Source organism: Kogia breviceps, chromosome 13 (assembly GCF_026419965.1).
Source record: "Kogia breviceps isolate mKogBre1 chromosome 13, mKogBre1 haplotype 1, whole genome shotgun sequence".
NCBI lineage: Eukaryota > Metazoa > Chordata > Mammalia > Artiodactyla > Physeteridae > Kogia > Kogia breviceps.
This window is the reverse complement of record NC_081322.1, coordinates 8,540,082-9,693,514: the sequence shown is the minus strand read 5'-3', so window position 1 is coordinate 9,693,514 and position 1,153,433 is coordinate 8,540,082. Positions and strand designations below refer to the sequence as shown.

The following is a 1,153,433-nucleotide window of genomic DNA, read 5'->3' as shown; positions in this document are numbered from 1 at the left end:
CACTTACCCATGTTGTTAAGATTCACAGGCTGTGAGTAGATATACTAGGTCCAGCACTACCAAAAATGGATACCTTAAGAGAAAGTCACAACTTCATAGAAAGTTAATGAAAAGAAGTACGTTCCATTCTGCCCAGTTCAGGAATTCATTCTGCAGAACTCTACGTGGCAGACGTAGAGATCTGTCTCTTGTAGCCCCTTTTGGTAATATTGCTTTTACACACGTCGTAAAAAGTACTTGATTTTGCTTCCAAAGGCCCAGTAGGGGTTTTACGTCTGTTTTAAGAGGAACAGTAGGAAGGAAGAGATCCTTGTCAGGCCCTTTGGGATTTCATCGTTTCGTTTGCCCTGCTTTTTCTCCCCACAGAGTGCACCGGCAGGCCAGCCCGACGCAGTCCCCGCCCGCAGACACAGCCTTTGGCAGCCCCCGTGGCAGACAGCTTCCACAAGTGCCAGTGAGGAGTGCAAGTGCAGAACAAGGTATCCATAGAGAGAGCACTGACCAAATCTCGGATTTGAGAGCTACCTCTTTTTATACTCCTTCTATTGAAAGAATAGTATTTTGATGATACGTAGTGTGATGAATCCTAAGAAGTCAAGTGTCTTAGAGTTTTATTCCCGGCACCAAGTTCTAACAGTTCGTGGCCTATATGCTGTTTTTGCTGAGTGAGTGAATGAATGAAGTTTAGGTGGTCAATTAAAAGAACCGATTGAGCCCTAGAGATACCTTTTCCAAAGGTGCAAAGGAAGAAAGTAAAACTTTAAAAACCTCAGTACAATGTGGTATTTTATGTGTTAAAGGAAGACGTTTTGAACCTTGTCTTAAAAATATTTTTAAATGAGGCAATCGTATTGAAGGCTTTGCTAGTGTTTTTTTTTTTATTTTAATTTACCTGCAATATCTTGTATTTTTTATAGAAGTTTGATGGTGAAAAACTGACTTAAAACACACATTTTAGTGTTTTTTAACAGTTAACATCACTTAAGTTTCCCTTATTTGAAGCATGTACACATTGTGTTTTATCTTCCTAGAAAGAGAGATGTTGGGGCGTGGGCAGGTTTTAGTGGAAATTAAATTCACTAAGCTACCTGGCCTAAGAGGATTTAAATACCAGGTTAAAAGAGTCACTGTTTTCTTCATGTGACCCAAGGTGCTATCCCATTTCTCAGTAAGTGAAATGATATGTTATCGGTAAATGTTATCACATAAATATTACCAGAGATTTGTTAAGCGGTTTACTGAAATACTGTTTAATTTGGGGTTGTAATATGAACGCAGTGGACTTCTATTTAAAACATGTATTGAAAGTCTTCACCCCTATGAAACAACTGAAAGGTTAACATTTTGCATATTTTTCTCAACAGTGTTGGTTGTTTCTGATGTAAAACTTGATATTTCCTTCTGTATTGAGGGTGCTGGGTATGTGTTTTACTCAATCAAAGAGCTTTACTGGGTCTAAGAAGATAAATACATTGTTTCGAAAACTGATCAGGCAGAGTTTGTACACAGAGTATTTGGTTATAGAAAAATTAGTGTAGATTTGAGAAGTATCAGCACATTGACAAAAAAAGCTGCTACAATAAATTCTGGATTTGTATTATTTTTTAAAATCATATATCCTGTTGATATATCATACTTTAGTATTCAGGGTCATTATAAGGGTATTCATTTAGTTAATCAGGAAAGTATGAGGCTTTGTGAAACTCTGACTTTCTTTTCTGAAATAACAATTCTTTGGAATTCTCAGTTCATGTGTTTAACAAACTTTCTCTTATCTGGGAACATTTTGAGAAGATAATTCATAATTAATGTTATTAAGACTGTAATTAGCAGTAGCCTAGATGAAATTGTTTTAAAATTTATTTTTTTTTAATGTGATGTTTATTTAAATTATCCATTCATGAAATCCTGTTGCACAACTAAAAGAACTACAGGTTCTAGTGTTCAGCTACAAACTCAGTGTTACTGGCCATCGTGTGCTAAAGATTGATATCCAAAAAGTCATTTGTTTCTAAAATTCTTTGCATTTCCTCCAGTTGCTAAAACACTTCTGGTTCAAAAGTATATAACGGTACTGCATATAAGGCTCATATAGTGAGATTATAGTTTTATTATTCTGTAGAAATAAGAATTGCTTCTACAAAGTCAGATGGATTGTATGCTGGACTTTGGTTTTTATAAAAAGCTCATGTTCTGTTGTTGATACCAGTCAACATTCCTGTTTATGATATTCGTATTCACAGTTGTCTTTCAGAGAAATCACCAATTTGTAAAGATTGAATTGAGGTGGGAAGAAAGGAGTGACTGAGGATGAAATTGGTGGAGTTATTTTGATAGTTAATATCACAAGTACATTCCTAAACACTTGCTATTTGAGGTTCCTGAAGTTTATCATCTTAAGGGTCATATAGATACAACCTTTAAAAAATATGACAACAAACATGTATTATTGTAATTATGTATTCTTCTATAATTAAAATGGATCTGGTTTACTGTATGATATTACTATGTGCTTTGGGGTGTTTGGTAAATGACGATACTGTCCTCCTTCATCTTATTATGGATCTATTTCAAGCTGAACAGTTTACATGACATCTTTGTGTGTCCTAGAATATGTTTTTAAAAGTAAACTTCTAATTTGATTCATGGATTAGACAGAATTTAGCTGTCTAATCCATTTCAGATGGATTTCATTGATGTTCTTAGGGCTGTGGAATCATGTCATGTTTTTCTTTCCATATCATATGTTAAAATTTACTTCTGTCTGCCATGAAGACTGATGCAGAATGCAGTTTATTTGCAATCAATGAAAGTTCTACCGCACTTGACTTCTTTCCAGTTTTCTTTTATGTATATTTGTGGGGTTTTTTTTTTAATTTTTAACAAAGGGTAATTTTCTTTTTTAAAAAAGATAACTGAGTTGATAAGCAGTTGTTGGTTAGGAGCAAATATTTCAAATGGTTTAAATTCCTGAATAGTGATACAACTTCCTGATGAACTTATAAAATAATTTTATTCATACACAGTTTCTGGTTACAATTATCTACATTATTTTGTTTAGGATCCGTAGATTGTTTGCATGCTTCTTGGTTTTGTTTTGTTTTGTTTCTTGTAATTCAATTTTACTACTCTCTCCTTGTACCATAAAACAATATATATTATTTTAAAAGCTAACATATAATTTGAAAAGATACATTTACTTAATTTTTGAAAATGTTTTATAAAGTTTCTTTTAAAAATTAGTAATGCTAGCCTATTTTCTACATGGAATCTGATTATGTTGAAGTATAGTTAGGGAAAAAGAAGAGGTGTGATTACAATGCAGATTTTGAGATAAAATCGCTAAAAAGTTAAAATGTAGGTAGCTCAAATGGTATGTGATCATTGAGAACAAAGACTTTCAGGAAATTCCTCTGGGTATGTTCCAATGTTGTATTACAATGTAGCCCTGAGGTAGAGTGAGACTGAAAGCAACATAATTGGTTGCATAAAAATGTATGGTTTTCTGAAACCAACCAAGTGATTTGTGTGTGTGTGTGTGAGACCTAGTTGTCTTTTTTAAGAAGATGTATTTAAAGATCATTCATAAACTATAAACTAACACTTGATGTGCCAGTTATGTTTTATGTGTTCTGTTATTAATTCTGCTACCTAGAACTAATGGCACTCCCCTTCAAAATATCTAGATAGGCCATTCTCTCTCCGTAAATGGTGCACCAACAAGGAGGCAGAGAAGGGCTTAAGAAATGTCTGAGAAATACAGTCTGCAAAGAACAGTTTCACTTTGAGATATTTTAATATAATTACAGCAATTTGAGAAGGAAGACTTAAATTAAAATATATATTTTTCCAGGTGGAAAATGTTCCAGCATATTTTCCACAGTGAAGAGAAAATGCCTACTATCTAGCAAAAAAATGGAATTTATTTTTTATGATATGCTTTTTCAAATTATCTGAAATGCTATCATTTTTGAAATGAAAATGTTAGTTATGAATGTTAAATATGCTTTTAAGTACATTTACAATAAAAAGTCACAATGGATTAAGGTTAAAATGTCTTAGTAAAGTGAGTGCTCTAATACTTCGGAATTCTTCAAAGGCAAGAAAAAAATTACACAAAATATGCTTTTCAAATGCCAGATATACAATATTAATTTCCCAATGTTTCTGTTTTTATTTAAAATCTTTAAATTGTTGCATTCATTCTTCCTTTGATTGATTTTAGTACCATATTTGAGATTTCCTCATGGTTTCTCATTACAATTTACCATGTCACATTATATGTTATGTATTTTTATTATTCATGCCATTGTGTTGATTCACATTTCCATGTCTAACTATAAATTTGCTGATTTCTTTCTTTTGTTTCCATCATTATGTGCATTTAATTCATTGAAGAACAAGAAAAATATAACTCATCCACAAAAGGTAAATATTAATGTAACTTTTTAAGCAATTTAATATTGTTCCTTTTCTCTCATAGTATACGAGTTCTATAACTGTATTTATTGAAATAATAAGCCAAACTATTTAACAGATAGCTTTGTCCGTGCAGTGATTTGGTAGGGCATTTGGTATTAACTGTTTTGTATTGTGAGCAGTTCACATCAAAGAGGAGAAGATGAAAATTAAGAGTACTTTTGCTTTGAAATGTATTTATCCACACTGACAACTAGAGAACGATTCTCTTTGGAAAAGAATAGCATATTGATAATGTGTTTTTGTTTATTTGCATTCCCCTGCTCTCATAGATAAAGGGTTTAAGTCTTACCTTCTATGGTGCAAAGGAATAGAAAATCCCTGGGTTTTCCTTCTAAATAGCAGTAACCTTATGGCATATTTGGCCCGCTGCAGTCATGCATCTGGGAAGTAGCTGCCAGGATGCTACTCCTCTTGGCCTCAGGAGGGTTAGAACACCTATTAGTTCTTTCTTCCTGAGGGACACAGGAGTGAAACCGTTCAGCCTGCTGTGTCGGCACCTTGCTGACCTGCCTTGTGGTTCTTTGGATCACATTTGGTGTTCGGTCTTTGGACTTGAGTCCCACGTAGATGCAGACCTCCTCCAAATGTCTTGGGCCACCCTATTTGGTGTTACTGTTGGCTTGATAATTAAATATTTGCATATGAGTTTTCAGCTTAATGAAATAATATTAACAATATTAAAAAGTTATATAATGCTGCATAATTTAATAAAAGTATTTACTCAATATTTGTAGATTCGCGATTGAATTAATTTGTTGTCCATAGTAACCCTCAAAGTTAGTCCTGAGAGGACCATCATCCTTATTTTATGAAAGAGAAAACTCAGATTGAGAGAGATTAAGAGACTTACCCATTCATACTGGTGATGTGACCTAGACTGCAAGCCCAGGTCTCTTACTTTGGACCTCCTTCCTCTATACTTTAGTGCATCCTATTTTAATAGGCACAAATCCCAAACATATATCCCTAACGCTGAGTAGATTGAGGTATGTGTTACGTCTCTCAGTGTCATAGATTGAAAATGGGAGATAATATTCAATTACTTATATCAGTTTGAATTTATAAAAATATATTTATATTCTGGCACATAATACATATTCTGGCACATAACACATATTCTGGCAAAGTGTCTGACATACTAGGCAATAAATAGATATTAATAAAAATAAAATGTTACTCAGTGAGATCAAGATGCTTTGGTCCCTAGGTTTTACGCAGATTTCTGGCTATTTTGCATTTTTAATTGAGGTATCAGAAACACAAAATTAGGTTCAGTAGTACAAAAATGGCCAATACATTGGTACTTATATTCAGAAGAATTTGTTTAGATTTGCAAGATAAATTTTAGTTTGCTAAAAGCATTAAATTTTATGTTGGAGATGGGTCATGACCTCATTCATTTAGCCAAAAGGAAGAAAAATGTAATAATTTTTCACCTGGAGAGCTCTTCCTTCTATCTTATTACTAGCCAAAAGCTATAATTTGCTAATCAAAACAAAACAAAATTCATGGGTTGTAGAACCTCAGGTGTATGAAGTGTGTCCCTTTGCAGCCTCACTACACAGCGCATCAGGTTGTTGCGTTTTAACAAGGTCACTGTGTCCTGGCCGAGATTTGTCATCGCTGTACCAAGTCTGCCTTGGACACAGGGTGTGGATAAGCTCCACGGGATGCGCCCCAGGGCTGAAAACCACCAAAGAGGCACATCCCCAAATGCTGCTGGAAAGGCAGAGAGCAGCCCAGGCTGCTGTACCTCCCCCTTGGGATTTAAGGGAGCACAGCTTAGCATGTAAAGCTTGGGAAGCCAGGAAAAGACAGAAGCAAATTCAAGTGATTTCCTTAGAGTCAAATTTTAGGGGGCCTCCCTGGTGGCGCAGTGGTTGAGAGTCCACCTGCCGATGCAGGGGACGCGGGTTCGTGCCCCGGTCCGGGAAGATCCCACATGCCGCGGAGCAGCTGGGCCCGTGAGCCGTGGCTGCTGAGCCTGCGCGTACAAAAAAAAAAATTTAGGCTCACCTGCCCTATAGGAAAGAAAACGTTTTGTTTTGCATAGAAACCCTGCTGCTGTGAGCTGATCTTTTCTGGGGTCGCTCATATTGGAGAATTGAGTTATCTCGAGCGCCCCCTGGCTGATGGGGCCTGGCCCAGCCATGCCGAGCTAACGGCACAGGCCACCTACCCCTAGGGAGAGTTGGTTGTTGATGACTTGAAGACGAACTTGTAAGGTGTTCCCAGTTCGTTGAGGATTAAGAGGTTTCACAAGACGCACGATTTTCAGTGTTAAAACCAGGACAGCTCTGGGTGAACTGGGAAGGTGGGTCACCCTAAATGTAGGGAGCCACTATATAATTGTACAGCATATTTTGCAAAGCACTTCCAGAGAGGTACAAAATACCATCAACATTTTTAATGGTAGATAGAATTTATAGGGCACTTGCTCTATGTCAGTGACTTGACTGAGCTTGTCATGTCTTCCTCTCATATCTGTACAACCTGAGACATAACTATTCATATCGTCATTTGCCAGCTGAGGAAGCTGAAGCTTAGAGAGATGCAAAACCTGGCCCTGTGTCCGTCTTCATTTGGGAAGTGGTAGGACAGGGAACTGGGCTCGAGCCTCACTCCAGAGACCTCGTTCTGAACCCCTCTGATAGGCAGCCTCTCCCACATTTGGCATTGACCGAGCACCCACTGTGCACCAATACCCTGTAATTACGGTAATAGCCTGGGCACAGCCCTAAGGAAGGTGTGATGACTCCTTTTATAGAAGGAGGTCACAGGGGTTACGAGGTTGCCCACAGTAGCAAAGCTGCCGTAGGACAGAGCTGGACAGTGACGCCACGGCCCATGTTCTGTCCAGTGCCTCATGTCACTGTCACATCTTCCACTCACGGCACCGGGAGGCCCTCTCAGGGGCCCTACCTCCCCCAGTGGCCTGATTTTGGGCCGCGCATCTAAATCTTCCAATACCTGGCTTGCTCTTCAGATGAAGCTTGTACCTTGAGCCCAGTGTATTTGGACAAAGATAACACAAAGTTTGGGCTGAAAAGTTAACTGAGGAAATAGAAATGTTCCTAGCAGGTTATTTACCTTTTACCTCCCCCTTTTATGTTGGAAACTATTAGACCCTATCTTTTTAGGATTCACAGACTGTTTTATAGGCATATTTTAAATCATTCATTCTAAAAGTAAGCCAATTTTTCCCTCTCTGCTACATTTCTTGGACAGTTTTAAAGAGCCCATGAATGTAGTTTGGGGGCATCGAAATAATGATATCAGAAGATCAAAACAGAACCAGAAATTAAATGACTTCAAGGTGAGAAAAAATGTTATTATCATAATAAATTTCGAATTTATATGCCTTTAAGATAGTATTTCTTAAGTGCATTAACTTTTTGCCTTTGGGAAGCAATTTTGAATCATAACAAAACACATTTATACTGCCTTTTCTACAAATATGAATTCCCTTTATCATAAAAAATGTGTAATTTATACGCACAGAGAATGAAAGGCAGAGTTCAAGTGACTAAACAGTTTAAACAGGAATAAAGAGCAAATAGCACCTGTTGCCTTTTGTTTTCCTGTTTCACTAATAAAATATATAATAATTATTGCAACCAGGCCATTTAAGAATTATATCTCTAGTCAACTGAATTTTTAAGTTTCTATTTTAAAAATGCTCAAATAAATTACCTGTATCTTCTTTTTGAAATGTTGACAAGAGCAGTTTGAATGTTAAGTCATGCAAAATGTAATTTTTATGGAACTATCAGCATGAACCTTAATTAGGTGTAATTCATATTAAAAAGTAAAAGTCATTTTAATAATTTTCTGTTACATTATTTATTGTTTAAGTAGTTGCACACTTAGTAATATACTATGGTTATGAAACACATTATAGGAAAATATTATGTAACTTGACTTTTGCCAAAATAAGTAAACTAAGTTGTATATTCTTTACAGGCAGCATTATTTTAACTGTCATTTAAGTAGAAAAGGATTTCACCTTTATTCACATTTTTCTTAGATGCATATTGAGTAGGTGCATATTACCCAGGTGATTCACTTGTTGTTATTGTGTATTAAGATTTCAAGTTCCTTAACCTTCTAGGGCTTTGCTTTTCCTGAACTCTTATTATGAATATTCATGAATGTTTAGTCATAAATATTTAGAGCTCCATTAGTAAAAGTGTCTAATTGATCCATTTCTCTTTTTGTCACTATGGTTGTCATTCTAGCCTTCCCTTTAAACTTTAGGGGCGTAGTAAAGCGACCCATGTAAAACAGTTCCAAATTCTTGGTTTTGACCCTTTTTCTCCATTCTGCTGATTCAAATTGTGAATATTTATAATAGTAGTAAAGACTTGTAAAACTTCAAAGTATTTAACACTTAAATCAACCAATGGTCAAATTGTCAGATATGCCCCCTAGAGGGAGAACGTCGTTGCCCCTTCCTCTCTGGGGTGTGTGGGTCGTGCAGGAGAGGACGCTGAGGAAAGGCTGATGTCTAGCCATGAAGAGACTCTGATTTTTCTCCTCTAAAGCCGTACATTGCCCCTAAATATCGTACGTGTTTTTTTTTTTTTTTTTGCAAACTTTAAAATTTGTAAACACTTTGTACAGAAAAGGAGGGAAGAGACATTGAATTTAGTAGTTATGCCACAATGAGCCTTTCAAGATAGATTCTGTTGCCCTCAGTATAATTGGAATAATGAAAAAGGATGGATAAACATATTAGAGATACAGGGGATAAACAGCACGACCCCTTGGGGAGTGAGTCTGTGATTCCCCAAGAAACCTTAATTCCATGGCCTATGCGTGCTGAGTGTGTTCTAAGCAGTGCCTCGTAAGGAGGATAGTGCCTCCTTTCAAGACGGAAATACATTTAAAAACTGTTCACTACATCTGTGACTCTATTTCTGCTTTGTAGATAAGTTCATTTGTACCCTTTTTTTAGATTCCACATATAAGCGTTATCATGTGACATTTGACTTTCTCTGTCTGACTAGTCAGTATGACAGTCTCTAGGTCCATCCATGTTGCTGCATATGGCATTATTTCGGGGAGGGATAAATTAGGAGAGTGGGATTGACGTATACACACTACTATACGTAAGATAACTAACGAAGACCTACTGCATAGCACAGGGAACTCTACTGAATACTCTGTAATGGCCTATGTAGGAAAAGAATCTAAAAAAGAGTGGATATACATATGTGTATAACTGATTCACTTTGCTGTACACTTGAAACTAACACAACATTGTAAATACTCCAATAAAAATTCTAAAAAATGAATCAAAGTAAAAGCAAGAGGTATGAGACTGAAAAAAATCAGGTGCCTAAAACCAGCCATCAGTTAAAAATCATGTGCCTAAAACCAGCCATCAGGTAAGTTAAACCAAAAGCAAGAGGTATGAGACTGAAAAAAAATCACGTGCCTAAAACCAGAGAGATGTTACAATGTAGATTTAAACAGAAAAATTTTAAAGCCAATTTTTAATGCCTCTGTTCTGTTTAGAAACACCACGAGCAAAAGTTTTGTTTTAAAAAAAAGACATTTTGTTCAAAGACATGATATAGGAAAATAATAAATAGAACTAAACATAAAACTCTTTAAAAATAAAAATTAAAAAAAATAAAAAGCTGTTTAACTCTGTGTAGCACAAAAGGGAAAGGTAAAATGACAGATTTTCATCTGACTTCTTTATCTGTCCAGTATCTGATTAATATTTTCAGTGTTACTTTGGGACTTGGCAACTTTGACACTGAAAGTAAGATCTGGGTCTGGAAATCCTAAGCTTTGTTTTAGGTAGTTGAGTGAAAAATCAGCTAAAACAAGAGACAGCCTTGGGGTTTGGGCTGCAGCGAGATTTGAGTGATGGTACAGACAAATCACCTATTTCTCCTATGTCAATATTCCATTTCAATTATCTATACTAAAACACAGGCTGTTTTCTTTAAAAATCCTTAAAGGCAATGTGGTTTTTCACTAAATGTGTTACTTACTTGTTGTGTTTTATGTTTCTCATACTGGATAGATGTTTTATTTTATTTTATTGTTTATGTAACTGTAGCATAATCCTTACCATTCAAGAGAATCGTACAGGGGTGCAAGGGAAACAGTTTTGCACATTTCTACCCTTGCAAGTTGAAATGCATTTTATTCTAGGAAAATGACCCATTTCTAGCATTTCTGTATAGTCAAAATATTTTAAACATTTAATCTTTATTCATACATACTGTCTATGTCAGGGGCAAGGAGGTGGTGTGTAAGTATTCTATCAAAGTTGCTTATTATACTCATATGACTCCAAAGATAATGATGAACATGAAAGGACTACATTATCTTTTAACTGGAAAAAAAAATGATAGAAAATAACAAAATATAACCAGTAAATTTTTCCCCTTAACTTCCATGGTTTTGGTAAATTGGCAAATTTTTTAAAAAGTAAAAATGCTGGAAATTAGTTAATTGAGCAAGAGAGTAAGTCATAGTCGTTTTCCATTTTTTTGAAAATGTGAAAAAAATATCAGTACCCTATTGAAATAATACAGAGTCATAGACTACAACAGCGGGGAAGTTACTCTAAGTTACTTTCCCTTCCCTTTACAAATGAAAACTCCGTAATGGACAGATTTCAGGACTGATCAAGGCCACGGTGATGGATGCTGATGCCGCTGAGGTTGTCGCCTCTGCCGAATCTTTCCCAGTCCTGAGTTCCGACCATTTTACTCCATTGCTTCCAGATGTATGGAAAATGTTCACACATCTTCACAATTGGTATTCCTCTGAAGTCTAGAAAGCTGTGTGTAGAGACTAGCATTGCAGTCTTGAATTTTCAAATATAAAACCATCTTTCTTTCTCTTCAGGCTGTGTGTAGCTTATAATGATTACAGATTCAGTCAGCTAAACTTTTTCATCTTTTATTACTTTATAATTTTCGCGTTTCCTATTATGTTGTTTCTTGTATTTGAGTGCCCACTAGTACTGATTTTTGACAATAAAATGCTTCGGAGAAGGGGTTTTGTCAGTGCTGTCGGTAACTGAGACATTGCAAGTGTTTCCCCCATCTGCTTAATTCTACCTGACAGCTTTCAGGTGCGTGGTCATTTATCCTCGCTCTTACTGAGACACGCACTGGACCAAGGTCGGGGCTTGACTGTCGCCAAACTCGCATTGTATCAATAACAACAAGGAAGCAGAGGTGTTAAGTTTTCTATCATAAAGTGTGACAGCACTTTGTAGTTAACTAGAAGAGCTTAGTTATCCTGTGCAAATGTTACCATGTTTCACCTTTGACAAAAGAACTAGCTAACTTTGTTAGAAAATAAAATACTCATAATCTTTTTACTTCAATATATTTAATAATATAGAAATTTTCATTATTCCTATTCTCTTTTACACTGTTTCACCTGGAATAATTGAAAATACAGGCTTAACAATATATTACATGGATTATTTTTTTTTGCCTATAAACACAAGCATTTGAAATTTCAAATTCATGTTAATTTCTAGATGCATAGGGAGAAATGTCAAAGATTTAAGGACTTTGAAGAGCAGAGCATATATATTTATATATGTATTTATATATTGTAAATAATTGTATTTATATAATTGTAAATTCATGAATAATATTTAAACCACATTTATGAAAATTTAATGTTTAACTTATAATTATCAAATTACCCAGAACCATAATGTTCACAATATTTTAAAGCAAGTCATGAATGTCTGCTAAGTCAAAGGAGTTTCCCAGAAAATCACATTTCTCTTTGGAAAAGGTGGTACTACAGAAATTTTTCAGTGGTGGGTTAGGGAAGATTTATTAATGATTCTTAAACTTTCTTTTCTTTTTTTAAAGTCACAGGCCTCTTTAATAATCTTATGAAAGGGACAGATCTAGAAAAATGCATATAGACACAAACACAATATTTGCAAATGACTTCAGCTTCTTCAGTTTCACCAAAGATCATCTATAATACTAGAATTCATAGCAAAACATGGGGCATGAAAAGAGAAGTAATTATTTTAATGTCTTTATTTTTAATAATACCTAAGACTTTCCATTAGAAAACTCTAATAAATTACTTTTTAAATTGTATTTACTTTTCTCACCTTGCATGCTGCAGTTATTGTCGTTGAGTTTAGAAGACAAGAAATTATTTCATAAGTATTGTTTTAACTTAACCTCTAAAAAGAGTTCTAGTTTTATACTTTCTTAATTGTAATGTTGAGCTGATATTTGATATATGTACATTCACTGGATAAAAATACCAGAGTTTAAAAATAACAGTGGATATAGAGTAAAGTTGATCTAAAGAAAACAGATTAAGTTCCATAAATATCTTTTAGGTAAATTAATATTTGCTTTTTAAAAAGCACAATTTATTCAACATCAGACACATCAGTCAGCTTGTAGAAAGCATAGTGAAAAATTCCAGCTTTTAAAAAAAAGCTTCTGTATAAAATTACAATGTTAATTACACCCTAGGGACTAGGAGAAATGAATTATATTACTATCACTCTATGGGCACTTATAACTGAAATAACTGTACTATAGGTAAGCTATATTTTCATTAAAAGACTAAGTGAAATTACATGATAATTATATTTGTCATAGAAAATGAGAGGGGTTATTTCACTCTCTAGTATGTAGCAGTGTTTGAAATTAAAAAAAAAAAAACCCCAGAAGTCCCCGAATTTAAAATCTTTTTTAAAAGGATTAGTAATTGGCACTTTAATGATTTTGTTGGTTTCCAATGCTAGCAGTATTCAGAATGCTCCTAAAATGTGAGTTTAATGCTAGGATTTGTGGAAGAATTAGAAAATATTTTATTTCATGTTTTAATTTTGCAATTGGTATTAAAATTGTTAATATAAAAATTTTAAATGATCAGTAATCATTATTTTCAAATTAAGATATCTGAGCTCTCTGGGCTGTGGTTAATTTTACTTTTAGTGAGATACTTAACAGATAATCATATTCCGAGTATTCAATTAATTTCTAATCATTACCAAATATCTATTATTCTCTCTATAAATCACGTCTATTAATAATCATGTCTTCTGGTTCAAACTTGTGATAAATATTCTATTTTAACTCATAAATTTTTCTTACTATTTAGATTGACACACCCATAATCCAGAAATGATGTCAATTTATTCCCCAATTTACAGTTGAAAAAGAAAATGCAAAATAAGCAAAATCTGTAGAAAAGTTAAAGAACTGCCAAATTAACACTGAAGCCTCTTCATTGATGTTTATGAAAAACAATTTTACTGAAACGTGATCACTTGTATAAACAATTATTTTAAAATACACACTAATGTACACATAATCAGGAAATAGTGAGAAACGCTTTTTTAAAATGTTAATTATATGTAATTATCTGGCTTTTGATATGAGTAGGTCAATGATAAGCTGTTTGCATTTTGCTTCTGATCTTGGAATCCGAGAGCAAGCAATGGGGACGTAACAAACTACATTTTTGCTGGCAAGTCAAGGGGTCTAGTCATGATTTTGAAAAAAAATTAATTTGGAGATTTCCTTTCTTTGACAGATTAGAAGATGTCAAATTTCACTCGTTTAGGAACAAAGATAGTACATTAATCGTTTTTGGAAGGTCAAAGCGAAGTCATTTAAAACCATTTTAGGGGTTCAGTTTGTTGTTGGTTTTTTTTAAAGTCTTTAAAAAACCTGCTACTGCTGCCATTTTCCTTTGGTTTTGGCCTCGGTCCTGTGTGTTCTGCCTCTGCTTCAATACCCAGTGAGTCTACTCTGAAAGCAGAATGACAGCTGTCACCACCGGCAGGTCTTCTTGAGAGCGATGCAACACAGAGAGCAGCCTTGTCCAAGAGTTAAAAAAAAAAAAAAAAAAAAAGACCACATTTAATAAAGGGAAAAAAAGAAATGAAAATCTGCCTGGAGAGTCTTCCAGGTTCATTAGATGGAAAGCCATCCAACTCTTGGAGATGAAAATCATGGTCTTCTCTAAGGGGCAGCTGTAACCCACAGGTCCTTTGCTAATCACACACCGCCTTGAAAAGAATCTGAATCCTCTTGCTTAATTTTGTCATGGCTTCTTGGCCATCAGCTGCTGTGTCCCTCAGGCTCACCCTAGGAATTCTGTGTCCCCACATCTTTCCTTAACAAGCTTCTTTCCCAAGCCCAGGGGGAAAAAGAATAGGATTCATTTCAGTTAGTCTACCACTGTGTTCTTATGATTTAGTTTTGAGTTTTGCAAAGTAAAGATTTAAAATCAACCATGTCATAAGCTAAGTAATTCTATTTAAAACAATGAGGTGTTGTCCTGGCAAGGTTAAATCACCAGAACTGCTTCAAGCTGCTTCAGGCTGTACCTCTTGGGAGATCATCTTTTCAGTGTCAAGTAACTGACCCCCTAAGAATTACATGATGCTAAACGTAAAGGTCACAAAGCTATGGGCTAATCAATGTCAAAAATTTCTTAAAATTAATATCATTGCTGAGAAGATTAAGCTAACATCATTTAAATCTGCTTTTATCTCAAATAGAGACTACTTGGAACTGCTTTAAGCTTTAATTGTACAGTACAGCTGATCACAGTTCATTTGACTTCCTCAAAGCTCAAAGCAGGTGACCCAGGAGGTACCACGTCACAGGCAGATGGCAGAAAGAAGACACATGTACATTTTCTCATTGGGTATACGGCCTTCTATAAATACAACTCACATTTTTCAATAACTTGTCTCAACTCCTAATTCTCTCGAGTAGCATTTTGCTTTATATTACTTATTATGACTCCCTATATATTGTCAAGTAATTAGTACCTTTCTGAACTACTTTTCTCAAGATCTCTATTGAACCATCCTTTAATCAAAATAGCCATCATTTATGGTCTCAAGTCAACATTTTCAAAGCAGGTGTGTGTGATTGCTTCATTCACATAAGTGTGACATTAGGGATTGATAATCGTCTAATTTACGGAATTTAAACAAAGCTAAATGTCCAACAGCTTGGTGTGAAAATTACAATTGAAACATTCACCCACACATTTCACAGCATGTATTTATCTCCTGGGCTATGAGCCTGTATTTGAACACACAGTAAAAGCTACATATTTATTGAATTTTTATAATGAGTGTCATTGTCTTTTATCAGGGATCACAGCCATGTTTAATCACTGCAATGGAAAAAATGTGTCAACAAGTGTCTTTATAAACTCCTTGTAAGACAGGAAGTCAGCACTCACGTCAATCAGACGTATCAAAATGTCCCCTATCCTTTAAATCACAGGGCCTCTTAGCAGAAGCCCAAGTATATGAATTACAAAACAGTATGGGTCGTGGTCAGATGCATGTGTATATACACAACTTAAAAATAAATTGCAGCACTTGTTGCAGAGATTGGCAAGAGATAAGTTGTGAAACATAAACGTAGGTCTCACAACGCAGATATACGTACACGACTGTATTCGTCACTCCTCATTTGTAAGAATGTAAAAATTAAAGGCAGGGTTTTAAAGCCAAGCTGCTTGTGATGGATTCTGACTTAAAATAGCTCATACTTTATTGAGGCTATAATTCTTCCCATCTAAACAATCACTCCTGTTACTTAGGAGATGATAAAGGCATAACTGGAATACACATGTGTATTTACAAATTTAAATTAAAGAGCTAAAGTTCTATATCACATTTTCAAAAAGTATGAATTTCATTTATGTTTTCTTCAGAAATAGAAAACGAGTCTTTTCTCTTAGCAAGTCCATTTTTAAGAATGGCAAATATTCATGAAAAGCGGCTGGTAGAAATGAAGGATTTAATAAGAATGCCTCAGAAAAGCAGGTGCTCTTCCATTGCAAGAGTTTTTAGGTGCCTCCTGCAGCTGAGGGTGTCACATGGTGTGCATGCATGTAAATAAACACATGTATCTCTGTGTGATGTGTTCTACCTCTATGTACAAGCAACAACCAGTTCATTCAACAGGAAGCATATTTTCACAATTAAATTCGGCTTCACTTAATGACTCATGAATGGAACTGAGATGATTTCATATCCGATAAAGACATAGGATCCTTAGCTTTTGTTACTAACCTCTGTGTTCCCCATTCTGTGTGATTTGAGTCACGTTCCTCTTTAGAGTAACAGTTGCTAGCATTGTATCTTCTGCCTTTTTTTTGTTAATCGTGTGATTTTGAAATTTTATTTGGTTGAAGTCATATCAAAAGCATTGCAGTCGTAAACCATTCGGTTCCTCAGAGGGGCTTCGGTGTTTTAATAGACTCCCGTTGTGTGTTTTTGCAGCAAGCTTAGTAGTGGAGGAGCGAACGAGACAGATGAAAATGAAAGTGCATCGATTTAAGCAGACAACAGGGTCTGGTTCTAGTCGAGAACTTGATCGCGAACAATACTCCAAGGTAAAACCAGTAACCAACCAATAGTTCCCCTGGTAAAAAAGTACATTATGGGTAGCAGGTAGGACCGGTGAGCACCAGGTTATAGGAGAGAGGTTATCCTTCAGGTGATGGTCTTGCATCATAACCTCTCTCCTCTCGATATTTTCACAAGATATAAGTTTAGTAACATATTGTCTATTAACCTGGATTAAATGTTTTATCTACAAAGAAAATGAAAATACTTGATATTAAAGTCACTTGATGATCGATTGTCGTAGTGAAATTCACATAAATAAGCAAGATATGTGAAGCCATTTTAAGCCATTTTATTGCTTGAATATCACTTAATATTGTATTTTAAAGATTAAGATATAGATTTATACTCTTAAATGCTATTTGAGGTTGATATTCCTATGGAGATTTCTTAGTGAATGACAGAAATTATGTGATGTGCGATTTCTTATTGATTTGTCTTTAGTGAGAAAAATAACTGATTTCAAAGTCTCAGAAACTGAAATCCACACAATTTCAAGTGAATAAAAATTTAATTTATATTTCAATATTATTTTGTACGGATGCAATAAGGAGTTTATAAACTGCTAACCAGCATCTGATGATTTCAATTAAAATATGCATAGAGTTTTATACTTCATGAAGCAATTTTTAATTTATTATCTTGTTTATTTAAAAACCTTTTTTTTAGAATACTACAAAAGTGGCAGCAGCCACTACAGGAAAACCCGTGTTTTAATCTGATGTCGAGAATACTTCTGGAAGTAATGACCTTTTCGAAATTCAAAATTAAATAAAACATTGTTAGCTTGTTGTATGAACCTCGAAAAAGCTACTCATTTTTAAATATTGGAGGTTGTTCATTATATAGCCAGATATTCAGGGACTAACACAAAAATATGGAGGTGGTGACAAGATCTGATTTGTCACCAGCCCACCAGAGAGCCATATGTGCTGGATGCCATCTTATCACTTTATATCTTAGTTTAGCTGCAGAAGGGTTCCAACTGGACAACGTCCAAGGTCGCTGTGATTCAGCAGGGCTCAACTCCCAAGGAGTCTGAAACACTATTTTAAAAAGTAAACTCAGTAAAAAAAAAAAAAATAAAAAAAAAAAAATCAGTAAGCAAAATATCTTGATGTTGCATAGAGTTGCTGATTCCAGCTCCACATATTTTTTCCTCTGGTTTGTTCTTTATGATATTATTACTTCATCTGCTATTTGTCTGTCTTTATGGATATCATCATCATTTTTGCTTGCTTTTACCACAAATGCAGTAAGAATTAGGAAGCAGCATAAGTTAGGTTTTCTTCCTCCACTGTTGCATGTTCTTATTTAGAAATGATCTTTAAAGCTGGAAATGTTTTCTTGATTTCTTAGCATTGTGTCAAAGGATGAGGTCAACTAGAACAGCAGGGATAGGCAGAGCCAGTGCAGGAAACAAGAAAGAGATAAATAAAGAATCAGCGTAAAAAGACTGAAAGCCTTTTCTGAACTAGGCCTCTCATCATTAATCCATTGATCAAAAAACAAAAAACAAAAAAAATCTATAAAATGAAGTGCCCTAGAAGTCTAAATCACCACTAACACATATTCAAAATGAAATCAAAAGTAGGTTTGTCTTGGTTGGGAGATTCCAAATTCTCTGATGGGTAGAGATTTAGAACTTGAAAATACCTCAAAATGATCTTCAATTCCAGCTCTCTTATTTACCAAATTCATGAAAACTGAGGCCCCCTCAGAAGAAAGGAGGTGCTTTCCCAACATTAACGAAGCCTTTCTAGGGAGTGGTGAGCCCACCAACTCCTGATCTGGAACTTAGATGCCCTTTGTTCCTCTTCTGACATCACTGAAATGTACACATGACTCCAGTTTGATTCAGAGATTCTTCTATGGCTTTTGATTTGCATGCAGTTAAATTATCACATTCTATCATTCCTTCCTTATTGGAACAGGCATTCTTTTCCTTTTCCTCTCTCATTGCATTTAAATATTAAAGACCCCATTACTTTCAAATATATTACTATTGCTTTTACTGCATACATTGATACTACAATATTACATAAATAAAATTATTATAAATTATATTGATAAGTGTGAGATCAAAGATATGGTATCTTTAAAAACATAAGCCTATAGGACAGGAAAAATATATAGGATAACATAACAAATAATTCGCTTATTTTTAATTTTATATGTTAAGTAAAAGGTAAGTACTCTCTACAATTCTAAGATTCCTAATGCTTACAATAAAATTTTTAAATAGATTCCAGTAGCAATTCCAGTTAAACCTCTCGCATTTTTTTCTTTCTTAAATTTATCCTTTTACCTCAACCTTTTTACAATTTACTTTACAAAGATCTATTTTTACTTATATAGTTGAGAACCAGTATTTTCATAAATTTAATGTACATTAAATTTTGAACTTTATTCCTTTATTGACTTTTTTTTTAGTGTTTTAATCCATTTGGCATTTTGGATGAAGCAATGCACCTTAGTTGAAATTCTGCCAAATTAGAAATTGGTTGACAGCTTTCAAAATATTTATAACCAAACACCAACAGAACTAGATTTTCTTCAGGGCAAAGAATTACCAGACACATGTAGTATAATTCCTAAGATGTTTCAAACCTGGCATCTCCTTTAAAGTATTAAATGAGCCTAATTCCATCCTGAATAAGGAATTAGCACTAACTTAGCTTTTGAGAAAACACAAAACTTCGTATCTCTGAAATGTGACACTGTGCTGATTGTTCACTGATGTTAGACAGAGTCGCATGCCTTGGTGATGGAGTAAAATTCATAACTGGAGAGCGAATTTGCATGTAGGCCTCACATTTTAAAGAGCACTCGTGTTTCTGTAACCCAAGAACAGCAAGCAGGATTGACGTGATGGTTTTTGTAGGCAGCTGCCAAGAGTTTATTAGTACTTATGAAAATAGCAGCCCTGTTATTCGAGCTTCCCCTCACATCAAGGACAAATTTCCCTATGTCATCAGTGTATACTTCTCCTGAGGAGGCTACATTTCTCAAAATATAATTAACGTATTTCTATTAAAATATTTAATTGTTAATTAGGAATTTTAAAGAATCATGCTTGATGAAAAGTCAAAGTGATTATTTAAACTTTTCACAGATTTTGAAAATAAGTAGGTATAGTAGTATAAAGTGAGTATAAAAGCCTTTCCGTTCCTTCAACTAACCAATGTGAAGAAAACTGTGACATGGTGTCAGAATGGTGGATTTTTCTTTACTCCAATAGAAAAGATTTTTAATATGACAAACAATCTTTTAAAATCCCTTGTTTTATCTCTTGGCTGGAATAGCAAAAGTCTATAGACAAAAAGGAGAAGAAGACATGATTTATAGAAAAGGAGGATTTGTTTAGTTGGAGCAATAATTCCATGCACACTCACATGCTCTTATGTTATAGTCTACACTGCTTGTTATTGGCATTTGCCAAATAAGGGGAGAATTTGTGCTGGGGTCACGCCATGCCAGAAAATCTCTTACAGCTGGGCAAATTTATATTGTATTAGAAACCAATTCATTCATATTGTCTCATGGACAAGCTATCATTTCAATGTTTAGAGACATTATAATAATCACATAACATATTTACTTAGCAAAATAGTTTCAGAAACAAGTAATATAGGAAATATGTTTGTACCCCAGAAACAAAATTAGAGTCAGATTCCACTATGTGAGCATATTTTTCACATCTATTCTGTAACTAAAAAACAGTTCTTATTGAAATGAATCCTGTCAGTCAGCACCATGCTATCAGATAGGAAACAATTTAGTGGTAACACATTATCATGTTACTTTATCATAAATCATATTAATTTTAAATCATACATGAAGTTATATAAATAGCTCAGTTCTGAACATAATAGCATATATGCATGTCCTTTTGGATTATAATGAAGCATATGGCTTTCAAAAACAGATCAGGCAATTATGAAAAAATTATTTGGAAAGATAATTTTATAGACATTCTATGAATTTGAAATTGTTTTCATGCTTTATGTGAAATTCTTTGCCCAAAACATACACATGAGAGATGAAAAATTAAAACTAACATTTAAATACCTTAAGCCAGAGCTACTAGCGCTTGAAAGATTATTAAATAAACATGATCCTTTCTCTAGAAGTTTTTAAAAAGTATTATTGTCTTATAGTTCTTTTTGTATATACAGATCTACAATTGAGCATCATTTTATTTACTATTCTTTAGCAAGACAATCGTTTATACAAATTTTTAGAAATAGAGTGTTTGGATTATTTTAGATATATTAAAACTCATCTGATATGGAGCAAAGAGGATGGATGAGTTTTTCTACAAGTTTAGCAAACATTTGATATTTTCACACCTTAGGACATAAATGCAAAATTAAATTGCTTGATAAGAAACTTAAATACCCAGTGTTTGGTCACGTGTCCCTTTAGTTATGTGTTCTTTTATTTTATATAAGAAGTTATATTATCTTACCTTCCAGTACCTAGCAATAGAAAATCAAGTATATATTTGTCATTTTAAAGTTGTAGATACTTATATAACCTTACTATTTATTATGATTAAAACACACATGTAAAAATATAGACTGTATAAAGCTCTTCACTGTGTGTTTCTTTGCACTAAGAGTGAAGTAGAAAAAGAGAGTAGATCAATTGCTTTGAAACCTTCACAGGTTTTCATCTTTTACCTAAAGATTTCTAAGACCTCAGGTAATGAATACTAAAGACAAACCTAAAGACACATTTAAATATGAGATATAGTGTATCTTGAAATTTTAATAGGAATCTATTTTTTACTTTCAACACTTAGTTGATAGTTTAAACCTGAAAATAACTAATTAAGCCATAATAGCAAGAAAGTCAAAGTCCAATCTTTGCCTCCTTCTCTTTATTGTTTTTGGCACAAACCTGCTTTCACGTCAGTGCTTTTCTTGCAGAGATGTGGGTTTTGGTTACATTTGAAAGAATGTGATGTCTTAGAATAGGGAAAGTGTGTAGGTAAAATATAAGTTTTAGACTCAAGAAGCACAGACAGATGGAAGCAGTCTACCCCATGGATAGAGTAGAAGGTGAGTAGAATCTGTAGGCAACGATTAAAAACCCAGGCAAGGGAAGAGGACCTGAGGTACCAGAAAAAATAAATAATACAATTTTGAGGTCTTAAGTATGTGCAGATCATTTATGCAATGAATTTTCCACCCAAGCATTGACACTCTTGTTTTACGATTCAGTCCTTGTAAACCACTCCTTACCATTCGAAGGGGGCCGGTTTGTGATACTGGAACCCATGTAGCATGCTAGCGTTTGGGTTCTTTTAGACTCCACACCTATGTTTACGAAAGTGCACTTTTGCTTGATGTGGGCTGAGTAGCCGTTAGCCTCACCATGTGTGTCTCTGTTTGCCAGCCTCCAGTGACAGAGCTCACGCTCTCTTGTTTTCCATCCTTAGTATAACGTACATACAGATCAGTACCGAAGCTGCGACAGCGTCTCCGCCAGATCCTCAGACAGTGACGTCAGCGACGTGTCTGCCATCTCCAGGACCAGCAGTACCAGCTTCCTCTCCGAGCAATCTGAGCGGCCCAGGGGCAGGACCAGGTGAGTGGATGCCACTGTGCGCACAAACCGGTAAAAACGCACCGCGCTTCCGGGGTGTTCTCGCTCAGACGGAGTTTAGGTCAAGTAGCAGAAACATTTCATTGAAACTGCTGGAACTAGAGTGAGTTCAGCATTGATTCACTATTGTGTGACATTGCCTGGACTCTTTGGTACATACTATAAGATGGGGCTGTAACCAGAGTCATATTTTAGCGATTGCTCTAAAATTCCTTCTAAAGTGATTAAATCCACAAAGCATTTTTTATTCCAGTGTCAGAAAGCTCTCTCCGTAAAGGGCCCCATAGTAAATATTTCAGGCTCTGCAGGACAATCTCTTGTCTCGACGCTCTACATTGCCACTGAGGTGCAGAAGCTCTGCAAACAAGTGAACACAGTCCTATTCCAATAAAGTTTTATTTACAGAACAACAGAGAGCGGGCTGCATTTTCCCCTAGGCTGTAGTTTGCTGATCTTGCCTTCAATCACATAGCAGTTGGTCTGCCTTCAGGTGGATGTGATGACAAAATACACACCCCTCTTTTACAGTAGGGGAGTTGTAAGAAGTTTGCATGAAGTTTATTTAAATCACCGACAGTTATCTTGGTTCTCACAAGGCAAATAACCCTGCCGAAAGGGAAAAGACCTCAGGAATCTGGCGCCATTTTCAGTACAGCAGACTCAGTATGGACAAGGCATGTTTTATGTTTGTTCTTAAGCAGTCTCCGGAAGTAGAAGTTTCATTGAAGGCATTTTGGGGTTGATGAGAGGCCCAAGAAATATAAATGTTCAAAACAGGAGCAACTATCTTCCTAATATTCCGAAAGCCTTTTATGATCGCACATTTTGATGATGTATCCTGAGGCATTCTGTCTTCCTGGATTTCTCTGCACCTAGCTCACATGTTGAAGCAAATTGAGACCAATTATCTTACTGTTAATTAACAATGCCACGCTGAGATTCTGCAGGAGCAATTCCGATCGATCAAGACATTAAGAGAACGTTTTATCTCTATTTTGAATATTCTCAGCATCTGGTCCTAATAGGATATTAAGTTCTCTAAAATTTAAGAAAGAGGGCTTCCCTGGTGGCGCAGAGGTTGAGAGTCCGCCTGCCGATGCAGGGAACGTAGGTTTGTGCCCCGGTCCGGGAGGATCCCACATGCCGCGGAGCGGCTGGGCCCGTGGGCCATGGTCGCTGAGCCTGCGCCTCCGGAGCCTCTGCTCCGCAACGAGAGAGGCCACAACAGTGATAGGCCCGCGTACAACAACAACAACAAAAAAAAAAAATTTAAGAAAGAATGAAAAAAGCTAAGGAATGTAGCCGTATTGAGCTGCTAGGATAGAGGGGGTAAAAAATGATTATAATCAATTCCTTTCTATTGAGATATTATTAAGATATTATGTTTCAAAACCTATTCAGTTTAGCAAGAATATTGATAAATAGGGCTTAAACAAAGACTTTTTTCACTTTTACTCACTAAAAACAATTTACTAAATAATTACAAAACCGTAAATCTTGAAGTAATTTTATGTTCACAATAGGGCCACACACCCTGAGTCCTATGCTGTAAAGTATGACTAACTAATTAACAGAATTCATGTTAGCAACCAACTGTGAGAATAATATGTGGGTCCACTGTCATTCCCTTGAAATTTCAGGAGGATAGGTTCTTCAGAAATGTATCTTCAGGGAAAATTTGGCTGTATGGATTTTGAGGAAGAAAGCAAAGAATGGAGAAATTTTATGGGGCTCAACAACAAGGGACTAAAGAAGGAGAAAGAACTTCATGGTAGTGATTGGAGCCAAGGTTACTCTGTGGGAAAATGCTAGTTTATCAAATAACACTAACTATAACTAGATCATGACAAGAAGCGGAAGATAGAGGACTTTTTGCCTCCTTGATTCATGTAACTTTTATTATGTATTGGAGGTGGTGGGGATGGAGTAGACCTAGGAAGGGTGCAAATAAATTTCTTAATGACCAATCCATTTTCTGACGGCATTTCCCTGTTTCCGGGTTCCCTTTCCCTTCTCTGGTTTAGAGCACATTTGAGCTCAGTTATTTTTATGTAAGTGGATTATGTAAATGCAGTCAGTTAAGCTAATGGCTACACAAGTTTCCCCTGCAGCTAATGTGAAGAAGTATTTTCCTGTAGTCCCATACTTTAGATCAGGGATTCTTCATACGTGGTGCATGTTTGATTTCTTAGAACACTTAGGAGGAGCAAAGAGGGTCAGATGAGCTATGGGAGGGGCAGGTCTTCCTTCATGTATGTTCTTACCCCTAAATATCCTCACAGGTTCATGGACACACATGTACACCCCCCCCAACACACACACACACACATACGCATACACACACACAGAGTTACTTTGGGTCCACCATCAGTCCTTTGGTAAAAACCTAAGAGGAGGGTTTGTGATGAAAAATAAAAATGACATCAAAAGGTTGCAGGCTCTTCAGCTTTAAATATTCCCAATTCTGATAACACTATGAATAATGATTTTTCTCAATATAGCACAGCTTTGCATTTCTGGGTTTTTTTTAGTAACTAACACCTGCATAGGTTTTAAAATTTTAGTTATTCAAGTTCATGGATAAAAGATGAAAAATGTGATCAATATAATAATAGATGTATTTACATTTCATAATAGGTACCAGCAAACTTTTGAGTTCCTATCAAGCGTAAAGGCTATTATTTTCCAAGACTTCATGAAAGTATAATATCTAGGCCGCATACTCAAGGAGATTATAGACTGTTTAAGAGTTTGAAACCTGTTCTTATATCCTGATTCCCTGCACAGCTGACCCTTGAACAATGGTTAGGATCGAATCGGGACTCAAACCCTAGTTCTTTTCATTCCACATATTGTGATCTCTAACTGAACACAAAATTTTCCCCACACTTAGTTAATTTAAAGATCTATGGACTGAAAATGTAAGTGCTATATTCATTGAAAAAAATCCCCATATAAGCGGATCCATGCAGTTCAAACCCGTGTCGTTCAGGGCTATATGTCTTCACTCACATTTTCCTGTGACACAGGAAGTGTTTTACTATGCATTGCCTTGGATGGATTTTCATCTGGAAGTCATTAAAAGGATTCAGAAGACACTGTAGCATCCCCTGAAGACAGTGCTCAGTATCTATAAGTCAGCCAAGTGTCCACTGTCCTCCTGAAGGACCATAGGGAGAAACCACTGACTTGATCTTACCCATATCATATAGAACCATATAGTATGTAAACCCTTAAAGCACCACATATGGTTTTGACTCCTTCTATCCAAGTATGCTGTGAATCAAGAAGATGTCAAGATAAGCACATCTGAAATGAGCTGTGGTCTGCACAGTATGATATGTAGGCCAGTGTTTCCCAAACACTGCTTGCTACACTTTCCTGTTAACGATTCACAGTACACACTATTGCTCTTAACATTTTGAGAAGTTCTGTCTTGTAACAACTTGTTTATCGTTGCGTATTCCGTCACAATCCAAAGTTATTTCCTTCTGGAATGCCTATTTCACAGGCACATCCGTTAACGTGTTGCATAGTTTTTGAGTGAAGTTTGGGAAATTCTGTTTTAGATAATCAGCATCCTTCTGTCCAAGAGATAAAAGGCTGTAAAGAAAGCTTTAAAAAGCCTGTTTGGGGGGTAAATAAAATTAAGCACTCATAAGATGTGTATAGGTTGAAAAAATACAAATATATTTGGATGATCGATCTCTAAAAAATCATTTTCAGAATATTAGGAACTCATGGGCCATATTCTGAATCTTTTGAGTTTGAGATCATGATTAGGCAAAAAATACCTTGACCACTTGGGGATGCCCCAGCTAAACCGTATGTTTCTGTGTGAATTGAAAAAAGGGCATCTCTCCCCGCCAGATGCATTCTAAATGCTTCATTCAAAATAGCCTAAAACATACTTCATGTTTTCAGAGTTTCTGTATACAGGGAACTATAGTAGAAAAACATACACTATAATGTTCATATTAGGGTAATTAACCTTTTGTAGATATAAAGAATTAAAAGTTATTCTAAAATTGTTGTCACGGATTAAAACTACTAAAAATCTCAGTAATTTCTAGGATGATTCTTACAGGACAAAATCAACGGTTAATACTTCAAAATAATAAACATCAATAAAGGTTTGAAGTTCCTAGTTTTTCAGATTTCTTCTGCACGTGAGTTACAAGTTTAATTTCGTATTGGCTTAAATATTCCTCGAAGAATGTTTTCTTATCCAACCACAAAATATGCAAAGTATATTAGTAGAGGTGGCATAATTGATGATAAAAATGCACATATACTAGAAGCCCAGAAGGAATATGTTGAGTTTTTTAGTTCTCTATGCTTTTTTTAACATCAAAGGAGATGTTCACCTCATAAAGAGGCTGAATTTTCATGACATAGCTCTGATTTTTTTTTTCATCTTTATCGTATAACCATTTCTTTCCAGGCAGACAAATTTCAGATGTTTTATACAAAATCAAGCTATAAAAGCAAATGCAAGCGTAATCCTATAATTGCTCTCAGATGTTATGCAATTTTAGAAGTTCTGTCAAAAGCAACCATTTCCCAGCAGCTTTCACGTTTGTCACAAAGGTTTGCCTTGATCTATAAGGTTGCCTTTCTATATCTAAGTGAATTTTGATGCAAATAGTTTTGGGTCTTTTTATCATCTCCTTTTGAAATAATATTTTCAAAAGCAGTTATCTTTTTCTACATTCATCGTTTGAAAGACTTGAGAGCTTTTTAAGAGAAGTTGTCTTTATACACAAATTTTAACCTTGCAACTGTAAATTTACTTAAATCTGGCAGTTGATATCACTAGGCATAATAATTAGCGTGTACTGAAGGAAATATGCTTATATTTATTGGGGGTTTTTAAAACATTGTAGGTTAAATTATTTGATATTTTAAGTGATAGAGAATGAGTGCCTAGGTTAATATCTTCCAGAAAATCAATCTTATTATTGCATTTATGCTTGAAAAATATTAGAGAAAATCTCAAGTGCCCTTTATTTCACAATAGTTCTTCAACTCAGCAAGGGAATACAGAATACCATTTTAAAAGAATATGGATTTTTTGTGATGGCATTTGAAAAATACTTAACTGCAAAATCATTTGAGCAATTAACAGCTCAATAATAATAATACCAAATGAAGCTTTCATTTTATATATTTATTAATTGTTATGCCTACTGACACTGAATATAGTCAAAAGTGACCAAGAGGGAATTCTTGGAGCTAGCCACACAATTTCGTATGCTCTCCTGTTGTACTATAGAAAAACAAAGTCTACTGAGATCTACAAAAGTACTAAAAAGAAAGAGGAAAATGACATGGAGATTTGATGATGAGGAGAGAACAAACTGGAACACAGTGAAAGATGCTGGATACTGAATATCCGAGAAAGGAAATATATTTTGGCGATCTTCTAGTGGCTTCTTTTATGGCATTTCTTCGTTTTAATTTTCCAAGACTGATGACTGGACTCTTATTATTTCCTGTGACTAGATTAAAGCTGTAGAGAGATGGAAAGACTGTGCCATGTGCCCTTTAAAAACTCTCTACCCAGGGCTTCCCTGGTGGCGCAGTGGTTGGGAGTCCGCCTGCCGATGCGGGGGACGCGGGTTCGTGCCCCGGTCTGGGAGGATCCCGCGTGCCGCGGAGCAGCTGGGCCCGTGAGCCGTGGCCGCTGAGCCTGCGCGTCCGGAGCCTGTGCTCCGCAAGGGAGAGGCCACAACAGTGAGGCCCGCATACCACAAAAAAAAAAAAAAAAAAAAAAAAACTCTCTACCTTTATGGTAAAATTACTAAACCATACTTATTAATATACCATATGACTGAATGTGCCATGCATCTGAATTGTTATACCGCACCATATCCGTAACATAAACAAAATACTCTTGACTTACGACTGTGAGTAACACGACAGTCCTTAGAGTAGCCAGTTAGAGCTCTCGGGGCAGGTGAGTAGATTCTCCTGGTGAGGGCATTCCTTGCAAACCTTTAAGACAGTTTAAGGGGAAGCTGCGCTGGTCCGGTTTGAACAGCTCCAGCCTGCTTTGTTCTTACTGTTCTACTCTGTCAGTTCATTTTAGATTTACTAAGATATGTTTAGTTAAATTCTGGGGAGGTCAGCAGAGTATTAGAGAAATGCTTCCTGTATAATAAACAATAAAAGTGGTCAGTTATAATAAAGTTTTCAAAATTTAATAGAAACCCAGGATCTCTTATGAAGATGGGAGTTATTTGTTGAAATGATCATTTGTAATTAGATCTTAGAGACAATGTCTGTCTATTGGGAAAAAATAACTACTCTACACGTGGAGTTTTAAAGTACGCCGTAACTTTTTGTTATTTGTAGAAATCGATTTCCCTGTAGCTTTATTTCTTCTCTTAGGATTAAATTAGATCATTTCTAACATTTAAAAGATTTTAAAGAGTATGTTCAATGGACATTGTAGATAATGATAATTAGAAACTTTAATGAGAAAAATAAGTCTTAGTGTGTGTTTGGAAGAGGGTGTAAAACCGTATCTTAGTCAAGCTGAAATAAAATCTTTGAAAGCTCAAAAACAAACCATATTAATAACTTTACTTGTAATACATGTTAGTCTATTTGTGATATTGTCTATTTGTGATATTGTCTAAATCATAACTGTGTACAAGTGAGTATAACTTTCCAATCTGATTTAATTGTCCTAAAGGAAGTTACGCATTTAATTTAATATTCCGTTGTTAAATAAAATAAGAACATAATTCTCCCTGCTTAATTATTATTTTCCCCACAATATACAAGAAATTATCGATAATTTACGTACTGCTAACAGCACATCTTCAGTGTAATAGATTATTAGAAAGGTATAAAGTTTATACATCTTTTAAGTGCAAGGAGAATAACATAGGTGATAAATCCTAAAGTGAATTGACAATATTAAAGCAGCTTTCAAATACAACCAATTTATTCCCTAGGAATAGTTTTCAAAGAGAAAATAATTTCAACTTTGGGCTTCCATTTCCTGTTCACGGTACAGGATATGTTTGTAGCTGTGATCTTGGCTTTCGACACAGAGGCCAGGAGCAGTGCATTCCCTCTGGGGCTATGACCGATGTCCAGAAGTACCAGCTTTGGATTCAGGCTAGGCTCGGGTGTAAGAGACCCACTCCTTTGCTAAGACACTGACTGACTCTGCTTCAATGCTCTGTGATTTCCACAGCATATGAGGGCTTCCTCAAGGGCCACTTATGCCACCCTTTTGTCTTTGATGTGCTCTAATTACCACATAGACCAGCTATGTGAAGGATGCTCTGTGCTCTATTAGCGATCAAATAGCACGGTGACTGTTTTGAGAGGCCGTCAAATTGTTACTGTATTTTTATGCCAAGACATATAAAATGGGAATTTTCTAACAGATTCTTAAGTTTCTATTTATCTTCTGTGTTTATGTGTTTATATCTGCATGTTGGAGAACTGACTGCTGATTATAAACCTGGCAGTATTATGTGGACGGGTAGCTAACAGTTTTAATGGTCACCAGGCATGAACTCTGGTTATCAACGTTAAATACCGGTTCTTCAGGAAAATCTTCATATTTCTGTGGTAATTATCCTATTATTTGAAATGGATACGCTATCCTTTCACTCAAAACCAGTGCTTCCCAAACTTCACCTATTTCACATGTCACTTTCATATTTTGCCATGACTGCGTAACACATATATACAGCACACAATATCATGAGTGCTGTAACAGCCTAGGAGTGTAACAGTTAATAATCTCATTTTATAAATAAAATAAAATGAAGCAACCTATTAACTTTACTTGGCAGTAGACAGTAGAGCTAGAATTGAGAGCCCTGTGATTTAACCCCTTTATTTTTATGTAGTGAATCTCTTTATCTCTAATAATATTTTTTGCTTTAAAGTCTATTTTGTCTTACATGACAAATTTTAAACTAGTGTTCAATCTAACTTTTCACATCCTTTAATTTTTAATCTTTCTGTTAAAGGTTATGAGTTATGTGTGAGTTATATCTCTTGTAACCATCATAGAACTGGATTTACATTTTCTTTTTTCCTTCTAGCTTGACAATCTGTATCATTTAATTGGCTAACTAATGGATTTACATTTATTTTGATTTCTTACGTATTTGGAATTCTTTCTACTATCTTGTTTTATATTTTCAATATTCATTATTCTATTTTTTCCTCTTTCCTGATTAGTTTTGAATCAAATTGTTTTTATTTCATTTCTTTCTCTATTATTCTGGAAATTATATTATTTCTATGATTTAAGTGCCTAATTTAGTGTTTCAAGAATATATATTTCGTTAAGAAATAAATCTAAAAGTTAATAATTACTTCTGCTCCCCCCTAGAGGAAAAAAATGACTCTATACACTTTAGCTCCTTTACCATCCCTCCACCATTTGCATATTTTTTGTCCAGTGTTTTAATTATATATTGTTTTCTTTCTCCCATTATTGGATGTTATTTTTTTTTAATGCTTTAGAGTAACCCACATATTTTCTAGTCTCTTTGCTAACCATTTTTCTTGCATCTTAGATCTTCATTTGGGAAGCATTCTCCATCTTCCTGAAATATATGCATTGTATTTTTTTTAATTACTTGTTTATTTATTTATTTATGCAAATCAATGCCACCAGTAAAGACCCCTTAGGACTTAGACCCAGACTCACATTGTCCCTTGTTCTCCAAGGGTCTTGGCTCATGCAGGGATTTCAGTTGTAAGTCCCCTCTGACCCTGGACCCAAGGCTCTAAATTTCTCATCTGCAAAACCTCCCAAGACATTCATAACTCACTTAGCAATCTGTTTTCCGTCCCCTCTTGGTCTTTAGGCCACAGGGATTTTCCTTTCTTTCCTGTGAACTTAGGTTTGTATTTTAACAGGTATTTGTTGTCATTTTCCCATCATTTCTAGGTATTGGGGAGGGAAAGGATTTTTCAGAATATCTCATCTACCACTTTGCTAGAAATAGTAGTTCATATTTAATGTGCTACTACTTTCTTAATTTTTAAAAAATTTACTCACTTAAAAGGTTAATATTTAAAGCCAAATACCTAAATAAATAATTGTAGCAAGAAGAACTGTGGCCCTAGGGACCCTATCCCAAGTTAGAGGTCAAGTGCCAGGGCAGGGAAAAGAGAATTGCATCTTGAACTGGTGGTGAGATCTAAGGCACAGGAGGAAAAGTGATGGGGATGGGTGGGGGGGAGGTGGAGGGAACTGAAGACCAGGAAATAAGGGAAGGAAGGAAGAAAGGAACGAATGAACCAAGGGAGGAAGGAAGGAAAGAGGGGGCTCCAGCAGAGAAAGGTCCCTTGAATGGTGAGGAGAAACGGAAACTGGGAACGGGTAAATGACATGGGGCAAAGGTAGATTACAGCCCAGAGGCAGGCAGAGATTCGGGGGGGGTGGGGGTAGAATTTAATAAGGGAGCCCAGGTGGGCCATAGATTAAGGGAGCGGTTAGTGATCCTGGAATAAAGAGGTCCTTAGAGGCTGCTCTGGACTCAGATGCCAACCTTCGGTTGAGTCCGCTGTGGCCAAGGTGACAGGACACCAAGCACATGAAGCTGGGCACAAGGGATACCGGGGGCCCCTTTATTCAAACGGTGGCAATGTACCTGGGGTGCATGGCCAGTGCAGGATGCTGACAAGCAAACAAAGAAACCAAAACAACAGAAAAACCCAGACCTTTAATATCAGGCCTTCACTTTCTATAGATTGATACAAAACCATTTTGCTACACCTAGAAGAATGACCACTGCGCCACAGTTATTAGAATTTCATGGACCGTAAGGTAATGAGGCTTGCAAGAATAATATGGGGAGCTCCTATTTTATTTTACAGTTGAAGGTAGTTTACAAAGATGATTCCCCATCGTCCAACAAAGTAGATGTTTCTGTTTATTTTATAAATGAGAAAATGTGATATCTGATATTTGAAGAAATTGTCCAGGGCCATAAGTAGCAAATAATGATGCTGTCAAGAGAATCTAGGTCTTTCTTATCTTAAAGCTTATAGATTTGTTGTTATTTTTGTTTTTCACTCTGCACGCCTATCTTATAAAACTAGTGACGTTTTCCAAGGCAGAAATAAAAAAAGTAAATTCAATGCTAAAATGACTTCAATGATAAGACCTGTGAAGCCCAGGGCATATTTAGAAAGTTTCCCATCCCAGCAGCCATATGGACAGACGCAAAATCTGACAGATGCTAGAGCTTTGGCTCTTCAGAAGGGTTCTGTCCAATAGTCCTTCTCCCTCTGAGGTCCCTGTTCTGCAGTGAGTGATGCTGAGAAACCCCAGATGTAAGTGTGTGAGTTTGTGCAGATGTCCAGTTGTTTTCATTGGCTCTAGGAAATACTGAAGTGAGCCTTCCCCGCTCCAAACGCCTGACTGCCGTGAGAGATCACGTAGACTTCATTCCATCCAGAGCCCACCCGGCCAATCGAGGCTGCCCCGCCCTTTGTCAGCTGCATCCCATGTAACCCAGGACAGAAGCCTGGTAACAGCCACCGAGATCCTCGGTCTGAAGTGCAAATTTAAGGTGTGGAGAAAACCTTGCTGGAAACGGGGACAGGAAGCCGATGGGAACGGCAGCTCATCTAGATCTTGCATGTTTATGATCAGAGTAGACGTGTATAAAGAGGTGTTATGTATGACAACTAAGGAGAATCGTAGGAGGAGGCCTTATCCAGATTCAAGAATTCTGGGCTTCCCTGGTGGCGCAGTGGTTGAGAGCCCGCCTGCCGATGCAGGGGACCCGGGTTCATGCCCCGGTCCGGGAAGATCCCACGTGCCGCGGAGCGGCTGGGCCCGTGAGCCATGGCCGCTGAGCCTGCGCGTCCGGAGCCTGTGCCCCGCAACGGGAGAGGCCACAGCAGTGAGAGGCCCGCGTACAGCAAAAAATAATAATAATAATAATAATTCTCTGAAAGGCTGTGTTTTACAAACCCTTAGGAAAGATCACTCTTCAGGGCAGAGTTCTCTACGGCCTTTGGCTGCCTCTGCCATCCTGCATCTTCATTGTTGCCCCCTCTAGAGTGGGACAGGGTTGACGGACCCTCTAGTGTCAGGCTCTGCTCAGAGTGGATGGAAACGTGCCCACAGAACCTACCATGTCATTAGGAAACCAGGATTCGGAAGGGAACTCTGATCGGTCGTTATCGATCAAATCACTGCAAAGAGATTTACCCTTATTTTCAAAACACTGTCAGGTATTATTTCCTTCTAAAACTTTTAACTAAATCTGCCCCAAATGTGTTTCTGTATCTGTGCATAAGTTCTTGATTTGATTTTATCAAAACGTATAAAAGTTAAAGCTATAAAAGACTCTTACTATTTACACTTACTTTAGTGATATAAAAGACATGCTCAATGTCTAATTTTAGTGACGTGTTTCCCACATATTAAATGATAAAAACGATTTCGTTGTAGTATCACACTTACAGCATTAGTTTCTGTAGTTACTTATATCTTTTATGTGAATTAAGTTTCTAGTTCCTGAAAGTGGTCAGGTGTGACTCTCAGATACGAAATAGGACATTGGGGAACGTAGCCAGATCAAGTGTGAGCAAGTTGAGGGTGTGGAAAAGGGAAAAGTAATGTGATTAGTTAGTAGGAAATAAAGTAGTAAATAGATTATATATGCAGAAGTAAATAAAGAACTGAAAATATATGCTGCCACTGTCTGTCAATCACCTATCTATCATCTAAATATATATCTATCGTCTATCTATATCTATCATCTAGCTATTATCTATCATCTGTCTATCTATCATCTAGCTATATATGTAGCTATCAGTCTATCTATATCTGCTTTGATACTATCACTAACCAGTACTGAGACCTTCACCAAGTGCACAGCTTCTGTAGAACTTCATTTATTTTCCTATTTAGTTATGCATTCACTCATTCACCAGTCATTTATTGGATGCCTATTATGTGGGGGTAGGATAGTTGATACCAACTGTATGATGCAAAGCAAACCAGACATGATCCCTAGCTCTGTGGTTTTAAGTGAATCTTTATATATATATATATATATATATATATTTTATTATTATTATGTGTATAGTCATCTGAGAAATGAGAATCATACCTGCCACTCCTGCCTCACAGGACTGTGTGAGAATAAAATGATAGTGTATGCCAGATGCTCTGGAAGGGTAGTTTTGCTGTCTGATTCTAACTCAGTTCCTGTATACAAGAGGAGAAGGATTCAATGAGTTACTTTGTACTTTTAAAAGTTATCCTTACATGTCTCACAGGCCAGATGACCACCTAGGGTATGACACAACACCTTTCAAAATCTGGATTTTGATGGTTAATATTTAATTTTTCCACTTGGTTGTGATTTATGATGAGCTGGATGGATATGTGTTGGCCCGGAGAAGTTCCATTTCATTAACGCGGAGGTTTTTGGAGTCATGCCCTTGGACTGTTGGTGTTCTAAGGAACATTACTGTCTGCAGATTGCCATGTACATGTTTGAAACAGGAGAAGAACTAAAGGGTGAGGAGGAGACTTAGATAGCAGGGCTCAGGGCTTTATCCTTCCATGAGAGCAGTTTTACTAGTATTTGTTTTATTAATTCAAGACCTATGAAATATATTATTAAAAAGTAAAGAGGAAGTATTGCTGCCTTAAAAGCATATTGTAAACCAAATGTGGCACAATAAATTCTGGTGCTATGATTTGCAGGAAAAAATGAAAATATGAGATCTGGTACTAATTCTTTAGCTATTAAGTATTTTGAATTCAGATAATACCGTAATTTGGCCAATGGTTTGTGTATTGTGTTGCAAGTCTTTGGTATAATACATTAAGAAAAAAACTCAGTTTCAAAGAAGAAGAAAACTTGCAGACTCTCTTTGGTCTGTATTGAGCTTAGTTGGTCTATTTTCCTACTGTATACTTTGTTTATGAATCATACACTTGATGTATGAAGTAGAAGAAGTACTTGGGATTGCTTTGTAGCACAGTAGCTTTATACAGTATGATACAAACTATCCAAAGGAATATATTTTATTTTCAAACTCATGGCTTCAGCATGCATAGCTAACAGACTTGTAGCTGCTACTCTTGGCAACTGTTACATTTAAAACAATATGGTAAAAACTTTAAAGGCTTTTTTACTTTATCATTATTCTAAGAAAATAATCATTTAGAGCTACAGTTCTTTACTCATTTTTAAATACGATTACATTGATTTCACCTAGGCCCTCTTAAAGCATAGACACGATAACCAAATTTGTATAAATCAACACTCGCTGAATGAATACATAGTACATACCCAGTGCAGTAAATCAAAAACCCTAGACCTTGAAGGATTCTCAAAAAGCCTTATATGCTAGTTTCCTATAATTAGTGGAAATGTTTTCGAAGTTATCTGAATCCTCCAACATAACTAGTGGTCTTCTTTGCTCCTTTGTAAACTCAAACAACAGTTACATCAAGAAATCACTTATGTGTGTCTGTCTTCAGTTTTATGAATTTATAATTTTGTGACTCATTTATACTATTTATGGTTCAGAAATAATATGAGTTTTTTATGTATGTTTTAGTAAAGTATAGTTGATTTGCAATATGTCAAGTATACAGTAAAGTGATTCAGTTGTACATATATATATATACATATATATATATATATTCTTTTCAGATTCTTTTCCATTATAGGTTATTACAAGATATTGAGTATAGTCCCCTGTGCTCTACTCAACAACTGTCCTTGCTGGTTATCTATTTTACATATAGTAGTGTGTATATGTTAATCCCAAACTCCTAATATATCCCTCCCCCACTTCCTTTCCCCTTTGGTAACCATAAGTGTGTTTTCTATGTCTGTGAGTCTATTTCTGTTTTGTAAATGAGTTTGTTTGTATCATTTTTTAGATTCCACATATAAGCGCTATCATATGTTACTTGTCTTTCTCTGGTTTACTTCACTTAGTATGATCATCTCTAGTTGCATCCATGTTGCTGCAAATGGCACAGTTTCGTTCCTTTTTGTGACTGGGTAATACTCCATTGTATATATGTACCACCTCTTCTGTATCCATTCCTCTATTGATAGACATTTAGGTTGCTTCCACATCTTGGCTATTGTAAATAGTGCTGCCGTGAACATTGGGGTGCATGTGTCTTTTCGAATTATGGTTTTCCCCGGACATATGGCCAGGAGTGGGATTGCTGGATCATATGGTAGTTCTATTTTAGTTTTTTTAGGAACCTCCATACTGTTCTCCATATTGGCTGCACCAGTTTACATTCCCACCAACAATATAGAAGGGTTCCCTTTTGAGAGTTACTTTCTAACGTTTCACTGTTTACTGAATATTGTACACCAGCTTTTATTGAACCGTGTGTGTGTGTGTGTGTGTGTGTGTATGCATATATATTTAACTGAGTTTATGATAGACTGGAAATACATGGATATATGTTTAACTCATCATTTGGTCCCTAAGGTCCCTAAACACTAAGATCCCTAAACATTTCTTAGAATACATAATAAACAAATTATTGACTTATTTAATATTTAAACAGAGTAATTACATTTTTTCTACCCCATTATCCACTTAGCTCCCAAGTCAAAAGCTGGAAGCTGCCCTAGTTTTAACTCTCCCCAATCCTCCTCCTATTACTTTGTTTCTCAATCTTTGTACCGTTATCAACCCCCAAGGAGACTTTTGGACGCTCTTTCCCTAAAGCCCTCCCCACATGACATTTTAACCTCACAGGTATTCTGTGTTTGTACACTGTGGCCCCTTAGAGGATCACAACCATAGTATTAACTGAGATCTTTTTATCCCTCTCACCTCCACCAAGAGCCAATGATCACCTTTGGGAGCTTATTACTCACATTGAGAATTTGTGTTCAAATCAGTCATCAATTGTATTGATTTTACTTCCTACATAGAACTCATGAGCACAGACTGAAGATTACAGAGGACACTTGTTTTTATTCCTCTCTAGTTGCCAACTGAAAATTACCCAAATTTTGTAAGAAAAAGACTGACAATGTCATCTACTATGAAACTAGGAGACAACTACATCCTTAAATTGTAAACTATAGAAAAAGCCTTCAAATTCAGTGAAATCTGGACTAAAATGAGGAGAAATACCAAGAGTAGACACTGACTTATTCAGCTACTGCATATAATGTAGATAGAGTTCTCCAAAATAAATGGCACAGCCTGAAAAAGCCCAATGAAAAATGTGCACCTAGGATCTGTGAGAACTAGGGAAAGTTCTAGACCTGGGACATCCTGAAACAATGTTTCATACCTCAGAGGAGAAGCCTCACTGGTCTGCCAGGCTGTCTGGGAGCTGTAAATAGGAATCAATTTGGAAAACACTACTCAGTGTAGTTTGCAGAGAAATAAATTGCTATAGCACAATCATAACACATACATCTTCATTACGAATCATGTGGAGATTTGGATAACATCACTGGTCTGGATGATTTTAATCTTATCTGAAAATAAGCAATAAGATGACACAGCCTTTCCAGCTGGAGGTGTGACAGGATAGCTTGTATCAGACAGATGATCCTGCCTATAAACCTACAAAAGCTAAACAAGAAAAAACAAACAAATAAAAAACTATTTGGCGGCACTTGGAAGCAACATAGCAGACAAAGAAACTGGAGGGATTGCAACCCTTGAAAGAAGGAAAGAACACAAAATGATGCCACATGTACTCCTTTTTCTATGGAGGGACTTTGCAACCCGGTGACACAGATATTGGAGCAAAGCAAAAAGCAGCATCTTCCCGGGCTGAGGAGACAGATGTCACAGTTCAGGAACTGACAAAGAAGCTGGAAACTGTGAGTGGAGGGTTCCAAAATTTGCTACAGATTCCCCTAATTTGTTGACCGCTGAGCTGTGCATGCACAAAAATTCACCAAGAAATTAACCAAACAGCAGCAGCAGGAAGATGAACTTCTGAGCAGACCTTCAAGCAGCTGCTGGGCGCTGGGGAAGGTCCATCCACTTCAAGTGCATGGGAAACACTTTGGTGTCCTGGACAAATTCCAGAAGGACCAAACTGGGAATAAGCGTCACACGCTAGGAGTAAGGGCAGACCTTCAAGCCCAGCTCTGAAAAGGAACAGGATTAATTCTCTCTGCCAACCAAAAGCAATTTCACCCTTGTTGGAGGAATATAATATCATCCAGAGCCTCTGTAGGTAGGTTTTCACCCACAATGTCTGGCATCTAATTTAAATTTACAAGGCAAGCTAAAACTTTTAAATTAATAGAAAGGGGACCAACCAACTAAAAACTAACAATAGAGTTATCAAAGAGGGACCTTGAAATATCCATGATTAATATGTTCTAGCAAACAAAGGAGAATGGATGCTTTCAGCAGAGACCTGGAATCCATTTTTATAAATTGAGCAATAATTTTAAAACTAAAAAATACCAAAAACAAAAATAAAAACCCTAACAGCACATTTAATAGGTGGGTTTAGTTAATTAACTAATGGCATATTAGAAACAGCAGAACAGAGAATTAGTGAGCTGGTCAGTGGAAAGTATATAAATTGACACAAGAGAAAGAAGAGAAGTTTCAGGAGAACAGGACAGATGTGAGATGTGATGGAAAGGTCTGAGAGTGTAACTGAGTTCCAGAAGGAGAGGAAGTACAGAAACAATACTTGAATCCTGAAGGGCTGGCTGAGAACTTTCCAACTTTATAAATCCAACGACCTTTCAAATTCCGAAGACATATGAAGAGATAAACAAATCTAGCAATATCATGATCAGAGTACTGAAAACTAAAGAAAAAAAAAACTTTTCTTAAAAGAATTCTAGGGGGAAAAAAAGATTATTTTCAGGGAAGCAGCAGTAAGATTTTGGCTGAAATTTCAACAGATGTTATCAAAGCCCCAAACCAATGGAATGACCAAAGGAAAGAATGCCGCAAGAAAAAATGAAAACATCCAACCCACTCTTTATGCTTAGTACGTGTTACCCAGCAAAAATAACCTTCAGACAGTGCACGGATACATGAATGAAACAGCTAAGAACTCATCACCAGCGGACCTGCTCTTCATGTTGGGAGAAAATGTCCCCAGTTGGAAGCTCTAAGCTGGAGAAAGGAATAGAGAACACCAGGGAGAGTTAGTAAGAATAACAGTAGCAACAATAGCAACCAGAGAGTTCGTAATAATAACAGTAACAGTAACAACAACATACGGGGGAGAGATAGTAATAATAACAGTAATAACAACAACGACCAGGGAGAGTTAGTAATAATAATAGTAACAACAACAGTACCCAGTGGTAGTTAAGACGTGTACAGGTAACACCTATAAAATACCTATGTGAAAGGTGGGAGGGGAGTAAAGGAATCAAGCTGCTGTAAAGTTTATGCATTATTCTAAAAGTAGTAACATTTCTAACTTAAGGAAAATTCTGATAAGGTGACTACTTTAATCTTGAGAGTAGCCACTAACAAATACTAGAAGAACGCACAACTCAGATCCTAATAGTGGAGGAAAATATGCCTAACTAATCTAGCTAGGTAAAAAGGAGAGGTGAAAGGACAAACGGATGTGATCATTAAAAATAAACAGCCAATAGTCGACTTAACTCTGGCCATATCAGTAATTGCCTCAAAGGTAAACGGACTGAATGCTTATTACCAATATCATGGAATGAAAACAGGAGATACCAGTGCAGGTGACCAAATATTTAAACAGCATGAACAATTTTAAGCAGATAAGCTTTATACCTGAGATCAAGTCAGCAAACTGACCAACAGGCCAAATCTGGCCCACTGCCTGCTTTTGTGAATAAAGGTTTATTAGGACACATCTGTGCCCATTTGTTTATATATCATCTGTGGCTCTTTTCCCACTACAATAACAAAGGTGAGACTGGCCCACAAAGCCTAAAATATTTACTATTTGATACTTTACAAAATAAATTTACCTCACCCTGACGTAGGTGAAACCTACAAATTCCTTGAGAAGCACAGCTTACTAAAATTAACATAAGAAGGAATAAAAACACAGAGGAGTCCCATATCTATGTTTAAAGATGATCCTATAATTGTTTTAAACCTCCCCACAAGGAAAACTGCTGACCCAGGTGGATTCACTGGTAAGTTGTTCCAAAAATTTAAAGAATAAATGCTCCTAGTCTTACCCGATATTTCCAGAGAGTAAAGAGGATAAATACTTCCAAACTGTCTCTGTGAGTCAAGCCTCTACTTGATAAATTTGGTAAGGACAAAACAGGAAAATTATAGGCCCAAATCTCTCATTAAATTAGACAAAAGGCCTCAAGCAAAATTTTAGCCAATTGAATCCAGATAGAGAAAGATCACTTTGTAAAATTCCATCTGTGGGATTTCTGGACACTTTTGAACATCGGGTTCTGTTCGACCTTGGTGGGCCCTCCCTGGAGACCCGCTGTGGGTTGGGACCCAGCCAGGCCGGACATGATCTCGGGCACCGCAGGCCAGCGTCGCCTGCAGTGTCTGGTTAAAGGGAGGCTTCCGGTCTGTGTCACAGGGCGATCTATCTGTCGGTCTGTCTGTCTCTATCCATCTCTATGAGACAGAGAAATTTTGAGAGAGAGAATGAGAATACATTATGAAGACAACAGGTTTGTTCTGTAAGTAAGAGACTGGCTTAACATTATCTCTATGTAATTCATCGCAGAAGGAAAGAAAGAAATCCTCTGATCCTCTCATCATCACAGTAGACACAGAAAAAGTTTTAATAAAGTTCATTACAAATATGTGATAAAATATGTTAGTGAACGAAAAAGAGCATTTTCTTAAAATGATCCAGGTAATCTACCATAACCTTACAACAAGCATCATACTTCATAGGGAAATATTGAACACTCTCCCCTGAGTTCACTGAAGCCACTTTCACAACCTCTACTCAACATTGTTTGGACGGTCCTAGCCAGTGTTGGACCTGGCAGTGTGGCAATATAGCAAAGAAAAATAAACAAAAGCAATAAAGATTATAAATGAAGAATGTAAACTGTCATTATTCACAGTCTATATGATTACACATATAAAAAACTCAAAAGAATCTGCCACAACATTATTAGAATTAATAAGCGAATTTAGCAGTCACTAGATGCAGGGTCAGTATATAAAAATCAGTTGTAATTTTATGTACCAGCAACAAGCATTAGGACATGAAATTTATAAAATACATCAGTACAATATAATCAGAAACATGAAATACCTAGGAATAAATCTAATACCTAATTAAACTAAGTAGGTAAATGAATTAGAAATAAACTAAATAAGCAGGGATAAATTAACAATGTGTAAAGTCCTCAATATGGAAAGTACTTATAGCCTCATACGTAAAGCCACAGTTGTGTGCAGGTGAAATTCAATAAGGATTACACAGGGACAACTACTTCTGAAGGTCTGGCTATTTGAAGGGATCGAACATAAATAGTGGTCTAACTCGAGTGCGTCCCCTTGGTTCTAAGAGATGCCTGCTATCAAAATAGGTCCACTAGACGTGCTTAGGAAATGTGATGCCATCTTGGTTATCAGTCAACAGGCCCAGAATTTTAACTCCTAGAAATTATGAGCTAGATTCCTGGGGATGGTCTCTTGATCAGCAAGTTCCTTTTGTGTTGACCATTTGTGATTAGTAACTTGTGTATTGATCCAAACTAAAGTGTAGGATCAATACACAACTCAAATAATTTGAGTTGACTTCTAGCATTTTTTATAAACAGTATAGTGAATTTATGTGTATTACAACCATCTTTTAATACTGCTTAAATTACCTGTCCCTTTTTAGGCTTACTGTGGAATCATGATAGGCCTCTATGTTCTTTTGGTATGTTGAAGATATAGAAATTGATTATAATTATTTTTAAGCTAAATTTGTCCTTAATTTAAGAGTGGGAATCATCTTCACATAGTACCTCCTCGGCCTTTCCTGAAAGCATCCTTACTTTCTGAAGATGAGAAGATATTTCAGGCCCGTATTTTTTCATTCTATTCCAAAATTTCATGCCAGCCACCTTACATTAGAATAAGGAACCAAAATCTGGCAACTAAAGGTACAGATTTGATTGCTTATATGATTGATCCCTTGCGTGTCTATGGATAATACAAAGTCTTTTTTGTCTATTTTAGGAAACATGAGCTCATGATGTTTCTATTTTATTTTATCAATCTTTAAAATAATTTCGTGTTTGAAATCAGTGTCTACATCATCTATTACCATCATTTCATTGATTCTACAATGCACACTGGTCTGTACTTTATCATATATGAAATCCGTATGTATTTTACAATTGATGGCATGACATGGTTTAATTAGCAGCATTTTTCTTTCTTAAAAATCCATAAAATAGTGCTGTATCTTGATACTGATGACATAATTGATTTGATTCAGTGCATATGGATGATCCTCCCACCTTTGCCAGATTATGGTGAGTTTCGTCACACCAAGTCATATGTGTAATTTATAATTGGGCCAAAGCAATATCACCACCAGGCTTTCCTTGCAGTACCTACCAGTATGAGGTCCCCCAAATTCTGCTAAAGTTCAGGATATGACCTTCTTCGTTACCTTTAGTTCCAGGACCCTGTAAGCCATGGAACAAATACTAGACCGGTTCTCTGTGCGCCCTTTGTAGGTGTGCAGTCTACGTATGAAGTACAACTCCTGTCCCTTAATGGTAAGCTGGCCATCCCTGATTAAATAAAATTTGTTCTCAGCTAAATATTTAAGATCAATTAGTCATTTTAGCAGAAAACTAAATTCTAATCTTGCATTAATGTAATATTTTTCAGTAAATGACTCATAGACCTTCCCTATTATATTATGAATATTTCCATCAAATAGAGATAGTTAGTCAAAGTTCTATTTTTTTGCTCTTTAGACTTACTGTTTAAAACTACAATAAACCAGGTAAATAATTCACTTTTCCTCAAACCTTTGACAATTTAATGTATTCACCCAAGTTTTGTCTTTTACTCTCCTCATTCATATTCCAGGTATTTTACTGTAAGAAACAATTTCCTTCTTTTCCTTTGATAAGTAAAAACACATCTACTACCTTGAATATGTCACATATTTTTGTCACTTTTTTCCAGTTTAGAATGAACCATCCATATTAATTGCAACTTTTAACCTAAGGTTCTATTTTGTAGAGAAAACTTGGAGGTAGATAATTGAGCATAACAGGCTGTCTGTCATAGGCAAGCAATGAAGCAGCCTAGCAACTTACAGCAGACATAATAAAACATCCTACAAACAACCCAATCAAAACATGGGCAGAAGACCTAAGTATCCATTTCTCCAAAGAAGACATACAGACATCCAACAGGCACATGAAAAGATGCTCTGCAATAATTTTTTGCTAATCATTAGAGAAATGCAAATCAAAACTGCAATGAGGTTCCTCCTCACGCCAGTCAGAATGGCCATCATTTTAAAATCTACACGTAATAAATGCTGGAGAAGGTGTAGAGCAAAGGCAAACCTCCTGCACTGTTGGTGGGAATGTAAATTGGTGCAGCCGCTATGGAGAACAGTATGGAGGCTCCTTAAAAAAACTAAAACTAGAGCTACCATATGACCCAGCAATCCCACTCCTGGGCATATATCTGGAGAAAACCATAATTCAAAATGATATATGCACCCCAGTGTTCATTGCAGGACTATTTACAGTAGCCAAGACATGGAAGCAACCTGAATGCCCACCCATAGACAGATGAATGCATAAAGAAGATGTGGTACATATACACAATGGAATAGTACTCAGCCATAAAAAAGAATGAAATAATGCCATCTGCAGCAACATGGATAGATCCAGAGATGATCATACTAAGTGAAGTAAGTCAGACATAGAAAGGCAAATATCACGTGATACCACTTCTATGTGGAATCTTAAAAAAAAAGATAACAAATGAAACATTTGCAAAACAGAAATAGACCCACAGACCTAGAAAACAAACTTATGGTTACCAAAGGGGAAAGGGCAGGGGAGAGATAAATTAGGAGTTTGGGATTAACATATACACACTGCTATATATAAAATAGATAAACAACAAGGACCTGCTGTATAGCACAGGGAACTATATTCAATATCTTATAATAACCTATAATGGAAAAGAATCTGAAAAAGAATATATATATACATATATATATATAACTGAATCACTTTACTGTATACCTGAAACATTGTAGATTAACTATACTTCAATTAAAAAAACTTAAAAATAGGGCTTCCCTGGTGGCGCAGTGGTTGAGAGTCCGGCTGCCGATGCAGGGGACACGGGTTCGTGCCCCGGTCCGGGAAGATCCCACGTGCCGCGGAGCGGCTGGGCCCGTGAGCCATGGCCGCTGAGCCTGCGCGTCCGCAGCCTCTGCTCCGCAACAGGAGAGGCCACAAGAGTGAGAGGCCCATGTACCGCAAAAACAACAACAACAACAAAAATATTTGAGTTATAATTCACATACCATAAAATGCACTCTGTTCAATTGTACAGTTCAGTGGTTTTTAGCATATTCACGATTAGTTGTGCAACCATCACTGCTGTGTAATTCGAGAACATTGTTATCTTCCCCCAAAGAAACCTATAACCCTTTGCGTCACGCCCCTCTCCCCTCCTCTAGCCTCTGGTAACCACTGATCCACATTTGTCTCTGGATCTGATATTTTGTTTAAATGGAATTATACAGTATGTAGCCTTTGGTATCTGGCTTTTTTCATGGAGTATAATATTTTCAACTTCATCCATGTTTGTAACATGAATCATTCATTTTTATACGTGATAATATTCTATCGTATGGATGAAGCACATTTTGTCTCCATTCATCAGTTGCTGGGCACTTGGGTTGTTTCCTCTTTTTAACTGTTATGAGCAATGCTGATCTGAACGTTCCTGTGTAAGTGTTTGTATGGATATATGTCTTCAATTCTGTTGAGGTGTACCTAGGAATGGAATTACTGAGTAGTACGGCAACTCTAGTTTAATTTAACTATGTTTGTGTTTAACTAAATTGCCAAACTCTTTCCAAAGCAGCTACATCATTTTACACTCCCACCAGCAGTGTATGAGGGTCCAATTTCTTCAGAGTCTCATCAGCACTTGTAGGCATCTCTTTTTTACTGTAGCTGTCCTGTGCGTGCCAAGTGGCCTCTCATCGTGGTTTTCATAAAGCTTTTTTAAGCCAAATTTATCAAACTAGTTTGATATCTCAAAGGATTCACTTTGATTGTGGATTTAGATTCTTATATTAAAATTCTTTTGAGTTAGCCATTTCTTGAAAATGGATTTTTCTTGAAAGACAAGCATATTCAAAGTATTAGAAGTTCAGTTTCTTTTTTTCTCTGGGAATTCTTTAGTTAACTGTATGAGAATTATGTAAGTACTCATTGGTCTACATAGATCAATCAGACCGGGAGCTCTGTTCAGTTAATATCTGTCTGCCCAAACCACTATCCCTAGGATGCAGAGAAAGTAAGAGATTTTTTTCACCAATTGAAAAGACTGTTTTTTCTTATAAATTTATTTATTTTATTCATTTTTATTTTTGGCTGTGTTGGGTCTTCGTTGCTGTGCATGGGCTTTCTCTAGTTGCGGCAAGCGGGGGCTACTCTTCGTTGTGGTGGGCGGGCTTCTCATTGTGGTGGCTTCTCTTGTGTGGAGCACGGGCTCTAGACCTGCGGGCTTCAGTAGTTATGGCATGCAGCCTCAGTAGTTGTGGCACACGGGCTTAGTTGCTCTGCAGCATGTGGGATTTTCCCGGACCAGGACTTGAACCTGCATCCCCTGCCTGCATTGGCAGGCAGATTCTTAACCACTGTGCCACCATGGAAATCCCGAAAAGACTATTTTTTTAAACACAAAGAGAACTATCAGTTTCAGTTTTATCAACTTTGACATAGACAGAAATTGACACAGAAACCTAACCCTAGAGTTTAAAGGGCTCTTCTTTAGTATGGACAAGACATTTTCTTAAATGATGTGAACTTTTGTAACATGCCAACGACCAGACATGCAGAAAGCCAAACAAAGAAGATTTTCTGTCATCCGTCACCCAGCTCTCAATTCATCCCTGAGGTCTGCCATCCCACAGATTTCATCCGTAGATGGATTCCCTATTGTTGCTGCTACTGGTGAGGAATGTATTATCCATCACAAGCAGAGCAGAAGAGACAGGTTTACCAAGAACCAGAACCAGCAGCCAGCAAAACAAAACCAGAGTCAAAAAAAGAAAACAGAGACTGAAAGTAATGTTCTGTTGCCTCTTGATATTAAATCCAAGAGCCAGGAAAAGGCATCCTTGGGCTCAAACCCTTCATGGGGCACCCTGCTCAGAGGTCCAGCAGAAGTCCACCTGGGCATTTTGATGGGGCCTCCAACACTCTCAAAACATAATTCTCAATATTAAAGCATCGGGCTTCCCTGGTGGCGCAGTGGTTGAGAGTCCGCCTGCCGATGCAGGAGACACGGGTTCGTGCCCCGGTCCGGGAAGATCCCACATGCCGCGGAGTGGCTGGGCCCGTGGGCCGTGGCCGCTGGGCCTGCGCGTCCGGAGCCTGTGCTCCGCAACGGGAGAGGCCACAACAGTGAGAGGCCCGCGTACCGAAAAAAAAAAAAAATTAAAACATAATTGTTAGAAAAACTGATAGGAAATGTCAAAGTTTTAACTCATTAGTGAGAAAACGGACAGGGTGACAAGCTGGTTCCTAAGATGATGTACATATAGACATACATATATAGTCATTTTAAAAAAAGGGAGTGCTGAAACATTATTCAGTTAGATTCAAAACTGAATAATGCTCTCTAGATCAGTAAAACCCTAACCTTGAGGTTATCCTCACTACTAAGTAGTGGTTATTTGCTCCTTATCAGTTATCTTCAAATTAACATCTAACTTTTACAGTTATAAAATTTTTGGACCATAATTATTATAAGAGTAAATAGTAAGTCAAAAAATGTTCCATTCCCCTAGAGCGTCAAATGCCCTTAGGCCCTTAGAGAGCTTATTAGTTAATCCTGAAACGTGGCATTAACATGTAAGGCAGTTTTTTTTCTTAATCTCATTTCCAAGTTTAGATACTTTTTTTCTTAACGGAAAGGAGGCAGTTACTACTCTGAGCAACTGGGTGATTGGAGTGTCTTTATTTTTTTTTTTATTTTTTTTATCTTTTTATTTTTATTTTTTTTTTGCGGTACGCGGGCCTCTCACTGTTGCGGCCTCTCCCGTTGCGGAGCACAGGCTCCGGACGCGCAGGCTCAGCGGCCACGGCTCACGGGCCCAGCTGCTCCGCGGCATGTGGGATCTTCCCGGACCAGGGCACGAACCCGTGTCTCCTGCATCGGCAGGCGGACTCTCAACCACTGCGCCACCACGGAAGCCCTATTGGAGTGTCTTTAATGTGATACGGAAGTTTAGAGAAGGAGCTGTTTTTTCCTTGGGTTGAACACATTTTTGAGAGCCTTGTCAGACAAGCCCAAGCAGTTCACAAGTAGGTACGCAAATCTAGAGTTGAGGGCTGAGACAAGGTGGAGAGAAGCCCTGGGAATCAGCGGCACATAGAAGGATGTAAAGCTTGGGACCAGATGACACATCAAGGGAAAAGGTCTCATGTGGGGAATAGAGGTCAGGGTTGGGAGGGCTGAAGAGCCCCAGTGTTTAGTGGTGAAAAAGAATAAATGTCCAGCCAGGAGGCACTAGGTGGGAAAAACTATGAGAATAAAGCATCTCAAGATCAAAAGAATCAAGCGCTTTGTCACATGCATGGTGTATTGAGAGGTCAAGAGGGTAAAGGCTGAGAAACGCCAGGATTTTGCTACACGGAATAATTGGTGACTCTGATGAAAGGAAAAGGCTATTGGGTGAAGCGGCAGGGGCAAAACCCGCTTCCGTTTAGTCCAGAAGAGAATAGAGAGAGAGGACGTACAAACAACTCAGTTTCTTCAGCAAAAGGTCAGTAGCTAGGAGAGGGGGTGTCAAAGAAGAAAGGTGGGTTTTTCATCTCTTTGGTCTTTAAAGGTGGGTTATATCACAGTCTGTTTGTATAGTGAGAAATCACTTTTTTTAACTTCAGCAGTTCACAGCAGTGGGAGAGATGCTACAAATATTAGTGATGCATAAGGTGTGTGCTGATATAAACTATCCAAATCTTAACGTAACCGATACGCTATATATCAGAGGGCTGGGCGGCAGCAGTCATGACTCTAGAGAGACGCTGAATAGCTTTACAAGGAAGAAAGCCTTACAGTGCATCTAGAAGGATTCAGGTACATCTAAATGACAGGAATAGTCTTCCAGGCAATTGAAGCAGAACAAATAAAAGGCTAAGAAATAAGGGAGTAGAAGTAGATTTCTGCTAAGACTATGACCTTCACATTGATTTAATTAATCTGGGTGGTTAGACGCCCCTGCAAACCTCTCCCCTCAGTTAGGTAACAGAAGAATGGAAAATGCCCTAACACATTCCACTTAAAATATGGTGTTCTAATTTCTTCAGGAAGCTATGCACTGTCCTCAGATCACATAAGAGTACTTTTGAGCTTCTAAACAAAATATTTTATTTTTTGAGGAAAAATTGTGTCTTACTTATGCACAAAACTTTTTTAACATAACTTCTTAATTCACCCCCCGCAAATGGTAATCATTTGCTGTATAGATTTCTCTAGTTATTTTTTCAGAGTGTTTATTTGTTGACATTGTAGATCATTTCGTGGCTGTAATTAAGTATCCATGAAAAAAATCTGTGAATCTTCCTAGCTCATCTTGGATACATTTTCAGAGTAGAACTATTATAGAAAACATTCCCCTGTTCTTTCAAACTTCTCTATAACCTAAACAACACTGTCTAAAATTTCACAATAGTTTTTGTGTGTGTGTGCAGTGATTTTTAAAATACAGATTGAGAGTTGTGATGTAATTCTTTTTTCACGGGAATAATGTGGAGAAAACAGTACACGTTCATTTATCCATACTTTACTGTAAAGCTAAAAACAGATCACCGAAGAGAGGTTTTCAATACCCACTGTGGTGGGCGTGCTAAGGAGATTGATGAGAGATGAAAAACTCGCAGGTGTTGATTGAAGATGGATATTATGATGGTGAAATTGACCAAATCCTGTCATTTCTGTATATCCTTCAGCAGAATTGTGCTAGTAAAATAGTAGAAAAAGCAGGTACTAAGAGTAGACTTAAGGAGGGTGGCAGACTTAGGAAACACATTCAAATAAGTAGGTGAGAACACGAAAGAAATTGACCATAATATTTATCCGGAAAGAAAGTCCACTAAAGTTGCGAATATAAACCGCACAGGAATCAGTGTTGAATTGGTCATAAAACCGTCATCATTACTGTTTGGAAAAGGAGACTGCATAAAACACATAGCAAGGTTACTAGGCTTGCAAATGGCTTCAAAAACTTTTGAGTTAATGAAAAGATGATTCGAATAAATTGAAAGAATATGAATACCTTATTATCGCCAGGTGAATTTTGACATGGACCAGTTTAAGAAACGCAGCCAGGGATTAAACATTCCAAATTATTCCGTCAAATCAGGTCCCAGTTTCCACTCACTGTCTCTGAAGGGATCCTACGGCCCCAAAAGTCCTGTCTTTTCCATGGATTCCGAGCCCTGCACCAATTTTCCTTTCTGCTGAAGCACTCATTGTGTATATGGCCACAAACATGTTACGTGATCTTAAGACTTTCTGTTTTATTGTTTCTAATCATATTAGGGCTTATTCTGATTTGCGTATGAAATGTCATCACTTAAAGAAGCTCTATTCGGTAATATATTTCTTTTTTCCAAAGAAGAAGTATAGAAAATCAAGAAGGTGGTAAAGGTCGTGTGAGCCAGTTTTTGTACATATTTTGAGGACACATAAAATTAAGAGGGTCACTTCAGAGATATCAAGCAGGTCTTTATTGGACCAAAAAAGGGATAGTCTAAACGGATACTATAACTGCATATGCAGAGCAATTTAAAAGACTGGAAGAATCCTACCATCCCTGGCCACCTCCCCAGCTGCCTGCCCTACCTGTAACTGACTCACAGACGCTCATGCACTTTGGCAAATAGAAAGGATATTTTCCCTCAACCTTCTACGGTACCTGAAACTGTCAACAGTAATTCATTCATTTGGGAGAGAAGTATCATGATCTATTCAGATAACCTGATGCAATCTCAGGACATAGACAAGTAAGTTTTGCAGAAAAGAACAACAAAGAAAGGAACATCTGGACGCAGAGCCTGTGAGTTCGGAGAGTTGAAAGTTGAAAATGAGAGGAAAGTTAGGTGGAGGCAATAGAGCAGGACGGGGTGAGGAAGGAGGAAGGAGAAGCAGGGCTTGTCTCCTGAACAGCATTTCAGGGACTCGCTCAGCCCCGGATAGCCAGAGAGACACCTCTTAGCTGGAATCCCAAAGAGAAACCGGAACAAACACCTGTGTCGTTTTTTAAACCTTGTCGTGTGGCAAATTAAGAGTATCCATCTTGAACAATATTTTTTCCTCAGGAATGTCTATGAACTTTTCTCGCTGATTGAACTATTTTAGCTTTTCTCTGAAAGTAACAGAGGAATTATTTATAACATTGGTCAGTAACACCTCCCCATCTGTAGCCTCGGTTGCATTTCTTTTTTACTATCTTCAAAGAGTTTATAGATGATGCTGCCTTGAAATGCTCTTGTTTCCAGGCACATCTGGTAAATAAATACCGGGGGTGGCGAGGTGACCTTAGAATATTCATAGCTGTAGGACTACCACTCAGCCGGGTTTTCCCTCTAAAATTTAGCCCGGATTATTTCAAAATAAGTTAGATTTAAAGTTTTGATTATGCTGACCTGTAATTTATGGATGCATATATGTTTTTACTTTGTAAATATAGTTCATTTACCCCTAAAATGCAAGGCAGACGGATGGGGACTTCAGGAAGAGCCATCACCAAAAGCACAAGCATGGGTGGAGAGATGTACACACTGGAGCATAATGATGGTAGTCAGTCAGACACGGCTGTGGGCGCTGTTGGAACAGGCGGGAAGAAAAGGAGGTCCAGCCTGAGTGCCAAAGTGGTTGCCATCGTGTCTCGAAGAAGCAGGAGCACATCCCAACTAAGCCAAACAGGTGAGTGAAGTGAATTCCACTTACACATCTCAAGTTCTCTCTGGAGAGACAAACGTCAGCCTTCATGCTACGGCTTGGGATGGGACTGTACAGGGTGTGGAGGCTTCTTCACAAAGAACGTTTGTCTCTCTGTTTCTCGAAACCTGTTCCATGTGGGGGGTTTTTTTTGTTGTTTTGTTGTTTTTTTTTTTTCTGTACAGCTGTCTAACAAGGTATCATTGGTCAATCCCTAAAGTGGTCAGGTATTTTGTGAAAAAAAATAAATAAAGCCATGTTTACAAATATGCAAGGAAATGCAAAGAAGTATTAAAGAACCAAACTGATTGAAATGCAAGAAAAGCAACAGGATGCTCCTTTTCAAAATGTTCCATAATACAATTACTTCTAATTTAGGCGATCTGCATACTGTTTTAGAAAAGAAGGTCAGTTGTGCAACTTGGAATACAGTCTTCAGGGGGCTGTGTGAATGTAATAATTGAACTGTGACTGTTCTATTTTCAATGCAAGTAACAACCCAGCAGTTATTTTTACTTTACAAAAATGGGTCAGTGGATTCATGCAAAGAATAATGTCAATACAAATTTGAGTTTCAAACATTTTCTACTGCTTATAGATCTTAAAAGCTTTATATCCTCAAGGTATATAGAAAAAAGCAAACAGAAGGGAGGATGATTATTTGTGTATTATCAAATACAAAAAAATGCCTAAAATTATATGACATTTGATCATACATGTTAGATAATTCATTACTAGGCTTAGCACTACGGAAAATTGAAGGTAAGTGAAATATTAAACTGATTTAAATTGTCAGCATCTGTTTCTCTTGCCATAATCTTAGTTCCGTTTATTGTTCCTTAAGAGCGAAAGTCTTGGCACAAAATTTACTTACACTAAAAAACTTCCATGAAATCCTTTTTATAGTTAACTTGGCATCCTGGAAAGTACATTTTTTTTAAATTTTACAATTTTATTTTTTTATACAGCAGGTTCTTATTAGTCATCCATTTTATCCATATTGGTGTATACATGTCAATCCCAATCTCCCAATTCATACCACCACCACCACCCACCCTGCCAATTTCCCCCCTGGTGTCCGTACATTTGTTCTCTACATCTGTGTCTCAAATTCTGCCCTGCAGACCGGTTCATTTGTACCATTTTTCTAGGTTCCACATACATGCGTTAATATACGATATTTGTTTTTCTCCTTCTGACTTACTTCACTCTGTTTGACAGTCTCTAGATCCATCCACGTCTCTACAAATGACCCAATTTCATTCCCTTTTATGGCCAAGTAATAGTCCATTGTATATATGTACCACATCTTCTTTATACGTTCATCTGTTGATGGGCATTTAGGTTGCTTCCATGACCTGGCTATTGTAAATAGTGCTGCAATGAACATTGGGGTGCGTGTGTCTTTTTGAATTATGGTTTTCTCAGGGTATATGCCCAGTAGTGGGATTGCTGGGTCGTATGGGAGATCTATTTTTAGTTTTTTAAGGAACCTCTGTACTATTCTCCATAGTGACTGTATCAATTTACCTTCTCACCAACAGTGCAAGAGGGTTCCCTTTTCTCCACACCCTCTCCAGCATTTGTTGTTTGTAGATTTCCTGATGATGCCCATTCTAACTGGTGTGAGGTGATACCTCATTGTAGTTTTGATTTGCATTTCTCTAATAATTAGTGATGTTGAGCAGCTTTTCATGTGCTTCTTGGTCATCTGTATGTCTTCTTTGGAGAAATGTCTATTTAGGTCTTCTGCCCATTTTTGGATTGGGTTGTTTGGTTTTTTAATATTGAGCTGCATGAGCTGTTTATATATTTTGGAGAGTAATCCTTTGTTGATTCGGTTGCAAATATTTTCTCTCATTCTGAGGGTTGTCTTTTCGTCTTGTTTGTAGTTTCTTTTGCTTTGCAAAAGCTTTTAAGTTTCATTAGGTCCCATTTGTTTATTTTTGTTTTTATTTCCATTACTCTAGGAGGTGGATCAAAAAAGATCTTGCTGTGATTTATGTCAGAGAGTGTTCTTCCTGTGTGTTCCTCTTCCTATGTTTTCCTCGTCCTATGTTTTATAGTGTCCGGTCTTACATTTAGGTCTCTAATCTATTTTGAGTTTATTTTTGTGTGTGGTGTTAGGGAGTATTCTAATTTCATTCTTTTACGTGTGCTGTCCAGTTTTCCCAGCACCACTTATTGAAGAGACTGGAAAGTACGTATTTTAAATTATGCCTTCTACGGGACAAAGTGACAAATAAATTAGAGATAGGGAATTTTGAGCCATTCAAAAATTGAACTAGTGCACACAGCTGTTTATCAAAACAGAGATTTGTCTCTCTGAAAATCACAGGATTAGAATGGCCCTCGATTAGCCAGCATTTCTGGTGGTAATTCCTCTCTGCCATTGTGAAGGGGAATCATTTGTCTTCCTTGGGCTCAGGTTTCTTCCTTAGGAGTAGGAGTTGTTTTTCATTTCTTTTACTTGTTTTGTTTTTGGTGTAATGTTCATGCAATACATGATGCTTTCCAATGTGGGGTGTGGATGGACTTTCACCACCAGATTTCAGATTACATTATCACTTGGATGATATGGAAATTCTCTTTGATGTCCTTTTAGGGAGCCAGGGTTTCCTGCAGGTTCAGGGATGGCTTATCTTCTTCCCCAGCCTCCACAGTCTGTCTCTTCTCATTTTCCCTGATAGTTAGTTCCCTCTCTATCTTTCCCTGGTTGAATAGAATTACATTTTTTTAGAATAAAGCACAGCAATAATTAAACATAAGAACTATACCTGAGGCACAGCTTTGTAGGTAATAGATTCAAATGATTGTCATTGAAACACTCAGCCCCTTTGCTTTGTTAGTTTAAATTTTACTCCAGTTATAGGCATTGCTGAATTTCGAATAATACCTGCCTTCCCCAAAGTTGCATTGTTAGTAACGTGCATGGAATACCCCACTTTCAAAGATTAGGTTGCAATGTACAGGAGCGTAAAGGATTACAAAGCCAAGATAACAAAATAGTTCTAGCCCAACGTGACTCAAGGAATAAACTCTGACTTGCTCTCTGGGGTTCGGCTTGCCTGTTTATTGGGTAGATTGGACTGAAAGTCCTCCTCTGAACTTCCCAGGTATAAGAGTTTACGTTTCTCTTGGGCTTCCCTGGTGGCGCAGTGGTTGAGAGTCCGCCTGCCGATGCAGGGGATGCGGGTTCGTGCCCCGGTCCGGGAAGATCCCACATGCCGTGGAGCAGCTGGGCCCGTGAGCCGTGGCCGCTGAGCCTGCGCGTAGAGTTTACGTTTCTCTTTCTACATCATAATTGTACCTTTTATTTGATAACCTGTTTTCTCATTCTTCTTGATCTTCCCAAAGCAAGTGACCAATGGTGACAAACCTCAGTTATCACTGCTCTTTATTTCACTGGATGCCCTGGTTTTTCTCCCTATTCCTTCTTCTACAAGTGACTTTTCCCCCTTTATCAATGATTATATGTCCTCTCTCCTGTGAAGAGTCACGAAAATTCAGAATTCTCATTCTAAGAAATCTTGTTTTTTATTAATTCAGCTTTTGCATGTGATCATCAAATCTGCATTCCAATTCATCCTTACCCAAGAAATATTCCTTAATTTTAATTTCCTGTAAGAAAGCCTCTTGGATGGCCTACTTTAAACAAGCGTAGCACTGTCACAGATCTGAATCTCCAGCCCTTCCTTTCAGTAATACCACAGTTTTTATAGTTACAAACCCTTAGAAGAGTTTTCCACTTAAAAAAATTTTCACTCTGGGCTTCCCTGGCGGCGCCGTGCTTGAGAATCCGCCTGCCGATGCAGGGGACACGGGTTCATGCCCCGGTCCGGGAAGATCCCACGTGCCGCGGAGCGGCTGGGCCCGTGAGCCGTGGCCGCTGAGCCTGCGCGTCCGGAGCCTGTGCTCCGCAACGGGAGGGGCCACAACAGTGAGAGGCCCTAGTACTGCAAAAAAAAAAAAAAAAAAAAAAATTTTCACTCAACTCTCTCTTCCCCAGGTCTGTCATCCCAGAGGAAACTATGTGATATTTGTCCAATTTTAAGAAACACTAATATAATTGATTTAAATGTCTTTAGTGTGAAGTGAATCCATTAATCGCAAACTGGTGAGGCTTTGCAGGGGGCCTTCTAAATGCATGGATAATTAAGACAGATTTTTTAAATTTATTTTATTGGAGTATAGTTGATTTACAGTGTTGTGTTAATTTCTGCTGTACAGCAAAATAATTGTTTGTATATATGTACGTATATTATATATTCTTTTGCATATTCTTTTCCATTTGGTTTATCACAGGATATTGAATATAGTTCCCTGTGCTATGCAGTAGGACCTTGTTTTTTATCCATCTTATATACAATAGTTTGCATCTTCTAGCCCCAAACTTCCAATCCATCCCTCCCCCACCCTCCCCTTGGTAACCACAAGTCTGTTCTCTGTGTCTGACTCTGTTCCTTTTTTTGTAGATAAGTTCGTTTGTGTCATATTTTAGATTCCACATATAAGTGATAACATATGGTATTTGTCTCGCTCTGACTTACTTCACTTAGTATGATAATCTCTAAGTCCAACCATGTTGCTGCTAATGGCATTACTTCATTCTCTTTTATGGCTGAGTAATATTCCATTGTGTATATGTACCACATCTTCTTTATCCGTTTAACTGAGACAGATTTTCTAATGGTGTCAATTAATCAAAGATTGGGAAGAGGCAAACAGCATTGCTTATCTATTAACACAAGCTGGGTGTTCTATGGAATAGCATGTATTTTGTTTAATGTAAATGTTTACTTGTGCTTAATGTAAAAAAAGACTTTAACTGAAGGCTTCTCCAGCGGTGAGTCTCGGATCCACCCCATGTGCCCTGGATTATGGGCTCTGTCTCCTCTGCCACACAGATGATAGATAATCAGGAAAACAAGAAGCATTTAGAAATAATGCTTAACCAGCTCTGTTTAGAATGGGAGATTTCAAGCACATCGTTTTTCTGTTTTTGTTTTCACGTAGCCACAAGTTTGCTCACGGAGTGTATTTGATTCTTTGTTCAAAATAATAAGTAAAATTTATTTCCAAAACTTGAAAAGCATAGTAAACTATATATACAAAAATATTTAGGGCTTCCCTGGTGGCGCAGTGGTTGAGAATCCGCCTGCCGATGCAGGGGACACGGGTTCGTGCCCTGGTCCGGGAAGATCCCACATGCCGCGGAGCAACTAAGCCCGTGAGCCATGGCCGCTAGGCCTGCGCATCCGGAGCCTGTGCTCCGCAACGGGAGAGGCCACAGCAGTGAGAGGCCCGCATACCGCAAAAAAAAAAAAGAAAAAAATATATATATATTTATATAGTAAATTACATATGTGATATATAAATGTATAAAATTTACCTTGCTTTTCTATGTAATTTGTTGTGTGCTTCAATATATTTACTGTGCTTTTCAATTATATATAATTATTTATGTAGAATATGGCAAGTATAAATAACATTAATATTTTAAAGTCACGTTTACCACAGTATTTATTCATAATGAAAGTAGGAATAAATTTGTTAATATATTTTTTAACTAGGAGAGTGACAGAAACAGGAAAGTTTCCAAAAATGCTACTGCTGGTAAATGGCTTCAAGCAATCAAGCACATAACTCAAAATCTGTTCAGTACACAGCTACTGAATTGGATTGAAAAGGGCGTGAGGTATGGAAGGAAAGGGGAAATTTTAAGAAAAAGCTCCTGATCCAGGAGCTTTGGGGACTGAATAAAGCTCTGGGTAAACGTAGGGCCAGGCTTTAGGATGTGGGGGAGGTTTTAGCCTTTGCAGATTTAGATGCCCAGCCTATATAGTGTGAGGTTTGCCTCACTATGAATGAAGGCTTTATGGAGAACAATCACCCCTACATACATCCTTGTAATTACCTACAAGTAAAGATAATTATGATAATAAGTATCATAAGAATGATAAATATTCCTGTGTCTAAGTGACTAAAACCAATAGATTTGCCTTTCTAGAGCTGTTTCCATGTACCCCTAAGTTATACGTGTACACGTTTGCGTGTATAACTTCCCCCCATGATTGACCACAAAAAAATCGTGATTAGAACTTTTAGCTTTTTTGAAGAAAACACCTATAAATGTAAAAGCTTCATGAGAACTATGGACTAGGGCTCCCCTGGTGGCGCAGTGGTTGAGAGTCCGCCTGCCGATGCAGGGGACGCGGGTTCGTGCCCTGGTCCGGGAAGATCCCACGTGCCGCGGAGCGGCTGGGCCCGTGAGCCGTGGCCGCTGAGCCTGCGCGTCCAGAGCCTGTGCTCCGCAACGGGAGAGGCCACAACAGTGAGAGGCCCGCGTACCACAAAAAAAAAAAAGAGCTATAGACTAGAAATTACTTCATTTACTTTATCTCATATTGTTGAAGAACTGTATCTCCAGGATTATACCAGGGACAGTGGGTGTTTCAAAATTAGAAGTATCGTCCCCAATGGCAGGAAATCATTCACACTTGAAATAAACAAGAATCAAAGAACTAAATAAGAAAATGTAAAGGCAATTGCCAAACATAATAAAACCCGGTGTACCAAAGGAAGTGGGAAGACAAATGGGTCAAAGGTCTAAATTTCCCAGGAAAAGAACACAGAATCGGGAGCTAACTGTAGCCTATTTAATATAATCATTATTTATTATATCATTAACAGCTGATGATCCTTTCTTAAGTAGATTAATATCATTTTTTCCTACATACTGGCAGGATTTGGGTAGTTATGCACTAATTATGGAAAATGTTGCAGGACTGTGTTAGACTGTCAAATAATTAAGAGTCCATTATCATGTACTAAGAACATACTGAAAAATCACTTCTAAAAAAAAAAACATACTAAAAAAAATCTTTCTTTAAGAATAGATATTTTGGGGCTTCCCTGGTGGCGCGGTGGTTGAGAGTCCGCCTGCCGATGCAGGGGACGCGGGTTCGTGCCCCGGTCCGGGAAGATCCCACGTGCCACGGAGCTGCTGGGCCCGTGAGCCGTGGCCGCTGAGCCTGCGCGTCCGGAGCCTGTGCTCCGCAACGGGAGAGGCCACAACAGTGAGAGGCCCGTGTACCACAAAAAAAAAAAAAAAAAAGGATATTTTGTGCCTTTCCAACATTTCCATCCACACTTCTTTTTCCCCTTTCCAAATCCCTTCCTTCAAGACCTGCTTAAGATCCTCTAAGTCATCCCCTGTTATTTCAAGATTTTCTAGTGTCTCTTTTTCCTCTGAATTCCTATAGATCCTGACTTCACCGTCAACTTGCTGCAAACACAGACATTTTGGGGGCCACTCCCATGAGCGAGGTAATAAGGTTATAATGGTTAAGGAAAAATATCCCCATGGACACAGATTAAAAAAAAAAAAATTTCAGTGACTTGAAAATGATTCAGAGTCCTCTGAGTAGAGGAATCTGAGTCTATATATAAAAGTACCCTCCAGCCATGTTCCCTTTCTGGTATATTCTTCCTCTTGTCCTGTGTTACAGCAGGGTGTGTGGAGCAGGGCCTAGGTCCCTACAGGCTACACCTGCTCTAGAGGCCCCGCTAAGCCTTCTTCTGCCCTCCTGATCTGGCACATTTCGCATCATCTGTTCTAGGGTTTAGCATTTGCAAAAGACTGAAGGTTTACTGGTGCCTTCCTGCTGCCCTGTTTTCCTGCAGGAATCCCTGAATCAGGGAAGCATAAAATAATTTTGTGGGAATTATTAAGAGGCTAATAATTTTGTGGAAAGGAGAAAAACACAAATAGGTATTTCAATAAATGTTCAACCCAGCCTACGAACACAGTTTGGCTAAAGCAAAGGTGTACGAAAGGGCTGTCATGGGAAATACATTTAGGGGAAAAGGTTGGGGCCAGGTCTTAAAAGCCCTGTAAGGGACTCTACTCTGCTCAGTGTTTGATGGAGAACTTTGAATGGAGAGGATAGAAGAAAGGAAGCTGTGTTCCCAGCAGCTCAAGTGGAAGCAAGATGTGCAAAATCGGTGAGGAAACAGAAAGGTCAGGGTGAGGCTAGCGGATGAAATGAAAAACTGTGACGTGGGTGGAGAAGGAGCCATGGAGGTGGACATGGATGAGCTTTATTCAGAAAAAAGAGGGGCCTGAATGAAGAGCAGACAAGGTGAGGTGCCCAGATTCAGGAATAACTGGTGAGGGAATGGGAGGTTGGGGTGCCGGATCCAGGGAAAGAGGGAGTGAGCAGAAAGGAGCAGAAACCGATCCAAGGGGGGGAAAGGATTTCCCAGAGGGGCTGCTTAATCCACAGAAAGACGGAAGAGGCCAGGGAGTGGAATAAGACCGCTGGATTTGGGGCCACGAGGGTTGCTTCTGACATCGGTGTGCCTGGAGCAGTGAGGAGGGATGCGCGTGCGTCAGTGTGGAACGACCCACCGGGGGCGGAGCCTGTTCCTCTCTCCATTCGGTCCTCATTCCACCTGGGACCATCGTCTCAGAGACTTGGGAGGGGACTTTCGTCCTGGGTGGGAGCCCAAGAGGATGGGGCTGGAGGGTGTACAGTGGGATAGAGCGAGCGCTCCCCCGCCACCTTATTCAGATGGATGGGAGTGGAGAGATGCATAGACGGGCAGCTGTTAGGAACGTGTCCTCAGAAAGCATTCGAAGGAAAGAGCTCAATGTGAACAGTCTGTCTTTCATTCATTCTACCAGCATTCCTCAAGCATGTTTCATGTACCAGACTCTGTAATTGAGGGGGTCTTTGGGGGTAAATAAGGGGTGGGGCTGTGTGTGCGCCCTTGTGTGTCTCAAAACAAAGGGGATCTGAGTGTTCTTCCGAATGACCTGTGGAAGGAACAGCTCTAGGTGAAGAGATGGCAGGATACAAGCCCCAATACAAAGAAGTTTAAGGAACGGAGCAAAATCCCAAAGAGCAGAGGAGTTAACTTAAGGACGCAAGGGTTATTCTTGGAGAGAGGGAGAGACGGTTCTTCCCCCGAGTTGGTAGAAAAGAGGAAGTGTTGAGATCCAGAGGCACATTGCAGTGGAGTCCTGGAGCCGAGGAAGCGTGTGTCAGGGCGATGCGGATGGGGAGAGAGGGTGCGGGATGAGGAGCGTGTTAAGACATCCATTGGTGTGGATTAAAGTACAGCCGAGCCACGCCCACGTTCCACGTGAGTTCGGATGATGCAAAATCTCTGCAAGTGGCTTTAGGAACACCTACCGGGGTCAGTGTCACCCCTGCAGGCGTCTGGTTCATCTTGGCTGTTCTTATGTCTTTCATGTCATTCCCCAAGTTTCTGCATCTCCAAGTCCTCCCAGGATTTCTGAGATCATCGTGGAGTCTTTGAGATCATGGATTCTGATATGAGATTTAGTTAGATCTAGACTCTTGGGCTCATGTTGGAAGTTCACCTGTCTGGAGCTGCCGTCTACTCCTTACTTTGACTCTTTCCATTGTGCAATTTAGTGTCTTTGCAGGAAATGAAAGCCCTGCCTGTTCTCTTATCTATTGTTATTCCTCCTTCCCAAGGCAGCCAGCAGATCTTTTTCTTACTCTTACTCAGAATATGGGTCTAAAAGACTTTTTTTTTTTTTTTTTTTTTTTGCTTTGGCAATTTATCTCAAGGAAATTAATTATTTCATTTTATTCATGGGGATGAAACATTTCAGAAGGGCCATAGAGTGTTGAAAACTATATAGATAGAGTTCATTATCCTACAAGATTATATAGGCAAAAACAAGCACTCTAAGGAGTTTCAGCTATATATTTGATTTCAAAATAGCTTAATAAGAGTTAATGAATTTCCAAGGCATATCTCTAACTTTTCAAGATGAAATCACAAATAGAAACTAACAAAAATGCCCTTGTTCCACTGTCAAGAAAAGAATAATATACGTAAAACTCTGACTGTAACCCACTTATACCTAAAGGGATAGTGCTTGAATAAGCTAATTTTCCCATGAGTTCAAGACATTATTTTTAAATTTACATTGTCCTTAGGCAATAATCATTTCAAGAAAATGTCCAGGATTTTAAATCCTCTTCTGCTGATCTTTTTTCAGTTTTCTTCCTCAAAGTCTCACAGTTAAGGCAAGTCAGAAAACAAACCAAGTGAGCGCCAGCTTGGACCTCGCTCGTACTTTCTTTACCTTGAGAAAATGATTGTCTTAATTTGCCTTAGGACTTGTTTTTAATCTTTCCAACCAATCCAGTTTACCAAAATGTTCTATGTATTTTAAATCTAGTGCTTCTTTGTGCAGGCTCTCTGCCTGTTCCTTTGCACAAGTAATTGTACAGCTGGCAGGAAGGGGGGGTTACAGTGATCTTTCTGAACATTCTAAGAAAAGTTTTCTTGGCTCCATTGATTTTAACAACGGAAGCAAACAATTTTTACAGTGGATGGGCGCCCCCCCCAAAAGTTGCAGAAACTGAAAGCTACTGTGGATGAAAATCTTCTGAAATTGAAATGCCTTGTCTGTGCCTCATTTATTTGATTCATTTAATAGCACAACGAAAACATTCTGAGGAACATCATGTTTCATGTTCTTTGTTTCCTGAACGCACAGTTGTGGTGCCAGAAGTGATTCTCGAGTCTGCAAAACCATCAAATGAATGTAAGCACGGGTTCTTTTATTTACCGTTGCTGTCTGGCTCTGGAATTCACTACTGTTAATAGAGATTTAATGCAGCTAAAGTAACTCATCTGCTCAAGAGATGCCCTAATAAGGATTAGTATTTTCAAACATACGCCAGCTGCTCTATTTTTGTTCTTTTCCTTGCTCTGAACTATAAATTTTGAATGTGGCTACTATGTAGATAGACTTCTAGTTTGGTTTGGCGGAAAAAAATATTTATTTGAGTGGAATTAATTTTTATAATTAATTTGGATTTTAGGATTTGGAGGAAGAAAGGAAACACATCTATTAAGTGACTTCAGAGCACAATACTGGGTATTCAGAAATTATATATGGTGATAATTCTTGTTAACTGTACTGAGATAATGTTTCAGCATGAGATCAATTTCAGAATGGGTGTTATAAAACATCTCAGGTAGCTTAAATGTAACAAGAAATGTGTCTGATTATTCTTCCAGCAGATGGCCAGTTTCAGTGCATCCTCATTTAATGCAGACTGGTTTTCAATAAAGATTTTTTGGTTGATTTCTTTTACTAATGATTTTTCCAGAGTTTTAAACACAGAAGAGTAAAAAGAAGATCCACCAAATTCCTGCAATACCACCACTTATTGCAAATTCACTGGGAAAATATCAGTATATTATTAGCTAATCTTTTATGCATTGTTACTATTAATATTGATAAAACCATCAACAATCAAAACTATTATTTATTCATCACCATCTGCCAGCTGGTGTTTTAATTATTTTGCATGTATTAATTTCTCTAGTTCTCAAAACGCAGCCATGAGACACTATGATTAATATTATTGTCACTTTCCAGGTTCCATGACTCATCTGAGAACACACAACCCTTAGAAGTCAAGTAGAACTTATGTTTGTAACCACTTCACGGTAATCTCATTCAACTGCATGGACACACAGAGAGATACCTTTCTTAGGTAGCTTTTTAAAAACAATTGTAGGTTCATAATATTTCATTTTGTTCTATGATAATGCCTTTTTTTACTTTTAAAAAGCATGTCTGTAGGACGACCACTTAGGACATCATTGCAGAAGGCTTGTCCAGAGTGGATTTGGAAAAAGGTGGATGAGTATAAAAGGAATCACAGTGTTTTGTATCCAGGGGTCATGGGGAGGGGATTTCAGAGATAAGAGTGTGTGATGTTGCCCTTTACTGAGAGAGCAATTGCCAGGAAAGGACGTTATTTGTCACTTCTGGCCAGGTTGCAGTGGGGACAGTGGTTGGAAAGGTTTTTTAGGCAGTTGGGGATCATCAGCATATACATGGCAACTGGGGTCAGTGAATTTGCTTAGGAAGGAGGTGCAGAATATAAGGAAAGAAGATCTGGAAAACAAACAGTGGAGGGTCTTTCTGAGCCTCAGCTTCCCAACTATGAAATGGAAGTGAGTTCCATTGGGGAGTTCTGATTGGTGAGTTCTGATTGGTGAGTTCCATTGGTGAGTTCTGATTGGTGAGTTCCATTGGTGAGTTCTGATTGGTGAGTTCCATTGGTGGGTTCTGATTGGTGCTTCCGAAGCTCCTCCTGGCAGGTCCCCCTCCGAGGACCCAGTGAGGTCGTCAGCCCCGCCTCAGGGAACTGCACAGGATCACACACAGCACACTGTGCGCACCCTGAGGTATCCCAGCCGCGCGGGCCCAACCTGCAAGGCCTGCTCCAGGACCTCTGCCTTGTGACCTAGCCTTTGCTCTAGGAGGCCTGGGGTCAGCAAACTCTGGCCCAAAGCCTGTTGTTTTTTTTAATGGCCCTTGAGCTAAGCATAATTTTTATGTTTTTTCAAATGGTTGGAAAAAAATCATAATATTTTGGGACCCATGCAAATGATACGTAATTCAATGTTGGTGTCCATAAATACAGTTTTATTGAAAAACATCCAGGCTCATTCTTGTATGTGTGGTCCATGGCTGCTTTGTTGCTACAAAGGCAGAAACCGTATGGCCCGCACAGCCCAAGATATTAACCCTCTGGTCCTTTTAAGAGAAAGTTTCATGATATTTACGCAGGCCCAAGAATTTAGTGCCTGTAGTACAGAATGCAGTTGGTTCTATTAGAGAACAAAGATCATTCCTGTAGCTCACTAAACACTTGCCCTGCATCTCAGAGGCAGTGGTTAATTTATACTACTACCAGGAATTTTGATTTTTTTCCTTATAGAGTTTTTTTCCTGTAGAGTTTACATTTGTACCATGGACCCATGAATAACATCTCTCATTAGACAAAATGAGTCTCCCGAATGAAGGCATATCCCCCCTCCAAGGATAAGAATCTTCAGCTCTTCAGCCTTGCCTTAAAAAGTGATCCCTGACTTAGCTGCTGACACAAAGTAGTAAAAGCACTTTCCCTCAAAAGCACTTCATTTTCCCAGTTGGGAGCTCAGGGGACTTTTTTTTTTCGCTGGTGATTACATGCCCAACGTTTAGCGCAAAGCCTGGCCTGGGCACACAGAGATTGTCTGAAATGAATGAAACTTGGGAAAGAGTTTTCTGTGTTCTGTCTCTTTCCTCACAAGCTGCTGCTTCCCCCTCACACTACAGTCTGAAATATGTCCACCCAGTTTCTCCAAACTGTTCTTGCCAAGGTCACGGAAAGGCCATAGGCCTGAATTTGATTTGGAGAAAATTTAACTTACAGTACAGGTCACAGGTATTCTGCAGGCATAAACTAAGGAGATGTGTATAATAGAAAAATATTGGTAAAGATGTTTATTTTTTATTTGACACGAGTAAATGATTCTCTCACATGTGTCACTTCATTTCTGGCAATGCTCCAGCCAGACTTCCCTCCCTTGAGTTCATAAAAATACACCTTAAAGCCTCCTTCTTTGCACCATTACAGGTGCTGGAAAGTTCTTTTAGTTTTCTAATTAATTTTTATTGGAGTATAGTTGATTTACAATGTTGTGTTAGTTTCTGCTGTACAGCAAAATGAATCAGTTACACATGTACATATATCCACTCTTTTTTAGATTCTTTTCCCATGTAAGTTATTACAGAGTATTGAGTAGAGTTCCCTGTGCTATACAGTAGGTCCTTGTTGGTTATTTATTTTATATATAGTAGTGTGTATGTCAATCCCAGTCTCCTAATTTATCCCTCCCCTCTTTCCGCCCCTGATATCCATAAGTTTGTTTTCTACATCTGTAACTCTATTTCTGTTTTGTAAATAAGTTCATTTGGACCATTTTTTTAGCCTGTCAAAATCCTTCTCTGCCTTCAAGCCCTACCCAAATCCCAACTTCCTATCAGGGCTGAAAGTTATCTCTAAACTCCTGTAAGACTTCTTTGGTTCTTCTGTGGTGCTGTTTAAATACTTTCTGCCCCATAAGTGTCCGTGGAAGTCTCATCACAAGATGAACTTCAGAGCTACCCCAGGGCAGTAATCATGCAACAGGTATGCTTTGCTCCCACACAGCCTGATGCCTTTGATGCAGGAGGGTCTTGGTAGACGTTTGTTGGATGGACGTGATGCTTGCTCTGTCAGAAAATCATGCTCAGGTCGTGACTAATTGATCCTTTAGCATTGCAGCCTGCTATTTTCAGTGAGTAAATTTCAAAGGCAATTTTTCTTCTATGTTGGGTTTTGTTATTTTTAGGAAATCCATACATCTCTTTTTTAATAAGTAGAAGTGATTTTTCTATTATTTTTCCCCCTCCCTTTCCCTTTCTTTCTCTTCTTGGCTTATACATCACTTCAGAAGCGCCTAGACATAGATCTGGATACATTTTACTGGGTAATTCCACCTTTTTGCTTTTAAGTTTTAATCCTTCTATGAACAACAACAGATAATTATCGTTTGAAAGTTTTGAGACAGTAAATGAATTGTTGTGATGGTAACTTCTTTACCTTTACAGTAAAAGTCAAATAAAGTACCATTTTATTAGAAAATTACTGAGAGACAAAAATTTGCATTGATGATTTATAATGACGCTACAGTTTTCAACACCCTCTCGTGTATATCACTTCATTTAATAAAGGTCTGACCATTACCCTTGTGGAAATACTTAGGGAAGAAATACAAAGATGTCCATTTTTTAGAAATCTGTCTTTTAATGGGGATGGAAACAGAGGATCTTTCTGCATATAATGGACCTACCATAACTACTTTGCAAGTCAGCTAGTGAATTCTTACGTGGAAAATAAAACTTCTAATATTGGGCCAGTACATTGTGATACTTATTATAAAATCATTTACATTGTAAGGATTCTTTTCCTTTAACTAAAGAATGTGTACAAGCAATGATTAGTCATAGCTGTAGTGAGGCTTAACAGACTTTATACTCTAGGACTGCATGAGAAATGACAGTCAGTATTTCAGATTCAAACTCATTACCCTGAGATGTTTTTGTAAATGGAAATAGCGCATTCCTTTAGCTCTTAGTATATGTGCTGCCGAAGCGAGCACTCCTTTAGCTCTTAATTGGAAACTCTAAAACCTCTGATGATTTATCAGATAGTAAGTAAATAATCATATTATACTTAGGAAAGTTTCAAATGAAAAAGTTTATAAATTCTACGTAATAACTGAGTAAATTTGTATTTATAAATAAACATAGCTGCATTGAAACACTTTGCTATTATCTAATGAAGTAGAGGTACATTAATTGGGAAATACAAGCAAATTGAGGAAGATGGTAATTTAATATTTTTATCACTCTGAATTTGAATGTGTAAGAAAGAATCCTTGATCTGCCTCTGTGCGTTCTGGAAACTGAAAATCGATGCAAAGCCACTAACAAGGGAGTGTTCTTGAGACGCAAACCTACTGATTAGAAGCCACAGGAAAATACATCCAAGAGTATTTGATTGACTTTAGGTGAGTCAACCTGCTGCTAAAACTGCCAATCTTATTTACAACTTCTACCTCAAGAAATTCACCTAAACAATTATTCAGTTGTTTTTTGAAGGAAAATAAAGGAAACAAAAGAAAGGGGGGGGAGGGAAGGAAGGAAGGAGAGAGAGAAAAAGAAAAGTCATTTTAAGAAAGATTACATAAAATTTCATGGAGATTCTTAGGTCTTCAGCAAATCACTGACCAATCGACATGTATATTGGAGACTTACAGCAAGATCAGAGTAGGAAAATCTTACCTCCAAAGTAAAAATTTACTTTGAATTTTTCAGCTTTCTATAATGCTTAATAATAATTCTCTCTACTCATGGATTGTTCTTCATTGTTTCTTTCAAAGTAAACACTCAAAAGCATTATGTTTTTGGGGGGAAACCCATCTACTCGCATAGATTATGTGAATAATTTTGAAAATTTAGTCCAAATTTTGTGTACAGAAACATGAAAGAATAAAGGCTGAATTCAAATATATTTTAATGTCGCATTAAATGCATTGACCAGGATGATACAGCATTTTTCCCAGAGATGCTTGAATTTAGTCTAAGTGCAATTGCAAATATTGACTTTCCTTTCAAGGTGTATGTGGCCTGAATCCTGGGTCCCTTGGTGAGAGTGCCTGCATCCGAGTGATAATAAGTCGGTGGCGACCGGGGGTCTGATGACCCTCCCTCTTCTTGCCCAGACCCCTGCCTGGGCTTTTCAATTCCTATTCCACACGTCCTAGATTCTTTGGCCCAGATAGCATAGTCTGAGGCAGAGTGCACATCTTTTCACTCTGTAAACGGCTTCATAATGCTATTCAAAGTAATGCCAGTTGCTTTATTCTTTTGTTCTGCTTTTATATTTTTAGAGTTGTCGTTCATTGCGTACCCTTTAGCTAAGCATTTGAGAAAAGCCTCTACCCTTTAGAACTCTGCACTGAGTATTCTTCCTGGTCCACAAGAAAGGGAAAGCATTTTCCTTGCCCTTGAGTTGTTTACAAGTTCATTCACTAAGTCGTGTATCAACAGGCAAAGGACTGCCCTTTTTATAAAACTTTACAGTTTATAAAGCCTTTTATACTTAGCATCTCATGAGTGCAAAATTACTGAAAGTTTTTAAACTAAGAGCCTGGTCATATGAGGAAAGATCAGAAATGCATTAATTGAAGAAGGATTCCTGAAGAAAATGAGTTTTAAAGGGAAAAGTAATATAAATATGTGCTCTTCATCGCTCAAGGTTTCCATACGATTTAATACATTCTTAATAATTTTCCTTTCTCTCCACCCAGAAAATAATTGTGAGAATTAAATACAACTGCAAGGAGCATAAATATTTTGAATTTTACATACATATCACCTGAAATTTTAATTTGTAAAAGAGTCTGTTTTTAGCGGCATACCATCCTAACAGCTGTCTTGTTCATTCTTAGTTACATCCTACTCACTTCCCCAGGGTAAGAAGGAGCCATCATTTTTGTTTTAAGCTTTACCTTTTTTTCCACCATTAAATCTTTAGGTCAGTAGTGCCTGAAACCAGCAATCGCTCCCCAGTGAATTTAAGTGGCGACAGTTTTTATTCCCCCTCAGCACTGGTGGTACTGCTGGGTGATGCCAAATAATTCATTCACTCCACAGATACCTATCACGAGATTATCAATAGCTAATACAAATGGTAATACTTATTCAGGCCATGTCCTGTGACTGGCCCTATGTAAAGCACCTGATGTGCATTGTCATGTTGAACTCTCTCAACAATCCTGGGAGGTTGCTATGACATAGTATGGTGACTGTCTCTGGATTTTCAAGGGCAAAACAAAGGCTGAGAGAAGTGAAGTCACTTGCCCCAAGTCACACAGCTGGTAAGTGGCAGAGATGACGTGAGTCTTTGTGCCCAGGGCCTCAGTCTTTGCTATGGGCTGGAGCCTCAGTCTTTGAGGCTCCAAGGAAACCTGATGCCCAAGGTGATGGTATTAGGAGGTGGAGCTTTGGGGAGGTGATTAGCTCATAAGGGTGGAGCCCTCATGAGTGCGATTAGTGCCCATATAACAGAGACCCCAAAGACTCACGGCCCCTTCCCCTGTGAGAAGACAGTTGTCTTCAAGAAAGTGGGCCCTCATCAGAGACCATATCTGCCAGCACCTTGATCTTGGACTTCGCAGCCTCCAGAATTGTGAGAAACAAACATCTGTTGTTTGGACACTTAGTTGACGGTATTTTTGTTGTAGAATCCTGAATGGACTACGATAGTCCTTAGCCACCATACTATGTGGTCTGGGTATTTTTAAGTGGTTAGTGAAGTGTTTAATTATCTATAAATATCCAGAATACCCAGTGTCAACAGTTAGCATTTTTGTCATTTCTATAGAAGTTTATATAACCGGAAAAATATTTCATTCAGATTTCATTTTCCTTTATAGGGAGAACACTATAAAACTATAAAGTCCTTACTGTTTTACACACTGAGACTAAAGCTAAAGCATGCCACTATTTTTTCTTCTTTGGTGATATGTATTACTTTGATATTAGTCCCTTTTTACTCATGAGGAAAGGGAAACGTAGGTTATGTAACGTGCCCAAGTTCACACTGGTAAGCGCAGAACTGGACTTGAACACAGCAGTGGGGCAGGCATCCATGCCCTAGGTGGGGCTTGTGGTCGGATTTCCCCCAGAAGGGGACAGTGTCAGCCAGCTGTGTGGCTCAAGATCCACCAGCGACCTGGAGGGCTCGTTCAGCTAATACTATCTTCAGACCTGCCAAAGAGTTTTGTTCATTTCACAAAAACGAGTGCGCTGGGCGTCTGTGGGCTTACTAAATTCTACTAGATTTTTCTGTGGGGAAGGGAGAATATGAAGAAGGGATCATACCTCAAATTATATAATCTCTCCAAACAGTGAGTCATATTCAGAATGGTGCTGGCTTTTCTCTGGATGGTGTCAGTCCTTTCTGAGCACTGTGTGGGGTGGGGGAGATATGTGAAGAAGAAAAGATTTCCTCGGGGGAGCTGGGAGGGAGCTGGCAAAGGGAAGTGAAGGGAGACGGCAGTTCGCAGACTGTCCTGTATGAGCTGTGCCCTGGGGTCCTGTCTGAGCTGGGTGCAGTCAGGCTCCAGCAGAAGAGACGAGCTGCTATGGGGCAGGGGTGTGGCCATAAGGTATCAGGTCATCGTCTACAAGGTCCCCTAACAGAGTAAGTCGAGAACAAGACCGTTGTGTTGGGACAAGAGGGGAGAGTGCTATAAGCAAGTCATTCGTACCTTGAGGAATGCCTCTGCATGCTTACTGGAAAGCTGGATTCGTTTGTTGTGTTCACTCAACTGATCCATTTATCCACAAGGATAAGCCTCATAGATATTAATAAAGGCTGAGTTTATTGGATCCTTAAACTATGGCTCATTCTAGCATTTAAGCCAGGTACCATTCTTACCACCATTTTCTAGATAAGGAACCCCAAGCTCAGGAAGATTAAATAACTTGCCCACGGAGGGTCACAGAGCCAATAACTGGTCCATTCAGGATGCTAACGTTTCTATTGTTAGCCCTCGTACTGTGCTGTCATCTTCAAATAACTGGATATATTAGTTGAAATACTTCTACTTGCTATAGAAATTGACGCTAAAACGTGTAAAGCCTCAAATTCAGTAAAATGCTGTTTATTGTTCATTCGACAGCATGAGCAGGTGCTCGTAGCTGACACACCCTCCTCCACACAGTGGCTCAGGTACCCGGGTCCTCACATCTCATGCCGTTGTGTCGTCTGAAGCCAAATGACAGAAGGATGAAAGCAGATGGAGGAAGTACGTCTGTTCTTAAAAGCCTCGCCCTAGAATGGCCACACGTCACGAACCACATGGCCCTGCCTGCCTGCTGGGGGATGGGCCCTGGGAAATAGGATTCTGGCTGAACAGCCCTTAGCATCAGTTTTATGCAGTGGAAGGGGATGGACAGCTAGCTGGCTCTCACACACGGGCCTTCAAATATCTTCCATTGTAATTAGTTAAAGCATTTGAGAGTTTAATTTTTTTAAGCAGAGTCTGGAAATATTGGTGCTTTCTTACGTTATCGTAAGATTCATGCACAGCCGGTGTGATCCAGGCGCCTCCTGATCCCAGCTTCAAAGCCCGTCAAACTCCAAAACTGGCGCCAGGGTTTCTGTTCATTCCTCAGTTTCACATTTTCTTTGCCTCTTCTGACTCTTGGAATCCGGCTTCCTCTGTCCCATTTTACATAGACCACTGTGTGAAGCTCAGCCATTTCTTTCCTTTTTGTTTAATTTTATTTTTTTCTTGGAGTATAGTCGATTTACAATGTTGTGTTAGTTTCAGATGTATAGCACAGTGATTCAAATATGTGTGTGTGTGTGTGTGTGTGTATATTCTGTATATCTGAATATATGTATATATTCTTTTTCAGATTCTTCCCCCGTATAGCTTTCTACAAAATAGTGAGTATAGCCCCCTGTGCTCTACAGTAGGTCCTTTTTTTTTTTTTTTTTTTTTTTGCGGTACGCGGGCCTCTCACTGCTGTGGCCTCTCCCGTTGCGGAGCACAGGCTCCGGACGCGCAGGCTCAGCGGCCACGGCTCACGGGCCCAGCCGCTCCGCGGCACGTGGGATCCTCCCGGACCGGGGCACGAACCCGTGTCCCCTGCATCGGCAGGCGGATTCTCAACCACTGCCCCACCAGGGAAGCCCAATAGGTCCTTTTTATATATAGTAGTGTGTATATGTTAATCCCCTTTCTTTGCTTTTTAAAACTAAACAAACAGAAAACTGGCACTTGCCGGCACGGATGAGTTCAGCAGCGTATGGTGAACACGTTATCGGGGGCAGGGATTGGAAGCGAGGTGATGATGGGAAGTGATCAGATAGATCACTAGACACACAGGTCTTGGTCTTCTGTCTCTCAGCTCTGCTCCTGCATTATTTCTCCTGGAACCTGTCAATATCTCTAAACAACAAGCATGTGCATTTCTATATCACTCTTGCAAGTTACTTCATCAATATCTGTTTAATCTTTATAACAGGCCTATGAGGTGGGCTCTGTTATCATCCTTCCTGTTTCCCATTGCGGACACTGCAGTACAGAGTAAATGGCTGAGCTGGGACTTGAACCCCGAACAGTTCGGCTGTAGCATCTGCGCTCTTGGCCACGAGGTTATGCCTCTCAACAGGGACAGTGTTTTCACTAAGGAACATTCTGGCGCCAGCTCTTAAGGTCGAGCTCTGTTTTGTTAAATTTGTTTCTGATATGAAGCTGAGTTTTAATCCAGCTCTTAAGTACTTGCTGTGGTTAATATAATTGTAAGGACCACATTAGCACTTCCTACACTTTAGCCAAAAAGGAAACTGTGTTGTTATGTGAGCCAGCATTGGGTATTCTTAGCTTTGTTCCTTACGGGCTCTGTAACCCGCGCTCAGTGTTAGTTCTGAAGAGTGAGAATTGCTATTGATCGTTTTAACTATAGGGGATTTCTTTGTAATTTTCCTAGTATTCTTTTGCAGATTAGAATAAAGATTTTGACGGGTTGGCTTAGTTTGTGCACCTTGTGTATGTACCCCTGTAAAGCATGTAACCACATCCCAGCGTACTTGGCAACCTCTTGTTCTTTAGACCTTTTTTGGGCTTGTCACACAGTCAAGGACCAGAAGTAAGTCCAGACACCATCCAAGGTCTTTGATGCAGCTACTTTGTGCATAGAACCCAGCTACCAACTTTGGCTTTCATTTTTTTTTCTGAAAATCCATTTTTTTGAGCTCGGTGTCATGTTCAAACATGAAACATCTAAGGAAAGCTCATAAACCTACATGGCCAAATAGGAGGGAAAAAACTACTATGTGTGTGACTGTGCCTCTAAAGTATCACCATCGAGTCCTAAGATAGTACAATATGGAGAGAAAAGGAATACTTTCACTTTGTAAGCTTAGCTAAAGTTTTCTTTTAATTTTTTTTTTTCTTGCGGTACGTGGGCCTCTCACTGTTGTGGCCTCTCGCGTTGCAGAGCACAGGCTCCGGACGCGCAGGCTCAGCGGCCACGGCTCACGGGCCCAGCCGCTCCGCGGCATGTGGGATCTTCCCGGACCGGGGCACGAACCCGCGTCCCCTGCATCGGCAGGCGGACTCTCAACCCCTGCGCCACCAGGGAAGCCATCTTTTAATTTTTTTAATGACAGTTATGGGTCACTTTATAATTTTGACAGAAAGCAAATACAAGGGTAAGGAAGAATGAGATTATTTTCTAGTCAATCTCTGTTGGATTTTGTGCCCTTTATAAAGTTTACACGGTTCTGTACTTATAAATAGATCCTCTAAGGATTACAGTTTACATGTCCTTTTGTGAACAGTAGTTTATCATAGAGGATTTCACTTGATATAGCTATTACAATTAAGCCTTGATGCCTCAAAACAAGAGAATATATGTGTTCACACTCAAAAGTACATAAAGCCAAAAAAAACCTGAAAAGCAATGCCATTATAATTTAATGGGGCTTGAAAAGATTTTTAATTCTTAAAAGTATTGTCCCTTGATTGTTTCTCTTTCCTTTATATGCAAGAGCCTAATTCTGTCTCTCTTCTTTTGTGTGCGTGAAGAAGCCTGAAACCACCATTCTCATGAGCAGTTTGTTTTTCACACTGATAAACGGTGCTGCAGTGATGTTCTAGGTTAGAGAACGCCATGTCAAAAGACACTGGATATTTCCACTTTTAGATTGCATGACATTTTAGTGAATATAAATGTCTACCATCTATGCTTTGTTGGTAGCTGATTGCTATGGTTAAATGAATCCTCGGGCTGTTCATAATTTTCTATATCTCAAGTTCTATACCCATTATTTATATCCATTTTTCCTCCCCCCTCACAAAAATTGAGTCCTAATGAGCGTGATCTCATGTTTGCTGATAAAACACAGTTTTTTAATTCAAGTAGAATTGGTTTTCAATGTTGTATTAATTTCTGCTGTACAGCACAGTGATTCAGTCATACACATATATACATTCTTTTTTATATTGTCTTCCATTATGGTTTATCACAGGATATTGAATATAGTTCCCTGTGCTATACGGTAGGACCTTGTTGTTTATCCATCCTATATGTACTAGTTTGCACCTGCTAATCCCAGACTCCCAGTCCACCCCTCCCCCACCCCTCTCCCCCTTGGCAACCACAAGTCTGTTCTCTGTGCCTGTGAGTATGTTTTAAACATACTCACATTTTATAGATAGGTTCGTTTGTGTCATATTTGAGATTGCACATGTAAGTGATATAATACGATATTTCTCTTTCTCTGTCTAACTTACTTCACTTAGTATGAAAACCTCTAATGCTGCAAATGGCATTATTTCATTATTTTTCATTGCTGAGTAATATTCCATTGTATATATAGACCACATCTTCTTTATCCATTCATCTGTCGATGGACATTTAGGTTGTTCCATGTCTTGGCTATTGTAAGTAGTGCTGCAATGAACATTGGGTTGAGTGTGTCTTTTCAAATTATAGTTTTCTCCAGATATATGCCCAGGACTGGGATTGCTGGATCATATGGTAGCTCTATTTTTAGTTTTAAAACACACTTTTTTTTTTCTTTCTTTTTCATATATTTTTTTATTTTTCACAAACAGTAGCATATACATACACATCATTCTACACCTCATTTTTTTGTTTAAACATAATGATATTTTAGAGTTTTTCCCATGTCTAAAGGGAGAAGAACAAACTTTCTCTCCTTATTTATTTATTTATTTTTGGCTGCGTTGGGTCTTTGTTGCTGCGCACGGGCTTTCTCTAGTTGCGGCAAGCAGGGGCTACTCTTTGTTGCAGTGCGCAGGCTTCTCATTGTGGTGGCTTCTCTTGTTGTGGAGCACGGGCTCTAGGTGCGTGGGCTTCAGTAGTTGCAGCACGTGGGCTCAGTAGTTCTGGCACACAGACTTAGTTGCTCCGTGGCATGTGGGATCTTCCCGGACTGGGGCACGAACCCATGTCCCCTGCATCGGCAGGCGGACTCTCAACCGCTGCGCCACCAGGGAAGCTTAAGGGTAGAATTTTTAAGATTGCTTTTTTAAAAAGGTGGCCTTTAAAATCTGTGCAGGAAATTATTTTAAAATACTTGCAGAATATCACCAAATGTTTCATAATTTGAGTTTGTAGCCCCTTAGCAATAGAATTATAGAGCTTGAAGCACTGTTACATTCTAGTCTACTTCTTTTTATAGCTGGGCAAACAGGATGAAGGGGATTAAAAGGTTTGCCAAGAGTAGCACAGCAATTCAGGTCTTGTTGTTCATTTTTAATTATATGAGAACTAAAACACACTTTTGACATTCTTGTCGTGCACATAATAACTCCTGGTTGTTTCCCAGAAGATTAGATTGATGTGTACTAGATGGTTCTTCGTCTCAACACACATAAAGGAGATTGGATATCGTCACTGACCTAATTCTTCCTCGTAATCTGGAAGGTGATCCCAGCCCAGTGTATTAAGCTGCCCTGTGATACCCCAGAGATGGGTCGACATTCTCCATCCAGTGAGTTGTCGTGTTGATATCTAAGATATGTCCATTTTATGCTGATTCCAGACCCTACTATCTTCAGGACATAATTCTTTCCTATCTGTGAAATGCATGAACTGAGAACTACTTTAACTCCAAATCACTGAGCTCCAAGAAGATTTGAAATTCTATCACTTGCTTTCTGGAATTCGGCAGTGCGCTGCTAGGGCAGATAAAGAAATGGTCCACGTTTCTCTAACTCTTCCCCTGAAACACCTCTAGTAGCAAAGGAAAGCCCATCTTCAGAAGGATGGAGACCAGAGCCTGAAACAGCAGGAAGGAAGATTTTTGAAGTCTTGAGTTTTAGCTTAAAAATTCATGAGACTTTAGCCTTCCATTGACTACATACTCATGTTTATTTTCCTATAAAACTTACCCAAAGCTTCTAGCAAATGTGGAAGAGCATTCTTCTCTAAATTCCATGCTTATTCCTTATCTTCAAATATCCTCTAAAACACTGCTTACATTCCCCGGGGTCACTAGCCAGGATCTGAAGGCCAGATGTCCATACCTGGGGGTTAAACAGGAAAGGTTTGCAGTGCAGTCCATGGCTGCAGAGCAAAGCACAGCTAACTGGACAGCAGAGATGACAAGCTGGAGACCTCATCTAGCACCACGATCCGACGGTCAGAGCTAACAGTAATTCACCCAGAGTCAGCTTAGCCTGTAGCCTAAGGTCTGAAGGTTCTTTTCCACGGATCTTCCTGAGAAAAGACTTCTATTTGCTCTCCTCGTTCTCAGGAAGTCTCAAAGACTTTAATCCAAACCTCCTTTACTTGAGTTTTAAGCGTATGTACTATTCAACCCTTAGCATTTCCGTAAACCTGGAACTAAGTATGCTAATAACCGTCTCAGGTATAATGCCACGGAATTCCACAGTCACTCCTCTAAAGGTTTTGTTGATTTTTTTCCTAAGCACAAAAATATATTGAGTCGGATTATTTGCAGAGACTGGGAAAAGAAAAAAGCAAACCATTAGCGGGTTTTTTTTGTTTTTTTTGTGTGTGTGGTACGCGGGCCTCTCACTGTTGTGGCCTCTCCCGTTGCGGAGCACAGGCTCCGGACGCGCAGGCTCAGAGGCCACGGCTCACGGGCCCAGCCGCTCCGCGGCACGTGGGATCTTCCCGGACCGGGGCACGAACCCACGTCCCCTGCCTCGGCAGGCGGACTTTCAACCTCTGCGCCACCAGGGAAGCCCCCATTAGCGGTTTTTTTCCCTTCGTGGCTCACTCTTGTGCAGCCCTAACCTTCACACATCATTCATTGACTCCCCCAAATGCAGCCACTGCTGGTGAGGGCGATGCATTTGCAGGGGGTCACCCCCTTGGGTAACAGCACAGCAAGTTACCAAAGCAGGAGCTGGATCTACGCAATTACCGGAACGTAATTTGTCCTTCATAGAAATGAGTGAAGTTAGGGTTAGGAAAAAAATAGCGCTAATACTGATGATAAGAAGCATAGCCTTCAGAAAATATAATAATTCAACACAATATAATTAAAGACGGTGTCTGATAGGTGAGGTGGATTGATGAAAGTGATGGAGAGATGTTTACAGTTCTGGGGCAACCGTCACTGTCTCAGAAACACTCCACTGAGTGTTTCTAATGCGAAGTAACACTGTATATTGGCACGAGCACTGGAAGAAATACTTAGAAGGGGCTGCTGAGATCCCACAACTTCTGATTAGCCCAGGCTGCTTCTGCTTTGCTAAATTCAGGAGAAATTCTTGTTTGCAAAATATTAAACTTACCTAGAGATTATACGGGGACAGATAAAGGACACATTATTTAAATGTAATTTCCTGTGATATGAACACAGGAGAAGGGCCCGTTAAGTTTGCTAGGGAAAAGTATAGGTTTTGAAATACTTAAGTTCTAACGAAAGGAAAATGTTAGGATACAAAGATAGAGAGGGAATGTACTTTATAGAGCTTGGTTCTGGAGAAGGCAGGAGTGAGCAGCGTCTAATCAGACAAGAGGGGAGACCCTTTGCCTTGTGGGAGGAGAGAAGGAGGGAAAAGGTAGATGTGGGGGTTGAGAGGCCCCTGACCTGCTCCATCATGCTCCATCAAGCTTCTGGTACACACCTGCCTGTGTGCTGTCTACATAGATGTGTCTTCAAATAACACGATAACTGGCTCTCAGGGTGCATAACCCAGCCTCAGCCATTAATATCAGACCATATGGTACATCTTCCGTGTAATGTGTCACTTAAGGCATTTAAGAGGCCACCTAAGTCAGGATCCGCAGCTCCCATTCATCTGTGTTCTGTGAGCCTCGTCTCATTAGAAAAAAATTCATCTTATTCTTGTAAATAGTGACCTTTCCAAATATTACCTGGACCCTTAGGCACGTCTTCAATGGCCCTCCTTAATACTGAGCGTTTCCAGTAGTAACATAAGTGGCGAAGTTTATTAAATTAACATTTAGCATCCGTGGACTCACCAAAACCTTTCGAGGACAAAGAAGTTAATCATTATATTTTGACTTGCATTTCTTCTAATTCGTGTGTAAAATAACAAAGGTTACCCGTCTAGGTGACAAGAATTTTCCTTCAAGGGTCATGTGAAATACATAATGCCCATGAGACATTAATTACAAAGGCAAAGTACTTCCCAAGGTTGGGTTTCAAATATATGTTCTTGTGGGGTTTTTTTTGGTTTTTTGTGGTACGCGGGCCTCTCACTGCTGTGGCCTCTCCCGTTGCGGAGCACAGGCTCCGGACGCGCAGGCTCAGCGGCCACGGCTCACGGGCCCAGCCGCTCCGCGGCACGTGGGATCCTCCCGGACCGGGGCGCGAACCCGTGTCCCCTGCATTGGCAGGCGGACTTCCAACCACTGCGCCACCAGGGAAGCCCCTGTTCTTGTGTTTTTAAAGTAACCTTTGTCCCACAGGTACATATCTGAAAAATTATTGTTAAAAATCATGAAAATGACCAAACATTTAAAAAAAATTAGTTTTACCCAATTTTCTGGAAGCATCTTGTATTCTCTGTATCCAGCCTTACATGAGAGACTTTTAATGTACAATCATATTCATGGACTTCTAACAAAAGTTGTATAAAATGTGTCAGGTAGAGGCATGTTAGCTTTAATGGGGGTGACTTGGCGAAAACAGAAAAATCTACACGTCAGAGTTTTGTTGACTCTTCAAATTCAGATGTTACAGTCCTTCCAGATTCCTAAGCACTGGGTTAGTAGTTCCTATTCACTCACTAACCTGCTCCTACATTTCACCCCGCCCCTCACCATACCTTCAAAGCAGCAAGTAGCATCTAGCCTTCCTAATATTCTAATTTTTGTCAAATAATGGGTTAGAAACGCCCTTTCAATAATCTCAATTAATGCTAATTTGAAGTTCCCTTTCGTGTAAGGTCCGTTTATATTTTATCACCTCGCTTCTGACCAGAGCACTGTCTCTATCTCCCTTATGAAATAGGCTTCCTGTTAACCACTGCTCTCAAGCATATACGGAAATGTTATTAGTCAAAGTCTTTATTTGTGAGAAAACACAGAGGGTTGGCAGTACAATGTTATTCCATGTAAAAATCCATAAATACCAAGTTATTATTAATATAATAGCTACTTGCCTTTTAGGTATCAGATCCTGCCCTGGGTAGTTTACATATATCATCTCTACTTCTTCCAGAAAACCAAGCTGTTTCCGCTTTACACAAGAGAAAACTTAAACAACTTACCAAAAATTATAGCAGTGGTAGTGTTAGGATTTAAATGTAGGTTTGCGTAGTCTTAAGAGGAAAAGGTGTGTGTGTGTATGTGTATCTAAAGATACGAGAAAAGGCAGTGTTTTTTTGTGTGTGTACAGTTTTTCTTAGGTATTGAATAAACATTTGACTAAATGGGTTCTAATTACAAATGACTCTATTTTCTGTAGGTGTGAACTTAATAGCATTTATAGTAGATTATGTTTCCTGGCCTTAGAAATCCTCCTCATCAATGGTAGTTTTTTTCAAAATTATTTGGAAACCTTCTATAATTATTCTCAGGATTTGGATCATGAGATCATCTTATAAATGAAAGAAAATTTTAGGGAGGTCTCTTTTGCGGAGTAATAACTTTCTGAGTAGTCTCCTGGTAGGGGCAGTGTATTCGTTTCTTTTTGCTGCTGTAACAAATGACCACAGATTCGTGGCTTAAAACAACAGAAGTATATTATCTTGCAGTTCTGGAGGTCAGAAGTCCAAAATGGGTCAAGGTGTGGGCAGGGCTGGGCTCCTTCTGGAGGCTCCAGGGGAGAATCCACTTCCTTGCCTCCCAGAACCACAGGGCTGCTGTCACTCCTTCACTCGCAGCCCTCTTCCATCTTCAAAGTCATCATGTCACTCTTACTCTGACCTGCATCTCTCTTCCTCTCCTAAGGACCCTTAGGATTATTATACTGCCCTCCACCCTGAAGATCCAGGATAAACTCCTTATTTTCAGGTCCGTTGATTAGCAAACAATTCTATCTGCAACCATAATTCCTCCTTGCCAGGCAGTGTAGCATATGTTCTAGAGATTAGGATGCAAACATCTTTTGGGGAATGAGGGGAGCATTATTCTACTTACCATAGGCATATTTAGATTTTGTAGGGTCTGAAGATAATGGAAAGGCTTTTTAAGAAAAAAATGAGCAAACAAAATTACAAATGCAAATTGGACACTGAAGCACCTACTTATGTATAATGAGAAAAAAAAATGACACCACATACAGACTTTTTAAAAAAGCAAACTGCCTAAATATGTACCAAATTTAACCCACACTAATTTTATCCTGTTATGTTATATATCCATATATCAAACAAAACAGCTGCATGATAAAAATTCCTCATTCAAAACTTAAAATTAAAAATAAATAGGTAGGGCTTCCCTGGTGGCGCAGTGGTTGAGAATCCGCCTGCCGATGTAGGAGACACGGGTTCGTGCCCTGGTCCGGGAGGATCCCACGTGCCGCGGAGCAACTAAGCCCGTGAGCCATGGCCGCTGGGACTGCGCGTCCGGAGCCTGTGCTCCGCAACGGGAGAGGCCACAACAGTGAGAGGCCCGCATACCGCAAAAAAAAAAAAAAAAAAAAAAAAAAAAATAGGTAGAATCCTTGCCAAAATTATGTCTTCCAAGTTGGGTTTCTAACCAATTTTTTATTCATTTTTATTTGTGTCATTTTTTTCCCATGAGTTTAATTGTCCAGTTCCTCATGTTCTGAGAGAGATGACACAAAGAATATGGAATTTGGGGCCAGAAGACCTTGCGTCACTGGTTTGCTTATTCATTCGTTCAGAATATATTCATTCAGCATCTACCGTGTGGCAGGCACTGTGCTGAGCTCAGAGAATGCATCATAAGCAGAATAGATCCCTCAGGATCTTACAGTGTAACAGAGAGAGAGACAGACACAGAAGGTCATCTCAAGCACATTAGGTGTTAGGAAGGGTTGTAGGGCCCCGGGAGAGCCCTGCAAGGGGGGCTGACCTGGGCTGGAGGCAGTGAGGTTTCCTCCAGGACCTGAGGGACGAGATGGGTGGTCCAGGCAGGGGGCGGGGTGCAGAGCAGAGGAAGGAGATTTCAGCAAAAGAAATATTATGGGTAAAGACCTGCGATGGGAAAGCAGTTAGGGATTTTGAGGAGGTGAAAGGTCAGGAGCCTATAGTCTAGGGAGAAAGGGAGAGAGCGGTGTGAGACCCTTCCTGAGAGCAGGTTGGGGCCAGGTCCGACGGGGCCTCGGGACCACGCTTACGATCTTGGTTTCCTCTTAAATGCAGCAGGATACCATGGAAAGATTTTAAACAAAGATGGGGAATGATGTGATTAGCGGATTGAAAGCTTTTCCTGTTTATTTGGAGCATGGGACCAGGAAGGGGGAAAAGGCAAGAGTAGATGCAAGAACATGAGTTAAGATAAAGGGAAACATTCGGATTTGAAATAAAAACTTATTAACTAGCTCCTCCTCTTCGAAAGGATTCTGATATATATATATGCCTTTTCATTGACAATGACTCCCTCTTTTAAAAAGTTCTTCATTAAGCACTATTTAAGACCTACAAAAAAGGTAGAAAGCGTGTGATTGGTTGCTTTTATGCTGAGAGACGCATTTACACTTGGTTTCTTTGACCAGGTGTTTGCATTTGATTTCTAATTGTATAATGAACACCGTTTCCTTAAATACAGGCATTTGAGGCATCAATGAACTGGTTAAGGGGATAACTGGGGAGTTAGAAGGTTCCTTAAATGGCGCTAGGCCTTCTTTAGCTGATTGTAAAGGTTATCTGATTTAGGACTTGCTGTCGGTGTGGGGCGGAGGCTCCTCATACAGCTCCGCCCGCCACGCCCCCCACCCCCGTTCCGGTGAGACTTGCGGGTCACAGGGGCTCCCGGCCCTGCCCACCAGCTTCCAAGGAAACGCACCTTGTCATCAGGCACTGACTTCTCCCCTCCAGGCGTCTTCCCTCCTGGTTCCAGCCTGGCTGCAGGCCAACCCCTCTCCCTGCTCCTACTAATAAACCTCAATTCTGGAGCCCGTATTTTTTTTGCCCTAAGATTGCCAGAGGCATCGTTTATGTTTTCTGTGTGGTCTGTGCCTATCTTTAACTTTGTCTCACTCTAGTTTCCCTTCTGATCTAGTTTCTACTTCTGTTTGCTACATTAGGACAAGGAAACAGACCATTGGCATATAGTTCTCGGTTGACGGAAGTATACTTATACCTTTAGAAACAGTCAAGATGGACAGCCGTACAAGAATGTCCACGCTGTAAAAGAGGATGAATACCTGAAGGAAACTGTGCTGTATGTGCATTTGTCACACGCTGTCTGTGGAAAGCTTGTCTTTCATAGCTTACGTCAAGTAACACTTACGTTATTCTAATTGTTATAAAATACTGATCAGTCGGCTAAGAAAAAATTTTCCACATTTTTCAAACATCGGCTAAACCACGTATCTCTCCAGCCTTGAAAAATAAAGTAAGCTTCTCTTTGGCAGCCGTGCAGGTTGGGCTTCCGTGAAATCGGACCCTGAGACAAAGGTTTGAGTGCAAGTAGTTTATTGAGGTGACCCCAGGGCAACGAGACAGGAAAAGGAAGTCAGCATAAGGTGCGTTATTTAGTAGATGAGTGCCCTAAGCAACTGGGCTCCATCCCATTGGGATTCTATGGGAGACAGCGTAGAGGCGTCTCCCCGAGGGAGAAGAAGCTGGCATTTATCCAGCAAGTCCAGGGTCCTCAGCTTCCTGCCACTTGAGGCCTCTTTTCCACCTGGGGGTCCTGCAGCCAGAGCCCCTGCAGAGAGTCACGGGTCCTGCAGGGAGAAGGCATCCTTGCAGACGGGAACAGGGAGGGCCAAGGGGCCGGGGGCAAGGCTCCCACAGCACCTGCTCCTGTGGCTTCTCCCCGGGGTCTCCCCCCAGGGTTGCAGGAAGGGCGCCCGGCCTGTGGGTTCCTGCAGCACCAGCACAGGCAGAGGTGGGCAGCTGTGCCAGTCGCAAGCTCAGTGACGTCACTTCCCCTGGTCCTGGTTCGCCCAGACATGCAGGTTTGCTCATGGAAGCCCCTCCTCTTCCTCCTCTCTCCGTGCCTTCCGTTCCCCGTTGGGGCTCAGGCCCGACTTCACTCTTGACCTTCTGGCTTGGTCCAGAACATTCCACACAGATAAGCCTCCCCCTCCGTCGGCCCCCTCCACGTGCCGCCGTGATGCATGCTGAGTTTTCAGTAAGGCTCGTGCCCACCCATTTCCAAAGCCCTTTGGTTAGTTTTCTCTGTAAGTCCTCCTGTTGGCTCTTACGGGGAAGGCATCTTATTAAAGAGATTCTCCAGACAGACACGTTGCACTGTCAAAAGTCGAATGACTTCCTATCATTCCTTTGAGGGTAGCTGCACTTGATCAGAGGGACCGGGGTCTCATGGCGAGATCTCAGGGGGGTCACGCGTGGGCTGCCATCCCCACCCCGTTAAGAACATCCAAAGGAAGGAAAATAGCAGCATGAGGGCTTCCACGCTGGTCGTGAAAGACTGCCCACGTGCCATTTTACATGTGAAAGCTCGGTTATAATCTTGTCCCTTTTCCGTTACTCTGGCCCCAAGATAACTGCTTCGGTTGTGCCGACAGAGGTGCCTCCGTCGTGCACAAGTGTTTCCTCGTGCAAGAGACCCAGGTACATACCTCAGGACCCGGGAGGCAGATGCACAGAGCCGTCAGGTTAGACTCTTGAGTTCCGCGGGCTTCCCTTCTTCGCCATTTCCATCCCTTGTAACTTTAACGACCGTCTAAATGAAATTCCAGACTATGACGTGGAACTGTTTTCAGGCAGGGTTAGTTGAATTTAACTTGTTATTGCTCTACTTCTTACATATGTATGTGGACTATGTAATTTATCATCCAGGCTGGAATATCCTTGAGAGTGAAAAGGGAACATTATTAATTAGACGCTACAAGAGCAGGCATAAACCAGGACTGTCCTGACTTTACCAGCAACTATGAACTTCCGACCACCTCTCACCTATTCGTGCTCATTTTGGAAGCGAGGAGGGACCATAGGAAAAAGCACTGTCGGGCGGAAAAACAAAACAAGCAGCTACACACAGTCAATTTCATGTTTATTTCTCATAAAATACAATAAACTTATTGCCTACTAAGTAGTGCTAAGATATTATAGGAATTATATAATTGGGGCCACTCTCTGTAACAACAGCGTTTTTTAAATGTTTTTGTTTGGTTATTTTTGACAACTTACTCCTCACTCCGAAATGGTTCTGCTAAAAAAAAAAAATCATATTTTTCAAATAAAGGTTTTTTCCTACCCCAAGAAACCAAACATGATGGTGGTAAAATGGTTCTGTTGCTGCCATTATTCCTTCCTCATGAAAAGGGCTTAAAGAGCCACTTAGGTTTAAAGGATGGGAGGCTTAGTTGGAATTTGCTTTTGTTCGGGGGTTTGGTTTTGCTGGTGGTGGTAGTTTTCCCATATACGAACTGCTACCGAAGTCCGGAGTTTACAAGTTCTCATACTTGTAAAATACAGCATCCCCAGCAATACCGGCCAGTTATGACGAGGGTTAATGCAAATGTGTGTAAAGCACTGAGCATTGGGCCTGGTGTGTAAAAAACTGCTCAGCAGAAGTTGGGCCCTTTTCCTTTTCTGCACTTTACAATCTCCCTTGCCCTGGCGCTGTCTCCTGGCAGGGGGTGGGATGCAAAGGAAGCAAAGGAAACCTCTTGAAGCATCTTGAAGGTGATGATTTTGACAGCTTTAGTGTATTACACATGTATTACAAGTGCCAGGCAGGAACAGGGCAAGACATCCATATGAGACCTTCCTCTTGCCCCTGCAAAAAGCCCTTTAAACAGATCTACCCTGGAAATCATCTGTTAGCCCTGAGCTTGACTTCTCCAATATTTCTTACATAACCAGGGAAGCTACACGCTATTTCATAAAGTAAGCAACAGATTTTCATTTCATTTGACTTAAATATGTCTTCATTATATAGTTTGCTTAAAATTTTGTGACTGTGTAGCAGCTTTCCCGTTGTGACTATTTAGCAGTTTTTCAAATTTATGAGATGACGCATAGCAAGTTTACTGAGTGATTTTTCACTTCGTGGTCGTATAATATAATAGGCTCTAGAAAAAAACACTCTTGGCAGAAGCAATTTAATCATCCTGTGTGTGTGTGAGAAGGAGGGGCGGGGGTGGGGAAGGGGAGACAGAGAGAGAGAGAAAGAGAGAGAGAGGGAGAGAGAGAGAGAGAGAAAGTAAAGCTTCCCGGAGCTCCGATATTCCTTCCCAAGACAGCACAAGTTACTTAAACGAAGTCAGAGCTTCTTTGGCTTCAGTTTTCCTCTGAGAACAACTTAATGCTGATTCTTCATTTTTTCAAGATACACAAGGTAAGTGTGTGTTCTGTATATGAATTTACTAAGTCCTAATAGGAGTTTGTTAGTTAATGTATAGCATCTCAGAAAACTAAAACCAAAAGCCAAATTCCTGTCGTCAGAAGCTTTCAAAACTGTGTGAACAGTTTTCAAACAAAGGTAGTATTATACTTGAGATTACTAACAATTGAATTAAAAAGAAAAAATGTAAAAATGATGTGGCAGATGAAGTACTTATAGAAGGATGTTGCTACTATAGGTATATGTATAAAATTGTAAGGTCTAAATGTGATAAACTTTAAACCTAGACTTACAGGATTTTAAAGGTGGATTTGAAATTGGGCAGTGCTTCAACTCAAACATACCTCTTAGTGCTATCACAAAATTATATTTTTCTTTAAAGCAATTTCATTTGTGTTTAAAATTGCATCAGCTGTTCTGCATATCACATAACCCTTTTACACACAATTAAATACAACTACTTTTATATGGACATTTATTTTGGAAATTTACAAGTATATTTTCATGAACTTTTGAAATTATAAATCATATAAGGCTCCAAAAATTTTGCCTGTCGTGTGTTATAGTCAGGCAAGGACCAGAGAAATGTAACTTGTTTGTGTGAATAACTTCTGATGACTCTTATCAACTGTGTTATTTAAGATAGTTTGTACTTTTTTTCCTAAGACTACCTATTTATGAAGTTCGTTCTCAGCAGTATTTCAGAGAAACTAATTAAATTCTCAAATAATAAGTATGTTTTAACTATCTTTAGATTAGAAGAAAACATACATGTTGAGAATTTAAAGAAATTTCAAAAATAGCCTCATTTTGTGCTTTCAGATAATTCACGTGGAGAATTATAATATGGTCATTTTTTTCCTAATTCATTTTCTTATTCACTCATATGCAGATGTCACAAAAGTTCTGGCTGAAATTGCAAGTATAGTATTGTCATCATGAGAGCTGTGTCAAAGCCATTCTGAGAACCCTCTGGAAAAGAGCAGTCTTATTTATATATATTCAAACACAGTGCTGCTCTCCAAAGACTAAGCGTATAATCTGTGTGGTAAAATCAACACTTGTAACTTTCTTTCTTCCTTCTTTCTAAAAAACAAAAGAAAACATTAAAAATCATAATCTGATGGAGAATGCTTGCATATGAAGGGTTTTATACATTAGCAAAGAACAGTCTTCACCACAGTGTTTGTGTTTTGTTTACATGTTTATTTTATATTCTGAGTAACACTTACATGGGACTAATTCCTAATTTTAGTTCCAGTTAACACTTAACTTCAGAAGCAGGGCTTGTCCACGGAAAGAAGGCATAAGTATGCTTAGGATGGCTGTAATACATCGTAATTTATATCTTTCCCTCCCCTAATTCCCAATTTAGTTGAAGTCATTTGTCTCAAAAGGAATCTTAACATCTGTTTGGTTTCACGCCATCCTCACCTTTAAGCAACTGAGCGAAACATCCTCTTGTTTCCTATCTCTGCTTATTATTAATGGGCAGCGAGACTATTTTTCTACCCAAGTAAAAAAGTGTAATTTTTTTCTTCACACTTTAAACTTGGTGTAAGACCAACAGTACAGAATCAGCGTGGGTCTGGAATATTTTTTTATCTGATTGGCCAGTTATTAGGAACCACTCTTGGCTTCTGTGAAGGTGTGTAGTTAATGCTCTGAGCTTTAGTTTCTAAGATGCAGTCAGCAATTCACTCGTTAAACATTTCTGCAAGAGAGCCGTGTCTCACAAAGCACTCTGACCAGGAGAATGCTGAGGGGAGAGATTCAGATGAAAAATGACCTGTAAACGAAGGATTTTATTAAAAGTCCATCACATTCATCTAAGTGTTTTCATAGAGCAATTCATAGTCAATTACCAATTAACTTCTAAGGAACCCATTAATTCAGGACTCAAAAGAGCAGTGTCGGGCTTCCCTGGTGGCGCAGTGGTTGAGAGTCCGCCTGCCGATGCAGGGGACGCGGGTTCGTGCCCTGGTCCGGGAGGATCCCACGTGCCGCGGAGCGGCTGAGCCCGTGAGCCATGGCCGCTGAGCCTGCGCGTCCGGAGCCTGTGCTCCGCGGCGGGAGAGGCCACAACAGTGAGAGGCCCGCGTACCGCAAAAAAAAAAAAAAAAAAAAAAAAAGAGAGCAGTGTCACTGCAGCTTAGGCTGGTCTGACCTGGTTGTAGATGGAGATGCTCGAGGCTGAATTAAAGGGCTGGCAGGGGAAGCCGGCAGGGCGGGCGGCGGGGGTTGCACCCCAGGTAGGTGGGGCTGTGAGGAGAAGCTTGGAGGCAGGAAAAGTCAGCTCATAAATCAGGAACAGGCTGGAAGCAGCCTGGCTGGAGCAGAAGGTTGCCATCAGGGAATCGAGAGAGGCAAATAAGGCAGAGTTGGTGGGGATAAAATATGGGAACGTGGGCCAGGGACATGGGAGCAGGAGACTGACATCTTTCTGAAAACCAGTCTGCTGTGGTTGTACAAACCCGACTGAAATGACAAGAATCTCAACGTGACGAGACTCATTGAAGCAAGAAGGAAGGAACAGGTCGGGGTGATAGGCAGTGACACTAGCGGAGATAACCACGTTGGATCTTGGGGAAACGGCTGCGCCTTTAGCAGAAATGGGGAATCAGTAGAGAAGACCACTGGGGGATCTGTAAACTTCTACCAGTCAGGCTGGAACCGAAGGAGCAGAATCTGTAGGAGACATATATTAAGAGATTTAGTACCAGGAATTGGTATATAGTGTGTGATCGTGGGGCATGTCTGAAATCCACAGGGCAGCCCCGGGAAGGGCAGGGTGGCCGCAGACCCTGGCTGAAGCTGCAGCCCACACATGGGGCCTCTCCATCCGGGCAGCCTCACTTCTGCTCTCAGAGCCTTGAAATCACCCAGATTATCTGAAATGGTCTCCCTTACACAAGTCAACTGTTTATGGACTCTAATCACACCTGCAAGATACCTTCACAGCAACACCTACATGTGTGTTTGATTGAATGACCAGGGACTATAGCCTAGCCAAGGTGACATATCATAAAACCAACAGAAACTTCCAACATGTTATGAACTCCAAGAGGCTGGTAGGATTCCTTAGGTGAAAATGGGCAGAAATATATTGGAAATTCAGGAAAGAGGCTGAGATTGGAGAAATCGCGACAGGAGTTATCCACATAGAGATGATATGTCCATGTCAGTCAAGAGAGTTTGGGAGCTCCTCAGAGGAGGCTGGAAACTTCCACATCAAAGATGAATTCTTGGGAGAAACCATTTTTAAGGGGCAGTAGAAAGAAGAGATGACTAAAAGATACAAAAAAAAAAAAAAAAGGTTAGATTAAGAGCTAGGAAGAGAACCATGGCCTAGAGCCATGAGCTAGGAAGAGAACCATGGCACATGGCCTTGACTGTTCATCTATTTGCTATGCTTTATCACTAATTTCCCAAGGTTTCCCAAGGTGGGTCAGGGAACACTGTAGTTCCCTGATTTGGGCCTGTATTGGGGGATCTTGCTGCCAGAGATCCAAACAGAATTTGCACTGAGAAAAGGCCAGTGTTTTTTTACTGTGAACTTTGAAAGTACAGTTCTGAAATCAGATAAAACACTCCGGATGGCAGGTATTACAGATGTAAAGAATCAGGCGCATATTCCAGACAATGAAGAATTAGAGGCACAGCTCTTCTGATACCTAGTGGAGAGGCTTCCGGGGCACCCTTGCCCCACAGCCCTGAATGCCGTGTGCCTTGCTCACCTGTCGACCAGTTTGTTTAACCTTCAATGTACAGCTCAGGCATCTCCTTCTCTGTGGGAAGTTCCTTAACTCACCTCGAAAGGGGTGTTAACTCTGTCCTTTGTCCTGTCACTCACGTGGGCGTAATTACACTTCTTATCCTGCTGAATTAGAATTGCTGGTGTGTCTTCCTCCCCCACCAGATGGCAAGCTCCTTTCAATTTTGAGTCCACAGTCCGATAAGTATGCCATTTAAGTGTTAACGTATATTTGGGAAATGAAGGGTGGCCGGGGACGCACGTGTATGAGACAACAGTGTGTAGAAGGCAGACAGTTCGCGGAAGGAGAAACTTTGAGAGTTCCGGGGTTTAAAGAGCAAAATTAAAGAGAAGAAGAGGAGGGAAAGTGAAAGGCAGGGATGTGGCAAAGGTGGGGGAGGGGTACCATGGTCCACGGAAGAGGAGGACAAGGGGTTTGGCGGAGATCAGGATGGAGTCGGAAGAGAGGAAGGATGGGAGAAATCTGTCTTCCCAGGAAAATGAAAGACAAGTGGATGTGAGGGAAAATGTGCCTTCTTCTAACTAAGAAGAGGGCATTTTTCCTGATGTGAAAAACTTGAAATTTTTAAGCTATATTTGTCAATTTAACTTTGATCTAAAACAGTTAAAGAGCTTGTAACAATGAAAGCTGCTAGTCCTTTCCTTTGTCTTTTCCTGTGAGTGTGTGTGTATGTGTGTGTGTGTGAGAGAGAGAGAGAGAGAGAGAGAGAGAGAGAGAGAGAGAGAGAGATCTGAGGATCTAGTAGTTCTTACACATTTTGTTTAATTGACATTTCACCTGCGTTTCCCCCAGCCATATGCTCTCCTAGTGTTGGTTACAAATCCTAGTAAGTCAAAACATGGTTTGAAAATATTTTGCAAATAGTAGAATTCTTTATCAATATAATTATTATGCTGTAGGTTGCAAGAAAACCAGAAAAATGGCTTTCCGTATTAACATTGTATTGCAGTGATCTTGGAGGAAAATATAAAGGTTTAAGAGAAGTATCTCATTCAACAATTGAAATTGCTGGTCTCTATTTCCACGGTATTTAACTTTTACAAAATCAGACATCATTTCTCATCAGAATTGTTTTATTCGTGAGATAATTGTCTTCACCGCTGCCTTCCAAAGTTTCATCTTTTTCAATTTTTTTTGTTTTTGCCTTTAACTTAGCAAAAAGTAGATGAAGTTTTCAAATCTATAAAAGTGGTGTTTTTCTCAGATTGATTTAGAACTTGACTGCTTATTCTCTTTCAAAATATGTGAATTTGCTTGTTTGCAGAGAAATACAGCTGAAATCAACTTACCAAGCATTTAGGGTACCAGGGACATACAGTACTTCTCTCCTTTTGTACTTCTTTAGGGGTGATTTCAAGAAGCATTATTGAGAGCCTTTTACTATAGTATTTCATAATTAGATTTGCAAACAAAATCCTCTCAGAACTGCAGAACGGAGAGCCATCTCTCTGGACCTTGTCTAATCTGCAGCGATTGGGTTCCTGTTCGCTATATACGGCTGCACCCAGGCGGCACCACCTGTTAGGTAACAATTTATTGTCGCACAGATGCCGAGATCTCTGTGGAGGTTGGACTTGGCCTGTTAACGGGTGAATAAATGGAGTGTGACAGTGTCTGCTCTTTCTGAAACAATCCACTCATTGTCTCACTGCTTTCATGATGAGACATTTTTTTTCTTTACAAAATGGGAATTGAAGTTTTATCTACAGTAAAGGCCAGACAGAGAGAGTTTGCAGCAGAAGATTCAGGCTCTAATCTTCACTGTGGCATTAGAAGCTGTGTGACCACCAGCTAAGGATTACTTACCGTACCTTGGGTTCTTTGAACAAAGAGTTTAGATGAGATCACTTATTTTTAAAGTTCCGGTGCTAAGTTTCAGGTCTATTCTGTTCTAAAATAGACCAGTTTAATCCACCTATCGTACCCATTTCAGGATTTCAGCTCAGTGTTTATTTTTAGTATTCTTTTAATCCTCATTTCTGTGGACTGAAAATAAATATTGCCAATATGAAATTATTTTACTGCTTTCATATCACATAAGCCTCAAGATATAGTAAGAAGAGTATTTAATATTCTTATAAATTTACTTCTGCTCTAGTGAAAAAATGTCAGGTTTGTTTTCAGTTACATCCGGGTGTTTTCCTTCTGGAAAAGAGTTACAGCTCTACAATCTTGGCCATGTCTATCTGCTCCCACCTGACGAGGTATAATGTCTCAGTCGATTTGAGCTACTATAACAAAAATACCGTAGACTGGGTGGCTTGTAAATAACAGAAACTTACTTCTCACAGCTCTGGAGGCTGGAAGTCCAAGGTCAGGGCACCAGCATGGTCTGCTTCCTGGTTCATAGATGGCCATCTTTTTGCTGTAACCTCACATGGTAGAAGGAGCAGTCAGGCATTTTGGGGGTCCCTGTTGTAAGGGCACTGACCCCATTCATGAGGGCGGCACCTTCATGACCTAATCCCCCCCCAAAAGCCCCATCTTCAAGTCCCACCACACTGTAGCTTTCAATATATGAATTGGGGGGCTGGGAGACACTTTCAGTCTACATATGCAGCTAAACCAAAACCAGACGTTTTTGTCATTACCACCTAATGCTTCTCTAACTCCTTAAACTATCAGGACCGTTATTATTTTACAATCAAGTTAAGGACAATGCTTTGAGAATAATAAGCAATATCAGGAAAAAGGAGAGGCAGATAGGAATTGACTTTATTAAGGATGTCAAATTAGTATCAATAATATATGCATAACTTCTATCCCTCATTTGGTTAACATTTTCACTCAACACTTAGATGTCTGCTTAGGCCCATTTGTTATTTGCCCACAGAATCTTTTTTTTTTTTTTTAAGATTTTTTTTTTTTTTTTTTTACTCTTATTTTTTTATTCTTGGCTGCATCAGGTCTTATTTGTGGCGCCCGGGCTTCTCTCTAATGGTGGCGCACAGGCTCCAGAGCACGTGGGCTCTGCAGTTTGCGGCTCACAGGCTCTCTAGTTGAGGTGCGCAGGCTCGGTAGTTGCGGCACGCGGGCCTAGTTGCTCCGCAGCATGTGGGATCTTAGTTCCCTGACCAGGGATCAAACCCGCGTCGCCTGCACTGCAAGGTGGATTCTTTACCACTGGACCACCAGGGAGGTCCCACCCGCAGAATCTTTAAATACGGCTTGACATAGTTCAGTTAACTCCTTTATATGCCTTAAGAGATAGGCAACACCACAGTGTAGATTGGTGAGCCTTGGTCCCCAGAGTTTCCCGTTATCAGCACACATTTTAGGCTTTCATCCTATTGTATATTTCAAGTTCTTGTTCACCTAATTTTCTAAAGATGGATGGTAGAAGGGTAAAAATTAAAGACCGCAAATTTTTTATATTCTGATTGACCAATATTTCTATCCAACAGGCATTTTCTTTTTATTTCCTAAGGGTTTTCTCTTGCTCTTTGGATGTGCAACTTTATGTTTTATTTAACACTTATACTTTTTTAAATTGAAGTATAGTTGATTTACAGTGTTGTGTTAATTTCTGCTGTACAGCAAAGTGATTCGGTTATACATATATATTATACATTCTTTTCCATTATGGTTTATCACAGGCTATTGAATATAGTTCCCTGTGCTATACAGGAGGACCTTGTTGTTGATCCATCCCATATGTAATCGCTTGCATCTGCTAATCCCAACCCCCCAATCCTTCCCTCCCCCACCCCCCTCCCCCTTGGCAACCACAAGTCTGTTCTCTACGTCTGTGAGTCTGTTTCTGTTTTGTAGATAGGTTCATCTGTGTCGTATTTTAGATTCCACACATAAGTGATATCATATGGTATTTATTTAACACATTTTAACCACAGTCAGTAGAGAAGCCGCCAGCCAGCAGGTTCTCAAAGGGCCCACGTTGACCCTTTTGTACATAAGCCATGTTCCTGTCACTCATGGACTCTCCATCACTGGGGCACAGCCAGCCCCCAAATTACTCCCAAGACCTGTGTGGCCAGGCCTCCAATTACCACTGTTTACTTAACTTGCCTATTTTGCCGCTTGTTTCGTTCACCCTCTGAGGCGTGGTTTGATCTCCGTGCCAGCCTGAAATGAAATTGTCAGAGCGCTTTGCTTTACGGAGACCAGCTGCTCAGAAGCCACCGTGCCGATGGCCACCCTCCCTCTTACGGTCTTTTTTGCCCCGGGAAAATTGGTCTCTCTTCTCTGTCTCCCGCTGAATAATTCACTCTCCTCTTTCCACTCAGAATTTGAAATTGTTCTCTTGAATCAACTTAACTCCTTCTATGCCTACTAGTAATCTTGATATATTTTACCTCCTCTTAAAGCATAAATTACCTTTCTGATCACTCAGTAAATAGATTTCACTACTTTTTAAAAGATGTTTATGCCCATCCTCTAGAACAGGTGTTAGAAATTAAACTGATGATGGGCTTCCCTGGTGGCGCAGTGGTTGGGGGTCCGCCTGCCAATGCAGGGGACGCGGGTTCGTGCCCCGGTCCGGGAAGATCCCACATGCCGTGGAGCGGCTGGGCCCGTGAGCCACAACTACTGAGCCTGTGCGTCCGGAGCCTGTGTTCCGCAACAAGATAGGCCGCGACAGTGAGAGGCCCGCGCACCGCTATGAAGAGTGGCCCCCGCTCGCCACAACTAGAGAAAGCCCTCGCACAGAAACGAAGACCCAACACAGCCCAAAATAAATTAATTAATTAATTTTTTTAAAAAATATCACTCACTTAAAAAAAAATACCCAGCATACTTTTTTCTAATGATAATCCTTCACGTGAATCAAAGAAAGGTTTTCCTTATATTATGAAGCGTGAGACAGTTTAATCTGTGAGAGACTCTAGGCTTGGGCCTGATCAAGAAACAGAAGCCCACGTAACCTATGTCACTTAAAAGTTATAAACCAAGCTAACAAAGTGCTCAATAAAAGGTCTTTTAGTTTCCTACTGACGAAAAGATTTTTGTAACGACCAAGGAGGTCAAGTTTCAATTTAGAATTCTGACTGTGCAGAGTTCTGTGCTTGGCCATGGCTCATCTCCTGCTGGGACCTTCACCCACCCCCTTCTCTTTTCACCCTTTGGCCCTGCCCTGCACCCACCTGGATTTTGGGGCATCCACACTGGTGGTGCTGTCCGTCCTTAGGAGGCTGGACCCCAGGAAGATACATGGGCTGGCCCCGGATGTGGGCTAGGGGCCATCTGGGTAGGAGATTCTAGGCTCCCAAGGATCTGGAGGCTTGGCGTAGAAGGGGCCACGTGGGCAGGTGGGTGGGCACACCCTCCTGATCCCCGAGGAGGGAAAGGCTCCATCCGCTGTGAAGGAGCAGGGCCGTAGGAGGGACTGAGCAGGGCCCTGGAAAGCACAAATGGAGGATTTAAGGGTCCTACTGAGATGATCTTTTCTTAGTGCCTAGAATATCATAGGTTGTACTTTACTGATTAACTCATTCTGTAATTTGATCTTTGTCAAAGTTTGTTTGATATGCAGACCCTTTATATCCATCCCATCCTTTAGGAAATCACGGCTCGTGTCACTGTGATAAAAGTGCATAGCTAAAAAGGTGGGAGGGAACCACAGATTCCTCTTCACGTGAACTTTGCCTTTAAGAGCTAGTTAAACCCATTTTATTCTGTCCCGTTTCTCTGGACAGTATTCATTCCTTCCTTTCAGTAATTGTCTTGTAAGTTGTTCTAAGTTTATATGTCCCTCCCTCTCTACAGAGATTCACAGACACACGTGCTGCCTGATTTTCCGCTGTGGATTGGGAAGGTCGTAAGTCTGAACACAATTAATTCCTGCTCTGTGGCTGGTTCTAGCTACACTGAGTCCCCAAATAAGAAACTACCCAATTGGCCCATCACCCACTATTTAGGGTGCCTGATGCTCTGACCTTGAGTTTCAACATGGGGCCCTCTCCATCAGTGGTGACTGGTTACATAGGACAAGTCTACCTGAGATCAGCTGTACCCCTGGCTCAGATTCTCTCAAGAATTCCCACCTGTCTCTTTAAGTTGCTCTGCTGGGTCTCTGAAATTCCTGAAAAGAATCTCAGATGTGCCACGTAGCCCATATTTCAAATCAGACTATCCCGACGTTGATGAAAATCCATCCAGTTGGTTGGAAGGAACGTGGTGAGAAGCAGAGAACCTACTTTGTTTTATACAATATAGAAAAAAATTTACTCAGGTCCTTTGTGATCTCAAACTCTTTTCTGCCCATAATAACTAGTGCACTAAGGTCACTGCCACACAATAATTAGGAACTTCGTTTGTGCATATTTGTTTCAGAATACTAAGCTACTAGGAAAGGACCCCTCTATGTATTGTATCCTGCAGAGTACCTGACGCAATGATGATATTAACATTATTTATTGCTAGATTCTCCCCCTCTAACCCCACATTCTCTGAAACAACACAGAGAAGAGAATTCTCTACTAACTCTGTTGTTAGAAGAGGAGCCTTATTTGTCTAAATAGGAGACTGTCAAGGGTCGTTTCGGTAATTCAAGTCTCAGATCTAAAGTTAGAGAATTGAGCATGCTCTTCACAAAACTACTATTTTATCTTTGTTTAAATCCACACTGATTTTATTTAGAATACTATGTACTATGGTACAGGATAAGCTGCTGTAACAAAACACCTACAAATAGAGTGGCTTAATCAAGACCCTCACATAATAGTGCAGGTGCGGCTGGCCCAGGCTCTGCCAGCTTCAACACATGCTCCCATACTGACTTTCAAATTGGCTGCTGCAGCTCCTACCATCATATCCCCATTGAGAGGGGAGAGGGGAAGGGAAACATGTCCAGGCCTTAGCTGGGAGGATGGGGGAAGTTCTATCACTGGAGAAAACGGTAAGGATGGATACTTGGGGCATGAATAGTCTCTGTGACATGTTGCCACTTACTTATGCTTCATTCTAAAGAGCATTTTGAGTTAAATATGTGAAAGATACAGAAAGCTCTTCTTTGAATTGAACATGGGGAATCAGAGTCATTCAGCTTGGAGACCTAATCTATGCAAAATACCTTGAGGTCTTACAGTGCTGGGCACTGACCCTAGAGCTTTACCTGATTGTCTCATTTACTGCCCAAGACAATCCCCCCATTTCATAGAGGAGGAAAGGGAGGCACCGAGAGACTACGTAAGCCGCCTGCAGGCCCAGAACTAATACGGGCTGGGGCTGGGACCTGAATCCAGAGGCTCTGACTCCAGAGCTGCCCCTCAAACCATTTCCGATCCAGCCAACGTGGAGTGTATTAGGCTGCCTTTGGAAACTGGTAGAGAGGAAAGATTCCCTAAATAGTAATACCTTGAGTTTAAACATTTTTTTTTAAAGAGAAAACCTGAAACATGCAATAAAACATTTGCTTTTTGGTAGGTTTCAGCCTGAAGTATTGTTTTATTTTTACGGTCAGGATGGCGGATAGTTAAGGAGCTATTCTAGGCTTACACTCAATAAGTGAAATCCAGCTTCAATTAAGGTGTTCATTTAGAACAAAGAAGAGTTTAAAAAAAAATAGAGATGATCTAAATGTGATATATTTTACTCCTGGGCAAATAAATCTGAGGCTTTATTTTCTAAGCATCAAATTGGGTTTTTTGTTTGGTTTGGTTTGGTTTGGTTTTGGTATTTTTTGTCTAGGAGGACTCTTACTGTATCTGCTCATTCTTTTTTTTTAATTTTTATTTTATGTTGGAGTATAGTTGATTTATGTTGTGTTATTTCAGGTGTAGACCAAATTGATTCAGTTATACGTATACATATATCTCTGTTCTGTTTCAGATTCTTTTCACGTTTAGGTTATTACAGAGTATTGAGTAGAGTTCCCTGTGCTATACAGTAGGTCCTTGTGGGTTATCTATTTTATATATACTAGTGTGTATATGTTAATCCCAAACTCCTAATTTGTCCCTCCCCTCTTTCCCCTTTGGTAACCATAAGTTTGCTTTCTATGTCTGTGGGTCTATTTCTGTTTTGTAAATAAGTTCATTTGTATCATTTCCTTTTAGATTCCACATATAAGCAGTATCATATGATATTTCTCTTTCTCTGTCTGACTTATTCACTTAATATGATCATCTCTAGGTCCATCCGTGTTGCTGCAAATGGCATGATTTCATTCTCTTTTATGGCTGAGTAATATTCCATTGTATATATGCGCCACATCTCCTTTATCCATTCATCTGTCAATGGACATTTAGATTACTTCCATGTCTTGGCTATTGTACATAGTTCTGCAATGAACACAGGGGTGCATGTATCTTTCTAAATTATAGTTTTATCTGAATATATGCCCAGGAGTGGGATTGCTGGATCATATGGCAGTTCTATTTTCAGTTTTTTAAGGAACCTCCATACTGTTCTCCATAGAGGCTGTACCCATTTACCTTCCCACCAACAGTGCAAGAGGGTTCCCTTTTCTCCACATTCTCGCCAGCGTTTATTGTTTGTAGAAGTTTTGATGATGGCCATTCTGACTGGTGTGAGGCGATACCTCATTGTAGTTTTGATTTGCATTTCTCTAATAACTAGTGAGTGATGTTGAGCATCTTTTCAGGTGCTTTTTGGCCATCTGTATGTCCCCTTTGGAGAAATGTCTATTTAGATCTTCTGCCCATTTTTTGGTTGGGTTGTTTGTTTGATATTGAGCTGCATGACCTGTTGGTATATTTTGGAGATTTATCCCTCGTCAGTCGCACATAAATTTGAGGCCTTATTTTCTGAACATTGAGTTGTTAATAAACAATTTAGGTATATCCATGTAATGCTTCAGATCAGGGTCCCCAAGCCCCAGGCCACGGACCAGTACCGGTCTGCGGCCTGTTAGGAGCCGGGCCGCACAGCAGGAGGCGAGCGGCGGGCAGGTGAAGCCTCATCCGCCTCTCTCCCCATCGCTGGCATTACCGCCTGAACCCCAGCCCCCTTCCCGTCCACACCCTGCACCAGTCCGTGGAAAAATTGTCTTCCATGAAACCGGTCCCTGGTGCCAAAGAAGTCAGGGACCGCTGCTTCACATCAATTTTTAATCCAGACAAGCTGCAATGAGTCCATCCCAGTATTGGGGGCTTAATTTCGTCCTCAGACAAATTAGGTGATTATTTATCCCCAGGTGCTTTAACTTGTATTTAAATCATCACATTTATCAAACGAGAAGGTGACCTCATGCAGTATCCACTCCCTAGATGTATTGGTTTGCTCGGCGGCCATAACGAAATACCACAGACTGGGTGGCTCAAATAACAGACATTTATACTCTCACGGTTCTAGGGGCTGGACGTCCAAGATCAAGGTGCGGTGTCCTCTGAGGCCTCTCTCCTCAGCTTGCAGGTGGCCGCCGTCTTGCTGCCTTTCGGCATCGTGGCCTCTCTGTGCATCCTGATCTCCTCTCCTTGTAAGGACACCAGTCACATGGGATTAGGGCCTCCTTAGGGGGCTGATTTTAACTTAATCACCTCCTTGAAGGTCCTATCTCCAAACACAGTCGTACCGTAAGGAACTGAGGGTTAGGACTTCAACCAATGCAACCTATGAATTGGGGGCAGGGGGTGGGGAGTGTGACGCAGTTCGGTCCCGGCCACGGACGCACTTTGGGAAGATGGAGGCTGTGAAGTCAAGCGGTTTGCAGCAGGGAGGTGTCCAGCATGTGAATGCCCCTCGCTGACTCCTGGCCAGAACCGGACGTGGGGCGGGTGGTGTGTTTCTGTGACTTTCCACCTCTTTACCTAAATATTTGGGGGCAGCCTTATTAAGTTTAATATGCACATTATCTAAAAGCCCATCTTGGACTTGGTCTTGCTCACGTTTTCACCAGCTGGGCAAGAGGAAAGGCTGAGGTCGCAGTAGCAAACGTTTTGCTGGAAAGCTCAGTATGGTGAGTGGACTGAGCTGGTCTGACGGCAGGTGTTCTGGGTGCCCAGAACGATGTGGGCTTCTCACCAGAGAACAGCTGTTAGCCACAAATGGGCTGGAAAGCAAAGGTCGGGGATCAGCACGGACCAGCCCCTTTTCTAAAGCCATATCTGCAGAGAACTTAAGGAGCATGGCAGCAAAGGAAACACGTCGCCTCTTTCGGGTTATGGGAATGGAATAAGAGAGCTTGGCTACATCACTGGAAAAACTGGAAGAATTCTGAAAATATCATCAAGGGCACTTATTCCATCCATCTCACAAAAAGATTCGGAACGATCCTATTTTTAGCTTTTTGAGCACCGTGTATCTTTCATTATAAACCTCTTTGGAAAATGGGAAGAGGAAAGAGAAACAGTAGACGTTATGGCTTGTAGGATTCAACTGGAGAATGAATGAGGGAAACCGTAAAAGTCCAAGAACCCTCATGCAATGTTCTAAAAATATTCTTCAGACCTATGAAACTTTTACAAGTTGTACTTATCTTGCATGGGATGAAATATAATCAAGAAACTTGGCCCAGCACAAAAGGAACATTTTTGTTTGTTTGTTTAAAAATTACCCAAAAACCCTACTATGGCACTGTTGGAACCGACTGCCTAATAAAACTTTCCGACTATGTGGTCACGACAACACTGAAAGCATCTGACAGCCAACAGAATTGCTGGGTCTTTTCTTGTAAAGAATGGTCTCTGGAGATCTGTGTTGTGTTGTACATAACACAAAGTACACACAACTGTGTGTGGTTAATACTGGCACTGAGAGGACCAAGACCTTGAGGTCAATAAGAATCAATACTGGGCTTCCCTGGTGGCGCAGTGGTTGAGAGTCCGCCTGCCGATGCAGGGGACACGGGTTCGTGCCCCGGTCCGGGAAGATCCCACATGCCGCGGAGCGGCTGGGCCCGTGGGGCCGTGGCCGCTGGGCCTGCGCGTCCGGAGCCTGTGCTCCGCAACCGGAGAGGCCACAACAGTGAGAGGCCTGGGTACCACAAAAAAAAAAAAAAAAAAAAAAGGAAAAAAAAAAAAAAAGAATCAATACTAATATAACAGCCGCCCCAATGGTACCTAACCATGCATCCTGAGAGCATCAGGTCGGAGGCCACATGAGGGCCTCCCGGGCTGCACCCACCACTCACTGAGCTCGGGAACAACCTGGAAATGCATCCATCTCAAGGGGCGCTGCTCCCCATGACCTCAGGACCTTTACATATGCTGCTCTCTTGGCCTGAAATATAAATCCCCCTTCACCATCGGCGTGGAGTTAAAATTTCCTTTGCAAATCCCTTGGATTCCAACCTGCGGTGTCTCGGGGAGTCCAATCCTGTCAGTTGGATTGTTTTGCTGCTGCTTTGTTTGCACAGCAGATGAAGTAGTTGGTTTGTGTTTAGGCAGCCGATTTTAGAGCTCATCATAAACTCTGGAATTCTCCTCAGGAACTGAAATAAAGTGAAGGAAGAGAACGTCTGCATTTCTCACCTCCTGATTCTGCTAGGTTATGTGCTCATTCAGTGGCAGAGCAAGTCGCCGACCCCCCTCATTGTTTTAACTGTTCTCTCTCTTGCCCTCTCCTCCACTCTCTGTATTATTGGGTTTACGTGAGGTAAATACCTAAAGCCAAATAGATATAAAATAAATCCTCCGTGTTGCACTTACACTGAATCACAATTAAACATGTACTTGCCAGTCTCTCCTACGAGGCCACGAGCTGCTTGGAATCAGGGCCTCCTTCCTTTCCACGTTTATATACACAGCACTGGACTGAAGCACTCAGGAAACAGTTCCTTGAATCAGTCAATAAAGGAGTGAATGAACAAAACATATCAGATTATCCACAACAACTTTTCTGTTAAAAATAACTGAATTTTGTCACTGTACATATAAAAAAGTAAATCTTATCGCTGATCTCATTTGTTACTTTCAGGGTCACCAAAAGGTTGCACTTACTCTGTAGGTTTCTCTGTGTGACTTGACAGGACATTATTACTTTTACCTTTTGGACTCCAATTGTTTAATCCATTAGGTGATATTCTTTTACTGATTTTTCCAGCTAATGGATGGAATTGACTATTCGTTTGGCATTAGAGACTGCTCTGACTGAAAGATGATTTATCGGACATGATCTGTGTTTATCCCCCTCTCCAACCAATAATATTAGACCCGGAACTGTTGTGTTTCATCCAGTGCCTTTGTCGATTCCCCTCTGCATAGAAACAAGCTCTGATATCACACGTCTTAAAAAATAGACAAACCTGCCCTCATCCTATGTGACTCTCCAGATACTGTCTCTCAGTGACTGCAAACCTTTTGGAAACGGTCCAGGAGCTGCTCTGCAGTCTCATCTCTCCCCTCTCTTCTGATTGACGGTTCCCCGGCCGCCCAGCGGGGCTGCTCCGCCAGCCTCTTTCTTCCCCAACATCCTTTCCCCGCCCGAGTCTCAGACCCGCCAGGGGAGATCTGGCCCTCCTCCTGCTCCTCTGCCTGGAATATCCTTCCTTCAGACCCTTGCACGGCAGCCTCCTTTTCTACAAGTGGCCTGCCCTGCCCAGCTGATCCAAAGGGATTCACTCGACTGAGACAGGCTTTTCTTCATTTTTTTATGATGATTACCAGTATCTAAAATTATCATTTTTAAACGATAATTTATATTATCTTTATTATATAAGTTATATTAATTTATGCTATCTTTATTTTTTAATTGAAGTATAGTTGATTTACAATATCATGTTAGTTTCAGGTGTACAGCAGAGTGATTCAGTTATACATATATCTATCTATCCATCTACCTCTCTATTCTTTTTCAGATTCTTTTCCCTTATAGGTTATTACAAGATACTGAGTAGAGTTCCCTGTGCTCTACAGTAGGTCCTTGGTGTTTATCTATTTTATATATAGTAGTGTGTATGTGTTAATCCCGAACTCCTGATTTATCCCTCCCCCAGCCTTTCCCCTTTGGCAACCTTAAGTTTGTTTTCTATGTCTGTGAGTCTATTTTTGTTTTGTAAATGAGTTCATTTGTATCTTTTTTGTCAGAGTCCACATATAAGTGATATCATGTGATATTTGTCGAAAATCATCATGTTACCCGACCTGTTTCAGTTATTTATGGTATGTGATATCCTGTCTTATTACTGGTGTAGCTCCAACACCTAGAACGATGCCTGTTAGATTATCGGCCCTTGGTACTTAATGAGTATTTATAGAATGAATTAGTAAGTCAATAAGTTGTTTCTAAATATAGCATCTCTAAATATGAAAAGTGAGAGTTCATATATAAACAGGACACATTTTGGAACATTCTGTGAGAGAAAATCTGCTCTTCTAAAGCATGTGTAAAATACTTACCCCCAATAATTGGATTTTGCTAATTTTTGTGTGTTTGTGAATGTACAAGTTTTCTAATCCTTTTGTTCTTTGTATACTACTTAGGACAGAAGTTTCAGGTCAAAGGTTTCATAACATCATTTGATAGCAAACTTCGTGTCTTTATCTGGTTAATGATTTTTCAGTGGATACAAGTAATTATTAAATACTGGTGGTATCTTTAACAGACATAACAGTATTTTCTAATATTTAATGGTTTAATACATTATACTGGTATTAAAAATGACATATGTAACACATTTATGCTATAATTATAGCATAGAGAGGAATACAAATAATTATATACACTTGTATAGAATATATGTGATTCTAACAATGTTTTCAAATGAACTTGTAAGCCCTTATGAAAATGTATACATGAAAATATCTGTGTAGCTAAACTTTTGCCCTGTTTGTAAAATTAATCAGATCAGACACTGTGTTTTCCTAAACTGTGGTATAATGGAATGATCACAGGAGTGTGGCTCAGAAAACCAGGTTTCTCATCCAGCTTCTGGGCTAACGAGGGCGATGCTGAACAAGCCTTTGTTCCCACTAGAATGTAAGCTCCATCAGGCAGAGGTCTGTGTCGGCTCTGCTCACTGCTGTATCGCCAGCATCCAGAAAAGGCAAGGACCAGTGCAAGTGCTGGACAGATATTTGTTGCCTGAATTATACTTCTCCAAATGTACAGTTTCCACATCTATAAAACAATCTTCCTTCCAACCCTCACATTCCAGATAATAAGAGAGCCCTTTGAATATAAATCAGACAGATTCATGGCTGGAATTGTTTACCCAGCTGTTACCCGGGCCTTTATACAATTGTCTAGTGCATCAGAACTCTTTGTGATGCATATTTATTAACATGAGTAAGACAAGAGATATCGGTCCATGATTGCCATCTTCAGGACTAAAACAAAAACCTTAACATTAAAAACTATTATTCAAATCCACAAAATTAAATAAGTACAAAAGAGAGTTCAATAACCAACCTCTTAGATGATGGTTTTGCAAAGTGTGTAGCACTTACGTTTTGAAAGCTATGAAGGTTTAAAACTGCTGTAAGGATTGGGGGACACCCTGTAGATACAGCTTTCTTTGAGAAAACTTGATATCGCCATTAAAAATACAAACTGATAAAGAACTCTTCACTTCTAAATTTTTCCTTTTCATTCATTGAACAAATATGACAACCACGTGGAACGGGTGTTAGGAAATGCAGGAGAATCCAGGCTCTGACAGCCTCCCCCCACCATCTGGATGGCCAGGCACACAGAGCCTCCTGGCCGGACTCAGGATCCGCACCGGAAACACTGCAGAGGAAACCTGAGGACTGGGGGCTGCTGACCAGACAGCGGCCCCTCCTGACCGCCGTCACCCACAGCCTCCCCAGTACAGCCACCAGGACCAACCCAGCCATGGGGGCCACCATCCAGTCCCTTCACGTCCTCCAGACGGATGCTTGATGAGACCCTGACCCCCTTTTTAATAAAACCATTGCTGCTCTGCCCCTGACACTCTCCATCCCCCTTCTCCTACCTATTTTTAGCTGTAGCACCGATTACCAGGCCTATTATATATGTTTGTTGATTTGATCATTGCCTTGCTTGTATACACACACGTATGTAAGCTCCATGACGGCAGAAAATTTGTTACTCATCAGTATATACCCAGCACCTAGAAGACTGTGGGACACCTGGTTGGTGCTTAGTAAATATTTGTTGCATGGATGGATGCATGGATGGATGCATTGATGGATGCATGGATGGGTAAATAAATGAACAACTGAATGAACAGTTACTCTAACCTGAACCCCTTGCAGCTAATTCTCTTAACTGTTTCTCTCCAGTTTTCAGTATTCCCCCACCATATAGATTTAAAATTTGCCCTCATTTTTCTAGCTATCCACCTCATTATTTTCAATAGCATTTGGTGTTCTACCCTCGTTTATTGCCTCCGGCTGCCTGGGGTAAACATTTTTCACGATTTTAGTTGGCTCCTTGGGTAATATGCCCTGGGAGCTTGCCCCTCCCCCTCAGGTGGGGTGCAGCCAATATGCACCCAGGGATGGAACATTGCTCTGCACGGTGACTTCATACAGGAACTACATCTAAGAAGGAGGCACAGGATACACATAAATAAACACCCAAACTAAGCTAAACAGCACCCAGAGTGGCCAAAGGTGGAGTCCCTGCCTTGAGTAAGTGTACCAATTCTACATGACAAGTCCAGTGGGCAACACAGAGACCAGAAAGAGGACAGGCGGAGAATCCAGAGCCATAGGTGAGAAACTGGGTACATCCATGGGAAGGTTGGTAGGAGCACAAATTGCTACAAGGTTTCTAAACGGCAAGTTAGAAACAGTTAATAAGATCAAGCAGATTCCTACCCTTTCACTGGCATTTCAACTTCTAAAAATGTGTTCTATAAAAACTCCTGTAACAACTGGAAACATCCCAAACGCTCATCAGTAAAGAGATGGTTTAATTGTGATGCCACATAACCATACAATGCAACAGTACAATCTTTAAAAGAACATAGACCTGTTTGTATAGTATTGTAATTGTGTTAAGTGGGATGAGGAAATGCACTTATGAGAGCTGCGATTCATACACTGTTCTAGATACTAAGGATAATGGAGAGGAATATTCCCCACGTCCCCCTCCTTGTAGAAATTAAATTCAAATTCGTGAAACAACAACCAACAAACAAATGAAGCTTTACTAGCAGATGCAGAAGCGTCATGAAGAAATATAAAGCGTGGCAAGGGGATAAAAAGTGATGAGGATCAGAAAAGCCTCTCTGGGCTTCCCTGGTGGCTCAGTGGTTGAGAGTCCGCCTGCCGATGCAGGGGACGCGGGTTCGTGCCCCGGTCCGGGAGGATCCCACATGCCGCGGAGCAGCTGGGCCCGTGAGCCATGGCCGCTGAGCCTGCGCGTCCGGAGCTTGTGCTCCGCAAACGGGAGAGGCCACAACAGTGAGAGGCCAGCGTACCGCAAAAAAAAAAGAGAAAAAAGAAAGAAAAATCCTCTCTGAGGTGATGTTGGAGCAGAGCCCTGAATAAACAAGAAAATCAGAAGGACAGACTGAGGGCAAAGGGCCCAGAATCAGCATGCTTGGGGTGTCCAAGCAAATGCAAGGAAGGCAGAGTTGAGAGGAGGACAGTGACCACGTGGGATGCGGGGAGGGAAGGTCTGAGAGGCAGCCAGGGACCCGATCATATGCATTTTGGAGCCATGATAACAGTTTGGACTTTCTTTTAATTTTGATTGATAAACCATCAGAAGATCTTGAGCAAGGGAGTGACATATTCCAATTTACTCAGCATGGCTGTTATATAGAGAATATTCCACATTGAGTCCATAGGATATAACCCGTGACATCTTTTATTAGACAATTTACAAAAGTGTTGCAGTGACCCAACATGAGAGGAAAACGTTCAGTTTTTATACTGTTTATTTAGGAATGTTTTTAGGCATCTTCTTCACAGGGGTTTTATGAGGATTGAAAAGGTTATGTGTATACACACATGTATGTGTTTTATGTATGTGGTTATGTACATAGAGCATTTTTCATATATTATTCATGGGTATTAAATGATACTATGTGAAAATAAAATGGAAAGAAAACGAGAAATGCATATAGAATGTGTAGGTAGAAAAAGCATGGCAGGTTGTAAAAGTCTAACAGTTTGTCTAACCTTTCAATATTGCTCTAATCAAATAAATGTTTTAGAATTCCATATGCTTGCTATGAATAGTATACTGGCTAGTGCATTTCAAAGGGGCTGAAGAAAGTTGCCCTGAACTTAGAGTTGATCAAGGAAATAATCAGCCAGTATGATTCACAGTGCAAAAAGAGACTCAGCCCAAAACTGCAGTCAGAAGGCTACAGCTGGGTCGAAAGGCCATGCATAGCTGTGAAGCCTGGAATTAACATAGTACCTGTTCTGCCTACGTAGGTAGCCTCTGTGTCATGTCAGATGAGATTGTCTATGTTACGGTGTTGCAAAAATCATTAAATAAAGTGCTGCATTTTTTTTCTTTGTGAGGTTTGCCGATACCTGGCAGTACCAACACAGCCGTATTTTTCACGCTGAGTTCCAAGTGCCTCTTCTCTTTTAAAGGACATGGTCCATTCATTTAGGTTTGTCCCTATGCAGTTGGGGCATCCCAGATTAGGAGAAACCTGTTAGGTTCCACAGAACAGTTCAGTGCAAAATGCAGTTTTTCACTGAAGTTGACAACTTAAGCAGCAGTAATACAAAGAGTGCATTTTGCTTCATTGGGATACAGGCAGCTGGTCTGCCTTCCGCTGCTAAACCCTTGGCCAAAGCATCCTTCGGCAAAGAGATTTAATTAACCAGAGTATTCTCTTAGACACGACTTTTCTGCGTAGATTTTAAATTATATGCATAACTAACTATCGTACTTGCAGAATCGATCGATATTCAGGGGGAGTCGTCTAAAACAAACTTAGAGTTTCTTTTACTCTCTCCTGTCAGAGTCAGGCCACAAGAAGTTAAAAAGCACCATCCAGAGAAGCACGGAGACGGGAATGGCAGCCGAGATGAGAAAGATGGTAAGGCAGCCGAGCCGGGAGTCTACGGATGGCAGCATCAACAGTTACAGCTCCGAGGGAAAGTAAGTGGCCTCCGCACATCCGCGTGGCCGGGCGCCAAGGGTCCTGTAGTCACAGGGCAGATAACAAGGCCCCCGGGGTGATCCTGCAGCTCCTTTATACAGCCAGGAGGTCAACCATCCATTTGAAAACAGCCTGACCTCTTTGGATACACACACACGGACACACCTCTGCACCTGGTCACACAGACATTTCAAAGGGATGAAGAAATCGGCAGGTGAACGTGAATAAACTGACTTCTATCATCCAGAAAATATCAGAAGAGTCCATGACTGGATGTTTATTGTAGAAATGCCACATTTAATGGATTCTTTCATATGGGAAATTCAGTGTCTGGCCCAGTTACCAAAATCTGAATTAAAACTTAGAAGTGTGGAACTAATTGCCCGTATTCCTACTTTTCTCCAAACTATTTTGGGCTCTAAGTTGTTGTAAGTCTAACGTTCTCATAATAGCAACTTAAAACTTCTTGTTTTTAAAACATCACAAATTCATTTATACCTTAGGAAAAAAAAGCCCAGGAGCTATCCGCTTCATTATTTTTCTGATTAAAGAATTTTAGTTAATCCTGAAATTAATTAATTTTGAAAAAATATAACTAGATTTTTGTTTTGGTTACTTGAGATGATTTTTACCATTTCATATAGATCTTGCACAAAACCTGCATTTTCCTATGCTTGAGAATTTTTCTGGTAAAATTGAACTTTTACTAAGGTGATAGATAACAAGTAATTAGTATCCTACAGTGGGTTACTTGGGGATTGACCATGTACAAGTTTTCCGTAATTATTTATTAGCATTCAAATATCTTTTACCGGGCTTCCCTGGTGGCGCAGTGGTTGAGAGTCCGCCTGCCGATGCAGGGGACGCGGGTTCGTGCCCCGGTCCGGGAGGATCCCACGTGCCGCGGAGCGGCTGGGCCCGTGAGCCACGGCCGCTGAGCCTGCGCGTCCGGAGCCTGTGCTCCGCAGCGGGAGAGGCCACAGCAGTGAGAGGCCCGCGTACCACAAAAAAGAAAGAAAAAGAAACAAATATCTTTTACGAATCTAATATTAACAATTTATTTTATTTTACTGGCATGTTTCTATTCTGTTCAGAAAATGAAGTAAATTCTGCCAAGTTAATGTTCATGATAGGCTTTCCCATTCCTAAAACTAGTGAATCCCTTTATTTGCTCCAATGAGTGATATACATACTCTCAGCAAGATACAGCCAAGAACAAAAATCCGCAGGCATAATGTTATGTAGTTAAACTTGCTGACAAAATACCAATATTTGCTGAAGTATTATGAAGCAATCGACAAATAGAAAACTAGAGATACTATTTTCGGATATAAAAATTAACAAATCTAGATTGGGATTGACATATACACACTACTGTATATGGAATAGATAACTAATAAGGACCTACTGTATAGCACAGGGAACTCTACTCAGTGCTCTGTAATGGCCTGTTTGGGAAAAGAATCTTAAAAAGAGTAGATATATGTATATGTATAACTGATTCACTTTGCTGTACACCTGAAATTAACACAACATTGTAAATCAACTCTACTCCAATAAAAATTTTTTAAAAGTAAAAATTAACAAACCTAATAATATTTACCTCCACCATGAATAAGCCACTTCACCTCTCATAGATTTATTTTATAGTCTCTGGATGGGATAATAATTAATACCCTATCTAATTCCTTTGATTGTGAAGAAATAATATGTGTGAAAGCACACTGGAAACAATCCTTATAGAAACCTGTTTATTCCAAAAAATACTTATTGAAGTCCAACTATGTAACAAGCCTGGTTCTTGTTACCCAGAAGATGTCAGTAAACAAGAGCACAGTCACTGCTGTGGGAGAGCCTGTAGCCTGGGGCTTCAAGCAGTCCTGGTGTTGTGAGAAATAGACATACATTAACCAATTCATTTCCATTTGAATTAAATAAGAATCTCAGGTAATATGAAATTTTAATTCTTTCAAAAATTAAGAAATTAAACATTTTGATTTGTAAATAGGAATTTGTACTATGCTATATTTATTCAAGAAATTATTAGCCATTTCTTAACATTTAGCGTTAATGTTACTTAATGCTCATGAGCAATTATTTATGTATTAGTTCATGACATAACATTTTGCACCTTGTATCTTACGTCAGTGATACATTTATGTAGGGATTTGTATTTGTAAAGTGTGCAGAAAAATTACTACATTAAAAACTGTAACTGAGCCCTCCTGAATAGAACATCAGGTCTTTTTTTAAACTTTTTATTTTTTATTGGAGTATAGTTGATTAACAATGTTGTGTTAGTTTCAGGTGAACTTATGGTTACCAGGAGGGAAGCGGGGGAGGGATAACTGGGAGTTTGGGATCGACATGTACACACTGCTATATTTAAAATGGATAACCAACAAGGAGCTACTGTATAGAACAGAGAACTCTGCTCAATATTATGTAACAACATCAGGTCTTAAATTGATAGTTTAGACCTTTTCGCAATCAGTGCTGAGCTTCATGGGCTTGGTTCAGAGGAAATGCAAAGAATCAGTAAGTAAACCGATTGACTAAGTACTGTTCGATTCATGATCAGAACTCGTCATCTAATGGAATCTAATGAAAATAATTCTAGAAGATCTAATGTCTTGATTTTTGTCCTTTTGCTAATAGCTTAATATTTCCTGGAGTGAGACTAGGAGCGGATAGTCAATTCAGTGATTTTCTCGATGGACTGGGACCAGCCCAGCTTGTTGGCCGCCAAACCCTCGCCACCCCTGCTATGGGTAAGAATAATTTTTTTCTGTAGGAAAACTGATGTTTCGTGCTTGATAAGATCATTTAAAGTAGCAAAATAAAAATTAATAATAATAAAATAAAGTAGCATAATAGTTATACAAGCGAGAAGCAACATTTTAGCTCAGGTGTTGCTGGTTTCAAATAACTATTCTAATTTCTAATGCATTTTTCTAACTTGAGATATGCAAAATGAATAAAGTTAGTCATTAATCTCTGAATTATCAAAATTCCGTTAAGACAGTCTACAGTAAATCCAAATGTAGGAGAAGGGTAGAATTTTATAGCACGGAAGAAACGATGGATTATTCAATAAAGAAGATTGGCATAAGTGTCTAGCTATTCAAAAAAATATTAATGAAATTACCTCCCTACTTCAGAACTTAAAAAAATAATGTTTTGGGGGCTTCCCTGGTGGCGCAGTGGTTGAGAATCTGCCTGCCAGTGCAGGGGACACAGGTTCAAGCCCTGGTCCAGGAAGATCCCACATGCTGCGGAGCAACTAAGCCCGTGAGCCACAACTACGGAAGCCCGCGCGTCTAGAGCCCGTGCTCCGCAACAAGAGAAGCCACCGCAGTGAGAAGCCTGCGCACCGCAACAAGGAGTAGCCCCTGCTCGCCGCAACTAGAGAAAGCCCGCGCGCAGCGAAGAAGACCCAACGCAGCCGAAAACTAATTAATTAATTAATTAATTAATTTTAAAATTGGACTCAATTATAAAGGAGAAACGGGGTGGAGAAAGACACTGGAAAATACTGAAAATCACTTAAGTTTAGGTTTCTGTATTCTTGGAGTGGGAAAGAACTTCCAGACCAAAGCCAGATAAACTTCTACTAGCAAAATATGCCATATGTAAAGTTTAAAAAGATGATAAATGGAGAAAATTATATGCAACATGTGAAATAGATATTTCCTGAAGGACGTGAGATTCCAGCTTGAAAGAACCCATAGAGTAGTCAGCAAAATGCATGAGAATAGGTCGACACAAAGACATCATCGTGAGATTTTACAGCACCAGAGGTTCATAGAACACCCCACAAGTTTCCTAAGAGGAAAAATAATTTTATGCAGACTATCAAAAATCTGCTTCTCATTGGACTCTTCAATAATAATACTGGAATCCAGAAGATGAGCATTGCCTTCGAAATTCTGAGTAACAGTTGATTTCCAACAAAGACTAAAATAGCCAGTCAAATCATCAAGTAAGTACGAGGCTAGAATAAATACATATTCAGACAGGAATGGTCTCAAAACATTTTCCTTATACCCATCATTGCTCGGAAAGCTATTGGAGGATATACTTCAACAAAATGAACTAAGTGAATGTAAAAATTGTGAACTAAAAAAGAGGAATATGACATCCAGTAAATGAATGCTTCCACACAAGAGAGAAATGGGTGGGATACCCAGGACGATAGTGAAGGAAAATGTAATAAAACAGCTGCAACAGGCTTTATAAGCAACCTGTCCAAGCTGTATCAATAGCATGTCAGATTCGTAAGACAAAATCTATAGAATACCTAATATGCTTGATTTTATGCAAGAGATAAACAACCAGGAGAGAGTAAGGGTTTGAATCAGTGATACATCCATAAAAATGTCAGCAAGGGCTTTTTAAAAGACACTTAGTGGGTGTAGGGAAAAAGAAGAGTGTCTAAGAAATGAGAAGTAATCATGATACTCCAGTTCACTCGGCTACAAATAGTGTTGCCTAATCATAATATAAATATTAATATTGGGGGAAGAGGATGACAGAAAATGTCAAGTATATGGTGGGGGTAGGAAGCAGTGAGAGAGAGCAAAATTGGGGGTCAATAATGATATCTAAAACTGAAGAAAAAAGGAGAATATATGTATGTTATTTAGAGATAGGGATGCAAATGCCAAAAAGTAAAAAATAAATCAGTTAAAATACTGATAGTTTTGAAAACAGTGACTTTTGGAAGGAAAGAGGTTGAGAGAAAGGCCGGGAATATTTTATACTAATAACAAGTCTTAGAGAACAGTTTGACTCTTTAAACTGTGTGTGTACGTGATTAAAACAAAAACAGAAACCCAAGAGTCCAGGAGCTAAGGTCTGAAACAGAATTATTATAAACAATAAACGATAAACTAATTAACAATCCAGAACCACAACATTGATCAATGGACCAGGCAAGTAAAAGGAATTCACAACTGAGAAAGTAGAGATGATTCAACCAACTAAAAACAACTTGGAAATAATTATATTTAATATTTTCAGGGATAAAGTATCGTACCGTTCAGAAGAAGCTGAGCATCTTATAAAAATAGGTAAAGGACATGAACAGGCCATACAAGAGAAGGAATAAATACTGAAAATATTTAGAAGTATGTTCAACCTCCCTAATAATCAAAGAAATGCTAATTATAACTTTTTGAATGTCAGATTGGCAAAAAGTAGGCATGTTGCTCATACCAGTATTAGTGGGCTGTGGGAAATGGGAAAGACAGATTCTTCTGGTCACAGTACAAACTGGCACAACCTTTCTGAAGGATGTTGGCAACCACACATGGCATTTTTTTTTTTTTTTTTTTTTTTTTGCGGTACGCGGGCCTCTCACTGTCGTGGCCTCTCCCGTTGCGGAGCACAGGCTCCAGACGCGCAGGCTCAGCGGCCATGGCTCACAGGCCTAGCTGCTCCGCGGCACGTGGGATCTTCCCGGACCAGGGCACGAACCCGTGTCTCCTGCATCGGCAGGCGGATTCTCAACCACTGCGCCACCAGGGAAGCCGGCATTTTTAAATGTCCATTCAATTAGACCTAACAATTTAAAATCTGGGAATTTATGCTCAAGAAATAATTGACCAAGGGTGCAAAAATTCTTTATAAAGCTGTTCATTCTAAGGCTGCTTATGATGACAGCAATGTAGATAAATTGTATTTCCATCCAGAGGGATCTGGTTAAATAGGCAGTGACATGCCCATTCAGTGGTTCATACAGTCAATAAATTGAGGATGTATGGTCATGATGGATAGATAGATAGATATAGACAGATAGATAGATAGATAGATACACATATAGGTAGAGAGATAGAGATGGATAGACTGATACATAGATACAGTGATAGAGAGAGAGAGAAGGAAAAAGGAAGGGAGGGAGGGAGGGAGGGAGGAAAGAATGAATGAACTTGTGAAATTGCTAGGATATTTACCAAAACATTAATGGAGGTTTTCTCTAGATAATGGAAACACAGATAATTGTACTTTTTGTTAAGAAGTATTATATAATAGATGACATAAAGGATAAGAAGTCTTATTAGAGTACAAGAATCACTTAAATACTTCAGTATTGTTGCAGTTAAGTAATTTATAAACCAGTATGAGACTCTCGAAAGTTAGATTAGCACCAGAAAAACGAAGAGAAACATTTCAAAACCTGATTTGGAGGTAGGGAAAGAAAATGGTGTAGGGGAGCTCAAAATATTAGTTATTTATGAAGATCATGAAGATCATAATTTGGAGTCTCTTGTGGACCTCTGTTTTTTTAACTGCATGTGACTGCAAAGAAGCTGAAACGTTTTGTTTCCTCCACTCACAGGTGATATACAAATTGGAATGGAGGATAAAAAGGGCCAATTAGAAGTTGAAGTGATTAGAGCAAGAAGCCTCACACAAAAGCCTGGTTCCAAATCCACGCCTGGTAAGGAGCGCTGTTACTGTTTAGACAAGAGAGTCTTACATGGGCAAATACTCAAAACATTTGCTGCATTTGAATTTCACATGCTCTATTTTGCATTATCTGATTGATTAACAAGGCAGCTTTTCTGTGTTCCTTCATTGTGGATCAAAGAAAAGCGTATCATAAAAGTGGATCTGGGTTTCCCTTGCACAGTTATTCTGTCAGGAAGTATTAGGAAGAGTCTTGTTGTCTTAAGGCAAAGTTTAGCTATGATGGCTTCTTAGCTGTGTCAGTTGTGTTTTTTTTCTGCCCATTTATAAATGTGGGATAAAAATTCAGTTCTAATCACAAAAAGGATGAGCTTTTAGATATAAAATGTGCTTTAAGATATAAACCAGTTTTGTATTGTCAGCCATAAACCAAGTCAGTCAGAATCTTATGATAACTTTGCATGCATTTACTTCAAAAGAGGAAAATGGCGTTAGTGGTAACATATGAGTTTTAAGGGACAGCCTTTATGGAGCACTGAACATTTTAAATGGTTTAAATAATCAATGGGAAACTTTCAACAAGCATCTCTATTTGTCTAAGGAAGCATTCTCTAATAAAAACAATTTAACTTGAAGGATTAACTTCTTATCTGTTCATGTTACCTTTGTTCAGCTCCATATGTCAAAGTGTATCTTTTGGAGAACGGGGCCTGCATAGCCAAAAAGAAGACAAGAATTGCACGAAAGACCCTTGACCCCTTGTATCAACAGTCCCTGGTTTTTGACGAAAGTCCACAGGGTAAAGTCCTTCAGGTCAGTAATAGCTGGTTTGACTTTTTACACTGTCACAGGCCCATTATCCATATCAACATTGAAGAGGTGGTCCAACAGGAAGAGAATAAAGTCCAATTTGTTCATTTACAACATAAGTAATATATAGTATCAAAATATCTTTTGGTTCTAATGGAAAACAAGATTTTAATTTTCACTCCCCTTTTCTTCCTTCTCTCCATCCTCTCCTTTTACTTCTGCTCTATTTCCCACCCATTTCCTCTCCTAGATAGATAGATAAATAGATGATAAATAGATAGATAAATGATAGAGAGATAGATAATCAGGGCAACCAATGCTAATACTAGTTTATTGAGCAAGACATGGGATTCAAAGAGGAAGAAAGGAAAGGACCAGAAAACATTCAGGACGGGTTGAATGTCAGGTGCAGTGTTAGGTGCTTCCTTTTCTAAATGTTTTGACCATGATTGTTCCCGTTTTAAAGATTATGTCTGAGGATCACAGGGATTAAATAATTTGGCAAGGTTACTCAGTAAATTGAAAAGGCAAGATTCACCATCCCTGCCTGTGTAAAGCAGTTGAGTGAGTTCATTTGGGAGCCTCCACCGGGGATTAAAGGGTTGGAAACAGAGCCTGGGGCAAGTGTAATGGAAATCTTACCTAACACCCAAAGGAGACAGAAGGTGGTAATTGTCAGTGAGCTCACTGACTTATTAACCTTCTGATCAAGTCAAAATTGTCAGGCAAGGGCTTCCCTGGTGGCGCAGTGGTTGAGAGTCCGCCTGCCGATGCAGGGGATGCGGGTTCGTGCCCCGGTCCAGGAGGATCCCACGTGCCGCGGAGTGGCTGGGCCCGTGGGCCATGGCCGCTGAGCCTGCGCGTCCGGAGCCTGTGCCCCGCAATGGGAGAGGCCACAACAGTGAGATGCCCGCGTACCACAAAAAAAAAAAAAAAAAAAAATTGTCAGGCAAGTCCTCAAGGGCACCAGCTTACAATTATTGTTCAACTTGCCCCTTCACTAGCAAGTCTATAATATAAAAGTAATTTAATGAATATTCTCATCCTTTGTACATACTCCACCATCCACGCATGCCATGGTACAGGGAGTTGGGTTGTTTCGCCCTCCTAGCTTGCACACATTTTCATTTGTATGTCTCTGTGGCCCTGCACTTTGCTTACTAGATCGTAGTTGCTAAAGACGGTTTTGAATTTATATATACATAAACTTGTGTATTTCTTTTTAACACGGTTTACATAGACAATACCCCTCACTGACTAGGGAAACGTGATTTGCGTTCCATCACATCTAAAAATCCTAGTGAAGTGTCTCTCGGAGTACCTGAAGGATAGTACCTTTTTATTCTTATACCTCCTTGGTCTTAGTTATATTCACTTCCCCCGCTTCCCTCACTGGCTCAGTTTTACGGAATAGTTTGCTTTCAACTGTTCACACATGAAGGAGAGAAGCTCAGGCTTTACTGCAGTTGTCTGTCTCTGCAGGTGATTGTCTGGGGAGACTACGGCAGGATGGATCACAAATGCTTTATGGGCGTGGCCCAGATCTTGTTGGAGGAACTGGATCTTTCCAGCATGGTCATCGGCTGGTACAAGCTGTTCCCCCCGTCATCACTGGTTGAACCCACGCTCACCCCCCTGACCCGCCGGGCTTCCCAGTCATCTCTGGAAAGTTCCACCGGGCCCCCCTGCATCCGGTCCTAATGAACTCACACCAGTAAGACTCTATCTTCAGGATAATAATCTGAACCAGATATTTCATGATCGAAAGAATGGTTGGAGACAGACAATCAACTTGTGTTTTGCTGGTAGTCGTGTTTCAATAATATGTCCCTATCGTTGTTTAAAACCTGGCTTCACATGACAGAACAAGGCAGTTATCAAATACAGGAAGTCAACGTGCTAGTGAGAATCACTGATGCTTCTGACAAATGAGAGAGGGGAAACTGCAAATTCACACACACACACACACACACACACACACACACACACACATCCCAAATTGAACTGGAAACTCTCACTCTGTGAAAAGCTGTATTTTACCTGTTTTTTGCACAAACCACAAGCAGTGTTATTTCCCTGGGGTTGACAAGTTTTGTTTATTTGTGTGTTGTTTGTTGATTTCGGTTTCTTGATTTGTTTTGTTTCGGTTTGGTTTTCACTGTATTTGTTATTTCCACTCGTTTTTTGCTGTGTCATGACAGACAGGCCTCATGATATTTACAGAGACCCTTCCTTTCTTTTTCCAAAAGCACCAAAAAAAGGGCTGAAGCAGTCTCTGTAGCATCTCCGCAGAGTGTGTACAACAAGACAAGATGAGGCCAATGCAGGGTTTCACTAGCTTTTGCTTTATAATCCTTCAAGGTCTTATGTGTAGAAACCCAGAAAATAAAAAGTTATCTTCCAAAACCAAATAACCACAGAATCACTTTTTTTGAATGAAGCTCATATCTGTTTGCATTCTAAAACATTAATTTATGTTTTCCACTGTTTTGCATGGAATACTTTTACAGAACCGAGTCTGCAGCTAGTGCTGGGAACTAAACTAACAGCATCATGGTACCTTGGAAACACTCCTGGTAATGCCTTTTCCTTCCTGACATCCAAAAAAAAAAAGCAAAATAAGACAAGAATATGCTCATGTGTACAAACCATATGTTTGACTTCCCAAAATGGTGACTAGAAATGGACTTGAGCCTCAGATACTTTGAGCAATGCCCGGGCTCCTCCGCCATGTCTCAGTGTAGACACACCACCTGTCCTGGAAAGAGCATGGTATGGGCTGTTAATATTCCACTGGAAATTCCAGTCAAAATATTCTGCACTAAACGAATGTTTTTTATCCAATTTTAATTTACATTTCTTTGAGATTGGTGCAAGCACAAAGCTTGATTTTTTTAATGCCAAGTATCTTACTTTTGAGGGGGGGTGGGGAATGAAACAAAGTCCAATTTCAATTTGCATTTTCTTCATCTGAGTTTTTCTCGGCCTTGAATTCCCTTGTGACCTTCTGTATATGTGCTACCAACTGCAGGCTCTGCAGGTGCATTGAGATCTTCTCCCTCCTTTTATGGGTCCCTCCACTTTTGTGAGTTCACAGATAGAGCAGCATGACTTGGAACTGTTCAAAGCTGCATGCACGTTTTGTAAAAAAAAAAAAAAAAAGAAAAAGAAAAAAAGAAAGAAAAGCAACAAAAAGAAAAGAAAGAAAGAAAAAAAGAAAAAGAAAAGAAAAGAAACAAAAGGTTATTTAATAATGTATGTTAGTTCCACATAGGCCAGCTTGTATGTTGCATGTACTTGTACAGTTTGCTTGTTAATTACTCTACTGAAATAACCAAGAAATCTAAGCCATCCATTTTTTGTTATAGACATTTTGCAGGTTTCATCCAGACTCAGTCTGTGAGTCGGGAGTGAAATGTCTATAGATGGACTTTTATTTTTTACCCTCTGGAAAACGTGATGTAGTATGGACCAAATTCCTTCTAATAAATATTTTGGTGTAGATTCCTCCTGTGGGGCTGTAACACATGTAGACACTGTGTACACATAGATTTTAATCCATAGACATACTGCCTGCACCAAGTGAATTATTTATTATTTACACACGCCAGAACGACCTGCCTGTCGTTCCCAGGGCACAGATTGACCACTGGTCACCATGCTGAGCAGGAAGGACTGAAGCATTGGTGTACTTCTACTAGATTCTGTTCTGTCTTAGTGGCCAACAATCAACTGATTCTAATTGGGTAGTATCTTTCTATTTTGACCACTTGTCTTAACACTCCCCTGTGCTTTTAAATGAACTTCCAACTCATGTATGTAAACATGTTTAATAAAATTTACTTTTCATGTCAGTCGGGAGCCATCTGTGTTCTGTATTTTGCCAGATATTCATTATGGGTTCTATGGGGCAAGATGGGAGCCAGATCCCAGGAAGGGAGGTGGAGTTTGTCATCTGCTGGGGGCACTTGACTTGTCACCACACCATTTGTGTCTTAATCTCTGGCCCAAAGGGTACTTTGCATCACGTACAAGTTTTCACTTTGTCAGCCTGTCTAAGTGAGCACATGACTATACTTCTGAAAAGTGGCATTATTAAAAACAATAAATCTCAGTAAGAATCAAATGGAAGGTGGTTTTTCTGCTGCTGTTTAAGTGCGCTGTTGTCCAATTGCCAAATCATTTCAAGTACGATGCAACGTGTCAAAAGTATTCATTCCTGCATCTCTCGTGGAAGTGTCTGGTTCCTCTTTCCGTCGGTTCCTTCTGGACCCCTGACTGATTTGTAGAACTTTGCCTTAGAGAGTTGGGCAACTTAACCAACCAAGCAATCCATTAAACCATCTTCACCAGAATCCTAGGGAAAATAATATATCTTCAAAGATAATGGATGAGCCTCCAAAAGTAATATGTTAAAGAAAAATTATTGGCTTTCTTAATTTAATTTCATGATATTTTCTTTTCTTCCCCCAAAGTGTGTTCATATACGATGCTAAACCTGGCCTCTGTATACCTACACCTAATTAAATCTCAGAGACAGAGTTTTAAGTGAAAGAGGAAAGAATAGCTTTATTGCTTTGCCAGGCAAAGGAGGCCACAGTGTGCTAATGCCCTCAAAACTGTGTGTCCTGCCCTGGAGTGCGTAGTGAGTGCTCAAGGAGCAGGGCGTGATCAGCTAATGGACATTCTTTTGATTGGTGGTGAGGTGAGGTAATCGGGAGTCTGCATCATTAACCTTCTGGTTCCAACTGGTCTGGGATCTACGTGCTTATGGGCAGCGTACCAGTTAACTTCTCCCATCTGTTGGGGGCTTTGGTATCTGCAAAACAGCCCGAAGACATTGTTGTGTGTATCCCCTGAGGGGAACCAGGACCCTGCCCCAAGGCTGCACTATTGTTTCCTGACTACTCCTCCTGTGCCTCTGCATCCCCTCCCTTCCCTGATTAGCAACTGTTTGAACCTGCCCATTGGAACTCAGGGAAGGTTCTGGAGGCTGAATGAAGCCTATTTCCTGTAATCAAGAAATGGGGGACACAGGAAGGCTTGTGTGCCCAGAAAGGCTTTTGTGCCTAGGGTCCTGCCCGGTTTCATATATTCCATCACCAACACCCTCACAACACTTGGGGATCACTGACTTCATGTTGCATTGCTGTGCATTGTTGTGATCTAGTTGCCACATTCTAGGAGACCTTAAATTTTTATAGACCACACGGGCTTTAACTTTGTAAAGCAGAGTCAACACAACTAAATCGAAATCAAATTTGAGGCAATCAGTTGTTTAAAGTTTTTTAAACAGTTGACTGAATTTTACCTTATCAAGTCAGCCATTTGTTTGGTCTAAAAGTCGTGGAATTATCTGTGAGGCTGGGTCAATAGGAGACAAACACAGCTTATCAGTTCATTGTACAACACACTGTCAGAGCAGAGCTGTTTAATGCACCGGCAGTCAGACGGCACAGGCTGGAGGCTGGCAGGGGCTGCCACCGAAAGAGAAGGCAGCTGAAGGCGGCTGGAGAATTCTTCTGTCTAGACAAGCACAGAAGCAGAAACTGCTCTTCACGTCACACAGGTTTGCACGGCGTTATGATTTCAGGGCCTGCATGATGGAGAGGAAGTAACCGGAAGGAGAGTCATTTTGCTAAATCCTCAGAGTTTCTTGCCGACTCTGTCAACTTAATTTCTGGAAATCCCAGCCCGAGATATGTGATCTGATTTTACTTAACCAACAGTATTAAGGACTTTGTTGTGTACTAGATATTAAGTAAGTACTTGGGATATAAAAAGAAAAAGAAAAAACAAAATGGACCCTGTCTTAAAGGACCCCCCTGTCTACTAAGAGTGATCATTACCTAAAGAAATAATTACAATGACATATATTTGATTTGCATACAAAGGGCTACGGGATTCCAGTTAATTCTCACAATAGCCCTATGAGTTAAGTATTCTTACGACCCCTATGTCACATAAAGGATCTGCAGCATGGACCTGTAGCTAAAGTGCAGGTCAAAGTTTGCAGTGCGGGTCTAGTGATGGAGCTGGAATAGGCACCATGGTCTGCTGACTCAACACTCGGCATCCTGCCTATGTGCTCACAGCTGAGCTCAACCTTCAAGAGCAGAGAGTCCACTAGATGGGAAAGGACGGCAACCCAAACCATTCTCCCACCTTAAGGTGGGAGTAAAGAATGAACAGAGGTGTCTTTGGCTGAGCCCCAGACTCATCCTTGGGTTCCAAGGCAACATTGTCTTGGGTACCCTCCCCAACTGTCCCCAGGCCCAATGTAGCGACTGTACCCCTCAGTTCTGCATCAGTCACAAAAATCTGCATCTTGGGGTTCAATTCCAGCCCATGGAGCTGTCGGGTCCTCCCAGACTCAGTCCACACACCCTCTAAGTTATTTGCTTCCAAAGGAGATTCCATGGTCATCAGCTAGGTGTAGAGTGCCCTCTCTTCAGAGGCAGCCAGTGGTCATCTGTCCGCTGTGCAGCCCCCATGCCCAACCTGTGCTGCCACCCCAAGTCTCCTTGGGAACCTCTCAACAGGGCACAACAGACAAGTCTTCACATCTGTGAAAACCAGAGGGGAGCAAGTCAAGGCCACCATGCAATGACATTTTTAGTAATTGGTCCCATGCAGGTTACTCTAAGCTCATAGCTTGGGACGACAAAGTCTTAGGAGTCGTGTGTGGTTTGGTTTTAATTGCCACAAAGAGATGCTCTGGGGTCACTGTATCCAATTACTGCTCAAATTTTTTCCTTCATCCCGTCAGCTCCCAAAATGTGAAATGTTAGCCCACACACACCCACCATGGGTGTATGTGAGATGATCTCTGATAACATGGGTTAGTTCTTCGCTACTAAGAGAACACTTCACTACTTATAGACCCTCCAGTTTATCCCACCCTCCCTTCATCACCAAACTTCAAAAATGGTCTTTTCGGTCCTTTTTCCAATACCACACCTTCTGTTCACTCATGACCCCAATGTAAGGCTGCCAGATCAAAATACAAGATACCTACATTAATTTGAATTTCATATAAACAATGACTAATTAGAGCTAAATATCATTTTTAAATTAGTTTTTGTGAAAAGTCAACTCGGGGGGCTTCCCTGGTGGCTCAGTTGTTAAGAATCTGCCTGCCAATGCAGGGGACATGGGTTCGAGCCCTGGTCCGGGAAGATCCCACATGCTGCCAAGCAGCTAAGCCCATGCACCACAACTACTGAGCCAGCACTCTAGAGCCCGCGAGCCACAACTACTGAGCCCACATGCCACAACTACTGAAGCCTGCACGCCTAGAGCCCATGCTCCGCAACAAGAGAAGCCACCACGATGAGAAGCCTGCGCACTGCAACGAAGAGTAGGCCCCGCTCACCGCAACTAGAGAAAGCCTGTGTGCAGCAACAAAGACCCAACACAGCCATAAATAAATAAATAAATAAATTTTTAAAAAGTCAACTTGGCATCCTATATTTTTATTTGCTAAATCTGGCAAGTCTACCTCTATTGCTGGGTGGTTTGTGCCCCCACCACTTTACTGAAATGCTCTCCTAAATGATACCTAACCATAAACACATCCAACAGTCTTTCCTCAGGGTAGGTATTGACCCTCTCTGCAACTACTATTGAAGACTTCCTTCTTGGAAGGAAGTCTCCTTGTCCTAGTTCTCCAACTTGAAGACTGGATTTTCTGTCTGATTTCTCCCTCCCCTTGAAAGGATAACACACTCAGACCTGCCGCCGTGTTTTTTCCAGCCCCTCACAGTAGAGAAGGATGAGAAGAAACATCTTTGGGCCACTGACTTGGGCTTGGCCAAATGACTTGCTTCTTTTTATAAAATTTATTTTATTGAAGTATAGTTGATTTACACTGTTGTGTTAATTTCTGCTGTACAACAAAGCGATATATATATATATATATATGTATATTTATACACACACACATAGTAGTTGTGGCTCACGGGCTCAGTAGTTGTGGCACATGGGCTTAGTTGCTCTGCGGCATGTGGGATCTTCCCAGACCAGGGATCAAACCCATGTCCCCTGCATTGGCAGGAGGATTCTTAACCAGTGGGCCACCAGGGAAATATATATATATATATATATATATATATATATATATATATATATATATATATATAAAACTGAATATATATATGTATATGTATATATGCGTTCTTTATTCTTTTCCAATACGGTTTGTCACAGGATATTGAATATATTTCCCTGTGCTATACAGTAGGACCTTGTTTATCTAGTCCCTATATAATAGTTTGCATCTGCTAATCCCAAACTCCCAATCCTTCCCTACCCTGCTGCCCTCCCCCCTGGAAACCACAAGTCTCTTCTCTATGTCTGTAACTCTATTTCTGTTTTTTAAATAAGTTCATTTGTGTCATTTGTTAGATTCCACATATAAGTGATATCATATGTACTTGTCTTTCTCTGTCTGACTTACTTCACTTAGTATGATCATCTCTAGGTCCATCCATGTTACTGCAAATCACATTATTTCATTCTTTTTTATGGCTGAGTAATAGTCCATTGTATCCATCTATAACACATCTTCCTTATCCATTCTTCTGTTGAAGGACATGTAGGTTGCTTCCATGCAGATGACTTGCTCCTGTGTTAGTCAGTGAGTTAGTTGGTTAGTTCCCTAACAGGGAATGTTAGTGAGTGTGACACAGCTGAGGCCATTCTCCAAGGGAGGGGCTTTCTGCAGGTGGGCCCTGCTCATTCAACCTGGTCCTTGAATGAAAGTCACGTGGAGCAGATCTGCACCCACCTCCCAGACTGAAACAGAGCTGCTCCCAGATCTGTGCACAATAAGAAGTGTTCTTGTCAGCTGCAAAGACTTAGAGGTTGCTTGTTATGCAGCATTGTTACAGGAAAATCCATTACAGCATCCTTTACTGGGTCCTCTTCATCAGCATTCACTATGTGTAGTTATTGTGTTGGGCGCTGAGTAGGGCACAGAGTTGAACAAGACACAGATTCCGTAACAATCCTTGATGTTGTTTATTCCACGATAGTATGACTTTTTTTCTCTTTTTCTGCCCGCTTTCCAGGATGTAATACACTCCCAGATTTCAGTTACTGCCTCTGTGTTCATCTTAGCACAGCCGTTTCTACAGTTCACAGGTCTGACTTCCAGACTGTTTGCAGGATAGCGGCGAGCGGGGGCTACTCTTCATTGCGGTGCACGGGCTTCTCACTGTGGTGGCTTCTCTTGTTGGGGAGCACAGGCTCTAGGCACACAGGCTTCAGTAGTTGCAGCATGCAGGCTCAGTAGTTGTGGCTCACGGGCTTAGTTGCTCCGAGGCATGTGGGATCTTCCCGGACCAGGGATCGAACCCGTGTCCCCTGCATTGGCAGGCACATTTTAACCACTGTGCCACCAGGGAAATCCCAGGGTATCTCTTTAATGACTCAGTATCACAAACTGAACACATCTCAAGCAAAAATGTGATCATATAACACTAAAGTCATGTTATTTCTGTTGGCATCACCTTTTCCAGGTTTCTGATATTTGATTTAGTCTTGATATTGATGGTACAGGGAGTGAGAAATTATTAATGAATAAAGTCCATGAGGAGTTGGAAGAGGATGGGGTCCATGTACAGCTTATCCACTCAACAAATTTTTACTGAGCATTTTCTACCAGGTACCTTTCCAAGTAACCAACCACATGATGTTAAAGAAAATGAAACAGAGCCCTGACCTAAAGGAACCTATAGTCTAGGGGGGGAACTAAGATAGTAATCAAATAATACCTCACGTATAAAATGGCAAATTATAATTAATGCTAGAAAGGAAAACTATATAAAATATAAAAATACATAAAATGGTATAAAATATGAAATGGGTATCTTGTCCATTCTTGTGGCTGGACTGTGAAGGCTTTCAAGGAGAAGCAAAGTTTCAGTTGAGACCCACACAGAGGGAGGAAAGAGATGTTCTAGGCAGAGGAAATGTGTGCAGAAGTCAGAGACAGGAGAGAACCTGGCACATTCTGCGCATGGAAGGAGGCCCCTGTGAGTGAAATGCAGAGAAGAAGAGGCTGCCAGGTGGGCATGGCAGGTCATGCAGAGTTCCCTTCAGCCTCATGGAAAACCCAGAGGGGTTTATAAGGCTTACCACAGAGCTGCCTTAATTAACAGCGTACACCTATCTGACCTCATATTTGGTGTTCGACACATTTAGGTAAATATTAGTTGGGGGAGGGTAACTACGGTCAAGAGTGGACCCCAAATGTACAACAGAAATTTATCCCTTCCTGGGCAGCTATACTGGGAGAGTGAACAGGTGACCACAGGGTTTGGGGACCCAGGTTGGTGGATGCCCAGGAATTTTGCACACAGGACCTTGAAGTCTCCCTGGAAATTGGCCCGCTGCACAATGTGAGTGGGAAAAGCCATGGGAGAGTGCATGAAGGTCTGAAGGGGCACGCGGCTTCCAATTCTATTCCATCCGCTAGAATTCGGTCACACGGCCTCACCCAATTTCAGGAGAGGCTGTGAGTAAGGGGAAATAGAAGAGCAAGGGCCTTGATGAGCAACTCAAGGGCTCCGTCCCAGTGAATGCGTGAATGCACGGAGGTCAAGGCAGACTCTGTACCCACACTAGAGTCTGTGGGTTTGAGCTCTCGCCTTTTGGTTTCGGCAGCACGACTGCCCACTTGACACAGTTAGAAGACATCCTGAGGACAGGATGACCATCCTATGACACATAAGTCATCTGTTTGAGAAACAGCCAGCTTGGGAATTACTGGTCCCAAGACATTCTCTCTTTCCTTCAACAGGATCCAAGCAATGGGATCCACATCTAACCAGGTGGTCAGTATTTTCAGCTGTTCTGGTAAGTTCTGTTCTTTAGCAATAAGCTTTCTTGGGCAAAGGCAGGTTGCTTGGGCCCAATGGATACTGGGGCAACCAGCACGTGAGGATGACCTAACCCACTGCAGACGGACCAGTGCTCGGAACCAGCAGCCGGCTTGCTACCCTTCATGCAAACACCCTCCCAGTTGCCTCCTAACTGAGGTGTCAAACAGGCTAAGGTCCTGGGTCAGAATGCTTTGGGATGGAATGATTGATAGAAAGCTGAAAAGGCATAAACCAAAAAAGGGGATCTGCAGACTCACATGAATGAAAAGTCTACAGGTTGATCTGGTTTCCGGCACAGCCTGGAGTTAGTGTATAAGAGATACACCAGAAACTGGTCTCCATCTCCTAATGGTGATTCCTCTCTGCTGGCTTCAGGCTCAGATAGACACTTCCAAGGTATAGCAACTGCTGGTGGTCCCAGACTCACAAATCATAGCTTAGCAACCTCAGAGGATAAAGCACATGGGATGGGATGTCTCCCCATCATCCCAGCAAAATGCCAGGATTGACCCTTGTGGAGCAACTTGAGTCATTGCCTGACACTGAGCCAATATCTCTGGCCAAGGAGATGAAACACAGATGGACAGGCTCGCATCAGGAGTCCCACCCAGAATCCAGAGACTCTGACGGTCCACCCAACTACACGGTGCCCTGAGGCCAACCCAGATACTATCTGAAGGAGAAAGATGCTGGAAAGTCCAGTCTGCTCTAGACCTGTTCTTCCTCTTCTCTCAAAACCTGGGGCAGTTGGGACAAGAGTTCTCAAGGCCAGCCACACCCAGTCACACCCACCTCTCTCTCTCCAAGGACACCCATCTTTCCCCATCTTCCAAATTAAAGAGTCCTTGTCTGGTACCTTGAATATTCTAAGATGCCCAGCTAGAATTTTGATTGATATGCCATTGTAAAAATATCAATAGCAATTGATTTATTTTTATTTATACAAGAACTTCTAAGACTAAGTTCATAATTTCCTTTGTTCCCACATCTGGGAATGCCTGAAACTGGGGAAGATGGCCTCATGACAAAGTTGTATTAAGAGTGGAATAAATAAACATACTAAAGAACATATCTGTTCGGTGGAATAATGACACCACCTGGAATGACACCACCAATTTCCAGGTTCATAGCATTATTTTGGAGATTGAGGTAAGTAGTAAATATTAAATCCTTAGGACCAAATCTGAGTTCATAGTAAATAGCCAATAAACTTTAGCAGTTATAACTATTATGCCTCCTTTCACCAAAGTCACTACTGTTTTCTTTCCCCAACCCTGGACCAGGCCCGTTCTGGACTTCTTTGAGATGCTGGATCCTGTTTCCTCTTACCTCTCCAGCTGCTTCATTCCTGCACTGATTTCCCAATCGTTATGTCTCCACAAGACACGGCCACGGCCTTTCTAACCAGCTTGTGTTTCGTTATCTCTTCATTCCTCTAGATTTTCAAGTTCTATCAACACATAAAGTAAAATCCCAAGAAACTGCACACCCAGATCACACTACCTTATTCCTGCCGTCATGCTCACTCCACCGTAAATTCACTACGTTTTTCCCTAATGCGTTGCCTTTAGTTTTTATGAAAGGTTAATTAAAAATACTTCTCACATTGACTATGCATTTTTGTCAAAATATTTTCCAATGCGTCACTCCGTATCTTTCTTTCGCAAATAGGTGCACATGCTGTTTTTGTTTGTGTGTTCTACACTTTATTATCTTGTGTCTGAAGAAGATTTTTCTTCTGTGGACTCTGCTTCTTTCTACCACAGGCTTCTTAACCGTGTGTATGCTTTGGACCCCTGTGGTGTCTGGTGAAGCTTAGTGGATGCCTCAGAATAATGTTAAACTCATTTTAAAAATACATAGCCAATTAAAGGCAGGGGGAAAAAAAGGAAAGACACAGTATTTTCTCACCCAGGTTCACAGACCTCCTGAATTCCTTCTGGGATTGGGGGAATCATACATTGGAGATTCATATATGGGGGAATCATATAACCCATCATCGGGTCCCCGTTTGCCCCAGTGACCCAGAGCACCACACTAGACTCAGGTCTCCAGTCCAGAGCCTCAATCCCTGCCTCTGGATCAGAGCTGGAGCCAGCCCAGGGGTTGTTCTGGCGCATCCAAGCCGCACGATGGCAGTGGTACTGCACAGATCAGGGAGGTCTCTAGGACGGAGGACCTCGTGTGGCTACTTAAGACGCTGTGCGGGTCTCAGGAAGATTCGAACCAGGGCGAGCTACATCTTGAGATTAAGGACAAAACCTGTGGGGAAAGAGCCTTTTTGAAAGTATAAAAATATCTGACAGTAAAAACATTTGCTGACAATAAACAAGCCCAAAGCTTCTCCCTGTTCGTCTCCATCTAGAAGTAATCAAGATGCTGCACTCCTGAAATAAATACAATATTGTAAATCAACTAAATTTCAATTTTTAAAAATTATTGAAATAAAAGAGCCATGTTGCAATGGAACCAATTTAAAAAAAAAAAAAAAACAGAAGAAGAAGTAATCAAGAGGTCTTATTTTGTTGAATGAATTCTGAGTTGTGAGTCCCCTTCCCTGAGGGTACGGCAAGTTCGTTTTCCATCTGCAAACGTGTCTGGACAGAGACTATCATTTCCATGTATCGAGCTGTAAGTTGCCCTGTCCCCAGGCTTGGGCCCGCCATATGCTCCCCGTGGTCACCACGTGGAGGCCCAGAGCCTGGGACACCAGGACGGGGCAGCCTGGCGACAGGTCCCCAAGGCTGGACCACTTTGACCCTGGGGTTGTGCATTGGCTTCCCAGGGAGACCACAGCAGATTGCCACCACCTCCGTGGCTCAAAGTAACAAAAAAATGTATTGTTCTACAGTTCTGAAGGCCAGCAATCTGAAATCACCGTGTGGGCAGGGCCACGCTCCCTGCAAAGGCTCCAGGGGAGGCTCCGTCCTGCCCTTTCCTCCTCCTGACGCCTCTAGGCATCCTTGACTCCTGACAGCATCACCCCGTCCTCTGCTTCCATCTTCACGTGCCTTTCCTCCCAGGGTCCCTCTGTATCTTCTCCTTTTCTGTCTCTTAGAAGGCCACTCGTCACTAGATTTAGGGCCCACCCTAATCAGGATGGATCTCATCTGGAGATCCTGACCCAGATTAAACCTACAAAAACTCTTCTCTTCCAAATCAGATCACATTCTGAGCTTCCAGGTGGACTTTTATGTTGGGAGGAGGGTACACCTTTCAACTCACTACAGCTTGGAGGCAGGTTATTCCCTGACATCTCTCAGTTATCCTCACCAGAATTATGGAATTTCAGTCCACGTGGACAGCAGCCAGTAAATACTGGGCCAAGGCAACAAAGTCCACTTGACTATGAGTGTGGGGCTTTGAGGGGTAAAGAAACCCCCCTCCCCAGAGATGTCTCTGTGACCCCCCCACTGTGATGTATGAAATAACTTGCTGGTAACCTAAGCCCACTTAGATTTAGAGCATTTCAGTATTGTGTGTGTGTGTGTGTGTGTGTGTGTGTGTGTGTGTGTGTGTGTGTGTTTTTAATAGCGGCCATAATACTGATTTTCTCATTTATATACAAATACTATAATAATGACCAACATAATAGCGACAAAAATATTCTACTGGGATTAGTCTTTTATGGCAAAAAGGTGTGAAAATTTGGATCTGGAATCTCATTGGTTATGTGTCCCTGGGCAGATAAATTGGGCCAATTCTACCTACTCTGCTACCTAAGAGGCACATACATGAAAACGCTTTTGTGACAACACTGCAGAATGAAAGGCGAGATTTCCTTTCTCGTCCACTTTTGCAGCGTGAACAGGCACACGTGTGGTCATGTGAACACAGACACGGAGCCTGAACTCCGGCTCCTGTGAGTCCAGCATCACCGGAGAACTTGCCAGAAACGCAGGCCCTCCGGTGCCACCCCAGACTGAGGACACCAGAACCGGCTGTTTAACAAGCTCCCCGGGCGATTCCTACAGACACGAGGGCTTTGGGAAGTTCTGCTCTGGATGGTGCCTGTGTGGTAAGTTTCATATACTACAACAGGGACCCTCAATCTTTTTCTCGCCATTAGGCGCTGGCTCTTTAAGGACACCCCAGTCATGAGCAGGGATGGGTGTCACCTTGTCACTGACAATCCTCCCCAGCCAGAGCATGAACTGCAGCCATGACGCCTGGCTTGGACATCAGTGCTTGGGTTCAGCTTTGATGACTGTGGAAGATCGATGGGGTACTGATGGGGAAACACAGAATATTCTATGATCTTCACCGCAGCACTTTAGCGTGACATTTTCACAGGCAACTGAAAGAGTAACTGTGTCAAGGGCATTGCTTAAAATAAAAAATAAAATTAAAAAAGGAGAGAAAACGAAAGAAAGAAAGAGAGACAGAGAGGGAGGGAGGGAGGGAGGGAGGAAGGGAGGAAGGGAGGAAGGAAGGAAGGAAGGAAGGAAGGAAGGAAGGAAAGAAGGAAGGAAGGAAGGAAGGAAGGAAAGTAGGAAGGGAGGGAGGGGAGGAAGAAGGAAAGGAAGGAGGAAGAAAAGAAGAGAGAAGAGAAGAAAAGAAGAGGCCAAAAGAGCCCTTTGGAGAAGCCCTTATGGAACAATGTGAATAACAATGCTGTTCCTCTCAATAGGGTGAGGCCGGGCTCTGAAAACATCCCTGCTCTGAGGTGCCCAGATGGAAGGAGCTCTACAGACAAAAAGTGCTGGCAGCTGCGCTGGCAGTTTTGCAGGAGAGCGAGTCTCCAGGGTGGTCTCTTACTCTCTCAAAGCAGAAAGCAAGCTGACACTCCCGCAGGGTCTCGCTTGGTCCCACTGTGGCTTGGCGAGCTCTCTGGCTGGACCCTGGTTGCCAAGGAAACTGCTGCACGAGAGATGGGGCAGCCCAGGTTCTTGGTTGATGGGTTGAGCTGAGAACAGATTTCACGTAAAAGACGTGTATTTCGAGTGACCCAGGGCGATAGCAAATTATGGCCAGTGAAAGGGATGGTGCCCATCTTCTGCCCCAGCAGACCTCAATAGGACAGGGAGGGAAGTAGGCTTCTCGGGAGCAATAAACGGAACAGAGAATCCTCAGGTCTGGACTTGCGTGCTCCCATCGTCTTAGCCAGATGTGACGTCTTCCCATTCTTCTGCAGGCAAACCTGGGAACACATAGTCGAGGGCAGCCTCAGATCACATCTTTGTCTTGTCTTGGCATGAGCTCGTGAAGGACCACAGAGAAACCGTCTTGCCGTCTTCTTCTTTTGGAGGGGCTCAGGATTTGGATCCGCACTTTATTTGCCTTGCTGACTGCACATCTGTGAGCTCTTCTTGACACTCCCCAGATATAATTACTTGTCCCTCTGTGCTCCCAAGTACAATATTCCAGCCTTCATTATCACATCTGACTGTAACTATTTCGGGTCGACCCCTTTGACCAGTCAGGTAATTTCCTGAAGATCAAGGATGATGCTTATTTCTCTATTCTGAGTGTCCAGCAGAGTGAGTTCTCGATCTTTATTTGAATGAATTACCCTCCCTCAGTTTAGGCTGAGAAAAGGGGGGGGGGCAAACACAGCTAAACAATGATGAGTTGTTCAGAAAACCTCAGCGAAGCAGAAACAAAACAATCATCATATGCAAGCCTTACTAGCTGCCAGGACTCTATATCATTATTGCATGGAATATTCATGTCCCCACCAATCCTGTGAGGTGGGTGTGGCTGCCGACACTTTTAGAAAAGGAAACAACCTCTGCAACTAAACAAGTAACTTAGATGTACATCCCAACTAGTCAATTCCCGAGCTGGGTTTGTACCCAGGTCCACCGGATGTAAAGCAGTCTTCTCAGCCATTACGCCAGACTGTTCAGGGTCTCCTGACAAGTCATTTGGGGCCTCTCAGATGGCCTTCTCCAGAGGGCAGGATGCAGACCTCAGGTGGTGGTGAAACCATCCTGGGTGAGAGGGCGTGAGCTCAGATTCACCTGAGAACAGGTGATGTGTGATCACTAACCCAGCACCGTTACGGACAAGGCACAGTGGAGGGAAATCCACACTGCAGGAATCACTACCTTTGGATTTTTTTGCCAGCAAACACTGTTCTTTAGATCCCTCACACCCAAACTGAGGCACACAATATCCCTTTCCTAAAACGATTACGGTGAGAATTACATTAGACGATACACGCAAATATGCTCAGTACAATTTACAACACACAATAAATAGGTGCTCCACGAGTTATTTTTATCATCTTTATTATCAACACATCATCCTAATTCTTGAGCTTACTTTTATTATAAAAAGTGGGGTTTTTTTAAAGGTTTAAAGCAATGGTCCCCAACCTTTTTGGCACCAGGGACTGGTTTCACGGAAAACAATTTTTCCACAGACCGGGGCGCGGAGGGATGCTTTGGGGATGATTCGAGTGCATTACATTTATTGTGCACCTTATTTCTATTATTATTACATTGTAATATATAATGAAATAATTATACAACTCACCCCAATGCAGGCAGGAGGCGGAGCTCAGGCGGTACTGCGAGCGACGGGGAGAGGCTGTAATTACAGATGAAGCTTCGCTGGCTCGCCTGCCCACTCACCTCCTGCCATGTGGCCTGGACCCCTGGCTTAAAGAGCTGCTCAAATTTGAGTGTCACTGGAGTATCATTTCAAAATCACCCCTCCTTTAAAATCTTAGAGAAGCCAGAAAGGTGCTCCCCAAGAGAAGAGGACGGGTTCCGCCTGGTGAGCCAGTATTCTCATCACAACCTGCCAACGAATCATTGGGGGATTTGCATGAGTCCTTCGACGTCCTTTCCACATCTGTGAAAGGAAGTGGTAAGCGGGAAGGATAATTGGAGGAAGTGCTCTGAAAACTCAGAAGTACCACACTGAGGTTCTCGGTCCCTGTTCACCAACTCAAATTCACAAATAAACCATTTCCGTTTTTCTTCCCTATTTAATGTGGACAGGTGGGAAAAGCTGTGGGATCTCCTCCCCCTTCCACGTGCCCCGCCCCAGCTCGTCAGGGCCAGGAGAGGAGGAAAACGTGCTTTCTTTGCACAAAACTCATTAAATAACAGCTTTTTTTCAAGGACGCGGTCTTTGCTTTATATGTCTTGGTGGCTTTGCTATTTCTGTAAATTCATCGTCACACGCTTATCCATGTACCCCGTAAGTAGAAGACTCTGCACCCCGGAGAAGCCCGCTAAGGAATTTGATGGTCCAGACGCAGCCTCGCTGGTCACTAGGCAACCACCAGCTGCCAATCAGCAGCCCCGCCGACTCCCGAGGCCCCGCCTCCTCCTTGGAGAAGGAGCCGCTTTGGTCCTTAGGACTTACATGCTCACCGATGATGGACAGCTCCCCTTGCTAGCGTTCTTCAGCACCATCAGTGTGCACTTTAACCGGGCGTACTGGTAACCTCCTCAGAAAGCTAGTACTTTCTCCAACCCAGTGGTGGCCTCCTGGGGGCTTCTTGACTGCCGCGATTCCAGAACTGGCTGGCCTTCACCCTACAGAGTTTATGCGATTACGTTTGCTTTGCTCCCAATTTTGCTTGTTTGTTTGTTTGCTGCACACTGCAAAAAGGTAATCTATTTACAGAAGAGTGATTTAAAGATATTACATTTTCTTTACAAACAGATCTAAGAACAGGGATCGTCCACTTTTAAAAAACTCCACATTTCAACTCTCTGCTATTATTATTATCCATTGAATTTCCTGTCTCAAAGGCAGGTCCCCCTCCTCCGCAGCCTGCATTTGACTCCGCAGGCAAATTTCCATCCTTTCGCCATCATCCTTGGTCGAGGCTCTCCTGAAAAGTCTCTGGGCACAAGCCATAGAAGGGCAGGTTTTCGGCCTGCAATTAAAACCAAGACTAGAGACACCTCCCCGCGCCCGGGCCCCGCCAAGACCCCCTCCCTGTGCAGCTGGAGCACCACCATGCCACAGCACGTCCTGCTGAGGTGACAGCAGCGGGGTTCCCGAGCCCAGACCCCGTTCCTCGGTGAGGAGCTGCTTGTCCGCAGAAGAAGGAGCACAGGACCTCCATGCTGCTCAGCATCCCACAGCCTGAGGGTTGTGAGGAAACCAGTGCAGCCTTCCGAGGCCCACGTGGGCATCTGCCTGGGGGCCTCCCACCCTCTGAAGGTACAGAGGAGACCCGAGAGGGCCAGTCGGTTCCTAGGTGGCCTGGCCCAGAGATGGAGGTGGAGATTTCCTGCTGGTCAGTTGATGGGACCCTGGTAAACAGATGCATTTCAGCCCCAATATTCACTCACTTCACTCAGTTAATAACAGCCCTTGTCTTTGCAGTTTATCTGGTTCTTCAGACTGTAGCCCTGCTTGAGATTCCTGCTGCTTTTCCGTGGACAATTCCAGAAAGGCTGCAGTTACAGGCAGTGCAGTTTGAACGTGCTCAGCACACCCGGCTGTCTAGCTTTGAACCAAACAAGCTCATCTTGGCTTAGTCAAAGGAGCCATAAGCAGAGACAGAAATGCAGTTGGAACTTTATATTTAGCATTGCATATGCTTAGGTCAGAAGCAGCCTTACAAAAAGCAGTGCCAGGAATCTGATTTAACTCCCTAAATGCGACTGAATCTGAAATTGCTAAAGCTGGCAGGAACTCCTCATTTTCTAGAGGAAGGAACGAGGGCTGGACAGGTGAAGTGATCTTCTCGAGCTCCCTGTTGGAGAAAGAGCCAGGACTAGGACCAGCCATCTTGAAGCCCAGGGACAGCGCCCCCCTCCACTAGATCTCCCGGTTCAGACTCTTCACCGACCTTATCTCGTTTGAGCACACGCATGTTGTATTGATGTCTACACAACAGTCTTACGTGAAGATGGAAGCGTCCTGAGCTGATTTTTTGATTCCCTTCCTCTGCCTCTGGAGAGGTTGCATTCTGGGGGCATTCTGGGAACGTGGAAATGCCGGGAGTCACATCTCCGTGTGCACAGAGAAAGCCTGGCTGCCTTCCTTCTCCTCAGTCCAGGCTCAGGGATTTAGAGTGCTATGAGCCAGCTCCGGGAGCATTATTTGGTGACAGCCGTGCAAAGGAAAAAGACCAAAAGGACAGCGCATGAGAGAGGTTTGTTTTGGAAGTCTTTGTTGCATGTTCCTGGCTTCTGTTGACGCGGGGTGCAGTTCCTGCGGGTCCCTGCGTCTCAGCGTGCGTCGGAAGTGGGCGGGACCCCCGGGGAGGCAGCCAGGCCAGCACACCTGCGCAGACCTGCGCCCAGCGTGGTAAGAGCATTGGAGCTGTGCACAGCCCGTGCCACGCTTTGCGCGAGTCCCCCACTCCCTCGGAACCCCTGTCCCAGGACGTGGGAGAGCTGAACCACATCAGCGGTTTTAAAACCTTATTATTACTGTTGTTACTATTATTATTATTATTATTACTTTTTGCAGCAGCAGCAGCAGCAGCCTGTCTTCCAAGGAAAGCCGAAGCCTCATCTGTAAAAGGGATCTTGTCACAGGAGTGGCTTTCTGGCTGTGGGTCCTCCCTGCGGGTCCCTGGAGCAGCCCCGCCCTCTCTGCGGCGCAGAGCCTGCGCAAAGGGCTGTTCTCTGAGGGGCTCCCGTTTGTCACCTTATTATTTCTGCTTCTGTGTAAATCTGTTCTCTGTGCCAAGTACCTTCTGACACATCACCAGGAGGGCATCCAGATGGTCTCCAGAGGCAAAGTGAGCATTGCCATCCAGATGCCACTGAAAAGAAGACTCCCTGCCCCCAACCCAACTGAATGGTTTCAGAGCCACGGCTGAGAGGCAGAACTTAAGAAGATTTTGATGTTGTTAGGTATTAAACGCCTCGGGATTTCTAAACAGCCATTTGGTGAAAGGCTACTCCTCTTAGTGACTGCAAGATAGGAGGTACATGTAAGTGGACGTGACAGTCCCTTTTTTAATAAGAGTGATGTCGAACACCTCAGTTCATCTCTGGTCGTTCCTGGTACCCGAGTCTCACTAGGTCCTGTATCTTCTGTTGGGGCATGAACTTTCCCTGATAGGTGCCAGGGCCTGGCCTCTTCCCCTCCAGCCTTTTTATTCTTGTCTTCTTTTTCTGCATCCGGTATGAAAAAAGTGGGGTCCGATATCATGAATATCATGATTTAATGCGACAAAGATTTTTCTCAGTTGTAATTGGTGGGGTAGTAATAGTGAGACTTCCCCAACCTCCATGGATTTCTCCCCATCCCAGTCTTTAAAATCTCGAAGCCAGTAATTTATCGATGCAAATTGTCAGCCATTTTCTGTAAATGCCCGCATCTTTCTCTCAGTGTCCTGCACCTCTGCTGTTCATTACCCCAAATATGATTTTCACTAAATGCTAAGAGGATTTACAAAACAACCACAAATCACACTGTGTAATACATTTGGGTTTTTTCCTGAAATGTCTTGGGTACCATTGCCTTAAAATAATCTCAAACGCAAGCCAGGAGGGCGCTAAGTGTGATTTCCCTGTTGTTTTAGAATTTTGGCTGAGGTTTCAGAAGGAAGCTGATAAGGAGGGGTGTTAATTGCCTGTACATTCTAAGAGGAGATGCCAGAGTAGGCAAAATTTGCAAAGTGCTAATTCAAAACACAGTTTGGCCACCTTTAACCCAACACTCGGCTTGTAGGGTAGTTACCCAGAAAAAATGAGCCTGTGAGAAGATTAGGAGTGACGATTTTCTCTGGGGAGAGTAACTAGAGTGCAGTGTCTCCTTCTGAGGTAAGAAAAGAGGGCTGGGTAAGGAGAGCTCCCAGGACCCGCTCCTGGGGGAAGCTGCCCCCCTGCCCCAGGCTGGTCTGTAAGAAGCAAAAAAAAAATGCAGGCCCTCAGTCTCCAGTTCTTACAGATGGTGCCGTGCTTAGCTGGAGTGAGGGCCCGAAGGATGGGCGTTTGACTCCTAGCTGAGGGGTCTGGGGTCTAGATCCCCTCCAGCCAGGGAGAACAGAGCCCTTGCGGAGTAAGCAGTGCTCCTATTCTGGGTTTCTCTCCAGCCCAGTGGATGCAGAAAAATTAACTGATCTTGAGTCACATTGACAAAGACCCTGCTCTGAGGCTCCCTCCAGGACTGAGGCATCCCTGGCCGAAGGAGACTTGGGGCACAGAGTTAGAGGGGCTGAAGATGGGAAGGGTGTTGTAAAGGGCCAACCAGAAATGGACCTCATCACTCGTCTGGGAATTAGGGCTGAGGGGGGAGGGGGATGGGGAGGATTGGGATACGCCCACAAGGGCACAGGCTGGATCACCACCCTTTCAGGTCCCTCACCCTCTCAACCAGCTCTCAGCATAGCCCTGGAACAGCTGGGAGCCACCGAGAGGAGGATTTAATGGAAACGCGCAGGGTTCCTGGGCCTGTCCTCCTGGCCGGCTGGGTCCTGAGCATGTGAACGGAGAGTTGAGAGTTGCTGCAGAAAGCAGTTCCTTCCAGCCCGCAGGGCTGTGCCAGGATGCAGAGGCCAGCGGTGGGATGGCACCTGGCCCAGGGCCGCTCTCACTGGGAATGCTAAATGTACATCACAAGTTATAGCCCTTCACGGACGAGTTTCTAGGAATATTTTTGTTTCCTACTTTCATTACTGGTTCCTCCCTATGAACAGATGCTAGGGCCCTAATTGGCCCACAGGAGAATTAATTCAGCAAATCACCCAGCAACAACGTCAGATGTCTACCTCTGGCTTCTGCAGCTGGATAGAATCATTGTTTGCAATCCTAGGACTTTGGAATCAGTACATCACCTGAGAAACTACCCAAAGCCCTGCTAGGTTTTGAAAGGAATACCACAAAATCTACTGGGGGAAACTGCTTCTCTCTGGATACTCAATGTACCACAAATATCATAGGGCGTAAACCTCTCAACCCCCAGTTTCCTTGTGGAATTTATCACTCCTCAACGACTAAGTGCCCATTCTGATGGGGTAAAAACAATGGTGTCGGAGCCAGGTTACAAGAACGAATGGTGTGTATGACTCCCCAACTCTGTGTTCAGTTAGATCACATTGGAAGCTTGAAATCAGCCGTGGTGGGGGAGTTTACACCACGGAAATTGGCAAATGCTATAAGCCTGGGCTTCTTATAGAGAGAGCATACCGTCAGTTAAGGTAGAATGAAGACGGGGAAGGAAAGGAAACTTTGAAGGTTTTACTAATATGTGGCAAAACTGTATAAGTTTTCAAGTAGAATGACTTGATTCTCATCTCTCTTTCCTTAGGTCTCAAACTCAACTTATTTCCCTGCTTCTTCCATTTATGAGAACAAAGTTATGCATTGTAAAGCAGCTTCCTATTTCCAGGTTTGATGAGTCAGTATGACCTCTGTTTTAAGAGCTTGGGCTCTGATCAGAATTCGAGCTCTGCCTCTCTCTAATTGTCTGACTATGGGAAATTTCATTAAGCTCGAAAACGTCAGGCTCCTCGTCAGAAAATATGGATAATAAGAGCTCTTATTTTATGGAGTTATAATGAGAAATAAATAAGATAATGCCTGGCCTATAGTGGGCATACATTAGATGTTTGTTTAGTAAATGTTGTATAAATGCCTGTAAATCATTTTGTCAGTGCCTGGCATAAACTAAATGCTTCACAAATGTTAAATAATATAAAATTAATTTCAGTAACCTAGAATTACTCTCATTATTCATTCATTCATTTTCTTAATCTTTTTCCATATACGCACCGGTCTCTCAAAATGTTATGGCGAGATCCATTTTTGAAAATATTTTGACTAGTCACTCTCAGATGAAACAATAGACATTTATTTCCCACCCAAACAAAAGCCCATTCACTGCTCAGAGAAGCTGGAGGAATGGAGAGGTGAGCTTAGGGGCAGCAGGTGAAAGTTGGTGCACCCACCCAGGGCGGCTTGATATTCTGGGCGTCGTACCAAGCATGTTCTCAGGCAATAATCATCAACCATCCCTTGGGCCTACAGCTTTATATATTTGGCAACGTGACCTTTGAGCATGCTCATTGCAACACCCATTTTTTTTTTTTTTTTTTTTTTTTTTGCAACACCCATTTTTATACTTGAATTTTTATTGTATCCAGACAAGCCACTAACAACTTTAGCTCTTAAGGTATTGGATTATCTTAGAGATTAAAAAAAAAATTTAACTAAAGAATACAACCCATTGCATATAAAATAACATTTTAAAAACCATGTTCCTATCTTTTGTTTTTCTAATAGACTTTGTTTTGCTGAGCAATTTTAGGCATACAGAAAAATTGAGCGGGCGTACAGAAAGTTCTCATGTGCCCCCTACCCCCTCACCTTTCTCAGGCTCACCTATTGGTAACATCTTGCATTAGTATGGTACGTTTGCTACAATTGATGAGCCAATATTGATACATTATTATTAAGTAAAGTCTGTAGTTTACATGAGGGTTCATTTTTTGTGTTGTACATTCTACGGCTTCTGACAAAAGTACAATGACATACATGTACCTACCTTTGCAGTATCACACAACAGAGTTTCACTGCCCTAAAAATGGTCTTTGCTCCACCTATTTATCCCTCCCTCCTTCCTTCCCTGTGAAGCCCTGGCAGTCAGTGATCTTTTTACTGTCTCCACAGTTTTGCCTTTTCCAGAATGTCACAGAGCCGGAATCATACAGAATGTAGCCTTTTCAAACTGGCTTCTTTCACTTAACAATACACATTTAAGGTTCCTTCTTGTCTTTTGGTAGTGTGATTGCTAGTTTTAAAAAAATAGCTGAATAACATTCCATCATTCGAATGGACCCTTTGTTTATCCATTTACCTATTGAAACGCATATACCCATTGAAAGGCAACTTTCAAATTTTGGCATGCTCATCTTTTAGAATTGAAATGCTTGGTGGGTAAATGAAATGTCCTAAATTTCATTTGTTTACCTTACAGAACAGATTATTTGTTATTTCTTAAATTAAGGTACAGGAGTGTGTAAAAGGAGTCATGAGTAGTCAAATAAATTGATATACAATTTTTCAGAAAAGAATGCAATCCAGCTTAAAATTGCATCATTTTAAATTTAAGTATCTATATATTTCCTTGAGTGTCTATCTTATCTGGTATTAAGGGTGGATTTATGCCTCCCTGTAAAACTTAATGGAGAGATTAATGGTAGCAATATCTGTTACAGGAAATAGACACAATAACAGCTATTTGCTTTGGCTAAAAAAAAGGAATAATAGAAACAAATTGCAAATTTACTGCACTAGCAGTCAGCTGTCAGAAGAAGCTATGCTTTCATGTAGCAGTGAGTCTTTATAAGATATAAATCATATTTAGGGCAGAGAGCATTTTCATAAGGAAAAGTCACCAGAATGAATGAGAGTCTATCCACATTTTCTTTATCCATTCATCTGTCAATGAACATTTAGGTTGCTTCCATGTCCTGGCTATTGTAAATAGTGCTTCAATGAACATTGGGATGCATGTGTCTTTTTCAATTACGGTTTTCTTTGGCTATTTGCCCAGTAGTGGGATTGCTGGGTTATATGGTAATTCTATTTTTAGTTTTTAAGGAACCACCTTACTGTTCTCCATAGTGGCTGTATCAATTTACATTCGCACCAAAAGTGCAAGAGCGTTCCCTTTTCTCCACACCCTCCCCAGCATTTACTGTTTGTAGATTTTTTGATGATGGCCATGCTGCCTGTTCTGAGGTGATACCTCATTGTAGTTTTGACTTGCATTTCTCTAATGATTAGTGATGTTGAACATCCTTTCATGTGTTTGTTGGCAATCTGTATATATTCTTTGGAGAAATGTCTATTTGGTTTGTTAATATGGTGTATCACAGTGATTGATTTGCGTATATTGAAGAATCCTTGCATCCCTGGGATAAATCCCACTTGATCATGTTATATGATCCTTTTAATGTATTGTTGGATTCTGTTTGCTAGTGTTTTGTTGAGGGTTTTTGCATCTGTATTCATCCTTGATATTGGTCTGTAATTTTCTTTTTTTGTAGTATCTTTTTCTGGTTTTGGTGTCAAGATGATGGTGGCCTTGGAGAATGAGTTTGGGAGTGTTCCTTCCTCTACAATATTTTGGAATAGTTTGAGAAGGATGGGTGTTAGCTCTTCTCTAAATGTTTTATAGAATTCACTTGTGAAGCCGTCTGGTCCTGGATTTTTGTTTGTTGGAAGATTTTTAATCACAATTTCAATTTCATTACTTGTGATTAGTCTGTTCCTATTTTCTATTTCTTCCTGGTTCAGTCTTGGAAGGTTATACCTGTCTAAGAATTTGTCCATTTCTTCCAGGTTGTCTGTTTTATTGGCATAGAGTTGCTTGTAGTAGTTCCTTAGGCTGCTTTGTATTTCTGCGATGTCTGTTTTAACTTCTCCTTTTTCATTTCCAGTTTTTTTTTTTTTTTGCGGTATGCGGGCCTCTCACTGCTGTGGCGTCTCCCGTTGCGGAGCACAGGCTCCGGACGCACAGGCTCAGCGGCCATGGCCCACGGGCCCAGCCGCTCCGCGGCACGTGGGATCCTCCCGGACCAGGGCACGAACCCGCGTCTCCTGCACCGGCAGGCGGACTCTCAACCACTGCGCCACCAGGGAAGCCCTCATTTCCAGTTTTATTGATTTGAGTCCTCTCCCTCTTTTTCTTGATGAGTCTGGCTAAAGATTTATCAATTTTGTTTATCTTCTCAAAGAACCAGCTTTTAGTTTTATTGATCTTTGCTGTTGTTTTCTTTGTTTCTATTTTATTTATTTCTGCTCTGATCTTTATGATTTCTTTCCTTCTACTAACTTTGGGTTTTGTTTGTTCTTCTTTCTCTAATTGCTTTCTGTGAGTTCTTCTAGCAAATAATCTAATCCAAGGGGGAGGAGGTCATAGGAATCTCCAGTTTGTAGGGAAGTCTTAGTGGTGGGTAATCTGGGGACCTACTACTTGGGACTGGCATCTGAAGGGGGCAGTGTTAAGGGACAGAGCAGTAACCGGTAGTACCTGCTGCTGCCTCCAGGTAGATGGTGTCAGGATTGAGTGAGATCGTTGGATACCCAGCTGGTGCCACAGCATCGCTAGGTGCACAGAAAAGACCCTACACTACACAGCTGGCATCAGAAGTGCTGAGTGAGGCTGTCAGGAAGAAACACAAGAGTAGTGGGGTTTCCTACACAACACACCGGGCAGACAGAAGCACACGTTGGTAAGACTTTGAGTCATTAGGAAGGACTCTTGAGATGGTCTGACCATAATATATAAGCCATAAAGCAAAGCCAATAAGGAATTGATCAATCAGAATTAGAGAGCAAACAAAGACCTAGAGGTTTAGTCAGTCAAAGAGCAGATTTGGTGAAAGTAAATGAGACTGGGAGACAAGGAGGGTTTGGTTGCAGAGGGGAAGGTCACAGTTACTGTTTTTCATTTAATAATTCAAAGAAAAAAAATGATTCATAAGATTAAAGTAATTTGACTGAAAATGATCAAATAACAGCTTCATCTATGGGATGGTTTTTTTCCTTTGGAAATTGAATTCTTCCAGGTTAGGGCAGGGAGTTGGTGGGGAAGGGGTGAAAATCCTTGCAGCGTGCTTAGTGAAGTGATTACAGTGTCTGTGACCAGGAAGGTAGAACTGCACAAAGTGAGCCTGGAAATAATTCTTTATTTTTTTTAGAGCCATGTGGGAAAGCATGGATTCCAAAGTGGCAACTGAATATAGCATAAATATCTTCAAGATGCTTTTAGGAGTGGGACAAGAGGAATACTGTTAAGAATACTGCTGGGCTTCCCTGGTGGCTCAGTGGTTGAGAGTCCGCCTGCTGATGCAGGGGACGCGGGTTCATGCCCTGGTCCGGGAAGATCCCACATGCCACAGAGCGGCTGGGTCCGTGAGCCATGGCCACTAAGCCTGTGTGTCCAGAGCCTGTGCTCTGCAATGGGAGACGCCACAGCAGTGAGAAGCCCGTGTACCGCAAAAAAAAAAAAAAAAAGAATACTGCTGAGTTGAAATTTCCTCCTAATAAATATAATACTTTCAAATATGCTACTTTTTATAACTCAGATGTTTCATTTTTAAGGTGCTGTCAACTTTTGGAAAACAGAATAATAAGTAAAACAAGTCCTTAAATTTAACTATGAGGGTAATGGAAGGCTTACTGTCTTGTGAGGAATCAGACGTATTTGGTGCTAAATTAGGGGGTCATCCTCTTTGTGGACGGAAGATTCATCAGTTCCTGTATTGTTAACATTTTACGTTAGCAATAGAAAAAATATCCTTAAAACTCCAGAAGGGTTGCCACCTAAGACTAGTGTACCTTTCCAAGTGACCTGGGGTTAGAGGTTGTTAAAAAAAAACCAAAAAGTAATGGAATGCCCTCCGGAAACTATTTGTAAGAGCAGGTGGCTTTTTGCTTCCAAGAAGTCATCATTTCACTTGTCAGTGCCCTTGACATGCTTCTGTGAGCAGGGGCTTTGGGAAAGAATGACATTTCAGGCTTATAGAGCCAGGCCTGAGTGCCCACAGCTCAAAAAAGAACTTTTCTGGCCTCTGTTTCCAGTCAGGGAACAATTAACTAATGATTATATTTATGAATGGTTATGTGTCATTATAAAATTTCAAAATATTAGAGAATCCCTTGATAAATTGTCAAAGTATTAGGAAGTCATTCTTCAAGAAAAAACTTAAAAACAGAAAATAACACCAAAATGCAAACAGAGGTTATCTCTGGGTTGAGGGGTTGCAAGTGTTCTTTTCTGTAGCTTCTAAATTCTCTCTTGTATAGAGGTAATGAACCCCAATCAATAGGTTCACTTCTGATGATTGACAACTTCTGATGCTAAATGTGCAGCATTCCTTTTGTAATCAGAAGGAAGCAATAAATGCTACTAAAATAAATAATAAAAATAAAAGATGGGGCTTCCCTGGTGGTACAGTGGCTGAGAGTCTGCCTGCCGATGCAGGGGTCACGGGTTCGTGCCCCGGTCCGGGAGGATCCCACGTGCCGCGGAGCAGCTGGGCCGGTGAGCCATGGCCACTGAGCCTACGCGTCCGGAGCCTGTGCTCCCCAACGGGAGTGGCCACAGCAGTGAGAGGCCCACGTACCACACACACAAAAATATATATATATGAATTATGTACACAGAAAGTTGTTTCTAAGTTGCTAGGTACGAAATTTGGAAAAATGCCCAAAAGAGAAAAATTTCTAATATTTGGGTTTTTCATCAGATTTGGAAAAATGAAATTATGTTAAAGAGGGCTCAAGGTTAGGTGTTTGGTCATCCCCTTATGGTCCCTCTTTCTCCTCCAGGACCAACTCCAGTTGCTCCCATCCTCCAGCCACCTGGACCCCTGTAGCACTGGGTGCATCACTTAACTTAGCACTTAAGAATTTGTGATATTAAAGATAAAGTGCTAATAAATCCACACTTTCCTTTACAAAATACACATACAGATGTGTACGCGGTACCAAGGCCCTAGGTTCTTCTTGCTAATTGGCTGCTGACGGTTGTCTCCAGAACCCTGGCCAGTTTAGGGTTCTCTCTGGGTTGAGAAGAAACTGAAGTCTGGGTACACCAAAGGCTGACTGATCACCTGTCCCTGAGGAGTCACCCATCAGCAGAGTCAACTCACTGAAGAGTGGGGAAAAGCATCGTTTTTGAGAGAAGGCTGAAGATGTGCCACTCTTTCTGCCTGGAGATTAGTGGCATTAAGATATTTAGAAAGAGAAAACTCTGGCTTTGACAGCACCAGTTAGAACGTTTCAAGAACTTGCTCAGAGAGTAGCCAGTTTGTAGGATGGGGTCACTCTTCCCAGGGGATTTGCTGAAACGCTTTCCTCTGCCCTGGGCCACCCAAATACTAATCCTGTATAGACACACTTTTAATAATTTGACGTAAGAATTGATAGCTTTTTTTCACTCCAGAAGAACAGAGTGCCTTGCTGTTGTGTGCATACGTGTGTATTTTGTAAAGGAAAATTGTGGATTTGTTAAACTTTCATCTTTAAAATCACTTTCAAACGCATCAAGCAAGCCCTCATTGCTTGGCAGGTACTTGGCATTTGCTTTTGTTGACCCAGGTAAAGCACAGAAAGGAGAATTTAAAACACTCTGAAGGTCTAGATTAATCTAGATCACAATGAAAGAAGAACATTTGATGGACAGTTTTTTTTGTTGTTTTGTTTGTTTGTTTGTTTGTTTGTTTTTGATGGACAGTTTAAGAGAACAAAAGATGGTAGAGGGTACTTGACTTAAGAGGAACTTAGTTTGGAGACAGTGTTGTAGGGTAGAGAATAGAAATTTCCCAACAGCTTGTTGGATAATAGGAGAGAGATGGCGAAAGAGACTTTGAGGTTATTTCCTGTGCGATATGAACAAAAACCCCTTTTGACAGTGGGTTCAGCCTCGGCAGTAGAGATGCACATTGCTTTTCAACTATTCTGGACTTCATACTTGTGTTTCTGTGACTGACAAAGCATGTTGAACCTAGCTTTAAAGCTGCCTGGCTTTGTGCAGGTGACACCAAACCATCAACTGGGAAAGGCCTCCCAATAATCTGAAATACTAAACATGAGCGAAGGTGTCACCCTACAGATAATGACTGTCCTCACTTCTACTGAGAAGCAATTTTCCAACCGGGAGTTTCACCACATGTGAATTTCCTGGGAAAACGCAACGGTGGGGATTCCTAAGCAATCGGAAGAGATGACATAGAGGTGGAGACATCCTGACAGAAGGAGACAGAGGGGAGAGCTTCCCCCTGCCTCACAGGCAACTGAGTGTTCCTGAAAAGAACACCTGCATCCAAAGGCACAGAAAGATGGAAAACAGGGGAAGTGCCGGCTTTCTGGGAAGGGACCAGGTTCTGCGTTGGTACAGTGAGTTCTACCCCTTAATTGTGCTTAATTGATCTTAATTCTCTCCTGCTGTCCCGCTGGCATCTTTTTATACTAACAGATAGTTAATTTCCACCTTCCATTTGTCTTTGTCCTTGGAAAAACCAGTTCACCATTTTCCCTCATCTTTACTGCTGAACCACTCAAGCCACGAGTGACACTGTCAGGTGCCCTTGTTCCTTGGTCCTGAGGGATGCGGTTCAGGAAGCAGCCCTTACATTCTCTATCCCTGACCCCTAAATTACGTCCCTTCTTGCCCAGTCCCCCTACCACACAAAAGAAATCTGTGAATTTTTTACCTAAGTTAATTATTGATGTCCTGACCACAGAGGAAGAGAGGATTCTTTTATTTCTCTACATCCAAACAGTTATATAAAATTTTTTCCCCAAACTTCACCAACAGGGTTATACTTCTGTTTTTTTCAGAAGATATACTGTTCTGATAAGAGTACCAGGGAATCACCAAAGGTAAGTACTAGCAAGTGGGGAATTTGGGCAAAAGACCCTTCCTCGAGGCCCTCAGCCCTGTCTGACAGAGAGAAAAGAAGATAAATATTTCTAAATAAGGGATAAAATCAAATGAAAGTCCTTCCAGAAGAGCCCCATATGCTGCGCAAGACAGAAGGCTTGTGTGCCGAGCAAAGCACACAGACTCTGGAAATCAATGAAAGCCCCACAAAATAGGTCATCCCTCATATTCAGACTCCAAGACCACATTTCGGTATACATCGACATCTCATAAGCATGTCTATTAAAAGCGAATTCAATTCTCACCTCAGCATGGATCGTATTTGTGCTGTAGCTAAATGGCTTCGTCTGAAGAGTGATGTCGTGGAGCATATGTTATTCAATTATAACATCATCTTCTGATCTGAGCAAGAAATGAGATAGAGATGCACGTCAGAACTCACTTGGGAAGCATTTATATGCAACATTACTACCCTGTACAAAAGCAGCTAGCATTGTCACAGTGTTGTAAGGAGTAGGTTCAGAAGTAGGAAAATAACTTCTCTTGCTTCCTTCAGGGCGAGGTTTTTCTAACTCGGTCCTATTGACATATGGGGCTAGATAATTCTCTTTTTTAGAGCAGTTTTGAGTTCACAGCAAAACTGATCAGAAAGTACAAAGAGTTCCCGTTTACCCCTTCCCTGCCATAATTCTTTTTCTGTAGGGAGCTGATGTATGCATTGTAAAATGTTTAGCCTAGTCCCCGGCCTCTGTCCTCTAGATGCCAGCAGTATCCCCCAATTGTGAAAAACACAAATGTCCCTGGATATTGCCAAAGGTCTCCTGGTGGACAAATTCATCCTTGGTTGAAAACTACTGTTTCAGAGTTTGACCTTCTCCCTACAGGAAAAATAGATTCTGTCTTCAAGTTTCTTAGGAGGCATCATTTGAGCCCTGGTTGACGAAAACAGAAGAATGTGGCTAGATGTTTTATATTGATTTAATCTCTTCAGACAAAACAAACTGATTATAAATATTAGAGAAAGACAAGACAATTGGGTCAGGGAGAAATTATCGCAGGGAGGAGACCAGAGATGAGACCGCCCGCAGGGATCATCCGGAGTTTCTCCAGCCTTGCATATTCACATGTGTGATACACTTAAAAGAATTATTAAAGAATTGATCGGACTCGGGGTTCCAATTCACAGGAACAGAGCTCACAAGAGATTAGTAAACAAGAGCAACCAGGACTATTTGTTAATTGGCAACGAGAAACATTCTGAAAAGAACGGAACATCACGTTGGCTGTATCAGTCCCCTCCGGTAGCTTAGCTGCAGCGGAAACTGAATTCGAGAGGGCGCCCAGTGAGTACGGAATCGAGACATGTAATCTGACAGTTTGAAAAGCCTCCGATGCCCATCTCCACACGGGGACCCTCCCCCTGCCTCTGGCAGGGGCACGTCTGAGTCAGTGCTCCCAAGGCTGATGGGCCAAGGAAACATCAGAGAAACGTGTTAAAACTCAGATCCACGGCTCCACTGCCAGAGATTACGATCTAGTGACACTGAGATGGGGCCTGGTCACTGACATTTTTAACAAGCGCCCCAGTGCTTGAGAAACACTGAACTGTGGTCACCTTTGTAACTGCCCTTCTGTCTCTGCTTCTGTTGACACCCTGTTGACACCTTCAGAGGTTGCAGTAAAGACAGCCAGCCTGGAAAACTGTCTCTACAGGTGACAATCAAAAGTTCAGTACAGGGCTTCCCTGGTGGCGCAGTGGTTGAGAATCTGCCTGCCAATGTAGGGGACACGGGTTCGAGCCCTGGTCTGGGAGGATCTCACATGCCGCGGAGCAACTGGGCCCGTGGGCCACAACTGCTGAGCCTGCGCATCTGGAGCCCGTGCTCCGCAACAAGAGAGCCCGCAATAGTGAGAGGCCCGCGCACCGCAATGAAGAGTGGCTCCCGCTGGCCGCAACTAGAGAAAGCCCTCGCACAGAAATGAAGACCCAACACAGCCATAAATAAATAAATAAATTTTTTTTTAAAAAAAGGTCAGTACAACACCCTTATTTCCTTACTGGGAACAGAGAGCAGCAGGTGAGGACAGCACAGCCTCAGCCCCAGGTGACACCTCACGTACTAAAAAGTGTTCTCCATAAAATATTGTTGAAGGCAATTCACTTGAAGGAAGGACGTTCCTCTCTTTTAAGCAGATTGAGACTCTTCTGTTGTTGGTTTCAGGTTATTGGTTTTAGTGATATTACAAACGGGAGAGCAGATCTTACAAGCTGGGTCGCGGGCATCTCCACTTCTCTCCCGGGCCCCCAGTTACTAAACAAAATGCTCTGTTTCTCATATTAAAAACCCATCGGTTCATTCACTCTAGAAACATGTATTGGATGTTTATGGCGGGGCAGCTGCAAATTACTGGTAATTTGTTTTAAAAAATAATTTTCAGCTTTCTTATGTTTCATCTCATTTAGCACTAGTAGTCTCACCTTGTACCTTCATTCTGACTTTATGCAAAACATACTGGACTTTACAATGAATGTGCTTGTCTAACCTGCACTGAATTTTTCACCATGTGGCTCTTTTCCAATCACGGCTTCACAATAAGAAGTCCCCCAAGATTTTGCTTGAACAATGGCCAAACTCAAATCACTGATTTTCCCCCTGAAACCATACACCAAACATCCTTCCTTCTTGGGCCCACATTTACAAAGAAATACAAATGTGTGAGGAGCACTGGTTGTAATTCAGTTATTGTCAAAGATCAGTTCTTTTGTACTATTTTAAAGCACTGAGAATAGCTTTCTTTAATTTACTTTCCTGTCCAGATGAGTGTTGTCTTTGTAAGTGGTCTCATAGGAAATGCATGTAGACTTAGTTCAAAGATGCATCCAATGATCAATAAGACCATCAGTCCACGACTTTACAGTATAAACTCCCTCAGTAAAACATATTTCATTCACTTTGCTCCTTCCCTGCTCTGCATTTCCAGGGGCCCCCTTGCGGCCTGAGGACACTGAGAAGGGAGCTGTTGACCAGGCAGAGGTCAGGTCATCATGTAAGTCTGGGAAAAGGGCCCTCTGAGGAGGTTTGACTACCTCTCTGCTGGTTGCTAGCCTGAGACTAAGATGTTAATTGTGATTTGGGGAAGGAGGCTCATCAGCATCATAAAAGGACGTGCTCAGTTCACACGAATCCTTCCTGGATTTTCCAATTTCTCCACATTCACAAAAATTAGTGTTTAAATGTCTTTTCTAAGAGAACTCAAATTGTGTTAAAAATTTAAAGAAATCAGAGGCTTCTGGGTTAAGGCAAGATCCAGAAAAATCAGACTACTTTAGCCAATAGCTCATACATTTTCCTGAGGTAACAAGATCATGAAAGTTCAGTGTTCTTACCCTATTACCTTTTTTCTTTTTTTTAACAGCAGGAAGTACTCATCAGCTAAGGAAGATGAGATTCTTATTTTCTCAATTGGCCTTTGTATGAATCCATAAAAATGTATCCCGTTTCTATGGTTCCCACCTTATTCCCAACTCTTGCTTCTTCTTCTCTCTCTCTGTTCTCTCTTTCCTCTGCCTGATCTTACTTAAACTGATATTATAGGCCTGCAGCCCCACAAATCAAATTTGTTTATTCTAATGGAAACTTGAATTGGTGACTGTCATTTGCTCTCAGTCTTATTATAAGTGAAATTGATTGTGGATTTCTAAATTTCTCCTCCTACAAAGGGTGATCTTAGCTCTCTAGTCTTTTATATGTTATTGCTCTGTACGATGGCCTTTTTAAAGAGTTGTAGACTTTTACAGGAAATCTCTTGTTGCTCACTTAAATGTGATGGTTATGTGTTTAATCATTAATGGTTATATCGAGCAATCTCATATGTATGTAAGATATGTATGTCTTATATACATATTTAAAACAAACCAACCCACCATTCCACCCATGTTTGACTGTGCAGCTTAGAGGATTTGTGTTGAGAGTTCAATCTCCCGGCATCGGGCTAAACTGGAAATTCACAATCCTACTACTCTTCTTCCTTCTTCTATTAACTTGTGCTGCTTTTTTCTTTTTTCTTTTTCTTTCAATTTCTCTGAGTTTCAGTTTCTTCCTCTGGGAAATCAAGGATATTCAACTAAATAGTTCACAATGTCCCTTCTAACTCCAAAATTCTTCTTACTTTGTGAATAAATCAGCAGATTTTCCTTGACACAAACATCTTTAGAATCCCCACAGAGAACTAATCCAGAGTACATGCTAATATTGTGAGTCACTACCCAAGTCATTTCTCTATGCACTAGTTTTCACACAGGCAGAATGAGATGATTTTTAGACCCACTTAAGACCTATGATGCTGCTATACACATGACAGATTCTGGTAGCCATTTCCATGTAGGAATTTTTTTTTTTTTTTTTTACTAGAGATAAATTTATATGATTTCTGTGGTCAGAAACTGAAAACTCCAGAACCCTAGCACATTTCTTGGCTATAAGAAAGATTACACTCAGATTCATTGTCCAAATGTCACAATATGTCCAATGCTGTGTCCAAAGAAAGCATCTATTCCCTTTCAAATGGATTTGTTCTCTGTTGTCCTCAAACGCCTTACTTGGAGAGTTGTAATTCGAAGGTGTGAGCAGAATGCAAGACTTCAGTTCAAATCACAGTACAGTCTCTAATTTCATGCTGATACATTCTCAGGTTCTTGGTTACAGATTAACCCACTCTCTTCCCAGTCTCTTGGGACATTGGGAAAGTGGACAAATTATCCAGAGACTTTAGTGGTTTTTGCAAGAATCACCTGCTCACCTGTGCACCAATGGAACTGCTTTGCATAAGCAGATCCTGTTCCCTGAGGCTACCCAGTTTCCAATCTTCTATACCCCAGGGGGGCATTGCCAGTGCTGCAAAAGTGCCTCTGTTCTTAGGCTGAGAACTACAGATACTTGGTTCCTTTCTATCTCAGAGGACTTCCTTCTGGGCACAGGTGTTTTCTCCTCAAGCCACAGCAGCCACATACAAGGTTAACAACTGTCAACAGCTGCCTTGTGGGTTGTTGGGGAGAAAATATTTTCCTCTAACTCTAGGTCTGGCTGGTCTGAGGATTAATTTACATGAGACAGATTAACATATGCTATGCATACATGGGAGAGACCCAGGAAGACTGAGCAACTGGCTACAAAGTCTGAAACCCTCCCCTTAAATACCATCTTCAGCTAAAGACAAAAGAGGATGTTGGGAGGAGGGGTTTGGAATTTCAGAGGCAATTCACATGGAGATGGAAAAGCACATGTTTCCTGGGACAGCAGAGACCCTGGGACACAGAGTGGCCTCTGATTACTAAGCCCTTCTAGTTCGCCCCCCCCCCACCCCGCCCTGCACCCTATTCTTTGATGGCATCTCCATCCCAGATGATGGCACCTCCATTCCAGGCGATAGCACCTCCGTCCCAGGTGATGGCACCTCCGTCCCACGTGATGGCATCTCCGTCCCAGGTGATAGCACTACTCCTTTATCCAAATTCTTCCTGTAGCTAAGGGGGAGGTAAAGAGAGATTTACTGAGTCTTCTGTTTCTTAAAGATAATCAGTCTAAATTAATCTTCATGCCCAAAAGACATATTTTGGGCTGCCAGATTCTGCTCCTCCACGGTCCTGCCTTTGAAACTTCTCCAAGAAGTCTCACAGTCCAGAAGCTGAGTTGGTAGATTGTTCCAGCTCATTAAACCAGTCTCATAATCCTGACAATGAGTCAGCCCTGTTAAGTTCATTTCAGGAGGCTGTGAGGCAGGTGGGCTTCCAAAGTTAGGCCTATGAGGTGCAAGCAGTTAAGTTTTAATATGAGCCATTTCTATGGAGACGAAAGAAAAACAACAGTTATTGATCGGAGCAAATTACAATGCAGCGTCCGAGTCCTGAGAGCTGCCAGTTGAGAGCATTTCTAGGTGTCAGCCTTGAAGCATCTTGAGATGGAGTGAGGACAGAAAGTGACAGTCTGACAGATTCTCTTGGTTTGTAGTTTTAATGTCTCTGATGATGTCATCAGTGTGGAGGTAAGCTTTCTGAGTGGCTTACACAGCAATAGGCACAAAGACTGTCTAACATGGGCTATTGTGGTGATCCCTGAGGGCTTCAGGAGAAGGAAGCTTTAGTTTTCAATGATTCCAAATCGAAAGAGGGAGAAAAGTTGGTAACGTGAGTTTGGAGAGCTATAGCTAAATATTTTAGGAAAATAGAAAAAATCAGGGTTCAGTCCAGTTTACAGGTGGAAAAGCAAAACCTCAAAGAAAATTAACAGAACTAAAATCTAGTATCTATGATTGTGTATTATAGTTTCTACTGAAACACAATTTTTCTCTCTAAAATTATCCTTATTTTTACCAAAGATAGCCAAATTAAGGCTAATTTGTTTGCCAAATAAGTGTAGTTTCAGTAAAATTGGCCTGATTATTTGCATAAGGCCAGCTAGAATAGTGACTGACCTTAAAGGCTTTTTAAAATCTGCTTTGCTGGAACTTTTCATAAGGAATCTCCAGATTGAATTTTAAATATCTCTTGAGGCCAGGAAGCCAAAGCAAAGACTTACCATCAGACTTGCCTGTAATAACTATAGATTTAGGTGAATTCCTCTCTTCTTGAGATACTCTCAAATATCCTGAGGTTTCTGCACCTGCCAGGGAGTAACCTTCCTTACTCACCTGGTAGGGCTGCTGGGAACCCTGTAAGCAATGTGCCTGCCTGTTTTTCCAAGGGGCAATATTGCTCCATAAGGTCAATCTTATTTCCTTAAAGCTGTCTGGTCATATCTGAGTCTACTTACATCCTCAAATATGACACTCCAGTCAAAGCCTTTGTAATATAACCAATGTTTGCAACTGTGTCCTGTTACAAGAACAAATTCTGAGTGAACTTATGTAAATAGCTATATTGCCATGAAAATAATAATACGTACTAAGAGTTTCCAAATTCTGGAGGGATCAGGTAGGGAGAAAAAGATAAATGTTTCAGTTCTGCTTACAAAGGCATAATTTACCAAATTGCTGTAGGTCATAGTTAGTCTAAGAGGAAAGATTTCCTTATATCTGGAAAATAAGGATTAAAAAGTAATATTTCAGCCAAAAGTCATAAAAATTATAATCATATTCATCAATTCATTCAGTCCCATGTACAATAATTAATTCTTGTTGATCTTGATTTTTTTTTCTTGGCTGGACCATGTGGCTTGTGGGATCTTGGTTCCCGGACCAGGGATGGAACCCAAGCCCTCAGCAGTGAAAGTGCAGAGCATTAACTACTGGACTGCCAGGGAATTTCTGATCTTGATCTTTTGTTAGCAGTTTATGAAGCCAACAGTTTTTTCATTAGAGTTCTGTAATTTCTCACCCAGTTCAGTGGTATAATCTGAAAGTTATCAGAAACCTATATTTATCAAAAAGTCTTTTCTGTGAATCTTCTTGAAGATAAACATTTTTGCAAAAACATGAGATTAAAACAGTAACTGTCTATAAATGACAGACTTAAAATGGCCTGGTTAAAGATCTGATTCATTATAATACAATTGACCTGGAAATTTGGTTATTTCTGTGACACACAGCATTATAAGATAATAACTAGAATTATGACTGATAACATTATACCAAGACATACCCGAATTTTAGGAATTTTATATAATTTGCAGAGCATTTATATTAAAAACATTTACCCATACAATATAGCCTAGGAAGGTTTATCATTATTCATTTGACAATGCTTACCATGTAATTTAATACACCAAATAAGCCTAATTAGATTAATAATGCTTTTTTATAAAGAAAGAAAACATATCTTTTCAAGTGTTCTAGGGGCTGTCTGGAAAATCCCAAACTTAATTCCAGGTCAATAAGACCTGGAAAAAGGCCCTATGCGTAAAGTACGCAGACATACATACAGATGCAATCAGAGATTTCATAGCTTTCATTTTAAGATCTTAGTCATGAATCAGGTATAAATATAACACCTATGTTATATAAAAGTCACTAGTTTATAAATAATGGTTGGAATAAATTAAGTTTATCTGCTCAGATGGCCAAGGCTCGTTACTTTTGTGGAAAAAGACTTTTAAGATTTGTATTTGTCCTTGACAAATAATCTTAAGGAAGCTGTAGGCTAGATTTTGGGCAAGGGAGATTTTCCAGTAGTTTGTCCTTTTTTAAAAGGCATCTTACCAATTTTTCCCCCTGGTGTCAGGTTCTCCCAATTGTGTTAACTGGGCTCAGTCTCAGGAGACAGTGAGCTGTGTTTACATTTCTGATTTTGTAGATATTTGCAAGACAAAGACAGTTGTTTTTAATTCCCCAAAGAACTGGGCTGCTGCCTAAGTGATATCAAAAGTCTGTTTGCCCATCCAACTGCATTTCCTTTAATATGCTTCTTTGTATCAGGGAGAAGATTTCCAACTAAAATTGCAAATTGAAAGATTTCTATGTTCTAGAACTTCAGGGTTCAATTATCACACCTAAAAAAAAATCTGCATGAGGCATTCAACAATGGCCCTTTGTTCCAGAGCACAAGTCAGTAGACCAATTCTCTCCAAGGGGCAAAAAGCCTCCACCACCTCCCCTATTAGGCCTTGACTCTCAGTCCCATATTCTGGGGGCTCAGGAAACCCTACTGGCTCCCCTTGGCAAGTTCAGTTAACATTGCCTGAAGGGCCGACTCCTGCCCCGTGTTTGACAATTGCAGGAAGGGGGAACATTCCCAGTGACACACAATGTCCATCCCTACAGTACAATCAGGCAAAAGAGACACAGCCACTTTACAAAAAGCGTGTTCAGATACACCAGATTTCCTCCAAGCTTGCACCTCAATTTCATCACCTCTAACCAGGACCCTATCAACAAGCCTCAGTCTTGCATACTGAGAGGGGAGAGCATTCCCAGTCAGCCAGAACACCCAGGCCCATAAAACACTCGGGCAACACTGACCTAACCTTTTCACACAACACCCGCACAAACATTCCAACCTCTGTCAGCCTATCAACCCTTGCACTTTGCATTTCCTCAATCTAACTGCATCCCAGGCCAGGGCCCTGCCAGTGGGTTTTGGTACCACAGCTCATGGGGCTTCTGCCTCAAGCAGTCCCGGAAATTCCTCCTCTTTACCCTTCAGCCATTTAACCCCCTCCTGTGAGAGAGGGCTCGGGTCCCCAGGGAGGGGTGGGGCCAAGGGACCCAGGCCCTTTTGTCAACTTTAGGGTGATTCATTGGTCTCACTGCTGCTTCAAGCAAATTCTGGCCATGTTTCTCATTGTAATTTTTGCCTTCAGGCTTTTAAAATTTCTCCAAACGGGGGTAAATAGAGTGGACATTTGGGGGTCCCTTGTGGCCCACCCAAACTTAGGTAGTACTGTATTAAAACCTTTGTTTTCACCCCATCAAATGTCCATTTCATTCATCCCATGTCTTATTAACCAACTAAATATTTCCACCTGTAGAGATGAGTCCTGTGGCTCTTCCCTTCCTGATTTCCTCTTTGTCCCACCTTTCAATATTTGCTTTATTTACCTTATTTCTTAATAAATTTTAAATTTCCACCTGTTGGGAAGAGTCCCTGGACTTTCCCCTTGGCTTCTTCCCATTCTTTTGTTAGTTAACCTAATGACTTGATTAGCATCTGTAAGACCCATGAGGGGACGCAAACTTGATAATGTTCCCCAAGCCATCCTTTAAGTTAAGCAAGTTCTTCACACTAGCTGTTATATTTCTTTGTATCCACCTTTTAATTTAGTTTTTCCATAAGTACCAGTAAAACAGCTGTTTACCTTGAGCGTTCTCTAAAAATTTACCAATTTAGAAGTTTTTTCAATTCAAAGGACCCATTGTCTGGTCATTGATGAGAAGGATAGTAATAGTGAGTCAAAGCGATAAGATTTTTTATGGCTTAACCAAGGATGCAGGAGGTATTTCACAAGAGAGTGCAAGGGAGGCAGCCCTCACAAGATCCAGAAAGGTAACTTCCCCAAATAGCCTCAGAAAGCAGAGACCCTCGTTGCCCAGGCGTTAAGGACGGTGTAGTGCCGGCACTAACAACGCAAGGTAGGTTGAGATGACAAAGGCCTTTTATGGGACCCCTTCTGACAAACTACACTGAGCGCGGGGACAGCTCAGGTTGTTACCTGTGTTTCAGACCAACTGGCTACAGCCGCTCAGACTCCCAGTCTATTTGACTGACTGCCAAATGCCCGCTGGCACACACACCCCTCTGATGGCAGAGACCAGAGAGAATATTCTCCCTGGTCATAGAGTCAAGCTCTCAGGACCTAAGACAAGACAAATGACACAACGGACAGAGACAAAGAAAAACAGTGACCATCTCTGGGAGTAAAAGGATCACTAAGTCCACCAAATTTACCAGAGTTGCAAAGTCCAAGGAACCAGCTCCAAGAATACTTTCTCCTGCTAAATCTAAATTTAGAAAAGAGAAGAGAAGGGAGGCTTTTGTCGGTTGTCCCAGGATCTCTGAGCTGCAGCAGCCTCGGGGTGAATGGGAGAGACCCAGGAAAACTGAGTAATCCCCGCAAATGGTCGAAACCCTCTCGTTAAACACCATCTTCAGCTAAAGACAAAGGAGGAGGTTGCGGGTGCTTGTTTGGGACTCAGAGGGGAGAAGGGCAGTTCACACGGGGATGGGGAAGCGGGTGTTTTCCTGGGCCAGAAGAGACAAGGGACACAGTGGACTCTGGTCTCTCCCCCGACGCTTGGCCCTTATTCCTTGGAGACATCTCTGATGACAGCTCTATTCTGGGAACAGAGCCTTTATCTAAATTCTTTGAGGCAATTAAGGTGTAGATTATAAAAAAACAAAAACACAACTTCCTGAGTCTTCTGGTTCTTAAAAATCATCAGCCTAAATTACTCCTCAGCTAAAGAGACACTTTGGGGGGAAGATTTTGCTCTCTACAGGATGCTTCTCGTAATCTGCTTCAGGAGAGGTCTTTTTGGTTCCCTCCTGTAGTTTTTCGTGGCCTCTCCCGTTGCGGAGCACAGGCTCCGGACGCACAGGCTCAGCGGCCATGGCTCACGGGCTTAGTTGCTCCGCGGCATGTGGGATCTTCCCGGACCAGGGCTCGAACCCGTGTCTCCCGCATCGGCAGGCGGATTCTCAACCACTGCGCCACCAGGGAAGCCCCCTCCTGTAGTTTTGATCAGTCCAGCACTAGTCAGACTCCAATAAATGTTCAGAAGTCTGTTTGTAACTAAGGAAACTCTAGATGTCTTTCAAAAAAATCACACAACAGATACTATTCCCTGAAAATAGTAAACACTTCTTTTAGAACTACTGGCATTCCTGTATCTTTTATGAACACAGCAGCTAAAGAGAACAGCAACAACAAACTAGTGATGGTGACTTTTGAGAAACAGTTAAGAAAAAAAGAGATGTGTCAGCTTAAACTCAAGAATGTTTTCAGGCACTGTTTATCTTAAAAATAGTTGTCTAAAATAAGTGTTATTCGTTAAGTACTAGAAAAGTAGATACGGGTCCATTTTTTTCTACTGGAATTTTGTTTAGTTTAGACTTCTAGTTAAGCTGTGAAAAAGTCTCCAAGAAAGACGCAGGGATATCCATCTGAGCCTTGATAAGAAAGCAAATGAGACCTAAGAAGTTTTCAGACTTACAGGTGCTTCACCTCCAAGTCCTACAACAAGGGCTAAACCCCCCGGGCTATACATAACCTTTGCTCACATCTTTCAGGTTTTGAAAGTGCTTTTATTCTATGCATTTATTTGTTTATATTTGCTATGTTGCAGTTTTAGGGAGAAGGGGTGCCCTATCACAGAGATCATGTTGACACTCGTCGGAGGTGGTCCCAGGCTGTACACATCTAGTTTACTTCTCTACTGCATCCAAACCTAAAGATGGTCAGCTGCTGTTGAAAACAATGATGTCACAGCATACGAGGGTATCAAACATCCACACATCGTTTAATCATCTGGATTGAATCATTCTTTAACAGGCAGCAGTTTAAAAAAATAATTGCACGATTTAGAAAGAATTTCAGTAGTAAGAGAATAAAAGAAGTTTTTAGCTGACCCCTGAGTTATTTATTTCTTCCCAACTTCTTTCCTTAGAAAAGAAAAATCTCATAATATTGTGTGAATGTAGCAAAGAGACCCACAACCTCTTATTGAAACTAGTTCACAGAAAGTGTGAATTGAAAAAGGTAGATGAGGTACTAGCTTATTTCTTGAAGTCTGTCTGAGAATCTCATAGAAATTTTCCCCATACACAGAGTTTGTAGCTTTCCCATTCCTGAAGAATACCCAGTGTCGACTAAAAAATTGTTCACAAACTACAAGTTGAGAGTAATGTTTTATTGGGCGGGAATTCCTAGGACTTCAAGCCTGGGAGGCAGCATCTCAAGTAACCCTGAGAGAACTGCCCCAAGGAGGTAAGGGGGAGCCAGGATATATCAGAGTTTTTGCAACAAAGAGCAGGTAGTCAGAGCATCAAAAGATCACTGTTAATTAAAGAAAACCAGACCTCTCCAGTTAAGGAATTTAGTATTTTTCCATGTATGAGAAGATGCAAGAGTCTGGGCTCCCTGAAATCATTCCCTTGATATGCACCTCAGCTACCTGGGGCCAGTATCCTGTGCTTTCACATCCTGAGTTTCCTCAGGGCTCACCGTTGGGAGTGACCGCAGTCTGATAGCTGCTAGATGGCAGGTATTCTTTCCTTCCCGAGTCTCTTTAGGCCTCCCACATTCACGTGGGACGGCTGCCATCGCTGCTGACTGTGACGTCCTTGGTTTACCGATATGGCAGGAAATATTCCACTTCTCACCAGCCTTCTATACTCCTGGAGACACTCGCAGCATGCAAAATACATCTGCTTTCTGAGGAACTGCCCTATCCACCTCACAAAAAGACCAACATTCAGCATTCCACCCTTACCTGGGTTTGTATCCTCACCCTCTCTCTACCTCTCCATCCTGTTTAGCTGTCTTCACAGCACTTATCACTGCCTGACAAGATTTGAACTCTTTGTTTCTTACCTGTCTTCCAAATGAGAATGCAGACTCCAAGAGAGCATGGATTTTTGACTGCTTGGTCTGTTGCCATAAACTGCACACTTAGAACTGTGCAGGGTACAGAGAAATCACTCGATAAATACTTTTGGAATAAATGTATAAATACATTTTGGCAAATTCCACTAGCGAATTGTCTCTTATTCAGTTTTATTATATATCTAGGAAGAATCAGAATGCTAGCTGAAACTGGGATTGACATACATACACTCATATATATAAAATGAATAACTAATAAGAACCTTAATCATAGTTAAGTACGTATAGGAAAAAGCATAGTATATATGGGGTTCAGGACTGTCTGTGGTTTCAGACATCCACTGGAGGTCTAGGAACGTACCCCTCCGAGGATAAGGGGGAGGACTGTATACCTTCTGTACACATGGGAGATACTCAGAGGAGCCAAGTAACTCTCTGAAATGGCCCACGCCCTCGGTTAAATAACACCACTAGCTAAAGACCAAAGAAGATGTGCAATGGGGGACAGTTATGGGAGGTGACCAGGGAAAATGCTGTAAACAAGAGGGAGGTTGTTATGCAGATTTCAGTCCTTGCTTTCTCTCTTGATAAAAGTTTCTAGAGCCAACCTTCTCTTCCTGGTACTGAGAGACACCCTTACAAAGGGAGATTTCCCTTACAAATGTGAATGCCTCTTACAAAAGGGTAACTTTTACTTAGTCGTCAGAGCTTCTCCTGTGTCTGCAGTTTCTTAAAAAATAACCAGCTTAAAATAATCCTAACGTGAAAGAGGCATAATTGGGTGACATATTCTGCTCCCCTTCAAGGTTAAATTTGTCTATATATATTTGTTAATTTTTTTTTTTTTTTTTTTTTTTTTTTTTTTTTGCGGTACGCGGGCCTCTCACCGCTGTGGCCTCTCCCGTTGCGGAGCACAGGCTCCGGACGCGCAGGCCCAGCAGCCACGGCTCACGGGCCCAGCCGCTCCGCGGCACTTGGGATCCTCCCGGACCGGGGCACGAACCCGTGTCCCCTACATCGGCAGGCGGACTCTCAACCACTGTGCCACCAGAGAAGCCCAATTTTTTTAATTTTTTAATTGAACTATATTTGATTTTTAATGTGTTAATTTCTACTGTACAGCAAAGTGATTCAGTTTTATATATACATATATATATATACTTTTTCATATTCTTTTCCATTATAGTTTATTATAAGATATTGATTATAGTTCCCTGTGCTATACAGTAGGACCTTGTTTTTGATCTATTTTATGTATAGTGATTTGTATCTGCTAATCCCAAACTCTTAATTTACCCCTCCTTCCCCTTTCCTCTTTGGTAACCATAATTTTTTTTTTTTTCTATGTCTGTGAGTCTGTTTCTGTTTTGTAAATAAATTCATTTGTATCATTTTTTTTTAGATTCCACATATAAGTGATCTACTGTGATATTTGTCTTTCTCTGTCTTGCTTCACTTAGTATGATAATCTCTAGGTCCATCCATGTTTGCTGCAAATGACATTATTTCATTCTTTTTTATGGCTGAGTAGTATTCTGTTGTATATACATACCACATCTTCTTTATCCATTCATCTGTCAATGGACATTTAGGTTGTTTCCATGTCTTGGCTATTGTAAGCAGTGCTGCCTAGGGGTGCCTGTATCATTTTGAATTAAGGTTTTCACCAGGAGTGGGATTGCTGGATCATATGGTAGCTCTATTTTTAGTTTTTTGAGGAACCTCCATACTGTTTTCCACAGTGGCTGCACCAATTTACATTCCCACCAACAGTGTAGAAGGGTTCCCTTTTGTCCACACCCTCTCCGGTGTTCATTGTTTGTAGACCTTTTGATCATGGCCATTCTATGCCCAGCTCCTTGTTTTGTAAGGTTTTATAGGAACGTATCCATGCCCATCACTTAGAAGGGGATAGAGAAAATTGTCATTATATGCAGATAACATGATATTATAAATAGAAAATCCCAAAGACTCTACACAAAAATTACAAGAACTGATAAACAAATTCAGCAAGGTAGCAGGATACAAGATTAACATACGGAAATCTGTTGCATTTCATTACACTAACAATAAAATATCAGAAAGAGAAAGTAAGAAAAAAAGTCTTTTAAAATCACATCAAAAAATATAAAATATTTAGGAATAAACCTGACCAATGAGGTGAAAGACTTATACACTGAGAGCTATAAAACATTGATAAAGGGAATTGAAGATAATTTAAAGAAGTGGAAAGATATCCCATGCTCTTGGATTGGAAGAACTAATACTGTTAAAATTGCCATACTACCAAAAGCAATCTACAGAGTTAATGCAATCCCTATCAAATTACCCATGACATTTTTCACAGAACTAGAACAAATAATCCTAAAATTTTATATGGAGCTATAAAATACCCGGAATTGCCAAAGCAATCTTGAGGGAAAAGAACAAAACTGAAAGCATAACCCTCTCAGACTACAGTCATTAAAACAGTGTAGTACTGGAACAAAAACAGACATATGGATCAATGGAACACAATAGAGAACCCAGAAATAAACCCACCCACCTATGGTCAATTAATCTTTGACAAAGGAGGCAAGAATATACACTGGACAAAAGACAGTGTCTTTAGCAAGTGCTGCTGGAAAATCTGGACAGCTGCATGTAAATCAATGAAATTAGAACACTCCCTAACACCATCCATAATAACAAACTCCAAATGGCTTAAAGACTTAAACATAAGACATAATACCATAAAAGTCCTAGAAGAGAACATAGGCAAAACATTCTCTGATATAAATCGTACCAATGTTTTCTTAGGTGAGTCTCCCAAGGCACTAGAAATAAAAGCAAAAAACACGGAACCTAATCAAACTTACAAGCTTTTGCACAGCAAAGGAAACCATAAACAAAATGAAAAGACAACCTATCTATCTATCTATCTATCTATCTATCTATCTATACTTTTAAGGATAGTGCTTTTTGTATTTTCTTTAAGAAATTATTCTCTAAAGTCATGAAGATATTGTTTTATATTATTTTGTGAAAGCTATTTTGTTTTGATTTTCATATTTATCATATATCATATATCTATAGATAGACATATCTATCATATATCTACAATTTACTGTGAATAATATAAGGTAGAGGGTCCAATATTTTTCCCATATAAACCCAATTGTTCTGACACCATTTATTGAAAATGTTATCATTTCCAAGTGCTCTGAAGTGCCACTTTTATCATAAATCACATGATCATGTATTTATGGGTCTGTTTCTAGGCTCTTTATTATATTCCGTTCCTTTTTTATCTATCCTTATGCCAATTCCACACTTTTGTAATTGCTATAGTTCTGAATTGCTAGAACTGGGGTGGGGAGGGCGTGTCTAAGCATTGAGAAGCCTGAAGCTTATACATTTTTCTGCTCTTCTACTAGAAAAAAATCTAAAATTAGGCACGGAAGTAAATGAGAAAATAAACCACAACAAATTATAAATTTTTAATAGCTAGCAAATACCACAAACATCATGAAATCCAGAAGCACTTTTTCTCTATATTTTTGGCTCCATATTCTTTGACTTTTCCCATAATTATAATTTTATAATACCATTTTCTATTTTAAAAATGAAAAGCAAATTCAGTCCTTCCTCTAGCTAATCAAAATTTATTTTTTATTTTCATGAATTTAGGAAAGTTTTCAACTCATTGTTACTTAAAGATTAAATATTTTAGAATTTTTGTCAAATTTCAAAAACATCCACCAAAATTTTTACCTCTGAGTTACAGATATACTCACCATTTGTATACTGCTACAAGTTTGTGCCCTACAAATGGAGGAACTTTGATCATTTCTCCTTTGTGTGGTCCCCATAAAAAATGTATAGTGAACTTACGATTATACCCTGCATTGTCAGGTATATGCCTGAAACAAAAGAACTTCCATTTCGATTTAATTATCAATGAGAACTGAATTCTCTTCTTCATGTTTTACATGTGTGTCATTGGGAAACTTTCTCACAGAGTAGCTTCAGGCACCACTTTTTCCATCTGATTTCTCCTCCTCCACCCACCAGTTATCATGAGACAAACCATGCTGTGATGTAGCCTCCGGTCTCACACCTTCAGGTCACATCACTGTTGAGTTAGGGGCCTTCAGTGCATTCCTAGAAGCCATTCTTCAGCTGAAGGCTAGCCGTTAAGTAACTACATATGGAAGTCACAGAGAGGTACATACATATGCCACTACACTAATTTTAAATAGATCCCCAGCTCAACTCTTCTCATTCAAACCCCTCCAATGCCACAGCAATTCCAAAGCCAGCCAACATGAGTAGGTATATAATGGAGGTTAATTTAGAGAGAAAACACCTAGCAGTCAACTGTCTATGGTTAAGTTACCTTACTTACGCATTTTATAGAAACAGGTGATTATGAGCATACAGCGTTAGGACAGCTCCAGGGGTCCTGAAAGTGGACCGTGTACGCTCCATAGTAAATCTGCCTCTGACCATACCTTTATAATAGGAGTTAGGAACCGTTAGAACCTGTTCTCCCACTTTGTTCTGCAGTCTCTGTGTTACTCTTGACCTCTGCATTTTTGTATGAATTTAAATTCACTTTCTCTTGTTCCACAGAGATCTGTGTTGGGATTTGGATGAAGATTACACTGAATTTATAAATCAATGTTGGAAGAACTGACATCTTTACAATATTAAGTTTGCTGATCGATGCACGTAATATATATCTCCATTTATTTCAGTCTTAAAATGTCACTTAAGTGTGTATGAATTTCTACAAAGAGGTCTTACACATAGCTTCCCAATTTCATTAATAGTTCATAATATTTTTGTTAGAGCCATTTGGGTTTGAAGTTTTCTTTAAGGTAAAAAAATTTTTTATTACTATTTCTTTAATAGTTGTAGGGTTTTGGTTTTTTGGGTTTTGTTGTTTTGTGTTATTATCTTTTAACAGGACCACCTTTTGGCTCTTTTGATTCCCTCCATTGTATGATTAGTTTATATTTCATGAATTTCTGCTCTTATCTTTTTTTCCCTCTTTTTACTTTCCTTGGCTTAATTTGCTTTTCTTTCGATAACTTCTTGAGATGGTTGCTTACTTCACCTATTTTCATCATTTCTTTTCTAATAAATGTATTTTAAATAAAATATCCTATAGGTCATGATTTACCAGTATTTCACAAGTTACGAAATCTTATATTTTCATTGTTCAATTTGAAATATTATTTAATCTATTATGATTTTGAACCATACATTATTTTCATGATTATTTCTTGAATTTCTAAGCATACGGATATGTCCTAGTTTTATGGGTTGTTTTCCATTTCTAACATAATTGCCTTATGATCAGAAAACATAGTCTGTAATATTTCAATACTTTAAATGTGTTGAGACTTAATTTATAGCTAATATATGGTTAATTTCATAGCCAATATATGGCTAATTTTTCTAAATATCAGTATGCGCTAGAAAAGACTGTGATTTCTGCAGTTAGTTGTATAAAGTGCCCTGGAATACTATCAAAGCAAAAAAAAATCAAGTTACTCAAACAGAATTAGAAATTTCTCTTGTTCTTCCTTTGCTCTCTACATTCCTAGAATTTTTTAAAGCAGCTGTCTGTCGTGAGATAGCAAAGAAATGGCCAGTTGTGTTTGCATTTGAGTTTTCCGGCATTGCTCTGCTGAGAGACACACTGCTGTGTGGTTATGCACAATTTTTGTTTTATTTTTTTCTCATAAGCCAAGAGACGGCATGTTTTTAGAGTCAGTAAATAGATATCAGTAAATAGATGATGCGTCTGGGAAAGAAAAGTTTGCTGTTAGTAACACACCTACTAATCTAAAATGAATAACTTATACATTCAATGCGGTTCCTTAGAAAGAAGTCTCAAAGGGTAATATTTGAGATCACTAATTTTTTTAACCTGGGAATTCGTTTTTAGCTTAACACTCCTGGGAACAGAGTCAGTTTTACTTTCCACCTAACGTTCTAAAGAATCTTTTATAGGAAAAGTCATTTCATTGTGTATTAATAACATACATAGAATACAGTGTTATTAAAGGCAGGAAAATGAGACACCAAAGCCCCCAAACACGGAATTTCCTGTGAATTTATGTAACCAGAAATGCATAAGACCAGTTCCCATGACCCTGATTGATGTCCAGAGGGCACCAAGCATAGTGACAGGACATGTCTTGTGAATCTTGTTTTAAGTTGCCCAAGCTCAGGTAGGAATCCCTGAAAGCAGCGGCTCCGTCTTTTATTGTTTTCTGAATGAAAGGGCTGGAACAATATCCTCTCAGGATGGTGGTAGTTATCAGAGAGTGGGAACAAAGAAGCTGAGTGGAAATAACTCTTCCTATCCCTTCCCCTGGTAGCTGTGCGACCTTGAACAGGAGACAACTTTTGTAGCCTCATTTTTCTCATCTGTGAAGTTAGAAAAATCAGACAAACGTTGCAAGGTTGCTGCTGAGAGTTACGTGTGAGCAATCCCACACGTGACTACGCAATATACACAGTCATGTGTGTGTAGCGATCTGAAGATGGGATCATTTCTGTGATTATTAGATTAGTATTAGCTTCTGGGGGTGGGGGGCACAGAACTTGCCACGGACGGGAGGACTTACTGGTATTACGAGGCAAATGGATCGAGGCCTTTAAATGAAAGCCTGAATCCTTATGGCTGTCACCCAAAAGCAATAATTTCCACTTAAATCTTTGGAAATGCAACTAGATGCAGCGCTTTTCAGACGATAAGGTCCACTCCAAGACACAAGTGGCTTTTACACAGAAAATAACAGGATAATGAAAACAATATCTAAAGCCTCCTGGCAGACATCATCCTTTTCAACTATGATTCATTTTACTGCAGGTACAGACATCTCGGTGTCATTGTGTGGTCTGGTTCCTTTTGGACATCCTTCCCAATGGAAAGGAAAATGATTTTTTAGGTCTTGTCAGACAGAAAAGTGCGGCCAACTTATTTATGAGTCTACTTTGTTCAACTCTTTTATTTAGGATTCTATTTTGTAAGTGTATTTTTTTTAACTTTGTTCCAGAGAAATAAAAATACGGTTCTCCTTATCAGAAGGATTTGAGAAGGGAGTGCTTTCTGAATGCCACCGAGTAATTAATCGTGTTACTTAGGACAAGTCACCAAGTTACCTCTCTCTGACATTCTACCATAGAAAAATGATTCATTTCATTGGCATAGAGAAAGACATTGAATGCTAGAACATTGACTGCTGAACAGTCAATGTATAACAACAGTTAATAAAATTTATTAAATTTTCAAAAATTAAATATAAAAAAATGGATAGCAATAATTTGTTTCTTCTTTAGGCAAAAAGAGGCAAAAAGACAAGGTTAATACAGTCATAATAGTAGCTGATAATTATTGGTCACTACCTACGAGCCAAGTATTAATCCAAGCACCCCACATGTAATTATTTATGTTTAACCCTCATTATAACCTCATATAGAAGAGTTCCCATTGTCAGATGAGGAAAGCGGGGGCACAGAGAGGTTAAGTAACTTGCCTAAAGTCACAGAATTAGTAAGTGGGATATTCAAACCCAAGCAGCCTGTCTCTGGAGCCCAGAGAACTTTGCTGCTTTTCCAGTGAAATGACAGCCATCAGTTCTAATCCCCAATACCAGACATTTAGTGAGTCAGCAGAGATGCAAAACTTTCAGTGTTGGAATTTCTCTGCTAAAGTGTGTTTAAGCATGGTATGCTCCCCCTTTCCTTGGCTAAAGCTAGGTGTAGGCTTACTTTTCTCTTCTGACAAGTAAACCTGGTTCTTGGTAAACATCATGACACACAGAGGGTAAACTTCAGTGTGGTCCATCCTCTGAGTTCTAAGGCTTTATTTCACATACTTTCTCCTAAGCTTTTTTTCTGGAAATTTTGGTTCACACTGACTTGCCCACTTCTCAGACCCCTGTCCACGTACCTGGAATCACCACAAAGCCAGGGCCCGCTGGGCTTCTGTTACTGAACCTGGTTTGTCTTATGTGAAAATGCTGAGATGCTGAGGTTTGCAGCAGAGAGAGGGTTTATTCCCAAGGTCACCAGGGGAAGGAGACAGGAGAACAAGTCTCAGGGTCGCCTCCCCAAGACAAGGGGCTGGGGCATTTACGGGGTAACGAGTAAAGAAGCAGGGTCTCCCGGGCGTGGGGAGCACGGGGAAAGGTGATTGGAAAAGGTACAGTAATCACCGTTCTGCCTCAGGCATTAGCTAAGCTACAGGCCTCTCCACGATCAAAAATGCAGGTGCTTAGCATGATCTGCAGGGGGCTTTTCGGCCCTCAGATGTCAAAGGGCCACCGCAGCAGACACTCACGCTGGCCCGATCGGAAGGTTGGTGGTCCTATCCAGTGGTAACCAGCTCAGCTTGAACTGGGCACCCCTGACTCCAGGCTCCTAGAAAACACCTGGGGCTAACATCTTATTGTTTAGGGTCCATGCCCCTTGCAGGACACACAGATCCTAAAGTCGCCCGGATTAGTGATCTCACTAATCATTATGTAGGGATTCCCTTCATCATATTCTTGCAGAGGCACCCCACGCCCACAGAAGCATCGCGCTTCAGCTGAAAACAGCGGGCACACGTGCCCGCCAAGCCGGGCAGAGGTGAAATTGATGCCACCTCACTTGAGTTTCGCTTCTGTCCCATCTCACATTCTGCTGTCAGGGTGACCTCTCTTGAGAAGCAGGCAGCTTTATCATTTCCATTTTCCTATCACAGGAAAGGAATGTATCCCTTCCTTCCCGGGCCTGCTTGAGCGGATTCTGCCCTGACCTCCACCCTTGGCTTGCATCTCTACTGGGGCTAGGGTACTGCCCAGCACAGTTTTGCCTTTGCTTGAGCATTTATTTCAGTAAATATTTCATGAGCAGCTACTACGTGCCAAGAGTAGAGCAAGCCCCTTGTCAGGAATGACTTCCTCTCTGGGTCTATCCTCACCCATACTTCAAACTCCACTTATTCCATCCTTCCCAGTAACACTGCCTGGATTTTCCAGGACTCACGCTTCTCTATGAATTTAACTGTCCCCTCAATTAGGAAATAGCTAGATGCTCATAGGCTTTAGACCTCTGCATCCTTCCAAAGGACTTAACATGGTGCTAGGTAGATGCTAAGTGAGCAAAAAGTGCTTGTTAACAGAGGAACTTCAGTGAAGCCTTAGCCTTATTAGAACTTCAATCCAGTGAATGTCTCCAGCCGTTGCTTAGAGCACGCTGCTGGCTTGTTCGGAAACGGATGAATTATTGTTCCATCTGTGCAGATGTAAGTGAGAGACGTGAAGTCTCTTTGCTCTTTAAAAACGTATGGTGTTGGCGTGTGTCTGAGGACAGCGGTGGTGAGATAAGGGGAGAGAAAGAATGTACTTTTCATCTTACACAGCCTGGTCCAAATCCCTTGGTTTTCTACCTTAGCATCTTTCCACCAGTACAAAACGGTTTCAACACATCCTGGTTTCCATTTCTCTGCATTTTCTAATCACTGTTTTGCGTGTTCTTTACGTTAGAGCTAGAATTAACCCAGCCCTCTGACCCCTGCCTTATACCTCAAGATCGACTTTCTACAATTCTTATTTTATGCTGGCCCAATCTAGCACTGTACACATAGTGTTTTCTTCACCTATTTTGCAATCTCTTTAGCCATTTCCAACACATGATCATCCTGAAAGGAGCCTGGCTTAACTCATTTAGTCAAAAGCCCACTTTATTCTTTTTACTTTGTAATTCAGTCCTCCGTGTGTCTTTTGCAGTACAATTGTGATGAATTTTCAATTGATTTTATATCTAATTTTATAACTGCCACTTCTACAATGTGGCAAGCTTTTTTCCCCTTAACGTTAAAAACATCATTTCCGAAAGAAAGCTGTTCTGAAATCTGGCTTTTTCAGCAAACCGAACACCCACACGATAAAGACAGAATGACAGGAGTTAGAGGTGGAAAAGATGAATAAGGTCACCTTGCCTAATTTCTTAGCAAGTACAGAGATGTGTGCCCGGTCGTGCTTGAGTCTACATAACCTAGCATTTTACCTTTAGAAAACATTGCTGACCACCCGGCAGACCCCCGCCATTATACAGTCTCTTATCTATGGATTTTGCAATTAGTTCACGTTTTCTTTGAAATCAATTTGTATCTTTGTGATAGAATGTTAAGTCTGATTGAGTCCAAGTTTATTTTGCCTTTCAAATGATAAGAATAACTTTATTTTTACCCCCTCCCCCATTTTTAGGAGTAGCATCCTCCTTACCTATGGAAACAGACCACCTCAAAACCTTAACCATTTAAAATCACAGCAAACTCTTCTTCTTATTTCTCATTGTTTGTCAGGGAAACTGGGAGTCCTTGTCCAGGGAGCGGTATGCAGCTGCAAACAGTTGGTGGTGGCAGCCGGCGTCATCTTAAAGGCTTTCTCACACACCTGGCTGTTGGCTGGAACCTACCTACCTACACACGGTCCTTCGGGGCAGCCTGGGCTTCCCTCCCAGTAGGGAGGCTGATCCCAAGGCAAACAGCCCAACACAAGGGGGAGGCTGACTGCCCTTTGTGACTCAGCCTGTGAAGCTTCATCTCACCAAACAGTCACAGAGGAGCACCCAGGTGTAAGGACAGGGTGAGGAGGGGGTCTGAGGCTGAGGAGTGGAGCAGGTACAGAAATCAACCTGCCTCTGAATGAGGACAACAGGATGAGAGGTTTGGGTCCCACCATCTTCTTCCATGAGCAGTTACACAATCAACTGCTAATTCTAAACACAAAGTCGATAGGAAACGGAGAAGGACCCCGTGGGGCTCCTGGGCACTGGAAACCTTTCAAACAGTTGCTAATCAGGGAAGGGAGGGGATGCAGATACCAGGGAGGAGCAGTCAAGAAACAATAGTGCAGCCTTGGGGCAGGGTTCTGGTCATGCCTCAAGGGATACACATAATAATATCTTTGAGCTCTTCACAGAACTAAAACCCCCAGCAAATGGAAGAAGAGCTACTTGATGAAGCATTCTTCCTTCCAGAGAGAAGGTCATGCCTTGATACACTCAAGAACCGGGAGAAGCTCATCAGGAGACCAACTGAGAACAGATTAAAGGAGTGCAGGTCCTGTACCCTGCACCCTGATCCTTATCAGCAATCCCACCCTTGAACTACTGCTGTAAAACGCCTCACTAAATCCCCCCAGGTTGGGACACACAGTTCTTCAGTGCACGAGCCTGCTCTGTCCCCCTCCGCCTGGCAAAGCAATAAAGCTATTCTTTTCTACTTCACCCAAAACTCCGTCTCTGAGGTTCGATTCAGCACCGGTGCACAAAGGCCAAATTTTCAGCATCAGAGAGAAAATGAAAGATTTTTGCTTAGATACCAGGTTCGGCTTCTTTTCACACCAAACCACACGCAGTGCTCTAACAGATCTTGCAATGAACAGAGCATTTCACTTACTCTGTCTCAGTGTTTCCTGATCTCTCCCCCTAAGATAGTGAAAAAGATGAGAAGGAAGGGCTTGCTGTTTCCTCATCTGTACACCTGTCTCTGGTGAGTTGGTTCTCATCATATCTGCAGCGAGTCTGGGCTATTTCTCTACTCGCTGTGTGACCCTGAGTGATAGCTCACTTCCCTGGTTAAATTGCCCCCAAGTTTTCTTTCAGTTCTAATGTTTTGGAATTCTAACTTATATTTGCAGGTCAAAATCTAGTTTCATCTACTAATTAAATATCATTACCAGTATCACCAGATAATTATCTTAATTCACGTGTATGTGTTTATTTTTCTGTTTTGAACCCCATGGAAAACCATGAAATCAATTCCTATCACATGCTCCCTTTTCACAAATAAAAGGATTATGTTTCTACTTGGAGTAGAGTTTATCTAAATTACACACATTATTTTTCCTCTCTCTTTATCCTAGAATAATGCATCAAGCCTCAGAAGTTTCTTTCCCATGAAAATAATAATACTGCACAGACAACGTGTCCTTACTAGGCTCGTTGAGAACCTCTTTCTTCATCAAACATGAATCTGTGGACACGATGAAGTGAAAAATCTGGCATCTGTCAGAAGCATGGAACTCATTTGGGGGTCTAGTGATGAGTGTGAGGGGTTTTCTCACAGCACAGCAATCCAATCACCCTGTGGGTCTACAGAGAAACATGAAACCCAAATCTCCAGAACGGCCACTCAAGCTATTTGAACCAATGTCTGGCAGAGGTGGCAAAGCTCTGGTCTCCAGTGTCACTCATGGCTAATCTTTCCTTACCTGGTGCAGTCACTCTGAATAAAATACCTTGTTAAGTATGGAGAAGATCCTCTCTTTCCCCATCAATTACAGCTTTCAGAGTTTAATTCACATATTCCTCCATTTCTACAAGCATTTCTTTATCCTCCCAGTCAAGTGATTTACTCTATCTTGCTGTTAAGGAGATGATGCACAGCCACAATTTTCCCTTTTCCATTTTGCCTTGAAACCAACAAGGCCTTCTCCCAGCTTTTCCACCATAAACTCTCCCCTCTAACGAATTTTTCTATTTACTCCTATGTCTAAATCCAAATTACAATCATAGGTCAGTTCCTCTGTGAATGCTTCTGCCTGCAAGCAGGGCTCTACTTAGAAGCCGTCGACCAATGTGGAACTAGATGTTGGGGAAATGGCTCATCCTCCCCAGCTCTGTTCTAGCAACAGTCTTGACTGTACCCGCACTGACTCATGGGAGCCCCGCCACGGCTGGCTGAGGCGCTGTGCAGCCCGGGTTGAGGCCCAGGGCACTGTAGGAGCATCACCAGGAGACTGGAGAATGCAGACTGTCAAGTGTCTCCCTGAGCCACCCTGACTCAGCTTCCGAGAGGGGGAACGTCGAGGGCTGGGCTGGCATCTCTCTCCATACCCCAGCACTCCCGGTAAGGACAACATTTCTAAAGGCAGCTTGAAATTAGGGGACAAAAATGATCGCCACAGCCTGTTGTCCACGTCAGTGTTTGGAAAATGGTGGAACCAACACCCGGTCAGCGAATCCTGTTTACTTAATGACTCATCCGGAAATATCTGGCCAAGGAAAGAAGGGGAAGGGATATGGCTGTCCTGACCTGATCAACGAGCTGTACAGGGAGGCCCCCCAGGGCAGGCAGACCCCCGGGTCCCCCACTGCAGCCCTAACACTACTCTTCCCCTTGCTGGAAAAAGTCCTTATTAAGCAGCCCGTTAGGGAATATACGGAGGTTCCTCTCTTCTTCCCTATCTCTGAAAGCAAAAATGCTATTTTCAACATACAGGAAAAAAAGATCAAAAATTCATAAAAATCAGCTTGTTCGTACGCTTCTTTTCTGCCATCCCCTCAAAACCGTCTTTTTAAAAATAGCCAGCGAGAATCCATAAATGTAACTGGATTAAAGATATGTTCTTAAAATGTGCGGAGAATACTTACAGTGTGAGAATATTCTGTCAAAAAGAAAAGAAATAGGCATGATTTCCCTAAGACACATGGTTAAAATAAAAACATGGAAAGAGAATTAGAGGAAAGACATACACACAGCCTATATTGATGCTAATAAAAATTAAAATCAAAAGCATATTGGAATACACAGATAAGTCTGGCTGATAGAGAATGGAAATGAAAAGGTATTTAGAAGCCTTGGGAGTTTGCATTGTTTCTTAAATGTGTGTGTATGTCAATATACACATGTATTGATACATATATATGTGTGAGCATCTGTGTGTGAATATAAATATATAATACATGTATAATTTTAAAATATTGAAATTGCAATCAATTTCAATTGAAATCTAAAAAACAATGATACAAATGAACTTCTTTACGAAACAGAAACAGACTCACAGACATAGAAAACAAACTTATGGTTACCAAAGGGGAAACGTGGTGGAGAGGGATAAACGAGGATTCTGGGTTTAACATACACAGACTGCTATATATAAAACAGATAATCAACAAGCATCTACTGCACAGCACAGGGAACTCTACTCAATACTCTGTGATAACCTATGTGGGAAAAGAGTCTAAGAAGGAATAGATACATGTATATGTATAACAGAATCACTTTGCTGTACACCTGAAACTAACACAACAGTGTAAAGCAACTCTACTCCAATATGAAATAAAAATTTTAAAACATATTGAAATTGAGTTGCAATTCTGATGTCTCTAATGTGACCTGAATTTTAAAGAACAGATATGGCATTGAGGTGGGACCCAAGCCGGTGGCCTCCTCCCCTTGGAGCTCTGGGGTGGAGTAGCCTATCTCCCATCATCCTGAGCGGCTCACCCAGGGTAACCTACACCGGGGCTAATGAACACCTGTTCCTCAGGACCACAGATCCGGACTTGGCTCAGCCGGTGAGAGGCAGCCGTGCTCGTGGCCAGACACACACACTCACAGACTCGAGCACACAAGCCAGTGATGTTGGTGGGTGATTCGCGGGGAGAGGATAAATCCACACATCGTAAGAAGTCACTGAGCACCACTCTTCTTGGTACTAGGAACAGGTTCGGCAAGCTATAAGATGACGGGACTAAGTACGGTATACCCTTTACCCTTTATATATATATATAAATTTATTTATTTTATTTATTTATTTTTGGCTGCGTCGGGTCTTCAATGCTGCACGCAGGCTTTCTCTAGCTGCGGCGAGCGGGGGCTACTCTCCTTTGCGGTGCACGGGCTTCTCATTGTGGTGGCTTCTCTTGTTGCGGAGCACGGGCTCTCAGCACCCGGGTTTCAGTAGTTGTGGCTCACGGGCTCGGTAGTTGTGGCTCGTGAGCTCTGGAGCGCAGGCTCAGTAGTAGTGGCGCACGGGCTTTGATGCTCCGTGGCATGTGGGATCTTCCCGGACCAGGGCACGAACCCGTGTCCCCTGCATTGGCAGGCGGATTCTTAACCACTGCGCCACCAGGGAAGCCCTACACTTTACCCTTAAAATGTCAAATTTGCCCGAGTTTGTGTTCTTGAATGGGTCTGCATATTTCTGTTTGGATGTAAAACAGTGGGCTACTGGATGTCTCAATGCCTATGTTAGGGTGTGCGGTGGAGAGCTTCTGACATGAGGTGATTACCCCAGAATGACAATTCTGATCACCCAGAAGTCAAATCAAAATTGATAAGATTTTTTTAAAAAATTGATAAGATTTTATTAAATTTACTAAATAGCTGTATGTTTTGACCTCTGTCTAGAAAATGACATCCCATCAATTTTAAGATCCCAGCATCCTCTCATGATGGCACATCGTCAGCCTCTTCAGAGGGTCCAACAGTGAGTCATCAGCGTCTCCAGAAGGAGGCTGGCAGGAAAACAGCACTGGTCCGTTGGCTGCAGCTCTGGGTCAGCGGCTTCCAGCTGGTTGTCTGGCCCCAGCGCCCACGCGCCCATCATTTTTGGCCATGAATTGTCCCGGAGACCCACAGGCATTGCTGACTATGCTCGTGGTGAGGACAGCATTGCACACACCAAAGCCCGGTCTCTCCAGTTTCCTGAAGCTGCCGGTCTCGGGGTGTCAGAGTCACCTAGTTCTGTGAGGAAGGCGGACAAGAATGTGCTCACCTACTGTCTATCTTTCCATCTGCTGAGACGCAGCTCCCTGGAAACAGTTTCTCTCTGATGCCATTCTTTTCCCTCTGAAGAAAATGTTTTTCTCCTCAGAGCCACACAAGCAGTGCAATCTCCATTTCAGCTGACAGCTTTCCCTTACCTTGGCCAAAACAAAACAAAGCAGCACGACCGGCTCCACACCAAAAATTAAATAATAATAAAAAAAAAGACTCTTTGATCTAAAAAAGTCTGGAGCAAAAGAGATTTCCAGTCTCTAGCTCCGATACAAAGTAACTGGAAATTTTGAAATTACAGGGCTTGGGAATTTTTTCTGGTTTCATTTTCTACCCACCACCCACCACCCACCTCCCCCACCAGAAGGTTCTTGGTTTAATTAAAGCTACTTACAAGGTAATGGATACTTCTATCCCCAGCAGCCTCTGATAACACATGGTCTTAAACGAAGACCTCAATCCTGGCAATGATGACGGTGGATTCTCAGATCATATCCTTCCAAAGCTCTAGAAATCATGGCCCTTTGTTCTTACGTACACTAAGTACCATGCCAGATGCTCTGAAATATGCAAAGACACCTATTCTTCATGGGCTTATAGCCTAGAAGAAAAGGGGGATGTATATTCACATGTGTGTGTATATGTGTGTGTGTGTGTGTGTGTGTAATTCCAAGGCAATCTGTGGATAACCATGATTATCTAAGGTAAGAAGAGCTCACCTTTGAGTTTATAAGACAAATTCTTGGAAGAGCTGAGTTTCGACCTAGGAGTGGACAGATGATGGCGCATTGCCGGGTAGCTGTATAGGGGACTGGTGCTGTGCGCAAGGCCCGCGTCCATCTCTGGCCAGAGGCACGGATGCAGCCAGGGTGAAAGGATGGAGAGGAAAGAATGTGGTGAAGGTCAAAGGCAGGTAACTGGGGTCATCAAATTATGGAGACACTGAGCATCTGGCTGAGATGTTTGAACTTTGTTCTTATTTAAGTGCATGCTGTTGAATTTTTGGAGTAAAGGAATAATAGATAATAGAATAAAGATTTGAGTTTTAAGGAAAATATAAAACCTATGAGCTTCAAAAGTAACTGACAACCTTAAAGTAGAGAAAATGGGACAGGACAAAAGTATAGCATTTATTCCAATGTTAAAAACAAGGGATCCATACCAGAGGCACACAGCCAACAGTAACGACTATTGATAGGAAATGTGTACCCAACCTTGCTTAGCTCAGGGTCAAATATCAATTAATTTGATTCTTGGGAAGAAAACAAAGATGAATGTTGTGTTGAATTACATGAAGTTAAATGAATCGCACTCAGAAAAAAATCTGCCTTGTTTTCTCCAAACAGTCTCATTGTTTATAATATAATAATAACAATCATGAATTCTGCTTATAGGCTTCAGTATGGAATTGTCTTTAGATACCATTACCTTGAACCATAGTATGGCGGTCTGGAAATATTTTCAAAACTGTTATCTCCTGGAATCTAGAAATATACCTGATGACCATTAACCGTGAGACCAGCTGAAAATGAAATGCATATTATTTTTTGCAGGGACGATTAGGCTAGTCATGCTGTAATCAAGCTATCAGTCTTATATACAGATGCTCCTTTTCCGTGATGGCTTCCTTGCACGGCTAAGTTAGAAGGAAGACGCTATCAGTAAAAGGAAGAATCACTTCCCTTAAAATCAATACCACTGGGCTTCCCTGGTGGCGCAGTGGTTGAGAGTCCGCCTGCCGATGCAGGAGACACGGGTTCGTGCCCCGGTCCGGGAAGATCCCACGTGCCGCGGAGAGGCTGGGCCCGTGAGCCATGGCCGCTGAGCCTGCGCGTCCGGAGCCTGTGCTCCGCAACGGGAGAGGCCACAGCAGTGAGAGGCCCGCGTACCGCAAAAAAAAAAAAAAAAAAAAAAAAATCAAAACCACTGGACATGGGGATGCAGGAAGGGAGAAGTAGCTGATGTATCCATAGGGAAAATTTCACTTCCTTACTGAATTATCAGGACTATACTTAACTTCAGAAAGTTTAATTCCAAAACCTCTTCATGATATTAATCTCTGGTTATAATTAGTAAATGTTGCTTAATGATTAATTCAAGCAGTGGGCACTAGACATTCACATTGCTCAAGAGGTTGAAATGATTAAGTGTAGTTTCTTGATATTTTGCTGTTAGTCCTCAGAGTTTTACTTGGTGTTCTTACAGCTTTTCCATGGGAAATAAAGTCTCCATAGAACTACAATGTTGTTTCACTGATGCCTTTGTATAGCACACACTTTCTCTAATTGAAAGAAATGTATTAGTAGCAGAGGTCAGCAAACTACAGCTCATGGACCAAAATTGGCCCGCTGCTGCCCGCTTATGTAAGGCCTACAAGCTAAGAATGGTTTTTATATTTTTTTAACGGTTGGTAAAAAATCAAAAGAAGAATAATATTCCATGACACGTAAAAATAATAAAAATCTCAAATTTCAGTGTCCATAAATAAGGATTATTTATTATTTATATAATTTATATAATGATGCCCGTTCATTTATGTGGCTGCTTTTAAGCTACAACAGCTGAATTGAGAAGTTGAAACAGAGACCCAATGACCCACAATGGCAAAAATATTTATTATTTATCCCTTTACAGAAAGAGTTAGCCGAACTCCAGTTTACGGCATTCCTGGAACAAAAAATTATATAAGAAAAATTGAAAGTCACTTTTTTTAAAGCCAACAAGTTTTTTTTAAAAAATTATAAGTATCTAACAAGAGAGGAAAAGTTGCCTTTAACAAGGTTTTGGTTTGTGGGACATCAGTGAATTCTCACTCGAAGCTGACAGTATGTGATTTTGAACCATGTGGAAAAATCCGGGTGTGCCAGTAAAATAATGCATGAAAGCACACAGCGTATGTAGGCTTGAATCCCAGGGAGACTTGAGAAAACACAGCGAGCTGCGGGAGGCTGGCCTGTGTGTGTTTCTTGCTGGCAGGCACGTGAAACTAAGTTATATATAGTGTCAGGCAGTGGCTAAATGCACGTTAGCTGCACAACCACCTTAGAAAAGAACCCAAACAGTTCTTAGGGGAAGGAAATGGGGGGCAGAAAAGTCTCCCTTAAATGATCCAGAAGAGAAAAAAGTCAAAGTAAGAGGAGAATGATACATAGTTGGAAACATGAGAGGGCGTGGCCAGCATCTAACAGGAAAATTAACTAATTCTGAGGACCTAGCTGTCCCTCCAGGGTGTCACCGTAACAACCAGAGGATGTTTAGGGGTTCCATCCTCTGATCGGGCACCTAGACCCACTCCGGTACACACAGCTTGTGTTTCCAGGGCCTGTTCAAGGCATTTCTCTGACAGAACTGGGAGAGCTCCAACCAGACAAGGACCAATTAACCATTGGAGCTCAGCTGACAGCACCCACGCCCCCCGCCCTTAGGAAACAGGAGAGGAGAGAGAAACAATCTTTTGAGGTGTCTGTGTTTATCTTCTGTTTCCTACAGATCAAGAAAACAGAACCAGGCTAAGTGGCTTCAGGCCTCCGTGGCAGGTTGTGGGATTTACTGACTCACAGCTCAAATCAAATGAGAAAATCAGGACGAAAGGCTTCCTGGGGCTTCTAGAGCCCAGGACCTTCACTGTGAGCACATTTTAATAGACATCACTAGGATGCATCTTCTTCTTTAGGTCACAGGACCAGCCCTGTGCATCTGGACTCAGGCCCCGGACGTCTGGACCATGCGTCCCAGCAGCGCAGCTGGCAGCACAGAATCAGAACGCGCCACTTTGGGGGACAATTGTTGCTCTGGGGCAGGCATTATCTTATTGCTTCCTCGGCATGGCCACTGGCTGTGTAACTACCTTAGCTTTGTGGCTGTTTTGATTTGATTGCCCTGATTTTTCCCTTCAGTTCATTGAATTTGAGCAGCTGCTCCAAGGTCCACTCAGCCTTTTCCTGCTTTCAGCTCTCTTTGCATAAAGCTCCTTGCTTCCCAAGCATTGAAAAAAAGAAGTATTTTCCTTTTGCTAAAAGAAGTAAATTGTTCTTAACTAACTGGGTGGGTTGAACCTGATAGATCTGATTCTACACTTGCCCTGGGTTGATCCTACCATTATTCTGAGGCCTTGCGCTAGTTTTGCTGCCTTTTCCAGTAATTGAACAGGCAACATAGCATAATTCAGCAATTTGCTTTTAGCTGCCGGTTACTTTTTCTCCAAGTGTAACCCCTCAAGTCTTCATCTCTCGCACACAGGCTCAGTTAGGACCTTCACTTAAACTCAGAAAGTCATTGCATGAACCAGTAATATTTTTAGCACTGTTGGAAAATTGACAATTACCACCTACAATGCAATGAAGATGAAGAAGAAAGCAATAGTGGGAAATGAAGTTAAGTGTTTTTCATTGCAATCAATGAAAAGTACTGAGAATGCCATTGTGTCTGACACTTGCAAATGTGAAGTGGTTAAGTCCAGGGAATACAGAGGAAGATTCTTTATCTACTAGGAACATTATATGAAGTGTACATGTATAAAGTGCTGGAGGTGTATCAACTTTATTTTAGAAACAACACATAGAGAAGAGAATTTTAAAATTACCCCTCATTCTATTGCGTTGTAAACTCTAAAATAACACTTATCTAGAATCTACCACTTTAGCCAATGGTTCAATACTGTGTTGATGGCTAAAAATGGAATTACCTCTTTGTGGAAAAAGGAAATACAAGGTATTCAAAAGGAGTCATTACCAAGTCTCTTCAACTAATCCATTGAAAGTGGCAGACAGTAGAATTGCGTGACGGTTCCAACAAATACAGAAGCAATGTCTAATGTGTGCTAATTGGTCTGTAAAATTATGACGGCTGACTTGTTATACGCAAGAACCCACAGGATTTGGAATAAAAGGGCCTGTGTGGTTTTGGACAAGTCACCTAAATTTCCCAAATCTTAGTTTACTAGGTTTTAAAAGCAGGTATAGAAATACTGGCCTCCAGAGTTTGAAAATGAGATAAATACGTACAAGGTATTTACATAAGATCAATTTGTAAACTGGGGAGCAATTACCTGAAAGAGATTTTGGTTCAACAGACTTTCTTATGTCTGATGCCAATGTTACTGACATTGGTAATACTTTTTGTTTCTTGAGCACCTGTTATGTGCTAGGTCCTCTGCTAAGGGCTCATAGCACACTTTTTCTAATCTTTAAGACAACCTTGAAAAATTAAGTATTATTATTACTACTCTGACTATAGGACACATTTTCTAGGACCTCAGTTTCTATTTGTTGTACACACACACCTTCTTCACCTGCTGGGTTTAGATAAAGACCTAAATATAGGCTTCCCTGGTGGCGCAGTGGTTGAGAGTCCGCCTGGCGATGCAGGGGACATGAGTTCGTGCCCCGGTCCGGGAGGATCCCACATGCTGCGGAGCAGCTGGGCCCATGAGCCATGGCTGCTGAGCCTGTGCATCTGGAGCCTGTGCTCTGCAACGGGAGAGGCCACAACAGTGAGAGGCCCGCGTACCGCAAAAAAAGACCTAAATACTGAACCACCTCTTATTTATCTTTTTTTTTTTTTAAATTGAAGTATAGTTGAACTATAACGTTGTGTTAATTCTTGCTCATCTTTTAAAAACTAGCTTCAGTGTCATGCACCCCATGATAGGCCTTTGTTCTTACGTACACTAAGTACCATGCCAGATGCTCTGAAATATGCAAAGACACCTATTCTTCATGGGCTTATAGCCTAGAAGAAAAGGGGGATGTATATTCACATGTGTGTGTATATGTGTGTGTGTGTGTGTGTGTGTAATTCCAAGGCAATCTGTGGATAACCATGATTATCTAAGGTAAGAAGAGCTCACCTTTGAGTTTATAAGACAAATTCTTGGAAGAGCTGAGTTTCGACCTAGGAGTGGACAGATGATGGCGCATTGCCGGGTAGCTGTATAGGGGACTGGTGCTGTGCGCAAGGCCCGCGTCCATCTCTGGCCAGAGGCACGGATGCAGCCAGGGTGAAAGGATGGAGAGGAAAGAATGTGGTGAAGGTCAAAGGCAGGTAACTGGGGTCATCAAATTATGGAGACACTGAGCATCTGGCTGAGATGTTTGAACTTTGTTCTTATTTAAGTGCATGCTGTTGAATTTTTGGAGTAAAGGAATAATAGATAATAGAATAAAGATTTGAGTTTTAAGGAAAATATAAAACCTATGAGCTTCAAAAGTAACTGACAACCTTAAAGTAGAGAAAATGGGACAGGACAAAAGTATAGCATTTATTCCAATGTTAAAAACAAGGGATCCATACCAGAGGCACACAGCCAACAGTAACGACTATTGATAGGAAATGTGTACCCAACCTTGCTTAGCTCAGGGTCAAATATCAATTAATTTGATTCTTGGGAAGAAAACAAAGATGAATGTTGTGTTGAATTACATGAAGTTAAATGAATCGCACTCAGAAAAAAATCTGCCTTGTTTTCTCCAAACAGTCTCATTGTTTATAATATAATAATAACAATCATGAATTCTGCTTATAGGCTTCAGTATGGAATTGTCTTTAGATACCATTACCTTGAACCATAGTATGGCGGTCTGGAAATATTTTCAAAACTGTTATCTCCTGGAATCTAGAAATATACCTGATGACCATTAACCGTGAGACCAGCTGAAAATGAAATGCATATTATTTTTTGCAGGGACGATTAGGCTAGTCATGCTGTAATCAAGCTATCAGTCTTATATACAGATGCTCCTTTTCCGTGATGGCTTCCTTGCACGGCTAAGTTAGAAGGAAGACGCTATCAGTAAAAGGAAGAATCACTTCCCTTAAAATCAATACCACTGGGCTTCCCTGGTGGCGCAGTGGTTGAGAGTCCGCCTGCCGATGCAGGAGACACGGGTTCGTGCCCCGGTCCGGGAAGATCCCACGTGCCGCGGAGAGGCTGGGCCCGTGAGCCATGGCCGCTGAGCCTGCGCGTCCGGAGCCTGTGCTCCGCAACGGGAGAGGCCACAGCAGTGAGAGGCCCGCGTACCGCAAAAAAAAAAAAAAAAAAAAAAAAATCAAAACCACTGGACATGGGGATGCAGGAAGGGAGAAGTAGCTGATGTATCCATAGGGAAAATTTCACTTCCTTACTGAATTATCAGGACTATACTTAACTTCAGAAAGTTTAATTCCAAAACCTCTTCATGATATTAATCTCTGGTTATAATTAGTAAATGTTGCTTAATGATTAATTCAAGCAGTGGGCACTAGACATTCACATTGCTCAAGAGGTTGAAATGATTAAGTGTAGTTTCTTGATATTTTGCTGTTAGTCCTCAGAGTTTTACTTGGTGTTCTTACAGCTTTTCCATGGGAAATAAAGTCTCCATAGAACTACAATGTTGTTTCACTGATGCCTTTGTATAGCACACACTTTCTCTAATTGAAAGAAATGTATTAGTAGCAGAGGTCAGCAAACTACAGCTCATGGACCAAAATTGGCCCGCTGCTGCCCGCTTATGTAAGGCCTACAAGCTAAGAATGGTTTTTATATTTTTTTAACGGTTGGTAAAAAATCAAAAGAAGAATAATATTCCATGACACGTAAAAATAATAAAAATCTCAAATTTCAGTGTCCATAAATAAGGATTATTTATTATTTATATAATTTATATAATGATGCCCGTTCATTTATGTGGCTGCTTTTAAGCTACAACAGCTGAATTGAGAAGTTGAAACAGAGACCCAATGACCCACAATGGCAAAAATATTTATTATTTATCCCTTTACAGAAAGAGTTAGCCGAACTCCAGTTTACGGCATTCCTGGAACAAAAAATTATATAAGAAAAATTGAAAGTCACTTTTTTTAAAGCCAACAAGTTTTTTTTAAAAAATTATAAGTATCTAACAAGAGAGGAAAAGTTGCCTTTAACAAGGTTTTGGTTTGTGGGACATCAGTGAATTCTCACTCGAAGCTGACAGTATGTGATTTTGAACCATGTGGAAAAATCCGGGTGTGCCAGTAAAATAATGCATGAAAGCACACAGCGTATGTAGGCTTGAATCCCAGGGAGACTTGAGAAAACACAGCGAGCTGCGGGAGGCTGGCCTGTGTGTGTTTCTTGCTGGCAGGCACGTGAAACTAAGTTATATATAGTGTCAGGCAGTGGCTAAATGCACGTTAGCTGCACAACCACCTTAGAAAAGAACCCAAACAGTTCTTAGGGGAAGGAAATGGGGGGCAGAAAAGTCTCCCTTAAATGATCCAGAAGAGAAAAAAGTCAAAGTAAGAGGAGAATGATACATAGTTGGAAACATGAGAGGGCGTGGCCAGCATCTAACAGGAAAATTAACTAATTCTGAGGACCTAGCTGTCCCTCCAGGGTGTCACCGTAACAACCAGAGGATGTTTAGGGGTTCCATCCTCTGATCGGGCACCTAGACCCACTCCGGTACACACAGCTTGTGTTTCCAGGGCCTGTTCAAGGCATTTCTCTGACAGAACTGGGAGAGCTCCAACCAGACAAGGACCAATTAACCATTGGAGCTCAGCTGACAGCACCCACGCCCCCCGCCCTTAGGAAACAGGAGAGGAGAGAGAAACAATCTTTTGAGGTGTCTGTGTTTATCTTCTGTTTCCTACAGATCAAGAAAACAGAACCAGGCTAAGTGGCTTCAGGCCTCCGTGGCAGGTTGTGGGATTTACTGACTCACAGCTCAAATCAAATGAGAAAATCAGGACGAAAGGCTTCCTGGGGCTTCTAGAGCCCAGGACCTTCACTGTGAGCACATTTTAATAGACATCACTAGGATGCATCTTCTTCTTTAGGTCACAGGACCAGCCCTGTGCATCTGGACTCAGGCCCCGGACGTCTGGACCATGCGTCCCAGCAGCGCAGCTGGCAGCACAGAATCAGAACGCGCCACTTTGGGGGACAATTGTTGCTCTGGGGCAGGCATTATCTTATTGCTTCCTCGGCATGGCCACTGGCTGTGTAACTACCTTAGCTTTGTGGCTGTTTTGATTTGATTGCCCTGATTTTTCCCTTCAGTTCATTGAATTTGAGCAGCTGCTCCAAGGTCCACTCAGCCTTTTCCTGCTTTCAGCTCTCTTTGCATAAAGCTCCTTGCTTCCCAAGCATTGAAAAAAAGAAGTATTTTCCTTTTGCTAAAAGAAGTAAATTGTTCTTAACTAACTGGGTGGGTTGAACCTGATAGATCTGATTCTACACTTGCCCTGGGTTGATCCTACCATTATTCTGAGGCCTTGCGCTAGTTTTGCTGCCTTTTCCAGTAATTGAACAGGCAACATAGCATAATTCAGCAATTTGCTTTTAGCTGCCGGTTACTTTTTCTCCAAGTGTAACCCCTCAAGTCTTCATCTCTCGCACACAGGCTCAGTTAGGACCTTCACTTAAACTCAGAAAGTCATTGCATGAACCAGTAATATTTTTAGCACTGTTGGAAAATTGACAATTACCACCTACAATGCAATGAAGATGAAGAAGAAAGCAATAGTGGGAAATGAAGTTAAGTGTTTTTCATTGCAATCAATGAAAAGTACTGAGAATGCCATTGTGTCTGACACTTGCAAATGTGAAGTGGTTAAGTCCAGGGAATACAGAGGAAGATTCTTTATCTACTAGGAACATTATATGAAGTGTACATGTATAAAGTGCTGGAGGTGTATCAACTTTATTTTAGAAACAACACATAGAGAAGAGAATTTTAAAATTACCCCTCATTCTATTGCGTTGTAAACTCTAAAATAACACTTATCTAGAATCTACCACTTTAGCCAATGGTTCAATACTGTGTTGATGGCTAAAAATGGAATTACCTCTTTGTGGAAAAAGGAAATACAAGGTATTCAAAAGGAGTCATTACCAAGTCTCTTCAACTAATCCATTGAAAGTGGCAGACAGTAGAATTGCGTGACGGTTCCAACAAATACAGAAGCAATGTCTAATGTGTGCTAATTGGTCTGTAAAATTATGACGGCTGACTTGTTATACGCAAGAACCCACAGGATTTGGAATAAAAGGGCCTGTGTGGTTTTGGACAAGTCACCTAAATTTCCCAAATCTTAGTTTACTAGGTTTTAAAAGCAGGTATAGAAATACTGGCCTCCAGAGTTTGAAAATGAGATAAATACGTACAAGGTATTTACATAAGATCAATTTGTAAACTGGGGAGCAATTACCTGAAAGAGATTTTGGTTCAACAGACTTTCTTATGTCTGATGCCAATGTTACTGACATTGGTAATACTTTTTGTTTCTTGAGCACCTGTTATGTGCTAGGTCCTCTGCTAAGGGCTCATAGCACACTTTTTCTAATCTTTAAGACAACCTTGAAAAATTAAGTATTATTATTACTACTCTGACTATAGGACACATTTTCTAGGACCTCAGTTTCTATTTGTTGTACACACACACCTTCTTCACCTGCTGGGTTTAGATAAAGACCTAAATATAGGCTTCCCTGGTGGCGCAGTGGTTGAGAGTCCGCCTGGCGATGCAGGGGACATGAGTTCGTGCCCCGGTCCGGGAGGATCCCACATGCTGCGGAGCAGCTGGGCCCATGAGCCATGGCTGCTGAGCCTGTGCATCTGGAGCCTGTGCTCTGCAACGGGAGAGGCCACAACAGTGAGAGGCCCGCGTACCGCAAAAAAAGACCTAAATACTGAACCACCTCTTATTTATCTTTTTTTTTTTTTAAATTGAAGTATAGTTGAACTATAACGTTGTGTTAATTCTTGCTCATCTTTTAAAAACTAGCTTCAGTGTCATGCACCCCATGATAGGCCTTTGTTCTTACGTACACTAAGTACCATGCCAGATGCTCTGAAATATGCAAAGACACCTATTCTTCATGGGCTTATAGCCTAGAAGAAAAGGGGGATGTATATTCACATGTGTGTGTATATGTGTGTGTGTGTGTGTGTGTGTAATTCCAAGGCAATCTGTGGATAACCATGATTATCTAAGGTAAGAAGAGCTCACCTTTGAGTTTATAAGACAAATTCTTGGAAGAGCTGAGTTTCGACCTAGGAGTGGACAGATGATGGCGCATTGCCGGGTAGCTGTATAGGGGACTGGTGCTGTGCGCAAGGCCCGCGTCCATCTCTGGCCAGAGGCACGGATGCAGCCAGGGTGAAAGGATGGAGAGGAAAGAATGTGGTGAAGGTCAAAGGCAGGTAACTGGGGTCATCAAATTATGGAGACACTGAGCATCTGGCTGAGATGTTTGAACTTTGTTCTTATTTAAGTGCATGCTGTTGAATTTTTGGAGTAAAGGAATAATAGATAATAGAATAAAGATTTGAGTTTTAAGGAAAATATAAAACCTATGAGCTTCAAAAGTAACTGACAACCTTAAAGTAGAGAAAATGGGACAGGACAAAAGTATAGCATTTATTCCAATGTTAAAAACAAGGGATCCATACCAGAGGCACACAGCCAACAGTAACGACTATTGATAGGAAATGTGTACCCAACCTTGCTTAGCTCAGGGTCAAATATCAATTAATTTGATTCTTGGGAAGAAAACAAAGATGAATGTTGTGTTGAATTACATGAAGTTAAATGAATCGCACTCAGAAAAAAATCTGCCTTGTTTTCTCCAAACAGTCTCATTGTTTATAATATAATAATAACAATCATGAATTCTGCTTATAGGCTTCAGTATGGAATTGTCTTTAGATACCATTACCTTGAACCATAGTATGGCGGTCTGGAAATATTTTCAAAACTGTTATCTCCTGGAATCTAGAAATATACCTGATGACCATTAACCGTGAGACCAGCTGAAAATGAAATGCATATTATTTTTTGCAGGGACGATTAGGCTAGTCATGCTGTAATCAAGCTATCAGTCTTATATACAGATGCTCCTTTTCCGTGATGGCTTCCTTGCACGGCTAAGTTAGAAGGAAGACGCTATCAGTAAAAGGAAGAATCACTTCCCTTAAAATCAATACCACTGGGCTTCCCTGGTGGCGCAGTGGTTGAGAGTCCGCCTGCCGATGCAGGAGACACGGGTTCGTGCCCCGGTCCGGGAAGATCCCACGTGCCGCGGAGAGGCTGGGCCCGTGAGCCATGGCCGCTGAGCCTGCGCGTCCGGAGCCTGTGCTCCGCAACGGGAGAGGCCACAGCAGTGAGAGGCCCGCGTACCGCAAAAAAAAAAAAAAAAAAAAAAAAATCAAAACCACTGGACATGGGGATGCAGGAAGGGAGAAGTAGCTGATGTATCCATAGGGAAAATTTCACTTCCTTACTGAATTATCAGGACTATACTTAACTTCAGAAAGTTTAATTCCAAAACCTCTTCATGATATTAATCTCTGGTTATAATTAGTAAATGTTGCTTAATGATTAATTCAAGCAGTGGGCACTAGACATTCACATTGCTCAAGAGGTTGAAATGATTAAGTGTAGTTTCTTGATATTTTGCTGTTAGTCCTCAGAGTTTTACTTGGTGTTCTTACAGCTTTTCCATGGGAAATAAAGTCTCCATAGAACTACAATGTTGTTTCACTGATGCCTTTGTATAGCACACACTTTCTCTAATTGAAAGAAATGTATTAGTAGCAGAGGTCAGCAAACTACAGCTCATGGACCAAAATTGGCCCGCTGCTGCCCGCTTATGTAAGGCCTACAAGCTAAGAATGGTTTTTATATTTTTTTAACGGTTGGTAAAAAATCAAAAGAAGAATAATATTCCATGACACGTAAAAATAATAAAAATCTCAAATTTCAGTGTCCATAAATAAGGATTATTTATTATTTATATAATTTATATAATGATGCCCGTTCATTTATGTGGCTGCTTTTAAGCTACAACAGCTGAATTGAGAAGTTGAAACAGAGACCCAATGACCCACAATGGCAAAAATATTTATTATTTATCCCTTTACAGAAAGAGTTAGCCGAACTCCAGTTTACGGCATTCCTGGAACAAAAAATTATATAAGAAAAATTGAAAGTCACTTTTTTTAAAGCCAACAAGTTTTTTTTAAAAAATTATAAGTATCTAACAAGAGAGGAAAAGTTGCCTTTAACAAGGTTTTGGTTTGTGGGACATCAGTGAATTCTCACTCGAAGCTGACAGTATGTGATTTTGAACCATGTGGAAAAATCCGGGTGTGCCAGTAAAATAATGCATGAAAGCACACAGCGTATGTAGGCTTGAATCCCAGGGAGACTTGAGAAAACACAGCGAGCTGCGGGAGGCTGGCCTGTGTGTGTTTCTTGCTGGCAGGCACGTGAAACTAAGTTATATATAGTGTCAGGCAGTGGCTAAATGCACGTTAGCTGCACAACCACCTTAGAAAAGAACCCAAACAGTTCTTAGGGGAAGGAAATGGGGGGCAGAAAAGTCTCCCTTAAATGATCCAGAAGAGAAAAAAGTCAAAGTAAGAGGAGAATGATACATAGTTGGAAACATGAGAGGGCGTGGCCAGCATCTAACAGGAAAATTAACTAATTCTGAGGACCTAGCTGTCCCTCCAGGGTGTCACCGTAACAACCAGAGGATGTTTAGGGGTTCCATCCTCTGATCGGGCACCTAGACCCACTCCGGTACACACAGCTTGTGTTTCCAGGGCCTGTTCAAGGCATTTCTCTGACAGAACTGGGAGAGCTCCAACCAGACAAGGACCAATTAACCATTGGAGCTCAGCTGACAGCACCCACGCCCCCCGCCCTTAGGAAACAGGAGAGGAGAGAGAAACAATCTTTTGAGGTGTCTGTGTTTATCTTCTGTTTCCTACAGATCAAGAAAACAGAACCAGGCTAAGTGGCTTCAGGCCTCCGTGGCAGGTTGTGGGATTTACTGACTCACAGCTCAAATCAAATGAGAAAATCAGGACGAAAGGCTTCCTGGGGCTTCTAGAGCCCAGGACCTTCACTGTGAGCACATTTTAATAGACATCACTAGGATGCATCTTCTTCTTTAGGTCACAGGACCAGCCCTGTGCATCTGGACTCAGGCCCCGGACGTCTGGACCATGCGTCCCAGCAGCGCAGCTGGCAGCACAGAATCAGAACGCGCCACTTTGGGGGACAATTGTTGCTCTGGGGCAGGCATTATCTTATTGCTTCCTCGGCATGGCCACTGGCTGTGTAACTACCTTAGCTTTGTGGCTGTTTTGATTTGATTGCCCTGATTTTTCCCTTCAGTTCATTGAATTTGAGCAGCTGCTCCAAGGTCCACTCAGCCTTTTCCTGCTTTCAGCTCTCTTTGCATAAAGCTCCTTGCTTCCCAAGCATTGAAAAAAAGAAGTATTTTCCTTTTGCTAAAAGAAGTAAATTGTTCTTAACTAACTGGGTGGGTTGAACCTGATAGATCTGATTCTACACTTGCCCTGGGTTGATCCTACCATTATTCTGAGGCCTTGCGCTAGTTTTGCTGCCTTTTCCAGTAATTGAACAGGCAACATAGCATAATTCAGCAATTTGCTTTTAGCTGCCGGTTACTTTTTCTCCAAGTGTAACCCCTCAAGTCTTCATCTCTCGCACACAGGCTCAGTTAGGACCTTCACTTAAACTCAGAAAGTCATTGCATGAACCAGTAATATTTTTAGCACTGTTGGAAAATTGACAATTACCACCTACAATGCAATGAAGATGAAGAAGAAAGCAATAGTGGGAAATGAAGTTAAGTGTTTTTCATTGCAATCAATGAAAAGTACTGAGAATGCCATTGTGTCTGACACTTGCAAATGTGAAGTGGTTAAGTCCAGGGAATACAGAGGAAGATTCTTTATCTACTAGGAACATTATATGAAGTGTACATGTATAAAGTGCTGGAGGTGTATCAACTTTATTTTAGAAACAACACATAGAGAAGAGAATTTTAAAATTACCCCTCATTCTATTGCGTTGTAAACTCTAAAATAACACTTATCTAGAATCTACCACTTTAGCCAATGGTTCAATACTGTGTTGATGGCTAAAAATGGAATTACCTCTTTGTGGAAAAAGGAAATACAAGGTATTCAAAAGGAGTCATTACCAAGTCTCTTCAACTAATCCATTGAAAGTGGCAGACAGTAGAATTGCGTGACGGTTCCAACAAATACAGAAGCAATGTCTAATGTGTGCTAATTGGTCTGTAAAATTATGACGGCTGACTTGTTATACGCAAGAACCCACAGGATTTGGAATAAAAGGGCCTGTGTGGTTTTGGACAAGTCACCTAAATTTCCCAAATCTTAGTTTACTAGGTTTTAAAAGCAGGTATAGAAATACTGGCCTCCAGAGTTTGAAAATGAGATAAATACGTACAAGGTATTTACATAAGATCAATTTGTAAACTGGGGAGCAATTACCTGAAAGAGATTTTGGTTCAACAGACTTTCTTATGTCTGATGCCAATGTTACTGACATTGGTAATACTTTTTGTTTCTTGAGCACCTGTTATGTGCTAGGTCCTCTGCTAAGGGCTCATAGCACACTTTTTCTAATCTTTAAGACAACCTTGAAAAATTAAGTATTATTATTACTACTCTGACTATAGGACACATTTTCTAGGACCTCAGTTTCTATTTGTTGTACACACACACCTTCTTCACCTGCTGGGTTTAGATAAAGACCTAAATATAGGCTTCCCTGGTGGCGCAGTGGTTGAGAGTCCGCCTGGCGATGCAGGGGACATGAGTTCGTGCCCCGGTCCGGGAGGATCCCACATGCTGCGGAGCAGCTGGGCCCATGAGCCATGGCTGCTGAGCCTGTGCATCTGGAGCCTGTGCTCTGCAACGGGAGAGGCCACAACAGTGAGAGGCCCGCGTACCGCAAAAAAAGACCTAAATACTGAACCACCTCTTATTTATCTTTTTTTTTTTTTAAATTGAAGTATAGTTGAACTATAACGTTGTGTTAATTCTTGCTCATCTTTTAAAAACTAGCTTCAGTGTCATGCACCCCATGATAGGCCTAAGACCCATCCTCTTTGCTCCTTTAGTTGCAATTCTTCTCTCCTGTGAGTGTTTTGACAATTTCACAGACAATGAACGTGAGGTACATAAGGACTTTTGGGACGGAGAAAGAGAAAATCTTCTGAGTTTATACATATGACAAAAAAGCAGTGATCTGACCCTGGGTTAATGGTTAATTGTGGGTCTGAGGCGGAAAGAGGTTAATGTTACTATTCATTAAGAGGAAAACACCTGTCCCTTTAAAACTTTACCTCTTCCACTGTATTTTCTATTTGCTTTAGAATTGTGAGAGCGAGTGCTTCCCTCGATGCTTTGCAGACTTAATTCTATAATTTTCTAGGTGAAAGGGACTCTTGCTGAATGACGGTGGAGGGATGGAGTGGAAGGAACGAGAGACAGTGACGTGTCCCCTGTAGTGGCTCGGAAGCTGGGCTCAGGGCCCAGCTCCCAGGCCTGGCTTTGCCTCCACCACCCCCACCCTCCCTGCCCAGATGTCGCATTGGCTCTGGGGCAATCCCACCTGCGCCTCACACTGCAGGCTTGTTCGGGAACCAAGCAGACGTTTAGTGGCTCTGGATTAAAACCCTTGTGTGTGTGTGTGTTTCTTCTTACAAAGAATAAGAAGTTGTCAGCCTTCAAAGACACTATGAGATATGCAGGGAAAATAGGAAATTAGTGAATGAGAAAATGAATCTCAACACAGATACTCTTATTATCATGCTGATAAATTACAGAGAAATTTCCCTGGCACGGTTCCGCTAAGCCCAGATCAGCTATTGTCATCGAGCCATCACTGAAGCAAGCAAGGCCCACTATGACCTTCATGGCCCTCAGTAGCTTCTGCCTGTGACTTTGACGGCCCCTTCCTCCATGATATACAATATAAATATACATATAATTTTAGAACTGTGTCAGTATAGAGGTAAATATGTTAATGTTATGTACTGAACATTTTATTTGAACTAAAAAGTCGTTTTTCCTTCTGATTTTAAAAGAAATAAAAATACTTTCATGGCCTCTTAAAGGTCTGGTGGGCTCTAGGCACTGTGTCTGCTGTGCATAATGGTTAAGTAGGTCCTGATATAATTTCCTTTTTAAATGATGAATTTCTATAACAGTGTTCATAAATGATAATTCTCTCTCTCTCTCTTTCTCTGTCTCTCTCTCTCAAGCTGCTTTTATCACATTTTGACATCAGGGTTACAATACCTTAATAAAAGTAATAGAGAATTTTCTTTCTATTTCTATGTTTGGGAATGAATTAAAGGTTGTAGGAATCATCTTTTCTTCAAATTAAAACCTGTCTATAAAATTGAGCCTAAGTGTTTGAAGAAGAGGACGTTATTAAGCAATTTATTTTTGATCCTTTTTGATTTACTAGTCTATTCTGTGTTTTTTCTTCTATGTAAGCTAATTTCCCTAGAAATGTTATCCATTGTACCAGTTTTTTTTTTACATTCATTAGTCATTTATATATTTTATGTTCCCAAAACTTTTATCTGCTCTCAATCTGTGATATTTGATCATTTTTATCCTTAAAGTTCATATGGTTTTCTTTCTCTTTTTCTTGATTTTCTGTGCCAAACAGTTGGCTGTTTTAATCACTCTTTGAAGTGAGACCTTTGAGGTTTATTGATTAAATCTACCATTATGCATTTTCCTAATTTTTATTTCTGCTTTTATCCTTATTATCCCTTTTCTCCCACTTTCCTTTGCTTTTATAAAAATAGTATCTTGGATTGAATACTTAGTTCATTTATTCTTATTCTTTATAAATTAATAACGAAATAATTTAAGTGATATATTTTCTTCTGATTTTAGTTTTGGCTACATGCTATAAGCTTTTTTAAAAAAATTTATTTAATTTATTTATTTTTGGCTGCATTGGGTCTTCGTTGTTTCACGCAGGCTTCCTCTAGTTGCAGTGAGCCGGGGCTACTCTTCGTTGCAGTGCACGGGCTTCTCATTGCGGTGGCTGCTCTTGTTGCAGAGTATGGGCTATAGGCGCAAGGGCTTCAGTAGTTGTGGTATGTGGGCTCAGTAGTTGTGGCTTTCAGGCTTTGGAGTGCAGCCTCAGTAGTTGTGGCACATGGGCTTCGTTGCTCTGTGGCATGTGGGATCTTCCCGGACCAGGGTTCGAACCCGTGTCCCCTGCAATGGCAGGTGGATTCTTAACCACTGTGCCACTAGGGAAGCCCATGCTATAAGCTTTTGTATACAGTTTTTTCTTTGGTGGTATCTTTTTTTTTTATGGTATGCGGGGCTCTCACTGTTGTGGCCTCTCCCATTGCGGAGCACAGGTTCCAGACGCGCAGGCTCAGCGGCCATGGCTCACGGGCCCAGCCGCTCCGGCATGTGGGATTTTCCCGGACCGGGGCACGAACCCGTGTCCCCTGCATCGGCAGGCAGACTCTCAACCACTGCGCCACCAGGGAAGCCTTCTTTGGTGATTTCTAAAAAGTCTTCTTCATTTTAATTTCCTCACAATCCAAGAATTGCTTAGCAGAATTTTTTTTTTTTTAATTCTAGCTGACTGTTTTTGTCATAGTTAAATCTTTAAAAAAAAATAAATTTCTTTTTCAAAGAAGACGTAAATATAGCCAACCAGCATATGAAAAGATGCTCAACATCACAAATCATCAGGGAAATGCAAGTCAAAACCATGATGAGATATTACTTCTCACCTAACAGAATGGCCATTATCAAAAGGACAAGAAAAAACAAGTGTCCACGATGATGTGGAGAAAAGGGAACCCTCCTGCATTGTTTGTGGGAATGTAAATTAATTGCTGTCCCTATAGAAAACAGTATAGAGATTCTTCAAAAAATTAAAAATAAAACTACCATACGACTCAGCAATTCCACTCCTGGCTGTATTTCTTTTTCCAAAGAAAAGGAAAACACTAGTTCAAAAAGATACATGCACCCGCTATGTTCACTGCAGCATTATTTACAATTGCCAAGATATGGAAACAACCTAAATGTCCATCAAAAGATGAGTGGATAAAAAAGATGTGGTATATATGTACATATACAATGGAATACTAGTCAGCCATAAAAGAAGAATGAAATCTTGCCACTTACAGCAACATGGATGGACCTTGAAGGTATTATGCTAAGTTAGATAAGTCAGACAGAGAAAGATAAATACTGTATGATTTCACTTATATGTGGAATCTAAAACACAAAACAAACAAAACTAAACTAAACTCATAGATACAGAGAACAGACTGGTGGTTGCTGGCCAAGGGTGAGGATGGGGGTTGGGGGATGGGTGGAATGGGTGAAGGAGATCAAAAGACACAAACTTCCAGATATAAAATACACGAGAATGGAATGTAACGTACAGTGTGGTGACAATGGTCAATCATATTGTTGTACATATAATACTTGGAAGTTGCTCAGAGAGTAAGTATTAAACGTTCTGGCTTCCCTGGTGGTGCAGGGGTTAGGAATCCACCTGCCAACGCAAGGGACATGGGTTCAAGCCCTGGTCCAGGAAGATCCCACATGCAGTGGAGCAACTAAGCCCGTGCTCCACAACTACTGAGCCTGTGAGCCACAACTACTGAGCCTATGTGCCACAACTACCGAAGCCCGCACGCCTAGAGCCTGTGCTCTGCAACAAGAGAAGCCACCACAATGAGAAGCCCACGCACCGCAACAAAGAGTAGCCCCCACTCGCTAAAGCTAGAGAAAGCCCAGGCACAGCAGCCAAGACCCAACACAGCCAAAAATAAATAGATAAATAAATAATTTTATTAAAAATAAAGTTCTCATCACAAGAAAGTAATATTTTTGTAACTTCGTATAATGACAGATGATAACTAGACTTATTGTAGCGATCATATATACAAATGTCAAATCATTATACTGTGCACTTGAAACTAATATAATGTATGTCAATTATGCTTCAATAAGTAAATTAATCAATAAATTTCCATTTTCATTTCACCATGCTACAGATGTGGCCTGTACATTTTTTGTTTTGGAATTTACTAAGATTTTCTTCTGGACTAAGAATTTTTAAATGCTCTGAAGACACTGGAAAATAAGATGAATTCTCTAGATGGTAAAAGTTTAATATAGATCTTTTAGCTCTACTTTATTATTTGTACTACTAAGATTTTGTATATCTTAAATGCTTATTTTTTTGCTGCATTAATTAGTCAAAGATTAAGGGAAATGTTAAAAATCTCTCCAGTTCCATGTTTTTATAAATGTTTCCTTTTATTATTCAGTGGTTTTTTTTTCTTTATGTGTCTTAATGTGAAGTGTTCAGTCATTGATGTTCATGAAAATTACATGTATATAATGATTTGGACACTCTGTCAACATAACACAATTACTTCAGTCCAATGACTGCCATTTTTTATCCTGCATTATTTTTTGCCTGACGTTAACTCTTGCTTTCTTGCTTTCTTTTTATTTACCTACCATCTGATATTTTATTTTTTGGTATCAGTTTTTGGTATATTTCATATGCTTATTCCTATCAGTGGTTATTGTTTTTGACTCAGTATGAGTGATTTCCTTTTGTTTCTTTGCTTCTTTGAGATGTTTAACCCATTTATATTTTTCTTAAAACAAGTATTAAAACTTCTATCATTTGATTCTAAGCCATCTGGTTTGGTTTTTAAAATTGCTTTGTTATTTTTGGTTTTGGTTTCTTCTAGAGAATTCTTTATCTTTGTTCTTTTGATATATGGAACATTCTTTTTTGTTCCTTTGTTTTGGTCTTTCCTACAATTTTGAAAGCTATATACTTTGTTTTTCATTTTGCTGACATTTAACCTTGCATTTTGTAAAAGTAGCTTTAACCCCCTTTTTTTTTCTAATTACTAGATACAAAAATGAAGTACTATCTTCTGAATACTTCAACCAAATATGTTTCATTTTTATTTCTCTTCACTACAACTTGAATTTTCAGTCTTTATTAATGCAATTATTTCAAATATAGTCTATTATCATTTATTACTATTATTTTTACATTAATAAATCTCTTTAACATTTACATTTAGTTTTTAACAGACTTTCCCCCCCTCTCTTTTCTATATTTTTACAGGTTCTTGTGGAGAGAGGGAAAGGTTCATTGCTTATTTGTATGGTCTGTGAATTTCCCACTGTTGAGCTTACAGTTGGTATGAGGTCCTGATTGACTGGAACACATCTTCAAGTACTTTTCTGGTTAAGGAGAGATCACCAGTGCTCTCTCTGCTCTGTAACATCTCTGAATATGTTCTTTGCATCCATACATGCATCAATGACAACTTGACTGTTTTTTTTGTGTGGTTTTTTTGTGTGTGTGTGGTACACGGGCCTCTCACTGCTGTGGCCTCTCCCGTTGCGGAGCACAGGCTCCGGACGCGCAGGCGCAGCGGCCATAGCCCACGGGCCCAGCCGCTCCGCGGCACGTGGGATCCTCCCAGACCGGGGCACGAACCCGCGTCCCCTGCATCGGCAGGCAGACCCTCAACCACTGCGCCACCAGGGAAGCCCAGCTTGACTGTTTTTAAATTATTGGGCCACAATCTTTTCCATCAGAAGCCATTGTCTTGGGCCATACACTATGACAGAAAATTCATCAGATGCTGACCTAAATTTCCTCTTAATTACATCACCATGGTACTGCTAACCATCTATTTTATCTAGCTGTCCATTTGATAGTCATGTTCAACTGGTCACTCTTCATAGCCAAACCCCATCACCCCCAACACACACACACACACACACACACACTCTAAATGGTAATCAATTTTTCATCCATGCATTCCTTCATTATGCATTTATTCAACAAATGTTTTTGAGTTAGTACAAAATGTCCTGCCATAGGAACAAGGATACAGAGACATGATGCCTTCTTCAGATGATTACCAACACTGTGGAGAAGTCGGGAAGGCCCATTTGCCAGGCAGGGCAGGAGGTGGGTGGCACAGAGTCGAGCTCACAAGGACACCTCATCTCTTACTGGGACTTTCTAATAGCCAGCTGAGAGTGGCTCTGCTCCCGGCTTTTCCCTGTTAATCCACTCTCTGTTATTACCAAAAGTTCTCTCTCCAAAGCTTTAATCTGATCCATCATGTCTCCACCAAAAGCTTTAATTTTCCATTGCCCATGATACTCTTTCCATTTTAAATTTTGATATTTTGTTTACCATGGATTTTTACACTAATTTTTTTAACATCTTTATTGGACTATAATTGCTCTACAACGGTGTGTTAGTTTCTGCTGTATAACAAAGTGAATCAGTTATACATGTACATATATACCCATATCCCCTCCCTCTTGTGTCTCCCTCCCTCTCTCCCTATCCCACCCCTCTAGGTGGTCACAAAGCATGGAGCTGATCTCCCTCTGCTATGCACCTGTTTCCCACTAGCTGTCTATTTCACGTTTGGTAGTGTATATGTGTCCATGTCACTCTCTCACTTTGTCTCACTTACTCTTCCCCCTCCCCATGTCCTCAGGTCAATTCTCTACGTCTGAGTTTTTATTCCTGTCCTGCCCCTAGGTTCTTCAGAACCTTTTTTTTTTTTTAGATTCCATATATATGTGTTAGTATACAGTATTTGTTTTTCTCTTTCTGACTTCACTCTGTATGACAGACTCTAGGTCCATCCACCTCACTACAAATAACTCAGTTTCATTTCTTTTTATGGCTGAGTAATATTCCATTGTATATATGTGCCACATCTTCTTTATCCGGTCATCTGTCGATGGACATTTAGGTTGCTGCCGTGACCTGGCTATTGTAAATAGTGCTGCAATGAACATTGGGATACATGGCTCTTTTTGAATTATGGTTTTTTCAGGGTATATGTCCAGTAGTGAGATTGCTGGGTCATATGGTAATTCTATTTTTAGTTTTTTAAGGAACCTCCATACTGTTCTTCATAGTGGATGTATCAATTTATGTTCCCACCAACAGTGCAAGGGGGTTTTCTTTTCTCCACACCCTCTCCAGCATTTATTGTTTGTAGATTTTTTGATGATGGCCATTCTGACCAGTGTGAGGTGATACCTCATTGTAGTTTTGATTTGCATTCCTCTAATGATTAGTGATGTTGAGCATCCTTTCACGTGTTTGTTGGCAATTTGTGTATCTTCTTTGGAGAAATGTCTTTTTAGGTTTTCTGCCCATTTTTGGATTGGGCTCCTTGTTTTTTCGATATTGAGCTGCATGAGCTGCTTATATATTTTGGAGATTAATCCTTTGTCAGTTGCTTTGTTTGCAAATATTTTCTCCCATTCTGAGGGTTGTCTTTTCGTCTTATTTATGGTTTCCTTTGCTGTGCAAAAGCTTTTAAGTTTCGTTAGGTCCCATTTGTTTATTTTTGTTTTTATTTCCATTTCTCTAGGTAGGCAGAAGACTCTGTGACATAAATTACAGCAAGATCCTCTTTGACCCACCTCCTAGAGAAAGGGCGATACACTAATTTTAATTTGCTAAAATAACGCATAAAAATGTTATTTATTCTGATTACTGAATTATTTTGGTGCTCCCTAAATTTTGCATCACCTTAATCCTGGCCCTAGCCAAAGGAGTAAAATGCAAACTTCCTTGCATAAGTTACTAAGCTTCTCAAAGCTGGCCCAAATTTACCTTTCTTGCACTCCCTTTTGTGACTCTTCCTTAACCTTTCAAAATTCTGCTGAAGCTAAACAGCTATTAGTTTTATAAATTTATTTTTTATTGAGGTATGATTAACATAGCATCAAATTAATCCTTTAAAAGTATAAATCAGATTTTCAGTATATTCACAAATTTTTGCAACCATCACCACTATACAATTCCAGACCATTTTAAGCACCCCAAAGACAAACCCCCATAGCCATTAGCAGTCACTTTTCTTGGCAACCACTAATCTGCCTTCTGTCCTATGGATCTGCCTGTTAAGCAGTTTTTCTTTGGGCAAGATAAGTTCATCATTGCCTCTGCCTTCATCTGGAATGTTCTTCCCCTTTGCTTCTTTTTTTTCCACTAATTTGTGGGACAAAATCTTACTCATCTTTTAAGACCCTTATTAGATCTTACTAACTAACATTCTCTCTATCCTTGCATGTGCGGCCCTTTTCATGCATTGCTACCATGGCACCTGCAACATTGTGTCACCATCTGTTTTTACTCAGTGGGGAGATCTTTGAAAGTAGACTTAAAATGTAAGGACAATTTGTTCAGTTTTGTGTTTTCACATTCCCAGCATCCGCTCTCCTATTAAAATATGCTCTTTTTAATTTACTCCTTTGGAAAACTACTTATCCCACTCAAATTATTTGCCTCTGACAGAGCTGTCTCCTCGGTACTTTTCTTCCCACTCATGTTGGATGTGCATGAATCACAGTACCCTATTCTCTTGGCTTCTGTTATGGGTTCAGACTTTGGCTACATGACCTAATCAGAGCTACTTTGTAGGAACTTTTCCATATTGGTAAGAAACAAGTCCTTTCTTTCCTCTTGGGTCAGATGCTATAGGGATGTGGCTTAGCTGGTCCCTGAGTGTAGAGGTAATGAGACTAGCTTAACCAAGAGAAGCTGAGATAAGAGATAGAGGGAAAGGAGAGCCCTGAAAGCATCATCCAAGTCTCAAGAGAGAGAGATTAATGTCCAAGGCCTGCTCCCCGTCTTTCCTTATATCATGTGAGCTATTCAGCTCCTTTAGATAAACACGGTATTATGCTAGTTAACTACACTATTTTCTTATTCGTCTTCTAGGTACTTAGTTATAGGTTGGCTTCCACATAACAGATACGCAATAGGTGTTTGTTAATCCAGTAGTTGATAATTTTACAGCTTCTTCTCTGTAGTTGTATCCATCTTACCTAGCTTGAGGCTCCAGCATCTGACAATTGATCCATTTCATACATTTTCCCCCTGTCTTCCCAAACCACAAATGTTTGGAGTCACCACTGGAAATGTGGCCCAAGATGGTACTTCTCCTACAAGTTCATTCCCAGACTAGTCTACTGGGATTAAATTAGGGGGAAAAGTCATATATCTATAGGGCCTATTCAAGATTTACCACCTCTCTGATGTTTGGCATCTCTCCTATCCCTTTCAACTATTTTTTGCTCAACTCATAACTTGAAAACATAAGAAACGTCCTGGTGTGGAGAGCAAGTATAACAGCCAGGAGCTAAATCAGACTCCACAATGGATCTGTTTCTTTGACTTTAACCTTTGCTTTTCCTTGCTTTTGTTATCATAACCATACCTAATGGCCTGCCTCAGGGAACCCAGTCCACCTGTGAATGGCTGCAAGGAAAAAGAAACTAACACTTCCCCTCCCCTAGGCTGGCCATTCAGGAGATGTCTTGCAAGACTGATGACCCTATTATTTTACTTCCTCACCGCCTCTCCCTCTCTGATTCTGTAAAAGAAACTGGCGTCCAGACCCCATAAGATGGTTTTTCAGAGACACTAGTCTGCCATCCTCTCGGTCTGCCGGCTTTCCAAATCAAGTGGGATTCCTTGTTTCAACACCTTGTCTCGGATTCGTTGGCCTGTCTTGCGGCGAGCAGAGCCAGCTTGGACTCCGTAACAAACTTGGCTTAGCCAGCAGGAGCCTTGCTCTCGTGGCTAGCTGGCCCTGGTCAGGGCATATTGAACTAGTTCATTGATTTTTGGTCTTGGTTTTGTGTGAGTCGATGCTAGAATTTGTTTCTGCCTTTTGTGTTGGAATTTGTGTGCGTCTTTTGTGTTTTGGTGTTATCAAACTTATAAAAAGAGGAAATACTCCCATCTATCCCGAAGGAGAGCCCTTTGCGGTGGATATTAAATGAGCAAAACATAGCTGTGAGCCTATGACTAAGAAAGACATGATATACTATTATAATAGCGTGTGGACCCAATATACGTTAGGATCAGATGAACAATGGCTCACTCAATTATTATACGATCTCGAAGTTAGAAGTGTTCTACAAAGAGCAGGGAAAAGAGATGAGATTCCATATGTAGGAGCATTTACACTATTGCATCGGGAAAAAAAAAGGAGTCGGAGGGCTGCCCCCTTATGGTGCAGCATTCTGAAAGGAAACCCACGGTGGAATCTGTTCTACAAGAGAAGAGAGAAAAAATGAGAGTAGGGACATGTTATTTCAAAACTTAACTCCCCTCCAGCCTCTCCAGCTCTCCCAGTGGCCGAGCAGGCTGCACCGGCAGCTGTTCCAACTGCGCCCCCATGCGGCCATCATATTCACTGCCTCCTGTTTCCCCTACCCAAAGGGATCAAATAGAAGTTTCTATGGTAACCCCCAAGGCCCAGGGACCTGGTTTAGTATCACCATCTAAGACCTGACAGGGCACCCAATTTGGACAGGAGTCACTTCTGAAGCAGGGCAATTTCCCTTGCCCCGATGTCCTGTAAGAAGCCAGGGGACTCCCTTGGACTTGAGGCGTCTGATTCTGATTTCCCCACAGGAGCCCCGGGTAACATCGACAGTGGGGAACAAGTTGACTGATTTTCTAATAGATACGGGTGATCTTAACAGGCTTGTAAATATTAAACAAAAGGGAAACAAAGTCATCCTTAGGAGAAGCTTGCCCGTATCTTTGAGATACAAATGTCCTATCTGGTCTTCTCAGAAATCCTTATCTCTGCCATCTTTTTAAAATGCAAATTTTGGGCTTCCCTGGTGGCGCAGTGGTTGAGAATCCGCCTGCAGATGCAGGAGACACGGGTTCGTGCCCTGGTCCGGGAAGATCCCACATGCCGTGGAGCAACTAAGCCCGTGAGCCATGGCCGCTAGGCCTGCGCGTCCGGAGCCTGTGCTCCGCAATGGGAGAGGCCACAACAGTGAGAGGCCCGCATACCGCAAAAAAAAAAATAAAAAATAAAAAAATAAAATAAAATAAAATGCAAATTTTGAAAAAGAGGGTACAGTAATTTAAAACTTGACTTGTTTTCCATAATATTAGTAGAAAGGGTTTAGCCATCTAGACAAGTGAGCTTGATTTGTTCCATCTGCCAGAAACCCAACTTTAATCCAACCTGTTTTGTAAACTGATGGGTTTTTACATTGCTGTACCTGACTCAGGGCTGAAAATTTGAAATGAGAACTATGATGTCTCTCTGTTTGTTTGTGTGTTTGTATGTGTTTTTATCTTTGGATAACTTTGCAGAGGTTAATCTGTAAATGAGCTCGATTTCATTGGCTTAAAGAAAAGTAAGCACTTACTAACCAAACAATTCTAAATACATGAGAGATTAAACTAAATGAGTTTCAGGTTCATGTGAACTGGGAAATATTTAATATTAAATTAATACTTGGTATTACTGTTTACATTTGTTGCGCTAATTAATATAGACATGTCTTTAGAGCCATCAACATTTAGTACTTTCACTGCACCTAGGTTTAATAGAAGTTAAATGAAATCTTATATCTGTTGCAAACTTGTCAGCAAGAAAAATAACTTGATATGATGGAACTTTAAAGAAAATATAAATGAGATAAGAGTTCTTAGGTAAACTGTAAGAATAATTATTAAAAATCATCTAAAATAGTTCCTCCAGATTTGGGTAACTATTACTTGCCTCTTGGTTGTCACTAGAAATTAAGGTCTTTAAGAGTCAGGGATTCTAATTTAAATATATAATTAAAGCTACTGAAAATAATAAAACATTTCAGTATGGTAGAATGTGTATTTTCCGTTAAGAAGGTATGAGGAATGAAATTACATTTTACTGAGAAAGTTTTGTACATGGTCAGGATTAACTAAATTTAGATTGAAGTTAACTAAGTAAATGGGTTTTGTTAATAGGTGATCCGTATTTGTTTTCTTTTAATCATTTTGTGACTTTGGTTAAATGAATAAGTACTGTTTCACAGTGACCTATGATCCTGTTGTGTTTTAAAACCTTCTTGATATTTTTAACAAACTTCCCAAATATCAAAATCTGACTAGAGGGCTTCCCTGGTGTCTCAGTGGTTGAGAGTCTGCCTGCCGATGCACGGGACATGGGTTCATGCCCCGGTCCGGGAAGATCCCACGTGCCGCGGAGCGGCTGGGCCCGTGAGCCATGGCCGCTGAGCCTGCGCGTCCGGAGCCTGTGCTCCGCAACGGGAGAGGCCACAACGGTGAGAGGCCCTCGTACTGCAAAATAAATAAATAAATAAATAAATAAAAAATCTGACTAGAGCTTTTTAGCCTCCACCTGACTCTGGGATGCTTCGAAGGAATATCTCTGAGCCATCTCAGAGAGAGATGTCAAACTAAGTTTATTTGGTATGTTAAATTGCTTCAAAAACATTGTCAAATGATTGGAGATGAACCTTAGATTATAGTGTATGGATAAATGTCATTTATATCGATATTCCAAAATTTATATGGAATCCCTAACATCTGATATGTCCCAATATGTTATCAATCATTATACTAGTTATTCTAAAATGTTATATCCAAGTTTCCGGCTAATTGCATTGTACTCAAATTTTTAAACATGCTATTTTAAGTTTTTTGTCCTGATGTTTTTGCAAAATGAAGTCTTTTTCAACAAGACTGGTAAAAAGGGAATTTTTAACAAATATAAGTTTCTGATAGCCTTTAGGTGATATCACTGGACTGGGTAACAAATGACAAAACTAATGGGAAATGTGATTATTTCATCCAGATCAACGGGAATTAATTACATGGGACTGAATGAACTGGCAAATATGATTTATAACTTAATGACTTTGGAAAATATATTAGCTTTAATCTTTGTTTTTCGGAAAAACCTTTTCTCTTATGCTATAATCTGCAATAAGTTGATAAAGTATGCCTTTGTAAACAAAGACAAAACATTTATCTTTTTCTCTCTACTTGATCCTGCCAGAATTTGTTTTCTCCAGCTGGCTCTCCTGTGGACTTGATATTATGCTAATCATTGTTTTAATTTGTTCTTTATTTACAAATTGTTTGTGCTTTGTGTCTCCCTGCTGCACTATGTCTTTGTCAGTTATTACTAGCTGCATTACTTATATCCTGTTTATTTTATAAGATTGTTGTCTCTTGCAGTACCCAGTGTGTAACCAGGCCTCCAATAAAACTTCTATGGCTAAACATCTTAAAGAAATAGATCACATTTATAACATAAAATAATTGTAATAATGTGATTCTAGGTATGGGAAGGAGCAGCAAGGGAAAATGTCTCCTGGATCATAATTAGACAGAGAATCCAGAGAATCTTTCATTATCAATAGGGCTTAATCGGAAAGTTAGCACCTCGAGGGGCATGTCAAGAATTTTCGCCTGACCTGGGATGAGCCTTCCAGCACCGTGGGACAAAATTTGATCATGAAATGTCTCCCAAATATTGGTCAAATTCCTGACCAAGAGGAGAGGATCAGTCATCAGCGACTGCAGTCCTCCAATGTGAGCTGGTGAGCCCTGAGGAAACTCAGGAAGGAAAGAATACCTGCCATCTAGCAGCCATCAGACAGCAGCCATTCCCCACGGTGGGCCCTGAGGAAACTCAGAATGTGAAAATACAGGACACAGGTCCCAGGTAGCTGAGGTGCCTATCAAAGGAATGATTTCAGTGAGCCCAGACTCTTGTATCTTCCCATACATGGAAAAACGCTAAATTCCTTAACTTGAGATGCGGTCTTCTGGGCTTGAAGCCCTCAAAATTCCTGATAACTCTCAACTTTTAGGTTGTGAATATTTTTAAGTGCAGAACAAAAGACAAATCTCAACATTTGGGACACTGACACCATGGAGCAGTTAGAACATTGTCACCCCTTTTTCCACATGATTGTGGAATGGACATTGACAGTGGGGCAGTGGAACAGGGAAGAGGCAATTTTCTTTGCTTTTGTTATTATAACCATACCTAATGGCCTGCCTCAGGGAACCCTGTCCACCTGTGGATGGCTGCAAGAAAGAAGAAACTAACATGTCCCCTCTCCGAGGCTGGCCATTCCAGGTGATATTTGCAAGACTGATGGCCCTTTTACATTACTTCCTTAACACCTCTCCCTCTCATTCTGTAAAAGAAACTGGCATCCAGACCCCGATAAGATGGTTTTTCGGAGACACTCGTCTGCCATATTCTCGGTCTGCTGGCTTTCCAAATAAAGTCGTATTCCTTGCCCCGACACCTTGTCTCCGAGATTCATTGGCCTGCTTGGACTCGGTAACAACCTCTGAAAAGACTTTCCTTCACATGCCTCCTGCATCAGCCTCGGAGGCTGTCGGATGTCCCATGGTGGATGTCAAGTTCCATGACAGTCTGGACTCTTCACCCAAGTTATTGTGTGACTGGCACACTTCATTTTGCCTTTTGAGACTTTCAACTTGTTCACTTGAAAAATAAAGCTCTGATCAAATAAGGTCTAAGACGTCTTCTATCACTGGCATGCCATGATTGCATGAATCTTTGCCATTAAAGATGTTTCCTCAAAATGAGTTTGGTTGTGTGACAACTATAAGACTCTCGCATTCCCAGTATCTGCAGATAAGGCCTGATATTCATATTTGATCTTACAACATAGAGCATACACTCTGTCAGCATGTACCTCTTAAGAATTGCACTTTGTGTATCTTAAATATTACCACTAAGATATATTTCCAGATATAAAGATGTATACGTAGGTTGTGGCCTTAGACTTTGTTGTGGTCTAACTTTCATTTTTTTGGATGAAATTAAAAACACTTTGGATGGATAAAAGAAATTATTGTGTACATTGTAGTAAAACAATATTGACTAGAAAAGAAATCTCCTTTTCCTATAAATCTCCATTTTGATATAAATAATTTGACCTCAAGAAAAACATTACTCAGCAAATTGACAGGAATACTTTTGGCAAGTAAGAGCTTAAAATGGTGTATAAGGCACACATCAGCCTAGAAATCATAACACTGGTAAATATTTTTGTTGTGCTTTGTGGATTTCAACTTCCTCTCTCTACTGTTAATATTACAACTGTGCCTTGAGAGTTTCTCTCATTTCTGGAAGCAGAATTCAATTTTTCTCCTTCTTCTGACTATGATGGAAGAGTGATTTATGAAGAAATATATAAAAAGAAGAAAATATTTGTCCAAGTGTGATGTCCCAGGCATTCTCTTATCAATCACCTCATCTCATTTTCACACAGTCTTTCTATCCGTATTATTATATAATGAAAGAAACTGAAGCTCAGAAAAGATAACAGGCTGATAAATGGGAGAGAAAAAATTGAACTCTAGGTGTATCTGACTTTACTGTATGTAATATATGATAAGATTCTAGAAGGAAATAGTAAAATGTCCTTTCCTTGTAATTAGGAAAGTGTGAACAGTTTGTAATATGATTTATAGAACATTTAGAAACCAATACCAGCTTCAAAATTGATTGCAAATCAATTTTTGTTTTTGTTTTTGCTTTTCACCCATAGTAACAAACAGCTGCCATGCACTTACTGAGCTTCAGGCATTGTATAAAATATTGCATGTGTATGACCTCATTCAATCCTTACACAAACCCTGTGTAATAAGAACTATAATTATCACTGTTTCATAGATTTATATTTTAAGATTCTGAGAGGTTAAGTAATTTAATTTGCCCACAGTGCCCTGTTAGTAAGTGGAAGAAGTGAACCTGAACCTCAAGGGCTTCCTGACTTAAAATTCTAAGCTTAATCACTCGACTATAAAGTCAGGCACTAGGTCAAATGGAGAACTACTTCTGTGCTGACCTTCTGCTAACTCATTGAGTAACTTCTTATAATCATTTTATCTTCTCTTGGCCTTGGTTTTCTCCTCTGTAAGATTAGAAGGTAGAATGAGAACATTTTTTTTCAAATAAATAAATAAATTTATTTATTTATTTTTGGCTGCGTTGGGTCTTTGTTGCTATACGTGGGCTTTCTCTAGTTGCGCGAGCAGGGGTTACTCTTCATTGCAGTGGGTAGGCTCAGTAGTTGTGGCTCATGGGCTCTAGAGCACAGGCTCAGTAGTTGTGGTGCACGGGCTTAGTTGCTCCGCGGCATGTGGGATCCTCCCAGACCAGGGCTCAAACCCGTGCCCCCTTCATTGGCAGGCAGATTCTTAACCACTGTGCCACCAGGGAAGTCCCCAGAATGAGAACATTTTAAGAATTTCTTCCTCTTTTCAACATACAATGAGTTTCCATGGCCCCAAACAATTCTCAAATGTATAGCGATCAAGTTATCCAGACTTCTTCCATGTGACTTTTTTTTTTAATTAAAAAAAAAATGGCTTGGCCTACCATCTCTGAACTTGAGCCCCATGTGAACTTTTGATTTGGGAAGCACCATTGGTTTCACTCTACCTATGAAATAAATGCTGATAGAATACTTCATTCTCTCTCTACAAGCTATCCTCCTGAGCACATTTAAGGTGGGGTGGGGCTGGTCATGTGATGACTTGGAAGATCGGAATTGACATATATACACTAATATGTATAAAATAGGTAACTAACAAGAACCTGCTGTATGAAAAAATAAACAAAATTACATTTTTTTAAAAAAAGGATTGGGCTTCCCTGGTGGTGCAGTGGTGTCCACCTGCCGATGCAGGGGACACAGGTTCGTACCCGGTCCAGGAAGATCCCACATGCCACGGAGCGGCTGGGTCCGTGAGCCATGGCCGCTGATCCTGCACGTCTGGAGCCTGTGCTCGACAACAGGAGAGGCCACAACGGTGAGAGGCCCGCGTACCGCAAAAAAAAAAAAAAAAAAAAAAAAGGATTAGTATGAGAGTATAGTGGTTTCCAGAAGAAGGATGTTTTAAAATGTTTACTTCCTAAACAGCAGAGGAGAAACAGCAAAACCTACAGCAAGCCCACTAGAATTTTTAACCTTTAAATAAAAATTAGGATAAGAAGTAGAAAGTCTCCATCCACTTTAATCATAAAAGTTGTTGGTTGGTAGAGATCACAAACTGTCCTTTTGCACGTTTCCTCTTGCGATTTCTTTGAAAATTGGGAAATATACACACAGGTGCACTGTACATGCACATGCAGTGTATCCACATCATCCATCTTAAAACACAGAATATCAAGAGTGCCTTAGAGTGTGTGCCTCTCTCAGACCTCATCCCCACCCATCCTCCTGAGCTAACCTCTAACCTGAGTTTTGTGTTAATCGTTCCCTTGCTTTTCTTTATAATTTTTTTATCCTTGTATGTACCACTGATGTAATTTTTGGTTTTGCCTGTTTTTGAACTTTATATAAATGGAACAATCATACTGTATGCATTCTTCCACAACTTGCTGTTCTCACCCCCATCATTCCTTTAAGACTCATCTATGTAGAGGATTTAGCTGTAGAGTTTTCTTTTGCTACTGTTAGTAGTATTCCATGGTATTAACTATACTGCAGTTTATTTACCTGTTCTACTGTTAATGAGCCTGTAGCTTATTTCTGTTTTTGTTTTGCTATTATGAATATACATTGATCTGTTTCCTGGCACACACATGCCACATTTTCTCTAGCATTTATACATGGAAGTGGGATTGTTGGACTTTAGGATATGTGCATTTCAACTCTACTAAGCTAGTTTGGTATCATTGACAGCTTAAAGTTTTAAAATTAATTTATTATAAATATTTAACATCCTGGAGCATGAAAGAAGTCATAATCCTGTTGGACTTGTAAAGTCTGGCTTCCTAGCTGTACTTCAAACACAGCAAAAGAATACTGTGCTCAGTTAGACTTAAATGGCTTTAACCAAGATATTAGTAAAACCTACTAGGAGAGCAGGCTGTTACCTTGAGCTGGGCTACTGAAATAAGGAGAAATCGTCATTGCATAAAAACTAAAAGAAAATCAACATAGGAATGGATAAATGAAGAATACAGGAGACCCTTCTGTTTCCAAAAAGTAACTTAGAAAGATGGGCAGTCTTGCTTCTTTCTGTTACTATTTAGATATTTATGCTATTTCAGCCCCCTGAAGATGATCAGCGTCCTGTGAATTCGAGATCAAGGAACGCAAGCTTACAAACCCGGAGCACCAAGTAAAGCAGCTACGCTGAATCTGCGTCCCATCCTTCCTGCCTGTGCCGCATCCTTCCCCTCCCCTGCCATTTCCATCTATTCCACTGCAGTCGTCATGGATTCCAGGGATAACTCTAGTCACGCTCTTGATGAAACTCCCTGAGAGTTACAGTGCACAAGGGAAATAGGGCAGAATTTTCTAAGAAATTGACATCTTAAGGAGTATGTTCTTAGACACGTAAAAGGTAATACAGAGTTCATGTTCACTTCATGAGTTTAAACCTTTTTTCCATTATGGAATCTCTCGGAAGTCATCCCAATGGCCCTCAGAAAGAAATGCCTGCGTGTCTCTCTTCAGTAAGTGTTTCCGGCCTGGACGGATGCCATGAACCTTGGTGGGCACTGAGCTATTCCTAGTGAGTGGTGACTCATGTGCACAAATACCATTGTCATGGGCTAAATAAAGGGTAAAGAGCATCTCATACACCTATGGACAGTGGCTAATCCAAGTATGTAGATAACATTGTGATGAATGGAGGACAAAAGTATTTAACATCATACATTAATCCTAGGTGGCTTTTTATCTTCTCAATCAATGGATATATAGATTTCAGCTATTATGGAAATTAGAAGATATTTTTGATATTAAAATTGTTTTTGAGATCTAAAAGTCTGGGAACTACTGCTGTGTAACATACATCTGCACCTCTAACATGTGTGTGTGTGTGTGTGTGTGTGTGCGCACATGCAAACACACATGTACATATCTCTAGATATATTTTATAAAAATCCACATTTCCACAGGATGGGAGGACATTAAGAAAAATTTTTCTGCAGAGATGTACCTTCCAGCCCTCTCTGAGACAGCATTTTAAATTATTAAACAGAATACTTAACATTTGTACTTGAATCTTGTTTGTAAACAGAACCATTAGAGTACATCGTCATTCAACAAGATTTCTCACACTGCAGATGGAACATAGCGTCCATTTGAGCTGCATCTTTGTAAACATTATTTATAAATCACTAAATACTTAATAGAGGATCAAAGAGCTGATTTGCTTAAATATGAATCAGAAAATAAGATAAAGCAACAATTGAATAGCAGTATCTTTCCTTATTTATTGTCCAGGTTTTGAAAAACTGAGGTTCTTTTTTTGCCAATTCAGTTTTGTTTTTCAAAGACACACAATTTCTTCCAGACCAGAGAGTAATTATTAGCGGCCCTGAATATACACGTGGGTGCATTGATTTTCTCTTGATTTGAGAAAAAATTTCCTTGCGTGGAAGAGACTGATCTTTCCTAATTAGCATAAACATGACACCCCTCCTTACAACTCAATTTTATAATTAAGCTCTCCAAAGAAAATAAAAATAAAAAGAACGATTCCTCACATAGCTAAGACTCAGCATAAGGATTTCTCTTGCTAACGCCCTTCAAAGAACTAAATCACTAAACCAGCTTCTGACAGTGTTTTCATATTTAAAACAAAACATAAATGGCAGTATTTTCATTACTGCTAATAATGAATATATTGATGTCTAAATGTTTATACTCTGGAAAAATGTGAGACAAGAGCTTGACTGAATAAAACATGTGTTGATCACTGAAATAGATTTTTAAAAACTTATAAAACAATCAGCATCTAATATCTTACATGGGGTTACGTCTTCTCCCCTGATGATGCTTAGGAGAGAGGGAAAGAGTAAAAACCAAAGTGAAGCAAATACACCAAGGAAAATGATAAACTTAAAAACTCATAATTAGATGACCCATGAGGTCTCTACTGTTGCTTGTATTTCTTCCCCCACAGGTGCTTCAATAAATAGCAGGCCTGAGGGCATTCACATAAGCAGTGTCTTGGCACCACGGGAAGGTAAGTTTGGAACTGACCCCTGCAGTCGGTCCTGGCAGCCTTGCTAAACTGAGCAGCTCTTTGGTGTGAGTTGATGCACAGGAGATCATGTTCAGGACAGATCATCCTTCATATCTGCTGTGTTTACAGATGTGGAAATATAGATACTGTAGCACACGAAGATGAAGAACCCATGTGAAGTTCAAATCTATTCCTCCTTGAACAGAATTATCCTTTACTTTTGCCCTTCGGTAGAAACTCTTCTCTTCCCACATGCAAACAAAATGTTGCCACTCAAAGACCTGGCTAATGAGAGTGAGTGCTTGCCGATACTTGTTTGGAGAATGAGGGTGGCTTTTGTGGAAATGTCTGGAGTCCCTGGCAAGCCCTATCTGCTCATAAACAAGGGGCATCTACAAAGTCTGGCTCCTTGTAAAAGGATGGACCTGAGTCTTAGAGGGAACCACTCCAGAGGAGTTCATCTACTCAGAAAGACACAATTTCCTTTAGAGCAGACACTTCCAGAAAGTTAGTAATTATTTCTCATTTTGAGAGGACGATGGAAACCCATCTTTTCCTTCTAACACTTGCACATTGCTTCCACACTGCAGCAGGATCCCCTTGGCTACAAGATACCTACCTCACAGGAATTTTATAGTCTTTCATCCACTAGAGTAAACCCATTTTCTCCCCCAAAGCAAGAGGGTGTGTCTTTTTACACTTTCAAACTTTGCTTCTACCTCAAAGATCAATTTACTCAACCTGGATTTGATTAGGCATAAAACAGACTGAGAATGACAATGCTTTGCTTCTATTTCCTAAAAAAATGCATAAACAAGCAAGCACGGGCCACTAGCAAACCATTCCTAATGTTCCTTGGCATTTTATTTTTTTATTTTTATTTATTTATTTATTTTTTTGCGGTATGCAGGCCTGTCACTGTTGTGGCCTCTCCCATTGCGGAGCACAGGCTGCGGACGCGCAGGCTCAGCGGCCATGGCTCACGGGTCCAGCCGCTCCGCGGCATGTGGGATCTTCCCGGACCAGGGCACGAACCCGTGTCTCCTGCATCGGCAGGCGGATTCTCAACCACTGCGCCACCAGGGAAGCCCCGGCATTTTATTTTTTAAAAAAATTAATTAATTTATTTATTTTGGGGCTGCGTTGGGTCTTCGTTGCTGCGCGTGGGCTTTCTCTAGTTGTGGCGAGCGGGTTTTACTCCTCGTTGCAGTGCGCGGGCTTCTCACTGCGGTGGTCTCTCTCACCGCAGAGCATGGGCTCCAGGCGCACAGGCTTCAGTAGTTGTGGCACATGGGCTGCGTAGTTGTGGCTCACGGGCTCCAGAGTGCAGGCTCAGTAGTTGTGGTGCACAGGCTTAGCTGCTCTGCAGCATGTGGGATCTTTCCAGACCAGGGCTTGAACCCCTGTCCCCTGCACTGGCAGGCGGATTCCCTACCACTGCACCACTAGGGAAGTCCGAGATGTTTTAGTTTTAACTTCTTTAAATGCATGCAGATTCATGGCATTGTAATTTAGGATTTCTCTGAATACAGTGCTGAATTGTGCCATTTTCACAGCTAATTTTAGGAACAAGTCACTTGGTCCAGCTGAATGGCCTGGAGTAAAGAATTCTCTATAAAATTGACTCATGTTATAGGGTACATAACTCTCATGCAATGATAAAAACATTTTTTTTCTTGGAAAAATAATTCTCCAAAGAAGCTATGCCTAAAGTTACAGAAATCCTCCAAACCAAGGATGTGAAAGACCCAAGAAGTAGCTTGCAAATATCAGAGGCCTCCTGAATGAATGAATATTTCATGTTTTCATGGTATAAATTCAGCTCCTGGTAGAAATTCTTGAAAGCACCAGTATTAGCACTCTGAGTTACAAGTGACAAAAAAAAAACCCCACAAAAACACTTCATAAAGGATTAAAAAAACAAAGGGAATCCAGTGGTTCACATGACTGAAGAGGTCGGGGAACAGGACGGTTTCAGGAGCGTCTTGATGCCACCAAGACTCTTCCCTAGGTTCTTCCTCCATGTGGATTCTTCTTCTATGTGGATTCTTCTTCCATGTGGATTCCTCTTCCATGTGGATTTTTCTTCCAGGTGGATACTTTTTCCATGGAAGCAGGATGTTTGCAGCATCTACAGCTTCACATCCTTCCAGCCTCAGGTCTAATGGAAAGATGACCTGTCCCTGTCGCAATACCCCAACTGAAAGTTACACTCTGTCTCATCACTGCCCATCCCTCTATCAATTACTGTGAGCAGGGGATTATGAGAACACAATGCACTGTTAGACTTGGGGCTCTGTCACCCTATGTTCCACTTTAGAGCTGAGGACAGAGGCCCATCGGCCTAAAAGAATGAGGATGGGGAAGAACCTTAAACGAAAACTAAAATTGGAGGCCTCTGCCATGAGGAGGATGGCTAATGGGGATGCAAGCCCCACCCACCCAGAACCCTTTGCCATCAGCTCATCTCATACTATTCCTTATGCGTCAAGGATGTTTAGAGATGCAGGGACTTCCCTGGCAGTCCAGTGGTTAAGACCCGAGCTCCCAATGTAGGGGGTGTGGGTTCCATCCCTGGTCAGGGAACTAAGATCCCACGTGCCGCACAGCCAAAAATTAAAAAAAGAAAAATCATAAGTGGGGGGATAATTTTATAAACCTAATAACTAGTACTCTAACACAATGTTTAAATTTTTAATATAATTATTAATTATATTGTACTCAGTATTAGCTATTTCTTAAGTGGGTTCTTTATATTAACATGCACAAGTACTTGCAATTTTCATCCAGAATGCAGAATTCAAATTTCATTTTAGTCAATTTGAGGCAAAGGATTTTGTTAGGACAATTTACACTTGCATAGATGTAAACTAAGTCATTAAGCTCTTCCCTCCCTGCCAGGAAAGCATTTTCTGATCCTGTATTTAACTTGTTTTATTAAAGACCCCTCCAAAAAATAGGAAAAGCAAGCACTGATTAAAAACAACATGGCCTACAAATAGTAGAGAATGCAGAAAAAGCATATTACTTGGTACAAACACTCCAAATAAAGTATAAAGACACTCATATTTAATATCATATTAAGTAGTAATTTTTCATGGCTGGAAGGACCACAGAGATCATTCAACCCTAAAACTTCTTAATAAAGATGCTTTCTCAGTAAACTAGTTGTCATTATTTTTTCCAGTTGGCAGGATGGCCAGGAACATTCACATCAGCATATCCTGGGGCTGGTTCCATAAAGAACTCTCTGCTCCTCCAAGAGGACTCCTGTGACCCCAGCTCAGCTGATTCCTTCCCAGGCTCCATTCATTCCAAGTGGCTTTGAGCCCCTCCGTGTTCCTAGCTCGGTGCCAGGTGCCGAGATACAAAGATGAATAGGATGACGGTGGCCCCTGACCACCAGGTGCTTCCAGCCCATGTGCGGGCGACAGACATCACTCATGTTATCACACAAGTACATTCGTCAGTACAAAGTGTACTTCGTGTGATAAAGGTAAGTTTCAGCGTCCTGTGATATGGTCTCCAGGGCCTGTTCAGCCCGGCCCAGAGACTTAGGGAAGTTGCCTTTGAGCTGAGATTAAGACAAGGATGAGGGCTTCCCTGGTGGCGCAGTGGTTGAGAGTCCGCCTGCCGATGCGGGGGACACGGGTTCGTGCCCCGGTCCGGGAGGATCCCACGTGCCGTGGAGCGGCTGGGCCCGTGATCCGTGGCCGCTGAACCCGCGCGTCCGGAGCCTGTGCTCCTCAACGGGAGAGGCCACCACAGTGAGAGGCCCGCGTACCGCAAAAAAAAAAAAAAAAAAAAAAAAAGACAAGGATGAAAGTCTGGGCTGTACCACATGCTGGAGGCCCTCCCGTCTGGAACCCAGAGCCCAGGGAAAGAAGTTCTGTGGGACCACATCATGCAGGAACGTGTAGACTGCAAGGATTTGAGTCTTTTTTTTTTTAAGAGAAAGGGTATGTTTTATTTAAAACACCAAAGATTTACAGCCCAATAAATAGCTGAAGGAAAATTATGAAATCACTGCATATTATATTTAGCAACTTAGATTTAAAAATTTAAGATAATTAGAAGGATTTGAGTCTTTATTCTGAAGTTTTAAGCAAAGGGTGACAGAATCAGATTTGCATTTGGAAAATCACTGGCTAGTGTGCAGGGAACAGATTGGTGTCAAAATGGTGGAGAACAGTGAGGAAGGTAGTAGGTCAGTCCAGGTGAGGGAGGACGATGGGGTGGTGGCCTGTCCTACTGGAGAGGAGAGGTCAGACAAATTTGAGAGAGATTTTGAACATAAAATTAAAAAGACACGTTGGTTCTCACGGTTTGAAGAGTCACCGATTGCTGGGACGGTTTTTTTGCAGTGTACTTTCTTTTTGTTGTTGTGTTGTTTTGTTTCTTGCGGTACGCGGGCCTCTCATTGCTGTGGCCTCTCCCGTTGCGGAGCACAGGCTCCGGACGCGCAGGCTCAGTGGCCATGGCTCACGGGCCCAGCCGCTCCGCGGCATGTGGGATCCTCCCGGGCCAGGGCACGAACCCGTGTCCCCTGCATCGGCAGGCGGACTCCCAACCACTGCGCCACCAGGGAAGCCCTGCAGTGTACTTTCTGAGAGGTCCAATAACCGATTCCAGCTTCCCTAATGAGACTGAGTGAAGACTGTCATTCTACAGCGGCTACATCCCTGCAGTTCTTCACCATGTGTAGATGCTCCAGGAGCAGAGATGCTCACACTCTGTAACTTTCTGGTCATTGCAAAAGCCTTTGGATTCCCAGGCCTGTTCATTCAAGTCGCTTTGCTCCTGATTAACTCATAGACGTCTTCAAAATGTGAAAGCATCCAAAAGCCCAGGGTGCCTGTGTGTCTGAAGATCTTTTGAGTCATATCATAGTTTCTAAATATCCGTTCCTTAAATCCTTACACCAGCGTGGTCTGGAGGACTTTACAACTGAGCAAAGATAGCTGACCTCACATAACACACCGTATGAGTATCGTTCCTTAAGTGGATACTGGGTCTTGAAATTAAACATTCACATTTAGACCAAAATGATGCAGACCTTCCATTCTTCCTCCACTTTCCCTTCCCCTCCCTGCTTCCAACAGTACCGGTGCTGCCCGGAATCTTCCTGCAGGCTGTTTTCTCTTTTTCCAAAGCAGAGGTTCCCAAACCACTGATGCTGGTCCTGAGCTTTCCACCTTCAGGTTCAAATGCTCATATACTCGTTCAGCCAGGACATGTTCTTCAGAGCCTATTCTCTGCCAGCCCCTATTAAATATCTCCAAGAGATGGTCCTCCGACAGCTCTAATCCACATATCAGAAGTTAAATGGATCACCAGACCGCCTCAAATCTACCCCTTACTTGTGTTCACTGTCTCAGCGAAGGTTATCATAACCCACTTGCTTTAGCTCCGCCAACAGCTACCCCCATCCCTCCTGCCCTTCACAGCTCAGTCACCAAGTCCTCTTTCAAATCCATGCCCTTTCCTGCCCTCCTTCCCTGTCAGGGCCTCTGTCCATACCCTTGTCATTCCTAGTATAATAAGCTCACACCAAGTCTCCCACCTCCAATGTTTCCAATGCAAGCCGCCTATTATAAAGACTGATCCTGTCACTTCTGTGCCTGAAAATCTCCAGGGCCATGTTTCCTCGTCTCCTTTAGGATAAAATTCTAGCATCCCCGTACAGCAAACAGGACCCTAAGGACTGTGCTCCTTCGCCCTTTGGCTGCATCCCAGCACCCCATCCCCCGGCAGAGCAGTCATGACTGATTCCTCACTGTGCAGTTTTACAAGGTCAAGTCCACGCTACAGCCCATCACCCTCATGGTCCTGTTCTAATATTACTTCTCTGCACAGGATCCTCGGGCTCAGGTCCACGTGTGCCCCTGTCATCTTACTTTGTCCATCAATTTACTAAGGCACTCGGATCACCACTTTACTCTGATCCTGTGTCCTGTCTCTCTTTCCCACTCAACCCACCCTTCTGGAGCACAGACCTCTGATCCCCTAGGACCGACCACCATACAGGAAACGCAGTAAGTGAGCAACCAGCACTTGCTGAACCGGGACTGGCGATTGTAATAAACTTAAAAATGATCAAGTGCTTTTGTGCGCTCAGTGCTTTAGCAAGTTCAGGAGAAATGCAGACACACCCGTTAAGGAAACAGAATTAGATCTTGAGTGAGACAATGAACAGGTAAGTGTAGAACACTCAACTATGGGATGCCCTGAGCAAAATGACTTTCAAGATATCTTTTTACATAATCAATAGTAAAAATACATTTTATATCAAAAAATCCTCCCCATCCAATCATGCTTAATAAATTTAAAATTTTACAAATATAATACTTCCTCTCACTATATAGGATGCCTTCTGATATTTTTTCTGTAACTATTTTATTTTTTAAATGTTGGCTCTAAGCCACTCAATTTAGTTTATGACTCATTTTGGAAAATACTGATTTCGTATATTTACCATATTTGATTTACACAGATTTCTATTCACCCAACTTCTGTAAACAATTAAGGCTGTATGTAAAAAGTAAATAAGTAATTTCTCAGATTTTTAGGGCTGCTTGAAACTCATTGATTTCCTTAACAGGAGATCCTCACTGCCAAAGCCACACTACGTTTTTTTCCTTTTTTTCACGAGATTCACATTTGTTTATTTATTTATTTTTGGCTATATTAGGTCTTCGCTGCTGTGCGTGGGCTTTCCCTAGCTGCGGTGAGCGGGGGCTACTCTTCGTTGTAGTGTGTGGGCTTCTCACTGCGGTGGCTTCTCTTGTTGCAGAGCACGGGCTCTAGGCACGAGGGCTTCAGTAGTTGTGGCTCGCAGGCTGTATAGTGCAGTCTCAGTAGTTATGGCTCACAGGCTAAGAGCACAGGCTCTTTAGTGTGGTGCATGGGCTTAGTTGCTCCGCGTTATGTGGGATCCTCCCAGACCAGCGCTCGAACCCATGTCCTCTGCATTGGCAAGTGGTTTCTCAACCACTGTGCCACCAAGGAAGTCCTACACTACTTTTTAATGACAACAAATAGCTTGTGATGAGAATTTTTGGAGATATTTCATACACATTGAACTCAATGGAAGCGGGCTGAGACTTGAAGCAGGATTTGCCATCACCAGGTTGACATTTTCTGTCTTCTAGGTCGATTATAAACATTTTGAACCATATTTCCTATTGTGAAAAGCTCTCTGATGGTTCTCCTTTTCTATTAGTGTGATTTATTTTTTTATTTGTTTCTTAACATGATACTTTAATGTAAAATACGATTATGGGATAGTTTTCTTGAAATGAAGCTAGGGATAGGGGTCAATTCAACATTGATATGAAGAATCATTCCAGAATATTATTCTTTTTTTTTTCCTATTTCTAGACAGCTCTATCACTCGGAATAAATGACATATAGCTCTCCTATCAGCATGGTATTTGGCGAGGAAATTTGCAATGTTTCTTCTTTAATCTTAAGAAACACGTATCTGTCAACCATTATGTTGCCTTGTGAAAAGTAATAAATGTTACAATTCATATGTCAGCATTTCAGTGCCCAGTAAAAGAGAGTGTTCATTGTTTTCTAAATGAAAGAGCAAAAAATTGAGAAAGATAAAAAGATTTGCCAGTGTTTCACTGTAGAAACATTTTTCTCTTAAAAAAAAAAAACAACCTGTTACAAGAACTATACCTGAAATGAGGATATTTGTCATTATATATATGCCTTCATGACTAAAATTGTGAATATTTTAAATTGAGACTTTGAAAAGCACACTTATATAAATAATTGTTTTGTTTTTAAATAGCTTATATTTCAAAACAAGATTTAAGCTCTGTTGAGAAATTTGTCAAAATTAAATTTCTACCCTCTCTTCCTGCTAAGTATAGTAGCACAGCTGCCATGAATTCAAAATCTGAATACACAACTTTTACAAGTGAGACTTAGAACACCATTTTCAACATATAGTATGGGGACCTCTTGATGTTTCAAGGCCATGGGTTTCCTCACTACATTTAGTGGTGATGCTACCTCTGAAGGCTTGAGAGGAGTATAAAGAAGGAGGCTATGTGATTCCAAATTCATGTAGGTATTGTTCTATTTTAGGTGAATTAGAATTGTTTACACAAAAAAATGTCAAAACTATTTATTGGGAATTTTCCATATTGTTTTGTGGACCATAGGAGGGCAGCCCCCTGCCCAGGGTGGGAAGCGTCCACGCAGGGGGAGGACCTGCAGAGGCCACCGTCCAGTGAGGGGTAGTACCCGAGTCGGGGAGGGGATGTCTGGAGTGCAGTGGCGGGGAAGCTGCAGCGGCACTGGGCCCTGTAAGTGGCTGGGCAGGGGACGGCAGTGCTGACAGCCGGGCAGACTGAGGAGGGCGCCGGTGCAGGGAGATGGGGTGGCAGCGGTGATGATCACGGGTCACACAGAGGAGTCTGATCCAGTAGAGACTATGTCAGGGCTGCTGAGAGCCAGGTTTCTCACTGTCAGAGGAGGGGGCACAAATACGGAGAGGGAGAAGACGAGAATGAATCTTGCGGTGTGGCATCAAAATTGGAGATCTCAGCATGAAGTCATGTTTTCCAACATGGGTGACGTAGAAATAGATGCAGAGGGAAATGTGTGCGTATCAGGGTTCTCCAGAGAAACAGAAGCAGTAAGATGTTTGTGTGTGTGCATGTGTGCGTGTGCATGTGCGTGTGTGTGTGTGTGTGTGTGTGTGTGTGTGTGGTTTACTGTAAGAAATTGGCTCAGGTGATTATGGAGGCTGGCAGGTCTCAGGACCAGCAGTTGGTCAGCTAGACCCTGGGAGAGCTGATGGTGTACTTCCCGTCTGGACATAGCAGGCTCAAGGCTCAGGAAGAGACAGTGTTTAGGTCTGAGTCCAAAGGCAGGAGAAACAGATGTCCCAGTTCAAAGGCAGTCAGACAGAAGGAGTTTCCCCTTGTTTGTGGGAAGGTCAGGATTGTTCTGTTCAGGTCTTCAGCTGATTAGACGAGGCACCCACATTGCGGAGGGCAACCTGCTTTACCCAGGGCACTGCTTCATGGGTTAATCTCACCTGAAACACCCAGCACCCTCACAGACACACCCAGAAGAATGTGTGACCAAGTGTCTGGGCACCCCATGGCCCGATCTCATTGACACATGGAATTAACCATCACAGTGTGTGTGTGTGCTTGTGTGTCTGTGTTTAAAATACCTACCACCCAGATCTTGGTTACTAAATAGTATTCTCCCTTACAAGAGCTTCTTAGAGAAATGACTGAATCCATGGCTGGGCAGGGAAAGCATAAGATAATCCCAGAGCATCTTGCTGTGCTGCAAACAAGTGCTGAAGGAATAGTGAAGGTGCGTCAAAAGACACAGGGGGGCTTCCCTGGTGGCGCAGTGGTTGAGAGTCCGCCTGCCGATGCAGGGGACACGGGTTCGTGCCCCGGTCTGGGAAGATCCCACATGCCGCGGAGCGGCTGGGCCCGTGAGCCATGGCCGCTGAGCCTGCGCGTCCGGAGCCTGTGCTCCGCAATGGGAGAGGCCACAACAGTGAGAGGCCTGCGTATCACAAAAAAAAAAAAAAAAAAAAAAAAAGACACAGGGGCCAGCCTGAAAAGGCTCCCACTGGCCAAAACCAGGACAAAATAAGTAATAATAGCAACAGGCTATAACGTCAAATAGAATAAGAATCCATGAGCCCATACTTACATAAATTAATTGAAAGTTTGATGAGGCCACTCTCATACTTACATCATCTCAAACTACATACACACTAAAAATGTAGTAATTACAAAGGGGAAATTGGTAATTTCTCATGGCGAATCCTGGCAGACACCACTTTACACAAATGAATGACTTTAATAGTCAATAGGACAAATCAAATCAAGGACACAATGAGACAAATGCAGTGCCACTTCTGGGGTACTCCTGCAAGGCATAAAATGCATATTCTGAATCTAATTATGAGGCAACACAAGGCAAACCAAAATTCAGAGACATTCTACAAAATAGCTGACCTTTACCTTTGAAAGTGCCAAGGTCATGAGGTCAAGGAAATACTGAGGATCCGACCCAAATTGAAGGAGAGTAAAAGGATACGACAACTAGATGCAACATGTGATTCTGAACTGAATCCTTTTCTCGTAAAAGACATGGTTGGATAAAATGTACATGAGACCTGAGATTATACAGGAGTGGTATATTTATATTAATTTCCTGATGTGGGTCGTCTGTAGTGACGTAAGGTAATGTCTTCATTTATAAGACACACTCATTGAAGTACTTGGAGTGATGGAACACCACGTCCTCAACTTACTCTTTGCTCTGTTCTTGCAGCTTTTTCCCATGTTTGAAATTGTTTCAAAATTATATATATATATATATATATATATATATATATATATATATATATAAAATAGAACATTTTATTCCATCGGCAATCTGAAATATTGCTGGTTTCTTTGAGAATACAGTTCTTTGGCTATACTCCCTTACCCATTATGTCTGTTTACTTTGGAGGGAAAAGGCAGTAATTACTACCCTCTCATAAATTACTAGTTTTACTTTTTAAAATCTGAAACAAATTCTTGGGTTTGGGTTTTCATTATGCAAAACCTTATCAAGCTAGTCGTGGTACTTGAATACAAATTGCTGTGAGGGGATGGTCTCATTTTCCTCCTTGTGTTACCGAAAGTGGGGTCCGGCTGCTCACTGCTCCAAAGCCAATAAAGAGGTAAAGTTGGTGGAAAGGAAAGTTTGCTTTATTTTGGTTGTCAGCAACTCGGGGGGGGAGCACAGGGCAGATGCCTGTCCAAAGGCCGACTCCCCTCACTGACAATCACTGGGCAACAGCTTTTATAGGCGGAGGGAGGGGGCCACATGCAGAAACAGCACAGTCAGCTCTGACCATCACCTTGAAATTGGTCATCGGTGGTCTGACCAGCGTCATCTTGATTGTTTTAAGCACAGTTAATCTTCAGTTCCAGGGTCAGTTTGTTCCCCTTTCCTTGAGGCCAGTTCTTGGAATTGTGGCAGCTTGTGTCATGGCTCCAGTCTGGTCATCATGTAGTTGACTTCTTCCACCCAGTGGGGCTTCCAGTATCCATAAGATAGTTCCCAGGATATGGCTCAGAATATTCTCTATAGCCCTTGAGAAGGCACTAAAGGTCCTTGATTTTGCTTAATGACTAAACTTTATTATTTAGTCTTGTTGGAGTGTTTCCTTTTGTTTCTGCATTTTCTCACTTCTCTGATTAAACTTATTGTTTGGCTAAAGTTTTTCCACAGACAGCAGGCAGGCTGAGGGCATGGGGGACAAGGACCATAGAGGGTCCTGCTCTGTTTCACTTGGATATCCCTCTTCTTTTTAGAAACTTTCCCACTGCCACTTCAGTGAAATTGCTTTAGCAGTTGTTCTCACCTATCTCTTTCTTTATTATTAAACTCTGAGGACACATCAGTCCTTGCCTGATGTCTCCAAAACGTTTATACCCTTGACCTCCATTTCCTTGAAACTCTCTTGTCACCGGCCTCTGTGACAGACCTCCTCAGTGCTGGCCTCTCCAGGAATTGCTTCTCCGTGGCATCCTTAAGACTCCTTTCCGATAGGCCCTGAAATGTCGATGCCCCTCTGAGTCCTGTTCTCCTGTGGCATCTCATCCCGTGATGCACAACTTTCCTGACTGCCTCTTCAGCCTTGGTCACCACCTCCTTGCTGATGGGCTCGAGTCTCTCCTGCGGCCAGAGACCATGCCCGAGGACGACCTGAATGGCCCACTGCCTGCTGGACACGCCCACATTCTGTCCCGCGAGCATCTCACAGTCTTTCTGTCATTAACGCCATCTCCCATCCCCCCCTTAAATCCCCTCCACCAGGCTTGCTGCTCTGTTTATCCCTCCCGCAGTGAATCACATCACCATCTACCTAGGGGCCAATCAGCCAAAAGGATCTTTTGTAACTTTCTTATTATTGATCAAATCCATACGTTTCTTTCCCTCCCCTCCCACCGTCTCAGTTCAGACCACCGTTATCTCTTCTCTGGATTACAGCCTGAGTTGGTGTCCTGCACAGAAGGGTGGTTTTGCCCTCCTCCAATGTGCCTTCATGGCGATGCCTGTTATGCAAGTGACAGGACCATCCTGCCAGGAAAATCCTCTGATCACAATATCCTGTGTTGCCTTGCCATTGCCTTTGGGCAGAAACGTGAACTTCTTAGCAAGACGTGAGCGATCCTTCCCAATCCAGTCACCACTCACCTCTTCAGCTTCATCTTTTCTCACCCTCACCCTCTCATCAACATTGTGCCCCTTGCTGGTCCATGACAAAGCCATACTCTACCCAACTTCTGACTGCAACACGCTTCATGCCCCATTTCTTTTCTCCTTCATCGTCTGGTTAATTGTTGGCCACACGCAAGAGGCCCCAGCTGCTTCCCAACAGGCCCTCGGCCACTGGTTCCTCCCTCAGAGTCCTGTGACTGTCCCGTCTCTCGATCAAAACTCTTATCGTATTGCATTACTATGTTCTGTCTTTACCCTTGTAACCACAATCAAGCTTCAAATCCTTCCGTAGCTTCGCACAACTCTCAGAGTGAAATCCACTTCTTTCCTCTGGTTCTCGTAACTTCACATTATCTGACCCCTCTGCAAATCTCCCACGTCCCCCAGTCCACTCTCTACCACTCCCAGTGTCCTCAGCAGCCGTGAGGCTGCTGGCCCATGTTCACCTGGAGGTCAGCTTGCATCCCCCGGTCTTTCCGTGGGCGATCCTTCCTTCCTGTCATTCGTACCGACCTCAAATGTCATCTCAGCAGAGAGGCTCCCGGACCACCCTATCTACGGCAGCCCCTCCGTCATCCTCTGCCCTCTGCACCATTTCAACTCTTGGCATTGTACCCATCACTACTGTTTATTTATCTTCTTTATTAATCTGTTTATTTCTTACCTGTGTGCCCCCAGCCAGAAGGTCAACTGCATGAGAGTATACACCTTGTCTGCTTTGTTTCTGTACATGTTCCTAATGCCAAGAAAAATGCCTCAGTAGATAATTAGTTGAACGAATGACTCCCCTATAGGACTACAGGCTTCTTGACGACAGACTCTATCATCAATCTCTGTTTATGTGACACCATCCTCGGCACATCAAAGGCAGGACTCTCACTAATTCATGCAACAGACACTTGGGCTATCTGTGTATCCAAGCTCTGTGCAACAGATGCAAGTGAGCAAAACGCAGTCCAGTGACAAAAACTCATCGTCCGACGGGAGAGACCCTGATTCTGCAAATGCAGCCCAGTTTTCCCAAGTTGTCCAGCCTTCCAGAATCACCCTTCGCTTTGATCATATAATATAAAATAATTCAAAAGCCCATGCCAAGTGAAATCCAGCAAGCTGGCTGATGTTGCTAAAAATCCATCAGGGGACAGGAGGGATTGGTTTCAGCAGTGCTTTGTCACCTCTTTGCTCTAATCCCCGACCCACGTTCCACTCTCCACTCCTACAGCTGCTGCCCTCTGTCGCCTGCAAGAGAATTTCCCTTCTTTCTTCCACCAAACACAAGCCTGCTGTACATTACTGATCTGTAATGAAGATTTGGGGATTTAGGGGGAAACCTCACAGGCTTTCTTCCAATGAGAAAGCTCTCACTCATCTTAGTCTTTTTTTCCCTTAGCTCCCAGCCTACCACCGTATTGCTAAGACCCTATATCCACCTACAAAGACCTTTCTCCCAGAAAATTCCCATTACTTCATTATCCAGAGCACTTAGCTTTCCCAGCATCACTCTTTCTCTCCTAAATAAGTCACCTATGCCATTCACAGGGGGCCACGAATAGGTTTTCTTGAAGAAAAGAGCTGCCCACTCCCCTTGATGGGGGGTTGGCTGTGTTTAACCAGAGCGGAGCTATTACCTCCCACATGTTAGATAATGGGCTTCTCTCAAAACTGCTTAAAATTGCATTTAATTTGGCGTTAAACATACTGCACGACTGGCTCACTGACACCATTCAGAAGGAAGTCTTTAAGTCTTTCGGGAGAGTTGCCTTTCAAGCGAATCTCTGCCACTTTGTGCTGGTTGATTTGGAATTCTGACCAAAGTACAGACTCTTATCCCTATTCAGTTCCATCTTATTCTATTTGGTCCATCATTCCGGGCTGTCAAGATCTTCCAGGAGCCTGGTTCTGGCACACAGTCAACTCACTACCCTGCCGACTTTGTGTCAAATGCAACTTGCTGAGCTACGTTCTCTGTCCTCCCAGAAGCCACCAAAAAATGGCTCGTAGACATGTGCTGCTCCTGTTACAGGATTCCAAGAGCTAAAGAGGATGAAAATCACCAAATGAGACACATAAGGGCAAACATCTTTAGATGGAGGGTGAAGATCTCACGTTCAGGCGTGTGTCTCCCATTTCTCCAGATAATCCCATCACTACTTATCTTGAGGTGCAGGTCGCTCTGGCGGAGGGAATGAGGCTGGCAGGGGGCAGCTGCCCTAAAACATGCTTTACTGCGGCAGGCAGGGCAGGGTGGTCTCAGGCAAGTGCCAGGCAAGATCAGGGTGGTCTTGCACGGCTTTGGGAGGGAGCAGCCCCTGAAATTGTGCAAACTAGACTTCCCACCTGTCATTCCAGCCAAGGTCCCAAAGTGTGGAGAAACATTTAATTTACAGAAGGTGTCTTTACCAAAGTTTACCCCATCAGCCCCAGCTTGAGCTGTCAGATTACCACCTTCTTTTCTCTGCTGGCTGAAACCCCACTATTAAGCTCATTTCTCTAGGGATCCAAGACCACAGTTATTGAGGGAGAGTTCCAGGCACCAGAAATGATAATAGGGTCAACACACCTTTTTATTAACAACCTAAACCAAAAAAGCCAGTTTATTCAATGCATTTTGCAACCTCCTATGTCAGCCTCTGTATTATTTTCTTTGTTCTGCTTTTCCCATTTCCTTGCAGTTGGGTCCGTCAGTACCATCACTGCCAAAAAAGCCAGGTTCGAAACCAATTCTGGCTTAGTTAGGTGCGTTGGGATCCTCTTGGCAACCCTTTATTTGTGCATGAAATTAACTTGCTCTGTCCATACCTGCTCGGCCATGCTTTCTGGGGGTCTGGGTCTCTACCCTGTGTCAAAATCTCTGTTCCCCAGGACAGACGCCTAAGTGACCCCGTAGCTGCAAGCCACAGTGACCCCTCTCCTTCCCCACACCCGTCCCTGTGACGCCAGTGCTACTGAGCCTTGGAGGTTGTGTTCTCAGCTACAAAATTGTGTCTCTTAACCCATGCTCTTCTTATATAGCTGTTTACTGGGTTGAATACACACAAATTCTCTTTTACATTTTAAATAGTAGGTAATTCATAGTTATTTGATGAATGAGTGAAAGAGCAGTAGCCACTGGGTGTTCAACACTCAGGAAGCCGTGATTAAATTAACTGGGCGGCTAATGGTCCTCACAGTGTGTGAATACTTGGGAGCCAGACAGAGGACAGCTCTGCCGGCCGGGGGTCTGCAGTTCAGTTATGCCTCACCAGCTCTAAGCATTGCTTCACTTAACACTCTAGTTGGCAAAATCATGGTTGACAAGTTCAATGCCTAATGAATACAGGGAATTCACAGAAAAATAACAAAAACGAGTTTGGGATCGACATGTACACACTGCTATATTTAAAATGGATAACCAACAAGGACTTACTGTATAGCACAGGGAACTCTGCTCAATATTATGTAACAACCTAAATGGGAAAAGCATACGAAAAAGAATAGATACATGTGTATGTATAACTGAATCACTTTGCTGTCCGTCTGAAACTATCACAACATTGTTAATCAACTATACTCCAATATAAAATTAAAAGTTTAAAAAAATTCTTAAAAATAACAAAAATGTATTGTGTGTAGCAAACAAACTTATGGTTACCAAAGGGGATAGTGGAGGTTGGGGCTGAGGGAGGGGAGAGATCAATTAGGAGTTTGAGATTAGCAGATACTCACTACTGTATATAAAATAGATAAACAACAAGGTCCTACTGTATAGCACAGGGAACTATACCCAATATCTTGTACTAACCTATAATAGAAAAGAATCTGAAAAAATATACATATGTATAACTGAATCACTTTGCTGTATACTTGAAACTAACATAACATTGTAAATTAACTATAACTCAATTAAACATTTTTTAAATTAAAAAAAACACAATAAATAAATATGACATCCCACTGGGGGAAAAAATGTATCATGCATGCATTTGCACACACACACACACACACACACACACACACACACACACACACACACACACACAGATGTAAATTCTTAAAGGCAGTATCTCCAGAACATGCCAAGTTCTTTGCCACTCCTCTTGCTCCAGTATCGCTCTTTTCAGTATATAGAAACAAGCAGCTAAGGTCGACTCTTATGTTCACTTTATGCACGGCAGGTTGTGTATCCCTTCTTAATGTTTTAAAATTTGACCCAACGACTTAAAATGTTTTAAAACAATTAAGGTCTAAGATGTGATTAAAAACAGTGGTTTTATTTTTGCATTTGCACCTTCCCTGAAGATGTTTTCACAAATCCTATTTGTTCTTTCAATAACTGTATTTTTTAAATTAATTAAGTAAGTAATTTATTTATTTTTGGCCGAGTTTGGTCTTTGTTGCTGGGGGTGGGCTTTCTCTAGTTACAGTGCACCGGCTTCTCATTGTGGTGGTTTCTCTTGTTGTGGAGCACCGGCTCTAGGAGTGGGGGCTTCAGTAGTTGTAGCATGCGGGCGTCAGTAGTTGTAGCATGCGGGCTTCGGTAGTTGTGTCACATGGGCTCCAGAGCGCAAGCTCAGTAGTTGTGGCACACAGGCTTAGTTGCTCCGCAGCATGTGGGATCTTCCCAGACTAGGGCTCGAACCCGTGTCATCTGCATTGGCAGGCAGATTCTTAATCACTGCATCACCAAGGAAGCCCCGATAACTGTATTTTAAGATGTTATTTGACATTACTATAGGCACTAGGAATACAGCAGTGAAAATATCCATAATTCCTACCTTCATACAGGTTATAAACTAGAGGGACAGGCAGAATAAACCTGCACCTAGGAAACGTGGTTAAAGATGTGTTATATCTTATATCCAACACCCCCATTAAAATTTTTTGAACCTGCTATTTAGAAAAAGAAGAGGGGATGGGTCATAAACAGATGAGAGATTTTAGCAGATTTATGGAATTCATAAAAGAGGTGGAGAAGTATTAACTGGGAATTAGGTCAGAGGAAATCTCAAGCCTGGAATACACAGAGAAGCTTATAGTCTAAACTCATCTGTAATGCAGGATCCAGGTGATGCTTAGGACTGAAATATGCTACTTTCAATTGAGAGTAAAGTTAGGCATGAGGTTAAAAACAGGAGGGAGAATAGAAAGTCTGTATGTGGACCAGGGACTGTACCACACACCCATCTCCCCTGCCTCCACATGAAGTACACTCAGAAGCAGTTTTCTATCCACTGAGCAGGAGGGAATTTCTCTAAAGAAGCTGAACGATACTATTAAAAACAGCTTATTTTAAAGAAACTTAGGGACTTCCCTCGTGGTGCAGTGGTTAAGAATCCACCTGCCAGTGCAGGGACATGGGTTCGAGCCCTGGGCTGGGAAGATCCCACATGCCATGGAGCAACTAAGCCCGTGTGCCACAACTACTGAGCCTGCGCTCTAGAGCCTGTGAGCCACAACTACTGAGCCCACGTGCCACAACTATTGAAGCCCATGAACCTAAAGCCTGTGCTCTGCAACAAAAGAAGCAACCACAATGAGATGCCCACTCGCTGCAACTAGAGAAAGCCTGTGCCCAGCAACAAAGACCCAACTCAGCCAAAAATAAATAAAAGAAAAAAGAAAAAAAAAGAAACTTAATGTTGGGCTCCCACCCCCATCTCCTATTCCCCCCCCATTACTCTAAAGTGTTTGCCTGTCCACTAGCCCTGTCCACATACAGAGAGCTACCAATCAGCCTTTTTACCAGCTTATTTGTATAAAATAAACAACCAAGATGCACCAGAGGCCTGAAGAAAGCCTTCAATGTAAAAGAGTGACCAAAATAAACTAACATAAAAACCAACTTCAGAAAAAAGAGAAAACAACAAAATGCTACTAACTGTTATTCTGAGAGTTGCATAAAGAAATCATATCCACAAAACAAGAACAGGAAGTTACAAAAGGAGCAACGAGAGAATTAAAATGAGCTCTCACCTAGGAAATACTTTGCTGCCCAAAATGTCACAGGTGGATTGAAAGGTAAAGATGAGGAATTCTCCCAGAACATACAGCAAACAAACAAACAAACAAACAAACAAAACCCTAAATACCTAAAACCAAAATAAAAACAAAAAAACAAGGGATTGAAGATGTGAGAGACAACAGAAGCATGGAGAAACAATCCAGACGGTTCAAACCCCTGATTAACAGAATAGAATCTCTAGAGATAAAGAGCAAAATAGACAAGAGAAATTACCAAATAAACACTGAAGACAAACCTCCAGGGTTAAAAGATGCAAAGTCTCCAGGTGAAAGAAGCCACTGAATAACCAGAGCCATGAATTAAAATAGAACACATCGGGATTCCTCATTCTAACATTCTGGAGCACCAATTACAAGGTTTTAAAACCCTCCAGAAAGAAAAAGTCTGCGCACGTTCAAAAGAGAGAATCATGAGCATGAGCTTTTTTTGTTTAGTTTTGTTCTTTGTTTTCAACAGCAACAGTGGCTACTGGAAGATATGGAAGCAATGTCCTGAGCACTCTGGGAGACAATTGTTTTCAGCCTAGAGCTCTATAATATACAAGTCATATCAGACAGTTTTGTAAAATGTCAGGCATGTGAGCAACAAGGAAAAGTCACCCTCCCAAACTGGCAGGTGAAGGAAGTCTGCAGACACCAGTTGTCCTCAGGATCAGAGGACAAGTGCAGAGAGAATCAGAGGGTGTAGGGTGAGCATGTAGGTCTGTATGAAGATAACTCTAGATGTCCAACCATGTGAAAGAGTTAAATCGCCACAGCCTGCTCAGATTGTAAATGTCAGGCAGGACTGTTTGCTGACTTGTTCATGAAATCTTAAGTAATAAAAACAGATTATTAGGCAGTAATTTGAACAAAACATATACCATATGTATACACCATACATATAACTATATGTATATATATATACACATCATTTATTTGTACATCATTTATATATATGCACCATTTATAATGTATATTATAAATGTATGTATTATACATTTACAATATATATATACCCCACTTAGTAATATATGTATAATGTTTGTATAATATATGTATAATATATATGTGTAATATATATGTATAGTATATATGTATAATATATGTGTATATATGTATATATATAATATACATATATATACCCCATATATATATATATCATATTTTTTTCATGCATAGGAAAATTCTGGAAGGTTATACACTAAAATTTAAATATTAGTGTTCCTCTCTGGAGTTGCAAGTGCTTTTTTTTTTTTTACTGTATGTGGGCCTCTCACTGTGTGGCCCCTCCTGTTGCGGGGCACAGGCTCCGGACACGCAGGCCCAGCAGCCTTGGCTCACGGGCCCAGCCACTCCGCGGCACGTGGGATCTTCCTGGACCGGGGCACGAACCCGTGTCCCCTGCATCGGCAGGCGGGCTCTCAACCACTGTGCCACCAGGGAAGCCCACAAGTGCTTTTTTTAACATCTGAATTTCTCCCTTCCCCCCCAAAATGAACATATATTATTTTATGATAAAAGTATAAAGAAGCGTTTGGTTGTTGTCGTTTGACTTAAGTAACCTAAACCTGCTGTCTTTACTTCCTCATTTTTTTTTTTCATTTACTCCTAAACCCTCTGTAATCTAGCTTCTATCCCCAAGTCTTCATAGGAGTTACTGTCCACTGAGGAGAAAAACGTCTTCTGAGTAGTCAAAGATACCTTTGTCATTATTATTCCACCTTGCTGTGCTATTTGATATTATTAATTCCTCTCCTTGTCTTTAACGTCTCTCTCCGTCTCCTTTCTGGGCCTTCCTCCTCGGCCCTGCCCCTTTGGTGTACGTGTGGCCAATGCCCCGCCTTTGGCCTTGGCTGGACTCCCTTTTCCTGGGCAACCCAGGTATCCCCGTTTGTGTAACTGCTGTCTCTATGCTGCTGACTGACGTCTATATTTCCAATTCAAATTTCCCTTGTGGCATCAAAAGCCTGATATCAAGCTGCCAACCTCATGTGTCCACTTGGATGTGTGGAACTGGATTTATCTCAGTTTTATATACCACTTTCCCAGCCCAGAAACCTCCTCTTCGTCTCTCCCATGAGAAACATGCTATGTGAGTTCCGTCTAGGATTCCTGACTCCCTGGGGTTGGTGTCCTCTCATCATTTCTACCCCGTTGCTTGTATAGATCCTTTGATCACTTACATCTCGCCCATGTTATGCAATAAGTGCTACGTGATCTCCCAGCCTCCTGTCTTGTGTCTCTCCCCACAAACACACGCACTGCCGCCAGAGGGATCTTCCTAAGATGCCAACCTTCCCTTTCATTCCCCTGCCTGTACTCATTTAATGTTTTCCAGTTGCCCTCAGTAAAAATCTTATCACATCAGAGGCTTTGGGGTTTGATCCTTTCTCTCTAGCAGAGACTCATAATTTTCCCCATTGCCTCCTAGACCCTAGATTTCTCTGTGAACACTTCTCCCCCAGAAAAGACCTCCTTCACCTGCTCCTTTATTCATCCTTCTGGAATCAGCTTGAGCACTTCCTCACGGAAGTCTTCCAGAATCCCCTCAGCTTGTAATCTTGTGTACTGCTAAGTTTCTTGCATTAAATTGTGACCTCTTAATAGAAGGAACTACATTTTTTTATTTGTATTAGATTGTAAGAAATTGTTGTATTTAGGTCATATATTCTCTAGGTCATATATTAACAATTTCATGTAGCAATACATTCCAGCCCTTAACATAATACCTGGCACTTAGTGAATGTTAAATAACTTTTCTTTTAAATAATTTTTTGTTGAAAGAAAGAATCCATTTTACCAAGATTGTGTGTGGAGGAATTACTCTTGACATCTGGGTTTGAGATTTATCTGCACAGTTTAGAAATAAAAAATAAAGGCTTCATTGATATAGTATAAGATCAAATATTTCCTATTTTAAGACCAGAAACTAAACTGTCATTATTTAAGTGAGAAAAGTATAATACATTAATGATTCTAGCTCTACTATTATCTTTGAAACCCTATCACAAAATCCCCCAGACCCAAGAAAGAAATCATTAGTTGGAACATGGGACATATTAAAAACCAAACTAAAATGCACTTAAGCTCTTAATATATAAATTACAAAGTATTTTTAAAACATGATTCACATGAAAAGACTGTTTTCATATGGAAAAGAGAAATAGTTTTACTATTGAATATTTTGACTTTTGCCTCCCTGTGGGTAATTTTCAGTTAACACTATGTGGTAAAATCAAACACTTTTTCAGACATTCTTGGCTTACATGGATGTTTAAAAGAAGGCTTCCTGCTGAATTGGAAATGACAAAAATATTGATTGAACACAGTGAAATCAACTGGACCTTTCAGTGATTTATCTGTTTGTTTCCTACTAACTTTTGAATGGGTTGACTGATTTTGATCAAATTTGCTGCACTTCAATTTTTTATTGTTAATTTACAACGTTGTGTTAGTTTCAGGTGTACAGCAAAGTGATTCAGCTATACAAACATATATATATATTCTTTTTCAGATTCTCTTCCATTATAGGTTATTACAAGACATTGAATATAGTTCCCTGTGCTGTACAGTGAGTCCTTGTTGTTTACCTATTTTATATAGTAGTGTGTATATGTTAATCCCAAACTCCTAATTTATCTTCCCTCTTTCCCCTTTGGTAACCATAAATTTGTTTTCTATGTCTGTGAGTCTATTTCTGTTTTGTAAATAAGTTCATTTGTATCATCTTTTAGATTCCACGTATAAGTGATATATGATATTTGTCTTTCTCTGTCTGACTTACTTCACTTACTATGATCATCTGTAGGTCCATCCATGTCACAGCAAATGGCATTATTTTATTCTTTTTAATGGATGAGTAATATCCTGTTATATATATATACCACATCTTCTTAGACAAATCATCTGTTTCTATGTCTTGGCTATTGTAAATAGTGCTGTTATGAACATTGGGGGACATGTATCTTTTTGAATTAGAGTTTTCTCCAGATTTATGCCCAGGAGTGGGCTTGCTAGATCATATGATAGCTCCGTTGTTTTTAAAAGGAAATTCCATACTGTTTTCCACAGTGGCTGCACTAATTTACATTTACACCAACAGTGTAGGAGGGTTCCTTTTTCTCCACACCCTCTCCAGCATTTATGATTTGTAGACTTTTTGATGATGGCCATTCTGACTGGTGTGAGGTGGTTACCTCATTGTAATTTTGATCTGAGTTTCTCTAATAATTAGTGATGTGGAGCATCTTTTCACGTGCCTGTTGGCCATCTGTATGTCTTCTTTGGAGAAGTGTCTCTTTAGGTCTTCTGCTCATTTTTTCATTGGGTTGTTTTAACCAATTGTGACAAGATTTGAGTTGTTTCAAGATCTTGGCTACTAGAAATAAAGCTGCTGTAAACATTTGTTTAGAACTAAAGTTTTTTTGTGAACATAAGTTCTCAGTTCTCTGGGATAAATGCTCAAGAGTGCAATTATTAGATCATAAAATATATGCATGTTTAGTTTTGTAAGAAACTTGTCAAATTATTTTCCAAAATAGCTGTACCATTTTTTATTCCCTCCAGCAATATATGAGTAATCCAGTTTCTCTACATCCTCACCCATATTTGGTGTTTTCATAGTACAATATTTTAGCCATTCTAATATTATATCTCATTATGGTTTTATCCATTAGGTGCCTGCAGGGTCTGAAGTAATGTTGGTTTCATATCATGATATTGGTAATTTGTGTCCTTTTGGAAATATTTGTCTGTCTTACTAGAGGCTTGTTAATTTTATTGGTCTTTTCAGAGAACTGGCTTTCTGTTTCAACAATTTTCTGAATTTTTTTTTGACTTTTAATTCTTTGGGAAGTCTGCTCTTATTTAATTATTTCCTTCCTTATTCTTGCTTTGTGCTTATTTTTCTAGCTTCTTAATATAAAAGCTTAGATTATTTATTTGAGACTGTTCTTATTTTCTAATGTAAGCATTTAATACTAGAAATTTGCATCTCAGCACTGTTTTAGCTGTGTCACACAAATTCTGATATGTTGGGTTTTTTTCATTTTTATTCAGGTCAATGTATTTTTATTTCCTTTGGGAATTCCTCTTTGACCCATTAATCATTTAGAAGTGTGCTGCTTAGTCTCTAAGAGTTAAGATATATTTCTGTTATATGTTATTGATTCTATTTTTATTCCATTATGTTCAGAGAATACATTTTGAATGTTTTTACTACTTTTAAATTTGATGAAGTTTGTTTTATTACTCAGGATATGATGTATCGTGGTAAATCTTCTGTGGGTTCTTGAAAGAATGTGAAATCTGCTGTTAGTGAAGTGTCTATAAATGTCAATTAAATTCTGTTGGATCATGGTGTTGTTGAGTTCTATATCCTTACTGATTTTCTCTCTAGTTGTTCTATCAATTATTAAAAACGGGGTGTTGAAGTCTCTAACTATAATTATGGATTTTTTCTTTTATTTCTATTATTTTTTGCTTTACATATTTTTCAGCTCTGTTGTATGGTGCATACACATTTAGGATTGCCAAGATTTTTTGGTAGATTTACATCTTTATTATGTAATGATTGTCTCTGTCCCTGGTGATTTTCTTTGCTCTAAATTATACTTTATCTGATATTAACATAGCCATTTACGATTTATTTTTTTATTTTTTTTGTGTTACGCGGGCCTCTCACTGTTGTGGCCTATCCCATTGCAGAGCACAGGCTCCAGATGCACAGGCTCAGCGGCCATGGCTCATGGGACCAGCCGCTCCGCGGCATGTGGGATCTTCCCGGACCGGGACACGAACGCGTGTCCCCTGCATCGGCAGGCAGACTCTCAACCACTGTGCCACCAGGGAAGCCCCTACGCTTTATTTTGATTGATGTTTGTGTATATCTTTTTCTGTTCTTTTACTTCCAACCTACTCATATTATTATATTTGAAGTGACTTTCTTGTAGATTGCATATAATTGTCATATTTTTTAATCCTCTCTATCAATCTCTGTCTTTTAATTGATATATTTGTGTCCATTACACTTAATATGATTATTGATATTTTAGAACTGAAGACTGGCATTTTGTTTTTTGTATTCTATTTTTTTCTCTCTGTTTTTCATTTTTCTGTTTTTCTTTTGCTGCCTTCCTGAGGGCTATTGAGCATTCTTCAGATTATAATTTATCTATAGTATTTTGGAGTGTATTTATTTGTATAGTTTTCCTAGTGATTTATGTAGATTATAAACCATGCATGCATAGCTTGTCATAGTCTATTAGTGTCATCATTTTACCAGTTCTAATAAAGTACAAAAATCTTACCTCCCTTCTGTCCCTTTATCTTCCCCCATTTATAATATATTTGTCTTAAATATTTTCTCTTTGTACATTATATACATGCAATGTTATAAGCTTTGCTTCAATCATAAAATATAATTTAGAAAGCTCAAGAGAAAAAGAAAGGTCTATTGGATTTTTACTCTTCCTGGTTTTCTTTTTTTCTTTGTTCTAAGATTCTTTCTTTTATCATTTCCTTTCTGTTTAGAAAAATATCATTTAACCCTTCTTTTAGATTAGGTTTGCTGGCAACAAATTCTGTTAGCTTTTAGTCATCTGAGAATATCTTGATTTCCCTTTCATTCCTGAAGGTTATTTTCACTGGATATAAAATTCTGTGTTCCCATTTCTTTCTTTTAACAGTTGAGAAATATTGTCTCTCTTCCTATGGCCCCAAGGTTTCTGATGAGAAATTTACTGTTATTCAAATTGTTTTTTGCTTATAGGAAGTTTATTGTTTCTCTCTTGATGTTTTCCAGATTTTTTTTCTTTGTCTTTAGTTTTCAGTAGTTTGATTATGTGTCTTGGCATAGGTTGCATTGAGTTTGTCCTGTTTGGCATTTTCTCAGCTTCTTGAATCTGTGAGTTTATGTCCTTTGTCAAATTTGAGGTCATTTCAACCATTATTTATTTGAATACTTATAAATCCCACTCTCTTTGTTCTCTCCATCTGGCACTCTGAGAGTACAAATGTCAGATCTTTTGTTACAGTTCCCACACATTTCTGAGATTTGGTCCATTTTTTTTCAGTCCATTTTCTCTCTGTTTCATATATCAGGAAATCTATGTTGTTCTGTGTTCAAGTTCAAGTTATTTCTCCTGTCATCTCCTTTCTGCTGTAAGCCCATCAACTTATATTTATTTGGTTACTGTACCTTACAATTCTAAAATTTCTATTTGGTTCTTTTTAATATTTTTTTTGTATGATTCCATTTATATGAAATACCCAGAATAGGCAAATTCATAGAGGCAGAAAGTAGCTTAACTGTTGCCAAGGGCTGGGAGAAGGGAGAAATAGGTGTGACTAGAAATAGGCATTTTGGGGTGATGAAAATGTTCCAGAATTAGTGATGATGGTTGTACAACTTTGTGAATACCACTGAAGTATATATCTATAAGGGTGAATTTTACATGAATTATATCTCAATTAAAATTTTTTTCAAAGAATGTGATTTTAACAATAATTAAATTATCTCCAGTGAAGACAGAAAGGCAGCACAATGGAAAGAGCATTGAATCGGGTACAACATTTCTGCTACCAAGATCACTATGATGATGAGTCAATCACTTAACATCTCTGGTCTTTAGTGAGAACTTGTAAAATAAGGAGTTGGACTCATACATGATCTCTAAAGTCTCCTTCAGTTCCACAGCTCATTGTTTATAAGTCTACACAAAAACTTAGAGTTTGTACAAAACTACAACAGAGATAACATACATACTCATATGCTCCTTATTATACTTCCAGTATGGATAATGCCCTACAGCCTGAGGGGTGAGAGCACATCTTTGGAGGAAACACACGTCCAAGCTGAAAGCCCTGCCTGGCATCTTTTTTATATCTTGTATTTAATTTTTTTTTTTTTTGCAGAGTCTATTTGTTGAGACTTCCTATTTTTTCAGTTATTTCAAGCTTGTTGAAACATTTTTAGAATGGCTGGTTTAAAATCCTTGTCATACAGTTCCAACTGTTGTTTCATCATCTTGGTGTTTTCATCTGTTGATTGTCTTTTCTCATTCAGGATAGGAATTTTCTGTATATAAGTATTATAGGTGTTTTGTATTGTATCTAGATATTTTGGTTACTATGTTATGAGACTCTGTAGATTATTTAAACCATCTGTTTTAGGAGGCCTCCTTTGACATCATGCCAATGGAAAAACGGAGGCACAGCTTCATTACCGCCAACCAGGATTGTGTTTCCCACTTAGCCACCACAGTTGGCCCTCAGGGAAGGATGCCTTCTTGTTATTGGGTGAGCGTGGGACTGCAGGCTCACCACTAGCTTCTACTGACATCACCCTGACCTGGGGGGAGGAAAGTCTCCTCCTGACATGGCCTCCACTGATACCATGAGCATGGGGTTGGGTGGGCTTGTTAGCTTTGGGAAGGGAGGAAAGTTCTGGCTTCCCACTGCACCCTCACTGATTCTACCCCAGAGGTGAAGGTGGTACAGCTTCACCAGGGTGGACATTTAGGCTCACCACTCTGCCTTTGCTGTCAGGGTGGGGTTCAGTCACAGTTTTGTCCATGGTGTTTGGCTGCACTAAGGACAGAGGTTATTGTCTGAAAGTTTTCGATATTTCTAGGCTTCCCCTTTTCTTATCCTTTGGCTTGAGAGAGTAGGGTTTTCTCAGGACTTTTAAATTTTTTGTCTGCACCCATTGGTATTCCCAGCACACAGTTAGGGTCGTGAGACAAATAGAAAAGTCAGGGAACCTACTTGGCTTCTCTCCACCTTTCAGATTCATCCAGTGTTTGTTCAGTACATAAGGTTAGGGTTTTAAACTTGACTTAGCAGGAGCAATAAGGAGAAGTGCATTTACTCCACCTTGTCCTCAGAACTGGACCGAGTTTCTCTCAATATGGTTTTAAGTTGCATTTCTCTAATTGCTAATTATGTGTCTTACTTGACATCTGTATATCCTCTTTGGTGAAATGTCTGGTCATGTCTTCCATCCATTTTCTAATTGAATTATTTAGTTTTTTTTACTGTTAAATTCAGAGAGTTCTTTGCATAATCTAGACACAAGTCCTTTGTAGATATGTGGTTTGAAAACATTATTTCCCAACCTGTAGCTTGACTTTTTATCCTCTTAACAGACTCTTTCACAGAGCAAAAGTTTTAAAATTTGATGAAGGTAATTTTTTTTTTTTACCAGCTTTAAGTACGGAGACCTTTTTCCTGCAACCACTTCTCAGAGAGCACTGCAACAATTGGAGGGCTGTTAGCACCAGCATGGGGCTCAGCCAGGGACCTCCAGTGCGCTAGGCCATAAGTCTTTCCCTGTGGTTCCTTTGTACATGCTCTTGAAACACTTGCTCATAAAGGAATGAAATTATGCCATTTGCAGTGATGTGGATGGACCTAGAGATCATCATACTGAGTGAAGTAAGTCAGACAGAGAAAGACAAATATCGTATGATATCACTCATATGTGGAATATTAAAAAAAATGATATAGATGAACTTATTTACAAACAGAAATAGAGTCACAGGTGTAGAAAACAAATGTATGGGAAATGGGGGGGGGATAAATTGGGACACTGTGATTGACATATACACACGACTATATATAAAATAGATAACTAATAAGGACCTATGCTATAGCACAGGGAACTCTGCTCAATACTCTGTAATGACCTATATGGGAAAAGAATCTAAAAAAGGGTGGATATATGTATATGTACAACTGATTCACTTTGCTGTACACCTGAAACTAACACAAAGTTGTAAATCAACTATACTCCAATAAAAATTTAAAAAGAAATAGTTGCTCATATTAATATTTAATTATTTTATGAGCATGGGACTACAAGGGCAATATTTATTGAATAATTCATTATAGAAAAATTAAGAATTTTAAAATTATTCAATAGTTGATTGTCAAGTAATCCTTCTTTTCTCTACTGAAATAATAGGTACTATCTACTGATAAATAATATAATCTCTTTAGGGGGTTGTCTACCTTCTCTTGATAAGTGTAATTACACATTTTCTAGTAGCCACTTAAAAAAAATTTTTTTAAAGGTGAAATTAATTTTTAAGATATGTTTTACTTACCCATTTTAGGTTCCCAAGAGAGAATAACAAATTTGGTCTCATTTGTCCCAGTTTGAGAAAAATTTTTCATGCCATTTAGAATTTTTCATGTCATTTAGTAGGCAACTGCTCATCTATGAGGTATTTGTCCTTAGGTCAGCTGCTACTTTTCAATCCAGCCACTGGAGAGGAAAATTTATTTCCGGGAAGGCTACACATTGCAAGATGTGTGAATCAGAACCTATGCTTTTTTACACCTAATGATACTTTCCTTTGGAAATGGAGTTGTTAAGCTGAGATAAGGGGGAAATAAATCCATATGAATAGCTGTTATCTTTCAGGGTTCTACGTTCCATCACTGAGGGAATGAACTGATAAAGACTGTGATGTCCACCCTGCCAATTGCTTTATTTTATCAGATCGTTATACTCCCAACGGATGGAGAAAGAAGGCATTGATGGATTTGAGAATATGATTGATCTTTATCTTTAGTTTCCAGTAGATGCATATTTTTTACTAATTGCTTTTCATGAGACTTCAAGCAAGGTATTTCCTGTCACCAACTCTCCTTCTGTCATTATTGTCATGCTATTTTGTGTTGCTGTTTTACTGGTGAATCCAGCATCTCTCTATATCCCAACGTTGAACAACAACAAAATCTGTATGCAAGATTCTACAAGAAATAAATTTGCCGCCACAAGCCAAGATCAAACTGGCCTATCAGAACAATAACCATAAAGTTTTCTTCATTTTACTTGAGAAATTAAATTAGGATAAAAACCTAGAGGATGCTACCAAATTAAAATAGATTTGATTAATGGAAGTGTTTTATGGGGTTACAAAATCTATTTTATCCATTTTATGGGATTTGATCAAGAAACACAAGGTACAGCAGTGTCTCTGGGGATTATTATTGCTGTTTGTCTGCAGGGCTTCCTATTCATACTGGGTTTCTTCATCCACAATGTCTGCAGACTAAGGTAGTCCAGGTATATAACTGCCACACTTAAATATCAGTTATTTAAGAATAATAATGAGATTAAGGCAATTATAAGAAATGTAACTTCTAAATACATGAATTTTAAACTTCTTAGAAACATTTTGCTACTTATAATTAATTAGCTTATTTAGAAGGAAAGAAGTAGGTGAGGGAGATTAAGAGGTACAAACCTCCAGTTGCAAAATAAATAAGTGATGGGTATGAAATGTACAGTGTGGGGAATATACTCAATAACTATGTAATTTCTTTGGTGATATATTATAACTAAATTTATTGTGGTGATCATGTTGAAATGTATAGAAATACCAAATCACTATGTTGTGTAACAGGAATTAACACAATGTTTTAGGTCAATTATACTTCACAAACAAACAAATACACTCATAGAAAAAGAGTTCAGGCGTATAGTTACCAGAGGTGGGAGGTGGGGGGAGGGGGAACTGGATGAAGGCATCAAAAGGTACAAACTTCCAGTTATAAGTTGAATAAGTACTAGGGATGTAATGTACAACATAATAAAGATAATTAACACTGCTGTGTGTTATATATGAGAGTCATCAAAAGAGTAAAGCCTAAGAGTTCTCTAAACAAGAAAAAAGGTTTTTTTAATCTTGTTTCTTTAATGTTTTATCTGTATGACATGATGGATGCTTACTAAATTTACTGTGATAATCATTTCATGTTGTATGTAAGTCATCATTCTCTGTGCCTAAACATATACAGTATTGTACATCAATCATACCTTAATAAAACTAGAAGAAAAAAATTAATTAGCTTATTTAAAAATAAGATCCTGTTTTAGAGAACAATAGGTTGATAAAAAGCATCTAACAATATTACCCCATATTTGGCAGGATAAATATATCAAGAAATCGTACTTATAAAGGCTAAAGTGGGGGACACAGCCAAGATGGTGTCGTGGGAAGACTCAGAGTTCACGTCTCCCCACAACTGGGACACCTGCTGGATGCTGGTAAGGGACCTCGATGCCCAAGGAGATGGGAGGAATCTTTGCATCCCCTGCTTCGGTGGCTCCGAAGTAGATGCACAGGGACTCTACTGCACGCCCTACATGTGGCAGGAAGCCCAGGGTCTCTCCAGTCTCAGCCAATGGTCTCTACTCCCTGAACTGTCCCCAGATCCGGGGACTTACGCAGACCAGAAGGAGGTCTGTCCAGTATCCTTCTGTCACCCTTCCTCAAGACAAGAGCCCTCTGGGCTTTCAGGTGGCTGCTGCTCACCCCCGTTGCTGCCACATACTGCATCAAACCCCTAAAACCCAAAAGATGCCCCTCTCTCTCACCACGGAGCTGACTGTCTGTGGAGACACGTTCATTCTCCCTGAGGTAAGAAGGGAAAACCTTCCATACCTAAGAGACAGTTTTTAGGGAATCACTAGTCCCAAGGGACTTCCCAGCTCAGAGCTGAGAAGAGCCACCCATGCCGCAGCAGTGAAAAACCAAACCCATGTTCAATCTTTACCAGGTGATAAGTTACTTTCCTCTTTGCCTGGACTGACTGCTACAGACATTTTTCCCAGTGAATTTAACCAAAGACTTTATTTTTGGGCAAAACTGTGAATGTGAACAAGTTGTCCTGGCAATAGGCTTTTATCTTCATAGGAATAGGTCAACAAAGGCATTTTGTGAGCGTGCATGTGTGTGCGGGGCCCCGAAGCAGGTGCTGTGCGATGAGAAGGAGATGACGATGATTAACAGCAGCTAGAAAATATTTATGAAGAGGAATCGAGCGTCCTCGCGTACTCTCCCCTGTACTTTCTTTAGCCTCTTGAAACAGTGATAAAGGCAGTTACGAAGAGGAAGCTATTAGTAACCAGGATATTTGAGAGAAGAACATGATGGAACGTGGCTTCTCAGAGGAATTGATTACTAACAAGCTTTAAGCTCAGTGCATTTCCGATAAGACTCCTAACACCAAAGCTTCTGTTCCACTTTATATATAAGACATCTTGTGACGACTTCACTTACCTCGTCAACCATACTTCACAAGAACCAGACAAGCTTTGGACTCAAAATATATCCCCTCTCTTAGAAGGGAGTCTTGAAAAGCTTGTATCATTCCCTATTAGATCATTTCTGTCTCACTAAATATTTCTCACTTACTCAGTTCTCTAAATTCTCAAGAAGCATTTTTATTTTTCCTCCCTCCTTTGGCTTTTCTTCCCATGTCAGTAAGAAATCCCACTGCCACACTTGTTCCCTTGTTTTCTGCGGGAGTAGAGAGCTCTAAAATTATTGCGTTGAGGCCGGTGGTGAGGTCTCTTCCACCTCTAATGAAATGCTCTTCGCAGAACTCGTAGCTACCAAGAGTCAAATAATGTGTGGAGAGTGAGGGGAGAGCTCTCAGGTCTGGCCCAGAAAAGTATAGGAGTGTTTCACATGCTAAAATATCTATATGTATTTAGAGAGATGTAACTGTGCATTGCAAATGTCAAAGAAAGTTTATTTACACAGAAGGAGTGTGGTCATTGACTAGATCAAAATTAGGAGAATGGTCATTAGCACAAATTATATGAAAGAGGCTCTTTCACCTCAAACAGAGTTTAGCAATTACCTTTTTGCAGGCTCTCCACTTGAAGGATCTCCCAGAGATTCAGGATGCGAGGGCTTAAACGGCCCGCAGGTATAACAACATCCCTGAAAATTAGATCTTTCGGCCTATTTCTAACCACCTCTAAGAATGGAAAACACCATTGCCGAAGATTGCCTTTTTCCTTGGATTTGTGGGTTTCCTGGAGTAACTCAGTGCCGTTAAGTATAAACACATCAAATAAACACTACTCCCTCCTCATCCTCTATAACGTTCCTCGTAGTGAGCCCGTATTTTTATCCCTAAAACTTGGACCCGTGAGTTCCCGCTTTTCCTTCTTACATCACCCAGAAGAAATGGAATCCATCTCCTGTGTGCAAACAGTGTCTTCAAGGGCCACCCGTCATGGGCCCTCCCTCAAAGCCTGCATCCTGCTCTCCTACAACATGGGCTCTGATTTCTAGACGACTTGCTCTTCCAAACACCTCCCACTGGACACCCGTCAGGAGGCTCTTGACCTCTCCTTGAACAGATGATTCCTGGTGAGGTCTAATCAACACAAAATCCAGCAAGACCACTTAGACACTTTCTATAAACCTGGCCTAACCCCCCAGAGCTTTCTTAGCAAACACATCTGCTTGCGGTTCATTGAGCTCACAGTTGGCTAAGCCAAGTACCCTCTAACCTAGAAACGTGTTACTTGACTTCGGAACCCGAGCACATTTAGCACATTAGGCATTTAGACCTCTTACACGTCTTTACGTTCTATTTAAACGTTCTAGCCTTTAAAGTTATTTTTGATTCCTGCTTCTTTAGCCAATGCATTATTTCTTCTTCCTAACTTTTTAAATTTCTGAATTTGATTAATATGCGGTCAAAAATATGCGTTTTTCTAAATCCATTTATTTAAACTGTTCCATAGAACAGGATGAAACAGGGTCTTTTGTCATGTCTCTACAGAAGGAAACCTGGATTGAGATCAGTCCAGTAAACTTTCCATTCTTTTTTGGGCATAGCCACTCTGACCTCACTATTCCAGCCTGAGCTTCTGAAATAACCACCCCTCTCCACCGTTTCCTTGAAACATGGGAAGAAATAGGAACTTTCTATCAATGCTACCGAGTTTTTATAGACACATCATCTCTTCTCCCAGGCCCTCGAAGCCACACAGACCTACACCCTGCAGGACACAGCCAGGATGGTTATTAATTACGAGTAGCTGGATGCATACATATGGGGATTCTTTTTGTTCCAGCGTCCTTTGCATCCTGTATATATATCATCCCAGCTGCCCTGTACTCTGTACAGAAACAAAAACAGATGCTACATGTGTTTGACCCTAAACCAAATTCCGTGTGGTCTAAAGGGACAAAGTTAGAATCAATGAGTCCAAGTTTCAGGGAGAAAGATATCGGCTCACTATGGGGAATGATTATAGATCAGCTTCCTGGCTGAGGGCAGTGGTTTTTTGACGTATTCATATTAAAAGGCACTGAGTTACTGCAGGGAAAGAGACACGGTTAAGTATCATCGCATTTCCTGTCTGCACTGTATCACTCCCAGCAGCTACGCCCTGTCCACGAAAACAAGCAAGGGTCTTCATTCCAACTACTACCCTTCAAGCTGAGTGTGCAACCTGAATCCTTCAACGCCAGGAATGCCCTCATACTCCAGACCTTTCTTGACTCCACACATCTCCAAACTGAGAGGATACAGCCCATGTCAAATGTTCTCCTAAAAGCTGAGCCTAGTACTAAGTCAACCTTATATATGCACTTGAGTTAAGGGGCGAATGTCGACAGTAATGAAAACATCAGCCTGCCAATTAATATCTACACTTTAACAAAAGGTGTCCATGCCTTAAACCATATTGTTTATGTTGTGGGTCCTTGGCAACCCTGTCAAGAAAGCAGCCGTGTTCCTCCACTGACATGCAAACCAGCCCCTAAATAATTACCATCCCTGTGAAGCTGGAAATGCTGACCCATAAGTGCACACTCCTCACAAGTACGATTGATTACTGTCTTTATTTCTATTTTATATATTAATGATAAGCCCCATTAACCTCCCCTAGTTAGAATGAAATAGATGATTTTATTTGAAAAGGGGGGGGGAATTGGGAGATTGGGATTGACACATACACACTACTATATATAAAATAGTTAACTAATAAGGACCTACTGTAGAGCACAGGGAATTTTACTCAATACTCTGTAATGGTCCATATGGGAAAAGAATCTAAAAAAGAGTGGATATATGTATATGTATAACTTACTCACTTTGCTGTATGACAGACACTAACACAACATTGTCAATCAACTATAGTCCAGTAAAAATTAGTTTAAAAGAATAAAATAAGTTACAAAATTTTAAAAAATAAAAAATAAGGCCTGCCTGGTTAGTAAAGAGCTTTTACTCCAAAGTTCGGTATTCTATATATTTAAAACATCTTCACTGAGAATAAAAATCTCAGAAAGATTTCAGAAGCAATACCCCAAAACCAAGTATCCACAAAAACAATAGTAACAATACCAGTGTCACCAAGGCATTGCAACAACCGGACCAGAATGTCAGCTTTCGTTATAAAAGATCTCAAACACCCCCCCCACCACACACACACACAAAGCTGTAGCCCATCTTCACATTCAAATGTAATCAAGTTTTAAAAACTGTCATGTGGAGCATTGCCCTCTGAGGAAGGCGCCATTAAGACCCTCATAAGCCTCAGGGCCCGACTGTACTCTCCTTGGTATGCATCCTGGACTTTATGGTATGAACGTAAAAAAGGAGATGGCCTTTGGCCAGATCGCTCCAGGGACCTGCTCAGTTACTGGGAGTCCCTGGTTGTTCCCTAAAGCTAAGAAAAGCAACCCTGGAGGGGAAGTTGGTGCCTTTGTGGAACAAGCAATAAACCCGCTGATGCAGATATGGTGGCGACTAGCCAAGACAGCCCAGTTCTACAGAAAAATGTTTATACAAAGTTTCTGCTTTAGGGCACAATGTCTATGCAAATTCCCTGCTTTAGGGGTATATAAATGGCTATGCTTTGTCATTAAATCTGCCTTGCAACCATCAGTTGTCTGTGCCCTTCTGATTCCATACCTTGGTGCGTTCCGTTCCCTACCCTCTCTCGTCGATTGTTGCTGCACTTTGAGGACCCGCCCCCGCCCCACAAAGCTGTAGCCCATCTTCACATTCAAATGTAATCAAGTTTTAAAAACTGTCACAACAACATCTGTTGCCACAAAACAATTTACCAGATCTTGAGTGTTTTAAGATACTTTTCACCCATTTGAATTGGAATTAAGCTAGTTCCTACGTACATAAACACAAATGCACATTTTTGGATGGCTTACAAGAGATTTCAGTCAAAAGTCCATTAGCCTTTGAAAATTTTCTGGTGATCCCAGCAAGTTTAATAATAAAAGGGCTTGTTTTCAAGGGTTTATTAAAGAAAAATGATCATTAAACGTGGATAGCATCACAGTGTCGTAAGGATTTAGAAGGGATTTTGAAAGTCATCTTGCACTATTAACCCCACAGGTTTAAGCCAAAGCTAATCTCAAGAGAGATGAGAAGTCTTCCCTTCTGTGGAGGCTGACAGGAAAGATTTCATGAGCAAGAGCTTCCATGGTGCGACATAATCTCTGTTACTTAATAAAGGTCCTAGTCACTGACCTGGATCACAGCAACCGTTCCGTTCTGTCTCCCCTCGTGCTGGCTGCCCTCGTGCCAGGGGCACGTGGGGAAGCGGCTCCCTCCACCGTCCCGGGTGCATTGGAGGCTCCCCTTGGCTGAGTGTGGACTCTGCAGGGATCCCAGGGAAAGACAGAGAAGGGATTGGTACAGCTTTTGTCTCCCAGAAGATTGTTGGCGGGGGCTCTGTGGTCTCAGATGAAGCCCTGAGTGTGTCTTGGGGGTGCTGACCTCTGCTCCACAGCCCCTCCCTATTACTTATGATCCCCATCTTGAGGGAGGATGGCAGATCATAGCACGGACCATAGAATCAGACCCTGTGGGTTTCAAATTATTACCGGGTTCCAATACCAGTTAACTCAGCAAGTCATATAAACTCTGTAAGTTTCTGTTTCCCCATTCAGAAACCGAGGATGATAAGCAGGTTGATGTGAGGCGTGAATCACAAGATGGATAAGACTTAACCCCTGAGTCACAGACTAGGGGTTTTAGCTGGACCCTGGGACTCTAAATCCCAGGCTTTCCCCCTTACCATGCAATCTCCGTTACGTGTAACCTTGAACAGAATCAGGACAGGACAGAAGATAAAATACATGGAGCGTCACCAAGGAACCCTTAAACTAGCAGGTAAAATGCACCACTTATCAAGAGCCAGCTTGGTCTAGTTCAGTGATTCTAGTGTAATGCGGGCAAAGCATCACCTTACCCACAACTTAGGAAGGGAGCCTAAATCTCCAGTGATGTGACTTCTCTTCTGACCCGCACAATCACCTGTGGGTCAGACAGGGCAGGCAACTGTATCCTGGACTCGGGTCCAGAGAAGATCCCAGAGCTACTAAACGTGAAACTGGGCCCCCAAATCAAGTCTCTGGCTTCCAAGCTTGGAGCTTTTACAACTGCCTATTACCCACGTTTCTTACCACAAATTATTCGCTTGAAGCCTCACTTTACTTTCATCGTAGCCACAGAGATCTGCACACAGTGGGCTGACCTTGCTCAGTAAAATGGGATCATTGTGTTTCCCAGAGGAAGCATCACCATATAGAGCACCACTGGGGAAAATCACTTCTCCATTCCAAATGCAGGAAAGCCTGCTGCTTTGCATGCCGCCCGTGAGTTTTCCGCAGGTCCTAACTTGACTCAATTAACATTGGCCTTTCTGTAGATGGCAGTGGATTTGGCTGACTGTTTATCAGATATGCAGCGCCAGCATCATCTGAGTCAGCATCCCATACCACTGCGATCTTGGCCCCAACTATGAATTACTTAAATAGTAATAATTTGGCTGTGAGACTTTCAGTATAGTTGGTTGAGTCTAAATCACGCCGATCGATCTTTTTGCTTCTCTGTCTTTAGCTATCTGTGTTTACAGTACTGTGCCACCCTCAGGACTTTTTATTACAAAAGAGTTGGCTGTATAAAGATTGTGTAAACCTAGCAGAGGTGAATTTTGGTACAAAATCAGATTATCTTAGAGACATATGTTAAGAACATTCACAAGTGCATTTATTAATATTTGATGCACTTAAAAAAACAGAGTGAGGGTGGGTGGAAGCATCTGTGGTGAGATGAACATATGTAGCAACTTTGTTCATTGCTTGTTTGAGACTGTTGATCTGTCAATATATGCACGGGGTAATCACTCAACTTGCAAGTGTTCGATCTGAGGGATCTGATAAGAGAAGAACTACAGAAAAGCAGAATAAGTTAGCTAGTATCCAAGAAGAGAAACTATGAAAATGTATGGAGAAAGATGTTCCCAACTCCGTTTGTATTTACCCTTGTTCAACCGTGGAAGAAACCATGGATATAAATTATTTTAGTCAACACTTAAGAAGTAGCAACAAGGGCATAAGGGAGAGATGATGTTTTCATTTCTTATGAAAAAGGCTTCCGATAAACTTTGATGCTAACCTCTAAATATTCCGTGCACTGTGATCAGTTCTGCAAAGCAATGGAAAAAGCCATGAGAGTGCATTAAAAGCAGAATGAATGAGATATGGAAGCAAATGTTAGAAAGCAATTCGGGGCTTTTTGGGGGGAGGAAAAGTGATGTGTGTCTACTTAACATCACCTTTGCTTAACAAAACGCTGATATTGCAGCTGGCCTGAGGAATGTGCCTCCCTTGAAAGGCTGCATTTGGACTACAAGCTACCCAAGGTTTGGTTTTCAAATGCAAACATAAACATACGCGGCAACAATCCATATTCCCCCAACATTATTATATCAAGTTTCACTTTACGCCTAGATATTTTTAGAAAAAACCTATTTCTTTTGCCAACAGAGTATGGAGCGATTACTTAATTACTTTTAAGCTTTATGTGTTCACCCCAAATGTGTCTCTTGTGCAAAGTATGTAATTTTCTAATAGACTGTGTGGCTACTTTTCAAGATGCTCTATTAAGCCAATTGCTCATGAAAACCCTTATTGGCTCTTTCCTCTTCACAAGGGGGAGGCAGTTAGAAGTTTACCACCACCAGATGGCATGGGAAATATATGCCCAGTCTGGGTAATGCTACTCTGACACCAAAGGAGAGAAGAATTTCTAGAAAACTCTCTGAAAGTGGAGGAAGTACTCACTCCACTTGTTCTGTTTCTTTTTTGCTGTTGTTGTTCCTTCCCTTGTTGTTTTTAAATTGGAGTATAGATGACTTACAATGTTGTGTTAGTTTCTGCTGTGTAGCAAAGTGAATCAGTTAGACTCATACATACATCTGCTCTTTTCTAGATTCTTTTCTGAGTGAAGTAAATCAGACAGAGGACAAATATTGTATTATACCGCTTATATGTGGAATCTAAAAAAATGGTACCAATGAACTTATTTACAAAACAGAAATAGAGTCACAGGTGTAGAAAACAATCTTATTGTAGAAAACCAGGGGGGAAAGGATAAATTGGGAGATTGGAATTGACGTGTACACACTACTATATATAAAATAGATAATAAGGACCTACTGTAGAGCACAGGGAACTCTACTCAATACACTGTAATGGCCTATATGGGAAAAGAATCTAAAAAGGAGTGGATATACGTATATGTATAATTGATTCACTTTGCGTACACCTGAAACCAACACAACATTCTAAATCAACTATACTCCAATAAAAAAATTTGTAAGACATATCTGCACCCCCATAGTCATAGCAGTATATATATATATATATATATATATATACACACACACACACAATGAAATTTTATTCAGCCATGAAAAACTGAGAAACCATTTGTGACATGGATGGACCTTAAGGGCATTATGCTAAGTGAAACACATCAGATAGAGAAAGAGAAATACTGTATAATCTCATTTACATATGAAATCTAAAACAAACAAAAACCTCTCTTTGATGTGGGTCTCATACAGGACAGCGTGCATAAGCCACGTTTCCCAGATTACTGCCCCTAAGTGAGGGCGGCAGCCGTGCCTATTCAGCGCCACGCATCAGCGCCACGCCATCTGTCCCCCACATGGAGGGTCCCACGGCAGCTCACAGGCGTGCCCTACTTGCTGTTGAACCTGCTGACCTCCTGTGCCACAGCCAAAAGCTAGGGAGGCTCCCCACTTCCGCTCCCAGCCGCAGGGCTTCTTTCCTCTGCAGGAGTGCTGTTCTGGCTCCCATGGTGGCCACGAGGAGAGGCTCTGGGGACGCGACCCTGTACCCCCGGCCAGGGCTCTGCTGAGGCCTCTCCATCTCCACGTGTCACACTGCTGAGCGCTGGCTGCGTGCGGCCAGGCTGTGTTCCTCGGGTCGCTGACAGCTTGTTTGTGTCCCGCGGGCTGGACCAGTGCTCTGGGGTAGAGTGTGGGCTTTGTCCCGGGGCTGTTCTGCTTCTCCTGGACGTAGGTTCCCACGCAATGCCTCCCCTCACGCTGTGGGAGTCATACCTCTTGTCTGTTCCCAGGAGCTGGGGGGGACCCTCCTTCAACTCCACCCTCAGAGTCTGAAGTTCCCCTCATCCTCCCCCTGGAGATGACTTTCCATCACTCTAGGACTTCTTCCTGAAGCTCAGCAGTATCATAATCTTAATTGTTTTTTTATGTTTCTCTTGTGAATTTCTCTCTTTCACGGGAAACCTAACTTACAGCCAGAAAGAAAAGTGAAGTTGATTCAGCACCCAAGGTATATAATATAGAAACAGAGCAGGACCCAATGGTCCTTGCCTCCCATGTCCTCTGCCTGCCTTTTGTCTGTAGAAAAACTTAAGCCAAAGAATAAGTTTAATCAGAGAAGTGAGAAAATGCAGAAGAAAAGCAAAACAGTCAGACCGGACAAAATAATAATAGTTTAGTCATTAAGCAAAGTCTGTGACCTTTCGTGCCTTCTCAAGGGCTACAGAGAATATGCTGAGCCATATCCTGAGAGCTATCTTATGGATACTGAAAGCCTCACTGGGTGGAAGAAGTTAACTACATGAAGACCAGACTGGAGCCATGACACAAGCTGCCACAATTCTGAGAACTGGCCTCAAGGAAAAGGGAACAAACTGACCCTGGAACTGAAGATTAACTGTACTTAAAACAATCAAGATGACTCTGATCCAACCACCACAGGGCCACTTTCAAGATGACAGTCAGAGCCGCCTGTGTTGTTTTCTGCATGTGGCCCCCTCCCTCCACCTGTGCACCCCTGAAACTCCCTTTTAAAAGCTCTTGCCCACTGATTGTCAACGGGGGTGCGAGTTGGCCTCTGGACATGAGTCCACCCTCTCCCCCACTTGCCGGCCTCGGAAATAGAGCAAACTTTCTTTTTCACTGACCTTGCTCTGAGCAGCTAGGCGCCATGTTCGGTAACACTATCAGCAGGTAAGTGGAGAGGAGTGGGGCCTGGGGATGAGTGGTACCGTGGTGCTTTCTTTAGTGCTGAGAACAAAGGCTCCAGAGCCAAGCTTAGAAGTGCTGTCTCAGATTCGCTTGGGCCCCAGAACTCATGTCTATCTTCTGTCCGCTCCTGTGTTCAACTGCGTGACCCCCAAATCCTCCAGAAGCTGCATCACAGACATCTCCCTCTATATATGTATATATATATATATATTTTTTTTTTTTTTCTTTTTTGTGGTACGTGGGCCTCTCACTGCTGCGGCCTCTCCCATTGCGGAGCACAGGCTCCGGACGCGCAGGCTCAGCGGCCATGGCTCACGGGCCCAGCCGCTCCGCGGCATGTGGGATCTTCCCGGACCGGGGCACGAACCCGCGTCCCCTGCATTGGCAGGTGGATTCTCAACCACTGCACCACCAGGGAAGCCCCCCCCCCCCCATGTTATAAGTGTGAAGCAAGTACTTCTCTTGATCTTGCTGGAGCCTCCCATTGGTAGCCTGTGAGTGACTCAGTGTTGCTCAAGAATCTGAATTTTAATGCTGTAGACAAGAGACAGTTATGCCAAGGTTAGTGAGCCTTCATCAGCTCTACTGCAGTGTACTGTGCTGACTTCGCTTATCGGCACCATCGGAGTTTGGGGTCCCTAGAGACTATGTCCCATGAAAATCACAATCGCCCTTTTCACTGCAGAATCACTGGTGTGTTAGCTTAGCACCTGGCACCTAAGAGGCACTCAGTAAGTCCTGAATGAATAAATGAAAGAATGCTTTTATTTGAAAAACATGTGTGTGTGAGTGAAGAAAGATGTAAAAGTACAATAAAATACTAAATATGCTGTAATAATGATCTCTGCTGAGACCTGACTACACAGTAATGTGCACACCAGACACCTCAGTTTATCTTGTTTTCCCCAACACTGATCCACTCCTGAGTCACACTCCCCTGAATATCATCATGTTCCCCTATCCTGACTCACTTAGGGCCTCTCATTTGTGCTCCCTCAGTACCTTGTTCTTAAGGCTTATAGTACACAGCATGTACTCTATTCACCCATTTACTTACCTGAATCCCTCACTGGTCTGTATCCTTCTAGAGGGCAGGGTGTCCTACCCGTGTGGTACTCACCACTGTATTTGCAGCCCCCAGAAGACTGCCTCACTGCCTAGTACCTTGCAGGCTCTCAATTAATATTTGTTGACTGACTAAATGAACACTTGATTGACTCAAGTCTTTCAGGGTTTTAGCCCCCATTGAATTTTCTTGACCTTTATACCTTATACTGAGATTAGTCAAGATCACCTGTAAACAAAAATGTGTGAGGAAAAAGGTCTATCTTTCCAGTAGTGTGAAACTCTTTAAATCACCCCTAAAGCAGTGGGCGGGGGAGTCGAGCATGTGTGTTTGTGTGTGAAAAGGGTTGTCTCTCAGGGGTGACAGCTCAGCTTCTGCCTCTTGACATGTCAGGTCCTGTCAAGTGAGAGGTAGACCAGAGTGTCCCCTGCTTCAATGACAGCCTGCACTCTCCCTTGGGAAGTGCGTCCCCCGGACGAGCCCTGGGTAGGACGGCTCTCCAGCTCTTCAAGTGTGTTCACAGGGTTTAGCTATGTATGTTCTGAAAGAAAAATTCTTACTCCCCATAAAACTTACAAAGCAGCACTTTGATAGGAATTTTTTTTTTTTAACTCTAACAGATTATGTTTTCTACTACTTTATCACCTTTGTATTTTGCCTATTTGCTTGGAATCCCAGATGTCCTTTTGAGTTTAAAGACCATCCTTGGGGGCTTCCCTGGTGGCACAGTGGTTGCAAGTCCGCCTGCCGATGCAGGGGACACGGGTTCGTGTCCCGGTCCGGGAAGATCCCACATGCCGCGGAGCGGCTGGGCCCGTGAGCCATGGCCGCTGAGCCTGCGCGTCCGGAGCCTGTGCTCCGCAACGGGAGAGGCCACAACAGTGAGAGGCCTGCGTACCACACACACACACAGAAAGACCATCCTTGGGAAAAAAGCTGATATCTTCATATGCCTAATGCCCTAAAAACCCTGCTGCTTGCAACTCAGCCAAACCATAGTCTGAAGCTTCTCCCAGAAGAGCTGCTAGGGCAGACTCAACGAGAGCTACGGAGAGCTGTCAAAACAGTGCAGTCATCTCATCTTGAGGTTCACTGAGGTGGTAAGCAAAAAAAAAAAAAAAAAAGAAAAACCTGGACATGAAATTGCAAGGATGCCCTGTAATACCGTGTTACAGAACGAGAAAGAGGATGGATAGACAAGAAGATGGACGAAAGCAGGAGTTGGCAATTTTCCAAGTGAAGCAGCAGGTAGTTAAAGCTGAGGCTATGGAAATGGAGAGATCTCCGGAGGAGGGATTCGCTGTTTTCACTAACCACTAATATAGCTCAGGGCTTCACTACCCATCTCCAGCACCAGCTTATGAACCCGGAGATCCACATGGCTCCATCTCAGAGCAATGTTTTGATCAAAGAAAGTTCAAAACAGCCAGCAAATATTTATTTAATTTTAATTTTTACTCAAAGTCTTTACTCGCATTTTTCTAAGATAATGAAAAGGATCCAGATGTATAGGGTTAAAGTAGCATGCAGATCTTCCTCAGCTTGCTATGGGGTTATATCCTGATAAACCCATTGTAAGTTGAAAATATAAATCGAAATGCGTGCAATACACCTAACCTACTGAAGATCATAGCTTAGCCTAGACTAGGTTAAATGTGCTCAGAACACCTACGTTAGCCTACAGTTGGGCAAAGATCATCCAACGCAAAGCCCATTTTATAATGAAGTGTTGAATATCTCATGTAATTTATTGAAGACCGTACTGAAAGTGAAAAACAGAATGGTTGTCCGGGTCTAGAATGGTTCTAAGTGTCTTTACCCTGTGATCACGTGGCCGATAGGAAGCTGCCCGGCATCACGCGAGAGTATGCACCACACGCGCTGGCCCAGGAAAAGATCGAAATTCAAAACTCAAAGTATGATTTCCACTGAACGTGTATCGCTGTTGCACCATCATGAAGTCGAAAAATCGTAAGTCAAACCATGGTTAAGTCAGGGACTGTCCGTATTTAGATCCCATGTGTCCCCTGTGCTCTCCTGCACACCCTGCTACACTGCTCCAGCATCCCTCTTTAAATCCCCCCCAAATCCCTTTCCCTTTCCCTCTTTTCCCAGCCCCAGCCCACCTCTTGATCTTTGTAACCCTCTACTTTTCTTCTTATCTCTCTATCTTCCCCTCCCTGTTAACTTTGTTTAACCACCCTGATACTCCCTTGGTGAGTTACCTTTTCCCCTGTGCCTACTCTAAATGCCACAGGCTCAACTGCATGGCCAGTGCCCACATGGCCAGTTTCCCACCCCAGAGAGAGCCCCCAGACACTCCGAACTTCCTTTGCAGCTGTCAGATTCATTGCTGAGAGTATCAATTCATGTTTCTCTTATGTGTTATGGTACATAGTGCTATGGTACATGAATTTTGACTGTCCTAACACTGTTTTTCCCATAAATTGTGTGATGTTAAGTACAAAAAAAAAATGGTAAAGCAGAAATCCAGTGAAGTAAACAGTCATGGAAGCCATGGATGCTCTGAGCATCTTTTAACCCTCATTGACCTAGGAGTGAGCCCCACACGTGGTGCTGGTGGTGAGGGGGGTGAACTTACGAGGCAACGCTTAGCACGTGTGTAAGAGGGACATTTGGGTTAGACAGCCTGTTACAGAGCCAGAATCCCTAAAGGGTGACACCCAGGCTTACAGGGTAAGCTACGTAAATAAACTTACTTCCCAGAGATCTGGCTCTTGGTAGAGACGGGAAAACTCCTTATGTGGGTTTGAAGACAAAATTCTCACTACTTATTTCTTTGGGAAAAAAAAGAATTTAGTTTGAAGTGATCCTGAATTGGAGGATCCTTTTCATGTTTAACAAAAACATGTTTGTTTAAAAAAACAAAGAAACCAAAAACTGAAAGTAAAAGAAAAGTAAACTGAAACTTTCCAGGAAAGAAAAACATTAAATGCAGACCTCAATGGATAAAAAAGTACCAACAAATAAGAACCCATGTTAAGAAAAAATGTACAAATAGATAAACAACAAAAGCCAACTTAAGAGAAAAAGGAAATAATGGAACTATAAAATCAAGAATCAGAATGATTAGACACAAAAGATAAAATGAGCTTGTTTAGTATGTTTAGGGAAATTACATTTTCCAATAAAAGGATCCAAGATTCTATGCAGAAACTGCTGATTCCAGGACTAAGGCAGGGAATATACATATGATCCTGAAGTATCTTATAATGTCAGAATGTTAGGAAATCCTCAAAAAAAAAAAAAAAAAATAGGGGGACTTCCCTTGTGGTCCAGTCATTAAGATTACATGCTTCCACTGCAGGGGATGTGGATTCAATCCCTGGTTGGGGAACTAAGATCCCGCATGCCATGCAGCATGACAAAAAAAAAAAAAAAATCCACCATGATGATGGTGTCATGAGTTAAACAGTGTTCCTCTAAAATTCATGCTCACACAAGACCTAAGAAAGTAACCTAATTTGTAATCCAAAAATACCTGAGAAGGTGATACTGGAATAGTTTGAGCCCTAAGTACAATGACTGGTGTTCTTACAAGAACAAAAGGTACAAAGAGACACAGAGAAGAAAAAGTTATATAAAGACAGAGACAAAATCGGGAGTGATGAGTCAACAAGCCAAGGAATGCCAAGGATTGCCAGCAACCATCAGTGGCTGGAAGAAACAAGGAGGACTCTTCCCTGCAGCTTTCAGAGGGAGCTTGACCATGCCAACGCCTTAATTTCAAAGCTCTTGCTTCCAGACTGTGAGAGAATACAGTCTGTAGTTTCAAGCTCCCAAGTTTTTAGAACTTTCTTACAGCAGCTCTAGGAAGCTAACACAAAAAGATGTCAAAGAGGCACAGAGAACTGAAAGAAACCCAACGGCCTAAGCTAGAATATTTACACAACAAAACAAATGAAACAGTATTGGATTATAACACAAAGTATAAAATATTCACAAGTCCACGCTAACATAAATAAGTGACTTAATAAATAAATATATGGGGAAAAGAGGCAAATCTTACATGCAGAAGAATGTCAAACACTTTACCAGGAGCTGGAACATGATTCTCAATCCTTAATTAAATGCGGGCTATGCATAATGGTTTTATTTCAAAGAGTACAGTATGTGGGAGTATAACTTTACAGTGGAAAATCTGATAAACAGTGCTTCAGCCAAGTAATCAAGCTCAACATTAACAATCATAAGTCGTGTTTATAGCATGTACCCTTGATATGGTGTGAAGAAAATGATGTTTTAATTCTGTGGTCTTCCTCTCAAGAACACATAAATCCAGTCAAATCATGAGGAAAACATCAGACACATCCCAGTTGAGAGACGTTCCACAAAATACCTGATCAGTACTGCTCAAAACTTTCAAGGTCATCAAAAACAAGGAAAGTCTGAGAAAGAGTGAGTTTTGTGCTTTATTACCTCCCTCTTCTTTGCGGACTCTACTAGTGCATGCATTAAAGCTACATGATATTATTGCATAGGTCATTTTTCCTCTAATTTCTGCTCTGTTTCTCAGATTATCATTTCTGCTGCTCTAACTTCCAGTTTACTAACCCTATTTCTGCCATCTCCAATATGTTGTTCAGCTCAACAGTGAACTTTTTTTCCTATGTTGAACTTTTCAGGTAATGAATTTGCATTTGCTTCTTTTCTGTTTCCATTTCTCTGTGGAGATTTATTGTCTGTACACTAGATTCCTCGTGGCTCTATTTTTCCTTTTGGTTCTTGAATAAGTATTATAAGTTCTTTAAAGTCGTCATCTCTAATTCTAACAGCTGCACCATATTAGTCTTTTTCTATTGACTCATTTCTCCCTTGACTATGAGCATGTCTTCCTATTTCGTCACATACCTAATAATTTAAAAATTTTACACTGAACTTTGTGAAATACCTGTTGTAGAGATTGAATTCTATTGTTGGCTTCTGAAGAGTGTTGATTTTTGTTTCAGGAGGGAGTTCACTCAGCTGGACTCACACTGCAGGTATCTGGAGTAGCTGAAATTGCATAGTCTGGCTCTTTAGTTTCCTTGTAATCACTCTCATGCTTGCATAATTCAGGTTCAGCCAAGGACTTGTATATGGCATTTTGTAGACTTTAGGGCTTCCACTCTGTATACCCCTCCTTCCCAGCATGCACCCCCCTCACTCTTCAGTCATTATGGCAGAACCTCACTTCATCCATTGATTCTTCAGGTCAGCAAGACAGTGGTTTCCTGTTTCAGTTCTCACTCCCTATCACTGTAGACTAGAAAAAAAGCCATAAAAATGGGAATCTTTCCCAGATCTCTATTTTTCAAAGATGATTCCCCTCAAGTTTCTACCTCCTAGTATCCTACTCCTGTGGCTTCAAATAATTTCTCTTTAAAGTAGCATTTTGTACAGAGCTTATAATTGTGATCTGCAGTAGTGTCAGCCTAAATCACGATAATCCACCATTACCAGAAGCAGTACCTCTGCCTATTCATTTGTGATGATTTCTTAAGGACACTTTTCTATTTTTATTTCCCTAAACATATTAAACAAACTCATTTTATCTTTTGTGCCTAATCACTCTGATTCTTTTGTGTTTTTTTTTTTTTTTTTTGGTATGTGAGCCTCACACTGTCGGAGCACAGGCTCCGGAAGCACAGGCTCAGTGGCCATGGCTCACGGGCCCAGCCACTCTGCAGCATGTGGCATCTTTCCGGACCGGGACATGAACCCGTGTCCCCTGCACTGGCAGGCGGATTCTCAACCACTGCGCCACCAGGGAAGCCCAGATTCTTGATTTTATAGTTCCATTATTTCTTTTTTCTCCTAAGTTGGTTTTTGTTGTTTATCTATTTGTACATTTTTTCTTAACATGGGTTCTTATTTGTTGGTACTTTTTTATCCATTGAGGTCTGCATTTAATGTTTTTCTTTCCTGGAAAGTTTCAGTTTACTTTTCTTTTACTTTCAGTTTTTGGTTTGTTTGTTTTTGTTAAACGTGAAAAGGATCCTCCAATTCAGGATCACTTCAAATTAAATTCTTTTTTTTTTTTCAAAGAAATAAGTAGTGAGAATTTTGTCTTCAAACCCACATAAGGAGTTTTTCCCCCTCTCTACCAAGAGCCAGATCTCTGGGAAGCAAGTTTATTTACGTAGCTCACCCTGTAAGCCTGGGTGTCACCCTTTAGGGATTCTGGCTCTGTAACAGGCTGTCTAACCCAAATGTCCCTCTTACACCATGCTAAGCATTGCCTCATAAGTTCACCCCCTCACCACCAGCACCACGTGTGGGGCTCACTTCTAGGTCACTGAGGATTGAAAGATGCTCAGAGCATCCATGGCTTCTGTGACTGCTTACTTCACTGGCTTTCTGCTTTACCTTTTTTTTTTTTTTTTTTTTCACTTTTTACTTTTCCTTTACTTTCTGGCTCATTCAGCTGAGTGTTTAGATGATGTATTTTTTTAAACCCAGAATTTGAAGTGTTTGGTAGCTGAAGAATTTTTTTTTTAGGATAACTAATATACAGCATTGTCAGAAAGAGAGCTTTTTATTTTAATTTTACTTTATTTTCATTTTTTTACAGTAGGCTTTTGTTGGTTACCTATTTTAAATACAGCAGTGGGTGCATGTAAATCCCAAACTCCATGGCAGTCCAGTGGTTAGGATTCCATGCTTCCACTGCAGGTGACACCCATTAAATCCCTGGTCAGGGAGCTAAGATGCTACAGCTAAAAAGAAAAAAAAAGAAAAAACACAATCCATAATACAAAACATCGACAATTTAGACTTTATTCTAATTTTAAATACATGTTATTTTGGAGTGCTTTATTTACATTTAATTTATTTACTTTTATCTTTAATCCATGTGTTGACAATGCTGTGAAAGAACAATTTATTCTGCACATCAGGTGGATCTTCTGGGGGCTTTTTCAGTCTAGTGGCTTGTATACCACCTATAGCAAAAATTTTGCACTTTTGATGATACATTTCTATAGTTTCCCAGGCTGATGCTGGGATTCATGTTTTTTTCTTAAGTGATAAAATGTGGTTGTCACCTATAATCATGTTACTGACTTTCTTTTTTTTTTTTTGCGGTATGCGGGCCTCTCACTGTTATGGCCTCTCCCGTTGCGGAGCACAGGTTCCGGACGCGCAGACCTAGCAGCCATGGCTCACAGGCTTAGTTGCTCTGCGGCATGTGGGATCTTCCCGGACCGGGGCACGAACCCGTGTCCCCTGCATCGGCAGGCGGATTCTCAACCACTGCGCCACCAGGGAAGCCCCTACTGACTTTCTTAGAACTATGTTAGTAATACTACCTATCCACAAAAATTGATAAAATTAAGTAAGACTGTTAAGGGATTAAATTGTGTCTCATGAGCACTACTGTTTCTAAGAATTTGTGAGTTTAGAGAGAATTATGATCAGAAAAACATGATTTTCCTGCTTCACTTAAATGAAATTTGAGTAGTCATTTAATCCATTCATTCCAGTCAAGCAAAATGATAATAAAATTGTTTTTATAGATTAGAATATATTCTGTTTAAAGGTTTTCAAAGAAAACCACAATTTCTTAAATTTTGTTATAATATTTATCATCTCTGACTCTAAAAGAAAACTTCTTTCTTCTACAAGCATGGCCTCAATCCCATCTGTCCTACTCTAATCTGCCTCTTGGTTACCAAAGTTTTCTTCTGACCTACCTGAAGAAAAACGCCAAAGGTATTTGTAAATATTTAGGGAAAAATGAGAATAATTCCCTTTCCTATCTTTGACCATTAAAAATCAAAATCATTGTAACTTTACAAGATAAGGATGGCACAGCTCTCTTGCTTCCTGCCACTCTCACAGAGGTTCCTTGTCACAGCAAAACCACCACACCTGCCCCACCTGGCCTTCCACATTTTGCAGTAGCTTACTAAAATGTCTCTGAGAAAGAAAACAAGATAATCAAAATCCAGCATTTTCTCTAGCCTGTAAATGCTACGGCATTCTTTTATTTCCCCGTGTGGTTATGTTTAACACAGTACTTGATTCCAGCTATTAAACCACTTTTCAGTTTATTCTCCACTAGGCAAGTTGATCCTGTTCTTTTTATCTCTTCTCACAGATTCAACTTTCTTATCCTGTAATCATGTCGTTTGTTTTTCTCTGAAATCTCTTCAAGATATGATCTTCATGCTCATCTCAAGATGAGTCATCATCATTGTCCCTTTGCATCTCAAGAAATAATACACCTACCCCCCTGCTGCCCCCAACATCTGCGTGGAAACATCCCAGTTGATATAGACTGAAGTTATTGATGTTGCTAGACCTTTTAATTGTAGGTTCACTTACACATTTATAAATGTTCCAAAACCAAAGTTTTTCTGATACCCAAAGCCTTTATGTTTAAGAAAACACTGAAGTGGAAATAGAATCATAAATCTAGAAATTTATAGTTGATAGACATATATATATATATAATTTTTCTAAGTTTTTTTTTTTTTTTTAATTTATTTATTTATTTATTTTTGCTGTGTTGGGTCTTCGTTTCTTTGCGAGGGCTTTCTCTAGTTGTGGCATGCGGGGGCCACTCTTCATCGCGGTGCGCGGGCCTCTCACTATCGCGGCCTCTCTTGTTACGGAGCACAAGCTCCAGATGCGCAGGCTCAGTAATTGTGGCTCACGGGCTTAGCCGCTCCGCGGCACGTGGGATCCTCCCAGACCAGGGCTCGAACCCCTGTCCCTTGCATTAGCAGGCAGATTCTCAACCACTGCGCCACCAGGGAAGCCCCTAAGTTTTCTTTTTTGGTGGTAAATACACTCCACATAAAATTTGCCATTTTAAGAGTAAAATTCAATGGTATTTAGTACATTCAAAATGTTGTACAACCGTTACTGCTATATAGTTCCAGACAATTTTATCACCCCCAAAGGAAACCTGGTACCCATTCAGCAGTCTCTCCCTTCTCCCAGCCCCTGGTTACCACTAATCTGCTTTCTGTCTCTACAAATTTGCCTTTTCTGGGTATCTCATATAAGCAAAATCATATGTCCAGAATATGTAGCATTTTGTGTCTGGCTTCTTTCATTCAGCATCATGTGTTCAAGCTTCATTCATGTTGCAGTATGTATTAGTGTTCCACTCCTTTTATGACTGAATAATACTTCACTATATGGATTTAACAGTTTTTCATCAATTCATTAGTTGTTGACATTTAGTTTTTTTACCTTTTTGGCTATTACAAATAGTGCTGCTTTGAACAACCTTATACAAGTGTTTGACCACATGTTCACATGTTTTAAATTCTTTGGGGAACTGCTGGGTCATATGGCAATTCTACGTTTAAGTTATTGAGGAACTTCCAAACTTTTCCAGAGCAGCTGCCCATTTTACATTCCCACCAGCAATCCACAAGTGTTTCAATTTTTCCTCATATGCATCACCACTTCTTATTTTCCATTTTTAAATCATGTCTAGCTCAGTAGATCTAAAATGCTTTCTCATTGGGAATTGGATTTGCATTTCCCTAATGACAATTGACGTAGAGCATCTTTCCATATGTTGGCCATTCGTATATCCCTGTTAGAGGAATGTCTATTCAAGTCCTCGGTCCCTTTTTAAATTGGGTTCTTTGTCCTTTGTTGTTGGGTTGTACTAGACACCAGACACTTATCAGATATATGATTTGCAAATATTTTCTGTCACACTGTGAGTTGCCTTTTCACCCTCTTCATAGTGTATTTTGATGCACAAAATGTTTTCTTTTTGATAAAGTCCAATTTCTCCATTTTGTTATTGTTATTGCTCCTGCTTTTGGTGCTATATCTAAACATCTGTTGCCAAGTCCAACATCACAATCAACTCCTATTTTTCATTCTAAGAGTTTTATAGTGTTAGATCTTACACTTATAATTTTGATCCATCTCCTCCCTCTTGCATCTCCCTCCCACCCTCCATATCCCACTCCTGTAGGTAGTCACATAGCACTGAGCTGATCTCCATGTGCTATGTGCTGATCTCCCTTTGCTATGCAGCTGCTTCCCACTAGCTATCTATTTTAAATTTGGTAGTGTATATATGTCCATGCCACACTCTCACATCGTCCCCACATACGCTTCCCCTCCCCATGTCCTCAACTCCATTATCTACGTCTGCCTCCTAATTCCTGTCCTACCACTAGGTTCGTCAGCATCATTTTTTTTTTGCGACTCCATATATATGTGTTAGCTATTTGTTTTTTGCTTTCTGACTTACTTCACTCTGTATGACAGACTCTAGCTCCATCCACCTCACTACAAATAACTCAATTTCGTTTCTTTTTATGGCTGAGTAATATTCGATTGTACATATATGCCACATCTTCTTTATCCATTCATCTGTCGATGGACACATAGGTTGCTTCCATGTCCTGCCTATTGTAAATAATACTGCAGTGAACATTGGGGGTGCATGTATCTTTTTGAATTATGGTTTTCTCAGGGTACATGCCCTATGTGCCCAGTAGTGGGATTGCTGGGTCATATGGTAGTTCTATTTTTATTTTTTTAAGGAACCTCCATACTGTTGTCCATAGTGGTTGTATCAATTTACATTCCCACCAACAGTGCAAGAGGGTTCCCTTTTCTCCACACCTTCTCCAGCATTTATTGTTTGTAGATTTTTTGATGATGGCCATTCTGACTGGTGTGAGGTGATACCTCAGTGTAGTTTTGATTTGCATTTCTCTAATGATTAGTGATGTTGAGCATCCTTGCATGTGTTTGTTGGCAATCTGTATATCTTCTTTGGAGAAATCACTATTTAGGTCTTCTGCCCATTTTTGGATTAGGAGGTTTGTTTTTTTGATATTGAGCTGCATGAGCAGCTTGTAAATTTTGGAGATTAGTCCTTTGTCAGTTTCATCATTTGCAAATATTTTCTCCCATTCTAAGGGCTGTGTTTTCATCTTGTTTATTGTTTCCTTTGCTGTGCAAAAGTTTTTAAGTTTCATTAGGTCCCATTGGTTTATTTTTGTTTTTAATTCCATTTCTCTAGGAGGTGGGTCAAAAAAGGATCTTGCTGTGATTTATGTCATAGAGTGTTCTGCCTATGTTTTCCTTTAAGAGTTTTATAGTGTCTGGCTTTACATTTAAGTCTTTAATCCATTTTTAGTTTATTCTTGTGTATGGTGTTAGGGAGTGTTCTAATTTCATCCTTTTACATATAGTTGTCCAGTTTTCCGAGCACCACTTACTGAAGAGGCTGTATTTTCTCCATTGTATATTCTTACCTCCTTTATCAAAAATAAGGTGACCATATGTGTGTGGATTTATCTCTGGGCTTTATATCCTGTTCCATTGATCTATATTTCTGTTTTTGTGCCAGTACCTTACTCTCTTGATTAATGTAGCTCTGTAGTATAGTCTGAAGTCCGAGAGCCTAATTCCTCCAGCTCCGTATTTCTTTCACAAGATTGCTTGGCTATTCGGGGTCTGTTGTGTTTCCATACAAATTGTGAAATTTTTTGGTCTAGTTCTGTAAAAATTCCCATTGATAGTTTGATAGAGATTGCATTAAATCTGTAGACTGCTTTGGGTAGAATAGTCATTTTCACAATGTTGATTCTTCCAATCCAAGAACATGGTATATCTCTCCATCTCTTGGTATAATCTTTATTTTCTTTCATCACTGTCTTCTAGTTTTCTGCATACAGGTCTTTTTTCTCCTTAGGTAGGTTTATTCCTAGGTCTTTTATTCTTTTTGTTGCAGTGGTAAATGGGAGTGTTTCCTTATTTTCTCTTTCAGATTTTTCATCATTAGTGTAAAGGAATGAAAGAGATTTCTGTGCATTCATTTTGTATCCTGCTACTTTACCAAATTCATTGAATAGCTCTAGTAGTTTTCTGGTAGCATCTTTAGGATTCTCTATGTATAGTGTCCTGTTATCTGCAAACACTGACAGCTTTACATCTTCTTTTCCGATTTGGATTCCTTTTATTTCTTTTTCTTCTCTGATTGTTGTGGCTAAAACTTCCAAAACTATGTTGAATAATAGTGGTGAGAGTGGGCAACCTTGTCTTCTTCCTGATCTTAGTGGAAATGGTTTCAGTTTTTCACCATGGAGAACGATGTTGGCTGTGGGTTTGTCATATATGGCCTTTATTATGTTGAGGTAAATTCCCTCTATGCCTACTTTCTGGAGGGTTTTTTATCATAAATGGGTGTTGAATTGTGTCAAAAGCTTTTTCTTCATCTATTGAGATGATCATGTGGTTTTTCTCCTTCAATTTGTTAATATGGTTTATCACATTGATTGATTTGCATATATTGAAGAATTGTTGCATCCCTGGGATAAATTCCACTTGATCATGGTGTATGATTTTTTTAATGTGCTGTTGGATTCTGTTTCCTGGTATTTTGTTGAGGATTTTTGCATCTATGTTCGTCAGTAATATTGGCCTGTAGTTTCTTTCCTTGTGACATTTTTGTCTCTTTTTGTTATCAGGGTGATGGCGGCCTCATAGAATGAGTTGGGGAGTGTTCCTCCCTCTGCTATATTTTGGAAGAGTCTGAGAAGGATTGGTGTTAGCTCTTTTCTAAATGTCTGATAGAATTAGACTGTGAAGCCATTTGGTCCTGGACTTTTGTTTGTTGGAAGATTTTTAATCACAGTCACAATTTCAGTGCTTGTGGTTGGTCTGTTTATAATTTCTATTTCCTCCTGGTTCAGTCTCGGAAGTTTCTGCTTTTGTAAGAATTTGTGCAATTCTTCCAGGTTGTCCATTGTACTGGTATATAGTTGCTTGTAGTAATCTCTCATGATCCTTTGTATTTCTGTTGTGTCAGTTGTTACTTTTCTTTTTTCATTTCTAACTCTACTTATTTGAGTCTTCACCCTTCTTGATGAGTCTGGCTAATGGTTTATCAATTTTGTTTATCTTCTCAAAGAACCAGCTTTTAGATTTATTGATATTTGCTATTTTATCCTTCATTTCTTTTTCATTTATTTATGATCTGATATTTATGATTTCTTTCCTTCTGCTAACTTTGGGGGTTTTTGTTCTTCTTTCTCTGATTGCTTTAGGTGTAAGATTAGGTTGTTTATATGAGGTGTTTCTTGTTTCTTGAGGTAGGATTGTATTGCTAAAAACATCACTCTTAAGACTGCTTTTGCTGCATCCCACAGGTTTTGGGTCATCATGTTTTCATTGTCATTTGTTTCTAGGTGATTTTTTATTTCATATTTGATTTCTTCAGTGATCTCTTGCTTATTAAGTTGTGTATTGTTTAGCCTCCATGTGTTTGTATTTTTTACAGATTTTTTTCCTGTAATTGATGTCTAGTCTCATAGCGTTGTGGTTGGAAAAGATACTTGATATGATTTCAAATTTCTTAAATTTACCAAGGCTTGATTTGTGACCCGAGATATGGTCTATCCTGCAGAATGTTCCATGAGCACTTGAGAAGAAAGAGTATCCTGTTGTTTTGGGGTGGAATGTCCTATAAATGTCAATTAAGTCCATCTTGTTTAATGTAGCATTTAAAGCTTGTGTTTCCTTATTTATTTTCATTTTGGATGAGGAAGAGAGCAACCAAATCAATAAACAAATCTACAAATGATAATAAACTCTACATACTAAACTAAGATCAACAGAAAACCAGAAACAAATTAGATGCAGAAAGCGAACCCCAAGACTACAGTTGCTCCCAAAGTCCATCACCTCAATTTTGGGATGAATTGTTGTCTACTCAGGTATTCTACAGATGCAGGTTCATCAAGTTGACTGTGGAGATTTAAACCCCTGCTCCTGAGGCTGCTGGGAGAGATTTCCCTTTCTCTTCTTTGTTCGCACAGCTCCTGGGGTTCAGCTTTGGATTTGGCCCCACCTCTGTGTGTAAGTCTCCTGAGGGCATCTGCTCTTCGCTCAGACCGGACAGGGTTAAAGAAGCGGCTGATTAGGGGGCTCTGGCTCACTCAGGCCATAGGAAGAGAGGGGTATGGCATGCAGGGCGAGCCTGCAGTGGCAGTGGCTGGATTGACATTGCATCAGCCTGAGGCATGCTGTGTGTTCTTCCAGGGAAGTTGTCCCTGGATCATGGGACCCTGTCAGTGGCGAGCTGCACAGGCTCCTGAGAGGGGGCAGTGTGGATGTGACCTGTGCTTGCGCACAGCCTTCTTGGTGGGGGCAGCAGCAGCCTTAGTGTCTCATGCCCATCTCTGGGGTCCGCGCTGATAGCTGCGGCTCGTGCCCATCTCTGGAGCTCGTTTAGGTGGTGCTCTGAATCTCCTCTCCTTGCCAACCCCAAAACAATGGTCTCTTGCCTCTTAGGCAGGTCCAGACATTTTCCTGACTCCCTCCCGGCTAGCCATGGTGCATTAGTCCCCTTCAGGCTGTGTTCATGCCACCAAACCCAGTCCTCTCCCTGGGATCTGACCTCCAAAGCCCGAGCCTCAGCTCCAGCCCCTGCCCGCCCCGGTGGGTGAGCAGACAAGCCTCTCAGGCTGGTGAGTGCTGGTTGGCACTGATGCTCTGTGTGGGAATTTCTCCACTTTTCCCTCTGCACCCCTGTTGCTGCACTCTCCTCTGTGGCTGGAAGCTTCCCCCCCGCTACCCCCATCTCTGCCAGTGAAGGGGCTTCCTAGTGTGTGGAAACTTTTCCTCCTTCACAGCTCCCTCCCAGAGGTGCAGGTCCCTTCCCTATTCTTTTGTCTCTGTTGTTTCTTTTTTCTTTTGCCCTACCCAGGTATGTGGGGAGTTTCTTGCCTTTGGGGAAATTTGAGGTCTTCTGCCAGTGTTCAGTAGGTGTTCTGCAGGAGTTGTTCCACATGTAGATGTATTTCTGATGTATTTGTGGGGAGGAAGGTGATATCCACGTCTTACTCCTCTGCCATCTTAAAGGTCTCTCTGTTAATTTTTTATATGATGGGAGGTATGGATCCGATTTCATTCTTTTCCATGTGAATGTCCAGTTTTCACAAAATCAAGTCTATTCTCTCCCTCACTGAAAGATCTTTGCACCACTGGCCAAAGATGTGAGTGCTGATTTCTGAACTCTTTATTCTATTCCATTGATCCATATGTCTATCCTTATGCCAATACCAAACTCTTCTGATTACTGTAGTTTGTAATAAATATGGAAGTTGAGAAGTATGAGCCTTCCAACTTTATTTTCTTTTTCAAGATTCATGTTCTCTGTGAAAAATTATAGTTTTATCTCTTCCTCTCTGAGCTGGAAGCCTTTTATTTCTTTTTATTGCCTAATTGTTTGGTCTAGAACTTGCAGTATACTGTTGAATAGAAGTAGTAAAATCAGGCATTCTTGTCTTATTCTTGACTCTATAGGGAATGCCATCAATCTTTCATCATTGAGTATGATGTTAGCTGCTTTTTCCAAAAATTCTCTTTATTATTTGGCATAAGTGTCTTTCTATTTTTGTTTGTGGTATATTTTACACATGAAAGATTATTGGATTTTATCAAATGCTTTTCTGCAACAATTAACAATATCATGTGTTTTTTTTTCTTCATTCTATTAACCTGATACATCCTATCTATTGGTTTTTATATGTTGAAGCATCTTTGCATTCCTGGGATAAATCTCATATAATACTTTCAATAATACTGTATATAATACTTTCAATACACTGCTGAATTCAGGATGCTAGTATTTTGTGGAGGATTGTGCATCTATATTTGTAAGAGATATTGTTCTATAGCTTTCTTTTCTTGTAACATTTTTGGCTTTGTTTTCAAAGTAATGCTGTCCTCATAGAATGATTTAGAAAGTGTTCCCTCCTCTTCTACTGTTTGGTATCATTTCCTTTGTTCTCCCCCCCCCACCTCGATCCTCAGACCAGATCATTTCAATTGTCCTATCTTCAAGTTCACAGGTTCTTTCTTCTGCCTACTCAAATCTAGTGTTGATATTCTCCAGTGAATTTTTCATTTTAGCTCTTATACTTTTAGTTCCTGAGTTTACATTTTAAAAAAAAATAATTTCTCTTTATTGGTATTCTGTATTTGATGATACATCATTCTCTTGTTTTCCTTTAGTTTTTTTTTTTTTTTTTTTTTTTTTGTCCATTGTTACATTTAGCTCTTTGTCTAGTAAGTCCAATGTGTGGGCTTCCTCAAGGACAGTTTTTATTCATTTCATTGCGTGTGTGTGTGTGTGTGTGTAAATAGACCACACTTTCCTTTATTGCCTCATAACTTTTGCTAACACCTTGAGATTTTAAATATTATTATGTGGTAACTTTGGAATTCAGATTCCCCCTGCTTCCCAGATTTTCTTGTTGCAGTTTGTTGTGGGTTATAGTTTTTTGTTTAGTGACTTTTATAAACTATTTTTGGGAGACTAAATGCTTTGTTGAATGATCATTGGAGTCTCTAGATGCCTAGAGAAAAAAAAAAAAAATTTCCCAGTCTCTGCAGCTGGGCTCTATGAGTTTGTTGGAACATGTCTTCAATACTTAGTCAAGCTGTTTACAATTCTGCCTTGCCCTTATTTTCCTACTTGCATGGTCTTGACTGCCAGCCACAGGTAAAATCTTATGGTCTGCTCAAGTTTTTTCCAAGGTTTCCAACCCTGAGCATAAGCATGGTCCATTGATCTCAATGTGGCAAAGAAATTTCTTAAGACAAAAAAAAAAAAAAAATGCCATAAGGGGAATATTGATAAATCTAATTCCAACTAACTATATCTATAATTTAGCCTTTGTGTATGAGTCTGAGAGTTTTAACATAGATTGCACATCTCTCTATTATTAAACTTTCCATACAAATGAAAACTTACGGCCTGTACTGAAAATTATGGCCTGAAATAAAATTGCAGTATTAGAAAGGATGAATTCTAAATTTCCAGTATAGGCGCCTAAAGTGAAGAAGAGTTGTATGTATCAAGCCAAAGAATGATATTTTACACTTTCATGATGATTATTTTAGAAGCATAGCAATTTGGCACCAAACTAGACATTGACTGATGTACTAAATTTTAAAAGCAAGTAAGTGGATGGAACTAGAATCTGTCAAACAGAGTGAAGTAAGTCAGAAAGAGAAAAACAAATATCATATATTAAGTCATATATATGGAATCTAGAAAAATGATAGTGATGAATATATTTGCAGGGCAGGAAAAGAGACACAGACGTAGAGAACCGACCTGTGGACATGGGGAGAAGGTGAGGGTGGGACAAATTGAGAGTAGCATTGACATATATACACTACCATATGTAAAATATATAGCTAGTTTGAAGTTGCTGAACAGGGAGCTCAGCTCAGTGCTCTGTGATGACCTAGAGGGGTGGTATGTGGGGTGGGACGGAGGCTCAAGAGGGAGGGGATATATGTACACATATAGCTGATTCACTTTGTTGTATAGCAGAAACTAACAATACATTGTAAAGCAAATATACTTAATTTAAAATAAATAAATAAATAAAGTAGGAGGTAGAATGAAAAAAATAAAATAAAATAGATAACCAACAGGGACCTACTGTATAGCACAGGGAATTCTACTCAATATTCTGTAATAACCTATATGAGAAAAGAATCTGAAAAAAATGTGTATATGTATAACTGAATCACTATGCTGTACACCTGAAACCAAGACAACATTATAAATCAACTATACTCCAATAAAATTAGAAATAAATAAATATATAAAACACTTGAAAAAAAAAAAAAGAGCAAGTATGTCCACCCAAAGACACAAGGAAACTGGTGAGGATTATCTTGCTGACCTCAAGAAGGAAAAGAATTAGGCTTATATGTCACTAGCACAGTTTACTGCAGGAAGGACACAGTTTTGTGCATCAGAAAGAAGAAATGAATATTATAATAGCACCAGTGCAGAAGTGGGACCAAAGAAACAGAAAACGAGTACCATGAACATTCTAGCTATAACTCTCTTCAGCACACCTCTGATCAAAGGGGTTTTTGTTTTTGTTTTGTTTGTTTTGTTTCTGGCTTCTGGGCACAAAATTTAGAAATAAACATGGTTTTTTGTATCCTTGAGAACTAAGATCAGCACTGGATAGTTTTCTAGAAAGTGTTTAAACTCACTTCTGTAAAATCTGAAACAATTACGTAAAAATATTTCTTCTATACATTATCACAAACTTCTAGAAGCATTGTTGGCTTGTAAGAAGGCATAAAAGAATATGCTTTTTATTGTCTTTCTTAATCTTAAATGAATTACTGGTTTAATTAAGACAAAATTTTTAGAGCGAGACTCAAATCATCTATATAAAGCAATGTATTTCATGACCCCTAAGGATACCACATTATGTTTGTGGTATTAACGTAACACTGTAAGAATGACAATTAATATCAAATTAAATCCAAGATGGACACAGTAAATTCCCATGGAATTGAACTATTTCTTTAGATGTTTTTGAATGTGTTACTGCTGGAGATTTTCTGGCAATTATTGAAGAGTGTTGACACCTCGGAAGTTGAATCTCTTCCTCACATGTCTATACTGCTTTCCAATCATCTGAGTGTGATGCAATTTTAACTGGAAGTCACAGGTGACAGTGGAACAGAGCAGGACCCTATGGTCCTTGCTGTCCATGTCCTCTGCCTGACTTTTGTCTGTGGAAAAATTTTAGCCAAAGGATAAATTTAATCAGAGAAGTGAGAAAATACAGAAATAAAGGGAAACAGTCCAACAAGACCAAATAATAATATTTTAGTCATTAAGCCCAGTCAAGGACCTTTAGTTCTCCTCAAAGGCTATAGAGAATATTCTGAGCCACATCCTGTGAGCTATCATATGGATACTGAAACTGCCACCAGGAGGAAGAAGTTAACCACATGATGACCAGACTGTAGCCATGACATAAGCTGCCACAATTCCAAGAATTGGCCTCGAGGAAATGGGAAGAAATCAACCCTGGAAATAAAAACTAACTGTACTTAAAACAATCAAGATGATGCTGGCCAAGCCACCGATGACCAATTTCAAGATGACTGTCAGAGCTGCCTGTGCTGTTTCTGCATGTGGCCCCCTCCCTCTGCCTATAAAAGCTCTTGAGCACTGGTTTTCAGTGAGGGAAGTTGGCCTTTGGACAGGAGTCTGCCCCGCCCCCAACCCTGGTTGCCAGCATCCAAAATAAAGCAAACTTTCCTTTCCACCAACCTTGCCTCTTTATTGCCTTTAGAGCAGCGAGCAGCCGGATCCCTACTTTCAATAACAATGGGACTGAGAAGGAAGCTGGCTGAAGCAAACCAGACACCAACAGCTGTAAAATCAGAAACAAGATACCTTCACCAAGTGGCAACTGTCAGTGGTTACACAGGAATGCCACTTTTAAGGTGGAATTTTATTCAGGCCTACTTTGAAAACCTCAGATTATTTAGCTATTCAACTGCTCAAGATGGTTAGTAACAAAGACACAATTACAAAGAGGTTACAACTTTGCAAAAGGTATTTTCCATTTGTTTTGTTTGTATATGTTTTCAAGAAGTTTATTTTTGCTTGTTTTGCATTTGTCCTACAGCATTGAAAACAAAAAGAGGCTCTTAAAACACTGTCCCCCTGTGCTCAGCTCTTTGCAGAAAGCCGTCTCTTCTCTCTGCCTGGACTCTAGTTTTCACCAGGCTTCATTCGATGTGAGGAGGACCAGCAACTCTGGCTGAGGAGGGAGACTTCAAGAGTATTAGGAAACAACAACAGCAGCAACATCCTAACGTCACAGATTCAGGATCAGGATGCAGAGCTTATAAAGGAACACCAGTACCCAGATAATATTGTGATCATCCATTTGATAGAGAAAGAAAATTAGTTCATTCAAATTCACTTTCACATAATCATAGAAGGCAGAGATCACTGAAGAAATCAAAGAGGAAATAAAAAAATACATAGAAACAAATGACAATGAAAACTCAATGACACAAAACCTATGGAATGCAGCAAAAGCAGTCCTAAGAGGGAAGTTTATAGCAATTCAATCCTACCTCAAGAAACAAGAAAAATCTCAAATAAACAACCTAACATTACACCTAAAGCAATTAGAGAAAGAAGAACGAACAAAACCCAAAGTTAGTAGAAGGAAAGAAACCATAAAGATCAGAGCAAAAATAAATGAAATAGAAACGAAGAAAACAAGAGCAAAGATCAAAAAAACTAAAAACTGGTTCTTTGAGAAAATAAACAAAATTGATAAACCTTTAGCCAGAATCATCAAGAAAAATAAAAAGGGAGAAGACTCAAATCAATAAAGTCAGAAATGAAAAAGGAGAAATTACAAATGATACTGCAGAAATACAAAGGATTATAAGGGAGTACTACAAGAAACTATATGCCAATAAAATGGACAACCTGGAGGAAATGGACAAATTCTTCAAAAGGTATAATCTTCCAAGATATGAAGAGACCAATCACAAGTAATGAAATTGAAACTGTGATTAAAAGTCTTCCAACAAACAAAAGTCCAGGAGCAGATGGCTTCACAGGTGAATCTATCACATATTTAGAGAAGAGCTAACACCCATCCTTCTCAAACTCTTCCAAAAATTTGCAGAGGAAGGACTACTTCTGAACTCATTCTTTGAGGCCACCATCACCCTGATACCAAAGCCAGACAAAGATACCACACAAAAAAAGAAAATTACAGACCAATATCACTGACGAACATAGATGCCAAAATCCTCAGCAAAATACTAGCAAACAGAATCCAGCAACACATTAAAAGGATCATACACAATTGTCAAGTGGGATTTATCCCAGGGATGCAGGGATTCTTCAATATAAGCAAATCAATCAATGTGATATACCATATTGACAAATTAAAAATAAAAATCATAGAATCACCTCAATAGATGCAGAAAAAACTTTTGACAAAATTCAATACCCATTTATGATAAAAGCTCTCCAGAAAGTGGGCATAGAGGGAAGCTACTTCAACATAATAAAGGCCATATATGACAAACCCACAGCAAACATCATTCTCAATGGTGAAAAACTGAAAGCACTTCCTGTAAGATCAGTAACAAGACAAGGATGTCCACTCTTGCCACTATTCAACATAGTTTTGGAAGTTCTAGCCACAGCAATCAGAAAAGGAAAAGAAATAAAAAGAATCGAAATTGGAAAAGAAGAAATAAAACTGTCACTGTTTGCAGATGACATGATACTATGATACATATGCATCCTAAAGATGCCACCAGAAAACTACTAGAGGTAATCAGTGAATTTGGTAAAGTTGCAGGATACAAAATTAATGCACAGCATTCTCTTGCATTCCTATATACTAACAACGAAAGATCAGAAAGAGAAATTAAGGAAATAATCCCATTTACCATTGCAGCAAAAAGAATAAAATACCTAGGAATAAACCTACCCAATGAGGTAAAAACCTGTACACAGAAACTATAAGACACTCTTGAAAGAAATCAAAGACGACATAAACAGATGGAGAAATATACCATGAGCTTGGATTGGAAGAATCAATATTGTGAAAATGACTATAATACCCAAAGCAATCTATGGATTTAATGCAATCTCTATCAAATTAACAATGGCATCTTTCACAGATTTAGAACAAAAATTTTACAATTTGTATGCAAACACAAAAGAACCCAAATAGCCAAAGTAATCTTGAGAAAGAAAAATGGAGCTGAAGGAATCAGGTTCCCTGACTTCAGACTATACTACAAAGCTACAGTAATCAATACAGTATGGTACCGGTACAAAAACAGAAATATAGATCAATAAAACAGGATAGAAAGCCCAGAGATAAACCCACATACCTATGGTCACCTAATCTATAAAAAAGGAGGTAAGAATATAAAATGGAGAAAAGACAGCCTCTTCAGTAAGTGGTGCTGGGAAAACCGGACAACTACATGTAAAAGAATGAAATTAGAATACTCCCTAACACCATACACAAGAATAAACTAAAAATGGATTAAAGACTTAAATGTAAAGCCAGACACTATAAAACTCTTAGAGGAAAACATAGGCAGAACACTCTATGACATAAATCACAGCAAGATTCTTTTTGACACACCTCCTAGAGAAATGGAAATAAAAACAAAAATTTAAAAATGGGACCTAATGAAACTTAAAATCTTTTGCACAGCAAAGGAAACCATAAACAAGACAAAAAGACAACCCTCAGAATTGGAGACAATATTTGCAAACAAAGCAATGGGCAAGGGATTAATCTCCAAAATATGCAAACAGCTCATGCAGCTAAATATCAAAAATACAAGCAACACAATCAAAAAATGGGCAGAAGACCTAAATAGAAATTTCTTCAAAGAAGACATACAGATGGCCAAGAGGCACATGAAAATCTGCTCAACGTCACTAATTACTAGAGAAATGCAGATCAAAACTACAATGAGGTATCACCTCACACCAGTTAGAATGGCCATCATCAAACCATCTACAAACAATAAATGCTGGAGAGGGTGTGGAGAAAACGGAACCCTCTTGAACTGTTGGTGGGAATGTAAATTGATACAGCCACTATGGAGAACAGTATGGATGTTCCTTAAAAAACTAAAAATAGAACTACCATATGACTCAGCAATCCCACTACTGGGCATATATCCTGAGAAAACCATAATTCAAAAGGACACATGTATCCCAATGTTCACTGCAGCACTATTTACAATAGCCAGGTCATGGAAACAAACTAAATGTCCATCAACAGATGAATGAATAAAGAAGTTTCAGTACATGTATACAATGGAACATTACTCAGCCATAAAAAGGAACAAAACTGTGTACTTTGTAGAGGTGTGAATGGACCTAGAGTCTGTCATACAGAGTGTAATAAGTCATAAAGAGAAAAACAAATATCATATATTAATGCATATATGTGAAAGCTAGAAAAATGGTACAGATGAACATACTTGCAGGGCAGGAATAGAGATGCAGATGGAGAAAATGGATGTATGGGCACAGTGGCAAAAGAGGGGTGGCATGAATTGGGAGATTGGGATTGACATATATACACTACCATGTGTAAAACAGATCGCTATTGGGAACCTGCTGTATAGCACAGGGAGCTCAGTTTGGTGCTTTGTGATGACTAGATGCATGGGATGGGGGGTTAGGAGGTTCAAGAAGGAGGGGATATATGTATACATATAGCTGATCACTTTGGCGTACAGCAGAAACTAACACAACATTGGAAAGCAACTATAACCCAATAATAATAATAATAATAAACCAGATCTGCTATTGTAAAGAAAAAATATATATTTTTTGATGCTTCAGTACAAGTAGCAAGGATTTTTTCCCAATTTTTAAAATTTAAGTATAGTTGATTTCCAATGTTGTGTTAGTTTCAGGTGTACAGCAAAGTGATTCAGATGCATATACATATATCTATATCTATATATTCTTTTTCAGATGATTTTCCCTTATACATTATTACACGATACTGAGTATAGTTCCCTGTGCTATACAGTGGGTCCTTGTTGTTTATCTGTTTTATGTATAGTCGTGTGTATATTTTAATCCCAAACTCCTATTCTATCCCTCCCCCAACCTTTCCCTTTGGTTACCACAAATCTGTCCTCTATGTCTGTGAGTCTGTTTTTGTTTGGTAAATAAGTTCATTTTTATAATTTTTTTTAGATTCCAAGTATGTGATATCATATTATATTTGTCTTTGTCTGACTTACTTCACTTAGTATAATAATCTCTAGGTCCATCCATGTTGCTGTAAATGGCATTATTTCACTCTTTTTTTATGGCTGAGTGGTATTCCATTGTATGTATACCACATCTTTATCTGTTCATCTGTTGATGGACATTTAGGTTGTTTCCATGTCTTGGCCATTGTAAGTAGTGATTCTGTGAGCATAGCAGTGTGTATATCTTTTCAAATTTCTAATTTCTGTTTTGAGAAAGAAAGAGAAAGTGAGCTATCTTAGAAAGACTCACAGAAGCTGAGCTTAATTTTCAGCTCTGAAACAAGGGGTTGCAGGATATCACATGTGAGTTGTCAGCATTGCTCCCTAGGTTTGGTGTGATGAGGGATTACAGTGATACCCAGAACAACTATGAGAGGGTAAATTTAGTGGGATTAACTCTAAATGAGTTGGACAAAACTCAGAGGAAATGACCATGAGATGCTGTTAAAGGATGACCAACATCACTGAACATTCCCTCCTGGTCTGTGGGAACAGAAATGAGTTGGATCTACTTAGAGCAAATGAGTATGTATACAACTTCTGCAAACAATATTAGATGCCATAAACAGAAACTATAACTAAACACCATGGGGAAAGAACAGAAGTCCTGTCACATAGCCATCTCTTCAGCTATGTTAGCACTTGGAATAAGAGACCAGAGAAACCAAGAGCTGAACGAACCATAGTGATGTTCTGGATCACCACATTCTGGGTTGCAGATAAGGAAACCGAGGTGCAGGGTGGCTGGTGAACCAAATTTATATGTGCGTGTGTGTACACATGACAGCATATGCACGCGCACACACACACACACACACACACACACACACACACACACACACACACACACACACATACTCCTTGCCCTGAGGCGAGCCCACAGTGTAGCCATCTTCAATCTGATAATCAAGCCCAGTGCAAAAGGTCTTTCAGCAGCAGCATTGTTTTCCCATCCAACACTGACAAGCATAGGAGGCTGGGCTTATTAACACATACAGAAAACAGCAAAGTCATATCTCTGAGAAAATGCATTGAAAATCCCCTGAAAGGACCCACACAAAAACAACAGCGGTACTTACCTCAAAAGGGGTGGGGATGAAGGGAGAAGAATCAGGGTGTGGGCAGAGGCAATTTTAGCCTCATCTATCATGTTTTAAATTTAAAATCAATTTTTAGAAATGGTGTTTTAGCAGACATATAAGTTAATCTTAGCATACCTACAATACTCTTTTTGGTCTCTTAGATCTGTATTTTTTTTTAATACTTAACATGGAGAACACACATCAGCATCTCCCCAATTCTAGTTGTATTATCCCAAATAAGTATTTCTGAATAAGCATATCGAGTCAGTTATTTCCACTGAAACTTTTACCATACACTCATGTGTATTTTTTTCTATCGAACTGACGGATTACTACATCACAAACCCCACAGAAGACAGATTTCCTTTCTATGGTACCTACTTTCAAACCGGGCACCATAGAATGGAAGTTACTGTTAATTAAAATTTTCTCTGAAACTTTTACGAACCACCAGGAAACTAAAATATTTATAAAGAAAGAGAGGAATAGAATTTCAGACTTACAAAGATTTTGTGAACATGTGCTACAGGTAGACAAAGCTAAGATATTAAACCAGTGTTCCATCTAATTTAAACAGGTCTGTTCTAATTTGATGGGAATCAGTCTCGTCTATAGAGGCTAGCTCCCAATGCTGTCATGTTTCCCAAATTTGGGGCTCATGTTCACATTTACATTTGATAATTTTGATATTTTGGACATACTGTAGACATCACAATCTAATCTAATGTGCATAGGCATGTAACAGAAGTCAAGGTTTAGACCTGGTAAGAACCTTCAAAATCTTCTAACGTAGCTTCTTCAGATGAGAAATAGAGAACCAAAATCGTGTGGTTATTGACTTATAATCGCTCAGCAAAGCACTTCCCTGGTGGTGCAGTGGTTAAGAATCCACCTGTCAATGCAGGGGACACGGGTTCGAGCCCTGGTCTGGGGAGACTACACATGCCACAGAGCAAGTAAGCCCCTGCGCCACAACTACTAAGCCACATGCTGCAACTACTGAAGCTTGCATGCCTAGAGCCCATGCTCCGCAACATGAGAAGCCACCGCAATGAGAAGCCCATGCACCCGCGATGAAGTGTAGCCCCCACTCGCCACGACTAGAGAAAGCCTTCCCAGGAGTCCATTAAGTAGTCTAAGGCACACCTAAGCGGAAGCTTGCCTCTAATATAGAAATTTTAATATATTATTTTTCTGTTTAACTAACTTTGCTTTCTCTCAGTTAATATTCTGCATTGCCCAATGTTTCCAAATTACAGTTAAATCCCTAACACTGTTCCTTACAGATAGAGCAGTATTAGACCAGTTGGACTCTTGCCAATTCTACCAACCACTTGTTTTGTAAAACTTTCTATTTTTTGCTCTCCTCCTGTGATTAAATCAAACCTAGGAAGTCCTACTGTGTAATTCCCCTTCATCTTGTATTGAAAAGTGCTCTCCCTCCTGAAATCTGATGGACAATTGAAATTTTCAAACTGCCAAGAAACAGCATGGATTCCAGGGTTGGAAAGCAGACCACCTCTGTGCCAAACACCTGGCTGTAAAGAATGAAGTCTCTCATTATTAATTCAAAGCATGAATATAAATTGGAGAACTCTGGAATGCGACCAGACAATGCATCAGAAGGTGCTAATAAACTAGAAACTTCACACGGTGAAGTAGACGTTGCTTCAAATTCCTTCATTGTCCTTCTTTTCATCCTTTTATAGAGGGGGTTGTCAGATTTAGCAAATAAAAGCACAAGATGTCCAGTCAAATTTGAATTTCAGAAAAATAAATTTTTAGTGTATGTCCCATGCAATATTTGGAACATACATATATCAAAAAAATCTTTGTAGCTCTTCTGAAATTCAAATTTAACTTAGTGTCCTGTGTCTTTTATCTGGCAACCCTGTTTGTATGCAAAATACCTTTGTGGTATCTCTGAAAATAATCTGGCCTTTTCTATGAGTTAATATGTGATTTTCACAAATCGGGGGAAAAGAGATTTTCAGATATCAGGCTGAAATTCTGATACACTTTGCCTCGAGACATAATCAGGGCCATTTTCCAGGCCTGGTGTGTGTGGGTAGTCCACGAGTGCACAAACATTTTCTTGTAGTGTCAGACAGCAAATATTTTAGGCTTTACAGGGCATAGTCTCTGTAGTGTGAAAGCAGTCACAGACAATACATAAACAGACGAGTATGGCTGTGTGTCAATAAAACTATTTACAAAACAGGTGTCAGGCCAGATTTGACCCACAAGATTCAGTTTTCCAACTCATGTCACATTTGAACTGGCACTTAGCCAATATTCCAGAGACATTCAATTTAACTTATTGGAAAATCAGTCCCACTAATTGGATATAGCTAGACTCCCCCAAATCAGAAAAATAGCAGGATTGTCAAGAGAAATGGAAATCAAACTTTTGCACATATAATCTGAAAATCTGTACTATTTCCCACTGCTATTGGAGGGAGAGAATGATCACAGAACCACTTGGGTTTGAAGCAGTAATTAGAACTAATTAAAGTTAGCACCTTATACCATTACCCAGGTCATAATGGAAAGAGACACTGTCATTTAGCCAAATTACTACTTTTTAAAAAAGAAATTAAAGAAAATATTTTATAATGGGGGTGGTGGTTGGTAATTCAAAGACAGAAAATTTAAACAAGAGAAATAGCACTGAAGAAGGCATCTTGTTCCAAGGGCAGCTGAAAGACAAACACATAACAGGATATGGCTGGAGGATAAACCGGGAGACATGGGTCTTGAGTAGTTTCCATGACTCACTGCTCAGCCACAGAAACCAGAGAGGGGCAGACAGATGCAAAAATGGACACAAGGAAAGTGAATATGCCTGGGAGGAGGGGGACAGAAAGAGTCAAGGACCAAGAGAGGGTGAAGTGGAGGGATGGCTCGGAGAGATACCTTTTCTGGCAAGACTTGTGGAAAACAGACTCAGAGACTGGTTTTGTTTGTGATCTCTTGCAGCCGCTGCTAGTTTACAATCCAAGGGTTAAGTCAGACATGACGGTGTACCTGCCAATGACAGGAAAGCCTTTTTTACAGTGTGTTTTGCTGTCCTAGGGTTCAATCTCTTAGGAAAGACTCAGGCGTATGTTTAGAATCAATCATGCATGTGACAGCCAACCCTGTATTTCAGATCATCCCTGGGAACAAACGTTTCACTTGCTAAATTTGAGGCACAAAGAGATGCAAAGCAAATTGAGCGGAACAGAGTCACTCTATTGAAAAAAGTTTCTCTTTTCCTTTTCATCAGCATCAAAGCTCGAATCAACCCGTCACCACAGTAACTGTGGAAATGACTGAAACAAAGTAAAGAGGTTATTGTCATTGAATCGCTATTCTCATAGCAATAGGAATAGATCGTGTACAACAGAGAGCAAAGAACAGAATGAATTATGCATAAACACAGCACATATTCCGAGAGAACTCGGAGTCCAGCTGATGCGTGTGCAGGCCTGCCAACAAAGATTCCCAGGAGTCAGGATATCAGAAGTGACAAATATTTTCACTTTGTTAAAACTGGGTAATCTGTGAGATGAAACTGTCCCTAAGTTAGAATGCTAATTTAGAGGAAATGGTCTAGGATGGCTTTATGCTACTGCCTGGTTATTATCACAAAAACAGCAAACTAATTTTAACAAGATACAGTAAGTCCCCTACGTGTGAACCTTCAAGTTGCGAACTTTCAAATATGTAAACATGCACTGGCGTGTCCAATCATGTAAGTTAGTTCATGTATCTGGTGTACATTGTCACATGCCTGTATCCTCTACAAATGGTTGTGCTTTTGTGTACTTTACTGTACTGTACACTAGTACAGTATCTTTATTTCAAGCCCAGGATGTCCGGAAAGAAGTGTAAAAGCAGCGGTGATGTAGCTGGTACTGCTAAGAAGCACCAGGAATTGGAGGCCCACAGAAAGGACTAAGAGAGACAAGAGGAAGAAGAAGAAAATGAAGAACCAAAGTGATTCACAACGCAGGAAATGGCAGGGGATTTTCTTTATTTAAGGAGGCACTGTTAGTTTTTGAGGCACAGGACCCGAACATAGAATGGTACACGAAGGTTGCAGCAGCCGTTCAGAATGCAATCCAGTGCTACCGTGTCATCTATGACGAGAAAAAAAGAGCTGCTACCCAGATATCACTGGATCATTTTTTCAAAAGGGTAGATAGAATTGAATCCAGCAAGGAACCAGAACCTGTGCCATCCATGTCAGGCCTGAGTGACATTGCAACTTGCCCTCCGTCTCCTATTGCTGATGATCCTTCAGCTCTACCATCGCCCCCCTTCTCTCCTCCTCAGTCAGTAGCTCTTCTTGCCTGTTCACTCGATGCCAGCCCCTGTATGCCAGCTGTTGTACTGTACTACTGTACTTTTCAAGGTACTGTAAGATTAAAAATGTTTATTTTTTGTTTGTTTTTTATGTATTACTTACGTGAAAAGCATTATAAACCTATTATAGTACGGTACTATCTAGCCGATTGTGCTAGTTTGGTACCTAGGCTAACTTTGTTGGACTTACAAACAAATTGGACTTATGAATGCGCTCTGGGAATAGAACTCGTTTGTATGTAGGGGACTTACTGTAATTTACATACTCCAATCAAGTGAACTAAATTAAAAAAAAAAAAAAAACTTCAGCTCCTGTGTGAATATTTTTCATTTGTCACAATAAGGTGTATAAGAAAGTCTTTATCCTGATAAAGTCGCTAGGTATCATCAAAGGCAAAATTTATCTTGCTGGAAGCATAATAAGTAAACTTTATTGAGCATTTTTAAATGCCAGGCACGGTGATAAGTGTTTTTATGTGTCTCACAACAACCCCGGGAAGAAGGCACTTTAATATCTCTAGTTACATATGGAAAATACTGAGGGCCTGAAAGGCTAAGGAACTTCTTAAGGGACGCAGCTAACACATGACAGTGCAGGTCCTGCACCCAGGCTGCCCCATCAGAGGCCAGGGTCTTGGTCACTTCTCTGCCCTGATGGGTTCTCTGCATGCCCGGACAAATAGAGGGTCACTCACCATGGCTGGCACAGTCAGGGTGGCCCTCATTCATTGCCATTGGTATCACCCAGGTTCTGTGCTTGGGGTTTCCCATTTGGGGTCACAAACATCGCTCATCTATTTGCTCAGGGTACTGGTTCCTGGATGGAAAGGTGATCTGCTCTGTCATCAACCACACAATTCCAGAGTCAATTTTGCTGATCTTACTGGCTGGACAGAGGTGCCCTGGGTCCCTTTCCAGCCTGTGGGCAGCCTTCCAGAGGCCTGTTCTTTGGTTGTGAATATTCATTGAAGCCGTTCTGGTTTCCTGATGGAATTAATCGTGGTACAGGGACTTCTTAGGGCTGTTCCATTCAAAGTCTAGACCGCAAAATAACAGAGCAGGGACACCTGGGAGCTTGCTGGAAAGGCAGCTTCTCGGTGCCCTCCCACCCCCCGACTCAATCTATCAGTAGCTCTGGAATCTGCATTTTACCAAGATCCCCAGGGGAGTCGTAAGCACATGAAAATTGGAGAAGCACCAGCTTTGGGGGCTTCCTCTGGCCATCAGTTTTCCTCCTATCCAGAAGATTCCCGGCTCTGTGTCGGGAGATCTTCCAGGACCCCAGGCCCAGGGCAGCCACTCTCCATCCCAGTGAACCAGAGTTTCTCTGGCTAGAGAGAGTAGAGGACAGTGGTAGCCACACTTGAAAATGTCCCTTTGTCACAGAAGTATAAACTGTATGTTTTTCTGGGAGTCCTAATTCTGCTCAGATTCCCAGCAAAATCAATGACACGGAAGCTTCCCCCTGGGATCAGACCCGTCACAGCTATATGTTACTTCTTGGCTCTAATGTGCTTCCTGCATAAAAGAACTCAAAGCTTTGTAAACAATTTCATTTGTACTCTTTTTTTTAAGATTCCACATATAAGCAATATCATATGGTATTTGTCTTTCTCTGTCTGACTTACTTCACTTAATATGATCATCTCTAGGTCCATCCATGTTGCTGCAAATGGCATGATTTACTTTCTATGGCTGAGTAATATTCCATTGTATATATGTACTACCTCATCTTTATCCATTCATCTATCAATGGACTTACCTGCAAAGCAGGAACAGAGTCACAGATGTAGAAAACAAACATATGGTTACCAGGGGGTAAAGCAGGGGAGGAATAAATGGGAAGATTGGGATTGACATAAACATACTACTGTGTACAAAATAGATAACTAAGTAAGAACCTACTGTATAGCACAGGGAATTCTACTCAATACTCTCTAATGACCTATATGGGAAAAGAATCTAAAAAAGAGTGGATATATGTATATGTACAACTGATACACTTTGCTGTACAGCAGAAACTAACACAACATTGTAAATCAACTATACGCCAATAAAAAATAAAAACGAATAAATTTTTAAAAATAAAATTAAAAAAAGGTCTCAAAGCTGAGCCTGAAAGACCACGTAGAATTCAGTTCAGTGTAAGAGGGTGGGAACCCTGGCAGCCAACAGTGAGATTTCAGTGACAGATCTCCCACCCATCCCTTTGCTTTATTCTTCACTGCCTCAGGGATCACCTTTCCTGGATGTTTATTTAACATCCAAGAGATTAATTTTGACTAAGTGCCTAGTGCCAGAGTCTTATCCTGTCAAAAAGAATTTATTGTCTACTTAAAGGGATGCCTTGAGTGCATAGATTGCAGAAGGATAATACAAACTGAATCGCCAATTAATTGTATTACAAGCTAGATGCAAGCTCTATTGTTGGAAGCCAACCTGGAGCCTCTGCCATGACAGGGTCATGGAACAACACCAAGACATCGCTGCAGGGCAGTGCTGCGCCCAGGAAGCTGACTACATCTCTTCTGATCTGCTTTGTAATTTTGTGCTTCTGCCTTGAAAAAGTACATGGGGGATTTGCCCCCCGTCCCAAGCTTAACCGTGTAAAACATCCTCTTCCCCTTCCCAAACCAAAACCTACGAATTGGGACTTTTTAACAACAGCCCCTGGCTGGTGGGAGAAAAAACAAACAACCTGGAAATGTAGGGTTATTTCTATGGAAAACACCAATAATAAAAAAACAATGGCCCTACATGGGAGTAATAAATGACTATGGGTATTGTTGGTTCTGGTATAAGGATAAATTAATCATACAGAGTCAACTGCCAACACTGGAATTGTTGACTCGTCCATTCAGACAAGGCTTCTTGCCCAGAGGAACACAGTGATAGATTAAATTGTGAAATTTATTGTAGATGATTTAGGGGGTACATTGTTAAAACTTGTCCATGCGGACCTCTGGGACACATAGGAAAGTTCAGGAAACTTCCTCCTCCATAGTTTCTTTTAATGGCTTGTTACATATTAGCTTGGCTTTGTTATTAGTACGGATTGAACCTACTCTAAGAAAAAACAATGATGCTTTGAGAACCTTTAGAATTACTTTAAAAGTACATCTAGAAATATTAGGTACAATCTATTATAAATATCTTCTGAGGTTTTAGTTAAACACCTGATGATGTAATCACTTAGGGTATATAAATCTGACTGTGAGAAAATAAAGAGAGAGAGACCATGCTTGCACATACACAGTGTTATTGATTTATTTAACGTCCCCTCGCCGACGCTGTCCATCCTTCGGGTATTCCTGGACCTGCAGGAGCTGGACTCCCGCACTCTATTGAAACAACCTGGTGATTTATGAGGAAGCCCCAGCAAACAGCCCATGATAAAATAAGAAAACTAAACTTGAGTTTTAATTGTCCAGAACAATGAAAATTGTTAGTGTAGATTTCCTTTAAAATTAATTTTCTTTCTATTTTTCATCTTGTACTAAAATTTTACCCCCATCCATATCCACATCTCACTTTCTCCTGTCTATCTTCATATCTGCCACCCTACCCTTGAAGTTTTTACATCTCTCTCCCTGTGATCAAACAACTTATTTTAGATCTGGCCAGAGTCCCTTCAGATGGTTTCAATCTGCACTCCAATCACCCAGAATTTAAATTCATTCTGTATCTTGGACAAAGCAAGAGTGAGAGACTTGTAGAGACAGACATGACATGACGTGAAGACAGATGCCAAACAAGTGTGGGTTAAGGAAAGACAGATGTTGAGAGAGGGCAAAATTCAAGTGGGAGGGAGGTGAACCAATAAATACGCGAGCAGCCAATAGGTGATCAAGGAGAATAAAGACCCTGTAAAAAGGACCACAGAGCTTTACACGATCCAGATGAAAGACCCTCAACTAACCATAGTCTCGGTACCTGAAATTTAGCACTTATACTTGCAGTCAACTTAATCATGTTATAAATTAAACAGCATAATTATTTCACTTGTGAAAGCACTTGACTATTCCTTCAGGTAGAATGGTCAAAGTCATTGTTATGTCAAAATTTGAATTTAATATGTTTTTATTTTCTAATATGCTATTAACACCAGCAAAATTATTGCATATACTGCATGTAGCTTTTCAAACAGCAAAAGTAAACAAGTACTTTGGCAAATGGGGAGTATAGGATATATGGTCCATATGTAGTTTTCAGAAGCATCTTCTTAACGGATGGTGGATCCAAACAGAAGCAGACCGTCAGGGTGCAGTCGGCTCATTTGCTTAAAGGAATTTGCCATGAAAATCTCTGTTTTGGCCACCATGGGTACCTAAGCTTTTCTGATGTTTACCTCATTTTTTGAAAATGAAAATATACAAACAAGCATAATTAATCTATTATTTAGGGATACTTACATATGTGGTAATAATATTCTTTAAAGGAAATAAATAATATTCTTTAAAGGAAATAAATAATATTCTTTAAAGGCATTTTATGGTAAACATAAAATTCAGGATGAAAATTACCTTCCAAAAAGGAAAAGCAGTGGAAGGTCACTAAGGAAAACCACAGTGACCTTGGTGATGTTCTTGTTCTTACATGGAGCGCGTGAGTGTTTGTTGTATTACTAGCATCATACTTTATATGCTACATGTCTTCATGTGCAGAGAATGTTACATAATAAAAATTTTAAAAATCATCCCAAAATTTTGTTTTGTTGCCAAATAAATCCATAGAATGCCAATTCAGAAACACCCCAGTTATGAAAATTCATGTTTGAACACTAATTATGGGAGGGATTAAAGAAGGCTCATGTCTTGAAATGTTTTCCTAACTGAGTTGAAAGCAGAGAAGACATCACTCTAACAAAGAAATCAAGCAAAGCACACCCGGCCCTTCTGTCTCTTGGTTGTTCGTGAGTATAAAAATGACAGTTTTGGTTTTTTCCAAGAATAATTCTAGCAATTTTTTCCCAGAGAAACTATAAGCTTTTCAGATAGATCGCATGGGTTTTCTTAAATACTATTCCAGCTATGTGTTTTGGTTGGAATAAATGCCCAGAAATGCCACGAGGGAGTTGAAGAACAAACTGAAATAAAGAATCTACTATAATTGTTTTAAAATCTTTTGCCTTTTAAAAACTAAGTTTATGAGAATAATCAGAAAGTAATAAAGACTTGTTGAAGAGCACCTTAGGTGTCTTAGGAAGCAAGATTGGGAAGGAGGAGGTGAATGTTTACCTCTTTGAATGACCAAGTCCTCTGAGCACAGGCTCACTGTTAAGTGCTGGGCAATGGCTCTTCTCAGACTCTGCTGATGAAGCAGAAGTAACCTTCATCAGTGTAGCAGATTACATGAAAATGGAAAAACTAGCTAAGAAAATGTAGGATACAACCAGTATTCCAATGGTCTTGACAAGCTACAGTGGTGGACCAAATCCAACACAATATATTCAATAAGAGTCTAAGTAAAGTCCAGCACTTACGTTTCAAATATGTAGTAAGAAAGTACATGTGAAAAGTTACCAAAAATGATTTTGATCTCTGTCTCCATTAATGGAATTAAAGTGTCCAAAGGAAATGGGGTGATCATTTCCTACTCTGAATGGGTCATTCGGAAATTTTGCATTCATTGCTGAGTGCTGCATCTTAATGTTGAAAAAAACAACCAGGGTAATGAGCTGCCTTGAACCAACCTCGTAAACACAACAGTGGCTATCCAAACCAAAGATGAGAAGACCGGGAAGGGAAGGCCAAAGTTCAACCATGTGTATATTTACTACAGGGACTCTCTGGTGAGTGAGAGTTACATTTGCACATTTTTATCTTTGAGGGTGAGGACACGGCCAAAGAAAGGAAGAATTATCTGATACTTATCTTCCCTAGAGATAATTAAACTGGGGCAGAATGCTATCAAGGAGACTCAAATATCTGACATAGGATTATGTTAGATTGTTACTGAGTCCAAGCTCGCTCCTCTCACCACAAGACAGGCCAATGAATCGCAGACGAGGTGTTGACTCAAGGAATACGACTTTATTCGGAAAGCCAGCAGATTGAGAAGATGGCAGACTAGTGTCTCCGATACACCATCTTATCGGGGTTTGGATGTCAGTTTCTTTTATCTCCTCCTCGGCAGGGTTCTCTGAGGCAGGGAATTAGGTGTGATTATAATAACAAAAGCAACAAAAAGCAAAGGCTAAAGTCAAAGAAACAGATGCAATATGGAGTCAACCTGTTACAAGATTAATTTTAAGATTGCTTCCAAATCTAAAGATTGTGTGTGTATGTGATTTTAAATTTATGTATTTTCCCAATTAATACAATTTTTCAAAGATTAAAAAAATGTATTAGTACAATAAAATTTTGACTTAAACCAGAACTAAAACCAGAATCAAGAGAGTCTAGAGGAACTGATCTTAAGAAAAAGATTAAACCAAAGAAAATTCAAACACGGTGACCAAGACAGCCTTCACGTTCCCCTCAGCTTGGAACTTTAGAGCAGGCGTCTTCCTGACTCTAAGCCTTGACCTCCTTTTCTGAGAGCATTTATTTTAGAAAACTTGTAGTCCTAAATTCTTTCTCTGCCCCTTTGAGATGTAAATCTCCTCTCAACCTCTCCCCAGGTTTACTACCTCAGAACGTAGGTAGTAAATGACCTGGGAGTCACCCCTTTGAAATGTACTCATTAAGAAAGAGCCCTGACTGATTTCCCAGTCTCTATGGGAGAATAGGAGCCTGACTTGATGGGCACCAATTAGCAAACGCAGATGCCATAGTCACAGAGACGAACACTTGCAAACTCAGGAATAACTCAATGTTACACACACCCCGTTACTCAATCTCCCCCCTAACATCTGCCAGTGCTTTTCTACCAGCTCACCTGGCACTTAAAAAACACTCCTATGGGGCTTCCCTGGTGGCTCAGTGGTTGCGAATCGGCCTGCCAATGCAGGGGACACAGGTTCGAGCCCTGATTGGGGAAGATCCCACATGCCGCGGAGCAACTAAGCCTGTGCGCCACAATTACTGAGTCTGTGCTCTAGAGCCTGGGAGCGACACCTACTGAAGCCCACGCGCCTAGAGCCCGTGCTCCGCAACAAGAGAAGCCACCACAATGAGAAGCCCACGCACCGCAACGAAGAGTAACCCCGCTCGCCGCAACTAGAGAAAGCCCGTGCGCAGCAACGAAGACCCAACGCAACCATAAATAAATAAAACTATTTTTAAAAAAACACTCCTATGATATCACTTATATGTGGAATCTAAAAAAACAAACAAACAAACAAATGAACTTATTTACAAAACAGAAGCAAGTAGAGTCACAGATGTAGAATAAAACCTTAATGTTACCAGGGGATAAGGGGTAGGGGGATAAGTTAGGAGTTTGGGATTAACATATACACACTACTTTATATAAAATAGATAATCAACAAGGACCTACTGTATAGCAGAGAGAACTATCCTCAATAATTTGTAATAACCTATAAAGAAAAAGAATCGGAAAAACAGTGAATACGGATATATATATATGTATAACTGAATGACTTTGCTGTACACCAGAAACTAATACAACATTGTAAATCAACTACTTCAACAAAAAAAAGAGAAAATGAGTGCCAAATATCTCAATCTAAATAAAATTTTTTTTAAAAAAAGGAAAAAAACCTCCTGCCTTTTGTTTCAGCAGAAATTAGTTCAGACTGAGTCTCTGCCAGGCTGAAATAGCCTTGAATAAAATCTTCCTTGCCTGTTTCACTTGCTCCAGGACAAGTTTTGCTTTGACAGTGGCAGCCAAGGTAAGACCCAAGAGTAGGAAGCCAGGAAAGAAACCAGGGGCTGTGCGGGTACCATCATCCGGCGAACGTTTCCAAATGCCTATCCACACGCTGCCATGGCAAAGAGTATAGTATTTATGGTCTCCCAGCACATACGGTGGGACCACAGGTGACCTTAATGCACTGTAGAAAATGAACAGTGGCTTGAGATCCTATCAAGTTCTTTGCGGGAATCATAAATTTCTATGATTGGCGCTGGAGACAAAAGGCCCAAGATGCATATGTAAAACTCCAGCAAGAACAAGAACAAAGTAAAAAGACTTTGACCCAGCTAACACTGGGGCGAGAGCCAATGACCAGACGTAAGCAGGAGCAGGGTTGCTGAGTCGATGCGTGCAAAGAATAGGAGAGCCTGCCTCTCCTCGCGTCTTGGTTATTATGTGGTCGCCAAGGGCTGTACTTTCTCTCTGTCTCTCGCATAAAGAGAAGAGCCTATATTTTGCGCATTGGTCAGTCACTCCATCGCTTAGGCAAGCACACATCTGCTCTGGACTGGGCTCTACAGGAGGTCACAGAAGTAGTTCGGGTCCTGGCCCGGCCCCCAGAAGGACACCCAACCTCCAGCCCCCTGGCCGGTTCCAGCCACAACAGCAAGGACTTCAGAGTCGGGAAGAAGATGCTGTGCCACCCTCCGCGGCTGTTCTTGTGTTCAAGTGCTCAGCAGCCTGGCTGCGCTACACTAGATGACGTAAATACCGTGGAGAGGGAGAGAGCTGTCCCAGAGGGCCAGAGGAACCAGCGAGGTCAGCTGTGTGTGTTAATGATACAACAACAGCCAGTAATAGTACCGCATGTCACTGCACCCTTCTTATACTCCAATGAGGAAGACACTATTGCTATTCCCAGTTCTCTAAGGAGACTGAAGTTCCCACATTTAGTGAGGCTGACATTTAAACTAATGCTGATTCTAGAACCCATATTCTTATTAATGAAGCCACTGGTTGTCAATTTTAGCTGAACATTAAAATCACCTGGAGTGCTATTTAAAATATCAATATCTAGGTCCCATCCCCAGAGATTCAGATTTAACTGGTTTGGCCTTAATTACTATTTAAAAAATTTTAAATAAACCCTTCTGAAGGTGACTGCAACGCTGAGAACTGTGTCACTAAGCTATTCTGTTCCTCCTCCCGCCATTTCTGCGGTGGAAATAACAGCAGAAATCGATGCCAGCAGAGACAAAGCTGGCTTTTCACCACGTCCCTGCTCGAACTCACCTCAGAGAGTGGGAATCCGGCCTCCACACTCGTGGTTCACCCAGACTGCACCTGCTAAGGTCACCTGTTAACTCCTACCTGACACATCCACAGTTCTTTTAATGCTCATCTTCCTGCATCGTTTGACACTGTGACTGGAGCATCCTGCTTAAAACTAGACCTCTTCCCCGTTTTGTAAAGCATGCTCTCTAACTGTCCTGCAGCTCCAGTCCCCTCTTGACCCTCTACCTTTCTCATTCGACGCCTTTGCGCCCTGCAGAGCTAGCTCGCCAACCCCGCCCCCGACAGTATCAGCTACCCCCCAAGAAAAACAAACTCATCCTTCCTGTCTCCATACGGTCTGTGTCCTGGGCCTCAGTTCCATAAGTCCAGCTGCATCTCCGCATGCTTCATTGCATACCCAGGATGCTGGACCGCGGAGGGGTTACCGCCCAGATGCCTGGGGTCTCTCAGGTCGTGCAGAGCCTGTTGTGTGCCTTATGCAGGGGCTAGGTGGGCACTCACTCCTCAGCCCCGAGCGGGAGGTAAATCCATCATGCCTTCCAAGCACACCTCTTTAGATCAGAGGGCATTGTTCTGCCCATAGTGAGGAAAGCTTACCAAGAATAGCATTTTAATAGAATGTTAAGGGAACTGAAATCAAGAGAAGTGTATTCTGTCCGTGTCTGCCTATTTCCAGGTACCAGGACTCAAGCCAAAGGAGAAATTGTTCAGACTCATGTTGATTTGCTATTTCTCAGATTTCTTTATCCTGACTCTTTGTACTGCTGACTAGAACAAGTATACTCAGGTTTTCATCCTTTTTTTCACTTCAGATATTTAAGTAAAGAAATTTGTCTCCCAGTTACTTAATTATATATAGTTGATGTATTTTTCTGTTTTTTCTCATTTCTGAGATCACTTTTGTTAAAACACGCTGCCTCAATAAAGACAATTTGTTAGTTCTACGTCTCAGTGTTTGATAAAGTAATGTTCATTCATTTTACCCTGTAAGGTAATACTCTGAAGAGATCACTTTATTACTGGTTATTTTTAAATTGTATAGCATTATTCTGAACAGTTATGATACTGGCAATACTAGCGATAACAGTTAAGCTATTTTCTTTAATGAAATATTTCATAATTTATAATGCCTATTACTATAGTGCCCATTAAAATTTTTTATCTCTAATACTTGAGGACAGAAGAATATTATAGCATCCCATCCTTTATTTTACAAGAGTTATGATAGAGTAATAACTTAAAGGTACATACATTGAGCCCCTGGTTCAATAGTCAAAGTCCAAATTTATATGAGTTACGAGCCCAGAGGTACCTGCTCCAAGTTAAGTGATATTTATCTGGGCAATGCTCCATTTCATTTGTAAAAAAGTGCAAGTTCTATAAAGACAAAAATCCAATTAGGAGGTCTGCATGGGTAGTCATTGCACTGCTGAACATATTAACTTTGTCAAATTAGAATAATCTCCCCAGTATTACATCTTTAAATCAATTTCTGTTATAATTTCCTTTTGTTCTTAGTTAATATGCATACTGTGAATACTGGACACAAGAGCATTCCATAGATTCTCCCTTTCTGCTTCATGAATTTAACATAAAAAAAACATCATTTTCTCTGTGCTCCACATAAGACTTGGGCAAACTTGCCCATGAACACAGAGATCTTCAGGATATTATAATTTTTCATTTCTCACGTCAAGCATATCTCTAAACTGAAAACTTTAGATAAGATGGTTTATAGTCTAACTTTCACAGGAAAATGTGAATCAAGACTTGGAACCTATTGTCTTTTTTAATACTAATCTTTTTTATAGATAATTTACAGGAAGAAAAAGTCAAGCAGTTTCCAGATACCACTCATGATATTCAGTTGGGTATGAAATAGATGAATTAAGGATGGATTTCACTTTCTTTCCAACATGGAACTGGGACCTACTCTGTAAAATAAAAATCTTCATGAGAAATGTGACTGGCTGGTGTATTTCTGAGTAATAGTTTTAGGGAGGAACAGGATTTACCTATTAAAGAGTAGCTTTGGTCAATCCCAGGAGTCAGGCATTTGACTGATGCCCACGTGGCCTTGCATGACAAAAAATTTGCACTGACCACCAGGGAGTCAGCCAGACATTTTTTCCTGCAGCCTGTGGACCCCAGACATGCAGATTGAGACAGAAATGCCCTGGCTGCCAGCACAAGTTCTCTTTGTTATCCAGCAGGAATACTCAGCCAAAATCGATAGTTTCTGACCTCCATCCCCCATCTCACATTTCCCCGGCAGGGCAATTCGCAGTTATTAACAGTGGAGAAATCTTTGTTTGATAGAGACTCCAAAAATTAAAAACAAGAAAATAACTTAATCAGTTGGATCTTAAGGGTAGAGACCAGGAGTGTTGGTTTCTGTGTGTGTAGGTTAGGATTTTGTAGTCACATGCCAAGAAAATGGGAAGTCGGAAGACAATCCTAGGGACTCCCCTGGTGGTCCAGTGGTAAAGAGTCCACCTTTCAATGCAGGGGATGCTGGTTCGATCCCTGGTGGGGGAACTAGGATCCCACATGCGGTGGGGGGGGGCCACTAAGCCCGGGCACCACAACTACCGAGCCACGTACAGCAAACTACGGAGCCCACGTGCCCTGGAGCCCACGCACCCTGGAGCCCAGGTGACACAACTAGAGAGAAGCCCGCATGCCACAACTAAGACCAAATGCAGCCAATATATACATAAATAAATCAAGTCAACATTTAAAAAACAAAAACAAGAAAAAAGACTATCCTATAGCTCTAAGCTAAAGGAGTGAGATGCTCCTGGATTATGAAACTGAATTTCAGGGATTGCTAACTTCTTAGTTTTCACCGAGGGAAAAGAGGTATCTGGTGATCTCCATCAATTAAAAAAAACACCAGCAAAGTAAGCATTCTGGAACTAGGTCGCTGCAGAGAGAGACCGAGCTTCCATGCTAAGCCCCTCCCTGAGTGCTTCCTTCTGGAAGTCAGGAACCAGGTAGGCCCAGGTGTCTTGATGTTCTTTCCAGCACATCTCTTGTACAAGGGAGACAGCATGCTGCAGTGGCTAAGAGCATGGATGAACTTTGGAATCAGACAGCATGGATCCCTTTCATAGCATATACTAACCAGGTGACCTCAGGAAGTTTATCCAACTTTACTAATCTTAATTGTTTTCCAACTATAAAATGGAAATAGTAATGCCTAACTGTAAGAGCTGTTGACAGAACCAACTGGGATGTCTCCTGCGAAGGAAATATCACCATGCTTACACTTAATAAATACTCAAATGGCTGCTAGAGTGCAAGCATTTTTATATTCTTTGTTGATTTTTGTACTCTTTAGAAAGGGAGAGAAGAAATGTGTCCTTCTACCTGAATGTCCTGAGTTGTAGCTCCCTTTTTTCCAGTGCCAAGCATCTTTCTTGATTTATTTTTAATAACTAATTATACCATCTTGCAAGCTTGCAGATTTTTGTGAGTTGGCTTTCTTAATTTTTTCCCATTTCTGATATATTTTCTGTGGAATGAATTCTGTGGTCAAGGACCTCAACTGTAAAAGGTTTTCTAATTCTTTCAGAAGAACTACTAGCTTCCTCCCCTGTGTTCCCACTAAGAGCAGGGTATTTACTTGACTGTGTTTGGTTGGTTGTCCATCTCTCTCCCTTGATACACAGAAGCTCATTGAGGGCAGAGACCGTGGCTACTTGTCCTTATTGAACTCAAGAGTGTGAAAAACAGCTTTAAAGTACATGCTTTGGGAAAACAAATACTGAGAATCATTCTGGCCAGCAATGTCATTTGGCACTTGAAGAGCCACTGGGGATGGAAAAGCAGAGTCAGACATTCTGTGAGATTTTCTACCATAAATGCCACTGTGAAAAGTGACCAGGCATTTGGGAGCCCCCAAGAGCATCATATTTGAAGCTATTTGAAGCAGCAGCTTAGGAATGTTCTTTTAGGACTCATATCTGCTCTTGATATTTTGTTGTTCAAAGACTATGCACAGCAGAAAGTAAAATATCAGGAAACGGTCTTTTAATCCTTTACGTTCTTACTTTTTTCTCTTAAAAAATAAGATAAAAGTATCTTTATTCTTTAAATATAATTAACTACTTAAGACTTCAACGATAATGACAATATGTTCTTTGTTCCATTTATAAAATTCTCAAGACACAGATAAAAGTTAATTCAAAACTCAACTTATATTTCTAAAATATAAGAAATATGAAAACTGAATAATCACGTGAGGTCAGTGCCATTAGTGATAACAAGTTGAGGATTAATTCACACTTGCTGGGTGTGTAAAAAATATAAGAAACTTTATCTTCTGTAAAACTTGTTTTTAAAAAATTATTGGTGACCTTGCCATTCAATCTAATAAACACTTTGTTTACATAAATGGGATTTGGGGGGAAATGTTAAGAAAATAAAATACAATTAAGCAAATCAAATAACTATTTCAGGAACGGTATATGTCATCTCTTCAGGTTTAGAGACGAAAGATCACTACTCTCAAATGCAGCCTCTTACCAATACAAAAGCAACATGATCATACTAATAGAGCAGGTAAATAGTTGAAAAAGGAGAAGTTAGGGGAGCCACTGATTTCTCCATCTTATCCAACTACAACTTTTATACAAAACTTTAAACGAACCTACAAAGCACATTCCAGATTAAAATAAAAACTGAATTTTTACCAAAAAGTATTCTACTATGACATAACAGAGGTGGAGCAAAATGTATCATTTGTCATTCTGAAGACTAATGACTTCAAAGTACATGAATGTTTAAATACATTTTAACAGAAATAAAATTTCTGAAAATTATCATAAAAATTTTACTGTATTTAGAAGTACCTAACCAAGCCTCCTGTTAAAAACAAATAAATCAGTTGAAATATTTAGAGTGGAAATTTATACCCATTTCAGAGAAAATATCCTTACCTGCAATTCCTTGACCTGTGATTTCTTTCAAATTTATTGCAGGAAATTACATGCTTATCAGTCAAGTTTTTCTTCTTGAAAACAAAGACTGTGGAAAATTTAGAAAAATTAATTATAAGTATTTCCATGGTATCTAAAAGTCAACTATGAAGCTATATTACAAACTAGCTTATAATATAATGCCTTCAACAACATTTCAAAAAGTATAACTTTATATTAAAAGTGCTAGTTTGGCAACTTAAAAAGTCTTTATGAGAACAAAAACAATGAATAGATAACAGTAACAAATATGGTAGACATTAATCCAAGGGTATCAAGAATCACTTTAAAAGTCAATGATCTAAATACAACAATTAAAAGGCAGAAATTGTCAGAGTGAATAAAAAAATAAAACTCAATGATATGTTGTCTACAAGAAACCAAATTTAAGTATAAAGACACATATAAATTAAAAGGAAAGAGATAGAGAAAGATATACCATGCAGACAGTAATCAAAAGAAAGTGAGAGTATCCATATTAATTTCAGGCAGAGCAGACTTCATAACAGGGAAAGTCATCAAGGATAAAGAGAGCATTACATAATGATAAAGAGTGAATACATCAAGAAAATGTAACAATCCTTTGTGTATATGCACTTAACAACAAAGCATCAAAATACATGAGGCAAAACTGCAAGGAGATAGATGAATCCACTGTTACAGTTGGAGACTTTTAACACTCCTCTCTCAGAAATGGATGGATTCAGGAAGCATAAAATCAGAAATAACATAGTTAACAGAACTATCAAGCAATCAGATAGTATAGACATCTATAGACGACTTCATCCAACAGCAGAATACACATTCTTCTCAACCTCACATAGAATATTTATCAAGATAGACCACATTCTGGGCCATAAATCACACCTTACACACGTAAAAGAATGAAATTCTACAACATTTCAGACCACAGTAAATTAAGCTAGAAATCAATAACAGAAAGATAGCTGGAGAATCCCCAAATACTTAAAGAGTAAAAAACATTCTTAAAAATAACACATGGTTCAAAGGAGAAATATCAAGAGAAATTTAAAAATATCTTGAACAAAATGAAAGTAAAAATCAACTTACCAAATTTGTTAGATGAAGTGAAGCACTTCATTCAGAGGGAAATTTATAGCATTGAATACATGCAATAGGAAAAAAGAAAGACCTAAAATCAATAATCTAAGGTTCCACCTTAGGAAACTAGAAAAAGAAGAAGAAATTAAATCCAAATTAAGCAAAAAAAACAAAAACAAAAACAAAAAAAATAGTGCAGAAATCAATGAAATTGAAAACAAAGAAATTATTACATAAAATGAACAACAAAAAAGCTAGTTTTTTGGAAAGAGCAATAAAATTGATAAGCCTATAGCCAGATTGAGAAAAAAGAAGACAGAAATCATTTATATCAGACGTGAAAGAGGGAACAGCACTACAGATACCCTGAGCTTTAAAAAGATAACAAAGAGATGCTATGACCAACTCTATGCCCACAGATTTTACAACCTAGATGAAATGCACCAATTCCTTGAATGACAAGATCTGCTAAAACACACAAGAAGAAACAGACAATCTGAATATACCTATTAAAGAAATTGGATCAATAATTAATAATCTTCTGAAACAGAAAGCACCAGGCCAAGAAGGGTTGAATGCTACTGCTGAATTCTACCAAATATTTCAGGAAGAAATTACACAAATTTTCTACAATCTCTTCCAGAAGATAGAAGCAGAGGGAATACTTCTTAACTCATTTTGTAAAACCAGCATTACCCTAATACCAAAACCAGGTAAAGACATTGCAAGTAAAGAAAACTACAGACAAATCTCTCTCATGAACATAGATGTAAAAACTTCAACAAAATATTAGAAAATCAAATCCAACAATGTATTAAAAAAATGATACACCACATAAAAGTGAGATTTATTCCAGGTATGCAAGGCTGGTTCAACATTCAAAAATCAGTTAATGTAACATGTAACATCAACAGGCTAAAGAAGAAAAATTACATCGTCATATTAATAGATGCAGAAAAAAACATTTGACAGAATCCAACACCCACCCATGATAAAAAGTCTCAGCAAATTAGGAATAGGGAGGAACCTCCTCAACTTGATAAAGAATATCTACAAAAAACCTACAGTTAACATTATACTTATGGCAAGAAACCCAAAGCTTCCTCACTAAGGTCAGGAACATAGAAAGGATGTCCTCTCTCACCACTGCTTTTCAACATCATACTGAAAGTCCTAGCTAATATAGTAGGACAAGAAAAGGAAATAAAAATTACCTAGATTGGGAAGGAAGAAATAAAACACTTTTTTAAAAAATGCAGATGGTATAACCATCCATGTAGAACATCTGAAAGGTTCAATGACAACAACAAAATCATGGAACTAATAAGCAATTATAGCAAGGTGGCAAGATACAAAGCGAATATACAAAAGTCAATCACTTTCCTATCTACCAGTAATGAACAAGTGGAATTTGAAATTAAAAACACATTGCTATTTATATTAGCACTCAAAAAAATACCGAGGTATATTTCTAATATATACAAGATCTATGTGAGGCAAACTACAAGGCTTAGAAGAAAGATGTCCAGGAAGAACTAAATAAATGGAAAGATACTCCATGTTCAGGGATAGAAAGCAAATGTTGTCAAGATGTCAGTTCTTACCATCTTGATCTGTAGATGCACCAGAATCCCAGTCAAAATTCCAACAAGTTATTTTGTGGATATTGACAAACTGATTCTAAAGTTTATATGGAGAGTCAAAAGACAAACAATTGCCAACTCAGTACTGAAGGAGAAGAATCAGAGAACTGACACTACCCAACTTGAAGACTGACTATAAAGCTACAAAGATCATTAGCAAAAGAACAGACAAACAGATCAATGGAACAGAATGTAAAGCCCAGAAATAGACCACCATAAATATAGTCAACTGATCTTTGACAAAGGAGCAAGGATGGTCTTTTCAACAAATGTATGCTGGAACAGCTGGACAACCACATGCAAAAACAGAACAAAACAAAACAGAATCTAAACACAGACCTTACATGTTTCACAAAAATTAACTCAAAATGGATAATAAATCTAAATTTAAAATGTAAAAATTTTAAACTCCTAGAAGATAATATAAAAGAAAATTGAGGTGACCTTGAGTATGGCAATGAGTTTTTACAGATAGAACACCAAACGCACAATCCATGAGAGAAGAAACTGGTAAGTTAAACTTCATTAAAATTCAAACCAAAAAAACCCACACAAGACATTTTTCATTAAGTGACTGGATAAATAAACTGTGGTACACGTAGACAATGAAATATTACTTAGTGCTAAAAAATAATGAGTTATCAAGCCAAGAAAAGACACAGGGGAAACCTCAATGCATGTATTAAGTGAAAGAAATCAATCTGAAAAGACTACATTCTATAGGATTCTAACTTTATAACATTCTGGAAAAGGCAAAACCATGGAGACAGCAAAAGTATTAGTGGTTGTGGAGGGATAAATGGGGGGAGAGAGGAATGACAGGTAGAGTACAAGGAATTTTAGGCAGTGAAACAATTCTGTTTGACAGTGGATACATGTCATTATACATTTGTCAAAACCCATAGAATGCACACCACGAAGAGTGAATCTAATATATACTATAAACTTTGGGTGATAATGAGGTGCCAGTGTAGGTTCATCAATTGTGACAAGGGTACCACTGTGGTTCAGGATGTTGACAGTGGGGGCAGAGGGTATAAGGGAACTCTATGTACTTTCTGTTCATCTTGCTTTACCCTGAAACTGGACTAAAACACGAAGTTTATTAATTCAAAAAAATCTTTAAGTAACAATACCACTTATTCTCTGTAGACTAGTACTTAAGAATTGGAAATGTTATCAAAACAACTGTGGCAAAATTGAAAATAATGACTTTATTATATGTATACAAAATTGCTACTTATCATATAAGATGTGAAAATTTTTTGTTCATGTTTCTCTTCCTCTAAATAATGTGCAGATTTTGTTATTCATGGACCATTGATAACTGTACAATTGCTCTCTAGAGCTGCATATCTCACACTTATTTGATCCCCAAACTATTTTAAAATTATGATGTATTGTCAGAACCCCAACAGGAACTCATTAATCTGTGAGCATTTCATATGCCTTCAGCACTGAAAATGTCACCATCATGTGGTAAAGGTCCAAGACTGGAAGGTGCCGCACAAGCAGAAGTTCAAGGTTGGTCTTCCAGTACCAGGAATATGTGGATGCTGCCTCTGCTTTAACAAACTGGTCAAATGGCCTGTGTCAGGTGCTTTCTTTTTGACTTCTTAATACTCTTGTGAATTTTTCTTAGATTCCAGAATAATGATAAAACAAATATATAAATATTTTAAACTTTTTCTAGCATTAAAAAAAATGCAGCTAACACTAGCCCCAGGAAGACTGCAGTCCTGCAGCTTGCCATACCAGGACCCAGCCCACTGACCAGCAGGCTGGGACCAGCCACAGGAATGCCTGGGCCCCAGCCCTGCCCACCAGTGGACCAACACCAGCTTTAGGACACCCCAGACCTGGCAGCCAGCCATGTCAGGAACTGGCCCAATCCACCAGCAGTCTGACATTAGATCCATGACCTCCAGCCCACAAACCACCCACTCCAGAAACTGGCTCTGCCCACCATTGGGCCAGCACTAGTCCTGGGACCCCCTGGTTTCCCACAGCTAGCATCTTCATGACCCGGCCCCTCCCACCAGTGGCCAGCAGCCTCCTCACAAGGCAAGGCCTGGCAACCAACTGGATTGGGGGACAGCCACACCTACCAGACCACCCACATAGTCAGCCCACCACGCAGAAGGACCCACACAGCTCACATAGGGGGCACCCCGGGAACATATAGCTCTGGTGACCAGAGGGGAGTGCATTGCTGGGACATAGAGGATGTCTCCTACATAAGGCTACTTCACCAAGGTAACCAAACTACCAGATACATAGAAATAAAAATTAGACAACAGAGGAATACATTCAAAACTAAAGAATAAGATAAAACCCCAGAAGAACTAAGTGAAGTGGATCTACCCAACAGAGAGTTCAAAGTAATGATCATAACGATGTTCAAAGAACTTGGGAAAAGAATGGAGGAACAGAGTGCGAAGTCATAAGTCTTCAACAAAGAGTTAGAAAATACTTTTTAAAAAACCAAGCAGAGATGAAGAATACAATAACTGAAATGAAAAATACACTAGAAAGAATCAAAAGTAAACTAAATGATACTGAGGAACAGATCAGTGAGCTGGAAGACAGACTATTGGAAATCACTACTGCAGAATAGAAAAGAGAAAAAAGAAAAAAGAATGAAAAAAAAATGAGGACTGTTTAAAACACCGCTGGGACAACATCAAGCACACTGATATTCATGTTATAGGGGTCCCAGAAGGAAAAGAGAGAAAGGGTCAGAGAACACATTTGAAGACATAACAGCTGAAAACTTCCTTAACCTGGAAGAGGAAACAGTCACCTAAGTCCAGGAAGCACAGAGAATCCCAAACAGGATCAACCCAAAGAGGATCACACCAAGACATATTATAATTAACATGGCAAAAATTAATGATAAAGAGAGAATATTAAAAGCAGCAAGGGAAAAGTAACACAGTATGTACAAAGGGAACTTCCATAAGGTTATCAACTGAATTTTCAGCAGAAACACTGAAGGCCAAAAGGGAGTGGCATGATATATTGATATTTAAAGTGATGAAAGGAAAAACCTACAAGCAAGAGTACTCTACCCAGCAAGGCTCTCATTCAGATTAGATGGAGAGAGCAAAAGCTTTACAGACAAGCAAAAGCTAAAAGAGTTCAGCACCACCAAATCAGCTTTACAACAAATGCTAAAGGAACTTATCTAAGTAAAAAAGAAAAGTTCACAACTAGAAACATGAAAATTACAAAAGTAAAAATCTCATTGGTAAAGGCAAATATACAGTAAAGGTAGTAAGTCAACCACATGTAACGCTAGTAGAGAGGTTAGAAGAAAAAAGTGATAAAATCATCTATATCCATAATATGTAGTTAAGGGATACAAAAACACAAAGATGTATAATATGATGTCCAGAACAGTAAACGTGGGGTAGGGGAGCAGAAATGCAGGGTTATTAAAATCCATTCAAACTTAGAGATCAGCAACTTAAAATAATCATAGATAGATATATATAGAGAGAGAAGTAGAGAGCCATGTACAGGGTGGGGAATATAGTCAATAACTATGTATTGTCATTGTATGGTGACATATTGTAACTAGACTTCTCTTGGCGATCATTTTGAAATGTTATAGAAATATCAAATCACTGTGCTGTACCAATAACTAACATAGTGCTGTCAGTCAATTAGACTTCAAAAGCAAAGAAACAAGCAAACTCATAGAAAAAGAGATCAGATTTGTCTGCCCCAGAGGCAGAGAGTGGAGGGGGGGAATTGGATGAAGGTGGTCAAAAGGTACAAACTTCCAGTTATAAGATAAATAAGTACTAGAAATGTAATGTACAACAAAATAAATATAATTAACACTGCTGTGTGTTATATATGAAAGTTGTTAGCATAGTAAGTCCTAAGAGTTCTCATCACAAGAAAAATGCTTTTTTCCCCCTATTTCTTTAATTTTGTATCTATGTGAGATGATAGATGTTCACTAAACTTACTGTGATAATCATTTCATGATGTATGTAAGTCAAATCATTATGCTGTACATCTTGAACTTACACACTGAATATTGACAGCATGTCAATTATACCTCAATAAAAGTGAAAGGACGGGCTTCCCTGGTGGCGCAGTGGTTGGGGGTCCGCCTGCCAATGCAGGGGTCACGGGTTTGTGCCCCGGTCTGGGAGGATCCGGCGTGCTGCGGAGCAGCTGGGCCCGTGGGCCATGGCTGCTGGGCCTGCGCATACGGGGCCTGTGCTCTGCGACAGGAGAGGTCACAGCAGTGAGAGGCCCGTGTACCGCAAAAAAAAAAAAAAAAAAAAAGTGAAAGGAAAAAAAACTGAATGCCTAGTGTATGAGAGGCCCTGTGTCCTGGGGTGTTTCATGGAAAAAAATACATCTAAAAGGAAAGGTATTGTTAGTATTTTTCCATAGAACACATAGAACTAGTGTTCTAGGGAACAGGATTTGGAAAATTCTGTACTAGACAATTATAACCTTCGGTGTGAAGAACAAATATTCTATTGAAAGACCCTGAGTGAACACACAGTATCTTCTTTCATCCTGACAAACGTCCGCAAGCATGTCTACAGAGGAGATTGCTAAGCTATAGGTTCATTTCTTCTTTTAACAGACACTGCTGGAAACAGGATGTATTATATTCCTTCAAAAGCAGGTGGTCTCCTGATAAACATATGCATGTTAGGGCTGGCAGAAACTATTAAATCTGTTGTTATGTAAGAAGTTTTGGGCAGGAAAGAGCTCTCTGCAGCAGGCTCCCTTGTCTTGTCACTAACTTTAACCAGGCACCCCCATGCTCTACTCATCTCCTGCCCTAGCACACCTTTCAAATATTTTGATTACACAATACCTTGCCTAACCTGTTGGTTCTTTCAATAGATCAAAGAAGTAGAAATGAAGAATAAGTAATTAACAGGTGGCCAGATCTTTTCCCTAGCTTCCTGTTCAGTAATCTTGGGAATAAACTGTATGATCGAGATAGCATCTAAAGAAAGATCACGAGGAATCGACAAGCCTATACACAAGCCTGCACACAGTGGTAGATGGCGACGACTCTGACCCCCCATCACCATGATTAACTGAGATTACTTCCCCTTTTTTCCCTTTAGAAACTTTCATAGGGGCTTCCCTGGTGGCGCAGTGGTTGAGAATGCAGGGGACACGGGTTCGTGCCCCGGTCCGGGAGGATCCCACGTGACGCGGAGTGGCTGGGCCCGTGAGCCATGGCCGCTGAGCCTGCGCGTCTGGAGCCTGTGCTCCGCAATGGGAGAGGCCACAACAGTGAGAGGCCCGCGTACCACAAAAAAAAATAAAATAAAATAAAATAAAAATAAAAACTTTCATAGCTGAGCAGAATCTTCAGACTTGGTCTTGAGACATGAGTCCACCTTCTCCCCAGATTGCCAGCATTCTGATTAAAAGCAACATTCCGTTCTACCAACATTTCCCTCTCTCTTGGGTATTGATTTTTGAGCAGTGAGCAGCCAGACCTGAGTTTGGTAACACTTAAAGATAGAGAACCTTCAAGAAGTGATGAGTATTAAATTCAGTTTGTGCTATAGTCTGATAAATGGTGCTCTCATGGAACTACAATCTGATCAACCAATGATTTCCTTCCTCCCTCTATACAATCGTCCTGGAGGGAATAGTTTCTCCACAAAGAAATGAGACAAGAACTACTTCCCATCTCTCCTTTACAGAAGGTGTCATATTTATTTTCATCTGTATTATATGTAAAATTAATTTGATGAAAATGTTCAATCAGCAGCAAAAAAGCACAAAAACGTTTTATGACTGCTAATTTTAGAAGGTATGGATAACAGAAGCCAAGGGGAATAACCAAGTACCATGACCACAGGTCATCCATAGAGACAAGATGTAGGTTCACCAAAATGACCAGCTTTGTCTATCCATACCACTGAAGAGTTGATTTTCTTAAAATGAAGTTTCAATTACTAAAAGAGAAGGACTAGAAAGTGATTTTCTTCCCATTGTATAATAAATACATTTCAAAACCCATTGCACCTTACGATTTTGGTATACATATGTGCTATTGATGTAAAAAAAGTTTATATAAAAGTTACTTGTGGACAAAAAAAATAATGTAATTTGCACTGTGGATACAAAAGAAATTACTCTATAATAGAGGTTATTTTAAAAAGCAAAACACTGACTCAGAAACTTGCTTGATTTTTATTTTCCATTGAAGACATTAGCTTAGTTCACTTTTAATCTATGGCTTAGTTGTGCATTATCAGGCATCTAAAGATATCATAACTTCATCCAATTCTTCAACAAATATCAGTTTGCTAAAGAAAAGTATGAGGTAGAGAATAAGTGCATAACTGTGACAAAAAATAATTCCACAGCACCGCTTCGGAGGAAATCAGAGAAGGAAGGAACAAAATGAAATCATGGACAACAGATATTGCTTTGCCATCTATTGTATGAATCATCCTTTTTCTTGGAATATAAAAATTACACAGTGTATTTTACGTTTACAAAGTGAAAACAAATGAATGTGTTTCATCTGACAATGAAAAAGTAATGGCTATGTGAGCTCACATGTCAGAAAGTATCACAATATTCTGATTCATGAAGAGGCTCCATATGGCATTACTTCTGTGTTTAGTTTGAATTCTTTAATTTCCTCTGAACGGAGAGGACAGTGTTTGGAACTTGCAGATCTAGTGTGTAACTTTCTCGGGAAGGACTCTGTTCAGTTAGTTGGTGTATCTTACTTTTCAGGCAATTCTGTGACCCTGAAGAGCAATTTAAGGAAGACCTCTGCTTTGCTAAGTGTTCTTAGTGCCACCTGCTGCATGCTTCTGGCTACTGTAGGGCGGCCACTCAGGTTAATAGGAGTTAATGAATCTACAAAGTGCCAACATCATATTTATCAATTTACAATCCACATGTGGAAAGAAAACACAAGCTAACAGCATTCTGACACGGAAAATTCTTCTGAAACTGTCTTAGAAATAGTTAACAATAATGATAAGCTTTGTGATTCTTACACTAAAACCATGGCTTTAATGTACTCTATTTCCTCTGTTTCAAAAGTTTATGTGTAATAATTTCACCTAATACTTATCAGTAGTATTAGCTTCAGCGCTTCTAAAGTGATGCTATTATTCACAGGGAACTATACTCAATATCTTATAATAACCTGTAATGGAAAAGAATTTTTAAAAGAATAGGTAGATAGATAAATATATGTATAAAATGGAATCACTTTGCTGTACACCTTCAATTAACACAACACTGTAGATCAACTATATTTCAATACAAGTTCTAAGGAAATAAAGTGAAGCTATTATTATCTTTCAACTTGCTCCTAGAAAGGTAAAAAATCTATTGTATTTGGAAGTAGCAAAGATCACTTAATGGCACTAATAATACAGTTTAGTGGGAAACGTTCGTATTGTTTGTTTTTAATTAAAGGACTTATATTTTAGCTAAAAAATAAAATAGGACGGATATAGAGAGACATAAAATAATCGTTGAGCCCATTATTCTGAAGAGTATTGCCAAAGATCCGTATTGATAGCTAACAGCTATCTAAGTGGAGGGAAGAGTCTGCTTGTGATCAGATCACCTTGTATACAACAGGGAAAGTCACATCCAAGTGCACAGCCCTGACACTCCTTAACCAACAACCCGTTTGGAAGTGCGGTCTGTAACTCCTCTGAAAACTGGTACATACCACGTCACTAATTATAAACCTTTGATATTTTGTTTTCTTACTTAGGTTGCCTTTTCCTGAACAAAATTCATCACCGTGAGACATGCTGTGTGTTAGGAAGACTGCCAGGCAAGCCTGAGCTCCTGCATCAACTCCGGTTCCAGTCTGTCCCCTTCTTCTGACACCGGGGGTCTTGACGTCGTTCAGGTCCAGGGATGTCTGCTGCCTGGAGTGGCTCCTTGATCTGGGGGATTCTTTTCCAGCCTCATCTTGCCTGGGGGGGGCCTTCTTTGCATCACTTGCAATGGGCTTAGTAAGTACATTTTAACCAGATTTTCACACTTGCTGTAAAGAGCATCATGAAATATCCCCTGTTGAGATAATGGCATAGTTCAATCCGCAGTTGTTGAGTTTACTATCTAAATTTGTGGGTTTAAAATGCCCAGAGAGGATTGCCACAGTCTTTGTCTCTCAAACTAACTGTCCTCAACAGTTACGCTGTTACAATCCCTTGAGTTCATCTTTCCTTTTATTCCAGAGAATTATGCCTTTCCTTCACTCTGTCTAAAGACTGTCCTCAGCTGGTGAATAATGAGTCCAAGGATCCTGTTTCCTGGAGCGTTGTAAGATCATAGCCTCCTAAAATGTACACAAGCCATTTCCTCTACTGTTGGAAGTGAGGCAGACTGTGTGCAAATGCAAAGTGTTTAATTATGTATAAAACAAATCACAGTTGCAAAATAATAAAGAAATGAGAAGCATTAGGGTAAAAGGCTGCAAGGACAAATATGGTCAAAAGCCTGGCAAGGCAATAACAAGTATATCACAAAAGTACTTAGACTGTGGGGACTCTTGAAAGAAAGTGTCAGTTTATTCTTTCTAAAAGCCAGTAGACTGGGATTGATTGAAATCTCCCCTAATCACTATGAAAATAAAGTAATACAGTACTTAGAGTTTCTTTTTTAGTTCCTGAGAATTTTAAACGTTATTCTGTGTACAGTAGAGACAGAAGGTCACACTGTTTAAAGTGAGCCTAGGTGTATCCTTCCTAGGAATCCTTCTCACATGCACCCCAAGATGATTAGGAAAAGAGCACTTCTTGGCCTAGAACACCTAGAATATCTGCTCTAAGACTCCCCATTTAATACTTAATAAAACCATGATATAGGTACTGTTGTTCTGTCCGTCATAAATCTCCCTTTTTCGTGGTTCGTCCGGTACCCAAGTTTTTGTGCTCTCCTGACCCCTCTTATCCTGGATGTAAGGGATCTGAGAAACCCATTCTCTCTACACTATGGTGCCTTGATGCGTTTCCTTTCATGGGAGGTTATACGTTATAAGAACCCACCATGTGGGCAGGGTAATTAACCTGCAAAGTCCCCGCATGCGCAGAGTGAGACCGACCCCGACCGTAGCTGTGTGATGGGCCGGTTAGCTTATCTGTTATGGTTGGAAAGTATTTACCGCCCCTACAATTCACTCAGGTCTTTATTTGACATTATTTAACCCATAATTGCTCAAGAGACAATAGCAGTGAAAATGGTGTTTGAACCCAAGTCCACTGGGGCTCTGAAATATATTCATTTTTCAGAGAACTACACCTACAAATATCAAGAGAGCTACGTAAAAATCAGGGTTAGACCCAGAGCATCTCTTGGGTTTCTGCCAATGACCTAGCCTAACCAAGAATAAAACCCCGATATTTAGGCTTATTTTTCCACCTTCAGTTTGATTTAATTCTTTAAAAATATCCCTTAACTCAGTCATCTGCCTTCTGTCCTGACATACTTACTTCCAGTCTGAATCAGGGTATATGTTATCCTAAAGCATTTTCTGTCAGCCCGTCTGGGCCGCACTTTTACACGAAATTCAGTTTTTCCTTCCTGCTTCTCCCCATTTGCCTTCCCTCTTGGACTAACAACCCACATCGTCCTCCACGCCAACTTCTCCCTCGTATTTCTTTTCTACCTTTCAGAAGAGAGACGTCTGAAGACATTCCACAGAAGACAGAAAAAAGGTCGAGAAATAAATGTAGTTAAACAAATGAAGTGAATATAAGACGACATTTGCAGGGGAATAGGTTGGGATAATGAAACGGAAAAGAAATTCAGGATTTCCTGTGTTGGAGAAATGGAGCTGAGCATCTCTAGGCAATAGTGACTCAAAACAAAAAGCCTCTTGAAAACCAAATTGCTTCTGAGAGAGCCTTTCTTAGTGTTTTATCAAGCATAAAATGTCCAATAGCTATCAGTAGAAATGTGGAAAAGCACTCCTGTGGCCTTCTTGAATTCATGCTGTGTTCAAAGCCTAGGAATTAAATGTCAGATCTACCCCATAACAAAAGCAGACCCTCAGCCGCCCCAGGGGTCTCCAGGAATGAGACTCTAGCCCTCAGGAGAAGACAGGTGGGCAACCTTGTCGAGCTCTGCCATGAGTCTGCCACGGGGTAAACACCCTTCCCACTGAAGAACGTTCACACGGTCCTGTGCCTTGGGTGAAATCATCTGCGTGGTTTTTCTTCTCTCTACTGTACTGGATCTTACTTTAGGATGGTATAACTGTTTTGCTTTCCTTCACCATTCATTTTTCTGATTGTAATGTTCCCTCTCTATGTTACGGAATACATTGGATCAGATTAATTTTCATCGTATAAGAAGTAGCATAGAAATATTCTTTCTGTTTTGTTTCAGGATAGCATTATACAATACAGTAGAACCACTTAAAAATGTAAGGAATGTTTCCCGATGAGCATGGCTGTAAAAGTCAGCATTCCTCCTTCTTCTACTGGAAAATGTAGAAAAGCAACCAAAACATGAATCTATTTTTTAGTGAAACTAGGAGACAGATAAATTTCAGGCTCGTAAGGCTACAGAAAATTATTTCTACCAGAGGTGTATGAGCGTTCCCGTCCTTCTACCTCCGCAGCAGCACTTGGCATCTTGGAGTGGTCAGGCTTTGTAATTTTCTCTCTCTGGATAGGTGTGTAGTTGTATTTTGCTGCGATCTTAATTTGTACTTACCTAATGACCTGTGATGTTGAGCACCTTTTTATGTGCTTATTTGTCACCTGAATATTTTTGGTGAAGCGCCTGTTAAAAGATTCTTCCCATTTTAAAATTCAGTTGTTTTTCTTTCGCTGGGTTTTGAGAATTCAGACCTTGCCGATCTGTTGGTGAGCGCTGGGGCCTAGTATTGTCACCTCATTATGATCTTAACCTACATTTCCCTGGTTGTAAATGAAGCCCAGCACTTTTTTTTTTTTTTTCTTTTTTTGCGGTACGCGGGCCTCTTACTGTTGTGGCCTCTCCCGTTGCGAAGCACAGGCTCCGGACGCGCAGGTTCAGCGGCCACGGCTCACGGGCCCAGCCGCTCCGCGGCACGTGGGATCCTCCCGGACCGGGGCACGAACCCGTGTCCCCTGCATCGGCAGGCGGACTCTCAACCACTGCGCCACCAGGGAAGCCCCGCCCAGCACTTTTTACAAAGGTTTATCGGCCTTTCAGACTACTTGTTTGGGCAAGGGCCTATTCATGTACTTCGCCCATTTTTTCTCTATTGGATCTTCTCCCTTTTATTGATTTGTATGAGCTCGTTGTATGTTATGAATATGAGTCCTTTACCTGTCAGCAAACATTTCTTCCACTCTCACTTGTCTTTTAGTCATTTTTATGGTACCTTTTGATGAGAAAATTTTGTAATTCTAAGATAGTCGTAGTTTTTAATTTTTTCCTTTTTGGCTTGTGCTCTTTGTGTCTCATTTGAGAAACATTTCCCTTCCCAGATGCCATGAATACGTTATGCAAACATTTCAATCAACTTTATCATCTACCTGTGGATGGTGTAAGTAGGGACCCACTTGCATATTTTCCCACCTAGATTCCTATTACTGCTTCCTGCACTGTTTATTTAAAAGATATGCTTTGGGGACTTCCCTGGTGGTGCAGTGGTTAAGAATCCACCGCCAATGCAGGGGACACGAGTTCGAGCCCTGGTCCAGGAAGATCCCACAGGCCACGGAGCAACTAAGCCCGTGGGCCACAACTACTGAGCCTGCGCTCTAGAGCCTGCAAGCCACCACTACTGAAGCCCATGAGCCTAGAGCCTGTGCTCCACAACAAGAGAAGCCACCGCAGTGAGAAGCACGCGCACCACAACAAAGAGTAAACCCCGCTCGCCGCAACTAGAGAAAGTCCGCATGCAGCGACAAAGAGCCAACGCAGCCAAAAATAAATAAATAAATAAATAAATAAATAAATAATATAAAAAATAAAAGATATGCTTTCCCACTGCTCTGCGCTGCTTAATCCTGTTTCCAGGCTCTCTCTTCTGTCCCCCTGGGCTATCTTAATTATTCCACACAGTTTTAATGTTACTAAGTCTTGATATCCCATTGAGACATCTGATACCTTGTCATGTTTCACAAACTACCACTTACCATTTTGACTGCTTTTTATTCCCTTGTGTATCTCAAATCTTTCACCCAGGGTCATTTTTATTCTTATGAAATACATCCTTTAGAATTTAGTATAGCTTTGTGGGTGTTGACCACTTCCAAATTGTGTTTATCTTAAAATGTCTCTATTTTATTTCACCTTCATTTCAGAGGATAACTTCACCAGCTGTCTATCTATCTTAAAATGTTGACGATATTATTCTACTGACCCCTAGTGTCTTTGGTTGCATTAAGGAGTGAGCTGGTGGTCAAGCTGCTGGGCTCTTTCTTGGAGGTAATCTACCTTTTCTTTCTCCTGTTGTGTTTGCCTTAGGTATTCTGCATTTTCATTATCATGTATCAAGGTGTGTGCTTCCTTTTTTAGTCAAATTTTATTGAGATAATTGTAGATTCACATGCAGTTGTAAGAAATAATACAGAGAGATCTCACTGTGCACTTTTCCTAGTCTTCCCCAATGTTAAAATTTTATAAAACTATAGTATAACAACGAGCAAATTAACATTTGTACAATCCTCTGATCATATTCTTATCTCTTCAGTTTTACCTGTACTTGTTTGCGTATGTGTGTGTGTTTAGTTTTATATAGTGGTATTACATACATAAGTTTGTGTTTCCCTTACCCTAGCAAAGGTAAAGAATAGTCCCAATACTGAAAGGATCCTTCATGTTGCCTTTTTATAACCACACCCACCTCCCTCCACAGCCTCCTGGGTCTAGAGGGACAAACTACAAAAATCAATTCCTACCTGAGTTATTTGAGATCTTCTCCATCTATGTTCTGTGTTTCTTAGTGTGTCCTATGCATTCTCCATCTCTTTGTTTCTTCATGCTGCAATCTGGATAATTTATTCCTAACTGGTCTTCTAGCACACTAATTTTCTTTTCAGCTATTTCTATTCAGTTGTGAAATCTTTCCACTGAGTTCTTAATTTTAGTTACAGTTTTAGGATGAGAAGATTGATTTGGGTTTTATAAAATCAGTGCCTTTCTTAAAATAATTTTTATTTCTTCTGCCCATTGTTTTTTATAGTGTTAGTTTGTAACCATAAGTTGTCTTATAATACATGCCTGTTAATCTAAATATCTGAATTCATTATAATCTCTTACTAATGTCTACTTTATTTTGCTGGTTCTAATTTGCAGTATTTTCTTTTTGGGGTGTCTGATCATTGTATTTGAAAAAAAATAATTGCAGGAATAATTCAAGGCCTCAAAAGATTTCACTCGCTTTCATCAGGGTCTTGGGGGATTTATGAAAGTGTCCTCTGCAGAGCCTGCGGGTTCTAGTAAAGGCTCCTTCCTTTCTGGGTCACCCTTCCTCAGAGGGGATAGCTCTTTTCAGACTCTGCAGTTGGGTAGGAATTGATTTTTGAAGCCTGTCCTTTTGCCTCAGGAGGCTGCCAAAACCACAGCTCAGTTCCACAGCTGTTTCTTTCAATAGACAAATACCATCTGGGCAAAAGCAGCTTTTAGTTTTGAGCTTAACCCTCTGAATTTTCAGTTTCTCCTAGATTTTGGCCAGGTAATTCTTCATTATCTTGTTAGCACTTTTATGCTTTTAGAAAAATTTTAAACATTTTACCCAGCTTTTTTTAGCTACCATTTCAGGATTCTGGGAGCCACTAGATATCATTAAAAAATTTTTTTTTGAAATTTTGAGTCATGTTAATATAATACCAATTTAGAAATTACACACGGGTGCATGCACACACACACGCGTGCGCACATGCACACGCACACACATTATGGAAAGATTCCAAAGATGCACTTGTAGGGGTAGAAAGCTTTGGGAGAATTTTATCACAGCTCTCCATGCCATAATACTCTGTAAAATCAGCCACACAACCATGGAGTCTGTGTTTTCTTATTTACTTTTGAGGTTTTTTAAAAAAAGATGTACAGATTGCCAAAACTTCTTGGCACAAATACAACTAAAACACAGAATGGAGCATGGGGGTAGGGGAGAGCAGACTTATTTTCCATATTAATCATAAAAGTTCGTTTACTACTGAAAGTTTTTCAGGCAGTTGAATTTAAAATAGTGTATCAGTTATCTTTTCTTTAGTTTAAAAACTGTGCCTTCCAGTTAACTAAGAGGAAAGTATCATGACTGGTACTGCTATATTCAGTTGGCTTCAGTTGCCTGGGGAGCTCTGGAAAAGTCACTATGAATCCAAGAAAGTATATATAAGAATATAAGCAAGAAAGCTTGTACCTTGATCTACGATTAAGTGAAGGCACATCTCTACAAGGCAGCAGCAACTTCAAAAAGCAATAGCTTAGTGCCTCTTAAGTGTGGCTCCTTGGTGAGCCATTATGCCTTAAGCAAAGAGTTATAGATTATAAGCTCCCTGAAGACAGAAACAATTAAAATAACACAAATAGAGACATAAGGACCTACATAAAACTGAAATTTAAAAACCCAAGAGTTCCTATTTAATAACCTGTAAAATAAAACAGCAGTGGTGGGTAGTTCATAATATTGACAGAAAACAGTAAGATGTTTTTCACGTAAAAAGAATTGTAACTTAAATTAAGACAAAAGATGATATGGAATGTCTGTAAGTCAATCCCATTTCATATTGTCTATAAGTGCATCCCCAGACAGCAAATTCACTTAGTGATCGAGCTGTGCTTTATCCTCCAGGTATTTTAACCCTCTTCTTACAGCAATCTGAAGAAGGCAGAGAACAGTGATGGTTTGTGCACTGTCTTTGCCCTGCTGCGCATCCCTTCTCCCTGCCAAAATGGTTCTACATTGAGAAAACATATTTAAGAAGTTGCACCAGGGTTGACTTATTGAGAATCACATCTGCTCTGATAGGCCCTGGGATTGTTCTCAGGTAACATGAATGCCTCACAGGGAATGATTAGAAGAAGGCCTGCAGTTATCACATTACGAATGTGAGTTTGATGCACAGCACTTATTGAAGGTAGTCTTTTTCAATTATTTTCATTAAATACTGTGTAGATACCAAAACAGAATAAAATATGTGTCAAGTACAAAAATAGCAATGCAACACTTGGACAAACACCTGTTTACCTGCAACCCAGCGTTGATATCGCTTTTTAGGTCTAAATGCTGGTCTCCAATCTCATCCAGTTTCCCGACCTCTCCACTCTATCCCAAGTAAACATCACCATATTTTCTGCATCTTTCCTTTGCTTTTTTTTTTTTTTCGGTATGCGGGCCTCACACTGTTGTGGCCTCTCCCGTTGCAGAGCGCAGGCTCCGGAAGCACAAGCTCAGTGGCCATGGCTCATGAGCCCAGCTGCTCCATGGCACGTGGGATCTTCCCAGACCGGGGCACGAACCCGTGTCCCCTGCATTGGCAGGCGGATTCTCAACCACTGCGCCACCAGGGAAGCCCTCCTTTGCTTTTTAAAGTTGTCACCAAGTATATATATGCAAACAGCATATTGTTTACTTTAGTATCAATACTTCATATAAATGGAATTCTCGTGTGTCTTCTTGAATTTGGCTTTCTCGCTCCTGAGATTCATCCACATCAGATATGGTTGTAATTCACTTGTTTTCCTGTAGTTTACTAGGTCCCTTGTATGAATATTCCACAATTTATTGATTCAGTCTACTATTGGGTTGTTTCCAGTTTTTTGCTGGTAACAAGCAGTGCATTCTTGCACACATTTCCTGGCAATCCGTGTGCACGTGGTTTTCAGGAATAGAGATGAGGGTGGAATGTATAGGTCCTAGGTATGGTGTGTCTTCAACTCAGTTGGAAAACATCAAATATTTTTGGTTTCAATTCACACTTCCTTCTACCACAGTGCCCTGCTGGCGCCATACTCAGGGCAAAACATCATGGTGTCACATTACAATTTTTTACCAATCTAGTGGGTATGAATTGACTTCTCATTACAGTCTTAATTTCCATTTGCCTGAGTCTTAGTGAGGATGAACATCTTATATTTTCTGGCTGCCTGTTTTTCTCAAGTGAAATGACTGTACTTTTTTCCCCTATTTTTCCTTTTTGGCCCATTTTATTGGATTGTTTGTCTTTTCCTTGTTGATTTTTGTGATTTCTTTATACGTCCTGAACTCTAATTCTTTGTCAGTTATATATATTGAAAGTATCTTCTGAATTTGGTTTGTCTTTTGTTTAACTTCTGGATATTTTGAACAGAAGTTATTTAATGTATCTATTAATGCATTTGGGGCCTTGCTTTAGAAAGCCTTCCCTATGCTGCAGACATAAAGATATTCTCCATCAGTACAACAACTGGAAATTATTTATGTGTTTCTGTTTAGGCCCAGTTTTATTTTCACCATAGTCATCCCAATGCCTTTTCATTAAAAATCCATTTGTCTCCATTAATATAAAATGCCAACTTACCATCAATCAAGTTTATATATGTTTTATTTCTGTTTATTTCTGTTTCTGGGCCCTCTTCTATTTTGTTCACTGGCTTAATTATTATAGTTTTATAATTATTCTTAACAATTTATCTCAGTAAGGCAAGTTTATTCTTTTCAGGGGTGTCTTAGCTATTTTAGACTTTTTGCTCTTCAATACAAATTTTAGAATCAGTTGGTTTGTTAAGTTCTATAACAATAAAATATACACAAACACAACCCAAAATTCGTCAGACGTTTTATTAGAATTGCGTTGAATTTAGAGATTCACTAAAGGGAAAGTTGATTTTTTATGATGTTATATCTTCTACTCTATAAATATGGTGTTTCTTTCCATTTACTTAGGTCTTGCTTAATGCTGTTTGATTACATTTGATAATTTTCTCAATGAATGTTTTGCATATTTTTTGATAATTTATCCTTAAGTACTTAATTTTCATAATGTCATGGTAAAGGTTATATTTGTTTGATTCCATTTTCTAACTCTCTGTTGCTAATGTTTAGAGGTATGACTGAAGGTTTTCATTGCTATGTGTGTCCAGCAATCTTGCTAGATTTACTCAGTGATTCTTTAGAGGATTCTACACACACACAACAAACAAAAAACAAACAAAAAAATTATACCATCTGTGAAAAGTAAGAGATCCATTTTTTCTTTTTAAATTTTACATCTTTTCCTGTCTTCCTCTGCTGTCCTGATAAAATGTAACTGGTGATAGAAGGAACCCTTGTCTCTGTCTTATCTTAAAAAGAATGATTTCAAAGTTTTATCATTAGGTATTCTCTCCCCTGCTTTTGACAATACTTCAAATTAGGAAAATGTTTTTGCTTTCACTTCTCAGTTGGATAAGCATTTTAACACAAAGCAATTCTTATCAAGTCCTTTATATCTGAAACCATTTATATGATTTTACATTTCTCCTTAATTTGTTAATATGATATATTATTGAAGTTTATTTTCTGTTAAACCACCTTATATTTCTGAATCAACATAAATTTGTCAGATGTTAAGGTTTTAAAATCTATGTTCACAAGTTAGTTTGATCCATAGTTTTCTCATAACGTCCAGGTTTTGAAATCAAGGAGAGCCACATGAAATGAACAAGGGATATTTCCTCTACTTCTGTACTTTAGAATAGTTTGTGTAAAGCTGGAATGAATTAATCAGTTGAATGTTTGATGGAAATTAGAATTAAAATATTTGAGCCTTTTTGGGAAGGTACAGGGGAGGGGAGAGTTTTTAACTACTGATTCAATTTTTTAAGAGTGAAAATTCTATTTAGTTTTTGTTTCTCTATTTCTCTATAAGTTAAATTTATACTTTGAGAATTTGTTCACTCTATGTAATGTTTTACATTCATTAGAATAATATTTGAATATTAATTTATGATTCAAACTATACAGAGTATCTTGTTATACTCTCCCCCCCTTTTCATTGCTAATATTATTTTTTCACTTTTTTTTCCTTGCTCAGTCTCACCAGAGTTTGTCAATTTTGTTATCTATTTCAAATAATCAATTTTTGGCTTTATTGATTCTCTCTATTGTATGTCTGTTTTCTTTCCATTGGTCCTCTATTATTTCTTGCCTATTTTTAGGAGGTGAATGCAGATTGTTTGTCTAATTTCTTAAGTTCATTTACTTTGAGGCTTTCCTATTTTCTAACATAATGACTTAAACCTCTGTATGTCCTTCTAATAACCACATCAGCTTCATCACATTAGTTTGATATGCAGCATTTTCATTACCATTCAGTTCTCAGGACTTTCTAATTTTCATTATGAATTCTTATTTGACCTACGATTTTTTAGAAATGTTAAATTTCCAGAAGTATGACTTTTGTCTTATCTTTTGTTAATTATTTCTAATGCAGTCCCGCTGTGGTCAGAGCATGTGTCCTACTTAACCCCAGCCGTTTAAAGTTTGGTGAGTCTGGCTTTACAAGCACAGTATGTGGTTAGTTTTGTGAAGGTTCTAAGTGCCCTTGAACAGATGAGCATTTTGCAATTCACCCGTTAAGCTAAACTTGTTAATCATGTTATTCAGATCTTCTGTACACTCACTGATTTTATGTGCCTCATCTTTCAGTTACCAGATGAATGTGTTAAAATTTTCCAGTTCTGATAGTGTATGTCTTTTCATGCTTTTCAGTTCATGCATATATGCTGTATTATTAAGCAGATGTATACAGATTAAAATTCTTAAATCTTGCTAGTAAATTGAAACATTTCTCTACTTATAATTACCCTTTCATCTCTACTAATGTTTTTTGTCCTAAAATCTACTTTGTCTGACGTTTAGAGTTATAGCTTTCTTTCAACTACTGCTTGCCCAATGTATCTTTATTCTACCCTGCATTTTCTGACTGTATCCTGAAGTTTCAGGTGGGTCTTTTATTTTTTAATCAAGAGTAAAAATTCTTATCTTTTAAATGGATCTTTAATTTTTTTATACTGTTATATTCCTGCAAATAAAATTAGGCAAAAAATAATAATACAAAACCTGAGGTCAATTTCCCCAGGCATCGCTGAAACACTGAAATTCATTGTAACAAAGCACCAAAGATTTCTGCATTGTACAGAACATTTTAAACCCAATTTATCTAATTATTTAGTGCTTAATGATGTTAGTGAGTATGTTTTGTCTGTTGTGTCTTTATTCTGTGGAGTAGTGACTGCAAATTAACTTGACTTTCTATGCTTAAAAATAAACATGTACTGTTACATAACTAAACAAAGAAAACATATGTTAAATATGGTAGGGATACTATCTAAATTGGATCTAGGTATTAGTGCCCCTAGGTAACCTACAGAAAGAAACAGAAGCTAAACCCTCAGGAAAATAACATTAGCAAGAGATTAGACATTATCAGGAAAACAGCTGAGATACTTCTGCTAGAACAGAAAAACCTCTTTCCTGAACATACACAGAACTTAACATTTTTGTTGATACATATGTGGTTATATCTTAGTTGGTTTTCATTTCAGATAGTACATTTTTGATAAAACATATGCAAGTCATTATTGCAAATACCTAACTACTGAGAGCTCAGATGTGAGGGATATTGATTTGTATTACTTCTACTATCTTATTTGGGTGCTTTCTTTTCTTTCTTTCTTTTTTTTTTTAAACATCTTTATTGGAGTATAACTGTTTTACAATAGTGTGTTAGTTTTTCCTTTACAACAAAGTGAATCAGTTATACATATACATATGTTCCCATACCTCTTCCCTCTTGCATCACCCTCTCTCCCACCCTCCCTATCCCAACCCTCTAGGTGGTCACAAAGCACAGAGGTGATCTCCCTGTGCTATGCGGCAGCTTCCCACTAGCGATCTAATTTACATTTGATAGTGTATATACGTCCCTGCCACTCTCTGACTTCGTCACAGCTTACCCTTCCCCCTCCCCATATCCTCAAGTTGGGTGCTTTCTATTTGTTCCATCTTATCTGTTTCTTTTTTGTTTGTTTTACCTTTTAAAAATATTGATTGTACGGTTTTCCTCACTCATCTTCCTCGCTACAGATTCTACATCCATTCTTTTGTTGGTTATCTTAGCATTTCCAGCCTGCCTACTTATCAAAATCTGAAATTATAATTTTCACTCTTTTTAAACAATGACCTTAAATCTTTAAATCTAAGTCTTAAATCTTAAGTCTTTAAATCTAATGATGTCTTTCTGACTTACATGTACTTATTATTGAATATCATAGATCTACCATTTTGAACCACAAAAGAAGTATTGTTTTGCATTGTTTATGTTTATCCACATACTTACTACTTTGTCCTTTATTCCTCTTTATATCTTCCACATGAAATTAGTTTCCTTTTGCCTGGAAGCCATCTTTTGCATTTTTTAAAGAGTGTATCTTTTGTGACAAACTCTCATTTTTCTTCATCTGGTAATATTGTTTTCTTTTTTTCTTTCTTCAAAGTGATTTTTGCTCAGTATACAATTCTAGATTGACAGATATTTTCTCTCATTCCACTGTTTTCTGGCTTCCACTGTTGTTGCTGAGAGGTCAGTTTTCAGCCTGATTATACTTTCCTTTCCTCTGGTAGTTTTTAAGATTTTTCTTTTAGTCTATGGCCTTCTGTGCTTTGAGCTAGATAATCTATGTGTTCATTTATTTTGTATTTACCTTGGATTCATGACCCTATAGATTGCTATTTTTCATCAGACTGGCAAATTCCTCAGTCTTTTTCTTTTTAAATGTTACCAGTACCTCATTCTTTATCCTCTATTTCTAGAACTCCAAATATTTGAATTATATTGGCATTTTTCACTCTCTTCTACCTGTCTCTTTTTTGTGTTATATCTTCTCTTTTTCTCACTGTCCTACTGTAAGGATAAATTCCTCAGATCTATCATCTAGATAATCTCATGAAGTCTCTAATTATCCACCAAACCTAGCCACTGGTTTTATTTCAATATATCTTTTTTATTTCTGAAAGTTCTATGTATTCTTCTTCAAGTCTGCTTATTTAATTTTATAGCACTTTATATTTTAATCACCTCATTTTTTAAAATGTCTTTACTGGAGTATAATTGCTTTATCATGTTGTGTTAGTTTCTGCTGTATAACAAAGTGAATCAGCTATACGTATACATATATCCCCATATCCCCTCCCTCTTGCATCTTCCTCCCACTCTCCCTATCCCACCTCTCTAGGTAGTCACAAAGCACTGAGCTGATCTCCCTGTGCTATACGGCTACTTCCCACTAGCTACCTATTTCACATTTGGTAGTGTATATATGTCCATGCTATTCTCTCACTTTGTCCCAGGCTCCCCGTTCCCTTGCTGTGTCCTCAAGTCTGCTTTCTACTTCTGTGTCTTTATTCCTGCCCTCCAACTAGGTTCATCAGTACTGTTTTTTTAGATTCCATATATGTACTTTAGCATATTGTATTTGTTTTTCTCTTTCTGACTTACCTCATTTGTATGACAGACTCTAGGTCCATCCACTTCATTACAAATAACTCAATTTCATTTCTTTTTATGGCTGAGTAATATTCCATTGCATATATGTGCCACATCTTCTTTATCCATTCATTGGTTGATGTACACTTAGGTTGCTTCCATGTCCTGGCTGTTGTAAATAGAGCTGCAATGAACATTGTGGTACATGACTCTTTTTGAATTATGGTTTTCTCAGGGTATATACCCAGCAGTGGGATTGCTGGGTCATATGGTAGTTCTATTATTAGTTTGTTTGTTTTTTTTTTCCGGTGCGCGGGCCTCTCACTGCTGTGGCCTCTCCTGTTGTGGAGCACAGGCTCCGGACGCACAGGCTCAGGGGCCGTGGCTCACGGGCCCAGCCGCTCCGTGGCACGTGGGATCCTCCCGGAACGGGGCACGAACCCGTGTCCCCTGCATTGGCAGGCGGACTCTCAACCACTGCGCCACCAGGGAAGCCCCTATTATTAGTTTTTAAAGGAACCTCCGTAGTGTTCTCCATAGTGGCTGTATTTACATTCCCACCAACCAACACTGCAAGAGGGTTCCCTTTTCTCCACACCTTCTCCAGCATTTATTGTTTGTAAATTTTTGATAATGGCCATTCTGACCAGTGTGAGGTGATACCTCACTGTGGTTTTGATTTGCATTTCCCTAATGATTAGTGATGTTGAACATCTTTTCATGTATTTGTTGGCAATCTGTATGTCTTCTTTGGAGAAATGTCTATTTAGGTCTTCTGCCCATTTTTGGATTGGGTTGTTTGTTTTTTTGATATTGAGCTATTTTATATTTTGGAGATTAATCCTTTGCCAGTTGCTTTATTTGCAAATATGTTTTCCCATTCTGAAAGTTCTTTTCATATTGTTTATGGTTTCCTTTGTTGTTAATCACCTCTTTTTAAAAGCAGATATTTTAAGAATGCTAAACACAGCCATTTTATGGTCTGTCTGGTACATTCAATATCTGGAAGTTTTGCCCATTTGATTCATCTGTTTGTTTACTCTTTTTTTAAAAAAAATTATTTATTTATTTTTGGCTGTGTTGAGTCTTAATTTCTGTGCGAGGGCTTTCTCTAGTTGCAGCGAGCAGGGGCCACTCTTCATCATGGTGCAAAGGCCTCTCACTGTCACGGACTCTCTTGTTGCGGAGCACAGGCTCCAGACGCACAGGCTCAGTAGTTGTGGCTCACAGGCCCAGTTGCTCCATGGCATGTGGGATCTTCCCAGACCAGGGCTCAAACCTGTGTCCCATGCATTGGCAGGTCCCCTGCACCACCAGGGAAGCCCTGTTTGTTTACTCTTATGGTGCTTGTTTGTGTTGTCTTCTTTTCTTGTGTGTCTGCAGTTCTGACGATGAGCTCTGTTTTTCAACATGACATCTGCAAGTACTCCTTGAGGTCTTGGTGGTGGGTAGTATGTTTGCATTCGGTTCTTCCAGACTCACGAGGCCACCTTTATACTGAAATACTGCTGACAGCCAGTTTGAACCACCCGGATGACAGGACTGCAGTCTGCAATGCTGTGTACTGGTTTGTTAAGAATTAATGGGAAAACCTTCTTTCCCACAAACCTAACGCCAGTTGCAAGACAGGTAATTTTCCTTCAATGTTCTTCCAATTCGCTTTGTAATTGAGGACTTAATGTGCTGAGGTTCTATGCAAGGAGAATCACCTAGGAGACCCCAACCTTGAGTAGGTTTGCCTCCTGACTCGACCTGCCCCCAGCCTGACTCCCTGTGAAACCTGAATTTCAAGTTTACTTAAATTTGACAGATATCTTCAGGGTGGTAGCTCCACTTACCTGTCAGAGTACTCACTGTCATCAGGCTTTGGCCCTTGAGGGAGGCTGGATCAGGGTGTATCTTTTGCCATGTCAGACACAGACATCAATAGCATGTTTCCTTATTACTCCCGTTAGTGTACATATGAGTGTGTGTATAAAAATATCTGCTCTCCACTGTTCATTAAAAAGTCAGTAATTATCTAATGCCTATGTCCAAGGGTAACAGTAAGGTGTTTTTATTTATTTAACTAACATTTTTGATCACCTACCATTTTCATTTTGTGTTGTTTCCGTATTCATTGCCCCTCAAGAATATCTTTTCTGTAGAGCCTGGGACCCCTGATGGCACCATGTGGTGGTTTTTCCTTCTGGAAAGAAGATGAAATAAAACTCAGTTTCTTGTGACCTTCCCCAGAAGACAGAGAATATAAAATGTCATCAAATTCTCTGTTAAGTCTTTCTTTCTCTCTGTTTTTTGTTTGCTTATCTTTTAAATTATGTTTGCTTGTGATTTATGTTTCTATAAAATACTAGAGACAAACAAGCACCTCAGTGTCCCAAAGGAGGTAAGAAACTTGTGTTTAGCTGTGACTAAAAGTGATAAAGGGAATGTGAACACCCACCATTTGGGACCAATAGCTCATTCTGGCTATGGAAACACAGCCCATGGGGGTTTCGAATAAAAAGTTTAAAAAGAAAAAAGAAAGAAAGAACATAGAGCAGGAGGGAGAGACTAAGCCTGTTTAGATCCATGTACTTGAACGTTTTCATATATTTACTTCAGTTTGGGAGCAGCTAAAAAACATATGAATCTGTATGACTGAGCAATGTTGGATATGCTGGTTAACCATGTTCCTTTACAAGAAAAAAGTTTTTAATGAATAGATAAACATTTCAACATATTGTAACTCTTAACATTTTTTCCTAAAGTACCTTCTTTATTTTCCCTTAACAAACTGGAAGAATCCATAAGCTATTTAACATTGCCAGAGCACCAACAGGGTGCAGGGAAATTTGCATACATTATATAATTTAATTCATCTACCAGCAACTCTTGTCTCCTATTTTGAAAGTAAGAAAAATGAGGGATAAAGAGATTAAATAATGTGTCTAAGTTTACTTGTATGTTAAATAAAGTATGATTTAAGCTAATCCAGTAAACCTCTGACTTTTCCAGTTTAATTCATAACAGAAAAAAATCTAGCACAAGTTAAATCATTTTTATTTAAACCAAAAATTGGAACATTGTTCAGGGAGTGTTAAAGAAATAGGAATACTTTATAATTCAAATTTGAGGAAGTTTTATTTTTCTTAAAGGAATTACTTGCTCTTCCACAGTGAGGAAGCTTAAGGAACTTAGTAGATCAGTGAAGGGGGAAATAAAGCTAATATTTTAGAGGATCTATGTACCTATGTGTTTGTAACCAATGTGTATATATGCACATGTGTATACATAAAAAAATAAATGCTACTTATAGAAAACATGTCTTTGATTAAGAAAAGAGAGCTTAAAAACAAGCTTTGCCATAAAAAATAGGTAAACTTATTCATGAATAACATGACAGTAAGAAAATGCATTGTCACTTCATTCCTTCTGATATTTTCCCATCTGACAGATTTCTTTCTAACCCAGAGACCATTGTTATGCAAGAAAATTATTAGCCACTATAATACATTCATATATTATTAACTGAAGTAAGGAAATATTGTCAGTTTGATGTAGCTTTTATAAGGCTATGATTACCACAAGCAATGTATGTGTTTTTATTAAATTTCTCAAAAAAAAGATGCCGTAACCCACAATGGAAATACTTGCATTAAAATGGCACTTAGACCTAATGTCCATGCTTGAATCGCTCATAAAATATCTCCAGGAAAGTGGTGAATGGTTAGCTGTAAACCATAGTTATTTTAATCTGCTTGTTCGCATTTTATCACCATCCTAACGTAAAGGGCTCTTGTATAAATTTATGTGAAATTAGATAAATACTGAATAAATCAGTGGCATCATTTGAATGATCTATACTCAAATGCAACCAAGAAAGAATGTCTCACAGAGTCCTCAAGACCCTGAACCAACTGGCCATTCATTTGTTCCATGGCTCTTTTGCTGCCTCTTTCATTTCTGTCTGTGGTAGAGGCAGAAAGATATGCCAATTTTTAGGTAAAAATAATAGTGATGTTGCTCTAACCTTCTAGAATATTACTGAGCTAGACAAGCTTATTTACCTATTGACTTTCTCTGGTATTGCAGACGTTGAAATATTTTATTTTAAATGAGAAAATGGTTTTCCTATGAATATCTAGCGTCATTTCCTCAGGTGCATACTAAAAACTAAAATTCTAAATATAGAACTATATGGTGCATAGAGCAACATATATTACCAGATGACAGCAAGAAAAACTCCCTTCCTCATTGCCTTCAAAGGCTGGCTTAAAGGTATTCTCTAAAGTGAGGTTTCTCAACCTCAGCACTATTGGCATTTGGGGAAGAATAACTCTGCTGTGGAGATTGTCCTGTGTGTTGTAGGTTATTTATCAGCACCCCTAGCCTCTACCCCCTGAACACCATAGCAACACCTCCTTACTGCATCTCTCACCTGCCCTGTGCCCACCAAAAATGTCTCTAGGTCTTGAAATCCCCCTCAGGGGCAAAGTCACCCCTGTTGTAAAGAATGCATAGAGGAGCTTCCCTGGTGGCGCAATGGTTCAGAATCCACCTGCCAAGGCAGGGGACACTGGTTTGAGCCCTGGTCTGGGAAGATCCCACATGCCACAGAGCAGCTAAGCCCGTGCACCACACGAATGAACCTGCGCTTTACAGCCCGCCAGCCACAACTACTGAGCCTGCGAACCATAACTACTGAAGCCTGTGCTCCACAACAAGAGAAGCCACCACAATGAGAAGCCCATGCACCGCAACCAAGGGCAGCCCCTGCTCGCCGCAACTAGAGAAAGCCTGTGAGCAGCAACAAAGACCCAGTGCAGCCAAAAATAAGTAAATAAATAAATAAATAAATAAAAATTTTAAAAAAGAGAATGCAAAAAGGAATGCATAATTAAAGAGCATATTCATTGGTATTGGATTATCAAGTTCAGATAATTTTTCTATCATTCTATGTTATATACAGTTTTAGATCCTCTTTCTATCATTCCATGTTACATATAAAACTCTGGTCTAAAAAAGGTTTAAAGCTTTTGAAAAATTAAAGTACACTGCAGGCTGCATTACACAGAGATAATAAGTGTTCTAGAGTTTTCACACATGTAGGCAGTCAGTTAAGAGTTGTTGCATGAACTGATGCGTGGATGAGTGAATAAATTCTCACTAAGAGAATGAGATGGGGGTTTTCTCTAAACTCAGGTATTACTAGTCATGATCCAGCTGACCACTGCCAAACTGAACACTGAGAGGCCCACCTAGGGGCCCAGGTGAGGAATTGTTTATTTAAGTCTCATGCCATAGAGCCACACAGTAGCAGACTATCATGTGTGTGTGTGTGTATATATACATATATATTTGCTGCTATAGGCTCATTTTCAAAAGCTTAATCTGGACATTTGTGGGACAAGTTGCAGCGTAGAGGAACCTGAACTCACCTCCTTTCATGAAAACACCAAAATCACACCTAACTGCTGAACAGCCATTGACAAAAAGACTAGAACCTACCAAAAAGATCTACTTCCAAAGACAAAGCCACAAGGAGACAGTAGGAGGGGTGCATTCACGATACAAAAGTCTAAACTGATTAAGGAGGTTGCTTATGTTTACTATCTTGCTAAACAAATTTTTTGCACTCATCAATGCATAGATGTTGAATTTTACTAAATTTTTAAAACATTTATTCTAGATGATAGTATGATCTTTTTCTTTTCTTTGCTGATGGAATGATTTACATGATCTACTTTTTTTAACCTTTTTAAATTGAAGTATAGTTGATGTACAATATTATATGTTACAGGTGTACAATATACTGATTCATAATTTTTAAAGTTTATACTCCATTTACAGTTATTACATAATATTTGCTATATTCCCTGTGTTGTACAACATACCCCTGTAGCTTATTTATTTATTTAAATATATTCATTTACTTATTTATTTGGCTGTTGGGTCTTTGTTGCTGCGTGCAGGCTTTCCCTAGTTGTGGCGAGTGGGGGCTACTCTTTCGTTACGGTGTGTGGGCTTCTCATTGCAGTGGCTTCTCTTACTGTGGACACAGGCTCTAGGCACATGGGCTGCAGTAGTTGTGGCTCGCGGACTTTAGAGCGCAGGCTCAGTAGTTGGGGTGCACGGGCTTAGTTGCTCCGCGGCATGTGGGATCTTCCTGGACCAAGGCTGGAACCTGTGTCCCCTGCATTGGCAGGTGGATTCTTAACCATTGTGCCACCAGGGAAGTCCCTGTAGCTTATTTATTTTATACATAGTAGTTTGTATCTCTTAATCCCCTACCCCTATCTTGCCCCTCCCCACTGATAACCATTAGTTTGTTCTCTATATCTGTGAGTCTGTTTCTTTTTTGTTATATTCACTAGTGTTTTATTTTTTAGACTCTACATATAAGTGATAGCTACAGTATTTGTCTTTCTCTGTCTGACTTATTTCATTTAGCATAATACCATTCAAGTCCATCCATGTTGCTGCAAATGGCAAAATTTCATTCTTTTTTATGATTGAATAGTATTCCATTACAAATATATGTATATATAGTATATATATACTATTTATATAGTATATTTTTATTTATATATATATATATATATACACACAATTGTAAATCATGCTGCAATGAACATTGGGATTCATGTATCTTTTTGAATTAGTGTTTTCATTCTTTTTGGATATATACCCAGGAGTGGAATTGCTGGGTCATATGGCAGTTCTATTTTTAGTTTTGTGAGAAACCTCCATATTGTTTTCCACAGTGGCTGCACCAATTTACATTCCCACCAACAGTGTACGAGGGTTCCCTTTTCTCCATATCTTTGCCAACATTTATTTGTGTTCTTTTTGTTGATGGCCATTCTGACAGGTATGAGGTGATATCTCATTGTGGTTTTGATTTGCATTTTCCTGATGGTTAGCAATGTTGAGCATCTTTCAATGTGTCTGTTGGCCATGTGCATGGAGTCCTTGGAAAAATGTCTATTCATGTCTTCTGCCCATTTTTAATTGGGGTGTTTGTTTTTCTGATTCTGAGTTGTGTGAACTGTTTATATATGTTGGATATTAAGTCCTTATCAGTCATATCATTTGCAAATACTTTCTCCCATTCAGTAAGTTGTCTTTTCATTTTGCCGATGGTTTCTTTTGTTGTGCAAAAGCTTTTAAGTTTAATTAGGTCCCATTTGTTTATCTTTGCTTTTATTTCCTTTGCTTTAAGAGAAAGATCTGACTTAATTTTGAATGCTAATACACCCTTGTATCTTTTAGTTTATCCCACTTGGTACTGATGTATGTAGTTTTTTATATGGCTATATTCATATAATAATATTTTTCTTAGAATATGTATATCTGTTTATGAAAGAGATGGTCTAAAATTTTATTTTAATAATCTGATGCAACTACGGTGTCGATTTTACACTGGATTCATAAAATAAATTGAAAAGTGTTTTTTAAAAAATATGCCTTAAAGGAATGCTGTAGCCAAGACGATCCACATGTTCCAGTGGGTGAGTGGGCAGGCAGCTGGCAATGTGGAGGTGGTGATGGGATGCTTTTGAGACACAATGTCAAGACTTTAATTCCGGGAGAACAAAGATGAGGTTTTTCCATGTCAGGATATTAATCAAGAGTGAAAGGAATTTAAGTATAGAAATGACTATGATCCACTTATCAGAGCTGAGACCCTGGGTGGGCCCATAATCTTCCCTGTATTGCATAAGCAGATGGTTCTTGGTGGATTTATGTGCTAGTGGGCAATATTTTAAAGCACTGGATTGCAATTATATTAATACATATTTATATGTGTTTATATATACATACACTAAGCTACACACACACAGAGTGATACTGTTGGATTTATAATATCCAAACTCTGAACAATCTGTGTCATCAGGGTATTCCTAACTACAGCTTGAGAAATAAAATTGGTTGTTCCAGGGAGGGCGAGGAACTTTCTGCTGCTCCCATTACTCTCATACACTCAATACAAAACATCCTGAAGGGGGCTTCCCTGGTGGCACAGTGGTTGAGAATCTGCCTGCCGATTCAGGGGACACGGGTTCATGCCCCGGTCTGGGAGGATCCCACATGCCATGGAGCGCCTGGGCCTGTGAGCCATGGCCACTGAGCCTGCACATCTGGAGCCTGTGCTCCGCAACGGGAGAGGCCGCAGCAGTGAGAGGCCCACGTACCGCAAAAAAAACACAAAAAAAAATCCTGAAGACAGGCTCCAGAGAACCCTTGTAAAATGCATTCCTTTAAGAATACAGTGCAAGGACTCACAACCTGGAATCCATAAACTCCAGGTTTTATGAATGGTTTCAGAATATCTGTGAACTGTAGAGGTTGTATGGAAAATTATAGGTATGCTTTTCAGACTTTTTCTGAGACTTTCACCAAATTCTCAAACCTCTCTTATCCAGAAAAACTTCAGAATCATAAATTCACAGATATTCTAGAGTGATGAATTCAACACCTATCATCAGACATCTAAACTGTCACATATATTTTAGAGTGAAAGAATGAAACACCCATCACCACTTGAATATTACTATTAGAAGTATAATAATATCCAAAGCTATGTATGTTAAAGGTTTACTTTGTTTAATTATATCTAGTCACCTTTAATAAAGAATTATTAAATAAAAAATGAATGCATAACCTGGCATATTATCAGATGTGGCGGCTTTCATTTGCTTATGTTTGTTTGTTTTTTTGTGGTACGTGGGCCTCTCACTGCTGTGGCCTCTCCCGTTGCGGAGCACAGGCTCCGGACACGCAGGCTCAGTGGCCATGGCTCACGGGCCCAGCCGCTCCGCGGCACGTGGGATCTTCCCGGACCGGGGCACGAACCCGCGTCCCCTGCATCGGCAGGCGGACTCTCAACTACTGCGCCAACAGGGAAGCCCTCATTTGCTTTTAAACTTCACAAACAATTCACTGAAAGCTGTCATCTGCAAAACTTAAAAGTTTCACTTCTGGGTTATCTCAAGGTTTACCCAGAAAAAACCGTATCTTTTTACAAGTTCATGTTTCTATTATCTTTATGTCTGTTAAATTTCAGTTAATGTTTAACATTTCAGAAGTTAATGTTTCAGAAAATTCATTAGCTATTACTTTCAAATTGCGGGATGAAGCACAAAGTGAACCTGAGGTAAGTCTTGCAGCGCATGATCATTAGGAGCAGTGGTCAGATTTACTGTCAGAGCCATGCTAAGGCCTTACATCAACTCTTTCACTTAACCCTCTCAAAAGCCCTGTGATGAGGATACAATTATCTCCACTTTCAACAGGAAAGAAATGAAGACAGAGAAATTCAGTAACTCAGCCAAGAACCAGGATCCCATAACTTAGAAGTTTTTTCTGACTCCCAAATCCTAACCAGTTTAAAAGTAACTTATTGTCCATACAACTAGATACAAAATAGATAAAAAACAAGGAACTACTGCATAGCACAGGGAACTATACTCGGTATTCTGTAATAACTATAATGGAAAAGAATCTGAAAAAGAATATATATATGACAGAGTCACTGTGCTGTACACCTGAAACTAACAAGACATTTAAATCAACTATACTTCAGTTTAAAAAATTCAAATAAAAAAACAAATAAATAAAAGAGAGTCCTTCCAGCCTCTCATCCCCCCAAAAGTAATTTATTGCTAATTATTGGTCCACTTCTGATGCTCATCACCCAAAACAACATTGGGTCTTGTGGCCCCCAGTTTCTTCCTCATTTTAATCTTCTTATACAAATCAGGAAATATCTTCTTCCTTAAAACGACTGTCAACTTTGTCCCTCTTTTTCTCAAAATGCCTCAGTCTCACATAAATAACAAACAAAAACAAAACCAAAAGTTTTGAAAAGGCACGAAGTAATAGTCCCTCTACTTCACTGACCTTTTATTATGTCTCATCAAAATTTTGCACCATAGTAGCAAAATCATTAAAAAAACTAACTAAAACAACTTGGTTGCAATCCCACTTTCCCCTCTGTTTCTCAGGACAGTTGCCTCTTACACGAATTAGCTCTTTTTACTTTCAAGATTCCTACACAAGGTCCAGTCTCTTCGAACACTTGGATCCTAACCCTCTCCACAATCTGGAACATCCCAGCCAATAAGCTGAAGAATTCAGGATGGCCGGAGCCTCAGGCCATCAGCTCTGGCTGTCCTTAGCCTCCCCCTACACCCCAGTGGGCGGTGACTCTTCCCATTTTGTAGCCACGACACAAAAAGTCAGCAAGCATGACCCTAAGTAGCCCAACAAACAGGACTTTCTTTAAAAATAATTTTAACAGCCTTTCTGTTAGTATAATTTTATCCAGAAGCCTCATATAAAAAAAGAGAAAAACAGAGGGGAGACCTTCAAGATGGTGGAAGAGTAAGAGATGGAGATCAATTTCCTCCCCACAAGCACATCAGAAATACATCTACATGTGGAACAGCTCCTATAGAACACCCACTGAACGCTGGCAGAAGACCTCAGACTTCCCAAAAGGCAAGAAACTCCCCACGTACCTGGGTAGGGCAAAAGAAAAAAGAAAAAACAGAGACAAAAGAACGGGGATGGGACCTGTACCAGTGGGAGGGAGTTGTGAAGGAGGAAAGGTTGCCACACACTAGGAAGCCCCTTCACTGGTGGAGATGGGGGTGGCAGAGGGGAAAGCTTCGGAGCCGTGGAGGAGAGCACAGCCATGGGGGTGCAGAGGGCAAAGCGGAGAGATTCCCACACAGAGGATCAGTGCCGACCAGCACTCAGCAGCCTGAGAGGCTTATCTGCCCACCCACTGGGGTGGGCGGGGGCTGGGAGATGAGGCTCGGGCTTCGGTCGGATCGGAGGGAGAGGACTGGGGTTGGAGGTGTGAACACAGCGTGAAGGGGCTAGTGCGCCACAGCTGGCCGGGAGGGAGTCCGGGAAAGTCTGGACCTGCCTAAGAGGCAAGAGACCATTGTTTCAGGGTGCACGAGGAGAGGGGATTCAGAGCACCGCCTAAATGAGCTCCAGAGACGGGCGCGAGCCGCGGCTATCAGCGCGGACCTCAGAGACAGGCATGAGGCGCTAAGGCCGCTGCTGCCGCCACCAAGAAGCCTGTGTGTGAGCACAGGTCACTCTCCACACCTCCCCTCCCGCGAGCCTGTGCAGCCCGCCACTGCCAGGGTCCCAGGATCCAGGGACAGCTTCCCTGGGAGGACGCATGGCACACATCAGGCTGGTGCAATGTCATGCTGGCCTCTGCCGCCGCATGCTCACCCCGCATCCGTACCCCTCCCTCCCCACGGCCTGAGTGAGCCAGAGCCCCCGAATCAGCTGTGCCTTTAGCCCAGTCCTGTATGAAGAAAGAACAGACACCCTCAGGCAACCTACACGCAGAGGCGGGTCCAAATCCAAAGTTCAAACCCGGGAGCTGTGCCAAAAAAGAAGAGAAAGGGAAATCTCTCCCAGCAGCCTCAAGAGCAGTGGATTAAATCTCCACAATCAACTTGATGTACCCTGTGTCTGTGGAATACCTGAATAGACAATGAATCATCCCAAAATTGAGGCGGTGGACTTTGGGAGCAACTGCACATTTGGGGTTTGCTTTCTGCATCTAATTTGTTCCTGGTTTTATGCTTATCTAGTTTAGTATTTAGAGCTTATTATGATTGGTTGATATGTTTATTGATTTGGTTGCTCTCGTCCTCCTGTTTTTTCTTATATATAGATATATATATATTTTTTCCTTTTTCTCTCTTTGTGAGTGTGCATGTGTATGCTTCTTTGTGTGATTTTGTCTGTATAGCTTTGCTTTTACCATTTGTCCTAGGGTTCTCTCTGTCCGTTTCTTTTGTTTGTTTTTTGTACAGTTTTTAGCACTTACAATCATTGGTGGATTTGTTTTTTGGTTTGGTTACTGTCTTCTTTCTTTTATTTATTTTCTTTTTTAATTTTTAATAATTATTTTTATTTTAATATCTTTATTTTATTATTTTTTATTTTTAATAATTATTTTTTATTTTTAATTATTTAAAAATTTTTTATTTTAATAATTTTTTTATTTCTTTATTTTAATATCTTTATTTTATTTTATTATTTCATTTCTTTCCTTCTTTCTTTCTTTCTTTTTTTCCCTCACTTTTCTTCTGAGCCATGTGGCTGACAGGGTCTTAGTGCTCCAGCCGGCTGTCAAGCCAGTGCCTCTGAGGTGGGAGAGGTGAGTTCAGAACACTGGTCCACCAGAGACCTCCTGTCTCCACGTAATATCAAATGGCAAAAGCTCTCCCAGAGATCTCCATCTCAACGCTAAGACCCAGCTCCACTCAACAACCAGCAAGCTACAGTGCTGGACACCCTATGCCAAACAACTAGCAAGACAGGAACAAAACCCCACCCATTAGCAGAGAGGCTGCCTAAAATCATAATAAGGTCACAGATACTCCAAAACACACCACTGGACGCAGTCCTGCCCACCAGAAAGACAAGATCCAGCATCATCCATCAGAACACAGGTACTAGTCCCCCCCACCAGGAAGCCTACACAACGCAATGAAACAACCTTAGCCACTGGGGGCAGACACCAAAAACAACAGGAACTATGAAGCTGCAGCCTGTGAAAAGGAGACACCAAACACAGTAAGTGAAGCAAAATGAGAAGACAGAGAAACACATAGTAGATGAAAGAGCAAAAAAAAAAAAAACCCAACAGACCAAACAAATGAAGAGGAAATAGGCAGTCTACCTGAAAAAGAATTCAGAGTAATGATAGTAAAGATTATCCAAAAACTTGGAAATAGAATGGAGAAAATACAAGAAAGGTTTCACAAGGACCTAGAAGAACCAAAGAGCAAACAAACAATGAACAACACAATAAATGAAATTAAAAATTCTCTAGAAGAAATCAATAGCAGAATAACTGAGGGAGAAGAACAGATAAGTGACCTGGAAGATAAAATAGTGGAAATAACTATTGCAGAGCAGAATAAAGAAAAAAGAATGAAAAGAATTGAGGACAGTCTCAGAGACCTTTGAGGCAATAGTAAACGCACCAACATTCAAATTACAAGGGTCCCAGAAGACGAAGAGAAAAAGAAAGGGACTGAGAAAATATTTGAAGAGATTATAGTTGAAAACTTCCCTAATATGAGAAAGGAAACAGTCAATCAAGTCCAGGAAGCACAGAGAGTCCCATACAGGATACATCCAAGGAGAAGCACACCAAGACACATATTAGTCAAACTATCAAAAATTAAATACAAAGAAAAAATATTAAAAGCAGCAAGGGAAAAACAACAGATAACATATAAGGGAATCCCCATAAGGTTAACAGCCGATCCTTCAGAAGAAACTCTGCGAGCCAGAAGAGAGTGGCAGGACATATTTAAAGTGATGAAAGGGAAAAAGCTACAACCAAGATTACTCTACCCAGCAGGGTTCTCATTCAGATTTGACAGAGAAATTAAAACCTTTACAGACAAGCAAAAGCTAACAGAATCCAGCACCACAAAACCAGCTTTAAAACAAATGCTAAAGGAACTTCTCTAGGCAGGAAACGCAAGAGAAGGAAAAGACCTACAATTTAAAAAAAAATTAAGAAAATGGTAATAGGAACATACATATCGATAATTACCTTAAATGTAAATGGATTAAATGCTCCCACCAAAAGACACAGACTGGCTGAATGGATACAAAAACAAGACCTGTACATATGCTGTATACAACAGACCCACTTCAGACCTAGAGACACATACAGACTGAAAGTGAGGGGATGGAAAAAGATATTCCATGCAAATGGAAATCAGAAGAAAGTTGGATTAGCAATTCTCATACCAGACAAAATAGACTTTAAAGTAAAGACTATTACAAGAGACAAAGAAGGACACTACATAATGATCAAGGGATCAATCCAACAAGAAGATATAACAATTGCAAATATTTATGCACCCAAAATAGGAGCACCTCAATACATAAGGCAAATGCTAACAGCCATAAAAGGGGAAATTGACAGTAACACAATCATAGGAGGGGACTTTAACACCCCACTTTCATCAATGGACAGATCATCCAAAATGAAAATTAATAAGAAAACAAAAGCTTTAAATGATACATTAAACAGGAGGACTTAATTGATATTTATAGAACATTCCATCAAGAAATATTAGAATACACTTTCTTCTCAAGTGTTCATGGAACATTCTCCAGGATAGATCACATCTTAGGTCACAAATCAAGCCTTGGTAAATTTAAGAAAATTGAAATCATTTCAAGTATCTTTTCCAACCACAAGAATATCAGACTAGATATCAATTATGGGAAAAAAGCTGTAAAAAAATACAAACACATGGAGGTTAAAAAATACACTACTTAATAACCAAGAGATCCCTGAGAAATCAAAAAATACCTAGAAACAAACGACAGTGAAAACACGACCCAAAACCTATGGGATGCAGCAAAAGCCATTCTAAGGGGAAGTTTATAGCAGTACAATCCTACCTCAAGAAACAAGAAACATCTCAAATAAAAAACCTAACCATACACCTAAAGCAATTAGAGAACGAAGAGCAAAAACACCCCAAAGTTAGCAGAAGGAAAGAAATCATAAAGATCAGATCAGAAATAAATGAAAAAGAAATGAAGGAAACAAGAGCAAAGATCAATATAATTAAAAGCTGGTTCTTTGAGAAAATAAACAAAATTGTTAAAACCTTAGCCAGACTCATCAATGAATAAAAGGGAGAAAACTCAAATCAATAGAATTAGAAATGAAAAAGGAGAAGTAACAACTGACACTGCAGAAATACAAAGCATCATGAGAGATTACTAAAAGCAACTATATGCCAATGCAATGGACAACCTGGAAGAAATGGACAAATTCTTGGAAAAGCACAACCCTCTGAGACTGAACCAGGAAGAAATAGAAGATATAAACAGACCAATCACAAGCACTGAAATTGAGACTGTGATTAAAAATCTTCCAACAGACAAAAGTCCAGGACCACATGGCTTCGCAGGTGAATTCTATCAAACATTTAGGGAAGAGCTAACACCTATCCTTCTCAAACTCTTCCAAAATATAGCAGAGGGAAGAACACTCCCAAACTCATTCTATGAGGCCACCATCACCCTGATACCAAAACCAGACAAAGATGTCACAAAGAAAGAAAACTACCGGCCAATATCACTGATGAACATAGATGCAAAAATCCTCAACAAAATACCAGGAAACAGAATCCAACAGAACATTAAAAAAATCATACACCATGATCAAGTGGAATTTATCCCAGGGATGCAACAATTCTTCAATATATGCAAATCAATCAATGTGATAAACCATATTAACAAATTGAAGGAGAAAAACCACATGATCATCTCAATAGATGAAGAAAAAGCTTTTGACACAATTCAACACTCATTTATTATAAAAACCCTCCAGAAAGTAGGCATAGAGGGAATTTGCCTCAATATAATAAAGGCCATATATGACAAACCCACAGCCAACATCATTCTCAATGGTGAAAAACTGAAACCATTTCCATTAAGATCAGGAAGAAGACAAGGTTGTCCACTCTCACCACTATTATTCAACATACTTTTGGAAGTTTTAACTACAGCAATCAGAGAAGAAAAAGAAATAAAAAGGAATCCAAATCGTTAATGAAGATGTAAAACTGTCACTGTTTGCAGATGACATGATACTATACATAGAGAATTCTAAAGATGTTACCAGAAAACTACTAGAGCTAATCAATGAAGTTGGTAAAGTGGCAGGAGACAAAATTAATGCACAGAAATCTCTTGCATTCCTTTACACTAATGATGAAAAATCTGAAAGAGAAAATAAGGAAACACTGCCATTTACCACTGCAACAAAAAGAATAAAATACCTAGGAATAAACCTACCTAAGGAGACAAAAGACCTGTATGCAGAAAACTATAAGACACTGATGAAAGATGTTCTTGGACTGGAAGATTCAACATTGTGAAAATGTCTATACTACCCAAAGCAATCTACAGATTCAATGCAATCCCTGTCAAACTACCAATGGCACTTTTCACAGAACTAGAACAAAAAATTTCACAAATTGTATGGAAACACAAAAGACCCCAAATAGCCAAAGCAATCTTGAGAAAGAAAAATGGAGCTGGAGGAATCAGGCTCCCTGACTTTAGACTATACTACAAAGCTAGAGTAATCAGGACAGTATGGTACTGGCACAAAAACAGATATAGATCAATGGAACCCGATATAAAGCCAGGGTTAAACCTACATACATATGGTCACCTTATTTTTGATAAAAGAGACAAGAATATACAATCGAAAAAAGACAGCTTCTCCAATAAGTGGTGCTGGGAAAACTGGACAGCTACAGGTAAAAGAATGAAATTAGAATACTCCCTAACACCATACACAAAAATAAACTCAAAATGGATTAAAGACCTAAATGTAAGGCCAGACACTATAAAACTCTTAGAGGAAAATATAGGCAGAACATTCTATGATATAAATCACAGCAAGATCCTTTTTGACCCACCTCCTAGATAAACAGAAATAAAAACAAAAATAAACAAATGGAACCTAATGAAACTTAAAAGCTTTTGCCCAGCAAAGGAAACCATAAAGAAGACAAAAAGACAACCCTCAGAATGAGAGAAAATATCTGCAAATGAAGCAACAAAAGATTAAAAAAAGATTAACCTCCAAAATTTACAAGCAGCTCATGCAACTCAATATCAAAAACCAAACATCCCAATCCAAAAATGGTCAGAAGACCTAAATAGACATTTCTCCAAAGAACATATACTGATTGCCAATAAACACATGAAAGGATGCTCAACATCACTAATCATTAGAGAAATGCAATTCAAAACTACAGTGAGGTATCACCTCACACCAGTCAGAATGGCCATCATCAAACCATCTACAAACAATAAATGCTGGAGAGCGTGTAGAGAAAAGGGAACCCTCTTGCAGTGTTGGTGGGAATGTAAATTGATACAGCCACTATGGAGAACAGTATGGAGGTTCCTTAAAAAACTAAAAATAGAACCACCATATGACCCAGCAATCCCACTACTGGGTATATACCCTGAGAAAACCATAATTCAAAAAATACATGCACCCCAATGTTCACTGCAGTAGTATTTACAATAGCCAGGACATGGAAGCAACCTAAGTGTCCATCGACAGATGAATGGAGAAAAAAGATGTGGCACATATGTACAATGGAATATTACTCGGCCATAAAAAGAAACGAAATTGAGTTATCTGTAGTGAGGTGGATGGACCTAGAGTCTGTCATACAAAGTAAAGTAAGTCAGAAAGAGAAAAACAAATACCAAATTCTAACACATATATATGGAATCTAAAAAAAAAAAAAAGTGGTTCTGAAGAACCCATGGGCGGGACAGGGATAAAGACGCAGACGTAGAGAATGGGCTTGAGGACACGGGGAGGGGGAAGGGTAAGCTGGAATGAAGTGAGAGAGTGGCATGGAGTTATAAATACTACCAAATGTAAAATAGATAGCTAGTGGGAAGCAGCCGCATAGCACAGGGAGATCAGCTCAGTGATTTGTGACCACCTAGAGGGGTGGGATAGGGAGGGTGGGAGGGAGATGCAGGAGGGTGGAGATATGGGGATATATGTATAAGTATAGCTGATTCATCTTGTTATAAAGCAGAAACTGACCCACCATTGTAAAGCAATTTTATTCCAATAAATATGTTAAAGAAAGACAAAAAGAAAAAAAGAGAGAAAAACAAATATCTGGTTAAAATTCCAGGAACTTGGATGCCCAGACCCCTACCATTTCCTGACCTGAGATATCCCAGGCATTCCCCATGGCTCTCAGCAGCACTGCCTGAAAACTGTGTTGAATATTTAACAGATATTAGAGATGTATACATAGTTTTTCCTGAATGATCTGGTCAGTTCCACAGCCTTTCATTATAAATAAAATCAAAGAATAATGTATCATTTATCCAACATGCATCTTCCTTCCAGATAAAATGAAACATGAAGAATGTGTATGTATTAAATTCAACTTTGGGGGAAAAGTTAGAAATGAAAAAGTGATAGTTTTTTTTAAATTAAAAATGCTATAAAAGTACTGAGCAAAATCAGTAGATGTTGTCCAAGTTGTCTGAGACCTCGCAGCTGGCAGTGAAATATTGTCGGTGTAATTGCAGCTCAGACTCAGCCGGGGACCTGTGAGCCAGGCTGCGACGGCCAGCCACTCAGGTGTCCTGAGTCAGCATCCTGTTATGTTATGTTCAGAACCTTCGTCAAACCCGGAGCCTCTGCCTGCAGCGCCCTCTCTCCTCCCCTCCAGAATCATTGTCTTCACCACCTCACCTTTGAATTCCTTCCTGCCCACTCTGACTTAATTTTTCTTTCTACAGGAAATTCTGCAAGAAAACAAAACCCAGAAACAACTTCTTCCAATGGCCCCCTGTGGCCAAATCCCGAATTCTTATTTCAACTGGTCTCTGTTCAGCATTTCCTTGTTGAAGCTTCTTTTGTGGCTGTCGAGGCAATGGTCCTCGGTGGTCCTCAGTCATCACTCAGCCTCCTCTTCTCCTTCCTCCTTCCCAACCCTCAATGCTCAGGCTCTCACCTTCAGGCTGGGTCCTCATGCATCTTCTTTTTAAAGCCAATCTATGTATTTTCCCAGGCAGTCTGACCCCAACCCATCACTTTCATCATACATATGAAAGTGTGTATATATATATATATATATATATATATATATATATATATATACACACACACACACACACACATATATGCTAGTGGTTATATCTTTTATATGTGTATATACATATATATGCTGGTGATTCTCAAATTTTGAATGCTAGCTCCCCCTTGAGCCGAGAGCCGTATACCCACTGGACGTTTCCACTGGGCTGTCTCAGCAGGCCGGCCATGCTCAACGTGAAGTTGAACTCATCATCTTCCCCCTCCCCAGATGGCCGCGCCAGATGGTCTCTCCTAGTTTACTCAGAGACTCAGGCCTGGAAACGGGAGGTTTTGCTTGACACCTGCCTGAGGCCTGGCAGTCATCACTACTCTCCGCAGACGCGTCATCTCTGAATCCCAGCCTGGAACAGTGTGTATGTACCACGCATGGGTGCTCAAGCCATGCCTTTTTTATTTTTATTTTTTTCATTAAGCTGAACTAATATCAAGTGCTTTTCTGCAAGTGGAAATAGGAACAAGTAAGAGTTTCTTGCTTTACATTCTTCAGTGGCTCCCTGCTCAAGTCAGAACAGAATCCTGAATTCTTGCTGAGACCATTAGCCGTGGAGCCCCTGCCTTTGAGTCCCACCTTCAGAAGTGCCCTGGGCTCCGGGAGTATCCAACCACTTGCCATTCTCAATGGATGATCAGCTCTCAAGCCTTCACAGTTTTTCCAGTATTTTTTTCTTTGAACACCCCACCCTGACGTCACCGAAATCCAGCGTTTCCTTAACACTTAACACGGCATTACATTCCTCAGGAAACCCTCTGCAGCTTCCCATAACGTCCTGTGCAAACCTCTGGGAACTCACCACATCAGAATTATTTATTCATCCCTCTCTCCCCCACCGGCCCGGGAGTATAAGAATCAAGACGCGTTTTCCTCTCTGTACCCACTCCAACTAGCACAGCACTGATGATTAATGATTGCTTGCTGAAGAGATGAATAGCTTTAGGGAGATTCATAAAGGATGCTTTCTTATTTCCTCTTTGAAAAAGGTTATGGTAAAATGTGAGTGCCACCAGGGGGCACAGAATTGTAACAGAATTTTCCCGTCCGCTTGCTCAAAGGAGAGGTTTGCCTTCTGTATCAACCTCTTCACACAGTTTCTAAGTATATGTATCTTAGAAAGATCAAGTAACTGTATCCAAATTATTTCCAGAAAGAAGTGTTTAAGCAGTTGGCTGAAAGAAAAACAGTAGCGCTGCCATACTAACACGTCAGGAAAAAAATGAAATCAGGCATAGCCAAGCACTATAAACGGGGTTTTGTGAATAAAACTGAAGGTAATGTTAGGAAAAAGCTAAAAATGTAAATATAATTCCAAGACATTGATACTACACGGTTTGGGACTGTTTTAAAATGTTGAATCCAAAAAAAAAAAGTATGTATGCGGGGAAGCCCTATTTCTGCAGGAAAAGTGAACAGGAATATTAAGTCTATTTCTGTGTTTAGAATAAAACCCCAAGTCCTGCTGTACAATAGCTACTAGAAACTTTCCAACACTTCTCTTCTGATAAGAAAAACAGTCAAAATTATTAAGACAATAATAGGCTAAAGCTTTTTATTTCAAAAGTTAATATAGTTTCATAGTTAAAAATCTGGTTTTGTTTTTTGTTTCTGTGGGGTTTGTTTGGTTCTGTTTTTGCATTAAATACCTGTAAGTTTGAATCCAGACTCAACTGCTTATTAGTTCTTAAAAATTATTAACTTGTTCACACCTCAGTTTTTTCCCTATAAACTGGATACAATTGCAGTGCTCACCTAAGAGGCTGTTGTCAGAATCAAGTGAAATAATTCTTGGAAATCACAGGGCCTCGGGCGCAGTAAACACGTGCTAAATATTTGCTATTATTTTGTTTTGACAATGGTGATTGACACATTATTTTAGTAATTCCTAGGAAAGTAAATTTTGCTAGTTCTTGGGAAGAAAATGGTGAGAATTTCTGAGTCCTTCCCACACTATCTGGTCCCTGAGCAGCTTCTCTTCACACCTGCATCCACTCACACCTGCACCTTTTCTGCATCCCTGGGCAGAGGCTGTTCTGAAGGGGCCATGCCTCATCCACTGAGGGCAGGGCTGCTGTGTTAGAACCCTCACGTAGTCTGGCCAGGCTCTTACGATCTCTAATGTTGCCCTGGATTCTCTAATTTCTACTTGTTGGTGAAACACATTGAGAATCTCAGCATCATGTCTCCTATATAAGAATCCTCAATGGACTAAAAATGATATCCGTGGTACACAATGCTGATACATTTAAAATAATAAGAGGAAGTAAATATATTTAGTGTATTAATGGTTATAATAAGATACCTGAGAAACACAATTATAGTTGCTATGCTTATGGGTTTGGTGATGATCTGACAGGAGGGAAATAAAAGCTAAGGGAAAGGGTGGCATGGCTTAAAGGGCATTCCACTCAAGAGTTAGGGGACTTTGGTCCCCTAGGAAGGCAAACAGCTGAGTCTTGGGCAAGTCGCTGAACAGCGGCCAACAATTGATTTCCATTTCTTCATCAGCTAATGTCCCTTTTGCTCTAAGGTTTGAGGATTCTATTTGTCATTACCATCTGGTTGACCCAGCAACTCACAGTGGGTCAAAATGCATTCATAGCTCTAGAAAGTAGCACTTCCATCAGTCACTAGATAATCAGAACCATGACAATGACTTGATGGGAGGTGTGTTGAAGTGGTAGGGCTGTGGCAGAGGGGGAACTGGGTCGGGGGGCACAGACAAGAAGGAAAGGGAGTGAGTCATGGGGTCACTGACATTCTGTGAAACCAGCTCTGCCTTAAGTCTTCCCTGGGCACGTCTAGCTCTTGTATAGAATTTTCCATATTACTATTTTAGAGTAACCTTCAGATGAAAAATATAATGGGATAGAAAACACATTGAAGTAAAATATTTCTAGTAACTATTTTCAGTTGAAACTATCTCCAGGTAGACTTCAGAGAATAAAAGTTTCCATGGTCATAAATTTCAGGCAGGCATCTTACAATGCGTTGAAAGCACTCCCATCTTCAAAGGATGGGGAGTGGAAATCACTTCACATGCTCTACACTAGAAATAAACATTTGCTTTGAAAAAGGTGGTCATCTTTTACCCTTATATCTCTTTATAACGCTCTAATGTAATTATTATGGTTATAATATACACTACTATATTGTTTTACTCTTTGTGCTACATGCCACCCTCTCTTGTGATATTAGGTTTTAATATTTCAACAAAAAGAATGAAAGGCAGTTTCCTAGCAACATCTGTGTTCAAAGGCACAAAGAGAGAAAAAGCTTGATCACAACACTCTCGTTTTCCCCACAGTTAATTCTTGCCTGAGTTAGCTGGTAGTGAAGAAGCCAGGTCCACACACAGAATCCGGGGTGAGAGGCCGTGCAGCCTCACGTGGCCTTTCCTTCTGAGCATGCGCAGGCCGGGTGTTAGGGTTTGTGGCTAAACCCCTCTTTCCCAAGGTAGCAGGCAGAGTCAGTGAAATACAACCATATGCTCTTTTGTACATGTTCTATTAAAGATGTGGAACCAGCACTGGGGTGGGGTGGGGAAGAAGGGATACTAAACTGGGAGGCGAGGTTGTTGGGTTCTTAGTAACCCTCATACCAACCACCTGTGAGCGCTTGGTCCGGTCCCCTCTGGGGTGTCTGGTCCTTCCCACCTCTAAACCGCTGCTATCGACACCTTTGACGCTGTCTTAAAGTTTCAGGCATTCACTTCATCAGCACCACGGCTTCACTAATATCATTGCCGCACCCCCGTCACCCCGCATGCCTGGGAGATCAGGCAACTGGCTCTTTCCCGCGAAACATGTCCCGCCTTCCCGAACCTTCCTGCCTGCACGCTGGGCCCGGTGCGCCCGTGAGGTGGAAGGGACCTGACCTTCGTGGTGGGGCGGGGCAAAGTCTGCAAGAAGGAAAACCCGCTTGGTCAAGAGGACATGGTTTTCGTTCTCCTGCCTGCAGAAAAGCCAAGACGTTCACGTTTAAAGCGTGCACACGAGTCCTTTTAGGCCTCTAGGGCTTTGACCCTGAAAGTCCCCGCGCAGAAACTCCGAGGTGTGTGTGTGTGTGTGTGTGTGTGTCTAAATATAGCGACGGCCAACTCCCCGCCCTCGGCCGGGTCCTCGCGCGGCTCGGGCACCGCAGCGCTCGCTCCAGGGCGCGCTCTGCCTCGGCCTGAACATCGGCCCACCGGGCGTCCCCCTCGCCCCTCCACGCGCGCGTGGGTGGGAAGTGAATTAGGGGACCGGAGAGCGACTCCGGGGGCCGGAGCTCAGCAGTCACGTGGTGGCGCCGCCGCCAGCCGCACGGAGCGCCGCGGGGAAGTGTTCGCCGCCGCCGCCAGGCTTGGGGACAAGGCGGGATGGAAGCGGGGTCCCGCCGGCGGCCTGGAGCCGGCGAGAGGGCCGCGCGGGCCTCACAGCGACGACAGTAAAAGGAAGGGAAAAGCGCGGAGGTGCCGGAGCTGCCGTGGGTGTGCGCCCAGAGCGGGGCCGGCAGAGCATCTCCCTCCGAGGGGCGGCGGTGCCGCCACCGGACTCGCGCCTCGCCTTTAGGCTTCTGGAAGGGAGAGGCACTTGGACGCACTACCTCGGAAGCGTCTGCTCTGGCTCTGTGAGGGAACCCCAGTTCTTCCTTCAGTTTAACCTGTGGTCCTTTCCTTCCTATTTTGCGGGGGGAGGGATTCCACTGTGTTGGAAGAAGTTCCCAAGCCCGGCTTCCTTTCGGAGTCCCCAGGTGACTGCGAGGTTGAGCGGCTTACGGTTTTAGACGCGGGCTCGCTGAAGGCCAGAGGCGCAGCCAGGGACCCCGCGGCCTCCCTCCTCCCCGGGGGCTGGGGGCTTGGCGGCGGCAGGAGATCCAGCCACTCGTCCCTCGCGACGCGTCTCTCACCGCGTAAGTGGCGGCAGACGTGGGGAGGGGCCCCCGCGAAGCCGGTGTCCTGGGCTCTCCATTCTCCAGGATTTTCCCCCCAAACTCTGGGGCCGCCGCCGCCACTGCCGAGACTCGGCCGTTGTCTGACTATCTCGGACATAAATGAACATTTCCTGACGGAGGGACCCGGTCTGTCCTCGCCTGCTTCGCGCGGCTGCCAGGAGCAGCTCCGGGCCGCTAGTTCTCCGCGGAGGAGCCACTTTGGAGTTTTGACGACCTCCCCACACTCCACCCCCGGGCCGGGAGGGATGTCCGGCTCTACTCTTGTCTGACGCCGGGATGGAAAGTCACAGCCCGCCAGCCGGAGTGAGCGGCGGGGAGAGAGCCGGTGCCCAGCTCGCCGGCTTGGCGGCCGTGTCCCGCGGGTCAGCACCCTGAACGCGGGGACCCGAGCGCCCCCGCCCGGAGCCTCAGCCCGCGCGCCCGGGGACTGGCTGTGGTACCTGAAGGGAAGGGCCGGGCCGTTCCCGCGCACACCCCTCACGGAAGACGGCGGGACCAGCCCGCGCGGCGGCGTAGCGGCGGGAGGGAACGGCGCCTGCCTCTCCCGTCCCTCCTCCGGGCACAAGGCGGGCCGCACCTTCCGGACACCTCCAAATCGCCGGGGAGAACACGCCGAGCTCGGCCTCCGAGAGGGGCTTCGGGGCCCGGCCCCCTCTGAGGCGGGGAGCCCGGGACCGGGCGTGCGCGCGGGGGAGCTCCCATTCCAGCCCCGGGGGCGCTTCGCCAGGAGGGAGTATCCGCCACAGGAACGGAGGGGCCGGAGAAGCCCTCTTGGAGTGACGCCCCCTACACGTCCTGATTACGCATTCGAAGCTAAAGGCTGCTCACCGCGGGACTCCTCCGTCTCCTCCACGCGCCCTTCCGCCCCCGCTGCTCCCCCTTCCCCGGCGCGCAGGTCGAGGGCCGCCGGGCGCCCCGTCCGCCGCCGCCGCCGCCGCCGCCTCCTCGAAAGCGGCCGGCGCGCATGAGGCCGCGGCCCCCGCCGGCGGCGCCCCCCTCGCGGTGCCCGCGGTGATGCCATGCCCCGCCAGCACGCGGGCGGAGAGGAGGGCGGCGCCGCCGGGCTCTGGGTGAGGAGCGGTGCGGCGGCGGCGGCGGGCTGGGGGCGCGCGGGCTGCGGCATGAAGGATGTGGAGTCGGGCCGGGCCAGGGCGCTGCTGAACTCGGCCGCCGCCGGGGGCGACGGGCTGCTGCTGCTGGGCACCCGCGCGGCCGCGCTGGGCGGCGGCGGCGGCCTGCGGGAGAGCCGGCGGGGCAAGCAGGGCGCCCGGATGAGCCTGCTGGGGAAGCCGCTCTCCTACAGCAGCGGCCAGAGCTGCCGGCGTAACGTCAAGTACCGGCGGCTGCAGAACTACCTGTACAACGTGCTGGAGAGACCCCGCGGCTGGGCGTTCGTCTACCACGCTTTCGTGTGAGTACCCGCGCCCCCCGCGCGCCCCCCGCCACCGCGGCGGCGGGGGCCCTCTTGCCGGGTCTCCCGGACGCCCGGCGCAGACGCCCTGGCCGGGCGCGCGCATGCACATGCACACACACACGTACACATGTGTACACACGCGCACACACACACTCGCGTGTGCACACGTGGTGGCTTTTATTTCTTTGCACGTGTTTAGGGTCCTCCTCCTAGAGCCTGCCAGCTCCCTGAGCCCCACCTCTCCCGCCTCTGCGGACAGAGCCTTCCAGTCGGCGCTCCCGCTGAGACACCCGGCCGCTCTGGGCGCCCGGGGGTAGAGCCGGGCAAGCGCGGGACCCCAGCTGCGCGGATAATTGGGAGCGATTAGGTCCCGAGATACGTCCACTCCAACCGTGGGGGGCGCCCGGGAGCTGGGCAAGGCTCAGGGAGGTGGAGCGCCCGCGTGAGGCTCAGGAGAGTGTGTTGGAAAGGTTAGGAGGTGATGGCGGGGAGAGGAGAGACGCAGGCCCGGGTCCTGGTCCCCGGGGCGGAGCTGGGTGGGGGGGGCCGCCGCTCGCGGCTGGTGCGGGGGGAACAGCAGCTAGGTTTCCAGCGCGCCCGGAAACACGCCTCGCAGCTACCTCAACCGCCGCTAACGGAAAGTCTGTCAGTGCACGTAGTCCTTCCTGCCACAGTGGTGGCCGAGGCCCGGAGGAGGCGAGCAGGGCCGGGCGGGGCGATGCTCGCTCGGGCGTAGTAGCCGAGGCTGGCGGGAAGCCCGGCGCGCAGGGGCGCGGGCCGCGGTGCAGGGCCGGCGCGCCGCCCGGGACGGGGTCAGGCGACGGGTGAAGCAGGCAGTGGTGGCTTGGAGTCAGAGCGTGTGTGTTAAGGCTTCATCATCTAGCAGAGGATGCTTAATGAGAAAATGATTGGAAGCAAATGTTTATTTTTCCCTTAGGCATTTAAAATCTTTCAGTGCGTTTGAAGTTTACTACTATTTTTCCCACAATGACCATTCATTCAGTCTCCTGTCAGAGTTAGGTTTATGTGGACATTTTAAGGTAGTTTTTATGCCATTACGCCATCATCTTTTCCTCCTCTCTTTTTAGTTCCCCTTTTTTGCTTCTTTATGTTAAAATGAAATATAAAGACAGCACCCGTAGGAGGCCAGTAGAGAAAGTTTAAGGCACTCACTGACAGGTTCCTTGTTTCCTAGTAAAAAAGATTTGGAACACGTGAATTAGGTGTCTTAGAAATGAGGCATGTCTTCCAAACATAGCTCTCACCTGGGATGGAGGAGCGGCGTCGACTCCAGAAACATTTCTTGAAATAACATGGACGAAGTGGCTGGTTTGGTAAATAGGTGAGCCTGGAATCTGACCACATAGTAGTCAGGAAATTGGTGGAGTCTACAATCTGTGTGACTCTGGTGTCTGGAAAATTTTACAGCCCCAGACTGATGGGAACATGTAGCATGAGGTGGAATATTCCAGCCAACTTTCCATCTTACAGTGTACACAAGGAGGACGTTGTGTAGCATCATTATGACATCAGAAGGTATAATGTGTGTAAGATTCACGTTGCCTCAGGTGTGGTTATTGCAGTAAATGCTAGACTTAGAGAAACACGACTGATACTTTTCGTGTTCATGCCCTCTGAGTTGACATATAATGAATCCTATTACCTAATGAGCCTGAAAAATTATTTGAATCTGTCAGGATCCACTAAAGCATTTAGCAATATGATCTGTGCTCAATTTGGCAGCAAAATATATATTGTATGGAAATTGGTTTTTTGGTTTTTTACACAAGAGTTTGCTCAGAACATTCATAGCTTTGATTTTACAATATGATGCTATTTAGCGGACTTTAAGTTTTGGTAATTTATGTGTTGTATATTCAGAAAGGGTGAGAGACAACTTTGGTTGGGTGCTCATGCTTTGTATCTCCTAAGTGTTGTCCTTGAACATGAATGAGGACTTCTTGTAATGCAACATTCTCTTTTCAATATGTTGAGGTCTAACAGGTATTTCTGGCCTTACAGAATCTTAAATTTTTGACAAATCATTTTTGAAGAGGTTCAAGTTCGAGTAATTCTCTACTCACCAGGCTTTATTGGTCAATCATTGTCTTCAGGGGTAGATGCAAAATAAATTATGTACTTGTCAATGCCACGTGCTGCTGTGAAGTTTTGTGTTACTGATTTCTAGAGCCTGCAACTGTAATGCTTGAGCGATCAGGTAGGGGTGCTAGACCCACATTAGCGCAAAGACAGAAGCATCTGCACAACTACAGCTGATATAGTAGTGGGGGACAGGCCATCTTTGGCAATTGCTACTTATGATTTTAAATAAGCTTTAGAATAGGTGGATTTCACACGTTAAATTAATAAAGGAAAGTTACTTTGAGCTGTAAGTCTAACAAGACCATTAATAATAAAGGAAGTTATAAGAAGACCATTTCCAAAGCAGTGTAACTAACTAATTCCTTGCCAGCCTGGGAATCCCCAAATCTTACTTTAATAACAGGTTTTGTAGCACATTAAGGCTCTTGCCAAGAACAAGTGCACTGTGATTAATGAGGTACTTCAGGGATGGATTTACTTGGTCGACCCATGTTTCCTTGCCAAGAAGCAAGAAAAGTATGTTTAAAGTTATGTTTCAGGTGTTGAAACATTTCTGTTAAATATGCAAAAACCATGATTATAATGGTATTTTAATGGTATACAATGTGCTTTCAAGTGTTTATGTCCCAGCCCACTGATGAGATGGCTGGCAAGAACAAGAGATGGCCTGCTGCAAATCCTTTCTTCCAATCTTTATAAATCGGTGGAAATTAGGAGAGTCTGTTCTCTTACTGTTCTTTAGGATGTTTCCTGGTTTCCTGTTTTCAGCTGTCCTTTAGTTTAATGGAGGAGCTATTCAAATATGAGGTGACATACTTCTTTGAATGTTGTTTGTCCATTTTTAATCCCTCATCTTTTTCGGGAAAAGTTTAGAGCAAATGGTGGTAATAGAAAAACACACGATGGGCTCCATGTATAAATTTGCGCCGATGGAACAAATGTGTTTCTGAGAAACAGCAAAGGCAACGGTGTGGCAGACACATGTAACTTGCCGCTTTGTCCGGTGCATCTTTGCCAGGCATAATACCATGGATCAGAATGTATATATATTTTAAACTAGGAGAAATCCTCCAGTCATCCAAGCTAGGAGTCTGGCAATCATCCTTGATGCCTTCATTTTTCTCAGACTCACTCCTGCTGTCCACCCAAATGATCATTGAAGTCTGTGTATTCACTCTATAAATATTTTTCAAATCCATTCCCTTCTCTCCTTTGCTACTGCTACCACCCCCCCCCCCCCTTGGATTATTTATAATGGTCTCTGGCTTCTGTTCTCAGCCTTCCAGCTCTTTGCTCTGACATCACAGTGTTTTTCCTAAAATGCAAATCTTATCGTATCCCCTTGCCTCTAATCTTTCCATGACTCTCTACTATCTACTCATCTGTTCACTCATCCATCCATCTGCAAACATGGAGTGTTCACATGTGCTAATTCCCAAATTCATAAGGCGAAGGCCTCCACTCTCAAGAAGGGGAAAGACTCCAGCAGGGGATGAGTGCAGGCCTGTGAACAGGAGGGAAACGCTGCTGTTAACAGAGGTGAGTACAGAGTCATGTGGGAAAAGAGGAGGAAGTGGAGCTGAGGGCACAAAGGTCAGCACAGGCTTTAGAGAGGAAGTGAGGTATGAGCTGAGTTTTGACAAATGACTAAATTTTCAGGTGTAAAAGCAAGGAGGGGATAAGCAATCTTGATGGAGAAAATAGCTTAGGTAAAGACATGGCACTGGAATCAACATGGTCATTCTGGGTACTGGGGAGTGTCTGCAGGGTGAGCACGACCTCAGGGAAAGAGGGCAGGGCAAAAGGCACACACGTGCCTGACCTTGGGTGGCTTCAGACGCCGGCCATGGAAGCTAGTCTTTATCCTGTAGCTGGTACTGGTCAGTGAACGGTGATAATAATCAGAGAGATGATGTCATCAGACACGTGCTTTGGGAAGATGTGTCTCTCCTTAGTTCGGTAAAGGGATTGAAGGGTGCCAGATGGGGCCAGTGTGGCCTGTGAGGAGGTGACAGCAACTGTCCAAGTTTTCCACTCATTCGTGTATTCTTTTATCCATAAATTCGTGCCACGGTGTCTGTCGACTGTCTCCTCTGTGCCATGGACTGTTCTGGAAAGGTGAGAGATGATTGCCTGAGGAGCTTAGGCAGTAACCGTAGGGATGAGACGGAGGGATTGAATTAGAGAGCAGTGATGCAGGTACCGTGCAGAGTGTCTTCACCAGTCCCATTTGCGGCGTGAGAAGGATGTCCCTGAGTGGGGTGATTTGGGGAACCGAAGTGCCATTCGCTAACATACGGAACAGAGGGCGAGGGGCGTGCTTTCAGGGAATATAATGAGCTCCGACTTGCGTTTGTTGCGTTTGAAACGTTTGTAAGATGTTTAGGGGGAGATCGTAAGCGGTAGACACACAGTAGTGAACCAGGTACGCGTGGTCTCTCTCCATCCGGTCTTGGATCAGCAGCCAGAACCATCTCTGGTCGCGAAGAGAGCAAAAATAAATCAAATATATTTCAAAGAATGACTGCCTTTACAAATCTAGAGCAAAATCTAGATGTCTCGATTCGCTATTCAGATTTGGAAGCTGCCAGCAGTTTTGTGCTGGTGGAAGCAATGAGTGGGACACGTGCGTTAGCCCAGAGACGCAGGGTGGATGAGGACGTGGCGGAGGACAGAGGGGGGACGGCACCAGCCAGCAGGGGATGGGGCTCTGTGAGAGATCACAGAAGGACCTGGGAAACCTCAACAGTGACCACAGTGCCACAGGGAAAAGCCAGGAGGCCTTCTCTTTATAAAAGCGAAGGCAGGAAGACGTGTGCAGGAAGGAGGTGCAGTCGGCATTTCCGGTGCTGCAGAAAGAGCTAGAAGAGGTGTGTTCGGATTTCATTGGTTGGTGACGAAGGAGGTTCCCTGATGGCCTTTGCCGAAGCAGCATCAGTGGGATGGTGTCATGACTGGGATTTAAGTGGGGTGAGGATGGCTGAGAGCTGGGACGGTGGGGACAGGAGTGTAGATTAACTCCAGATTCCTTGGACCGGCTCAAAAGACTCCTCGTGACGTGGCCTCTGCCATTTTTCCTGTCTCATTTCTGATACACTCCTGAGCCCAAGCCTTGCCGAGCCTCCCCCCGACCCACCGCATCCTGTATCTGCCGCCAACACAGTATTTGCTCATGCTCTTCTCTGGGGCTTTTCCCACCCCTTGCCTTCTGGCTGCACAATTCCTACTGTTTCTTCAAAACACAGTTCAGGGGTCGCCTCCTCTTGGGCACATCTCCCACTGCCAGGATAATTTAGGTGCCTCTCATGTCAGCTTCCATGGGCCCCCGGGAACGACATTACCCTGGTGCTGGCGCCGCCTTGTGGTCCTTGTGAGCCTTTAGGTCTGCCTCTCCCATAGGAGGGTGAGCTTCCTGTACAGAAAATCTCCTATTTATCTCTGAATCCCAAGCACCTAGCAAGGTGCCCTGTATGGAGCAGACACTCCGTACACACCTGCTTCATCAGTAGGTAAATCGCTTTCCTGGGAAAGCTTCCATACAGGAGTTGCAGAGTGAAGCAAAGCTGAAGGAATGACCAAGTCTTTTTGATTTGCTTAGAAGTAAGATACTGATGATTCATTTAGAAGAGGAAAGGTATGGGTCCAGAAGCAGGAGATCTTTGCTTTGCTTCCAACTTGCCCACTAATTCGCTTCGTGACTTGGAGTAAGTTACTTCCCCCTTCTGGGTCTCCAAATCTTATCTGTGAAAGGGGCACAAAGGTGTTTGGGATGCAGCCACGGTGTGATGGAGGCTACTGTGGAGGGTCTGAAATGTAATCGGAAGGGGAAGGAGTATTTGTAATTAGTGACCTGATCTCTTAATCCTTTCCCTTCCTCAGCTCCGAGCTGCAGGCCCGCCTCCTAATTGTTCGCATTAGCGCCCAACTCCGGGGAAGGCAGTGGTCCACACATTAGCCAAGGGGGTCTTTCTAAGGAGTTAAACAGAACACAGCACTCCCCTGTTGGACGAAGGATCTGCTGATCGCCGTCTCTACCCAGCTTCTTAAGGGCAGGGGCTGTGGTCTGGTTCTCTGCTGTATCACCAGCACCCAGCCCAGGGTCTGGCGCGTAGAAGACGCTCCACGCGTGAACACTGATTCACTCCCCTCATCCCCAAAATACACTGCTGGTTTCCTGGTGGAAGATGGAATGTGACCCTCTTGACCACTCCCTGTGTCAGGACTCAAACAGATGTGATGAACAACCTTATTTACATATATATTCTGTTCAGAGCTAAATCTCTGTCTATAGAAAGTGATGTTTGCATTTCAGTTTCATTCCTGCATTCCTTAAAAACCAATGATTTCCCTTAAATACAGAGAGGCCTTCTACAAGTTATACTGCTTTTTGCCCCGCTAATCCAGGAACATAAAATGCTCCACATAAAATGCTCAAATCAATCTGTTTTCAGAAATTGAAACAATGCTGTACTATTTGAGGATCATATTCCAATTAGAAATGTTGAAAGTGTTAAAATCTTAGCATTGGGAACATTACGGCCTAAGAGAAATGAAACATAAGAAAAAAATATTTCAAGATGGCATGAAGTCTTGATACAAGAACCACTATAAACAAGGAAGGTAGCCAGCAGTCTTTTGATAATAGCTTGCGAAGAAGAGGTGCCAGTTTTAATTTTTAATTGCAAATGGCTATTTTGGCAACTGAGAGTGCCAGTGGAGCGAGTTTTCGCCCAGCCCACTGCTGTGAAAGTGCTTGAAACGGCCCAATTGCTGGGCCGCCACAGCTTCTAGTTGTGTTTAACGACGGGTAGATGTTTTCACTTCAATTTCCTTTTCCTTCAACCATTTCAAGGATGCTATTTGACGTTTTATTTGGTTTCAACCTGGTAGACAGATTGGCTACACGACTGCCTTTTTTCATAATTTTAAAAATTCTTTGACGGCTCTCAGAGTGTTAGGTGATCCTTTTGATACTTTGTTATCAGCCTGTACAAGTAGTGAGTTTCCAAAATGTTACTGAGGTCATCTGTTTATAAACTGAAGAATACTGTGTGCTTTTTCCATTTTATGTATCTGTATTTCTCTATATATACATGCACACATGGATTCCATACATACTGTGTCCTAGCACAGAACTTGTTAGTGCAAATATTTACGTTTACCTTATTTTTGCTCCTCTAAAAGTAAATAAGACATTTAAATAGAATGCAATTGAAAATAAAAAGATCATATGGAGATTACATCATAACTTGAAAGATATTTAAATTTAACTGTGTATGAAGAAAACACTTTTGACAAACTTAGTCATAGTCTTTGTTCCATTTATAGTACCTGTGAGGTAATTCTAGAAACTCAGTTCCATCTTCAGTCAGTGGCAGGATCATCTTTTATAATTATCATGTTATAATTTCTCTCTTTTTTTTCTAAACAATCAATTCAGATGAATACTTAGCGGTCATTGTGTGAACCACTGAATGTTCTAGGTGCTGGTGGCGCAAAACGGGGAACCATGGTGGACCACGACCTCAAGGAGAGGGCAATATGGTTAGATTCGGATTCAGTTATCAACTTTACTGATTCTGTGACTGTGAGCAAGTTGCTTCCAGTACCATCAACTTAACCTGTAAAACAGGAATAATAATATTACATCAGTGTATTGCGATATTTTATATGTATGTAGTATATATGCATATAGTCACAATGAGCACATGGTCATTATTGAAACAGAAGAGAAATACAGAGGCGCTGTGATGGAATGAGGGACTGCTCTGTCAAGATCCAGGATGCTCTCCTGTAGGTGCTGGGAAGTTTTTGAATTTGGTGGGTTTAGGCAGGTGGTAATGTCATTGAATTTACATTGTACATTGTCCAGTCTGCCAGCTCTAGGAATGATGGCTTAAAGGGGACAAACGAGGCGGGAGATCCATTTCAAAACTGTTGTTTCAACTGAGGCAAGAAATAATTAGGACTTGGACGGGGGTCAGTGGTAGCAAAGATGGAGAAGAAAATATGGCCCTGGTGGTGCAGTGGTTAAGAATCTGCCTGCCAATGCAGGGGACACAGGTTCAAGCCCTGGTCTGGGAAGATCCCACATGCCGTAGAGCAATAAGCCCGTGTGCCGCAACTACTGAGCCCTCATGCCACAACTACTGAAGCCCAGGCACTGTAGGGCCCACGTGCCTCAACTACTGAGACTGCGTGCTGCAACTACTGAAGCCCCTGCGCCTAGAGCCTGTGCTCCGCAACAAGAGAAGCCCGCGCTCCACAACAAAGAGTAGTCCCCACTCGCCGCAACTAGAGGAAGCCCGCGTGCAGCAACGAAGACCCAATGCAGCCAAAAATGAATAAATTAAATAAATAAATTTTTTAAAAAAGAAAATATGGTGATAGAGTTGCAATGTATTAGAGGGGTCAATGTGGAAGATGAAGAAGAAGGATGGATTTGCTGTTTCCCAGTTCCTGGTTTGGGTGGTGGGCTACGTAGTGGAGGCCGTTACATGAGATTGAGAGTACAGGGGGGACAGCAGGCTGCAGGGCATGTTGGGGTGATAGATGAGTTTAGTTTGAAGATGCTGAGCCTTCGGTGACTGGGGGCTCCTCGCTGTATACGTCTCGCAGCTGTGGATGAAGATTTAAGAGACACAGGTACCGACAGCGCTTACAATCACAAGGAGAGTGTGTAAAAGAGAGAGGATGGAAACCTGGAGAATACCAACACGTAAGGGTGAGCAGAGAAAGGGGAATAAAATGGAGCAGACAGTGAGACGGAAGGAAACACTGGATAGAAGGATGGCCAGGAGGTCGTGGAAACCAAGGGTACTGAGAGAGTTTCAAGAAATAGTCCACTATGAAATATAGGCAGTGGTTACCACTGGATCTGACGGCAGCCTGGGAGGCGTCAGTGAAGGAAGCGCTTAGGGCAGAAGCCAGGATGCCGTTCGCTGGGAAATAAATCGAAAGTGACGAGAGGAATCGGTGAGTGTGAGCCCTGTATTCAGTTAGTTTAGTGGGAATGTTAACAAGAGAGACTGAACTCTAGCTTGAAGGAAACATAAGACTAAAGGGGAGAACAAGGGAGGGGAACTTGTAGGAAAGAAGATTATTTACCATCAACGGTAGTCATTGTCATGATTGATTATATGCTGGACGTTGTTCTTAATTCCTTACACACATTCAGTCTTTTAATCTCAGAACAGCCCTAGGAGGTGCTATATAGGATCATCATCTCCTGTGAACAGACCAGGATGCTGAGGCAGGGTGAGGGTCAGTGACCTGACCATGGTCAGCCAGCCGCCGAGTTAATGGCAGAACAGGCCTCTGGACCAGGCAGGTTGGCTGGCAGTGCGTGTTCTTAACCACTGTAATCACCACTATGGTGGCTGATGCCTGTGGGCCCAGGGCCCCTCCTATTACATGGATGGCATCATTTAAAAACGGCTTTGAGGGGTGGGGTGGGATGCATTGGGAGATTGGAATTGACGTATATACACTATTGATACTATGTATAAAATAGACAACTAATAAGAAACCACTGTACAGCACAGGGAACTCTACTCAGTGCTCTGTGGTGACCTAAACGGGAAGAAAATCCAAAAAAGAGGGGATATATGTGTATGTACAGCTGATTGACTTTGCTGTACAGCAGAAACTAACACAACATTGTAAAGCAACTGTACGCCAATAAAAATTAATTTAAAAACATACATAAAAATTTAAAAACGCTTTGGGGTGTGGTATAGCTCTTAGCAAAATAGCATATGCACAATAAATATTGTTGAAAAAAATGAATGATGGTTAAAACCCCTTATAACTTAGTATCAGAGAATTACATGTAACTTAACAGTATTAAGTATTATTAACAGTTTCTCTCTCCAAATTCTAACCAGCTCAAGTTTTAATTTTTCCATAAAGTTTCTCTTGATAGCTCTGGGTTATTTCCTTACTTTTATTTACCTCACATAGCTTTTATTATTTGGATCATGTATTTTAGCCCTTAATTACATTCTCACAGTGCTTTCTAATTGGATCGTTCAACTAATTCTTCAAATTAGTTGAATTTGGTGTCTAAAGAAACCAAAGCACCCTTTTTATTTGTATCTCCTATGGCATCAAGCCCAGATTTTTATCCTTTGTTTTTAATCAAAATTTACCTAGTTTATCGCTACCAGGGGGACTATTTGAATGTTATAACTTTTTTTTTTTTTCAAACTGGAATTTCCTTACATTCTACTAGTTTAAATTGTGGAGCAACTTATATTGAGGACCCAAATTGCTATAATAACTTCTTAATAGCATTTCCTATAAACATTAAATTTTGAATTTATGCTTTCACTGCAGAATGCCTAAGATTCATTTAAAATAGCAGCAGTTGCTTCATTTATGTTTCACAATGGCTGAATGTACCATAGAACCATTTGCTCCAAACTGATTTTACCAGATTTTCTTTCTTTAAACTAATAGAATACTCATGTTTTCTTCACGCTAACATAAATATCTTCCATTTAGTCTCCATGCTTCCTTCTCCCCTCCCCCATCCACATTTTTCCTGGATGTTCCTTCCTTTCTTTCTCTAATTTGTCCCATCATCTTTCCCCCTAATGAAACTATTCCTAGTTTTTTTTTTTTTTTTCCTTCCTCTCTGGGCATCTATATTTCTGAAATGAGTTTTCTCTTTATTTCTTTTTACCAGGTTGTATAATTTGATTTCTCTTCCTCTTAAAGCTGTCAGCTCTTAATCAGGAGATGGGCTGACCCTGTAATTGCTTACGGCCTGCAAGCATGTCCTGCATCGGCAGACCGGGCCACCTAATGTACACATCGCTCTGCAGTAATTCACTGAGGCCTCCAGAAAGATGCAGGGGTTAGAGAACCCTACTTTTCTGGGAGTTTTAGTTAGGCTCAGGTTTCTTAGGAAATAAGAGAGTGAAGCCTTACAATTTCTCTGAGGCTTTCTAATATCTATCTATTATTTCTGAAATCCGGGAGTACTCAGATATTCCGTGAATAATTTTTAAAAGATCATACTTTCCATTTTGGAAGTTGACTACTGTATATAGCTGAGAAAGAAATTATTTTTATTCCCGATGGAATTATTGTAGAAAAAAGCCCATTGAAGAAGTCAATATGTTTGTCACGTAGAGTTAAATAGCAGGTAACTTAAAATCATTCATCGCATGTCCATCAATAGATGGATGAAGAAGATGTGATACAAATATACAATGGAATATTACTCAGCCATAAAAGAGAATGAAATCTTGCCACTTGCGACAACAAGGGTGGACCTTGAGGGCATTGTGTTGAGTGAAATAAGTCAGACAGAGAAAGACAGATACCACATGATCTCACTTATATGTGGACTCTAAAAAGCAAAACAAGTGAACAAACAAAACAAAATAGAAACAGAGTTATAGATACAGAGAGCAAACTGGTAGTTGCCAGAGGGAACAGGGGATTGGGTAAAATAGATGGGGGGGGGTTAAAAGGCACAAACCTTCAGTTATAAAATAAATAAGTCACAGGAATGTAATGTATGGGGTAGAGAATGTAGTCAATATGTAGTCAATAACACGGTAATAATTCTGTCTGGTGACAGACGGTTACTAGGCTTATCATGGTGCGCATTTCGTAATGTGTTTGATTGTCAAATCGCCCTGCCGTACACCTGAAACTAACATAATATTGGGTGTCAACTATACTTCCATAAAAATAATATTTATCATGTAGACTGTTTACAGTCGTTAGCAGTTTCCTTTCTCAGTCAGCCAGGAAATAGATCTATAATTTGGCAACAGAGAGCTGCAGTTCTCCTGTTTACCTGGAGGTTAAAGCATGGACTCAAAATGCAAGTTGTCGGGGGGAGTACATAGGGGAGAGAAAACCACCTGTGTTTTTTCCTAGTTGGAAATTTTTCCAAAGCATAGGCTTTGTGAAAGCTATTCCCACAATCTTTTATGGAATAGGTACCAAGTTTAGGGCTCCCTTTTCTCTAAGCCTGTTTCTCCTCATACCTGAACAAATCTGGGACTGGATGGGATTGAGAATTTGGCTGCTTCTCCCATGTTTGGGTCATCGAATACATTTCTCAGCTTTCTGAGTTGTACAGTCAGGACATATTTCTTCACTGTTTGTTCAATAATGTGACTTCATGCTATGTATAAGGACCTGAACTACACCAGAACTACAGAAACTGAACGGAAATAAGACACAGCCTATTCCTTCAAGGAATTTTTACTCCAGAAGGGTATGAGTTTACTGTTTACTGAGCTACAAAGACTACCTCTCTGAGTTGACAGGATGAAAGCAAAGGTTGGCCTTTCTCCGGAGACATTTAGCCACTGCTCCTATTAAAGGGATTTTCAGGGTAAAGTCTGATCACTGTACAGAGAACTGCTGACTGCCAGCTCTCTTGACCCCTTGGGAAGCTTGGAAGCTGGGTGCCCAGCTGCCCATGCAGGTGGGCATTCAGTTCAGTGCATCCCACACAGAGACCAAACCCAGGAGCTCCCACTGATCACAGTAATTTCCAAAGAGCAGTAATTAAACTAAACTAAATGTTCTAGTTAATAAAACATTCTGAGTATGTTTAATTTGCTCTCAAGTGTGTTTAAAAATAGAAAAGAAACCAATGCTGCTTCATAGTACTTTGTTTGGGGATGTTATTTTTTTTCTCCCCAAAATGACTTACAAAAATAATGCAAACCAAAATTTTGGTTTAAAAAAAAAATCAAATGAAATGCCTGTTTATCTTCAGTATATATGCTAAATTTCTACTCTGGTTAACTTTCTTTATTTTAGTACATGGGGGAAGATATTACACCGGGCCTTCCATGGGGCCTAGAATTCATTCATTCTTTATTTCATTCATTCAGTATTTGAGTGCCCACCTCTTGTCACATCCTTGGAACACTTTGGAAATAAAATACTCTTTCCCATTTGATCGACTTTCTCCAGGCATGTGGGAAATGGCTCTTTTTCTTCAACCAGAGAGTGGTTCTTCTGAGTGAAGGTAAAGCCATTGAGTGTAAGAATGTGTGTTCACTGCAGTCCTTAAGGTGCACTTGGTTATCTCCTTAAGACTACAGCCTAACCTTCAGATGTATTTCTGAACTAGATGGGCAGTCAGGTGACAGAATTAGACGGTGACATTAAACTAGGTCTAAATTTACCAGAGCCAGATGATTAGATCCTGCTCTGCTGCAGCAGATAGAAAAGGCGAGGAAGTTGGATGTCAATACAAATGACTTTGGGGGAACTCATTCATAACCGTCAAGCTAAGATCATGTGGTCCTTGACACCTGCAAGAAATGACAGTCACTCTGTTTAAGGACAACGTTATCTCCAAGCTTGAACATTCAAATTGGCACCCAAGTTTTTTTCCCTAGAAGAAAATCAGATAAGTCCTTTAGATTCAGATCCACCAAAGAATAAATACAAAGAGATGGTTGACAGTCAGCACAAAGGAACCAGCTAGGCACTGAGATGGCCCTGCAGACCTTCCAAAGGCAGGACAGGAGACACACAAGGAAAGGAAAAAGTAGGCAAGTCACAGCTGTGCCAATGGTGTTGACTTCTGCACGGTCACTCGGGCCACCAGTTTGGTGGGACCACGTTTCAGTTATTCTGTCTCTCAGTGGAAGGGACTGTAGTCATTCCACTGAAAGTGGAAGTTATCTTTAGCAGGAAAGATTCCCTTGCATGGATCCAGAGCTTTTCCTCCCAGTGTTGGACCTGATGAGTTACTTTACAAATGACTGTTCCCAAACTAGTTGGGTCATGCTGTGGAGAGCTGTTTTTCGGAGCTCGTGGGTATGGAGTTTTATTCCAGGCTTTGGGGCAGGAAGTGGATAATACAAATAAATTTATAGATGGCACCAAAGGAGGTGCCTTCGACAACCATTAACAAGAATAGTTAAGAAGCTATCACATTGTGCCAGAGAAAACAGAATACTCATCTAATTCAAGGGTAGGTACCATAATTCACAATTGTCATTAATGAGAGAGCCATTCTTTTTTTCTTCCAAAAGAGGTGAAAGGCAATTACCCGAATTTTTTTCTGTTTGTTATTGGTCCAAAGTCCCTTTCCACGTTGCAGCCTTAATATAGATTTCCAAAGCACATGACGATACACTGGAGAGACCTAGTCACGTTAAATCTATCATGTGTTTTTCATACTTGCTTGCAGAGCCCCATGGGAAGCCGGTGGTTACTCCAGAGTTAGTGTCTTGTGGGTGGGGCATGGGGGTGCAGTGACACAGCACCATGAGGGCCTGGCCTGGAGCATCTGCCATGGGATGGTGAAGGAGGGGAGGACAGCAGAGAGTTCAGAGGGAGAACCGGAGTTCCTAGCCCTGGATTGGCATTTGATAGAAGAGATGAAAGAATCAGAGTTTTCACCGTTTCAAGCAAATGTGACTCTGACTAAGCAAAGATGCTCAATTCTGTTTTAGGGAGAGATGGGATGCACAGGTGAACACATAACCTGTTTGAGCTTTGGGAGAGGGAGGAGAGGGTCATTAGTTAGTGATGTAGAGGTGCTGGTGACAAAATTGAAAAGCTGTTGGAGAAGAATGTAGAGAGAGAGGTTTAGGGAATACTGTTTTCTCCCCTGTTTTGGGGAGAAAACAGGAGAAAGGGGGCTTGTGAAGGAGACAGAGAAGAGAAGGACTCAACACAGGGTAATACAGCATCCACAGGGGGGACCAAGTCTCAAAGAAGGAGTGCAATGGGCTGAGAGTGTTACAAAGAAAAGAAATGAAGCTCTGAACATTGGGGCATATATGTCTTGTCTTTTTTCTCTCTTTTTTTTTTCAAATTAATTAATTAATTAATTAATGTATTTATTTTTGGCTGCATTGGGTCTTTGTTGCTGCGTGTGGGCTTTAGTTGCAGCGAGCGGGGGCTACTCTTCGTTGCGGTGCACGGGCTTCTCCTTGCAGTGGCTTCTCTTGTTGCGGAACATGGACTCTAGACACGTGGTCTTCAGTAGTTGTGGCACGCAGGCTCAGTAGTTATGGTTCGCGGGCTCTAGAGCGCAGGTTCAGTAGTCGTGGTGCACGGGCTTAGTTGCTCCTTGGCATGTGGGATCTTCCCGGACCAGGGCTCAAACCCGTGTCCCCTACACTGGCAGGCAGATTCTTAACCACTGCGCCACCAGGGAAGCCCCGTATATGTCTTTTCTAATTAGTGATTTCCTTTCCTTTGGATATACGCCCAGGAGTGGAATTGCTGGATCATATGATAGCTCTATTTTTAGTTTTTTGAGGACCCTCCATACTGTTATCCATAGTGGCTGCACCAATTTACGTTCCCAGCAACGGTGTAGGAGGGTTCCCTTTTCTCCACACCCTCGCCAACATTTATTATTTTGCTTGTCTTTTTGATGATGGCCATTCTGATGGGTGTGAGATGATATCTCGTGGTGGTTTCAGTTTTCATTTCTCTGATGGTTAGTGATGCTGAGCGTGTTTTTATGTGTCTCTTGGCCATCTGTATGTCTTCTTAGGAAACCTGTGTATTCAGGTCATCTGCCCATGTTTTAATTGGACTGTTTTTTTTTAGATATTGAATTATGTGAGCTCAGTATATACTTTGAATATTAACCCCTTATGAGACATATCATTTGCAAATATTTTCTCCCATTCAGTAGGTTGTCTTTTTGTTTTGTTGATGTTTTCCTTCACTATGCAAAAGCTTTTAAGTTTTATTAGGTCCCATTTGGGTTGTTTTTTATTTTTATTTTTTTGCTTTTTTGCTTTTGTTTCCCTTGCCTGAGGAGACAGATCCAAAAAATATTGCTAAGACTTATGTTAAAGAGTGTGTACTGCCTATGTTTTCTTCTAGGAGTTTTATTGTTTCCTGTGTTACATTTAGGTCTTTAATCCATTTTAAAAACCTAAGTGTTCATGAACAGGTGAATGCATAAAGAAAATGTGATGCATACACCCCCCCCCACACACACACTGGAATACTACTCAGCCATAAAAAAGAATGAAATTTTGCCATTTGCAACACTTGGATGCATAGTGAACTAAGTCCAAGAAAGACAAATACATTGTTTTCACTTATATGTGGTTTCTTACAAAAGAAAAAAATAAAAAAGAATGACTATAACAAAACAGAAACAAATTCATTGATATGAGAACAAATTAGTGGTTACCAGTGGGGAGAGGACCAGGGGGGTGGGGGAAAGGCAAGAGATGGGCAAGAGCTTAAGAGGTACAAACTACTGGGTATGCAGTAAGATTCAAAGATGTAATCTGCAGCACAGGGAATAGAGCCAATAGTTTACAATAACTTTACATTGAGTATCATCTATAAAAATATTGAATCACTATGTTGCACACCTGAAACTATTGATAATTAACATTGTAAATCAACTATGCTTCAATATAATTACAAAATGCTACTGACAAAAGTTTCTTAATTTCTAGAGAAAAAAAAAAGAGTAGAAATGAAGATGTAGATGTAAAAAGAGGCAGTGATGTAGACAAGCAGCATAGAGCAGGGGTGGCCAGAACATGAACCTGGAAGGGGGGGGCACCCAGGAGGGGACAGGTCTGCAGCCCCACGTGCTCCGAGGACATCTGTGTCACGGGGAAGAAATTGCGTCCTGGGAAAAGGGCCAAAGTAACCCAGCAACCGGACAGAGTGGCGCACAGCAGTCAGCATTCAGAAGGCATCCCACAGGTGTAAGTGATGTCCCGACGGTGTATCCTGAGAGACGCGGTTGCCCAGTGAGCCTCTGTGAGCACACAGGGAAGTCTGGTGTGGGAGTAGCCTTGCAGTCCAAAGAGAGACACGGGTAAGTGCAAGGCGGTTCCAAAGCGTCTGTGATACAGCGCCGGCGCTGGGAGAGGAAGGAGAAGACAGACTGGACTACGTAACTGACAATTACATGACTGCAGAGAGAGGGGGAACCGGAGATTAGGGAGCGACAGAGTGCAACCAAACGCTTATTTATTTCTCCAGGCAGCTGGAGGACTGCACAAATATAAAAGCCTAGGGGAGGGCCCCCTCAGGTGGAGAAAGATGAAGGTGATTGAGAGGACCAAGACACTGGAGGAAGAGAGCTAGGGATGGATGGTACGTGGAGGTCTGGGATGGAGGCTTTGGGTGTGAGGAATGAGCCCCAGGAGGTAGGTAACAAGGTTTCCGGACAGCGACAAACGCCCTGAGGCAGGTAGAAGGCTCTGCACGTGGCATTCTCAGGCCTCCCTGACGGTGGTGCACAGGCGAGATTTAAAAGGCAGAGGGACCCTGACGCAGAGCTGGCAGCTGCCTCCCAGGTAAAGGGAAGGAGGGATGCTCTGGAAGTGACACGGTGACCTTGGCCAAGTCCCCGGCCTCTTGGGGCCCGAACTCCCAGTAAATGTGGAAATGTGCAGGTGTCAAAGCACCTTACTGTAACAATAGGCACATGTAAAAACACATGTTTAATGAATAAATCAATGAACACATTACTTATTTTACAGTAGCATTGTATTTGGTGCTAGGATTACCTACCAAGAGATTTCCTGTTGTCTCTAGAAGCTCTCTGCACTGGAACAAGAAGATTTTTCTGTATTTTTCTATTTTTGAATCTACAGAGAAAAGTACATTCTTTAAAGCTTAAAGTGGGAAAAATTGTCAGGGACTCCTGCTTTGACACATTTAGTAATAGGTTCACAGAGCTGCAAGGACCTTTGGTGACCTATTCCTACACTGTCCTTTCTTAGCTGGGAAAACCGGCTGCAGAAAAGTCAAGTGACTTGTTCCACATCAAACACTGCCAGGGGCAGCCCTGGTGGCCGGGCCTCCCATCAGCCTTACAGAGATGACTGCGATCTGCCCTAAACTCCCTCTAGTGAAGGTTTTCTGTGGTTTTAATACAATGAGAAGTTGGGAGAGGGACAGACAAATTAGGAGTTTGGGATTAACAGGTACACACGACTATATATAAATAGATAACCAACAAGGACCTACTGTACAGCACAGAGAACTTTACTCAGTAGCTTGTAATAACCTGTAAGGGAAAAGAATCTGAAAAAAAATATGTGTGTGGAGTGTGTGTGTGTGTGTGTGTGTGTGTGTGTGTGTGTGTGTATGAAACTGAATTACTTTGCTGTACACCTGAAACTAACACAACATTGTAAAATCAAACATCAATAAAACGAAAACAAAAAATAAGTAGTGACATTTCAAATCCTATTGTTTGTTCAACTCTTATATGAAGCATATTCTTTTTTTAAAATAAATTTATTTATTTATTTTAGTTTTGGCTGCATTGGGTCTTCGTTGCTGCATGCGGGCTTTCTCTGGTTGCGTGAAGCATATTCTCTCAAAAAGCAGTTTAGAGCCTTTTCTCTCTGTATATTAACAGAGAAAATATTCCCCTCTGTTACAAATTCCTAAAAGCCAGCAAAAGACATTATTTTTTGTGACTTTTCTTTCTTCTGAAGAAGTCGAATTCTGAAGCAGGGGTCTCTTTAGGGGTTTAAACATATATTGACTTGCTCTTCAAAGGCTCCAATAAATGGAGAGAGCAAGTAAGAAACAAAGTAGTATTTAGCACCTTAGTATTAATATTCAGTAAACCACAGTTGCAGCTCTGTGGTTTCTTTCCAGATAGGACAGTTTTGTGAGAGATAGCCCCAGAATTCGAGGGAGTGGGAGAAAGTACATGTAAACATTATATGAGGATCCAAAAGCCCCTCTTTCATTCTGTGTCTCTGTCTCTCTGTCTCTGTCTGTCTCTGCTTCTGTCTCTGTCTCTGTCTCTGTCTCTCTCTCTCTCTCTCTCTCACACACACACACACACACACACACACACACACACACACGACAATCTAATTACACTTGATAAATTCATGGAGGGAAAGCAGATGTGTTCATCCAGAAATTCAGATGAGCTCACACATCTGTACATAGGTGCACCCAGCGCCCTGCTTGTATGCCCAGGAGGTCCTGGACCAGGACAGTCAGACCCAGTCAGGAACAGCAGGGTTGAGGTCACCCTCCTAATGTCTGAAAATCCTTGCCCTGTTCATGGCGTGAGGCATATCTCCAGCTTTGCAAGCACAGTGTCTTCTTTTTTAATGTGAATGGGTAAAATTAAGTTAAACTTGGTTTCCACCCTCCTGGTGTTTCTTTGTCTATATCTAATATGCTTTTTATAGTGCATATTGTCATTAGAAAACTAATGGTTTCATTAGCGAATTATGATGGAGAGGAATTTTGGTGGAGTTTAAATTGCTGGCTTAGAGATGGCCACTTTTGCGTGAGTCATGTACCTACACTGCAAGGTTGACATGTCCTATAGGTGCTTCTTCAGACACCTTTTTAGCTAAGACAATTCTGAGGCAGAGAAGTGACTTGGAGAAAATGAAGGGCTCTCATTTAAGTTTATGAACAATTCTTTATGCCCTAAGTTATTCCTGTGATCTTTGAATACCTAGGACATCCTTTCTCGGGCGTCAGACCCCCTCCCTAGTGGTCCTGATGCAGAGCTGCTTCATGGACCACCCAGCACAGCCAGCGGGGCATGGGGGGTGGGGACAGATGGAGAGGAGGGTCCGTTCTCCTTGACACATGGCTGTTGCATTTTTCCTTAGAGAAGAGGGTTGCTTTGGCGCCACAAAGCAAAGAGCACTTTACAAAGGCCTCCATTTGTACACAAATGCAAAACACTTACCCTGGCCTTCAAATAAAGGGACCCTGCAGTTAATCAACTCTGACCATCTGTATGAAAGAAGTCTGATCCTGTGATATTTGTGGAACATCCTCACTCGTCAAGCCCACAGGCCACATCCACACCCAGGTAGTGTTGTCAAGTCTTTTAAAAAACTTGGATGGCTCCTAAATACGGCCCCAGTAGTTATGCGCTGGTTACAGAGGCCAGAATTTTGTTTCATTCAGAGATCTGTGTCCTTAGCGTAAGAATTTTCCCTGAAGCATTGTTTTGTTTTCAGAAAAAGTACAGAAACAACTAGATGATCAATGACGGTAAACTTGTCCAAGGGAAAACTGCATCCTTTGAAAAGAAGGAAGGAAGTATGCTTGACGTGGTTTCTAAAGTGAATTATTAGGTGGGAAAGAATCAAGGTATAACACACCGTATGTAGTGTACACGAGATCCACTCTTGTAAATTAAACACACACACACACACACACACACAGTAGATTCTCGTTGTCCATGCTAGTTAGGGCCTACGAATTCACTGCGAACACTGAATTAGCGAATACAGAATCATTGCTCCTAGCAGAAACGGGGGGATAGGTTCCTTGGAGTCTTTGGTCACATTTCCATCAACCGATTGATACATAACCTTGTTTTATGTGTGTTTCTGTTTAAAGACACATTATTTAAGATCCAGTGGATTCACTAACATTGATCTCATAGCCAATAGCACTGTAACTCCATCTGAATGAAGCTTACCTTTTGTGTCTTTTCCCCTGGAAGTCACATCACAGCTTTCTTGCACTTAACGCTGGGACAGTGCTTCAGCACTACAGTGGACCCATTTTAAACAGCAAAATCACACACACACACACACACACACACACACACACACACACAGCACACAAATGCAAAAATCATGACATTAAATAGACCCTGAGATGGACAGTTGTTTACAATCTGAGCTGAAATCAGAAGGCGTAGAATCGCCTTGTTCAGTGGCAGCTGGGAGCGTGGGCACTGGAAGGGAGACTAGGTTTTTGACCCTCGTTTGCATGTCCACAAATGACCGTGAATGCCCAGTGAGCATTGATGCTGGAGTTACAAATAACTTTTAGGGGCAGGCAGATCTGCAAACACAGGAAGTGTGAGTCATGAGAATCGTCAATATAGGTATGCGCGCACACACACCCCCATTTATGCGTGCGTACAAATAAAAGGACGAAAGCAACTGCTCCCAGGAAGTGATCTGTGGAACAGGACGGGAGGTTCACCTTCTAGGGTCATACTCTCTGGCCCACGTGATTTTTTTAGTGTGTCCATAACCCATACGTCCTTCTTCTGTGTCTTCTTCCCTCCTGTCCCACTTCCGCCACCCCGTTCTCTCAATGAGGCGTGTGCATTTTCTGAGGAGCTCTAGGGACAAGATCTTATTGGAGCCAAATTTATCCTAATGAATACCCACTGAATCAGGCTCTTTGCAAAGTTGGTCCATATAATTTTGCAAATGAAGAGCGTTTTACAAATGCTGAGTGTGACACTCCGAATATGAGTTCTCTGGGTAATTTGTGTTACAGAATATTACCCATCTCCCTGCACCTTGGGAAGCATAGACTTCAGGGCACTTGAACTCTGCAAATACTCTTGCTTAAATTCTTACCATGGTTCTCAGAATGGACGCTTAATAAGTAGGAAAAAACTTGACTAATATTAAGGATGTAATGGCAGCTATCAAGTTGTATGTGACACACGTGTGGAAATTCCCTTCAAGTAGATTCCAGTTTCTGTCTCTCCCCCCAACCTCGTTGGTGGCAGAAGAGGTGACAAGTCCCCAGGTTTGGTCTCCACCTTCACCAGGACGTCCAGAACTCAAGAGCATCCTTTTCTGGCTTGTCCCAGCTTCTGTGCTTGGTTTCTTGGATTATTTTTGAAGACTTGCCATTCATAACTTGTAACTTTAGAAAAGGGAGAAAAGCTTTAATTTTGTCTAATGTTTCCTTCCTTGCATATATCACAGTGTTCTTTTCTTTTACCACCTATGGAAAGCCCGACTAGAAAGTAACCTCCCTGAAAGACTTTCTTCCTAATTAATCAGGAGACTTTCACTTTCCCTGAGGTACTTCCTGTGATTTATTGTAACCTTGGTTAAAGGCATGCTGAAGCTCAGCTGACACGGGTAAAGAAAAAGATGTATAAGGCATGCACACATCCAATTATATTTGGGATTCATTAGTATTAATGGTCTCCCGTGGGCTGTTACCCTCTGTCCATTGTTAGTTTGTAACCTAAAATCATTCAAATTTCTGTGTAATTGGATTTCTGCCGGATGGATCAATTCCATCCATCGCCGTTATTTCTTCTCAAACATGGAGAATACTGTCTTTTAAAAATGTTTGTATGCCTATACACATATATAATCAAAATGTGTAAAAACACCCCTTTGTTTGAAACAAAAAGTTAACAGCCTTGTAAGGAATAACTTTGGCAACAAATGGTGAAGTGTAGTTTAAGAATAAACTTTGTCCATATGTGGACCTCTGAAAATAAAAATAGGAAGATTTATCAAGTGTTTATTTTTCTTACCAAATATGACAATTACCCACAAGTGCAACAGGTGGTAGTTACTGCAGATCCTGTGTCTGTAAAACCACAGGTTTTTAGGAAGAAGTATTTGGACACCTCGTGGTCTGCATCATTTACAGCTGCATCTGTACGTAGGAGCCTTTGGTAAAATGAAATGGACCTTTCTGGATCAGAACCAGTGTGCTCCACCGGCCAAGGCTTTCTGCAGTTACTGAGGATGCTTCTGGCTGGGAACTCGCTGGGATCAAGTTCTCTGTGGTTGGTTTAGTGTCTTTGTCCTGTGAGTGTACGTTGCAAGGTGATGCTGCTGTCCTCGGCGAAGCGCACGCCCTCGGTGCTTTGTCCCACTTACACATCACCGTCCAGCCACGTCGGTGAGCACTGATGTATGAGCCACCATGACCTTGTACACCTGAGTCACATTTGAAGGGGTTCTTCTTGTTTACTAGCCCTATAAATCTATAAATGACTACAGATAAGTGACTTAGACTCCTCCAATGCACATAACCATCCAATTCTCTTCCTAAAAGCAGAGACCAGGGCTTCCCTGGTGGCGCAGTGGTTGGGAGTCCGCCTGCCGATGCAGGGGGCACGGGTTCGTGCCCCGGTCTGGGAGGATCCCACGTGCCGCGGAGCGGCTGGGCCCGTGAGCCGTGGCCGCTGAGCCTGCGCGTCCGGAGCCTGTGCTCCGCAAACGGGAGAGGCCACAACAGTGAGAGGCCCGCGTGCCACAAAAAGAAAAAAAAAAAAGGCAGAGACCAGGTGCAGCACCAAAGCATCATCAGATGATGCCTTGGTGAGCATAAGCACAGGACAGTCAGATAGATGCTGGTCCAGTCCTGTGGATCCAGCGACCATTGCCTGTTCCTATTCTGATTCTAAATAAGGGATGTGGGGACATGCCTCCCTCCTGAGACCACCATTCCTTAGGCCAAGGGTAGCACACCACAGGCCACATCCAGCCTGCTACCTGAATTTTTTTTTTAATTGGAGTATAATTGATTTATAATGTTGTGTTAATTTCAGGTGTACAGCAAAGTGATTCAGTTATACATGCATATATATCTATTTTTTTCAGATTCTTTGCCCTTAAAGGTTATTACAAAATATTGAGCTTCCTGTGCTATACAATAGGTCCTTGTTGGTTATCTACTTTATATACAGTAGTGTGTACATGTCAATCCCAAACTTCTAATTTATCTTTCCTCTTTCCTCTTTGGTAACCATAAGTTTGTTTGTTTGTTTTCTATGTCTGTAGGTTTAGTTCTGTTTTGTACCGTAAGTTCATTTGTATCTCTTTTTGTTTAGATTCCATCTATAAGTGATATTGTATGATATTTGCCTTTGTCTGTCTGGCTTACTTTACTTAGTATGATCATCTCTAGGTCCATCCATGTTGCTGCACATGGCATTATTTCACTATTTTTATTACTGAGTAATATTGCATTGTGTCTGTGTACCACAATTCATCTGTCAATGGACATTTATTTTTAAATTTTTTTCTATAAGTGAATTATAAGTGATTTTGTCTTTTTTAAAATTTATTTTTGGCCATGTTGGGTCTTCATTGCTGCGTGTGGGCTTTCTCTAGTTGCGGCGAGCGGGGGCTACTCTTCGTTGCAGTGTGTGGGCTTCTCATTGCTGTGGCTTCTCTTGTTGTGGAGCACAGGCTCTAGGCGCACGGGCTTCAGTCGTTGTGGCACGCGGGCTCAGTAGTTGTGGCTCACGGGTTCTAGAGCGCAGGCTCAGTAATTGTGGCGCACAGGCTTAGTTGCTCCGTGGCATGTGGCATCTTCCCAGACCAGGGCTTGAACCCGTGGCCCCTGCATTGGCAGGTGGATTCTTAACCACTGCACCACGAGGGAAATGTCCTGTCAATAGACATTTAGGTGGCTTCCATGTCCTGGCTATTGTAAATAGTGCTGCAATGAATACTGGGGTGCACGTATCTTTTCAAATTATGGTTTTCTCCAGATATGTGCCCAGCAGAGGTATTGCAGGATCATACGGCAGCTCTATTTTTAGTTTTTTAAGGAACCTTCATACTGTTCTTCATAGTGGCTGCACCAGTTTACATTCCCACCAACAGTGTAGGAGGGTTCCCTTTTCTCCGCACCTTCTCCAGCATTTATCATTTATAGACTTTCTGGTGATGGCCATTCTGACTGGTGTGAGATCTGACCTGCTACCCGTCTTTATAAATAAAGTCTTATTGGGGCACCATCATGCACTTCTGCCTGCGTATTGTCCATGACTGTTTTCACTCTACATCAACTGAGTTGAGTAGTCATAACAGTGACCTTATGGCCCACAAAACTGAAAATGTTTACACTCTGGCTTAGGCCAGAAAACCCTGTTTTCTATCACGTGTCCTTGCCTTGTTGGCAGGTGACTATGGAGACAGGGGAAGAAAACAGACACACGGTGAGTCTGTTGTCAGTAGAGTTGAAATCGAAAGAATGCTCTTAGCTGGAGTTCAGGTCACAGCCAGGGGGAGTGCAAGGTGAAGGTATGAGGAAGCAGAAACCACGGGTTAAGGAAAAGAACATGGTCAGGAAACAGAGGGGCGTAGAACTGAGCCAGAGAAGGCAGAGATGCCAGGAGATGAGGGAGAGAATGACCCTAGATCCCCGAGGCCGAGATTAGGTTGTTCTTCAAGCTTCCAGCGTGTCTGACAACTGTCCAGCCCATGCATACAGGCACATAAGCCTCCTTATCTCTGTATAAGTCAAGGAGCTCTCCTTCAATTAAGAGAGGGACTAAAAGAGACCATTATGAGCTCATACAGCTCAACATAAAAAAATCCCCCAAATAACCCCATTAGAAAGTAGGCAGAAAAACTGAATAGACATTTTTTCCAAATCGGGAATGCAGATGGCCAGCAGGCAAAGGAAAAGATGCTTATCATCAGGGAAATGCAAATCAAAACTACGATGAGGTATCACCTCACACCTGTCAGAATGGCCATCATCAAAAAGTCTACAAACAACAAATGCTGGAGAGGGTGTGGAGAAAAGGGAACCCTCCTACACTGTTGATGGGAATGTAAACTGGTGCAGCCACTATGGAGAACAGTATGGAGGTTTCTCAAAAACTGAAAATAGAACTACCATATGACCCAGCAATTCCACTCCTGGGTATATATCCAAAAAAAAAAAACAAAACACCCCACTAATTCGAAAAGATACGTGCACCCCAATGTTCAGAGCAACGTAATTTACAATAGCCAAGACATGGAAACAACCTAAGTGGCCGTCCTCAGATGAAAGGATAAAGAAGATGTGAGATATGTGTGTGTGTGTGTATATATACATACATACATATATATATAGAATACTACTCAGCCGTAAAAAAGAAAGTGATTTTTGCCATTTGCAGTAATATGGATGGACTTGGAGGACATTGTGCTGAGTGAAATAAGTAAGACAAAGACAAATACTGTGTGATTTCACTTATATATGGAATCTAAAAAATTCAGCGAGCAAACTAGAGAATATAACAAATAGAAGCAGGTTCACAGATGTGGAGAACAAACTAATGGCCACCAGTGGGGGGTGGACAATATAGGGGTGTGGAGGGGCAGGTACAAACCACTGGGTGTAAGACAGGCTCAAGGATGTATTGTACAACATGGGGAATAGAGCCAATGTTTTAAAATAACTATAAATGAAGTATAACCTTTGAAAATTGTTTGAGAATAAAAAATTTAGAAAAAGAGAGACCAGTGTGTGCTTGTCCATCATGAGGCAGATTTAATTCCCTTATTTCTCAGTTCCTGTGTTGATAGTCCTCCCCTTTAGGTCCCAGTATTGACAATAAGCACCAGTAAATTCGCTTGGGTGGAACAGTCGTGTGATGCCGAAGGCGAGAACCGTGTTCACAGAAAACTTACGTGTAAAGTCGTCTGCAGTTAAGATACCTCACACTTCATGACCTTAACATTTCCCCTTTCATTTCATCAGTTTAGTCATTCTGTGAATATTGAGGACCTGCTAAATATAAAGAACCTGTAAATGACGGTTTGATGGTTGAGAACATGATGTAACAAGACCCACTCCCAGGGGATGTAACTACACAAGCCTGTAAGAAGGTTGGGCTGGGTACACCAACAACCGCAATATAGGGAAATCAGCGGTGATTAAAGGTGATTGAGTCAGTATTTGTAGCAGACTCAGGATGCACTGACACACGTGCCAGGCACCACGGGTACGGACCTGGGTGAGGCCGAGCCTTTGGCTTTGGAAGAACAGTCTTGCTGCCTGCAAGGACGAGGAGTTGCTCCCTGCTTTAGAGACAGGGAAGCTGTCCTGCAGGTGAGCATCACCGGTGATGTCCATAAAGGGAGGAAAGGGTAAATCATACAACAGAGTACCATCCAGTAGCTGAAAGAAGTGAACTAGAGCTACGTGGATCAATACTGATGGATCTCAAATCTAATGAGCCAAAAATAAGGTGCAAAACATTCTTACAGTATGAGACCAACTCTATGGTATTTGAGAATATGGAGGGATAAATTAGGAGTTTAGGATTAACGTACACACACTACTGTACATAAAATAGATGACCAACAAGGACCTACTGTATAGCACAGGCAACTAGAGTCAATGTTTTGTAATAACCATAAGGGAAAAGAATCAGAAAAAACCCCCATGAAACCAGTACTTATATATTGCCTAGCCTAGCATGCATATGTGGTGTGAATATATATTTTTAATGTTTAGAATTGATAGCTACCTGGATAGCTTGTAAATCTGGGGAAGGAAAGAGGGAAATGGTACTGAAGAGGCATATGCTGGGTTTCAACTATACCTGAACATTTTAATTCTCCTTTAAAAAAACAAACCAAAACCAAAAAGAACAAGTCCTAACCATGAAGGAAATACAGTAAAATGGGTGTTGGGAGCATGCACATTAATTTTATTAGTCTCAGACCTTTTCTTTTTGAAACATTTCAGAAGAGAAAAGGAGAAAAGCCCGAGTGTGTTTATAGCGAAAACAATCCCAAAGAAAGGAAGCATGGATGGCTACACTCAGGGCATCTCCCAGGCCAGAGGATGTGGATTAGGACCCAGTTAGAGCTCTGAGTTCCTCAGTTTTCTTATGTGCTGAATCGTACTAGTCGAGCGAGTGAAATTCGCTTTGTGATGGCGTGACGGCGCCACGTCCTGTGGTCAGAGCTCGTAAGTGAAGCCTGGAGGCGGCCGCGTGCCCAGCCCGCAGGTGGGCAGCACGGGGCTGAGCACAGGCAGGCAGGGCGCAGGGCTTCTGGGGACTCTGGCATTATACTAAGAGGCTAAGTTTTGGGGCCAAAGCCTCTTCCAGATTATGAAAAAACTTCTGAGCCATCATCTCCTTAGACAAACATGCACACGTGTGTACATCCATCATGTGTACAGAAATCATGTGTTTACATGATTGCATCCATTTCCAGACGCTCAGAGGCCATGGCATCTGAGAACCTTGGTTAAGGACCTCAAGGGTAGACACGTTGCCTTGGATAAATTTGGTCAAACTCTCCAGCGAAGACAACGTGCTGCAGCTTCTGTGGCGACACGGGACTCTGGACTGCAGACTCGGGAAAGGGTTTGTGCCACTAGGCGTTGACCTAGACACCCCACCAACCACCTTGGGACACAAATGACCCAGACGCACAGAATCTGTCCTTTTGCTCTAATTGTTCTGTGATGACTCTTGAACGGTTCTTTAAAGAATGAAGCTACCAGGCGTGGGAGATTCTTCAGCTTGGCTGCCACCTTGTATGCCACCTTATGTGCAGTCGTCTGGCTGGGATCATCCGGCCGAAGGATTGCATGGGAAAGCGAATTCAGATGACAAGAACATTCTTGGCATCTAACTCTGACCACCGGTGAAGAATGTGACTAAGGAATGACGTTTTTAGTAAAAGGTCACAGACAACATGAACTTAACACATTTTTATTCACTAGGTGGCAAACAGAAATAAAATCTCAGAAACCGGGTTCATTGAATAAATATTGCAAGTGACTGATGTATCCAAATATGCTTAATACAGACAGTCTCTCATCCAAAGTGCTATGGGTTTTTTTCTGACTGCTACACATTTTAATTCATGATTTAAATACTTAACGACTCTTTTATAACATCCATTTCTCATTCTTCTGAAATAATATTTACATGATTGTTAGTTTGATTGGACAATTAAAATGCACTTAAGTGAGATATAAACTAAGTTTCTTTTTCTTGTCATCTTTCTTAGACAATTCATCTAGTCATTGTTGTTCAAATACTTTAACCATTTTTTCCCTCTGAACTGGCCGACCAGCTGCAGTATATAAAACCAGTGACTCAAGTCTTCTATTTTGAAATAACCAGTATAAATAGGTGCAGTCTGGTTACACCACATTTTAAACAACTGTCCAGCCAAATGAAATGCAAAAAGGAAAAAGAAAGGACTGCAAATACCTTGAAATGTGTGCTTCCAGCTGACTTTCAGAACAGGTCCACATTTATATAGCCGCGTAAAAAACAAGGAAAAGAAACCAGAAATTCCAGAATATTTTCAAGCTGCCTTAGACATTTTGACACTGTACTATTTTTCTCTGCCAAGAGAATAAATGAGTGGTTTGCCCTCTGGGGGGGGAAATCGATTTAAAAGAGAAAATATTTTAAATTCTTACTGTTACAGGGGAAAAAAACAGGAGTTCTTCGTAGTGGGGGGAATGGTATATATGTGTTTGGGGGCACAGTGACATGTATTAATGTGGGGTCTTGTTTGCATGTAGTTATTTTCTTCTTCCATTGATCACACATTTCTGTGATGAGCACTGGTCATAGGAATGTTCCCTGCCTTCACGTAGTTACAGTTTTAAGGAGGAACCCGAGGGAACAGCAGTGTGTTATGAGGGTGAAATAATCCCTCATAATCCCATGGAGAACAGAGGCCAAAGGCCGGACAGATTACGTTGTGAACTGTGTTCATGAATCATAGATTGTCCCTGGCGTGTGGAGGTGAAGGAAGAGGTGAGGCTTCTGCCTTCACAGAGTCTGTTTCAACACCTTTTGTCCATATAGTTAACGGAGCTGCCCCCTCACTGTGCTATAATTACCTGATACCCCTTTAATCTTCTCTGTAAAGTTCTCCAGAGTTGGAACGGTATTAATTCATCTCTGTTTCCTAGTGATTAGCACAGGGCCAGGTGCCTGGTGGGTACAAAATGCATGCTCTTTTTGTTTAATTGAATGAATGAAAGGATGGATGGATGCATGCATGCATGGAAGGATGCTTTGTATTTAGAAAGAAATGTACTTGGGCTATGATTACTTCAGTGGAAAAGACAACACAGAAGAAAAAAATGCAATACATTGGGTGTGGTAGTACATAAAATTATTTTGACTCGGATTTTACACATTTTAAATTATTTCCCCCTATGCCTGGCCCTTCCAAAATTTCACACTCATGCATACACCAGTATGCTTGTTAAGTTGTTGGACTGAACTCTCCTTTGATTTTGAAGTATATTCCTTCATTGAGATGACAGTTTTTAACTAGTAAAGAAAGTTTTCCAATTAAAACACGCATTTTGCAATGTGTACCTCAGTTATGTGAAAATAAACTGCTTAGTCCATTGGAAAAAAATCTTAATTCTGTTAAACTGTTTCAAATGGTATTACATATCAAAGCAGACACCTTTAAACTACCCATGGAGGAAAAATAAAATAGCTCTGGAGAAACAAGGACAGCAAGCAGACAGCTGGAATTTGGGGGAAATGTCTGCGGTATTTGGGTTTATTTTTAAGGGAGAGAAAAATTTTCCATCAAATGTTATAAAACAATAACATTAAAAAAAGAAAACTCATGCTCAATAAGAATCTTCATAATACTGATGTAGAACTCAGATTATATTTTATTCATGAATTATAGGTTTTTTTTGATGGAGGTGGATAGGGTAAGAAACAGGTTTTTATAAGCTTCTTCCATCCCCTTTAATTACCTTCTCGTCCTACCTCAATGCATACACTCACATGGACACTCAAGTCATTTTATTTTTACTTTTCATGGGACCCACGTGATCACACCACCACACCAGACATAAATTGAGCAGCACGCCAGATATTCACCGGGACGTGCAAAGGAGATCACACATACAACATTCAGTAACGTGTAGGCAACTTTAAAAGTGCTTGAGACAGAAGCAAAAAGCAAGAAAGGGAGAAAGAGGCTTTCTAGTCTTGGGTCTTTTTTAGCTGGTGTTTCAGAAGGTGAAGAAGTGTTAATTATGTGCTTCCTCAGCCGGCCGGGAGAATAACTCCTCTGAATCTTTCTCTGTGCCTCGGAGCCCCGCTCTGTTTTCCTCTCTCCTTCTCCTCCAACTCTCCGCCACTCCTCCTCCCCTCCTGCACGTCCCCACCGCTGCCAGCTCCAGAGTTCGTGGTCCCCTCAGCTGGAGCAGGATGGAGCTGAGCCCTGCCCTCTCCCCACCGGGTCTCAAGTGCGGCTTCAGGACGGGAAGAGGACTTGTCTGCACTTGGGTCCTTCAGGCTTTCACCCATTCTGTCCCAGCTCACCTCTCCCCTCACCCTGCTCATGGGTAGGCACGCTGATTAACATCTAAATTGCTGTATTCTGTTACTCAGCCATAAGAAAGAATGAAATAATGCCCTTTGCAGCCACATGGGTGGACCTAGAGATGATCACACTAAGTCAGACAGACATCATATGTTATCATATTGAATCTAAAATATGACACAGGGCTTCCCTGGTGGCGCAGTGGTTGAGAGTCCGTCTGCCGATGCAGGGGACGCGGGTTCGTGCCCTGGTCCCGGAAGATCCCACGTGCCGCGGAGCGGCTGGGCCCGTGAGCCGTGGCCGCTGCGCCTGCGCGTCCGGAGCCTGTGCTCCGCAGCGGGAGAGGCCACAACAGTGAGAGGCCCGCATATCATAAAAATATATATATGACACAGATGAACTTATCCATGAAACAGAAACAGACTCACTGACAGAGAACAGACCTGTGGTTGCCAAGGGGGTGGAGGTGGGGGAGGGAAGGATTGGGAGTTTGGGATTAGCGAATGCAAACTATTATATAGGATGGATAAACAACAAGGTCTTCCTCTACAGCACAAGGGAACTGTTGGGTTAGCCAAAAGGCTCATTTGGGTTTTCCCATAAGATGTTTACGAAAACCCAAACGGACTTTTTGGCCAACCCAATATATTCAATATCCTGGGATAAACCATAATGGAAAAGAACATGAGAAAGAATGAATGAATGAATAAATAAATAATTGCTGTATTCTGTTTCAACCCTGAAAAGAGGCTCTATGCTCGGGATAAAAGAGCGCGGTCCTAGTCAGAAGGCAGAGTTCCATTCCGCTTCCCAGGCCACTCTGAGTAGATCTTAAAGGGGGAGACCTCCAGGCCCGGTACCCTCATCTGTGAGTCGGGGATGGTCAGGAGGACATCGCCCAGTGTCTCGTGGCTCCAGGAACCAGTACCTGGTCCTGCTGTCGCTTCCTCTGTGCTGGTGCCCATAGCTCCCGGCCCCCTGGCACCAGATGGTCTCAGGCATCACAGGTGATAAGAATCAGGGCAGCAATTGCCCACTGGCATTTGTTTATTCCACGAGAGTAGTTTTAGTTTGCTTCAAGATAACCTCTCCCTTGGGTTTTCTTTGGCGGCCACACTTTCTGAAACTTCCACGTCTTCAAGCCTTTATGTCAGTATCTGGTAACCAGCCTGCAGGTTGTCAGAATCACTGGAAAAAGCCATTTACTGTGTTTCTTAGATACACTGAATGAGTCTCCTGCTGCTTCAATTGTTGCTTTAAGGGTCTCCCTTGGTTTGAGTATATTATCAGTGTCTGTTTACATAATTTCATCTTCATCTCTAACTGTGAATTTGTTCCATAGATGTTCATTTCTTTCAATACTATTTAGCAAGGAGAAGAAAGTACCCAAAAGAGGAGCTTAAAAAAAATGCCTTTTTTGCATTTTTACTGTATTTTGGCAAGTTTTATCAACTCCATTATTTTATAGCTGTGGTCATTATACTGCTTATTAAAAATAGTTATTTGGAATTACTGCATTAATGTGAATCTCTGAATAACATATTTTCAAATATGGCATTTTCTTTTGCCAGTGCAGATATGTATTAAATAATTATTCCTGTTGCTAAGTGTGGATACAAAAAGGGTAAGCTGGGACAAAGTGAGAGAGTAGCACGGACATATATACACGACCAAATGCAAAATAGATAGCTAGTGGGAAGCAGCCACATAGCATAGAGAGATCAGCTCAGTGCTTTGTGACAACTTAGAGGGGTGGGGTGGAGGGGGGAGGAAGATGCAGAGGGAGGGGATATGGGGATATGTGTATGCGTATAGCTGACTCACTTTGTTATACAGCAGAATCTAACGCACCATTGTAAAGCAATTATAGTCCAATAAAGATGTTAAAAAAAAGTAAAAAAAAATACAAACCCAGTTGGTTCTCTTGCTAAAGATAATTATTTATCCAAGTCAAGTGACATTATTTTAATAATTTTTTCAAGACAACTGTTTCCAAATGTTTATTAGAGAAAATGTTCTAGGAAAATAAAATTATAGATATGAACATATTTAACCATGTGTTGGAAACTTATATATACCTGGAAATCAGATGGTTTCAGATACAATTACATGCACTTGTACTCAGTAAATATTTGAAAGACTGTTTTCTCATCTGTAAAATAGAACTAATAGTAGCATCTTCTCATTGAGCAGCTTTGAAACTTAATAAAGAGACTGTATATAGAGCTCTACTCAGTGCCTGGCAGGTGGTAAGTACTTAGTCAATGGTAGATATTACGAGTGAGTTCACGCCATAAACAAAGCCTAGACTAATGCCTTAGGGATACAACAATAAGAATAATCAATATTTTAGATAGGGGGAGACAGGAAGGAAATAAACAGAGATGACTCCATGGTTTGGGACCATGTAATATAAAAATAGCAATAGAAGGAAATGGGGGCCTGGGGCTGGTAGAGAAGAGGAAATACTGAGTTGTGTTTGGGATCTGTTGAGTTGGAAGTGATAGAAGGTCACTGAGGTGAAGATGCACTGTCGCCGTCTCACGGGTTGGACCAGAACTTTTATGTTGTTGTCATTTACTTGTTTTTCCAAGAGTTATATGTTGTGAGCCAACTGTGTACCAGATGCTGCACTTAGGGGAGAAACCCAGGAGGGAAGTGTGTGAGTTTGTGAGTCAGTTTTCTGGGAGAACGAGGCGTGAGGATCCCTGTGCCAGGCTTGAGGAGTTTTGGATGACAAAAAGGGGAGGAGAAGCAGGAGGAGGGAACCTCCAAGGAAGCAGTGCAAAGGCTGAAGATGCATCGAGAGCACTGTGCGAGGGGAGAAGAGGGCTTGCAAGAATGATGGGTGTTCAGGAGCCTCGCTTCTCTCGGCATCGAATATGGTTTTTAGAGTTCAGGATCATCCTTGTAAGTTACAGTGGTAGAAAGTGAAGCTAAAGATAGACTATTCTTGGCTTGTATCTACCGTATTTACAGATGAAGAGGATTGCACGTGTCTACGTTCTGTAGTATGAAATCATTGTTTTCGTGAAAGTGAGGGTATGGAAGCAGTTGTCCAGGGAACAGTGAAGGATGTGCTTTTGCCTGAATCCTGAACGTGCGTTGCTCAAATGCTCGAAAATGCTCAGTTCTGCAATTTTCTGCATCGTTCGTAGTAAACCAGATCTATTTCCGATAAATAATGCTTTCCTTCTTTTGTTACGTGTAGCAAGCACAGGTTTTCTTTTAAAGGAAATAAAAACCAATACCAGATGTTCTGTCTCAGTGGCGGTGTGCAAACAGAAGAGGAAAGTGGGGGAAAGGTCTTCAGAGTCGACTGTGATGGACTATGTATGATGTCTACAGGCCAACACCCCATCGCCAGAGGTGAACTCTGATCCTGCTGGGTTCAGCTCAAAGCAACAAGTCTGTACTGACCGCCCATTTCTGAGCAAACCACAAGCTCACAATCTTCAAGGGTGAGGAGACAATTATGTAAATAACCTTGACACAAAGGAGAGCATGTGGGTCACCATGAGACGTTTCCAAAGGACTGTGCAAGTTCTAAGGAGACAGAGCCCACCTGGTTGAGGCGGAGCAAGGAGAGCCTCCTGGAGAAGGTGAATTCGAGGGGAATGAAGAGCCAAGAACCATGTAAACAAGGAGAGGAGGCAGGCTCGGTGCCCTGTGTTCCTGGGCGATGACCATCCTGTTGGCTGGAGGAGAAAGGACCTAAAAGCGGCAGTGCTAGGAGATGAGGACGGAGCAGACGGCGGCGGGGGGGTGGGACGCACCCCGAGGGCCAGTGTGCAGTGTGGGTAATTTCTGACCGACTGGGGGGCGGTGGGGAGGCCTTGCTGGATTCTGAGCAGGGGAAGGACATTGCTGGAGCGGAGGTTTAAAGCCTGACGGGTTGCAGTACGTGCCGTGCTCCGCAGTGAAGACAGAGGGGCTGAAGGAAGCGTCTGGAACCTATGGTTGTAGCCTCGCAGTCTGCGGAAGGCTGAACGGGATGGAAGGAAAAGGGAAGGCCCTCCGCAGGGGTCTTCCGAGATGCAGTCCTCTGGGAACATTTCCTGTGGGACTCCGCAGAGCACGTGTCTGAAGCGTGGTCTTCATTTTCCACTTTGCCCCCGGTTATTTGGTGCAGGCAGAGCTGTGCTCTGATTTTGCACAGGGGAACCTTGTCTGTAGAAGACCTCTTTTGTTCTATATGAATGGGCTCTTCTCACCTTCTTGGGCCAGGAGAGTGGATCCTTAAGTCAAGTCAGTTGCTGCTTCTCATCGTGTGTCCTGGGTCCTCACATGACGAAATTCCACCAGGGGTTCAGGACCGTAGAAGCCAGTATGGCTGCCCCAGGAGTTTTAGAGATGCTTCTTCATTACTCTAGAAAGACAGCTGCTCCCCTTCCTCCACTGTAGCTTGGACATTGCATGTCTGCCCTCTGGGTTCAGGCCTCAAATACAGCTCTACCTGGTACTCCATCAGGAGCAACTGGTGTGCTTGAAAATGTATTGCTGTATTTATTTTTCATGCATCTCAGTTTCCTACTCAGTGAAGAGAATAATCTCTGTGCAAAGAGCATTTTAGTTAGTGATATTATATTATTTATTCACCTATTGTATCTTTGCAATATTGAGATGTGTTTAATTCTACGAAAACTTCTAACACAAATAATTGTCAGTGTGTAACCAAATCCAGGTTCAGCTGCTTGCTGCTCCTAAGCCAACAGTTCAAGAGGCAAGTGTCAGTAGAAATGAAAGGTGCTTTAATCAGAAAAGCTGGCAGCCTGGGAGAAGGTGGTGGACTCATGTCCTAAGACCAACTCTGAAGATTCTGCTCAGCAATGACAGTTGTTTTGTTTGTTTGTTTGTTTTTTGTGGTACATGGGCCTCTCACTGTTGTGGCCTCTCCCGTTGTGGAGCTGTGTGCTCTGGACGCGCAGGCTCAGCGGCCATGGCTCACGGCCCAGCCACTTTGCGGCATGTGGGATCTTCCCGGACCGGGGCACGAACCCGCGTCCCCTGCATCGGCAGGCGGACTCCCAACCACTGCGCCACCAGGGAAGCCCTCAGCAATGACAGTTTTTAAAGGGAAAATGGGGGAAGAATCTCAATGAATCATTGAGGCAATGGGTTGGGTTCTGCATTCTCCATTGCGTGCAGACTGGCTGACTCTTTTTCAGATGCTATCTTATCTGCATGATCTGCCTGCAGGATTGCTAAGGCGGCTGTTAGGGGGAAGAGAACTAGCCATTCTTTAACTGCTTAATTCTTCATTCTTTCTTCTTTCAATCTAGGAAAAGAATCAACAGGTTAGACAAGGCATGGTGTACATTCAGGAGAGCACAAGTCAGGGGTTAGTTTCAATCGCTTAGTGATCTCATTCCTATAATTAGGTTCTTTTAAGGTTAGAGGGGAACAAAAATGAGCAAACAGGAAAGGGGCAAAAGAGCTGCTTTCAAATGATTAGCCAATTGTTCTTGGCCTTGCTTTTCTTGTCCTTTCACCTAATGAAAAGCAAATTTAGTTTTCTTCATTTATGAATCAAATGAACATCCTAGACTCATCTTCCTGACCTTTGTGCCCCGTGAGGGATTCGCCACCATGCACATGCGTGACCACCGTGAGCCCCTCAGCTCTGGCTGTGAAGCTCTGGGCTTGGACCTGTCATCCCCATCGACCAGTGCGCCTGGGATACATCTGGCTCCATTGCTAGGTGCCTTAGGACATTATTACACAGCATCCTAAAATAAATTATTTTATTTTTTAACCAAAATCCTATGAATCACAGGACAATTTAGAGCCAAATAAAATGATGGAAATGAGCAAAAAAATGAGCAAAAAAAAATAAGACCCTGAATAAAAAAATCCATTTCAGGGCTTCCCTGGTGGCACAGTGGTTGAGAGTCTGCCTGCCGATGCAGGAGACACGGGTTCGTGCCCCGGTCCAGGAAGATCCCACATGCCGCAAAGCGGCTGGGCCCGTGAGCCATGGCCGCTGGGCCTGCGTGTCCGGAGCCTGTGCTCCGCAACGGGAGAGGCCACAACAGTGAGAGGCCCGCATACCACACACAAAAAATAAATAAATAAATAAAAATAAAAAATCCATTTCACAAATTTTTTTTAGCCTCTACTTAAATACAGTGAGTAATCAAGTCATATTTTTTAATTGGGAGAAGTCTTAGGCAGGTGGTATGATTTTTAGTATTTTTTTCTCTTCCTCTTTCAAAATCTGTCTCCCCATTAATTCATCCAGTTGATAACTGGAGCCTTTTCCAGTGAAGTCGATTTACGTATTATAGTCTACTTTCGTAGAACAACAAAAGATAACTTATTTTACTTGCAAAGCTTTTGCAGTTTGCCTCATGGGGTGTCAGTGCCTGTGAGAAGAACAGGGTCATCCGCTCCCAGTGCTTCTAGGAGGTGCTTAGTGGTTTCCTCAACGCTGCAGAATGGCCAAGGCTGTGAAACTCATCCCTCAAACAAAGGCCTTTGTTGGTAGAAATTCATAGCTTATTTGCAAGTGATTCTGTGATTATATTTACAAACATAAATATATATCAAACCTGTATCATTGTCAGGATTTTACTAGAGAATTTAACGCAGCCTATAAAGCAAAATTAATTTCTCTTTAATTTTCCCAAATCTACCCATCTCAGTTGTTATTCTTACGTAGCAACATCTCCAACTTCACTTTTCTTGGGAAGGTCCTCAGAATCCGAAGCACTCAAGTGACATTAAGATGTAACTATCGGGCTTCCCTGGTGGCGCAGTGGTTGAGAGTCCGCCTGCCGATGCAGGGGACGCAGGTTCGTGCCCCGGTCCGGGAGGATCCCTCATGCCACGGAGCAACTGGGCCCATGAGCCATGGCCGCTGGACCTGCGCGTCTGGAGCCTGTGCTCCGCAGTGGGAGAGGCCACAGCAGTGAGAGGCCCGCGTGCCGCCAAAAAAAAAAAAAAAAAAAAAAATGCAACTATCACCAGACTTCTTGCGAAGTTTTCATTTTTATCCACCACTTAGATTCAGATGAGTCGCAGGCTAGAATGATATTTGGGGCACCTGCAGGCCAGGAGGTGAGATGGAAAACCCAAGGAGCTTTCCTGGAACTTCTGAAGTCCTTCCTGTCTGTGCTTAGGTCTTTGACAAAGGTTCCACCTACATTCCAAAATACCTGTCTCGAAAGAAGAAATGTCCACATAGGACCCTTTGAAAATAAAGTGAGTTTGTTCTGTGAATCAGTAATTTACTTTTGTCAACTTTAAGAGTCAGTTGCTTCATTTTTAATGATGTGAAGACAGTTCAGTTTCAAAAATAAGGATAGGACAGCTACAGGGGCCAAAGCAGAGGCCATGGACCGAGTTCTTCCTTGTGCATGCCCTGCTCTAGCATCTGTTTCCACTCTACGTTCTCAGTCTGCAAGCTCCACCTTCTGAAAAGTCACCTCCTCCCGGAAGTCTCCCAGGACTGCACGGATTCAGTGACTGACTCCACCTCTGTGCTTCCTCCACACCTTGAGAGCCTGGGGTGGAAAGCACGGGATTTCTCCTCACTGGGCTCCTCGCGGCTCCAGCTTTGACTTGTCATCGTTATTCTCAGTGACTGGCTGAATGAATAATTGCTATAAGTTCTCAGGGATGACAGCCAGCTGCCCATTTGAATTGTGGAGAGTTATTTTGGTGTTTGAATCTTGTAACTAAGCCATGATTAGTGTTCCATGTATCAACAGTTGAGATCTGGTGACTGAACTCTTTTTCCTGAGTATCGGCCACTTCCTTTCTTCTTACTCAAATATGCATGTTTCCTGATAGATGTTTCTTAGAATTGTGATTTTTTTTTTTTACAGTGGTCTGTGGCGTTGAAAGAGTTTGAGATTTCCAGACATATTTAACACCATCCAGACGATGCCAAAGTGTGTCATGCACACAGTTTAGTGATTATTCAGATCATTTAAGGGTTAAAAAAAATTCCTATTGAGGGAAAAATTAGTTTTTGTGGTTAACTGTCCATTTGGGATTGCCTTCTTTCTACTTGCCATCTCACATTTGAGTCTCAGTCCTGACAATATAATTTGATCAGCGGTGACTCCACATTTGAATCTTCAGCCCAGACCTCTTGTCTTGTTTATCTGACTGTCTCCTTGGCCTCTCCACGTGGATGTGTGATGGGTACTGCTCCCTGAACATGCGCAGAAACAGATTCCTGGTGGTCCTCATCTCCTCATCCCAACCTACATCTGCTGCATAAGCATTCCTATCCAGGTATCTCGCCATTCAGACTCGATCCTCACAATCACTCAGACGACAGCAAGCAAAGACCCTCAAAAAACAGGCAAATAACCCCCTCCATGAAAAACAAAACCCCAAATCAACAATTTTAACGCTCTTGACTCTTCTCTTCCTCAAGCCCTGGGCCCTGTTGATGAGGCAGTCCTTCCCAATGTCTCTGGTGCCACGGGCTCCATCCTCGAGCTGGGAGTTAATGCAGTGGCTGTTGAGGTACATTTTCCTGCTTCTGCTCCCGTCCCCTCCAGTCTGTTCTCAGCACCGGAGCTCAGGTGGACCTTTCAAAACCTGAGTTAGAGCATGTGCTTCCTCTGTTGAAAACCCTCCAGTGACATCACTGCCATGTTGCGTACACGATTGTAATAACCGAAGCTAATCTGTGTTGATCACGTACTATGTAGCCGGACCTGTGCTAAAGCATGCATGCCTGTTCTCACTTTATCCTGACCTCAATCTCTTATTATCACCACTGTCTTACCCGTGAGAAAACTGAGCTAAAGCAGGATGGAACCACTCTCTGAAGATCACTCGGATAGCGAGGGGGCAGAGCTCTGCTTTGCACTGAAGCAGTCAGATTTGGAGCAGGGACACTAGAAAACAAAGCTCAGTCCTCTCATTCCTGGTAACCTCTTCGCGTGGCATGGTTGTCATAAACAAGACTTATCTGATAATCCATTTTTATTGGTGAAAAACGCTAGCAATGACATGTGACACATTTTGAAGGGTAACTTTGTGATGAAGTTTCTTATCTTAGCATCCTGTTTATTTAAGAAGTACTCAGAGGCGCTCTCAGTCACTGCCTAGTGTTTCTCTTGACACTGATGGCGCTGGTGGTGTTTTGGTCTCTTGCTGAGCTACCCCTGCTGAGTTCTAACCTTTAAATTGCAGTTTAGTCCTCATTGAAATTCTGCTATTAAGTTTGACTTTTTCACCATCCCTGTATTTTTAAAATCATTGTTCATTAAGGTGAGAAGTGAGTGCAAGTGATGAATGCTGTTCTCAGAAAAATGCGTGAATAAATTCCATTCTTTAATGGGTACTAGCAGGAACTAAAAGAAATGTAATTGTAGATAAAGAAGAATTTTAGTTCAGTTGGGTAGTGTTAGTGTTACTGTATCTTATCAGACTAATAATGATCGGAACCAAAATCATTATAACCTAAATATTGGCATATAATAAAAAGCACCGTTACAAATGTATTGGAGACTCATCTTTTTTGTGGGTGACAAAAGTTTTAAAATCACATCTGAATTTTTCCATGAAGTTTAAGCAAATGTAAATATCATCCACTACCCAGTTCTAATATATTTCTTCTTTTCCAGTATTTATTAATGTAGCCAAGTCTAAATGACTGTCCAAAGGAAACTCATAATATATAGTGAGACCTAACTCTCATGCCAAGAACTAAGCCACTAATATGTTCTTCAGTCCCTATAGTTTTAGAAACGCTTAAAATTCTGCATAATTGATTAATATTTCTATTTAAATTATAATAATCACACATTGTGAATTTACTGAATTGAGTACAACATAAAATTGACATGATTATCCATCCTAATATACTTCTAAAACTTAATTTTCTTTAGTCTTACCGTGCAGGCTTATCAACTCGTGTAGCATGATCACCGGTGCTCAATTATAAAATCAAAATAATAAACAGTGAATGTTTGCCTTGAGCTATTATTACTAAATTGAGAGTTACTCTTGGAAAAATACAAGTTAACACACCAACCATAATATTATCAAATTACTCTAACATAGTTAAAAGCACATTGATGATTTTGTTCCCATAGGAGTCAGGTTTTTTTTACATTCATTTCCTATTCATTTGGCTTTACGCTTTTGTTTTGATTTAGGCTTGGAAATCATTTTAATTGTTCTGTATTCTTTTTTTTTTTTTTTAAGATGTTGGGGGTAGGAGTTTATTAGTTAATTTATTTATTTTTGCTGTGTTGGGTCTTCGTTTCTGTGCGAGAGCTTTCTCTAGTTGTGGCGAGCGGGGGCCACTCTTCCTCGCGGTGCGCGGGCCTCTCACTATCGCGGCCTCTCTTGCTGCGGAGCACAGGCTCCAGACGCGCAGGCTCAGTAGTTGTGGCTCACGGGCCCAGTTGCTTCGTGGCATGTGGGATCCTCCCGGACCAGGGCTCGAACCTGTGTCCCCTACACTGGCAGGCGAATTCTCAACCACTGCGCCACCAGGGAAGCCTGTTGTTCTGTATTCTTGATGACACATACACCATTTTGGATCACTAGTATCAGATCAGATGAGCTCTAGGGACATAAAGGCTTGGGCTTAAAGGCTGCCTGGTACTTAACGAGTTGTGTGGACTTTGGTATTTGGTCAAGTTATTGAATCTTCCTGATAGTGCTTTTCATGGCCTCATGTCTGTAAGGCATGCAGCAGACTGCTTGACGCATACTCAGCAGTTTTTTCCGGATTTATCTCATCGTGGGCTAGAATAAGCTTCATGAGATGAAGGCTGGGCTGCTCCTACGTCATGTGTTTATATGTAGCCATCACATCACAGCACTTAACCCTGTAGAAGGGCCACATTCAGACCTGTCTTCCAATTTCTCTCCTGTTTTGAGAGCAATGTTTATTATCACTTCTTTCCTCTCGGCACATTTACGTGCTGAACCTTGTGGTGCAGCAGAGAAGAATTATAACCGATGTAGGCACATTTGCTTTACTTGCAATTACTGTTCAGTATTTTTCAATGATTAAAAGTGCCCCCTCCCCATGAAAGATAGATATTTATATTCCGGGAATAAGAGGAAAAGTCAATGAAATCTTGTCCCTGCCCTGTGTAGAAATGTATCTGTAGTTTCTATTTTGTTCCTTATAGCCATTCAAGAAGGGTGGTGGCGATGTGATGACATAAGTAACTTTCATCTGGAATGTTTTTATTTATGGAAAGGCAGGTGTGGAGCAGCTACCAGGTAGATAATATTACACTAAGCCCATGAGAGACAAAAAAGAAATTAAAAATTAAATAATGTTCACAAATAATCACACTGAAACAAGTGAGTGATCAAAAACTCAGGTTACCTCCTGGGAAAGGTTTTTTTATACGTATACCTAACGGGGTATTTTTCTCTTACCCATAGAAAGGGCTCGCGGTGTCATTTAGCAAACACAGTGTTTTGGGCAACTTAAGAACTGGCATACGCTTCATCCTTTTAGATTGCCTTTTTATTGTTACTGTTTTGTCCAAACCACCCTAATGATTGGTACAAGAAAACTAAACAAGGCTGCTTTGACAGCTAAAACCCATAAAAGTGATGATCTAGAATCATTGCCAAACTTTCTCTGAACTTATAAAGGCATAGAGAGAGTAACACTGGTGAGGTATTCTTTTTTTTTTTTTTTTTTTTTTTTTTGCTGTACGCAGGCCTCTCACTGCTGTGGCCTCTCCCATTGCGGAGCACAGGCTCTGGATGCGCAGGCTCAGCGGCCATGGCTCACGGGCCCAGCCCCTCCACGGCATGTGGTATCTTCCCAGACCGGGGCACAAACCCATGTCCCCTGCATCGGCAGGCGGACTCTCAACCACTGCGCCACCAGGGAAGCCCTGGTGAGTTTTCGTGTTGCTCTTTTAAAAACCTGCCAAGAGGAAACATGAAATATTTTAAAGGTCTTCCGGGAACTCTTGCAGGTACTATAGAGTTGCCTGATCATTAAAACAGTCATGTTTCCAAGGAGGCTTAACGTTTCATTTCATTAAGGTTTGTCATAATAGGTGAAGATCACCTACTGCAGTTATCATCATACTTGGTATTTAGCGTAATGCACTTCTGGAGGGACATCCTTTCGGGTCAGGGGTTTCCAACTGTGCTTTCTTCTGTGTAGAAATGAGGGCTCTGGGCTGTGCTGAGGCTTCCCACCCGGAGCCTCTCTGCCCCTTCCTCTGCCCTCGTCCCCCCTTTCCCCATTCCAGGGTTTCCCGTCCACCCTCCTGGGCTGTCCCCTCATCTGCAATGGCTGCTCCGTGCGTGGAGGGGACTTTGACCCCCACCCAGAAAGTAGGGGACAGTTTTAGGCAGGCGAGTCCATGGCGCCTTCAGGACCAGACACTTTGCTGACTTTAGTTCAAGCCCCGCGCGTCGCATCCTCCTCCCTGCAGGTCGGCCCTGAAGCTCCTCCCCGAGCTCCTCCTCCTCCAAGCAGGTCCTTGGAGGGCCTTCAGTAGGGACAAAGGCGGTACAGTTTCTCTAGAATTCACTCCGTGGACACTTCTCCTCTGGTTTCAAAAGATCTAAGAGCATCCTCCTCGGAGGTCAGCCTTACGTCATTACACCAGGAAGTGGCATGAGAAGAAAGCCTGGTGTGTGGTCACCGCCCCTGATATTGGGGAAGCAGGGCAGGTGAGGGGTCGATCCAACAGGGAGAAGCGCATGGCAAGTAATGTTACACTTGTCCTCGTGTTACCTTGTATGGAGCTGACACAAAAGACCCAAGTATATGTTGGTCTGGTACCTCACACTCTAGGATTCGTGGAAGAACACTTCTGAGGTGTGAAAAAAAAGGCAGAATGTCTACATTTTCCAAAGGTGTGTGTGTGTGTGTGTGTGTGTGTGTGTACATATATATATATATATATATATATATATATATATATATATATATATATATATATATATATATATATACACACACACAGAGAGAGAGAGAGAGAGGCGAGTTTATTGCAAAGCAAATGAACCTTAAATTTCACAGTCCCTCATTCGCCCAGCCCCTTGCAAGCCTCTGAATTTAATTTCCCAATTTTGTATTTATAATTTCGCATTCTTTTTCTCTCAAAGAGAGATCTATCTTTGGACCCACCTTATGGTCCTGTGATAAATTCTACCTCGTTCTCTAATGTAACCCTAGTCCAATGTGAAGAAACTCTAAGAAATAAGCTCTGTGATTTGCTGAACAGCACAGTCTTGTCTCTAACACTCATAATCGGTGTCCTGAAATTGCTGAAGTCTGGGGTTACCCTCCAGCAGCAGACTGAGCCCTCGGGCTCCCCCGTCTCCGATGCCTTCAGCCACCTGCAGAGTTGACCAGGACTGGGAGTAGGACAGGAGTACGCGCTCTGAGGTCACACCCTAGTTCCCTTACCCAACCTGAAGTTCTTAGGATGTCATACGCGTCTAAAATTAAGCGGCGTTTCCTCAAAGTAATGTTCAGATTTGGGTTCCAAGGATGTAAGCCAAGAATAAGTCTGAAACCAGCCTACCATGTCAAAAAGATCTCAAATATAAGTTCCCAAGTGAAGAAATGAGAATTCAGAGAAGTGAACTAATTCTGGGACTTTCCCACTAAGGTGCGGTGCTTTAAAAATGCATACTTCGGTTCTAAAATCAGGTTTTCTTGGGAAATCCCTAGCGGTACAGCGGTTAGGGCTCGGCGCCTAGGGTGTGGGTTCGATCTCTGGTCGGGAACTGAGATCCCGTAAGCTGCCCGGTGTGGCCAAAAATAAAAGAAAATAAAGCCTTCTTTCAAAGGTACATCTTTTTCAGCTTTTATGGGGTCAAATACAAAATACATCCTATAAAAATACAGCTCATATTCATGAAATGCAATGTTAGTAAATGTGTGGAAATCTGTGTGAGAGGCAAGGGGAATAAAATTAGAACTCAGGAAATGACAGGCTGAGAAAATAAAGGGATCAAACCTTTGATTTAAGGCCATGACTCAAAGGAAATTTATTGGAATACTGTGAATTAAGTAAATAAAAAAGAAATGAGGCTTGTTATTTAAAACTGTTACTTTCACTGTTACTATTAAATCCGTTTGTGGTTAATCTCACGAATCTCCCCTGAACTTCTAAAAGCGTGAAGTGGTTAGCAACATAGATATTTTATCAGATAGGTAGACAGACTGTCGTTTACTATATGCAAATATATTTTAGGATAAAAGCATTGTTTCTGAGAATAAAACAGAGCCTTTTAAAATATACAGCGAAGTCTTGCCTATAGATTTAAAAATGTTCCCCTTTTCACAAGATAGTATTCCTATGGTACACATTGCAACCATTAACATGTTCAATTCTAAGACTGTAATTTGGGGACAAAATCCACGTGTGTAGTCTAATGTTTGCAAATTACCAGAGTCTAAGGCTCTGTTGTCATCATTTAGATCCACCCAAGAATTGCCAAGAATTTCTGGAAGGAGAATCAGTAGTATCTTCCTAAGCCTGTAATTAGCTCAGTGTGGATTATTCACATTGTAGATTGGCCATTACATAAGAATCCACTTTCAGAATCAGGGCTCCTCTGAGGCTTTTAGAAGCATGGTAACTCTGCCCAAAGCCATCAGGTGACTCCCTTCCTTTCCGTTTCACTGTATTTTTCATGGATAGCCCACCTTTTCAAATTTCCCCTTGTTTACCCTCATTGGTGCACATTATCAAGAGCTGTTTGTGGGAGGGTGGATGCACTGAGCCAGGGGTTATGTATCCCCATCCCATTGTCCTTGGGGTGACATTCCCAGGAGGCCGTACCACTGGTGGATTATATCACGGGGAGCTATTTTCAGCCTGGATGGAATTGTCTTCAGTCACTTAATGAACCACATAAAGATTTCAGTCATCATCTGGCTTCTGGTCATGAATGAAACCCCAAACCTGTCACCCACCTTCCAAATTCCTCACTACTCTTGGCTTCTAATGACTTCATCTTTGTTTCCATGATCAAAATAAAAGGAAACAATTCCAAACCAGGAGTTCCATAAATGGGGTCAGCCGTAGGAGCACAATAAACAGTTTTACAGCTTCTGGTATGATTGTACCTCATATACGTGAGAATCTTCAAGGATTTGATGAGATTATTTCTATGCTTTAAAAAATAAAATTAAATATCCTTCATTTTTCAGAAGTTAATAACAATAAAGAAAAAAGAAATAGAGCCATTTATTGTGAATCAAAGGACTTTAATGTCATTATTTAAAAATTCCACCTCTAAACTTGTATTTATTCATTTGATCAGTATATAAAGAGAGTATAACAAATGAAATAAATTTACTTATTGATTTGTGCGGAAGCCAAGCCTTAACTTCTTCGTATTATCAAGTCATGAGTGTCAATGTTGTAAAACATAATCATTTAAAAATGAAGGAGAATTTAATATTTTTCACCACATTTAATAGGCTGATAAGTGATTTACTCTTATTTTGAATCAATTTAGATACATAAGTTTAAATCCTATTTATACCTTTAAGAATTATTTAATTTATTTTACATAACAAAGTACTGAAATTATGTGTGTGTATGAAAATGTTCTAAATATTTACAAAATATACTAGAAGGTGATCTGAAATATAGATTTATTAAATGTTAACATGAAAACATGAGACATACTTATTTTAATAATTAACTATAATAACATCCTTATAATTATTTTATTATGAACATTTATGCTTAAAACTTTTAAAATGCAGTATTGTAAAATTCACAATAAAGTAGCAGAAAGTCCAAAAAGAAAAGTATCAGGTAAAGCCATAATCTGATGGTGAGCTAAATGTACAATTTTTAGTTTACTGTTTTCATCTTCCACAATTTTATGTTTCATTGTTTATAGATACACCACGATAAACATTTCTAAAATATTGACCAAGATCAATCACCAAACAAATCAATTAATAAAACTTTAAAAAGATGTGTGCTACTGTAACATTAGCAAATATTCATTAAGAAACTAATGAAATACTGGTTTTTTTCAAAGAGGAAACAGCTACTGGTGAGAAAGATGTCTGATGCCTTTTCTCCCCTTCTCCCTCCAGCTGTTTTCAGTTGCATTCACAACAAGACTTCAGGCTAACTCAGCTCAAAAATGGGGTCCTACCATGAAACGAAGAGAAAAGGGGTGTGATGGGCTTGATCTATCAAATTAAAGCAGCCACCAAAGCTACTTACACCTGGTATCTTTCCCCGCTCTGGACGTGGATGCCCATAAGCCCCTATTGTACTTGTGTTGAGCCCTTAGACCTTTTATTTGACTTGATCCCTTACTTCCATAGGCAGGGGAACTCAGGCCTTTACCTTTTGTGCCTCTGCAGAGGAATGCAGTTGATCAGTTTGTTTTGAAGCTTGACAGATCAGAAGAATTAGGAAATTTTAAAATTACCATTAGGTGAACTCTACAGAAACAACTGTTTCTAGCAGGATCTGCCAATGAATGCTAAAAGGAGTAAATGAAAGTTGTAGGAGAAGCAGGATGTTTGAATAGTCTCAAAGTATTCCCCCCCAAAAGGTATTAAAACATAGTCACTTTATAGTGGAGAAACCCAGAAGACACCACTTTAACCAAATGATCAAGGCTAACATCAGCATTAATAAGATATATATGTCATGTTTCCCAAAAGGATGCTAATAGGACATACTAAAATCACATATCCTTGTATGATGGCTTTCATGTTAATAATGCATAACTTCAATCTAACAAAAAGAAAATAAAAACCCAACTCGAGGAATAGTCTACAAAAGAATTGACCAATAATCTTCAGAAGTTCCAAGGTCATGAAAGGGAAGGAAAAACTGTCCCAGATTGAAGGGGGCTAAGAAGATAGAACAAGTAAATGCAATGTGGGATCTCGGTTTGGACCTGAAAAAGAATTAAGACATTAGAGGAAAAACTGGTGAAATTAAAAACAAAGAATCAAACAACTGCAGTTTAATTTATAAGAATGCACTGATATTCATTTCTTGGTTTTTTTTTTTTTTTTTTTTTTTTTTTTTTTTTTTTTTTTTCGGTATGCGGGCCTCTCACTGTTGTGGCCTCTCCCGTTGCGGAGCGCAGGCTGCGGACGCGCAGGCTCAGCGGCCATGGCTCACGGGCCCAGCCGCTCCGTGGCATGTGGGATCTTCCCGGACCAGGGCACGAACCCGTGTCTCCTGCATCGGCAGGCGGATTCTCAACCACTGCGCCACCAGGGAAGCCCCATTTCTTGGTTTTGATACGTGTGCGGTTTACATGGGACGCTGCCACTGAGGAGGCCTGGTGAAGGGTATATAGGAACTCTGTGTACTATTTTTGCTTCTTCGTAAGTCTAGAACGAATGCAAAATTTTATAAGTTATTTTTTAAAAAGGAAACCTGACTGTTCACAAGAGTACAGTTCAGTTGCAGGGACTAAACATAATTACTGAGCACCCACGATGTGCTGAGCACTGCAGAAGATGGGGTGAAGGGTAAACACAGTTTCTTGGCTCAAAGAGTTATAGTTTGGTGAGAGCAATAAAGTAAATCAAGCAAGTGGCTTGAGAGCTGACACGGAAGAGGCAGAGATGACGGCCTTTTGGGGCTGTGTGTGTGTGTGTGTGTGTGTGTGTGTGTGTGTGTGTGTGCGCGCGCGCACGTGTGTTTGTCTGTTGGGCATGGTAGGTTTAGAAAAGCTTTCTGTAAGTAATAACATTTAGAACTTGAAGAGTAGATTGAATCTTGATAGAAGATAAGAGAAGAACGATTCCAGGCCCAGAGACCAGCATAAAGAATGGCAAGGAGGGGCTTCCCTGGTGGCGCAGTGGTTGGGAGCCCGCCTGCCAATGCAGGGGACGCGGGTTCGTGCCCCGGTCCGGGAAGATCCCACGTGCCGCGGAGCGGCTGGGCCCGTGAGCCATGGCCGCTGAGCCTGCGCGTCCGGAGCAAAAGAATGGCAAGGAAGTGCAGGTACTTGGGACTAAGAGAGACCCCATTTGTGGAAGCAGGGAGTGCTCCTTGTGTGACTCCAGGCAGTTCCTGGCTGTTTTCATCAGCTCGGAAATCCCATAGACTGGGTGGATAAAACCATAGAAAAGAATTTTCTTACAGTTCTGGGGGCTGGAAGTCCCAGATCAGGTGCTGGCCAGTCAGGTTCCTGGTGGGAGCCCCCGTCCTGGCTGGAGCTGGCCGTCTTCTCACTGCATCCTCAAGGCAGAGACCAGGGACTCCCTCCTGTCTCTTTTTTTTGGGGAGAGGAGGAGAAGCAAAATTATCTTTATTTGCAGATGATATGATCTTTATTTTTAATTGAAGTATAGTAGATTTACAATGTTGTGTTAGTTTCAGGTGTACAGCACAGTGATTCAGTTATACATACATAGAGACCAGGGACTCCCTCCTGTCTCTTTTTTTGGGGAGAGGAAGAGAAGTAAAATTATCTTTATTTGTAGATGATATGATCTTTATTTTTAATTGAAGTATAGTAGATTTACAATGTTGTGTTAGTTTCAGGTATACAGCACAGTGGTTCAGTTATACATACATATATATCCAGCTACACATACATATAATATATATGTTCTTTTTCAGATTATTTTCCCTTATTACAAAATATTGAGTAGAGTTCCCTGTTTTCTACAGTAGGTCCTTGTTATTTATCTCTTTTATATATAGCAGTGTGTATAGGTTAATCCCAAACTCTTAATTTATCCCCCCCCTTTCCCCCTTGGTAATCATAAGTTTGTTTTCTATGTCTGTGAGTCTATGTCCATTTTGTAAATAAGTTCATTTGTATCATTTTTTTAGATTCCACATATAAGCGGTAAACCATATGATATTTGTCTTTCTCTTTCTGACTTACTGCACTTAGTATGATAATCTCTAGGGCCATCCATGTTGCTGCAAATGGCATTATTTCATTCTTTTTTATGGCTGAGTAGTATTCCATTCTTCTTTATCCATTCATCTGTCGATGGACACTTAGGTTGCTTCCAAGTCTTCTCTGTTATAAATAGTGCTGCAATAAAGACTTTAACTCTGCCAGATCAGGGCTGTACCTTTATGACCTTGTTTAACATTACTACCTCCATAGAGGCCCTGTCTTCAGATACAATCTGGGAGCTGGGGCTTCAACTTATGAATTTGGGGGGACACAAACAATCAGTCCATAACATTTCACCCCTGACCCTCCCAAATTCATGTCCTTCTCTTATACAAAATACATTCATTCTGTCCCAACAGTCTCAAAAGTCTTCACTTGGACCAGAACCCACTTTTAAGTCTGAAATCCAAAGTCCCATCTATGTATCATCTAAGTCAGATATGGGTAGGATTCAAAGTACGGTTCATCTGGAGGCAAAATTCCTCTCCAGCTGGAAACCTATCTGTCTCCCGACAGACACACTAAAAGTGCCACACCTCTAGTGTTTCCAAGGATAGGCTGAGAATTTTCCAAACCTCCAGATCTATCTTTCCACCTAACAGTTCTTTCTTCGGGTTCGTCTCTCCTCTCACATTTTGCTGTAAGCAGTCAGAAGGATCCAAGACACACCTTCAATACTTTGCTTAAAAATCTCTTCTGTTGGGCTTCCTTGGTGGCGCAGTGGTTGAGAATCTGCCTGCCAATGCAGGGGACACAGGTTCGAGCCCTGGTCCAGGAAGATCCCACATGCCACAGAGCGGCTAAGCCCGTGCGCCACGACTACTGAAGCCTGTGCACTAGAGCCCGTGCTCTGCAATGAGGGAAGCCCAAGCACAACAACGAAGAGTAGCCCCCGCTCGCCGCAACTGGAGAAAGCCCACGCACAGCAACGAAGACCCAACGCAGCCAAAAACAAATAAATAAAATAAATAAATTTATAAAAAGAAAAAAATCTCTTCTGTTAACTATCCAGCCTCATGAATCACAAATTCTACCTTTTCACAAAACACTAGATTGCAGTTCAGCCGTGTCCTCTGCCGCTTTATGGCAAGGGTGCCGTTTTTCCAGTTTCCAATAACCTGTCCCTCATTTCTGTCTGAGCCCTCACCAAAGTGGCCTTTAACATCCATATTTCCACCAACATTCTGTTCATGATGATAGGTATCCCCTAAGAAGATGAAAGCTTTCCTCCTAGCTCTCCTCTTTTCTTTCCGAGCTCCCACCAGAATTACCTTTAACACCACGGTTGTACCAGTGGTCCATCGATGGCCATCATGAATTTCTCTAGCCTGCACTCAAAAACTCTTCCAGCCTCTACCTGTCACCCAGGTCCAAAGCTGCTTCCGCATTTTTAGGTATCTGCTACAGTAGTACCCACTTCTGGGTCCAGGAATCTGTCTTCACAGATGTAAAGACCCTGTGTCCAAATATGGTCACGTTGGGGACGGGGTCTTCAACAACAGATGAATTTAAGGGAGACACAACATTCAGTCCGCAGAAGCGGACCATGTTTACGCTGAGAAAGCTGAGTGAGTCAGTTCTCAGAGGAGGAGGGATGCTGTTGAGCTTCAAGTGGAGTCCGCAGTGAGGTCCTGCAGGGCTGAGGCTTAGACGTGTTTACTGTCCGAATAACCAGAAGGGTTTCTCATAGTTTTGTCACCAGTGTTTGGATAGTCTCCGTGGCTGGGATTACTCAGCTGGTCTTGAACCTTATCTCCAAACCTCATAGCTCTGTGTTCTTGACTTCTGTTTTCTAGAGAGACAAGATAATGACAGTGAGCACATTTTTATTCATCAGTTTAGAATTGGGCTGCCTCTTGGGTTTAAATTTTCTAATATTATTTACTCAAGATATAGCATCAATTTCATACAATGTATAGTAATTTCCCCTTTATACATAACAAAGTGTATGGGGATTATCAAAGTAACCATGACAACAAGCTTCCTCACAACCAAATCCACGATGGCAGAGCACATGGGCAACTCAGATCCTTAGCAGGAAATACTTCTTTGTGGTGATATATAAATATATAGATACAGACATATAGAGAGCTATATACATTGTAAACAGTGTCAATATATGTATGTATACATGTAGTGTAATAATTTTTTTTAACAAAAGAAAGACCAAAGATTCCCCAAGAGTGTATCACAGGCTTTGGCATGAATAGGCAGCCTAGCATTTTTAGAAATAGAAAGTGTAAGAGTTTAGGTGTCAGAAGTCCCACGTTCTAGGTCAGTCTTCGACACTACACGGCTGCACACTCTTTGGAATGTGACAGCCACCTGGGGCTTCGGTTTCCTCATCTGAGGAAAACAGGAGCAATACACCGCGCAAGACCTACCCTGCAGATTTGTCAGGGTCGGAACACATCTGGCCCAAGAGAGGGCTTTGTAAAGCATTACATTTATTTCCCTCACTATTTCATTTCTATAATAGTGATTATTTTCTAATATTTATTACTTTTTTGTTTCATAGTTAAAGGTAGTGAAAGTCTAGAGGTATTAGTATTACAGTCAGAAAGTCATAGGAGGGACTTCCCTGGTGGCACAGTGGTTAAGAATCCACCTGCCAGTGCAGGGGACACGGGTTCGAGCCCTGGTCCGGGAAGACCCCACATGCCTCAGAGCAACTAAGCCCGTGAGCCGCAACTACGGAGCCTGCGCTCTAGAGCCCGCGAGCCGCAACTACTGAAGCCTGTGCGCCTGGAGCCTGTGCTCCGCAACAAGAGAAGCCACTGCAGTGAGACGCCTGTGCACCTCAACTAAGAGTAGCCCCCGCTCGCCACAACTAGAGAAAGCCCTCGTGCAGGAAGGAAGACCCAACGCGGCCAAAAATAAATAAATAAATATTTTTTAAAAGTCATAGGACTAAGAAAAAGCACTCGTGAAAAGGTTCAGTGATTTGTAGAGATTGTGCAGGAGGAAGAGAAGGCCAGTAGATAATCCAACAGTTGTCTCCAAGCAACAGTGAAACCTTCTCCAGGGCGTGGGTAACGGCGCGAATGGCGAAGTTGGGCATGAGTTATTTAGGCGAGTTAAACAAAACAACCATGCAACAGTGAGAGCCACTGCAAAGCAGAACCGGCTTCCGGGAGGCTGTGGGGCCGCTTTTGTGGCAGCTGTCCCATTGGCTGGGGATCCTTGACCTTGCCTTGGAGTCGGGGACCCAGATCCCCGGACCCAGGGCGCCCTTTGAGCTCGGGTTCTGTGTGCCTCCCTGTGAATCTCGGGTGTTGGGATAGTAGGCAAGGGGACTTCTGATTGTCCTGGTAAAGGTTGTCGACCTATAGAAAAATAAACCAACACGGAAAGTCACATGTTGAATACACAACCCAGCAAGTGTACTTCCCTCCTCGAAAAATCAAATGTTCCGTTTTTCTTTTCAAATATTGGAAAGAATGTATTCAATGATGACAGTAAATAGTAAAACATACTTCTTGCCAAGGGGAGTTGTGTTCATTTAAAGTGGTGGAGTTAGGGGAGAAGGTGAGAAAAAGGGGCGGAGTGGGGCGGGGGAGGGAGTCTGGAGGGGGAGGGGCTCAGGCAGAGGAGGGTCCAGCCTCGGGGAGGAGGGGTGGATGAGAGGAGGGGCGGGGCGGAGGATGGGAAGCGAGGCTACTGTAGGCTTAGCGAAGGGCGCACCTGCTGTCCATTTAGACTGTGGCAGTCAGCATTGCTAGCCTTTATCTTCTGCCTTTGGAAGTTGGTTAGCTGGTTAACGACTTCCTCCAGATGTTCAGCCCTCTGATTCCTTTACTTTGGGGCAATAACTCGAGAGGGCCACCTGAGTAGCCACTGGACATTATCTTCTGGACGGCAGAAGCAGTGACAAAGCAGTTTCATCTGCACGGGCTCAAACCAGATGTTCACAAACCAGTTCTCCTCTTCAGCTGTAGGAAGAGCTTAGCGTGAATCAGCTTTTTGTTTCTAGAATTTCTACCAGTCTTCATACAATATGTGACATGACAGGGATTGACAAATTATTTATTGTATTTTAATGAAACATTATCATATAAGCTAACTTTGAAGATGTGAACATTGAAATGATGCAATGAATAGTGAGTGTCACTCCGGATCCTTTTTGGAAACAAGAGAAGGAAAATCTATCTGTCTATCTATGTAGCTATATTTTCATATCTATATCTATCTATCTATGTCTGCCTATCTATATTTATGTATCTATCCATCTAGCTATCATCTCCAGTGTTTTCTTTTTTTTTTTTAGGAGAAATTATTTTTTATCTTCCCAAAGCCTTGGTAATAATTAGAGTTAAATTTCTTAACTAGATGGGTTGAAGAATGGATTCAAGAGATGCTAAACAGGGGTCCTTAACAAGGTAGGAAGTAGGTGTGGCCAATTGTCTTTTGACAATCTAAGTAAGGCTTTGCTTTCAACTAATTCCTGTCCTCTGCCTCACAGCATAGCACTATGTTCTTTATTCATCAGTGAGTAAATAATGTGTGTGAGTGTAGCTGCATGGATGCTTCTAGAGTTCTTTCTTCAAGTGATTGTTACATAAGGACTATTTTGTAGAAAGTTCTCTCTATGTTGCACTTTATATTTTTCGCTATGTAAAACACTGTAGTTCAATCCTTGAAAAATCCAGTAATAATTTTTTGCTCTGCTCAGGTCTTTCTGAGAGAAAAACCCAAACCCAAACTAAACAAACCTTTTAAAAGACTGTTAAGGACACATAAAGCTTGGTCATGAACTTATTTGTTAAAGTTTCAAGTTAATTATACTTCTTATCCAAGGGCATTAAAAGAAATGATTAAATTGTCATCTGGTGCACATACAAGTTTAAAAGTTTAATTCCCAGGGAGAATTGGAGAAAGAGATCTAAGTTGCATGAACTTATCTTGGAATTGAAGGAATATCTAGGTTAAAACACTGTGCCTTTGATTCTGCTGTGGAAAGTCAGTCTTGGTCTGTGGGCCACTGATTCAATTCTCAGTTCAGGCCCTCGTGCCTGCTCCCACTTGGTCTGCAGCCTTGCTTTCTAATCAGACAAGACAGCAGCCACCTGACATTGACCATCAGTGGTTCAGATTGAGTGACTGGACAATGGTGAGAATTCCCAGTGAGGTAATGACTGTGAAGTTTCCTGTCAGCTTCTGAAGGTGTGTCATACTTTTCCAGAATGACCCTTGGTGACACTCTGCCTTTGTGGCATTCATCTCCCTTGTTCCACCATAGATTCTTTAAAACTAAGCTTTAGGGTTTTACATTCCTGTAGCTTTATATTATCAATGTTCAGGGTGGTGATGTTATGAGATGATATCCGTGGCTTCAAAGAATTGATCCACTTTAGAATTGAGGGAGTGAATCGCTGGACATTCTAACCTAGTTTACTAGGACAGTCTTTCCTTTGTTTTTAAAATATATCCAGTCTGAGCCTCTTATTGATTTTGAAACTGTGTTGCTCCGTATGTTAACTGTTTACCTAAATGGGAGTTACTACTATAGGATCTGATTTCATTAAACTTAACAAAGACCCTCTGACTTTGGAGGTTACTGATGGGACCTGACTAACCTGCCTTGCTTTAGTCCATCCCATTTAGACTCCATGGAAAGGACTAGTTATTCCCTGCTCTTCTTTTTTTTTTCTTTTGTGGTACGCGGGCCTCTCACTGCTGTGGCGTCTCCCGTTGCGGAGCACAGGCTCCGGACGCGCAGGCTCAGTAGTTGTGGCTCACGGGCCCAGCCGCTCCGGGGCATGTGGGATCTTCCCGGACCGGGGCACGAACCCGTGTCCCCTGCATCGGCAGGCAGACTCTCAAACACTGCGCCACCAGGGAAGCCCCAAAGTGAAGTTTTGGAGTAAGCATCTCAAACTTTCCTAGATTAAAAAATAATTTAAAGATCTCTGTGTGGCCATGAAAGAAAATAAGACTCTGGTAATTAGAAAGAAGCTTTGCTATTTCTTTTTTTACATTGCAGTTGTGACATTAATGGACCAGCATGACTTTAAAAAGAATTCTATCACTCAACTTAATATCCTGTTTTTGCGTCTTCCCATAAATTTGACCTTTTCTTTAACATCTGAGTGAAATCTCTGTTATGCTAAATTTATCCTGATTCTTTATAAAATTCTGACTTTCTAAACCTCTTTATTTGGAGATGAAATTGATGTGTCTAAATCTTTCACTTTGTTTTCATTCAAAAGCCTGATGGAGAATCACATAGGACCACATGTGACTTAGGAGTTTATTTAGGAGTGATTAGGAGTTCTTGTTGGCCTAAATCCAAAGCAGTTATTTGGATACCAGGGAGTGCTTAGGCCTTGGGTACAATTGCGTTTTGGTTAGTATTTTTTCTTTTCAGCTTTGTTTTTGGCTTGATTTGTGTGTGTGTGTCTGTGTGTCTGTGTGTGTCTGTGTTTCCATAACAAGCTTTGATATGTTTAAGGTTTCTCTCCTTGGGCTACCAAATCAAATTAGTTCAGTAATTGTAGTCTCAGTTGGTTTTGTCTCCCTAACAACGGGTCAGCCAAAACCTGGTTCTCGGGATCAAGTGCACACACGTCACACCAGCCTCTGAGCCCTCCATGGCCCTGCTCCCCAGCTGTGGCGTGTGACAGGCCAGTGGGATTCCTCACATCAGACCCATCAGTAACTGGTTTCCCTTTCAGATGCTGCCCTCCAGAATCACCAGCACCAGCCTTAGCTTTAAGATCCCCTGATAAGAGGCTCACCAGCAATGGTATGGGTGGTTTAGTCCCCAGAGAACTGGGGAGCCTCAGGAATGAGGATGTTTATATTAGGATAACATCAAATAATTTTCTGGCAGGGAGGCATTTTGTGGTAAAGATTACTTGCTGTTTGTCACACCATGAGCTTTTCTAAACTACTTGAATTTATATTGGAATGGGATCCGTGTCTGATGTCACAGAGAATAAATGTATCCAGCTTGAACATTTTACTGACGCTTCTCTTGCCCTGGCTAAACCTTACCTTGTCATTGAAACACTTTCCTATTTTTTGTCCTGAAGACACGGCGCGTTTCAGAATAAAGTTTAGAGGAGGGACCAGGTTTTAACCGTAGTTTGTGTCTATGACACCCAGCACAGTACAAGGGAATTCAAGGGAAGAAGAAATTTATTCTGGGCACCTACCTTGTTCAAAACACAGTGGGTACCTGAGAGTGACTTGTAGACTTGCTATAAGGCTGCTGAACTGTAAGTCAGACACGGACACACAAAGTGGGACAAGCAGCCTTGTTTGCCTCTTTTTGTTTTTCATTATGTGGATGGAGACCCATGTCTTCCTTAGGTGTTTTTTTTTCCCCCCGGGTGGTTAGTAATTACTGCCATTATCGTGTGTGATGAGGCAGTGCTCAGATAACAGCTATTCTGCGTAGAATCAGATGAACAAGATACTATGTTTGGCTTTGTTTATGGAAAAAAAAAAAAAAGACCTTTTGTGAAATTGTGTTAGCAAAAAGGATGAGTGGTTTCTTGGGATTACAATTTGAATTTTTGAGGGAAACAGAGGAAAGTGTCTCCCTGTAGGGCTGAATGGGTGGGTGTCCTTCCTTCTCTGGCTGAAATCTGGGGATTCTATCAGAAATGTCACTGGAATAAGAAATGGCCCTATAAAAGGACCTTCAGCAATGCTGAAAGCAAGATGAGGCTTACGATGACCACACGTCAGCTCAGCCTGAACCCAGCACCATGTTAAGCGCTTTGAAGGTATCGTCACATTGAATTCTCTCAACCCTCTATCCCCATCCTCATTTCACAGGTGGAGAAACTGAGGACTAGAGAAATTAAGAGACTTTCTCAAGAGCATAAGTTGGGGCAGCAGGATTCAAATCAGCCTGACGCCGCGGCTTGTCCTCTTAACACCAAGTCCCTGCACATTATATGTGAAACCTTGTGTTAGTGGCACCTCTAAATGCATTACAGTAAGAACTGAAGGAAAAGGTGGGGGAGGGCTGGAGTGGGAGTTTGGGGTTAGCAGATGCAAACTAGTGTATAGAGAATGGATAAACAACAAGGTCCCCCTGTACAGTACAGGGAACTCTATTCAATATCCTGGGATAAACCATACTGGAAAAGAATATGAAAAAGAATGTGTATATATGTATAACTGAATCACTTTGCTGTACAGCAGAAATTAACACAACATTGTAAATCAACTATACTTCAATTAAAAAAAGAAAGAAAAAGGAACAGCGATAATAATGTATGTGTACATTTTTAATGAAAATTACCTTTTTCTTCCTGTTTATCTGGAAATTTTCATTGCATTACGTTGCTAGAAGACTAAAATATAAAACTTGGCTTTTTCTCAACATGTGTGTTGTGTGATGCTCCAGGAAGTGTTTAAGATGTCTTTGGAACAACATTTAATTTGTGAGGTCTTTTTTATTTATGTGCTCTATTAAGTAATTATTTCTCTCCCACTTTGGGTATGTTCCATATTTGATCTTCTGCTGTTTTCAGGAAGCTGCACAATATAATTCTTACTTAATTCCATCTTGACTCCACTTCATTCCAAAAACAAAAAAGAAATGCAAGCACTTCTTTCATCCTATGAGAAGAGCCAGTAAAAGGAACGAATCATCCAAGGCAATTTTTTTCAAACTTTAAAATTGACAGGAAATTTTGTTTATAAAACTATGGAGACGAACTTGACATTTACGTACAAGGATTTCTAAACTTGTTTTGCTAATGCCATGTCACTCCAGAATTCACTGAACCTCACAAGGTAAGCTTGCAGTGAACATTTGCTTTGCAATACGATGACAGAGAAGAATTTTCTACGTAGAGTATTGAGATATAATTCACATACCACACAACTCATCCCTTTAAAGTATAAAATTCACTGGGTTTTAGTATATGCACAGAGTCGTACAACCATCGTCACTATGTAATGCCAAAACATTTCTGTCATTCCAAAAAGAAACCTCACACACATTAGCAGTCAGTCCCCACCCCTTCCACATCCACTGCAGGCCCTGGGCCACCTCCAGTCCACTTTCTCTCTCTGTGGGTTTGCTTATTCTGGACAGTTAGCATAAATGGAATTATACAATATGTGGCCTTTTATGCCTGGCTTCTTTTATTTGATACTGTTTTCAAGGTCCATCTGTGGTATGGCATGGTTAGTACTTGATTCCTTTTTGTTGTCAAATAATATTCCACTGTATGGATAGACATTTTATTGATCTATCAGTCAGTTGATGGATGTTTGGGTCATAATATGTCTTTCATACTAAAAATCTGAAGACTGGAGCCAGAATGCTATCTATGCTAGTTTCCAGCCGGACAAGAATTAACACTCTTACCTTTGATCTCATATTAACAAAATCACAATCTATGACAAGAAGATACCTTTAGAAAGAAAAACCCTGACTTCCATTATTCAGGCAGTAGAGAACAGGAGAATTTGTTTTCTTACGAAAACACCTCAGTAGGCTAATTTTGCTTTTCCTTACTTTGCCTGATGTTTGGTAGTATAAATTCGTCGGCTGGAACCCCCCCAAAAAAATTCACATTAACAAAAATATAGAGGAAATATATCTTTTAATTGTTGCACACCAAATTAAGCCTGAAAATAATCAGTGTAGTATTATGAAACCAAGAGTAGAAATTAGCGTTATGTTCTCTTCATTGTCTCTGTTGGATTATTCCCAGATAACCCAAAAGGAAACATAAATTTCAATTTGTAGTGAGTTTCGTGATCCGATACTTTAAGTGGGTGTTTAGTAAGTGGCAATAGAAGAAAGAGCTCTAGACTACAATTACTTATTGCCAATCACAAGCTTCTAGAAATACCACTGACTAATTGTGTACCAAGGAGTTTGAATAAAAAAAATGTGAGCTCGGGCTTCCCTGGTGGCGCAGTGGTTGAGAGTCCGCCTGCCGATGCGGGGGACGCGGGTTCGTGCCCCGGTCGGGGAGGATCCCACGTGCCGCGGAGCGGCTGGGCCCGTGAGCCATGGCCGCTGAGCCTGCGCGTTCGGAGCCTGTGCTCCGCAACGGGAGAGGCCACAGCAGTGAGAGGCCCGCGTACCGCCAAAAAAAAAAAAAAAAATGTGGACTGGCGGTGAAGCTTTGCTCGTCCGTTACTTGCTTCTGCGAAGCACGATGCGTGTGGAGTGAGCTGTGCGGTTATCACAGGTCTTCCAAGGGAACACGCAGGTCCTGCGTGTTTGGGAAACCCCAGCACGAGGGGTGAGAAGCAGGCGTGAGGGCTTGCTGGGTGATGGCACTTGTCTGTGACTAATACAGCGACAAAATCACAAGGATGAGTCGTGATCATGGCAGCAGATACCTACGATCTGCTGGGTACTTCGCATCTCTCTTTTACCTCTCAACTTCCCAACCTCCAGAGTAGGTTTTAGTATCACCATTTTCCAGGTGAGGAAGTGTGACACTTAACAGTGGGGCGATTGTCCCTGTGTGCCATGACTAATAAGTGATGGAGGCAGAATTCAGGCATAGGCTGGACCAAATCCAAAGCCTGTCTCTTTGAACTAGTCAAAGAGGGGTAATTACTGTTTGAGATTAAGACTGTGTTACACACCCATAATGTTGACGATAACATGGATCCTGTGGCCCCAAATATCCAGACACTGCACGTGCGCCGCAGATAAACTCGTCTCACCTGCTTGTGTTCTGGACCCTACGCTTCTCTCTGTCATTCCTCCTGCTGTGACCTTAGGGTTTTCAGGAGAAGGTTCAATAGAGTTTTAATGGGATCAGCTTGTGAACCTTCCCCTTTCAATAACTTCAGCGCCCGCTTCTGACTTATACTAGTATCACCCTAAAATGCTTTAATTTTCCTCTGAGGAGTCTCTAGATGTACCCAGGACTTGCTCCTGGGTTGTCTTGGAGGAGGAGAGGAGCCTTCACCTGAAGGGAGAACTGGGAAACTCCTGGGGTTCTCCTGGGGTTGAGGGTTTCCTGGAGTAGCGGAAACTAATCCACTTCTTATGAGATCTTCAAATCTGACCCAACTTTCAAGTCCTTGGAGAAAAGAGCCTAATGGAGCTATTTCTGTACAAGGTCACATCCTAAAAGATTTCTTTATATATATTTTAATGCTTAGCAATTCCGTTGGTAACATTGAAGGGGCTGGACCGATCCCTCCACAGCCAATCCTTTTGTCCAGCACAGCGTTATTACTATTGTTAATTACATTGTCTCTAGGAAAGCCACTCCTGCTGGCTCTCCACAGTTCCCTCTGGTGGCTGTTATGTCACATCCATCCCATTTCCTTGATTGATATTCTCTGCCTGAGCCCTGCAGACGTTCGTTTCTGAAGCCCCCAGAGGACCCAGTCTCCCACACTTCTGGCTCTGCTATCTCTGATTCTCTGATCATTTCCAGTTTACAAAAGAAGACTCACATTCTTTTCCTTTTGACACCAATATGTGACCCTCCTGGCTTCCTCTACCCTGCTCGCCGCCCTTCCCTTTGGCGCCCCTGACGCTCTGGGCTGGGACACTCCCTCCCTCGTACCTTGCCGCAGCCCCCAAAGTACTGCTCATAGACGGCCCCGTCCCCGCTTTACTCTGTTCATTAAATTGTCCGTCTCTTTAAGGAACCATGACAATAAACTGTTTGAACTGATTCACACTGAGAGTGAATGACCCCTGGTACCTCTTACTTTGCTATTAGGAAAGGGGTGGGCTGGGAAGTACTTAAGAATGCGGGTGATGCTTTAATTGGTGGAATGCCAGGGTGGTGAGGGCAAACGGACTGTTGGGGGTGTACTTCTGCTTATTTTTCACCCTTGGCAAAGGGAACAGAGGGGGAGGGAGAGGCCGTGGCCCCAGCTCCAGGAGGCTGTCGTTTCTGTGCTGCAGGAGCTGACGGGCTGCCCCACATCTACATGCCCTGCTCCGCCCCTCCTGAGTGTGCAGCCCCTCTAGGGACTGCTCTGCCCACAACCGTATCTGACCCGGGACCTCACAGTGTGCACCTTGGCCTGATGCAGTGGATGGAAGACGCTTGATTCTCCACGTTTGATTTGATGTGCATTCCAGTCTACAGCCAGTTCTGTGGGGCATCTTTATCACAGCCTTGTAAACGGGGAAATGAAGGGCAACTCGAGGTCACACAGATGGAAAGTGCTGAAAGCGGTCCTCACGCTAAAGCTAAGCCTTTGCCTCCAGACCTCCTGGGGCGTTCGGTACCCCCATCGCCAGAGAACTGTGGTCAGAGGAACGGGAAATCCCCTCACACCCCATCCACTCCTGGACTCTGGTCTCCAGGGGAACCTTGACACCAGCTCCAGTGGGACGGGTACCCCTTTTCTCTCGCCCAGCTCATCTTAACAGGGCTTGCCTCTCCCTTAACTGCCCCCGGTTAGGCCGCCTGTGTACCTGCTTACCAGGTAACTTATTACCTAATTATGATGAACAGAGAGCGACTATGTCAAACTGTTCAGATTTACAGTGTCTGGAGTTTAGTTTCATCATTGTTCTTAACAACTAGCTTTTTTTTTTTTTTTTTTTTTTTTAACACATCCACATAAATCATCACTTTCGTCCTCAGAGCAAACCTTACCAGTAGGATAGCTTTTAGTACTTTTATTTTACCAGTAATGCAACTGAGACTTAGGGAGTTTGTGTCAACACACAGACTATGCTGATCTCAACTCCCGCATAGTCGGCTCCGCTCACGTGGTTCTCCCAGCCCCCGACCTCCAGCCCGTTGTGGACAAGGCTCGCTCCTCGGTCAGGTCCAGGAGCTCTTGTTTTGTATCAGCAGAGACCACATCCCCCGCTCCCCCGACACCTGGAGTCCCTGACAGAGGAGACCCTGGCCCTCGCCCACGTTAGAGCACATCCACACAGTGGGCTGAGAGGCTGCAGTGACAAAGCATTTAGGTTTCTGCCCGACGTGTTACCTGGGAAACGCTGTCCGCTCTGACAGACCATAAAAGCTTCCAAAAACTTTCATGGTTTTTGGAAGCTTCCAAAAACTTTCATGGTCTTTTTGAGCAGACCTGCCTCTGCCCCGGGCGTTATTATCAGACTCCAGGCATCGCTCTGTTGCTCCTCCTCAACATGGTGCTTTAAAACATTTCCCTCTGGGCTGCATTTCTTGGCATACGACATTGTTCCTCCTCCATTCTGGTTGTTTATACATCAGGCCCAAACCACATAAACACATAGAATGAAAAAGAAAACAGGGCAATAAAAAGGGGTTGCAGAAATACCATCAAGAATGTCTTTTGGGGCTTCCCTGGTGGCGCAGTGGTTGAGAGTCCGCCTGCCGATGCGGGGGACGCGGGTTCGTGCCCCGGTCCGGGAAGATCCCACATGCCGTGGAGCGGCTGGGCCCGTAAGCCGTGGCCGCTGAGCCAGTGCGTCCGGACTCCGCAACGGGAGAGGCCACAACAGTGAGAGGCCCGCGTACCGCAAAAAAAAAAAAAAAAAAGAATGTCTTTTGCACAGCAAGCGCAGAACCTTTCGGGGTCCATTTGGGACCTCCCGGGTGACTTAGGTCACGAAGGTCACTCTTTTAAGAGTTTTCTGTCTTCTCCGTTGTCCAAGTCCAGATTGGAATCCGAGGGTTGACTGCAGCATGTTTTCTCTCTGCCTCTTCTCCTTTGCTCTTCTTCCCATGTCTGGTTTGGGAACACGGGTGAAGATGCTGGTCAGAATTACCCCTGAAAGAAGTGACAGGAGCCCTGTAACAGTGTGATGTTCCTCCTACATCTGTCACCCAATCTGTTCTGAAAATCATGGTTAATTTTCGGCAACATTCAATACACTTGAAGTTTCTAGATAAGTTATCTGGGGATAAGTGAGGTATGATCATACATAACAAGTAAAGTACAAAAGTTTTCCAGAACACATTTAACGACATGCTTTCAAACCCTTAAAATTGCATTATATTTATCGATTAAAATATTTACATTTTATTATATTTATCCATCTAACTTGTTTCAATGGTATACAACAGTGAAACTTTCCTATGATTGAAAAAAAGTGAATTTTTAAAAATTTTAGTCTCTTGGCATATTTTCTCACTGTCCCTGAATTGCCAAAAATAGAAGCTTAGTAAATACTTATCACCTCCAGAAATATTTCATGTCAAAATGAGATCCCATGTAAAATGAAAACAATTCTTTAGAATGAGAGAAGCATTGCAGCAATAAAAACAATGGAAGGGCTTTGACTATTAAAAATGTCACACTGGGTCATTAAACATCTTTTGCCCCTTCGAGGTTCTGGAAATTGGGAACTTAATTTTCTGACGGTCTCTTAATACAGTTGGTTTTGCAGTTTAAAGTAAGCTTCACAGAGACAGCCCCTGGAGTCCCCTGGTTGGGATACAAACTTTGCAAATGTGTGGAGGTTTCTGATGTCAGCCATTGGGACAGAACGAGTGACAAGGAAGCAGTGACCAGCGGGCCTCAAGTCAGGAGGCAGCTCCCCCGCTGATGGAGTCAGCCTTCATGCAGGAACAGCAGGACGGCGCGAAGAGATGAGCTTCAGTGTCAGACAACATCCCCGGGCTCCTCCAGGCCTCTCACAGACGTCACCGTTCATCACAAGGGAGGCCGGGTGAGGGCTCTGAGCGTCCACTGAGAAAGACCGGGAGCATCCTGGTGGGTGGAGGGTCGGGAGTAGTAGCATCCTTGACCACAGAGTAAAACGCACCGCTATAGGTCCACACCACGAGATTGCAGCCTCCTTGGAGAGAGACGCTTCAGGGTGACCGACTTCGCGGTAGCTCAGAAGTCGTGTTCAAATAATTCAAAGACCATATGTGTACTCATGCTTATGAAGTATTTGAGCAAACTGTTTATCTGTGTGAATTATATTAAGTTTTTTGTTATTGTTGTTGAGGAAAAGTTCACATACAAGAAATGCACTACAATTCAGACATTACGTGGGTTTTTTAAGTAGTTTAATTACATTTAGCTTTTTTAGTTGAAAACAACCATTTTTGCTGTATGAATACTGTTTTATTCTCTGTGTCTTTTTAAAATTTTATCTTATATTGGAGTATAGTTGCTTTACAATGTTGTCTTAGTTTCAGGTGTACAGCAATGTGATTCAGTTATACATGTACATATGTCTATTCTTTTTCAGATTTTTTTCCCATCTAGGCCATTACAGAGCACTGAGTAGAGTTCCCCGTGCTATACAGTAGGTCCTTGTTGATTATCTATTTTATGTATAGTAGTGCATATATGTTAATCCCAAACTCCTAATTTATTCCTCCTCCCACCTTTCCCCTTTGGTAACCCTAAGTTTGGAAAGCAACCATTTTTGATTCATCCTCAAAGCTGAAGGAAAAATGAGAAACAAAACCAAACTCAATAGTAAGTTGACAGTATCTGCTTCAGTAACTGATTTAGCTTCTATTTCAAGAGTTATTAAGAGTTAAAGAGTACCAGATTAAATTTGTAGCATGTGAATTTCAGAATTTAGCTGGAAAAGCTTGTAAAAGTGGAAAAATATGCTGTTTCTATGGAATCCTTTTGCCATACAGAAATACACAGACACTCTTATGCTGATTAGTATAACTTCATCATCATAATCGTATTTACAAGTCGCTTCCCTAAATGTTTGACCTGCTTCCAATTCTCTGTGCCTTAGTTCCCATTTGCTCTTTGCCTTACCTCCCTGCTAAATTGTGTTTCAAAAAATATGCTTGCATCCTATTTAGGCTGTGAACAGACCACTAGTAAAATTTCTTGTCATACGTAGTTGCATTGAATCCACTTAAACAGTGTAAAACATTGATGTTAGCAATGACCAGGCATCTTCCTCTTGCCATTAAAGCCAAACAGCCTGAGGGTTTAGATTTCTTAAGCGACAATAATGGAAGTGTATTATTTTTATTTTGCATAAAAATAAAAATTTTTATATTTTCATTCTTTGACTCATAAGAAGGATATATATTAAATATCATTTAGAGTACTATACATGAACTAGATATACCTGGGCTTCAAAGAGTGAAAATTACATTTATCCCTTATTTTTCCTTAGTAGTAAGTAAACATTTGTCATATATCGAATACTGATTCAAAAATATCCAAAATCATTAGCTGTTCTATCATCAAATTTATTAGCCTAAACTAATAACAGACAGCAAATTAGCTTTGCTTCTTAGCATAGGTTCTTGAAAGCTTGAACTCAAATTTTAAAAGATCAGTAAATTCAACAGGAGTATAGTTTCAGAGTACTTGACGTACTATATCTGAAATGAATATGTATTCCTTTTACCTATCTCTCTGTTTGCCTTAGACTTGTGTCAATTATATGGTTTCTCTCTGTAATCTCAATAATAATGAGATTTCAGGTTGGACTTTATAGTTCTATTTTTACAAGTATTGTTTAGAAACCAATGTCTAAACCCTGTGATTTATGAAATATTTGAGAACAAAACTCTCAGTGTCTTTGGAATGATCCAGATGAAAGAGGGGCTTGTACTGAGCGATTTGCCAGTTTGAGACCTGCCTTTCACAATTGCTCTGCAGTTGACCCTTCAGTCTTATTTCAAGTCACCAGATGAAAATAAGGTTTCCCTTCAAGCGGTGGTTACTAAGGGCAACCGGTACTGACGCCAAAAGATGAATACTCTACCTCCTTAGTATAAAGCCTACTTTGTGAGCTAAATAAAGACCTAAATTGCAGGGAAAGCACTCGCATAAATGTGAAATATAGGGAAAGAAATATAGAGAGGAATTTGAGAGAGGTGAAAATCAGAAAGCGAATTCCTATCAGTACTTTCTTGGGCACCACCTGGCGTTTTGGACAGATGTCCTAACCTCCTGCGGGCTCTGCATTTCCTCCCTTATAGCTAGAAAATCAGCATCGTTTGCTGGGGCAAGACTTCCATTTGTAAGACAAACGTATGTCATTGGTTCTTAGTGGATTTTGAAAAAATGCAAAAGAGCTTCTGATGGAATTGCATAGGGCGTTATTTGTCAAGTTTTTTTTTTTTAACATCTTTATTGGAGTATAATTGCTTTACAATGGTGTCTTAGTTTCTGCTTTATAACAAAGCGAATCAGCTATACATATACATATGTTCCCATATCTCCTCCCTCTTGCATCTCCCTCCCAGCCTCCCTAACCCACCTCTCTAGGTGGTCACAAAGCACTGAGCTGACCTCCCTGTGCTATGCAGCTGCTTCCCACTAGCTATCTATTTTACATTTGGTAGTGTATATATGTCCATGCCGCTCTCTCACTTGGTCACAGTTTACCCTTCCCCCTCCCCGTGTCCTCAAGTCCATTCTCTACGTCTGTGTCTTTATTCCTGTCCTGCCCCTAGGTTTGTCAGAACCATTTTTTTTTTTTTTTTTTAGATTCCATATATATGTGTTAGCATACGGTATTTGTTTTTCTCTTTCTGACTTACTTCACTCTGTATGACAGACTCTAGGTCCATCCACCTCACTACAGATGACTCAATTTCGTTTCTTTTTATGGCTGAGTAGTATTCCATTGTATATATGTGCCACATTTTCTTTATCCATTCATCTGTCAATGGACACTTAGGTTACTTCCATGTCCTGGCTATTGTAAATAGAGCTGCAATGAACATTGTGGTACATGACTCTTTTTGAATTCCGGTTTTCTCAGGATATATGCCCAGTAGTGGGATTGCTGGGTCATGTGGTAGTTCTATTTTTAGTTTTTTAAGGAACCTCCATACTGTTCTCCATAGTGGTTGTATCAATTTACATTCCCACCAACAGTTCAAGTGGGTTCCCTTTTCTCCACACCCTCTCCAGCATTTATTGTTTGTAGATTTTTTTGATGATGGCCATCCTGATCAAGTTTTTAATTTTGTATCGTCGAGCACAAATAGCTTGCGCCATTACAGTTGCTTTAAGTTATTCGGAAAATTGTTTCTGGAACATATTGGTTTAATGAGAGAGACTTCACAGGATGTGTCTATAGCAGCATTCATAATTTCTTTGACCAGATTGTGCTGTTTTAATATAGCCATTGCTATGATTGCAGAGAATCTTAAAGATGCTTCCTCATTGTATCCAAGGCATTGCTAGTCTTGAAGGGTGCGCTCGTTACTCTATCAGCATCTGCTCTGTGCTAGGGTTCACAGATGGATTGGGAAAATGGACATAGAATCAAGAAACGACAGATTAGTATACTATGAGCTATAATCAAGGCATGAACTAGATGCTATAGGAATGCAGAAGATGCAGAAGGACCGTTCACTGATTAAGTCAGATTTATCTTGTGGACGTGTGAGAAGCATCTGCCGGCTGCAGGTCACTTCCTTGATTATCAAGGCTCATCCGACTGGCCTGTTTGTTTCTCTGCCTGTCTCTTTCCTTCCTCCCCACTTCTGGAACTAATTTGTTGGTTAGAGAAGATAACTAGGGAAGATTCTTCCTCCCAGAGTGGAGAGTCTAGAATTTGGGTTCCTCGACCCAAGATTCTGCAAATACATTCTATGTGAGCATGACGTTGTTGACATTTTCTAAGATGACAGATGAAGAGGGGAAAGAGCTCTGTAGGCACAGCCAGGAACAGTCTCTGTTTCCTAGGACAGTCTGAACTTCAGATGAATCTTTTTACCTGGGTAAGAACGTGCTTCTCAGGCTTTATGCCCTGACACTGTTGATCCTGTAAATATGGTCAACGTAGCAAAGACACAGAGGAGTGAAGGAGAGCTGCTGAGCCCCTGCTGCGGTATGGGGCAAGCTTTAGGGTGAGGGTCAATAAGGATGGAGACGAGGAAGCAATATAAGGACACACTGTAGAGGCTTTGTCTGTGGGACTAGGATATTTGGACTTCGTCCACCAGGCAGAGGAGTCATCATATGTTTCAAGAGAAGAGGTGTGATCATTTTTTTAAAAGCGAATTATTCCAGTAGCAAGATGGGGAATGTGTCGAGTTTGGGTTTTCAGGAGACAGGCTGACTTAGAGGAATACATGTACTTATTGCTAACGGATAGATAATAAAGCCGTGGATGGGAGGACGGAGGAAAAGCTGGTAGAATAGGAAGATGAATGGGAAGGAAGGAAGGAAGGACTCTTTAGAAGTGTCTGTGATTGGAGGTAAAGGACGAAGAACTAGGAGGAACCTTGGGAAGGAGCGATGGGGAAGCTGAGAACCAGGAGGCTGTTTAGGAGCCGAGTGAGCAGACCGTTGAAGACAGAGGAGCCTCAAAGGGTGCCAGATGCCGCTGAGAGCCGAGCAGGATGAAATTCCAAAAGTACCAGTGGATTTGGCAACTGGAGGTCATTTGAACCTTAGGGACGTTGGGTTCACTTCATAAGGTCTCGTCTGTTAGAAGAAAAAAAAAACGTGTTAGTAATGGAGAAAAGGATTTTCTGGGGGGCAAGAGAGGGAACCTAACGGAGTAATAATTTTTCTCTGGGGGAAAAAAGGGAAGGATTCCAGGAAAATGAAACTAAACTGATGCCTGTCGAGGAAGCGCTCGTCATAGAATCATCATAGGATGCAGGAGCACTGTTGTTTACACTGCACGCCCTGGGCCAGGACACCACCTAACGAATTTCAGAGAGCTGAATATTTTAATTCCTTATATGGAATCCAAATTCTGAGCTAATAAGCAGGGGTTTTAAAACTAGGAGCCCACAGATTTGCTTTGGAGAGACATTATATTCACTGTTTCCAGGATTCTTCTTTTAACCTTTCTCAAAACCATAGTTATTTCATGATTGGTCCTTAATATTGTGGGTGTCAGCTGGTGAGACCCAGGCCTCTGGTACCTCTGGCAGCCTGTCAGGGCCATTGTGGATGTCTCCACCTGCAATCTGAATATTGGCATCGCGGTTAGCAAAACCCGTGGCCTTCAGATGCCCCAATTCTTGCTGGTGGTGGCCTTCAGTGAGGGGGGATGAGCATAGGAGGATTAGTCCAGTGCTTTTCTGCAGTGCCAGGGGGCAAAGTTTTATACTGTCTCTCTGCTAGATACTGTATACTCTATGCTATTAGTGCATCACAGTCAAAGAAGTCCTTCACGGTAGTGTTATTTAAGGTTCTCTGCTCTGAGAAAATCTGGCATATTAAAACATGGGCTTGGACTTCCCCAGTGGTGCAGTGGTTCAGAATCCGCCTGCCAATGCAGGGGACATGGGTTCGAGCCCTGGTCTGGGAAGATCCCACATGCCATGGAGTAAATAAGCTCGTGCGCCACAACTACTGAGCCTGCGCTCTAGAGCCCGCGAGCTGCGACTACTGAGCCCTAGTGCCACAACTACTGAGCCTAGAGCGCATGCTCCACAACAAGAGAAGACACCACAGTGAGAAGCCCACGCACCACAGCGAAGAGTAGCCGCTGCTCACCGCAACTAGAGAAAGCCGGCGCGCAGCAATGAAGACCCAACGCAGCCAAAAATAAATGAATTAATTAATTAATTGAAAACAAAAAACAAAAAGAACACATGGGCTTAAAAGAGAAGGGTACCAGGATTTACAGTTATAAACATCTTTGCATAGGGACACTCATGGTATCTTAAGTATGATTTGATGTACCAACCTTCTTTTCTTTTCTTTTTTTTTTCTTTTTGTGGTACGCGGGCCTCTCACTGTTGTGGCCTCTCCCTTCGCGGAGCACAGGCTCCGGACGCGCAGGCTCAGCGGCCATGGCTCACGGGCCCAGCCACTCCGCGGCATGTGGGATCTTCCCAGACCGGGGCACGAACCCGCGTCCCCTGCATCGGCAGGCGGACTCTCAACCACTGCGCCACCAGGGAAGCCCCCCAACCTTATTTTCAATGCTTCAGTAACACTTCTATTGCGCAAGGAAGAAAGGTACATCCATAGTTTGGAAGGTAGTAGTTTTAGCGCTAATCAATGACTGACACTGCGGTCCACACATTAGTAACTGTGGTGATAAACTCCATTGAGGAAGAGGATAAGCAGGTTCCTACAGCCCCTTCCAAGCCTCAGAGTTAAGTCAATCGTGGTTTCATTCTTCATTTTCACGTCTTGTTATATTCATCACTGGGAAGCTGATAGAATGTTCTCTTCCTTTTTCATTCTGTAAAATGAAAATGTTATAAATCTGGTGATCAAGCAGGGTTTGGTTTTGTGGTTTTAGTCCACTCAAGGACCACTGAGTGACCTTTTCCTTGTGAAGCAGTATTTCAGAGTATTGGTTCAGCAGCTCTATTAGGACGGTTGTTTTTGCCGGCCACTCAGACTATTCCCTTATTCCCCAGCTCTTGCCAGTGATGCATTCCTGGGTACCATTTGAAATGAGGAGGGAGCCAGTGGGATGTAGGGGGGAGGGGAGGAAGGGCCATGTAGAGTAGTTAGCGGATCCAGTATAATTCATGATGGGTCACAGCTGTGTTTATTTCAGCAGCTTCTGCTGCTGAAATTTGAAATACAGATTTAAGGCTTATCCCTGGAAGAACATTTTTCTCTAAACTATATGCAAAGAAAGCAGGTGAGGGCAGCAAAGCAAACTGTAACCCAAGATGAATTTCAGAATTGGAAAACTGAGAGGAAATTAGGAAGTGAGAAAGTTTTGCTCTAGTCTTCTTTGTGGTATGAAATATTATCTCTCAGATGACTGTGTCAGATTGAAACTAACAATGTCTGAAAATGAGGTCAGTGGTGAAATGCTAACAAACTGCTATTTAGAGTTTTGCAAATTGCTCCACAGGCCGAAAAGGCATTGAAACGATTCCTTTACTCATGATAGCTGAGGAAGACTTTGCTTAGCTCTTCTCTTGACCTCTCAAATGAATGCTTTAGCTCAAATTTTTTCTTACTGTGGGAGTTAAATTATCCTCCTTGGCTGCCTGTATCATCAAGGTCATTAGAAGATTGCCAAACCCCCGACTTCATTGTGAGCTGTATACATATTACACTTGAAGAACAAATGATGATTCTGTTAATCTTGAGAATTTACAATTTGATGAGCTGAAGTTTTATTAATATAAAACTTCTTAATATAAGAACCCTTTAACCACATAAATTTCATTCTTAGCCACTTAGTTTGGTTTATGTTGAGATGAAATGACTAATTTGAACTTTGGTTAATTTGAAAACTTAATGTAGAGTAGACTTAAGGACTCTCATCCTGGAGTGCTCCTTGTTGCTTACACTGTTCAATTAGACTTCTGTGAGCAAAACAGTTAACATTTTCCAATCTGTGTTTCAGGCATCGCACCTGATTTTTCATGCATCATTAATTATTCCTTATTCTGCTCCTTCATCTGTAAAGTAGAGGTAATAACTAGACCCATCTCAAAGGCCTGCTTGAGAATTAAGTAAGCTCATTTACATAAAGCACTTAAAACAGTAGAGTAAGCACTTGGTCAGCGTAAGCTATTAAAATCAGCTATTTTGATAACCAAAACAGCCATATGAGATAAGCAGTATTATTACTGACATTTTTAAATGTTCTGGTCGCTCACACAGCAAGGAGCTGCAAAGCTGAGAAGCAAACACAGTCCCTTATCTGCATTCAAAGACCCAGCAATTCCACTACTGGGCATATACCCTGAGAAAACCATAATTCAAAAAGAGTCATGTACCACAATGTTCATTGCAGCTCTATTTACAATAGCCAGGACATGGAAGCAACCTTAGTGTCCATGGACAGATGAATGTATAAAGATGATGTGGCACATATATACAATGGAATATTACTCAGCCATAAAAAGAAACAAAATTGAGTTATTTGTAGTGAGGTGGATGGACCTGGAGTCTGTCATACAGAGTGAAGTAAGTCAGAAGGAGAAAAACAAATACCGTATGCTAACATATATATATGGAATCTAAGAAAAAAAAAAATGTCATGAAGAGCCTAGGGGTAGGACGGGAATAAAACACAGACCTACTAGAGCATGGACTTGAGGATATGGGGAATGGGAAGGGTAAGCTGGGACGAAGTGATAGAGTGGCATGGACATACATACATTATCAAACGTAAAATAAATAGCTAGTGGGGAGCAGCCGCATAGCACAGGGAGATCAGCTCGGTGCTTTGTGACCACCTAGAGGGGTGGGATAGGGAGGGTGGGAGGGAGATGCAAGAGGGAGGGGATATGGGAACATATGTATATGTATAACTGATTCACTTTGTTGTAAAGCAGAAACTAACATACCATTGTAAAGCAATTATACTCCAATAAAGATGTTAAAAAAATAAAAGAGCTAAACAGCTACAGAATTCTTTTTTTACTGTAACATACTCCAGATTCTTCACACAAACCCTGCCTTGAGTAACCTCATCACCTTCGTCACAGTTCTAGGTCTGCTCAGACCCATTCAGCCCTCTCCCATTCAAGTTTTTGTTTGTTTGTTTTCTTATTTTTAAAAAAAATACGTATCTGATTTAGATGGAGTTTCTACTTTTAGAAGACAATATCTAATTCTGCAGTTCTCAACCACAGCTGTGTCATAGGTCATTTCACTCATTATAGTAAAATAGTACAATAAAGAATTAAAGTTTACAAAACCCCAACTTTAGACCCTCTGATACAAACTCTGCTTGGTATAACCTCATAGGCCCGCCCTTTTTGTTTTACTTCTGAAAAGCAAAACCCAAATATTTTGATATCAGGTTTGAAATAAAATACTATCCAGGAATTCATTTAACATGTGGTAGTTTTATAAATAGACAGTATTATAAATTCTATAGCTAAGAATTATTTTGTGTTTCATGCATACAGAAGGAAGAAAAGAATATTATGGACTGGGTTTTTGACATAGTCAACAAACTCTGGGTTACATCACTGTACGTGAGTACTAAGAGAATGTTCAACTATGTTAAATTATTCCTAGAGTAATTTAGAGCATTAGACTTATAGACTCATTCAAAGCAAATACAGTATCGTTTTCTTGGCTGCTTTTCTTAATTTGTAGAACACTCTTCCAGAGAAAAGCCAATAATCACAAACTGATGCCTTTTCAATGAAGATACATTATGAGAGTGAGAGTGGAGTTGAGCAAAGGTAACATACTAGAATCTACGTAGCAGTGTGAAGTGCCACTTGGACAAAAGGTAGAAGCCAAATGCAATCACCAGTTCATGTGGCTCAAGGAAAATAAAGGTGGGCATTCCTGAAGTATTGGCCAAGCTCACAGAAATACAGATTTCCTTTTTTCTTTTTAAGGGAGTACATAACAGGGTTTAGGAAACAGGTAGTTTCTGCAGGTGATAAAAAAAGTATTAAGTTCCTGGAATGTTGAAATAAATAGCCGTGGCTCACGTAGAGAAAGATGCGTTTTCGCATTTCAGGGAACAAAAGCTCCCTTTGTTTTATCCCACCCTCTGTGGAAATACTTTAAGACTCAGTCCCAGGGCGGGGTGCAGTGTCAGGTAAGTTTGGCTGTCTTGGTCCCATGTCCTCAGCAAGTTACCCCTTCACACAGAACACTGCCTCCCGTTGTCAAGACTTCATTGCCATTGAAAACAAAAGTGGTGACTTTCCAGTCAGATTTCCCTTCGTAAAGCTGTACTTTTGACAGATCCAAGTGAAAAACAATCATTCTTATTTATTATTGTCCCAAGTGTTCAGCCTTTTCATCTCCTTGGAATCAGTCTTGATTCCTTTACAATGTACTGATGAGTCTTCCTGCCCCTGTGATCCCTGGCACCCCTGACCTGCTGCAGGTCAGCCCTCTCCAGCCCGGCTCCCAGCTGGATGGCTCCTCCTCCAGCCTGTCCTCCCCAAAGCTGCAGAGTGGTCTGTCTACTTAGGGTGCAGATCCGTTGCTGTCACCCCCTGCCGGAGCCCTGCAGTGGCCCTGACCCTAACCCCCAGGACCTGCAGACAGAGGACAAGCTCTAATGAGCTTGACCCTTGACCGTCCTCCACATTGTTTTGTCATTATTAGTAAGTCGGCCTCCCCCATAGGTTAACTCTGGGGGGATCAGAACAGTGTCACAAAACCCAGCAAAACCAGAAGTGCTGAAAATGCGGAGTTAAACCATTTCTTTAAAAATATGTTATTTGGCCAGAACCAGGGTACACAGCCTTATATTCTTGCAAAGAAGCATTTGCAAAGAAGCCAACTCAGTCTACAAACGAGCAGGTTCGGGTGGTCTTTAAGTATTTCTTCGTTGGTTCTGATTTTTTTTTTCAGCATTTTTTCCATTTAACCAGTTCTGTTTGTAATGTATGCCTTAATTTTCAGCTAGATTGCAAGAATGTACACGGCCCTGCGAAGGAAGTAATTACCCAGAATGAGAGTATCTGATATGTTTGCTCTTCTTGTGAAACTTGTAAAATTACTCATTCTGAGAGATTTTCTCTTAAAGTAAGGTTTTAAAATAGGGCAAATCCAATAAATGGTTTAATTGTGTCTGTTTTTATTTTTATTTTTATTTTTTTTAACATCTTTATTGGAGTATAACTGTTTTACAATAGTGTGTTAGTTTCTCCTTTACAACAAAGTGAATCAGTTATACATATACATATGTTCCCATATCTCTTCCCTCTTGCGTCACCCTCTCTCCCACCCTCCCTATCCCACCCCTCTAGGTGGTCACAAAGCACAGAGGTGATCTCCCTGTATGTCTGTTTTTAAATACCAATATTTAGTACCACATTTTTGTGTGCCTTACAAAATATGGCCAACCCATACTATTCTGCGAAAATAAAAGTGAATCCTGGGCTTTCCTGGTGGCGCAGCGGTTGAGAATCCGCCTGCCGATGCAGGAGACACGGGTTCGTGCCCTGGTCCGGGAAGATCCCACATGCCGCAGAGCAACTAAGCCCGTGAGCCATGGCCGCTAGGCCTGCGCGTTCGGAGCCTGTGCTCCGCAATGGGAGAGGCCACAACAGTGAGAGGCCCGCATACCGCAAAAAAAAAAAAAAAAAAAAAAAAAAGTGAATCCTATCTTACTTCTCTCTGAATACTGATAACTGCACATAGCATGTTAATTGTGTTTTAAAAATTCTATCAATAGTTTCTATTCTAGGGTTGAGCTTTGCATTTTTAGATATGTTTTTGGTATATCATAATTAGTTTTGGGGGAAGATTATTTCCTATTTTCTTTTTTTAATGTATCCATCATAAATCTTTCAAAAATATTTCTTCCTGTATTTATGGAATGATTAATATCATGTTAAGTATATAAAAGATATTGTTTTCTAATGCCCATAAAGTCCAAACTGAAGTATTTGCAAATCTATTACTTAAGTCTTTATTTTTTTCTTTTTCTTTTTTGATTGAAGTATAGTTGACATACTATATTATTTTAGTTTCATGTATACAACTTAGTGATTCATTCTTTAAGTCTTTAAATGATACATTAACAGCATGCATGTTCTCCTGTGTCTTTATAAATTGCCCTGTTTCTCATTTCTCGGAGATTATCTGTTGAGAAACCTGGAGAGGTGTCTGTAAGAGATGCTCAACAATTATTTTAGGCAATTGCAACAATGACTTTCTTTACTTAGTATGATATATTTAATATTTTTCCAAAAAATAGTCACATATGGAATGATATATGCCAATAGCAACTTTAGAGTTTAAGCAGCTCCTTCCTAAGAAAAAGGAAACATAAGTTTAAAATTTTCATACATCTTATTCTTGCTTTTAAAAAAGGTAATCTTGGTTTTTCTGAAAAATAATTGTGGCAAGTGTTGAAAAATTATTTACATTCATATAAAAAATTTTCCTCTTTGCTTAGAATTATAATTTCAGTAACTAGCAGTCTTTTTAAACATGGAAGGCTGTTATTTGATCTTTGTGTCTCTGACTTCCCGCTCTAGTCCATTACAAAGCTTTCAATTTGGTGATACTGTGTAAGACATGCTTTCTTCCTCTTTTTCTTCCTCTACTCCATTAAGTTTATTGCATTTAAAAGATGATTACGTGCTATTGCATTGGATATAAACATCCTTTACAGAGAAGATGTGACAGTTGTCGATTTTGTTATGACCCCTTGGTTCAGAAACAAAGAGATGCCTCCATTGCCTACACAATGGCTGAGGGCTTTTATTTCTGACTTTACTCTTGATGTGGTAGCTCCAAATGAACTGAATTAGTCAGCGTTTCTCCAATATTTCTGTCCCTTTCTGTTTCCCCGCCTTTGCTCAATCTACTTCTTTTACCTGATGTGCTTTCTTCTGTTTTGAGTCCATTTAAATCCCATCCACATCAGTTCCCTTGACCACACAGGTGGTGACTCTCTTATTACTTGCACCCTGGGGTGTCCTAAAGAACTAATTATCCACCTTGATTTCGATGGTTAGGTTGGAAGGATGTCTCCTGGGTCATTAGAATTCACTGCATGTCTATCAATCATCAGGAAAGTTAAACAGTAGAAGCTCAAGCTAGCCTGTGTCTTCATATTGAATCCATTTACTACTTTTATCAGTGTTTAATAAGTATGAATAGGACAGACATACTTGTTCGAGAGATAGATGGTAGAATTGCCTCAATACAGTAAGAGAGATGCCAGTTGCTTCTCTGTGGGAACTTGGTGTTTTCCTAAAAGTAACAGTTTGAGTAGGTGCAGTTTGAAATGTTGAAGTGCTTTTAATTGTGCAACTATTCTTTAAAATATGCCCACAGGTTTTACTGTCAAAGTATTATTTAGATAAAGTACAGCCAATAAGAGAATTGAAAATTTGTAAAACTCGATTTCTCCTCCTGCAGGATTTTGTGGTCCCTTTAAAAAGTAAGGGGGTATTTTCAAAGCAATTATCATTTCTAATTTTTAACGTGAAAAGAGCTGTCAGATTTTATGCCTTAATTACTTCAGTTTGAGAGCTACTCTGTTATATTGTTACAATGTTGACAGGCTCAAATTCCCTGAAATAAATGATCAAAATAAGAAGTCTAGTATAAGATAATTTTTTTTTTCTTTTTGATACTGCTGTTCTACTAAAAAAAATGAGGATTTTTGTGGGAAAAGTTAAACAAAACAAAAAAAAATAGCAAACTGACTATGAAAATGGGGTGTACATTTGCATAAATTATTTTGCAGTATTTGACAAATGTTAACTGCACAAAAGGCTTGGTTAATTAGCCTTGGAATTTTGATAAAATGAGGCAGCAGAAATCAGAAATATTAAACATTATAAAATTAAATTTGGTAAAATGGTGTAGTTGTATTCAAAGTGTAGTTGTATTTTCTTTTTAGAATGAGTTATTGAGTGGTTCAAAAAAGAAGCATCTTATTGGCCACTGTAAATCTAGTGATTATTCTCTTTCCTTTTATTGAAGCAGAAGCATTAAGATATTCTGAGTACAAACTGTGAAATGGAAAGAATGTTTCTGTATAAGTTGAGAAATTCTGAAAATTTTAATATTTAAAAAGTCTTGTTATAATTGAGATTTAAAAGATATTTCTAAGGTAAGAATTAAAAAAAGGCAAATTCATTCATCCATTAGGCATTTCCTGGGGCTTTCTCTTTGCCAGACACAGTGGTAGACACTCGGGATAAAGAGATGAATTATAACTATCATTCCTCAGAGATTTTCAAAAGAGGGAGGGTAACAGACTTGTAACCAAATAAATACAACAGAAATAATAACTGTTATGTAGATGATTGTATGGGATATAATAGAATCACAAGGGTAGTGACCTTTTTTGCCCATGGCCTTGTGGGGAAGTTCCAAAGTATTGATTTTATATGCTATAATATATTCACATATATGCATATATCTATAATTGCAAAAATCTGAGCATCTATGTGAATGTGTGTGCATGGGTGTGTATATATACACATATTCATGTTTTTAATCAGTTTATGAATATAGGACCATAACCACCTATTTAATATTCTTCCCCTGCCCAAGTCACTTCTTGCTATTAGATTAAGTAAATAAGAAAGCACATCAATTCCATAAGCAAGAGATTCTTTATTTTAGCTGATTCCTAATGTGACACTCTAAACTGGTGTCACGATGGCCTTGAAAGCATCAAGGTGCCTTCCTAAAATATCTAAATTGAAACCAAGGCACAATTTAACCAAAAAAGGAGAATGTGACTACTGCAAATGTTCAGAAAAAGAAAAGCACAGAATAGTTTTTCTATAGTAATCCACACCGTTAATGATGATAAAGTGTCATCTTTATCTGTTCCTTTCTTGTCAGAAGAACAGGAATTAGAACCACATGCACTAATTTTCACTCATATTCATAAACATGAAGACTCCCACATTTACATAATCATTCTACCTGTATTATACCTAAGATATTTTGGGGGAAAATTTGTTATCTTAGTTGTTTCTTGGTTTCCGCATTAGGGACAGAGATGTCTAAGTATCACGGTCATGCAGACCATGAGTGTGTGTGCATGTAGGTACACCCACTTAGACATGTGTACCAACTAGGGTTTCCAGCTAGGGATGGCAACTAGCTACTTCATACATGGTTTTTAGATTTGGGTGTATATTCACAAAGCCACCTGATTTTTTTTTAAGTATTGACCATTTCTGTTACAAAATGTGAACTGTGGAATCTCACAGATGTTGCCTATCTCACTAGGGAACCGGTGTTGAAACATTTTAAAATATCAAGGCAGAAAGCCCTAATTAAGTTAGAAGTGTCCTGTATGTGATCATTCTTCCTTCCCCAGCAGGCATCATCCGGCCTTTGATTATGTGTGTATGTGTGTGTATACGTGTGTGTGTATTTCAGATTTTTTAATAAATGACATTATTATATTGTATACCTGGATTCAGTAGGAAATGAAATAAAGCTTTTATTTGTCAATTGAAATGAACAATATTGAAAAAACAGCCAAAATAGTGCTTGAGATAAATTACAGCTAAGATAAAGTGCTTGAGAATGTTCAATTTATTCCATGATCCTGAAATCTCCTGGAAATTAAATTATTCATTAACCTGATAAAAGTTAATTTAAGACAGAATAGAAACTAGATACAAGTTATCATTTTTATATGAACATGTTTAATTGTTCAGCAGCCATAGAACTTCTTAATAAAATCTGAATCAAAAAGATTTTTTTTCCTAAGAGCTGTCCAGAGCAAGTGGACAAGCGTTCAGGGTCCACAGCAACATGCTGGCATTTACTTAATGAGCCAGGACAGTCAGAGTCTGATTCTTACCTGTCCTTTTCCTAAACTCAGCTCCCAAACTGTAGTTCTTCCCAGTTTAAGATTCAGACCTTCCCCTCCACCTTGTTGATCAGTCCTAAAGCTGCAGTCCCATACTGCTCAGCCAGGACTTTAGACCAGGTTTGAGGAAATCACATCACTTCCTCCAATTCCAGCCATACTTTTTAAGAAACCCACCTCCTTCACAGCCAGACCTTCCATTTTCCCTCCATTGACATCCTATCGTATTTCCAAAGAAACTGCCTTCTGTCAGCTCCTAGGGAATTCTCTTCACCCCTTATTTCACTGGTTTCTCTCACACTCACCTCACCCTGTTCTGCATTAAGCCCTTGCAAATACGTGTTTTCCATGACACCCGTGAAATGTACTTTCCTCTTAATTCTGTCTTCCACATCCCATCCAGTCTTCAGAGCCCCTGCCTAGGCATGCCTTCCAGAATCTTCCCCCATCACTCTCCACTACTTTGCATAGTCTCTAAATCACTGAAATATTCATTGCCAGTACAGGCCATCTAGACCTCAGTGATACAGTGGTGCTGAAGTTAAGAAATCGTGCTTAACTAGATGTTACATCTGACTGTAAATAATCGAGGATTTTATGTATTTCCTCAAAAGAAAGAACCTCTAGGGATTCAGTCATGGGACACAATTATATGCAGTTCTCCTTTTTCTTCCCACTATTTATGGAAGATCAAATAAATACTACAGAGATATCCAGAGGTAGAAATTTAGTTCTTAAAATCCTCATATGGCTACCATGCAATAAAATCAAAGATAAACTGTGTCTACACTGTATTTATCAAAATATGGTGGAGACCACCTTCATCCTTTGATAGCAGCTTTCGTCTTCCTAAATTTATTCTTGTGCTATTCAGTGGCTTTTACCCTTTACTTTTGTTTCACTGAAGTGTAATTGACATACAGTATTATATTAGTTTCAGTGTATAACATAGTGATTTGATATTTTTATACATTACAAATTGACCACCACAATAAGTTTAGTTACCATTTGTTAACATACAGTTATTACAATATTATTGGCTATGTTCCCTATGTAGTATAGTACATCCTCGTGTCTTAGTTACCTTATAGCTGTGTACCTCTTAATCTCCTTCACCCACTTCACCTGTTCCCCCACAGCACCCTCCCCCTACAGGCAACCAGCAGTTTGTTCTCTGTATCTATGAGTCTGTTTCTTTTTTGTTTTGTTTGTTCATTTGTTTTGTTTTTTAGATTCCACATATAAGTGAAATAATATATTATTTGTCTTTCTCTGTCTGACTTATTTCACTTAGCCATCAAGGTCCATACATGTTGTTGGAAATGGTATGATTTCATATTTTTTATGGCTGAGCAATAGTTCATTGTGTATATACACCACACCTTCATTATACATTCATCTATCAATGGACACTTAGGTTGCTTCCATATCTTGGCTATTGTAAATAAAGAACATAGAAGCACATATATCTTTTCAAATTAGTGTGTTCATTTTCTTCATATAAACATCCAGAGGGGAATTGCTGGATCACATGTTAGGCCACAAAACAAGTCTCAAAAAATTTAAGAATATTGAAATTATATCTATCATGTTTTCCAGCCGCAATGGTATGAAACTAGAAATCAATTATAAGAAAACTGGAAAAAACACGTGAAAACTAAACAACACACTACTAAACAATGAATGGGTCACTGAAGTAATAAAAGAGGAAATAAAAAAATACCTAGAGATTGGGGCTTCCCTGGTGGTGCAGTGGTTGAGTGTCCGCCTGCCGATACAGGGGACACGGGTTTGTGCCTTGGTCCGGGAAGATCCCACATGCTGCGGAATGGCTGGGCCCATGAGCCATGGCCGCTGAGCCTGTGCTTCGCAATGGGAGAGGCCACAACAGTGAGAGTCCTGCGTACTGCCAAAAAAAAAAAAAATAATAATACCTAGAGACAAATGAAAATAGAAACAAAAATCTCCAAAATCTATTGGATCCAGCCAAAGCAGTTGTAAGAGGGAAGTTCATAGCAATACAGGCCTACAAGAAACAAGTAAAATTTTAAATAAACAATCTAACTTTGCATTTAAGGGAACTAGAAAAAGAAAAACAAAGCCTAAAGTTAGCAGAAGGAAGGAAATAATAAAGATCAGAGTGGAAATCAATGGAATAGAGACTGAAAAAACAATAGAAAAGATCAATGAAACTAAGAGCTGGTTCTTTGAAAAGATAAACAAAAATTGACAAACCTTTAGCCAGACTCATCAAGAAAAAAAGAGAGAGGACCCAAATCAATAAAATCAGATAAAAGAGGAGAGATTATAAGCAATACCACAGAAATAGAAAGGATTATAAGACTAATATGAAAAATTATATGCCAACAAATTAGACAATCTAGAAGAAATGGATAAGTTCCTACACATACATACGATCTTCCAAGACTGAATCATGAAGAGATAGAAAATCTGAATAGACTGATTACTAATAATGAAATTGAAACAATAATAATAAAAAAAGTCCCCCCAAACAAATGTCCTTGTCCAGATGTCTTTCCAGGTGAAGTCTACCAAACACTAAAAGAAGAGTTGACACCTGTCCTTCTCAAATTATTCCAAAAAATTGAAGAGGAAGAAACACTTCCAAACTCATTTTATGAATCTACCCTGATACCAAAACCAGACAAAGACATTACAAAAAGGAAAATTACAGGTCAATATCCCTAAGGAACATAAATGTAAAAATCCTCAGCAAAATATTAGCAGATGGAATTCAACAATACATTAAAAGAGTTATACATTATGATCAAGTAAGGTTCATTCCAGGGATGAAAGGATGCTTCACCCTTTCTTACTCATATTATCTCCTGCAATAAGGTTTTTTGTTGTTGTTGTCAACTTATTTTTTATTGAAGTATAATTGACTTACAATATTATCAATGTATTAGTTTCTGATGTACGACATAGTGACTTGATATTTTTATAAATTACAAAATTATCACCATGATACATCTAGTTATCTCCTATCACCATATAAAGTTATTACAGTATTATTGACTATATTTACTATGCTGCACATCACATCCCTGTGACTTATTTATTTTATAATTGGAAGTTTGTACCTCTTAATCCCTTTCCCTTATTTTTCCCATCCTCCACCCCCCAAAAATATTGTTTTTTGATGTTTAAATTTTGATTACAACTAAGTGTCAGTGCATTCGAAAGTTTGATTTTTTCCAATTGTGCATATCAGTACATAATTCATATGTATTAAAATGAAATTAAAGGGAGTGAGGGCAGAAAAAAATTTAGGAAAAATTTTTGAAATATAAAAGGGAGAATTCTTTAAGATGTTCTTAAAGACATGAAATTTTTTGGAATCTTACCCTATTGTAAAGTGACTAAAAAGTTATATTTGAGCTTATTAAACAAATACTTTTTTCAAACTTTCCTCTAGGTGGAGGGACAGATCAATATGATGATAAATATCGTTCCTTTTTTGGTTCATGTACTTTTCAATGAGGAATCCGTTTCCTCCTACCACGGTGCTTTGGAGGAAAAAGAACACAGTTCTCTAAGAAATTGCAAATATTATGTATATAGCTTTTATTAAGTTACACCTACTTTTGACAAACTCCAAAGTAATATACTATCTAAATATTAATCAGTTTTTCTTCCTCTTAAGATTCTCTAAAAATAAAACAGGCATAAAAAACATATTCACTTTAAAAATAATTACTTGTTTTGTAGTAGGAGTCATTCTAAATGTGTGTTGCATTGTTTTTAAGACCTTTATTTCAATCTGTACAAAATATCCAAATAATTTGGTCCTGGAATCACATTCTTGGTGAATGAAAAGACCATCCAAGTAAATAATAATCTTGGATTATGCTTGGTCCTTGGAAAGGAAATATTTCTGGAAATAAAAATACTGTTATTCTCTTTCTGCTGTAATTTTTGTAGCACTCTGATGACAGTTTCATGGTCCCTCACAGAGATTTGGCCCAGAAAGCCATGTGTAAACTGAGGGTGCACCTCTGATGAATCAAAATGAATTGTGAACTAGCCAGAAATGCCACAAATTCTCTTCATGTTCTGCAAATTATTTCAAGATGTTTTCCATAAACTTTTGCTACTTTTGCTTTTATTTTTTTATTCATTCATTTGGCAGGTATTTGCTAAGAACATACCATGTTCCAGCCACTAGTCTTGAGTACCCAGTCACTGGTAAGCATAGCAGAATTCTTCCCATTTGACAGAGATTACAGTCTGATGGGGTAAACAGAGAAGAATCAAAGAATCGTATTAATAAACACACTCATTTATTCACTCAAAAAATGTGTCTTGGGTGCCTCCAGTGTTCCAGAACTGTTCTAGACTTGGAGGATACAGTGCCAAAACCTAGTTAGCTTACATTCTGGCAGGCAAATAAGATAGTAAGTGAATGAAAAAATAGGTATTATCATGGCAGGGCACAGGAATTGGGAGTTGGGGTAATATGTTTAGAGACACAGGGGTCAGGGATGGCCCCTCCAGGGGCTGTTAGAACAGAGACCAGGATGAAGAGGGGGAAAGAGCCATGGGAGGAGGATTCCAGGCAGGAAGTACCTGACATCCTAGAGGACCAGTGGCGGGAGCGGAGGCCGGGGGGAGCAGAGCGGATGAGGTGGGAGAGGCAGGAAGGGGCCGGATCTCATGCATGGCAAACAAGTTCAGTTATTACAAACTGAGGAAAGTGCTTTGTAACAAACGAAAGGTGTTACAAGTACAGATAAGTGGGAACCTATCCTGACTTGGAGATTTAGGGGAGGCTTCTATTGGACACTGGATTGTGTCCCCAAATTCACATGTTGAAGCCATAACCCCCTATTTGACTCTATTTAGAGATAAGGCCTTGAAAGAGGTAATTAAATTTAAATGAGGTCAGAAGGATGGGGCCCTAATCCAGTAGGACTGGTGTCCTTAAAAGAAGAGGCAGAGAAACCAGGGATCCTTGCACCCAGAGAACAGGCCATGTGACGATGCAGCAGAAGGTGGTCAAGGAGAGGCCTCTGGAGAAGTCAAACCTGCCTTCACCTGGATTTGGACATCCAGCCTCCACAGCTGTGAGAAAGCATTTCTCTTGTTTAAGCAACCCAGTCCTTGGCATTTTGCTATGGAAGCAAGAGCAGAGTCATACAGCTTCTCCGAGGATGTGAACTTTGGGCTGAAAGCTGAAGGATGAGTAGGAATTAACCACTTGAATGAAGGATAAGGGGACAGTGTGTGCAGAGATTCTGAAACTGAACAGGACCCCATGGGGCCCTCCAGGGTACAAAAGCCCTTCTGGGTCCCAGTTCCTTATTTGCAAGACAAAGCCTTCAGCATCCTGGACCTTCCTGAATAACAAACAGCAAATTCAAGCAGTTACTAATCAGGGAAGTGAGGCAATATAGAAAAAAAGGAGGGGCAGTCAAGATATGATAGTGCAGCCTTAGGGCAGGGTCCTGGTTCCTCCTCAAGGGATACACCTATCGATATCTTTGAGTTTTTCTGCAGAACTCAGGCCCCCACCCAGGTGGAGGATGGTAACTTCAGGCTGAGTGCAAGATTTCCAGAACACTGCCCTGTTACCTCACCATCAACCAATCAGAAGAAAATCACACACCCTGCAGCCCTCACCCTCAATTTTGCCAAAACAAACTTCTCCCTGCCAAACCATCGGTGAGTTCAGGGGTTTTTGGGCATGAGCCACCCGGTCTCCTTGCTTGGCCCTGCAATAAACATTTCTCTGCTCCAGACTCCCAGGTTTTGGTTCATTTGGACTCACTGTGCATAGGGCACACAGACTTGTGTTCAGTAACCACTCTACCTTTGGAAGCATGTAGCATGTTTGGGAACCTGAAAGAAAGCCCCATGGCTGATGCTCCGAGAGCAAAGATGCAAGCACTTGGTGGAGACATGAAAGAGGCTGAGGGGGGTCACATCAGACAAGGCTTTGGCGAGGATTCTGGCCTCTGTCTTGAAGGGGCTGATGTGATCAGGGAAACAGTGGGGTCAGAGAGACCTACTGCAGAGGCCCCTGAGAAATGAAGTAGCTGGACTGGAATGGTGGCAGTGATAATGCAGAAAAGGGGACTGATATTTATGGACAGAGTTGACAGGGCAAGGGTTGCTTCCACATTTCTGGGTTTTACAGATGGAAGGAAGTTGATACAATTCTTGAGGTGGGGAACCCTGGACTCATAATTTTATCCCCAAACCTGACCAGTTACCATTCTGGACACGTTGAATTTGCAATGCTTCTAAAATATCCAAGTGGAGAATCGGTCAGTGGATGAATCTGGAGCTCAGAGAATGGATGGAAGTTGGAGATATAAACTCAGGTGTCACCAGCCTATACAGAGAGTAACTGAAGCCTGCTGCAATGTCAGTTCTCAGTGTACAGGGATCTTCTTTGTTTTGTTCATTGATGTGTCCCAGGTGCATGGAACATTGCCAACATACAGAAGACACTCAGTCCACATTCGCTGAGTGAATGAATGAATAGATTACCTAAGGAGAAAATTTAACACGAAAAGAGAAACAGGTCTAGAATGGAACCGTGAGGAATGCCAACACTTTACAGGTGGGGTAGAAGAGGATGAACTTACAGAGAAGCAGCAAAGGAACAGGGAGGGAGAGGAGGAAATCAGCACAGTCTGAAGTTCAAGAAGCCAGGGAAGAGGGCTTTTCTAGGAGAAGGCAAGTCTGTCTCTGCAGTGAGTGGCATGCAGCAGCAAGTCCAGCACATGAACGCACACTTCTCAACCTTAACAGCTAGACAGGCTTTCACATTCTTGAACATATTTATCATTGTTGTCAATCTTTGAATCAGAGAAGATTTGACTTCTTAGGTGTAAGATTTACCTTAGATAATGGTCTTCTGGAACCACCTTTGTTTTTTGAAATTTTAGTTTTATTTATTTATTTACTTTAAAATTTATTTATTTTTGGTTGCATTGGGTCTCCGTTGCTGCACACGGGCTTCCTCTAGTTTGGGCGAGCAGGGGCTACTCTTTGTTGTGGTTTGCGGTCTTCTCAGTGCCGTGACTTCTCTTGTTGTGGAGCCTGAGCTCTAGGCACGGGCTCAGTAGTTGCGGCTCACGGGCTCTACAGCGCAGGCACAGTAGTTGTGGCGCACGGGCTTAGTTGCTCCGCGGCATGTGGGATCTTCCCAGACCAGGCCTCGAACCCGTTTCCCCTGCATTGGCGGGCAGATTCTTAACCACTGCGCCACCAGGGAAGTCCCTGGAACCACCTTTGAAGGTTCATCTCTGACACATTCCCAGCCTGGGCGGGTATAATTTCATCATCATTCTTTGCATTAAACTATGATTATAGTGACAATTGAAAAAGATGTATTCAAGTCATAGAATTCCGGTAGCTTTTCTTGACAAGTTCACGTGACGTCTTCTCTATGATAAAACCTCCACGTGCCTTGTTTCCTCCTCCCATCCCCTGTGATTTCACTCTGCTTCCCTCCACTTCTGCACCACGAAGACTTTATTAGCTTCACGCAAAACCCATGATGAGTCACGATTAAGATTTGGATGAGCGGTGAAAAAGTAATTTTATTTCACCACCTGTATACCTTCTAGAAAAGAAAAGATAGACTGATTCAGAGAAAAAAAATGATATTTTGGTACCTTTTGTACTTAATTCCCAGGGTTTTGAGGATACTTCAAATCCTAGTTACTCTCACACAGATTCCCTTCCTTGGAGCAGCACCATGGATCCCTCGGGACCATCTAAGTTGGGGTCAAGGTCTCCACCTAGAGATCCTGGATATTCAGCAGAAATGCAGCTTTCCTTCGCACCTGCATGGCCTTTTCCTTGAGGCGGATAATCCACTTGACTTTTACATGTTCTTATCGGCCGTGGAAAGAATAAGGTGAAAAGTCATTAATTAGTCCTTGGTTTAAATCTCAACCTTAGACTGTAAATATTTAGTTTAAGAAGTACTCCTCCCTCTTCCTCCCTGCTTTGTTTTCCGTCAACACACTTCTCCTACTTGAAATGTTATTATATGTTTATTACTTTATTTGGTCTCGGGTCACTCTTCTCTTGAAAGATAATCCGCCTGAGGACAGGACCATTGGCTCCACCCCCAGCTCCCAAACTCCGCTTCCATATTGTAGGTGCTCTGTAATTTAGAGAGCGAATAGATGCTTAAACCTAATGGCAGGAGGTAGGTATAAAACTGTTGATTGAGTTTCCAGTTTAGTCTGAAGAGAAATGCCAGATATGAAGTCACACATTTGAAATCTAGGCAGAGTTTGGCTTGTTCACGCCTCCAGATGACTCCTGCTAAGCTCCAGCCCCAAGTTGGATGTTTCCACCTGAAGATCCAGCAGGTACTTTGGACTCAAGGTGTCTCCACCATCCAACCCTCCCATCTCCTCCTCCTCAAGGACTTCCTTCTCTTTGAAAGAAGCATCACCATTTGCCTGCTCATTTGAGTTATAAACTCCTCTCTCTCTCCTTCAGATACCCAACCCAGTCCTGTTCATTCTGTGCTACTGGCCTCTCATATCCACCTTCCAAACTACATGGCCCCTGCCCTGGTTCGTGGGATAAGTCCCTTCTCCCAGCAGTGCGGTGGCCCGCTGAGGTCCCCGGGGGCCTTAGTCTTGTCTGATCTTTATTACACACTGTCAGCCGAGATCTGTTAAAATTAGGTAACAAGGAACTGATGTGAACATGAATTCACCAATAAACAAACATTGAATTCCTTTCACGTGTCTGTTCGAGGCTCAAGGACTTGTCCACGCCCCCCACGGGGCCCTTCGTCTTATAGAAAGAAGGGCGTAGAGACCAGAGATCTCACGCCACTGCCCTTCACAAAAACGTTCAGCCTTGTTGTTTACAGGAGACTAAAACGTTAAGATGGTCTCCCCAAACTCTATTGCCTTTCTGGCTCCATTCCAGACTATTCCCAAGACCCTAACCACAGCCGCTCGACATCACTCCTCGTGTTGTTTTCGTAAGGGGTGTAAGGGGTGTGAACTTGCATCCTGGGTTTGCCTTTTATCATCTTAATCCTCTCACTGGAGTGAATGCCTCTCTCCTCTTACAATGTAATAAAATCCCATTCATTTGTAGAAGCCCGACTCAAGTGTCAGCTCACCCGTCAGGCCACACGTGCCACCCCGGGCTGGGACTCAGCCTTTTCCGTTTGCTCACAGACTCGGTTCATCCCTCTGTAGAAGCACTTACACTTGCTGGGGAGTTGATTCTGAGCATCTTAGAAACATATGTGCTTGGTAAGTCCTTTTTTTCTGTCTAAGGCCTCTTATTACTAAGGCTTAATTTCTACCTGATCACCTCTGTGAGATTTCAATTTCATATCATAATGTATTTCTAAGGCATCCCCAGATTCCCTCAGTGTGCTCTGGGGGTGCTCACCTCGGTTGTACAGCAGCACTAACTGCTGTGCTCTGTTTCCCTGGCACTCTGTGTCTCTGAGCTGTAGCCACAGAGGAGGTTTTACAGCCCATTTGCTAGGAAGCCTCCCACTGTGTTCAGAGTCAGAATGGAGATAGACCCTCCACTGGTCTGAAGAAGAGCCTTCATGCAATGTTCTAGGCCACGTGGCTGATACTTCCCTTTGTTCTCTGAATGGAGCCCAGGAGCAGTTGCTCTGTCTTCATGCCTAATGCTGTGTGGTGACAAAAGGACATAAAAATCTCTGTATGATCAATACGGGTAGTGGTAGCCTCCGGTGTTATCTGATAGCTGCTGCGCTTTCACTAATGACCATCAGATTCAGAGCTTAATTGTCAACTGATACACGTCAGAGCTCCTTCATGTACTGGCTGGTTTCTGTTGGTTCCTAAATGATATCCACTAATACCAAGGCAGTTCAGAAATAGCAAAAACGTGATTTCCCCTAATATCCTAAGGATCATATTCGTGGGCACCAAAGGAGTCTGGGCTATAAATCTGATGGATTTTTGCCTTTATATTTAGAATAAACAAATTAATGCTAGAAACAGTTTTCTAACAGAAGATAATACAGGAAATGGACAAAAAAATACATGTTCCAAAGGAAAAATATAGTCTCAGTGAACAGATTAATTGCTTTTGGAAACTATTAATACATGGATCTTTATAAATGTAGGCAAGAGTTTTAAAATTATACACTTCTGCTAAATAACATAGTATTTGCTCCTATCATTAAATAAGTGTTCTTTCTATTGGGACCAAAACTGATGTTTAAGTGTTTTATGACCAAGAAGCACTTGCCAAATAATTTACTAGTGAATAGTTTTTTAATTGGATTGAGAATATGATTCGTCCCTAAAGTGGTCAATTTTAGGCAGGTCATCGCAGGGTAGGCGTGAAGATTAACTCCATTCCCCTATCTACCTACCTACTGACTCCACCTACCTACCCCCCTACCCACCTACCCACCTACTACCTACCTACCTACCCACTTACCTACCTACCCACTTCCCTCCCTCCCTACCTACTTACCTACCCACCTACTTACCCACCTACTCACCTACCCACTGGTGTGATCACTGAAGAATGCACTCACACTCTTAGGGTGTTCAAGTACAATCGAATTCCCCCAACCCATTCCAAACCCCCAGGCCAAGCCCCCAGGGCTCTGGCTTTCACTTGCAAACCGTGACTGTTAATCCCAGTCTTGTACCTGTAGGCTTCCAGTAAGTGTTTGCCCTTTGATTATTACGAAAGCTTACTTGGTACAGAGGTTTCAGACAAGACCCTGAAGCATAGGATGAAAAGAGGACCAAGCAGAAGAAGCTAATTCTCAATTGGTCCCTCCCTAATAGGTAAAGAGGATGGACCCTCTCCCCAGCTGAGGCCGTGAACCAACATAATAACATGTAATTTACTTTGTTGTTGTTTTTAAAATAAAAGTCCTATATATTTAAGGCTGTAACATGATGTTTTGGTATACATACACAGTCGGTCCTCTATATTCACATGTTCCCCATCTACGGATTCAATCCACCTGTGAAAAAAAAGTCCAGAAAGTTTCAAAAAGCAAAACTTGAATCTGCTGTGCACCAGCAGCTATTTACATAGCATTTACATTGTATTAGGTGTTATAAGTCATCTACAAATCAATTAAAGTATACGAGAGGATATACATGGGTTATATGCAAATACTATGCTATTTGATATAAGGGATTTTATATAAGTGTCTGTGGATTTGGGTATCTGTGCGGGGTCCTGAAACCAATTCCCTGTGGATACTAAGGAACAACCATACAGAGTGAAATGAATACTGTAGTCAAACTAACCAGCATGTATACACATCCTCACATAGTTCCCTGTGCGTGTGTGTATCGAAAACACCCGAGATCTACTCTCTTAGCAGATTTTCAGTGTGCAGTAGAGTACAGATGGTCCCTGGTTTACAATGGTTCAACTCTTTGACTTTACAGTGGTGCAACTTTACAGTGGTGCAAAAGCAATGTGTGTTCAGTAGAAACCGTACTTCGAAGTTTGAACTTTGATCTTTTCCCGGGCTAGCGGTATGTGGTCCAACACCGTCTCACGGTGCTGGGCAGGGGCAGAGATCCACAGCTCCCCATCAGCCCCAGGATCGCAGGGTGAACCCCGCATATGCTGACAACCATCCTTTCAGTACAGTCTTCAAAAATTACATGAGGTAGTCAACACTCTGTTATAAAATAGGTTTTGTATTGATGATTTTGCCCAACTGTAGGCATATGTAAGTGTTCTGGGAACATTGAAGGTAGGCTGGGCTAAGTATGACGCTGAGTAGGTGAGGTGTATTCAATGCATTTTTGATACAGTATTTTCAACTTACAAGGGGTTTATTGGGACAGACCCCAGCATAAGTCAAGGAAGACCCATATTATTAATTATAGTCACCATGGTACATTAAGTCTCTAGAACATATTCATCCTGTGTAACTACTTACTTTGATGTGTAGACACATCTAAATTAAAAAAGGGGAATTATTTATAAGATGACATTTATAAAGTATCTTTAAAATAATATTTGGTTTGGGTTATGGCATTTTAATGGTAATTAGATAATAATAAAATATGAAATTATAATGATATTCTCATACTGAGTTCATAAGGATAGTTATTTCACAATATCTGAATATTCTAATATTGTCTCAGGTTTTCATCTGCCTTGTGAAATCGTACATCTACTAAAATAATTTTCCCCCATGACATATATCAAAATTTAAAAGTTCATGACTGATGTTTATGGTATAATTACTTTTATGTCATTACATGTAAAATCATAAAAATATATTTGAGATTATAATTGTGCATCTATTTTAAGGCAAAGAGAACTCTTGTACAGTTCGTTAAGGATGAAATAAATGAAATACAAATGTGAGAGAGTATTTGCCTCATAACACTAGAGTCTGCATCTAGAAACATGATATTTATGTATATGATAGACAAAATAATGCAGTGTATTTTATGGGAGGGTCTTTTGTTTTGAAAAATAGTTTCATATAGAACACTTTTAGTTCATGTGATTTATAACAAATTAAAAGATAGCTGATAAGTTTATTTTACTCTTCTCACACATTAGTTCTCAAGCATAAAATTTTTGTGCTCCTTAACTTTTCATATCCCTTCTGATCTTTCATTTAATACATTTTATAGCTTATGTACACATATTTAAAGAAAACTCACTACCATACTGTAATAACTTATGACAATAATTTTATGAATGTCATTTAATGAATTTTTTATTCTAAAGAACTTCTAAATGATAATAAAACACCAAAAAACTTACTTTCTGGGATTTGACATAAACAGATAACAAACTATATATGTCTATTTGGAAGAAAGGCCTAAAACTTAAAGGAAATGATATAAAGAACTGGTTGTGGGAAAAAAATCCTAATTGAATTGAAAATACCAGATCAGATCAAACACAGGCCAAATCTTCATTCCCTATAGACCCTCTTGTGGACATAGTTTCCATTATATTTTAAATTTTAATACATTTTCTCTGCTTATGGGTTATTTTAGCCCTATTATTAAATTTATCTTTCACTTTTAAGTATGAAATTTTGAAAGGTTTGCAGCAGTGTCCTATGTGTGATTTCTTTAGAGAAAAAAAAATAATGTGATGAATAAATAATTATTCTTTTAGGAACAAATCTTTAAAGGTAAGTATAAAATACTGAAATTCAATCTAAAATATGACACAAATGAACTTATCTGCGAAACAGAAACAGACTCACAGACAGAGAACAGATTTGTGGTTGCCAAGGGGGAGGGCAGGTGGGGGGAGGGATGGATTGGGAGTTTGAGATTAGCAGATGCAAACTATTATATATGGGATGGATAAACAACAAGGTCCTACTGTATAGCACAGGGAACTATAGTCAATATCCTGTGATAAACCATAATGGGAAAAACACTTTAAAAGAACATATATATACATATATATGTGTATATATATATGACTGAATCAATTTGCTATACAGAAGAAATTAACACAACATTGTAAATCAATAAAAAACATACTGAGATTCAAGAACACATACTTGTGTGTGTGTGTGTGTGTGTGTGTGTGTGTGTGTGTGTGTGTGTGTGTGTGTGGTACGCGGGCGGGCCTCTCACTGTTGTGGCCTCTCCCGTTGCGGAGCACAGGCTCCAGACGCACAGGCTCAGTGGCCATGGCTCACGGGCCCAGCTGCTCCGCGGCATGTGGGATCTTCCCGGACCGGGGCACGAACCCGTGTCTCCTGCATCGGCAGGCGGATTCTCAACCACTGCGCCACCAGGGAAGCCCCACATACATTTAAATAAGACAATGGGAGCTGATCTTAACAATAGTCACCATAATAAACTTTCCACGTACTCCAATGATATTGCTATGGTTCAAAATTATTTTAGAACTCCTCTTTTGGATTTGCCTTTATGACTAACTTATTAACTATATAAAAAGGTCCCTAATATGTTATAGTTGCATCTTGTTCCCAAATGTCATTACCCACCTTGATTATTTATATTGTTTGTCACAGGAAACTCCAAATGACCTTTTACAGGCTCCCCAAATAAAATTTATAATTTTTGTATTTTAAAGAACGGGACATAGTTCCAAAGAAAATTAAAAAGTGACTTTGACATACTTAATTGGCTGTTCATGGAAATAAATCTATGTCTCATACGGTAACTGTTTTATAAAGGAAAGCAATAATTTGGGTATGTAAGATAAGGTATGTGCAGTCATGTTTTTATTCATTTATTTACTTATGAATGCATTACCGTAATAGCACAAAAAACTCTTCTTAGCATTACGGAGGATTTTAAAACCTTTCTAATTTTGTATTAGGGTTTTTTGCTTCGTTGAATATTCATTCCAGTTTTGCAATGAGGGAGGTGAGACCCTCCATCAGAGACGCTTCCATGGTCTTTAACTGTTACTTTTAAAATTTTATTTTATTTTGTTATTTTTTAAAATTGAAGTATAGTTGATTTACAATGTTGTGTTAGTTTTGGGTGTATATCACAGTGATTCAATTACAGTTGATAGACAGATAGATAGATAGATAGATAGATAGATAGATAGATGATATATAGTTTCGGGTATATATCACAGGGATTCAGTTGTAGATAGATAGATAGATAGATAGATAGAGATATATTCTTTTTCAGATTCTTTTCCCCTTATCAGTTATTACAAAATATTGAGTATATTTCCCTGTGCTATACAGTACGTCCTTGTTGATTATCTATTTTATATGTAGTTTTAATTATTAGTTTCAGGAGAAGCTTTACTTTCTAATCCTGGGCACCACATTTTGTAAAGTCTGGTTCAATACCACAAGATTAAATCTATTTTCACATTCTTATGACATGAATAAGCCCACATCTGTTTGGTTCACTGGTGTGTGGCTGTCAAAGTACTCAGGATACAGTCGGCGTTCAGTTACTGTCTGTGGGGTGAATGTCTGCTGTCAGAAACGTACCTTGTCATGCTGAGGTTTCCTGGCATTTGAGAGAAGTGTTCAACTTTGGTGAGAAGAGAGAAAATTGTGTTTTCACAAAAGCAATCTTTCAAGAAGAGATTTCAGGGATACTTATCCATAAAGCGACATATAAACCTCTTGTTTTCTTTAGCCGCTGTTTCCCCTGTGCCATTTGAAAGCAGCAATTTAAATTCATTCATGCATTGGATCAACACCATGTTTATTAAGCACCTACTATGTGCCAAAGAGTGTTGTAGGGACTGGGAAAATAGCCTTAAAGAAAACACAGCTCCCGAGGAGTCTGTATTCTAGTGGAGGATGGGGATTCTCAAGGATATTGTAAGTTATTTGTGAGCGCTGTTTCTGATTATTGACAAAATGTGAGTAATGAGCCCAGGGCCGTGGGGTCTCACGGGCATAATTTGATGAGCTTCATAAACTACATCACAGAAGGGAGCTCTGAACAAATCCAGACAATCCGGATGCCTGACACTCGTCCTTCTTTCACCGGTGCTGTAAATGGCCTGTTGCAATCCTATGGTTGTCCGCCTTGGATTTGCCAGGAGTTACCAAACCATGTGTTACGGGAGAATGATCTCGGGTGACGTATGCTTTCAGAAAATACACATGTGAAGGGTCAGCGTAGGAACCCGTTTCTGGTACAATCTTGAATGAAGGCTGGGCTCTTTGTCTCAGCATCACCCACATGTTTAAAGGCTGATGTGCACAGCATCACTAAGGCAGCCTCCACAAGGATGCCTCTGGATTTTTAAACATCTATCTAAGCCACAGAAATAAAAACGGCTTGAATACTTTTGTTTATGTATTCACGTATAAGTTTCCCTAAAAGCATGAACAATATCCCTAACATCAAGGAGGCGTTTGAAAAATTCCTTTATTTTTTCAAGTCCATTTGTTGAGTCGATCTTGGCTCAGCGTTGACTGCCCAGTAGCACCACCAGAAGCTGGAACCCTGCCCTGGAGCCTTTCCCTGTGTGACGTCATGACTCTCTCCACCAAACACCACACGGCTGGTCCTGAGCCCTAAGTCTCTGGAGGGCAAAGGTTGTGTTTCATGCACCCTGCTACTCACCACAGCCACCCCGGGGCATACACACGCCTCGTGCGCGGAGCAGCCTTAGGTTTTTACAAAATGGCTCTGGTGACGAGCTGTGAAGAGCAGCTAAAAATTTCCCTCGAGAGACTTTCCTGAGAAATTGAGGTTGCCCTGGCAGCCAGCGTTTGCTTTTTCTCAATTCCTTTTGAGATCCGTGACCTTATAAAGGAGTTCCTCAGAACTGATCTCTGAGGGGGTTTGGGTAGTTAATTAGGTTACAGAGGTAGGCCTCCTTTGCTGGTCTGCCTGCTTTGCTCGCCAGTTTTCCATCAGCAGTTGGTGGCATCATGCAGCAGCTGCCTTATCTGTGTCTTGTCCTTTTTTTTCACTTGGAGGTTCGGGAGCTAAGCCAGGTCTTGAGACTCTTCCCTCTTCTGCTTTCTGATGGACTTATTTGAAATTCTTTCACATTTTTGAGGGGGTACCCAGGCAAGGAAGAACAAAAAAAAAATGTCAGTTTCTCCCTGCCGCCGGATAGAAGTCCCATTGTAGGCCTGCTTTTGTATTCGCTTGTAATTTATCTGTTGCTCCTTTTGTGTTGAAATGTAAAAATATTCTAGCTTTGTTTTCTAAAAATGGCTCCTAAGAAATAGCTCAAACGTGGATGTAAATTACAGTCAATGGGGGGAAAGAAAGGTGCTACTGGCATCAGAGGAGAGAGTGCTCATCCAGTATTCCTTCCTTCCTTCCTTCCTTCTTTCAAAGACTATTTGTTGAGCATCTGCTATTTGTTAGGATCTGTGGGGCATACAGAGATGGACAAAACATAACTGTACACTCCCATAAAACACGCAGCCTGGATGGAAGAACTGTAATCTTGCCCCAGACCAGCAGGAGTCTGAACTCCCACTCGGATTTTCACACCCACACTCTGCTAGGTTTTCGGATGGAACGTGTTATTCTTTTCTCGCTCTGAGAAGTATTTTAAAAGCCTCAAGATGAATTGTCCTGTGTGGACGGCAGAGGCGGGGGTCCCTGCAGACGTGCGGTGCCCCTCTGGGCCCCGGGCTCTTTCTGCTGACGTGGGTTCCTCAGCGTGCACCCCGAACTTCTCAGGTAGTGATGGGAGCTGAAGATGGGGCAGCTCTCGTTAGGTTCCTCTTCTCTGTCTGCTTCCTCCCCTCCCCTCCTCCAAGGTCCTCGGGATGGACAGGGCAAGGCTCCTCTCTGCACGTCCCCAGAGCCCTCTCGTGCCGGGAGCCGTCGAGGCCTCTCCCAAGGCTCCTCCTCAAGGACACCTGGACTCAGGCCTCCTGCTGAACCCCAGGGAGCCTGAAGGACCGGGCAAGAATCTCATATTCCTTCTTCTCATGACCGTCCTTCCTGGTCTCCTGTAAACCAGACTCCGGGGATGACTCAATGCCGTTGAGTCAGCGTTAGACACGGGATCCAAAGCCATCTGTCTGTCTGGCTCCCGAGACGGTGCCAATCATCTTTCTACCACTGCCCTCTGCAGTGACATTTGTCCCACAGACACTCAGGGGCTTTGGACCCAGGCCTTTGAGTCACTGTGTCAGCCTTTTATAGGTTTACTTTCCCCTCCATTGCTTTTTCTGCTGTATTTGCCCGGCTCGCTTAGGCTTCTGGCAGGTTTGCTGCTTTTAATTGGCAGTGGAACTCATGCTGTTTCACACTGTATCTAAAAAGAGAGATGGCAGGACTCCCAGGGAAGGGCTTCTCTGCGTTTACTTAGATTTCCGAATCTACCGCGTTCATTGTCACCTGGTCGGAGGAAGGGTCCGCCTCCGAGGCTCTCAGCTGTATTCTGTTATTTGTGTTGCTGCACCCTTGGAATAAGTATGTGGTAAAGGATATTTTCTTTTCCCTTTGTTCCCACCAATTCTAGGCAAGGTTGAGCATGTAATTTTCTTCAATTTCTTTCTTATTTAGTCATTTTTCAGCCAGAGAGGTTTCTGCTAATACACAGAAGTCTTTCTCCGAGGAAGCCGTGATGGAATCAGTGTGGAGCGATGGGTGGTGTTTGATGTGATTCATAACTGTTATCATCATAAAACTCCTGGACATGTCAAGTAGGAAGGGATTTTAGAGATTGCTCTGTCTGGTCCTCTTATTTTCAGATTGCGAAGACACAGACCACAGAGATGAAGGGCTTTGTTCACGGCCCAGGGATGGTGGCCCAGCACCAGTATAGGACCCCAACCTCCGCTTCTTAGTCATTGCTTCTGCCTCTTTCCACCTTTCTCTCTCCCCACCCCCTTTTTTTTTTTTTTTTTTTTTTTTTTTTTTGTGGTACGCGGGCCTCCCGTTGCGGAGCACAGGCTCTGGACGCGCAGGCGCAGCGGCCACGGCTCACGGGCCCAGCTGCTCCGCGGCATGTGGGATCTTCCCGGACCGGGGCACGAACCCGCGTCCCCTGCATCGGCAGGCGGACGCTCAACCACTGCGCCACCAGGGAAGCCCTCTTCACCTTCTTAAAAAGAATCAGGGCTATCTACTAAATGATTTGTAGATTTATATTTACATTTGTGAGTGGACTAGTTAATCTCCCGTGAGTTAGCATTCTTCAGAGGACAAAGCAGCAAAGTAAGGAGTGTATGAATTTAGAAGCCACACAATGACAAAACAGTAATTCCATCATTTTTCTAGCTGTGTGATATTGGACCAGCTATTCAGAAACGCTAAACTTCCGTTTTCTTGTCTGTGACGTGACGTAAATACTAACCATGAAGAGAGAAGTAAATGACTGGATACTGTGTAATGCTTAGAATAGTACCCGACCCATAGTTAGTGTCTAGTAAGTGAGACACAAAATAATTCTAAGATGTCCTCTTCCCCTTTATCAGAAATAGGTAACCTTTTTTTCCCTTTATGCTTAAAATAGTGACTTTTTATTGTATTGCTATGATTTTAGGTTTTTGATAAATCTTACAAATAAATTTGTAAATAGGTTAAAATATGCATTTTATTTTTGTGGCTTATATGTTTTTTTATCCTGATCTGATCCCTGCATGGAGTGATGGAGTGGGTGTAGATTTATGAAGGTGTGTAAGTGTCATAGATCAGCATCTCTCAAAGCATCTCTTAGATCATGTGCATCAGAATCACCTGTGGGGTTTCTTTTTTTCAAAGGAAGATTCTTGGTTTGCACAGCACACTTAATAAATAGGAATCTCTAGCAATGAGGGGACCTAGAAATCTCTAGTTTATGACAAACTTAAAATGTGATTTTTATGCACTCTAATTTTTGAGAACCACTGCTATAGATGAATCAATCTAAATGCCAGATTCCTAGACCTAAACTATTGCTTTAATCGTGTTACTTCCTTGTTTAAATAACCTTCAGTAATTCTCACTAATCTCCAGTTTGGCCGAGAGGGTCATCCACTATCAGGTTGTGTGAACCTGACTGTATAGTTGTGGGATAGGCTGAAAAATGTCCCCGCAAAGATGCCCATGTCCTACAGATGGCCAACAGGCGCATGAAAAGATGCTCAACATCACTAATTATTAGAGAAACGCAAATCAAAGTATCACCTCACACGGGTCAGAATGGCCATCATCAAAAATCTACAAACAATAAATGCTGGAGAGGTGTGGAGAAAAGGGAACCCTCCTGCACTGTTGGTGGGAGTGTAAATTGATACAGCCACTATGGAGAACAGTATTTTTAGTTTAAAAAACTAAAAATAGAACTACCATATGACCCAGCAATCCCACTCCTGGGCATATATCTGGAGAAAACCATAATTCAAAAAGAGTCATGTACCACAATGTTCATTGCAGCACTGTTTACAATAGCCAGGACATGGAAGCAACCTAAATGTCCATCGGCAGATGAACGTATAAGGAAGATACAGTACTTTCACTTCGCCCCAGCTTCCCCCTCCCATGTCCTCAAGTCCATTCTTTACGTCTGTGTCTTTATCGACATGTATACACTACCGTATGTCAAATAGTTAGCTAGTGGGAAGCAGCCGCATAGCACAGGGAGATCAGCTCGGTGCTTTGTGACCACCTAGAGGGGCGGGATAGGGAGGGTGGGAGGGAGATGCAAGAGGGAGGAGATATGGGGATATATGTATACGTATAGCTGATACACTTTGTTATATAGCAGAAACTAACACAATATTGTAAAGCAATTATACTCATTAAAGATCTATTTTAAAAAGAAGAAAAATGAACAAAGAGAATAAAAAATCATTCACAAAATAAGGAAAAAAAGGATATGGTATATATATATATATACAACGGAATACTACTCAGCCATTAAAAAAATGAAATATTGCCATTTGCAGCATAGTGGATGGACCTACCTACAGATTATGATACTAAGTGAAGTAAGTCAGAGAAAGACATATTATATGATATCACTTGCCTGTGGGATCTAAAAAATTGATACAAATGAACTAATTTACAAAACAGAAACATACAGACATAGAAAACAAACTTATGGTTGCCAAAGGGGATAGTGGCGGGAGGGGAAAGGTAAATTAGGAGTTTGGTATTAACAGACACACACGACTATATATAAAATAGATAAACAACAAGGACCTACTGTATAGCAGAGAACTATACTCAGTACTCAGTATTCTGTAATAACCTATAATGGAAAAGAATCTGAAAAAAGAAAGAGAACATATATATATATAACTTATTCACTTTGCTGTGCACCTGAAACTAACACAACATTGTTAATCAACTATACTCCAATTAAAAACAGATGTCCATGTCCTCATATCCAGAAACTGAAAATAGGGCACTTTACGTGGCCAAGGGACTTTCCAGGTGCACTTATATTAGGGACCTTGCGATGGGGAGATTGTCCGGTTGTCCGCGTGGTCCTGTGTCATCACGAGGGTCTTTACCTGGGAGAGTCAGGGGGACCAGTGAGTATGTCAGGACAGAAGCAGGAGACGGGAGTGGTGGCAGGAAGGGGTCCTGAGCCGAGGAAGGCACGCAGCTTATAGTAGCTGAAAAAGCAGAGGAAAGAATTCTTCCCTCCAAGCCCCAGAGGGAACCAGCCCTGCTGACACCTCAACTTCAGCCCAGTGAGACTGATTTTGACTTCTGACCTCCAGCGCTACAAAAGACAGATTTGTGCTGTTTTAAGCCAGTAAGTTTGTGGTAATTTGCTACAGCAGCAATAGAAAACCAATCCTTTTATTTTTCCAAGTGCCTCTCTTTTCACGCCCTGGCTCCTCCCTCTCTGGTCCCTGCACTTTCCCTGGACTGGCCTGTGCTTTCGCATCTCTGAGCTCTACCCACTTTTCTCCTCCAGGCACACCCTTTTTCTGTTCTCCTTCATCTGTTAGTTCAGCTAATTTTTCAAAGCTCTGAATAAATCCTTTCTCCTCTTTGTTCAAAAGCCTTCCTCTATCCTCCCATCCAAGAGAGACTTTCCCTTCTCTGGAGTCCTAAGCCATTTGGGATCTGTGTGTCCAGTTATGAAAATCTCCACCCAGCAGTGGTTAGTGCAAAAATCTCTCAAATCAGAGAACCTGGGTTTAAATCCTGATTCTAACCTTGGAGAAGTTTCTTCAACTCTCTATCTCAGTGTCTTTGTTGGAATCAACCTTGTAGGGCTGTGAAGTTGAGAGGTGCCCCACATAGAAGTGAACTGGCTGAATCAGAGTAAGGACCCCGCATGGGCTGGGGACCGTGTGAATTACCTCTCAGTAGATCTCTGACTGTTGCCTTGAAGAGCTCCTCAACACGTTGCTTATATTTTAATGTGTTTGTGTTTTTGTTTCTCTACCTGTTAACTCCATGAACGTGAACATGATGACCAATCATTCAATCAATGAACAACAATAACAACAACAACAATAATAATAGCAAAGTGATGTAACGAAAGGAGCGTCAGACTGTTTCAGTTCTAGCTCCACAACTTACTGGCTGTCTCAAAAGCAAAGAAATAGACTTTTGATTACCAAAGGGGAGAGGTGGAGGGAGAGATAAATTAGGAGTTTGGGATTAACATATACACACTGCTATATATAAAATAGATAATCAACAAGGACCCGCTGTGTAGCACAGGGAACTCTACTCAGTACACTGTAATAACCTATAATGGAAAAGAATCTGAAAAAGAATAGATAAGTATGTAAATGTATAACTGAATCACTTTGCTGTACACCTGAAGCTAACACAACATTGTAAATTAACTATACTGCAATATAAAATAAAAATTTAAGAAAAAGGAATTGAGTGTTTTCATCTGAACAATGGGAGTGATAATGGTATTTACCTCTTAGAACTGGTTTTCAGGAATAAGTAAGACGATAAATTTAAAGTCTTCGCACAGCACCTGGAATATAGTAAGAGTCGAGTACATGGTAACCACGTTAATCAGTATTTAATTTTCTTTTTACTTCTTATTCCATAATATAAATCTTGATATCCCTGTTACTTTATATGGCAATAATCCGAGACACGGGAGGAAGAAACCTGAGAGTCTATCCAATACCCGATGCCGTGCTTTGCAACCACGTGCGTTTCGGAGCGCGAGGCCTGCAGGCTTGCAGGGCTGCTGTCAGAGCCATGCTCCAACCACCGTGAGCCTGCCTCCCTCCATCCTGTTCTGGCTTCTTTCCTTTCTTCCTTCCTTCTCTTTCTTTTATCTCAGGTGATCATATGAATCCTTTGGTATTTTAAGAACCTTGAATACATTAGATTTTAGAATCATTTTTGAAAAAAAAAGAAAAAAATCTGTGATTCGATACATTGCCATTCATTATCACCTTCCTGTTACAGCCCTTCCTGCTATTTTCGTTCAGATGAGAGCTCTCCTATCCCAGCTCATTTGAATTCATGTTTCAAATGCAAGTTCCCGAGCTCCAGTGCTGAAATTAAGGTCTATTACATCTTCTGCACTTACTTTGTCTGCTAATGTTGTAATATGATTTTTAAGTAATTGAGTTTCTTTTGATGTGATTCCTTATTTAGAAACTCAGGGTTATTTGCGAGTCTTTTGTCTCTATACATGTGTATGTAACTTGTGTAGATGTTTTCTCCTTGGTTGCCCTCTAATTGTTTTAGAGACACTTGGAATTAGTCATTTTTATTTATTTTATAAATAGCTCCATTATCATCAAGGAAATTTGATACAAGAATGCTAGGGAAAATGAAACTAATTTTTATAAAGGAAAAGAATAAGTATACTCAAATGTACTAAGTAGATGTCTCAGAACTCACCCCTTGTCATTTGTTATTTTTAAAGCAAAGAAAGATTAACTCTCTTCTTTTTCCTTTGGCCTCTATTATTCAAAGAAAGACTTAATTTTGTAAATAATATAGGGGATTACATTTACCTAAAAGACAACTGGGAATTTCCCCCTAAAACCTGTGGGACAGTCTGTCTTTGCGTGTTCTTGCTAGAATACAGAAGAGGCTGCAGGCTTTTCCTGGAAGCCTTGCCTGGTAGCCCAGTGTCTTGGAGAACTCTTCCTTTTGCTCTAGGGAGGCAGTCTGACCCTGGACTCACTCACACGCACCAGAGGTGGATGTAAAATGAGAAATGGAGAAGTCATTTGACAAAGTGGAAAACGTTTGCTGAGTTGAGAGATGCATACCTGCATCTTCCTGTTTGACCACCAGGCATGAGAGCCACCGCTGAGAAGTGAGAGGCGGGGCTAAACAAAGCCCCTATTACTTTATGGACTTGATGACCTGTGGTCTGTGAATAAGCAACAGCTCATGTTTGCACAGAATGTCTGTCTGTGCCCACTCAGTGTGGGTCCTTCAGTCAAAAAGAGGCATTTGACGTCAAATAGAAAATATATAGTTTAACTTACCATAGACTTCAGAGAAGAAATACAAGATGTTTTACTTAAGACATGGTTGCATTAGGACACAACACATTTAAACAACTCAGTATAATCCTAATAATATGTTAGTTCACCCATGACGAAATTAACAAACTGTCCTAAAGAATATGTTAAAAATTGATTTGTATACTAAAATAGGGAATTTTTTTTCCCCTAGACATGATTCATTTAAAAAATCAGCTAAGAGAGGAACCATGTTATCCTTTCAAATAGTCTTTTTAATGAGGTGTCAAATTATATGATAATCTAATTGATGACAAAATAACACTGAGTTGTATTCAACTCTTAATATATAAACATATATTCTAAAAATGTATAAATTCTTAATATAGTTAATGACAGTCAAGTAGCAATCATTTTTCCTGTGCTTACACAAGTTTCCCCAAAACTGATGGATCATATTGATTGCTAGTTCGAGGAAGGAATTTCACTGATTAATTTAAAAGTAGTATATGTGGTGAGACATGACTTTTCTTTAATAAGTATAGTAGGAAAAATAATTCCTATAAGAATTATTTTTAATCACAAAAGATTGTATAAACTAGTTATTTTTATTCTTAGCAAGAATCCATTTTGGTTTAAAGTCCTAGAATCTTCCAGTGAAAATAATTTATAAAATCAGACATACATTCATCAGATAGCTTATTTAAAAACAAAAATGGATGCATCATCATCACGTCTTAGATAGTACAGTTTCCAAAAATGCCTTACCCCCAAAGTCAGTTACATGCACAGCACATGGATTTCATTATACATAAAAGTTCTCATTTCACATAATCTAAAAAAAGCAGAAATTTGATAAGAAAATGTTTGCTTAATAATAATAGCATGATCCCTTAAATCTATCCAGGTATTTTTCGATATTATCACCTTCTCACAACAAATGGCTTCTTTTCATAAATTTCAATGTGAAAAATAAAGAGGGCACCTTTAAAATTCTTGTCAAAGGTGACTGGCCAATGCAGGGGTTGCAAATATGGGGAGATGATAAGGTGATTAGAAAGCAAAGTTAGGTGGAGAATAGATCATGAAATGTTATTGAATAAACACAGAAAATAGGTAATACCCTTTTAAAGTCTGTGCTGTGGTTGAAGGAAAGGAAGACCAGTGAGGAATAAAAGTTAGAGAATGTTGTAGGTGGAATGTCTGTGTCTTCCCCAAATACTTATGTTGCAATCCTAGCCCCCAACGTGGTGGTACAGGGTGGAGGTGGGGAGATCAGGTCATGTGGGTGAGGCACTCAGAATGGAATCGGTGCCCTCGGAGAGTGGACAGAGGGTGGTCCCTGGCCTCCTGCCCCCCCCCGCCTTAGGAGGAAACACGAGAGGACGACCATCTGAGGGCCAGGAGGCAGGCCCTCTAGGCTTATGCACCTTGATCTTGGACTTCCAGCCTCCAAACCGTGAGAAACAAATGTCTGTGTGTGACCCGCCCAGTCCTTGGTGACTTGTGATGGCAGCCGGAGCTGACGGAGCTGGAGAAAGAGGGATTAACATCAGGGAGACAGAAGATAGGCTGGAGCTCTGTGGTGTGAGCTCACACTTAGGCACGCAGGAAAAGTGACTCTTCTCAGAATAGTCATCCGCTGGTTAAGTGCCATAGCAATGCAGTTCTCACAGATGGAGACGTTTTCTTGAAGTGGGCAGATGAAACCCTGGTCCCCATGCAGCACAGCAGGGTCCCTGCCCGGAGAGCAGGAGGATGAGCTCAGAGTTGTTCTGAGCAGCAGCTCTTCGCAGAGTCACTTTTAGCTCCTGGGCTGGAGATTTCTACTTTGCATCTGGATCAAAATTCATAATAAGTGCAGAAAATGTCAACTGCATCTCTGAGATCATGATTTCCAGTTTCCGTTTAAGACTTTTATTTCATAATAAACATTGTTCTTCATATTAAATGAAAATGTTTTCATGTTTCAATTCAGTTACAGCATGTATGTCATCAGTGCCCCTCCCTCTCAGAGACTATCTCCATTATTTTCTGAGAGGCAGCCACTTGGTTTCATAATTTTCTGCATCTTTCTGGACTTCTGTAGACATGTTCCAGATAGCGATGACTTAGCAACAATTGTCCCTGAAATAAGTTGGAATCAATATCAAACAACTGTTACTCCTTCAATAATTCTTCGGATTCCTGGTTGGTGTATTAGCTAGCAGTTACCACAGTAATACTGGATCGTAGATGACGTAAACCCAGGGGCATTCAAGAAGCATTTATTTCTTCTTCGCACGACTGTGGGGCCGGTTGAAATTTGGCTGATCTAGGCTGCCTCGGCTGGACTCGGCTTTCGATTGCAAGTTTGTTCCAGGTCGGCTGCACCTGTCTTTCATCCTCCTTGGACCAGACCACATGAAGCATAGTCTTCTCATGTGCCAGAGCCCAACCAGGAAGAACATTTAACCCTCTGCTTGTGTACGTCTTTCGACAGTTCACTGCCAGAGCAAGTCACATGGCCGCACATCAGCGAGGAAAGAAAATGTGCTTTGATTCTATTTCTGCACAGTCACACGGCACATGGTGCAGCTCTGGAAAAGCAGGTAGCACAGGGAACAGTAGTGCAGTCTGCCTTGCTCCACCTTCTAGATCACAGTGAGTCACAAGCCTTCCACACACAAAGCACCTTAATACTAATAATCTGCTTTCCCCCAAATCCCAGAATTATCATTAACTTATGGAATCAGGTTCAAAGTCCAGAATTATATAATTTAGATCACTTCTCGATGCAACTCCTCCTGATGTGGAGACTTGTGAGTTTTTTGTGTTTGCGGACCTCTCACTGTTGTGGCCTCTCCCGCTGCGGAGCACAGGCTCCGGACGCGCAGGCTCAGCGGCCGTGGCTCACGGGCCCAGCCGCTCCGCAGCATGTGGGATCCTCCCGGACCGGGGCGTGAACCCGTGTCCCCTGCATCGGTAGGCAGACTCTCAACCATTGCGCCACCAGGGAAGCCCGAGACTTGTGAGTTTAAAAGACAAGTTGTTTAATCCTCCTCCACCCCCCTGACCCCTACACTCCCAACATACAGTTGTGAAACACAGACAGGACAGTCACAGTGACACTGCATTCACAAGGGGACAGTGAGAGGCATGGAGCAGTCACTGGTCCCTAGCAGTTTGAAATCCTTCTGGACCAGCGTTACTGGGTCTCCCTACCCTGAAGGAAGGGAATATCCCTTGACCCCTTGAGGTACTGATGCTGCTCCCTGGGGAGTAGCCAGGTAAGAAAGGAGGTTGTATCAGCTATTGTCTTGGTGAACGTATTCAGAAGGCACCAGGATTTTCAAGACAAGGAAAGAAAAAAGTTTTCCTTTCGAGTTATTTTTGACATTTTTTATGCTTCTTTAATATGATAGCACATAGGTCTCCAGATTTGTAAAGTTCTCAGTAATATGTACACGTAGTCTTTATTTTATGAGAAAAAATTATTTTATTATTTTTTTAATTGAAGTATAGTTGATGTACAATATTATGTAAGTTACAGGTGTGCAATATAGTGATTCACAATTTTTAAAGGTTATACTCCATTTAGAGTTATTATAAAATATTGCCTATATTCCCTGCGTTGTGCAATATGTCCTTGTAACTTATTTTATACCCAATAGTTTGTACCTCTTAGTTTCCCCACCTGTATACTGCCCCTCCCTGCTTCCCTCTCCCGCCTGGTAACAACCAGTTTCCTCTCTATATCTGTGAGTTTGCTTTTTTTGTTCTTATGTTCACTTGTTTTTTGTATTATTTGGATCTTTGACTAGGTGATATATTTTAATGGTCCAAACATCAAAAAGTATACAAAATACAAAGATGTATACACAACAAGGTCCTACTGTTTAGCACAGGGAACTATATTCAATATCCTGTGATAAACCCTAATGGAAAAGAATATGAAAAAGAATGTATATACGTATAACTGAAACTGTTTCGTTTGTTTTGTTACATTTAGTCTCTGATCCTTTTAGAACTTGTTCTGGTGTATGTGTGAGATAGAGGCCCAGCTCTTTTCTATATGGCTGCCCAGTTGTCTACACCACTTGTTGTATAGTCCATTTTTTCTTCACAGATATGAAATGCTACTTTTATCATATACCAAAATTCTATATATTTTGATGTCTACTTCTGAACCTTTTTAAAAATTTTCTATCTCTACTCAGGCATGCCGTCTTTCCATATTGGTTTAATGACTGAGGCTTTAAGGTGTGTCTTATGTGGTAGAGTTACTTAATCCTCATTGCTTGTTTCCTGAATTTTCCTGGATGTTCTTGTTTATTTATTTTTCTATATAAACCTTATAATGAACTTACTGTGTTCTAGGGAAAAAAATACTGACTTCTATTGGGTGCAGTTACATTTACAAATTAGCTTTGAGAAGACAAATGTCTTTATAGTGAGTTTTTCTATGCAAGAACATAGTATGTGTTTCTGATTGTTCAGGTTGTCTTTTATGTCCTTTAGAAGCCTTTTTAAAGTTTCCTTCATATGGTTCTTGCATATTTCTCATTAAGTACTTTTCTTTCACATTCTTCTTATGGCTTAGCATATGTGATGCTGAGAAGGAAGGGAGCTGTTTTAATCCTGGCTCTACATCCAGATTCCTGAAGGATTAGTGCAAACAGACAGATAACGTTGTAAGAAAGCAGACAAAAGTTTTCAGTGAAAATGAGGGCACAGTTGAGAAGGTATGGCATACTGGGTGTTAACGAGCTGTTGTCATCCTATCCAGCAAAAGCCACCAGGCGAAGCACAATGTACATAGAAAGGCCCTGGAAGACAGAACAGTTGTCATTTAGAAGCAAAAAGGAAATGGATTTAAGAATTTGTGTCAATTAGGCTTGGCTTCATATAACAGCTGTCCCAAATAACAGTGAGTTTCAAGAAGATAGAGGTTTATTTCTCTCTTGTACATACGTTCTGGGTGTTGGCACTCCAACATTGGTGGGATAATTCCACAAACATCAGTGATCCAGGGTCCTTATTTCTTTTCCTGCTACAATTCATATTGTGTGATTTCCGTCGTCAAGTTGGCCTCGTGGTTCAAGATGGCGGCCAAAGCTCCTGCCAATGTGCACTTTTCAGGCATGAGGACAAAGAACAGGGCAAAAGTGTGTGCCCCAAGCTGATCCAACCCTCTTCTAAGCCCTTTCAGAAGCCCTTCTCTTTTTCACTTCATCTCATCCTTATCTGTATAAGGGGCTGCTCTCAAGAAAACAGAGATTCTGTTACTAAGGAGGATGGGAGAATAGATTCCAGGGAGGCAACTTCTGTTCCCTGACAGGACCAGTAAACATTCTTTTTAAAATTTCCTCCTCTAAGTGTATTGAGAGGGGACAAGGAAAACACCTAGAGGGATAATAAGTGAATAAAGTGAGTACAGTCTGATTATTTTTTCACCTTTTAGTATCATTTTAGGCAACTTAGTGTTGAGCAAAGTCTGAGCTGGAAATCACTGCTTTGGGCTTGCAGTTTTAACTCTAAAAGGTTTTCAGGAGGAATTGAACCTCATGTTCTCTTCTTCTTCTTTAGCACTGAAGCACCTCAGTAATTAGTTAAAATATAGTCCCCAAAGGGCACAGTTTGTACAAGGCTCACAAAGGAGGGTTAAGACGTAGTCTCTGCCTTTGGATTCAAAGGGCTTCCAGAAAATACAGGTGATGGTTTTTTCTCTCCGGAAGCCACCGGACTGGCCAGAGTTGGGAGCAGCTTCCTGATGGGGAGCTTGGTTGGGCTCTGGAGGGGTTTCATCCTGTGGCTCTTGTAGATGGGATTGATGTAGATTTAGTGCATAAACAACAGCATGATTGTTTCTGCTTGTTTGTTTTTGTATTATTGAACTGGGGTCCTTTTTCTCTTCTATTTAAATATGAATGAAATCACATTTAATATTGACTTTATTATGCTTTTACTTTATCACAATACCTATAGGTAACTATCGTTTCATGAAACTTGTCTCAGTTTTGTGTTGGGGGGTGGAGATGGAGAATATTAAATGTACTACTTACAATCTGGGTGAAAAACATTTGAAAAATGCTGCCTTAGAGGGCAAACATAATCTGTCGATGAGCGAGGCCTGAGGACATTGATGTCTAGGTCCCTCAGACTCCAAAGAGCCCTCCCCTCGCCTGGAGGAGGGACCGGAGCCTGCTTTCACTTCTCAGAGACTCCATCCAGGATCCAGATATGCTGGTGTGTGAAATAATGTTATTCTGTAAATGACTATAAATATACCAAAATATTACATTACATTTCAGGTTCTCAACTGTAGCCATTCACTGTTTCTCAGTATATCCCAAACTATATGCAAATACACTAGTAAGCCTTTCAATTCACATAGTCCAGGGACAACCTGACTTTTCTTAATTATTTGTGGTTCTGCTATTGTATTGAATTTATTATATTACTGTCCATGGTAAATTGCAAGAAATTACGTGGTAGCACAGAAGAAAAAGTTTTAAAAGGAATTAGGGCAACCAAGATGTCTTTCAGTAGGAGAATGGAGAAATAAATGGTGGTATGTGCAGACACTGGAATATTATTCAGCACTAAAAAGAAATGAGCTATCAAGCAGTAGAAAAAAACATGGAGGAAACTGCAGTGCCTATTACCAAGCAAAAGAAGCTAATCTGAAAAGGCTACACACTGTATGATTCCAACTATATGACATTTTGGAAAAGGCAAAACTATGGAGACAGTAAAGAGGTCAGTGGTGTCAGAGGCTGGTGGAGGGGGGATGAATAGGTGGAGCCCTGAGGATTTTTAGGGCAGTGAAACTACTTTGTATGATGCTATAATGGCGGATACAAGTCATTATACATTTGTCCAAACCCATAGAATGCACAACACCAAGGGTGAATCCTGATGTAAACTATGGACTTTAGGTGACCATGACATGTCAGTGTAAGTCCATCAGTTGTAACAAATGGGCCACCTGGTGGGGATGGTGACAGTGGAGAAGGCTGTCCACGGGTGAGAGCAAAGCCTACCTGGGAAATCTCTACTTTTCTACTCAATTTTGCTGTGAACCTAAAACAGCTCTAAAAATAAAGTCTATTTAAAACACTTTTTAAAAAAGAAATTAGGGATGAATATAAGAATTGTGAGAAGGGTGCAGTTGTTGGGGATTGCAGAAATCTGTTCTCCAGTGGGTGCTTCCATGGAGTAACTGCTGAACAATGCTGAGAATAGTGCTGCATCCGAAGGACAGAAGCCACCGTCTGTGATGTGTTGCATGGGACCAATAAATAAGACAGAAGGAAAAATTTAAATCTTACCACATCCTGTTCTATCAATGACCTTTCCACTCACGGCTCGTTTGGTGTCCCTCTACTTGGTCTCTGTTGATTCTGAACTTCTCTCATTTCATAACAGCAACTCGGAGCTTTTGCGCTCCACTAAATTTCATTTAAAAACCTGTTCTTCCTTAGAAATGATCATACAGACACCACTCTTACAAGCACAACATTTAAAGAACATCAAATCCGCTAAATAATTTGTTCCTCTCTCAGAGGAGGCAATGGAGCTGCAGATGGTATGCTCAGTGAGCCGAGAACTTGGGCCCGAGAAGCTATTAATTCTCACAGCAGCTCTTCTGCTATTTTATGGTCCCAGGAATTGATGTCATTCAGAGTCAGCTTCATACACTATAAATCTATAAAACGAGAAAATAAAATTCTCTTGTATTTTAAGAATACTTACAGCTCTATAAGCTTAGGCTATTGTATTTGTTATCTACTGCAGTGTAACAAATTACCCCAAACGTAGGGGCTCAAGGCAACGTGAGTTCATAATCTCAGTTTCTGTGGGTCATGAGGTGTCTGTGCACAGCTTCTCTGGGTTCTCAGATCCGGGTCTCACCAGACTGAAAGCAGTCGTGGGCCACCAAAAAACTGAAGTACTTACCAAAGAAATAGCTTTTCCCAATGTTTATTACAGTAATCCCATAGCCTTCTCAAAAAGTTTGAATTTCTGCCCTGGATAGAGTAGCATCTACAGAGACCCACTCTAGTTTTTCCATTCCAGTTGCCTTCGGTTCACAAATATTTATTGAGTGCCTCTTATTTGCCGGTTCAGGCACTGGACACATGAGATGAATAAGAGGACCTGATCATAGGGAATGAGTGGTCTTGTAGTGAAGCAGGTTGTGGGAGGGACATTAAGGGAGGCCAAGTCTGAATCGTTTTGAGAGGAGGAAAGAGACTCAGAGTGGTTGCCTGGATCAGTTTGTCTTGAGTGAAACTTCCCTACTAGTGAATAACTGGGCATCCTCTGCTAATGATAGATTTGCCATGGGCAGCTGCTGTATCCGGAGAGTATAGAGCAGCCCAGCCAAGGTCATCTGAGTCAACAAGGACCGTTCCAAGGCGGAAGGGCTCACATGAGATTCTCAGTGAAAGACCCAGTGCAAGGAGCAGCTTCATGACAATGTTATCGTTGGAATGTATTCATGTTTCCCAACCCACGAGGAGGAGGATATTCTGCATAGAGAATCGAAGGTGGATGAAGACTTTTCTGAACACAGTTACGCAGGTGGAAGGAAAGTCTTAGGAAGGAGAACTGTATGCTGAAAGTATCAGCAAACCTAGTGGTCCCATCTGGTACCTTGGACTCTCCTAGAACCCTGGGATCTTACCTGCTGCATCCTGTCAGCTCTCATGTCCTCCTCCAGCCCTTTCCCCTGTCCTCTAAGCAAGACTTGATTGATGCCAGAATTGGGCATCTCTGGGGAGGCAGAGCTGGGAATTGTTCTGGGATGATGTTACGTTGGAGATTATGTTCCTGACTGAGGAGCTTGCATTCTCAGGCTTGCAGTGTGAGGAACCCTGTACCAGGAGCCACAGGTGGAGGTGCTTCCTTCCAGAAGGGCTTGAAAATGTGAGGCTGGCGTTGGGTCTTCTATCGGTTAGGGAAGAGGGTCTGTGATGGGAGTTTGGGTGGAGCAGTCGATGCACTAGCCCTTTCCTTAAGGGGATGTTCAAGAACGTTGAATTGGGAATGAATTGAACTTTAGCTGCCGCTTGAATGTAACATTGCCCAGTAAACGGGCTCCCAGAGGGAGCTCCAAGGCTAAGGTCTCTAGTGTCACAGGAGATCCCGCAACGTTTCCTTTTCTGTTGCCTTTCTAACAGTCATAGGTCACCAGGAAGACTGATTTCATTGAAAGGATGGCTCCCCTCAACTTTCTACCCCCTTTACGAGGCAGCCTGTAAGAAAGAGCCTCCAGGGTGAATGACACTCAGTCAGTCTCTCAGATGGGGAAGCAAGACTCCAGATGTCTCTTAGGGCATCATTTCTCAAATCTATATGCTCATATACATCCCCTGGGCATCTTGTTAAAATGCAGGTCCTGATGTAGTAGGAGAGGGAGGTGGAGTGGTGAGAATTTGCATTTCTAACACGTTCCCAGGTGATCTGCAGACCTCACTTGAAGTAGCAAAACTTGGGAGCTATAGAATAGGGAAAACGTACCTTAGAAGACATGATTAGGGCCTACATACACTATAAAGCCACAAAATTAGAGGAGACTTGGCTTATCCCATGCGGCTGAAGTGAGAATTTAAGAACTCTTCAGGAAGACTCACAGATCAGCAAGGAAAAGACAAAACCCAAGCAAATACAGTTTGCTGAAGCGAGTCTCTAGAGAGAGCATCGGGAAAGGACAAGAAGTCTAGCAGTGGCTGGAGAGGTAGACAAATTAAACTCCATTATCCGCTGACTCTGAAGGATATGATCTTCTGGCTGAAATTTTAGGGGCCACTTAATTGCAGCTCCACGTCCCCCATTACCCGTCCTGTTCCCACACACTGGCTCTCAGATGCTTCCATACTGTAGGGAAGCAACTGAAGGTTCCTGGCTTGTGGATGAATTTTAGGTTGTCAAATATTCATGGAGCGATTTGGTGGAGGCAGGGTGGTGAGTGTGAAATCTCCCTGGGGGAGAATAGTGATGGAAGGCTGGTTAGAAAATAGCTTCAGTATCCTTTCTTGTAAGAGGTCATTTGAATATTAATGCAATGCAACTCAAAGGTCACCAAAGAATTTGTATTTCTCTTAAAACGTAATGTGGCAAAACTTCCCTTGTGTAACAGATGCCGTCGTAATACTGTCGTAGAAATAGTTTTCAAAGTTCGTAAGGGCTGCAGAAGTTCTACTTGATCTGCTCACGTATACAAATGTGACTTGCCGGGCTCCTCTTTCTATTGCTATTTATATCAGCTGTCCTCCGGGAGATCAGCTTTCTTCACAGCATCGGATATAAATAACCACAGTCTCTTAAGTATGATCTGCTCAAGATTGCCAGGTAACATAACTGATATCTGCTTACTTATATTCATGATTTGTCAGTGATATGCTTTGTTACTTATATAAGTTAATACTTTTCACATACAATTCAATAACCATTACGCCTTACCGCAATGATTTTATTGAAAACTTTACTATTCTCAGTGAGCAAGTAAGTTGAGTTTAAACACTACAGGGACATTCAGAGACAAGCCCAGTGGAGGTCTTTTGAGGCCATGCCCTTGAGCTGGAATGTCTGTGAGAGACTTCGGTCAAGTACAGATGCAGAAGTGAGCATACGTACCCAATAGGTGCAGCTGTCTGATGTGCCTCAAGTCTGCTGTGATGTCTTTCAAAACTAGGGAGTGTGGGTTTCTGCTTCTTTTCATGCCCCTTACACTGTGACCAAATAGAAAGCTGAAGTATTCTTGCTTCTGTGAGAAAAATCTCAGTCAACAAAAGCTGGGATAGAAAACGTTTTCACGGGCAAAACCAACCTGTAACATTTTCGTCTTAAAATTGTTCACGTTGAAGGCTACTCTGTCTAGCTTCTGCATAAGACTCTTCAAAAACCTTTGATCATTTAGACCATTTTAGCTGTAACTTGATCTAAAATGCAGTCTCGACCTCAGGTCATGTCGCAGCAATCATTAAATACTTAGAAAAATTAAAGATCAAAGTATGAAGTAGCAGTAGAAATGTAGCTATATACATAAAAGCAGTAATAAATAAGCTATAGTTTTTCTCTACTGGTGATGAGTCCAAATGTTATTAAATCTAATTAATGAACTCCTTCATCATATAAATAATGTATTTCATTCAGTATTCTTCATGATTTTAGTCATTAAAATGTAATTTAATTATATTAATAGAATTTTAATGGAATTTAATTTAACATTACCACGCAGCTTCATAATTTGAAATTTAAAATAAATTTGTTGTAAATACAAGCCCATTTTATTTTCATTTTTCATTATAGAATATAATGGATGAAAACAGAGCATAATGAAAATTTCATAAATTCAATTATTAACGTCTCTAGTAGTGACCATACCAGTGTTATGCTGCAATAAACATGTGCCCTTTTAAAATCCAGATATCATTAAGGATCTATTAGGACTATGCTTGTGTTCACTTTGTATCTAATACAAGCAGCTTATAAAGGAGAGAAGGCTGGAGCTGGATGCAGCTTTCCGCTTTGTATTCCTACCAGGGCTGTAGTCTTAACCTTCTGTCTAGTGAACCCTGCCCATCTCATGGACAAGTCCTAACTGAAATGAAAATAAAGTATTGGATGTAGTATGAATTGTTGTTATTGCTGCCCTCATGATAAGCCAGGTTTTGCTGCAATAACAAAAGAAAATCAAAGCCCCAGATCTCAGTGGCCTGAAGAGCGGATGTTTGTTTCTGTCTCTCCTGCTGGTCTGCAGGAGCTTGGTCGGCTCCTTATGCCCTGCGAGGCCCAGGCTAACGGATGCTTCAGCCAACCTGTGCTTCCACAACCACCAGCCAAGGGGAGGCTGCCAGCAATTATGTCCTGGCGATTAAGCCTTCCTGCCAGACAGGACACACCACCGAGTCTGCTCATGTTCATTGGCCAAAGCAAGTCCAAGGCCACACCGCACTTTACAGGGAGTGGAGAAGTCTGGTCCACCGCAGGCCTGGAAGGAGGGGGTCAGGTACACCTGTTACCAGTGATGGGCCCTAATGATTATCGCAGGTATTTTATCCTGGAACTGGAGCTTGTTCATCCTGACATGGATTGAGTGAAGAAATTAGGTTTGTCTTGAAATGGTAGGGAGGACCATTATGTAACTTTCTACTCTGAATTGTGTATCTGTGCACCCAAGATTTGAGAAGAGAAGATGCTCTCATATAAAATAAATAAAGATCAGGATACATTTTTGAGACATATACACAGTTATTAGGAACATTTTATATGTATGTTATATATATAAAATATACTAGAAATATATATGTAATATATAAGGAATATTTTATGTTTATATACTAAAAAAAATATATATACACTAGAAACATTACATTAGGAACATTTTGTAGATATATATATAGTAGATATATATATATTATATATAGTGCATATATATATAAATATATATCCTAGATGTATATATAATATATATACTAGAAATATATATTATAGATATACTAGAAATATATATATTGAAAATATATATTACATATAATGTATATAATATACATTAATGTATATTATATACATATATTAATGTATACTAGAAATGTATTATAATATATATGTTATATATATATACTAGAAATATATATACGTATATATTAGAAAAAATAGTAAGAAAGACAGAGGGTCACCGTACTTGCTAAGGCATCCTATAGCAAGACTGGGGAAGATTTTTCGGAGAAACACCAGTTAAGAACTGGATATTGAAAAATGGGAGGGATATGGATTTGTGGAGAGGAAAGGATGAACTAAAATACAGAGAAGAAAAATTCAACACAGAAATTCTGATTTCTGGGCTATTCTTAATGAGCACATTGATGTTGTTTTTGCTAAAATATCAGTACCTTTTACTCTAGTGACTCAGCTTTTCTGTCTCCGTTTCTCCTGCACTTTGCCTTATTGCTTTGCCATTTAAAAGCCTAGCAGTGAGAGGGATTTTGGAAAGCGTGCCTATTTCTATGTGCACAGTGGCTCCTTAAAGCTGGAAAGATCCAGTGAGGAAACATTGGCTCCTTCATACTTTTGTCGCCTCTCATCTTTTTTTAATTTTTTAATAAATTTATTGTATTTATTTTATTTTTGGCTGCATCAGGTCTTCGTTGCTGCGTGCGGGCTTTCTCTAGTTGCGGCAAGCATGGGCTACTCTTTGTTGTGGTGCGCGGGCTTCTCATTGCGGTGGCTTCTCTTGTTGCGGAGCTCGGGCTCTAGGCCCACAGGCTCCAGTAGTTGTGGCCCGCGGGCTCTAGGGCGCAGTCTCAGTAGTTGTGGCGCACGGGCTTAGTTGCTCTGCAGCATGTAGGATCTTCCCGGACCAGGGCTCGAACCTGCATCCCCTGCATTGGCAGGCGGATTCTTAACCACTTTGCCACCAGGGAAGCCCCTGTCGCCTCTGATCTTAACTGCTTGAATTGTGCTGACTGGACTTAGCAATGCATCATAGTATCAGATCAACAAAAGACTAGACTGAGTGTTTCAGTCAATTGGGTGTAACTGTCACACTCTGCAGTCTCAGGGCACTCCCCCCAGGGTTCAGCAATCGAGGCCAGAATCGATCAGGGTACTTGCAACTTTTCCTTAGTTTTACTACGTTTTAGCCTCTCTTAATGGGAGAATTGCAGCCGTGCTCTCTTTCAACTGAGTTAATACTTTGCTATGGAATTAAAGCAACTTTTGGAGATAAAAACTAGGTGCTGACTTGATGCTAGTCATAGTGAATGTCCAGCTCTTCTTAAAGGATGTGGCTGTGTTTGTTCTCTAGGGTTGCCATAACGAATGACCACAAATGGGGTGGCTTAGAACAACAGAATTGTATTCCCTCACAGTTCTGAGGCCGGAAGTCTGAAGTCAAGGTGTGGGAAGGTCATGTTTCCTCTGCAGGCTCCAGAGAAGAATCTTTCCTTGCCTCTTCCCAGCTTCTGGAGATTCCCATCAATCCTCAGCATTCCTTGGCTTGTAGCAAATCGCTTCAGTCTCTGCCTCTGTCATCACATGGCTCTTCTCCCTCTGTCTCCCCTGTGTATCTCTGTGTCTCTGTCTTTAAATTTTTTCTCTTCTTCTGAGGACTGAAAGCCCACTGTGACCTCATCTGAACTATATTACATCTGCAAAGACTGTTTCCAAGCAAGATCCCATTGACAGGCACCAAAGGTTAGCATTTCAACATCTTTTGGAGGGACACAGTTCAACGCACAACAATGGCATTATTGAAACTTTCTGCAACCTGTGGCACACCGCTTACAAGACCCCGTGGAATGCCTCCTCTCCCAGCCCCGAAATCCATGACTTAGACTAATTGCATTAAGGAGATTCCCGTGCTTCTGATTGCCACTTTAGTTAAAATTCTGCAGCGTTGTTTAGTTGCCCTAAGACCGAGTTCCTTGGTAGCAGTTCTTCTCTTCTCATGATTTTCTCAGTGAGACTTGTCAAACTTTCATCTTCCTTTTTTTAAAGCATCGGAGGCAGTTCAGATGAACCAGAGGAGACATGCCAGTGATAAAGGGTGAGTCATTCTTCTCACCCGACCCCCATTTCTGGGATCTGCTGACAGATACTAAGGGTAGCTGTCATTGAACTAAATCTGAAGCAGTGGTAAAAGAAGATAAGGCTTGCACTGCTTTTAGTGAAGATACCTCGAATTGCTTTTCCCTCTTGCTTTTCAACTTTTACTTGGAGACAATTAGCTAAACACTTTTTTTAAAAAATGTAAGCAAAATCTTGGAGCACTATCTTTTCTTTCAAAGTAACATTAATATAATTTTGCATATAGAATCAGGAAAATAGTGAGAAAATGCCGTTTAGGATGATAAATTGAGACTCAGTAGAGCGGGATGATACACTAGTTCCCCCTTATCCACAGTTTCCCTTTCTTCAGTTTCAGTTACCTAAGGTAAACTGTGTCGAAAATATTAATTGGAAAATTCCAGAAATAAACAATTTATAATCTTAAATTGCACCCCAGTTCTAAGTAGCGTGAGGAAATCTCATCCCATCCCACCCGCGATCCGCAACCTTCGACGTCATCCAGGCTCCCTGGTCCAGCATCGCCTGAAGCAGATGGTCCTTATGACTTCTCATCAGAAAGGTCAGCAGTAGCCTAACACTAGGTCACAATGTCGACGTCACTCACTCACTTCACCTCAACGTGCAGGCATTTTATCCTCTCACATCAGCACAGGAAGGCTGAGTACAGTACAATAAGATATTTTGTATCTTTTGTACATAACTTTTATTACTGTTTATTGTTATAATTATTCTATTATGTTATTAGCTATTGTTGTTTATCTTCATCTGCCTAATTTATAAGTTAAACTTTAACATAGGTATGTATTTATAGGAAAAAACATAGTACGTATAGGGTTCAGTACTATCCATGGTTTCAGGCATCCGTTGCGGGTCTTGGAATGTATCCCTTGAGGATCAGAGGGGACGACTGTAAATGGAGACCCAAGAGCATCCTTTTATATTAAGCTATGTTGCTATGTTAAAGTGATATATGCCATACATTGTATACACTAATGTAGTGATTGCCCACAGGAGTGAAATGACTTGATTCTATCTAGCAGAACTGCAAACCCTTTCAATTATAGTAATGAAATATGAGGTGTTGTAATGTAATCCTGCCTAGGAGGAGACAAGGATATGAATTTTGAGGTCTCTTATGGATTATATGACTTTATAATTCTTATATTTACCTGTCCCTAGCTCAGGGAGCTTTACTTGGCAGCCTGTTATAAATGAGGCTCTTGAGCCCCATCCCAAACCTACTGAATCAGAATCTGCATTTTAAGCAAACTGTTATATAGAGAATGGATAAACAACAAAGTCCTACTGTACAGCACAGGGAACTGTATTCAGTATCCTGTGATAAACCATAATGGAAACGAATATATAGTTACGTATAACTGAATCACTTTGCTGTACAGCAACAACATTGTGAATCAACTGTACTTCAATACATTTTTAAAAATAAAAATTAACAAAAGAATCTGCATTTTAACAAGATCCTCAAGTGATCTGAATGCACATTTAATTTTGAGAAGCACTGATGACCATTATACCTGAGAGATGACTAAATTCCTACACTTTCTCTTCAATCGTTTTTTTTTTTTCTTATCTTCGTCAAGAGATATGAGGCCCCTGACTAATAAAAATGCTTTTACTAATTACTTTGGGTGAAAATCTCATTAAATTAGGCAAATGTTCTAGAAGAGCCTGTAAATAGATTTTCATAATGGAGAGCACAGTGGATTAGAAAAACCAGCCCCTTGTCAACACCACAGACTTGCCAGGAGAGCTCAGTGGGAACAAGAGGGCCCCTGTGTTGCACTGAAGCAAATCAGAAGTGTCTAGTGTGCCAGAGAAAATTCATGTTTTTCCCGCACCAGCTCTGACATGTTCACACATGAATGTATTTCATTCAGAAAAAGTCAAAGCTCTAGAATGGCACAGTCTGGCTCTATGAGAAACAGATGTGTCATGGTTCACCCACCCCCTGACCACCTGTGGTTTGCCCATGACTCAACTTTCTTGAATAAAAGAGAGTTAACTCCTGGATCTAGAACAAATTCTAAATTATGGATTTAGTTCCTTCCTCCTCATATTTCTCCTCCTTGCTCATTGCCATGACAGAACCTTACAATTCAGAGAAATTTGAATGAACTACAAAAGGAATTCTCAGTGCTCCAAAGCATTTTCTTTCAAAGGCAGGTCCTGGCTCTGATATTTAGGTTGAGGTTTTGTGAAAAGTTCAAACAGAATACCAACTTCTCCAGCCAATTAGAGAGACTGATTTTTGTTTATACTTTAAAGCCACCTGGTTGTGAGGTGTTTTCACTTTATGCTTATTTTTTCAGTCGAGGGTAGGCATTATTCTCATTCAGAAATATGCTTTGGATGCCATGGGTCATTCACTTAATCTTCAGCTACCCCTGTTCATGGAATCGTGTGGACAAATTAAAACCATTAATATTCCGCAAACTTTAGTCCCTGCAGTTGAAACTCGCCCTCAGCCACTTGCTCCAGCTGCTTACAAGCAGCCAAAAGGAAGGATTTGAACGTCATTACGATTTATTTCTCCTGCCATGCTCTGCTTTCCATTCCACAGAAAATGGGCAGGGAAATAGTCCCAACATAGGTAGGTGGATGGAAAAATACAAGACACAAAAGCCCACACAGAGAATAATCAAGCCCTCAAGAGTCACTGACAGTTTTTTCAAAATATTTTCATTTCCATTTATGTAATCAACTTAGGGTTGTTTTGACATACCATTGAGGCCTTTGGTTTTTCTTTTCATAGAATATTTCTTTATTTGTTTCTTCAGAAAGCATTATCTAATTAAAAGCAAACACATAAATTAATATAGCCTGTCAAGGAAGTACTCGCCATTCATGGTCCAGTTATAATTACAATGACAATACTATCTAAAAAAAAAAACCACCTTTTAAAAAACCCATAATTACTTCATTACTTATAATTTTTAAATTGAAATGCAAATAACATAGAATTTAAATTCCATAAAACCTTGGTCTGTATATCTTGCTATCAAAATGCTATTCAGAATAACACACGACAAATTCTACATGCTTTTTATAAATGGGGAAACTTAAGTGACAAAGAAGGAAATAACCTGGCCTCAATGTGAGTCATTCACAAACGTTGGAAAGAAACTCCAAATGCATCTCCTAAAAGAGTGTTTTGTGGGTTCACATGCACTACATATATCCAGAGTAAAAGAATGTCCCTGGAAATAAATAATCTATGAAGTCTGATGATTAAGTATTAATTATTTAATAATAAAGACTTACTAGAAACCAAGTGCAGTGTCATTTTAGATTTAGTTTTCAAAAGAGAAAATATTCCATTTCAACACACAGGTTTGGAAACAGCACAACTTAAAGTTTACTCAGGTTGGATAACCCTCAGTGAATTATCTATGTACTTTGAGAATATTTTATGAACAGTAAAACCAGATGATGGCAGATTTTGGTCACAGGCTGAGCTATAGAAAAGTAAGGAGCTTTTTTTTTTTTTTTTTTTTTTTTCAGTTGAAGTGATTTTTCATATTGCCACAGTATGGTGCTTTCTAAGTCCACTTGGTTAAGAAAGCCACAACACCGATAATTCAGAAGGTAAAGCCACCCTATGATCAAGTATACATTTGATACATTAAAATCACTGAATTTGAAATTAAAAAGCTCTGAATTAAATAGATACATAGTTCTTAAAAGCCTGATCCACTGGTCACACTTATACTGATCTTGTATCTTGTAAGCAAAGCGACAATGATGCCAAGTGTGACGTGCCCTAGATCAGTCCTTTCACCTGATTATAATGTCCTAAAACAGACTGTACTGTTACATCCTCACACTTCCATCCCTTCAACATGTATTTAGTGACTTTCACCCGTTTGTGTCACTCAAAAATGTACACCTTCAGAGTATGCCGGTTGACCAAAGATATTATTCTAGATGTTCACTTGAACAGAGCTGGCAGTGAGTGCCAAAAAAATGGCTGATGTTGTTCCTACCATTAAGAAGCCTACAGTTTGGCTCAATAAACAACCTGTCCAAAATTAGCTTTAATACAAGAAGGATTATCCAAGGCAGTGGTGGGGGAGGGAAAGGCATAGACGAGGAGTAAGAAGCAACATTTGAACTGGATCTTAAGGGATAGACAGTGCTTTTGATAGAAATGTTGGAAGACGATTCCAAGGAGTGGGTCCATGTGTGTCAAGGCACAGGCTCAGGAAAGTTCAGGGTGCATTCAGGTAATGAATCATCTGGTAGGATTTGGGCTCAGAGTGGAAAAGGAGACTAGAAAATATGGATGAAAATGTAGGCTGAAGCCAGATTTGAGACAGCTTAACAACACGCTATGGAGTTAAGACTATTCCTGTTGGTAATGAGGGACCACGAAAGTATGTTTGGTAAGTTCTTCTGTCATCAAATCATATCCACATTGGTTATAACAAGGATAAATGTAGAGAAAATATGCATACTTGGAGTACAAAATCATCAAATAGCTTGGATCACTTGAAGTTACCAATTTTGAAAATCAGTAATTGTCAAATATCATTAGTTTTCACCTTAATAAATTCATCCTTGAATCAGAAATGTGTATTTTGTCTTTAACTTGTTTTATGAAAAGACGTACTTAAAATGTAATGCAGTTAAGATTGAGTGAGGCATCACTGTGCTTTAGTTAAAAGCACTGGATTGATTCTACACTTTTTTTTGACCACCTTCTATGTCCTAAGCACACATATTACATACCTCTATTCATTACCTGGTGCTAGATTCCTATAAAGGATTAATTATGGTCAGAATGTTTATTAAGTTTCCCCAAATCATTAGCAAGTAAGTGATAGTGTTCGATTTCAGGGTTACATCTTTTGCTTTTTGTTTGTTTGGGACTTGGGCTTCTATTTTTGCTGCATACGGGGGCTAAGCTACTTCTGCAGCATGGCCAGCGATTCCTTAGTGAAAAATCATAGGTATGTTGAGTGAATGTCCTGGATTAGACACAGAATCAGGTCCTAGGTGAACAGCGGTCACCAAGAAAGACATTGTCCTTTTACTTGTGGAGTTTATATTTGAGTTGGGAAACAGATTTTAAATTATTTGTACTGGGAGACAGACTTTTAAAAAAACACTAATTAGAAACTAATTGCTTCTCTCGAATCAAGCTGTGTGCTACAATTCAGAGTACAGGTGAGTATAAAGTGCGTAAGAGGAGGATCTTGATGCCAGGGCAGGAAGAATGGCCTCGGGCGTTTAAGCTAAGACCTGAGGATGAGTAGGCGTTAACAAGTAAAAAAGATAAGAGGATTTTAGGCAAAGAAAATAGCTTTTTCCTATTTTTGCTTTCTTCAAAAAGTAGCTTTCTCTCAAGGCAGATGAGCTGGGCAGTAAAAGCCAGGGTGTTGGGCTTCCCTGGTGGCGCAGTGGTTGAGAATCCGCCTGCTGATGCAGGGGACACGGGTTCGTGCCCTGGTCCGGGAAGATCCCACATGCCGCGGAGCGGCTGGGCCCGTGAGCCATGGCCGCTGAGCCTGAGCGTCCGGAGCCTGTGCTCCACAACGGGAGAGGCCACAACAGTGAGGCCCGCATACCACAAAAAAAAAAAAAAAAAAAGAAAAAAGCCAGGGTGTTAAGAACATATTAGTTTCACCCTGGCCCCGCCTCACCCACTGACATGCGCGCCATCTTCAACCTCAGCGCCACCGCGGTCCATCACGCAAATAGGATCGTCACACTCGCCGGAATTTACTCCCTCCTACGAGGCACACAGTTTATACTGACAAACTGGGACAGCCAGTACGTGTCAAGTAGGAAACTAGATGAGATTATTCCGAAGCTCTGTTTCTGTCCTAGGAATCTGTGACACTGTGTTTCTGGTCCTTATACTGCTGTCACTTGAATGAGTGGTTTTATCAGAAACAGGGCACAGCATGCCGTGACAAAAGGCAGGAAGGGAAGAATCAATTGCTATAGATTCTTCTAGATTCTAGAAGAATGGTTTTTGGAGAGACAGGAAAACTGTGCCCACTGTGAATGTTAGAATGTTACTTATAAATTAATAATTAAAATACAATGCAATTTCTTACTTGCTAAGAAGATGGAAAATTTGCTTTCATATAAGAAAGCTTTTAATTTATTTGTTGTTAAAACAGACAAAAGTTGTCAAATATTAACTTAAAATATGTAGGCTAATAGGAGAAAACTGTGAGATGTAGGGGAAGAAATTATGGAGTCAATCTGGTTTTTGGTTACTTTTCAATCCTTTCTTTATTCTGGTACTGAATTTCTGAACAGAGCAGAATTCATACTCCAGCCCCTTTATATGCTGTTGGTTTCATTTAGAGATCTTTTCGCTCTGAATGTTCCACAAAACACAAGTCTAATACTAATGTATTTCTAGGTTTTGGTGACTATGAATAAAACTGCTATGAACATTCTCAGAGAGGTCTTTGTGGGGTATTTTTGGTGGATAAATATGTAGAAGAAATAATCCTGGGTTGTATGGTAAGTGTATGGTAACTTTATAGGAAACTGCCAACTATTTTTCCAAAGTGGCTCTATCACTCTGCATTCCAGTCAGCAAGGTGAGAGTTTCAGTCACTCAGTAACTAGACCAGCACATGGCAGAGGCAGTTTTTGAAATTGTAGTCTTTCTAGTTGTCTTATAGTGGTGTCTTATTGTAGCTTTAATTTGCATTTCTCTAATACCTGCCCGTGGTGAGCATCTTTGCATGTTACTTGCCACCCATTTCTCTGCTTATGTGAAGTATCTTTTAAAATATTTTGCCCATTTTTTAAATGGGTTCCTTTTTTTTCATTATTGATTGTAAGAGTTCTTTATAAATGCTGACTAGAAGAGTTTTTAATTAAATGTGTTTTGCAAATTTTTTCTCAGAATCGATGGCTTCTCATTTTCTTAGCAGTCTATTTTTAAATTATGTAGATTCTTTGAGCTTTCCTACATAGACATCATGTGGTCTGCAAATAAAAGACAGTTTTATTTATTCCTTTCTGATCCATGCACCTTTTACCTTTTTCATACTTTATTGCATTGGCTAAGATCTCTACTATGAGGCGGAATAGGAGTAGTGAAAGCAGTCTTGTCATGTTCCTGATCTTAGGTGAAAGCCTTCATTCTTCCATCATTAAGTGTGGTGTTAATTGTGGGTTTGTTGTGGGTGCCCTTTATCGAGTTGAGGAAGTTCCTTTCTATTCCTAGTTTCCTGAGGGTTTTTTATTATAAAGGATCCTGAATTTTGTCAAATGCTGTTTCCATATCCACTGAGATGATTATATTATTATTAGTGCAGCTGTTGACTGCACTAATAATTTGGCGCACTAATTTGGCGACTGACAAGTCGCCAAATATCGATTCAATCCTGCATTTCTAGGAGAAAAGCACTTTGGCATAATATATTATCTTTTTTCTGTACCACTGGATTTTTGTTGTGTTTTGAGAACATCTTTTACATCAGCGATTCTTAACTGGGGACAGTTTTGCTTCCCACGGGACATTTGACAATGTCTGCAGATGTGTTTGATTGACACAACTAGGAAGAGGGGGCGATTTGCTACTGGCATCTAGTGAGTAGAGGCCGGGGATGCTGCTAAACCCTCTAAATTGCACAGGAAAGCTCCCAATAACAAAAAAATTATCTGGCCCCAAATGTCAATGGTGACAAGTTCGAGACATCCCACCTTACAGTATTCCAAATCTTTAAAATTTGTCCACATATGTTTTATGGCCCAGAATATGACTATCTTAGTGAATGTTCAGTGTACATGTGAAAAGAATGTGCATTCTCTTGATGTCGAGGGGCCGTTGTTAAATGTCAGTTCTGTCAGAGTTGGTTGAAGGTGTTGTAAAAGCCTCCACAGCGTGGCTGAATCCTTCCCCTGCTTATGCTGTGGATGGCTGAGCAAAGGGTGCTGCTGTCTCCACCTGCATCTGTGAGCCTGTCACCTCACCTTTCAGCTCTGTCAGCTTTGCTTCACAGATTCTGAAGCTCGATTGTTGGGTACTTTCAGGTTTTATAAATTCTTGAAAAATTGACCTCTTTATCATTGCATAATGTCCCTCTTATTCCTAGTAATATTCCTTGTTCCAGAGTCTACTTTCTTTTATATAGTCATCCAGTTTTCTTTTGATTAGTGTCTATGTGGCATATTTTTCATCCTTTGATTGTTAACTTATCCATGTCTCTATAAAGTGTGCTTCTGTACACTTCCTCTAGGTGAGACCTTCTTTAATCCAAGTTGACAGTCTCTGTCTCCGAATTACAGTGTTTAGAGGATTTAAATTTCTTTTAACGTCTTTTTTTTTTAAACATCTTTATTGGAGTATAATTGCTTTATGATGGTGTGTTAGTTTCTGCTGTATAAAAAAGTGAGTCAGCTATACATATACATATATCCCCATATCCCCTCCCTCTTGCATCTCCCTCCCACTCTCCCTATCCCACCCCTCTAGGTGGTCACAAAGCACCGAGCTGATCTCCCTGTGCTATGCGGCTGCTTCCCACTAGCTATCTATTTTATGTTTGGTAGTGTATATACGTCCATGTCACTCTCTCACTTTGTCTCAGCTTACCCTTCCCCCTCCCCGTGTCCTCAAGTCCATTCTCTATGTCTGCATCTTTATTCCTGTCCTGCTCCTAGGTTCTTCAGAACCATTTTTTTGTTAGTTTTTTTTTTTAGATAACATATATATGTGTTAGCATATGGTATTTGCTTTTCTCTTTCTGACTTATTTCACTCTGTATGACAGACTCTAGGTCCATCCACCTCATTACAAATAACTCAATTTTGTTTCTTTTCATGGTGGAGTAAAAATCTTTTGTATATATGTGCCACATCTCCTTTATCCATTCATCTGTCGATGGACACTTAGGTTGCTTCCATGTCCTGGCTATTGTAAATAGAGCTGCAATGAACATTGTGGTACATGACTCTTTTTGAATTATGGTTTTCTCAGGGTATACACCCAGCAGTGGGATTTCTGGGTCATATGGTAGTTCTATTATTAGTTTTTTAAGGAACCTCCATAGTGTTCTCCATAGTGGCTGTATTTACATTCCCACCAACACTGCAAGAGGGTTCCCTTTTCTCCACACGCTCTCCAGCATTTATTGTTTGTAGATTTTTTGATGATGGCCATTCTGACCGGTGTGAGGTGATACCTCATTGTAGTTTTGATTTGCATTTTTCTAATGATTAGTGATGTTGAGCATCCTTTCATGTGTTTGTTGGCAATCTGTATATCTTCTTTGGAGAAATGTCTATTTAGGTCTTCTGCCCATTTTTGGATTCGGTTGTTTGTTTTTTTGAAATTAAGCTGCATGAGGTGCTTGTATATTTTGGAGATTAATCCTTTGTCAGTTACTTCATTTGCAAATATTTTCTCCCATTCTGAGGGTTGTCTTTTGGTCTTCTTTATGGTTTCCTTTGCTGTTCAAAAGCTTTTAAGTTTCATTAGGTCCCATTTGTTTATTTTTGTTTTTCTTTCCATTTCTCTAGAAGGTGGGTCAAAAAGGATCTTGCTGTGATTTATGTCATACAGTGTTCTGCCTATGCTTTCCTCTAAGAGTTTCATAGTGTCTGGCCTTACATTTTGGTCTTTAATCCAGTTTGAGTTTATTTTTGTGTATGGTGTTAGGGAATGTTCTAATTTCATTCTTTTACCTGTAGTTGTCCAGTTTTCCCAGCACCACTTATTGAAGAGGCTGTCTTTTCTCCATTGTATGTTCTTGTCTCCTTTATCAAAAGTAAGGTGAACATATGTGCATGGGTTTATCTCTGGGCTTTCTATCCTGTTCCATTGATCTATATTTCTGTTTTTGTGCCAGTACCATACTGTCTTGGTTACTGTAGCTTTGTAGTATAGTCTGAACTCCCAGAGCCTGATTCCTCCAGCTCCATTTTTCTTTCTCATGATTGCTTTGGCTATTTGGCGTCTTTTGTGTTTCCATACAAATAGTGAAATTTTTTGTTCTAGTTCTGTGAAATAAGCCATTGGTAGTTTGATAGGGATTGCATTGAATCTGTAGATTGCTTTGGGTGGTATAGTAATTTTCACAATGTTGATTCTTCCAATCCAAGAACATGGTATATCTGTCCATCTGTTTGTATCATCTTTAATTTCTTTCTTCAGTGTCTTATAGTTTTCTGCATACAGGTCTTTTTTCTCCTTAGGTAGGTTTATTCCTAGGTCTTTTATTATTTTTGTTGCAGTGGTAAATGGGAGTGTTTCCTTAATTTCTCTTTCATATTTTTCATCATTAGTGTATAGGAATGCAAGAGATTTCTGTGCATTAATTTTGTATCCTGCTACTTTATATTTAATGTGATTGTTGGTATAGTGGACTTAAATCTACCACATTGCTAGTTGTTTTCTCTCAATTCCACGTGCTCTTTCTTCCTTTTTCTTCTTTTCCTATCTTTGAATTAAATGTTTTTTATTATTCTGTTTTTTCTCCATTATTGGCCTATGATTAGTTGCTCTTTTAAAATTTTACTGGTTCTAGATTTTATAATATACATCTTTAACTTATCACAGTCTACCTTTAAATAGCTTTATACTATTTCACCTGTAATTTGAGAACCTTCAATACATACTCCATTTACTCCTTCCCATCCTTTGTGCTATTCTTATCACCCATTTCACTTCTCTATATAAACCTCACAATACATTGTTACTATTTTTGCTTTAGGCAATCATCTTATCTTTAAAAGTGAGAAGAGATATCTTTCATATGGACTTTCTTTTTGCCATCTCCAGTGCTATTTATTTCTTTGGATAGCTCCAGGTTGCCATCTGGTATCACGTGCACTCTGTCTGAAGAACTTCCTTTAACTTTTCTTGTGCCGCAGGGCTGCTGAGTCCATGCCTGTCCCCCAGCTAGTCACCTGCAAGCTTCTGCCTAGACAGGGACTGCTCTCTCATTCCTCCTCCCCACCTTTCCATGGGCACCGGGCGGCGGGGGGGACAGGAGTTGATGAGCCAGTGTGGACTCCCTGTGTGTGGAGTCCCCAGCTATTTCAAACTGACGTATTAGTCCATGCTTCTTCCTTACAAATTCACTAGAATTTTAGCTAATTTCTTCTTGCCCCTCTGTAGAGAGGCCTCCTCTTCCTCTCACGCTTTGCCAAAGATGAGACACTTGTGTGCTCCCCTTAGGTGGGCCTGTCACTCTTTGGAGTTCAGTCTACTTGGTTGCCTTGCACCTCAGCTCTCTAAGGGGCTCGAGAGAAGTTGAAATTTTGTGCGTCTTCTGGCTTTGGTCTTTGAAGAAGGGGAGCTTCATCTTGTGGTTTTCGGCGTCCTCTACCTCCTCTGTTGAAGTGGACCTCCCATTTCCACCTCGTAGACAAACACAAGTGTTTACAGATTCTGGATTTGAAATGGCTCAAAGCATTTTGGAACTCCATTTTACATGTGTTTTAGAATGAAGCCTATATTGCCGGGAGTATCTTTTCTTATCTTAGTTGTTAATTATTCAGAAGTATATTATTAGTTCCTTGTGGGGTTTTTTATTTTAGAGATTATTTATCATGACCCCAAAGGATATAGTTCTGCATAAGCATTAGAATCATTTCCCCAAAAGCAGTAATTGTGAAAGTGCTATAAATTCCATGGCTCAAGGTTGAGGAGCATATGGAGGTGATGGCTGTGATGAGTTTCACCTTGTGATCTGCCTAAATTCCTATTTATTACATTGTACTTATTTTAATTCCTATAAATTTTATATGTAAGATTAATAGCCAACTGATATCTAGAACATATTTAGCATTCCCTGTTCATATGTACTCAAATAATTTAAAGATACATACTTGATAAAAGTAAATTAAATCCATTAAAAAACTATAGTTATTTGTAATTTCTTTGAATCTGGACTGTATACAGGAAAACAAAGTTTCATGATTCTCTTGAAATGCTTATATGTTATTATATCAGAAACAACACCAGCTTCTGCATAGTTAAAGCCACCTACTAGGTGTGTGGAATTAATATAGCAATTCAAATATAAAGAATAATGTTAATGCCCATGAAATAATATTATTTTCATTTATGCTGGGATGTTGCAAAGAAATTTAACATTATTATACAAATTATTATACAAGGAAACTGTTAGTTTGTAATAAAGCATTCCAATTGAGTTTTTCATGCAGCATACCTCTACGTTAACATTTTAGAAAATGTGATCAGATTAGATCATAAGAATGAGAGATAAAGCAAATTTCGCTGAGTAAGGCACCCTAGGAAAATGCTATTCACGTGACATTGCCTGGTCAGTGTGCATCGAAGGCGTCTTTTAAGGAAAATATATACATCTTTTGTGTACATACCTTTGTTGGTTTCCTTTTTAGAATTTTCCACCATGAAAAAGTAATGTAATTGGGGAATTAACACTTGTTTAAATCCATTTCTAAGAATAAAAGGAAATGAACAAAGTTAATTATGACGTTACAAGGCATGTCAATTATCTCTTTTTGGACTTTGAGGGGCTTAGCTTTTGATTCAGAGTAAATCAAGAAATATTTATTTGCCTGCGGTAAAGTAGGCTCTGCTCTCAAGTGGCTTCTGGTCTGGTCAACGGGTGAAGGAAGCTCAGCACAGACCAAGCCACAAGGACTGCGTGAGTCTCACGTGGAGTCAGGATGCCCAGAGGTTCCCCACGCAGCCCAGGGAGGAGAACAGGATGCAGACACTGCAGGATGGCGATGCTGCAGGAAGAACATAAAAAAGAATCCCCGCTTCTCAGCCCAGGACACGGTTCAGAGGATTATGACCTCAAAACTGAGCTTCCTAAGTTTTCTATAAGAAAGTGGAATTCTACGTGTGACCCACACGCATCACCCCAGCCCTCGTTTCTCCCATCAGCAATGACCTTTCTGTTTTGCTGTTCATGTGAGTGCACTTAAAGGCTATGCTGTTTTAGAACTATTGTTTTTTAAAAAATTTTTCCTGTGTCTTTATTTGATATCACCTTTCAGGATCTTAAGACACTTTTACTAGACAATTTTATTAATTTGTGCGAAAAAGCATGCTTTATCAAATCTGTAGCACAGATAACCCATAAGGGTTCAGAAGAGGTGTAAATTTTCTCTTTGTGTCTTTACCAGCTACCCAGCTACAAGGAGCTTAGGTCAAAGCAGACTTGGCAGAGCTGAAGCCTGAACTGACGGCCAGGATATAGCAAGACGCCTTTGACATTACCAGTTGGGAGTTAGGGAAGTGCAAGAAGAGGTGTGCAAACAAGCAGAGGAATAGGAATGTGAGTTAGGGCAATTGTCATATGTTTATGCAGTGCCTATAATCATCTTTGAATGTATTCACTTATTTAGAGTGCACCCTCTGTGCTGCATATTTATTTACATTTTAATTTTTCCATTAGCTTACCATTATAAAAAAAAAAATAGGAAGTTATGCATCTGTAAGAAGGAGGCGTGTCAGAGCAAGGCCCCGTTGACCTAAAGGTACAACCAAAGGAATGCAAGTGTGTTACGAAGAGGTTATTAACATTGCCTAGAATGGCCAGAAATTTCACCATGAATAATTATGAGAGAGAATCTATTGAAACTAGAGGATGAATAAGTGGGGAAAGGATATCTTTGACTTTCCAGAAGCTTCTGTCGGACAAAACACTTTAAAGCCAAAAGACAGTCAAAGGCACCACGTGATGCTTCTTGTTTCAGGTGAACCTGGCTGCCCGGCCCCGAACCACCGCTGGGCAGTGATCAGCAGCGCATCGAATCCTTAGGAGAGACGTGATCTCCTCATTACGATTCCTCTCTAAGAAGGAAGAGACGTGGAGATGTGTCTCAGTCCCAAAACTGATCCATAAATTTTGGTGCTGTGAGTCCGAGGTCAAAAGACATAAATCTTAGCAAACAAAGTCCCTTTTATTCCTAGGCTTTCAGTCTCTTTCCCATTGCAGTTATAAGCACACACACAAAAATATTACAGCAGAAGGAAGAGAGAAACAGTTCAAGCCGATCTTGGCTGAGGTTGAAGGAGGAGCGTATCTAATCTCGGCTTCACGTGAGAATCGCCTGCCTCTTCTCACCTCTATGCCACCCCAGAGAATGGTGATCCGGCAGCTGAGAATTTGGGAACAATTGTTTCCAGTGACGGCATTGCCCAGGTCTTACCTGTACATACACAGAGGACTGTTTCCCCGTGGGTAGGTAACCGTGCCTCCCAGTTTACCTGGAACAGTCCCAGTTTATGCCTCTTCCATTCTCAAAATATGGTTTGGATGAAAATATAAAACCGCAGGTCACCCTGCTAACAGGGGTTCCCTCCAGAGAAAGCCCCTCCCTAGAGGGTAAACTGCCAGCTAAACACACCCACAGAGATAGTGCTAAATACTGCTGAAAGGTAAACTTCGTACCTTTACTAGTCACATTTTAAAAAGTTAAAATAAAATAAATACATAAACTAATGTAAAAGAAGCACAATACAAGAAAAGGGACAAAGCTTCACACACACACACACACACACACACACACACACACACACACACACTCTCCAGCCTTTTTTTAATCCAAGTGCCTGTGAGACTTAAAAGCATGGTCAGAAGAAAAGGAAGAAAGTAGAAAAGGTGTGCAGATGAGAGGGCCCTCACTGCAAGGGCTGGGGGCCCCTGTTCCTGGGCAGAGCAGACGGTGAACCTGGGCTCCTGGAGCAGACAGTCATGGAGGAAAGGAACCCCTTTCCGGGTGACAGCCTTTCCCTTCATCCTACTGGACTTCGTCCGCAGTCAGTAACTTTCACTGATCAACCTGGTCTGTCAGTCCGGCTGCACCGGGAAAGGGCCTGTTGCGAGTGCAGCGTTGACCTCCAGATTTAGGTCTAACCTCCGAGGCCTCCTGCTCCTGGGTAAATCTTTAGGAGCAACTCGAGCTAATTAAAAAGGCAGGCTTGGGCTTCCCTGGTGGCGCAGTGGTTGAGAATCCGCCTGCCGATGCAGGGGACACGGGTTCGTGCCCCGGTCCGGGAAGATCCCACATGCCGCGGAGCAGCTGGGCCCGTGAGCCATGGCCGCTGAGCCTGTGCATCCGGAGCCTGTGCTCCGCAACGGGAGAGGCCACAACAGTGAGAGGCCCGCGTACCGCAAAAAAAAAAAAAAAAGAACTAAAAAGGCAGGCTTGTCAGCTCCTGAATGATGTGGAAAAAGAGACCAAGTGACTTGGCTTTGGATTTCAAGCTGCACCCAAGCTCAAGCTGAATACAATCACTTTTTTTCAGGAGTGTGTGTAGTGGTGTGTGTGTGTGTGTGTGTGTGTGTGTGTGTGTGTGGTATGTGCATGCGGGCAGAGGGTTCATAATCGTAGATACCAGATCAGCTTTGGAATAAAAGTGAAAGGCATTCTTAGTTGCTTTCAAATCCTCTAAAAATAGCTGCACGGCTCTGCCAAAGCTAATATAGACAGGATTCCCATGGAAACCCTCTGGGCTACAAGGGGCGGGTGTTATTTCTTCACCAGTTATTGGTTGGATACTTCTGCCCATTTACACATCACTCTTCTTCAGAACATAAGGCTCTACCTATTGTCAGAACTGATGAACCAAACCCTAAAGGCACTTGCATATCTGGTCTGCTCATCTGAAGGGAAGAAAAGTACAGCAGTGACTCTACTTAATAGAAGATGTTCACAAAGGCAGCTCAACAGATAAAAAAGAAACACATCTGCCTTGTTTCACATTCTGTGCTTATGCTTTTGGTTTTCGTAACGAATTTCTAATTCCTAGTTTGAGTCCATGGTCGTGGCCAGATTTTATTATATTACTTGTTCCATATATTTATCAATGATAGTAGTCACCCTCCTTTACGTTGTCACATTCTGTCAGGGGGTGGTCCGGTTTTTGGATGCTTTTGTTGATTCCTAGGAACTAAAAGAATTAAAGTATATAAGGTCTGTGTGGGGCTTCCCTGGTGGCGCAGTGGTTGGGAGTCCGCCTGCCAATGCAGGGGATGCGGGTTCGTGCCCCGGTCCGGGAAGATCCCACATGCCGCGGAGAGGCTGGGCCCGTGAGCCGTGGCCGCGGAGCCTGTGCTCCGCAACGGGAGGGGCCACGACAGTGAGAGGCCCGCATACCACAAAAAAAAAAAAAAAAAAGTCTGTGTGGAATATGACATTGTTACATTGGCCCTTGGGCAGTCTTACTTTGTTCACTTTCAGATGGAAAATAAAAATTGCAAAAAATATTAAGAGCCAGGAATGGTCAATTTATTTGTCTCTTTTCTCTTGGAATTATAGCCCTTTCGGGAAAAGAACTTTAACAAAATAACTAGCTGTAATCACCATCATTTTACAGATTCTGAGATAAGAAGAACTCAAATATTTTTAAAGATTACAAAACGCAAGAGTACATAAAATTATACGGTAGTTTCCACATAAGTTTCAGTAGATAAAAATTATGACTAACTGACAGTCTCTAAAATTTTTTTACAGCTTCATTCTCTTCTTTTATCTTTCCCTCTTTAGCCTTCTGTCTTTTTTTTTTTTAAAGCATCTTTACTGGAATATAATTGCTTTACAATGGTGTGTTAGTTTCTGCTGTATATAACAAAGTGAATCAGCTATACATAGACATATATCCTCATATCTCTTAGCCTTCTTCCTAATAATGTGTTTTCTAAGCTGCACTATAAAGAAAAATTAACATATGTACGTGTTTCTGAATAACCTACCAAAACACAGCCATATAAGTATGATTTAATCATCACAAATATAAACATAAAAGGTTACAAAGTCATAATTTTCCACAATGCTTCCAGGATTATTAAATAATATACATATTCTCCAAATGTCACTTCATTTCTTTTTTTTTTTTTTTTTTGCGGTACGCGGGCCTCTCACCGTTGTGGCCTCTCCCATTGCGGAGCGCAGGCTCAGCGGCCATGGCTCACGGGCCCAGCCGCTCCGCGGCACGTGGGATCCTCCCGGACCGGGGCACGAACCCGTGTCCCCTGCAGCGGCAGGCGGACCCCCAATCACTGCGCCACCAGGGAAGCCCACTTCATTTCTTTATGTGGCTAATTTGACCTCTGGTTCTCAAAGACCTCTTTGCAGTACTGCAATATGCATATTTTCTTGTTTAGTATTTACATCTTTGAATAAGGACCGGGGAGAGGGGACAATAATCTAAAATGTTACAGCTAGCTCTCCCCAAGTGTGCGGTGGAGTTACACTTAAGATATCCTTACCCCCAATAGCAGCAGGAGCGGTTGGATACCTTGGATAAGCAAGGAGGCCTCAAGATTCCGAGACGGTATCTGGAGCGTCCAAAGCGAGGCTCTGGAAGGGCCTTTTCCTTGCTGTCACAGTGGCCGCGAGGCCCACACACCCCCTTCATCGCTAGAGCCAGGTCAGGGGCATGATCAGGAAACATGTTTCTTCTTCGCAGCCCCACCTGCAGGAGGTATTTGCCCTTAGCCAGAGGCACCCCGTTAGAGGGGCCAGTCAATCAAACGGATCAAATATGAAGAATTCATAAAATCACATTAAAGGCTGGGGGGAAACAAAGAATAGGGTAACACCATCAGGAAGAATGCTTTTCTTTGTAACGTGACAGAGATAAAAGTATCAGTGTGTAGGTTCAATTCAGTGAGAAAACACAGGGAAGCGAGGAGAAGACTTGGTCCCTGGCTAGCTGGGTAACCTTAGAGTGCTTTTTTCAATATGTTTTTAATTCAGAGGCTCCACGACTCTTGACCGAAGATGACACATTTAATGATGTGACATCAGATCATTCATCATTTTAATCAGACATGAGCTTTCACAGTGGTCAGCCAGTGCTTGACACTGGTGGATTTGGAAAATGTCAGAAACAAGAGGCAGTGCAGCACGGCCAGAAATGTGATACTGTTGGAATCCTCCAGGAATCCAATTTAGATTAGCATCCAAAGCTGGGCGAATTTTCCTAGATCCTAGAATAAACACAACCTATTGTCCAAACAGGAGGAGGATGGCCCTCTGTGGTGATGAAATGAGTAAGTAATCCTACACATTGTCTGCTGCTGTTTGAACACATTATATTCCCTGCTGTGTCTCAAGAATTACTTAAGTTAGTATATCACACTCATCCATTTGAGTAAAATTTGCCTTTTATGCTTTCTGCTAAATTGGCTTCTCATTGTCATTTGAATCTGACTTAAACATTTAATGTCATCTTCCCAAGATATAAAGCTAATTGAGTAGCACTGAACCATTTTAGTTATGCTTGTAGTAAACACACAAAACAACCCTACACAATGAGATGGATCAGCTCTTATCCAGAATCAGACCTGTTTTCATATAACAGCAATAAAAATTCGTTCCATAAATGGTAGATTTTCGTTACCTATGAACTGGGAACGATGTAATATCATGTATTACAAACATTAAAATTATCCTTCCTATAAAGAAATATCTTCTTATTTATTTTTCTGGAAAAGTGCTACTGCCCTGGTCCCTGGATGTGTCACTTCCACAGCACATTGAAAAATATCAACAAACTTACCTTAATTATTTTTTAAACAGGCGTCATTAGCCCCACAGGCAGGCTGTGCCGGCTTCAAAGGGATGAGTTATGATAAACACTATCCATGGAGACGTTTGGGAGAAACAGAGTGGGAGTTTAAATTACAGGTTCAAGAATCTATTTTTCGTCTTTCTCCCACACATTTACTCATCTCCTGTCATATTCTTTCCCCAAAGTTTGCAGATTTCCAGTGTTTTGCAATAAATCCTTCTTTTAAATAAATGCATAAAGTGTCAGTTACAAGTCATGTTTGGTGCCCTTTCTTGTCTTGTGTCAAGATTCTTCGTATTGGAAAGCCTAAGATATAAATTATTTTTTATCGAAGTATAGTTGATTTACAGTATCAGGTAGTTTCCGGTGCACTGTGTAGTGATCCAGTGTTTTTGAAGATTATATTCCATTATAGGTTATTACAAGATCATGGCAATAATCCCTGTGCTGTACACTACATCCTTGTTACTTATCTGTTTTATACATAGTAGTTTGTAATTGTTAATCCCATGGCCCTAATTTGTCAGCTTGCCCTGCCTCCCCTTTGATAACCACGAGTTTGTTTCCTATGTCTGTGAGTCTGTTTCTGTCTTGCATATATATTCATTTGTACTATTTTTTTAGATTCTACGTATATGTGAGATCATACAGTATTTGTCTTTCTCTGTCTGACTCATTTCACTAAGCATAATATTCTCTAGGTCCATCCACATTGCTGCAAATGGCAGAATTTCATTCCCTTTTACGGCTGAGTAATTAAAATATAAACTCTTGTAATTCTAATATGTTAGTACCAGAACAAATGTTATCAGAGGAGAGGTGTTCATTTCAAGTCCATGACTTCTATAGTAATTTCTGTCACAAAAGGAAGGGTGCAGCCAGCGCTTTCCCTGAATTCCATAGTATTCTTTTTCACTTACTAATTTTTAAATTTTTTTAAAAATGAATTCCATACTATCCTCATAAATGTTTTGCAAGTAAGGAGAGAGAACACCTGAAGAGGGGGAAGATGCACTTTTAACATTCCATGTTTCCAAGAAGTCCCTTGACGGGTGATCATGTGCTATTGTGGACAGAGCAAGACGTGGGGAGAGGAGAGAAACCTGGATGGAGCTCCTTGCCCTGTGTCCTTGGGAAAGCCATTCATCTCTTTGCACTTTCTCTCCATCTCAATATACAACCCTAATGAATACAGGGTTGGGGGCAGATCAAGAGCTTGCTTTTGTAAGTGACTCTGTGATTCCAAGTTACTGTACAAGTAGAAGGTCTTATGATCATTATGTGGGTAATAGCCCCGCAGAAGAGGAAGAGAAACTCTAGGTGACCCAAGTCACTAGAAAGGTCCACTCAGAACACTAAGCAGATGTTGTCGATCTGTGACTCTTAATCCTGAGGAAACACCCACTAGTTTAATTGGAAAATTTGTCCCGATTCAAAATTGTGCTCATTTGGAATGAATGGCAAAACAAGCAAACACACAAACAAACAAAAAACTGTATCAGGATTTGTCAGAATATACTCCTCTAACTAGAAAAGGTGTTTGCAATCAGATAATATTAAAAACTACAAACTATTTGATGCAAGAAATAAATATTAAGCATCAAGCATGTGCCAATGACTGTAGTAGGTGCTGGGGATACTGTGTCAAACAAGGAAAACACAATCATCCCTCATCTCTTGGAGCTTATATTCTAGTTGGGAGTGGGAGGGGGGAAGGCAGACAATCATCAGTAAGAGATAAGAATATCAGGTCAAGATAAGGACTATGGAAACCATGTTTGTTTTCTATGTCTGTGGATCTATTTCTGTTTTGTATATAAATTCATTCAAAGGGGAATGGTTGGGGGGAAGGACAAATTAGGAGGTTGGATTAACATATACACACTACTATATGTAAAATTGAGAAACAACAAGGACCTACTGTATAGCACAGGGAACTCTTGTAATAATCCATAAGGGAAAAGAATCTGAAAAAGGATATGTATAACTGAATCACTTTGCTGTACACCTGAAACTAACACAACATTGTAAATCAACTACCCTTCAACAAAAAATTAAATAAAAAAAAATAAGGGCTATGGAGAGAGCAATGAGTCAGAGTGACTGGTGTTTGCATTGCACTAGGTGGTCAGGAATGTCCCTTCTGATGAGGTGATATTTAAACTGAAGCCTCAGTGACCAAAAACAAGCCAGCCCTGTGAAGCCTGGGGTATGAGTGTTCCATGAGTAAGGACAAATTAGCACAAAAGAAGGCCCTGAGAGGGAAGCGAGCTGGGAGTGTTTGAGAGTCCGTCTGACTGGAGTTACTGATCAAGGTGGAAGTGTGGACTTGGATGCTGACACTTGGGCAGGAGACAGCTCCTGTGTGCTTCCTATGCTACGTGGAAGGGGTCTGGATGTAGTGCACGAGTGCAATGGTTGGATTGTGTTGTATTGGGACTGCATTGTGTGACAGCTTGGACCGAGAGAGGCAAAGTGGAAGCCAGAAGACCCGTTAGGAAATTACTGAATTGTCAGGCACAGACCGCAGTGGCTTAAACTAGGAAGGTCATAATAATGATGTTGGTTTATTCATTCTTTCATTCAACAGTATTTATTAATAGCCCAATATTGGATGCCCAATCCTGTTCTGGGCATTGGACATGCAATAAGGATCAAAAGCAAAGAACCTGTCCTCATGGGCACAGGGCCAGCCAGAGGACCCCAGGGTGGGGTGTGCTTGAGAGTGACCACAGCAGCAAGCTGGAGCACAGCTGGGAGGAGGCGAGGGCAGGATGGTGCACAACCAGGTAGGCCACAGTGAGGACTGTGGATTTTGTTCTGAATTGTATGAAAAGCCATTGGAAGCTTCTGGAGACAGAGTCTATATTTTAAAAGAATCGCTCTGGTGGCTGTATAAAAAAAAGGCAATGGGTGTGGGGAGGGAGAAAAGAAGCAGAGAGACTATTTGGAGACTAAAAGATGATGGTGGCTTGGCCAATGTTGGTAGCAGTGTAAGTAGTAAGAAGTGGTCATGTTCGGATGTTATTCGAAGGGAAAGCCTGCAGGATTTGCTAAACAGTTGGATATTGGGTGTGAGAGCAAAGGAGCCAAGAAAATGCCAAGGCTTTTCTTTTATTTATTTATTTTTTTGCGGTATGCGGGCCTCTCACTGTTGTGGCCTCTCCCGTTGCGGAGCACAGGCTCTGGATGCGCAGGCCTAGCGGCCATGGCTCACGGGGTTAGTTGCTCCGCGGCATGTGGGATCTTCCCGGACCAGGGCACGAACCCGTGTCTCCTGCATCGGCAGGCGGATTCTCAACCACTGCGCCACCAGGGAAGCCCGCCAAGGCTTTTATCCTGAACAAATAGGTGAATGGTGGTACCATTTGCTGGAGATGGGAGTGGGAAAATATGGAATGTACAGAGCAGTGGTGGTGTTGGGGTGGGAACCAAGTGCTTGCTTTTGGACATGTTAAGTTCAAGATGCCTGTTAAATATCCACGTGGAGTTGTCTACTGGACAGTTGTATATATATATAAAGACTAAAGTTCAGAGTAGGAGATGAAACTAGGGATATGAATTTGTGTTATCACAGTGTGTATAGCATATAGATAGTATTTAAGCCATGGAACTAAGTGAAATCACCTGAAAAGTGAAGATAGATAGAAAAGAGAAGAGATGATAAAGAGAATGGATTTAATATGTGTTTTAAGATAGAGGTAAGAGAACTTGCTGATGGATCAGGAAAAGAAGACAAGGATAAATTACTGGCTTGAACAAGTGTCTGTAATGATATCATTCACTGAGTTGGGGAAGACTGGAGTAGCAGCAGTGATAAGTTAGTAAGGAAAACTCAAGAATTCTCTTCTTGCGTGTTAAATTGGAGATACCTGCTATGCATGTGGATGAACTTGTTAATATGCAATAGGTATTTAAAACAAGGAGGCAGTGACATCAGCCAGTGGTGCTAGGACAACTTGATAGCCACATACAAAAGAATGAAGTTGAGCCCTGATCTCACACCATATACAAAATAACTCAAAAATGGATCAAGACCTAAAGGTAAGAGCTAAAACTATAAAGTTCTTAAAAGAAAACTTAGGGGTAAATCATCAAGATTTGTGATTTGGCAAAGGATTCTTAGATATGACACCAAAATCATGAACAACAGAAGAAAAAATAAATTAATTGGACTGCATCAAAATTTAAAACTTTTGTACTTCAAAAGGTACCATCAAGAAAATAAAAAGAAAACCCATAAAATAGGAGAAAGTATTTGCAAATCATATATTCTATAAGGGTCTAGTGCCCAGAATATATAAAGAAATCTTACAACTGAGTAATAAAAGGGCAAACAACCCAATTTTTAAAATGAATAAAGGATCTGAATAGACATTTCTCCAAAGAAGATATAAAAATGACCAATTAGTACATGAATTGTACTAGTAATGGTCTGACACCATTAACCATCAGGGAAATGTAAACCAAACAAAAATGAGATACCACTTCACATCAACTAGGATGGCTATAATTAAAAAGGTGGTTGACAGTAAGTACTGGGGAGGATATGGAGAAATTGGAACTGTCATATGCTGCTAATGGGAATATAAAATAGTGCACTGACTCTGGAAAACAGTCTTGCAGTTCCTCAAAGGGTTAAACATAGATTCACCATATAACCCAGTAATTCCACCTCTAGATATATACCCAAGAAAAATGAAAATGTATGTCCACACAAAAACTTGAATATGAATGTTCATAGTAGCATTATTCATAATAGTCCTAAAGCAGAAGCAACCCAAATGTCCACCAGCTAATGCATGGATAAATAAAATGTGGTGTAAAATGTGGCATAATTCAGCAATTCAAAAGGAATGAAGTACTAATACATACTCCAATATGGATGAACTTTGAAAATGGGATCACAATGATTTCATTATATAAATTATCCAGATAGGCAAATCTAGAGAGAGAATGGAAATTAGAGAAGACAAGGAATAATATGAATTAGAGCAGAAATCAATAGAGAAGATCAATGAGACCAAAAACTGGTTATTTAAAACAGTCAAAATCTGTAAGAGAAAAAATGAGAGGACACAATTACAAATATCAGAAATGAAAGAGAGACATCACTACAGATCCCATGAACATTGCAAGATAATAACAGAATATTATGAACAACCCTATGCCCATAAATTTCTTAAAGTAGGAGAAATGGACCAATTCCTTGAAAGACACAATCTGCCAAAACTCACACAAGAAGAAATAGTCAATGTGAATAGGCCCATATCTATTAATGAAATCAACAATCACTCACCTTAAAACAGAAAGCACCAGGCATAGATGGGTTCACTGGTGAATTCCAGGTATTTCAGAAAGAAGTTATAGCAATTATCTACAATCTTTTTCAGAGGATAGAAGCAGGAGGGATACTTCCTAACTCATTCTATGAGGCCAGCATTACCCTAATACCCAAACCAGACAAAAATATTGCAAGAAAAGAGAACTACAGACCAATATCATGAACACAGATGCAAAATTCTCCAATAAAATATTAGCAAGCCCAGTCATATAATGTGTAAAAAGAATTATACACCACAACCAGGCATCCCAGATATACAAGGCTGCTTCAACCTTCAAAAATCAATTAGTGCAATTCATCACATCAATAGGCTAAAGAAGAAAAAAAATCACATGATTCTATCATAAGTAGAAAAAGAACTTGACAAAACCCAATACCTGTTCCTGCAGGTAGGTTAGTGATTGCCAAAGGAGATGATTAAAAGGAAATGAGGAATGACTGCTAAGAGGTATAAGGTTTCATTTTTTTTTTTTTTTTTTTTGCGGTATGCGGGCCTCTCACTGTTGTGGCCTCTCCCGTTGCAGAGCACAGGCTCCGGGCACACAGGCCCAGCGGCCATGGCTCACGGGCTTAGTTGCTCCGCGGCATGTGGGATCCTCCTGGACCGGGGCACGAACCCGTGTCTCCTGCATCGGCAGGCGGATTCTCAACCACTGCGCCACCAGGGAAGCCCTAAGGTTTCATTTTGAGTGATGAAATGTTCTAAAATTGATTGTAGCGATGCTTGCACAACTCTAAATACACACACAAAAAAACATTGAATGATACACTTGAAATGAGTGACCCTATGGTATGTGACTTATATCTTGGTAAAACTGTTACCAAAATATTAGTTAATTAAAGGAGAAAAAGCAGAGCAGCCAAGAAGCAGGCAGTGTCCTGGAAGGAGAGCTAGTGAAATGCATTGTCACAGGAGCTGGAAAGAATGAGTTTCTAGAAAGAGGGGATGGTCAACTGGGCCAGATGCTGCAAAGAGGATGAATACAAAGAGACCAGAGAATGGACTGTTGTGTTTGGCAACATGGCAGCAGGTGGTGAAGAGCCTTCCTGGTGGAGTTGAGGGGGAAAGACCAGCTGGGGAAGAGAAAAGGAGGTGAGGAGGGGAAGATAACGACTTATAGCTTCTGCAAGAAATTTTGCTTTGAACGTGGGTGGAGAGATGGGACTGGAGTTGGGTTAAGGCCGGGTGATTTTGCTGCTTTTTGTTTTGCTTTGTTTTCTTTTATTTGAAAGCAACTTTGCTCTCTGATGTGATTCTTCTAGTACAGAAGGAGAAATGGATGCTACGAGAGATACAGGGTGATTACGAGAGAAAGTCTCTGAGAGGAGATGGGATTTGTAGCCTGTGAGGAAAAGGGATGCACCCTGGATAAGGGCGGGAATACTTTATCCAACACGATTGGAAGAAAGGCAGATAGAGTGGGTACAGATGAGTGGTCCCAGGAAGCATACCACAGTCTAGTTCATGAGGTTTGTGGGCTTCTTTGTAGCTGCCTTGTTTTAAAAACACGTGTGTGTGTGTGTGTGTGTGTGTGTAATTTATCTCAGTTGTAAAACCCAATTATTTTGGGTTCCCTTTCATCATGTCCCAATCTGGGGCCATCTCACAAGGTTTATAGGCATAAATATTTCACTGGCCGATTCACTCCTGGAGCTCTATTGGGCTTCAGCCAACAATTCTTGCCGTGGAGGAGTGGAGAACGTTTCACCGTGTGTAGAAGGTTAGCTCTCCAGATAGCAGGTCTCCCTAAACCTGACCCCAGCCAGGAACTCCCCAAATTCTCCTCTTTCCCCAAATTCTCCTCTTTCCCCAAATTCTCCTCTTTTCCTATTTTCAATCATGCAGTGATCAGAAAAGAATGAACTACCAGTAAAGGAACAGAGTAGAATAATTTTAAAGTAAAACAGAAATGCTGTGGCATACCAACACATGAGTAAAGAACAAGTGCAGGTATTCTCTGTTTTGTTCATCTTTTCAGAAGTGATTTGGGATTTTTGAAAGTAAGATGGGAATAAAATCAATGTTATAATGTTTAATGCTGTGTGCATAATAAAAATACAGCCTTTAAGGTAACAGTTGTGTTTTGGGTTGTTTGATAGAATTTTGAAGTATCAAAATATATCTAAGCACAATCAAATGCAAATTCATACACCATGAATTGTAAAAAGCTATCTGTATTTTTCAATCTTTAGAATCATCATTAGTGAGGTTTTTAAAGACAATACCAATGCCTAAGTTTCACCACAGATCAGTTAAATGAGAATTCTGGATGGAGATCTAAGCATCAATTTTTAAAAATTTTTATATAATTTTTTTTTTTTTTTTTTTTTTTTTTTTGCGATACGCGGGCCTCTCACTGTTGTGGCCTCTCCCGCTGCAGAGCACAGGCTCCCGGACGCGCAGGCTCAGCGGCCATGGCCCACGGGCCCAGCCGCTCCGCGGCACGTGGGATCTTCCCGGACCGGGGCACGAACCCGCGTCCCCTGCATCGGCAGGCGGACTCCCAACCACTGCGCCACCAGGGAAGCCCTATAATTTTTAAATGTTGCTTTCCATTTACAGTTATTACAAATTATTGGCTCTGTTCCCCATGTTGTACAATACATCCTTGAGCCTGTCTTACACCCAGTAGTTTGTACCTGCCCCTCCCCTGACACTGATAACCACTGGTTTGTTCTCTGTATCTGTGAGTCTTAAGCACTAAGGTTTTTTTTAAAGCTCTCCAGATGATTCCATGTAGGGAAGAGTTGAGGACCATTGTACTGATCATTGAGAATGCCTACTAGAAATGCACAGTCTTTATCATGAACTGTGTCCTGGTCATTGCAAACTGCCTGTTAAGACATATGGAAGGGGAAAAAAAGCCCCACTAAAATGCAGTCCTACACCTTCAGAAACTTCTTACTTCATAGCTTTGTCTGAAAACAGTGTGTATAAAGGACAAGAAGCTAACTGATGGGGTTTTCTCTTGGTTTGTTTCAAGATGGGGAAATAGAAGAAAAAGTTCAACAGACTTGGGAGATGCAAAGGACTCAACAGCTGTTAATTAGATTGAAGCGGGAAGTCAGCAGATTATTTAAGAACTATTTTAGGCACTGTGCTGACAGGTGACCCCTTTGGTCACACCCTGCCGGAGAGGGCTTGCCTAGAGTACGTACAAGTTTTAAAATCACGTTCAATAGAAGAAACAGAATCCTGTAAATCTGCGAACAGACCCAGAAGCGCAGAGACCCTCTCAGTACCATCTTGAGCAATTGGATGAGGAAAGGGCAAATGGAGGATATGGTTTAAAGATTGATTTTACTGGCTGATTGGATTGCAGACATTTTTTTTTCAGAAGAAATAAATTCTAGACAATGTTAGTTATATCAGGTGAAATTATTCTATTATCAATAGTTCCCAGAAGAGAAGCAATGAGAGGAGAGGAAAGAGGCAGGATGGCTGGGTCTTGTTCTCCAGGTGACCGGCAGGTATTAGCACAGAGGACTCGGCAGGCTTCCCACCTGCTCTTCTGCTTTTGTGCTGAAGACACAAAAGCATCAGCAGACACTTGAGAGAAGTTTCTATGATGACTTGGAGTCTGAGGAAGAAGTTTGAAAGGAAAGAAATAGAATGAAACTGAATATTGCTGTCTTTGAAAGGAATAAATACACTAATTACAATCTGGAAAAAAAAAAGTTAGTTTTGTTTTTAACACCTGAATTATATTTAAATCAAGAACATTCCAGTGTGAAATCAATAATTATCCCAAGTAGAAAGGAACCAAAAATCATATATGTGGGTCCCTTTCATTTTCCGTGCCTTTGGGGTGCTCTGTTGCATGCAGACTTAAATATTGCAGTTCTTTGTCTATTACTGCGATTCATTCAGTCCTTCCATGTAAATGTCATAGAATAAACTGAAAACAGGCACTTGAGGGCTCCTTTGTGCTTACAATCATAAATTAGCAAACGTTAGCCCCTGAGGGGGCTTTGTTCCTGTGGTTCACGATACCCTGTTGTGATGAAGAGAGTAGGTCCCCATGCTAAGTGTTCTTATCACACTAAAAAAATAGTTTCGGTAAATGTACAAATACAGAAACGATTCCTTCATTCATGTATTCATCCACAAACTTTTCTTGCTTGTGCCAATAAATGTGCTAAATGCTGTCTCAGGCATTCAGATATATGTAAAGAAACATGAAATCTCAGCCTTCAAGGGACGCTTGGTCCGGAGAGGAGAGACGGGGGACGGATTACATCCCAGAAAGGCAAGGACTGCGAGGCACTGAAAGGAGTTCTTGGGCCCCTGGAGGAGGAGCAGGTGAGGGAGAGGCCAGTCTTCCTGGGAAAGTCAGTGGGGAGTGGAAGCCGGAAGAGGTGGCGGCACGCGGGCTGCGCGCAGGGCGGGGCATCCGGGAGCAGGTCTCAACATTCCGGTGGGGTGCGCATGCGTTCATTTATTCCAGCGCCAGAAATTAACACTGTATTACTTTCCCTTCAATTAAACTTACTATTTGGAATAAAGAGCTTGAAGAATGCGATGTTTAACCCATTAGGAGCCCCAACTAGTTTACAGTAGTGGATAAATGGCTGTTGATGGTGATGTGATTCATAATTAGGAACTTTTGTTCAGCCTTCATTAAACAGACTTCTGTGGTTTTGGTAACAGATTTATGTAACCGTTCCTGTGGTCTGAGAAACTGGGGAGGCAGGTACAAGGGAGCAGACGATAGGATCTACTGGCAGGGAATTTATGGATAAGGAACAACGTCACTGAGAGTTCCTGAACTCTCGTATACAAATAATTTGCGCGCGCGCGTGTGTGTGTGTGTGTGTGTGTGTTTTCTGGGGAGATAGTCTGTAGTTTTCAACAAATTCTAAAATTATTCATATGTCCAAAAAGGCTAAGATCTGCAGGAACTTATTTTACATAACTTATGATACAGACTTTTCACTAATTCATATCCTTATTATTACAAGTTTGTCAAAAATACTACACTCTAAAATTTGGCCCTAAATTAGTGAATGATATATCTTGAGATAATTCACGCTATGAACTTCCTTTTTATCCTAGTAAAATAAATGGGCTTTGTAGAAGTGAAAATTCTTAACATATTATCTGTTGCTTTTGGGGTAAGAAGACAATACTACTTTTAAAACAAACTTCACTGAACTGCAGAATTCAGAAAAATGTACTCTAACCACCCCCCACCCTCCCCAAAAAACGCTGAGAAATGTTCAGGTAGAGCTTTTTTCCTGAGAACGCTGAAAATACCCCAAAAGTGGTCTTCATTGGAAATATAAGGTCTGCACACCCACCACACCTGAATTGTGATGGTTACTTTACAGATTTCAAACAGGACATTTAAAAATTGAACTAAATTGCCAAGGATATCTTTTATTTCAATGTCACAGATAATCTAGATTTTAGCTTCTCAATATTACTTTATTAAATGCACAGTATTGAATATATCAATAAACAAAATTAATAACATATAGAAACTATTCACTAGTCTCAATATTTTAAAATTTCAAATTCACGTCTGTTTGAAGCTTCCTTTTCATATCTGAAAGTTATATTTTTAAAAGGGAAACCTTTTTTTACACTTTCTCAGCAATCAAAATATTTGGCAAAAATCAATATTAAACCTTCTAAAATGCATGTGGAAATGCAAAGGACCAAAATAGCCAAGGTCTTTTGGGGGGTTTGCATTACAAAGTATAAGACCTGTTATAAAACCATAGCATTTAAGATAGTGCAGTAATACTGTAAGGACGGACAGCAATAAATCAATGGAACAGAATAGAGTCCAGAAACATACCCACACCTACAGGGCCCCTGATTTATGACAAAGACAACTTTGTGGTACAGTGGGAAAAGGATTGTTTTCCCTCATAGGATCTGCAAGGTGAATTGGATAGCCTTATGGAAAAAAAATCTTGACCCCTTATCACAACATACATAGAAATCAAATCTAGATAAATTGCATATCTAAATGTAAAGTCAAAAAAAAAAAAAAGGTTCTAGAATAAGGGTTGGCAAACTCTTCTTAAAGGTCCAGATAGTACATATTTTAGGCTTCACAGATTATACAGTCTGTGTTGTGACTACTCAGCTTTCTGTCGTTGAAGAGAGAAAGCAGCTGTGAATCACACAGAAGTGAATGAGCCTGTCTGTGTGCCAATAAAACTTTATTTACAAAAACAGATTTGGCTCGCAGGCCATGGTTTCCCAACGTCTGTTCTGAACATCTTTCTGACCTGGAATACGCAAAAATTTCTTAAACTGAACACAAAAGGTAACAAAAAATAAAAATTTGATAAATAAGACTACATTTAAATTTTTAAATCTAGTCATCAAAAGTCACTGTTAAGATTGTGAAAGGCAACCCACAGAGTAGAAGAAAATATTCAAAATACATATATTCAACAAAGGATTCATATCCAGAATATATAAATGCACACACACACACACACACACACACACACACCCCAATAAATATATATATATTTTTAAAAAAGACAACCCAGGGCTTCCCTGGTGGCACAGTGGTTGAGAGTCCAACTGCTGATGCAGGGGACACGGGTTTGTGCCCCGGTCCGGGAAGATCCCACGTGCCGCGGAGCGGCTGGGCCCGTGAGCCGTGGCCGCTGAGCCTGTGCGTCCGGAGCCTGTGCTCCGCAATGGGAGAGGCCACAGCAGTGAGAGGCCCACGTACTGCAAAACAAAAACAAAAACAAAAACAACCCAATAGAAAAAAAGGCAAGAAATTCTTGAATGAAAGGTTTACAAAAGGAACGCCCCAAAAGTTAATATCCAAATGGCCGATAAATGTATGAAAAATTTCTCAGCCTCATTAGTTATCAGGAAAATAAAAAAATAAAGCTTCAATAATATTCTACTACGTAGACACAGATTTAAAAGATGGGCAACCCTAAGTGTTGTCAAGGACGCAGGACAAATGGGCCTCTCACATCCTCTAGGGAGAGTGTAAATGAGGTGTGATGCCTTTGGAAAACTGGACTATCTACTTGATGTAATCATAGGTACATCCTGTGACCCAACAATTCTATTCTTTGCTATAAAATCAACATAAATCCATCCAATATGTTCAACTAAAAGACGTGTACCTGAATGTCCCCAGTGACACTCTCTTTAACTGTCACAAGCTGGAAACTACCCAAACCACATCAACCAAAGAACATAAATACATGTGGTTTAGTCACACTATGGTTACAGCATTGAGAAAGATCTACAACTACACACAAGGAACTGCATCGTGGTGTATTCACTCAATATATTTTCCTAGTAAGTAGCAGTAAGAATAATCTACAACTGTATGCAAAACATGGGTGAACGTCTCCCCAGAGCCACCCTCCCAAAAAATATTGAGTGAAAAAAGCCAGACGCCAATAGAATACGTGTGATATGATTCCATTTGTATGACGTTCAGAAACAGGCAGAACTGATATGTGCTGGAACTGAAGTTCCTGGTTACCCTGGGGTGGAGAACACAGTGACTGAAGAGCTTGAGCTGGTGGAGGGGCCCGGGGGCTGGTGACGTTCTGTTTCTTGAACAAGGTACCGGTGTCATCCTTTTGTCCAGTTTGTGGGGATTCATTGCGATGTGCGTGTAGGTGTGCACTCCACTGTGGTTTGCTGTACACGCTTGACTCAGTTGCAGAGCTTTAGATTAGTCTAAGGATAACAGAAGGCGATGCCCGTGGGCTCTCTGTCCCCTTCCTTGCTTCGTGTTTATTTTGTTCTCCTTTTACTTCTATTTAATGTAAGTCTGATGTTCCAAAAATAACCCACAATCTGTAAGTCCATGCTGATAAGAATAAATGTTGAATAAATTAATAGATGGGAGAGAAGAGACACACCTCCCCTGCAGAAGATTCCAATGATCTGTGTAGATATTCCGCCCTCAAGGAGGTGTACCAAGACCCCCCCCACCCAAGGGTAGGCTGAGCACAGTGATTTCCTTCCAGAGAGTGTCTGTATGGAAAGGAAGGAAAAGTGTGACTTCACAGTGTGGAAACCTGACGAACACTGCCTTAGCAGGTGATCAAGGTCAACATCATCACCGATACTCACATTGACAGTGTGTACGCATAATATGATGAGATAAGAATAATGCTTTACCTCTGTGGTCCTCCTCCAAAAGCCTATAACCCCACTCCAATCACAAAAAAACATAAAACAAGCCCAAATTGAGGGTCATTCCACAAAACAGCCGTCCAGGACTCCTCAAAACTGTCAGTCATCAAAAGGAAGGCAAGTCTGAGAAAATATCAGAGCCAAGAAGAGCCTAGGAGATGTAACATCTAAATGTCATGTGGTATCCTGGATGAAAAGAAGGATACTAGGTAAAAACTAAGGAAATGTGAATAAAGTATGGGCTTTAATAACAGTATATCAATATTCATTCATTAATTATGACAAACATATTCTACTACTATAACATGTTAAAAATAAGGGAAATGGGACTCTATGTACTATCTTTGCAGCTTTCCTGTAAATCCTAAATTACTACATGGAAACAATCTAAATGTCCATCAACACGTGAATGAATAAAGGAGATGTGGTGTGTATATATATAAATACACACACACACACACAATGGAATATTACTCAGCCATAAAAAAGAATGAAATAATGCCATTTGCAGCAACAAAGGTAGACCTAGAGATTATCATACATAGTGAAGTAGCTCAGACTGAGAAACACAAATGTCATATGTTATTACATGTATGTGGAATCTAAAATAGGACACAAATGAACTTATCTGTGAAACAGAAACAGAATCACGGCCATAGAGAACAGACCTGTGGCTGCCAAGGGGGAGGGAGTTGAGGGAGGGATGAAGTGGGAGTCTGGGATTAGCAGATTTAAACTATTGTATATACAATGGATAAACAACAAGGTCCTACTGTAAAGCACAGGGAACTATATTCAATATCCTGTGATAAACCATAATGGAAAAGAATCTGAAAAAGGATATATATATAAAACTGAATCACTTTACTGTACAGCAAAAATTAACACAACATTGTAAATCAACTATACTTCAACTTAAAAAAAGAAAAAAGAAAATTATTACAAAATAAAAAGTTTATTTAAAGAAAAATAACCCACATAAGAAGCACTGGGTCCTAAACTAGGAAGCATACCCTGAGGAATCAAGTTATTAACAAAAAGGAAATACAAAAGTAGGCAACGATGACTAATTTTATAACCCAGGACCAAGTTGCCTTCTCTCCGAGTCTGAATGCATTTCTAGTGATTGAACTTCATGAATGTGAATTTCTTTTGTTTACTTCAACACATGAAGGTGGGAGCTTTCTGTGCTATAACTCACTCAGAGATATTTTCAGTTAAACACTTCAAGTGTTAAACTTCATGCAGAAGAACAGAGTGATGAAAGAGGAAATGTTTTTGACATTTAATGACAGACTATTAAAAATAAGTTTTCACTCCAGTACACTCTTTCAACAAACATAATAGTAGCATCATAGAACATTGGAACTGAAAGGGACGTTTAAGAGATTAGCTCAGCTCCTTCACGTTACATGAAATAACTGAGCGCCAGAGAGTTTGGACTTGCCCAAGGTCATCGTAGGTTGGCAGGAGAGCTGGAATTTACTTGTTCGCTTGAACAAGTATTTACTGAGTATTTATTATGTTTCAAGTGCTGCGATGGGTGCTAGGGATATACAAATGAGTAAGGCTTTCTCCCTCAGGAGGACGAGGCAGGGGCAGGGGTGGCAGCCAGCGGGTGGACAGGAGTACAGGTGCCATGACAATGGAGGAGCAGGTCACCTGACACAGCGGGGCATCACTTGAGCCTTGGGAAGGTGGCAGGATTAGACAGGTGAGGAGGCCGGGGACACGTATTCTGAGCAGAGCTGATTACGTGAGCCAAACGCAAAGAGGTGAGTAAGGTGTCATACAGGAAACTCTGTGCTTCCAGTGGCATACTATGAATTCTAGGCTGGAGTAGGGTTTTCGCCATTTAATGAGCTGAGTCTTTATCCTACAAGAAGTGGAAAGTTATTGAACGATTTTGAATTTGGGGTCACTCGGATGGCTTTGTGGAGAACAGATCTGAGGACAAGACTAATTACTGGGAACTCTCCAAGAGGTGACTACAGAACTCAAGAGACAGACGGCAAAGGGCTGATTTAGGAAGATGGTAAGTGTGGAGAGAAGGCGGTGCATTCAGTACATGTACACACCTCTGTATTTACAATGCATAACCAACAAGGACCTACTCTGTAGCACAGGGAACTCTGCTCAATATTATGTAACAAGCTAAATGGGAAAAGAATTGGAAAAAGAATAGATACATGTGTAGGTAAAACTGAATCACTTTGCTGTACACCTGAAACTAACACAACATCGTTAACTATACTCCAGTATAAAATTAAAAGTTAAAAAAAAATAAAAATAAACCACACAAAAAAAGAAATGTTGAAGAAAAGTGATTGATGATTAATGGGGTGGGCAGGTGAGTGGGGAGGGGGGTGGATGAAGGTGCTGGCCGACCCTCACTGTCTCTGGAAGATGTCAAGTAGCACACAAAATCCCCAGGCCCCTTGGGCCCACTTGTCCACCTCCACCCAGGAAACAGCTCTGAAGACAAGCAAGAGAAGCAGTTTGACAGACATTTGAAAGAAAACAAACAACAACAACAATAAAACTCATCCTGGGACGGGAGGGGCCTTCTTGCCCTGTATTCACAGAATCAAGGGAAAACATCAAGGTGATTCTCTGCAGAGCCAAGGGGATTTGCTTCCAAGGCATCTGGCTTCACTCCGAGGCTACAGAGAGCCCACCCTAAATTTTAAGCGTACCCCAAAAGAAGCGCTGCCTTGAATCCCTGCCCTGACGCATCTTGTGTTGGGCTGTGGTGACCAGATGACTGACCTGCCTATAAAGACAGAAAAGGAAAAGAGGATCAGGAGAAAAGGTAATGACTTTAGCTTTAAACAAGCAAAATTTAAGATGCCTGAGAGCATTCAGTTAGAGAAATTCAAAAAGCAGTAGGAAAATCATGTCTGAAATCCAGGGAAGACATACCCATGTGAGAGTCGTAAGTTACGGTGAGGAAAATAAAACATGAAAGTGATGCCATTTCTCATGGAGAAGAGCAGTGGAAAGAAGGACAGGCCAAGGAGGCCAGTCTCCAGGTCACAGCATTTGGAACAGAAGACAAGTCTTCAGTGGAAGGTTCAAGGAAATAGTAAAAAGTCTACCGGGAAAACTAGAAGAGAGTTGTATCCCAGAGAGTAGAAGTTTGATAGTTTTCAGGAGAGAGTGATCGATGGTCTTGAATTTAGAAAAAGAGTCACTAGAAACAGTACCCAAAGGTATTCATTGAGTCCAGCAATGCGGAGGATTGCTGGGTGACTTTAGTGGCAGAGGTTTCAGTGGAGTGGTCGTCCTTGATTGCAGTGAGGTGGGTGACAAAAACAAGGGGACTGCTTCTCTGGGCTATTCTGGGAAGGTTTGGGCGAGGGTGAAAGGAGAAAGGCAAGGGAACGTCTAGAGGCAGAGCTGAGGGAGACTCTTTGGCTGCTGTCTGTTTTATTGGGGATGAGATGTGTAGTGTATTTGTAGGCTGTACAGAAACATGCCAACTAGGAAGGCAGGTAATGGGGAGAGAGATTGTCATAAGGCAGAGCCCTGGCAGAGGCAGGAGAGACCAGGGTGAGGGACACACAGAAGGAGGGACTGCTATCCAGCAGTGAGGGAATATCTCCTTCTCTGGAGGGAGGGAAGAGTGGGAGGGGTGGGGAATCAATATATAGATGTGTGTGTGTGTGTGTGTGTGTGTGTGTGTGTGTGTGTGTGTGTGTGTGTGTGTGTGTGTCCCAGAAAGGGTGGTGGGGCGGTAGGGGGCTGAAGATCATGTTGCAGATTTTATTTACTTATTTAGTTTTTCTAGTAGGAGGTAGAGTCATCCGCTGAGAATGAAGTTAAGTAGACTCCTGGGAGAGCAGAGAGGTTTTGGAGGAAGATGAAGGCGTAGGGGTAAGGGAATTACTGAGGATGAAAATAAAAAGACTAAACTGAGCCTGTTAAGATGGGAGACTCAATGTCTGACAAAATGATCTGCAAGCTTGTATGATTTTTTTCAGTTGTACCAAGCTAACAGAATGTTTCAAAAGGGTTTTATTAAGTATCCCTTAATAAATTATTGGCTTTATGCATTGCAAACGTTACCTAAACCCCAGTAGGTGGGTATATTTATTACCCCGATTTATGAGTTAAGAAACTTCTCCAAGTTTGCACAGCTGGTAAAAAGGCAGAGCACCAACACCAAACCCTGTGCTGTTCACCAGAACACTCTACTTCCTTGCAAAGAGTCAGAATCGATCTTTAAGAATCTTTAGGAACCCATATGACATTTTGCCTAGCCTCAGGGAACTTCTAATCCACAAAAGAAGTTATGTCAAATGGAAACAACCTAAATGTCCATTGACAGGTGAATGGCTAAAGAAGATGTGGTACATATATACACTGGAATATTACTCAGCCATAAAAAAGAATGGAATAATGCCATTTGCAGCAACATGGATGAACCTTGAGGTTATCATACTAAAAGTGAAGTAAGTCAGAGAAAGACAAATACCATATGATATCACTTATATGTGGAACCTAAAATATGACACAAATGAACTTATCTACAAAACAGAAACAGACTCAGACATAGAGAACAGACTTGTGGTTGCCAAGCGGGAGGGGTGGAAAGGAGTTTGGGGTTAGCAGATGCAAACCATTACATATAGAATGGATAAACAACAAGGTCCTACTGTATAGCACAGAGAACTATCTATATTCAGTATCCTGTGATAAACCAAATGGAAAAGAATATGAAAAAGAATATATGTATGTATAACTGAATCACTTTACAGCAGAAATTAACCCACATTGTAAATCAACTATACGTCAATAAAATACATTTTTTTTTAATAGCAAGAAGTGTTTTAGGTAAAAACAGGTAGAAATGGAACAAAAAAAAACAGGCATGAAAAGGAACCAATTGGGGGTTGAAAGAAAAATGAAAACCAATCTTAGGGAAAAAAAGAAGTTATGTCAATAAATGATCTCAATTATATATATAATATTATAATATAATCATAACATATATTATTAATATAATTAATTATATTAATATAAGTATATAGCAACATATAATTATACATATATTATATACGTATATTTAAATCACATATAATTATTATATAAAACATATAACAGTTAATAATAATATATAATATAATATAATGAGAGAGATATATATTATTTTGTCCAATTAAGTGCATGGTTTCAGAAGGAAAAATCCTTCATGACCGAGGCTCTCCTCAGGCCGCCATCTTTATTACATCTCCGGCCATTTGCCCAGTAGACTGACCTCATTTGGATTCCCTGGGGTGAGTCGTGCTTTCACCTTCTCTTGTTGCCACACTTTAAATATTTGGGGCTGCAAAGACAGAATTCTTTTTTTACCCTAGCCTGGCAATAACACGAAGTTAGGAGGCTTGACTTTTGCCCCAACCCAGGAGTTGACGGAGGCTGCTCTTCTTCAAGACTGGAAATATCAGGAGCTGTTTCCCAAGCTCATGATAAGCAATGTTAAGCAATCAGACACAAAGGGAGTCTTTTCACAGCGTATTTGCAAGACCGAGCTTCTGCAACGGTGCATGATAGAATAATTCTTTCAGAGCTGGCCAGACAGAACTGGCATGTCTCTCCTGTGTAACAAAAGGAGTTAAAATCGTTTTAATTTCTACGAATACCGTGGCATGGACTTAACTTTAACATCCTTTATCCTTTTCTCTGCAAGCCGTTTTCTTGTTGACGTGTCGCGTGTATTGGTCACCTGTTTCACAGATGCTCTGGGATTGGTTCTGTTTACCATTCATTTTTCACAGAGAAAAGCTGGATGCAAGTGTATTTGAGGTTTTCTGGGGCCGCCTACGCAGACGCATCAGTCACAGAGACACCTACACCCCCTCACACGCGCGCATGCAACACACATACGTGCACACACGTGTGCACACACACACGCATACACAGATATGTGCGCGCGAGCACACACACACACCCTCCCAGAAGAGCTGGAGGTGCAGCCTGATGGTACTGAGAGAGACGTGGTGACTTGAGCGGTTCTGCTGGGAGCATCTTCTCTGCACCTGCTACCCTGACTCCAGACGATCCTGTTCATTTCATGCTTTCCAGTGAGCGAGAGTATTGTGAGCTGCGTGTACATATGGAGGTTAATAACAGCCCTGTTCTCCAGAAACCAAATACACAGTAACAGAGCAGGTACCACGTCCCTGTTCAAATCCATTCCTGCAAGGTTTTTGCAGTTGCTGTTTTGATGAATTAGTAATATTACAACACAGACTGCAGATCCTAAGTTCAGTGGTGAGTAGGTTCTTCTTGACCTTCAGATCCCAGCTGAAATATCTCCTCCTTGGGGAGCTCTGTTTATTTGATCATAACACTCACCTGAGTTTTCTCGCTCGTTAATTTATTCATCGGTCTGTTTTCCGTCTATCCGGACTTACAGACTCTGACTCATCTTCCTTGGTGCGTCCTCTACGGAGCCAAGCACTGTAACTGGTGCTTCTCAGCGGTCTGTTCAGTGACGGAGCCCCTGCTGCGGGGCAGGCTCCCGGGAACCACAGGGCGAGGATGGAGAGAGCGAAGCCGTGTCATTGAATACAGAGGCGTAGAAGCAGGGTCTCTAGTGGGGACCTGGGCAGAATCTTGGGTCATGTTGGAAAGGGCTTGGCTTCAGGATCTGTAGAGACACAGGAGGGAGGCACCCTGAGCCAGGGCACAAGGCAGCAGTGAGCCAGGGACAAGAGGGCACGTCCTAAATCAATGTCCTCTGGGCAGGTGTATGGAGGGGTGAGGAGCGGGGATGGAAGCAGAGCATTTCTAACGCTGGCCTATAAAATGTGACAAGTAAATGAGACTCCCAAAAAGAATTACTGGATTCCCAAGTACCATTTCCGGGGGCTTTATAAAAAAAATATGCACTTTGAAATCCTATGTGTATGTATACACTTCATGTATAATGGCATCCTAACATAGGAGTGGTGCACAGTGAAATAACAGGCTGGATAAAAGCTATTTGGACTTTGAAATAAAATAACTGAGCTGAGGTGTGCAAAACACTTTCAGGCAAATATTCGGGTCAAGGCACCTGGCTTGGGGATATGCCTTTGCCTGTTCTCTCTCCATCTGGTCCCATGTGGCTTTTTATAGGAATCAAGAGAGGCTTATTTCACCAGAAACAACCGAGGTATGTATTGCCAGGTGAAGAAATTGGGGAAAGAAAGCAGAGGATGGCACCGCGTTGAAGGAAAAGTGGAGACCATAGCTGTATCAACATTACCCAGTGTCACCTGGTTACGTTAGAAAGTTGTGAATAAACAGCTCCAGGGGAAAAAGACATTTTCCTTTTCTGAGTTAATATGTCTCTGTGCTGTTTCCTGGGCATCTTTTCAATTTTCCTTTGTTGACTTGGCTGTTTTTAGATTGGAGACTCCTTTTTCTTATCTGTGGGAAGGAATGCTTTTCTAACTGGAGCCGGATGGCTTTTGCGGGCCTGACAGGGCTCGTGTGGGTTTGCCACAGAACACAAAAGCCTGTGTCGCCGTGAAGAACTGAAATATGTTGAAGTATGTCCTGTAGTGCCTGAGGGCTCACCAGATGGGGAAATGCGATGAGCATGCCAAGCAGGCCGTTGCCACCACCATGCTCCCTGCCTCTGTAGCGCTGGTGGTGACGTCACCTGCCCTCCAAGGCTGCAACTCACAAGTGTTCTGATGGACATTTTGCTTTGGGAGGGCTGTGGAGGAGAGCAGTGGGGGCCGGGGGCTTGGTGTCGCATGTGTTGGGTCACGTGTGTTACAGTTCAGGGTACTGTGTTTCTCCTTTATGCTACATTTCCTGGGAGTCTGGAACCTGCTGAGGGAAGACGTGATGGGGAGGAGAGAGGCAAAGGGGTGGAAGATGTGAGAGAGGCACAGTCATTGAGAGACTTCCAGGAAACAAATGAACAAAAAAAAAAGACTTATTTTGATATCGCTGTAAATAATCGTTACTGTGTTAGTTAAGATTATATTATCTGTAGGTAATAGAAATTGGACTAACAGTGGCCTATCAGGTTCAGGATTTTTTTTTCTCACACAACAAGAAGTCTGGAGGATGTCAAGCCTCCACAGTGTCATTAAGGACTGGGCTCTGTCTGCCCCACCCTCCTCAGTACGTCAACCTCATGTTTGTCCTCTCATGGTTGCAAGATGGCTGCTTCACCTCCAACCTCACAGCTGCATTCCAGTCAAGTGGCAAAGGGCCCTAGGGGCTCCTAACAAGGTTTGACCTTTTAAAGGGAAAAGATCCTTCTCCAGGGATTTCTACCCATGTGCCTTTGGCCAGAACTGAGTTACATGGTAACCCTTATGTGCAAGGGAGACGGAGAGCTTGGGGACTTAGTTTTCAAGCATCTAGGGCAGACGGCAGCACTGAGACAGAAGTGGGGGGTGATAGGTGTTGAATCAACCACAGTGGATCAAGGCCAAACTAGCAAACAATACAAGGAAAATAATTCAGCAGACCTTGTTTTATTGCACTTCATTTTATTGTGTATTTTACAAAGTGAAAATTGTTGGCAACCCTACCTTCAGCAAGTCTTAGTGCCATTTTCCCAATAGCATTGGCTCACTTCGTGTCTCTGCATCACAGTTTGATAATTCTCTCAATGTTTGAAGTTTTCTCATTATTATTATATTTGTTATAGTGATCTGTGATCAGTGATCTTTTTATTGAAGTATAGTTGCTTTACAATGTTGTGTTAGTTTCTGCTGTACAGCAAAGTGATTCAGTTATATGCACATATATATTCATTTTCAAATTATTTTCCATTATAGCTTATTACAAGATATTGAATATAGTTCTCTGTGCTATGCAATAGGACCTTGTTGTTTGTGATCAGTGCTCTTTGATGTTACTACCATAACTGGCTGAAGGCTCAGATGATGGTTAGTATTTTTTACCAATTAAATATTTTTAAATTAAGGTTATACATTTTTTTAACATCTTTATTGCAGTATAATCGCTTTACAATGGTGTGTTAGTGGCTGCTGTATAACAAAGTGAATCAGCTATACATATACATATATCCCCACATCTCTCTCTTGCATCTCCCTGCCACCCTCCCTAAGCCACCCCTCTAGGTGGTCACAAAGCACCGAGCTGATCTCCCTGTGCTAAGCGACTGCTTCCCACTAGCTATCTATTTTACATTTGGTAGTGTATATATGTCCATGCCACTATCTCACTTTGTCCCATCTTACCCTTACCCTTCCCTGTGGCCTCAAGTCCATTCTCTACATCTGCATGTTTATTCCTGTCCTGTCCCTAGGTTCTTCGGAACCTTTTTTTTTTTTTTCTTTTTTAGATTTCATATATATGTGTTAGCATACAGTATTTGCTTTTCTCTTTCTGACTTACTTCACTCTGTATTGACAGACTCTAGGTCCATCCACATCACTACACATAACTCAATTTTGTTTCTTTTTATAGCTGAGTAATATTCCATTGTATATATGTGCCACATCTTCTTTATCCATTCATCTGTCAGTGGACACTTAGTTTGCTTGCATGTCCTGGTTGTTGTACATAGAGCTGCAATGAACATTGTGGTACATGACTCTTTTTGAATTATGGTTTTCTCAGGGTATATGCCCAGCAGTGGGATTGCTGGGTCGTGTGGTAGGTCTAACCATAGTGTTTAAAAGAACCTCCATAGTGTTCTCCATAGTGGCTGTATCAATTTACATTCCCACCAACAGTGCAAGAGGGTTCTCTTTTCTCCACACCCTCTCCAGCATTTATTGTTTGTAGATTTTTTGATGATGGCCATTCTGACTGGTGTGAGGTGATACCTCATTGTAGTTTTGATTTGCACTTCTCTAATGATTAGTGATGTTGAGCAACCATTCATGTGTTTGTTGGCAATCTGTATATCTTCTTTGGAGAAATATCTATTTAGGTCTTCTGCCTATTTTGGGGTTGGGTTGTTTGTTTTCTTGATATTGAGCTGCATGAGCTGCTTGTATACTTTGGAGATTAATCCTTTGTCAGTTGCTTCATTTGCAAATATTTTTCCCATTCTGAGGGTTGCCTTTTCGTCTTGTGTGTGGTTTCCTTTGCTGTGCAAAATCTTTTAAGTTTCATTACATCCCATTTGATTATTTTTGCTTTTATTTCCATTACTCTAGGAGGAGAGTAGGATCTTGCTGTGATTTATGTCATAGAGTGTTCTGCCTATGTTTTCCTTTAAGAGTTTTATAGTGTCTGGCCTTACATTTAGGTCTTTAATCCATTTTTGAGTTTATTCTTGTGTATGGTGTTAGGGAGTGTTCTAATTTCATTCTTTTACCTGTAGCTGTCCAGTTTTCCCAGCATCACTTATTTGAAGAGTCTGTCTTTTCTCCATTGTATATCCTTGCCTCCTTTATCAAAAATAAAGTGACCATATGTGCATGGGTTTACCTCTGGGCTTTCTATCCTGTTCCAGTGATCTATATTTCTGTTTTGTGCCACTATCATACTGTCTTAATTACTGTAGCTTTGTAGTATAGTCTGAAGTCCAGGAGCCTGATTCCTCCAGCTCCGTTTTTCGTTCTCAAGATTGCTTTGGCTATTCAGGGTGTTTTGTGTTTCCATACAAATTGTGAAATTTTTTTCTTCTAGTTCTGTGAAATAAGCCATTGGTAGTTTGATAGGGATTGCATTGAATCTGTAGATTGCTTTGAGTAGTATAGTCATTTTCACAATGTTGATTCTTCCAATCCAAGAGCATGGTTTATCTCTCCATCTGTTTGTATCATCTTTAATTTCTTTCATCAGTGTCTTATAGTTTTCTGCATACAGGTCTTTTGTCTCCTTAGGCAGGTTTATTCCTAGGTATTTTATTGTTTTTGTTGCAATGAAAAATGGGAGTGTTCCTTTAATTTCTCTTTCACATTTTTCATCATTAGTGTATAGGAATGCAAGAGATTTCTGTGCATTCATTTTGTATCCTGCTACTTTACCAAATTCATTGATTAGCTCTAGTAGTTTACTGGTACCATCTTTAGGATTCTCTGTGTATAGTATCATGTCATCTGCAAACAGTGACAGTTTTACTTCTTTTCTGATTTGGATTCCTTTTATTCCTTTTTCTTCTCTGATTGCTGTGGCTAAAACTTCCAAAGCTATGTTGAATAACAGTGGTGAGAGTGGACAACCTTGTCTTGTTCCTTATCTTAGAGGAAATGGTTTCAGTTTTTCACCATGGAGAACAATGTTGGCTGTGGGTTTGTCATGTATGGCCTTTATTATGTTGAAGTTAGTTCCCTCTATGCCTACTTTCTGGAGGGTTTTTGTCATAAATGCATGTTGAATTTTGTGGGAAGCTTTTTCTGCATCTGTTGAGATGATCATATGGTTTTTCTCCTTCAATTTGTTAATATGGTTTATCACATTGATTGATTTGTGTATATTGAAGAATCCTTGCATTCCTGGGAGAAACCCCACTTGATCATGGTGTATGATCCTTTTAATGTGCTGTTGGATTCTGTTTGCTAGTATTTTGTTGAGGATTTTTGCATCTATGTTCATCAGTGACACTGGCCTGTAGTTTTCTTTCTGTGTGACATCTTTTTTCTGTTTTTTGTATCAGGGTGATGGTGGCCTCATACAATGAGTTTGAGAGTTTTCCTCCCTCGGCTATATTTTGGAAGTTTGAGAAGGATAGCTGTTAGCTCTTTTCTAAATGTTTGATATAATTCACCTGTGAAGCCATCTGGTCCTGGATTTTTGTTTGTTGGAAGATTTTTAATCACAGTTTCAATTTCAGTGCTTGTGATTGGTCTGTTTATATCTTCTATTTCTTCCTGGTTCAGTCTCAGAAGGTTGTGCTTTTCTACGAATTTGTCCATTTCTTCCAGGTTGTCCATGTTATTGGCATATAGTTGCTTATAGTAATCTCTCATGATCCTTTGTATTTCTGCAGTGTCAGTTGTTACTTCTCCTTTTTCATTTCTAATTCTATTAATTTGAGTCTTCTCCCTTTTTTTCTTGATGAATCTGCTAAGTGTTTATCAGTTTCGTTTATCTTCTCAAAGAACCAGCTTTTAGTTTTATTGATCTTTGCTATCGCTTCCTTCATTTCTTTTTCATTTATTTCTGATCTGATCCTTATGATTTCTTTCATTCTGCTAACTTTGGGGGTTTTTTGTTCTTTCTCTAATTGCTTTAGGTGTAAGGTTAGGTAGTTTATTTGATATGTTTCTTGTTTCTTGAGATAGGATTGTATTGCTATAAACTTCCCCCTTAGAACTGCTTTTGCTGCATCCCATAGGTTTTGGGTCGTCATGTTTTCATTGTCACTTGTTTTTAGGTATTTTTTGATTTCCTCTTTGATTTCTTCACTGATCTCTTGGTTTAGTAGGGTTTAGCCTACTAAACCCTATTTAGTAGGGTTTAGCCTCCATGTGTTTGTATTTTTTCCAGTTTTTTTTCCTGTAATTGATATCTAGTCTTACAGAGCTGTGGTCAGAAAAGATACTTGATACAATTTCAATGTTCTTAAATTTACCAAGGCTTGATTTGTGACCCAGGATATGATCTATCCTGGAGAATGTTCCATGAGCACTTCAGAAGAAAGTGTAATCTGCTGGTTTTGGTTGGAATGTCCTATAAATATCAATTAACTGCATCTTGTTTAATGTATCATTTACAGCTTGTGTTTCCTTATTTATTTTCACTTTGGATGATCTGTCCATTGGTGAAAGTGGGGTGTTAAAGTCCCCTATTATGATTGTGTTACTGTCAATTTCTCCTTTTATGGCTCTTAGCATTTGCCTTATGTATTCAGGTGCTCCTATGTTGGGTTCATAAATATTTACAATTGTTATATCTTCTTCTTGGATTGATCCCTTGATCATTATGTAGTGTCCTTCTTTGTCTCTTGTGATAGTCTTTATTTTAAAGTCTATCTTATTTGATATGAGAATTGCTACTCCAGCTCTCTTTTGATTTCTATTTGCATGGAATATCTTTTTCCATCCCCTCACTTTCAGTCTCTATGTGTCCCTAGGTCTGAACTGGGTCTGTTGTATACCACACACGTACAGGTATTATTTTTTTGTATCCATTCAGTCAGTCTGTGTCTTTTGGTGGGAGCATTTAATCCATTTATATTTAAGGTAATTATCGATATGGATGTTCCTATTACCATTTTCGTAATTGTTTTGGGTTTGTTATTGTAAGTGTTTTCCTTCTCTTGTGTTTCCTGCCTAGAGAAGTTCCTTTAGCATTTTTTGTAGAGCTGGTTTGGTGGTGCTGAATTCTCTTATCTTTTGCTTTTCTGTAAGTGTTTTAATTTCTCCATCAAATCATAATGAGATCCTTGCTGGGTAGAGTAATCTTGGTTGTAGGTTTTTCCCTTTCATCACTTTAAATCTGTCCTGCCACTCCTTCTGGCTTGCTGAGTTTTTGCTGAAAGATCAGCTGTTAACCTTATGGGGATTCCCTTATATGTTATTTGTTTGGGGTCTCCGTTTTACAGGCTGCAAGTTCATATTTCCCGTTGTTTTTGGTGTCTGCTCCCAGTGGGTAAGGTTGGTTCAGTGGGTTTTGTAGGCTTCCTGGTGGAGGGATCTGTTGCCTGTGTTCTGGTGGATCAGGCTGGATCTTGTCTTTCTGGTGGGCAGAACCGTGTCCTGTCATGTGTTTTGGGGTGTCTGTGAACTTATTATGATTTTAGGCAGCCTCTCTGCTAATGGGTGGATTTGTATTCCTGTCCTGCTTGTTGTTTGGCATAAGATGTCCAGCACTGTAGCTTGCTGGTCGTTGAGTGGATCTGGGTCATAGCATTGAGATGGAGATCTCTGGGAGAGCTTTTGCTGTTTGATATTACATGAGGCTGGGAGTTCTCTGGTATACCAAGGTCCTGAACTTGACTCTCCCACCTCAGAGGCTCAGTCCTGACATCTGGCCAGAGCACCAAGACCCTGTCAGCCACACGGCTCAGAAGAAAAGGGGAAAAGTAAAGAAGGAAAGAAAGAAAAATAAATAAATAAAATAATGTTATTAAAATATAAAAAATATTAAAAATAAAAAAGTAATAAAACAAAGAAAGAGAAATAGAAAGAAGAAAGCAACCAAACCAAAAAACAAATCCACCAATGATAACAAGTGCTAAAAACTATACTAAAAAAAAAAAAAAAGGGCTTCCCTGGTGGCGCAGTGGTTGAGAGTCCACCTGCTGATGCAGGGGACACGGGTTTGTGCCCCGGTGCGGGAGGATCCCACGTGCCGTGGAGCGGCTGGGCCCGTGAGCAGCCATGGCCGCTGAGCCTGCGCGTCCGCAGCCTGTGCTCCGCAACGGGAGAGGCCACAACCGTGGGAAGCCCGCGTACCGCAAAAAAAAAAAAAAAAAAAAAAAAAAAAAAGTCAGAACCCTAGGACAAATGGCAAAAGCAAAGCTATACAGACAATATCACACAAAGAAGCATACACATACACACTCAGAGAAAAAGGAAAAATATATATATATAAGAAAAATTTAAAAAGGAAGAGAGCAACCAAATCAATAAACAAATCTACCAAATATAATAAGCTCTAAATACTAAACTAAGATAAACATAAAACTGGAAACAAATTAGATGCAGAAAGCAAACCCCAATTCTACAGTTGCTCCCAAAGTCCAGTGCCTCAGTTTTGGGATGATTTGTTGTCTACTCAGGTATTCCACAGATACAGGGTACATCAAGTTGATTGTGGAGGTTTAATCCGCTGCTCCTGAGGCTGCTGGGAGACATTTCCCCCTCTCTTCTTTGTTCGCACAGCTCCCGGGGCTCAGCTTTGGATCTGGCCCCGCCTCTGCGCGTAGGTCGCCTGAAGGCGTCTGTTCTTTGCTCAGACAGGACGGGGTTAAAGGAGTGGCTGATTCGGGGTCTCTGACTCACTGAGACCAGGGAGAGGAAGGGGTATGGAGTGCGGGTAGAGCCTGCGGTGGCAGAGGCCGGCGTGATGTTGCACCAGCCTGAGGCGTGCCGTGCGTTCTCCTGGGGAAGTTGTCCCTGGATCCCAGGACCCTGGCAGTGGCGGGCTGCACAGGCTCCCGGGCGGGGAGGTGTGGAGAGTGACCTGTGCTCGCACACAGGCCTCTTGGTGGCAGCAGCAGCAGCCTTAGCGTCTCATGCCCGTCTCTGGGGTCCGCGCTGATAGCCGTGGCTCGCGCCCGTCTCTGGAGCTCCTTTAAGCTGCGCTCTGAATCCCCTCTCCTCGCGCACCAGGAAACAAAGAGGCAAGAAAAGTCTCTTGTCTCTTCCGCAGCTCCACGCCCGTTTCTGGAGCTTCTTTAAGCAGCGCACTTAATCCCCTCTCCTCGCGCACCAGGAAGCAAAGAGGGAAGAAAATGTCACTTGCCCCTAAGAAAGCTCCAGACTTCTCCCGGACTCCCTCCCGGCCAGCCGTGGCGCACTAACCCCTTCAGGCTGTGTTCGCGCCGCCAACCCCAGTCCTCTCCCGGCTTCCGACCGAAGCCCGAGCCTCAGCTCCCAGCCCCGCCCACCCCGGCGGTGAGCAGACGAGCCTCTCGGGCTGGTGAGTGCTGGTCAGCCCCGATCCTCTGTGCGGGAATCTCTCCGCTTTCCCCTCCGCACCTTGTGGCTGCGCTCTCCTCCGCGGCTCCGAAGCTTCCACCCAGCCACCCACAGTCTCTGCCCGCGAAGGGGCTCCTAGTGTGTTGGAACCTTTCCTCCTTCACGGCTCCCTCCTGCTGGTGCAGGTCCCGTCCCTATTCTTTTGTCTCTGTTTATTCTTTTTTCTTTTGCCCTACCCAGGTACGTGGGGACTTTCTTGCCTTTGGGGAGGTCTGAGGTCTTTTGCCATCGTTCGGTGGGTGTTCTATAGGAGCAGTTCCACGTGTAGATGTATTTCTGATGTATTTGTGGGGAGGAAGGTGATCTCCGTGTTTTACTCCTCCGCCATCTTGAAGGTCTCCTACATTGTTTTTTAGACATAATGCTACTGCAGAACCAATAGACCACAGAATAGTATAAACATAACTTTTATTTGCACACAGAAATAAAGTATTCATGTGACAGGCTTTATTGCTACGTCTGCTTTATTGTGGTTGTCTGGGGCCAAACCTGCACTGTTTCTGAAGTACACGTGTATCTCTGAGTGCCAGGCTGTGCAAAGTGAAGCAGGAGTTCTATCGATCAAAGGCCATCAGATAGAGAGGTGCACATCAGCCAGGAAGGAGGACAGCAAGCAAAGGCCATTGACCAAGTGCTCTAGAGTTTCTCTGCTTTATGTTTCCATCTCGTAAAATGTTTCTATTCTCACACTGCTCAAGGACAAACAGGATGACAATGTTTTATAACTTACAAAGGCCATCTTCTCTCCCGGAAGGTTGGCGGCCAAGTCCCCGTACACTACGTGCTCCTTTGGTCTAGGTCAGAGATGCCAGTGGCAAAGACTGGAGATGCTGTAGAGCTAATCCAGTGAGCAGAAACCATGGCAGGGCTAGGGAGTGAGTAAAGAAACCGGGGCAGGGAAGCTTTTTCTTCAGCTTTTTCTCATCTCTCTTCCTCTTTGGCCCCTGATTAATTTAGCCTTCCAGTGCATTACCCCCCTCCTCGGGGTCTGCTTGCATCTCTCGTCCATGGTGGTCTAAGTCACTCCCCTGTGCACCCGTGACAGCTGGTGTCCCCCCAGTTCAGGGCAGCATCCTTCCACAGCAGCCAACGATGTGGAGTCCGTCATGCTCTGAGCTCTACCGAAGCTCTGGGTTTAGTGCAGTTCAGTCCCTGCCCTACAGCAGCACTACCCAACTGAAGTGAGCCCCACGGGTACTTTTAAGTTTTCCAGTATCCACATTCAAAAAGGTTAAAAAAAAAGGTGAAATTAATTTTAACAATATATTTCATGTAAACTAATATCTCAAAAAATTATTGGTGTAAATAATGTTTATTAAATTTATATCAATATCATATTGACATATTATTTGACATGATTATTATTCCATATAAAATTATTAATGAGATATTTTACATTCTTTTTGCACACTGAAACTTCAGAATCCCATGTGTATTTTATGCTTATGGCATATCTGAGTTCAGAACAGCCACCAGAGCTGCATGTGGCCGGTGGCTGCCACGTGAGACAGTGCTGCCCTAGAGCATAAATAATGATTTACTATAAAACTTGCGAATTATGCCTGGTAAGTGTCCAATATGCAAGTTTGTGGCATGTGATAATGAGGGAAAGTCCCCGGCCCCCCTCGTCTGTTCCCCAAAAGTAGGTGCTTATCTTAGTGACTTTACCATCCCCCAGAGTCTAGATCTCAGCCTCATAGATTCAGAAAAACCTGATGTGTTCCAAGTCCTAAAGTTGATTTACTTCAGATTCCTGATCCTAGTGACAAGATTCTGAGACCGGTGGATAAAACTGAGAATCCCAGTCCATTTGCCATGAGGCATGCCAGGTGCCTTGGTGTCACCTCCGTGGACTGGGGTCTGGTCCCTGACCTGTTTCTGTCCAGCTGTGTCATAATCACCTGAGGAGATACTTTAGAATCCCAGTGCCTGGCCCTGCCCGGCCCCAGGTCTGAGGGTAGAGTCAGGCATCACCTGTTTTCAATCTTCCAGATGACACCAGGGTGCGGCCAGGCTCAGGAGCCACTCATCTGCCCTACCATCTGTGTATACACACGAGAGGAGATGCAGCCCAGAGGTTAAATGACTGGCCCAGTGCCCCTCGGCTGAACTGGAGCTGAATCCCAGTTTTTTCTCCTCCAGACCAGCCAAACCCAGAACTTAGGATATGCAGTTTTCTTGATGTGTGCAAAAACCTCACTATATGGGATAGTGCTTAAATTAACTGAAATGTATGGATATCAAGAGAGGAACAGTGATACAAGCATTAAGGTATATATGTTCCATTCATTTCTTAGTTCAGTTAAGCACCTTTTATGTATTTTGTATGGTGACTCTCTAGCCATTGGGTCTGTTTTGTGAGTTGACTACTACTCCTCCCATTTTTTAAATGAGGAAATCGATACACAGAGAGGTCGATAGACTTGCCTGAGGTCTCACAGATGGTAAATAGACAAGTCAGGAAACAAACCCAAATCAGAGAACTCAGTCCTGTCTTTCTGTCCTTTTTCCAAAAATAGAATCTTATATTTGTACAATTCTTCAACTTTTGGGTTTTTTTTTTCCCCCAGCAGGCATTATTATCTCAATTGATTTGGTCATTTCATTAACTGTATGGCGAAATTCTCTTTAGTTAGAAAACTAGAGAAAGATGCAAGAAAAGGTGTACTTATAAATTTTACAGGCTGTGCCTAATCGTTACAGGTTGTACTCAGAAATCAAGTAAAGCACCTCAGGAAGATTTTATAGGGCTATTTCTCTGATAAATTAAGTATGTGGGCGTCTTTTTCTTCTGTTTTCTTTTGGGGCGCTGAGTGGAAACGCCCCATGGAAAACGGGAGTGAGGAAGCTGTGCTTATGTTTCACAAAAGCCATGTTAACAAGGAACTTGGACGGGTCCCAGTCCAGGAGAACAAACTTGTATGGCTTTGAGGGGATCTTGGTGTCCAAATAGAATCAGATCTAGACTCAACTTGTCAAGATAAATGTTGAACCTACTTGTCTCATTAAAATGTTGATTTAAACATTAACAGTTTCTGAAAGCAATACCTTTAGTGCTTAAAAAGTTATTCTAACGAGATTTTCTTTATGCTTCCTTCAAGTCTAGATCTTTTGCTCTCTATAGAATGAGAGTTGTCAGGAGAAATGACAAGTCCCAGGGTAGGACAGGTCCTCTGTGTACATGAGAAAGCAGGGAGCCCAGAGAAGCCAAGTTTGTCAGGCGAACTGGCATGAGGTGACGGTGTGTCTAGTGGCTACTGCATCAGTTTGAGCCACAGATTAAATGTACAAAAATAACTTGTTTAGTTATTTATGTCTGTGGAGGTTAAACCTATTTGGGAGAACTAAAGTGAAGGTAAAGGACAGAACTTTTAGATCTAAAGAATTATATTCCATGTTTGCATAGTCAACAAAGATTTTTTTGAGTATCTTCGAAATGCCCGGAATTGTTCTAGGTCTGAAAGTAAGAACGGTAAACGAAACAGACAGGGACCTTGCCCTCCAGAGGCTTACATTCCAGTAGGGGGAAATCATCAGTGAACAGACAGTAACAAGATCAGTGCAGCCTTTTAAAAAAATTCTTTTCCATGATGGTTGATCTCAGGATATTGAAATATAGTTCCCCGTGCTATCCAGTAAGACCTTGTTGTTTATCCATCCTATATATAATAGTTTTCATCTACTAATCCCAAGCTCCCAATTCACCCCTCCTCCAGCCCCACACAAGTCTGTTCTCTATATATCTGTGAGTGTTTGTTTCGTAGATAAGTTCATCTGTGTCGTATTTTTGATTCCACATGTAACTGATATCCTATGGTGTTTGTCTTTCTCTGTCTGACTTACTTCACTCACTCTGATCATCTCTAGGTCCATCCATGTGCATTGAGGCGTTTTAAATGCCGTGAAGGGAAAAATGACTGATGGTGGGTGAGAATGGCGTCTTTACATAGAGAGTCAGGGAGGGCTTCTCTGAAGAGGTGACATCTGAGGGCTGAGAACCACCCACCTGACAAGTTGGTGGCCGAGCGTGTTGCGCAAAGGAAGTGGTTTATGTAAATGCCCCCATGTGACCACTTTACATACAAGAGGAAGGGGGGGGCGCCACCATGCATAACTGTGTGTGTGTGTGCATGTACACAAGCACTAGCGCACGCACACACACACACACACACACACACACACACACACTCCGAATTATGACAGTGTGACGTCAGCTAGACTACTCTCTAGAAATCAGGATGGAAAAATTCCCTTGATGTCGTACTTTGAGGTGTTCTAAGTCCCACCATCCTTTCCCTCCACCTCAAACGCACACATGTAACTTGCGAAAAGAGTTAAAACATCGACATCCAGAAAGGTGCGTCGCTGTCTCTAGTTCAGAAAATCGGAGCAGGGCTTCCCTGGTGGCGCAGTGGTTGAGAGTCCGCCTGCCGATGCGGGGGACGCGGGTTCGTGCCCCGGTCCGGGAGGATCCCACGTGCCGCGGAGCGGCTGGGCCCGTGAGTCGTGGCCGCTGCGCCTGCGCGTCCGGAGCCTGTGCTCCGCAAGGGGAGAGGCCACAACAGAGAGAGGCCCGCGTACCAAAAAAAAAAAAAAAAAAGAAAAGAAAATCGGAGCAAATGACGCCTGTCTGTGCTTGGTTGTTGGGCAGCTTCTCCAAGTTCAACTATTTGGAAGTCATTCATTTTCAAAGGCTAGCATCCAGCAAAAGAGGGTCTCTACATTTTCATGGGACAAAGGAACTAATATGATATACTGTCTAAATTAAGACTTCCGCAAAATAATCTTCTTTGGATACTATGAGTATTCAACCCTGTTTTGACTTTCATTTCTTAGTCATGGTGGCAAGTCAAATTGTTGAATACGTTTCTGACTATGGAAAAAGCTAGTGTTTTACATTCGAAGAGTCTTTAAATTTTGTTTCTTTTGTTCTTTTTTTAATGTCTCAGAGTCCTTTTTTTTTTGCCATTTCCACGTATTTCCCAAAATCACTATTCACGAAACCTTTGCAAAATCTCATTTTAAATTCGAGTTTCTTTTGGCCCTTTTTTCTGCTTTAATGGGGAAAATCTTGCCATGTTTTTCTTTTGAAGCACAATAAAATAAACATTCGAGATATTTTCTTGTACCAGTATTTTGGAATCAATGTTTTTCTAGGTGCCTTGCAAGTAAATCAGCTCTTGAATGAAATAGATCTTTAAATAAACATGGCTCTTAAAATGGCTATGTTCTGATAATCCCAGAGTCATGAATCAGAGCATTTCAGTGACTGGTCATGTGGTTTTTTTAATCTTAATTTAGAATTTTTTTCACTTGACTTTGAGATGCTGTTACAATTCAACCTGCCTCTGGTGTTTTATGTGCCTAAAAACTTGTTGCTACTGTATAATAACCGGGAAAACATGACTGCAGGGTTCCAATTACTCTGGCAAAGGAAGTTTATTACATTGTCTCCAACTAAGCATGTAATTAATGTCTCTATTTCAAGACCATTTCAGCAAACTCAAAACCCAGAGGCTATCCATACACCTACAGGAATGAACAGTAGCACCAGTAATGTCTGCATTGCAATGGACAACAATGCCAGAAAACTTTATCATGTGTTGCAAATATTTTATTATAACTAAAGGTGTGGTTTGAAATAAAATGTGTCACTCTAAAAAGTCTCAATGGGGATAGAATCGCCGCCTTAAGGAGAGTTTTTTAAAAGGGTGAGATGCTTTTGGGTTGTCACAATGTCTGGGCAGAGATCAGAAATGCTCCCTGTCTGCAACGCAGAGGGCATTTGCACTTTGAAATCCTGACGGACATTTATGTAGGTAAAAAGCCTGTTTATAGTTGTCTGAACTATATTCAGAGCCTACTTGCATTTTGCAAATAAACGCAAAAGTAATTTTGAACAATTTTATCACCAAATTTTGCAAGGATTCAACTACTGTGCAAATCAAGAGATGACTGTTGTTCGTTTTATTTGGAACTTTACAAAGAGGTGGTTATTATTTCCAAAAAAAATAGTATGCCAGTGATGGCAACACACCTTGGGGCACCGGAGTTGCCAACAAAACAGTCTTGAACGGTTATACATTTACAACAGCTGCCGTCATGAGGGTTCTGTGTCTAGGTGCCACCACCCGACATTTAACGGTGTCTTCTAATCAAGTGTGTCACTCCCAAACATTTACCTATGGAAATATATTTTTATTATGAATTCCTTTCCTTACGTGTTTCCTTTATGTAGGGTTTGGGGGTTATTCTGTGTTTAAGCAAATTATTTTATCTGTGATTTTCATTTCAGGGTATTAGCAGGGACTTATAAAGTAATTGTGTCTTTAAAGGAGAGTTAGGTGAGATAAAGTTAAGGACAATTCCTCTAAAACACATCGCTCCTTCCAGAGAAGGGGGATGCTGCATGCCTGCGCTTGAGTGCAAAGAAAGAAAAGGCAGGAAAAACAGGTGGGAGAGTTGGCCTTGATTTCGGCCCCTACTGTGTGTCAGGCACTGCATCCAGCCCGTCAGATGCATGATCTCATTTCTGTGCCCGATGCTGAGAACTGCCAGGTGTGCTTTGGGTCTTCTGGCCCTGGCATGGCCTGTTTGGAGGTGCCTGCTTGGCATGTGGAGAGCAGAGAATGGGAGAAACTGAATAGATGACTATTCTTGACATCGCTGGGGCGTTAAAATTATGTAAATAAGTGACAGTCTCAGTGCCAGATTTATGGTAGCTAATGAAATTTTCACCAAGGAGTCTCCTCATAAAATTGGAAAAAAGACCTTAGTAGATGCAGGCAGGAATTCACATGCATATGAATGTCAGTGCAGACCCAGTGCCGTGCTCCCTATTTATAGCTTCCGGGACACATCCACCCGTGATAAATGAACACTGAAATGCTACACATATGTTTATACCTACTTTTAGCTGTGGAGTTGTTTCAAGAGTGGTGTCTCCACTAAGCCAAATCCCAGGCATTTAGAAAGTACAAAAAAATTTAAATTTCTAAAGTGAACCAGAAAGTGGAAAAAAAGAGAGAGAGAGAGAGAGAGAGAGAGAGAGAGAGAGAGAGAGAGAGAGAGAGAGAGAGAGAGAGAGAGGCTGAGACCGGGAGAGATAGCAGTCATAAATCTGACAAAATTATTTTTTAAAAGCACTGTATGAAACTTAAACCTTATTAGAATTCAGTACTTATCCTCCTTTGTTGGTTGATATAGTTTTGAAAGACTGACAAAAGAGGACCTTTCTGATACATAGAGATTGCCTAGGCATTTTTGAGCATCGAAGATAACTTCAGTATATCACATTTCAGAGATGTCAACTTAAACATATTATAATTTTGAGTAGGTGACAGGTTGCTTTCTTTTTCAAATGCGAAGGTAAGGCTAGAGGTTGGTACTTCATGAGGTGTGTGTATCTGTGCATCTTGTTTTTTATTGACCAGAGTATTGCCTTAAGAAGGAATAAAACAGCGTAGGAAGGGCTGACTTCGAGACAGAGGGTACCTATGCTGAAAAGGTGGCACGTGGCAGCCACTGCAATGAAACTGAAGATGCCTGGCATCAATCTTTATAAACCCCTCTTTCTTAGGTTCCCTTTGGTTAGAAGTTGTAGAAACCCAAATAAAACTGGTTTAAGCACAAAGGAGCATATGCTAGCTTGCTTAACTGAAACGTCCTAGGGTCTTCCTTGCTTCCGGCATAGCTGGATACAAGGACTCAAATGCTATTGGCTTGGTGTCTGTCTGTCTTTCCATTTCTGGACTCTGCTGTGCTTCCTCTGAATCTACACTCCAGAGTAGACTTTTTCAACATGTCGTTGACAGAATCATCCTGCCTAAATTTTCCTTATCCGAGCAGGGTGAAATGTCTTTTTTCCAAAAACTTAAAAAAAAAAGTGTGTGTCTTATTGAACGAATTCAGGCAACATTCCCATGAAACAAATACTGTGGACCGGGGGTGGGGGGAAGATGCTGGCTGCCGGGCCAAGGTTATGTGCCTTCAGAGAGGGAGGGGTGTCAGCTCCAGCAGAACTTGAGCCAAATGCACCGAAATCTGAGGAGATGAGATTGCATGTCCTCCAACTCCTGGCAGCCCAACCCCGGAGGAACAGCCAGATATTGAGAAAATCTGTTTTACTTATATGACAGTTACATAAATCCTAATTTTGTTCATCTTCCTTTTGAGATGTAAGTATGCATAGTTAGGGAATGACAGAATTTTAGAACTGAAGAGACTTTGTAAATTATGTAGTTGAAAACCATCAATTTAAGTAATTTTTGAGAGTTCGCTCATCTTTAAATCGAGTCTTGCTAATCGCGAGAGCTGGTTACCTTCCAGCAGTGCAAAGTGCTTGAGAGGAGCGATGTAAAATATGAATCAGAATTTTATTAAAAGCATTCAGTGTATATCCCAAAGATATTTCAGGAATGGCACCTAAGTAGACTACAGGGATTATTACCAAAAGCTTGCATAAAATAATTTTTTTAAAATCCCATCTTTTTCACTTCCCAGCTATGTGTATCATTTCTAAAGTTTTATTATTATCATAACTTGTAAGTCAGTCTAAGATGTTTATTGAAGAGTCATTCTGGCTTTTTCTTCTTTATATTCTTGGTTCCTCTGATCACTATCTCTCCTCATTATTGCAGATAAGCACTGCTGGTATGCCCTCTTTGTTAGCAGAAATAGTCATTCTGTAACTGTTTCATTGAACCCCCAGTGGACAAATTCTCCCGACTCTAACTTTAATGCGAAGCGGGTGTCATATTTCAAAGCTAGCCAGTACCACAGGGAGCCAAAGGCACCGTTTGTATCTGCAGCTGGTCCCTCAGTTCATTAGAGCTGGTGGAGCTCTGGGTTCCTACCTCTGGGATACCTGGAGCCCCCTGGATCTGAGGCCACAGACTGGCACTGTCGATGTCGTTAGGGGGAACCGGGCTTGAAGGACGCGGAGAGAGTAACACAGAGCATCCAGCCCTACAAGCACGTCTGCACACCCTCCCTCCTGAGCCGGCAGACTCTTCATTCCAGGGGTGTTTCCCTCTCACGTGGAAATTCTGAAAGGGTGGGGAAGGTATCCAACTGATTTTTGCTGACCCACGAAAGTTTATTTAAGGTTTCAACATAATTAGGTGTCTTCCTCGTATTAAAAACAGTAATATTAAATTTTGCAGGAAATAGATTTTAAATTTTGCAAAGGTCACAAATTCAAATGCAGACAGAAACTGTAATAGGATTAGAGGGCAAGAAGAGCCAGTGGTGAATCTGTACATTGACTGTAATGAGATTATTCTCAGGCAGATGTGTCCTTAGCTTAAACAGGAAAATGAAGATACAGAGCAGACGTGATAGTGTTGATACAGTTTAATCCTGATTTTGCTTTTTTTTTTTTTTTTTTTTTTTTTTTTTTTTTTTTTTTTTTTTTTTTTTTTGCGGTATGTGGGCCTCTCACTGTTGTGGCCTCTCCCGTTGCGGAGCACAGGCTCCACGGCATATGGGATCTTCCCGGACCGGGGCACGAACCCGTGTCCCCTGCATCGGCAGGCGGATTCTCAACCACTGTGCCACCAGGGAAGCCCCTGATTTTGCTTTTGACAACAGAAACATTTGTCATAGAATCTCAGCCAAGCCTCATGGAAGTAACTCAATTTGTATTCAATGCTAAGTTTACGTTTATTAACTATTTATTAGCTATTCTAGTTCATCAGAATAGCGTATCAAATAAAACTCATAATGACTCTGAACTATGTCAGTGTTTTTATTTATTAAAATCTTAAGCATAGGGACTTCCCTGGTGGCGCAGTGGTAGAGAATCCGCCTGCCGATGCAGGGGACACGAGTTCGAGCCCTGGTCCGGGAGGATCCCACGTGCCGCGGAGCGGCTGGGCCCGTGAGCCACAACTACTGAGCCTGCGGGCCGCAACTACTGAAGCTCACGCACCTAGAGCCTGTGCTCCGCAACAAGAGAAGCCACTGCAATGAGAAGCACTTACACCACAACGAAGAGTAGCCCCCGCTCGCTGCGACTAGAGAAATCCCACGTGCAACGAAGACCCAACACAGCCAAAATTAAATAATAAATAAATTAATTAATTTTTAAAAATCATAAGTATAGATACTATTTGTTATAGTTACATCGGCAAATATCCCAATATGCTGTCAGAGCTTAGCCAATTAAGTTAATGATATATTTAATAGGTTATTATAATGGTATTATTTCGTTCAGTTGAGATTTTAATTGTATGAATTGGCTTTATTACATATTAAGAAATTTTATTAAAGTTTTATAGAATCGGGACTTACTTCATTAGCTACAACATAAATTTATGGTGTAAATAAATAATAAAATAAAAATCAAAGTTTGGATAGTATTTTTGGCAGGAAAACATCAACATATTGTTATTAGGATTCTATTTACAATTTTTAAAACTCTTATTAATTCTTTCTTAGAATTATACTTCCTATCTTCATTATTAGTTACCATGAATCAGTTGTTGAGTACCTAAAATAAGAATGTCACCCTGTGCAAGACATTAAACCAGTCCCTATGGGGGAACAAATAAATATAAACATCATTGATCTTAAGGAATTTACAGGCTAGATGGGATGCAAGACATGAAATTCTTAAAATAACAACAGTGTAAATCATTCTGTGATACCCAATGAGTGATTTGGAGAGTGAATGCTCTATTCATTGAAAAACAGAGCAAGACTGTTTATGGGACTTGAGCCTTGAGAGATGAATTGAATTCATATTAGTGGAATGTGTTTGCAAGTTCACAATTATGTCCAGATACCTCTTATCCTAATGGTCCCTTAGATGTAATCAGTCTACATTTTTGAAAATATCTTTTAAGCTGATATTTCAGTTTTGGACATGAGGTTTCACTAAGACATGTTATTATACATAATGTGATTTATAAATGTGAATATTCTCAGGCGGGCACAGAAAGGGACTGTTCAAGCCCTCAGTTTGCGGTGCACTGGTATTGTTAGTCCAAAGACTGCCTTTCTTTTTTTTTTTTTTTTGGTACGCGGGCCTCTCACTGCTGTGGCCTCTCCCGCTGCGGAGCGCAGGCTCCGGACGCACAGGCTCAGCGGCCATGGCTCACGGGCCCAGCCGCTCCGCGGCATGCGGGATCCTCCCGGACCGGGGCACAAACCCGTGTCCCCCGCATCGGCAGGCGGACCCCCAACCACTGCGCCACCAGGGAAGCCCAGACTGCCTTTCTTTAATATAGAATACTCAATTTTTTAATTGTGTTTTTCTACTTCATCTCCTGTTTTCAATCGCATTTTCCCACATAGCCCCCTCTTTGTGTATATTTAATATAAGACTTTGATATTTATGTACATATATACACAAACATGTATACATATATGCACACAGCGTATAATAATGTGTGGGGTGTGTTTTTAAACTTACAAACAGTTATTTACACGAATGGAAGGGCATGGTGTATTATAGGGTTCTCCAGAGAAACAGAACCCACAGGATATTTAGAGAGAGAGAGAGATTCATTTCAAAGAACTGGGTTGCATGAACATGGGGACTGGCAGGTCTAGAGTCTGCAGGCCAAGCTGGACAGGCTGGACACCCCCCAACAGGAGCCGATGCTGCAGTCCTGAGGGAGACTTCCTTCTTCCTCAGGGAAACTTCAGCTTTGTTCTTCAGGCCTTTCAACTGATTAGATGAGGCCCACCCATCTCATCAAGATAATCTCCTTTCCTTAAAGTCAACCAATTGTAGATGTTACGCGTGTCTACAAAATACCTTCACAGCAGCACCTGGACTAGTGTTTAATTGAAAACTGAGTCCTATAGTTTAGGCAAGTCAACACATAAAGCGCGATCGCCTGCACACCTGGCTTTCTGGTGTCCTAGTCTGCTGAGGAAGATCTCTCTCACCCTGTCAAGTAACTTCACTTTGTATTCATTTTTTATTTTTTAACTGAAGTATAGTTGATTTACAATGTTTCAGGTGAGCAGCAAAATGATTCCATTTTATATATATATATATATATATATATATATATATATATATATATTCTTTTTCAGATTCTTTTCCATTATAAGTTATTACAAGACATTAAGTACAGTTCCTTGTGCTATACAGTAGATTCTTGTTTATCTATTTTATATATAGTAGTGTGTATATGTTAATCCTGAAGTCCTAATTTATCCCTCACCCACTTCCCCTTTGGTAACCATAAATTTGTTTTCTATGTCTGTGAGTCTGTTTCTTTTTTGTAAATAAGTTCATTCGTATCGTTTTTCTTAGATTCCACATATAGGTAATATCATGATATTTGTCTTTCTCTGTCTGGCTTACTTCACTTAGTATGATAATCTCTAGGTCCGTCCATATTGTTGCAAATGGCATTATTTCATTCCTTTTTATGGCTGAGTAGTATCCCATTGTATATATGTACCACATCTTCTTTATCCATTCATCTGTCGATGGACATCTAGGCTGCTTCCATGTCCTGGCTATTGTAAATAGAGCTGCTGTGAACATTGGGGTGCATGAATCTTTTCAAATTAGCGTTTTCATCTTCTCTGGGTTTATGCCCAGGAGTGGGATTGCTGGATCATATGGTAGCTCTATTTTTAGTATTTTAAGGAACCTCCATACTGTGTTCCACAGTGGCTGCGCCAGTAACTTTATTAACTTAAATTACATGCATAGCTTCAACAAGAAAATAGACTCGTGCATTTAACTAAGTTGACCATTTTGACTCACGAAGAAAGCAGAGTCTGTGCTCTGTACAGCGCGGTCTGGTGACATCGTGCAGAGATCACACGCACCGGCTCCAGGGCTGGAGTGAGAAATAAATGGCTGGGAGGCAGGCTCGGCCCTGCGTGAGAGTCGGTGGCGTGAGAGTCCTGACTCGGGTCTGCCCGGCTTCCTGCTCTTGAACGGGAATGAAAACCAGCCTTCCCTGAGCAGGTGCCCACCCACCTCTCACGGCAGCCTTGTCAGACTCGCCCACCAGGCGGAACCGAGACTTAGGTTTGTGGCCTCCAGGTGATGCTGAAGAAGTGTCAAGTCTGCTTTGAAAACATATATTTCTGATTTTATTTATCTAGACTTATTATATCCAAACTTCCTAATTACTGCATTTTAGGGCCATTCAGAATAATTCAGATTAAAGCTGGGGGAGGGAGGTGAACAACAATTTACTTTGATTATTAGCACCTTATCATGAGTGCTTTAGATCACGTGATCTTAATAACCAGACTAACAAATCATTACCAGAGACAGCCGCCTTCAGTCCCACCCTCAGCTACGCTTCCCGAGTTACAGTTCGAGTTTCAACAAGTAAAGCCACACACTTTTTATTTTTTTAAGCTTTAGGGCGTTTAATTTTATTTACTTATTGGTTTGTTTGTTTATTTTTGGCCACACCCCGTGGCATGCAGGATCTTAGTTCCCCTGACCAGGGATGGAACCTAGGCCCCAGCAGTGGAAGTGCAGCGTCTTAACCACTGGACCGCCAGGGAAGTCCCAAGCCACGCGCTTCTTGATGAAATCTTATTTAATCTCTTTATCCCATACTCAAGCATTTTATTCAACAGAACAAACCATCCTCTTCAAACTTAACGTGCTGATGAAGTTAACCACTGGTCCCTCAGGCAGGCAAAGCAAAACTCGACCTCATCGCATTATTTTAACTTTTAAATTCTATTGCTATTACCTATAGTTTCAGTCATGAAGATCAATAAAGACATACTTCTGAAGATGGGCTTTTTGTGTACTTCTGAAACAAAGTATTTGGTTTATATTGATTGGATAATTTTTAAATCTTCCTTTCTTCACCGTTGAACAAGCTACTTTTAATAAATGTATTAGTTTATGGTTTTGGTTTTTTTTTAAAAAAGTATTTGGTTTAGAAAGAGCCTCAGGGTTCCTAGAGCAGGGTCCTGTTAATAAGGTCTGAGAGCCCACATCCCACGCTGGTTAGAAATGGAGCAGGGACGGATTCAGACCCCCAGCTGCAGCCCAGCCAATGACACTGCTCTCTGCCCCCTCTTAGAGCTCAGTCCGGTGAAAGCCCTCCTCCTTGTAAGCTCCTTCCTTGAATGTGCGTCTCTGCGCTGCCCCTGAGGACCCCACCAGGATGCTGTATCAGAGTCAAGGAGCCTGTTTCCTCAGGGCCCTGCCCCAGCCCCGTCGCCCTCCAGACTGCACCAGCGTTCAGTTCCCCAGAGATAATCAGGGAGCGGTTCTGAGGCATTTCCCCAGGGCATCTGTTCTGTCTCAAACAGCAGGACCTGGACGCCTTCTCCTTTTTTCTTTTTTTTTTCTTTTTTTTTTTTTTTTTTTGCGGTATGCGGGCCTCTCACTGTTGTGGCCTCTCCCGTTGCGGAGCACAGGCTCCGGACGCACAGGCCTAGCGGCCATGGCTCACGGGCTTAGTTGCTCCGCGGCATGTGGGATCTTCCCGGACCGGGGCACGAACCCGTGTCTCCTGCATCGGCAGGCGGACTCTCAACCACTGCGCCACCAGGGAAGCCCTCCTTTTTTTCTTTTCTTTTCTTTAATTTTGGCTGCGCGGCCTGCAGGATCTTAGCTTCCCGCTGACCAGGGGTGGAACCGAGTTTGGAGTCCTAACCCCTGGACCACCCGGGGAGTCCCCTGACCATCTGCTTGAGGCCACCGCAGAGGCCAGTCTTAGGCCAGTGACGCTCCATATTTGTCTTGGGCATACGCTGTTCCTATGTTTCTGCTGCCACCGACCCCTCTGCTTCAAAAGAAACTTCATGTCCGACGTGGAGGGGGTGTAGACTGGCATCATCACAGGTTCGTTCTCAACACTGTAACGTTTGCGTATCCAGACCCATGCAGTGGACTGAAGATAAAATCGGGGCAAGGAACAGTCGCTTCCGGGGGGCAGAGCCCCCATACCGCCTCCTCGCTGCCTTCATGCCCCCCACGTCTGGGGTGGGAACTGCCAAGCCTGTGCATTTCTGCAAGGATCTAACTGTCATGGGCTCTTCCAAGAGTTTATGCTTAACGGTTTCAGTTTCCAAAAGTAGAGCTTGTTATCAGAGAGGTCTGACCGATGTATCCACAACCCAAAGTCCCTACAGGCATTCCATCTGCTCTGTAAATTAGTCTCATACCATATTCCCCTCCCGAATTCTGGAGCTTTGGCTGCATCGTGTTAATGCTTTAAATGTTTTATATGCTTGCTAAAAAGAAAAAGGAAAAGATATTCCTAATATGTTCACAGACAGTAGTCACTGGCAAGTATTGGTCCTACTTGTTGTCAAGAGTTAATTTTATTTAATTGATTCCTTGACCAAATGCTTGATTCTACGGTCTTTCTCATCTTCTGTATTCTCCTGAAGTGGTTTTTCAGAGATCCCCGAAGAAAGAGTTTTCTTTATTCTTAGAAATAATACTTTTGTTTGTGAGAAATGTAAGCCCAGTAATCATTCCTTGATAACTTTCTCAGCTCTAAGCAGACGTGTTTTATGAGATGAGAAAAGCATAGCAGTTATAAAACTTAGACTCTTGAATAAAAGCAAAAGCGTTTATTAGTCACATTCATAGGAACGTACATGTCACTGCTCTGGATTTTTGAGAGATGCTTCATAGGGCACATTACTTCTTGCTGGTGCCTAAAATCTACTGCGAGGCAGCTGGTGACCTGAAGCAGAAATCAGGGCAGAGGTGGAGCCCAGAAATATCTTGGGCTGTGACTTCGTCTCTTTCTTTGACAGTATGCTGTAGTTTGCACTTGTCGACTTTTGTGATGGTAAACAATTCCATGTGCCTAGACAAACCGAAGCTTCCAAGACTGCTTTCTCTATTTTTTTTCCTTGGCGTTGACTGGGATCCTTGCCCGATAGTGCTAATTTCTTAACTATCTTTTTAATCATAAAAGGAGACACAGCCATCATTCCCAACAACGTTGGTGGAGCCAGTTGACAAAAGAAATAAAACAGGCAAAAGTGCAAAAGGTGATACAACCTGCACCCATGAGGAAAAGGGTTGGTCACCATCTGTGTAATGCCCTTAAAAATAGGGCTGCTGCCTTATCTTACTGGCTGAAAAAGTGATATACATTTACTGGGTAAAATTAGAAAACTAGGAAAAATAGAAGGAATAAAATTTGCTAACAATTCCACTATACTGAGTACCACTACTTCTAACATGCTGCTGTATTTTCTTCTGATCTTTTTAGAATGTATGTGTTTGGACCATTTGGGGTCATACTATATATTCTACTCATATTCACTTAACTTTGCAACATAATCATTTATCTGTTTTCTTGAAAAATGCTTCACAAAACTCATTTTAATGGCTTGGTAATAATTCATCATGTGGAATTTCCCTATTGATTAACATTTTGTTTATTTCCAATTTTTCACCATTACAAGTTTACAATGGTGAACACCTTTGTATTAATACTATCGTGTATGTGTGTGTGTGTGTGTGTGTGTGTGTGTGTGTGTGTGTGTGTGTGTGTATCTCAGATTATTTCTTTGGGGTGGATTTCTAGAAGAGGTATTAATGGTTCATAAGGCTATCTCCACACACATTAAAAAAACAAAGGGTTGTAAACAATGTACAATTTACCCTTTTGTCACTCCTTTTATCAGAGTCTTAATTATGAAATCCATTTGTGCAGCAGATGAGGGGTAGGTTTTCAAGTACGAAAGTAAATGTGAATTTTGAAAAGCATTTACCTAAGAGCTGTTTGGTAACATGGTATGTGATGTGCCCTTTCACAGTGACGTGAGATTAAATATGGAAAGGTTAATATTAAAGGAGGACTTAATTGCCAGGTACCACTGATTCTCATTAGTGAATTACATCATTATATTCTAGGATATAAGCACTCAGAAACGGAAAGAATTCAGTACAGACTAATGAGAAGTAGCCCTTTTTCATCTTCTTTGCTGTCGGTTGTTTGTTTCCTCTTAATGAGTGTGTGGCTTTTCTAAGACTCTTAAAGCACAGGACAGAGTATGTGTTGTTGTTTTTCTCCTTTTATTTTCATCCATAGCTAGTCATCGTGTTTCGCATGCTGCTTTTGCCCTTAAATGCTCTGGATGAACTTGGAGGAAGATCTTGTGAGCTCCAGTGCAGTGGTTTTTAGTTTAGGGAGCAAAAATGGGACTGCTTTGAGGAAATAGTAGCGGGAACCCAGTAATAAACTTACTGGCCAAATTAACAGTATGGGAAATGCAGGACAAACATTTAATTCCCTAGTTATAGAGGCATTGGCCAGATAACTTGGAGTCTTGGAATTTTCAGACAAAGCTTTTTTCTCATACAGGTCATCGCCAGATGACCTCTTGAGGATGCTTAAGCGTTATGAGTCTATGCTTACTGCTTTACTTTCTCTGTTGCTATGTTTTTCCTCCGGTTTTGGTCCTTAAGGCTTTTGTTGAATTGACTCTAACTCCTTACCTCATCTTTTTGAGGATGAATCATTTTCTTCTTTTTTAATTGTGTTTGTTAATTTTTATTTTCCAATGTATGGGAATAAATCTATAGATGGCTTTACAGTTTGAAAATCTCTTTTCTACACAAAGTAAATATTCCACACCATAAGTAGCATTTTCTTTCTTCTTATTTATTATAGGTGTGTTTCTCAGGAGATTTGCCAGTGAGAATTGTCTCAATCCGTGTGGTACAGTGCTTTGATTCCAATTATTTATTTTTCTGTGTGTTTGTTTATATTTGACACCAGGAAATCCTACAGTTGAATTCTTTAAATCAGTCAACACAGTACGTGTTGAAACATTGCAGGTTTTGATGTCAGAATATCTGGGTTCAGGTACCAGCTACCTCTTTCTAATACATACGAGATTTATACTCTAGGACTAGGTTCGTAATAAGCACTCAACAAATTTTTATTATTACCTCGTCATGTTTATTTACTATTTACTATGTATTGCCATATATAGCAATAGAATAGATGTTTCAAAGGTATAATTGATTTACACAATGGTCATTCTTTCTCTCAAGGGGAGACAAAATCTATTAAATTATAATCTATGATTTATCATCTAAGATCAACATCTTTTGTACTTTGAAATTATTTTTCTCCACTTTATTATCTTCTACCCTGATGACTTTTGAGCTGAAGCACCGGTCCTTGAAGTTTGGCGTGAAACACAGACACCTGGGGGAGTTTGTCAAATTGAGGTCTAGGACACACCCCAAACCTCCTGCCCGTGGGGCTCAGGCAATTGCGAGGCCCCCTAGAGTTTACAGACCACGGAGGTACATTGTTACGCTTTACGCTCCTACGTGGCTTAGCGGGCTGTGCAGCCAACATATCCCTCCCTTGGGCCCCACCAAGACCAGCCCCCCAGTAGAAGTGACATGTGGGGTGGGACCTACAGGATGAGGAGGAGTTACTCTGAGCAGGAGGACATTCCAGGCAGAGGAAGCCGCAAGTGCAAAGGCCAGTGCAAGTTCTTTGGGGGTAAGTGGAAGAAGTTCCCTATGGAAAAAGGGAAGTAGGGAGGAAGTAGGAAGTAAGAGTGTTGATACTTTGGGCTTTATCCTGACAGTAATAAGATGGTAAAGAAGAGCTAGCGGGAGATTCATGTGACCAAATGCTTGTCTTACAAAGATCTTTCTTCTGGCAGCAATAAGAAGAGTTTACCGGGGAAGAAATTGGAGGAGAGTCGATGGTAGCCTTATCTGGGTTAGTGGACAGAAGTGGGCTGATCTGAGAGATTCTGAGGAAAATCTAAGGAAGAAGTCATTGCATGTAATTTTGAATTTTCGACTTCAAGCGACCGAATGCACGGTTAAGACAGGAAACAGGAAGAGCATCCACCCTGGGTTGGGCAAAGTCGGCAAAGCCACATAAAGAAGCAGCAGCTAAATTGATGTCTCTTGGTTTGGTCTGGAATATTCAGGGAAGGCATCTACATCCCCCAAATAAAACACACACTTGTTAGGCCTCCGTGTCACTGGGGGAGGGGTGACGGTCACCAAAACCACGTGACCTTTGGATTAGCTGTCACTTTATTTCTTGCATTAGTCATCCTGATGGTCCACCGTGTCCACCTAAAACACATCAGTTTAAAGCCAGAAAAACCAAAGACCCTTTTTGTCTGCTATTGTCATGTCATGACAGAGGAGCCTTTCCCAAGCCGGTGGGCAGTGAAAATGACTGCAAAAGCGACACCACATGTGTTGAGTCACAGCCGTGTGGACCGGGCAAAACCTCGCACACAGAAGAGCACATGTGAAAAGAGTAACCCGCGTGGGCTGGAGGCGAACCGCGTTGGATGGAAATTTGCACGTAGATCACTTTCCTACCGTTTAATCCTCACTATGTCAAGACAAAAGGAGCTGTTTAGTGACGGTCAGTCTGCCCCATAGGAGATACGCGGGTTTCTAATGCTTCCCGGGACTTTCACTTTTTTCTAGAGTTCACAGACGTGCCCTTGATGTGGTCCGGGTATTTTTGTGAACTGCTGGAAAATTTCACTCACACACTCATGGTTCCAATGAACACAAAATACCTCTTCCAGGGAGCAGTTGCCAATAAGCAGTATTTTTAGAGGCACATGTCACAGTTTCTGTTTGCCTCTGTTGTGACTGTTAATGGGCCCCGAATGATTAAGAAACATCTGATAAAAGGCATGGCCCACCGCTTCATTATATACTCTGGGCAGTGAACGTTTACTACACTTTAGGCTCGAGCTAACATGTCATTAAACAAGCTCCCAGCTCGTAGCTGTTACTCTCTGCGCCACGTTCCCCTTGGGTCTGAAATAGCGAATCGGTCCTCTGGGTTTCTACAGCTAAATGTCCCTTCACAAGGACGCCACATCATTCGCTCCTGCTTCCTCCAGAAGTATTTTAGTTTGCTTTCTGAATTCTTTAGTAAACTTTGCCAACCATATCCTTTGACCTGGTGAGTAAAGGGTCCTTTCCAGAGGAGTAGGAGGTGAAAACCACCCAGCACACAGGTCTAAACCCTGACCTGCTGTGGCAGCTTATGTCACAGAATGCACAGTCTAGGATATTCTGCTTTGCTGGGCATAGAGTTCCTCAGGGAATTGGAGAACCAAGATTTCTAGTTATCCGACCAGACTAGAAATCTCTTTTCCTTTCCTATCGTAGGAGCAGTGAGAGTACCAAACTTTCTCACCGTCCAGCTCTGCGGGGAACCTTTTTTTTTTTTTTTTTTTTGCTGCGCTTGAAATGAAAAAGGAAGTGCTTTGCTATTGCAGACAGCCCCAGCTACTACAACGTGCTAGAAATTACGGCCGTAAGCAATTAGAGGGGAGAAGTCATCCAAGTGCTGTTGGCTTTCTGTAAGCACGGCTATAAAAATGAAGTGCCTCTTTGGGCATGCTTAGGCGTTATTTGGGGGTTAAGACTGGAGAGGGGGAAAAAAAGTATCTGAAACGTAAACACGTGTTTTTCATCCTGACATGTAGAGTTAATATTATTTTCCACAGCTACAGTTCGGAAGGGTTAGTGTCTTTTCATCTATTTTCTAAAGCAACACAGTAACGTTTTTACACCAGCTAACCTGGACGGCTGGCTGTCCTTGCTACAGCATATTCACTTGCATAAGTGGATGAGGTTCGTTTCCACGTGTGTATTCAAGGACCAGAAAACCACTTCTTGCCTAAAGGTCAGGCAGGGCATCACCGCGCATGGCTTTGCTCAAGCCCAGACCTCGCCAGGTTGCTTCAGAGTGCAGTGTTGGAGCCTGAGGGCCAAATAAGCTGCCACCGTTGGCACCGAACTTCCACGATGCTTCCCTGGGCTAAGTCTGAAGCCAAGGAAAATTCTGTTGACGGTCAATTCTGGAAAGCGTACTTCTTTTTTTTTTTTTTTTTTTTTTATTTATTTATTTATTTATTTATTTTTAACATCTTTATTGGAGTATAATTGTTTTACAATAGTGTGTTAGTTTTCCCTCTACAACAAACTAAATCAGTTATACATACACACATGCTCCCACATCTCCTCCCTCTTGCATCACCCTCTCTCCCACCCTCCCTATCCCATGGAAAGCGTACTTCTGGTAGAAAGGAATACTCATGGAGGGAGATTTTTTTTTTTTTTTTCTTTCCTCCTCTTCCCAGAAGAATCCTTTGCTCATGCTTCCTGAATCCAAGAAAGTCTAATACATTCTGAATACTAGAGAATTTCATGGAGGCTCATTTGAATGTCATCAACCACTCAGATTCTATGCATCCTCTTTTAGGAAAGGATCATAATTTATTTTTCCTGCATTTGTATGTAAATATACCGTAAATGATAGATGTGGGTATCTCTTTCCTACTATAAAAGGACACTCTCTTCCACCAGCAGTTTTCTTAAGAATTTCTCAGAATTACTCTTCCGTGTTCCCACGGCACGTCTTGTGGTCGGCATGTAGTAGGGTTATTGAAGGATAAGTCTTTCTTCCCCGCTGGATGATAAGCCTGTGGCTGCTAAGTTCCAGGGCCCCTCACCCCTGGAACCCACTCCCTGGACTCTCCCTACGATACACTGAGCACATTACCCATAGGAGGTGCTGAAGTCTCATTTACTGAAGGAGATCACATTGAACAGGGACCCCACAGGACCGTCATTCATACTCGGCTGAAAAACATTTGCTGTCAGAATTCTTTTTTAAAAAAACATCTTTATTGGAGTATAATTGCTTTACAATAGTGTGTTAGTTTCTGCTTTATAACAAAGTGAATCAGTTATACATGTACATATATCCCCATATCTCCTCCCTCTTGAGTCTCCCTCCCACCCCTCTAGGTGGTCACAAAGCACCGAGCTGATCTCCCTGTGCTACGCGGCTGCTTCCCACTAGCTATCTATTTTACGTTTGGTAGTGTATATAAGTCCATGCCACTCTCTCACTTTGTCCCAGCTTACCCTTCCCCCTCCCCGTGTCCTCAAGTCCATTCTCTAGTAGGTCTGCATCTTTATTCCTGTCCTGCCCGTAGGTTCTTCATGACCTTTTTTTTTTTTAGATTCCATATATATGTGTTAGCATATGGTATTTGTTTTTCTCTTTCTGACTTACTTCACTCTGTATGACAGCCTCTAGGTCCATCCACCTCACTACAAACAACTCAATTTCATTTATTTTCATGGCTAAGTAATATTCCATTGTATGTATGTGCCACATCTTCTTTATCCATTGTCAGAATTCATTTAATGACAAAACCCCTTCATACGCTGTCACAGACCTGCTGCTTAAATTGTGTACAGAGTTAACTTGGAACTGTCGTGATAAAAATGATGGAGAAAGAGCTAAAAAGCCACTTTGCATGAGGAATGTCACTCCTGGTCCAGGATGGAGGCCGGGAGGTTGGGTAGCTTCGCACAGAATGGAGTGAGGCTGCTCGGACTGGCTTCCAGGGTAAGATTACCAAGAATGGCACAGTATGTGCACCCAAGCTTCACTTCTAACCGCAAGGAAACATTGCACAGGTTTCAGGAACAAGCGAGAGCAAATTACAAAATAAGCCGCAGGCCAGGGCTGAGCCCAGAACCTTTGTCATGAGAATTGCTGGGTCAAGGGAGTGGCATTTTTAATTAGAAAACTTGGTTTTATTTAAATGAACCAAAATGCATCTTTCCCAAGGTGACTTACAACGTATTGAGAATTTACTTCTAAGCTAGTGTTACAATATAGTGAAACTGTTTGGAAACATTCTAAATGTGATCCCTTTCCTGGTGAAATCAAGCATTCTGGGGTTTGTCTGGCTTTTTCTTTTGTATTTCTTACCTAGAGATGCTATTTTTTTTTAATTGAAGTAATGTTGTGTGAGTTTCTGCTGTACAACAAAGTGATTCAGTTACACACATAGATATACATTCTTTTTCATATTCTTTTCCATTATGGTTTATCCCAGGATATTGAATATAGTTCCCTGTGCTCTACAGGAGGACCTTGTTGTTTATCCACCCTATATATATATTATATATATATATATATATATAATATATATATATATATATAAAATAGTTTGCATTAAAATGCTATTTATTCATCAGTAAGGAACTGTGACATTTCATTTACTTAATTTTTGTGGTTCATTGTATTTGTTCTTTTTTTTTTTTTTTTTTTTTTTTTTGGTATGCGGGCCTCTCACTGTTGTGGCCTCTCCCGTTGCGGGGCACAGGCTCCGGATGCGCAGGCCCAGCGGCCATGGCTCACGGGCCCAGCCGCTCCGCGGCACGTGGGATCTTCCCGGACCGGGGCACGAACCCGTATCCCCTGCATTGGCAGGCGGATTCTCAACCACTGCGCCACCAGGGAAGCCCATTGTATTTGTTTTTATCAGCTACCTTCGACGGAAGTGAGTGGTCTGAGCAATATATATTTAAACCAAATAAAACTTTTAAAGAGCCTTTTTTGCAGAGGCTTGCTTCTAGGACCCCCCCCCCCGCCCCGCCCCCGCCCCCGCCGCCCCGCCCCAGCATGAAGCTCTCACCCCGAGAATGAGGTCGGCCGCCTGGGGAGACAGTGATGTTTGAAGACTGCTGAGTGCTGGGTAACAGCCATAGGCCTTTACAAGGTTTATCAGTGGTTTACTTGCATGCGCTTGTACCTGGGAATAGAGAAATCACCTCTATCCACGTGAGCCTCCGCTTCTCACAATTACAGACGTTACTGTATCTCACGGCACCTCGCATACCACCTTTTTAAGTGAAGGCTCTCATTAAATCACCTAACTGTGCCCCTTGGATCAGGCGTTCAGCAGTGGGCGCTGGGCTGGGGCTGGGGCTGGGATCCCGGGACCACTGACGGTCCTGAGCCCGGGCTTGTGCCGCGGTCACCCAGGGCTCATGGGGCCAGGCAGGATGAGGGCAGGAAAGAGGGCACCAGGGCTGCTGCTGCCCGGCCAGCCCCGTGCCCGGCCCAGGACCACCGATTCACAGCGGGGCGAGGACCCGAATGGAGGGAAAGCACAGGGCGTGGACCACAGAGCATCGTACAGCAAAAGGGGCAGGAAAGGGCCAGTTTCCGGTGGAGGATGGTAGAGCCACCCTGCTGCCAGGAAGAGCTTGCCTGTGGGGAACGTGGACCCTCTGAGAATAGGGCGATCTAGCGACATGCCACCGCAGCCCTCGGTTCTCGGCTGCGAGGCCGTTCCCCCCTCAGCCTGTGCTTGGGTTGCCTGGCTTCAGACCCCCCCCACTCTGCTACCTACTGATGGTGCCACCTTAGGAGGATGCCTCAAGCTCTCCTTGTCCCTGTGTCTTCCTTATAAAATTGATGTAAAATCATTACCGACCTCAGAGATTCCTGACAAGGTTCTTTAGATCCTAGAAGATGCCCTGGTTCTCCCCCGTGAAGAGCAACACCTGAGCCGGAGACAGCATTTTTGGCATTGTGTTGTCTGTTGAACTCCAAGGACCTGCTGTTGACCGCTTTACCTTCTATGTGGCTTTCTTCCACCAGTAGCATTTGCGAGGGTCTTTGTTTCCTTACCAAACCCTTTGGAGTAAATTGATTTTAAAATCTAAATCCAGAGGTATCCTCATGTGGAACGCCTCAACGTGGAGGTGTTCCTTCCTTTATCTTGTAAGTTGGCAAAGGTAAAAGGATGCTACCAATCAAGGCCCCAGTGACAACAAGAAGTGCAACTTTTCCTTGGCTGGTTTTGTATGCATTTCTTTTAAAGCAGAATAGAAAACCCTTTTTTAGAGTTTTAAGCAGGAAACAATTTGGTATGATACTCATCATTTTGCATGGATTTTCACATAGACCTTGTCAACTGAATTCTGAAATCCAAGAGCAGATATCAAGGAGAGTGCACGGGATGGAGGTGGGAGAGGGGGCCATGGTCAGGAAGCTTGGTACTCGGTGTTTGATCATCCATTTAAATGATGTGTGCATGGGTGGCGTTCCTGTGCTCGATGTTTCAGAAGATGCAGAAGAGAATCAGTTCTTACTCTCCAGAAGCTTATAGAGTCAGGTAGGTGACACATGACATGTACATGGGAACTTCACATGCCCAGAACCTAAAAGGTACCTGGGACACGGGAACTCTGAATTGCTCACGTTTTTATCCCCAGAACACAGCAAAATGAGAAAATGTAGTAAACAGGTATAACCAAGGTTTTATAGGTGACCTGAGAGAGATGTAAAATTCTACGGAGAGAAGAGGGAAAGTCATGGTAGGGGGGCACCTGGGCCAGGTCCTCACTGACGCGCAGGACGCATGGCCTTGTGGGCGGAGGACACGCCAGCAAAGGCAGTGAGGTGGAAAGATTCAGGACACGTGGGCGTAATTGTAGGCGGTTTTCTTTGAGGAAAGGGAAGTGGTGAGAAAGGAGGTCCAAAAGTAGTTTGGCTCCTGGCCAATCAGGACCTTGAAAGTTAGGCTTGGAAACTTAAACTTGATTCTCTAGGCAATGAGGAGCCAGGGAAGACGTCAGAGCAGGGTAATGGCCGGATCAGAGCTGAGCTTCAGGAGGACGAGTTCTTTAAATGAATCAGTAGGCTTCCAGTGTTGACTACAAAAGGGGTGAGAGTTGAAGCATCTGGCAATGAGCATAGGAAGGAGGGGACCAGTGCATTTGGAGGATGACACTGATATGATTCATTCTGAGCTCCTGGTGACTGACGATGGTGCCATGAGCAGAGCCGGATAGCCCAAGAAGGAAGAGCTGGCTTGACAGGGGAGAGGGTGAGTTTAACCAGGGATCTATGAAGTTGAGGTGCTGGCAGGACATTCATGAGAGAGATTTTCAGTGGGCAGATCATTCTCATACAGAAGGTAACTGAAGCCTTAGAATTAACTGCCAAGGGAGAAAGTGCCTGAGAACAGGATACTAAGGGCAACTCCTTGACGGACAGTCCAATACAGAGCAAGGACACACAGAACTGCGATGGCAAAATGATGGCGTGAAGACCTTGGCGTGTCAAGGAAGCTGCGGGGGGACACAGTGTCAGAAAGAAAAGTGCTGACAAGAATTTTAGTGTCGCGAGTAAATATGGGACCTGAGAATAGACGCTGAATTTGGTGACTAAGAGGAAACTGGTGACCTTTCATGAGGGCAGAAGAGCCATTATGGCCAAAGCCACACTGTAGGGTTAAGGAGGGGTGTGTGGTGAGGACGTGGCAGCGGTGAGCACGGAAGATTTTTATCAGGATGTTACGAGGAAAGTGATAGAATTATCTTAATTCCACTCCCTTGGAAGTCACCAACCTCGCCTGGCAATTGAAGGGAATAGTAAAATGAAAGTAACTTTGTAAGGGCCGGAAGACTGCAACAGATCTATAAACTGAAAGAAAGGCCCCCACGCACCATAAGGGATTCAGTTTGAAAACTAATAGTGAGGAGTGAAAGATCTCAAAGCAAGAGGTAACATATGAGACCAAGGACCATGACCGATAGGTTCCAGTTTTACGAGCTCCACATTGCGCATATAGATTACTGTTCACAGGTTATGGGTGAATGTGTCTCCCCAGCTGCTCGGAACTGGCCGTGAGCAGAACCCCAGGGCTGGATGAGCCGTGTTAGGGTCCAGCCCTGTGCTCACCCACGGGAGGTGGCTGGTCTCTCCGTGGACGAATGACCTTATCTCTCTGTTACCGTCCTCCTTCCGTGGCCATTTCTCAGAAACATCAGAGAAACAGACTGAGTATCTCTTCACAAGGGCTCCTCGAGATGGAAGAAGAACCCAGACTCAGTACTGCCTTCAGCCAGGGGCCGGGAGCAACACTCCTCCTAAAACCTGCCTTGTGTCTAAAAGATAGCAGTCTACACAAGTATGTCATGGATTTGACAAGTACAGAAGGATATTTGGGATATCGTCCAGGAGCTGCTAGGATGTGTTTATTGCCGATGCTGAGTTACGATTGCTTCAGAGTAAAATATTAGGGAAGATATAATAAAGATTTGTCTACTTCTACAACCAAGAAGGGATTTAGAGAAGCCTCTATCTTGAAATCATATTCAAATGCTACGATCAATGTGGTTATTATTATTATTTTTTTACTGAAGTACAGTTTACAGTGTTAAGATTTACACTGTTATGTTACTTTTGGTGTATGGAAAACTGATTCAGTTATACATGTATGTACATTCTTTTTCTTGTTCTTTTCCATTATAGTTTATCACAGGATATTGAGTAGAGTTCACTATGCTGTACAGTAAGACCTTGTTGTTTATCCATCCCATATATAATAGTTTGCATCTGGTGACCCCAAACTCCCAATCCTTCCCTCCCCCAGCTCCCCTCCCCCTTGGCAACCACGAGTCTGTTCTCTATGTCCGTGAGTCTGTTTCTGGTTCATAGATAAGTTCATTTGTGTCATATTTTAGATTCCACACGAGTGATATCCTATGATATTTGTGTTTCCCTGTCTGACTTACTTCACTTAGTATGATAATCTCTAGGTCCATCCATGTTGCTAAAAATGGCATTATTACATTCCTTTTTATAGCTCAGTAATATTCCATTGTGTGTGTCTATCTATCTATATATGCATATATAAAATGTGGTTATTATTATTAATGTTGTCAGCTTTAATAGAAATGGTGACAACGTATCTTCCCACTTGCTACTGTATATCTAATCAAGAAATAGTGGGGATAAGGTGCAATTTATCCTAGCTTAACAATAACTCAATTCATGACAAAAAATGGTAATAGTAGGTTCATTTTAAATACCTAAACCCCCCAAATTCAAGGATTTACTTAGGTATACATTGCTCAAAATTCGATTCTAAAAATATGAAACATGTGGCTAGAGCACAAGTACAAAGGCAGCTAAACATATAGCATAAAAGTAAAGGTAATACTTCAGAAAAATGCATCAACATTGAGCACAAGTTGAAGGAATTCCCACTCAGCCCAAACATGGAGCCATAATTAAAGCTGGATGGGAACTTGGAGGCTCCTCTGACAGCGTCCTGGCTTTATAATTGAGGAAGGAGAGGCCCGAGGTGCCCGAGACCCCATTAAATGATGCAGATAAATCAAAGTCCCTTCAATAAATCAGTAGGGTACATTAAATTGACACATTTTGTAGTTTTATATTCATCAGTTAATTTTTGAAAAGATCTCTAAGCTCAGTTTGAATGAAGCTTAACTCACAAGCAATAGAATTAGCCCATTTCATCACAAGAGTTAGAAGAATTCGTGAATAAGCATTCACACAAACTTATTTAAACTTGTATTGAGTGTGAAGAAATGCTGATGAATGAAGAGAACTCCCTTGAGAAGTTGTTTGTTATTTTCAGCATGGTTTTAAAAATTAACTTGCTTTCTTCTGTTTACTAAAATCGTCATCTCATAGTTCAATAAATTTTATGGACACTAATTAATACAGACTGCATTATTTTTGGTACTGTTAAGAGATTTTTAGAATTTTAAGGATCTGTATTTGTTTATTATTCAACGTGAGCATATTGCAAGGAGAAAACAGCTAGGAAGGGTATTTTTCTTAGTTATATACATTTTAGTTGTGTTCACAGTGCATATGTGACTGTTTTGAATATTGGTTTTATGAAAGCTAAGATCAGCGAATTTGAAATTTACATGAACATTTCCATTAATATTTAACTAAAACCTATGCATTACTTATAATGGGTGTGTTATATTTGAGTTGTATTTTACAGAAGTGTAAATATTGGGTTGGCCAAAAAGTGTCTCCGGTTTGTAAGTAAAAATAAAAGACACGTTTTTCATTTTCGCCAAGAACCTGATTGGACAATGTATTCACACTTTTGTTCCACTACCTTCTGCCATTTTTCAGGCAACTTCATAATTCCATCTTGAGCAAAGAAATGTTCCAGGTGCCTTTTACAGTCTTCCAGGGAATTGAATTTTTTTCCATTAAGAGAATTTTGTAAAGACTGAAATAAATGGAAATCCGAAGATACAATGTCCGGTGAATACAGCGGATGAATCAGAACTTCCCAGCTAAGCTATAACAGGTTTTGCCTGGTCGTCAAAGAAACATGTGGTCTTGCATTATCCTGACGGAAGATTATGCGTTTTCTGTTGACTAATTCTGGACGCTTTCCATTGAGTGCTGCTTTCAGTTGGTCTAGCTGGGAGCAGTAGTTGTTGGAATGAATCGTTTGGTTTTCCGGAAGGCGCTCATAATAGAGGACTCCCAATCCCACCATATACACACCATCACCTTCTTTGGATGAAGACCGGCCTTTGGTGTGCTTGGCGGTGGTTCATTTCTCTTGCCCCACGATCTCTTCTGTTCCACATGATTGTACAGTATCCACTTTTCACAGCTTGTCACAATTTGTTTTAAACATGGAACATTTTCATTATGTTTAAGTAGAGAATCGCATGCGGAAATACAGTCAAGAAGGGTTTTTTTGCTTAACTCATGTGGAACCCAAACATCAAAGTGATGAACGTAACCAAGCTGGTGCAAATGATTTTCAACACTTGATTTGGATATTTTGAGCATGTCGGCTGTCTCCCGCGTGGTGTAACGTTGATTGTTCTCAATTAATGTCTCAATTTGATCGCTATCAACTTCAGCTGGTCTACCTGACCATGGAGCATCATCCGGCAAGAAATCTCCAGCATGAAACTTTGCAAACCACTTTTGACATATTCGATCAGTCACAGCACCTTCTCCATACACTACACAAATCTTTTTTTGCATTTTGGTTGCATTTTTACCTTTCTTGAAATAATAAAGCATACTATGCTGAAAATGATGCTTTTTTCTTCCATCTTCAATATTAAAATGGCTACACAAAATTCATCAATTTTGATAAGTCTTTTTTTTTTTTTTTTTTTTTTGAGGTACGTGGGCCTCTTCCGTTGAGGAGCTCAGGCTCCGGACGCACAGGCTCAGTGGCCACGGCTCACGGGCGCAGCCGCTCCGCGGCATGTGGGATCTTCCCGGACCGGGGCACGAACCCGCGTCCCCTGCATCGGCAGGCGGACTCTCAACCATTGCGCCACCAGGGAAGCCCGACAAGTCTTTTTTTAAACACATGCTGATATGACAGCTGTCACACACAATCTAACAAAATTGTTTCGAATGAAGTTAAAGACAACTAAGTGCTACTAGAGCCATCTTACAGAAAAAAATGAATGAACCTTTTGACCAAACCAATATTACACCATGTGGGTGAGTCTCTTGACCCTGATGTGTTAGCAATCATTTTAGAGGTATTTTGGAATCTTTAATAACAGAATTAGTTGACTTGTTCCCTATTTCACAGTAATACTCCACCTGGATATTTGTGTGTGTGCTTAGATGTGACGTACGCTCTGAAAGAGTTAATGTCTGTTCATTCGTTCATTTTGCAGCAAAAAGCTCTTATGACAATTGAAGTCTAATATTTCATGATTTGAAAACTTGAGAAGTTAGTAATATGTGCAATAGATACAAGGAATTAACATTCATCTGGTGATAAAGCTGCTAAAAAAAAAATCCCCCAGTAAATCTGTTAATAAAAATACCAAGACTTAAAATGAAATCATGATATCACATCACTGGGTTCATATGTCTTCATAGTTTGAAGTTCTTTTTTATGAAATCACTACTAAAATCAGAGCTGTTTGGTGTTTCTTCCAAGAGTATTTCAAAGTAAGAATTATCTAATATTCCAAAAGCAACCCCAGTGAGGACGAGCACAGACGAAGGAAAGGTTGTCTCCCTTGTCACCCACCCCACTCCCTCCAGCCCAATGCCCAGGCCTCTGTGGTGGATCTTCTGGGTGAACCGTCACACTTGTCTGGCGAGTTTACTTGGCGGACTAACTTCTCACCTATTGGGTTTTGCCAGCTCAGCTCTGGCCCGGTGCCTCTGGGGCTTCTCTGAAGGTGACCTGTGCTGACCCTCTGTCTTCCTGTTGCAGTGGCTCCTGATTTCGACTCCCTGGGCAGCTGCTGCCAGGCGGGCAGCCCCACACTTGGGTCCTGCTCTTGGGCCCTCTCTCTGCTCCCACCCTGGCCTCTGCCCTGTGCTTTACGGATGCCCTATACAGAGGCCCCTGCAGCCGGCACTGCACCCCTCCCTCACCCCTGCTCTGCACATCCGAGGCCCCGGGGCCCCTCCCCTTACACGAACGAAGGCCCATTGGGTCACCTCGTTATCGAGTCTCCCTTTAGGTTTTGCAGGGGGACACCTGTCAACTCCCTGTATTGTAGTGTTTGGAAGTTCAGGCTGACCAAATAGAGGAGGTCATGGTTCCCATTTGAGGGCCAGAATACAGTTCTCATTACCTGTATATGTGGGAGGAGATGAGCTCCACGTCCTACTCCTCTGCCATTTTGATCACCTCCCCCCCGTTACCTGGAGAGATGGGGACATTCGAGGTGTAGGGAGGGTAAGACAGGCCACCAGGTGGTGAGAAGTAGGGCTGAGATTCGAACGCAGAGGGTCAGAAGGTCCTTAAGGGTCAGAAGGGCCCTTAAGCCCTTACCTTACCCTTTGAGGGTAAGTGTGAAGCGTAGAATACTGAGGAGACCACTAACTAACTACCAACCCATTACCAGCAGGGCCTTACCTTCCCTTTTTTAAGTAGTTTTAATAGGTTGTGAAGTTATGCATACATTCCAAAAAGTAGGTGTGTTCTGTCAGAAGTCGTATATGAAATGCATTGCAAACAGAAAGACGGAGCGGGCCTGGGGGAAACATTCAGAGAAAATGGCAGTGTTGCTCTTTCTGGCAGCAAATCAAAGACAGAGTCATAAAGAAGACATAGGCCACCCTGGAGATATGGCAGAGCTGTACCCTTTCCTCTGTCCTGAGGATCTACCAGGGGAGCCTCAGAGCTGGACACTAGTGTTTATGAAGGTAGCGTTTTATAGAAGTGGTGTAAGAATCCTCATTTTCCAAGTAGTGTCTGGCGTGTGCATCTTGTGATTTCTGGGATAAGGCATGAGCACATTCATAAATGTGCAGAAGCTGCATTAAATTACATCACTGGACTTTTAGCCGGACAACTGGGGTAGAGAAGCTGATAGAGAGTGAATGTGTGTGTTGTGACAGCACTAGGGCAGAGAAAGAACAGTGACGGGTCCCACCAGTGCTTGTGTGGGTGGCTGTGATGAGGATGGGAGGATGTTGAGATGAAGAGATGGAGAAGCTTCTAGTAACGGTGGGACCCGTGTCAGCAGCGTGGCAGGCTTGCAGCTGCATTTTGTAAATGGTGGCGAAAATATTCCGCAGGGTTACGGAACATGAGTGTTCTAGACAATTCATTATCTGTCCACAAAAGTTGCTCTCTACTACAGTTTCTGTTCCACACACCCTCCCAGCTCCAACCCAGCCCTTACAGCCACGCCAGGAAGAAACACCAGGGCTCAGTCCTGGGTTCTAATTCTCTTCTCTGACATTTGCACACTTAGACACATTGCCCTTTCCCTTGTGCCCGACTGCAGCATGCATGTAAATGAGAGAAAAATCTACTTGTCTTCCTCCCCAATTGCCTGCCACTGAGTTTCATAGATTACGTCCTGTCACCGTGAGAGACATTTGGAGCTAAATCTTCCATCGCAACTGAAATGCCACAGCCATTTATCTCTCCTTGTGAAGGATGTTTATTGCAGCGTCTCCACTCATGAAGTTTCAAGGGATTTTTTAAAATGTATTACAGCCTCCTCCACATCTCCAGTCGGCTGCTGATTTCTGATATCACGCTTCTCTCAAGTCACCCCTCCATCTCCTTTGCTTCTGCTTTTATTGAAAACAGGTGATTTCCTACCTGGACATCATACTCCCGTTATCGTGTTGCTCGGGGTCTGGGACGCTCGCACCCGTGCTGCCGAAACCGCACTCACGCGACTCTGTGTGATGGTTTCTAGTTTTCCCTCCACACCTCTTGCAACGCTTCTTATTGCCTAATAAACCAAGACCAGGAACTCAGTCCCTGCATCCAGGCTCTCTTCACACCTGAGCTGCCCCATTGTATGACTTCCGCCTTTTCTCTGCTAATCTCAGGAAGGCTGTTGATTTCCTGATCGGTCTCATCGCCTAGGACCGAGGCAGAGAGCATGCTCCACGCCACCCTCCTGCAAAATATATCTCCTGCGTACGCCATTTCCTGACCATCCTGGGGAGACTGTCAAATTCCCGAAGTGACTAAGGATGCAGCCTCCTGAGCCTCCACATCCTTCAACGCCAGTTTGAACTTTCCTCATAGGAAACGTTGTTATTGCTCGGATGCTATAACAAGGTACCATAGACCGGGTGGCTTGAACAACAGAAATTGATTTCTCTAGAAGTTTACGATCAAGGTGCCAGCTGAGTGTTCCTGGCTTGCAGACAGTGCCTTTTCGCCGTGTTCTCACACAGCAGAGACAGCTCTGCTCTCTTTGCCTCTTCTTGAGAAGACACGAATCCAATCGTGGGGGCATCACTCTTATGATCTTGTTGAAGCCTAATTACCCTCCCATAGCCCCGCCGCCAAACACCATTACATTGGGGTTAGGGCTTCTGCATATGTCTGAAGGGACACACATTCAGTCCTTATCACCTGGTCAGGTCTGGCTTGGATGCATGGTCATCTGGGTGACTGCACATCTGCAGACTCTCAAGGAGCCACAAAGGATGTTCGTAAAAGACTCTTAGGGTTTTACTGCTTGATAAAGTTGTGGAATCACGTGCTGAGCCACTTCTGAGGCTGCTGCACCTCGAAGGCTGCACCCTGTGGACCAAACCACATGCTGGCTCAAGGCCTGAAAAATAGAGAACATGAGAATGAAAAGACCTTTAATTACCTTTTTTTTTTTTTTTTGCAGCTGCGTTGGGTCTTTGCTACTGCACGCCGGCTTCTCTAGTTGCGGCATGCAGGGGCTACTCTTTGTTGTGGAGCACGGGCTCTAGGCCTACAGGCTCAGTAGTTGCAGCACGTGAGCTCAATTGCTCCACGGCATGTGGGATCTTCCCAGACCAGGTATTGAACCAGTGTCCCCTGCATTGGCAGGCTGATTCTTAACCACTGCACCACCAGGGAAGTCCCCAAACCTCTAATTAACTTTGTAAACCAAATATAATGAGTAGACTGTGGATGGTGAGGACAACATATACAAATACATTTCATCTGGTGAGGCCTGGCCACCTTGTGATCAATTGCTTTGATCTACTTCATCCACATTTGTCTATGATTAATTTTCTTTTTAAAAAAATTTTATTGGGGCTTCGCTGGTGGCACAGTGGTTGAGAGTCCGCCTGCCGATGCAGGGGACATGAGTTCGTGCCCCGGTCCGGGAAGATCCCATGTGCCGCAGAGCGACTGGGCCCGTGAGCCATGGCCGCTGAGCCTGCACGTCTGGAGCCTGTGCGCCGCAACAGGAGAGGCCGCAGCCAGCAGTGAGAGGCCCGCGTACCACACACACACAAAAAATTATTGAAATACAGTTGATTTACAATGTTACGTTAGTTTCAGGTGTATTGCACAGTAATTCAGTTATATATGTGTATATATATTTCCCTTATAGGCTATTACAAGATATTGAGTATAGGTCCCTGTGCTATACAGTAGATCCTTGTTTTTTACCTATTTTATGTATAGTAGTGTGTATCTATTAATTCCAAACTCCTAATTTATATCCCCCTGACACCCCTCACCCTTCTCAATCCCCTTTGGTAACCATAAGTTTGTTTTCTATGTCTATGAATCTATTTCTGTTTTGTAAATAAGTTCATTTGTATCATTTTTTAGATTCGACAGATAAGTGATATCATATGACATTTGTCTTTCTCTGTCTGATTTACTTCATTTAGTGTGATCATCTCTAGGTCCATCCATGTTGCTGTAAATGGCAATATTTCATTCTTTTTTATGGCTGAGTAGTATTCCATTTGTGTGTGTGTGTGTGTGTGTGTGTGTGTGTGTGTGTACATCTCCTTTATCCATTCATCTGTTGATGGACACTTATGATTACTTTTCCTCCATAGTACACTTTCATGTGTTTTTGTTAGATTCATTTTAATTTTTCCAAATTATTTCTATTAATAAGTACCATTTTTAACTTTCTTATCTGTAATTCTTATTTTAAAAAGGATCACTGTATTCCAATGAGATAAAAATTAAACATTAGAGGTTTGTCTCCCATGTTGTCTCAGAAAATTAATATTTGAAGATTATGAGTCATAAACTGATTGCAAGCTCCCTACCTACTATTTTAGAAGCATTTGAACAACAGAAATGGTCTTCAAATTTATCAACTCTTGATCTCATGAATTCAGAGGGGAGTCTATGAAATAATGAAAAAGGAAAAAATTTGATTTTTTAAAAAGAGAACAAAAGTGGTAACTAAGTTAAGAAATTATTAGTTTTGTTTCTTGTATCAAGTTATTAATTAACGTCGACGTTCGCTATGTGTTCTTAAAAGACATCTTTTTCTCATCTGTGTTCCTCTTTTCTCGTTGGCAGTTGCTGTAGTTTTCTATTGCCTGAGTCAGTTGAGACGTGGCAAAGTTAGCCTGCCTTTCAGTTTACACATTTACTTAATAGGGTAAAGTCAATATTTTTGTCTTAGAATGGAGCTTGGGCTTTGCAGTCAAATGGTCAGGAGCCAAATTTTTCAAGAAGAAGCGAGCTGTGCTCTGCAGGGGTGGGAGGAGGAAGTCAGCTGACAGCTTGGTACTTAGGTTAGGAGGGACCAAGCCCGTGTTTCATCTCCCCATCTCTGTCTCTCATCTTTCTGCTGCAGTTAGTAATGTTTGCATCCAGGCACCATCAACCCGCTCATTTCTAACACGATTCAGCAGTACTGTTCCCTTGCCGGCATGGAGAGCGTGCCTGGTTTTCAAAGCTCCTTTGCAGCCCTCTCTCCTTTCATCCTCATAGCATCCCTGAGAGGCAGGCGGGAGGGACAGTGATAGCCCCATCCTGACACATGAAGATCCCTCTCCAAGCTGCAGCGTCTCGGAGGACCCCTAGGCAACGTTGTCTTGTAACTGCCAGGTGAGCTTCGTTTTAAGAGCAGCCTGGGGAGACACAAAAAGCAAAACACCCAGGCTGGCCTGGCGCACGCCTGGTGCTCCCTGATGAGCTTTTCCCTTTTTCTCCTGGTGTAATGTTCGCCCCCCCCCCCACCTTCAAAGTTCCAGGCCTTCAGGCTGTTTCTCCCCTTCCCCCTCCAGATCTGCTCTGCAAAGAGATGGTGACGTCGCCCCTACGCCCGACACTCTGCGCCGCCTCTCCTGCTGCTTTTCCCACCACGCCGACCACTTTGGGACGTACTATACGTTTCACGGGTCTGTCGTGTGGCTGCCCCGCCGGAATGTCCGATCCTTGAGGGCCAGGCTTTCCGTCTGTTTTGTACGTGTCTCCCCAGCAACCGGAATAGTGCTAGCAGGGCGCACGGGGAAGGCCGGCGGGAGTGGCCGGGTGCAGTCTGGGGTCGGGGGCATCAGCGGGGGCTCCCCTGGGCGGCGGGGGGGGGTGTCTCTCCTTCTCAGGGGCCAGAGGGAGGCGTCTGATGAGCCAGGCAAATACAGCTTGAGTTAGAGTCACCAACAGTCTGGCCTTAGGGACCAACCCTTTACAGAAGCCCATGGGCCCCGTAGCATAACACGTGGACCCTCGGGGCCCATGATCCGCTGAGTGTGGGGCAGCGCCTCAGCCGAGGCTCCTTCCTTCCCGGGTGACCTGAAGAAAATTGTGAGGGTCACTCCTGTCTGTCTACCCACACCGGCACACGCGGGGCACCGCATGTGTCCAGTGAATGAAGGAATGAATGGATAATAGATGGGTGACACCAGCCACTTTTATGTTAAAAGTCCATCCACGTTGTGGAAAAGCTTTATCCTCAGTTGCGGAGGGAAAGCCTCCCTCAGGCCAAGTCAGTAAGTAAAGGAGGGCTGTTTGGAGTCCGGGAGGCCCCAGCTCAGGTGTCTGATGACACCTGCCTTCACGGAGTCAAACGTGGTGCTGTGCCAGCGTGCGTCACAGCTCCCGGGCTGAAGAGCCCCTGTGATTCTGGGGCGCTGCTCCCCTCTCTTTGCCGTCATAGCCCCACCCTGGCCAGGAGCTCCCGGTCTGGGGGCTGTAATTTACACACAGCAGTTCAGGGTGTGTCTGCAGAACTGCTCGCCTGCAGAGTCAAGATGCGAGTTTAATCTGCTCTAACCATCTGAAGAGACATATACTCTTATATGACACAGGGGATACATGAGTCACCAGCCGTCCTTCTTCTGATATCAGTCATCAGACGCCCTGGTTAAGCCTAATCAGGTGAATCAGGCAGGTTTGGGGTAAAACCAGATAATTATAATGAGCTAAATTTAGAAACAAGTCATTTTTTGTAGCTTAGAAATAGTGAAAGTTGGTGTCTGTCTACCAGCCTTTCGCCTCACAATCTACAAGAACATCATAAGAAGGAATGAATAGAAAGAAATATATCCTGCTTCTAATTGGGAAAAAGAATGACTTTTATTTCAGCTCTCTTGCATGCCTATCTGCCTAAATATAAGCATATTTATCTTTCATATTATCTCTTCAGTGTCCCCACTATGATCTTAAATTTAAAAAAAATATATATATATATATTCCTGATTTTAATCCAACCCACAAAATAAATGTGGGTTGTGTAATATGTAATAAGGTACATATACACACATACACGTATATGTATGCATTTCTAGGTATATATTTGTACATACAAGTATGTTGGCATATGTATATATATATATATATGATGCACTCATGGTAAACCAGTTCGGCTGTGATGTGTCCTGCATCTGCTGTTGCTGGCTCATTTATCCTCCCCGTGAACCGTGGCTCTCACCCCCAGGGGCCCAAAAACAGTCTGCAACAGGACCTCTTACAGAGAGATCCTTATCAACTAGCCTCTGCTGATTTCAATACGTTCTTATAATCTGAAAAAAACTCAAGACAACAAAGGAAGTTATTTTTGAAAGTGGAGTTTCATGCAGCAATTAGATAGATGAGTTGTTTTGGGCCCAAGGCATTCTTGCAGCACACACCAGGCAAAGGAGCCTCCTTGACTCTGCTTGCAAATGACTTGACAATAGTCTTGAAGGCCTTGCTCTTCCTCTCCCTCTTAACGCCTTCTTCCATCCATCCAACACACACATTCTACGTGGAAGGCCCGGTGCTAGGAACTGCGGGACACGCTTTAAGGCATAAGCCACATACCCCACATTCTGCAGTATGGATTTGCCACATGAATAGTTTACGCCACTCTGCAGATGCCGTGGGTTTCCAGGAGAAAGGATGCTCTGGTCCAAAGGATCAGGGGAGCATTCTGAGAGGAGGTGGCATCTATCTGAACCAGCAGCGAGGTCATCAAAGATAAGTAGAAGTCCAGTTGGCGGGGGAGAAGGCGTGGGAATTCTAGGAAAAGGGAAGACATGATGAAAAGCACACCAGTGAGAGAGTGAATAGGTGTTTGAGACAAGGCAAGTTTTCACGTTTACGTGAGATCTAGGAAGACTGGTGGACAGATTGCGACATCCCCAGATGTGGGCTAGGGGAGTTAACGATTCGTGTATCGACTGATGAGGCGATATTTGAAAGAATGAGAGCAAAGAGAATAACTGAGAGCAGCATCTTGATAGCTTTTACCCACATTTTAATGACCAGCCCTAGATTTTACTGTTGTTTCTGTTTTAGGCGACTCTACACCAGCAGTTCTCAACCAGGTCGAGGATTTTGTTAAAAGCGCAGGGGCGGGGCGGTGTGTGGTGCCCCTGGGAGAGCCCAGGGAAGCTGGCGAGCAGCCTGCAGCACACAGGACGGCCCCACAAAAGAATTATCTGGACCAAAATGTCAGTAGTGCAGAGGTTGAAAAACCCTGCTCTGTGTTTGCCAGGGGAAAATCCCTTCAGTGTCTTGCCTAGTCAGACAAACCCTGTCTCTCAAAGGCTCTCTCATCTACAAGAAGTAAAAGATAGAAATCCTTTCAGAAGCAAACAAACTCCCCTACCAGAGCCTCCAACTCTTCCCTCACATTTCCCTGAGAAAAACAACAAAAAACAAAACTAAATGCTCAATGTAAGAATGCCAGCTTTATATAGACCATTTAGAATTACTTGATTTTTTTCTTTTTATTTTGATGACAGTGTATGAAATAAAGTTTGTCATTCTAAGTGTACAATTCAGTGGCATTAAGTACATTCACAGTATTGGACAACCATCACCACTGTCCAGTTCTAGAACCTTTTCATCACTCCAAGCTGGAATTCTGTACCCGTTACTTAGTAACTCCCATTGTTCCCCTCCCCACCTCCCTGCTACTCATTGTTCTTTCTTTTTTTAAAATTTATTTTTTGTGGAAGTATAGTTCATAGTAATCTTGTCATTGTTCTACTTTCTGTCACTATAAACTTGGCTATTCCAGGGACCTCATATAAGTGGAATCATACAGTATTTGTCCTATTGTGTCTGGCTTGTTTCACCTGGCATATGTTTTCAAGGTTCATCCGTTTGCAACATGTATCAGAATCTCGTTATTTTTTATGTCTGAATAATATCCCTTTGTAGGTATATTCCACATTTTGTGTGTATATTCATCTGTCGATAGACTTCTGGGCTATTTCCACTTTGGGATAATTGTGAATAATGGTGCTATGATTGTGAATAATGCTGCTGCTTCATTTTATTTTAGATTCTTAGGAGTTATTAATAGCAAATTATATAAATATTGGTGTATAAAAGTAAAAAAAAAAATGAATGCCAGTTTTGTACCAAATAGTTTACACAAAAGCAAGCAAACACCCATTTTTTTCAAGTAATTCCAGTTTAACGTGTGTATGTAAAACCACCGAGGGCGACCAGGAAGGAGTTCACACGTGGTCACATTCGTCCAGGGTGTTCACAGATGTTCACAAGGTAAATGAAGAGCACATCTGTGTGCTTCCTGCTGAAGATCCCCTTGCCTGATCACCAGTGCATTGCCCAGCTCCTAGTGATTCTGCACTTGGAAATAAGATTTTATTTTGGTAACTTTCCTCAATAGATGCCTTCTTAATTCACTGTGATCAAATTAGGATAAGGAAATGTGAAAGAGTCAAAGTATTCATGAACCCCTTGACAACTAGCCTGTATGCTGGGATATCATTTTTGTAAATGTGTCTCCTTGTTGATTATCTACTTTATATATAGTAGTGTGTACATGATTTTTCTGTTGATTCCAAGTCCCATTTGCTTTGTCATTTTCCAGCTGCCCCTCTCCCAAAAAACTGTTGAACTGAGCCAGTTTTGTCTTCTTGCTCTATGAAGAGACCGTCTTTTCTCCATTGTATATTCTTGCCTCCTTTGTCATAGATTAATTGATCAGAGGTATATAGGTTTATTTCTGGGCTGTCTATCCTGTTTCATTGCTATATGTGTTTGTTTTTGTGCCAGTACCATACTCTTGATTACTGTAGCTTTTTAGTATAGTTTGAAGTCAGGAAGCCTGATTTCTCTAACTCCATTCTTCTTTCTCAAGATTGTTTTGGCTATTTGGGGTCTTTTGTGCTTCCATACAATTTTTAAGATTTTTGTTCTAGTTCTGTTGAAAATGCCATTTGTATTATGATAAGGATTGCATTGAATCTATAGATTGCCTTGGGTAGTATGGTCATTTTAACTATATTGATTCTGCCAATCCAAGAACATGGAATATCTTTCCATCTGTTTGTGTCATCTTTGATTTCTTTAATCAGTGTCTTATAGTTTTCAGAGTACAGGTCTTTTACCTCCTTAGGTGTGTTTATTCCTAGTTATTTTATTCTTTTGATGCAATGGTAAATGGGATTGTTTCCTCAATTTCTCTTTTTGATCTTTCACTGTTAGCATATAGGAGTGCAACAGGTTTCTGTGTATTTATTTTTTATCCTGCCACTTTACCAAATTCATTGATGAGCTCTAGGAGTTTTCTGGTGAAATCTTTAGGACTTTCTGTGTTTAGTGTCATGTCACCTGCAATGAGTGACAGTTTCACTTCTTCTTTTCCAGTTCAGATACATTTTATTTCTTTTTCCTGTCTGATAGCTGTGGCTAGGACTTCCAAAACTATGTTGCGTAAAAGTAGTGAGAGTGGGCACCCTTGTCTTGTTACTAGAATAAAAGACTTAGTTTTTTAAAGTAGAGATTCTAAAGAGAATGCTCTGGAAGATGTTTGGAGGACCTAGGCATTGATGTTTATGATTTGAGGAACCTGGTTCTAGGTAACATGGTACTTGTCAAGGGTTCTACACAAAATCACCCCACAGAACATAAACTACCTCTTGGTAAAATGGCCAAGACACAATTAAATTCTACCCTCTTCACTTAAGGAAAGTTTGGAATTGACCTTCTTCTGCAAGACCCCACTGTCCTTGCTTTTTTTATGAGGAAATAGGATTGTCCTACTGTGTGGAAAGCCAAAGCAAACCCTATTATCTTTTCTTGAAATGCATGTATAACTTCCATTAACACATTTCCCCAGTAATACTTCAGCAACACTATTTTTTGTGAATGGCTCTCAAATGGAATGAAGAAAAATGTTGAGTTTTCTGTTGATTCCAAGTCCCATTTGCTTTATATCATTTTCCAGCTGCCTCTCTCCCAAAAAACTGTTGAACTGAGCCAGTTTTGTCTTCTTGCTCTATGACCATAAATTGTGTAAATTTTTTATAAAGTCATCACCATATTTCAGTCAACCTCAATTTCAAATATGTAAATACCCCCCAAACTCAGGACCATGTTAAATTTTTTTTTCCTTTTTTTTGCAAGTAGCATGCAATATAAATTTTCTACAAGCATTGTAGGCATGGACATAGGTCAAGGGTGTTAAAGTACATGTTGTGGTTTCTTTCCCCTCCATCATTAACTACAATGACTATTGTTTGTTTATATATTAAAATGCTCTCTCCAGCAAGCATGGAGGCAACCTCAGAATCCTCCCAACATTCAACTTCAGTCTGATGCTCAGTTAACCAGAATTATTACATGACATGAAACCTCTTACTGCAGGTGTAATGATTCCAGAATGTAGGGAATCCCTTTCTGCCTCACCATCCAACTCATAAAGCACTGCTTCAATCATATTGGTTGAGACTTTTTTTTCCCCCTTTCAGTTTCTAGTAGCAGATTACCATCTGCTGTCTAGGAAGCAAAACTGCTGTCTCTTCATAGATCTCAAAATAAGAAATATATTTTCACATCAATAAAATTTCAGGGTTTTTTTTCAGTGTGAACAAAGTAATTTTACCAACAATGTATTGTGGTAGTAACAATTTATAACAATACATTGAGTGAATTATTATTATGTTTCTGACATTGTGCTAAGTGTCATACAGGTATTTCCTCACTTTATCTTTGCAACATCTCTATGAAGTAAGTACTGTAACTACACAGATGAGAACACTGAGGTGTAGGGAGATTAGGTTATTTGACCAGTAATGCCTGGAGGTCCAGCCTTAGTCCGTGTGCCCTGCATTTGAACAACTGCACTGCACTCAAACAACTGCACTGCACTCAGGGTGTGCTGCCTTCTCGTATTGGCTCACAAGAGCCCACCAAAGAATTTTCAGGAAGTTTGTACTTTGGCCACTATTAAAAATAAAATTATATAAACTTAAAATTAAGTAAATTACATTAAAAATAAAGGCAATAAATACTCAAAGTCCATCACGTCCTAATTATGTACTACACCTTACTATTATAACTCTCGATGTTATTTACATCCGTCGTGCCTTTCGGGTGGACAGACAGTATAACAGCGTATCGCTTCACTTTTCTCCACAGCTCTGCACTCAGGCGCATTACATAGGTAGCTTGCAGTCAGCCACGGATGGAGAGTTTACACCACGGAAAATGGCAAATGCTACCAAGCAGGGTTCTGTTTAGTTGTGTTTTGTCTGAGAGCCACTTGTTAAACACGCACCACTGACCACACTGGCGGGCGTGTTCATGTTGTGTTTGTTGTTGTTTTTGGCTCCATTGGGTTGCTCACTATTCACATAATTTGGAGTGAGTTGAGATTTGGGTGGATGTGTCTAATCGGGAAGTGAGAAGAGTGGATGGGCTTCATTACAGTGTTACTAACGAAACGACCCTGAATTTTGAGAACAGAATACGCATTAGATGACAAATAGGAAAATAGAAAATGGGTCTTCTGGACATACACTGATGATTATATGACTCTCAGTTAAGTATCTGAAATTTAGAGTGCATTTATTAGAGCAAAACTAGAGGAGATTTGCACTTTTTTGTGTGTGTATCTATATATACATTTTAACGTATATATCCATTTTTATACAAGCATGATGATGTATTTTATAATCTCTAGCTACTCCCAGTGTCTGGGACCACTGTCCATACCAGATAATCTATTGTTTCAATTACTAAGTGAAAGTTTTTCAAAACAGGGCCATGTCTTTGTGGTTTTTTTAATATTTAATGGAGTATAGTTGCTTTACAATATTGTGTTAGTTTATACTGTACAGCAAAGTGAATCAGCTATACGTACACATATATCCCCTCTTTTATGGATTTCCTTCCCATTTAGGTCACCACAGTGCATTAAGTAGAATTCCCTGTGCTATACAGTAGGTTCTCTTTAGTTATCTATTTTATACGTGGTATCAATAGTGGATATATGTCAATCCCAGTCTCCCAGTTCATCCCACCCAGGGCCATGTCTTTTTATCTTTATATTTCCATCCTCCTATTCTACCCTTTGTCTTGGGATAATGTGTTGAAGTTTGTAGGTGCTGATAAATAATTGTGAAATTTATCTGGTCTTAAGATTTATAGCAGGTATTCTCTTTATAAATGCTCTTATATATTCTATTTCCTGGAAGCCTGCTAGAATACGGAACTAAGTGGAAAATTTGCATATTTTAATTCTCACCTAGGGTTGCGAAACAGTGTTTTAGTTCACTTTTTATGTGAACTTTCAAATGAACAATTTAGCACTTCTTGGATGTCAATATAAGACAAAATTTTCAAATTATGTCATTATTCATTAATTTGTTCATCCGTTCAATGAATTTTTTACCAAGTACAATAATAATATAAACATAATAATGACCTTTTACTATATTTCAGGTCCTGATATATGCACTTTACCTGCTCTGTCTTATACAAAATGTGAAACTACTTTATGAAGTAGATGTGTGATTATTCTCACTTAAGAGATGAGAAAACTCTTGTTTGGCCAGTTCAAGTGACTTGTCCAGATCTAATTCCAGATAAATGTTTCTTAATTCTAAGCTTTTGTATTTAACACCTGTGCTAGATGCAATGTGGAACATCAGAGACACAAGTAACACAGTTATGAATGCTGAAGAACTTTCAGCCTCATTGGAGAAAAGACCCATGGGAATGGTTACATTAAAAAGATGCATATATATATCCATTGAGCCCCCCAAAGACACCACATATAAAATGCAGAAATAAAAAGCTTGCCTCTCAGTTTATATTACTGGCTTTCCTTTACAATACAATTTCCTTTTGCCAGTCTAAAACATTCAGGTTTATAATCCTGACAAAGCAAATGTGAGAAGTCATCATATAAGTTTTGTTGCTACCTGTAATATTTAGAGAATACACTACAGACTGGATTAATGTGATAAGTAGAAACTGATCATACATATCACAGACAGCAAGTTCTCTGAGAGCTCCTGACCATTTCTCCAAACACCAATTCTCTGAATAAGGCATCAGTATCAAACACCCCATTAACTCTTCTCCTGTGGACACGACTGATTGAACTCCTTTGTTTCTTATGCTTCTTATACAGTATGCTAGAAGGTTCTCATCAAATCAGTCCACAAAATAGACCTCTGTATTCCCTGCAGAAATAAACAAAACAATACTCTGTAAGAGGAAATCAGTGAATAAATTCTGTAATCATTCAGAAATATTCTCTACATCTCTGCTGTGACTAAAGATACAAGCCATAACTTAATAACATAACTTATAATAATATTGCACACAAATTATATCACGTTCATTTTTCATGAATTATACTTTTTAGTGTATATTTTTATTTTACAACCTAAGAAAAAACACCAACATTTGAAAAAGGATAGTTATAGACCAAAAATTTGTGAGAAATTAACTTCATACCACTTTATATAGCTGGTATTCTCTTTATGAACGTTTTTCTATATTCTGTTTATTGGAAGTCTGTTAGAATATGAAACTGACTGGAAATTTTGCATGTTTTTGTTCTCACTTAGCATTGCTAAATTCTGTTTTAGCTCACTTTTTATATGAGGCTGATTCCAAGGACTTAAAAGTAATTTTTCTGGGTGAGTTTTAACTATTTTATGGCCTTCCAAGAGGAGCAAGCTTTAGGTATTTTGCAGGAAGATGGATTTGAGGGATAGCCCACCCAATGCCTTGTGCAATAAAAAAGACACACTTTCCTCCAGATACTTTCCCCCCATGTTTAGAAATCATTGTAATATACTGGTTTTCTTTTTAAATTTTCCCTACTGAGATTTTATATCATTTTTTTCTTTACAGGCATATTTTGTTTTGTCACCTTGAGCATTTTATAATAACTGCTTTAAAATCCTTGTCTTACAATCTTAACATTTCGGTCGTCTCGGGGTTGACATCTGTTGACTATCTTCCCCTTGGAAATGGGTCGTGCTTTCCTTGCTTTTTCTCACATAATTTTGAGTTGTTTCCGGGACCTCATGAGTGTTATGCTGCAGAGGCTCCGGATTCCATCGTGTTCCTCCAAAGGGCGCTGAGGGTTTTGTGTCAGCAGGTGATTCTCTGGGGTAGGCACACACTGCCAGCTGTCTCGCCTACAGTCCTGGCAGCCCACTTTGCTCCGAGTGTGTCCTGCACACGCAGCTTCAGGGCCTAGGAAGAATCTTGGGAAGAATCTGCACACACCTTGGGGTCCCCTTCTCAGACCCTCACTTTGTCTCCAGTGACTCCTTCCACCAGTGGCCCGAGTGACACTCAAAGTAAAACCTCAAAACCCTGAAACTCAGCCCGTTCTGGTTGCTTCCTCCAAGTCTTTACTCCCTTCAAAATATTCTTACTTTTGTTCACTCTTCAGAGTCTTCAGGTAGTTGTTCTTTTTGTATTTTGATCAGAATTTATAGTTATTTGTAAAAGGTTCAATTAGGACCTTGTTCCGCCTACCAGAAGGGGAAACGCCTATATTGACTTTACGCAACAAAACATTTTACTGCCGTTTGCCAGAAGCATTGCCGTAACATGTAAATTCAAGAAGGCTGTGGTTCACACGCCTCCCTGAGGGTCAGGCAGTTACAGCCGCCAGTCTGTAGCAACCCTGAGAGTACAAGCATATTATGTCACAAGCACAAGGTTACTTTGACTCCATCATACCAGTGAGCGTATTGGTGACATTTTACACAGACTCTAAGGCTGGGTCTTACTTTTGTCCCTGGTCCTTACCTTCACTGAAATACTCACCTAAAGCACCCAGACTGCTGGGAAATCAACTGCGATCCCAAGTAACTGCAGAGAGAGTTTTTCCATCGCTTTCCAGATAATCCATGGCGATGCTTACTATAGGATTGCTGAGAAAACCTAACTGAAACTGGCTGCCTGTCCTAGCATAGTGTTCACTGATTAATTTCTATAAAAGTATCATCATTCCCATTCGCTTTGTAAAAACAGTCTTGTGACTGTGAACGTCTGATGATGAAGACTAGCCAGGTACTCACCACTTGAGTCAAAACCTCTATCTATCTTGAAAAGAGCCTCTTAAACTGCATTTATCCATTCTTCCAACTTTCTTTACTACTATGTTATGAACAGGCCCTCATCCTTATTCTGTCGTAGATACACCATGTCACTCTCTATCCAGATCTTTGTAACAAAACACTTGGGCTATTGAGGGAAATACCTCTAGATGTCTACATTCTTTTTATTTGTTTGTTTTGTTTTTTTATCACTTTATATCATATTCTTTACTTTTTAAAATTCATTTTTATTGGAGTATAGTTCCTTTACAATATTGTGTTAGTTTCTGCTGTACAGAGAAGTGAATTAGCTATATGTATACATGTATTCTCTCTTTTTTGGATTTCCTTCCCATTTAGGTCACCACAGAGACCTGAGTAGAGTTCCCTGTGCTATACAGTAGGTTCTCATTTGTTATCTATTTTATACCTAGTAGTGTATATATGTCAATCCCAATCTCCCAATTCATCCAACCCAACCCCTCCTAGGTATCCATACGTTTGTTCTCTACGTGTGTCTCTATTTTTGCTTTGCAGATTAGTTCATCTGTATCATTTTTCTAGATTCCACACATAAACGATATTATACGATATTTGTTTTTCTCTTTCTGCTGGAGAGGGTGTGGAGAAAAGGGAACCCTCTTACACTGTTGGTGGGAATGTAAATTGGTGCAGCCACTATGGAGAACTGTATGGAGGTTACTTAAAAAACTAAAAATAGAACTATCATATGACCCAGCAATCCCACTCCTGGGCATACACCCTGAGAAAACCATAATTCAAAAAGATACATGCACCTCAATGTTCACTGCAGCACTATTTACAATAGCTAGGACATGGAAGCAACCTAAATGTCCATCGACAGATGAATGGATAAAGAAGATGTGGTACACATATACAATGGCATACTACTCGGTCATAAAAAGGGAACGAAACTGTGCCATTTGCGGAGACGTGGATGGACCTAGAGATTGTTGTATGGAGTGAAGTGAGTCTACATTCTTTCTTATTTTTATTCCTCCCAGAACTGTAGTGCCATATTTCTTACATGTGGTCTTTATTCACCATAAACCCTAGCTCTTTCTCTGCCAATATTACACCTGATTATTCCTTCAAAACCACATAAGTATGAACATGCTCCTTCTTTCATTTATATACTGGATGCTAATTAAACACTGAATCCCAGTACTTAGTTCCCAAATGATGTAAAACTCATATGCCCACTTGTTTTCATAACAGGTTAACTCTATACATTACTGCAATTACTATGAAACATTTAAGGGATATTCGAATTAAATACAACATAAAGTAAATGTATTAAAAAAATGCTGAAATTAAATACTTTTAGAAGATTGTTTTTGGCTCTTGGTTGTCAAGAGGTCCCTAATTGCTATCATATTACCTCTTGATTTATGCACACAAAGTACAAAAATATTTTTTTTAGTTTTTTTTGTTGAAGTATAGTTGATGTACAATATATGTTACAGGTCTATAATATAGTGATTCAAAAATTTTGAAGGTTATACTCCATTTATAGTTATTATAAAATATTGGCTATATTCCCTGTGTTGTACAATATATTCTTTTTTTTAAAAATTAATTAATTAATTTATTTATTTATGGCTGTGTTGGGTCTTCATTTCTGTGCGAGGGCTTTCTCTAGTTGTGGCAAGCGGGGGCCACTCTTCATCGCGGTGCGCGGGCCTCTCACTATCGCGGCCTCTCTTGTTGCGGAGCACAGGCTCCAGAAGCGCAGGCTCAGTAATTGTGGCTCACGGGCCTAGTTGCTCCGCGGCATGTGGGATCTTCCCAGACCAGGGCTCGAACCCGTGTCCCCTGCATTGGCAGGCAGATTCTCAACCACTGCGCCACCAGGGAAGCCCTACAATATATTCTTGTAGCTTATTAATTTTATACCCAATAGTTTGTATCTCTTAATCCTCTATTACTATAATGCCCCTCCCCTCCCCCCAGTAACCTAGTTTGGTCTTTGTATCTGTGAGTCTGCTTCTTTTTTATTACATTCACTAGTTTGTTGTAACTTTTAGATTCCACATATAAGTAATAATGTACAGTATTTGTCTTTCTCTGACTTATTTCACTTAGCATAATGCCCTCCAACTCCATCCATGTTGCAGCAAATGGCATTATTTCATTCTTTTTTTATGTCTGAATAATATTCCATTGTGTGTATATATATACACACACACACACACACACACACACACATCTTCTTTATCCATTCATCTGTTGATGGACACTTAGGCTGCTCCCATATCTCAGTTATTGTAAATAGGGCTGCTATGAATATTGGGCTATGTGTATCTTTTCAAATTGGTGGTTTTGGGTTTTTTTGTATATACCCAGGAGTGGAATTGCTGGGTCTTCTGGTATTTCTATTTTTAGTTTTTTGAGTACAAAAATAATTTTAATCACAACTAAGTCAAGCATAGAATAAATTAGATTCCATAAACTGGAGATCACCACACATCATAAAGCAAGGGTTCATTAGAGATCAGGCTGAAAAGTTTCCTGAGCGGGGAGGGTCAACTCTAAGAAATGACACGTGGAAGTTACTGGGGTGTAGAATTGAGCCTGGCATGAGGCGTGGACATCATCTATTACAGGGATTTCCAGAAGGAAAGTGGAACAGCTTTCTCTCTTTGTAAGTTGATTGACAAAATAGCTGGAAAGTATTCCCTCTACCTTTGGGGCTAGGTAGCGATAGCCGTGATCACGAGAAGAATTAACAACTGTGATCCACTGAGTGGATGCCACATGCAGACACCGGCCCATTTGCATGGCTGGACAACCTGTAACCAGTCATCATCACCCGCATTGTCAGGGGAAGAACCGGACCCTCGGAGACATTGTGTAGTTCATCCAAGGCCACGCTGACGGAGATGGCAGAGCTGGAATGACAGCGTACAGCCACCTGAGTCTCAGGCGTGGATGTGACTCAGGCCCCTACACTTTGGGGGGATGAGCTCATCCAGTGAGAACAGACCTTGTGAGCTCTCCCTGGAAAGATTGCATCAGGGATGTGAAAAGCCTTCCAGAGAATCCTGTGGAGGCGCAAGGCATCGTCCCTTCTTGTTTGCTTATTTGTCTTTGTTTTTCCCCTTTTCTCTCCTCGCACTTGGTAAATAGGTGAGTCATCCTGAAAACGTGTGCTTCTCTTCAGTTTATTCATCTCGAAATCTATTCCAAAATGAAGCATACTCTTCAAAAACTGAGGACAGTATAAAAATAGTAGAATTCCGATAAAATAAACCTTTATAATTCACACACTAGGTATTAGTCTATATTTTCTATTAACCTAACTTTCTGTGATGATTCACTGTAACACAAAACATGGGAATCAACTGATACACTTCCCTCAGGTCTCCACTTCCAAGGGTTGCAAAATTGTAAGGATAGAAGTAAAGGTCCTCAACATAGAAAACAAACTTACGGTCACCAAAGGGGAAGGGGGGTAGGGATAAATTAGGAGTTTGGGATTAGCAGATACACACTACTATATATAAAATAGATACACAACAACCTCCTACTGTATTGCACAGGGAACTATACTCAGTATCTTGTAATAACCTATAATGGAAAAGGATCTGAAAAAGAATAGATATATATGTATAACTGAATCACTTTGCTGAATCCAGCACAACATTGTAAATCAACCATATTTCAAAAAAAAAAAAAAAAAAAAAGATGTAAGGTCCTACCAAAAAAATCCTGGCAAGTACATACTTAAAAAAATAAAACAGGGCTTCCCTGGTGGTGCAGCGGTTGAGAATCCGCCTGCCGATGCAGGGGACACAGGTTCGTGCCCCGGTCCGGGAAGATCCCACATGCCGCGGAGCGGCTGGGCCCGTGAGCCACGGCCGCTGAGCCTGTGCGTCCGGAGCCTGTGCTCCGCAAAGGGAGAGGCCACGGCAGTGAGAGGCCTGCGTACCGCAAAAAAAATAATAATAATAATAAATAAATAAAATAAAACAAATTGTGAAGCGATCAGTTGTATAGAAATAATGTCCCTAACCTTTCCTTAAATTACATGAAGGTTGTGACATTTCATGGCCACTGGCACAGCTAAATATAAACAGACTATGCTGGGCTGTCCCCTGTGCTTTTGCTGACTGACACGACAATTAAGGGAACAAGTTTCCTTTGTAAATTACAGCTCCACGCAGCTTTGACTAAGCAGAGAGTGTACATTAGAAATATTTTTAGCTTGACATGAAACTTTCCAAAGGCTCCTAATTAAGCATTTAAGCCCAAGGAACTATAATTGCAACTGCCAAAATAACTGGGAAATCATACCTTTGGTGGGATCAATCTTAAACTAAAACTATTGTTTGGAAAGCCTTATGGAAAGGCTTTATTATTCTTCAACATCCTCTTAAACAGAAGGCCGCTTCTAACACTGCCCACTTGGTGAGCAATGCAGACGCACTGTTTATATGCAGGGAGTGTATGCAATAAATGTAGAAGCACATACAAGGGAGAAGAAAGGCTGTGAACATCAGTCCTCTGTAACTAAAGAGAAAGACTCCAGTCTTGTCCTGCTGAATTCCCCAATGGAGCATCCCATTTCCATGGGTCACATGTGGTTCTGGCTGTGGCAGTTCAGCTCTCAGCATCGCTGGGAGAGGCCTGACTAGAATACTGTCTCACTTACTATCTGGTCCGCAACTCTTGCATCTTTGTAAATGTGCACGATCTCTAGAAGAATAAGACCGTAACGGGGTTTTATGCAGAATATTTCTCTACAGCTCATACTTCAGATATTTTTATGTGAAGGTAAATTCTTTGTCCAGTTTAAGTGCTAAGAGCTTTCAGATGAAAACATCAGTTGCTTTTAATGAGGATTTTTCAGGGCCATTTGCATATATGAATTTAAAAGAACTATCATCGTGACACAAGAGGGAAGAGATATGGGAACATATGTATATGTATAACTGATTCATTTTGTTGTAAAGCAGAAACGAACACACCATTGTAAAGCAATGATACTCCAATAAAGATGTCAAAAAAAAATCTGTAGTTACCCAAATTAGCAAAATTACAACAATAGGTTCACAGTACTTGTTAGCACACTCAACATATACATATACATATGTATATGTATAACTGATTCACTTTGTTGTAAAGGAGAAACTAACACACTATTGTAAAACAGTTATACTCAAATAAAGATGTATAAAAAAATTTTTTTTTAATTAAAAAAATAAAAGAACTATCATCTAGCTACCATTGTCATAACAAGTCACGTTTTGGTCACTGGTGCAATTACCCAGATCAGTCTTCTGCGAGTATCTTTAGAGAATTTTGTATTTGTGCAATCTTAAATAAATAATCAGATGAAAGTGATGTTGTTTATTTCCATATTATTTTACCGGCATGTTATTTAAGTTCTCAATTATTGTTATGATTCATTTCAATCCCAAACCAAGAGTTTCAGCAGCACAGTGAGTGGCCCTGTGGGTTTTCAGTAAAACTTCGTTGATGGTTGTCATGTACGAGTCACGCCTGTGCCCGTCGGGCGGTGTGTGCATCGATCACCGACCGAGTCACCAGCAGCGCTAACATCATACCCATTCCGCTCAGATGAAGAGACTGAGGGTCCGTGAGGTTAGGTAGCCTAGCCCAAGGTGACACAGTACAAAGTATCAGAGTTGTATCTGGAGCCAGCCAGTCTGGCTCTGGGCCCTTCTCTTAACCCCAACACAGTGTGGATGAATGCATCCTTGTTCAATGAGCAAATAAATAAGTGAATGGTCCTCCACTGCTTAGAGGAAAACATCAAACTACAATGGAATATGTATGACAGTAAAGTAATGAGGCTGTTGCCCAACCAATGCTGCACCCCATGGATTTCATTTGCATACAGGTTCGGAATAGGCCCCTGGGATTCTCATCTTGTACTAATGGCACCACCAGTTCTCAAAACAGTTGCGGCACTGTCCTTGGAGGCTGACTTCAGACTCGGTGCATAAGCCACAAATGCACACGACTTAGCCTGATGGCTTTATATCCCCCCCTTATTTCTTAACCAGAGAGGCTCAGCCCGCATGAGCATGCACATTCCTCTGGAGGACATCTGGCTGTAAAAAGAGTCAAATCCATCTTCCAAGGGTGAAAACATGCCGAGAGGCAAAGTGTTCATAGGGATTCTGTCGTGGTTTATTTTAATCAGTTCCAAAATTGTTCTGAGTTAACAAAGGCATTGCTCTAAAGGTTTAGTCCGCTAAGTTGGAAGCCCTGATGGGGATCCCACTTATTTGGATAAATGAGTTATTCAAGAAGACCAGAAATGGGCCTCATTCTTTTTTTTTTTTTTTTTTTTTTTTTTTTTTGCGGTACGCGGGCCTCTCACTGTTGTGGCCTCTCCCGTTGCGGAGCACAGGCTCCAGACGCGCAGGCCCAGCGGCCGTGGCTCACGGGCCCAGCCGCTCCGCGGCACGTGGGATCTTCCCGGACCAGGGCACGAACCCGTGTCTCCTGCATCGGCAGACGGATTCTCAACCACTGCGCCACCAGGGAAGCCCGGGCCTCATTATTTTAAAATCCAAGTTGAAACCCTCTGCCTTGCTCTAGGTTTGCTCCCTCTAGAAAATAAAGGATGGAGTAGAGAGAGAGGAGGATAGCTACTCATTTCTTTCCTTCCAGGATGTTACAAGATTGAGGTCCCTGGGAAAATTCCTTGCCCTCCACCTGAGTCTTAATGGTGATGGTAGGAGGGCAGGAGACAACAATTTAGTAAAGGAGTGGGAGTGAAGGATTTTACCAGCACTAGGGAATGGGTCTTAGGCAAAACTTCGAAGTAGAAAGTTTGATTTTTGAACCCCTATGAAATCAGGCTCCCCTGATTTCATCTCCCAATGAAACGGCACCCCCATTTCTCCCCGCATCTCAATTCTTGTTTACGCCGGATGTCAGAAAGGTACTAGCTAATGGCAGTTTGCCACGTGATTAGCCGCTAGTATTTGCATCACGCAAGAAACTTTTAGAGAAGGAGAAAGCAGCCGAATTCTGCCACCGAGGAACGCCTCTATCCTCTGTACCCACTTTCTTCACCAGTGAATCAACGGAGACTTGTAAGCCACCTCTGAACTGCCGAGCTCCTTCCTTAGAGAGAGAAATAGCTATAGAAATTTAAATTAAACCTGCGTGTATAACCAGAATAATACATCACAAGCAGCAACTATCTGAAGAGAACCTTGAATTTCTGGCACTGTATCTCTATCCAGAAAAGCCAGGAAAGACAACCCGTGGTGAAAATCATCCAGTTTCAAAGGAAGTATCTGAGAGTAGTCTAGCCCGTGTCTGGAAGGCGCCAAGGATACTGGGGCTGTGACATTTTGCTGAGCACTTGAAGGGCCAGTGTGGCCTCCTGGTATAATGTCTTCATGAAAAGCTCTCAGGACGGCCTTTTAATATTGATAAGATTTACTAGTGAAAAAGATTGTAATACTGATAAACATTTACATTGATCAACGCTGATTCATTCATCACAAATGTACTTAGTTAACAAGATTAAAATGAAAGTTTTCTTGTGCAAGTTGGAATGAAGAAAAGGGTATTCTGATCTGGCTTTGTAACTCAAATAACCCTTCACCCATCCCTCAAAGTCGATCTAACCCCAAAGGAAAATGGTTGGCAGGCAGCTTATAAAAACATCTTTTCTGACTTCAGATACCTGATAGACAAGGTTAAACATGTTTATCTGAGTCTGCTCCGCTGTAAGACAGCCAACCATGTATTGACTGAAAGAAAAGAGTAGTCCAGTTTAACTAGCCAGATATCCAACAGAATTTGAATTATGAAATCTAAATGTTCCCAAAGCAATCATTAAATACTCAAGTAAATGGAAAAGCAATGATCCAGGATCAGTGTTGTTAAAATGCATAAGAAGATGAGGCAGACACTTCCAGGTTCCTCCAGAGTCAGTGTCCTTAAACAGGTCTGTGGGAAATACAGGTGAGTCATGCATGAGCTGGTGCCATGAGGCGCCATACTGGCATGTGAACAGGAGTTAACAGCAAATGCCACCAGACAGCTTCTGAGGAAAGGGGCTGGGGAGAGTGCAAAGATTCCAGCAATCCCAGACGCAAATGGTGCAACCACGTTTCCATGGCAGTGGGAGAATCCAGGGACCTACCGCTGACCCTGCTGTGTCCTCCCTGCCCACTCAGGAATTTCCCCATCCCCGCCCATGGGAGATTTACTTCCAGTGAGTTACAAACAACCCCAGAGCCTCTACATCCCGGAATTTATAACAAACACTCAGAATTTTAAACACTCTGATGTTTAAGAACATTTTTCTGCACCTTAATGTATTGGGTTACTGAGTATGTTTTTTGAAGATACGAACTTTTGCTGGTTTCCTCACAGAATCAAAGGCCACGCTTGGTTTAATGCTTGCAGTAGCCATTGAACAAATAAAATTAACTATCATAGTGTGAAAATAAGAAAAAGGGAGGGAGAAGAGGCAGACTACTTAGCTCAGGCTGTGATTCAGCTCTGTTACTGGTATTTATTGAGCACCTACTGCGTGCATGGCAGAATCGCTCTATCCATTTCACTGTGACTCCTGGCAAACTCATCTCCTGTGCGGCTCTTGCCCCCAACTCTCCTGTGAGAAAAATCATCTTTCACACTGTCTGGTTCCTGGAGACTCTGTGAAAATTGACAAGTGCATGTTTGTGAAGTACGCGAAATCCTCAGACTAACGTGTTATGTAAACACAGAAGCGTGCAGCCTTCCCAGGCCACAGCCCACGTCTGTAGCTTCTCTAATAAGCCAAGTTTTCCTGGTTGGGTGCTGTTTCATTCTGAGATAGCTGATGTGCCTTTTATTAATACATGTCCATGACTCGTTGCCCAATAGAAGATAGGGCTACGAAGATCAAATTGTATTTTACATGGACTAAAAGTCTCATCTCTTTCGTTCAAGTAAAGTGCCTCAAATCTTCATGGTTCATTAGACATTAGAAAAAAACAAAACAAAACACTTTCTTCTTGGCTAACAGATATTTCTTATGTTCCTGAAGATTTTTTTCAAAGATGTTCAAAACCCAAAAGTAATTGATTGCTTAGAAGTTGGTCCATATATAATTGAAATAAATAATTTTTAAAGTCCTATTGAATTCCATAACAACTGAAGAAGTTATAGCATTAAAATGATGCATTATCAGGTTAAAGACCATATTGTTATCACCTTTTCAAGTAGTTCAAACATTAGAAAACAATTCATATGCAGGGTTTTTAATAGACTTGCTGAATATTTTGCAAATGCATTTTTTAAGTTGCCAAAAACCTCTGCTATTTAAAATTGTCAGCATCCATCTGAAATTATTAGCTCAATGACACTTTTAGAAAAATACAATTTTGTGCCCCTTGTAATGAGTGTGGACAGCGAGAGGTATTAATTAGCACGCAGCAGTCATGGACCCAGCTCGTTTCCAGCTTTCCAGCTGTTAATCTGGGACCAACTCAACAAAGACTCCTATAAGCTAATCAAGTCTGGCTACTGGTTCTTCAATTCACAGTACATCATATTTCTCTGGGTAAAGCTTTATTCCCATTTGCTTTGTTCATTTCTATGTCATTATTGCCATTGCTTGCAATTTACTGAAAAGGTCACCTTTTGAGGAAATTGGCATGTACATGGCAAAATATAAACTCTTACCTAAGGTAGATGGCAGGTTATTTAGATTTTTGATATATGTTTTATCAATTCGAGTTCATTAATCTTTTTCCACCCACCATAGTTGTTTGCATAAAATAGAAATTATTCTGTAAATACTGTAGGGGAAAATTAATACTTTTTAAAAGGTATCTATACATGTTAATAAACTTAAGAATATTTATGAATAGTTTTATAAAACCATATTTTGTAGAGTTATTTTTCTTGGAAATAATTGAGATGCTTTTTCCAGAACATAGTTTATATTCATATGTAGATCAATAGAGCTAGATCTCTCACAATGTTAATCTATGTATCTCGATAGTAGATAGATGATAGACTATAGCTATAGTGAGATGGAGGTATTTCACTACATATGTAAATAGACATATATGTAGTATTTGTGGATAATAAACTATCCCTTTCATTTCCCGCTTTTCTTCAAGAACAATTAGTTAGCAAACAGCAAGTTTCTTTGTGGCCTTTCTAATAATGTTTAAAATAAACTCTGTAACAAAACTAAAGAGAACACAAACAATAATTTAAGCATAAGTAGGACATGCTTCACTATATTTGTAAAAAATAAAATGATAAAAGTCTCCCTACCCAGCAATGTGCTAAGCATGTCTCACAGCAACTTGTAGGAGCTGAATGGTAAATTTTCAGGAATTTTGTGAACCAGTTGGCAAACACACATTATTAAATTTTAACTACATGAATTTATACATAAATAAAGTACATTTAAGCCAAAATTAATAAATACTCAAATCTCATCCAACCCTAATTTTCTTGGGTGTGGTCTAAGTTCCTCATTGGGTCCCTGTGAAGGGGTTTTGGTCATGAGCTAATCTGTTCCTGACTTCACATCCAGTGACATCAAGGCGGTAGCTTGAAAGTGGCCGGGGTGGGGTACTTACACCTCGGAAATCAGCACATCCTATAGATCAGGGTTTCTTTCACTAGAGAGTTGGTTAATAAAACATTTACCAGCTTGCCCTTGGCCTATCCTAACTAAATTACTGGGTGAATGTCTAATTCTAGTGATTCTTCATATCATTTTATCCTTCTCCTTCTCATAGACTTTAGTGAAAATGAGGAAACAACAATATTGTGTCTTTCGGTCTGTCAAAAGTGCTCTGAGATTTGATGATTCTAAGCCCGCTTTCTAACTTGAAAATCAGATAGGATCTTAGGCAACACTGAAAAATGTACTGCAGGTGTAGGTTGGCGGATCATTTTTGCACCCTTCAGTGGGGCAGCCCTGGCTGACATGCAAGCTGGTCAGACACCTTGCCCTTGTGTCCAGTGGCAGAAATGAAGATTGGTCAACATCCCCTGAAAAGAGCAACCTTGGGAGGTTCTCGATCTAGGTGTAGCTCATCGAAGTCACACGTGAGGAGCCCTTTCCAGCAGTGCCCTGAGCCCTCACAATTCAGTTTCTATTCATTTTTATTTTGTAGTATATTATCCTGTTTCTTGTAAAACAGAGATAGACATTTAGAGAAATGTGTAGTTGCATGATTAATATATACACTGACATCTTAAAGCCAAACTACATGTACAACTTACTGTACACTTCCTGGATGGAATCAGTTTGTCTTTTGTGTAGCCCATTTCCAGCAGGGATCACACACACCTGATCATGACAATGCCTGCTTTGTAGTGAGCTATCTGTGCAGTGAGGTTTCAATGACCTGATAAATAGAAACCCAACAAGAGTGCTTTTTAAAAATCTGAATGCCACATTACATTCAGGATTTAAATTGGGTTCTATTTTTTATTGAAGTCTAGTTGATTTACAATGCTGTGTTAATTTCTGCTGTACAGCCGAGTGACTCAGTTATACACATGTAGACATTCTTTTTCTATATTCTTTTCCATTATGGTTTATCACAGGATATTGAATGTAGTTCTCTGTGCTATACAGTAAGACCTTGTTGTTTATCCATCCCATATATAATTGTTTGCATCTGTTAAACCCAGCCTCCAGCTCCATCCCTCCCGCACCCCCCTCCCCCTTGGCAACCACAAGTCTGTTCTCTATGTGTTTCTGTTTTGTAGATAGGTTCATTTGTACCATATCTTAGATTCCACATATAAGTGATATCATGTGGTTTTTATCTTTCTCTTTCTGACTTACTTCACTTAGTATAATAATCTCTAGTTGCATCCATATTGCTGCAAATGGCATAATTTCATTCTTTTTTTATGGCTGAGTAATATTCCATTGTATGTGTGTACCACATCTTCTTTATTCATTCATCTGTTGGTAGACATTTAGGTTGTGTCCTTAAATTGGATTCTTAAATGAGTTCTCCTTCTAAAATAGAATGCAGATTTTTTACAGTATTTTTACAGTAAACATTCCTGTCCCAACTAGAAAAGTTAGAAAAAGAGGGGGAAAAGGGTGTATGAATGTCAGTAAATCATGTCTTTCAATCTGGTTGTATTGAAATTTCAAATTAACCAACTAATGTTACATTCAGAATATTTATAATCACACTTTACTGAGACGACACTAAATAAGGGATGATCAGAATATTGTTCATGGCGGCAAAACCCTTATGAGATTATGCAGCTTTAATTGATGGAAATGTTTCTTTTTACTACTAATATATGTTCATACATGTAAAAAACATTCAATAGTACTCTAAAATTCTGTCAAAGTCTTTTTTTAAGTAATCCAAAGAAGTTTCCAATATCTGTCATTAATTCTTTAAAGAGAGAAGGATTGTGTGAATAAAAATGAAAGGATTCTTTTTTTTTTTTTTTTTTTTTTGCGGTACGCAGGCCTCTCAGATTGCGGAGCACAGGCTCCGGACTGCGCAGGCTCAGCAGCCATGGCTCACGGGCCCAGCCGCTCCGCGGCATGTGGGATCTTCCCAGACTGGGGCATGAACCCGTGTCCCCTGCATCGGCAGGCGGACTCTCAGCCACTGCGCCACCAGGGAAGCCCGAAAGGATTCTTTTATCGTCCTTCAGTCCTCTAAGGGACTGTATTTTCTATCCAAACTTTTTATAGTGTCAAAGCATGCAGAAATTATATCTAAATGACTTGATAAGAAGTTGGTGACAGAAAGAATACATATGTGTATGTATATCTATATAGATATAGACATATATACATACACACACAAAAACATGTTACATGGATGATCAGAGCAAGGAGATTAATTTTATCATGCCAGATGAGAAGTGTCATTTATGGATTCACAATTTTCCTATTGTAATTACAAGGCTTTGTGGAAGAAAAGACATAATTATCATTTTCAACGTCCCTGGCCTCATTGAGCAAACGGCTCTTGATATTGACATTTTGTACCGTGGATAATGATACTCCTCCTTCATTCAGAGGAACAAGAAGTGCCATAAAAGCACTCACTCATCAATGGCCATTGTTTTATCATCAATTTTCACACATTAGAAAAGAAACAGCACCAAGCCTCACCCAGTGCAAATTATTATGTTCTCACTAAGCCTCACCAGGATTAAACATTCAAATTAAATTCATGCTTTTGATAGGAAGATAAGAAACTATGCCATGGGATACCAAGTTATCTTTTAACAGATCTAGCATTTTAAGTAAGATAAATTGAGACTATTTTAAATTTAAAAGTTTATTTTTAAGGAACGTAAAATGGCCGATATAAATTCTCTAGAAACTAGAAAAATGCTCGTCAAGTCATTAAATGCATTTTTTTACTAAAATACTGGGTTTTAGAAATAAAGACTTCTTAAAACAAATAGCAATTCAAATAAGGACAGGTAATCTTTATTTCTGACTTTATGAGTGTAAACACATACACACACAAAATTCATGCAAAAGTAAGTAGGTGTTAATTTTATACACCACGGTCTAGACACGGCAAGAATACAAACATGTTATTCAGTTTTTTAAAGTATTTTCAGTTATTCCAACAAGACACCAAGGAAATGATATTCATATGGCTAATGTGGTTTGGAAAGACACTCTGGTGAAATTTTAGCTAATGTTAGACAGGGGCAAATAAGCACTATTATGGAAACCAAGGACTTGGAAGTAAGTGGTTTATGAGTCAGGAGCACATTAAGCTGTAGAAATAATGAGCCCCACCATCTGAGAGATAAAATTCACCATGCAGAGTTCAGCCTCTGGTATAGATGAGAAATTAAATTAAATTTGAGCTAAAGACCTATCTTCTGAAAATCTTAACTTAAAATGTTGCTTTGAATTTGTCAGTATATCTGAGTTTACCTTGAGATTTGATTAACCAAGAAGTACAAGATAGGATCCTGTTTAAAGCATGTAATTCATATCTATCCCTCCCAAGAGAACCTAAAATGAGGTATTTTGTTCTTTATGAATTGAGGAACGTATACACTCCTACTGTTTAGATTTTGAATGAGCATCTTTAAATGTGTTTATTAGACACAGTTGCATACAAATGGTGTTTCTATCTTGGCTCTTCTCTGTTACAGATTCTATCATTTCTGTCTTTGACTTTTTTCCTCGTCTTCTTCAGGGATTCTAAAGAGAGGTCTTCTGAAAAGTCAGCACACACGTGGAACTTTGGCTTAGATCACAGCCTGCCTGACATGTATTTACTTGCTGATTTGTTTGTTTGTTTGTTTGTTACAATAATGCTTGCAGTCGACAGTGACATCGTTTGGAGGAGCCTCTTCCCTTAAAACAGCGGTGCCTTTTTGGCACCAGGGACTGGTTTCATGGAAGACAATTTTCCCACAGACGGGGTGTGGGGGGATGGTCAGGCGGTAACGTGAGCGATGGGGAGAGGCAGGTGAAGCTTCGGTCTCTCCCCCACCGCTCACCTCCGGCTGTGCGGCTGGAGTACGTGCCCGCGGCCCGGGGTTGAGGACCCCTGCCTCAATGCCTCAAAACGTTCAAAGATTCCCTACCTGGAGTTTAGTCTCTTAGACAAAGGTTCTTACATAGTTGGAAGATGTACGATTTAAGAAAAATTAATAATAAAAGTAGGCCACTTGTAATTTCACCAAATCCTTGACAGCAAAACATTTACTATATATACATATGTGCTGTGTGCATATATTCACAAAACTGAACAATGAAAATGCCAACAAAAATGAAAATGCATCAAAGAAACAAAAAGTCATAACGCCAGAAGTGAAATTTAAATCAAATGTCAATGGAATTATGAAAGAAGTAGCTGACTGTGGAAATGCTGACACCTCCCCGCTCCATGGGGAACTTCAGGGAAGCAAACCTATTGACATATGTGAGGAAGGTGGGGCCGGGAGATGGAAAGGATGAAGACGTCCCAGAGAAGGTGACAAAAAAATCCACATTAAAGGAATTCTCAGAGATATTTCATCCCATAAAAGTGCAAAGGACAAAATGTTGGCAGCTAATCCAAACTAGAAAGCCAGGTGACAATTTTCCAAGCCAGGGAAAAGATGCTTTTTCCATATCGTGCATGTTTCACCGTCCACTGGGTGGCCAAGGTTAAAAGGCAGGTAAGTGCCACCCAGGGAAGGACCGGTGCAGGTTTCAAGGTCCCTGAGAACAGACAAGGCACACACCAGGTATAAGTGGCACAGCATTTACGTGCAGCAAGAGGAGAGAATGCGCACAGGCCCAGTCCCTTGTGATGCATCAGTTCCCACAGGCAGTGTCCATGCTGCCTAAGGCGGTGGGGCTGACACACCCCACTTGGAGCTGCAGTAAAAGGGACCAGGGAAAGATGCTCCCTCCAAAGGCCCGGGGGGCTCTTCACCTCCCAGTGAGGAGGTGTCGGGGCCCCCGGCCACTCTTTATGATTTTTTTCACTTTATTGAGTAGGTCTTAAGTATTCTCACCACACACACACACACACACACACACACACACACACACACACGCCACCCCGTTACCTCTGTAAGGTGATGGATGTGTTCATTGCCAAGGCCACTCCTCATAAGAGCCCATGTACCAACCAGAAGCTGGCGTGACGGTGTTTCCCAACAGAAACAGGAAGAAAGCACTATTCAAACTGCTCATGTTTTTTTCAATGAAGTAAAACACTTTAATTCATGTTTCTAAGGTTTTACGTTATACTAAAAAAAATATTTGTTTCACCCTTTTTTTCCCCTATACCTTTATAACCAACAATCAGAGAATTCTGAATGATTTGACAAAAATGTTGAAATGTCACGGTCAGTCATAATTTTCCCTTGGTTATTCAGGTCACTTTGCATGGCTTCAGCTGTGATTTCACAGCCTGCACTGATGCTGGCAGCTTCCACTTTAAGTACCGAGCAAGTTTACAAGATGAAGCCTTTGCAATTGTCCCCATTAATCTACCCTTTGGTTTAAGCATAAAACTAAATGACTTTAGAGTATGAATGAGCATTTGACCAGTGAAATCATTTGTGTTTGTTGCATATTTACAAGTCCGGAGAGAGAAAACAATGATGGTTTTGTCGACCCAGGACACTGACCTGTGACCTGAAATAATAGGAATTCTCTTGATATGTTTTACATCATTCAACCTGTTTATTAACAATTATTTCTTCAGAGCCCACTATGTATGCAGGAGACACTACAGAGTGACATGGACCCTACTCTCAAAGAGTTTGCAGTTTAGAGGGTAAACTATATTCCTTAATGTATTCAATAAACATCTGGAAGCTGACGGTGGGCCTGGCACTGGGTAGATTCTTGGGCTACATAAGAGGACAAAATGCACAAAACTCTGCCTCAGAGAACTTGCATCCCACACCAATGTGTGAGGAAAGTGTAGTTAAGTGGACAATGATGTGGATCCAGAAAGGAGACCACACAGTAAGGACCTGAGAGGCTGGGGAAAGTCATTGCAAAAGGAAGACTGAGCTGGTGATGGCCAGTAGAACTAGGTATGGAGGATACATTGGAACAAAATTATTCTAGATTTTTCCTATGGCACTTAACTTTAAAATATTCTTTGGCTTTGAAAAATTCATTTATGAATAGAAAAATCTTTCAGATACTGACCTATAGTTTACGATTTTCTATATTTCTGCTAAACTATCCAAGAGCAGCTTTGCCAGGGAGGCAGCTATTGTGAAATTCTCTCTGCTTATTTGTTGCACAACAGCCAATGGAGAAAGTGATTTCTGTTGGATGAGTCCTTCCCCTCTTACAAGCATCATCTAAGGTTAATGGCTTAAACCATCCTTTCTCAATACATTCAACTTCTTTTGCAAATGAGTGCAAACTTTTGGTAACTGAGACAATGGCATTTCTGGAGAGAAATATCATTGGTCATCCAAATGTAGTGATTTTCCTACATTTACAGAATTTCCTGTCCTCTTTTTCTCCTTTTGGGTGAGAGGAAACATCACAAACCCACATAATATGTATGTTTATTGTAGACATGTAGCATACAGACCGAATCATACGTAACCATAAAGCCAGAAAATGGCCTTTCTCTTGCCAGGCAATCTCATACTTCCAGGTTCTATGGTGGAAAAATATATTTAGCCATTGAATATATTTACAAAAGAACAGTCTTCAGATGCACATTTACATTTTTCTTTTTTAGTATTTCAGTTCCCTTTTCATATCTGCCTTCACCAGCAGCACCCCCAAAATCATAAATTCCTTGGTGTAAAAAAACAAAGCTTCCTTATGGATTCTTTTCCATCTCCAAGATAAATGGATGGGCTATTCATTGGCCCATTCTTGGCTTTCAGTCATTTACAGTCCATGTATTCATAGGTAATTTGTTGGAGGCGATATTGAATAAAGGACATAGTGTCGTGTTGGCACATGATAAAGTATTTAGTAAGTGACTGCTGCATTTCCGGTGGATCTTAGTGACTGATTCAGTCAGGGTGCTTTGGCCTCAATTACGAGTCTGGCAATACTTGACCAAAACAATAGGGTTTTATTTGAGCAAATAAAAAGAAGTCCAGAGGCAGACTATAGCCAGAGTTAGTTCAGTAGACAGAACTATGGTTCAGCTTCTCTGTGACTCTCCTGTCCTCACCTCATGGTTGCAAGATGGCTGCAGCAGATCCGTCTTGTCCTCATAGAACATCTTGTCCTCATAGAACATCAACAGCAGGAAGGGAGAGAGATCTTCTTATCTCTTTTTCCTGTTTCTCAGTCTCTTTCTCTCCTTTTTTAATCCATGAAGAAATTATTTCCTGGAATGCTCTCTAGCACACTTACCTTTCACTTCTATCAGCCAGAATTGGATTGTATGTCTGTGGACCAGCTGCAAAGAAGGTTGAGGAAGCAAGTTTAGCTTGCGGACACTGTTTGCAGCTTGGCGTACACATTTTAAAAGTTAGTTTATTGAAGTATATTTGATTTACAATGTGTTAATTTCTACTGTACAGCAAAGTGACTCAGTTATACATATATATATTCTTTTTCATATTCTTTTCCATTATGGTTTATCCCAGGATATTGAATATAGTTCCCTGTGCTATACAGTAGGGCCTTGCTGTTTATGTGTACACATTTTTAACAACTATGAAGATGTATGATTCCGTGAGCCTTTTAAAAATTCTCATTTTGTAGCTGTAGTCTGTATCACCCATTTGTTTTGAGTAATGATCTTATTGACAACATTTTTTTCTTAATATCTATATCTGTGTCCATAGAAATTTGTTTCAAAAATTAATTTGCATTTCCTCAATAAGATCAGATGTTCCTATGTTTCTGTCACTTCACACCCTTTTTTCAAGAAAAAAGGCTGTTTTCCTGACACGTTAAATTTTTATTGGGTTTGACCCCTTCGTTGTTCAGTGTGTCTCATATATGTTTATATTTCCCAGGTCTTCTGAAGGTAGTAACCTTCAAAATGTGATTTTTACATCATTGCGCCCCAACCTTTATATTTATATTTTCAGTTTTTTATATTTTTTCTTTTATATTTAATTTTTCCAATTTTTTCCTTTTAATACGTCTGGCCTGTTATCCCATTGATTTGTCTTTCTTAGAATAGCTTTCTTATATGAGAATCTCTCATTTTAAAGGGTGTTCTCCAGTCCTCTATCTTGACTGTGGTGTTAGTGGCACAAATCTATGCATGTAATGCAGTATCATAAAATTATACACACAGATTCAAAACAGCATGAAAACTGGTGAAATCTGAGAAAGGTCTTAGTTTAGTTATTTGCACTGTGTCAATGCCAATTTAGTTTTGATAAAGTATCATAGTTACTTATGACAGTACCATTGGGAGAAGCTTAGTGAAGGGTACCCGGGACCTCTCAATACTATTTCTGCAAATTCTGTAAGTCTATACTTATTTCAAAATTTTTAAAATTTTAAGGTGTTCTCTCATTCCCATATTTATTCAGACTGGGCACATTTGTGCCATGTAAATTTAAGAGGTTTATGTACTCAAAGAGTGTATAAACTTCCTCATTAAAAAATTTCAAGGCTCTCTTATGATAATAAAGTTTTATTGTAATAGAGTCCTGTAATAATAATGATAAAGTGTTCCTTTTAACTACAAGAAAAAAATCCCATCAATGGCATTTAAAAAATCTAACGGTAGAATAATACTGGGTTTTTTTAAACATGGGTATAATTAACTTTAATCCAATGTGTAGAAATCACTGACAAATAATTTATAATTGTTTTCCCCACATTTTAAAATTTTTCTTTCAAGTTTACCTCATCATTCACTTCCTCCAATATGATTTTATCTTTGCTTCTCGTAAAATATCTAAGCTCTGTGCTCATTTTATTTTTGTATCTCTGTGGCTGTCTCCTCTACTTATTCCTGATTTTTAAATACCTGTTTGTCCTCCTCTTCTGTTATTTCATAATAATTTTGTAATCTTACTGATCAAAAAAAAAAAATCTCTTTTTTCCTCTTGTAATATCTGCCCTCAGTAAGTGAGTATTGACCTTCTTCTCTGTGTCAGAGACTGGACAGGGCAGCAGAGGGAAGACGGTGCCCTTTTCTGAAAAGCCAAAGCCCAGGGCAGAGAGAAGAAAGACAAGTCGTCAGATAAGATGATTCGAGGTTTACCGTGCTATATGTCACACACATGGTGACACTTCCCCAGGCCCAGCCCCATTTCTCTTCTCTCTTGTCTCCCTCTGAAGTACCACCTGCAAGGTAGCAGAATGTCACAAATATTATACCTGAGGCCCAGTCCTCTTCAAACTTCAGTCCCGGCTGATCATTTCGACAAGAACTTTGCAAAGTGCTTGGTCTTTCTTGGGGGAAAATGGTTTTTGAAAGCCCTGGCATAGAGAATCAGTTTATTCATTCTCTACTGTCAGAAAGTTAATCAAGCAGTTTCCACTTTCCCTGTAAAACCCATTCATTCCAGGTAGAGTTCTTCCTTCAAAACATTACAGTATTGTGTTTCATACATTGGGGTATGGATTTAATTCCTGTGATCTTTATTTCTTTCTTGGCTTAGTGTTGATGTATTTCTGGCTCACTGCTGCCCTTTAGGGCTCTAAAATCTGGATGTGTGTGTGTGTGCACGCGCGTGTGTGTGTGCACGTGTGTGTGTGTGTGTATTTTGGGGGGATAGAGGGATCATCCTCCATTCTGAGTGGTTTTCCCTTTGGTTGTATTTTCTGTACATTTCATGGAGCTTGGTATTGACATACACAACATTAGAAGCTTTATCTGAAGCATCCTGTGTAGCTTGGGGTAAAGAGCTCACCTTTTCAAACAGCAGCATAACTGTTACTACCCAGTCTCCTAAAGTATTCCCAGGCTCGCAAGATTAAGAGTGGCCACAAAGCCATTTGAAATCTTTCTAGGATGTGCCCAGATGGGGAAGTCCAGCCAAACAGGGACACAGCATGTGCCTCATAAATTTTCCCTTTTTCTTACTAATGACTCCAGAAGAAAACACGTGGTTTTAACTATGCGGACCAACCAGCAAAATTCCAAATACAGAAAATAAACATCAGAGATCCCTTTAAAGGATAATTTAAAACACAAGTAAATTCCCAGAGGGCTAGCAGCAAAATTGAAATTGTCAGAGGACCAGAGATATGTGGGGGGGGGGGACAGAGATGAATTAGTGGGTGTCGCCCTCGGGGTCCCGGGAGCACACAAGGCTTCCAGATTTGGAGTGGCCAAAGTAAGGGACTTGCCCTGATTCCCCCTGGGCCCTTGGTGTGGTTCTGGCTGCCTTGGTCAGAAACCTCTCGATCATAAAACCAGGGTACCTGTAGGGTAACTGAGCTTGAGCTTCGGGGCCCTGCACCGAGTTTTGCATTGCGACTGTGAAATCTTCTGAAAGAAGGCTCCCCAAATGGTGCTATGTTTCAGGACCCACAAAACATGGATCCACTCCCACCCCTGTTGTCAAGTCGAGAAACTCAGTTAAACCAACTCAAGGGGCTCATTTCTCGTGGGGTCTTTATTCTGTGTGTCCCCCCCACCATTCCTTCCTCCCTCTGCAACCCTGTCCTGAGGGTCTGGCCTCCCCGGCCACCATGCGATCCTGGCCTGGGCTGGCCTGTGGGCTACACTGGTGGGAAGTTTGGCTCCTACTCTGCAGGTACTTTCAAAGCAAACCCACGCAGGCAAATAACTGACGCCGGTCCTTAGGCTTCGATTCCAGATTCCTCAGAGAGCGGCCGGCAGTCCAGCCCTGGCCACTTGTCACCCGGATCCCATCAGCTGAGACTGGGTGGCAGGGGCCTGTCCTGGGGGAGGGGGGCCTATCTTGGGGGAGGGAAGGCAATGCCTCTGAGGAGGAGCCAGTGGGTTGGCAGGAATGTCACGTCGACCGTACCCTAAAAGGACGTAGACTCGGCGTACTGGATCTACTTAGGACACACTGATGGCTGGATGAGGCAGCACAGCAGTGCGTGGCCGGCTTATCCCTATTACTCCCCTCTGCTCACCTGCAGTCTCTCTGTTTAGATTTTTAATCATTTTCCCGACTCGCAGCAAACAGTTTTCAAAAAACGTTTGCGCTAATTTGCAGACTATCTCATGAGCTCATTCCAGTGTTAGAGCAGCCTTCCGGCAACTCTGTTACACTAGGGAAAAACTCAACCGATGTCTTTTTATATCTAAAGATAGTAATACTTGTTTGTTTTTCTCTCAGCAAAATACCTTTGCGCTGTTATTCATAGGCACACAGCCAAAAAAGAGAAATGGTGCTATTTTCTGGAGAGCACAGGCTAAAAAACTGCACGTGGCTTACGGTAGCTCATGGACTCACTTGATTTTGTGTGCGTGAACACACTCTATCATGTGCAGAGAATGCATTTCTCAGCAAGCAGGCGTGTCTGAAATGTGGTGGATGGGGATATAGGACAGACATGAGCCCAGACTTCTAGAAAAATCAGCCTTTCCTGGTCTCTCTGTTTGCACGCCCATATTTTTTATTTCCAGCCCCTCCTTTATATATTAATCCTTACAAAAAAGTCACCAGAGAGCTCAACACAAACCGGGTCAAACAAGTCTGTCCTCAGGAGGCGAGACTTGTCAGCCTAACACCGTAAGTCATACCCTCTTTAGAAATAAATATTTCTTTCTGTTTTCTCAATACTGCATTTCCTGAAACTTACATTTTTAGATTCCTGTTTTTGCATATGACTGCACAATATTTTTCTCATTAAACCCAACGCATTTTATTGAAACGACTCTAAAGGACTTAGGGAAGGGCAAATATCTCCACTAAGACAGCCAGCTGCACAACCATTCTGAGAACCAATAAAAACTAATATTGGGGGCGGGGGCTTCCCTGGTGACGCAGTGGTTAAGAATCCGCCTGCCAATGCAGGGGACGCGGGTTCGATCCCTGGTCCTGGAAGATCCCACATGCCGCGGAGCAACTAAGTCCGTGTGCCACAACTTACTGAGCCTCTGCTCTAGAGCCTGTGAGCCACAGCTGCTGAGCCCACGTGCTGCAATTGCTGAAGCCCACGTGCCTGGAGCCCGTGTTCCCGCAACGGGGGAGGCCACTGCAGTGAGAGGCCCGCACGCCGCGGTTAAGAGTAGCCCCCGCTCTCCACAACTAGAGAAAGCCCGGGCGCAGCAACGAAGACCCAATGCAGCCAAAAATAAAGAAATAAAATTAAAAATTAAAACAAACAAACTAATATTTGAAAATAGCTCAATTGTAGGTAAGGGGGACTAGGTGGACCTAAAGAAGACTGGTTAAATTCTATCTGAACAACAAAAAGGAGGCCTTTAGTTTCATCAGATACAGGTATTTCTGTAACAAATAATTCTTTAAGGTATTATTTTTTGAATTTTGTTAAGGTGTTTTGTTTATTCAAAAAAGAAATTTCTTTCAAACTGTGGGTGAATATGGTAGTGTAAAAATTACAGCTGGAAATATCAAATATTTAAATTCATATTGCACAAACATAAGCATTGTATGTTGTAAGTGTAAAGTGTGAATTTCTTTTGATCATCACTTTCTCCTACCAGGGGACTGACTGTTTCTCTGTCCACCACAGAGGGATCGCACCCTCAATAAAACACTCAGATATCAAAACTAGGTCCACACGCTGCTGCCCAGGTGCATAAATGCTTGTATCTCGACACACCATTCTCATCCCACATGCTTTATTTTTTTTAATTTTCCAGTTTTTCCGCTTGAGTTTATTTATATTTTTAATGGGGTAAAATTGCTTTACAATCTTGTGTTAGGTTCTGCTGTGCAATGAAGTGAATCAGCTGTATGTGTACAAATATCCCCTCCCTCTTGGACCTCCCCCCCCACCCCCATCACACCCATCGAGGTCATCACAGAGCACCGAGCTGATCTCCCTGTGCTCTACAGCAGCTTTCCACTAGCTATCTGTTTTACACATGGTAGTGTATTTACATCAATCCTAGTCTTCCAACTCATCCCACCCTCCCCTTCCCCGCCTGTGTCCACATGTCCATTCTCTACGTCTATGTCTCCATTCCCGCCCTACAAATAGGTTCATCTGTACCATTTTTCTAGATTTCACATATATGCATTAATATATGATATTTGTTTTTCTCTTTCTGGCTTACTTCACACTGTATGGACTCTGTGTGGAGTCCACTGTGTGGACTGTAGGTCCATCCACACCTCTACAAGTGATCCAATTTCATTCCTTTTTAAGGCTGAGTAATATTTCATTGTACACGTGTACCACATCTTCTTTAACTATTTATCTGTCAATGAACTTTTAGGTTGCTTCCATGACCTGGCTATTGTAAATAGTGCTGCAGTGAACATTGGGGTACATGTGTCCTTTTGAATTATGGTTTTCTCAGGGTATATGCTCACTAGCAGGATTGCTGGGTCATATGGTAGTTCTAGTTTTAGATTTCTAAGGACCCTCCATACTGTTCTCCATAGTGGCTGCATCAATTTACATTCCACCAACAGTGCAAAAGAGTACCCTTTTCTACCCATCCTCTCCAGCATTTATTGTTTGTAAATTTTTGATGATGGCCATTCCGACTGGGTGTGAGGTGATACCTCATTGTACTTTTGATTTGCATTTCTCTAATAATTAGTGATGTTCAGCATCTCTTCATGTGCCTCTTGGCCATCTGTATGTCTTCTTTGGTGAAATGTTTATTTAGGTCTTCTGCCCACTTTTTAATTGGGTTGTTTGTTTTTTTGATATTGAGCTCCATGAGTTGTTTGTATATTTTGGAGATTAATCCTTTGTCCATTGCTTCATTTGCACATATTTTCTCCCATTCTGAGGCTTACTTTTTGTCTTGTTTACGGTTTCCTTTGTGTGCAAAAGCTTTTAATTTTAATTAGGTCCCATTGCTTTATTTTTGTTCCTATTTTCATTACTCTAGGAGGTGGGTCAAAAAAGATCTTGTGGTGGTTTATGTCAAAGAGTGTTTTTCCTATGTTTTCCTCTAAGAGTTTTAGAGTGTCTGGTCTTACATTTAGGCCTTTAATCCATTTTTAGTTTATTTTTGTGTATGGTGTTAGGGAGTGATCTAATCTCATTCTTTTACAAGTAGCTGTCCAGTTTTCCCAGCACCACTTATTGAAGAGATTGTCTTTTCTTCATTGTATGTTCTTGCTTCCTTTGTCATAAATTAGTGGACCATATGTGTGTGGGTTTGTCTCTGGGCTTTCTATACTATTCCATTGATCTATATTTCTGTTTTTGTGCCAGTACCATCCTTTTTTTTTTTTTTTTTAGATGTTGGGGGTAGGATTTTTATTAATTCATTTATTTATTTTTGCTGTGTTGGGTCTTCATTTCTGTGCGAGGGCTTTCTCTAGTTGTGGCAAGTGGGGGCCACTCTTCATCGTGGTGTGCAGGCCTCTCACTATCACAGCCTCTCTTGTTGCAGAGCACAGGCTCCAGACGTGCAGGCTCAGTTGTGGATCACGGGCCTAGTTGCTCTGCGGCATATGGGATCCTCCCAGACCAGGGCTCGAACCCGTGTCCCCTGCATTAGCAGGCAGATTCTCAACCACTGCGCCACCATGGAAGCCCCCATACTGTCTTGATTACTGTAGCTTTGTAGTGTAATTTGAAGTCAGGGAGTCTGATTCCTCCAGCTCTGTTTTTCTTTCTCAAGATCGCTTTGGCTAATCAGGGTCTTTTGAGTTTCCATACAAATTGTAAAATTTTTTGTTCAAATTCTGTGAAGAATGCCATTGGTAGTTTGATAGGGATTGCATTGAATCTGTAGATTTCTTTGGGTAATATAGTCATTTTCACAATATTGATTCTTCCAATCCAAGAACATGGTACATCTCTCCATCTGTTTATGTCATCTTTGATTTCTTTCACCAGTGTTTTATAGTTTTCTGAGTATAAGTCTTTTTCCTCCTTAGGTAGGTTTGTTCCTAAGTACTTTATTCTTTTTTCTGCGATGGTAAATGGGATTGATTCTTTAATTTCTCTTTATGATTTTTTGTTGTTATTGTATAGGAATGCCAGAGATTTCTGTGCATTAATTTTGTATCCTGCAGCCTTACCAAATTCACTGATTAGTTCTAGTAGTTTTCTGGTGGCATGTATAGCATCATGTCATCTGAAAGGAGTGACAGTTTTATTCTTCTTTTCCAATTTGGATTCCTTTTATTTCTTTTCCTTTACTGATTGCCGTGGCTAGGACTTCCAAAACTGTTGAATAAGTGTGGCGAGAGTGGACATCCTTGTCTTGTTCCTGATCTTAGAGGAAATGATTTCAGTTTTTCACCATTGAGAATGATGTTTGCTGTGGGTTTGTTGTATATAGCCTTTATTATGTTGAGGTAGCTTCCCTCTATACCCATTTTCTGGAGAGTTTTTATCATAAATGGGTGTTGAATTTTGTCAAAAGCTTTTTCTGCATCTATTGAGATGATCATATGGTTTTTATTCCTTAATTTGTTAATATGGTGTATCACATTGATTGATTTGCACATACTGAAGAATCATTGCATTCTTGGGATAAATCCCACTTGATCGTGGTGTATGATCCTTTCAATGTGTTGTTGGATTCTGTTTGCTACTATTTTGTTGAGGATTTTTGCATCTATGTTGATCGGTGATATTGGCCTCTAGTTTTCTTTTTTTGTGACATCTTTGTCTGATTTTGGTATCAGGGTGATGGTGGCCTCATAGAATGAGTTTTGGAGTGTTCTTCCCTCTGCAATTTTTTGCAAGAGTTTGAGAAGGATCAGTGTTAACTCTTCTCTAAATGTTTGATAGAATTCACCTGTGAAGCCATCTGATCCTGACTTTTGTTTGTTGAAACATTTTTAATTACAGTTTCAATTTTATTACTTGTGATAGGTCTGTTTATATTTTCTAATTCTTCCTGGTTCAGTCTTGGAAAATTATACCTTTCCAAGAATTTGTCCATTTCTTTGTCATTGTCCGTTATATTGGCATATAGTTGTTTGTAGTAATCTCTTATACTCCTTTGTATTTCTGTGGTGTCAGTTGTGATTTCTCCTTTTTCATCTCTAATTTTATAGATTTGCATCTTCTCCCTTTTTTTCTTGATGAGTCTGGCTAAGTGTTTATCAATTTTGTTTATCTTCTCAAAGAACCAACTTTTAGTTTTATTGATCATTGTTATTGTTTTCTTCGTTTCTATTTCATTTATTTCTGCTCTGATCTTTGATTTCTTTGTTTTCTGACTTTGTTTTCTTTTTTCTTCTTTCTCTAGTTGCTTTAGGTGTAAGGTTGGATTGTTTATTTGAGATTTTTCTTGTTTGTTGAGGTGAGATTGAACTGCTATAGAACTCTTTTGATGTGTCCCATAGGTTATGGGTTGTCGTGTTTCATTCTCATTTGTTTCTATGTATTTTTGTCTTTGATTTCTTTAGTGATCTCTTGGTTATTTAGTAGTGCACTGTTTAGCCTCCATGTATTTGTGGTTTTTAGTTTTTTTCCTGTAATTGCTTTCCAATCTCATAGTGTTGTGGTCAGAAAAGATGCTTGATGCGATTTCAATTTTCTTAAATTTTCCAGGGCTTGATTTGTGACCCAAGATGTGATCTATCCTGGAGAATGTTCCATGCGCACTTGAGAAGAAAGTGTATTCTGCCGCTTTTGGGTGGAATGTCCTATAAATATCAATTAAATCTATCTGGTCTATTGTGTCATTTAAAGCTTGTATTTCCTTATTTATTTTCTGTTTGGATGATCTGTCCATTGGTGTAAGTGGGGTGTTAAAGTCACCTACTATTATTGTGTTACTGTCAATTCCCCCTTCATGGGTGTTAGCATTTGCCTTGTGTATTGAGGTGCTCCTATGTTGGGTGCATAAACATTTATAATTGTTATATCTTCTTCTTGGATTGATCCCTTGATCATTATGTAGTGCCCTTCCTTATCTCTTGCAACAGTCTTTATTTTAAATTCCATTTTATCTGATATGAGTATTGCTACACCAGCTTTCGATTTCCATTTGCATGGAATATCTTTTTCCATCCCTTCACTTTCAGTCTGTACGTGTCCCTAGGGCTGAAGTGTGTCTCTTTATATACAGGTCTTGTTTCTGTATCCAGTCAGCCAGTCTGTGTCTTTTGGTTGGAGCATTTAATCCACTTACATTCAAGGTTATTATTGATATGTATTTTCCTATTACCATTTTCTTAATTGTTTTGGATTTGTTTTTGTGGGTCTTTTTCTTCTCATGTTTCCCGCCTAGAGAAGTTCCTTTAGCATTTGTTGTAAAGCTGGTTTGGTGGTGCTGAATTCTGTTAGCTTTTGCTTGTCTGTAAAGCTTTTGATTTCTTTGTTGAATCTGAATGAGATCCTTGCTGGGTAGAGTAATCTTGGTTGTAGATTTTCCTCTTACATCACTTTAAATATGTCCTGCCAATCCCTTTTGGCTTGCAGAGTTTCTGCTGAAAAGTCAGCAGATAACCTTATGGGGATTCCTTTGTATGTTATTTTTTACTTTTCCCTTGCTGCTTTTAATATTTTTCTTTGAATTTAATTTTTGTTAGTGTGATTAGTATGTGTCTTGGTGTTTCTCCTAGGGTTTATTTTGTATGGGACTCTCTGTGCTTCCCGACTTGAGTGACTATTTCCTTTCCCACGTTAGGGAAGTTTCCCACTATAATCTCTTCAAGTATTTTCTCAGTCCCTTTTCTTTTTCTCTTCTTCTTCTGGGACCCCTATAATTCGAATGTTGGTGCATTTAATCTTGTCCCAGAGGTCTCTGAGATTGTCTTCAATTCTTTTCATTCTTTTTTCTTTATTCTGCTTCTCGGCAGTTATTTCTGGCATTCTCTCTTCCAGCTCACTTATTCATTCTTCTGCCTCAGTTATTCTGTTATTGACTCCTTCTAGTGTATTTTTCATTTCAGTTATTGTGTTGTTCATCTCTGTTTGTTCTTTAGTTCTTCTAGATCTCTGTTAAACATTTCTTGTATTTTCTCAATCTGTGCCTCCATACTATTTCTGAGATTCTGGATCATCTTTACTATCATTACTCTGAATTCTTTTTCTGGTTGGTTGCCTATTTCCTCTTCATTTATTTGGTCTTGTAGGTTTTTACCATTGCTCCCCAATGGTGTGGGGCTTAAGCAGGGGCCACGTTTAGGCAGTGGGCGGGGCCTATGCTTAGGACCAACTGGGCCAGAAAAGGCCCTGGGGAGTGGGGGGTGGGGCTTAGGCTCAGCAGGAGAGGCCCAGGAGTGCCTCTGGCCTTGGAGGACGAGGACCAGGTCTAGGACCCCAGCAGGCTCACTGGGCCCGAGTGGGCAGGGGAAACGCTAGGCTTGTTCCCCCTGATCCTCTGATTCCAGAGGGCCCCTCCCTGTTGGCCTCTCTTCTTCCCCCTCCATGCTCCTAGGACCCACACAGCAAGTGGGGGCCCCTGAAGGCAGAGTACCAGACCCAAAGCCCAGTAGGCTTCCCGGGGCCAAGCAGGTGAGGAAAATGCTGCTGTGCCTCCCCTGAACCTCCAATCCCTCCCCATCCACCTCTCCTCTTCTCCCCCCCACCTCCCTCTTACGCCTCTAGGACCAACGCAGCCCAGAGGGTCCTCAGAGAGTGGAAGACCTGGCCAGGGAGCCCTGCAGGCTTCCCGGGCCCCAGTTGGGTGGGGAAATGCTAGGCACACTCCCCCCGATCCTCCAAGCCCCCAAGGGTCCCTCCAGGCATGGGAAACCTTCCCCCCTCCCAGCCCCTTTGGAGGGCACCAGTCCTATCCAGCCTCCACTTCTCCTCCCGCCTCACTCCCCCCACATCCTACCCAGTCCCTTGGGGGTTCCTTCCATCTCCTTGGGTGTCAAGGTCCCACCACCAGTGTCTGCAGGCACCCTAGCTGAGGAGGGGCAAACTCCACATCCTCCCCCACCGCCATCTTGCCTCTACCCTGCCATATGCTTTACTTTTACTTACACTTTCCTTGTTCCTGTGCCCTTTCCCTTGTACTTGAAACCAGCTTGTGGTGCAGTGTGTGCTTTGGCCACATCTGTGTCCCATGAGGGCTGCTTCCAGTGCTGCCTGCCTCTCTGTGCTGCTTTCTATAATCAATAAGGTATTAACAGGCCATCAGTACTACTCAGGACACAAAGCTACGTAGTACACATATATAATAAATTACAAAGTACTGTCCTAGTAAGTATTATCCTAGTAGCTGTAGTAACTTAATGCCAATTCCAAAATACCACTCTTTCCCCGGAAGCAATGTTTGCTCACTAAGAAAATCTAGGTTAGAACCTGACCATAATTAAGCCACTTGTCTTTCCTTTATCTGTTTTTTTTTTCCCCTGAGGTGTTAGCCTGGTTATTTGCAAAATAACCTGATAGTCTCATAAGGTAACATTTATTAAACATAAAAATGTTGGCAGTAGCCAAAGCTTGAATGAATTTGACTTTAGGAAGCCATGCAGAATTATCTGAAAATACTATTTTCTATCAGTAATAACAACTGTGCGTGACTTAGTTTCACACACACACACAGGGTGCCAAACGTTCTCATGACTTTTAGGCTTCATTAACTTAGAAATATAAATGCTACAAAGTTACAGAAAACATCTTTTGAAAGTTTAATTACTTAGGTTTCTTTTTTATTTATGTATTTTTATAAATTTTGAATAATAAATTCTAGTTTTGATTTTTTTTTTTGGTTTCAGATGCTTGACACCTTCAGTCAGAGGATCTGATATGTATTCCACGTAAATGGAAAAACTAGAATCCTAAGGGTCACACAGAGCTTTTCACATCTGAACCAATATGTGAACATTGTTTCAATTAGCAGCTCATATAGTTTCTGCTATTTGGAGAACCACCCATGAGAAATATTTCATGCCTTTGATCCAGGAAACACTTGTTGAGAACATTCTACCTTTAGGGTCTCCGTTACATTACTTATATTCCTTTGTGTGACCGTTACAGCATCTTTGGAGGTGGATAGTGTAACCCCTTCTCTGTAGATGAGGAAACTGAAGGCTAAAGTAGGGAAGTGACTTTGCCTTGAAACCTACAAGTTGTCTGCGCAAACCTAACCTGAACCCCACTGGGTCTGACTCCAAGTTCTTTCATGCCATTGTGTTGTCATTCCTTTCTGTGTTGTCATTCAAGTGCAGGTATGTCTAAAAGTCATGATGAAAAAGTATGCTGAAAGACAGTCTTGGCCAAAATACAGAAAATTAATAGGCAAACTATCTCATAGATATAATCTCCCTCATCCACATAATTAAAGGAATCAAGTGGAATTAATACAAAGTACTGACCCTGTCTCAGAGTCACACAATGGTTCTGTCACAACCCTACTCCGTGTAGGATTCAGTGCATTATCTCTTTGACAGGCTAATCCTCATGCTGAGTTCTTTTGATCATAAGGGGTCCTGGACAGGATGTTTTCCCAACCAGAAAACCAGCACTACTGGGTTGCCAGCTGGAGACATGACATGAAAACTTGGCCCCGATTCCAAAGCCAACAGTGTGTTGAAATTAGGACATATCATTTACTTGGTTCCTGGCTACATCCTTCACAACTGACAACTGGAGGTCACTAATACTTCTGCTCGTACAGAGCCTCATCCAGGAGGGTTCCAAGTCATCAGCTCAGTCTGTAGAAGTCATTTAACTCCTGACCGTAAGGAGCTTTTAGGTCCCCAGAATCTTTAAAGCGGGGCGATGGGGAAAGAAATACTGGTTTTCTGCAGAGAAGGGCTTCTTTACACAGCTTTTCTGCATGTGCTAATGGAAACTGCACAGCACATCCCTTTAAAGTGAAAGAATAAAACCCAGTGTTTCTAAGCAGCATTGGAACCAAACAAAAATTACGAATTAAAGATCTAAACCCAGCTAGCCCCTCCTTTAGACAGCTCCTGGTACCATATTGCCTGTGTCAACTTTCCTGGGAGATAAACATTTTATTGAACATATTAGTACATCCAGGTATACTGAACATATTAATATGTTAGTATATTGAACATATTAGTATATCCCGGGAGCTTTATATAATATATGTATATATATTTACATAATAAAATCTTAATTAATTCTTCCAAAAGTGCTCCAAATTAGCTCTTATTAACCCTGTTTCACAAATACGAATACTAGGATTCAGATACATTAGGTAATGTGGCCAGATGTCACGCGGTATAAAATGACAGAACTATAAATATGTTTACAGCTTTGTTATGCTGCCTCGGAATCTCCCTGTCATGCCCATTTCCCTTCCTGTCACCCTCTTTATTTCGTGCATCTCCCTCTTGGGCCTCTTCTGTGAGGATCTTAGTCTGATCTACAGGAAAAGCCCCAAATGGTGATGCACATGTGTGTCAACAACTGGACACATAGGTCTGCCTCTGAACCACATTTTTGTCAAACCATTTAGGTAGTTCAATCATTGCCATGCATCCAACCATCAGTCGATGACTTTAAAAGAATGAAAACAGTTTCAGGATTCAGACAGCACTGTGATTTAATACACTGCCTACAGACCTTGAACTTCATGACCTCTATCATTAACACTTCAACACCACTAAATTAGAAGATCCTTTCTTAATATGGAAAACTACAAAAATTTCTTCATTTTGTCCATCTCCCCTTTTTCTGCATGAACTATACTCCTCCCAAAATACGTTTAATTTTTTCTGCCTAGTCTTTTTTTTTTGAAAACACTATTTTTTGCTTGAATGGAAAAAGGGGTTTTTTAACAATATTGCTGATCTAACTGGATATAATGTATAGAAAAAAATTAAACCATGTCCCATACTATACTATATAGAAAAATTAACTTTACATGGATTACAGAACTAAATGTAAGAGCTAAAATTGTAAATATTTCTTAGAACACAGAAAACTAACCATTTAAAAAATCAATAAATTGTATATATCAAAATTGAAATATTTTCCTCAAAAAGATATTAAGAGGGCTTCCCTGCTGGTGCAGTGGTTGGGAGTCCACTTGCCGATGCAGGGGATGCGGGTTCATGCCCCGGTCCGGGAGGATCCCACATGCCATGGAGTGGCTGGGCCCATGAGCCATGGCCACTGGGCCTGCACGTCCGGAGCCTGTGCTCCGCGGCAGGAGAGGCCACAACAGTGAGAGGCCCGCATACTGCAAAAAAAAAAAAAAAAAAGATATTAAGAAAATGATAAGGCAAGCCACAAACACGAAGAAAATATTTGAAAGCATATACCTGATAAAGGACTTACAAATATAGTTCATATAAAGAAATTCTACAAATTAATAATAAAATGACAATACAATTGAAAATGGGCAAAAGACTTCGAAAGACATAATTCACCAAAGAAACTGTGCAACTGATCAATACATACATGAAAAGGTGCTCAATATTGTTAATGTTAAGGGACCTGCAAATTAAAACCACAATGGATAACAATACACATATTCTTAAACAGATAAAATTTTTAAAACTAAAATACCAAACATTGGAGAGGATACAGAATGACTGTAAATCTCTTACATTGTTAATGGGAGTGAAAATGATACAACCACCTTGGAGAACTATTTGGAGGAATCTCAAAAAATTTTAAGCATACATCTACCCTTTTACTCAGCAGTTCCATTCCTAAGAATTTAAATAAGAGAAGTTAAAACATCTCTCTAGAAAGGGTGCCATAGCAGTTTTATTCATAATAGCTCAAAACTTGTATGTAGCTTGTTGATTTTCCCTCGCTGCTTTTAAGAATCTCTCTTTATTTAATTTTTGCCATCCTAATTACATTGTGTCTTGGTGTGGATCTCTTTGGGTTGATCCTTTTTGGGACGGTCTGTTCTTCCTCTACCTGGATGTCTGTTTCCTTTCATAGGTTAGGGAAATTTTCAGCTATTGTGTCTTCACATATGTTCTCTGCCCCCTTTTTCTTCTGTCTAGCCTTTATGAAATTATTCTAACCCATTAAGCTCTGACAGTGCGACCACTGATACAAAGCGTGGACTGCATATTATTTTAATAATTGATAAATATATGTGTGTACATGGACTTGAAGGCAGAGAGTTTGAAAATATGTATATAAATCAGCATTTGCTTTATGGAGGGAAACAAGCTTCTAAACCTTAACCTAATCAGATTTCTCACCCAAAACCAGATGAGCTCTTGCTTTCTCAGAGTAACTCACAACTTTCTTTATATTCCTTTTTGAGAAATGATCTTAAGAAAATATAACTTTGGTTTTGTTCTGTTCATTAGTTATTTACCTTAGAATACTCGGTATTTAAAGCTCAGAGTCTCTCTTGCCAGCCTCTTCCAACTTGCTGCCATCTTAGGCTGATTTCAAAGAAACAGAGAACATTGTAGAACAAGAGGAATTAGAACCCCACTCCACTCCATTTTGGTGAAACCAACCTGCAGTCCTGTTGTGTGTGGTTCATAGTGCACTTGAAGAAAAATACAGATAAATGGAAGCATGTTCCAAACAAAGCCAACAGCGAGGTGAAGGGATTTGAAACATTTGTGAAGAGGAATAATTGAAGGAAGTAGAGATGTTTAACCCAAAGAAGAGAAGTTGCAGAGGAAGTAGAATAGGTGTTACCCAAGAATTGGAGAATTCTTGTATGAAAGAGCCATTTAAACCTGTTATTTGAGATTCAAAGAAGCAGAACCAGAAACAATCCACAGACCACTGTGTAGCATTGCCTGGCCTTGTCTTGCTCAAGGGCACCCAGCCAAGGGGTCAGGACTGAAATTCTTCCACACTCATGGCTTAGCCCTATGGCCTGGATTAGGCTGTGGAATGCAGAGGCCGTTTTTGAAATTGGTCTGTCTGGAGAGGGAACTTCTTCCACTTTGCACAAAATCACTGTGTGTGTTATGTAGGCCCTGATTTCAAGTGCATATAATAAGAACATTTCTGTTAGTCATTGGTTTTCATAAGATAAAATGTACGTTCTCAAAAACTAGTGCGTCCTCAGACCTCGCAGACTCTAGCAATTGAATGACCACTTAATAGAAATTACGTTCTAGCTGAGATGCCGAGAGGTGCGTGCACCAAGGCCATCTGGGAAAGCCAGGACCTGAGCCTCTCTTCCAACACTGGCAGTGGTTGTTGAGAGAGTGGGTCTCACTGCACAGGAGGGAACGGATTCAGGCAGGTGCCAGGCTGCATTCAGTGAGCCCTGTAACAGGCAGCAGGTGGCCTGCCCTGCACAGGTGACAGACAACTACAGCATGGTCCCTGGAGAGACAGGAGCCAGGAAGCTCCAGAGATACAGCCGAATGGATGTACATCGACATCAGAAAGATAACCTCTGGAGTTGGCAAAGCTCCCATAGAAGGTGGTCTTCTAGTGCCGGTGAGGGTGTGGAGAAAAGGGAGTCCTTGTGTGTGGAATGTAAACTGGTGCAACCACTATGGAAAACAGTATGAAGTTTCCTCAGGAAATTAAAGATAGAACTCCCATAAGATCTAGCCATTCCACTTCTGGGCATATAGCCAGAGAAAATGAAATCAGAATCTTGAAGCAGTTATCTGTCCTTCTTCATTTGTTGCTGCGCGATTCGCAATTGCCAAGACGCGAAAAAAAACTAAGTGTCTATCTACAGATCAATGGCTAGAGTAGATGTGGTAAATGTATACAATGGAATATTACTCAGCCATACAGACAAGGAAATCCTGCCATTTACAACAGCATGTATGAACCTTGAGGGTGTTATACTAAGTGAAATAGGCCAGACAGAGAAAGACAGAAACTGTGTGATGTCACTTGTATGTGGAATCTGAAAAAGCTGAACCCATGGATGCAGAGTAGAACTGTGGTTTCTGCAGGTTGGGGGCTGGGGGACGGGGGCCATGTTGGTCAAATGGCACAAACTTCCAGCTGTGATGGGACAAAGTTTTGGGATCTAATGTACAACACTGTGTGTTGTACTTGAAAGCCCCTGAGAGAGTAAATCATAAATATTTTCACCATGACAACAATAACAGCAAGAAAATTATGTGAGATAAAGGATAAGTTAACTAATAAAGTAAAGGCATAATATAGAAAAGTAAATTTTTAAATTAAAAACTGTACTAATGTGGTGTTAGGAGGGACATGGGGAGAGGGAGACAGCCCCCATTTCCTAATAAAATGACAAAAATAGAGATTCAAGCACAAGAAACTGTGTCAGGAGCAAGTTTCTGGCCAGGACTTAGTTTTGGCTGTAGGAAAATGCCCAGTTTAGCATTAGTGCTCACAGTGGAGCAGGATTTGTGATGGGGGAGGGTTAGGGACTCTTATCTGGAGGCGGAGCACCCTTGGAAGCCCAGGGACCAGGCCACCTGTGGGTAACTCGGGTGTGGGTCACTGTTCAGACTGCAGGCCCTCCAGGTATTTCCCAGTCCTGAAGCCCTCTGAGTCTGTAATAATATATGGACTCTCTTGCACTTCGTTTTTCCACTTGTGCAGGTACTTTAGGGAAATTCACGAGGGCCTTTTCTTCTGCAGGTTTCCTCTCTCATCTTTGACGAGCTTATCGCTTCTGAAGACAGAAACTTTTGGCGCAGTCTTTTTGACATTCGGTCATTTCAAGATGTAAGATTTAAAAAAAAATATTGAGGGGGGTGATGTTTTCAAGTGGGCATAAGACATGTGCATCCTTCACGATACCCTCCACGGGGTGAGTGAGGCCCAAGGTCAAGGTCAGGCTGGACATGGGCTCCATGTGCCTCCACACAGTTCAAGCACCAGGGATGTGACGAGAATCAGGGAAGAATGCGGATGACTTTTGTGCAGAGAACGTGGCATTTCAAGAAGATGAGAATTTAATGGTTTGCTCTTTAGGGCATGTCAAATGTTCCCTTGCCAAAACTGCTGCATTGAAAAGTCCACAGGGAGACCTTCAAGATGATGGAGGAGTAAAGACGTAGAGATCACCTTCCTCCCTACAAATACATCAGAAATACATCTACATGTGGAACAACTCCTACAGAACACATACTGAATGCTGGCAGAAGACCTCAGACCTCCCAAAAGGCAAGAAACTCCCCACGTACCTGGGTAGGGCAAAAGAAAAAAGAATAAATAGAGACAAAAGAACCGGGACGGGACCTGCACCAGTGGGAGGGAGCCTTGAAGGAGGAAAGGTTCCCACACACTAGAAGCCCCTTCGCGGGCAGAGACTGCGGGTGGCAGAGGGGGGAAGCTTCGGAGCCGCGGAGGAGAGCGCAGCCACAGGGTGCGGAGGGCAAAGCGGAGAGATTCCCGCACAGAGGATCCGTGCCGACCAGCCCTCACCAGCCCAAGAGGCTTGCCTGCCACCCGCCAGGGCAGGCAGGGCTGGGAGCTGAGGCTCGGGCTTCGGTCAGATCGCAGGGAGAGGACTGGGGTTGGCGGCGTGAACACAGCCTGAAGGGGCTAGTGCGCCACGGCTGGCCGGGAGGGAGTCCGGGAAAACGTCTGGAGCTGCCGAAGAGGCAAGAGACCATTGTTTCGGGGGTGCACGAGGAGAGGGGATTCAGAGCACCGCCTAAATGAGCTCCAGAGATGGGCACAAGCCGCGGCTATCAGCGCAGACCCCAGAGACGGGCATGAGATGCTAAGGCTGCTGCTGCCGCCACCAAGAAGCCTGTGTGTGAGCACAGGTCACTCTCCACACCTCCCTTCCTGGGAGCCTATGCAACCTGCCACTGCCGGGGTCCTGGGATCCAGGGACAACTTCCCCGGGAGAATGCACGGTGCCCCTCAGGCTGGTGCAATGTCACGCCGGCCTCGGCCGCCGCAGACTCGCCCTGCCTCCGTGCCCCTCCCTCCCCCTGGCCTGAGTGAGCCAGAGCCCCCGAATCAGCGGCTCCTTTAACCCCGTCCTGTCTGAGCGAAGAACAGACGCCCTCCGGCGACCTACACGCAGAGGCGGGGCCAAATCCAAAGCTGAGCCCTGGGAGCTGTGCGAACAAAGAAGAGAAAGGGAAATCTCCCCCAGCAGCCTCAGGAGCAGCAGATTAAAGCTCCACAATCAACATGATGTACCTGCATCACTGGAATACATGAATAGACAAGGAATCATCCCAACTTTCAGATGGTGGACTTTGGGAAAAATAATATATATATATTTTTCCATTTTCTCTTTTGCCATGTGGGTCTTGGTGCTCCAGCCGGGTGTCAGGCCTGTGCCTCTGAGGTGGGAGAGCCGAGTTCAGGACATTGGTCCACCCGAGACCTCCCAGCTCCAAGTAATATCAAATGGCAAAAACTCCCTCAGATATCTCCATCTCAATGCCAAGACCCAGCTACACTCAATGACCAGCAAATTCCAGTGCTGGACACCCTATGCCAAACAACTAGCAAGACAGGAACACAACCTCACCCATTATGAGGGAGGCTGCCTAAAATCATAATAAGGTCACAGACACCACAAAACACACCACCAGACGTGGACCTGGCCAGCCATAAAACAAGATCCAGCCTCATCCACCAGAACACAGGCACCAGACCCCTCCACCAGGAAGCCTACACAACCCACTGAACCAAACTTAGCCACTGGGGGAAGACCCCAAAAAGAACGGGAACTACACAGCCTGTGAATAGGAGACCCCAAACACAGTAAGATAAGAAAAATGAGAAGACAGAGAAACACACAGCAAATGAAGGAGCAAGGCAAAAACCCACCAGATGAAACAAATGAAGAAATAGGCAGTCTACCTGAAAAAGAATTCAGAGTAATGATAGTAAAGATGATCCAAAATCTTGGAAATAGAATGGAGAAAATACAAGAAACGTTTAACAGGGACCTAGAAGAACTAAAGAGCAAACAAGCAATGATGAACAACACAATAAATGAAATTTAAAATTCTCTAGAAGGAATAAATAGCAGAATAACTGAGGCAGAAGAACGGATAAGTGACCTGGAAGATAAAATAGTGGAAATAACTACTGCAGAGCAGAAAAAAAGAAAAAAGAATGAAAAGAATTGAGACAGTCTTAGAGACCTCTGGGACAATATTAAATGCACCAACATTCGAATTACAGACATCCCAGAAGAAGAAGAGAAAAAAAAAGGGACTGAGAAAATTTTGAAGACATTATAGTTGAAAACTTCCCTAATATGGGAAAGGAAATAGTTAACCAAGTCCAGGAAGTCCAGAGAGTCCCATACAGGATAAACCTAAGGAGAGACATGCCAAGATACATATTAATCAAAGTATCAAAGATTAAATACAAAGAAAAAATATTAAAAGCAGCAAGGGAAAAACAACAAATAACATACAAGGGAATCCCCATGAGGTTAACAGCTGATCTTTCAGCAGAGACTCTGCAAGCCAGAAGGGAGTGGCAGTACATATTTTAAGTGATGAAAAGGAAAAACCTACAACCAAGACTACTTTACCCAGCAAGGATTCATTCAAATTCGACAGAGAAATTAAAACCTTTACAGACAAGCAAAAGCTAAGAGAATTCAGCACCACCAAACCAGCTTTACAACAAATGCTAAAGGAACTTCTCTAGGCAAGAAACACAAGAGAAGGGAAAAACCTACAATAACAAACCCAGAACAATTAAGAAAATGGTAATAGGAACATACACATCAACAATTACCTCAAATACAAATGGATTAAATGCTCCCACCAAAAGACATAGACTGGCTGATGGATACAAAAACAAGACCCATATATAGACTGTCTACAAGAGACCCACTTCGGACCTAGGGACACATACAACTGAAAGTGAGGGGATGGAAAAAGATATTCCATGCAAATGGAAATCAAAAGAAAGCTGGAGTAACAATTCTCATATCAGATAAAATAGACTTTAAAATAAGGACTATTACAAGAGACAAAGAAGGACACTACAAAATGATCAAAGGATCAATCCAAGAAGAAGATATAACAATTACAAATATTTATGCACCCAACATAGGAGCACCTCAATACATAAGGCAAATGCTAACAGCCATAAATGGGGAAATTGACAGTAACACAATCACAGTAGCATTCTATGGGATGCAGCAAAAGCAGTTCTAAGAGGGAAGTTTATACCAATACAATCCTATCTCAAGAAACAAGAAACATCTCAAAGAACTTAACCTTAAACCTAAAGCAATTAGACAACGAAGAACAAAAAACCACAAAGTTAGCAGAAGGAAAGAAATCAGAAAGATCAAATCAGAAATAAATGAAAAAGAAATGAATGAAACAATAGCAAAGATCAATGTAACTAAAAGCTGGTTCTTTGAGAAGATAAAATTGATAAACCATTAGCCAGATTCATCAAGAAAAAAAGGGAGAAGACTCAAATCAATAGACTTAGAAATGAAAAAGGAGAAGTAACAACTGACACTACAGAAATACAAAGAATCATGAGAGATTACTACAAGCAACTATATGCCAATAACATGGACAACCTGGAAGAAATGGACAAATTCTTAGAAAAGCACAACCTTCTGAGACTGAACCAGGAAGAAATAGAGATTATAAACAGACCAATCACAAGCACTGAAATTGAGAGTGTGATTAAAAATCTTCCAACAAACAAAAGTTCAGCACCAGATGGCTTCACAGGTGAATTCTATCAAACATTTAGAGAAGAGCTAAATCCTTCCTTCTCAAACTCTTCCAAAATATAGCAGAGGGAGGAACACCCCCAAACTCATTGTATGAGGCCACCATCACCCTGATACAAAAAACAGAAAAAAGATGTCACACAGAAAGAAAACTACAGGCCAGTGTCACTGATGAACATAGATGCAAAAATCCTCAACAAAATACTAGCAAAGAGAATCCATCAGCACATTAAAAGGATCATACACCATGATCAAGTGGGGTTTATTCCAGGAATGCAAAGGTTCTTCAATATATGCAAATCAATCAATGTGATACACCATATCAACAAACTGAAGGAGAAAAACCATATGATCATCTCAATAGATGCAGAGAAAGCTTTCGACGAAATTCAACACCCATTTATGATAAAAAACCCTCCAGAAAGTAGGCATAGAGGGAACTGACCTCAACATAATAAAGGCCATATATTACAAACCCACAGCCAACAGCGTTCTCAATGGTGAAAAACTGAAACCATTTTCACTAAGATCAGGAACAAGACAAGGTTGTCCACTCTCACCACTATTATTCAACATAGATTTGGAAGTTTTAGCCATAGCAATCAGAGAAGAAAGAAATAAAAGCAATACAAATAGGAAAAGAAAAAGTAAAGCTGTCACTGTTTGCAGATGACATGATACTATACATAGAGAATCCTAAAGATACTACCAGAAAACTACTAGAGCTAATCAATGAATTTGGTAAAGTAGCAGGATACAAAATGAATGCACAGAAATCTCTTGCATTCCTATACACTAATGATGAAAAATCTGAAAGAGAAATTAAAGGAACACTCCCATTTTTCACTGCAACAAAAACAATAAAATACCTAGGAATAAACCTACCTATGGAGACAAAAGACCTGTATGCAGAAAACTATAAGACACTGATGAAAGCTGTTCTTGGATTGGAACAATCGACTTTGTGAAAATGACTGTACTATCCAAAGCAATCTATAGATTCAATGCAAACACTATCAAAAAACCAGTGGCATTTTTCACAGAACTAGAACAAAACATTTCACAATTTGTATGGAAACACAAAAGACCCCAAAACACTATCCAAAGCAATCTACAGATTCAATGCAATCCCGATCAAACTACCAATGACATTTTTCACAGAACTAGAACAAAATAATTCACAATTTGTTTAGAAACACAAAAGACCCCGAATAGCCAAAGCAATCTTGAGAAAGAAAAACGGAGCTGGAGGAATCAGGCTCCCTGACTTCAGACTATACAGCAAAGCTACAGTAATGATGACAGTATGGTACTGGAACAAAAACAGAAATACAGATCAATGGAACAGGATACAAAGCCCAGAGATAAACACATGCACATATGGTTACCTTATTTTTGATAAAGGAGGCAAGAATATACAATGGAGAAAAGACAGCCTCTTCAATATGTGGTGCTGGGAAAACTAGACAGCTACATGTAGAAGAATGAAATTAGAACACTCCCTAACACCATACACAAAAATAAACTCAAAATGGATTAAAGACCTAAATGTAAGGCAGACACTATAAAATTCTTAGAGGAAAACATAGGCAGAACACTCTATGACATAAATCACAGCAAGATTGCCTTTGACCCACCTCCTAGAGAAATGGAAATAAACCCCAAAATAATCAGATGGGACCTAATGAAACTTAAAAGCTTTTGCACAGCAAAGGAAACCATAAACAAGACAAAAAGACAACCCTCAGAATGGTAGAAAACAGTTGCAAATGAAGCAACTGACAAAGGATTAATCTCCAAAATATACAAGCACCTCATGCAGCTCAATTTCAAAAAAACTAACAACCCAATCCAAAAATGGGCAGAAGACCTAAATACACATTTCTCCAAAGAAGATGTACAGTTTGCCAACAAACACATGAAAGGATGCTCAACATAACTAATCATTAGAGAAATGTAAATCAAACCTACAATGAGGTATCACTTCACACCAGTTAGAATGGCCATCATCAAAAAATCTACAAACAATAAATGCTGGAGAGGGTGTGGAGAAAAGGGAACCCTCTTGCAGTGTTTGTGGGAATGTAAATTGATACAGCCACTGTAATGGAGAACATTCTGGAGGTTCCTTAAAAAACTAAAAATAGAACTACCATACCACCCAGCAATCCCACTACTGGGCATATACCCTGAGAAAACCATAATTCAAAAAGTGTCATGTACCAAAATGTTCATTGCAGCTCTATTTACAATAGCCAGGACATGGAAGCAACCTAAGTGTCCTTCGAGAGGTGGATGGATAAAGAAGATGTGGCACATATATACCATGGAATATTACTCAGCCATAAAAAGAAATGAAGTTGAGTTATTTGTAGTGAGGTGGATGGACCTAGAGTCTGTCACACAGAGTGAAGTAAGTCAGAAAGTGAAAAGCAAATACCATATGCCAACACATATATATGGAATCTTAAAAAAATAAAAGGTTCTGAAGAACCTTGGTGCAGGACAGGAATAAAGACACAGGCTTAGAGAACGGACTTGAGGACACAGGGAGAGGGAAGAGTAAACTGGGACAAAGTGAGAGAGTGGCATGGACATATATACACTACCAAATGTAAAATAGATAGCTAGTGGGAAGCAGCCGCATAGCACAGGGAGATCAGCTCGGTGCTTTGTGACCACTTTGAGGGGTTGGATAGGGAGGGAGGGAGGGAGACGCAAGAGGGAGGAGATATGGGGATATAGGTATATGTACAGCTGATTCACTTTGTTATAAAGCAGAAACTATCACACCATTGTAAAGCAATTATACTCCAATAAAGATGTTAAAAAAAAAATAGTCCACAGCATCAATTTGGCCACATCAAAATTTCACCTGCACATGCTTCTTCTGGAAAGTACAACTATTTTTGAGTTGCTGGCATTTTTATTATAACTTTCTTAGACTACTTTTTAAAAAATGTTGAAATTTGGAATCCTGGTATAATTATTACATTACAGAGTCAGATAACTGGATTTCTGTTTTGACCACCATGACATCAGGATAAACCTGCTACTCCATGCTGATATGCCCTGGAAGCTTGGCAATAAATGTAATAAATTCCTCATTGTTATTAAAATGCATCCAAATATTTATTAGACCAACTGATCATCATTTTATTGTCTTGAAAATATTATATTATTTCTCTGAATGCCCTTTTATCTAACATGTAACCAGGTGAAAATTTTATACTTGGGGGAAAAAGTTATACATTGCACAAATAATCCAGTAATGCACACTTGTTGTGTATATCATCATAATGACTATGATTTATTCTATTTATATTACACAGATTTTTTTACAGTCAAATACTCAACAGAAGAGGATGATGGTTATTTCTCTGCTGCTTCAATTTTCTCTTGTCTTTATTTTTCTTTTCTGTGTTAACCATGTGAGATCTATACTGTTGAAAAGAACAGGTTTCCTAGTTTCCACGTGGATGCCCTGAGAACTCATACACATCGGCCCCGGGTTGGTCTTCCTGCTGCCTTTACAAGCAGTCATAGCTTTGGTCACTGAGGGTCTCCTGTACCAAAAGCAGCATCCTAGGTACCGACCCCTGTCTTCCTAATCATCACCACACATTTTAAAGAAAATTTATGGGTAATTTCAGTATGTATCACTTCTGTGGTTTAACTTCTAAGTTTTTTGTTTGACCATGTAACATACTGTTACTGATTATGCAAAACCTGGTAGGAAACTCTGGGCAGCAAAGAGAGGTAGGTTCTTAACTTTTTCCTTTTTCTTCTATCCCCCTCTTTGTGGTATATTTACATCTGTATGTAGGAAATACTGTGAGGATATGGCTGTCAGCTTCTTTGTCCTTTAACATGTTAAATAAACAAACGTGTGCCAGAACAATCGCTAAAGAAGTAGCTACCCACTGAAGTTAAAGATTGATTTTACTTTGAGTATAATAACTCCCTTGTAGCAGTAACAAGCTAAATTAAACAAACAATATTCTAAATTATACTTGCCATATTAATCCAGAAAGAATGATATTTAACCTAAATGTAAACCAAAAGCTACCTTGTTGGTTCACTAAATACAGAATAATAAAAGCTGGAAGAAAATCAAAGACACTGCCCTAAGTACCATGTAAGGTACTCTGGTTCTGTAATAAAGATACCTCTTCTTTTCCCTCCCATTGCTCTGAATGTTTGCTCAAGAATACTTTCCGTCTAGCAGACTCTGGGATTGGACTGGCATTCATCTGCAGCCTCAGATTTTTTTTTCTCAGACAGAGCCTTGAATTTTGTGCTCTAACTGATAAGAATTTTAAACAGCTGTTAGGAAGAAATTCAGCAAGCTACAAGAAAACTCAGAAAGACAATTCATTTTGAGCCTCTTAGGAGACATTTTACTCTTCTTCCTTCTGCCAAATAGGAATCAACGAAGAACAACAGCAAAGCAAACAAACCTCCGACTCCAGGGAAGCATACAAGCTTCTAGACAAAGTTTCTTCAGTATTTTCAGCCCCATGTTGATTTTCTATAAGTATTTGATGGATAGAAGAATGGTTGGGTAGATGGATGGATGGATGGAGAGACAGGTATGGATGGATGGACAGATGGAAAAGAAACTGATCATAATTAACGATCACTGAATGGCTTTATCCAAAATCATGACCTCAGGACCTCTCCCTTCCCTTTCTATTTCCTAAAAGAAATGTTCTCAGAAGAACTAACTCTGTCTTAGCCTACTGGGACGTGTGTTCTTATTAGCCTGTTACTAAAAGCAAGTGCTGAGGTTTTAAAATTATTTCTTAAAGTTAGAACAGATTCAGGGTTATCTCTGTAATGATGTCACTCTTGCTTATTTGCATTCCGATACGATATTTGCCATGAGAGAGTGAGGAAGGCTGCTTTGTAGAGCTGGACCCACAGGGTGTGTGGCATCTGTGGACATTCTCTGTCTTGTGAGTCTCAGCAAAAACAAAATGTTAGGGGTTACTGCTCTGAAACAGCAATCATAACTGATGTTTATTGAGTTCTCTGTGCCAGCCAGTTTTCCAAGGGCTTAGCATGAATTATTTCACTGATTACTCTCGAGAACTTTCTTAGGCAGGCATTATTACCCCTATTTTACAGCCCAGTGTGGTTGAGTAACTAGACCAAGGTCACGCAGTTAGGAATCGGTAGAGTCATGACCTGAACCCAAGCTGTCCGGCACCAGAGCCTTTGCTTTGCTCTCGGGGGGGGGGGGGGGGGTCTGCATTCAAAGCTTCCCTAATGAAATGCTCTCCATTGCTACCATCTTGGGCAAGTATTCAAAGTGTGTATTATGTGACCAAAATTGAAAACAAAAAAATCTTGAAATTGGTGTCCTTATTTTACATTAAATCATTTTGATATGGACTCAGTCATTCATTCATATCGGTTTTGGAAAGCCCATGTAATCCTTGTAGACAACAAATAGCTCTTCTACTAAAACAAAATCAGAAAGATATGCATGACTCTTCTGCTTTAAGTCTCCAGAAATGACAGTACTCACATTTTTCTTGAGACCCTTACATTCTTAGAGGAAGAATCTCCTTTCCTTTTAATCTAAACCTTCCTAGAACTAGTATAGCTTTCAATTTCTCTTAAATCAGAGATCAGATTTTCATTCTCTCTGATAGTTTATATTCAGATAATTTTTCTATTCATCTTTTCTCTCTGGCATTAATTTTACTAAACCTAAAATAAAATGTACCAATTGGAGGTGATATTTAAATTTAATGGCATTTTTGTTGTTGTTTGCTACACTTACTTATTGGAACTTGTAAGTATGCTCTTCAGCTCAGGCAATTTAACAGTGATTGTAGTCCATGGTTCTGTGTTATATCCACCACAAACATGATGTGCCCTCCCTAAAGTATAGCATCAATTTTGCAAAACCATCTCAAACTCCCCTAAAGAAAGCAGTTCTGCAGATACCTGCACAGTCTGGGTGAGACTTCATGTGACTCCATCAGAAATCTTATTCTAATACAATCTTCCAACCTTTTATGGACGGGACAAGAACAGAAATGCTTACCTGGTATTTCTGCTTCCAGATATCAGATGTGATTTGTTACTGAGTAAGCAGCAGACCCAATGGCTTTAACTGGCTTAGAAAAGCCTAGCTGTTCTTTCTCCTTAATCATATTAGTAGTCATCTTGGTATTTAATTACATTCCCAAAGTATCTCAATAAGAGTAGTGTGTTTAGTATATTATGAATAATCTTAGACAGTGAGATGAGCTAAGGTCCATCCACCAGAAACAATCTAAGTAGTTATTTTAACAGGCACACGTGTATATTTTGAAGTGCTTCCCCAAATTACGTACGTGTATATCCTTCGTGAAACTCTGATGACGTCAGTGAGTATACTGATAGCACGAGGGGGGAGAAGAGTGTATAAACCATGACACTCGGTGATGAATAGACTCTGAAAATGTATATTTGGATTAAAGCTCCACATCTTACATGTGAGTAAACCTAAAATCAGCAGATATTATACTTAGTGTCTTAATTATGATACCACTGAAGCATTAAAAATCATAGTTATTTAACCCAAATGAGAATGCATCCTCCAACCTAGTAGGAGAAATATCTTAATAACATAAAACTTATGGTTACCAAAGGGGAAGGGGGGGGATAAATTAGGAGTTTGGGATGAACACATGGAAACTACTATACATAAAATAGATAAACAACACGAACCTACTGTATAGCACAGGGAACTCTACTCAGTATTTTGTAATAACCTATAAGGGAAAAGAATCTGAAAAAGAATAGATATATATATATACACATATACACATGTATACACACACACACACACACACACACACACACACATATATGAACCAAATCACTGTGCTGTGTACCTGAAACTAACACAACATTGTAGATCAACTATCCTTTAATTTAAAAATTCCTTAAAAATAACATAAAACATAATTCAACTTTGCTATATTCAGAGAAGGAAAATAAAGGAGGATCATAGTTTTAGTTTTCTGGAAAATGGTATCATTAATTTAACCAAATTAAATAAGCTAAATACAGGTTTGATTGTTGTTGTTTTAGAAAAAACAATAAGTGAACACATTCATTCACCTGGAAGAATTCGATATCAACATCACATTGAGTATCTTTGACTAAGTAGAGTGATTGTGTTGTATATAGAAATGGTGGGGAATATAATTCTGGGGCTTAGTAATCATACAATGAGATTTTTCAGGGAAATTTATTTTTATTTCGATCACTAAAATAACCAAACTCAAGACAGAAAAGTATATCATTTCTCAAGTCTAATGGGAGTAATTTAATGAGAAAAAAAAAGTTGACAGGCTTTTTGTCAAATGAATACTATCATAAAAAATAGCCAGCGTAATCATAATAGCTACTTCTGAGTGTCTGCCACAGACCAGACACTGTGATGGATCCTGCCTTGACGCCCACTGAAGTCCACTCATCCCCACTGCAGATGCAGAAACTAAGTCTTAGTGGGCAGAACACACATTCAACCCCTGGCTGAATTCATAGCCCAGGTGCTTCATTAAGTTATATACTCTTCTGAAATATTTGTCTTTAAAAGTGTGGCAAAAAGGGGACTTCCCTGGTGGTCCAGTGGGTAAGACTCCATGCTTCCACTGCAGGGGGCTTGGGTTCGATCCCTGGTTGGGGAACTAAGATCCCACATGCAGCAAGGCAGGGCCAAAAAAATAAATAAATAAAAATACAAAAAGAAGTGTGTCAGTATCAAAACAAATAAGGATGTAAAATAGTTCTAGAGCAATCTTAAAAAAAAAAAAGTTTACCAAAAGAAAACATCATATCATATTTGTGCAAAACGGAATCACAAATTTCTCAAAAAAAACATAGCAGGGCTTACAGTCAATTTTAATTTTCTTTAAATAGCGCTATGTATAGTTCTTCCAATAATGCTGCCATCCATGAAAGTACTGGGGCATCTGGTGCTGGAACTGCACATTCCCTTGACAGTCTTCACTGATGGAAAGTCTTTGTCCATTAGAGATGGATTTCATGTTTAGAAGCAGCCTTAAAAGCTTTCAGAACCTTGTTTTATGCATAAGGTGGGAGATTAAGGCAGATACTACAACATTTGCACAGAAACTCTTTTACCAAAAGCCCATAGGACAACATCAGCGTAGGGAAGGTAGACACACACACACACACACACACACACACACACACACACACACACACACCGCAATCCCCTGGTTTTGTTTTACACAGAATCTTTCAGATGCATCATGATTTCTCATCACAATGAATTTAATTGAGTATTTTACCCAATACTATGAATTCTCAATGAATAATGTCATCGATATCACAAATACATCAACAACAATTTCACTTAGATTTTGGCAAATAAACTTTTCTCCTTGTTGGAGTTTCTACTGCAGACTTTTATGATTTATTTCCAGCTTTTATTGGAAACAACATATTCCATCACCAACTATTATTCTCCTCAAATGCACATTATTTTGTCCACTTTACTTGAAAGAACACAACAAATCTCAAGTTATTTGTTCAGATCAGTCACAATGTGTGAGACATCTTGGCAGAAACTTCATTCTTTTCTTTTTTTTTTTTCATTCAAATTTTGCTTCTTTCAGCCTTAAGTTGTTTTGTGTTAAATGCAAATGTTTTCTTTTATAATTTTAATTATTCAGTCATTATCCTCACAATTAATCTACTTAAATAGCCCAAGTCTCTGTCCAATTCACTATATTATTGGTCCCTTGGGTTCTTAGTGTAATATGACTTGAATCTTTACATTAGAGATATTTTAATTGAGAAAAATTAAAAACACAATGGATAGTAAAATAATTACCAACATAAATGCCACAAATAAATAAATATTAACATTTTGTTATGATCATCTTAGATTTTTTGACAATTTAAATCTCACTAAAATTTGATGTCTCTGTATTCCACTCTTCAGTTCACATTTTCATACTTTTTACTGCTCTCTCTATGGTAATCCATATATAATACACGAAATTTTAAATTTTTCTTCAATTATGAAAATTACATCAAAAGGTATATTATTTTCTATAACTTGCTTTTTTCATTTAACCTAGTCAATTGCCTTTTAAATATCTTGTGGGGAAGTGGCTTTTGTACACAGAAAAGAATATCTATAATTAGTTATTTGTCTTTAAATTAATATCCTGTTTAATAGAATATTAATTTTAAAGCCTAGTTTTTCATAAGATTACAAAGTAAATTTATAAATCTATTTTCTAAAACCAGCAATTTTGTGAAAAAATTAAAATACTAGCCTGTATTTGTTCCTGAATTAATATTCAATTTATTTATGCATTTGGTACAGTAAATATTTTAAAATATTTACAGGAAATTTAAGCAAACTGTCCTAAATGTTTTTTTTTTTTTTTTTTTTTTGCGGTACGCGGGCTTCTCACTGTTGTGGCCTCTCCCGTTGCGGAGCACAGGCTCCGGACGCGCAGGCTCAACGGCCATGGCTCACGGGCCCAGCCGCTCCGCGGCATGTGGGATCTTCCCAGACCGGGGCACGAACCCGTGTCCCCTGCATCGGCAGGCGGACTCTCAACCACTGCGCCACCAGGGAAGCCCTAAATGTTTTTAAATAAAACCACAAATATGATATATCTGATTCTTTCTAGCACTTTAAAACATCCAGGAAGTCAGACTTTCAAATACTCATAAGGAATCCAAACAAAAAAAATCTTCCTAAGCACTCAAATGCTGCTTATACATACAATAAATCTAAATGTATGGTTCTAAGAAGTCAGATTGCCTTGAGCATCTAAATATTGATCATAAAGTTAAGTTAAAAATTCCTGAGTATTTCAATTAAAATCTCAAATCCTTTTTGTCAGATTCCTTTACATCAGTGGTCCCCAAGCTTTTTGGCACCAGGAACCAATTTCGTGGAAGACAACTTTTCCACAGACCTGGGGAGGGTGGTGTGGTTCAGGTGGTGATGTGAGCAATGGCGAGCTGCAGATGAAGCTTCGCTTGCTCACCTGCCGCTCACCTCCCTCTGTTCGGCCTGGCTCCTAACAGGCCACCAACTGGTACCAGTCTGAGGCCAGGGGGTTGGGAACCCCTGCTTTACATGCTACCCTTTAAAAAGCAGCACAAATACAAGTTAACAAAGCGATTACAAGTCGTTAATACACTTGCACTGAATATAAAATTGATGCTGAATTTGGTTTGTTTCTTTGTGGTTTTTTTTTTTTTTGGCTGTGTTGGGGGGTCTTCATTGCTGCATGTGGGCTTTTCTCTGGTTGTGGTGAGCAGGGGCTACTCTTCGTTGCCGCGCGCAGGCTTCTTATTGCGGTAGGCACGCGGTCTTCAGTAGTTGTAGCACACAGGCTCAGTAGTTATGGCTCGTGGGCTGTAGAGTGCAGGCTCAATAGTTGTGGTTCATGGGCTTAGTTGCTCCGCGGCATGTGGGATCTTCCCAGACCAGGGCTTGAACCCCTGTCCCCTGCATTGGGAGGCAGATTCTTAACCACCGTGCCACCAGGGAAGCCCTGGTTTGTTTCTTTATCATCTGCCTAATTTATTTGTCAAGGAAACAAAATGACTATTTCAAGGTGGCTATTTGGTTAGAGATTAAGTTTACAGATTGTACCAATAGAATTAGGACCTCAATATGTTTATAGATTTAGATTATTAGCCAGAAATTTGAGACCAAAACATAGGAACCTAAATGTTGCTTCTTATATGGTCCCACAGAGCCAGTGATTATTGGGATGGGGTCTGCTGCTAGGTGTCAATTGGCCTGTTACTGAGAAAAGATTTCTCACAATGCATCCCATGGGCATTTCTTAATGGTCACCCTTACCCATTTTTTTCTTAGCATCTCATACTCAGCTTTTTGAAAAAAGCTTCCTCCTTAAATTTTTACCCTCTGATTCTTCCTAGTGGGACTGATGAAAATAAAATACAATATACTTACATAGTTTCTGTTGATATACCTATTTTCTGTAGACATTGTTGGAAACCCATAGATGCCTCTGTTTCTATATACTTACGTCTATTCTGAGTAATTATATTATAAACTTGTGCCTCTGACCAGATCTTTATTTTCTTTTCTTGTCCTCTGATTGTTACAACCCCTGGAGGCACTTTCCTCCACAGTACTGTCTGCAGACATCTTTGAAAGCATTCTCACTTTCTGGTAAGAGCTACACATTTCAAGCACAACTTTATCTTCCCTACCCTGTCACAGAGAATCAATTACTCTTCAAGGAGCCCTGGTTCCTTTTATGGAAAAAAGAGGCCAAAATCTGGGTATCGGGGGTGCACATCAGATTGTGCTTTATGAGGACTGGAGGAAGACATGGTGGCATTTTAACAGAGCTGGCAGAGACATTTTTTGAAGTTTATGTGAACTGCATGAAATTCATTTTACCTTTAAATTCAATTTTACTAAGGTCTGTTTAATATCTGTGTTCTACAGTAAAATGCCTTATCTCTTTTTCCCCTTTCATACTACCATTATTTCACCAGTTTGAAAATGTCATATAAGCTATATCAAATTATATGATTAAGTTATGAGCATATCTAACCTTTGTCTAACTAGATGTGATTTGCAGGCTCCTGTATCCATCTCAGCTGCAACTGGGTCTTCTCTTTCTTTAGATAAAGCATTATTTTACATTCATTTTTGGATAAATGTTTTTGAGGTCTTTCCATATATATCTACACTATATGTACTTATACAGTATAAATAGATAGATATCATACATACATAGTGGTTCCTAATATGACTATATCATTATTTATCCATGAGATTTAGTGTTTCTAATTTTTTCACTATTAGAGACAATGCTATAAACAAACATTCTTAAACATGTCTCTGCTACCGGGTGCTGAAGTTTCTCTAGGGTCTGTATCTAGAAGTGTAATTATTAGTTTATTCACGCTTTACTTTTAACTTTATTAGATATTGATAAATTGCACTTCAAACTGGGTTGACAATTTTCACTTCCACCAGGGGCATATAAGATTTTCAATTTCCTCTCATTCTCACCAACACTTGATGTTGTCAGATGTTTTCATTTTTTTTCCACTTCTGATCACAGGAAATGGTTCTGCTTCATTGCTTTGCTTCACTTCCTTGATTACAAGATTGAGCATCTTTTCATAAGCATCATTAATTGCCATTCAGGGTTCCTGCTTAGGGAATTTCCTGTCCTCATCCTTGCCCATTTGTCTTATGTTTTTTTCCTAAATGATGTTATATATTCTAAATATTTACCACATTATATATGCTAACATATATATGTTTCAGGTACTTTACTTTTAGCATTGTGATGTCTTTTATTGTAAAGAAGTTTCATATTTTGATATAGTGAATTCATCAATTTTTTATCATCTATGTTCTGTGTCTTATATAAAAAACCCTTTCTTGCTCTGATATAATAAGGATACTCTACATTTTCAAGATTTTTTAAGTTCTTTTTTCACATTTAAGTCTTTAAATCATTTGGAGTTCATTTTTATCTATGGTATGAAAAAGCAAGTCTTTTTATTTTGTTTTTATCTGCAAAGGAAGTTGTCCCAATACTCCCAATATCATCACTATCCATTTTCCTATTTTCCTTGCTAATTTGTAATGCCTCCTCATGATGTAACAATATCCATGTGTGTACATACCTATGAGTAGGCTTCTGGGCTCTCCGTGCTTTTGTACAGATCTACTTTTTGTCTACCTCTGTACCCACCAATACTCTTGATTACTGTATATTTAAAACATCTGATAAGGCAACTCTCCCCTCCTGTGTTTTCTTTTTTCTAGTAGTCTTTGTACTGGTACTCTTCTATAAGATAATTAAATCACTCTGTTAATCTACCCCCTCTCCAATAAAAACCACTTATAGTTTGCTTGGAAATTAACAAAATTTATTTTAAAATTTGAAAGAACTATTATCTGAATAATACTGTGTTTTCCTATCCATGCATTTGACCTAACTTGCCATTCATTCTGGTCTCCTGAGAATAACAATAAATATCACAGACACCTGCATGTTTTGTTATATTTATGCCTGGAAACTTAAATGTTTCATTGCCATAGTGTCTTTTTTCTATTTCATTTTGTATTTAGCTATTGCTCCTGAATAGAAACACTACTAGTTTTTATATATTGGTCTTATATCCTGCCACCTTGCTGAATTTCCTAATTAGTTTTAATAGATAGTTTTATATTATATTGGATTTTGTTTATAGATGATCAAATCCATCAGTCATGTCAACTTTTTTCTCTGCCTTTCCAACTCAGTTTCTTATCTATTGCTTTGGCTACCACCTCCAGTACAATGTTAGATGGTAGGATTAATAGCATTCAAAGGGCAAATGACAAGAACAAAACAAATAACTGGACAGTTGGTTTGATTCAAGGTTAATGGAATAGAAAGGAATTAAGGAATTACATATTATATTTAAAACTATTGATTGTGGTAACCCAGTTTGATGGTAATGATGATGATGGTAATGATGATAGCCAACAATTAATGAGTGTTACTACATCTCAGACACTGCTAAATATTTTGTATTTGCATCATATTCAATCATTAGGAAAACATATGAGGAAGGTAACTGTTATTATCACCATCTTAGGGGTGCAAAAAACGGGTCCTAGAGAAGTTTAGTGACTTGCTCCTGGTGGCACAGCTATGGACTGGTGGATACAGAACACAAATCCAAGCTTAGAATCCTCAACACCAGACCATCAGCTAATTTCTTTAGTTCTAAGAAGGACAGGAATAGAGGTAATGGACAACTCCAGCATAAATCATTTTAAAATCATTTTCACTCCTTTCTTGGGTATGTATCTGATTATTTTCTCTGGAAGTTTTTTAAAAGCAGGATAGAAACTGATGTTCCTTAGATTTCACTTAACAAATAATTCTTGAGCATCAATTATGTGCTAAGCATGAGAGGACATTCAAAAATAGCTAAAAACACAATTTCCTCAATGAGATTTCAGTATACTGAAGCAGATAAATGAGGATGAGACTAACTGTAATTTTAGGCAGAATAAAAGAATTGTTACAAATAAAAATATAAGCAAAATGCTACTTGGGATAAAAGCCAGAAATAAATTCAGTTACCTTTAAGACACATTCCAGCTGGTGATTCTGCAATTCATTCTTTACTTTTCGGCTTTTTGATTGTATGGTCACTGATAAAAGAGGGAAAAGAATAGAGACAGGTGAATTTCTATGGAGGCTTGCCCATGCACTTAATATTTTTAATGAACAGAATAGGAAAATAAAAGACAGTATACCATCCCACTAAGTAATACTTTTATAGAATATATGATTGCCACTTCAAAAGCCAAAATATCCCAATTTAAATTTTAAAAGTCCAGCACTAGTACAGATATATTTAATCTCTGAATTTTAGTCCTACTGTACAGAGAGCTTCATGTTAGAAGTGGATGTGGGTGGTTCTAAAGTTCATTTTCATAATTATTACTAATGCAGAGCAGTGCACAGGCAGTAACTAGGACACACTCTTTCAAAAGGCCTAAATTTGCACAAGCAAATCTTTGGTGAACTTCTTTTAAATACATAGGACGTTATAAAAATAAAGAAAAATGCTGTCAGAGGTTGTGGAGTGAAATGAGAGAATCCATCAGTAATGTCTTCAAGGAAAGCAAAAGGCACTGATATTACATAAAGTTGTTAAAAGAATCAGATTTAAATACTGAGAAATGTTGATACTTTTTACTTGGCTTGTCCTTAACTTTCAGGTATTCATGTTTCTAAAGATCAGTACTTTTAAAATTCACTGTTGACAGTATTGGAGTAATCGTGCATATTGGGCATATTCCTATTATTCTTTTCTTCTCTCTTCAGCACACACTGCACATATTCTAGGGATGGTTTAACTCATTTCTCTGCATTCTGTTGGCTTTACGTTGATTGTGAGACGTTTTTCTGAGGAATTGAGAGAAGGCTGACAATAGTCTATGCATCATTGTAGGAGCTATATGGTCGTTAATGTTGGAAACCACTTTTACTTTTTCATGTGGGAAAAAATAGAGCTTTGTTTTATTTTCTACTTGACTTAGATAGAGTTTTAATGTGACTAAGAAGTTATGACTCATGCAGTTGTTGGTCTGTAATTATCACAAGCCTAAGAGCCATCCAAAACCCACTCTTCTGTGGCATTTCCGGCAGTTGTGAGCCTTGGGCACATCAAGCTTCCTTCTCTGCCCTCAAGGTGTGTGGGAATCACTTTCTGATCAGAGCTGATGAAAGTAAGAGCAGCACCTGTGCTCTCTGCACTCCTCAAAATGTTCCTCAGGGTGACTTTTCCTCGGACACTCTTTTTGTCTATTTACCTGTACCATAATTTCCTTCTAGAACAGCTGATGGCTCCGTTTGCAAATGGACAGTGTGTTTTTTCCTGGGTGTACTGTCTTTCTAAAACAAAGTGAGAAATTATAACATGAAACATCCTGATAAGACTACTTTTCCTGCTGAGCTCATGCTCTACTAAAAATCCCTGAGGCATCCATTGTTGGGTTTTATAGACTACTCTTGAAAATTCACAGCCAAAACTTTTTAAAGTGTTTAGTAAAAGAAAGAAAAAGAAAAAAGAAGGAGGAATCCAATATGAAACAAATACACTTGGGATGGAACTGACTCAGAAAAAAAAAAAGAAAGAAATCATCAGAATAGAACATTTGCAAGCAACGGGGAAGGATAACGTCAGAAAGAGAGTGTTGTGTATGCCTAGAGGCCAGGGGTGCAGGAAAATGGAATGGAAAAGTTCCCATTGCTACCCACAGGAACTTCTCATGCTGCAGCTCATCACACAGCAGGCCATGAGTGAGTATAACAGGCGGCCAGGTAGCTGCCTCAGCTGCCAAGAAAGATAAGGAAGTGCAAAAAACAAAGGATGAAAGAGGTTAGAACCTAAAATAAGGTAGACTAAGAGGAGTTGGGGGCCTTTAAATGTGAACCACAAGTGAGGCTGAACAAAGTACAAGTTGCTGCTGAAAGGATGTTGTTAATAAAATTACATGCAGCTACATACTGCATAGAGATCTATTGTCATTGCATGATATGTATGAAGAACCCATACCATTAAGGGCATAAACAATATCTCTTCTTCATTTTCTCAGAATTTATATGATGACATAAATCAAGTAGGTGTCCAAAGATATGACTCAGTTAAAAATTCTGATACATGTAAAATAACCGAGGTTTGATCCTTTTAGCAAAAGGTTTCATGCTCTGATTGGAATGGTGCTCTTGCCTGGAGTTACTTACTCTTTGATCCATGATATAATCTAGAGCCTATCACTGGGTCCACCTCAAGGATGCCTCCACACTTTACATGAGTTCAAGTGAACCTCTGAAACTGTGTATAATGGTGAGTCTCCAGCAACAGGCTACCATTAAAAGAATTCAATAGAAAGATTATTTTAAATTTTAAAAACTGTGGCATGACCAGCTTATCTAATAATCAGCACTCTATTATCATATACAAGTCTCTTCTCACCCTCCATTTTCTCATCTTTGGAAGGAAATATTCAATAGCAATAATGGCAAACTCATTGGGTAATTGTGAAGATTAATATGAGACAATAAACATAAAGCACTTATCAGAAAAACTGGCCATTTGTTGAACTAGAAATGATTCAACAAACATTAGCTTTTATTATTTTTATATTGTCAGACCATTTCAATTTAGACCACCTTTGTATATACAACAACTGACAACACATCAATGCAGAGTTACTAATAAAAACTGAATAATACTTCGTGACTGAATAAATTAGTACATGGAAAGAAACCATTCCTGCCCCCAGGATGAGCTTGATCAACTGGGATAGATAAAACAGTTAATTGACATTTACAAAAGAATTTACTAGATGCTATCAAATGAGCAATTCAGAGTACTGAAAGTGGGACTTACCTTTCTAACAATATAATGGAACATGTACCCTGAAATCCTCTTAAAATATCAGTTAAGGAGCCCATAACTGAACTGGCAAGAAAGTAAGGGAGCTCCTCAAAGGCCAAGATTATGGGGAAATCATGCCTACAGAGAGAAAGTAGTTGGCATGTGCCATGTGCTTCTGTAGAGCTTAGATCACACATACATGGGGGAAAGGAGGCAGATCCCAGGGGTGTGGTAGGAGTGTACCAAGTAAAGAAAGAACTCTGTAAGGACAACCACCACAGAGAAACAGTAAACTGGGGTGGGGCAGCTACTCTGCTAAGTGAGAGACTAAAGAAATTAATTTCTTTCAGCAACGGGTCTCACTTGAGGGAGGAAAAAGTCTGTGCTGAGAATGACAAGCCAGCCTTTATGGGAAGTGTGGACTTGATGTCATGTTACTCATGTGTTCTCCCAAAACCCAAGTACTCACCTGAAATAAGCAAAAGAAAATCCTCTGTTCAGGACTCCAAGAATTCTCACATTATATACCCAGTGAATGTGAGCTGACACGAGTGAGGGTCAGCAACAGAAAGAGATGTCAGAATCAGACCCTCAAAGATTGCAGATATTGTATTTTTTGCTCTTTCATAATAAAATAGGCATGTAAATCTGTTTAAAGAAATAAGAGGATTCCACAGATATTACTAAGGAACATTAGAGATAACCAGTCATCATATTTCAAAGAAGAATGAACAGAATTTCTGGATATGTATGGTGTGCCTGCATGTGAGTGTGTGTGTGTGTGTGTGTGTGTGTGTGTTTGTGTGTGTAACAACCATGAGACAGCATTTCAGATACAGCTGAAGAGAGAATTAGTGAAGTACAATATAAATATGAAGAAATTACCAAGAATGCAATACAAAGGAGAAAAGTGTGAACAATTTAGAAAGAAGGGTTGAGGTACATTTCATCAGAATTCCATAAAGAATAAAAAATATGGGGAAGAGGGAATATTCCTGAACATGATTGTTAAGAAATTTCTAGAATTAATGATGACAATTTTCTGATTTAGATAGCCACATTTATCCCAAAGTGGATAAATACAAAGAAATACATACACATCACAGGCAAACTGTACAACACAGAAGATTCTTATAATAAGCCCAAACCAAGAGGAAAGTAAATAACTTAAGAAGGAATGACACTTAGACTATAACTTCTCAATGACAACAATGTAATACAGAAGACAGGAGAATAATGATTTTAAAGTTCCAAGGAATAAATTACTGACAAGTATAACTGTATGTCTTTCAAGAACAAAAGCAAAAGAAATTTATTATTAGACATTCAAAAAAATAAATGAAAAAACCTAACACAAAAGAATTTCTTAACAAGACACCCTCACACATGTATTTGTCTAAAAGTATTACGTGTTAAGTATTTGTACTTAAATAAAAAGGCAAATGATCTCAGAAGAAATACCTTGCCTGAAAGAAAAGAAAGAATGGTGAGCATAATTAGGCAAAGATAAGCAAATAAATGCAAAAAAATATAATTTTCATAGTGTTAAAAACTACTGAAAACAGCTCTACCCACCACCAGTCCTTCCCATCAGGAAACTTGCTCAAGCCTCTTAGATAGCCTCATCCACCAGAGGGCAGACAGCAGAGTCAAGAAGAACTACAGTCCTGCAGCCTGTGGAACAAAAACCACATTCACAGAAAGATAGACAAGATGAAAAGGAAGAGGGCTATGTACCAGATGAATGAACAAGTTAAAACCCCAGAAAAACAACTAAATGGCGATAGGCAACCTTCCAGAAAAGGAATTCAGAATAAGGATAGTGAAGATGATCCAGGACATTGGAAAAAGAATGGAGACAAGGACTGAGAAGATGGGAGAAATGTTTCCCAAAGACCTAGAAGAATTAAAGAACAAACAAACAGAGATGAAGATTACAATAATGAAATGAAAACTACAGTAGAAGGAATCAAGAGCAGATTAACAGAGGCAGAAGAACGGAAAAGTGACCTGGAAGACAGAATGGTGGAATTCACAGCTGCAGAACAGAATGAAGAAAAAAGAATGAAAAGAAATGAAGACAGCCTAAGAGACTCTGGGACAACATTAAATGCGACAACATTCGCATTATAGGGATCCCAGAAGGAGAAGAGAGAAAAAAAGGACCAGAGAAAATATTTGAAGAGATTATAGTCAAAAAGGTCCCTAACATGGGAAAAGAAATAGCCACCCAAATCCAGGAAGCACAGAGAGTCCCATACAAGACAAACCCAAGGAGAAACATGCCGAGACACATATTAATCAAATTGGCAAAAATTAAAGAAAAAGAAAAATTATTGAAAGCAGCAAGGGAAAAATGACAAATAACATACAAGGGAACTCCCATAAGGTTAAGAGCTGATTTCTCAGCAGAAACTCTACAAGCCAGAAGGGAGTGGCATGACATTTTTAAAGTGAGGAAAGGGAATAACCTACAACCAAGATTACTCTACCCAGCAAGGATCTTATTCAGATTCGATGGAGAAATAAAAAGGTTTAAACACAAGCAAAAGCTAAGAGAATTCAGCACCACCAAACCAGCTCTACAACAAATGCTAAAGGAACTTCTCTAAGTGTGAAACACAAGAGGAGAAAAGGAACTACAGAAACAAACACAAAACAATTAAGAAAATTGTAATAGGAACATACACGTCAATAACTACCTTAAACATGAATGGATTAAATGCTCCAACCAAAAGACACAGGCTCGCTGAATGCATACATAAACAAGACCCATGTATATGCTGTCTACAAGAGACCCACTTCAGACCTAGGGACACATAGAGACTGAAAGTCAGGGGATGGAAAAAGATATTCCATGCAAATGGAAATCAAAAGAAAGCTGGAGTAGCAATACTCTTATCAGATAAAATTGACTTTAAAATAAAGAATGTTACAAGAGAAAAGGAAGGACACTACATAATGATCAAGGGATCAATCCAAGAAGAAGATATAACAATTATAAACATATATGCTACCAACATAGGAGCACCTCAATACATAAGGCAACTGCTAACAACTATAAAAGAGGAAATCGACAGTAAGACAATAATAGTGGGGGACTTTAACACCTCCCTTACACCAATGGACAGATCATCCAAACAGAAAATTAATAAGGAAACACAAGCTTTAAATGACACAATAGATCAGAAAGATTTAATTGATATTTATAGTACATTCCATCCAAAAACAGCAGATTACACTTTCTTCTCAAGTGTACATGGCACATTCTCCAGGATAGATCACATCTGGGGTCACAAATTAAGTCTCAGTAAATTTAAGAAAACTGAAATCATATCAAGCATCTTTTCAGACTGTAACACTATGAAATTAAAAATCAATTACAGGGAAAAAAATTTTAAAAACAGAAACACATGGAAGCTAAACAATACCTTACTAAATAACCAAGAGATCACTGAAGAAATCTAAGAGGAAATCAAAAAATACCTAGAGACAAATGACAGTGAAAACAGGACAATCCAAAACCTATGGGATGCAGCAAAAGCAGTTGTAAGAGGGAAGTTTATAGCTATACAAGCTATATCTCAAGAAACAAGAAAGATCTCAAATAAACAATCTAACCTTACACATAAAGGAACTAGAGAAGGAAGAACAAACAAAACCCAAAGTTAGCAGAAGGAAAGAAATCATAAAAATCAGAGTAGAAATAAATGAAATAGACAAAAAGAAAACAACAGCAAAGATCAATAAAACTAAAAGCTGGTTCATTGAGAAGATTTTTAAAAATTGATAAAACGTTAGCCAGACTCATCAAGAAAAAGAGGGAGAGGACTCAAATCAATAAAATTAGAAATGAAAAAGAGAAGTTACAACAGACACCGCAGAAATACAAAGCATCCGAAGAGACTACTACAAGCAACTCTATGCCAATAAAACAGACAACCTGGAAGAAATGGACAAATTCTTAGAAAGGTATAACCTTCCAAGACTGAGCCAGGAAGAAATTGAAAATATGAACAGACGAATCACAAGTAATGAAATTGAAACTGTGATTAAAAATCTTCCAACAAACAAAAGTGCAGGACCAGATGGCTTCGCAGGTGAATTCTATCAAACATTTAGAGAAGAGCTAACATCCATCCTTCTCAAACTCTTCCAAAAATTGCAGAGGAAGGAACACTCCCAAACTCATTCTATGAGGCCACCATCACCCTGTTACCAAAACCAGACAAAGATACTACAAAAAAAGAAAATTACAGGCAAATATCACTCATGAATATAGATGCAAAAATCCTCAACAAAATACTAGCAAACAGAATCCAACAACACATTAAAAGGATCATACACCATGATCAACTGGGATTTATCCCAGGGATGCAAGGATTTTTCAATATACCCAAATCAATCAGTGTGATACACCACATTAACAAATTGAAGAATAAAAACCATATGATCATCTCAATAGATGCAGAAAAACCTTTTGACAAAATTCAACACCATTTATGATAAAAACTCTCCAGAAAGTGGGCATAGAGGGAACCTACCTCAACATAATAAAGGCCATATATGGCAAACCCACAGCCAACATCATTCTCAATGGTGAAAAACTGAAAGCATTTCCTCTAAGATCAGGAACAAGTCAAGTGAACTCTCACCACTATTTTTCAACATAGTTTTGGATGTCCTAGCCATGGCAATCAGAGAAGAAAAAGAAATAAAAGGAATACAAATTGGAAAAGAAGAAGTAAAACTGTCACTGTTTGCAAATGATATGATACTGTACATAGAGAATCCTAAAATGCCACCAGAAAACTACTAGAGCTAATCAATGAATTTGGTAAAGTTGCAGGATACAAAATTAATGCACAGAAATCTCTTGTATTCCTAGACACTAATGATGAAAAATCTGAAAGAGAAATTAAGGAAACACTCCCATTTACCACTGCAACAAAAAGAATAAAATACCTAAGAATAAACCTACCTATGGAGACAAAAGACCTATATGCAGAAAACTATAAGACACTGATGAGGGGTTCCCTGGTGGCACAGTGGTTGAGAGTCCGCCTGCCAATGCACGGGACGCGGGTTTGTGCCCCGGTCTGGGAGGATCCCATGTGCCGTGGAACGGCTGGGCCTGTGAGCCATGGCCACTGAGCCTGCGCGTCCGGAGCCTGTGCTCCACAAGGGGAGAGGCCACAGCACTAAGAGTCCTGCTTACCACAAAAAAAAAAAAAAGACACTGATGAAAGTGATTAAAGATGATACAAACAGATGGAGAGATATACCATGTTCTTGGATTGGAAGTATCAATATTGTGAAAATGACTCTACTATCTGAAGCAATCTACAGATTCAATGCAATCCCTATCAAATTACCAATGGCATTTTTTACAGAACTAGAACAAAAAATCTTAAAATTTATATGGAGACACAAAAGACCCCGAATAGCCAAAACAGTCTTGAGGGGAAAAAAATGGAGCTGGAGGAATCAGACTCCCTGACTTCAGAGGATACTACAAAGCTACAGTAATCAACACAATATGGTACTGGCACAAAAACAGAGATATAGATCAATGGAACAAGATAGGAAGCCCAGAGATAAACCCACACACCTATGGTCAACTAATCTATGAGAAAGGAGGCAAGGATATACAATGGAGAAAAGACATTCTCTTCTATAAGTGGTGCTGGGAAAACTGGACAGCTACATGTAAAAGAATGAAATTAGAACACTCCCTAACACCATACACAAAAATAGGCTCAAAATGGATTAGAGACCTAAATATAAGACCAGACACTATAAAACTCTTAGAGGAAAACATAGGAAGAACACTCTTTGACATAAATCACAGCAGGATCTTTTTTGACCCACTCCTAGAGAAATGGAAATAAAAACAAAAATAAACAAATGGGACCTAATGAAACTTAAAAGCTTTTGCAAAGCAAAGCAAACCACAAACAAAACGAAAAGACAACCCTCAGAACGGGAGAAAATATTTACAAATGAATCAACGGACAAAGGATTAATGTCCAAAATATATAAACAGCTCATGCAGCTCAATATTAAAAAAAACAAACAACCCAATCAAAACATGGGCAGAAGACCTAAATAGACATTTCTCCAAAGAAGACATACAGATGGCCAAGAAGCACGTGAAAAGCTGCTCAACATCACTAATTATTAGAGAAATGCAAATCAAAACAACAATGAGGTATCACGTCACACCAGTTAGAATGGACATCATCAGAAAATCTACAAACAACAAATGCTGGAGAGGGTGTGGAGAAAAGGGAACCCTCTTTCACTGTTGGTGGGAATGTAAATTGATACAGCCACTATGGAGAACAATATGGAGGTTCCTTAAAAAACTAAAAATAGAATTTCTATATGACCTAGCATCTCACTACTGGGCATATACCCAGAGAAAACCATAATTCAAAAAGACACATGCACCCCAATGTTCATTGCAGCACTGTTTACTATAGCCAGGTCATGGAAGCACCCTAAATGCCCATCGACAGACAAATGGATAAAGAAGATGTGGCACATATATACAATGGAATATTACTCAGCCATAAAAAGGAACGAAATTGGGTCACTTGTAGAGACGTGGATGAATCTAGAGACTGTCATGCAGAGTGAAGTAAGTCAGAAAGAGAAAAAGAAATATTGTATATTAACGCATATATGTGGAACCTAGAAAAATGGTACAGATGAACTGGTTTGCAGGGCAGAATTTGAGACACAGATGCAGAGAACAAACATATGGACACCAAGAGGTGAAAGTGGTGGTGGGTGGTGGTGTGATGAACTGGGAGATTGGGATTAACATTTATACACTAATATGGATAAAATGGATAACTAATAAGAACCTGCTGTATAAAAAAATAAATAAAATTTTAAAAAATACTACTGAAAGACAATAGCAAATACATTTTGATGGGATTATCAGAATAAAATTGTTTCAAAGAAATGGGAAAATTTTTTTCAAAGGAACATCTCGGATGTAAGAAAGAATGGTTAGCAAAGAAGAGTAAACACGTAGATAAATCTAAACAAACTTTGACTACAAATGATTGAACATACTATTTAATTTGCACGTTAAATGAAATAACTTAAAACCTGTGCAACTAGCATATCAGTTGCTGTTGGTGGTGGTGGTGATCAGAGCTAAAGTGCTCAAAGGTCCTTGTATGATTCCAAAGGAGGGTAAATATATTGATTAAATTTAAACTTTAAGTTAAATATGCATAGCAGAAGTTAAAGTAAGCACCAGAATAAAAGAATTCAAGATTACAATTCCAAAACTAGTAGACAAGAAAAATAATCTAATTAATTCAAAAAGTCTGAAAGTAGAAACATTAGAAGAAACAAAATAAAATAACTAGATTGCTAACCTAATAAGTTGAAAACAGACTACATGCTCCAATTAAAAGACAAATATTGACAGATTTTTTAACTCAGTATGTTATAATTATAAGAAACCCAGTTAGAAATATAACACAGTAATATTGAGAAGAAAATTATGAGAAAATATATACCAAGAAAACTAACCAGAAGGAAGTTGGTGTAATTATATTAAAGGCAGTCAAAATAGATTTTAAAACAAAAAAGGTTGTGAGAGATAAAGAGAGTTGATGCACAAAATAGAACATTGAAAATTGGCAGAACTACGAGAAGAAATGGACAAATCCAGTATGCTAAGAAGTCAAGGGTAACAATGCATCCTCGGCAATTCTGAGAAGGCTTTAAAGAAGGAAGGAAGATTCTGTGCTGGGCCTCGAAGGATCCCAGGTGTTGGCCAGGTAAGTAGGATAAAACTGATAACAGAAAACGACTGCGCAGACACAGAGAGCATAGCATTTTTGAAAAACTGCAAGTACCTGGGTATGACTCAGTGCATACAGTGCAGGTTGTATCAAGGAGAAATCGAAGGACCACAAGTAGGAGTTTTACGTGCTTTGTTAGACTTAATCCTGAAACAAGTGAGACCAGTGAAGGATGTTAAGCAGATGAGTGTCATGATCGGAGTTTGATTTGAGGCCAGTCATTCTGGTGGCCTGAGCGTGGTGGCCCAGGCTGGATCGATGATGAACCATAAGTGTTTCTGGTCTCAGGAGTGGGGGACGCTGACTTAGTGACAGCAAACCCACAAAACCACTGTCAGTCCACGTAACGTGGCATTAGTTCTCTCAGGTGTTCCCAGATGATAACAGTTTCCTGCTCAACCTAGCCTTGGCAATGTCCGTGGTCTGGCCATTTACAGGGATGCTCAGCTTTCCTGCCACATTGCATTCCTAGAGCATCCTTCATTCACCCGTCCATCACCTATCATTCAATATTTGTTGAGCAAACTACTGCAAGACACCCTTTTGCAGGCATTGGGGATACAGCAGTGGGCAAAAGGAGGAAAATCCCTGCCTGCATGGAGCCACATTCTTTGTGTCTGTGTGTATGTCTGCGTGTGTGTAGGAGGATACAGACGATGAACACAATACACAAGTGACTTCTAAAGTACATTAGAAAGTGGTAAGTACTGTGGAAATATTTTAAAAGGCTGAAGAGTTGGAAAGTCCCTGAGCAAACAAGGGATTACAGTTTTAAGTAGGAGATCACAGCAAGCAGTCTTGCTGAAAAGGAAATATCTGAACTAAGACTTGAAAAAGCAATGAAGAATGAAGCCATGTAAATATTAATATCTGAAGGAAGAGTTTCCAGGCAGAAGCAGGGTTGCTTGAACATTTGTAGTCTCTTGACTCAAATGAGTCAAAACAATTATTCTGACACTTGAAATTTTGCCTTTGATGCTTCCTAGGAAACATGTATGTTTTGCATGCCTCCCCCTCCTGTAGGATCAATATATCACATTTAAAGAGGAAGTGATTTAGAAAACAGCCCTGAAGACACAGTTACCCAGTGCCTGGATGTTTTCCTGTTTCTCTGCTGGCATTCAGCCCAACAGCTGTTACCCTTACCTCTGTGACAATTCGGGTCCTGCTCAGCAGCTTGAGTGGCACTGAGCTTTGAGAGATGGTCACAACATCTTGGTTAGAAACAATATGCAAATTGTTCCAAGAGATTACATCTCAAGTTTTTTTTCTGAAAGCAAGAAAAGACAAATTTCTTTATAAATCAAATGTTAAGAGTTGCTGAAATGAATTTCCCTCCAGCTTTGTCTTGGTTGACAATTCTTCTGGGATAACGTGGATTGTTTTTATGATTTTTCATGGAGACTGTCAGATCTGTCAGATGAAGTGAAAACTAGCAAAACGAAATAAAGAATATTATGCACACAAAATAATTCCTGTTAGATGCTAAAGAAGAAAATTTGTTTCACATAGAAGGAAATTCAGGTACTTTAGGTTGGTTGTCTTATATTGATGACCAAAAATAATATTTTGAATTCGGTATGATAACCTCAGAGTAGGAATTAATCTCGGAGAGTAAATAATACGGTCACAACAGCTATCATGTATTCCAATAGGGATTTGAATTGGACCTCCCCCTGGAAACTAAAGCCCAAACTCTAAAGCAATCAGATACTGTCAGCTAAGGCACACACTCAGAGCCATCAGCGGTTTCCTTCTTCATGAAGAAGGGCAGGCAGTGCGTATCACCTGGGGTGCCCGTGAGAACACACACATGTAGGCCTCAGTAGGTTTATGGTGGGGTCCAGAGTTTGTGTTTTTCTTTCTAATTTATGTAATTAATGTATTTTTTAAATTGAAGTATAGTTGATTCACAATGTTGTGTTAGTTTCAGGTATACAGCAAAGTGATTCAGTTATATATATATTCTTTTTTTATATAAAAATAATCTTTTTCAGGTTCTTTTCCCTTATAGGTTATTAAGAAATATTGAGTATAGTTCCCTGTGTTTTACAGTAGGTCTTTGTTGTTGATCTATTTTATAAACATGTAGTAGTTTGGGCTTCCCTGGTGGCGCAGTGGTTGAGAGTCCGCCTGCCGATGCAGGGGACACGGGTTCGTGCCCCGGTCCGGGAGGATCCCACGTGCCTCGGAGCGGCTGGGCCCGTGAGCCATGGCCGCTGAGCCTGCGCGTCCGGAGCCTGTGCTCCACAACGGGAGAGGCCACAGCAGTGAGAGGCCAGCGTACCGCAAAAACAAAAAACAAACAAACCAAAAAAGGTATAGTAGTTTGTATATGTTAATACCAAATTCTGGACTTATCTCTCCCCACCCCTTTCCACTTTGGTAAGCATAAGTTTGTTTTCTATGTCTGTGGGTCTATTTCTGTTTTGTAAATAAGTTCACTTGTATCTTTTTTTTCCCTCAGATTCCACATACAAGCGATATATGATATTTGTCTTTGCCTGGCTTACTTTACTTAGCATGGTAATCTCTAGGTCCATCCATGTTGCTGCAAATGGCATTATTTCATTCTTTCTTATGGCTGAATAGTATTCCACTGTATATATGCACCACATCTTTATCCATTCACCTGTCAATGGACATTTAGGTTGCTTCCATGTCTTGGCTATTGTAAATTGTGCTGCTATGAACATAGGGGTGCATGTATCTTTTTTGAATTATGGTTTTTTCTGGATATATGCCCAGGGGTGGGATTGCTGGATCATATGGTAGCTCTATTTTTAGCTTTTTAAGGAACCTCCGTACTGTTCTCCATCGTGGAGAACACCAACTTACATAGTGGCTACACCAACTTACATTCCCATCGACAGTGTAGGAGGGTTCCCTTTTCTCCACACCCTCTCCAGAGTTCATATTTTTAAAAAGCTCTGCAGTGATGTGGATGCTCAGCCTGCGTCAAGAACCACCACAGAACATGCTGCTTAAACCTCAGCTGGGCTGCAAGATGACAGGATGCTGCCTGTGCTTGTCATGAGCTATTCAGATGCATGCCATCGAGGGCCTGCTTTTTTGTGTGGGGTAGCAGGGGGAGAGCAGGACTTTTTGAAGAGGAAGAAGACAGCATGCAGTTATGAAGGTTCTCTAAGCAAATACAAAACCAAAGGCAGTTGGGACAGTAACTGATACTTTGAATTATTAATTACATATACAATATAATGCACTCAATTGACATGTCATTCAACCACTGATGATGTATTTATAACCTACCTGTAATAGGCCTAATGCATTTATTTAATGTTTAACTATGTATATTGAAATTGCTAGTCTTTTTAAAAAATGGAAAAAAGGACTTTAAAGGCTGTTCTCTTACATCCAAAACAATCCTTAATCCTCAAAGGATTTATAAAGTGTTACAACTCAAAGTTTTTTATCTACTCCAGAAAACTACTTACTTACCTAGAAAATTCAGTAAGATCTTTACTAGGTGAGTTGGGCAAATTCCAAACTCCAAAGAGCTGGACAGTGCAGACATTTTTCTTTTATTTTCAAACAGTGTGCTTGAGTTACAAAACTTAATGGTCTCAATATAGACATGAGTTGAGTTCTAAAGGTTCATTTCTTACCAAACCTATTAAATTGTAACGATGTTATTTGTAAGTTACAATTTGTAACTTACAATATTTGTAAGTTACCAAAAAAAAAATAAGAATTTTAAAGGTCACATTGTAATTGAAATGTAATATAAGTGCCCTGAAAGATAGTAGAAAACAATACTTGTATAATTATAGTATTTAAATCAAGCTTTTAAATTGAATACCTATAGTGGGTATAAAAGCATTGTTGGAAATATCAGACTGAAAGCCAGTTTGAAGTTTGTATGTGTACTGTACCCTAAAGGCACTCTGTACAGAGCACTTACTCAATAAAATGTGTTGATGATGATCTCCATTATATGTTAGAGGAAGATTTTTTTTTTTTTTTTTTGCGGTACGCGGGCCTCTCACTGCCGCTGTGGAGCACAGGCTCCGGACGCGCAGGCTCAGCGGCCATGGCTCACGGGCCCGGCCACTCCGCGGCATGTGGGATCCTCCCTCCCGGACCCGGGCACGAACCCGCGTCCCCCGCATCGGCAGGCGGACTCCCAACCACTGCGCCACCAGGGAAGCCCTAGAGGAAGATTCTTGAAGACAATCACAAAGAAATACTTAGGTATTGGGGGGAAAAAAAACCTTACAGTAGCGTTTCTCAAATCTAAATTAATAAGCAACTTAAGGAGACTTTTTTAAATGAAGATTATGAGAATCATACTAAGAAGGTCCGAAATCCAGGATCCTATATTTTTAACAAATACACAGTAAGAGGCAGTAAACGTTTGTCCAAAACCGTTCTGCTTTTCACTTGTTATCCTTGTATAATTTTTAATAAGACCCACTTCTATTCTCAATGTGCTAGTTTGAATGCTCAATTATGGTCAGCTGGAGTCTAGAGTGCCCGAAATTTCCTAAACTCTCCCAAGAGGTAAAAAGTGACGCTGCTAGAATTCTTAGGCATGTCCCCCCCCCCGCCCCCCAATAGTCACTGGTACCCTCAGCTGTGTGCTGGTCACTGAGGCACCTCTCAGAAATGCACAGAAAGTACTGTCGTATTTCAGAAGTTCTGTAGAAGCCATTCTGAAGGGAAGGCCCGTTTGGTGTTCTGTTGCTGAGCAATTCTGAGTCCTTTTTTTTCCAGTAATTTCTTAACCCCCATATTCTGGTATGACAGTCATCTTAGAAGGTCATCCCAAGTAAAATGGAAGGAAGAAAAAGACACCCAATGCAGAAAGCAGAACACAGTTGGGTAACAGTGAGAAAAGCAAACTATTCCAGGAGGAGAAGAAGAGGGTGTAAAGCATAACATTGGTTCACTTTGGGGCCCAAGATAATGGGGAAAAGAATTGGAATTTCCCTGTACCTGACATGGGAGTTATTGCAGATTTTTGTAAGAAAATGAGGGCCAGTGAGAGCTGAAACCATTAGTTTCTTTTTTCTTGGTTAACTAAGAGAATATGTATGAAATACTTGGTAAACAAGGAAGGCTGGGAACCATTTTGAGAGTTATAGGGTTCAACAAAAATAGAACCAAGAGAAGAGGTAGAAAAAGAGAAGGAAAAAGGAAGAGAGGAAGCACTGAATGGTTGCGAGCCAGCTGGGGCTGCAGCAGGACAGACCCTGGAAACGTGAGGAGGTCCAGGGTCGCAGCTGAATGTTCATGCAGGCAGCAGGGGTTGGGTGGAAACTTTTCAAAGACTAATTTTAAGATTAAATGACCTTCCTAGGAAATGCTTTTACCTGGTAACACCTTTATTTAAAGACTGAGGCTGTGTCTGGCCTGTCTACACTTCAAAAACCCTGTTTCTCCTGACCATACAACCAGTATAGGGCAAGGTAGGAATATTTTCCTGGAATATTTTGCTCTTCTCCAATGATAAATTTAAAAGTACTAAGAATTTGCTATTTAATTTAAAATGTGTGCCAAGTATGTTTTTGTGTATTAATGAATAATGACAATGAGGGGAAATGTCTGTCTCCTTAGGTATGTATTATTGAGCAAATAATTTTGTGTCCTGATTTTTCACTTACATTTTAACGAAAGCATTCTCTCCGGGACGCAGGCCTCTCACTGTTGTGGCCTCTCCCATTGCGGAGCACAGGCTCAGCGGCCGTGGCTCACGGGCCCAGCCGCTCTGCGGCGTGTGGGATCCTCCCGGACCGGGGCACGAACCTGCGTCCCCTGCATTGGCAGGCGGACTCTCAACCACTGCGCCACCAGGGAAGCCCTCAAAAGTTATTTTTAATAACCATAAACTATTTCAACTTAACCTGTCCCGAAATTTCTCAGCAACTCTCATTCTTCCTTGAGACACTTAAGATTCTTTTTCTCTTATACATAATATTGAAATGAATATTGCTGTGCATAAGGCTTTTCCTTGTTCCAATTATTTGCTGAGGCTACATTCATAATAGTAAATTACTGGGTCAAGCGGCAGGAGTATTTCTGAAGCAACATGATACATGTTCCCAAATTACTTTGAAAATAGACGTGTACTTTTACACATATTCTGCCGAGTGTAAAATTGTTTATCATGTTTTATTATTTTGATAACAAAATACATTATTTTTCTTAATTTACATCACTGATTACTAGTCGAGTCAAACTTATTTACCTGTCATTTTCCTTCTTTGTAAATTTGCTATTTGTGTTACTGCCTCTTTACTAATTGGGATCATAATGTTTTTGGTAAAGATTTGGGAGAGTTTTGTAGTCTATGGCTGTCACATATTATTAACAGTACTATATATTTTCCAGCCTGATTGTGATCTACCTTTTTGATTTCAATGTCCCCTTTTGGATCACACAGAAATTTAACGTTTTTTATTGAAGTATAGTTGATTTACAACTTTGTGTTAGTTTCAGATGTACAGCAATAGTGATTTGGTTTTATGCAGATTCTTTTCCATTGTAGGTTATTGCAAGATATTGGGTGTAATTCCTCACTGTGCTATACAGTAAATCCTTGTTATTTATCTATGCTGTGTAGAGGAGTTTGTATCTGTTAATCCTATAATCCTAATTTGTCCCCCGTCCTTCTCCTTTGGAAACCATAAATTTGTCTTCTATGTTTGTGAGTCTATTTCTACTTTGTATATAGATTCATTTGTATTATTTTTTAGATTCCACATATAAGTGATATCATATAGTATTTGTCTTTCTCTATTTGACTTATTTCACCAAGCATAATATTCTCTAGGTCCATCCTCATTGCTGCAAATGGCATTATTTCATTCTTTTTTACGGCTGAGTAGCATTCCGTTGTATATACGTACCACATCTTCTTGTTTCCATGTCTTGGCTACTGTGAGTAGTGCTGCTATGAATATAGGGGTGCATGTACCTTTTCAAATTAGAGTTTTCTCTGGATATATACCCAGGAGTGGGATTGCTGTATCATATGGCAATTCTATTTTTAGTTATTTGAAGAACCTCCATACTGTTCCCAGTGGCTGTACCAATTTACATTCCCAGCAACAGTGTAGGAGGCTTTCTTTTTCTCCACATCCTCTCCAGCATTTATTATTTGTAGACTTTTTGGTGATAGGCATTCTACTGTGTTATTTTGTACATGCTTTTAAAAGTTCACCCTCATATTGATTTTCTATATTAATAATTGATATTTTTATGTTTTTTAGAATGTTTTGGGCTTTATTATTTACAGCTAGCCCCAATATATATGGAATTTCCTTTTGTTGGTGAATGGTGTGAGACAAAGTTTAAGATTATTTTTTCTTCATAAATAACCACTTGTCCTACAATTTATTAATCTTTCCCTTCTCCACTATGACATTTCCTTCATTATAAGTAAAATGACCTTTGTGTATGTTTCATTCTGGGCTATTTCTTTTACTTCTTTGATACGTGTATGTATTCTCATGACATTGCATACCATCTTATACTTTATATTTTGATAAAAATATAAACGTTCAGAGCACTTTGTGACAAGTCAGGTTAAATTATTCTACTTCACTTGGAGTAGAGATTCTGAGCTTCAACCTTTATGTAGAAAAGAAGTTAGTTCAGTGTTCTAAGCAATCCAGTGAAAACTTTTCATAAAAAGTGAGTTTTAGGAGGAAGTCACTTAAAAGACGTAGTGCTTAAAACCCACATCATTAGAGAATAAAGGCTTAGTGGTGCCTCTCTTCTTTAGTTATTTCTAAGCACCTTTCACGCTGTGACACCACTGGAGATGGAGGCTTTTCTTTTCCTAAGTGATTAGTATATACAGTGAACCACGACAAGTAATTATCGTGACCCTTGAAATTTTAATATATAGGAACATTGCCACGGTATTATTTTTAGACAGGTCTCCTAAATTGCTTTCTACTTACTCTTTTCAATAACACATAATGTGAAAATTGTTAGCCTTCAGATTAGTTCTAAAGCTGGCTGAGAGCCGGCCTTGCATCTTACCGCTGGAGGGTGAGGATGGAGAATTCCCGTGAGAGACCAGCTCAGACGGCCGGAGCCACCACTGGCAAAGCCAGAGCTTGAGTCCACACCTCCTGAACACCATTAATTACCCTCTCAACCCTGCCCTCACAGCCTTCATACGTTTCCATGCCATTGTTCCCGTGGCTCATTGAGACAGAGTCATAGTAGCTCTTCATCCTCATTCAGCATAGATACGTGTATTTTCTTGTATTGGAAACAAAAGTACCACACAGCCCAGTCTGAGCCTGCAATGTTAATAGAAATGTGATGACAAGCAAAGACATTTTCTTCCACAAGTGCCTTTACCTAGTATATACATTTGTTCAACTTTTCTATCATCTTTATTTTCCCCTAGACATTTAAAAACATGTGAAGGAATATAGTTTATCTGCAGCAGATTTTTCATATCCATTTCCATTTAACCATGTCTCCAGAAAGCACTTATCAACAGAAGCTAAGCATATGGACTTTCTAAAATTAAGAAAAGCTTTTTGGAACTTGAAGAGACTTTTTCTAGCACTGAATGCAGCAAGCCATAGTGAATTATTCAAAAGCAGGAGATCAAAGGAGTGGAGGAAACAATTTCATGCTTTAGAACCAAAATTCTATAAGTTAACATATGATGATATTAAGGATTATTTAATTTGGGGGCATGGATGAGAATCAGTGAATTGAAGAAATTCTTACAAATCTTTCTATCTTCCTTTTTAAAATTAAAACAAAATTAAAACATATGTGCTAATTTGAATATAGCACCTGTGCTCTACTCTGATGTTCAACATTCTTTTTATAAGTTTAGAAAAATGCATCTAATTTCACAAATATTCCTCATGGTCTGCAATTTAAATTATATACATATAATTTAATATTCTTATGCAATTGAATATATAAAATAGAAAAATCCTAAACAGACCTGACCTGCAAGCATGCTTGTGATATTTTAAATCCATGCATATTTTAAAATTAAAGCTATAATGTTTCAATGGGGAGGTTTTCAAAAAACAGGCAAAACTATCGAGGCATAGTCAGATCTTAAATCACTTGAAAGAAAGACGTAGGTGTAAGGGAGAAAGTTACAGGTCATAAGATTTAATGGTTGTGAGAAATATCAGACAAAAACTGATAGTGTTCTCTAGAGAAAATGGCTTTGGGACAGGCAGAAGAGAAATGAGGTGTGATACAAAGTGAGGTTTTAGAAATAAAGAAACAGTAACAGCAGAGAAAGAGCAAAATTAAAGAGAAGATTAAACCAGAGGATAGTATGTAAGGGGTGCCAAGCTTTTTCCTTAATCAATCTGATGAAACATTAAAGCACTCAGTGTAAACTTTTCCAAAGTGTGAATGGTGATCTTTGGCCACCAGCAGATTGTTTTCATGAATGGGGGCTAAGACACCTTAGGTGGGTAGATGACCAGCCTGCACTGTGACTAATCCAGGGCTGGGGTCCTTAGGACCATGGCAAGAGCCAGCACTCCTATGTGAAGGTCACACATATTTGGAGGTTTCCTAGCTTCCCCAATATAGAAGACAGACAATTTAAAGCTAAGATACCTACAGAAATATATGGGATTTTCTAAGTAGACTTACTGTGACTAATACAGAAAATAAAAAGTTCCAAACTGAAACTGCCATTCAGTAAGATCAAAGATTTAAGACATCCCATCAGAACTTCAGACATCAAGCTCATATTCAGTGGAAACAGTAAAAGGTGATCATCAGTGGGAACAATCCCAGGTTGTTCCATAGTGTTAAATGTTACTGAATTTCTTTAGTGCAGAGTTATATCTTTGATAATAAAATGTAAGAAAATATATGAATCCCTTTATCAAATACAAATCAGTTTTGTAAATACTTGAATTGCATGATACAGCACATTACTGCCACCTGATGGAAATACACCTAAATTGCAGGAATAGTATTTAACAATAAAGCTAATAGGATCATTGTTTATGACATTAAACGCTAGGATTCATTATGGCTTTTTTTTTAAACACATGTGCTTTTTTTTGTTTGTTTTTTTCTTTGCTCAGATCTTATTTATTTATTTATTTTTCAGTACGAGGGCCTCTCACTGTTGTGGCCTCTCCCATTGCGGAGCACAGGCTCCGGACGTGCAGGCTCAGCGGCCATGGCTCACGGACCCAGCCGCTCCACGGCATGTGGGATCCTCCCGGACCAGGGCCCGAACCCATGTCCCCTGCATCAGCAGGCAGACTCTCAACCATGGCGCCCCCAGGGAAGCCCTATTTAATTTTTTATATACATCTTTATTGGAGTATAATTTCTTCACAATGCTGTACTAGTTCTGTTGTACAACACAATGAATCACCCATATGCATACATATATCTCCATATACCCTCACTCTTGTGTCTCACTCCCACCCTCCCATTCCCACCCCTTTAGGTCTTTGCAAAGCACCGAGATAATCTCCCTGTGCTATGCTGCTGCTTCGCCCTAGCTATCTATTTTTATTTGGTAGTGTATATATGTCAATGCTACTCTTACTTGGACCCAGCTTTCCCTTCCCTACCCCATGTCCTCAAGTCCATTGTCTGTGTTTGCATTTTTATTCCTGCCCTGCCATTAGGTTCATCAATACCATTTTTTAAGATTCCATATATATGTGTTAGCATATGGTATTTGTTTTCTCTTTCTGACTTACTTCACTGTGTATGACAGACTCTAGGTCCATCCACTTCACTACAAGTAACTCACTTTTATTTCTTTTTATGGATGAGTAATATTCCGTAGTACATATGTGCCACATCTTCTTTATCCATGCATCTGTCAATGGACATTTAGGTTGCTTTCATGTCCTGGCTATGGTAAATAGTACTGCAATGAACATTGGGGTACATGTCTCTTTTGGGGTTTTTTGGGTTTTTTTTTTTAACATCCTTATTGGAGTATAATTGCTTTACAATGGTGTGTTAGTTTCTGCTGTATAACAAAGTGAATCAGTTATACATATACATATGTTCCCATATCTCTTCCCTCTTGTATCTCTCTCCCTCCCACCCTCCCTATCCCACCGCTCTAGGTGGTCACAAAGCACCGAGCTGATCTCCCTATGCTATGCAGCTGCTTCCCACTAGCTAGCTATTTTATGTTTGGTAGTGTATATATGCCCATGCCACTCTCTCACTTTGTCACAGCTTATCCTTCTCCCTCCCCATATCCTCAAGTCCATTCTCTAGTAGGACTGTGTCTTTATTCCCATCTTGCCCCTAGGTTCTTCATGACTTTTTTTTTTTTTTTTTTTTTAGATTCCATATATATGTGTTAGCATACGGTATATGTTTTTCTCTTTCTGACTTACTTCACTCTGTATGACAGACTCTAGGTCCATCCACCTCATTACAAATAACTCAATTTCGTTTCTTTTTATGCTGAGTAATATTTGATTGTATATATGTGCCACATCTTCTTTATCCATTCATCTGTTGATGGACACTTAGGTTGCTTCCATGTCCTGGGTATTGTAAATAGAGCTGCAATGAACATTGTGGTACATGACTCTTTTTGAATTATGGTTTTCTCAGGGTATATGCCAAGTAGTGGGATTGCTGGGTCGTATGGTAGTTCTATTTTTAGTTTTTTAAGGAACCTCCATACTATTTTCCATAGTGGCTGTATCAATTTACATTCCCACCAACAGTGTAGGAGGGTTCCCTTTTCTCCACACCCTCTCCAGCATTTATTGTTTGTAGATTTTTTGATAATGGCCATTTTCTGACTGGTGTGAGGTGATATCTCATTGTTTTGATTTTCATTTCTCTATTAGTGATGTTGAGCAGCTTTTCATGTTCTTCTTGGCCACCTGTATGTCTTCTTTCGTGAAATGTCTATTTAGGTCTTCAAACCATTTTTTAATTGGGTTGTTTCTTTCTTTGATATTGAGCTCCATGAGTTGTTTCTATATTTTGGAGATTAATCCTTTGTCCATTGTTTCATTTGCAAATATTTTCTCCCATTCTGAGGGTTGTGTTTTCATCTTGCTTATGGTTTCGTTTGCTGTGCAAAAGCTTTTAAATATAATTAGGTCCCATTTGTTTATCTTTGTTTTTATTTTCATTACTCTAGGAGGTGGGTCAAAAAAGATCTTGCAGTGGTTCATGTCAGAGTGTTTTTCCTATGTTTTCCTCTAAAGTTTTATGGTGTCTGGTCTTACATTTAGGTCTTTAATCCATTTAGAGTTTATTTGTGTGTATGGTGTTAGGGAGTGTTCTAATTTCATTCTTTTACATGTGGCTGTCCAGTTTTCCCAGCATAACTTATTGAAGAGGCTGTCTTTTCTCCATTGTATGTTGTTGCCTCCTTTGTTTGAAATTAGGTGACCATGTGTGCATGGGTTTATCTTTGGGCTTTTTATCCTGTACCATTGATCTATATTTCTGTTTTTGTGCCAGTACCATACTCTCTTGATAACTGTAGCTTTATAGTATAGTGTGAAGTCAGGGAGCCTGATTCCTCCAGCTCCATTTTTCTTTCTCAAGATCACTTTGTCTATTTGGGGTCTTCTGTGTTGTCATACAAACTGTAAAATTTTTTGTTCTAATTCTGTGAAAAATGCCATTGGTAGTTTGATAGGGATTGCATTGAATCTGTAGATTGCTTTGGGTGGTATAATCATTTTCACAATATTGATTCTTCCAATCCAAACATATGGTATATTTCTCCAACTGTTTATGTCATCTTTGACTTCTTACATCAGTCTTTTATAGTTTTCTGAGTACAAGTCTTACACCTCCTTAGGTAGGTTTATTCCTACATATTTTATTCTTTTTGTTGTGATGGTAAATGGGATTGTTTTCTTAATTTCTCTTTCTGATTTTTCGTTCTTAGTGTATAGGAATGCAAGAGGTTTCTGTGCATTAATTTTGTGTATCCTGCAACCTTACCAAATTCATTGATTAGCTCTGGTAGTTTTTTTGGTGGCACCTTTAGGATTTTCTATGAATAATATCATCTCATCTGCAAACAGTGACAGTTTTACTTCTTCTTTTCCAATTTGTATCCCTTTTATTTCTTTTTCTTCTCTAATTGCCGTGGCCTGGACTTCCAAAACTGATTTCTTCAGTGATTTCTTGATTATTTAGTAGTGCACTGTTTAGCCTCCATGTATTTGTGTTTTTTACAGGTTTTTTTTCATGTAATTTATTTCCAATCTCATAACACTGTGGTCAGAAAGATGTATGATACAATTTCAATTTTCTTAAATTTTCCAAGGCTTGATTTTTGACCCAAGATGTGATCTATCCTGAAAAATGTTCCATGCGCATTTGAGAAGAAAGTGTATTCTGCCACTTTCAGGTGGAATGTCCTATAAATATCAATTAAATCTATCTGGTCTATTGTGTCATTTAAGCCTTGTGTTTCCTTATTTATTTTCTGTTTGGATGATCTGTCCATTGGTGTAAGTGGGTGTTAAAGTCCCCTACTATTATTGTGTTACTGTCAATTTCCCCTTTCATGGTTGTTAGCATTTGCCTTATGTATTGAGGTGCTCCTATGTTGGGTGCATAAACAGTTATAATTGTTATATCTTCTTATTGGATTGATCTCTTGATCATTATGTAGTGTCCTTCTTTATCTCTTGTAACAGTCTTTATTTTAAAGTCTATTTTATCTAATAAGAGTATTGCTACTCCAGCTTTCTTTTGATTTCCATTTGCATGGAATATGTTTTTCTATCCCTTCACTTTCAGTCTGTATGTGTCCCTAGGTCTGAAGTGGGTCTCTTATAGACAGCATATATATGGGTTTTGTTTTTGTATCCATTCAGCCAGTCTGTGTCTTTTGGTGGGAACATTTAATCCATTTACATTCAAGGTTATTATCGATATGTATGCTCTTATTACCATTTTCTAATTTGTTTTGGGTTGGTTTTTGTGGGTCTTTTTCTTCTCTTGTTTTTCCCACCTAACGTTTTTCCCACTTTAACAAATGTTAAAGTTCCTTTAACATTTGTTGTAAAGCTGGTTTGGTGGTGCTGAATTCTCTTAGCTTTTGCCTGTCTGAAAATCTTTTGATTTCTCTGTAAAATCTGAATGAGATTCTAGCTGTGTAGAGTAATCTTGGTTGTAGGTTTTTCCCTTTCATCACTTTAAATATGTCCTGCCAATCCCTTCTGGCTTGCAGAGTTTCTGCTGAAAAAGCAGCTGATAACCTTAAGGGGATTCCTTTGTATGTTATTTTTTGCTTTTCCCTTGCTGCTTTTAATATTTTTCTTTGAATTCAATTTTTGTTAGTTTGATTAATATGTGTCTTGGTGTATTTCTCCTAGGGTTTATCCTGTATGGGACTCTCTGAGCTTCCTGGACTTGAGTGACTATTTCCTTTCCCATGTTAGGGAAATTTTCCACTATAATCTCTTCAAATATTTTCTCAGACCCTTTCTTTTTCTCTTTTTCTTCTGGGACCCCCGTAATTCGAATGTTGATTCATTTAGTGTTGTCCCAGAAGTCTCTGAGATTGTCTTCAATTCTTTTCATTCTTTTTTCTTTATTCTGCTCCTCAGCAGTTATTTCCACCATTTTGTCTTCCAGCTCACTTATTCATTCTTCTGCCTCAGTTATTCTGTTATTGATTCCTTCTAGTGTATTTTTCATTTCAATTATTGTGTTGTTCATCTCAGTTGTTCTTTAGTTCTTCTAGATCTCTGTTAAACAATTCTTGTATTTTCTCAATACGTGCCTCCATTCTATTTCCGAGATTCTGGATTATCTTTACTATCATTACTCTGAATTCTTTCTCAGGTAGGTTGCCTATGTCCTCTTCATTTATTTGGTCTTGTAGGTTTCTACCTTGGTCCTTCATCTGTGACACATGTTTTTGCCATCTCTTTTTTTTTTTTTTTGATGGGTGGGGTTGTGTTCCTATCTTACTTGCTTTTAGGCCTGAGGCTTCCAGCACTGCAGTTGGTAGGCTGTTGGGTAGAACTGGGTCTTGGTGCCAAGATGAAGACCTCTGGGAGACCTCACTCCAATGAATATTCCCTGGGGTCTGAAGTTCTCTGTTAGTTCAGTGGTTCAGACTCAGAGCTCCCTCTACAGGAGCTTTGGCCTGACCCCCGGCTCATGAACCAAGATCCCACAAGCTGTGTAGGGTAGCAGAAAAAAAAAAATGATAAAAAGGAGAACAATAACAAAGAGTAAAAAATAAAATTAGACTAGGAAACTAACAGATATGTTAGAAAGAATATAAAAATAAAAGTATAGATGAAACAACAACCGGAAGGGAAAACAGAACCACAATAGTAAAAAGGAGGAGAAAAAACTAAACTAAACTAAAATAATTTTTAAAACTTTTAAAAAGGTGGAAAAGTCCTTGGCTTGGTGGTGAGGCTTAGGCTGGGGCAGAGTTTAGTTGGTGGGTGGGGCCTATGCTTAGGACCCACAGGGCTGGAAAAGGCCCTGGGTGTGGTGGGCATGGGGCTTAGGCTGAATGCAACAGAAGGGGCCCAGGCGTGTCTCTGGTCTTGGAGGGCAGGGGACCCGGCCTGGGAGCTTAGCAGGCTTCCAGGGCCTGAGTGGGCGGGGCCAATGCCCTCCACGCTCTCCTGCTTCTGTGGTCCTGGAGGGCCTCTTCTGTTCTGCCCTGGCCTCCTTCCTATCCATTATATTTTTATTTCTTACACATTGCTAAGAAAATGCCAATGAAAGTATTGAATGAGCTGGACGTGACATTAAAGTTCACTTCTTTTAACCTTCTCATCTTACAGCTGGGGAAATAAAACCATAAAGGTTAAGTCTGCACTCAGTGTTCCAGAGTGACAGAGATAGAAAAAAAAAAAAAAAAAAACCATCTGCCAGTAAACACAGTGGTTATATATTGAGTATCGAATTTTATTACTATCACCTGCGAAGCATTGTCTTACCTATCGTTCTTCACCTGATTAGCTGATTAATGTGTAGACATTCTTAAGTTGAAACCCTTTCATTGGTAATCACTTGTATAGAATGAGAAGGATTCTTTTGTCTGTTTGAGGCTGATAAATCATTATTCCCTGTGTGCTGTTCCCCCATGAACGCTCCTCCACCTCCTCCCTGGTCCTACTAGCTTTCTTACTCAAATACCCTTGAACTCTAAATTTGAATGTTCTGAGTCTCCAGACAGCTTCCTACAGGAGAAGCTGATTAACATGAGTAAAATACATATAAAGTGGTGAACCTGAGTGTGAATTAGTACTCACTCATGATGGAGACTGACGCAGGTATGGAGATTCATCAACTTCATATCAACTGATCCCCTCAAGAAGCCGAAGATGGAAGGTACACATTGTCGTAGACGTTTCCAGGGGGACTGTGTGGGAGAGGCCTGAGGAGGGAAAACCTGCACCTGTGACTCTAGATGGGGCCAAGTTCAAGTGTGAACAGTGTTGTTAGCTACACTGACTAAGGAGGTTTGAACTTTATCCTGGGGCAATGGAAAGCCCAAGAAGAGTGTACAGCAGGAAAATGGCCAGATTTAGGTATTAGAAAAATCATTCTGGCTTTAATGTGAAGGATGGAGAAAGACAGGTCCAAGGTATGAGTGGTGAGTCAGACAGGTGCCTAGAATGGTGCGTGGCCAATGAGAGGGGATCCATCAATGAGTCCTGACTGTGTGGTGATGGAGAGGCCAGCCCTGGTGCTGATGCAGAAATCCAGGCAAGAGAGGGGTTTACCAGCCCGCATGGTGGCTTGTTATCGAGTCTGTCTTAGGACGAAGCGTGTGACACAAGTCTGCAAGCTTGAGAACCTCCTGTGTATTTATGTTGCGTGATGAATCCAGGGCAAGGGAACTTTTCTATTTTGTTTTACAGAAAAGCATTTCCCTTCTGGCAGTTCCCTTCCCTTTGAGAGGTTGCACTCTTTTACCACTGAAGTTGCATTACTTCTGAGCTGGCAGTGTTGCTGGTGGCATCTGTGCTTTGGAAGGCTCGCCCATGCATTTTCTTCTTCCCCATTTGGAAGTGCACATTTTTTTCGTTCTTTCTTCACAGCGAGGTTCAAGCACATAAGATTTCTAGTTATTAACATCTAGGAGAGGGAGAGACTGGAGAACAAACATGCGAGAGTAAGCAGATGCACACCTGGCAGTTCTCGCAGAGTATTTTTTATTAATCGGTGGCATTCTCATCCGAATGTTGGCAGATTAAGTTTGGATAAGATCCAAAATACTCATCATCGCTGAAACTCATGACTTGGGAGAATTACATGTTGCTGGCAACACAGGGCTATGCACATAGAAGGCAAATGAAAAAGATTTGATGGGTTTATTAATGCATAACTTTTTTATAATGAGCGTGAATGGATTAGATCTGTTTATTAAGTTTATCGGTATTCCACTAGAAAATAGAGATTTCTGCCTCCTTGTTAATCCAAGGTCCCTCTTGCTTAGTTTCCGAGCTGTCTGTGATTTCCCAGACTGGCAGCAAGTGTTTCCTTTATGCTGAATTTATTGGAGAAGTTTGTAGCCTCATGTGATGCAAAATGCTCAGGCTTCGTCATTACACTGATTCAGGTGTAAACTCAAATCATGGGACCTTCAGCTTGGCAACCGTGCACCAGGTGTCAAACTTTTCTGAATCTGACCTTCTACTTCTGCATTCTGCATTCATGATCTAGACTTCACACTTAATTTGGATGAAATACTAATGGAAATGTTTGGGATGTAAGCTGCACTCTGAAATTCCATGTGTCTTTCTCCACTTTCTCTTTTCTCCCCACCAGTAGATTCCAGTTAGATCCTGAGCAGTGGTGGTGTTGATGCCTGAGAAACTTGGGAAACTCTCACTTCATTCCCTGCAGTAAAAGTATAGAAATTCAGACTTGACCTTGATCTCAAGGCCACCAGAGCATCATGAGAGCTGAGGAATATATGTCAACTTGACTGTTCCCTGGAGCAGGGGCCCCACTGTATGTGCAAGAGGTGTATGTGCCCACGGGTCTAACTGCTGTGGCTGGAAAAATCAATATTAGGTATCCCGTGTATGTCTACAGATGTTTTTCAAAGGCGTCCAGATGCTATTGTGATTAGAAAAACTCATTCAAAAGCCGAACTGAATGTGAGTAGTTTTGTCCTGTGCTTTCTCAACTCACAGCTGCATGAAGTACAGCTGCCCTCCTATAGAGCCTTTTAAATGGGGTCCTTGTACTTGAAGGTCAAGGGCTTGGAATATAGCAACTTGGAACAGAGAAACTATAGCCTGTCCAGGTGGCATCTGGAGAGGTTACGCACCAACTCCAAGCTGGGGAAGGTGGTAAGGAGGAACTTTATAAAATAGAATAATAAACATACTAGAACACGGCTATATTTAAACTAGATAACCACCAAGGACCTACTGTACAGCACAGGGAACTCTGCTCAATGTTCTGTAGTATCCTAAATGGGAAAAGAATCTGAAAAAGAATAGATACATGTATATGTAATATAACTGAATCACCTTGCTGTACACCTGAAACTAACACAACATTGTTAATCAACCATGCTCCAATATAAAATAAAAATTTTAAAAAATAAAATAAACATACTAGAGAAAACCTAGGAAGGATCTAGGGGCTTGTTTTCTGGGTAAGGGAAAGGGAAAGAGGGTAATTTTTTAGCCTACAAATGTGTTCATTTGTTTTATCACCATAAGCAGGTGCTTCAGGGATGGCGTTGTCAAGGCTCAGCAGAGGGGCCATGTTCCAGGGCCAGGTCACCTGTGTGACTTCACCTGCTGGTGCTGATGGGGGGAGAAGGGGGGCGCACAGCGGGTCTCATGTTTTGAGACCCCAGCTTCCCACTGACACATCTGTGAGCCCACAGGGCTCTCTTTTCCCCATTTGAAGCATGAAAATACAAATATAAAGCACAGTAAAATCAGGTTTCAAAAAAGTAAAATAAAACAGGAAAACTTCCGATGCAATGATAAAAGAAAGCCCCAAAGAGCTGAGGGCTCAATCTTGGTTTCTTGACGGAGGAGAGGGTTTTATGAGGCTACGTCGTGGAGGTGAGGGCAGCTGTGGCTCCACAAGAGCCCGGCTGACTCCCTGCCCTGACCTGGGCAGCTCTGGATTTCTTGTACCTTCATAGGGCGGGGAACCTCTGGAGGGTGCAAGCTCAGCAGGTCTCGTGGTCAAAGGAAACATGCAAAACCCAAACCAAATCAGCCCTCCTGGCCGGCTGTCCCTGGCTTGCTCGCCCCACTCGGTGGAGAACGTTGCCTTTTCCACGGCTCTGCCTTTTCACAGGAAGATGTGGGAAGGAAACTTACAAGAATAGCACAAGAACCAGAAAATAGAACCTATTAATTTAGAAAAGGTAGAGGAGCTGAGTTTATTTAGTCAAAACAGGAGATGCCAAAGGAATGACTTAGTAAAGGCTTTGCCTTTAGTAAGAAAATTAAAAATTACATATATATATATATATATATATATATATAGCAGCAAAAATGCAGATCTATTTTTTTTTTACCGACATATATTTAGGTTAGACACGAGGAAGAACTTCTAGGCTTACAGGGGTGTCTGTTTTAATTAAAAGGGGTGTAGAGCTTGCCTGATGATGATACAGTCTGGCTTCAAAGATGTTTTGCCTCTTACTTTAAAAAGATTAACTAACCATTGCTTCTTTGCTCGCAAATAAAAAGGTCCTAATTTTTTGCTTTTGTTTGTCTAAAAGAATGACCACAAAGAATCAGAAAAATTGATCAAATGGCCTCCATATTGAGTAATTTTCCTGAATTCCCCTGAAATAAATATTCCTTAAATCTCCCTGAAAATAGGAGATTCTATCTTAAGTACTTAAATTTTAGAAAACCTTATTTCTTTAAAATAAGAAATGTATGTGTCTGTGCTGAGGGCTTGAAGATTGAAAGGGTAAAGAAGATGAACAGCAGAACTTTTTCTGTGTGATATGCTTCACTGGTACACACACACACACACACACACACACACACACACCCATAATCACACACAGGCACACTGACTAAATTTTAAGTGCTTTAAAAAATCTCTAACCATTAGAAAAATGACAAATTCATTCATTGTACTTCTGCTTTCCTATCTAACCTTGTATAATTATTTATGTAAGATCTTGCTTGGATATTAACACATAGACATGAATCTGCCTTGAAATGTAAGACCTATGAAATGCATAGACACTACTAAAAATCATAGTCAGTACCAAGGTTCTCACCTAAGCCTGAACTTGTACAGAAATTTGAGTGCAAACAGAGCCCCACACACGAATTAGCTAATTGAACCACTCCTTAGACTGTGGCTATTAAGTGACTTTGGTTTTATCCCTGAGAGATAATATTGGGGAACTGAGACATAGCTATGGAATCAGTTATTTGAAGGCAAGTCATTTAGTTTTTAATGTTAAATTATTAAACCTGAGCTCTTTCACACAACTCCAAACACTACAGTGACAAAACAGAATAGTTGGCAGTTTCTATGGCAGCAATTTCTCATTTTATGTCTTTTTTCCAGCCACTTTATTATTTACACAGGATTAGTAATGGGTATTAATTCCTAATACGAAGCAAACACAATTCAGGTTTCGCCCTGAGCATTATACGGCTATAACCCAATAACTTCTAGATATTGTGCCTGCCTGGAAATATTTAAGATGAAACTGATATAAGCACCCGCTGTCCTAGACCTTCCAGGGGAGATCTCGGTGAGCCAGCGGGGACACAGAATAGGGGCTGCATGATGATTTGGGGGAGGGGATGGCTCCACGGGGGCCAAGGCACAGGGTCCCCTCCCCCTCCTTAGGACAGCTCTGTGGACCCACTGCTTCCCTAGCACTCGGGGACAGGAACAAGCCCGCGTCCGGCTTTCGTTCTCCAGCTGCTGGTCTTAGCTGTTAGCCTTCTCCAGTCTGAAAGGGAAACCACGTTCCTGTGGTCAGCTCCTCTGTGACGGAAGGAAGTGGAGTCTTCCCTTTAGTCCCTTACTGTTCCGAAAATCAGAAGTTTTCCTACGTGACTACAGTCTTCTGCAAGATCCGATTGAATAATTTTGCTTTTATTTACCGAAACAAAAAGATGGATCTTAATACATAATTGCATTAACAATGGCCTATTAAGAAGCAGATTGGCGGCTTCCCTGGTGGCGCAGTGGTTGCGAGTCCGCCTGCCAACGCAGGGGACGCGGGTTCGTGCCCCGGTCCGGGAAGATCCCACGTGCCGCGGAGCGGCTGGGCCCGTGAGCCGTGGCCGCTGCGCCTGCGCGTCCGGAGCCTGTGCTCCGCAACGGGAGAGGCCACAACAGTGAGAGGCCCCCGTACCGCAAAAATAAATAAATAAATAAAATAAAATAAAATAAAAAAGAAGCAGATTGGAGGGGTGGTCCAGCTTTATTTCATTTAAGCTTGAAGAAAATGGGAGAAATATCTAACGCTTAATACCTCTCAAGAGCCGTCTGAGCTGTGGGAACGCAGCTTTTCTGTACCCAGCTGGCCAGCTCCAGTGGTCAGCCAGAGAAAGCAACCATCTCCCTGCAAAGGACCGGGAGAGATGGGCGGGGGTTACACTGGCCCCGTGAGGATGCCTTTCCCAGGCATCTCAGGATTCTTAGGGTGCCGCCACCCCAGGACACGCTGGGGACCTCCACGGCGCTCAGGGAGACACGGTACAGAGAGGGCGCAGGGGGAGTGTCCCGAGGGCGCTCAGATGGGCCGTTTCTGCCTTTGGTGATGACGTTTCCTTACGATGAATGATACCTCTGAAAGGCACCCTCAAGTGTCAGAAGTTTCAAGTTCTCCAGGTACCTTCAGGACAGACTTGGGAGGCGCTCCGCAGACCCTGCACAGAAGTCCAGACGCCGAGTGCTTTCGCTGGACTGTTCATTCCCTCGTCTCTCTGCTCCAGAAACAGAGGCCCCCGGCACGGAGCGGTCACACACCCGTGCCCTTACACACTCACGTGAACGCGTTCCCGTCTGGGAAGAGAGGCAGGGTGACCCCAGAGGGGCCCAGGGCACTGAGGCAAGAGTGGGCCCAGGAAGACGGTGGGGAGGGGACAGTCCTCAAAATCCCCTGGCAGGGGACACCAGCGACACCTCTGCCGCTTATCGCCCAGGGCACGCCGTAGTAATAAATGAGACTGAGCAAATCTTGAGAAAGCATGAGGCCAGGAAAAAACCACCAATACTGATTTCACCCTTGCTTTCCCTCTTACGTTGTAAATTTGAAATATTTTTAAAAGGATGAAGAGCATAGGACTGAGAGACATGAGAAAGCTCTTTGTTGAACTGGGAACATTGCGGAGATGCAGAGAACTTATTCTGGTACAGCTTCGGGGAGACTGAAGAGCTTTTCACAAGGTGTTTTTCCCAGGGAAGGAAGGCTGTGGGCAGGTGAGGACACCCCTCAGGTCACTGCTAATGCTACCAGGTCAAGTTACTCTGATCTAGACCGGGATTTCTCCATCTCAGCGCTATTGACATTTGGGGGCAGATATTCTTTGTCGTAGGTGCCTGCCCTGTGCTTTGTAGGATGTTGAGCAGCGTCTCTGGCCTTTGTCCACTCGATGCAATAATAACGTCCCCACTCCCCAAGTCGTGACAACCAAAACTGTCTCCAGGCATTGCCAGATGTCCCCACGGAGGGTGGGAGACGTCGGTGGACAAAAGGATCACTGATTGAGCACCATTGGTCTAGATTCAACTTTCCACACCGGGCTCCTTGTGTCACCATCAGGCATGGAAAAATGACGTCTTAAAGATTCCTAGAGCACAGTAGCATCCTAAAATCTCCCAGTCCTGCTTGGCTTTGTTTAAACCCAAGCCAAATCTAGTTAAGGATGGTACCGCTGTTTTCCACTAATATCTGTCGGTATTTTGTGAAGCTCCTCATCCTTGAAATGCATTTTGGATGGGCTTTGACTGACAGACCCTAATAGAGAGGACAATTTCTGTTATTATTTTAACGGTTCCTGTGATCAAAAATCTCCGAACATGAAATTAAGCATTTTTGTGAATATGTTTCAGAGTCATGAGAGAGAGGTCATTTTATGAGGAGAGGCAAATTCTGTTCCTCCCAGAGCCTTGAGAACTGGTGGGGGGCGGTCAGAGCAACGGAGAAGAGGAGAAGACCATCTGTCAAGTTCCCGATCAGAGCTTCCGAGGACACTGGATGCTGGCTGCCCTACATTCCCTTCCCCCCGAGCATCCAACCAAACAAATGAAGACAATGAGAGGGGGATACATCACAGTACCTGCTCTAAATAGCCACCAAGGAAAACTTGGGGGTCCTGTCTATTCATTGGGGGCCCCTCTGTGTATTACTTATGGCATTGTAATAGGTTACAGGGAAAGAACAAAATTCATGTTGACAAACTCAAGTCAACACTCCGCGAGCCTTGAAAAGAAAAGATGCATGAGGTCCAGAAAGAATTCCTGGATCCTCGAGCTGGGGTCTGGGAACACCTCAAGGTCTGCAGTCCCCTCTTCCCTGCTTGTCTCTTGGCCTCCCTTCCATCCCCCACATTCTCCCTCCCCCTGATTTGTCAAGATGGCTACTCCATCGTCCTCTCCATGGACAGGCTTCCGCTTCCTCAATGTTTCCATTCCTACAACTTCAGTTGGCACGAGACTTTGGCCCGATGTCGGCCCTAATTCTATAAGACCTTTTCCCAAATGACTTGAGTATCCATGGTGACCCAATGGAATAGTTGGCCCTAGATCGGGTGTTTGCCGCTGGTCTAGTGACCTCACAGCCAGGCGAAGAGAGGGCAGGCACAGAATATTTATAGGGTCACCTCCACCTGCCCCTTCTGCAGGCTCTAAGGACCAAGGCAGCTCTTAGAGAGAGGTTATGGGTGACCCAGGAACCCCAAAACGTAGCTCTTACAACCCATTGTTGTGCTTAGTTTCCAACGGTACTGACGTAAATCTTCATCATAATAACAACTAGCGTGTGTTGAGTGGTCGTGCTAATAACTCTGTGTATGTCTGGTGTTTTTTCCAAATGCTTTTCGGTCACTTGCTCATTTTATTCTCATAACAAACCTGTGAGGCAGGTATCTTTATTCTTCCCATTTCACAGGTGAGGAAACAGGGAACCAGAGAAGAAGTTCCCCAAACCAAGCAGCTAATAAATGATGGAACCAGGAATCCAGCCCAGGCATCTGACTCGGTCTTTTAGTTACTCTGCTGAGCGCCCTCTCTGAAAAAAAAAAAAAAAAAAAAAAAATCAGAAAGTGAAATAATAACTTCAGGCAGTTAGATGTCTAGAATTTGTCAAACTGTTCTGGGTAGGCTGGTTTTTCATAAAAAGCATCAGCCGGTATTAAAGGAGACCCGCCAGTGGTGGCAGATCAGCCCTGTAGCTTGTGTTGGAATTTCCATGCCCAGGATGGGTGTACTCACTGGTCATTTCCAGCACTCAGCTTGTGTCCAGTGCAGGGGGACCAGTCGTCACTATCCTGACCACGTCCCAGCTGCTCCCTGAGGCCCTTGACCTCCACTTCCTCACCAGTCTGTCTGCCTGTGTCATGACCCATGTCTCCCTTATCCATTGATTAATCAAAAGAAAGTCAGCTCCCTTTAAGTATAATGGGCGTGACACCCCACACCTTAGACCAGCTGTGACTTGTGCAGGTAGTTGACACCACCACCCTCCCTCACTTGTTCCGTTGCTGATTCGTTGGCCAAGAGAGCTGCTTCCTGATGACTTTTCTGCCCCTAGGGTGTTATTTCAGAATCCAGAAACCCTAACCTTTAATATTTCCCTGATGTTCATTTCAGCGAAGAAACAGCCCGCTGGATGCCCTTTCCTTTTTCTACTTTCTACCTTTTTGCTCAGAATAATGTTAATGGTTCCAATCCCTTACCCAATTCCAGTCTGTCTTCTAGAAATACTTTTCTTACTAAATCTTAGCCAATCCTTTTTAAGTTTACATTTAGTCTGATTTTTTTTTTTAAACGCAGTGGTTTTTGCTACACACGAAAATTTGGATCAAGCATCTCCTCTAACCAGTGGTCAAACGTAGGAGCAAAGACACATACGGAGCATGTTTAGAAAGTGGTGTGACCGGGGTCGAGAGCACGTTAGGTGTGGAGGACAAGCCGGAAATAGGGGGCTGGGGCATTTCTAGAGGCCCGAGTGTGCAGTGAGTGGCAAAGAGCGGGACAGTGCAGCTGGGGTCGGGGTTCGAGTCCTGGCCCCGCTTCTTGCTGAACACACAACCTCACCGGAACAAGAGAATCTCTTCGTGCTTCCGTTTCTTCGTCTGCAAAATGGGAAACATAAGAGACTCTGTTTCGCTAGGTTGTACTAAGAATTGCGTGAGCTAAACCACGTTAAATTCTTAATAAGTACTTAGTAAGTACTTATTACTAATACTCAAAATCTGTTAGCTAATCTTTCATCCTAGGGAGCCTTGAATCGAACATTCTCATTGACAGTTTCCCGGTGGAGCAAATCAAAACTGGGCATCAGTGATTCAGAACTCATTGACTCACTGAACCTAAGTTGGCTTTGTGACCCTTATACGTGTAGTAACTTTGTCAGTTAAGGATGTAAAGAAAAATTTAAGACGTATGGCTCCTCAGCTTGAAATTCTTGATACTGTCAAGGATGTTCCTCCAAAAGGGGCTAAGTTGGGGAGAGTTTGCAGGGGAAAATGCCAGAAAAATCCAACTACTTCGAGCTTACACAACAGTGGCAATGGTTTAGTAATTCACTCAGAAGATATCAGAGGTGCCAGCCCCAATTCTGTATTATGACTGACTTCGTTTTGGTGGCCTTATTTTATGTATAAACTTCCTAAGTATTCTAAGCATATAGCAAATGCTGTCAATTCTAGTAGGTTACTTAACAGAAGAGCACCATTATCTACGTGTGCTTTAGTTACCTAGTATTTACTATTCTACTCCTTTATATGATCTTCAAATAAAAGAGACCTGGAAACACAGTTTTTGTCCTTGGGGATGATTTTGAACACAACGGTTTCCTTTTCAGGTCAAGATGACTTTGGAAAAAAGATATTAAAATAATTCAATCTCAGTTTACTAAATTAGAACAATTTTTAATACTTCACAGGTAACATCAATAACATTCAACTTGGGAAATATTTATACTGTTTTCTATTCTAGTTCCTTTTTCTAAAGAAGTTCGACTTTTTCTTTTTCTTGTAGTTCCTCTTCTAATTATTACGTGCCATATCATGCTCTTCTGAGACTTACCAATCATTTTCAAAACAACTTCCAATGTAGCTGAGATATGAATTCATGACAGGATTTTTTGAAACCATAAAGCAGAATTAGCAATTGTTTCTGAGCAGCAGTTAATACTGGAAATGTGGAGTCAGTAATTATATAAAAGTCAAAGCTTTTAGTGAGATCTTCCGAGTGAGATAAAGTGTCTCCTTGGGGGAGTCCTCTAGGGGAGAGAAAAGCTTTCATCAGTCCTCTTAGAGTGCCCAGCTGGGTGCGAAAAAGAAACTGACAAAGACCGATTAACAGGAGAAAAGCATGCAAATTTCTTTAATATCAGTTTTACAGGACGCGGGACCCTTCATAAGGAAATGAAGGCTCCAGGAAGCAGTTATCCATGCGTCTTGTCCTGCTGGGGTTGATAAGGAGAGGACAGTCGTGGAGGAAAGTGACAGGCTAAGGGGTACAAGGTCATCGCAGTTGGTTTGGACTCTTCTTGGTCCCTTTGTCCTCAGGGATAAAGGAGAGGAGAGGAGGACTCCTCTCCTCCTGGTGCAAAGAAGACACCTCCCACAGGAGGGCTTTATGACCTGTTTTAGGGAAGAAGTTGGAATGACCTTCCTGCTTCTGCTGTTTTCTCAAACTCCTTCAGCTTAAACTCTTCAGTATAGCAGGTGCCATGCTCTGGGGTAGCATGTCCTCAGCCCCATCAGTCTCCATCTCCACCTTGGTTATGGGCATCATCCTGTCCTTCCAGAACCCCCGACCCTGGTCTGATCGTCATCCACAGTACCTCACCAGCTCCTTGATGAGCTCGGTGGGTTCTTTGGAAATCGACTCTTCAAGCTCAAAGCCTTCCTCAGGGGACAGGTGCCTCCCTGCCTCCACCCCACACACACACACAGCGTCACCCCGTGACCTCGCTTGTAGGGTGAGCAACTGCTATCCCAGTTTGCCTGCAACTGAAGGGTGTCCCGGGATGTGGAATTTCCAGCTAAAACCAAGACGGCTGGTCATATAGGCGAGGGGCGGTAAGGGGAGAGGTGGGGAGTGTCCCTGAGGGAAGTCCCTCACTTTCTTCTTTTTCTTTTTTTTTTTTTTTTAATTATTTATTTATTTTTGGCCGTGTTGGGTCTTTGTCTCTGTGCGAGGGCTTTCTCCAGTTGCGGAGAGCGGGGGCCACTCTTCATCGCGGTGCGCGGGCCTCTCACTGTCATGGCCTCTCCCGTTGCGGAGCACAGGCTCCAGACGCGCAGGCTCAGCAGTTGTGGCTCACGGGCTTAGTTGCTCCGCGGCATGCGGGATCTTCCCAGACCGGGGCTCGAACCCATGTCCCCTGCATTGGCAGGCAGATTCTCAACCACTGCACCACCAGGGAAGCCCCTCACTTTCTTCTTTTATTTCTTTTTCTTCCCTTAAGTACATGAAAAAGGAAGAGAGGGTGCTTTTACCGTTCGTTTATTCTCATAATTTATCATTTTGGGGAATGATCCTCTGAACCCATTTTATAAACCATGGAAGTGTTTATTTTCATTAGATAATATGTCACAGAAATGGATGAACCTACCATTGAAAATTATCTTTTAGTGAAACATTAACAACTCTTAATAAAGGGAGTAATTTTAATGCTTTTTTTCCAGAAAAGAGTATAAATAAGTATGCCCCACATCCTGGATAAGGAGGTCATGTAGCTTCCTGGGAAAAGGTGAGAAGGGAAAAGTGGCAAACTATCAACATACGTGGAGCTTTGGACATCTCCATGAGATCTCCCCGAATGGAGATCTTCAGTCCAAATCTGTCAACTTAGTAAAGATGTTTACAGAAATCACTCAAAACAGCTGTCTCGTATCTGAATAAATTAATTAAATGCTTTATAACACAGATAGTTCTTTTGTATACTGCAATTACATCCCTAAGAGACCAACATCAATCAGAATAATCATCCAACAAATAAATAATCATCCCCTCATGCATCCAACCATTCTTTTAATTGAGCACCTACTGTGTGCCAATTGCTCTTCCGGCATGCTCCAGCCAAAACAGCCTTGGTGCTTGGCCTCATGGAGTTTATATGACACTAGGGTATAGAACAAAAAACAAATACCCAATGGATATAGAATCAGAGCTCACAATATGGGCTTTGGAGGAAAATAAATGGGAATGACGACAGGGAGAAAAAAACAGGTGGCCTTGTTGAAATCTGAAGGTGGCATCATCCAGGCAGGGGTGAAGGAGGATTCTGGGCAGAGAGCAGTTTGTGGGAGGGAGGAGCTTGCTCAGTAGTTCAAGGAACCTATGGGGGAAGCTCCAGCCCGAGCCTTGCAGATGAAGGCAAGATTCTGCTGCAGGTGACCGCCGTTGACCGCACAGAGCCTTGTGAGCTGAGGCAGAGGTTTTACATTTTATATGAAATGTAGTGAGAAGCCAGCTATGGATTTGACACTTTGATGCCTAGATGCGTGGTTCCCTGGATGTTGGCTAAAGATTACGCCATCTCTCATGGTGAAAAGAGACGTGGAAAGGCAAGAGAAACGGCAGGAAGCCAAAAGAGGCTGCATCTCGGCCACGTGGTGGACCCAGGAGCGGTCCTGCAGGGTTCCCTTCAGGCAGGACAGGGTATACAGATGGAGCACAGACGGAGTGTCTGCTTGCTAACCGTTTTGCCTTTGGGGATCCACCTTCATTCATTCCATTAACTGCTGGGGAGGATGATAAACCGCTCTGCCCCACAGAATTGTAATGGTTTGGGACCCAGCACTGGATAGAAAAAGATTAATTGATATTACTGCTGCAAGAAATTATCAGCTCGTGAAAAGCGACACTGAATTAAAAACTAACATGCTTACATTGTTTATGGGAAACATCTGTCCACAGTGTCTGCTGAGGCATGATTTCTTCCCTTTCTCTCCTTTCTCTTTGGCATCGTATCCTGGTTTTTGGAAGTCGGTATATTTTTAACTACAGTGATTACTTCTGGTCATGTAGGTAGTTATGTAAGTAATGGTATCTAAGGAAGCCCCAGATTATATTAAAAGACAATGAGAAATATATAAGCTGCCAACAGCCCTAATGGTCCTTAGAATTTTCCATTTAATTCTTTGGGAAAGGTTGGGGGACACTTCTCATTGTGCAAATTCAAAATCCTCTTCATATAACATCTTTAAGGGAAATATTTTTATTGAAAATATTTGGGGACAAATGATATGCTCCAACAAGTTTCCGCGACCATAGCCACTTCTTATTTTTTAAGTTCAACAGATCACTTTTACTAATTGGTAAACTTTAAGACAGAGTCAAGCCTCCGAGGTTTCGTTTAAAAAATAAAAATCTAAGCCTCAGAAAACATTGACACAAGGAATTAAAATCTGCAAAACTGGCTAACTTTGGCCTCACAGCAGGAAATTTTATAGTAGTTTCAGTAGTACTTAGTGGTTCTCTATTAGCCATGTAGAAATGCTAAAACTTTTACAACCCAGAATTCTGTAGTTTTAATGTGTCAAATATCCCTGGACTAAGTCCCACTGAGATCCTCAGATATGTCAACTATGACAAGCTTAAATTTGTTTCAGAAAATACGATTTGTTCATATCTCACTCTGGAAAACGTTTAATTTGTTTATACTACAAATCAGAGAAGCAAGTGATCTCTTGTTTTATAATGACTTGTTTTTCCATGTGTCCTCCTTTGACCCCGGTGAGCTTAGTGGTTTCCACAAACAAAGACTTTTAGCCCAATGTAGCTGACAATGAGACTAACTCAGTAAGCATTTCAAATAAATTCAGTGTCTCAAAAAATAAGATCATTTCAGTCTAGAGAAATGCTAAAATGAATGATAAAATGACTTGGGAGGGAGGGAGGGGAATCTGGCTAGTTTGTACCTAGTAGAAAAGAAAATATTTAAAGATCATGGTGCAAATAGTGTGACTAACCATACCCTGTACCTGTCACTAATATTGCATACATTATTGCTTTCATTAATTGAATTTTCTATCTAGGATTACACTGCGTTTATCTATTTATTACTCTAAAGCTCAACGTTTTACTCCTTCCAGCACATCTTATGTTTTTAATGTCACATTTTACATCTTTTTGTTTCATATATATCCCTTAACTAATCATTGTAATCCTACTTATTTTTATTACTTTTGTCTATTAACATTCATACTAGCTTTTAAGTGACTAATCTGCTACTTTATGACTGTATATTTACCTTTCCAGTGTTTTCCTGTTACTAATTAGCACCCTTGCCTTTCAGCTAAAAAAAGTCCCTTTAATATTTCTTATAAGGCTAATTCACTGGCAATGAACTCCTTTCACTTTTGCTTGTCTAGAAAACTCTTTATCTCTCCTTCAATTCTGAACAATAACTTTGCCAGGTAGAGTATTCTTGGTTGGAAGGTTTTGGTTTTTTTTTTTTCTTTCAATACTTTGAATATATCATGCCAGTCTTCTGGACTGCAAAGTTTCTGCTGAAAAGCTGCTGATAGTCTTATGGGGGTTCCTTTGTACATAACAAGTTGTTTTTCTCTTGCTGCTTTTAATATTCTCTCCTTGTCTTTAACTTTTGAATTTTTGATAGCAGTGTGTCTTGGTGTGGGTCTCTTTGGGTTCATATTATCAACAACTTTCTGGACTTCCTGGATCTGGATGTCTGTCTCCTTCCCCAGGTTAAGGAAGTTTTCAGCATTATTTCCTCAAAAAATTTCTGTTCCTTTCTCCCTCTGTTCATCTGGGAGCCCCATGATATGAATGTCCATTTGATGCTGCACCATAAGTCTCTTAATCTAACTTCACTTTTTTTCATTCTTTTTTTCTTTCTGCTGCTCTGATTGAATGAGTTCCACTGTCTTGTCTTCTAGTTGACGGATCTTTTCCTCTGCTTCATCTGGTCTGCTGTTAAATGCTTCTGGTGTATTTTTCAGTTCAATTATTGTATTCTTTAGCTCTATGACTTCCATTTGGTACTTTCATATATTTTCCATCTCTTTGTTGAAGTTCATCCATTCTTCTCCCCAGATTGGTGAGTATCTTTCTGACCATTACCTTGAATTCTTTTTTAGGTAAATTACCTATCTCTTTCAGTAAAGTATTCTCTTGAGGTTTTATGTTATTCCTTCATTTGGAACATATTTCTCTGTTTCTTCATTTTACTTGGTCCTTTGTGTTGGTTTCCATACAGTAGTTGAGATAGCCACCTCTTCCAGTCTTGCAGCCGTGGCCTCGTGTGGGAGATGAACCTTGTCACTCAATCCTGCCTCAGCTGTTTGTTTTCTCTCAAACCTCTGTGATTGTCCAAGAGCCTATTACATTCTCAATCGTTCACAGTAGTTGAGGGTATAGCAAGACCTGTCAGGTCCCTAAGGAGAGGATCTCAGCACCTAGATTCAGGCCGATTGGAAGCCAGACCCTCAGGCAGCAGCTTTTTAAAGTGTGCAAATATATACAGTCCTGTGGGACTGCAAGTGTACTGGCCACCAGAGCCAGGAGATAACGCAGGTGTCCCTGGCTGGCAATAGCAAAAACCTGGGGCTCCAGAGGGGTGCATAAGCTCTCTTCTGATAGATACCAGCAGTCTGGAGCAAGACAGAGAGAGGGCGGCAAGGTAGCATCCACAGCCTGCCTTCCTGAGATCCACTCTGTCAGCCGCCACATGTGCACCAAACCTGAAGCCTGCCCCTCAGGTCGAAGTGCCAGGGTGCCAAAGAGGCCTCCTTCACAGAAACACTGGTGGGGGGCGGAGGCTCTGTCTGCTGTCTGTGCAGTGCCCTGTGGGGGGGTGGGGGAATGAGGAACCCGTCGAGAAACATCTCTGATGGCCACAGTCCTGTGGGGCCAGGGAACGCAAGCACCCCAACCACTAAAGCCAGGTGACCAAAGGGCATCCCATAGGCACAACCACAAAAACTGGGGCACCATATGTAACAACCGGGGCCCGAGACACTGGTAACGCTTACCCCCAGGAGACACTGGGGCCCTGGGGCCCAGCAGAGGGAGAGGGTGAAGATAGCACCCACCTTCTGACGTCTCAGAAAGGGCCTACGGTCAGCCCCAGATGGTGTTTAATTAGAAGCCTGCCCCTCGGGCCACAGCCATGACGATTAGCAGATAGGCCTCCTTGACTGGAAGACCAAGCTCCGGCATCTGTTTCCTCCTGTTGTGCTCTGGGGTTATAGCCATTTAAGAAATCTTGCCATTGCTTGAGGTCCTACGGGACCCCGCTGGCTTCCAGAGCCAGGCAATATAGAGGTGTCTCCTGGCAGCAGCCGCAAAACTCAGGGCACCAGAGAGGAGTATGCACGCCTTTCCGGGAGCCACCAACTATGAGAGTCCCATGGGAGCAGGAAGGCAAGATCCTCTGGCCTGCAGAGCCAGACAGTCGAGAGGTGTCCCCTCGGTGGTGGCCACAACCATCGGGGCACCAGGCATGTGGACGCTGTCTCTGGAGCACAGCAAAGGGAGAGCACGGGGCTGGCTCCCTCCTGTCTCCATCCCGGAGAGCGGCCAGCAGGCTCCTGCGTGTATGCTGGGTCAGATGCCCGCCCAGACCTTCTTTACTATCAGCAGCTGAGCTTCCTTCACTCTGAGCCTGGGCGTGATCACCTTTGAGCTGGGCCCTGGGGCCGCCCAGTCCAAGCACACAAGCCCTTTCAAAGCTGTTTTTCAAATCACTTGTCTTGTGGGTCTCAGGAGAGAAGCCTCGTAGGCTTTCAGAGTTAGATGTTTTGGGGGCTCATCTCTCAGGTGCAGGTCTTCAAAGCCACGATGCCCGATCTGAGGCTCCAATGCTTCACCCCCCAGAGAGAATCTCCGGTCCCCAAGCCAGAGGTGTGGTTTATGGCAAAACTGTGCCCCAGTCTCTCCTACCGCCGATGTGGTTTTCTTCTCTATCGCCCCCTGTGTCGTCGTCACTCAGCCAGAAGTTAGTTTCTTTAAGGAGGAAACCATTCCATGTGTGGGTATAGGTTTCAGCACGTCCATGAGAAGAGGTGAATTCAGGATCTCCCTATATTGCCATCTTGAACTGGAACCTAGTGAATTTGTCTTATTTTAATTAAACATATTGATATTAATTTACAGTCATTTATAGGTGACCAATGCAGGTGTGTTTTTCCACCTATTTTTGCACTGGTTAATTCTGGACTCACAGACCTCTAGGCACTGTTTCTGATCATAACAGCCGTTCAACAAACCTTCGTTCCCATTCCTGTACTTGAGAACTTCAAAGCATCAAAGGAAGAAAAATATGACCTTGAAAATTTTAGTTCAAGGAATAAACACATGAAAAGGAGGAAGAATACAAAAATTACATGGTAAAAAACGTATACTGCTTAGAACTCTTTAAGCCACAAAATTCTTTCTATTAAATGTATATTTGAATGGTGCTAAGAGAGTAGTAGATCTTACAAGTTCTCATAATAAGAAAAAAAATTGTTATGATGTGAGGTGATGGAGGTTAACTAAACTTATTGCAGGGATCATTTTGCAATATATATGTATATCAAATCATTATGTTGTATACCTTAAACTAATGCAGTGTTTTATGTCAGTGTTATCTCAATATAATCGAGGAAAAATGCAGGTAGGTAAGGTTACCTGAGAAGGAACTAAAGCTTTCATGTCAGTCTTTCTAACATGCATCAAGTCCTTAGATACCCAAAAGATTGCAAAGTTCTTAGTCTGAGATATTCTCATTTAACTGGCTAAATCAGAAATACAACTGTGCTTTTAGGCAGTTTGCTTGGGCAAGTATTTTATTGGCTGTTTCACTGAATTTAGGGAAGAAGATGATCTAAAATATGCCCAAACATTCAATGTTACGGGAACTATATACAGTTGAAAGAACCCATGCCAAAAAAACTCGGAGAAACCTTGGAGATTCCACAGAGTATGCTTTATAACTGCTCTGTGGGTTACATTTATATTCATATCTTCTCTCCATAGGAAGAATCTTAGCATTCAGTAATTTTCTGTTATCCTACCACCTCATTCTATAAAATTTTGAAGAAACTTCACTTAAATTAATTTTAATATCAGAGAAAATAAACCGAAGGCCTGATATGTTTTAGATCTGTGGTAGCATGAGAAGCCTTCATTTTATTTTCAAATAAGCCTTAATTTAGAAAAAAGAAATTCCTAGATAGACATATAATAGAGATAGAGAGTAAACCTTAATGTCTGTCTACACGTGTATCCGTGAAGAAATTTAGTCTAATTGCCGTGGAAATTACACATTAGGATGAACTGGTAATACCCCCAACAAAGTTCCCTACTCGGCAGGTGCCAATAAGGTTTTGATTTTTCGTTTATTCATTTCTTACTCAACCAACATTTACTGAACGTGCTGCACCAGGCACTTTCACTCAGTGCTGGAGATAAGCGAGACTTGGCTGCTGCATTAAGAGGCTCACAGAGCATCCTAAGGTGAGCTCCCGATTCTCAGTCCTGTGTATTGGACTATAGGAGGGTCACGTGTATGTGAGTTTAGGAGGGCCGTTATGATTACATAATTCATCAGTTACGGAAGTGATATTTTAAAACCCTAGTTTCATAAATGCTGACTCATAACTGAGGCTGTTTAACTAGTTGTAAAGCAATAAACAAGTCCTTTCTCCTCCCAATGACCTGAGAAGTTTGGATGGTAGAATGTGATGCTGAAATTGAGGTCCCTTCTGTGTTTATAGGATGTAGCGGAGGATGATGGTTGATCGAATGCCACATTGATGTGGATGCAGAGAGGAGGGATAAAAGCTTGTGTCAGTTAATCAAAGGAAAGAGAAAATAAATATTCAGTGGGAGAAGACGAAATGCACAGCATGAACTGCCCACCCTCTCAAGCCGCCCGCCTGCACAGAAAGTCACTGCCACGAAAGGCACTTCATTTGTCTGGGTGTGAGGAAATCTCCGGCAGAGTGTCTTGTTTATTAAAATCTGGAGTATATGAGTTAAGAAACTTATCTTTTGGAGTTACAAAACCAACTCCATGTGTTTCATGAGATTTTAAACTGCAAAGCTGTCCATTTACAAACCCTGGGTTGTACTGAATGTATATAAGATCCATTAGAGGGCTTCCCTGGTGGTGCAGTGGTTGAGAGTCCGCCTGCCGATGCAGGGGACGCGGGTTTGTGCCTCGGTCTGGGAGGATCCCACATGCCGCGGAGCTGCCGGGCCCGTGAGCCATGGCCACTGAGCCTGCGCTCCGCAATGGGAGAGGCCAGAACGGTGAGAGGCCCGCGTACCGCAAAAAAAAAAAAAAAAAAAAAAAAAAAAAAAAATCCATTAGATTAAAACAGACATTTAATAGGACATAGGAAAATGGCTCAGGATAAGAATATGCAAAATCCAAAGTGTCAAAAATGTTCATTTCATCTAGGATAATTCAAAGTGTGCACCATTTGTTAAATATAATTTTTGACAAAGTATGAACATTGACAAAATTGTTGAGAAAGAACGCGAAGGAAGCATTTGGTAGATATGCCTATTAACCACAGTCTTGTGACAGGAAATACCTAGAGCAAGAACCACATTCGATTCTTTTTCTTTTTTTTTTAGATGAAATGTATGTAATTAACTTTTTTGGCTTTGTTTTCGTGAGTGGGGAGGGGTTTCCTTGAATGTCAAGAAGTTTAGTGTAAAAGTTGACGCATGGTCATAGCAGCTAGTGAACATTTGTACTGTTCTCCTGTGGTTACATCTGATTTTCTTATTCTGCGCTGATCTCATTTGAAAGTGTGGCCATTTTTATAAGCTATCTTAAATCATCTTTGCAGGGCTTCCCTGGTGGCGCAGTGGTTGAGAATCCGCCTGCCGATGCAGGGGACACGGGTTCGTGCCCCGGTCCGGGAAGATCCCACGTGCCGCGGAGCGGCTGGGCCCGTGAGCCATGGCCGCTAGGCCTGCGCGTCTGGAGCCTGTGCTCCGCAATGGGAGAGGCCACAACAGTGAGAGGCCCGCATACCAAAAAAAAAAAAAAAAAAAAATCATCTTTGCAAAAAGGTGTAAACAATAAGAAAATATACATACCTACATATCACAGAGTTGACAGAATTCTTTATGTATAGTAGCATAACACACCTTTGCCACATTAAGTATTAATTTATTGGCGGAGTCATATAAAGTAAATAAAGAGAAAAAGACATCAAACAGTGTACTGAAAGCAATTCAGGTTCATCTGGGAGAAGCAAATATGGTATATTTTATAACCTTACAATTTACAAAAGGAAGTTTTTCTTTAAATATAAAATATATCAATTGTTTCCAGAAACACTGATCCCTTGATTTGGCGTTTATGTATTTTATCCAGTCTTGGCTTTTGGAATCATCTTGAAAACAAACAGAGCATTTGAGTCATGTTTGCTGCTAACTAAGGAATGAACCATGACTCTTTGGCTAATTTTTGGAGGTCTTGGAGGTCATTACTAAAATGCAGTTAATCACCTTAGTTAAGATATACGGGCATTTTACCAAAAAAAGAAAAAACTGTGCCAATGGTCCTTGAAATAAGGTGAAATCGATCTAATTTATGTTAAACTTTAATTAACCATATGCACTACCGCATGAGAATGTTCATGCATATGTTGCTTACATTAATTGCTTTCATAAGCTAATTTCTACCACACACTTTTGGCTTCTGTTCATTTGTACCTTAACAAATGTTCATATCAGCTGTGGAAGTGATTGCAGACAATAAAGTAAACCACTGGTTTACTTGTTTAAATTAAATCTGCCATCTCAAGCTGTCCTGTGTCTTAATACATTAGAAAAGATACTCGGGAAGCGATGCTCGTGTTAATCCAGTTGTAATCACTGTTTAGTCATACCTGGTTAAGTAATAGAGTCAAGAACCTCTACATTTGTTTGCTATCTTTTTCTCTCTGTAGTTAATTGGGTGATCATTGACTGCAGTTTACTAGTATTGTAGCAGAATTGATCTGTACTTTTCATACAGTCAGACATACACCTGGTCCTTATACAGAAATAGACAAACTATGTCATGCCTAATATCCTTTATTTTTATTGAAGTATAATTGATTTACAATGTTGTGTTAGTTTCAGGTGTACAGCAAAGTGATTCAGTTATACATATATACATATAGTTTTTCAGATTCTTTTCCCATATAGGTTATTACAAAATATTGAGTATAGTTCCCTGTGCTGTGCAGTAGGTCCTTGCTGTTTATCTATTTTATATATAGTAGCATGTATATGTTAATCACAAACTCCTAATTTATCCCTCCCCTGCCTTTCCCCTTTGGTAACCATAAATTTGTTTTCTATGTCTGTGAGTCTGTTTCTGTTTTGTAAATAAGTTCATTTGTATCACTTTTTTAGATTCCACATATAAGTGATATCACATGATATTTGTCTTTCTCTGTCTGACTTACTTCACTTAATATGATCATCTCTAGGTCCATCCATGTTGCTGCAAATGGCATTATTTCATTCTTTTTTATGGCTGAGTAGTATTCCATTGTGTATATATATATGTACCACATCTTCTTTATCCATTCATCTGTCAATGGACATTTAGGTTGCTTCCATGTCTTGGCTATTGTCTATGGTGCTGCTATGAACATTGAGGTGCGTGTATCTTTTCTAATTATGGTTTTCTCCAGGTATATGCCCGGGAGTGGGACTGCTGGATCATATGGTAGTTCTATTTTTAGTTTTCTGAGGAACCTCCATACTGTTCTCCATAGTGGCTGCACCAATTTATATTCGGCCCACTTTTTTTTATATTGAAGTATAGTTAATTTACAATGTCGTATTATTTTCAGGTGTACAGCAAAGTGATTCAGTTATACATACATATATCTATTCTTTGTCAGATTATTTTCCATTACAAGATATTGAATATAGTTCCCATGGCCCAGTTTTAATTGGATACTACAGTTTGTGCTTAGAGAGGCGATTCCTATAGACAAATGACATTTTTTAAATAATAGAACTCATCTTTTATTAAAGCAAAAGTTTACTATTTTATTCCATCAGTTTGTTCCCCACGGTCTGCATCATGTTGGCTAATATACTGTGCTAATATCCTCCTGCTGTAATATCTCATATAAAAACCGATGTTTTTCTTAAATGCTATTTAAATCACCTTTGTGAAGAATCAAACTTCAGGATGTTTGGATAAAGGTGGTGGATTGAATATGTGCATTTGCCTCTGATCCCTTTCCGAAATCCCAATAAAATGAGTGTAAAGAGGTTTTGTTTTTTTTTTTTTTTTGCGGTACGCGGGCCTCTCACCGCCGTGGCCTCTCCCGCTCCGGAGCACAGGCTCCGGACGTGCAGGCTCAGCGGCCACGGCTCACGGGCCCAGCCGCTCCGCGGCACGTGGGATCCTCCCGGACCGGGGCACGAACCCGCGTCTCCTGCATCGGCAGGTGGACACTCAACCACTGCGCCACCAGGGAAGCCCTAAAGAGGTTTTTAAAAGGTCCTAACTCACTAGGACACAGGAAATAAAGAACACAAGACTGGAAAGCATATAAGGCAAGTGGGAACTGACTGAACAGAACACAGAGAGTGAAATCCTGAACCAGCAGCAGGGTGATTATACTATGTTGCCGAGGAAAGGTCTCTTGGAAGAGGAAGGGAGGGGCTAAAACAAAAGGCCTCTTGTAAGTTTGTTAAAGAGGCCCTTAGACCCCAGAGACACCCCCAACTCCACGCGTCGGGTAGCTCACCCTCCCCCAGCCTGACAGACACGGGAGAGCTGCAGAGCATGGTCCCAGCGCTACGGGGGACGGGAGTGGGTGGATACTGTGCTGAGAACAGGCAGGGAAGGCGGTTAGCACATCCAAAACCATTTCCACGAGGACTGCACCCCCATCCCAGCACTGCAGACGCCTTTCCTGGGGAATTTCCATAGCCTGAAAAGGAAGATTCGACTCCATAGAGGTGACGGATAGGGGAGCAGTGCCCACGGACAGGCCCACCAGCCCACGGAGCTCCTGTCAGCTCGTGGGCTCCCTCCAGAGGATGGGACAGTGTGGGTGGAATAGGAGCTCTGAACACGGATCCTACCAAATGGGTCCCAACTCTGTTGGCAGAGGCAGAGCTGGGGCACAGAAAATGTGTGTGTGTGTGTGTGTGTGTGTGTGTGTGTGTGTGTGTCTGTGTGTGTCTGTGTGTGTCTGTGTCTGTGTGTGTGTGTGTGTGTCTGTGTGTGTGTGTGTGTGTGTGTGTGTGTGTGTGTGTGGTGAGAGTGCAGGGAAATGAGGAGAAAAGGAGCTACTTCCTCATCCTAGTAAGAGAAAGTCAATAGATAATGTCTGAAGAGCCAAGAAACAGCAAAAGAGCATCTTATTTAGATTATTTTTTTATCAGACTTGAAAGCAGTTGGTTTGGGAGCAGGAAATTATCTGAATCTCTCAACTGCATGCATGTATCACTTTGATTTTTTTTAAGAAGCCTAAATTTAAAATGATAAGAGGTGCTTAAATAGTTCTCATTTTAAAAGCAAACATTAAAGAAAGGAAGAAAAAGCCGCTATTCTTTCTTTACCAATTCCCAGTTTGTCCTTTAGAGCTCATTTTCATATACAGCCTCACGATTCTCATCTTAAGATCCACGTAGCCCTAGGAGTTACCAGGTAGAGAAGCCCCATCCTTCGTCATATAAAATATCCTACATTAAATATAAATTATATGTGGTACAAAATTTAGGAGAATTTTTATAAATTTGATTTTTAAATTATTGCTTCAAGGAATTCATTTGCTATATGGTTTATTTGTTAGCATTACAGGTTTTTTGTACTTTATTTTACACTAAAACTTCTTTATAAAATGCCTGGAAAATGTGTTTTTTTAATTCTCATGAACCAATGTATAACATTGGTTTTCCTAAGAATATGTCTGTCAGCTGACTATGATTTATATGAAACACAAATTAATTATATTGCTTTAAAACGTGTTTGAGCATGAAAAAACAAACGCAGTGCTATTCTGGAGTAACCATCCTCCATAAAGCAGCAGGAAGCGAAAAACCTGACGTTTTATGAGCCAATATATTTAGGAGTATGTTACATGAAAGTCACCTTCAGATGCTCAGACTGGAAAGAATTCTGCACTGAATTTACTATTTTAAGAATTTAAGGTAAAAGACTTAATTAGATTAGGGTTTACCTTGTGAGGTATTAAGAAAACTATAAATGAGAGTCAAAGGAAGTTAGGAGATTAAGCTTTCCTGGCCAGAATGTTTTATCTCTATGTCAGGTAAGTTTCTGTCATCTGTTGAAGGATGATGCCTTTGCTTCTGGTCCAGGGTACTTCTAGGATGATCGCCCCTGTTTGTGGGATTGGGTGTCGGAGGGAGAGTGGTAGCAGCACCCTTATCCTTCTGGAGATTCTACCTTGCCTCTGACCACATTCATGATCTTCTGTCTTGGGTCACAGGTAATTGACTCTACTTGATTATTTCAATCTAGGTCTGATGAGTTGACCAGTGCTTGTCTTCTACTCCATAAGTCTTAAGTGTTGAAAGAGTTTTTATCATAAATTGGTGTTGAATTTTGTCAAAAGCTTTTTCTGCATCTATTGAGATGATCATATGGTTTTTATTGTTCAATTTGTTAATATGGTGTATCACCTTGATTGATTTGTGTATATTGAAGAATATTTGCATCCCTAGGATAAACCCCACTTCATCATGGTGTATGATCCTTTTAATGTGTTGTTGGATTCTGTTTGCTAGTATTTTGTTGAGGATTTTTGCAACTATATTCATCAGTGATATTGGTGTGTAATTTTCTTTTTTTGTAGTATCTTTGTCTGGTTTTGGTATCAGGATGATGGTGGCCTCACAGAATGAGTTTGGGAGTGTTCCTTCCTCTGTAATTTTTGGGAAGAGTTTGAGAAGGATGGGTGTTAGCTCTTCTCTAAATGTTTGATAGAATTCACCTGTGACGCCATCTGATCCTGGACTTTTGTTTGTTGGAAGATTTTTTTTTTTTTTTTTTTTTTTTTGCGGTACACGGGCCTCTCACTGTTATGGTCCCTCCCGTTGCGGAGCACAGGATCCAGACATGCAGTCTCAGCAGCCATGGCTCACGGGCCCAGCCGCTCCACGGCACGTGGGATCTTCCCGGACTGGGGCAGGAACCCGTGTCCCCCGCATCTGCAGGCGGACTCTCAACCACCGCGCCACCAGGGTAGCCCTGTTGGAAGATTTTTAATCACAGTTTCAATTTCTTTACTTGTGATTGGTCTGTTTATATTTTCTATTTCTTCCCGGTTCAGTCTTGGAAGGTTATACCTTTCTAAGAATTTGTCCATTTCTTCCAGGTTGTCCATTTTATTGGCATAGAGTTGCTTGTAGGAGTCTCTTAGGATGCTTTGTATTTCTGCAGTGTCTGTTGTAACTTCTCCTTTTTCATTTCTAATTTCATTGATTTGAGTCCTCTCCCTCTTTTTCTCGATGAGTCAGGTAATGATTTATCAATATTGTTTATCTTCTCAAAGAACCAGCTTTTAGTTTTATTTCTCCACACTTTCAATTGTGCATTTTGCATAATTAGGATAAAACTGTAGCCGTAACTGGGGCTGTGAAATGTCCCCCGAGGAGCTGAGAGCACACACAAAATAAGCCAGCTCATAAAAACAACTATTCATATTAGTAAAGTATACAGATAAGCTGGGATTTTATGAGAGTGAAGTAAAATTTTAGTATAGTAACTTGTAATAATGCTCTACAAAGGGGAAAATAGGGGTTCAGGTGTCCAGAGAAGCTCACCCGCCCCTCGTTTGGGGGGATATTTGGGCAGCAGCACTTGAAGGTCCTGGGAGATAGTCTGTGAGCCCAGGAGACCTTCAGCCGTCATGTGAAGCCTGAGGCACTTGGGGCAAGAAGCTATGTCATCCTTTGCTTGAATCACCTGGGATCTGCCCTGAGAGACAGGAGCGCAAACCTCTACAGGCAGGCAGCAGCCAGACCACATTTAAAGGAAGTTATGCTTGTTTCTGACACAGAATCATACATCTGCAAAATACAGCACGCAGGTAAATGAGATAATTTTGGTCAAGTTTGAAAAGTATATTTTAACGAGAAGCAATTTCCTTTTCTTTTGTACACCATTTCATAATTCTTTCCCATGTCACTGTGGTGGTAAAGGCAGAGGTGAACCTCTTCGCCCAAAATGAAGGGCAAGGTTGGGCTGCCCGCCACCCAAAGGGTCCCAGGGGCGTGGGGTGAGGAGGGGGGCTGTGCACTCTCGAATTAGCCAAATAACAGAAGAAATGTGTGTTCTTAGAAACCCTAAATAATTTCTTCCATTCTCCACGTTATTTTGCCCTCGTAAACCTCATTTTAAGGTAAAAATATTTTTTGTTGTTGTACTACTTCAAACGAATTCAAGGTTAAAAATAGTGGGAGTTTTTCTTTTAAGTAAAATTCCAAATATATTTATGTAGAACCCAAGTTTTCTCAACATTCTGTCACCTCTTTTGACGGGGATGGAGTGAACACTGGCTGTGGGGTCAAAGGCACAGCACTGTCACCTGCAGGGGGTGATGGGAACACACCATTCATCCTCTCTAGATCTGTCTGCAGTCCTCAGAAAGCGTCATCCTGCGCTGACCACTTCCCGAGTTGTTCTGATAAAGCGTGAGTCCGTATTCGAGTACTTGGTGGACAAACGGAAAGTGGGATTTCCTTGGCAAAAAGTGCCCTGTCCCTAGTACCCCAATGATTAGTTCATAAGACCTTGATCGAACACAATTTTATGGAGCTCCTAGTAGGTGCCCAGCGTTTCCTCAGGCACTGGACTTTAAGAACGAACTAGAAAGAGGAAGGATTCGCAGTTGTGGGACTGTGGGTGAGGTGGACGTGAAGACCCTTGAGTGTGATGGAAGTGATCTGAAATAAGATTGTGATGATGGCTACACAATCCTGTAAAGGTGCTAATAATTGTAGAATTGCATTTACAGCATCACAGAACAGGCAGAACGGAAGGGCCTGGGCGAGTGGTGACCCCAGACGCACCCCGGCCGGGAGCTCTGCTCCACTTGGAAGGAGAGGGTGGGATTCCAGGCGGCACTGTCTGTATCCAGAGACACTTTTCTGCCTTGGGAATATGGAAAGGACTCCCTTGCTCTGGGTTTGAAGTTGGATCCCAGCTCTTCCAAGTCTTCTTGTCTTTCCAGCAGTTGTCCTAGTTTAACTCCTTTGCCTCCGATCTCCTTTTCCACTTACAGACGAATGCCCCTTGGAGAGAGAGCTCTCCACAGTGTCCGCTCCTGAGCAGCCCCTGGAGGTCAAGTCCTTCCAGCCTGAGCCGCCCACCCCATGCGGAGGAGGCCCACACGTGCTTGCCGACCAGACCGTGTGTTCCCTCTTCCACCCAACAAGCATTGACTAGGCTTTCTTACCTTGTGAAAGTTGATGCAAGCCTATAAAGTCAGGTGGTGTCTCTGGCACTAAACCATATAAGCCCGTGGACCTCTCCCACCGAGACCCTTGTGCTAGGGCCCCAGCAACTCCATAAGCACAAGCTCCCTTAGCAGAGAGAGGTGGGCCTTTCTTTATATTCAGTTCTGCAGAAATGACTAAAAAGAGTAAAAGCAACAGTCATTTACTTACTGGTTTTCTCAAGCTTGTGACTAAATGTGAGGGCAGTTCGTGAAGAATGTTTATTGTCCGTGGTGTCTTTGTCTCTGGGTCGTTTTAAGGTTTGAAAGGAGTATTCATTCTTCTGAAACTGAGGTCCTCTGGGCCTCAGTTTTCTCTATTATAAAATCAGGGGGTTGGATTCATGACCTCCTTGGATTTAAATCCTCTTTGAGCTTAAACACTCTTTGACGCTCTGAAACATACCCCAAAATTCAGCCCTTAGCTTCATGATGAGAAGTGCAGGTTTGAAGAAGAACCCCCATGGGGCTGACTTTCCCCCAAAACAAGGCTTAACAACTTCCTCACCTAGCAGAAGACCCCTTTTATCCGGCGGAATTATTTGCGCATTATCATTGAAATGGTTATCATTTCAGTCAAATTATTCAAGTTTCAGCAAGAACAATTTCTTTGCCCAGCCCTGTCTGCTTCCATGCCCAGGAGGGGGTCATGCAGTCTGGCGGGAATCTCGTCTGACCACAGCGTGTGTCCATCCCTCGCCGCCCCCGGGGCCGTAGTGCTCACGTCCGCTCCTTGGTGGCGTGGTCCTTGGGCCACTGGGAAGACAGGCCAGGCGTGACCAGGTGTGACCAGGACTCTGTGACACTCCATCTGTCAGTCGGCACCTGCAGAGGGGGTCAGCGGTGGCATTAGTGTGGGCGTCCAGCTATACCATTTGGGCCAGAAACATAGACACTGAGACAAGTCACGTGTCTGCTCCACACGAAGGGGCACTCGGAGACCGTGATCAGCATATGCGCTCTGAATCTGTCCTTCCGGGGCTGGAATTGTGGCTTCTGTGACTCTCAGCCTTGGTAAATGGGAACAATAATAGGGCTGTTTGGAGGATGAAATGAGGTAGCCTGTGCGAAGTATTCAGAAAAGTACCTGGCACGTGATAAACACGCTGTGATAGTTATCTGTGTTGTCCCTGCGTGTGGAGAAAACTTAAAATCAAGCCACAGAGAAAAGGACATTTCAATGGGCAAAGAGAACGCAGTCTTACGCGAAGGGCACTGGCCGATGGGTGGGGTCTTACAGAGCAAGATTCCGTTTTGTATGGTTGTCATGAGGCCAAACTGAGATGCTTATCAAGTGACTAGACTAAGGTAGGTCTCCTAAGTACTGGTTCCTGTCCCCTACCCTCTATCTTTTTTTTTTTTTTTTTTTTTTTTTTTGTGGTACGCGGGCCTCTCACTGCTGTGGCCTCTCCCATTGCGGAGCACAGGCTCCGGACGCGCAGGCCCAGTGGCCATGGCTCACGGGCCCAGCCGCTCCGCGGCACGTGGGATCTTCCCGGACCCGGGCACGAACCCGTGTCCCCTGCATCGGCAGGCGGGCTCTCAACCACTGCGCCACCAGGGAAGCCCCAGCTACCCTCTATCTTTAATTGCATTCCCTTTACTTTCTTTTCTTTCTTTATTTTTCCTTTCTTTGTGTCCTGTCTCCCTCCCTTCATTTGTTCTCTTCTCTTTCCAGTGATGCACTGGAAAGATTTGGGGGAAAATATCACAATATCTAGCAAAAAGTCCCCTTGCCTTGCTGATAACCAAACAGTATCTTGTGACTCATTTCTAAATAAGTTTCTTTTCCACTTACAGAATCATTCATTTTAAAATATGTATATTCATTCACTAATTGACCTGGAGTATTAAAAATTAAACTGATTTCTCTTGTTCTACATAAACCTGTGTTAATATAATTATCAATAATTACCCCCCTACATAGCCAAATATTCATCGAGGATTTTACAGTTATAAAAATCGAGACATGGAGCCATTCTTGACACCTCAGCGCTGTAGCTGTCAGGTAGGCATCCAGAAGAGGCTCAAAAATCTATTTCTCAGATAAAAAAAATTAAAGAGATTGACAGATAATAGAGTTAAAGATATCATAACCTCAGCTGCAGAGAGATTCTGCTTTCAGTATACTAATTGCCTTCTAACTTTTCAGATTATTTGGGGAAAATTTGAACAGAGATTTGAAGCTTCAGAAGTACCCCCTGAGTTTTCCAGGTAGAAAGACAGGTTTCTTTAATTTTTCCTCAAATGTTCACTGTGCTTCTGCAGGGGCTCCCAGGTGACATGGGACATGCACAGCAGAGGCAGCGTGTAGCCCTGAAACGACCACTTACATCAGCCAAAAAGCTCATCTCTTCAGCCTTGGCCTGTATTGCTGTGTAGATGTGTATTTGGCTGATTTCAGGAAGGAAAATCATTGTCATTTTTAATGGAAAATAACCTTTTTGAAGCTTCAGTCTTTCTCTTTATAAATAATGTGTTTGATGCCAGGTTTCACAGGCTGTTTAAACTTACAAGGTTAAACTACTCTAAGAGGAGATTTGGAAATTAGATCATCTATATTTTTTATCTTTTTCGTAATCATACCATGGGTGCGACCCAAGAGACAACACAACATTTAGACAAACACAATATCTTCTCCTTCAATCTTAAGTATACTCTGCATTGTTAGTAATGTATGTTACTGTTCCACATTTTTTTTTTTTTTTAGTAAAAGTGTGGTTCAGTTGTTTTTAAAAGCACCAGTCCCTTACACAGTCACTGAAAGATAACCTGCCCCTCCTTGTGCCGTGTGAAATCTGCCTGAATACAACCTAAACTACAGTAGAGATGTGGATGGATCTAGAGACTGTCGTACAGAGTGAAGTAAGTCAGAAAGAAAAAAACAAATATTGTATATTAACGCATGTATGTGGAACCTAGAAAGATGGTACAGATGAACCGGTTTGCAGGGCAGAAATAGAGACACAGATGTAGAGAACAAACGTATGGACACCAAGGGGGGAAAGCGGTGGGGGGGGGGGGATGGTGGTGTGCTGAATCGGGCGATTGGGATTGACATGTATACCCTGATGTGTTTAAAATGGATGACTAATAAGAACCTGCAGTATAAAAAAACAAACAAAGAAAAAAACCCAACTAATACTAAACTTTCTTTGGGTTATTTGTATGGAAGTATGTTAATATAAATGTTTCAGACATTACATGAAATTTCTAAAAATCTTATATGTTCTGTTATAATGTAATAAGTCATAATTCCAGCTATTACTTTAAAACGTATATCTCATAAATAACTAAATTTCCTTGTCAATTGCATTATTATGAACTTTCATCAAATCTTTAACCGTGGTCATTAAAAAAAAAAAAAGTATGGGGCTTCCCTGGTGGCGCAGTGGTTGAGAATCCGCCTGCCGATGCAGGGGACGCAGGTTCGTGCCCCGGTCCGGGAAGATCCCACGTGCCGCGGAGCGGCTGGGCCCGTGAGCCGTGGCCGCTGAGCCTGTGCGTCCGGAGCCTGTGCTCCACAACGGGAGAGGCCACAATAGCGAGAGGCCCGCGTACCACAAACAAAAAAATAAAGTAAAATAAAAAAATAAAAATAAAAGTATGGTTCCGTTGTTTTCAAAAGCACCAGTCCCTTTACACAGTCACTGAACGATAACCTGCCCCTCCTTGCGCTGTGTGAAATCTGCCTGAACACAACCTAAACTACAGTTCTTGTGGGGAATCCGTCGCCTCAGAATGGAATGAACACTGAGGGATTTTTAGTGTCAAATGAATGTAAAGCTGGTCTCACCGAGATAAGTTTTATTTTCAGTTACTGCCAATTTTTGAAGACTAAATTACAGAAAACAGCCATCATTTCCTAGTGTGTTGGCTCTTAAGTTAATCAGGCAACTGTTAACACTAGCATGTTTTCATTAATAACCTACAGAAACACTTGTACTTATTTATCAGAAATCTTCAGAATGATATGCTAGTCAAGGAGTGTCAAAGTATCATTTGAAAATTATTGAATAAATTCTAGCAACAGTTTAGTACTCAGAATGAACTTACTACATTTTCAGTACATTTATTTGGGGAGGTGCTTTGGCATAAAGGTTAAGGGCACAAGCTCTAGTATTAGACTAGCTGCTTCCAACGTTCGTTTCAATACCTACCAGCTGTGTGATCCTGAACAATTTACTTCTCCATGCCTCAGTTTCCTCCTTTGTAAAATGGGGATGATAACAATACACAACGATTGCTAACATTTACACAGCTCCTTCCTTGTGCAAGGCACTGTTCTGTGCACGTGAGAGAGACAGACAGACAGACAGGAAAAGAGAGAGAGGCAGAGAGGGACAGAGACAGGGTGGATAGATATCACAGGCCTCATACTGATCTGGGATCAGTCATGCACGTAATCTTCACAACAACCATACGAAATAAGCACTATTATTTTCTTCTTTTCAAAGATGAGAAAACTGAGCAACCAAGAAGTAAAGCAATTTGCCCAGAGGCAGCTTAGTACCAGGATCTGGATTTAGACCCAGCCTGTCTACCCTCGAAGTCTGTCCTCAGCCACTACCCTACAATGCCTAATGCACACATCAGTATAGGGCTATTACTTAATGAGATTACATACATTATATGAACCACTTAGACTGTGGTGTGGTTCTAGTAAACATTAAGTGAGCGCTAATTACTATTATTGGTTTCTAAAAATTATGAACCCTATTTTACTATATGTAGTCTCTTTTATTGCATTAAATATATCACAGTCCACTAAAAATTTTTTTTTTTTACACCGTAGTTAGTTATGTTTTGTGGGATTTGGTCAGGTTATCTTGAGGTCAACATATACTAAAAGGCATCAAACGTTTCTTGTTTCTATAATTTCATACACCAGAGTGTGAAACAGTCAAGGTCAAATTTTTTTTAATCATTCATTCATTTTTTTTCTACAAATAATTGTTTTGCGATAAGGCACCTACTACATGCCTGGCAATATTCCGGTACCTATTTTAGGGCATTCAGCAGAGACCAAGACAGTGAGGGTCCTGGCTGTCACAGAGCTTACCTCACTTTGTCCTTGACTCAATTCCAAATAGAACCTTTAATTCTGGGAAGCAGCACCTCGACTAAAACTGAAATCTTCCATGGTTAAGCATCTGGGACTTTAGCAGGCTGGCATCACACAGACCACAGTCGGCTGTGTCACTGGCTTTCCCCCCATGCGCTTAAGAAAAGGCATTTCAGATTCCACATATAAGCGATAGCATATGATATTTGTCTTTCTCTGTATGACTTAACATCACTCAGTATGACAATCTCTAGGTCTGTCCATGTTGCTGCAAATAGCATTATTTCATTCTTTTTTATGGCTGAGTAATATTCCATTGTGTATATTACCACATCTTCCTTTTCCATTCCTCTGTAGATGAACACTTAGATTGCTTCCATGTCCTGGCTATTGTAAATACTGCTGCAGTGAACATTGGGGTGCATGTATCTTTTCAAATTATGGTTTCCTCTGGGTATATGCCCAGGAGTGGGACTGCCAGATCATATGGTAGTTCTACTTTTAGTTTTTTAAGGAACGTGCATACTGTTCTCCATAGTGGCTGTATCAATTGACGTTCCCACCAACAGTGCAGGAGGGTTCCCTTTTCTCCACACCCTCTCCAGCATTTATTGTTTGTAGATTTTTTGATGATGGCCATTCTGTCCTGTGTGAGGTGGTACCTCATTGCAGTTTTGCTTTCGCTTATATGTGGAATCCAAACAAATGGTACAAATGAACTTAGTTACAAAACAGAAATAGAGACACAGATATAGAAAACAAACTTACAGTTACCGGGGGCGGGGTGGGGAGTGAGGGAACTCTGCTCGATACTCTGTAATGACCTAAAGAATCTAAAAAGAGTGGATGTATGTACATGTATCACTGAATCACTGTGCTGTACACCTGAAACTAACACAACATTGTAAATCTACTATACCCCAGTAAAATTTTCCTTAATAAAAGGAAAGAAAAGGCATTTCAGGATCTCTGAGACCCGCATCCACAGGGGGAGAATGCACTGGCCGTGTTTCTCTCCGGCGGCTGTGAGCGGCTTGCTCACAGGTTGGCCCTTTCTCCCATCACTGCTGGAGAAAAGCCTTCAGAGTTCCAAAACAGAAGCTGAGGATTTAAAGTCCTGAGAACAGAATTTGAGGCTCATCTTATTCCAACAACCCTTATGTTGTTTCCCTCCTGCACTTACTTGGTTTCTTTGTTTTTTATTTTTCCATATTCTGCTACCATCAATTTCATGTGAAATGATCCCTTATATTAGTGAAGTAGTGAAGGTTTATCATATCAGATGATGTCCTTTGACTCTACAAGGAAAACAACTCATTATTATAACAATATTATTATTCAAGGTACTTCTTCGGGCATTTTATGGTCGGAGGGAAATTCATGAGCTTATAGGAAATTTAATCCCCTAAAAATTTAGGGGAGGAGTATGAGTGTTTCTTTCTTCTGCAGTTCTGATGATCGATTCTTAAGATATGACAGGGGAGAAAGGAAACTTATGTACATTGACCACTCAGAAATTTAACATAATACATAATAATCTCCTTTAACTGTCACAACAACTCTGGAAGTAAGTACCTTTAATCCTCATTTAACCGCATGAAAATAGAGATTCAGGAAAGTCGTGGATCTGCCCAAGTTCACTGCAGTACCAGAATCAGGCCTAGACCCGCAGTATCCAAAGGCCAGGCCTCTTCTGTGAAATCACAGTATTTCACTTGAGCAGAGATCGAGTGATTGCAAGATCAGTGCCGTGCAAAGGAGAAAGAGGTTCTGAACTGTCCTGTATGGTGTCACATATATATCACATCAATATTAGCAGGAAGAATCATCTCTACATGACTGCATGTGATCCCTCAAAAAACCATTGAGTGGGGCTTCCCTGGTGGCGCAGTGGTGGAGAGTCCGCCTGCCGATGCAGGGGACGCGGGTTCGTGCCCCGGTCCGGGAGGATCCCACGTGCCGCGGAGCGGCTGGGCCCGTGAGCCACGGCCGCTGCGCCTGCGCGTCCGGAGCCTGTGTGTTCCGCGGCGGAAGAGGCCGCAGCAGTGAGGGGCCCGCGTACCGCAAAAAAAAAAAAAAAATTAAAGAAACAAAAACCATTGAGTTAATAGCTATCCACAACCATTTTAAGTCAGTTATACCTCTCAGATGAAGTGCTACCTTTTAAACAAATCACCTGATGGTCCATTAAAAGGAATGCAAGTAATGTAACTGGCAGGGATGAGACTAGCACGTTTCCCGTTCATGTTTTGATGCACCTTTTAAAGTCAACATCATCATCAAGAAATAATATTTCACTGTAATTCCTAGAAGAGTAGAGTTTGGACTGGAAAACATAACTGAGATACAAGCAAAGAAAGACTTGTTGCTTATTTAATAGGTCACGAGCCATTTTAACTTCAATAGAAATGTACTGATTTGGAACATTTTTGTATCCATTTGTAGAAAGAGTTGGAAACACATCAAAAGGCGACAGAGATCTTGTATGACTTTGAATTTAGCTAGTCCTTCTAAGAAACCAAACACATTTGTTTTTTCCTCACCTAAAAGTCTATTAAGTTTAATTGGCAAAGCAAGGAGAAAAGGAAATACGTATGGACTTGTTGATTGGCAAAGTGCTTGATCTTGCTGTTAATTATATTTCAATTCTAGAACTACTTGCATATGGAAATCTTAAAGTATCTAAAATACATTTGTCTCACTTACAGCATATGGAGGAGGCAGTTTCCCTTCTCTTTTTCTCCACGTGAACATGAAGCACGGCCACGTTTATCCAGAGCCCCGTGGTGAGCTGTGTCACCACGCCCAGTGTCTAGACTTGGAGGCTGGTGGCCTGGTGGCCTCAGTCAGGCAGAGTTTCATGACTCTTCATATCCCTGGGTTATGCACTTTGCTTTCCCACCAGTGATTATTTTAACAATATCCCCAGATGACAAACATCCACAACAGCCTTTGAACCTCAGTACTAACTGCAACATATCAGTGAGCTGCCAGGGCTTTGTACATAGGTCCTCATGGATCCTAATTAATAATGATGATGTCCAGAGAAAAAAGGTAAAATTTTGAAACTAATAAATATACTCCATTTGATATGTATTTCTCCTGAGCTTTGAACATGAAATATGAGTAGTTTCACACTGCAAATCTGAGGTCAGGCACTTTTTAATTTACTCTTTTGACCCTAAGTTGGGAGGGAAAGTTTGGAGCATCTAAAGCTGTCATCATCATCAAATAATATTTATTATACACTGTTTCACAGTAGAACTGCGGGGTTTAGCCTGGTAAACGTAACTGAGATACAAGACTTCTTGTGTGTTTAATAGGTCATGAACCTATTCTGTTCTGATTTGGGGTGTTCAAGGTCAGGGGAGTGTGTCTAATGAAACACCAATGAAAGTACTAAAGAGTTTCTCAGTCTTCGTATAAAATCCTAATAGATACAATTGCGCCTCATCCAGAAACATTATCTGTTTATCTGTCTGTACTTCAAAAAGCAAAAAATGTGATGTATCTTACAAAGAGGCCACATGGCATAGGTCTCTATCAGTCTATCAGTCTGTCTATCTGTAATAGCCACATTTGTTTGTCAAATATTAAATAACGAGATTTATCATTGCAGCTTCAGAGGACAGGTCTACTTGGAAAGTTATACAGATAAGTTACAGGGAGATAGTTTGTAGTTAATTTTGTCTAACAGTATAATTCTTTAACTAGAACTTTGGCTTCTTTACAATTTAGATACGGTAAAAATATAAACAACCGGTTTTTAAAAGCTTCATAAAAGTCCCGAGGGTCCAATTATATGATGTTATGAAGAGGTACCAGCATGCTGGGGTTTTCCCAGAACACCAAAAAAATCAATTAATTTCAAATCATTAGTTTAAAAAGCAATTATCAACTTTCCCCTCTATATCAGGGTCAAATCTCATGGTAATCAGATCCTTAATTTTAAAAAATTGTTGGACTCAACTTCGATTGCCAATACCACAAATCTGAAGGAAAATTGTTAAGGTTCCTTGAGGTCATTCTTATGAGATTAAAAAGACAAAAGTGGATTGACTTCACAAACAGCCAGGACCTTTCTAAAACCAGCTGGCTTATGAATCCAACTGACCTGTCGTTACCATACTTCACAGTCAAGAATCATGAGAACAGCTTGTTCTGAATCTGCTGGCTGCCTACCCACGGGGCAGGGTCAGAGAGCGGCTTCTCTGATTAGCATATAAACTGTGTTTGATTAGGTTTTGGCTTCCTTTCTCACGTGGAAGGAAAAATCCTTTTTTCTCTTTAATGGATTTATAGTCAGTACTAATTTTTCCTCTCAAGGTATGTATCAGGAGAAAAGAGAAAGTGGAGATTAATTTTATATCTTCCTTATACCCTTATTCTCAGTTATCTTAAGGCTGCATCTACCCCCAAGTAATGCATGTTTTTATATTTATGAAAAATATTCCCTTAAGTTATTGTCTATATATATTTCAGTATTTAGGTTACTTACACTAATAGATTAACACATGCTAACAGTTCATTTTAGTTTTCTTTAAATAGATTCAGAAAAGACCTGAAAGAGCCTAAGTTTTATCAAGAGAAGATGAAGATTTTATATGTAGTTACTGTAATAATCAATGTTAACAACGTTACCTTCTTGAAATTCCGTAGGAGGGAATGATAGCAGATACGTGGACCTAAGGAAGTTTTAAACAGCAAACAAATGCACGTGCACAGTCTCATTCGAATCATTACCCCCCTTACCACTTTCCTATTTTATTATTTTTTTACTCTTTTCTCGTTCACGTTGCTAATGGATCAGAACTGCTCCTTGGCAGTGTTTGTATTTACTTATATTGACTCAGGAAAAAGCAGAAAGGAACACATATTTTTAACTCAGTACAATTAAGATAAAATGCAGACACGGGTCTTGGCCCTCTCAAAAGGGCACTCCGGTTTGGAAAGTTAAGCCCTAGCTGGCATTTAATATTAATTCTCTACAACATTATACAAATCACCTGCCTGTGCTGTCTCTCAGGAAATATGAAGAGTAGTATTGTTTCCTCTCTTGGAGATATTGTGGCACTTGTTTTTCATGGTCTGGAGTCCACTGATGCAGAATAGAATTACATGTGGCAAATAGTATTTCCAACCATGCCAAGTGGAGCAGGACACTTGAATAGCCCACGTTGGAGCAGAGCCTCCCGGGTGTCTTGATGGGCAAGGACAGCTGTAAATACCCTTGTGCTTTTATGTCTCTCCCGTTTCTTTAAAATTGACTATGAAGCGTCGACATTAGGCAATGTGAGATTTTCCTGCGTTTATATGCCATGTGCTTTTATAGCGTCAGTATTACAAACTGTACAGAAGAAATTTAACTACTGATACACTGGTATAGCTTTAAAAGTATTCATATTGTACTCATTTTCACTTATGCCTCAAGTCAATACTTTATCGTATCCGATTTTGGCACTTTTGTTCAGTGGACTGTAAATGGACATTTCTGCAGTGATTAACAAATCATTCTTGCCATTTTTTTCATAAGTCATAATTGGAATAAGTCTACCTGCTACTCTCACCAAAGTTACCCTGGGAAGCAAGGGTGATATTTGCCTTATCCTGTCCCCTCCCCAATAAACTAAATTTATTTTGAAAAATGATTACCAGTTTAATGCTGTATTTAATCATAAGGGAAGAACAAAACTTCTTTCTCTTTTTTCAAAAAGCTCTGTCCTCTCAGATTGTTTTTTATTCAAAACTGTCATGAACAATCTTTGTTTTCAAAACTTCTCCCTTTTTAAAATTCCCAAAGGAGATGCAAGAAATTTGCTTTTGTTCTTTCAGGAGCAGAATTGGTATAAGAATAACACAGATATTTCTCTTGAATTTTTTGAACAACTATCCTGGTAAGTCACATTACTAAAAATCAAGAATAGCTAAGAAAAACTAAAAATTGTGCCCTCAAAGGCTCTACAAATTTGTTCCCTTATGGCTGTTATTCAAAGTCTGTCTTGATAGTATTTGTATTCAATAGAGTATCTAATATCACTTTTTCATGAAATGCCACTAGCAGCCAGTTTTCGTAAACAAACTGATTAAAAGATGATCTGTCACCCAGAATGTCATCATCCTCTCCATGGATTCACTTGTTTGGAGTCAGGGCACCGTTGGTGTCACTGACTGGAGTTGATGAGGCTATAGATTTGCAAGAAAGAAAACTAAAATCGTTATCCAAAAATCGGGCAGAAAATCCTCAACGATTATTGCCAACCTGTGAGATGCATGAAAGAAAAGCCCACTGGATGGTGAGGCTCTAAGTGTCTGGTCTCCGTCTGTGAGTCACAGGAACCAAGGTGGCATCAGGTCCTTCCTGTCCCAGGGCTGAGCCAGGGACAGGCTCACCTGTATCACCTACTGGCGGTGATGACAAAGAAGATGCCCGTGCCTGTGGCAGCGCTCACCACACCAAGTGGGCAGTCAGTCCACAGCTGTGTGTGCTTCAGAGCCCATCGAGGGAGAGAGGATTCCAAGGGCTGGGGCAGTAGAGCAATGCCAGGCTGGCATGGTCCGTCTTAAATTCTACAACTATGTTGGAGCTTGGAGGAAGGCCATATCGTGGAAGGGGAAACTCACATATTGACTCTTTCTGCCTGTGATGATGTCATCAGGATTAATCATCCACATGTAACTTTTTGTGTTCTGCAAAAGGTCATGTGAAATCAAGTTCCTATTACTGATTAGATTAGATATCCAATTCCAAGACCTTAAAACAATCTTCTCTAGCCTGATCTGTGGCTGCTTCTTAGATCTGAGAATGTAGATTGCTTTTCTGAAAACTTTGAGCCTGGTTTCCAGTTCCTGAAACATACTGCTCCCCACATCCTGAAAACCAGTCTTGAGAATTTGAGTATTTTCACTAACAGAAGAAGCATTTGAACTTGAAGCAAGAGAGGGACATTCTCCCCATGATCTGAAGTTTCAGCTCTCTCGTTCTTCTGATATCCTCTTTTCTTAATTCTTCTTTAATTTAATCCCTCAGCCTTCTCCAATAGAAACCTATCCTCCTCTAAGACATGTAACCTGTCAGTAATCAGGAAAATATATAAGTGTGCTCACTTTTTACCTGGTGATGGTGTTCTGTGATTTTATCCTAATCCACAGCCATTTCCCATAGAACATCCTGGACGGCAAATACCTCTTAGGGAAGGGGACGATGCACCTAGAACAAAGGGCAAAGTTTAGTTCTTAACACACGACAAGGCTGATTTCATTTCCGAAGGGTGTAGAGGAATGTACTTTTAGGACTTCATACTCTATCCAAATCCATTCAATTAAAAGAGAGATTGAAGGAACTGGATGGAAAAGTAGTTAACATTTCACCAAATAAAATGCTGGCCATATCTCTGGAATTAAGTAGTTTGGCTTGTATAACTGGGGCTAGATATGAAAAGAGTGTTTGTGCCTGACAACCGAAGTCATTATCTAGTATCGAGAAATTTGTCCGTGTGGAAAAGAAAATGGCCATTGTAAGTCTGCCAAGTTGAAGTAAGTTAGGAGGGTGGGCGGTGAAATGCAGGCAAAGAGGAAGGATTCAGTGAGATTAGGAAAGTATTTTTGAATAAGGACAGTTGCTATGTTACATGAAGGCGTCAACTTGAAAGTTTGACTCCAAAGGAAACCTTCCAAGAAAACATGCATATGCATGTACGCAGATACACACAAAGCCAACGCAGACACCAAGTACAGGTGCATTGTTGGAAAGAAACTCTATTGGACATGATGCTAGATGCAGTCTAAGACCTTGCACTGTATACTTCTTTTAACATACATAGAACTTCTCCTTCTAGAACTCAGTATTCTAGAATCTGTGTCTTGCAACTGCAAAATTTTAGAAAGAACATATTTTTATAGTGATGTGAAATCCCCTTAGTAAAGTTGGAAATGTGATAAAAATATGTTAGCCCCTTACAACAATGCTGAGTTCTAAACCTAAGTCCATTTTGTAAATTATTTTCCAGCTTGAACTGGAGTCAGACATTGTGAGACTCAAAGCCAGATTATCAGATTAACCTTCTTTGAAATTCTCTTTTCCACTCGATGGTAATTCCTTCCTTCTCAGTAATTTTCTAATTAGCAAAGCTCTTGGAGCGCTGTCTCAGGAATTTTCTCTACCATTCATTCCGTTTTTATCATGCTGACAAATTGTCCCTTAACTGAGGCTTTTTTTTTTTCTTAAAATAGCCCAATTTTATTGTTTTAAGTCAGAAGTCATAAACTCACAGGCTACATCTAGATTGTAAATTCCAGAAACGGGCATCGGTTCTCTTACCTGCTTTTTCTGTTTCTTCTGGGGATCCAGGGACGTGCTCCCCAATGGATAATTGCTTAGGGACGGCCCTGCAGGGGGTTGGTCCACAAGATCCTGTCATTCATTCACTCCGTGGCTGTGTGTTGAGGGCTAGTGTGTGCCAGGGGAAGTCTGGACTTGGAGTGACCGGCTGAGGGAAAGCTGCCCTCACAGGTCTTCCAGTCCAGTGATGAGCTTTCATAATGAGAACCCCTGACACACCTTTATCCAGCAGAGACACATATATTTGTATTAAAACTTTGATCGGTTAACATTTTCCTAAGTGGACTTCAGCCTGACTTGCAGCCAACTGGCTATAAACCAAGATTTCTTTCTTATGAAAGTGTATCCACTTAAAGAAGGGTTACTCATGCAGTTATACTTTTGTGAACGAGGAAGTAGCGTCTACGTGTATTCTCAGAAGATTTTTCAAGACTCTGTGTGTGTATGTGTGTGTGTTGAGAAAACTCTCACTTCTGGTAAACTTAGAATAAGCTTTTTTTTGTTAATCTGTCATTGGTTATAGGAAATATTCCTCTGTAGTAAAGGGTAGCAGGAATTTAAGCTGAACGTATGACATGGCGACAAAATGTGCTTTTCTAGAAATGCAGCCCTTCCTCCAGAAAAACTTAGCACAGTTAGTTGGTGTGAATGGTTGGTTTCACATGTGTGGTGAGACGGTGTCTGACATCTGTTTAGCGAGCACGGTGCTTGCAAGGAAGGGCAAACCTTGGTGTTGAACGTGAGGGAATCTGGGGCCACGACGCCGTGTGTGTGTGTGTGTGTGTGTGTGTGTGTGTGTGTGTGTGTGCAATTACATCATCTCACACGCTTTCCCAGTCCTGTCAGCTGTTACAACCTTGTTATCTGGACGCTGTTAACTTGAGATTTGTTCTGAGCTCATGGAAAAGTCTCCCTTTGTTTTCTTCCCCCAGATAGAAGAAACCTCTTGGCAGAGTTCCTCAAAGGCAGTGAAGAAGTTAGTAGCATCATGGAAATTTGGCAGCCAGTCGCGGACTAGGGCAGATCTAAACATTAGTTTAGGTTATTTTCACAGGCAGTTGTTCCACAATTTTTCATCCCTTTATTTTAGCGCTGAGTAGAATCACTTACAAGCGTCACTCCTAAAGGGAGCCCCTTGTCCGTTCTTATCATTGTGCAGTCTGAGCCGTTGTGAAATTTAAATCTAAATTGGAAACCTAAACATGAGGACAGAACATGAATAGATCATCCAAAGTCCTTCTGAATTGTTCGGTTTACACTTCTTTAAAGTTAATACAAAAAGTCAAATGGAGGCCATTGATGAAATAAAAAACTGAACAACGAGATTACTTTGATGTATTTCATGTCAGGTAATTTTGTCCTTTTGCCTTTTAAATCATTTTTAATTGCTTTGAGTGTTGCCAAAATGCATGCTTACTGTAATCGGTTATAACTACAAGTAAGAAGTGTGTGCCTCTAATAAAACAAAGGCAACATATATCATAGGTGATTTAATCCACCTTAGGTGGTTGGGTTCCTTGGGGAGTGGCAGGGACTGATGGAGAAGAAATTAGGACTTGGTTCTTGAATAGCCTCTCAGATAGCATTGATCTTGAAACTGAATTATTTTGCTTTTTGTAATTTGGAAGCACTGGGATGCACCAAAGTACCATAAAAACGGGTCTTCTTAAACTTATATTTGTTAAAGATACTATGCAAAAACAATAGTTATCAATATAAGGCCACCCTTAAAATTTTTTATGTGCTAAGTTCTTCAGCCATTATCCTGTGTTACCACTTAACAGAAACTTTTCCTTTGCTGTCAACTACAAGAGCAGAGAAGGGAATGAAGCTGATAAATGTTGAACGCGCATTTCATGGGGGTTTTTTTGTTTGTTTTTTAATTGAAATAGAGTTGATTTACAATGTTGTATTAGTTTCCTTTTTTTTTTTTTTCCTCTTGCCGTACGCAGGTCTCTCACTGTCGTGGCCTCTTCCGTTGCGGAGCACAGGCTCCGGACGCGCAGGCTCAGCGGCCATGGCTCACGGGCCCAGCCGCTCCGCGGCACGTGGGATCTTCCCGGACCGGGGCACGAACCCGTGTCCCCCGCATCGGCAGGCGGACTCTCAACCACTGTGCCACCAGGGAAGCCCCCGGTTCTTTTTCCTATTCTTTTCCATTATGGTTTATTACAAGATATTGAATATAGTTCCCTGTGCTATACAGTAGGACCTTGCTGCTTATTTATTTTATGTGTAGTAGTTTGTATCTGCTAATCCCAAACTCCTAATCTATCCTTCCCGCTCTTTCCCTTTGGTAACCACAAATCTGTTTTTTATGTCTGTGAGTCCATTTCTGTTTTTTAAATAAGTTCATTTGTATCATTTTCTTTTAGAATCCACATATAAGTGATATCATATGGTATTTGTCCTTCTCTGTCTTATTTACTTCACTTAGTATGATAATCTCCAGGTCCATCCATGTTGCTGCTAATAGCATTATTTCATTCGTTTTTATGGCTGAGTAATATTCCATTGTGTATATGTACCACATCTTCTTTATCCATTCATCTGTCAGTAGTGGACATTTAGGTTGCTTCTGTGTCTTGGCTATTGTAAATAGAGCTGCAGTGAACATAGGGGTGCATGCATCTTTTCAAATTAGTTTTTTTCTAGATATGTGCCCAGGAGTGGGATTGCTGGATCATATGGTAGCTCTATTTCTACTTTTTTAAGGAACCTCCATACTGTTCTCCATAGTGGCTCCACCAATTTACATTCCCACCTACAGTGTAGGAGGGTTCCCTTTTCTCCACATCCTCTGCAGCATTTATGTTGAATGTGACACTCTGTGCTTTACTATGGTTTTTTTGTGCTAAATCCTTTACTGCATTTAGCATTTCATGTAATACTTGGCAATAACCCAGTAACAATATCTTTATTTTACATATGAAACAACACCGTGGCTCAGAGAGGTTGCTCAAATCCACACAGCAAGTCAATTATCAGAGAAGAGTTCCAAACCAGGGCCAAACTATTTAACAACCTCATAATTATATTATCTTTAATGTCTAGCCCTCCCGCATGCATAAATACTCTTTCAAGGATACTGGGCGTAATTTAAACAATATCTAATCATGAACACAAGTTATCGTATTCCTTGAGGGTATGGAGGAGACTTTGGTGTTTTTTTAAGGTCCTTTTTAGCTTTTTTCTTGACATGAAAGCTTACAGGGAAAACCTGTATATTAAACAGATAAAAACTGAGATACTCTGATTGGAGGAGGGGCAGAGCAGGCTGAACCCCTAAAAGTCTGGCTTTCCCCCACTCCCGCCAAGGTGAGCTTTTGGCATCTCAACACTTTAAGGGATGTCAGACGTTTTGAATGTGTAATAGAATTACTGTTGATAGACCACCCGAAGATTCCTCAACAGTCAGCATGGGCAAAAGCAGATGTTTGGAGCACGCAGTGTTCAGACCCCTTGCATCACAGCATCCAGCAATGGGTGTGAGGCTCAGCTCTGCCTCTCCTCGACAGTGTGATTTCAAGCACTTCACTTAGCCTCGGGCACCTGTGTTTCCTAAGCTTGGAGGTGAGTGAGGGCTGACCTAGAGCAGTGGATCTCTATCCTGGCTGCGCGTGCGTACGAAGTGCTTTACAAGCTTCGGTACCCAGGCCCCGGCCTCAGGGAGTCCATTCTGCTTTCATCTTTGGATGAAGCCTGAACGTGAAGGTGTTGAAACACTCCGGGATGATTCTAACGTGTGGCCTCAATGATCTTGATTTCTAAACCCATTGAAATGCTAATGAGGACATTCTTTTTTTTTTTGCAATTAAAAAAATGTTATTTTACATTGGAGTCTAGTTGATTCACAATGCTGTGTTAGTTTCAGGTGTACAGCAAAGCGATTTAGTTATACATATACAAGTACCTATTCTTTTTCAGATTCTTTTCCCATATAAGTTGTTACAGAATATTGAGTAGAGTTCCCTGTGCTATGCAGTAGGTCCTTGTTGATTATCTATTTTATATAGTGGTGCGTATATGGTGTTTTGTTTTGTTTTGTTTTGGTACGCGGGCCTCTCACTGTTGTGGCCTCTCCCGTTGCGGAGCACAGGCTCCGGACGCACAGGCTCAGCGGCCATGGCTCACCGGCCCAGCCGCTCTGCGGCATGTGGGATTTTCCCGGACCGGGGCACGAACCTGTGTCCCCTGCATCGGCAGGCGGACTCTCAACCACTGCGCCACCAGGGAAGCCCAGTGGTGTGTATATGTTAATCCCAAACTCCTAATTTATCCCTTGCCCCTTGCCCCTTTGGTAACCATAATTTGCTTTCTGTATCGAGGACCTTTACTTCTTTCCGTATGATTTTGCTTCCCTTGGGAGTGAAGGCTTAAGGAAGGCATGTCATTTGATTCTCCTGTTTTGTGTTACAGTGAATCATCACAGAAAGTTAGATTAATAGAAAATATAGACCAATACTTAGCATGTGAATTATAGAGGTTTATTGGAATTCTACTATTTAATGTGCAGCCCGGCTATAGAACCACCAGCGCCTTGATCTTCCATGTCTAGATCCACGGTTGCCTTGTTACCCAGATGCTAGCTAGGACATTCTGCAATGTCTCAGCCATCCTGTTCCAGAGCATTGGGAACTGAAGGAAGGTTCATTTTCAAAACTTTCACTCTCTTAGTGTCCACATGACTCAATCACATAATCAGCCTTTCCCACAGAAAACCTGCAAGAAAGGCTGACAGCCTAAGGGGCTCCCCAGAAAAATACTGCATTCTTGTCCTCATCTTCCTTTTCCAGGTCATTTCAATGTTTTCTATCCATCATTCTTTTTTTTTTTTTTTTGCATTACGCGGGCCTCTCACTGCTGTGGCCTCTCCCGTTGCGGAGCACAGGCTCCGGACGCGCAGGCCCAGCGGCCATGGCTCACGGGCCCAGCCACCCCGCGGCACGTGTGATCTTCCCAGACCGGGGCACGAACCCACGTCCCCTGCATCGGCAGGCGGACTCCCAGCCACTGCGCCACCAGGGAAGCCCTATCCATCATTCTTAAATGCTAAGTCTCACAAACTGTGAAAAAGAAAAATTCTGAGTCTCCTTTCAGAATGACTACAGTATTTTACTAGATTCCTGAGGGCCTTATATGCCATATGAGCTGATAGGTACCCAGGGCCTAACACAGAGTACTTGACACCTAAGGGATGCTCCATCTTTTTTCTTCATAAATGAAAGGCTTCCAGTTTAGCCAATGGAATCTTGAGTTCTGAATAGTGTTACATGAATACGGTTTCCTCATGAAGCCTCCACTACCCACGATCAGAGAACAGTCTGAATGGAACATAAAACAAACGGGCCATTGAGAGACTCAGAGCTAGAGCTTCTCCACCGTCGTGCCAAGTTTACCAGCTGGGAAGATGAGTGGTTGATTCGATGGAATCAAAGTATCAAGGATAGACATTGTCTCAAATATCCTATTCATACCAGAGATTTCGTAGAAACACAAAACCGTTGTTGCGTTCCATTTCGGCACACTTTTCATGTGAGGTCTAACCCCAGAAATCTACACTCTCTCCCAACACATCCAGAGGCACAGCAAAACACTCTCCTCTGTTAAAACGTCCTCACTTTCTTTCTTTTTGTTTTTTTAAAGATACACTTTATTTATTTTATTTTTTAATTCTTTTTTGCGCTGCACCGTGCAGCAGCCGGGATGTTAGGTCCCCGACCAGGGATCAAACCCGTGCCCCTGGCAGTGGAAAGGCAAAGTCTAAGCTGCTGGACCGCCAGGAAGTCCCCCAAACGTGCTCACTTTCAGTTGTTTGTCAGCTGTTAAGCCAAACACTGCCTCTTTATTAAACAGCATGGCAAGGGAATTTAGCTGTTTTTATGCTGATATATTAAGGTACAACAAAATATGAAAACATATTATGTGAGGACACATAATAAAGATGTGTTAGACTGGTGTTACAGGCCTTACATTAAAGTCAAGAATAGGTAACAGTTCCATTGCCATTACGGAAGTAGCACTATTGAAACGTGATTTCTGACATTTTCAAAGTGTAATAAAATGTTATCTGAAAACAGGAAAACATGTGGTGATCATCTATCAGTACCACATTAGACAGATATGTCAATGTTCCTGAATCACAGCTGGGACCCATTTCACTAATAACAACAGATAACAAACTTCATGGAAGCCTGTTTACTGCAGGAAACGTGAAGAGCTGGGGTTAGAACGTGATTCTCCTCCTCTTTTCTCCTATATATTCCTGAGTTATACTGTAACATTAGGATGTTGCCGGCCAGGTAGTACTTTTTGCTTTCCCATTTGAAAATGTGAACTTTAAATCAGATTTTTGGCAGGAGAAAATGAATTTAGAAATCTCTGGCATTGTTATGAGGCAGAGCCTCCACGGATAAGCAAAATAAAATGCATTTAACTTTCAGGTGAGGTCTGGGCAGTAATGATCCTGCAAATCAGAGCTAGAATTCTAGACTCTCTGCCTGGGAGCCTTGACCAGGGCCTTTTTGGCTCTCATTTTTGCTGTCTCATATTTGCCATTTAATTTATATGCATCAAACTAACACTAACTTTCATATCTGGGCAAGAAAAGGAAGATGCTTACAAATTGCTGGAGTTGAGGAACAAAGCTCCCAATCAAGCTTCAGGTTTCCATATTTTTAGAAAACATGCATATATATGGATTACTACAAAGACATTCAACACAGATCCTTAATTCTAGAATGGTGCTACCAATTAAGGATGCCATGAAAATATTTTAGGAGACAAGATTTAGTTAGCACAGCATATCTGAATCTAAAGAGCAGTAAGCAACTTTATTTTGGTTATATCATATTCTGGGCAGCTCTGAAATTCAGAAATGTTAAGGAAAACAAGAATACTTCCGCATAAGTTAGGGGAAATGAATAAATCACACTTTCTCATTTCAGAGTTTATAATACAAGCAATAGTTTGATCATTTTTGCATTGCTTTGGGAGAAAACTCAGACTGAAATTGTTGGTGAATTAAAGTGTAGTTATAAACTTGAGGGTCTAGGAGACTCACAATACAATTCAAATCTAATTACAGGAATGACATCCCAGAGCACAAACTATGGGAAGTGTCTTGAGTGTGTTTAATTTTTTAACTAAATTTTCAGCAGTAGCTCTTTTCATCTAACACTCTAAAACCAATCAATGTAATATAGAGCGATGTGCTGGTGAGGATTTTTGAAAGCCTGCCAACCATAGACCAGAGTGAAAAGGAATGCTTTGATGCACATGATTTTGTGTGTACTGAGTTTCCATCTGTGCTGGATAGGTTAACCATGAAAGAAGCTTGACAACACGGGGTGGGGGGGGTGACACATGGACCTACAGTAGGATCTGATAGTCGGCCATTAAGACAATCTTTAGCTATGATGTCAATTTATAAAAATATTTCTTTGGGAATTCCCTGGTGGTCCAGTGGTTAGGACCCCGTGCTTCCACTGCAGGGGGCACAGGTTCGATCCCTGGTCAGGGAACTAAGATCTCACGTGCCGTGAGGCGCGACCAAAAAAAAAAAAAATTTATTTATCAACTACTTCTCTCTTTTTTTACTTTCTAAACTTTTTAATAAATATTTAAGTGTTTCCCCAATATTCTATGTTTCAATGCCCCCAGATAAGTTATTTTTATAGAGGAACATTATTTGAAACAAAAAAGTGACCATCCTTATTAATTTAATTAATAATTTAACTAATTTACTTCTAAAGCTGATACAATTTGGTGAACCGAGAAGTATTGAACATGGTGACGCTGACCCCCATCACCTACTTGTGAACAAGAATGATCTAAATGAAAAGTTAGATGACAACACACACGCATATACAGTCACATGTCAAACTGGGCAAGACCACGGGCATTATAGCAGGTGTTTTGATGTCGGGGAAAATGGAGTGGGGTGGGCTGAGATGACGGGTTGAAGTGTTTCAGGTACGAACTTGAGAAAAGACGCCAACTGAGCATGAAACTGGGGAGAGCAGCCCAGAGCATCGTGCACGTGGAGGACAGTGGTTGACAGAGAACAGAAAGACCAAGTCCGGTCACTTATGACGACCTTGGGAGGCGGGCAGAACCTTGTTGGGTTCAAGACCATCGGGAGCCCCTGAAGGCTGTTGGAAGGAAGGGGAGAGTGAACTGATCAGAGGAGGATTTAGGAGCAGTTTGTAGACTGCATCACAGCAGAGGAAACATGGAGCCCAAGAGACTAATAAGAAGCTGGTGGCGGCAGTTGTGAGGGTCTGGGAGCCTGGACTGGGTGGAGCCAATTCTATTGCTTCTTGGGGCCACACACTGTCCCCTGCAAAGGACTGTAACTGCATTACTATGTAATGCCCAACTACATTCAACAACTATCTTGGATTTACAAATTTTGTCACCTGAGTAATTAGATTCATTGTAAAGATATTATTATTTTTTTCCTCTAAAGTGATGAGATTTACAGCTTACGCTTTTCTGAGGAAGAAACAGTTTCATCCAAGTTCCAACATTTACAAGCTAAAACATTACACACATTCATCACAAATAAAGGTTAACTTACCTGTTTGCAAAAGAAAAGCATTCTGTAGCTGGTTGAGTTTCAGTGACTGGAGATATTTTCAGACATTTTGGAGTCAGTCTCCTTTGGAGGCAGTGACATTGGTTTAAACTGCAGAGCTAAAGGAAAATATTTTAGAAAGGCTTCTTACCTTTGTTTATTAAAAGGTGGAAAGTTATCCTGTGGAGATGGGAAAAAACCTGTTTGCTGGACCACAATGCAATACATGGGCTACATACATGGAATTCATATTTGTGAGTGATCAATTTAAAGCCTGAGTGAAAATATGACTTTAATATATTTTAACTCCTGTTTTTCACAGAAAAAAACTGTAGTTTTACTGGAATTAAACTTATTATTTATGTTAATATGATTATTTTTTCCTACTAAATGCCACAGAAAACCAGTTGACATCTGCTTTTTTTTTTTTTTTTTTTTTTTTTTTTTTTTTTTTTTTTTTTTGCGGTATGCGGGCCTCTCACTGTTGTGGCCTCTCCCGTTGCGGAGCACAGGCTCCGGACGCGCAGGCTCAGCGGCCACGGCTCACGGGCCCAGCCGCTCCGCGGCACGTGGGATCTTCCCGGACCGGGGCACGAACCCGCGTCCCCTGCATCGGCAGGCGGACTCCCAACCACTGCGCCACCAGGGAAGCCCTACATCTGCATTTTTAATAGCATGAAAATGCCTAAACTCTACAAGGAATCTTGCTTAACAAATACACATCACTTAAATGAGAGTAGAAAGTACTCAAGCTAAAGACTGAGTTTGAAACCTCCAATTAGACTGCGGTAGCTATTCATCACAGCTCTTATTTTTAAGATGACAAGCTTATATTCCTTGTGGAGTCGGTCATGATGAGTTTCAGTGCCATGTTTGAGTTCCCACAATTATCTATTGTTTGGGAAAATTAAAAAGAATGGACATCCACTTAAATAGATGACAGTGATGTTGTCTTGGCCCTTTTACCACTTTTGTTCTCAAATCGGAGTGAGTGCCTTGGTAGCTCTGCACTTCAATCAGTGGACTCAGTCACTGTAATTGTGCCCTGATAAACTTTTAAGTGTAAACTGTGAAACATTAAGAACAACTGCATCATCTAAGTTGCTGATTTTACTCCTCTCTCTGCCCTTTACAACTGTATGTGGATTATTGTAAGCACCTGGCCAAATGATTCGTGTCAGTAGCAAGAGGAAGCCTAATTACTCTCCAGTCCCTGAGTCTTTGCAGCTGCCATAGTGTTTCATGTTGTAACTCCTGTTTAGTTGTTCATTCTCAAACCTTCATCCACAGTGAAAATTGGCTTTAGGGTGCAGAAAGATTTGATTTCTATGTGAACTATAAACATTTTATTGATTTTGTATACTCTATATTTATAAGAAAGTATTCTTTTAAGCTCATATGTTACATGAGTTGATAACAGTAACACCATTATTTGCTTATTAAATAAAGGAAGTTATTTTTAGATATTTACATATTTTGAATTTCTATGCAGCTTGCCCAATCAATCCTCGTTATTCATGAGGTCCCTATTCACAGATTTGCTAACCAACATTTATTTGTGAGACAAAAGTCAATCCCTGTGGCCCTTCTGTGTTCACTGGTTGAGCAGGAAGGATTTTAGTCTCCGATGTGTGTGTTTCCAGCTGAGACCGGATGTGGCTCTGCTCTGCCTTGTTTCAGCTCCCATACTGTAAACAAGTATTCTTTTCATGGTCTATCTGCTGTCACATTTTCATGCTTTTTGTTGATGATTTCACTATTTAAAATGGTCCCCAAGCCGGTGCTGAAGTGCTGTCTAGTGTCCTAAAACGAGAGCTGTGCTGTGCCTTCTGGAGAAAGGGCGTGAATGAGATAAGCGTCTTTCAGGCATCAGTTACACTGCTACTGGCCCGGAGTTCAATGTTAACGAATAAACAACACACATTAAGTAAGATGTCTTGAAACAGAAACACACATAAAACAAGGGTATGTATTGAATGGTAGAATAGACTTGTGTGACCACAGCTCCAGGAGTCTCACTCTACTTTCCCTGGTTCAGGACTCACTAACCCAGAGTTCAAAACAACTTTACAGAACATACCACTACCACAAACAGGAGTCGACCATCCTGTTTTCTTCTTTCCTAGAAGCGACCTTGCAGGCATTTCTTCAAGAGCCATTATGGGAGGTTGTGAATGTCAGATGTGTCATTGGAGCCCGTTTTTGCTGCACTCCTTCAAACAATGTGCAGAAGGAAAGTGGCCCAGTAGTCTCCAGAACTGTTAACCGCTGGACTCTCATATATTTGTAAACCCAAATTTCAACAATCAGGCTGGTATTGAACTTTAACTTATTAGGTTTAGACACCACTGATGCCAAAAACTCAGCGTCTGTTCACCGGTGCAGAATCGAATCTCGGAGACAGAGTTTTGGGTGAAGTAGAAAATAGCTTTATTGCTTTGCCAGGCAAAGGGGGACACAGTGGGGTAATGCCCTCAAAACTGTGTGTCCCAACTGGGGAGGATTTGGTGAGGAGTTTTATAGCAATAGTTCAAGCGTAGGGTTGCTGGTAAGATTAGGGTGTGTGCAGGGCCTGCACTCCTTCAATGTGGCCTCAGGTGGTTTCTTGGCTGCTCCTTCCTTGTCTCTCTCTGCATCCCTTCCCTTCCCTGATTAGCAAATGTTTGAATCTGCCCTTTGGGACTCATGGAAGGTCATGGAGGCTGGAGTCTGTTCCCTACAAATAAGGAATGGGGGACACAACGGCTTCTGTACCCAGGAGCTGCACAGGGTCCTGCTTGGTTTCATCATCATTTAAATTTTTAGAAAAGGCTCATAAATGGGGTCAATACAGTAGAATCCTATGGCAACACCTAGCAGAGTGCCTTATGTAAAGAGACAGTAACTCTCTTTATGTCTGAGAGGGACAAGAGCATGCTTTCTCATGGAGTAATAGTGTCATGGATTTGGATTTAGCTGAAAGTGATGCTTGAGCTTATGCAGATCATCCTCTGGTTTCACAGAAGGGAAGTGCCAAGCCCAAGGCGGTTAGGGTGTCTGCCCAAAGCCACATGCTGGGGCAGAGCTGGGCATCCTGTGAGTGCATCTGCCCCATCAGATCACCCTTCCTGTGAGTCCTGAGGCCAACTACAGAAGAGAGAAGACATTTTTACTACTTTGAGGTGTCATCCCAAGCCCCAAGGGAACTTCTTCTTGTTAGCTCGTAAACAGTCTTACTTTTCTTCCTCATTATTTTAAGCACATTTTGTGATTAGAAGTCAGGTATTCCCTGGGCTTCCATGGTGGCGCAGTGGTTGAGAGTCCACCTGCCCATGCAGGGGACGCGGGTTCGTGCCCCGGTCCGGGAGGATCCCACATGCCGCGGAGTGGCTGGGCCCGTGAGCCATGGCCGCTGAGCCTGCGCGTCCGGAGCCTGTGCTCCGCAACAGGAGAGGCCACAACAGTGAGAGGCCCGCGTACGGCAAAAAAAGAAGTCAGGTATTCCCAGTTAACTTAGATCAGAAATGTTATCTTTTCATTTTAAGAAAGCAAGCAATATTTTGAAAGGTACCCTTCTATTAGTTTGTGATGGCACTCAAATACTCATACCAAAGCTGAACTTTCATTAGGAAAACAAACTCAGCTGTGTTCAGTTTGAAACCCATGACTGGATACTGAGCAGGTCAAGCTGGGAGGCATCGTGGACAACACTGGAAAGAAATGTTTTGAGAATTTACTCAGTACAGACGGTGTTTGGGAGCCCAGAGCTCCCGCGCTGTGACTTAGTAACCAGCACAGGTGATTGGCACGGTCTGGTGATTGGCACAGTCTACCATACCAACAGCTGATTTCAATAAAACCCACTTGATTATGCCTTGAAGAATTGTTTTTGGAAGGAGTTGAAGAAATTAAAGAATGAGAACTGATTTGTTTTATGCCTTGTAGCAGTCAGAGGAAGATATACAAGGACAGGGATATACTTAAGGTACAATATGTCCTCCTACTGTACATTTTATTGCACGGAGCAAAATTTCAGCCCTGGCTCCCTTCAGCAGTGACAAGGGAGAAAGTCCACAGTTAAGATGAAAGTCGGGCTTCCCTGGTGGCACAGTGGTTGAGAGTCCGCCTGCCGATGCAGGGGACACAAGTTCATGCCCCGGTCCGGGAAGAACCCACATGCCGCAGAGCAGCTGGGCCCGTGAGCCATGGCCACTGAGCCTGCGCGTCCGGAGCCTGTGCTCCGCAAAGGGAGAGGCCACAGCACTGAGGGGCCCGTGCACCGCAAAAAAAAAAAAAAAAAAAAAAAGATTAAAGTCTCCTTTCACACATAGGAAATGAAATGCCATAAACCCAATGATATTAATTTTAGGGTTTTATTTCCTCCTTTTTGTTACCCTCTTTAGGATAGAAACACATTCCTAGCCCCGTAAAAATTTTAGTCAATACATTTTTCAAGTTCTCTAAGCGATGTGATAGCCAGTCCCTGTCCCCTTCCTCTGTGGTGACTTTTGGTCAGCACAGTGAAAGGTAATGGCGTTATGGAATCTTAAGAGGTACGTCTGAAACAGAAGGCATCCCTTTAATTAAAGATAAATAAGTCAATTTTAAAAATGTATGGTGAAAGCCTTTAGCACATATTTATCTTTTGATATATTTTTCATTCCTTTCTTCTTATTTTCCTTCATCCCTATGAAGCAATCAACAAATAATTTGGGGGTACTTTGATATCTTCAGACCATGCTATCTATGCATTTATAAGGTCTAGAAAGGAAAAAAGAACATATTCCCTGCTGTCAAGAATGTGATGTTTGACACACCAGGTTCTATGAGATACAAGCGTCACTTAGGATATCAACAGGAGGATGGGTAACACGGGGCTCCTCGATCAGTTTTAGACACAGGGAAACTGAAACCTTCCCCCAGCCGCACCATTCACATTACATGTTAAACTGGCCCAAGTCTCGCGGTAAAGAACCACAGGTGCTGCCGCTGGACCCAGCATTCCCCCAAGTCTCGCGATAAAGAACCCTAGGTGCTGCCGCTGGACCCAGCATTCCCCCAAGTCTCGCGATAAAGAACCGCGAGTGCTGCCCCGGGACCAAACTTTCCCCCGTGTCTTAACAGAGAAGCGGTTTCCACGGTAAGGCTTTTGGAAATTTCTTGAGACGGTGGTGTTTTGTGGGAAAAGGTTTGGGAAATTCCGAATTCGGGAGTCTCCGAAGACATTTTACGGCTAACATGTGAGTGTGAACTCTGCTAGCACTGTTAAGTGTGGAGAAGGGAAAGGTCAGTGTGCTGTAGGCTGGTGAAGAGAAGAACCTCAGGAGGTTGGACTTCAAAAGAAAAGTGTGGGGCTTCCCTGGTGGCGCAGTGGTTGACAGTCTGCCTGCCGTTGCGGGGGACGCGGGTTCGTGCCCCGCCCGGTCCGGGAGGATCCTGCATACCGTGGAGCGGCTGGGCCCGTGAGCCATGGCCGCTGGGCCTGCGCGTCCGGAGCCTGTGCTCTGCAACGGGAGAGGCCACAGCTGTGGGAGGTCCGCGTACCGCGAAAAAAATAAATAAAGTGTGGCTGGGGAAAAAAAGCGGAATACTGAGGCGAGGAAGGTAAAACTCAGGTTCTAGCTCCCGAAGTGATGATGTTGCTCATTTGGGGCGGGGGGGGGGGGATGGGCAAATGTGCGGACAGTGATTATTACTAGGTACGTGGTATAAGTTACACATTTCTGTGTTATTTGTGTGCTTGTGGTTTGTTGTTGTTGTTTTTTTTTTTTTAGTGGTACGCGGGACTCACTGTTGTGGGCTCTCCCATTGCGGAGCACAGGCTCCGGACGCACAGGCTCAGCGGGCATGGCTCACGGGCCCAGCCGCTCCACGGCATGTGGAATCTTCCCGGACCGGGGCACGAACCCGTATCCCCTGCATGGGCAGGTGGACTCTCAACCACTACGCCGCCAGCGAAACCCTGTGTGCTTTTTTTCCCACAGTGTTTATTCCATGAGACAATGACTTGTTCTTATAATCAGATGTTTTCCTAAACTCACTAAGGCTTACCTATCAGAACTGATAATGTGAATAGATCTTTATTTCCATGATTTTATGTGTGTGTGTTTGTGTGTGCAGTATTTACAAGCAGGTGTGCAAATACACTATCTTGGCCCAAAAAAGAAGTTGAGACACCAAGGTCAACCTGTGTTGCAAGCATAGGTGGCACCTGTTCATGCCTCTCACAAGTGTGCTGGCTCCAGGGATGAGAATAAACAGTGTGGGCTCCTAACTAAGGTTCCCTTTTGGCTGCCTGTCCAATCATGAACTAATCAACCTGATACTAATCAACTGAGGAGCAAGCTAAAAATAGCCAACTTGAACTTTGTCGTTGGTCCGCAATTTCAGTGTATCATTTTTTAAGTATATCTCATTTAAAAGTATCCTTTAATATTTAATTAACTACTTATGACTACGTGTTTTTGATCTGAAAACACAACCAAGTTTGAAAGTAACTGAAGAGAAAACCCTCGAGACACAGGAAGTATTTTATAAATATTGTCTGCTTGGAAAGCCATTTTTCCCTTCGTTGCTCTTAAGATACTATTGTATCTTAAGGGGATTTTTTGAGTCTGGGAAAATGATATATATGAACTTCTGGGTTGAGTGTATATAAATGTATATATATATATATATATATGCAGCAAAGTATAAGGATAATAGGAATAACATGCAAGATTGGACCATGTAAAACTGCTGAAATTGGATTGTTTCTAAAGTCAAATAACGGCAATTTCACTGTAAATCTGTAAATTTAAACCTAATAGTTTTGCTCACTCCATACCAGTCTCCTCACTTGGGTATACAGTTTGCCAGTTGTGTTTGGAGGGAGGAGGGCATTTTGACTCCTGTCACATTCCCAGTTTGGGTCAGAACTTTTCTGTCTTCCTCCACTTCCAGGTCATTCTGTGTATCATGCTGTCTCCTAAACATTATTTATCAGGCTGATTACTTATAGCCATCCTTTAAATGCTGAGCCAACTCCTGTGTTGAGTTCAGTATCACAGACACAGACTGAGTCAACTATTGTTGCTCTTTCTCTGTCATCTGTCCCCGTTTCTATGACTCTTTTTGTCTAAGAGCATCTAGAAGATCCCAGAAATCAGGTAACTGAGAGGACTCTGTCCAGATATGACAGCCTCTGATTACCTAATGTCTCTACCGAATTGCTTGGCAGGAGTTCTAAAGGCCTGAGTAGACGACTGGCTCTAGGACAAATGCTCTTAAGAAAATATTCACCCCCAATTCAAGCACGCCTATTTCTATTTTTTTCCCTATATTTCATTCTCCATTGGCCCCCACTTTGATTCTAAATCAGGATAACTACCAACTTCCATGGGATTACCACCATGCGTGTAATATATATGCACTTGTATACAATATCGACACTATGATCTGAAAATAGAAAATGGCAGTGGGTTTTCTCCACATGTGGTTTCAGTAATATCAAATCTAATTACCCAGTGGAGGAGAATTAGACTTTACAGGAGGTGCTAAATATAATCTGATGAGCTTTGTAACAGACATTTTTTCATAGAAACAGGAACAGTTGTTTGCCATGGCTTTTGCCTGCCGTCAAAGGCTGCAGTGCCTTCCCAGCTACTGGTAAAGAAATTCTCTAACCATAACTATTTGTCACAGCTTCTACCTCAGCTAACTACTGTCAATTTGAATGCAAGCTGCTGTGCCAGAGTTGGTTTTCAGATCCCCCCTTTCAGAAATCGAATGTAGTCTTAAAAGGACCTTCATTTTTTTCACTAGTGAATAATCTCTCTTTGCTATTAAATATAGCATTTAACTAGTACAAGTCAATAATTTTTGAGTGGCTTCTTTGTATCAGGCTGTGGTGGGTAATGCTGGTGCCTAGTAGGTGTTCAGTGAATTTTTCTTAAACTACAAGAAGTAAGACAAAGGCTTGCTTTCAAAGATTTCATAATCCTCTCACAAGAGTACCATGCATTTGTGTAATACTTTCATTTCATCACACATATAATCAGATCCTACCCACATGCGGCAGATATTAGACTTCTCATTTTGCAAATGAGGAACCCAAAGCACAAAGGAAACGAGATTTGGCCAAGAGTTCTGTGTTAGGGGAGATCAGCTCGGTGCTTTGTGACTACCTAGAGGCGTGGGATAGGGAGGGTGGGAGGGAGGGAGACGCAAGAGGGAAGAGATATGGGGATATATGTTTATGTATAGCTGATTCACTTTGTTATACAGCAGAAACTAACACACCATTGTAAAGCAATTATACTCCAATAAAGATGTTTAAAAAAAAAAAAGTTCTGTGTTAGTCAGGGCCATCCAGAGAAACAGACCAAGAGGAGAGATATATATATATATATATAAAGGATATTTACTATGAGGAATTGGCTCATGTGAATATGGAGGCTGAGAAGTCCCATAGTCTGCCATCTGCAAGCTGGAGACTCAGGAAAGCCAGTGGTGTGGTTCAGTCCTAAGGCCTGAGAACCAGGGGAGCTGATGGCATAAACCCCAGCCCAGGGGCAGGAGAAGATGAGATGAGATGTATTGTCCTAGCTCAAGGAGTGAGGCAGGAAGAGAGGGTGAATTTCTCCTTTCCCCACATTTTGTTCTGTTTAGACCGTCATCAGATTGGATGATGCCCACCCACAGTGGAGAGGGCTGTCTACTTTACTGGTCCACCAGTTCAAATGCTAATCTCACCTGGAGACAGGCTCATAGACACACCCAGATAGAATGTTTTCAACCTGGACACCCAGTGGCCAGTCAAGTTGACACATAAAATTAACCATCACAGGTTCCAAGCTAGGAAGTAGTGAAGCTAAACTAAAATCCAGGCTTTCTAATGCCTAATCCAATGCTAGTTCCACCAAACCTCCCTGGCTCACAAAATCAAACTGAAAAGGAAACATCTTGGCAAAAGGAAGAAAGCAGTATCCACTTATTCATTCACTGATGCCCCAAACGAGTAGAAAAAAGTGTCCCACTTTCAACAACACGTGGCCCTCAGTTAATATTTTGTGACCACAGATTATTGTTTATCACAGTCATACCATATTTATAGGGTATAAAAAGAAAATCCATGTTTGAAAATTTTTTACTTTACTCAGTGGAAAGAAAATGTTAAAACCTTGGGGTCCACAGTAATTTTTGGAGATGCCATGGATTTTTTTCAAGAATATAATGTTGGAGAGTTATTCTCAGATGCTTTTTTAAAGTATGTGTGTATGTATGTGCATTCAAACATTTGCGTTTTTTAATTGGAGGGTGAGGTTTTTGTAGAAATCCTTTAAAAGACTGAATTATTATGGAAAATCATTTTGAAATTTGAGAACGTTAACTAACTTTTTATTTCCCAAAGCTTCGTGGCAATCCCAAAGCTTCCTGGCAAAGATAGATGGTCTGGAAAACTTTTCAAGCTCTTAAAATTTTACAGTGATGGAAAAGTTGCCTGAAACCTATTACAGATCATAGTACCTGGTTAATTTCCTATTGCTCTTCTCTCAGTTACGGTTTTCCACCAAGCAGTATTAAACAGAGAAGACAAAGATCCCATACTTTTCTGATTGGCTGATGCTCATTTTAGCTAATACAAATGGCAAAATGGGAATAATAAAGAAGGGAAATTGCTTTTCGCTTACTTCTGTCAATCACAAACTACTATTGAATTTAGTTCTGCTAAAAAAAATTTCAAGGTATGTGACATCATTTTGCTTTCATCTATTTGTTCTTTGGTTATTTTTGTATTTAATGAGGCAAAAAGCATTTAATACTGTACATAAAATTTTCCCTATATTTTAAATTTATTTTGAATGATAACATTTAAATCTGAAACAAATTCTGAGCCACTCATGATTGCCCTTTCTCACAAGGACTTGAGTAGCAGGAGACAAACTGAAAACCTTTCTGGGGGACAAACTCCAGGGCAGGAGAATTACAGTTGTCAAGCCAGGTGAGAGCGGAAATCACATTGTTGCCCCTCAGCTCTAAATCAAGGAACTAAAGTCTGTGGATCAAATCTGGTCCACTGCCTATTTTTGTAAATAAAATTTTATTAGAACACAGCCACACCATTCATTTAGCTACAACTGCAGGCCTGAGTAACTCCAAGAGAGACTATATGGCTCACGTAGTCTAAAATATTTATGATCTGGCCTTTTACAGGAAAAGTTTGCCAGTCTCTGCTGTAAATCTTTCTCCTTTCCCTTCCTCTCATGCAGAAGGTAATAACTAGTGGGAAAAGACATAGCCTAGACTCTCTTTCGGCAAGAAGGGGAAAGAATGCATTTTCTCGCTAGACTGTGCAGGTGATACTTCTGGGTCCCTGCCAGCCTCGTGCCTTTTGAAGGGCCCAGGAATCAGAAGCCATTTCTGGCTCTTCAGTTACACAGCCTTGCTGCTACTGCTGTCTGAACAGAAGCAGAAACATCAGAGTACCCAGAAACAACTGAATTTTAGTTGATGGGGATGCTAGGGTTTATTTAGTGCATCCCTGTCACTTTACTAGTGAGAAAACTGAGATATTTTTAGAGGATTGGGTGCCTATGAAAACCGAAGATGTGGAGCAAAACTCAACTATTAACCACTTTCAACTTTTATATTTTCCATCACCGCTTGATATGTTTTAGTTTCAATTCTGTACCTGAAACAACAACAGAATTTAAGTAAACATCTCAAATTGTCAGTGAAGTGTATAATATTAAATTAAATACAGCCACATTTTCTCTCATTTTTTTTGTTCGTTTGTGGGGTTTTTTTGGTTTCTTTTCATTGGACTATAATTGCCTTACAATATTACATTAGTCTCAGGTGTACGACATAGTGATTCAGTATTTTTCTTCGTTGTAAAATGATCACCATGATAAGTCTAGTTACCATTTGTCACCATACAAAGTTATTTCAGTATTATCAACTATATTCCCTATGTTGTACATTACACCCACATGATTTATTTCATAACTGGAAGCTTGTACCTCTTAATCTCCCCTCATCTGTTTCACTCATTGCCCCACTCCCTCCCCTCTGAGAACCACCAGTTTTTTCTCTGTATCTATGAGTCTATTTCTCTTCTATTATGTTTGTTTGTATCTTTTTTTGTGTGGTTTGCGGGCCTCTCACTGTTGTGGCCTCTCCCGTTGCAGAGCACAGGCTCCGGACACGCAGGCTCAGTGGCCATGGCTCACGGGCCTAGCCGCTCCGCGGCATCTGGGATCTTCCCAGACCGGGGCACGAACCCGTGTCCCCTGCATCGGCAGGCAGACTCTCATCCACTGCGCCACCAGGGAAGCCCTGTATCATTTTTTAGATTCCAAATATAAATGAAATTGTACAGTACTTATCTTTCTCCATCCCACTTATTTCACTTAGCATGATATCTTCTAGGTCCATCCATGTCAAAATGGCACAACTGCATTCTTTTTTATGGCTGAGTAATATTCCATTGTATATGTATACCGTATCTTATTTATCCATTCTTCTGTCAATGGACACTGAGGTTGCTTCCATATCATTCCGATTGTAAATAGTGCTGCATGAAAATAGGGGTGTATATCTTTTCAAATTAGTGGGTTTTTTCTTTGAAAAATATCAAGAAGTGGCATTTCTGAATCATATGGTAGCTTATTTTTAATTTTTTGAGGAGTCTCTATACTGGTTTTTATAGTAGCTCAACCAATTTACATTCCTACCAACAGTGCACAGGGGTTCCCTTTGCTCCACATCCTTGCCAACACTTATTTGTCATTTTCTTGATGATAGCCATTCTGACAGGTGTGAGGTAATATCTCACTGTGGTTTGGAATTTCATTTCCCTGATGATTAGTAATGTTGAGTATCTTTTCATGTTGGGCATCTCTTTGTTTTCTTTGAAAAATTTCTATTCAGGTCCTCTGCCCATCTTTAATAGGGTTGTTTGGGATTTTTTTTTATGTTCAGTTGTATGAGTTTTAAAAATATTTTTGGATATTAACCCCTTATCAGATATACCATTTGTAAATATCTTCTTTCATTCAATAGGCTGCCTTTTTGTTTTGTTGATAGTTTTCTTCACTGTTTGATGTAGTCCCAATATTTATCTTTGTTCGGGTTTCCCTTGCTGGAGGAAACATTCAAAAAATGTTGCTGAGATTGATGTCAGAGAGCTTCCTGCCTATATTTTCTTCTAGGAGTTTTACGGTTTCAGGTCTGACATTTACATCTTTTTTTTTTTTTTTTTTTTTTTTTTAAGTGGTATGCGGGCTTCTCACTTTCATGGCCTCTCCCGTTGCGGAGCACAGGCTCGGACGCGCAGGCTCAGTGGCCATGGCTCACGGGCCCAGCCACTCTGCGGCATGTGGGATCTTCCCAGACCGGGGCACGAACCCGTGTCCCCTGCATCGGCAGGCGGATTCTCAACCACTGCGCCACCAGGGAAGCCCTGACATTTACATCTTTAATCCATTTCAAGTTTACTTTTTTTTTTATGGTGTGAGGAAGTGTTCTAATCTCATTGTTTTACAGGTAGCTGTCCAATTTTTCCTGCACCACTTATTGAAGAGAATGTCTTTTCTCCACTGTATATTCTTGCCTCCTTTGTCATAGATTAATTGACCATAGGTGTGTGGGTTTATTTCCAGGCTCTCTATTCTGTTCCATTGATCTGTGTGTCTGTTTTTGTGCCAGTACCATGCTGTTTTGATTACTATAGCTTTGTAGTATAGTCTGAGGTCTAGGAGAGTGATACCTCTAGCTTTGTTCTTTTTTCTCAAGATTGCTTTGGAAATTCAGGGTCTTTTGTTGTTCCATAGGATTGTTTGTTCTAGTTCTATGAAGAATATCACGGGTATTTTGATAGGGATTGCATCAAATCTGTAGATCACTTTTGGTATTATGGACATTTTAACAACACTAATTCTTCCAATCCAAGAGCATGAGATATCTTTCCATTTTGTTGTATCATCCTGTACTTCCTTCATCAGTGTTTTATAGTTTTCAGAGTACAGGTCTGCCACCTTGCTTAAGTTTATTCCTGGGTATTTTATTCTTTTTGATGAGATTTTAAATGGGATTTTTTTTTTTTTTTTTACTTTCGATTTCTGATATTTCAATATTAGTGGATAGGAACACAACAGATTTCTGTATATTAATCTTGTATCCTGCAGCTTTTCTGAATTCATTTATAATTTCTAACAGTGTTTGAGTGGAGACTTTAGGGTTTTCTAAATAAAATATTATGTTGTGTGCAAACAGTGCCAGTTTTACTTCTTCACTTCCAGTTAGGATGCCTTTTATTTCTTTTTCGTATCTGATTGATGTGGCTGAGACTTCCAGTACTATGTTAAATAGAAGTGGCAAGAGTGGGCATCCCTGTTTTGTTCCTGATGTTAGAGGAAATGCTTCCGGATTTTCACTGTTGAGCGTGATGTTGGTTGTAGGCTTGTCCCATAGGACGCTTATTATGTTGAGGTATGTTTTTTATACTCACTTGTTAAGAGTCTTTGTCATGCAAGTATGTTGAATTTTGTAAAAAGCATTTTCTGCATCTATTGAGATGATATGACTTCTGTTCTTCAGTTTGTTAGTGTGGTGTATTATGTCAATTGATTTATGGATATTCAGTCATGCATCCCTAGGATAAATCCCACTTGATCATGGTATATGATCCTTTTAGTGTATTGTTGAATTTGGCTTTCCAATATTTTGTTAAGGATTTTTGCATCTATGTTTATCAGTGATATTGGCCCGTAATTTTCTTTTTTTGTGGTGTCTTTGGTCTTGGTATCCTTTATTCTCTACTCTTGTGATTTGGTGACTGTCTTTATTTTTATGTTTGGATTCCTTTCTGGGGTTTTGTGTGTGGATTTTTAATAGATTTTTGGTTTGTGATTACCATGAAGTTCATATATTAGTGTGTGTGTGTGTGTGTGTGTGTGTGTGTGTGTACATATATATACACACACACACACACATATATATGTATACACACATATATATAAAGTTGAGATTATTTTAAGTTGATGATCTCTTAAGTTTGAATGTATTCTAACAACTCTGTATTTTTCCTCCTCCCCTTGCACATTTAATGTTTTTGACGTCATATTTTATAAATCTTTATTCTGTGTATCCCTTAACTACTTATTGTGGATATAGATGATTTTACTTCTTTGTCTTTCAACCTTCCCACTAGCTTTATAAGTGGTTGATCTCCTACCTTTACTGTGTTTGCCTTTACCAGTGAGATTTTTTTCCTTTCAAAATGTTCATATTTCTAGTTGTGATCTGGTTTTGTTTTTTTTTTTTCAGCTTAAAGAAGTCCCTTTAACAATTTTGCTGGTTGTGTGGTGCTGAACTCTTAGCTTTTGCTTGTCTGTAAAGCTTTTGAGCTCTCCATCAAATCTGAATGAGAGCTTTACTGGGTAGAATATTTTTTTTAACCATTTTATCAGAGTATAATTGCTTTACAATGGTGTGTTAGTTTCTGCTTCATAACAAAGTGAATCAGCTATACATATACATAATCCCCATATCTCCTCCCTCTTGTGTCTCTCTCCCACCCTCCCTATCCCACCCCTCTAGGTGGTCACAAAACACTGAGTTGATCTCCCTGTGCTATGCAGCTGCTTCCCACTAGCTATCTATTTTACATTTAGTAGTATGTATAAGTCCATACCACTCTCTCACTTCGTCCCAGCTTACTCTTCCCCCTCCCTGTGTCCTCAAGTCCATTCTCTTCATCTGCATCTTTATTCCTGTCCTGCCCCTAGGTTCTTCATATTGTAGGTTTTTCCTCTCATCATTTTGAATATATCATGCCACTCCCTTCTGGCCTTGAAGTTTCTGCTGAAAGATCAGCTGATTGTCTTATCAGAGTTCCCTTGTATATAAGTAGTTGCTTTTCTCTTGCTGCTTTTAAGAGTCTCTCTTTAACTTTACTTTTTGTCATTTTAATTATAGTATGTCTTGGTGTGGACCTCTTTGGGTTCATTTTGTTTAGGACTCTCTGTGTTTCATGTACCTGGATGTCTGTTTCCTTCCACAGGTTAGGAAAGTTTTCAGCTATATTTCTTCAAATAAGTTCTCTGTCCCTTTCTCTTTCTCTTCTCCTTCTGGGCCCCCTATAATATTGATGTTCTCTCAGAAGTCTCTTAAACTATCCTCTTTTTTTTTTCCATTCTGTTTTCTATTTTCTGTTTAGCTTGGATGATTTCCACTATTCTATCTTCCAGCTTGCTGATCTGTTCTTTTGTATCATCTAATCTACTGTTGATTTTTTCTAGTTTTTTTTAAAATTTCAGTTACTGTATTCTTCACCTCTGTTTTTCTGTTTATATTTCTAACTCTTTCTTAAACTTCACACTGTGTTCCTCCATTCTTCTCCCAAGTTCATTGAGCATCTTTATGATCATTACCTTGAACTCTTTATTGGCTATGTTGTTTATCTCTACTTTGCTTAGTTCTTTTTCTGGCGTTTTATCATGTTCCTTTGTTTGGAACATATTCCCTTTTCTCCTTATTTTGCCAAGTTCTCTGTGCTTATTTCTATGTATTAGGTGGGTTGGTTCCATTTCCCATCTTGGAGAAGTGGTGTTATGTAGGAGATGACCTATGGGACCCAACAGCACACTCCCCACCTGTCACTTGAGCTATATGCTCTAGGGGTGCCCCCTGTGTTGGCTCTGTGGGCCCTTCTCTTGTGGCGGGCTGACTATTGTGGATGTGCTGGTAGGCAGGCTGGCCCCCGTTCCAGTTGGCTACCAGGTCCTGCCTTGTGCAGTGACTGCTGGTACTCTGGTTGACAGGGCCAGATCCCAGTTTGGCTGGCTGTGGGGCCCAGGGAACCCAGGTTTGGCACTGGTGTGCTGATAGGCAGGTAAGCCCCTGGCACTACTAGGCTTGAAGAAGAACCCCAGGCTGGTGCTTGACTGCACCAGTGTCCTGATAAAATGAGCCCCCAGATGGCTGCTTCCAGCATCTGTGTCCCCAGTGGGAGTCCCCGTTGCCTCCTGCCTCTCTGGGTGTCTTTCTGAGATCAGCAAGTAGGTCTGACTCAGGCTTCTTTCAGATTACTGCCTCTGTACTTGGACTAGGAGCTTGTGAAACTTTGTGCACTCCCTTTCATAGTGGAGACTGTTTCCCCCAGTCCTCTGGCTCTCGTACATAAGCCCTGCTGGCCTTTACCGCCAGCTGCTCTGGGGTGGGGGTTCATGTTTCCTGTGCAGTGCCCCTGTGATTGGGAGCCCAGTGTGGGACTCAGAGCCTCGGCAGTTGTGGTTATCCTCCTGTTCGTTGGTCACGTACCTGGAGATGTGGGTCCTGACTAAACCATGGCTCTGCCCCTCCTCCCCATCTCGTTGTGGTTTTTTCTTTATATCTTTAGTTGTGGGAAATCTTTTCTGCTAGTCTGCAGGTGGTTCTTGTAGACGGTTGCTGTGTAGGTAACTGTAATTTTGGTGTACCCATGGGAGGAAGTGAGCTCAGAGTCTTCCTGCCCACCACGGTAGCCACACCCACCTCAGTTGTGTTTATTATATACATGGAATCACCAACTTCACTGTTTTGGAAACAAACACAAAATATTCTTGATATCTATCTACACAGCGGCAGCAAGAGAAAGCAGACCCTTTTACTTACTTACCAGGCCCTGGAGGAGTGTCTACAGTTTTTTAAACTGACTACAGTATAATTTTAGAGGTGGGAAATACATTCTGTCTAGTGTCTGTCTATGCTTGCCAGCTTTGCTGGTCCATAAACTATTCAGTGGCTCCACTCAGTGTGATGCCGGCTTTCAGCTTCCATTCAGCTCAGGTCACCAAGAGCAAGAAGTGCCATTGTAGGTCAGTCCCCAAAAGAAACATGCATCTTCCTTATCCCTTGGGCAGGTACTTACATGTGTAGTAGTTTCAGAGTTTATGGTTATTACTATCTGGAGACATCTGTTTTCTGGTTTGGTTTTTTTTTTCTGATGTTGTACCACATCATAAAGTCTACTACTGCCAAGAGTACTTTATTTGCAAAGATTTTGTTTTCTGCTGTTTCAGTCATTTTACTACTTTATTTCTTTAGGCCAAATAGAGAAGAAAATCAGTAGCAGTTACCAGCTCCATAGCCCCCGTAACATAACCTGACTCCATTGGGTTGAAAGTTTTTATTCTGTGAGACTTAAGTCTCATTTCACAAGAAGTGATGGGTCCTTCTGGCATATGTGTAACAAAGAGCTGCACCGAGATTTCCCATGTAGTGTGTGGCTGCTCTCAGGAAACCTTTTAAGGAAAATCTATTTTTAAAGTAAGTGGATCATATGGATCCACTTAGGAAACATTCATAATTGATTTTTTATTACCAAATATAGTACTTTAAAATAGCTTTTTGCTTAAAACTTTAAGCCTACTTTTATCCTCTTTTATTTTTCTTCCAATAAAAATATTTAAATAAATTACTTCAGAATTTCTGTTACTCATTTTCAGATAACGTAATGGTTATTATCATACATTCATAGAAAATTGCAATGATTAAGTTATTATTTGCCTAATAAATTGACCATCTTTTTATGGAAAAATCATTCAGGCCAGACAGCTATTGTCAAACATCTTTTAACATATGTTTTCAACCTTTGCCATCGCTCACTCTCTTGCATAAACAGACCTTTTGAAACAAAGCATGGAAAATTTAATCCACATGGGTTCATATTATCAAAACTATTAGACTGGATTATTTTTCATGGTGTCAGCACCAAAATTACCTCTTGAAAAGATGCCTTTAAAAGGAACATTCACATAGATTGTACAGTGTTGTCTCTTCCTCAGCCTTTACAGACAGCTTTTCTTTCATTCATGGCTGTGGTTAGCATGCTCTTCTGCTGGGGCCCCTTTCTCAGTCAGGGACCTGCATGTGGCCTGTTCATCAGCAAGGCAGCCTTGGTCAGCAGTCCTTAGTTCTCATTTTAAGGGTGAATCTCTGCCTGGTCACTTCAGCCGAGGCTCCTTCCCACGTACAGACTGCAGCCCAGCAGCCTCTTAATTCAGAGCAGCCTCGAGTCCTTTCCGGAAGCTGGAGTAGCAAGGAACTGGACGCGGAGGTCCAGCGGGCCAAGGCTGCTGTGTGTCAGGAATGCACTGCAACTAGTCAGCCTGGGGAACGTGGTCACACCTTCCAACCCAACTGTCTTATCACGTTGTCGTTCACGTGGGTTTGCCTAGACACACCATGAAGTTACGTGAGCACCTCAGACCCTGCTGGGCATTGTCCCACGTTTTACATTTTCAAATGTCCTGCTTTATAAGCAGAGGTTTTAGATTATAAGTCACTTTAATTCTTTCATGATTTTATCCTTGTTAAAACTGGTAGAAATTGTGTACCAATTATGTGTCGATGTGATGCTCAGTTGGTATTTTTAACTCAATTTGGTATTTATATACTTATTTGTTATGTTAAAACACAAATTCTGAGTTTGCTGCTGCCTCATTTAGTCTTTAAAACAGCTCTAGGGGAGAGACAGTGAGGCACGTGGACAGGGGGCTGGATGGGCCAGAAAGCAGTGTGGGTACCAGCTGCCGTATGATTTACTGGCTCACAGGAGCAGCACATGGAAGGGTGAAGTTCCGTTACTATATCCCATTATCATATTACACATGGTATTGTGCAGAAAATAGAGCAGATGGGGCTGCCCAGAGGGTCTCTCTGGGAGAGTGGAGGAATTAATGTTCCGGTGGGGATCTTAAAACCCAGGCAAAGGAGTTTGGATGTGACAGCAAAAGAAAGGAACCATAACTTTTAAAACAGGGAATTGACATGAGAAAAGCAGTGCTTTAGGGAGCAGAGCGGGAAGGCCTGTGCCAGCTGAATCCCACATGCACCATTGCTGTGGCTTGACAGGTCATGGGATTTCACTTCTGAAATTCAAAATTCAACACATGTCACCTTCTTAGTAAGACCTTCCCGGGCACTCTGTCCAAACTTTCAAATCCCTGAGTGTCTGCATCCTGTCCTTTATTTAGCAGTTATCGCTCTCTAACAATGTGTACATTTTATTTATTTACATTGCTTATGTCCCAACTCTCCTACTAGAATGTAAGGCACAGATTTTTGTCTGTCTTATTCACTACTATGCCTTCAGCACCAAGAACAGTGCCTGGTACATGGCAGGCCCTGAGTAATACATGTTACATGAATAAATGAATTTGCTAGTACAAGGCCTGATTCTGGTTACTGGTAATAAAGTGGCAAATAAGACAGATAATCTGTTCCTGCCCTCTTGGAGCTTACATTCTAACAGAAGAGACCAAAATAAACAAGCAAATAAGAATCCCAGATGACACTGTTTGCTCAGAGAAAAATATAACAGGGTAACAAAGATATAAAATATCAAATAGAATGCTCTCCTGTTGCATACATTGAATATAGGACAGTAGGAACACTGGTTTTGTTTTTTATTTTAAATTGGTTGTCTCTGAACCATATACATTGGTTTTCAGTCTCAGTAGTGTTAACTGGAAAGGACACAGAAACAGCTTGCAGGGGCAAGGACCTGACTGGTGGGTTTCTAAATTGCAGACCTCGGGCCATTTAGGAAATAGTGTTCTGTTGCATCTGAAGACAAGCACAGAACATCTGGGGACTCTTGGAGTAGGGAGTTGGTAGTTCATGCTAGGAATAAATGAATCAAGATTAACATAATAAAATGTAAAAGCAACAAATGTAAACAGCTTTTCAGAAACTTAAATGAGAGAAATTTAGGTTTAGTTTACATTGTTAAATTTGAGCCAATGGTGTCATTTGCTTCTTTAAAAAGAGTGCAACTTCAGGCTGCATTAATACTCCTACTTCAAGGAAAGAAGAGTTATAGATAAAATCACGCGTTCATCAGGTAATCCCCAGATACCCTGTATCATTCAGAAAGGACTTGAGGCTGCTAACAGAGGGATCTGCACTGTTATAAACGAGTCACATATTCACTGCCGAGTTTCCTAGCAGCCAAGGCAAGGGGACAACTATGTTAAACGATCGCTACCTCCATAAAGTAAAACCCCATCATTTTTCCCAGAAGCAACGGTTAGTGCTTTGGCTTGATGGATCATAGGATTTCACCTGTGTTCAAGACACAAGTGTTCAGAGTTTTCTTACAAACCCCATGGCTCAGCTCTCCAGACTTCTCACCAGGTACATGTCCTCCCAAGAGTTGTAGCGTGTATCCTGCCTGAATTTCCACTTCTTTTCTTCAAGGATATTATAAACCACTTACCAGTGCTTTGCTGAAATCAAGACTTTTTATCTATACTCTATGCCCCTGATGTAGCAAGCTGGGAAACCAATCAAAACAGGAAATAAGCACAGTTTAGTGTTTCTTACTGTTGGTGAACCGGTGTTGCTTTCTGGTAATCATAGCTGTTCTCTTGAATTTATTAAAATTCATTTGCTTATATTCTATCTGGGATATTTCTAGGAGTTGTGATTGAGCTTATCAATATACAAAGTCCAAGGTGCCCTACTTTACTCTTTTTTTTGACACTCAGAATATTTTCCTCTCTTTAGTCATTTAGGATCTGTTACATTTTAAAGATTTATTAACGTTTATCCATAAAAGTTTTTCAATTTCATCCACAAACACTTTGATGCCTTATAACATAATAAATCTGGACCCAGCAACATAAAATCATTAAAAATAACCAACAATTTGCCCATCATTTTGCAAGAAGATGTTTCTTGTGATAAAATCCTGAGAAATTCCTTACATGATACCTCATTGAACAAATACAAGGTGAAGTACAGAGGAACTCTTAAAATACAATAAATTGGTTAAAGGCTTTTTACTCCTCAAGAAAACAGCAAAAAAGCAAACATAGTTTCATGAAAATAGTTCTATGAGCAATCAAGGTAATGAGGTCCAAGTACGCAGGTTGTCAGTGGCCACGTTTGTTCCACGCCCTGTGACGTAGCAGGAAAATACAGGAAAATGAGCAAGTGCGTATCTTCAGGACAGTCTTTTTTGAAAGCAGACTTTTGCTGATAGCTGGGCAGTGGAAAGTTTGGATTTGGACTCCCTGGCAAGAACTGAGAGTGCAGATATTTCATGCTGATGACTGAATGCTCCATCTTTTGCCGAGACTGGAGGATAAAGATGGGCCTGAGTCAAACTTGAGGGATGCGGGAACAAACGGGATGTGCTTTTAAACAGCAGTGACGAGACAGACACGGGCGCTGCTTCATGTGCGGGCTGTGTGTGATCTGAGGACTGACGGGGAGTAGTGGTAACGCCGCCTCCAGTGTCTGAAGAACAATCATGGAGGGAGGGGCGCGTCCTCGGGGTCCAGACCCTGGAGAGGAGGGTGAGGTGAGGAGGGGCCCCGGAGCAGGACACGTGGCTTCAGCAAGAGTGTCTCTCACAGGCCTGTGCTTCTCTAAGTGCTGGGGGCTCAGGAGCTGGGCCTGCACAGTTGTCCACCAGTGACGTCTTTACAACTGCCCCTGGCTCAAGAGGGAGCACAGTCAGTTCCCTTCTCGCCACTGGGATTCCTGCTCCTGGATGAGAAGCAGGCCCGACGCTTCCCTCTGAGGGGGGGGCTCTCGTACCTCTCTGGGTCTTCTTTCTTGTTTTCACTCGCTGGCATCAGCCTGGCCCTCTGCGGAAACTCACCGTACAAGCAGAAACCACCCTTTCCTGGATCCTCTGATCTCCTCTTCACCCCACACAGGTGTAAAAGGCAGCGTTTCTCTTTTTGAAACTCTTAGCTGATGACCTATTTTTGCAACTTCACAGAGGTTACGGTGCTAGTATTTATTTATCAGGGTCTTTATTAATGTGTAGGGCTCATTGCACCTGAAAAGCAATATTGTGCAGTGTTTTTAATCAAATATTTCAGCTCACCTTTAAAGACACCAAAAATGTCGTATTTAATTTTTGCTTCTTTGCAGTGGAAGCTAGGGCATGCAGTGGATAGATTTCATGTGCAAAATGCCCTTTTATGGAAAAATTATGCAGAAAGGACATTTTGCAAAGTGCCAAGTTTAGAAATAAAGGCAAATTTAGGATGCTGAAAGAAAAAAAATGGTCTCCAGCCATTTCTCTTGTGGTGAGGTTTCGATTTCTTAGGGAGCATGTCCTCAGGCAAGTGTGGGGGCAGCCGGTGGGTTGTCTGTGGTCACTGATGCCTGCGTGTGGGCTCCAGCCCTCATCATTCACAATGCACCTGTGAGGTCTTGCCTCAAATACACACTCTATTAAGATTTCCCTGGTGGTCCAGTGGTTAGGACTCTGTGCTTTCACTGCCAAGGGCGCAGCTTCAATCCCTGGTTGGGGAACCAAGATCCCGCAAGCTACAGGGCTCAGCCAAAAAAAAAAAAAAAAATGCACACTCTTATCAAAGCAATACTGAAAAATTTATGAGAAGTCAGAGCTACGGTTGAATTTCCTTGGGAAGTTATTTCTGAAGAGTTGTTTTCTTTAAAAACTTGCTATCTGGGCTTCCCTGGTGGCGCAGTGGTTGGGAGTCCGCCTGCCGATGCAGGGGACGCGGGTTCATGCCCCGGTCCGGGAAGCTCCCACATGCCGTGGAGCGGCTGGGCCCGTGAGCCATGGCTGCTGAGCCTGCGTGTCCGGAGCCTGTGCCCCGCAACGGGGGAGGCTACAGCAGTGGGAGGCCCGCGTACCGCAAAAAAAAAAAAAAACAAACAAAACTTCCTATCTACTTCCTGTTAGCCTTCTTTATTTTAATCCCATGATTCTAATCTGATTAAGAAGTTTGGGATCTCCCCTCCCCCAGAGTTTTCCAAACAGTTGACTCACTTGGACAGTTACACATGGAAAGTGCATTGTCCCCCAAAAGACTCGCCAAGAGCACCTTCTAGGTGGGACTGTGTGGTTACGGCAGCCCACAAAGCTCGTGCTGTGAGTCTGCCTGCCAGCTGAGCTCAGCTCGCTGAGAGCCCACTGGTGGCATCAGCCCTGCGTCTCCTTTCCCCCCGGCATAGTTCACAGTGGCTCCTGCGGGGCTGGGGGCTGGAGGGTGTGAATGGCGTTGAGTAACGTGCTTTATTTTCACATCACTTTAATTCTTGCAAATGGAACCCCTGCTCGAAGCATGACCTTGGCTTCTCAAGTCATGGACATCATCTGTTGCACAAGCCTCCGTGATATTTCCAAGTAGAGCTTTCTACCAAAGTAAATCTGGCAAATTGGTTCTTAATTAGCCCACAAAAGCTGATGGTAGTTTTCTGGAATATACATAGAAGGCTTTGAACTGATAGTATTTTGCATCATAAATGACCTTCTTCTCCTCTTAGAATAATCTCTGCCTTCTAAAGGACGAAAGGTCTGCATCAAAGTGAATTTCCTCAGAAACGAAATATAAATGATTGCTTCAGGCAAAATAAAAGCCAGTAGCTGTTACAGAATAATTTTGCAGGAATACAGATTTTATGATATCTCAGGATTAATGTATAAAAAAAAGAATATTCATATTTTTTCAAAATTATTTTAAAATGTACCTGTAGGGGGAAAATAAACAATTAGGGCTAAATATATGGAAATAAATATCTGAAATGCTCTAGGATCAAAAAAAAAAACCCAAACCTTACCTAAGTTGGTGACCTCCTACAAAGGGGCCATTTTCCAGCTCCCAGCCCCTGGTCTCCTCAGATATCTCCCACCACAGGCTTCTAATTTTTTGTGAGCCGTGGACCCATCAGCAGTCTGGTAAAGCCTGTGAACCATTCCTCAGCATAATGTTTTTAAATGCATAAAATACAGGTGATTACAAAAGAAAAAAATTATATTGAAATGCCATTGTTAAAATATTAAACAAGTTTCTGATATAGTAATACATGTGCTTCTTTATTAATGCGTTAAAAAACCAACTCTCAGCAGTGGGTCTAATAGCTACCATAATCTTGCAACAGTGATGCAGCAAAATCAGTATTTAAGATGAAACATAACTGTTTCATCTATAGCTGTAAGATGGTGTATGAAAATGTCTGTGATTTCTCTGAGTGACAGAGTCTCGAGTCCTGCTGACGCCATCATGGTTTTTGCCATGGTTCGTGACAAAGACGTAATTTTTTCCCATCCACTTCCACAGTCCCTCAAAATTCTATCCTCAGACCCCTTGGAGGCCCGTGGGCCCTGGATTAAGACACCCCTTGTCCAGTGATTGTTGCCTCTGTTCCCACTTCTGTTCAGCCCACAGACAGGTGGAGAGGGGGCATTGAGAGCATGCACACAGGTGTGGGCCCCTCAGGAGCAGGGAGCTCAGCAGAGCCACAGTCATACCCAGCAGTGCAGGCGGGCCCCTCAGAGATGACGCTGTCAGCCCAGTGCTTCTCCAGCCAGGGAGTCTGTCTCTGACAGGGCCACCAAGAGCCACTTCACAGCAGCGTGTGTCCATCCTTCTCCATGGTGTCACTCTCCGAGATGAGGAGGTGTCCCCAGATACCCTTTATGCCACTTACCCAAACCTTCTGTGCTCCGTCTGCACTTTCTTCTATGCTCCGTCTACACATTCACTTCCTCCAGGAGAAAAGCACTTCCATATTCCAGCCAGACTTTGTGCCCAAGATTCAGACACACAATTCCTTGTGGATGTCCAAGACTGGATTTGTCCTCTTCTCCTCAAAATCGGTTTTTCCTCCTCACTCTCCTGACTTTTCCCCTCCTGGCTTGTTAGGAGCATCACCAGTAACTGTGGACAGACACCTGAGACTTCTCAGCGCCCCCTCCCTTCCCCACCTCTACCCCTGAGCCTAAGAGTTACCAAGTCAGGAAGCTCCTGTGTTCACAGCATCCAGTCTGCCTCTCTGTCCTACCCTCATTTCTGCCAGTGAGTTCACAACCTAACCTGGTCACCATCACTCCTGACCCTGCTTCTCAGGTACTCAGAGACATCCTAACACACGCCTGCTGACTTATTTTCCCGTACCGCAGCTTTGATGATATTAGCTTCCTGTTCAAAAATGTTCAGTGGTTCCCACTGTCTCCCGAACTAAGGACAGACCCTGACTTACCCACCATGGCCCCAGACTCCCAGTTCAGCCACCTATCTCATCCTGTGCTACAGTTAAGCTCGGTAACTTTTTGTTCCATGAAACAGGGAGCAAATACTTTATCTCATTCATATTCTGCCGTGTTGCCTTTCTCCTGTGGTACCCTCTTTCTGGAATGTGTTTCTCCAGAAACTTCTCTTGTTGAAACCCAACCGTTCCTTCAAAAACCAGCTCCAGCAACACCCATTTTTGGGGATTTTCTTGATGTGCTTCCATGATTCCCAACTGAAGAGAACCCCTCCCCACTTTCAGGCACTGGGGCATTTCTCCTAGCACACGTCTGTCTCTACCCTTTATGATGACCCTGTGTGTTCACCTCACACACCGCACTGGATCTTCAGTTCCTTACAGGTAGGGGCTGCTTTGATTTACCCTCGTCCCTCGGTTGTGCTTGGCGTGACGTCTTTCACAGACATGTTTTCAGTGGAACCAAGATGATCCCTATGCAAAAAATGAACTTGCAAGCATGATCGGCCTTACGTTTTTCATGAACCACCAGAGGATAAGCTAGCTAGCAGGGGTTCACTCACTCTATGCTGTTGATTACTTAGTGAATTTTGGTGACACTCTCCTTGCAGCTGGCCTTCACCCACACGGGTGAATGGCCTAGAGTGTCCTTCTCCCCAGCCACCCAGCCATTTTGCTGACTAACTCCTCCTGGACCTTCAGGGTTCATTTTGGTCCATACGTGCTTCAAGAAGTCTTCCCAAACCCCAAGTTTGGCTTCGTGGACATTCCACCTGTGCAGTCCTATGGAGCCCAGAACTTTGAAAGGTGCCACACTTGGTGTCATGCTCTGCTGTCACCATCTTGAAATTCTTAATACTTTTCAAACAAAGGGCCCTCACGTTTTCACTTTGCACTCAACTCCACAAGCGAAGTAACCAGTCCTGCCTAATCCCTCCCCTCTTGTATGCTCCTGGTGTCCCCTGTACGTTCCCTATCCTCGCAATCATCACTCAGAATTTTAATTTTCTTTTTACATCTGTTTACTACCCTGTATGCCTCAACAGATCCTGAACTCTGAGAAGGCAAGAAAAGAAAATCTTATTTATTGTTATATCCCTGTGGCTCAGCCTGGTATTATGTGCTTAATCAATATTTGCTGATTGGACGAGTGGATGAATGGTTGAGGAAGGGAAGGAATTCATTAATGAACGTATCTGTTCATCAAAGCCCCTCAGGCAGCCACGGCAGGGCAGGTATTTGGCTTGCTGTCGTCAGATGGGTCCCCATAGAAATAACAGAATTCTAGCATAGAAACTACTCTTATCAGAAAGGAGGGTAAGATCAGCTCAAGAAAGCAAATGGGCAAAGTAGTGACATGAAGGGAAAAGATTAAGCAACACCCAACTGTTAATGAAGAAGCCGCTAGCAAAAGGGCTCCTGATGTAGGTCTGTTTTGAACAAACGGAGATCATGAGGCCGCCGTTGGGATGCCCCTGGAAGAAGGTGTCTTAGTGACTGAGTCATCCCCTGCTTGCTTCTCTGAATGTTTTCTGGTGAACCTGGACTCAGGAGGCATCTACAGATAACAGCCCCTCACTGTAGGGAAACATCTGTCACTGTCTTTACTTGGTGCCCCTTCATCCTCCAAACTCCCTCAGTGATCCCTGGATTTCACTTTCTCGTGAGTAGTTGGGGGGAATGTAGGTGCGCTGGAATTTGATGTCTTGTTTACAATTCCCAGTCTGCTAGGGCCAATTTAAAATATAGTCCAAACAATCCTGAATCATCAGGTACATGAGACAAAAGTATGATGAGTTGTTATTAACTCACATACCACGTTTTCTCCCTAGTAGAGTCCTTCCTCTTGAAGGCTTCTGCTATTCAGAATAATTACCTCCCTGTCAGTTGGAAGAGATAGAGAAGTACCCCCAGAAGTCTTGCTGAGCCAAGAACATCACTGCCGTCCTCCTCTGTGCTCCTCAGCCACACCATGTGGCAACTCAAAGACACAAATTGCTTGAACCCCTCTTCCTGCCAAGCAGCCTGGGATGAGTCACAATATGTTGTTAATTCTCAGTTTCCATATCTGAAAAATGGGAACAATGAGATTTCTACTTCATAAATTTGAGAGGATAATGTGGATAGTGCATGATGAAAGGGGCTTAGCTCAGTATCTCGCTTATACGAAACCCTCCGAATGTGAGTAATTATCAGCATACCCACTTCGGGTTCTGTGCTGAAATAGATACAAAGAAATAAGGAATACATGGTATCAATCAGGAGTCAGCAAACTTTCCTCTAAAGGCCAGAGAGTAAATATTTCAGTCTTGTGCTTAGAGCACAAATCTCAGTTCTGCAGTTCTTGTGTGAGCGCAGCCATAGGGAATACACAAATGAATGGGTGTGGCTGTGTGCCAGTAAAACTTTATTGGCCACATTTGTCCCCAGGCCATAAGTCACCAATCCCTGGCTGTCAGCCCCTGGGAGCCCCCAGTCAAGTGTGGTAGAAAGACGTGCAGCTTCATCAGGGCAAGTCAAGAGGAGGCAGAGGCCAGCTGTACTAAAGAACACAGAGCTGATGTTTTACAGATTGTTGAGTAAAAGATGAGATGAGTACGATGTGAGTAAAAGTAAGAAATATGACTTGTAGGGAAAATAGCTCAGATATTGGGATTTTTTTTTTTTTTTTTGAATTTCAGGATAAGTAACTTCAACTTTAAAACCGAGCCCGCCCTTTTTATTAGACGTTTACTTTGGGAACTCGGCTCCCTCCCCCCACCGCCCCGGACTCCAGAAGTTCTGTATTTCTAGGAATAAAAATGTCTGTAGATGGACTAGTAGAAAATGGTCTCTGTCACTGCAGCACAAGTAGAGCTGGGGGCATTGCTCTAGGGGTTTGACTGGAAGGCAATGGAAAGCACATGGGTAGCAGAGTAAGTCATTTTCTATTCTTATTATTACTATAAAGAAATGGCAAATGAGAATCCAGGAACAATATTAGACTCTGAAAAGGAGCCAGTGGCTTAGTAACCACTTAGAACCCTTGACAGTTCACCAAAGCTGCCGAACGGGAGCGCGAGTCTGCTCCTTTGACAGGAGAGCAGCTACCACTTGTGCTGCGGAACAGGAGAACTAAGCACATCTGGGCCTTTCAGGGCCCCTGCTCGGGAAAGCCCTTTATAGGAAATTTGCACGTTCTTAGCTGTGGACATTTAAGTATAGCACGCAACACACACGCATACATACACACACACATTCATCCTTCTCATCAGTAAAGTTGCAAAGGAGCCCCATTTGCACTGCACATCACATTGTATTTTGATATTCAAAATGGCTAGTCCCTTTTAGGGCTGTTACGATTTAATCAATGCCAATTCAAATGGATCTGGTGCTTTGTCCATTAGAAATAAGAACTTAAGTCTGTCATGCTAAGGCAAGTTTCTCATCAGCTTTCTCTTTTTTTGTTGTTTTACAGTTTTCTCCTTGTCTTTGGTTGCTTGATTTTGTCAGTGTTTTCCACCATCCCCGAGCACACAAAATTGGCCTCAAGTTGCCTCTTGATTCTGGTAAGTGAAACATATGAACAAAAATGTACATAAAGTTTACCTAATACAAGAATTGTCTATAACATTTATGCAATGCATTTTGTCCCACGAAAAGTTATCTCTAGAAAAAAGAGAGTTTCTGTGAAGTATAAAAGTTTCAAAGGTCACTGAAACATTTGACTGCCGTTTTAACCTTTAGTCAATCCCCAAGAATACATAGAAATATTCTAGATTGCTATTACGTATCAATATCATGTGTTATAGTTGCATCATAAGTAGAAGGCAATACTTGGAAGCAGGTTTAATTATGTTTCTCTATGGTAATAAATTACAAGAAGAATCAGCATCTCTGAGGTCTCTTACAATATTGCTGAAAGTTACAGGGTAGAGAGCATTTTCCAATAACCACAGTTTAGCAGTAACTATGTATAGTCTGCCAAGAACTCTGAGCATATGGCACCTCCTAAGAAAACAGAAGGCTTCATGCTCTTTTCAGCCAGCAGGCTGCATTATGAATTCTGCTGCTAATGAAGTTACCTGGTGAGAAATTCTGCAGTTTGCTCTGTTTCCATTATGCTGTCAATGCTCAACCACAGAGAATTGCTCAGTTCATTTTAAAATGGAAAAATACCCCAAGATATTTTAGTCGGAATTATTCTGGGCCTTTTCAACTCTTCTACTTTCTATTACAACTGAACTATAGCACTGTATACTCAAATCGCATCTGATTGAAAGTTTGGTTCATTTACATCCATTTTGACCCACTCACTCAGTCCCAGAAATCAAACTTGACAGTCTCAGGACTGTCTGAATGAACTATAGATTGGAACAACTCACATTTTCCATAAAACCTGCTTAACTAGAGAGGAAAAGAGAGAAAGAGTGGGTGGGGTAAGATGGCCATGTGCCTTAATAAACAGAAGTTGGTTATGCACAGCAGCGAGCATTTAATACAAGAAAAGTATTCCTACCTTGAAGGTGGGAAGTGAAGGATGTCAGCTCGTACAACCTGGGCAGCTGCTCTTTCCCCTGTGCTCGCAGAGGCTGGTTTGTGCTTAGAGTGCTGAGACTTCATCAAGTCTCTGCCCTGTGACAGGGAGAAATCACTTTTGAACCTGGAACAAATCTATCCCAATTCGTCTCCATACACATCGTGCTCAGCGGTATATTGCTAGTGTCAAGGTTACTATGTTGAAACCCAAGATAGAAAACAGATAGACTGAAGAGCCCACTGGGGATTTGTTCCATTTACAAGGTTCCATTCGGGTAGCAAGTGGGCTTTTAGGCTCATGTGCCCCTTTGATAACAACAAATAGTCTGAGCCGAGGTCTAAGGCAGAGCTGGCTTTTGGGTACATATACAGAACTGCAGCTATAGGAGTTTTAGATCGAGAGTATAAATCTGACTTTTAGACCTGGGAGCATGAAAAACTGGATTTACTGCATGACCAATGATATATATTATGAGTAAATCAAACATTAAGGATCTGGTAAAAAGGTTTCTTTTATAACCAGGTCAAGAATCCAAAATATGAAGTTTACATCCTCCAAATCTCTGAAATATAAATTCAGTCATGGCTAATGAGTTTCTAAATAATCCAGAGAAACTCACGTTATTCAAAAGCCGAAAGCGGCTTAACATCATGATTTTTAAAACTTCCTGAGCAGTGGACAGCTAACCAGAGTTCAGTAACTAGAGTGCATGTGAGTGGATAAAAATGTAGACGTTTTACACACCGCTCATCTTTTTTATTTTGCCAGCTTTATTGAGATATAATTGACATATAATATTGTGAAAGTTAAAGTGTGTAACGTGACAATTTTATATACATACATATTGCAAAATGACTACCACAGTGAAGTTAGTTAACAGTTCATTACTTCACATGGTTGCCATCGTGTGTGTGGTGTGTGCGTGTGTGCGTGTGTGGTGAGAACTAAGATCTACTCTTAGCAAAACGGTCAAGTGGACAGTTCAGTACTGTTAGCTATAGGCACCGTGCTGCACATTAGATCCTCAGAACTCATTTGTCTTATAACTGGGAGCTTGTACACTTTGACCACCTCCACCCATTTCCTCTACCCGCACCTGCACAACCACCAATCTACTGTGTTTCTGCAAGTTCAGGGGTCCCACATAAGTGAAATCATACAGTATTTGTTTTTCTCTGTCTCACTTATTTCACTAAACATAGTGCCCTCAAGAGCCATCCATGTTGTCACAAATGGCAAGATTTTGTTCTTTTTATGGCTGAATATTATTCCAATGTGTGTGTGATATATATATCACATCACATCTTCTTTACCCGTTCATCTGTCAGCGGACACTTAGGTTGTCTCCATGTCTTGTCGACTGTAAATAGTGCTGCTGTGATCATCGGCATGCATGCATCTTTTCGAATTATAGTTTTCTAGGGATGTATGCCCAGGAGTGGGATCGCAGGATCATATGGTAGTTTTATTTTTTATATTTTGAGGAACCTCCATACTGTTCTCCATAGTGGCTGCACCAATTTACATTCCCACCAACAGTGTAGGAGGGTTCCCTTTTCTCCACATTCTGTCCAACACTTCTCTCTCGCTTTTTAATAATAGCCATTCTAACAGGTGTGAGGTGGTATCTTAGTGTGGTGCCGATTTGCATTTCCCTGATGATTGGTGATGTTGAGTTCTTTTCATATACCTGTTGGCCATCTGTAAGTCTTCTTTTACCCCTCAGTCTTTTTTTTTTTTCCTCTAATGCCCTTGTTTTTAATCAGGTCTGTTGAGATACAATTTACATAGAATAAGCATCACCCATTTTAAGTGTATAATTTCATGAGTTTTGAGAAACACATATTGTCATGTGTATTAGTTTCTTAGGGCTGTTGTAACAAAAGTACCACTGTATATATCATACATATTTCATATGTCATATATATGATAATTATGCATCATTATGTTGAGTGAAACAATTAGATATTATAGAGATAGTCTTGTGTTTGGCTTCTTTTACTCAACATAATAATTTTGATATTTGTATATTTTTTAATTGAAGTATAGTTGATTTGCAATGTTGTGTTAGTTTCAAGTGTGCAGCAAAATGATTCAGCTATATATATGTGTATGTATATATATATATTTTTTCATTATGGTTTATTATAGGGTATTGAGTATAGTTCTCTGTGCTGTACAGTAGGACCTTGTTGTTTATCTGTTTTATATATAGTAGTGTATATAGGTTAATCTCAAACTCCTAATTTATCCCTCACCCCTCCTTCCCCTTTGGTAACCATAAGTTTGTTTTCTATGTCTGTGAGTCTGTTTCTGTTTCGTAAATAAGTTCATTTGTATCATTTCTTAGATTCCACATATAAGCGCTATCATATGTTACTTGTCTTTCTCTGGTTTACTTCACTTAGTATGATAATCTTTAGGTCTATCCATGTCGCTGCTAATGGCATTATTTCATTCTTTTTTTATGGCTGAGTAATATCCCATTGTATATATGTACCACATCTCCTTTATCCATTCATCTGTTGATGGACATTTAGGTTGCTTCCATGTCTTGGCTATTGTGTATAGTGCTGCCATGAACATTGGGGTGCATGTATCTTTTCAAAATAGAGTTTTCTCCGGATATATGCTCAAGAGTGGGATTGCTAGATCACATGGTAGCTCTATTTTTAGTTTTTTAAGGAACTTCCATAAATTGGCAGTAGCAATTTACATTCCTACCAACAATGTAGGAGTATCCCTCAGTCTTGAATGCCTTTAGATTCAGCGAAATAGAAACCAGTCCTTTTATGCAAGTGAGGCCTTTGTATTAAACAGTGTAGTAAGTGCTACAGATGGATGGTCTCTGAAAGCCGCTGCTACATAGCTTTCTGTAGGGAGAGAGTTTGCATTTCCTCCTATTTTTGTGCTATACTGATAAATTGTCGAGGTGTATGTTTTAAACCAAAGTGTAATCTTAAAACCTACCTAAAAATATTTGGACTGAGTTGCGGGTCTGAGGTTTTACCGATGTTATTCTTTTTATCAGTGTTTTCTCCAAAGACTGTTGTGTTTTATTTTGACAAAAAAAGATCAAGTATAGCCTTTCGTTTTTTGTTTTTCTTATTTAGTAGTAAACTGGAAAAGCATGTGTATTTTAATTCTTTTCACTATCAGTTCATATAGTGAACTGATATTATAAAAGTTCAGTCAGTTGTAGAATACTGGAAAAAGCCAAGAGAAATCCTAATTATTTAGGGACTTATTGTATTTATTCTTTTAGCATGTGTTTTTGAAACAGTTAATCTGATTTCAAAGTCTGTCTGTCCTCTGAATTTAACCAAACAGAATACATAGAACACAATTCTGACTAGCAATGTTTTTAGTTCCCAAGATGAAGCATATCTAAAGAATTGCCATCCAATAGTAATAGGAATGACTTTTAAATGTCTGCAACAAATTACAGTAAAGTCACTTTTGTACACTTTTGGTCACAAATACAACACAGGTGTAAGTTTTGAAGATTTATGTGTAAATCACATATCACAGTTGTGTATGTTTTCATAACTCTGTCCATTTGGGTTTTTTTTTTTAAGATTTTAAAAGATATTCCCACATTCTAACTAATTCTATTTCTGGCAAGTAGGAGACACTCACACTTCAGACAGGGAGTGCCTTTAGGCAAACCGGCCCCTGGCCAAGATTCCAGGGTACCCACCTCCTTGACATTCGCACTTTCCACTTGTTTCCTTGAGCGCCTCAGCATGTTAGGGACAGGTGCCTCCCCGCCTCCTGGGGTCCCCACGGAGTCCTCCGCTCTCTGTCCCCCACCCCAAGGGGAGGCTCTCATCGTTCTCATCCAGGACCGCACTCCCCCTGCTAGTGAGTTCAGGAAACCACTTCTCTGTGTCTGGGTTTTCTCATCTGTTTAAAGTGGGTAGTAATATCTGCTACTTCATAAAGCTGTTGTGAGGATTAAATCCCAGTGCTTAGCCCTGGGCTCAGCACAGAGAATGCATCAAATATTACAGTCACGGGCTCTTCCATATACAGTGGAACCTAATGGGGGCACAAGGGCAGTGAACCAGGGGTATTTGAAAAGGCTGCATTTGAGATCAGATCGTACTTTTGTGATAGAAAACAAGTATCTCACCACAAACACTGTAAATTATGGCACCTCTTCACACAGGCGTGTCCATCTAACCAGAAGTGACTCCTTGGCACGCATTCAGTGCATTGCTCGTGTGCACAATAACCGCTTATGTTTAGTGACTAAGGACACAGATTTCTGCTCTTGTAGTTTTCTGGTAAATGCGTCTGATGACCATGCTCATGGCTTTCAAAGCTCTTCCCTCAGTGTCAGCTGGCTGGGTGGAGCACTGCTGAGGGATAGCCTGGGATCTAACAGAGCGCCTTGCTCAGCCCACTCTGGGCACAGAATTTATGAACTCAAGAGGACAATGCAAAGCCGTGTGCCCAAGTGCCAGGGACACTGAAAAGCTGGTGTTGATTTCCTAGGTTTTGTAAAGTCTTCAGAACTGTAAGGGAGCTAGCATTTTTTTAAGTACCTTTCACGTATCACACTCCTTGATTTCTTATTAAAACAAAAGAAACCAAAACAACCTTGCTAGGTAAGTATTATTCCTCCCATTTTACCGTACCAAGTTGTGCAAGAGCCCAGGCTGCGTCCCAGGCCTGGCTGCCACCTCGCACCCTCCTGTGCCTCAGTCGAGACCGACGGGCCTCCCCAGTGTGCTTCCAGGGCTCAGGGAAGCTCTGCCGGCCGAGGCTTCCTCGTGGTTCTATATATGCCAAGTGATGCCCACGACCCTCTCATTGAGATTAAGTTAGTTTCTCTTTTCTTACAGAGTCCATCTACAAAGTTTTCACAAATGGGTTTATCCCTTCACACCACTAGCAGTTCTTTGTATCAAGAATTCCAAATCTGATTTTGTAAACAATCAACAGCCCGATCTGTGGGGAAAACAGTCCCAGCTCACTTTGCACAGGTGAATTGAGCACAGTGCTGGTGAAGGGAGCACTCCGAGCTCCAGTTAAACTGTCGGGGAAAGTTTTGTGTCTGTTTGTTTTGATTTCACAAGCCTGAGGTTGTATGTTTCTGCATTTCATATCCCACCTTCTTAACAGCAGTGCTGTTTTGGAGTGCATTTTCTTGGTATTGGATATCTTCTTGTCTTCCAGATTAATTTTAAAGTATTCATTTTGGGCCTTTACATGTAGATTGTCCAACATGATGATTTGTACATATTTCTGGTGACAAATCTTCACCTGATGACCTCTCCTCTTAATGGAAATGGTGTATATCATTTGCAAAATTTTCATTGAAGCTGGTCATTTCTAAAATTGCCCACCCACAAGCAGTAAAAGGAATGTCGTTATCAGTTTTAGCAAGAAGAGAATATCTCAGTGTGTTTGCTCCTCTGCCCTCCTGCTGTGTTAGAAGGGCTCCCAACCACAAATGGATTGTTCTAAACATCTGGACGAGACTCAAACACATGGTCAGAGATCCAGGTTTTCCCAAACATCTTAGCTGTTTGGCACCTTCTGAATAGAGTTTATGCATATTTGCTGGTTTTGCTTCGTGTAGCAAAGCAAACATGGGTTTGCTGTTTCTGTGCACAATGAATCAGTTCCTGAAATGTGTACAAATCCAACTTAGGCAGATCTAATTATATCTTCAATGCACTAGTGTAGCTTACTATTTAAAGAAAATTTGTAGTGCATTCTTTTGTTAAGTGTAGAGTCCCCCTTGAAAAGCTAATAACTACATAATTAATCTGTGTTCCATGTTTGTTTTCTTTTTCTAATGTGGATACATGTGGGGGTTTTGTGATTTTTTTTTTTAATTGCTGTAAACTACCTATTATGTAACACAGTGTTGAAGAATTAGACAGGTTGTTACCATTCCCCATCTGTCAGTATTGGCCGAGTGGAGAATCAGCCGCAGACACATTCACCCATCCTTGCAAAGTAGAAAGACTTGCACATAAAATTATATGGATTTGATGTAGAAGATTACATGAGATCTTTACATTTAAAGCTCTGGCATGAACATTGTAAGACAGGATAACAGAATGTCAGGACAAGGATCCGTTCGAGGATCGTCAGTCTTCCATGGGTGGGAGATGTGAAGTGATCAGAACTGAGGAATGAGCAGTGCTCCTTTCTGTTTATCATATCCCTGTAATTTCCTGCAGAAAGCGCTCAGAATATCCCAACCAACACTGAAAACTGCAGTTATTTTCCTTTGCTTGTCTTTCATCAAGGCAAATGCAAATAAACTTTAAAATGATTCATGGAGGCTAACGACCCTCATCAATCTGCTGATGACTGAAAAGAAAATGCAGGAGCAGTTTGCACCTACACTGCATCTTAACCAAGGGATAATGATATAGTAGGGGAGTTGCTCTGTGAAAAGTACTTCAGATTCAGAGGGAAGAGTTGTTCAAGCTGAAGATAATGGGACTGTGCCTGAACAAGACCATGTCTCTATCCACAAGTAAGGAAGCGAAGAACTTCCACACTTCCGACGTGAGCACCGGCGTCTCACCGGGTGGTCCAGTGTGTGTCACAGAACCGCTCTGCACGGTTCTGTGTCAGGACATGATGAGCAGCCCTCAGCCAGGCCCACACTGACACTGACCCGCTGTGCCCTTTGACGCCACAAAGCCATATTCAGCCGAGAGGGAAAGAGAGCAACAAGGTGATGGTAGAGGGTTGCTAGAAAATGATAGAGTCCAAGAGGGGTTGCAACAGAAGGAAGAACGCCCTTCCCTTACCACCTTTCCAGGTTTAAGGAATTTCCACCGTTTGAAACCTGCTCAGACACCTGCTTCTGCCTGGAATGAACTGGCTCTTCCCTCGGCTTCCCTCAGCAGCAGCCGCTTGACGGTGAATCTCCTCCCTTCTTCATTTACTCCACAGCATTTCTGTGGCTCCCAGTGTCCATGAGGCTTTTGGGGGAAGCTGAGGATATGGCAACGAGCAAAGCAGGCAAAACTCTGTCCTGGTGGAACACACATTTGTGTTGGGAAGACATAGAGTAAACAAATGAACCAATCAAGTGTTAAAAATAAAGGTAAAGCAGGAAAAAGGAGTAGATTACTGGGTGTTTCCATCGTGTGTTCAGAGAGGTCCACCGGATAGGGTAGCTCCTAGCAGAGACTTCAGTGACGTGGGGCAACCCGCCGTGCAGCGATTAGAGGAAAGGACGTTCCAGGCAGGTGGAGCATCCAGGGTAAAAGCCTCGGAAGGGCAAGAGGACCAGGATGACTGAGGGAGAGGAAGCCAGAGGGAGTGGAGGAAAGTGAGGCATGGCTCGGGCTGTACATCTCTGGAGCACAGAATCCAAAGCTGACTCAGCAACAGCACTTCATACAGTGGGAGCTGGTGGCAAATTATCAAGAAATTTGATGGAAGAAGACGGCAAGACAGCCAGTGGTTTAATTGCACAGCATCAGTATTGAAATGTTCACAGTATCATAGATATGGCACCAAAATTAAGCCCCGATGCAGTGCCTGACTTAGAATGGACCGGAGTAGGGGGTCACTGGTGGCAGCCCTCAGGGAGCAGTCAGCATCATTCCCCCTCTCCTAATTCCCCGGGCTCCGGGCCTTAATTCGCTGCAGTTTTAACTCAATTTATATGAAGTGCCTCCTACCTTCCAGCCCCTGTGCTGGGGACTGGAGCCCCAGATATGAGTAAGGCACTGTCCTGCCCTGGAAGCAGATCTAGAGCACATTCCTGTCTACAGGCTCTGACACAGAAAAAAATGAAAAGCCTTGAAATCATGCGTTTCTAGAGAATAAATTATGAAATTAGGAGATGAAAGAAAAATGGGTTAATTTGACATTTTAATTCCCACTTTAACATATATGGACAGAGAGAATAAACCTGTCTCAAGTCATTGATTTCTCATGAAAACTATGGATAAGGTTACCAAAATCTGTTTTCAATATGGGCACTACTGATCACGCTTATGTAGGGAATTTGGGGTTGGAACTATATAAAGGCAAAGCTGGAAGCGATGGGGTGGCCCCCTGTTCCTGTGCAGGCCTGTGTCACCCTCAGATATCGAATACTGGGTTGGAATATGGCGGGGTCCCTGTTCCCCATGCAGGCCTATATCAGGGGTCACGATTAAGGTGAAAAGACACATCATGCTTCTGCAAAGTAGAGAAACAATTTCCAAGCTGTAAATGGCAGCTTGACAAACAACATTACAGGCTGGATTCCAGGAGAATGCTACAGGCCTGGCTTCCTCTGGGGCTGGAAATCATAATGAATCCACAGAACATACTGGAAAATGGAGAACAGAATGGAGACTTGCGAGTGTGGCCGGCCCTCCAGCTGCGGCTACTGGAGACCGCAGGCATGTCGGTGCTGCAAGACCTGCGCATCTGGAGAAACCCTGGACAGCCCCCTCCAGAAACAGAGCAGCATCAACCAAGACACCCTCGGGTGAGGCCGGGAGTGGAGGAGCACCAGACCTGGGTGTGTGGGCAGGAGGGAGGACTCACTCTGGCCCCCACCGCCCACCCCTAACTCTCCTGAACTTTACTTCCTTAAATCAGGTGGCATCAAGTACAAATCGACATCAAGTGCAGCCTTCAAAGAAAAGAACCATCCCAGCCTGGCCAGAGGGCGTCCTGCACAGTGGGGGGGGGGGGGGGGCATCCTGCCTCTTTGGCCTCTTTGACTTCATGGATGGTGCTAATAACGGGGGAACATGTGACCTGATGACACACCTGTGAATCTGACGGGGGCTGCAGGGTTCTTCCCCACTTGGCCAACCCATCTGCGTCTCTCCTGCAAGCTGCTTCCTGGCTCACTCGCTGGCTTTGCCCTGGGGTCCCCCACAGTGGAGCTTGCGTGCTGAGGGTCACTGTAGCCAGGGAGGGATGGGCATCCCACTGCTCAGGCAGGCCAGTGTGTGACCAGGTTGGGAAGCTTGTCTGCTTGTAGAGCCCAGGAAAGAGCTCCGGGCTGGGGTCAGAAAGGGGAAACATCAGAGGGGATGTTCAGAGGACAAGTGCTTCCTTGAGTCCCCTCTGCAGCCTGAAGGATATCTTTTACCTTGAGCTGCTCATCGATTCATTCATTCATTTATTCACTCATCAAATATTCGCTAAGCACCTATCAGGGATGCTGTGAGCCAGAGGCCCTATCCACAGTACACACCAGCTGTACATTGACACTCATACCTTCCCTATCCCTGTCTGTCATAGTTCCTCAAAACCATTTTTCTACTTAAATCAGGTGGAGAATTTTGAGTATTATGCAAATGCAATTTGTTCTCTTTCTTCACAATTCTGTAATGCAAGTTGCCTCATATGTGATGCTCAATTGGGTAATGATGTCAACGTAACAGGGAAGTTAAAGATGATTTTTCCCAATCGGCAGCGGCTGAGCGTAGAGCACATCAGCCTAGCTGAACGCAGCAAGCCTGAAAGGGCGCACACCGCCATGGCGCCTCCTTTATTTTGGAAACTTGCTCTGCCTTGGAAGTGCCTATGGGACAATTCTTCCCAGCCTGTGCAAACGACACAAATGTAAAGCGATACATCTTTAAGCACCACTGTATTTTGTGCAAACCCTGCGCCTCTCTACCTGTGACGTGTGATGCGGGGCCCTTGTCTCCAAACCCAGCGGCCTGCACCCTCCCGACACACCCCATCAGGCTCTCTCCACATTGATATAGGTGACGGCCAGGATTGCTGAAGCAGCTCCCTATTAGAACTCAACATCTCTTTTTAACTGTACTAATATCTTATTAGGATTGTTGTTTATGTTAGGTTTCTGTTTAGAAATTTCCATAGGCTCAGAGTGGTTTGCCCTAACTCTGTTTCTCTATTTTTATCATAAGCCCTGATCTTTTTACTGAGCAATCTTACCTAAAACCTAGCTTTTTATCGATGCATTTATTTATTTATTTTTAATTGAAGTAGAGTTGATTTACAGTGTTGTGTTAGTTTCAAGTGTACAGCAAAGTGATTCAAATATAGATAGATATTCTTCATATTCTTTTCCATTATGGTTTATTATAGGATATTGAATATATTTCCTTGTGCTATACAGTAGGACCTTGATATTTATCTATTTTATATATAGTAGTTTGTGTCTGTTAATCCCAAATTCCCAATTTATCCCTCGCCCCTTTTCCCCTTTGTAACCGTAAGTTTGTTTTCTATGTCTGTGAGTCTGTTTCTGTTTTGTAAATAACTTCATTTGTATCATTTTCTAGATTCCACATATAAGTGATATCATATGGTATTTGTCTTTCTCTTTCTGACTTACTTCACCTAGTATGATAATCTCTAGGTCCATCCATGTTGCTGCAAATGGCATTATTTCATTCTTTTTATGGCTGAGTAATAACTCCATTGTGTATATGTACCACATCTTCTTTATCCATTCATCTGTTGATGGACATTTAGGTTGTTTCCATGTTTTGGCTATTGTATGTAAACAGTGCTGCTGTGAACACTGGGATGCATGTATCTTTTTGAATTATAGTTTTCTCCAAATACACGCCCAGAGTGGGATTGCTGGATCATATGGTAACTCTACTTTTTAGTTTTTTAAGGAACCTTCATACTGTTTCCACAGTAGCTGCACCAATTTACATTCTCACCAACAGTATAGGGGGGGTTGCCTTTTCTCCACACCCTCTCCAGCATTTCATCAATGCATTTATTGCACTGTGGTAGGAAAGCTGGTATAAGTGGGTTCGAGTTTATCCATTCTGCCAGTTCAGAAGCACACTCTGCATTCTGCTCGATAATATGGGCTTTTCAAGTGAAAGGCATCAGAGAGCATCCTTAGGTCATAAGGATGACATGGGAGGTGTTATTCTTAGGTCAGATAAATCACAGGGGATAAAAACCTGTGTCAGATGATGGTTTAGCGTATTCTTCATCCAAATTTTTCTACTCTCCTTTTTATCAAGTTATGTTAAAGAAATCTTTAAGCCTTACAAACCTATTCATCAAAGGTTCAGAATTTTTTAAATTAGCCAAAATTTTAATAAAGGAAACTTTTATGCAGTTTAGATAGAAAAATAATGTTGCTGCAGGTTGAAACAAATTTTAAGACTGTTATAATAGAGCAAATTGAGAATATTTTATTTAAGATATAAGTTGATTTAATAATTGTAAACTTCCTTTTTCGCCTTAACTCTATGAATTTTGACATCTTCTCAGTACATAAAATCTGTAACATTTGGATTATTCTGTCTTTTCCTGCTTTTAAATTAAAGTAAAATTCCAAATAACTTTCAGACTTAGAAGATGCAGTTCTTAACCTTGCTGCACACAGCCTTCTCACATCTCTCTGGTGCTTCCTGTTTCTCTAGGCTTATTTCTGCACCAGTTTCCCTTAAAGGTGCCCACACAGGTAGCAGTGGGTGTATGCATACCTGTGTGCACATGTGTACACACACACTCACACACATACTCACAGTCACACTGTACACTACAGCAATAGCAAACCATTCACACTTTCCAGGAACACTGCCTCTGTGTTTTCACAAATGGTAATTCTTCTGTTTGAAAGCCTGCCCTACCACTTCCCTTCACCACCGTGTTAATTCTTACTCGTTTGTTAAGTCTCATGTCCCCTCTCCCTGGAAGTTTTCCCTGACCCCAAGGAGCTGTTACACTCCCTTCCTCTGTGTTCTGGGGTCCAGCACACCTCCCAGGGGGTGGTCTGTAGCAGTGGATGGTTGATAACAGTGTTCACCATGTGCCAGTATGATCGTTGATTTCCAAACATTTTATTTCTGCTAGACTCAAAACTATCTAAGAATCGGAACTGCATGTTAGTGGTCTCTGTATTTCCTAGTTTGTACCACACTGCCTAGCAAGTAGTGGATGCTCAAAAAACATGCAAATAAACTAAATGACCTGGCCCCCCAATCCAAAGTAACCCAATCCGGTTACATACTCCACATGCAGTCGTGTTTTTTCAACTCTATGGCATTATCACGATTTTATTTATTTTTTTGCATACTTGTGACTTTTTTTCATTATTGGTTTCTGTCCCCCAGAATGCAAACTCCTTAAGAGTGGGCCTTGTTCTATTCACCACTCCCACCCCAATGTCTGGAACAAAAGAGGTACGCAATGTCTGGGAGAACAGAAGTGCAAAATAAAGCTATCAAATTGTGCAAAACGAATGACTAGATGCAGATATTAGCATATAAATTCAGTGCTTGCATGGAGACATTAAAGTACTCTGGCTCCAATCAGTCTTTTAATTTTAGCAGTATAAAATTCCAAAAACAATTTTTCATCCTTTGGAAGATCTGTAAAGGCAAGTATAATCAAGTGGTGTCAAGCACAAGTTTCAAGATCTAAAATACAATGACTATTTGCTAACTTTTGCCTCTTATTTTCCCCACTCGTCCTCGTTTTCTCCTGAGCTTCAACTACCCTTCTGAATCTGGGATCATCAAACATTTATGTTATTAAAGCAAATACCCTTATCTAATATCAAAGCAGCCTGATCATTAACATAAAACTTGAGTTTGTAGCCAACATTAAAAATGAATAGGATCATAAAACAAAAGAGAGTTACTGCGTGACCAGTCAGTTATTCAATACTAACATATTTTAATTACAAAGTCATTTAGCAATGACTGACTCCTTTCACTAATGATCTCTAGAGGCAAAAGCAGTAGGGACTAATGCCTCCAAACAGCTTCCTATGGTAGTGTTTTAGGTCAACTGCACCTAACCTAAGATGTAGTCATCACTGTCTCCTAGATCTCACGTAATCCGTTATTTATATTTCACTTTTGATGCAAATTTTGCTTTAAACCCTGCACTAAACCAGCATTTCTTTAGTACCTATTATGTTCTAGGCTGTACGCGCTAGCCTCCTTCCTCATCTCATTTGGATTATTCTAACTATCTTTTCCCATTTTTAACCTAAAGTAAAATTTCAAATAATTTTCTGAATTAAAAGACCAAGTTTCTTGCCTGGAGAGAGAAAGAACCAAAAGTGAGTGAGAGAACCAAAAGTAAGTAGAATTAGAAATTATGTGATCCATCAATATGATGGTAAAACAGAAATGGGTAAAAAGAACAATTTGTTACAGCAGAGGAAGTGACTGATGCTCCACTGCAAGGTGAGGAAGCCTCCAGATGTGGGGACCTTTGAGCATGGTCTAGAGTCACAAAGGTCTAGGTCAGTCTGGCTCAATAGTAGGGGATTCAGGTTAACAGAGACTCAGAGGAGGGTTGGAACCAGACAGAGAAGAGCCTGGTTTTCTAAAGTCAAGTCATTTGGATTTTATGCTGTAAGTGATAAAAATCATAAGAGCCCTTTAAGTAGCACAATGACCTGATCAAATTTGGTTTTGAGAAAGATAATTCAGACTGCACCTTGGAGTATAACTGGAATAGGGCAGGAAGAGTGGGGGACAGATCTGTGTATAAAGGAGTGACCATAAAGTGAGAATATTATTAAAGAGTTTAGGGATAAAATAATGCTATCAACCCCATCTCTCAACCCAATGTTGAGCCCTCCAGATGTTAATAAAAGCATATGTTGATACTATGACTTAAATGTTGAAATCTTTGAGCTTCAAGGAGACTGTTTTAAGCAGTGCTGAGCTGTGCAGAGGAGGTGATGGGTGACACCTGGGCATGCAGGGTGCTTCTACCATCTTAGCATCCTCAGGCTGGGCCATGCTTCACACAAGTTGAGTGTGGTTATTTGCTTTGGTGATTTTTCCTGTCTGATGGAAAGAGAACCTATTTAAATAATGGTTTTGTTTATCTGGAATACCAGTCTTATAAAAAGTGGCTAGTCACCACAGTTGTTAGAAATTATATTGTTGGCCATCAACAGAAACATAAAAATGAATTCTGGCTCTGGCTAGGGTCAAATCATGTTGAAACTTTATTTCGTGCCTCTATATTTCTGAGTATTACTGAGTCAAGAGAAAAAGTAATCCCTCACTTCAGATGGATTTTTCTTGGAGATTTTCCCAAGCAATTAATTCTTCTCTTTGGCTTTCCTGATCTCACCACCAGACAATCCCAAAATTTGGTTTTTATAATCCCCAACTATCATTTGATGATAAAATGGAAGCACACATATTTAGGTCACCTAAAACTTTAAACAATTTTTAAAATAATTATTTTCCTTTGAAATTACTGTGTCCTAACGATGTAAATGTTGATGCCAGTGACTGAACTCTTTTTTTTTTTTAAACATCTTTATTTGAGTATAATTGTTTTACAATAGTGTGTTAGTTTCTCCTTTACAACAAAGTGAATCAGTTATACATATACATATGTTCCCATAACTCTTCCCTCTTTTGTCACCCTCCCTCCCACCCTCCTTATCCCACCCCTCCAGGTGGTCACAAAGCACAGAGGTGAACTCCCTGTGCTATGCTGCAGCTTCCCACTAGTTATCTAATTTACATTTGGTAGTGTGTTTATGTCCCTGCCACTCTCTCACATCGTCACAGCTTACCCTTCCCCCTCCCCATATCCTTACGTCCATGCTCTAGTAGGTCTGTGTTTTATTCCCCTCCTACCACTAATCTCTTCATGACATTTTTTTTTTTTTTTTAGATTCCATATATATGTGTTAGCATACGGTATTTGTTTTTATCCTTCTGACTTACTTCACTCTGTATGACAGATTCCAGGTCTATCCACCTCATTACAAATAACTCAGTTTCATTTCTTTTTATGGCTGAGTAATATTCCATTGTATATATGTGCCACATCTTCTTTATCCATTCATCTGTTGATGGACACTTAGGTTGTTTCCATGTCCTGGCTATCGTAAATAGAGCTGCAATAAACATTTTGGTACATGACTCTTTTTGAATTCTGGTTTTCTCAGGGTATATGCCTAGTAGTGGGATTGCGGGGTCATATGGTAGTTCTATTTGTAGTTTTTTAAGGAACCTCCCTACTGTTCTCCATAGTGGCTGTATCAATTTACATTCCCACCAGCAGTGCAAGAGTGTTCCCTTTTCTCCACACCCTCTCCAGCATTTATTGTTTCTAGAGTTTTTGATGATGGCCATTCTGACCAGTGTGAGGTGATATCTCATTGTAGTTTTGATTTGCATTTCTCTAATGATTAATGATGTTGAGCATTCTTTCATGTGTATGTTGGCAATCTGTATATCTTCTTTGGGGAAATGTCTATTTAGTTCTTCTGCCCATTTTTGGATTGGGTTGTTTGTTTTTTTGTTATTGAGCTGCATGAGTTGCTTATAAATTTTGGATATTAATCCTTTGTCAGTTGCTTCATTTGCAAATATTTTCTCCCATTCTGAGGGTTGTCTTTTGGTCTTGTTTATGGTATCCTTTGCTGTGCAAAAGCTTTTAAGTTTCATTAGATCCCATTTGTTTATTTTTGTTTTTATTTCCATTTCTCTAGGAGATGGGTCAAAAAGGATCTTGCTGTGATTGATGTCATAGAGTGTTCTGCCTATGTTTTCCTCTAAGAGTTTGATAGTGTCTGGCCTTACATTTAGGTCTTTAACCCATTTTCAATTTATTTTTGTGTATGGTGTTAGGGATTGTTCTAATTTCATACTTCTACAGGTAGCTGTCCAGTTTTCCCAGCACCACTTATTGAAGAGGCTGTCTTTTCTCCACTGTGTTTCCTTCCCTCCTTTATCAAAGATAAGGTGACCATATGTGTGTGGGTTTATCTCTGGGCTTTCTATCCTGATCCATTGATCTATATTTCTGTTTTTGTGCCAGTACCATACTGTCTTGATTACTGTGGCCTTGTAGAAGAGTCTGAAGTCAGGGAGCCTGATTCCTCCAGCTCCATTTTTCGTTCTCAAGATTGCTTTGGCTATTTGGGTTCTTTTGTGTTTCCATACAAATTGTGAAATTCTTTGTTCTAGTTCTGTAAAAAATGCCAGTGGTAATTTGATAGGGATTGCATTGAATCTGTAGATTGCTTTGGGTAATAGAGTCATTTTCACTATGTTGATTCTTCCAATCCATGAACATGGTATATTTCTCCACCTATTTGTATCATCTTTAATTTCTTTCATCAGTGTCTTATAGTTTTCTGCATACAAGTCTTTTGTCTCCTTAGGTAGGTTTATTCCTAGATATTTTATTCTTTTTGTTGCAATGGTAAATGGGAGTGTTTTCTTAATTTCATTCTCAGATTTTTCATCATTAGTGTATAAGAATGCCAGAGATTTCTGTGCATTAATTTTGTATCCTGCTACTTTACCAAATTCATTGATTAGTTCTAGTAGTTTTCTGGTAGCATCCTTAGTATTCTCTATGTATAGTATCATGTCATCTGCAAACAGTGACAGCTTTACTTCTTCTTTTCCTATTTGGATTCCTTTTATTTCTTTATTTTCTCTAATTGCTGTGGCTAGAACTTCCAAAACTAGGTTGAATAAGAGTGGTGAGAGTGGGCAACCTTGTCTTGTTCCTGATCTTAGTGGAAATGGTTTCAGTTTTTCACCATTGAGAACAATGCTGGCTGTGGGTTTGTCATATATGGCCTTTATTATATTGAGGAAAGTTCCCTCTATGCCTACTTTCTGCAGGGTTTTTATCATAAATGGGTGTTGAATTTTGTCAAAAGCTTTCTCTGCATCTATTGAGATGATCATATGGTTTTTCTCCTTCAGTTTGTTGATATGGTGTATCACGTTGATTGATTTGCGTATATTGAAGAATCCTTGCATTCCTGGAATAAACTCCACTTGATCATGGTGTATGATCCTTTTAATGTGCTGTTGGATTCTGTTTGCTGGTATTTTGTTGAGGATTTTTGCATCTATGTTCATCAGTGATATTGGCCTATAGTTTTCTTTCTTTGTGACGTCTTTGTCTGGTTTTGGTATCAGGGTGATGGTGGCCTCATAGAATGAGTTTGGGAGTGTTCCTCCCTCTGCTATCTTTTGGAAGAGTTTGAGAAGGATAGGTGTTAGCTCTTCTCTAAATGTTTGATAGAATTCGCCTGTGAAGCCATCTGGTCCTGGGCTTTTGTTTGTTGGAAGATTTTAAATCACAGTTTCAATTTCAGTGCTTGTGATTGGTCTGTTCATATTTTCTAATTCTTCCTGGTTCAGTCTTGGCAGGTTGTGCATTTCTAAGAATTTGTCCATTTCTTCCAGGTTGTCCATTTTATTGGCATAGAGTTGCTTGTAGTAATCTCTAATAATCTTTTGTATTTCTGCAGAGTCAGTTGTTACATCTCCTTTTTCATTTCTAATTCTATTGATTTGAGTCTTCTCCCTTCTTGATGAGTCTGGCTAATGGTTTATCAATTTTATTTATCTTCTCAAAGAACCAGCCTTTGCTTTTATTGATCTTTGATATTGTTTCCTTCATTTCTTTTTCATTTATTTCTGATCTGATCTTTATGATTTCTTTCCTTCTGCTAAATTTGGGGTTTTTTTTGTTCTTCCTTCTCTAATTGCTTTAGGTGCAAAGTTAAGTTGTTTATTCGAGATGCTTCCTGTTTCTTAAGGTATGATTGTATTGCTATAAACTTCCCTCTTAGAACTGCGTTTGCTGTATCCCATAGGTTTTGGGTCGTCGTGTCTCCATTGTCATTTGTTTCTAAGTACTTTTTGATTTCCTCTTTGATTTCTTCAGTGATCACTTCATTATTAAGTAGTGTATTGTTTAGCTTCCATGTGTTTGTATTTTTTACAGATCTTTTCCTGTAATTGATATCTACTCTCATAGCGTTGTGGTCAGAAAAGATACTTGATACGATTTCAATTTTCTTAAATTTGCCAAGGCTAGATTTGTGACCCAAGATATGATCTATCCTGGAGAATGTTCCATGGGCACTTGAGAAAAATGTGTATTCTGTTGTTTTTGGATGGAATGTCCTATAAATATCAAGTAAATCCATCTTGTATAATGTATCATTTAAAGCTTGTGTTTCCTTATTTATTTTCATTTTGGATCTGTCCATTGGTGACAGTGGGGTGTTAAAGTCCCCTACTATGATTGTGTTACTGTCGATTTCCCATTTTATGGCTGTTAGTATTTGCCTTATGTATTGAGGTGCGCCTATGTTGGGTGCGTAAATATTTACAATTGTTATATCTTCTTCATGGATCGATCCCTTGATCATTATGTAGTGTCCTTCTTTGTCTCTTGTAATAGTTTTTATTTTAAAGTCTATTTTGTCTGATATGAGAATTGCTACTCCAGGTTTCTTCTGATTTCCATTTGCATGGAATATCTTTTTCCATCCCCTCACTTTCAGCCTGTAAGTGTCCCTAGGTCTGAAGTGGGTCTCTTGTAGACAGCATATATATGGGTCCTGTTTTTGAATCCATTCAGCCAGTCTGTGTCTTTTGGTGGGAACAGTTAATCCATTTACATTTAAGGTAATTATTGATATGTGCGTTCCTATTACCATTTACTTAATTGTTTCGGGTTGTTCTTGTAGGTCTTTTCCTTCTCTTATGTTTCTTGCTTAGAGAAGTTCCTTTAGCATTTGTTGTAAAGCTGGTTTGGTGGTGCTGAATTCTCTTAGCTTTTGCTTGTCTGTAAAGGTTTTAATTTCTCCATCAAATCTGAATGAGATCCTTGCTGGGTAGAGTAATCTTGGTTGTAGGTTTTTTTCCTTCATCACTTTAAATATGTCCTGCCACTCCCTTCTGGCTTGTAGAGTTTCTGCTGAAAGATCAGATGTTAGCCTTATGGGGATTCCCTTGTGTGTTATTTGTTGTTTTTCCCTTGCTGCTTTTAATATGTTTTCTTTGTATTTAATTTTTGACAGTTTGATTATTATGTGTCTCGGCGTGTTTATCCTTGGGTTTATCCTGTATGGGACTCTCTGTGCTTCCTGGACTTGGTTGACTATTTCCCTTCCTATATTAGGGAAGTTTTCAACTATAATCTCTTCAAATATTTTCTCAGTCCCTTTCTTTTTCTCTTCTTCTTCTGGGACCCCTATGATTCGAATGTTGGTGTGTTTAATGTTGTCCCAGAGATCTCTGAGACTGTCCTGAGTTCTTTTCATTCTTTTTTCTTTCTTCTGCTCTGCAGTAGTTATTTCCACTATTTTATCTTCCAGGTCACTTATCCGTCCTTCTGCCTCAGTTATTCTGCTACTGATCCCGTCTAGAGTATTTTTCATTTCATTTATTGTGTTGCTCATTGTTACTTGCTTCCTCTTTATTTCTTCTGGGTCCTTGTTAACTGTTTCTTGCAATTTGTCTATTCTATTTCCAAGATTTTGCATCATCTTCACCATCATTATTCTAAATTCTCTTTCAGGTAGATTGGCTATTACCTCTTCATCTGTTAGGTCTGGTGTGTTTTTATCTTGTTCCTTCATCTGCTGTGTGTTTTTCTGTCTTCTCATTTTGCTTAGCTTACTGTGTTTGGGGTCTCCCTTTTGCAGGCTGCAGGTTCGTATTTCTATCCCTTTTTTTGGTGGCTGTCCCCAGTGGCTGAGGTTGGTTCAGTGGGTTGAGCAGGTTTCCTGGTTGGGGGGACCAGTGCCCCTGTTCTGGTGGATGAGGCTGGATTCCGTCTCCCTGGTGGGCAGGTCCACGTCTGGGGGCGTGTATGGGGATGTCGGTAGCCTTACTGTGATTCTAGGCAGCCTCTCTGCTAATGGATGGGGCTGTAGACCTGTCTTGCTCTTTGTTGGATATAGGGTGTCCAGCACTGTTCGTTGCTGATCCTTGAGTGAATCTGGGTCTTGGTGTTGAGATGGAGATCTCTGGAAGATTTTCGCCGTTTGATATTACGTGGAGCTGAGAGGTCTCTTGTGGACCAGTGTCCTGAGGTTAGTTCTCCCACCTCAGAGACACAGCCTTGACACCTGGCTGGAGTGCCAAGTGCCTTTTGGGAGGTCTGAGGTCTTCTGCCAGCGTTCGGTGGGTGTTCTATAGGAGAAGTTCCACGTGTAGATGTATTTCTGATGTATTTGTGAGGAGGAAGGTGATCCCCGCGTCTTACTCTTCCGCCATCTTCTCGCTCCCCCCCCCCCCCCCCAGTGACTGAACTCTTATATTGATATTTGCTACTCAGGTATTTGACCAGATTTGATGTCAGAGGCTTAAGGCAGGAGGCAGGGCCTTGCAGCCAGAAGGGATGAGAATGAGCCCCTGCACACCAGCATACCCACAGCAGTTGATCTGCAACAAAAGAAAGGTCCATGCAGCCCACAGAGAGTGGTAAAATTGCAGGGTTTTAGAAAGCATTCAAACTTAAGAGATCACCCACATAATCATATATGTCTATATAGATATAGTTACATATGAACCCCACAGTAACCACAAACCAATAGTCTATAACTGATACACATGCAAAAAAGAGAGAGAGAGAAAGGAATCCAAACATAACTAAAGATAGTCATTAAGTCACAAAGAGAGCAAAAGAAGAAGAAAAGAAATAAACAAGAACTACGAAACAACCAAAAAACCATGAACAAAATGGAAGTAAGTACATAGCTATCAGTAATTACTTTAAATGTAAATGGACTAAATGCTATAATCAGAAGACAAAGAGTGACTGAATGGATACAAAACAAGACCCATATATATGTGGCCTTTAGGAGACTCAAGTCAGCTATAAAGATGCACACAGATTGAAAGTGAAGGGGATGGAAAAATGTATTCCACGCAAATGGAAACAAAAAGAAAGCTGGGATAGCAATACTCTCATATCAGACAAAGTAGACTTTAAAATAAAGACTGTAACGAGACAAAGAAGGACATTATATAATGATAAAGGGATCAGTCCAACAAGAAGCTGTAACAATTATAAATATATATGCAGCCAAGAAGGGAGTAACTGATAACATATAGCAAATATCAACAAACATAAAGGGGGAAATTGACAGTAACACAATAATAGTAGGGGACATTAACACCCCACTTACATCAATGGACAGATCATTCAGACAGAAAATTAATAAGGAAACATTGACCTTTAATGACACATTAGGCCACACAGGCTTAATAGATATATATGTAGAACATTCGACCAAAAGCAACAAAATACACATTCTTTTCAATGGAAAAAAAAGCATATGGAACATTCTCCAAGATAGATCACAAGCTAGGCATGTCTCAATAAATTTAGGAAAACTGAAATCATATCAAGCATCTTTCCCAACCACAATGGTACGAGAATAGAAATCAACTACAAGGAAAAAAAATGCAAAAAACACAGACACATGGAGGCTAAACAGTACTACTGAACAACTAATGTGTCACTGAAGAAATTAAAGAGGAAATCAGAAAATACCTGGAGACAAAGGAAAATGGTAACACGGTGATTCAAAATCTATAGGATACAGCAAAAGCAGTTTTAAGAGGGAATTTTATACAAGCCTACCTCATGAAACAAGAAGCAATGTACCTCAACATAATAAAGGCCATGTAAGCCAGCATCAAACCCACAACTTTCAGCATGCTAAAAGCATTTCCTCCAAGATCAGGAACAAGACAAGGATGCCCACTCTCACCACTTTTATTCAACATATTATTGGCAGTCCAAGCCACAACAGTCTGGCTAGAAAAAGAAATAAAAGAATCCAAATTAGAAGGAAAAGCAAAACTGTCACTGTTTAGAGATGACATGATACTATAATTAGAATATTCTAAAGAGAGTCAAAAAAACTATTAAAACTACTCAATGAGTTCAGTAAAGTTGCAGGATACAAATTAAGATACAGAAATCTTTTGTATTTCTATACACTAGCAGTGAACTATCAGAGCAATTAAGAAAACAATCCCATTTATGATAGCATCTAAAATAATAAAATACCTAGGAATAAATCTAACCAAGAAGATAAAAGACCTGTACTAGGAAAACTATAAGAATTGATGGAAGAAACTTCAGATGACAGAAACAAATGGAGTCATACACCTTGCTCATGGATTGGAAGAATTAATTTGTTAAAATGCCCAGACTACACAAGGCAATCTATAGATTCAGTGAGATCACTATCAAAATAACAGTGGCATGTTTCACAGAATTACAGCAGATAATTCTAAAAGTTGTCTGAAAACACAAAAGACTCTGAGTAGCCAAAACAATTTTGAGAAAGAAAAAGCTGGAGGTATCATGCTCCCTCATTTCAAACTATACTGCAAAGCTACAGTAAGCAAACAGTATGATACCAGCACAGAAACAGACACATAGATCAGTGGAACAGAATAGGGAGCTCAGAAATGAACCCACACTTACGGGGTCAGTTAATCTACAACAAAAAAACCCAAGAATATACAATGGGAAGAAGACAGCATCTTCAATAAATGGTGTTGGGAAAACTGGACAGCTACATGCAAAAGAATCAAACTGAACTACTTTCTCACACCATATAGAAAGATAAACTCAAATGGATGAAAGACTTAAATGTCAGACCTGAAACCATAAAACTCCTAGAAGAAAACATGCAGCACACTCTTTGACATTCATATTAGCAATGTTTTTTTGGATATGTCTCCTCTGGCAAGGGAAATAAAAACCAAAAAAAAAAAAAAAAAAAAAACAAGTACTACATCAGACTAAAAAAGCTTCTGCACAGTGAAGGAAACAATCAACAGAATGAAAGTGTAGGATTGGTTCAAGATGGCAGAATGGAAGGATCTGCACTCCCTCTTGAATGAACACAGGTATAACAACTAACTGCTGAACAGTCATCAACAGGAAGACACTGGAACTCACCAACAAAAGATACGCCACATCCAAAGACAAAGGAGAAGCCACAAAGAGGTGGTAGGAGGGGTGCAATCACAATAAAATCAAATCCCATAATTGCTAGGTGGGTGACACACAAACTGGAGAACACTTATACCACAGAAGACCACTTCTGAGGCCCATGTCAGGCTTGCCAAACTGGGGGTCCAGCAACAGGAGGAGGAATTCCTAGAGAATAAGACTTTGAAGGCTGGTGGGATTTGATTGCAGGACTTCGACAGGACTGGGGGAAACAGAGACTCCACACTTGGAGGGCATACACAAAGTAGTGTGCACATCAGGACCCAGGGGTAGGAGCAGTGACCACATAGGACACTGAACCAGACCTACCTGCTAGTGTTGGAGGGCCTCCTGCAGAGGGGTGGGGAGGCTGTGGCTCACCATGGGGACAAGGACACTGACAGCAGAAGTTCTGGGAAGTACTCCTTGGTGTGAGCCTTCCCAGAGCCCGCCATCAGCCCCACCAAAGAGCCGGTAGGCTCCATTGTTGGGTCGCCTCAGACCAAACCACCAACAGGGAGGGAACCCACTGCCCCCCATCAGCAGACAAGCGGATTAAAGTTTACTGAGCTGTGCCCACCACAGCAACACCCAGCTCTACCCACCACCAATCCCTCCCATCAGGAAACTTGCACAAGCCTCTTAGATAGCCTCATCCACCAGAGGGCAGACAGCAGAAACAAGAAGAACTACAGTCCTGCAGCCAGTGGAATAAAAACCACGTTCACAGAAAGACAAGATGAAAAAGCAGAGGGCTATGTACCAGATGAAGGAACAAGATAAAACCCCACGAAAACAACTAAATGAAGTGGAGAGAGATAGACAAGCTTCCAGAAAAATAATTCAGAATAATTATAGTGAAGATGATCCAGGACCTTGGAAAAAGAATGGAGGCAAAGATCGAGAAGATGCAAGAAATGTTTAACAAACATCTAGAACAATTAAAGAACAAACAGACAGAGATGTACAATACAATAACTAAAATGAAAACTACACTAGAAGGATTCACTAGCAGACTAACTGAGGCAGAAGAACGGATAAGTGACCTGGAAGACAGAATGGTGGAATTCATTGCTATGGGACAGAATAAAGAGAAAAGAATGAAAAGAAATGAAGACAGCCTAAGACACCTCTGCGACAACATTAAACGCAACAACATTCACATTATAGGGGCTCCAGAAGGAGAAGAGAGAGAAAGGACCCGAGAAAATATTTGAAGAGATTATAGTCGAGAACTTCCCTAACGTGGGAAAGGAAATAGCCACCCAAGTCCAGGAAGCACAAAGAGTCCCAGGCAGGATTAAACCCAAGGAGAAACACGCCAAGACAGATAGTAATCAAATTGACAAAAATTAAAGACAAAGAAAAATCATTGAAAGCAACAGAGGAAAAACAATAAATAACATACAAGGGAACTCCCATAAGGTTAACAGCTGATTTCTCAGCAGAAACTCTACAAGCCAGAGGGAGTGGCAGGACATATTTAGTGATGAAAGGGAAGAACCTACAACCAAGATTACCCTACCTCGCAAGGATCTTATTCAGATTTGATGTAGAAATCAAAAGCCTTACAGACAAGCGAAAGCTAAGAGAGTTCAGCACCACCAAACCGGCTCTACAACACATGCTAAAGGAACTTCTCTAAGTGGGAAACACAAGAGAAGGAAAGGACCTACAAAAACAAACCCATAACAATTGAGAAAATGGTAATAGGAACATACATATTGATAACTACCTTAAACGTGAATGGATTAAATGCTCCAACCAAAAGACACAGGCTTGCTGAATGGATACAAAAATGACCCATATATATGCTGTCTGCAAGAGACCCACTTCAGACCTAGGGACACAAACAGGCTGAAAGTGAGGGGACGGAAAAAGATATGCCATGCAAATTGATATCAGAAGAAAGCTGGAGTAGCAATACTCAGATAAAATAGACTTTAAAGAATGTTACAAGAGACAAGGAAGGGCAAACGATCAAGGGATCAACCCAAGAAGAACATATGACAATTATAAATATATATGCACCCAACATAGGAGCACCTCAATACATAAAGCAACTGCTAACAGCTATAAAAAAGGAAATCCACAATAACACAATAGTAGTGAGGGACTTTAACACCTCACTTACACCAATGGACAGATCATCCAAACACAAAATTAATAAGGAAACACAAGCTTTAAATGACACAATAGACCAGAAAGATTTAATTGATATTTATAGGACATTCTATCCAAAAACAGCAGGTTACACTTTCTTCTCAAATGTACACAGAACATTCTGCAGGATAGAACAAATCTTGGGTCACAAATCAAGCCTCGGCAGATCTAAGAAAATGGAAATCATGTCAAGTATCTTTTCTGGCCACAATGCTATGAGATTAGAAAACAGTTACAGGGAAAAAATTGTAAAGAACACAAACACATAGAGGCTAAACAATACGTTACTAAATAACGAAGAGATCACTGAAGAAATCAAAGACGAAATTAAAAAATACCTAGAGACAAATGACAACAAAAACACGATGATCCTAACCAATGCAATGCACAAAAGCAGTTCTAAGAGGGAAGTTTATAGCAATACAAACCTATCTCAAGAAACAAGAAACATCTCAAACAATCTAACTTTATGCCTAAAGGAACTAGAGAAAAAATAACGAACAAAACTGAAGTTAGCAGAAGGAAAGAAATCATAAAGATCAGAGCGGAAATAAATAGAAGCAAAGAAAACAATACCAAATATCAATAAAACTAAAAGCTTGTTCTTTTTTTTTTTTTTTTTTTTTTTTGGTACGCGGGCCTCTCACCGTTGTGGCCTCTCCCATTGCGGAGCGCAGGCTCCGGACGCGCAGGCTCAGCGGCCATGGCTCACGGGCCCAGCCGCTCCGCGGCATGTGGGATCTTCCCGGACCGGGGCACGAACCCGTGTCCCCTGCATCGGCAGGCGGATTCTCAACCACTGCGCCACCAGGGAAGCCCTAAAAGCTTGTTCTTTGAGAAGATAAACAAAATTGATAAACCTTTAGCCAGACTCATCAAGAAAAAGAGGAAGAGAACTCAAATCAATAAAATTGGAAATGAAAAAGGAGAAGTTACAACAGACACTGCAGAAATACAAAGAATCCTAAGAGACTACTACAAGCAACGCTATGCTAATAAAAAGGACAACCTGGAAGAAATGGACAAATTCTTAGTAAGGTATAAGCTTCCAAGACTGAACTAGGAAGAAATAGAAAATATGAACAGACCAATCATAAGTAATGAAATTGAAACTGTGCTTAAAAATTTTCCAACAAACAAAAGTCCAGGATCAGATGGCTTCACAGGTAAATTCTGTCAAAACATTTACAGAAGAGCTAACACCCATCCTTCTCAAACTCTTCCAAAAAATTGCAGAGGAAAGAACACTCCCAAACTCATTCTATGAGGCCACCATCACCCTGATACCAAAACCAGACAAAGATACTACAAAAAAAAAAAATTACAGACCAATATCACTGATAAATATAGATGCAAAAATCCTCAACAAAATACTAGCAAACCAAATCCAATGACACATTAAAAGGATGATACACCATGATCAAGTGGGATTTATCCCAGGGATGCAAGGATTCTTCAATATGTGCAAATCAATCAATGTGATAACACCATATTAACAAATTGAAGAGTTAAAAACCATATGATTATCTCAATAAACGCAGAGAAAGCTTTTGACAAAATTCAACTCCATTTATGATAAAAAGCTCTCCACAAAGTGGGCATAGAGGGAACCTACCTCAACATAATAAAGGCCATATATGACAAATCCACAGCAAACATCATTCTTAGTGGTGAAAAGCTGAAAGCATTTCCTCTAAGATCAGGAACAAGACAAGGATGTCCACTTTCACCACTGTTATTCAGCATAGTTTTGGCAGTCTTAGCCACAGCAATCAGAGAAGAAAAAGAAGAAAAGGAATACAAATTGGAAAAGAAGAAGTAAAACTGTCACTGTTTGCAGATGACATGATACTATACATACAGAATCCTAAAGGTGCCACCAGAAAACTACTAGAGCTAATCAATGAATTTGGTAAAGTTGCAGGATACAAAATGAATGCACAGAGATCTCTTGCATTGCTATACACTAATGATGAAAAATCTGAAAGAGAAATTAAGGAAACACTCCCATTTACCATTGCAACAAAAGGAATAAAATACCTAGGAATAAATCTACCTAGGGAGACAAAAGACCTGTATGCAGAAAAGTATAAGACACTGATGAAAGAAAGTAAAGATGATACCAACAGATGGAGAGATATACCATGTTCTTGGATTGGAAGAATCAATATTGTGAAAATGACCATACTACCCAAAGCAATCTACAGATTCAGTGGAATCCCTATCAAATTACCAATAGCATTTTTTACAGAACTAGAACAAAAAATGTTAATATTTGTATGGAGACACAAGAGATCGCGAATAGCCAAAACAGTCTTGAGGGGAGAAAAATGGAGCTGTAGGAATCAGACTCCCTGACTTCAGACTACACCACAAAGCTACAGTAATCAAGACAATATGGTACTGGCACAAAAACAGAAACATAGATCAATGGAACAACATAAGGAGCCCAGAGATAAACCCATGCACCTGTGGTCAACTAATCTATGACAAAGGAGGCAAGGATATATACAGTGGAGAAAAGACAGTCTCTTCAGTAAGTGGTGCTGGGAAAACTAGACAGCTACATGTAAAAGAATGAAATTGAACACTCCCTAACACCATACACAAAAATAAACTCAAAATGGCTTAGAGACCTAAATGTAAGACCGGACACTGTAAAACTCTTAGAGGAAAACATAGGAAGAACACTCTTTGACAAAAATCACAGCAAGATCTTTTTTGATCCACCTCCTAGAGTAATGGGAATAAAAACAAAAATAAACCAATTGGACCTAATGAAACTTAAAAGCTTTTGCAAAGCAAAGGAAACTACAAGACGAAAAGACAGCCCTCAGAATGGGAGAAAATATTTGCAAATGAATCAACGGACAAAGGCTTAATTTCCAAAATATATAAACAGCTCATGCAGCTCAATATTTAAAAAACAACCCATCAGAAAATGGGCAGAAGACCTAAATAGACATTTCTCCAAAGAAGACATACAGATGGCCAAGAAGTACATGAAAAGCTGTTCAACATCACTAATTATTAGAGAAATGGAAATCAAAACTACAATGAGGTTTTCACCTCACACCAATTAGAATGGGCATCATCAGAAAATCTACAAGCAACAAATGCTGGAGTGGGTGTGGAGAAAAGGCAACCCTCTTGCACTGTTGGTGGGAATGTTAATTGGTGCAGCCACTGTGGAGAACAGTATTTTTTTCCTCAAAAAATGAAAAATAGAGCTACCATGGAATCAAGCAATTCCACTTCTGCGTATTTTTCCAAAGGGGAGAAGAAAAACAACCCACTAATTCAAAAAGATATATGTATCCCTGCATTCATTGTTAATTGCAGCATTGATTACAATAGCCAAGATGTGGAAGCAACCAAATGTTCACTGTTAGATGAATGGATAAATATGTGAGATAGATAGATAAATAGATAAACACACACAATGGAATATTATTTAGCCTTTAAAAGGAATGAAACTGCTGTTTGCAACAACATGGATGGACCTAGAGGGTATTATGGTAAGTGAAATAAGTCACAGAAATAAGTCACATAAATACATATGATTTCACTTACATGTGGAATCTAAAAACAAAACAAACAAAAATGAATAAACATAACAAAACAAACAGACTCATAGATGCAGGGGGTAAATTGGGGAGGGAGTTGGGGAATGAGTGAAATAGGTGAGGGAGATTAAGAGGTACAGAGTTCCAGTTATAAAATAAGTCACAGGGATGTAAAGTACAACATAAGGCATAGAGTCAATAATATTGTAATAACTTTGTATGGTGACAGTGGTCATTTCATAATGTATAAAATATAAAATCACTATCTTGTAACCTCAAGCTAACATAATATTGTAAGCCAGTTATACTTCAGTTAAAATATTTTTAAAAATAACTGCATAATTAATTAATTAAAACACTTCATGTGTTTTGAATTTCTATTTAAATTTCCCTTGGAAAGTATAAAACTCAAATATAAGATGATTCTTTCTTTCTGCTGTTTTTCTTTCCTTTACTGCCAATAAACGTCAAATCTCACATTGTTTCTCACCACCTGAGAGCCGCCCTTGGAAGCTTGTCAGTTCAGGGCCACATTGAACACTAAGAGTGAGGAAGTGTGGGCAGAGCAGCATCCCCTTGGAGCTTCTGATCATTGTGAGGAACCGTCTGAGGACGTGACATGTTTGCAGCTTCAGGCTTCCACTTCAGCAGGTGTCAGGGAGAACCTTCTTCTTGGCCTGGCATCTCATTCCTCTCTCTTGCCTGAAAGAGACACACATGGGTCCTGCCCCAGTGTTCATTCCCGCTCCTGGACCCTCTGCAGGTGCCCAGTTCCTTTCAGGGAGCCCTCCCATCCCTCCCAAACCCAGCGCACGGCCCGAGCAGCTGTGTGAGGGGACACACGGCTCGGCCCGTTCTTCCTGAGGCCCTTGTCCTGGAGCAGCCCCCCTTCTCCAAGTAAAGCCGGGGTTCTTGCAGTGCCCTGAAGGGCCCTCCGCAGTCCCGCCCTCCGTGCCCACCTGTCAGCCCTGTATCTCCGGCTCCCCATCCACACCTCAGCTGAGCTCACTGCCTGGAAGCCTCTCTGAAAGGCCCACGGGCTCTCCTGCTCAAGGCTGGGCGCCTGCGCAGCCTCACAGCACTGTCGTCCTCCTTTCCTGGTCTCAGCAGCTCTCACCTCCGCTCAGTCTGTAAAGAGCTCTTATTTATCAGGGTTACTATCTGCCTTCCTCACTGGAAGCTTGAAGCAGGCAGGGATTTTTGAGTCTTGGGTCACTTCTGTATCTCCAGCATCTAGAATACCACCTGGCACATAGGAAGCACTCAATAAATATTGAATGAATGCATTATTTTATTTAGTAGTTATAAGAGGGATTTCTCTGTATCAGACACTGTCCTAAGCACTGTACAAGTATTAAGACATTTAAATCCTGGTAACAACCCTTTAAAGAAGGAGTTTTATCTCCATTTTACAGAAAAGAAAAGTGAGATTCAGTGAGGTTAAGTTAAATTGTCCAAAGTCACACAGCTGGCATATGGCAGGGCCCCTCCATGCTTCTAACCCATGCTCTCTGCCAAATGAATGAATGAAACATGGTGGAATCTCCATTTTCTAAGCTTTGTCCTAAACGTCCTCCTGTGGCCACATGAGTGATCCCAGTGTTTGACAGTGACCTAGTCAAGGTACCGTGCTGCTTTCCTGGAAGGGGAGCGTGCAGCCCACTGGGTTTCCAGGGCCTGGTTATCAGGGAGAGAAAGGCAGTAGGCCATCTACTGGGGCGGGTCACGGAGAGATACGAAAGGATCAGAGCAAGGACTGGGGGACACAGGGCTGGGGAAATGGGTCTCAAACCCTGGGGTCAGCCACAGACCCTCCTTCCGATCCTCCTGGTCCTACCTTTCCTGGGCCAGGGGCTGCTTCCAGCCACCACAGGGGCCCAGAGCACGTGGGGGACAGCTGACACGTGTTCGCACCCTGACGTATGCAGCTGTCTGTCTCTGGTTGGAGTGATCGCCTCTGTGTTTGGGAAACAGTCACGATGATTGAAGGGGGTGGTTAGAATTGGGAGTGGGCATATTTCTTAGCATTCGCCATCGAGTCGATACCGACTGATGGGGAATCTCTGCTAACAGACTGTTGCCAGATAAAGATCCTGCTGGGTTTTCTTTAATTAATGAGATGGCTTGCTTGTAATGATTCCATTAATTGTTTAAATACAAATAAGTGTTGTTAAGGATCTTGAAAACTATTTCCTCTTAAATATGTTAAACCTTCTCTCTTATCCTCTCATTTCTGTTCTTAATTTGCCTAGTAAACCCCCTTTTAAAAATGGTACCCACACTCTAGCAGAATTATCACAAGTTTCGAATTAATGGAGTGTAAATGGAAGTGATGAACTGTATTTATGCTCTTGAGGAAGGTAAGATTCCATTGGATCTGCATTTACTGTGCAAACAAGCAGAGTAAATGAAGTGGAAGAAGTGAAGATAGGAACTCTCAACAGTATAAACAGTTTACGCTCTCTGATAAGGTACTAATTTGGGGTTCAGCAGCTAGTCTTTGAAACCTGTGCCTTTGGTGACTCTTAGATAGTCTTCATTATGGGGCAGGGGAGTGCAAATTCCCTGCGGAATGCAGTTCTACCCCCTGCCTGCCAAGGCGGGGGAGCGGCAGGTGAGCCCTCCACATCCACACCTGCAAACGGCGCCTGTGGGGCTTCGGCCGTGACCAGGGGCTGCCCAGTGAGGCTGCCTTGAGGGGCCAGATGGGCCTACCTGGAGGGTGAGCAAGGATGAAAAGGGGATGCAGACCAGAGGAGGAGAGAGCTGTTTTCATGGCAGCCAGGGAACTGGCAGGTCCTCCTTGCTTCAGCCCTCCCTTCCAGCCAAGCCCCCAGACCCCAGCCCTCACTCTGAGTAAACGTGCTCTCACACTCCTTGCTGCTCGACTTCTCCTGTCCAGATTCTATGGAGGATTCATGGACCACTGCGTAACGTTCCCTCTCTTCAGGCTTCCATGCTGCCCAGGAAGTGACAAGGAGGGCGTTTTCTCCAGACCATTCTTTTCGAGGCAGAGCCTTAACTTCCAAATGGACAGTTATTTTTGCTCAGAGCCTACTTCTTGTTAATGTCCTGCCGAGTCAGTGGGTCTGTATTTCCTTAGCTTTGGTCCCTAATTGTGTGCAAGATGCTTTATTAGTTCAAATTGTGAATCTGTCCTCTCATATGTGGCTCAATTACTACCATAGTCTCCAATCAAGTGTCGTGTGGCCAGGAAGGAATGAGTCTACAACCAAAGAGAAGAGCAAGAGAGCAGAGCAAGGTTTCAAGTTACTATGACAGATCAGGTCCCTCCTACACTAAGTGATTTTCCAGATCAGTCTGAGTGATAGCCATGTGTCCTGTGAACGGAGGGCATCGCCCATCAGAGGTTGTGTAGCAGGTGTGCGTGATGGGACCAGCAGGCAGTGGTGTATTAATCAAGATACATTGATGACCAGAACACAGACATTCGACAAAAATAACATTATGGGCAAGTAAGAGTGATGGCTTTTGTACAATAGGAGCTGTCTCTGTCTAAGATGAACACAAGACTCAGCAAGAGGAGGCGTTTTCTCTCTGGCAGGGAGACTTCAGAAGAACAAATTAGGATCAGAACATGGCCTGATGAGTGACACAGCAGAGAAATGAACTGTGATAGAAACAGGTCTCCCCCAAGGATTCCTTGGAATCAGCTGTCAGGATAACTTGCCATTAAATCAAATCGATAAATATTTGCCCTGTGACATGTCGTGTGCTTAGGGATCATAAAAGTTGGTGTTCTGAAACAGTTGGAAATCTCCCAAGTACTTTTCTTGGTTTTTATCCTCATCTCAGTTTTTCTTAGGCCAGGGGTATAGAAGACATTCATTCTTACTCTATTGTTTAATGATTCAAATAAACAACAGGCAGAGGAGCTCATTAAATTAATTCGAGTTGATCAGTGAACAGGCCCTTCACCTTCCCAGTTTAAGAATATCCTTGATTTACAGCATGACTGGTCTTGAATGATTCTGATGGATAACTAGAGATGTAAATAAACATCCCAGAATCATGACAGGTTTTTTTAAAGGATACAGTGTGAAGATTCACATGGTTAATAAAATTGAAACTAGTAAAATAAATGATTTTGCATAGGTTTGATTTTTCTTGATGATCTAAATGTTCAAAAGAGCCAAAAACTTCAAATTTTTCTGCAATTCAGGAAGTGTTACAGTGCCACTGATTTACGTATTAAAACTTTGGGGATAGCTAACATTTTGTGCTTATCAGACATTGCACAGAAAGCTGGTACACACCTTCTGTTAGTGGTGGCATGTGGAAGGAAAGCGGTGTCTGATTCCTGCAGGACTCCCATCGCCCTGCCCCATTCTCACAACCCACCAACAGCCGAGCACTGTCCCCACCCCAGACAGCTCGCCTGTGAGGGTCTCAGGGTTCCTCCTTCCATCAGCACAGCCTCTGCCATCACTGAGTAAATAAAACCCTGGCTGCTTCTCCTAGGCTTTCAGGAGACATTTCGGCTCCACCCTGAAGTTCCACGTCTTTCAAAGACCAAAACCTTTGGGGATTCTGCCTAAAACATGCTCAGATAAAAGGGATAAACTGTCCCTTGCTTTCTCTTTTCCTAGCCTGTCTTTTTTCTTAACCAGTGGAGGAAAATCCTATTGTTCCAGTGAAATAGTAAAAGAAGAAAGATCTCATCACATGACCCCCAATGAAAACAAAATTGTTATAAATCATAGGAATGAAATTGGTAATTACTGTTACTGTCTTCTAGCTTAGATTCATCGAAACAAGCACGCTGACACCAGACATCTTGCTCACCAATCGCAATTAGTGTCAATAATGCTGAGTAGGCAGCTTAGGAAAAAAAACTATCGGCCAATTAGCTCACTCCAGTTTTTCTTCTTCTAGCTAGCTCTTTTTCAGAACTTTGATTTTAATGGATTGACAAAGCAGTATGCTAATTAGTTCTTGCTGAACCTGAAGTTTTGAACTGAAGAATACTTCAAGGAGCATTTAGTGAGGGAGTTACCGTAGTGGGTGAGGAGCTTCTCAAGGGACCTCACGGCACCTCACTGTGTGAGTTCTCTACTGCTTGTGCCTTATCATCCCAAACAGACGGTCACCTCCTCCTCCGGGGGGCAGACACACTGCTCCCCTTGACGTCCTGCCCAACCACGGTCTTCAGTATACGTTTGTCAAGTGACTCACGAAACCTACAAATGAAGTAGGTGTCACAGAGCAGTTATTGTACTAAACAACGCAAATACCCCAAAAGAAGAGGGAAGAGGAAGATCTTCTGGAAGGCAGGGCATCTCCCAGTACAAGAGCAGTTTCTTTGGTCCAAGCCTAGGCGTGCATAAGGCAGAGCTATAACTCCTCAGTAAGAAAAGCAAAATCCTGAAGACTCTCCAAGAGCCCACGTGCTTGGTCCTGCCTGACCCCCAGCCTCTCAGTAGCACAGAAACCAGCCACTCAGTCAGCCCGGCTGTTAGAACAAAATACCGCAGGCTGGGTTTGTTTGCCTCTCAGTTCTGGGGGCTGGAAGTCCAAGATCAATGTGCTGGCTGATTTAGGCCCCCGGCGAGAGCCTTCTTCCTGGCTTGTTATAAAACTAATAGAATGGCCTCATTTTATTTCCAGTAGCAGTGTTCACTTCTAAAAAATTTTTATTGGAGTATAGTTGATTTGCAATGTTGTGTTAGTTTCAGGTGTACAGCAAAGTGAATCAGTTTTATGTATACATATATCCACTCTTTTTTAGATTCTTTTCCCATAGAGGTCATTACAGAGAATTGAGTAGAGTTCCCTGTGCTATACATCAGGTCCTTGTTGTTTGTCTGTTTTATATATATTAGTGTGTATATGTCAATCCCAATCTCCCAGTTTATCCCCCCCCCCTCCCCTGGTAACCATAAGTTTGTTTTCTGCATCTGTGACTCTATTTCTGTTTTGTAGATAAGTTCATTTGTACCCCCTTTTTTTTACATTCCTCATGTAAGCGATATCATATGATATTTGTCTTTCTCTGTCTGACTTACTTCACTCAGTATGACAGTCTCTAGGTCCAACCATGTTGCTGCATATGGCATTATTTCATTCCTCTGACATTTAGGTTGCTTCCATGTCCTGGCTATTGTAAATAGTGCTGCAATGAACATTGGGGTGCATGTGTCTTTTCAAATTATGGTTTTCTCCAGATATATGGCCAGGAGTGGGATTGCTGGATCATATGGTAGCTCAATTTTTACTTTTTTAAGGAACCTCCATACTGTTCTCCATAATGGTTGTACCAATTTACGTTGCCACCAACAGTGTAGGAGGGTTCCCTTTTCTCCACTCCTTCTCCAGCATTTATTGTTTGTAGGTTTTCTGATGATACCCATTCTAACTGGTGTGAGGTGATACCTCATTGTAGTTTTGATTTGCATTTCTCTAACAATTAGTGATGCTGAGCATCTTTTCAAGTGCTTGTTGGCCATCTGTATGTCTTCTTTGGAGAAATGTCTATTTAGATCTTCCACCCATTTTTTGATTGGGTTAATTGTTTTTTATGATATTGAGCTGCATAAGCTGTTTGTATATTTTGGAGATTAATCCCTTGTCAGTTGCTTCATTAGCAAATATTTTCTCCCCTTCTGAAGGTTGTCTTTTCATTTTGTTTATAGTTTCCTTTGATGTGAAAAAGCTCTTAAGTTTAATTAGGTCCCATTTGTTTATTTTTATTTTCATTACTCTAGGAGGTGGGTCAAAAAAGATCCTGCTGCAATTTATGTCAAAGAGCGTTCTGCCTATGTTTTCTTCTAAGAGTTTTATAGTATCCGGCCTTACATTTAGGTCTTTAATCCTTTGAGCTTATTTTTGTATATGGTATTAGGGAGTGTTCTAATTTCATTCTTTTACATGTAGCTGTCCAGTTTTCCCAGCACCACTTATTGAAGAGACTGTCTTTTCTCCATTGTATATTCTTGCCTCCTTTGTCATAGATTAGGTGACCATAGGTGTGTGGGTTTATCTCTGGACTTTCTATCCTGTTCCATTGATCTATATTTCTGTTTTTGTGCCAGTACCATACTGTTTTGATTGCTGTAGCTTTGTAGTACAGTCTGAAGTTAGGGAACCTGATTCCTCTAGCTCTGTTTTTCTTTCTCAAGATTGCTTTGGCTATCTGTGGTCTTTTGTGTTTCCAAATTGTAAAATTTTTTTTTCTAATTCTGTGAAAAATGCCATTGTAATTTGATAGGGATTGTTTTGAATCTGTAGACTGCGTTGGGTAGTATAATCCTTTTGAAAATATTGATTCTTCCAATCCAAGACCATGGTATATCTCTCCATCTTTCTCTGTCATCTTTTGTTTCTTTCATCAGTATCTTATAGTTTTCTGAGTATAGGTCTTTTGCCTCCTTAGGTAGGTTTATTCCTAGGTATTTTATTCTTTTTGATGCGATGGTAAATGGGATTATTTCTTTAATTTCTCTTTCTGATTTTTCATTGTTGGTGTATAGGAATGCAAGAGATTTCTGTGCATTAATTTTGTATTCTGCCATTTTGCCAAATTCCTTGATGAGCTCTAGTAGTTTTCTGGTAGCATCTTTAGGGTTTTCTATGTATAGTATCATGTTATCTGCAGACAGTGACAGTTTAACTTCTTCTTTTCCAATTTGTATTCCTTTTATTTCTTTTTCTTCTCTGATTGCCATGGCTAGGACTTCCAAAACTGTTGAATAATAGTGGCAAGAGTGGACACCCTTGTCGTGTTCCTGATCTTAGAGAAAATGCTTTCAGTTTTTCACCATTGAGAATGATGTTTGCTGTGGGTTTGTCATATATGGCCTTTATTATGTTGAGATAGGTTCCCTCTATGCTCACTTTCTGGAGAGTTTTCATCATATATGGGTGTTGAATTAATGTTCATTTTAAATTTAAATTTTAAATTCTTTGGGAACAAACTCCTATAGTTCTTGAGAGAAAGAAAAGCCTATAGGATGATGAGAAATTGACAAATTAGCAAGCCTAATCAAATGAAAACTTGGTTTGATTTCACTCATTTGGAAGACTCTCTTGGTGTTCCCACTTCGATTTGATTTGGGACTTCTAGCATCAGTTCCAAGTTGAACTGGTTCTTTTGTGATTATTTGGCAGAACCTTAACAGAATGAATATCAGGTTCAGCTCAAAGTGTGGCAAGCTGTTTTTTATTTTTCTGGCTTGGAGTTCATGCCTCAGTGTTTTTGTTCTATCCCCGACTATACACACACTTGGCTGCATGCAGACACACCTGTACACAAACCTTAAACCAATTAAGGTGTAATTTGGTTAGGGGTAGGGGACCAAAAGGCACTTGGTGAGCCTGTCTTCTGTTCCTGCCAAGTGCACCAACAACCTGGGTGCCTCAGCAAAGAGCACTGCTGCTTTGGGTCCTGCGGACCAACCCCATCCTCCTTCCCGGGCTGGCAGAGGGAAAGGTCTAAGCCATCCTTTGCCCTGATGTCAATACGACTTTAAGAAGGTAACACATGAACACAGAGGGATCATCTGGTGGCTCCCTCACATCAGGTGATCATGACAGCACTTGACAGCAACCAACCCATACCTCAGTGTCTAAAATTCACTACTGGGGCCTCCCCCCAGCAACTAGGACATATGGGATACCCTAGGCTGCACTGTGGGGAAGCCAGGAACATCCTCCGGTCCTGTTTACCTGCCAAGGGGTCACCTACCTCCTGCCCCTGTGGCCCCAACACCTGATGCAAACCTTCCCCTACTCCTTCTTAGGTAACAAAGTGTGAGTCAGTCATTCGGGATGGGACATTTTCAAACCACTCCCTTCTCTGTGCCCCTCTGAGAAACCTCTGGATAAATGAACCTCATAATATAAATGTGGTTAAATGAATTATTTTTCAGAGGGAGATTTACATTTTAAACGGTGTGGAAAACTTGAAAGGACAAATTATTTATAGAGACATTTGGGGAATCAACCAACCAGTAAGGGGGAAATCTAAATTTTCCTGGTGCTCCTGAGACGAATTCTTCTACCAGTGTCTTCCTAAGGCTTCTGGCCAGTGGGACAACCCAGTTACTGGCTGCAGAACCATCTCAACCATGGTTTACAAAGGTGGGAGCACCAGTGCCCCGTCCTCACCCCACTTCCACTTCTATGCCCCATCCTCTGATCACCCCACTCAGTGTCCGCTTAGTAAATGCTGTCACACCCTCAACACCACCCTCAGTACAAGCATGATCCTGTCCTTGACTCAGTCCCTTTGGTAAAAACATTCATTTCCTCAAATTCTCTTCCAATTCACTAACAGTTAATATATACCATCCCCCAAAATAAAAAGAATGTGAAGTCAAGCTAGGTTGATGATGGTGTGTGATGGCCTCTAGGTAACAGTTAGTAAGCATGTGTTGGGGTCTTTTTCTGTTCTTCGAAGAGACAAAAATCAAATGATTTACTTTTGTATTTTTATTTCCACATTCTGATTTAAGCGTTGTGTCATTTCTAGATCTTAACTTCATTTCCTCAGTATTTATTATACTAACAGAATTTTCCAAATTACAAAGAATTATAACTGCAACCCCTGTGACTGATGCCTTTCTTTGTAATCCACGGCTCAGTTTACCTCACAAATCCTTTCCCTGCAGGGGTTACGGGACGAGGCATGCTGGCCTGCTAGTCCTGTGGTACTTTAAGTATACATACAAAAAAAGGAGCAAAGATAGCTGGAAACTGATTATGCTGATATTCTGAGTAAGGACAGTACTTCCAATTTTGTACGTTTAATTAGCCACAGCTCTTCAAGAATTGGTGCAAATGTCACGGGGTTTACAATGTCAGCATCTCATCTTCACAAAAATGCTATTTCCTGGCATGACAACAGAAAAAATTAATGGTCACAGCAGACAGCTTGTAGATTAGACAAAGGTCACTGTTTTAATGAACGGTGCTGTTAAGTAATGAGAAAACAACCAGAACATGAGCTGTTAGGCTTGTGAATTTGTACCAAAAAAATCAATCTGTACCTAAAACCTCTTTGAGTAAGTCAAAAACAAGATAACTGCAAGAATAGAGTTTAAATCTGAAGCTATACAGCAAAGTTATACATATCAATGAAATAGCATCATACGAAGATTCTTCCTTAATAGCTAGAAAAGAGGGTTAATGCTGGTTAGTATTCTCAATGGATATTCAAAATAGAACAGAGGACTAGCTCTCCCTTGCCTCTTTTTTCTTTCTTTCTTTCTTTCTTTTTTTTTGGCTGCATTGGGTCTTTGTTGCTGCGTGCGGGCTTTCTTTTTAGTTGCGGCGAGCAGGACTGCTCTTCGTTGCGATGCGCGGGCTTCTCATTGCAGTGGCTTCTGTTGTGTCAGAGCACGGGCTCTAGACGCGTGGGCTTCAGTAGTTGCGGCGTGTGGCTTAGTAGTTATGGCTCGCGCACTCTAGAGCACAGGCTCAGTGGTTGTGGCACACGGGCTTAGTTGCTCCGCGGCATGTGGGATCCTCCCAGACCAAGGCTCAAACCCATATCCTCTGCATTGGCAGGTGGATTCTTAACCACTGTGCCACCAGGGAAGTCCACCTCTTTGGTTTCTTAATTTCTATATGCACTTCCTAAGTCTTTAAGAAGAATAGGAAAGGTACTCTATGTTTTATCAAAGTTCTGTGAGGACAAGTGAGGAAATACTACAACTCCTTCAAGACAGGTGATTAAAATAATAAACATTGCCTTTAGTTCTGTGGAGAGATGTCAAAGCCAAGCTTCCAGGATCTTAAAAGAAGAAATACAGAACTATAGTTAATAACACCAGCTTTACTTTACAGCTTTCCTCCTAGTAGGTCAAGTACTCTGATTATTATTCACTAATCTCTTTAGCAACCATTTGAATAAATAAAAGGCATTCGAATGGGAGAAAATATCTGCAAACAAAGCATCTGACAAAGGATTAACCTCCAAAATATACAAGCAGCTCATGCAGCTCAATATCAAAAAACAAACAACCCAATCCAATAATGGGCAGAAGACCTAGACAGACATTTCTCCAAAGAAGATATACAGATGGCCAACAAACACATGAAAGGATGTTCAACATCACTAATCATCAGAGAAATGCAATTCAAAACTACAGTGAGGTATCACCTCACACCAGTCAGAATGGCCATCATCAGAAAATCTACAAACAATAAATGCTGGAGAGGGTGTGGAGAAAAGGGAACCCTCTTGCACTGCTGGTGGGAATGTAAATTGATACAGCCACTGTGGGGAACAGTATGGAGGTTCCTCAAAAAACTAAAAATAGAACTACCGTACAACACAGCAATCCCACTACTGGGCATATACCCTGAGAAAACCATAATTCCAGAAGAGTCATGTACCACAATGTTCATTGCAGCTCTATTTACAATAGCCAGAACATGGAAGCAACCTAAGTGTCCATTGACAGATGGATTGGTAAAGAAGATGTGGCACATGTATACAATGGAATATTAGTCAGCCTTAAAAAGAAACGAAATTGAGTTATTTGTAGTGAGGTGTATGCACCTAGAGACTGTCATACTGAGTGAAGTAAATAAGAAAGAGAAAAACAAATACTGTATGCCAACACATATATATGTAATCTTTAAAAAAAAAAAGATTCTGACAGGACAGGAATAAGGATGCAGATGTAGAGAATGGACTTGAGGACACGAGGAGGGGAAAGGGTAAGCTGGGACGAAGTGAGAGAGTGGCATGGACATACATACACTACCAAGTGTAAGATAGATAGCTAGTGGGAAGCAGGTGCATAGCACAGGGAGATCAGCTCAGTGCTTTGTGACCACTTAGAGGGGTGGGAGGGAGATGCAAGAGGAAAGAGATATGGGGATGTATGTATACATATAGCTGATTCACTTTGTTATACAGCAGAAACTAACACACCAGTGTAAAGCAATTATACTCCAATAAAGATGTTTAAAATAAAAAACAGGCTAGAGAAAATGAGCTGATTGATCCTGAGGTACAGCAGCAAAGGCACCAGAACCTGTGTCTCAGCTGCCCAGCAAAGGTCAGGAGAACTTCTTCCCAAATAGAAGTCATTTCAAATGAGCATAACAGATGTTTGTATTTTTAGCTGATTGGAAAATAAAATAAGGAGACCCATCCATAGGGTCATTTGGAACCATGAAACCAAAACAGAGTGAGCTCAGATCCAGTAACTGGACATGAAGAAGAACGTTTCCTCTTTGGAGGTGGCCCCACTGGGCTAGATGCTGGGGAATGACTTTTTTAATTGAATTTTTTGTGAGGTAATTGTAGGCCCACATGTAGTTGTAAGAAATAATATGGAGATATCCTATATACACTTTACCTGGTTTCTCCAAATGATAACATTTTGTGAAACTATAGTGTAATATCACGACCAGGATAATAACACTGATACAATCCACAGATCTTACTCAGATTTCCCCAGTTTTGCATGGGGTATTTATATGTGGACATGTATGTGTTTGTATGTTGGTATTTAGTTCTATACAGTTTTAACACGTGTGGAGGCTCATATATCTCTGGTCACAGTCATGACACCAAACCAGTTCCATCACCACAGGATTTCTCAGGTCGTCCTTCAATAACTGCACCCACATGTGCCTTCTCACTCACACACACCCCCTCCCTCCATCCCCGACTTGCAGCAACCTCTAAGCTGTTCTGCATTTCTAAAATTTTTCGGTTTAAAAATATTTTGTAGATGGAATAACATGGTATGTAACCTTTGATATTGCCGTTTTCCCCTCAGCATAATGCCCCAGAGATTCATCAAGGTTGTTGTGTGTGTCAATAGTTTGTTCATTTTTACTGTTGAGTAGTATTCCACAATATGGATGGACTACATCTTGTATAACCATTCACATGGTCAGGACATCTGGGCTGTTTCCGGGTTTTGGTCATTATGAATAAATCCAGTATGAACATTCTTGTACGGGTGTTTGTATAAACATAAGTTTTCATTTCTCTGGCATGAATGCCCAAGAATACAATTATTGAGTCATATAGTAACTGCATGTTTAATTTTATAAAAAACTATCAAGCTGCTTTCCAGAGTGGCTACATCATTTTACATTCTTACCAACAATGCACAAGAAATCTAGTTTCTGCACATTCTCTCCAGCATTTTGTGTTGGCACTATTTTTAATTTTAGCCATTCTGATAGGTGTGTGGTGTTATATTGTTTTAATTTGCATTTCGTACATGGCTGATGATGTTGAATATTTTTTCATGTACCCGTTTCCCATCCATTTTCCTCTTTAGTGAAATGGCTGTTCATGTCTTCTGCTCATTTTCCAGTTGAATTGTTTTTTACTGTTGAGTTTTGAGTTTTAATATTTTCTAGATACTAGTCCTTTGTCATATCTGTGGTTTGAGAATATTTTCTCTCAGTCTATAGTTTGTCTTTTCATCCTCTCTACTTTTTTTAAAAAATTCTTATTAGTCATCCTTTTTTTTTTTTTTTGCGGTACGCGGGCCTCTCCTGTTGCGGAGCACAGGCTCTGGACACGCAGGCTTAGCGGCCATAGCTCACAGGCCCAGCTGCTCCGCGGCATGTGGGATCTTCCCGGACCAGGGCACGAACCCAGGTCCCCTGCATCGGCAGGCGAACTCTCAACCACTGCGCCACCAGGGAAGCCCAGTCATCCATTTTGTACAAATCAGTATATACATGTCAATCCCCATCACCCAATTCATCCCACAGCCACCACCCGCCCACCCACTGCTTTCCCCTCTTGGTGTCCATATGTGTGTTCTCTACATCTGTGTCTCAGTTTCTGCCCTGCAAACCAGTTCATCTGTACCATTTGCCTAGGATCCACATATATGCGTTAATATACGATGTTTTTCTCTTTCTCACTTACTTCACTCTGTGTGATAGTCTCTAGATCCATCCACGTTTCTACAAATGACCCAATTTCATTCCTTTTTATGGCTGAGTAATATTCCATTGTATATATGTACCACAATTTCTTTATCCATTCGTTTGTCGATGAGCATTTAGGGTGCTTCCATGACCTGGCTATTGTAAATAGTGCTGCAATGAACATTGAGGTGCATGTGTCTTTTTGATTTATGGTTTTCTCTGGGTATATGCCCAGTAGTGGGATTGCTGGGTCATATGGTAATTCTGTTTTTAGTTTTTTAAGGAACCTCCATACTGTTCTCCATAGTGGCTGTATCAATTTACAATCCCACCAGCAGTGCAAGAGGGTTCTCTTCTTCTCCACACCCACTCCAGCATTTGTTGTTTGTAGATTTTCTGATGATGCCCATTCTAACTGGTGTGAGGTGATACCTCATTGTAGTTTCGATTTGCATTTCTCTAATAATTAGGGATGTTGAGCAGCTTTTCTTGTGCTTCTTGGCCATCTGTATGTCTCTTTTAGAGAAATGTCTGTTTAGCTCTTCAGCCCATTTTTGCATTGGGTTGTTTGTTTTTTTTAACATTGAGCTGCATGATCTGTTTATATATTTTGAAGATTAATCCTATGTCCATTGATTCATTTGCAAATATTTTCTCCCATTCAAAGGGGTGTCTTTTTGTCTTCTTTATGGTCTCTTTTGCTGTGCAAAAGCTTTTAAGTTTCATTAGGTCCAGTTTGTTTATTTTTGTTTTTATTTCCATTACTCTAGGCGGTGGATCAAAAAAGATCTTGCTGTGATTTATGTCAAAGAGTGTTCTTCCTATGTTTTCCTCTAAGAGTTTTATAGTGTCCGGTCTTACATTTAGGTCTCTAATCCACTTTGAGTTTATTTTTGTGTATACTGTTAGGGAGTGTTCTAATTTCATTCTTTTACATGTAGCTGTCTAGTTTTCCCAGCACCACTATTGAAGAGACTCTTTTCTCCATTGCATATCCTTGCCTCCTTTGTCATAGATTAGTTGACCACAGGTGCATGGGTTTATATCTGGTCACTTTATCTTGTTCCATTGATCTATGTTTCTGTTTTTGTGCCAGTACCATATTGTCTTCATTACTGTAACTTTGTATTATTGTCTGAAGTCAGGGAGTCTGATTCCTCCAGCTCTGCTTTTTTCCCTCAAGACTCCTTTGGCTATTCGGAGTCTTTTGTGTCTCCATACAAATTTTAAGATTTTTTGTTCTAGTTCTGTAGAAAAATGCCATTGGTAATTTGATAGGGATTCCACTGAATCTGTACATTGCTTTTGGTAGTATAGTCATTTTCACAATATTGATTCTTCCAATCCAAGAACATGGTATATCTCTCCATCTGTTGGTATCATCTTTACTTTCTTTCATCACTGTCTTATAGTTTTCTGCATACAGGTCTTTTGTCTCTCTAGGTAGGTTTATTCCTAGGTATTTTATTCTTATTTTTGCAGTGGTAAATGGGAGTGTTTCCTTAATTTCTCTTTCAGATTTTTCATTGTTAGTGTGTAGGAATTCAAGAGATTTCTGTGCATTAATTTTGTACCCTGCAACTTTACCAAATTCATTGATTAGCTCTAGTAGTTTTCTGATGGCATCTTTAGGATTCTGTATGTATAGTATCATGTCATCTGCAAACAGTGACAGTTTTACTTCTTCTTTTCCAATTTGTATTCCTTTTATTTCTTTTTCTTCTCTGATTGCCGTGGCTAGGGCTTCCAAAACTATGTTGAATAATAGTGGCCAGAGTGGATATCCTTGTCTCGATCCTAATCTTAGAGGAAATGCTTTCAGTTTTTCACCATTGAGAATGTTGTTTGCTGTGGGTTTATCGTATACGACCTTTATTATTTTGAGGTAGGTTCCCTCTATGCCCACTTTCTGGAGAGCTTTTACCATAAATGGGTGTTGAATTTTGTCAAAAGCTTTTTGCATCTGTTGAGATGATCATATGGTTTTTATTCTTCAATTTGTTAATATAGTGTATCACATTGATTTGCAAATATTGAAGAATCCTTGTATCCCTGGGATAAATCCCACTTGATCATGGGATATGATCCTTTTAATGTGTTGTTGGATTCTCTTAGTATTTTGTTGAGGATTTTTACATCTGTATTCATCAGTGATATTGCTCTGTAATTTTCTTTTTTTGAAGTATCTTTGTCTCATTTTGGTATGAGAGTGATGGTGGCCTCAAGAATGAGTTTAGGAATGTTCCTTCCTTTGCAATTTTTTGGAAGAGTTTGAGAAGGATGGGTGTTAGTTCTTCTCTAAATGTTTGATAGAATTCACCTGTGAAGCCATCTGGTCCTGGACTATTGTTTGTTGGAAAATTTTTAAGCACAATTTCAATTTCATTACTTATGATTGGTCTGTTCATATTTTCTATTTCTTCCTAGTTCAGTCTTGGAAGGTTAAACCTTTCTAAGAATTTGTCCATTTCTTCCAGGTTGTCCGTTTTATTGGCATAGCGTTGCTTGTAGTAGTCTCTTAGGATTCTTTGTATTTCTGTGGTGTCTGTTGTAACTACTCCTTATTCTGCGCTGTCTGTTGTAACTTCTCCTTTTTCATTTCCAATTTTATTGATTTGAGTTCTCTCCCTCTTGATGAGTCTGGCTAAAGGTTTATCAATTTTATCATCTCAATGAAGCAGCTTTTAGTTTTATTGATCTTTGGTATTGTTTTCTTTGTTTCTATTTCATTTATTTCAACTTTGATCTTTATGATTTCTTTCCTTCTACTAGCTTTGGGTTTTGTTTGTTCTTCTTTCTTTAGTTCCTTTAGGTGTAAGGTTAGATTGTTTATTTGAGATGTTTCTTGTTTCTTGAGGTAGGCTTGTATTGCTATAAACTTTCCTCTTAGAACTGTTTTTGCTGCATCCCATAGGTTTTGGATTGTTGTGTTTTCATTGTCATTTGTCTGTAGGTATGTTTTGATTTCCTCTTTGATTTCTTCCATGATCTCGTGGTTATTTAGTAACGTATTGTTTAGCCTCCATTTGTTTGTGTTTTTTACGTTTTTTCCCTGTAATTCATTTCTAATCTCATAGCGTTGTGGTCAGAAAAGGTATTTGATATGATTACAATTTTCATAGATTAAGTGAGGCTTGATTTCTGAACTAAGATGTGATCTGTCCTGCAGAATGTTCTGTGTACACTTGAAGAAAGTGTAATCTGCTGTTTTGGGATGGAATGTCCTATAAATATCAATTAAATCTATCTGGTGTATTGTGTCATTCAAAGCTTGTGTTTCCTTATTAATTTTCATTTTGGATGATCTGTCCATTGGTGTAAGTGAGGTGTTGAAGTCCCCCACTATTACTGTGTTACTGTCAATTTCCTTTTTTATAGCTGTTAGCAGTTACCTTATGTATTGAGGTGCTCCTATGTTGGGTGCATATGTATTTATAATTGTCATATTTTCTTATTGGATTGATCCCTTGATCATTATGTAGTGTCCTTCCTTGTCTCTTGTAACATTCTTTATTTTAAAGTCTATTTTATCTGATATGAGTATTGCTACTCCAGCTTTCTTCTGATACCCATTTGCATGGCATATCTTTTTCCATCCCCTCACTTTCAGTCTGTTTGTGTCCCTAGGTCTGAAGTGGGTCTCTTGTAGACAGCATATTTATGGGTCTTGATTTTGTATCCATTCAGCAAGCCTGTGTCTTTTGTGTCTTTTGGTTGGAGCATTTAGTCCATTCACATTTAAGGTAGTTATCAATATGTATGTTCCTATGACCATTTTCTTAATTGTTTGGGGTTTGTTTTTGTAGGTCCTTTTCTTCTCTTATGTTTCCCAGTTAGAGAGGTTCCTTTAGCATTTGTTGTAGAGCTGGTTTGGTGGTGCTGAATTCTCTTAGCTTTTGCTTGTCTGTAAAGCTTTTGATTTCTCCATGGAATCTGAATGAGACCCTTGCTGGGTAGAGTAATCTTGGTTGTAGGTTCTTCCCTTTCCTCACTTAAAGTATATCATGCCACTCCCTTCTGGCTTGTAGAGTTTCTTCTGAGAAATTAGTTGTTAACCTTATGGGAGTTCCCTTGTATGCTATTTGTCATTTCTCCCTTGCTGCTTTCAGTAATTTTTCTTTGTCTTTAATTTTTGCCAATTTGATTACTATGTGTTTCGGCATGTTTCTCCTTGGGTTTATCCTGCCTGGGACTCTCTGTACTTCCTGGACTTTGGTGGCTATTTCCTTTCCCATGTTAGGGAAGTTTTCTACTGTAATTGCTTCAAATATTTTCTCAGGTTCTTTCTCTCTCTCTCTCCTTCTGGGACCCCTATAATGTGAATATTTTTGCATTTAATGTTGTCCTAGAAGTCTCTTAGGCTGTCTTCATTTCTTTTCATTCTTTTTTTTTTTTCTGTTCCACAGAAGTGAATTCCACCATTCTGTCTTCCAGGTCTCTTATCCATTCTTCTGCCTCAGGTATTCTGCTATTGATTTCTTCTAGTGTAGTTTTCATTTCAGTTGTTGTATTGTTCATCTCTGTTTGTTCTTTAATTCTTCTAGGTCTTTGTTAAACATTTCTTGCATCTACTCCATCTTTGCCTCCATTCTTTTTCCAAGGTCCTGGAACATCTTCACTATCATTATTCTGCATTCTTTTTCTGGAATGTTGCCTATCTCCACTTCATTTAGTTGTTTTTGTTTTATCTTGTTCCTTCATCTGGTACATAGCCCTCTGCCTTGTCATCCTGTCTATCTTTCTGTGAATGTGTTTTTTGTTCCACAGGCTGCAGGCTTGTAGTTCTTCTTGCTTCTGCTGTGTGCCCTCTGGTGGATGAGGCTATCTAAGAGGCTTGTGCAAGTTTCTTGATGGGAGGGACTGGTGGTGGGTAGAGCTGGGTGTTGCTCTGGCGGGCACAGCTCAGTAAAACTTTAATCTGCTTGACTGCTGATGGGTGGGGCTGAGTTTCCTCCCTGTTGGTTGTTTGGTCTGAGGCGACCCAACACTGGAGCCTACCCAGGCTCTTTGGTGGAGGTAATGGCGGACTCTGGGAGGGCTCATGCCAATGAGTACTTCCCAGAGCTTCTGCTGCCAGTGTCCTTGTCCTCACGGTGAGCCGCAGCCACCCCCCGCCTCTGCAGGAAACCCTCCAACACTAGCAGGTAGGTCTGGTTCAGTCTCCCCTGGGGTCACTGCTCCTTCCCCTGGGTCCTGATGCACACAGTGCTTTGTGTGTGCCCTCCATGAGTAGAGTCTCTGTTTCCCACAGTCCTGTCAAAGTCCTGCAATCAAATCTCACCAGCCTTCAAAGTCTGATTCTCTAGGGATTCCTCCTCCCGTTGTTGAACCCCCAGGTTTGGAAGCCTGACGTGGGGTTCAGAACCCTCACTCCAGTGGGTGGACTTCTGTGGTAAAGGTGGTCTACAGTTTGTGAGTCACCCACCCAGCAGTTACGGGATTTGATTATATTGTGATTGCTCCCCTCCTACCATCTCATAGTGGCTTCTCCTTTGTCTTTGGATGTGGGGTATCTTTTTTAGTGAGTTCCAGTGTCTTCCTGTCAATGATTGTTCAGCAGTTAGTTGTGATTCTGGTGCTCTCACAAGAGGAAGTGATCCTCTCTACTTTTGATGAAGTCCAATTTATCAATTTTTCCTTTCCTTTCTTATGCTTTTGGTGTAAAGTCAAAGAACTCTGTGCTTAGCTCAATTCCTAAAATTTTTCTCTTATGTTTTTTTTTTAAACATCTTTATTGGAGTTTAACTGTTTTACAATAGTGTGTTAGTTTTTACTTTACAACAAAGTGAATCAGTTATACATATACATATGTTCCCATATCTCTTCCCTCTTGCATCACCCTCTCTCCCACCCTCCCTATCCCACCCCTCTAGGTGGTCACAAAGCACAGAGGTGATCTCCCTGTGCTATGCGGCAGCTTCCCACTAGCTATCTAATTTACATTTGATAGTGTATATATGTCGCTGCCACTCTCTCACTTCGTCACAGCTTACCCTTCCCCCTCCCCATATCCTCAAGTCCATTCTCTAGTAAGTCTGTGTTTTATTCTCGTCCTACCACTAATCTCTTCATGACATTTTTTTTTCTTTAGAGTCCATATATATGTGTTAGCATATGGTATTTGTTTTTCTCCTTCTGACTTACTTCACTCTGTATGACAGACTCCAGGTCCATCCACCTCATTATAAATAACTCAGTTTCATTTCTTTTTATGGATGAGTAATATTCCATTGTATATATGTGCCACATCTTCTTTATCCATTCATCTGTTGATGGACACTTAGGTTGCTTCCATGTCCTGGCTATCGTAAACAGAGCTGCAATGAACATTTTGGTACATGATTCTTTTGGAATTATGGTTTTCTCAGGGTATATGCCCAGGAGTGGGATTGCTGGGTCATATGGTAGTTCTATTTGTAGTTTTTTAAGGAACCTCCATACTGTTCTCCATAGTGGCTGTATCAATTTACATTCCCACCAGCAGTGCAAGAGGGTTCCCTTTTCCCCACACCCTCTCCAGCATTTATTGTTTCTAGAGTTTTTGATGATGGCCAATCTGACCGGTGTGAGATGATATCTCATTGTAGTTTTGATTTGCATTTCTCTAATGATTAATGATGTTGAGCATTCTTTCATGTGTTTGTTAGCAATCTGTATATCTTCTTTGGAGAAATGTCTATTTAGTTCTTCTGCCCATTTTTGGATTGGTTTGTTTGTTTTTTTGTTATTGAGCTGCATGAGTTGCTTATAAATTTTGGAGATTAATCCTTTGTCAGTTGCTTCATTTGCAAATATTTTCTCCCATTCTGAGGGTTGTCTTTTGGTCTTGTTTATGGTATCCTTTGCTGTGCAAAAGGTTTTAAGTTTCATTAGGTCCCATTTGTTTATTTTTGTTTTTATTTCCATTTCTCTAGGAAGTGGGTCAAAAAGGATCTTGCTGTGATTGATGTCATAGAGTGTTCTGCCTATGTTTTCCTCTAAGAGTTTGATAGTGTCTGGCCTTACATTTAGGTCTTTAACCCATTTTGAGTTTATTTTTGTGTGTGGTGTTAGGGAGTGTTCTAATTTCATACTTTTACACGTAGCTGTCCAGTTTTCCCAGCACCACTTATTGAAGAGGCTGTCTTTTCTCCACTGTATATCCTTCCCTCCTTTATCAAAGATAAGGTGACCATATGTGTGTGGGTTTATCTCTGGGCTTTCTATCCTGTTCCATTGATCTATATTTCTGTTTTTGTGCCAGTACCATACTGTCTTGATTACTGTAGCCTTGTAGTAGAGTCTGAAGTCAGGGAGCCTGATTCCTCCAGCTCCATTTTTCGTTCTCAAGATTGCTTTGGCTATTCGGGTTCTTTTGTGTTTCCATACAAATTGTGAAATTTTTTGTTCTAGTTCTGTAAAAAGTGCCAGTGGTAATTTGATAGGGATAGCATTGAATCTGTAGATTGCTTTGGGTAGTATAGTCATTTTCACAATGTTGATTCTTCCAATCCAAGAACATGGTATATTTCTCCACCTATTTGTATCATCTTTAATTTCTTTCATCAGTGTCTTATAGTTTTCTGCATACTTCTCTTATGTTTTTTACTAAAAGTTGTATAGTTTTAACACTTAAGCCCATGATCCATTTTGAATCAATTTTTGTATAAAGTGTAAGATATAGATAGAGGTTCATTTTATTGTATATATGGATGTCCAGTTGTCCCAGCGCTGATTATTGAAAGGGCTATTTTTTCTTCCTTTGAATTACTTATGTACCTTTATCAAATAATCCATTGAGCATGTTTGTCTGAGTGTATTTCTATGTTGTCTGTTGTGCTCCATCATTCTCTATGTGTCTGTCCCTCTGCCAAGACCACACAGTCCTGACTATTAGAGCTACATAGTGGGCCTTAATATCAGATAAAGTAATTCCTCCCACTTCATTCTCTTTTTTCAGGATTATTTTTAGCTATTCTAGGGACTGTGCCTTTCCACATCAACTTTAGAATAAGTTTCTTTATGTCTACAAAAAAAAAGAAAAAAATTGCTAGGAGTTTGATAGGAATTTCATTAAACCTACACATCAATTTGGGAAGAGCTGACATCTTTATTATGTTGAATCTTCCAAGTCATGGACATGGTATTTCCATTTACTTAGGTCTCGTCTGCTTTCTTTTACCAACATTTTATAATTTTCAGCCTGCGTTCCCTGTACAGGTTTGTTAAGTGCATAGCTAAACAGTTAATTTCTTTGGAATGATCGTAAATAATATTGTGCTTTTAATTTTGGCTTCCACATCCTTACTGTTAGTATGCAGGCATCTGATTGGTTTTTGTATATTGATCTTGTATCTTGCAACCTTACTGAACTCACTGATTAGTTCTAAGAGTCTTTTGGTAGATTCCTTGAGATTTTCTCTGTAGACAGTCATGCATCTGCAAATATAGACTATTTTATGTCTGTCTTTCCGTTTTATGCCTTTTATTTCTGTTACTTGCCTTATTGCAGTGACTATATTATGCAACTATGTTGAATAAGAGTGATGAAACTAACATCTTTCTGTGTTCTTGATTTTTGGAGAAAAGCTTTCAGTTTTTCATCATTAAGTGTGACATTAGCTGTAAGGGTTTTGTAGATTCTATTTATCAATTTGAGATAGTAGACCTCTATTTCTGACTTGCTGAGAGTTTTTATCATGAATGGGAAAATTGGATATCCATATGCAGAAGAATGAAATTGGACCCTATCTCACACCACATACAAAAGTCAACTCAAAATGGACGAAAGACTTAAACGTAAGGCCTGAAACTATAATACTATTAGTAGAAAACATAGGGAAGGAGCTGCTTTTTTTTTTTAATTGAGTATAGTTGATTTACAACATTGTGTTAGTTTTAAGTGTACTGCAAAGTGAATCTATTATACATATACATATATCCACTCTTTTTAAGGCTCTTTTCCCATATAGGCCATTACAGAGTAATGAGTAGAATTCCCTGTGCTATACAGTAGGTCCTTATTGGTTATCTTATATATAGTAGTGTGTATATGTCAATCCCAATTCTTCCAATTTATCCCTACCCACCCCCTTTCCCCCGGGTAACCATAAGTTTATTTTCTACATGTGTAACCCTATTTCTGTTTTAAGATATGTTCATTTGTACCCCTTTTTAGATTCCACATATAAGTGATATCATATGATATTTGTCTTTCTCTGTCTGACATAGGGTAGGAGCTTCTTGACATTGGTCTGGGCAATTTTTTTTTTTTTTTTTTTTAATTAAGGTACAGTTGATGTACAATATTATATAAGTTGCAGGTGTACAACACAATGATTCACAATTTTGAAGGTTATATTCCCTTTATAGTTATTATAAAATATTGGCTCTATTCCCTGTGTTGTACTATATATCCTGGTAGCTTATTTATTTTATACTTAGTAGTTTGTGCCTCTTAATCCCCTACCCCTATCTTGCCCCTCCTCGCATCCCTCTCCTCATTGGTAACCACTAGTTTGTTCTCTATATTGGTGAGTCTGTTTATTGTTATATCAAGTAGTTAGTTTTTTCAGATTCCACTCATAAGTGATATCATACAGAATTTGTCTTTTGGGTTTTTTTATATGACTCCTGATTTAAAAATGGGCAACAGGTATTATGAAAAGGTGTCCAACATCACTAATCATCAGAAATGTAAATCATAACCACAACGAAGATTGGAATTGACATATACACACTACTATATATAAAATAGGTAACTAATAAGAACCTTTTGTGTAGTACAGGGAACTCTACTCAAAACTCTGTAATGACCTATATGGGAAAAGAATCTGAAAAAGAGTGGATATATGTACATGTATAACTGATTCACTTTGCTGTACACCTGAAACTAGCACAACATTGTAAAGCAACTAAAAATTAATTAAGAAAAAAAAAGCACAATGAGATATCACCTCATATGTATTAGAATGGCTATTATCAAAAAGACAAAAGATAACAAGTGCTGGAGAGGGTGTGGAGAAAAGGGAACCCTCGTGCACTGTTGGTGGGAATGTAAATTGATGCAGCCACTATGGAGAACAGTATGGAGGTTCCTCAGGAAATTGAAAATAGAGCTACCAGCAACCCACTTCTGGTCCTATGTCCAAAGGAAGTGAGGTCAGGATCTCAAAGAGATATCTGCACCCTCATGTTCATTGCAGCATTATTCATAATAGCCAAGATGTGGAAACAACCTAAGTGTCCATCAGTGGACCAGTGAACAAAGAAGATGTAAGATAGATAGATACAGACAGACAGACAGAGACGGGAGTATTAGTCAGCCTTAAAAAAGAAATCCTGTCATTTGCAATGACATGGATGAATTTGGAGGACGTTATGCTAAGTGAAATAGATCTGAGAGAGAAACACAAATACTGCATGTTCTCACTTATATGCAGAATCTAAAAAGTCAAACTCATAAAAACAAAGTAGAATGATTGCCAGGGACTGGAAGGTGGGCAGGAAGGAGAGATACTGGACAAAGGGCACCAAGTTTCAATTACGCAGGCTGAATAAGTCCTGGAGACCTAACATACAGCCTTGGTGACTATAGTTAACTGTAGTGTTAGTGTGTCCTGGAAATTTGCTAAGAGATTAAATTTTAAGTGTTTTCACACATACACAAAAAAGTTTCCTATGTGAGGTGATAGATATGTTAATTAGCTTGATTATGGTAGACACTTCACAATGTCTATGTACATCAAAACATCACATTGTACAGCTCACATATACAGAACTTCTAGTTGTCAATTATACCTCAACAAAGCAGAGAAATGAAAAAAGAGAAAAGGTGCTCTTCTCACAATTCCATTCCCCACCAGGTCTGACTGTCAGATTTGGAATCCTTTCCCCCCTTTTTCTCAATAGCACTTTGTTCCTTTTAATTGAAATAAGATGGAAATTTCAGGAAACAAGAGACAGAATCTGGTCAAAGTGGTTTTCATGCTTTTGCTCCCAATCGAATCAGCTCAAGTCTTGGGAGGGAGCATCCCCACGTCCTGTAGCTCCGGACCTGAGATAAGTGCTCCACAGAAACCTCTGTGCTCCTCACTCAGTGACCAGAGAGTTTGAGGTTATCGCTCACTAAGTCTAAAACCAGGCCCTCATAAAGAATACTAAGGAATGCTCTAGTAGGAGAGAATTCTGACCCTAGTCTTTCTTCTCCGAGACAGAAACTGTGACCCTGTAGTGAAATCCAATTACAACTTCCTCTTGCTTTATTTGGAAATGAAGGATTTTTCCCAACATAATTTAAAAAAAAAATTCAGGAGGCAATATTCCTGAGCAAGGGACCCTGAATAAAGAATTTGTAGATGTAATTTATCTGCCTCAGGGTACAACATAGAAATGATGCAGTGAGGGCCTACCTTCCTAAGGTAATAGAATGTTACTTTATTCTAATATTCTTTATTCAATATCTAAAGATTATTGGCCATACATTGGCTGGTAGCAGCTATTCCCATGAAAAAGTAAAATCATTCTACTGTAGTGCCAGTTGCTCAGGCCACATATGGGATTTTCTTAGCTATCCCTGACAATAGGACCCCACAAGTGGAGTGCCAGACTTCCTGGCTCAAGTAGGAGGTGGTGGCTGGGATAAAATGGCCCTACCATTAAATGTGCACTGGACACACAGCTGCTGGGCACCTGGGGCCTCAGCAGGTTCTGTATGAGGAAAGAGAAGGATTAAACCAAGCCTGGCCTCCCCAGGGTTCACTCCCAGCTCTTCCTAACGTGGCGCTTCAGCCACCTTAATGAATGAATAAACTCAACTACCTAGATATATACTCAAAACTAAAAACAAAACAAAATAAAGCCCTGATATCATGAATGAGTGTGCGTTGACCATGGCTTCGGTTATCTGCATAAAGTCATCTGCGGAGATTTAGCCCACGGGTAGTTTTAAGTCACTGTAAGTAAGCAGCCATGATATTGGAGATTTATTTCCCATGATGAGAAATATTTGTGGGTTACTTAGTGCAAAATAACAGAAGGAGAGAATTAGTGCAAAATAACAGAAGGAGAGAATGATGTATCTCTACTAGGCATTTCAAAAGTGCAGTATATTATCACATGCTCTAACTGAAGAAACAGACATTTGCCTGAAACTTGCAACAAAAATGCCATTTTTCTAAATTTGATAACAGTTTTTATCTTGGGACGTGGGAGGACGGGGAGTGGCTTAGGACTTTTACTTTCTACACTCAACACGTCTGTGATGTTTAGAGACTTTTATAATTAAGCAGTTATAACAAAAATCGAGTAATAAATATTCTACATCATAAATGCTGACTCAACCCTTGTTTAAAAACAAGAGAGACTCAAAAAGTGAAAGACAAGAGGGCAATATTTTTAAAGGAAAATAAATCAAATGTGATAAACTCAGTGCCTGCCCCTGTAGAGGGACAACAAGGTGACTGTGACAGGCCTGCTCGAGAGGTGCTTTCTTCTGACAGAGTCCGGTGGTTTCTCAGTCTGTGACCCACATTTAATGAGCCTCTTTAGTTGGCCTTCCCCAGGGTTCACTCACAACTCTTCCTAGATAATCTCAAAGCCCTCCTGCTGGAGCAAGTGTTATTTTCTAGGCAGCTCTCACCAAAGGGCAGCCTAATAGTTAACAAGCTTCAGATCCAGAGGCTTCAGGGTCTCATTTCTGGCAAAGGATGTATGTGCCACACAATAACACTGTCAAAACTTTTCTGTCTTATAAGGAGATTTTGACATCGTAACAAAAGAACTCAGTATCCTCCTAAATATTAACTTCTCCTTCTCTGAGAACAACTCTTAAGGGCTCAGGGATTATGTCACTCCTTCAGCAAAATGAGGGTCTGTTTTCTGTAAAACTGTGGAGCTGTGTTTTCAGGGTTCGCTCTTTCATTTCAGATATTTCACATGTTACCAGGTTCTAAGGTCAGTTGCACTATACAGTCAGCTCTCCTTATCTGCAGGTTCCACATCCACAGATGCCAACCGTAGATCGAAAATATTTGAAAAATAATTCCAGAAAGTTCCAAGAAACAAAACTTGAACTGCATGCCAGCAACTATTTACAAATCATTTACATTGTATTAGGTATTGTAAGTAATCTAGAAATGACTTAAAGTATATGGAAGGATGTGTGTAGGTTTTATGTAAACACTACTCCATTTTATATAAGGGACTTGAACATCTGAGGATTTTGGTGTCCATGGGGTCCTGGAACCAATCTCGAGGGACTGTGTATTCCAGACAAGGGGATCTGTAATTCAGCCTGCATACTTAGAATTAAAACAGACTCCTAAACTTGCAAAGCTTTAGAGACTTGAAGAGGAATAGCATTCCATGATAGGAAATACAATGTGCATGATAGGAAATACAATAGCATTCCATGGTAGGAAATACAATTACAGTGTCCTCCGGGTTTAGCTTGATTTGGAGAAAAGGTGATGTTAACTTCAGACTTTAACGACCAGATATTTTAGATGAAGTGCCTGAATGTCCAGAAATATCCACAGAGCTTCCTGCTGTGGTTTGATCTGTAATACCTCTCTCTGACATGCCTCATTTGATATTTTAGGAGTTTGTGATGATCGTCGTCTTTGGTTTGGAGTTCATCATTCGAATCTGGTCTGCAGGCTGCTGTTGCCGGTACAGAGGATGGCAAGGAAGACTCAGATTTGCCCGGAAGCCCTTCTGTGTTATAGGTGAATATCAAAGTCCTGGATACCTAGATTTATTACACCGCATCCTTTTCTTCTTCTGTTTCCAGTATCGCAGCATTTAGTTAATGTTAAAAGCTAACATTCATGGATTATTCACCATGAGCCAGCAATCTCGTGTTTTGAAAGTGCTGACTCATTTAATCCTCTTCATAACATGATGAGGGTAGGTATTTTTATTATCCCCATTTTAAGATGAAGAAATTGGGGCACAGAGAGGTGAAGTGAGTTGCTAAAAATCATGCAGGTAGTTAGTGGTGGAGCTGGGATTTGAGCCAGATGGTCTGGCTCTAAAATACCCACTTGTGTCAGGTTAAGTTAGGCTGAAATACATGGTTCTCGAGTGTCGCCCTGAGTTTGGGAGCATTGATTGCACTAAGTATAAAGATCCCTTTTTGCTCTACAGTGTAAGCAGTACCCCTTTTATACGCTTGATCTGCTGGAATGTGTAAGTGTAGTTGTCCTGGTAAAGCATGTTAATGAGCATGCCTCAAGAATAATTACAAGTATGTTTATGCACTGTAACTGTTAGACCTGATAAAGTGTTTATCCTCTGAAATTTGAGTCCCCACCCTACAGTCCCCAAATAAATATCACATCCCTGCAGCTCCCTGGCTGCTGTCCTTTCAAAGAGATTCCATTCACCTGGGTACCAGCCTGAAATTATAAAACATTCCAGAGTTAAGATCTGGCACCTCCAAGTAATATACTTAAAAGTGGATCATAAAATTGAAAACCTTAGTCAGTTATATCTCAGTTTTCAATTAATCTATTAATTTTTTAAGTAAGTTGTCTACATCATGGCCCTTTATCCCTAAATATTTCAGTGTGGGTTTTCCAAAATAAGGACATTCTTTTACCTAACCTTCCATAAATTGGACATTAACACAATACCTTAACTAATCTGCTGGTTGTATCGCGGTTTTGCCAGTTGACCCAATAATGTCATTTGTAGCATTTTCCCTCCAGGGCGGGACCCAGTCTGGGTCACAACTGTGGTCATCACGCTTCTTTGGTCTCATTCATCTAGAACCGTTCGTCAGCCTTTCTCTGTCTTTCCCAACACTGACATTTTTGAGGAATTTGGCCTATTTTTTAGAAAGAGAATGTTATTTTTTGGGGAAAGGAAAAGAAAACCCTGTATACAAAAGCTTGTTGTTATTGTTGATGTTGTAGTTGCTGGTGTTATTCAACAGCTATGTTTGGTTTTCTTGCTCTTTTTTCCTTCCCACTTCTTTGGTAGCCATTCAAATCCAAGTGCTGAAAGTTCTCGGTGAGATTTACTTATTTCAGCTATTTCCAATCTGAGAAAGTGGGGTTTGCTTTACAAGCTAGTTTAAACTAAACTCTTCATCAGCAGCTGGTTTGCCATTGTGTTTCAGGAGTTGGGAATTGTTGAGCACCTTTAGTTTCCTCCCTAACCCCTATTCCTTAAGGAGGAAGTGGAGAAACCCCCTCCACGGGGACTGTAAGAGGAACCCTTTGTCCCATCTTTCCTCCCAGTGCGGTGTGAGTGGCGCACGTCCTGGGCACAGGAGCGGGAGGGCTCCCCACACGCATGCGCGTTTCTGGAGCCGCCGTCCCTTCAGCCAGGCGTTATGGACATAGGGCTGTGTGTGAAGCCCTGCGGGTACCGCAGTGAATCTAGTGCAATTCTGAGTTACATCAACCTTGAAACATCTTGTTTGGCCTTCACTAACGCAGTCTGTCTGTCCGGCTGCCCCTCTTCTGCCACAGATGCGTGGAGGAAAGTGGGAGCCAATGCCCAGCCTTGCGGGTCCACCCAGTTCTGCGGGTCCACCCAGCCCCTGGGGTGCATCAGTGAAGGCACTTGATTTTCCTCTGGAGGTTTTTCCTCTTTTTTAATTCCCTGCTCAAGCTACACCACAGAACACTGTAACTCGATGTGGAATTACAGCACAAGAACTTCCTGTCCTATGAGAGACCCAAACAAAACCATTCACAAGGCAGATGGTTTGACCAGGGCTCACTCAGCTTCTACAGGATAAGGTTGGTTCATGGATGACTGCAGGAACGTTCCATTCCAGGCTTTAAAACCAATTTAAAATTGGTTTTATTCCAATTCCAGAGGCAATGCCAATGTATTTCTGGCTTCTAAGCTAAAAAGCGGATTCTTTCCCAGACGCCTGCTGCCCTTTGATAGCTGTTCTCAGCTACAGATACATCAGCACAACTTAGTCCTTAAATCTTTCTCGTCCTGTCTCGGATCTGTTCAGGTCTTGGTGTAACGCATGGTTCTGAAGACGACGTTGTCGTTGTCTGTAACTTAGCCACCTTTGAGCCTGTCAACTGTGACCTTACAGATTTAGTGTGACATGGTTTAGGTGTGGCTGGAGTTTAGTTACCTCTTCAGGACTTTTCTTCATTTGGGTACTTGACCTCTAGTGAATCTATTGCTTTGGAAGAAAATTTCACGGATAAATATATAATGAATCCCCATTAGAACAAAAACAAGATTTGTACTTACATTTAGGATAACTATGCACTTTTCAGTCTTTTTTTTGAGGTATGTGTAATGGTTTGATTCATGGTCCAGATGAAGCAATGAAATAGTAAAACATGTTCAAAAGTGGGTCTTGAGGATGACGTCAGTAAGATGTAACCTACACAGAGGAACTGAGGTCACCTGCCTGAAGGAGGCAGGCTGTATCAGGTGGCTGCTGGGGCCCTTTCTAGGCCTGCTTAGTAGGCCCATAAAAAATGATCGATGTCAGGGGTTAAACGATAAAGCAAAACGTAAAGTGAACCCTGGATTTCCCTTGTTTTGCCTAATTTACTGTGGCAAAATGGACAGAGAAGTAGCATCTCCCTCATCTGTCCATGATAACTGTTGTGAGTTTGGAAATGTAGCTAACCTCTCTCAAGACTCCATGTATCTGTACGATTTGGTTACTCTGAACATGCCACATACACACCCAACACTTTCAGAAGGCTTGAGCATTTGAGAAAGGATCCATAGAAGACTGGTAGCCTGGCTGTGCCTGCAGCGCGGGGAGTGCTTTCTGGACGCACCCCTGTGTTGCCGTCTCCAGCTGAGACAGACCAAGGCTACTACAGCCGTCACCTAGCGAGCCCTGCAGACCAACTGTTAGTATTTGGACACAAGGTGATAGAGGCCCACGAGCTGATTCCCAAAGACTGCAGAACTTCCCCTCCTGACCTGCCCACCCCTCCACCCCTGCACTGGAGCCAGAACCAGGGAATTTCCAAATATTGTTGATTTGAAAAATCATAAAATCATTATACTCTTGGGTTTGAAAAACATATTTTAAACAACTGTAACCTAAGGGAAGAAAAAAATCTATTCAATTGTTTTTTAATTAGATGCTCTCTTTCATTACCATGTTGATTTATCTCTGCTTGATTTGAGGAGTTTGCTTTGAAAATTGGTAAAAGCTTATCTTGAATTACAAAATTCTTCCTTACACCTATGCGTTCAATTTACATCTCTCCCCTAAGACGCTGTTGAAATAACATTTCTACATACATCTGGGGGCCATGATCGCTGCCCTATGACTGGGAGAGTCAAGTACATTTGGGGATATCTAACGAGCTGCCCTCATTTACCTGGACTGACTGCTTTCTGATTTCTCTACATTCAAACACAACTCATTCACTCGTGACCTCAGTATTGAGAACGTGTGAAATAACCTTGAAGACTGAGTTCATAGTCACTCCTATTCTAACTTCCGTTAATGATCTACCTGAAAGTTGCAAGCCATACCAAAGGCTGGTGCCTAGATCACGATGATGAGCCTGATCTGTCAGGAGGACAACCAGTTCCCTGTAGCCGCATCTTTTCTGGATGCCCCAGTGACTCTGTCTAGAGACATATGTAACAGGGCCATACTTCTCAGTCTTGCAGTGCATTTCAGGGAAGCAGAAAACACCAGCCTGTGGTTAATCGTGGATCTGTATTTGATGCTGAATATAAGTCGGTTTTTAATTGCTATTTTAGCAGTTCTCCTTCAGTGTAATATTTCCACAAGAGGACAAAAGAGGCAAACCTCAGCACGGATATTTCCCCCTGAATGGAGCATATATGCCTTTGACATGAGATAACAGTCACTCCTGAAAATGCCACCAAATAACCAGTGTCTTCTTTGGCTAAAACAAAATTGGAGCCTTTATTAAAACCAACCACACAGCCACGGCCACTCTAATATATCTGTGAGTTCATCCTATTAAAAGGCAGCTTCAGCTGCTAATGTGTTGGAAAGCTGTATCAGAGACTCTCAGACTGCCACTGGTTCTGAACTGAAGATTGAGACACCATTTTTCTTCCTCTCCAGGTTCTCCATCTTTGGTTTCAAGAGACATACTCTTCAACTGCGTCATTTTTTACACCTTCTAATCTCCTCTGCCCTTTAGTAGAAGTTATGTTCTCTTGGGTTATTTCCTGTCAGTCATATACTCTTCTGCTGTTTCTCTTTCCATCTAAGTGTTCAAACTCCATTGCCTATGGTTGCCTCCATGTGATTAACTGGACCATCTGAGGACCATTGAACCCTGTTGGGTTGATTGACCACAGAACATTAAAGCCATTTCAATCCTTCTGATTAATAAGAGCTGATATTTATTGAGACTTGCTACGTGATGGGTACTGCTCTTGAACTCTATAAATATTGTCTTATTTAATCCTACATGAGTTTTATAATATCCTTTTTAAGGATGAGGAAGTAAGTTAAGGCTTAAGAAACTTGTCCAAAGTTAGAAAGATGGTGAATGAAAGAACCAGGATTTCAGTCTAGAAAAATATACCTACCTGATGAGCTGTTTTCACTCACAACACTTCTGACACCTAATGTGTGGTGGTTTTTCCTCACACCGACCAATTCTCCAAATTTCCGGACACCAACTTGGTGTTAACAACTCAGTACAGTCCTGACACTAACAACTGGTATTAGCACAGACCCCATAGGTTCAGGGCTTAATCCCACAGGACTTTCCCTCCTCGACAACAGATGCCAGCCACAGTGAGGTGCCCAGGCTAATTTACTTCTGCCTGGCTGACTACAGTTTGGGGGCTCCAGTAACTCCCCACCTCACTAGAATGACACAGAACTCAAGAAAGTGCTGTACCTTATATTATATTTTATTATATTATCTATAATCCAAGAACAACAGCCAAAAGGAAGAGGCACACAGGGCAGGTGTTTGGGGCAAAGGACTGGGTAACATGCAGTTTCCATGCCCCCGCCAGGCGCCCCACCTCCCAGCACCCATATGTTTACCAACCCGGACACACTCTAGTACCCATGGTTTAGAGATTTTCATGGAGCTTTTACTCCAAAGGCACAAGTGATTAAATCATTGGCTACTGGTGATAGAACTCCATCTCCAGGCTCCTTTCCCTCCCCAGAGGTCCAGGGTGGGGCTGGCCCTCTCATCACGCCTTTGTCTTTCTGGTCACCAGCCCCCATCTTGAAGCTCTCTAGGGACCCCCAGCCACCTCGTTATCATACAGAAGGCACTTGTCATGCCAGAGGTTCCAAGGTTCAGGAGTGTGTGCAAGGAACCCAGAACATTGAGCAAGTATCTACTTCCCAGAGTACCACACTACTCAACTGTGAGAAGATTGCACTCACTGTTCATTAGTATTTTTAAATTAAATTTAGTTAACCTTGTCCATTGTCATCAACTTACATTTGTAATATTCATTATTTGTATACAAATATTATCATTTCTAATCTGAAATCTTTGAATGAGAAGCCAGACTTAACAAAATGACATTAATTTCAGTATCAGCCTTAAATATTAGCCTTATTATTTCAACTAGATCAGGTTACCTGTGCTGCTCTCCAACCTAAAGAAGAAATTAAGCCCTAAAGTAGACTTACTTGCCTCATATAGGACTGCATACCCTTTTGAACAATGTTATCATGAGGTCCCTGGGTATTTCCTAATTAAAGGCATCTCCAGATAAGTGGTATCACTCCCAGAAATGCCTTCGCATGTTTGTTCACGTTAGTAGACCCTTGGAGACCTGTTTAGGTCACTGTTGACCCGGTGCACAAATTTAAACTTATAGTTTGATCATCTGTTAAGACTTGACCATATAGAGAATATGCTTAGAGGAAATGGATAGCTAAAGATAATTTCCCACTCCTTCTATAAACTTCAGTGGCATGCTACGATATATTGTACTAATATTCTGTATTTTCAAATGTTACGTAAGAAAATTCATTCACAGAACACTTACTATGTGCCAAACATGACCTTAGGTGCAAAGGACCCAAAGATGGATAAAACATGATCCCTGCCTGTAAAGGTACAGTCTCCCATGCCTGTGGAGAAGGGGGGACACTAATTATGTTGATTCAGAGCAAAAGTGATGGAGGTAGAAGTAGTCTAGACAGAAAGGTGTAGAACATCATGACCGACTGAGCAGAGGAGTGAAAGTTCCCCTGCATTCTGAGCTCAGTCACCCAGCAAATGTCTACACAGTGTCCACCATGTCCAGCGCAATTCTAGATGCCAGGGATGCTGTGTGGCTCTAAATGGGCAGTGTCCTCCTTCCTATCAAGCTAATATTCCAGTGGACAGAGAAAAATAATATGCAAACATATTTTTTAGAAATAAGATAATGTCAACTAGAGATAGCGTTATGAAGGATATAAACAGAGATTGGGGGCTTCTTTAGATCGGGTGGCCCAAGGAGGTCTTTCTAAGGAGTGGGACACTCAAGTCAACCTGAGTATTAGAGAAGCCACAATGAGAAGATGTGGGCACAGATCTCTCCAGGCCAGGGAGCAGGCATTGCAAAGATTCTTGAGACCCAGTGAGCTTGGCTGGTACCAGGAAGAGACACATGGTCATTGCGGCTGGAGCTCAGTGAGAAGTGGGAGGTGATGGATGGACAGACACACCTGGGGGCCGCGTGAGGGCGTATAGTTGCCTGAGACAAGGCAGCATCTAGGATGGGCCACCAGGCAAAGGTCTAATAGATTGCTGGTGGGCCAAATGCTAAATATTTGGGATAAAAAAATTTTTGATCAGGCAACAAAAAGTATGGCTACATAAGGCTCTGGGTCTCTTGGTCATCTATCTATACCTGTCTGAACTTCAGATCGGAATATACAAATCATTGCCCATCCAGAAAAATATAAACCTGTCCCTCAGACTTTTCATCTATATATCTACTCTCAGAAACATGAATGTCCAAACTGAAAAGAAACATGTTCTTTCCCGTGAGCAGCAGGAGTTAGGAGAAAGTGATGAGAGCTCTCCCATTCCCCTTGGAAACTATCACCAGGAAGCAATTCTCAAGGGCTTCTTAGCAAAGGACTCTGCAGCATATACTTAGTTATTGGTGCAACACAGATTTGTTTCATTAAAGGTTATTTACTTTCTCTGAGAAATTGTCCCTTTCTGCCTTGAGATGTTCTCTGAAGACTCACGATCAGTAGGAAGCATTAAGCTGTCTCTCTGGGGTCATACTTCTGAGTGGTGCTTGGAATTTGCCAGTAGGAGCCCCCATAGCCTCAGTGGAACTCAAGCAGTTCAGCGCCTGTACGCGCTGTGGAGATATTCCCGGCACCTGTTAGCAGGATTTGTATCTTATTTTTAATAAATGCCACAGAGCGCTCCATGCACAGCTGTGTGCAGCATTTGAGAGCTGGATAATGTGCTGTGCAGTGGGAGTCTTTTAAAATTAGATCTTAAAGCTTCACTAAGAATCTCAACAACAGTATAAATGCATCTTTAATTCATCAAAGAATACCTTCTGTAACAGAATTTGGAGCCCAGTTAGAACATAGAACTCGTAAAGCAGCACCATGTCCCTCTGAGATGTTGCTTCTGTCACTCTGTAGACAGAAAAATTGAGGCCTGGCACAGGGCAGGTGCTCTGTGCTCAGCCCCCAAGTCAGCCGTGGAGCTAGAGCAGAAAGCCAGCCTCCTGTGGCTCACAGCTCTAAAGCATTACCTCTTGAGAGTCAAACTTAATTACTGTATAGTCCAGTTAATCTCCACATGCAAGAATAACGAGGGAGCAGGAAAAAGGAATTTATTAACAGGTTGGTGGGAGAGCATGTGACATAGATTAGCAACTTTCTTGTCAGCGTGTTCTAGGTGGTGTCCGTTGCCGTGAGAGATTATCCTGATTCCAAGGGCCACAACTGGCAAAGGACTGCTTGATTTTTCTCACTTTGAAATATAAGTAAATGTTCCACTGGAAAATGCTGCAGAACCACCGTTTTTTCAGAAATAAAACTTCCTGATTTTAAAAAAATAACAATAATAATAATAAGAGAAAAAAGAGTGCGTAGTTCCCCTCTGCACTCCTTCTGGGTAAAAAGAAAGAACCACATTGAATTAAATGCTCAACTCACAGCCTTCCTTGAAACAAGAGATGAGTGAACCTTTGCTTCATTTTTGAATTTTCATTAATTTTCCACTAATCCACAGTGGCTGTGAACTTGCTGGACCATCTATGGCTTCTTTACTGCACACGTATTAGAAAATGGACAACAGTTTAGGGCTCTATTTAGATGATAAATCTTCCTTTGATGCTGAATATAACAGGAGGTTAGGATTGGGGCACTTGGTGTTACACGAACAGGAATAAAATATCATGATTTAAAGTATAAATCATATTTACAAACTATCTCATATAACCCCCATAGCAGTCTTATTGAAACTGAAAAAATGAGGATTCCCATTTTATATATTGAAAAACTGAGACTTAGATTAAGGGCCTTATTGAGGGTCACACAGCATAAGCAAAAGAGTCAACAAAAAAAGAGAGATGTGCTCACATCAAGTCCCAACATCTTTCTATGACACCGTGTCATCTCCCTGCATCACTCACGTATGGCACCGCAGGAGCAAATCAATAAACCATGTGACAATCTGAGTGAGTCTCATCCCCAGATCTTCCCCACCCCACAAAGGACACTGGCTAATGTGAAGTCTGAGAGAAAATAGATGTTCGTTCCTTTTCCCAACAGTCATCTTCCTAAGATCTGGCCCTTCGTTACAACTTTTAATTTTGAAGTAACTTTAGACTTACTTTAAAGTTGCAAAAAGAATAGAGATGCACGTTCACAGAAAGATAGACAAGATGAAAAGGCAGAGGACTATGTACCAAATGAAGGAACAAGATAAAACCCCAGAAAAACAACTAAATGAAGTGGAGATAGGCAACCTTCCAGAAAAAGAATTCAGAATAATGATAGTGAAGATGGTCCAGGACCTCGGAAACAGAATGGAGGCAAAGATCGAGAAGATGCAAGAAATGTTTAACAAAGACCTAGAATAATTAAAGAACAAACAAACAGAGATAAACAATATGATAACTGAAATGAAAAGTACACTAGAAGGAATCAATAGCAGAATAATTGAGGCAGAAGAAAGGATAAGTGACTTGGAAGACAGAATGGTAGAATTCACTGCTGTGGAACAGAATAAAGAAAAAAGAATGAAAAGAAATGAAGACAGCCTTAAGAGACCTCTGGGACAACATTAAACACAACAACATTTGCATTATCGGGGTCACAGAGGAGAAGAGAGAGAGAAAAGACCAGAGAATATATTTGAAGCGATTACAGTAGAAAACTTTCCTAACATGGGAAAGGAAATAGCCACCGAAGTCCAGGAAGTGCAGAGAGTCCCAGGCAGGATAAACCCAAGGAGAAACACGCCAACACACATAGTAATCAAATGGGCAAAAATTGAAGACAAAGAAAAATTATTGAAAGCAGCAAGGGAAAAATGACAAATAACATACAAGGGAACTCCCATAAGGTTAACAGCTGATTTCTCAGCAGAAACTCTACAAGCCAGAAGGGAGTGGCATGATATACTTAAAGTGAGGAAAGGGAAGAACCTACAACCAAGATTACTCTACCCGGCAAGGATCTCATTCACATTCGATGGAGAAATCAAAAGCTTTACAGACAAGCAAAAGCTAAGAGAATTCAGCACCACCAACCCACCTCTACAACAAATGCTAAAGGAACGTCTCTAAGTGGGAAACACAAGAGAAGAAAAGGACCTACAAAAACAAACCCAAAACAATTAAGAAAATGGTCATAGGAACATACATATCGATAATTACCCTAAATGTAAATGGATTAAATGCTCCAACCAAAAGACACAGGCTTGCTGATTGGATACAACAACAAGACCCATATGTATGCTGTCTACAAGAGACCCACATCAGACCTAGGGACACATACAGACTGAAAGTGAGGGGATGGAAAAAGATATTCCATGCAAATGGAAATCAAAAGAAAGCTGGAGTAGCAATACTCATGTCAGATAAAATAGACTTTAAAATAAAGAATGTTACAAGAGACAAGGAAGGACACTAATGATCGATGGATCAATCCAAGAAGATGATATGACAATTAAAAATATATATGCACCCAACATAGGAGTACCTCAGTACATAAGGCAACTGCTAACAGCTATAAAAGAGGAAATCAACAGTAACACAATAATAGTGGGGGACTTTAACACCTCACTTACACCAATGGACAGATCATACAAAATGAAAATAAATAAGGAAACAGAAACTTTAAATGACAGAACAGACCACATAGATTTAATTGTTATTTATAGGACATTCCATCCAAAAACAGCAGATTACAGTTTCTTCTAGAGTGTACATGGAACATTCTCCAGGATAAATCACATCTTGGGTCACAAATCAAGCCTCAGTATATTTAAGAAAACTGAAATCGTATCAAGCATCTTTTCTGACCACAACACTATGAGATTAGAAATGAATTACAGGGAAAAAAATGAAAAAACACAAACACATGGAGGCTAAACAGTGTGTTACTAAATAACCAAGATATGACTGAAGAAATCAAAGGGGAAATCAAAAAATACCTAGAGACAAATGACAGTGAAAACAGGATGATCCAAAACCAATAGGATGCAGCAAAAGCAGTTCTAAGAGGGAAGTTTATAGCAATACAAGCCTACCTCAAGAAACAAGAAACATCTCAAATAAACAATCTAACCTTACACCTAAAGGAACTAGAGAAAGAAGAACAAACAAAACCCAAACTTAGCAGAAGCAAAGAAATAATAAAGATCAGAGCAGAAATAAATGAAATAGAAACAAAGAAAACAATAGCAAAGATCAATAAAACTAAAAGCTGGTTCTTTGAGAAGATAAACAAAAGTGATAAACCATTAGCCAGACTCATCAAGAAAAAGAGGGAGAGGACTCAAATCAATAAAGTTAGAAATGAAAAAGGGTAAGTTACAACAGACACCACAGAAATACAAAGTATCCTAAGAGACTCCTACAAACAACTCTATGCCAATAAAAATGGACAACCTGGAAGAAATGGACAAATTCTTAGTAAGGCATAACCATCCAAGACTGAACGAAGAAGAAATAGAAAATATGAACAGACCAATCACAAGTAATGAAATTGAAATTGTGATTTAAAATCTTCCAACAAACAAAAGTCCAGGATCAGATGGCTTCACAGCTGAATTCTATCAAACATTTAGAGAAGAGCTAACACCCATCCTTCTCAAACTTTCCAAAAACTTGCAAAGGAAGGAACACTCCCAAACTCATTCTGTGAGTCCACCATCACCCTAATACCAAAACCAGACAAAGATACTACAAAAAAAGAAAATTACAGAGCAATATCACTGATGAATATAGATGCAAAAATCCTCAACAAAATACTAGCAAACAGAATCCAGCAACACATTAAAAGGATGATACACCATGATCAAGTGGGATTTATCCCAGGGATGCAGCGATTCTTGAATTTATGCAAATCAATCAATGTGATACACCATATTAACAAAATGGAGAATAACCATATGATCATCTTAATAGGCACAGAAAAAGCTTTTGACAAAATTCAACATCCATTTATGATAAAAGCTCTCCAGAAAGTGGGCATAGAGGGAACCTACCTTAACATAATAAAGGCCATATATGACAAACCCACAGCAAACGTCATTCTCAATGGTGAAAAACTGAAAGCATTTCCTCTAAGATCAGGAACAAGACAAGTGAACTCTAACCACTATTTTGCAACATAGTTTTGGAAGTCCTAGCCATGGCAGTCAGAGAAGAAAAAGAAATAAAAGGAATACAAATTGGAAAAGAAGAAGTAAAATTGTCACTGTTTGCAGATAACGTGATACTATATATAGATAATCCTAAAGATGCCACCAGAGAACTACTAGAGCTAATCAATGAATTTGGTAATGTTGCAGGATACAGAATTAATGCACAGAAATATCTTGCATTCCTAGACACTAATGATGAAAAATCTGAAAGAGAAATTAAGGAAACACTCCCATTTACCATTGCAATAAAAAAAATAAAATACCTAGGAGTAAAGCTACCTAGGGAGACAAAAGACCTGTATGCAGAAAAGTATAAGACACTGATGAAAGAAAGTAAAGGTGATACCAACAGATGGAGAGATATACCATGTTCTTGGATTGGAAGAATCAATATTGTGAAAATGACTATACTACCCAAAGCAATGTACAGATTCAGTGGAATCCCTATCAAATTACCAATGGCATTTTTTACAGAATTAGAACAAAAAATCTTAAAATTTGTATGGAGACACTAAAGACCCCAAATAGCCAAAGCAGTCTTGAGAAAGAAAAAAGGAGCTGGAGGAAACAGACTCTCTGACTTCAGACTATACTACAAAGTTACAGTAATGAAGACAATATGGTACTGGCACAAAAACAGAAACATAGATCAATGGAACAACATAGAAAGCCCAGAGATAAACCCACAGACCTGTGGTCCACTAATCTATGACAAAGGAGGCAAGGATATACAATGGAGAAAAGACAGTCTCTTCAATAAGTGGTGCTAGGAAAACTGGACAGCTACATGTAAAAGAATGAAATTGAACACTCCCTAACACCATACACAAAAATAAACTCAAAATGGCTTAGAGACCTAAATGTAAGAACGGACACTGTAAAACTCTTAGAGGAAAACATAGGAAGAACACTCTGACAAAAATCACAGCAAGATCTTTTTTGATCTACCTCCTAGAGTAATGAAAATAAAAACAAAAACCAATTGGACCTGATGAAACTTAAAAGCTTTTGCAAAGCAAAGGAAACTACAAGACGAAAAGACAACCCTCAGAATGGGAGAAAATATTTGCAAATGAATCAACGGACAAAGGCTTAATCTCCAAAATATATAAACAGCTCATGCAGCTAAATATTTAAAAAACAACCCAATCAGAAAATGGGCAGAAGACCTAAATAGACATTTCTCCGAAGAAGACATACAGATGGCCAAGAAACACATGAAAAGCTGCTCAACATCACTAATTATTAGAGAAATGCAAATCAAAACTACAATGAGGTGTCACCTCACACCAGTTAGAATGGGCATCATCAGAAAATCTACAAACAACAAATGCTGGAGAGGGTGTGGAGAAGAAGAGAACCCTCTTGCACTGCTGGTGGGAATGTAAATTGATACAGCCACTATGGAGAACGTGTGGAGGTTCCTTAAAAAACTAAAAATAGAATTACCATATGATCCAGCAATCCCACTACTGGGCATATAACCAGAGAAAACTATAATTCAGAAATACACATGCACCTCAATGTTCATTGCAGCACTATTTACAATAGCCAGGCCATGGAAGCAACCTAAATGCTCATTGACAGATGAATGGATAAAGATGTGGGACATACATACAATGGAATATTACTCAGCCATAAGAAGGAACGAAATTGGGTCGTTTGTTGAGACATGGATCGATCTAGAGACTGTCATACAGAGTGAAATAAGTCAGAAAGAGAAAAACAAATATTGTATATTAGTGCATATATGTGGAACCTAGAAATATGAACAGATGAACCGGTTTGCAGGGCAGATGTTGAGAGACAGATGTAGAGAACAAACGTATGGACATGAAGGGGGGAAAGCTGTGGGGTGGTGATGGTGGTGGTGTGATGAATTGTGTGATTGGGATTGACATGTATACACTGATGTGTATAAAATGGATGACTAATAAGAACCTTCTGTATAAAAAAATAAATAAAATTAAATTTAAAAATTTTTTTAAAAGAGAATAGAGAGGGTTGCCTTATACCCAAGTATCCTTCACCGAATGATAACATCTCACGTGAGTTTAGTGCAGTTATCAAAACCAGGAAGTTGATTGCCTGTGTTACTAACTAAATTGCAAACCTTATTCAGATTTCCCCAATTTTTACTTGTACTCAGTGAAATTTTATCACATGTACAGGCTAATTTAACCATCACCACCATCAAGATACAGAAACTTCCCATCCCCCTAAAGAAACTTGGGGTGCTATCCCTTTAGAGGCACTCCCAGCCCCAATCCTAACTCTTGGGAATCATTAATATGTTCTCCATCACTGTAATTTTTTTCATTTTTAGAGTGTTATGTAAATGCAATCATATAAGCATAAATTCAGTCTTTTGAAATTGTCTGGTTTTTTTCACTCAGCATAATGTTCTTGAGATCCAGCTAAGTCATTGCATATAAGAGTAGTTCAGCCCTTTTTATTTCTGACTAGTATTCCATGATATGGATTATACAGTTTGTTTATCCATTTTCCTGTTAAAGATCATTTGGGTAGTTTCTATTATAAATCAAGCTGCTATGAACATTTATATAGAGGTTTTGTATGAACCTAAGTTTTTATTTCTTTAGGGTAAATACCCAGAAGTGAGTTTACTGGGTCATTTGATGTTTGTTTAACTTTATCGGAAGCTGCCAAACTGTTCCCAGAGTTTGACTCTTCCTTTTAAAATATAGACATGCGTAAAATACTTCATGGCAGTAAATTACATCCATGTTGACTTCAATGACATTTATTACCTTCATAGAAAATATGTGTTTCTGCTTCTGTTTTTTCTATGAAAATTATTTTAATAAGCAGAAGTTTCTGAAATTCATATTTAACTACTTGGGTCAAGAAACAAATGAGGGCTTCCCTGGTGGCGCAGTGGTTGAGAGTCGGCCTGCCGATGCAGGGGACACGGGTTCGTGCCCCGGTCTGGGAAGATCCCACATGCTGTGGAGCGGCTGGGCCCGTGAGCCATGGCTGCTGAGCCTGCACGTCCGGAGCCTGTGCTCCGCAACAGGAGAGGCCACAGCAGTGAGAGGCCCGCATACTGCATTAAAAAAAAAAAAAAAAGAAACAAATGAAAATATAGCCCATTAAGGAGCAGTTCTTCATGCTCTGGTAAATGAATGTAAATTTGATGTTTACATTGATGAAGTGTTGAGAGACTAATTAATGTAAAAAGCCAATACCACAACTTCCTGAAGGACCATTACTTAAATCTAACTTTACTTTGTAGGAAGTTCTTATTCAAGCAAACTTTACTGAGACCAATACTAATTATACCTGCCTGCTAAAGGATACATATAATCACATCAGAGCCTCAAAGGTGAACTCCCATAGAATACAATGTTTAAAATTGTCACGGAGCCCCAATGTTGCTTTATAGCAAGTTGGACCCAATAATCATAGTCCTGATGTGCTCTAAAAAGAGGTGATTTGTTCTCCCTAATACCCCACCTTTCAAAAATCGCCCCTCTTCTTCTTTTGTAACCATTTTTATTGAAGTATATTTAATTTACAATGTTGTGTTTCAGATGTACAGCAAAGTGATTCAATTTTTATATATTCAATTTACATATATATGTAGTTTTTCAGATTCTTTTCCATTATAGATTATTATGAGATATTGAATATAGTTCCCTATGCTATACAGTAGGTCCTTATTTATTTTATATATAGTGGTATGTATATGTTAATCCCAAATTCCTAATTTATCCCTCCTCCCTTTCCCCTTTGGTAACCTTAAGTTTGTTTTCTATGACTGTGAGTCTATTTCTGTTTTATATCATTTTTTCAGATTTCACATATAAGTAGTATCCTATGATTTTTGTCTTCTCTGTCTGACTTACTTCACTTCGTATGATAATCTCTAGGTCCATCCATGTCACTGCAAATGGCATTATTTTATTCTTTTTTACGGCTGAGTAATATTCCACAGTATATATGTCCCACATCTTCTTTATCCATTCGTCTGTCGATAGACACTTAGGTTGCTTCCATGTCTTGGCTATTGTAAACAGTTCTGCAATGAACACTGAGGTACATGTATCTTTTTGAATTAGAGTTTTCTCCAGATATTTGCCCAGGAGTGAGATTTCAGGATCTTATGGTAGCTCTAAAAATCCCCCTATTCTTAAAATCTTCAAAACTCCCCTCAATATCTTCCAATGAATCTTCTATCATAATCAACAAGAAAAGTCATTTTCTCAAAAGTTAGTAACAACCCCACAAGTCCATGAATTTCAACTCCATCATCACTCTGGTTTTAAGCAATGTTAGAACAACTAATTACTCATTTGGGAGAAGATCAGGTTGGATCCATATCTATCTCACCATATTTAAAGATAAACTACAAATAAATCAAAGATTTAAATTAAATAAAACCCATAAATACTGGATGGCAGAAATGAGTAAATTCTCTTATAACCTTGAAACCAGGAAGGCCTTTTTAACTATAACAAAAAATACAGAAACCATAGAAGAAAATATTGATAAATTTAGGCTACGTAAGATTTTTTAAATATATGATTAGGTTGTATAAAGTCAAAGAAGACCACATGATAAAACAAAACAACAAGCAAAAAGACAAATGTAGGAAACTATTTAGAACATCTGTCAGAGACAAAAAGTTAACCATCTTAAACTACAAGGAGCTCTAGAAATCTAGAAGAAAAATCCAACAACCCAGTGGAAAATGAAAGATAGGAAATGCACATGAACAGACAGTTCACAGCAAAAGAAATACACATGCATCTCTTAAACACACTCAGTCTTACTCATAAGAAAGATACACAAAAGGCAGCATTTTCTCACCTGTCAGATGGGCAAATACCAAAGTCTGATCACTTACTTTTTTATTTTTTTTTTTTTTTGTGGTACGCGGGCCTCTCACTGTTGTGGCCTCTCCCATTGCGGAGCACAGGCTCCGGACGCGCAGGCCCAGCGGCCATGGCTCACGGGCCCAGCCACTCCACGGCATGTGGGATCCTCCCAGACTGGGGCATGAGCCCACGTCCCCTGCATCGGCAGGCGGACTCTCAACCACTGCGCCACCAGGGACGCCTGATCACTTACCTTTTTAGTGAGACTGTGAGGAAACAGGAGTGCAAAGTGGTGTCACCCTTATGGAAAAGTGTCACTACTACCAAAATTACACAGCATTTACTCTCCTTCCTAATAGTTGCATCAATTTGTAGTAAGCAGTAAATACAGCTGAATAAACTGTGAACACAATGAGGAAGACCTTTTGGTTAGATACAGAAGGATCCAAGATGTATTAAGTAAAAGAGGAAGGATACTGCAATACTACATATATAGTGTGCTACTTTTTGTGTAAGAAAAGAGAAAAATAAGAGTATATATTCACATTGCTTTTATTTGTAAAAAAAAAAAAAATGGAAGAATTTTTTTAAGAATAAAATGTTCACGTAAAGATAATAAGTAGGAACAAAGTGAACAATCCTAGAATCAACAAATACAATCAGAAAAGAGTTATCAACTCAGTAAGACCTCTTGGTATGTTTCTGATTGTTTTTTTCTTAAACTGTCTCCCTCAGTACTAAATTCCTTGAATTTAAGAGTCCATGTGTCTTAAATAAGAATAAATGTTATTTTAAAAGAGGAGGAGTGGGGGAAGGAATCACCCAAGGTACTTTTTGAGTCTATAGCTCTTTAGATGTGGTCATTTCAGAAATGGTTGTGTTATGGTCCCTAAAGTATGTGCAAGAGGGGTTTTGTAGCTTTGTTTTTGACTGGCTGTTCACTATGGCTTAACCAACGTTTCTCCCAGAGGGGCTTCCTTGGCCCCTAACCACGTTACCTGGGCCTGCCCTGCTCCTCGATTCTGCCATCTGAACAGGTATCACCCTGGTTGTGGTCACTCCCTTCAGTCCATCTTGCCAGCTGTCCTTTCACCTCTGTGTGGGTATCGGTCTCATCCACCCATCCATGCCCTGTCCATGCCCTTTACTCTTAAAAGCCCAGGTCCTAGCAGTTTCTGGCCACAGTAAATGTGTGTTGAGTGAATAAAAAATTCAAAAGAATGGCAAGCTAGTAGGCATTCATCTGCAGAACCTCACCCCTGCATTGCACCCTCTACATATACAAGGTAAACACAATATGAGGAAATGAAGGAAAATGTGGCAGTTATCCAAGCAATGCAAGATAAAAAGTAACACCTTTACATCAGTTATCAGGAGTTTTCAGAAGACGAATTTTTGCCTGAATTTTTTAAATCTAATTGCTTCAGTTCCCTACTTTAATTCCGTCATGTGAATGTGATGATCTTGTTAAATAAAGTATCAGTACTTATTTGCATGCTGGTAATTGCAGGCTCCTTTACAGGACGCTCTTCTGTTACTTTTTTCTCAATTTTTTTACTTCTGCCTTTTGCAAAATGTTTTAAATATTTGATTTTAGCTTCTACCACAGACTCCAAATCTGTATTTGGAATGTGGAGATCAAAGTAGTGTAGCTAATCCTCAGGACGTTTGCCATCATGTGACTTCAGAATCCATCTCTTATCAAGTTTCTGTGGTTCTCTGGAATATTTACTGATCATAACATTAAAACTGAAACTGTTTTGAATTATGCTTTCTTGCTGCCTCTCCACACTTGGTTTGTGGGTACATATACCCTGCCCCGATGGGGCTGCCCTGAGGGGCAGTCTCCAGCTCTTTGCAAAGCGTCCCCAGGTTGTATCACCACATGCTTCCAATAAACCTTTTTTTTTGTTCTCCTCTAAACAGAGCATGTCTTATTCAGAAATCTTGTGACAGTAGTAAAGGGATTGATAATGAAAGTGAGCCCAGAGTGGGATCTCTCATCGTGGCTTTAGGATTTGTTGTGAGACATCCCACAGTCTGAGCTGCAGGCTCATGTTGGTTCCCGTGAGTTCTAATGCTGTCTCTGGAAGTAACTTTTTCTATCATCTTGTACAAGCCTCTCTGGGACTGTTTCTTTCCTTTTAAGCACAGATAAGAACAGCAGTATACTTTGTAGAGTTCGACAACAGCAACACAAAAGCAAAATTGAAATTAGAAAGCTCTAAAAACTTCCAGTGAGGATGAATTTTGCCACGGATATGATTATTAAAGGTGGAACTTAGGTGTGTAATTAATCGTGATCTGTTTGATTAATAATCCCCCTAAAAATATAGATAGAAGGATATAATAGATCTGCACATGGAAACGAGTAGGAATTTCAAAATTACAATGAGTGTCAGGTATTCATTTGTGTCTTGTATTTACTCAAATTCACTCTTTTAAAGCACTATCTTTTCATTCTTCACAGAAGGAAAAGTCCATTTTCACACCCCAGGGTTTATCCCTAAGGATTATCCAGAAGCCTAAAAAACTGTATCTATTTCTTATTTCTAAAAATAAGAAATTGTGTCTTGAAAAAGACTGAGAACCAGGTGTACCAGGTAATTCTAAAAATCCCCAAATGACAGAGTCAATTCCCACCCACAAGTGTCCTTTGGTTACTGACATTTTAGCTGAAAAGGCGTCTCCACCTGAAAAATGCAAATAGCACAGTCTATTCAAAGAACTTCTGAAGATACCCTTTCAAAAGCTTTTAGTAATAGGCGATGATTAATCAAAACCTGCATGTCATCTGAAAATAAGTATCAAGTTTCTCAAAGAGAAAGTACCTATCCCAGTACTAGTAAACACAACTGCCTGCCAAGATTCAAAGAATCAGTGTCAAGGAACTGCTTGGAGTAAGTACCAAAAAGTAGTATCGAAAGCTAGATATTTTGTTTTTACTCTGTAAAGTTATACCTGTAATGACGTCACTGTTTCACTCTTGGTGAATAAGCACTCAGGTCAGCGCACTGAACAAGACATCTAAGCATTAGATTTCATCATAGGATGTTAGGGGATTTCCAGTGGAAGTTGTGAGCATTCGCTGGTGGGAATCCAAATCTTTTTTTAGCCATGTAGTCAAATACTGGTGTGGGGCTCTGCTGAGTTGAAAGTGACTGCAGGTTTGCCGTTTGGTGTGTATGAAAATAGGCGCTAGGTGAAAATTTTAAACATCCTCCTCAGATGTGTGCAAAACTGCTGCTTCTCAAAGCCATTTTTGTACTTTCTATATAAAGAAACATAACATAAAGCCAACTTGTCATGGCCCTAAAACATGTTCTGAATCATCCAGAAATGCCCCTGTCTTTCCATCCTTTTGATTTATCAAAGACTGATGGGGTTACACCTAGGTAGTTCACTCAGGGTACCAGGGTGTGCCTTAAATAGGATGTGTTTGCCTCCCACTCGTTCACCACGACTCTCAGAGGACAAATGCCTCCTCGCTGTTTCACAAGGAAAGAAACAGCTTCCTCACATCCTGCAGCCTGTACCGCATCTGAAGTTAAACGTCTGTGATCACACCCAGAAGCAGAAGTTTCAGTGTGTCACCGATACTGGAGATTAGTCCTTTGGCACCGCGTGCGCACGTGCGCGCACCACACACACACACCACTGAAGGGCACACGCACACCTGCTGCCTGACTGCAACCCTGACCTCTCCCCAAACCTCATCCTTACCCACTGTCTCCCACATGTCAAGAGAGCGTCTCAAACTTGATATGGCCAGAACCGAACTGCTGCTTTTACCCCTCAAACAGCCCTCTTTTCTGCCCCCGCAAGCGCACTAGTCCCGCATCTCAGCAGACAGCCTTTATTCACCGAATCGCTCAGGCCAGAAGTCCTGAAGCCACCCTAGAGCCCCTTCTTTGTGTCGCACCCCACCATCAAACCTTCAGTGAGCCTTGACACCTTCCCCTCATGTGTCCCCAATCCACCCCCTCCCTGGTTCCTCCTCACTTCGACCTGGCTCCACTGAAGCTGCTCTCACCCTCGGTCCAGATGCTGGCAGTAGCTTCTTCATTGGCCTGTGACCTCCACTCATGTTTTCCGGCCCCTCCTGATCTGGTTCCCAAAGGCAACCAAAATGACCTTGGAAAACACAAATCTGATCCTGCACTCTTCTGCCCCCAAACCCACCACACCTGGAAGGACAGCTGAAGCTCTTCCCAGAACCACCGTGGTGGGGCCCGAGTCCCCACTACTCTCAAGCTACACTGGCCTCTTCACCTGCCCTTGTGTACACAACCTGCTTCACCTCAGGGTCTCCACACCTCCTGCCTGGGACAGCTCTCCCAGACAGGGCCACGGTCACCCCATCACCTCACTAGACCTGGGCTCCTGTATCATCGCCTCAGAGACGTCCTCCCACACCACCCACCCCGAGAGCACCGCCCGTTACCCTGTGGCCCCACCCCTTGCCCTGCTTGTTATTTCTCAAAAGAATCTGTGTCGCTACCTGACCTTGAATTCTGTACTTACTCGTTTGTGTAACATCAGTCTACAATACACTGTGTTATAGAACGTTAGCTCCTAGAGGGCAGAAAAGCTTCTGTTTTCTTCACTGCTCTCTCCCCTGTGCTCAGCGCACAGCAGACGTGCACTGAAAGCATTTGTTGAGTGAACTACTGCATGAATGAATGAATTGCCTTAACACTTAACACGAGAAAAATCATTTCCAAAAACTCGTGCTGATGGCTCGTCATTGAACCCCTTAGTCTCCAAATAAAGAATGTACCACTTAGAATTCTAGGAACAGAGTCAGGAAGCATCTTGGGCCCTTCCCAGTTTAGTCCACCTCAGTCTTGAAGATACGGAAACCAGCCCTAAGGGGACTGATGGTTGGACCAGGCACAGCTAAAGCTCCTGCTTCCATACTTTGTATCTCTGTTCTTTTTGAGACGTTAGAATTTTGTATTTGTAAGAAAATACAGTGGGACCACAAAATTGCAATTCCTCCTGACTTGCTGTTCTGTTGGCACTGAAGCATCTGGCACATGACATACGTGGTACACTGAAAATTTACAAATTCATGCAGAAATGGTCCCACATAGACAAGACAGGCTGACCACTACACTGTCACAGGTTGCATCCTATTGGGACAACCTAAAATATAAAAATTGAGTAATTATAAGATTTCTGCTAAATTTCCCTGAATGTAGACCATTTGCAAGTAGTTGTATTCCCTGTCCTTAATAATCCTTTACTCCGTGGAGTTTTATATTTGAGCATGTAAGACTCGCCTACATCCCTGTTTACTGGTCTTTTTACAAAAGAAAGGTTATCAAAAAAGAAGTATGGAATAAAATGAAAGCACTTTAGAACCAGGCGGATATGGACTTGATTGTTGGCCTCATTTACTAGCTAAAAGACCTTGGATAAGATTCCTGAAATTCCTTGCTATCAGTTTACTGATCTGTAAAAGAGTGTGTGTGTGTGTGTGTGTGTGTGTGTGTAAAATATTTTTTTAAGCAGAGATGTAAACATCATGACAGGCACAGTGAGGCAGACTAAGGGCTTTCTGTGTATTATCTCACTGAATCCTCACAACAGCCCTGTGAGCAATGGTTCTGTCCCCTCCTTACAAGAGAACACCCCAAGACTCATCTAGACTAGTAGGCCTGAGGTCCCACAGCTAGGAGAGGGTAGAACTAGGAGGGCCTGGGCTTGCTCTCACTAGGTCCACACTCACAGCCCTGGGCCTCCTCAGAGGGCTGCTATGGAAGGGCTGGAATAGAGCCTGTGTGCTGAGCACCTGGCGTAGCCCCATACACCAGGGACACGCAGTGAATGCCTTTTCCCTTCTCTTTCCCACCACTGACTCGATCAACTTCCTTGGCCAATGTGCTAGCCTTCCTGGGCCATAGCGTCTTATTTTAGGTAGATAATAATGCTCCCTTTTCTCATTACAGAAGGAACACGGGCTTATTATAGATCATTTGGACAAAAGAGATGTGCATAAAGAAACCAAACTTTACACATAATCCCACCACCCAAAGAGAGTCACTGTTAGCATGCAGCGTAGGTACTTATAGTATTTAGTTTTATATGTACTGTAACAACACATAATTCTTCGGGGGCAACGTTGGTATCAACCTCTGAATCCTGCTGTGTAAGCAGTTCTTTACATAATGATGTATTGGAGTAGTAGTATCCATGGTAATATTACTACTAATGATAATAAATTAGATGAAATCTGTTATGGGCTAGCACTGTACTAAGATCTTTCAAATGTGTTAACTTATTTAGTTGTCACAACACCTCTATGATAGAGACCCTTTTATGATTCTCATTTTACAGATAAAGAAATAGAAGCACAGAGAGGTTCACTAACTTAACCCGGGTAACCCATCTAATAAGAGGCAGAGCCAGGGTTGGATCTCAGGCAGACGGATTCCATAGTCCATGCTCCAGAATAGATGCTGGATTGTTTTTGATGAATCCATTTTTGTTTGAGATTTGAATTAGATCTAATTTTTAAAAATTAATTCATTCATTCATTCATGGCTGTGTTGGGTCTTCATTGCTGTGCGCAGGCTTTCTCTAGTTGCAGTGAGCGGGGTCTAGTCTTCGTTGCAGTGCGCAGGCTTCTCCTTGCCGTGGCTTTTCTTGTGGAGCATGGGCTCTAGGTGCGCGGGCTTCAGTAGTTGTGGCTCGCGGGCTCTACAGCGCAGGCTCAGTACTTGTGGCGCACGGGCTTAGTTGTTCCGCGGCACGTGGGATCTTCCCAGACCAGGGCTTGAACCCCTGTCCCGTTCCTTGGCAGGCAGATTCTTAACCACTGTGCCACCAGGGAAGTCCCTAGATCTAATTTTTATATTATTTAATAATAGTATAATAAGCCTTCTTCTGCAAACCTTTATTGACATTACAATGTTTTCACTAGGTTAAATTTCTAGAAGTTAAATTACTTAAATAATAGGTTTCAAATAGTTAATACTTTTGGCCTCTGATGCAAAAGGCCCCTCCTCCCCAAATTAAACCATTTTATTGTTAAATAAAACCTTCATGGGCTTCCCTGGTGGCGCAGTGGTTGGGAGTCCGCCTGCCGATGCGGGGGACGCGGGTTCGTGCCCCGGTCCGGGAGGATCCCGCATGCCGCGGAGCGGCTGGGCCCGTGAGCCATGGCCGTTGAGCCTGCGCGTCCGGAGCCTGTGCTCTGCAGCGGGAGAGGCCACAGCGGTGAGGGGCCCGCGTACTGCAAAAAAAAAAAAAAAACAAACCTTCATGAAATAACTTTTTCTCCCCCTCCTTGCCAATATTCACTGTTGTTTATTGTTGGTTTTTTTTTTTTTTTGCGGTACGCGGGCCTCTCACTGCTGTGGCCTCTCCTGTTGCGGAGCACAGGCTCCGGACACACAGCCTCAGCGGCCACGGATCACAGGCCTAACCACTCCGCGGCATGTGGGATCTTCCCGGACCGGGGCACAAACCCGTGTCCCCTGCATCGGCAGGTGGACTCTGAACCACTGCGCCACCAGGGAAACCCTTCACTGTTTGCTTTTTAAACTTTGTTAGTTTGATAGATTAAGATGGTACCTTGCTACTATCTTAAATTTCAAAACTAGAAATTATAAAGAACTGCTTACCATATACTTATTGGCCATTTTTATTTCTTCTTAGGGTTAAATTTATGTTTATGCCATCTGTCCAATTTTCTACAAGCATGTTTTCTTATTAGTTTGTTTTTATATATTAATGGTATTAATCCTTTGTCCATCATCATATGTGCTGAGAATATTTCTTGGAAGTTTTTTTCTGTGTTTCAGTCTATGTGGTTTTCTTAACATTTTTTAAACATCTTTATTGGAGTATAATTGCTTTACAATGTTGTGTTAGTTTCTGCTGTATAACAAAGTGAATCAGCTATACATATACATATATCCCAATATCTCCTCTCTCTTGCATCTCCATCCCACTCTCCCTATCCCACCCCTCTAGGTGGTCACAAAGCACCGAGCTGATCTCCCTGTGCTATGCCGCTGCTTCCCACTAGCTATCTGTTTTACATTTGGTAGTATATATAAGTCCATGCCACTCTCTAACTTTGTCCCAGCTTACCGTTCCCCCTCCCTGTGTCCTCAAGTCCATTCTCTAGGTCTGCATCTTTATTCCTGTCCCACCCCGGGTTCTAAAGAAACTTTTTTTTTTTTTTAGATTCCATATATATGTGTTAGCATACGGTATTTTTTTTTTCTTTTTCTGACTTACTTCACTCTGTGTGACAGACTCTGGGTCCATCCACCTCACTACAAGTAACTCAGTTTTGTTTATTATTACGGCGAGTAATATTCCATTGTATATATGTGCCACATCTTCTTTATCCATCCATCTGTCGATGGACACTTAGGTTGCTTCCATGTTCTGGCTATCATAAATAGAGCTGCAGTGAACATTGTGGTACATGACTCTTTTTGAATTATGGTTTTCTCAGGGTACATGGCCAGTAGTGGGACTACTGGGTCGTATGGTAGTTCTATTTTTAGTTTTTTGAGCAACCTCCATACTGTTCCCCATAGTGACTGTATCAATTTACATTCCCACCAGCAGTGCAAGAGGGTTCCCTTTTCTCCACACTCTCTCCAGCATTTATTGTTTGTAGATTTTCTGATGATGGCCATTCTGACTGGTGTGAGGTGATAACCTCATTGTAGTTTGTTTTTTTTGTTGGTTTTTTTTGCAGTACACAGACCCCTCACTGTTGTGGCCTCTCTCGTTGCAGAGCACAGGCTCCAGACGCGCAGGCTCAGCAGCCATGGCTCACGGGCCCAGCCGCTCCACGGCATGTGGGATCCTCCCAGACCGTGTCACGAACCTGTGTCCCCTGCATCGGCAGGTGGACTCTCAACCACTGTGCCACCAGGGAAGCCCCTCATTGTAGTTTTTGATTTGCATTTCTCTAATGATTAGTGATGTTGAGCATTCTTTCATGTGTTTGTTGGCAATCTGTATATCTTCCTTGGAGAAATGTCTATTTAGGTCTTCTGCCCATTTTTGGATTGGGTACTTGTTTTTTTGATATTGAGCTGTATGAGCTGCTTATAAATTTTAGAGATTAATGCTTTATCAGTTGCTTCATTTGCAAATATTTTCTCTGATTCTGAGGGTTGTCTTTTCATTTTGTTTATGTTCTCCTTTGCTGTGCAAAAGCTTTTAAGTTTCATTAGGTCCAATTTGTTTATTTTTGTTTTTATTTCCATTTCTCTAGGAGGTGGGTCAAAAAGCATCTTGCTGTCATTTATGTCATGGATTGTTCTGCCTATGTTTTCCACTAAGAGTTTTATAGTGTCTGGTCTTACATTTAGCTCTTTAAACCATTTTGAGTTTATTTTTGTGTATGGTGTTAGGGAGTGTTCTAATTTCATTCTTTTACATGTAGCTGTCCAGTTTCCCAGCACCACTTATTAAAGAGGCTGTCTTTTCTCGATTGTATATTCTTGACTCCTTTATAAAAAATAAGGTGACCAGGGCTTCCCTGGTGGCGCAGTGGTTGACAGTCTGCCTGCCGATGCAGGGCACACGGATTCGTGCCCCGGTCTGGGATGACCCCACATGCCGCGGAGCAGCTGGGCCTGTGAGCCATGACCGCTGAGCCTGTGCGTCCGAAGCCTGTGCTTCGCAACAGGAGATGCCACAACAGTGAGAGGCCCGCATACCGCAAAAAAATAAATAAATAAAATTTAAAAATAAGGTGACCATGTGTATGTGGGTTTACCTCTGGGCTTTCCTGTTCCATTGATCTATATTTCTGTTTTGTGCCACTACCATACTGTCATAATTACTGTAGCTTTGTAGTATAGTCTGGAGTCCAGGAGCCTGATTCCTCCAGCTCCATTTTTCTTTCTCAAGATTGCTTTGACTATTCGCGGTCTTTTGTGTTTCCATACAAACTGTGAAATTTTTTGGTCTAGTTCTGTGGAATATACCATTGGTAGTTTGATAGGCATTGCATTGAAACTGTAGATTGCTTTGGGTAGTATAGTCATTTTCACAATGTTGATTCTTCCAATCCAAGAACATGGTTTGCCTCTCCATCTGTTTATATCATGTTTAATTTCTTTCATCAGTGTCTTACGGTTTTCTGCATACAGGTCTTTTGTCTCCATAGGTAGGTTTATTCCTAGGTATTTTATTCTTTTTGTCGGAGGGGTAAATGGGAGTGTTTCCTTAACTTCTCTTTCAGATTTTTCATCATTAGTGTATAGGAATGCAAGAGATTTATGTGCATTCATTTTGTATCCTGCTACTTTACCAAATTCATTGATTAGCTCTAGTAGTTTTCTGGTAGTATTTTTAGGATTCTCTATGTATAGTATCATGTCATCTGCAAACAGTGACAGCTTTACTTTTTCTTTTCCTATTTGTATTGCTCTTATTTCTTTCTTCCCTGATTGCTGTGGCTAAAACTTCCAAATCTATGTTGAATAGTAGTGGTGAGAGTGGGCAACCTTGTCTTGTTCCTGATCTTAGTGAAAATGGTTTCAGTTTTTCACCATTGAGAATGATGTTGGCTGTGGGTTTGTGCCTTTATTATGTTGAGGTAAGTTCCCTCTATGCCTACTTTCTGGAGGGTTTTTTATCATAAATGGGTGTTGAATTGTGTGCAGAGTTTTTTCTGCATCTATTGAAATGATCATACAGTTTTTCCCCTTCAATTTGTTAATATGGTTTATCACATTGGTTGACTTGTGTATATTGAAGAATCCTTGTATTCCTGGGATAAACCCCACTTGATCATGGTGTATGATTCTCTTAGTGTGCTCTTTGATTCTCTTTGCTAGTACTTTGTTGAGGATTGTTGCATCTATGTTCATCAGTGATATTGGCCTGTAGTTTTCTTTCTTTGTGACATCTTCATCTGGTTTTGGTGTCAGGGTGATGGTGGCCTCATAGAATGAGTTTGGGAGTGTTCCTCCCTCTGCTATATTTTGGAATAGTTAGAGAAGGATGGGTGTTAGCTCTTCTCTAAATGTTTGATAAAATTCGCCTGTGAAGCCATCTGGTCCTTGGCTTTTGTTTGTTGGAAGATTTTTAATCACAGTTTCAATATCAATGCTTGTGATTGGTTTGTTTATATTTTCTATTTCTTTCTGGTTCAGTCTCAGAAGGTTGTGCTTTTCTAAGAATTTGTCCATTTCTTCCAGGTTGTCCATGTTATTGGCATATAGTTGCTTGTAGTAAGCTCTCATGATTCTTTGTATTTCCACAGTGTCAGTTGTTACTTCTCCTTTTTCATTTCTAACTCTATTGATTTGAGTCTTTGCCCTTTTTTTCTTGATGAGTCTGGCTAATGGTTTATCAATTTTGTTTATCTTCTCAGAAAACCAGCTTTTTGTTTTATTGATCTTTGCTATTGTCCCCTTCATTTCTTTTTCATTTATTTCTGATCAGATCTTTATGATTTCTTCCCTTCTGCTAACTGGGGATTTTTTTCTTCTTCTTTCTCTAATTGCTTTACATGTAAGGTTAGGTTGTTTATTTGAGATGTTTCTTATTTCTTGAGGTAGGATTGTATTGCTATAAACTTCCCTCTTAGAACTGCTTTTGCTGCATCCCATAGGTTTTGGGTCATCGTGTTTTCATTATCATTTGTTTCTAGGTATTTTTTGTTTTCCTCTTTGATTTCTTCCGTGATCTCTTGGTTATTTAGTACTGTACTGTTTAACTTTCATGTGCTTGTATTTTTTACAGATTTTATTCCTGTAATTGATTTCTAATCTCATAGTGTTGTGGTCAGAAAAGATACTCGATACACTTTCAATTTTCTTAAATTTACCAAGGCTTGATTTGTGACCTGAGATATGATCTATTCAGGAGAATGTTCCATGAGCACTTGAAAAGAAAGTGTATTCTGTTGTTTTTGGATGGAATGTCCTATAAATATCAATTAAGTCCATCTTGTTTAATGTATCATTTAAAGCTTGTGTTTTCTTATTTATTTTCATTTTGGATGATCTCTCCATTGGTGTAAGTAGGGTTTTAAAGTCCCCTACTATGACTGTGTTACTGTCGATTTCCCCTTTTATGGCTGTTAGCATTTGCCTTATGTATTGAGGTGCTCCTGTGTTGGGTGCATAAATATTTACATTGTTATATCTTCTTCTTGGACTGATCCCTTGATCATTATGTAGTGTCCTTTTTCTCTTGTAATAGTCTTTATTTTAAAGTCTATTTTGTCTGATTCAAGAATTGCTACTCCAGCTTTCTTCTGATTTCCATTTGCATGGAATATCTTTTTCCATCCCCTCACTTTCAGTCTGTATATGTCCCTAGGTCTGAAGTCTGTCTCTTGTAGACAGCATATACATGGGTCTTGTTTTTATATGCATTCAGCGAGCCTGTGTCTTTTGGTGGGAGCATTTAATCCGTTTACATTTAAGGTCGTTATTGATATGTATGTTTCTATTACCATTTTCTTAATTGTTTTGGGTTTGTTATTGTAGATCTTTTCCTTCCCTTGTGTTTCCTGCCTATAGAAATTCCTTTAGCACTTGTTGTTAAGCTGGTTTGGTGGTGCCGAATTCTCTTAGCTTTTGCTTGTCTGTAAAGGTTTTAATTTCTCCTCCAAATCTGAATGAGATCCTTGCTGGGTGGAGTAATCTTGGTTGTAGGTTTTTCTCTTTCATCACTTTAAATATGTCCTGCCACTCCCTTCTGGCTTGCAGAGTTTCTGCTGAAAGATCAGCTGTTAATCTATGGGGATTCCCTTGTATGTTGTTTCTTTTCCCTAGCTTCTTTTAATATGTTTTCTTTGTATTTAATTTTTGATAGTTTGATTAATATGTGTCTTGGCATATTTCTCCTTCGATTTATCCTGTATGGGACTCTCTGCACTTCCTGGACCTGATTGACTAATTCCTTTCCCATATTAGGGAAGTTTTCAACTATAATCTCTTTAAATGTTTTCTCAGTCCCTTTCTTTTTCTCTTCTGCTTCTGGGACCCCTGTAATTCAAGTATTGGTGCATTTAATGTTGTCCCAGATGTCTCTGAGAGTATCCTCAATTCTTTTCATTCTTTTTTCTTCATTCTGCTCTGTGGCAGTTATTTCCACTCTTTTATCTTCCAGGTCACTTATCTGTTCTTTTGCCTCAGTTATTCTGCTATTGATTCCTACTAGAGATTTTAAAATTTCATTTATTGTGTTGTTTATCATTGTTTGTTTGCTTTTTAGTTCTTCTAGGTCCTTGTTAAATGTTTATTTTCTCCATTCTATTTCCAAGATTTGGGATCATCTTTACTGTCATTACTCTGAATTTTTTTTCAGGGAGACTGCCTATTTCCTCTTCGTTTGTTTGGTCTGGTGGGTTTTTACCTTGCTCCTCCTTCATCTGCTGTGTGTTTCTCTGTCTTCTCATTTTGCTTAACTTACTGTGTTTGGGGGTCTCCTTTTCGCAGGCTGCGTTCGTAGTTCCCGTTGTTTTTGGTGTCTGCCCCCAGTGGCTAAGGTTGGTTCAGTGGGTTGTGTAGGCTTCCTGGTGGAGGGGTCTGGTGCCTGCTTTCTGGTGGATGAGGCTGGATCTTGTCTTTCTGTTGGGCAGGACTGCATCAGATGGTGTGTTTGGGGGTGTATGTGACCTTAATATGATGTTAGGCAGCCTCTCTGCTAGTGGGTGGCGTTGTGTTCCTGTCTTGCTAGTTGTTTAGCATAGAGTGTCCCACTCTGGAGTTTGCTGATCATTGAGTGGAGCTGGGTCTTAGCATTGAGAAGGAGATCTCTGGGAGAGCTTTTGCCATTTGCTGTTATGTGGAGCCAGGAGGTTTCTGGTGGACCAGTGTCCTGAACTCAGCTATCCCACCTTAGAGGCACAGGCCTGACACCCGGCCGGAGCACCAAGATCCTCTCAGCCACACGGCTCAGAAGAAAAGGGAGAAAAAAAGAAAGAAAGAAAGAAGGGTCGGAGGGTGGACGGAAGGAAGGAGGGAAGGAAGGGAGGAAAATAAAGTTATTAAAATAAAAAAATTATAAAAAATTAAAAAGTAATAAAAAAAGATTAAAAAAGGGACAGACAGAACTCTGGGACATATGGTAAAAGCAAAGCTAAACAGACAAAATCATACAAAGAAGGATACACATATACCCTGACAAAAAGAGAAAAAGGAAAAAAATATATATTTGTAAATTTTAAAAAAAGGAAGAGAGCAACCAAATCAATAAACAAATTTACCAGTGATAATAAACTCTAGATACTAAACTAAGATAAACATAAAACCAGAAACAAATTATATGCAGAAAGCAAACCCCAAGTCTACTGTTGCTCTCAAAGTCCGCTGCCTCAGTTTTGGGATGATTTGTTTGTTGTCTACTCAGGTATTCCACAGATGCAGGTACATCAAGTTGATGGTGAAGATTTAATCTGCTGCTCCTGAAGCTGCTGGGAGACATTTCCCTTTCTCTCTTTGTTCACACAGCTCCCGGGGTTCAGCTTTGGATTTGGCCCCGTCTCTGCATGTAGGTCACCTGAGGGCATCTGTTCTTTGCTCAGACAGGACGGGGTTAAAGGAGCCGCTGATTCGGGGGCTCTGGCTCACTCAGGCCTGGCGGAGGGAGGGGGTACGGATGCGGGGTGAGCCTGCGGCGGCGGCAGAGGCCAGCGTGACGTTGCACCAGCCTGAGGCGCGCCGTGTGTTCTCCCGGGGAAGTTGTCCCTGGATCCCGGGACCCTGACGGTGGCGGGCTGCACAGGCTCCCGGGAGGGGAGGTGTGGAGAGTGACCTGTGCTCACACACTGGCTTCATGGTGGCGGCAGCAGTGGCCTTAGTGTCTCATGCCCATCTCTGAGGTCCACGCTGATAGCTGCAGCTCGTGCCTGTCTCTGGAGCTTGTTTAGGCGGTGCTCTGAATCCCCTCTCCTTGCGCACCCCGAAACAATGGTCTCTTGTCTCTTAGGTAGGTCCAGACTTTTTCCCAGACTCCCTCCCGGCCAGCCGTGGCGCACTAGCCCCTTCAGGCTGTGTTCGCGCCGCCAACCCCGGTCCTCTCCCGGCTTCCGACTGAAGCCCGAGCCTCAGCTCCCAGCCCCGCCCACCCCGGCGGGTGGCAGACAAGCCTCCCGGGCTGGTGAGTGCTAGTCGGCACCGATCCTCTGTGCGGGAATCTCTCCGCTTTGCCCTCCGCACCCCTGTGGCTGCGCTTGCCTCTGTGGCTCCGAAGCTTCCCCTCCGCCACCCGCAGTCTCTGCCCACGAAGGGGCTTCTAGTGTGTGGAAACCTTTCCTGCTTCACAGCTCCCTCCCACTGGTGCAGGTCCCGTCCCTATTCTTTTGTCTCTGTTTTTTCTTTTTTCTTTTGCCCTACCCAGGGACGTGGAGAGTCCTTGCCTTTTGGTAAGACTGTGGCCTTCTGCCAGCGTTCAGTGGGTGTTCTGTAGGAGCTGTTCCACGTGTAGATGTATTTCTGATGTATTTGTGGGAAGGAAAGTGATCGCTACGTTTTACCCCTCTGCCATCTTGAAGGTCTTTTTTAACATATTTTTAACTTGTATATATTTTGTATATTCATGCTTCTCAACTGCAAAATGATGGCTCTTTAACTGTATTGTTTCTAAGACTCTTGAAGTTATAAAATGTTATTCTATTTCTGTGCTCATATAAGCAAATAACCCATCAGATCAGTTTTGAACATCTTACTATGGCAGGTACTGAGCAGGCACTGAGTTTACAAGGAAAAATAAGTGCTTTGCCTGCCTTCAGTGTCTTACAGTTCATGGGAGAGACCGGCAGGCAAGCAGATGGTACTGACAGTGGTCTTAAGAGTAACAGGAGTGCACCCAGAGCCCCGGGCACCAGTGCATGAGGGCAGCCTCCTTGACAAGTTGGCACCTGGGCTGAGCCCTAGCAGCAGCTGAGAGGTGGCCACACGGGGAAGGGGAAGGGCTTTCCAGACAGAGCAGCATTCTGTAGAGCACTTTGCAGCTGGGAAGCAGAATTTGATCTTTGTTCTAAGTAGTGGAAAAAAAAAAAGTTTTTTTCATCAGAGAAGTAATGTCATCACTTTAACATTTTAATGTGGCAAAAAAATACACAAGAGTTTAGAGAAAGCGAAGACAGGAGTGAGAAGAGTTGTTCGGAGTCTGTGGCGTGGACGGGAGAGAGGGAGCCTCGCCCTGAGCCGGGGGACACAGGACCAGTGGGAGGAGGGGGAGAGGGGAGACAGTATGGAGTGGAAGCTGCAGAAGGGCACAGCTCGCTGGCTGTGAGATGCGGGGGCAGTAGAGAAGACGCACACCTAAAATCGAGCGTGTGCCCTGTATCCGGATGCTGGGGTTTTAACTGGCATGCTTATTCTGAAATTTACCTGGAGAAATGAATAGGGCTAGAATAATTCATAATTTCTTTTACAAAGGAGTAACATTGAAGGGGTATTACACTATCTAATATCTAGTGTCATACTGATGAGGCATAGGCAATAGAACAGAAAGAATCTAGAAAGATACCTGTCCATGAGTACATGGAAACATTTGGAAAAGAAAAGGCTTTTTATTTAGGTGGTATTGGAAAAACTGGCTATCACATAGGATAAAAAGTAAGATTCGTTCTCTACTTCACCAGAGAGACAAACATAAATTTCACAAAAGTTAAAGATGTCTCAGTTAGAGTAATGCTAATTGTTATAACATACAAATCCTCAAATTCCAGTAACTTCTCAAAATAGAAGTTCATTTCTTCCTTGCGTGACAGTCCAGTGACGGTGCTTCTCGCTGGGGCTGGGGTGTGTGGTAGAAGCCCTGCTCCATGCAGCCTCTAGGGACCCGGCTGACAAGGCCCCGCCATCTTCAGCATGTGGCCCCTAAGGACATCCTGAAGGCCCACATGAGCTGGCAGACGGGAAGAGACAACCCCTAAGGCCGTCTGCTTCCCCTCAGCCCGGAAGAGGCACACACCACCTCCACTCACCTTCCATCCGCTAGGACAGGTCACATCCCCCACCCAGAGGCGAGCAGACCTGGGAAATGACGTCCCTGGTAGGCAGCCCCTTCCCAGGACTAGTTCTGCGCCTCAGAAGAGAAGCACGCATCTGTGGAGGACAGCTAGCTACCGTTGCCACAAAGAACATGCCAGACAGAGTACATATGTTAACTAAATGAGCAGCTAAATACACCAGACAGAATCTAGGAAAGTAGTTTTATAATCTTGGGCAGAGGCCTTCCTGATGACTTGCCTTCTATGCCTTCTTCATGACATGAATCTGTAAAAAAAAAAAAAAAGTGATGTTTTGTCTATCTTATTGGCAAAGATTACAAATTTATAATATTCCATGTAGTACTTGAAAATGCTTAGAACAGTATTACATAGTAAACAGTAAATTTTAGCTATTATTATTACGATCGTTATTTTATTAGCATTGCTTTTTATTAGCAAGGAGAGAGAAATACTTTCATACATTGTTAATGATCATTGGTATCATCATTTGGAGGGCACTTTGATATCAAAACTCAAAACGTGCCAGGCTTCAACCCAGCAATCCAATCTCCAGGAATGTATCCTTAAAGAGAATACCTACAAAAATTTGTGTACAAGGCTATTCATTTCAGCATCATTTTAATAGCAAAAATTAAAGAACTTACAGCTCCTTAGTAAAGAATTGGCTAATTACATAAATTTACTTCTTATACATATGTCTAAGGTTTTGATATTTTATAGCAGCTATTACTTTTATAATTTTAAAACAGATAATTTCATTAAAATTATCCAAATTTTAGCTTATAGTGAAGTCACTGAAAAGAGCTCAGGGAATTAGAACAAAAATGGTGGTGGGAGAGGGTAGAATCACCAGGAATGTAGTAATTGTTGCACTTCTGTTTTGCCCAGAGGCAACAAGATGAAATGACGTTAAAGTGCAAGAGGGAAATTTATGTTAGCTATTGGGTGAATCTTTCTGAGACTCTAACATAATTTACAAAAATTCTTAAAACCTAAAGTCTCCAGTTTCTAGATGTCAAGATGTACCCCCTTTGTGGTTCACCTCTAGAAAACTTATCTCTCCTAACAATTACTAGTATAAAAGTGTTCAACGATGCTTTGTTTAATCCATGTGATTTAGTTCTTCCCTTTATGATTTTAAATTAGGCCAAGCATACTAAAATATACCTTCTGATAGATGCATTGTGTCACGTAATTGTAGCAACAAAACACAGCCTGCCAAGTTCACATGTACAACTGACCCTGCTTTAACCCAATCTTAGGTCCGTGATAGGGTAACCTTGGATGTGAATCCACCTTATAATGAGGACTTCTCAGTATTTCAGTGACTAATCCCTTTTACTCAGCATCCGGGGTGATCAATTTGTATTGATTTTGCTGACTAATCCCGGAGCAAAGTTCCAGAGGGGTCTAATAATAACCTCATACACTCCCTACGTGTCTTAAATATCACTACAGTATTTACTTCATTCAAATCTTTGCAGTCTCCTCAAGTCTCAAGAATTCATCCATAAATCATTCTAAGTGACTCAGTGGATATGTGAGCTTACTTCCTAATACCTTTTAAGCCTATATTCCACATCTCTTATGGGCTGCCTGTAATCAGTAACTATTTCTTCACTGCTTCCTGACTTGTTCCCCACTGTTTCCGTTGGGAGGGGCATTTAAGAGCTCCAGATTACACTTTTTTTTTTTCATGCAACTTGGAACTCCTCCTTTATTAGCAGTTCTATTTCTTTCTCTAACCCCACTGTCTCTGCATGTATCCATAAAGGTACCATCTGTTTTAGTGCCATTTTATTTCTGCTTTATTCTCCCTGCACTTCTTTCTTTCCTGAATGCTTTATTGTAACAATTTATTCTTGCTTTAGTTTCCACCTGCTTTTGCAGCCTACCCCTTTCACCCTCCCCGCCACCACTACCCCCCAACCCATGTCACTCTAGATTTTCCTTATCCAAGGAATGGGGCACCATGACTCTTAAGGGCACAGCTTTGGAGTCAGGTAAGGGCCAGCTCAGCCGCTTGTAGGTATTGTGCTTGGCTAGTTGACCCCCGCAAGCCTCAGTTCTTCATTTGTAAGGAGGAGATAGGAATGATACTGTCTCCTTCATAGGGCTGTTGGGAGGACTAAATGAAATTATGGACCTCAGGGTTTCCCAGTCTGGGCACTACTAACGCTGGGGACTGGTAATTCTTTTTTCAGAGGGCTGTTCCCAGCATTGTAGGATGTTTTGAAGCAACCCTGGCCTTTACCACTAGATGCCAGCAGCAACCCCCTTCCCAGTTATGACAACCAAATATGTCTCCAGACGTTGCCAAATGCCCCCGGGAGGCAAAATTGTCCCCACTGACAACCACTGGTGCACATAAAGCACTTGGCACAATGCCTGGTACACAGTAGGGAGCTGATAAACATTTGCAGTAGACTGCTGATCAGATGGATGAATGAGTATCCATTTCTAATGCAAGTTTCTAATGCAGTGCTTGACCCTCAATTAACTTCTTCATACACGAACAGATGTACAAATGAATCTGAAGCCAGTGAGCCTTGAGGGCTACCTGTAATTCCTACATGGTACTAAAAGGTGCTGTCTCCACTTGAAACAAATGCTCCTATGTTGCAAAAACCATTTTGGACAAATAACTAATTGTTATTAGTTAAATTGTTATTAGAGCAGCTTAAGCTGTTCTACCCAGTTTTTCCCCAGCTTTATTGAAATGTACTTGACAAAAACATGGTGTTAAGTTTGTGTACAGTCTGTGGATTTGATACACTTATATACTGCAGAATGATTGTGAGGTAACTCCATCACGTCACATAATTACCATTTCTTTTCTGTGCTGAAAATATTTAAGATTCACTCTCTTAGCAACTTTCAAATGTATAATACAGTATTATTAACTATAATCACCATGCTGTACATTAGGTTCCCCAGAACTTATTCGTCTTATAACTGGAAGTTTACAATCTTTCACCAACATCTCCCCCATTTCTCCCCTTCCCCTACACCCTGGTAAACATGATTCTAGTCTCTGTTTCTATGAATTTTACTTTTTTAGATTCCACATATGAGTTATATACAGTATCTGTCTTTCTCTGTCTGGCTTATTTCACTTAGCTTAATGCCCTCGAGGTCCATCCATGTTTTTGCAGACATTTGGATTTCCTTCTTTCTCATGGATGTACAATATTTCGATAGATAGATAGGTAGGTAGATAGATAGATAGCTCTTCTTTATCTATTCATCCATTCATTGATGGACACTTAGGTTGTTTCCATATCTTGGCTATTTAGAATAATGCTGCAGTGAACACGGATGTGCAGATATCTTTCAAGATCCTGTTTTAATAATCTTTGGATATACACCCAGAAATAGGATTGCTGGGTCCTGTGATAGTTCTATTTTTAATTTTTTGAGGAACCTCCATACTGATTTCCATAGTGGCTGCACCAATTTACATTCCCACCAACAGTGCAAGAGGGTTCCCATTTCTCCACATCCTCTCCAACATTTATCTCCTGCCTTTCTGATATAGCATTTTAACAGGTATGAGGTTTTGATTTGCATTCCCTAATGATTAGTGATATTGAGCACCTTTTCAATACATGTTGGCCACTCGTATGTCATCTTTGGGAAAATGTCTATTCAGATCCACTGACTGATTTTTAATTTGATTGGGGTTTGGGGTGTTTTTTTTTTTTCTTTTTTACTATTGAATTGTATTAGTTATTTGTATATTTTGGATATTAACTCCTTATCATCTATGTGATTTGAAAATATTTTCTCTCTTTCATTGCCTTTTCATTTTGTTGATGGTTTCCTTTGCTGTACAGAAGCTTTTCAGTTTGCTGTAGTTTCACTTGTTAATTTTTGCTTTTCTTGCCTTCGCTTTTGGTGTCAAATCCAAAATATCATTGCCAAGGCAAATGTCAAGAAGCTTACCCCCATGTTCTTCTAGGGGTTTTATAGTTTCAAGTGTTACATTTGTCTTTAATCCATTTTGAGTTAATTATTGTGAGTGGTGTAAGATAGTAGTCCAGTTTCATTCTTTTGCATGTGACTGTCCAGTTTTCCCAGCACTGTTTATTGAAGAGACTGTCCTTTCCCCATTGTATATTCTTGGCTCTTTTGTCATTAATTCACCATATATGTGTGGGTTTATTTCTGGGCTCTCTATTCTGTTCCATTGACCTATGTGTCTTTTTATGCCAATATCATACTGTTTTGATTAACTATAACTTTGTAACATAATTTGAAATGAGAATGTGTGATGTTTCTAGTTTTGTTCTTCCTTCTCAAGATTGTTTTGGCTATTCAGGGTCTTTGTGATTCCACGAGTTTGGGACTGTTTGTTCTATTTCTGTGAAAAACAGCACTGGAATTTGATAGAGATTGCACTGAATCTGTAGATTGCTTTGGGTAGTACGGACATTTTAACAATACAACTTCTTCCAATCCATCAGCATAGAATATCTTTCCATTTATTAGTGTCTTCTTCACTTTCTTTAATCAGTGTTTTATAGTTTTCACCAAACAGATCTTTCACCTCCTTGATCAAACTCCTTCCTAAATATTTTATTCTTTTTGATGCTATTATAAATGGGATTTTTTTTCCTTAATATCTTTTTCTGATAGATTGTTGTTAGTATGTAGAAACACAACTGATTTTTGAATATTTATTTTGTGTCCTGCAACTTTGCTTAATTCATTTATTATTTCCAACAGTTTTTTGGTGGAGTCTTTAGGGTTTTCTATATATAATATGTCATCTGCAAATAGTGACAGTTTTACTTCTTCCTTTCTGATTTGGATGACTTTTATTTCTCTTTCTTGCCTAATTGCTCTGGCTAGGACTTCCTATACTAAGGTGAATAAAACTGGCAAGAGTGGGCATCTTTAATTTGTTCCTGATCTTAAAGGGAAAGTTTTCAGTTTTTACCACTGAGTATTATGTTACCTATGGGCTCGTTTTGTGGCCTTTATCACGTTGAGGTGCATTCCCTCTATATCCACTTTGTTGAGAGTTGTTATCATGAAAGTGTGTGTATTTCATCAAATGCTTTTTCTACATCTATTGAGATGATCCTATAATTTTTATCCTTCCTTTTGTTAATACGGTGTATCACATTGATTGATTTGCAGATGTTGAACTATCCTTGCATCCCTGGAATAAATCCTGCTTGATCATGGTGTATGATCCTTTTAATGTACTGTTGAATTCAGTTTGCTAGGATTTCAGTAAGGACTTTTACATCTACATTTATCAGGCATAGGTACTTTTATTTTCTTGTGGTGTCCTTATCTGGTTTTGATATCAGGGTAATGCTGACCTCATAAAATGAGTTTGGAAGTGTTTCCTCCTCTTCTGTTCTTTTTATGGAAGAGTTTGAGAAGGATTGGTACTTATTCTTTAAATGTTGGTGTCATTCACCAGTGAAGCCTTCTGGTCCTGGACTTTTTTGTTTGTTTAGGAGGTTTGTGATTACTGATTCTATCTCTTTATTAGTAATTGGTCTGTTCAGCTTTTCTATTTCTTCCTGATTTAGCCTTGGTAGGTTGTATATTTCTAATAATTTAACTATTTCTTCTAGGTTGTCTGTTTCATTAAGATTCGTTTCTGGTAGTTTATCTTGTTCTTTTGTTTGGAACATATTATTTTGTTTCTTCGTTTTCCTTGACTTTTTGTGTGGGTTTCTGTGTGTTAGATAAACAGCCACCTGCCCCAGTCTTGACAGACTGATCTTGTGTAGGAGATGAACATCATCAATCAGCCTAGCCTTGGCCTCTGGTTATCTCTAAAGCCTCTGTGATTGTCTAGTCACTTTCCCTGTTTTTAGTGGCTCCCAGTGGTTGAATATGCGCCCAGACTGATCAGTGTCCCAGGGGGAGGGTCACAGTCAGCTCCTAGATACAGGCCAGTTGGGAGCTGGACCCTCAAGCAGCAGTGGGGAAAGTGTGTCATTAGGCCCCATCCAAGGAGAAACTGGGAGGTGGGCATTTCACCTGTCCCCTCTGTACTGGGCCCAGTTATACAGCCATGGAGTCGGGGAGGGGGCTATGGGGTCCGTAACCCATTACGAACTTCTTTCTTTGCTACAGGCCTGTGGGACTCCTGAATGAAAGCCCCACTGGCTGTCAGAGCCAGGTGATCCAGGGTTTCTTCTGTCAAGCAGCAGCCTCAAAAGCTGGGGCATCAGTTGTGCATAAAAGTTTCCTGAGGGAGGTACTGGCAAACTGGAGCAGGCCAGTGGGAGAGGCCAGGGGAGGCGTCCACCGGCTTCTGTGGTCTCAGGAAAGAACTGCAGTCACTCCCTAGTTGGATGCCAAAAATTAGAGGCCTGACTGGCAGGCAGCAGCTTTTAAAGAACGCAAATAGAACCCTTTCAGGGAAGGGCGGGGAGACGGGCGTTTCTGCCTGGACACAGGTGGAGGGTGAGCAGGGGCCCAGTGCTCACGCCCACTAATACCTGCTTCTGTGTTTGCTGTAGTACGTGGGGCTCATGGATGCAAGTCCCATGGCTTGCAGAGCTAGGTGTTCGGGGGGGGGGGCGTCCCTCTGGTGCGAGACTTAAAAATTGGGGCGCTAAAAATGGGGTTCAAACCCTTAGCCTCACAGGGAAAAGCTGGGAGTTGGAGGTCCCTGCTGTGTGCTAGGACTGGGGTTTATGGCGAATGTGTCTCAGCCTCTCCTGCCTCTTTGATGTGAGCGTTTTCTTATTCTCCCAGTGCGTAGGAGCCCCTTGGCTAGTTTCTGGATTTCCTGCAGAGGGAATTACTGCGTGTGTAGCTGTTCATTTGGTGTGTCTGTGGGAGGGCGGTGGTTCAGGGGTCTCCTATGATGCCATCTTTAAAGACCACAGCTGCCCACTGTCATAAAAGGTAAATCTTAGGGAGATTTGCTTTTTATAAACACCAGTGGCTGACGGCTGTGAATTATTATATTCTGTGCTGGTTTGATTAACTTACAGGTATTTTAGATTGATGTTCCAGTTAATAAGCCACTGATGTGGTAAGAGAACAAAACTCAAACTACTTTTAAATGTTTATTAACCTAAGTTTATCCTATAAACATTTATTGAGTGCCTACCATGTTTCAGGCACTGTTCTAGATACTTCGGATACAAGTATCCAACCTCGGGGAACCTCCATTCTGCTAAGTAATGGTCTACAAAAATAATAAATACATAAATAAAAATGAAAGAGTACTCATAACTTCTAAAATATTAACCTGGGAAATATCTAGGTGGTACTGACAGCAAAATTCCAGTGGATGACTGTAATCCAACAAGAAACATTTTTGTGGGTGCATTCATTGTGTGCCATTTGGTTGCTCATTTATGACTTCATTTCATTGAACTCTGACTTTCTGATCTGAATTAAAATGAGGGTATTAAATCTAATCTGTAGTTACCTTTACATATTTTGTGACTTAAAACCTTTAGATTATGATTCACTGTGTGCATAATTTTTGAAATTGTCTCAAACCTACAGGGTTCCTTTTACTTTTTCTAGGTTTTCTCTAATGAACTGACTTTATAGCATACTTTTTGTGCTGTAGTGTAACAGGCCTAAAGCTGATTTTTTAAAACTAATACAATATATGTTTTTTGTGTCTCGCTTTTTTCATCTGTAGAATGCCTAACCAACATGGGTGTTATAAGAATTAAAATAATATAACATTCGTAAAAAACCTAGAACTAAAGGAAGTGCCTGGCACAAAGTAAATTTTGAGTCTGTGCTTTCTGCACCCCTACTGGTCATTTACTTATTTCAATTATTTCTAATATTTTAACATGGCCAATAGGGTACTGTACCTTTTTCTTTCCTTTGTACACTTGTGAGGAAGCAGAACTACAATAGAAATAGAAGCAAAATGTATATCCATCAGGGCCATATAAGGAATGTCTCTTTGTCTGTAGACCACTTGTCTTGGAAGTAAGTCCCTCCAAATGATGAAAACCAAGAAATGTTTTCACATTTAACTCTTTTCTAAGGTTTTTTCCTGATTTCAAAAGACATTTTCATTGTTATAAAACTCCAACATTACCAAAATTAATAACTTAGAAAGTACTAAGTCCCTTTATCCACATACTCACCACAACTCTCTACCCCAGAGAGAATTAACAGTAATATTCTGTGTCTATTCTCGCATGTCTTTCCTAGGTGTATAATATATGTTTTATTAAATAAGAGTACATTGTACATCCTGCTTTGCAACTGACTTTAGTCGCTTAATGTCTTTGATGTCCGCATCAGCGTATGTAGTTCCTTCTCATCTCCGACAGCTAGGGAGCGAGAGAAAAGGATGCATTTGCGGCTGGCTGTGCACCCAGCCACAAGCTCCCACAGCGTGCAGCTGACCCTCTCCAAGTCCTGACCCAAAAGGGCACCAGGAAAGTGGCTCTAAGGATGCTCTCGGTGCACACCAGGGGCCAGGCCTTCCTGAATGCAGGAACGACTGGGCTGGACAAAGAATACACATTCACACAGCAGTTAACCCTGAGGCTCCCACTCCCAGAAACATCAGTAACTGCCACCCCCTGAGGTGGAGCTCTTCTTTGGAGCGTGGCCACCTGGTCATGCACAGCCCACTCGGAGCAGGAAGGACATCTTACTGAGGATGATCAGGTCAAGCTAACCTACTGTAAAATCTCCATTGGAAGCCATTCATCCCACTTCACCTCTCCCACTTCAAAGCCTACCTTCCCTCACCCAGATATTTACCCTTGGAGTGATTAAGTCATTCATCTTTTCTATGTTCTCCTTAGCTGCTCTTTTTCTCTTTTTAGCTGACAAAAGGGCAGATATGATTTAAGCCGAATGTCAATATGTCAAACATTAACTATCCACTCCCATGCAGTGCATAGTATGTATGATCACCTACTCTATTGTAACAAATGGAACGTTAATTAACTTGTGTACAGAACTTATGATGCGAAGTAGCCCTTTCGCATCTGGACAGGCTATGTACCCTCTGTGGCATCAGCCAGCAGGCCGCAGTGCTGGGGCAGAGGCAGAAGCCCCTTCCTACAGGCAGGACCACCCGTGCCTCCAGGACTGCCGTGGGGACGCCGCGCTAGCCCGAAGCCCTCCGGAGCCCCAGACCTTCCGAAGGCAGTGTCCAAGCCTTTGAAGGTTAAACGGCGAGCGGTCCAAACCTGCGTGGCTAAAGCAGAGAACGGCCGAGGGTCAGACCCGGGGCAGCAGGCGCAGGAGGCCACGTCCTCCGCCTTCCACCCCTCGGCGATCACAGAGCCCACGTGGCGCGCGCCAGCCTGGGGCTCAAGAGCAGTTCCCTGGGCCCCAAACAAGTCAAAGGGACCCTTTTTGAAATCCTGTTTTGGAAACTAAAACCTCCTGGTCGTGCTACTTACGGCTGCTTCACCCTGTTTCTTTCAGATACCATCGTTCTCATCGCCTCCATAGCAGTAGTTTCTGCCAAAACTCAGGGTAACATCTTCGCCACGTCGGCGCTGCGCAGCCTGCGCTTCCTGCAGATCCTGCGCATGGTGCGCATGGACAGGCGCGGCGGCACCTGGAAGCTGCTGGGCTCCGTGGTCTACGCGCACAGCAAGGTGGGGGGCCCTCGCCCAGGTGCGGGCAGGGTGTTCTTAACTTCTTCCCTTGCTGCCGTGATATTTACTAAACCCATCGAAAGCAAACTTAATATTTCAGTAATTGGTTAAAGCAATGTGGGACACAGGGTGTAGTGGATTATGTGAAAGTCATCTTAAATATCCAAGCAGTAGTCAAACACATGGAATCATGCTTTTTTATTTTTTTTTCCTTTTTCAAAGATTTTTTCACCTCTAAAAATCTCTCATTCCTTTTATGTCTAGGAATTAATCACAGCTTGGTACATAGGATTTTTGGTTCTGATTTTTTCGTCTTTCCTTGTCTATCTGGTGGAAAAGGACGCCAATAAGGAATTTTCTACATACGCGGATGCACTCTGGTGGGGCACGGTGAGTATAAGGATCTGGTTTTATTTATTGGATGTTGTGAGATGTTTCCTTTGAATGTAGTGTAGTGATTCCCATGAGTGGTCTCAATAAAGCTATGAACTTCCAAAAGGGAGTTAAGTGAAAATGTACTGCGCTTAAAATTATCTAAAGAGCTTCCCCTGTTAAGTCCAACAGAGTTCTCTTACAAATCATCAGTAGTGTTTCTTGCATGCTAGACTGTTGCCAAAGTAAAGACAAGTGATTTTTTTAACCGTGATTAAAATGTTCATGGGCTTGTTTGCTTTAACTTTGTGGAGCACAGCTTTAAAGTACAAGTGGTTGCATTGTTTTACCACTCATCAAAAAGTTTATCTGAGGCTTAAAAAAAAAAAGCAAAAAGGAATACTAGCTGAATGAAAGAAAAGTAAAATTATGGTACAAAAAGGGAAAAAGAGAAGAGTGGTAACCACCTCTGAGATCAGAGACTATAGACCCTGAATTTCAAAACTTTCCACTCATACACCTCTTTTTCCTTTATATTGTTGTTAAAGGATAGTTTCCCAAACAAATAAAAGTAAAATCACGACTCTCATACAGGTAGAAAATAAATATGTCCTAAAGATTTTATTTAAACTTTTAAGTATTCAAATGAATGTGCAAACAGAGGCACACCTGGCTTCTTCCACAGTGAAAGAGGAAAGTCAGAGGAACCCGCACCAGACAGAATGTACTTACACGTCTATAGACAAGAATTATTTTGCATTGCTGCTACAACTTATGTAGTCCTAAAATAGCTCAAAGACCTGAAAGGTGCAGAGCCCGCCCCATAAAAGCAGGAACTGAGAACCTGGAAGAGTGTACTCTCAACAACACATAGTTTTCCGTCAAAGCAAAAATTGTCTTTGCAGTGTAAAGAATCTATAAAACAGTTGATGAAACGTGTACCCTATAAAGAATGTCATAGGATAAAGGAGTGCTTTATGCAATGTGTAAACTACATTTTTAAAAATTCTATTCCTTAAAACATTCCAAAAGGGTGAAAAGTACAAGAGCAGTTATAGTTGTTTGAAGACGTCCCCTGTCTCTTTGGTCCAACAAATTTGTTCTCTTATAAATCATTGGCGATATTTCTTGAGTGCTAGACTGTTGCCAGAAGAAAAATCTGTCATCTTCTTAATCTGTGATGAAAACATTGGTAAGTTTGTTTGCCGGTTTGCTTTGTGGAGCACAGATTTAAGTGCCCAGTTGTTGCATGGTTCTGCTGTTTGTCAGAAGCCCATCAGTGAGAACTAGAGCCCTTGCCAAGGACATGGATAACTCGTCGGGGCCTGTAGTCAGCAGAACTTGGTATGTTTGTGGGTTGCATAGCAGCAATAATATGAATAAGAATCAAAAATATATTCATCTGAAGATTAAGATTTTTTTTCCTCAAATTATCAGAGTTAAACGTCTCCAAGTTTGTGCCACTGATAACAAAGCATTCTGTTAGTTTAACAATTTGGTTTCCAACTCCTTCCCGTACCCCACAAGCAATAATGGCCACTTTGAAAGGAGGAAAGTAGAAAACCCAGAAGAGAGCAGTCATCTGACATTCTTAAAATACTTCTCACATGCAGAGAACAAATGAAAATCTGTGACTCATGGTGGGATAAACTGTGTAAACTGAGCAAACAGGAGGCTTTTCTAGCCAGCAAGGGGAAGACAACTGATTATCCCAGGCTTCAAAGCAGCGATTTGAATTGAAGTTTAGATTGTGCGCCTCTGTGATAATTCTAACGTGCGTGAGTGACAGGACACTCTGGAGCCCCTTCTCCTCTGAGGTGCATCTGTTGGTGGGTCCACCTGGCAGCTCTCTGGCCTTCTGGCCTTCCGTCTTCCTTTCTCCTTCCTACTAATCAGAATCGCTGCACTGTGTGTTGAACAGTGTGTGGGAAGCTCTGAATGTGCCTCTCACTTAGTCACCAGCTTGTTTCTTTTACATAGAACAACCCATGTAGCAGGTTTCCAAAGGTCATCTCTGTACTTTTCAGGGAAAAGCAACATCTATTCATTGATTTCATTCCAGTAGTGCTATTTGACTGAAGTTTTAACCTGTCCATAACAGGATCTTTGAATGGCCTAATTATGTCTCTTTAAAGAAAAACAAATCTAGCCTTGAATACAAGAGTAAAAATTTTCTAAGGTGTTGAGCTTCTAGGAATAAAAAAGGCCTTGTTGGTCCACAGTGGGTTTGTTGATATTAACTGACTCATTCATGAAATCGTCTGAAGCCACAAAAAGCAAACAAGAGAACTTATTAGTTCTCTTCCTTATAGGAACATACTAGGTCTCCAGTGTGAAGGAAAACAAATTTAAAATACTGACTATACCTTTTATTATATGTTAATGAAGACCTTAATGAAATCTATGTCTGGATACTTTTTAGTTAAAATTGTCCATGTTCGAAGTGAGAGAGTGGCATGGACATAAATACACTACCAAATGTAAAATAGATAGCTAGTGGGAAGCAGGTGCATTGCACAGGGAGATGAGCTCGGTGCTTTGTGACCGCCTGGAGGGGTGGGATGGGGGGGAGGGAAGGAGACGCAAGAGGGAGGAGATATGGGGATATATGTATACGTATAGCTGATTCACTTTGTTATACAACAGAAACTAACACACCAGTGCAAAGCAATTATACTCCAATAAAGATGTTAAAAAAATAAAAATAAAGAGAAAATTGTCCAAGTTGCATGTAATGGACACCTTGCTAACTTAGGAAGTATCCAGAATACATAGGGAAATGAAAGCATCCTGAACTGGAGTGTTTCTTAGTGCTAAGCTTTGGTGAAAGAAAAAAAAAAAGGAAATCCTCATTTATTTAAAAAAAAAATGCCCGAAGTATCAACATTAAGTATAAAATGCCATTTGTAGGCTATGGATCCAGTGTCCCAGTGAATTCTAAATATTAAATACGAAACCCCTTCCATTAAGAGGGTGCTGAGGGCTGTACCCAAACCAACTGCAGGAGGAACACGTAGTGCCATCAGCACTGCTCAGAGCCAATAACAATTCAGAGAACTTTGATACCTGAAAACAATTCCATACTAGCGAACAACAGTACTCAGCCCACTGAGTAAGTAGGATAATCGATACAAAGGGCTGGTCCTAAGCGCATGGCAGGTACCCAACCATAGATGCGGCTGCCGTGGATGTGAGGTGGGAGAACCGCTACAGCCAAGGAACACAGAGCAGTACCTTCCTGGCACACCCACGTCTTAAGCGCAGAAGGGGTGTGGGAACTGGGGTTTCGATGGAAAATGTTCTGGCTTCTGAAGGAGCAACTGAAGAGGCGTTGATGGCAGTGGACGTGCGGGGGGAGAGGGGAGGCTGCGGCCCCAGCTGCGGCTCCGGGACAAGAGGACCTTCTGGTTGCTGGGCGGAGTTCCATTTAATGTTATTTCCTATTATTATTCTCCTCCTTTCCAGTTGCTTTAGGTTTATTCTGAAGTAATTTAAAAACAGGTTTTCCTGCAGTTACGTTTTATTATGATCTCCTTCTTTTTTTTTTTTTTTTTTTTTTTTTTTTTTTCGGTACGCGGGCCTCTCACTGCTGTGGCCTCTCCCGTTGCGGAGCACAGGCTCCGGACGCGCAGGCCTAGCGGCCATGGCTCACGGGCCCAGTCGCTCCGCGGCCTGTGGGATCTTCCCGGACCGGGGCACGAACCCGTGTCCCCTGCATCGGCAGGCGGATTCTATGATCTCCTTCTTTCCTGTTATTATTTTCTTCCTTTTGATTGGCTGAAACAACCTAAGATCCCATCCTCCTGAAGTAATTTTACCTGGTAATGACCTATTCTTGAAGGCCAGCTTGTCCTCTTTCTGTTTACCACTATTCCTGTGACGAAGACAGCGTTACGGGTTTTTTTAAAGACACAAACAGCAGCAGATGGTATAAATCTACTCTTGAGCAAGCATCTGAAAAATACAGCCTCCACCTGAGACCTGTGCCTGAGATGATTCCTTCAGGCATGTAGAGGATTTGATGTCGGCCAGAGTTAGTCCCAGAATTCATGCTAAAAACCTGACAGTCTTTCTCCAAGCATCAATATAGGAGAGGCTCTGCATTCAACAGGTTGTACAGCCCAAGTATATGCCATGAGTTTCATCCCCCTGCAAAATCTAAGAATAGGAAATGGTGCACATTTGTGGAAAGAGCTAAGCTACCCTTGTCATTGATAACATCTGTTACCCTTCCGAGAATCAGCCCTCCTTCCATCAGGTTCACCAGGACAAAATGTTTTCTGCCACCTCATATAAGCTATTGCTTTCTGACTTATCTGAGTCAGATAATTAACTGTATCTGCTGGTACAGTTAATTAAAGTTGTGTTTCTTACTACCAATGCATTACCCGATGGTATCCAAGCCTTACTTTACTTCTAACCATTCAAGATTATTAACAACCAAGTGAAAACTGAGACCCACATACCCCAGCCATTACCCCCCAAAACAGACAAGTGGTTAATAACCTCTCCAACTGCCACGCCTACCTTAAGGGCATTTATGGGCTATACTGGTTATAAGTCTCTGTGGGGAACTCTTTCCTAAGATGTCTGTTCCTTGAAAATTGTCACCACACACGCGACTCTGGACACTTTTGCTCAGTATTACTCCATAAGCACTGAGTACGTGCTGTATTGAAAAAAAAAAAAGTATTATAGTCAGGAGACCAGGGTTCCAGCCCCATTGTTAGTGGAGGTGTGATATTAAGCAATTATTTAATATCTCTGTAAAACTGAGAAAAGAATAGTATCCAAACACAAAGTTGCTGTGTGTATTAAATGAGATTAGGACATGTAGATGTACTTTATCAAGCACTAGACAGATGTTAGTCACCACTATTACTACATATTTGACCACAGTTCTGGAAGAACAGTATGGAATGCTAATGCCCTGAGCTCCCTGCCACAGCAGAACCCAAATTTTATGATGCCTCCAACACAGGAGTTTCTAATGTTTGAAGATCAAAAATCTTTCTGATGTACTAGTTCAAGGTGACCAAATTTCAAAATTGACTGTGCGGATTCTGTGACCACCCACTGTCTGAAACCATATGCTCAGGAAGTGGCCCAAAGAGAAGAGAAGGGAAGAAAAGAGACTCGAAAGAAGAGAAAAAGTGCAAAGAGGAGGAAAGGGCAAGGGGAGGGGAGGGGGGAAGGGAGAAGGAGATTGTTGACAACTGTCAACATGAATCTTCTTTCCTTAAAGGACCCCCTTAGGAACCTTCATGCACTGTTGGTGGGAAGGTAAATTGGTGAAGCCACTATGGAAACCAATATAGAGATTCCTCAAAAACATTAAGACTAGAGGGCAGACAGCAGAAGCAAGAAGAACTACAATCCTGCAGCCTGTGGAACAAAAACCACATTCACAGAAAGATAGACAAGATGAAAAGGCAGAGGGCTGTGTACCAGATGAAGGAACAAGATAACACCCCAGAAAAACAACTAAATGAAGTGGAGATAGGCAACCTTCCAGAAAATGAATTCAGAATAATGATAGTGAAGATGGTCCAGGACCTCGGAAACAGAATGGAGGCAAAGATCGAGAAGATGCAAGAAATGTTTAACAAAGACCTAGAAGAATTAAAGAACAAACAAAGATGAACAATACAATAACTGAAATGAAAACTACACTATAAGGAATCAATAGCAGAATAACTGAAGCAGAAGAACAGATAAGTGACCTGGAAGACAGAATGGTGGAATTCACAGCTGAGGAACAGAATAAAGAAAAAAGAATGAAAAGAAATGAAGACAGCCTAAGAGACCTCTGGGACAACATTAAATGCAACAACATTTGCATTATAGGGGTCCCAGGAGAAGAGAGAGAGAAAGGACCAGAGAAAATATTTGAAGAGATGATAGTTGAAAACTTCCCTAACATGGGAAAGGAAATAGCCACCCAAGTCCAGGAAGCGCAGCGAGTCCCATACAGGATAAACCCAAGGACAAACACGCCGAGACACATAGTAATCAAACTGGCAAAAATTGAAGACAAAGAAAAATTATTGAAAGCAGCAAGGGAAAAACGACAAATAACATACAAGGGAACTCCCATAAGGTTAACAGCTGATTTCTCAGCAGAAACTCTACAAGCCAGAAGGGAGTGGCATGATATACTTAAAGTGAGGAAAGGGAAGAACCTACAACCAAGATTACTCTACCCAGCAAGGATCTCATTCACATTCGATGGAGAAATCAAAAGCTTTACAGACAAGCAAGAGCTAAGAGAATTCAGCACCACCAAACCAGCTCTACAACAAATGCTGAAGGAACTTCTCTAAGTGGGAAACACAAGAGAAGAAAAGGACCTACAAAAACAAACCCAAAACAATTAAGAAAATGGTCATAGGAACATACATATCAATAATTACCCTAAATGTGAATGGATTCAATGCTCCAACCAAAAGACACAGGCTTGCTGAATGGATACAAAAACAAGACCCATATGTATGCTGTCTACAAGAGACCCACTTCAGACCTAGGGACACATACAGACTGAAAGTGAGGGGATGGAAAAAGATATTCCATGCAAATGGAAATCAAAACAAAGCTGGAGTAGCAATACTCATGTCAGATAAAATAGACTTTAAAATAAAGAATGTTACAAGAGACAAGGAAGGACACCACATAATGATCAAGGGATCAATCCAAGAAGAAGATATAACAATTATAAATATATGTGCACCCAACATAGGAGCACCTCAATACATAAGGCAACTGCTAACAACTATAAAAGAGGAAATCAACAGTAACACAATAATAGTGGGGGACTTTAGCACCTCACACCAATGGACAGATCATCCAAAATGAAAATAAATAAGGAAACAGAAAAAAAAAAGCATTAAGACTAGAACTACCACTGGTCCTGCAGTTCCACTCCAAAGAAAACAAAAACACGAATTGGAAAAGATATATGCACCCCATATTCATAGCAGTGTTATTTACAAATTATGGGAGCAACCTAAGTGCCCATCAGTGGATGAATGGAGAAAGATGATGTGGTACATAAATTCAGTGGAATATTATTCAGCCATAAAAAGAATGAAATCTTGCCATTTGCAACAACATGGATGGACCTAGGGGGCATTATGCCAAGTGAAATAAGTCAGACAAAGACAAACACTGTATGATGTCACTTATATGTGGAATCTGAAAAACAAAACAAATGAACAAACATAAGACAAACAGAATTACAGATATAGAAAACAAACAGGTGGTGGGCAGAGGGGAGGGAGAGGGAAGAAACAGGTGAGGGAGATGGATGAAATTTGCAAATTTCAGTTGCAAATATACGAGTCCCAGGTGTCAAAGGTACAGTGTGGGAAATATAGCCAGTAACTATGTGATGTCTTTGTATGATGACATCGTAACTAGACGTATTGTGGGGATCATTTTGAAATGTTATAGAAATACCAAATCACTATGTTGTGTAACAGGAACTAGCATAGTGTTGTAGGTCAATTAGACCTCAAAAACAAACAAACTCATAGAAAAAGAGATCAGATTTGTGGTCACCAGAGGGTGGGGAGTGGAGGGGAAGGGAGATTGGATGAAGGTGGTCAAAGGTACAAACTTCCAGCTGTAAGTACCAGGGATGTGATGTACCACATGGTAAGTATAATGAACACTGCTGTATATTATATATGAAAGTTGTTAACGGAATAAATCCTCAGAGATTTTAAAACAATAAAATTATTTTTCCATTTCTTTAATGTTGTATCTGTATGAGATGATGGGTGGTCACAGAACTTAGTGTGATAATCATTTCATGATGTGTACAAGTCAGAGCATTATGCTGTGCACCTTGAACTTAGACAGTGCTGTGTGTCAATAATATCTCAATAGGGCTTCCCTGGTGGTGCAGTGGTTGAGAATCCGCCTGCCGATGCAGGAGACACGGGTTCGTGCCCTGGTCCGGGAAGATCCCACATGCCGCGGAGCAACTAAGCCCGTGAGCCATGGCCGCTAGGCCTGCGCGTCCGGAGCCTGTGCTCCGCAATGGGAGAGGCCACAACAGTGAGAGGCCCGCATACCGCAAAAATAAATAAATAAATAAATAAATAAAAATAATAATAATAATAATAATATCTCAATAAAACTGGAAGAAAAAATAAATAAAATAAAAAATAATTTTTTAAAAGGACCCCCTTGGGGGAAATTATGCTGTGCTGTGGAAATCAACAGATAGTATATTCTTAATTGTTCACATGAAAGCATTAGCTATAAACTACTATTCATGACTGTATCCTCAAAACCAGTCCAATAAAAGTTAGTTGATTTGTTGCTTGAAGAAAAGAAGGTGAAATGTATATCTCCTGGTCTCAAATTAATTCTGATCTTGAAAACAAATAACTGTAGCCTAACCAATGTTTAAATTATAATCTGAACACAACATCTGCCATCTCATTAAAGGAAAAAACCAAAAAATCAGGAAAGCCTGGGCCCGAATTTGCATTCGTTTTGCAGTATTATTCCTGAGGAAGAAATAACTGATGGTTGAACCCACTAAGGTGTGCTGAGCTGACCTCCGACTTTGCTACCACAATTACACCTTCATGCCAATATTCACAACCCACCGACTTTCAGAGAATACCGTTTCTTACCTGCATGACTGCAGTTGAGCTCAGGGGCAGGAGGGCAAAACTGTATCTGAGCTGCTGACACCTGCCACACCATTGTCCAGTAAACGTCCACCTGCAGAGACAGCATGAACCACCGGCATCGCCGAGCTGACCTGCTGGAGCAGCAGGTCGAGTGGGCCTGTCCCTCTGCGTCCTGATCCGTCCTGTCAGGCTGCTCTGCCAGCTGCCACCTCCAGTCCTAAAGTGTGACAATCACTGTGCCCTTTTTGCTCAGTGAAAGTATCACTTTGCTAAAACTGCACTGAAAGAGATATTGGAACTTTTTTAAAGTTTATCTTTTAATTGTTTAAAGTAAATTCAGAACTTCATGACCTTTCCAATGATACTGTCAACACCATGGTCAAAAGTCAATGAGTAGAAATCGATAATATGTACATAAATAAATACATAAATTTTTAAAATGTCACCATCCAGCAGATGTTAAGCAGCATAGCCCCTATAAGCCCTGGAAGTCGTCAAAAATGGAATTACACCCAGTACAGTGGGTTTCCTCCAGGCGTGATTTCCGCCAAGCCCTGAAGATCACACATACAAACTACCAAGCAGGTGTTCCTTCCGGGAGCTCGCGGAGGAGCTGGTGTCTTCGGGGTTCTGTGTGAGCCGACCTTCCTCTGTCTTGACATCCAAATGAAACCCTCACTGCGTCTCAGCTACCGGAGCTTCTCGTGGTTTCTGGAAGACAGAAGTGGGTGCACTGCTGAGCCCCAGCTCCTGTGCCAGAGAGCAGCTCAGAACGCTTCTCGGGGCCTGCCAGGTGCTTGGACCAGAGGAGAGCTGTAACAGCTGCAGCGTGGCACCTCGAGGACAGCCTGACCTGAAAGTCAAGAAGTCAGCGACCTTCCTGCAGGCCCCGCCTGGGATGGTTGGAGCGAGCGCGACCGTCGCTGCCTGAGAAAGACGGCAGCCACGTCAAGCAGGTGGGTCAGTGTGATGCCCGCTGCTCACAGCAGGAGGCCCAGTTGTCCGCTTTGCAGCCACAAGAATCGAAACAGTCTGCCCTCCAGGCAGGAGACGAAGGAACCCCCGCCCCCCTCCCTGACACCCTGTTGCCAGATCCTTCCCCATCCTCGCCTGGCAACAAAAGGCCCCTCTGCCCTCAGCCAAGCAGCACCCCAGCGACTGCGAAGTAGGTCGGGCGGAGGAAGCAGTTGCCACCAAGCTGGGCAGCTGGTAGCTCCGAGTCTTGCAGAGCCCAGGCCCCGGCGGCATGAGGAGCAGCGGGGCGGGGTCCTCACTATCCCCCGGGACCCCAGGGGCAGCTCTCAGGGCTCATGACACCTCATCTCCCCGCCGGCTGCACTGTAAGAGAGACAGCCTGAGCTCAAAGGAGGGTGCGGGCACCCTTTACTGTGTCTTGAGGCAGCAGGTTAAAACCCGCTCTGAGCACTGAGCCAAGGAGAACAACTCAGTTGTGTGATCGGAATGGAAAGCGGACGGAGAAATGCAGTTATTGCTGTGACCAAACCGTGACATTTCTCCTTCCCTTTATTATTATTAATAAACTACTGGAAAGGATTAAGCTATCTTGCAGAAAAGGTATGATAGATTAAAATCTTTCCCGCATATTTAAAATTAGGAACCTGTAATCAAATGGAGCCAGGAATGCTGCTTCTGCGATCTCAAGGAATTCCTTTGAGAATCCTCTACCCATACTGCTGGTGGCGTCTGATTCACTTGGCTGCTGGGTTCCCTGTCACAGCCTCACAGCCTGGGCCTTTCCTGTTCCAGGCCCTTTGCTCCCCACAGGTGACCCTCCTTGTTCTTCACTGTTGACGGGAACTGGCCTGAGCGTTTCCAGCCCTGCCCTCCTCTCACACTGCCAAGGCTAACCCTCCACCGTGTCCTTGACCCTATGTCCCCTCCTCCTCGGGTACCTCCCCATCATAAAGCTCTCACCCTCCCCTCCTTAGCCTCGGCCTCTCTGCAGACAGGCACAAACACATCCTAGAAAGCACCCACTCACATCAGAGATTTCCGGGAGTTCTGGCCCCATGTTTCTCACTCTGTTGCCAATGTTCTTGAAAGAATTCTTTATTTATTTACTAAATATTTATTGAGTTCCTCTTACTCTGGTGGCAAACATCATGCTGGATGTTAGAGAGAAAAAGAAGAGTAAAGACACAGTCACTCCTTCTAGTAGAGGAAATGAGGACCCCTCCCCAGAGGAAAGTAGAGCAGTAGTAGACTACCCCTCATGATAAGTGCTGACAGGAAACGAGCAGGACAGAGAGAGACCAGAGGCCGCCTGTGGACAGTGGGCAGGGGAGGCCTGTCTGAGGACAGAGTGTTTTGGATAACACCTGAAGGATGAGAAGGAGCTCCAGGAAGACTGGGAGCTGAGGGAGCAGAGTGTGCAAAGGCCCTGTGGCAGGATAGCCTGGCCCGTTGGAGGAGCTGAAAGGACACTAGTTAAAGTGCAGTGAGCAAGGGGGGACCAGGGGGACCTTGGAGACTTGGGCAGAGACCAGGTCACGAGGTCCATAGCTAGGAGCTTAGACTTTAGCCTGAATTTGGTGAATAGCCATTGAAGGATTTTTAGAGAGGAGTAAGAAAATAATAGCCCTCTGAGAGAGGCCAGAGCAAAAGCAGAAAGAACAACCAAGAGACGGCGGCTCATGATGCACGTGAGCCAGGACACGGGGCAGCCTCAGGGTGCACGGCGATGAGTGTGCGGGCAGGTGTGATGCATACACGACGGTGCTACTCAGCCGTGAGAACGAGGAAACCCTGTCGTCCGCGACCATGGGCATGGATCTTGAGCGCTGAGTGAAACAAGGCAGAGACAGACACTGTGTGATCTCACTTATATGTGGAAGCTTACCCCAAAAAGCCACGGAAAAAGATGATATTTGTGGTTACGAGAGGGGTGGGGAGTGGAGGAAGGTGGTCAACAGGCCCCAACTTCCAGTTATAAGATAAACTAGTACCAGGGATGTTAGTACCACATGGTGACTGTTAGGTAACATTCCCATATGATACACAGGAAAGCGAAGAGAGTAAAGCCTGAAAGTTCTCACGACGCTTTTCTTTCTGTGCATCTCTACGAGGTGGTGGATGTTCACTAACCCTCTGGTGGTCGTCATTTCACAGTACGTGTCAATCGGACCGTCTTGCCATACACCTTAAACAGTGATGTATGTCAACCATTCCTTAGTAAAACTGGAAGAATTCTCGTCTAAAAAAAAAAGAGGCTGCTCTAACAGCCCGGTCTCCGGTGGTGGCCGTGATGACAGAGAGAAGGCAGGGGGACTGGGGAGATCAGAGCAGCGGGACCTGCTGAGGTACCCAGAGAGACACGTGCGGGGAGGGGGCAGCGGCAGTGCCCCAAGGCTTTTGACTGAGCAGCGCGGTGGGCGGTGGCGCTCTCGACCAGGAGGGGGTGTCATCGGGGGAGCGGCGGGTTCTGTTGTAAACATGTTCAGTTTATTTTTTTCATTTGTTTCACATCCTTTATTTCACAACACCTGCTTTTATTTTATTTTACTTTATTTATTTTTTTGGCCACGCAGCATGCGGGATCCTAGTTCCCCGACCAGGGGTCCAACCCGCGCCCCCTGCAGCAGAAGTGTGGAGTCTTAACTGCTGGACCACCAGGGAAGTCCCTAGACATGTTCAATTTAAATGACTGTGCAGCGTCCCAACAGAGTGTGAATCCAGAGCTCAGAAGAGTGGTCTGGCCTGGAGGTAGAAACTCAGTGTGTTCAGCATAAAAATGGCACTTACACCCATGAGAGCATTTCACGTCGCTGGGGAAGAGAAAAGGGGACGGGGAAAGAGTTACAGAAGAATAGAATTTTTATTTTTGTATAAAGTTACTTATTTCATTTACGTATTTTTGGCTGCGTTGGGTCTTCGTTGCGGTGCGTGGGCTTCTCATTGCGGTGGCTTCTCTTGTTGTGGAGCACAGGCTCTAGGCGCATAGGCTGCAGTACTTGAGGCACGCGGGCTTCAGTAGTTGTGGCTTGTGGGCCCTAGAGCGCAGGCTCAGTAGTTGCGGCGCACGGACTTAGTTGCTCCGCGGCATGCGGGATCCTCCCGGACCAGGGCTCGAATCCGTGTCCCCTGCATTGGCAGGCGGATTCTTAACCACTGCGCCACCAGGGAAGTCCCGAGAAGAACAGAATTTTTAAAAGAGAAAAAGACCCAGAAGCAAAGCTTAAGAAGCCAATATTTGGAGGTTGGCTGGAGTAGGAAGAGCCACGTAAAAGGAGCCGCCAAAGATGTAAAAGGAAAAGCACAGGAGAGAGGAGAGGGTCTAGGAAGGGCTGGTCAGCTGAGCCGAGCGCTTCCGGAGGGTCTCGATCACAGAGCGTCTCTTCTTCCACCGTTTCTGTCTCTCAACTTATTGGCCCTCCTTCAAAGCCCGGGGAGGACAACCTGCCCCAAACCGCCGCTGTTAGAGATCACCAGTGACCCCTGTCTCTGTGTCCACATCTTTTCTCAGTCCTCATTCTCTTTGTTTTCCCTGAGCCTGTGGCATCAGGGCTCACCTGGTCCTCTGTGAAGCTCTCCTCGTTGAGTTTCCGTTTCTATAACCCATTCCTAGTCCTCCTACTTTTGAAAAACTGTATTCTCCTCTGACTTTCCTTTCCCATCCATCCCTTACATGTCTGTGTCTCCTGAGGAGGTGCCCTTGGCCCCTTCTTTGCACCCTTTGCAACCTCATTTCATCACAGAGCTTAAAGAGTCACTCGGTGCCCTATTCCAAAACCCAGATTTCATGCCAACCTCAGTCTCTCTCAAGACTCAAGCTCTCCTTCTTAATTCGTTGCTCAGACATTCCTAGATCAGCATCATACTGATAGTTTTTAAAACCTCATTTGAAAGCCACTCTTCTTCTTTGCTCCAAACCCTCCTTTTTCTCATTATCATATTTCTATTTATGGGGCAATCATCTTCCCAGTTGAAACTTTCAAGACATGTGGATTTCGTCTTCCCCTTCCTCTCAGACACGCTTCTATTGAACTTCCTCAGCTCATCTCTTTACTCCCCACCCTGTACTGTCCCACTCCCGCTGTTCTGATTCAGTTGCCCTGTCATTCCGCCAGATCAGGCAGAACCTCGTTGGTCCTGGAGCACAGCTGGAGCCTTGTTCGAAGGCACGTGGGCAGCCCCTGGAGCCGTTGACCATCGGGGAGACATGACCCAGGGATCATTTTTCAGAGACACTCCCTGGTCCAGCTTCAGCGTAGCTGGTTAGCCTCCTCTTCAGACCCACTGTGCTCTGGCCCAACTGAATACACGTTCCAGATCCCACCCTGTTTATTTCACTGCTGTGCGGCTGGTCACCTGTTTCCCCTCCCTAGATCACTCTATCATTTCTGCCTCTCAGAATACTACTCCTCTGTCAGAGCCTGGGTATGATGACATCTTCCCAGCAAAGCTTCTTCAATAGCCCAAGCTGGTAATAATCTCTTCTTTGAATTTGAGCAGCAAAGTATTTTATGCATTCATCATAATACCTGTCTTGCTCTATTTTGTGTTTTAATGATTTGTGTGTGACATATCTCCCCTCTTATGCCATAAATATCTCAGGACAGGAACTATGTACCTCTCATTTTCGTTCCACTACAAATCAAAACACGTACCTTGCACACACCAGACCTTAAGGAAATGCCTGCCAAAGAAATAAATACAGCCTGAATTAACATGAACTGTTGTTTTGTGTACTGATCCAGTCCTAAATCCATAGTGCTGTCATTTCTGTATCACTGATGGTTATCCACTTACTATATAATATAGCCTTTCTTTGAACGCACTTAGAAAAGTTGGAAAATTGTGTTACAAGGGAGGAACAAGTATGTGGGTTATTCGCTTCCTTAAACAAAGAGAAGTTCTGTTATGCGTCATGGAAAATTAAAGCACAGTAATAAAATGCACCAACCAGACTGGTTGAATGATGATTTAGTGGAAACGTTGCTCTGCCTCCTGTTCATGGGTCCTGACTTTCCTCTCAAGTACTTAAGCTGCACGTCCTATTTATTTTGTTTTTAGATAACATTGACCACAATCGGCTATGGAGACAAAACCCCCCTGACCTGGCTGGGAAGGCTGCTCTCTGCAGGCTTTGCACTCCTGGGCATTTCTTTCTTTGCACTTCCTGCTGTGAGTATCTTTGCAAAAATTAAGCACTTTCAGTTGGATCTTGGAGGTTTATTAGCACGAGCTTTCACAAAACGGTATGCCCTAGAACACAGCCATATCGTTTACTAATATCATTTTTCTGATGTAATGTTGACTTTTCTATATGTATCTAGTTGGTTAATTTACAAAATATGGTCTTCCCTCGGAGTCGCTTAATCCGGGAGTTTTATACCAGCTGAGGCTTTAGGACCAAATGATAATTCAGGCAACACCACCTCTCAGTCAACAGGCTACTAATACACTGAAAATATGTGTAAAGATTTAAAGATATCCTCCTCTTAAACGGATGGCTCCCATTAGGTGCATAAGGTGTGCACTCCTGAAGAGATGCATGTGCCCACGTGGAGTATCTACCTCTCAGGTCCACTTGAGTGAAAAGCATACAAATTTAAAGGGTTTTTATTAATGTCTCAGATGATTTATTCCTTGCGTCATCATTGATTTTTGCTAACAGCCAGTTTCTTATCGGAATGAAGAACACACTTCTCTTAAGCTTCTGATTATTTTCTCTGTACTGGATGAAGCCTTCCTTTCTGATTGTTTTATCCTCTTGTGTCTTCAAAGGCACTTGGTCAGAGTGTTACCACTTGCCCCCGCTCCCCAAGATCTCTCTTTTGGCTTCCACTTGTTGGAGACGAGCCAGCAAGCAGGGCTGTGAGAGCCGTGGCCGCCGTCCCGCTCAGGGAACAGCAGCCTCAGTCTTGCCCCAGACACAGGCTGACTCATGTCACAACCTCTGCTGCAGAGACCCCGGGCAGCCCTCCCAGGAGCCAAGGGGGTGGGGCCTTCAGCAGCACAGCCTGTATGTAGCTACCGGGGCTCCCCCTCTGCCTGGGACCCCTTGTCCTTCCCATGGCCAGAGCTCAGCTCCAGACTGACCGGCTGGTTGCACCCCAGACCATCCAAGGTCAGAGAAGGGTACCAAGAGACCGCGCGAGAGCACACGGGCATCAGACCCCACTTTGAATCCGGGTTTGTCACGTGCTGCCCACGTGTGACTGTGTTGGTTTGCTAGGGCTGCTGTAACAAGGCATCACGGACTGGTTGGCTTGACTTAAACAACAGAACTTTATTGTCTCGTAGTTCTGGAGGCTAGAAGTCCAGGATCACGGACGGAGCTGGCAGGGCCGGTTCTTCCCGAGGGCTGCAGGGGAGGGTGTGGCCAGGCCTCTTCCAGGACTCCGAGACGGCCGTCTGAGCACTGTGTCTTCACATTGTCTTCCTCTGCCCATGTCTGTGTCCAGGCTTCCTCTGAAAAGGACACCGGGGGGCTCCCCTGGTGGCTCAGGAGTTAAGAGTCCACCTGCCAGTGCAGGGAACACAGGTTCGAGCCCTGGTCCGGGAAGATCCCACATGCCGCGGGGCAATTAAGCCCGTGAGCCATGACTGCTGAGCCCACGTGCCATAACTACTGAAGCCTAGAGCCTGTGCTCCGCAACAAGAGAAGCCACTGCAGTGAGAAGCCCGTGCACCGCAAGGAAGAGTAGCCCCCACTCGCCGCAACTAGAGGAAGCCCGCGCGCAGCAAGGAAGACCCAACGCAGCCGAAAATAAACTAATTAATTAATTATTTAATTTTTTAAAAAGGACACCAGACATAGTAAGTTAGGGCCCACCCTAATGAGAATGAGCTCACTGTAACTTGATCACCTTCGTGAAGACCTTTTCTCCAAATAAGATCACATCTGAGGTCCTGGTGATTAGAACTACAGCCTATGAATTTTGGACACAAGTCAGCCCGTAACAGAATCCCTGAGTACATTTCTTTATCAACATCAGGTAGGAAAAATTATCACACCCAGAGAAAATCTGTTAAGACCAATGACGTAAGTCAGGTGCTTGTCACAAAGAAAATTTTCACGATGTGTGTGTTCCTGCTGTGACAAAATGAAGCAGAGTCCAAAAAGCGTCTCACTTATCCAGAGTCAACTGAATCTGGCAACCTCAGCAATTCAGACCAGAATTCAGTTCTCTGCCCAGCAATTCAGTGGGCAGAGACCCACTCAATAACCAGATTCCCTACAGGAAAATAACCTTTAGAAACAGTAAAATGCAGTCTTGCACTCTTTTCCCAAAATAATGGCACAAAAGATCTGCCTCTGCTGTGTTTATACTTATACTGAGGCCACATATATAACAACCTGTGTGATCCCTCGAAGAACTACAGGCAGGGAAGGAGGCCCCCTCTGGGCTGTTCCCCGCTCTGGGCTGTTCCCATGGGCACCCATGTATGTGCCGTCCTCCCAGGAGAGCCTCGAGGCTCGTTCATAACCTTTGCTTAACTTAGAGAAAAGTCTGGTAAACTGAGCTCTGTGGTTTCATACCTCTGAGGATTATCTACAGCAATGTAGAAGTATGGTGATAGAACACACATTAGACCAGGAAGAGGTAACAGCAAGGGAGGGAGAAGAAAAGGGTATAAGGAGTAAGCAGACATAAGTGTTCAAAGGTGTAAAGACCTGGGCCACTTGGCCTGAAGGTCAGCCCACCTCCGGGAGCTGGTGCTCTCGCCCAGCGAGACGCCCTGACTCTATCCTGAGACCGTGGACCATCACAGGAGGTTCAGCTGTGTGGCTGTTAGGTTAAGGGTCAGAGACTAAGTGGTCATTCTTGTAAAGGTTTCCCGATAAAGTGATTACAATTTTATACACGAATTAAATTAATACATGTTGGAGATCTGAACATTTTGCTTGCATAGAACACGCCCTAACAGTGCCAAGCAAAGTAGACTTCACCATGGATCTGTTTACTGCAGCCTCACTTTAGGTACTGAGTTCTTGCTTGAATGAAAGACTCAGTGGCTTCCGCATACCTTTAAATAAAACAAGGTGGCTGGAAATGCCGTTATGTCTTGTGCACCCGCAGGCCGGCAGGGGTGTCAGATTGAAATTAGGAGAACACGTTGGCATTTTGCTAAGAAAAGTCAGAGGTGGATTGTGGCGCATCCCTGTTTGAGGTCCTTCTACCCAGGAAACCGAGGACCAAGAAAGAGAAGCTCCTTTCCCCATCTTTCCCTCAACGCAGGACTCTCCTGCACATCACAGAGTCACACAGACCACCAGCTCCACCAGGGCTCCCCTTCCCTGAGACCCTTGCCCAACCTCGCCTTGCGGGGCAGGCCTTTCTCCACCTGCAGAAGCCCCTTACCTCCTGCTGAGAGGACCTTTCTGTCTAGCCTGTTCGCCAAGTATGGGACTGGGGGGTACAGATAGGCTCTTCTAATCTGGAAGGGAGTATATTTTAGCTATAATTAAACAAGGGATAAATATTTTAAATACTGACCGATACATGTTTTCTTTTTATTTGGTGTTTATGTAGCACTTCTAAAACTTAAAACCTCAAAATTTAAGTTATCTGATCTTAGGAAATGAATTAAGACAAAAATCAGTTTCTGAGATTTTGTATCTATCGGTATGGATACTGGAAGGAATAGCACGCAAGTTACATTTGCATGTATATACTTAGGTAACTTACAGGGTATATATGTAACATAACAGGCTTTATTTTACAGCCTTGTCTTTCTGTTTCTGAGCTGGGGACGGAGGAGGTGGGGCAGGGTTGGACAGCAGCCGTAAGAAGACGATGAGCAGAGCTGGTGCAGTGACTGCTGTAATGGACAGTCTGGCTCAGGAGACGTGCAGCCGACATTTGCCATCTCCTAGCGAATGTTTCTAAGCACTGCCAGTGTGATTTTCACCACATTTTAGCTTGTTTGGCAGGTGCTAAGTTTGTAGGGCCTGGCCTGTCTTCATTTTCCAAAAGGGATCTGACTCTGAACTTCATATTTACATAATGAATGCTCAGAAATGGTAGCTATTGCTGCTAATTCAATGCCTACAAAATCTAAATTATGCCTCCTAGGAGTGGATTATACACATCTATGCATATAATATGAATACATAATATAAATATATGCTATAAATTCTGCTGTTTCATATTCTCTTACATGTTTAAACTTCATGAAAAATGACATTAAAAGGAAAATAATTAACTTTTTCCTTAATGCTCTTAAGGAGCAGCAAGAAATTTAGGAGTTATACATAACTAAGGTTGATTTGGATTTGGAAACAGAAGGCCATTTTTATAACCTCTAAGTGGAGGGAAATGTTGTTTAAATCTACAAATAAGGTCCTACAGACCAGATTTTCATAGAGCTTGGTCTGTTCAGTCACAGCCTGCACAGCACAGTCACTAAGGGAGTGAGACGGAACAGACCTCCGACGCCGTTCCTCATCTCACGGTGCAGCCACCCGTCCTGACCGATGGGGGAGTCGGTCACTGCTCATTAATAACAATACTGTCGTCGTATGACTGCATTTTAAACCGAATTGTGTTATTTATTATCTGGTCATTGTCACAGAGGTACTCAGAATTGTGGCATCTCGGGATGAGAAGGAAGGTTAAAGGTTACCTAGAGCCCAAAAATGTCCTCGCCAAGTTTTCATCCACTGAGACCCGACACCTCCCAAGGACTAGACCCATCACCCCCTTGAGCAGCCTGTACTGTCTTTGAGTGACTTCAAACATGTGAAGAAAAGAAAAATAGGCGGTCCTTACCTGTGGCAAATACTGACTTAGAGCTTATAAAATGCCCGGCTGTAACCTAAGGGTTAGACTCCTTGAGGTTTAGTAAGAAGCTAATAATTTATAGCTAGCAACTAAAATCCCAGACTTGAAAGCAGAGGGGCTCCGTGTCTCACACCTATAAAGTGGAGGCTTAGAGACAAAGCCCAGAGACTGAACTGAGCAAACTCCAAAGCCAGCCTCAACTCAAGGCTGAGACGAAGCATCTTGATTCCACAAATTTAGACCAAAGCAAACTGAAAAAGAGGGGCCATATCAGAGAGCCGAAATTTTGGCAGATGGAGACAGCAGAAGGAAGCAAACCAGCAAAAGCTAGCATAAACACAGAAGGAACTGCTCACTTACCAACCCCCAGATCTGACAGGTGAGCCGGGACCAAGAAGGCGAGTCACGCTCAGAGTGTGCCGTTAAGACTCAGGTGAACAGGAAGGTGCTTTGCGTTGACCCGGGCTCTTGTCTTTACCGGACAGACTCGCAAAATGGCAAACCTTCCACGTCTCCAAAACTGAGTGTGTGTCTGTCGCATCTGGACAACTGTCCTTCCCCACTGTTACTTTCCTTTGGTAGGTGTAGAATTATAGCATCGCTGAGGATTAACCTTAAACGCTCCCTCCCCCACCATTTCGTGAATGGAAAGTATAAAGTCAGGTAGCGTCGTCAGAGTGCTAGGGAAGCTCCCATGTCCACATCTGCGAGACAGTAACAGCCCCAAGTTCTAATCCCCCTCTGTCCACCACTGGATAGGACCATTCTCTCTGACTTAGGCGTAAAGAAATGCCACGGAGAAGGCCACGCAAAAACATTTTTTAAGATGGTGATTTTTATTTGGAATTGTGGTGACTCCTCCTACCCCGTAAGAGACCGTAGGGCCTGGTGACTTGCGGCGGGGCAGTCGTCCTGCTTCCTGCCCAGCTGCTTGCCGTTGGCCGCCGCGTTACAGTAGAGGAAATTGTTTTTGTTTTAATGAGTTTAGGGACAGGCTGCACACTGTTCGCCTTTTCTCAGACTTTTAGAGGGTTTTTTAAAATACTTGTATGATTTAACGGTGTTTGGGGGAAAAAATTTTCAGCGCTATTTCCGTATTTTGTTGCAGGGCATTCTTGGCTCAGGTTTTGCATTAAAAGTACAAGAACAGCACCGCCAGAAGCACTTTGAGAAAAGAAGGAACCCAGCTGCCAGCCTCATCCAGGTAAATGTCAGTGTACCGGGAAGACGGCAACACCTGTTTCTGCAGGTGTTGGGTCGTGGGCCGGTCCCTCTGTGCCCTTGCTTAGGGGAGCTGCTCTTTGGGTTTGTTTTTAAAAATGAAACTGGAGGGCTTCCCTGGTGGCGCAGTGGTTGAGAATCCGCCTGCCGATGCAGGGGACGCGGGTTTGTGCCCCAGTCCAGGAAGATCCCACATGCCGCGGAGCGGCTGGGCCTGTGAGCCGTGGCCGCTGAGCCTGCGCGTCCGGAGCCTGTGCTCCGCAACGGGAGAGGCCACAACAGTGAGAGGCCCGCGTACTGCAAAAAAAAAAAAAATCCACGAAGCTGGAACTTAATGTACAGTCTTAGATTTGGTCAAGTGCTCCCCACTCCCAAACAGAAAAAACTACTATGTGTTTTGAGCCAATGGTCCACGCTCTGTTCGGATTAAGTAACGGCAGCAGCAGAGCCATGCCAGGGTCAGCAGTCGAGTTGCTCCTGGAATGACCTAGTATGTCTCATGAATTACTTGGTGAAAGATGATTGCTCATTCAGAGATGGAGCAGAACACAGCGTCGGTGCCGGCCTTGCCGTTACCTTCTGCTGCCCGGTGTGTGCCACCGTTCTGAAGAGCAACGTATTTGTTCAGAAAGTCAGGCTTTAGTACTTGCGGAGTCACTTTTAATGCCATCTAGAGCAATAACTGGAAATTCTTACTTTATGAGCTGGAATTATGGAATACATCGATGTTTGCGTGTATGAAGTAGTAAGCATATTATTTGAAGCTAACTCGTAATACCTAGGTTGTTCAGCATTTAATCTTCGTTTCAGTAACTCAGGATTTGCTTCAGCAGTAAAAGGAATGCTTCTCCTTTTGTCATCCTTACCTTTTGGGAGTAGAGCCAGCCTAGACACAGTTTAAGAATCACAAAATATGTTTTCCTCTAGATCCATGCTGTGAGTTTGTATTTAATTATAGACAAGATGATGATGTAATATCCCTCCATGCCAGGCAGCAGATGCCCCAGACCTGCAGAACCAGAGGGTTCGGAGCAGTGACTGAGATTCCTGCTACAGTAGCAGGCCCGTTGCTCCCACGCACCTTGCAGGTTCCAGTCGGGGCTGGAGGGCAGCAACCACGGCACAGCCCCGACTCCGCAGCCTCTGCCTGTGGCCACGGGGTGGGGGGAGGCGGGGAGGGGCTGCATGAGGAAGGAGACCCCTTTGTATCTGTGACTAATTGAGGGTGCTAGTGTTTAGAGCAAACTGTTCTGTGACTCCTGACCACTGCGCATGACGTGTAATACACACCACTGAGAGGCTCTAGTTTTAACATTTCTGGGTTTTAAAGGGGCGCCAAAGATAAAGTAAACTTTGTTTTCCTGAAGGAAAGATCCCTGAGTCGTAGGAGTTTAAGATCTGATGCCGAATGACAGGGCCATGATGAAAAGGGACGTCACACACGCCGGGGTGCACACAAAATGCCCCAACAGAGAGCCTCCACGCTTTGGAGCTTCTTAACTGCTTATGAGGTGTCCCCGTACTTCTAATGCATTTTTCTCCTTGCTATTTTTATCTTTCAGTTGCTCTTTAACGTATTCACCTTTCAGTTCTGGAAGAATGCTTTCCAGCCTGTGAATGCAGAGCTACTCCCTGGGTGCCTTGCATCCGTTGGGGCAGCAAGCCCTGTCCACACAGGGAACCAGTGGTACACCTTACACGTACTTAGGCTGCCTGCTCTCAGGAGCCTGGCCGTGCTGTTGGCATGCATAAAGTTCAAACTTACTTAAGATCCTCACGAAATTATTTACTAGCTTTTTGTAGTGTATGTTTTCTCAATCAGCATGTACTCGAAGTACAACCACTTCTGTGTACAGATCCTTGATACTTCTGGGTATGAAAGGGGACTGCATCAAAAAGGTCTTAGACCATCGGCCATCCTGTTGGAAAGCGAGCCCTCTGAGGAAGTTCTGAGGGATGGAGCCCTTGTGATGACGCAGAGCTTCCAGCTCTGCTGCCCAAAACAGTTGCCAGGAGCTGCAGGTGGCTGTTTACGTTTAGAAATGCAGTTCCTTGACAATATTCAGAAATTATTTTCTGTTTACAAGAATCTCTAGGATTCCAATAAAATTAGATCTAATTGCCAAAAAAAAAAAAAGAAAAAGAAAAAGAAATGCAGTTCCTGGGAGGCACCAGCCGCGTCTCAGGTGTTCGGTAGCCATACACGGCTACTGGCTACCATACTGCACAAGGCACAGGTACAGCGAGAGTAATAGGAGGCGCTTTCTGATCGATCTCGTCATTATGAACTACCAAACTGTGCAGAAAAAAAGAAAAATTCCCATTGAACTTGAAAACAGATTGCCTTTCCTCCAGGCAGTCTTTGGACCGGAGGCATTTATACCAACAGCCTTTGGCCAACAGCCAGAGCGAGGCAAGGCCTTCCTCTGAGGTCAGCCGTAAAAAGCGAAGAGGCTGATTGCAAAGTTTACTTAAAGATCTAGATTTTTATTTTGTGGAACTGAGTTATGTAATATATATTATGATCAATAATTGAACTTGTACCAAGGTAGGTAACTGTGGAGTGAAATCATTAATTTTTATTTTTTACTTAAAACTCTAACTTATGTGTTGTTCTGAACCAAAAAGAATATTAAATGAAAGGCTTGAGATGTTCAAGAATACCTTTAAATCTAATCATAGTTTCATTAATTACCAATTTAAAAAGTGATTGTTCCTCTGTCCAGATGTGTAATGTATTACACATAAGAATAATGATATAATTATTAAATGTACTCATTGTTTTTCCTTGCTGTAACCCATAGCCAGAAGTCAGGGCTTTAAGCTTTAGATTATAGATTGTAGATGTTTATTTTAAGGATGCTTTAGGTTTAACAACAAGCCGCATCTGCTGAGCCATGCATTTTCTTCCCCAATAAAACTGCCTTGGTTTGCTGATCACACAAAGAATCAAGACCAAGACCAGTCTCGTGTGTTTGGAGCCAGAGCCGCTGTCTTTGTAGAGGACACTGGAGATGCCCAGATTGCTTTGTCGTTCAGTCGGTGAGACAACTAAATTAACCAGCATTTCAGGGTTTCAGGGAAACCCTGGGTTTGAAACCCCAGCAGCTTGCAGTAAACTCAGTTGTGTCAACGTCTTTGTATGACTCAGTTAAATTAAATTTTCCTTTCAAGCGGAGCAGTGTAGGAAAAGAAGGCAGCCCTCAGTCACGTTTTGAATACGTGCCCCAGTGTCACCACTTCTATTAATAATGCCTAAGACTTGTGAAGTGCTTCTATTCACAAGTGTGCGGAGTGTTTCTGCTACATTATGTCACTTGATCCCCAGGACAAACCTAGGGACTTGGCAAGAGGTAGGACTCAGGTCCCCGGTGTCGGAATCTGAATCCCACTCGAAGAAGCCTCATATATACATCACTGAAGCCTGGGGATTAGCATTTCAAGATCCTTCAGAAGTTCTGTGTGAGCGGTTTCCTTCTAGAGAGGTTGGACCAGTTCAGGGTGGAGCCAAGGTGCTTTGTTGGAAACAGAAACAGGGGAATTAAGTACAAGTTTGTGAAATGAATGCTGACAGGTGGGCTTATCTTCCTGAGGGGAGGGAGTAGAAGATGCTGCTCTGGGGAAATTAGTTGGCCCAAAAGAAAAACAAATTATGTATTGAAACTTTGGCTTCCTCTGGTGAAAGAACTGAGCCTTCCAAAGTGAGGCCACTAAAATAAACTCAAGCCACATATACAGAGCTTATACAGCCTTTGTAATGCTTTAAAGAATCATGAATAAGGACAGATTCAGAAAAAAAATTCCTAGATGTGGAAAACATGAGAGCAGAAAAAGAAGAAAACAGAAAAGGAGATAAAACTCTGAAAATCTCCCCAAAAATAGAATAAAAAGAGATGAAAAATAAAACAAAAAACAGTAGGAAAATTGGATGACACTTCCAGGAGATCAAATATTCAGCCAACAGAAGTACCTCAAAAAGAATACAGGGAAACTAAGTGTGGAATTTGATCAAATAAATATTATATTCTGGTTCCCCAAAAATGAAGGGCAGGAGGGGCCACAGTAAAAGGCCCCCCAAGGACCCAGCACTGTGAACAAAAAGCTTCACGCTGAGGACACCCTTGTGAAATACGAGAACTCCTGCAAGAAAGGGGATCCTAAACGCTTTCTGAGCAGAACATACCCAGAGGGTCCAGAATCTGAATTGCATGGATTTCTCATTAGTAACCTTGAAATTAGAAGACAGTGGAACAATACTTTCAAAATTATGGAGGAAAATTATCTCCAATCTAGAATTCTATATTCAGCCAAATTATTCATGGAGTATGGGAGTAACATGAAGACTCTTTCAGATATGCAAAACCTCAAAACTTTACCTACCATTTACCCTTACTCAAGAAGCTAATATCACATCTTCTTTATCGATTCATCTACCGCTGGGCACTTGGGTTGCTTCCGTATCTTGGCTGTTGTGAGTCATGCTGCAGTGGACATGGAGGTGCAGGTACCTTGTTTTCATCTCCTTTGGATATATACCCAGAAGTGGGACTGCTGGATTATATGGCTGTTCTATTTGTAATTTTCTGAGGAGCCTCCATACTGTTTTCCTTTGCAGTATATATACACAATGGAATATTATTCAACCATGAGAAAGAAGGGAATCCTGCTATTTGCAAAACACGGATGGACCTTGTTATTATGCAGAGTGAGAGAACCAGACAGAGACAAATACTGTATGGTCTCACTTATATGTAGAATCTAAAAACTTTTTTTAAGTCAACCTCCTAGAAACAGAAGCAAAAAGTGGTTGCCAGGAGCTGGAAGGTGGGGGAAGTAGGGTAAAAGGGTTCAAACTTTCACTATGAGATGAATATGCCCTGAGGATGTAATGTGAAAAGTGGTGACTATAGTTGAGAACAGTGTTGTATAATTGAAATCTGCTAAGACTGTAGAACTTAAATGTGCTCACACCAAGAATAGATACATGTATATGTATAACTGAATCACTTTGCTGTACACCTGACACTATCACAACATTGTTAATCAACTATACTCCAATATAGCAATGAAGTAAAAAGTCTTTAAAAATGCATTGCAAAAAAACCCCTAAAACAAACAAACAAAATGTTCTCACACCAAAAAACAAACAAGCAAATGAATACGTGAGGTGATGGATGTGTTAATTACCTAGATGGGGGGAACCCTTTCATAATGTGTACATATATTAAATCACCATGATGTAAGCTTAGAAGACCTCACAACCGTATAGGTCAGTTATACCTCAATAAAGCTGAAATGGAAAAGAAAGGAAAAGAAAAAGGAAAACAGGAGAAGCTACTTGGGTAGAATTGATCCTCCAAAACAAGGAGGTGAACCCAGAAAGGAGGGAGACATGGTGTCCCGGGAACGAGAGATCCCACCCAGGAAGGAGTGAGGGGGCCTCTAGGCTGTTGCTGAGGGGCAGTCCAAGGGCCAGAGATGCAGGGCTGGAGCAGAGGGCTGGAGGGAGGTCGGCAAGGAGACTCAGCTTCCGTGATGTATCTGACAAGTGGAACTTTAGAGTCCTGTTGGAGAGGTCAGGAATGTTTTCCTCCTAGGTACATAAAGGCAAATCAAGAAATTAAAATAGGGCAATGCTAGCTCCAAGAAAAACCAAAATAAATTACACGGGAAGAAAAAGGAAGTCAATGGTACATCACGTTGCTGAGCTGGGAACAGTAGTTACGTGGTCAAAGTAATGCAAACACTAAGTAGTGTTAACTAACTAAACACTTAACTGAAAGTTAACTAAAATTAACTAAAAACTGTTGGTAGGATGAGATCAGGGGAAGGTGTGTATATGGCTATGTCACTATCTTCCATGGTAAGAAAATTAAAAACCTCAAAGAAATATGAGAACAGTTCTTAAAAATAATTCTTAAAATTAGAAACAGAAGCTGTAAGAGTTGAAGGGGTTGCCACTAAGGAACAAAAACGAGTGAGAAGGAAAGTGGGGAAAGGGATATTACTGGTTTTCACCCAAACCTTTTCATTCTCCGGCTTCTTAAATTCTATACCTTGAAAAAAATCATTCCATGTTGATTATACCTTTGGATGATCAGCTGGAATTAAGGTTTCCAGAAAGGGTCAAATGTGCCAATAGCTGTAATGCTCCAAACAGTGCAAACTAAATACTCCCTGAAACATAACTGTACTGACATTGTGCTTATAGCTCTAGACCAAAGTGTGAACTTGTTTGGCTACCTTGAGCACCAGGGTTGCATAGTAAATGGTGAATTTGGCTTTCATGTTGCTTTTTGGTGACTTTTCCTTGGGAAGTGTGTGTGCCATGTAAATTAAATCCCCCTGGGCACTTTCTCTTGCCTACCACTGTGTGATTTTAGCTTTAAGTAGAGGAACGTCGGCTCCTTGATCACATGGATGTGGCCTTGGGTTCAGCTTCCAGAAGCTGAGGGAGAGCTGAGGCCAGGACAGAGTGATTAGAGGGTGAGATTAATAGGTGCCCACTCCACTGCCGCTTGACTGCGGACTGGTATCAGCCCCGAGGAAGATGCCTCTGTTCCTAATGAAGGGAGTAAGAGCTTAGCTGTTGCGATCAATTTGATAGAAAAAGAGCAAGAAGCCAGATCTCATTGTTAAGAAAATTTTCAATTTTCTAAGCGTGGCCACTTTTGCCCCCAGCTCTTTATAACTTTGGCAGGTAATGTCTTGGTCCCATTTTTTGTCGTATTGTTGTTTGGGATTTTTTTCCACTGATATCTAATAATGCCCAGGCCTGCTGTGTGCTTCTCACTTCTACGTGAGTCCTGCTTCCACAGTATCCAAGTCCACAAATACCTGATGCCTTCTATTAAAGTTGTTTAATTAAAGCAGCAGCAGCGGGGCTCTGGCCTTCACTACAGAAGAAGCTGCGATAATAAACCCATGTGTCTTTATTGATTACTCTGAATCACTCTGTAGATTGTGAGTGTACAGCACTTGCCAAAACTAACATTTCAAGATGACACAATGACAACTGCTTTGTTCTCTGTAAGATACCAAGGTGCTTAGCATACGTTCTGAGGGATTTGTAGGTTCAACCGACATGAGCCATGTGATGAAGCCTCCAGGCAAGGAAGCTGGCTTCAATTATTTAAACCTTCCTTAATAATATAAAAACCCTCAGGTCCTACCATATATCTTCCTGGTATTTATATCACTTCTTGAACACCTTATTGAAGTGTAAGGTGCGTAGGGAATGCAGCACAGACCCTAGAAAACTGCGCTGCCGTTGTCACCAGCAGCCGGAGAAGGAAGCAGATGGTGGTCAGCACCCCATGCACCCTCGCTCCACCTCTGCCCCCGGGGGAGCTGCCCCGCTGCCCTCTGACTGCAGGGATGGGTTTCCCTGCTTTTGTCCTTTATGGAAGTGGAGCCACACCACAGGGTACTCTTTTCACTCACTCAGCTGTATTCACGTAAAGTTCATCCACACTGTTGGGTGTAGTTGAAGCGGACTGTTCCGGTGTGCTGCTCCACTGTGCTAGCAGCCCACGGCTCACCCGTGTCTGGTCCTGCTGGCGGCTGCTTGAGCATTTCCAACTTCGGTTTATTAAGAGTACTGCTGTTTAGACGCAGAAAACACACCTATTGTTACCAAAGGGGAGAGGTACGGGGGAGGGATAAATTAGGAGTTTGGTATTAACATGTACACACTACTATGTATAAAATAAATAACCAACAAGGACCTACTGTAGAGCACAGGGAACTCTGCTCAATACTCTGTAATGGCCTATAAGGGAAGAGAATCTGAAAAAGAATAGATATATGTATATGTATAACAGAATCACTTTGCTGGACACCTGAAACTAACACAACATTGTAAATCAACTATACTCCAATATTTAAAAAAAAAAAAAAAGGGGGGGGTAGTGCTGTGTAGACTCACAGATGGAGAGAAAAACTTAGTGGTTACCAGTGGGGAGAGGGAGGGGCAAGATAGGGGGAGGGGATTAAGAGGTGCAAACTATTATGTATAAAATAAATAAGCTACAAAAATATATTGTACAACATGGGGATTACAGCCAAAATTTTATAACTATAAATGGAGTATAACCTTTAAAAATTGTGAATCACTTTATTGTATACCTGTAACTTATATTGTACACCAACTATACTTCAATAAGTAAACAAATAAGAAAATTCATATTAAGATTTTTTAAAAAAGAGTAGTGCTGTTTTGAACATTATAGTACACATCTTTTGATGAGCTTATGTGAGCATATTTGTTGAGTATACATGCAGGAGTGTGTAGCTGTATCGTAGGGTATATATACTTCAGCTTTAATAGATACAGCCAGAGTTTTCCAAATTAGTTATGTCAATTTTTAGCTCTTTTTTCTGCACACATGTATTCAATGATATTGTCAGGAAAAGGAATATTATTAGGTCACTGTTTTCTTCATTGTAGGTTTCAAAATCATGAATGATGGTAAGACAGCAGGGGCATGACCCGTTTATATGAATTAGTCACACAAAATAGAATGTTTTGATTTATGAATTATAATAAAAATGTTCCTCTCAGGAGAGTGGCGTAAACACTTGGTCACTAGAGATGTTTGCAGACCTGTTGCAAAGGAAGAGATTCACCAAAATCTCTATGGAAAGTACGTTCAGGCAACCTCTGAAATGGACAGTTCAGAGGGAAGCTGTTCCAACAGCGGGGTTCCCAGCAGTCAGCAAAGGGCCGCGGAGGGATCCTGAGACCAAGAGCCAGGCAACCTGAGGTGATGTCTCACCTCTGACAGCCTTGTGTTAACCTCTTAATTTACCTGAGCCTTTATTTTCTCTTCTACAAAGTAAGGGTCATAAGGGTCTTAATCCACACTCTGTGGGGATTACATGAAAATACTTTGTATTATATATATATCAGGTATAATTATATGAAGTACACAGAGCTTGTGTTTCACATCAAAGAGCTATAAATGTGTTCTTAGACCCCAGCATTAAATCCTTAACGTGCTTTCCGATCATATTCCTGAGAATACGTTTCCCCACCTTGTTTTAGGCCTGCCTCTGATCTCCATCTTCACGGTTAGCCTTAGAAGTACCAGATGGTTCAACCTCAGGGGATTTCACTACATCATTAACCTGCCCTGGTGGTCGTCAGTTTACTAGTTAATTTACCAGTAAGTTGCCTTATGGATGTCCGGGGTCCTTTGCCTCTATCTTACAAGTGGTGATTAAGAGCGCACAGTGGCCCCCAGGATGCACAGTCCGTCACCCGCGGGTAGCTCACCTCCTGCGTCTCTCCCTAACCAATCCCCAGACTCCTCCGTGTTAGGCTTTGTGGTACTTCTGCTTCTGACGTGAGTTACTCTGAAAAGCAATCCTATGGAGGTGGCGGAGTATATTTCACAGCCAGGAGAAAACACCCAAAAGCCTCTTCACCCTTCGGACGTTCGTCAGGGCTGAACATGGCAAGGAAAAGATGCTTAATCTGTGTTAGTTTACTAATCTCCCTTTTCATTGCATTCTCTCTCCTCCTCTCTTTTGTTTTTCTTTCTTATGTCCCCGCGTATGCCACGTGCAGTGCGTTTGGCGTAGTTATGCAGCCGACGAGAAATCTGTCTCCGTTGCAACCTGGAAGCCGCACCTGAAGGCCTTGCACACCTGCAGCCCCACCAAGTAGGTGTCAGTGCGACAGTCGGGGCTGTAGTCGTGTTTCCTTAAGTTTGTAAAGCAAACCACACACGCACACACACACACACACAAACGCACACACGCACAGGTGTCGATTCGGGGCTTGTCTTACTCTCTGTTGCTCTTTGAAAGATTCAAAGCTGTTTGGTAACAACTCGGGTACAAAACTAAATGGATTCTGTATCATTCCTCACCATCCACAGACTGGGTTTAAATATGAAAAGAATCTAAACTCTATAGAGATTTATTTTTACGATTTCATGCTTATTTTCTAATATCTCATTTCGTAAAGCCCACCAGAATTCCTAAGGTAAGTGCCTTGGTTCTTGAAAAACAATGACTGTTTAAAACTTCCCCCATCCCATGACCCCAGGCGGGGCTGCTTGGGGAGCATCACGTCTGCACATTTAAGTCCCTTAAGGTCATTTCTCCTCGGGATCCCCTTACAGGATGGGCCCTGAGCTTTCACTTGCAGATCAAGCCAACGTCAGCAGCGAAAGAAGAGAAGAGCTGGAGTACAGTGAGGTGATAGGACCACTCAGAGCACAACTTGGAATTAACATTCAAAATTTTAAAGAGATGTTACTTCCATTCACATTTCATTGGCTGAAGCAGGTCACCCAGCCGTGCTTCAGCTGGGGGGATGTGGGGGGACTGGGAGGGAGGTGCAGCCCCCCTGTGCCTAGAGAGGAGGGGCCTGGAAAGGTCATGCACAGGCTGACGATTGCCGCAGCATCTTTAATTCCCAAACGATCCTTAGTCCCAGAAGCCTGGACTCCAGTCCAGCTCGCAGACTAAACCATAATCACCATTTAATGAAAGAAATCCTCGGTGACACAAGAAAAGCAAGTAAGCCAGGGACGGCCCCCCGTGAGTCATCTGCTGGAGTAGCAGTCGGTCCCCCGGGCTGTGCAGAGTTCTCGGGCAGCTCAGCTGACTTCGTGCCTTTGGGCACCTGCTGTTTCCTTTCAGAGCCCATCAAGGCCTTAGTCCCAGTGGCTTCACGGCATTGGAGGCAGCTGACTAGTGTGACTCAGAGAAACCTCTTCTTACCAAAGTGCAGGAGAACCAGCCGGGGAGGCCCTCACGGCCGGTTCTCCAGAGCCGCCGCCTCCAAGGAGGTCTGCGGGGCCATTGTGAACTCACGGGGTCTGTCATTTTGCTTCCCTGCCGGGCCCTGGGCCTTGGCTTCCCATCCACAAGGCAAAGGGCCAGAGCTGGCGAAGGTCACCTCTGACCCTATGGGGACACACCTCCTAGAGGTCAGGGTCAAACCTGCGCCGGCACCTTCGACACAGATTCGTTGACCCCAGGGTGTTAGAGCGGGTGCGGCATAGTGTACATATGGATGAGAAGTCGCTTTGCATTTAGATCTTAAAATGTAGTGAAATTCCCTTTTTGAGAATTAGACTCTATCTAAGGTGTAGTATTTTAAAACAAAAAGGGAATATAACTCTTGTGCCATCTGTTCCTTGAGGGTATGAATCAAAAACGGGAACTGTATGGAAATTGTACGTCTTGTCTTTATGAAGGTTGCTAGGTAATGTGTAAAAAGGCTAGTGGGGAAAAAAAAGAAAGAAAGAAAGTTCCCAAGTGACAGGAGAGCGTGGGCTATTATTTTATTATATGTGATTATTTGGCTTCCCACTTCGTGCGGTTTTTGGATTAAAAGTCATCCTGCAGCCTGGAAAAACTATTCAATAATGAGTCAGATTCTCCCAGTGCATAAGCTATTATTCTACTCCCATCATTCTCTCTTTTTTCTGTTGTTTTCCCCGTTTCTAGTGGGGACGGGGGTGGAGGAGCGTGTATGCGGACACCTGCCTCCATCCTGTCCCACTGTAGCCACCAGGCCTCAGCCCCACTCTCTTCTCCCTGCACCCTCCTTAGCCTCTGGGTCTCGGCCTTGTTTACTGAGGAACAGGGCTGTTTGCCCAGAAGGACAAGCAGGTCCCCGCACCTCTCCCTTCAGCCATAGTTTACTGTTCCAAACTGCAGTGATTCTTAATCTTTGTTGTTCTTTGTTAAACCATTAAGAACATGGTGGTAATTATGGACTCTTTCCCAAGAAAGATATTCAACGCATAAAAAACGAAAACTCTGCCTACAAATTATAATGTATTCACAAACTCTCTGAAGCCAAGTTCAGAACCTTTGCTCTGGAAGCAATCCCGCTTTAATCAAATGCGTAGGTTTGTGAGGAGAATAATTTACAGTGACTTAGAGGGTTCGTTTTACATTTATAACTAACTGGCTTAGCGAGTGCAGGGTGATACAGTAAGAGATAGACCAAAACTTCTTCCTTACATCGTGTATTTCCTGTACCGTTCGGGGTTGAAGAACTTCTGAATGGGAAGGTCGTTCGCTCGTCTGTGCGTTCGTGCAGTCAGTGCCCATCGAGCACAGTCAGCGAGGAAGACTTTCCCTCTGCTCTGCTGGGTTCTTCTGTCTGGTCTGAGGATTGAACTGACATGAGACAGATTAACAGGAGAAAAATCAAACGAGTTAAACAACATGTACACGCAGGAGAGACCCAGGAAAACTGAGTAATCCCCCCAAATGGTCGAAACCCTCTCGTTAAACACCATCTTCAGCTAAAGACAAAGGAGGAGGTTGCGGGTGCTCGTTTGGGTCTCAGAGGGGAGAAGGGCAGTTCACACGGGGATGGGGAAGCGGGTGTTTCCTGGGCCAGAAGAGACAAGAGACAGAGTCCCTCCGATGGAGACACTGTCACCTCCAGGCCCTGCTGAGTCCCCACCGCGCCTGGCCCGTATTCCTTACAGACCTCTCTGGTGACAGCTCTATTCAGGGGGAACAGGCACTTTATCTCAGTTCTTTTAGGCAGTTAAGGGAGAGAGAAGAAAAACTTCCTGAGACTTCTGTCTGTTAAAAATAATCAGCCTGAATTTATCCTCATGCCAGAGAGACACACGTTGGGGTGCCAGGTTTTGGGGGTACCACGTTCTGCTCCCCTGCAGCACCGACGGTGCGCACAGCACTGTTCCAGGCCCAGGGAATGCAGCAGTGGAGGAGAAACACCAGCGGACCCCAGGCCTCCGGGAGTGTACGTTCAAGAGATACTAGGGAGAGACAGTAAAAATAAATCAGCAAAATATGTAATAGAATAGATGATGGTAAGTGCTAAAGGGAAAAGTAAAGTAGGGAAGGGATTGGGGGAGCGTTCGGGGCTGCGATTTTAAACAGCTGGTTAGGGAAGAGATTGTATTACCAAAGGCAGCAGCAGCATCGAGGACGTTACCAGTAAAACCACCAACCCATGCTCCCGTCCCCCCATTTTAGAGATACGGGGGCACGCGCTGAGTCGACACGCTCATCCCAGGGAGCGGGGTGCTGTGACAGCCGTGCGGGGTGGGGGAGGCCATGCTGCTCAGACCTGCTGGACACTCTCCCTCCTGGTCCAGTTCGTCTCTCACGTGCACTTTGGAGGTCTCAGCAGTTGCTATTTCCAAGTTTTGTTTTAACAGCAGAAGGATTTAGAGAAGGAACTCACTTCTTGATTTTCATCTCAAAGGGAGTGAAGGCTATGCAGGGGTGAAGCACAGGTAAATGTGCTATTCTGGGAAATGAGTTAGATCGTTTATGAAGCTTCAGGGAGTCATCAAGCTCCTAGGCTGCCACGTGGTACCTTAGGGTTAGAATTCAGAGATTACCGGCTCCAGCACCTTCAGTTTATTCATAAGAGCACCGAGACCCACAAGAAAGCAAGACTCCTGCCCAAGGACACAGCGCATTTGCCAAGAGCAGGGACCCCATGCCATGTTGCGTAGACCCGGACGTGCTAAAGGGGCTTATTAGACAGACCACCCAACACTGAGCTAGGTTGTCTGTGTGCCTGATGTCCTGCAAGGGCATTCATACTTCGTACAGCACAAAAACAAAATCTGCCCCAACAAGTGACGGAGACACAAGGCCACGGTCACAGGTGAACTAACCCAGATTGAGTCCCCCTGAACCACAGGGGCTCCAGCTTCAGCACAACCCGCACCGCCCTTCTGACGGTCTCTGCTGATGCTGGTTAGACCAGAACCGCTTTGCCTAAACCATGGGTAACGTAGGCTGATGAAGAGTCTATAGTTTTTGGTCACGTGTGGGCAGTATTGGTGCTGTGCTATCTCGGGTCTGTACCACCAAGGATATATGTCAAAAAGTTGGGTACGTTTGTGATACAGTGTCTCGCTTGTATGGCTCTTGCTCGAAAAGGATTAATTAAGGTACTTCATTCCCCAGTCTCCAATTTGGTCATTATCAAGCGCTATAAATGTATTCACCATTTATCGTCATTTTTCTTCTGTCTGCACGCACCTGGAGGAAAGAACAAGGGGAAGCATCAAGCAGGTTTGTGATTTCTGTTCTGCTTCATCTTTGTTGATAAATCTGACGCCTAACGTGTTTTAAGTGCGTATCGTGTGAGTAAAATCAGTCAACAAGTACAAGATGGTTAAAAGGGACTTTTCACAAGATTGCCTGCAAAGGTTGCTGTTTTATTGATTTTTCCCCCCCTTGGGAGCATAAGTGTCTTTCCCTAACTCACTCACTGCTTTTTACAATCTGCAGGGCATGGGATGTTTGGGGTGAAAATAATAATTATGGTCTTTGGTTGTTCCTTGCTCCTGTTTTCTCAGACAGAAGTCTTACCCAAGTATTCAAATCCCATGAAGCAGGATAAGGTATACTCCCCTTCACCAGGGCCCTTCTTTTAAAGTGAGAAACTGTATGGTTTGGGGAGGGGGTAGGAGTGAGGGACAAAATGAACAGTGTCCAGGAGGTAAGAACACTCTCTGTGCAACATCTCCCGCTCATTCAGAGCTGAGGTCTACTCCGGTGACCTGATCCAAACGAATAGTCCGCCTTCCTTTAGGGAGAAGATGGTCCTCCTGGACACTTCACCAGATCAGCTATGCTGTATGGTCATTCTTTCGTGCCTTAGAAGGAAATGCTGTATCGGACTGAAGAGCGGAAAACTAGACCCAGAGGGAAAAGGAGCTGAAAGAGAACATTTTAATCTGGGCTCCTGAGTGCCAGGGAAGGTCTGGGTTTGGGAGCAGAGCCCTGGAGGACAGAGCAGGCGGGTCCCAGCACAGGTGGGGTAAGGCGGGACAGAGGTAGAGCCAGCAGGGAGTCCCAGGCACCTGGAATTCCTCTCCACAAGGGACACAAGGCTTTTCCTGTCATTGCCACCCGTTCTAGTAATGAGGAAACACAGGCAACCCCTGCCCAGGGCTGGTCAGGGGTTGTTCCTTTAGCTCGGTACTGATATACTAATGACACATTTATTCATGTCCTGAAATCAGTTTTGAGGGTTCTCTTGAGGTGATGAGTCTCTGGGTCATCCATTTCTGCACTATCTCGGTTAACACTTAAAACGCTTATGAACCGAAACATAAACGCATTTGTTGACGATGGGAGGCAGGCATGGTCGGCCGCAGCCACTCCTCCAGGGTAGGGAAGCCTACACAGGGGGTGGTGCTAGAGACCCTCCTCTTATGTGGCAGATAGCAGAAGGCATGGGCTATTATTCCTGGGTGGTATTTCCAGAAAGTTGTAATAGCTTGAAGAGTTGCTCTTCTCCATTTTAGAGATATTTGCGCCCAAAGAGAGGTTCTGGGCATTAGAGCCTGGAAGAGGCAGGCGGAATAGCCCTGACTCTCTGGTATTCCTCTGTGTAGCCTCCATGCAAACCCCGCCCTCCTTCTGTGTGCAAACTACTCAAAAAAGTTAAACAAAATAAATTATAGCCATTAGAAGCTGTTTTAGTCTCTTTGGGGACATTGAAGTTTTCCTTGTCTTGGGAGCTATCCCTTTACAGATTATCTCAAAGAGGAACCTATCAATTTACAGTTAATGTTAAAAAAAAAAAAAAAAGAGGAACTATCTTCAAGTCCTAAGGGCAGAGACCTTCTTTGGCAGGGACTCCGCAGCTACCTGAGAATCAGGTCAGCTGTCTCGGTTTCATCCTCCAAAGGGGACATTTGCAAATCATGTGGAGGTGTTTGCTTCAGCAGAGCCTCCGTGGCAGCGCTGAGCGAGGGCCCACCTCGGGCTGACAGCGGTGCTGCACTTCTTCCAACGTCAGCAAAGCAGCACAGGCAGAACCCAGGTGGTCTAGCCACCGCCCCTCGGTCCAAACACGAACCGAAACGACTACATCCAAATGTTTTACATGTCGTGATGTTAAAACCTATACTGCGTGCTTGGGACTGAGGCTGTCAAAGATCACTCCCCTGTAGGCAGGTATACGTGGAATATACATGGAATACACACGGAACCACTGAGCTGCACTGTTGACTCAGAGAATCACACACAGATTTCTGGCTTCTCTGTGGTCATTGGTCATTTGGCGAAAATCACCACGAACACACCGTGTGTTTGTGCGTGGCACGCCTGCCTTACTTCACGCTTCACCCACACACACTCGGGTCTGCCTTCCGGTTACACATCACGTCACCGAGTGTGAAGCGATGACAGGGCATATGCTCAATAAATACCCCTTGGATGGAGTAATAAAATGCCCCTGACCTCCAGTACTTTATGCGAAGAGAGATAAAACACCAACAAAAGAGGTAAAGAGGAGGAATATAAAAAGAAAATGAAAAAAACGTGTCAATAATCTGAAGGAAATAAGCTGCAGCCCCGCTTGAATATTACCTTCTCTTCCCCCTGCTGTGGCCCTGAAATGAACAAGACTGCCTAATGGATGCAGTATATTGTAACAACAATAACAACATCTCAGAAAATAACAAAGTTGCCCTCACTCCAGCGAATCCGCTCAAAGGAAATGCATCCTAATGAGAATTCCTCCTCGGAAGAAGCAGCTCTGTGTCCAGAATATTGCCGGTGGGCGCTGGACCCAAGTTCAGACGGACTGACCAGCCAGTCCAAGTGCAGAGCCTTTACTGCTTAGGCCAAGGCTGTATTGATGTGATTCAGATAGACCAGCGTAGATGCGCTGCAGCCAACTCTGTTATCCTCCAGAGCCTGGAATACTTCCTCCGGGGCGGGGGGCGGGTTTCTCTGTTCTGAGAGCTGGGAGGGACCCAGATGTAGAAGAGTCTAATACAGCAGCCAGTGCCCGACACTGGCGCCCTCCAACTGAGGGGCCAGGACTGTAGATCAGGCCTCTCTCTGCAGGATGGAGTGGTCACCACACATGCTCACGTACACCCCTGGGGAACTGGGTTCCCTGCTTCGGGACATTCTTGTTCGATTTTGTCTTTCTACACTGAGGTTAGGATATGTTTTCTAAAAATTCATGTACAGCATCTTGGGCTAAGGAAAGACACCCAGCCCCAACATGGTTACATGTTGTTTGTGACACATCCAAATTTTTTCTTTAAAGATACAACTCGTCAGGGAATTCCCTGGCAGTCCAGTGGTTAGGACTTCCACTGCAGGGGCATGGGTTCAATCCCTGGTCATGGAGCTAAGATCCCAAATGGCACACAGTGCGGCCAAAAATGAAAAAAGAAAAAAAAAAATACAACTCGTCAGTCTCCAAAAGAGCTTTTTCATCTAGCTCAGCTGAACAGGAGTGAACATCGGTACAGGGTCAGGTGTGAATCCCTGTTCATCTCAGCTGAGCCTGCTTTGTTCCTCAGCTGAAGCCATAAACCCAGCTTCTTGGGCATCATTTCATCATTCACTTGTTTCCCTCTCTCTTCCCACTAAAACAGTTCTAATCTCATATGTGGTGGTAAATGGTGTCTATTGATTTTATTTTAATTAATCATCCCATTAAGTAATTTTTCCAACTCATTTTTTAAGCGAGACGGTTCTCTGTGTGGGTATAAATTGTCACTTTCTGAGAAGAGAATCTACCTGTAAACCCATCTAGCTGGATTCAGCTGGTATCCTCACCTTTTTCTCTTCCTCCTTGACAAGGTTGGTTAGGTTGTTAGTCATCACGATGGTACAAGAAAGCTTTTACTTCTTCCTACCTGTTAAGCTTTTATTGCTACAGGTACAGATCATGCATCAGAGATTTGGGGATTACCTGTAAATCTCATTGACTCTGCTTTACTCTGTCTCCTTAATCAACACTTGGTGGCTGTATGCCTGCTTTGTAGTTAAACTGCCTTCACGTTCTTTATGAGGCATTAAGAGACCCCTGCTGGACTTCCTGGTAGTCTCTCTGAAGTTGCTTTAACAGGTACTTGTGAGACTGTTATAAAGATGGTGTCTTAAAAGTTACAGCATAGGTGATACTCTTTTATTACGTTTCATCCAGTGCTGTGATCCACCAGGTGCTTTGCGGGAACTGCTCCCGCGTGCTTGACTTGTTCGGTTCTGAGAAGTGTGACTCTTGGGAGAGAATCTAGAACACTGATAGAAAACATTGTGCACTCATATTTCTTCTGCATTTATTTTCCACTGTTTACATTTTCTTTCTTCTGTGTACAGTGAATGATCTACATGTGTTGTTAAACTAAACTCAGTAAGACAAGACCCTTTTTCTTTTTTCAGTGTAGTCAACTTATATCCTTATTGGCAAAAGGCTAGGTTGTTTCAAAAACATTTTTTGAAAATGGTCTCGGGCTTCCCTGGTGGCGCAGTGGTTGAGCGTCCGCCTGCCGATGCAGGGGACGCGGGTTCGTGCCCCGGTCCGGGAAGATCCCACGTGCCGCGGAGCGGCTGGGCCCGTGAGCCATGGCCGCTGAGCCTGTGCGTCCGGAGCCTGCGCTCCGCAACGGGAGAGGCCACAACAGTGAGAGGCCCGCGTACTGCAAAAAAATAAATAAATAAATAAATAAATAAAAATAAGATGATCTCTCCTTCTGTTCACCTTTATTGATAGAGGGAAAGGATTTAGTCTTTTAAAAACACGTAGTAAGACTTAATACAAGAAAAATGCTTTTTTTCTTCTATTCAACCTAGAATATTTTTTTCTGTCTTTCGGCACATGCGTTCTATCTTACAACTGGTTATGTATATTAACTACAACTGCAGGCTTCATACAAATCAAGAATTTTTTTAATTTCAAAGCAATTAACGTTATTTATTTCATTGATTCCTATAAGTATTTATCTTTAAAAGTTCTGGAATATTTTACTCCTCCATCATTTATACTATGTTGCATTGTTATTTATTACAAAGGTTGCTATATACTAAAATATTTATATTCTTATTTTTGTGTGAAACAGATGCTAAGACATAGACTACCATCGTTTGGAATGCCTATGTCCAATCTAATTATTTCTACTTAACCATTAAGAGCAGTGGATCTGTTTCGAGCAGCACAATTAAATTACACAGTTTGTCCTTAGTGTTTAACTAGTCCTTGTACTAACATATGAAAAACAATGAAGCCAAATGGCTTTGTTTTTCAAGAAAGACCACAAACCCCTGAGCACTTTCCTGGTGGTGACCACCTAGTAACTGCTGCTGTGTCTCCTCACTCCTAGTAAGGTCTGTAGTCATAAGCAGAAGCTCTTCAGAATACACACCTCATGGAAGCAGAGGTACCAGCATCCCGGCTACTGACATGAGATCTGAGAATGCCAACTAACCTCAGGTGCATGACCAGGTTACTCCGCCACCCTACTGAGCCCAGCTCAGACTCACTCTTCTAAGGGCTCTCGAATGAGGTTTCCCACCCGCTCGTAATTCCCCTGCTGCCTGCTGCCTGCTTGGACCCTCTCTGCCCTGGGGACAAACAGGCAGGTCCGCGCAGCGCCCCCTGGTGGTGGGACGGTGCTGAGCTGTGCACGCACTGGGTTTTCCTGGTTCCATAGCCATATTGTGCCAGAGGCGAGAATTTGTAGGATGCCAGTCCTGTGAAGGGCTAAAGCCCTAATTAAGCGTACCAGTAACTCCAGGGTTCTGAGTCCGAGAGGATTCCCATGGGGATGCCGTGGTGCCACCCAGTCCCTGGCAGGGATCATCCAGTGGCCGGCTGCTTCTCGGCCATTTGAACTTGACAGGGGGCTGTACACCATCAATGACCACAGCAACCTTTTGGTCACTTTCTCCAAAGAGAGACCTCCTTGTTGTCTCTTGGGGATAATCTTTGGCAGTCACCTAAAAACACTGTTACATGAACCTTCCTCAAAAATCATGTTCATAGGTATCACAGAAAAAAGCCAAAAAATAACGAAAACTTCAATGGACTAGTGAAGAGTCTATATTTTTCATCAGTGTGTGTTTTCAGTAATAGCCACCTTATCCGTTTAATAGTCATCTAATCAAGATACGCTGTTGATTTCCAAAGGGGAACTGAACTAGAAAAATAAATGAAAGTGACTTTTTTGTAGGAAGACACAAGAACAGATCTTTGCCTTGCAAAAGAAAATTTTGTTTGGCTGAAAAGTTCTGGATTAGGATGTTATTCTTAACTGCCATACAATTATGTCAGAACAAAGACTGAAAACATTACATCTTTTTTTTTTTCTAATCTAGTGTGTAATATGTTGAGTTCACTTTAAAATAGTTCTAGAGAATTTTTTTAACATTAGACATTGGCAAACATTCACATACTTTAGAAGGACAAAAGGGGAAGAGGCACCTGGAAATCATTTATATCAAATTAAGTGCCTTAAATAGTACTGATATTCAGAAAATAATATTATTTCCACTTTCCATTAATCCTTAAAGACAATATTAAATGTTTTATAGGGGCAATTTTTTAAAATATTCTTATAGGAGCAGTTGTTTTTAAATATTTTCTTGCTGTAAATAAACCATGGTGGATTTAATGCTGATACCTATTTTAGATTTTTTTTACTTTTTTAGCAATTAAAATTTTTTTAAAAGAGAAAACTAAATTGCATATTAAATGGTTTTATGATGTTTTTATCAGTTTCCTCTTCATTCAGTTGGCAAAGTAAAGAGAGATATCTTGAAACCTTGAGAAATAATTTGATATTAACTAAACCCAACTTTCTATAGTAATTAGCGTCTGTTAGTTCCAGAAAAGGTAATGGATTAGATAAAGTATAATGAGAACACTTGTAATGGCAGCTCTGTTGAGGAGCCATTCGTTAATCTAGATAAAGGTGCAGTGGTGTGTTCCTGAACCAGATCATCATAAATTTAAAGGATGGAACAGATTGGCCGAAACTGAAAAGAGGTTTGAAATGTTTACTATTTAAAAAACAAGCTTGAAAAGAGTAGACACTTTGAGCACTATCCCTTTGAGGATTTGTTTAGATATTGTGAGTTTTGGATAACGTGGAGAACCTAGCCTGGGAATAAGAAGATGCAGCATTACGAGGTTATTATTGCTGTTGCTCAATGAATCCACCATGTAATCACTCATTGGTCGAGTGCAGAGAAAGCCTTGCCTGGTGGGATTGTCTTAAGAGTCCTGGACCGCCCACTCCCGTTTCAGTCCGCCTGCCTGCTCTCTGCATGTGCCTTCAGCCCGGCCGCCCAGCTGTGTCTGCCCTTCCGATCGGAGCTGCCAGCTGCATGGCCAGAGTGTTTATCATTACCAGGACCTGCTGACCAGCACAGTTCATTGTTTGATGTGTTTTCATGTAAACATACACAACGTGGTGTCTTTTTAGAACATCATTTGTTAAGCAGCTAGGCATGGAAGAGTCAATGTTACTGTTCTTGTTACCTACACAGCACAGATCCACTAAACACACCTGCTCTTTGCACACTGCAGTTGGGGACAGTGGGCGTGGCAGAAAGTGGAAAAGAAAGGGCCTCCACTTGGTCTCGGATAATCCGTATCTGTGAGAACGCTGCCTCCATGTCCCACAAAGGCTGCAGCCAGACTGTGGGCCTCAGACCCTTCCTGTCCACTGCTTCAGGCCTGGAGAACCCTGGGCCCCTCACTCCATAACAGCGTCGCTTTTTGGGGGCCACAAATAGAAATGCGTTTTTTAACATTTTTATTGGAGTAGAGTTGATTTACGATGTTGTGTTAGTTTCGGGTGTACAGCAAAGTGAATCAGTTATACATATGCATATATCCACTCTTTTATCCAGATTCTTTTCCGATATAGGTTATTACAGAGTGTTGAGTAGAGTTCCCTGTGCTATACAGTAGGTTCTTATTAGCTATCTATTTCATATATAGCGTTGGGGTCCGAGCACGGGTTGGAAAAAGAATTTCCAGATGTGAGGTATCTTAGAAGAGAGTGAGTTTATTGAGAGCGAAGAGCAGAGATGGTGAGGGCCGCTGCGAATCCAGCGGGCCCACTTCCTGGTAGACCAGGGAGAGCCGACCCCCTTTGTGGGCTAGTAGCCAACCTTTATAGGCTCAAGACAAAGAAAACTCCTGCTGGCAGGATGGCATTAGGTGATTGGTCAGGAGGATACACGGTTACTACGTGGTGATTATTTTGCCTAATATGGAGTGCGGGGGAGCTGTCCGGTTTAGATCAGGAGAGACCGTGGCAACAGTTGCTGTGGGGGCTCGGTTAATTGCGGAGTTTTTGTCCTGTGTCCTTGAGGTGGGGCTGCACATAACAGTAGTCTGTGTATGTTAATATCCCAATTTATCCCTCCCCCCATGGCATCACTTTCCACAGTAGTTTACAGATGAACAAGAACACGAACAAAATGGGTCCACAGAGCTTCATACAGTTAATCTGATGCCCACAAAAGCCCCTCAGCTATGTTGCTCTTTTTATCTCCAAGTTAGAGGCGAGGCCTCCAAACCCAGGTCTCTGATTGCAGCCTGCCCTTCCCGGCCCTTCACACCCCACCCGTGCTCAGGAGGGCCCGGAGGTGCGCTCTGGGTTTTGCTGCCTTGTTAACACTTCTTTATCAACTGACCTCGGTTCAGGCCTAGCTGGCGCCTGAGAACTGAACATGAGCAACTGTAATTTACCAGGAGCTGCCACAGCAAATCAGTAACCTGTCGAGTATCAGGAAACTGTTGGTGAACACAGCATCTCATTCCATCAGTCAGTCATCTCATTCATTATAAGCTGTGTTCGTTCTACCTTGTGTGGTTTTTGTCTCACCAGAATGAACGTGGTGTTAAGTGTTGTATTTTTAATATTGTCTGCAGTGCCACCAGCCGCTCTGAGACTGCATGGATCTGGAAATCGTAATCTTGCCTGGAGTATAAAATGCATGCAGCCTGTAGATACATGTGCATGTGTAACTGTCATCCCCGTTTTCCTGTAGAAATGTTTTAGAAATTACAAAGAGATATGATCCCCCCAAAAAAAACCAAAAAACAAAAACTTTTTTTTAGGTCTCAAAAGTTGAGGTTAAATCTAAAATCTGTTTCTAAGGCGAACACCAAACCAGTTCTCTGGTCTTGCACAAACACCGCTGTGCTTGGTCTCAGGCTTCATTGAATCCAGGAAGGGTGTGCAAAACTGTGGAAGGAGACGGACTTGAATGCAAACGGAGAGGTTCAATAAAGCTCAGATTTGCAATAAGGGAAAACTGTATCACTGTGCCCCTACTTGCTAAGAACATTCTGTGTATTGAAGTACATGGTCGTATGCAGTTTCCTCCGAGCGTTTACCCACGTGGGTGGACGGCACTGCCCGAAACGCGCTAACGCTGCCCTGTGCTCCGCCCGCAGCCAGAAGCTCAGCTTCAAGGAGCGTGTACGCATGGCGAGCCCGCGGGGCCAGAGCGTCAAGAGCAGGCAGGCCTCGCTGGGCGACAGGCGGTCCCCCAGCACGGACATCACCGCCGAGGGCAGCCCCACCAAAGTGCAGAAGAGCTGGAGCTTCAACGACCGCACCCGCTTCCGGCCCTCTCTGCGGCTCAAGAGCTCCCAGCCCAAGCCGGTGGCAGATGGTAAGCCCGTCCTTTTTCTCCATAACCGTTTCACTGTACGCTCGAGGTGATGAGTGGTTAATTCTCCCTGGTGCCAATCGCAGAGAGAAGGAGACAACCCCAGGGGAAGAACTGTTAGTTTGTTTTCTTGGAAATTTATTCCCTGCTTTGGGCGAGTGTACAGAAGTTTACTTTTGGAAGCAACTTTGACAGCTAAGTCTACATTTCAGGGAAGTCAGACACCGTGTTGTTAATTCTTCACTCATATCTCCAGCATGTTGTTATTTCTCAGGCGAGGTCCGTATCAGGTCAACAGGACTGTGCTTCGGACACACGGGACATGTCTGACCTGCAAAGGCCCAAAGATGGCCAGGTGCTCGGGAACCTTGAGACACAGGGAGAAGGGGCCGGAGCCTTTCTGGACTCAGTGAGGATGCTGTTCCTTTTCTGCTAGGCTCTGTTCTCCCCTAAATCGGAGACCATTGCTCATCTTTGTTAGAGAGATTCTCACTGAAAGTTCTTACCTAATGATAAGTGGAATTCAGGTTCTTCTCCTGAGAGGTATTACCCTATTTTATTTATCAGATTTTGTGGCAGAAGCTTACTTGCCAACACGTTTTATTGAGTGCCATATAATTTCAATGTTTATGAAGTAAAACATTTTGTTTTTCATTTAAGATTAGCTTGGCTTTCCTTTTAAGAACGCCCCCCAGGATCTCTTATCCTGGGCAAAGAACCAAAATCAAATCGCATCTTCCATTAACACAGAAAAGCCCGCAGAGGCCGTCAGCCCCGGCGTGCCCGCTCCCGAGCAGAACCTGTGTTCTCCCAGGCAGCGAGTTAAAATTAACGACCCGAGCCCACAGTCACGTCAGGCTCCCGCAGACCCCGGCCCTCCCAGCCCATTCAGAGCTCTTGGGGCCGCCCCCCACTCTCAGGGACGCCCCTGGAGTTCCCTCCTCACACTTCCCACCCTGCACACCTGGGAATGTCGGGCTCTCCCAGCTGCGCCCAGCCGCCGACCCGGCACAGGCCCTCCTGGCGGAGCTCGCAGCTGCCATCTGGGCTGCACACTTGACCCGCCAGGTGCCCGCCTCCTGCCGCTGCGCTGAGGTGGGAAGTGCTCCCCCCAGCACCGGACACCCCTCCCGGCCCTACACCAAGCCCCCGAGCGTCCCGAGTCACTGGCGGCACAGATCTCAGGGTCCTCTGGTCTCTGCACTCTCCTCCCTAGCAGTTGGCTGAAAGCCCATGAGCAGCTGAGTCAAGAGTTAGCAGTTACAAGGCTTGTGTAGCACTCAAAATAGACTTGCCGGATATAAATGGACACATGATTTCTGGAAGGCAAGTTGGCAACAGATATCAAGAGCCTTTACATCTGCCTAAGCTTGGACACCTCCCACCCACCAATTCCATTTCTAGGAAACAGTCGATATAATGAAGTAGCAGACGTTAGAAAAGATGCTGTAAGTCAAAAGTTATTGAAATAGGAAAAGGATCACAAAAAGTAAATTATTCCATTTTGGCTGTGTGTGGATGTGTGTGTAAATTCATATAGTAAAAGTTTTGGAAAGATTTATAACAATGAATGAACAGTTACCTCCAAGAGGTAAGATCAGAGTTATATTTTGTTTCTTCATGAAGTTCACCCGTATTTCTTATTATTTCTACAATGAACATGTAAAGCTTTTGTGATAAAAAGGCAGAAGAGGATCTTCTATTAAAAAATCGGGTCCTCCTCTCAGACACTGCCCTTTTCCTCTCCCTCACTCTGGGGGCCCTTGGTCTAACTGGTGGCCACCAAACCCCTCTCCTTAGGTGGCGTTCCTCCTGGTCTCGGTGCCAGGGACCAGCCTTCACCGAGGGTAGACGTGGACTGTCTAATGAGGTTTGACAGCTCCTACTATGAACAGAACTGTATCAGGCTCCAGGGCTGCCGTAACAAAGTACCACGGACTGGGTGGCTTAAACAACAGAAACCGATTTTCTCACAGTTCCAGAGGCTGCAAGTCTGAGACCTCCTTGGGTCACAGACGGCCACCTTCTCCCTGTGTCTCCACTTCTTCTTCCCTCTGTGCATGTCTGTGTCCAGATTTCCTCCTCTTACAAGGACACCAGTCATGTTGGATTAGAACCCACTCAGATGACCTCATTTTAACTTCATTGTCTCTTTCAAGACCCTGTCTCTGAATTCTCAGGGACTGAGGGCCGGGACTTCAGCACTTGGAGTTTGTCGGGATGCCATTCAGCCCATACTGGAGCCCCTGCAAACTCACAGCACAGCATCCCGGGGGTGCACACAGCTCCAGCCCTCGCCCTGGGTCCACAGGCACTGGAAACGCATGTATTGCCACAGCGGGTCCTTGCCCTTCCAACGTGGGCTTCAGAAAGCATCGCTTCCGTGCTGTGAAGTCCTTACGGTTGGCTGAGCACATCTAAATATAAAAGTCAGAGAATCCAGATTCTGAATATGGAAAATGAATTCTACTTGTATGTTTGGCCAGAGGGGAAGCATTTTTCAAAGACTCCTAGAGTCAGCACTATCCATCACACTATTTTCAGTTACTGCAAAGATGTCTCAGAGGTCAGACAAATAGAAACAGAAGTCCTGGTCTCTTCCAAACCACAAATTGGAAAGGTCTCCTCCCATGCATTTTCTACATCATCTCGTACAAGTGCAGTTCCCTTGGGTTAGAAGGGAATTGCTTTTCCCTGGTTGATGCCTGTCTGAATTGGTTCTGAGTCCCCCAAGTGACAGGAGGCCGACTGCTGTCCTGTTGAAGTAGCTTTGTTGGCCGCCCACCCGCAAGAGACCCTGACTCCGGACTCCTTGCTCTGTACAGTAGCCCAGAACCTTGACCTCTGATTTACCTCATGGATAGATCTTGGGAAAACAGAAATTCACTTTTTATAGAAAAAAAAAAAAACTGAAGTCGCTATCAAATAAATGTAGACTTCAATTTATACATTTTTATTTATAGTGCCTCTATGTTTTAAGTATTTCTAAAATCCACTTATTACCCAGAGAAAATAATATATAATACTGCATCCAACTCCCAATTATTCTGGATCTGTTTGCTCATTCACTTCTGGGGCTCTCTTTTTTCTACTTCTGTTTTCCCTTTACATATTTTTGGCATTTCAATGCCCATTAACAGCTCAGGGAGAGTGGATGAATAGCAGAAAGAAAAATAGGAATTCAGGCTGGCCTTGAGGTTAATAACTAACTTACATTTGGAAAATAATGGGCCTGTTAACTAAAAGACACCATAATAGGGAAACAAAAGAAATTTAAGGTTAATCTGTGAATGTTAATAATTCTTCCCAAATCTGATACCCTTTACTACAGATGGTATTATTGTTATGATTTAATGACTCTTACAAAAGGTTATTAAATATTCCATGTTGTTTTTATTTTCTATCATTTTTGATGAAATTTACATGTTACATTTTAAAGGACACAATTTTAAGTTCCACGTCCATGTGGACGGGAGAAGTGGCAAGTAACAGGCAGATGTTGTCACCAGAAATTTACGAAGAGCAAAAGGAAGAAAGTAAACTGTAAGGGACTGGGGTGGTGGTGCTATAGCAAACTGATTTTGACCAATATGATATGAATAGTGTTTTTAGTTTATAAATCTAATAGTAAGAGATAGAAATGTTCCATTAGTCAATCAATAGTATTTAAGCCTCTTCATACAATCTCAAAATTAAGGGAGGATATGACTTTTTTAGATTCCATATATAATGAGTGTGTGATCATGCATTTTGTGTCCTTCTGTGTCTGGCTTAGTTACTTCAGCTGGCATAATGGCCTCCACGTTCATCCATCTTGTTGCAAATGGCAGGATATCTTTCTTTTTTAAGGATGAGTAATACTCCATTGTATAATTTATACCACAGTTTCATTTCACTGTATGTATATGTATATCAGGTCATCATGGTGTACATTTTAAGTATGTACAATTTTCATTTTAAAAATTAAAATAAATTAGGTGGCTTAAAAATATTTGTATTTTAGTATACAAGAATAATAATGATGAAAGTAACAGTTATTGGCTGGCACTGTTCTGAATGCTTTACTTTGATGATTTCATTTAATTCTTCCAATAACCCTATGAGGGAGGCAAGTCATGATCCCCGTCTTGTGAATGAGGGAGCTGAGAGCTGCCCAAATCTAAGAGCTGTGAGCAGGGGAGCCTCGGTGCACACCCAGGCCGTCAGATTTCCCAGCCTTCCTGTAGGACACGTTCAAAGCTGCGCCCTCAGATGTCGTATCGGTTTCCCTTTAAGCATCTTTCGTTTCTCCTTTTTCTCACCGTTGCTCTTCCATCTTCAGTTGGTCAGATCCCCCTCCCTTAGAAACCATTCGACTTTGCCACTGGCCCACCCCTCCTTCTCCCAACCTCAGCTGCCAAGCCTCTGAACTGCGTCATCTTCAAAGAGTGGAAGATTCGGCAAATTAGGGAACGGCCTTTAGATGACCCGTCTCTGTATCGATCAAGTACCCGGCAGAGGCTCAGGATCACAGCCATCTGGCTTGTGTCTGTTACCCAAGGAGGGAGGCAAACCGTAAGGCCATCTGAGGTCTGTTTCCAGATACAGAAGGTGGTATCAGGAGACGGACAGCTGTCAGCACAGACGAGCGCGTGGAACGAGGCAGAAGCAAGTCCAAGGCATGCCCTGCAGGCAGCAGAGCCCAAAGGAGGAAAGTAGGGAGAGCTAGGGGCACGCCGAGGTTTCTGGTGACTAGTTAGTTTGCTATCAAAGAGGCTTTCGTGAAGGACCCTGCTGTACTGGGAATGCCTTTCAGAGCTGCATCAAAGAGCATGAAAATCCTGACAAAGATAAGGCAGTAGCTGGAGGTGGCTCCACCCTGTAGAGCGTAAAAAAAAAATCTGTCTCAAATACTGCATGTAACGTGGAAGTCTCAACATGTGTAACATTGTTGCTGCTCAAGGGAAACGCATCAGTTCTTGTGGGAAGCCTTCAGGGCTCGTGCTGGCTGCTCTTCTTCATGAGAAAGACTAGCAGCCTTGGGTGCAGGGGTCCCCGAGCAGAGGCTGGGGGGCATAGAGGCGAAATGCCTACCGATCATGGGCGTCCCTGAGGCCCGCTCCCTCGTTCCAGGCACTGCCAGGAGCTCTTCTCTCTTCACCTCTCTTCTTTGCCTTTCTCCTCCAGCCAGCGTACCCGCTAGGGTGCCTTTGGCTGCGGGGCACAAGAGAAGCAGGCTCCACTGCCTTAACCAGTAATGAAATGTATCATCAACACCTCGTGAAGAGGTCAGAGGCAGGACAGCTCCCAGCCAGGAGGCAGACGCCCTGGCTCCCCTGCTCTCGGCTCTCTGCTTTCGCTCTGCCCAGCTGTGGTCTGTGTGCTGCTTCCTCCAGGCTGGCAGCCGGATGGCGACGAGCATCTTCCCCACACGCGGCGCTTTGAGAGGCAAAGCGGGGACCGCCCTCGGCTGTGAGGAAAACAGTCCACTCACGTCTTACGTGGCGGAAGTGGGTCTCATGCCGGAAATGACCACTGGTGAGGAGAGCGGGCGCTGGAGTTGCCAGTCGGCATCCTGCACCTGGTCTGCGGCCAGACTCCTCCACGGCGAGTAGATCAAGGGACAGGGCAGGGGGTGTGACTGGAGAGGTGTGAGGGTTTCTGTTTGGGGATCGGCTCTTGGCAGAAAACCTCCAGTGGTGGGTGTCGGACACCGCCAAAAAATCTCTCCCGCTTCGTCGTGAAGGTGGCGGGAAAGAATGCCCTTAAACGTGCTTCCTCCCCAGTATTCTGTCCACGTGTCATTCCTGTTCCTCTGAGTGTCTAAAAGCCAGATTGAGACATGTTTTGGGTTTATTTCTTGTTTATCATTATCTTTTATTTTTTATCTCCTTTGTTTCATCACCTCACCTCCATGAGACCGTGACCACAGACTGGCCTATCTCCTTGTATTTCAAAAGAAGGACAAAGCGGGTGAAGGAAAACCTAGGGAAAAATAAACGAGTTCGGATTTAGATAATACAATCTGTCCTCACACGCAGTCGGCCCAGATTGTGGGTTTCCTGTCACCACGGCCACCCGGGGAAAACTGGGGCAGCCGCCTTCCTCAGCACCTCCTCACCGCCCCAGATGCCCCGCGCCTCAGGCTGCTTGCCTGGCACCCCATCTTCCCTTTGGGTGAATGACAGCCGACTGGGTCTCACCTGAAATGAGCAAAAGAGAAGGAATGCACAGCCCAGGATGCCGGAACTCTCCACTCCTCTTGAAGGTAGAACGTCCACCCCCTTCCTCTCTTCTTTAACCTCTGTCCTCTGGGTCCCCGGCCCACTGTCTCGTAAACATCTTGTTTGAGATTGTCAGTAGAAGATCACCGGGAACACTGGCAAAAGAGAAGCATTTTAGTGCAGTGGTTTTGCAGCCAGCCTCAACTAACAGACTCCTGTGCCCACAACGGGGTATTCTCCAAGCGGCATAAATCACAGGCTACCAGCATTTTATACTTCACCCAACCGTACACACGGCCCTTTCATCTGGTGCTGGGCCTCTTCTGTGCTGCTTTTCCAATGGCATCTGCTAACCTCGTGTTTTTTGGTTTTTGGGGTTTTTTTTGGCCACATGGCTTGTGGGATTTTGTGTGTGTGTGTGTGTGTGGTACGCGGGCCTCTCACTGCTGTGGCCTCTACCGTTGCGGAGCACAGGCTCCGGACGCGCAGGCGCAGCGGCCACGACTCACGGGCCCAGCCGCTCCGCGGCACGTGGGATCCTCCCGGACCGGGGCACGAACCCGCGTCCCCTGCATCGGCAGGCGGACTCTCAACCACTGCGCCACCAGGGAAGCCCTTCCCTCGTGTTTTTCTCGGTCTCCGCCGTTGACATTTTGGGTGTTTCCACAAAATGCCAAGCACAGCACTGCCCTTAGCGTTTTTCCTGACTTCCTGCCCTGTTGGTCCAGCTTCAGCCAGACTCTCATTATCGTTTTCCACAATACATGATACTTCCCGGCACTTTCTGAAACTACCTGATGATGACTGCCTCATGTTGACAGATTTAGTTCTTCTGAAGGCTGTGTTCCCTCGGGGCTTCAGCTGGACCCCGGAAGGGACCCCTGACTGGGGAGCTCACCCACTCCTCTGAGCTCCACCTGGAGCAAAGCCTGAGGGTTTTCTTTCACACCAGAACAAAAGGACTTCCTGAGAATGACTGGGTCTAAAGTCTGGGAATTAAAAGTCCAGTCTATGCCCAGCTTAATTGTTGGCATAATTCTGTGCAAAAGCCTGGAGGGTATTTAGTAGGAATCTGAAACACAGTTTGCATCCTTCACCAAGGTAACTGGTGAAAAGCAATGCCTGGAGGAATCGCCTCAATTCCTGTCCACGGGTTTCTTTTGTCCTTCATTGTCCGGGTTCCCCATTTATTCAGCCACGGGTGCGTCCTGTTCCTGTCCCGAGTGGCCTGCGCGCCTCCTGTCCCCCAGCACCCGCTCTTGTGTCCTAGGATTCTTTGGGGGGTTGGGGAGAAGAGACCTTCCAATCTCTGGTTATAGACTCTTAGAGACTAAGTATTTATCGTATTTCTGGTAAATGGTTGCTTTTTCCAATACTTTGTGTGAAATGCCTGTTCCTCATTTTTAATTACTGGGGAAATGCGTTTCTATTTTGATTGAATTGGAGATTGCCCTGGCTTTCTATTCTAATCCAAGTACTCTGTATCACAGAACAAGATTTCTGTCCAGATTTCTCTAGGTTCTTCCCCAACGTTTGTTGTCACCCTACAGTGATAGAGAAAATTATGTTTGGTTTCTCGTGGTGGGGAAAAAATAGCTGCCTGCTTTAGATCTGAGTTTTGAATGGATTCTACCTCGTTTCTTCCGGCAGAATCTAAGCTGCCAGGTGACCTCTGAGTACAACCTTAAGCCACGTCTTTCCACCTTCTGCGGAGCCAGGTTTTATTGAGAATTGCAGGGTTGTGTAAATTGGAGCTCTGAATTTTGTTTCTCCAGCAGAGCAGAGAGTATGTGCATGTGTACATGGGTGTTTTAAAATGAATTAGAATGCTGTATTAGTTATCTGTTACTTTTGGACACTTACACCCTCACAGTCTCTGAGGTCAGGAGTCTTGCAGTGACTTGGCTGGGTGATTCTGGCTCAGAATCAGGCTCTCGCTGGGCCCAATGTCATCTCGAGGCTCAGCAGGGCGGGGGGTGGGGGGGTCCATTCTCAGCTCACTGCAGCACTTGCTGGTAGGTCTCATTCCCTCCTCACATCGGCCCCGTCATTCGTTGCCTGGACGTCCTCGTGAGGTTCGGCCTCAGAGACAGTACACGCTCAAGAGAGGGAGAGAGCACCCAAGACAGAGGCTGCCATCTTTTCAAAGAACCAGCTTTTAGTTTCGTTGATCTTTTCTATTGTTTGCTTCACCTCTCTTTCATTTATTTCTGCTCTGATCTTTATGATTTCTTTCCTTCTGCTAACTTGGGGTTTTGTTCTTCTTTCTCTAGTTGCTTTAGGTGTAAGGTTAGGTTATTTATTTGAGATTTTTCTTCTTCCCTGAGGTAAGATTGTTTACTATAAACTTCCCTCTTAGAACTGTTTTTGCTGTGTCCCATAGGTCTTGGATCATCGTGCTTTCATTTTCATTTCTCTGTAGGTAATTTTTGTTTTTAATAGAATTTATTTATATGTATGTTAATATAATTTAAGGGGTTTTTTTAACATCTTTATTGGAGTATAATTGCTTTACCATGGTGTGTTAGTTTCTGCTTTACAACAAAGTGAATCAGTTATACACATATATACATCCCCACATCTCTTCCCTCTTGTGTCTCCCTCCCTCCCACCCTCCCTATCCCACCCCTCTAGGTGGTCACAAAGCACCGAGCTGATCTCCCTGTGCTATGCGGCTGCTTCCCACTAGCTATCTGTTTTATGCTTGGTAGTGTATATATGTCCATGCCACTCTCTCACTTTGTCACAGCTTACCCTTCCCCCTCCCCATATCCTCAAGTCCATTCTCTAGTAGGTCTGTGTCTTTATTCCTGTCTTGCCCCTAGGTTCTTCATGACCTTTTTTTTTTTCTTAGATTCCATATATATGTGTTAGCATACAGTATTTGTTTTTCTCTTTTTGACTTACTTCACTCTGTATGACAGAGGTCCATCCATCTCTAGGTAATTTTTGATTTCCTCTTTGTTTTCGTCAGCAATCCATTGGCTGTTTAGCAGCATATTGTTTAACCTCCATGTGTTTGTGTGTTTTATAGTTTTGTTCTTGTAGCTGATTTCTAATCTCATAGTGTTGTAGTCAGAAAAAATGCTTGATATGATTTGTTTTCTTAAATTTACCGAGGCTCACTTTGTGGCCTAGCATGTGATCCATCCTGGAGAATGTTCCATGTGCACTTGAGAAGAAAGTGTATTCTGCTTTTAGATGGAATGCTCTATAAATATCAATTAAGTCCATCTGATCTAATGTGTCATTTAAGACCTGTGTTTTGTTGTTGATTTTCTGTCTGGATGATCTGTCCATTGGTGAAAGTGGGGTGTTAAAGTCCCCCACTGTTATTGTGTTACTGTCGATTTCCCCTTTCATGGCTGTTAGTATTTGCCTTATGTGTTGAGGTGCTCCTATGCTGGGTGCATATATATTTAAAATTGTTATATCTTCTTTTTGGATTGATCCCTTGATCATTATGTAGCGTCCTTCTTTGTCTCTTGTGCCAGTCTTTAAAGTCTACTTTGTCTGATATGAGTATTGCTACTCCAGCTTTCTTTTGATTTCCATTTGTATGGAATACCTTTTTCCGTCCCCTCACTTTCGGTCTGTGTGTGTCTCTAGATCTGAAGTGGTTCTCTTTTAGACAGCATGTATATGGGTCTTGTTTTTGTATCCATTCAGCCAGTCTGCATCTTTTGGTTGGGGTATTTAATTCATTTACATTTAAAGTAATAATCAATATGTACATTTATATTGCCATTTTGTTAATTGTTTTGGATTTGTTTTTGTAGGTCTTTTTTCTTCCATTCCTCTTTTGTTCTCTTGTGATTTGCTGACTAACTTTAGAATGGTATTTGGATTGCTTTTTCTTTTTGTGTGTATGTATCTATTGTAGATTTTTGGTTTGCAGTTACCATGAGGTTTTGATATAGCAGTCTATATATAAACAAGGTTGTTTTGAGTTGCTGGTCTTTTAATTCAAATGCATTTCCAATATCCTGTATTTGTACTTCCCTCTTCTCATGATTGCTGGTCTTGATATCATATTTGTGTGTGAATGATTTCCTACCTTTATTGTACGTTTGCCTTTACCAGTGAGCATTTCCATTTGTAGTTTTCTTGTTTCTAGTTGTGGCCTTCTCTTTTCTGCCTAGAGAAGTTCCTTTAGCATTTGTTGTAGAGCTGGTTCGGTGGTGCTGAATTCTCTTAGCTTTTGCTTGTCTGTAAAGCTTTTGATTTCTCCATCGACTCTGAATGAGATCCTTGCTGGGTAGAGTAATCTTGGTTGTTGGTTTTTCCCTTTCATCACTTTAAATATATCCTGCCACTCCCTTCTGGCCTGCAGAGTTTCTGCTGAGAAATCAGCTGATAACCTTATGGGAATTCCCTTGTATGTTATTTGTTGCTTTTCCCTTGTTGCTCTTAATATTTTTACTTTGTCTTTAATTTTTGTCAGTTTGATTACTGTGTGTCTCAGTGTGTTCTTCCTTCGGTTTATCCTGCCTGGGACTCTCTGTACTTCCTGGACTTGGGTGACTACTTCCTTTCCCATGTTAGGGAAGTTTTCAGCTATTATCTCTTCAAATATTTTCTCATGTCCTTTCTCTCTCTCTTGTCCCTCTGGGGCCCCTATAATGCAAATGTTGGTGCATTTAATGTTGTCCCAGAGGTCTCTTAGACCTCATTTCTTTTCATTCTTTTTTCTTTACACGGTTCCATGTTAGTGATTTCCACCATTCTGTCTTCCAGCTCACTTATGCATTCATCTGCCTCAGTTACTCTGCTGTTGATTCCTTCTAGTGTATTTTTCATTTAAGTTATTGTATTGTTCATCTCTGTTTGTTCGTTCTTCAGTTCTTCTAGGTCTTTGTTAAACATTTCTTGTATCTTCTTGATCTGTGCCTCCATTCTTTTTCTAAGATCTTGATCATCTTTACCATCATTACTGTGAATTCTTTTTTGGGAAGATTGCCTATATCCACTTCACTTAATTATTCTTCCGGGGTTTTATCTTGTTCCTTCATCTGGGAAATATTCCTCTGCCATCTCATTTTGGCTAACTTTCTGTGATTGCAGTTTCCCTTCCACAGGCTGCAGGGTTGTAGTTCTTCTTCCTTCTGTTGTCTGCTCCCTGTTGAGTGAGGCTGTCTAAGAGGCTTGTTCAGGCTTCCTGGTGGGAGGGACTGGTTCCTGCCCGCTGGTGGTTGGAGCTGGGTCTTGTCCCTCTGGCAGGCAGGGCCGTGTCAAGGGGTTTGTTTAGCAGCCTGCTGTGAGCTCAGGAAGACTTTAAGCAACCCATCTGCTGTTGGGTGGGGCTGTGTTCTGCCCTGTTGGTTGTTTGGGCCAAGGCATCCCAGCACTGAAGCCTACAGGCTGTTGGGTGGGGCCAGGTCTTGGGGAGAAAATGGTGGTCTCTAGGAGGGCTCACGCCAGTGAGTACTTCCCAGAATTGCTGCTGCCAGTGTCTTTGTCCCCACAGTGAGCCACAGCTGCCCCCAGCCTCTGCAGGAGACCCTCCAATACCAATAGGTCGGTCTTGCCCAGGCCCTTATGAGGTCACCACTTTTTTTCCCTGGGTCCTGGTGCACACGAGACCTTGTATGTGCCCTCCAAGGGTGGAGTTCCTGTTTCCCCCAGTCCTGTGGGATTCCTGCGATCAAACCCCACTGGCCTTCAAACCCAGATTCTCTGGGGGCTCCTCCTCCCATTGCCAGACCCCCAGTCTAGGGGCTCAGAACTTTCACTCTTGTGGGAGAACTTCTGCGGTATAATTACTTTCCAGTTTGTGGGTCGCTCACCCAGAGGATATGGGGTTTGATTTTACTGTGATTGCGCCCCTCTTACTGTCTCGTTGTGGCTTCTTCTTTGTCATTGGATGTAGGATATCTCTTTTAGTATGTTCCAGCAGTTTTCTTGGTGATGGCTGTCCAGCAGTTAGTTATGATTTTGGTGTTTTCGTAAGAAGAGGTGAGATCATGTCCTTGTCTCTACCTCTGCTGCAGTCCTTTATAGCCTAACATCTCATCACCTCCTCCACCTCAGGGTCACACAGACCAACGCTGGGACAATGTAAAGGGGACTGCACAGAGCGGTGGGTACCTGGAAGTGGACTCACTGGGGACCGTCTCAATGGCTAGCTACACGGATGCCGTTGCACTGGCAGGTCTTTTAAGTGACAGGTTTCCACCACTGCCTGTTGTCTTTCCAGGAACCCCAACCACCAGCTCCCCGTCCCTTTCAGTCGTCTCCATTACCTGCCTCCCTCTAGAGGCATTTGGGCTTGGGGTCTCCAGTCTAACCATGTCACATCCAGAATCCTATGTATTATATTTCAGAAAAACCCCAGCACATCCTGGTCAGCCTTGATTCCATGACAGCTAGACTTTTGTGGTCCCATCTTAGTGCAGCCTTTCAAAAGTCATATGGAGCATTTGATTAGTGTGACAAGAAATAAAAGAACATGAGGAAGCAGGAAGCCAGCTAGTCAGGAGCAAAAGCAAAGTGTGCTAACCTCTACCCCAGAGCTCTTTCTTTTATAATGTGTGGCCCACCTTTAGCTGCTTCAAGAGGTTGAAGAGATGTTCTTGGTCGCTTCAAAGAGCAGCGCAAGAATCCAGTGTGAATACCAGCTTTTAGCTCAGTATCAGGACAGTCTAGCAATGAGAGACCCCACGCCAATGGAGGGTCCATCCCCGGATGCCTTCACCCCAAACCTGAATCACCAGCACTCAGGGACTCCAGGCCCCGAGGAGGTCAAGCCAGACAGCCCCAGAGAGATCTTCTAAACCCGGGCTCTGTAACTGCTCTTCTGGCTCCTCCTCAACCATCACCTCTTATCCTCCCTGGAAAGTAGAGGAGGGAGGGGAGGACCGGCTGAGGGTTGCTGTTCTGACCTGCCCTCATCTCCTTTGATGCAGAGAAAAGTGCTTTGCGTGGCCTATTACCTCTCGTGAGCCCCACTCTTTCTCTTCCCTTCCACTGTTGGCTGCAGCCCTGAATCTCCTGAGAAGTGTGTCCTCTGTGCCCCGCCTACCTTGACGTGTGTGCCTGTGCGTGTGCGTGTGTGTGTGTATGCACGTGAGCACTCCAGAGTGGAGCCTTCACAGGACGGTGAATTCCCTTCAACTGGTGGGTTCCCATTCAAGTCACCAAATGAGGGGGAACTGCCCAGGGCCAGCATTTTTCTGGCACAAGAGGGGCCAGGTGAGTAGACATGACCCATTTGTCTGTAAGTTTTACCACCAGCCCCACCCCAGGGACTGTGTTGATTGGCCCTGGGGAGTGGGGACACATCTTCCTCACTGTGCAGCCTTCACACTTTCCACAAAACAAGCCCAAAGTCCGCTATTACACAGATCACAGAATTTAGCCCCTATACGAGGGGAGCACTTTTCAGCTGCATGGTGATTTTTCATTCATATATTTCAAGCTATTTCCTTCAAAGGCACACTCAGTTCTTTGTTCCACAAAGAGAGACCAACAGGACACAATTTTTAAGTTATATTTAATTGCTCTCATGGAGTGTTCTACTGGGTAAAAAAGAAAGAAAGAAAGAAGAAAAAAAGGCCAGGATCCTTTCAATGGCTGACCCAGGAAAAAGCCGGGTTACCCAGGCTTTGCTTTCTGTTTTCTGCAGTATGAAGCTCAAATTGTTCTAAATTCCTTTTATTTTCAACGTCTAATTTTTCCCAGCTTTTCTTCTCTTGCCATCTCTTTCCTCTGTTGCCATGTACAATGCATAACAACAGTTCCTAAACTCTGAAAATATAGAAAGCTCAGAAGAATATTGCCTGAGGAAAATTAATTCCTGTACCTCTCTCTAGTCACAAAGATTCATTTGCACATGAAACCCTGAATTCCCCCTGGTGAGAGATTTCCATCTTTCATTAATCTTATGCAGTAGCAACTGGTGTACTACATCATTATGTCAGAGTCAGTGAGTAAGCTCTCCCCAAACTGAACCTGTGTTCCCATGATTTTGTGTTTTGGTTGAAAAAAGTCATGACCTCACCTTGTCTTGTTATTTGTATCAGTTATCTGTCAGACAAAGCTGTCCCCTCCCCGCAGATTCAGTGGCTTAAAACAGCAACCCTTTTTCAGCCTGCACTTCTGTTGGCAGTTCTTCGGGCCTTGGCTGGACCCCCCTGTACACCTGTGACCAGCTGCTGGGCAAACCCATCTCCACTCCGTGCAGTCTCCCAGACTCCAGCAGGTCGGGCAGATTCTCGCGGTGGTGGGTTCCTGAGAGAGTGTTACCAAATGCAAGTCCGTGTGCCTGACACACAGTGAGGCCAGATGGTACCGAAACGTCGGCGTTTGGAGCAGAGAAAGGTTTATTGCAGGGATGAGCAAGAAGAACGGGTGGCTCATGCCCCCAAAAACCCCTGAACTCCCTGAAGGGTTTTAGCAAAGCATCTTTAAAGGCCAGGTGAGGGAAGGGCGTGGTTACTTGTTGCAAACTTCTTTGTGTAGCATCCTTTGCTCTTGCCAGCTGTCCATGTAGGTCGGGTCACAACGGTCCTGTATACCTCCAACAAGACAAACGTTATCTCTATATGAATGTAAACGGTCTTATACCCTTAAAGGTCAGAGCCTTGAGAATGGGCTGTTCTGTATATTTCAGGCTAGAGGCAACATTCTTAACTGGAAGGAAAAGTAGTAGAATACAAAGGTTAAAAGTAAAAGAAGCAGGTCCAGTATGGAGTTAAGCTGCTTCTTCTCTGTTAAAACAGTAGAAGCGGAACCTGCAAGGTCTGCTGAGGCCTCGGCTCAAGTACTCACAGAGTGACAGTCACTGCATCCTGAGGGTCACAGCAAATCACGTGGATGGCCTAACGTGAAGTGGGGGCTCCACCGTCCCAACGCACACCCGCCACTTTAGCTTTACTCACTCTTATTACGTGCAGTTGGTTCTGCGGATTCTGTGTCAATGGATGATCGCTTTGTGTTTCTCCCCATGGTTTCCTTCACTTCCAGAGCCTCAGAAGGAAAGGGAGGGAAGACAACATTGTTAGCACCTAACATAGGACAGGAGTTGACTAGGCATTTTCTTTTTTATTTTATTATTTTATTTTTTTAACATCTTTATTGGAGTATAATTTCTTTACAATGGTGTGTTAGTTTCTGCCTTATAACAAAGTGAATCAGCTATAGGTATACATATATCCCCATATATCCTCCCTCTTGCCTCTCCCTATCTCACCCCTCTAGGTGGTCACAGAACACCTAGTTGATCTCCCTGTGCTATGTGGCTGCTTCCCACTAGCTATCTATTCTACGTTTGGTAGTGTATATATGTCCATGCCACTCTCTCACTTAGTCACAGCTTACCCTTCCCACTCCCCGTGTCCTCAGGTCCATTCTCTACATCTGCGTCTTTATTCCTGTCCTGCCCCAAGTTCTTCAGAAGCATTTTTTTTTTAGATTCCATATGTATGTGTTAGCATACGGTATTTGTTTTTATCCTTCTGACTTACTTCACTCTGTATGACACACTCTAGGTGCATCCACCTCACTACAAATAACTCAATTTCATTTCTTTTTATGGCTCAGTAATATTCCACTGTATATATGTGCCACATCTTCTTTATCCATTCCTCTGTTGATGGACACTTAAGTTGCTTCCATGTCTTGGCTATCGTAAATAGAGCTGCAATGAACATTGTGGTACATGACTCTTTTGGAATTATGGTTTTCTCAGGGTATATGCCCAGTAGTGGGATTGCTGGGTCATATGGTAGTTCTATTATTAGTTTTTAAGGAACCACCATACTGTTCTCCATAGTGGCTGTATCAATTTACATTCCCACCAGCAGTGCAAGAGGGTTCCCTTTTCTCCACACCCTCTCCAGCATTTATTGTTTGTAGATCTTTTGATGATGGCCATTCTGACTGGTGTGAGGTGATACCTCATTGTAGTTTTGACTTGCATTTCTCTAATGATTAGTGATGTTGAGCATCCTTTCATGTGTTTGTTGGCAATCTGTATAACTTCTTTGGAGGAATGTCTATATAGGTCTTCTACCCATTTTTGGATTGGGTTGTTTGGTTTTTTGAAATTGAGCTGCAGGAGCTGCTTGTATATATTGGAGATTAATCCTTTGTCAGTTGCTCTGTTTGCAAATATTTTCTTGCATTCTAAGGGTTGTCTTTTCGTTTTGTTTCTGGTTTCCTTTGCTGTGCAAAAGCTTTGAAGTTTCATTAGGTCCCATTTGTTTATTTTTGTTTTTATTTCCATTTCTCTAGGAGGTGGGTCAAAAAGGATCTTGCTGTGATTTATGTCATAGAGCGCCTAAGTTTTCCTCTAAGACTTTGATAGTATCAGGACTTACATTTAGGTCTTTAATCCATTTTGAGTTTATTTTTGTGTATGGTGTTAGGGAGCATTCAAATTTCATTCTTTTACATGTAGCTGTCCAGTTTTCCCAGCACCACTTATTGAAGAGGCTGTCTTTTCTCCATTGTATATTCTTGCCTCTTCTATCAAAAATAAGGTGACCATATGTGCATGGGTTTACTTCTGGGCTTTCTATCCTGTTCCATTGATCTATATTTCTGTTTTTGTGCCACTACCATACTGTCTTAATTACTGTAGCTTTGTAGTGTAGTCTGAAGTCCAGGAACCTGATTCCTCCAGCTCCATTTTTCTTTCTCAAGATTGCTTTGGCTATTCGGGGTCTGTTGTGCTTCCATACAAATTGTGAAATTTTTTTGGTCTAGTTCTGTGAAGTATACCATTGGTAGTTTGATAGGGATTGCATTGAATCTGTAGATTGCTTTGGGTAGTATAGTCATTTTCACAATGTTGATTCTTCCAATCCAAGAACATGGTATATCCCTCCATCTGTTTGTATCATCTTTAATTTCTTTCATCAGTGTCTTATACTTTTCTGCGTACAGGTATTTTGTCTCCTTAGGTAGGTTTATTCCTAGGTATTTTCTTTTTGTTGCAGTGGTAAATGGGGGTGTTTCCTTAATTTCTCTTTCAGATTTTTCATCATTAGTGTATAGGAATGCAAGAGATTTCTGTGCATTCATTTTGTATCCTGCTACTTTACCAAATTCATTGATTAGCTCTAGTAGTTTTCTGGTACCATCTTTAGGATTCTCTGTGTATAGTATCATGTCATCTGCAAACACTGACAGCTTTACTTCTTCTTTTCCGATTTGGATTCCTTTTATTTCTTTTTCTTCTCTGATTGCTGTGGCTACAACTTCCAAAACTATGTTGAATAATAGTGGTGAGAGTAGACAACCTTTTCTTGTTCCTGATCTTAGTGAAAATGGTTTCAGTTTTTCTCCATGGAGAACGATGTTGGCTGTGGGTTTGTCATATATGACCTTTATTATGTTGAGGTAAGTTCCCTCTATGCCTACTTTCTGGAGGGTTTTTTATCATAAATCGGTGTTGAATTTTGTCAAAAGCTTTCTCTGCATCTATTGAGATGATCATACGGTTTTTCTCTTTCAATTTGTTAATATGGTTTATCACATTGATTGACTTGTGTATATTAAAGAATCCTTGTATTCCTGAGATAAACCCCACCCAATCATGGTGTATGAGCCTTTTAATGTGTTGTTGGATTCTGTTTGCTAGTATTTTGTTGATGATTTTTGCATCTATGTTAGTCAGTGATATTGGCCTATAGTTCTGTTTCTTTGTGACATCTTCATATGGTTTTGGTATCAGGGTGATGGTGGCCTTGTAGAATGAGTTTGGGAGTGTTCCTCCCTCTGCTATCTTTTGGAAGAGTTTGAGAAGGATAGGTGTTAGCTCTTCTCTAAATGTTTGATAGAATTCACCTATGAAGCCATCTGGTCCTCAGCTTTTGTTTTGTTGGAAGATTTTTAATCACAGTTTCAATTTCAGTGCTTATGATTGGTCTGTTTATATTTTCTATTTCTTTCTGGTTCAGTCTCGGAAGGTTGTGCTTTTCTAAGAATTTGTCCATTTCTTCCAGGTTGTCCATTGTATTGGCATAGAGTTGCTTGTAGTAATCTCTAATAATCTTTTGTATTTCTGCAGTGTCAGTTGTTACTTCTCCATTTTCATTTCTAATTCTATTGATTTGAGTCTTCTCCTTTTTTTTCTTGCTGAGTCTGTCTAATGGTTTATCAATTTTGTTTATCTTCTCAGAACCACCTTTTAGTTTTATTGATCTTTGATATTGTTTCCTTCTTTTCTTTTTCATTTATTTTTTGATCTGATCTTTATGATTTCTTTCATTCTGCTAATTTTGGGAGGTTTTTTGTTCTTCTTTCTCTAATTGCTTTACATGTAAGGTTAGGTTGTTTATTTGAGATGTTTTTTATTTCTTGAGGTAGAATTGTATTGCTATAAACTTCCCTCTTAGAACTGCTTTCCCTGTATCCCATAGCTTTTGGGTTATCCTCTTTTCACTGTCAATTGTTTCTAGGTATTTTTTTATTTCCTCTTTCATTTCTTCAGTGATCTCTTGGTTATTAAGTACTGTATTGTTTGGCCTCCATGTATTTGTATTTTTTACAGATTTCTTTTACTGTAATTGGTATCTAGTCTCATAGCGTTGTGGTCAGAGAAGATACTCAACACGATTTCAATTTTCTTAAATTTACCAAGGCTTGATTTGTGACCCAAGATATGATCTATCCTGGAGAATGTTCCATGAGCACTTGAGAAGAACGTGTATTCTGTTGTTTTTGGATGGAATGTCCTATAAATATCAATTAAGTCCATCTTGTTTAATGTATCATTTAAAGCTTGTGTTTCCTTATTTATTTTCATTTTGGATGATCTGTCCATTGGTGAAAGTGGGGTGTTAAAGTCCCCTACTATGATTGTGTTACTGTTGATTTCCCCTTTTATTGCTGTTAGCATTTGCCTTATGTATTCAGGTGCTCCTATGTTGGGTGCATAAATATTTACAATTGTTATATCTTCTTCTTGGATTGATCCCTCGATCATTATGTAGTGTCCTTCTTTGTCTCTTGTAATAGTCTTTATGTTAAAGTCTATTTTGTCTGATATGAGAATTGCTACTCCAGCTTTCTTTTGATTTCCATTTGCATGGAATATCTTTTTCCATCCCCTCCCTTTCAGCCTGTATGTGTCCCTAGGTCTAAAGTGGGTCTCTTGTAGACAGCCTATATACGGGTCTTGTTTTTGTATCCATCAGCCAGTCTATGTCTTTTGGTGGGAGCATTTAATCCATTTACATTTAAGGTAGTTATCTATATATGTGTTCCTATTACCATTTTCTTAGTTGTGTTGGGTTTGTTACTGTAGGTCTTTTCCTTCTCTTGTGTTTCCTGCTTAGAGAAGTTCCTTTAGCGTTTGTTGCAAAGCTGGTTTGGTGGTGCTGAATTCTCTTAGCTTTTGCTTGTCTGTAAAGCTTTTGATTTCTCCATCAAATCTGAATGAGATCCTTGCTGGGTAGAGTCATCTTGGTTGTAGGTTTTTCGCTTTCATCATGTTAAATATGTCCTGCCACTCCCTTCTGGCTTGCAGAGTTTCTGCTGAAAGATAAACTGTTAACCTTATGGGGATTCCCTTGTATGTTATTTGTTGTTTTTCCCTTGCTGCTCTTAATATTTTTTCTTTGTATTTAATTTTTGATAGTTTGATTAATATGTGTCTTGGCGTGTTTCTCCTTGGATTTATCCTATATGGGACTCTCTGAGTTTCCTGGACTTGATTAACTATTTCCTTTCCCATATTAGGGAAGTTTTCAACTATAATCTCTTCAAATATTTTCTCAGTCCCTTTCTTTCTCTCTTCTTCTTCTGGGACCCCTATAATTTGAATGTTGGTGCATTTAATGTTATCCCAGAGGTCTCTGAGACTGTTCTCAATTCTTTTCATTCTTTTTTCTTTTTGCTGCTCTGCAGTAGTTATTTCCACTATTTTATATTCCAGGTCACTTATCCGTTCTTCTGCCTCAGTTATTCTGCTATTGATTCCTTCTAGAGAATTTTTAATTTATTGTGTTGTTCATCATTGTTTGTTTGCTCTTTAGTTCTTCTAGGTCTTTGTTAAACATTTCTTGAATTTTCTCCATTCTATTTCCAAGATTTTGGATCATCTTTACTATCATTACTCTGAATTCTTTTTCAGGTAGACTGCCTATTTCCTCTTCATTTGTTTGTTCTGGTGGGTTTTTACCTTGCTCCTTCATCTGCTGTATGTTTCTCTGTCTTCTCATTTTGCTTATCTTAGTGTGTTTGGGGTCTCCTTTTCACAGGCTGCACGTTCATAGTTCCCGTTCTTTTGGGGGTCTTCCCCCAGTGTCTAAGTTTGGTTCAGTGGGTTGTGTAGGCTTCCTGGTGCAGGGGACTAGTGCATGCTTTCTGGTGGATGAGGCTGCATCTTGTCTTTCCGGTGGGCAGGACTGCATCCGGTTGTGTGTTTGGGGATGTCTGTGATCTTATTATTATTTTAAGCAGCCTCCCTGCTAATGGGTGGGTTTGTGTTCCTGTCTTGCTAGTTGTTTGGCATAGGGTGTCCAGCACTGTAGCTTTCTGGTCATTGAGTGAAGCTGGGTCTTAGCGTTGAGATGGAGATCTCTGGGAGAGCTTTTGCCATTTTACATTATGTGGATCCAGGAGGTCTCTGGTGAACCAATGTCCAGAACTCGGCTCTCCGACCTCAGAGGCACAGTCCTGACACCCCGCTGGAGCACCAAGACCCTATCAGCCACACGGCTCTTTTCCACCAACTGCCATGGTTAAAATCACTGCAGAAGACGCAGGGGGAGGCATGCAACCTACTGTCTGCAATCCTTTTAAAAACCATTCATTAATGGGTGTGATTGACAAAAGCTGAAGAAAAAGCCGTATTGCTCCTGGGAAGAATGCAAGTGTAAAGATCCGAGTAAAAAGATGTAGTTTTACATGCACCAAAGCACTTGTCAGCTCCTCTGTATGTAATGATAGTCCACTGTTATAGAATATTGTTGCGACAGCAGCGTAGGAGACTGTTATTTCTGGTGTCACTGGTCCCCCATTCACCCCTATGGACAGCTCCAGCTTTGTTCCAGTGATCAGCAATACTATTCCAATCATCTAGGCGTTTTCCATCTGTTAGCTCCTTCAACACCCACACAGCTGTTTTGCAGATAAGAAAATTGAGACCCAGAAAATGTAAATAACTTGCCCACGTAGCTCAATCTAAATACAGAGCTGGGGTTTGGAATCACGCTTAGGCATGATTCCAAAGCTCTTCTTGTCCTACCATGCTGCTTAACAGATTTCTTTCACATACATCACATCACGAATGAGTGAATGCACGAAATGTGGAATAAATCAGCTATAAGTGTAGTGTTAGTCAAATGATGTGTTATCTTCTTTTCCAATTCATATGGCCAATCTGCTCAAGCCATGGTCCCTTAGTCATTACATGATCTGTAAGTATTGTTTCCCACCCCTTCAAGCATCAAGGTAACGCATCAGTAATTTCCATTATTTTTTGAAAGGCCACTCTTAAATGTTGCCATCTCTGGCCAAGCTCACCCAAATGGTACCAATGTCGACACCTTGTCATTTCCTGGCAGTATCACTGCTAGCCTAATAAGAATTGAAAGTTGGGGAATAATTTACCAGATCTATCTTGAACTCCCCCACAGAATTGTTTAATGAATAGTGCAGATTTGTAATTCTGCAGTTTGTTGGGCCACTGCAAATCATGACTGTTTGACTGTGGTCAGATGTCTCTGAATATGATTCAAAGGAGACAGAGCTCATCTTTTTGGAGATAAGATTAAGTAAGTTCTTTTAAGTCACTTTGCCATATTTCAGAATGTTTCTCCCTAAGGTGACGTACTGTCTGTGTTAGTCTAGAATAGCAGGAGCCATCCATCAGCCTCTTCCAATTTGACCTGGTTCAGTTATTTTACTGTACAAGGAGGCCAGCTGGGGTGGCGCCGGCAGACTGGACCCGCGATTGTCTCAGTTACCTGCGTGTGGTTGGCCTTTGCTTTCTTATAATCACTTGGCTGTTCTAGGATCACTGGAACGTTCATTCTAATAAAGGCAGCCCTGCTAGACTATGAATTTGCCTTGCTTTTATTGCACACACTGAGATCACTTACCGGCAGAACTATGAAAGTCTACAAAAGTCGATCTCTCTGTCTATGAGTAAAAAAAATGTTTTCACAGGCCCAGCCGCTCCACGGTATGTGGGATCCTCCCAGACCAGGGCACAAACCCATGTCCCCTGCATCAGCAGGTGGACTCTCAACCACTGCGCCACCAGGGAAGCCCTAAGAAACTTTTTATGAAAATTAAATTAATCCAACACAGTGGTTAAAAACACAGTTTGGGAATAAAAGGGAGCTTGTTTCAAATTCCACTTCCCCCTCGAGGTAGTTGGGGAGGAGGCAAGTGACTTAACCTCATTGTGCTTGAGTTCCTTCTCTCTTTCTAAAATAGCAGGAGGGAATTCCCTGGTGGTCCAGTGCTTAGGACTCAACTCCACGCTTTCATTGCTGTGGGCCTGGGTTCGACCCCTGGTTAGGGGACTAAGATCCCACAAGCCATGCCATGCAGCCAAAGAAATAAAATAAAGTAGCAGGAATAAAACCTCCCTAGTAGGATTGTTTGTGCACTAATGATATATAATGTGTGTAATATTCTTGCCTGACACGGAATAGGTACTCAGTACATTGAATGTATTGTTATTATTTGTTAATTCCTTAATGCTAATTTCTGCATTAATTTTAATGTGTTAAAGTCCTGGGCTTGATTAATTTGTGTGTTTTCATCTTCTTTTCTTCCACCACTTGATGGCAATTTCTGTCAATGGTAAATGGAAGTTTAAAAGCTATATGTTCACACAAACTTTATTTCTTTATTCCTTAGAATGAGTTTTAGGAGTCTTCCTGGTAAATAATTTATATAATCACAGAAAGAATGAAGTTATCCTTATTATATCTCAGACTATTTTTTTATCATGGATCATTGCCTTTATTAAAGATGACAGAAATAATGCATTTGTTCTGGAAGAGAGGCATTGATTTACTATGTGACAGCACAGTACATGGCACATAATAGTTGCTTAGAAAATATTTATTGTGAATGGATAATTAATGGATAATGACCAAATAAATGATTTAATATTTATTTATTCAGGGGTCAGTTCATTGCATCTCTTTATAGAAATTGCTTTGGGATTGTAAAAAGCCCCACACACAAATGAGATGCATCACTGAGCCCAGAGTGTGATATTATTAAAAGTGTTTATTGCTGAATCACTGAATGTTGAGATAGTCAATAAACGGGATATTTGAGTGATTTTTAAGAAGCTAATGAAACTCCTGTATTGCCTTATCATTGCAATAATTTTAAAAGAAGTATAAAACATACTCCAATGTTCCCTTCTGAATAAAGATGGTGACTATTTCAATAGTAACCTGTGCAATTCAAAATAATTTTTTAAGTATTTTACTAGGCAGTTACTAGGCATTATTATGGTGTGATCAGCAATTTTAGCATAGAGACCATGTCAGTTATTTTTGAACACTCTCCAATGCTTCATATCATCACTCAAAACAGAAAGACTCCTTTTAATTAAGTGTCAGGAACTATCCATGAATTTTTGCCAGCGTTTCTGCTAGCCAGTAAGTAAGGTTAATTGACAATCCCTAATAGAGAATCTTAGAGAAATTCACATCATAATTAACATAATTTAAGATGCTGATAATGCATGAATTATCTACTCAGTCAGCATGAGTGGGGTCTTTGGTCTTACAGAGAAAGTGCTCAAGTGCAGTTGTGTCTTACATAATAGATCCCTGATTAGTGTGAATTAGTATTTCTGAATGTTGCTAATTAGCAAGCCTGAGAACGAACACAATAAAAATCTGGTTTTCCAAATTGCAAGGACGCTGGTTAGTATGTTTGGTAAACACGGTTAGATTACCATTTTGACTGAATTCCAACAACCAAGTTTCCCGTGGTCGGCAGGCACTCTGCGTGGTATATTTTACCTGCCTGGAAGTAATCAGCCGTGTGCTACGTTTGCACTGAAATTTAAGATAAATCGTATTTTAGGAAGTTATCAAGGATGTAGTCTGGTGAAGAATAGGGATGCAGTTTTCTATTTCTGAGGTGACTTCGAAACTTCAAAGAGAGAGCGATGAGAGTAACCCTCGTTTTCCCAGGCTGTAACTTAACTGCCCGCCCTTATGAGACGTGGGCTGCAGACTGCGAGCATTTCTGTGTGCCACCTGGCGGGGAAGGGCGTGAAAGGGACAAAAAAAAGAGTTTTTATCTTTCGTGCCAAAGAGCAGTGGGTGATTTTTTTAAACATCTGAGATAGAACTAATGATGGAGAAGTTAGAAAAGAAGAAATAATGAAGAGAAGTAAAAATGGGGGTTGCACCAGGCAGAAGAGACTGTCTGTAGTCCTTTTCAGTCTGCGGTAGAGTGTCATGAAATCAAACTCAAGGTGGGAGGTGTGGAGGAGGTGGGACGAGGCAGGACAGAATAGGAAACAGACGGCATCACAAGTAGTAGGAGCCAGGATGATTTCATGAGCCTTTTAGAATTTTTTCAAAGAATTCGTATTTTACCAAAGTAATGCATTTGCCTAGTTTTAAAAGTCAAATAATAAAGGTGAACACAAAATGAATGATAGATGTAAAAACATAAAGCTATAAAACTTTTAGAAAAAACGTAAGAGAAAATCTTCAGGATCTGGAGCTAAGCAAAAAGTTCTTAGACTCAGCACCAAGAGCACAATCCGTGAAAGGAAAATTGACAAAGTGGACTTCATGAAAATTTAAAACGTCTGCTCTGCAAAGTACTTCGTTAAGAGGATGAAAAGACAAGTTGCAGCCTGAGGGAAAAGATTTGCAAACCTACATGTCCAACATAGATAAGACTCAAGAGTTAAAGAAAAAAAAATGGAATTAGAAAATGGTCAAAAGATAAAAACAGACATTTCACTGAAAATGGTACACAGATGTCAAATAAGCACATGAAAAGATGTTTAAATTCATTTGCTATTAGGAAAATGCCAATTAATTCTACAGGAGATATCACTACACACCTATCAGAATAACCAAAATAAAAAGTAATGACAACACAAACTGCTGGGGAGAATGCAGAGAAACGATTTCTTATCCGTTGCTGGTGGGAATGTAGAATAATACAGTCAGTCAGGAAAACAGTTTGGTAGTTTCTTTTAAAACTAAGCATGACTAAGAAATCATATCCTTGGGCATTTATCCCAGAGAAATGAAAACTTTTCGTTCATAGAAAACCTGTACACAAGTGTTCATAGCATCTTTTATTCATAATAACTAGAAACTGGAAACAACCCAGATGTCATTCAGTTGGTGAACTGGTTAGACAGACTCTGGTTCACATGTACCAGGGATACGATTCAGCAGCAAAGGTGAGCAAGCTATTGATATGCACAACTTGGCTGAATCTTGGGGGAATTATGCTGAGTGGAAAAAAAGCCAATTTGAAAAGGTTGCATACTATATGATTCTATTTACATAACCTTCTCCAAATGACAAAATTATAGAAATGGAAATGAGATCAGTGGTAGCCAGGAGTCATGGCGGGTAGGGGTTGGGAGGAGGGAGTGTGGCTGTAAAAGGACAACATGGGAACTCCTGGTGGTGATGGAAACATTCCGTATCTGGACTGTATCAGTGTTAACACCCTGGCCGTGACACTGTGCTGTAGCTTTGCAAGGTAGTATCACTGGGGGAAACTGAATCAAGGGTACACAGGACCTCAGTATTATTTCTTGCAACTGCATACGATTCCACAATTACAAATTTGAATTTGTACTTACAACTAACAAAACTGAAAGTTTAATTTAAAATAATAAATAAAAAGTCAAATAATATGAACTCTTTATATCAGAATATGATGTTTCCCTGCTTCAGCTCTCCCACTCTACCCCCCAGGATTTCTTTCCAGAAGCAGCCATTTCTATTTTTCTGTTGTTTCTTCTGATATTTAACAAATGTCCATATTTTTTCAATAGTATGTGCATACAGCTAACTTCTGATTAATCCATCTTGAACATTGTCTATTAACTTAAAATTCTAGTAAATGAAGATTTAGCTCTTTTTTTCACTGTTTCCCTTCTGCAGACCCTCCCATCCTTCCAATCTAGGTTTTGTAATTTTTTGATAAGTCAGAATTCAGGGTCTACATTATACCTATATGTATTTTATTGTACTACTGTTTGTTTTTCCGGTAGTAAATAAACGCCTATTTCTTGCTGTTGTTGCTTTCATAATTCTTCCCACAAATTCCAATAATCTGTCAGTAAAACCGTTCACAAGGTCAGTTGTGTCAGTTAAATGATCCAGTTCCATGGTGGTGTTTCTTGGAGACGCCCCCCTCCTTTCAGCCGGGCTGGCTGCTCAGCAAGCCTGCTGCACAGACATCAGCTTCTGGCTTCCTTTTGATGTTCTTCTAGATTGCCTTCCCAGCCTACAGGGGCTCATGATTTTGTCTTTCTAGACTTAGCACCTGTGATGGAAGGCATATTGCTGACCTCCAACCACGTGCCTGCACATGGTCACGCCGGTCCTACGTGGCCGCAAGCGTCTCCACCTGGCGCACGGCGACCACCGGGATTTCCTTCACCCTCATCCTAAGCCGTGTCTCCTGTGCCGAGTCGTCCTCTCTCTTGATCTGCGTCCCCATTTTGATGGGGTGCGTCCTCCAGAACACTCCTGAGGAAGAGTACAAGGAAAGCACATTTTTCTGGAGATCTTGCATGTCCTAAGATGGCTTTCTTCCATCGTCGTGCTGCTTGATAGGTCGGCTTGGCGTACAGTGTGAGGCCAGAAATCACGTCACTTTGGAATTTTGAGAGCACTGTACCCTGGTGTGCTTGTTTTCAGGATCGTTAAGTCCAAAGCCATTCTGATGTTTGTACGTAACCAACGGTGTGATGTTGTCTGTCCTGCGTGTGGAACTTTGTAGGATCCACTTTTGTCCCCAGCGTTGTGCACTTTCATAATGATTTTCCTGGGCACAGATGTATTTTTATCTGCTATAGTGGGGACTCAAGGGGTCATTTCAAACTGCTAATTTGTGACCTTCTGTTCTAGAATGTTTTGTTGTGTTTTTTTTTTAAATGATCTCCTCCCTTCATTTTCTCTGTTGTCTCATGGAAATTCATTATTCAGAGGCAGGGCTTGGGGACCGGCCATTTGACTTTCTTATTTTTTCTCCCATTTTCTCCCTCTTTGTCTTTTTGTTCTGTTTTGGGGGAGTTCTGGCCAACTTTATCATCCGAACCTGTCATTTCTAAGGTTCTTTATTGTTGTTGTGATTGTTTACTGTGTCCCTCTATTTTAGCTTCCTGTTTTTGCTTCACAGGTGTAGTATCTCTGTGAAGATGTTAATAACAGTGTTTTCTTTTGCTTTGTTTTGGGTTGATCTTGATCTCTTTGTACTGGACGATTTCCTCAGGCATTTAGTAAACTTTGGCTGTCTCCTGGCAGAGAAGTGTGGGATCTGACAAGGGTGACTGGAACTTCTGAGCATGTGGCAGGGGGCAGTCAGCTTGACCTTCCCCATGGGTGGATCTGGGTCAGCCGTTTCCTGGGAAACCTCTGGGGTCAGGACCTTCAGCTGTTTCTTCTTGGGCGGGTCAGACTCCCAGAGAGGTCTTCTCCAGACTTCTCCCTGGAGGTGCAGGTCCTGCTGCCATTGTTGAGATGGTGGCCGGGCGCTAGTGGGTTCTCAGCATTCAAGCTGTATATGGTCACGTGAAACCCATGCCTGAGGACCCCTCGTCCAAAGCCCCCCAGCCAGAACCCTGCTGGAAAAGGAGCGGAGTCCTGCCCAAGGCTGCAGGCACGGTGCACACAACCTCCCTCCAGTACCCGCAGGTACCGAGTGCTGCCCTGACTTGTCTGAAGTGTGAATTTTGTTGTTTCTCGGCTTTCCCCAGCCTTGGCTTGGGGTTTTCTCTCTGGTGCCAGCTAGTCAGCTACCTCACTTGCCCAGCTGCTTTCCTACTTTCAAGATTATGTTGTTGCTGCCTCCCCTCCTGTTCTATCCTTTTATGTGTTCACGTCTTTTAAAAAGTATCATCACTATAGCTTTAGTGAGCTTTTCAGAGGGACCAAGATTAGATGTGTATGTTCATTCTACCGTCTTAACCTACAAGGGAGCTTCTATCGTGTGTGTGTGTGTGTGTGTGTGTGTGTGTGTGTGTCTGTATGTGCACGCTAGATGACAATAGCAAGTGTATTTCTTATTGTGTCTAAAAGTCAAGCAGATTTGGAAACTGATGCTAGGCCATGCCAACAGCAAAAAGTTGTCAAGTCCAGTCAAAGGCCAGTTGTATTTTCTCTTTACTGTGAACGTCTTCTAAGGAGCTGAGGGAGTTTTCATGGTATATAGAGCCATTTTTTCAGAATGTGGTAGTCACAAGATAATCTAGATCTAACTCTTTTTTGAAAAACCAAAAAAAAGGTCAGCTGCACTTCCCCTGACAGTGTATTTGATTGTACCTCTTCATTTCTGTTATGGGTACCTCGACTGTATTTTGGGTCCCAGATTTTCCACTCCACATAGAGAATGTCACAACACAAAAAAATAAAATAAACAGCAAGCACAGCTAAGTTATGCAGTCTCTGTCAATCTATAATCTTCAATTGTGCTAACAACATTTGCATCTACTTTGGTAAAAATACACAGGAAAATGCAATTACCTTTTCAAAATATTTAAAGTAGCTCTTTAACTAGAATATTGCTTTAAAAACTCAAAAGGATGTTTTATTTTGAAACCAGTAGAGGCCACAGATATGAATACTGGGACTTTTTTTCAATAAAAACAAATATTTATTTTTCAGAATTTTTTCCCTAGTACTGTAGCATTTTAATTCTACAACCTAGAAAAAAAATTCATGAGAAAATGTTCACAGATGGATCAAAAATTTCCTTGTAGCATTATATTTTATTTTTATCAGAATTCAGTGAGATGATTTCCTAATTCTTCATGAGAACTCACTTTTAAGCTGTTTCCTCCAAACCTTCTAAGATTCAGAACTGAGTGAACCATTAATGGTCACATGACTGAAATCTCACCCTTTGTCCCTGCTGTGCTAACACTTTAAAGCACTGGATTAAAGGTCACATTTGGAAACACAGGGGAGTGAGTATCCAAAAGTGATTTATGAAGTTACACTGTATCTCACTGTAATATATTTACATTTCCATTAGTACACATTGTTCCTGAAGAGGAAAGTAAGTCAGGATGAGCTTCTTTATTATATTTATATGGAGGATGTGGGTAGAGAGCCCTCCTGCTCGCTGTACTGATGTTAAAATTCTTCTATTATTTACTAATAGTAAACTTACAGACTAAAAAATTTACAGTGGACCTACAGGTTGCGTGTCAACCTAAAAGTAAAAGTGCAGTGTACCATATTTATTCAAGAAGTATTTCCTGAGTTCTACTATAGAAGTTATTCATGCTTTTACTTTAAACTTATTTTGCCTCTTAAATATTTTCATGGACCACTGGAGGGAAATCCTATTTTTAAGTCCTATAAAAATTAAACACTTTGAGGAGAAATTGGATCTTTTTTCCACAGTAGGATCTCAAAGTATATATCTAGTCATGAAAGTTCACCAAAACATACAAACAACAACAACAACAAAAAAAAAAAAACAGTTGGGCTTCCCTGGTGGTGCAGTGGTGGAGAGTCCGCCTGCCGATGCAGGGCTGGGCCCGTGAGCCATGGCCGCTGAGCCTGCACGTCTGGAACCCGTGCTCCGCAACAGGAGAGGCCACAACAGTGAGAGGCCCGCATACCGCAAAAAAAAAAAAAAAAGATGAGGCTGAATAAGGGCTTTTGAGCTATCAAAGCAAAGTGCCCCCGATGGCAACCAGAGATGTACCACTTCTAATCGGTGTTGAGAAATTGACTTTGATGTTAAACATCAGTTGATGCAAAGAAAGATACTGGAAGGGAAGAGGCCAAAATTTAATAGGATTTGCCCAAGTGTTAGAACTATAAAAACCTTTACTCATTCTCCATGATTTAATTTAAAATTCAAAGTTTCAAAGTTTCTAGGAGAAGCATGCATTATCGTCATAATGAGAGAAAAACAAAGTTAAAATAAAAACTATTTGAAAAGGCAAAAGTCTAGAACAAAAAATATATTATCTGGAGTATTTTTCTGGGTTTCTTCTTATTAGTATCTTGAGGACACAGCAGCACCCAGCACAGAACAGAAGGAAAGTCTCCAAACAAGGACGTAGCAAAATAATATCATGCTGCTGCATCAGGACCCAGGCAGTTATTCTGAACTCACCTGGATTAAAGGAGATGCCTTTGAACTAGCACGTGGCTGAAGTAGAGACTATAAATTTAAGATGATATTTAAAGTATCGGAAATGATAGTGGGGAAAAGGTAATTGAAAGACAAGCAGCAGCAGCAGCAGCATACTTCATAACAGGTTGTAATAAATTAGTTATCACCACCATTGATAGTGGCCTTTTTTTTTTTTTCGGCACACAGGCCTCTCACTGTTGTGGCCTCTCCCGTTGTGGAGCACAGGCTCCGGACGTGCAGGCTCAGCGGCCATGGCTCACGGGCCCAGCCGCTCCGCGCCATGTGGGATCCTCCTGGACCGGGGCACGAACCCGTGTCCCCTGCATCGGCAGGCGGACTCTCAACCACTGCACCACCAGGGAAGCCCAATAGTGGCCTTTTTAATGTGTGTTCCGTATACCACAGTGGAATAGAATCATTACATGGTCCATTTAAATGCCTAAAATGTATTGCGAACTTGTAGCTTTCACATTTTTACTATAAGAAACATATTACAGTAGTTATTTTAAGTTCTGCAACTTGGGAAGATTTTATTTCCTTCGTTCTAATTGTTTTTCTATTTTTCAAATACTCTATTTCAAAAAACATATTTTTTGTGATGGAAAAAAATCTTTAAATTCCTTAAGGAACATCTTACGGAAAAACCTGAATGAGCTTTTTGGCCAGCCCAATAAAAGTCATGTAAATTATCTATAGTCTCATGCCCTGATACAGCTAATTTCGTTTTTATATATTCACTTCTAGCTGGTTTTCTACTTCTAGCTGCTTTTCTTTTTATATATCATGGTACATAGTTATAATCAACGTGAGTATTTGGTTTCATATTTTAATTTTACTGAACACTTAAAAATACTTTCATACTACCATGTACTCTTCATAATTATCATTTTCGTAGCTGTGTAGTACATCAGCATGGTCAAATATTATAATTTACAGTTTCCTGCTTTGGGACATTGAAATTTATATAACTATCTCTCTACAATAGGCAACGATGTAATAATAATTATTACATTAAACTATCTTTATTTTCTTTTTGAAATTATTTTCCAAAGGTAACTTTTCTGGTATGAAATTATAAGATTGTTGATTTTAAATTTTTTTTAACTTTTTCTTGCCATAAAACTTTGTTCTGATTTACATTGTCACTAGCAATGTCAAAGTGTGCCAGAGTCACCTCAATTTTGTTAGTATTAGTTATTATTCTTTTGCTACTAAATAAGTGTAAGTCCATACTTTCAAATAATTTTAATTTTTTTTAAATTTCTAGTTAGGTTGAAAAGTTTTCTGTCATTTTTTGCTACTGGTGGTCTTTTCTGACTGACTTATTTGTATAATACATTAATATTTTGGATTGTGATCCATTCAAATAAGCTTCTTATACATTATAAATATTAAGCTTTTTTATACCTTTCAGTTTTTTCCTAATCAGGACTTTCCTTTGCATTATAATTTGGTCATTTCAGGTGGTAACATTTTCTGTCTTCATGACCAAGGCGGTCAGCTGTCTCCTTTGTAATTCCTCTTAGTGACCAAACATCAGGCCATTACCGTTTCCTCCACAGACAAACAAATGTTTTCTGCTAGGTTTTGACAGTTTGATTTTATTTTTGTCTCTGAACATGTGAGTCTCTTGTGTGTAAGAACAGTAGTGACTCCGTTGAAAGAGAACAGGGTCACGGCCTGCAGAGCGGGTCTCAGGTGGCTGAGGGGGTGGAAAACAGTGGCTGGAATTCAGAAAGCCAAGGCCTCCAGGTTGAACAATAAGATGATGAAACCTGTTCCCAGGTCACCAGCTTGTAAGGGATTTCTTTGTCTGTTTTTTATGATGTGATTATTTCCTGTTGTCTTGAGAAGCACCTATATTGTCTCAAACTGTGCAAAATACACTGGTGATGCGAGGGGAAACATGGGGATGAGCCCAAGTCCGATGGCAGACTAGTCACACGCACGCACATGCACACGCACGCACGCACACACGCGCACGCACACACGCGCACGCACGCACACACACACACACACACATGCATGCCTCGGCTCCAGCTGGGGGAAGCCAGGGCCACCGCTTTCCACTTCCAGTCAGTGGTCCTCCTTGGCTGCCCATGGGCACCTCTGGGGAGCTTTTATAAACACTCTTGAGGCCTGGGCTCCAGCCCATCCTGAGTACTGAGGTGTGATTCCAACATGCAGCCAAGGTTGAAAACCATTGTAATCATTTCGTCAAGAAATCTAATCTGTAAGAGCAGGTGACAAAGAGAAAGAACCAGAAACTACCTGTCCTTTTTCTCATAAACACCTGCATGTTGATGGCAAAATTTATAGTGGGAACAGGAAGACGGGCTTTGGACGTAGCAGGAGTTTCCAGAATCTTCTCTTTACCTCCTCTCTATCATGTAAGGTCCAAGTGGTTCTTTCCAAAAACTGTGGAATCGAGTTTCCAAAACCTGGGGGAACAAAGTATTTGAAAGCAAATCTTGAACACAGCTAATTACTAGGAGACAGAGCAGCTTGGGGGAGACAGAGGGCTGTATTTTCAGCTTCCTTTCTTCCCAGCACAGATGGGGCCTGCACAGGGCAGGCCCACCAGACACAGAGGCTCGCCCACGCGGAGCACGGCTCAGGGAGCGTCGCACGCTTCTGGCACGCGGCCCTTCAGGACTGGGTTTTCGCAGGTTGGTGCTCACGTGAGCTCCTGTTCCCGTGACCCACATTCTCCAAATGCCAGGGCAGAGGGCCAGCAGTGTGGCTGGAGAGCAGAGAGCACAGAGCCAGCCGTGGTTGGAAGCTCAGCCCCGCCCAGGTGCCTCAGCGGTCACACAGTTGTTTTAAGCCTCTAGGAATCATGAGAAGAACATTTAATTGTCATTAACCTCACTGGAAAGAATATGGACTTCTCAAGATACTTACAAAACAGAAAGATGGCATTTACCCCATGTTTGTGGCTTTGGAATAAGGGGGAAAATTCTCTAACTCACCCTTGCTTCAACACATGGCAGCAAAGATGTATTTCCTATTAGTTTGCCCTGACCAAACTTACAAAAAGAAAAAAATTTTTTAAAGACTGAGAGCTTGATTTATGCCTTGAATAATCAAGTTATAAGTGGTATAATGAAAGTCCCTAATAAAATGGCTTTGGATACAATGTCTCCCATCCTCTGCCCAGCCTAATCGTAACTACGACAGAGAGACAGAAGGTCTTACTGGGGTGCAGGACGGGGGCAGGGAGGAAACTGTCCTGTCGCCGTTGAGGACGTTCCCCGCTGCACTTTACAGTCCGTGTGAACATTGTAGTTTCACCATTTTACTTCTGTGCTTATCGTGACAGCACCTACCTGCGGAAAAAGTTTTCCACTAACCTCACAACAATAAACGGACCCTGACTTTTATGCTGTTTAATTATTATGCTTACCTTCTCGGAGCCTCAATATCAGCGTCTAAAGACCAGGCATAGCATCACCAACCTGTACAGCTGCTGTAAATAAGAAAACTAATAGGTGCAGAAGCTTTGTCCAAGCGCCTGGCATACATGTCAGCGAGTGGTTGCTGTTATGACTGTTATTGTGAGTTGGTGGTTCTGGAGGACCCACTTAGGAGGCTTGGGGGCCAGAAGGGCCAGAGAGCTATGAAGGCCCATCTGTATCTCTTCCCCACACCACCCCTGCTCCCAGCACACCGCAAACGGAGCAAACACAGTGAATTGTTGAATGGAGCAGTGCACCGGCTGCATCCCGGGTGCGAGCACTGCTCCAGTGAAGGGCCTCCCACAGCGTTTCAGGACCCGTAACCCAACCAGGACAGCCCACGGCCAAGTCTCCTTCTTTTATGACGTAGTAGATGATCACTAATCAGGGCAGGAGACAGAAAGCAGTTTTAGTCCCTTCGTTATGTCAACATTGAAAGAGGCTCAAATAGGGGAGTTCCCAGGTGGCCTAGTGGTTAGGATTCTGGCCGGGAACTGAGATCCCGCAAGCTGTGTGGCCAAAATAAAAAATAACCATAATAAATAAAGAGGTTCAAGTAGTATTTGGAGGCTACATAACTCTTTTCTCCTGAGTACACTTTTGTTACTTTATTACCAGGATCATACATGTTCATTGCAGAGATTTTAGAAAATATAGCCAAGCAGAAAAATATAAAATCATTCTTAATCCCAGATATAGATTGTTTCTTTAATAATATATTGTGACAGTTTTCTAGTCATTAGTCATCGTTTTTAACAGATTCTCAATATTCCGTTAAATAAACTTACCAATACTTATTGAACCTTTTCCTCGTTACAGGAATTTTAACCTGCTTTCAATATTCTGTTACTGAAAACCAAGCTGCAGTGATATGCTTATTCCGTATTAATTTTATAAATTCTTAGTAATTTGGTGTTTATCGTAACCCTGCCTTTTTGTCAGACTTTGCAGTTAAGCCGAAAGTTACTTGGCTCGGTTTACGGGAAACTGATTTTCTTATCCAGTCTGAGAATCTGCCCTCGGCCGTGGCAGTGCCGTCATCAGCAAGCTCTGTCCTGGGCTTCCCATGTCCAGTAACCGCCAGGGAGTCCGTGTGCTTGGATCCGAACGCTCAGCACACTCGTTCAGGGCGTGGGACAACTCGGGTCACTGCCATGGGCTTCAAGCTCTATATATACAGGCCAGTTCATTAAATGTCCAAAAACTGCTCTCCTAACTCCAGACAGCTGTTATTTAAACTCTGGCTGTTAGTTTCAAAAGAACTGGGCAAAAGAGCATGAGTGGGTCGGCACAAATCCATCACCTCTACCGGGAAGAAAGTGTGTCGGCAGCCCCGTTTCCCCGTGGGAAACAGCTCAGAAAGGCAGTCCTGTCAAACCCTGTGAAATCGGTTAGGTCATAGGAGAAGGAGAAAGAATAATACTGGGAAAAACAATTGGCCGACCTTACACGTGTCGATCTGTAAACCGAGTGAGTCTGTGAGTTCCCCGCCATCCCTATGTGAGACCAGTTCGGTAACAAGTTTTAAATTGCCGCTGTGCTGCTACCTAACTGGCCCTTTTCTCTTGCAGCTGACACGGCGCTTGGCACCGACGACGTGTATGATGACAAAGGATGCCAGTGTGACGTGTCCGTGGAGGACCTCACCCCACCGCTGAAAACTGTCATTCGGGCGATCAGGTGGGTGAAAAACTCTGACAGAATGATTCTGAAACCTCCCCCTGATTATCTGAATCACTATGTTGCTAAATTCTCTTTCCTGCAGGTAAATCTCCCGCAATAATTCCTTTCTCTTGTCCTGTTCATCCACGTGCCTATTAAATTTTGAAATATTTTTTTAATACAAAACTTGACTGTGTTCAACACGAGCTGGGCTATAAAAAAAAAGGTGGGTGGGATTTGAAAAGCCAGGCCATACTGGACAGATTACTTGAGAATTGGCTCGTTGTGTGAATTTGTTGCTTTAAGGACATCTGCGTATAGATACAACTGTATTTTTTAAATTACTTATACATCTTGGTGCTTCAATCCATCTTCTGCATTTCGTGTCGAAGAAGAGTCCGTCTTTGCTATTTAAAAGCGGGTTGACTTCTGAACATGGGAGGCCTGTGTGTTCTGCAGGGGGTTGCTCCTGTCCTGCTGAAATAGAATTAGTTGTAAAGTCTGACGGTAACACGCTTCCTCTGCTGATGGCAGAAAACTGAGAGGGTCCCAAGCAACTTGTATTTCCAGGATCCGCTCCCCCACACCATCCAGGATCCGGACTAAATGCACGGCTGCTGTTCAGCCTGCCTGGTGTCATCGCTTTGGGAGAACGTGTATCTGTCGGGGAATGCAGAGGGACTGTTTGCAAAGAAAGGCCTCTGCTCTTTTGGCTTTTCCTGCCTCTTACCAGAAAGCCTGAGGAAAGCTGAAAGTATCCAACCCAGTTTAGCTACTCAGATGCTCAGTCTAAGGTCAGACATCAATATGATGGATTATGTACTTCTGGTCTGAGCGTCCTGTTAGACGTTGCTATACTGGGTGGTCGGGGGTCACTGGGAGAGTAGAGGTGAGTTATAAAGCTTTTGGTAAGTGTTTATGGGGGCAGAGAAAATCACGATATGATGAAAATGTGTGCCCAGAAGGTACTTAAACATTATCTGTAGCAGCCACCTAAACAGAAGCGAAGTCAAGCCCAGTGACTTCCCCCTAGAGGCTGCGAGCAGCAACCCCGTGGGTGAGGGACCACCCCGTCCCGTCCCGTGTGTCCTGGGCCTCTTGTCTCATCGTGACTGTTGCTGACACTCCATGTCTTTCTCAAAGTCTCCCAGTGTGGACAACGATAGGATCGCCCTGCCCCGTGGGATCCCAGAAGCCTTGGGTAATATTTAATCCCAGAAAACCCAAGGATACGAAGTAAAATGAGGTCTACAGCCTTCGGTTAAAGGGATGGAAAGGATGTGTCCTGCGCTGTCCAACACTGTAGCCACTGGTCACACCGGGAGATTCAAATTTGAATTAATTAAAATGGAATAAAATGTAAAGTTCAGTTCATCAGTGGTACGGCCACATTTAAAGTGCTCAGTGGCCACGCATAGCCAGTGACTTCTTTGTTGGGCAGAGAAGACACAGTACGTTTCCATCACGGCAGGAAGCCCTACAGGGCATTGCTGGCCCTGAAGTGACCTCGACATTCTTTCCATCCATTCCTTACAGCCAGCAGAGACCCCTGGTCTAATTTGCAGCAAGTACAGTAAAATCTTATCTAAGGGACCAGATTAAGTTTCCTAAAAGTCATACTTAACCCAATTTGTGTCATTTCCCGAGACCTTCTGAAGGTTTCTGCTTCTGGCTCGCAACCTGCACAAAGAATCCTGAGCTGCAAAAAAGAAGATGAAATAGGTTTATTCTGCCAGCTCAGCACTTGAGCAGCAGCTTGCGATTTACTTTGTTATTATCCCTTCCTCTGGAAACTTGACTGATTTTTGTAAAGTCCTTTGCAGGATTCCCTTGCTCTTCAGAGTTCTTTCTTGGTTCTTATTTTTAACAGGGACTTTATTATTTACACGTCTCTCCTTTTTGTGGATTTTGGAAGCTTTCTGCTTGCTACTTCATAACTCTTGATGGGGTGTTTTTCTTCCCTGTATCCTGATTCTGCTTAGTGCGTTTTTTTTTTAATCACTTCTAAGTTCCATTTAAAATAGTTGGATTCCATAAAAACATAATAACTACACTCAGTAGTTAATAACTTAATTGGAAATCTTTGACTCATGATAGAACTTAATTTCTAAAAATTAAAGGACCAACCACTACAATTAGCACTTCTGAAAAGGATTTGCAGGTATGAGTCCCTAAATCATATGCAAAAGTGTCCTTTTCATGAGTTTAATTACATAACGAACTGAACATCAGTTGACTAGAGTCCTTTTTGCCAGAACATGCCCACCGCTCACAGCACACCTTAAACAGGATTTTCTGTGTATGTCACTGACGGCAAGTGCGGACCATCTATTAATCAACTCTAAAATGGCGACTTTGTTTTTGGCATTTTCCTTGTTCTCTTTTGGTCGTTTGATTATTTAATATGACTACCTGAACATGCCTTTTGTCTTCTAGTAGCACTTACAATAATAATAGTTTTCTCCTAAGAGACAAATTAAAATTAAAATGGTAACAGAAAATATGTATGAGATGACAGCATGGAAAATAATATGATTACATTCACAAGAGCAAAGTAGGAATTCTTGTTTTCAGTTATTAATATTTATTCATTTTCTAGTTATTTTTGAGAGTAAATATTCTTGGGCAATGAGATGATTAAGGTCATTCTCTGAATTCATCTGGATTCTGTTACCTAAATTCACCGAGACTTGTTTTTTAATGAATGACATCACTTTTTATAGTAGTGAACAACAGCTATTCTTAGATATTTCCAAACTATGCCTTAAAAGACAGAAGAATACTTAGTTTTGTATAGTTCCTCCAGGATTACCACAGATTTTTTCAAAATATTATTTAGTTGGAGTGCGTGAAGTTGTTGGAAATGTGTTTTCAAACTCATCTCTGGGGGTGAAAATTGAACTTTTTTTTTTTTTGCTGTACGCGGGCCTCTCACTGCTGTGGCCTCTCCCGTGCGGAGCACAGGCTCCGGACGCGCAGGCTCAGTGGCCATGGCTCACGGGCCCAGCCGCTCCGGGGCGTGTGGGATCCTCCCGGACCGGGGCACGAACCCGCATCCCCTGCATCAGCAGGCGGACTCTCAACCACTGCGCCACCAGGGAAGCCCTGAACTTATTTTTAGAGTTCTATCTATCTTGTTAATGATTTAATTCAAATAATGTTAAATTTCTTTTCATCCACTCATACAAAGTAATTTCTAAATAGAAAGATGAAATTAGCAGGGAAGTAAACAGATTGACAAGCAAACTGATAAACTCTTCAACATTCTACACACCCAACTCCCACTATACAGTTGACCCTTGAACAATGCAGGAGTTAGGGGCCCCGACCCTCCATGCAGTAGAAAATCTGCATGTAACTTATGACTCCCCCCAAACGTAACTACCAATAGCCTACTGTCGACCAGAGGCTTCCCGATAACATAAACAGTCAATAAACACATATTTTGTATGTTATATGTAGTATATACTGTATTCTTACCAAAAATTAAGCTAGAGAAAAGAAAATGTTATTAAGAAAATCACAAAGAGAAAATACATTTACAGTATTGTACTGTTTATTGATACATAAGTATGCTTACAAGATGAATCATCTATCAGTACCTACATCAAAATTGTCTTACACGATACAAAACACTACATATGTGTTACTAACACGACATCAAAACGAAAAGATAACATGAAAAAGAAGTACATATTTATTTACAGGTATAACGATTCATGCACTGATAACGAAGAAGCAGCAGTATGATTGCTTCGTGGTAGCTTGTACACTAATGAATGAATTATTAAAAATTTTATTGCACACAGTATCATACTTACATCCATAATACAGTATGGAAACAGCGTTAGATTTTTTAAAAAACCACTTCCCTGTGATGATAGGCTGATATGCAGTTTCTCCCATTATGAGAGAGAGAGGCATGCTGTACAGTAATGAAATTCTTTGAAAGTAAAGTCATAAAACAGTAAGAAAACTAACACATTATTAATTTTATATTAAATATCACTCATGGTTAGGTAAAGATCAACTAGTATCTACATATATTTATTAACTTTTTCAGCATCTCTAGCTACACAGTTCGTTTGTCTTTGCAAATTGTCACAAATCTCCCAACAATTTTTCCAATATATTTATTGAAAAAAATGCACATATAAACAGACCCAAACAGTTCAAACCCATGTTGTCCCAGGGCCCCCTGTATTACGGTGTATTCACTTCCTCGGGCTGCCATAACAAAATACCACCAACTGGTTTCACCTTAACCACCAAAGGTTTATTTTCTCACAGTTCTGGAGGCTCACAGTCAAAGATCAAGGTGTTTAGAGGGCTGGTTCTTTTTGAAGCCTCTCTCGGCCTGCAAACAGCCACCTTCTCACTGTGTCCTCACGTGGTCTTTCCTCTGTATGTGTCTATGTCTGAATTTCCCTTCTTATAAAGACAGCAGTCAGAGTGGGTTAGGGTCTGTGCTAACAACTCACATTAACTTACTCTCCTCTTTGAAGGCCCCATCTCCAAAGCCAGTAACATTCTGAGGTCCTGGGGCTTCAACATATGAATTTGGAGGGGACACAATTCAGCCCATAACACATGGCAAGACACCAATTTTTCTATCACTGTTCAAAAAATACTTTCCCAGGCACAATATCAAAATTTTCAGATTAAAAATAAGCCCATCAGTTACCCGGACAATCCTCTGCAATATCAGACACCCGGGAATATCTGAAGAGGTTGACTAGCTTGCCTTTCAAGCTTGCACTTGGCACTGTGGAAACACTACATAAGTGTGAGTCTTGGGCAAATTTTCACGCAAAAATTAAGACATGCTTATGTATTTGAAATAATAAATTTTAAAGGTCATAGTCAATACAACTCTACATTTATAAAAGGGTCTTGGAATAATCATTTTTTTAAATACAAAAGATGTTTATATTTGTTTTCCCACCGCACGGCACGGGCTGGATAAATTCTCAGCTGTGCACAGCAGGACAGCACACGAAGGCTGTGTACAGGCCTGGGCGGCTGGGGAAACAGCTTGGCCTGTGGGAACCTTGTGGGCGAAGCTCGCCTGCTTCTCACCAGTATTTTTTCATAGAATCACTACATCTAGGGTCAGGGCCGCTCCTAACGAGATCCTCAGTAACCGTGGCTCTGCTTAACGTAACTGTGTTTTCTGTCAGTCGGCAAGAAATGAGTCAGAATATGGTGCAACCTCTTCTCCTTGTGAGGAGAACCAAAACCAGGCAGTGGCGATTACTCAGTGTGTGGAGGAGAGCTGGCCCAGAAGCTGTGGGGTGTGTCCTGTTCCTTACATCTCCTGGTAGCCCTGCGCTGTAATCTCCGCACCCCCGTGCTGTGTCTCCCTGGACGCGACGTCTTATCCCCCGGGCAGACCCAGCCTTCCAGGGAATCGGATGAATAAATGAGGTCTGCGGTGAAAACTCAGAGAATCTTATTTTCTAATGTTCTTTTTTTTTTAATTGAAGTATAGTTGATTTACAATGTTGTGCTAATTTCTGTTGTACAGCATAGTGACTCAGTTATACACATATGTACTTTTTCATATTCTTTTTCATTGTGGTTTATCACAGGATACTGAATATAGTTCCCTCTGACTCAGTTATACACATACATATATTCTTTTTATATTCTTTTCCACTGTGGTTTATCACAGGATACTGAATATAGTTCCCTGTGCTGTACAGTAGCACCTGTTGTTTATCCATCCTATAGGTAACAGTTTGCACCTGCTAACGGGACTCCCAGTCCTTCCTTGAAGCTGCAGCCTGACTTCAGGAGGCCTCACTGGCTAATTCTTCCCGCCCCCCTGCCCCCCAGGGCTGCTCCGGAAGGTGGTCCATGAAACCCAACGTGCCGCTGTGCGACCTGGGGCAACTCACATCGCCTCTCTGTGGCGTTTCCTCATCGTGACGTGGGGACGGGCATGGTGCTGACCTTTGCTGCGGTGAGGATTTCACGGGTTACCGTGTGCGGAGCGCCGAGTGCCGGGCAGCATGGGAACCCAGGCTCTGGGCCTCCTGCCCATCCTCCGCTCAGGCCAGACCCGTCCCCTCCGAGCTCCCCCTGCAGTCGCGGCCCACGTGAAAGGAGCCTGCCTGCCTGCCCCACCCCCTCCCCCAGGAAGCGCCCGCTGTTTCCCTTTGAAGTTTCCTCCTCACCAGGCCGTGCGCTGAGGACTCGCCCAGAGCGCCGCCGCCATTCGGGGCTGGAAGGGCATTTTCTTCACCCAGCACGAGGCAGTGTCCCCATAGCCCCTGTGGGTGACTCGCTGCCGCGCAGCGCCGTCCCACAAAGTCCAGTGGACCTGAGAGGTGGGCGTGACCGTCCTCTGCCGCCCCCATCCACACGGGCCTCAGGACGCCCTTTAAAGACCCTCCCAGGGGGTCGGATCCTGCGCTGAAATAAGATGTATCACTTCTCCCGTGCGTTGGGCACAGGGGCAAACAATGAGGGAGGGGCCCCTGCTTGGAGCCGGGAGGGGCCGTCGTGCGGGCCCCGCGTGTGTGTCTAGGCGGCTGCAGTGACCAAGAGCGAGGGGGCGGCGCGGGGAGGAGAGGCCGGGCCGAGAGGAGCCGGCGCGGGTCCGGAGAGCCGGAGGGCGCGGGGCTGGCACGTGCGGAAGTCACTCCCCCAGGCCGGCGCGGCGCTCCCGCACCGAGGACGGTGACTCTGCCTGCAGCGCGGGAGCTGGGAAGACGGGACACTCGTTGCCACAGGCCCTGGATCTGCGGGGGCCGGGGCCACGCAGTCACGGTGAAGGGAAGCAGGGATGACGCCGGCGCTTTTCCGACGGAAACAGTAACAGGGTTCGGACTTTAACGGCTGGAGAGGATGGCGCGGAGGAATCGAGGGTGAGACGGACGCCCGGGCGCCGGGGCGAGGGCAGCTGGGGCAGGGGGGCGGGTAGAGACGGCGCACTGTTGCGAGTGTCATTTGAGGGGCCGCCCAGCAGGCTGGTGGAGCCCTGGATCTGAAGCCCAGGAGAGACTCCTGGAACCAGGACAGCCTTGGTGGTCGTCCGCGCAGACGTGGATGGTTTCCAGAAGCGCCCCCTGGAGAGCGTGGAGGCAAGAGAGACGGTGGTCCTCACAGAATCTCCCGCTCAGCCACCGTGAGGAGCTGCGGAAGAGAGAAGGCGCTGATGAGAGGACCCCGGGGCAGCCAGACAGAAGGAGCCAGGAGGACGGGCGGGGAGCTTTGGGAGCAGAAAGCGGCCCGCGGTATGAAAGGCTGCTGGAGGTCAAGAAGAGAAAGGGGACGCACTCCTTTCCAGGAGGTCCCTGGGAAGCGGCGCCAAGGAAGTCACCGGGAGCTTTGCAGAAAAACTCAGTAGAGGCAAAAGAGGTTGAAGCCAGATTGTAAAGCCATGCCTTCAGATTACCTGTGAGACTCTTTCACGCTAATAGGAACCTAGGTGAGGCGTCAAGAATTTCTTTACAACTAGCAAAGACTCAGAGGCTCTTCTAAAATCGCTCGGGTCCGATCAGCCAAGCGAAGAGCCACCGATGACTTGTCAGTTTCTGAGGGTGTGCAAAGCGGGCCTTGCTGTCACCCGGCGAGTGCTGAGGTTTTCGGGTTTTCTCGCCCTGTGCTCCGCCTACTCCAGGAGGCGTGCACGTTCTCCTCTAAAATGTATTTTCAGCTCTGCATCCTTCTTAAACCTCACTTCAAACTTCAGGCAAGAATACCCCGCAAATAGAGAAGAGGCACATGTTTGCCACTGTGGGTTTTTGTTAAATCCGCAAGCTGTTTAATCATCACCAGTCCCTAACTTTGCTGCTGGCGTCTCTGCTGTTTTAGCAGAGATGGTGAGTCTTTGTTTGCAAGTCGCTGTGAAGTCATTCTTGACAGCCAAGTCTGTGACACATGACAGTACAGGACGCTGCTGGGGAACATTTTATGGATCATTTATGAGATTTTTTAAATCAGCTAATATACTCCCTGGAATATTCTTTTTATATATATAAATTTATTTAGTTAGTTTTGGCTGCATCGGGTCTTCGTTCCTGCACGCGGGCTTTCTCTAGTTGTGGCGAGCGGGGGCTACTCTTCGTTGCGGTGCGCGGGCTTCGCATTGTGGTGGCTTCTCTTGTTGTGGAGCACGGGCTCTAGGCGCGCGGGCTCAGTAGTTGTGGCTCCCAGGCTTAGTTGTTCTTCAGCACGTGGGATATTCCAAGACCAGGGATCGAACCCGTGTCCCCTGCATTGGGAGGCGGATTCCCAACCACGGCGCCATCAGGGAAGCCGTGGAATATTCATTTTGTTTGTTTCTGTTTTGAAGATAATTGCTTGTGACCGCATTTTGCCCTGAGGCTGCATGAAACCAGTGTGTTGGTCACCGAAAACGCACTTACTTTGCAGCATCTAATTTTTAACCTTTTGTTTGGGTATAATTTAAACTGAATCTCCTATTCATTGCTGAGACAAAAACTATTCAAGAGCAATCAGCATGTATGGGCACTTTGTTTACTTATTTGTTTCACACTTTAAAATTTATACAGGATTTAATACTCGTAGGAAAATAAAATGCCCAAATGTAGTTCCCATATAAGTGCTTACAAAATCCTAGGAAGGAAGGTTACCCATTTGTAGACTTGCTTGTATCCAGAGGTTCTTACTTGCGTTTTACTACTCTTATCTCTTTAAAAGAAGACCAAACAGAATGAACAGGAGAACTTAACTAAATCCTGAATATAAAACAATATTAAGCATTAGAAGAAAAACCCTACTCCCAGTGATGGGAACAATGGGACCATAGAACTTTCCTGACCCCTAAGTCAGCCAAGGGAGGTACCTGCCTGCCCCTTTAGTGAGGACATCTGGTAGATTGTATACAGTGGAGCTAATTTACGTCTCTGTCAAGAGCTGAAAGCAAGAAAATGAGACAGGCCAGCACATCCAGGCAGCCCTGGGGCTCCTTAGTCGCTGGCTAGTAGCCCAGTCTGAGATGACAGGATGGTAAAGGAGTCTCAGTATGTGATTCTATAACTAGTTTCAAGGAGTCTCAAAGTCTGGATGCCGTATACGCAAATGCAGACCTGTTTTACTGAGTCACGATTATGTATTAACAGGAAAATAACACTAATGAGCCATCCAACTAGTGAGCCACACGCCTTCGCTGGTGACCCACATTACCAAGCTCTAAGCCCAGCTGGCCGCCGCATCTGCCCCGTGATCAGCACCACCCCTGACTGGACTCTAAAAGGCTCGAGAGGGCGGCCCCCCGAGAGAGTCAGCGACCAGAGGCCCTGGGTCACTTGCAGGACGAGCCCCGGGCCCCTCCTTTTCAGGCGGACAGATGCTGTATCTCTCCTGGGGAGTCAGAATCAGGGGACTGAATTTGCTGAACAGCGAAAGAGGTGGGCGTGGAACGCTCATCAGTAGAGGTGACGGACACGACGCACCGACATGAAGCGGGGCGCATCCACGCCAAAAACATATGAGGTCTGGGACATCAGGCGGCCATTTCTGAGCCCTGAGGGATTTGACCATCTCTCCCCAGAGATGGGGGTGCATGCGGGAGAAGCCTGGGGCACACGCTCCTCTCCTTGTCGGCCCGCCCTCCTGACCAATCCCCGGCCTCCAGCACGGAGCCTGGCACGTCGTAGGCGCTCAGTGAATGTGTGACGAGTGACTGATTCGGTCCCCTCTTTCCAGCGTCACGCAGGGAAGCAACCACCCCGAGCTGGTCCAGGGCCCCAGGCTCTGGGCACATGGGCTCTCGAGTCCTGTTAGAGCTCCTGGCGAGGGGACTGTTCCTGCCACCAGGACGCCGCAGAGGGGCGGACGGGGACCACGTGGTCCCTGGAGGCGGCTTCAGCTCCTTCCCAGCACAGCCAGGGCCCGCACACCCACCCACTGCGGTCGGAGCTCGATGACTGACTATTGAAAGGATGAATGGACCCGGCACCCGGCACTTGCTTCCCCTTCCAAGGCAGTCCTTGAGAAGCTAATGGGACTTGTTGGCTGGCTCTTGCGTGGAACTTCGGGTCTTACTCCGGAAGCGGGGGCAGGAAGCACTGGGTTGTGTGCGACGGGGGGTCCGACACGCAGGCACACGGACGCGCCGCCTCGTGGGCACGGTTTGTGTGACTCGGAAGACGACGCAGACCGCCGACACTTTCGCGTGGAGGCCATTCTACCCCAGCCCGGCCCCACCCCATTCCCACCGCCTGTCCGCGTTCTCACCCTGGGCTGCAGGATCCAGTCGCCCACGGAGGTTTATAAAGCCTCTGGATCAAGTAAATGACGTTTCTGGAGGTGGGACCCAGGCTGCGGCGTGTTTTAGGCTCCCTGGCCGATGGCAAGGGGCAGCGGGGGCTTGGGGACTCTGCTGCCTTTACGTGAAGCCCATCAAGCTGCCTCCCTGGTTCAGTCGGCGGAGCCCTCCGCCCGCACGAGGTCCGGCTGTTGGCCGCCCGTCCGTCTGTCTGCTGGTGGCACAATCACCGCCGCTTCTGTTTTCTAGTCGTTCTTATCTCTGCATATTCGTATGCAGGGTTTTTACCCCGACTCAAGAGGCCTGGGACAAGACTTTTGCAAGATTCTGTAACTCATGGCAGCACAGCAAATGCACCTACACTTCCTTATAAGTGCACATGTGTTGTGTATATATATAGCCTATATTCCACCCGGGGTTTAACTTTGCTTTGGTTATTTCTTCGTGCTCAGAAAATTGCTTGAGCAGATTTCTTCCGTTTCAAGCCAGTTGCCAGTTGAGGTTTGTGGCGAATCTCTGGCCCCCTCTAGTGGTCACAGCGGAGCAGGTCTGTTCCGAGCGTAGGTCTCCTCCTGGATTCCTAGCCTCTTAGGTACACGCAGCATCGGAGGAGACTGGGTTCAGGGTCTTTTGCCCTTTGCTGCTGTATTAGCTCCAGGGGTGCAGTTTGCCCTCATGAGGAAAAGACAGTGAGAATGCAACCTACTGCCCCGCCTCTGTCCTCCTCCGAAGGCCCTTCCAACAGAACCGGTAAGAACGAGCCATTCACTACGTATAGCCAGACGTGCGAGCAAAAAGAGCCCTTTCATACCAAAGTACCTCTTCTGTGCTGTTGTTTTGTGTTAAAATACTAACATTTAACATTAAGACAACAGTAAACATTGTGATTAAGAGCTCAGCACTGGAGGCACGCTGGCCCAGGTCCCACACTTAGCAGCTGTTTAGCCTCAGGCGAGTTACTTCGCCGCTCTTGGCCTCAGTTTCCTCATCTGCAGATCGGGGCTGACAGGAGTCCGCATCTCGCAGACTCTACTGCCAAGTGCCGCCTGGCAGTGTGTTGTCATCTTAATCACTAAACGTACTCTAAAGGTCTGAATTTTACTCTGGAATGATTTGCCCAAACACTCCTTTCTACCAGGCAATGCATAGATCATATTAAACTTCTTCTATAAGCGTCCATTAAAGTTTTCTGCCTGGCCTCAAGGCATTTCCTTGTGTCTACACCAGAGGTCAGCAAACGGCAGGGTGGAGTCAGAGCCCACCCGCTGCTGTGTTTGTAAGTAAAGTTTTACCGGAGCACGTCTACCTTCTCGTGTCCGTACGTACTTCCTGTGGCTGCTCTCATGCCACAGTGCGCGGACATGGGCAGCTTCAGCAGAGATCACATGACCTACAGCCTGGCCCTTTACACAAAGAACCTTCCACCCCTTGTCTAGACTTCGGGTCCCTCTGATTTGCATCCAGCTGCGTGAGGGGGGCAGAGATACATCACATTCAGGATTGCCTGTGGGAACCAAGCTTCCTCCCAACTCGGGGCTCTCCAACCCCAGCTCTCACCTTTTCCCTTCACCTCATAGTCAGAAGGCTTAGCACCTGTCATGGAATGGTCTGGGAGAGAAAAAACATAGAAGAATTTAAAGGCCTTTCAAATTCATAGTCTAATGGCCACTTTGGACATTTTCCTCAATTGGCATCACCTTCATGTCTTTCCTGAGATCTAGAATTATTGAACTCTGGGCTTCATTTCTTCCTGCAAATAAGCAGAAAACGGCCTACTCACTCCACTTCGCAGAAGCTAAGCACGCCATGGGCAGCTGGTAGCTGGGAAGCGTACACAGTAAAGCAGACCAGTGACCAATGAGACCAGTGTGTATATCCTGCAACTTGGGTAAAGTAAGCAGAGGACCCCTAGAATTGGCGACAAAATGGGAAACATTACAATTATTAGGGGTGGGGAACCCACATTGGCCCAGGCCTGATTCTTGGGAGGGGCCTTGGAGAGAAGGAAGGGGGCCAGTTCAAGGGCAGGGTGCACTGGACCCCCTGGGAAGACAAAGCTGGCGGTGAGATGAATAGACTAACGTGGCCTCGGGTTTACTTGTGTGAGGGTCAGAGGGTACGCAGAGGAGCCAGGAGGAGGTCAGTGGACAGCTGGACATTCCCCTGAACCTTTACAAGTGTGCCTGCCCAAGGAGCCAACCTGTGGTGCGAGCTTAGCGGGGTATCGGCAACAGCGGCCTCGTACTAGCTGTGTGACCTTGGACAGGTTACCCGACCTCCAGAGCCCTCGCTAGACCCAAATATCAAAGGTGGAAAACTCTTAGGCCTTCACCTCCCACCGTCCAGCTCCGTGTCCAGGACATGGACCCTCAGCACTCGGGTCAAGCTCGTCGTGGGCAGAGACCGGAGCCATTCTAGACATCCAGCGGGCCCAGGGAAGTGAGGGGGCTTAGCTTAGTCTCCCAGATCTTCCACTCTCTACCTTCTGATTTCAACCACGGAAACCGAGTGCAGTCCCTGGAAAGGCGAGGGGATTGGGTGGAGGGGGGAGGCGGAGGTGACTGGATGGTATAAACGTCTCCAGTCGCCCGGCCCTGATGACCGGGGTCTTGGCTCAGAAGGGTCATCGTACAGTGGCCACGTGGGCAGGGAGCGCGCCCGCCATCCTTGCCCTCCTGGAGCAAGCCTGGCACGCAGGAGCTTGGGAAGCAGCTACAGCAGTCTCTTAGGAACAGAAAACTAAGGTTATACTGTTTAGACTTTAACCACATGTGTTCATCTGTTTTCTTGATGGTCCTGTGATATATAACACTCATTCAGCCAACTGAACTACTCTCCCACCAGGCTCTCCCCTCCTCACCCTGGACAGTTTCCTTTTGCTATTAGCACTCTCTTCACATGTGGTACTTGCTGGGTTATGGTGTCATTTATTCCTTGACTTTCCATGTTTTTTCCTTTCTCCTTCCTTCCTCATAATGATATCTTATAATTTGTGATTTAGTTGTTCTGTGAAATCCTAATTATGTTAGTAATTTGAGGGAAAAGAATATTCTATTTTCATGGTTTTCAGAAGCATTTCTATTTAAAGGATTCTTTTCTGAATGAGGCAGGGTCCTAATCATTAATGAATACACAAATTTGTTTTACTTTAGAAAGTTTTTGGTATTCACGAAAGAGAGTCAGAATCTCATGGTCTCCCTGAAATGCACCTTGAAGAACTCAGATTGATGCCGTTCAGAAGGTGTCAGGAGTCTGTCTTGGCACAGAACAGCATAAACAGCTTTGGGCAACCAGAGAGGAGCTGGTCCCCATCCGTTTCTTCGGCGAGCGTGTAACTGAATCGCTGATCCTTGCCGGGGATCTTATGAGCTGCTGGGATGAAAGACAGAGCTTCTGACCTCAGTGAATCTCCTCGAGAGGTCCGTGCTTGAGCTGAGCACTTGGGGTAGCGTGCCAGGACAGACCTCTGGGAAATGAGCGCTCCGATGACGGGAGAATCTGGAAGGGCTGGCGTGGGGCTGCACACACAAGAGCAGGTGGAGGTGGATGAGCGTCTGGGGAGAAGAGGGGGCGCTGTTGTCTCCGCCCGTCACCCCCTTCCCTAGCCGGGCGGAGCCTCCAGACACCAGCAAGTTTAACGTTCACCTGCAGTAAGGCTGCCCAGAGTCATTAAAATGCCGTGCTGCTTTGCTTTCCCCAGGACCAGGAATTATATCAAGTTATTGCAGTAACTGGTTATCTTAAGCAGCTTAGCTGTTCGTGGCATCATGGAATTTATTGATGAAATATTGTTTTAAAACACGGAGTCCATGTTGGGGGAGATATTGTCATTAAAAAGACCTCTGGTGGGTAAAGGAGGGACTTCCCTGGCGGTCCAGTGGTTAAGACTCCACGCTTCCACTTCAGGGGACATGGGTTCGATCCCTGGTCAGGGAACTAAGATCCCATAGGCCACTCGGTGCGGCCAAATAAATAAACAAATAAATAAAACCTCTGGCTCTGAAGAGTTTAGATATCCAGCTTAGTTGATGAGTGTGTTGTTTGAAAAAACAAAAAACAAAAAACAACCCTTGGGTAGCTAATTGAGCAGTATTCTACAGAAATAATTTATGAAAATGTTCATAAATTTCTCGACAAATGTACATTTCCCTAGCGAGAATGGGAGTTTTGTAGCACATCTGCATCTGAAAAATGCATATAGTTACATAAAAGACCATTTGAACAACTTGTATATTTTTATAGGGATGCATTCACTAGGTGTTGATCTTGGACTTCTTAGGGTTACATGGAAAAGGTAGGATTGCATTTTGACTTTGATCTTAATTCAATGGACAGTTAAAAAGGTGCAAGACTTAAGTATTAATGTTTAGTCTCTTTTTTAGTGTGTTCTTCTACATTCAAGCTGTGCCTCACAGGAGATATTCTTAAATTGTCCACTGTAACCTCAGGCTTTCATGTTGCATTTCTGCAGGAGCTTAAAATAATTTGATGCGTGACTTTTTTCCCCCAGTTTCCTCTATATACTAGTGAGCCATTTGGGCGACTTGTTTTAGTGAAGTAATGAAGATTCATATGTAGCATGTTGCTCTTACAGAATTATGAAGTTTCACGTTGCAAAACGGAAGTTTAAGGAAACATTACGCCCGTATGACGTAAAAGACGTCATCGAACAGTATTCTGCTGGTCACCTGGACATGCTGTGCAGAATTAAAAGCCTGCAAACACGGTGAGCAACGCGGGGGTTACTTGTTCTACAGGAACAGGCACAGAAACTGTCTGGGAGGAACGTCTCCCTAGTAGAGAAAACTCTTGAATTCCATGTTTCTAACTCTTTTTTTTTAGTGAACAGCTGGACTTTTGCGTTGAAACGTAGATTTTATTTAAATGTAAATCAGTCATTAAAAGCCTCAGAGTATCGACAGTGTCTCAGAGTCTCACCTGTGAAAGTGGGGTACTGGCAGTGGCCGCCTAGGGTCGTGGTGAGGATTGAATGAGTTAATGCACGGTCACCGGGTGCTCGGGGAATGTTAATGGTTGGTGCTGCCATCGTTTCCGTTATCGCCTGAATCCCAACCATCCTTCAGAGAAAAGCTAGTCTTTCTCCTGCGTTACACTTGGCCCACCGAGACAGACCTGTCCCTCCTCTGACCCCCTAAAGCGAGTAGAGTCCACTGCAGGGAGTAAAAGCGCTCCTCACCTTGGAATACTGTGCCGGAGAGTCAAACTGAGAAACGCGGGGTTGGCTCTTACACTGCTTCCCTGTGGGAAGTTTGTTCCCCTGGCGCTGGCCCAAGTCTGGGCCCTTCCCTTCATGCCTGCCCTGCATGGCGCTAGATACACACCATCTCTCCAGGGAGCATTTCTCTAGCGGTCGAAAGAAATGAGTTCAGTATGTTATTTCAAACGCGTGTTTGGTTGTGTCATCTTCATTTTTTAACAGTCTTGCTTCACTGTCAGGCCCAAGCTACGAGCATGCGATTGAACAGTTCTTAAAACACAAGGACTGAGTCTTCACCGTTTGTCTATGCCCAGAGCACACTTAGCCCAGGGTGAGGCATATACTAGGCCCTTAGTAAAACCCACCTGTTGATTTCTATAACATCGGTTACAGAAATCACAGTTGTTTCGTTCATTCATTCAGCAGGTAAGTATTGACCCTGCAATGTGTGCCGGGCACCCCGGGCTCCCAGAGATGAACAAATGCCCCAGTCCTTGTAGAGCGGCAGTTGGAATAGATGTCATGACTGCCTGTGCTCCTGTGCACACAAAGTAAACTGGAAAGTCGAGTCAATATTCCTTATAATTCAGTTCTAAAACACACAGAAAGGAAGAAAGTCAGTCCAATTCAGGCTGACTAGGTCTCCTTGGAAATTGTTTTAAATCACCTGTGGTCCTGTTACAGTCTCTGCCCAGGTAGCCTAGGTTTTCCAAGTCCTTTCACAGAACTACCTAAGGCTCCCCACGTTTTTGTTTGCCTGTTTGTTTATTACAAATGTAACTGGTTTTCTTTTATTTTTCTTCATAGTGATAGGGTCCCTAGTTAAAATACACTGTAAAATCTGCAATTTAAATTTTATTTCATGATGCATTGTAGAAATAGTTTACATACATCGCGTCCATTTAATCATTTAAAACAAAGGTTAAATGTAAATTAGGGTCCTGTTATTTATTCCCGTGATTATTTATGGTTTCCAGGTAAAGTTTTATTTTTCCGAGGGTGAAGGAATTAATGTTTTTGAAAGTAAAATATCTTTAAACTAAATTGATAATTTCCAGAAATCAACTGACCTGGAGAGAATGCCATAACATTACAAACAGCATTTTTTCATTTAACATATGTTTGTTCAATTGGTTTTTTTGTTTCTTTGTTTTTATTGAAGTATAGTTGATTTACAATGTTGTGTTAGTTTCAGGTGTACAGCAAAGTGCTTGAGTTATACATGCATTTATATCTATTTTTTTTCAGATTCTTTCCCCTTATAGGTTATTGCAAAATATTGAGTATAGTTCCCTCCCAGTGTTTCTATATTCAACTGCTGTAGAATTTGCAGAACTAATCTGGAGTTTCTTGCTTATGTGATGTGTGTATACTGTCCAACTAGAAATCCTGAGACGGAGACTACAGCTTTCTTATCTGTTTATTTATCTTCCATATGTCAGATGTATGATAAATGGTCATTGAAATATCTATTATTAACATGAAATAGTCATAATTGTGATTTTGTCATTTTTAAGCGGTTGAATTCAAGAAACACCCGGTCAGGGGTGGAAACAGACAAATTACTTGGTAGTTTAAGGACATTTTTGCCTCCAGAAGATCAGCCATAAGTGATTTCATCATGGACTAGAATAATGAGAAAATTAACCTCGTGTAATTTTCATGTGAAGAAGATAAGCACATCAACTGGAAGAAGTTCATTTTTACTTCCTCTTACGTAAATAGAGATAATTGTATTTTTCTTTTCAAAACCCTTCCTTCCAGCCTAGGGCAGTGTCCACCTTCAGCACTCATAATCAGATCTCTTTCTCTGCTAGTGTGGATCAAATTCTTGGAAAAGGGCAAATCACATCAGATAAGAAGAGCAGAGAGAAAATAACCGCAGAACACGAGACCACAGATGACCTCAGCATGCTCGGCCGAGTGGTCAAGGTTGAAAAACAGGTACAGCTCAACTAAACTGCTTAACTTTTTAGCCAGATTTTTTTCCAGTTTTATCGAGATAATTGATGCATATCCCTGTATTAGTTTAAGGCATACAACGTAATGGTCTGACCTACATATACTGTGAATGATGACCACAGTAAGCTTAGTTAGCCTCCATCATCTCAGAGACACCATAAAAAGGAAAGCACGAAAAGACAAAAACGTGTTTTCCTTGTGATGAGAACCCTTAGGATCTACTCTGTTAACACCTTCCTGGGTACCACACAGCAGTCTTAACTGTCGACATCGCCTTGTGCATCACACCCCCAGCACTTGTTTATCCATAACTAGGAATCGGCACCTTCCGGCCACCTGCCTCCTGTCCCCTCCCTCCATCCGCTGCCTCTGGTCACCATGAGTCTGATCCTTTTTCTATGTGTTTGGGAAGGGAGTTGTTTTTTGTCGTAAATTCCACGTAAGTGAGATCATACAGTATTTGTGTTTCTCTGCCTGACCTATTTGACGTAGCATTATGCCCTCAGGGTCCATCCCTGTTGTTGCAAATGGCAGGATTTCCTCGTTTTTTATGGCTGAGTAATATTCCATTGTGTGTGTGTGTGTGTGTGTGTGTGTGTGTGTGTGTATAGATAGATAGATAGATAGATACACAAACACACACCACAACTTATTTATCCATTTATCTGCAGTGGACACTTGTCTCTGAGTCTTGGCTGTGAACATGGGGGTGCAGACATCTTTTTAATTTTTGTTTCCTCTGGATATAGTCCCAACAATGGAACTGCTGGATCATGTGGTAGTTCTATTTTTAATTTCCTAAGGAACCTCCATACTGTTCTCCACAGTGGCTGCACCAGTTGACATTCCCACCAACAGTGCAGGAGGGCTTCCGTTTCTCCACATCCACATCAGCATTTGTTATCTCTTATCTTTTTGATGATGCCCATTCTAACAGGAGTGAAATAGCCAGAATTTTTTTTTAATCAAAACTGATTATAGGCAGCTGGATGTATTTTAGTGAGTAATAGATTTTTAAAGGAATAAAATCAAGAAAGAGCAAATAAATTTTCTTTATGCATAGACAGTGTTTCTCTAAAACACTTGGATTTCCATATAAGAGAAAATTTCCTCTCATCAATTAATAATCGAACTGCAAACAACTATAGATTTCCAACAGTAGAATAACAAAGATCAATTTTTTATTTGTGTTTTGGTTATTTTCATTGTCTCTCTCTTATGTCAATTTTTTAAAAAAGCATAATAACTATGGTAGTGCACTGAATGTTGACCCTGAGAGTGTATCATCTCATACAAAGACAGTTTTTAGAAATCAAAATGCTCCCCCAATTTAATTATAAATATTCCAAGCATTTTATACCTTTATTTTTAAATTTAGAATCACCTAGATTGATATCTAGGGTCTTTTTTTTTTTTTTTTTTTGGTCTACACCACACAACTTGTGGGATCTAGTTCCCTGACCAGGGATGGAACCCGGGCCTTCTGTAGTGGAAGCACAGAGTCTTAACCACTTGACCATCAGGGAAGTCCCAGTATCTAGTGTCTTGATTTCTTACAGAATAAGTTCCCTGCTAGGCAGCAGTAGAGCCCCAGAATGCCTTCTGGGCATTCTGATCGGGGAGGAGGGTCTGGAAGTTGCTTTGTACAGCGCTTATATGGTTTTTGAAACATCAATTTTATTTTTTTTATAATTTATCTTTGCGTTGGATCTTCATTGCTGTGCGCGGGCTTTTCTCTAGTTGTGTCGAGCGGGGGCTACTCTTCATTGTGGTGCGAGGGCTTATTGCGGTGCCTTCTCTTGTTGCGGAGCACGGGCTCTAGGCGCGCAGGCTTCAGTAGTTGTGGCTCGTGGGCTCAGTAGTTGTGGCTCACGGGGTCTAGAGTGCAGGCTCAGTAGCTGTGGCGCATGGGCTTAGCTGCTCTGTGGCATGTGGGATCCTCCCGGACCAGGGCTCGAACCCCGTGTGCCCTGCATTGGCAGGCGGATTCTTAACCACTGCGCCACCAGGGAGGCCCCTGAAAATCCATTTTAAAGGCTGGGGAGGCAGAAGGGCGCCAGTGGAGACCAGGCGGACGGACGCCAGTGTCCGGCCTCTGAGCCCTCTGTTCCCGCCCTCACGGCTGGACGGGGCATCCCGCGCTGGTGCTGAGTCAGGACTGCGTACGACTTGCCTCTCCGGACTTCACTGTGCAGGCACAGCCGGACTTATTTCTACATTCTTACCAACAGGTGTACGTGTTCCCCTCTTTCAGGTCCAGTCCATCGAGGCCAAGCTGGACTGCCTGCTGGATATCTACCAGCAGGCCCTGCGGAAAGGCTCCGCGTCGACCCTCGCGCTGGCCCCCTTGCAGATCCCGCCTTTCGGCTGTGACCAGGCCTCGGACTATCAGAGCCCGGCCGACGGCAGAGACCTGCTGGGCCCGGCCCCGCCCGGCGGCCGCCTGCCCCGCTCAGCCAGCGCGGGCCTGGCTCGGGGCCTGCAGCTCATCCTCGCGCCCGGCGAGCTGGGCGCGCAGACCTTGTTCGCGCTGAGCCCCGCGGCGACCCAGGGACCCGGGAGCCCAGGGGACGGCCCGGCGGCGGCGGCGGCGGCGGCGGCGGGTGGGGGGGGCGCGGCCCGGCCGGCGGCTCCCGCCACCCTGCAGATCCCGGCCCCGCTGGCCGCCCTGGGGGCCCTGGCCCCCGGCCCCGCGGGCCCGCACGAAGGCCTCCGCGACGTCTCCACCCGCCTCGAGGCCGCCAAGGACCGCGTCGCGGCCAAGGAGCGCGCGCTGCGCCAGAGCCTCGACCTGGACGGCGCGGCCCTGCTGTCCGTCCGGCCCGCGGCGGCCCAGGACCGGGGCCGGTCAGCGTCGGTGCAGAACCTGATCCGGTCCGCGGAGGACCTGGACGCTCCGCTGTCGGGGAGCGAGTCCAGCGGCTCCAGGGGCAGCCAAGATTTTTACCCCAAATGGAGAGAATCCAAATTGTTTATAACTGATGAAGAGGCGGGTCCGGAGGAGACCGGGTCAGACGCCTTGGACGCGGGGCCGCCGGCCCGGGAACCCGCCCTGGCGTCGGACTCCCTCAGGACTGGACGATCCCGATCATCTCGGAGCGCGGGCCCGGTGGCGGGAGCCGCGGAGGCCCTCGGCCGGGCCCACGCCAGGCTGAAATGAGGCCCTCGTTCGCTTCCCTTGCCCCGCAGCCTCTCAGCCATACGTGTCGCTGCATGAACTCTTCGGGAAGCCCTTCTCAAAAATTGAATGCCCAAGAATCAGGAAGAGCAGGAAAGGCAGTTTCCAAGCCCGTTACCTTTTAATTGCATGACAATGCATGTTCGGGGGATGGCTGAACTTCCCAGGTAGGACAACATTACCCCTCATTCAGGAAGGTACCTCGAGTTAAAACTCCTGAGAAATCAACACTGCTGGTGCTGTGGTATGTGTGAAAATGTCAAGGTCAGGTCGTTTATAAGACTGGACTCTGTCTTTTGAAATGATGGGAGTAAGCGCCTTCAAATTTCAGGCATTTCTGCTTTGTGGTAAAACACAGAATACGGTTTCAGAATTAGGCCATGACGTACGTACACGTAAACATAGTATCAGCTGCTAATAGGGTGTCCAGTAAAGCAGAATTGGGGAATCACAGAAACGGCTGCCTGTTCAAGACATACTTGCCAACCCGTTCCTATTCAGGCATTTTATTATTAATGTAATTTGAATGTCAATTCGTGCGCTTTTGGTGACTTAACGCTGTGGCCAGCAACTTTGCACGTCATTGTCATGTTCTTTATGACGAGAATGTTCTGCGGTTAGAAAATGTGCAAACAGTGAAATTCAGGGCCAGTGGGGCAAATAGGCTGACTCTCTGACACATCTGACTTCAGTGGAAACGTATTCCCTGACGGCTCCCTCCATCGGCTGCTACGCAAGCAAACCAAGTCCTGAGCCGCGGACAGCCGGCCGGCAGGGCTGATCTGTGTGCCCTGCAGCGCCCTCCACTAAAGGCAAGTGCGAGAGGCTCTTCGCGCGGCTGATATACACACAGGATCCTGGGAGCAGACGTGTGAGTGAAACGGGGATGGAAAAGGCTCGAAAAGCATCCAGACACGACACCGGGAAACAAGTGAAGCTCAAGAAAATGACTTCCCCCTCCAGGGCCATGAGAGGGAGGGAAATAAACCAAAAGAAAAGAACTTGATTTTTTAGAAAACGAATATTGCTAGGGAACTCAACTACCTAAACATCCCTTATTTCTTATATATAAGCAGAGAATTTTGAAAGGCATTTATTTTTTAATATGCCCTGAATGTTTTTTGCTATTAGGTAGTACATTTTGCATATGGAAGGCCAAAACAAAACGTCCTTTACTTTTTATACTGTAGTGCACATTTTATATTCTTCACAAGAATGTTGCCCCCAGTCTGAAATTACTGGTTCAGTTTCCTGGTACAAACATTTTTATGGTTCAAAGTCAGGTAACACTGGCGGGGTCTGCGAATCAAAACACTTAATAATATAGCATGGCAGCAAAAAGACCAAGGGACACCAAAGGTGAAATGTATGTACTAGAAAGGAAGCAAAGTTGAGCGCTTGTTAGAAACCAGCCTCGCTAGCCCAGACCGTCGGAACTTCAACCAAGGTAACGGCACCCACAGGGCCAGAAGTGAGAGAACACTGGTTAAACTCTCACCACAGAAGGACTTAAAAAGGAAGTTTTTTCCTTGGCGGTAGTGCTGCCTCCGGCAAAACTTTCCCAGCGGCCAGGAGGACCAAGCAGGGCTGTCGCCGGCCACCCAGAGGCCAGAAGATGCCCTGACACCCGCCAAGTCCCTCCCAACTCTCTCCCCAGCTGGGTTTCTCCACCCCAGACTCCCCCCCCCTTTTCTTCTCCACAGGCTTATGGACTCCCTGCCACAAGTTCCCTTCTGGACTTCACCAGCCGACATCCCCAAGTAAACCGCTTCTCCACTCACCAAAATGCGCTTCTCAGCCTTTTAAGATCCTGTCCTTTTTGATAAACACTGAAATTTGGCAAGATTCCTCTTCTCGCCCCACCGGGATCCTCGCACACTCCCCGGAGTGTGTCATTCAGAGTGTGCTTGGGTGCTGGAGATAAGCAGAAGAGAGTCTAAATTTTACACTCCAGTTAAGAAGAGGTTCTCAAGCTTTCGAGGCCATTATTTTCATTTTCAAAACACATTAGTAAAGTATTAAATGCAATGTTTCATCTACCCATGTCTCCACTCAACACACACACACACACACACACACACACACACACACACACACACACACACTCTCTCTCTCTCTCTCTCCTCTGACCCGAAACCAGACCCCCGCCATGCACGGCAGGCCTCTCCAGGTGTCAGCCAAGGAAGAGGCAGGATAGCAGCTTTCAGGTAGCACTGAGTCTTGGACACACTCTGTCCGGATCAAACCCCACTGGCAGCAGGAACTCTGAATGTATGGGGGACCCCTCCTTTGGCCCCTTTAGGCCTCAGACACAGTACAGTTCATCCGGCATTGCTGAAGACGGAAGATTCAGAAACAAACCTAAGCCCATCACTGAGGGTTACCCACAGCCCCGCGTGGTAAATCATGTTAGGAAAAGCTTTCATACATCCAAGCCGTGACCATTTTGTGTCTGTCATACTCTATAGCGCAAAAAGTCCTGGATGTCGAAAGCCGGTTGTCTTGTGTGAAAACTGGAGGGTTGTGTCTGCTCTGTTCCTCTCGGTGGAGCTGAGAGGGGCCTCCCACTTACACTTAGCAAAGTCCCTTCAGTCAACCCCAGACGGCGTCTCGAAGCACAATTTAGCTGAGCGCTGATCAGCCGCCGGCTTTCTCAGTCCATGTTCGTCTGCCTTCCGCAGTTCGTGGGGCTGATCAAGCTAACGCTTCATGGCAAACATCCCTTCTAGGAGACGAACTAAAAAATTTTGCTCTGTCTGATCTAAATGTTTGCATTTTGTTCAACTAAATTAACGTGTAGATTGCAAGTTTTGTTTAAAGAAGACACTTGATTGAGTTTTTAAGTCTTTATCTCCTGTTCTAAGGTGCCTTTCTTGCCTCCCCGTGACTCAGTGATTCTGAACGTTCTTAATTTGCCAGTAAAACAAGTCTAACAGAGAGGAGGAAATCAGGCACAAAATGACTAATTCTCATGCCTGTTTGCAAAGCAAACTATAAGGAATGATGCAACTCAGCAGCTAAGTGAATAGGTCACTTCATCCAGATTGAGAAAATATCGTAAATGTTAACTCATCTCCCCAGAAGCTGTTTTTTGCCTTAAAATGACATGGTTGTGTTTTTGTAAGAGAAACTTAATTTAATATAATTATGTGCATTTAAGTGAGCAGTTCTGGAAGTCTGTATGACAATGCAGTTGTCTGTTTCCTGAAAACAAATAAATCAGGAATATTATATCCATTTCAAGCTACCATTCAAATGTAATTTCCTTTGCTCTCTTTTACTGGGATTATTTGTTTTAAAGTAAAACATTAAAAAGATGTCTATAAACAGCTAGTGTGACTGCTTTCATCTGGTACTAACTGGTTTGTTCTGAACTAACTGGGTCCCAGTCGATGAAACTGATCGTACACAGATTTGGGGTTGAAATTAAAAATTACCTTTTTCCAGTGTTGCTGAAGAAATCATTGGTAATCTGGGAAGAGGAGAGATTTGCAAACGTTGTTGAGGGTATCATTAAGAAAAATTAACTTGATATTATACTGAATATTTATTTTTATGTTTTTTATTTGATATATCAAACAGACGCCAGCGCATTTAAGCCTTGTGTTAGCTATAATAAAAGGGTTTGCTAAACAAGTGATAAGAAGTGGGGAGCAGCAGGTCCCCAAATGCTGGAACCCCTGGCTGCTCAGAAAGACCATTTGCAGCACCTCCCAGCACTGCCCAACCAGGGGGCTTCTGCTGCAAAGGGGCTCTTCCCCTTCTGCCCTAGAGCCAACCCCCTTCTGTTCCACTAGCCGTTTTGCACGGTCTGCACCATTAACTGCAGTGGAATTATTTGAAAGGAGGCTCAGAATGTTAGAGCTCTGGAACGCAAAGCAACAGAGCCCTAAGAGAGCCGCCTCAGACGCAGGAGGAAGGGTGAGGGGCTGTCGCGTGAGCCCCCCCCCATGGCTCTGAGGAGCCCCCCCAGCTCTCCCTGCCTGTCCTGTCACCTTCTGGAGACGAGTGAAAATAATCGGCAAACTTGGAACGTGCTTGCTTGACCAACTCAAAAACGTAAACAGTTTCCAAACGCTTTCGCACCTACCTTACAGCCTCTCTCAGTCCCGCCTTTAAACGCAAAATATACATACAATGATTCTACCCTCGTCATGGGTACAAGCAGGTTCCCAGACCTTGAAGTGCCCACTTGCATCACCCTGCTTTCGACTACTTCAAGCATCTGGTACAAGTAAAAATTGCTTCTTTAATTTTTAAAAACTTTAATTAGTTACAATGAGACTTCACCCTCTGGCCTACCTGACTCCAAGTTACTGAGGTTTTTACTACATTTCCAAGCAGAAATTTATCAGATACACTACGTGCAAACTACAGATCATGCACTGCCCTGAAATCACAGCGGCACGAGACTTGGTGAGGGGCAATTTTCCTGTTCCAGCAAATAAATAGAAAACCCAAAGGCACGTTGGTGTGATACATTTCTTTGCCCATTCGCATGGCCCGTTCGCTCCTACCACGGTTTTGTTGCCTAGTTCAGGTCCAGTGCGCTCCACTCCGGGCTAATCATCAGGGTCCAGGGTTCCCACAGACTGTCACAGACGTTCTCAACTTCTCACCTGATTGCTATTTTTTTTTCTTTTTTTTTTTAGTGAGGCCCATCGCTTTCCATTACTCGCTTTTACTTCCCCTTCCCTTTGCCTACAGCGGAGAGACTACCTTTGCGCCCAGCCCGTGAGGCCAGGAACCAGGCACTCGCGCCTTCCCCTGGGGTCAGCCCCCGTGCCGGAGGCAGCACGCCACGCGCAGCCCAGGCCAACACACGCTTCTGCGTATCCGCACCCCCTGGCCGAGGCCTCCGGGCCACGTGCAACACCCCCTCCTGCTTCCAGGACCCGGGGGCGGAATCTCCTGCTCTGGATCCCGACCCCCTGCTTCCCCATAAACGCGGCATCTCCCCCTCAGTAACAGTAGTGAGCCTCTCCCATGACCTGCACAAGAACTCACCCTCCTCTTTCTTTCTCTCCACGTCTCGCCTTCTTCAGAACCAATGATTTATAGCGTAAGTTGTATAAGGTACTTCTGTTTCCCCAGCATCCGTCCACCAGCCAGCAGGACGGTCAGGCCCACGCCCGCCCATCCCCCAGACAACCAGCTCCAGCCCGTCAGCATGACCTCCCGGAAGCACACGCGGTCAGCATCCCTCTTGGCTTCTCTGGGGCCGCCAACGCTGTGAACGGTCTTCCTTCTTAAAACTGCCCCCCCCCCCCGTTTGTCCCTGCTTCTCTGGACCAGTCCTCTCTATTCACTGTCCTGAGCTCCTTACTTAACTTGCTTTGCAGTCAGCGTTCCAGATTCCACCCTTCTCTCCTCCCCCCACACCCTCCCCTGGTGGCTCCACCCATGACCTCAGCTACTAACGCTGGGGTCCCACCCAATGGGGGTCTCCAGCCCTGAGCATCAGCTCTGAATGTCTCCCTTGGGCCCGAAGTCACCTCGGTCGGACGTCCCAGACAAACTTCTTGAGGGGAACACGTCACGGTATCCCCCAAGCGTCTCCCGCCAGGCCACACAGGCAGAAGGTGCTCAAGAACCCTGAACGGGTGAAAGTGTCCTGGTCTCTCTGGCCTTTTACTCAGTCTCAGCAGCTTCCAGCCCCTAACTTCAGAGGTCTTTCTCTCAAGAAGGGTGTGACCCTCAGCCTCGTTCACACTGTGTCACAGATTTGATCGGCTCCTTCTCCCAAAGGTCTCTGGGCTTTTTCCAGAGGGAAAGAAATGAATGGAATCCGTGAATGCCGGGTAATGAGTAATCGCATTTCTGCAGGAGTCGGAGGAGTAGCCCCCTCCCCAGCCCCAGGCCCCGGCATCCTTCGCCTCTGTCCCTCCTCCATGGACGGGTACACTGCCTCAGACCCCACAGATGCTACCAGGCCTAGCTTTTGCCCACTCACCAGGAGGCCTGATCGCTCACCCTTCCCTGTGGCTCCAAGGAGAAAAGGGGGTTTTGTCTCCCTTCCCTGCTCCCTGAGCCCCACGAATCCACATTCCGGCTCCCCACCCCTCTTTATACCCTGCCAATGCCAAGCCCATAGCCAGAGCTGGCCTACAGTCTGTGGATCCCAGACTTCGAAAGAACTCATGAACACACGACTATATATAAAACAGATAACCAGCAAGGACCTACGGTAGAGCACAGGGAACTCTACTCAGTGTTTCGTAATAACCTATGGGGAAAAGAATCTGAAAAAGAATGCATATATGTGTGTAACTGAATCACTTTGCTGTGCACCTGAAACTAACACAACCTTGTAAATCATGTAAACTTCCAAAAACAAGCTTAAAAAGTAGCAACTCATGCTGAGTGACAGCCCAGTGTTGAGCCAATAAGGGCTTTCACAGGTGTTACCGAATTTAATCCTCACCACCTGACCACAGGTAACCTACCGGTTAGTATGGATTTGGCTGTGGGTGCAAGAAAATGCGAGGACGGTCTGTCATTCAGCATAACTGAAGCTCGGGGTGGTCCCAGACTGAGCCGTTTGTTCGGTGACCTCGTCAACGTTCCCGTCCTGCCTGATGTCCCCCTGGTCTGGAGGAAGCACTGGTGGCTCCTCTCATTGTCCACAAGCCGCCACCACACAGCGCCCTGATGACCTCTTGCGGGGGAGGGGCGCCAGCCCAGGGGATGTAAATCCTTCGCCGGCCCCTGATTAGACTAATGCAGGTCACGTGCTCACGCCGGGACCTGGGCGCAGTCAGCCATGATTGGCTTAAACCATTCACAACAACTCCGTCTTTGGAGTTTTGCCCGTCAATAACTCCGGGTGGAGCTCCAGATGAGGATCTGGCACCCAGGGAAGTTCTGGAATGGAGGTTTAAGAGCCTCACTAGTCAATTTATTTATGCCTTGAGAGACCTCGGGACACTTTGCTCCCGGAAACACCCCACCACGACCAATCCCAGCCCCTACGGCTGGCAATCTGGGACAATGCCCGAGCGCCCACCTCCCCGGCCGCTGGCGGGAGACAACTTTCTGCCTCCACCTGGACTCCCACCTTTCTCCTCTGGCCTGCCTTTTAAGGTCCAAGGGGACCCTGGGCTTCTAGGAGAGGACCTTTCCTGGAAGCCCCTGTTTTCATTCAACCCAGAGCAGCCTGAGGAAGTTACAGGCCTAAGAGAAGCTGCTGTCTTTCCTGTTTGCTTCTCCTTCACTGGCCCAGAAGCCCCTCGTGGGCCAGAGAAGTTCATCCAAAGGAAGGGGCAGCACACCAAAGGCTTTGCGCACTGGGCCACTTGTTCTAGCGGATCTTTACTGGTGGACCACTTTCTCACACCCCGGGGGACTTATGGCCTTTGAGGGATAAGACCGGGTCTCAAATGCCGCCTCGTGTCAATGCCTTTCAATGCGGACCCAAAACTCCCCTCACGTCTCGACTGCCCCAGGAGAGCAAAATCCTTTTACTGCCAGAGCGAAATCTAAAGGCGTCTAGAGCCAAACATTTTGCACGGGGAAGCGTGAGAAGGCCGAAGGGAGACCATCCTCCCTCTCCCGTGGGACGGAAACAGGCCGGGCGGGTCCAGCGCGACGGGCGGCGGGGCGGCCATCTTGGGCGGGGTCAGGGGCAAGTTCTGCACAAACTGCAGCATCTCACGTCGGCAGGGAGAGGGCGGGGTGACGCTGGGGCCCCAGGACAGTCACCGCAGCCCGGGCCTCCCCTGCCCCAAACGCGTCTCCCAGGGCCTCCCCTCACTCCCCGAGGGCGCCCCCTTCTCCAGAGCTGGGGGCGCACCCGGATGCCCAGCCAGGCTGCTGATCCTCCAGGAAACCAAGATGCCAGCGACTCTACCATCAAGTCCTCTCAGGTCACCCACCTTGGGCGCGGCTTTGGGGGTCCCACCTCCCGAGGCTCCAGATCCTGCGGAACAGCCACTGCCTGGACTCCACCGGCCCCACGACGAGGACGCGCGTCAGGCCCGTGGCCGTGAAGCGCGTCTCCCTCCGGATGACGGTCTGGCTGTGAGTCTCGATGGTGTGGGCCAGGTCGGGTGCAGGTGGCCTGCGGGGCGGGTCAGGAGGACCAGTGCGGGGAGGTGAGGGGCGGGGACTGCGCTGGGACAGACGGGGCTGGGGAAGGGAAGAAAGGCAGGGGAGGGGGCGTGGGCAGGGACCACTCACCACCACTCACCGCACATGAGCTCCTCCTGGCCCTCTTCTGTGTAAAATCCCAAAGGAAAGTAAAGGTTTCGGGCATCGTCCACCACGGCTTGATCTCCACGTCCTACTACTCCCAGCCGATTCGGAATAGGGCCAAGTCCAGGAACTTATCCCAACAGGACCTAGAGAGACCTGCAAAGGCCCAGGGTCTGCCTAAATATTGTCTCGAAACAACCCACCCTACGGAGAGCTGACCTCGCCCTGCAGCTGCTCTCAAGAAAACACATTCCAAACAATTACCTGTTCTTCACCAATCCCTTCATCCAAATTGGATTATCTGATCCGTGTTTGCCTCCCTGATGCCCAGGAATTCAAAAGTATCTTCATTCTAGGCACTTCCCTGGCGACCCAGTGGTTAAGAATCCGCCTTCCAATGCAAGGGATGCGGGTTCGATCCCAGGTGGGGGAACTAAGATCCCACATGCTGCAGGGCAGCTAAGCCCATGCGCCTCAACTAGAGGTGCAAACTACAGAGCAATCTGCAACTAAGACCGGATGCAGCCAAAAATTAAGTAAATAAATAGAAAGAAGAAGAAAAACAAATTTAAAAAAAAATTATCTTCATTCTAGTCTGAACAGATCTTGGAGCAGATCTGCTGGGTGTGAACCAGGCCTGGGGTTGTGGGGTGGAAGGTTCTGGAGCAGGGGTTTCCAAGTGGCCTCGCTGGTTCAGACAGGCACTGGCGTAACAAAATCCCATGGGCTGCGGGCTTTCTCACAATCCTGGAGGCAGGAAGTCCAAGATCAAGGCACCAGCGGAATCTGGCGTCTGGAGAGATCTCCCTGGTTCGCAGGCAGCCTCCTTTTGGCTGTGTCCTGACGTGGCTAAAGGGGAGTGCAAGGCCCTCTCCAGGGCCTCTTTTAGAAGGACACTCATCACCTTCATGATAAGGCTCCCTCCCAAAGCTTCACCTCTAACACCATCGCCTCGGGGGTTTGGAACTCAGCATGTGCCTTGTGGGTGCACAAACCTTCAGACCGTAGGGTGCCACCTGCCGACCACACGGTAGCCTCGTTTATTCTCCTGCATCAAGAGAGAGGAACACAGAGCCTCCTTATGGGATGGGTGGGAGGGAGCCTATCACAGGATGTGGCTGCATGAGTCTAAGGAGTGTTTAGAGAAGCAGAGGCCAGTTTTGTAAAAATGGGGCAATTTGTGGGACTTCCTCGTGGTCCAGTGGGTAAGACTCAGCGCTCCCAGTGCAGGGGGCTCAGGTTCCATCCCTGGTCGGGGAACTAGACCCCACACGCATGCCACAACTAAGAGCCCGCATGCCGCAACTCAGACCCAGCGCAGCCAAAATAAATAAATTTTTTTTAATGGGACAATTTGTGGTTATCGTGGCAATTCTTAGGAGGCAAGGATATCAGCTGGTCTTTTTTTTTAGCCCTGCCACATGGCTAGTGGGATCGTAGCTCCCCAACCAGGGATTGAACCCAGGACCTCGGCAGTGAAAACCCTAACCACTGGACCACCAGGGAATGCGCAGATTAATTCGTCTTGATTGCAGAGTGTCATTGTCTCTGCCTGGTTTCAAACCTAGTTACAGAGTAAGTGGTCTTTCCCCATCTGTTCCATCACAATCACTGAGTGGCCTTGACTAGTGAAAATGTTCTGCAAGAGATGTTTATGTTTTGCAAGAAATGTTTGTCAGAGTTTATCTGCCAGCTTTCTGCTGCAACTTGTGGGTCTGTTTTTTCACTTTTCAGTCTCCCTTTTTGGCCTAAGGCAAAAAGACAGAAGACAAAGGACATTCATCTACAGGGTTCAGACCCACCATCCCATCATCAAAATCCATCGATCACACGGTTATTTGGAGAACATGGTCTGCGTCTCCACTACAGTTAGTTCCATGTGCCTTTGGTTGCAAGATGAGGTGATGAATCATTTAAAAAGATCATGAGGGACTTCCCTGGCAGTCCAGTGGTTAGGGCTCCACACTTCCGCTGCAGGGGGCACGGGTTCAATCCGTGGTCGGGGAACTAAGAGCCCACAAAGCCGCACAGCATGGCCAAAATAATAATAATAATTACAATAAAAAATAAAAAAGATCATGACTGCACAGTAGCACTTAAGACTGGACAGGAGGATACAGATAATTACTAGAAACAAAGGAAAGAGCCTAGATTTCAAAACCAGGCCATGAAATCAGGTCCTATTACGTCTGAATCTGTTCTAGAAAGCCAGGTCTTCTTTTCTTTTAACCAACCACAAATTATTCTCCCTGACCAATAGTGAACCAGGGTAGCAAGCAGTGTTTGCTAAAAAACAAAGTTCTTAGCTGGCCAAGGAGGAAACAAAGGCTGCGTAATTGTCCATAACCAGGGACAAATTTCGGACCACCTTTTCTAGTTAGGTTATTTCTACCACTGGAATGGGAACACCCAGAATGGAGATGAAGAGGGACTTGGTTATCTGGCCAGGTCTCTCGCAAGCTCTGCTGAATAGTTCATTCTTCCCTCAATTTGGGTCTCTGAGTATCTTTCTCAGAGAAGCAGTTTTCTGTAGGAGTATGTGTTTTAAAATTGGAAAGTTTCTAAACGTTACTCTATATACGCAAGATAGGTTTTGGTAATAATCAGGTGAAGTCCTGTTGTCCACATAAAAAGAGTACCTTATGCAGCCACTGTGGAGAACAGGATGGAGGTTTCTTAAAAACCTAAAAATAGAGCTACCATATGATCCAGCAATCCCAGTCCTGGACAGATAGCCAGAAAAGACGAAAACTCTAATTCGAAAAGATTCATGCACCCCAATGTTCACAGCAGCACCATATACAATAGCCAGGACATGGAAGCAACCTAAGTGTCCATCAACAGATGAATGGATAAAGAAGATGTGGTCCATATATACAATGGGATACTACTCAGCCACAAAAAATGAACTAATACCATTTGCAGCAACATGGATGGACCTAGAGATGATCATACTAAGTGAGTCAGACAGAGAAAGACAAATATCATATGATATCGCTTATATGTGGAATCTAAAATGTGATACAAATGAACTTATTTACAAAACAGAAACAGACTCACAGACATAGAAAACAAACTTATGGTTACCAAAGGGGAAGGGGGGAGGGGAGGGATGGATTGGGAGTTTGGGATTAACATACACACACACTACTATGTATAAAATAGATAAACAACAGGACCTGCTGTAGAGCACAGGGAACTGTACTCAGTATCTTGTAATAACCTAAATGGGAACAAATCTGAAAAAGAAAGGATATATTGCTGAAGCTGAAGTCGTTGCTTACGTTACGGTCACAGGGCAACCAGCTGTGGGCGCCCAGCAGCCCACTGGCATGGTCACCAGCAGGTCTGCAGAGCCCTGGGTGATGAAGGAGTGGGGCTGCCGGTGGGGAACCGGGGCCAGTACTAGGGCCACGCCATCACTGATGACCTCCGCGAAGCAGGCCTTGAGCCGGTCCAGGTGCTGGAAGATGCTAGGCGAGGTAGTGTCCAGATGCGCAAGACGTTGGGCTGCTTCCTCAGCTGACAGCCGAGAGGGATGAGGCTCCTTGAGCAGATGACGGGGAGTCTGCCCGAAGCTGCTGATAATGCCCTCCAGAGCCTAACGCTCTCGCTCACTGGCCGCCAGATCCAGGTCCGCGGCCCCCTCATAGGTGCAGTAACAGAAGACGTTGCGGGCCTCCTCCGCAGCTGGCCTCCCGCTGCTTGTAGCCAAAGATGAGGTCGATCCACTCATGCATGTGGGCGGACACATATTATGACTCCAGGCCCCGGCGGTGCTGCTGGATGAACCTGGGCTCTCTAACCTAGACTGTGCTGAGGCCAGTGCTGGGACTCCAGACGGGCCCTTCCTGGAGTGACATCGCCTACCAATCCCCGAGCTGGGCAGCGGTGGGGCCCGGGCCCCGCCGGCCCGGGCCCCGCCCACCCCCTGCCAGAGTGTGGGTTGGATGTCGCCCCTCCGCCCCTCCTCGGTTCCCGAGGACTCCGGGGTGGGGCCTCTAGGGGGCGGGGCATCCCGGGGAGTGGCCTCCGGGGCGGGGCGGGGCGGGGCAGGCCGTCTGCGCGCCTCTGCCGACTTGTACTCTGTCTCCCCAGGTGACACCTGGGAGATATGCCGGGAGAACCGCCACAACTCCCGCGCAAACTGGCAGCTGCGCACCTCAGAGGGCTGCCCTGCACCCACCACGATAAGCTTGCCGTCTTCCAGGTCCACGAGCACGTGGCTGTGCTCCTGGGTCACAGCCACGCTGTGGACGGGCACCTTCTGGGCAGGGGCGGCACGGCCGGCAGCAGTTTGTTCAGGGCACACTGGGCCGTGCCCAGCAGAACGGAGTCCCCCATCACCGCGGGGGCTGTGGGCTGCTCTGCCAAGGGCAGTGAAGCTCGCAACCTCCCAGTCACCGAGTACAGGTGCAAGGAGTAGGTGACCTGAGCCCCCAGAAGCTCCGGCGCTGAGCTCCACACCACAATCTGGCCCTCAGAGCCCAGCGCCAGGTGGGACACAGGTCCAGGCAACGTGGCTCCCGGGGGCCTTAGTGAGGCCACAAACTGGCCACGACGTACAGTGTGGATGATCACAGTTCCATCCTCGGATCCAGACACCACTGTGGCCTTAATCCTAAGGGCGGCCCCCCGTTCTAGCATCTCAACAACAAATATATATATTATACATATAATTTCAATTTTTAAAAACAGTAGCACATCAGTGATGCACAACCGGAATGGGAAGTTTAAGCATCATTGATCACAATGAAAAGCAGGACAATTATTATTAGTCCCTTAACACGGAGGCCGGGGAGTCACCGAGGACATTTGTTTCTACTGCTGTAAGCTTGCTTCATAAGTCAGCGTAGGTATTAATAGTTCATTATTTGGGAGTCATGTCCAATTTTGATAGAACAAAAGGTTAGGATTAACGCTGTGAGGAAAATTCAAATTCCCAAAGGTACCTATAGAAGAAAATCTACCCTTTGAAGTGTTGAAAGGAGCAGCTATGTTTTTAAAAAGAAAGAAAGGAGCTGCTATTAAATTTTTCTTAGTTGAATCAGGTGGAGGATGACAAATCCATCAATCAATTAGATTAGAATACCTAAAGTCTGAAAAAAACGAGTTTTGCCTTTTCTTAGGCGTCAGAGAAATGCTACAGAGGATTGTTTTTTTTTTTTTTTTTTTTTTTTGCGGTACGCGGGCCTCTCACCGCTGTGGCCTCTCCCACTGCGGAGCGCAGGCTCCGGACGCGCAGGCTCAGCGGCCACGGCTCACGGGCCCAGCCGCTCCGCGGCATGTGGGATCTTCCCGCACCGGGGCACAAACCCGCGTCCCCTGCATCGGCAGGCTGACTCCCAACCACTGCGCCACGAGGGAAGCCCTAAGTTTATTATTTTTTTAATTTATTTTATTGAAGTATAGCTGATTTACAATGTGTTAATTTCTGCTCTACAGCAAACTGATTCAGTTATACATATATACATTCTTTATTTTCTTTCATAATTGAGATTTTATTGATTGTTTTAAGGATCACTACACAGACATTTCAGTTTGTTGGGTTTTTTGTTTTGTTTTTAATTTTTTGGCCATGCTGCACGGCATGCGGGATCTTAGCTCCCTGACGAGGGATCGAACCCATGCCCCCTGCAGTGGAAACATAAAATCTTAACCACTGGACCACCAGGGAAGTGACATTTCAATCTGTAGACAATTCTTAACATACGTATGAAAAATCTAAAAAATCATGTAGTTGTGATTCTTTTCTGAACAGTTATTCCAGTGACTTTCCAGCTTAAAATTTGGAAGCAAATTTTCCTTAACAGGATATCAAGTACCAATATCTTCAAATATGGATACACCGTTACATCATAAATCTCACTAATACACAAGTTAATATCAAGCACACTGCGTACTCAAATTGTCAATTGTTGGGCTTCCCTGGTGGCGCAGTGGTTGAGAGTCCGCCTGCCAATGCAGAGGACACGGGTTCGTGCCCCGGTCCAGGAGGATCCCAAGTGCTGCGGAGCGGCTGGGCCCGTGAGCCATGGCCGCTGAGCCTGCGCATCCGGAGCCTGTGCTCCGCAACGGGAGAGGCCACAACAGTGAGAGGCCCACGTACTGCAAAAAAAAAAAAAAAAAAAAGTATTTACTTAAAAAAATGGGATGAGGTGGGAGAGCCTTTTTTTTTCTTTTTTTTTTACGTGAAATGTGATTTATTTCAATGTTGTTTTGTGGTTTTGGGGGGGGCTGTGTTGGGTCTTTGTTTCTGTGCAAGGGCTTTCTCTAGTTGCAGCGAGTGGGGGCCACTCTTCATTGCGGTACGCGGGCCTCTCACTGTTGTGGCCTCTCTTGTTGCGGAGCACAGGCTCCAGACATGCAGGCTCAGTAGTTGTGGCTCACGGGCTTAGTTGCTCCGCGGCATGTGAGATCCTCCCAGACCAGGGCCTGAACCCGCCTGTCCCACACTGGCAGGCAGATTCTCAACCACTGTGCCACCAGGGAAGCCCCTGGATAGCCTCCTTTCAAAAAGTGTTTCTAGAGCTCCTAATAAGCTTGCATTTACAAAATAGTTGCTAAAACTATTGCTCTGGATCGTGCAAGAAGGGAGACAGGGACCGCTGATAGGACTGGGTGTGTGGTATTAATCAGCCTTGGCTTCTTTCCCTTGTGCTTCGTCAGAGGCCGAGCTGTCCTCGTTTTTAGTTTCTCCGTTTTCTGCAGGTAAGTCTTCTTTAGTCTCCTGGTTAGCCACTTCGGCCTGTTTTCCCTTTGCTTCCCTTTTCCCTTGTTTGCACTTCCTTGTCTGAAGATTTATCCTTTCCTGCCGCCCTTTTTGGCTTTGGTTCCACTTTTGCAGGAGCCAGTTTAGCTGACAACCTCACCGATCTCCTCTCGGGCTCCTCCTTCGCCGCCCCCTGGGGGAGCTGACCGTGCTCCTGGGCATCCTGGTGGTGGGGGGGTCGCCTGTGGGGTGCCTGCTGGCGGGCGTGGCACAGAGCCTTCGGGAAGCCGGGCTGCCTGGCCCGCTCCTCCCACACCCCACCCCCAGCTGCTAGGACCTGCCTATACACATTCTTTGGCATATTCTTTTCTGCTATGGTTTATCACAGGGTACTGAATAGAGTTCCCTGTGCTCTACTGCAGGACCTTGTTGTTGATCCATCCTATGTATGATACTTTGCATCTGCTAATCCCAGACTCCCACTCCATCCCCCTCCCCCCTCCCCCTTGGCAACCACATGTCTGTTCTCTAAGTCTGGGAGTCTGTTTCTGTTTCATAGGTAAGTTCATTTGTGTCATATTTTAGATTCTTCATATAAGTGATGTCTTATGATATTTGTCTTTCTCTGTCTGACTTCACTTAGTATGAGCATCTCCAGGTCCATTCATGTTGCTGCCAATGGCATTATTTCCTTCTTTTTTATGGCTGAGTAATATTCCATTGTATACGTGTACCACATCTTTATCTATTCATCTGTCGATGGACGTTTAGGTTGTCTCCATGTCCTGGCTCTTGTATGTAGTGCTGCTATGAGCATAGGGGTGCAGGTATCTTTTCAAATTAGAGTTTTCTCCAGATATACGCCTAGGAGTGGGGTCACTGGGTCATACGGTAGTTCTGTTTTTAGTTTTCTGAGGAACCTCTATACTGTTCTCCATACTGGATGCACCAATTTACATTCCTACCAACAGTGTAGAAGGGTTCCCTCTTCTCCACACCCTACAGAGGATTAAGTTTAAATGTATATAGGTGACCCCCGCTTCATAACTCTTCACTTTATTAAGCTTCACAGATATTGCATTTTCTACAAATTGAAGGTCTGTGGCAACTCTGCATGGGTCAAGTCTGCCGGCACCATTCTTCCAACAGCATTTGCTCACTTTGTGTCTCTGTGTCACTCTTCAGAAATTTTCACATTCCAAATTTTTTCATTACTATTATATTTGTTGCAGTGACCTCTAATCTATAATTATTTGGGGGCTCCAAGAACTTCACTCATACGAGCTGGCAAACTTAATAAATGTTGTGTGTGTTCTGACTGCTCCGTCCAGCAGCCATTCCTACATCTCCCTCCCTCTCCTCGGGCATCCCTAGCCCCTGAGACACAAAACAGAAATTAGGCCAATGAGTAACCCTACAGGGGGCTCTAAGTGTTCAAGAAAAGGAACAGTCGCATGTCTCTCACTTTAAATCAAAAGCTAGAAATGATTAAGCTTAGTGAGGAAGGCACGTTAAAAGGCCAGATTGGCCAAAAGTAGGCTTTCTGCACCAAACAGCCAAGTTGTGAATGCAGAACAAAAGTTCTTGAAGGCAGTTAAAAGCAAACAGTCTTAGTGCTGATATGGAGAAAGTTTCAATGGTCTGGAGAGAAGATCAAACCAGCCACAACATTCCCTTAAGCCAAAGCCTAATCCAGAGCAAGGCCCTAACTCCCTTCAATTCTCTGAAGGCTGAGAGAGGTGAGGAAGCTGCAAAAGGAAAGTCTGAAGCCGGCCGAGGCTGGTCCATGAGTTGTAAGGAAAGGAGCCGTCTCCATAACAACAAAGTGCAAGGGGAAGCAGCACGTGCTGATGCAGAAGCTGCAGCAAGTTCTCCAGAAGATCTGGCTAAGGTAATTCACGAAGGTGGCTGCACTAAACAACAGATTTTCATGCAGACGAAACAGCCTTCTACTGGAAGAAGATGCCATCCAGGACCTTCATAGCTAGAGAGGAGAAGTCACTGGCTGGCTTCAAAGCCTCAAAGGGCAGGCTGACTCTCCTTTTAGGGGCTAATGCAGCTGATGACTTTAAGTTGTAGCCAATGTTCATTTACCATCTGAAAATCCTAGAGCCCTTAAAAATTATGCTAAATCTCCTCTGCCTGTGCTCTATAAATGGGACAAAAAAGCCTGCATGACAGCATATCTGTTTACAATATAATTTACTAAATATTTTAAGCTCACTGTTGAGACCTACTGCTCAGAAAAAAAGATTCCTTTCAAAATGTGACTGCTCATTGACAATGCAGCTGGTCACCCCAGAGCTCGGGTGGAGATGGACAACAAGATTCATGTCGTTTTCATGCCTGGTAATAGAACATCCATTCTGCAGCCCACGGATCAAGGAGTCATTTGATTTTAAGTCTCATTATTTAAGAAATACATTTCACTGGGCTTCCCTGGTGACGCAGTGGTTAAGAATCCACCTGCCAATGCAGGGGACACGGGTTTGAGCCCCGGTCCAGGAAAAGCCCACAGGCCGCGCAGCAACTAAGCCCGTGCGCCACAACTACTGAGCCGGCGAGCCGCAACTACTGAAGCCCGCGTGCCTAGAGCCCATGCTCCGCAACAAGAGAAGCCACCGCAATGAGAAGCCCCACACTGTAACGAAGAGTAGCCCCCGCTCGCTGCAACTAGAGAAAGCCCACACACAGTGACAAAGACCCAAGACAGCCAAAAATAAATAAATAAATTTAAAAAAAGAAAAGAAATACCTTTCGCAAGGCTACAGATGCCATAGATAGTGATTCCTCTGATGAATCTGAGCAAAGTCCATTGAAAACCTTCTGGAAAGCATTCTCCATCCTAGATGCCATTAAGAACAGAACATTTGTGATTCATGGGAACAATCACACTAATCAACATTAACAGGAGTTTGGAAGAAGTTGATTCCATCCCTCATGGATGACATGGAGGGCTTCAGACTCCAGTGGAAGAAGTCACTGCAGATGTGGTGGAAACAGCAGGAGAGCTAGAATCAGAAGTGGAGACTGAAGATGTGACCGAATTTCTGCAGTCTCAGGATGAAATTTGAATGGATGAGGAGTTGCTTCTTATGGATGAACAAAGAAAGTGGATTATTGAGATGGAATCTACTCCTGGTGAAGATGCTGTGAAGATCGCTGAAATGACGACAAAAGATTTCAAATGAGATTTTTTTATGCTTTATCAACATAAACTGTGTTGACAAAGCAGAGGTCGAATTTGCGAGAAACGACTCCAATTTTGAAAGAAGTTCTACTATGGGTAAAATTCTGTCAAACAGCACTGCATGCTACAAAGAAACTGTTGCTGAAAGGAAGGGTCAAGCCATGTGGCAAATGTCACTGTGGTCTTATTTTAGAAACTGCCCCAGTTGCCCCGACCTTTGGCAACCATCACCCTGATCAGTCAGCAGCCACCAGCATGGAGGCAGGACCTTCTACCAGCAAAAAGATTAAGACTCATTGAAGGCTCGGATGATGGTTAGCAATTTTTAGCAATTTAGTATTTTTAATTAAAGGGTGTACATTTTTTTAGATATAATGCTATTGCACACTTAATAGACTACAGTGTAGTTTAAACATAACTTTTATATGCACTGGGAAACGAAAATATTCATGTGACGTTTTATTGCGATATTCACTTTATTGCAGTGGTCTGGACCCAAACCCCCAATATCTTGGAGGTGTGCCTGTAGATCTGTGATGGAGTCGTGAAACCTTTCCGTTCACCACTAGGGGGCACCAAAGGACAACGACAATAGAGCAAAATGAAAAAGGCCGGCGCTGTTACCAAAGATGTATCTTGTTTTCTTGTCTGGAGTTGAAGTTACCTACTTCACGTCATTGTTAGGTTCAGGGCGGGACAAAATATGCCATCATGGCATATTGACTATTTTGAATTAAAGTAATTTAAGAAAGAGCTGAGGCAAGAGGGAAATTTTGACCCTCCCGTCTCCCTGGAAGCAGGAAAGAAACCTCCCCTGTGAGAGGTGGATTCCTTGTCCGCGGGGTAGAAGGGCACCCTTATCACCAGCGATGGGGAACTGGGGGCCGAGAAACCTGTATAAACACACGTTGTTGCTCCTTTACAACCCAAACCCAAACTCTGTTTAGATTCTTCACTAACTGAGCACCCAAAGCTTTCTTTTCGCTGTCAATTTCTCACAGAGTTATTGTTTCTTTGTCTAAAAATTATAAAAGATGCCTCTTTGGCCACTTCCGAGGTCCCGTTTCTATGAGGCCTCAGTGGCACAATTAAAATGTGTTTCTTTTTCTTCTGTTATTATGTCTTGTGTCGATTTTATTATTAGTCCAGCCACAAGAATTCAAGAGGGATAGAAGGGGAAATCTCCCCTCTCTAACATCATCATTGGCTTGATCTGAAGCTCTTGGTCTGGTAGTTCTCTTCCAAAGATCATTTACTTCTGGTCGATACATAAGGATCCTGTAACGTTTCCCAATTAAAATCCTTTCAATCAAGGCAATGATAGTTTTTCTTCTGATTTTTGAAAGTTCAGTCTCTTTCAAAAGACTAAATTTCCAAGTTTCCAATCATGTGGAGGCTGAATAGGTGGATATTTGGGGAAGCTTGCTTATACCTATTGATGATAAAACTCGACACATGATAGAAGTCCTCTGTAATACTTAGAATTGTAAGCGTGCAATATGGCAGAGTCCACAGTCAGAAGTGATTTTGTAAATGCATGGGTTACTCTATGTGATGGGGACAGAGTAAAGGGACAAAGTAGTTGATGAAATAGTTAATCCCACTAGGGGATTGTAAGTAAAGAAAGAAGTATGGGACACCCCTGTAAATTAATGATTACTCAAGAAAGCAGGTTTTGGAAGAAATAGACAAATTCTTTTTTTTTTTTTTTTTCTTTTTTTTTTTTGCGGGCCTCTCACTGTTGTGGCCTCTCCCATTGCGGAGCACAGGCTCCGGACGCCCAGGCTCAGCGGCCATGGCTCACAGGCCCAGCCGCTCAGCGGCACGTGGGATCCTCCCGGACCGGGGCACGAACCCGTGTCCCCTGCATCGGCAGGCGGACTCTCAACCGCTGCGCCACCAGGGAAGCCCGACAAATTCTTAAAAAGGTATAACCTTCCAAGACTGAACCAGGAAGAAATAGAAAATATGAACAGACCAATCACAAGTAATGAAATTGAAACTGTGATTAAAAATCTTCCAACAAACAAAAGTCCAGGACCAGAGGGCTTCACAGGTGAAGTCTAACAAACATTTAGAGAAGAGCTAACACCCATCCTTCTCAAACTCTTTCCAAAAATTGCAGAGGAAGGAACATGCCCAAACTCATTCTATGAGGCCACCATCATCACCCTGATACCAAAACCAGACAAAGATACTACAAAAAAAGAAAATTACAAACCACTATCACTCTTGAATATAAATGCAAAAATCCTCAACAAAATACTAGCAAACAGAATCCAACAACACATTAAAAGGATCATACACCATGATCAAGTGGGGTTTATCCCAGGAATGCAAGGATTCTTCAGTATATACAAAACAAATCTTAGGATTACTTGTTCTAGTTCTGTGAAAAAAGTCCTGGGTATTTTGATAGGAATTGTATTAAATCTGTAGATTGCCTTGGTTTAGTATGGTCATTTTAACGATATTAATTCTTCCACACCATGAACACGGTATATTTTCCCATCTGTTTATGTCATCTTCAATGTCATCAGGGTATTACAGATTTCCAAGTACAGGTCTTTTATTTCCTTAGGTAGGGTTATTCCTAGGTATTTTATTCTTTTCAATGCGATTGTGAGATTGTTTCTTTAATGCCTCTTTTTGATAGTTTGTTGTTAGTTCATCTTTTAACACATTGATGAACCAATATCTATAATTACTAGGAACTAAAGTCCACACTTTATTCGGATTTCCTTAGTTTTTACCTACTGTTCTTTTCCTGTTCTGGGGTCCTGTATTACATTTAATCATCATGTCACCGTAGGCTCCTCTTGGCTGCTGTAGTTCCTTAGACTTTCCTTGGTTTTTACCTTGATAATTTTAAGGAGTACTGGTCAGGTATGTTATAAGATGCCCCTCTATTGACATGTGTCTGATTCTTTTCTCATGATTAGACTGGCGTTTTGAGTTTGGGGAAAGAAGCTGGAGAGGTGATGTGCCATCCCATCATATCAAAGGTGTGTACAATCAACCTGACTTCACTCTCCATGTTGACCTTGCTCACTGTAGCCAAGGTAGGCTTGTCAGGTTTCTGCACTGGAAGGTTACACTCAGACACCCTTCCAGACCCGCAGTCTTGCAAGTCAGTCACTCTGTGCAGCCCACACCTAATTAAAACACAAGGAGTCAGGTTCCACCTCCTGGAGGGCAGAGTATCTGCATGAATTACTTAGAATTTTTCTGCATGGGAAGTTTGTCTATTCTCCCTGGCTTATTTATTCAGTCATTTATTTGTATCAATAAGGACTCATGTCTCACTAATATTTTTAAAGAACCAGCTTCTGGCTTTGTTTTTCCTAGTGTTTTGTATTCCATGGGTTTCTGCTCTAACCATTTTATTTCCTTAGTTGTTCTTTCCTTAAGATGATTCTGTTTTCTCTAATTTGGGGAGTTGAACATTTACCTCACTTGTTTCATTCTTTCTGATAACCGTAGTATGAGAAGGGGTCAGCAAGTTTCCTCCCCAGCTCCATCCACCCACCCAGGCATCCTCTCCAGGGCTGTGGAAACACTGCTAGGCTTGGGTGTGAGACTCCACGTCTGCTCCCATGGCTGCCCTTTCTCTAGGGATGTGAGCTGCTCCACCCTCCTGACTGTCCTCTTCAAGGGTACTTTGCATTACGTAAATATCCCACTCCCTTTAAATGTCCATGGGGCTTGCTTTGCCATAGAAAGACAACAAGTTACTTTTTACTGAGCTTTTTTTCAGGCCTTGTCAAGAATCCCACAGCCCTGACAAAGACTGCATTGACTCTGATGGTTTGGCCTCCATGCCCTTTTGTGGGCTTTTTTTTTTTTTTTTCTATTAGTTTTAAGGAAGTATGGCATTTCCAAATGTGGTCAATTCCTAGTCCCGAGAGCTGATCCCAGAGTTAGCCACCAGGGAGGACCATCTTATCAATTACACATCCGGCTAGTTCTGTAAAAGTAACACAAAAGGCCTCTTGCCTCAGAGTTTTTTACTGGTTTCCCAAAGCACTCTAAATGTTTAAATTTCCTGTACATAACCATATTTATAAAGGGAATAGGTAAAAGGAAAAATAAATAAACTTATTTATCCACATCATTCAGCAAAACCATCTATTCAAGACTCAGGACTTCCGTGGTGGTTCAGTGTGTAAGACCAGGCTCCTGATGCAGGGGCCCTGGTTCAATTCCTGGTCAGGGAACTAGATCCCATATGCCGTGTGCACGCCGCAACTCAGAGTCCGCATGCTGCAACTAGAAAGATCACATGCCGCAACTAAGACTCAGCACAGCCTAAATAAATAAATATTTTTTTTAAAAAAAGAAGAAGAAGAAGGTGAGACTTACAACCCCCGTGAGTAGCCGGTGAGAATTCCACACCTGCCCCCAGCCTTGCCCCGAAGCCAGAGCCCCCAGAATGTCTCCTGAGGGAGACCCTGGTCCTTGCTTAGTCCTAAATGGATTCGTTAGTCCTTTAGTTATTCAGCAAAGGAAAAATTCAGAACTCTGACAGAAATACATCCAAAGGGACTGTCCAGAAGAGTCCTCGGAATAGTCGACATGAGAGGACATCGGTGATAACTGGATAAGAACCCACCCCCTGCTCTTGAGAATGTCTTTCCTTGGACAACACGGAAACTCAGAACGAGGCCGATGATGGAGACGCCTTCCTGCCTCACCTGAACCTGCAATGCAGTCACTCTCAAGACCACCTCTTCATTTATCCGTTAAGGCACTGACAGCCGCGCTCGTCTACCTGCTGAGGAAACGGTGCACACACGAGCGGCCGCGCGCAGCCGTCACGGGACACACGGGCTTCCTCCTCCACGTAACCTCCGCCACGGCCCCGCAGACGCCCGACTCTCTAGGCTCCCTTAAAGCCAGGTCATCAGGCCCATCTTCGTCCTCGTGAAGGCAGAAACCTCAGTGGGCGCTGAGGGCCGGGCGTGTCAACCCACCCGGCCATCCAGAACGACCGCAGCTGCGGGGAGAGGGAGAGGCACGAAGTCCTCGCCTGTGGGCACCCAGGCCAGACCTCAGCTGAACAGAACCGCCCTGCGGACATCCTCACCTCCCACGGTGTCCCCCTCCCGCGGCCCCCCGCCCCCGCCCCGCGTGGTTTCCCACATCCGGACGCCTGACCAGGTGGAGGTGGAAGGCTGGGGGCCAGCTAACACCTGTCCTGGCACCTGTCCTGCGTCTTTGGCCCACGCCCCCCTCTGCCGTGTCCACTTCCTTCCTCTCCCCTCCACACCTGCCTGACCCAAGAGCGCTCCCTCGGGAGCATCTGCACATTATACCATCTCAAAGTCTGCTTCTCAAGAAACTAAACTTGCGATAATTACGCCAGGAGTGGTCCCCCCCAAAACGGGCAAAAAGATGGGGTTTTGGTGCTGGAGCCCACACAAGTGTCTGGTGGAGCACAGACAGCCTCGGGCACAAGGTCATGATCCACGTGGGAACTTCCATCACTAGTCAACCTAGACAGTGTATAATGTCAAGGAAATGGGACAACAGAGGAATTAGGCGGCTTTGTTAAGCTTGACTGAAGTTCTGAAGGAGAACAGTAATTCTCGAGTTTAGAAGGCATGAGTCACCCCGAGGGCTGGTTAGAACAGATCGTTGCACCCCAAGCCCAGATTTTCTGGTCACTACGGGGCAAGTTCTGAGAATTTACATCTCTCACAAGTTCCCAGGTGATGCTGATACTGCCTTGGGGGACCACACCTTGAGAACCACTGCCTAGAAAATCTCAATGAAAGGCTAAGTGCACTTAACACAATTAGAGACAAGTGTGAAAGCCAGAACCTCATTGCTAGAAAAGAGGTTCTCACTTTCCGCAGGAGAGCAGAGAATGCTGAGGCCCAGGCCTTCACCCACAGAGAGTAGCTGAGCTCCAGAGTGAAGCTTCTGTTGAAAGAAGGACAGCTCTGACAAGGTTGGAAAAGGTTGGGACCCTGATATCTGGGTTGATGCCCCTGAAAATGTTTGTTCCCAAATCCCTCCAAGCCTGCAGGAGTGGCCCAGACCTCCCTGTTAAAAGCTAACATCCCGGGGCTTCCCTGGTGGTGCAGTGGTTAAGAATACACCTGCCAATGCAGGGGACACGGTTCAAGCCCTGGTCCGGGATGATCCCACATGCCGCAGAGCAACTAAGCCCATGAGCCACAACTACTAAGCCCGTGCGCCACAACTACTGAAGCCCACGCACCTAGAGCCCATGTTCCACAACAGGAGAAGCCACCGCAGTGAGAAGCCCGTGCACCACAACGAAGAGCAGCCCCCGCCCGCCGCAACTAGAGAAAGCCCGTGCACGGCAACGAAGACCCAACATAGCCAAAAATAAATAAGTAAAATAAAGTATTTTAAAAAACCAAAAACTAACATCCCCTGCTTGCTTGAAGACAATACAGACACAACATGTGCCTCCCCCAAATCCCCCCAGGATCTGCTCCACAGGCTTTTAGGCCAATAACTAACCACAGTCTGGCTGGGTGTGTGCTGCCCTGTTAAGTTGCTGCAGAAGCTAGCCAGATTGTGCCAGCAGGAACCTGGAGAGGATGCAAGGACCAGATGCCGGTGGTACTTGATGAAGAGCAGGCAGAACATAAGGTTGGATAAGCGGGAGGTTATCCATTTTGTGAGCACTTTTGACAGACAGAGAGTTTCATACCTGACAAGGATCCCGAGATGAGGCAATCTCACTACTAGGATGGCTCCCAGAAACAGAGAAAACAGTAGCCCACGCTAAGTGAAGCAGAAATGTTGGCACGTAGCAAAAGGTGGAAGAATGCATTTAGAGACTCAAAGTCAGACAGCGGAATGTTATTCAGCCTTTAAAAAGAACACAATCCTTTCAGAGAGACAGCTACACTCCCATGTTTGTTGCAGCATTATTCACAATAGCCAAGATATGGAAGCAGCCACACGGCCCATCAACGGAGGAGGACAAAGAAGCTAAGGTGTGTACACACACAGTGGAATATTATTCAGCAAGAGAAGGGAGGGCCTCCTGCCATTGGCAGCAACATGGACGGACCCTGAGCACGCAGTGTGCTAAGTCAGACAGAGAAAGACAAGTCAAGTATGGTATCACTTACATGTGGAATTTTTTAAAGCCAAATTTGTACAAATGGTGGTTACCAGGGGCCAGGGGGCTGGGGGATAAGAGAGATGTAGTTTAATGGCACAAACTTACAATAAGTAGTAAATAAGCTATAGAGATCTAACACATAGTATAATGAATATAGACAACAATAATGTACTATAATCAAATTTGCTAAGAAACTAGAACTTTTGGTAAAAAGAAAGGATTAGGAGTGGCCCGGGTTCAATCCCTGGTCGGGGAACAGAGAGCCCACGAGCAAAGAAAGGATAATTGCGTAATGTGATGGAGGTGCTAATTATCACTACAGGGGCACAGGTTGCATGCTAAACTAGGGTCTCTGGGAGCAGTCGTGGTGATGACCACCCTTCTCCAAACAAGAGGCCCAGTGATTCCACTCAACCCTGAAAAGCCAGGACGATGCAATCACGAGTGGCCAGGTCCAAGGGTCAGTCTCACAGGGCTTAATGGAACACGGCATCTCTAGGGGAAAAATATCTGGGTAGCCAATAGGGGTACTACTTAGTCTGTACATAAAAAATCAAGCTGGATGATCAGGAGGCTGAGGGCAGCAGCCACAGTAAAAACTTCTGCTGCTGCCCAGCCTCCAGACGGAAGGCAGTCTTCAAACCTGAAACTCAGTGACCTGCAGGAGGAAGGACCTGGCAGTAGTGTGGCAACTGGACATGGTAATGATTCCGGAATCCTTCACATCCAGGAACCTACAGTCACTTACGCGGTAACGTACACTGGAAAAAGAGAATGCCCAAACATCGTAGGCAACTGGACACAAGGCCCTAGCTGACATGGATACCTACGGGCTTGGGGCGTCAGCGTGGCCCTCTGCTGGGGTGCGGACCTACGGCTGTCACGTGATAAATGGAGTCCTGACCCACACGGGTCCACTGGATCCACACCCACCCGGTGGTCAGCTCCCAGCTCCCAGCGTATGATTGGAACGTTCATACTTGAGGCTGGCACGACCCCAACACCAGAGCTGGACCCCAAGAAGCTTAAAACGCAGATGAATGCACCTGACCCCCAGACCTCAGTAGGCCTGGGGTGCGTTCTGAGAACTTCCATCTCTAACAGGCTTTAGTGGACTTGGGAGCAGAAAAGGACACTGGCGGGTCCAGGCTGTGCTGACGGCAAGCCCCGTCTTTGGGGCTAAGTGATCCTGCACATCCTATAGTCTGAGGGGTATCCGTGGTGGGAAAATAATGCCATGTGGAATTTACAGCAAGCCCCCATGGGAGAGTCATAATGCAGACCCTGAGGCCCCGGAGGAAGGCCACAGTCGTGTGCAATGGAGATTTGCACGCCTTCGGAAAAGCGCTCCTGCCACGCTGGCCCTGGAGCGCCATAGGGCACCACGTGACCGGGCAGCCACATCCAGAATCCCTGAGCGGGGTCCTGTCAGAACCAGCAAGTCACTAGATCAGGCGGGCCAAGCAGCCGTCCCCCATGAGACGGAAGTGGTGCAGCCGGGGCGTCACCAAAGCAGGACCCGAGGTCACAAGGAGCTGCACGAAGAGACCCCATCACCCACCACTGCTGCACCAGCCCTGCCCTCAGCTCACGCCTCTGGCTGCCTCGGGGTGGCTGGGAAAGACAGTGCGGGGGGGGGGGGGGATCCCCCCATGGGAAGGGCTTCAGATGGTGCCCCTGGTCATCGACTGTGTGGAGAGGGACCCAAAGTTAATGCACATACAGCCTCACGCGCAGTGGCAACGTACTCCCTATTAACTGCGAGAAAGTCCATCCCACCGCCAAAGGGCAACAAGCAACTAGGAGGCCTGGGTAGAGGCAGGTGTTTGGATCCACTCAGGTGTAGGCATGAGGTCCGAGTGTTTTTCTGGCGTGAGTTAACCACCCACCAGGCCAGGAAGATTAACCGACTTGGGAGCCGATGTTGGCCGGTCTCTGTCATTGGCCACCACAGCGTGCACCATACACCGCGGGCACGTGAAGGGATCAGCCACGGGGAAGGGAGGCATCCTGTGTGTGGACCCGTGGCCTCGGCTCTCAGTCACCCAGGCTGGTCCAGCGACTGCCACTGCTGAGTGCCAGTCCTGCCAGCAGCAGAGCAAAACTAGGTCCCCACTACGGCGCCATCCCCTAGAAGACCACCCAGTCACTTAGGGGAAAGCTGAGTACCTTGGAACCCCCTCTCCTCTGAAAGGGGCAGCAAGTAATTCTGACAGGAAGAGACACATTTTCCGTCTACGAGTTTGTCCACGGGACCTCAGCCAGCATCACCAATACAGGATCCCACATAATATCACCTCAGACCCAGGGACCCACTTTATGGCACAGGAGGAACATAACGGACACGTGGCCAGGGATCACCAGTCCCATCAGATGCCACAGCACCAGGGAGCTGCCAGGCACACACAGTGACAGCATGATCACAGCCCAAGTGCCAGCTGAGAGATGACAGCCTACGAGATGACATGCCTGTCCTCCAGGAAGCTGTCTATACCCACAGCAGTGACATTTATGAGGTGCTCTGTCACCAGCAGGTAGAACATAGGGTTGTGGAGCAAAGAGGGGAAGGTGACATGCCCTGTCCAAGTGACCCACATGGGTAACTGGTGCTTCCTATCCCTGCAAGCCTAGGGAAACTTGTACAAAGAACCTTTCTGTATTACTCTTAAAAGAGCATGAGAATCTATAATTAAAACCATAAAATTTTCTATTCAATTCTAGGTACAAGTAGACCTCAGAACTATTGTGAGCTCAGTTCCAGACTACTGTAATAAAGCAAATACCAAAATAAATCAAGTCACACAAATGTGTTTTTTTGGGGGGGTTCCCAGTGCATGTAAAAGTTCTGTTTATACTTCACTATAGTCTGAAAGTGTGCACTAGCAATGTCTAAAAAAATGTACACCTTAATTTAAAAATACTTTCTTGCTAAAAAATGCTAATCATCACCAGACAATGCAGTGTTGCCCCAAACCTTCAGCTGGTAAAGAAACACAGTATCTTCGAAGTGCAATAAAGCAAAGCACAATAAAACAAGGCATGCCTGTTAATTTTATACTAAAGGCAAAAGTCAAAACACCTCGTGGGTGTACTGGGAGACTGTTCTGGAATGAACTGTGTTCCTCCCAAAGGTTCCTATGTTGAAGCCCCACCCTCAATGTGACTGCATCTAGAGATAAGTGAAGTCATAAGGGTGGAGCCCTAATCTGATAAGACTGGCATCCTTATAAGAAGAGACACCAGAGCGCTTTCATATCCCCCCCCTCCCCTCCCCCAGCTCATCCAAGGAAAGACCATTTGGATCCAGAGACAAAGCAGCCATCCAGGCCAAGGGCACTTTGGAACTTGGACTTCTAGACTCCAGAATTGTGAGAAAATGAATTTGTTGTTTAAATACCCAGTCTGTGCTATTTTGTTATGGTAGCCTGAGCTGATAAGTACAGACACATATACAAGAATACGCACTCTAGCCTTCATTATGATACCCAAAAACTGGGGGAAAAAAAGTTCTTCAATATTAGAATGGATAAATGACTTGTGGTATATATTTATACAATGAAATACCATACAACAAGGAAAATGAATGAAACATAGCTACAGGCAACAAAATGGATAAATCTCACAATGCTGAGTCAATAATGCTGGACATCTAATCACACAATATGTATTTTTCTACTTTTTCATAAATAAAGTAAAACTTACACATAATGTTTAGGAATGAATGCTCAGATGATAAATACAAACAAAAACAAGGAAGTGATTTACCATAAGAGAAATTTTGTTAAGGAAGGAGCAACTGGGAAGGGCACAGGGGGACCCCAGGTGCCTGTGGACAATGGCTTTTTATTTTTTTTAAACCTCAATGGTTGTTACATGGATAATCATATTCTGATATTCACTGACCTCTACATTCATGTTCTGTGCACTTTCCTACTTGTGTATTACATTTCACAATTTTTAAAAATTGTGATATTTCCAGGAATGACCAAGAATAAAAAAAAACAGCAAACAAACACTTTGCTAGGAAGGAATTCATCCTATAAATATCCTCTCACATACATTGCTTATCGTAGCAAAAGATTAAAAGTTGTGACTTCCCTAGTGGCGCAGTGGTTAAGAATACGCCTGTCAGTGCAGGGACATGGGTTCAATCCCTGGTCCGAGAACATCCTACATGCCACGGAGCAACTAAGCCCGTGCACCACAACTACTGAGACTGCGCTCTAGAGCCCACAAGCCACAACTACTAAGCTATACGCCGCAACTACTGAAGGCCGCATGCCTAGAGCCCGTGCTCCGCAACAAGTGAAGCCACGCACTGCAACGCAGAGTAGACCCTGCTCACCACAACTAGAGAAAGTTCGCACGCAGCAACAAAAACCCAATGCAGCCAAAAAAAATAATAATTTTTTAAAAATTAAAGTAAATAAATTCCTGTGACCTTTAAAAAAAAATTTAAAGTTGCTTAAATGCCCATCAGTGAAGACCAGTAAAACAGGCTGTACAACATCTATAAACTGGAATATTAGTTAACATTTTTAAATGGTTTATTTGTATATGTACTGATATGGAATAATCTCCAAGGTAAAATTAGGTTTAAAATAAACAGACCAATGTGTGAAATATGTTGCCACCTATTAAAATAAATATGCATAAATAAAATATGCATATATAAACATGTATTTGGATATTTTAGCATCTTGTGGTACCAAAAAGTAAGGAAGTGCTCACAGATTTTTTTTTTTTTTTTTTTCTGCGGTACGCGGGCCTCTCACTGCTGTGGCCTCTCCCATTGCGGAGCACAGGCTCCGGACGCACAGGCTCAGCGGCCACGGCTCACGGGCCCAGCCGCTCCGCGACACGTGGAATCTTCCCGGACCGGGGCACGAACCCGTGTCCCCTGCATCGGCAGGCGGACTCTCAACCACTGCGCCACCAGGGAAGCGCACTCACAGATTTTTAAAGGATATATGTGTTTGAAAGGACACACCGAAGGATCCAACCTGGAAGAACTCTATCTCTTCCAAACTATTTAATAATTACAAGGGGGAAAAGAGTAAGCATACAGTGGAGAATCAAGGCAAATGATTACTTAGCCAAGTGATCAAGGTTACGATCACCACCAGCAGCTCAGACGTACGGCCTGCATCCCCCGATATGATGTAATGAGGACACATGATCACATCACTGTGGCCTCCCTCTCAACGCTGCATTACCATCTAATCAAGAAAAAGCATCAGACAAGTCCCAGCTGAGGGATACTCTACAAAATGATTCACCGAAGTCAAGGTCACGAAAGAGAAGGAAAGACTGGAGAACCATCAAAGATGGGAAGAGACTAAGGAGACAGGATGACTAAATATGAGGAGACCCAGAACTGGATCCTCGAACAGAAAAACGACGTTACTGGAAAACCCGTTACAATCCAAATGACTTTGTAGTTTTCAAATATGTCCTATGGTTACATACGATGGTAACATAAGTGGAAGTTGAGGGAAAAGTATATCGGCACAGTACTATTTTCGCCATGCTTTTGTAAGTCGAAAATTAGTTCAAAATAAAAAATAAAGGTATACAACAATGTATGAAATATCCTGCCACACATTACAATTCATCCATATATGTACATATAAAATATATACATATAGACAAGGATAAAAATCTGAGTAGAGGCTGGATGACTGAGGGATAGGAAGGACAGAGAGGCTTCCCTTTCTCCACGTACACTTTTGCATCTTCTGAATTTTCAACCATGGACATGTGTTCTCTATTTCCAAAACTAAAATTTTAAGTACAGTCTCTGTGAAGTTGAAGACACCACGAGCAGCTTGCTAGTCTTCAGTATAAAAAGGCACTCAGCCTAATGATTGACTGAGGTTTCACAGGACTGTGAAAGGAGGTCCAGTTTCCTACCAGAATCCATCTGCCACCAACATTTGTGGTCTGGGATCGTTTTCTTTTTTTTTTTTTTTTTTTTTCAGGTCATAAAAATCGCTGGAATCCAAAGAAAGCATGAATGTATTTCCTGATAATATTATTGCAACTCTGGGAATATATATAATAAATTGTTTCCCACTAGGGTTTAAAAAAAAAGTTTAGAAGTAATGAAGAAACTAATTTTAAAGTCACAATATTCATATTTCTCGAACCAGTTTTAATGAAACTGTTATAATGTATTTTGTGGTCATTATAATGATAAAGGGGCAGGTGGCATGAGAGCCTAGATTCCAATCCAAACTCTGCCACTTACTGCCTGTGTGACCATGGACAGGTTGCTTGGTTCCCCTGTGTCTGAGTTTCAAGAAAATAATCAGAAGACCTATCTTAGGTCATTGTTTTGAATACTGATAATATCACACATCTCAAGCAGAACAGGACCTGGCCCTGGAGCTCTCAGATGTTAGCAAATCTATTTTTCAAACGTTCTAGCTATGTTCAAACGTTTTTGGCACCTAAGACAATCTAATATATTAAACTTGTCATTTAATTAAACATTACAAGTTTCATTCACATATTCAATCACTTAAAAATATGAGCTAATGACATTTGGTAAAGCATAAGTTTGGGCTTATTAGTTATGAAAGTAGAAACAAGAATTTAGTGGTTTTTATTAGAGAAGCGTTGGTTAATAGTCATAGATTAAGCAGTCAGATCAAAGTAGGTACAAGTAAGAGTGGGTATTCTTTCTCTTCAGGCAGAAGCAACCTCTCCACAAAGCTCCCTGAGGCCTCCAGCTCACACACCCCCTCCTCCCAGAAGCTGGTCCCCCCTCGAGGGCTCTGGGTTGCATCTCGGGCTTTCACAAGGGCCTGAAGGTCTCTATATCCCCACCTGGCCCTAGGTGGGTAGCCTCTCCTGGAAAGAACACACTAATCAAGGCAAAACCAATGAGGATCATTTTGTTCTAAAACCACGGAAACTTTCCTTAAGAGGTCGAGCTTGCAGTCACTTGAACGTGACAGAATTGAGAAGAGCTGCCCCCCACTCCCATCCTCACCTTTCACGGCACAAACACGGCTGGACGGAGCCTTAGCCTCCCGACCTCCAGGTCAGCAACCCCGCAAGCAACGCCATCCCCGTCCTGGGTCCGCCAGGAGCAGTCATCTGGATGAGGGATTCCCGACGGCCCCAGCCTGAAACCGAGCGCCTCCAGGCCCACGCGGAATTTAGCAGCCGTCGGGTCGGAGCTCTGGATAAAAAGAAAGCAGCTGGTCAGGTGGCGGCTTTTTGGAGATGCATCAGAATCACCTGAAGGGCTTGTTAAAACCGAAATCTCAGCGTCCCACCCCCAGGGTTTCCGGTTCTCTCGGTCTGGGTGGGAGCCAGTTGGCGCTTCTAGAAAGTTCCCAGGTGAAGCTGATTCTGCTGGTCTGGGGCTATGCTTCTAAATCCCCTGTCCTAGGATACCTCAGTGATAGGCAGGCCCCCAGAAGGGATTCGGCGGAAGACGTCCCCTCAAGATGCTGCTCCAAGGACTCCCCGGGGACCCTCATCTGGCGTCACGGATGCGCTAGATTTTCCCCTGTGGATCTCGCCAAGACTCCTTCCCAAACTCAGGTGCCGGGACCCACACCGGGGGGTTTTTAGACTGAGTGGTTGTTGTCAGAACTGTTCCAGGAACTCAGACTAAGGAACTGGAGTGAACCAGAAAGACGCAGAGACCCAAGCCCGCCTTCCCGGACCCCTGGGCCAAGGACGGGTTCCCTGCCAGGGCCCATGAAACCCCTCACTCACCTCGATCCCGGTGGACCCGAAGCTGGAAAGACATTGCCACAGTGCGGAGCGTGCTAACATCCTGGTAAAAGGGCGACCCGATAAGGACGATCCCGACTCCGCATCCTGGGACCGCGCTGACCACGAGTGAGACCCTGAACGAACTGTAGAAGGCCGCCAGCATCTCGCCGTCCTGGCCTGGGAGGCAAGGGGCGCGGAGCCGCGGGAGGGGGAGCGAGGTTCCGGTCACGGAGGAAAGCGGCCTCGAGGTCAGGGGCCCCTGGATAGTCTAGGATTCTAGGAAAGCTCAGGGCACCTGCATCCGGGTCCCATCCCCGAGGAGTAACGTGGGAGGCAGCGGGCGAGCTGCGGCCGGTAGGGCGTCCGAGGGCGCGAGCTCCGGGCTCACTCCCCAAACAACGCGTGGAACACGCACAGCTCGACGTAATCTGCCTCAGACCTTGCGCGCTAGGAAGCGGCCAGCGCCTGAGGCGGCGGGGAGGGAGCGCTCGGCCGCTTAGGCAGCCGGGCCCCGCCCCTTCCGCGCGCGCCGACCCGCCTCCCGCCTCCCGCCTCCCGCCTCCCGCCTCCCGCCTCCCGCCTCCCGCCTCCTCTCCGTGTCGTCGGCCCCGTGAACCAGCAGTTCCGGCGCCGGGATGGTCTCGGCCACCGCCTCTGCCTTCTAAGTCCCCGGAACACCCCCCAGGCCCGCCAGGCTGCATTGTGTCGGGGGTCTCTGGCCGGCTGCAGAGCCATGTGGGGCGGGGCGGCAGGGGGTGCAGGGGGGCGGCTGAAGAATGGAATCCACGCCCGCTCTGAGGATTCCGCTTCCTCAGAGCCTGCATGCCTTCTCGAAGGCCCTCCTCTCTCGCCCAGGTCTCCTGCGGCCCCAGACACCAGCTGCCCTCCTAGCGGGCGACCAGGTGCTCGGAATCAAGCCCGGCGTAGGGGCGTCGCAGCGCGGACCGAGGGCCCGGCCTCCACCGTTCCAGTGACCATCTGCGAGGAGACCAACGCTCCCAGAACCTGAAACAGTTTGTCTGGAGAGAGGAACCTACAGGACGTGATGGAAATGGCCGCTTGACCTCTTTGATCTTCCTCTCAAAACGTATAACCCCAGTAAATCATGAGCAAAACGTCACAGGGCTTCCAAGAGGGGCATCCGGCAATACACCTGGCCAGTGTCCCTCAAAACTGCCAAGGACGTCAAAACCAGTAACCCTCTGGGAAAATGTCACAGTCAAGAGGCCCCTAAGGAGACAATGATAATTAAAGGTTATGTGTCCTGGATGGGATCTGGAACAGAAAAGGGATAGCTGGTAAAAATGAAGGAAATTCAATAAACTGTGGACTATTTAATAATAGTCCATCACTATGGGTTCATTAATTTTAACTAATATGTCATACGTTTATTAACAATGTATGTAATACACTCTATAATAGGGAATGTTAATAATAGGGAAAACCGTGAAAGGCTATAGTATGGAACTCTACTACCTACTCCATTTTTCTATCAATATAAAACTTGTAAAAAGTTAAAATCTAGTAATAAAAATTAAATACAGTTGACCTTTGAACAACCTGGGTTTGAACTGCGCAGGTCCACTTATACGCGGACTTATTTCAATAGTAAATACTAAAGCACTACACTATGCAGTTGACTGAATCCACAGATGCAGAAGGGCAGGTAGGGAGGAACCCAGTATATGGAGGGGTGACTAAGTTATGGGTGGATTTTCCACTGTGTGGAGGGTCAGGTCCCCTAATCCTGGTGGTGTTAGGAACTATTTACATAAGAAATGATATATCTAGAATTTGCCTCAAAACAATCTACATTTAGGAAATATAAACACAAGATTATTGATACTTGTTGAAGCTGAACAATAGATTGGATTCATTACACTGTTCCTCCACCTCATTTGTGTGTGAAATTTTTCATAATAGAAAGTTTAATAAAAAAAGAATGAGTTAAATCTATATGCCCAGATATGGCGGGGGCGGCGGGGGGGGGGGAGGATGTCTGAGCATAGGTTACAAAGAAGTATGGTCAGGAAGGGGAATTTTGCTTGTTTTCTTGTATCCTTCCACACTGTTTATCTTCGTAAGTGTGTAATTAAAAATACAACGTTAATGTGATTATTGACACACCTCCTACAAAGGAAGAAAAGTCTATTCAAATGACAACTACATTTTTAGTTGATTCTACAATTTCAAAGGATCTTTTTTAATCCCTTAAGAGAATACAAGTCTTCATTGCAATGACCAGACTATAAATCCCATGAGTTTCCTGCCTTATGTTTTGGCAGTGTATTTGGTTTACTAGCACATGCCTGGAACTGTGTGGAACTCACACTCACTGCATTAATATATATATATATATCACATCTGTTTCAGGAAAAGTTTTGTTTTAAATAAGTACATAATTTTTAGATGCAAAGGGAAAATAAATCTTCCTACCTGCCTGCCTAGACTAATGCTTCATAAATTGTGATCCATGAAAGAAGTAATGAAACCGTGGAACCCATTTTAATAAATGAAAAAGTCCAGCAGAGGTACATTTACCAAGAATAAAGCTGCCCAGGATAATGAAAGTGCCAGGTAGTTTGGGGTGTTTTTGTTGTTGGTAGTTGATGCTCTTTCTTCTCCGCTTTTGTCTGGAATTGCAGCAGACACTGTGGTGACTGCTAGTCTTCTGCAGAGCCAAGGTTTAGAGCAGCTGTTAGTACCAGGAAGCCCTTGAACTAGCCCAGCTTGGTGGGCTGAGACTCATGGGAATTCCCCAGGTGACAATTCTTCCTATAAACAAGAAAAGGGATTTGGTAAATAACGACTAGGAGAGCATGACACTCAAGTCTTGAGCGGTTTACTCCCTTCCAAAAGAGAACTTACTCAATTTACAACCCACAGGGCAGAGGGCAGGGGGGAACAGGAAATCAAATGTTCTTCAGAATCTCTATCTGGTTCTATATTATAGTCTCACTGGCCACTTTGTAATGTTTTTATTAAAGTATGAAGACAAACGACATGCCATGACCTGAACGAAAGAAAAAGTGTTGTTTTAAATGTCATCACTAACTCTGGTATAAGAAAGAGAAGAGTTTCCTCACCCCCCCAAGGAATCTATGACCAGGCTGTGTCCACGGGCTTCAGTATCAACCAGCCTCTCTTCCTACAGATCTATGACTACAAAGGAAAGACAGGGCTGCGACTTTCCAAATTCTTAACAAGTCAAGTCAGTAAAAACCTCACTAGCAGAGGGCTGAGAAACCAGCACGAGTAACATCTGATTATTACTAAATGTCTTGAGTAGCAAATAAAAGGATCTTCATCAAAAAGCGGTTTTGAACAATATGTCTGTAGAGTTCTCAACCTTTTACTTAAAAGAGACAATCAATCAGTGCAGGACCTGATAAGGAAAAGATGTTCTTGACCTTTGGCTCCAAAGTCCTGTCAATCATCTTAGACAACTGGGGCAGGAGGCTGACTGTACCCAGAACCGTGCCCCCTCCCCGCCCCCCAGGCTCAGGGCAGCTGTGAGACTTGTCCTCAAGTAATGGTAGTTATTATGCTGAAACATGATTGGCAGATGAGCTTGGAAGTTCTTTCCTTTCCTTTTTTCCCTTTATCTACTTGATGATCTGTGGGGAATTTAAAGATGAAGACTGCTTTGGGAAAGTGTCCTAAAAATTATAAGACAGGGCTTCCCTGGTGGCGCAGTGGTTGAGAATCCGCCTGCCAATGCAGGGGACACAGGTTCGTGCCCTGGTCCGGGAAGATCCCGCATGCCGCAGAGCAGCTGGGCCCGTGAGCCATGGCCGCTGAGCCTGCGCGTCTGGAGCCTGTGCTCCGCAACGGGAGAGGCCACAACAGTGAGAGGCCCGCGTACCACACACACACAAAAAAATTATAAGACAAAGGCAACTTTACCTCTGAAATGGGACACCCAGAAATAGGGTGCACAGAAAACAGCATAGGGGCTCCCCTGGTGGCACAGTGGTTAAGAATTTGCCTGCCAAGGCAGGGGGCATGGGTTTGAGCCCTGGTCCGGGAAGATCCCACATGCTGCGGAGCAACAAAGCCCGTGCACCACAACTACTGAGCCTGCGCTCTAAATCCCGCGAGCCATAACTACTGAGCCCATGTGCCTAGAGCCTGTGCTCCACAACAAGAGAGGCCACTGCAATGAGAAGCCTGTGCACCCCACCGAAGAGTAGCCCCCCCTCACCACAACTAGAGAAAGCCCACGCACAGCAATGAAGGCCCAATGCAGCCAAAAATAAATTTAAAAAAAAAAAAAGAAAACAGCATAAGTAAGGCTCCAGCCCTACCTGGTGGCCAGCAATGCATCTAACCGCTGAAACTAGAAATTTACCAAACTTGCAGAGATGTAGCATTCCTAACTGAAGGGGGATGGGGATGTGTGTCCATATGTTAGGTTAAAAGGACACTAGGCAAAATAAGCATGATCACATGTTCAGTCTTTGGCAATGCTTGTGTTTTACAGCTACGCTCTTAAAAGATGACCAAGAAGAATTGATTTTCTCTATTGTGGAATTTGTCCCTAACTAAATGTTAGGAGAAAGTTGGCTGTTTATAACACATATAAGTGTATTAACAGAAACAGGACTTCACAGAAAACCCTTGCAAAGAGGAGGGTCTAGAACGGCAGAAAAGCCTCTTAGATAAATAATTTTTTGTACAAGTATGTCTCAAATACCCAAAACTTGAGGATATCTTTTCAACAAATGGCTGCCAAAGGTGGGGGTGGGTGAAAGTAAAAGGTACAAACTTCCACTTATAAAATAAGTTAGCCCTGGGGATGTCATGTACTACATGGTGACTATGGTTCATAATACTGCACTGCATATTTGAAAGTTGCTAAGAAGGAGATCTTAAAACTTCCCATCATAAGAAAAAAAAATTTATGGGCTTCCCTGGTGGCACAGTGGTTAAGAATCCACCTGCCAATGCAGGGGACACGGGTTCGATCTCTGGTCCGGGAAGATCCCACATGCTGCAGAGCAACTAAGCCCATGCGCCACAACTACTGAGCCTGTGCTCTAGAGCCCACGAGCCGCAGCTACTGAGCCCACTTGCCACAACTACTGAAGCCCATGCACCTAGAGCCCGTGCTCCACAACAAGAGAAGCCACCGCAATGAAGAGTAGACCCTGCTCACCACAAATGGAGAAAGCCCACGCACAGCAATGAAGACCCAATGCAGCCAAAGATTAATAAGTATTTTTTTAAAAAAAAGAAAAAAAATTGTAACCATGTGTGGTGATGGATGTGAACTGGACTTCTTGTGGTGATCAATTCACAAAATATATGAATATTGAATCACTATGTCATACACCTAAAATTAAGGTAATGTTATATGTCAATTACATCTCAATTAAAAAAACATTAGAAGATGATATCACAAAGTTATCAAATGGATGACAGATTTGAAAAAGATACTTGAACACCGAAAAAAAAAAAAAAAAAAAAACAAGGTATTGATATGTAGACCATGCAAAGAATTGTTCCAAATAAACAAAAACTGGATGGAGATCGCAACAGAAAAAGGGACAAAGAACACAACTAGGCAATTCACAGAAAAGGAAAATAAGTTACTTACAAGTATATGAGATGATCTACCTAACTACTGAGAATCATATATTAAAACAATAAGATACAGAAAAACAAAGTCAGAGGACTGACACTACCTGACTTCAAGACTTACTATAAAGCTACAGTAATCAACACAGTGTGGTACTGGCAAAAGACTAGACAAATAGATCAATGGAACAGAGTCCAGAAATAGACCCACACTAATATAGTCACCTGATTTTTCACAAAGGGAGCAAAGGCAACACAATGAAGAAAAGATTAAAGAAAAGAATCTAGACAGACTTTATATTAACTCAAAATAATCCACAAAAATTAACTCATAATGAATCAAAAACCTAATTTAAAATGCAGTACTATAAAACTCCTAGAAGATAACATAGGAGAAAATTGAGATGACCTTGGGCTTGGTGACGACTTTTTTTTGGCTATGGTATAACTGACCCAGAACACTATATTAGGTTCAGTTGTACAACATAATCATTTGTTATTTGTATACATTGCAAAATGACCACCATAATAAGTCTAGTTATCATCTGTTACTGCACATAACTACAAAATTTCTCTTTCTTATTTTTCTTGTGATGAGGACTTTTAAGACCTACTTTCTTAGGAACTTTAACATGCAATACAGTATTATTAACTATAGTCACCACATAGTACACAACATCCCCATGACTTATTTATTTTATAGCTGGAAGTTAGTACCTTGTGACCCACGTCACCCATGTCTCCTACTTCCCCCAAACCCCCAGGCAACCACCAGTCTGTTCTCAGGTATCTATGAGCTTAGCTTTTTTGATTTGTTTTTTTTTTTCAGATTCCACATATGAGTGAGATCATATGGCATTTGTCTTTCTCTGTCTCGCTTATTTCACTCAGCATAATGTCCTCAAGGGCCATCTGTATTGTCATAATTGGCAAGCTTCCTTTATGTCTTATGGCTGACAGTATTTCATTGTATGTATTGATGATGACTTTCTAGATGCAACACCAATGGCACAATCCATGAAAGAAATAGCTGATAAGCTGAACTTCATTAAAATTTTAAATTTCTCCTCTGTGAAAGACACTGTCAAGGAAATGAGAAGAAAAGCTACAGACTAGAAGAAAACATTTGCAAAAGACATATCTGATAGAGGACTGTTCTCCAAAACATACAAATAACTCTTAAAATTCAACAATAAGAAAACAACAGATTTAAAGGAGAGAAAAAAGATCTGAATAGGCACCTCACCAAAGGAGATATAAAGATGGCAAATAAGCATATGAAAGTATGCTTCATATGTCATTCCACATCATATGTCATTAGGGAAATGCAAATTAAAACAGCAACGAGATACCACCACACACCTATTAGAATGACCAAAATCTAAACATTGGTGATGCCAAACGCTAGCGAGGATGTGAGGCAGCAGGAACTCTCGTTCACTGCTGATGGAAATAGAAAGGGGTCCAGCCACTTTGAAAGACAGTTTGACAGTTCTTTACAAAACTAAACATACTCTTACCCCACAATTTAAGAGTTTCATTCCTTAGTATTTTCCCGGAAGGACTTGAAAACGCATGTCCACACAAAAGCCTGCACACAGATATTTATAGAAACTCTATTCATAATTCCCCAAACTTGAAAGCAACGAAGTTGTCCTTCAGTAGGTGAACAGATAAATAAACAGTGGTCCATCCAGATCATGGAAACGAGCTATCAAGCCACAAAAAGACATGGAGGTGTCAACAGAAAAAAATGCACAACCTAAAGGTTGAGAATTATGTTTCATTCAGCAGACTTACTGAGGACTTGAGCCCAAGATACAGCTTCTCAGATGGCTCTGAGGGACTATTCTGAAGAGTTAAGGAGGAGTCAGGATATATGAGTTTTTGAAGAAAAAAAAAAAACAAAAAAAACCAAGCAACAAAAAATCCCCACCTCCCCCCCAAAAAAACCCCACAAAACCAGGCAGTGGAACATCAAAAGATTACTGCTAATTAAAGGAAAACCAGGTATCTCAAATTAATGAATTTAGCACTTTTCTATGTATAGGAAAATGCAAGAGCCTGAGCTTACTGAAGTTATTCCTTTGATGTGTACCTTGACTATCTAGTGCTGTTACCAGTGGAACAGTGATTTCCTCAGTTCTTGTCCACTTCAGGGAAAGAATTCAGACGAGAGACCTAGAGCAGTTTTAAGTAGCAAGGAGTTTTATTGAGCAAAGAGAAGGTATGCTCCCCGAGAAAGGATGAGAGCAGGCTGTCTGCCCCGCAATGGGGGGTAGGTTTGGGTTTTTTAGAGTGATGGTCCCTCCCTGTGTACTGTGATATTTGAATGACAATTTGATTGACAGCTTTAGGTTGTATAACTTTTTTCCTAGTGTGCAGGCACTTACCCATAAGCACCCAAGTGACACCCATGGTGGAGGGGGGCAAAAACCTCAATGCTAATTTATTACAAATACAGTATAATGAACCCCGGGTTACTCTGAGCCACTGTTTAGGTGTTGGTGTGCCTGAGCCAACGTGTGCTGGCAGATTTATCTTGCCTGGTCTTAATAAGGCTAGAAACTTAGCAATCCTTACCACAAAAGGGATGATCTTTTCTGATCACCCTTGTCCAGGTGGGGGAGGGAAACATGACCCTGTCCAGGATGGGGCAAGGACCCGCTCATATCTGACTACCTGCCTAGTAGGGCCAGTGTGCTGTCTCTTTCCAGTCTGAACCCCTTCAGGGTGTACCTTCAGGGCAGCTGCAGTGGCCAATAGCTTGAGGGCCGCTGCATCCTTTGTTTACTGAAATGACATTCTTTGTCAACAGAGGAAACTTGAATGCATTTACTAAGTAAAAGAAGCCAATCTGGAAAGGTTACATAGTATATGATTCCAACCATACGACATTCTGGAAAGGGCAAAACTACAGAGAGTAGAGAGATCAGTGGTCGCCAGGGGTTAAGGGGGAGGGAGGGATGATAGGCTGAGCACAGAGATTTTTAGGGCAGTGAAGCTGTTCTGTATGACGCTATAAGGATGGATCCCTGTCACTATACATTTGTCTAAACACCAAGAGTGAACCCTGATGTAAACTATGGACTTTCTCTGTGCTAATTATATGTCAATGTAGACTCATCTCTTTCTAACAGATTACCTCTCTGGTTGACTGAAAAAAAAAAAAAAAAAAAAAAAACCACAACGTGAGAGATGTGAGTTAAGTTTTATTCGGGGCAAATGAGAACTACAGCCCAGGAGAGAGCCTCTCAGGTAGCTTTGAGAAACTGCTCCAGAGAGGTGAGGGAAAGGGCAGTATGTATGTGATTTTAGTGAAGAGAGTACGTGTAGTCAAGCACACGTTTAGGCAGAAGGTTGCTGCTAGTCATGAGGAGGAGATGTCACCGTTAATGATTGCAGCACTTTTCTAGATACGAAGAGATACAAGAACTGGGCTCATGAAATCTTCTCCTAAAAATATCTAACTATCTGAAGACCTGTTCTGCCAGTTTTTCCCAGAGCACAGAGGGCTTCACCCCTGATCTCCACCCTGAACTCCTTTCAGGGGGTGCTGAAGGTCAGCGACTGCAGTGGCTCGTGACTGCAGAGGCAGATGGCAGTGCCAGTTGGTAGCTGACACTCTGGTAAAGGATGTTTGTAGTTAGGGAGGCTGGGCAAGTGTGTGGCAGGGGGTTTATGGGGACTCTCTGTACTTTCTGCTCAATTTATCTGTGAACCTAAACTCTTCTAAAAAATAAAGAGTATTAGGAGTGGGGGTAGGAGTGAGGCAACTCTCAGCCCACTGACCACCCTGAAGTTCTAGAAGAGAAGCTTGACCATTGATAGAGATTTGATGGAGATGTCTCCTGAAAAAAAAAAAAACAATGCACAACCTAAAAGTTAAGAATTACGTTTTATTTGGGGGCATTGCTGAGGACTGTAGCCCAGAAACAGCCTCTCAGAGAGCCCTGAGGAACTTCTCCAAAGAGGTATTGAAGGAGACAGGAGTTTTTGCTGAAAAAAAAAAAAATGTAGTTGAGCATCAAAAGACTACCACTAATAACAAAAAAACAGACATCTCAAGTTAACGATATTAGTGCTTTTCTCTAAATGGGAGAAGATCCAAGAGCCTGGGCTCACTGGAATCTTTCCATTGATATGCACCTTAACTGCTATGAAATGAAATTTGCATTTCATTGCAAGACAAGAAAAATTTAAAAACAAAACAATGTTCTGTGCCCTCTGGCCTCCTCTCTCGCCTCCGCTGTGCATCGTGTATCAGCAATATGCATCAGCCAAGCTTCCCCTTCGGCAGAAATACCCGCTCCACCATTAAGAGCAACATTCATTCTCCGAAGATTACTGGGACAACTCTTTAAAAGATAACATTCATCCGGGGAGATCCCACGTGCCCGCGGAGCGGCTGGGCCCGTGAGCCGTGGCGCTGTCTGGAGCCTGTGCTCCGCAACGGGAGAGGCCACAACAGTGAGAGGCCTGCAAAATAAATAAATAAATAATAAAATAAAAAAAAATAAAATATAACATTCCTTCTCTATCTCCATAAGGGAGTCACAGGGCCTTTAGATCTGGATTGTGTAAACTCTCAATAATACCTCATTTGATGTACAGCCCTGTGTCAAAAAAAAACATAACTGTGCCTTGACTTTTTTTTTTCTTTTTAGTTTTATTTTTTTGGCTGCACCATGCAACATGTGGGATCTTACTTCCCCCACCAGGGATCGAACTTCAAACTCAAAAAAAAAGGACCACCACAAGACAACCTTTTTTTTTTTTTTTTTTAAACCTTCAGGTTACTATTTCCAAAACTTTTCTATGTATTCGCTCAAAGTCTTGTGTTGCTTAGGATTTTTTTTTTTTTTGTAGTGCTGAAAAATCTTCAGTCCAGGGCATGCATGGAATTTATAGCACAGTCTTAAATTTCCAAGCTTGATACTTTTGACACAGATTAACTAACCTAAAGCTGTTTTCTGCATTTAGAAGCACTGCCCTTAGGGAATTTCTACACTTAGGGGCAAGGGCAGTTTTTTCTGCCCCCTCTACACTGCAAAATTGGGGTTCATAACTCTACAGTTTATATGCCCACACACAATCATTCACTGCCAACTGATTCTTTAAAGGGTGCACTGGCTGAGGCTAATTTGGGGGCCACAACGGTTGGTCCATAAGGAGACTCAAGCAAGAAGTACAAAAGGGAGACTGTTCACCTAGCAGATCAGAAAAACAAAAGTTTAACAGGTATCCATCCAGAAGTACCTTGCCAATGCCCTTGCATTCAAAACGTGCCCAAAGCCACAAGGGATCCCCTTGAGGTGACCAGGATCAGAGGCAGTCTCTTCCCTGGAAACCGAGATGCCCCCTGCGCAGACCCCACCTGATCCCAACACAAGCCCCTCCCTGATCTGTAGCATCTTGCACCCTGCAATAGCCTCCGATCCTGACACCCAATGATTGTCCCATGAGAGCCTATCAGCTCTTCTTACCGGGCAGGAACACATCTGCAAGGCAGGTCAGCCTTTGTTGAGACCCTTGGCCTCTTTCCACACGGAGCTGAGCCAACTGTACCTCCTGACCCTCCAAACAGGAGGAGGGTCATTTATGGGTGTCTAGTTCTTCAAAATCAGAGGGCCGATGGTTTTAACAATCATCATTTCTTGGGGATGTGGGAAAGGTGGGACTGATTTCTCCTCCAAAATCCTGGGCAGGAGCTGTGCTGAGTGGTCCATGACTTCCAGGCCAGAGTACTGGTGCAATTCTCAAAGGGTGGAAGAGAGGGTGCCAGGATGCCAGTGGGGTACCTGCCTAGTCTCTTCCTCTCCTCCAAATGAACTTCAATAGCATGCCAAAATGTATCTTTGCTTCCTGGTGACCCAAAGTCTGTATGGCCTCCAAAGACCCCAGGAAACACACACACCACCGTGCATTTCCAGGAGGCAGGAAAGCAGTGCCCTTGACCAAGGACTTCCCAGCTCCCTGCACTGAGCCTTCAATGGGAGAACAGGGGCTGGAGGCTGGAGCCCCTCCTCCATAAGCCTGGGAGGGAGCAATCCCGCTCCAGTCCTGCAGCCTGTCCTTCATGCATTCAAGAAATCATGTTTGGGCCTCCCTGGTGGTGCAGTGGTTGAGAGTCCGCCTGCCGATGCAGGGGACATGGGTTCGTGCCCCGGTCCGGGAGGATCCCACATGCCGCGGAGCGGCTGGGACCGTGAGGCGTGGCCGCTGCGCCTGCGCGTCCGGAGCCTGTGCTCCGCAACGGGAGAGGCCACAACCGTGAGAGGCCCGCGTACCGCAAAAAAAAAGGGGAAATCATGTTTGACTGCCCATGTTGTCAGACGTTGTTCTAAGACTTGATATCCTCACTACAACCCATGCGACGGATCTTATCCTATTACAGACGGGGAACCAAAGCACAAGGCTCATGGTTCCATCGCTAAAGAGGCTAAGCCAAGATCCAAACCCAAGCGGCCAAGCTGGTGTCCTTGTCTTAGAAAACTGTCCTCAATATTTAGTATTACGTACTGTCTATTTTTTTAAAATCTCAGCTTTTCTAGAGTTTACATTCCAGTGGGGCAGAGGAGGAAAATGAACGGTTAGCTTGTCAGTCGTGTTTAAAATGCCATGAACAAAACTAAAGTAGGTCAAGCAGAGGCAGTGGGGAAGGAGAGGACCTCTGGAGGGAACATGGACCACCAGGATGAAGGGAACAGAATCATTCAAGAAACAATGAGAGGGAATTCCCTGGTGTTCCAGTGGTTAGGACTCCACACGTCCATTGCAGGGGGCACGGGTTCAATCCCTGGTCGGGGAACTAAGATCCCGCAAGCCACTTGGTGTGGTCAAAAAATTTAATACAAACAAGTGAGAAGTGTTCTTAGCAGAAGAGCAAAAACAAAAGCCCTGAAGTGGTAACAAGACGGTTTGTCTGAGGGGCAGTAAAAGGATGAGGAACTGGAGCAGAGATGCAGGCAGGCAGCAGGTTACACAGGGGACTCTAGGTCGGGGCCAGGAGCCTGCGTTACGTTGGCTGAGAAACTTTGGAGAATTTTGGAGTTCCTCTTGGAAGAGGGGCCATCTGATTAACGTTTTAAGAATTAAGTCTTCAGGGAGATCAGCTAGGTGCTTTGTGACCACCTAGAGGGGTGGGATAGGGAGGGTGGGAGGGAGGGAGACGCAAGACGGAAGAGATATGGAAACATGTGTATATGTATAACTGATTCACTTTGTTGTAAAGCAGAAACTAACACACCACTGTAAAGCAATTATACTCCAATAAAGATGTTAAAAAAAAAATTAAGTCTGGCAGAGGAGCCGACTGTGAGATGACTAAAAGAGAACCCCCCGAGACCCGATAGGAGCCTCTTTCAGGAGTTCTGGCAAGGCATGCTGGCGCTGGGGTGGGGTAGGCAGCTGGACAGGTGCAGGAAGGGCTCAGGTTGGAAGTCAAGTTGAATGGGTTCAAGCAGGCAGTCCTTTTGGGTGGTCAGGCATCAAGGACGGCTTCTAGTTTGGGGCCTGAACCACTGGCCCAAAATGCTGGTGCCATTCATTTACTGAGTGAGAACGAGAACAGCTGTCTGATGAACAGGCCACATGCCTCTTGCAGAAAATGGCTCCTTGCTAGTTTTTCTCCCCCATTTTTGTTCAATTGCTCCAAAAGATAGTCAACACTTGTTTCTGGTGTGATGCTTGCTCTAAGTACACTACGGAAATCTCACAACTCCGCCTGAGGTCAGATGCTATTATCTTCAATTTAGAGCCTGAGCAGGGAGAGGGGGTAGGAGGGTGAATGTGGCTAAAGTCCCAGGGCCAGAAATCTCCCTGAGGGGATTGATGCTGGCTTGTGAACTACCAGGCTGGTCTCCACTAGGGAAAACTGTAGCCCCCGCTCTGATGGCCCCTCTACCCTCAGGAGTGAGCCCCACCTATGGTAATGCTTCACCCACCCTGTGTGAAGTTCTCCTTTCCTGTACACCTACCTGTAAGGCTGAATTTTCTTCACGCTCCAACCTAAATAATGTGCAGCGGCAGGCTGAACGCAAATGAGAACCCAGACGGCAGTCACCAATTTAGTTTACAAGGATATGAAACTCTCAGTGCCAGAATATCACATCTCTCCTAGGTTGTCTGAATTTTTGGTCAGAGCTGCATCTCAGAACTTGACTCCTAGACTCTTTTCCTTTTTCTCTCCAGACCCTTTTTCCCCCTGTGCTCTGGCACCTCTTTCTAGCCTTAGGGGTTTCACTAAGGGTTAAGCTCCAGGACCACCTCACCTGTGATGTTATCTCCAACACCTCAACTACACATCAAGACACATTAAGAAACCTCTTAAAATTTTACTCTGTAATTAGCAACCTTGGGGGGAAGGACATGAGGACTTAAAGGCAGAGGCAGAGACCAGAAACAAGCTGGGTGTTCCTTGTCAGGCTGGAGCAGAGTTTAAACCAGACCCCCTGCAGCTCTGGCTGCAGCCTCCTCTTTACCTTATGGTCCCAGGTTGGTCTGGCTGCAAACTGGCTTCCCTTCATCCAAGGAGCTAGGTCGAGTGAATTCATGGCTTCCTCAGGTTGCAGCATCCCTGCACCAGAAAACCACAGCAGGCACGTGTGAGGAGAGAAGGTAAGAGCCTGAACAGTTCTCTGCCTCTTTCCAAGGTTCCTTTCTGGGACTTCCCAGCTAGGTGTCCTGGGCCTGGGATTCTCGGGAACCTCAGAACCTGGGACCAACTGGGCTCATTCCAACACGGCGGGTGGGGAGACCCCGGCCCAGGAGGCCAGCCCCAGCCACCTCTCACAGCCTTACACCAGGGTCCCTAGGACCAAGGGCCGGCACTGCCAAGGAGTCTGGGGCAGAGCCTGGACACAGAGGCCTCCCGGGGTGGGTGCTGGCCGAGGTGCTGTTGGTGGTTGCCCGGAGGAGATAGTTACAGAGGGGTGAGGAGGGCTAGAGGGGCGGGAGCCAGGCCGCCTGCACAGGCCAGTCCAGGGCACCTGGTCATGAGGCCTCTCAACCGGCTTGTGCTGCTGGCCGTGCCGCTAGGCCACGGACTGGAGCATCCACTTGGTCTGGAACTTGCACAAGTAAGAGCCATAAACCATGACTTCGGCGAGGTCCAGACCCTTAATCTGTAACACGACTTTGCTCACCTGCTCGACGAATGGGATTCGAGATCCGTCGGGGCCTGTTTAGGTGAAAAGATGAGCGCTCGGGCCCAGGAGGGCCGGGGCACCCGGGTCAGGACTGGGCTCACTCACCGAGCACGGCTTCCAGCAGCACCGTCTGGACCTGGAACACCCCGGGCTCCTTCAAGACTTCGGGAGTCCCCACCCAGGGCGGGATGTCGTTCCGCTCGGGCAGCTTCCCCATCTTCGGGTCGTCTACACCAGCTCTGCTCGGAGCTCGGACCTAGACTGGGCAGGACAACGCCTCCGGCGGAAAGTTAAGCACCAGGGCGGGCCACGCCCCGCGCCCCTGGCCAACCCCCATCCAGGCCCCGCCCCGCCCCCGGCCCGCCCCGGGCCCAGCACTCGCCACGCCACACCCGCTCCGCGGCGCCTTGGTCTCCGGTTGACTGTCTAGGGCGCTTCCCCGCCCCACCTCCGGCTCTCGAGCGCGGGTGGGCCCAGCTGTCTCCGAGTTGACTCGCACCGAGCAGGCTCGCACCTGCTTTGACTCGTTTCCTCTGAACCAAAATCCCTTTACCCTGGGAGTGAGTGAGGAGACGGCTCTAGAAACCCTTGTTATTCTAGAAACAGTGGCTGGGCCTGAACCTCGGAAAGCAGTACACGTTTGGGGGTGCGACGGCCACCCAGCTGCCAAATCGAGTCCCTGCCTTCCACGTTCCAAAGGAGGGTGTGTCTTCCCTTGGCCTAAGGGAGCCGGACCCCGGGACTTCACTGCATGGCGACCCCTGCAACTTCAGGGGACTGAGGAGTCACTCCTGCCACTTAACAAAGAGGAAAACGAGATTCCGATATTCATTTTCTTCCAGGGTCCTGATGGGGGCTCTGAAGTGCCCCACGGTTCACGTTCCTTGAAGCCCCTGAGTATGGAACTTTAGAATCTACCCGGATTTCGAAGCTCACGTGGCCTAAACTATGTGGTCCGGCCTTCAGGCCCTAAACAAACTTGTTTTATTCATTTAAAAAACAGATTGCTCGGGCTTCCCTGGTGGCGCAGTGGTTGAGAGTCCGCCTGCCGATGCAGGGGACGCGGGTTCGTGCCCCGGTCCGGGAGGATCCCACGTGCCGCGGAGCGGCTGGGCCCGTGAGCCATGGCCGCTGAGCCTGCGCGTCCGGAGCCTGTGCTCCGCAACGGGAGAGGCCACAACAGTGAGAGGCCCGCATACCGAAAAAAAAAAAAAAAAAAAAAAAAAAAAAAAAAAAAAACAGATTGCTCTAAAAACACTGCACTAGATCTATCCGATGGGGGTGTGTTTCAATGTTTAGGGCTTCACAGACAGAGATGAAGCTGGCTTTTCCCAAGATCATGTTCTGATAACATCTAATGTCCCCTCAGCAGCCTTCACGGCCGCTTTTTAGGGCAGACCTCTTCACCTGCAATCAAAACCTGTGGGTTGGTTGTTCTTTTGCAGCCACCAGTGTAATCAATTCAGATAATAATCAGTGGCTAACTATCAAATGAAAGGTTATTAACTGGATATTGAAGAGTTCTGGAAAGCCGAGCCCATAGATTATGAATTACAAAGAAGAAAATATTCCTTCACAATAGCGACTTGGAGGGCAGATGCCACCTTAACCAAAGACCACAATTAGCATCACTAACCGTGGGACCAATGGACTACCGGTTTGTCAAAGCCATGAAAAGAAAAAAGCAGAAGATCGTCTTATTAATAAAGAGACAACCAAGTGCTATGCATGATTCAAACCCTGAATCAAAGACAGAGAAAGAACATTTCAGGACAGTGGAGGAAATTTTAACATGGGCTATATTGTAAAATCGTATTTGATTGTATGTTCTACAATATACAATTTCTAGAGTGTGGTGCCTTTATTACATAAGAAAAGGTCCTTGTTCTAACAAGAAACATGTTGAAATATGTAAAGTGTTGGTATCTACAATTCACTTACAAATAGTTCAGCACCCCCAAAAAATGAAAACCCCAAATTATATATATATATATATATATATATATAGAGAGAGAGAGAGAGAGAGAGAGAGAGAGAGAGAGAATCAGTGTAACAAATATGAACAGTTGGTTCTCAGTGAAGGATATACAGAATTCTTTCTACTCTTCCGTAGTTCTCAATTTCAATGAAAGGGAAATAAAGTACTAATGTGTCAGGTAGCTAATAAAAAGTAACTCTTCTGAGGGAAAAACAAAGTGTAAACCATCCCCTAGTGAGGACTTCCTTTATCATGCTTTCTAAATACCCCCATCCCCCATATACACACCATTTCTTTGGCTGGAAGTTCAACATGGTATTTATTTATTTATTTTTGGCTGCACTGGGTCTTAGTTGCTGCGCACAGGCTTTCTCTAATTATGGCTAGCCGGAGCTACTCTTCCTTGCCATGCACTTGCTTCTCATTGCGGTGGCTTCTCTTGTTGTGGAGTACAGGCTCTAGGCGCGTGGGCTTCAGTAGTTGGGGCGCACGGGCTCTAGACCATAGGCTCAGTAGTTGTGATGCATGGGCTTAGTTGCTTGGCAGCATGCGGAATCCTCCCAGACCACGGATCGGATCGAACCCATGTCCCCTGCGCTGGCAGGCAGATTCTTAACCACTGCACCACCAAGGAAGTCCCTCGATATGGTATTTAAAGAAGCAGATAGAAGAGCACCGGAATTGCATCCAACTTAAGAGTATTAGAGAGAAGCCTGCGTAATTATACACACTTATTTCAAACTTGTAACACTGTACAAACGTATACAATAAACAACCAGAACAAATTACAGGCTCAAAAAGTATGACTATCAAACAAATCTGTATACTAGTGACTAACATCCTTTCTAAGGAGTTTGTGTACGCTTAGAATCAGCACAGCTGTGGCACGCCAGCAGTTTATAAGCACCCATTTCCCCACTCCTATCAAGGGTTCTCAGCTGTTTGCCTTGCCACTGGAAGAAGTGACTCTGGATTGATTTTTCATGAACAGATGTTGAACCTAGAATTGCAGATTCAAATTGCTGGTAGGAGAGTAGTGTGATTTACTAAGGGAAGTTAGATTTCCCCTCCCTGAACCCTCCTCAAAAAGGTGCCACCAACTCCTTCCTGCTTGGGGAATAGGGATTCCTATCTTAATTTTTTTTTATCCCCAGGAAGCAGTTGTTTCTGTGTCTCCAAGCCCACCTTTAGCTTCCGAGCCTGGCTCTGTGAGTACACATGAGACGAAACCACTTAAAATTCACTCTCAATCCCAAATATTACCTGCCAGCAGCTTTTCATTTGAAGCAGGTGGGAACCGCAGGTTCACCCAGAGGGAGGGGATGCTCCCTCTCTCCCACTCTGAGTACATAGACTGCTGGGCAGGGAGCATGGAAAGTGGGCAGTTGGCAGGGAGCTCACGAGGTCCCCCACCACGGAACTCAGAGGTCAGGCAGGTAAGTGCCAGAGGCAGCCAGGGCTCTTCCTCTGGGCCTTCTGGAAACTCGGGCACCTCCCAGTCAGCCACACCTGGAGTTCCAGCCATCCACCCCTTGGCGTGTCAGCCGTGGGCCCGAGGGGACCCCCGAGCGCATGGCTGGGCACGGTCCCCAGAGGGTCACGCCTTGCAGCCCGAGGACACACAGCGGCCTTTCATCTGGACCATCACTCAGGAACTGACCCAGGGCCAAACTGAGAGAAGGCGACACGCATTCCTCCCTCCTCTTTCTGAGGAAAAGGCCACCAAGAAGGCCAGCAACTCTTTGGCCAGGGACCCTCCGCCCTGCCACGGGCGCGGGATTTTACCGGAGTTTCCAGGAAGTGCTCCCCCAGGCCCAGGGCAGTCGCCGCAGCCCAGATTCCCATGAGCAGTCCGTCTTCCCCCTCCTCCGCCCCTGTGCGAAGATTCTAGCCCATCACTCGGGTCCGATGCAAGGTCTGCGCGGGGGGAGCGGGCACGACCCCCACGAGCTTCGCGCTTGTGTCTGGAAACACACCCACCGCCGGCACCCGAGCAGCCCCTTTTCTCCAGTCTCCGGACGCGACCCGCCCAGCGCCTGCACCTCGTCTCCCGAGAGCCCAGCACCGGGAACGCCCAGGCCTTCCGCGCCCGGTTCCCGCGCCGCCGCCCGTGGAGACACGTCCGGGGACGTGCTTCCCGGCTCCGGAGCTCCGGAAGACTGCGGCAGTGCCCGAGCCGAGAGTCCGGGGGAGGCGGAGCGGCGGGGCCGGGCGTGGAGGAGCTCCGGAAGCGACTGTGAGGGCGCCTGCGGCCGGAACCTGCGGACCCTTGGCGCGCGCCCTTCTACGGGCGCCGAGGACCGTGACTTCGCGTCGCCCAGCGCGTGGGGCAGTGCCGAGTCCAGAGGTCCCCGGTTCCCCCTGGGGAGGAGCCTGAGGAGAGGAGAGCGGGCGCGGAGCCGCGCCCCGCAAAGCGCCGTCGGAGGGAGGGCGGCGAGCGGGGGTCACCCCGGGCGGGATGGAGCCTGCAAGCCCGACCCTAAGCGCAGCGCAGACTCCAGCAGGGCTGGCGACCAGGGACCCAGGCGCGAGGCCCCCCGCCTGGAAAGTGCCCGGCCCGACTCTCTCCAAAGATGGGTCCGGGCAGCGACACCCCGACGTGCGTCCCCGGGGGCCCCGCGAGCCTGCGGGCTCGGGCCGCCACCCGGGCCTGCCAGGTCTCCGCGGTAGTGAGAGCCCGGGAGGCCGACGCACTCCTCCATTTCCACTCGCTCCGCCTCGGCTTGGGCCACGTGCAGGCCGCGGTGGGCGGAGAGGATGAGCTCTTTCTGCGGGGCTCTGGGGACCCCAAGGGCCGATGAGCGAGCCCGGCGCTCAGTCTCAGCGCGACCCTGCCCTTGCTGGAGGCCTAGCCAGGCAGCTACGGTCAGGCTGGCTTAGGGCCAAGGGCAATGAGCAGGGACACTCACTGAGCCACCCTCTGCCACAGGCCGCTGGCGGCCGCTTCCAGGCCTGCACGACCGTAGGGGCTTCCCGTTTCTTAGGTCTCAGTGTAACCCGCGGGGGAGGGGGCACAGTGCATCTGAATCCTGAAACCTGAGGGAGGGGACGACCTGAGAGAGAGTATAGTGAGAACTCTCCACTAGAATAGGTCCAACTCTGTAGCTTATTTACAAACTATTTTAAGTTGCTTCGATTACAGCTCTATCTATGATACTCAGTCCAAATTTACTCTCCGATTTTGTTGGCTTCCATTTATCTACTGCCCTGAACAAATCAGAATAAACCATTAGGCTCATTAAACATATTTGAGAGTGCTTCCTTTATAGATAAAAGGACACAGAAAGAATTAGAGATAAAAGGACAGGAGAATTTTTAATACTCTGGCTATTTATTGACCTACTGCTTTTTAAAAACGTCCCTTGAACATCTGCAAAAAAATCACTTGATTAAACTAAAAATGGTTCCCAATTGCAGCATCCAGATTTCAGTTGTTACTTTATTGCAAAACACTGTTATTTAAAAGTTAAATGTTTTTTAAGGAGTACACAACCAAATAGAATCTGTTGTTCCCTGGATTTTTAGGTAACAACACACCCTGTGGTACTAAGAGATGAGCTTCTCAAGCTTGAATGTACAGAAGAGGCACTTGGGGGTCTTGTTAAAATGCAGGTTCAGTAGGTCTGGGGCAGGCCTAAGATTCCTCGTTTTTCAGTTTCTTGGGTAATGCTCATGTTGCTAGTTAATTGATCACATTTTGAGTAGCAAGGTTATTGATACCTCCACTATCTACCTAAAACCATGTCTAGAACATAAAAACCAGCAGATAGAAAAGTGTGAGGTAATTAGCAGGTTATCTAGTGCACGGTCTCTCAAGCTCTGTATAACAGCATGTGCTGGCTGCCATCCATTTTCAACAGGAGGGAATCCCTTAAATAGCCTGCCTTACCCCCCAGCCCCCCACCAGGTCCCTCCTCCAGGTCTTCAAGTAGAAAGGGGATTATTCATTGCCATTGGTCAATTGCCACGCCAGCATTTGAGCCCAGATATTCTGATTTTTATGTGAAATTTCCCATTTCTATAATGTTGGCACCTGATTCAACAGGTAGAACCTGATACTAACACAACATTGTAAATCAAATATATTCCAATATAAAATAAAATTTTTTTTAAAGGTAGAAGAAAAAAATGGTGTGGGTAAAACAAAACACCTGTAAGAATCACTAGGCCTGGGATTCCCCGGTGGCACAGTGGTTAAGAATCCATCTGCCATGGGCTTCCCTGTTGGCACAGTGGTTGAGAGTCCGCCTGCCGATGCAGGGGATACGGGTTAGTGCCCTGGTCCGGGAAGATCCCACATGCCACGGAGTGGCTGGGCCCGTGAGCCGTGGCCGCTGAGCCTGTGCGTCCAGAGCCTGTGCTCTGCAACGGGAGAGGACACGACAGTGAGAGGCCCACTACCACCAAAAAAAAAAAAAAAAAAAAAGAATCCATCTGCCAATGCAGGGGACACGGGCTGGAGCCCTGATCCAGGAAGATCCCACATGCTGTGGAGCAACTAAGCCCATGCGCCACAACTACTGAGTCTGCACTCTAGAGCCCTCGACACAACTACTGAGCCCACGTGTCACAACTATTGAAGCCCAGGTGCCTAGAGCCCGTGCTCCACAACAAGAGAAGCCACTGCAATGAGAAGCCCACGCACCACAACGAAGGGTAGCTCCCGCTCGCCGCAACTAGAGAAAGCCCGCGTGCAGCAAGGAAGACCCAATGCAGCCCCCAAAATAATAATAATAAAAATAAATAAAGAAAGAAATTTATAAAATAAAGTATTCTTTAAAAAAAAAAAAGAATCACTAGGCCTGTGGAAACTAGTTAGCAAACTCCAAAGTGTGCTGTTCCTTCCAGGTACAGCTGTACCCTCAGCCTCTGAGAAACAGTGTGCTTCCAAACCTGTGTGATGCCTCAGGTCTAATCCCTCACTGCTTCCTCTCTACCCCAGCCTTCAGGGGCACAGAACCCACTTTGCTTCCATCTTTTTCTCCATCAACTCTCTCCAAGTTGATATACAGGCTTAATGCAATTTCTATTAAAGTGCCAGCAAGGTTCTTTCATAGATGTAGGCTAGATTATTTTAACATTTGCATGAAAAAATAAAGGAACTTGAATAGCTAAAAAAATTTTGAGAAAAAAAGATCAGTGTGCCTAAATTTAATTATTATTATATAGCTATAGTAATCAAGACTGTTCAGTGTTGGCAGATTAAATGTGAAATGTATAGCTATAAAACCTTTACAGGAAAACATAGGAGTAAATCTTTGGGAACTAGGGTTAAGCTAAGAGTCCTTAGACTTGTCACCAAACAAGTTGATCCATAAGAGAAAAAATTGATCAATTGGACCTCACCTAAAGGTTTTGTGGAAAAGCTTGTTAATAATATGAAAAGGCATGGGCATTTCCTGGTGGTTCAGTTGTTAGGACTCCGCAGTTTCACTGCCAGAGAGCACAGATTCGATCCCTGGTCAGGGAACTAACATCCCACATGCAGCAGAAAAAAAAAAAAAAAAAAAGGCAAACTACAATTGGGAGAGAATATTTCCAAATCCTATATTCAACAAAGGACTAATACCAAGAATACATAAAGAACTCTCAAAACTCAAGAATGAAAAAAATCAATGCAATTAGAAAATAAGCAAAAGATACTTCAGTGAACACAGGATACACAGATGGCTAATAAACACATGAAAAAATGTTCCTCATCATTTGCTGTTAGGGAAACATAAATTAAAATAGTATACAACTATCAGAGTGACTAAAATAAAAATCAGGGCCAACCCCAGAGCTGGTGAGGATTCAGAGAACTAGATCACTCATTCATACATTGCTGGTAGAAGGAAAAATGGTACAACAACTTTAGAGACAATCTGATAGTTTCTCCAACGATTGAACATATCGTTACCATATGACCCAGCAGTTCCTCCCCTAGCTGTACACCCAAGAGAAATGAAAATGTATGTCCACACAAAAACCTGCACATGAATGTTCACAGCAGCTTTACCTGTAATAGCCAAAAGCTGGAAACAACACATTGGCTTCAACAAGTGAATGGATAATCAAACTGCGGTACATTGATAGCATGGACTATTAGTCAGCAAGAAAAAGAAACCACTGACAGAAGCAACCACCTGGGGCCCTCCCTGGCGGTCCAGTGGTTAAGACTCTGCGCTTCACTGCAGGGGGTGCGGGTTTGATCCCTGGTCAGGGGACTAAGGTCCCACACGCCCCCTGGCGCAGCCAAAAAAAACCCCAGAGAAATAAATCCCCGAGATCACAGTCTAGTGGTAGTAGTGCTGGTGATGAGGAAACAGACATGTCAAGCCAGGCTGAGTAAAATACATACCTGGTTGGATAAGGGTGTAATTTGGAAGAAAGGAAAGCAAGTCAGGAGGGTGAAGTTGTGATTTCAAATCCGGAGCGCATGGAAGGTCTCCCTGAGAACCACGTACAAGTCGTGAAGATACTAGTGGTGGCGTGGGGACTGGAGGGGGCCCGAGCTACACACTCATGAGGAAAGAGGGACAGTTCAAGGGCCCTGAAGCTAGAGCATGGGGCAGGGTAGGGGTACTGTCTAAGGAGCTGGCTCTGGGACTAGAAAAAGTGGGGACACATCAAAGAGGGTGGGGATCCCGCTGTAAAACTTTCAGCCTGTACTCAGAGAAAAACAGGCAGCCTTTCAGTGTTTAAGTGACTCAGTTTAATGTCCCTTCGATGGAATTCCTCTGGCCCTTGTGTTGGAGAAGAGACCTAAGGGGTATGAGGGCAGACGGGACGCTGCTGCAGTGCCCAGAGGAGAGCTGCGCGTGGCTTGGACCATGTGGTAGCCGGCAGCTGGTAAGAAGTGACTAGACTTTGGATACAACCTGAAGTTCCACCTAAGGGGATTTGTTGAAGGGTTGGGTTAAAAATTTTAAAAATAGAGAAAGAAATCTTAGAAGGACTCCAAGGTTTGGTGCTGGAAATTCTGAAAGATGGCATTGCTGTGAACTGATGTGGAGAAGACCACAGGAGTAGCAGGCGTGCTCACAGCGTGGTGAGGGCAACTTGATGATTAATTACAGGGAAGCCTGAGGGGCTGGGAAAGTGAGTCCGGTGTCGTTGGCACAGCCATGTGATTTAAAGCCAGGAGACTGCAGAGACCACCGGGGGGATAAGTGGTAGCGATTGGGAGAGAAAGTGGGGAGCCTGTCCCTCGGGTCTTTGTAGGGGGTACGGGGAGGTCACGGGGAGGGGAGGGCCTGGCCCCAGCGCTTCCTTTTTCCTGCTCACACCAAGTAAGGCGACTTGCTCCAGCCCTCGTGGGACCGGATCCTGAACAGGATGCCTCTCTGTCCCGCCCCAAGTCCCAGCCCAGTCCGGACCTTGAGAACCTGAGACCAGAGGGTAGGGTCGTGATCGCCACCCGGGAAGTCTGAGGTCCGGCCGCCAGCGCCGCCGCCCGCAGCGCGAGCCAGGGGACCCACAGGGTCCGAGCAGACACGGAGACGGAGGGGGAGACCCTGTGGGCCCCGACGCCCCTCCTCCCCTGCGTCCTTCCGCGCTCTTAGCCGGTCACTGGGTGCGCTGGACGGCGCGCGACTCCGGCCCCCAGGAACTGTCGGGGGCGCGGCGGTGTCTGCCCAGATCTAATCTCTTTCTCTCCAAACTCCGGAGCTTAGAGAGGAATGCTGAAACGCGCGCTCTTCCCGAAACAGAGCTGCTCAGGAGACCGCGTTTTAAATCGGAGGAGGCTAGAAGCCTCATCTCCCTTCACAAGACGCCACTTCGGTTCCCGCCACTGGGACGATTCCGGGTAAGGGTCGAGGGTCTTCGGCGTCTTCACGGGGAAACACCCCGCCCAAGAGACACGTGGCCCCAGTTTTTCCTACAAACCACCTGCAGTCCAGAGCGAGCTCAGGTCCCAGGGGCGCCAGAGCACCGGCCCGGAGTCGCCCCCCAACCCTGGGGCGGCTGTGCGCGCGGTCGGGGGCCCGCGGGTTCCCGTCCCCTCGTTTCTCCAGGGTGTTGTCGCTGTCCCCGGGGACCTCCCAGTGGGGCCACTGGTGATGAAGCCCAGCCACGCGGCCCCTAGAAGCGGAGGAGATGTCAGCCTCAACTCAGCAGTTCCTGGAACAAGCAGCAGCTAACCTCACGTTCTCCCCCTTCATCATTGAGCCCCTTTGTGTTGCTGCATTCTGCCTTTTTAACCCCCCCCCCCTCCGTAAGGAACATAACAATATGTATTCACTAAGACAATTTGCAAAGTGCAGATTTTCCCCAGGGGAGGAACTTAAGTCTCCTTGGAAAACTTCTAGTAACCGGAGACACTCTTGCCAGAGGGAGTAGGACTGGGCAGTCCTTGGTAAGTGCTGGATGTGGTAGCCTGGCCTGAGCCTTCAGTTTTGTGGCGCCCGCGCGATCCCGGATAAAACCCAATCCTCCACCACTCGGGGCTGAGTGTCCTCCTCCTCTCCAGCCGGGTACCCCTCGGCGCCCACCGATGCCGCCTTCCCACTGTCCGCCTCTATGGTAGCTTGATTTCTGCTTCTTTTTTTAAAATAAATTTATGTATTTTTTTTTGGCTGGGTTGGGTCTTTGTTGCTGCGCATGGGCTTTCTCTAGCTGTGGAGAGGGGGTGCTACTCTTCGCTGCGGTGCGCGGGCTTCTCATTGCTGTGGCTTCCCTTGTTGAACCCGGGTGCCCTGCGTTGGCAGGCAGATTCTTAACCACTGCGCCACCAGGGAAGCCTGATTTCTGCTTCTTAAAGCGGCTACTTCTCCAACATTCCTCAATATCCTCTTGCAAAAGGGGATTATTGTTAGGATATGGAAGGGCAGAATTTCAGTGTTCGTTAAGTCAAACTCTGGAAGGTTAAAACCTAGAACACTTTGAGTTATTTCAATACATCATTTTGAGAAAATCTTATAACCGAATGTTAAAGGTCATTGCTACTGTAGGACTGGGTTGAAGCATCATCCTACGTGATGTCCTAGGAAGTCTCACCATTTCACGTGCTCTGCTTCCCACCTCCACCCCACCCCCTGCATTTTCCATCAATGATTTTTTTTTTTTTTTGGTGGTATGCGGGACTCTCACTGCTGTGGCCTCTCCCGATGCGGAGCACAGGCTCCGGACGCGCAGGCTCAGCAGCCGCGGCTCACGGGCCCAGCCGCTCCGCGGCACGCGGGATCCTCCCCGACCGGGGCACGAACCCGTGTCCCCTGCATCGGCAGGCGGACTCTCAACCACTGCCCCACCAGGGAAGCCCCATCAATGATTTTTTTAATTTTTATTTTATATTGTTGTAGAGTTGATTAACAATGTTGTGTTAGTTTCAGGTGTAAAGCAAAATGACTCAGCTATACACACACATGTATATATTATTTTGCAAATTCTTTTCCCATTTAGGTTATTACAGAGGATTGAGCAGAGTCCCTGGACCATACAGTAGGTCCTTGTTGTCAATGATGTCTTTTGAAGAAGGAACACAATGTATATGTACTGGTTTTCTCTAAAAATAAGTTCCAGTGGTACAGTGCTGTAAAAATGGTTCCATCTCAATGGGGCACCATTTGGCAACATCTTATCCATTGAAATGTAAAAACTCTTTAACCCAGCAGGTCTGCATTTAGAATTTTATCCTATAGATATACTCTCACATGTACAAGGATATATATTGCAACAGCATGTCTGATCAAAGCAAAACACAGAATACAAGGTAAAGATTCATGAACAAGATAAATATATATTTACAATGTAGGAAGCCCTAAAAACTAAAAAGCAGTGAAAAAGACAAAAGTCCTCATCCTCATGAAATTTCTATTATAGCATGAGAAAGAAAAATAGAAGTTAATCTGTTATATCTCAGGTGCAGTCAGGTTCAATATGGAACCATCCTCAAGATATATTGTTAAGTGAAAAAATACTGCAAACTGTGTACTGTATACCACCATTTGTGTTTAAAAGCATATATGTACATGTATCTTTGTATTTTCATAGAAGAGATTTGAAAAGATAGTGTTTAAATGAGGAAAAGAGACTTCATTGTATAGCCTTTGGACCATGTATATTATCCATTCAAAATACTTTAAAGGCTTCCCTGGTGGCACAGTGGTTGCGAGTCCACCTGCCAATGCAGGGGACGCGGGTTCGTGCCCCGGTCCGGGAAGATCCCACATGCTGCAGAGCGGCTGGGCCTGTGAGCCATGGCCACTGAGGCTGCGTGTCCGGAGCCTGTGCTCCGCAATGGGAGAGGCCTCAACAGTGAGAGGCCCGTGTATACCGAGAAAAAAAAAAATTCACTTGCAACCTGTTTTTACATTTTTTTGTTGTTGCCCACTGCTCTTAAGCTCCACCTGAAAAAATGTATTTCTCATTTTCATCAGCCCGGCACAGTAGACACCAGCTTCTACTACCACAGTTACCTTGAATGCTTCCACTTCATATTTCAGTCTGGTTATCAGCTTGCAAGTGTTTATTTCTTTCTTCAGCCTGTACCAATTTTTCTTGCAATTCTGCTTCTAATTCTCTGCTTCCTTCCTGGAATTCAGATAGTTCATTCCCAGCTTCCTGGAAGCTAATCAGAAACAAAGCAAGAAAAAAAAGAAAAAAAGAAAGAAAGAAAGTAGGAAAGATAAGTTACACTAGAAACCACAAGGGTCATCTTGAAGATGATTATGCCTATATCAATTTAATAATTTTTGCCTGAATGCTATCACTACTACTCCAAAATATAAAAAGCAAAACAAGCAAGAATAAAAAGTAAGTCATGGCATCCAGAGAGCCTTACTAGAAAAGGCTCTAGTAATCCACAGGGGGCCCCAGAGAGTAGCTCTGGCTGAGATAAAAGCAGTTACATCTGCAGGAGCTAGGATGAACTGATAAAGAGCCTGCTGTGCCACTGGAAGTTCTGGAGAGACAGTTACACATTTGGGGAGAGTTTGGGGATGAAGGAGTACATAGACAAATAAGCATTTGAAAAAATTAAAAGTAGTATTTGAACAAAGAAGGAATTTATAACATCAAGAAAAACAAAAGTTTGTGCAAGAAATCATAGTAACCTATATGCAGCTCTGAATATTGCTTACAAGACCACAATAGTATAAACTTGAATACGGATCTCACAAAATTGTATAACTGAACTGGGAGGATACAAGGTCTGATGAGTCTAGCTGGAGGAAGGCAGTGAAAGATGTTGAGAATGGTTTCTGTGAGAGTGATTTCTGTGCACTCAAAAGAGTGTTTAGAGACTTCTTTGAAAGTTAATATTTTATTTTCTCAAATTATAAAAACCAAACCACCAGTCCTCCCTGAAGCTTTCAAGTTTTACTTTCAAACCTTACTATGCTATTCATAAGCCTAGAAAGTTTTAACAATTATGTTTAATGGCCTCTGAATGACACAAGGTCCCACTGACATATTTAATTAACTAAACATCCTCATACATGGCAAAAAGGTTGCAAAGTACTTTAATCAAGTAACAAATAAGAACTTCCCAATTACTAATACCTTCAAACCAAATAAATGAAACATTAATACATTGAACCTGAAGTTCTCTTCAGTGATCCAATATTGAATATAAACTAGGATTTCATCTTAAAGTCACACATCTAAATCCATTACTTAATTATGTATTTTAAATTGGAGTTGCAAAACTGTCTCCCTAATATGTTAAATTATCTAAAATATTACAGGAACCTAAAACACCATGTATATGGATTTCTTTCTTTTTTTAAACCACTTTGGAGAATATCTAAAGTACAATAAACTGCGTATACTAAAATGTGTACAATTTGACTAGTTTTGACATATAGACACATCCAGTGAAACCACCACTGTAATCAAAATAATGCACATTTCCATCTTCCCCTGAGAGTATCCTAGTGCGTTTTTCCACTCCCTTCCTCTCTCCACCCCATCTCCAGACAATCACTCCCTGATTTCTACCACTACAGATTAGTTTGCATATTCTAGTATTTTACATAAATGACAGATTCCTTTTTAACACAATTACTAATACTATGGTTTTAATTCTCTTAAGCATTTCTTTACCCAACTGTGAAACTTCAATGAAGTAAAGGATCTCTACACACACACACATGACATTAACATGCATAGAACTGCCAGTATCCTCTTGGGCCAACCAAGGAACAAAAGTATCATCGTCTAGGGAATTCCCTGGGTCCAGTGGTTAGGATTCTGTGCTTCCATTGCAGGGGGCAGGGTTGATCCCTGGTGGGGGAACTAAGATCCAAAATGCTGTGTGGCCAAAGGAAAAAAAAAAATCATCCTACATCATTTTGATGTAAGAAACAGATTTCAGACTAGAGATTTTCATGGGAATGCTTCCTGAATTGGATTCTCGTTGGTGACACTGATGGGACCTCACATGTCAATTTCTAGTTGCTATGTTAGTGACCCCCAGAACCTACAGGGGAGGTGGTGATGAAGCCCAGATCCTTGGGTTTCATTTATACTCTCTCCTAACTGTTCTGCCTACCCACGGACGTTTATAAGTCTATCCCATCCGTGAGGCTTTGAATGGATCCTTTCAATGGAGCCCTTCTTTGGCTCCTAATTCATATTCTGCTTAGGTCTGAAGACTTTTAACCCTGTCAGACACCTGCAAATTTCTCACGCACGTTTTTGGCCACAGAGCAAACAAGAAGGAGCCTGACTGAATTCCGAGGCTCTCTGGCCGCTGGATCTGGGCATGATTCGCCAACCACTGGTGAGAGAGCTATGTACCTTCATCTTCCTGAGCAGCAGTTAATAGGCAATGCTTTCAGCTGGACAGAAAAATCAAGAAATGGAGCTATAATCGTGTTAGTTTCAAGGGATTTCCCTCTGGGGTGCAAACCACACGGACCAGGCGCTGTTGGGTGTGCGCAGCTGTCTCTAACAGGTTAAGGCCGAAGCGGGAAATGCAGTGGCATCTGGGGAGGGCGCTCAGTGGTCAGGGTTCAGGAGGAAGTGGGGGAGGGGCCTACTTTGGCCTCCGAATACCTTTTTCTGCTCCTTGAGCGTTTGTTTTTCCGACGTACTTAATTAGATTTTCCATTAAAATTTATTCCAACCCCTCGGGAACTCTAAACTGGTCGTCCCATTAGAACTGTCAAAGGCACCCAGGTCTCTGCAAATAGGTATTTGCAAATAGGAGTATTCACTCCTCTGAAAGCTGTCGGCCCGACGCTGGATCTTCCCTACTTCTCCGGGGCTGTCCTGGCCGCCCAGCGTCCACAGTTAAGGCTTCCGCAGCTTCCCGGTTGTGGCCTCCAGCCTGGCGCGCGGGGAAGCGGCAGGATGCAGATGCTACCGCCCAGCGAGAGCGCCCTGGGCGCGCGCCCCAGCACAGCTGCGCCTTCCGGGGAAGAAGCCCCGGCTGCGGGCTTCGGCGGCGAGGCCTGGAGTCCAATGAGGAGGGCGCGGCTGGGGGAGGGGCTTGCCGAACGCCCTGGATATAAGGCCGGGGGGCCCTTGCGGCGGCTGGCAGCGGACTCACAGCCACCTGCGAGGCTCGCCGCGGCATGGCCGCCCCCAGGCAGTTTCCGACTCTCGTTCAGCTGGAGCAGCGAGAAGGGACGCTCTTCGAGGTGCTCGGTAACCTCACCAAGCGGCCCTACTGGTTTCACTCCGAGTACCTGAAGAGTCCGAGGGCAATTCACCTGGAGGCCTGGCTGGTGGAAGCCATCTTCGGTGAGCGGGCCCGAGCGGTGAGGCCGAGGCCGCCCCTCACCGCAGGCTGGCCGCGCCCAGGCAGCTTCTTCGCGGCTCTGGCTCGCCTCCGGGCCCCGCTGCCTCCCCTCCCGGGCCCCACTGCTCAGGACCTCGTTGCTTCCTGCGCAGGCCTGGGCGGAGAGCACATCCCGCATGTCGAGTGTGTGTCGCAGACCCTGCTTCACGTTAATCAGTGGGACCCGGACGGCGAGGCTGAGATCTTGATATTTGGACGGCCTTATTACCAGAAGGATGTATACAAGATGATCATGAACTTGGCTGACTATCACCGCCAACTCCGGGCGCAAACGACGGGGCCGGGGACAATGAAAGGTACCCTAGGCAGGCCCCGGGTTCCCTGGGAGGGATTCTGGTGCTACCTGGCTGTGCCGGGGCAGAGGGTTTCCTCTTTGCAAGGGATCCAGAAGAGCAAGTTAACCCCGTACTCTCAGATTCCGGGCTCCCACCCCTGCAGCCCGAAGGGATAACTCCTTATGTGGAGAGTATTTGGGACACAGGTGCGACCTCCTCTCGTTGCTCTTCTTCCAGGCTCTGAGAAGCCTCCTGCCCGGGAGGCCGGGACCCAGCGGTCCCCCGGCGCTGTCCGGCAGGCGGCCACCCAGCGGTCCCCCGGCGCTGTCCGGCAGGCGGCCACCCAGCGGTCCCCCGGCGCGGCCCGGGAGGAGGCCACCCAGCGGTCCCCCGGCGCGGCCCGGGAGGCGGCCACCCAGCGGTCCCCCGGCGCGGCCCGGGAGGCGGCCACCCAGCGGTCCCCCGGCGCGGCCCGGGAGGCGGCCACCCAGCGGTCGCCCGGCGCGGCCCGGGAGGCGGCCACCCAGCGGTCGCCCGGCGCGGCCCGGGAGGCGGCCACCCAGCGGTCGCCCGGCGCGGCCCGGGAGGCGGCCACCCAGCGGTCGCCCGGCGCGGCCCGGGAGGCGGCCACCCAGCGGTCGCCCGGCGCGGCCCGGGAGGCGGCCACCCAGCGGTCGCCCGGCGCGGCCCGGGAGGCGGCCACCCAGCGGTCGCCCGGCGCGGCCCTGGAGGCGGCCACCCAGCGGTCCCCCGGCGCGGCCCGGGAGGCGGCCACCCAGCGGTCCCCCGGCGCGGCCCGGGAGGCGGCCACCCAGCGGTCGCCCGGCGCGGCCCGGGAGGCGGCCACCCAGCGGTCGCCCGGCGCGGCCCGGGAGGCGGCCACCCAGCGGTCGCCCGGCGCGGCCCGGGAGGCGGCCACCCAGAGCTTCCCCGAAGCTATCCAGGGTCCGGTTACCAGATTCTGAACGCGTTTCGGGCCCAGGAGCAAGAGAGCCAGGCAAGATCAAAGTGGAAGCCCCTCCTGGAACCCTATTCTGCTGCAGAAGCTGAGAAAAGAATGCTGTGCGTTCTTCTTGGTTTCCCCGCTCCCCGCCACTCCCTGTTAAATGTTTGCGAACACGAATCTAAAGAGTTCTAATAAAGCATCGGAATTCCCTAATGTCTGTTAATTGGCAGGGGGAAGGGGAGAGACAGGCACGTCGCTCCAGCAGCGACTATCTGCTCCAGGCGGCTTTCTACCCAGAGGCAGGTGAGAGCTTTTGGCTTTCTAGCTGCCCGGGGCCACAGTCTCTCGCGCCTCGGGCAGGTGCTTCCCCTGTGCTCCTTCACCGCGCGCATCTGGCTTTGCAAGGTGAGGGACCTCTCGGGCCGTCGAGTCTGTCCTCAAGGGAAACCTTTCCAAGCCTGAGATATTTCTACTCAGAGGCAAGGGATGCGAATTGGTTTCAACGGGCCTCACGGGTGGGCACATCATAGCGCTGCAAGCGGAGACTTCCCAGCTCGGGCAACTGCTGTTGACTAGGGGAAAACTGAAATAGCCAGGACAGTGCAGCTGTCATCTCCAAGTCCTGCCCGGGTCATTCGACCTCCAGTAATGTTTGAAGCCAGCAAGACACAAGCAGTTCTGGTGACTCTTCCCTGTTAACTAGTAACCGCAGCAGTGGGGAGCCCTCCTTGTCAGTTTTTAAAATATAAATATATTTGACATATAATACAGTGTAAATTAAGATGTACAACATGTTAACTTTATACACTCAAATGTTGTACTATGAGTACCACCGTAGAGAGTAGTAGCATCTCTATCATTTTGGCTTCCTGTTCCTGGCTGCTAGCTGGGACGCTGGTGCCCTGGCTAGAAGTAAACTGATAACAGCTGGGTGTTAGGATTTTTTTTTTAATAGCACAAGTCAATTTAGTGCTATGAAAATTTTGATTTTAAAGATCCAAGGAAACCTAATTTTAAAGAGCAGGGTCTATTGTAGACCCTTTGGTCACCAGTAATGATCACTCCAATTTTTAATAAGCCTTTAAGTTTATAACAAGGGAAATAAAGATGCAAAGCTGAATTTACAAATAGGCTATTAACTATTTTCAGAAGAGGCAAGGCTGAGTGAACCTTAAACATTTAGACTCAAAATCAATGCAGACTCAATGTTTCAATTGAGGCTACATCAGAGTAGAATTAAGACTCAATCTTGATTTTTTTTCCCCCCTCTAAGTAGTACCCACATGACCAGAGCATCAAATTCTGTCCTTTACAAGAAAGATTACCGAGCAGCAGGTAGCAAACCAATGGAACATTTAGGAGTCTCTGTGACTATCCCGAAACGAGGTTTAAAATACCCTATATATACACACATAGACATGTCTGAGATGATTTTATGAAAGAAAATGGTAAGATACAGTAAACATTCTTGGTTGGAGATGAGCCAAGAAAAGGAGACTGAACTTTAAATAAAAGCATTTAGATGTGATGACACTTAGGTAAAATTCCTTATGCCTATAAAGTGTTGATTTAAAAAAACAAACCAACAGACAAAAAAAACCTTACTAGTTTCCTCTCCGAGCAGGGCATGGACCAGTTGACATCCCGGTTTTCACCCAGATCAAAGTCCCCAGACCTTCCTATCTGCCATTTCAAGCTTACTGTCTTACGGAAGTAACAGTTTAACTTGTACTTTTACGTAATTGTATACACCTTTTTTTCCCTTCTTCTAGAAGCTTGATTTTTCTCAGGATGGGTACAGTTTGATTTAGCCCTTCCCTTAGTGGTTGATTAGTTCGTTTCTCCAATTACTCAATTACAAACTGTCTTGAATTTCTACGTGCATCCTGAGTCCACGTTGGAATATTTCCCTAAGAGAACTTCCTAGAAGTGGAACTGCTGGTTAAAGAATGAGCCCCTTTCAGATTTTATATTGCTGAACTGCCCTACAAAATAGCCATACCAATTATCTGCATACTACATGGTACGAAAGCTACTTTCACTATACTCACCCAAACTCAAGATTACTAATCTATTTTACGTCCATGTGCATCATTTTTTCTATTTTTTTCTATCTACCCCACTGTTTTAACTATATCTTTATACAATGTTTTAATATCTGAGAGGACTAACCTACCCACTGTTCAATTGGCAGTCTTGCAATTTATTAAAATGCGTACAAAATTAGTTGAGGGAAAAGGTGTATACAGATGGCTTCCCAAAATACTGATTTTATTCTATTAAGGTATGCTGTAGTGCTCATTTTATTCCTTAAATGACATGTATACTATATATACAGAAGAACGTATTTTACCCATTAAAAGAAGATGGGAGATTACATAGGAAGATTCTGTTTGGGAACTGAGGCCCAAGGCCATCCATGGAAGTTGTCAAGGAATGAAGGCAAAAACTACAGAAGTCTCCTATGGAAAAGATACATGCATCCCAATTTTCATACCAGCATTATTTACAATAGCCAAGATATGGAAACAACCTAAGTGTCCATCAACAGAAGAATGGATAAAGAAGATGTGGTGTGTATATATACACATATATGTGTATATATGTGTGTGTATATATATGTATACACACACAATGATATATTACTTGGCCATAAGAATGAAATTCTGCCATTTGCAACAATGTGGATGGACCTAGAGAGTATTATGCTTAGTGAAATAAGTCAGAGAAAAACAAATACTGTTATCACTTACATGTAGAATCTAAAAAATAAAACAAAATGTATGCAACAAAACAGAAACAAACTCACAGATACAGAGAACAAACTTGTGGTTACCAGTAGGGACAAGGCAGTGGGAGGGGCAAGACAGGGGGATGGGATTAAGGGATACAAACTACTATGTATAAAATTGATAAGCAGGCTTCCTGGGCTTCCCTGGTGGTGCAGTGGTTAAGAATCCGCCTGCCAATGCAGGGGACACGGGTTCCAGCCCTGCTCCGGGAAGATCCCACATGCCGCGGAGCAACTAAGCTCGTACTCCACAACTACTGAGCCTGAGCTGTAGAGCCCGCGAGCCACAACTACTAAGCCCATGTGCCACAACTACTGAAGCCCGTGCGCCTAGAGCCTGCACTCCACAAGCCACGACAACGAGAAACCCGCACGCTGCAACGAAGAGTAGCCCCCACTCACCGCAACTAGAGAAAGCCCACGCACAGCAACAGACCCAATGCAGCCAAAAATATATTTTTACAAAACTGATAAGCAATAAGGCTCTCTTGTGCAGCACAGAGAAATACAGCTGTTATTTTGTAATAACTTTAAATGGAGTGTAAGCTATAAAAATATTGAATCACTATGTTCTACACCTGAAACTAATAATAATAATATAAATAAATAACTACAATTTTTTCTTTTTTTTTTTTTTTTCCGGTACTTGGGTCTCTCACTGTTGTGGCCTCTCCCGTTGCGGAGCACAGGCTCCGGATGCGCAGGCTCAGCGGCCATGGCTCATGGTCCCAGCCACTCCGCGGCATGTGGGATCTTCCCGGACCGGGGCACGAACCCATGTCCCTTGCATCGGCAGGCGGATTCTCAACCACTACGCCACCAGGGAAGCCCTACAATTTTTTTTTTTTTCCGACAATTTTTTAAAGTTAAAAAAAAACTGAAGAATTCTCGGAACAGTGACTTATTTGTACTTTTTTGTGTGTGTGTGTGGTACGTGGACTTCTCACTGCTGTGGCCTCTCCCGTTGCAGAGCACAGGCTCCAGACATGCAGGCTCAGCAGCCATGGCTCACGGGCCCAGCCACTGCAGTATGTGGGATCTTCCTGGACCGGGGCACGAACCTGCGTCCCCTGCATCGGCAGGCGGACTCTCAACCACTGCGCCACCAGGGAAGCCCATTATTTGTACATTTTTGCAGGTAAAATGTTTGAGGGCTAGTAAAGAGGTCAGTCTGAACAGTTTTTTTTTTAATTTATTTATTTTTAATTTATTTTATCTTTGCATTGGGTCTTCATTGCTGTGTGCAGGCTTTTCTATAGTTGTGTCGAGCGGGGGCTACTCTGTTGCGGTGTGCGGGCTTCTCACTGAGGGGGCTTTTCTTGTTGTGGAGCACGGGCTCTAGAGCGTGTGGGCTTCAGTAGTTGTGGCTCGTGGACTCAGTAGTTGTGGCTCGTGGGCTCTAGAGTGCAGGCTCAGTAGTTGTGGCACGCGGGCTTAGTTGCTCTGTGGTACGTGGGATCTTTCCAGACCAGGGCTCAAACCCATGTCCCCTGCATTGGCAGGCGGATTCTCAACCACTGCGCCACCAGGGAAGCCCCAGTCTGAACAGTTTTTGAATAGGCTGATTAGAGGCACCAAAGACAAAGGTTCATTGTTGACAGACTGTGTGGAAAACGTTTGGGCTCAGCTGTGGAGCACACACTGAGTCGGCCCCAGGTCCTCCTGCCACTCCACTTTAGTTACACCAGGTTGGCACTATTTACCTCATCAGAATTTTTTACTAGACCCTAGTTAAAACCTTGTTATAGAACTTCCCTGGTGGCGCAGTGGTTAAGAATCCGCCTGCCAATGCCGGGGACATGGGCTCAAGCCCTGGTCCAGGATGATCCCACATGCCATGGAGCAACTAAGCCCATGTGCCACAACTACTGAGCCTGAGCTCCTAGAGCCCATGAACCACAGCTACTGAGCCCACGTGCCTAGAGCCTGTGCTCCACAACAAGAGAAGTCACTGAAATGGGAAGCCCGTGCACCACAATAAAGAGTAGACCCTGCCTGCTGCAACTGGAGAAAGCCTGCACGCAGCAACAAAGACCCAACACAGCCGAAAATAAATAAATTTATTTTTAAAAAACCAACACCCCCCCAAAAAAAACCCACCTTATTATAGCCTTCTTGGGTCCCTCTGAAGCACATGTAAAATCAGACTTTAAGGACTCTCATCCTACAGCCTCAGCCCCTAAAAACTGGTTGTGACTATAATTGGAATTGCACTGAGCTCTGGGAAGAACAGACCACAAATATGCAACACTTGGCTTTGCTATCTAAGAACATAGTGTCTCCACTTATTCAACTGTTTTTCCTTCCTCCTTCCCACTAATCTGAAGCAGAATGTAATGAGTTAAGATTTTTATAATCCCTAAGGCAAAACAAAGTGGAAAAAAATCACTTTAAAAGTGTACACAAGGACTTCCCTGGTTGCACAGTGGATAAGAATCCGCCCACCAACGCAGGGGACATGGGCTCGAGCCCTGGTCCAGGAAGATCCCACATGCCACAGAGCAACTAAGCCCCTGCACCACAACTATTAAGCCTGTGCTCTAGAGCCCATGCTCCACAAGAGAAGCCCCCACAATGAGAAGTCCACGCTCTGCAACTAAGAGTAGCCCCCGCTCGCCATAACTAGAGAAAGCCCATGCGCAGCAACGAAGACCTAATGCCATCAAAAAAAAATAACATTAAATCTTTTAAAAAGTGTATATAAAAATTTATCTGGGCTTCCCTAGTGGCACAGTGGTTGAGAGTCCGCCTGCCGATGCAGGGGACGCGGGTTTGTGCCCCAGTCCACGAAGATCCCACATGCCGCGGAGCGGCTGGGCCCGTGAGCCATGGCCACTGAGCCTGCGCTTCCGGAGTCTGTGCTCCGCAACCGGAGAGGCCACAGCAGTGAGAGGCCCGCGTACTGAAAAATAAATAAATAAATAAAAACAAAATAAAACATAAAAATTTATCTAACATAAAATGGAGGAAAAAAACAAAAGACATGATAGGAAACAAAGCAAAATGTCAGACAGAAATCCAATCATACTGATTACATTAAATTAGAATGCATTAAATCCCCCAATCAAAAAGCAGAGACAGTCCAACTAGATAAAGAAGTCAGATGTAAAAGACTACACTGAATATTATTCTACCTACCTTACACGTTCAGAAAAGGCAACTTTGTGGAGACAGCCAGCAGACTGTCTGCAAACAGGCATAAGGGAACTTATGAAGTGATGGAAATGTTCCCAAACTGGTCTCTGCTGATGGTGGCACAACTCATAAGTATACTAAAAAAGAAATCGAACTGTACACTCTCAATTTTATATTATGGAACCGATTAAGTGATTACATTTTTTAAAACTGCAGTGCAATAGCACTAATACATAAATTCTCCAAAATAAAAATCGACTGTTGACAAAGATGTAGAGCAACTCGAAGTCTCATACACTGCTGAAAGTCAACTGCTTCAGTCACCTTTGCAACTTGAACTTATGCACGTCCTATAACCCAGCAATTCCAATCCCAGACATATACTCAAGAGAAATGCACATATGCATGCACCAAGTCACGTACAACAATTTTTATAGTACCCCTATTCGTTATAAGTCCAAATAGGAAACAATCAAAAATTTACATCAACAGGATGGAAAACTAAATTAAGGTTTATTCATACAAGGGAACTACTACTGCTGGCAACACGGACAAACCTTAGATTGAGTCCATTTATAGTTAAGTCACAAAAGTAGTTATCCTCAGGGAGGATGCAAAAATGAGGGCTTCTGGAGTGCTGGTAATATCTTTCCTTCTCTGGCTGCTGGCTACATGCATGTGTCCCCTTTGTGCTGTTTGCTGAATCTTTTCACACTGTGGATGTACATGGTTTTGGTATGAATGGAATGCTATACATAAATAGAATGTTTACTAAAATTATAGAGAAATATTTGCAGTAATGGAAAGCTACTTGAAAGGACCATATGAGCAGTGAGATTTTTTTAGTAATTACTTTAATACTTTTTATATTGCCTTATTTAAAAATATTGAGGATGTTAAGTATGTTTATCATCAGAAAAATCAACAATGCTACTTTTCAGTGTGGTACTAGTAGATACTTCTACCTTAGCAACTTGTTAGGAAAAAAAAATTGTCTTGTCTCTCAACAGAATAACAAATACTGTGGAGTCTTAACAAATTAAGTGTATTCTAATTCCTCTTACACACACTTACACACACACAGAGAGAATGAGCTGAAATTCAGCTGTGAAGAAAAAATAAAAGCATGTGGGAAAGTATATTATAGAGGTAAGATCCTAGAATCAACGTTTTGGTTCAAATCTCACCCACCCCCAAGTCCTACCTCTGTGATCTCAGCAATTTACTTAGGCTCTAAGAATCCTACTTCGGTGCTTAGCTCAAGGACCTGGTTTGTGATACAAGCTCTTATCAATAAATATATAGCTAATATTACTCCCAAATTCTGAAAGTTAGAATGACAGAGCAACTACCCTTTTTAGATATTAAATGTTGCATTAGTTTGCTAGGGCTACTGTAACAAAATTAACTGGGTGGCTTAAACAACAGATATTTATTTTCTAAAAGTTCTGGAGGCTAGAAGTCCAAGATCAAGGTATCAGCAGGTTTGGTTTCTTCTGAGGTCTCTCTCTTTGGCTTGCAGGGATAGCCGTATTCTTGCTGTGTCCTCACCTGGTCTTTCCTCTGTGTAAGCACATACCTATGTCTGTATTTCCTCTTCTTATTAAAAAAAGTCATACTGGCCCCACCCACATGACCTCATTTTACCTTCATTACCTCTTTAAAGACCCTATTTCCAAATACAGTCACTTTCTGAGGTACTGGGGTTAAGTCTTCAATATGTTAACATGTATAAAGGATAGAGAACAGGATCATTTACTAACTTAGTTTTGGATAATTTTTCGAAAACTGGACAAGTATTAAGCATAATCCTCTTCCTCCAAATGCTGAACAGTCAAAAATATTCCATGATTTTGTAAAAATCCCACCAGGAAAAACCTGTAGTAATATTCATCAAATTTCTACAAATGGAGAAAAAGTAGGCACTCTACCCTTAAATGTAAAACGTGAGGATGAGGGGAAAAAAATCACATAGCAAACAGTAATTGGTTTAACTACATACAATAAAAATTTTTTGTATGCAAAAAATTTGAGAAGCAAAGGGGTGGACAGTATTGGTTGTAATGGACCATTATTTGTTACAAAAGCTTTTACAAATAATAAAAATCCTTATCTTCAGACTTGAAAGAAGTATTGACGGGAATAAAGAAAAGTGTATAAAAGCGTTTAACAGAAATGTGAAGTGAAGTAGAATAATGTTCAATATCCCTTGTAATCAAAGATTTGTGTATCTGTGTGTTTAAAATCCTTGCAAAAGCCTAGAATCCACTACTGCTAAGGGGTGAAGAAACTGCATGAGTTAAATCAACTCCAACTGTGTGTCTAAAGCCACAGAGCTCTTGGCAATCATTCCTCCAAGAATTCTGCTTCCTGAAAGTGGAAGCAGTATGGGATTGGAACTGTTTTGCACAGATTGGTCACAGCATTGTAAAGGGTAATGGAAAAACAACCCAGCCCATACAGGACACCTGCTTGGGGAGGGGGGCAGAGGAGACAGCCGGCTGGAAGGCCACCTGCCAATGCACAAGCTGCCCATTACCGTGACTCCTTCTGGTAAATCACAGCACCAGCAGAATGAATGCTGATCGCCTCAGCTTGCATGCTGGAATGCCCACCCACGTGCACGGTCAGAGACGCCACTCCAAGAAAACACACGGGCCCACTGGTTGCTACTCAGGGACCAAACACCAGCTTAAAAGTGAGAGGCTCAAAGAAGAAGCGCTGGCATTACCTAACAGCTTGTTAGAAACGCATGTTCATGGGTCCAATGTACTGAATCAGAATCAGTGGAAAAGGGGCTAAGGAATTGTGTTTTAGCAAGTTCTCGAGGTGATTCTTACACACTTTAAAGTTTGAGAACAAATGATGAAAAAGAAACCCAAAGCAGACTGACCCTGCATTTCTGCCCCCTGTGCATGAGGGCCTGACTCTGACCATAAAGTCATAAAAGGGTTAGTAGTTTCAAAACGATAGAAACTAAGAAAAAAAAATAAACCCACAACCTATCAGCCTCTCACATCAAGATATGAATGAACAGTCAATCTTTTATAAATTTGCTTAATTTTGAGTGAGCCAAGATCTTTATGCCATTGGAAACAAGGAAACTCATTTATTTACTAGAATGGCACTACAAACTCACGTTTGCAGCAAAATAAACCACTATCCATCAAGATACAGTAAAAACATAAATGCACAGATTTAAGGATATGTGCTTCTCTTGAACTTTAGTAGCAGAAGGAGAACTGTTCTCATGCTCCTGACAACACTTATGCAACAGGACGCTGCGGGACCTGGGGACCTGGTGCCTGTGCCTTCAAGAACTCCTCGAGTTGTTCCATCTTCTCAGCTGGAGAAGGAAAAATGCTCACTGTTTCAAACTACTCCTTCATGGGGGTGGATGCGTGCTGGCAGTATCCTTTTTCGGGGTGGACGCTCTGAACCTAGGACCTGGAAACAGCGGCGCGACCAAGCTGAGGCTGGCACGGGCAGTGAGGGGCCGTAATGCATCCCATCTCAGCCTACTTCCCCAGGGTCCTGCCTGGACTCCACTCACAAGGGATGCCCAGGGACCACGTGTAGCATACTGGGAGTTTTGGGAAGACAGAGGCTGGAAGGAGACCAGGTACGGCCAAGTGGCTCCCCCGTGGCTCCCTCCCCACGCACGTTTTCCATGCCCCTCACCTCGGGCGCGCTGCTCCCGGTGACTCGACGCCAGGCTCAGGAGCACGCTCTTCACCCGACGCTGGACAGCCGGCCGCCCGAAGACGGTGATTTCCACCAACTTCCCGGCGTGAACTGCGTCCACCGTCAGCAGGGCCTGGCTCATCCACTCCATTTCCGGAACCACGGCGCGGTCTGGGCCTGAACGCGAAAGGAGAGACTGAGCGGGGCACGGCGAAGGGCAGGGGGGGCTGGCCCTAAGGGGGTGGGACGGGCAGGGCAGGAAGCCGGGCACCGCGCATCACACGCGGCCCGCGCGCCCGGAAAGGGCTGCGGAGCGCGGCTCGGCGGCCTCTCTCGACTGGGGGGCCACCACCACGCCCCGGGTCGCGCACCGAAGATCGAGTCGGCCAGCCACGCCTCCAAAGAAAACACCAGCGGGTTCCTCAGCTCCTGCACAGGAAACCACCACGGCCGGGAGCGAATCCGTGGCGGCGGAAGTGGGAACCCCAGCAGCCCGTCCCCCCGGGCCTCGGCGGCGCCCGCGTCGTCGACCATGCTCGAACCGGCAGGCCGCGGGTAAGGGGCAAGCAGCTCTCGCGGGATTTGTGGAGGCGCGAAGTGGGGCCCTTTACGGCTTGCGGCCGGCCCCGCCCCATCCGATGCGCCTGCGCCCTGCTCCCGGGCGGCCCCGTGGGCGCGGGCTTCAGGGGTTGCTGGGCTCTTCGTACCGCGAGCCGTGGCCTCGCCCCGCTTTCTCCTCCGCCTGGAACCCCGGCAGCTGTTGGAGGCCCCGCCCAGTCAGGTAACGCCCGGCCCCGAGGCGCCCGGGTTGACGGACGGTGTGGTTGGCTCGAGCTGGGTCCCGTCCAGGCCCGGTCCAGGTTCTAAGGTTCCGGTTCACGGAATCTGCATCTTCTCTTTCATCTCCTGCCTCTGGTTCGTTACCGCTTCAGAATCATTCAAACAAGTGCGTCATGTTTAAAATAACATACATCAGACGAGGTCATTCTAGAAACGTAGCAAGTGGAGACAAATCTCGTTTATTTCCAAAATCCTGAGACAAGTGTTGATGCACATTTCTTCCCAATGTTATTAATTTTAGTTAAAAGTTTAAATTGTGAAAGGTTTCACACATTTTAAAAAGTTGTAAAACACTCATGTACCCCCCTACCCCCCATTTAACAAGATGTTAATATTTCCCACATTTGCCTCTCTCTCTCCGTTAAAACAGATGTCGGTGAAGACCTTTACTTCCCTCCCCGCAGGAAATCATGTCCTGGAGTTGGTGTGTGTCACCCATGCGTGTTCTTATACTTCTTCTAGTGCATTTCTACAAGTTTGGTAGTTGTTTTAGAATAGCGTCTGCTGTACAAACGACTTTGTTCTTACAATTAGTTATGAAGTGTTTGTTTTTTAAATCTTTTTCACGGAAAGTGTCGATCATATACATAAGGGGGATGGTACTAATGTACTGAATTCCCTCATCTGCATCATCTAGGCCTCTACAGTTGTCTGAGAGGAGATATTGAATCTAACTTCAGTGGATATTTTTAGTTCTTCAATTTAATTTAAAAAGTCAACATAAGGCTTCCCTGGTGGCGCAGTGGTTGAGAGTTCGCCTGCCGATGCAGGTGACGCGGGTTCGTGCCCCGGTCCGGGAGGATCCCACATGCCGCGGAGCGGCTGGGCCCGTGAGCCACGACTGCTGAGCCTGCGCGTCTGGAGACTGTGCTCCGGAACGGGAGAAGCCACAGCGGTGAGAGGCCCGCGTACCGCAAAAAAAAAAAAAAGTCAACATAATAATACATGCATATTGTAAAAAAAAAAGTCTTGAGGATGTAAGGTAGTGTATGAAAGTTCTCTCATATATTCTCCCTCAATCTCTTTCTAATGCTTTTTCAGTGGTGTATACTGTGAATATCTTTTTAGTTTAAATTGTCTTTTTGCCTTCTTCAAGGTTTCTTTTGATGAATACAATTAATTTTAGTATAAGTCAGATTTATCAGTCTTTAGGGTAAGTACATTCTGTGTCTTGCTTAAGAAATCCTTTCCCGCCCTGAGGTCTAAACACATTCACTATACTTTTGAAGTTTCCATAACATTTAAATTTTTGAACCACCTGGGGTTAATTTTTTAAATCAGGCATAATGTAGGGATATGATTTCATCTTTTTAAAAATTGATAATTTTTTCCTTGAGCCATTCTCTTCAGGATGCATCCAACTTGAGGCCTCTTCAAATTACATCCTTGAAAATTTTCAGACTCCTGCATGTAGCGTGAGTTAGCCACAAGGCTGGTTTGTGGTAGTTAATCATTAGAACAAGACATACGTGAGAAAGGCAAGGTCAAGAAAAGTTCCTTTGGCATTCTCATCTGGATGACAAAGTTTATTTCTGATTCAGTTTTGTTTTGGAAGTGTAGTCATTTGGGGTCTTATGCAGAGACCCCATATTAAGTTTCCTACACTTGGCAAGCCTTGAGTTTTATTAGCTGACCCATGCCAGCTTCAAAACAGAATTGTAAGGTTTTTAGGCTTTAGCAGAATCTTCGAAGATAAATCAGTTTTGTCACTGTGTACCTCCAAGGCTTCCTGCTTTGACTCCGATTGGTGGGACAGGCATGATCTGAATACTGGCTCCAGCATTTTCTAGCTGTGTGACCGAATGCAAGTTATTTAAACTTTCTGCACCCCATAAAAATTTTAAAAATACTAGCAAGAAGACTTCCAGGGGATCGCTTGCTTTCATTTTATCTGCTTAGCCCTCAAAGAACCAGTCTGAGGGTATTTGGGTTCAGTCAATAGTATATGAGTGAACTGGTTTTGTAATTTCTCATTGAGACTCTTTGTTCTCCATCACTTCACTTCTTGTAATCTTCAGTTCCTAGATGACATCTCTGTACATTGAAAAATGTTTCAAAGCACAGTGAACCCAGTTTTTTTGTACCAAAGGATAACATGAAAATGTATGTCACAGATAGAGAAAAGTGGTCAAAATGAGGAAAATAAACTAGTAAGGAGATATTAAATCACTGTCACACTAGGAGCAATTACGCAGAAAAAGAATACAATAAAAGCTGTATTCTGAACAATAGAGAACAATCTTCTAATGTTTAGGAGCATTTACAAACTAACTATATAGCAGTTCCCACGGATGGATGGATGGATGGGTAAATTAATAAATAAGGAGATATTATACCACACTACTAAATAATATTCAAGTAAAGCAAGAAATGAAAATCATCACTGACAGGCTATTTAGAATATAACAATATTTACAAAGTACATTTTTAAAACATGATGGACAGTGTACATTCTGAAGAATCTAGTTTTCAATCCCCTCTCATCTATCCTGTCTGCTTCTGCCTGATATGGCTAACTGTTATTAGTTTTTGAGTTATCCTTCCATTAAAAAAATGTATAGACAAGTATCTGGGAGTTTTTACTTTAATTTTTTTTGTAATATTACAGGTATTTTATTGTGCTCTTTTTGCACCAGCTTTTTCATTTGAAAAACTCTAAACCAATGGAAAAATTGTAAGAACATTAAATTTACACTCAGTACCTTTCGTTTAGTTTCACCAGTTGTTAATGTTTTGCTTCGTTTATTTTCTCTACACATACTTTCTCATGAACTGTTTGTAAGTTGCAGGCATCATGACACTTTATCTCAAGTACTTCAACATTACCTTCTAAAAACAAGGACATTCTCCTCTATAACCATACAAAATTATTCACTCAGGAAATTTAACGTTGGTCTAATACGGTTGTCTAATATATGATCCAATTTCATTTTCCCCAGTTTTTCCAATAATGTATAGCTAATATAGAGTCATTCTCTGTTGCTGTTATTATTGTTTAATGACATTGACTTTTTGTGTGTGTGTGTGGTACATGGGCCTCTCACTGTTGCGGCCTCTCCCGTTGCGGAGCACAGGCTCCGGATGCACAGGCTCAGCGGCCATGGCTCCCGGGTCCAGCCGCTCTGCGGCATGTGGGATATTCCCGGACCGGGGCACGAACCCGTGTCCCCTGCATCGGCAGACGGATTCTCAACCACTGCGCCACCAGGGAAGCCCCGACATTGACATTTTTGAAATATTTTAAATTTTTTATTATGGGAAATTTCAAACATACAAAGGTAGAGAAGATAGTATAAATGAATGACCAATATACTCATCTACAACTTCAAAAAGTATCAACTCATGCATTATCTTTTGTGGAAGTAAAGATCACCCAAGTAGGAACAAGCGAAGGCTCTTTATTCAGAGCTTGCTATAGCAAAAGGGAGTCAGCCACCATCACTTGTGTTTGGTGGAGTGTCAAAAGCAGGCAGAGGAGCGGGAAAACTTCATATAAAGTGGAAAAAAGGTTTGCCTGAAGGGGTAGGTGTCGGCCTGGGGAAACCGTAGGTGGGCTTACTAGAAGCGGGGCATCGTATGTGACTGGTTAGGGGGTGCATATTTGGCTTTCCCAGTTGGTCCTCAGTTGACATTAAGGGCAAAAATTAGCGAAGCTGTCAGTTATTAATCAAGTCCTGGACATCTTGTGTTGACTGCCATAGGGGTTGTTTGGCTTCCTAGACTGCATGCTGAAGATTGTGGGTCAGAGTTCTGTTTTTATGTTTAGTCTGGTCATTGTCTGTATACTCAGTTTCTTGGTCCCTGTTTTTGACAATTCTCTCAATTGCTGGAGGTTGATGAATTCAGGGAAAGCCAAAGATCCAGGTCTTCACTGCTTGGAGATTGCTCAGCTGTCTGCATGGTCAACTGTATTGCAAGATCTTCTTGCCCTTTTTGTTGTATCATCATGGAGATAACTGATGAGAGAATGAATGTAGAAGCATTTAAGACTCCGGAGAGAATGTGTCAAAAGAAAATTCAGAGAGCTTTACTTGAGATGAATATTTTAAGTGAGAAACAAACCGTTCACAAACAGGGAGACTTCCAAACCAAAAGTGGCTTAAAGCTCCACTCTGAGCAGTTACAGCTCAGCTTATAAAGCATGAGGAGGTATATTGTTTTGTATTGTGATTCTAATTGGCTGCCAGAAACTTAACATTCCTTTTAGAGCAGTAGTATTACATAAGCTTACTTTTTTACTGTAGCTGATTTGCTAGGTTATGCTGACATGAAGAAAGCTTAAGTTTTGTTTAAGGTCAGAGTCATCATTTCAGGGAAATCAGGACAGCTTTAAGTTTTGATTAGATGACTAAGTGTTTGGTCTAGGTCTGTATTCAAACTGTGGCTTCCATTTTGGTTTCTCTTTAACTATGACAAAATTAAGAATTAATAATCCCTGTAAAATGCTTTGGAACCAGTTATCCTAACTTCTCCACCTACGCCAAGAGAACAAATCCAATAGAACATGAGAGTCATGTGCCTTTTTCTTAAGGTGCTACATAGCTTGTTCCACCTTGCCTGTTTCATTGATCCAAGTACAACAAGAAGTATAAGCAATGACACACAGCACCATGGCTAGCCAATAAGGAATCTACAGCAATGCAATTGTCCATTGTTACTCATGCCAATGTGTTGAGACTGATCTCTGTTCCATCTGGTATCATTAATAACTTCTGCCAAAGTTTGTGATAGGTTTCTTCCCATCTTTTCTATTTGTATGGTTCCTACCGATGGGGACACTGCCTTGACTGTTCTCATAAATAGTCAGTAATTCCCCTAGGTTGTGTGCCTGAATAATCAAGAATGGCCTCATTTTGGCACCCATGTCTGGGTCAGGATTTCCAGCCTTGGTGATTTATAGAATTAGGGTCTCTGTATAGAGACAAGTCTCATAATACTATTCCTGAAGTGCATGAAATGTTATTCTGAGGCAAACAGGACCAGGCAATATAGCCACAAAGGAAGCAGTATCCAGTAGAGACATGGAAATCCAGGAAAAAAGGGAGTTCACGACATGAAGTTGGAGCCAAGGCCTTATGTTAGCTGGGTGACATATTTGGATCTCTCTTAGTCTCTTCCAAGTGATCTGTGGCCCATTGCGCTATGAAGATTGTTGAATCCAAATTTAGAATTACCTTGGGTCAATCAATAGCTTGTAATACTTGGGTCTTCTTCTGGAAGAGAGGAACACTAGCAGAGTCACAGATTGATTTAAGGTCAGTTGTCCACATAGGTGCAAATGGAAACACCATCAGCTGTAATTCTGATGTTTTTATCATGGGGGTCAGTGATGGACAGCATATCCAGCAGTCAGTAAGATTGAGGGCAGTGGTTACTGTTCAGGATAATCTAAGAATAGCATTAGAATGAGTGTGTTCTGACCTAACAGTTATAATAAGGAGAGAAAAGAGAAAAGGGTCCATTACGGGTGGATGACAGCAAGGGGTCTTTAGAAAATGAGGAGAATGATTATAAACAAGCAGACAAAAAAGAAACCAGCAATTAGATAGGTATCTTAGTCCAACAGCAGACCAAGATCTATGTGTGGTCCTCTGTTTGTTCCAAAGGTCTGGGCCAGCTGTCTGCTTCCCGAGATTGGCTTCTGGAAGATCTCCGAGAGTACTGAGTTTGAGGTCCCATATTGGAGTAGTTTTCCAATTGTGTGCAATTGTGAATTGCCTTTTTAGTTGAGAAGCATGAACCCGAATAGTGACTCCCTGGGGTTTCACTGTTTCCTTTGTGTTAACAGTACCTGATAAAGGCCCTTCCAACGAGATTCAAGAGCAGTTTTTCTCCGATATCTCTTCCTGTTAACTGAAATCTCCTGGCTGAGGATCATGAAGAGGCTGTTTAGGAAGACTCTGTGGGAGGGTGGTCTTAACCTATTGTGATAGGACTGGGTACAGTACATGAGTCCCTTGCCATGTTTTGCCATGTCTGCATGCAGTCGGCAGTCTAGTGTCAGAAATGAAATCTCTATAAATACGTGCCTTCCAGTTACCAGCTCACTGGAGGATAAGTGGTATGTGCCTGAGGGAGAGGACAGCATGGCCATAAGGGCTAGGTGGGAGTATCTCTGGCCAGTTGAGCTTGAAGAGCTTCTGAAGGTTTTGCTAATTTTAATTTGAGGATGTTGGTTCCTCCTTTTGACCTTTCCAGAAATTGTAGTTTTTGAATAAGAGATGATACCTTACAAAGTTCTTTTATAAAGGTTTCTGTAAAGTGTGTGCCTCAATCACTTGATATAAAGGTTGGGATGCCCCAGGTTGGAAACACAAAATCAAGCAGCTTTCTAGTGACTAGAAACGGTGTAGCTTTTCAGCAAGAAAATGCTTCAACTCATTCTGGAAATAGACATACAATAACTAAATATACTCAAGTCCTGTGAAGGGTGAAAGCTGGATAGCCCATCTGCAGGTCTTTATAGGGCCCTTGAGGCTTTGCTTCCTGGGCAAAGCCTCAAGGGCCCTATGTTTTTTTCATATTATGTTGTGTTTTTTTTTCAGTATGTTTTTTTTTTCAGTATTATGGTGTTGACAGGTGGCACATAATCTGAAAATATCCTTAGTTTTCTTTCTAAAGTTTCTCCATCAATGTTGATTTACAATAATAACCAATTTGTCTTTTCCATGATGGGTAGTTTCATGGAGAAATTTAGCAAATAGCCATTTGAAATCATTTGGAGCCACCAAGTGCTATCTTGAGAGGGCCAGAGATTACCTGAGCAAAGGGTACAACCAGCTTTTCCCGTTCTTCCTTTTCAAAATTGGGGGCTAAATGTTGATATTTTATAACATCCTTTTATAATAATAATTTATTGTTTGGAGGCTTAGATAGGATCATAACTTTGGTTAAAATGGTTTGTTTGACATAATGATCTGCTAGAGCATTTCCTTTAGCTTCCATATTCTCTCTTTTTACATGAGCCTCGAATTTATAATAGCCCCCTCTCTAGGAATTAGGAGTGTGTCCAGAAGTTCCTTAACTTGTCCATGTTTTATGGGGTTTTCAGTAGAGAAAAAAAAAACTCCTTTGCTTCCAAAGCATCCAAAAGTCATGTACTACTCCAAAAGCATGCCTGCTATCAGTATGTATGTGTACCCTCTGGTCTTTGGCTACTTGACAAGTTCTAGTAAATGCAATCCCATCTAGGCTGAGTTTTCCTCAGTTAGAGGACTAGACTCTAAAGGACAGCTTACATTAGTGAGAGCATATCCTGCTTGATAGCCTTCACTTTCAGTTTTGAGGTTTAACACAACAGCAGATAATGTTAAGGTGGGGTTCTCAGGGGAGCTCTGTTAAATCTGAGCAGGGTATAGAGCATTCCCTAACGGAAGTCACACATTCAGGAGGCTCCCCTGCTTCTGGTAGGAGAGGCAAGTGGCAGGACTCAAGGTACTGGAGAGTGAATAGTCACACAAGGGGGAGAGCAGGCCATTTCAGAACCTCGTAAGGGGTTAAAAGGCTGTTACAAAAGTATGTGTTCTCAGTCACCAGAAATATGTTACAACAGGAGGTACCATTAGGTCAAGGTAGAGCCTAGACTTAGTTCAGAAGCATCAAGTTTTGCAGGGGCAGCTGTTGCCTTAGGACTAGCGGGGCACGCATTTGCAGCTGGGTCAGTAAGCAGTGAGTTGTCGGTGGCTCCCATGAAGTTCAGTTAAAAACCCCAAGAGCGGGCTTCCCTGGTGACGCAGTGGTTGAGAGTCCGCCTGCCGATGCAGGGACCGTGCCCCGGTCCGGGAAGATCCCACATGCCGCGGAGTGGCTAGGCCCGTGGGCCATGGCCGCGGAGCCTGTGCTCTGCAACGGGAGAGGCCACAGCAGTGAGAGGCCCGCGTACCGAAAAAAAAAAAAAAAAAAAAAAAAAAGTGCTGCTATGAATGTTGAGGAATATGTATCTTCTACAATTATGACAACCACCATTTTAAAACCTAACATATGCTTAACTATATCAAAGTGTTGCTCACACAGCAATGGTGAATGCTGTTGTCAACCTTTTGTTTCAAATTTTTAATGACTGTATTGGGTCTGGCTGTTAAACGTGACTGCACCTTCTGCGGCCCTGAGATGCGGGTCCCAGTAGTTGGTGTATAGCCGTAACGCACAGAGAGCCCCGGACGGCGCACAGCAGAGAAGGACAAGGCCCGCGCAAGGACTCACTCAAGCGCGCGCGCAGGATGCAGGGAGTGCAGGATGGAGGCAGTGCAGGATGGAGGCAGCCCATTGGACCAGCCCCGCTCACAGCGCCGCGTCCGCCAATGGGCAGCGGCCTGGGCGGGGCGTCAGCGCGCTGGCGCCTTGAGCAGCGGCTGCGTGGCTGCCCTCGTGGACCAGTCTTCGACGGCATCTCGAGTGTGCAGGGCCTGCTGGAAGACGTCGGAGGTGCCGGATCCTGTTCGCGGAGCCATGTCTCGGCCGGAAGCCAGCGCCAACGCCTCCTCCTGGGTCGTTGCTTCTCGGCGGAGTGAAGCGCTGCCTCGGGCTCCGGAAAGGCCGGAGAAGGAGACGAGCCAAGGCGGTCGCGGAGGCCAGAAGGCCGGCGGAGGTGGCAGCGGGAGGGGCCACTCCGGCGTCCAGCAGCCCGTGGGCGCTGGTTTCTGGGAGCCGCCTCTCTCCTTCAGGCTGAAGAACGACTGGGTGGGCGCGGTGATCGGTGAGAGCAGAGGGCCTGCGCGGGCGGGGCGGGGCCTGTAACATCCCCGCCCCGCCCGCCTCGCCTCCAATCATTGGTCACTAGGGCGGCTCGGGTCCCCACCGGACCTTTCTGATACGTTTTGATGCTAGAGTGATGGCGTTTAATGCATCTCTGTATAGTTTATAGAGACGATGTTTGGGGAGAGCCAACTCTTAGACTTATGAAATCTTTGGGATGAAAGGTCAGAGCTTTGGCAGCTTACCCCAAAATGAACAACAAAGGAGTCAGTCCGTTTGAGCACGGGGGAGAGCCATTAACCCAAGATAAGAAGGCGTAGGGTATTAAAGGGCTACTCGGAACATTAGCCATACCTTGCACTTAGTTTCTGTTACTTGAATGTGATTAATCTGCCGAAAACAGTGTTCTTTTTCTTAGTATAGCGTGAGTCTTACAAATTCGTTTTTGAAAAGCATTTGGAAATGATCGGAAGTAAGGTTTGCCCCCCTTTAAAAATTGTGGTAAACAACATACATTTACAGTATTGTTGACCCTAAGAACAACGTTGTGTAGTAGATCTGCAGAAGGTTTTCATATTGCACGACTGAATCTACCTCTCAACAGCTAATTTCCCCATTCCCCCATCCCTGGCAGCCACCAGATCCCTCAGTAGAAGTGGAATCTGCAGTTTTTTGTGATTGGCTTATCTCAGTGTAATGTCCTCAGGGTTTATATGTGTTGTCACGAATGGCAGGATTTCCTTTTAAGGCTGAAAACTTGCATTGTATGCATATGCCACGTTTTTTTCATCCGGTCAAATGTTGACAGATATTTAGGTGATTTCTGCCTCTTAGCTATTGTGAATAAAGATGAATAGGGGAATGCAGATATCTTTCTGAGATCCTAGTTTCAATTCTTGTGTATAAGGTCCCAGAAGTGGGATTGCTGGATCACATGGTAGTTCTACTTTTAAAGGACTCTGCATACTGTTTCCATAGTGACTGCACCAATTTACATTCCCACTCACAGTGCATAAGGGTTCCCTTTCTCCACATCCTCGCCAACTTGTTATCCCCTTGTCTTTTTAAAAAAAATATATATTTATTTGTTTTTATTTTTGGCTGTGTTGGGTCTTTGTTGCTGTGCCCGGGCTTTCTCTAATTGTGGTGAGTGGGTGCTACTCTTCGTTGCAGTGCGTGGGCTTCTCATTGTCGTGTGCGGGCTCTAGAGCGCAGGCTCAGTAGTTGTGCACGGGCTTAGTTGCTCCGCGGCATGTGGGATCTTCCCGGACCAGGGCTTGAACCCGTGTTCCCTGCATTGGCAGGCGGATTCTTAACCACTGCGCCACTAGGGAAGCCCCATATCCCTTGTCTTTTTGATGGGAGCCATTCTAACAGGTGATATCTCATTGTGGTTTTGATTTGCATATCTCTGATGATTTCATCATCTTTTCCTATACACCTGTTGGTCATAAATATGTCTTCGAAGAAAGGTCTATTCAGGACCTTTGGCCATTTTTTAATTGGACTTTTTTGGTTGAGTTGTGTGTTAACTGTGTGTTCCAGTTTCTTCACATCCTTGCCAACAGTTTGGATCCAATTAGTCTTTCCTTGGTCTGGTGGTGAATCCTTAGTATCTACCTCTGGGAAAGGAACCTCCTACCACCCACCACAATTTGGAATAGAAAGCGCCTGCTTCCCTTTTTCCAAAGTGAAAGTGATTACTGAACCCTAGGAGCTTTTGTTTGGATGATTTGGGAAGAACTAGAGAAGGCTTTGAGCAAAGTCGGTAGTAGGTTCCCCATAATTGATTTCAATTTTTTTTAAAAAATTCCTTTATTTTTAAAAACAGGGCGTGGTGGGTCAAAAATAAAAGAGATCCAGAGCTCAACATACACCAAAATACAGGTAAATTATTTGGGTTCTTAAATCCTTAAAGAGGATGAACTATGGTTCATTCCTAACTCTAATTTCTCTTCAATTATTAACTTAATCTTGTAACTTAGGTAAGTTGCCAAAGCTCTTCATACTTCTTTTTAAGAACTCACCTAAGCTGTAGTCCATTCATTATATCTTAGATGCTGATTTATAGCAATCCTGTATTTCCTTTACACTTTTATTCTATGTGAGGTTGAGTGCGGGGGTGGGACAGTGAAGGGACTTATCTCACCTATTTTACCCCTTGTATCTAGATAATAAAAGGGGACCCTGAAGCGGAAGTAAGAATTCTTGGCACCAAGGCAATGCAGAGCAAAGCGAAAACAGTGATAGATAATCTTGTTCAAAAACAAGAAGACTACAAAACAGAGCCCAAAGTTGGTAAGTAATTTTTGCCCACTAAAGCCCTGTAAGGGCTTCCCCGGTGGCGCAGTGGTTGAGCGTCCGCTTGCCAACGCAGGGGACGCGAGTTCGTGTCCCGGTCTGGGAGGATCCCACATGCCGCGGAGCGGCTGGGCCCGTGAGCCACGGCCGCTGAGCCTGCCCGTCCAGAGCCTGTGCTCCGCAACGGGAGAGGCCATAACAGTGAGAGGCCCGCATACCGCAAAAAAAAAAAAGCGCTGTAAAATTTTAAATGTTTTATTCAGTGTTATAAGCCATATTATAACTGCTTTTCCTGATAACGAAGCTTTGGCTTGCCATCATTAAATCTAGTCTGTTACAGAATTTTTTTCTATGAAATCCAGGATACTTTTCCTCAAACTAAGACACTTAATATGTGCTGTTAAGCCTAGCAGTTTTACTTTTGAGTAAAAACAAAATAACCTTTTAATACACTTCACTATTGATGGTACAGCAAGGATTAGTCCTGGCCTCTTGTCTATGGTCCCTTCCCTGGAATGTGACTGACTTTGAAAACTGCCTAATTATTTGATATTTTTAAAAATCTCAGATCTATTTGGACTAGAGAAAAAGCCATTATTGAACTATTTCCAGAAGCAACAAGGAGAAGAGTCTTGGGTTCAGATGGCAGCATTGCCTCTTAGTGTTTCTTGGGAAAGAACCTCTAAAAAGCCTCTTAGACACTGTTTCTTCTGTTTATCTGGGGTAACATCTGCCACACAGAATTACTGTAATGATAAGTGATGTGTTATTTATTATCAGACAGTGGTCTCTCATGCTTTTTAACTGCTCCAGTAATTTTTTTTTGCATTTCAGAAATCTGAAGTAAGTAACTGGCAAACCGTGACCGGAATGGTCATGGCACTGTTGTACTAAATTCCTAAATTTAATGTTTCAAGCATTATTATTGTTGGGTTATTAAAACAGAAAATAATAAACTTGTTTTGGATTTTATACTGGTAGGATTTGTTTGGAAACTAATTTGGAATATTTTTAACAGATGTTGCTGTTGTCCAACCTTCAGATGGAAAAGATGCAAGTAAAGATGTTTCAGGAAATCAGAAATTGGTTGATTGGGATAAGTTCCGAGGAAATATTTTGAAATGGAGCAAAAAAAAGTGGGCAGGTTAGTGCTGGATCCCAACACTTACATGTGGTATTGTTTTTCGTAGTAATTGAGGTTTTTAGCCTCTATAAAAAATTTGTTGCTCTTAGTGATGAAATCTATTTGCAAAATGACAGTAGAATTTGAAATGCTGCAGTTAGTCTCTAGGACATGATACGTCTGTGTTTACGTTACAAATGGAAAGTTAAAACTTATTTATACCTCGTCTTATTTGAGGTAACTCGCTGCACATGTTTAATAAAAATAGAAAATCGGGGGCTTCCCTGGTGGTGCAGTGGTTGGGAATCCGCCTGCCGATGCAGGGGACACGGGTTCGTGCCCTGGTCCGGGAAGATCCCACATGCCGCGGAGCGGCTGGGCCCGTGAGCCATGGCCGCTGAGCCTGCGCGTCCGGAGCCTGTGCTCCACAACGGGAGAGGCCACAACAGTGAGAGACCCGCGTACCACAAAAAAAAAAAAAAAAAAAGAAAATCGGGCCAGAAGGAAAATGAAGTGAGTAAACATGCCAACCAGGAGTTAACATTTTGCTATGACTGAGCAAAAATTGATCTTGGAGTGTCCTGGCCAAGAAGGGCAAAATAAAAAGGGAAAAACATTCAATAAGATCATACAAGAAGAAATGGGTTTTTTAAATTCTCACTTGGAATTATATATGGAATATAATGTTCTACCTTATTCACTGAATTTCAGAGTAAATTCAGGCATTAATTTAATCAGAATGAGGCAGTGGGACAACATCGTTTATTTAAAGTTAAACGGTGAACACTTCCATGTGACAGATATTAACAAGGGTTCATTCCACTCTGGTGGTCGGCCTGTCCCATGCTGTCTCAACAACATGTGTTGGGAGATTTGGGTGGCGGCAGGGAGCAGAAAAAGGATTTAAGTTTCGTGGAAGTATGATAAGCATTTAAAAAAAGAAAACAAAGTAGCTTCAAAGTAGAGGATAGAATAAGGATAAATATGTTATCCCTAAACAATAATGGGATGGACCCTGAAAGAAAAGAAAGTTAGCTTACTATGAGAGAAGATTCATCAGTTGTGATGGCTGTGTGTCTTGTGAAGCATGGTTTCTTTTATTTTATATTTAATTATTAAAGATCTCTTTCTTGGGTGAAAAATGTAATTGAAAGAAAGCAAAAATGGAGTTCTCTTAGGGCCTGGCAGAAGCTTTGCTGGCAAAGTGTGGGACAGCTGTCTAGAACTATATCTGTGCAAGGTGAACCGATAACATATTTTAGTTTGATTTCTGTTGCTTTGAGTAAATGTCATTGAAATGTAAATGCTCATTAATCATCCAAGTTAAAATTTGGGGTTTTGTCCCAGGTTTACCTCCAATTAAGAAAAACTTTTACGTGGAGTCAGAAACAACACATTCAATGTCACAAGACCAAGCAGACAATTGGAGGTGAATAGTTTTCCTACTTTTTATTGAGTATTTATAGAGTTATGCTGGTAAATTAACCCATTAGGAAAAGATTTGAAATGATTGCATTTGAAACTGTAGCTTCCTATTCAAAAGAAAACTTGGGGGCTTCCCTGGTGGCTCAGTGGTTGAGAGTCTGCCTGCCGATGCAGGGGACGCAGGTTCATGCCCCGGTCCGGGAGGATCCCACGTGCCGCGGAGCGGCTGGGCCTGTGAGCCATGGTCGCTGAGCCTGCGCATCCGGAGCCTGTGCTCTGCGACGGGAGAGGCCCACGTACCGCAAAAAAACAAAAAAAAAACAACCAAAAAAAGAAAACTTGGTTGCACCCTACATCGTATACATTGGAGCATTGCTATCCAATAAAACTTTTGGTGAACAGGGGAAATGGGCTATTTTTGTGTCTAGAGTAGTTGCTATCCATATGTGGCTATTAAACACTTAAAATGTAGCTAATATTATTGAGGAACTGAATTTGAAATTTTAAATTTAAAGAGACACGTGGGTAGTGCCTGCTGTATTAGCAGTTTTTGAGAATTATTTCTAGAAGTGTTGAAAATCATGAGAAATTGATCTGATATCTGAATATTAGAAAAATTTATTACTCTTTGGTCCTTTTTATCTGTAATTATAGGTCATAATGGCAACATTTTTTTCTATTAATATCTGTTATAAAATTAAGATAGTATGGTATAGCAGACAGAGCAGTTATTCTAGGATTGGGGTAGGGCCCTGAGCATGGACAAGTGACTAAAGATCACCTGTCGAATGAGAATAATTCCCACTTCAAAGTATTACTGAGGATTAATTAAGGAAATGTGTGTGAAACATTATAGGCCCTCAGGCGTTTGCGAAATCTGACTTTGATTCATGAAGCATATAATTCTCAGGTTCTATTCTTAACCTTTCCATGAAATTTTCATTGGTCCATTCATGCATACAGTGTAATTTTTTTCCTTCTCTGGAACTATTCTGGTAAAAAAAGATGGGCTTGCTTCTATTTCTTATTACATTTTACTGTAAGTTAACCAGCAGTCTAATTTTAATCAGTTGCAGTTGAATTTCTAGATATGACATGAACTAATCTTGGAAAAAATTTCTTGCTTGGGGAGTAAAGTGACCAAAGCCACTAATCCTTGTTCTATTTTTCCTTAAAGGAGGGAAAATTATAATATAATGTGCGATGACTTGAAAGGTGGTGAGAAACGTCCTCTTCCCAACCCTGTTGCTAATTTTGAGGATGCATTTCACTGTTATCCTGAAGTTATGAGAAACCTTCAGAAGGCAGGTTTTCAAAGGCCAACACCAATTCAGGTATGCTTTCTTTCATTCTAACATTTCATCGACTTTCCCCCCTCAGTTTCTGGTCGTTAGAAGTTATAACACCAGGGAGCAGCTGTCTCTTATAAGTGTCCGCCCAGCACTTCCACCGCTGCCTAGCACTCAAAATGCTGAGAAGTTTGGGGCTGGGAGAGGAGGAAGGAATACTTGACAGAAAGAAATGCACTATTTATTTTAATATTTCTCATTCTGTTTCAGTCACAGGCATGGCCAATCATTCTACAAGGAGTAGATCTTATAGGAGTAGCTCAGACTGGAACGGGGAAGACATTGTCCTACTTAATGCCTGGATTTATTCATATAGACTCACAACCACTGTAAGAATTATTACATCTGGGTTCTCTTTAGGGGTTTAACAGATATAGATTCCAAAAATGCAGTGAAAAGTATCTTCGATTGCCTTGGTCAAAAGGTAATGCCTAGTCTCGGGCAAATACACTTGCGTTCTGGTAAGCTATAAATAGACAAAACATTTTTAGGAAGCAATAGGTAGTATCCACCAAAAGTCTTAATAGTGAAACACTGGAAACAAATTGTGTAAATTACTGTGTCTAGTACAATTCTGTGAGAATGTCTGACACAGGAAAGCTCTGGCTCTGTTTAATGAAAAGCCTGGTGTCTGGACCCTAGGATTTTTCTGTTAGGCTGTTTTTCTTTATTTCTCCACTTTTTTTGTGTGTGTGCTCCGCGGGCCTCTCACTGCTGTGGCCTCTCCCGTTGCGGAGCACAGGCTCGGGACACACAGGCTCAGCGGCCACGGCTCACGGGCCCAGCCGCTCCACGGCATTTAGGATCTTCCCAGACCAGGGCACAAACCCGTGTCCCCTGCATCGGCAGGTGGACTCTCAACCACTGCACCACCAGGGAAAGCCCTCTCCACTTTTTATGTGTGGTGCTTGTTTGTGGCCGTACCTCGAGGCTTATGGGATCTTAGTTCCCTGACCAGGGATTGAACCCCGGCCCTCAGCAGATGAAAGCTTGGAGTCCTAACCAGTGGACCGCCAGGGAATTCCCTTATTGCAGGCACTGAATGAAGGTCCTGTATATCTGAGATGGGTACTTGACTGACGTGTTTTCTCTCCAAAGAGCCAGGAATGGGCCGGGCATGTTAGTCCTCACCCCGACTCGAGAACTAGCTCTGCAGGTGGAAGCTGAGTGCCGTCAGTATTCATATAAAGGTCTTAAAAGGTGAGTCTTTTCTTTGACCATTCCTGCATCAGCATTCTAACCGTTGGTAGCTGTAGACATCCTCCCCATTATTTTCACACATCCTGAGAAGCTGATTGGCTCAGCGTGGGTCAGGCTTACTTACCCCTGATCCACGTCGACTGTAACCTGGGTGGTGGGGTCAGATAACAAGGATGCGAACGTGGCTCTCGCAGGACACGTCCCTGTGGGTTGGTAGGTGTGGATGGTTCTCAGAAAGGGGCCAATACTGTACTACCTGAGACTTTTGATTTATGTACTTTTTATTTTATACCCAGAATGCTTAGGTTGGTTGGGATTTTGAATTGTGATGGGATATTCCCCACGTGAACATGAACCTCTGTATTTTTTTTTTAAGTGTTTGTGTATATGGTGGTGGCGATAGAGATGGACAAATAAAAGAGTTAGCAAAAGGTGTCGATATCATTATTGCCACTCCCGGAAGACTCCACGATCTGCAAATGAATAACTTTGTGTACCTGAAGAGCATAACCTACCTGGTAATCGTGGAGCCAGGGGTTCAGGGTCCTGGGAGGAAGAACTGAACTCTTTATCAAACCCTTTAGAATGGCTCTCCATTTCATAATGGTTTTAAATCCTAGGAATGTTTCTCATTCCCTCTAGTTTGTTAAAATACAGATTTTAAGATGATTCCATTTTAGTATTATATAAATATTAGAAAGCGTAGGTAAGTACAAAAGAATTCCACGTGAATATTTTAGACACTTAAATTTTTTTTTCATTAAATCGATTTAGAAACTGTTAGTTGGCAAACTTAAATTAATCTGTGTTGCAACTACAGATAGCTTAGGTAATGGAGGAAATGAAAAAATTACCTTAGCATTCATAAAGGCAGAGCATACATATTAGCTACCTTCCATACCAAATCTAGCTGTCATTTTTTTTTTTGGCCATACTGCACAGCTCGCGGGATCTTAGTTCCCTGACCAGGGTTGGAACCCGGGCCCTCAGCAGTGAAAGCGCGGAGTCCTAACCACTGGACCACCAGGGAATGCCCCTAATCTAACCATTTTTAATGCAGGTATTAGATGAAGCTGACAAGATGCTGGATATGGGATTTGAACCCCAGATAATGAAGATTTTATTAGATGTACGCCCAGACAGGCAGACAGTTATGACAAGGTAGGTATATGTTTAATTTGCTAGTCTGCAAAGTAGAAATCAGTGGAACCAAATCCATTTGATTTTAGAGCCTTTCTTAAAAGTATTTTGAGATCCTTTGGAGAAAGATAATGTCATCACTTGGTATAGCAACTCAGTATAACAGTTTAGCAATGACTATTGGGTTTCCTGAATTAAAAATAAGATTTCTAGGGACTTCCCTGGTGGTACACTGGTTAAGACTCCGCACTCCCAATGCAGGGGGCCGGGGTTCGATCCCTAGTCAGAGAACTAGATCCCGCATGCTGCAACAAAGATCCCACGTGCTGCAACTAAGACCCGGCACAGCCTAAGTAAATAAATAAGTGTTTGAAAAAGAATAAGATTTCTATTAAAAAAATGCAGGAGAGACTGTTTCACGGGGGGGGTCTCAGATTGGAAAAAGTAATCACCTGTCCAGAATACTTTTTGGTGAAGATAAAACTGAGGCAGCAGAAGAGTATGTGATTGGGGAAATAGACTAAATTTATTCATTTTGTTTTCTTACTAAACTTCCCATCTTTGTAATTAGTGTGAAAGTACAGAAGGTGGTTACTTTCATAATATATGGTTGAAGAAACATCTGAATTTACATATCCAATCATCTGTACAGTTAAAATGTTTTTATTTGGCATGAGCATTTGGTTTTGCCTGCTAACAATGTATGAAAAATACTGGGTTTTTTTGCCTTATTTATAAAGGCCGAAAGAAAACTAATCTAACACCTGAATTCATTGTACCTTTTCATAGATTAGAAAGGTATAGCTCTTTTTCACCTTTTGTTTACAAACCTATTAAACTTATTTAAAGGTTTAATTTGGTAGCTTCATTGAGCAATTCATTGTGAAGCAAATGTTTTCTGTGAAATTGACTTCATTAAAAAGTACTAAGTTTGTCTTTCATGAGTAATTTGGTTCATAGCATTCTTAGGGAAATTTAGTAATGTTTGCTTTATAATAAATTTTTAATGTTTGTGTATTATGTTTTATCTCCAGTGCAACGTGGCCATGTGCTGTCCGTAGACTCGCACAATCTTATTTGAAAGAGCCCATGATTGTGTATGTTGGTACTTTGGATCTAGTTGTAAGCTTGTTTTTAATTACTATTTATATCTTATTAATTATGGAAATGTTTTACCATTGTAAAGCTCTCTGGCCTTTCACTTCATAATTGAGATTGGCCTTTCAACTAATCATTAATGAAAATTGACGTTTTACTTAAATCACTGGTAATTAATAATGGGTCATTGCCCTAGGCTCATTTCATGAGATTTCACAAAAGACAGGATAAATGCTTCAGAATCTATTTCATCTCTGGGTCAATTAAATGGTACCAGCGATACTTTGAAATTTTGTGTTGTCAGAATACTTATTGAACGGAAACTCTTTGTGTCATCAGCTGAACATCTTTATTGCAAAGGCTATATCCAAATTCATGGCGATAGTTTTGTAAGCTTGGCCTCAAACCATGGTTATTCCTTTTCCAACAATAGTAACCAGCTGCTTTCAACACACTGCCACGTATTCAAGAGTTCCCAGCTTAGCGTGGGTGACTCACTGGTAAAAAGTGAAAGACTGAGTCATAAATCCTTGGGTAGGAACCGGTGATTTTGCAAGGACTTGCCATTTTTCTTGCTAGCAGTTTATTAGAACATTTAACCAATGATAGAAATAAGATGGATTTCGAGCCAGTATATGGGGTTTGCCCATTAATACTGATGAACTATGATCTCTGAGTCCTTTAGGCTGTGAGTACCGTGAAGCAAAATATAATTGTCACCACAGAAGATGAGAAACGATCACATATCCAGACTTTCATCGAGAGCCTGTCTCCCAAAGACAAAGTCATAATATTTGTTAGCCGGAAAGCTGTGTGAGTATATTTTTCACATTCAAATAATCAGTTATGGTTTGTTTTGGCATTGTTTCTTTGTGTATACGCATTTCATATGGGGGGGTGTATGTCTTACAATATGCACATTACTTCAGACTCTTGCCAGTGGAAGTAAATGGAAGTAACAGACCCCCGACTTTATCTTTTGCTTCAGGGCTGATCATTTATCAAGTGACCTGTGTATCCGGCATATATCAGTAGAGTCTCTGCATAGCAACAGAGAACAGAGTGATCGAGAGAGAGCATTAAAAAACTTTAAAACAGGTACATTTATACAATTAGTATTGCAGTTTAAAAGTGTCCAGTGCCTGGACTTGCTTGGGTGATGGCACCTTTTCATGGAACCCATGTCTAAGATCTGCCCTCAGCTTGCAGATCCCAGAACTATACTTATTCTAAATATTAATCAGATTCTCAGAACTATCTCCAGCTAATGTTTAAATCCTGGATATCAAGGCAGTAATTTGCAGTGAGAGTGTTGTCTTAATTTACTTGAGAGGCATATATCTTTGCCATGGGTCGTGGACCCTTTGAGTTTTGGAATCTATTGTGTTGTAACTTGCCAGCAGTTAAAAAAGGCTACGTAACCCTTTCCCATCTTCACTGTCTTTAAAAGAGTTTTAATATTAAAAGCAAGGATAGTTCACCTGATCAGATATTAGGGGGCAGATATGACGTGGGTTGGTTTGTACCAGCACGTGTCTGTATTCTTTTGGCTTTACTCTTTAGGGAAAGTGCGAATACTGATTGCTACCGACTTGGCGTCTCGTGGTCTTGACGTCCATGATGTCACACACATCTATAATTACGATTTTCCCCGAAACATCGAAGAGTATGTGCACAGAGTAGGGCGCACCGGGAGAGCAGGGTAAGTCAGTCCGTCCATCCTGGCTCCCGTTCTCTTCACAAAAAGGGCCTTTTTCCGCTCTGAGAGCACTATCATAAGATCCCCATAACATGCTGTTTAAACAACTGCAGATTAGGTTCCAAATTTCTGTTTGAATGGCTAAATCTTTTTTTTTTAATCAAAGTATAGTTGATTTACAATGTTGTGCTAATTACCGCTGTACAGCAAAGTGATTCAGTTATACATATATATACACATATATATATACATTCTACTTTTTTAATATTCTTTCCCATTATGGTTTATCATAGGATATTGAATGTAGTTCCCTGTGCTATACAGGAGGACCTTGTTGTTTATCCATATAAAAGTTTACATCTGCTCACCCCAGCTTCCCACTCCATCCCTCCCCCAACCCCTTCCCCGTTGGCAACCACAAGCCTGTTCTCTATGTCCATGATTCTGTTTCTGTTTCATAGATAGGTTCATTTGTGTCATATTTATTTATTTATTTTTTAGATTTTTTTTTTTTTTGATGTGGACCATTTTTAAAGTCTTTATTGAATTTGTTACAGTATTGCTTCTGTTTTGGTTTTTTTGGCCATGAGGCATGTGGGATCTTAGCTCCCCGACCAGGGATGGAACCCTCACCCCCTGTATTGGAAGGCAAAGTCTTAACCACTGGACCGCCAGGGAAGTCCCTTGTGTCATATTTTAGATTCCACATATAAGTGATATCATATGATATTTGTCTTTCTCTGTCTGGCTTACTTCACTTAGTATGATAATCTCTGGTGGCATCCATTTTGCTACAAAGGCATTATTTTGTTCTTTTTATGGCTGAGTAGTATTCCACTGTGTATATGTACCACATCTTCCTTATATGAATGGCTAAATCTTTTTTTTAAATTAATTTAATTTTTTGGCTGCATTGGGTCTTCGTTGCTGCGTGCAGGCTTTCTCTAGTTGCGGCGAGCAGGGGCTACTCTTCATTGCGGTGCGCGGGCTTCTCATTATGGTGGCTTCTCTTGTTGCAGAGCACAGGCTCTAGGCGCACAGGCTCAGTAGCTGTGGCTCGCAGGCTCCAGAGCACAGGCTTAGTAGTTGTGGCACACGGGCTTCGTTGCTCTGTGGCATTTGGGATCTTCCCGGACCAGGGCTCAAACCCGTGTCGCCTGCATTGGCAGGCGGATTCTTAACCACCGCGCCACCAAGGAAGTCTCTGAATGGCTAAATCTTAATGTATCATACGTAGTTTGGGCTTGTGAAAGAGTTGAGGTTTTGCTGCTGCTGTTTTTGTTCTATTTTGCTAGCTGAATCATGAATATAAATTATAAATCAAATTAAATTGACTTTTTTTTCCCCCTTGAAGGAGGACCGGGGTATCTGTTACCCTTATCACTAGAAATGATTGGAAGATTTCTGGTGAATTAATTAATATTCTGGAAAGAGCAAATCAGGTGAGAATATGCAACTCTGTTTTCTAAGGTTCAAATTTCATTTATTGCAAGTAGCTGGGCTTTACTGCCTGTCAGGAAATACAGATATTAAACAAGTAATTAAGCGTGTTGTGAGAGCTGTAGCATGGCACAGATGAGCACTATAATATATATAAGTGGGGAACCTGATGTAATAGGGGTGAGCATCACTGAACCCTGCTGCGGAAGAGCCCAGTGGGGTGGAGGTTGGAGAGAACAGAGGAAGCAGAGGACACACTCAGGCCTCGAGGTGAGAAAGTGACACCAGGCAAAGGCACCAGGAAGCAACTGAAGGGCCACGCTAGCAGGAGGGCCGCGTACTTACAGGGTTTTTTAAGACTAGGCTGGTTTTTTTTACCTTGAAGATTCAGTGTTGCATATGCAAAGGGACACATTCCATTCTGTTTGGAAGATGTCATGTAATCAGTTGTGGAGATTCTCTGAAGATTGTAGAAAAGCTGTTACATAATGTAAATCGCCTCAATCCTAATAACACATTTAATGGCTTCAGAGTGTCCCAGAGGATCTTGTGGTGATGGCTGAGAGATATAAAGCAAATAAACTGAAAAAAGAAATGGAAAATAAATGGGAAAGACCCCAAGGAAAACCCAAGAAGTTTTATTATTAACGTCTATGTTGAAAAGTGGTACCAGCCTACTTAAAAGAGGTAAAATTTGAATCACACATGGACTTTCAAACACCTGGTTTCCTTAACGAGGCTTTGTTAGTGTGTTTATTATAATCAGCATTATCTCTAAGTCATTAACATAATAAATGAGATCTTATTCTTTATCTGTTACCTAAATTCTAGTTAATATATCTTAGAACTGATTGGCTTTGTTATAAAGCAGAAACTAACACACCACTGTAAAGCAATTGTACTCCAATAAAGATGTTAAAATATATATATATATCTTAGAAGTATTAATTCAGAGGTGAGAAAAAAACTAAGTTGTACAGTCGTAAGAGTATAATGGAATATAATAGAACTGGTGGAGATGTAAATTGTATAACCTCTTCTGAGCAATCAGGTGGTAATGTATCAATTGTAAATACATATACCTTTTGATCCAGCAATTCCTCTGGACATAAATGTCCAGTAGGGAGCCATACGAATAAACTATGGAGAAAATCATATCATATAAGGGCCTAATGCCTATGACATAGGAAACTCCTAACACTGAACAAAAACAACCTGATTAGAAAATGGGCAAAGGACTTGAAGAGACATTTCTCCAAAGACATAGAAGTGTCCAACAAGTTAAAGATGCTCAGCTTCACTAATCACTAGGGGATTCAAAGATCACCTCACCCCCATTAGAATGGCACACAGTACATCAATTTATGTTTTTTCCTGCTTATTTTTCAGAATTCAAGATTTTTTTTGAGATATATTTACTTAAGACACTGTGGAAGTATTGGAAGCATGCTGGCAGTATGAAGAGATGACTGATTCTTAAAATAATAGTGTTTAAAATGTAGAATTCAATATTTTATACTTTAATAGATCAAAAGTATTTAAACTTGAGTTGAAGATTTATCGATATTAAGGAATGTAGCATTAAAATTTCACTTTTTGCTATCTTATTTTTAAAAAAGAAATAAAAGTAAATTTTGTCTCCTATAATGTTGCTGTATTAAGGTCAATCTTTAAAGGGTTTCAAGCTTGTTCAGATGTTGTCATAGCAGTGAAAATGCTGTTAACACAATAAATTTTTTTCTGTGATAAAAAGACAAGCTGATCCGTCTTTCTCAATAGCCCTTTAATTTTGTGTTTACCACATAATGTTTTATTTGGTGGTACTTTTCTTACTACTTCATCTACTTTGAAATGAAACAGTAAAAGGATTTCATGGGGCCGAACTGTGCAACAGCTGTTTGTTAAATTTTAGCCTAGCGCTCCAGGATCAAGTAAATCCTAGGTAAGTTCATTTCCCTGAAAGCTTCTTTGACTAGTCATGGTTCCCTATTTTCCCTTATAGTTTTGTGTAGTTTTCTGTTTCCCACATGATAATTACTTATACCATGTTATCATCTGTCAGAAGTTGAATAGCAGTGAGGAAACATGTTCATGATACAAGAACCACAAACATCCACCGAAAGGTGTATGTAATGAGAATAAATTTTTGTAATAAGTTTCATTACATGAAAATGCATTAAAATTAGTGAAATACTAACATTAATTTGGGCTACTGACAGGCTTTTCAGCGAAACTGGGCTAGGCTAACAGCTAGGAGGCCATCTTTCCCTAAAAGTGCAGAATGAAATGTAAAAAGAATACACAATGGGGACAAAAGACAGTCTCTTCAGTAAGTGGTGCTGGGAAAACTGGACATCTGGTTATAAAAGACCACAATCAGAACACGCTGGGGAGTGTGGAGAGGGCAGCCGCAGGGCTGAGGGGCTCGGGATGCAGCCAGGGGCTGCAGGGACCCGTGGGCTGGTTGCTGCCGGTTCAAGGCCCGCCCCGCTGCTACCCCGGCCCATGGGCATCACATCCTTCAGCAAGGGGGTCCAGAAGAGCGTCTTGCAGAAGAGGGTCCAGCTGCACGTGGACAGGAGCCTCAGGTGAACACTCTCCGACGTTACAGAGGACACTGCAAACTGCAGAGCAGGCCAGGCTTCAGTAAGGCCCGGTGAGCGGAAACCATCAGCCAAGGCTTCAGGGACAGACCTGTGAGTGAAAACAAGAAAAAACAAGATCAGAAAAAGAATGAAAGGAAAACAGTGTATGGCCACATCAACGAAGCATGAAGCCAGTTCTGGAAACGTGGGTGACAGCCATCTTGGCGGTCACTGCGTGATTCCACGCTGCCTCACGCGATGTGTATCCCTGGACCAGCAGCCTGCGGCTGGCGGTGGACCTGCGTGAGCAGACCCGTCTGCCGGGGACACAGACCCCCGCTTTGCTGCCAGCTTTGTCACTTGTCAGCAAGTCCGTTTGACGCAGGTCCCTCGCCGGCCCTGTGCCTGGCACACAGTAGGCACTCAGGCAGCATCTGCTGGCTAATCGAGCTGTCACTACAGTGCCAGACTTGTCACATCTGGTCCCCAGGTCCAGGTGCCGAGACCCCTGCCGTTTCTGTTACTCAGCACATGTAAGAGAGGAAACCCTGATGCACCGACAGGAGGTTTCGGGTCAGGCGAGGTTTCAGGCAGTCCCCCGCGCCCAGCTGTATTGTGGAGGGTCCAGAAACACACATGCAGAGCCCCCTCCCGGGAGTTGCGGCCCCTGGAGCTCCCCTCCACGCTTCATTGTGCGGGCAAAGTTACGTGTTACGACCTCAGCCGTTCTCCTGGGCCAAAAATGCTTTGACAAATGGATGCGTTTAGTGGTTTGGGGCTCGTGTTTTCAGAAGTACTAATCCTTAATTCAGAACCACAAGAAAGCTGCCAAGGACCGTGTGGTTCCTGCTCCAGAGTCCGGCCCTGGGGTGGAAGCGCTGACAGCCTTGACCTTCTGCACTGGAGGGTCAGCAACGAAGCATGGCTTTGAGCAGCACAGGCCGGTACCATCAGATGCTCATTCTGTGAGCACTTCGCCTCTCTTTTAGGGGAAAAGTGCTAGAACAACTTTCTTCAGTATTAACAATTACCTGATTTTTCCTTTATGTTCAAAAACCCAGATCCCTATATCTAATTCTGTCAGAACCAAAGTATCTTTTGAAAATAAAGCTTTATATCCAAAAGTATGCGTTTGCAAAATTTTCTAGTCAGGGTGTTGGGGGAGCAGAGAGTGTGAACAGGGAGTAGGAAGGAAAGAGAAGAAAGGACTTGAATTCTAATTTCTGACCATCTCGACATATATTGTGTTCAAAGGTATCACCTTCTTAATCAGTTTTAATTCTGAGTTCTTTCTTAAGCCTCAAAGAATAAAAGCAGCAGTGGACAGCCTGGCCTGGTGGAGCGTTTTAGTGTCTCACGGGTAGATTCATCTGAGCATCCACCCAGAAAAGTCAGAATAAACCCCCCCCTCCCGGAGCAGGGAGGTGGGGTGGCCAAAGTCCTCGGTTCCATGGAGCATGCTTTCTGTGGACAAGGACAAGGACACCACTCTCACTAAATAAAATGTGGTGTGTCCGTGGCAGCCACGCTTTCACCAGTGCTCACGATGCATGTCTAGCAGGTGGCAGCCTTTTAAAATATGCATAATTGAATGTACATGGAGTATCCCGTAGGCTCTGAGGGGATCGTATTTTCATACACCTGACCATGGTTGGCACGTCAAGGTGCTCTCTCTTGCTAGTTGTGCAGATTCAGTGCGTATTCAGAGAGCGTCTCACTGCTCACAGCCGAAGGCTGTTGTTACGTAGGCACCAAGAAGGCTCTAAAGTACGTGGCTTATGTCGGTTTTTCCTGAGAAGCTGAGTTAGAAAGGGTTTGAAGGAATCAAACACCAAACCGCCTTTGTCAAGGGGAGTGTTTTGATATCAAGCTGGAGTTTGGGGGCAGGTGGGGTTAAGGCATTGGTAACCTGCTCTCTGGAAATATCCACATACTATTGAGAAAAAAAAAAAGTGTAGCTGTCTGATGTTTGAGCCACGATTGTGGATGTGTAGGTCATGTCACCGTCTCTTCAACAGCAGATCTGTGTTCCCATTTGAGAGAGACTCTGGACAAGAAGCTGAGGTGTTAGGCTCTGTCTGTTCGGGTGTGTCTGGAAGAGCGCTTTCATTCCCGCGGGAAGCCTGGGACACTTTTCACCCTCAGCCAGATGCTGTGCACACGCAGTCCCGTGCTGTTTTTCCTCTAAGGAGAGGTCCTTTGGAAAGTGGAGGTTGTGTGTGTCTTTTCAACCTCTGAAAGCATGTCAGGTGAGAGAAAAGACAGAGCTCTCTGAACTCATGTTTCTCTTGGGTACAGAAATCTGTTCTTTGATCAGACCGCTAAGCCACGTGCCTTAGCCTCTTCTGCAGTTTCCCACGGCGTGATCTGGGGCAGGAGACTTCTGCCTCTTAGAGGTGGCTGGCCCTCTAAAGCAACCCGGTCTGGCTTTGGGGAACAGTGGGGCTTGGGGAAAGCATCCCTCCCCGTGGCTGTCTGCATTTTTAAACCACCTGTCAAGGACTTGCGCTTCTCTCCACCTGTAGGGTTGCAACATTGCCTTCTCTCCGCTTGGTGCTCCTGGGCCAAACTGGCACGTGCCATGCAGAACTGGCGTCATCGTCTTAAAGAGCACGGCTCCTGCCTCGGTTCCGGCCTGCTGTGCTGCTTTCATACGCCCTGAAGGGTGTCACATCTTGCCATTCGTGTTGCTTCGTTTTAAGGCTTTTTAAAGAACAAACGGACAGACTTCTTATTTCAATGAACAAACTCTTAGGTTGGCAACAGCATGTGAGAAAGATCATAGCTGAACCCCTTGAAAGATTGCAGGCAAGGGATTCAAGACCAGTGGTGTAAAAGGAAGAGGAATTTCACTTACGTGGTACAGCTGCCAAGTTGTTAGATGTTCCTGTCTCCGCTAGATACACACAGCTAGTGTTCCAGGGAGCAGATGTTAATAATTGTTTGCGGTTAGAATGCTGCATCTAACCTTGGCATTTCAGCTGTTTATTTTGTGGGACTTTTTGCTGCTTTCTTGCAGGGCACCTGCCTGTTAGAAAGGATAAAGTAGGGGAGGGAACTAACTCAGGGGCCCGACCGTGGATCCCAGAGTTGTTGCTGCCTGGAAATCACCTGAAGGCTCTCAGGCATTACAATGACAAGATGCAACAGTTGAGAAGGGGCCTTTTAGCCACCTGGTCCAGACATTCTGCCTGCAACCTGCCACCTGGGGTTTGAGCAGCCTGGGCTTAAACACCTCTGAGAACAGAGAACTTACTGCCTCCTAGGGAAGCCTGTTCTATCTTTGTTTTGGGGTTTTTTTAATATAGTTATTTGTTTATTTGTTTTTGGCTCTGTTGGGTCTTCGTTGCTGCGCACAGGGTTTCTCTAGTTGCGGCGAGCGGGGGCTTCTCATTGCCGTGGCTTCTCTTGTTGCGGAGAACGGGCCCTAGGTGCGTGGGCTTCAGTAGTTGTGGCGCGTGGGCTTCAGTAGTTGTGGCGCGTGGGCTTCAGTAGTTGTGGCGCATGGGCTTAGTTGCTCCGCGGCATGTGGGATCTTCCCGGACCAGGGCTCAAACCCATGTCCCCTGCATCGGCAGGTGGATTCTTAACCACTGCGCCATCGGGGAAGCCCCTTGCTCTCTCTTTGTAAACCTCTGGCTTTTCCATGTTCTCTGTAATTTCCATCTTAGTCTCTGGCCCGTGGGGGCAAGGTTAATCGCTGGCACTGCTCCAGGGCATAGTCTTTAGAAGGAGCAGCTACCAAGTAGACACTTTGGTGTCCTGGCTGTCCTTCCCCCTGAGTACTGGTCCACTTGGTTCCTTGTGGGAGACGGTGAGGAAACCCCGTCAGCCTGGTTATACTCCCTAGACGTTGCTAAAGCTGATGGAGGAGGGAGTGCTATCAGGCTGCTAAGAAATACCTCAAGACAGATGAGGCCTCAGTGCTCTACTTGACATCACAAAAACTGAGGCTCACTTCAATAGGAAAAGTTTTAGCGAGAAGATTTTAAAATATGATCTGTGTGGAGTTTAAAGGTTACGTGGCCCCTGAAGGCTTGTACCTTAATGCTCCTGCAAGTACTTAACGTTGTTTCCATGGAGAAAACAAAGCTTAGGAACTTGGGGAAACCACATGTCTCAGTGTTAGAGAAGGGCCATATTTTCAAGCTGGAAAGTCCTTTAAGGTTGCCGTTGCCCAGTCATTGATTTTTAGAGATGGGGAAACAAATTCGAAAAGACTTGCCCGAGCGCCATGGCATCATCTGGACCAGCCTCTCACCCTCCTGACCCGCCTGGTGCTTTTTCACTTTCCGCAGAGTGGGAACCCAGCCTTCAGGGGGCTGCCCTCATGTCCCCAAGACCTTGCCCCTGAGCAGAGGTTCCCAAGGCCAGCCTGGGTCTCAGGGACAGAGAACCAACCTGCAGGACTCCCGGTTGCAAGTAACGGCTGGGAAGGCAGTCAGTTGAGTTTTGCAAAATGAAGCGGGGGGGTGGGGGGTGGGGGGAGAACAAAAGGACCTATCACTGAAGACCAAGGTTCCAAAGTCCTGGTGGGAAATGTGATGTTGTCTTAGAATCTAAATGCTCATGAAATACACTTGCTCTGTGGTCTGTGGGTCAGACTTCAGCCTTTTACACGGGTCATTCAGGTGACCCTAACTTGAACAGACACAGCTCTGTGGCCCTGCCATTCGCAGCCCTGTCCCTGTTAACGAGCGAGGTGCTTGAACTGAAGCACAGGTGAGCTCAAGGTCATGCCCGGGGACAGGTGAGCTCAAGGTCATGCCCGGGGACGCATGGTGCTTCAGGGTACCTCTGTGTTCCTTTCGTTTTATTACAAACGGTTGCCAAGTTTACAGTTAGGAGGGGTAAAGTGCACCCCATTTTTAAAAAATTAATTTCTTTTTTTTTTCGGCTGCCTTGGGTCTTTGTTGCTGCGCGAGGGCTTTCTCTACTTGGCGGCGAGTGGGGGCTGCTCTTCGTTGCGGTGCGCAGGCTTCTCATTGCGGTGGCTTCCCTCATTGTGGAGCACGGGCTCTAGGCGTGCGGGCTTCAGCAGTTGCGGCTCATGGGCTTAGTAGTTGTGGCTCACGGGCTCTAGAGCGCAGGCTCAGTAGTTGTGGCGCATGGGCTTAGTTGCTCCGTGGCATGTGGGATCATCCCGGACCAGGGCTCGAACCTGTGTCCCCTGCATTGGCAGACGGGTTCTTAACCACTGAGCCATCACGAAAGCCCCTGACCCCATTCTTTGAGGTGGAATCCAGCTGGGGGCAAGGTGGGACATTTTCTTAGGGTAGGAATGTCTACAGTCAGTCATTTCATCTAGCTTGCATCTTTAAACACAAACCCTTCAGTGTCTTTCACTTAATGAACACATCTTTGCTGATGACAGAGGCTTGTACAGGTTCCCTGTTTCACAAGCCTATTATCTGTTTATGCCCATCGGAGTGTTTTGGGGGTGCAGGTTGGCTGTTTTTTTTTGGGGGGGGTTCTTCCATTTTGTAACTGCCTCATCAAAAAAAGCAAGCATCCTTCCATTCCAGGCCTTCTCATATTGTACACGTTTCCTGCCAAATTGGTGAGATCATTTGTATTTTAAGTTTGTAATCTGTAGCTCTGTACTGTTGAAAGGCTCTCAGTTCTGGGGTGGGGGTCTCCTTAGCGTGCATGTGACTGTTAGTGTTGCAGCATCACACGGATGGGACAGCCTGACTCTAGCTCTTAATAAACGATCTGAATGAGAAACCAGAAAAAAAAAAAAAAGAACATTAACACCATATACAAAAATAAACTCAAAATGGACTAAAGACTTAAATGTAAGACTGGAAACCATAAAACTCCTAGAGGAAAACACAGGCAGAACACTCTTTGCTGTCATCAAAAAGAACACAAATATCAAATGTGGGCGAGGATATGGAGAAAAGGGAACTCTTGTGCACTGTTGGTGGGAATGTAAATTGGTGCAACCACTGTGGAAAACAGTATGGAGGTTTCTCAAAGCTAAATATAGAACTACCAGATGACCCAACCATTCCACTCCTTGATATACATCTGAAAGAAACACAAACACCAATTGGAAAAGACACATGCACCCCAACGTTCACTGCAGCATTGTTTACAATAGCTAAGATGTGGAAGCAACCTAAGTGTCCATCAACAGAGGAATGGATAAAGAAGATGTGGTATATACATACAATGGAATATTACTCAGCCGTAACAAAGAATGAAATAATGCCATCTGCAGTTACGTGGATGGACTTGGAGGGCATTATGCTCCGTGAAATAAGTCAGAGAAAGACAGATACTGTATGATACCACTTATACGTGGAATCTAAAAAATACAAGTTAGTTAATTTAAAAAAAGCAGACTCACAGATACAGAGAACACACTAGTGATTACCAGTGAGAGGAGGGAAGGAAGCGGGGCAATATACAGATGGGGGAGGAAAAGGGTTATTATGGCATTATATGAGATTATATGAAACTATTGAAAACTGTAAAGCACTATAGAATTAGATCCTTTCTGTAAGATATTAAATTTTAAAAATCTTAAGTATGGTGGTTTTCTTTTTTAGAGGTGATGAAATGTTCTGGAATTGTATAGTGGTGATGGCTATACCACCTTTTGAATATACTGAAAACCACGGAACTGTACACTTTAAATGGATGAATTGCATGTTAATACGAATTATCTCTTCTTCTTTTTTTTTTTTTTTTTTTTTGGCTGCCTCGTGCCTCTTGCAGGATCTTAGCTCCCCGACCAGGGATCTAACCCTGCCCCCTGCAGTGGAGGTGGGGAGTCTTAACTGCTGGACTGCCAGGAAGCCCCAGTATGAATTATATCTCCACAGAGCTGCTACCTTAAGGCCCCCCCCTAAAAGCAGAAGAGCTCACAGGACAACGAGGGAGGCAGAGGCAACTGCAGACATGTTTGGATATGATAATGTTTTGTGGTGTTTTTTTGTTTTTTGTGTTTTTTTTGCGGTACGCGGGCCTTTCACTGTTGTGGCCTCTCCCGTTGCGGAGCACAGGCTCCGGACGCGCAGGCTCAGCGGCCACGGCTCACGGGCCCAGCCGCTCCGCGGCACGTGGGATCTTCCCGGACCGGGGCACGAACCCGTGTCCCCCGCATCGGCAGGCGGACTCTCAACCACTGCGCCACCAGGGAAGCCCCGATATGATAATGTTTGCTGACCCTGTTCTGTGAGGCCAGTGGGTAGCGGTGCCAAGGCATCTTCCTAGGCTAAACTAAGTGCAGGCAGATCTCGTTTTATTGCATTTTGCTTTACTGTGCTTCACAGATCATTGTTTTTCTGTTTTTTTTTTTTTTTTTTACAAATCGAGAGTTTGTGGCAACCTTGCGCGGAGCAAGTCTATTGGCATCAAAGACCCTTTTCTCAGATGAACTCCCTTCACAGGTTCATTTGGGGCCACCATTCAACCCACTCTGTATAAAGTAACCCTCTCATTTTAGGAGCTGACTGAGGCCCTGTATAAACTGGCACGGCCCCGGCTATGTGGCCGGGGTTCTGGAGAGAATGAGGACCCTGGACCCATGATGGGATGGGTAAGTGGCCAGGCTACTTCCCAGTTTACCTTTTGGTTTTTCACTTCGATTGTGGGACAGCATTGGCCTCGACACTGGATCTTGTTTGTTTTGAAGCAGTCGGATTATCAGCCTTTCTGGGTGGCTTCTCCACTTAGGACATATTTGGAAAGGCCTTTCCTATTGTGATGATATAGACATTGTTTTTTGGTTTTGGTTTCACAGCTTTGGTCTGGCTGGAGGGTGTGTGTGTGTGTGTGTGTGTGTGTATCAGGTGTGAGATAGGAGGCTTTTTTCCTAGATGACTACCTAATTTTCTCAATACTAGTCAATGAAAGATCCTTCTTTTCCCAACTATGTACAATATTATCTTCTAAAATCACGCATGTTTTTGGGTCCATGTCTGGCGTGTTTCTTGTTTTGTTCATCTGAGAATCCGTGCATCGATGCCAATCCCAGGCATGTGTCTTTTCACACTTGTGAGATCTTTGAGTCAGGAGGCATCTAACATCATAGGCTAATTGGCAGTGTTTTTCTTAGTGGCACACGAACCAATGATGCACCTTAGAATACATAGTGGCCTAGATTTAACAAAATGGTAACAATTGTGTGGGCCTTCCCTGGTGGTCCAGTGGTAGGACTCCGCACTTCCACTGCAGGGGGCACAGGTGGGTTCGATTCCTGGTTGGGGAACTAAGATCCTGCAAAAAAAAAAAAAAAAAAAAAGATAGTAACTGTGGCTTTAAAATATGTTTTGCCTTCTGATAGGCCTTATCACACCTCATTGCCTGTCCCTACTTTTTTCCCCTCAGGGTTTTCCTAGGTATTCTTGCTCATTTTTCTCTATGAAATTTAGAGTCAGAGTATTCTGAAAATAAATCTGAATGGGTTTTTAGTTAGGATGGCATTAGATGATGGACTAATGAGAAGTGACATTCAGTCTGACCACTAAGAACATTGTTTGTCTTCACAAGGATCCAAGTATTTGTATGTGTGTATATTCCTGCAGAGAGTGTGGAAGTTTCCTTTACGTTCATTCTGTAAATACTGGGTGTCTACATTGGAGATGCAGCATAAACACAGCAGACACAAATTCCTGCCCTCAGATTCTTGTGTACCCTGAGCTCATGAAGATAGTCTCCTATGTCACCTTCCAGTTTGTGCTACCTTTCCCATTTAGATCCACAAGCCCCTTGGAATTGATTTCTGTTGGATTGATTTTATTCCATTTAGATGGTCAGTCGGTGAAGCACCGTTTACTGAAAAATCTACTTCACTGCTCTCCAGTACTAATAGTGTAGTAAAGCAAGTGCTCATGTATGGCTAGGTCTAGATACATTTCAAAGATAGAATCAGCTTTATTTTCCTACAGTTCAGATCTGGAGTTGGTGGAAAAGGAAGGAGCCAAGAATGACACCCGTTGTTTGGGCCTGAGAAACAGGAAGAGGCATCAGATATCCGGGAGGCACGTGGAGGACGGAGTGGGGGGCAGAAAGTCGTGGCTTTGCACGTGGGTGAGGTTGAGGCGTCTCTCAGACATCAAAGTTGAAGACAGAGGGTAGGCAGGTGGAGCTACAAGCACCAAATTACATCTCTGAGGGCTTCCCTGGTGGCGCAGTGGTTGCAAGTCCGCCTACCGATGCAGCGGACACGGGTTCGTGCCCCAGTCGGGAAGATCCCACATGCCGCGGAGCGGCTGGGCCCGTGAGCCATGGCCGCTGAGGCTGCGCGTCCGGAGCCTGTGCTCCGCAACGGGAGAGGCCACAGCAGTGAGAGGCCCGCATACCGCAAAAAAATAAATAAATAAATAAAATTACATCTCTGAGAACCATTCCCCTAACAAAATTAAAATCTTAATGTTTTTTGCTTTCAATTTTGTGAAATCAAAAAAGGATCAAGACCCTCCATGCAGTCAAAAATCTGTGTATACTTTATAGTCAGCCCTCTGTATCCTTGGTTTCACATCTGTGGATTCAACGACCACAGATCGTACAGTGGTACGTACTTATTGGAAAACAATTGGGTCTAAGCGGACCCATGCAGTTCAAACCTGTGTTGTTCAAGGGTCAACTGTGTGTGGCACGTTTTGTGTGTCCATTCACCTACTGATGAACGGGTTGGGCCGTTTCTACCGTTTGGTGACTGTGAATAAGGCTGCTGTGAACATTCGTGTACAAGTATGTGTGGAGTCCCTGCTTGCAGTTCTTTGAGGTGTAGACGTAGGAGCAGATTTGCCAGGTCATATGGTAATGTTAACCTTTTGAGGAGCCACGAAACTGTTTTCCACAGTGGCTGCATCCTTTTACATTCTCACCAGCAAAGTACAGGGCTCTGATGTCTCCACCTTCTCCCCAACACTTGTTAATCCTCCCCCATCTTCTTACTTTCTGTTGTTTCTACTATTTACACAGACGCCGTCTTAGATGTGAGATGGTTTCTCATTGTGGTTTTGATTTCTCTAATGATGAATGATGTTAAGTATCTTCTTTTTTTTTTTTTTTTTTTTTTGCGGTATGCGGGCCTCTCACTGCTGTGGCCTCTCCCGTTGCGGAGCACAGGCTCCGGACGCGCAGGCCCAGCGGCCACGGCTCACGGGCTTAGTTGCTCCGCGGCATGTGGGATCTTCCCGGACCAGGGCACGAACCCGTGACCCCTGCATCGGCAGGCGGATTCTCAACCACTGCGCCACCAGGGAAGCCCTTAAGTATCTTCTTATGAGCTTAGTGTAATCTACATGCAATGAAACTTAATTTAAGGGTAAAGTTTTATGGCTTCTGACAAATATATACACCCATCTAACAACCACCACAATCGAGATAGAGGATATTTCCATCACCCCGAAATATTCCCCTGTCCCCTTCCATCCCATTTCCATCAGCACCAGGCAGCCAAGGATCTGCTTGTCTCCAGAGATTAGATCTACTTTTCTAGAATTTCATACAAATCAAATCATATATATTCCTTTGTGTCTGGCTTCTTTTGTTTGGCATAATGTTTTTGGTATTCGTGGACCTTATGTGTATCAGCAGTTCATTCCTTTATAAAGCTAATACTGCATTGTAAAGACATAAGTTGTTCATCTGTTGGACATTTGGGTCTTTTTTTTTCAAGTTTTGGCTGTTTGAAGTAAAACTGTTGTCAACATTCACGTGCAAATCTTTGTGAACATATTTTTCATTTCCTTTGGCAAAACAAAAAAATCTTAAACGTAGAATTGCTAAGTCATATTCTATTTTAAGTTTATTTAAACTGATCCACTGGTTTCCAAAGTGTTGGTACCATTCCCGCCAGCAGTGGATGAGAGTCCTAGTTGCTCCAAAGCCTCACCAACACTCGCTATGTCCATCATTCTAATTTTATTTATTCACGTGGGTGTTCAGTGGTATCTCATGCTGGCTTTCATTTGAATTTCCCCAACGACTAATAATGGTGAGCATGTTTTATGTGCTCATTGGTCAACTGTACTGTACAACTTTTGTGAGGTGTCTTCCTGTTGGGGGCTTAGTTGTCTTACTGTGACCAGAACCCTGCATATAAGAGCTCTTATATCCTGGATCTAAGTCCTTTGTCACCTATCTCCCCACCCCCTCACACACACGTTAGACATATTTTATCCTGTTTTCTTCTCTAAGTCTGATTGTTTTTGCTTCTATAATTTTGATTGTGACCTACTTCAAACTTATTTATCGATAGTGAGAAGTGAGGATCAATGTTCTTTTCCCCCATACGATGCCCACTTGTTCCAGCACATCTTTGTAGGAAGGACCATGATTTCCCACATTTAATTGCCTTGGCACCTTTGTCAAAAATCAGTTGATCCTATGAGTGTGGGTCAACTTCAGATTCACTGTCCTGTCCACTGACCTGTGTAGGGAAACAGAGCCACCATGGCACTCTGGTGACCTTGCACATCTCCACATGCGCCAGGCTCCACTGCAGCCTGACACACGCCTCAGCAGAATGCCTGGCGGTCCCCCTGTGACCGGAAACCCTCCCACCCAAGACAGATGTTCTAGTGAGGGGCTGTCACAGAGTTTCCCATCTGCCTCTATGTTGCAAAAGTCTCCCTATCTTGAGGGCAGTTGCCAGGTTTAGTTTCTCATTCACCTCCCTGGTCCTGGGGAGCCCCCAGACAGGAGACTGTGCCCCTGGCCCTCCTTAGGGCTCTAAACCTGCACAGCCATGGCCTAGAGTTGGATCTCCAGCAAGAGAGCACCCACCACTTAGCTTTGGTGTCACCTGTGGTGAGAGACAGGCTTGAAACCAGCTGTTCAAATGGTGTCTTAGTTGCTGCTGAAAGTCCGTTTGTTGAGGTTGAACAGATGGACACTTAAAACCAAAGGTGAGGGAGTTCCCTGGTGGCCTAGTGGTTAGAACGTGGTGCTTTCATTGCTGTGGCCCGGATTCCATCCCTGGTCAGGGAACTGAGATCCCTCCTGCAAGCCGCGCAGTGCAGGAAAAAAAAAAAAAAAAATCCACAGAAAACCAAACAATCAGAGGTGAGTGTAAAAAAGTGCACTTTGTAGGAAAAGCTCCTCGGGTTCATCTCTTTCAGTTTCACTCCTCTCCCCCTCATTTTGGAAGGTTCCGAAGCATATTCTCGTTTCATTGTAAAGCTGTCGTGTCAGAGTTTGAGACTTCCTGAGCCCGGCGCTGCCGTGGCTTAACCAAGGGGCTTGGGGGGAAGACAGACCACTGCAGGTCCCGCCGGTGTCCCCACTGGAGATGAATCCCATCAGGGCACTGGGGCTCACAGACTTCAGGGGACCCCTGCCCTCAGGACAGGTCTCCTCTCTTCCAACCAGCTGCCGGTCAGAGGCCCAGGTACCCCCATCCTGGCTCCACCCCCACCCCCCAGGGCCTGGATTCTGGGACAGCTTAGGGGTAATGCAAGACCCTGGGGGCGAGAATGTCTAAAAAGCTGCAACTGGCTGATCCTGGAGGGCTGAGTGTTTGCAGCAGGTATGGGTGGAGAGATGGGGTGTGAGGTTCCTATGTCTGCAGGGTCTTCCCAGCGTGAAGATCTGTGCATTTCCCCCGGCCAGTCAACATCCTCCCAGGAAGCCCAGATCCAGGACTATGAGGGCAGAGGCTCTTCCTCTGCTGAGCTGTGACTTCCCACTTCCACCGATTGCGGGTGCATGCAGCAGTGAACGGCAGCCTGCAGTAAGCAGCAGCGGTAAACAGTAGCTGGAAGTGAGACCTGAGTTCCCTGACCAGGAGTCCTAACAGCTAGACCACAGACAGAGTCCAGCGGCTAGGGCCTAAATCCCCAGTCCTAACCTACCTTGAGAAGAAAGAATTCTGACGAGGAAGCGGAAGGTAAAGAGAAAAGTAAAACGTTTATTAGAAAAGCAGAGTACATGCGGAAAGATGCGTGGGCAAACTCAGAGAGAGTCGCGCCTTTGGGAAGTTTAAGTTGACCTCATGTTTCTTTTTCTTTCTTTTTTTTTTTTTTTTTTGTGGTTCGCGGGCCTCTCACCGTTGTGGCCTCTCCCGTCGCGGAGCACAGGCTCCGGACGCGCAGGCTCAGCGGCCACGGCACACGGGCCCAGCCGCTCCGCGGCACGTGGGATCTTCCCGGACCGGGGCACGAACCCGCGTCCCCTGCATCGGCAGGCGGACTCCCAACCGCTGCGCCACCAGGGAAGCCCCTTTGGGAAATTTAAAACCTTTATAAGGGGGCAGCTTTCCGGGTTTTTGTCCCGCCTGTGGTCGAGCATCTTGCTTTGTCCCCCCCTGGCTAGTTTGTCTCAGGGTCCTCCCCCTGGGTGCGAAGGCACCTCTCAGCCAAGATGGACACATGCCATGACTGCTATCTTAAAGTGTCCTCAGGAGACAAAGCTTGGCTCTTTACCCTGTTTCTGTTGTTACTTCCATTTTGGAGGGCAGACAGGAGGCTGACTGTAAATGCCTAACCTGGAGCCCACCTACCTCCTGTCTCAGGAGATGCAAACAGGAGGCTAGTTGTAAGCGTCGGGCCTGAAGCCCACTTTCTTCTGCTCCAAGAAATGTAAACATGAGGCCAGTTGTCAGTGCCTAACCTGGAGCCCATCTATTTCCAGCCTCACCACAACGAGGAGCCTGGCGCCCACCCTGTGCCATTTATCTACGTGCAGAGGTTTCAGAAATGTTAACGACGACACCCCGGAAAGAACTCCATAAAATAAAGCCCACTGTTTATGTATGGTCCATTTTGCCTTTAGTCTACAGATTCCATTCATTTCCAAAGTTAACTTAGGTCAGCACCTTCCATACATTTCTAATATAGTTGGATTCTGTCACATTGTGTAGTCCATCCTGCAGCACTCCTACATCCTAAATAACTAAATTTGAATAGATTATGATTGAACCCTTGGGCTATACACATCTATGGGCTTAGACAAATGCATAGTGACAAGTATCCTTCCTAAAATATCACGTGGAATACTTCAAACCTGCCCCAACCCATGCTCTGCTTATCATCTACAGGTAAAGGTAGTTTTGTCTTTTCCAGAATGTCATACGAATGAGGTCATACTGTGTGCAGCCTCCTCAGACTGGACTCTTCTACTCAGCAATAAGCACCTAAGATTCATCCATATCTTCCCATGGGTTGATGGCTCATTTCTTTCTGTTGCTGAGTAGTATTCCATTGCCTGTGTATCGGAGGAAAACCAATTTTCCCTCTACCCTTGTAAGCTCTTGACTGCGAGTCCCCTGTAAGAATTTATTTATTTATTTAAATTTTTTTTATGGTACGCGGACCTCTCACTGTTGTGGCCTCTCCCGTTGCGGAGCGCAGGCTCCGGACGCAAGGGCTCAGCGGCCATGACTCGGTCAGGCGGATTCTCAACCACTGAGCCACCAGGGAAGACCCCCCTGTAAGAATTTTAATAGCATGCATACCTCCTGAATATATGAGAGATACCCAGGAAAACCGAGTCACTCCCTGAAATGGCCAAAGCCATCACCTTACATACCATCTTCAGCTAAAAACAAATGAGTGACGTTGGGGGAGGGGAGAAGCCAGTGATGGCAGGTTATCACACAAAGCACAGGAAACAAGGGTATGGTGGTTATGTGGATTTAAGTCAAGACTTCTCCACTGGTAAGAGTCTCTTGAGATTTAATCATCCTTCTGTTTTCAGTACAAAGAGGGACACACTCTTACACATGGAGATTTCCCTAATAAATGTAAATGTACTTCACAAAAGGGAAACCTCTACTCAGTTTTTCTTTTCTTTTCTTTTTTTAAAAATTTTATTTGGGCTTCCCTGGTGGCGCAGTGGTTGGGAGTCCGCCTGCCGATGCAGGGGACGCGGGTTCATGCCCCAGTCCAGGAAGATCCCACATGCCGCGGAGCGGGTGGGCCCGTGAGCCATGGCCGCTGAGCCTGCGCGTCCGGAGCCTGTGCTCCGCAATGGGAGAGGCCACAGCAGTGAGAGGCCCGCGTACCACAAAAAAAATAAAAAAAAAAAAATTTATTTATTTATTTGGTTGCGCTGGCTCTTGGTTGCAGCCGGCGGGCTCCTTAGTTGTGGCTCGTGGGCTCCTTAGTTGCAGCATGTGAACTCTTAGTTGTGGCATGCATGTGAGATGATCTAGTTCCCTGACCAGGGATTGAACACGGGCCCCCTGCACTGGGGGCTCAGGATCTTAACTGTTGCACCACCAGGGAAGTCCCAGTTTTTCTTTTAGTATTTTAATCAGACCAAAATAATCCTTATGCCAAAGAGACATATTTTGGGGTGGCATATTCTGCTCCCCTTGACAAGGATGTACCCCAATTTGCTTATGCATCTATTGAAGGACATCTTCATTTTTTTCAAGTTTTAAGCCATTATGAGTAGCACTGCTGTGCATAATTGCATCCTTGTTTACACTTGGACATAGATCTTCAAAGCAGTTGCCTAAATCCTGGAAGCACGATTGTTGGATCCCAAGGTGAGACCTGTTTAGCTTTGGGAAAAGCTGCCAAACTGTCTCACAAAGTGGCTGTAGATGCCAGCAATGAGGGAGAGCTCCTGTTGTTCCTCATTCTCCAGCAATGGATATATTTGGAGTTTAGCAGTCCTAATAGGTGTGGTGTGATATCTCATTATTTTAATTTGTAATTCCCTGATCGTATATGATGTTGAGCATATATGATATTATTAAACGTCGTATATAAAGTTTACCCATTTTTTATGGAGTTGTTTTATAGTTCTTTGTATTGAGTATATTTTAAGTCCAAATCCTTTATTAGATATGTGTTTTGCAAATATTTTTCTTCCAGTTTGTGGCTTGTCTTTTGGTTTTCTGAATAAGATTTTTCAGAGTAGAAATCTTTAATTTTATGAAGTCTACAATACTACGTTTTTTCTTTTCTAGGTTGGCATTCTGTGCTGTGTGCTAAAACTCAAAGCTCATGATCTATAGACCTAACCCAAGGTCATGTAGATTTTCTTCCCTATTGATCTCTATAATTTTGAGAGTTTTGCATTTTAAATATTTGTTAATAAATTTGAGTGAATTTGGTGTACTTTTTTTTTTTTTTTAATTTTTGGCTGTGTTGGGTCTTCGTTGCTGTGCGCGGGCTTTCTCTAGTTGTGGCAAGTGGGGGCTACTCTTCGTTGTGGTGCGCGGGCTTCTCATTGCCGTGGTTTCTCTTGTTGCGGAGCACGGGCTCTAGGCGTGCGGGCTTCGGTAGTTGTGGCTCACAGGCTCAGTAGTTGTGGCGCACAGGGGCGCACAGGCTTAGCTGCTCTGTGGCATGTGGGATGTGGGATGTGGGATCTTCCTGGACCAGGGCTCGAACCCGCGTCCCCTGCATTGGCAGGCGGATTCTTAACCACTGCGCCACCAGGGAAGCCCCTGGTGTAAGTTTTAAAGTTTGAGTCTACATTTATTTTATTCCATATGGTATACTCTGGTTTCTCTTCAGATCTTACAAATCTTTTTTTTTTTAAATTCCATATAGTTTCCAATGAATTGTTCCTTAACTATTTAGGAGAAGTCATGGGATATTTGGCTCTATTTCCATTTGAATTTCTGCAGTTTAATGGATTCAGCATAACTGCCCTCGGGGGCGGGGCCTCCACTGAACTGTGAGGGCAGCTTGGTCTGCACGTTCCCACTGGCTGGCAGGGAACGTGAGCCCGCCTCCCTGACCCGCCCCGGGAACGCGGGTTCGGCCCGCAGACTTGGCTCCACTCACAGCGGACGGGAGCCCCGTCTCTTCAGGACCCACTGGGGCTTTGGCTTCTGGAACACGCGGGGCTTCGGGACAAGCCGGGGTCGAGTCCACACTAGCGGAAGCCGGGTCTCGTCAGGACCCGCTGGGGCTTCAGCTTTGGGACGCTGTGGGGTCCAGTCATGCTGAGAGGAGCCGGGTCCCCTCAGGACCTGCCGGGAGGTGACGCCGCTGAGGGAGAAGGTGAGGAAGAGTGGGGAGACGGTTCCTGGGTGTGGCTGACCGCTGAGGGGCCCATCTTCCGAGGACCCAGGAGAGGAAGGGCTTGATACGGAAAGTTGTGGGGTTTTATTCACTATTGTGTGTGGTGTAGACGGAGTGCAGTGCTGTTTGGCGTGTTGCGTCCGGTTTTCCCAGCACCGTATATTGAGAGGACTGTCCTTTCCCTGGTGTATGTTTTTGGCTCCTTTCTTGTGAGTTAACTGACCACATACCTGTAGGTTTATTCCTGGGCTCTCTGTTCTGTTCCTCTGGTCTGTGTGCCTGTTCTTGTGCCAATTCCACGCTTTTTGGGTGACTGTAGCTTCGTAACGTAGTGTGAAATCACGGAGCGCGATGCCTCCAGCCCGTTCTCCTTCCTCAGGGTCGCTTTGGCTATTTGGGGTACTTTGTGGCTCCGTGGAAGTGTTAGGATTGTTCTGTTTCTGTGAAAAATGTCATTGGAATCTTGGTAGTGGCTGCATGAATGTGTACATTGCTCTGGGTAGAATGGACGTTTTAACAATATTCTTTTCACCCATGAGCACGGGGTATCTTTCTATTTATTTGTGTCTGTTCAGTTTCTTTCATCAGCGTCTTACAGTTTTCAGTGTGCAGGTCCTTCACATCAGAGGTTAAAGTTATTCCTAGTTATTTTTTTGGATGCAATTGTAAATGGGATCATTTTCCTAATTTCTCCCTTTGATGGTTCATTAGTGTATAGAATCACAACTGATTTTTGTGTGTTGATTTTTGTATCCTGCAGCTTTACTGAATTCATTTATTAGTTCTAACAGTTTTTTGGTGGTTGGATGTGGAAAACTAGAATTCAGATATCCCACCGTTTCACCACTACATCCAGGTCATCCGTAGCACCCAAGACATAGTGGCTCTTAGTAACGTGGACTCCAACAAGGGTGATTAGTCTCATCACTGTAGGTGAACTGGATCTGGGTAGGGCTTGGCCTCTGTGACAAACTTCGGTGTCTTTTCTGTTTTTTCTGGCGTGGTATTGACATGGTTGTTTTGAAAAGTAATTTTCTAGGAAATTTCAAAAGTATAAAAAACTTTAAACAGCAGCAATACAAAGTTTTCCACATTCCCACAAAATACCGCAGTGTGTGTCACCCCAAACTGGGGTACCCCCCCCCAGGGATCCAGCACATAACCCCCAAATGAGGAATCATTATGGTTTCCACATCATAATCCAATCCACAGGCCCACCTCAACTTTCACCAGCTGCCTCAACTGTGTGGAAATGACGTTTTGCATCCTGATCCAGTTTTTTGTTTTTGTTTTTGTTTTTGTTTTTTGGAACAATGACTGAGACTTTCCCTCATTTTCAAAACCTTCATGGATTTAAAGCACACAACATGAATCCAATCTGGGTGGTCTTTTCTGTAGGGCTTCTTTCACTTAGGATGTTTTCAATGTATATCCGTGTTGTAACATGTATCAGTTCTTCATTTTTTTCATTGTGATTAAAAACAGATGACATTTACCATTTAAGCCATTTTAAGTACACAGTGCTATGGCATTAACTACATTCACATTGTTGTAAGAATATTCTCACCATCCATCTCCAGACCCTTTTCCTTTTCCCCAAGTGAAATTGTGACCATGAAACACTAACTGCCCTCAACCCTGGCAATCTCATTCTACTTTGTCTTTGAATTTGACTTCCCTGGACACTTCATAGAATGTTTGTCCTTTTGTGTCTGGCTTGTTTCACTTAGCATAGTGACTTCAAAGTTTACCCACTCTGTAGCACGTGTCAGAATTTCCTTAGTTTTTAAGCCTGAATCATGTTCCATTGTCTATATACCACATTTTGTTTATCTATTCATCTGCCAAAGGACACTTGTGTTGCTTCAACTTTTCGGCTATTGTGAATAATGCTGCTATGAATATGAGTGTACAAATATCTCTTCCAGTCCCTGCTTTGAAATATTTTGGATATAGACTGTGGAAAGGAATTGACAGATTATTCATTAATTCTATGTTTAAGTTTCTGAGGAACTGCCATACTGTTTTCCACAGTGGCTGCACCATTTTACTTTATTCCTTTGTGTGGCAGAATAATGCAGCTTATGGATTTACCCTATTTTGCTTATCTCACTGATGGACATTTTAATTGTTTCTACCTTGGGCTGTTGTGAACAGTGCTGATATGAATATTGGTGTACAAGTTTTGTTTTTTTCCATTTTGTGGGTGGAGTTGTTGAACCATATGGTAATTGCATGTTTATATTTTTGAGAAAATGCCAAGATATCGTACACATAGATTGCACCATTTTACATTTACACAAGTAATGTTGAAGGTTTCTAATTTCTTTACATTGTTGCCAACATTTGTTATTTTTAGCTTTTTTTTTAAATGTACGCATTCTAGTGTGTATGAAGGGGTATCACATTGTAGTTTTAATTTGCATTTCCATCTTGGCTACTGATGTTTGACGTCTTTTCATGTACTTGTTGACCATCTGTATGTCTTGCCTGGAGAATGGTCCATGCAAGTCTTTTCCATTTAAAAAATTGGGTTGTTTGTCTTTTTGTTGATAGGCGGTAAAAGTTCTTGATATAGGGTTTCCCTGGTGGCGCGGTGGTTGCGAGTCTGCCTGCCGATGCAGGGGACACGGGTTCGAGCCCCGGTCCAGAAGATCCCATATGCCGCGGAGCGGCTGGGCCCGTGAGCCATGGCTGCTGAGCCTGCGCGTCCGGAGCCTGTGCTCTTCAACGGGAGAGGCCACGGCAGTGAGAGGCCTGCGTACCGCAAAAAAAAAAAAAAAAAAAAATCTCAATAGACTTTCTGGAACAGGTGAAGTTTCCTCTGAGGCAAAACAAAACAAGCCTTTCATATTTAACACCGTCTTCTTCTAGAGTACAGTGACCCTTCCTTTAATCTTTCAGGCTTCTGTAATTGTATCATCAAAATAAGGATTGTTTCCGATTTTGTTTCATTTGTCTCTTTGCTATCATACGGTGAGATTCCAGAGCACAGGGGCAATGTCTCATTTATATTCGATTCTGTAGTGTCTGGCATAATGCTTTGGCACACAGCAAGAGCTCAATAAATGCTAAATGCAATACAAAGGTTCTGGAAAAAATGGCAGAGTGTGACAAAATGGCTCAAATTTACACTCATTATCAAGATACAAAGCAGTACAAGTGTATCTGAGGTGACTTGACGGCATCAGTAGCATTTTGGTCAAATCTCAAAGGTAAAAAATTATGTAATAGGTCATCTCTTTTCCCATCCATTCTCATGTCATTTAAATTCCACAGGAATTGCTGTGAGTTGTTTAACTTTGGGCATATTGTCCTTGAGTAACACTGAGGCTTCTGAATTTGTTGGTTGTTTCTGGATCTTGATTTAAACATTGAGTTTGCCTTAGTGAAAAGAACTTGGAAAGAATGAACTTGAGCTCAAGTCCTGATCCTGCCCCCAGGCCAAATACAATAGAGCAGCTGTACAGCCTGGGTCAGTTGCTTACCCTCTCTGAGTATCACCTTCCTTGTCAGTAAAAGAAAATGATACCAGTATCTGCCTCATAGCAATCCTGTTTATAAAATGCAGTCATAATGTATAAATTCAGGGCAACTATACAAATGAAGACTTATGCTATATGCTTACAAGAACTGTTTCTCACTTTTGTCTCGACATTGACTTCTAGGTCCTTCCTACTCAGAGTGTGGCCTGAGGTCATGCAGCACCAGCCTCTCCTGGAGCTTGCTGGGTGTGCAGAATTGCACTCTCACTGCCCAGCCCTGCCGACCTGCAGGCTGCATGTGGACAAGGTCCCAGATGATGGCATGTTCCAGCTTGAGAAGCACTGTCTACGCAGGGCCGAAGGGGTGAGTGTGTTCCTTTCTTATCGCTGCGGTAATAAATCTCCACAAACCTAAATCTCCACAAACCGACTGCTTGAAACAACAAAAGTGTATGGTTTTACAGTTCTGGAGGCGGAAGTCCTAAACTCAAGGTGTGGGCAGGGCTAGTTCCTTCCTGGCTCCAGGGGGGAGGTTCATCTCCTTGATTTTCCAGCTCCTGGAGGCGCCTGCAGCCTGGGCCCCCCTCTGACCACTGCCTCTGGCTTCAGCCTTCCTCTTTGACTCTACCTGTAGCTAACAAACACTTGTAGCTAGACTTGTCCTCCTTCACAAATCTATTTCAAAACAGCGTCATGCTCACATTAGATCGTTGATTCGATCATTTGCATCCTTAGTGTTTCAGGGCCTAAAGGCTGCCCAACAATCCACTTATGTTCTCTGTCCTCACTCTCTTCCACTCCCACCCCCCAAACTCCTCTCTCTTCCACGAGCCCACCCCACATTTCACCTTTACTCTCAAGGGGTGACTTGACCTCCCATTTCACAGAGAAATTACAGTCCACCAGACAGGAATATCCTCAACTTCTTGACATTTGTTTCTTCATTTATTTATTCAGCAAATATATATTGGGTGTCACACTGTGGGCTAAGTACTGTCCTAGGTCTGCAGGTACAATGGCTCCTGCAAGGAACTGACATTCGAGTTGGAATTCCCTGGCAGTCCAGTGGTTGAGGCTCCACACTCACTGTCGAGGGCCTGGGTTCAATCCCTGGCCAAAAAAGAAAAAGAAAAAACAGAGAGAGAGAGAAATAAGGGGACAAAATAGGGGGGAGAGAGGAAGAGTAAACAGTAGATAGTGGAAAACACTGTGCTGTGCTGAGAACAGAGGACAATGGACTAGGCAGCTACTTAAGAGGGGAAGGTCAGGGAAGCTCCTCGGAAGAGGTGCTCTGAAGCTGAGAGGGGAACCTGCTTCCAGGCAGAGACCATGGTTGCCATCAGACCAGACACACTGACTCGCATGGACCCCCATCCTTTTCTGTTCTCTCTCCTCCGGCTTCAGGGAAGGTGTCCACCTTTGCTCTAGATGAGCAGTCTTACATGGCAGGCACATCCTTGGGAATCTTTGTAGATTTTCCAAAGGCTTCCTGGGCAAGTGCATTTTTGGGAGTCATTTTCCTGATTTTTTTTTTTGCCTTTTCATTTATTCATTTCTCAAATGCTTGTTGAGATTCTTCTCTTTTCTAAGGGCTATGATAAGTGTCATGTGTTGAGAATGTGATTCCTACTCTTAAGGGACTAATATTCTGATGAAAGACCCCACACTCTAACTTGTAGTGACTATACTTTATACACTGTAAAATTAAGTATATAAGAAATAACTCTGTGTAACTCATTCCCCATGTTTTACAATTTTATAGTTTCACTCTGCCTTTTCCTTGGTATAATGTTAGCATAAATGCATACCCCAAAACATGCCAGTAAAGTTTAAAGGTATCTCTTTTTACAACAAGAAAGTGACTCCTTTTTCAAGGCCATTCTTTAGATTTTTCTTAAATACCTGCCTTTTCTTAACCCCAGTATGTTGTAGCAAAAATAGAAATGAGACTTTTCTGAAAAACAAGGAAAATAAGAAAACAATAAACAGGCTGGGGAAACAGCATAAACAGTCCTGAAAGAGTTAAACAATCTTGATTATTCTTTAGCTGTAACCACTAACAAACACTTGTAGCTAGACTAGTCCTCCTTCACAAAGCGAACCTCTAACATCCTCTGACGACTCTGTGTGAATTACATCCTGCACCTGGTGTTTACACCGCCTGTACTCCCTTGTAGCAAATCACCCCTTGTAGCATTCAGCATTTCAGAAAGAAGGTTGCAGGCCAAAAACCAGGGAGGAACTGACCCAATTACTGGGCTGCCTGACACCAGCTGTGACTGTTTTGAAATAATACAGGTTAGGGTTAGGATCACCACTTTGATCCTGATCACCTATCCCAGACTGAGAGCCCCACCTACAAGACTTCTCCTGATTCCCCAGGGCACAGTTGTTGAGGGGCTAGCCTGCTGTGCTCCCTGTTTGCCTGGCAAAGAATATAGCTACTCTTTTTTTTTCCTCCAGAATTCTGCCTCTGTTTCTATTTGGCATCTGTGCAGAGAGCCAAGATTTTGGCAGCAAGTCTAACTTCATTTTCCCGATCTTAAACTTCCACGTGTGTTCCTTTCTAAGGTTGTCTGTCTGAGACCACACATCCAAGTTGAGATGTCCTCCCTTCCTGTCTACCTCCCTTTCACAGTTACCCTTTACTCTTTTTTTGAAAGGCAGCTACCCAACCTAAACCTTAATGTGTGGCTTTGCCCCCAGTGAGTAAAAACCTCAGCTTGTCAAATAAGGGGTAATTCTAGATATGGCTGGTTGTGTGGAGCAAGGGAACGTGGAGATAAAGAATATCTGTAATGATTAGGGTTTTTTATGATTTTTTTAAATTAAGAAGGCCTTTTAAAATATTTATTTTATTTTATTATTTTAATTTTACTTTTTGGCTGTGTCAGGTCTTAGTTGCAGCACGTGGGATCTTCGTTGAGGCGTGCGGGATCTTATTTGTTGCCGTGCGTGGGCTCTTCATTGCGGCTTGCAGGTTTTCTCTCTCTAGTTGTGGCGCATGAGCTCCAGGGTGCATGGGCTCCGCAGTTGTGGCGTGCGGGCTCCAGAACACATGAGCTCTGTAGTTTGCGGCCCGTGGATTCTCTCGTTGAGGCACGCGAGCTCAGTACTTGTGGCACGCACGGGTTTAGTTGCCCCGCGGCATGTGTGATCTTAGTTCCCCCACTAGGGATCGAACCTGAGTCCCCTGCATTGGAAGGATTCTTTACCACTGGACCACCAGGCAAGTCCCTGTGATGATTAGGGGTTTTTTGTTGTTGTTGTTCGGGTTTTTTGTTGTTGTTGTTGTTTGCGGTACGCGGGCCTTTCACTGCTGTGGCGTCTCCCGTTGCGGAGCACAGGCTCCGGACGCGCAGGCTCAGCGGCCATGGCTCACGGGCCCAGCCGCTCCGCGTCATGTGGGATCTTCCCGGACCGGGGCACGAACCCACGTCCCCTGCATCGGCAGGCAGACTCTCAACCACTGCGCCACCAGGAAAGTCCCAAGGCACAGTATTTTTCAATATGCTAGAACCTAACATCCTTTGCAGCTGTTTATATGTAAAAAGAAAATGTTTGGATGTCAAATTTAAAACGTGTGAATTGTACATATTTTTTGCTAACATTTTTTAGGGTACTGAGCAAAACAGTTGGACGACCCATGAGCTAAAGCATTGGTTTACAAGCTTAAGCACGCACCACAATCCCTGGAAGGTGGTTAAAACGCAGGTCGCCGGTCTCCTCCGCGGACATTTCTCACCCACTGGGTCCGGGGTGGAGCTGGGGAATTTGCATTTTTCATCAGTTCCCAGTTGGTGCGAACGCCGCAGGGCCACACCCTGAGGACCGCAGTCCTGCTCTAGAATTACTAGCCTACGTGCAGTTGACTAACCTGGAAACACGGGGACCCTCCTGCTCCTCCTCCTCCTCCCACAGCCTCCAAAACAATCACCACCTAGTCTTTCCCATTTACTCCACCTGCAAATCCGAAGACAGTGCAACCCCTCCGCATCCCCCGCCCTGGTCCAGCGCAGCCCCGCCCTCACCGGATCCGCCGCAGCCCCGCCCTCACCTGGATCTCTCCCGCAGCCCCCTCCCGCCATCTCTCCTCAGCGCAGCCAGAAAGACCTTACCGAAGAGCAGCCACAGTCAGTCACACGCTCGTTCAGCACCTTCCCCAACCCTCCGTTACCCTGAAGACGCAAGACCAAACATCCTCCTGTGTCTCGGCTCATCTTTAGAGCTTCATCCCCCCCATCTCCAATCCTCACCGCCACTGTAAGCTCCAAGTCTACTGAAGTGTTTCTTGTCCTTTCCTGTGCTCTGCTCTTTCTCACTTCTGGGATGCAATTTAAACTCTCTGGAAAACTCCTCCGCTCCCCCAACCCTTGTTCACTGGGCTGAGTCCTCCTCTTCTCCGAATTTCTTGTCAGAAGTCGCTTCGTCCAGAGCTCTTCCTGGACTCTTTACGACCAGCTCGAATCCCGCCAAATGTGCTCTCGTGACCCCACTGCTGGCTTCGGGTATCACGCATCACATTTGATGGTACTTGCCTGTTTGCTTGCCTGTCTCTCGCCCTCTAGATTTCAGTTCTCTGGAATCTCTTCTCTTGTTTACCAGTGTATCTCTAGTTACAGTGCCTGGAGCATGGTAAATTTGCAGCAGATGTTTGTTGAATGAATTCGTGTTTCTCCCGTTCACATCGCACCACGAGCTGAAATGGAAAGCAAAGAGTGTAGTCTGTGGTCCCAGCCGCTAGCAATAACACAGGAGACTGTGGCAGGAAGACAAACACACAGAGAAAGAAAAGACGGTATGGTTTACTGTGAGAGTGAGTGACACAGAGTGTAAGTGCAACAGAAGTTTCGAGAGAAGGGAGATTGTGCTTGATGGATTGTTTGGAGGAAACTAGATGAAGACCTTGAGTCTTCACATTTTCTTTTAATGACTTTTATAGTTAAGGACAAAGGACATTTTGTGAGCCTTTGTGCAAACCAGTGAACAATTTATTTAGCATCGACCTTTTCCCAGACTGGGAGCTATCACATGAAGAGAGGCCGGGCAGCCTGCCCTACAAACTTACTGCAGTGACTTCAAAGCTTGTAAGCACTATTGATTATTTTTTGTATCAGTTCATATCTGGTCACAGGGAATGTAGACAGATACAGAATTTCAGTTTTTGGAAACTGCATGAAGTTTTATCGCAACAAGGAGGTGACAAAATTATTCCTCCAGAAGCTTGTTTAGTAAATCACTCTAGTTGAAAAAGACATATAATATTAGTGTTTTTCTTTCAAAGATATTTAAAGGCACACATTTTCATTCAATTCAAGCCTTCTATACAGAGCGAAACTACTCAAAGATTCTGAGAATCATGCATTCTTACATCTACGATAAAGGCAGTTTTAAAAAGCCTTTAACAAACATTAAATTTTAACAAACATTTTAACATTCTAAATGTTGATCTGGCATTTTTATTTAAAAGTTCAAAATTCCTGAAAGTAGTGGTTAAAAAAAAAACACTATATAGCAAAGATGTAAGTGTCTCATGTATGAGAAGCCATTTTGGTTCTTCTCTCACTGGTCTGTGTGACTGTCAGGCAATAGAATTACTCCTGCGCTTGTGTTTGTGTAACAGGGAAGAGCCAATTCTGACTGCACATTAGATCTGTTTCTTTGACTTTAACCTTTGCTTTTCATTGCCTGCCTCAGGGAACCCTACCCCCCCCTACGTGAATGTTAAACTAAAGTGCCTTTGTTCAGTTCACAAGGAGACAATCTAACCCTGCCCACCTGTGAATAGCTGCGGAAAAGAAGAAATTAACACATCCCCTCCCGGACGCTGGCCATGCCAGGCAAAACTAATGGCCTTTGTACTTCACGTCCTCGCCTCCTCCCCCTCTCTGTTCTATACAAGAAGCTGGCATCCAGACCCCGTAAGATGGTTTTTTGGGGACCCTAGTGCACCATCTGCTCGGTCTGCCAGCTTTCGGAATAAAGTAGCTATTCCTTGCGTCAACACCTCGTCTCCCGATTTATTGGCCTGTCTTGTGGGGAGCAGAGCGGGTTTGGACTCAGTCACATTTGCATAACTTACTTAAAAATAAGTATTATGCATGTTTAACATATACTGCTGCAGTTTCCCTGGTTATTTCTGTAAAGAAAGTATCCAGAAAAAAAAAAAATTAAGGCCCCAAATAAAACCTTTCAGGGAGAAAAGTGAATTGCTAAAAATAGGGCAGGAACAGCTGAGAGTGACTTGCAGACTAGGAAGCCCTTCTGGAGAAATGATCTGGGGCAGCGTAGTAACGAGGCGAATGAATGTTCGTGGGAGGCCGTTCTGAACATAAAGGGCAGTAGAGCACAGGGGTGGGTTTTGTGGAGCGGGCGAGGGAGACAAAACCTGCAGTCAGAGGAGGGGCTTGGGCAGAGCAGTGCCTGAGCCTCGTGTAGGAGGCTGCAGGGCCAGAAACGCACACAGATGCCACACGAGTCAGGGCTGCGTGAAGCTGGGAAGGCTGAGGAAAGGCAGCAGATAGGCATGTAGCAAACCAGGGCACAACTGTCGGAGCAGGTGATGTGTGGCTGGAGAGGAAGGGGCAGAGGCGAACGGTGAGGATGAGGGAGGGGGAACACGTCACGATACTGTGCACGAAAGTGAAGCGTACGCAGTGATTGCCTAAGTTCCCTGCTGTATGTGCTTTAGAGAAAGTAGCTATAGGCGTTCCAGAAGGGCGATCAACTCATTTTTTCGTGCTGAAGAAAACCTACAACGTTCACAAATGAGAAACATAAGCGTTAGTTTTTAATGCCACTGATAGGTTGGATGAGATTGGGGGCGTTACTAAACACCCACACCAAACTATATCAGAGGGAAAGAGAATTTCATACTGATGAATAGGGAAAGTACAATTCCATATACAACACAATAATTTTGGAGTATGTAAAATTAATTGGACTGACCCTGTTAAAATAATTATGCATATCTGTGCAGTACACATCTAGGTTTATAAAATACAGCATAAGAATATTAACTTTTCTGAGTGCATTCTCCTAGTAATGAAAAATGTAAATTAGCACTTCACAGCCTCACTCAAGGATCATATACAGATGAGTGAATAAGCAGAGAAGGAAATATTAGTTTCCTCCACCAATTTATTTGCTTCTGAGGCTTAAAATATTGAATATGTTTTCATTTTTCTACTGTGCTTTATAAGGAAGTTAGTTTCAGAGCCTAAGGGATTGAGAAAAAAAGTGATTTCGAACTACTTTTTCCTGGAAAACGTTGTAATTTACAAAAGGAATATTTGTTTTTGTTTACAATGTTGCAAAAACTTGCATTCAGCTGATAGTGCTTAGCTGTCATTTTGGGGCTTCATAGTATGCTGATAATTTTGGCAAAATTCACGGGAACTGTCCAGATGAGACAGACTTTAAAATTACAGAGAGCATTATGAATTCTTGAAGCACTTGTTGGGAGGGAGTTAAATGTTTTAAATCCCTTGTGTTAGCTCTTCTCACAGCCGACCCAGATGCTGAGGTGAACTGGTTAGGTCACCTAATAAATCAGTTTCAGCCCTGGGGCTGGACTTTTAACCTGAGTCTTTATATGTATCCTGTCTCCTGAGCTGAGTTGCCATTAATAGACTCGTTAGATACTTTGGGTTTTCAAATGTGGTTTAAAAATTCCATGTGATTCAACCAGGAGAAAAGATAACACCTGCAATTTACATACTTTGCAATATTGTTTAGTGCTAAGTAAAAATCTAGACCACCCTCATATCCAGACAAATCCAGCTTTAGAAATGCTTTGTTTGGGCCAACAAACTGTTGAAAACTTTGGTTTTCAACTTTTGGTTTTCTAATTTTATCAACATTGAAAAATTAGAAGTTTCGTGTAGCTGCCTTTCTGGTTTCTTTTCTAAATTTTAAAGATCTGATCTAATGCATAGTATAGTGAATATAGACAACAATATTGTACTATCATCATCAAACTTGCCATTCCCAGTTTTTCACTCCTAATTGTACTGTATATCTGCATCCATCAATCTGTATTTTTTAGGACTGGTTCGTATAAAGTGGAATTTGGGGAACACAATGCGTGCTCATTTTTAGGTGTCGGCTGCAGTTTCCACTATCTGTGTCTCTTCATCAGCTTTGCGCCTTGTTTGGGAAAGCAGGGGCTCCCGAGAGCCCGGAACTCCACCTGAGGCAGGAAGATGGCCGAGTGGGCAGTGGAGGCCGTCAGGGTGCTTAAGAGTGACCCGCGGAGCAGGGAGGGCCACCCCAGTCCCCTGGCCCAGGTTTCCCGCCACACCCCCCTGCTCCGTTCCCCGGAGCTCATCTCAGCGCGGCCTGTCCAGTGACACACCCAGCCCTGGAGGCGGCACAGTCCCTGAGCACCCCTCGGGCTCCCCCAGCAGTGACCCCTGGCTCGGCCCTGCGCCAGCCCCCAGCCCTGGCACCGCTCACATTCAGCTTCTGCGTGGGGTGGGGTTCGGCTTCCCGCCCAAACGCCAGGTGAGGAGAAGGGGGGCGCCCTCACCTCCCTCAAGTTAAGGACAGAGGGCGCTCAATCTGCGGCTGCGGGTCAGCGACCTCTCCTCGGCCAGGAGACGGTCCCCATGCACAGAACATAGACCTTCACAGGGAGGACACTCAGGGCTCCCCTGAGGGTAAGAGGGGGACGCGCCTGACGGAACCGGGGTGGAGAGCGGTGAGGACCGCGGGGCAGGGTCCCCACGGCGCGGGCAGTGCCGTCACGGTTACGGGCTCAGGCTCGGTGTTGGTTTGTACGAAGGGGCCCGGATTCTTCCCAGTGTTGTTTCCATTAAAGACTTAACATCTTCTCCAGAAACTGACTTTCTTTTTTATTTATTTTTTTTTTCGGGGAGAAACTGACTTTCAATATCGACCCGCGAGAAGACAATGCCCCTGCCCCCGGTGGCTGCGGGGCCCTGAGATGCGGTCTCGGGGCGAGGCACAGGGGAGCTGGGGGGCGCCCCAGGGAGCTCGGCGCAGCTCACCGTGGCTGCTTGGAACGAGGGCGCCCCTTTCCGGGCGCCCCGGCCCGTGGTCCAAGGAGGAGACGGCACCGTGCACGGCGCTCCAGAGTCAGCTCTGAACACGGAACCTCACCGTCCTCAGGCACGGGTTCACGTCCGGCTCCAGGGATGCCCGGGTCTGATGGCGTGAGCCCCGGTGCTGTTCCCCACCGCCGGCCCAGGGCCACCCCAGCCCATGGGAGTGTGAAAAGGCTTCCTGGAGAATCATCTGAGTCTGAGGGAGCTGGGCCCTCAGCAGAGGGGACAGAGTGGGCAGAGGCGGGGAGCCCAGGGCAGCAGCGGGCTTGCAGGGAGGTCATATCAGCAGGTACGGCTAGGGAGTCCTTACCCGGGTCTCTTTTCTAGACCCGAATCATCTCATTGAATCCTCACCAACTCCAGGAAGAAGGGAGAAACGCTGTCCCTGTTGACTGAGGAGGAAATGGAGCTTAACGAAACTGCCCCACAGACTGGCCAAGGCAGGATTTGAGCGCAATGTTCAGTAGACGCCTGCAGGGCCCACCTGACAAGCAGGCTAGGACCAGATGCTGCAGGGGGACCTCTCAGCTCTGAGGATACAGGAACCTTTATTCCTGGAGCTCAGAGAGAAACCATCTTCTGCCCAGATATCGGGTGATCCTGGGCCTGGGAGGGCCCTCAGCGGCCAGGGCAGGCCACTCCTGGCCAAGGAGTCCAGCCTCAGGCGTGGGTGGTGACACTGCCCCAGAGCTCAGTGAGTTCTCAAGGCCTGGGGATCCGATCTCTGGAAGAATCCAGGGAGAAGCAGTGTGGGTCCAAAGGCAGAGAGAGTGCAGTCTGGTCTGTGCTCAGCCTCTTCTTAAGTGGGTGATCCCAGCAAGGCTGTGAGCCTAGTGGCCCCATCTCTAAAATGGAGGAAACAACTGCAGCTACTTGATGGGTTTTGGGAGAATTTCTGGAGAAATGCCTTGTGTAATTCTCGTCTGGTGCCAGGGGTACCTTAAGAGCCAGATGGAAAGCAGTCATGTTGGTGACCCTTATTCCAATGTATCTGTTTTAATTTTTGTTGACTTGATGTCATGTTTAAGACACTGATGCCAAATCTAACGTCGTCAAGATTTGCTCCTATGTCGTCTTCTATAAGTTTATAGTTTTAGTTCCTAAATTTAGGTCTTTGATCCATTTTGGATGAGTTTGTTTGTTTGTTTGGCTGTGCTGGGTCTTAGTTGTGGCACTCAGGATCTTTGTTGCTGCCTGTGGGATTTTTAGTTGCCGCACGTGGGATCTAGTTCCCTGACCAGGTATCCAACCCGGGCCGCCTGCATTGAGAGCGCAGAGTCTTAGCCACGAGTTTTTAAATTTTACGTCAGGCAAGGTTCCACCATCATTCAGACACTCATAATTTTATGTGTCTGTATGTGTAAGGAGGGGCATTGCCCATTCAGTGCATTACCTTTAGTAGTTATTTGTAAGGAGTTTTCACTAGATTCCAAAGGATTGAAGAATAAAAGGAAATTAAATAATTCTTAAAGAAATCCTCTAAGGATATAAAACCTGTTCTGAGGAAGATTAACTAGGCACGGTGTGATGGTCACAAATAGCCACGCACTGCCCTCTGATGGTCACATGAGAAATGGCAGGAGCGCTCAGGGTCTCCAGGTTCTGTGGCAAAAGAAGCCACATCTAAACTGAGACATCTTCACAGGATTGCAGGTAGATAAAACCAAATTTTTAAGATTCAGTGTTTTCGGGGGATCTTCTAGTGGAAGCAATTGTCTTGTTATTTCACGCTATGGAAAAATAGGCTTATTCCCAAGTGCAGTATATCAGGGAGCATTTATGGAGCCCCTGAGTCAGGCAGTGGGCTCCAGGACAGAAAGTCAGTGCCTCTCAGGACCCACAGGTGGTGGGGTTGGAGTGTTGGTAATACCTGGTCTGCATCACAGCTCTGTGTGTCTGGTTGAAAGAAAACAGAATATCAAACCAAAGTGTATTTATGGAATCCTGATTATATTAATACTAAACCGTTTTTTTTAAATTTGAAAACTGTCACTCAGCATATCTATACTTTCATCTAAACTAGATGGGATCATCCTATATTCCTGGTTCCTTTTTCACTTTATATTAGCACTTATCCATGTCATTAAAACTTTTTGAACATATGATTTTAATAGCTGCATAGTATTCCTTAATATCTTATACATAAATTACATGTTTCAGTTTCACCATAGAAATATAGTGCCAAAAATTTTTTAAATTTTTACCTAAAGTGTGCCTTTTAAATTTATTTTAATGAGAATTCCTCTGAAGAGCTAACATTCTTATGAAAAGTAAGTTATTTGGAGTCTTTGTTCCTTTATGCCTTATTATCATTTACTTCTAAGGACTTTCACTTTCTTGATATTTTTGCATTTAACTAATTTTTCACTGAGACATTTTAAATTTGGATTTTAAGAATGTCAAGAAGGACCCTGATGTACATGGATGCAAAAATCCTCAACAGAATATTAGTAAACCAAATTCAAGCATACATTAAAAAGAATCATACACCATGATCAAGTGGAGTTTATTCTAGGGATGCAAAAATGATTTAATATCTGCAAATCAATCAATATGAAACACCACATGAACAAAACAAAGGATAAAAATCATATGATCATCTCCATAGATGCAGAAAAAACTTTTGACAAAATGCAACATCTATTTATGAAGTCAACTCTCAACAAATGGGCTATACTAAAGGCCATATAAGACAAGCCCACAGCTAACATCATACTCAGTGGTGAAAAGCTGAAAGTTCTTCCTGAACAATCAGGAATAAGACAAGGTTGCCCACTCTCACCAATTTTATTCAACATAGTATTGGAAGTCCTACCCAGAGTAATTAGGCAAGAAAAGGAAATAAAAGGCATCCAAATTGGAACAGAAATAAGTAAAACTGTCACTGATTATGACACGATATTATATGAAACCCTAAAAACTCCCCCCCAAAATAACTATTAGAACTAATAAATTCAACAAGGTTGCAGGATATGAACTCAGTATACAAAAATCTGTCGCATTTCTCTACACTAATAATAAGCTATTAGAAACAGAAACAAAATCATCCCATTTATGACTGCATCAAAAATAATAAAATACCTTGAAATAAATTTAACCGAGGAGCTGAAAGACCTGTGCACTGAGTCATGGAGTCTGGGGCCACACAGCCTGGGCTCAAATGCCATCTCACTCACTGACCTGCTGAGTGACCCTGGGCAAATAACATAATGGCTCTGAGCCTCATCTTTCTTAACTGGAAAATGGGCACAAAACCAGTATCTCCTCACAGGGTTGTGAGGCTCCAAGGAAAGGCTTATTTAGACCAGGGGGTGGGAGGGCCTCCAATAGCCTCTCCCGGTGTGAAACTGTCCTGGAACTGGGTCCTGCTGACCCTGTGGGCAGTGGTCGAGGGTGGAGCCTGGGAGCCAGATGGGGCTGGACGAGGAGCAGGGCAGAAAAGCCAAGGGGCTGGACCAAGTGCTCGCTACTGGTTGTGGGTCAGGGAGGGGAGGCCACCTCCTTTCTAGACCTCAGAGTGGAGCCTGCGCCAAGGGCCCGGGGAGGGGTGCATGATCGGAAGCCATAACTCCAAACCCCCATAGCAGGGATGGAGCCTTCCTGGCGAGAACGTGTCTCTGGTCCAGGCTCAAGTGTGATGGGGTGCTGCTCCCAGAGCTCTCCATCTCTCTACAAGGCGAGGAGCTGACAGGACTGAGAGGTGGGGAGTCTGTTAAACCACAGATGCCTTATTGTCAAAATGACACAAGGACTAACACAGCATTGAAAATCAACTATATTCAAAAAAATAAAAAAGACACAAGGAGAGACAAAGCAGTGAGCACCTCTCAGGCCTTTAGGAAAAATGTGTCCAAAATGTCTCCACAGCAGTTCAGTGGAGCACACAGGAGAGAAATGAATGCAAAAGCAGGTGATGGGGTCTAATCTCTCCACTGCTGGCCCCAGAGACCCAGTTCCCAACCCACCAGCCCTATGGTGCACAGCCAGACACCAAAAGGAAGAAACGCAGACCCTGCCTTAGGAAGTCCCAGCCAGACTCCATGTTGGGGTCGCTCGGCACAGTCACATGGTCATTATGGACTCAGCCCCTCCTCCATGCTCACATCCCGTCCTCACAGAAACATCCATGGGCTTTCTGGGGCACTTGTGCATACCAGAAATTGCAACAGTAAAAAGAGGGGAGAAGACACAGACAGGAAGCATGACTTTGTGGGTTCTACAAATTAAAGAAGACCTGAAGTCGTTAATACTTAGGATTTTTTAAAAGGCTTCTTAATATGTAAATGGAGAAAGGAGGCCCAGTTAGCAAATGGTGCCGGGACAATTTGGTATCCATATGGGAAACTAAGTTGGATCCCTACTTCACAAAACACCACCAAGCCAATTACAGACACATTAAGAATCTGCGTTTGAAAGGGAAAACTTCACAACTTTCAGAACAGTTTTCAATGACAGACTATCTTTTTTCTTAAATTGAGGTAGAGTTGGTTTACAATGTTGTGTTAGTTTCAGGTGTATAGCAAAGTGATTCAGTGAATCAGTATCCCAGGTGCTTCCTCAGACTAAATTCACTCCCTTTGCGAGGCCCCAGGGCAATGCCCGGTACTCGGAACAGGTAACAGTCCTGAGAACCCAGAGCAGCGCGTGGTGGCGCTCAGTGGATGTTTGTTGACTGAATAAACGACTGTAATCAGACACTAAAAGCCAGCCGTGAGCCTGGGAGGGGTCCCCAATCCTGTCTTCAGAGAGGAGGGCTTGCTCCTTTTTGGTGTGGGTGGGTGAAATGGGGCTTGGGAAGGGAAGAGGTGGGTCCTGAGTTCTTTTGTAAACAGAGGACGATGGGGTGTGGCAAGAAGATGTGAGTAGGCACATCCCAGGAGACGAAGCACAGAGGACGCAGCGGCTGGACCCTTATCCCTGCTCTCTGCAAATCACACTATCTCCCGTCCAGGACACAGGGTGACCCGCTCACGAGTTTCCCGGAGAGGATGGTCCCATGACCTCGACCTGGCCAATCAGCATGTTCTATCCTCCCTGGACACCATGATTGGCTCAGGGCTGGGCTAGTGGCCAATCAGGGCCCAGGGCGGGGCCGCCTGCTGGATTCCTGGGGAAGAGAAGCTCGCTTTCTTTTGGGAGTGGCGGCGACGTGACCTCAGCTTGTGGCCCGTGGTGGACGTCTTGCTCCCATCAGGGCAGGGCCACCTGCGTGAGGATGACGCCAGTAAGCAGAGCCAAGAGGTCGGGAGAGACGGATCCTGCTGACGTCCCTGAGCTCCAGGTGCAGCCCTGCCGGAAGCCCACTGCCTGTGGACTTAGGTACATAAGTCATTCTCTCCAGTCTTGTTTGTTAGCTTGTTTGAGCCACTTTGGGTTTTCTGTCCAGCTGGCTAAGTGGAGACCCTGGAACTACAACTGTGTGGGTTTTGGCTAGTTTCAGGGAAGAAATTCCAGATAACACCGCGAGACTCTTGTTTAATCTGGAGATCCAAATGGGTTCAAGTGGTATCTCTTAGGGCCAGCTGTTAATTATAGGAGTACTCAAGTTAGCCCTCACGGGATTAGTCCTATTAAGGTAGCAATCGATATTCCCATTTTAGAAGCTAAGACTGAGGCTCAGAGAAGGGAGGTGACTGAGCTACAGTGAGGAAGTGTGGAGCCAGACAGAACCCCCAGATCCTGCTGCTTGAACTCTGGGAAGCCACATGGTGTGGCCTGTTCTTGTGACAGGGCTGAGGCACCCAGCACTGCTTGGGGCAAAGTGACTCCACAGGAGTTTTGATGGTTGGAGGCTTCTGCCCATGGTGGGGTGGGGTGAGGTCCCTGAGGCTCTGAAGGCCAACTATGTACAGGCTCAGGGTGCACAGAGAAGAGAAGGCAGAGGCCTGCCCCGGAGGTGTTCACAGACCACATATGGATGAGCCAGACAGGGCACCTTAGTGCCTGAGCTGCTTTCACGGGTGAAGTGTGTGGGGACAGAGGCAGAGACCCAAGTCTGCTGGGGAACTGACTAAGGACAGAGAATTTTCAACTGAGACTTGAAGGCTATATCAGTTAGCTGTGTGTTTGGCTGAAGTGACAGAAATCCCTACCGAGAGTGACTTAAACTCCATAGGCGTCTAACATTTGATGTTTAAAGACAGTGTGAGAGATGGGAGATCCAGAGATGGGCCTGGTGGCCCAACAGTGTCATCAGATGCCACTCACCCCTCTACTCCATCATCACTAGAATGTTGGCGTCATCCCTCGTGGATGCAGGGTGGCTGCCTCCACTCCAGCCATCACCTCTGCATAGTTAACCCTCCATTCCAGAAGCAAGGGGCACCTTCTTCCCTGCCCATCTCTTTCTTTTCAGGAAGGAAAATCGCTCACAGAAGCCCCTGTAGACTTCCTCTAGGATCTCACTGGCCAGAACTGGGCCACGAGCGGTTGCCATGACAGGCTTGGACCAGCCGTGATTCCTCCATACTGAGCATCCACAGGAAGAAGGCTGGGTGGGCTGGGCAAAGGCCCCTGGATGAGCAACCAACACCGTCCTGCCATAAAGGAGAAATGGACAAGGGAGCTGAGAGCTGAAAGACAGGAAGAGGGAACGGGAGAGCAGGAAGAGCAGCACAGGCAGAGGTGCAGGGCACAACCTGGGTGCTCAGATCACTGCTCGTTCATTGCTGCAGGACACAGCACAGGTGGGGAGGGTGGGCGGGGCCTCGTATGACCTTTTACACCTGGAGCAGGGCAGGCCCCGGGCAACGGGGAGCTGCTGAGGCGCTGAGCAAGAGAGCGAAGGCAGGAGCACATGGGAAATCGCAGTGGGCGGAGGCCGTGTGCTTAGGAGCTGAGCAGAGCCATTCTGCTACGGGCAGTAATGTTGCTAATAGACGCCAGAGGCCACTGTTCACACAGACGATAGTAACTGACAGAGTAAACCTGGCCTTAATGAATGGTTTTGCGAGTGGCAGCTGCCTGTTTCTGGATGTTAGAGCACACACTCAGCCCGTTCTTAGACAGCTCTGCTGTCACACCTGCTGCACCCACACCTCTCCTCTCCTCTCCCACCTGCCCCCTGCCCGGCCTCGGGGCCCCTACACCCCAGGATGCCTGAAATACACAGGGTGGCCCCATGTCTGAGGACGAGGGTGACCGGGTTCTGGTTTAGAGAGGAGAAAACCGAGGCTAGACGTGAGGGGCTCGCCGGTGAGTTGGGGGGGTGCGTGGGATCCCAGCCCATCATCCCCTTTATGACTTCAGAGTGGGGCGCCTCCCCACCCCCCGCCAGGATGCCTGCCAGTAGCCCGAGGGGGGGGATGCAGGGGGACCGGGAGGGCTCTCCTCTACGCACGCAATGCTCCTTCCTGCGGAGGGCACACAGGTGACCCCACAGACATGTCACTCCTTCCTTACTGCCTGAGCCTCCAGTGCCTGGCATCAGGAGTGCCCTGACCCCTGGGGGCCACAGTCCGTGGGTGCACATGTGGGCAGATGCGCCCATGGCTGAGGGGACAGCAGGCCCAGGTAAGGCCCCCCAGTGCCCAGAAGATCACATCCTGGAATCGAGGGGGCCCCAGGGGTCAGGTGGCCAATTCCGGCCTTAAAGGGCAAATTGTTATCATCCAGGGCACTGATTTTTTTAAAATTAAATTACACATTTGCAATCCAATAGAAAGCGCCTTTCTCAGCAGCCTTGTACCCCTCAGCCTGTCAGCTTTTATTTCTCTCTGGGACCAAGCTCTTAGCTTCACGTTGAGTCCCATTATGGACATAAATAGTGTCTCACGGTTGTGTACCTTCCCCCAGTCCTGCAGAGTCAAGTTGGTTGCTCACATCTTCACTGGCTGCTGAGGCTCATGTACCATCTGTGGGTGTGTGGGGGCACCATCTTTGGGGAATTGTTGCTTTGGAGGTGTATATGGTGGTTGCTATGAGCCTCCACCGTTTTCTTTGTTCCTAGCTTTCCCAGACAATCCAGCCATACTGATTTCTTCAGTGTTTTGGATGCATCAAGATAAGCAGAGCTTTTAGACATTGCCCCAAAAGGCTGGGGAGCAAGACGCTCACCTGTTCTCTCTTTATCCTGTGGGAGAAATCGTGGGCTGGGGGAATCTCTCTTCATTCTGAGTTTTGTCAGCCTGGGAGAGTGGTGATGCAGATCAAGTGACACTGCTTTTTCTACCCTTACAGTGTGGCTGATCTTGCATTTTGTGGTCCACTGGGGGTGCTGGGACCTCTCAACTGGTCTTCAGAGCCCTCACACAGGTATTTTTGTCTGTAGATGGCTGTCAAATCATCAATGTTTCTATGGGGGAATGAGGGCTGGAACCTCCTATTCTGCTATCTTACGGATATCACTCCCCCTCTCCATGCACTCTTTTTTTTTTTTTTTTTTTGCGGTACGCGGGCCTCTCACCGTTGTGGCCTCTCCTGTTGCGGAGCACAGGCTCCCGACACGCAGGCTCAGCGGCCACGACTCATGGGCCCAGCCGCTCCGCGGCATGTGGGATCCTCCTGGACCGGGGCACGAACCCGTGTGCCCTGCATCGGCAGGCGGACTCTCAACCACTGCGCCACCAGGGAAGCCCTCCATGCACTCTTGTAACACTCAGCCCTTAGAACAAAACCCAAACTTCACTCACAGCCCAGGAGGCCTGAGGGGTCTGGCCTTGCTCACTTCTTCAGCCTCCTCAGCTTCCAGAGTCCTCTGGCTTATCTTGCTCCAGCCACACGTCTTCCATTACTTGCCTCTCACAGCCAGGCTCCTCCACCCCAGCATCATGGTAATTCCTGTTCCCTTTGCCTGGAAAGTCTTTGCTTGGCTGTTCATTTGGTTGGCTCCTTCTCAACTTTTGGATTGCATTTTAAATGCCAGCTCCTAGAACATGCTTTCCCTGTTTCCCCACCTAAGTAACCTCCCCAACCCACCCATGGTTCTCTATCACATTACCCCTTCTTCCTTCTGTGTACTTTTCACATTTGTCCACTTGCTTATTGCCTGTCTTCCCCCATAGAATGTCAACTCCAAGAGGGCAGACACTGGGTCTGTCTTGTTTATCACTATATTCTTTGCCCATCCCCTACAGATTACTTTTAAGACAATATTTCAAGTGGTAACATAACAGTCAATGTGGATAAGGTGCCATACTTGACTTCATTCTTTCCTGTTCGTGCATATGCAATAGTTTCTCATTATAAATAATACTGCAATGAATATCTCCGTGCATAACATTCTTTGTCCCTGCCTCTGGTGATTTTGTTCAGTAATGTCTCAGAAGTAGAAATACTGGCTTTATGAGAGAGCATGAGTATGTTTAAGGCTTCTTCATAAACATGGCCACACTGCACTCCAGAAAGTCTGAGCGAAGACCTAACGTAAGTCCCACCACCCCTGACTGTGAGGGCTGTGAGACAAGAGGTGAGTCTTTAGATGAGCAGTACACGTGAATCATCTGGGGATCTGGTTATAATTCCCATTCTGATACGGGAGGTCTGGAGTGGGGCCTGAGTTGCTGCATTTCTAACAAGCTCCCTGGAGGACTCCCCCAGAGCTCCTCATCCTGCCTGCTCTTTCCTGTCGGTGTCTGGGCTCCATACTGACCCAGCCCCTGGGCACCTGTGTCTCTGCCCAGACCTCAGCCTCCCAGGCAGCATCCCCAGTAGCACAGCCTGTGCTTGTTTCTGCTCTGCTGGTCTCCGGCCCTGTCTCCATGTGGCCGTCAACTCAAGGCTCTATAACTCCTGATGCATGTGTGGCTCTTGGGGGTTCTGAGTTGGGTTTTCTACTAGGTGAGGGGTGAACTCATCCCTTCAGAGCCCAGGATGCTCCTCTGCCTTGGGTGGGGTAGTGGACATCTGAGACTACCTTTCCTTCCAGCCCTCTCTCTCCTCATCGTATGGCAATAGTACCTCTTTTTTCCTGTGAAGACCACCCCCTCGCCACCACCAGCCTTTCCTAGTCCATGTGGTTTGGGGAAGTTAACCCTCTATAATAGCGGAATCAAAAGGTGAGCATATAACCTAAATCTGGCCAGTCAACAGATTTCATCTCCTTTGTTTCAGTAACCTGTTTGAGGGTGGGCATGTGACCTGGTCCCAGGAAACCTGTGCCAGGACTTACCGCAGAACTGTTGTGAATGAGAAGCTCTCTCCCCTCTGGGGGGGCTGCCAGGGCCACTACATGTAGCTAACAGGCCAGAGAGGAAGGCCAGCATGGAAACCAGAGATAATGTAACTCCTGATGTCATAATTTGAGGCCTTGGATCAAGCCGGACCTGAAGCTGACTTGATTTTGATGGGGCTGGGTCCCAGCGGAGCTGGGACCAAAGCCATCACAGCAAGGCCCCAGCTTGGGCAGCGAGGCTTGTGCGTGTCCGTGTGTTCAGCACAAACTAAGGAGGGCAAAGGGCTCCAGAAAGAGAAACCCCAAGAGTGTGCCTGCCCACCCCTGCACGCCTGCACTCACGGGCACGTGGGCACACACGGTCCAGGCCAGGATACTGGGGACCATGACGGGGATGGGGGGACTGCAGCCAACAGAGAGGAGGCTGCTGCCGTCAGATGGGAGCCTTTCCCATGTTACTGGTATCTTTGCATGAAGCACAGTGAGCTTTGAAACAAAAATAAGAGACGCATTGGGCGGGTAAGAAGTAGCTTCACGCGAGTGCGAGGCACACGGCATTTAAATCTGGTACAGCCTCTAGACAGCCTCACGCCTTTCATCTCTCCCTGGAGAGCAAGTCCTCAGTGCCGTCGCTCTCTTGTTCTTACACACATACAGGGCCTTCAAATGCCCCATCGTTGGGTGGGGGGGCAGGGAGGCAAGAGAGGAGAGGTGGCCAGGTCAAGGTCATACAGCCCATTGTGTCCAATGCAGCATCTGAGAGAGAGGTTCCGGGTCAAGGTCACACAGCCCACTGGGGCAGAGCAGACATGCGGGCAAAGTTTTCTTACCAAATCCCTGGGTTTGACTCATCACCAGAGGCAGGTTTCCTGCGAGGCTATGGAGGCTAAAACCGCAGGGTCCTCACTTGTTCAGCCTCTTCTTTGATCCCAATGTAATTCTGGGTTCTTTCTCTTAAAAATCATCACCCCAAACTATATAGTTCTATGCTTTAGGCCCCCCAAGGTGTGGATCAGCCCCAAACCCCAACTGACCCAAGGCTGTTTCCCTCTTCCTTCCCCATCCCCTTTCAAGAACCCCAAACCGGGGCTTCCCTGGTGGCGCAGTGGTTGAGAGTCCGCCTGCCGATGCAGGGGACACGGGTTCGTGCCCCGGTCCGGGAGGATCCCACGTGCCGCGGAGCGGCTGGGCCCGTGAGCCATGGCCGCTGAGCCTGCGCGTCCGGAGCCTGTGCTCCGCAACGGGAGAGGCCACAGCAGTGAGAGGCCCGCATACCGCAAAAAAAAAAAAAAAAAAAAAGAATCCCAAACTGAAGGGCATTGTCATAACCCTGAAATACGTGCTGAAAGGCCTCTGCTTTTAGGGTATCTCTGCTTGTCCTCAAGTGTAGTTATTTTCCCTAGTTTTGATGACTTAGGCACTTGTTGTGCAAACGACATCTACAGAGATCCATCCTGTGAAATGCTTACATGCCTCTTTCAATGTCTTCTGCTTCATCTTAAACATAAAACCAAATCCTCCTTCTTCTCCAGTGCTCGGGGGGTCCCAGCCTGCAGAAGGGGAGAAGCCCGTGAGAAGCTCCCTAGCCATCCACCCAGTGACTCATGAGAACAACTGCCACCCCCTGGCCAGTCAGTGCCGGTCAGCTGAGAGCGGACTGTGTTTCATAGGTAAAATAAGGTCCACCTGTTCACATGTGCTTCTGTCTGTCGGTGCCTGTCAGTGCACAGGAAGCATCTGCAAAGCCCAGCTTGGTGCCTGGTCCTGGGATGGAAGCTGACGAAACTCAGCAGGGAGCCAGCCACCTGCTCAAGGCTGGGTGTGCTCGAGGCTCCCGGAGGGGGACACAGGTGCGGGCAAATGTCCCAGAGCAAAGGGTCGGGGGGCAACGAGAGGCTTCTGGGAGGAGACCTGGGGGCAACCACCTCCTGGAGGAGAGCATGAAACGTGTCTGTAGTCCTCCGGAGCCTGCGGAGGGATGCAGGCCCCACCCCACATTAGCTCACGGGCTGGATGCACTTAATAGAAGCAGTGTCTGCAGGGAGGACATATCCTTCCTGTCCAAATCACATTTTGCAGAAAATAAAATGTTTGACACTTTCTTCGCCCTTTCCCCAGCCGAGTCCTCCAAGGACAGTGGGGACCCAGCTTCCAGCCTGCTGACCACTGGTGGACAGGGCTGGGTCTGGGGCAACTGGCAGCAGTTTTGCTTTTCTATAAAACTTTAGATCTCTCCAGCAAATCTGAATGAGAGCCTTGCTGGGTAGAATAAATTTGGTTATAGGATTTGACCTTTTATCACTTTAAATATACCATGCCGTTCCTTCTGGCCCGCAGAGTTTATCCTGAAAAGTCAGGCGATAACCTTATGCAAGCTCCCACGTATGTAACTTATTGCTTTTCCTTTGCGCCTTTTATTTATTTATTTATTTTTTGCGGTACGCGGGTCTCTCACTGTTGTGGCCTCTCCCATTGCGGAGCACAGGCTCCGGACGCGCAGGCTCAGCGGCCATGGCTCACGGGCCCAGCCGCTCCGCGGCACGTGGGATCTTCCCGGACCGGGGCACGAACCCAAGTCCCCTGCATTGGCAGGCGGACTCTCAACCACTGCGCCACCAGGGAAGCCCCCTTTGCGCCTTTTAATAGTCTATATGTTTAAGTTTTTGCCATTTTAATTACGAGTCTTGGTGTGGTCCTCTTTGGGTTGATCCTGTTTGGGGCTCACGGTGTATCCTGGACTTGGATGTCTGTTTTCTGAGCTGAAGTTTTAAGCTTTTATGCCTTAAGTATGTTCTCTGCCCCTTTCTCTTTCCCTTTTCCTTCTGGGACCACAAATGTTAGTACACTTGATGTTATTTCAGAGAAACTGTCCTCATTTCTTTTTATCCTATTTTTTTCTGTTCATCTTCAGTGATTTCCAGTACTCTGTCCTCCAGGTTTCTGATTTGTTCCTCTGTATCATTTCATCTACAGTTGTTTCCTTTTAGTGTATTTTTCATTTCAGTTATTGTATTCTTCATCTCTTTTTTTTTTAATTTTCATTTTTTTCTCATCTCTGTTTGGTTGTCCTTTAAGATCACCTTTTTAATAAATTTATTTATTTTTGGCTGCGTTGCTGTGGGCCAGCTTTCTCTAGTTGCGGCAAGCGGGGGCTACTCTTCGTTGCGGTGTGCGGGCTTCTCCTTGCAGTGGGTTCTCGTAGCGGAGCACGGGCTCTAGGCCCGCAGGCTTCAGTAGTTGTGGCACGGGGCCTCAGTAGTTGTGGCTCTTGGGCTCTAGAGTGCAGGCTCAGTAGTTGTGGTGCACGGGCTTAGTTGCTCCGCGTTATGTGGGATCTTCCCAGACCAGGGCTTGAATGCATGTCCCTTGCATTGGCAGGCGGATTCTTAACCACTGCGCCACCAGGGAAGTTCCCTAACATCTTTTTTTGTATTACCTTTTAAATATATTGAATAAATTTCTCCTATACTATTTTTGAGATTGGGGCATTTTCACTAACCATATTATAATGCTTGATTTATTATTAGCTTAAACTTTTCTAAAAACATTCTGTTAAAAGATGGAACATTCTGCTAAACTAAATAAAAATTTTACTGAAAAAGCATTAGAGGGCATTCCCTGGCAGTCCAGTGGTTAGGACTCAGGGATTTCACTGCTGGGGCCCAGGTTCGATCCCTGGTCAGGGAACTAAGAGCCCTTAAGCTGTGCAGAGAGGCCAAAAAAAAAAAAGGCATTAGAAATTTATAGAGCAGTCCAACAAAACAAATTTCTTCCATCATCATACCTGCCATTTAATTTTGTTTTAATTTAATTTTATTATTTTTTTATACAGCAGATTCTTATTAGTTATCTATTTTATACATATTAGTGTATACATGTCAATCCCAATCTCCCAGTTCATCCCACTACCACCTCCCTACCCCTGCCTTGGAGTCCATACATTTGTTCTCTACATTTGTGTCTCTATTTCTGCCCTGCAAACCGGTTCATTTGTACCATTTTTCTAGATTCCACATATATGCGTTAATATACAATATTTGTTTTTCTCTTTCTGACTTACTTCACTCTGTATGACAGTCTCTAGATCCATCCACATCTCTACAAGTGACCCAATTTCGTTTCTTTTTATGGCTGAGTAATATTCCATTGTATATATGTACCACATCTTCTTTATCCGTTCGTCTGTCAATGGGCGTTTAGGTTGTTTCCATGACCTGACTACCGTAAATAGTGCTGCAATGAACATTGGGGTGCATGTGTCTTTTTGACTTACGGTTTTCTCTCTGTATATGCCCAGTAGAGGGATTGCTGGGTCATATGGTAGTTCTATTTTTAGTTTTTTAAGGAACCTCCATACTGTTCTCCATAGTGGCTGTATCAAAGTACATTCCCATCAACAGTGCAAGGGGGTTCCCTTTTCTCCACACCCTCTTCAGCATTTGTTGTTTGTAGATTATCTGATGATGCCCATCCTAACTGGTGTGAGGTGATACCTCATTGTAGTCTTGATTTGCATTTCTCTAATAATTAGTGATGTTGAGCAGCTTTTCATGTGCTTCTTGGCCATCTGTATGTCTTCTTTGGAGAAATGTCTATTTAGGTCTTCTGCCCATTTTTGGATTGGGTTGTTTGTTTTATTAATATGGAGCTGCATGAGCTGTTTATATATTCTGGAGATTAATCCTTTGTCCGTTGAGTTGTTTGCAATTATTTTCTCCCACTCTGAGGGTTGTCTTTTCGTCTTGTTTATAGTTTCCTTTGCTGTGCAAAAGCTTTCAGGTTTTCAGTAGGTCCCATTTGTTTATTTTTGTTTTTATTTCCATTACTCTACAAGGTGGGTCAAAAAAGATCTTGCTGTGATTTATGTCAAAGAGTGTTCTTCCTATGTTTTCCCCTAAGAGTTTTATAGTGTCCGGTCTTACATTTAGGTCTTCAATCCATTTGGAGTTTATTTTTGTGTATGGTATTAGGGAGTGTTCTAATTTCATTCTTTTACATGTAGCTGTCCAGTTTTCCCAGCACCACTTACTGAAAAGACTGTCTTTTCTCCATTATATATTCTTGCCTCCTTTGTCATAGATTAGTTGACTAGTTGACCATAGGTGCGTGGTTTTATCTCTGGGCTTTCTATCCTGTTCCATTGATATATATTTCCTTTTTTGTGCCAGTACCATATTGTCTTGATTACTGTAGCCTTGTAGCACAATCTGAAGTCAGGGAGTCTGATTCCTCTACCTCCCTTTTTTTCCCCTCAAGATTGCTTTGGCTATTTGGGGTCTTTTGTGTCTCTGTACAAATTTTATGATTTTTTGTTCTAGTTCTGTAAAAAATGCCGTTGGTAATTGATAGGGGTTGCATTGAATTTGTAGATTGCTCTGGGTAGTATAGTCCATTTCCCAATACTTATTCTCCCTATCCAACAATGTGGTATATCTCTCCAGCTGTTTGTGTCATCTTTGATTTCCTTCATCAGTGTCTTATAGTTTTCTGAGTACAGGTCTTTTACCTCCTTAGGTAGGTTTATTCCTAGGTATTTTATTCCTTTTGTTGCCATGGTGAATGGGATTGTTTCCTTAATTTCTCTTTCTGATCTTTCCTTGTTAGTGTGTAGGAATGCAAGAGATTTCTGTGCATTAATTTTGTGTCCTGCAACCTTACCAAATTCATTGATTAGCTCTAGTAGTTTCCTGGTGGCATCCTTAGGATTCTTTATGCATAGTGTCATGTCATCTGCAAACAGTGACATTTTTCCTTCTTCTTTTCCAATTTGTATTCCTTTTATTTCTTTTTCTTCTCTGATAGCCATGGCTAGGAAACTATGCTGAATATGTTGAATATTCAGCTATATTGAATAATAGTGGTGAGAGTGGACATCCTTGTCTTGTTCCTGATCTTAGAGGAAATGCTTTCAGTTTTTCACCACTGAGAATAATGTTTGCTGTGGCTTTGTCATATATGGCCTTTATTATGTTGAGGTAGGTTCCCTCTATGCCCACTTTCTGGACAGTTTTAATCATAATTGGGTGTTGAATTTTGTCAAAAGCTTTTTCTGCATCTATTGAGATGATCATATGGTTCTTCTTCTTCAATTTGTTAATATGGTGTATCACATTGATTGATTTGTGTATATTGAAGAATCCTTGCATCCTTGGGATAAATCCCACTTGATCATGGTGTATGATCCTTTTAATGTCTTGTTGGATTCTGTTTGCTAGTATTTTGTTGAGGATTTTTGCATCTATATTCATGAGTGATATTGGTCTGTAATTTTCTTTTTTTGTAGTATCTTTGTCTGGTTTTGGTATCAGGGTGATGGTGGCCTCATAGAACGAGTTTGGGCGTGTTCCTTCCTCTGCAGTTTTTGGGAAGAGTTTGAGAAGGATGGGTGTTAGCTCTTCTCTAAATAGTTGATAGAATTCACCTGTGAAGCCATCTGGTCCTGGACTTCTGTTTGTTGGAAGATTTTAATCACAGTTTCAATTTTATAACTTGTGATTTGTCTGTTCATATTTTCTATTTCTTCCTGGTTCAGTCTTGGAAGGTTATACCTTTCTAAGAATTTGTCCATGTCTTCCAGGTTGTCAATTTTACTGGCATAGAGCTGCTTGTAGTAATCTCTTAGGATGCTTTGTATTTCTTTGGTGTCTGTTGCAACTTCTCCTTTTTCATTTCTAATTTTATTGATTTGAGTCCTCTCCCTCTTTTTCTTGATGAGTCTGCCTAATGGTTTATCAATTTTGTTTATCTTCTCAAAGAACCAGCTTTTAGTTTTATTGATCTTTGCTATTGTTTTGTTTCTATTTCATTTATTTGTGCTCTGATCTTTATGATTTCTTTCCTTCCACTAACGTTTGGTTTTGTTTGTTCTTCTTTTTCTAGTTCCTTTAGGTGTAAGGTTAGGTTGTTTATTTGAGATGTTTGTTGTTTCTTAAGGTAGGATTGTATTGCTATAAACTTCCCTCTTAGAACTGCTTTTGCTGCATCCCATAGATTTTGGATCATCATGTTTTCATTTTCATATCTCTCTTAAGTATTTTTTAATTTCCTCTGTGATTTCTTCAGTGATTTCTTGGTTATTTAGTAATGTATTGTTTAACTTCCATGGGTTTGTGTTTCTTACACAGTTTTTTCTTCCTGTAATTGATTTCTAATCTCATAGCATTGTGGTCAGAAAAGATGCTTGTTATGATTTCAATTTTCTTAAATTTACTGAGGCTTGATTTGTGACCCAAGCTGTGATCTATCCTGGAGAATGTTCCATGTGCACTTGAGAAGAAAGTGTAATCTGCAGTTTTTGGATGGAATGTCCTATAAATATCAGTTAAATGTATCTGGTCTATGGTGTCATTTAAAGCTTCTGTTTCCTTCTTTATTTTCATTTTGGTTGATCTTTACATTGGTGTTAAGTGAGGTGTTGAAGTCCCCCACTATTGTTGTGTTACCGTCAATTTCCTCTTTTATAGCTGTTAGCAGTTGCCTTATGTATTGAGGTGCCTATGTGGGGTGCATATATGTATTTACAATTGTTATATCTTCTTCTTGGATTGATCCCTTGATCACTATGTAGTGTCCTTCCTTGTCTCTTGTAACATTCTTTATTTTAAAGTCTATTTTATCTGAGTATTGCTACTCCAGCTTTCTTTTGATTTCCATTTGCATGGAATATCTTTTTCCATCCCCTCACTTTCAGTCTGTATGTGTCCCTAGGTCTGAAGTGGGTCTCTTGTAGACAGCATATATATGGGTCTTGTTTTTGTATCCATTCAGCAAGCCTGTGTCTTTTGGTTGGAGCATTGAATCCATTCATGTTTAAGGTAATTGATATGTATGTTACTATGACCATTTTCTTAACTGTTTTGGGTTTGTTTTTGTAGGTCCTTTTCTTGTTTCCCACTTCGAGAAGTTTCTTTAGCATTTGTTGTAGAGCTGCTTTGGTGGTGCTGAATTCTCTTAGCTTTTGCTTGTCTGTAAAGCTTTTGATTTCTCCATGGAATATGAATGAGACCCTTGCTGGGTAGAGTAATCTTGCTTGTAGGTTCTTCCCTTTCAACACTAAATATGTCATGCCACTCCCTTCTGGCCTGTAGAGTTTCTGCTGAGAAATCAGCTGTTAACTCTATGGGAGTTCCCTTGTATGTCATTTGTCGTTTTTCCCTTGTTGCTTTCAATAATTTTTCTTTGCCTTTAATTTTTGCCAATTTGATTACTATGTGTCTTGACGTGTTTCTCCTTGGGTTTATCCTGTATGGGACGCTCTGCGCTTCCTGGACTTGGGTGACTATTTCCTTTCCCTTGTTAGGGAGGTTTTCGACTATAATCTCTTCAGATATTTTCTCTGGTCCTTTCTCTCTCTCTTCTCCTTCTGGGACCCCTATAATGTGAATGTTGGTGTCCCAGAGGTCTCTTAGGCTGTCTTTATTTGTTTTCATTCTTCTTTCTTTATTCTGTTCTGCAGCAGTGAATTCCACCATTCTGTCTTCCAGGTCACTTATCCATTCTTCTGCCTCAGTTATTCTGCTATTGATTCCTTCTAGTGTAGTTTTCATTTCAGTTATTGTATTGTTCATCTCTGTTTGTTCTTTAATTCTTCTAGGTCTTTATTAAACATTTCTTGCATCTTCTCAATCTTTGCCTCCATTCTTTTTCCGAGGTCCTGGATCATCTTCACTATCATTATTCTGCATTCTTTTTCTGGAAGGTTGCCTATCTCCACTTCATTTAGTTGTTTTTCTGGGGTGTTATCTTGTTCCTTCATCTGGTATACATAGCCTTCTGCCTTTTCATCTTGTCTATCTTTCTGTGAATGTGGTTTTTGTTCCATAGGCTGCAGGATTGTAGTTCTTCTTGCTTCTGCTGTCTGCCCTCTGGTGGATGAGGCTATCTAAGAGACTTGTTCAAGTTTCCTGATGACAGGGGCTGGGGGTGGGTAGAGCTGGCTGTTGTTCTGGTGGGCAGAGCTCAGTAAAACTTTAATCTGCTTGTCTGCTAATGGGTGGGGCTTGGTTCCCTCCCTGTTGGTTGTTTGGCCTGAGGCAACCCAACACTGGATCCTACCCGGGCTCTTTGGTGGGGCTCATCGCGGATTCTGGGAGGGGTAATGGACTCTGGGAGGGCTCACGCCAAGGAGTACTTCCCAGAACTTCTGCTGCCAGTGTCCTTGTCCTCACAGTGAGCCACAGCCACCCCCCACCTCTGCAGGAGACCCTCTAATACTAGCAGTTAAGTCTGGTTCAGTCTCCTCTGGGGTCACTGCTCCTTCCCCTGGGTCTCGATGCACAGACTACTTTGTGTGTGCCCTCCAAGAGTGGAGTCTCTGTTTCCCCCAGTCCTGTCAAAGTCCTGCAATCAAATCCTGCTAGCCTTCAAAGTCTGATTCTCTAGGAATTCCTCCTCCCATTGCCAGACCCCCAGGTTGGGAAGGCTGACATGGGGCTCAGAACCTGCACTCCAGTGGGTGGACTTCTGTGGTATAATTGTTCTCTAGTTTGTGAGTTACCCACCCACCCAGCAGTTATGCGATTTGATATAATTGTGATTGTGCCCTCCTACCATCTCACTGTGGCTTCTCCTTTGTCTTTGAATGTGGGGTGTCTTGGTGAGTTCCAGTGTCTTCCTGTTGGTGATTGTTCAGCAGTTAGTTGTGAGTTGGTGCTCTTGCAAGAGGGAGTGAGAGCACATCCTACTCTGCCATCTTGAACCAAATCCTCAAATTTGTTTATTGATCTGGTTGCTCTCGTCCTTTTTTTTTACAATATATAGATATATATATTTTTTTCTTTTTCTCTTTTTGTGAGTGTGTATGTGTATGCTTCTTTGTGTGATTTTGTCTGTAAAGCGTTGCTTTTACCATTTGTCCTAGGGTTCTGCCTATGTGTTTTTATTTTATTTTTAGTATAGTTTTTAGTGCTTGTTATCATTGGTGGATTTGTTTTTTGGTTTGGTTGCTCTCGTTTTATTACTTTAAATTTTATTCTATTTATTTTTTTGCGGTACGCGGGCCTCTCACTGCTGTGGCGTCTCCCATTGCGGAGCACAGGCTCCGGACACGCAGGCTCAGCGGCCATGGCTCACGGGCCCATCCGCTCCGCGGCATGTGGGATCCTCCCGGACCGGGGCACGAACCCGTGTCCCCTGCATCGACAGGCATACTCTCAACCACTGCACCACCAGGGAAGCCCTATTTTATTTTTAATAATTAAAAACATTTTTTATTTTAAGAGCTTTATTTTATTTTATTTTTTTCTCCCTTTTTTTCTGAGCCATGTGGCTGACAGGGTTTTGGTGCTCTGGCCGGGTGTGAGGCCTGTGTCTCTGATGTGGGAGAGCCAAGTTCAGGACACTGGTCAACCAGAAACCTCCCGGCTCCAAGTAATATCAAACGGCGAAAACTCTCCCAGAGATCTCCATCTGAATCCTAAGACCCAGTTCCACTCAACGACTGGAAAGCTACAGTGCTGGACTCCCTATGCCAAACAACTAGCATGACAGGAACACAACCCTACCCATTAGCAGAGAGGCTGCCTAAAATCATAATAAGGTCACAGGCACACCAAAACACATCACTGGACGCGGTCCTGCCCACCAGAAAGGCAAGATCCAGCCTCATCCAGCAGAACACAGGCACCAGTCCCCTCCACCAGGAAGCCTATACAACACACGGAACCAACCTTAGCCACTGGGGGCAGACACCAAAAACAATGGGAACTATGAGCCTGCAGCCTGCGAAAGGAGACCCCCAAACACAGTAAGTTAAGCAAATGAGAAGACAGAAGAGAAATATGCAGCAGATGAAGGAGCAAGGCAAAAACCCAACAGACCAAACAAATAAAGAGGAAATAGGCAGTCTACCTGAAAAAGAATTCAGAGTAATGATAGTAAAGATATCCAAAATCTTGGAAATAGAATGGAGAAAATGCAAGAAACGTTTAACAAGGACCTAAAAGAACTAAAGAGCAAACAAACAATGGTGAACAACACAATAAAGGAAAATAAAAATCCTCTAGAAAGAATCAATAGAATAACTGAGGCAGAAGAATGGATAACTGGAAAATAAAATATGGGAAATAAGTCGTGCAGAGCCAGAATAAAGAAAAAAGAATGAAAAGAATTGAGGACAGTCTCAGAGACCTCTGGGACAACATTAAAAACACCAGCATTCAAATTACAGGGGTCCGAGAAGAAGAAGAGAAAAAGAAAAGGACTGAGAAAATATTTGAAGAGATTATAGTTGAAAACTTCCCTAATATGGGAAAGAAAATAGTCAATCAACTCCAGGAAGCACAGAGAGTCCCATACAGGATAAAATCCAAGGAGAAACACGCCAAGACACATTAATCAAACTATCAAAAATTAAATACAAAGAAAAAATATTAAAAGCAGCAAGGGAAAAACAACAAATAACATACAAGGGAATCCCCATGAGGTTAACAGCTGATCTTTCAGCAGAAACTCTGCAAGCCAGAAGGGAGTGGCAGGACATATTTAAAGTGATGAAAGGGAAAAACCTAGAACCAAGATTATGCTACCTAGCAAGGATCTCATTCAGCTTCAACAGATAAATTAAAACCTTTACAGACAAGCAAAAGTTATGAGAATTCAGCACCACCAAACCAGCTTTACAACAAATGCTAGAGGAATTTATCTAAGGAGGAAACACAAGAGAAGGGAAAAACCTGCAATAACAAACCCAGAACAATTAAGAAAATGGTAATAGGAACATATATATCAATAACTATCTTAAATGTAAATGGATTAAATGCTCCAACCAAAAGACATAGACTGGCTGATCGATACAAAAACAAGACCTGTATACATGCTGTCTACAAGAGACCCACTTTAGACCTAGGGACACATACAGGCTGAAAGTGAGGGGATGGAAAAAGATATTCCATGAAAATGGAAATCAGAAGAAAGCTGGAGTAGCAATTCTCATATCAGACAAAATAGACTTTAAAATGAAGACTATTAGAAGAGACAGACGGACACTACATAGTGATCACGGGATCAATCTAAGAAGATATAACAGTTGCATATATTTATGCACCCAAAATAGGAGCACCTCAATACATAAGGCATAATGCTAACAGCCATAAAAGGGGAAATTGACAGTAACACAATGATAGTAGGGGACTTTAACACCCCACTTTCACCAATGGACAGATCATCCAAACTGAAAATAGATAAGGAAACACAAGCTTTAAATGATACATTAAACAAGATGGACTTAATTGATATTTACAGGAATTCCATCCCAAAACAACAGAATACACTTTCTTCTCAAGTGCTCATGGAACATTCTCCAGGATAGATCATATCTTGGGTCACAAATCAAGCCGTGGTATATTTAAGAAAATTGAAATTCTATCGAGTATCTTTTCTGACCACAATGCTATGAGACTAGATATCAATTACAGGAGAAAATCTGGAAAAATATGAACACATGGAGACTAATCAATACACCACTTTATAACCAAGAGATTACTGAAGTAATCAAAGAGGAAATTAAAAAATACCTAGAAATAAGTGACAATGAAAACATGATGATCCAAAACCTATGGGATGCAGCAAAAGCAGTTATAAGAGGGATGTTTACAGCAATACAATCCTACCTCATGAAACAAGAAACACCTCAAATAAACAACCTAATCTTACACCTAAAGCAATTAGAGAAGAACAAAAAACCCCCAAAGTTAGCAGAAGGAAAGAAATCATAAAGGTCAGAAGTAAATGAAAAAGAAATGAAGGAAATGAGACCAAAGATCAGTGAAACTAAAAGCTGGTTCTTTGAGAAGATCAATGAAATTGATAAACCACTAGCCAGTCTCATCAAGAAAAAAAAGGAAGACTCAAATCAATAGAATTAGAAATGAAAAAGGAAAAGTAATAACTGACACTGTAGGAATACAAAGGATCATGAGAGATTACTACAAGCAACTATATTCCAATAAAATGGACAACATGGATGAAACGGACAAATTCTTAGAATTCTTAGGAAAGGAGAACCTTCCGAGACTGACCCAGGAAGAAATAGAAAATATAAACAATCACAAGCACTGAAATTGAAACTGTGATTAAAAATCTTCCAACAAACAAAAGCCCAGTACCAGATGGCTTCAGAGGAGAATTCTGTCAAACATTTAGAGAAGAGCTAACACCTATCCTTCTCAAACTCTTCCAAAATATAGCAGAGGGAGGAACACTCCCAGACTCTTTATAGGAGGCCACCATCACCCTGATACCAAAACCAGACAAAGATGTCACAAAGAAAGAAAACTACATGCCTATACCACTGTTGAACATAGATGCAAAAATCCTCAACAAAATACTAGCAAACAAAATCCACCAGCACATTAAAAGGCTCATACACCACGATCAAGTGGGGTTTATCCCAGGAATGCAAGGATTCTTCAATATAGGCAAATCAATCAATGTGATAAACCATATTAACAATATGAAGGAGAAAAACCATGATCATCTCAATAGATGCAGAAAAAGCTTTTGACAAAATTCAACACCCATTTATGATAAAAAAAAAACTCTCCAGAAAGCAGGAATAGAAGGAACTTACCTCAACACAATAAAGGCCATATATGACAAGCCCACAGCCAACATCATTCTCAATGGTGAAAAACCTAAACCGTTTCCTCTAAGATCAGGAAGAAGACAAGGTTGTCTACTCTCACCACTGTTATTCAACATAGTTTTGGGAGCTTTAGCCACAGCAGTCAGAGAAGAAAAAGAAATAAAAGGAATCCAAATTGGAAAAGAAGAAGTAAAGCTGTCACTGTTTGCAGGTGACATGATACTATACATAGAGAATCCTAAAGATGCTACCAGAAAACTATTAGAGCTTATCAATTAATTTGGTAAAGTAGCAGGATACAAAAATTAATGTACAGAAATCTCTTGCATTCCTATACACTAATGATGAAAAATCTGAAAGAGAAATTAAGGAAACACTCCCATTTACCACTGCAACAAAAAGAAAATACCTAGGAATAAACCTACCTAAGGAGACAAAATACCTGTATGCAGAAAAGTATAAGACACTGATGAAAGAAATTAAAGATGATACAAACATATGTGGAGGGATATACCATGTTTTTGGATTGGAAGAATCAACATTGTGAAAATGACTGTACTACCCAAAGCAATCTACAGATTCAGTGCAATCCCTATCAAACTACCAATGGCATATTTCACAGAACTAGAACAAAAATTTTCATGATTTGTATGGAAACACAAAAGACCCCGAATAGCCAAAGCAATCTTGAGAAAGTAAAACGGAGCTAGAGGAATCAAGCTCCCAGACTTCAGAGAATACTACAAAGCTACAGTATTCAAGACAGCATGGTACTGGCAGAAAAACAGAAATATAGATCAATGGAACAGGATAGAAAGCTCAGAGATAAACCCATGCACATATTGTCAGCTTATTTTTGATAAAGGGGGCAAGAATATACAATGGAGAGAAGACAGCGTCTTCAATAAGTGGTGCTGGGAGAACTGGACAGCTACATGTAAAAGAATGAAATTAGAACACTCCCCAATACCATACACAAAAAAAACTAAAAATGGATTAGAAACCTAAATGTAAGGCCAGACACTATAAAAGTCTTAGAGGAAAACACAGGCAGAATACTCTATGACATAAATCACAGCAAGATCCTTTCTGAGCCACCTCCTAGAGAAATGGAAATAAAAACAAAAATAAACAAATGGGACCTAATGAAACTTAAAAGCTTCTGCACAGCAAAGGAAAACATAAAGAAGATGAAAAGACAACCCTCAGAATTGGAGAAAGTATTTGCAAATGAAGCAACTGATAAAGGTTTCATCTCCAAAATATACAAGCAGGTCATGCAGTTCAACATCAGAAAAACAAACAACCCAATCCGAAAATGGGCAGAAGACCTAAAGAGACAGTTCCCCAAAGAAGATAAACAGATTGCCAATAAATATGTGAAAGGATGCTGAACATCACTAACCATTAGAGATATGCAAATCAAAAGTACAATGAGGTATCACCTCACACCAGTCATAATGGCCATCATCAAAAAAATCTACAAACAGGGACTTCTCTGGTGGTCCAGTGGTAAAGAATCCGCCTTCCAATGCAGGGGACGCAGGTTCGATCCCTGGCTGGGGAACTGAGATCCCACATGCTGCCCGGCAATTAAGCCCGTGTGCCACAAACTACAGAGCCCATTCGCCACAACTAGAGAGAGAAAACCCACACAACACAACTAGAGAGAAGCCCTCATGCCATGATGAAAGATCCCACATGCTGCAACTAACACACGGTGCAGCCAAAAAAAAAAAAAAAAAAAAACTAAATAAATAATGTTTAAAAACAAAAACCCAAACAAAACATCTACAAACAATAAATGCTGGAGAGGGTGTGGAGAAAAGGGAACCCTCTTGCACTGTTGGTGCGAATGTGAGTTGATAACAGCCACTATGGAGAACAGTATGGAGGTTCCTTAAAAAACTAAAAATAGAACTACCATATGACCCAGCAATCCCAGTACTGGGCATATATCCTGAAAAAACCATAATTTTAAAGAGACACGTATAACACAATGTTCATTGCAGCGCTATATACGATTGCCAGGACATGGAAGCCACCTAAGTGCACATCAGCAGATGAATGGATAAAGATGTGGCACATATATACAATGGAATATTACTCAGCCATAAAAAGAAACGAAATTGGGTTATTTGTAGTGAGGTGGATGGACTTAGAGTCTGTCATACAGTGAAGTAAGTCAGAAAGAGAAAAACAAATACCGTATGCTAACACATATATATGGAATCTTAAAAAAAAAAAAGGTTCTGAAGAACCTAGGGGCAGAACAGGAATAAAGATGCAGACATAGAGAACGGACTTGAGGACATGGGGAGGCAGAAGGGTAAGGTGGGACGAAGTGAGAGAGTGGCATGGACATATATACACTACCAAATGTAAAATAGATAGCTAGTGGGAAGCAGCCGCATGGCACAGGGAGATCAGCTCGGTGCTTTGTGACCACCTAGAGGGATGGGATAGGGAGGGTAGGAGGCAGACACAAGAGGGAGGAGATGTGGGGATATATGTATATGTAGCTGATTCACTTTGTTATAAAGCAGACACTAACACACCATTGTAAAGCAATTATACTCCAATAAAGATGTTAAAAAATTTTTATTTAAGTGTAGAATTCAATATTTTATACTTTCATAAAATCAAATATAACCTTGAGTTGAAAATCTTTGTATGGATCTTAAGGACTGCAGCATTAAAAGTTCACTTTTTACTATCTTTATTTAAAGAAGTAAAAATAAATTTTGTCTCTTATAATGTTGCTATATCATGGTTAGTTTTTAAAGCATTTAAAGCTTGTTCAGATATCATAGCAGTGAAAAAGATGCTGTTAACACAATAAATTTGTTTCTATGATAAAAGACAAGCTGATATGTCTTTCTCAATAGACATTTAATTTTATGGTTATCAAACAGTATCTTATTTGGTACTTAAACAAAAATATTTATTTTACTTATTTATTTTTGGCTGCACGGGGTCTCAGTTGCGGCCCACGCAGTCTTCTTTGCAGCATGCAGGCTCTTGTGGTGAGCAAGGTCTTCGTTGTGGTGCACGGGCCTCTCTCTAGTTATGACCTGGGCTCCAGAGCATGAGGGCTTTTCGTTGCGGTGCGCGGGCTCCAGAGCGCATGGGCTCCGTGGCTTGTGGCATGCAGGCTCTCTAGTTGAGGGCCCACGGGCTCAGTAGTTGTGGCGTACAGGCTCAATTGCCCTGTATGTGGGATCCCAGTTCTCCGACCAGGGATTGAACCCGCATCCCCTGCATTGGAAGGCAGATTCTTAACCACCGGACCACCAGGGAAGTCCCTTGGTACTTTTCTTATACTTAACCTACTTTGAAATGAAACACTAAAAGGATTTCATGGGACAAAAATACACAACAGCTGTTTCTTACATTTTAGCATAGCGCTCCATGCTAAAATAAATCCTAGGTAAATTGATTTCCATGAAAGCTTCTTTGACTAATCCTGTTCCCCTACCTCCCCTTATAGTTTTGTGTACAGTCTTCTGTTCCCTATATAATAATTACTCATATTAACATTTAGTATTTATATTAGTGTATAATTAGTTAGGCCCTCATCACCTAATCCTACATTATTCATTTATGCACTAATAATTTCCTGGTATTACTGATAGGAGAAAAGAAAGGAAGAAAGGTAAAAGCAGAAATTAACAAATTAGAAAATACAGTGTTCAGTGAAAACCAACAGCTGATTCTTTAGTAAGAACACTGTATGTCACATATGAATTCACAAGTGTGACTATATTTTCCTAAATTAGTAAAATTAGCTCAGGTAGTTAAGCTGAATAGATAAAACAGAAGAAACAGGAAAAGTGATCAAGGGCTTTCAAGAGGGTAAATCTGGCATACCCTCTGGAAATAAAAGATGAAAAGTTGAAAAACTCTTCAACTCATAAAGCGATAACTGATACCAAAACTGAAAAACAGCATTACACCAAGCCAACCACTGAGCTCCAATAAAATCTGTAACACTGCAGCTTAGGTGAGCTTCCCTGGTCAGCAATATTCCATGTGTATTGTTATACGTTGATGCCAAGAGATAAAACGTATCCATGGCTCCCCAGGGAAAAAAGAATAGAAGGCCAGTATTTGGTACCCTCATGGACTCTGCTTTATGTGCTTCTTCCCTTAGCTAATTTTAACCTATATCCTTACCCTGTAATAAACTGTAACCATGAATATACTGGTTTCAGTTGAGTTCTGTCTTTCTAGTGAATTATCAAACCTGAGAATGATTTGGAGAATCTCCTGAAACTGCAACTGATGTCAGAAGTGAGAGTAGTCTTGTGGGTAGTGTTTTCCCCCAACTATACAGTTGGTTTTTTTTGTTTATTTAATTAATTAATTTTATATTTATTTTTGGCTGCGTTGGGTCTTTGTTGCTGCGCACAGACTTTCTCTAGTTGTGGCGAGAGAAGGCTACTCTTTGTTGCAGTGCATGGGCTTCTCATTGTGGTGGCTTCTCTTGTTGCGGAGCACTGGCTCTAGGCATGTGGGCTTCAGTAGTTTCAGCACATGGGCTCAGCAGCTGTGGCTCGTGGGCTCTAGAGCGCAGGCTCGGTAGTTGTGGCGCACGGGCTTAGTTGCTCCGCGGCACGTGGGCTCTTCCCGGACCAGGGCTCGAACCCGTGTCCTCTGCATTGGCAGGCAGATTCTTAAACCACTGCGCCACCAGGGAAGCCCCTATACAGTTGTTTAAACTGACATAACACTCTTAAGTGACTCCTCTCCCCTTGAGCATGGGTGGGATCAATCACTTACTTCCAACCAATTATATGGTAAAGGTTATGGGATGTACGTGATCATGTGTATGTAATTATGTTAAATAAGACTGTTGCACCCTCTTGCTGGAGTCTCTCCCTGTCTCCCAGCTTTGAAGTGCTGCCATGTTATGGGCTGCCAATGCTGGAAGTTTACATGGCAGGGAACTGAAGGCAGTTTCTAGCAGCTGAGGGCAATCTTTGGCCAACAGTAACTGAAGTTCTCAGCCTTAAAACTGTAAGAAACTGAATACTGCCAATGAAAGTGGATCTTTCTCCAGTCAAGCCTCAGATAAGACTGCAGCCCCAACTGACACCTTGACTGAAACCCTGTGAGACCCTGTGCAAAGAACCATGCCCAGAATCCTGATCCACAGAAACGGAGATAATAAATGTGTACTGTTTGAAGCCACGAAGTTTGTGGTAAGTTGTTATACAGCAGTAGGAAACTAATATAGTCCAACCCCCTCTACCACCATCACTCACAAGCACTCAGGCCCTATCCTCTCTATATAACTAATCATAATCCTGATAAGGTTAATAGTCAATAGTTCTAATATTACTTTGACTTCACAAATACTTACAGTTGAGTAATATTCTCAAATTAGACTATGATTAGTTTTCTTGCACACATTTTTTCCTGGAGTTAAAAGTAGCTTGGATTTTTTTGTTTGCCTAAGTTTCTATTTATTAATCATACACTGTCCCCAAAACTCTCCTCCAAATGTCCAACTTTTAGTACGTGCAAACACATTAGGTTGTTGAAGATACATAAAGTGCACAAGCATAAAGACTGATACATTCAAAATTTAAATTTTAAAATCTTTCTCACTAGAAGACACAAAAATTGGTACAGTCTACACAGAAGTTATTCGTGATATGAGAATGACAACAAAATGACAATGAGAAAACAACGAAAAAGCCAGTAAGAAAATGTGCAAAATATCTGAATAGGAAAAACTTAACAGACAGCAACTGCCTCAAGTTGAATGCTGCCTAAATGCAGAGGAGAGAGGATGGCATTTTATTCCGTACCCTTTTCTTTGAGTTTTGTACCATGTGTGTATTGCCTTTTCAGAAATACATATAAAAGTATCACTTAGAAGAAAGTAGGTTATGTTTTATATTTAGCCATGTGTAGAAAAGTATCCTATATTTTTCTATGAAAGATTAAGAATTTCCTGGGACACACAGAACCTATTTTTTCATTTCCTTCTTACCTATCCTAACACATAGGACAGGACATGGCTTCCAAACATATCTGTATGTTAAACAAAACCTACCAGTTCGTGGAGGCAATGACCTTGCCTCCTTCCACACATCTGTGCTAGGTGAGAAGTGGTGTTCAGTCAGTGCTTGATGAATTTTATTGAGGTGATATGTATTTTGTCCTTCTTTTCATGCCACTCTGGTAAAGCTTTTATATTTTAAATACTCCTTTGCTTCTTATTCCTTGAATAATCTGTTTCCTAGGATAACCCATCCTTTTATATTGATTAGAGTTTATGAAGAGAAACGGAGAGCTAAATAATCATTTACATTCATTTTCATCAATCACTGCTGTGATACATTTCAGTGATTATAAAGTCACTCTAATTCTTGATTCTTTTTAAAAATATAATTTCAAAATTCATCAAAAACTGGAAATCCATTGTTTCTTTCATATTCAATTTGCTTTGACAGAAATTCTTTACTTAGCTTGTCAATATGGTCTCGAGAGAAGAGATTGACTTCAGGAATGAAATAATGATCAAGTTGTTCTGTCTTGAGGCACTGAAGAAAGTATGTCACACAGTTATCAAAGCAGAGCTCCAAATCCTTGGAGTGCCACTGACTGTCATCTGGGTCCTGGGTACAGACGTGAAAGAAGGCAGTTTTCACATGATAAGAACAGAACTTATCCAGTTCCTTTCGGTTTCCAAACTTTTTTTTCAGTTGTTCTAAAAGATATTTCATTAGTTTTAAACACTCTTTCCTGTTGAATAAAAAAGAAAACCATTTATTTTTACTTCTTTACAGCCTGTTTCATTCCACAAAGAACTTCAGGTATCTTACAGGAAAAACATATAGATATAGTAAACAATACAGATATTATAATATATAGAGATACAAAAAAACAATAAAGATATTGGGTTGGCCAAAAAGTTCCTTTGGTTTTTAAGCAAAAATAAAAGACACATTTTTCATTTTCACCAAGAACTTTATTGAACAAGGTATTCACCGTTTTGCTCCACTACCTTCTGCCATTTTTCAGGCAACTTCGTAATTCCATCTTCCCAAAACTTTTTATCTTTTTGAGCAAAGAACTGTTCCAGGTCCCAGAACTGTTACAGTCTTCCAGGGAATCGAAATTTTTTCCATTAAGAGAATTTTGTAAAGACCGAAATAAATGGAAATCCGCAGGTGCAATGTCTGCTGAATACGGCGGATGAATCAGAACTTCCCAGCCAAGCTGTAACAGTTTTCTCCTGGTCATCAAAGAAACATGCAGTCTTGCACTATCCTAATGGAAGATTATGCGTTTTCTGTTGACCAATTCTGGACGTTTTTCGTCGAGTGCTGCTTTCATTTGGTCTAATTGGGAGCTGTACTGTTGATATTGTTTGGTTTTCCGGAAGGAGCTCATGATAGGGGACTCTGTTCCAGTCCCACCATATACACAACATCACCTTCTTTGGATGAAGACCAGCCTTTGGTGTGGTTGGTGGTGGTTCATCTCGCTTGCCCCACGATCTCCTCCGTTCCACATTATTGTACAGTGTCCACTTTTCATCACCCATCACAAATTTGTTTTAAAAACGGAACGTTTTCATTACATTTCAATAGAGAATCGCATGCGGAAATATGGTCAAGAAGGTTTTTTCACTTAACTTTTGTGGAACCCATAAGTTAAACACCAAAGCAGTGAACATAACCAAGCTGGTGCAAATGATTTTCAATGCTTGATTTGGATATTTTGAGTATGTCGGCTGTCTCCCGCGTGGTATAACGTTCGTTGTTCTCAATTAATGTCTCGATTTGATCACTATCAACTTCACCTAGTCTACCCAACCATGGAGCATTGTCCAGCGAGAAATCTCCAGCATGAAACTTCGCAAACCACTACTGACATGTTCGATCGGTCACAGCACCTTCTCCACACACTGCAAAAAAAAATCTTCTTTTTTTGCGTTTCAGTTGCGTTTTTACCTTTCTTGAAATAATAAAGCATAATATGCCAAAAATGTTGCTTTTTTTCCTTCCATCTTCAATATTAAAATGGATACACAAAAATTCACCCATTTTGATGTTTTTTAAAAATGCACATTGATATGACAGCTGTCAATACAATCTAACAAAATTGTTTCAAACGATGTTAAAGACAACTAAGTGCTACTAGAGCTATCTTACGGAAAAAACTGAATGAACCTTTTGGCCAACCCAATATATATAAATAATATAATTACAGAGTCATTCTAAAACCTAATTATTTTTTCAAATACATGCTTTAAAGTTTCAAGAACCTATTTTTTCCTTTCCTCTTCCCCATGCCTAGCTTAAATATTTTATTCTATCAGGATTAATTCAACTACATGAAACTGGCAGATATTTATATTATTCATCCAGTTATTTAGTACTTGGAAAAATCTTGTTTTAATTTTTATAAAATGATTTTGTCTTATTTTGGTTTTCATTAATCATCCAGTTATTTAGCAGTTGACAAAATTTAATGTTTATAAAATTACTAAGCCTAGTCAACAATATATTTTTCTTAATGCTTGCTTCAAAGCCTGCATATGAAGCCTTAAAGAACTTCCTGTGCCTGCATATTGGGCATTCTTGTTTTAACCTTTTAACTTTTGTGATCCTTATTCCAGACAACTTTAGAAACTCGAATGATTCCTTTTCAAGCTCAGTTCTTTATGGTGTGTATGCTACCAAGAAAAATAATTACCCATCTCTCAGCGTTGTTTCAAATTTACCTGGTCAGTCCCTGGCCTTCAACACAGCCAAACCACCTCAAAGCAAGCACCAGCATCCAATAAGAGTGGTCCTTTGGTCTCCTCCCATTATGCAACATTAATATTCATTACCTTGAAGCAACCAGAACACTAAGACAAATCCAATTGTCACGGCTAGTCATGACTAGTGTTCACACCCTTCGCTCTGTCCTACTTTCATACATCCACATCCACATAATCCAGGCTCAGGACTATGCTCCCCAGCATTGCCTTCTTTTTTTTTTTTTTTATTTTAATTTTAAATTTAATTATTTATTTGTTTGGCTGTGCTGGGTCTTAGTTGTGGCATGCACGTGGGATCTTTGTTGCCGCGTGCGGGATCTTTTAGTTGTGGCATGCAGGCTCTTAGTTGTGGCATGTGGGATCTAGTTCCCTGACCAGGGATCAAACCCAGGCCCCCTGTGTTGGGAGCTTAGAGTCTTAACCACTGGACCACCAGGGAAGTCCCACCATTGCCTTCTAACAACACTCTTTCCTTAGTCCCTTGGACCTGGCTTCCTTGGTTTCATTCTTACACTCTAATACTCCAGGTCAATCCAGCCATGCACTGCCCCCAGGAGTCAACCCAGCAATGATCATCGTCAGGTTTAAACTATGGAGTCAACAAAGAACTAAGCATTCTATTGATAATCTGTCATTTCACAAAATGAGGTGGTTACCTGCAACATTTCACTCCATCAATTTCACAGCATGTTTTAGACTGTCCGTGATTTTTCAAAATATCCTTTTCAATGTGAGAGAAGGACAGACGCCACGTTTCTTCTTAATTTCCAAAAGAAAAATAGAAAAGCACTTTACCAAAAACAAACAATATAAACAACACAATATTTAAATGATTTCCTTCATTAAAATATCATCCTGAAAAATTTCTAGGGGGAGATAGACCAAAAGAAGTGAACAGATAAATAATGATTACATATTAAAATAGTGATTACATATTAAAACAAGTGATTTGAACAATGTGCCAAGATAGAAAAAAAATTGGGGGGAGAACTCAGAGCTTAATACATTTAGCCATAGTAAGATGTATTACCTTTTATATATTGCTAAAGACAGTCTGTTGACGTTTTGTTTAAGTAATAATTCGAATTGATTAATTGAAGTTTTTTGTTTATCCTTTTATACCATCCTTGCAAGTTTGGGTATTTATGTAAAATGAACCAGGGAACATTTCCTTTTTTTCAATTTTTTGGAGTTTATGTAAGAATAGAATGATCTCCCCAAGTTTTAACCATGGATAGCTCTTTTAAGCTCTGACCATCCTATCACTATCTGGTTTTAATCAGAAATTGGTTTATAATTTTAAAAATCAATCAATATAATCCATCACATTAACAGAACAGGGGAAAAACATATGATCAACTCAACAGAAGCAGAAAGTACAGCTAATAAAATTTAACATTCATTCATCATTAAAAGAAAACACCTCTCAGTAAGTTAAATGTGGATGGAAACTTGATCTAATAACAGGTAGATTATTAAAAAAAACCCACAGCAACATGATAATCTAATGTAAAGAGTTGAAGTTTTTTCTTTGAAATCAGGAAAGCAGGCTGTGTGCCATCCCCATTTCTGTTCAACATGCATTGGCTAACCTAGCAAGCACAGTAAGAGAAGGAAAAATAGGGTTATATCAGTGGAAAGAGAGAAACAAAGCTATCATTACTGATAGATGATATAACTGTAGAAAATACAAAAGAAGCTGGGTGACAGGTATGTGTGAGTTCAGTATATTCTTCAGTCTACTTTTCTATTGGTTTAAAATTTTTCATAATAAAAAGTTACAATTGCCTATGAGTAAATCTAACAAGACATAAACTTTCTGTGGAGAAAATTCAAAAACTTCACTGAAAAGTATTAGAGGAAATCTAAATAAATGGAGATGTGTACCTGCACATGAATTAGAAGACTCATTATTGTAAATATATCAAGTCTCCCCAAATTCATCTATAGAGCCAATGCACTCACAATCAAAACTCCCCCAAAAAAGTTTCTGTAGACCTTGACAAGATGATACCAGCATTTTTATGAAAATAAAAGGGTCAAGAATATCTAAAACACTCTTTAAGAAGGACAAAGTGGGAGAGAAGATATCAAGACTTATAAAGTCACATTATGTATGACAATATGGTATAGCTCAAGGACAGACAAAGATTTTGGGGGGACAGAATAAAGAGTATACTAAAGCCTAAACAATATACAGACAAATATATGGAGAAGGTGGCACAGAGATAGGTGTGCTCATAGCTGCTGTATAAATCCATTTCCAACATCCATTTACACCATTCTGAAAAAGGCAAACTATAGAGATGGTAAACAGGCCAGCGGCTGCCAGAGGTTTGGGATGCGGAGGGTTGAATAAGTGAAGCACAGGGACTTTTTAGGGAAGTGAAACTATTGGCATCACGTAATGGTAGATACACGATGCAACGCATTTTTCAAAACCAACAGAACTTCATGGCACAGAAAGTGAACCTTAACATACACAAACTGTTATAAAGTCACTTAGAAGGTCAAGGGATCTCAAGAAGTAATGCAGGGGCTTCCCTGGTGGCGCAGTGGTTGAGAGTCCGCCTGCCGATGCAGGGGACACGGGTTCGTGCCCCGGTCTGGGAGGATCCCACATGCCGCGGAGCGGCTGGGCCCGTGAGCCATGGCCGCTGAGCCTGCGCGTCCGGAGCCTGTGCTCCGCAACGGGAGAGGCCACAACAGTGAGGCCCGCATACCACAAAAAAAAAAAAAAAAAAAGAAGTAATGCAGACTGTGAAAAGGGACTCTAACTGTATTATGAATATGACACAAACTCCCTGAAGGGCACGGGGGCAAAAGGTGTTGACCTAAGTTACTTTGGAAATGGGGTCTGTAAGACTGAAGGCAAAAGGAACTGCACACATGCACTGTGCACACAGGGGAATGGATTTACAATTCCGAACCATCCATACATGTGGATTGGAACTGAACAAGGAACAATGGAGTAGGTGGGTGGCAGATGGTGGGAGCCAGGTTTCTCACTGTTGGAATGAGAGGTTACAGAGAGCAAGGAGAGAAGGTAGAATGATCCCCGTGATAATGGATTACAGTTAGAGACATCAGTGGGAACTCATGTACCACTTAAAACAGATACAGGTGGTGACATATGGAAATACCTATAGAGCTGTGCATATGCTGGGGTTAGTAATCATACATAAATTTCCTTGCTACTCCAGCTGAGAGGGATTACACCCTAGTAGCAGAGCACACATAGCACCCAGGTCATGGTTCTAGTACACTCTCCAATAAAAGGATACAGGGTTCCTTGGAGAAATGGCTGATTCTAAGACTGAAGCAAGAAATACACAAGATGAGCCTGGAGCATCTTGTAGTACCAGAAAGTGAATTAGTGCTGAAAACAAAACAAAACCCACAATTATGGGACATTTGTCAAAAGGACACAAGAACCAAATGAAAGAGCTCCTCAAGGCCAAAGTTGGAACAATTTAAGCAACAAAATGAAAGCAGTATTGAATTATAGCCCAAAATACGAGACAAATATCCATGAGTCCATACTGATATGATTTTAGTAAATAAATAAATGGGAGAGAAGAGATAAATCTCCCATGCAGAATATCAAATAATTTGTGCAAATACTCTGCTCTTAAAGAGGTGAGCTTAGGGATTTCCCTGGTGGTACAGTGGTTAAGACTCCACGCTCCCAATGCAGGGGGCCTGGGTTTGATCCCTGCTCACGGAACTAGATCCCACACGCATGCCGCAACTAAGAGTTTGCATGCCGCAACTAAGAGTTTGCATGCCGCAACTAAGGAGCACGCGAGCCACAACTAAGACCCGGCACAAACGAATAAAAATAAATAATTTTTTTTAAAAAAAGATGTGAGCTTAAGTGTGAGCTGTGCACAGTGACTTCCTTCCAAATAACACAGTATGAAAAGGGGGAAAGAGAGAATCTTAACAGTGGAGAAACCTGGCAAACACTCCCTCAGCCAGGTGACCAAGGTCCACACCAGCAGTGCTAAGTCATTCTCACGAGGTACTCTTGATGTAATATGATGAGGATGGCATTTCAACTCTGCGGTCCTCCTCCACCAAACTCAGAACTCCAGTCTAACCCACAAGAAAAGCATGAGACACATGCCAAACGAGGGACGTTCCACAAAATATCTGACTGGTACTCCTCAAAACTGTCAAGGTCATCAAATAAAGGCAAGACTCAGGGCTTCCCTGGTGGCGCAGTGGTTGAGAACCCGCCTGCCGATTCAGGGGACACGGGTTCGTGCCCCGGTCCGGGAAGATCCCACATGCTGCGGAGCGGCTGGGCCCGTGAGCCATGGCCGCTGAGCCTGCGCGTCCGGAGCCTGTGCTCCGCAACGGGAGAGGCCACAACAGTGAGAGGCCCGCGTACCGCAAAAAAAAAAAAAAAGGCAAGACTGAGAAACTGTCACAGTCAAGTGGAGGCTAAGGAGACGTGACGACTAAATGCAGTGTGGTGTCCTAGATGGGATCTTAGAACAGAAAAAGGACATTAGGTAAAAACCAAGGAAATCTGAATAAAGTATGGACTTTAATTAACAAGACTACATCAATATAGGTTCATTAGTTATGACAAATGTGTCATATTAATGTAAGATGCTAATGGAGATAGGTATGCGGTATATGGGAAGTCTCTATACTATTTTTGTACTTTTTCTGCAAATCTTAAACTATTCTAAAATTAAAAGTTTATTTTAAACAACTATGTTGAAATATCATTTCTCTCTTTTCGGATTATTGGCAAAAATTCCAAAGGGTTTAATGAGTTCTGCAAATTGGTGAATTCTGTATGGAGGTGATTTTGGCAATACCAGCAAAATTAGATATGGATTTACTATTTCTTGACCAGCTGTAAAAATAGACTGTATAAAGGAATGGGTGCTCAAAAAAAACAAAAACACTAATTTCAAAAGATACATGCACCTCAGTGTTCATAGCAGCATTATTCACAATTGACAAGATACAGAAGCAACCTAAGTGTCCATCAACAGATGAATGGATAAAGAAGATGTGGTATATATACAGTGGAATACTACTCAGCCATAGAAAAGAACAAAATTTTGCCATTTGCAGCAACATGGATGGACTTAGAGGGCATTATGCTAAGTGAAATAAGTCAGACAGAGAAAGACAAATACTGTATGGCATAATTTATATGTAGAATCTAAAAAGTAAAACAAACTAGTGAAGATAACAAAAAAGAAGAAGACTCAGATATAGAGAAGAAATGAGTGGTAATCAGTGGGGGGAGGGGGGTGCAGGTACAAACTACTGGATATAAGATGGGCTACAAGGGTGTATTGTACAACACGGGAAGTACAGCTAATATTCTGTAGTAACTGTAAATGGAAAGTAACCTTTAAAAACAGTATAAATTTTTTTTTAAAAAAGGAATGAGTGCTATCTCTACATAGAGCTATGGAGTGATAGCCTGGATATCTTATTAAGTGAAAATAGAAAAGTGTATTTTTTATCTTAAAGAGGGGGTGTTGCATATGAATATATATATATATGTATTGTACTTTTTAAAAATGAAAGGTGAACTGAAAACAATTATAGGGTTTCCAATCAGGGAAGGAGAGAAGAGTGTAGAGGGAACATAAAGGGAAGCTGTGTTTCCCTAAGAATACTTTTTTCTGTAGCTTTGACTTTGGAACCATGTGAATGCTTTATAAATTTATTATACAAAGCTACACTAAAATTTAATTCCAATACCTAAAATTAGAAACAATAATGAAAACAATGAATTTAAGCATACTGAGTTGGGTAGCTTAACCACCTGGAGGAATTTTTTCAAGTGGGTTTAAACTTAATATTTTGAAATCCTTCAAAAATATACAGAAAAAGTTGAAAGAATTTTATAGTAGACATTCATATTCCTACCACCTACATTCTACAATTGTTTTGCTATATTTGCTTTACCACATATTTATCCATCTATCCATCCATAAATTATTTTTTAAGAAAACTGTTATTTTAAAACAAGCTGTGGATGGGGACTTCCCTGGTGGTCCAGTGGTTAAGAATCCACCTTCGAATGCAGCGGACGTGGGTTCGCTCCCTGGTCGGGAAATTAAGATCCCACATGCCGCCAGGCAACTAAGCCCATGCACCACAACTACTGAGCTCATGTGCTCTGGAGCCCGCGCACCACAACCAAAGATCCTGCATGCCACAACAAAGATTCTGTGAAGACCTGATGCAGCCAAATAAATAAATAAATATTTGTTTCAATAATTTAAAAACTAAAATAAAACAAGTTGTGGAACTAATTAGAATACTTTACCCATAAACACTTCAGCATGAATATTATGAACTGGAGTTCAATATCTATTTGCGTGTGTGACTTTTTAGGTAAGATTTGCAAACAGTGAAACGTACACATCTTCAATGTAGCATTTGATGAGTTTTGACAAATGACTACACCTGTGTCGTTTGTTTTTTGTTTTATTTATTTGGTTGTGTTGGGTCTTAGTTTGCAGCACGTGGTTTCTTTGCTGCCACACGTGTGTTCTTTGCTGCCGCATGCGGGATCTTCCTTGAGGCAAGCAGGATTTTTAGCTGCGGCACGTGGGATCATTTTAAATCCCCATCAAAAAGTTATCGTCACCCCAGAACGTTCTCTCCTGTCCCTTCCTAATCAATCCCCAGCACCTCAGGCAACCTCTGCTCTAATTTTTTAAAAAAACATAGATAACTTTTGCTTGTTCTAGAACTTAATATAATTGAGATCATACAGTATGGACCCTTTGTTTCTGTTTTCTTTCACCTGTCTTAATGTTTTTAGTATTCATCCATCCTCTTTATCAGTGGTTCATTGCTTTTTGTTGTTGAGTAGTATTCCGTTTTACAAATATACTACAGTTTGTTTATCTATTATCTTTTGATGGACTTCTGGGCTATTTCCAGATTTTTGCTATTACATATATTCTTATATAAATGTGTTATGGACTTAATGCTGGATTAGGAAAGATATATGTTTAACTTTTTAAGAAACTGCCAGACCTTTTCTCAAAGTGATTGTGCCATATTACACTTCCATCAACAGTGTATGAATTATTATTATTTTTAAATAAAGCTTTGCATGTTCATTGATTGGAATGTCAGAATTGAAATTGATGAATAACTTTTAAAAATATTTAAATAAATTTAAAATGCTGGGCAGATAGTTTAGGTATCTGGGAATATTGTAGTTTTACTGATTTTTTTTCTACTTTAGCACTTATTGCATATGTGCTTTGACATGAGAAATATGATGAAATGTATATATAGTCCATGCCATGCTCATAAAGTATCATTCTGAAAATGATCTTCAATACAAAGACATACCTTCTAGGTTTATTTTACATGTAACGATACTTGTACTTAGTTGACATTCAATCTCCTATGTTAGATAAAATAAACTATGGATGATTACAAGTTTGAAGGAATTTGTATATTAATGTTTGTATATTTTTAGTATAATAAAAACATATACAGATGAGCAAACAGGCTTAGCAGGGCTTGATAACTAGCCCCAGATCACACAGCTAGTAAGGGAAGAAGCCTCAGGATTCAGATCCAGGGCAGTCTGACTCCAAGGCCAGTACTTGCTTTTCTTTATTAAAAACAAACAAAAACAATATTCAAACATGGGCTAGTAGACATTTTAAAGCTGAGTATTTGATATTACTATTATAATGATGCCCTTTTCAATTCCATCTCTCACCAAACTCCCATCTTGTAGCCTTTCTAGCCTAATGGCTCTTGAAATGCCAATAGCACTAGTTGATCTTTCACTGCCCTAGTATGTAACATTAATGACTCTTTTATATGGATGTCTTTTAAGTTAACCTTCATAGTCAAGATACCTTGAAAACCACTTCCTTCCTTTGCATGCTTGGGCACGAGGTAAAATGGCTGTCGTCTTAAACTGTTCCTAACTTTTGCTCCAAGCCAGTTACTGATGGGCAGGCCTCCTTGGGTGCTAATAGGCCAGCTGCTTTTAGATTCCAAAGCCAGGATTATATCCACAGATATTTCTTTAGGTTTTCTAACCAGAAGTGTTACTGCAGGGCTTCCTCTTCTCTTCCGCTCCACCATGACATCTGTATCTGTTTAAACATATTAATAAAGAAGAAAGGGCTTATCAATCCAGTTTTCTCTAAAAACACAGGGAAAATAACATAGCTATAATTGGAGATCCATAAGTACAAAGTGTGAGATGAAAATTAGTTCTAAAGAAGAAAATGACCCCACTAGGCAGTGTTTTACTCATTTAGCCAGTATTTATTGATACCCATTATGGGGTGTGAGTACTATTCAGGATTCTGTCTGGTACATAAAATGAGTAGCCCCCGAAGACTTCGGGATTTGGGAGTGCTGTGATTAAATTTTCATTTAAATTTGTGTATGGCGGTTTGGAGGGAAGCCTACCTAAGAGGCCAGATGAGCAGCAGGGAGGAGAGAGGTGATTCAGAAGACCTCAGCGGGAATTCCCTGGTGGTCCAGTGGTTAGGACTGCACGCTTTTGCTGCAGAGGGTGCAGGTTCAAGCCCTCGTAGGGGAACTAAGAGCCTGCAAGCTGTGTGGCATGGCCAAATTGAAAAAAACAAAACAAAAAACGAAACAGCAACAGCCCAGCCCAGAGGGTGGAGGCGTGTCATACAGAGAGGCAGTGAGGGCTTCCCTGGTGGTGCAGTGGTTGAGAATCTGCCTGCCAATGCAGGGGACATGGGTTCGAGCCCTAGTCCAGGAAGATCCCACATGCCGTGGAGTGGCTAGGCCCGTGAGCCACAACTACTGAGGCTGCACGTCCGGAGCCTGTGCTCCGCAGCAAGAGAGGCCGCGATAGTGAGAGGCCCACGCACCGCGATGAAGAGTGGCCCCTGCTCGCCACAGCTAGAGAAAGCCCTCGCACAGACACGAAGATCCAACACAGCAAAAATAAATAAATTAATTAATAAACTCCTACCCCCGACATCTAAAAAAAGAAAAAAATATCAAGGAAGCATTCATTTAAACGTACAGCAGGATGGCTGTTAATATGACTGTATTGCATACGGGAAATGTGCTAAGAGAGTAGATTTCAGGTACTCTCACCTCACACACAAAAAGGTAACTATGTGAGAAGATATGTTAATTAGCTTGACGGTGGTAGTCATTTCACTCTGTATATCAAGACATCACGTTGTACACCTTGATATGTACAATGTTTATTAAAAAAAAAAAAAGACCCAGGTCGCAGAAGTGAAAGCAATTAAAGAGATTCAAACTAATAACACTGGTGGATAAACTGAATCCGTGAGGTAAGGAAGAAGGTGGGAGTCTGGGAGGCCATCCCGTGATTGTGGCCTGGGAAATGGTTGATGTTGAGTCTACTCTGCAACACAGAGTTGGGTGGGAGGAAGAAAGACTGGGCTGAGATGAACTTCATTTCAGATACACTGAGCTCTAGGTGCCTGGGGGGAGACCCAACAGCAGATAGCCACTGAGCAGCTAGCTGGCCAGAAACTCGGGAAAGGCTTCTGGATGAGAGATACTGGTTCAGGGATGCGGGGTGCACAAGCAGTGAAGGCCACCCCCAGATAAGACTTCTGGAAGGCACAACACGGGAGAGAAGACAGAGCACGAAGGAGAAAATCCTAGAGCATCATTTTCTTGTCACTAAATCCACCAGCCCACCGACCTCTTACCCATCATCTTCTCTTTTCATCCTATTACCACCTAGGAAGTGTCCGCCCCACCTTTCAAAGGCCACCTTGCACATGGTCTCTGGATCCCTTCCTTCTCACCTTGCTCCTTCAATTACTCCCTCTCCCGCATCAGTGGCCTCCCCCTCCCTACTGGATCATGCCTATCTGCATACAAAGGGATCCAGGGTCTCTCATTCTAAAGGACACCTCTCCCTTGACCCCGCATCTGCTTCCTCCCCATACTTACCCATCTTTCTACTTCCTTCGCACCCAACACTTTCCAAAGAGTTGCCATACCTGCTGCCCTTCCCTCTTGTGTGCTCGCTCATGACTCCTCTGAAACTGCTACGTCAAAGTTACCAACACCCCCAGAAAACAAACCGAAGACCAAAATCCAGTGGCTTTCTGGATGTCGGCAGCATTGTAAACACTGACCACTCCTGCAAAATACTCAGTCACATTTTGCTTCCTCTCTTCTCCCCAACTTCCAATGGGATCCTCTTCTTACCACTCTACTTAACACTGCAATTTCTCCCCTGTGCCACCTCCAGCATTCCTGAACCCTCTCACTTTGCTATACTTTTTCACCATAGGACTTACTACTTTCTACGATACAAGAAAATTGTGTTTTCCATTGGTTATTAAAGGCGTGTAGGCCTTACAGGATTATAAGGTACAGAAGGGTGAGGGCCTTCATCCATTTGTTCATTAATGGATCCCAAACACCTAGAAGAACACTTAGCACATCAGATGACCAATGACCATCGATTAAATTAATGAAAAATGAATCTACACTCTCCACCTAGGTGCTTTCATCCATTGTCAATGCCATTTATATGCTTACCTGCAGCCCAAACATACCCTCTGAGCTCCAAACCCATATCCAACTACATACTTGACACATTCATTTCAGTGTATCATAGGAATCGCTAACTTAACATATCCAAACTCTCAATTGCCTTCTTATAATCTCTTCTCCAAAGAAGTCAGAGCAAATTTTTAAAAACAGAAAGCCAATCATTACCCTCTAATAAAAACCTGGCTTCTCAATGAACACGGCATAAAATCTAAACTCCTTTCCAGGATCTACAAATCCTCCTAGAATCTGGTCCTGGCCTCCTCTTCTACTTCATTTCATGTCACTCTTCCCCTTGTCCACCTGGACCTCTTTTTGCTTCTAGAGCTTATCAAGCTCTTTTCTGCCTCTCCACTACCCACTCTACCCCAACTGCTACCACTTCTCCCAGTTGAACTCCTTTCAAAGCATGCATTGCAAGTTGTGTTTACAAATTTCAGAGGGGAATCCCACCAATTTTATTCAACCACATATAGCAAGCAGTGCAGGCAGCATTTCAGCGAATATTCAGTGGAGGTCAAAATAGCCAATCAGAAATTCCCCAGTGGCCCAGTGGTTAGGACTCTGCACTTTCACTGCCGAGGGCCCAGGTTCAATCCCTGGTCAGGGAACTAAGATCCCACACAGCTGCATAGTGCAGCCAAAAAAAAAAAAAAAAAAAAAAACCCAAACAAACCAAAAAACAGAATAGAGTCCATCAACGTTTAGAAAGAATACCAAGAAAATAAAGTAGACTAAAAACAAGAGCAAAGAGTTGTTTCTAGGAGGTAGTAGTCAACAGTCTGCTGCAGGGAGATCAAGAAAGATCAGGAGAGGCAATGAGTAGATATGATTAGACCTTTAAGAATCAAAAGTCAAAGATCTTACCTTCAATATTTTTAATTTCTTCCTTAATGATTTTCCTAAACTTGGACAGCATCTTAGAAGCTGATAATATTTCCCCTTCTAAAAACTGACCCAGAGGATTTCCTTTGGGATTTCTTTTGAACTTCACAAAGTAATGAGCACCACTGTTGTAATATTCTTCTAGCTGAATTCGGGGGACCTCCAGTTTGAACATAACGTCAAATTCATTAGGAGCAGAAATCTAAGAAACAGTAAAAAATAGCACTGATGTGTTTGCTTGTGAATATTTTCCAACCAACTACAATTTTTTTTCTCTTAAAATTTCCACTAAAAATCCTACTATGAAAAGCAAGATTTCTAATATTTATACCCTCTGGGAGTGACACTAGGGGAGCTAGGTGAAGAGTATTGGCTTCAGTTTGTAGGTTCTATACTCATTTTCTTAAAAACAATTCAAAATAATATGCAAGCTTAAAAAATCTGTACCAGGGCTTCCCTGGTGGCGCAGTGGTTGAGAGTCCGCCTGCCGATGCAGGGGACGCTGGTTCGTGCCCCGGTCCGGGAAGATCCCACGTGCCGCCGAGCGGCTGGGCCCGTGAGCCATGGCCGCTGCGCCTGCGCGTCCGGAGCCTGTGCTCCACAACAGGAGAGGCCACAACAGTGAGAGGCCCGCGTACCACACACACACAAAAAAAACCAAAAACAAAAAAACACACACACAAAAAGAAATCTGTACCAGTTTTCTCCTGAGATTAAAGCTTGATAAAATTAAAGAAATTTAAGGTGCTACCTTTTAAGTTACAAGCTACACACTGAGCCAGTGAGCCAGACCCCTGTCACTGGTCTCAAAAATATGTGTAGTTACCTCCTGGCTAGTTGAGCAAGGGCCCTCTCCTTACAGCTAACAGTCAGCCAAATGAGTTTGAGCTCCAAGTCATACACTAACTAAATTAATGTCTTTGAACCACAACATTTTAAGAGCTTCAGGGAATTCCCTGGCGGTCCAGTGGTTAGGACTCTGTGCTTTCACTGCCAAGGGCACGGGTTCCATCCCTGGTCAGGGAGCCAAGATCCCACAAGCCGTGCAGCGTGGCCAAAAATAAATAAATAAGAACTTCAAAGAATCTTCTTCATCACCACAATAATAATTACAGCAATTATAATAAATGATTTTTTTCCTATATTAAAAATGCACAAGTCTTTTACTCATTAGGAGTATGCTTCAAGTACAGCTATTGGACTGTACTATTCAACACAGTATCTGGTGGCCCTATGTCTTTCTTTCTTTTTTTTTTTTTAACTTATTTATTTTTGGCTGCATTGGGTCTTTGTTGCTGCCCGTGGGCTTTCTCTAGTTGCGGCGAGCGGGGGCTACTCTTCGTTGTGGGACGCGGGCTTCTCATTGTGGTGGCTTCTCTTGCTGCGGAGCATGGGCTCTAGGCGCGCGGGCTTCAGTAGCTGTGGCCCCGGTTCGGGAAGATCCCACATGCCGCGGAGCGGCTGGGCCCGTGAGCCATGGCCGCTGCGCCTGCGCGTCCGGAGCCTGTGCTCCGCAGCGGGAGAGGCCACAACAGTGAGAGGTGCACGCACCGCAAAACAAACAAACAAACAAACAAAAAACCCCAAAAAACAAACAAAAAGAGCAGCCAGAACTCTGACTTCTAATACCATAGGTTAGGTTTGCCTGTTTGGGAACATCATATAAACTGAATCATATAGTAGGTACCCTTTATACCTGACTTCTTTCATTTAACATTGTTTGTGAGATTCATCTATATCATTATGTCTATAGTGGTAGTTTGTTCTTTTTCATTCAGTGTAGTATTCCACTGAATTAATGGAATATACCAAAATAGATTTACTTATTCTGTTGTTGAGTATTTGGGTTGTTTCCAGTTTTTAACTACTACAAATAGTTCTGAGTTTAACTATTACAAAGTTGTTCTGAGCATTCTTACATATGCCTTTGGGTGGTCATGAGCACTCTTTTCTATTGTACATGTACCCAGGAGTGGGACTGTTGGACCACAGGACAGGCAAATCTTTAACTTTAGAAAAAAAATGTCAGTTTTCAAAAGAGGTAGTACCAATTTATCCTCCCAGCATCAATGCAAGGGAGTTTCAGTTGCTCCAATCTTCTCCAAACTTGGAATTGTCAAGTCTTTTAAAATTTTAGCTCAAGGAACAAAAATCAGTCCATGTGGACAAGGGGAAGAGTGACATGAAATGAAGTTGAAGAGGAGGCCGGGACCCAGATTCTGCGACGAACTGTAGATCCTGGAAAGGAGTTCAGAATTTATTCCATCATTTTCATGGAGAAGCCAGGTTTTAGTTTTGTATTTTTAAAAATTTACTCTGGCCTCTGTGGAGATATTAAAAAAGCAAATGAGATCGGAAAGGCAAAATTCAGGTGAAAGATGATGGTGGCTTAGATGGTGGGGGGGGCGAGGTGCTGGGGATGGACAAAAAGAACATTATGAACTGGAAATCCCACAGGGAATTTCTACAAGAAAACTTCCAGATTTTCACCTAGAATTTGATAATATTACAATAAAATACATGAATGGAAATGCGTCAATATGAATCCAAGTAAAAGAGTTAATGAGAAGTGTCTTTTGTCTATCCCTTTACCAATTATGAAGTTTGGAATCCAACTTTGAAATTCAAGTGTATGCATAATAGAAGAAAATACACCAAAATAATGGTGAATAAAACAAACCGGAATAATACTGTTCTTCTATATGCTTTTCTGAATTTTCCAGGGACATCAACACGGAACAGGGGCAAATACGGGAGAGGCTGAGGAAAGAGGTATGGAGCCAGGGGTACTGTTGTGCTGTGGGAACCTACTGAGGGCATGCAGTGGGTCAACTCTACAATGAACACGTATATACCTTTTATAATCAGTTTTTTAAAAGCAATACATGTTTTAGATAAAACAAATTTCACTGAATTTCCTTCCATCAGCTTGATTTTCAAAAGGAGTGGGGTACTGCTATATTTAAAATGTAAAACCAACAAGGACCTACTGTAGAGCACAGGGAACTCTGCTCAATATAATGTAACAACCTAAACGGGAAAAGAATTTGAAAAAGAATAGATACACGTATATGTATAACGGAACCACTTTTCTGTACTCCCGAAACTAACACAACATTGTTAATCAACTATACTCCAAAACGAAATAAAAAGTTTTTAAAAATAAATAAATAAAAAGGAGTGGTTCTGATGGGAGACTGTCCTCTAAGTGTCTTCTTGTTCCTCTAGTTCTAACTAATAACTTTCTCTTCCCTTTGGACCCTCCACATAATAGAACTGATCGACATTTATGCAGTAAGAATCATGCTCCAGGCAGATGAGTCTGATGCAAGTTTTGCTCACTTGGCTTTCAAGAAGCTTTAGATGGAATTATATGAGTGGTCTTCAGTGCTAAAAGAGTTTAAGACCCAAAGACCGATACATACACCATCTTTCTGCGATAAACAACTATCATTGAGTCCACAGCAATAAAATGAGCAGCCGTATAAGGGTTCAAAGTTGTGCAAAACGTTCTGTGACAATGGAGCTTGCAATCTAGATGGGAAGCCAAAACAAAACAGCTATGTCACAGGTCACAAAAGAACACGAGTCTGAGTTACTTCCGAAGGGAAGTGAGGGGCGCGTGGGAGGTGGGTATGAGGCGCGGGAACTGCAGCGGAGGCGCGGCGCAGCTCACCTTAACGCGCTCGTAGTAGCTCCCGGTGCGCAGCTGCGCGACGCCTTTGAACTCGGACTCACAGCTCTGCAGTCTCCGCAGCAGGTGGTCCGTGAGCCTGTTCACCACCTCCGCCGCCGCAGAGATTTCCTGGCGGCTCAGCCTCAACTTCTCCAGTACCGCCCGGGGCTTCCAGGCGCCGGGCGCCTCCTTCCCCCGCCCAAGACTGGGGACTGGGACCAGCGGGCCGGGGACTTCCGTGGGCCCGGGCTGGGGTCTCCGCTCCCGAGCGGAGCGCGCGGTGCCCTCGCGGCGAGATGCAGGCCTGGGAAGGGGCGGCCCCGGGGCCGCGGGACGCATCACCCCTTCGGTCCGAGCAGCCGGACCCTCCGTCAGGTCCTCGGCCCGGGCAGCCCGCGCGCGTACCTGCCGCTTCTCCTGGGGGCCCGGGCCGCCCTTCTCCCTCAGGGATCCCGACGGCCTGGCGGGGCCGCACCTCCGCGCGCCGGGCCGGGCGGCCTCAGGGACGGCCGGAGACTCTCTAGGCTCGGTCGGGGCGCCCTTCACACGCGGCGCCGAGACCCTGGGGGCGGCGGCTCCCGCCTCCGAAGCTGCTCCCGTCGCCTTTACGCGCCGCGGGGCCATGGCTGGCGCTCTCGGCTCCCCAGAGAGAGAAGACTCGGCTTCGGGAAAAGGCCTTGGGAGGAGGAGCCAGCAGTGGCGATTGGAAATGAAACAAGAATGTGGCGGGAACTCAGGAAACGCGGAGCGGAAGAAGAGCCCAGGGCCAGGCGGTCACGGGGAGCCACGCCCCCGCCGCGGAGGGGCGGGCCCACGGCGCTCCTGCCGTCGCCCACTCTCTCGCCTTCTCGTGGAGGGGTGCCGGCGGCTTGGGAACCGTGCAAAGCTGAACCCAGGGCAGCGCAGAACACCTTCGCGAGCTTTGAAAGCGAGACTCATTTGCCGGCGTAGCGCCTACAAATTTGGGGGGAAACTATAACACCTTCTCGCACATTTAAGTTGACAGAGAAACTTTTTCAGTGTAAGTTTAAATAAAGCATTTTATTTATTAAAGGGAAATAGAAAAAAAAAATGTTCCACTATGGGCTTCCCTGGTGGCGCAGTGGTTGAGAATCCTCCTGCCAATGCAGGAGACACGGGTTCGTGCCCGGGTCCGGGAAGATCCCACATGCCGCGGAGCGGCTGGGCCCGTGAGCCATGGCCTCTGAGCCTGCGCATCGGGAGCCTGTGCTGCGCAACGGGAGAAGCCACAACAGTGAGAGGCCCGCGTACCACAAAAAAAAAAAAAAAAAAAAAAAAGTTTCACTAGATAGGATGAGATGTGGATTGACTGTAATTGAAATAAATATTTCATATTATTTGACTTTGTAAAAGCACGCACAATCTTAAACTGTGAAGTTCCTATTGGTGAGTTTTAGCCGCCGGTTCTCAAAAGCCCATCAAAAAATGGCACTTGCATTTTAAATAATCCATACTGCTTTGGCATTGTGATTCAAGAGTATCTCAATACAGGCTTTCAAGTATCGCTATTCTAAAGCCAAATCGTTTACAGAAATACGTATTTGACAGGAAGCCCCTAGGTTTAACGTGCCTGGTACTTTTCTTTTTAACCATCCTAACCTTTTTTTTTTTTGCGGTACGCGGGCCTCTCACTGCTGTGGCCTCTCCCGTTGCGGAGCACAGGATCCGGACGCGCAGGCGCAGCGGCCATGGCTCACGGGCCCAGCCGCTCCGCGGCATGTGGGATCTTCCCGGACCGGGGCACGAACCCGCGTCCCGTGCATCGGCAGGCGGACTCTCAACCACTGCGCCACCAGAGAAGCCCCTTTCCTAACCATTTTTAAGTGTACAGTTCAGTGTGAAACCATCACCATTATCCATCTCAGAACTCTTCATCTTGAAAAACAGAAACTTTACCCACTAAAGCGTAACACCCCAGTCCCCCTGCTCTCTCCGGCTTCTGGTAAGAGACCTTCTATTTTCTGTCTCTGAATTTGACACTCTGGGTACCTCATATAAGTGGAGTCATACAGTATTTGTCCTTTTGTGATAGGCTTATTCACTTAATATAAAGTCCTCAAGGTTTATCTATGTTGGAGCAGGTGTCAGCCTTCCTTTTTAAGGCTGAATAATTTCATTGTACGTATGTATGTACCACATTTTGTTTTCCATTCATCTGTCAGTGGACAAAAATGCCTTGATTACTTTTTCAAAAGTTTTCTTTGAAACCAGTATTTTGATATGTCCTTCTCTTTGAACTGTGATGTAAGAGATGTTTTTCTTTTGTAAAATGTAAGGACTACCGTGTAGTCAGGCTTGTTCTCAAGCAGACCAATTTCAGGGAAGAGTTAAATGTAAGTTGAAATGTGGAAAGCCGTTTCCTTAAAACTGCAGGTGTACTTGGGCTGTCTTCCAGGATGTGCAGGAGTATGCTGGCTCCATACTCAAGACCTCTGCTCTGTGGTCCTATTTTTGTTCTCCAAGGGCTCCATGCTTGTCATGGAATCCTGTAGATGCCTCTACAGCTGGCTTAATGCTGTCTTCCAGCTGTTTCCAAAGTCTTCTAAAGTGCACTGGTGTTAGCTTAACGGAAAACATGCAAGCAGCAATCAACCAGACCAGAATCAAATACCTCTTCTGCTGATCCGTCAAAGGAGGAAAACTTGTTCCTTGCTCAATCTTGCAGCAGCAATCAGTGTCCAAATTATAGAAGGAATGGCTTTTTAGTTGAATCCTAATAATGGGTTTGGATTTTATCTAGTAAGGAAAACCAAGAGATGTGGGTATATATTTTAACTAGATGAGTTTATATCTTACCCTTTATATCTCATGTTTGTCTCAGTAATTCACTTAATCACTCAACAAATATTTGGCACAAATACTATGTGCCAAGCTGAGTTCTAGGCTCTTGGGATATATTGATAAACAAAGATCCTTGTCCTCCTGGAGCTTGCATTCTGGCAGGGAGAAACAGACAATAAACATAATACATATATAAATTATCCCATATAGTAAAAACGGATGAGCTATATTGAAAAAGGAAAAAATAGTGCAGGAATAATCAGGAATGAGGAATGGTACAATACTAAAATAGTGAGAGAATGACATTTGAGCAAAGATTTAAAGGAGGGGATACCCAGGGGAAGAGTGGTCCAGAAGAAGGAAAAGTGAATGCAAAGGACCTAAAGTGGGACTATGCCTAGTTGTTCAAACAACAACCAGTGTGGCGGCAGCTTATGCACTTTGAGGCGATGTGTGGGTTATCAACTTACTGCCTCTCAGCTCCAAACACACCCTTCAATAAATGCTTTCTGATAAACAACAGAATTCCTTTAAGCATTTCTCTTTTACAGTGCCCACTATGTTAACTTTTCTCAGTAGAAGTTGCTGGAGGAAAATTGCAGGAGAAAGAGGTTTCCTGCAATCTCCAGCATAACAGAGGAAGTGGAAGGGGACTGGCAGGGTGAAGGTCAGACTTGTGGGTGTGAGAACATCTGGTAACGCCTGCAAAGTGATCCCTCTGGGACCTGGCAGCCTTGGCCTGGCCATAACCTCTCTACAGCATACTAGGCAGGGAAACTAAGATTCCTGCCTGACCTGCATACAGCTGTCTGTGATCCACAGGGACCCATACCAGACATTTGATCCTTCTGCTAGACCCCTATGTTATGTAGCCTATGCTCTCTAAAGGCCTCCTGCCCTTGAGATCTGAATCCCTTCTTAGTTTATTCTTCCTTGGGTACTCTTCCTCAGCCCTAGGGTACCATACATAGTTTCCTTATATAGTTATATATATAGTTATTCTTTTATTATAGTTAATTATTATTATATTAAATATCTCCTGTTTAATCTACTGAGTTATTTCTATCTCCTGATTGGACCCAGACTGCTACAGAATTGGAACTGGGAGTGGTCCCAGGAGATAAAACCCTAAAGATGGGATTTGGGGATTGGTTTGGTTGTGTCCTTGGGCTAGAGTGCAGTGCTCAAGGAGGAAGAACCAGCAAAATGAGAAGGAGAAACCAGAAAAATAGGAGGAAAACCAGAAAATATTGATGTCTTGGAAGATAAGAAAGTGAATCAAGACATGGCTGTGAACAAGACATGGAAGCAACCTAAACGTCCATCAACAGATGAATGGATAAAGAAGATACGGTGTATATATACACAATGGAATATCACTCAGACATAAAACAAAGAATGAAATATTGCCATTTGCAGTGACATGGATGGACCTAGAGATTATCGCACTAAATAAAGTAAGTCGGACAAAGAAAGACAAACGTTACATATTACTTATATGTGGAATCTAAAAAATAATACAAATGAATCTATGTACAAAACAGAAACAGATTTGCAGACATAGAAAACAAACTTATGGTAACTGACTATACTGCTGAACTGAATGAATAAGCATTTTCAGAACTCTAATGGAAAACTGATGAATTCATAAAAGTGCCAACAAAAGATCAAGATGAAAAAAAATTAATTACATGGGACTGAGTGAACCGATGAGGATGATTATAATTTTTGTGACTTTATGTTTGAATTAAAAAAAAAAAACAAACTTATGGTTACCAAAGGGGAAAGGGGGAGGGAAGGGATATACTAGGAGTATGGGATTAACAGATACACACTGCTATGTACAGGCTAGATAAGCAACAAGGAGTTACTATATAACAGGGAATGATATCTTGTGATAACTATAATGGAAAATAATCTGAAACTATATATATATGAACGAATCACTTTGCTGTACACCTGAAAATGACACAATATTGTAAATCAACTATACTTCAAAAAGAAAAAAGAAATGGCTCTAAAGAAGTACCATATGATCCAGTGATTCCACTTCTGGGTATTTATCTGAAGAATAGGAAAACACTAATTTGAAAAGGCATATGCACCCCTATGTTCATCACAGTATTATTTACAATAGCCAAGATATGGAAACAACCTAAGTGCCTACGGACAGATGAATGAATAAAGATGGGTCTATATGTGCAATGGAATATTACTCAGCCATAAAAAGATGAAATCTCTCCATTTGCAGCAACAGCATTGAGGATATTATGCTAAGTGAAATAAGTCAGAGAAAGAAAAATAGCATGACTTTACTCATATGAGGAATTGAAAAAATAAAAAAGAATTAACCAAACCAAACAAAACCAAACACATAGATACAGAGAACAGAGTATTGGTTACCAGAGGGAAAGGGGAGTGGGGGGAGGGTGAAAGGGGTAAAGGGGGTCAACTGTATGGTGACAGATGGCTCCTAAACTTTTGATGGTGAGCACCCTTCTGTAGTGTATACAGAAGAAGAAATATAATGTGGGACACGTGAAACATCTAATGTTATAAACCAGTGTTACCTCAAAAAAACAAAAACAACAACCACCAAAAAAAAAAAAAAAAAAAAGACGAAAGAAAAAAATGGCTGTTTAGAAAATGGACTTGAGGACACGGGGAAGGGGGAGGGGTAAGCTGGGACGAAGTGAGAGAGTGGCATGGATTTATATACACTACCAAAGGTAAAATAGATAGCTAGTGGGAAGCAGCCGCATAGAACAGGGAGATCAGCTCGGTGCTTTGTGACCACCTAGAGGGGTGGGATAGGGAGGGTGGGAGGGAGACGCAAGAGGGAGGAGGTATGGGGATATATTTGTTATAAAGCAGAAACTAACACAACATTGTAAAGCAATTATACTCCAATAAAGATGTTAAAAAAAAAAGAAAAAGAAATGGCTGTGAAGGGAAAAAGCATTAACATACAAAATGTCCATCATCTTGCCTATGTGTAACTTCCTTTTGTGTTGAGTGACATTCTTCTCATTTGAAGCATGAGATACCGTAAAGTTTGTGGGCTGATGAGGGTGCACGGCAAGGGAAGAGGAAAAATGTATTCCAGGCTGAGTTAACAGCAAATGCAAACGAAAAACGATTAAGGAAGGTATTTGGAGGCCAGACATTAAGGACTCTTCAATCATTTTTCTTTCCTTTTATGATAAATTACTTCAAGTCCATTTCATAAATCAATTCTTTTAAGAAGCAAGCATCTCCTATCATCTGCCCTGGTGGACAGGACCATTCCCTCTGTAATTGCAGCTCATGGTGGCTCTATTATAGGATTGAATGCATTGCCTTATAACTGTGTGTGTGCCAGTCAGTAGTCTGGGAACTCTTTGAGGACCAGGACTGAGATTTTTCATTTCTATAAATCCAACCTTTCTCCAAAATGGAAGTAAACTTGATCAATTTACAACTGATCACCTTTTTCTTCTATTGCTTATACCCTGCCTAAGTTGTCCATGAAACTATATGCCTCTCAAAAGCAGAGATTTTATTTTCTGCTTTTCAGATTACTCAACAGTAGATTTGAAATTAAGTATAGACTAGAAGGAAATTCATTAATTAAATTATCTGTTTTAAAAAAATATTATTTGTAAGGCCAAAATGTTTTCTGGTAATGTATACATTTATTCTTCTTATTATTAATTCTCTTTTCTATAATCATGGTAGTAAAAAGGATTTTACGACCCAGGACCTTGACACTGTGTCTCAAGGTGTCTTATAATTTTGCAAGATATCTCTTAACATAAATTCGCTGAAAAGGACAAAAGATGACTAAGAGTCCCCCCATTCCAGAACCATATGGAATCAAACAGCCTCGCGCTCCGCCTGCGCAGCGCCGGGTCTTGTTTCATCAGTAAAGTTTCGCCAAACTGCCAATCAGCGGCGACGCTGGACGTAGACGTGCTACGCTGTTACGTCAGAACAAGATGGCTGCTCCTTGAAGACTTTGTTCTCCTAAATGTTTGCTCCTCGCTCGTGTCAGGCTCAGAGTTAAAGACTCGGCCTTTCTCCAAACATGTTCTTCTTCCGAGGCTGTGGTCGCTGGGTCGCGGCTTCACTCACCAAACAGCACCATCAGTCTTTCCGGTTCAGCGGTGACAGCGCGGCGCCCTGGACTCCGCACTTCGACGTGGTAGTTATCGGCGGAGGACATGCGGGGACCGAAGCCGCTGCCGCCGCCGCTCGATGCGGCTCCCGGACTCTCCTGCTCACGCACCGAGTGGACACCATCGGTGAGTAGCGCGGTGTGGGGCTTGCCCAGGACGCAAGCAGCCAGTGTCCTCCTCCTCCCCCTCACAGTGCCTGATGTGGGCACCCTTTTCCCTCTCTTAAGGCTGATGAGAATCCTGCCGACTGTGGTTTTAGCCTGATTTGTGCTTCGCAGATCAAGCGGGCCCGGGCCAGAGCTCTAAGACTAGGGGCTATTCTGTGGACCGTGGATTGTGCTGCTGCTGAAAAGTAATTAGTGGGGGGGGGGGGGGGTGCGGGGGGCTGTGGGTTGGGGAGAGGGGGTGCTTTGAGAAAAGGGCAAACTGTATAGTGGTTGATACTTTATTTCATTGTTGCCATTTGCCCTTTATTAGCTTGTTGCTTTGGTTAAAGAGTGAATTAGGGCTTCCCTGGTGGCGCAGTGGTTAAAAATCTGCCTGCCAACGCAGGTGACACTGTTGGATCCCTGGATCTGGGAAGATCCCGCATGCCGCGGTGCAACTAAGCCCGTGCCCCACAACTACTGAGCCCAGGTGCCACTGAGCCTGCGCCCTGGAACCCGTGAGCCACAACTACTGAAGCCCCCGCGCCTAGAGCCAGTGCCCCGCAACAAGAGAAGCCACCGCAATGAGAAGCCCGCGCACCGCAACTAGAGAAAACCCGTGCGCAGCAACCAAGACCCAACGCAGCCAAAAATAAAAATATATAAATAAATTAATTAACTTTTTTTTAAAAGTGAATTAACATTATTACTACTCGTTTATTAAATGACCACTGTATTTTTCTCGAGATTTTGTGAAGCCCTTTTGAAGAAGGAGGGTCCTTTTTTATTGAATTCTGTATTCCTACTGAATGTTTATTCCCCACTTTTGTGCTTAGGACGATCCGACAGTGCTTTTTTGCACTTACAGGCTGTAGTTGGACGGCCATAATTTAAGCAAGACTCCTCTCTAGCGTCATCTTAGATACTAGCTAGGACATTATCCTGTAAATTATGCATGCCTATGTCTTTCCTCTTGAATTTTGCTTAAGAGTGAATAGTAACTGAAATGTTAACTGTGCTTTGTGTACTGAAATACTTCTTAAAACAACCATTCAGCTCATAACTGTAGAGAAATATACACTGTTAACAGCGATTCTTTTGGAGCAAGGCTAGATGATTACCCGAGTAAAAACCAGGAATAACAATTTTTAAATGTAATGAGCAAAAAAGTATTGAACTAAGATGATCATTAAATAGTATAAGTAATGTAATTCTGTCAAGAATAAAGGAATTCCCATCAAAACCCATATTCATTAAGTAGTCATTAATATCCTATAAAAATACCCATTGTATTTATACAATACAATAGGACCTAAAGTTTCTTTTTAAATAAATAGATTTCAGAGATATTTTAATAACTCTTATATTAATAGATGAGCTTAGTAAATGACAATTCTATCTTAAAATTAAAGTCTCATTTTTTTTAAGGTAATTTGATGTCGTAGAGTATCAAGTATTTCTGCTTGTACTGAGAAAGACAGCTTTGGCTGACAAAGTTGAACTTCTGTAAGAATACAGAATGCAGGAATTGTCCTTTCAATTCAGTCATATCATCTGCTAATAATGAAGTCAGAGACAGAAAATCTTTTATTTTATACTAACCTGGAAAATAATGCTTTTCGACAAACTATTTTTTGGCATTCATGACAAAAGAGAAAAGTCTTCTGACACTAAATCAGACACTGGCAAGTAGGATTACCAATGATTACTTTAGATCAATAAAGGTTTACCCCTAAACTGAATTTAGGTCATACTCCCCAAACAAAGCCTCATAGGGAATAGTGTTTACCTAAATAAGTAGTGATTCTGTGTCAAAGGAAGGAGGTACACAATTATGCAAACTATAGAGTCCAAAAATAAGATGGTACAGAATGTGAGCTTCGTTGTCAAAATGAAAGGAGAAGTATGATTTTTTATACAGTTTCCTCGAATGCAGGGGAATTCTTAACCACTGTGCCACCAGGAAGTCCCGCCCAGAATAACTCTTGCATCCTGTTGGAACTCCGGCATTTTTAGTGTTTGCTTCAAGTTCTTTTATTTTATCAAGACTCACTATATGCAAGATGCTCATATATTTATTTTGTTTATGTCTGTTCTCTTTAGGTCAGATGTCCTGTAATCCTTCCTTTGGTGGCATTGGAAAAGGGCATTTAATGAGAGAAGTTGATGCCTTGGATGGCCTGTGTTCTCGAATCTGTGACCAGTCTGGTGTACATTACAAAGTATTAAACCGGCGCAAGGGACCAGCTGTTTGGGGTCTGAGAGCTCAAATTGATAGGAAACTTTATAAACAGAACATGCAGGTAAGAACAGGGCATGAAAACAGGAAAGATTGTAGTGATTGTTTAACTGTTATGTTTCAGCTTGCATTCTGTTTTGACAGAAAGAAATCCTAAATACACCACTGCTTACTGTTCAGGAGGGAGCTGTAGAAGATCTCATTCTTACAGAACCAGAGCCTGAGCACACTGGAAAATATCGTGTCAGTGGTGTTGTTTTGGGTATGTCCTGCTTATAGATGATAATAGTATCAAACTCCATGTGAGAAATTTATTTTGAGCAGAGTATGGAGATGGTTTGCTTATTCTAGGAAATTGTTGTGTTTTCTGTTCATACATGAGGAGAACTGTATAAAAAATCATACTTCTCCTTTCATTTTGACAACGAAGCTCACATTCTGCACCATCTTATTTTCGGACTCTGTAGCTTGCATAATTGTATTTTCCTCTTGGTATTTCTTATTTCTGACTTTAGATATTTTTAATTTATATTTTATAGGATTATTATATATGTTTTTTATTTGAGTTACGTATTAATTTTTAAATTAAAATAACACATGCATGTAATTTTTACAAAAATCAAATAGAATTTAAGTTTGTATGGAAAAACAATTTATCTCTATTATCTCCCTCTACAGACTTAACCACTTAAACATTGACTGGAAGATTAGTATGTGCACAGTTAATTTTATTGCTTGGGCAACTATATAGTCTGGTGATTAGGGATTGAACTGGCCTTTTTGTTGGTAACTCCCAAACATCTATGTCTCTTAGTCCTCAGGCGAAGAATCGATCTTCTGCCAGGGTACTGGACTGTTGGCGCCTGCTAGCATTCTAGGAACAAAATGGTAGGAGGGGCTGTGCTGAAGAATCTCAGTCATTTAAAATACAGAGATTAACTTATTTTCCCTATTTTAAAATTAATTTTTATTATACATTTATTAGTTTTTTTTGAATGAGGAATACATATAATGGTAAACGGTTTAAAGGAGATGAAAGAAGGTAGAATGAAAAGGTGGACTGTCATCTTGTGCCCCAGGCAGCCAGTTTCCTTCCTCGGGAGCATTACTCGTCTCTGGTGTGGTCTTTCTGTGTGTGTGTTTATATTTCCCTCCAACACACATAGCAGTAGCATATTGCACACACTATTCTGTACTTTTTTTTTTTTTTAACCACTTAATCTGTGTTTGGTTTTCTTTGCTTTAGGGAGGTATGTTTCTTTCTTAAAAGTTCATGTTTTTGTTCTGTGATTACCTTAGTAACTATGATTTTGTATAATATACTTAATCTTCTTTTTCATCTGTCAGTTTACTGACTTCCCTATGCTGAACAGTTACTAGTTTTATTTTCATTTCCCTTTCTCTCCCCTGCATCCTTTCCCCTCCAGATTTGATGATTATATTGTTTGATTAGTGTAAGGTAGATCTGTCTGCAGGCAAACCTTTATATGCAGATTTCAACTCTTTCTCTCATTTTCAGCCCCCTAGCTTCATCCCTTCATTTCTTATATTCAGTCCTCCAGTTTCTGAGCCTTTGCACGGCAAGTTGCTTCAGTGTCATCAGTATGTTCTCTTCAGGTTCTTGAGTTAAGGCCTTCTCCCCTCTGCTAAATCAGTTTTCACTCTTCCAACCACTTTTTTAAAATTTAATTTTATATTGGAGTATAGTTGATTTACAATATTGTGTTAGTTTCAGGGGTACAGCAAAGTGATTCAGTTATACATATACATATATCCACTCTTTTTCAGATTCTTTTCCCCTGTAGGTTATTACAGAATATTGAGTAGAGTTCCATGTGCTATACTATACAGTAGGCCCTTGTTGATTATCTAGTTTATATGTAGTGTGAATAGGTTAATCCCAAACTCCCTCCCCACTGCAACCACTTTCTATCTTCTGAAAATATTTTGAAATTTCTCATCTTTTGACAAGTTCTTTTCCATTACTTGTCCTGTGGTTTTATATCTTTTTTGCCCCTTTATCTCATTTTCTTGGAGTTTCAAGAGGGAGAAAAAATCATGTGAAGTGGTCTGCCATATTTAACCAGAAGTCTAAAATTAATTAATTTAAAAAATTAAGTGAGAACAACAGAAAGTGTGTGGGAGCTGGGCGGGCGCGCGGACGCCAGGGCCGGGCCCCGCTGCTTGACCGCGCACGTGCCCGCCGCCTCCCTCGGCGCCTCTGGGAGCGTCCACCCGCCCTCCACCAGTCTTCCCAGTACCGCCAGCTGCTGAGTGACTATGGGCCGCCATCTCTAGGCTACGCCCAGGGAACTGGGAAGAACCAGGTGCCCCAGAGCAAACACGCGGAGCTGCTGGCCATCATCGAAGAGCTGGGGAGAGAGGTCAGGCCCCCCTCCGCGGGCAGCAGGAGCGCGATGGAGAGCCTGAAACGCGGCGTCATCCACGCGCGAGGGTTGGTGGTGCGGGAGTGCTTGGCTGAAACGGAACGGAAGGCCGGGTCCTAGCTGCCTCGTGAGCCTGGAAGGTTTTTTTGTCTTCTTCCGAGAGGAGAAGTTACAGGTCTTCTCCCCTGTTAGGATGAAACTTTGTTTTCAAAATGGTAACAGTTTTGTTTCTCCTCCCCCCGCCCCTCCCGTGGTTCACCAGCCTCCGAATCTACAGCCTGTAAGATTGAGGAAAGATTTTGCAGTTGATTGGGAGTTACATTTTAAATAGTGAGGAAATACCCAGGTGTTTGTTGTTGTCTTTTAAAGCACTGATTCAAAAGAGGCACGTTAAAATTACCTATGTTACAGCAAACTAGTTTGCCTCCAAGATACTAGTGTCTCGCTCTCCTCTTTTTTTTTTGGCCTCTCACTGCCGTGGCCGCTCCCGTCGCGGAACACAGGCTCCAGACGCGCAGGCTCAGCGGCCATGGCTCATGGGCCCAGCCGCTCCGCGGCATGTGGGATCTTCTCAGACCGGGGCACGAACCCGCGTCCCCTGCATCGGCAGGCGGACTCCCAACCAATGCGCCACCAGGGAAGCCCTCGCTCTCCTCTTTTGAATACATTTATGTTACCCTCATTGTTCTTTGTTCCTTTTCGTAAGCTGATACAACTTGAAGGGCTTTTTTCGTAGTGCGGACTTGACAGCACCCATAACTAGTAGCTGGTCCCCTCGTTTCCCATACACTATAGATTCTGCTTAATGTAATTTCTTTTTTGCTTAAGCATTTGCATGACTATTAGTGCTTTGAAGTCAATTTTTTAAATGCACAAGTTATAAATACAGAAGAAAGAGCAACCTCCCAAACCAAACCTAACAAGGATCCCGAAATTTTTCCTGAGACTGTATGTAGATTTCAGTTCTGCCTTTCCTGTAAGTTGATACAAACATCTGGAAGAGAATGGAACTGTTTGCATCTTTTTATTATTACTCGATGTAATAAGGCTTATTTTCATTAACAGCTTGTAAAAAAAAGAAAGCAAAATTACCTGAGACTATTCAGTGCTGACAAGATTTTAGGAACATGTGTATTGGTGAGAATACATTATGCTCTCCATCCCAGCTTTCTCGGATTCTTGAGATTGATAACATATAGGCTTCTTACTGATTTAAAATATTTTTCTAGTTTCTATAAAGACAAAATTTTTCTGTAGTTTTACTATAAAATAGTCACGTTCCAATTCGATCCATGGTGACAATTAGAACCTGAGTTTTGTTTTCTATCCTTTAGGGGATGGAAGTACAGTGTATGCGGAGAGTGTGGTTCTAACTACTGGGACGTTTCTGAGAGGCATGATTGTAATTGGATTGGAGATGCATCCAGCAGGACGTTTAGGGGATCAGCCTTCCATAGGGTTGGCTCAGACTCTGGAGAAGTTGGGGTTTGTGGTGGGAAGATTGAAGACTGGGACTCCGCCCCGGATCGCCAAAGAATCCATTAATTTCAGTATTCTAAACAAGCAGACACCAGATAATCCATCCATACCGTTCAGCTTTATCAATGAGACAGTGTGGATCAAGGTGAGATAATTTATGAAAATCTGACTTTAAACAGAGGATAGACTAACGCTTTTTTTCTTTTTCTTTTTTTTTTTTTTTTGGTAGCAATTCACTTTTCATCACTATTACTTAGTGTGCAAAAGGGATCTTTAAAAGGATTAGCTGATTTGGCTACTTGGGTGTTTCCCCATAAATTCTTAAATTTCATTACTTTGATAACTTTGCCTATTTAAACTTTTTGAAATAATTTCAGAAAAGTTTTAAGACTGTGAAACTCCTATAAACGATTGTAATTCACCCATTGTTAATATTTTGCCCTCTCTCCACATATAGAGACATAGATACATGTATATATTTAATGTATAAAACAATAATATACACATTTATTTTAAATTTATTTATTTTTGGTTGCATTGGGTCTTTGTTGCTGCACACGGGCTTTCTCTAGTTGCGGCGAGTGGGGGCTATTCATTGAGGTGCGCAGGCTTCTCATTGCAGTGGCTTCTCGTTGCAGAGCACAGACTCTAGGCGTGCAGGCTCAGTAGTTGTGGCGCACGGGCTGAGTTGCTCCGTGGCATGTGGGATCTTCCTGGACCAGGGCTCGAATGCCTGTCCCCTGCATTGGTAGGTGGATTCTTAACCACTGCGCCACCAGGGGAGCCCCCCACATTTATTTTTATTCTTTTTTCTTCTCCAGAAATATTTAAAAGTTACAGAGATTATGACCCTTTACCTCGAAATACTTCAGTCTGCATCTCATCACTGTTGTGGCCTCTCCAGTTGCGGAGCACAGGCTCCGGACACGCAGGCTCAGCAGCCATGGCTCACGGGCCCATCCGCTCCGTGGCACGTGGGATCTTCCCAGACCGGGGCACGAACCCGTGTCCCCTGCATTGGCAGGCGGACTCTCAACCACTGTGCCACCAGGGAAGCCCTTTTTTAAAAAAAAATAAAATTATTTATTCATTTATTTTTGTCTGTGTTGGGTCTTCATTGCTGCACACAGGTTTTCTTTAGTTGCAGCAAGCAAGGGCTACTCTTCGTTGCAGTGCACGGGCTTCACATTGCAGTGGCTTCTCTTGCTGTGGAGCACGGGCTCTAGGTGCGCGGGCTTCAGTAGTTGTGGCTCGCAGGCTTCAGTAGTTGTGGCTCATGGGCTCTAGAGAGCAGGTTCAGTAGTGGCGCATGGACTTAGTTGCTCCGCAGCATGTGGGATCTTCCCGGAACAGGGCTCGAACCCATGTCCCCTGCACTGGCAGGCGGATTCTTAACCACTGCGCCGCCAGGGAAGTCCCGGTTCCTCAGTCTTAAATGGCACTGATACTTTTGAAGATACAGGCTACTTCTACCTATCCTTTGAGTTTAAAAAACAAAAAACTGTATATTGTGTGTTTAGAATTAAGGGCTAATATTTGATGGTACTAGTTTCTGATGAGTGTTACCCTGATGAGTGGCTCCAAGTGTTGTTGAGCAAGTGACTTTTATATTTTTACTTTGGTAAAATGTAAATCATGATGATACTTTCCTAGTGTGTATATTTTTAAACTTTCTGTTTTTTAGTTTTGTTTTTTATTTTTGGTCATGCCACATAGCTCGTGGGATCTCAGTTCCCTGACTGGGGATTGAACTCGTGCCTCCTGCAGTGGCAGCATGGAGTCCTAACCACTGGACCACTAAGGAATTCCCTGTTCTGACATTCCTGGTTCATTTTCCTCAATACTTTGTTCTTGCTGAGTTTTAAAGCAACAATCAGACATCACATCATTTCACTCAGATACACTTTGGTACATGTCTTTAACAAATAAGGACTCTGTAAAAATCGACACAGTACTATTGTCACACATAGCAGAACTTAATTTCTTAACAACATCTGATATTCAGTGCTCAGTTTTCCCTAGGTTTTTTTTTTTTTTTTTTTTGTGGTATGCGGGCCTCTCACTGTTGTGGCCTCTCCTGTCGCAGAGCACAGGCTCCGGACGCGCAGGCTCAGCGGCCATGGCTCACGGGCCCAGCCGCTCCGCGGCATGTGGGATCTTCCCGGACCGGGGCTCGAACCCGTGTCCCCTGCATTGGCAGGCGGACTCCCAACCACTGCACCACCAGGGAAGCCCCTTAGTTTTTATAGTTGTTTTTAAATGTTTATTTAAAATGTTTTTTTTTTTTACAGTTGTTTTATTTGAAGAACCAAATGAGGTCCATACATGACTTTGGATAATGTGTCTTATAATAGTTCCCCTCTTTTTTTTTTTTTTTTTACATTTATATGTGGAAGAAACCAAGTCATTTCTTTTCTGAAGTTTCCTACATTCTAGATTTGTCTGATTTCAACCCTCTGGTGCCTTAAACATGTTCCTGCATCCTCTATATTTCCTGTAAACTGTTGATCTGGAGGCTTGCGTAAATTTAGGTTCATCTTTTGGGTTGTTTTTAGTAAGCATACTTCACCATTAGCATTTGGCATTATGCATAGATTTAAGGTCTATAAAAGTGAGTGCATATCATGTGTGGCATTTATTTGAATAAGAGGCAAACTAATAGAGAGGCAAAACAATGTTGTAACTAGTTCCTGTGTTTTAGCCAGAAGATCAGCTGCCATGTTACTTGACTCACACCAACCCTCAAGTGGATGAGATTGTCCTTGAGAACCTTCACCTTAACTGTCACGTTAAGGAAAGTACAAGAGGACCCCGGTAAGGACAAAATATCAGTGCTCAATTACTGTAAGGAACAACGTCAACCCTCTGTTGTTTGTTTTATTAAATTTTTAAACTTCAATGTCCTTTTCTAGATACTGTCCCTCTATTGAATCAAAGGTTTTGCGTTTTCCAAACCGTTTACATCAGGTTTGGTTGGAACCTGAAGGAATGGATTCTGACCTCATCTACCCCCAAGGGTTATCTGTGACACTACCAGCTGAATTACAAGAGAAAATGATCACATGCATCAGAGGCTTGGAGAAAGCTAAAGTGATTCAGCCAGGTAAAGAGAATGCCAAGTGCCCTTAAGTGTGAGCTCAGCATTGCTTTGCAGATGGTGAGGAGATCTTAGCCACAGTCATGATTGCTTAGAGCCTCAGAACACAAAGCCCAACACCTGTGCATTTAAAATAGTCTTCGGGCTTCCCTGGTGGCGCATTGGTTGAGTCCGCCTGCCGATGCAGGGGACCACGGGTTCGTGCCCCGGTCCGGGAAGGTCTCACATGCCGCGGAGCGGCTGGGCCCGCGAGCCATGGCCGCTGAGCCTGCGTGTCCGGAGCCTGTGCTCCGCAACGGGAGAGGCCACAACAGTGAGAGGCCCGCGTACCGCAAAAACAAAAAAAAATAGTCTTCATTTTTAAAGAGTAATTAATGATAATCTTTGCATCTCTACCTTGAGGCAAATCCAGCACTGTTTTTATTATTTTTTACCATTTATTCTTTGGCTAGGCTATGGTGTTCAGTATGATTACTTGGACCCCCGTCAGATCACTCCTTCTCTCGAGACTCATTTGGTGCAGCGGCTCTTCTTTGCCGGACAGATAAATGGCACTACTGGTTATGAGGAAGCTGCAGCTCAAGTAAGAGATTGTTCAGATGTTACTGAACAGAAAAGGACTATTTAACTGGTGTTCCTCCTCTTGATGTCTTATGATAGCTATATAGAGATTAGATATAACTCATAACTACAATAGAAGACTTATTCTGTTTCAGAGTATACAACAGGATTTTAAAAACACTGTGCCTTTATTACTCTTTTCTGAGCTCCTAGATCCAATAGCATATTTCAATTACACTTATTATATTGCTTCTGAAATTAAAAAAAAAATTTAGTTCTTTTAAACTAACTTTATTGAAAATTACCCTATTATTATTCCTTTTTCAGCAGAAAGTTATGTTACTGTTACTTGTAAGTAGGAAAATGCTAAAAAAGTCTTACAAGTGGATTTTTTAAAAAAAGATTAGCCCACCTAGGTTTATCAGGAATATTAGATATCTTTGAAAACAATGAATCATAGCATTCTAAACTGGTACATTACCCATATTCTGTTTCTGAATATGGACCACATTTTCTGTCTTTGTTCTGTCCCTGCTGAGCAGGGCCTGCTTTCTCACTCCCTGAGCCATTATTTCCAGGTAGTATCTGAATAGGATAGCTCTTTGTTCAGTTCATAATGGCCTTTTAAACATTTCAGTCCTCTCGTAGGGTGTGATAGCTGGAATCAATGCAAGTCTTCGGGTCAGACACAAGCCTCCTTTTGTCATTAGCCGAACAGAAGGCTACATAGGAGTCTTGATTGATGACCTCACCACGCTGGGTACCAACGAACCATACCGCATGTTTACCAGCCGAGCTGAGTTCCGCTTGTCACTGCGTCCTGATAACGCCGACAGCAGGCTCACGTTCCGAGGTAACTCTTCACTGAGTCTTGCAACCAGATTTCCTCTCCTTTAAGACCTCTTTCATTATAGTCTCTCCCTCCCCCTTCTAGGGTACAAGGAAGCTGGTTGTGTGTCCCAACAACGATATGAAAGAGCTACGTGGATGAAGTCTTCTTTAGAAGAAGGCATTTCTGTGCTAAAATCCATTGAGTTTCCAAGTTCTAAGTGGAAAAACTTAATCCCAGAGGCTTCTATAAGTATTGGTAAAAGTCTACCTCTCAGGTATGCATTTTTAATGTAGACCTTTCTTACTTTTTTTTTTTTTTTTTTTTTTTTTGCGGTACGAGGGCCTCTCACCGTTGTGGCCTCTCCCGTTGCGGAGCACAGGCTCTGGATGTGCAGGCTCAGCGGCCGTGGCTCACGGGCCCAGCCGCTCCGCGGCACGTGGGATCCTCCCGAACCGGGGCACGAACCCGCGTCCCCTGCATCAGCAGGTGGACTTTCAACCACTGCGCCACCAGGGAAGCCCCCTTTCTTACTTTTTAAAGAAAAATGAAATAATTTCAGAGAGATATTACCTATAAGTTCCCTACCTGCACATTTTAAATGAATGCAGCTATTACATTTGATTCTTTTCAGAATCCTTTAGATGTAACTTATTTCTTTATTCACTAATGACAATATATATGATTCTAAATTACTTTCATTTTTTATTTAATTTCTCTGTGGCTCCCATTGAGTTCTTCAGGCTTGCCTAAGATTTAGGGGGTACAAACTAAGAAATAGAGTGATCTGCGTTCTTTTTTAGGCAGGGAGCAATTGGAGTGGTCTCATCTTGCCTGTGAGGTGTAGCAGGGAAACTTTGATTAAGCGTAGTGTTATAAATTCTTTGGACTTACTTGAAGAGTCCCTTGCTACATTTTAGGGTTCTTTTTGTCCTTGTTTTTACCATTCTGGTTATATGGACTCTAAGTCTAAAGGGCATTAATATAGAGCTTTTTTGCCTCAGAGGTGTGTTCCTAAAAACCTTGCATAATTCAAAATCTGCATCTTTCACCACTGCTTTTTCCCATTTAAAAAATGTAAGCTAATCGGGGGTGTGCGGTGCTCAGGAGGCATAAACCTACAATCATCGTATCTTAGAAGCACACATGCTGGCTTGATCTTGCAACTGTGTCTCCAGTATGTTTCTCCTTTATAGTTTTCCTTTATTTCCAACCCCTGTTTTCCTTGTGAGGGATTCTGTGGACTTAAAGGTATACCCATTTTAATGCCACTTTTTATTATCTCTAATCTTTCCAAGTGCTCTCCCCTTAACTAACAGCCAGACATAGCATGTCTTTGTTTGGCTTTCATGTCATCACAGTGTTCTATCATTTACAATTTCTGTTCCCCAATTTTCATTTTCACAGGAATTTCCCAAAGCACTGGCACCATGGTTAGAGAATAGTAAGCAGGTTTTTAGTTACAGTAACAGTAAGTAAGAAATAACCTGCAGAGTAGTCACCCAAACCAGAGGATCTCATTCACAGGAAAGACAGCCTGGTTCACAAATAAGGGTGCTGGATTTATTTGTTTACCAGCTAAGTGGTACCAGGAGATGGTAGTAGTATAAACATAGTTTTATAATTCGCTCAGTTGTCCAGCTATTTCTTTGTGTAAATTTAAGAGGGTTCACATTATTTCAAACTTTGCAAAAGAATTTATAACGTTATGCTTTGTTTAGATCAAATATTGCACTATTTCAAATTTTATATAATTAGAATTTGCATTCCGTGTGACTAATGTGGATTGAGGTCATAGTGAGAGTATGGGAAGTGATTGTTTTCAACACAGTTTAAAATGCGAATCAATGAATAAAAATATGAAAAAGGAGGCTGTCAGTTTTATGTTTTTACCTGACTAATGCCATGAGTAGCCATTTTGTTAAGGTGATTTTTTTTAAAAACAGTAATTTGGCCAAATGCTTTCCTTGTTATTCACGTGTCTTTCATTTCAGAAGGAAGCGGTGACAGTGATGGGGCCTCATGTTGATTTCAGCAGAATATTTATAGTCTAGGATTCAGCCTCCCTAAAAGAACCCACTTTATCAGTTCCTAGATATGTAAAGCTGAAAAGATAGAAACTTGGGCAGAGGACACGTGTTGCATCTGCAGCACACATGGCGGGCTCTGTGCCGGCCGTGAGAAGTTGAACTGGACTTGGAGCTGGCATTTTGACAGAAGAGACAGGTGCACACACATCTGTCATGATGACAGGGAAACGCATTGACCTGCCAGGTAGCGCAGAAACCGTCTCTTGTGTTCTGTGGAAGTGTGCCAGCTGTCCTTCTGTGCCAGGTCTCTGCACCCTGAGGCTTAGGCTTCATTCAAAGCTGCTCTTGAAGTTTGGGCCCGCAAACAGCTCCAAGCCTTACAAACAAATTATTTAAAACTTTTTAAAAGTTAAATGGTCACAGGCTTTTCTTTGAGGTCACGACCCTGTGAGATTCCACGGTAGCTGTTTTTTGGGTTAGTCGTTAGAAGGTGTGTTCCAGCATGTTCTATAATGTCTGAAAGGACAGCCGCTTTCCCATTGGAGTTTAGGGTTATTTGGTTTCATCCTAGCTCATCTGAAATTAGTTGACACAGGAGTCATTTCGTGGAGCACAGCAGAGCTGACAGGCTCCTTGTGGAGAGAGGGTGTCTGGCCTTTCCTAGGCCGTCTGAGGAAGAGATGGGTGAGTCAGGCATCTGTAGAGGGTGGTTACGCATGACCCTGGTGATAGGATGAGCTGTAAAGAAGGCATCTAGGAGGCCTCGAAGAACTTGGGACCCCAGGATGGGCAGAGCTGACTTTCTGTTGCCTAGATAATTAATTGGCTTAATTGGTTTTGGATGGACAGAGTTGATCAAAAAAGCAGTCTATTAAAAGAGAGAAAGATCTAAGTAAACAAAAATAAGATTAAGGCAGTAAATTTAGGGAAGCTGTGCAGATCAGTGAGGCCTTGTGAGAACCAAACAAAATGAGAAGGAAACTGCAGATGTTTTGCAATCTTGGAGCGAGCAGGAGATCTTCAGCTGGTCCCGAGCACACGTGCATTCACAGGACGTGGGCTCAATGTGACTTAGATGTAAATTCTTACGGAGTTCAGTCAAACCGTTGTTGTCAGAGGATGCTCTGTCCTTACAAGAAAGGGAGGACAAATAGATCATTGCAGTGCTGTCAGCAACTTACCCCTCATGATGAAGGGAGTTGAGGAGAACCACATGCTGACCTTCTTGGGGTCCTACTGTGCTGCAGTTGCTGCTGCGTTTGCCCGCTGTACTTGGGAAGAATTTGAAATACATTGATATTATTTATTCTGAGACTTGTATTATTTTCAGGGAATCTTGTTCTTAATCTGCTTGATACAGTATGGATCCCTGTGTTAATGAAACTTCTGTGAATTTGTAGAGCTCTCGATGTTCTGAAGTATGAGGAAGTTGACACAGAGTTGTTGGCCAAGGCTGTTCCAGAGCCCTTGAAGAAGTACACCAAATGTAGAGAGCTCGCCGAAAGACTGAAAATAGAAGGTAGAAAATGCTTTTTTACTTAGGATGTCTGTTCTCCTTCCCTTCCGTGCAAATTGTGAATGGATGGCAGATCCACAAAGAGCTCTCTGTCAAGAGGAGCCCTTATTACCATAGGACCAGCATCATCTTAGGCTCTGACCACTCAGAGTGGGGTTCCCAGATAGCATTGCAACATGTGGGGAGCATGGTACAGATGCAAAATCTCAGGCTCCAGCCCAGACCCACTGAGTGAGCATCTGCTTTTTAACAAGATCCCTACATGATTTGTGTGTATATTTCATTTTTGGGAAGTGCTACTGTAGAGCTCTCCTTTAAAAAAAAACAACAAAAAAACCCCCATTTTTTTTCTTTTGAACTTCTTTTTTTTTACATCCCCCTTCTTTTTCTTTAGATTTTTTTTTCCCTCCTCCACCCTGCTCCTAAATTATAAGATCTAATGCAAACATGATCGAGGTGTGTTCCAGACTTGTAAACTTGCCTGTTGTAAGAAAGTTAATCTTTGTTATTTTTAAATATTTATTAATTTATTATTAATTCACTTATTTTGGCTGAACCAGGTCTTAGTTGTGGCATGTGGGATCTTTAGTTGCAGCATGTGGAATTCTTTAGTTGCAGCATGTGAACTCAATAAGTTGTGGCATGCGTGCGGGATCTAGTGCCCCGACCAGGGATCGAACCCGGGCCCCCTGCACTGGGAGTGCAGTGTCTTATCCACTGGACCACCAGGGTTGTCCCTACATTTTCCCCATTTTAATGTTCTAATAATGAGAAAAATAATGCTATCTTTGGCTTTGACAATATATTGAAATACTCTTCCATTAACAAGTACTTAACTTTGTGTCAGGCAAAGAAATCCACAGTCTGCCCTTGCACATTATTATAACATTTGGTGTTCTCTCCTACTCTTTGTCAATATATTTGTCAATATAATGACCATCAAAGTCACATGTGACTTTTGGAGTTGCACTGCATTTTTAAAAAGTTTTTCTTTATTTAAAAAAATCTTAAACAAATACTGAGAATAACATTAGCTTCTGCATTGTGATAGATTTTTTTTTTCCTCCGGTGGAAAATTATGTGGAGAAAGAGGCAGGGAAGAGAATGAGATGGGGAGAAGGGTAGGAAAAGCAGGGTAATGATGGATCGTTCAAACAGGAAAGGACTTGAAGCTCCTTGGGGACCAGCGAAGGTGGTAAGAATGCTGCATTCCTTCTAGCAGTGCTAATTTTCTTTCCGTTCCAGAGGGGTCTGTCACCTTGCTGTACTTTGGCTGCATATATAGGATGACCCAAGTGCCTCCTATCATTCTTCCACATGACCAGACCCTAATCATTTGCTGATGTGTAAGAAGTATTTGTTAACCTTATATCTCAACATCATGACCTTTCTATTGAGTAAAAATTACTTTATTGAACATTTAGGCTGTTAGCATCTGGCTGTTATACTTTAAACTTGGTTTGCAGTCTTGTTTTGTCCAATAAATCATCCAGAATAATTATCTTTAACTTGTTTATAGGAAACCCTGACTTGAGCCATGGAGTAGCTACTGTTTTGCCTTGTTCTTTAAAGACTCTGGCATATATAAAGACTAATTTACATTCATGGCTTAAAAGAAACTACACTAAGTTAAAAAATAATACGTATCAGTGGTTTGCAAATCACTGCCTGGATCCTCCACTAGACAAGTTTCTTCAAGAAACTGCGAGGCAGAAATTAGTTTCAGATTCTTTTTTATAGTTCTCTCTCATGTTCTGCTGTGTACATATTTGAAAGATTAAATATATCTTTAACATCTACATTACCTCTTCATTTATATTCTGTGATCCTATAAAGTCTATTCATGAGTCATAAAATTTCATTACAGTTTGTTGTACTAATTTGTTATATATTGTGTTAATCACATGCATTATTTCATTTGATACTTAAAAGTGTCCTATGAAGGAGAGTGGTTAGCATTATGTCTTAATCTTACAGATAAGTAAGTGATAACTTGCCCAGCCTCACACAGTTGGGGAGTGTGGCAGAGCTAGGGTTTGAACCTGGCGTGTCCGACTGTAAGGCCTGTGCACCTCGCAACGACCCTTTGTTGTCATACAGACCATCGCAAGTCCTCCGGGTCATCCCTTCACATTTCTAGATAAAGCAGCTGAGGCCCAGAAGGATAATGATGTGTCCGTAGTTAGAGGGCAGTTTATTGGCAGAGCCAGGCTCAGAGCTGAGATTTTCTGGCTGCCAGTCAAGTGATGGAAGCAGATACTGCCAGAACCTTTAGGGAAGACTTGCTTTCTTAAACAGGACAGAATGACCACCTCAATTTAGGTTTTAAAACAGGTTTTGGATTTATTTTTCTAAGAACAGAATAATTGCTGAATTATCTTCCTAACTTCTGAATAACACCTTAGTTAAATTATTTTATCACCTAAGAAGATTTACTTTTTAAAATTATAGCTTTATATGGATATAATTCAGAAAACCATCTTCTTGGAGAAACATCTTTTAAAAAAATATTTATTAATTTATTTATTTATGGCTGTGTTGGGTCTTTGTTGCTGCATGCGGGCTTTCTTTAGTTGTGGCGAGCGGGGCGGGCTTCTCATTGCAGTGGCTTCTCTTGTTGCGGAGCATGGGCTCTAGGCGCACAGGCTTCAGTAGTTGTGGCTCGCGGACTCTAGAGCGCAGGCTCAGTAGTTGTGGCTCACGGGCTTAGTTGCTCCACGGCATGTGGGATCTTCCCGGACCAGGGCTCGAACCTGTGTCCCCTGCATTGGCAGGTGGATTCTTAACCACTGCGCCATCAGGGAAGCCCTTGGAGAAACATCTTTAGGACTTAAAATTCAAACCTACGGCCTATTGAAGGAAATGTTCCACCAAAATTTGTACTGAGAAGGAAAGCAATTTCTTTTTTTACTTTTAATTTTCTAGATCTTTGAAATGAAAAGGACATGGAATAAACTACCATACAGAATGTTGTAGTTAATATGCAAGATACTCCCTCTCTTTATTTTAGCCTCAATGTCCTCATCTGTGAAAGGGAACACCTACCCCACCTGTCTCATGGTACTGAGATCATGTATGCAAAAGCTCTCTGTTAGTTGTTAATGTAATTTGCATATCATAACATAATTAATTTTGTTCACCAGCCACATACGAATCAGTGTTGTTCCATCAGCAACAAGAAATAAAGGAAGTTCAGCGAGATGAAGCTCTCCAACTGCCAAAAGACCTAGATTATTTGACTCTCAGGGATGTGTCTTTGTCCTATGAAGTTCGAGAGAAGCTACATTTCAGTCGCCCACAGACGGTAAGAAAACAGTGGATAGGAACGGTTCATAAAGAGCCAGAGCTTTAATTTTTAAAACCTGGATTTACAGTGGCCACATAACTAATTTTTATTTCATCATAAAAAGCTTAACCTCTTATTTTCATATTCTCTTTGTATGACAGATGTCAGTATGTTTTTATGAGAGATGAAAAAGCTTAGTCTAAATAAGTAACTGGAATTCAAGAATTGGGTTGACTATAATTATCCTCTAGTCCCAACCTTGTGCTAGCTAAACTGTCAATACAAACTTGTATATATGCATGACTTAAAAGAAACTACTTTAGGTTAAAATAGAATATATATCCGTAGTTTTCAAATCACTACTTGGATCCCCGCCCTAGGGATTCCATAGTGTTGTATTGGGAGCCACTAGGAGGAAGAAGGGGGCCAAAGAGGTCCCCCACCCCATGCTCCTGCGTGTGTGTGTGTCTGTCTGTCTGTCTGTGTGTGTTTTGCATTTGCGTGGGTGCATGTGCACCCAGCTGTAAACATCTGGTAAAAACTTCATAGTATATAATATTGGACTTGTAATAACAAATATTTAAAGACTGGTAGGCTGTATTTATTGATTCTGAGATACACATTTTAACATCTCTGAAACTGAGTTGTACCTTAAAAATTGATGGTGTGTCATAGTTTAATGGGCAGTGGGTTGTGTTTGTTTTGGGTTGGGTTTGGGTAACGGTTCATAAAAATAAAGGGGCACTTAACAAAACCACAGTCTGCAAAAATTTTTGAAAAAAGGTTTTTAAAGGGAGGAGTGATTTCATGGTGTTCATGAACTTAACATGGTGTTCTTAGTAAGAGTCATTGTGGAAAGTGGGCAGAGGCTCTAAGTTTTATAACTGTATCCTGTTCATATTGGGTTATGTTTCCGTGGATACTCATGGGCTGCACTGCCCAGTACCATAGCCATTAGCCAAATGCGGCCATTGACATTAATTAAAATTAAATTAAAAATTCAACTCTTCAGTCATAAGTGCTCAGTAGCCACAATGGCCTATTGGGTACCATATTGGACAGTGCATTTTTACTGTGCAAATGTTATAGAAAATTTACATTATCACAGAAAATTGAATTGCATAGAACTAGTCATTGGAGTTCACCTCTTATCCAAAATTCTAAAATACAAAAAGCTCGGACAAACGTTTGCTACAGACTTATTTGGTGGCAAAACAGACCTGAACTGATACGAGGTCTTTATACCACTTGGAGTGAATAATTCATACATTTCACTGTAAAAATATACCACAGAAATGTTACTGAGATTAATTATAGGGTGCTGCCCAACCCACTGCTAGTGATGTTAGATTAGTTTAATGAAGAGAAAAGGTTAGGTACTCTAACATCTGTTAGTTACATGATCTTGGACAACTCATTTTAATGTCTCTGAGCCTCAGTTTCCCGTTTGTAAAATGAAGATATTAATAACCACATTTCTTTTATCTACTTTCTGAGTTATTATGAAGATACATTAAGATAATAGTTTTAAAAATATTTCATAAACTGCAACACACAGATTGTTACCAGGAGGAAAATAGATTTGCTTATAATTGACATAGCTTATTTATGTTTCTCTTGTGGTTTTAATTCCTAGATTGGGGCTGCCAGTCGTATACCTGGAGTGACACCTGCTGCCATCGTCAATCTGCTCAGATTTGTTAAGTCCACTCAGCAAAGACAGGCAGCTATGGATAGATTGCCCAAAACTGATCAACATTTATGTAGTACAGACAAACTTGAAGATAGACAGTTATAGCTTTCCATTCAGAGAAGACTTTTAATCAATACAAGAGTATAGATAGGAGATAAGATGTATTTCTTTTTTTTTTTAGCTTACTATTAGTAACAAAGTTTATTTACCTAGTTAAATCCAATCTATTTTTTTTTTTTTTTTTTTTTTTTGCTGTACGCGGGCCTCTCACTGTTGTGGCCTCTCCCGTTGCGGAGCACAGGCTCCGGACACGCAGGCTCAGCGGCCATGGCTCACGGGCCCAGCCGTTCTGCGGCACGTGGGATCTTCCCGGACCGGGGCACGAACCCGCGTCCCCTGCATCGGCAGGCGGGTTCTCAACCACTGCGCCACCAGGGAAGCCCAATCCAATCTAATCTTAATCGCTCCTGACAATGTACAAAATTCTTTTCTCAAAGTTCCCTTTTTTCACAAACGTTTTATCACTTTTTATATCCATATGATTTGTCCCTTAGTTTTCCCCATCCAGAAACAAACAGCTCTAGGACAAAATTATTATCATTTTTCCTCAACAAAAATATCTCCATTCTTGGGCTTCCCTGGTGGCGCGGTGGTTAAGAATCCTCCTGCCAATGCAGGGGACACAGGTTCAAGCCCTGGTCTAGGAAGATCCCACATGCCACGGAGCATCTAAGCCCATACGCCACAACTACTGAGCCTGCGCTCTAGAGCCTGCGAGCCACAACTGCTGAGCCTATGTGCCACAGCTGCTGAAGCCCATGCACCTAGAGCCAGTGCTCCACAACAAGAGAAGCCACCGCAACGAGAAGCCCACACACCACAAGGAAGAGTAGCCCCCTCTCGCCACAGCTAGAGAAAGCCCGTGAGCAGCAACAAAGACCCAACGCAGCCAAAAATAAGACTAAGTAAAATAAATAATCTCTATTCTTTATACCTTCCCTCGCTGACGATAGATATCCTACTTGCTTTACACAGTGAAATGCTTCCCTTATCATTTTTAGTTGCTTTAATTACATATTACAATTTTTAACCCTTAAAAGCCTTAACAAAACCAAGAAACAAGTAATTGAACTGTTATACCAGCATTTACTAACTGGCAAACTTAAGAACATATTCCATAACCTCTAAAAACATCTTCCTCGTAGCATAATTTCTCTTTAATGTGGTACAAGATACATGTTTAATAAACCCAGACATCTTTTGAAGTTCTACTAATTAACCCAAGTCTGAAGTCGCAGGCAAAGTGGGCTTTGTATTTTAAGGACGTGATAAGAGTTAACTTCCAGTTTTCTCCTAGGCATATTGTTCTCTCAGCGTCAGAATTCTGAAAACAGTATTTCATCAAGCTAGCTTTCTCTAAGTGCACTTCCAACACAAACGGTCCTCAGTGTCAGACACATGTCAGAACCAATTGGCAAAATGCCCAAATAGCACTTCATGCTCAAAAAAGTAGTTTGCCGGGTGCACACCGGTGGACTTAACTCGGTCTTGGAGCTCATCAGCTTGTTTGGAAGTATCTTTCCGTTCCACCAAGGAAAAGCGTACATTGGTAGCCAGTGCTGAGCAGGGGAGAAACAGGGAGGAGCCCCGAAACAAATGGTTTCAACAGCTGCTAGGAACGTCCCCCCGAATCCCCCTCCTGGGGCCAGCGAGCCACGAGCAGCGGCGTCAAGGCAGCGGCTCTGCTCCTCTCCCGTTGCGGAGCACAGGCTCCGGACGCGCAGGCTCAGCGGCCATGGCTCACGGGCCCAGTCGCTCCGCGGCACAAACCCGTGTCCCCTGCATCGGCAGGCGGACTCTCAACCACTGCGCCACCAGGGAAGCCCTATACTCTTTCTTTCAGGTGCTCTAATACTATTAAGTTTGGGCTGTGTTCATCAAAGAGAGATGCGGTGGAACTAAAACTAAACCTGAGAAAAAAAAAATCTCAGCCTGCAAATAGGACTCTGTCGGGACTTCCCTGGCGGTCCAGTGGTTAGGGCTCTGCATTTACACTGCAGTGGGCCTGGGCTGGATCTCTGGTCAGGGAACTAAGATCCCGCAAGCCGTGCAGTGCAGCCAATTGAGTTAAATTATTAAAAAAAATAAGGACTATACAAAATTATCTCACTTAAAGGAATATTTCAAAACAGCCTACCTCCTGGTGCTGGCTGCCGGCCAGAAGCACTATGGACTATGACACCCTAGGAAAAATCAGCTAAAAATGTGACCTTACTTAGTACAGTTCATAGAAATCCCCCAACAATGGTGACAGCCTCCAACAGTGGTTGGCCTTGTGATTTCCAACACCCACCACAGACCACATTGCCTGGTAGTTTGAAAAGCTGGGCTCGTACTAAAGTTCATTTCAACAGGAACACAAAAATTAAAAAGGAAATGACTAAGAAACGGTCCAGTTGTTAAGACTTCGCCTTCCAATGCAGGGGGTGCGGGTTTGATGCCTGGTCAGGGAGCTAAGATCCCACATGCCTTGGGGCCAAAAAAACCATAAAACAGAAGCAATATTGTAACAAACACTTTTAAAATGGTCCACATCAAAACAAAAATCTTTAAAATAAATAAATAAAAATAAAATATTTCGGGCTTCCCTGGTGGCGCAGTGGTTGAGAGTCCGCCTGCCGATGCAGGGGTCACGGGTTCGTGCCCTGGTCCGGGAGGATCCCACGTGCCGCGGAGCGGCTGGGCCCGTGAGCCATGGCCGCTGGGCCTGCGCGTCCGGAGCCTGTGCTCCGCGGCGGGAGGGGCCACGGCAGTGAGAGGCCCGCATACCGCAAAAAAAAAAAAAAATAAAATAAAATAAAATAAAATATTTTGTCATTTTTGAGTTTCAGCCTCGATTGGAATAGCCATGGCTTTTCCCCTTCAGAAATTTCAACTCCTAGGACTTCCCTGGTGGTACAGTGGTTAAGAATCTGTCTGCCAGTGCACGGGACACGGGTTCGAGCCCTGGTCTGGGAAGATCCCACACGCCACGGAACAACTAAGCCCGTGAGCCACAACTACTGAGCCCGCGTGCCACAACTACTGAAGCCCACGTGCCTAGAGCCCGCGCTCCACAGCAAGAGAAGCCACCGCAATGTGAAGCCCGTACACCGCAATGAAGAGTAGCCCCTGCTCGCCGCAACTAGAGAAAGCCCGTGTGCAGCAACGGAGACCCAACGCAGCCATTAATTAATTAATTAAGGGGAAAAAAAAAATTTCAACTCCTAGAAGAATACTCTGTTCAGGAGAACTAGTCAGGGTTCATTCAGAGCTGGCAGAGCTGCTTATGCTGGAAAGCACACAGTGACAATAAACTGTTCCCCAGGCTCCCTCTTCACAATCTCCTGTTGCTCCACCTTAATAGTATCTGTCTTACCTTAACCTCTTATTACCATATAAACCTCTTCAATGCAGGCAACACCAAAGTTACAGACACTCAGGACGTAGCTTTTTTGAATGAATGAATATTACCAAAGGCAAGAGATGGCAAAACTAAAATTTAACTGAATAATTAAATGGGATAAAAAGATTCGATCTGTGGCCGGGTAACTAAGATCCCACATTGCTGCAGGGCAACTAAGCCTGCGTGCCACAACTACTGAGCTCGCACGCCTCAACAAGAGAGCCCGTGTGATGCAAGCTACAGAGCCCAAGCATTCTGGAGCCAGCGCACCACAGCCAGAGAGAGAAAAAAACCCACACACCACAACTAGAGAAAAGCCCACGCACCGCAACAAAAGATCCTGCGTGCTGCAACTAAGACCCCAACGCAGGGCTTCCCTGTGGTGCAGTGGTTAAGAATCCGCCTGCCAATGCACGGGACACGGGTTGAAGCCCTGGTCCGGGAAGATCCCACATGCCACAGAGCAACTAAGCCCATGCACCACAGCTACTGAAGCCCATGTGCTCTAGAGCCCGCGAGCCGCAACTACTGAAGCCCACACGCCTAGAGCCTGTGCTCCACAACAAGAGAAGCCACTGCAATGAGAAGCCCACACACCACAACGAAGAGTAGCCCTTACTCACCGCAACTAGAGAAAGCCCGCATGCAGCAATGAAGACCCAACACAGCCAAAAAATAAATAAATAAAATTTTTAAAAGACCTGATGCAGCCCAAAAAATAAACAAATAAATAAAATATATATAAAAAAAGATTTGACACAAACTAAGAACTGCATACTTTTGTGTTTGCCATTCTGTCTCCCTCATTCTTCTTTCTTCACATCTCTTTAGCTTCATTTCCTCTCTATCTTTCTGTACTGTTATTCCTGCTTTTCACTGCTCCTAATATAATATTAAAGCTTATTTTTTACATTCATTTTAGCTATTAAGCAGAAATTTAGTATTTCCTACTTTAAAAGCTTAAATACACAATCGAGGGAATTCCCTGGCAGTTCAGTGGTTAGGACTCAGTGCTTTCGTTGCCAGGGCCCGGGTTCGATCCCTGGTCCTGAAACAGAAATATAGATCAATGGAACAGGATAGAAAGCCCAGAGATAAACCCACACACATATGATCACCTTATCTTTGATAAAGGAGGGAAGGATATACAGTGGAGAAAAGACAGCCCTTCAATAAATGGTGCTGGGAAAACTGGACAGCTACCTGTAAAAGTATGAAATTAGAACACTCCCTAACACCACACACAAAAATAAACTCAAAATGGGTTAAAGACCTAAATGTAAGGCCAGACACTATCAAACTCTTAGAGGAAAACATAGGCAGAACACTCTATGACATAAATCACAGCAAGATCCTTTTTGACCCATCTCCTAGAGAAATGGAAATAAAAACAAAAATAAACAAATGGGATCTAATGAAACTTAAAAGCTTTTGCACAGCAAAGGATACCATAAACAAGACCAAAAGACAACACTCAGAATGGGAGAAAATAGTTGCAAATGAAGCAACTGACAAAGGATTAATATCCAAAATTTATAAGCAACTCAGGCAGCTCAATAACAAAAAAACAACCCAATCCAAAAATGGGCAGAAGAACTAAATAGACATTTCTCCAGAGAAGATATACAGATTGCTAACAAACACATGAAAGAATGCTCAACATCGTTAATCATTAGAGAAATGCAAATCAAAACTACAATGAGATATCATCTCACACCGGTCGGAATGGCCATCATCAAAAACTCTAGAAACAATAAATGCTGGAGAGGGTGTGGAGAAAAGGGAACCCTCTTGCACTGCTGGTGGGAATGTAAATTGATACAGCCACTATGGAGAACAGTACGGAGGTTCCTTAAAAAACTACAAATAGAACTACCATATGACCCCGCAATCCCTACTAGGCATATACCCTGAGAAAACCATAATTCAAAAAGAATCATGTACCAAATGTTTATTGCAGCTCTATTTACGATAGCCAGGACGTGGAAGCAACCTAAGTGTCCATCAACAGATGAATGGATAAAAAAGATGTGGCACATATATACAATGGAATATTACTCAGCCATAAAAAGAAGTGAAACTGAGTTATTTGTAATGAGGTGGATAAACCTGGAGTCTGTCATACAGAGTGAAGTAAGTCAGAAGGAGAAAAACAAATATGCTAACACATATATATGGAATCTAAGAAAAAAAATGTCATGAAGAGATTAGTGGTAGGATGGGAATAAAACACAGACCTCCTAGAGCATGGACTTGAGGATATGGGGAGGGGGAAGGGTAAGCTGTGACAAAGTGAGAGAGTGGCAGGGACACATACACACTACCAAATGTAAATTAGATAGCTAGTGGGAAGCTGCCGCATAGCACAGGGAGTTCACCTCTGTGCTTTGTGACCACCTAGAGGGGTGGGATAAGGAAGGTGGGAGGGAGGGAGACGCAGGAGGGAAGAGATATGGGAACATATGTATATGTATAACTGATTCACTTTGTTGTAAAGGAGAAACTAACACACTATTGTAAAACAGTTATACTCAAATAAAGATGTTAAAAAAAATAAAAATAAAAAAAATTTAAAAAAGAAAGCCACTCAATGTGGCAAAAAAAATAAAAATTTAAAAGTAAAATGGGCAAAAGACTTGAATAGACATTGCTCCAAAGAAGATATGCAAATGACCAATAACCACGTGAAAAGGTGCTCAATATCAGTAGTCATTAGGAAAATGCAAATCCAAACCACAATGAGGGACTTCCCAGGCAGTACAGTGGTTAAGACTCCATGCTTCCACTGCAGGGGGCATGAGTTCAATCCCTGGTCAGGGAACTAAGATCTCACATGCGGCACAGTGTGGCCAAAAAAAGAAATAAAACAAAAAACACTGAGATACCATCTCACACCAAAAAGAAATAAAACAAAAAACACTGAGATACCATCTCACACCTGTTAGGATGGCTGTTAACAAATAATCAGAAAATAGCAAATGTTGAGAACGCTGTGGAGAAATTAGAACACTTAGAACTGCTGGTGGAAACGTAAAATGGTGTAGCCACTTTGGAAAACAGTATGACAGTTCCCCCCAAAATAAAAAGAGTTTCCATGTGATCCAGAAATTCCACGCCTAGGTATATATTCAAAAGAATTGAAAGCAGGGTTGAAGACCAATTCAAGGGTCATGTTCATAGTAGTATTATTCACAACAGCCAAAGGTGGAAGCAACCTAAGTGTCCGTCAACAGATGCATGGATAAACAATGTATATAAATACAATGGAATATTTTTCAGCCTTTAAAAGGAAGCAAATTCTGACACACTACAACTTGGACGAACTTTGAGGACATTATGCTAAGTGTATGATTCCACTCTACTACTTAGTCAAATTTACAGAGACAAACTAGAAAGGAGGTTGTCAGGAGTTAGGGGGATGGAGGAATGCGGAGTTATTGTTTGATAGGCAGTTTCAGTTTTGCAAAATGAAGAGAGTTCTGGAGGAGGATGGTGTTAATGGCTGCAAAACAATGTGAGTGTATTTAATGCCACTTTACACTTAAGAATGGTTAAGGGGCTTCCCTGGTGGCGCAGTGGTTGAGAATCCGCCTGCCGATGCAGGGGACACGGGTTCGTGCCCCGGTCCGGGAAGATCCCACATGCCGCAGAGCGGCTGGGCCCGTGAGCCATGGCCGCTGAGCCTGTGCATCCGGAGCCTGCAGTTCGCAATGGGAGAGGCCACAACAGTGAGAGGCCCGCGTACCACAAAAAAAAAAAAAAAAAAAAAAAAAAAATGGTTAAGATGTTAAATTTTATAGTGTTTTATCACAATTTATTTATTATTTATTTATTTTTGGCTGTGTTGGGTCTTCACTGCTGCGTTCTGGCTTTCTCTAGTTGCGGCGAGCAGGGGCTACTCTGTTGCGGTGCGCAGGCTCCTCATTGCAGTGGCTTCTCTTGTTGTGGAGCACAGGCTCTAGGTGCATGGGCTTCCGTAGTTGTGGTGCACGGGCTCAGTAGTTGTGGTGTGTGGGCTTAGTTGCTCTGCAGCATGTGGGATCTTTTCGGATGAGGGCTCCAACCCGTGTCCCCTGCATTGGCAGGCAGATTCTTAACCACTGCGCCACCGGGGAAGCACCTTATCACAATTTTTTTTTTTTTTTTTTTTTTTTTTGCGGTACGCAGGCCTCTCACTGCTGTGGCCTCTCCCGTTGCAGAGTACAGGTTCCGGACGCGTAGGCTCAGCGGCCACGGCTCACGGGCCCAGCCGCTCCGCGGCATGTGGGATCTTCCCGGACTGGGGCACGAACCCGTGTCCCCTCCATCAGCAGGCGGACTCCCAACCACTGTGCCACCAGGGAAGCCCCCTTATCACAATTTTTAAAATCCAAATGAATTAACTTGTATATGTATTTCAGACTCCAAAACCTGCTTAATTTATTGATAATTTATCCCCTTCTTATTTCTAAAAGTATAGTTGAGACAAGAAAACAGAACACTTCAAACTTAAAGATTAGCTGAGGAAAAGGCAAATTACATTTAAACGTTAAATGCCAGTTCTTTCTGTTCCATCAAGGGGACCAGGAGAAAAATTTTTCCTATTACTAAAATTTAAGAGAAACGTATTAGATGACCTCTAATGGAAAATAATGCTTTTCATTAGTGATTTTATAAAAGATAAGAGTAGCTACTACCTAATAATGTTTACTGTGTGTCAGATATGAAGCTAAGGGCTTTACTTGGATTACTGCACTTTACCCCATGATAAAGCAGTTCCTGTTCTAGAGACAAGAGAATAAAGACTTGGAGAAACTAAGAAACACTGCTAATTGTCTTCCCAATGACCATGTCTGTGCGCTGCCCTCTTCCTTGCCAAAAGAACCATGATTTTGTTCACTCTCTTTCCTTCTGCAGCCTCAGGCACCAAAACTCTTCATTAGTTTAACCTAGTCTTGGTCGCTGCAGTCCCCCTGCATTTGGTCTAGGCCTGAGGCTGGCGTGCAAACTGACCCAGTGAATTATAAAGGGAGGCTTCTGAGTAGCATCTTTGTTCTTTAAAAGGGCACCTGTTTTTAAGGTAATGAATATGTTCTGAAATATGACTATGGTGATGGTTGTACAATTTTGTGAACATACTGAAGACCATTGAGTTGTACACTTTAAAAGGGTGAACTTTATAGTATGTGACATATATCAATAAAGCTGTTAAAATTCTAAAGGAAGTATGTATGATTGGCAAGCCCTTGAACAGTTATTCTTTTTTAAAAATTTTATTTATTTTTTGTTTGCAGTGGGTCTTCAATTGCTGTGCACAGGCTTTTCTCTAGTTGTGCCGAGCTGGGGCTACTCTTTGTTGCGGTGCACGGGCTTCTCATTGTGGTGGCTTCTCTTGTTGTGGAGCACGGGCTCTAGGTGTGTGGGCTCAGTAGTTGTGGCTCACGGGCTTAGTTGCTCCGCGGAATGTGGATCTTCCTGGACCTGGGATCGAACCCATGCCGCCTGCATTGGCAGGTGGATTCTTTTTTTTTTGCGGTATGCGGGCCTCTCACCGCTGTGGCCTCTCCTGTTGCGGAGCACAGGCTCCAGACACGCAGGCTCAGCGGCCATGGCTCACGGGCCCAGCTGCTCCGGGGCATGTGGGATCTTCCCGGACCGGGGCACGAACCCGTGTCCCCTGCATCAGCAGGCATACTCTCAACCACGGCGCCACCAGGGAAGCCCACAATGATTCTTAAACTTAGTTGGACATCAGAATTCCTAACAGAGCTTGTAAAAGTAGACAGGCAAGCTTTATCACAAGCAGTTCTGATTCAGTTGCCCTGGAAATGTCTTGGCATCTATGTTGAACAAGCTCCATAGGTTATTCTAAAGCTCAGCCAACCGAGCCTGCCTTGCCTTCATAAATATCCTTCATAAATATCCACTGTCTCAGTGGCTTGTGACAGAAACAAAACTGTAATTAATTTTACAGTGTGTGCTGGCTCAGGAACCTAGAATACAAATAATTTGTATTGTTGAAGTACTAGAGGAGTTCAGTTGTGCAGAAAAGTGAACTCATTCTGTTACAGAAACTCAAGTCTAAAAGCTATTCCAACTTCCAATGAGAGGTGAACTATGATGATTTGTGGGCAAGACAAAATTTTTTTCAAATATAAACTTTGGGCCTACTTGAATGCCTGTGGACAAGTATATAGATTGAGATCCTATACTTTTATGCCATAGAGAAAGAATGCAACTCTTGGGGCTTCCCTGGCGGCGCAGTGGTTAAGAATCCACCTGCCAATGCAGGGAACACGGGTTCAAGCCCTGGTCCGGGAAGATCCCACATGCCGTGGAACAACTAAGCCTGTGCGCCACAACTACTGGGCCTGCACTCTAGAGCCTGCGAGCCACAACGACTGAGCCCGTGTGCCACAACTACTGAAGCCTGCACACCTAGAGCCCATGTTCCGCAATAACAAAAGCCACCACAATGAGAAGCCCGTGCACTGCAACAAAGAGTAGCTAGCCCCTGCTCACCACAACTAGAGAAAGCCCATGTGTAGCAACAAAGACCCAACGCAGCCAAAAAAATAAACAAATTTATTTGTAAAAAAAATAAAAGAATGCAACTCTTTTGATCTAGAACATTGCTTTTTTTTTTTTTTTTTTGCCGTGCCATGCAGCATGTAGGATCTTCCTCAACAAGGGTTTGAACCCGTGCCCCCTGACCCGGGAGCATGGAGTCTTAACCACTGAACCACTACCAGGGAGGTCCTAGAACCTCACTTTTGACTGTTTCTGACCTAGATCAACATGTTTCAAACTGCTGGTTGCAATTCATTATCAGGTCATGAAATTAATTAATTTTTTTTTTTTTTTTGCCGTACGCAGGCCTCTCACTGCTGTGGCCTCTCCCGTTGTGGAGCACCGGCTCTGGACGCGCAGGTTCAGCGGCCATGGCTCACGGGCCCAGCCGCTCCGCGGCACGTGGGATCCTCCCAGACCGGGGCATGAACCCGTGTCCCCAGGCAGACTCTCAACCACTGCGCCAGCAGGGAAGCCCCCATGAAATTTTTTTCGTCATACGTAGTAAGTACTATTGTCTGAAACTTTTGTTTCAGTAATTCATATACACATTATATTTCATCAATTTTAAGATGCATAGTTTTTTCTGTATTTATCATCTCTAAATTGGTGTATGTCCTATAATCAATATCTTACAAAAAGAAATATCTTACAATAATAATTGGCAGCATTTCTGACTTCCAATTTAAAACATCTTAGGTACAATGAAATACGATGTGTTTGTACTGTATTACAATAGAAAATATATCTCTCACTGTGGATTCTAATCAAAAAAGTTTGGAAAAGACTAATCTGTTTGAATAATAGCACTACTCCCTGATGCAAAAGCCTCCAATACATTAAGATTCTTTTACATCTGTGTATTCCTCAAAGTAAATTTTTCTAAAAAGCTTATAAAAACAAGTCTTATTGATCTCTTCCTAGGCTTTAACTTAAGTGATGCGATTAAAATGTAATTCCAAGTCGCTGTTGAGCATGGATCTCAGGTATTCTGACTTCCCAATGCCTTTCCCAATGCCCACTTTCAAGTGGGTTTTTTCCTCCTAAGGAAAGGTCCTCCTTTCCTTACCCAGAGGTCCTACATGGGATAAAAAGTGTCTCCATCCCTCCTAAACAATCTGTTATTTTTGGCTTAACCTTCAGTTCCCACTCCCACCCTTTGTTGACCATTTCATGCTAAGCATTTATGGAGTTGCTATGTTTTTCAAGTGTTTGCTAGACTAAACAACTATTTTTTAAAATCCAGTGCCTCATAATTAATTCATTTTTAGTCTTATGTTGCTTGCTCTTTGAATTCTTTTAGATGGGCGATTGAAATTTTAAAATGCATAAATATACATAAAAAACACTGCCTAACTTTAAAAGGAAACACTTCTAGATTATACTGTATTTAATACAGGATCAGACTGTGTGCGTTGTGCAGGCATGCAGTGTTTCAAACAATGAAAAGAAACTTACTGATGTTATTTCCAATTTCACACAGATCAACCTCAAGCAGGGGCGGGGGTGGGGCAGTTTAACAAACTTCAGAGACAGTTGTCAGAGCTTTGAAGAAAAATACGTATAAGGAGTTATATAAAATATGAGAAACTGGGTTCCAAGAGATGCATTCCCTAACCTCAACATAAAGACAGTATGAGAAAATGTTCTCTACACCCAACCATGAATGAATAAAAACCACGTCATTTATCATTAGACATTTACTGAGTTGCCAGTTTCTACACAGAATCCTGTAGGAGGCTAAATAGAAGTCCAAAGGGTCAATCAGGAAGGTAAGACAATAGCTAAAGTGAGGGGCTACAGGTCGTCTGGGTCAGGCCCTTGCTTTTTGCGATGACATAGCTGCACCCCTTAAATCTAAATGGTTACAACCCTGGCCTCAGAAAACGTTGCAGATGCCCTCAGCAGCAGGCTGAGAGGACCACATCCTCAGCTTGGGTGGCTCCAGACAGCACTGGAACTCAAACTCAGACTGCTTATGTGGTAACCCTACTAGTGCAACACCAACTAGGGTATTCTCGCAACCACATGATTTTACTGAAAATTTAACCAAGTGGAATTTTTTTTTTTTTTAAGTAGCTATCCGTTGCTTAACCTATGGAAACCACAGTTGCAGGATCGTACTATGCTGTCTTGTCTTGGCTTTTGCTGCCAGCTACTCTCACTACAATAAACAAAACTACCTACTTTTGACAATGTCTATTTAAAAATCTATTTGGCTTTACACAAGCAATAACCTACACTTTACACAATGTCTCAAAAGAGATTGTGCTAAAGGCAGTATCCAAACTATATATGTTGTAAAGTTTGACAAAAAGCCTAAACTACCTGAACTCTTTTAGGGAGACCATGATTGGTTAAAATAGAAAATGTAAATTCCTTATACAAACACTTTACTCCCACCATGACTTTATTAAGTGGCAGAGCAAATTTTTTCCGTCTGCTCAAAAAGGGGAAATAAATTTAAAGCTATCACCTACATCACCTTGCTTTAACCAAACATTTGATACAATTTTAATTATGATTACCTTGTGATTAAAATGGTAAAGTATGGCATAGTTATAGTATTATTAAGTGAATTTGCAATTGGTGAGACCATCAAAATTAAATAGCAGTTCTCTAGTGCAATACCACAGTTCCCTGTTCTGGGACCTGGTTTGTTTAGTACTTATCAATAATTTAAGTAAAACTACAGAAACATAAAATTTTAGATGTGTAAATGACAGAGCCCACATTTTTATTTAACATGCTAGGTAGCAGGCTCCAATTTCAGAATTATCTCAACAAAATGATGACGTATAGCAGAGATGTAAATATAAACTCCCAACAATTGAGTTTTTAAAATTAATCACACAGTGGTGTCTTGGATTGGGTCCTGGGACAGAAAAAAGGCCATTAGTAGAAAAAACTGGCAAAATCTGAATAAAGTCTGGAGATTAACAGTAACAAACAATGTTGGTTTCTTAGTTTTGATAAATGTTCTGTGGTAATGCAGGATGATAACATCAGGGGAAACAAACTAGGTGAGGCATATATGGGAACTCTTACCTATCTTCACAACTTTTCTATAAATCTAAAGTTATTCCAAAATAAAGGTTTATTTGTAAAAAAGAAAAAATAACGATGCAATATAGTTTAAAGGAGACCTTCCTAAAATATATTTTATATTTAAAAAATCAGGTAATGACTCAGTTCCCATGGCTGGTCAGTGAGAGTGAGGGCAGGGGTGTCCCACTGCTGTGCCCAGGCATGGGCAGGGCTGAGGACGGTGCCTAGTAACAGTGACTCTGGCTGTCACTCCTGTTTTCTGCCATTTTATATATATACATATATATGTATATATATATATATATACACATCTGCTTTTTTATGATATAATTTATCCTTTTAAAATGTACAATTCAGTGGTTTTTAGTAAATTCACAAGGTTGCACAACTATCATCACTATTTAATTCCAGAATATTTTCAGCACCTCCCCCCGCCAAAAAAAAGCCCATGCCCCTTAATTAAAGGTTACTCCTTATTCCCCCCTCTGGCAAATACCAATCAACTTTGTCTCTGTGGATTTGCCTATTCTAGACGTATCACATAAATGGAATACCAAAAAAATACGTATATATATATATATATATATATATATATATATATCAGGTAATGTTTGTTTACCATAATCCAGAAGTACAATGGAGTTGCTGAATGTATTGTGATCTTCCAAACAACTGTAATAATAAAAGTTCCCTTTTGGGACTTCCCTGGTGATGCAGTGGTTAAGAATCCGCCTGCCAATGCAGAGGACAAGGCTTGGAGCCCTGGTCCTAGAAGATCCCACATGCCATGGAGCAACTAAGCCCATGCACCACAACTACTGAGCCTGTGCTCTAGAGACTGTGAGCCACAACTACTGAGCCCTGGTGCCACAACTGCAGAAGCACGCGTGCCAAGAGCCGGTGCTCTGCAATAAGAGAAGCCACCGCAATGAGAAATCTGTGCACACTGCAATGAAGAGTAGCCCCCGCTCGCCGCAACTAGACAAAGCCCGTGCATGGCAACGAAGACCCAGTGCAGCCAAAAATAAATAAATTAAAAATAATAAATAATCAAAAAATTTAAAAAGTTACCTTTTATTGGCTGCTTACAGTAGGCCAATCCACTAACTCACTGCATCCTCACAACAATCTTAAGAGATCGACAGTATTGTGCCCATTGGCTAGATGATGAAAGGGACATCATTTTCCCGTTTGCAGCACTCTGGTCATCCAGTCCAAATGTATCAATCAATGAAACTAGGAAATTTAGGAAAAAAGGTGACTTTACCTCTTGGGTCACATTAATAAAAGTACACTCTAGGTTAAGAAACCAGTCTTTTATGCATCCGCAGCCATAATATGTTTAATTTTGGTGAAAACACTTTAAAGCTATAAACTGTCTGCGAGGGGGAATGGCATGGGAAGAATCTAGATCAAGAAACAGCTGTAGCACACCAACAGTCCCTCCCATCAGGAAACCTGCACAAGCCTCTTAGATAGCCTCATCCTCCAGAGGGCAGACAGCAGAAGCAAGAAGAACTACAATCCTGCAGCCTATGGAACAAAAACCACATCCACAGAAAGATAGACAAGATGAAAAGGCAGAGGGCTGTGTACCAGATGAAGGTACAGGAAAAAACCCCAGAAAACAACTAAATGAAGTGGAGATAGGCAACCTTCCAGAAAAAGAATTCAGAATAACGATAGTGAAGATGATCCAGGACCTTGGAAAAACAATGGAGGCAAAGATCGAGAAGATGCAAGAAATGTTTAACAAAGACCTAGAAGAATTAAAGAACAAACAAACAGAGATGAACAATACAATAACTGAAATGAAAACTACACTAGAAGGAATCAATAGCAGAGTAACTGAGGCAGAAGAATGGATAAGTGACCTGGAAGACAGAATAGTGGAATTCACTGCCGTGGAAGAGAATAAAGAAAAAACAATGAAAACAAATAAAGACAGAGCCTAAGAGACCTCTGAGACACCAACGTTCACATTATAGGGGTCCCAGAAGGAGAAGAGAGAGAGAAAGGACCAGAGAAAATATCTGAAGAGACTATAGTCGAAAACTTCCCTAACATGGGAAAGGAAATAGCCACCCAAGTCCAGGAAGCGCAGCAAGTCCCATACAGGATAAACCCAAGGAGAAACACGCCGAGACACACAGTAATCAAATTGGCAAAAATTAAAGGCAAAGAAAAATTATTGAAAGCAGCAAGGGAAAAACGACAAATAACATACAAGGGAACTCCCAAAAGGTTAACAGCTGATTTCTCAGCAGAAACTCTACAAGCCAGAAGGGAGTGCCATGATATACTTAAAGTGATGAAAGGGAAGAACCTACAAGCAAGATTACTCTACCCGGCAAGGATCTCATTCAGATTCGATGGAGAAATCAAAAGCTTTACAGACAAGCAAAAGCTAAGAAAATTCAGCACCACCAAAGCAGCTCTACAACAAATGCTGAAGGAACTTCTCTAACTGGGAAACACAAGAGAAGAAAAGGACCTACAAAAGCAAACCCAAGACAATTAAGAAAATGGTCATAGGAACATACATATCAATAATTACCTTAAACGTGAATGGATTCAATGCTCCAACCAAAAGACACATGCTTGCTGAATGGATACAAAAACAAGACCCATATATATGCTGTCTACAAGAGACCCACTTCAGACCTAGGGACACATACAGACTGAAAGTGAGGGGATGGAAAAAGATATTCCATGCAAATGGAAATCAAAAGAAAGCTGGAGTAGCAATACTCAGATAAAATAGACTTTAAAATAAAGAATGTTACAAGAGACAAGGAAGGACACTACATAATGATCAAGGGATCAATCCAAGAAGAAGATATAACAATTGTAAATACATATATGCACCCCACAAAAGAGCACCTCAATACATAAGGCAACTGCTAACAGCTATAAAAGAGGAAATTGACGGTAACACAACAATAGTGGGGGACTTCAACACCTCACTTAACACCAATGTAAAGATCAACCAAAATGAAAATAAAGAAGGAAACAGAAGCTTTAAATGACACCATAGACCAGATACATGTAACTGATATTTATAGGACATTCCATCCAAAAACAGCAGATTACACTTTCTTCTCAAGTGTGCATGGAATATTCTCCAGGATAGATCACAGCTTGGGTCACAAATCAAGCCTCAGTAAATTTAAGAAAATTGAAATCATATCAAGTATCTTTTCTGACCATTATGCTATGAGATTAGAAATGAATTACAGGGAAAAAAACGTAAAAAACACAAACACATAGAGGGTAAACAATACGTTACTAAATAAACAAGAGATCACTGAAGAAATCAAAGAGGAAATAAAAAAATACCTAGAGACAAATTACAATGAAAACAGGATGATCCAAAACCTATGGGATGCAGAGTCCGCCTGCCAATGCAGGGGACATGGGTTTGTGCCCTGGTCTGGGAAGATCCCACGTGCCGCAGAGCGGCTGGGCCTGTGAACCATGGCCGCTGGGCCTGCGCGTCTGGAGCCTGTGCTCCGCAACGGGAGAGGCCACAGCAGTGTGAGGCCCTCGTATCGCAAAAAACAAAACAAAACTAAACTAAACTAAAAACAGAGTTGTCATTATACAGCAATCCCACTCCACATATATCTGGAGAAAACTATAATTCAAAGGTACATGCACCCCTATGTTCATAACAGCACTACTTATAATAGCCAAGACATAGAAGCAATCTAAATGTCCTTCAGCAGATGACTGGATAAAGAAGATAACAGTATATCTATGCAATGGACTACTACTCAGACATTAAAAAAAAAAAGCCATTTGCAGCAACATAGATAGACCTAGAGATTATCATACTAAGTGAAGTCAGTCAAATATCATGATATCCCTCATATGTGGAATCTTAAAAAACACGATACCAATGAACCTATGTACAAAACAGAAATAAGACCCACAGATAGAAAACAAGCATAAGGTTACCATAGGGGTAGTGGGTAGGGGGATAAGTTAGAAGTTTGGTGTTAACATATACACACTTTTACATTAAAAATAGGGTATTTTCCAAACATGGTCACCATAACATCTTCCCTCCCACATGCTCTTACTACGACATGATGGTACCACACCTCTCACCTAGAGCTGGGTGTCTATGGAATGAGCCAGTGACTACAGCAGAAGTGACATTATATGAATTCCAAAGCTGAGTCCTATAAAAGGTAATAAGGCTTCTACCTGGTTCCCGTGGGATACTCACTCTTGGAACCTAGCCGCCATGCTACGAAGAAGCCTAGGCCACATGGAACGGTCACAGTTAGGTGTTCCAGCTGACAGTTCCAGCTGAGGTCCCAGCTGACAAGCCAGCATCAATTGCCAGACAAATGTGTGAAAAAGCCTTCTAGATAACTCCAGGCCCTATCATAGTCTGACTGCAACTCTGAGAAATCCTAAGCAAGAACTGCTCTGAGCCCAGGGGACCCCCCCAAGCCATCAGAGATAATTCTTGGGGTGACTGAGAGGCATTTAGCATAGAAACCTGGGACAACCTCCATCCTCTCCCCGCTCACACACACCTGAAGCCAGCCAGGGCCTGCTACACAGGTGGTGCTACTCCAAGTCACTTTTGTTCACCAGCCATATTCCCACACACACACAACCGCACCCCCCCACCAATATCAGACTATTTAGGGAAACTGAGGCCTGCCAACTGAGCACAGAGGTCTCTTTCACGGCCAGGAAAAGACTTCAACATTTTGTAGCAACAGCCTTGTTTAGTGTGTTGATCAAAGACAAGACAGCAAAATCAACCCACGATGGACACTTGGCCTTCAACAACTGACCTCTGGGCTCCCCTGATCCCTGACATTTTTTAAAAAGCTTTTTTGAGATATAGTTCATATACTGTAACATTAACCTCTTTAAAAAAAAAATTTTTTTTTTTTTTTGGCTGCGTTGGGTCTTCTTTGCTGCACACGGGCTTTCTCTAGTTGCAGCAAGCGGGGGCTACTCTTTGTTGCAGTGCGTGGGCTTCTCATTATTGTGGCGTCTCGTTGCAGAACACGGGTTCTAGGCACATGGGCTTCAGTAGTTGTGGCTCGTGGGCTCAGCAGTTGTGGTGTACAGTAAGCGTAGTTGCTCCGCAGCATGTAGGATCTTTGGCTCAAACCCATGTCCCCTGCACTGGCAGGCAGATTCTTAACCACTGCGCCACCAGGGAAGCCCAACATTCACCTATTTAAAATATACAAGTCAATGGTTTTGAGTACATCTACAGTTGTGTAACCACCACTAAATTTTAGAACATTAAAAATTTGTGTGTGTGTGTGTGTGTCTGGTATGCGGGCCTCTCACTGCTGCGGCCTCTCCCGCTGCAGAACACAGGCTCCAGACGCACAGGCTCAGCGGCCATGGCTCACGGGCCCAGCAGCTCCGCGGCATGTGGGATCCTCCTGGACCAGGGCATGAACCCGCATCCCCTGCATCGGCAGGCGGACTCTCAACCACTGCGCCACCAGGGAAGCCCTAGAACATTTTAAATCACTGCTTTCTCTATGGCTCTGTCTAGACATTTCATATAAATGGAATCATACAAAAAAAAGAAAGAAAAATAGATACCCAGGGACTTCCCTGGTGGTTCAGTGGTTAAGACTCTGGGCTTCCACTGCAGGGGGCACACAGGTTCAATCCCTCACCAGGGAATTAAGATACGGCATGCCATGTGGTGAGGCCAAAAATAAACAAAAACAAAAAAATGGATAACCAACAAGGACCTACTGTATAGCACAGGGAACTAGCCTCAATATTTTGTAACAACCTATAAGAGTCTGAAAAAGAATATATATAACTGAATCACTTTGCTGTACATCTGAAACTAACACAACAGTTGTAAATCAACTATACTTCAATTTAAAAAAATGAAACAGCTGTAGGAACTGCAAGTGTTTAGCTCAGATGTGACTAAGAGGTATTCATTGGTATCTTCAAGTAAATTAGTGGTTCTTAAAACAAAGAGAATGACAGTTTAATTATTCCAAGAGAATAGCCTAGGTATGATTTAAATTACCAGTAGTCAAGTTTAAGTAAATCTCAAGAAAAAATTTCATCCAGCAATGGGATGATTTAGGAGCCTCTCTCCACCCCTCAGTCTGTCATCTGTAATAGGATTATCTGCCCCTACAAAGACTGTTGAGGATTCAATGAGATATCCCTGCCCTCCAATGACAACCACACACCCTGATGAAGTAATCAGCAAAAATTTCAATGAATATATTCAAAGTTGATCTGAGTAGCTTAGATTAAAAGGCTTTTAGGTTTTCTTAGACATTTCTGATTCTATGTAATTGTTGAGGCCAAGGTAAGCCTCATATATGGCGATGTCTAAGTAATGCAATGTTTTCACATCCTCTAATTCAGTAACTTCTACTTATCCTTCAGTTCTCCTCTATTCCTGACAAATACCATCTCTAGCCAACCTAAATTATGTCCCTTTCACTCTTCTCCCTCACAGTACCCTTCTCTTTCCCTTCAGAGCATCACCACAACTCCAAATCATCTACTTATTCAGTTAGTATCCAGCTCTGCCAGTATATTATAAACTCAAAGGGCAAGAACTGTGTCCATTTTGTTCACACCACTAGGCACAAGTGTCCTACAGAATCTCAGTGTAACACTCAGTCAAATTAATTTTCTTCCTTGAAAATAATCAAAATTTAAAATTTCACTTAATCTATTACTAACAGTTCATTCACTTTGCAAAACAGTTGAGCAGTTTCTTACACAGGTAAGGTATACGCTTGCCAACGACTAAGCAATCCCACTCCTAAGTATTTAAACAAGTAAAACAAAAACCTAGTCACACACAAACCTATATGTGCATATTTATTGTTTATTCGTAATTAATCCAAAACTGGAAACCACCAACATCTCTCAGCTGTAAACAAACTTAGTCATTAAAAAGGAACAGATTACTGATGTATGCCAAACAGACGAATCTCAGATGCATCACGCTGAATGGAAGAAGCCAGACTCAAAAGGCTACATCATACTGTATGAATCCAGGTATGTGACATGGCCGCAAAACAAAATTACAGGCACAGAACATAGGTCAGTGGTTACCAAGGGTTAGAGGTAGAGGAGAGGGGCTCACTACAAAGGGGCCCAGGGGAATTTGGGGTAGGGGGAGGGGTGATGGAAGTACTCTATAGCTTGATTGTGACTGCATTTATCAAAACTTGCAGAACTACATACTTTAAAAGGGTGAATTTTAGTGTTACCTCAATTAAAAAATGGGGATAACTTCCAAATCTCTTGCTTACTAAGTTTTCTAATACTCTTTGCTTACTTGTAATTACTGTAACATTAATTTAACAGTTTTCTAATACTCTTTTGCTTACTTGTAATTATTGTAACATTAATTTAACAGTATCTTTGTTGTCATGATGTCTTTCCCATGGAGACCACAAACTGAGCTCTAAATGCTTAGAGATCCACCAGCATGCTGAGGGCTGTCCAAATTAAATGACAATTTCACTACTTATTTCACTCATTTCTGATGACTGCAAGACTACAGCATAACCTTCTGAATAAAGCCATATGACCTTTTCAAGGTTTCCATTGGATCAGAGGTCAGTGACCTTTCAGGAGCCCTGTGTTAATTTCCTAACAAAGAAAAGTTTTCTTTTTTCTAAATCACTATCAACTGAGCAAGCAATGTAAAACTTCAATTGTAGTTTTAACTAGTCATGGAAGTTCCCAGAGGCTGGCAAGTAACAGAGGACTCCGATGCCACCTGGGTGAGAGAACTTATGGGTTTAGAAGTGAAAAAAGAACACAAAGTCACGAAATGTAAAACCAGATCAGGAGAAGAAAATTTCAGCAAGATTTAAAAAAAAAAAAAAAAAGGAAAATACATCCTATTCCTCCCTCTGGTCTCATGAAAGCGCATGTTCTCCTCCAATCACAGGACTGAGCACTCATGCTGTTCACTCCCTTCAAGACACAGGTCCTAACTCTGTAATGTAACTTTAATTCTCAACTTACTTATTTGGGCAGCATTTCACGATGACAAACATCTAGCATCTATCAATGGATAACATGAAAGGGCATCTTGACACACAAGAAATTAGTTGTCACCCCTTTTCTAGAGTTGCCCATTACAAGAACTGTGAATATACAACCAGGAACAGCTGCTTCTTGAGCTTAGTGCTCAACTTGGTGGGAAAGTTAACTAAGGTAAATACATTTTAATGAAAATAAAACCCATAGTCCTGTCCTGGTAATATTCAAGATTTTTACACCACGTTCTGCAAATTACTGAAAATCAAGAGCTCTTCACCACTTAGGCAGTTAGCCTGTGTTGGGCAGATCAGACAGAACTCAAATAACCAGATGAATTGCTCTTGCAAAAACTGCATCTAACATCAGACCTCAAAGTCAGCCTCCTAAGTTGGCAATTTATTATTGACACTTTCCAACAAGATTTGTAAGGTGTAGTCAATTTACACTTTTGTCTAAAAAAGAACATTTAGAACAAATATTCAAAAAACTAAGGTGTTTTCAGTTGTTTTGAGGGCCATAGGGCAATATTTAAACATCAGTCTCCAGTTAAAACATTTTGAAATTACCACACTGAAACAGATTGAGTAAATTGTCATCCAGATAGCTGAGCTCTTGATGCATCTGATTTGTGAGATAATTATCAATAATTAACTGTAGGAGAATTATAAGCATAAAATTATTGAGTTCTGACCTAGCCCAAACTCATGTATTCTAGACTGCCTATTCTGGGAATAAAGGGTGAGTAATCATAATACTTCTTTAAAAATGAGATACACAATACTGGCAATCTGTTAAAACTCCTGAACCAAAATGCTTTTTTCTCACTTTTCATATTCTGAAATCACACCAGAATTCCTGGCAACAAATTCCAATGAGATTCCATTTGAGAGTCCTTACATTGTTATTTCAACAGCTGGCCAATGCAGAATGTGGCTTAGGGACTTCTCTGGTGGTCCAGTGGTTGAGACTCTGTGCTCCCAGTGTAGGGGGCACACGTGCCACAAAGATCCCTCATGCAGCAACCAAAGATCCTGCATGCCCCAACTTAAGACCCAGAGCAATTTAAAAAAATAAAATGTGGTTCAAGGTCAAGCACCAGTTTGTTTTACAATAATCAGCTCATATACATGGAAAGGAAATTAGCGGAAAAAACTCAAGTAAGCAAAACACTCCTTTATCCAGAACCTAGAAATCCACGTTGCAAACTCATCTGTAGTGACCACCAGTAGGTGGTGCTCAAAGAAATCACGTACGGACTCGAGTCCACGGAGTCGCATGCAAACTGTCCTGTTCTCCCCTCCCTACTCTTCCACTTAATGAAAAGTGATTCTCTGCCGTGGAACCTTCATTGTGGGGAAGTCACAAATCCCTTGATAAATCCTACAGCTGTTAGATTTGTGTTATCAGATACCCTTTATACTAGCCAGCATGCTTAAAAATACTGTTCTTGTCTCATAATCTTCATAGTAAACACCATCACTTGTCAAAACATTAAGGGGCAAGCTGGGGACAAAATCTTTTATTAGAGCCCTTACCAACAGCCTCATGTGTAAGTGAGAAAGCATTTTACCCAGGAAAATTCAAAAAGGAGGAAAAAATGCTCAAATTGCAGTTAATTCACCTGTGTACACCTTACAGGATGCTTTCTATTAGCAAAAAAAAAAAAAGCCTCCAGGATTTATCTGGTGACTTCACCAGTTCCAGCTACCTTAATTTCCCTTTCATATCCTAAAAGCCAAGATATCAAATACAGAATTAAGACTGTTTTCCTCAAATGCACAAGTGTTTATTCACCAAATATCAAAACCAAGTATTTACATTAGACAGTTGTCAGTTATACCCTAAATCAATTACTATTAACTGCGACCACCTAGTTTTTCCCTTCCCTTGTGACCAGTCCCTTGCAATTTACAGGTTACCAAATTACCGTTAAGAGCTATTTTCACCCTGCCCAAATGTCAAATTTCAGCAACTTTCAAATTATAATCTTCCAATGTTCCTTTCCAGTAAGTAGTTTTTAAAATGGAACTTACCATAAAACATTTTCAAACTGGAATTTAAGTTTCTCCTACACTCAATCCCAAATGGACCTTATTTACCACCATACCTTTTCAAACTGTCTTAATCTCCAGTGTGGCAATGTTCTTCTCTTCACCCAACCTTGCTCATTAGATGAAAATTCCTACAGAAAGTGAATTTCTATTTAAGTGACAGGAAACACAGTTCACTTCCAGCATCTTTTATTTTTCCTAGAATCTGGATACAATAACTCTAGCAGGGCAGTGCTTAATACTATTTTGGCTTCACATTTTAGGTGAATTACTTGAATATTGTAAATGTGAATGCAGTTTCCCATAACTGGGAAACTGAAGTTTGATGTAACTCATTTACTCAACTTATGTAACCATACAAAATCTTATATGCAACATGAGCTTTCATATTATAGAATTTGACCTTCTTACAAACTAGCTTACATAACAGTTACTTTGCCTATCTGTTCTGTGAAGTGTTGTACCAACGCCTTTCTATGATGTACTTAAACAGGTGAATTCTCCTTACACAAGGGTAAGAAACGTGAAGCTCCAACCCAGAAAAGTAAAATTCTTTTGTTTCAGCAGACTTAATATCAGAAACAGATTATGGGCAACTTAGTACTATAGGAAGTTACAGTGTTGACCAAAAGAAAACACAGGCTTCTCATTAAACTTTTTTAATGGGTCTCAAATTCTGTGACAGATTTTTGGTCAAGTTGTTTCCATTAAAAAGTACTGATTTTAAAAACTAATAACTTAAAACTGCCACACACAAAACAAATGGTCCACAACACATTCTCCTTTCCTTCTGAAGGTTTTACGATGCATTGTTATCATTAACCAGTCTTTTGCTATTAAACTTAAATGGCCAATTGAGACAAACAGTTCTGAGACCGCTCTTCCACCACTGATTAAGACTGGGGTGGCAGGTATTGGGGATAATATTCATTTAGCCTTCTGAGCTTTCTGGGCAGACTTGGTGACCTTGCCAGCTCCAGCTGCCTTCTTGTCCACTGCTTTGATGACACCCACAGCGACTGTCTGTCTCATGTCACGAACAGCAAAGCGGCCTATTAAAACAAATATTACCATTAGAAACACTTTTTCGCCCCCAAACCTTTAGTAAAGTTTTTAATTACACCAAAAAAGCATCCTTACCCAAAGGAGGATAGTCAGAGAAGCTCTCAACACACATGGGTTTGCCAGGAACCATATCAACGATGGCAGCATCACCAGATTTCAAGAATTTGGGGCCATCTTCCAGCTTTTTCCCAGAACGACGATCAATCTTCTCCTTCAGCTCAGCAAACTTGCAGGCAATGTGAGCCGTGTGGCAATCCAGCACAGGTGCATAGCCGGCACTGATTTGGCCTGGATGGTTCAAGATAATCACCTGGAAAGAAGACTTGCACTTAGTAAGTCTCAAAGACACTGGAAGACTTACAGCAGTAAATAAAAACCTGTCACTTCAGTGTTACCTGAGCTGTGAAGCCAGCTGCTTCCATCGGTGGGTCATTTTTGCTGTCACCAGCCACATTGCCACGACGAACATCTTTGACAGACACATTCTTGACATTGAAGCCCACATTGTCCCCAGGAAGGGCTTCACTCAAAGCTTCATGGTGCATTTCAACAGACTTCACTTCAGTTGTCACGTTGACTGGAGCAAAGGTGACCACCATGCCAGGTTTGAGAACACCAGTCTCTACTCGACCCACAGGAACAGTGCCAATACCTAAAATGTTTACAGCACGTAATAAATACCTTGCATGAAGGAACAAGACGTCGTAACAACCCAAAGAGGTTCTGATCGTAACGTTCAACTTACCACCAATTTTGTAGACGTCCTGGAGGGGCAAACGCAAGGGCTTGTCAGTTGGGCGAGTTGGTGGCAGGATGCAATCCAGAGCTTCAAGCAGTGTGGTTCCACTGGCGTTGCCATCTTTACGGGTGACTTTCCATCCCTTGAACCACGGCATCTAAAACACAAGACTGTCAGTGTACCATCAAATGTACCCCTTTCTGGGCCAATCGTAAAACTCCTGAAAATCACTTACGTTAGCACTGGGCTCCAGCATGTTGTCACCATTCCAGCCAGAAATTGGCACAAATGCTACTGTGTCGGGGTTGTAGCCAATTTTCTTAATGTAGGTGCTGACTTCCTTTACAATTTCCTCGTATCTCTTCTGACTGTAGGGTGGCTCGGTGGAATCCATTTTGTTAACTCCAACAATGAGTTGTTTCACACCCAGAGTGTAGGCCAGAAGGGCATGCTCACGGGTCTGCCCATTCTTGGAAATACCTGCTTCAAATTCACCAACACCAGCAGCAACGATCAGGACAGCACAGTCAGCCTTTGAAAGAAAACAAGGCCACATCCTGTTAAACAAAAGCTCTTCAAAAGGAGAAACTCAGGGCTTTGTCAATGCAGAAGAGAGGCCCAAAGTTATTTTCAGGAGTTTCTAATCCTACAAACCTGGGATGTGCCTGTGATCATGTTTTTGATGAAGTCTCTGTGTCCTGGGGCATCAATGATGGTAACATAGTACTTGCTGGTCTCGAATTTCCATAGGGAGATATCAATGGTGATACCACGCTCGCGTTCAGCCTTCAGTTTGTCCAAGACCCAGGCATACTTGAAGGAGCCCTTCCCCATCTGAAAGGATTAAGAATGGTTACTTGGTAACTAAAACACGACCAAACTCCAGCACGAAATCCCTTCCCCCCACTTATTCGGAAGAAATGCTGCATTCCACTTAATGCCGCTACACTTTGGCGCATTCACCTTTCTCTCCGAAGTTCGCGTTCCATGACTTGACCGCAAACTCCACAATGTACCTTAAGTAGTGCAAGTGGGATCTAGACCATGGGCCGGTTTCTGGAAAATTACCGCTTAACGTACTTGCTGACAAGCTCCTTACACCATCCTGTTGTTCACCTACCTCGGCAGCCTCCTTCTCGAACTTTTCAATGGTTCTCTTGTCGATCCCACCACATTTGTAGATCAGATGGCCAGTAGTGGTGGACTTCCCCGAATCTACGTGTCCGATGACAACGATGTTGATATGGGTCTTCTCCTTTCCCATTTTTGCTTAGGTTTAGCGGTGGTTTTCACGACACCTAAATTGGGGGGGAAACCCCTTCAGATCACTGTCCCGGAGGCTCGGGAAGAAGCCACGATCCCAACTGCAAGGAGCACTATTACCGGCGCCAAGCTGACCCAACTCTGGTCTCCAACCACCGAACATGGCGGGAACACTTCCCCATCGTGGGCAAGGGCCCCCCTGGAGTCGAGAGAAACCGAGGTGCCAGAACAGCGCCCGTCCGCCGCGGGGTCACAGGAAGCAGCGCCGGGTAGGCACCGGCCCGGTGCCTTTGTGTGGTGACTCACCCGCCGCTCCCCTCCCGAGCCGCCGCGTCCTCCATTTTGAGGCCGTGCAGCGGGGCCGGAGAGCGGCCATCTTTCCGCGCACGCAACTGGTGCCGGGCGGGGCGGCGCTCGGCTCGCCCTGCCGCCGCGGCTCGCGGGCCCCGCCTCGCCCCAACGAGGCTGCGCCGGCATGTGCGCCGACCAAGCAGGCCCGCCGCCCTCCGCTCCTCGCGGCCCCCCTCCCCCCGCCCGAAACCGACGAGCGCCGAAAAGCCCGTCCTGTCAGACCCCGGCCGGCCTCGGCTGAACCGCAGAGAACGGAAAAAAACCGCGGCCGCTTGGGGTAAATAGCGGGGGCGAACGAGGCGGGCGAGAAGTCGCGGCGGGATCCCCACGCATGGGCCACAGCGTCCCTGCCAGGCCTCCACCGAAGCACGAGGCCAAAGGGTTTCGAGAAACCGCCAAGGCCTCGAACTCTATCCGCACCCAAAATTCGGCTTCAAGAACATGGAGAGGGCGCCCAAGGGCCCGGCGGGAAAGAAAGGCACGCAAAGGCCGCGGCCAGGCCCACGGAAGCCACGCCCGGAACTCACCTGTGTCCTGGCGGCAAACCCGTTGCGAAAAAGAACGTTCACGCGGACTACGGCACTTATATATGGTCCTCCCCCACCCTCGGGAAAAGGGCGGAGCCAGCACACGACACCACTTTCCCAGTTTACCCCGCGCCACCTCCACCAGGCACCCATTCGATCGCCGTCCCCTCCCCCCATTTCTCGGGGACCGTGGGCGATGTGCGCTCAGCCCACTGACGAGCACACGGTGTCTCGCGCATGCTCCTCTTGACCCAGAGGATGACGAGAGCGTGTGGGAGGGGGGGTGGGGACGAGCGCTCCCTCGGCTCCAGGTTCGTGGGAGTTTATCGACGGTCCCTGGGATTCCCCCGGGCAGAGGCGAGTCGTCCTTTTGTATGAATTACTCTCAGCACAGCTGCGGGGGTGGAGCGGCGAGGAGGCTGCCCGGCGGGTACGTCCAGAATCTTCCCCGTACCGTTCCTGGTTTAAGGGGAAAGGCAGACCGAGGTTGGAGTATTCCTTCACCCCGCAGTCCATCTCCCGTTCTCAGTGTTGCCGTCTCGCAGGTCCGGGGCCAGCCCCTCGAGCCGCTTCCTCTGCCGGGGCTGGCTTCTCCCCCGCCCCTGTCCCCCGCGCCCCTTTCGGCTGCAGAGTACAAGGCCCGCCTTTGGCCCGGGAATCCGCGAGTGGTTCAGTTCCGAGGCCAAGAGCCCGCCGAATATGCTCCTGGGCTGGCCTCTTGGCTTTCTCCGTCCAAAGCTTTTATTCGAAGTTTGTATCACACATTCACACTATGTGGTACTCCAGACGTCCAGTTTTTCAGTTTAGAATAGACTTCAGTGCTACAGTTTGCTTTACTTCTAACTCTAGTGTTATTATATTAACGAGACCCTGAGTGTGTGTCTACTCTCCTGGTACATTTTTTGCAGTGTACACTCATTTGATTGCAAGCATGAAAAATCTAAAAAGAATTTCTCAAATTCAGTCTTTCCACGTGATCTCATGTAGAGACAAAGATCCACAAGCATCAGCAAGCTTATCCAGCCAGTTTACTATCCCCAACACTTGCTGTGAAATCACTGCTTCTCAAAAATGGCCTACCCCATTTAAATAAATAGCTTCATTTTCTGTCATCCTATTGATTATAACTGCATTTAGGCATAAATCTAGGGTGAGACTGGATGAGGCCTTTTCGCTTTGGCAATCAGGGCAGACAGACTCAGAAATACTCCTGAAAAAAGAAGAACCTTTATTTTTAATGAGCTTAATTACTAGATAATTATGTCTCTTCTTACACGTGTAGAACATCACGGCAACTTTTTGAGCCAATCTGTTAACAAATATTTGAGAACCTACTATGTGTCCAGGGCTAAGTGAAGAACTGTGGCTTGTGCAAAAGAAATATTGCCTTTCGGACAGGAGACCACAATCAAACTGGAAGAGGAAAACTAATATATAAAACAGTGGGAAGCAACTAAAGGCAAATTTGTATGGTGCTTACTTTCTATTTTATTGTAGAATATTGTTTTTCCAGTCCTAGCTTTCAGTCACTTCTCACAGCCCAAATGCCCTTTTTTCTTTTTAAAAGAAAGTCTTTTGTTATAGCCTTCCTATATTGTTATATGTACCATCCTTTGTAGATACAAACGTCTAAAATTAAGGTTTTTCTTTCTTCATTAGGAGTTTGTAGCCTTCTTTTAACTTTGAGATAGTTTTCATGAAAGAAATTAGGCTATATAAAGTTTCCCTAGAAATACATAACTAATTTTTTTCTAGCAACAAAAGCCTTTTCTTTTAAAATTTATTAATTTATTTATTTTTGGCTGTGTTGGGTCTTCGTTGCTGCACGCAGCTTTCTCTAGTTGCGGCGAGCGGGGGCTACTCTTCGTTGCGGTGCACAGGCTTCTCATTGCGGTGGCTTCTCGTTGCAGAGCACGGGCTTCAGTAGTTGTGGCACGTGGGCTCAGTAGTTGTGGCTCGCGGGCTCTAGAGCGCAGGCTCAGTAGTTGTGGTGCATGGGCTTAGTTGCTTCATGGCATGTGGGATCTTCCCGTACCGGAGCTCGAATCCGTGTCTCCCGCATTGGCAGGCAGATTCTCAACCACGGCGCCACCAGGGAAGTCCAAGCCTTTTCTATAAGGTCTATATTTCTAGCTTTTCTCCTTTCACACATTCTTTTTTCACAATGCATTTTCCTAATGCCCTTACCCAGTCATACACATGTGGAATGAGATTATCTTGATATGCTAGTAGTCCATGTTTGTAATAAGATAAAGATGTAAGAAGTACCAGTGAAAATCAATCACTAGCAATAGAACAATGCAAATTACCTCATCTCTTATTTATTAACTTGGAAATATTAATTAGTGGCTAATCTCTTAGAACTAGATTCCCACAATCAGCCAAATCTGTGTATCACAGTAATATTAACTGCACAGTGTTATTTCAAATTAAGATTAGGGTGCCACACTAGTTTTATTATTTTCCATGCTTCTTTACCATGCTTTCTTTCCATACACCTCAAATGGTTTAGGTTTGTACATTATCGGAGATAATACTAACAGAACTGACAATATTTTGAAAACTTAACCAGTTATTTAGTGACAGGAGGGAAAGAAGCAAAACGCAAAGAAACCACGAGTTGAATATTTCGAAGTTCGACAAGAAATCCAGAATTGTAGTTAACATCTACCCTAAGAAAGAAAAAGTCAAATTGAAAACGGATGTTGGTAAGAGGAAAGCATCCCATGTTTAGAAAAAAGTGAGAGAAGTGATCTCTGTAAAATACACACAATTCATTGAAAGTTGTCCCCAAGGCCCTCTGCCTGCAGATAAGCGTATACACTTAAAATACCTTATAGAGAATCCTTTTTCCAAACAGCACCTACGGAACAGCAAAATTCTACATCACTCCTTGATTCGTACGTAAGTAACCTCCTGAGCACCACTGAAGGGGTGCTCTTACTCATGTTGCGATAACGGCCGAAACTCTTGGGGACTGGAGGGGTCGAGCCATACAGTGCGTTACGGCCAGCCGGTGGCCACAAGCCATTTCCCCGGGCAGTGTTCACATCTGTGCTCTCGGTGGGACGGGAGCGCGGCGGGAACACGCGTCGCAGGGAAGCCCGGCGCAGCTCGGGGCGCACTCGCGTAGCGAGGAAGGACGGCAGCGGCGGAGCCTGCACTGCGGGCCGAGCCGGCGCCGTCCTTCCTCCGCGAGCCCTCGGACACCTGTGGGCCTGCCGGGCTGGCGGCGGCGGCGGCGGCGGCGGCGGCGGCGGGCGGGCTCAGCTCACTGGGGACCGAAGTCACCCCGCCCCCGGCCCCGCCCCCTCCTTGAGGTCACTCTCTTTGGTCCTCCGACTGCGGAAGGAGGCGCCCGAGAGGAGGCCGAAAACCCCACGTGGCTTGGGGTGGGGGATGGTTTTCGTCACCATGGCGTGGCCTCTAAAGGGGTCCCCAGACCCTAGGTTTGGAACGTAATCCTAGAGCATTTTTTTCCCATGACGTTACAGCAGTCACAGTGTGCTTTTATACTAAGACGTTACACCCGTAACAGTAACATTGTTGAGACTTGTAAATGTGTTTTGGGATCGTAATCTAAGGTCGTATTTTGTTTAAGATTCTCCTTAAAGTTGCTTGTACCATTTAGAGTAGCAAACTGTTAAAATACATTGTGGTAGACATCTTCGCGACCCCTTTTAGGGGAAGAAAAAAAAAAAAAGATCTTGGTAATAACCAAATAAATTTACTCAGTAAAAGGGTGAACAGTTCTTTGGTATCTGTACAGTACTTGTGATTCACCGAGCATCTTTCAGCATTGGCTGATCACTCTGCTTTGGGCCTAATTTAGAGCTGCTTTAAGTAATTAACATTTTGCTGTGGCTTGCCACATTTTCACCTTGCCTCTGCCAATTGAAAATGATTTTTTAAAGGGTATTTTAGAATATGATTATGCCAGGGAATTATTTGGATTGAGAATCTAAGTAAAATGGTACTTACGTGTGCCAGGCACTGTTCTAATATTTGCAATATTTAATGTAATTCCGGCACCCACATTTTGCAGATGGAGAGCCCGTAGGCAACTGGTAATTTATGTGTAATAAGCAAATGTAGACATAAATTCTTTTTTAAAGTTTCACTCTTTTTCCCACAAAAGTGGTGAAATACACCTTGCTTTTTTTCACTGAATACATATTGGAGATCTTTTCTGTGAGAACATTGGGGCCCGGCGGAGCAGCGTTGAAACCCCCATGATCCGACGGGAGAGCTTTACCAGCAAGTCTAGGCAGCCCGGTCTAATGAAAATAGCAGTAGTAATTAGGTCGAGGGACTCAGTCCTCGATCTGCAGCTTACAGATCTGTGATAGGCAGCATTCTTGGCTTCTTAAGGTGTCTGCTCATTACTCTTTTTTTTTTTTTGTGGTACGCGGGGCTCTCATTGTTGTGGCCTCTCCAGTTGCGGAGCACAGGCTCCGGATGCGCAGGCTCAGCGGCCATGGCTTACGGGCCCAGTAGCTCCGCGGCATGTGGGATCTTTCCGGACCGGGGCTCGAACCCGTGTTCCCTGCATCGGCAAGCGGACTCTCAACCACTGCGCCACCAGGGAAGCCCTGCCCATTACTCTTACTTAGAACCTACCTCACAACTCTGTTCGCCTAGTATGAAATGACGTGAAAAGGTATCGCCACGGACATTCAATTATGGCATTTCTAGAGGCTTTTTGGAGAACACCTTCCCTTAGTTGGTATGCCTTGTGATGCTAACTTGATTCAGTAGAGAAAAACTCATTGGTATCTTTTTATTTGTGAAAATTTTGAAATCGGTACACAGTAAAAAATTGTACAGAAGTTGTATAGTGAAATGTTACTCTCTTTTTAGCGGTTTAGAGAAAGTATAAAAAATATGCTAGGAAAATTAAGGAAACTAAAGATATTTCTACTACTGCTCTCATGATTCCAAATCCAATGCCTACTAGGATACTCTTTCATTTGGTATGAAAGAAAGGATAAATAATCTTCCCTCACTACTTTTTGTGAATCCACACTTCATAGGCAATATTTATTAATAAATAAAATAAATTTTATTTATTAGCTGCATAATCTTGGGAAAAAATCACCCTTGAACTCATTATCCTACTGTAAAATATCTAATAACACCTATTTTACAGAACTGATCATAGGAGTAAATGAGATAATGTACCTGAAGATGCAGACCATTTTTACAAACGTTAGTGCTCTTTATACTTAGAAAATAATTGTTAGCTCTTTCAAAAAGCAAGAAGAATCTGTCCAAAACATAAAGAAATTTACTCTACCAGTTGTCATTATTCATCCTAATAATGAATACTTTAATCCATTTCTTGTAAGTATTAGAACTATAGATTCACCAATACATGTGACTATGTGACTGTGTTTGTGTTCCATAAATGGCAGGGACTTTCAAATTATGGTGTTCAGTATGATATGCTAATTGTATAGGACCTCAGAGGTCAGTATTTATTCATCCATCAGACGTTAACTGAGGAAATTCTCTGGCAGTCCAGTACTTAGTTCTCGGCACTTTCACTGCTGAGGCCCATGTTCGATCCCTCATCAGAGAACTAAAATCCTGCACAGCCACAAACAAACAAACTAACAAAAAAACATTAATTGAGCATCTACTGTGTACCAGATGCTTAGCTGGACACTGAGGATACAGAAAACAATCACTGTTGTATGATGTATGGGGCAGAGCCCTGGAGAAGTAGGGAGAAGGAATACAAACAGTAAGCAGGTGACTCCAGGGGGACATGAGTGCTGGAATCAGGTAAGCCAAGGGTGCTTTTGAGCAGACCCAGACTGGGGGAGTGGATAAGGACAGCAGACAAGAAAGCTGCTCAGAGTAGAGAGGGTCTCACCTGGTTGGGTAGGAACAGTGGGAGTCGGCCAGTGGAAGGAGGCCATGGAGGGTGGGTGTCTTTGATGATTGCCCTAGAAAAGAAGGTGAGAAGGAGAGTTTGCTCCTCCACAGATAGGAACAGAGAGCAAGAGCCACCTGGGGTATTCACTGAGTCCCCCCAAAGAAACTGTGAAGAACACCGGGGCTTCAGAGACAAACGGACCTGGGTCCAAGTCTCACATCTATCACTTACCGAATGTGTGTCTCTTGGCAAGTTTTTTGGCCTCTTTAAGCTTCAGCTCCCTCCTCTATAAAAAGAGGATGCTAGTATCTACCGCATAAGGTTGCTATAAGAATTAGATAAGAATCTCTCAAGTGCTGAGTGTGTTTTTTTGCACCAAGTCAGAACAATAATTGGCAGGGAAATTATTTTTTCCTTTTTGTTTTTACCTGGTGTGTGAATTGTATGGTGCTTTTAAAGTGAGGCAGCTCTGCTGTCAGAAAGCCTTCACTCAAATCCCTGCTGGCTCCACCACAGCTAGCGATGGGATGTTAGACAAGTGATTTAACCTTTCTAAGCCTCAGTTTTCACATCTATAAAGTGCAGATAATAAATAATCTCTACCCTGGAGGATTGTGGTGAAGATTAAAGACAGTCAATGTAAAGTACTTAACCCAATGCCTGGCACCTGGTAAGCATCAACAAATCTAACTTGTTGTTTGTTACTCTTTTTTGTTATTTGAGAGTCCTCCTTAGCTGGAATCTTGTCACAGAATGAAGCTTCTTTACTAAGAAGATGCCACAGTGACCTTGCTTTGAGCTCTGTGTTTAATATCCCTGCATTTTAGATTTGGGTATTAATTTCCCTATCAGATCCATTTTCAGAATCTTGAAGATGCTATGTTTTAAATATTGTAAAGTTAGAAATGTCAAAGAAAACAGTTTTTTTTAAACTAGGATTTTTAAAAATTAAAGGCAGCTTAAACAGTCACCCCTAATTCTAAAGTCCTATCACATCCTTGTACTTTCTAAGATCAAATGCCCTGTATCTATTTTTTGGGTGTGGGGCTTACCCGGGCCTCTCACTGTTGTGGCCTCTCCCGATGCGGAGCACAGGCTCGGGACCCGCAGGCTCAGCGGCCATGGCTCACGGGCCCAATCGCTCCGCGGCACGTGGGATCTTCCCGTACCGGGGCACGAACCTGTGTCCCTTGCATCGGCAGGCGGACTCTCAACCACTGCGCCACCAGGGAAGCCCCCTGTATTTGTTTTTTAAAGTATTTTAATATAGTATCTTTTGAATTGCTGCTATGTCATCTCTGTTTTTCCAGTACTATCTGCTTTCCATATATCTACTGGCAAGCTGTTCTTGCTGCAGAAAGAACTTCAGAGCCTTATTTTTTAAAAACACCCAACAATCTTACATGTAATGATTGGGAAACAGCATGTCACACAGTCATCACTGAAAAGGGAAAACCAGGTCTCAATAACTGGGGAACCACTATGGTAAGCTATTAGATCATCGTGTTTTTTTAGAACACACTCACTCAAAATGAAAAAAGAATCTGAAAGCCATTGTGTGAATAGAGCTGTTAACAATCTCCCCATGAATTTGTTTTAATTAATTAATTATTGGCTGCGTTGGATCTTCGTTGCTGCGCTTGGGCTTTCTCTAGTTGCGGTGCGCGGGCTTCTCACTGCGGTGGCTTCTCTTGTTTCGGAGCATGGGCTCTAGGCGTGTGGGCTTCAGTAGTTGTGGCGTATGGGCTTAGTTGCTCCTCGGCACGTGAGATCTTCCCGGACCAGGGATCAAACCCACGTCCCGTGCACTGGCAGGCGGATTCCTAAACACTGCGCCACCAGGGAAGTCCCTCTCCATGACTTTGTATAACAGCCACCTGTGGATCCACACAGCATGACTACCACTGTCCTTTTTTGTATAGTACTGTGTTGTTTCCTCACTTGATTTCATTAATTACAGCTAAGCTGTACTGGCCTTTGCTATCAAGGTCTACAATAATAAACTCTCCAAGCTGGAAGGGAGCTTATCTTTTTTTTTTTCTTGGCCACGCTGCACAGCCTGTGGGATTTTAGTGCCCCGACCAGGGGTTGAACCTGGGCCCTCAGCAGTGAGCGTGCAGAGACCTAACCACTGGACCACCAGGGAATTCCCAAGAGTTTACCTTGTGCTCATGAGGCTAAAGATAACGGCTGCCCATCTTTATGGCCTCCATTTTTTGCCTTCAGTGGTAAAGTGGCAGGGATT

The 1,153,433-nt window shown here is 42.0% G+C and overlaps 10 protein-coding genes, 1 long non-coding RNA gene and 1 pseudogene across 65 annotated transcripts in view; 6 read left to right on the top strand and 6 right to left on the bottom strand.

The window, feature by feature from the left end:
- RIMS1 (regulating synaptic membrane exocytosis 1) overlaps window positions 1-118,306 on the top strand; it is a 471,679-nt gene extending 353,373 nt beyond the window's left edge. For 32 of the 50 annotated variants that reach the window (XM_067011328.1, XM_067011324.1, XM_067011326.1 and 29 more), the window contains 9 exons: window positions 367-479; window positions 16,769-16,881; window positions 22,341-22,489; window positions 51,399-51,634; window positions 107,092-107,230; window positions 109,890-110,002; window positions 113,572-113,673; window positions 114,316-114,455; window positions 115,935-118,306. In XM_067011328.1, coding sequence (XP_066867429.1) covers window positions 367-479; window positions 16,769-16,881; window positions 22,341-22,489; window positions 51,399-51,634; window positions 107,092-107,230; window positions 109,890-110,002; window positions 113,572-113,673; window positions 114,316-114,455; window positions 115,935-116,153 — 1,324 coding nt within the window. In that variant the 3' untranslated portion in view covers window positions 116,154-118,306. The remainder of the gene's footprint in view (window positions 1-366; window positions 480-16,768; window positions 16,882-22,340; window positions 22,490-51,398; window positions 51,635-107,091; window positions 107,231-109,889; window positions 110,003-113,571; window positions 113,674-114,315; window positions 114,456-115,934) is intronic. The other 18 variants (XM_067011363.1, XM_067011361.1, XM_067011358.1 and 15 more) reach the window with 1 other exon arrangement.
- On the bottom strand, window positions 117,283-285,734 carry LOC136792421 (uncharacterized). Of its 2 annotated transcripts, none has more exons than XR_010836196.1 (6): window positions 285,659-285,734; window positions 245,468-245,596; window positions 151,019-151,130; window positions 145,912-146,008; window positions 119,764-120,048; window positions 117,283-117,580 (listed from the first exon to the last, which is right to left on the bottom strand). It is a non-coding gene; the product is annotated as an uncharacterized lncRNA (long non-coding RNA). The 2 variants fall into 2 exon arrangements; XR_010836197.1 differs by having other exon boundaries at window positions 145,912-146,003.
- Window positions 285,735-343,257: 57,523 nt separating this feature from the next.
- Window positions 343,258-919,150, top strand: KCNQ5 (potassium voltage-gated channel subfamily Q member 5). 4 transcript variants are annotated; one of them, XM_059035947.2, is made up of 15 exons: window positions 343,258-343,664; window positions 714,666-714,756; window positions 771,615-771,741; window positions 815,038-815,213; window positions 815,478-815,603; window positions 830,264-830,374; window positions 836,090-836,185; window positions 845,774-845,868; window positions 850,213-850,239; window positions 855,303-855,359; window positions 859,394-859,614; window positions 895,135-895,243; window positions 910,060-910,191; window positions 912,501-912,627; window positions 914,900-919,150. In XM_059035947.2, exons 1-15 carry the CDS (start codon window positions 343,273-343,275, stop codon window positions 915,803-915,805), a joined length of 2,793 nt encoding a protein of 930 aa, XP_058891930.1. In that variant the 5' UTR covers window positions 343,258-343,272; the 3' UTR covers window positions 915,806-919,150. The 4 variants fall into 4 exon arrangements, with proteins under 4 accessions (XP_058891930.1, XP_058891931.1, XP_058891932.1 ...); XM_059035948.2 differs by lacking the exon at window positions 850,213-850,239; XM_059035949.2 differs by lacking the exon at window positions 855,303-855,359.
- Window positions 899,239-949,277, bottom strand: LOC136792420 (uncharacterized). Its single transcript, XM_067011367.1, has 7 exons — window positions 948,761-949,277; window positions 948,024-948,215; window positions 924,012-924,172; window positions 923,698-923,882; window positions 919,261-919,295; window positions 917,605-917,737; window positions 899,239-902,365 (listed from the first exon to the last, which is right to left on the bottom strand). Exons 3-7 carry the CDS (start codon window positions 924,075-924,077, stop codon window positions 902,176-902,178), a joined length of 609 nt encoding a protein of 202 aa, XP_066867468.1. The 5' UTR covers window positions 924,078-924,172; window positions 948,024-948,215; window positions 948,761-949,277; the 3' UTR covers window positions 899,239-902,175.
- Window positions 949,278-951,434: 2,157 nt separating this feature from the next.
- Window positions 951,435-963,706, bottom strand: DPPA5 (developmental pluripotency associated 5). The gene is given in 4 exon segments (XM_059035969.2): window positions 951,435-951,535; window positions 962,824-962,922; window positions 963,355-963,521; window positions 963,595-963,706. Coding segments are annotated over 4 exon segments (408 nt in total). The 3' UTR covers window positions 951,435-951,505.
- Window positions 963,707-978,864: 15,158 nt separating this feature from the next.
- KHDC3L (KH domain containing 3 like, subcortical maternal complex member) lies at window positions 978,865-980,436 on the top strand. The gene is made up of 3 exons (XM_059083923.2): window positions 978,865-979,138; window positions 979,289-979,492; window positions 979,709-980,436. Exons 1-3 carry the CDS (start codon window positions 978,970-978,972, stop codon window positions 980,434-980,436), a joined length of 1,101 nt encoding a protein of 366 aa, XP_058939906.1. The 5' UTR covers window positions 978,865-978,969.
- A 6,065-nt stretch (window positions 980,437-986,501) lies between these two features.
- On the bottom strand, window positions 986,502-990,578 carry OOEP (oocyte expressed protein). The gene is made up of 3 exons (XM_059035967.2): window positions 990,399-990,578; window positions 990,025-990,204; window positions 986,502-989,689 (listed from the first exon to the last, which is right to left on the bottom strand). The coding sequence occupies exons 1-3, from the start codon at window positions 990,559-990,561 to the stop codon at window positions 989,610-989,612; spliced, it is 423 nt and encodes a 140-aa protein (XP_058891950.1). The 5' UTR covers window positions 990,562-990,578; the 3' UTR covers window positions 986,502-989,609.
- Window positions 990,579-999,102: 8,524 nt separating this feature from the next.
- On the top strand, window positions 999,103-1,013,057 carry DDX43 (DEAD-box helicase 43). Its single transcript, XM_059035958.2, has 16 exons — window positions 999,103-999,562; window positions 1,001,393-1,001,448; window positions 1,001,733-1,001,859; window positions 1,002,881-1,003,006; window positions 1,004,333-1,004,414; window positions 1,005,588-1,005,744; window positions 1,005,970-1,006,088; window positions 1,006,858-1,006,959; window positions 1,007,336-1,007,477; window positions 1,008,020-1,008,120; window positions 1,009,134-1,009,221; window positions 1,009,883-1,010,010; window positions 1,010,186-1,010,295; window positions 1,010,761-1,010,899; window positions 1,012,251-1,012,338; window positions 1,012,868-1,013,057. The coding sequence occupies exons 1-16, from the start codon at window positions 999,103-999,105 to the stop codon at window positions 1,012,982-1,012,984; spliced, it is 2,142 nt and encodes a 713-aa protein (XP_058891941.1). The 3' UTR covers window positions 1,012,985-1,013,057.
- A 59,371-nt stretch (window positions 1,013,058-1,072,428) lies between these two features.
- On the bottom strand, window positions 1,072,429-1,092,717 carry CGAS (cyclic GMP-AMP synthase). The gene is made up of 5 exons (XM_059035961.2): window positions 1,092,014-1,092,717; window positions 1,088,320-1,088,539; window positions 1,084,773-1,085,015; window positions 1,077,555-1,077,657; window positions 1,072,429-1,074,869 (listed from the first exon to the last, which is right to left on the bottom strand). The coding sequence occupies exons 1-5, from the start codon at window positions 1,092,635-1,092,637 to the stop codon at window positions 1,074,518-1,074,520; spliced, it is 1,542 nt and encodes a 513-aa protein (XP_058891944.1). The 5' UTR covers window positions 1,092,638-1,092,717; the 3' UTR covers window positions 1,072,429-1,074,517.
- Window positions 1,092,718-1,098,766: 6,049 nt separating this feature from the next.
- On the top strand, window positions 1,098,767-1,120,869 carry MTO1 (mitochondrial tRNA translation optimization 1). Of its 2 annotated transcripts, XR_010836194.1 has the most exons (14): window positions 1,098,785-1,099,098; window positions 1,099,251-1,099,324; window positions 1,101,222-1,101,421; window positions 1,101,502-1,101,619; window positions 1,105,079-1,105,368; window positions 1,107,925-1,108,037; window positions 1,108,136-1,108,326; window positions 1,108,773-1,108,903; window positions 1,109,530-1,109,734; window positions 1,109,816-1,109,987; window positions 1,113,141-1,113,259; window positions 1,116,400-1,116,560; window positions 1,118,179-1,118,614; window positions 1,118,922-1,120,869. XR_010836194.1 is itself a non-coding variant. In XM_059035954.2 (12 exons), exons 1-12 carry the CDS (start codon window positions 1,098,882-1,098,884, stop codon window positions 1,118,338-1,118,340), a joined length of 2,079 nt encoding a protein of 692 aa, XP_058891937.1. In that variant the 5' UTR covers window positions 1,098,767-1,098,881; the 3' UTR covers window positions 1,118,341-1,120,869. The 2 variants fall into 2 exon arrangements, 1 of the variants encoding a protein (XP_058891937.1); XM_059035954.2 differs by lacking the exon at window positions 1,099,251-1,099,324 and having other exon boundaries at window positions 1,098,767-1,099,098; window positions 1,118,179-1,120,869.
- LOC131768199 (cyclin-dependent kinase 2-associated protein 1 pseudogene) lies at window positions 1,102,369-1,103,999 on the top strand (annotated as a pseudogene).
- Window positions 1,120,870-1,141,075: 20,206 nt separating the features above from the next.
- EEF1A1 (eukaryotic translation elongation factor 1 alpha 1) lies at window positions 1,141,076-1,145,540 on the bottom strand. The gene is made up of 8 exons (XM_059035964.2): window positions 1,145,308-1,145,540; window positions 1,144,287-1,144,464; window positions 1,143,821-1,144,000; window positions 1,143,402-1,143,698; window positions 1,143,173-1,143,323; window positions 1,142,823-1,143,079; window positions 1,142,503-1,142,737; window positions 1,141,076-1,142,414 (listed from the first exon to the last, which is right to left on the bottom strand). Exons 2-8 carry the CDS (start codon window positions 1,144,428-1,144,430, stop codon window positions 1,142,290-1,142,292), a joined length of 1,389 nt encoding a protein of 462 aa, XP_058891947.1. The 5' UTR covers window positions 1,144,431-1,144,464; window positions 1,145,308-1,145,540; the 3' UTR covers window positions 1,141,076-1,142,289.
- Between the last annotated feature and the right edge of the window lie 7,893 nt (window positions 1,145,541-1,153,433).

Coding starts and splice junctions, on each gene's coding strand:
- KHDC3L (XM_059083923.2), top strand. CDS start 978,970: ATGGCCGCCCCCAGGCAGTTTCCGACTCTCGTTCAGCTGGAGCAGCGA. Junction 979,139..979,288: donor GCTGGTGGAAGCCATCTTCG/GTGAGCGGGCCC, acceptor CTTCCTGCGCAG/GCCTGGGCGGAGAGCACATC. Junction 979,493..979,708: donor GGGGCCGGGGACAATGAAAG/GTACCCTAGGCA, acceptor CTCTTCTTCCAG/GCTCTGAGAAGCCTCCTGCC.
- EEF1A1 (XM_059035964.2), bottom strand. CDS start 1,144,430: ATGGGAAAGGAGAAGACCCATATCAACATCGTTGTCATCGGACACGTA. Junction 1,144,001..1,144,286: donor TCGAGAAGGAGGCTGCCGAG/GTAGGTGAACAA, acceptor TAATCCTTTCAG/ATGGGGAAGGGCTCCTTCAA. Junction 1,143,699..1,143,820: donor TGATCACAGGCACATCCCAG/GTTTGTAGGATT, acceptor TTTCTTTCAAAG/GCTGACTGTGCTGTCCTGAT.
- OOEP (XM_059035967.2), bottom strand. CDS start 990,561: ATGGTCGACGACGCGGGCGCCGCCGAGGCCCGGGGGGACGGGCTGCTG. Junction 990,205..990,398: donor GCTGGCCGACTCGATCTTCG/GTGCGCGACCCG, acceptor TTTCGCGTTCAG/GCCCAGACCGCGCCGTGGTT. Junction 989,690..990,024: donor CCGGGAGCAGCGCGCCCGAG/GTGAGGGGCATG, acceptor TTCCTTCTCCAG/CTGAGAAGATGGAACAACTC.
- CGAS (XM_059035961.2), bottom strand. CDS start 1,092,637: ATGGCCCCGCGGCGCGTAAAGGCGACGGGAGCAGCTTCGGAGGCGGGA. Junction 1,085,016..1,088,319: donor AGAAATTAAAAATATTGAAG/GTAAGATCTTTG, acceptor ATGTTTAAACAG/ATACAGATGTCATGGTGGAG. Junction 1,077,658..1,084,772: donor GGAAGGAAGTGGTTTTCAAG/GTATCTTGACTA, acceptor TTGGAAATTAAG/AAGAAACGTGGCGTCTGTCC.
- MTO1 (XM_059035954.2), top strand. CDS start 1,098,882: ATGTTCTTCTTCCGAGGCTGTGGTCGCTGGGTCGCGGCTTCACTCACC. Junction 1,108,038..1,108,135: donor GAAAGTACAAGAGGACCCCG/GTAAGGACAAAA, acceptor GTCCTTTTCTAG/ATACTGTCCCTCTATTGAAT. Junction 1,109,735..1,109,815: donor CAGCAGGCTCACGTTCCGAG/GTAACTCTTCAC, acceptor TCCCCCTTCTAG/GGTACAAGGAAGCTGGTTGT.
- KCNQ5 (XM_059035947.2), top strand. CDS start 343,273: ATGCCCCGCCAGCACGCGGGCGGAGAGGAGGGCGGCGCCGCCGGGCTC. Junction 815,214..815,477: donor TGGTCTACGCGCACAGCAAG/GTGGGGGGCCCT, acceptor TTTTATGTCTAG/GAATTAATCACAGCTTGGTA. Junction 912,628..914,899: donor TGGTCAAGGTTGAAAAACAG/GTACAGCTCAAC, acceptor CCCCTCTTTCAG/GTCCAGTCCATCGAGGCCAA.
- LOC136792420 (XM_067011367.1), bottom strand. CDS start 924,077: ATGCCCGAAACCTTTACTTTCCTTTGGGATTTTACACAGAAGAGGGCC. Junction 919,296..923,697: donor CCCCCAAAGCCGCGCCCAAG/GTGGGTGACCTG, acceptor TCCTCTTCCCAG/ATTACCAATGATTTCTTCAG. Junction 917,738..919,260: donor TTCAGCAACACTGGAAAAAG/GTAATTTTTAAT, acceptor GCTTATCTCCAG/CACCCAAGCACACTCTGAAT.
- DDX43 (XM_059035958.2), top strand. CDS start 999,103: ATGGAGGCAGTGCAGGATGGAGGCAGCCCATTGGACCAGCCCCGCTCA. Junction 1,003,007..1,004,332: donor GAGCAAAAAAAAGTGGGCAG/GTTAGTGCTGGA, acceptor GTTTTGTCCCAG/GTTTACCTCCAATTAAGAAA. Junction 1,006,089..1,006,857: donor CATATAGACTCACAACCACT/GTAAGAATTATT, acceptor TTCTCTCCAAAG/AGCCAGGAATGGGCCGGGCA.